General features: G+C 49.1%; 273 protein-coding genes and 4 non-coding genes across 277 annotated transcripts; 150 read left to right on the top strand and 127 right to left on the bottom strand.

Moving 5' to 3' along the window:
- Nucleotides 1-54,317: 54,317 nt before the first annotated feature.
- Nucleotides 54,318-55,456, bottom strand: ALT_4265 (putative COP9 subunit 3; the record flags this gene model as incomplete). Its single annotated transcript, XM_089599715.1, has 3 exons — nt 54,318-54,809; nt 54,864-55,034; nt 55,088-55,456. The coding sequence occupies 3 exons, from the start codon at nt 55,454-55,456 to the stop codon at nt 54,318-54,320; spliced, it is 1,032 nt and encodes a 343-aa protein (XP_089456053.1).
- A 1,368-nt stretch (nt 55,457-56,824) lies between these two features.
- Nucleotides 56,825-58,294, top strand: ALT_4264 (glutamate-5-semialdehyde dehydrogenase; the record flags this gene model as incomplete). The annotated part of the gene is made up of 3 exons (XM_033563079.1): nt 56,825-57,125; nt 57,175-57,336; nt 57,387-58,294. The coding sequence occupies 3 exons, from the start codon at nt 56,825-56,827 to the stop codon at nt 58,292-58,294; spliced, it is 1,371 nt and encodes a 456-aa protein (XP_033418970.1).
- A 370-nt stretch (nt 58,295-58,664) lies between these two features.
- ALT_4263 (60S ribosomal protein eL18) lies at nt 58,665-59,356 on the bottom strand (the record flags this gene model as incomplete). Its single annotated transcript, XM_033563080.2, has 3 exons — nt 58,665-59,062; nt 59,140-59,244; nt 59,353-59,356. 3 exons carry the CDS (start codon nt 59,354-59,356, stop codon nt 58,665-58,667), a joined length of 507 nt encoding a protein of 168 aa, XP_033418971.2.
- Nucleotides 59,357-61,786: 2,430 nt separating this feature from the next.
- On the bottom strand, nt 61,787-63,088 carry ALT_4262 (putative mitochondrial carrier protein; the record flags this gene model as incomplete). The annotated part of the gene is made up of 5 exons (XM_033563081.1): nt 61,787-62,012; nt 62,074-62,210; nt 62,256-62,534; nt 62,605-62,922; nt 62,984-63,088. 5 exons carry the CDS (start codon nt 63,086-63,088, stop codon nt 61,787-61,789), a joined length of 1,065 nt encoding a protein of 354 aa, XP_033418972.1.
- Nucleotides 63,089-64,451: 1,363 nt separating this feature from the next.
- Nucleotides 64,452-65,688, top strand: ALT_4261 (uncharacterized protein; the record flags this gene model as incomplete). The annotated part of the gene is made up of 4 exons (XM_089599714.1): nt 64,452-64,534; nt 64,815-64,871; nt 65,072-65,447; nt 65,545-65,688. The coding sequence occupies 4 exons, from the start codon at nt 64,452-64,454 to the stop codon at nt 65,686-65,688; spliced, it is 660 nt and encodes a 219-aa protein (XP_089456052.1).
- Nucleotides 65,689-67,918: 2,230 nt separating this feature from the next.
- sac6 (fimbrin) lies at nt 67,919-70,142 on the bottom strand (the record flags this gene model as incomplete). Its single annotated transcript, XM_033563083.1, has 5 exons — nt 67,919-67,953; nt 68,006-68,988; nt 69,056-69,744; nt 69,805-70,015; nt 70,120-70,142. 5 exons carry the CDS (start codon nt 70,140-70,142, stop codon nt 67,919-67,921), a joined length of 1,941 nt encoding a protein of 646 aa, XP_033418974.1.
- Nucleotides 70,143-71,330: 1,188 nt separating this feature from the next.
- On the top strand, nt 71,331-74,373 carry ALT_4259 (DDHD family phospholipase; the record flags this gene model as incomplete). The annotated part of the gene is made up of 3 exons (XM_033563084.1): nt 71,331-72,802; nt 72,908-74,143; nt 74,241-74,373. 3 exons carry the CDS (start codon nt 71,331-71,333, stop codon nt 74,371-74,373), a joined length of 2,841 nt encoding a protein of 946 aa, XP_033418975.1.
- Nucleotides 74,374-75,219: 846 nt separating this feature from the next.
- ALT_4258 (PaaI family thioesterase) lies at nt 75,220-75,657 on the top strand (the record flags this gene model as incomplete). Its single annotated transcript, XM_033563085.1, has 1 exon — nt 75,220-75,657. One exon carries the CDS (start codon nt 75,220-75,222, stop codon nt 75,655-75,657), a length of 438 nt encoding a protein of 145 aa, XP_033418976.1.
- Nucleotides 75,658-76,372: 715 nt separating this feature from the next.
- ALT_4257 (PX domain-containing protein) lies at nt 76,373-79,425 on the top strand (the record flags this gene model as incomplete). Its single annotated transcript, XM_033563086.1, has 2 exons — nt 76,373-76,938; nt 76,986-79,425. 2 exons carry the CDS (start codon nt 76,373-76,375, stop codon nt 79,423-79,425), a joined length of 3,006 nt encoding a protein of 1,001 aa, XP_033418977.1.
- Nucleotides 79,426-80,231: 806 nt separating this feature from the next.
- ALT_4256 (transcriptional coactivator p15/PC4 family protein) lies at nt 80,232-80,780 on the top strand (the record flags this gene model as incomplete). The annotated part of the gene is made up of 2 exons (XM_033563087.2): nt 80,232-80,507; nt 80,562-80,780. 2 exons carry the CDS (start codon nt 80,232-80,234, stop codon nt 80,778-80,780), a joined length of 495 nt encoding a protein of 164 aa, XP_033418978.2.
- Nucleotides 80,781-83,720: 2,940 nt separating this feature from the next.
- Nucleotides 83,721-87,313, top strand: ALT_4255 (uncharacterized protein; the record flags this gene model as incomplete). The annotated part of the gene is made up of 3 exons (XM_089599713.1): nt 83,721-84,461; nt 84,512-87,065; nt 87,126-87,313. 3 exons carry the CDS (start codon nt 83,721-83,723, stop codon nt 87,311-87,313), a joined length of 3,483 nt encoding a protein of 1,160 aa, XP_089456051.1.
- Nucleotides 87,314-88,134: 821 nt separating this feature from the next.
- On the bottom strand, nt 88,135-89,622 carry ALT_4254 (fungal specific transcription factor domain-containing protein; the record flags this gene model as incomplete). Its single annotated transcript, XM_089599712.1, has 1 exon — nt 88,135-89,622. One exon carries the CDS (start codon nt 89,620-89,622, stop codon nt 88,135-88,137), a length of 1,488 nt encoding a protein of 495 aa, XP_089456050.1.
- A 155-nt stretch (nt 89,623-89,777) lies between these two features.
- On the bottom strand, nt 89,778-90,132 carry ALT_4253 (uncharacterized protein; the record flags this gene model as incomplete). The annotated part of the gene is made up of 2 exons (XM_089599711.1): nt 89,778-89,930; nt 89,998-90,132. 2 exons carry the CDS (start codon nt 90,130-90,132, stop codon nt 89,778-89,780), a joined length of 288 nt encoding a protein of 95 aa, XP_089456049.1.
- Nucleotides 90,133-92,278: 2,146 nt separating this feature from the next.
- On the top strand, nt 92,279-93,790 carry ALT_4252 (uncharacterized protein; the record flags this gene model as incomplete). The annotated part of the gene is made up of 1 exon (XM_033563090.1): nt 92,279-93,790. The coding sequence occupies one exon, from the start codon at nt 92,279-92,281 to the stop codon at nt 93,788-93,790; it is 1,512 nt and encodes a 503-aa protein (XP_033418981.1).
- A 376-nt stretch (nt 93,791-94,166) lies between these two features.
- ALT_4251 (aminopeptidase P family protein) lies at nt 94,167-95,709 on the top strand (the record flags this gene model as incomplete). Its single annotated transcript, XM_033563091.1, has 3 exons — nt 94,167-94,336; nt 94,413-95,445; nt 95,506-95,709. The coding sequence occupies 3 exons, from the start codon at nt 94,167-94,169 to the stop codon at nt 95,707-95,709; spliced, it is 1,407 nt and encodes a 468-aa protein (XP_033418982.1).
- Nucleotides 95,710-95,951: 242 nt separating this feature from the next.
- Nucleotides 95,952-96,985, bottom strand: ALT_4250 (uncharacterized protein; the record flags this gene model as incomplete). The annotated part of the gene is made up of 2 exons (XM_089599710.1): nt 95,952-96,678; nt 96,750-96,985. 2 exons carry the CDS (start codon nt 96,983-96,985, stop codon nt 95,952-95,954), a joined length of 963 nt encoding a protein of 320 aa, XP_089456048.1.
- Nucleotides 96,986-98,034: 1,049 nt separating this feature from the next.
- ALT_4249 (bifunctional aminopeptidase/epoxide hydrolase) lies at nt 98,035-100,520 on the top strand (the record flags this gene model as incomplete). Its single annotated transcript, XM_089599709.1, has 10 exons — nt 98,035-98,358; nt 98,417-98,501; nt 98,678-98,852; nt 98,995-99,079; nt 99,131-99,250; nt 99,311-99,436; nt 99,500-99,513; nt 99,565-99,793; nt 99,844-100,331; nt 100,394-100,520. The coding sequence occupies 10 exons, from the start codon at nt 98,035-98,037 to the stop codon at nt 100,518-100,520; spliced, it is 1,773 nt and encodes a 590-aa protein (XP_089456047.1).
- Nucleotides 100,521-100,841: 321 nt separating this feature from the next.
- ALT_4248 (TIP41-like protein) lies at nt 100,842-103,366 on the bottom strand (the record flags this gene model as incomplete). Its single annotated transcript, XM_089599708.1, has 4 exons — nt 100,842-101,359; nt 101,435-101,728; nt 102,659-102,990; nt 103,044-103,366. 4 exons carry the CDS (start codon nt 103,364-103,366, stop codon nt 100,842-100,844), a joined length of 1,467 nt encoding a protein of 488 aa, XP_089456046.1.
- Nucleotides 103,367-103,777: 411 nt separating this feature from the next.
- ALT_4247 (aurora family serine/threonine-protein kinase) lies at nt 103,778-105,079 on the top strand (the record flags this gene model as incomplete). The annotated part of the gene is made up of 2 exons (XM_089599707.1): nt 103,778-104,893; nt 104,945-105,079. 2 exons carry the CDS (start codon nt 103,778-103,780, stop codon nt 105,077-105,079), a joined length of 1,251 nt encoding a protein of 416 aa, XP_089456045.1.
- Nucleotides 105,080-106,543: 1,464 nt separating this feature from the next.
- Nucleotides 106,544-108,054, top strand: ALT_4246 (glutamate 5-kinase; the record flags this gene model as incomplete). The annotated part of the gene is made up of 5 exons (XM_033563097.1): nt 106,544-106,580; nt 106,660-106,847; nt 106,908-107,018; nt 107,075-107,170; nt 107,224-108,054. The coding sequence occupies 5 exons, from the start codon at nt 106,544-106,546 to the stop codon at nt 108,052-108,054; spliced, it is 1,263 nt and encodes a 420-aa protein (XP_033418988.1).
- A 353-nt stretch (nt 108,055-108,407) lies between these two features.
- ALT_4245 (putative beta-1,6-glucan biosynthesis protein (Knh1)) lies at nt 108,408-109,392 on the bottom strand (the record flags this gene model as incomplete). Its single annotated transcript, XM_033563098.2, has 4 exons — nt 108,408-108,473; nt 108,538-108,940; nt 109,020-109,120; nt 109,183-109,392. 4 exons carry the CDS (start codon nt 109,390-109,392, stop codon nt 108,408-108,410), a joined length of 780 nt encoding a protein of 259 aa, XP_033418989.2.
- Nucleotides 109,393-109,877: 485 nt separating this feature from the next.
- Nucleotides 109,878-110,921, top strand: ALT_4244 (signal recognition particle receptor subunit beta; the record flags this gene model as incomplete). The annotated part of the gene is made up of 2 exons (XM_033563099.2): nt 109,878-110,090; nt 110,175-110,921. 2 exons carry the CDS (start codon nt 109,878-109,880, stop codon nt 110,919-110,921), a joined length of 960 nt encoding a protein of 319 aa, XP_033418990.2.
- A 172-nt stretch (nt 110,922-111,093) lies between these two features.
- On the bottom strand, nt 111,094-112,453 carry ALT_4243 (putative short chain dehydrogenase/reductase; the record flags this gene model as incomplete). Its single annotated transcript, XM_033563100.1, has 5 exons — nt 111,094-111,177; nt 111,256-111,872; nt 111,930-112,169; nt 112,265-112,289; nt 112,376-112,453. 5 exons carry the CDS (start codon nt 112,451-112,453, stop codon nt 111,094-111,096), a joined length of 1,044 nt encoding a protein of 347 aa, XP_033418991.1.
- A 528-nt stretch (nt 112,454-112,981) lies between these two features.
- ALT_4242 (cystathionine beta-synthase CYS4) lies at nt 112,982-114,775 on the bottom strand (the record flags this gene model as incomplete). Its single annotated transcript, XM_033563101.1, has 4 exons — nt 112,982-113,614; nt 113,667-114,343; nt 114,404-114,438; nt 114,516-114,775. 4 exons carry the CDS (start codon nt 114,773-114,775, stop codon nt 112,982-112,984), a joined length of 1,605 nt encoding a protein of 534 aa, XP_033418992.1.
- A 2,681-nt stretch (nt 114,776-117,456) lies between these two features.
- On the top strand, nt 117,457-118,737 carry ALT_4241 (hydrogen/calcium exchanger domain-containing protein; the record flags this gene model as incomplete). The annotated part of the gene is made up of 3 exons (XM_033563102.2): nt 117,457-118,013; nt 118,074-118,367; nt 118,425-118,737. 3 exons carry the CDS (start codon nt 117,457-117,459, stop codon nt 118,735-118,737), a joined length of 1,164 nt encoding a protein of 387 aa, XP_033418993.2.
- Nucleotides 118,738-119,134: 397 nt separating this feature from the next.
- Nucleotides 119,135-120,916, top strand: ALT_4240 (uncharacterized protein; the record flags this gene model as incomplete). The annotated part of the gene is made up of 4 exons (XM_033563103.2): nt 119,135-119,322; nt 119,409-119,688; nt 119,745-120,227; nt 120,284-120,916. 4 exons carry the CDS (start codon nt 119,135-119,137, stop codon nt 120,914-120,916), a joined length of 1,584 nt encoding a protein of 527 aa, XP_033418994.2.
- A 1,660-nt stretch (nt 120,917-122,576) lies between these two features.
- ALT_4239 (putative RNA binding protein) lies at nt 122,577-123,599 on the top strand (the record flags this gene model as incomplete). The annotated part of the gene is made up of 1 exon (XM_033563104.2): nt 122,577-123,599. The coding sequence occupies one exon, from the start codon at nt 122,577-122,579 to the stop codon at nt 123,597-123,599; it is 1,023 nt and encodes a 340-aa protein (XP_033418995.2).
- Nucleotides 123,600-124,709: 1,110 nt separating this feature from the next.
- ALT_4238 (putative cyclin-dependent protein kinase complex component) lies at nt 124,710-125,474 on the top strand (the record flags this gene model as incomplete). The annotated part of the gene is made up of 1 exon (XM_033563105.1): nt 124,710-125,474. One exon carries the CDS (start codon nt 124,710-124,712, stop codon nt 125,472-125,474), a length of 765 nt encoding a protein of 254 aa, XP_033418996.1.
- Nucleotides 125,475-126,336: 862 nt separating this feature from the next.
- ALT_4237 (DHHC palmitoyltransferase family protein) lies at nt 126,337-128,892 on the top strand (the record flags this gene model as incomplete). Its single annotated transcript, XM_033563106.2, has 6 exons — nt 126,337-126,642; nt 126,726-127,529; nt 127,613-127,685; nt 127,738-128,002; nt 128,063-128,175; nt 128,237-128,892. 6 exons carry the CDS (start codon nt 126,337-126,339, stop codon nt 128,890-128,892), a joined length of 2,217 nt encoding a protein of 738 aa, XP_033418997.1.
- Nucleotides 128,893-131,733: 2,841 nt separating this feature from the next.
- On the bottom strand, nt 131,734-133,296 carry ALT_4236 (lysine N(6)-hydroxylase/L-ornithine N(5)-oxygenase family protein; the record flags this gene model as incomplete). The annotated part of the gene is made up of 2 exons (XM_033563107.2): nt 131,734-132,367; nt 132,425-133,296. The coding sequence occupies 2 exons, from the start codon at nt 133,294-133,296 to the stop codon at nt 131,734-131,736; spliced, it is 1,506 nt and encodes a 501-aa protein (XP_033418998.2).
- A 7,296-nt stretch (nt 133,297-140,592) lies between these two features.
- On the top strand, nt 140,593-143,886 carry ALT_4235 (tyrosine protein kinase SWE1; the record flags this gene model as incomplete). The annotated part of the gene is made up of 2 exons (XM_033563108.2): nt 140,593-143,094; nt 143,161-143,886. The coding sequence occupies 2 exons, from the start codon at nt 140,593-140,595 to the stop codon at nt 143,884-143,886; spliced, it is 3,228 nt and encodes a 1,075-aa protein (XP_033418999.2).
- A 1,250-nt stretch (nt 143,887-145,136) lies between these two features.
- ALT_4234 (putative mRNA splicing factor RNA helicase (Cdc28)) lies at nt 145,137-148,505 on the top strand (the record flags this gene model as incomplete). The annotated part of the gene is made up of 1 exon (XM_033563109.2): nt 145,137-148,505. One exon carries the CDS (start codon nt 145,137-145,139, stop codon nt 148,503-148,505), a length of 3,369 nt encoding a protein of 1,122 aa, XP_033419000.2.
- A 455-nt stretch (nt 148,506-148,960) lies between these two features.
- ALT_4233 (cytochrome b5-like heme/steroid binding domain-containing protein) lies at nt 148,961-149,275 on the top strand (the record flags this gene model as incomplete). The annotated part of the gene is made up of 2 exons (XM_033563110.1): nt 148,961-149,137; nt 149,198-149,275. 2 exons carry the CDS (start codon nt 148,961-148,963, stop codon nt 149,273-149,275), a joined length of 255 nt encoding a protein of 84 aa, XP_033419001.1.
- Nucleotides 149,276-149,526: 251 nt separating this feature from the next.
- On the bottom strand, nt 149,527-153,408 carry ALT_4232 (putative nuclear migration protein; the record flags this gene model as incomplete). The annotated part of the gene is made up of 2 exons (XM_033563111.2): nt 149,527-150,368; nt 150,432-153,408. 2 exons carry the CDS (start codon nt 153,406-153,408, stop codon nt 149,527-149,529), a joined length of 3,819 nt encoding a protein of 1,272 aa, XP_033419002.2.
- Nucleotides 153,409-157,196: 3,788 nt separating this feature from the next.
- On the top strand, nt 157,197-159,083 carry ALT_4231 (haloacid dehalogenase, type II; the record flags this gene model as incomplete). The annotated part of the gene is made up of 4 exons (XM_033563113.2): nt 157,197-157,906; nt 158,236-158,601; nt 158,661-158,790; nt 158,847-159,083. The coding sequence occupies 4 exons, from the start codon at nt 157,197-157,199 to the stop codon at nt 159,081-159,083; spliced, it is 1,443 nt and encodes a 480-aa protein (XP_033419004.2).
- A 4,301-nt stretch (nt 159,084-163,384) lies between these two features.
- rasB (Ras small monomeric GTPase RasB) lies at nt 163,385-164,196 on the top strand (the record flags this gene model as incomplete). The annotated part of the gene is made up of 2 exons (XM_033563114.2): nt 163,385-163,462; nt 163,543-164,196. 2 exons carry the CDS (start codon nt 163,385-163,387, stop codon nt 164,194-164,196), a joined length of 732 nt encoding a protein of 243 aa, XP_033419005.1.
- Nucleotides 164,197-165,698: 1,502 nt separating this feature from the next.
- ALT_4229 (putative acyl-CoA synthetase) lies at nt 165,699-167,861 on the top strand (the record flags this gene model as incomplete). The annotated part of the gene is made up of 3 exons (XM_033563115.2): nt 165,699-166,071; nt 166,127-166,522; nt 166,573-167,861. 3 exons carry the CDS (start codon nt 165,699-165,701, stop codon nt 167,859-167,861), a joined length of 2,058 nt encoding a protein of 685 aa, XP_033419006.2.
- Nucleotides 167,862-168,279: 418 nt separating this feature from the next.
- Nucleotides 168,280-168,881, bottom strand: ALT_4228 (putative GPI anchored protein; the record flags this gene model as incomplete). The annotated part of the gene is made up of 3 exons (XM_033563116.2): nt 168,280-168,508; nt 168,579-168,664; nt 168,729-168,881. 3 exons carry the CDS (start codon nt 168,879-168,881, stop codon nt 168,280-168,282), a joined length of 468 nt encoding a protein of 155 aa, XP_033419007.1.
- Nucleotides 168,882-170,547: 1,666 nt separating this feature from the next.
- On the top strand, nt 170,548-172,370 carry ALT_4227 (serine hydroxymethyltransferase; the record flags this gene model as incomplete). The annotated part of the gene is made up of 5 exons (XM_033563117.2): nt 170,548-170,733; nt 170,792-170,848; nt 170,902-170,995; nt 171,047-171,184; nt 171,232-172,370. 5 exons carry the CDS (start codon nt 170,548-170,550, stop codon nt 172,368-172,370), a joined length of 1,614 nt encoding a protein of 537 aa, XP_033419008.1.
- Nucleotides 172,371-172,804: 434 nt separating this feature from the next.
- Nucleotides 172,805-174,108, top strand: ALT_4226 (MOSC domain protein; the record flags this gene model as incomplete). The annotated part of the gene is made up of 3 exons (XM_033563118.2): nt 172,805-172,819; nt 172,872-174,039; nt 174,086-174,108. 3 exons carry the CDS (start codon nt 172,805-172,807, stop codon nt 174,106-174,108), a joined length of 1,206 nt encoding a protein of 401 aa, XP_033419009.2.
- A 205-nt stretch (nt 174,109-174,313) lies between these two features.
- On the bottom strand, nt 174,314-175,141 carry ALT_4225 (uncharacterized protein; the record flags this gene model as incomplete). The annotated part of the gene is made up of 1 exon (XM_033563119.2): nt 174,314-175,141. The coding sequence occupies one exon, from the start codon at nt 175,139-175,141 to the stop codon at nt 174,314-174,316; it is 828 nt and encodes a 275-aa protein (XP_033419010.2).
- Nucleotides 175,142-175,381: 240 nt separating this feature from the next.
- ALT_4224 (DUF803 domain membrane protein) lies at nt 175,382-182,146 on the top strand (the record flags this gene model as incomplete). Its single annotated transcript, XM_033563120.2, has 9 exons — nt 175,382-175,480; nt 175,573-175,647; nt 175,707-175,897; nt 175,984-176,100; nt 176,934-177,034; nt 177,084-177,660; nt 177,712-178,930; nt 179,842-180,636; nt 180,686-182,146. 9 exons carry the CDS (start codon nt 175,382-175,384, stop codon nt 182,144-182,146), a joined length of 4,635 nt encoding a protein of 1,544 aa, XP_033419011.2.
- A 324-nt stretch (nt 182,147-182,470) lies between these two features.
- Nucleotides 182,471-183,356, bottom strand: ALT_4223 (uncharacterized protein; the record flags this gene model as incomplete). The annotated part of the gene is made up of 2 exons (XM_033563123.2): nt 182,471-182,579; nt 182,635-183,356. The coding sequence occupies 2 exons, from the start codon at nt 183,354-183,356 to the stop codon at nt 182,471-182,473; spliced, it is 831 nt and encodes a 276-aa protein (XP_033419014.2).
- Nucleotides 183,357-184,014: 658 nt separating this feature from the next.
- On the bottom strand, nt 184,015-188,167 carry ALT_4222 (KilA-N domain-containing protein; the record flags this gene model as incomplete). Its single annotated transcript, XM_089599706.1, has 5 exons — nt 184,015-185,320; nt 185,371-185,503; nt 185,557-185,754; nt 185,809-186,535; nt 188,141-188,167. The coding sequence occupies 5 exons, from the start codon at nt 188,165-188,167 to the stop codon at nt 184,015-184,017; spliced, it is 2,391 nt and encodes a 796-aa protein (XP_089456044.1).
- Nucleotides 188,168-198,779: 10,612 nt separating this feature from the next.
- ALT_4221 (myo-inositol transporter) lies at nt 198,780-200,454 on the bottom strand (the record flags this gene model as incomplete). The annotated part of the gene is made up of 3 exons (XM_089599705.1): nt 198,780-199,265; nt 199,341-200,239; nt 200,286-200,454. The coding sequence occupies 3 exons, from the start codon at nt 200,452-200,454 to the stop codon at nt 198,780-198,782; spliced, it is 1,554 nt and encodes a 517-aa protein (XP_089456043.1).
- Nucleotides 200,455-201,179: 725 nt separating this feature from the next.
- Nucleotides 201,180-203,366, top strand: ALT_4220 (uncharacterized protein; the record flags this gene model as incomplete). The annotated part of the gene is made up of 3 exons (XM_033558167.2): nt 201,180-201,285; nt 201,336-202,786; nt 203,016-203,366. The coding sequence occupies 3 exons, from the start codon at nt 201,180-201,182 to the stop codon at nt 203,364-203,366; spliced, it is 1,908 nt and encodes a 635-aa protein (XP_033414058.2).
- Nucleotides 203,367-203,785: 419 nt separating this feature from the next.
- On the top strand, nt 203,786-205,915 carry ALT_4219 (NADPH--cytochrome P450 reductase; the record flags this gene model as incomplete). The annotated part of the gene is made up of 1 exon (XM_033558168.2): nt 203,786-205,915. The coding sequence occupies one exon, from the start codon at nt 203,786-203,788 to the stop codon at nt 205,913-205,915; it is 2,130 nt and encodes a 709-aa protein (XP_033414059.2).
- Nucleotides 205,916-206,048: 133 nt separating this feature from the next.
- ALT_4218 (putative ATP dependent RNA helicase) lies at nt 206,049-210,875 on the bottom strand (the record flags this gene model as incomplete). Its single annotated transcript, XM_089599704.1, has 9 exons — nt 206,049-206,273; nt 206,334-206,664; nt 206,717-206,930; nt 206,977-207,361; nt 207,411-207,552; nt 207,602-207,659; nt 207,705-208,426; nt 208,474-210,079; nt 210,134-210,875. The coding sequence occupies 9 exons, from the start codon at nt 210,873-210,875 to the stop codon at nt 206,049-206,051; spliced, it is 4,425 nt and encodes a 1,474-aa protein (XP_089456042.1).
- A 303-nt stretch (nt 210,876-211,178) lies between these two features.
- ALT_4217 (translational activator GCN1) lies at nt 211,179-221,262 on the top strand (the record flags this gene model as incomplete). The annotated part of the gene is made up of 13 exons (XM_089599703.1): nt 211,179-211,299; nt 211,422-213,448; nt 213,503-214,187; nt 214,240-214,434; nt 214,499-218,323; nt 218,378-218,569; nt 218,629-218,784; nt 218,841-218,922; nt 218,982-219,123; nt 219,176-219,729; nt 220,456-220,725; nt 220,854-221,004; nt 221,110-221,262. 13 exons carry the CDS (start codon nt 211,179-211,181, stop codon nt 221,260-221,262), a joined length of 8,553 nt encoding a protein of 2,850 aa, XP_089456041.1.
- A 1,200-nt stretch (nt 221,263-222,462) lies between these two features.
- Nucleotides 222,463-223,740, bottom strand: ALT_4216 (uncharacterized protein; the record flags this gene model as incomplete). The annotated part of the gene is made up of 1 exon (XM_033558172.2): nt 222,463-223,740. One exon carries the CDS (start codon nt 223,738-223,740, stop codon nt 222,463-222,465), a length of 1,278 nt encoding a protein of 425 aa, XP_033414063.2.
- A 2,214-nt stretch (nt 223,741-225,954) lies between these two features.
- ALT_4215 (uncharacterized protein) lies at nt 225,955-227,916 on the top strand (the record flags this gene model as incomplete). The annotated part of the gene is made up of 3 exons (XM_089599702.1): nt 225,955-225,973; nt 226,239-227,620; nt 227,671-227,916. The coding sequence occupies 3 exons, from the start codon at nt 225,955-225,957 to the stop codon at nt 227,914-227,916; spliced, it is 1,647 nt and encodes a 548-aa protein (XP_089456040.1).
- A 9,145-nt stretch (nt 227,917-237,061) lies between these two features.
- Nucleotides 237,062-240,765, top strand: clcA (putative C6 finger domain protein; the record flags this gene model as incomplete). Its single annotated transcript, XM_089599701.1, has 6 exons — nt 237,062-237,697; nt 237,804-237,904; nt 237,970-239,412; nt 239,474-239,554; nt 239,617-239,819; nt 239,873-240,765. The coding sequence occupies 6 exons, from the start codon at nt 237,062-237,064 to the stop codon at nt 240,763-240,765; spliced, it is 3,357 nt and encodes a 1,118-aa protein (XP_089456039.1).
- Nucleotides 240,766-241,924: 1,159 nt separating this feature from the next.
- Nucleotides 241,925-243,175, top strand: ALT_4213 (short chain dehydrogenase/reductase family protein; the record flags this gene model as incomplete). Its single annotated transcript, XM_089599700.1, has 2 exons — nt 241,925-242,079; nt 242,140-243,175. 2 exons carry the CDS (start codon nt 241,925-241,927, stop codon nt 243,173-243,175), a joined length of 1,191 nt encoding a protein of 396 aa, XP_089456038.1.
- Nucleotides 243,176-244,467: 1,292 nt separating this feature from the next.
- On the top strand, nt 244,468-261,521 carry lah (involucrin repeat protein; the record flags this gene model as incomplete). Its single annotated transcript, XM_033558176.2, has 3 exons — nt 244,468-249,849; nt 249,994-259,905; nt 259,992-261,521. The coding sequence occupies 3 exons, from the start codon at nt 244,468-244,470 to the stop codon at nt 261,519-261,521; spliced, it is 16,824 nt and encodes a 5,607-aa protein (XP_033414067.2).
- Nucleotides 261,522-262,631: 1,110 nt separating this feature from the next.
- Nucleotides 262,632-265,477, top strand: ALT_4211 (magnesium transporter CorA family protein; the record flags this gene model as incomplete). The annotated part of the gene is made up of 4 exons (XM_089599699.1): nt 262,632-262,999; nt 263,072-265,063; nt 265,127-265,263; nt 265,407-265,477. The coding sequence occupies 4 exons, from the start codon at nt 262,632-262,634 to the stop codon at nt 265,475-265,477; spliced, it is 2,568 nt and encodes an 855-aa protein (XP_089456037.1).
- A 1,854-nt stretch (nt 265,478-267,331) lies between these two features.
- Nucleotides 267,332-270,049, top strand: ALT_4210 (putative phospholipid metabolism enzyme regulator; the record flags this gene model as incomplete). The annotated part of the gene is made up of 1 exon (XM_033558178.1): nt 267,332-270,049. The coding sequence occupies one exon, from the start codon at nt 267,332-267,334 to the stop codon at nt 270,047-270,049; it is 2,718 nt and encodes a 905-aa protein (XP_033414069.1).
- Nucleotides 270,050-271,063: 1,014 nt separating this feature from the next.
- ALT_4209 (DUF3824 domain-containing protein) lies at nt 271,064-273,764 on the bottom strand (the record flags this gene model as incomplete). Its single annotated transcript, XM_089599698.1, has 4 exons — nt 271,064-271,557; nt 271,623-271,961; nt 272,028-273,434; nt 273,488-273,764. The coding sequence occupies 4 exons, from the start codon at nt 273,762-273,764 to the stop codon at nt 271,064-271,066; spliced, it is 2,517 nt and encodes an 838-aa protein (XP_089456036.1).
- A 2,791-nt stretch (nt 273,765-276,555) lies between these two features.
- On the bottom strand, nt 276,556-278,175 carry ALT_4208 (high-affinity glucose transporter; the record flags this gene model as incomplete). The annotated part of the gene is made up of 4 exons (XM_089599697.1): nt 276,556-276,834; nt 276,915-277,310; nt 277,409-278,040; nt 278,097-278,175. The coding sequence occupies 4 exons, from the start codon at nt 278,173-278,175 to the stop codon at nt 276,556-276,558; spliced, it is 1,386 nt and encodes a 461-aa protein (XP_089456035.1).
- Nucleotides 278,176-280,281: 2,106 nt separating this feature from the next.
- Nucleotides 280,282-281,915, top strand: ALT_4207 (uncharacterized protein; the record flags this gene model as incomplete). The annotated part of the gene is made up of 4 exons (XM_089599696.1): nt 280,282-280,315; nt 280,369-280,587; nt 280,661-280,950; nt 281,106-281,915. 4 exons carry the CDS (start codon nt 280,282-280,284, stop codon nt 281,913-281,915), a joined length of 1,353 nt encoding a protein of 450 aa, XP_089456034.1.
- A 206-nt stretch (nt 281,916-282,121) lies between these two features.
- ALT_4206 (porphobilinogen deaminase) lies at nt 282,122-283,337 on the bottom strand (the record flags this gene model as incomplete). The annotated part of the gene is made up of 2 exons (XM_033558182.2): nt 282,122-282,668; nt 282,796-283,337. 2 exons carry the CDS (start codon nt 283,335-283,337, stop codon nt 282,122-282,124), a joined length of 1,089 nt encoding a protein of 362 aa, XP_033414073.2.
- Nucleotides 283,338-283,767: 430 nt separating this feature from the next.
- On the bottom strand, nt 283,768-284,955 carry ALT_4205 (hexokinase family protein; the record flags this gene model as incomplete). Its single annotated transcript, XM_033558183.2, has 1 exon — nt 283,768-284,955. The coding sequence occupies one exon, from the start codon at nt 284,953-284,955 to the stop codon at nt 283,768-283,770; it is 1,188 nt and encodes a 395-aa protein (XP_033414074.2).
- Nucleotides 284,956-286,708: 1,753 nt separating this feature from the next.
- ALT_4204 (uncharacterized protein) lies at nt 286,709-287,806 on the top strand (the record flags this gene model as incomplete). Its single annotated transcript, XM_033558184.2, has 1 exon — nt 286,709-287,806. The coding sequence occupies one exon, from the start codon at nt 286,709-286,711 to the stop codon at nt 287,804-287,806; it is 1,098 nt and encodes a 365-aa protein (XP_033414075.2).
- Nucleotides 287,807-287,961: 155 nt separating this feature from the next.
- ALT_4203 (uncharacterized protein) lies at nt 287,962-288,846 on the top strand (the record flags this gene model as incomplete). Its single annotated transcript, XM_033558185.2, has 1 exon — nt 287,962-288,846. One exon carries the CDS (start codon nt 287,962-287,964, stop codon nt 288,844-288,846), a length of 885 nt encoding a protein of 294 aa, XP_033414076.1.
- A 1,813-nt stretch (nt 288,847-290,659) lies between these two features.
- On the bottom strand, nt 290,660-292,849 carry hxt8 (uncharacterized protein; the record flags this gene model as incomplete). The annotated part of the gene is made up of 12 exons (XM_089599695.1): nt 290,660-290,849; nt 290,911-291,038; nt 291,089-291,195; nt 291,290-291,429; nt 291,491-291,620; nt 291,674-291,683; nt 291,748-291,799; nt 291,846-292,274; nt 292,330-292,520; nt 292,569-292,630; nt 292,695-292,722; nt 292,772-292,849. The coding sequence occupies 12 exons, from the start codon at nt 292,847-292,849 to the stop codon at nt 290,660-290,662; spliced, it is 1,545 nt and encodes a 514-aa protein (XP_089456033.1).
- A 1,263-nt stretch (nt 292,850-294,112) lies between these two features.
- ALT_4201 (uncharacterized protein) lies at nt 294,113-296,405 on the bottom strand (the record flags this gene model as incomplete). The annotated part of the gene is made up of 8 exons (XM_089599694.1): nt 294,113-294,152; nt 294,221-294,405; nt 294,469-294,561; nt 295,060-295,171; nt 295,251-295,329; nt 295,401-295,982; nt 296,033-296,294; nt 296,343-296,405. 8 exons carry the CDS (start codon nt 296,403-296,405, stop codon nt 294,113-294,115), a joined length of 1,416 nt encoding a protein of 471 aa, XP_089456032.1.
- Nucleotides 296,406-296,898: 493 nt separating this feature from the next.
- Nucleotides 296,899-297,463, top strand: ALT_4200 (NEDD8 family protein RUB1; the record flags this gene model as incomplete). The annotated part of the gene is made up of 4 exons (XM_033558190.1): nt 296,899-296,909; nt 296,996-297,050; nt 297,219-297,301; nt 297,373-297,463. 4 exons carry the CDS (start codon nt 296,899-296,901, stop codon nt 297,461-297,463), a joined length of 240 nt encoding a protein of 79 aa, XP_033414081.1.
- A 657-nt stretch (nt 297,464-298,120) lies between these two features.
- Nucleotides 298,121-299,437, bottom strand: ALT_4199 (elongin A domain-containing protein; the record flags this gene model as incomplete). The annotated part of the gene is made up of 3 exons (XM_033558191.2): nt 298,121-299,176; nt 299,247-299,323; nt 299,380-299,437. The coding sequence occupies 3 exons, from the start codon at nt 299,435-299,437 to the stop codon at nt 298,121-298,123; spliced, it is 1,191 nt and encodes a 396-aa protein (XP_033414082.2).
- Nucleotides 299,438-300,108: 671 nt separating this feature from the next.
- On the bottom strand, nt 300,109-301,812 carry ALT_4198 (flotillin domain protein; the record flags this gene model as incomplete). The annotated part of the gene is made up of 7 exons (XM_033558192.2): nt 300,109-300,257; nt 300,311-300,538; nt 300,595-301,112; nt 301,166-301,211; nt 301,267-301,588; nt 301,652-301,751; nt 301,808-301,812. 7 exons carry the CDS (start codon nt 301,810-301,812, stop codon nt 300,109-300,111), a joined length of 1,368 nt encoding a protein of 455 aa, XP_033414083.2.
- Nucleotides 301,813-303,176: 1,364 nt separating this feature from the next.
- On the top strand, nt 303,177-303,635 carry ALT_4197 (putative tubulin-specific chaperone Rbl2; the record flags this gene model as incomplete). The annotated part of the gene is made up of 3 exons (XM_033558193.2): nt 303,177-303,344; nt 303,395-303,481; nt 303,534-303,635. 3 exons carry the CDS (start codon nt 303,177-303,179, stop codon nt 303,633-303,635), a joined length of 357 nt encoding a protein of 118 aa, XP_033414084.2.
- A 178-nt stretch (nt 303,636-303,813) lies between these two features.
- On the bottom strand, nt 303,814-304,882 carry ALT_4196 (THO complex subunit 7 family protein; the record flags this gene model as incomplete). The annotated part of the gene is made up of 2 exons (XM_033558194.2): nt 303,814-304,790; nt 304,846-304,882. The coding sequence occupies 2 exons, from the start codon at nt 304,880-304,882 to the stop codon at nt 303,814-303,816; spliced, it is 1,014 nt and encodes a 337-aa protein (XP_033414085.2).
- A 518-nt stretch (nt 304,883-305,400) lies between these two features.
- ALT_4195 (uncharacterized protein) lies at nt 305,401-306,615 on the top strand (the record flags this gene model as incomplete). The annotated part of the gene is made up of 1 exon (XM_033558195.2): nt 305,401-306,615. One exon carries the CDS (start codon nt 305,401-305,403, stop codon nt 306,613-306,615), a length of 1,215 nt encoding a protein of 404 aa, XP_033414086.1.
- Nucleotides 306,616-307,804: 1,189 nt separating this feature from the next.
- On the top strand, nt 307,805-309,589 carry ALT_4194 (putative MFS transporter; the record flags this gene model as incomplete). The annotated part of the gene is made up of 3 exons (XM_033558196.2): nt 307,805-308,633; nt 308,688-308,943; nt 309,013-309,589. The coding sequence occupies 3 exons, from the start codon at nt 307,805-307,807 to the stop codon at nt 309,587-309,589; spliced, it is 1,662 nt and encodes a 553-aa protein (XP_033414087.2).
- A 427-nt stretch (nt 309,590-310,016) lies between these two features.
- On the top strand, nt 310,017-312,374 carry ALT_4193 (putative C6 transcription factor; the record flags this gene model as incomplete). The annotated part of the gene is made up of 4 exons (XM_089599693.1): nt 310,017-310,088; nt 310,181-310,278; nt 310,350-311,064; nt 311,121-312,374. 4 exons carry the CDS (start codon nt 310,017-310,019, stop codon nt 312,372-312,374), a joined length of 2,139 nt encoding a protein of 712 aa, XP_089456031.1.
- A 219-nt stretch (nt 312,375-312,593) lies between these two features.
- Nucleotides 312,594-313,931, bottom strand: ALT_4192 (glycerol-3-phosphate dehydrogenase family protein; the record flags this gene model as incomplete). Its single annotated transcript, XM_033558198.2, has 3 exons — nt 312,594-312,646; nt 312,700-313,811; nt 313,885-313,931. The coding sequence occupies 3 exons, from the start codon at nt 313,929-313,931 to the stop codon at nt 312,594-312,596; spliced, it is 1,212 nt and encodes a 403-aa protein (XP_033414089.2).
- A 496-nt stretch (nt 313,932-314,427) lies between these two features.
- Nucleotides 314,428-316,033, bottom strand: ALT_4191 (NADH:flavin oxidoreductase/NADH oxidase family protein; the record flags this gene model as incomplete). Its single annotated transcript, XM_033558200.2, has 7 exons — nt 314,428-314,493; nt 314,551-314,901; nt 314,969-315,205; nt 315,255-315,274; nt 315,322-315,741; nt 315,807-315,912; nt 315,959-316,033. 7 exons carry the CDS (start codon nt 316,031-316,033, stop codon nt 314,428-314,430), a joined length of 1,275 nt encoding a protein of 424 aa, XP_033414091.2.
- A 749-nt stretch (nt 316,034-316,782) lies between these two features.
- ALT_4190 (NAD-dependent malic enzyme) lies at nt 316,783-318,892 on the bottom strand (the record flags this gene model as incomplete). The annotated part of the gene is made up of 6 exons (XM_033558201.2): nt 316,783-317,854; nt 317,915-318,263; nt 318,335-318,413; nt 318,468-318,580; nt 318,639-318,745; nt 318,816-318,892. The coding sequence occupies 6 exons, from the start codon at nt 318,890-318,892 to the stop codon at nt 316,783-316,785; spliced, it is 1,797 nt and encodes a 598-aa protein (XP_033414092.2).
- A 3,604-nt stretch (nt 318,893-322,496) lies between these two features.
- ALT_4189 (uncharacterized protein) lies at nt 322,497-324,769 on the top strand (the record flags this gene model as incomplete). The annotated part of the gene is made up of 2 exons (XM_033558202.2): nt 322,497-322,893; nt 322,947-324,769. 2 exons carry the CDS (start codon nt 322,497-322,499, stop codon nt 324,767-324,769), a joined length of 2,220 nt encoding a protein of 739 aa, XP_033414093.2.
- A 568-nt stretch (nt 324,770-325,337) lies between these two features.
- ALT_4188 (dnaJ-related protein spj1) lies at nt 325,338-326,660 on the top strand (the record flags this gene model as incomplete). Its single annotated transcript, XM_033558203.2, has 2 exons — nt 325,338-325,501; nt 325,571-326,660. 2 exons carry the CDS (start codon nt 325,338-325,340, stop codon nt 326,658-326,660), a joined length of 1,254 nt encoding a protein of 417 aa, XP_033414094.1.
- Nucleotides 326,661-329,074: 2,414 nt separating this feature from the next.
- ALT_4187 (uncharacterized protein) lies at nt 329,075-329,857 on the top strand (the record flags this gene model as incomplete). The annotated part of the gene is made up of 1 exon (XM_033558204.2): nt 329,075-329,857. The coding sequence occupies one exon, from the start codon at nt 329,075-329,077 to the stop codon at nt 329,855-329,857; it is 783 nt and encodes a 260-aa protein (XP_033414095.2).
- A 522-nt stretch (nt 329,858-330,379) lies between these two features.
- On the top strand, nt 330,380-331,068 carry ALT_4186 (snoRNA-binding rRNA-processing protein IMP3; the record flags this gene model as incomplete). Its single annotated transcript, XM_033558205.2, has 3 exons — nt 330,380-330,411; nt 330,474-330,834; nt 330,895-331,068. The coding sequence occupies 3 exons, from the start codon at nt 330,380-330,382 to the stop codon at nt 331,066-331,068; spliced, it is 567 nt and encodes a 188-aa protein (XP_033414096.1).
- A 379-nt stretch (nt 331,069-331,447) lies between these two features.
- On the bottom strand, nt 331,448-332,707 carry ALT_4185 (uncharacterized protein; the record flags this gene model as incomplete). The annotated part of the gene is made up of 1 exon (XM_033558206.2): nt 331,448-332,707. The coding sequence occupies one exon, from the start codon at nt 332,705-332,707 to the stop codon at nt 331,448-331,450; it is 1,260 nt and encodes a 419-aa protein (XP_033414097.2).
- A 4,321-nt stretch (nt 332,708-337,028) lies between these two features.
- On the bottom strand, nt 337,029-338,896 carry ALT_4184 (allantoate permease family MFS transporter; the record flags this gene model as incomplete). Its single annotated transcript, XM_033558207.2, has 8 exons — nt 337,029-337,080; nt 337,137-337,317; nt 337,367-337,715; nt 337,763-338,182; nt 338,239-338,299; nt 338,349-338,493; nt 338,539-338,634; nt 338,689-338,896. 8 exons carry the CDS (start codon nt 338,894-338,896, stop codon nt 337,029-337,031), a joined length of 1,512 nt encoding a protein of 503 aa, XP_033414098.2.
- A 1,109-nt stretch (nt 338,897-340,005) lies between these two features.
- Nucleotides 340,006-340,910, bottom strand: pyrG (orotidine-5'-phosphate decarboxylase pyrG; the record flags this gene model as incomplete). Its single annotated transcript, XM_033558208.2, has 2 exons — nt 340,006-340,685; nt 340,754-340,910. The coding sequence occupies 2 exons, from the start codon at nt 340,908-340,910 to the stop codon at nt 340,006-340,008; spliced, it is 837 nt and encodes a 278-aa protein (XP_033414099.2).
- A 429-nt stretch (nt 340,911-341,339) lies between these two features.
- Nucleotides 341,340-341,930, bottom strand: ALT_4182 (MAPEG family protein; the record flags this gene model as incomplete). Its single annotated transcript, XM_033558209.1, has 3 exons — nt 341,340-341,627; nt 341,697-341,832; nt 341,899-341,930. The coding sequence occupies 3 exons, from the start codon at nt 341,928-341,930 to the stop codon at nt 341,340-341,342; spliced, it is 456 nt and encodes a 151-aa protein (XP_033414100.1).
- Nucleotides 341,931-342,318: 388 nt separating this feature from the next.
- ALT_4181 (putative diacylglycerol O-acyltransferase (DgaT)) lies at nt 342,319-344,021 on the bottom strand (the record flags this gene model as incomplete). The annotated part of the gene is made up of 3 exons (XM_089599692.1): nt 342,319-343,584; nt 343,650-343,690; nt 343,754-344,021. 3 exons carry the CDS (start codon nt 344,019-344,021, stop codon nt 342,319-342,321), a joined length of 1,575 nt encoding a protein of 524 aa, XP_089456030.1.
- Nucleotides 344,022-345,649: 1,628 nt separating this feature from the next.
- ALT_4180 (WD40 repeat domain-containing protein) lies at nt 345,650-347,654 on the top strand (the record flags this gene model as incomplete). Its single annotated transcript, XM_033558211.2, has 4 exons — nt 345,650-345,737; nt 345,797-345,912; nt 345,989-346,189; nt 346,254-347,654. The coding sequence occupies 4 exons, from the start codon at nt 345,650-345,652 to the stop codon at nt 347,652-347,654; spliced, it is 1,806 nt and encodes a 601-aa protein (XP_033414102.1).
- A 268-nt stretch (nt 347,655-347,922) lies between these two features.
- Nucleotides 347,923-348,394, bottom strand: ALT_4179 (uncharacterized protein YPR153W; the record flags this gene model as incomplete). The annotated part of the gene is made up of 2 exons (XM_033558212.2): nt 347,923-348,043; nt 348,102-348,394. The coding sequence occupies 2 exons, from the start codon at nt 348,392-348,394 to the stop codon at nt 347,923-347,925; spliced, it is 414 nt and encodes a 137-aa protein (XP_033414103.2).
- A 363-nt stretch (nt 348,395-348,757) lies between these two features.
- pex8 (putative peroxisomal membrane protein Pex17) lies at nt 348,758-351,001 on the top strand (the record flags this gene model as incomplete). The annotated part of the gene is made up of 4 exons (XM_033558213.2): nt 348,758-348,831; nt 348,893-349,890; nt 349,945-350,393; nt 350,447-351,001. 4 exons carry the CDS (start codon nt 348,758-348,760, stop codon nt 350,999-351,001), a joined length of 2,076 nt encoding a protein of 691 aa, XP_033414104.2.
- A 152-nt stretch (nt 351,002-351,153) lies between these two features.
- ALT_4177 (protein-S-isoprenylcysteine carboxyl O-methyltransferase) lies at nt 351,154-352,075 on the bottom strand (the record flags this gene model as incomplete). Its single annotated transcript, XM_033558214.2, has 2 exons — nt 351,154-351,242; nt 351,301-352,075. The coding sequence occupies 2 exons, from the start codon at nt 352,073-352,075 to the stop codon at nt 351,154-351,156; spliced, it is 864 nt and encodes a 287-aa protein (XP_033414105.2).
- A 501-nt stretch (nt 352,076-352,576) lies between these two features.
- On the top strand, nt 352,577-353,337 carry ALT_4176 (sugar O-acetyltransferase; the record flags this gene model as incomplete). The annotated part of the gene is made up of 3 exons (XM_089599691.1): nt 352,577-352,643; nt 352,782-353,185; nt 353,260-353,337. 3 exons carry the CDS (start codon nt 352,577-352,579, stop codon nt 353,335-353,337), a joined length of 549 nt encoding a protein of 182 aa, XP_089456029.1.
- Nucleotides 353,338-354,883: 1,546 nt separating this feature from the next.
- ALT_4175 (uncharacterized protein) lies at nt 354,884-363,220 on the top strand (the record flags this gene model as incomplete). Its single annotated transcript, XM_089599690.1, has 12 exons — nt 354,884-355,517; nt 355,591-355,744; nt 355,840-358,576; nt 358,645-358,806; nt 358,860-359,010; nt 359,067-359,817; nt 359,875-360,071; nt 360,143-360,706; nt 360,767-360,818; nt 360,875-362,952; nt 363,024-363,080; nt 363,135-363,220. 12 exons carry the CDS (start codon nt 354,884-354,886, stop codon nt 363,218-363,220), a joined length of 7,623 nt encoding a protein of 2,540 aa, XP_089456028.1.
- A 738-nt stretch (nt 363,221-363,958) lies between these two features.
- Nucleotides 363,959-365,438, bottom strand: ALT_4174 (putative transcription factor TFIIE complex alpha subunit; the record flags this gene model as incomplete). The annotated part of the gene is made up of 3 exons (XM_033558217.1): nt 363,959-365,090; nt 365,165-365,260; nt 365,344-365,438. 3 exons carry the CDS (start codon nt 365,436-365,438, stop codon nt 363,959-363,961), a joined length of 1,323 nt encoding a protein of 440 aa, XP_033414108.1.
- Nucleotides 365,439-366,100: 662 nt separating this feature from the next.
- Nucleotides 366,101-368,009, top strand: ALT_4173 (pseudouridine synthase PUS2; the record flags this gene model as incomplete). The annotated part of the gene is made up of 4 exons (XM_033558218.1): nt 366,101-366,186; nt 366,246-366,449; nt 366,505-367,722; nt 367,784-368,009. The coding sequence occupies 4 exons, from the start codon at nt 366,101-366,103 to the stop codon at nt 368,007-368,009; spliced, it is 1,734 nt and encodes a 577-aa protein (XP_033414109.1).
- Nucleotides 368,010-368,720: 711 nt separating this feature from the next.
- On the bottom strand, nt 368,721-373,069 carry bud4 (uncharacterized protein; the record flags this gene model as incomplete). Its single annotated transcript, XM_033558219.2, has 4 exons — nt 368,721-369,308; nt 369,371-370,074; nt 370,153-372,925; nt 372,980-373,069. The coding sequence occupies 4 exons, from the start codon at nt 373,067-373,069 to the stop codon at nt 368,721-368,723; spliced, it is 4,155 nt and encodes a 1,384-aa protein (XP_033414110.2).
- Nucleotides 373,070-373,977: 908 nt separating this feature from the next.
- Nucleotides 373,978-375,870, top strand: mrh4 (ATP-dependent RNA helicase MRH4; the record flags this gene model as incomplete). The annotated part of the gene is made up of 1 exon (XM_033558220.2): nt 373,978-375,870. The coding sequence occupies one exon, from the start codon at nt 373,978-373,980 to the stop codon at nt 375,868-375,870; it is 1,893 nt and encodes a 630-aa protein (XP_033414111.2).
- Nucleotides 375,871-376,099: 229 nt separating this feature from the next.
- On the bottom strand, nt 376,100-377,794 carry ALT_4170 (putative carboxylesterase; the record flags this gene model as incomplete). The annotated part of the gene is made up of 2 exons (XM_033558221.2): nt 376,100-376,357; nt 376,430-377,794. 2 exons carry the CDS (start codon nt 377,792-377,794, stop codon nt 376,100-376,102), a joined length of 1,623 nt encoding a protein of 540 aa, XP_033414112.2.
- Nucleotides 377,795-378,368: 574 nt separating this feature from the next.
- Nucleotides 378,369-380,301, bottom strand: ALT_4169 (SET domain-containing protein; the record flags this gene model as incomplete). Its single annotated transcript, XM_033558222.2, has 2 exons — nt 378,369-380,129; nt 380,191-380,301. 2 exons carry the CDS (start codon nt 380,299-380,301, stop codon nt 378,369-378,371), a joined length of 1,872 nt encoding a protein of 623 aa, XP_033414113.2.
- Nucleotides 380,302-380,788: 487 nt separating this feature from the next.
- ALT_4168 (mitochondrial 54S ribosomal protein uL14m) lies at nt 380,789-381,382 on the top strand (the record flags this gene model as incomplete). Its single annotated transcript, XM_033558223.2, has 4 exons — nt 380,789-380,803; nt 380,868-380,952; nt 381,026-381,250; nt 381,312-381,382. The coding sequence occupies 4 exons, from the start codon at nt 380,789-380,791 to the stop codon at nt 381,380-381,382; spliced, it is 396 nt and encodes a 131-aa protein (XP_033414114.1).
- A 458-nt stretch (nt 381,383-381,840) lies between these two features.
- On the bottom strand, nt 381,841-382,269 carry ALT_4167 (DNA-directed RNA polymerase II core subunit RPB9; the record flags this gene model as incomplete). Its single annotated transcript, XM_033558224.2, has 2 exons — nt 381,841-382,129; nt 382,190-382,269. The coding sequence occupies 2 exons, from the start codon at nt 382,267-382,269 to the stop codon at nt 381,841-381,843; spliced, it is 369 nt and encodes a 122-aa protein (XP_033414115.2).
- Nucleotides 382,270-382,745: 476 nt separating this feature from the next.
- pin1 (peptidylprolyl isomerase ESS1) lies at nt 382,746-383,466 on the top strand (the record flags this gene model as incomplete). The annotated part of the gene is made up of 4 exons (XM_033558225.2): nt 382,746-382,748; nt 382,808-383,211; nt 383,277-383,393; nt 383,457-383,466. The coding sequence occupies 4 exons, from the start codon at nt 382,746-382,748 to the stop codon at nt 383,464-383,466; spliced, it is 534 nt and encodes a 177-aa protein (XP_033414116.1).
- A 1,319-nt stretch (nt 383,467-384,785) lies between these two features.
- ALT_4165 (nucleoporin NUP82) lies at nt 384,786-387,614 on the bottom strand (the record flags this gene model as incomplete). The annotated part of the gene is made up of 4 exons (XM_033558226.2): nt 384,786-384,843; nt 384,898-385,067; nt 385,120-387,237; nt 387,303-387,614. The coding sequence occupies 4 exons, from the start codon at nt 387,612-387,614 to the stop codon at nt 384,786-384,788; spliced, it is 2,658 nt and encodes an 885-aa protein (XP_033414117.2).
- Nucleotides 387,615-387,972: 358 nt separating this feature from the next.
- ALT_4164 (nuclear cap-binding protein subunit CBC2) lies at nt 387,973-388,741 on the top strand (the record flags this gene model as incomplete). Its single annotated transcript, XM_033558227.1, has 5 exons — nt 387,973-388,038; nt 388,098-388,192; nt 388,253-388,297; nt 388,355-388,546; nt 388,609-388,741. 5 exons carry the CDS (start codon nt 387,973-387,975, stop codon nt 388,739-388,741), a joined length of 531 nt encoding a protein of 176 aa, XP_033414118.1.
- Nucleotides 388,742-388,911: 170 nt separating this feature from the next.
- On the bottom strand, nt 388,912-389,768 carry ALT_4163 (pyridoxal 5'-phosphate synthase subunit PdxT; the record flags this gene model as incomplete). The annotated part of the gene is made up of 2 exons (XM_033558228.2): nt 388,912-389,476; nt 389,530-389,768. The coding sequence occupies 2 exons, from the start codon at nt 389,766-389,768 to the stop codon at nt 388,912-388,914; spliced, it is 804 nt and encodes a 267-aa protein (XP_033414119.2).
- Nucleotides 389,769-390,160: 392 nt separating this feature from the next.
- Nucleotides 390,161-391,228, top strand: ALT_4162 (4'-phosphopantetheinyl transferase family protein; the record flags this gene model as incomplete). The annotated part of the gene is made up of 1 exon (XM_033558229.2): nt 390,161-391,228. The coding sequence occupies one exon, from the start codon at nt 390,161-390,163 to the stop codon at nt 391,226-391,228; it is 1,068 nt and encodes a 355-aa protein (XP_033414120.2).
- Nucleotides 391,229-391,647: 419 nt separating this feature from the next.
- Nucleotides 391,648-392,581, bottom strand: ALT_4161 (1-acylglycerol-3-phosphate O-acyltransferase SLC1; the record flags this gene model as incomplete). Its single annotated transcript, XM_033558230.2, has 2 exons — nt 391,648-391,814; nt 391,870-392,581. The coding sequence occupies 2 exons, from the start codon at nt 392,579-392,581 to the stop codon at nt 391,648-391,650; spliced, it is 879 nt and encodes a 292-aa protein (XP_033414121.1).
- Nucleotides 392,582-393,457: 876 nt separating this feature from the next.
- Nucleotides 393,458-396,093, bottom strand: ALT_4160 (anaphase promoting complex subunit bimA; the record flags this gene model as incomplete). Its single annotated transcript, XM_033558231.2, has 4 exons — nt 393,458-393,529; nt 393,589-395,432; nt 395,494-395,667; nt 395,757-396,093. 4 exons carry the CDS (start codon nt 396,091-396,093, stop codon nt 393,458-393,460), a joined length of 2,427 nt encoding a protein of 808 aa, XP_033414122.1.
- Nucleotides 396,094-397,008: 915 nt separating this feature from the next.
- ALT_4159 (SND2/TMEM208 family protein) lies at nt 397,009-397,619 on the top strand (the record flags this gene model as incomplete). Its single annotated transcript, XM_033558232.2, has 2 exons — nt 397,009-397,017; nt 397,119-397,619. The coding sequence occupies 2 exons, from the start codon at nt 397,009-397,011 to the stop codon at nt 397,617-397,619; spliced, it is 510 nt and encodes a 169-aa protein (XP_033414123.2).
- A 4,848-nt stretch (nt 397,620-402,467) lies between these two features.
- ALT_4158 (E3 ubiquitin-protein ligase SSM4) lies at nt 402,468-407,350 on the top strand (the record flags this gene model as incomplete). The annotated part of the gene is made up of 2 exons (XM_033558234.2): nt 402,468-405,732; nt 405,789-407,350. The coding sequence occupies 2 exons, from the start codon at nt 402,468-402,470 to the stop codon at nt 407,348-407,350; spliced, it is 4,827 nt and encodes a 1,608-aa protein (XP_033414125.2).
- A 918-nt stretch (nt 407,351-408,268) lies between these two features.
- On the top strand, nt 408,269-412,155 carry ALT_4157 (uncharacterized protein; the record flags this gene model as incomplete). Its single annotated transcript, XM_033558235.2, has 2 exons — nt 408,269-411,665; nt 411,734-412,155. The coding sequence occupies 2 exons, from the start codon at nt 408,269-408,271 to the stop codon at nt 412,153-412,155; spliced, it is 3,819 nt and encodes a 1,272-aa protein (XP_033414126.2).
- A 642-nt stretch (nt 412,156-412,797) lies between these two features.
- Nucleotides 412,798-419,882, bottom strand: ALT_4156 (acetyl-CoA carboxylase ACC1; the record flags this gene model as incomplete). The annotated part of the gene is made up of 4 exons (XM_033558236.2): nt 412,798-413,583; nt 413,640-419,396; nt 419,459-419,629; nt 419,718-419,882. The coding sequence occupies 4 exons, from the start codon at nt 419,880-419,882 to the stop codon at nt 412,798-412,800; spliced, it is 6,879 nt and encodes a 2,292-aa protein (XP_033414127.2).
- A 2,705-nt stretch (nt 419,883-422,587) lies between these two features.
- On the bottom strand, nt 422,588-424,451 carry nde1 (nuclear distribution protein NudE; the record flags this gene model as incomplete). The annotated part of the gene is made up of 2 exons (XM_033558237.2): nt 422,588-424,147; nt 424,215-424,451. The coding sequence occupies 2 exons, from the start codon at nt 424,449-424,451 to the stop codon at nt 422,588-422,590; spliced, it is 1,797 nt and encodes a 598-aa protein (XP_033414128.2).
- Nucleotides 424,452-425,748: 1,297 nt separating this feature from the next.
- ALT_4154 (cysteine hydrolase family protein) lies at nt 425,749-427,132 on the top strand (the record flags this gene model as incomplete). The annotated part of the gene is made up of 4 exons (XM_089599689.1): nt 425,749-425,839; nt 425,968-426,375; nt 426,440-426,571; nt 426,630-427,132. 4 exons carry the CDS (start codon nt 425,749-425,751, stop codon nt 427,130-427,132), a joined length of 1,134 nt encoding a protein of 377 aa, XP_089456027.1.
- A 413-nt stretch (nt 427,133-427,545) lies between these two features.
- ALT_4153 (TRAPP subunit TRS20) lies at nt 427,546-428,172 on the bottom strand (the record flags this gene model as incomplete). Its single annotated transcript, XM_033558239.2, has 2 exons — nt 427,546-427,918; nt 427,982-428,172. The coding sequence occupies 2 exons, from the start codon at nt 428,170-428,172 to the stop codon at nt 427,546-427,548; spliced, it is 564 nt and encodes a 187-aa protein (XP_033414130.1).
- A 250-nt stretch (nt 428,173-428,422) lies between these two features.
- ALT_4152 (splicing regulator NSRP1-like domain-containing protein) lies at nt 428,423-429,772 on the top strand (the record flags this gene model as incomplete). Its single annotated transcript, XM_033558240.2, has 1 exon — nt 428,423-429,772. One exon carries the CDS (start codon nt 428,423-428,425, stop codon nt 429,770-429,772), a length of 1,350 nt encoding a protein of 449 aa, XP_033414131.2.
- Nucleotides 429,773-430,250: 478 nt separating this feature from the next.
- Nucleotides 430,251-431,828, bottom strand: ALT_4151 (Zn(2+) transporter ZRT3; the record flags this gene model as incomplete). The annotated part of the gene is made up of 3 exons (XM_033558241.2): nt 430,251-431,543; nt 431,594-431,724; nt 431,774-431,828. 3 exons carry the CDS (start codon nt 431,826-431,828, stop codon nt 430,251-430,253), a joined length of 1,479 nt encoding a protein of 492 aa, XP_033414132.2.
- An 837-nt stretch (nt 431,829-432,665) lies between these two features.
- On the top strand, nt 432,666-433,682 carry ALT_4150 (DNA/RNA non-specific endonuclease; the record flags this gene model as incomplete). Its single annotated transcript, XM_033558242.2, has 1 exon — nt 432,666-433,682. The coding sequence occupies one exon, from the start codon at nt 432,666-432,668 to the stop codon at nt 433,680-433,682; it is 1,017 nt and encodes a 338-aa protein (XP_033414133.2).
- Nucleotides 433,683-433,895: 213 nt separating this feature from the next.
- On the bottom strand, nt 433,896-435,185 carry ALT_4149 (putative RING finger domain protein; the record flags this gene model as incomplete). The annotated part of the gene is made up of 3 exons (XM_033558243.2): nt 433,896-434,239; nt 434,292-434,550; nt 434,601-435,185. 3 exons carry the CDS (start codon nt 435,183-435,185, stop codon nt 433,896-433,898), a joined length of 1,188 nt encoding a protein of 395 aa, XP_033414134.2.
- A 355-nt stretch (nt 435,186-435,540) lies between these two features.
- ALT_4148 (Arf family guanine nucleotide exchange factor SYT1) lies at nt 435,541-443,079 on the bottom strand (the record flags this gene model as incomplete). The annotated part of the gene is made up of 4 exons (XM_089599688.1): nt 435,541-437,387; nt 437,437-437,533; nt 438,689-441,252; nt 441,309-443,079. 4 exons carry the CDS (start codon nt 443,077-443,079, stop codon nt 435,541-435,543), a joined length of 6,279 nt encoding a protein of 2,092 aa, XP_089456026.1.
- A 2,251-nt stretch (nt 443,080-445,330) lies between these two features.
- ALT_4147 (M14 family metallopeptidase) lies at nt 445,331-447,168 on the top strand (the record flags this gene model as incomplete). Its single annotated transcript, XM_033558246.1, has 2 exons — nt 445,331-445,741; nt 445,807-447,168. The coding sequence occupies 2 exons, from the start codon at nt 445,331-445,333 to the stop codon at nt 447,166-447,168; spliced, it is 1,773 nt and encodes a 590-aa protein (XP_033414137.1).
- Nucleotides 447,169-447,469: 301 nt separating this feature from the next.
- ALT_4146 (dicarboxylic amino acid permease agtA) lies at nt 447,470-449,394 on the bottom strand (the record flags this gene model as incomplete). Its single annotated transcript, XM_033558247.2, has 5 exons — nt 447,470-448,784; nt 448,846-449,006; nt 449,066-449,072; nt 449,132-449,189; nt 449,244-449,394. The coding sequence occupies 5 exons, from the start codon at nt 449,392-449,394 to the stop codon at nt 447,470-447,472; spliced, it is 1,692 nt and encodes a 563-aa protein (XP_033414138.1).
- A 3,367-nt stretch (nt 449,395-452,761) lies between these two features.
- On the top strand, nt 452,762-453,715 carry ALT_4145 (uncharacterized protein; the record flags this gene model as incomplete). The annotated part of the gene is made up of 1 exon (XM_033558248.1): nt 452,762-453,715. One exon carries the CDS (start codon nt 452,762-452,764, stop codon nt 453,713-453,715), a length of 954 nt encoding a protein of 317 aa, XP_033414139.1.
- Nucleotides 453,716-454,792: 1,077 nt separating this feature from the next.
- On the top strand, nt 454,793-456,494 carry ALT_4144 (HoxN/HupN/NixA family nickel/cobalt transporter; the record flags this gene model as incomplete). Its single annotated transcript, XM_033558249.2, has 7 exons — nt 454,793-455,011; nt 455,068-455,078; nt 455,130-455,202; nt 455,250-455,335; nt 455,386-455,664; nt 455,715-455,860; nt 455,908-456,494. The coding sequence occupies 7 exons, from the start codon at nt 454,793-454,795 to the stop codon at nt 456,492-456,494; spliced, it is 1,401 nt and encodes a 466-aa protein (XP_033414140.1).
- Nucleotides 456,495-457,023: 529 nt separating this feature from the next.
- Nucleotides 457,024-459,117, top strand: ALT_4143 (type-X family DNA polymerase; the record flags this gene model as incomplete). The annotated part of the gene is made up of 1 exon (XM_033558250.1): nt 457,024-459,117. The coding sequence occupies one exon, from the start codon at nt 457,024-457,026 to the stop codon at nt 459,115-459,117; it is 2,094 nt and encodes a 697-aa protein (XP_033414141.1).
- Nucleotides 459,118-459,410: 293 nt separating this feature from the next.
- Nucleotides 459,411-463,589, bottom strand: ALT_4142 (aminophospholipid-translocating P4-type ATPase DRS2; the record flags this gene model as incomplete). Its single annotated transcript, XM_033558251.2, has 3 exons — nt 459,411-460,259; nt 460,309-460,612; nt 460,666-463,589. 3 exons carry the CDS (start codon nt 463,587-463,589, stop codon nt 459,411-459,413), a joined length of 4,077 nt encoding a protein of 1,358 aa, XP_033414142.1.
- An 895-nt stretch (nt 463,590-464,484) lies between these two features.
- ALT_4141 (exosome non-catalytic core subunit RRP45) lies at nt 464,485-465,476 on the bottom strand (the record flags this gene model as incomplete). Its single annotated transcript, XM_033558252.2, has 3 exons — nt 464,485-465,079; nt 465,136-465,255; nt 465,313-465,476. 3 exons carry the CDS (start codon nt 465,474-465,476, stop codon nt 464,485-464,487), a joined length of 879 nt encoding a protein of 292 aa, XP_033414143.2.
- Nucleotides 465,477-465,734: 258 nt separating this feature from the next.
- ALT_4140 (spliceosome-associated CWC15 family protein) lies at nt 465,735-466,793 on the top strand (the record flags this gene model as incomplete). The annotated part of the gene is made up of 8 exons (XM_033558253.2): nt 465,735-465,744; nt 465,799-465,821; nt 465,877-465,953; nt 466,003-466,284; nt 466,339-466,420; nt 466,470-466,640; nt 466,689-466,724; nt 466,776-466,793. The coding sequence occupies 8 exons, from the start codon at nt 465,735-465,737 to the stop codon at nt 466,791-466,793; spliced, it is 699 nt and encodes a 232-aa protein (XP_033414144.2).
- Nucleotides 466,794-467,463: 670 nt separating this feature from the next.
- Nucleotides 467,464-468,019, top strand: ALT_4139 (RNA polymerase II mediator complex head subunit MED22; the record flags this gene model as incomplete). Its single annotated transcript, XM_033558254.2, has 4 exons — nt 467,464-467,497; nt 467,575-467,639; nt 467,694-467,762; nt 467,837-468,019. The coding sequence occupies 4 exons, from the start codon at nt 467,464-467,466 to the stop codon at nt 468,017-468,019; spliced, it is 351 nt and encodes a 116-aa protein (XP_033414145.1).
- Nucleotides 468,020-468,365: 346 nt separating this feature from the next.
- Nucleotides 468,366-469,139, top strand: ALT_4138 (dihydrofolate reductase; the record flags this gene model as incomplete). Its single annotated transcript, XM_033558255.2, has 1 exon — nt 468,366-469,139. One exon carries the CDS (start codon nt 468,366-468,368, stop codon nt 469,137-469,139), a length of 774 nt encoding a protein of 257 aa, XP_033414146.2.
- A 354-nt stretch (nt 469,140-469,493) lies between these two features.
- On the bottom strand, nt 469,494-472,336 carry ALT_4137 (putative voltage-gated chloride channel (ClcA); the record flags this gene model as incomplete). The annotated part of the gene is made up of 3 exons (XM_033558256.2): nt 469,494-469,649; nt 469,703-470,089; nt 470,144-472,336. 3 exons carry the CDS (start codon nt 472,334-472,336, stop codon nt 469,494-469,496), a joined length of 2,736 nt encoding a protein of 911 aa, XP_033414147.1.
- A 2,883-nt stretch (nt 472,337-475,219) lies between these two features.
- Nucleotides 475,220-476,965, top strand: ALT_4136 (putative MFS transporter; the record flags this gene model as incomplete). Its single annotated transcript, XM_033558257.2, has 4 exons — nt 475,220-475,474; nt 475,543-475,969; nt 476,019-476,763; nt 476,833-476,965. 4 exons carry the CDS (start codon nt 475,220-475,222, stop codon nt 476,963-476,965), a joined length of 1,560 nt encoding a protein of 519 aa, XP_033414148.2.
- Nucleotides 476,966-477,685: 720 nt separating this feature from the next.
- On the top strand, nt 477,686-478,692 carry ALT_4135 (SGNH/GDSL hydrolase family protein; the record flags this gene model as incomplete). Its single annotated transcript, XM_033558258.2, has 5 exons — nt 477,686-477,824; nt 477,889-477,928; nt 477,984-478,062; nt 478,113-478,503; nt 478,559-478,692. 5 exons carry the CDS (start codon nt 477,686-477,688, stop codon nt 478,690-478,692), a joined length of 783 nt encoding a protein of 260 aa, XP_033414149.2.
- Nucleotides 478,693-479,676: 984 nt separating this feature from the next.
- Nucleotides 479,677-481,394, top strand: ALT_4134 (uncharacterized protein; the record flags this gene model as incomplete). Its single annotated transcript, XM_089599687.1, has 2 exons — nt 479,677-479,878; nt 479,977-481,394. 2 exons carry the CDS (start codon nt 479,677-479,679, stop codon nt 481,392-481,394), a joined length of 1,620 nt encoding a protein of 539 aa, XP_089456025.1.
- Nucleotides 481,395-481,576: 182 nt separating this feature from the next.
- Nucleotides 481,577-482,348, bottom strand: ALT_4133 (isochorismatase domain-containing protein 2, mitochondrial; the record flags this gene model as incomplete). The annotated part of the gene is made up of 4 exons (XM_089599686.1): nt 481,577-482,099; nt 482,146-482,205; nt 482,250-482,265; nt 482,318-482,348. The coding sequence occupies 4 exons, from the start codon at nt 482,346-482,348 to the stop codon at nt 481,577-481,579; spliced, it is 630 nt and encodes a 209-aa protein (XP_089456024.1).
- A 322-nt stretch (nt 482,349-482,670) lies between these two features.
- Nucleotides 482,671-484,554, bottom strand: ALT_4132 (bifunctional hydroxyethylthiazole kinase/thiamine-phosphate diphosphorylase; the record flags this gene model as incomplete). The annotated part of the gene is made up of 7 exons (XM_033558261.2): nt 482,671-482,925; nt 482,976-483,076; nt 483,125-483,501; nt 483,549-483,962; nt 484,026-484,161; nt 484,219-484,395; nt 484,455-484,554. The coding sequence occupies 7 exons, from the start codon at nt 484,552-484,554 to the stop codon at nt 482,671-482,673; spliced, it is 1,560 nt and encodes a 519-aa protein (XP_033414152.1).
- A 1,451-nt stretch (nt 484,555-486,005) lies between these two features.
- Nucleotides 486,006-487,271, top strand: ALT_4131 (translation initiation factor eIF5; the record flags this gene model as incomplete). The annotated part of the gene is made up of 1 exon (XM_033558262.1): nt 486,006-487,271. One exon carries the CDS (start codon nt 486,006-486,008, stop codon nt 487,269-487,271), a length of 1,266 nt encoding a protein of 421 aa, XP_033414153.1.
- A 398-nt stretch (nt 487,272-487,669) lies between these two features.
- On the bottom strand, nt 487,670-491,281 carry ALT_4130 (uncharacterized protein; the record flags this gene model as incomplete). The annotated part of the gene is made up of 2 exons (XM_033558263.2): nt 487,670-491,197; nt 491,249-491,281. 2 exons carry the CDS (start codon nt 491,279-491,281, stop codon nt 487,670-487,672), a joined length of 3,561 nt encoding a protein of 1,186 aa, XP_033414154.2.
- Nucleotides 491,282-492,174: 893 nt separating this feature from the next.
- Nucleotides 492,175-495,053, top strand: ALT_4129 (DNA ligase (ATP) CDC9; the record flags this gene model as incomplete). Its single annotated transcript, XM_033558264.2, has 4 exons — nt 492,175-492,212; nt 492,330-494,166; nt 494,221-494,451; nt 494,508-495,053. The coding sequence occupies 4 exons, from the start codon at nt 492,175-492,177 to the stop codon at nt 495,051-495,053; spliced, it is 2,652 nt and encodes an 883-aa protein (XP_033414155.2).
- A 1,190-nt stretch (nt 495,054-496,243) lies between these two features.
- dppV (dipeptidyl peptidase DppV) lies at nt 496,244-498,795 on the top strand (the record flags this gene model as incomplete). The annotated part of the gene is made up of 8 exons (XM_033558265.1): nt 496,244-496,308; nt 496,379-496,430; nt 496,488-496,720; nt 496,775-497,783; nt 497,833-498,055; nt 498,109-498,341; nt 498,393-498,604; nt 498,657-498,795. The coding sequence occupies 8 exons, from the start codon at nt 496,244-496,246 to the stop codon at nt 498,793-498,795; spliced, it is 2,166 nt and encodes a 721-aa protein (XP_033414156.1).
- Nucleotides 498,796-498,979: 184 nt separating this feature from the next.
- Nucleotides 498,980-501,656, bottom strand: vtc4 (putative vacuolar transporter chaperone (Vtc4); the record flags this gene model as incomplete). Its single annotated transcript, XM_033558266.1, has 5 exons — nt 498,980-499,386; nt 499,438-500,752; nt 500,803-501,048; nt 501,121-501,583; nt 501,652-501,656. The coding sequence occupies 5 exons, from the start codon at nt 501,654-501,656 to the stop codon at nt 498,980-498,982; spliced, it is 2,436 nt and encodes an 811-aa protein (XP_033414157.1).
- A 1,127-nt stretch (nt 501,657-502,783) lies between these two features.
- ALT_4126 (MCM DNA helicase complex subunit MCM4) lies at nt 502,784-506,102 on the bottom strand (the record flags this gene model as incomplete). Its single annotated transcript, XM_033558267.2, has 5 exons — nt 502,784-503,371; nt 503,439-504,631; nt 504,694-504,765; nt 504,830-505,702; nt 505,757-506,102. The coding sequence occupies 5 exons, from the start codon at nt 506,100-506,102 to the stop codon at nt 502,784-502,786; spliced, it is 3,072 nt and encodes a 1,023-aa protein (XP_033414158.2).
- Nucleotides 506,103-507,344: 1,242 nt separating this feature from the next.
- On the top strand, nt 507,345-511,077 carry ALT_4125 (putative DUF221 domain protein; the record flags this gene model as incomplete). Its single annotated transcript, XM_033558268.2, has 3 exons — nt 507,345-507,511; nt 507,571-510,023; nt 510,074-511,077. 3 exons carry the CDS (start codon nt 507,345-507,347, stop codon nt 511,075-511,077), a joined length of 3,624 nt encoding a protein of 1,207 aa, XP_033414159.2.
- A 471-nt stretch (nt 511,078-511,548) lies between these two features.
- On the bottom strand, nt 511,549-512,823 carry rmt2 (protein-arginine N5-methyltransferase; the record flags this gene model as incomplete). The annotated part of the gene is made up of 1 exon (XM_033558269.1): nt 511,549-512,823. One exon carries the CDS (start codon nt 512,821-512,823, stop codon nt 511,549-511,551), a length of 1,275 nt encoding a protein of 424 aa, XP_033414160.1.
- Nucleotides 512,824-513,436: 613 nt separating this feature from the next.
- ALT_4123 (prohibitin subunit PHB2) lies at nt 513,437-514,583 on the bottom strand (the record flags this gene model as incomplete). The annotated part of the gene is made up of 4 exons (XM_033558270.2): nt 513,437-513,763; nt 513,837-514,192; nt 514,262-514,330; nt 514,400-514,583. 4 exons carry the CDS (start codon nt 514,581-514,583, stop codon nt 513,437-513,439), a joined length of 936 nt encoding a protein of 311 aa, XP_033414161.2.
- Nucleotides 514,584-514,955: 372 nt separating this feature from the next.
- ALT_4122 (putative polyadenylation factor subunit CstF64) lies at nt 514,956-515,910 on the top strand (the record flags this gene model as incomplete). Its single annotated transcript, XM_033558271.2, has 2 exons — nt 514,956-515,007; nt 515,072-515,910. The coding sequence occupies 2 exons, from the start codon at nt 514,956-514,958 to the stop codon at nt 515,908-515,910; spliced, it is 891 nt and encodes a 296-aa protein (XP_033414162.1).
- A 1,159-nt stretch (nt 515,911-517,069) lies between these two features.
- On the top strand, nt 517,070-519,369 carry ALT_4121 (aromatic amino acid ammonia-lyase; the record flags this gene model as incomplete). Its single annotated transcript, XM_033558272.1, has 3 exons — nt 517,070-517,206; nt 517,272-517,378; nt 517,433-519,369. The coding sequence occupies 3 exons, from the start codon at nt 517,070-517,072 to the stop codon at nt 519,367-519,369; spliced, it is 2,181 nt and encodes a 726-aa protein (XP_033414163.1).
- A 529-nt stretch (nt 519,370-519,898) lies between these two features.
- ALT_4120 (putative SNF2 family helicase) lies at nt 519,899-526,514 on the top strand (the record flags this gene model as incomplete). Its single annotated transcript, XM_033558273.2, has 5 exons — nt 519,899-520,199; nt 520,253-520,397; nt 520,452-521,192; nt 521,248-526,152; nt 526,211-526,514. 5 exons carry the CDS (start codon nt 519,899-519,901, stop codon nt 526,512-526,514), a joined length of 6,396 nt encoding a protein of 2,131 aa, XP_033414164.2.
- A 656-nt stretch (nt 526,515-527,170) lies between these two features.
- Nucleotides 527,171-528,156, bottom strand: ALT_4119 (complex I 24 kDa subunit family protein; the record flags this gene model as incomplete). The annotated part of the gene is made up of 3 exons (XM_033558274.2): nt 527,171-527,563; nt 527,642-527,932; nt 528,034-528,156. 3 exons carry the CDS (start codon nt 528,154-528,156, stop codon nt 527,171-527,173), a joined length of 807 nt encoding a protein of 268 aa, XP_033414165.1.
- A 406-nt stretch (nt 528,157-528,562) lies between these two features.
- On the bottom strand, nt 528,563-528,904 carry ALT_4118 (uncharacterized protein; the record flags this gene model as incomplete). The annotated part of the gene is made up of 1 exon (XM_033558275.1): nt 528,563-528,904. One exon carries the CDS (start codon nt 528,902-528,904, stop codon nt 528,563-528,565), a length of 342 nt encoding a protein of 113 aa, XP_033414166.1.
- Nucleotides 528,905-529,451: 547 nt separating this feature from the next.
- On the bottom strand, nt 529,452-530,516 carry aah1 (adenosine deaminase; the record flags this gene model as incomplete). Its single annotated transcript, XM_033558276.1, has 1 exon — nt 529,452-530,516. The coding sequence occupies one exon, from the start codon at nt 530,514-530,516 to the stop codon at nt 529,452-529,454; it is 1,065 nt and encodes a 354-aa protein (XP_033414167.1).
- A 616-nt stretch (nt 530,517-531,132) lies between these two features.
- Nucleotides 531,133-532,434, bottom strand: ALT_4116 (L-threonylcarbamoyladenylate synthase; the record flags this gene model as incomplete). The annotated part of the gene is made up of 1 exon (XM_033558277.1): nt 531,133-532,434. The coding sequence occupies one exon, from the start codon at nt 532,432-532,434 to the stop codon at nt 531,133-531,135; it is 1,302 nt and encodes a 433-aa protein (XP_033414168.1).
- Nucleotides 532,435-533,214: 780 nt separating this feature from the next.
- Nucleotides 533,215-536,715, bottom strand: ALT_4115 (putative DUF814 domain protein; the record flags this gene model as incomplete). The annotated part of the gene is made up of 4 exons (XM_033558278.2): nt 533,215-534,862; nt 534,914-536,493; nt 536,555-536,623; nt 536,683-536,715. The coding sequence occupies 4 exons, from the start codon at nt 536,713-536,715 to the stop codon at nt 533,215-533,217; spliced, it is 3,330 nt and encodes a 1,109-aa protein (XP_033414169.2).
- Nucleotides 536,716-537,259: 544 nt separating this feature from the next.
- Nucleotides 537,260-537,935, bottom strand: ALT_4114 (coatomer subunit zeta; the record flags this gene model as incomplete). The annotated part of the gene is made up of 2 exons (XM_033558279.2): nt 537,260-537,500; nt 537,571-537,935. 2 exons carry the CDS (start codon nt 537,933-537,935, stop codon nt 537,260-537,262), a joined length of 606 nt encoding a protein of 201 aa, XP_033414170.1.
- A 727-nt stretch (nt 537,936-538,662) lies between these two features.
- On the bottom strand, nt 538,663-540,656 carry ALT_4113 (uncharacterized protein; the record flags this gene model as incomplete). The annotated part of the gene is made up of 2 exons (XM_033558280.2): nt 538,663-539,942; nt 540,011-540,656. The coding sequence occupies 2 exons, from the start codon at nt 540,654-540,656 to the stop codon at nt 538,663-538,665; spliced, it is 1,926 nt and encodes a 641-aa protein (XP_033414171.2).
- Nucleotides 540,657-541,926: 1,270 nt separating this feature from the next.
- Nucleotides 541,927-542,470, top strand: ALT_4112 (60S ribosomal protein eL30; the record flags this gene model as incomplete). Its single annotated transcript, XM_033558281.1, has 3 exons — nt 541,927-541,999; nt 542,064-542,218; nt 542,378-542,470. The coding sequence occupies 3 exons, from the start codon at nt 541,927-541,929 to the stop codon at nt 542,468-542,470; spliced, it is 321 nt and encodes a 106-aa protein (XP_033414172.1).
- A 547-nt stretch (nt 542,471-543,017) lies between these two features.
- On the top strand, nt 543,018-544,008 carry ALT_4111 (60S ribosomal protein uL16; the record flags this gene model as incomplete). Its single annotated transcript, XM_033558282.2, has 3 exons — nt 543,018-543,062; nt 543,300-543,475; nt 543,558-544,008. The coding sequence occupies 3 exons, from the start codon at nt 543,018-543,020 to the stop codon at nt 544,006-544,008; spliced, it is 672 nt and encodes a 223-aa protein (XP_033414173.1).
- Nucleotides 544,009-544,704: 696 nt separating this feature from the next.
- Nucleotides 544,705-546,492, bottom strand: ALT_4110 (uncharacterized protein; the record flags this gene model as incomplete). Its single annotated transcript, XM_033558283.2, has 1 exon — nt 544,705-546,492. One exon carries the CDS (start codon nt 546,490-546,492, stop codon nt 544,705-544,707), a length of 1,788 nt encoding a protein of 595 aa, XP_033414174.2.
- A 1,325-nt stretch (nt 546,493-547,817) lies between these two features.
- ALT_4109 (putative ATP-dependent RNA helicase (Hrh1)) lies at nt 547,818-550,346 on the bottom strand (the record flags this gene model as incomplete). The annotated part of the gene is made up of 2 exons (XM_033558284.2): nt 547,818-548,171; nt 548,235-550,346. 2 exons carry the CDS (start codon nt 550,344-550,346, stop codon nt 547,818-547,820), a joined length of 2,466 nt encoding a protein of 821 aa, XP_033414175.2.
- Nucleotides 550,347-550,795: 449 nt separating this feature from the next.
- Nucleotides 550,796-552,518, bottom strand: ALT_4108 (putative F-box protein (Pof7); the record flags this gene model as incomplete). The annotated part of the gene is made up of 2 exons (XM_033558285.2): nt 550,796-552,058; nt 552,123-552,518. The coding sequence occupies 2 exons, from the start codon at nt 552,516-552,518 to the stop codon at nt 550,796-550,798; spliced, it is 1,659 nt and encodes a 552-aa protein (XP_033414176.2).
- Nucleotides 552,519-553,148: 630 nt separating this feature from the next.
- On the top strand, nt 553,149-554,482 carry ALT_4107 (putative mitochondrial carrier protein; the record flags this gene model as incomplete). Its single annotated transcript, XM_033558286.2, has 2 exons — nt 553,149-553,272; nt 553,332-554,482. 2 exons carry the CDS (start codon nt 553,149-553,151, stop codon nt 554,480-554,482), a joined length of 1,275 nt encoding a protein of 424 aa, XP_033414177.2.
- A 5,685-nt stretch (nt 554,483-560,167) lies between these two features.
- hsp60 (chaperone ATPase HSP60) lies at nt 560,168-562,115 on the bottom strand (the record flags this gene model as incomplete). Its single annotated transcript, XM_033558288.2, has 3 exons — nt 560,168-561,681; nt 561,757-561,898; nt 562,005-562,115. 3 exons carry the CDS (start codon nt 562,113-562,115, stop codon nt 560,168-560,170), a joined length of 1,767 nt encoding a protein of 588 aa, XP_033414179.1.
- A 984-nt stretch (nt 562,116-563,099) lies between these two features.
- Nucleotides 563,100-564,328, bottom strand: ALT_4105 (uncharacterized protein; the record flags this gene model as incomplete). Its single annotated transcript, XM_033558289.2, has 2 exons — nt 563,100-564,202; nt 564,268-564,328. The coding sequence occupies 2 exons, from the start codon at nt 564,326-564,328 to the stop codon at nt 563,100-563,102; spliced, it is 1,164 nt and encodes a 387-aa protein (XP_033414180.2).
- Nucleotides 564,329-565,604: 1,276 nt separating this feature from the next.
- ALT_4104 (ATP synthase subunit epsilon family protein) lies at nt 565,605-565,984 on the top strand (the record flags this gene model as incomplete). Its single annotated transcript, XM_033558290.1, has 3 exons — nt 565,605-565,636; nt 565,708-565,822; nt 565,916-565,984. 3 exons carry the CDS (start codon nt 565,605-565,607, stop codon nt 565,982-565,984), a joined length of 216 nt encoding a protein of 71 aa, XP_033414181.1.
- A 451-nt stretch (nt 565,985-566,435) lies between these two features.
- Nucleotides 566,436-569,175, top strand: ALT_4103 (N-alpha-acetyltransferase 35, NatC auxiliary subunit; the record flags this gene model as incomplete). The annotated part of the gene is made up of 7 exons (XM_089599685.1): nt 566,436-566,502; nt 566,600-566,895; nt 566,962-567,198; nt 567,251-567,709; nt 567,769-568,026; nt 568,080-568,178; nt 568,234-569,175. 7 exons carry the CDS (start codon nt 566,436-566,438, stop codon nt 569,173-569,175), a joined length of 2,358 nt encoding a protein of 785 aa, XP_089456023.1.
- A 1,085-nt stretch (nt 569,176-570,260) lies between these two features.
- ALT_4102 (uncharacterized protein) lies at nt 570,261-572,690 on the top strand (the record flags this gene model as incomplete). The annotated part of the gene is made up of 5 exons (XM_033558292.2): nt 570,261-571,021; nt 571,083-571,342; nt 571,398-571,532; nt 571,592-571,682; nt 571,745-572,690. The coding sequence occupies 5 exons, from the start codon at nt 570,261-570,263 to the stop codon at nt 572,688-572,690; spliced, it is 2,193 nt and encodes a 730-aa protein (XP_033414183.2).
- Nucleotides 572,691-576,296: 3,606 nt separating this feature from the next.
- On the top strand, nt 576,297-577,602 carry ALT_4101 (glycoside hydrolase family 5 protein; the record flags this gene model as incomplete). Its single annotated transcript, XM_033558293.2, has 3 exons — nt 576,297-577,016; nt 577,073-577,487; nt 577,535-577,602. 3 exons carry the CDS (start codon nt 576,297-576,299, stop codon nt 577,600-577,602), a joined length of 1,203 nt encoding a protein of 400 aa, XP_033414184.1.
- Nucleotides 577,603-578,074: 472 nt separating this feature from the next.
- On the top strand, nt 578,075-578,755 carry ALT_4100 (cysteine hydrolase family protein; the record flags this gene model as incomplete). Its single annotated transcript, XM_033558294.2, has 1 exon — nt 578,075-578,755. The coding sequence occupies one exon, from the start codon at nt 578,075-578,077 to the stop codon at nt 578,753-578,755; it is 681 nt and encodes a 226-aa protein (XP_033414185.2).
- Nucleotides 578,756-579,126: 371 nt separating this feature from the next.
- ALT_4099 (putative C6 transcription factor) lies at nt 579,127-581,130 on the top strand (the record flags this gene model as incomplete). Its single annotated transcript, XM_033558295.2, has 4 exons — nt 579,127-579,176; nt 579,247-579,666; nt 579,715-580,726; nt 580,777-581,130. 4 exons carry the CDS (start codon nt 579,127-579,129, stop codon nt 581,128-581,130), a joined length of 1,836 nt encoding a protein of 611 aa, XP_033414186.2.
- Nucleotides 581,131-581,782: 652 nt separating this feature from the next.
- On the bottom strand, nt 581,783-583,702 carry ALT_4098 (choline dehydrogenase family protein; the record flags this gene model as incomplete). The annotated part of the gene is made up of 1 exon (XM_033558296.2): nt 581,783-583,702. The coding sequence occupies one exon, from the start codon at nt 583,700-583,702 to the stop codon at nt 581,783-581,785; it is 1,920 nt and encodes a 639-aa protein (XP_033414187.2).
- A 1,603-nt stretch (nt 583,703-585,305) lies between these two features.
- On the top strand, nt 585,306-586,095 carry ALT_4097 (cutinase family protein; the record flags this gene model as incomplete). Its single annotated transcript, XM_033558297.2, has 4 exons — nt 585,306-585,375; nt 585,422-585,510; nt 585,565-585,779; nt 585,834-586,095. The coding sequence occupies 4 exons, from the start codon at nt 585,306-585,308 to the stop codon at nt 586,093-586,095; spliced, it is 636 nt and encodes a 211-aa protein (XP_033414188.2).
- Nucleotides 586,096-587,327: 1,232 nt separating this feature from the next.
- Nucleotides 587,328-588,959, top strand: ALT_4096 (flavin-containing monooxygenase; the record flags this gene model as incomplete). Its single annotated transcript, XM_033558298.2, has 1 exon — nt 587,328-588,959. The coding sequence occupies one exon, from the start codon at nt 587,328-587,330 to the stop codon at nt 588,957-588,959; it is 1,632 nt and encodes a 543-aa protein (XP_033414189.2).
- Nucleotides 588,960-589,017: 58 nt separating this feature from the next.
- On the bottom strand, nt 589,018-594,462 carry ALT_4095 (alpha-N-acetylglucosaminidase; the record flags this gene model as incomplete). The annotated part of the gene is made up of 4 exons (XM_033558299.2): nt 589,018-590,885; nt 590,933-591,081; nt 591,137-591,420; nt 594,190-594,462. 4 exons carry the CDS (start codon nt 594,460-594,462, stop codon nt 589,018-589,020), a joined length of 2,574 nt encoding a protein of 857 aa, XP_033414190.2.
- Nucleotides 594,463-595,950: 1,488 nt separating this feature from the next.
- ALT_4094 (acetyl xylan esterase) lies at nt 595,951-596,967 on the top strand (the record flags this gene model as incomplete). Its single annotated transcript, XM_089599684.1, has 3 exons — nt 595,951-596,149; nt 596,201-596,457; nt 596,512-596,967. The coding sequence occupies 3 exons, from the start codon at nt 595,951-595,953 to the stop codon at nt 596,965-596,967; spliced, it is 912 nt and encodes a 303-aa protein (XP_089456022.1).
- A 149-nt stretch (nt 596,968-597,116) lies between these two features.
- On the bottom strand, nt 597,117-597,229 carry ALT_t085. Its single transcript has 2 exons — nt 597,191-597,229; nt 597,117-597,162 (listed from the first exon to the last, which is right to left on the bottom strand). It is a non-coding gene; the product is annotated as a tRNA-Leu (tRNA).
- A 439-nt stretch (nt 597,230-597,668) lies between these two features.
- Nucleotides 597,669-599,420, bottom strand: ALT_4093 (carboxylic acid transport protein; the record flags this gene model as incomplete). The annotated part of the gene is made up of 5 exons (XM_033556645.2): nt 597,669-597,985; nt 598,038-598,386; nt 598,434-598,612; nt 598,672-598,802; nt 598,861-599,420. 5 exons carry the CDS (start codon nt 599,418-599,420, stop codon nt 597,669-597,671), a joined length of 1,536 nt encoding a protein of 511 aa, XP_033412536.2.
- A 1,876-nt stretch (nt 599,421-601,296) lies between these two features.
- ALT_4092 (potassium transporter) lies at nt 601,297-603,351 on the top strand (the record flags this gene model as incomplete). Its single annotated transcript, XM_033556646.2, has 2 exons — nt 601,297-602,547; nt 602,608-603,351. 2 exons carry the CDS (start codon nt 601,297-601,299, stop codon nt 603,349-603,351), a joined length of 1,995 nt encoding a protein of 664 aa, XP_033412537.2.
- Nucleotides 603,352-604,506: 1,155 nt separating this feature from the next.
- ALT_4091 (HVA22/TB2/DP1 family protein) lies at nt 604,507-605,671 on the top strand (the record flags this gene model as incomplete). Its single annotated transcript, XM_033556647.1, has 3 exons — nt 604,507-604,535; nt 604,656-604,805; nt 604,864-605,671. 3 exons carry the CDS (start codon nt 604,507-604,509, stop codon nt 605,669-605,671), a joined length of 987 nt encoding a protein of 328 aa, XP_033412538.1.
- Nucleotides 605,672-606,006: 335 nt separating this feature from the next.
- ALT_4090 (uncharacterized protein) lies at nt 606,007-606,532 on the top strand (the record flags this gene model as incomplete). Its single annotated transcript, XM_033556648.2, has 2 exons — nt 606,007-606,286; nt 606,342-606,532. 2 exons carry the CDS (start codon nt 606,007-606,009, stop codon nt 606,530-606,532), a joined length of 471 nt encoding a protein of 156 aa, XP_033412539.2.
- Nucleotides 606,533-608,358: 1,826 nt separating this feature from the next.
- On the top strand, nt 608,359-613,222 carry ALT_4089 (putative eukaryotic translation initiation factor subunit eIF-4F; the record flags this gene model as incomplete). The annotated part of the gene is made up of 5 exons (XM_089599683.1): nt 608,359-609,021; nt 609,134-612,448; nt 612,506-612,589; nt 612,652-613,031; nt 613,084-613,222. The coding sequence occupies 5 exons, from the start codon at nt 608,359-608,361 to the stop codon at nt 613,220-613,222; spliced, it is 4,581 nt and encodes a 1,526-aa protein (XP_089456021.1).
- Nucleotides 613,223-614,592: 1,370 nt separating this feature from the next.
- Nucleotides 614,593-616,080, bottom strand: ALT_4088 (universal stress protein; the record flags this gene model as incomplete). Its single annotated transcript, XM_033556650.2, has 3 exons — nt 614,593-615,306; nt 615,364-615,754; nt 615,827-616,080. 3 exons carry the CDS (start codon nt 616,078-616,080, stop codon nt 614,593-614,595), a joined length of 1,359 nt encoding a protein of 452 aa, XP_033412541.2.
- Nucleotides 616,081-618,055: 1,975 nt separating this feature from the next.
- ALT_4087 (uncharacterized protein) lies at nt 618,056-618,889 on the bottom strand (the record flags this gene model as incomplete). The annotated part of the gene is made up of 1 exon (XM_033556651.2): nt 618,056-618,889. One exon carries the CDS (start codon nt 618,887-618,889, stop codon nt 618,056-618,058), a length of 834 nt encoding a protein of 277 aa, XP_033412542.2.
- A 3,060-nt stretch (nt 618,890-621,949) lies between these two features.
- egl3 (putative extracellular endoglucanase/cellulase) lies at nt 621,950-624,157 on the bottom strand (the record flags this gene model as incomplete). Its single annotated transcript, XM_033556652.2, has 6 exons — nt 621,950-622,115; nt 622,459-623,443; nt 623,512-623,609; nt 623,666-623,730; nt 623,783-623,991; nt 624,058-624,157. The coding sequence occupies 6 exons, from the start codon at nt 624,155-624,157 to the stop codon at nt 621,950-621,952; spliced, it is 1,623 nt and encodes a 540-aa protein (XP_033412543.1).
- A 1,525-nt stretch (nt 624,158-625,682) lies between these two features.
- Nucleotides 625,683-626,709, bottom strand: ALT_4085 (NRDE family protein; the record flags this gene model as incomplete). Its single annotated transcript, XM_033556653.2, has 2 exons — nt 625,683-626,585; nt 626,644-626,709. The coding sequence occupies 2 exons, from the start codon at nt 626,707-626,709 to the stop codon at nt 625,683-625,685; spliced, it is 969 nt and encodes a 322-aa protein (XP_033412544.2).
- A 1,767-nt stretch (nt 626,710-628,476) lies between these two features.
- Nucleotides 628,477-630,089, top strand: ALT_4084 (cytochrome P450; the record flags this gene model as incomplete). The annotated part of the gene is made up of 2 exons (XM_033556654.2): nt 628,477-628,875; nt 628,935-630,089. The coding sequence occupies 2 exons, from the start codon at nt 628,477-628,479 to the stop codon at nt 630,087-630,089; spliced, it is 1,554 nt and encodes a 517-aa protein (XP_033412545.2).
- An 830-nt stretch (nt 630,090-630,919) lies between these two features.
- Nucleotides 630,920-633,558, bottom strand: ALT_4083 (biotin--[acetyl-CoA-carboxylase] ligase BPL1; the record flags this gene model as incomplete). The annotated part of the gene is made up of 5 exons (XM_089599682.1): nt 630,920-631,048; nt 631,331-631,824; nt 631,870-632,141; nt 632,187-632,753; nt 632,804-633,558. The coding sequence occupies 5 exons, from the start codon at nt 633,556-633,558 to the stop codon at nt 630,920-630,922; spliced, it is 2,217 nt and encodes a 738-aa protein (XP_089456020.1).
- A 101-nt stretch (nt 633,559-633,659) lies between these two features.
- Nucleotides 633,660-635,315, top strand: ALT_4082 (putative mitochondrial genome maintenance protein Mgm101; the record flags this gene model as incomplete). Its single annotated transcript, XM_089599681.1, has 5 exons — nt 633,660-633,724; nt 633,803-633,834; nt 633,891-633,955; nt 634,290-634,972; nt 635,042-635,315. 5 exons carry the CDS (start codon nt 633,660-633,662, stop codon nt 635,313-635,315), a joined length of 1,119 nt encoding a protein of 372 aa, XP_089456019.1.
- Nucleotides 635,316-635,542: 227 nt separating this feature from the next.
- Nucleotides 635,543-638,395, bottom strand: ALT_4081 (serine/threonine protein kinase; the record flags this gene model as incomplete). The annotated part of the gene is made up of 1 exon (XM_033556658.2): nt 635,543-638,395. One exon carries the CDS (start codon nt 638,393-638,395, stop codon nt 635,543-635,545), a length of 2,853 nt encoding a protein of 950 aa, XP_033412549.2.
- Nucleotides 638,396-640,022: 1,627 nt separating this feature from the next.
- ALT_4080 (putative UDP-N-acetylmuramate dehydrogenase) lies at nt 640,023-641,186 on the bottom strand (the record flags this gene model as incomplete). Its single annotated transcript, XM_033556659.2, has 1 exon — nt 640,023-641,186. One exon carries the CDS (start codon nt 641,184-641,186, stop codon nt 640,023-640,025), a length of 1,164 nt encoding a protein of 387 aa, XP_033412550.2.
- Nucleotides 641,187-641,311: 125 nt separating this feature from the next.
- udpA (UDP-N-acetylglucosamine 1-carboxyvinyltransferase family protein) lies at nt 641,312-642,604 on the top strand (the record flags this gene model as incomplete). Its single annotated transcript, XM_033556660.2, has 1 exon — nt 641,312-642,604. One exon carries the CDS (start codon nt 641,312-641,314, stop codon nt 642,602-642,604), a length of 1,293 nt encoding a protein of 430 aa, XP_033412551.2.
- A 1,581-nt stretch (nt 642,605-644,185) lies between these two features.
- On the top strand, nt 644,186-645,016 carry ALT_4078 (uncharacterized protein; the record flags this gene model as incomplete). The annotated part of the gene is made up of 1 exon (XM_033556662.2): nt 644,186-645,016. The coding sequence occupies one exon, from the start codon at nt 644,186-644,188 to the stop codon at nt 645,014-645,016; it is 831 nt and encodes a 276-aa protein (XP_033412553.2).
- Nucleotides 645,017-645,522: 506 nt separating this feature from the next.
- ALT_4077 (phytanoyl-CoA dioxygenase family protein) lies at nt 645,523-646,731 on the bottom strand (the record flags this gene model as incomplete). Its single annotated transcript, XM_033556663.2, has 1 exon — nt 645,523-646,731. One exon carries the CDS (start codon nt 646,729-646,731, stop codon nt 645,523-645,525), a length of 1,209 nt encoding a protein of 402 aa, XP_033412554.2.
- Nucleotides 646,732-647,547: 816 nt separating this feature from the next.
- ALT_4076 (uncharacterized protein) lies at nt 647,548-649,541 on the bottom strand (the record flags this gene model as incomplete). Its single annotated transcript, XM_033556664.1, has 3 exons — nt 647,548-648,392; nt 648,448-649,063; nt 649,131-649,541. 3 exons carry the CDS (start codon nt 649,539-649,541, stop codon nt 647,548-647,550), a joined length of 1,872 nt encoding a protein of 623 aa, XP_033412555.1.
- Nucleotides 649,542-655,247: 5,706 nt separating this feature from the next.
- On the top strand, nt 655,248-656,998 carry ALT_4075 (RING-H2 finger protein; the record flags this gene model as incomplete). The annotated part of the gene is made up of 4 exons (XM_033556665.2): nt 655,248-655,526; nt 655,578-655,977; nt 656,032-656,593; nt 656,644-656,998. The coding sequence occupies 4 exons, from the start codon at nt 655,248-655,250 to the stop codon at nt 656,996-656,998; spliced, it is 1,596 nt and encodes a 531-aa protein (XP_033412556.1).
- A 2,144-nt stretch (nt 656,999-659,142) lies between these two features.
- On the top strand, nt 659,143-660,712 carry ALT_4074 (aspartate aminotransferase; the record flags this gene model as incomplete). Its single annotated transcript, XM_033556666.2, has 4 exons — nt 659,143-659,322; nt 659,387-659,518; nt 659,602-660,444; nt 660,617-660,712. 4 exons carry the CDS (start codon nt 659,143-659,145, stop codon nt 660,710-660,712), a joined length of 1,251 nt encoding a protein of 416 aa, XP_033412557.1.
- Nucleotides 660,713-661,000: 288 nt separating this feature from the next.
- Nucleotides 661,001-662,259, bottom strand: ALT_4073 (uncharacterized protein; the record flags this gene model as incomplete). Its single annotated transcript, XM_033556667.1, has 3 exons — nt 661,001-661,241; nt 661,331-662,076; nt 662,128-662,259. The coding sequence occupies 3 exons, from the start codon at nt 662,257-662,259 to the stop codon at nt 661,001-661,003; spliced, it is 1,119 nt and encodes a 372-aa protein (XP_033412558.1).
- Nucleotides 662,260-662,674: 415 nt separating this feature from the next.
- Nucleotides 662,675-664,524, bottom strand: ALT_4072 (putative PB1 domain protein; the record flags this gene model as incomplete). The annotated part of the gene is made up of 5 exons (XM_033556668.2): nt 662,675-662,704; nt 662,756-663,874; nt 663,923-664,258; nt 664,314-664,463; nt 664,510-664,524. The coding sequence occupies 5 exons, from the start codon at nt 664,522-664,524 to the stop codon at nt 662,675-662,677; spliced, it is 1,650 nt and encodes a 549-aa protein (XP_033412559.1).
- A 2,449-nt stretch (nt 664,525-666,973) lies between these two features.
- On the bottom strand, nt 666,974-667,929 carry ALT_4071 (copper chaperone CCS1; the record flags this gene model as incomplete). The annotated part of the gene is made up of 4 exons (XM_033556669.1): nt 666,974-667,491; nt 667,563-667,697; nt 667,765-667,837; nt 667,912-667,929. The coding sequence occupies 4 exons, from the start codon at nt 667,927-667,929 to the stop codon at nt 666,974-666,976; spliced, it is 744 nt and encodes a 247-aa protein (XP_033412560.1).
- Nucleotides 667,930-668,296: 367 nt separating this feature from the next.
- Nucleotides 668,297-669,928, top strand: ALT_4070 (CDC2/CDK family serine/threonine-protein kinase; the record flags this gene model as incomplete). The annotated part of the gene is made up of 3 exons (XM_089599680.1): nt 668,297-668,868; nt 669,007-669,412; nt 669,479-669,928. The coding sequence occupies 3 exons, from the start codon at nt 668,297-668,299 to the stop codon at nt 669,926-669,928; spliced, it is 1,428 nt and encodes a 475-aa protein (XP_089456018.1).
- Nucleotides 669,929-670,275: 347 nt separating this feature from the next.
- ALT_4069 (uncharacterized protein) lies at nt 670,276-672,310 on the bottom strand (the record flags this gene model as incomplete). The annotated part of the gene is made up of 3 exons (XM_033556671.2): nt 670,276-670,782; nt 670,831-672,172; nt 672,228-672,310. The coding sequence occupies 3 exons, from the start codon at nt 672,308-672,310 to the stop codon at nt 670,276-670,278; spliced, it is 1,932 nt and encodes a 643-aa protein (XP_033412562.1).
- Nucleotides 672,311-673,087: 777 nt separating this feature from the next.
- On the top strand, nt 673,088-674,253 carry ALT_4068 (RNA recognition motif domain-containing protein; the record flags this gene model as incomplete). Its single annotated transcript, XM_033556672.1, has 4 exons — nt 673,088-673,136; nt 673,207-673,349; nt 673,422-673,817; nt 673,873-674,253. The coding sequence occupies 4 exons, from the start codon at nt 673,088-673,090 to the stop codon at nt 674,251-674,253; spliced, it is 969 nt and encodes a 322-aa protein (XP_033412563.1).
- Nucleotides 674,254-674,960: 707 nt separating this feature from the next.
- Nucleotides 674,961-676,412, top strand: ALT_4067 (NADH dehydrogenase [ubiquinone] complex I, assembly factor 7; the record flags this gene model as incomplete). Its single annotated transcript, XM_033556673.1, has 3 exons — nt 674,961-675,200; nt 675,265-675,466; nt 675,526-676,412. 3 exons carry the CDS (start codon nt 674,961-674,963, stop codon nt 676,410-676,412), a joined length of 1,329 nt encoding a protein of 442 aa, XP_033412564.1.
- Nucleotides 676,413-676,524: 112 nt separating this feature from the next.
- Nucleotides 676,525-677,222, bottom strand: ALT_4066 (phosphatase YCH1; the record flags this gene model as incomplete). Its single annotated transcript, XM_033556674.1, has 3 exons — nt 676,525-676,708; nt 676,766-677,045; nt 677,108-677,222. The coding sequence occupies 3 exons, from the start codon at nt 677,220-677,222 to the stop codon at nt 676,525-676,527; spliced, it is 579 nt and encodes a 192-aa protein (XP_033412565.1).
- Nucleotides 677,223-677,561: 339 nt separating this feature from the next.
- ALT_4065 (mitochondrial 37S ribosomal protein bS21m) lies at nt 677,562-678,212 on the top strand (the record flags this gene model as incomplete). Its single annotated transcript, XM_033556675.1, has 1 exon — nt 677,562-678,212. One exon carries the CDS (start codon nt 677,562-677,564, stop codon nt 678,210-678,212), a length of 651 nt encoding a protein of 216 aa, XP_033412566.1.
- Nucleotides 678,213-678,455: 243 nt separating this feature from the next.
- ALT_4064 (uncharacterized protein) lies at nt 678,456-679,812 on the bottom strand (the record flags this gene model as incomplete). The annotated part of the gene is made up of 3 exons (XM_033556676.1): nt 678,456-679,427; nt 679,556-679,571; nt 679,640-679,812. The coding sequence occupies 3 exons, from the start codon at nt 679,810-679,812 to the stop codon at nt 678,456-678,458; spliced, it is 1,161 nt and encodes a 386-aa protein (XP_033412567.1).
- Nucleotides 679,813-680,258: 446 nt separating this feature from the next.
- ALT_4063 (glucose-6-phosphate isomerase) lies at nt 680,259-682,012 on the bottom strand (the record flags this gene model as incomplete). Its single annotated transcript, XM_033556677.2, has 2 exons — nt 680,259-681,420; nt 681,513-682,012. The coding sequence occupies 2 exons, from the start codon at nt 682,010-682,012 to the stop codon at nt 680,259-680,261; spliced, it is 1,662 nt and encodes a 553-aa protein (XP_033412568.2).
- A 1,770-nt stretch (nt 682,013-683,782) lies between these two features.
- ALT_4062 (uncharacterized protein) lies at nt 683,783-686,323 on the top strand (the record flags this gene model as incomplete). The annotated part of the gene is made up of 5 exons (XM_033556678.2): nt 683,783-683,801; nt 683,872-683,931; nt 683,996-684,588; nt 684,644-686,164; nt 686,231-686,323. 5 exons carry the CDS (start codon nt 683,783-683,785, stop codon nt 686,321-686,323), a joined length of 2,286 nt encoding a protein of 761 aa, XP_033412569.1.
- A 948-nt stretch (nt 686,324-687,271) lies between these two features.
- On the top strand, nt 687,272-688,808 carry ALT_4061 (L-fuconate dehydratase; the record flags this gene model as incomplete). Its single annotated transcript, XM_033556679.1, has 4 exons — nt 687,272-687,316; nt 687,372-687,476; nt 687,541-688,146; nt 688,209-688,808. 4 exons carry the CDS (start codon nt 687,272-687,274, stop codon nt 688,806-688,808), a joined length of 1,356 nt encoding a protein of 451 aa, XP_033412570.1.
- Nucleotides 688,809-689,281: 473 nt separating this feature from the next.
- On the bottom strand, nt 689,282-690,225 carry tim21 (the record flags this gene model as incomplete). The annotated part of the gene is made up of 5 exons (XM_033556680.1): nt 689,282-689,367; nt 689,418-689,517; nt 689,568-689,622; nt 689,679-689,863; nt 689,938-690,225. The coding sequence occupies 5 exons, from the start codon at nt 690,223-690,225 to the stop codon at nt 689,282-689,284; spliced, it is 714 nt and encodes a 237-aa protein (XP_033412571.1).
- A 612-nt stretch (nt 690,226-690,837) lies between these two features.
- ALT_4059 (ADP-ribosylation factor GTPase-activating protein) lies at nt 690,838-692,597 on the top strand (the record flags this gene model as incomplete). Its single annotated transcript, XM_033556681.1, has 6 exons — nt 690,838-690,903; nt 690,964-691,099; nt 691,163-691,346; nt 691,409-692,136; nt 692,191-692,508; nt 692,569-692,597. The coding sequence occupies 6 exons, from the start codon at nt 690,838-690,840 to the stop codon at nt 692,595-692,597; spliced, it is 1,461 nt and encodes a 486-aa protein (XP_033412572.1).
- A 542-nt stretch (nt 692,598-693,139) lies between these two features.
- On the bottom strand, nt 693,140-694,641 carry ALT_4058 (folic acid synthesis protein; the record flags this gene model as incomplete). The annotated part of the gene is made up of 3 exons (XM_033556682.1): nt 693,140-694,121; nt 694,185-694,393; nt 694,444-694,641. 3 exons carry the CDS (start codon nt 694,639-694,641, stop codon nt 693,140-693,142), a joined length of 1,389 nt encoding a protein of 462 aa, XP_033412573.1.
- Nucleotides 694,642-695,713: 1,072 nt separating this feature from the next.
- On the top strand, nt 695,714-697,024 carry ALT_4057 (nitronate monooxygenase; the record flags this gene model as incomplete). The annotated part of the gene is made up of 3 exons (XM_089599679.1): nt 695,714-695,726; nt 695,848-696,680; nt 696,734-697,024. 3 exons carry the CDS (start codon nt 695,714-695,716, stop codon nt 697,022-697,024), a joined length of 1,137 nt encoding a protein of 378 aa, XP_089456017.1.
- Nucleotides 697,025-699,915: 2,891 nt separating this feature from the next.
- On the top strand, nt 699,916-701,617 carry ALT_4056 (cytosine permease; the record flags this gene model as incomplete). The annotated part of the gene is made up of 3 exons (XM_033556684.2): nt 699,916-700,143; nt 700,228-700,444; nt 700,515-701,617. The coding sequence occupies 3 exons, from the start codon at nt 699,916-699,918 to the stop codon at nt 701,615-701,617; spliced, it is 1,548 nt and encodes a 515-aa protein (XP_033412575.2).
- An 857-nt stretch (nt 701,618-702,474) lies between these two features.
- Nucleotides 702,475-713,652, top strand: ALT_4055 (eukaryotic translation initiation factor 3 subunit G; the record flags this gene model as incomplete). The annotated part of the gene is made up of 6 exons (XM_089599678.1): nt 702,475-702,491; nt 702,562-703,192; nt 703,270-703,441; nt 711,024-711,246; nt 711,902-711,952; nt 712,026-713,652. 6 exons carry the CDS (start codon nt 702,475-702,477, stop codon nt 713,650-713,652), a joined length of 2,721 nt encoding a protein of 906 aa, XP_089456016.1.
- A 2,914-nt stretch (nt 713,653-716,566) lies between these two features.
- ALT_4054 (long-chain-fatty-acid--CoA ligase) lies at nt 716,567-719,735 on the bottom strand (the record flags this gene model as incomplete). Its single annotated transcript, XM_033556688.2, has 6 exons — nt 716,567-716,756; nt 717,407-717,492; nt 717,543-718,687; nt 718,749-719,144; nt 719,210-719,235; nt 719,296-719,735. The coding sequence occupies 6 exons, from the start codon at nt 719,733-719,735 to the stop codon at nt 716,567-716,569; spliced, it is 2,283 nt and encodes a 760-aa protein (XP_033412579.2).
- A 1,458-nt stretch (nt 719,736-721,193) lies between these two features.
- Nucleotides 721,194-722,310, top strand: ALT_4053 (S-adenosylmethionine-dependent methyltransferase; the record flags this gene model as incomplete). The annotated part of the gene is made up of 3 exons (XM_033556689.1): nt 721,194-721,263; nt 721,337-721,498; nt 721,556-722,310. The coding sequence occupies 3 exons, from the start codon at nt 721,194-721,196 to the stop codon at nt 722,308-722,310; spliced, it is 987 nt and encodes a 328-aa protein (XP_033412580.1).
- Nucleotides 722,311-724,628: 2,318 nt separating this feature from the next.
- ALT_4052 (uncharacterized protein) lies at nt 724,629-726,012 on the bottom strand (the record flags this gene model as incomplete). Its single annotated transcript, XM_033556690.2, has 2 exons — nt 724,629-725,543; nt 725,605-726,012. The coding sequence occupies 2 exons, from the start codon at nt 726,010-726,012 to the stop codon at nt 724,629-724,631; spliced, it is 1,323 nt and encodes a 440-aa protein (XP_033412581.2).
- Nucleotides 726,013-728,551: 2,539 nt separating this feature from the next.
- Nucleotides 728,552-728,653, top strand: ALT_t084. Its single transcript has 2 exons — nt 728,552-728,588; nt 728,618-728,653. It is a non-coding gene; the product is annotated as a tRNA-Ala (tRNA).
- A 2,102-nt stretch (nt 728,654-730,755) lies between these two features.
- ALT_4051 (Hsp70 family protein) lies at nt 730,756-732,974 on the bottom strand (the record flags this gene model as incomplete). The annotated part of the gene is made up of 4 exons (XM_033556691.2): nt 730,756-732,536; nt 732,645-732,710; nt 732,763-732,874; nt 732,948-732,974. The coding sequence occupies 4 exons, from the start codon at nt 732,972-732,974 to the stop codon at nt 730,756-730,758; spliced, it is 1,986 nt and encodes a 661-aa protein (XP_033412582.2).
- Nucleotides 732,975-735,308: 2,334 nt separating this feature from the next.
- On the top strand, nt 735,309-737,462 carry ALT_4050 (uncharacterized protein; the record flags this gene model as incomplete). Its single annotated transcript, XM_089599677.1, has 4 exons — nt 735,309-735,323; nt 735,391-735,647; nt 735,703-737,322; nt 737,378-737,462. The coding sequence occupies 4 exons, from the start codon at nt 735,309-735,311 to the stop codon at nt 737,460-737,462; spliced, it is 1,977 nt and encodes a 658-aa protein (XP_089456015.1).
- A 961-nt stretch (nt 737,463-738,423) lies between these two features.
- Nucleotides 738,424-742,591, top strand: ALT_4049 (SKI complex RNA helicase subunit SKI2; the record flags this gene model as incomplete). Its single annotated transcript, XM_033556693.2, has 6 exons — nt 738,424-738,653; nt 738,707-741,209; nt 741,269-741,548; nt 741,604-741,791; nt 741,855-742,034; nt 742,091-742,591. The coding sequence occupies 6 exons, from the start codon at nt 738,424-738,426 to the stop codon at nt 742,589-742,591; spliced, it is 3,882 nt and encodes a 1,293-aa protein (XP_033412584.2).
- Nucleotides 742,592-743,229: 638 nt separating this feature from the next.
- On the top strand, nt 743,230-746,868 carry ALT_4048 (putative nonsense-mediated mRNA decay protein (Nmd5); the record flags this gene model as incomplete). The annotated part of the gene is made up of 8 exons (XM_033556694.2): nt 743,230-743,319; nt 743,398-743,476; nt 743,601-744,061; nt 744,133-744,317; nt 744,379-746,246; nt 746,296-746,474; nt 746,529-746,646; nt 746,702-746,868. 8 exons carry the CDS (start codon nt 743,230-743,232, stop codon nt 746,866-746,868), a joined length of 3,147 nt encoding a protein of 1,048 aa, XP_033412585.2.
- Nucleotides 746,869-747,970: 1,102 nt separating this feature from the next.
- Nucleotides 747,971-748,192, top strand: ALT_4047 (uncharacterized protein; the record flags this gene model as incomplete). Its single annotated transcript, XM_033556695.1, has 1 exon — nt 747,971-748,192. The coding sequence occupies one exon, from the start codon at nt 747,971-747,973 to the stop codon at nt 748,190-748,192; it is 222 nt and encodes a 73-aa protein (XP_033412586.1).
- A 331-nt stretch (nt 748,193-748,523) lies between these two features.
- vip1 (putative actin cytoskeleton protein (VIP1)) lies at nt 748,524-749,483 on the bottom strand (the record flags this gene model as incomplete). The annotated part of the gene is made up of 3 exons (XM_033556696.1): nt 748,524-749,151; nt 749,256-749,342; nt 749,401-749,483. The coding sequence occupies 3 exons, from the start codon at nt 749,481-749,483 to the stop codon at nt 748,524-748,526; spliced, it is 798 nt and encodes a 265-aa protein (XP_033412587.1).
- Nucleotides 749,484-749,889: 406 nt separating this feature from the next.
- Nucleotides 749,890-750,921, bottom strand: ALT_4045 (uncharacterized protein; the record flags this gene model as incomplete). Its single annotated transcript, XM_033556697.2, has 3 exons — nt 749,890-750,585; nt 750,648-750,721; nt 750,777-750,921. 3 exons carry the CDS (start codon nt 750,919-750,921, stop codon nt 749,890-749,892), a joined length of 915 nt encoding a protein of 304 aa, XP_033412588.2.
- A 1,413-nt stretch (nt 750,922-752,334) lies between these two features.
- On the top strand, nt 752,335-753,951 carry ALT_4044 (uncharacterized protein; the record flags this gene model as incomplete). The annotated part of the gene is made up of 1 exon (XM_033556698.2): nt 752,335-753,951. The coding sequence occupies one exon, from the start codon at nt 752,335-752,337 to the stop codon at nt 753,949-753,951; it is 1,617 nt and encodes a 538-aa protein (XP_033412589.2).
- Nucleotides 753,952-755,459: 1,508 nt separating this feature from the next.
- Nucleotides 755,460-759,260, top strand: ALT_4043 (carbamoyl-phosphate synthase (glutamine-hydrolyzing) CPA2; the record flags this gene model as incomplete). The annotated part of the gene is made up of 3 exons (XM_033556699.2): nt 755,460-755,823; nt 756,033-759,088; nt 759,153-759,260. 3 exons carry the CDS (start codon nt 755,460-755,462, stop codon nt 759,258-759,260), a joined length of 3,528 nt encoding a protein of 1,175 aa, XP_033412590.2.
- Nucleotides 759,261-759,949: 689 nt separating this feature from the next.
- Nucleotides 759,950-761,719, top strand: ALT_4042 (S-adenosylmethionine-dependent methyltransferase; the record flags this gene model as incomplete). Its single annotated transcript, XM_033556700.2, has 3 exons — nt 759,950-760,354; nt 760,415-760,714; nt 760,790-761,719. 3 exons carry the CDS (start codon nt 759,950-759,952, stop codon nt 761,717-761,719), a joined length of 1,635 nt encoding a protein of 544 aa, XP_033412591.2.
- A 545-nt stretch (nt 761,720-762,264) lies between these two features.
- Nucleotides 762,265-763,254, bottom strand: ALT_4041 (40S ribosomal protein uS19; the record flags this gene model as incomplete). The annotated part of the gene is made up of 5 exons (XM_033556701.1): nt 762,265-762,334; nt 762,388-762,684; nt 762,868-762,925; nt 763,142-763,160; nt 763,237-763,254. 5 exons carry the CDS (start codon nt 763,252-763,254, stop codon nt 762,265-762,267), a joined length of 462 nt encoding a protein of 153 aa, XP_033412592.1.
- A 669-nt stretch (nt 763,255-763,923) lies between these two features.
- aspf8 (ribosomal protein P2) lies at nt 763,924-764,327 on the bottom strand (the record flags this gene model as incomplete). The annotated part of the gene is made up of 2 exons (XM_033556702.1): nt 763,924-764,097; nt 764,169-764,327. 2 exons carry the CDS (start codon nt 764,325-764,327, stop codon nt 763,924-763,926), a joined length of 333 nt encoding a protein of 110 aa, XP_033412593.1.
- A 650-nt stretch (nt 764,328-764,977) lies between these two features.
- ALT_4039 (uncharacterized protein) lies at nt 764,978-766,042 on the top strand (the record flags this gene model as incomplete). The annotated part of the gene is made up of 2 exons (XM_033556703.2): nt 764,978-764,983; nt 765,035-766,042. The coding sequence occupies 2 exons, from the start codon at nt 764,978-764,980 to the stop codon at nt 766,040-766,042; spliced, it is 1,014 nt and encodes a 337-aa protein (XP_033412594.2).
- Nucleotides 766,043-766,666: 624 nt separating this feature from the next.
- Nucleotides 766,667-768,068, top strand: ALT_4038 (ATP-dependent (S)-NAD(P)H-hydrate dehydratase; the record flags this gene model as incomplete). Its single annotated transcript, XM_033556704.2, has 6 exons — nt 766,667-766,757; nt 766,826-766,865; nt 766,923-766,969; nt 767,029-767,039; nt 767,092-767,124; nt 767,184-768,068. The coding sequence occupies 6 exons, from the start codon at nt 766,667-766,669 to the stop codon at nt 768,066-768,068; spliced, it is 1,107 nt and encodes a 368-aa protein (XP_033412595.1).
- Nucleotides 768,069-769,245: 1,177 nt separating this feature from the next.
- ALT_4037 (putative adhesin) lies at nt 769,246-769,602 on the top strand (the record flags this gene model as incomplete). The annotated part of the gene is made up of 1 exon (XM_033556705.2): nt 769,246-769,602. The coding sequence occupies one exon, from the start codon at nt 769,246-769,248 to the stop codon at nt 769,600-769,602; it is 357 nt and encodes a 118-aa protein (XP_033412596.2).
- A 435-nt stretch (nt 769,603-770,037) lies between these two features.
- Nucleotides 770,038-772,645, bottom strand: ALT_4036 (DNA replication licensing factor MCM7; the record flags this gene model as incomplete). The annotated part of the gene is made up of 4 exons (XM_033556706.2): nt 770,038-770,112; nt 770,174-772,091; nt 772,141-772,271; nt 772,325-772,645. 4 exons carry the CDS (start codon nt 772,643-772,645, stop codon nt 770,038-770,040), a joined length of 2,445 nt encoding a protein of 814 aa, XP_033412597.1.
- A 466-nt stretch (nt 772,646-773,111) lies between these two features.
- pex1 (AAA family ATPase peroxin 1) lies at nt 773,112-776,920 on the top strand (the record flags this gene model as incomplete). The annotated part of the gene is made up of 4 exons (XM_033556707.2): nt 773,112-773,222; nt 773,285-773,521; nt 773,574-773,652; nt 773,715-776,920. The coding sequence occupies 4 exons, from the start codon at nt 773,112-773,114 to the stop codon at nt 776,918-776,920; spliced, it is 3,633 nt and encodes a 1,210-aa protein (XP_033412598.2).
- Nucleotides 776,921-778,295: 1,375 nt separating this feature from the next.
- ALT_4034 (acyl--CoA ligase) lies at nt 778,296-780,106 on the top strand (the record flags this gene model as incomplete). Its single annotated transcript, XM_033556708.2, has 3 exons — nt 778,296-778,395; nt 778,451-779,086; nt 779,136-780,106. The coding sequence occupies 3 exons, from the start codon at nt 778,296-778,298 to the stop codon at nt 780,104-780,106; spliced, it is 1,707 nt and encodes a 568-aa protein (XP_033412599.2).
- Nucleotides 780,107-780,202: 96 nt separating this feature from the next.
- On the bottom strand, nt 780,203-781,079 carry ALT_4033 (uncharacterized protein; the record flags this gene model as incomplete). Its single annotated transcript, XM_033556709.2, has 2 exons — nt 780,203-780,762; nt 780,830-781,079. 2 exons carry the CDS (start codon nt 781,077-781,079, stop codon nt 780,203-780,205), a joined length of 810 nt encoding a protein of 269 aa, XP_033412600.2.
- A 4,357-nt stretch (nt 781,080-785,436) lies between these two features.
- ALT_4032 (uncharacterized protein) lies at nt 785,437-788,949 on the top strand (the record flags this gene model as incomplete). The annotated part of the gene is made up of 1 exon (XM_033556710.2): nt 785,437-788,949. One exon carries the CDS (start codon nt 785,437-785,439, stop codon nt 788,947-788,949), a length of 3,513 nt encoding a protein of 1,170 aa, XP_033412601.2.
- Nucleotides 788,950-789,923: 974 nt separating this feature from the next.
- Nucleotides 789,924-792,100, top strand: ALT_4031 (uncharacterized protein; the record flags this gene model as incomplete). The annotated part of the gene is made up of 3 exons (XM_033556711.2): nt 789,924-790,212; nt 790,268-790,780; nt 790,842-792,100. 3 exons carry the CDS (start codon nt 789,924-789,926, stop codon nt 792,098-792,100), a joined length of 2,061 nt encoding a protein of 686 aa, XP_033412602.2.
- A 459-nt stretch (nt 792,101-792,559) lies between these two features.
- On the bottom strand, nt 792,560-793,683 carry ALT_4030 (putative glycerol dehydrogenase; the record flags this gene model as incomplete). The annotated part of the gene is made up of 4 exons (XM_033556712.1): nt 792,560-792,759; nt 792,834-793,214; nt 793,268-793,564; nt 793,620-793,683. 4 exons carry the CDS (start codon nt 793,681-793,683, stop codon nt 792,560-792,562), a joined length of 942 nt encoding a protein of 313 aa, XP_033412603.1.
- A 1,421-nt stretch (nt 793,684-795,104) lies between these two features.
- On the top strand, nt 795,105-796,112 carry ALT_4029 (inositol oxygenase; the record flags this gene model as incomplete). The annotated part of the gene is made up of 1 exon (XM_089599676.1): nt 795,105-796,112. One exon carries the CDS (start codon nt 795,105-795,107, stop codon nt 796,110-796,112), a length of 1,008 nt encoding a protein of 335 aa, XP_089456014.1.
- A 723-nt stretch (nt 796,113-796,835) lies between these two features.
- On the bottom strand, nt 796,836-797,965 carry ALT_4028 (putative NAD binding Rossmann fold oxidoreductase; the record flags this gene model as incomplete). Its single annotated transcript, XM_033556714.1, has 2 exons — nt 796,836-797,576; nt 797,639-797,965. The coding sequence occupies 2 exons, from the start codon at nt 797,963-797,965 to the stop codon at nt 796,836-796,838; spliced, it is 1,068 nt and encodes a 355-aa protein (XP_033412605.1).
- A 755-nt stretch (nt 797,966-798,720) lies between these two features.
- ALT_t083 lies at nt 798,721-798,792 on the top strand. Its single transcript has one exon. It is a non-coding gene; the product is annotated as a tRNA-Glu (tRNA).
- Nucleotides 798,793-799,373: 581 nt separating this feature from the next.
- Nucleotides 799,374-800,493, top strand: ALT_4027 (uncharacterized protein; the record flags this gene model as incomplete). Its single annotated transcript, XM_033556715.1, has 2 exons — nt 799,374-800,301; nt 800,354-800,493. The coding sequence occupies 2 exons, from the start codon at nt 799,374-799,376 to the stop codon at nt 800,491-800,493; spliced, it is 1,068 nt and encodes a 355-aa protein (XP_033412606.1).
- A 318-nt stretch (nt 800,494-800,811) lies between these two features.
- Nucleotides 800,812-810,533, bottom strand: ALT_4026 (phosphatidylinositol 3-kinase tor2; the record flags this gene model as incomplete). The annotated part of the gene is made up of 8 exons (XM_033556716.2): nt 800,812-801,556; nt 801,620-801,756; nt 801,816-802,245; nt 802,327-802,591; nt 803,223-803,577; nt 803,654-809,339; nt 809,390-810,341; nt 810,407-810,533. The coding sequence occupies 8 exons, from the start codon at nt 810,531-810,533 to the stop codon at nt 800,812-800,814; spliced, it is 8,697 nt and encodes a 2,898-aa protein (XP_033412607.2).
- A 1,950-nt stretch (nt 810,534-812,483) lies between these two features.
- On the top strand, nt 812,484-813,746 carry ALT_4025 (SDR family oxidoreductase; the record flags this gene model as incomplete). Its single annotated transcript, XM_033556718.1, has 5 exons — nt 812,484-812,505; nt 812,563-812,614; nt 812,678-812,810; nt 812,890-813,180; nt 813,240-813,746. 5 exons carry the CDS (start codon nt 812,484-812,486, stop codon nt 813,744-813,746), a joined length of 1,005 nt encoding a protein of 334 aa, XP_033412609.1.
- A 318-nt stretch (nt 813,747-814,064) lies between these two features.
- Nucleotides 814,065-815,480, top strand: ALT_4024 (mitochondrial 37S ribosomal protein bS1m; the record flags this gene model as incomplete). The annotated part of the gene is made up of 1 exon (XM_033556719.1): nt 814,065-815,480. The coding sequence occupies one exon, from the start codon at nt 814,065-814,067 to the stop codon at nt 815,478-815,480; it is 1,416 nt and encodes a 471-aa protein (XP_033412610.1).
- A 439-nt stretch (nt 815,481-815,919) lies between these two features.
- Nucleotides 815,920-816,558, top strand: ALT_4023 (40S ribosomal protein eS17; the record flags this gene model as incomplete). The annotated part of the gene is made up of 4 exons (XM_033556720.1): nt 815,920-815,940; nt 816,028-816,153; nt 816,215-816,412; nt 816,484-816,558. The coding sequence occupies 4 exons, from the start codon at nt 815,920-815,922 to the stop codon at nt 816,556-816,558; spliced, it is 420 nt and encodes a 139-aa protein (XP_033412611.1).
- Nucleotides 816,559-817,032: 474 nt separating this feature from the next.
- ALT_4022 (Rtr1/RPAP2 family protein phosphatase) lies at nt 817,033-818,016 on the bottom strand (the record flags this gene model as incomplete). Its single annotated transcript, XM_033556721.1, has 1 exon — nt 817,033-818,016. One exon carries the CDS (start codon nt 818,014-818,016, stop codon nt 817,033-817,035), a length of 984 nt encoding a protein of 327 aa, XP_033412612.1.
- An 842-nt stretch (nt 818,017-818,858) lies between these two features.
- Nucleotides 818,859-822,655, top strand: ALT_4021 (SH3 domain protein; the record flags this gene model as incomplete). Its single annotated transcript, XM_089599675.1, has 3 exons — nt 818,859-820,593; nt 820,663-820,758; nt 820,815-822,655. The coding sequence occupies 3 exons, from the start codon at nt 818,859-818,861 to the stop codon at nt 822,653-822,655; spliced, it is 3,672 nt and encodes a 1,223-aa protein (XP_089456013.1).
- A 654-nt stretch (nt 822,656-823,309) lies between these two features.
- On the top strand, nt 823,310-824,745 carry cwc25 (U2-type spliceosomal complex subunit CWC25; the record flags this gene model as incomplete). Its single annotated transcript, XM_033556723.2, has 2 exons — nt 823,310-823,335; nt 823,404-824,745. 2 exons carry the CDS (start codon nt 823,310-823,312, stop codon nt 824,743-824,745), a joined length of 1,368 nt encoding a protein of 455 aa, XP_033412614.1.
- A 418-nt stretch (nt 824,746-825,163) lies between these two features.
- ALT_4019 (putative AP-2 adaptor complex subunit beta) lies at nt 825,164-827,556 on the bottom strand (the record flags this gene model as incomplete). Its single annotated transcript, XM_033556724.2, has 5 exons — nt 825,164-826,202; nt 826,254-826,682; nt 826,744-827,108; nt 827,166-827,241; nt 827,309-827,556. The coding sequence occupies 5 exons, from the start codon at nt 827,554-827,556 to the stop codon at nt 825,164-825,166; spliced, it is 2,157 nt and encodes a 718-aa protein (XP_033412615.2).
- An 897-nt stretch (nt 827,557-828,453) lies between these two features.
- ALT_4018 (ER membrane protein complex subunit 4) lies at nt 828,454-829,171 on the top strand (the record flags this gene model as incomplete). Its single annotated transcript, XM_033556725.1, has 3 exons — nt 828,454-828,594; nt 828,674-829,023; nt 829,096-829,171. 3 exons carry the CDS (start codon nt 828,454-828,456, stop codon nt 829,169-829,171), a joined length of 567 nt encoding a protein of 188 aa, XP_033412616.1.
- A 191-nt stretch (nt 829,172-829,362) lies between these two features.
- On the bottom strand, nt 829,363-831,029 carry bna5-1 (kynureninase; the record flags this gene model as incomplete). Its single annotated transcript, XM_033556726.1, has 4 exons — nt 829,363-829,805; nt 829,869-830,352; nt 830,419-830,765; nt 830,840-831,029. 4 exons carry the CDS (start codon nt 831,027-831,029, stop codon nt 829,363-829,365), a joined length of 1,464 nt encoding a protein of 487 aa, XP_033412617.1.
- A 375-nt stretch (nt 831,030-831,404) lies between these two features.
- On the top strand, nt 831,405-832,554 carry ALT_4016 (HesB/IscA family protein; the record flags this gene model as incomplete). The annotated part of the gene is made up of 2 exons (XM_033556727.1): nt 831,405-831,758; nt 832,189-832,554. The coding sequence occupies 2 exons, from the start codon at nt 831,405-831,407 to the stop codon at nt 832,552-832,554; spliced, it is 720 nt and encodes a 239-aa protein (XP_033412618.1).
- On the top strand, nt 831,932-832,047 carry ALT_r034. Its single transcript, XR_004500619.1, has one exon. It is a non-coding gene; the product is annotated as an 8S ribosomal RNA (ribosomal RNA).
- Nucleotides 832,555-833,313: 759 nt separating the features above from the next.
- On the bottom strand, nt 833,314-834,888 carry ALT_4015 (putative eukaryotic translation initiation factor 3 subunit EifCl; the record flags this gene model as incomplete). The annotated part of the gene is made up of 2 exons (XM_033556728.1): nt 833,314-834,435; nt 834,580-834,888. 2 exons carry the CDS (start codon nt 834,886-834,888, stop codon nt 833,314-833,316), a joined length of 1,431 nt encoding a protein of 476 aa, XP_033412619.1.
- Nucleotides 834,889-836,509: 1,621 nt separating this feature from the next.
- ALT_4014 (putative C6 transcription factor) lies at nt 836,510-838,723 on the bottom strand (the record flags this gene model as incomplete). The annotated part of the gene is made up of 6 exons (XM_033556729.2): nt 836,510-836,897; nt 836,954-837,307; nt 837,359-837,532; nt 837,619-837,770; nt 837,826-838,422; nt 838,583-838,723. The coding sequence occupies 6 exons, from the start codon at nt 838,721-838,723 to the stop codon at nt 836,510-836,512; spliced, it is 1,806 nt and encodes a 601-aa protein (XP_033412620.2).
- Nucleotides 838,724-842,734: 4,011 nt separating this feature from the next.
- ALT_4013 (branched-chain amino acid aminotransferase, cytosolic) lies at nt 842,735-844,048 on the top strand (the record flags this gene model as incomplete). Its single annotated transcript, XM_033556730.1, has 3 exons — nt 842,735-843,149; nt 843,215-843,816; nt 843,872-844,048. The coding sequence occupies 3 exons, from the start codon at nt 842,735-842,737 to the stop codon at nt 844,046-844,048; spliced, it is 1,194 nt and encodes a 397-aa protein (XP_033412621.1).
- A 463-nt stretch (nt 844,049-844,511) lies between these two features.
- Nucleotides 844,512-845,930, bottom strand: ALT_4012 (AAR2 splicing factor family protein; the record flags this gene model as incomplete). The annotated part of the gene is made up of 1 exon (XM_033556731.1): nt 844,512-845,930. One exon carries the CDS (start codon nt 845,928-845,930, stop codon nt 844,512-844,514), a length of 1,419 nt encoding a protein of 472 aa, XP_033412622.1.
- Nucleotides 845,931-846,683: 753 nt separating this feature from the next.
- On the bottom strand, nt 846,684-847,365 carry ALT_4011 (40S ribosomal protein uS11; the record flags this gene model as incomplete). Its single annotated transcript, XM_033556732.1, has 4 exons — nt 846,684-846,835; nt 846,896-847,056; nt 847,170-847,242; nt 847,299-847,365. The coding sequence occupies 4 exons, from the start codon at nt 847,363-847,365 to the stop codon at nt 846,684-846,686; spliced, it is 453 nt and encodes a 150-aa protein (XP_033412623.1).
- A 1,149-nt stretch (nt 847,366-848,514) lies between these two features.
- Nucleotides 848,515-849,860, top strand: ALT_4010 (prephenate dehydrogenase (NADP(+)); the record flags this gene model as incomplete). The annotated part of the gene is made up of 4 exons (XM_089599674.1): nt 848,515-848,730; nt 848,787-849,386; nt 849,458-849,589; nt 849,702-849,860. 4 exons carry the CDS (start codon nt 848,515-848,517, stop codon nt 849,858-849,860), a joined length of 1,107 nt encoding a protein of 368 aa, XP_089456012.1.
- A 1,363-nt stretch (nt 849,861-851,223) lies between these two features.
- On the top strand, nt 851,224-855,354 carry ALT_4009 (putative cytosolic regulator Pianissimo; the record flags this gene model as incomplete). The annotated part of the gene is made up of 4 exons (XM_033556734.2): nt 851,224-852,969; nt 853,022-854,860; nt 854,915-855,081; nt 855,153-855,354. The coding sequence occupies 4 exons, from the start codon at nt 851,224-851,226 to the stop codon at nt 855,352-855,354; spliced, it is 3,954 nt and encodes a 1,317-aa protein (XP_033412625.2).
- Nucleotides 855,355-856,152: 798 nt separating this feature from the next.
- Nucleotides 856,153-861,297, top strand: ALT_4008 (LON peptidase N-terminal domain and RING finger protein 2; the record flags this gene model as incomplete). The annotated part of the gene is made up of 6 exons (XM_089599673.1): nt 856,153-857,762; nt 859,847-859,991; nt 860,049-860,070; nt 860,151-860,203; nt 860,260-860,724; nt 860,788-861,297. The coding sequence occupies 6 exons, from the start codon at nt 856,153-856,155 to the stop codon at nt 861,295-861,297; spliced, it is 2,805 nt and encodes a 934-aa protein (XP_089456011.1).
- An 865-nt stretch (nt 861,298-862,162) lies between these two features.
- Nucleotides 862,163-862,943, bottom strand: ALT_4007 (40S ribosomal protein uS9; the record flags this gene model as incomplete). Its single annotated transcript, XM_033556737.1, has 4 exons — nt 862,163-862,453; nt 862,548-862,619; nt 862,801-862,823; nt 862,898-862,943. The coding sequence occupies 4 exons, from the start codon at nt 862,941-862,943 to the stop codon at nt 862,163-862,165; spliced, it is 432 nt and encodes a 143-aa protein (XP_033412628.1).
- Nucleotides 862,944-863,365: 422 nt separating this feature from the next.
- On the top strand, nt 863,366-864,004 carry ALT_4006 (mitochondrial 54S ribosomal protein uL13m; the record flags this gene model as incomplete). Its single annotated transcript, XM_033556738.1, has 3 exons — nt 863,366-863,386; nt 863,451-863,811; nt 863,868-864,004. 3 exons carry the CDS (start codon nt 863,366-863,368, stop codon nt 864,002-864,004), a joined length of 519 nt encoding a protein of 172 aa, XP_033412629.1.
- Nucleotides 864,005-864,374: 370 nt separating this feature from the next.
- On the bottom strand, nt 864,375-865,404 carry ALT_4005 (urate oxidase; the record flags this gene model as incomplete). Its single annotated transcript, XM_033556739.1, has 3 exons — nt 864,375-864,496; nt 864,558-865,204; nt 865,265-865,404. The coding sequence occupies 3 exons, from the start codon at nt 865,402-865,404 to the stop codon at nt 864,375-864,377; spliced, it is 909 nt and encodes a 302-aa protein (XP_033412630.1).
- A 1,431-nt stretch (nt 865,405-866,835) lies between these two features.
- On the top strand, nt 866,836-868,319 carry ALT_4004 (uncharacterized protein; the record flags this gene model as incomplete). Its single annotated transcript, XM_033556740.2, has 4 exons — nt 866,836-866,881; nt 866,945-867,579; nt 867,649-867,751; nt 867,814-868,319. The coding sequence occupies 4 exons, from the start codon at nt 866,836-866,838 to the stop codon at nt 868,317-868,319; spliced, it is 1,290 nt and encodes a 429-aa protein (XP_033412631.2).
- Nucleotides 868,320-868,847: 528 nt separating this feature from the next.
- Nucleotides 868,848-869,477, bottom strand: ALT_4003 (uncharacterized protein; the record flags this gene model as incomplete). Its single annotated transcript, XM_033556741.1, has 1 exon — nt 868,848-869,477. One exon carries the CDS (start codon nt 869,475-869,477, stop codon nt 868,848-868,850), a length of 630 nt encoding a protein of 209 aa, XP_033412632.1.
- Nucleotides 869,478-871,805: 2,328 nt separating this feature from the next.
- Nucleotides 871,806-873,350, bottom strand: ALT_4002 (C2H2-type zinc finger protein; the record flags this gene model as incomplete). Its single annotated transcript, XM_089599672.1, has 2 exons — nt 871,806-872,587; nt 872,654-873,350. 2 exons carry the CDS (start codon nt 873,348-873,350, stop codon nt 871,806-871,808), a joined length of 1,479 nt encoding a protein of 492 aa, XP_089456010.1.
- Nucleotides 873,351-881,265: 7,915 nt separating this feature from the next.
- ALT_4001 (amino acid permease) lies at nt 881,266-883,073 on the bottom strand (the record flags this gene model as incomplete). Its single annotated transcript, XM_033564507.2, has 3 exons — nt 881,266-882,595; nt 882,655-882,766; nt 882,827-883,073. 3 exons carry the CDS (start codon nt 883,071-883,073, stop codon nt 881,266-881,268), a joined length of 1,689 nt encoding a protein of 562 aa, XP_033420398.1.
- Nucleotides 883,074-885,980: 2,907 nt separating this feature from the next.
- ALT_4000 (putative disulfide isomerase) lies at nt 885,981-888,367 on the bottom strand (the record flags this gene model as incomplete). The annotated part of the gene is made up of 4 exons (XM_033564509.1): nt 885,981-886,346; nt 886,401-887,924; nt 887,984-888,065; nt 888,126-888,367. 4 exons carry the CDS (start codon nt 888,365-888,367, stop codon nt 885,981-885,983), a joined length of 2,214 nt encoding a protein of 737 aa, XP_033420400.1.
- A 561-nt stretch (nt 888,368-888,928) lies between these two features.
- Nucleotides 888,929-889,773, top strand: ALT_3999 (complex I NDUFA5 subunit family protein; the record flags this gene model as incomplete). The annotated part of the gene is made up of 3 exons (XM_033564510.1): nt 888,929-889,476; nt 889,538-889,642; nt 889,698-889,773. The coding sequence occupies 3 exons, from the start codon at nt 888,929-888,931 to the stop codon at nt 889,771-889,773; spliced, it is 729 nt and encodes a 242-aa protein (XP_033420401.1).
- An 837-nt stretch (nt 889,774-890,610) lies between these two features.
- Nucleotides 890,611-893,519, top strand: ALT_3998 (coatomer subunit beta'; the record flags this gene model as incomplete). The annotated part of the gene is made up of 6 exons (XM_089599671.1): nt 890,611-890,628; nt 890,750-890,806; nt 890,862-890,883; nt 890,939-890,970; nt 891,031-892,299; nt 892,356-893,519. 6 exons carry the CDS (start codon nt 890,611-890,613, stop codon nt 893,517-893,519), a joined length of 2,562 nt encoding a protein of 853 aa, XP_089456009.1.
- Nucleotides 893,520-894,762: 1,243 nt separating this feature from the next.
- Nucleotides 894,763-897,051, bottom strand: ALT_3997 (serine/threonine-protein kinase; the record flags this gene model as incomplete). Its single annotated transcript, XM_033564512.1, has 6 exons — nt 894,763-894,960; nt 895,014-895,378; nt 895,436-895,851; nt 895,906-896,674; nt 896,798-896,941; nt 897,030-897,051. 6 exons carry the CDS (start codon nt 897,049-897,051, stop codon nt 894,763-894,765), a joined length of 1,914 nt encoding a protein of 637 aa, XP_033420403.1.
- Nucleotides 897,052-898,215: 1,164 nt separating this feature from the next.
- Nucleotides 898,216-899,907, top strand: adaB (chromatin-binding transcription regulator ADA2; the record flags this gene model as incomplete). The annotated part of the gene is made up of 3 exons (XM_033564513.1): nt 898,216-898,308; nt 898,387-899,781; nt 899,839-899,907. 3 exons carry the CDS (start codon nt 898,216-898,218, stop codon nt 899,905-899,907), a joined length of 1,557 nt encoding a protein of 518 aa, XP_033420404.1.
- A 432-nt stretch (nt 899,908-900,339) lies between these two features.
- ALT_3995 (enoyl-CoA hydratase/isomerase family protein) lies at nt 900,340-901,249 on the top strand (the record flags this gene model as incomplete). The annotated part of the gene is made up of 2 exons (XM_033564514.1): nt 900,340-900,568; nt 900,657-901,249. 2 exons carry the CDS (start codon nt 900,340-900,342, stop codon nt 901,247-901,249), a joined length of 822 nt encoding a protein of 273 aa, XP_033420405.1.
- A 442-nt stretch (nt 901,250-901,691) lies between these two features.
- On the bottom strand, nt 901,692-902,858 carry ALT_3994 (mannitol-1-phosphate 5-dehydrogenase; the record flags this gene model as incomplete). Its single annotated transcript, XM_033564515.1, has 1 exon — nt 901,692-902,858. One exon carries the CDS (start codon nt 902,856-902,858, stop codon nt 901,692-901,694), a length of 1,167 nt encoding a protein of 388 aa, XP_033420406.1.
- A 1,589-nt stretch (nt 902,859-904,447) lies between these two features.
- On the bottom strand, nt 904,448-905,420 carry ALT_3993 (SUR7/PalI family protein; the record flags this gene model as incomplete). The annotated part of the gene is made up of 3 exons (XM_033564516.1): nt 904,448-904,765; nt 904,857-905,243; nt 905,301-905,420. 3 exons carry the CDS (start codon nt 905,418-905,420, stop codon nt 904,448-904,450), a joined length of 825 nt encoding a protein of 274 aa, XP_033420407.1.
- Between the last annotated feature and the right edge of the window lie 4,756 nt (nt 905,421-910,176).

The raw sequence follows: 910,176 nt of genomic DNA, 5'->3' as shown, positions 1-910,176 counted from the left end.
AGTATAAAGAAGATATAAATCTTTCTAGAGTTTATAAACTTCTATTATAGATTTATTAAGAGATACTTAAAAATTACTATACCCCTATTAGAATTAATAAAGAAAGATAATAAAATTATATAGTTTATACTAATACTAAAAGTACTATAAATATTTAAAGAGCTAAAGTAATACTTTATAACTACCTCTATACTATAGTATTTTAATATAGAATTATAAATTTAATTATAGATAGATAATTAGATAATTTAAAATAGGTAATAGTAGGTATATTTATCTAGGTATTTAGAGTAGAATAATATCTAATAGTATTTTAGTTATAAAAGCTTATTATAATAAAGAAAAGCTACTAAATATATAATTCTAAATTACTAGTAATTATTAAATATTTTAAGTAATAGAGATACTATCTTAAAGAGAGTAAGTTCCCTATATTAATACTATCTAACTATACTAATTTAAGCTACTTTATAATAATAAAGAAGCTAAATATATATTAGATAAGATAGGTAGAATATCTATCTATATTTAATTTCTAAATTAAATACTACCTAGAGACTAGTAACCCTGCTAATATACCTAGTTATTATCTAAACTATATTAATAAAACTAAAATAATTAATATAGGCCTACTATAGCTACTAATATTATAGAATAAGCTATATATAAGGCTTTTATAACTAGATAAGAACCTCTTATAAAATAAGATAAGTATATATATAGTATACTATAGAGGAGTATAAGGGATAAATTAGGAGTATTTTATAGATATCTAAATAGAAGCTATTATCTATAGATAGAATATACTAATAAATAAGAGAGATACTACTAGTATTATAGGAACTCTAGATCTCCTAATACTATAGAGTAGTATATAAATAGTACTTATCTCTAAAGTAGCCTACCCTGCAGACATTCTAATAGCTATAGTAGATCTATTATATATTATTTAAGATATTTATATATTTATATAATAGAAACTACTAGATATAAAAGAAGGAGATATAGATAAGCTAAGTTACTTATAATAGAAAGTAGTAGATAGACTACTATAATATAGAAACTATATCTGTATACTAAAGTCTATAGTACTATATAGGCTGGCTGTTGGGAAGGGAATGGAAGGGAATGGGAATTCCCACTGCTAGGTCCCCTCCTATTTTACCCTTAGTTATAGGAATCCTATCCTAATACCTTAGTTCTATAGGGGTCCCTAGAGATTAGAGATAGGAAGGGAATCTTCCTCCCTTTCTATCTTACCTATTATTAGGAATTCCCTTCTTATTAAGAAGAAATAGGAAGGGATTCCTATTAAATTAATATAATATATTAGAGATCCTATCCTATTTAGTATTATAATTAGGAATTTCTATCTTATTAAGAAAATCTACTAAGACTCCTATTAGGAAATAGGAATCCTTATATTAGTTAATATAAAGTAAGATATTATATAAGTTATAGGTATACTATACTATTATAATCTTACTTATATATTATAAATAATAAAGGTAATAATTATAAGTAATAATTAAGAGAAAAACTTTATTTCTTTAAATTAACCTTTTAATATAGATAATTAATTAATAATAACTATTAGAATATTTAAAGGTATAATCTCCTCCTCTACTTCTATATTAAATTATAAACTTAGAGTAAAGCTAATTTCTACTATAATAGATATATAATATTTCTTATCTCTAAAGATAAAATATCTTTAAACTTATTATTATCTTGTATACTTACTTATTAAGCTAGTATCTTTAAGATATAAAAGAGTATATTTTAGAAGTATAATTCTTTTAATAGTACTACTATATATCTTTAATTATTAATAATAATAGATATTCTAATTAAGATTAAATAACCTCTTTACTAAAATACTAATTAAAAAGATAGAAAGAATATCCTACTATTTTTATAATAGTTAGATAATAATTCTTTAGATCTCTTTAATAGCTAAGAAGATTATTTCTATTAACTAGTAGTAATAAAGGATTATAAAGATAATATTTAATTTCTATATAGGCTATAGTATTACATATTATTAGTTAGTATTAAATATACTATTAAGATCCTAGAGAATAATAAATAAGATTAGTAAATAATTATTATTAGAAACTATTATTATACTAACTTTAATATTTATTTAGACTTAAGATAAAGGTAGTTTTTCTTATAATAATAAATAATCTTTTACTTATATTATAATTACTCTTATAATATCTAGTCCTTAGTATTATATATTTATATTTAGTAAGTTAGATTAGAAATAATAATAATTATATATATCCTTTTATACTAGCTAGTAGTATTTATATAGTACTTAGCTAGTTTATTCTTTATAGTATTAATAGCCTTATTAAGGGAATCCTACTATTCTAATTTAATCTAAGCCTCTTACTTAAGTTTCTCTAAATATTAAAATAGTTTATTATAGACCTACTAATTATAATAAATAGTAACTCTATAAGAGATTAAGATTAATTCTATAAACTAGTAGAATAGAAGTAATAAGATAGATAGACTAAGTACTTTTATTCTTAAGTTCTTATTAAATATAGTCTAATTATTAATTAACTCTCTTAGAAAGAGAGCCTAAGTTATTATAATGAAAGTAGAGTTCTATTAGGTATAGATATCTTAAATTATTTAAAGAGGATCTTTATAGTATTTTATTTATACTTATTAAAAACCTTTACTCTACTACAGAGATGTATTAATTATATTTATAAAAAAATAAATCTAAATTAAAGGAATTATAAGTCTCTATTAAGTAGTTACTAGAAACTATTACTAAAAACTATTATATATCTTCTATAGGACCTTCCTAAATAAATATAACTATTTAGGAATTATTACCTCTATTTTACTATTATTATAAAGATATATACTTAATTATCCTTAGCCTCTAAATTAAAGATTATAATAATTTTCATAATAACTAGCTAGATAATATAAGTAAAATAAGGTAATATATTCTATTCTAAAGACTAAATATATTAAGAATAACTTTTAGGAGGTTTATAAGGGTCTATACTATAGTCCTATTATTTAAAGTATTATCTACTATAGTATCTAGAACTTAATTATTAAATTTAAAGTCCTTAAATATCTAATAAAGGATAGAACTAAGTATTTAACTGGTATAAGCTCCTAATAGGGGTTAAAAGGCTAGGAGTACCTTCTTTTTTTTAAAAATATAATTATAAAAGACCTAACTACTATAATAAATATAATATTATTAGAGCTTATCTAGTAATTAAATATAAATAAAATCTTTTATTTATTAGGAAGATTAGTAAGTAGATCTAATAATATTTAAGTATAATAGTTATTAATAAAGAGTATATATTTTTATCTATTAAGATATTATAATCTTAGGCTATAGTATCTAGAGTAATATATTAAATAATTTATTCTTAATTATATAGAAGGAAAGATTTAAAAAAATAATTATATTAATAATAAGTTAAGTAACTATAATCTCTATTTATTAAAGTCCTCTACTCTTAGTAGGTATTATACTAAAGTTAGAAGTAAGTATTATATAAATATATTTAAAAAGTTTATAACTATTATATAAGACTATTACTTATATCTTTATATTAAAATATTATAGAGAAACTTATAATAATCTTTTTTTATTTACTAGCTTCTTTTATACTATAAGATATTACTTTAAAGCTAGGTATTATAATAAACTAGATATTCTACTCTTTATATATTTATTATATATAATTAATACTTTATAAAGCTTATACTAGAGCTATAGTATTTCCTATTATAATTTAATAAATTAATAAAAGTACTACTATTAATTTTACTAAGCTACTAATTATAATTAATTTAAAAACTTAAACTTTAGATTAAGTATTTTATTTATATAAGCTACTCTAATTTTATATATATCTACTACTTTATAAAAGTTTAATACTAAAGTTAGAGCTATAATATATAATACCTATTATTAATTTTAATAACTATTAATCTATAGTATAATAGATTATATAGACTAGATCTATTAGATATTACCTCTGAAATTAGTATTAATATTTATAATACTCTTATAGATATTAACTATACTAAAGATAACTAAAGTAGAATAGGGTTAATTATAGTATTTAAGGCTTTAATAATAATTAGAGTAAGGTAAATAGAATTATAGTATTCTATTGGAAAGATATTACTCTCTTATAATATACCTAAGAATAGGGAAGATAGGAAATAGTCTATAAATATAATAATAGTAGGTAATAGTTAGTAGTAATAGTAGGTGCTCTTTTTAGATAAAATTTTGTCTATAACTACTATAGATCTTATAGAATATAATTACTTTAGCTAGGCTTAGATCTTAACTCTTTCTTTATAGAATTAATTAATTAACTATACTTTAAACTTGATTAAAAGGCTATAGGATCTTTCAACATATTAATAAATATATATTTAAGGGTATACTATATATTATAATAGTAATATAATATCTATAAAATATAGACTCTATAGAAACTAGAAAGTTTATATATTAGATATATACCTCTATTATATATATCTATAACTTAACTATTTATATTATCACTTATTAAAACTTAGTATTAAACCCCTTCTTATATATATTTTAACTAATTTATTATATTCTTATAATTCTTATAAAAGTATTATACTCTAGGGTTAAATATTTACTATAGATAATTAAGATTACTACTATAAATACATTACTATTATTTATATATAAACTTTATAATAATTACCTATAATTTAATTATTATATAAACTAACTAAGTAGTTATAATAGCTATATATTTATAGCTAAGTTATAAGGTATATATAACTTTTTACTTTTCTTAAATTATTTAAAACTTATATTCTCTTAGTTTAATATTTAAGCCTCTCCTATAATATATACCTAATTTTTTTTTATTTTTTTAATCTATATATAAGGTAATAAATCTAGATAATAATAGAAGAAGGTAATAGTTCTAGATAATAGTAGAAACTTAGATTATCTATTATTTAGCTAAATCTACTAATTAAAAATCTATAAATAGTAGGAGTACTATATAGCTAAGAACAGCTAGTCTATAATAAAGTTATTAAGGCTATTATTAGGCTCTTTAACTACCTTATTAACTTCTATCTTATTATTATTACTAGATACTTCTGCCTTATTATTACTTATATCTTTATTATTAAAATCCTTAACTTTTATACCTAGGCTATCTAATACTATAAATATTAATTTAAAATACATAGTGATTACTAAGATATAAGAGAATAATTATTTCTATTATAGGTTGGTATAAAAGTAGTGGTGGTTTATATATATATATATATCAACCTTTGATAATCACTATAATCTAAGGATAATTTTAACCACCACCTATTCAGCCCTATAGATATTAAATTAATATTTTAGTTATAGATTATTATAATAATAATTACTATATATTTTATATAGAAATATTAATTTCCATAGGTATAGTAGTAGTATAATAGATAGTATGATTATTTAAGAATTTAAAATAGTAAAAATTCACTGAATAATAGCAGTTTAACTTGCCTAAAATTAAACCAAATCTAACTATAGTTAGTTAGTATAGGCCTAGTAGTGGATTTTATAATAAAACTTAAACCAAATCAGAACAGATTAGGTTTGGTTCTAATTTCTAAGATTTAGACTCAAAATTACAGCAGTTCGGTTCCAACTGGTTTTGAACTCACCTAAACTCAGACCAAATGCAACTCTATACTAACTATATCTATCTAAATTATATAAAAAAATATATAATATCTTCTATATATCCTTACTAGAACTATATAAAGGAATATTAAATAAGTACCTTAGCTAGGGCCTATAATTATTAAAAATAGTAAAGAATAGGAGATAGTAGCTATCCTTTAATACTAAAAAATATATAATAAAGATTAGTACCTAGTCTAATATTAGGAACTCTATAATTATATTAAAGATATTAAAGCCTATAAGTAGTTTATAATGTCTATAAGGGAGAAGATATAGTTAATAGAATAAACTTATTAAATTAGGCCTGAAGGCTATATATATAGTGCTAAAGAAAAATAAAACTAAATAGTATCTTAAATACCTAAAGATAAAATAGAAATTTATCTATACTAAGTAATATACTACTAAAGCCAAAAGAAGTAGATATACTAAAACTAATTATAGAAGAAAGAAAAAAGATAACTATAAGAGATAGATATAAAAGTAATAGCTAAAGTTAGTAATAGGGAACTAGATATAAATATAAAAGAAGGTATTAAAGATATAAATATAATATCTAGAGTAGAAGTAATAAATATAAAAGGGATTAAGATAGTAGAAGTACTATAATACAGAGATCTATTATCTTTTTAGATCTAGGCCTTAAAAATCCTAGCTACCTTAATAATAATCTTTATAGTAAGACTAGTAATAAAAGAATACTATCTTTAAGATAGTAATAGTAATAATAATAGTAGATATAGTAGGTAGGATAGATATAAGAAACTTTAAAAATAGAGTAAAATTAGTAACTATATAAGAAAAAGAATATAAAAATAATATACTAACTAGTAGAGCTAGTAGAGGCTATTATACTAATTATATTTAATACTAGAGGTATTATATCCTATATAATAGAGTACTACTATTATCTTATATAATAAAAAACTATAGATAATAATAATAGTACTCTAAAGAAGTATAATAGATAAGGTTAATAATAATAGAAGGAATATTAAGAGAAGATAGAGATAGAGTAGGTAGGCCTATAGATAGTATAGTAATAGTAATCTAGATACTACCCCCCTAGCTATAAAATATACTATATCTATAATTAGTATAGGCTATAGTATATTTATAACTAGGGGGATAGCCTTAATAAATATAAAGAATAATAAGAGTAGTAGTAGTAGTAAAAGTAATAATAATATTATAGTTATAATAAATATAGATAGTAGTATTATAATAGAAGGTATAAGAGTATATAATAACTATTTTTCTATATATAGAGATTAGTAATTATCTATTTTCTAGGGAATATAGTAAGAGAAATTAAGTATTTATAAGTTAATAGAATATAGACTACTAATATAAAGAGGAAATAAAGAAGATATATCTAAAAGAGTACTAAATTAAGGAAAATAAAGAAGAAGAGGTATTTAGAAGTATTAAAAATATAAAATAAATAAAGAAATATAATAAAGGAAGTAGGAAAATAAAGAAAATATATTAGTTATTATAATTATTATAGTAAAACTAGTAAAATAGTAATAATATCTATAAAATATTATAAATCTATATAAAATAATAAGTAATATAATTACTATCTATAAAATAATAAAAAATAATAGGAGATAAAGTAATCTACTATTTATATATAATAATTAAAAGATATCTTAATACTAGAAGCTATATATATTTAGCTAGAAGACTATATAGTTATATTAATATAAATAAACTATATTAACTTATAATAAGAGAATTAGTAACTATAATTACTTATAGTAAATAAAAGGAAATAAAATATATAATTATAATAATAATAAAATAGATAATAGAAACTATATAGTAAGAGAGAATAAAATAAAGTATTTATAATAGAAGATCTTATAGTTACTAAAGAGAGAAGAAAAAAAAGAAAAAAAAATTTATAAAGCTATAAAGATAATAAGCTACTATAGCTACTTTATTATTTAAATAAATAATAGCTAAAGTTATTTAGTATATTTATTATAATAAGATTAAACTACTATATAATAGTATTAAGTAATATAATAATATTATTATTAACTAGTATATTACTCTTTTATAATAATAAAAACTATATAATAATAATAGTATTAACTATTTTAATTAAACTAATAAGAATATATAGTTTATATAAGGTAAAAGAATATTATAATAATACTTCTAGCTATAGGGATATAGCCTATAAAGAGGGAGGCAGTTATTAGGTATAGTAAGCCTATATATAGTAAACTATAGTAGTTATATAGGTAGTATATAACCTACTAAGATATTATCACCTACTAAGGGGTGAGATGCTTATACCTTAGTAATTAGTTTAACTATAAAGGTATTACTACTACCATACTATCTACTACCTGATAGAGAGCATTCTATAGATGCTCTCACAGTTATATTACTAGGAACTATTCTAGATTTAGTTATTGAATAAAGTCCTATTAATCCTTTAGGTTCTATAATTCTATTTATTAATTGATATACTGCCTAGTAATTATAGCTAATAATCTATAGTTAGGAAGTAGTTTAAACTATAAGTAGGCTAGAAGTAGTCTGCTTAGGGGGGTCCCTAGATATTAAGGGGTTAATGACTAGGCTATAAGATATCACTATAATTATAAGGTTCCTAGAGGATATAGGCTTACTAAGTAAAATATATATATTATAATAATTAGAATAAACTACTTAGTTCTTACTAAGCTATCTAATTACCCCTATTTCTACTGTATATATATATAGAGACTTCAGAGAAACTATTCTCTAAGCAAGGTGGTAGGCCGTGCCTGAGGCTTACTGGCAGTTTGCCACATGACAAAAATAGTAAATAGATTTATAAGTATCTAATTTACCTCCTTATTATTCCTCCTAGCTGAAAAGGGTATAAAGGGATATATAATTAAATTATCTATTAAGGCTTATCTTATTAAAGATTTAAAGGCTAATCTACTTATTAGTACTAATATACTTAGAAAATATATATTTATTATTAATTTTATATAGTTTAAAGTAATAAGAGTATCTTATAAAAATCTAAAGCTTATACTAATAATATCTCTAAAGCTATATTATATAGATCTATAATCTATTTATATATAGTAAAAAATTATAATATTACCTTACTTAATAGCTAAGATATTAGATACTAGTTAAGTAAATTTAAGGTTTTCTAAATAATTATTATTATATCTTTAAATCTTTCTAATATAAGTATATTACTCTCTTCCTATATATCTAAGATACTAATTTTAGTTATATAGTAATAGTAAATTAAATAGATTAATTAGTTATACTATAGTACTATAAAAAGCTAGGAACTTTATCTAAATTTAAAGTAATAAATATCTAGTATATTAATACCCTAAGTATTTATAACTTAGTTATTATACTATCTAAAGAAGATATAAAAGCTTTACAAGTAATACTAAATTCTAATAATAAAAGCTTAATAATAGTATTTAGATTTACAGTCTACTAGAAGTAGTAAGTAAACTACTAAATATCTTAATAGCCTACTTAATAGTCTAGATAAATAATACTAAGGTGATTAATATCCCTAAGAAGAGGTAGATATAGATCTACCTTAAGAATAGTAGAGAAAAATAAATTAAGAATTTAGCTAAGATATATAATATTAGCCTATAATATTATTAGGTAATTAATAAAATATTTAATAGCCTATATACTTTAGGAAGAATTAGCCTTTAATAAATATTTCCCTATTAAGGGCCCTAGTATATATCCTAGACCCTAAAATTTAATCTTAACTAATATCTAAATTATTAAAATTTAAGAATTCCTTATTCCCTCTATCCCTAGCCTTTATTATTAACTATATAATCTAAGGTAAGATAAAAAGTAGAGTAGTAATTAATTTCTAAGGTATTAATATAGTTATTACTCTAGATATCTATTCTATACTATTATAAGCTAAAATTATAGTAGAATATACTAGCTATATCTATATCTCTATTATAGATATAATAGCTATATTTTACTAATAGTTATTATATCTAGACTTATTATAGTTTTTAAATATAATTATATATTAAGGATAGGAATATCTTTATATATATCTAATAAGATTTATAAATAGTATTGCTTATATTTAATAGTAAGTTAATTTAATATTTAGAATTATAAAGTATTTTATATATATTTATATTAATAATTTTATCCTGTATAGTAAAACTTTTAATAACTATAAATAATATTTATTAGAATTTCTCTATAAATATATAAATAAGGATTACCCTATCCCTTCAGAAGATATTTATTACTTTCTTATTAGTATAGCTATTAGGCTAAAATATATTATTACTAGGTATAACTACTATAGATAAAAAACTAAAGGCTATATTAGAATTAGAATTCCTAGTTATATTATCTAACCTTAATACTTATATTAGTTTAACTAGATAGCTTAGATTATATATTCCCTTCTACTCAGCCATTATCCAGCTATTATAAGATAGGAAAACTTAGCTATTAAACAGAGGTCTATTAAAAGGGAAAGCTAGGAAATTTTATACTAAGTAAACCCTACTTAATAATATTACTAATAAGGAATAGGAATCCTTTAAGAGTATTTAAGATTACCTAAAGGATAGACTAATACTTACCTATTAAAACCCTAATTTACTACTATATACTAATATTAATTTATCTAAACATTAAGGGCATGGAGCTATAGTTTTCTATATATAATATAATATCCCTAATAATCTATTATTTAACACTATATAGGACTGCCCTAAAGGACTATCTATAGAAGCTATTCTACTAATTATATTCCTTAGTCACGCACTAACCACCTCTAAGAAAAACTATTAGCCTACTAAGCTGGAAGTCTCTAGCCTTATATAGCTATTATATAAGATCTAATATATAGTAGAGTCTAGTAAAGCTAGCTTCTATATTTATATAGATTATATAGCTATAGTAGATATTATTAAATAGATAAGTTTAATAATATTATTAATAGATAAGTTATATCTATAACTAGTATAAGCTTTATAATACTACTAACTATTTCTAATTATATTACTATTTTATAAATTAGATAAAAAAATATAGTATTCTAGATATACTACTACCTTGATTACCTTCTTTTATAAAAGGTAATCCTAACCTAACTTTACTTAATATAGACCCTTTAGACATCCTGTTTAGTCATGCCTTCTATAGTAAAGAGTTATAATTAATAATAGTTATTAGCTTAGCACTGTTAGAGAAATTTAAGAAAAGTATTATAAATAGATATTTAAAAGACTAAAGATAGTCCTGGGTGCTATATATGCTCTAAAAGAATATAACTTCTTAGATATTAGTTATTCTGCTATACAAGCTCTGTGATAATAGTCTTTTATATATAAATAATAGCTATCTATCTATATATACCGCACATCCTACTCTATAAAATATTATAAATAGTGTATAATAGTAATAATCATCCTAGTATTAATAGGATGCTAGAATTACTCTATGGTCTAGTATTTGACTAAAAAAAATACTAGGTTAAGGAGTATATCTAGCACTACCCTAAATATTAGAAGAAGTAGATACAGCAGCACTAACCTTATAGAGTTTTATAACTAATTTTAACACTAGTAATCTCTTTCTATATAATTATAATTAATATTATTATTAGATTACTAGACACTAGAACCTTTAATATAATAATATTAGTCACTAATAAGTTTATAAAATAGATAATAGCTCTACTAGGATATATAATATAGACTACTTAAAAATAGGTAGTTACTTTACTATCTAAACTTAATAAAGGGGACTGGGGAATCCCTAAGGTTATTATTTTAGATAAGGATCTAAAATTTATATCTAAAGTCTAGTAGCAGTTCCTTAAAGCACTAAAGATTAAATAGAGATATTCTATAGCTTACTACACCTAAATAGATAGGTAAAGTGAATAAATAAACTAAATAATTAAAATCTATCTCTACTATATAATTACTTTACTTAATAAGATTATAGACTAGCTAATAGTCTTAGCTGCTATATAAAGAATATTTAACTCTATAAAGAATATATTAACTAAAGCTACTCTATATAAACTTATATATAGTTTTTGCCTCCCTATAATACTAAATACTAGATTTTAAGATCCCACCCTTATAGATAGGTTATTTATATACTATATAATAGCTATAGAGGCCCTATGCTTTGCAGCACTTATAATAAAAGAATAGTATAATAAGTATTATATACTACTTACCTTTAGCAAAGGTAATAAAGTATTATTAAAGCTTTATACTAGTTATATTATATAATTAACCCTAGGCTATAAGTTAGGAAATTAGTATACAGGTCCCTTTAAAGTTTTAGACTATATTAGTCTACTTATATATAAGTTAGATTTTCTAAAGGACTGGAGGTTACATCCTATTATCTCTATTATATATCTTAAGAAATATAATTATAATAACCTATTCTACTATAAACCAGAAGAGCCAGGTCCTGTTAATATTAAAGGAGATACTAATGAATACTAATCCTATAAGATAGAGAAAATAATCACTAAATACAAACTACTAGCTAAAGGTAAAAGAAAAATAAAAATAACACAGTACCTTATTAAATAGAAAGGCTATAGTAATAAATAGAATTAATAGATATTAGTAGACTAGTTAGGTAATGCTTAAGAGCTTATTAAAGAATTTAAAGTAAGTATCTAGTAATATAGTTCTATCTTTATAATTATTAATTTCTCCCTTTATTTTACTATTATTATTATATTATCTAATTTCTTTATACTATATTATTAATTCCATTCACTAATAACCTTTTAATAAGTTCTTATTAAGAGTTATTAATTCTATTGATTTCCTTATTATTTAACTATTCTACTATTTACTAATTACTATTTAGTATATTCACTCAATGGAAGTATAAATATATATATCTACTACTATTATCCCCTCTTTCTCCTTCTTAAACCCCTTCTCCTTTACTTACCTACTTACCTTATAACTTCTTAACCTACTATCATGCCTGATGCATTATTAGTAAATCTATCTTCTAGTACTAACTTATATTAAACTATCTAAGTCCTTACTAGATAAAATTATTAAATTATCTCCTACTATATTTCCCTAATAAATCTTTATATAATAATAAAATAACCTAGCTCTATTAGCATAAATATCTCCTAAACCACTAAGAACACCTCCTAAACCTTCTTATAGTTTAATAAGGTTAGATTAGATCCTCCTTTCACCTTAGATAAGAGAGAGATTATAAACTAGAGGACCCTATAGATTAATATAATAAGATTAGGATTTCCTTTTATAGCAGATAAGAGAGAGGCTATAAAACTACTTAGAAGAACCTAAATTATAATTAGACTCTAATAAAGTATTACTATAAAAAACCCCTAACTCTTTATAAATAATCCTCAAAGATCTTATTCTGGATTAAATTAGAAAATATAATAATAATAATTATAATAATTTCCCTAATTATAATAATCTCCTACAGGATAGCAGAAATACTAATATTAAAAAATATATTAATAGTAATAACAATCATAATCTCCTATAAGATAACTAAAATATTGCTAAGATTAAGTAATACCTTAATAAACTAAATAAAGATAAAGATCTAATTCCTCCCCTTCTAAATAAATTATGACAGGAGGCAGAACATTAATATATAGTAGAATTAGAAAAGCTTATAATCTAAATCTTTTAGGATATAAGAACTCCTTATAAAGGTTAAAATAAAAGTAGCAAAGTCACTAAAGCTAAGAATAGTAATAAAATAATAGATAAAAGGGCAGCTAAGAAAGCTAAAAAATAAAACCTAATTTAGTAAGCTTAGATATTAGTATAGAATATTACTTATAGCCTATTCACACTAATCCCTATAACTTTAATAAATAGATTTATATTAAATTTTATAATACTCTCTATTAATAGTATGCCTCCTGTTATCCTAAAGTTCAAAATCCCTAATATACTAATACCTAATATTAGCTTTATTATAGATTAACCCTATTTATTTTCTGTGTCTGCTAAGAGGGACTATTTTATTTATCTTATCTATATACCTCTATTCCTAAAATTTAAGGCATGCAAGCCCTATTATAAGTACTATAACTTAGTAGGATAAATAATTAATACTATAAGTTACTACTTACTCTCTAACTAGTAGGATAAGGTTTACCAGCTTAAGGCTATAAAAGAGCATTTTCTTAAGCTTAAATATTTATTTACTAAAGCATCACACACCTATAATATAAAGATAATTATATACTATTATAAGAGAAGAATATAGGAATATAATATCCTTAGATAGGTCATAGATATAAAGATAATTAAAGCTATTAATAAGTAGCTAAAGAAGGAAAATAAAGTAGATAAGAATAGTTAGTTTAAGATATTTAATACTAGTAACCTTTAACCACTAGATAACCATCCTATTTATCTATAGTAATAGATAGAATAAGAGAGCATAATTCTAGACTAGGTTAAAAAATAGGAAGATAAGTATAAAGTAGTATTAGCAAATATTAATAATACTATTATAGAGAAGACTAAGCTAATTATAGGCTAAAAAAGTTCTCTTAACTTTGTGGAATCAGATAATAAGGAAGATATATATAAATAGTACCTGCCTAATAATCTTATATTATATAGTAACTAGGTCATATACTAGTATGTAAACTAGGCTAAAAATAAGCTAAAGAGAATAGATAATATTCTTTTAGTCTATAAGATACTATTAGATATCCTAGCTAATACTATAAAGTAGCCTCTATAGCTAGTCTCCTTATTATAAGATAATCTCATAATAAATAATAAGGATTTTAGTAAATATCCATAGGGATGGCCTGTATATACACTCTAAGTAATACTTACTAAAGTACCTACCTATACTAAGGATTCTTCCTTTATATTATAAGCTAATATTACCCTAAGACATCTGGAAAGATGGTATTTTAATCTCTCTAAGCCTGTAGTAAACACCCTTAACCTAATAACTATTAAAAACTAGGCAATACCTACAAAGATATACAACCCCATTCTTAAAATACTAAAGGATCTTAAGATAAACACTACTACTCACCCTATATTTTTTAAGTTAACCTAGTCACTATTTTATACTAATATCTTTTCTTTTTCTCCTTTTTCTTTACTACAGTAGGATACTGTTATATATTATTAGACTGTTAACTCACAGTCTACAGTCATATAATAGAATCATCTTTATCTTATTAATTAGTTATTAGCTACAAGGAATAACAACTATCTTCCCTGAAATACAAGCCCATGCACCTACAGTGCATACCAATATATCTTATAATAGTATAGGTTTTTAATTATAGAAGTATATAATAATTAAAGTATACCTCTATAAAGAAAAATAAGTTACTATAATTTACCTGGATTCTAGATATATAATAATAATTATTAATAAGGATTTTCTCTTATATAATCTACTAGATATATAAATCTAATAATACCTAGTACTAATCCTAGTATATAATATTATTAATAGCTTTATAAGTACTTAGTTTATCTCTATATTACTATTTATCCCTATAAAATAAGAAACTAGATATTACTTAGTCTAGATTTAGATTAAGATGTACCTTACTAAGGGACTTAAAGCTAACTTACTTATTAGAGTAGATATATTAGGTAAATATAAGTTTATAATTAACTTTATAAATTATAAGGTAGTTATAGTTTTCTATAAGAATACTAAAATTCCTTTAACTATCTCTCTAAAATCTAATAGGATGGATCTATAACTAGTATATACTTAATAGAAAGTTATTATACTATCTTATATAACTATTTAAGTACTGGTTAAATAATAAGGTCTTACTAATAACTATAACTACATATTTAATATAGCTCAGTATCTATAAGTTATATTATTCTTCTATATTTAGGATACTAACTTCTTATATATTATTATTATAGATTAGATAGATTAACTAGTTATATTATAATACTATAAGAGGTTAAGCCTCTTATCTAAGTTTAAAGTAATAAGTATATACTATATAAATATACTATATATATATAACCTAGTAGTAATACTACTAGAGGAGTTAATAAAGATATTATAAGTTAATATAGATAACTTAATAATAACTAAGCTTAATAATAGAATTTATATTTATATTATCTCTAAAGTTATTAAATAATTATTAGTAATTCTTATAGCTTATCTAATAGTATAGAATAATACTTAGACTATTAATATTCTAGAAGAGAGATAAATATATATTTATCTTAAAAAGGGATAGAAATAGTAAATTAAAAAAATAGCTAAAGTCTATAATATTAGTCCTAAGTATAAAGTAGTTATAGATAAAATATTTAATATACTATATTAGCTAGGAAGAATAGGTTTTTTAATAAATATTACCCTATTAGGTACTCTAGTATATATCCTTAATCTAGCTATACTACTATAATCTATACCTCTACTTTTAAAATTTAAAAAGCTATCTTACCTACCTTTATTAGTATTTATTATTAACTAATTAGTAAGTAGTAAGATAAAAAGTAAAGTAGTAATTAATTTTTAGGGAATTAATATAATAGTTATTCTAGATATCTATCCTATACTATTCTAAGCTAAAATTATTTTAGAATCCACTGGATATCCTTATATATTAGTTATAAATATAATTATAATATTTTACTAATAGCTATTATACCTAGACTTATAGTAGTTTACTAGAGTTATAATATATAGGGGGTAAGAGTATTTCTATATATATTCTATAGAATTTATTAATAGTATACTATATATTTAATAATAAGTTAATTTAATTTTTAAAGATATAAAATCTTTCTTATAGATCTATATTAATAACTTTATATTATAAAGTAAGACTTTTAAAGATTATATATAATAATTATCTATATTCCTATCTAAATATACTAAAATATAGATAATACTATTACTATAAAAGATATTTATTACTTTTCCTTTAATTTAACTATTAGGCTAGAATATATTATTATTAGATATAACTATTATAGAAGAAAAAACTAAAGGCTATAGTAAGCTATAATTCCTTATTATATTATCTAACCTTAATATATATATTAGTTTTATAGGCTAGATATAGAGTTATATCCTATACTACTTAGCTATTATCTCACTATTATAGGATTATAAAATATAGTTATTAAGTTAAGATCCTATAAAGGGTAAAGTATAGAAATACTATATAGAATATATACTACTAGATAATATTACTAATAATAAAAGAGAAAGTTTTAATTCCTTATAAAGCTATCTAAAAAATTAATATATACTAGTATATTAAGACCTAGATTTACTATTATATACTAATATTAACTTCTCTAAGAAATAAGGTTATAGCACTATAATCTTTTATATTAAATTTAATATTCTAAAAGAATTATACTTTAATATAGTATAGGATTAAGTAAAAAGTCTACTACTAGAGGTAGTATTACTAATTATATTTCTTAGTTATATATTAATAGTATTAGAGAGGAATTACTAGTAAATAAAGCTTAGCCTTAGAGATAATTATAATAAAAAGCCCTAAGTACTAACTAAAGAATAAATAACTACTTTCTTTAATAGTTTTTTAATTTATTTCTTTATTATATAAAACTTCTTAGGTAACTATAGGTAAGAGTTTATATTTATTAAGGAGGAATCTTTAGTATTAATATAATATTATAATAATTATTTTAGAGATATTCTAGGGTATAACTCTTCCCTAAATATATTTTTATACTAGGTAAGTAGAGGACTTAACTAGTATAGATTTATTAATATCTCTTTATCCTTCTTAAATAGATAAATAATAAATAATTAGGCTTCTTATTATTCTTTTTAAAGTATATAATAAAGTTATTTAGTAGAGATAAGGTTAATAAATACTTCTAAATCTAAATCTAAATTAATTTAATAGTAAAGATTAATTAAATAGATAGTAATAAACTTTATTCTATATCTCTTAATATATATCTATCCTATAACCTAATTAATAGTTAGATTAATATATTTTAGCTAGTCTTAATCTAAGATAATATTATACTCTATTATTTTATAGACCTATAGAGTAATTATATAGTACTAATTATCTAATCTTAGTAGAATTTAAACTTAATATAATATATATATAAGTTAATTACTTAGTAATTTGATTTATAGTGTTTTAGATATTTATTAAAATTAGTACTATAAGGAAAGTAATAAATTAGTTAGATATTTTAAAATAAAGATATAACTAGAACTATAATCTAATAGTATTTAAAGAGAAGTTACTATCTAAGATACCTTAATCTTAGTAGAGAAATAAAGAATATCTAATCTAAGAGTATTTAAATATATATTAATATACTTATAGTTATCTAGTTTTATCTCTATTATATTAAGAGTATTATCTTAGGGAGGTTAGTTCTTCTTCTTACTATTATTATTAAAATTATCCTCTTCTTCTAGGGGTTTAAGATTATTAAATATTTTATAGTTCTTAATATTAGAAGCCTTTAATAATTAATTAATTAGTACTTTCTTATCTAGTAGTCTTTCTTATTTTCTGTTTACCTCTTATAATTAGCTTTTAATTACTTTAATATAGTATAAGCCTAAGTATTATAGCCCTTCTATCTATAATTAAAATATTCTTATTATTTTAATACTAGATTTTCTATTTATATATCCCTTTCCTTAGATAGTCTAGGGATACTATAATAGTATTAAGATTAATATTTATTAGATTAGTTTATTATTATCTTTACTACATAATTAAAGCTATATCTAAGTATATAAAATAATCCCTTATTTATACTTAGTGAAATAATAAACTATATTATTAAAAGAAGTTAGTTTATTATTATTATATATAAGGATAGGCTTAAGATTAGGGATCTTTAATATAGTTTAAGAGCTTTAGTAAATACTTAATAAAGAATAGAAGGATTAAGAGTAGTAAATATAACTTTTATACCCTCTTATAGGTAAGTATAGCCTTAATAATTATATATAGTCTAGAGATACTTAATTATTTAGTTATATAATTAACTTATTCTACTCTAGGTATTTTTATTAGTTATACCCTAAGTAGCTATTATAAATAATTCTTAAAATTAAGTATAATCTACCTTAAAATTATTACTACTAGTAGTAGACTAGGTTTAAAGAGACTTTATACTAAGAGATATAAGTTTAGTATTATTTATGTTATTAATAAAGAAGGATAATTAATTTAGGGTTATAATTCCTAAATTCTACTTATTAATATTAATTTAAAACTTCTAAAATAAATTAATAACCTAAATTTTATCTTTTTTATAAAAATTATAATATTAAATATATCTTTATTACTTTCTAGAAGACTTAGGATAGTTAATAATATTTATTATTATAATATTATATTAGGGAAGAGCTAAAAGATATTCTATAATAAAATCTTTACTATCTTTAGTATCTAGATTAATCTAAGAAGGTTGAATAGTTAATCATATATATATATATAGGTTTAAGAATAATAGGAATAAAATATTATTATTAATATTATATAGTTAGTAATATTCTTAGTAGTATTATTGTGAATGAAAATGAACAGTATATACTAGATATAAGAAGAATAGGAAGGATAGTAGGAAGAATAGTAGAAGGAAAATAGCTAAGGATACCTTAGCTTAATGTCTTAATTCCTTAGTAGTTACTCTCTCTCTAGCTATAGAGTAATTCAAGGGTGTATTTATAGGTTATTTCTTCTAGTATAAGCCATTCAAATATTTGAATGATCTCATAGCTAGGTGATCTTATAGATTAGATCACTATTTGCTAATGGTTGAAATCAATAATTATTAATGATAATCTATGGCCGCAAGAACCATGGATATAGTCAATGAGCAACCATAGCAGATCAATTCATTAATAAGATCAATAATTAACCATATCATAATTCTCACCAACAATTATAACTATATATTATAGTAAGATTATAATCTAGATTATACCAAACCTCCAGCACAGTAGTCAATATCATAATACCTAGCTTCCTAGGCTAGTAATATATCTTATAATTAAATTAGCTTAAGATATATAACTAATATATCTATTATTTAGAAAATTAATCTAGCTTTATTAGTATAAATATCTCCTAAACTAGTAAGAATACCTCCTAAATCTACTCATAGTTTAATAACATTAGATTAGATCCTTTTTTTAAAGATAAGAGAGAGATTATAAGCTAGTCCCTATAGATTAATATAATAAGATTAGGATTTCCTTTTAGTATAGATAAAAGAGAGACTTTAAAACTATTTAAAAAAATCTAAACTATAATTAGACTCTAATAAAGTATTAGTATAAAAAACCCCTAATTCTTTATAAATAATTCTTAAAGATCTTATTCTAGATTAAATTAGAAAATTTAATAGTAATAATAATAATAATTATAATAATCTTCTATAAGATAACTAAAATACTAATAATTAATTAAGTAATATCTTAATAAACTAAATAAAGATAAAGATCTAATTCCTTCTCTTCTAAATAAACTATAGTAAGAAGTAGAAGATTAATATATAGTAGAATTAAAAAGACTTATAATCTAAAGATTTTGAGATATAAGAACTCCTTATAAAGATTAAATTAAAAGTAGTAAAGTTACTAAAGCTAAAAATTAAAATAAAATAATAAATAAAAAGGTAGCTAAGAAAGCTAAAAAATAAAACCTAATTTAGTAAGCTTAGATATTAGTATAAAATATTACTTATAGCCTCTTTATACTAATCTTTATAACTTTAATAAATATATTTATATTAATTTTTATAATACCTTTTATTAATAGTATATCTCCTATTATCCTAAAGTTTAAAATCCCTAATATACTAATATCTAATATTAGCTTTATTATAGATTAACCCTATTTATTTTTTATAACTACTAAGAGAGACTATTTTATTTATCTTACTATATCTATTCCTAAAATTTAAAATAAGTAAGCCTTATTATAAGTATTATAACTTAGTAGAATAAATAATTAATACTATAAATTATTACTTACTCTCTAACTAATAAAATAAGATTTACTAGCTTAAGGCTATAAGAAGAGTATTATTTTAAAGCTTAAATATTTATTTACTAAAGTATTATATACCTATAATATAAAGATAGTAATATACTATTATAAGAGAAGAATATAAGAATATAATAATCTTTAGATAGATTATAGATATAAATATAATTAAGGCTATTAATAAGTAGCTAAAGAAGGAAAATAAAGTAGATAAGAATAATTAGTTTAAGATACTTAATATTAGTAATCTTTAATTACTAAATAATTATCTTATTATTTATAGTAATAGCTAGAATAAGAGAGTATAATTCTAGATTAGTTAAAAAATAAAAAAGATAAGTATAAAATAATATTAATATATATTAGTGATACTATTATGGAGAAGACTAAGCTAATTATAGGATAAATAAGTTTACTTAACTTTATAGAATTAGATAATAAGAAAGATATAAATAGTACCTATCTAATAATTTTATATTATATAATAACTAGCTTATATACTAGTATATAAACTAGGCTAAAAATAAGTTAAAAAGAATAAATAATATGCTTTTAATTTATAAGATACTATCTAATATTCTAGCTAATACTACTAAGTAGCCTCTATAGCTAGTCTCCTTATTATAAAATAATCTTATAATAAATAATAAGGATTTTAATAAAGATCTATAGGGATAGCCTATATATATACTCTAAGTAATACTTATTAAAGTACCTATTTATACTAAGATTTCTTCCTTTATATTATAAGCTAATATTACCCTAAGATATCTAGAAAGATAGTATTTTAATCTCTTAAAACCTATAATATATACCCTTAATCTAATAACAATCAAAGACTAGGTAATATCTATAAAGATATATAACCCTATTCTTAAAATATTAAAGGATCTTAAGATAAATATAGTAACTTACCTTATATTTTTTAACTTGGTCTAGTTATTATTTTATACTAATATCTTTTCTTTTTCTCTTTTTTCTTTACTATAGTAGGATACTATTTCTATATTATTAGACTATTAACTTATAGTTATATAATAGAATTATCTTTATCTTATTGATTAGTTATTGGTTATAGAGAATAATAATTATCTTCCCTATTATTAGCATTGCCATACAAAGGTCCATACCACATAGTATATACTATAAGTGTTAGTCTTATAAGCTTAAAAGAATTATTACTAAATTAGAAGTTCTAGCTAAAGATAGGAAGAAAAAGTTAATTTAATACCCTATTAAGTAGAAAGGCTAGGGTAATAGGTAGGACTAATAGATATTACTTAACTAGCTTAATAATATAAAAGAATTAGTCCAGGGATTTAAGGATAAAGAGAAGAAAAAGAGAAAACTAAAATATAGTAGTTTACTCTATACTCTTATATCTATATTTATTATTATATTCTGCTATATTACCTTATCTTTATCTATAATTACTACATATATACCTATGCTATTTACTACCCAGTTTCTTTAATATATTATTTACTATTATTATTAGCCCTATATCTTAGCCTATTCTAACTTTACTCTATTTTCTCTTTATTTATCTATAATACTCCTTATACTCTACTTATATCTAACTTCTCTATTTTCTGCTATTCTAATACTATTTTCTTATAACTTACCTATTCTTAATATACTTCTAGTATATTTATGATAGCTCTTTATCCCTAGACTAGATTATTAAGTCCTTATCTATAGTATTCTGTAAATAAATATTTATATATCCTTAAATACACCCTAGTATAATAGAATATTAATTAAAAGATTTTAGAATATTAAAACTTAACTACTTTCTAATTTATGAGATATAGAAGAATAGCTTTATCTACCCTCTAGAGTTTTTAATAAGCCCTAATAATAGATAGAAGTATAGCTATATAAAGATAGATTAATACCTATAAAGAAAATAACTAAGCCTTAAAAGAAGTAGATAGCCTAAAATTATATTAAGTATATAGCTAGCTAATTAGAACCTAGTAATCTAAAACTAGAAAATCTTATCTTAGGATACCTTATAATACTAGATAAGTATAAGAAAGAAGAGTTATCTAATTATAATAAATTCTTATAGAGTTTTGAGTTAAATAATTATAAGATCTTAAAATTTAATACCTCCCCTAAATAACTACTTACTCCCTTACTAATACCTTTTTAGCTTAACCTAGAAGATATAGATAGAATACAGAAATAGAAGCTAAAAAGCTAGCTAAGAAGTAGATGAAAGAAAGAGTAGTAAAGGAGAAGAAATAACAAGTAATATAACTAGCTAAATTAAGTATATATAATCTATTTCTAATATTAATAAAATTTCTACCTAATAAACCTAGATATTAAGAAGATTATATAGAATAGTCCTCTACTAGTTTATCTAAAATAGGAGGAATTTTAATAAAGAAGAAGAGCACCTATAAATAATAAAGAAGTTAAAGCTTAGTTAGATTATCTAAGAGAAACTAAAGAAGAGTATTAAAAATAGATAGTTAATTTATATATAAGTAGAAGCTTAATATCTTAAGCTAGTTTCTAAAAGATAATATTATAGAAGATATATAAAAATAGTAAATAATTAAGGATATAAAAGATAGTAATAGTAAATATTAGATATTATATTTAGAGAATATTAAAACTATAAATAATTAACTAATTTATCCTTTATTATAAAACTTATCTAGGGATAATAATTTAATTCTTTAGCTATTTAACTATTTTATAGCTTTATAAAAAGTAATTATAACTAAGTTATTAAAAATCTTAAAAACCCTAAATCTATAATATAGTTTAAAAGTAGACTTTCTATAAGCCTACCCCTAATAAAGATAATGATAAATATAGAACTAATTTACTTAATAATTTCTCTCTTTATCTTAATTAGATTATAGAGTAATATATAGAATAAAATATTAATATATCTACTAAGAATAAAGACTTATTAAATTCTTAAATATCCTTACTATAATTATGATAAATTAGGCTATATAGCTAGTATCTTATAAGTATCTTAATATAATACTTAAGATTACTAAAGATATAATAAACTTCCCCTAGAGAAAACCTATTTATATCTTTTAATAGACCCTAGCTAAAGCTAGTAATTATACTATAAATATAATATATATAGAGAATACTATAAATGTTTTATGATATATTAAATAGACTTACTTTAGTATAGCTAATTAGGTAAAACTTTATCTAAAAACCTTAATAACTTACTACTCTTATAGGGATAAATAAATATTTTACTAGAGTCTTTATAAGTATAGGAGCTATAGCTAAAAATATACCCTATATTTATTAAATAAAGGACTTATATCTACTTTTCTATCTAATATAAGATAAGCTTTACTAGTACCTAGGTTATATCTTATAGATTCTATTAGCTTTTCTAATTAATTAGAGGCTATAAAGAAAAGTATTTATAGACCTTTAAAAGCTTCTATATATCTAATAGATGTTACTATTACTTATAGTTTTTCTAATTTACTACTAATTTCGTCTTTTTTTTTCTTGGTTTTTTTTAGGGGGATACTATTATATATTAGCTTATTATATGCCTTGTTTCCTATATATTTATCCATTAATAGCTAGTACCAAAGGAATAATAACTATCTTCCCCATCATCAGCATTGCCATATAAAGGTCCTTACCATCCCCTGCTTAGACTAAACTTAGTCTATAGAGTTCTTAGTTATTAATAGAAATTATAAATCCTAGTTAGTACCTACTATTATAGTTATAGGGATCTAATTAATACTAAAAGATATTAATTACTAGATCTAGTATTTAAATATTATTAATTCTTTATTAAATATCTATAGAATTAACTGATTATTTCTGATTCTTATTTCAAATTAGTATATTCCTTATTAAGATATAAGAGATATAATTAGATTAACTTAGTAGTAGTAATAAGTAAGTTATATAAGTAATTAGTAATCTAGATTAGTAACTAAAGACTTATAGTAAATATTACTCTATACATATAGTAATAAATAAATAAAATTAATAAAGGTAGAATTAACTAATAATTATAAATAAATAAGTATTTACTGCTAGTATATATAGCCTAGGTATAAATACTCTTAACTTTTAAACTTTATTATATATAATATTTTATAGTTTATACCTTAATATTATATCCTCTAGCTAAACTTCTTTTTATTTATTAATAGTCTCCCTCCCCCTGTCTAATACTAATTATATTATTATCCTTTATACTTTATTCCATATCTATCTAGATAATTTTATAACTATACTAAATATCCTAGAGCATACTAGGGCTATATAAATTACTAAAAATAAAATTAACTATTAGTTAATAAGTACTTAGATATCTATATAATATTACTTAACCTAGTTTATAAAGTTAGTTAGGTAATCTAAAATAAATAAGGTTATTAAGCTATATTTAAGTTATATAGGTAGCTATAATATATTTTATTCCTATATAGCTACTTTTAATACTATTAATTCTATAGAGTAGTATTACTCCTTTTATACTAGTATATATACTAATTATAGATAGTATAGTAAAGGTATAGTATATTTATTCTACCTTAATAAGTCTAGTACTCATAAGTCTACTCTTAATATATACTTTTTCTCCTCTCTATCTTATTCCTATTTTATTCTTTGCTAATTTATATAGTACTTTCCTTAAATAGGGTAGGCTTTAGGCCCTTAATAATAATAGCATTATTATATATAACTAGCCTCTTAAATAGATTAATAAAGTATTAGAGTCTACTACCCTATCTTATTCCTTAAAGCTAATTACTTTTATAAAAAGAAGATTCCTTAGGTTATACTCTTTTCTTCTATTAAGAAAACTAATTAGTCTCTAGGGGTAGTAATATATTCTTAGAGAAAGTAGTTAGGTTTTTTAATCCCCCTATATTTACTAAAGAAGGTACTCTATCCTTAAAAGATAGTGGTAGTACTCTAAGTTCTTTAAAAATAGATAAAAGTAAGATAATTAAGCTTTATAATACTAATCTTTACTTATATAGATTCTTTTAAGCTGATAAGTTTAGTATAGTCTTATTTATTTATTAGTATACTTTACATATTCCTATTAATACCTTTTTAATTTTAATTATTTTAAAAGATAAGAAATAATAGGCTTTATCTACAGAGTTATCCCTATTAAAATAAAACAAGTAAAATACTCTTAATAGAAAGATACTAGTATAGACCTTTATATAGTAATACTAATAAAAGGGAAGATGATTATTATTTTCTATAACTAATTAATAAGGTTGAGATAATTCTATTATATAACTATAAGGTAATATCTAATGTATTAGATATATAATAGTATCCTACTATAATAAAGAAAAAAGAGAAAAAGAAAAGATATTATTATAAAATAAAATAACTAGGTTAACTTAAAAAATATAGAGTAAGTAGTAGTATTTACCTTAAGATCTTTTAGTATTTTAAGAATAGGTTTATATATCTTTATAGATATTATTTAGTCTTTAATAGTTATTAGGTTAAGGATATTTACTATAACTAACCCTTCAACCTAGTCTCTGGGTCGCCTGCTAGGGCGACCCCACTACCTTAACATAAGGAGCCATCTTAATATTAGATTTTTTAAAGAGATAATATTTAAAGCTTCATTACATCCCTTAATCATAAAAGTATATATATTTCTTATAGATAAAAGGAACTCTAGGATCTACTCTATCTTCCTAGATAGTTATAGATGCTTAATAACTATTCTATAATTAATTATATACTTAATTAATTCTATTATTATAGTATGCTATATCTTCTATAGCTTTAATCTCTTCTTTATATTATTATAATTCTTCTTTAGCTTCTTTATCTATAAGAGGCCTAAGATGAATATAGTGCCTCCTATCTATATCTAATATTTTAAGGCCTTAGAATACTATTTATAGGCCTTCTATACTGCAGCAGAGTTATAGATCTCCTTAGAAAGAGCCTTAATAAGATAAGCCTATATAATAGCTCCCTTAACTAATATCTTTATATTATATATTTAATTATAGCCTTCTAGGTGAGGGATTCTATTACTAACTATTTTAAATTAAGATACTATCTTTAGTGTTTTCCCTAGGTCTAGATAGTCTTATTACTTCCCTCTAAAACTAGTATATAAGGTTAATATTTTAGGAGGTTTATAATTATAATATCTAGATTCTATAGAACTATCCTAGTAAGCTAGAAGCTAGCTAAGATAGTAGATTCCTTAAAGACCTAGTATTATATCTCTAAGAGAGTATATAAGAATTTAATCTTAGTAAACTTCCTATATCTAGATTAGGTAGTATCTGTAATAGCTTTACTATGCTAGTATTTAAAGATATTATATATAGTAATATTAAGAGGCTAAAGAATATAGCTTATATATAGAATTAAGAAGAAGATAATAATATAGTTCTGCTTATAGAATTTAATAAATTTATAGGTAATATAAGAGCTATATTTATTATAGAGAAGTAGTTAATAGACCCTCTTCTTAGATTTTACTATAGTAGTATAGAACTACTAAATCTACTAATTCACTAGTTTATTATTAATATATCTACTCTTAAAGATACTAATAAAGCTTCCTTTCTTAGTATAATTAAACTATCCCTTTATAATTATCTTCCCTATTATAATAATTAATAGAGAGATAGTTTTACCTCTAGTAAAGATAGCCTCTACTAAGGTTATATACTTAGTATTAGTATTACTTAGTATAAATAGCTTTCTTATTATCTCTCTAGTAATAATCTACAAATCCTTTAATACTAATTTAGAAGCCTATCTTATTAAAATTCCATATATCTTTAATAGTAATTCCCTTCTCTTAGATAATATGCTCTAGATAGTTATACTATTCTTGTATAACCTTAAACTTATAAGCCTGCTGCTAATCTAGTTCTATAGCCTTATCTTCCTTCTCTTATATTCTAGATTATAGTTAGGCTATTATTTAAGCTATCTTATATTAACTTTTAGTAGAGGGGTCTTAGGGTCAGTATAATCTATATATAAGATCTTATTAACTAATTTAATAATCTGCTTTAGCTAAAGAGGGATTAATATCCTTTCTAATATACTTATAGGTGTAATACAGGGACCCTAAAAGTATATACAGTCTTTATAATATTAGGTTTTTTTTATTGATATAGGTGTTTAATAGTATTTTAAATCTTAGCCTTGATTATATAGTAATCACTAGGCATTATAGTGGTTAAATAAAACTAGATTCTCTAAAAGATATTAATATTTTGAAAATCTAACATTGAGATGGCTCCTTATGTTGATGTCGCGAGATCACCGGCTAGGGCGACCCTGAAACTAGGTAGAAGGGTTGGTTATGCTTTAAGAGATTAAAATACTATCTTTCTAGATATCTTAGGGTAGTATTAGCTTATAATATAAAGAAGAGATCCTTAGTATAGGTAGATACTTTAGTAAGTATTACTTAGAGTATATATATAGGCCATCCCTAGATACTAAAATCCTTCTTATTTATTATAAGATTATTTTATAATAAGGAGACTAGCTATAGAGGCTATTTAGTAGTATTAGCTAGGATATTGGATAGTATCTTATAGATTAAAAGAATATTATTTATTCTGTTTAGTTTAGTTTTATCCTAGTGAGTATATTAATATATAACCTAGTTACTACATAATATATAATTTTTAATATATAATTATTTAATAGATACTATTTATATATATCTTTCTTATTATCTAATTATATAAAGTTAAGTAATGTTTTTAGCCTATAATCAGCTTAGTTTCTTAGAAATAATATTATTAATATTTACTAATATAGCTTTATACTTTCCTTCCTATTTTGTAATCTAGTCTAGAATTATGCTCCCTTATTTTATCTATTACTATAGGTAAATAAGATAATTATCTAATAGCTAAAAATTACTAGTATTAAAAGTCTTAAACTAACTATTACTATCTATTATATTTTCCTTTTTTAGCTACTTATTAAGAGCTTTAGTTATTATTATATATATAATCTATCTAAGGATATTATATTTTTATATTTTCTCTTATAATAATATATTACTGTCTTTATATTATAGATATATAATATTTTAGAAAATAAATATTTAAGCTTAAGAAAATACTCTCTTATAGTATTAAGCTAGTAAACCTTATCTTACTAGTTAGAGAGTAAGTAATAATTTATAATCAAGTTATAATACTTATAGTAAGGCTTTGGTATGCACAGTTGGTGCATGGGGTTGTATATCAAGGAAGATGGATTCTCTAAGTACTATAGCCTAAGACTAAAGTAAGTACTTGTATAGCTATATAATTATTAATATAGAACAGATTCCCCGTGAATAAAAGAAAAAAAAGAAAAAGAAAAGCATGTAGTATAGTAAAATAGTCTAAGTAGCTGCAGTATAACTTAAATAGTAATCAGAAAAATAAGATTAGGAGTTAGAAGGTTAAAAGATAAGCAGAAAGATAAGATTAGTAGCTTTAACTTATTCCAGGTTTTTTAATAGTTCTATAATATACTTCCTAGCTTTACTAGATAGCCTCTAGTAATCTATACTACTACTTAATAAGGTATTATAATTATTATCTATAAAGCTAAAGTATATATCTTCTATCTATTAAAGTACTTTCCTAGCTAAGTCTATAAATATTATATTCTTATTATAACTCTTTACTCTTTTAAGTATTTATTATAAAGCTATAACAGATTTTCCCTAAAGATAACTTATAGTATCTTTATTAATATATAATACTATAATATTAAGTATATTAAGTAATACTAGCTAGTTCTTCTTATTAAGTAGGATATTATCTAATAAATTATATTTAGCTAGTATATCCTTATCTTCTACTAGTAATCTAGTAGTATCCTAAGCTATATAATAGTTTACTATCTAATCTCTATACTTAGTTAAGTTACTTAGTATATTAATATCTTTAGTATTATCTTTATTATTAGAGAGCTAGAAAAAGAAGTACTTTATACCTTAGGTAGTAGTTATAGTTATAGAATATATCTTTAGTTTAATAAGCTCTTAAATTACTTTATTAACTTTCTAAATAGCTATATAAAGATCTAATATATACTAAGGAATCTATATAGGCAGTAGTAGACCTCTTAGTCTATTCTATTAATTTAGGTAAATTAGGTAATTATTAAGCATCTTAAGGTTTCTAAAAAAGAATATATTATATTTAGTATTATCCTCCTTATAATCTTCTTTCTTTTTCTATCTATAAATTTTAGTTATAATAGACTTAAAGACTTCTTAATCTAGTATTTTTCTAGTATAGAGACTTCCTAGGCTTAATATATAATATAGAATTTTATTATTAAGACTCTATACTTAGTATATATATTCTTAATATATATTAATTAATTTTTAAATATCTTTTATACTATGCATAGCCTTTTAACTTTCTTATTATATAGTAGGTAGAGATAATAGTTATTAGTAGATATTATTTTTCTAGTAGAGTTATAAACCTTAAAAAAGGGAGAGATAGTCTTATACTTAAGATAGGCTAGGATATATATAACTTTCTAGAATATATCTAACTCTTTAGAGTATAAATATAGCTAATCCTTAATAAAGCTAACTACTAGTATTAGTATATCTATATTAGGAAATTTAGATACTATAGATAGGATAGTTATAATCTTTATAAGATTAAGGTCTAATATATAATACTTATTAAGTATAAATAGGAAAGAAGTATAGGCTAGGCCTTATACTACCTACTAAGCTATCTTTATTTATTTTTTAACTATAGCTAGGATATTAGGGTCCTTTTTCTTAGGTATATAACCTATTAATAGTAATAATAGTAATAATAAAGTATCTATTATATAAGGGTTTTCTAAGAGGTCTAGATATTTATTTATATCTAGGTATTTATTTATATTATATTATTACTTAATATCTTTATTAAGTAAATCTAATAGTAAATCTATTATTTTACCTACTTTAGAGATTAATTTCTTTTTATTAAGTACTAATAGTAACTATAAATTTTCTTATAGATAATCTAATAGTAATTTAATTATTTTATCTATTATAGTAGGATATAGTAGCCTAAGCTTAAGTAATAATCTTTATATTAGTATTAGAGGTAATTACTATATATATATTAAGAAGATATTAACTAGTAACTTAATAATCTTATCTAGAGATAATTATACTAGTAATTCTAAATAAAGTAATTTAGGTAAATAAGGTATAGTTAGTAAATAAGGTAAATAAGGTATAGTTAGTAAATAAGATATAAGGAGAGTTATAGTAGTAAAAAAGAGAATTATAAGAGAGAAAGATATAAGTAATATCTATTATTAATAATAATAATAGTAGTAAATAATATAAAGGGGTAATATAAAGTAAACTATACTTATTATAAATATAAAGAAATAATTATAAGTAAATAATACTAGTAGTAAATATAAAGAAATAAAGTAAACTATATAAGTAAATTACTACTAACTACTAAATATAATTACTAGTTTTATAATTTAAATTATTAAACTAGTTCTTTAATATTTATTATCTACTTAGCTAGTATCTATATATTCTATTTATCTCTATAGCCTTTCTATCTAATAAGATACTAAACCTTTAATTTATCCTTATTTTTCTTATATTTATTAGGTAGGGTTTACTTTATAATAATTCTTTCTACTTTATATAATTAATATTATTTAGTATTATCTTCTATATAGACTAGTCCTAGTTTACTTAGTTTATAGTTAAAAGGGTCTTTATTATTATACCTCTTAAGATATATAATTAATATAACTAGATATATCTTCTAGTCTTTTAGGAATCTAGTTTATAAGTAAGCAGGCCTATCTTCTTATAAATAATAAAAGGACTAGTATACTAGTTATCTAGCTTATAACCTAGTATTAATTAGGTAGTATATCTAGTATAGAGTTTTAATAAGACCTTATTATTTTTATAGAAAGAGATAGGTAGGTAATTCTAGTTATAGTACTATTTTATAATAAGTACTATAAAATATAGTGCTTTAGCTACTATAATATAATATAAGAAAGACTATTCTATTAGGCCTAGGTATATAAGGTTTAATAAGATTAGTAAGTTAAGCCTATATATTAATTAATAGGGTGTCTCTTTAGTTAATATATTTTTTATTAAATTAAAAGTTCTCTATATTACTAGTAATATTAATAGCTAATTAAAGACTATATCTAGTAAAGTAATTATATAATAGAGGTAAATCTTAATTATCTAATTTATTTATTTACTTTATTTATTAATTTAAGTATAATAAGCTATAGAATAGTATTAATAAATATATAATAATTTAGTAAATATTTACTATACTTTAAAAATAAACTTTAGATCTTTATTAGAGATAATAAATTTTAGGATACCCTAGTTACTAGTATTAAGTACTTTAAATAAAACTATTATCTATTTTTATATCTTCTATATAGAGTATTCTAGAATAGCTATTATCTACTTAGTAAACTTATTAATTACTAATATAACTATATTAGAGATCCCTATATTAGGTAAAGTAATAATAATATTAATTATAATAGTATAAAATAGAATAGTAGGTAAGATAATAGGCTAGAGTATCTTATAGAGTAGATAGTATTTAGATCTATTTCTTCTAATACTCTAGGTAATATTATATAATATAATCTACTACTAAGCTAATTAGCCTCCCTAAGCTAATTATCTCTTTTAAATTCTACTAGACTTAATATTTAAATCTATTTAAATAGCTATAATGCTACTAAAACTATATTAAATATTAAAAAAATTAGTAGAATAAGAGGGAAGGATTCTCTTAGTAATTTCTACTTTAAAGAAGAAAGAAATTTTATCTATTTATTATATAGCTACTATCTTTAATATTCCTTATATAACTCTCTATAGTTAAATTAATAGAAGTAATTATTAGGCTAAGAAATATACTAATAGCTATAAAATAACTCTTAATAAAGAGGAATTACTCTTATAATAGATTCTTTCTATAGATTAGTAGGGATGCCCTTCTAGACCTACTTATATATATAAAATAGCTAATATCTTACTTATTTAGTAGAATCCTACCTCCCCTCCTATTATTAAAAAGAACTAGGTTATAAAGTTTATTTAGTACTAGCTAGAGATTAAAAGCTAATGTTTATAGAGATATAATTATAAGTAAGTAAAATATAAAGATCTAAAGATAATCTAATAATAGTTTTATTAACTCTATAAAATTATATCTTAATATAGAATACTAGAGGAAGATATCTATAATTTTAATAAAACTAGCTTTACTATAGGCTTAATTATAACTACTAAAGTAGTAATAAGAGTAGAGTAGTATAACTAATCTATAAAAATTAAATCTAAATCTTATTAAACTTATAGTAGTATAGGTTTAGGGGTAAGCCTAGGGAACTATTTTAGATTTAGTTAGACTACTCTAAACCTAAATTAGGTTAGGTAAAAACTATAGTTTTTAGTTTTTATAGTTTTTTAAGTTAGGTTTAACTAACCTGCACTAATTTACCTAGAAATTATTAAATTCTAAATATTCTTAAATAATATTAATATTACTAGATAGTCTAAATTAAGGGCTATATAGTGATATAAATATTATTTAAAAATACCTAGTAGGTGCTGAGATATAAGGGAATAATTATTTCTATTATAGGTTAGTATAAAAGTAGTATAGAGATATATATATAAGGGTACTAAGGTCTAATAACTACTATCTTTTTAAATAATTTTTAACCACCACCTATTCAACCCTATAGATATCAAATTAATATTTCTAATATATATTAGATTAACTATAATTACTATATATTTTATATAAAAATAATAATTTATATAAGTATAGCCCTAGAGAGGTCCCTAAAGGGGGCCCTTAGGGGGAATAATAAGGGTTAAAATAGTTAAAAATAATAGTTTATCTAACTTAAAACTAAACTAAATCTAACTATAGTTAGTTAGTATAGGCCTAGCTATGCCTAGCTAGGCCTAGCTATAGTTTTTTATAATAAAACTATAACTAACCTAGATTAGGTTTGATTTAGATTTAATTTCTAAAATTTAACTTAAAATTATAGTAATTTAGTTCTAACTAAGGTTAGACTTACCTAAACTTATACTAAATATAACTTTAAATAAGAGCTAATATACCTAGAAAGCCTTATCTTATTTAGCTAGGTAATTAGGAATAGATTATAATAATTAAATATATTAATACTACTAGCTAGGTACTTCCTTTATATATAATCTTTAAGGAGAAGGTTTATATTAAGAGATAATATTAAGATTATACTCTACTACCTAATTAGAGAATTAAAGTTAGTTAAAATAAATAGATAATAGATAAGATAGGCCTCTAGTAGCTTTAAAAGATCTTTATCCCTATAATAACTAGCTATATAGTTAGAAGATATTATCTACTTATCTTAGATAGCTATAGAAGCCATCTAATACCTAGTTTCAATAAAGCCTATAAGAATAATAATATTATTACTATTTATATACCTTCTTATTCTTCTTATCTTCTATAACTACTAGATATTAATTATTTTAGCTTATTAAAGCATGCTTACAGAGGCCTTATTAAGTAAAGAATATACTTAGAATATAACTCTATTAATAAATTAGACTTCCTTAAAGTATATCTAATAGCTTATTATAATATATTTAAGCTTATAAATATTAAGAATAGCTTTTTAATAGCTAGAATTATTCTTTTTAATCTAGAAAGGATACTAAATTAGCTTTATATTTACCTTAATACCCCCCTTATTCTAGGGAGTTAGTCTTTAAATTCTATACTTATAATATCTTATAATATCTATTAATTAGGTAAGTAAGCCTCCTTAATTAAGAAGCTTCTTAAGTATAGATCTTAGAGCCCTTCTTTACCTTTAAAATATATATTAGAATAGCTTATTAAGGGCTATAAGATTACTCTATATAGTATAGCCCTTCTTATAAAGAAGAATTATAATCTACACCTAGTAAATAAGAAAGAGAAGCAGAAATAGAAGTAATCTAGATACTAGATAATAAGGCTAGAGGGCTATCTACTAATTCTATACCTCTATCTTTAGAACCCCCTAAATATACACTACTAAGGTATTCTAATTACTTTATTATTAGTTATACTAGATCTAGCTGCCCTACACACCCTACTAGCTAGATCTAATAGAAATATATTATTTTAGTTAATTTAGATAGCTTTAAATATTTAAATATATTAAAATTAGATAAGGGATAATTAGCTTAGGGGGGTTAATTAGCTTAGTAATAGATTATATTATATTACTTTACCTAATATTACTATTAGTTAAAAATTAGTTCTTATAATAGTTCTATTATTTAATTCACTCTAGGATATCTATTCTTATTATAAGCTATTTATAATATTTCCCTAAGTAATATATAAGGTATATAAAGTAATCTATTATTTATATAAAGTAAGTTATCTTAGATATAATATAGTAAGGTTACTAGAATAGATAAGTTAGAATTAATCTAGAGTACTTATAGAATCTAAGACTGTTATTTATTAGTTAGATATCTAGTAATAACTCTCTACTTAAAATTACTAGATAGTATAACTCTAATAACTATAGACTATTATTATTCTAGTGAATAATTATTATATAAAATATAGCTAAAAAGAATATCTAGTAGATCTATATCTAATATAGCTAGATTCAGCTTATCTTTTATAAATAAGGGTAAATAAGATAGTATATCTAGAATAATATATATTTTTCCAGGCTTATAGAAAAGTATTAGGTTTAGAAATAACTAGATATATTATAATATATAAACTAAGTATAGATTAAGCTTATCTATTAATAATATTAATAGGCTTATTTATTAAGTAATATCTACTATAATAGAATAATTAGTATAGAAATATACCCCTACTTTATATACTTTAATTATATAGTAGATTTTCTAGAGAACCTAGATAAGGCTTAAGACTACTAGCTTTATTTACTAGTAATTCCTCTCTAATACTATTAATATATAACTAAGAAATATAATTAGTAATACTACCTCTAGTAGTAGACTTTTTACTTAATCCTATACTATATTAAAGTATAATTCTTTTAGAATATTAAATTTAATATAAAAGATTATAGTACTATAATCTTATTTCTTAGAGAAGTTAATATTAGTATATAATAGTAAATCTAGGTCTTAATATACTAGTATATATTAATTTTTTAGATAGCTTTATAAGGAATTAAAACTTTCTCTTTTATTATTAGTAATATTATCTAGTAGTATATATTCTATATAATATTTCTATACTTTACTCTTTATAGGACCTTAACTTAATAACTATATTTTATAATCCTATAATAGTGAGATAATAGCTAAGTAGTATAGGATATAACTCTATATCTAGCCTATAAAACTAATATATATATTAAGGTTAGATAATATAATAAGGAATTAAAGCTTACTATAGCCTTTAGTTTTTCTTCTATAATAGTTATACCTAATAATAATATATTCTAGCCTAATAGTTAAACTAAAGGAAAAGTAATAAATATCTTTTATAGTAATAGTATTATCTATATTTTAGTATATTTAGATAGGAATATAGATAATTATTATATATAATCTTTAAAAGTCTTACTTTATAATATAAAGTTATTAATATAGATCTATAAGAAAGATTTTATATCTTTAAAAATTAAATTAACTTATTATTAAATATATAGTATACTATTAATAAATTCTATAAAATATATATAGAAATACTCTTACCCCCTATATATTATAACTCTAGTAAACTACTATAAGTCTAGGTATAATAGCTATTAGTAAAATATTATAATTATATCTATAACTAATATATAAGGATATCCAGTGGATTCTAAAATAATTTTAGCTTAGGATAGTATAGAATAGATATCTAGAATAACTACTATATTAATTCCCTAGAAATTAATTACTATTTTACTTTTTATCTTACTACTTACTAATTAGTTAATAATAAATACTAATAAAGGTAGGTAAGATAGCTTTTTAAATTTTAAAAGTAGAGGTATAGATTATAGTAGTATAGCTAGATTAAGGATAGATACTAGAGTATCTAATAGGGTAATATTTATTAAAAAACCTATTCTTCCTAGTTAATATAGTATATTAAAAGTTTTATCTATAACTACTTTATACTTAGAACTAATATTATAGACTTTAGCTATTTTTTTAATTTACTATTCCCATCCCTTTTTAAGGTAAATATATATCTATCTTGTAGCGGGCAGGGCCTGCTGAATGCTTAAGCCTACTAGGCACTCGTGATCTGCCTCAGGCACCAATGAACTCTTGTCCAGCAGGGACACTAGTAGTTATATGACTCTTATAGTAATTAATATAGTAATTAATCTTATCACATGATCTTGCCTACTATTTATATACTTCTTTTTATATTTAGCTGTCACAGCCCTAGTTAGAACCTTTTAGTGATTTCTTACTGTCTAAATCTAGGTTATAGATTTATTAGGCTTCTAGCCTATGACATTAGAAATCACTTATTACTAGACAGCCAGACAGAGCTAGTGATAGATAGCCAGATGAACCAGACAAACCAGCCAAACCAGACAAACCAGATGAACTAGATGAACCAGACAAACCAGACGAACCAGATGAACCAGATGAACCAGATAAACCAGGCAAACCAGACAAACCATAGAACCAAATAGAATAGCTAAAATAGATAATATAGATAGTATAGACAGTATAAGTTATAATAATATATTATTATAGATGTTAATATTACTAGAAGGACCTAATAAGGAATATATATAGTAATAGAATACTATATAAATAGACCCTATAGCCTAAATAGCCTGATAGTTATAGGAGATTATAGATTAAATAACTTAAATAGAAGTATAGTAGATAGCTACTACTCCCTAGCTAGATACTATTACCTAGATAACCCCTATAGTATCTACTCCTACTACTACCCCTATAAATAAACCACTAAGAAGGCTAAAGCTAATTCTATCTAATCCTAATTAATATAATAGTATTAATAAGGCTATATATAATATCTTCTACTCTAATCTAGTAAGGAAACTAGAAGTTAACTATTTTATATTTAGTAGCTATTATAATTATATATAGTATACCTTTACTAGGCTTAAGGATTAAGCTACTACTATAATAAGCCCTTAGATAGACTAGTATACCTAGAACTATACTATAACTAGAGCTAATTTAAATTATATAATTAGCTAGCTTAATACTATATTCTAAGATAGGAACTATATAGAGAAAGCTATAGAAGAGCTATACTATTTATAATAAGATAGTTATTCCTTTAGTAATATATTAGCAGACTTTAACTAGCTATTAATAGAGGTAGGAGGTTATAGTTAGACTAATAATATAAAGTAAACCTTTATTAATAGTACCTTAAATATAGAGATATAGATATAGCTCTTTAGTATAGCTAAGAAAGTAAGCTTTAAAGGCTACTATTAGTAGCTATAGATAATTATAGACTAAATTAAAGCCTTTTATATATAAGGAGTAGCCTAAGCTAAGTAATATAGAAAGGGTATATAAGTTATAAGCTATAGTTATATTATCTATATTCTTATATCTTTAATAAATCTAGTCCTAAATATACTAAGCCCTAGTAACCCTATAGATTAGGAATTAACTACTATAACCCTAGCTTACTAATATTAATATATAAAATAGATTAATAAGACTAAGAGGTCTTACTACTATACTAAAGAGAGATGCCTATACTATAAGGCCTTAGACTATATAATTAAAGGCTATTAGTACTTAGGTACTATTCCTCTATAGAGTAGAGAAGTAAAACTATCTTAAGCCTCCTAAGCTATTAGGCCCCTACTTAAAGATAATAAGCTAGATATATAAGCTCTAGAGCTTACTAATAATACTAATAAGTTAGAAAACTAGCTACTTCTATAAAAAGACTCTTATAGAGGCCTATTAAATAGTTAATATAACTAAAAAGCTAGTACTATCTATATCCTAAGAAAGAAGATATACTTATTAATTACTAGTAGTTTTAAAAGGTTATTAGATTTAATATTCTAGAGTTATAGTATCTAGTATAATTAATAAGGAATATAATTATCAGATCCTACCTAATATAGAATATATATCTTATATAGTTATAGCTAAATACTTTATATAGAAGCTATAACTAGAGTAGATTAAGATTAAGCCTATTAATCTAAAGAACTATACTAATATAATAAGAAGTATTATCTTAATAATTACTTACTTATCCTTAGATATTAGTAGTAGCTATTAATATATAGTCTATATATATATAGTACTAAAGCTAGGTAATAAGACTAACTTAATCTTAGGGATCCCCTAGATAAGGGACTAGGGAGTAATAATAGAAGCTAAAGGGCCTTAGCTATAACTTATAAATAAATCTATAATTAAAAGTACTAAGAATAAGCTAAGGCTAATAGTAAAATAGATTAGTACCTAGGGATTTACTATCTATAACTAATATAAAGAAAGAATAAGACTATATAGGTCTTTACTACTAGTATTTAAGATATTAAGATAGCCTTATAGATTAAGAAGTATACTAACCTAGCTATAAAATTACTAAAGTACTACTATAAGTTTCTTAATATATTTAACTAGAAGAAGGCTAATAAACTACTACTATATTATCTAGGTATAGATTACTAAATTAAACTTATTAAGAATAATAAAGAGAAGTTAATAGAACCCCTATAAGAGCTATTATATAGTATATTATAAGAAGAACTCTTAGTACTATAGAAGATATTAATAAAACTACTAGAGAAGAGCTTTATTTATATTAGTAGTTCTATAGCTATAGTACTAGTACTATTTACCTATAAGCCTAGAGGTAGATTATAATTCTATATTAACTATTATATACTAAATATAATTATAAAGAAGGATTAGTACCTACTCTCTTTAATTAATAAAACCCTAGAATATATCTTAAAGGTAAAGTAGTTTACTAAGCTAGATATAATTACTACCTTCTATAAGATTTATATTACCTTAGAAGATAAATAGCTAACTACTTTCTATACTTATTTTAGCTTATTTAAATAGCTAGTTACCCCCTTTAGTATAGTAAATATATTAAGTATCTTCTAATAGTATATTAACTAGACCCTTTAGGACTTCCTAGATAAATTTACCTCTATATATATTAATAATATACTAGTCTTTATAGATAGTTCTCTTACTAAGTACTAGCTATATATCTAATAGGTGCTAGAGTACCTAAAGAATATAGGACTATAGCTAGATATTAATAAATATAAATTTAAGGTAAAGAGCACTAAATATCTTAGATTTATAATAGAAGCTAGTAAGGGTATATAGATAGATCCTACTAAGATAAAGATAATATTAGAATAGCAGGCTTTTATCTTTATATATAGTATATATTTATTCCTAGGCTTTATAAACTTCTATTAATAGTTTATATAGGACTTCTTAGATATAGTATAACCCTTAATAGTACTAATATATAAAGAAGCCCTCTTTATATAGAGAGATAAGTAAATAAAGGCCTTTAAACTACTAAAAAAGATATTTACTATAGCCCTAATTCTTATATAGTTTAACCTTAATAGAAAGATAATAGTTAAGATAGATATATCTAACTAGGTAATAGAAGCTACTCTATCTTAGTATAATAATAATAGAATACTAAGGCTAGTTATCTATATCTCTAAGAAGAATATACCTACAGAGTATAATTATAAAATCTATAATAAAGAGTTACTAGCTATTATTAATACTCTTAAGGAGTAAGAATTAGAATTAATTAGCTTACTATAATTTAAGCTTATTATAGACTACTATAACCTTAAATACTTTAAGATAGTCTATAGACTTAATAAATAATAGATATATTAGTTATACACCCTAAGCTAATTTAACTATAAGATATACTACTAGCCTAGGAAGCTAGCTACCTATCTAGATATTCTATTATATAGGGAGTAAGATATACTATAGAATATAGATAATAATAGACTTAAGGTATATAATTATTATTTAGTACTGCTTAAAGTTATCACTAGCTAGATATATATATAAATATTTTATAATTATAAAGTAATATCTAACCTAGATATAAGATTACTAAGTAAATATAATAACTAATATACTAAGCCCTATTATATAATCTCTAGTATAATATCTACTAGTAAAGCACCTTTGCCCCTAGAAGAATACTAGAAAGAAGCTATGCTAGATAATATTAATCTATAAAAGATATACTAAGCTATAGAGGAAGGGGCTATATAATTTATAAAGAAATTATATATCTAAATATTAATTACTAAGTATTTAATATTACTAAATAACTATCTACTCTATTAAGGCTGTAAATAGGTCCCTAATTCTAAACCTCTATAGATAAGGATTATATAGAAGACTTATAACTTAGTATTAAAAGGCTACCCTAGGAAGAATATATTATATATAATAATTATCTAGAACTTCTACTAGCTAGAGCTCTCTATAGATATTTAATAATTTATATAGAACTATAATAAGTATAGTACTAATTATATATAGTATAAATAATATTAGAGATTACTTAAGCTATTACTAATCCTAGATTATAAGTAGTATAAGATAGCTATTAACTTTATTATAAAGCTGCCTACCTCTAATAGCTAAGGATATTATAGTAATTAGTAATAGGCTTAGGAAGGGTATAATTCTAGTACTCTATAAGTAAATAGATTCTAAGATAGTCACCTAACTACTAATTAATTAATTTATTAGTTATTATAGTATTCCTAGTATAATTACTTCAGACTATAGTCTATAGTTTATTAGCTAGTTCTAGGAGTACTTTTATAAATAACTAGGTATCTAATAGTATCTCTTAATAGCCTTCTACCTATAAATAGATAGGTAGATTAAATAAATAAATATAATACTAGAGGCCTACCTTAGGAACTTCTATAACTATATATAGACTAATTAGAAATTACTACTACTAATAGCCTAATTAATAATTAATAGCTAGAATATAGCTAGTATAGGGGTTAGCCTATTCTTCCTAGATTATAGATATAATATTAAACTATTAGAGATTAAAGAGCTAGACTATAAGATAGCTACTATCTATACAGCCTATTTACTAAAGACTAAGGCTAAAGTAATTATAATAAAGATAAGAAAAGCTATTAATATAGTATAATTAGAACTAGCTATAGCCTAGTAGTACTAGGAGGAGTACTTAAATTACTCTTACTTAGTAGCCCTATAATATATTATTAAATTAAAAGTATAGCTAGACTTATAGAATATTTAAATAGATTACCTAAGTAGGAAGCTTAATATATAGTATATAAAGTTTATAGTACTTAAAGCTATTAGATTATATACTTACTAATTAGATACTCTACTAGGTATATATAATATATTCTATATTAGTCTACTATATCTTACTGCTAGTAATCTATTCCTAAGCTAGTTAAATAATAATTACTAGCTACTAGCAGTCCTAGTTAATAGTAAAGTAGAATATATTATTAAGAAGATCTTATAGAAGTATAAAAAATATATTAAATAAGGCTATTAAATAGAGTACCTTATTAAGTAGGTAGGCTATAAGCAGCCTACTTAGGAGCTAGCTATAAATCTTACTAATATAGTAGTACTTACTATATAGAAGACACACTAGCCTTAATTTAAAGAGGGGGATAGTATAGTAGGTAGGGCCTACTAAATACTTAAGCCTACTAGGTACTTATAATCTGCCTTAGGTACTAATAAACTCTTATCTAGTAGAGACACCAGCAGTTATATAACTCTTGTAGTAATTAATATAGTAATTAATCTTATTATATAATCTTACCTACTATTTATATACTCCTTTTTATGTTCAGCTATCACAGCCTTAGTTAGAACCTTTTAGTAATTTCTTACTATCCAAATCTAGGTTATAGATTTATTAGGCTTCTAGCCTGTGACATATCTCTCTTCTAGAATATTAATAGTCTGAGTATTATTCTATACTATTAAATAAGCTATAAGAATTATTAATAATTATTTAATAACTTTAGAGGTGCTATAAATATAAATTCTATTATTAAGCTTAGTTATTATTAAGTTATCTATATTAATTTATAATATCTTTATTAACTCCTCTAGTAGTATTACTACCAGGTTATATATATATAGTATATCTATATAGTATATACTTATTACTTTAAACTTAGATAAGAGGCCTAACCTCTTATAGTATTATAGTATAACTAGTTAATCTATCTAATTTATAATAATAATATATAAGAAGTTGATATCCTAAATATAGGAGAATAATATAACTTATAAATACTAAGCTATATTAAATATATAGTTATAGTTATTAGTAAGACCTTATTATTTAACTAGCACTTAAATAATTATATAAGGTAGTATAATAACTTTCTATTAAATATATACTAGTTATAGATCCATCCTATTAGATTTTAGAGAGATAGTTAAAGGAATTTTAGTATTCTTATAGGAAACTATAAGTACCCTATAACTTATAAAGTTAATTATAAACCTATATTTACCTAATATATCTACTCTAATAAGTAAGTTAGCTTTAAGTCCCTAAGTAAGATATACCTTAATCTAAATCTAGACTAAGTAATATCTAGTTCCTTATTTTACAGGGATAAATAGTAATATAGAGATAAACTAAGTACTTATAAAGCTATTAATAATATTATATACTAGGATTAGTAGTACTAGGCATTACTAGATTTATATATCTAGTAGATATTATAAGAGAAAATCCTTATTAATAATTATTATTATATATCTAGAATCTAGGTAAATTATAGTAACTTATTTTTCTTTATAGAGGTATGCTTTAATTGTTATATACTTCTATAATTAAAAACCTATACTATTATAAGATATATTCTATTTTAGTATTACTTTAATTACTAGTAAATCTATAATATTAATATAAAAGGTATCTACTGCCTTATAACTTATAATATAAGTATATAATATATTATTTAATAGAAATTCCTATTCATATATATAGCATTAAATTAGTTATCTAAAATATATATTAACTTATTCTTATTTATATTTATCTTCTTAAGCTTATTATTCTAGATATTCCTAATTATTATAATAATCTAGAGGGAATTTATCTAGGTATAATTCTATTTTACTAGTAGGGTATTTATTAAAGTTAGTATTAATATTATATTTATAACTATCTTTATTACTATAGTATATATAAGATCTCTAGGGAAAACTATAATTCTAGTATCTATTATAGTAATATAGGAATCTTAGTTAATTAGACTAGTTTAGCCTTAAAGATAAGACTAATACTCTCTAGATTTTATTAGCCTTATAATCTCTAGGATTATAGTCTTTATATACTTATTATTAAGGGATTTAGATTTACCTATATATATTACTAGTATTAGTGTTTCTAGGGCTATGATTAGGGTTAGGAAAACTATAAGGGGCTTAGTTTAGTAGGGGTATGCTATATCCTTAATATAGGTATTTAGTGCTAGTAGGGTATCTAGTACTAGTAGGATAACTAGGATAGTCTCTAGAAAAATAAATAGGAGGATAAGACTATATTACTTAGGGATAGTACCTATAGAATTTATTATATAGTATATTCCATCTAGCTACTTATATAGGAATATAATATAGAGCTATTATACTAGTAAATTTATTAAACTAATTAGTCTATTTCTTATTTAATACTACTATAAAATCTACTATAGTTATAGTTTTATCTAGTTTATTAATATATTCTCTAAGGGGAATATCTAGGTTTTACTATACTTAGAGAATTAATAGAAAGTTAGAGTTACCTTTACTATATTATTTTATAAGTAAGATAATTAATAATATATATAATAAAGGTAGCCTCTTTATAATTATATCTATAATTATATAATAGATATTCTTAAGTTACTACTAAGCTTAACTTAGAGGTATCCTAAACTACTTTTTAAGGATTATATACTAGTCTTTAATATTATTAGTATAGATTAAACTATATTATATAATATTATCTAATTCTATATTCTACTATCTCAGAGCTTCCCCTTAGAAATAGATATCTAAGTTTTAGCTAATCTTTATAATAGATTAAGATTACTCTACTACTTATAGTTAATTTATAAAAGTAACTATAGAATAATAAAAGGACTTATTATCTTTTTTAATAATCTTATTACTACTCTAGGTAAATAGTATATTAGAGTAAAAGAATCTAATATTAGCTATATACTAGCTACTTCTATTATTTAGTTATTCTTAATTTTTAAGAGTATAGGACTACCTAGTACTACTAGTATTATAGTAGTATAATAAGTAATAACTACCTTCTTTACTTAAACTACTAGAGTTATAGTTATTATTATAATCTCTCTATTAGTATCTAGTTCTAGAATAATAATAATAATAATTTTAGTAGCTTTAATAACTTCCTACCTCTTTATTAGTAGTTCTATTTATAGTATTATTAGTTTTCCTTAGTATATTACTTTACTATATATTATTCTGCTATTATACTATTAACTAAATATTAATTAAGGTTTATAAAGAAGTAGCTACTATATTTTAAATTATTATATTTAGTTATTCCTATTATTATTCTATAAAGATTAGATTTTAATTTCTGCTATTTAGCCCTGGGTTAGGGCCTACTATATTATTATAATATAGGCCTAGGGAATCTAGTATTAGTATATCTTTAGATAACTTATTATCTAGTCTACTATCTACTCTTAGTAATTCTACTAAATCTTTAGTAGTTAATAATATAAGGACTGGTTATTTATAGTAAGTATTAAATAATAAGATACTAAGATTAAGTTTATTAAGGTACTCTATAAAATCTAGTAAGATATTAAATTTATCTATCTTTTCTTCTAGTAAGTTATTAGCAAGACTTTTATCTTTTAGTAGATTAGTAATAGTATCTATCTTTTTAGTCCTTAGTATATTAAATAATATTTCCTTCTTTAGAAATGCTGGATATCTTAGTGTTAGAAGGATAAAATTTCTTAGTCTACCTCAAGGGTATTTCACTACTTAGTTATTAGTTTATAAGTAGTGTGGGATAACATTCATTACAATGGGAGGTAGAGCCTTTGAATTATATAAGGGTAGGGGGTAGGCCCATGGCTGCCCTATATATATTATATTAATATTAAATTTAATATAGTCTAAATTACTTACTCTAAAACTTCTAAGGGGACTTATTCTAAATAAAGACCTAGTAATTATATTTAAATTATAATTATTATATGTTACTATTTTAAATTAACTTCTATTTAATTATATATACTAATAACTTCTTATTAGCTAGGGATTATATATAGTTAATATATTATAATTAAGTTTTAATTTATTTAATAGTTAGTTAATTAGTCTATAGATAGCTAGGTAATAATAGATATATACTATAGAGAAGATAGAATAGTAATAGTTTTATCTAGGTATAAATATATACTTATACTATAAAAATAGCTAGAGGTAGATATTTATCCTAAAGATATATTAGTTTTCCTATAAGGTACTTTATTAATATCTTTCTAAGTAACCTATTTATATTCTTATTCTTTCTATTAGTTCTAGGATAATTTAGAGTTATTATATAATATTTTACTTTAAGAATCTTAATATATATTTCTATAACTTAAGATAGAAGGTTTATACTATTATCTAAGAGCAGTTCTTTAAATACTCTATAGTTAATAAAGATTTCTTTATAGAGAAAATAGGCTAATATTTTATCTTTTATATTAGGTATTACTTTTACTATAACCTAACTAGTTATATAATTAACTATAGTAATAATCTACTAATTATTATTTAGGGTTATTAATAAATATCTAATAAGATTAATTCCCTATTATTTAAATAGCTAGATATCTTTCTTTACTAAGTACTATATAGCTTTATATTTAAGCTTTAGTCTTAAAGACTTTATAATTTAATAATTTAGATAGCTTTTTATAATCTCCTAAATATCCTTTTAAATTATTAGTTACTAGGTATAGGTATAAATAACTCTAAGTAAGGCTAGATAAGCTAGATAACTAAACTAGTTATATAGCTAGGATATAAAGTCTATTTAAAAGGGGATTTTAAGATATAGTATTTTAATATTTTTATTAATATAATATAATTAATTAGTAGATTAATAATTAATATATTCTATCTTTAATTAAAAGTTTAGTACTAATATTTAAATCTTTATTTTAATATAATTAGGAATATTTAGATTATTACCTTTTAAAAATAATACTATTACTAGATACTATTTAGATTTAGATAAGTTTAGTAAGCTATAAAGATGCTATTTACTATTTATTTATTATAACTATATTATAGATAAACTAAGAGTAGGTACTTATACTTTATTTACTAGATCTTCTTTAATAAAATTAGATTAATAACTAATTATATTAGGGATAACTACTTTAGTTCCTTTATAATATTATATAACTAGATTATATATTTAAAATTCTTTAATCTAATATATAAGATATTTTAAATATATCTTTATATTAGTTAGGTACTGAAGGCTTTTATAATCTATTATAATTATAATAGGTTTACTATTATTAATATAATAATCCTATTATTATAGTACTTCCTTAATTATAAGAAGTTCTTTCTTATATATAAAGTAGTTCTTTTTAGTATTATTAAGTTTTTATCTATTAAATACTACTAGATACTACTATCCCTTTTTATCTTATTATAGAAGTACTATACTAAGTACCTATTTAGAGATATTAGTCTTAATTTAATATAGTAGTTTAGGATTAGTAATCTTTAAAATAGATATATAGATTATAGTATTCTTTAGTATAATAAATACTTACTAATATTAAGTATTCTAAACTATAGATTAAAACTTCTTTTTATAAAGTAAGTATCTAATTCTCTTAGAAGTTTATAAAGAGGAGCTATAATTCTTATAAACTCTTATATAAATTAGTAATAGTATATAGCTAGTCCTAGGAATTATTAAACTTTAATAAATATTTATTAGTTTTAGCTATATCTTTATAACCTTAAGCTTTGCAGGCACTAGTTAAATAAATTTATTACTAATAATATAACTATAAAATTCTAGTTCTCTCTTAGTAAATATATATTTAGAGAGTTTTATATATAACTAATATTTTTAGAGTTAATTAAATACTTATTAAATATAATCTTAGTACTCCTTATCTAAGTCTAAAAAGATTAAAATATTATTAAAGTAGACTACTATAAAGTTAAGATCTTATATTATACTATTTATTATTATTTAGAATATTATAGATATATTATAAAGTCTAAAAGGCATTACTAAGAATTTAAACTTACTAAATAATATATTAAAAGCTATCTTTAGAATTAATAATTTACTTATTTATAACTACTAATATCTAGAGAGGAGGTTAAGCTTTAAAAGATACTTAGCTTAATTTATTTAATCTAGAAGCTCTTAAATTTATAGTAATAAATAGATATTCTTAATAGTTACCTTATTAAGTAAGTAATAGTTAATATATATTTACTATTTCTTATTAGCCTTAGGGATAATTATAATAGGAAAGCCTTAAGTACTAGCTAAAGAATAAATAACTACTTTCTTTAATAGTTTTTTAACTTATTTCTTTATCTTATAAAACTTCTTAGGTAACTATAGGTAAGAGTTTATATTAATTAGAGAGGAATCTCTAGTATTAATATAATATTATAATAATTATTCTAGAGGTATTCTAGGGTGTAACTCTACCCTAAATATATCTTTATACTAGATAAGTAGAGGACTTAATTAATATAGATCTATTAATATCTCTTTATCCTTTTTAAATAGATAAATAATAAATAACTAGACTTTTTATTATTCTTTTTAAAGTATATAATAAAGCTATTTAGTAGAGATAAGATTAATAGATACTTTTAAATCTAAATCTAAATTAATTTAGTAGTAAAGGTTAATTAGATAGATAATAATAGACTTTATTCTATATCTCTTTATATATATTTATCCTATAACCTAATTAATAGTTAAATTAATATATTTTAGCTAATCTTAACCTAAGATAATATTATACTCTATAGTTTTAAGAATTTATAGTATAATTATATAGCACTAATTATCTATTCTTAGTAGAATTTAAACTTAGTATAATATATATATAAATTTATTATTTAGTAATTAGATCTATAGTAGTTTAGATATTCTCTAAAATTAAAACTATAAAGGAGATAATAAGTTAGCTAGATATTTTAAAATAAATATATAACTAGATCTATAGTCTAATAGTACTCAGAGAGAAGTTACTATCTAAAATACCTTAATCTTAGTAGGGAATTAAAGGATATCTAATCTAAGGGTATTTAAATATATATTAATATATTTATAATTATCTAATTCTATCTCTATTATATTAAGAATATTATCTTAAAGAGGCTAATTCTTCTTCTTATTATTATTATTAGAATTATCTTCTTCCTTTAGGGGTTTAAGATTATTAAATATCTTATAGTTCTTAATATTAGAAGTCTTTAATAATTAATTAACTAGTACTTTCTTATCTAGTAGTTTTTTTTATTTCCTAATTATTTCTTATAATTAGATTTTAATTACTTTAGTATAGTATAAGCTTAAGTATTATAGCCTTTTTATCTATAATTAAAATATACTTAATTACTTTAATACTAGACCTTTTATTTATATATCCCTTTCCTTAGATAGTCTAGGGATGCTATAATAGTATTTAGAGTAATATTTATTAGATTAGTTTAGTAATTATTAACTTTATTAAAAAATTAAGATTATATTTAAGTATATAAAGTAACCCCTTATTTATACTTAGTAAAATAATAAACTATATTATTAAAAGAAGTTAGTTTATTATAATCTTCTACTTAATAAGTATATAGAACTAGCTTTAAATTAGTAATAAACTTCTAAATTAATATATTATTAGAAATTTTAGACTTAATATATTTAGTAGCTTTAATAAAGAAAATAATATATAATTATACTATTTAATTTCCTTAAGTATACTTTTTATATTTTTTCTAATATCTATTCTTTCCTCTAATTTTACTAAAGTTATCTTAGATCTATTATTTAAAAGTATCTAAAGTAGTAATAGTAGCTATTAAATTATATTTAATTTTTTATTTATAAGTATTCTATTACTTCTTAATCTAGTCTATAAAATAATACTTAACTATAGTAATCTTTTTAAGTTTAGTAGTAATCTTTTAAGTAAGAGTTTATTTATTATAAAAGTACTTATTAATTCTCTTAAGCTACTTTATTATAGTATCCTTACTATACTTACTATTATATATAAGGATAGGCTTAAGATTAGAGATCTTTTAATATAGCTTACTTACTTTAGTAATATTTTAAGAGAATATAAGAGGGTTAGAAGTAAAGGGTATAACTTCTATATTCTTTTTTAATTAAGTATAATCTTAATAACTATACTTAGCCTAGAGATACTTAATTATCTAGATATATAACTAGAATATTTTATTCTAAGTATTCTTATTAGTTATACTCTAAGTAGCTAGTATAAACTATTCTTAGAATTAAGTATAGTCTACCTTAAAACTATTACTATTAGTAGTAAACTAGGTTTAAGAAGTCTCTATACTAGGAGATATAGGTTTAATATTATTTATTCTATTAATAAAGAAAGATAGTTAAATTAGGGTTATAATTTCTAAGTTATAACTATTAATATTCCTTTAAAATTATTAAAATAAATTTAATAATCTAAATTTATCTCTTTCTTTAAGATTATAGTATTAAATATATCTCTATTACTTTCTAGAAGACTTAGGGTAGTTAATAATATTTACTATTATAATATTATATTAGAGAAGAGCTAAAAGATATCTTATAATAAACCTTTACTATCTTTAGTATCTGGATTAATCTAAGAAGGTTAAAATAGTTAATCTAATATATATATACTAGGTTAAGAATAATAAGAATAAAATATTATTATTAATATTATATAGTTAGTAATATTCCTAGTAGTATTATAACTATATATTATAGTAAGACTATAATCTAGATTAAATCTTTTAATAAACTTTTAAATCTTCTTAGTATTAGGTATTAGTAATTACTTAATCTAGATATACTACTAGATAGGATAATATTTATTATAATAGGAGGTAGAGCCTTTAAATTATATAAGGGTAGGGGGTAGGCCTATAGCTACCTTATATATATTATATTAATATTAAAGGGCTCTAGCCCCCTTTTATAATTCTACCTAAGCTATAGAGGAGAGTGATAATCTAAATAATTATATATATAGTTATAATGATTACTAGATGCTGCTATATGCTTATAGATCATATCAAACCTTAGGGTAGCTGCTGATATCACAAGTGTATATAAAATATTAGAAATTATTAATCTTCCTAGAGGAAGTCTAATTATTTTAAGAACTATTAAACTACTGCAGCTAATATAGCTCTAATATATACCTAGTTATTTAGGAATTTAACACCTTTAGAATCTTCTTAATATTATAAGATAAATATTATCTAAGCTATAGTTTCTGGGTTAAAGTCCTTTATAAATCTATATCCTATTTCCTTAAAAGACTAGAGTTATATAGTAAGTAAGATAAGCTATAAATTAATCTTATCTATTATATAAGCAGCTATAACTAGCTATAATAATAGTTTTAATATAATAATAATCTATAGTAAGTATAATAATAATTAGTAATTTAATAGATAAGGAATAGAAATAGCAGAATCTACTATAGAATTTTAGCTAGAATAATAAAATAAAAATTACCTAAATATTAAAAAATATAATAGAATAATAATAAAACTTAGTAGAATAATAGTAATTTAGTAAATAAATAATTAAAAAATAATAATTATTAATAGAACTTAATTAAAGTTAAAATAATAATTATTAATTAATAAGGTAACTAAATCCTAAGTTATTAATTACTAATTCTATTTTTAAAAGTAATAAGAAGTATTTAATTAGTAGTTAAATAGGTATAGGAAAAAAACCACTATAGTTTAAATAGTTATTAAATATATTAAAATTAATATAAAAGAATGAAATATTAATTAATTAGTTTTTCCCTAATCAGCCTTAGATAACCAAGGATATACTACTATTTAGTATATATAGTTAGTATATAGGGTTGTATGTCAAGGAAGATAGATTCTCTAAGTACTATAGCCTAAGACTAAAGTAAGTACTTGCATAGCCATATGATTGTTAATATATAACATTTTAGTTATAGAAACTATATTTTCTTAACCCTAGGCCTCTAGCCTCCTTAGCTTAGTATTTCTACTCTTCTAGATAACTAGCCCTTATACTTAGTTATCTAGTTCTTAATTAATATAACTTCATTAATATAATTACTATATAAGATATCTTCTATAATCTAGTAATATAGAATCTTATCTTAGATACTAGAGAGTAGCTTTATCTAGAGATATATCTTCTTCTACTCTTCTATATATTCTCTAGTAAGCTAGGATTCCTATTACTCTAGATATACTATAAAGTTAGCTACTATCTATAATTCTAGCTATCTAGTATCTATATATTTTTATAAGGTATTATATACTAAGGTCTTTAGATTATTTACTTACTATAGTAGGAATTAAGTAAGTTACTTCTATATCTATTTTATAGATAGTAATTCCCTATATCTAATCTATTAGCCTAATATTTTATTAGTAAGTAGTAATTAAGTAGTAATACTACTACTTAAACCTTTTAATATTTCTTTATATAAAATCTATAGTACTACTTAAAATATACTATTATATTATTAATAAATTTAGTATAGTTATATATATTTTTAAATTAGAAGCCTATAGTAAATAGTACTTTTAGAACTACCTTAGTATCTATATCTAATAAATTATCTTATTTCTTATCTTTATAGGTAGGTAGTTAGAGGTTATCTTCTTCTATAAGTACTATAGGCAGTATAGATCTAGTTCTAAGGGATATTTAGGTTATATTATTTATAGTTATTAGTTCCTCTAGGGGGTCTTATATAGATTTACTTTAGAAGGTATATATAGGGGATATATTATATTAGTTCTATATATCTAGTATATATTATATATATATTATTATATTACTAAGTTCTTAGAGCATCTTCCCTTATTATTATATCTACTCTAGCTTAAGAATTTACTTTTATATTACTAGAAAGTCTTCTCTTAATATTTCTAGAGATTATTACTTATTAATTTTACTATATTTAGGGTCTTTTATTATTAATTAGGTATATAGCTACCCTATACTAGGGGTGCTTCTAATAGTAATTATTTTACTTAGTAAGGTATATAGAAGTACTCCTACTAGGCTATCTTAATTTAGTAGAGTAATTAGAACTATAAGAGCACCTATAGAGATACTCTCTATTAGGTAGTAAATAGTATAGTAGTAGTAATACCTTTATAGTTAAACTAATTACTAAGGTATAAGCATCTCACACCTCAGTAGTGATGATATCTTAGTAGGTCATATGCTACCTATATGACTACTATAGTTCACTACATACAGGCTTGCTGCGCCTAACACCTACCCCCTGGGCTCCTACCCTCATATATTTTGAAGGCTCTACTCCCATTATGATGAACACTATCCCATTATATGCCTGTATACTATATCATATAAGGGGCTGTATTTAGTATCATCAGGGTAATCCTAAATTATCCTTCATTCCTTCTACAAGGGTTCAGTATTACCATTAGTAAGTTAAAGTAACTAGTACTAACTACTAAACTGGTTTTCTGCAGAATCCCATCTAGACTAAGTATTTCTCTAGTCTAGACCATGTTATAACCACTCCAGGATTAACTAGTGATCATTGATCCTTGGGTTTCTGCCTGTCACACCTGCCCTATACTAGTGCAGCTGTGTCAGTGCCATAACACCTTTATATAGTATACTAATAACAGGGATGATAATTATTTATTATCTACTTTAATAATATATAAGTATAAGGGGTGGCACATGACAGCAATAGCCATGCAACATCTACTCATATTATAAATTTATAATGAACACTATCTAATATTGATTCCTTAGTTTCTACCTATCATATCCACCTTATATCAGTATGGCTGTGTTGGTGTCATAATACTTTTGACCCATATAATATAGTATGATGGGGAAGATAGACTAGATAATTATTCTTATAGACTACCTAGCTAAGACAACCAGAATAGTAATATATGGGGTGCTATGTAACATGGAGATACTATAACAGGACTCTGGATGATAACTAATTATCAATCTAACCATAAGTATGAACTGTATGTTAAGTAATACCATACAATATTAGATGACTGCCCTATAATGAAACAAGTAAAACTAGCCAGTCAACTAATTTTTAAAGCTAAAAGGCTAATAATTAACCCACCCATGGCTTCTAAAAAGTGATAGAGAACTGCATGTTACCAGATCCCAGGTCTCAATGCAGGCCACTCATTATGTCCTCATCTACATCCCAGCTGGAGACATCATCGTTGAATTTCATCCCAAACTTTCCAGAACTGAACTCAGAGGCGTTCTTAGCCCTTCGGAGGAACTGGAGATGCTCACTGCTTAGCTCCAGATCATGGTTGCTCTGATCGAGATTACCAGCAAGCGTAGTCAGCAAAAATCTCTCTGAATCCAGTAGAAATGCTATATGCTCTTCCCCAAAAGAGTTCGATGCTCCTCCAGCATGAAAGCGAAGCATTGTGGGCTTGTGATTACTGCTTGAGTGTAAAAGAGTCGAGTCCAAGCCGGATATCACCATAGACGATACAGATGTTTCAACCTCTGTGGAGGGGACCGGATTTGATGCTATTCGCTGCGCGATGTCTGCGATAGCCACGGCCGAGAATGTACTGCCGAGCTTCACCACAACAGACTTTCTATGCTCATGAACGACCTGGAGAACTAGACCCATGTTGTTATCCTGGACTGTCTGTTAGAATAGCAAAAACCAGACACAGGCTTTTCATCAGCTTACAGCGAGCCATATTGCCCGTCCAATGTCAACTTCGGCCCTGAGTCTCTCTGTGTCGTCATTTTCAAAGGCATCAGCCAGTGAGACATATGGCAATACCAATGACCGATAGACTTTCATCACATGCGGACTGACCATCTCAGGCGTTGATATAACCTGTTTATCGGGGGAAACCTGTAAGTTATACTCTCAATGGCATGCAGACTGCTGGCTCTCTTAAGACACACCTTTCCTTTCGCCAGTAGACTGACCAGAAGCCACTTCTTGTATGCCTCAACCATAATTTTACTGACAGTATTGGCGACAGGGCAACTGATGACTATGCACAAGAGATGAAGCGCACTCTCCCACTCCTTGAGTGCCATGTATATCATCGCGCCACATAGAAAGTATTGCAAGTGGTCTTTATATGTCACCTGTGCCGTGAATCCGGAAGCATGGGTGATGTACGCCGCGCTTGACCCGTGCTCAGAGCAGAGGAAAAACTGACGGTGCGCCTGATAAGCATGACTGGGACCTGCAGGAAAGTGATACATAGCCTTGTTTAGGACGGGCAATGCGTGCCTATACGATCTGCTGAGTAGGCAAAGTTTCATAAGCAGGAGATGCGTCGATGTGAAAGTCTCTGATGCCGGATCCAGTCGAAGTATTGCATCTCTAACCGCTAGGACTGCTAGGAAAGTCTACGTTATTCCTGTCATGTTTAGCAAAAGAAGAAAGGGCCATGACTGGTGAATGAAAGCATTCGTCTTGCCTTTGAAGCTGCCTGTGCGGCGTGGGCTACAAGCTCAATAAGTCGTCTCCATTCCTGGCCAGCGTAGCGAACTTGAATTGGGTCGAACACCTTGAGAAACTCAATAGCCCTTTTCCACAAGTCACCCCCGGGCTGGACATCCTTTGGCAAACGTTGGTTGTAGCTGTCGCCCAAGACCTTGACTCGAGCATGAAAAACGAATAGATAGGCCACCGAATGCAGAGATGGATTGAGACCCTGTAACAGTTTGCCTGGGGTGTAAGCGAGCGACGACACCGGTCATATTGATAATGGTATCACAACAGGGCATGGTTTTGCATCTGCTTACATCAAGCAATAGATCAGCACTCCTTGTGATCTCATTAAGCTTTGTAGGTTGCTTTAAATAGGCAATGAGCTCGTGAAGTTCGCGATCATAGTCTTCCTCATTTGAGGCATGCTGGAGAGATGACACCGCAGTGAGGCGCGACAGTATCTCTGTCATCTTTTAACTCACCTGATCACCGTTCGCGGATTGGAGACAAGAACGATAATCAGGCTCTCTGAGTGTAAGGGAGATCAGAATGCGTGGATCTCAAGTGGCATCAGCGTAGCTTGCGGAAAGATAGTGACACTGTTGTCATACCAAGTGATAACGAAGTATTCACTCCACCAAACTATGATACATGGTACGTGATCATGAGCCTTTGGGGCAGTCCTTGCAGTACTCGGTGTTATATCGACACATAAGATCTACTGTACTATATAACAGGTGATATGACTATACTGCAGGCCTTGAGGCAATTTACGTCCTTGTACTCGTGAATTTCTTGTTGATACTATAGTCAATCTTAATACTCTCTACAGAGTAATTAGTTTTAGCGCAAGAACTTATTCCGACGTCTACCTCTCTTACCTCTAGGGCAGTCCGTCATCAACCAGGTTAATTATGTATATATTAATAATACGCCGTCGGATGAAGGTACATTGAATTATACATTTCAGCTGGTCGATAGGTACCTAGCACACAAAAGGTATCAGGAATTAGACATGCCTTGTCAGTTATCACTGTAGACAGCGGGCATTTCCCCGCCCCACATCTGTAGTAGTAGCCAAGGATCATTTTGACATTTGAGTCATAGTAGTGTTGGGGCTATTGTCTATGTGGTTGTCCCCTTGCTACGGCTTAATTCTTTTTTTCTTTTGTGCTACACGTCAAAAGGTTCTCGCAATGTCGCTCACCGACTCCCCCGCAGTTGATATCGCGAGGACTGCGTCCTTAGCCTCTCGTCAACTCGCGACTTTGCCCACAACTGACCGCAACGATGCGTTGACAGCGCTTCACGATGCTCTGTCAAGAAATCGAGATTTCATCCTTGATGCCAACGCAAAGGATGTTGCCATAGCAAGCCAAGCGGCTAATAATGGCAGCCTCAGCCACAGTGTACTCAAGAGGCTCGACCTGTCCAGACCTGGGAAATATGACGACATGCTAAAGGGGATTCTTAGTGTACGGGATCTGGAAGACCCAGGTGTGTACATGAATTGGCCGAATACACATCATATTAATCAGTCTATCAGTGGGGAGAGTGACCCTAAGGACGCTACTGGACGATGGTCTCATCCTGGAGAGAGTGAGCTGTCCTATTGGCGTCTTGCTTATAATATTCGAGGCCCGTCCTGAGGTGATCGCGAATATCGCGGCACTATCCATAAAATCAGGAAATGCTGCCATTCTGAAAGGTACTTGTGCATGATCGATGGCGGATTCCGCATTGCTGACTTGAGTGAAGGAGGAAAGGAGTCGACTGAGTCCTTCATCGCCATATCAAAAGTGATATCTGAAGCGATCTCGGGAACACGCGTACCCGAGGCATCAGTCCAGCTCGTTAAAACCAGAGACGTTATTTCGTCACTTCTAGCGCAGGATTCCTTGATTGACCTCGTCATACCCCGTGGTTCCAACGACCTTGTCCGATTTGTCAAGGAGAACACCAAGATTCCGGTTCTCGGCCACGCTGATGGTCTTTGTTCTGCATATCTCCATGCTGATGCAGACCCAGCAATTGCTGTAAAAGTCATCATTGATGCTAAAACAGATTATCCAGCTGCTTGCAATTCATTGGAGTCTTTGTTGGTCCATGAAGATGCCCTTGGAACTATATTCCCCGGTGTCGCTGAGGCTCTTCTGGCCAAGGGAGTCCGTCTTCGTTGCGACAATCAATCGAAAGCTGCTCTCTTGAAAAATATATCCTCCCCAGCCGCAGATTTACTAGAAGATGCAGTCGACTCGGATTTCGACACTGAATTTCTGGATCTTGTCCTAGCTGTCAAGACCATTCCTTCAACATCGTCACCGCTCTCAGCTGTCGAGAATGCGATTTCTCATATCAACTCACATTCGTCGAAACACACGGACCTCATTGTGACAGAGTCGAGAGAGATTGCCGAGTATTTCATGAGTGGTGTGGATAGCGCTGGGGTCTTCTGGAACGCATCGACTAGATTCGCAGATGGAATGAGGTTCGGATTCGGCACTGAGGTTGGCATCAGTACGAATAAAATCCATACGCGAGGGCCCGTGGGTTTAGATGGATTGACTATCTACAAGTATCTGCTCAGGGGTCAGGGACACAGGGCAGGTGATTATTTTGAAGGAGAGGGAGGTAAAAAGTGGAAACATGAGAATCTAGCTATTTAGTGGCTTCATTTTTGAATGATTTGCGATCCCGATCGGCACAATAAGAATTCATTCCTTTCATTGTAATTTACTCTAGGCCCAGCGTATCCGGAAATTCCAGATTCAACAGCGCGAGCTTTGCGGCCACATTCCCTACTGAGTTAGAAGCTCCTCCACATCTGATAGCAAGAAAGCAAGAGCTCTTGTGCAAGTACTTTTGGCAATAGGTTTATGTGACAACATCAACTCAACCCACGGGACATCTTCAAACTCCTTGAGATGCCTGCTTAAACCTTGAAGCCACGAGACCTTCTACGTCCGCGAGCTCTCTCGAATTTCCGACCCTTGCTTCGAACGTAAGGTTTCTAGTTCAAGTATAAGTATGCCTGGATTAACAGAAGATAGTGAGGTACCGTCTCACCTTGTGGCTGTGGGGTCCGAAGCCGAAGTGCTTGACAGCTTCACGAGCGTTCTTGGGGCCACGGAGGAGGAGAGTGTTGGCTCCAGTAGGTGCCCGAAGTGCGAGCTGATCCAAAGTCAGAGTCTCACCCCCAGCCTTCTCAATCCTGGCTCTCGCAGTAGCGGTGAATCGCAACGCGGCCACAGAGAGTTTGGGAACGGTGAGAAGACGATTGTCATCAGTAACGGTTCCAATCACAACAATGGTCTTGCCCTTGTGGGAATCGGTGACATTGGAAACGAGTCGCGAAAGGGAGACGGGAGGGCGGTTGATTCTCGACATAAAAAGGCGGCGCAGCACAACTTTGTTGAAGTTGGACTCCGTGCGGCCTAGCAGAACAGAGAACTCAAATCAGCCTCCAATTGTAACCACCTCTATAAGTCAGGAATTCAAGAGATTATCATACGGGCGAGAAAGCGGTAGAGCTTCACAAGGACCTGCAGGTAGACATTTTCGCTCTTCGGCGCCTTGCGGTGGGTGCTGCGCACATGGTGACGGTCCAGGTCGATACCTGAAGTGATACAACTGTTAGCCTTTAAAACTCCCTGTCTTTTATGGGCGTTGATAATCGAAACAATTTAAACGCATGTAATCTTGATGTTTGAACGGATATACATACCCATGGCTGCTGTATTTGATAGGACACCTTGGGTGTTGGCTTGCTGTCGCGCCCGTATACAATGTAAATCTGTTGAGGTTTTTGATCTATGATTTTCAGATAGACGGTGTGTGCGGGTTGAGCCCTATACTAGTACAAATCTAGAAGTTAGAGCTCGTGACCTACAACTAGTGTGGGTCCCACATCTATTAGTGCCTTAGAGTACATGTATTATCCAGTCTACCTTGGCTGACTACATACCTTACCTACCTTGGTAACTACCTTACGTACTACATTGAGAGGTACACAGTATCTTATGGACCAGTACAGAGTAGAAACTCTCTAAATAATATTTCTATTGTTTCTCTGTACGTGAGGCCTGTATTCCACTAGTGTACTGTTCTCTTCCGTCCATTAATCTGTCCTTCCTACCACCTTCCATCTAGCCTAGTGTTATTCTGCCGCGCAGGTTTTTACATTATATTACATACCTTCATGATTTCTTGATTCCAGGCCAGTGTATTCTAGCTGAACACTGTAGTCTACAAAATAAATAGACCAGGGTGCATTTTATGTCTACCATTAAAATGTTCCCATGTCATTGGATCCTAAGACCTGTCTAGACCATGTTAAGAGCCAGGACCATGTAGGATCAACGATCATTTTGGAGCATATAATAAACTCGGCATCCAGCTATCTGTACAGAGCATCATCAGAGCAATAGAAAGCTTGGTCTATACGTAAGCAATGGTGCCTGTGTAGGTAGTTAACTAGTTACTTACTAACAGTGTGACTAATATTCCTATGTGTGCTAGGGAGGTAAAATAAGCTCTGAAGTTGAAGGTAGAGGCCTGATTGAAATACCTAAGGAACATGCTCACTTCATGAGTATATGTTTACACAATGTATAATGCTGAGCCATATATACTCTTTCAATGAAAATCATCTACTCCATATGTATGTACAAGGGCCAGAGCAAGAGAATGCTCGGAGTGTAAAGTCCGGTTTGGCAAGGCGTTACCCATTTCCAAATTGAAGGCAAGGAAGTAATATCATTCATCAAGAAACTAACAATACAGAGATATCAGTCCGAAGAAGAGTGGCAAGGAAGATCTTCCATTCCTGGCGACGCTGTTGATATCATGCCATCCTCCATCCTCCATCCCCCCGCGCCCCCCGGGGGTTATGCCCTGAAGCATACATTGGTATTCTCCGTTCAAACCTGGACATCTGTCAAGTATTACTCCATACCTATTGGTGCTTGCAGTGAACCTTGTCATTCGTGCCTTCTAATCCTTCACGGCCTTCGAAACATCCTTGCCGTCTGGAATCGCAGCCGCTAGTAGTCTGGTTATCACCTCGTCGCCGCGTGAATCACACAGTTTGCTGTTCTGTTTGTCCTTGTGGACTCTCCATAGCATGATCTCCATTCTACAGAGGCACATTATCTGTACTTTCTGACCATCACTCTTTTTTGTTCCTGTTTGAGAGGCAAAGATTGTAGTGGAGCCTCATCATCTGCCATGCATGAATCAATCCTTGAGTTGGGGATCATTAAGATTATTTATTGCCTTTTCAGCCTGCTTATTGCACGTCTCGTTGCAATCCTCTTTCTTAGGGAATTGTCCATCCAATGTCATTGCCACTTGTCTGCAGTAGAGAGCATTCGATCCCACAGCAAGGGTAATAGCTGCTATGCCAAGTGCTCTGAACGAGACCATTTCCATATAAATATTCAGCGTTAAGACCAAATAGTCATATGGTTATAGGGTGGAATATAGCATATAAGGGTGTAATCAAGTATGTCAGTCAATAACAGATGTTTAGCCATCTAAAATAATAGAGAGATGATTCTTAGATGAATAGAATGCTTTTTATATGGGTTTTATACCATACATAGCAAGGGACAAACGGAGCCTGTGACTAACCCCAAATACTTCTGATATGAGACAGATTCTCCTGGTAGTATCAGAAATGTTCAATAAACCCCAATCCTGAAGGACATGAGAGAATGATGAGATCCATCGCCTCTATGGCCATATGTATATCCAATCCTTAGATGCGCACCTGGGCCTAAATTGACCGGTTGGAAGTCTACGAGAAATATATGCTTGTGTATTAAATGCACCCCTGGGCTTAGATTAACCGCCTGGAAATGCATGCTCGTGTGTATACAGGGTTGGTGCAAGAGAATGCCAATGGTGCAAAGTCTGGCTTGGTGAGGTTTTAAGAATATTCGTGGATACCATCATCTAAGGGAGACTCATACTATCTTACCTCCATCATATCCTAGAAAGTGAAGCAGTAGCGCATACTAATTCAAGTTATTGTTTGTTGTTGAAACCAGTTACCTCTACTTAACCCTCCAATGAAACTTTCCCAGCCTACTATGATTATCATAAATATCAAGAAAATGGCAGTCAGCTAACAACTTTCATGAAGACAATGGCCATAATTACTTCTCATCGCTAAATCCAACAAGAAAGTCCCTTGTCAACTCAAAGCTGAGCCAACTGCTAGCCATACTCGGAGCAACTTTCAGGAGGTTAGGCACTATTCCTCTGAAAAACCCGCGCAGGCCTTCCTCCGCGATGATAACCCTCACAGCGTCCCAAATTGATTTATACCGATAGCCCATTCCCGACATCGTGTTTATTTGGAAACGACGTCGCAAGACATCACTATGACCGTATTAATTCGCGACTACCAAAATGGAAAAGCAATGTCTCTTTAAAGACTTACAATGGGTATGTGCAGGTCTGAGCTACAGCCCCTGAGATAGCACCTGCTAGTAGCTTGCGCCAGGGACTGGGATTCTTATCCCCATCAGGAGTCAAATACTTGCGAACAGACTCATATGTCATAAAATTGAGGCCCACCTAATCTCATAAGCACCTGTTCATCAATGTTCGGATTTCACTTACATATGGAGCAACGCCAGCGACTGTGGGGACAATACCGCGATAGAGGGCAACAAAACCACCCTCATTCTTATAGATTAAAACCATAGTTGTGAACATTCCAGGCAGTTGTTCGGCAGTACCTCTCTGACCGAGAGCAGCGAAAGATGCTGATTGAATAGAGAGTCGCGTTCGGACGATGTCGAGAGGGTATGTGATGGTGACCGAAGTGATGCCAGCAGCTCCTCCACATAGTAAGCGCCGGATTGGCGACAGCTCAGCATCTGGAAAAGGTTCCGCGAACTGGAAAAAGATAAAGGTCAGCATCTAGGCCACAACCCAATTTATCCTGCTATCAGTTCCCGAAATCTACCTTTTTGTAGAAGTTGTAGCTCCCGAACTGGACGGCTGAATAGGGTATTATGCGAATGCAGTTTGTGCCGTTACCACGCATGAAGCCTCTCCAGCCTTCCTCTTTTCCAATCTTCACGAGAGCCCTCCATATGGATAATTTATATTCCTCTCTGCCCACAGTCTGAATCTGTAGCAAGATTTTGAGACGTTCGAGTGGTGATACGATCGTCCTAGATACAGCACCGGCTACCCCTCCAGCAATGAATGCTGCGATAACGGGGTCGGATATCCTTTCTTTGGATTTGGTCAAAACCGGTGTGCTCTTCAGTGGTGGTGCCTGAAACAGATGTTAGCGGTGGAGAGTGCGGTATGGGAGCTATAGCAGCGCTTTAACTCACATTGACGAGACCAGAGGGTGACAATTGACAGAGCTCGGGCGACTCGGTTTCCCCAGACGTTTTGACGTCAGCATCTCGCCTGCGTTGATCCCGATCTAAGCTCATTTTATCACAGTAAGCTCAGTTTTCAAGTCCGTAGCCACAGATGGCTCGTGGTAAAAGCGAAGTGTCACGACTTTTACGCGCCGTCTGTCCCAGTCCTGGCGCACGGTTTAAATAGAGGATTTATTCTTTGAAGCGAACGATCGACATTTAGAGTGGACGACAAACACCGAAAAATATAGATATATCAGGAAATGGCAGAGAATGAAGTCCAAGAGAGTCGGAAAGGGCACAGGTGCAACTATAATCAGATGCTGCTAAGATCCTCAAGTTCTGAACTGCAGGCTGATCAAGTCTCTTCAAGCTTTTCATTTAGCTAAAGCAGCATGAGTGCCGCGGAGAGGGACGCAAACCTGCTGTGAGGGAAGAATGAATTATATAACCCCAACTTCCAATGAAGCCGACGTGAATTGTACTGAGGCATTAGAGGCGCTGATATTAAGGTTGAATCAACGAAAACACTTGCCCTCATTCCCACTAGTGAGATAGAATCTTTCTCTGTATACCGGTTGATACAGACCTCAAAAAGGCTCAGATCCTTACCCATGCACAACTACTAGATATAATAGAACCCACATGAGAAGTAAGATATCCCGATTATCTTAGGCTAACTCTCTTTATATAGGGTGCATGCGGTGTCAACCTGTTACTATCAAAACAACACCTCTGGGTGATTGCTGTAATGGTGGCCTAAGGCTACAATCCCACCGAAAATTTACATCATCGGATAAGCAAGACAATCGAACGACTTCTACAGAAGCTACTCCGTATTTCAGCCCTCTCGCGAAGTAGCGGACTCGATCTACGATCACAGAGACCTGGGACAGCTGTCCATCACGCTTGATATCCGTTCAGATGGTGCCGGTCGGACCTAAGTGGCCGGTTCAGGTTTCCTATCACCATCGCCAATTGGCCATTGTACCTGTAATCTACCTTACTTCGTACAGCTTGTTAAATACTTAGGTTGTTCTAGGTTATTTAGCCGTCGCTCAAAGTTCAAGAGTCGCAAAGTTGCATGATTATACTACCTGAGCATAGTCCGGACCAAGAATATACTTGTATACTTCGAAATATGAGAAGATCGGATTGTGCGTTTCACTGGCAATATAAGTAGGTACTTGCAATCTGAGTGTGATCCATAAGTAGTCCAGAAGGTATGGCGCGTTCGCTTGTGGCACATCCACCTCCCCGTAGTTCCTTTTCCATCTTGTACTTCACTCACTACAACTTTTAACTACTACCACTTTCTTGCACTTCTCCTTGGTCAGCCTGTTCTTCCACGAATCTTCCCAACGTGAATCTAGCTAGCTCAGACTTGAGCAACTGGAACTCTATAAAGAAAATCTTCGTTCAACATTGTCAAAAGATGTCTCGCCCAGGCACCACCCTTTATGTCACTGGTTTCGGGCACGGAACCCGGGCTCGCGATCTCGCATACGAATTCGAACGGTATGTGTCGCTCGTCGATTGCTACACACTCTGAGAAACTTGCGGTCTCCGTACCCACCTTCGAACTTCATTCAGTGAAGTCCGACGCCTTTGAGACTCAGGCTTCTACATCATGAGAGTAGAAAAAGCGGCTTTCCCTCATTTACGATTCGTCATTGCTACTTCCCCCCGTTCAACTTCCTGCTGACTAGACAAACACTCCGCTTCGTACTCTTTCACCTGCTCCTAATCTGCCTTGTTTGTTATTCCATGGCGTATCCGGAAGCTAATACTTTCACAGATATGGACGCCTCGTTCGGTGCGATATCCCAGCACCGCGTACTCCGTCTAGCAGACTGTACGTTTCCCTCGATTTTCATACTTATCCATGGTTCTGATGAGGCTAGTTTTGCTTTCGTCGAGTACGAGAGCCGCCGTGATGCGGACGATGCATATCACGAGATGCACAATAAGCGGATCGGGCGCGATGATCTGCTCAAGATAGAGGCACGTTTCTTGGCTTTCTGCCATTGTCCCTTCAGACTAATTTCTCCTTAGTGGGCCCGTACTCCTCCGTCTGCCTCATGGCGCTTTGAATCCGGACGTGACCGACGTCGTGACCGTACTCCCCCTCGTCGAGGTCGCTCTCCATCTCCTCGTCGTAGTCGAGGTGATTATTCCCCTCGCAGGGATGAAAGATACGAGAGAGACTATGACCGACATGACCGGGACTATGACCGTCGCGACCGAGACTATGATCGCCGTGATCGAGATTATGACCGTCGCGATAGGGACCGAGAACGCTCTCGTGACCGTTCGCGAAGCCCTGATGAAAGGGACCGTGATGTCAAGGAAGACAGAGAACGTCGTGATGATGAGAGAGAGCGCCGCGAAGAAGATCGCGAAAACGGCCCGAACGGTGAAGACAGGAAAGGTACATTACTTCCAATCCATCAGGGGACAAAGATGAATTCTGCAGCTAACTCTGGCAGCACCCTTGGATCCTCTGACTTCGGCTCATGACGAGCTAGATACTGCCGAGTAGGTTGACCCCTCGGTTCTCATGGCATAGCTATTGGACAGCTTGCGATCACGGATTAGAGACAAGAAAGAACCGCGACGGCATCAATGTTTCGTTCGGGAAGGTTATCGAGGACGTGGCGACACTGGTTTGAATCAGGTTTCCGATCCGGTAATGGTAATAGACACCGGTTCACTGGGTAACTTTCTTTTCCTACGTTCTGTTTACGTTCGCATGCCTTTTGCTCTTACTTGTTTATACCTTTGTTCTTTCTCTTTCCTTGCTCTTCTTTCTTGTTTTTGCTTGTTCCCCAATTCGTGTTCTCTTCGTGAACGACAGAGAACCAGAAGCGAGGGACCATGTAGAGATTTTTGGAAGCAAAACCAACCAGACGATGCGAAGGAAAGGGAAGAAATGGACAGCTGGTCGTTCATGGTTGCTTTGCTCTCTGTGTGCTCTCTGCTCTTTCCCAGCCCCGTCTCTGATTCCTTTATCATTTTCCTTTATCTCCCTCCTATTTCGGATCATGGCTTGTGTTTGTTTGTTCATCGATTGGTATTTATTGTGGTCAGCAGCTCGAATCATTTCGGACCGGACGTCGAGCGATCGTTAATTCTACTTGCGCCAATTTAGTCGTCCCTACGTGTGTCCCCGATATCCGCGTTCATCATCCGTCTTAATCGCATTCTATAAGAGAACGATTGCCATCCTTTCACCGTCCATCACGAACGGCTAAGCTTCACGATATCCTTTCCGTCGATCGGTCGTTTCGGCTACCGACCCATGATGTCATAGTCCAGTAGAAGTAGCCGTAAGTACCAACTCCTGTATGGAAACAGTGTATATAAAATGGATGTTTGACATTTTCGATGTTTGATCATTCACAATGCTCCATACGGGTCGTTCTTAGTGTCCGTAGCATGAGAAGTGACATCTCGAGCTCAAGCCGAAAGGCGCCACGTACACCCAGTACCTCCCTTTTCCATGGATATATGAGAGTGAGGCTTGGGTTCGTCAACACGGGCATGACTCGATCATCGGTCAATGGCTTAGTTCCTGCTTGTTCTTGTCATTATTCTTAGTCATTCTGATCCGATACATGATTCTCGGCTCCTGAAAGTTCAAGGCTGATTTGGCAGTGTCCGTTTCCCTGGCGGAACGGGCGAAACCCCTGCCACCGTACGCATTATCCACTTTTCCAGTGGAGCCAGATATCTCCTGACTCCTGAGTATCGCAATGAGACAGAACCGCCTATTTAGTTGACACACCTCTCTACTTTAAAGACGCACCCATCTGCTTTGAGGAATTCGCAGGAGAAGCCTGTGATTGCCTCGACTATACAGGAGTTAAACCCGAGGGCCTACGGCATGATGGTAGGCATTACATGATTAGATAGCTTCATAGCTTTATAGGCTAGGAAATTGCTTATCTTGTAAGAAATAGCTCTTTCTACTCCATACTTTGTTGCACTAGGAATCACATAGAAAATCAGAGTAGGGGACATCACAATGGTGATTATAGTTATATGTACAGTGAGTAGCAGGGTAAGCACAGCTTATATAGAATTAATCAAGTGCAAAATAGTGTAGTCTAGTTACCTGTGTGGTTAAATACTGTTGAAAATCTAACATGTTAAATGCCTATTGCAAGGGTATCCCATATTGCTACCTAGTAGGGAAATTAGAATACTTGGATCCATACAGGATATATGATGCCTAGTCTTGCTATTAACATCAGGGGAGTGTTGCTAATAAGGAGTGGTTCATCAGTAAGATTAGGTGGTGTGTCTTAGCTATCGCCCTCTTTACTAACATCTTCCAACATCCTCCCTGCTGGGTGGTTTGCCCGGGAGATTAATTTTTATATATATTCATTAATCATAATAGTGAATGCATGCAACTACTTTCTAGCCAGTCATGAAAGATCACTGGATAGGTAGTTCCAGGTCATGTATGATACCCCTGATATTAATATTCTATTAATAAATTACTTGCAGAGATCTATTATTTAGCCATTATCTTTGTTATGAACAATGCTCAAAGTAACACTAGTCCACCTTATGATATAGATATTTTTATTCACTAGTAAGATTGATATTCGCAATGCAGGCTCTTAAGATATGAATAATCCTCAACACTGCTGTCAGATTAGACAACCATTATTACAAAAGAACCATCACTACATAATGTGGATCGAAGAGCTAATTTTGCATCTAATATCATAATCCATGCAGAGCTTAGAGCCGAGGTAACCAATGCATCTCAAAGTGGTAACGTTATGAGGTACAAGATAAAGGTGGCTTGAAATATCCGAATCTCTGGCGAACCAGGGACAGACATGTTTCATGTTATGTCTCAGCTGCAACAAAATTGTACTGAGCTGATCATTGCATCTTCTCGTATGTGGCCATCAGAGAACCTATTTAAATGAGTTAGTAGGCATCATCTGTGGGGAGAAGGACCCAACTTACCAATAAATGTAGTGACCAAGCGAGACCGTACTTGACAAATATCCTCAGGAACCAACCAAATAGTCGCGCCTAGCTTTCTTGCTATGCTAATGCTCAATTTGGCATTAGCGTACGCTTCCTCGTCTGATCGGCCGGGCGTGACGAGCTCGTAGTCAACATAGCTACTCTTCATCCCGTTCAGAACATCAAGAAGGAAAAGTCCCGTGCCGATGGTTTGGTCCTTAAAGCTGCGTATTGACGAAGTTCTGCCTCCTTTGCGGGACATGTCGTTTGCCCACCGGATCATTTCGGCATCGGTGATCTCACGCTTGCCCATTCGCTGCGCGAGGCTAGACAAGGTGTTTGTTATATCTCTCCGCATCAATTGCCAAACTAGTCCCAGCGTAAGTGTACGTTGTCCGTCGGTAATGTCCGCACCCTGTACCCCTACAAGGGAGAACCCGATGTGCTTTCCAAGTTCGATTGCATAGTTGGTGTTTTCCACAGCCTTGAACCGCATCATCTCGCCGCCAGAACTAGGCGGTTTGTTAACATGTCTCCAGTTGACACTGCCAGGGATCACTTTGTCGTAGGCTTGAAGTAGAATGGTACCATCTCGAAGATCATCGAACAACGAGTTGACGGGGGGCTGGACATCGAGCGAGTTCAACCACAAGGTGAACACTCTAGCTTCTCTTTCTCCCTCTGCGTCGAAATCCTCAACCTCGAGTTTCTCCTCCTCAGTTATTGGGTCGAGACCTGGAATCGTGTTGAACAGATTGGCAACAAATGCAAGGTTAAGTTTGGGGTTTCCAGCAACAAGAGACGAAGGAGTCAGGAATTTTCGACAGTTTAGTTTTTCTGCATTTGCCAGAACTTGCTCTGCTCGCTCAAGCAGGTCCCGAGTCTCAAGCGGAGCTCTCGAACACAAATTGGGAGCCAGCTGATTCAAGAGGACAGCGTAGTTTTCACCGTTTTTGACATCGGTGGAAAAATTCGTCACCCTGAAAACAGGTCAGCGAGCTGCATTATTTCGCAGGAAATTCTTATATTGAAAGCGGCCCAACCTACCTCTTGTCCCACTTTGCATTCTTCAGATGATAGTTGAACCAACGCAACAAGATTTGCTCTGGAGGGAGGCGCAAGAACTGGTCTAGCGTTTCGTCGTCCTCCAGAAGCCGATAGAGTTCGGGATGAAGCTTGATGTCAATCTTGCCCAAAAGACCTCGCCGGATAATTTGCCAAATCAAACCCAAGATCAGGTGCTCGCGGACCTCTATGATATCGCCGCTTCCGATGTTAACCACAGAGCACCCAATTCCCTTGGCCGAATTGATCACAATGTTATTATTTTCAGTCATATGGAATGCATTTAGTTCCTTGATCTTTCTCCCAGGCTTATTCAGGACACGCTCGTCAATGGTATCTGGGACGCTGTCATTGATAAGTTTTGCTAGGACCAATCCGTCCTTGCATTTATCAAACATCTCAAAAGTGTCAGTGGGGAATGGTAGCAGATGGCCAATATCGGGATCCCCAGCAAGGACAGCGTTGATGTGTCTGGTGAACTCAGTTCTTTCATCTTCATTGATAGTATGAGTGACGTTCGCGGAAGAGCCCTGAACGTGAATCCGTCCTCCTACGCTGCCTTTGGAGACGTGTCGAGACACACCCCTTCCAATCTCGGGTATCCCTGGAGCCGCACTCGGGCCGGCAGTTGCTCTATTTTGCGCTGCAGCAGAGCGGAGTCTTGAAATGAGCTGTGAAATACGTTTTTAGCTTCTCATGGTCCCGGTAGCGATGAAGATACAAACACGAACATCTACATAATCTTCGAGCTCGACTCGACGAGAGCTATCGAGATCGACTTCCTTCAAAGCCTGGCGCACGACGTCGTACGGCTGACGTTCGGACTGCTGGGTGGCCTTGATCACAGTAGCCTCGTCCAGATACCCCTTATCGTCAACATCCAGTTTTCTGAATGCATCCTGAAGGGAGAAAATTTCACTTTGGTCAAAGTGTGGATATTTCCTAGACGTGACCCATGTGAGAAAGCCTTAAACTAAGAAGCTGTGTGAAGGTCTCTGTTGAGAAGAACGGCGAGGCACATGATAAACAAGAGGGATTATACGAACCTCTGAAGCTTGAGAACGTTCATCTTCTCGATGAGCCGATATGCTCGGCCTGTGGATGGAGCCTTAAGAAGACCAGAATAGATCTGGCCCCGAGATGACTTCAAGAAAGGATGTGAAGACGGAACGGAATGAGAACGAGAGTATAAGTGGAAGAAGGCAAACAGAACGAGAGAGCAGGAAGAGTGAAGTTTTCTCCCCCAGCCGCGAGATTATCGCAGGAATCGGGGCTGTCGAGCTGAGCGTTGCGTGGTTTCAGGCAGCTGGTAGAGAGTGACAATGAGTAAAGCTACCTAATCTCCGGATACCCCTGGAACTGGAAGCGGGAGGTTGAGAAGCGGGGTGGGGTTGTGGCTTATGGAAACATTTACGGATTACGCAGTACTTGAGGCAACAATAACGACATCAACACGCCTCAAATTAAATAGGAGGCTGATACTGGTGAGTGATTAACCATTGACTAATTGCTAGGCGGATAGAACAAGAAGTTAAGATTCACTTCAAAAGTTCGATCCTCTCCCTTGAAACTTATGCATTTTGGTTCGTCGCTAATGACTATTTCATACTGGCGACGTCATCACATGACCAGTCAAACGATGACGCATGAAGTGAGGTGGGCTTTCTGCTACTACCCAACGTGCGAGGAGTACCATACAGTTGTAATCTTACGAAAGAGGCCTTTGGTGATCTCGGAGGTGGGCATGTATTAACATACAGGGTACCTTACCTTAGGCTCCTACAGATAATCTGTATCACCATTTTTTTCAGGTGCGCTATAGGTAAGCTCTTTGCTGATATCCCACCACGCATGCGGGCCATACATTTAGATCCACGCATTGGTAATTCAGGTTATACCTCTCTACATTCAATATCTATTTCTTTCTGAGACGATCCGATGACCATCAAGAGGGCGCAATCTTGGCACTTTAGCCATTACTAGGCTCCATGTGTTTTGTCCCTCCCATAAAAGGTAACATACCTTAGTGACTGACTGCTCTTTTTTCCATTGCAGCCATTGTAATTATATTGCGCTGTTTAGCTTGCCGAAGAAGCTCTCATACCAATACCCGATCCCTAACACTCTTAATCATCGATACGGGCGCATCTAATGCCACCTCATTCTGCGTCTTTATCCTCTCATCCAAACTAAGGATTTGAGTAGTATCACGATCACCTTGGCCCGCACATTCATCTTTCGGGGTCTCCAGGGCCTCATGTCCAGGGAAAATCAGAAAGGGTCCTTTCTGGGAGCCATCTCTTCCTGGAATGCATCAAGAAACACCAAGAATACCCCCAACACCGATGGACCAGACGTTCTTCCTAGATCTCAAGGCGAAGATCATACAATCACACACAGGCATAGACTTAGCTTGCGCCACTACCCTCCGGATTGTCCCCTGCTGAGGGTGAGGTGGTTTTACGCTGTTGACTCACCAAAACGGAAACCACTACTCTCAGAACACCAGAAGGAAGAACCGAAACCCTTACCTGCGCCCAAGAAGTTTGTCCCGTTTTCGTCGAAAGATTCCCTGGCCATTGAGTCCACTTTCCAAAAGCTCTCGGACGTCGAGATTGCTCAAGAACAAACACGAAAGAGTGAATTACTTCGCGAAACAAGGAAAGGGTTATTTACAGTGCCTGTCAATGAGGACAACCTATTTGACGTGGACATTGAACGAAGGGAGCTCACACCGGCGTACTGGATAGGTCCCACCTATGAAGTGCGCCGGGGTACATGGTTCTTCCAAGAGGGGTCTACTTTCAAGCCGTGCGAAGAAAACCTGGCCACCCAGCTTGAGGAAGGATATCTCAAACTTAAACCATGGCGCCTGGAAAATGACCAAAGCAGACTCCCGCAGACCGTTGCAAACCCAACCCCTCAGCATGCAGATAGATCAGATGTGAACAAGTCTGGGTTGCAATGCACACCCGAACCATGTGCTTCGCGGCCACTTACTGGTCAGGCTGGACATGCAACTTCTGGCCGAGTAAACGAGCCTCGGCACTATCGTCTTTTTGGTGCTTACATGAACTGCATAGTGACATATCAGGATTATTCTACAGCTTTGTTGGCGAATGACGATTTCATGTCACGAATGAGCAGTACCGTGTACCAGAAATTGGGCGGTATACCAGGTACAAGAGTGGTGCGTGGTTTTATCGAAACTAAAAGACAGAAGGAAACATCGGCTGTGAAGAGTCGTGATCATAGCGTTGGTACAAAATCTTCCTCCGACACCCCTAGTGCAGCCTCGACAGACCACGAGGTCAAGTCTGATTCGGAAGTTTCTTCAGACACACGCCCTAATGAGGATGGGAGGAAGAAAGTGACTAATCAGGATGATCCGAGGTCAACTCTGGAACGACAGATGTCGTCCCTTGCTGGTGAACCTCAAAATACAGCTGAGCTTGAGGAGCAAGCGCGGAAGCAGGAAGAGAAGGAAATGGAAGACTCCAGGGAAGCAGATGAAGAGGACAGAGAGCGGCAGATTGACCATTTGGTCCTTGTCACACATGGAATAGGCCAGCGACTTGGGTTGCGGCTAGAAAGCATCAACTTTATTCATGATGTGAATGTTCTTCGGAAGACCATGAAGAGCGTCTATAAGGCTTCTCCTGATTTGCAAGCCTTGAACTCTAGTTTCTCAGACAGTCAAAAAAACTGCCGCGTTCAAGTACTTCCGGTGTGAGTTAACCCACCCTCGGCAGCTGTCAAGTGCTCAACTGCGGATTATGACCATCATACTGTCCTGGATTCACTCGAAAGAGCTCTCGTACTAATTGGATTTAGCTGCTGGAGACACCTCCTTGATTTTCCCTACAGAGGAGTGAGGCAGAATCGTAAAGAACTTGATTTAGCCGATGCAGACTTTCATGACGACAGTTCTTATCCCGGATTGAACGATATTACCCTTGACAGCGTTCCCGCAGTCCGGAATCTCATTTCTGATTTGGCAATGGACGTACTCCTCTACCAAAGTGCTTATTGTGAACACATTTCTACCATAGTTAAGCAGGAGTGCAATCGGATTCTAAAACTCTTCAAGCAGCGAAATCCGACATTCAAGGGCTCTGTGAGCCTCTGTGGTCATTCACTTGGTAGCGCGATCCTGTTTGATATCCTATGCCACCAACCGTCGACTCCTCCCACCTCCGGAGAAAGGAGGATGGACCGAGTCGGGTCTCAGGACATTTTGCTCGACTTTGACTGCGAAGAATTATTTTGTTTGGGGTCTCCAATTGCCCTTTTCCAGATGATAAAAGGAAACACCATTGCTGGGCGATCTATGATCGACCGGGCAAAAATCAAGAGGTCCAAGGAGGAGTGTGATCATCGGAACCCAACGTCTTCTTCCTCCGCGAGCCGTGGCGCACCAGTTCAGGCGAGCACGGCGCCGAGTGGAGGGCCGACTATCGTATCGTCACCGAAGTGCCGACAACTCTACAACATATTTCACCCTTCTGATCCCGTTAGTTACCGAATTGAGCCGCTAATCTCGCCGGCAATGTCGTCGCTCAAGCCGCAGCCCTTGCCATCGGTAAAGAAGAGCCTGTGGGCAGCTCCTGGGCAAAGCCTATCCATGATTGGCAGTCGTGTTGGCCAGAGTGTTGGAACCTTATGGACCAATTTCGCAACCGGGGTCGCGAGCAGTCTACTTAACCGCAGCCTCGGCCTTGGTTCGGAGGAAACTTCACAATCCACAGTGATTGCTACCGGGACTCAAATGCCTCGAGGATCATTGGCTAACTCTTCTCTTGGAGAGGATGGTTCTTCTCGGTCTGGTTCGGGCGTTGATAGTCAAGAAGGGTCTGCCGATAGATACCGTACACTGATTGACTCGAATCTAGAAACGCTCTACGAAGGGACCAACAGAACCAAGACTAGTCATCACAATGACATTCTACATTCCGCGGCCACTGAGTCCGCCGTTGGCCGAGAGAGCGAGGACCCAAGGGGGTTGAAGATGGAAGATGCTAAAATGAGGGCACTCAATACTAATGGACGAGTTGACTACAGCATCCAGGAGTAAGTTATTTTTTTCTTCCCTCCAGCTATCGAGGATCTTTACATTACTGTCTGAATCCCTCGAACCCACGCCCAGGATGCTAATACATTTCAATAGGGGTGCATTCGATATATCTCTGATTGCAAGCATTGCCAGCCATTTGACATACTGGGCCGATGAGGATGTAAACCACTTCATGCTTTCACAGATGCTGTCAAGAAACGGTCGGCATCGAAGTGTCAAGGACTGATTCTTCCCCAGCTCGAAGTTGTCGATCTCTTCTCGCTATATTTACGCTCGATCTGCTTCCGGTCTCAAGCAAAGCCTGGACTAGGCGGTAGACCAGTCCTTGCTTCTGTTATTTTGTACCACTTGGAGACGAAGATACGTTGCCTTACACCGGCGACACCAAAGCCTTTCCGTGGGAGCTTTGCCTGTCTAAGTTGGACCGGAACGATTGCAATCAAGATTTTCAGCGGTATACCTGTGATAGACCCTAAAGGAATTGGTGATGTCATGTACGATAATCGCAATGATACTGCCCCTATGATGGCTCCAGGATGATGCTGGGCAGCATGTAGAATACGCCGTGTATTTGAGAGATTCAAAGTTTACTATCAAAATTACATTGTCGGGTGTTCTATTTTGATGAGGAATGAAGAATAGACAAGTGACTTACATCAAAGTGTTGTTCTAAGTCCCATTACAGGCTTGTGGATGTATTGTTCCTGCTGATGAACAAACGAAACGAACACCTAACCAGGCATGGATCTACTGAAAGGATGCGATTTTGAGTAAGGTCGAACCAGAAATAAATCGGGCGTGTTTCGCACAACGCGTTCCAGATGATTACTTAGGTAGGCTCTTTGCTAAGAGTGATGTCCTTGTACCTACGTACATTGCAGACTTCAGACTTTACCTTGTTAGGCATGCGCTAGGTGATAACCCTAAGGCTTAAACATAACTTCAAATCAACCCACTCCTCGACAGGGATGGAAAAAATTTTTCTCTCAGCTATCTATCGTCCAACGCTTTTTGGATGATTATTCCCCCCTATCAATGCCGCAATCATAACAACTAACAAACCACATTCATTATGAACACTGAGCTCCATCAGGTCTTAAATGTCTGGGACCGTATCCGTGTTAACAGCCCAATATACGCGTTCCTCCTCAACGACGTTGAAATCTATAGCGCGCAAAAGGGGAAAGTTAATGCTCGCCTTCGTGTTGCTCCTCATCATCTGAATTCCAAAAACACACTGCACGGTGCCTTTTCCGCATGTGTCACTGATTGGGCTGGTGGGCTTGCCATCGCGTCCTGTGGCCATGACTCTACAGGTGTGAGCACCGACATCCATGTCAATTACATGTCAACGGCCACGACAGGGGACTGGCTTGAGATTGAAGGCTGTGCGGATAAGGTTGGGAAGACACTTGGTTTCACGACAGTGATTATTTCCAAAAAATCAGAGGCGGGGAAGATGACTATCGTTGCCAAAGGTTCACACACGAAATACCTCAGAACCACTTGAGGACAGCTCTCTTGATTATCCATGACTCGCCGACAGCGTCTTGCGCGCTGGGGAAACATAACAGAATAGCTCGATGGCTATGCGCCAAGTCCTTATACAAGCCCGCCGTCTTCTTTGCATCTGGCATGATTACATGCTCTTTGAATGCTGGATTCACTCGGATAGCGGAGATTATAAACCCATTCTGGATAGCTTTAGATACCTCACCATCTCATCAAGATGTGAGGTAATAAAGAATGGGCACATAAACCATCTAGTCTGTTGTTAAGCTATAGAATTCTAATTATTTCCACCTCCTGGTCGCACCCAAATGAGACTCCTGAACAATGGACCAATAACAAGTATGGATCTGATACATATGGGAAGACACATCATCATAATTAACCAGCACCACCTCATTTCGGTCTCACGTGATATTACCCATACCATGAAAGGCTGTCAGCAACGCGTGACATATTATATAATCACTATCTGGGACCAAAAATGGGAAGGTATCGTCATTTACTGAGTATTTAGAGCTCGTACTGAGGAAGCTCTGTATGAACGCGATGGGTGGAAACGCAGTCTCTGGCTCCAGAGAAATTGGCCCAGCTTTTAGCCTATACCCATCACAAAAACCCTAATCTGTTTCAACTGATCGTTTCTACGACCCCCAAGTCGTTAATAGACCCGACACAATCGTGGCTAATGCCATCCTCACCCGAGGAAAGTCATTATGGATGATTCCATTGACAGGCCTCTTCCGTCTCCCTCGAGCGAGACTCGCTCCGATGTCCGGGATGCCGCTGACTGTCTTCTGACCTCACGTCATGACGATTTTAATCGACCCAGTGATTTGATACCTACCATTACCCCATCACAGGAGCCAGTTGATTACATGCTACGTTTCCTCTCATCGGCCGATAATTTAACATTGACCTGGCTTGTTACGTCCTTGGCGATAGTAACTTATGTTCTTCTAGGCAGGATTGGACTGCTTTTGATTGGGCTGGTGGCCGGTGTCGCTATACATGCATCATGGGAGGCAGCCGATACTGGTCTTAGGGGGGATCCAACGGGTACTTCCAGTATCTATAGGAGGAAGGAGCTTTCTCTGAACATAGCAAACCGATTGCTGGAGTTATCGAGTCGCAAACCTCCAGAACCAAAATCAAACGGCGGGATTATTGCCGAAGCTGCTGAGGGGATGTGTGAGCCTGAGCTAGATTTCTCTGGTTTTCCGCCCAAGACAGCGGCAGCATTGCGGTCATTGACCAATGCTGTTATAAAGGACTATGTAAAGTATGTTCGCGTCACATATGTCTCCACACGTTCTGACAGAATACAAGTCACTGGTATAAACCCATATTGCCAGCAGAGCAAATGTTCCCTCTCTCGTGCCGGAAATTGTTGAGAGACTTTATTATTTCTCTGTCCTCTCATCTTTCTCGAAAACGGCCGGCAGATGCATTCTTGGAGTTTCTTACAAATTCTTCTTCTATGGTTATCGTGCTCTTGAATGAATTGTCAGCGGCGTTCCAGCATGTCGAGGGCCATTTGACGCCAGAAGATGCAGTCAAACGGTACCTGGATTTACATCCGGAAAGCAGTTTAGCGAACATTTTGTCGGAGCAGCAGCAGCGATTGAAATTAAAAATGGTAGCAGATGACATCCTATCCAGGTTTTTGGAACCAAGAGCGTACGCTTGTTCCGTGCTGAGGGCATTCCTTCGCGAGATTCTGGCCGGTTTAGTATTAGAGTCGGCAATCTCCAATCTTTCGCGATCTGAGACGGTCAATGGCTGGATCATTCATCTTTTAAAGGAAGGTGAATCGGAGTTGTTGAACGCCATTGATGCGGGGGTCGAGGGGGCCAAGGAACAAGTGGTCGCGGTCGAAGGCGCCCACGAAGAGAACAGGTCTACAACAGTTCCGTTTAGCAAGTCAGATATTGAGGGGAAACCTGCTGGACATTCTAATACTTATGGAATTCTTCCTACGACCAAGGTCGTTGAGGTTCCAATCTATCCACCAGGAGGCGCCACGGTTCAGACAGAAGACTTGCAGGTCCGAACCGCTCATCTGTGTTCGCCTGAAGATGTGCAGTCCTCAGATTCCCAGTCAACCATGTTGCCGCGCCACTCGCTTGTCGGGACCCAAGGAAAGGAGGCAACAATCCATACACCGAAGGCCAAAGACGCCGCAGAGATTCGGAATGATTATGATCTGACAAAGATAGAGTCCACGAAACATTATCCTCCAGTTCAACCTACAGACCCATGCATGGCACCGCCAGCCTCGCATTTATCGGATTCCCCATCTAAAAAATCACCTGTCACGACTCTTCATCATGCATCCGTTTCAGTAGAGGAGCTTTCTGAAGCTAGTGAAAAAGCATCCATTCGGTCAAAGCCTACATCGAGTTATTTGATCCAAATCGAGCCAGCAGCCACACGTCGCACTGGGTGGATGATTTTCAGAAATTATGCAGATTTTGAATCACTACACGGCACCCTTGGAACGATAGCAAGGCTTAATAAGATACAGGATTTCACGGAAAGCCACCCTGCCTTGCCACCTTGGAAGGGGGAGACAAAAGGGGCCCTAGTGCGTAATCTGGAGAGATACCTTAAGGATGCCCTTCAGTATGAAGCACTTGCGGATTGCGAGAGAATGAAACGGTTTTTGCAGAAGGATGACCGCCTCGATCCTGGCGCCAGCGATGCCTCAGCTAAATCTGGGTTTCCGTTTCCCACCTCGTTGGCGCTCGAAAACATGGGCAAAGGTATGCTAGGTGTTCTGACTAACGCACCAAAGGGCGTTGCTGAAGGTGGTAAAGCAGTCATTGGTGGTGTGACCGGGGTGTTTGGGGGAGCGAACGGCAAAAAAACATCATTCAGCTCCAGAGGATATCAAGGAAACCATGGCCGTTCCCTATCAACTCGATCCATCTCACAAATGAACTACGAGAGTATAGTCTCTGACAGTGTGAACGGGCCGAAGAGACCTGTTAGCGAGAACGATAAGACAGAGCGTTATTCATTAGCTGTTGTCCCTACCCCCGAGTCCTCAAGTTCTCAGGAAGTCCCTCCTAGCCCTGGAAGCGGAAGCGTTGTTGACTCTACTATACCAAGGTTTGGAGATCTTGCATCTTCCGATTCAAAACTCGAGAGTAATCATCTCCAGGGGCCTTTGTCTGACTCTGATGGTGGAGCTAACATTGGTTCCCGCATAAGACCGAAGGAGGAGCAGAAAGCGTCAGATGGTCAAAGTACGGTGCGGCGTCAAGAAAGCCCTATCTCCCAGGAGGAGACACAAATAGCTGTGGAGCTCATCTTTGCGGTTATCAATGAACTCTACTCATTGTCATCCGCATGGAACATCAGGAGAACACTTCTGAACGCAGCCAAGACGTATATTTTACGCCCCGGAAGCCCAAGTTTAGAGACGATTCGCACTCTCTTACAGGAGACCATGATTGATGCTAATACCTCGGATGCATCAATCGCATCCTATCTGGCCAAGCTCCGCGAGAATGTCCTGCCGACGAAAGAGGAGCTGGAGTCCTGGCCTCCGTCGCCCAGCAGCGCGGAAAAGGAGCGTATGAGGGAAACTGCGAGAAAAACACTTGTCCTTAAGGGGCTACCGCAGGCGCTTACAAGTGTCATGGGGGCCGCTGCTAGTCGCGAATCACTCGAGAGGATCTTTGATTGCCTACAGGTCGAAATGATTGCACGCGGTTTTGTTTACTCCATTCTTTTGCAAGCTCTGAGAGCTCTGACTTTCTGATCCATCCGAGAATGGTGTGAGGCTGATGATTATTTCTCTCCCTTCTTAGCCGGATGATCAGTGGAAGACGTTGCCCAGGAATTATCATTAGGATGACGTCTGAATAGGTGAATTTGAACATTAAATGGTGTTTCGCATGTTCAGATTCGCGTGTTCAAAATTTGCATCACCTGTTGGCAAACTCTTATATCAAAAGCTACACAACTCCAACCCGACCAAAAGGTTGTAAGAAGGAGCATATGATCCTTTATCAATAGGGATCTTAGATCTTTGAATATCAGCTAGAGATTTAGTTGTCTTTCTTCTGTTCGAATGTACACATTATTGCATAGTGGAAGTAGAAAAATGGCTTAAATCTTTTGATACTCGTTCCTCAAAGCTCTGAACATATATATTACTAGATAGCATCAATATTAGCTGTGGAAGTTGGAAAAGTACCTCTACATATTTTATAGTAGTGTGATAGATCTCTCATCTGCGTATCTAAAAGACATACAAGACTTATGGAGCTACAAGTTTTAACAGTACATACAACATAGGTGGACCTCAGAGTTTAGTTCAAGGCGTTAAACCCAGCTGGGAGATCAGGACCCACTTAGTCCTTGCTACTCCATTATTTCTCACATGATATGACGCGTCTTATATTCACGCGTCCATTGAATCATCTTATATGAAAGGTACTAGAGAATCGCTAGTTATGCTTTTCAAACCACTATCGACAATTAAATTGTAGTTCTCTCTTATTCATACTACCACGGTATCCATTCTTGATTCTTTCTCCATTTATCCACGACCAGCTCTTGGGGATGCCGTCTGGGCCCGGGAAGCGCTTGCCAAGTGTCAGCGATGACTGCAACAACAATGAAAACTTCCAGCAGAAGAAAGCAAAAACCGAAGCATCAATGAGTTCATCACCTCACAACATGCTCAACGCAGTGAACTGGAAAGTTGATGCAAATGGAGACAAATTCTGGGAGCTTTCTAAAATGCGTCGTGTCACTATCTCCTCCTTTCGAGGGAAGACACTCGTCAACATCAGAGAGTACTACGAGAAGGATGGGCAAGAGCTCCCCGGGAAAAAGGTAAAATGAAATTGACATGAGGCGCTGTCCCACCTCAACTGACTTGCACTATAGGGTATTTCTTTACCAATTGACCAGTTCTCTGTTCTTGTAACATTATTACCAGATATTGAAATGGCGCTTAAAGAGAGCGGGGAGTTTGTGCCACGGCCAGATTATCCTCAGGCTAAGAAAAAGCCAAATGGGGATGATAGTGATGAAACAGACCATAGCGCGGAATCTGAGAGCAAATATTCAATGAAGAATATTGAAGCAACCAGTGAGGAAGACTAGACTTAGGACAAGCTCTTTTATTTGGCTCAGGAACCACAATGGATGAATTATACATATTTCTCTGTTTATAATTGTACAAATGGTGTGCGCTGAAAAAGCTGCAGAGGAGAAGTGGAAGAGAATGAAAGGAAAGATTGTGGAGGCCGCGCTGCGATAACCTTCCGTGTTGCTCACAGGGTGTAGACATACACAGGCTCATGAGCTTCTATCCTTCAGTGATTTGAAAGGCACTTCCAGTCTTCTCCCAAGCAGGCATTGTTTGCCTCAATTGCATCCACAATTCGAGGTACTGTCTTCAGGGACTCAAATGCTAGAGTGCCCTTGAGCTCCGCGTCCCGGCCTACAGTCGTGGAGGATTTAGCCTTTTGTTGCCGTTCTTGAAAGTAGCCCAGCCTCCTGGCACAGAAGCCAATTTATAAGCATCTTCTTGCGGGGGAGCCGAAGCGCTGAAACATCTCGCAAGTTCGTTCAGATTTGTTGACTCTGTAGGATTGCCTAGGCACATCGGGTAAATACACACAAGAAGTCGTTTCAAATAAGGCTTCCGTAATATCGTCTCCGTCACAAATTGCTTGCTGGAAAGGTGTAGGAAGCAACTTTCTAGGTGATTTGTTTTAGACAGGTTGGAAGATGCTATGTGCAGAGAAAGGTATCTGTTGCCTGCAACACCGATGCGATGCCATGCCGCCCATAATTCTGGCTTTCATGAGACCGGATCTCTTCTCAGTTATGAGCCTGTATTGGCATACAATTTGACATTAACTGATGGAGAACATACAAATAGGATGTATTTATGGCCGAGCCTTCTCCTGCGGGCTCGATCAAATTCTACACGTGAGGAGGGTTCGATGGGAGATGGGTTCGACAGGAAAATCCATATATTCGGCCTTCATGTCCTGGTTTGAATGTCGTTCCTACTAATGACAGGGCCGGGAGAAGTTCCAACATAACGCAATAATACCTTGGTTGCAGTTATGAGGGCCTGCCCATGGCTCGCCAGAATTGCTGGCTATTTTTCACATCTGTCGACAACCATTTCATCGTTCTTGCTAATGTCATCTACTGACCACCTTCCAACGCAGGGAATAGACGGCATAGACTAGGCTTTGTAGCGACCTTTGTTCTTCTATCCGTTCAACGCCCGATAAATTGTTGGAGTGGTCTTGCCAATATGTCCGTGGACACGAATGTCTCTCCATCGGATAGCGTCGAGCCTGCAACCTGCCGTCAATTACATGACAATGGCTGTCCAAAGAGACTAGTTATCTCCTTCAACAGGGGATTCCTCGATCGTGATGCATATGTACCATGGTAGTATACGCTTGGGCGAAGAGAACAGTCAGTCACTTGATATTCAGATTAGATAGTCCATATCGATTTCACCATCAACTTTCGGTTCTTGTTCGTGCCCGGTACAACTGCCAACGTCAGGGAATTTTTCAGGTGGGGCAGAAGAGCGATGATGCTGCTAAGCCAGAATATTATCGCCATTGCGACGGTATGCTGCTTTTTATAGAAAAGATAGACCGTTCCTGTCCATGAGCAAGGTATTGTTTCTAAGGATACAGTCAGATACCAGTCTCTCCGATCCTCCTGATGTACACACCTGATAGTCATAGCACTAATACTTACAAAGGGCACTTATAGATGCACTAAACTTGTCTATCATCTAAATCAGTGGCAGAATGGCAATAATCACCAGTAGATAAAATATACATCTATAGCATCTTAGGATCTAAAACCGACCTGGAGAATCAATCACGAATCATATATGCACTAGCGCCACACCTTTAAGGGACATAGGTATCCATATCGAGTAATTTAAAGTATACCTATTTTCTTGGCAATGCAGGACCATCACTAAAACATAACGTAGGTAAAAAGAACACAAGTTTGCTACAGAGTGGACTACATATTAGACTGGGGAAAGCTTGCATGAGACCGAACAGTATAGTGTAATAGACTCCGACACTAATTTCAGTAGCTTAAATAACATCATTGAGTGTACTTCCAAGAATTTCCCTCCTGATAGTCCAGACATCGACACCCCCACTGCCCCCTTTTTCCGCACCGCAAATTGTCCAACCACCAGGGTGACACTGACCACTGACCAGACCTCCGCTTCTCTCCCCTGAACCGCCTCCCATCGCCAATAATGATGCCACTATCAATAATCATGTCTTGAGATTTCGTATATTTTTCCCCACCATCCTGTAGCTGGGCGTTCTTATTCAAGCTAGATCTCGCTTTCAATCTCGAATTCATCTTTTACGTGCAAAACTATACGGTATCAGTTCTCTATGCTCGATAATCTGCTAAACAAGCCGGTGGTACGTCTGAGGCTACCTATAGACAGCTTCTGCGCAATCTTGTTGGCTGGCTTTTGCCCACTCCCCAATAAACGGCAATTGACACAATTCCAATTCTTTCTGCAGTTTATCGTCCCTGATATATTTCCGTGCCGAATTTCCAACTCACCATCACCACGCTTCTGATGTTTCTTAGCCGTCCGTCGATTCCTGCCGAAGTGACCACTTTGATCGCCTGGCTAACTATCTCCTTGCTCCGGTCTCTGCCGCCTCGCTTGAACTGCAATTGCGACCGGCTACCCTAAAGTGTACGTTGCTTTTGATTGCGCTGCTCGCTGGCTGTCTCCTGGAAGCAATGCGCTGTCCGTGAACGCATTGCATCCTGCGCTAAACAACGATGCGCTGAGCAAGGCGCTCAGAACCGAGGAATATATATTAAGTTCAGGCATCGACAATCTATATATGCCTACTTGTGGTTGCCTCGCAGAATAGCCACCTCTTACTTCTCGCTTGGCAGCTATTGGGAAATGAAAAAAGGTCTGCACAGACGTTCATGTGGAAGACAACGTTGAACCAAGGCAAACTCACTGTCCCTGAAAACACCACGAGCTCCACCACAATCATTATAACAATGCCCGAGTTGATACCAGAGCGGACGACCAACGCGAATTCGGAAACCCAAACCGATTCTAATGGGATTCAAGAAGGCCTCGGTAGCCTGAATCGCTGGTCTCAATCGACCGTTTCTAGCAAGGATTCGCCTGTCAACCGTTCTCGGGGAAATTCATCGCCTAGTAATATTGAATCTCCGAAGGCAAATGCAAGCCCGGCTAGCACCTCTAGCCCTGAGTGTTACGTTCTCGATCACCAGCGTGGCCAATCACAGGGGTTTCGTGTCTCCCAGCTTTCCATGTCAGCGAGCCATACCGAAGCGTCCAGACTTGGATCATCAGATGCTGGTACGATACCCAAGTTGGCGGCGAATGATACCTTCGATTCAAACCTTGAGACATCGGAGCCTGTGTTAGCCTCCCCGGCTCTCTTCCAAAACCCGTGGGCAAAGTCAAGCTCACTCAGCATGGGCTCTGGCGAACGTAATCTATCTCACGATCTAGCGAGCTCTCAACAGGTTTCCGACAGCTCACGCCCAGCATCAGCAAAGGGATATGGCTCTGGACAACGGCGGCGGGCCTATTCCCAGAAAGCAATGCTTTCTAAAGCATTGCAGAAGGCTAATACTGCAGTTCTCCTGGACAATGCAGCTAATTTCGAAGGTGCAATGGAAGCTTACAACGATGCTTGCCAACTTCTACAACTAGTCATGCTGCGAAGCAACGGAGGAGAAGACGAGAGAATGAAGCTTCAAGAGATTGTGAGTTTGCCCTCTCTACCCTGCAGAACTTACTGACAGGGATATTGTAGCGCGACACCTATATGCTTCGTGTCACCGAGCTGCGTCGTATGGACTTCTCCTTCCGCGAAGTTAACAGCAAAGCGCTTCCTGAACGTCCTCTTAGTCAGGAGTCATACGGAGCCATGTCGCAACCCATAGATGACGAGGATGATTTTCATCCTGAGGAGAGATATGACTACTTGCAGTCCGGATCTTTCGTTCATGATCATCCCATCTCTGAAGGATCTAGAACCATGGTGCCCAATCAAATGCCTCCGAGGCGTCAGTCGCTATTGCCGTCGCCTCTGGAGGATGAGTCAAGGTATGCCATATCGTCACCCGTGCCCGGCAGACCGGCTCAGTCTGATCCGTCCAGGCAAGCGTCGGAGAAATTGTTTCAGGGCGCACTGGGCCCTCCACAGGATACATACTTGACCAGAGGACTCGGTCAGGATGAGGAATCCTCGTCTTCCGGGGATCCTCATTCTGAGTTGACGTTACTGAGCACTCACGCCAGGGACATCTACGAGTCAACCTCTTGGCTCGATACAATCGACGAGTCTGGTGCTTCTTCACCTTCTTCCCAGCACTCCCGAGTATCTTCTGTGTATCTACGGCGGAGGAGAAGCTACCGCTTCAGCCATGGTACTGAAGCCGAGTTTGATGCTGCATTAGATGCTGCCGTTGAGGCTGCATACGATGAAGGCCTGGAACCAGCGGTAGAGGTGGACAGTTACGATACAGACGATGAGATTGTAGCGAACGCTCGCAGGAACGTTGAGTTGGCAAAACAGAGAGTAAGGGAAGCGGAAAGAGAAGCGGAAGTAGCAATAACACAGGGCCACGATCTTCGCCACATACTCGAGCAGACGAAGCTCGACCATCCAAGTGATTTGATCCAGGATTATCCTGACGATGAAGCTGAAGAAGAGGAGCGATTGTTGGATGAGATGACCAGTGGCTACGTTATGGATGATTTCGCATTTGATCTCCAGTCAAAATCTGCTCTTCCGCGCCAGTCAGGTTCGAGCGTGTTATCCGCTAGGACCTGGGAGAGCTCGGTGGTCCCTAATTCAGCTACAACAACACCCGGCGTGACTTTGGCTCCGCTGGAGGAAGATGACGTTGTATTAGAGGATCAATCAGAGAAATCTCAGAGCGCACTTACTCCATTGGAGTTCGACCTAGTTTCCTCGCCTCATGTTCCTTCCGGCCTACCCAAACAGTCTTCTGTGCTAACAGCGAGTCCAAGCGTGCGAGCACGGCGAATGTCAGGTCAAAACCCGACGGAACTGAAAATCGAAACAAGCTCTCGTCCTAAGATTGGCGATGATGCGCTCACCCAAAGCTCCGCGGATACGCACTCGTTTCGACCACCCCCTGTGCCCAAAGACGGATCTCAAACACTCTCTTCCGCAAGCTCTAGTACAAAAACTCCCGCTTCAGCTTCCGTTCTTACACCAGCCGTGCATCTCAGCCGAAGGAATGCTTCAATTGCATCACTGGCTGAAGATGGTTCCACCGTTGAAGTACTAGAGAAAATTATTACAGAGGAGGGAAAACCGTATGCCAGGATATCGAAGGTGCCATCACCCGCCCGTCTGATTGGCAAGGTGCCTTCAGCTCCAGACAACCTGGGCAAGTTAAATTCAGGTCTGAAGACGTTCCGGCCGAGGAATGTCTCTGTGCCGGCGCCTGATCTGTCTGCCAATTCCCCGGAAACGCCATCAAGCGGTGCATTCCCGGACCTCCATAAGGGAACGGCAACTGGCCCGGCTCCTTCTCTACCTACACCTATTGGTGCAACTTTTGCGCCGTCCGGTCTGACCAGTGGAGGCCTGTATTTGTTCGATAGCCACATCCACTCACCGACGAGTCCCGGATCCCCCAATCCAATGGCTGCGAACGCCCCTATTCCTTTAGAGCCGTGTCCCGAGTCATTTCTTTTACGTCCATTCTGGCTCATGAGATGTATTTACCAGACCATCGCTCATCCGCGAGGCGGTTATTTATCTACGAAGCTATTCGTGCCCCATGATGTGTGGGGCGTTAAAAACGTGAAACTTAGGGCGGTCGAAGAAAAGGTGTCCAACTGCGACTTGTTGACGGCGGCGTTACTTAAGCTTGCTAAGGTGGACACTTATGATGCCGACGCCGTCCTGGAGGAAATGCAATCCTTGGAAGCTGTGCTCGACCAGGTGCAGGTGTCTCTGTCAAAGAAGATAAGCAGCGAAGTCGGCGTGCAAGGGGCTTTGCCGATCTTCAAATATTCTCAGAGCTCTGAGGATGCGGCAAATGGGTTTGATAATATGCCGCAGAAAGTCAACAGCAGTTCAAGCAAATCGTCATATCTAACTTCGTGGCGAAAATTGCGTTCCAAAAACTCAGGCTTCGGTGCTCCCGCTACACCAGTGCATTCCAAAGAAACCAGCAAAGATAATTTAACAATCAGTTCGCTCCCCATGACTTCGTTGCCGACTTCCCAGGCTGCCAGGCGTGTTACACAACAGGTCCAGTTCAGTGGACCCAACGCACATTATATGGCAGCGCTCGCCCGACTGTGCGACGCTGCGCAGGTGCTGGGTGAGTACCTTTTCTCGTGCTTGTCAATCCTGCTCTGCTAACGGAGGCTATCTGATGTAGACCAGATTGCCCAGCAAGTTGAAGACCCCGGTCTCAAACATTCCTCGCCCACATTAGTCGGCCTGGAGTTGAGTACACGCCATGCTGCCGAGTTTTTCGGATTCTATATCTGCCGATTCGCTTTGAACGACATTGGCATGATGCTTGATAAGTTCATCAAGAGAGGAAGTGAATGGGTTTTGATCTGAGTGTAAAGGTGTTCGAGCCTTAGCGCACTTTACTGCTTCACCATCGACGGTCTCAGCCCTTTAGCTCCTGCTATTTTAACTCTCGTGCCCTCTGAAGTCCTCCTTTTAACACTGATACACCTCTCCCATACTAAATTCTCCTTATTAGAATTTCAAACGGAACTGCCCCTGTCCCTCCCCCTCCACCGCCGAAGTCACTAATGCATGAACGACCGTCGACTATCATGACCTATAATCTCAGCTTTGTCTGTTGAATATGTCCTTCTACATACCCTGTTACTGTATTTTCTCATGCGATACCATTGCCTTAGATTGCTTTCGAGATATGAAGGGTTGTATGTGCTTGTCCGTTTGCCATGGTAGCAAGTTTTGAAATCTGCCCAGATTTTCACATTTTGTCTCAAGTATTGAAGGCAAGTAATTATATCGACGGTGATGTCCTCTCGCTGGGGATTCTCAGTCTCTTACACCTCATGTCATATGTTACCCACAAGTGAGCTGGGCTAATAGAATTGTGTTTATTGGACTGAGCTTGTCACTTGAGTAGATTTGCGATTACTGGAGAGCTTTGAGCAAGTGCCAGGTGAAAGAACAAAGTACAAGGAAGCGCGAAGAGTGGAGTTTCAGAGACGATGGGAGGAGACCGAGATCGAATTATCAGGACTGGGATCAAGCATGAATAAAAAGAAGAATGAATTATGGCATTTGTGCATCAGACCCTAGCTTCCCTGTCAGCTGTCCTGAAACAGTCACCCAGTATTGAGTGTATTTATCGCATGATAGATGGCGAAGCCTGAATTCAACTGATCCCTCCGACTCCTCTATACTCGCCGACTGGTCGATCTGAGACAAATTTGCCGTCGTTTCTCTGCGTCGCGAATAATCTCTGCAGATAATTTGAGGCTTGGCGCAAGGTGTGCGTATCTCTCCACCTCAGCCATCACACTGGATATTATCGCATCCACTCGGAATCCCGGAGGCAATAAAGTAGAGAGTCCGGGGGACATCGTGGCCCCCATGATTAACAATGTTTGCGATACCATAGAGAGCGCGCCCTGCCAGAGATACGGCAGATGGCCTTCGCGATGACTGGTAATATTCTCCAGCTGGCGCAGCGTGGCCTCCAAGCACCGCCGGCAGCATTCCCTTACTACCTGATCAGTGGCAGCGTGCTCATTCTCAAAGACAGCTAAGATGTAAGGCCGGTATATGATAGTCCGGCACGCGTAGTATCGCAATCGGAGGACTGTCTGGACGGGGTTGGAAATCGGTGTGTGGTTGAGGGGGAACTGGACTGGTTGAGGGAGACTCTCATACCACTGGGAAAGCTGGAAATCCAGCTCCGAGACAATGGGCCCAAGCGATCCAAGCGTCAGCGAATTATCTTTCTGGTATATCATATGGCTGACGCGATTCAAAAGTCGTCGAAGAGCGATCTCAGCAAGGAAATACCATAGTTCCTCGCGGCCTACCGAGCCCTCCACTAAGCTGTTTTGACGATCTTCATTGTCAACTTCATCATCTTCTTCGTCCTCCTCCTCCTCGAAACCACCGGGAAGGTCGACAACTTCTTCGAAGTGCACAATGCCCGAGTGAGGCAGATCCAACTCCGCCAGCAAGTCGCTCTCATATAAGAGAGCATTCCAGTACACTCTCACACTCAGTTCTCTCCACTGAAGGGGTACACGGGCGGGGTCCCCGAAGAGTAATTGTAATTTCATGCTAGCATTGGAGAGAAGCGTCCAAGCCTCCAGCGGTCTGACTAGGTAGAATAAGTAGGCAGATGCAAGGATGATGCACTGAGCAGCCAGAACAGAGTTGCGCATCATTACTGATGGCAGAAGAGTCCACGCTGTTGCGAAGTAAGGTAGTCCTGGGGGGTCCATATCTGAAGGAATGAACGAGATGCTTCCGTAGTGACTGGCGCTGCCTAGAGCCAATACCAAGAGGACAAGGCAGCTTTCGGGTCCCTCTCGGAATCCCAGAGAGACGGCTTTACTGTAATAGCGTGTCCAAGTGTATGGGTTCACACAGGCGTACCAGACATTGACCCGCTCGAAAAAAGACTGTACATACGTTGTTGTATTGGACAAGTCGAACCCTGCAGCGGAAGGAAACCTAAGCGGCTCGCGGGCCATTTCAAGCTGCAGTAACGTCTGCGGATCGTAGGGACCAGCGACCAGGTCCCGAATAAGGGGCCATTGTAGAAGGTGTAGCGCGGGAGTAGTATGCACCTTGGGCATCGTTGAGATGCTCGTTGGTGGGTTCACCCATGACCCAAGTCCGGCAACGGAGGTTCTCCCAGACATGGCGGCGATAGTGGATGCCTTGGCGACCGCATCATCGCTGCCCACATTCGTATCATTGCTGGTGGTAGGGGATGTTGAAGACAATGGGAAATGGGTTGCTTGTCCCACCAGAGTAGACTGAAGTAGACCCTCGATTCTATTCAATCTCTCAATGATTAGTTTGTCGCCAGCATCGAGTTTGATTCCTGGTTCCCTGTAGACACAGTCTGCGTCCAGGTCTGTACAAAGTTGACACCTCGGGCGCGCGCCGTTACATCGAGTCTTTCGTAAGCGACATATCTGGCACTGCGGTGCTCCTCATGGGTCAACTAATGCCCAGGTGACGAGCGGAAAGGGGGAGGGCAAAAGTGGAAAGAAGAAGTCGAGGATACATACTGCGATCGTCGCACGTCTCCGAGGGTATTCTGTTAGCTCCGAGTTGGATCGCTTTTTCTTGCTGACTTGAAATTCGGAAGTGCCACCTGCAGTGGCCGAGTCGAGGACCAAGTCTCTCTCTGGAGAGGCCGTCATGATGTGAATGGCCAAGGTTCTTTCATATCACAATGAGAGAAATTCGTCTGCCTAGACTTTGGAGATATGGAAGAAATCAAAAATGGCATGAATCTGTAGTCTCTGCATGGGCTGAGTAGGCTTTTCATAGTGGCACTGTCTGTCATCTAAGACCAAACTCTCAGTCCTGTGGCTTGGAACATCCTCGAAATGCGGTAGGAGAGCTGGGAATTGAGAACAAGATCCTAGGACAGAGGTAGACGAGTCAATGTAGATGATGATCCGATGATTAAAAGCCCATGGTGAGATTTCATCAAGCGCTAAGCAGCTCTTATGTGGCTCTCCCGATACAGCTCGAATGGCTTCTCACACCAAGTGCTGAAATGCCACAATCAGTGAGATGTCACAAGAAGAGCCCCGAGAAGTAAGCAGGGAGGAGGGGAAAGGCCAAAATACCTGGTTGAGCAGACGACTTCGGGAACCAGAGAAGCGAGATTGACATTTCCCTGAGTGAGTCTAAGGCAGGCCATAGTGTGCATTTTATTATATTGTTGGACTCCCTAGGTAGTCTTTAGTATCCGGGGGAGCGGGGGAAAGACAATACTAATGACTTGGGAGTTTGAAGGAGCCAGGTTTCACTGAATCGCTGGGCCCAATAATAATGCAGTAATAGATTAAACCCTACCATAATATCATTCGATACAAAAGAAGTGTAGAAGCACAACCGAATCAGGAGGCAAGCTCATCTTAGTGCGATGCGGAGAAGGTGATATCAGGAACCTCAATGGGCCATAGTGGATGACTCTAGTGAGTGTACCCGGGCTCATTCATTAAATTACTATTATTTTATTATTATTATTGTTGTTCTTCTTCTTCTTGTTGTTGTTGTATTATTACCTCAAATAGGGCGCAATATCACCTTCGACTAGGTAGGTAGGTGTACAATCTGTGATGAAGAGGCGCTTCCATATGCTGGATTAAACGGATTATCAGAGCCACGGGCATCCTAGGTAGCTACTGTATGAACATTAAAATAATATTAACCTTTCAGGACCGAGTAGTGGAAACCGCCTTGTTCAAAGCCTTTTGGGATTCGAAAAGGAATCTGCCTTGAATGATTGGGATACATGACTACCTAGGGTCGGTCAAGCGTAGAAGTGAGACTATAATTCATTGATTTTAGCACCGGCAACTAGTTCTAGAGACGGCCACTGATCCGTGCTGGATGGTCAACGGAGAGAATATTGGAGCAGATATTAGAACAGTTTTCATTAAACAAATTACGTCGGTACCTATTTCTATACGTGGATACTAATACCTACCTTACCTAGCTCGGTACCTAGGTAGGTATGAAGGATATGAGCCTTGTATTGCCGAAGTAAAACTAGTATTGTAAATACATCAACCGTCATCTTCCTACAGGTCGGGAACCATAGCATTGACATCGAGGTTACACGGTTGAAAGCTCAAAGATCTTGGTATATAGGACATAACTGCTCAGGTACCTCGCGGTATGCACTGGGTATAGAGCTTTTTGTATAGAGAGGTACGGAGTTTAGGATGGCACCAATAATCCATAATAATAGTACCTTTACCACCTAGATAGATAGCACTCTGACTTCATCATTTGCTTTACCCTCGCCGAGGGTACCTTACTGTCACTGTGGTAAATCTGGTACCAGTTCCCAGAGCTAGACCCGACCTAGAGTGCTTGTTAGAAATCATGGGATATCCTAAAAGAGTAAAGTACCTACCTGGAAGTGATCCAAACACGTGAAAGGCCACCCGACGCGTCGAAACCACCAAAACAATCGCTAATCAGTGGCGACGCGAGCTGATCGGGGAGAAGTACTGATGTACGAGAACAGCCTATGTGTCCTAGCTAGCAACTCTTGTTCCTAGTCAAGATCCTGGTTCTATGAATCATTGCGCCATTTATCTATCTATACCCATCCTTGAAGACGCGTTCTACGTTTCAATATACCCCAAACAGACCTCGCTAACTACGCGTACGAGACTTCAAACGGGCCATTGATTATACACAGTAATCCCGCTCTATTAAGAAGTAATTCGGCGCACTCCTTTGTTCAGGGGGAAAAAGCCTTGCCCTTCCTGTTTTTCTTCATCTCGCCGCATCCGAAGTTTCTGGAACCGACACAACACAACAATGCCACGTCCACCTACAAAGCGCAATCGTCTCACATCGCAACATGTCCCAGCTTCGTCCAAGGTATCGCAGAAAACCAAAGATCCTGAAACCAAGATTACTGCCACCAATTCAGGACGTCTACACGAAACCGAGGATGACAAGAGGCTGGAGGCACAGTCGGCACCTAGTGTTGATGATATCAAATTCGCAAGACAATTGAGGGGTCAGACTCCCATGAACAAGAAGCAAGAACAAGCAATTGAGTCCTCGCCTATGGGAGAACGTGGAGCTACGGGCAGCCGGCCACCCACGAGAGCTCGAGGCTATTCATCTACGCTCTCTGTTGGCAGACGAGGGGCTGATATGAGCTCCAAAATACCTGGCACTCCAGGATTCGAGAGTTCGATATTGAGCAATTTTAGGAGACGACCTCGGCAAGCAAGCATTCTCCAGATGATGCAGGCAGATGACGGATCTTCTGATTTCGGAGACCTTGACGACGATGATTTTCTTGGTGGACTGAGCCCAGAGGATGAGTCGACTCCCCTCAATGTCTCCAGAGGAAAATCCCTGGTTATTAGACATGCCTCTTCCTCGCCTCTTTCGGTCCGTTCACTCCCGTCCAGCGGAGGATCGCGAAAGCGCAAGCGCACCGGGGAGGAGCTTCAAGTTCCCCAGTCGCCTTTGGCCGTTGTGGAAAACTCACCTACTGGCTCAATAAGCCCGGAGCGTGGCGATGAAGAGCATGGCATCCCTCGTGAGGCTTCACATCACTTGGCAGACGAGGAAGGACTGAATCGGACGGTGGCACCACCATTGAGCAGCAGCCCAGTGTCAAGTCCCCAGAGTAGCCACTCAACGGTGATGACCGCTAAATCACCCGCAGACTCGCTGGAGCATACGAAGGACCATAACACAGGAGAATTCAGTGAAAAGCTCACTGTGTCCACAGCAAGTCTTCAAGACAGATTGCTTCCTCGGCGACGTCATAAACATCGCAGACGCAATGGAGTACCCCATGGTGTGATTCTAGATGATGAAAGCGAGGAGGACTATTTTGTCGACCAGGATGAAGATGAGTTGTCATGCTTTCTCACTAGGGAGCCAGCGCGAGCACAACGACGGCGAAAGGACAAACCAAAGCCATTGGAGGTTGTTCGAACGAAGCACAGGAAGCAAGGTGCAGTCACAGCTCTGAATGGTGCAGCCATCAGTCAAACTGAGTCTTCTGCACATACAAATTCAGCTGGAATGAAGGACACGAGGCAAAAGAGAGCTAATGCTCCTCGAAGAAACCAGACTGCTGATGCCGACAAGGAGAACCAAGCAATCGAGGTGTCCTCGCCTCTGTCCTCACCGCTCGACACGGATGCATTCGATCTAGAATCATCGCCGGTGCCAATACCGGCTAAGAATTATCTGAGTGAGGAGCTCAGATTGCAAGCCAGGAAATTTGAAGAAGTTGACAGATGGGAGATGGATTTTGAGGATGTGGTAACAACAGGCAGTCAAACCAGCCCATGCAGATGAATAATATATATAGCTTGTCTAGGGACTGTTGCAGGTTCAGAACGCTGAATAGCTCTGTTGCTCTTATGGAAGATATTGCATGAAGATATACAAAAGATCCGATAGTCTATCTAATGTCTCAACTACGGATTATTGGTTCTCAAATTATTGCCTGTTCTGTACTCGATAACACGGTTACTCCAACCTAGTACTCCGTACCTTATTCGGAGTGCCTATACCGACGTTAACCGGCCTGGGCCCCGCATAGTACGACCCCGCAGCAGCCGATTAGCGAGCAAGTTGAGATTCAATTTGTGATATGGGCCACATCCACCGGGGAGATATAGGAATAAGACTTCAATTCTTTCTCATCTGTGTTATCAACTAGCGTCAAAGCATGATGGCCACAGTAGATGCAATTCTGGCGGGCAAGTATCCGGCGAAAGCGCATGCGCGCCGTGTGGCCGAAAGCCTCCAGTCTCACAGAAATGGTTGTCCTGGAATCGTCTACCTGGAGGCTCAGAAAACTCGGTTGATTGAAGACAATGATGAGCCAGTTCCCTTTAGGTACGAAACGGCGTCCTTATTCTGAGCTCCGCAGCAGTTGGAAAGATAGGCCTGACATATACGCATTCAATATTAGACAACGTCGACCATTCTTCTACCTATCTGGATGCCCTTTACCGGACTCTTGTCTGGTTTACGATCTGAGTGAGGACCAACTTACTCTGTTCATTCCTCCAGTTGACCCGGAGGACGTGATCTGGTCCGGTCTTCCCATGTCTACCGAGCAGGCTCAAAACCAATACGACGTCGATCGCGTGTTGGTGACAACTGAACTCAATAGCACGCTCTCGTCAATTGCGTCCAGCCATGGCGGCAAGGCCATTGCTTTTACCATTGCAGATCAGGTCTCCGAAAGCACACAATTTCACGGCTTTTCTGAGGTGAACCCGTCCGTGCTGAAGGGAGTCATTGAGCAGTCTCGCGTGGTCAAGGATGAGTACGAAATCGCGTTGCTGAGAAAAGCAAATGATATTTCCGCCAAGGCACACATTGCAGCTATAAAGGCATCTCAAACTGCCGTGAACGAGCGCGAAATCGAGGGTGCTTTCATTGCAACTTGTATCGCTAATGGCGCTCGAGAGCAGTCTTATCACCCTATCGTCGCTTGCGGCGAGAATGGTGCCACTCTTCACTATGGGAAGAATGATGATACACTGATCGACCCCGTGACAAATCAAAAGAAGCGCAATGTACTTATTGATGCCGGTGGAGAGTACCGCACCTACTGTGCAGACATCACTCGCGTCATTCCCGTAGGGGGAAAACTCACTGCAGAAACGCGGCAGATCTACGATATTGTCCTGCAAATGCAGACAGAATGTATTGCAATGCTTAAGGAAGGCGTGCAGTGGGAGGATGTGCATGCCCATGCCCACCGTGTTGCAATTCGAGGCCTCCTTAAGTTAGGCATTCTGCGAGGAGCCGAGGACGAGATCTTTGAAAAGAGAGTCAGTGTCGCGTTTTTCCCGCATGGTCTCGGACATTATCTGGGAATGGACACTCATGATACCGGCGGCAATCCGAATTACGCGGATAAGGATACCATGTTCCGGTACCTTCGCGTCAGAGGTCGTTTGCCTGCGGGCTCGGTGATCACCGTCGAGCCAGGCGTAAGTTGGGAGTTTCCCATGTTCCCTAGACTGATCCACTGACGCCTGCTGCTACTCTAGGTATATTTCTGCCGGTTTATCATCGAACCTTACATCAAGTCCCCCGAGTCAAACAAATACATCGATACCAACGTCCTCGAGCGTTATTGGAGTGTGGGGGGTGTCCGCATTGAAGACAACGTTGTTGTGACCAAGGATGGATATGATAATCTAACCACGGCGCCAAAGACTGTTGATGAAATAGAGAGACTAGCTGTCTCCTGAGCGTATTGCCTGCAATGACAGTAGTGCTGTTAGTTGGTAGCTGCCACATACTCTTCACGAGAACCAATGCTTGACTCGATATTGTACTGCTACATTGTACTGTGAACAGGTCGCGATGGGTAATGTAAAAGAGAAGAAGAGAAAAGGTAAGTACGCTCGAGTCCTTTTTGACACAGATGCAGATACGATCGCCGAAACAAAGGACAACAGATTAAATGTAGGATATGCCATAGGGATGCCGCCTAGATACCGCTCCTGAGACGTTTCCTACCACTGCCTTTAATGCCCGATTCGGTCTCTGCTCGATCCTGGGCGCGTTTCTCTTTCTGGTCAAGAACAAGACTGAGTACATCAAAGCAGAACTCAGGTACTTCAAGACACAGCTTCTTGAACTCCTCTTCAGCCTCGTGGCGCAGCACATGGCTTCTGGTGGCCCAGAAGGAGGCGACGGGCTTTCGAATAGTGACATCGTCGACGGGTGTGTGCGTGTAGACATAACGAGCGTACGCGATCTCTCCGTGAGAGGTACTGTTGATACGGTGGATCTTCGAGTGTGCCAGACTCTTGAGCGCAGGCACGCCGAGCTTCTCTGCTAGAGTGTAGACACGCGCATGTCTCAACAGTAGCTCGCCGCTATCATCCAGTTCGCCTACAACGTCTTGATCGGCGGGTGGATCGGCGGGGGATGCGGAGTAGTCGTGGGTATATTGGAACTGTAGGAAGCAACCGAATGCCTCGACGTTCTCATCGGGAAGCTTAATACGCCGCTGCATGCCAGATATTGTATTAGTAAAAGCATCCAGAATATTGCTCAGGAGGAAGCTAGTGCGTACGGGACCTGATTCGCTGAATGCGGCAACAGCCTGCGCAAGGAATGGCGATTCCAACAACAAGCTCTGGTGCGCTGTTAAGGAAGTCTCGTGCTCGTCCTTCCCGACGATGAGTTCTACAATGGGCGACGTCAGGTAGCTAAGTGGTGTGAGCCGTGCATGCGCCAATTGGGGTCGCATTGTTGAAGCTTCCCGGCGATATGAGCTTACTCCAGAAAATGAAGGCCTGGCTTCTTCTTGGGAGGTTGCGGCGGTTCTGTTGGTGCTGAACTAGCTGGCTGCGCGTCAGGCAGAGAAATATCCTGTTGTGTCGCGTCTGCTTGGGATTCATTCACCGCGCTCTGCTGAGTCTGGTTCATATCCACATCGGGAGTTTCAGTGTTTTGGGTGCTCACAGGAGCCTGGGCGACCTCCGGCGCGCCTACCTGGACTCGGGGTGTATCCATTGGAGCTACTTATGAAGCGAAGATGGTGATGAGGTTCAAATCAAGGACGGATTATATATATTAGGGAAGGACAAAGGGCATCAAGTTGAAAAGAACGTATAGATACACAGTGAGTGCCAATTGACGATAGATGCGCGATGGGTGGGAAAATTATTGACAGCTAGACGTTCTGGGAGCTCAACTGTACCTGTAGACTAGATTACCGTGGGTAAAGTAGTATAGAGTACGGAGTACCCTGAGCTTTGGATGTGACCTGTTTATTATTGCCTAATCATGCCAGGAGTACGCCATGCATCTGTGCTGATCTGACTTCTCTAAATATTAATAAGATAGAGAGGTAGACAAACTGAATAAACATAATGGACGAGACTCGAGCACTTCCTTGAGAAGCTTGATTGACACGCGTTTGAGTGATATGTTTGTTTTACCTCCACCGGCACGCTGCTGTAACGAACGCCTGCGCTACCTAGGTATCGCACAGGCAGAGGTACGAAGGCAAAGTACAGTGATGCATGGCGTACCTACAAAGTCCTTATCAATAATACCTTAATAATATAGCATAGCTGCGAGAAATGACACTCATCGTTCATGAATGATAAGGTATTAAGTGTACACACATAGATATGGAATCATCAGATACCTGCCAGCATTACTCTCACAAAGACATCGAGAGGCGAGGACATCATAGAGAGAGATTTAAAGGTGAAGCTCGCTATCTATTTCTACCTTACCTCATCTGTCCGTTCCCTCTATCTCGCTATCTTTCCATGGATATTGCTGTACGTAACGGGAATACATGAAATTTTTCCATCTTCCGCATGTGGCCGCGTCCGGATATAACCTCCCCTCAAATGTCCACTGTCAGTTGATCGGTTCAGGTAAGGTATCCATAAGAACCCAGGGAATCATTTATGATTGGTGTGCCTCGCTTTCAGCTTCGGCGGCTAAGCTTTCCTCGAAGCTATATCTGCACTGGTTCAAGACCGACTTTCATCTCAGACGTTCAAACCAGGTGGACTCTACGGTTTTCTCACAGCCAAAGACGCAACATGGCGACTGTTGTCAACCCCCCCAGGGATCCAAACACCCTGAGCAATTACAATAATTGGGTGTCTACTCATATTACTGCAAATTTCGACATCCTTTTTGATCAGAGAAAGCTTGCTGGAAATGTGATCCATCAGTTCCGTTCTACCACTCATGGCGAGTCCAATCAAATCATCCTGGACACCAACCATCTTGATATTGGTAGTGTGAAAGTCAACGGACAGCCATCCGAGTGGGAGTATCTTCCCCGACTGGAACCATACGGCACCCCTCTCAAGATCAAGCTCGATCAAGGTGTGAAGCTCAACGAAACTATTGAGGTCGACGTATGTTGCCGTAATCTCCATTCTTAGGCGATGTATGTCCCGGTCTAATGAGTTCTAGATATCCGTCAAAACCACTGAGAAGTGTACTGCTCTTCAATGGCTGACACCTGCTCAAACATCAAATAAGAAGCACCCTTATATGTGTAAGTCAAATCGCTCTCTGGGCGGCAGTCTCGTGAAAAAAAGACTCAAACAATCCACGCATGAATCCTGGGTGTAGCACGTGAGCCTAGCAGAGGAACGAACAGATGTTGACAGGAGCTCTTTTCAGTCTCTCAGTGCCAGGCTATACACGCCCGGTCCATCTTTCCCTGTCAAGATACGCCGGATGTCAAGTGTACGCTGGACTTCAACATAACTTCGCCTCTTCCGGTAATTGCCAGCGGACTCCCCGTTCGGGGTTCGTCTGAGGCTCCGAAGTCCGATGGTAAGACTTTATACAAGTTCCACCAGAAGGTCCCAATTCCAAGTTATCTTTTCGCGTTAGCTAGCGGGTGAGTCGTTCCTCCTCCCCCCCAACATCTTACTTGTTCCACTCTTCCTTTACCATTTCGCCACTCCTTGGAACCACTTGGCAGGTTTCATCTGACAGAAAGTTTTAAGTGATATCTCTGAAGCCCCAATCGGACCCCGTAGCGTTGTCGCGACTAGTCCCGACAAGCTCAGCGAATGTCAATGGGAGCTCGAAGCAGATACCGAGAAATTCATCAATGCAATCGAGGTGTGTCTGAATGACCGAGCGAAGTTAGATACTCGACTGACTTGCGTACAGAAAATTGTTTATCCTTACGTTTGGGGAGAATATAATGTATTGATCCTTCCCCCCAGTTTTCCGTATGGGGGAATGGAAAATCCAATCTTTACGTTTGCCACCCCCAGTATCATCTCAAAGGTATTGCACTGACTCACCATTACTTCGGAAGCCCTTTGGCAGTTCTAATCTACTGCGCAGGATCGGGAAAACATCGACGTTATTGCTCACGAGCTTGCGCATAGCTGGAGCGGTAATCTTGTCACCAATGCCTCTTGGGAGCATTTCTGGTTGAATGAAGGCTGGACTACTTACCTTGAGAGGCGGGTAAGTCTCCTTTTCCTGGCCTCCTAGAGGGTAGACGTATTGATTGTTGCTAACCGCGCGAAGATCGTAGCTGCAGTGTGAGTATCTTTGTCCCGAGTGTTCTGGCTCCGTGTCACTAACGGCTATAGCCACGGCGAGCCTTATCGTCATTTCTCCGCCATCATTGGATGGAAGGCTCTCACGGACTCTGTAGAGCACTTCGGTCCTGAGCATGACTTCACCAAACTTATCACTAACCTGAAGGGCATGGACCCGGATGACGCTTTCTCAAGCATTCCGTACGAGAAGGGATTCAACTTTTTATTCCACCTGGAGAACCTGGTTGGAAAGAGCAAGTTCGATCTATTCATCCCTCACGTATGTTGACAGTCCTGCCTTGAAACGGACGTCCCGCTAATCATGTTCAGTACTTCAATAAATACAAGGGCAAGTCACTTGACTCCTATGAATTCAAGAGCACAATCTTGGATTTTTTCAAGGATGATTCGGAAGCCTCAACAGTACTCAATGAGCTTGACTGGGACAGATGGTTCTATGCCCCTGGTCTCCCTCCGAAGCCAGATTTCGACACGTCGCTCGTTGATGTTGTCTATGATCTAGCTAAAAAGTGGCTATCTTTGCCTAACTCCTCCTTCAAGCCTCAGCCAGAGGATATCCGAGACTTGACCGCGAATCAAGTCGTGGTTTTCTTGGAACAGATTCTCGTGTCCGAGCGTCAGCTGACCCCTGAATTGTCTAAGCTAATGGGTGAAATTTATGGACTTGCCGCGAGCCAGAATATCGAGGTGGCCAACCTGTACTTCCAAGTCGGTCTGCAGGCAGGCGATGCAAGTGTGCTTGAACCGACGGCAGATCTACTCGGCAAGATTGGTCGAATGAAATTTGTGCGACCCTTGTAAGTCATTCCTACAGGTGCCACTTTCCAGCAATTCGTCCTGAAGCTAATCTTCGGTGCAGGTATCGGAAATTGGCAAAGTTTGACCGTAAGCGTGCCATTGAGACATTTGAGAAGCATAGGGATTTCTACCATCCTATTTGCCGTGCCATGGTTGAAAAGGACCTTTTCGGTAAGAAAGATGAATAAAACGTGGTGGCGCGCTGGCCACTTTACGCATGTTCTCCTTCATCCGGGAAATCTTGTCGCTTGCCTGGAGTGGCACAGGATTTGGCTCGAAACGTCTGCGAGCGCCACATTTGCAAAATCACCATGGCCTTACCTAACTTCATCGGCCATCAACAACCAAATCGGTGTTGTGGCCGGTAGTGATTCCGTCACGGTATTTCATAAATTAGATGGAGGACAGTGTATGTTCTTCAGTTGGGAAAAATGGTCAGTCCTGAGACTCAGGACGTGCATAGTTCTGATTTGCATTCAAACAAATACATGGAGAATTGGTTTACATGTTCATCGCTTTCCATCGACCAACTGCTTATCCGATTCCGAATAACCAAAAATGCCGGGCTTTCCACCGGGCCTGGGGCCGATATGTAGAATTAGATCGGCCTCGTTAATTTGGGAAAGCTCCGATATAACGCGGCGCATATATGCAACAACCCGTGCTACCTTAGTCCAATCCATCTCTTCACCATGCGGCCCGGTGTGGCTTGCTTTCCAGAGATTTCTCCACACAGCAGCTCCTAGCACAGCGTCACCTTTCACCAGGCCTTCGTCGTATGCAGCAAGGACGCCTCGCCACTGAATAAAAAGGTCTTTGAGAAACTTGTTCCGGATGGCGCGACTTGTCAGACCATGTAGAACATCCATGCGATGCTCCGCATTATGTGAGAAGTGGTCTATCAAGTGGCGGGAGTACGTTTGCAGGCTTTCATATGACGGCAAAGCGCGCAGTCGGACGGTGAGAAGGTACATGTGCAGAAACGTAACCTGCGACCAAGTCGAGAAGGTTGGAACCAATCCCAAATCTGGACGTACTGAAGTCAGCTCTCCGCGGCTATGATAGAAAACGAGTGCAATACACTTTCAAGGTCAGTACATACCTTCGTACCACCACCCCTCTCCAACACCAAGATCCTCCCCAGCTTCAGTTTTGGGAACTTGAGCCCCTTTCTGGGATAATTGAGGAATGCTGTAGTCGGCTTGACTGGAACAGACCTCGAATAATTTCTGTGTCATGCCGTATGCGACATATGTTTCGGCAGCCGTTCCAGGACGAGGCATTATAGCCCTGGATAATCGTGAAGAAGCCCGCCAGTGTGGAACTAAACCCGGAGTCTGCTGGACCAAACGGGCATTGCGGTTCGGATGGGCCGGAGAGCGCAAGGACACAAGGCCTGGAGATACAGGTTGCGATGCGATAGGCCCAAATATGTATAAGGATCGTCGATGACTTCGGGGCGAAATTACGGACAGGTTGAGTGTATGCGCCTACAGTTCGTTCCATGGTCAGCCAGGCAATTTTTCAGAGTCGACTTCGAATAATTGTGTCGCTGCATACTTGAGATTGGGGACACTCCGATTTGCGTAGCGCTCGCACCCATGTCAGATTCAAACTTTTGGAAGGCATCTTTGGTCGAAACAATGCGTCCAATATAATTCGATCAATGACTGGCATATATGCGTCGGGATGAAGCTCGTCCAGAGGTAGAGACTGATGATGCATGGAGAGCGGAAGCTCTGTTTGCACTGTTTGCTCAAGACTATCTCACCAACGCAGACACGGCCAATAGATTTCCCCGCCAGCTAGTCTAGATCATTCGTGACTACGAGGACATACAAAGCCCGCCTTCGAATTTGTAATCATCAACGGTAAAGACACTTCGCAAGTTGTCTATTTGTTGCAGGCAGGGGTTCAGGTACCTTTAACTGGTTGCGAGTCTCTCTTGGGAGACAGTGGATGAGCCGTTACTATGGCGGACGCCACTCAGAAAGAGGAGTTCGAGGGAGCGCGATGTCGAACGACTCAATCATCCTGCCATGGTGGCCAATAGGTAGCTGCACAGGTTCTATAGTGTTTCGTGCTATGCATCCAGTTTCACTTTTTCCAAGCGCTTTTCTATGAGGGGGAGAATTTCAGAGAGCCTGTTTGGGTCTCTCATGATTGCCGGGACATCGTCTCTCGTAGTCGCCAGAGACTGTAAAAAAAAAATATCATCAATAGACTGATCTCTCATGGGGACTGACGAGTCATTTGGAGCACAATACCTGGCGGACTCTTTCGTAATCGCATTCCCTGGATTGATATTCTCTAATGACCTCCTTACTCTCGAAGTCGACGTATAATCTGGTATCTCGAAGCCGGAAGAGTACGTTATCGAGCCTCATGAAAAATCTCGAGAGCAGCAGAAGCCTGTCTGGCATTACGCGAATCTTGCAGGACAGCATAGCAATGCCGTTGTCAGCCAGTTCATCTTCATACAGGATAACCTCATCAAAGAACAGTATCGGATCAGGGCGCTTCAGTAACTCTATAGGTATGGGCTTCGTCGTTGTCTCAAAAGGCCGACCGTTGGGAAGGACAGTGCCCATATAATCTGTGGTGTAGGACCAATCGAATGGTTTGACGACGTCCTTGATACCTTCATGGGCTTTCTCCCTGTTTCGTGTTAGGTAGATGAGGGTCGGCTGCACCATACGGAGCTGGCTTACCTGCTCTTCTGCCATTCTTTTGAATGCGCGACTCTGAGCATAGAGGTGCCCGTCTTGTCTACACGATCCAGCGCGTCAAACGCATTGAAGGTAATGCCCCAATCCTTCTTTTCAGATTCGACGGTGACATAGTTGTCGCCGAAGATCATTTCCGGCGGCGCAATACCCAACCTTCTCGTCATCTCCTCAATTGGCTCAGCTTTCAAAATAGGGAGCTTCTGAGTTATTATTCTGAATCCTTTCACCGAGATAACATTGGGCCTCTGGACGCCTGGGGAAACTGCAGCGGCATTCATAGCGGATGCCGAGCCTCCTGAGGCCATTCTCTGGTTTCTTTCAAGTACCAAGATTTGAAATTTGATTGTTGAGTCCCTTCAAATCAGCAGGCGTATATTTCTGTCATCCATTTAAAGATGCCGCCAAGTCCAACGACATATATCCAACCTCGTCCCCAATGATAGATACCCCGCGGCGTCGGAGAAAGAGGCGGTCCGATCCGTTGCCGTGGTGATATGTCAAAGGAGCATAACTAGACAAACAAGTGGATCGTTGGATGTTCCTCTTCTCTTTCTCAAAGGACCCCCGACGACGACTTATTTATTATTTGACAATCCGAATCTTCCATTATCAGTTCAATTATGATTGCATAAACCATTAGAGGTTCTCTGAATCGCGCAGTCTTACTTGCTTCTCCTCTTCCCAGAGCAGTTGACAATTCTCATCACAAGATTCTCATGGCTACCAAGGCGCTAGAGGCTCGTTTTGAGCACCTCTCTGTCAAAGATGATGCTGATTATGGGAAGAATGGCAGCACATACTCAAAGCACACGGTAAATCTCTTGCAATGGTCTTTGGGGAGAGTGGAACAGCCTGCTAACCCGGCTCGACAGGGCTCTTTGTCAACAGCGGTGTCCCTCTCAGGCCTCGGAGCCGCTGGGCAGTTTAATAGTGGCTCAAGTCGGTCAACCTTGTTGAAACTTGCGCTGCAAAACACAAATGAGAACAAAGTGAATGCAATGAATGCCGGCTCGTCCCCTCTCAAGGGAGCGCAGAGCACATTGCCGCACCGTGACACAGATGAGAATGGAGAACCGCGACACACAACACCATTATACGAGCAGCCGGGCCCCAAGAAATTACATCTGGGAATGTTTGAGATTGGCAAGCCCTTGGGCAAGGGGAAATTTGGTAGGGTATACCTGGCCAAAGAGCGATCGTCCGGCTTCGTTTGTGCTCTTAAAGTCCTGCACAAATCCGAGCTGCAGCAGGGCGGAGTGCAGAAGCAAGTTAGACGCGAGATTGAGATACAGAGCAACCTACGCCACCCCAATGTTCTCAGACTTTACGGCCACTTCCATGATAGCAAGCGAATTTTCTTGATCCTGGAGTTCGCCGGCCGAGGAGAGTTGTACAAGCACCTCCGGAAGGAGCATCGCTTTCCCGAGTGGAAGGCAGCTCAATATATTGCGCAGATGGCTGCCGCATTGAAGTACTTGCATAAGAAGCACGTCATGCATCGCGACATCAAGCCGGAGAACATACTCGTGGGAATCCACGGGGAAATCAAGATCAGTGACTTTGGGTGGAGTGTCCATGCGCCCAATAACAGAAGGCAGACGATGTGTGGAACACTGGACTATCTTCCTCCCGAAATGCTGAAGCCCAACTCACAAGAAAACTACTACAGCGAAAAGGTTGATTTATGGAGCCTGGGCGTCTTGACTTATGAGTTCTTGGTTGGGGAAGCGCCCTTCGAAGACACTCCCGTCATGACGCAAAGACGAATTGCGAGAGCGGACATGACGGTGCCTTCATTTGTCAGTCCTGAGGCAAAAGACCTTATCAAGAGAGTATGCCAACCCTACCGCTCAAGGCAAGTACAGTTGCTAACATTCAAATAGTTGCTCGTTCTGGACCCAGACAAGCGTATTTCCCTTGATGAGATCCAGCGACATCCCTGGATCCTTAAACATTGCTTGAAGGATGACCGGGTCACGAAACGGAGTTCTGGTTCTTCAAAGGAAGTCAAAGCATGATGGTAAAACCCATGCATTTCTGGAGTTAGGGTGTTGTACCTCCTTTCCTTGTCAGTCAGTTCATTTCAGCCTGTGTGTATGGAGTTGGAAGGTGCTTTGTGCTTTTTCTTTTTTCCCCTTTCTCCTTCGAAGATCTGAACCATCAGGGCTCTTAGCTCGGCGTCATCTGGTATCTTCTTCTTGTAACATCCTGAACTTGACTATAATACATTGCAGAGCGCAGATTTCATGCACAAAATCAGACAGGCAGGGTAGGCTTGACGTATCTTCGTAAGAAAACCACGAGACTCAACGATAAATCTCGTCGAAGGGCCGCGTGTCTCTGAAACAGCTGTCCCAAACCTCATTGACCACTTTCTCCGCATGGGCTTCATCCTTGCATCCAGGTCTAGCTCTTACTGACAAGATGGCCCTTCTTCTTACACACTCTTGATGTTGTTGCGTGAACTTCCACTGACCACGTCTGAAGAATTCTCGCGCCCATCTGCATTCACCACTAAGTGAGCTTGCTCGGATCTGCAATAAGTCAATTAATGCTGGCTTGGGTCTCACGAAAGAGTTCAATACCTCTGTGCAAGCTGCATGCCTCAGATTATCCGTCCAGTCCACCTTAAATCTTAGGTGGTCATATGCATGAACCATCTCATGTGCCATTGTGTCCTCCAGATGCCCTTGGTCCTTCATCTCGTTCGCGCAAAGCAAGATGCCATATTCCGGATCAAAGCCCCCAGCCTTTCTGTTCGTACAGCGGCGGCAATAGATATTGTGACTGGAAAGATCGCCCCCTAGCTGTCGAATATTGTCGCTCAAAAACCGTATGATCGGACCTGGACAAGCATATGTTTGTCAGACAATTTCCATGGAGACCCGGTTCAGAGGAGCTAATGAGAAGTGGATAAATATGGACAGAAAATCAGTGTGAAGTAACCATGAAAACTTCGAGTAGTTCCAGAACTCACTGTACTGTAATAGGTAGTCTCTTTGATCTTCGCAGCGCTTGCAATCAGCGGCTTCATTGCGGATATCTCGTGCAACCCGGAATTGTTCCTTTCCCTCATCTGTCATCTTTCCCGTCAAGATAGCAAATATATTGCGCCATTGGGTCCATGTGTCATCTCCAGGAATAAATCCACTATCAGACTTGCCGCCGGTAGAAGAAGTTGAGCTAGGTTGCGAATCCGACATTTCTCAAGCCAAGTTGCTAACTTTCGAAGCTGTATCAGAGAACCGTTATCCCCCAGTGGATCTAGTTTAGAGCGCGGAAGGAAGAAGATTCGTCAGGGCTCTCCGCATATGCGGTGACGGGCGGCAAAACAAATGGTCCGCAGTCGGATTGTCTAGTTTATTGAAAAGGAAACGAGTCATTAGGATTTCAGGTCCAAGCACGATCCATTGAATTGTTGACTTTCTGTGTTATGGGTGTTCCTAGTTGCTTCTGAAATCCTCCAACAAATAGTCGTAACAATGCCGTCGCAGCGTCTTACCATTGTAATAAAACTAGGTGCGGGGATCTGTTTTTTTCTCGTTTTCTGGATGATGCTATATGTTGTTTGGGAATAACCGACTGACGAGTTGAATAGGGACGAGCTCCATAGTTGATGAGAATACCCATGAGCCCATTCTCTCGATCTTGACCTTAATCGTCGAGACAGCCGCCAAGCTGCATAGGGATGGGCACAATGTAGTCCTCGTTTCTTCTGGCGCTGTTGGCGTTGGTTTGCGGAGGATGGATGTAGACGAGAGACCCAAATATCTTCCTCGCATACAGGTATAAGCCAGCGTTCTCAAGTCCCGCAAGGGTAAAGGTTCTGACCGGGTGCATTTTCAGGCGCTAGCAGCTGTCGGACAATGCAGACTCATGAGCCTGTGGGACGGTTTATTTTCACACCTTCGACTTCCTGTAGCGCAGATCCTCTTGACCAGGAATGACATTGCGGATGTGAGGACTCATTCACTTGCAACCGCTGGACCCGAAATATCTAATGTCAACTTTAGAGGACACAATATATCAATGCTCAAAACACCTTTGCCCAGCTGTTCGATATGGGAGTTATCCCCATCGTTAACGAGAACGACACGCTGGCGGTTTCTGTAAGCATCCCTCTGACCCATAAATCTTCCATTGTTCTGACGAAACTCACAAGGAAATTAAATTCGGTGATAATGACACTTTATCGGCCATAACGGCGGCCATGGTGAAGGCCGATTATCTCTTTTTGATGACAGATGTTGACTGCCTATACACCTCGAACCCTCGTCACAACCCGGATGCTAAGCCCATCGAGGTGGTTTCAGACATCTCCTCTCTGGAAGCCGACGTGTCGTCTGCAGGTTCATCTCTCGGAACTGGTGGAATGGGCACAAAGATAGTAGCTGCAAGATTAGCGACCAGTGCTGGAGTGACGACGGTGATTACCAAGAGTTCCAAACCGGGCAATGTTCTCGAGATCGTAAAGTATCTCCAGCAATCGCAACGAGGAATTCCGGGGCAGTCTTCAACAGTGGAAGCAACGCCATTACAGTCATCATCACCGCTGTCGCCGCCTCTACATACGCGTTTTCTGCCTTCAGACACACCGATTCAATCCCGATCATTCTGGCTGCTGCATGGTCTCAAGCCACATGGGAGTCTGTACATCGACCATGGGGCATATAGCGCTCTCCTGAACAAAGCCAGTCTCCTACCAGCAGGTGTCGTGGGTGTAGATGGCCAGTTCGGCCAACAGGAAGCCGTGCGACTGGTTGTTGTTGAGCGACTCTCACCCGACTCCCTCAATGGAGACTTCCTCCACCACGGGCAGGAACCCAAGGAAGTTGGCCGTGCACTGGTCAATTACGGTAGCGCTGAGATTGCACGCATAAAGGGCCACAGAAGCACACACATTCAGTCCTTGCTCGGATATGCTGATAGCGAATACGTTGCTCTTCGGGAGAATATATCCTTTTTTCGGTCGGATGATACCCCATGCCAATAGCAGTTCGCAACCATCAAATGATTTCGGCCAATGACTAGACCTCTTGCGCGAAACGATATATAAATCGAGTCGACCTGACTCGGATGATTTCTTCTTTTGGCACATATCACAGTGATACCTTATCTGTTCTTACATTGGAAATTACATTTTGAGCGACATTCGGTAGCCTTCAAGATGAAGTGGACGAATCACGGAGTATGTGTTTATCACTTCTAGGCTAAATCTATTATAGACCGAGAATAGAGGAGATTCAACGCCGCTAAATTGGCCGATAGGAGGCAGAGCCTCTGGCACCTGCGACTTGAATGCGATCGAAATGTCATGATATCATATTCTCTCTTCAATTTGCTTCATTAGTCCTTCCATCTCTCCATTAATCTTCTCATTGCGGCATCGTGGGGATGCGGTGCAGGGGCCGCCTAGGGAAAGTGTTCATTAGAAGAAGCACGTGTATTGTCAAGGCCATTGCAATAATCCACTTACTGTGTTCTCAACACTGACAACAGAGTGCGTTGCAGATGCAGAAAGTGTAGCTTGCACTGTCGCTGGAGGAAGCCAAGTCGTTGCGATTGTATAGACACTTGCTGTGAACTGCGGCGCTGGAGCCTTCGTCTTCGCAGGGATAGTGCTCCCGGGTTCCTTGGCCATTGGAGCATACTTTGTTGGACCGCTCTGCAAAGGATAGGGTACAGTGTAAGCTGCGTAAGCTGCTCCAACCACTCTCTTTCGTAGATCTTCTTTGACTGCGGATCCGTCAGGATCTGAGAGAGAACGAATCTCTTCCACGAGGTGCGGTGGGAACGACCCGGTCATGTTACTGAGTGTGAAGCGATTTGAATAATTGATGGCAAAGGCCTCAGGACCAGATGCAACCATCTTCAGGAAGCTGCAGGTTTTTGAATCGCGTCAGTACGGGACGAGAAATGCAGTAGCTTTAAACAAGCAAGAAAAACCCGAGGTCTTACTATGCGTTGGCTTCATTGCCTCCGACACCAGGATCGATCTTGATGGAAACAGAATTCCCACGAGCGAACAGACCGTCTTTGATCAGAACAGCTGCTTCTTGCTATTTACCCGTCTTTCCGTTAATAGGAACTCCTGGACTGTCTGTTATGCCCAGCAACTCACCTGGGTTTCAGCCGTGTCTCCTCCTGCGTAGAGGTAAAGATCATATTGTGAAAGTTCCGAAATCCATGGAGACTGCCCTGACTCGCGCCAATGTGCAGTAACAACGTCGCCAGCCTTGAAATTCGTGCCAATGGTCGGCACGGTGAAGTCAACATCTGCTAATGTATGTGGGAGTAGCAGTAAGATGGAGAGGGACTGTAGAATATTCATATTGAGGATGTAGATTTCATTCAGTACACAGTAATCTAAAAGCGGCTGGATAGCTAGAGATTTAAGCAAGATCTGAGTTCGGTGACCAAATCAATAAACAAGAGGCAACGCTCATCCCTGCATGCCGGAGGCATGTGAGCATCTATGTGACCCATTGTAGAGAGGTATATAGTTCTGATACATGCCAGTCCTCTTATCGATAAGCCTCTAATCGATAAGAGAACGGGAACCTAACAGCTAAGGCATCAAGCCCAATGGAAGTGCGGTGGCGCCATGATTACTCAAAAGAACCCGCGGCTGTTGGCAACAAGCTGGAGCTCCGACCATCTTGCAATACGCATAGCTTCAAACTTGGTCTAAGTGGAAGATGGTGCGCATTTTGACCTGATACCATTCCTCATGATTTTAGTGGTTTGATCGTTGTTTCCTCAAACAATCCTCGTTGATACTACTCCTCCTCTTAAATAAGCCATCCATAAGCAGAGATGGCAGACCACAAAGATTGGGGTCTGGCTGAGCGGATTTTCACCAGCCTTTTGGACGGTAATCTCGTCGCTATTGCAGTCACAACTCTCATCGCTTTTGGACTGCCTGTTTTGTTGCATTTCCTCTTCTACCGGTCCGTTGCGTCTCCGCCATTGAGCAATTTCCTGCTTCTCGGACCTAGCGGGGCAGGAAAAACCGCATTGTTGTCATTGGTAAGACCAGCATTCTCGAAATGGCTTCGCAGTTTCGTGCGAACGCTACCCTTCCAATCGACAGTCATTGATGTTACTTGATAGCTTGAAAGCAAGACATCCCGATTGGCTAAAGCGACCCAATCCACGCACACATCTCAAACATCTACCTCAGCCATCGTCAGCCTCCCTGCCTCGGTACCGACTGCATCAAATCGCTACCGTTCCGTCAATGATTATTCCGTGAAGGATGTCTCTAAGAATCCTGTTAGATATCGTTTGAAGGATACGCCTGGCCATGGGAAACTACGGGAGGTCCAGGGCCTTTCGGAACTGGTGTCAATGGCAACTGCTAAAGACAAGAAATCAAAGCTGCGCGCTGTCATTTTTATGGTAGACACTGCAGCTCTGACTGAGGAAGACACGTTGAGAGACACCGCATCCTATTTGCACGATGTTCTTCTCGCTCTTCAGAAACGCGCTTTGAAGAAAGGCAAATCTTCCGCCAAGGTAGCATCGGAAATCCCCGTCCTCGTGGCCGCCAACAAACAAGACCTATTCACCGCCTTGCCGCCAGGCTCTGTTCGTGAAAAACTGGAAACCGAGATCGATAGGATCCGGAAATCCAAGAGCAAGGGGCTCATGAATGCCAGTGACGACACTGCTACGGTTGAGGACGAAGATGATACCTTGGGCAGCATCGATGCGCAGGATACTTTCAGCTTCAAGCTACTAGAAGATGAAGTTGGTGTGAAAGTCGACGTCGTTGGCGGAGCTGTAAAAGGCGATGAGGAGGGCAATACTGGAGCCGGTGTGAGGAGATGGGAAGAATGGATAGGACAATGCCTATGAATGCTGGTTCATGAATGTGGGGCTTGATTCTCCGGGCCTCTTTAACAGACTGGAAACCTTTTGGGGAAGTATATAAGTAGCTGGTGGGCGAGCTACGGTCCCTTCAGTGCGATACACCTGGACGGTGGCTTCATTTGGCAGGACTATAGAAGGACTCCTCGCTATTGTGGCTCTAGATGCCATTGGACGAACCCATGCCAGCCTCGCTCCGCCAGTTGGAACCTAGAGTCTCTGTCGCTCGGGCATTTATCCAGTCCTAAATAAGAGGACGAAGTAATGTGAGAAAATTTTCGAATTGACCGTAGCGGAAAGCATTTCAGCACAGAGGACTCACCCAAAGTTCACGAGCAAGCTTCATATCAGCAGCAATCGGAGTTGTTTTGCAAGGTGTTGCAATAGGTATGAAGTATTGACCACGCGTTCCATTCTCTCGAATTGCTTGGCTCGCAGCTAGATAAATGGCTGTTGCAGCACCATCCTGCGTGCTCTGTCCAATTAGTGAGAACAGGCGTCTCATTATAGAGCCTCCTATCTTTCCAAAGTAGTCATCCCAGGAATTCCACTGCTCGGTGACGATATTTCCTGGAAAGAATACATTGGCGTAGATGTGCCTATCTGCGGGGTCCGTCCCCTGTTCGAGCCGGCGGGCAAGTTCTCTTGTGAAGAGAATGTTACCCAGCTTGGATCGACCGTAACGCCATAGTCCGTCGACGATTGCAGGCTTGGGGCGATTGGGAGATGTGAGCAAATTCAGATCTAGTTTGCGACAGAATTGATGAAAAGATGAGCTGGTGACGACTATCCGAGCCTCCTGTGCCTTGCCCTGGTTTATTGTGCGTCTCAGAAGAGGAAGCAGAAGGGTCGCCAGAACCTGATGGCCGACGCAATTAGTAGCAAAGATAATCTCGATATTCTGAGGTGACCTCTTGTATTGAGGTGCCACACCCAACCCTTTTGGCAGACTTCAGCAATCGAAGCGGCTGCGCAAGTGCGCGAGAAAAAGCTTACCTGCATTGCATATCAAGATGTCCAGCCTGTCTGTCTTAGCTGTAATCTCATCCGCTGCATCCTTTACGGATTTGATGTCTCCCAGGTCGCACTGAATGAATTCCACCCTGTCGTCATTCTCGCTGAGAACTATGCCATGGCGCTCTCGCCAGATCTCTTGTGCTCTGAGGTACTTGCTCTTGCTTCGCGCTACAATGTAGACTTTCCTAACATTGTGCAAGAGTAACTGTGCAACAATTTCTGAACCAATGAATATAAGATTAGGATGGAATGATTGAATAGGATATGGATGAGTACTCATATAGCACCCATCGGTGTAGGACGTTGCTACACACCTTCCCCTATGCCAGCTTGGCCTCCCTGTGTAGCGACAGTCATCAGCGTTCATCACCTTGTAGTTCCATCACTGAGATCCTATCCATCCTTCAAGAAGAGTATATACTCACCGTCACCACAGCTACCTTCCCGTCCAGAGGAGGCGTGTCCTGAAAAGAGAAGTTTCGGTACGTGAAGAATCCCGACATCTTACACAAGTAGTTTCTATGCTCAGAGCTCCGAGTCTATGAAGAGAATAACAAAGGTCACAAATGGGATACAAATTCTTTTCAATCCTCCCTGAATCTCGCGCCATGGTTTCGACGTTAACGCCTGACGTCAAAGAGTGTCTGAAGATAAAAGGCGAACACATGCGGGGATATAAACAAGTCAGTCCTACGTCAGGGTGTCCGCATCGATGAGAATGCGACGGAATTGTAACAACCTACGAATCAGTGACCACCACAATGAGGTGGAAAACAGGGTCCGAGATTCAGTCATTGGTTGATTCAATGCGTGTATTCAAAAAATTCGAAATAACCTAATTAACTCCGTACCCTGCCCCCATGATCGTGTTGAACCCAATCTATGGATGAATGTCTCTATATAATCGAATGCAGACTAATATCGCAAAATCATGAGTGATGAGGTTGAGCTCCCTGAAGCAAACGACTCATCCTAATAATACGCATCTTTGAAACGTGAAAACCCCGTAAGGAAATGGGAGGGGACCGGTATTAAGAAGAGTCCTCATTATGATGGAGCATCCAGGTGAGCAGATCGACCTTGGTGGCGACCGCGAGGGGCCTCATCGTTCCATGCTCGTCCCTCTCAGTGACAATGGCGGCGCTGTTCCATTCAAAGAAACGGTTGAGGACGCTCAGAGGAGTGTCCATAGTAATTTCCATGAACTTGCGATTTTTGGCTTGTGGCCGTAAGACATCAGCTCCGTTCTGTTGGTCGCCATTGAGCTTGGGTTCTGCCAGACCGAGGTCCCTAGGGTCGGTGACGACCTCTGAGATCTTGCCAAAGTCGAACATGACATCTGCGACCAAGCTTTTCTTCGTAGCGCGTCCGTGCGTCAGCCGACTGAGGACATTTCCCAGAGTGACCAGTCCAACAAGCTTCTTTCCCGAGGGTGCAAGGACGGGAAGTTGATCAAATCCCCTATCGCGCATGATCTCGATAGCATTCTCACACGGGATGTTGGACCGGACGGTTGTGATGGGCTTCAGTCTCAAGGATTGAACCTTCGCTCCAGCGAACTTATCCTTTGGTGCCTGTGGTTGCACACTCTGCGACACCAATGTAGTTTCAGAGGATAACGAGGGCAGCAGATCATTTGCGGCAAGCCAATCGTCGTCGGCAAACTATGACCTGTCAGATTTGACCAATAGTAATAGCCAGGGGCTTCATTGATACCTTTGTGAGATAGCTCCGGATACTATCAGGTAGAATCACAACTACTACATCGTCTTTGCTGAAGGTGTGATCTTTTGCGGCCTGTACCAGCGCTGAGATCGCGCTTCCACTGCTCCCACCAACAAGAAGCCCTTCCTCGGCAATCAATCGCCGAGCGTATTGGAAAGACTCCCTGTCCCCAGTCTTGTACCACTTGTCCACAGCACTCTGGTCGAGCACTTGCGGAATGAAATCATACCCGATACCTTCGACCTTATAGGGCTCATTTTCATGCTCCCTGTTCAGATCGGCCGGGACAGCCAGGATAGAACCGTGGGGATCAGCCGCAATGACCTTCACTTTGGGGTTGTGCTTCTTCAGACCTCGCGCCAGCCCGGTGATAGTGCCACCGGTACCCGCACCTGCGACGATAGCACTGATCTTGCCGTTAGTTTGAGTCCAGATCTCTTCCGCAGTGCCGAGCTCGTGCGCCAATGGATTGTTCACGTTTCCGTATTGGTCTAGGATATGCGCATTGGGGATCTCCTTCTCGAGACGTTTGGCGACGCCGATGTGGGATTCGGGGGAGTCGTAGGCAGCCTCGTTAGGCGTACGAATAATGGTGGCGTTCAAAGCCCGTAGTACGGACACTTTCTCAGCAGACATCTTCTCGGGCAGTGTGATAATAGTCTTGTAGCCTTTGAGGATTTAATGAAAATCCTAATTTACCAACAAGGACCAAGGAGAGAAGGACCAACCTTTGACGGCAGCAACAAGAGCTAATCCAATACCGCTGAAGGCACGGGAAACGTTAGACCATGTTCTCAACTATCATTTGGTGGGGGGAGGTAAGAAAACGGCGCAACTAACGTGTTACCACTGGTAGGTTCAATCAGGGTATCACCAGGCTTGATGCGCCCCGATCTCTCCGCCTCTTCGATCATGCGCAGGGCGATTCTGTCCTTCACGCTACCTCCCGCATTGAAGTATTCCAACTTTGCATATACAGTGGCTTCGATTCCAAGGCTCTGTGGTACGCGATTTAAGCGCACAAGTGGAGTATTGCCGATGTGTTGAGTGATCGCATCAAGGGCCACTGGAGGGACGGCCGGGGACGTTTTGGACGACATTGTATGAGTGATAGGCCTCAGGAAGGCCAGAGGAAAACCAGTATATCAGGCCTCAATTAGTTCAAGTGAGAGAAGTTTATGAGAAGGCAAATAAGCTGTATTTGATTGAATTCCGAATTGAGAATGAGGAAAAGCAGATGTGCGCAAGATGAGGAAAAAATCGCGTAACAAGAAAGTCCCCCTCCCGATAATAGCCGCCTGTCGCCGCCTCCGGCGATGTTTTAGGATTATGGTGTTATCGGCTTTTTAGTCTGCTCCGTATGAGAGTCCGAAATGATGGTAGATTCATAGAGAAGTATCATTTATATAGGTTTTGACTCAGCCTCAAGTCCACAGCTCCATGGAAAAAGTGCATTATTCGTTATGCGCTATTCAAGGATTCTCAACTACGACGTGTACGTAAAGGTCCCGTAGGCAGCGTATCGTTGAAGTTTCTCTCCAGAGAATGAAGCTCGTAGGATTTGGTTCAAGCTTGAGATGTCCGATAATACCGTTGATGTACCTACCACCAGCCAGACCCCGTGGCCATGATCTACAGAGGTCGATACGGGGATAATTGGTTCCTTAATGGACCTTGGGGACCCTGAGTGCATGACCTAACACACGCAAAGATTCCATCCAATCGGAGTAGTTACGATTTCTGGGAGTACTTACGGAGCGTTACTTCTCCAAAATAGCCCGATCTATTCATGTATCCAGATTCTACGAGAGGTAGAATTTATGGAAATGCGGAGAGTTCTAGGGTGTAGATAAATAAGAAATAATAATGATCATCCGGGCGCTGATGATTGCCATATGTGAATGCGGGCCCTACAGACGATCTACTATTGCAATTCAGAGAGCCAACGTGCCTGTCAACAGCAGCGTCCTGAATTGGATTGTGGGCCTTCTACGGAATATATGGGACACGATATATTGAATCATACTCTCCCTATGCATGACTGGCATTCTTGACAAGAAATTCACCAGGCTGATGATGTCAATTGGGACACCACACCTCCAAGTCCTTGCCCCAGTCCAGGTACTCGCTCGGGAGGGAGTACCACTGCTAAGGGACCCTAAGACAGTCGGTGTCAATGCAACGACCTGTACGGGGTATGCTCCTGAGACAACTTCTTCATTAAGGTGAAGTAATAATGAAACTTCTCCTGGTAATTTCGTGACGTGAATACCCAAGGGTAAAGGGACTAGGTACGTACTGACGGTACCGTCATGCCTAGATGGACGAATCTGGATCTCGGTTTCTTCGATGGTAAATAGTCCGTACTCAAAGGACATGCTGATACAAAGATGGTAATGGAATGGACCAAGTTGCAGTGGCTGTGCATGATTTATCCACATTCCACTTCTTCCCCACTGGAGGCTGGCCCCAGTGTCTAATTAATATCTTCCAGGTACCAAGTAGTGACCATCCATGGTACAGTCACTTAGGTTCTATCTACGGCGTACTTGGGTACTGGTAAACATAGTGCGGAATACGGGGGATATTCATCATGATAATAACAACAGGATTTTGTAGGATTCATATGGTATATGGTATGTGGCTTCGAAAGACACACTTGCTATCTTCTGTTACAGCAGCTTGAATGGATCTGTCGTTATGAAAAGTGCGAAAACCTAATACCATCAGTAATCATGACTACCTATTCAAGGACGAAGACGACTCAACAACCCCTTTTCCGGCCAAGAGAAAAAAAGTAAACAATCCAGCAATGAGCTATCCGGTCTAAGGCTTTGAGGTCAATAGCTTCATTTGCCAAGGCCTCTTAGCTGCTCTGAAATACCAGCAGTTGGGTTGTCCTCCGTAAATCAAAATGAAACTTGATACCCACTTACTCCTGCTGCCATACCGAGCATCGTCAAGAGGTAATATTCGTCCTGTCCCTGGCCAGTCAAAGCCCAGCCAGTGTCTGTGGTTTAGTTACCTAGGTATTTGTCTTCTATTAACGAGAGGAGGAAAATCCTGCTGTGACGCCACAATGCCAGCTCACCTTCAGCTCTGTTTTGGCTTATTTTCATTAACTCCATCCCGGGATCTTCAAAAATATTTATTTTCGTAAACATTTCTTTATATATACTATCCTCGAGTTGATTGAGTGTGAGGGTCACTGCGAAGAACCCTTTTCTGTCAGGGACACTCCCTAGCTTGAGCGTTACCATAAATTTACCATTGGAACACTAATATCAACCTACGTTGACAGCCATTTACTTTGCTTGAAGCGCCCAATTCAACCTCGCCTGCTTCGGCTTTCGTATTTGCTCTCCTTCTTGTTTACCTGTCCTCACTTCATTCCATACGTCATACAGATCAAGCAAGCAAAGAATAGCACCCACTCTGGGGAGAATCGTTTGGTTCGCATAAAGTTATTGAGAAATCCCCCTTTTGAACTTGCTTCAGAGTAAGCGAGCGTGGGCTTCCGTGCATCAGCATGGGCGCCAATACGAGATCCTCCTTTCAGAATGAACGGGTACAGCAAGACGTAAATAACGGGGACCTGAGGTCGGGGCATTTCCAACCAGCAGGGTCATTGCAGGATCAGTCCATACTTCCTACACATAACGAGAAGAGTGCTCGCCGCCATGGAATATTTCGAGTTGACACCGCTGGCGAGAGTGGCCGCAGTGGGTTTCATCCAGTCCACTTTTTCGCGGTCTGCTTCAAAAGCACCTGTACACTTTCGATGCTGGTGAATATCCTTTGGCCTTTCGTCCCGGCCGCTATTGCCATACACTTCGCTCGGAAGGATCTTCACATTTGGATTTTCGCTTTGAACTATGTGGCCATAGTCCCTTCAGCAAACTTGCTCGGCTTCGCAGGCGGAGAGTTGGCAAAGAAGCTGCCCAAAGTTCTTGGAGTACTGTTGGAAACAACACTAAGTTCAGTCGTGGAGATCGTACTCTTCATGGTTTTGCTCCACAATGATAAAGGGGGAAACCTGATCCCAGTCATCCAGGCCGCTATCCTGGGCTCGATTCTTGCGAATTTGTTGCTTTGCTTGGGGTTGTGCTTTTTCTTTGGAGGTATCAGACGCCATGAACAGTCGTTTCATGAAGCTGTAAGTGAGGTCGGGTCGGGGCTTCTGCTCGTTGCAGGTTTTGGTCTGTTGATTCCGAGCGCCTTCTACGCGGCTCTAAGCTCGAGTTCAACCAAAGCGATCATCACTCAACAAGATTTGGATCATTCCACTTTGGTAATCAGTCGATCTACCTCTGTTATTCTTCTCGTTGCCTTTATCATGTAAGCCCCTCCGTTCTTGGGCTGCCTTTTAAGATCGCGTCCACTCACGCAGTTGCACAGGTTCCTGTTCTATAATCTGCATAGTCATCACAGTATTTTCGATGAAGTCCTTGAGAATGACGAGCAGCGCGATGAGGATCGAGAGGAAGAATTGCAGCGCACGAAGCTCACTCTCACCGAGTGTCTAGTGGCTATAGCATTTTCACTCACGTTCGTATGCATGTCAGCAGTCTTTTTGGTCGAAGAAATCGAGTACATAGTTGAAACAGGAGTTTCTGATAACTTTATGGGTCTGATCTTGGTTCCTCTGGTCGAGAAAGCGGCAGAGCATCTGACCGCTATTGACGAAGCCTGGTGAGTCCGACCTGCAGATAAATTCAGCTGCGTCTCCGCCAAATTAACATCTGTTAGGGACAATCAAATCAATTTCGCACTCTTCCACTGCCTCGGCCCTTCAATCCAGACAGCTTTGTTGAACGCGCCATTGGCAGTCATCGTGGGCTGGTGCCTTGACAAAGACATGGGCCTCAACTTCGAAATCTTTATGATCGTCCTCGTCGTCCTGTCAATCTTGGTGGTTGGAAATTTCTTGCGCGACGGAAAGTCCAACTACCTTGAGGGAGGTCTCTGCGTACTTGTGTATGTCATTATTGCCGTTACAACTTGGTACTATCCCAAGGTGGAAGGCGAGTCGGGCGGCCACTCAGGTCATCATACCGAATAATTTATTCAGTCGCGGACATCTTTCCGGCATCTGTTTCATTGTTCTTTTCAATGGTATACCGTTTTGAATAATATGCTTTAGCAGATGAGCATGATTGGAGTTGCGGGATGGTAATGGATGCTTTTTAAAACTTTAGATTATCCGACTGGTTGTTGGAAAGTCAGTTCAATGCAATTAATAGCTTTGGTATCGTACTTGATTATGAGAGATCCGCATGGAAGTCGAAAGAATAAACTATGTTATCATTAAGCAAAATGAAAATGTAGTCTACCCCAAGATTGTCCTGGAAGTTGTTTCGTAGGGTGGAAGTACAACCATGGTACGGAGGTACTTAGGAGTGAAGCTTAAGCGCGATTCCACGACGGTTCGCTCTTCCGCACCCAAGCATATCAAAACAATGGAAAAGGAGACCGCAGTCATCCCAGCGGACAGAGTTATTGGCGCTCTCAAGGATCGCAAACTTCCAATCAATCGGAATGAGGTCGAGTCGGCTTTGATTGACAACAACAAGAATGTTGAGAACATTCAATGGGTGGAGGAGCACATCGGACTTGACACGCTGCTTTCGCAGGAGGAGCTTACACTGTATGTTTCCCATTCTCACCCCGTTGAATTCTAATTCTCTCTATTTTGAAGCGATAGTCAATTGTTGCTAACTGTATCTTCTAAAGTCTCACAACATTGGAGAATTCGGGCGCCTTGCAAAACATCATATCCGACCCAGATCTTGCCGCGACACGACCATTCTTGGACGAAGACCTTCGCAGTGCGATCGAATCGTTGAAGATATCCACGTCCACGATCCAAGCACAGACGAAGATATTGAACTCACAACTCGAAATCCTGAATAGACAGTCGGGTCTGCAAGAACAACGAAGGATTCGACAGCAAAGAGACATAGAACGGCTACATCAAAAGCACGAAAGCGGAAGGCAACATATCGCAACTTCGGTAACAAACCAATATGTGGAGTATTGCTGAACGATTCAGGACTGACGTTTCCCAAGTCTAGTGACCTTGCACGTGAGCTAGAAGCGAGCCTGAAAACCGAATTGGAGAGAGTAACAAACGATGGCAGAAAGATCCTGTCTGTCTTGGCAGTCAGGGTAAAGGATGATGACAGGACACTTGCAGATCTGGAGCAAAGCGCTTCAGGAATACAAGTCACTACCGATGATGCCTCTATAACCAAGAGAGCATCCGAACTGGGTTCACTACTTGCGGAATACGTGGCGGACGAGATACACTGCCGCCTCGACAGACTGTATCTTGAATGTGTCAAAGCGGGCCGGGCAGATACGGCTGACAGAGCAACAGAAACGGAAGAGGAGGCTTTGATAACGCTGGGTGATGAACTAGAGTCCTTGTACCCAGAGATTGACATATTAGCCGAGATGTCCACAAGGCAGTTATTCAACGAGCCCATACTACGTGAACTACAGAATGTCCATGGTCAGCTGCGAATGGCCTCCCACAAAAGGCTTGAAAATGTTGGTGGACTGTCCGTCGGAATCTGTCCGCGATTCAATGGCTGACCATCTCATAGATCCTGGATACCATCGTTGGCATGACGTCGTCTATCGGGAGCCTTGGGGAGCTCCTGCAGAGTCGCGAATCATATTGTGCGACTCTGGAGGCTCTTACTGCTGCCTACAGGACGGAAATAGGCAATCAGTTTTCCGAAAAGCCTTCTTCAAGACGAGAAACATTGAGTATGAGGAGACGTTCTACCCCGTTGCTATCCATCCCTACCGCTCCAGAGAAGCGCATGGATTCTTCAGAGTTCCAGGCCATCGCGGGCGTTCTGCGCCGCATTGGTCTGTCGGTGGAGTCCGTGTTCCAACTAGAGGAGCAAGGAGAAAAAGATGATTGCGGCGAAAATGCTCTCTTTGACAAGAAACAGCACATTGTTGAGTGCCTACGCAGTATTAGCGTCGGTGCTAAGTTACCCTTGGTGGCTGGATTGATCCCAAGTGACCAAGCTTCTCAGCTTCTTGCATCTGCCCTGAGCGAACATTCTCAATTTAAGATCTCGCTTTTGGATGTGGAACAAGACCAGAAGCTCAGTGAGCTCGAGTCACAATTGGGTCGACTTCAGAAGGGGATCGAACGGCTCAACTTGGACGTACTCTACCAACGTGACAGGAGCCAAGAAAAGTTCATGGAAAAGTGGGCATAGCGAGGGAGCCTTGCGCTTACCATCGTGCTTAGACTTTTAAACTCCCGTCTCGTGCCGTACTCGGAAGGAATGAACCTAGCAGGGCGTAGCGGCGAATTCCATATGCCTCTTCAGCTCTGTGGTTGCTTGCCCACATGAACGAAGGGATCAGGCATCAATCCTTCAAGGACGCTGAGAATCCTGCGATCATGTTGGTGGCGCGGCGATTTGATGCGCATAAGTGTACGGAGTAGTATATGGACTTGAGTTCCAGACTCTGTTGGATTAATGCTTGGACTGGCGATTGCAACATCCAACATTTCACAATGAATCTGATTTGACAGGATGGATGTGGCTGGTGCTCTACCATCTGCGCCACATCCCCTTCAGCTCAACAACATGATATCACCAACATCTTTGCGATCATCTACGAAGAAGTTCAATGGCTTATTAAATCTGTAAGGCATTGTTATAAAAATACAATGGAACTAGCAATAGACCAGGGGAACAGAGGTTGCCTGGAATTACATCACTATCCACAAGCGGACAGCCACTCGTCTGCAGGAACCCTTGTAAGTTGTCTAGACGCAGGACCTGCATCAGGAGGCTCTTTAGGGAAGAAACAAGGCCAAATCTCGATATCTTGTTGGATTTGGAAGTCTGTACGAAATTTGTTGCAACTTTTTTCGTCATCCGCCTCTAGTCACTATTCATTTCCATTGCTTTCTTCGCTTAGTCTTGATGTTTTCAACCTGTTCGGCTGACTCCAACTGCGCCCCTGTGACCTAAACCAGCCACACCTCATTGTCTCTCTTTACGAGGGTTTACCAGGGACCCTCAAAACTGCTTGACGAGGCTACGGTCGACGGCCAGGAATTGTGAGCGGCTTAGAAAACAGTCATCGAATAGACTCGCCTTAGGCTGCAGCCGTAGACTAGCCCGCATATGTGCCTGGAAGACTCCAAGGGTTCTTCCGCCGCATGATCTAGCCTGCTCTTACAAGTTTTCGTCTTTTGTGGTTGAGATACTTATAAGTATCTCAGTCCTCAGGCTTCAAGACGCCCGATGATTTTCCTCTCTCCGTAGAACAATAAAAGGAACCACTCGTATGTGTCTTCACGTTGAATAAACCCGAGGATCCTTTGTTGGTTCTCCTTACATTTTCCCTCTTCCTTTGATTATCAGGTGCTTTGAACTCATGACTCCGGCCACATGTCTTTCATCGACGACAATGCCGTTTCGCATCTTCGCTTGTGTTGCAACTGCAAAATAGCAAAGTGCTCATCGTCTTTGTCTGTTACAAGAATGCGCGACTTCTGTGCATTGTTAGCCCTTCCTTCGAGCAAGATACCCGCTCGATACGGTCATAGCATTTGGCGTGCATATCTGATCTTATATATCAAGGCTCAACACCATTCTGGGTTGACAGTTCGCCTGAGAAGTTATCAAATACCCATTTCTCATACATTGGGAGCCCTTCAACTCAATCCTGCGGCGGAGGGTAGAAGGAATGTGCTTGATAGAGAAGTACACTGACGTATATCCAATGGAAGTTCGAACGAGGAAAGTGACCCACAGATGCTTGTTCAGCGACGGCAGGGGAACTTGCGACCGCGCTCGAGTCTATGATCGCGGCGAATTCTACCACGTTAGACAGGCTCAGCCGAGAGGTCCCAGAAGAATGGCTTCTCCGAGGATCAGAACCATCGCGCCCAGGAACCTCAGTGAGACAAGGTGGCACGAGGAACATAGACATCCTTCGCCCACGAGGATATCATCACAAGCTCGAAGCCGGTCATTTTCGTTCCGAATCCCGATTTTCAGAAGGTCTCCGGAGCCAAATGATAGAGAGACGTTGCACGAGCGCCGCGGCCGTCAGAGATCACCTCGTCCCATCGTTGTCGACTTCCAAGAGGTCGAGGAGCGGACACCGCGCAACGAGCGGCCAGGTTCGGCCCGAATCCGATGCATTTCACCACGGACAGTAAGATCTCCGATTGCGATCGACAGGGAGCAAGCAAATGACGCCGTTCAAATACCTCGCCAGGCTCGATCACGACAACCGTCACGAGAGCAACGACCTCCCCGGGAACGAACACCTGTTACTGAACGTGAGCCGGTGCAACGGAGACCACGCCGAGGTCTAAACTGCGTAGTTGACATTCACAATGACCCGGCTGCGTCACAAGACGGAGAGTGCAGGAGCGCAGAGCGTCGGCAAGTTCGTTTCTCCAGCGACGTGGAATATGAAACGAACATAAACAGCATCAGGGCTCGTAACCGTTCTGCTGGATTCCATCGAGGAGAATCTATCGAGGCAACAGCGCCAACTCATCGGGCCCATCCCGGCACCAACGGTTTTGCAAGAGACGTCGAGAACACGAGCAACAGGGCGAGCCATTCGAGAGACAGCAGTCCACATCCACGAGTTCGTTCTCCTTATCCCGGAAGGGTGAGGCGGCGTCATCAGGAGACCAACCGCCACCGTCCGCGAATCATCCAAGACGGTACACGTATCATCTCAGAAGCAGGCGAGCGCATTTTAGCAGAGGGCCGGGAACGCCACCAGCGCGGGAATCCAATGCGTGATGTCGAGTTGCGGACTCATCGAAGAGCATCTAACGGTAGATCTGGCCGTTTGCGATTCTTCCATTCGGGCGAGGAAAGCAAAGATGATCGGCGTCATAACGAGCGCTGGTTCTGAGAGGAGAGCATTGAGCACCTGACTGTAACAGTCGCAGGCCAATTCCAGTTTTGAATTTCCGATTGATGAGAAGAAAGGTAGAGCGTAACTTGGAAGGCATCCCGTGCACCATAGAAGCTTTTTCTAAACATGTTCATATTACATGATAGATGATGCCAACGTCGACGCAAGATAGACGTTTGCAATCTCTTTGTGAAATTCTCTCAAAGCAAATCACTTGCTGAGCGATTAATGTGTAATCCGTGAAACTGATAAAGCTGATAAAGAGGTAGTCCGTAGACAGGCCAACAAAGAATTATTACCCCAACTTGCAAGCCCCACACGGCCTTTCATCATACATGCATGCATATGTCGTAGATGGTTATTATAAAAGTACAATTCACAAAAACCACTCAAAACACTTCTGGGAAGCCATATGCTTAAATAACTTGTTGGGATCGTGGACTGTGGATGAGCTGGCACGGGGAAAAGCCGGGCGAAATAATGTCCGATAGTTTCATTCCATCCTGAGTTTGGGCTGCTGACCTTCTGACTATCGACCATCTCCTTTTTCTCTAGTCAACCTTATCAGAAAGACCATGTCACAGAGATGATGATCTTTATAATGTGATCCTAATCGGTAGCGAGTTTTTCTTCATTTATCCTTAATCTCCACCCTGCCTCGGCATCCTCCGTCCCCTTTATCATTTTTGTAGTCCGAGACATACTATTTTTCCCCCCCGGGTGAGTAGCTCTGGTACACTGACCATTCTTAAATCAAATACTGACTGTGCAGTTTTTTAGGGCTTCAGACTCTACGGTCGCGCCTTTTGCCATTTATCCAACGACCTTGTCGATGTCTCGGTCAACATAGTGCTTTTGCGGGCAAGCGTTACTACCTCCTCGTGCCGTGATAGTCATATGCGTTTTGCTCTCCAACAAGTTGATCTTTCACCGCTGTTAACTGTTCGTCCTACGATCAGGCGCTAAAAGGCTCGACTTATTCCGACTATTGCACGCCGGGCTCGGTCCCACAATGGTACTCTTACTAGAGGCGCTCATAATCACCTGCAGCTTTCAGGGTTGTCTCCCGAACCGCCACCCTCACTCTGTCAACTGACTGTGGCTGCCATGATGAACGGATGTCGCACCCATGGCGAGGGAGCTCAAGTGACTCCTGACTCAAATGCGCACACGGACTCGAATTTGTCGAAGGGAGAAGGTGAGATGGGTTTCGGTCATGCTGGCGAAGCCTTCGACATCTTGCCGGCCACGGCTCTCGAGCTATTGTGTGTGAATGTCGAATTCCTCGCCAGGCCCAGTGTTGGCAAAGTCGTCGAGCCTGTTCTGGCTGCGGGCTCCGCGCCGGTCGCCATGTCACGCAGCGACAGCTTATCCAGCGGAGAAGCCACGCCTACCAAGATCATCGAGCTACACTGCTCTCCAGTCAGTCATGAAGAGAGTGCTCGGGATCGCATTCAGCAGAGCATGTTGTCCAAGAGGTTCCTCTCGAAAAGAGAACCACCTATCAGCCTGCGCGATTACTTACTGCGACTCCATCGGTATTGCCCGATGTCTACAGCTGTGTACCTCGCTACAAGCATCTACATCACAAGATTAGCCACGGTGGACAGAGTGATATTTGTGAATGGCAAAAATATGCACCGTCTGGTGCTGGCTGGCCTTCGAGTGGCCATGAAAGCGCTTGAAGACCTCAGCTATCCCCACAGCCGCGTTGCCAAGGTTGGGGGAGTGAGCGAGCGGGAGCTCTCCAGGCTGGAAATTAGCTTTTGTTTTCTGACGGACTTCGAGCTACGTGTTGATGCTCAGATGTTGGCTGATCAAGCACAATCTCTTCGAAGCAGCATGGATCTGGTTCTCACAGAGATGGCTTAGCTGCATTCGGCGTTTCCCTTCATCGTTAGGAGACCTTATGCCATGAATGAGCTAGAGGGGTTTTGGCGCTCCCTGGCTAGGAATTTGGAACTTTCGTAACTTGTTTATAGACCTGCGTACTCAGGAACGACGCCAATGACCACCCAATGGCTTGTTCTTCGCCTCTCGACAGCTTCCTCGTCGTCTTCATTATCGCGTTTTCCATACTCTTGTGCTTTCTTCTCCGGCGAAGAAATGAATCTCCTTAGAAAAATTACTCATTAGAAAAAAAAAAAAAAAAAGAAAAATTGAATTTCTACAGCGCAATGTGGCTGCCTAAATGACCTTTCCAGTTGGATAATCGCTCGTCAGGCTGTGGCACACGACATAGCAGATTGACGTTATTTGTAGAAAGGAACCAAAAAAATTAAGAGGGATAGTACGACTATAAGTTTGACTCAATCGAAGATGAAATATCTCACCCTTGGAAACGACCTAAAAGCTATTTAGAATAAGAGAAAGATTGTCCTTCCAAGTTGATTGCGTGTAAATCAATATCGTTAGCGTCCATAGCGCTGTCGCGCGGGACTTACTCCGATCAGCGCATCCCCGTATTTTTGTGCATTTCCTCCATCCATTCTTTTTCCTCCTCCCCTGTCTTTCCTCCCAGACCTCCATAGATTACTATCTTGGAGATTATTGATGAAGATTTATGGGAATAATTTATAAATATCGCGATGTACCTATAGCCCGAAGTCTGCGGTCGTCATCTCCGAACGCTTCACGCTGTACCGTTCTCGCTACCAGCGTCCTTTCGTTCCTCGAAGTCGGATCGAGTTAAATTTCCCTCTAACGAGACGGCGCCTCAATAACCGCGACAGGAATGTCTTCCGGAACTCCTTCTACGGAACCGCAAAGTAGCGGCAGCTCTGCAGGCATGAGCACAAGCCCTACGTCTATACCCACGGGCAAAGGCACAACAACACCTCCGAAGGTCACTCAACAAGATGTCAGTGTTGAACTGAAGAATATGCGGCCTGATCGTAGCCCTCCCAAGGGTTCGATACCGCTGGGAGAAGACATCATGCAGATCGCTCGTATCGGAGAAATCGGGCCCATGCAGAGGTTGTTTGACGAGAAGAAATTTACTGCCAATTACCAAGATGAGGAAGGGATCACTCCGCTTCATGTGAGTACAAATTCACCTTTTCTGCTTAATTCGGTCGGCCATTGCACTCGGACTTGTACTAATGGCTTCGTCTGGGATTACAGTGGGCCGCGATCAATAATCAATACGCTATGTGCAAGTTCCTGCTGGACAATGGTGCCGACGTTAACGCCAAAGGTGGTGATTCTGTAGCAACACCGGCCATGTGGGCCGCTCAGCGCTGTCACTATTATATAGTTCACCTCCTCCTCCAGCACGGCGCCGATCCTCTTTTGACCGACGTTCAAGGTTACAACATTCTACATCTGGCCACCATTGATGGGAATGCGTTCTTGCTGGTGCTTCTCTTACACCAGGAGATACCAGTGGATGCGATAGATCAGCAGGGTCATACTGGATTGATGTGGGCGGCGTATAAGGGATATCCTGCCTGCGTGGATCTGTTCCTGCGCTGGGGTGCCAATGTGAATGCCGTCGACGACGGTGGGCTGACTCCCTTACACTGGGCATTGGTCAAAGGGTCATTGCCATGTGTGCAGAAGCTCATCGAGTACGGTGCGGATAGGTTTGCCAAAACCAGAGATGGCAAGTCACCGGCCACTGTGGCCGGTGAGATGAACACGACGCGGGTCTGGTATCGTGCTCTTGATGAGTGCGGTTACGACGTTGATGGAAACACCAAGGTTCTGCCAATGGGGCTCACGTCTTGGGTGCGGAATAAGAGCGTGATGTCAAAGTTCTTCTTTTTGTGGCCATTCCTGATGGTTTATGCTGCTGTCTACATCCTCAGCCACATGGTCATCTACGCTGCTATACCTATAATGCTTGTAGCGACATTTGGGCTGCAGTGGGTAGCGCAAAAGGCGGCAAGTCAAGCCCCGTCGGAATACAGGGTGCTTCAGAAAACGGTATGGTCCTCTTGTCGCTGGTTTTCTGCGCCCGGATTCTGATTTGGTCAATTCCTGCCTGATCGCTGCTAACGTGTAACCAGCCATATCTGTCAGGTGTTTTTGCAGGAACCTTGTTCTGGGTTGGTGTCACATATGTCTTCAGCGTGTTGCCTGGTAGGTGTACTTCACCTTGTTACTGCTCCGTACTAACCGTTTACGCCCTTAGCAACCTATTCCACGTCGCCAATCGTGAATATATTGTTCGCGGTGTTCTATTGCCTCACAACATATTTCTACATCTACTCGATGATTGAAGACCCCGGCTTTGTTCCGAAGACAGGTAGTCGAAACCAGCAAAGAGCCGTGATAAACGAGCTGTTTGAGCAGTGGAAGTTTGACGAGGAGAACTTCTGTGTATTTTGCATGGTTCGCAAGCCGCTGAGAAGCAAGCACTGCAAACGCTGTTCGCGCTGCGTTGCAAAGCATGACCAGTAAGTCCCTCCCCTGTGCGCTATAATTCCTAGTCCTAAGAGTCCTAACTTGAAGTGCAGCCATTGTCCCTGGATTGACAATTGCGTGGGAGCAAATAATCTGCGCCATTTCGTTTTGTACATTATCTGCTTGGAAATCGGCATCATTCTGTTTCTGCAGCTGACATATAAGTGTAAGTATCAGCTGTCTACCCCGATACGAAGGCTTGGAATCTGGTTAACCAGGATCGATAGACATCAACATTTTACCTGCACCTGTGGAATCTGCATGCAACATCATCAATGAAGAACTTTGTGGGTTTGTGCTGCGGGATCCGTTCACCCTTGTTTTGGACTTGTGGATCGCCATCCAGCTGGTCTGGGTTACTATGCTCTGTGCTGTTCAACTCGTCCAAATTTCGCGGAATCAGACGACGTACGAGAACATGAGGGGCCATTCGATAGATCGAAGCTACCCAAGCTCTCGTGCCTTTGCCTCGGCCATCACTGCGGGGACGATATCGCTCGAGGCCGCTGGCCTGTCAGCCGCGGGGCAAGGTCCGAACCCCGCGCTCGCAAGGGGCCATTCGCATCGGGGACGGAGACATGGGTGCTTACAGCAGTGGTCATCTCTACTCGGCATCGACACGTTTTTCGCCACTGCCCGTGATGGGCTGAGAGACGGGCCCCACGCTGATCGGCCTAAGAACCCGTTTTCCCGCGGTATCTTCACCAATTGCCGCGACTTCTGGTGCGATCCTGCTCCGTACTTTGGCAAGCGGGAGCCAGGCACTGCGATGCTCGGCGGGGAAATCGTCAACTATAACCAGATGTACGAGGCCCCGATGCGCATGTACAGTGGTGGCGGGTACCGGAGCGTCGCACATGACGATCCGGAGCAGAACGTCTGATCGCATTACTACTTTGCTTTTGACTTCTTGTATGACTTTGGAGTCTCCGACAGCGGTTTATGAATGTCCGACGAAGCTCTGCATTTTCATGTCTGACGGAGTCTGATGATTATTCGTGGTATAACTTGCTCTTCTCACCTGTAATTAATACTTTGCATAGAGGCCTTGCTTCAGTGGATGTTGACTCGATGAACGTGCGCTGGGTTGCTCTGGACATTCACTTGCCTTAATGACGTATCACAGATTGGATTAGATGGCTAGTGCTCCTCTGTAGAGTTCATTTATCTGCATAGTTAGACAGCATCACTTCCACTGACATTGTAGTGGTGCAACAAATACTGGGTTCATGGCTATATGTAGGACAAGAATACACTGCACAGGGCATCTCAGCTCGAGTCATCCCCCACTGCAGCCCAATTGCCCTGAGATTGTCAACTCGGGTCCTACACTAATCCTACATCCTCTTTTGGACGACTATAAGTACAAAACGACACAAATAGCTAGCTCATTCGTGAAGAGATACTTCCGGAAACCGGAAACCTGATGTATAATTCACTGTTACGAACCGTACGGGAAACTTTCCATCGCCATTTTCCGGCGGCATGACAGTGGAAACCGAGGTAGCAGTGGCACAGGGCTGAAGCCTAAATCCCTCAGCGTTATCAATCTCATCAGATAATTTTAACATGGATAGTCGGGTTAGATTCCCTGAGCCCTGACACCCACCTTCCACCCATCCATTAATCCCTTATCGAATTCCAATGCTATTCTATTTAGAATTGCACATACATCACTATCCAGGATCGAGTACCCAAATGCAATACTAACCTCTTCCTGTTCTACTGGAACATAATGTACTGTACCTCCTTTCCCCTTCCCAAGGTCATCCCAGAGATCCGATGTCGCTGGTATGTTTGCTGTCGACTTTCTGGTTTCGTGCAAAACGGTGGAGACGCTAAGATCTTATCTCGGCGGACGGGATGAATTGAAAATTTCCCGCTTGTTCTGACCAGACTGTTTTTATTGAAAGTGGAAATTTAAAATTCTCCTCGATGAGTGGGCGGAAGGGTAATTTCCTACTTTATTTCGCATGCTGGTTGTACGGTGTACAGATGTTAGACTCAGCAGTGGGTCGAAGGATTATTACCCGATGCTTAAGCATGGTCAGGCAACTAACTGTTTGTCACTGCCAGGGGATGAGCAGACTCGGAACGATCACTTCCTAGTCTACCTTAGCTGGCTTATTCTGCAGAGACCGAATGTGGACTGCGGAAACATCCCAGGAAAAGAAAGTCAAGGGCTACCCAGTAAGCCAGTCATATCCGCGCAGGTGGGTGAGACCGTGACATGAGCAATTCACGATCATCGTGGCCATCCCGGCTGGGTAGGAATCGCCGAGGATAAACGTAGCGTAGCGTATAGCGGACTTGGAGCAGGTGGTCTGATGGTCCTTGTCGCGGCTAGAAGAATATGCCGCACAAAAGAGTACGAGCCACGACACGCACTAATTTCTCTGGCTACTGGCAAGTGTCTGGGCAGTGGAGCACCAACGACATACGCAAGAGGGGCGTCTGAAGGTTATCAATCAACGACCTAATTTCCTATTTCCTAATCAATCAGTAATTAGTTCGATGTGGTAAGACCACACCATGTCGTGTCTTTGGCAATTCAATTAGCCGTCTGCACTCTGGAACCTACATCAAAGAGTGAAACATGAATTTGTTTGTGCAAACTCGAGGCCCTGCATAGTCCCTAGTCCCTTCATCCAGAAACCATGCATACGCAGACCCAATCTACGAGCCATGTCTTCTACCCAAACGCCTAGTCCACACTCTGCTAAAGCACCCATCCTCAACTCCTGACGCGGTAAGCGATGGAGACTGCCGATCCCACGTACACTGCCTTGACCGGTTACCTAATACGCTTCTTAGTTCTCGAGCTTACAGGCCAATACCCACAACCCTCAGGAGTAAGTGGGGTCTGGCTTGCTGTAATCAATCAGCGGGATCGCGGCCTCGAAGAGCAAAAGCAAAGACTTCGAGTTCGAGTTCCGACTGTGCAACCTAGCTGTACGAGGACTTGCATTTCAGATACCTACCTTACAAGTTACAGCAGTCCACTACCTAAGTATGAATAAAAATTATTCTGGGTTTCAAGCGGTGAGAAGTGAGAAGTGCAGTCTGAGGCTACGAGTCCGACATGATCAAGAAAAAGAAAAAGAAAGACACTTGGCCCAAGCCAGCCACCGTTCCACGGGCTAGAAATCATCGGCCAATGGGCGGGCCCATTGGCACACAACCGTGGGATGGCGCCATCAGATAACGCGTGAAAATTTTTATCTGATCAGATTATCGGGCGAGATTCCATGATTCATTCCGTCATCGCTGGTAGTAAGGTACACATACGAAGTCCTCACCTTAGATACAGTACGTAGCTCCGTTTCGGACTTGCAGTCGCACTATGACATCGAATCGTATTTTTCAAAATTGGTGTGATGGAGATTTTTGATTCATTTTCTGATGGGACATACGTAAATCATATGTATTCCGACTCTCTATAAAAACATTACAATGCTGAATGAACCAGAACTCTTGACTGCGCCAGAATAGTGTCTATGATGGTCATAATCACAATTGATGATCAGTAAAAATTCACGACATGAGTACACCATCAACTCGGAGCGTAAGATCGGATATCATCTCCAGGGGTTTCCCTCGTTTCTGCTCCGTCTTCCGGAATTCGTTTCGTGTTGTCAGAGAAATGACCTTGGCATTCGCTTAGCGCAACTCTCTCGAACAGTAACTATGCAATTCGGCTTTTCCTCCACTTTTTCGGCCCCCCTTACAGCATGGCTCGTAGCTGGTGGTCCTGCACCGCCGCTCCTTCCAGCTGCTCTCCGAAAATCGATTGGACCATCTCGGCACCACGCACAGCCAGTACCGACAGCAAACTGTCACTAAGGCCATGCGTCCGCTCATTGCAACCTTGAAGCCAGATGCCGGCTTGTGAGCTGACCTTGCTCGGATCCATCTCAACCCGGTAATCTCGGCGGGGGTTCCACTGATCCTGTCCCGTAGGTCGCAGGTGCTGAATCTTGCTCAGGAGTCGCTCGTGCGCGTTGCGATAGTAGCCCGTAGCCACCATGAGAGCGTCTACTTCCAGTGTTTCTTTAACATGGTTTGCTGCGCCTTCCGACTCGGGCTTGGATGACTTGAGGTGGATGCGCATCCGACTCTGAGGCCCATGGTGCTCGATCCGTGTGATCTTGCGTTCTGGCAGGATGCGGTGCTGCCACTGAGTTTCGTCGGGGTTCTTCACCCTCTGCAGGTACATGTCGTTATAGATCTCCTCAATCAATTCCAGGCGCACAACACTGTAGTTGGTAGCCTTGTCGGCGGCCAGAGAGCGCTGGCGTTCTGCGGCAGATTGGCTGTAAAACTTGTCGACCCGTTCGGGATTGAAGATCTCATTCACACTAGACATACGTCAGTAAATGCAAAGCAGAATATGGATTACTTGATTCTCTGCTCACAAAGGCGAGTCGTCACTGGGCCGCATTGCAGAATCCCGCATTATTAGCGTTGTTCGTGAGTTGGGATATCTCTTCTGAAGGTCATGGAAAATCTCCGCAGCGCTCTGGCCACTTCCCAGAACGGCAATGTTGTAAGGCTTCGATTTATCCTTCAGAAGGGCCGGCAGCGTTGTGCAGTACTTGGACGAGTGCATGATCCGGGGATCCTGCGGCAATCCAGGAGGCATCTTCGCAGTGCCTCCGATAGCAACAACCACCTTGCGGGCCTTCCTGGCACTAATCTTGCCCGTCTCCACGTTGCGCGACCGAACGGTGAAGAAGTCAACCACCGAGCTGCTGGGATCGGACTTTCCGGGAATCATTTCGACCACCTCTTCCCCGTAAGCCACCACATCCGAAAACTGTTGCGCACACCAACGCATGTAATCCTCGAACTCCAACCGAGCCGGCAGGAAGGTGCTGAGGTTAGTGAAGTGAATCAGACGGCCCTTCTGGTGGAGGTAGTTGAGAAAAGTGAAACTGCTGCGAGGGTCCCGGAGAGTTGCGAGGTCCTTGATGAAGGAGATCTGCATCTTGGAACCGGGGACCAGCATGCCTGAGTGCCACGCAAATTGCTTCTGGCGCTCCAGGAAGCAGATCTTAGGTTGTGCAGGAATATTGGAAGCGGACTTGTTCAATCGAGGGTCCAGAGCGTCATGCAAAGCAATGGCAATGGCCAGGGACGCGGGTCCGAACCCAACACACAGAAGATCATGAAGCTCATCCTGGGGTGTTGACCTCAAGCGGGGAGGATCCAAAGAAAGACGCTGCTCGGGTTGCATGTTGCGCACACCGAAGTAGCTCAATTCCGCCTTCCGTTCAACAGATTCCATAGATCAGATCGTACAAGAAAGAAAGAAAAGAAGATGTAGGTACTTGTACTTGGGGGGATGTCACAACTGAGGCGGGGAAGGAGGCAAAGGGAAGGTATTTTTCCAGGTGGAAGCAAGTCAGGAACTTGCAAAGTGAAGATCTCGAAAATGATCGCAGAGCTGTGGGAGGAGCAGCTGATCTAATATAAATAGAGGATCATCAAGGTAACCGCGAGCGAAAAAAAAGTTACTGCGTTTTGGAGAATATATTGACTGACTGTTGGTGGGCAGGCTAGGACGCATAAACATCGTCTAAATAAATTTCATATGAAATAGCGTCATAAGTTACTTTTGCATGGTTATTTCCTGGTAATTTTCGGAAGGAAAGAAGAGAGACCGAAAGTTGAAGAATGACTATTATTATTACACTACTAGACTAGACTAGAAAACTAGATTCTCCCAAGGTACAACGGACCCATCGACATCAGAAAAGCAGGTTGATGTTAGGTGCGGTGCTCTTGACAGCGGGCCCAAATTCGTCCTCGGTTCCACATATCCTGAGCGGGTTACCGATGGAAAAAGAGTGCTCAATGACTGAAGCAGCATGTTAGAAGAAGGATAGGATACGAAGCTTTCAAGAAAACATCTGAAAACTGCATATCATATAGATCAATGTGTACTGGCTTGGGAATTGAGACTTTGCAGCGTTGAGGACTGGCCTCAGGCAGTTCAAGGTAGCAGACAGTATTCGCAGGAAGCATTTAACGACAGTTGCAGTACCTACTCAAAGACACAAAATTACAAATGTGCTCGATGGAGGTTCCTACCGTTCTGTACAGAAGATACAAAGGGTACAAAGCGGTACGTACTGGATTGAAAGTGGGATGAATGACGATGGATCCAGCAAGATTAGATCCGCAATAGTCCGATGTCGGGAAAAGGCTACGTGGTTCGGACATTTAATCAGCAGTTCTCTTGCAATAGGCCTTAGTCTTAGACGCGCGGGAATGGAATTTCCGTGCTATGGATGGGGACACGGACATGGGCATAGATAGAATGTAACCATCCGATGCGATGGATAGAGAACGTATGCGCAAACTGGACTTACAACTGGGTATGATATATGGCATGGCAGTAGGAAGCAGTGCATCCATCTGAGGCCAAAGCCACTTCAGCCATTGTAGGTAGTTTTTCCTTTGCAGCCATGATGTGGTACCTAAATATGCTTTAACCGGTATATACCTAGGCTTATATTCTACAGCTACCCTGGAACAGATGGTGTATATTGACTACAATTCCATTGTATACAAAGAAAGCATCTGCACGTCATGATGAGGAAGATGTTTAGTAGATATGTCTCCTACCAAAGACACAATTCAAGCAAATTCAGCTGACTATTCTTGTCAAAAGGGCTAATAATTGCCAGCGATGGTGCAGCATTCTCAACAAGAACGTTAGATATCCCCCACTTCATGGTATGCATGCCCCGCCTTAACATACTAAGAGAATGCAGCACCTTACCCTAGGTTTCCAGCCGACAGACAAAGAGGAAACTGGATACTGCCTCAGGTGACTCAAATAAATGCAGGACACCTCCCATGTTTCTTCTAGGGTGGCGCGCTTGACCCGTCGGACGCGTGATGAGCTGATGGATATGTCTATTCCATACACAAACTCTCAATCTCGGACATAACGGCCGTCTTTTCTGGATTCAACCCCTACTCGCCAACAGAGAGATTCGAGTCTTTTTACTCTTCTTTGGTCTCGACACAAATAGTTCAAATTTCAGCTTCGCAGTCCTTCGGAACTTCGCAGCTTTGCTGTCGCTGGCTTGTTTGTTCTCGTCACCGTCTGTAATACATTGAATCTACGTTCATGGAGGATAACAAGTCCAGCAACATAGGCTTCATCTTATCCTCTCACTTTACAGTTTTATGCGGATCCAAACTATTATCTATCTCTAACTTCCAACAAATGCTACAGGGTACCCTGATATCACAAGGGATGGGCGTTGACACAGTTGAGAGCGTATTTAAAAGCTTCCGCACGGGCATTCTCTGGGTTGTCGCCGACTGTCCTTACGAGAAATGCTATAGATGCGAGGAAGCTATGGAGTTGTCGACTGCTGCAGCAGTCATCAGTGACATTTCTAACGCTTAGAGAGTCACGAGAGGATCTAACTTCCAACAAATGCTACAGGGTACCCTGATATCACAAGGGATGGGCGTTGACACAGTTGAGAGCGTATTTAAAAGCTTCCGCACGGGCATTCTCTGGGTTGTCGCCGACTGTCCTTACGAGAAATGCTATAGATGCGAGGAAGCTATGGAGTTGTCGACTGCTGCAGCAGTCATCAGTGACATTTCTAACGCTTAGAGAGTCACGAGAGGACTTGCAGCGCTGCGGGGCAATTTGTAACAACCCTGTCCAGGCCATGTCTGCTACACCTGCAGTCCAGGATGTTCGCTGGTCTCAAAATGAGGCCTTCTGATACTCCCAAATTGCATCATCGCTTTAATGTCAAGTTCCCAGGCAAGGCTCGGACTGCATGCCGAGAGCTCATGTCATCCTGCACCCCGGGATACTCTTCGGGGGCCTAGCTTGGAAACTTCAACCGCCCAAGATGGCATACGCCGACCTCCTTCGGAGCCAGTCGAATGATTTTGCAGGGAAATGTCAATATTCTCTACATGGGTATGATTACCAGTCTCAGAATTCAAGAATCTCTATTCTGAACGCTTTGACAAACATGATGTTATTTACAACGGCTTCTGGCGAACCTGGCTGAGGACTGAAGAGTCGCCAGGTCGAAGTGGCGTCACAGTATTGCTAGTGCAACTAACTTTGATTGGTACAGGTCGAAACAGATTTCGTTGCAACATTGGCACAATCGCCATTTCTCATGGACGTCTTGATCGATAGTTTACTACATCAGCTTCTGACGTTTCCACCTGTATGTGCTTGATCTTTGGTGGATTCGCCGGCGATGCATTTTCTCCATACCGCTTTCTCTAAAGCTCTGTGTGCATAGCTGTAGTTTCCGGAAGTACAGCCACGTGCTTGAGATCTACCATGCTCTGTACTGACCGGCTGCGACGACACTGGAGTAATGGCCGCATTCTGTGAAGAACAACACCTCGCCGCTGGATCGGAGGACTTATCCACTGTGGGGACCTTTTGAGTCCATATCCCCCAGGTTTAGTCAAAGAAAGTTTCGTCTGAGATTTCCTTCTGGAGCTGGCTACACTCAGTGATGGGTCGTCTTCCGATGATTTCGCATTCCACAGTGCCTTTGGGCCAATGTGTCGGAAACGAGGCTAGTTGCCAAATGCCAAAATCTTCACGTCCGCTCTGTCATCCTGGAGATGGAGGATTGGATTCCTGTTGGAATTTTGTTGATGGGAAACAACATGAAGAAATCAGGACGTCTAGTGGTTGACCTGTAGGATCGATCGCATGCCGCGGACGCTTTCTCTGACCTCAATGCACCCAGAATAAACAAAGTCACTTGATGTTGACAATATGGACAACCGACATCAAGCATAGAGATGATATGTCACTTCCTGCTACCTAGAAAACCCACTAAATCTCCAATGACATCAATTGAGTCGAACATGCCGTACGCACTCCACCGTCTAGGAAACTGCAGCGCGGACCGCGGTATACTCCACGGCTTCCAGAAATCCCGCAGGTAAATGACGAAATCAAGGGGAATCAAGGGGTCCTCGGTAAGCCCGTTGCTCCTCTGAACTATCCCAGTTGGTCAACCTGAAGAAGGACGTCGCTCCAGGCCCCAGCTCCCAAAGAGGTAGACCCCGGTATTCATGATGGCACTAGAAACAAGATGAAACGAATAAAGGGCGCATCCAGGGAAGTGAATTTAGGTCATCGAGCATCCCGTGCAGCAGCATAGAAACCAGCGCGATCAGTGCGATGGCGGATGCAAGTAGGACTTATCATATTCAGTCAACGATCAAGGGAAGATGGCGAGTCATGGCTACAGATTAACTTCGGGGTGTTCGGATGAGGGAGCCGAGATCTAATTCCAGCACTCTGATACAGAGCACCTTCCAAGGAATTCGGCAAGACATGACAAAATTGAGCTCTGACGACGAGGATGGTGCAAGGGGTCTTGGCTCGAGAGGCTAGTTGAACGATGCCTATTCTAGGTTGCTTAGTCACGGAGCTTTTTTGGGTGTTGGGCTCCAGAGAGGGATGCCCATCCCTCAACTCTCAATAAGTTCAATCAAGGGTCGACGATATTGGCAGTTTGGGTTCAGATCTTGGCCCTGATTGTCAGTGGCCTGAGATTCACAGCGTGCCTGCCGAAGACTTGACATGGAATTGCAGTTAAATATATCACCTAGATATATATATTTGTCGCAATAACGAACCAAGCGGTAGCTCGGGATATATATGAATATACATATGGTTGAATTTGTGATATGGTTACAGAGATGTGATGAAGCACAATCATCGTTATTTGCATCAGCATGATAGCGATAACCATAGATATGATCATGGACACTGATAAAAGCCTTGAGAGCCTGAGCCGGACAGCGCTGATCGTCTTGGGGCATTGACCCCCTCATCGGCCAAGGAGACAGAGTTGAATGGATCAGGATGCAGCATGCGTTGGCGATCATCTGTGGGGGATAAGTCGATAACCCTGTGTGTAGGAAAGGTAAGCAAGGGAAGATGAAGCAGGACTCTGACCCAGTGCCAGGTTACTCCAAGTTTAGAATCAATATTGGGTATATTCAGTGCGAACCATTGGCAATCGTGGTTGATCGTATGAGGGAGCAGGCTGTGGCAATGATCGACTGTAGGCTCTACAATGATAATGATGTTCCCTCTCAGATGGCGTTGGACGTGTCAGGATCAGTGCTCCATATCAACGGACCTTGGATAACGATAGAGGGCAAAACACGTGGATAGAGGGGTACCACTAATACCATGGTCTCCAATAGGTACTCGGTGCTAAGTGATGGTCAGATCTGGTGAGAACTTGCGGCGACTTTTGATGGCTTTGATGACTATTATATATTTTTTCTAGCATAATCAGTTGGCGATGTTGGACTTCGTTATTCCTGGGTCACGTATGGAGTAAGGTTCTCATGAGGGAGAGGGAAACCCTTGGAATCACAACAAGGTCTTACTATGGACGACATTGCAAAGTGACTTATGTACACCCACTACATCAAGACGCTTTCATATTATTGAAACCTAGTAAGATCGCGCCACTGACTCTGCCTAAGATTACCCATTGCGGTAATCTGAACACAGTGGCAAAGGATTCTGGTAAACAAATAGATAGGCAGACCGTGTGACGATCGCCTGGATTCGATGGAGGTTAGATAATCTCCAGCACATGCAAGGGAGAAAAGCAAAGAAGTGGCTACTGTCTACTGGAATAATCATGCCTAAGATAATCATCATCCCTGTAATCCAAAACCCGTGTAGACACCACCCCCCGCGTGTCCGTCTTATCAACATTATCGATAGGAAGGAGCAGGGACCATAGTTGAGGTCATTATTGTCATCATTCTCCGGTATCAGCCCTGATACCGTGTAGATCAAGGGGACTTTGTCGAAACTCTTGTGACAATAGTCAAACTAAAAGTCCATCGTTTGCGGGATTTAGCCTGTTTACACCATAGAAATTTCCATTTGAGAATAAGAATCGAATCGAAAGTATCTAGGAAAAAAACTAGTGGTCGTTGTTGACCAAGGTATTCAGGCAAGTAGGTTGTTGTTGTCAGTGGTGGTGGTTGTCGTGTTGTTTGTTGTTGTTACGGTATTGTATCGTATGATCCACGGAACCCATGGGGTGGGGAGGGGGATACGCGTGACGCTCCCGGCGCTAAACCCCAAACGGGCAGACAGTCAACAACAAAGGACGCGCTGCGCGTGCGAAACCAAAAACATCGAGTCCCGCCTGAGGATTGGCTGGAGATGGGGGGCGAATCCCCCAGTACTCTGTAGATACTCCATCCTCTCACAAGCCCTCCTACGGACTGACGGAGTCTGACGATTGACGGTGCCTGGCATAGGCTCACGTAACTGAAACTTTTTTTCGCCTTTCCTTAAACTCTCTATCCTCAATATAACAACAACCTACCGAGCTCTGATCGTCCAGAACAAAAGATCTCAACTACTGTCGTTAGACTCATCCAAAAGGAAAGAGGAACCCACAGCCTTTTTAACCCACCATATCAGATCCTCCCCGTTCTTCCCCCTCCTTCGGATGATTTATTGGGCTTTGACTCTGCATACCGCAACTTCCGTCTATCGTCCAGTGTCCACTCCTCCGTTTATCGACTCCATCAGCTCATCCCTTCCTTCGCGACCCCCTCTCTTCCAACCAGTCGACCTTTGACTTCGCGTGGCTGTCTGGAAGCTCTAGAGTCTGTCGTCGTTTACTTGTTCGGGACGGTCCCCATATTCTCTCGACCCCTTGTGCGCCCTGCTCGTCTGCTTTAAAGAGGGAGCCATTCAACGTTTAAAGGAGGAAAGGGAGACTCAAGGGACAAACCATATTGCTGCTATCAACTCCCCTTCAATCAGCCAAATCCGCCCTTTCGTCGTCTTGAACTCTTCGCATATTCTCTCGCCCTTGGCTATTCGCCAACGCCGTGCATTACTCGCGTCAGAAACTCATTCGCGCCTGTGCCTCTCGCCAGTCGCTCTTGCGCCTGTTCGCGTCGCGCTTGCTTCTCTGACGTCCTGTTGTTATTCCAAAACATTCCTTGTTCCATTGGTTGCACTCCGAAAAGCTCCAGGAAAATAGAACCGCCATACCACCGAGTGTTTCAGGCGTGTGGTCCCAGTGCTACAGCGGGCACAAAGGAGGCTCAACACGCTTTCCGTGCGTTTTTGGTTCCCCTACTGGCACACTTCCCTTGGACTTGAATGGGAGATTACCAAGGACTTTCCGAACTTGGTGCTCGCCATGAGTTGGTGAAGTGCCACCCGTCATTTGTTTCGCATTGTTGATACTGTTTGTCCCGCTTTGAAACAATAGCTGTTGTTTGCTTCGCCCCCAAGTCTCACAGCATTCCGCTGCTGTCGACTCGTCCCGCCTTCTTCAAGTCAGACGCGAGGACAACAGCACCGCCACCGGCGCTCTCTCCTCCTCATTGCTTTGTTGTTTTGAACGCCAGTCGCGGTCTGGTTTCAGCCTTTGTGGTGATTGCTCCTTTCATTGGGGCATCATCACCATCACAAGTATTCCAAAGCGTCTCTCGCCTTTCCTCATTTACAGCAACCTACGCTATCAATTAAGCACGACCACACTTGTTGCCGATAATTTCCAATATGGTAGCAACATTCTCACCGCATCGCGATGCGGGCGGCACACTGCACTTGCCCTCACACTCAGGCATCCATCACGTTGATGCAAGCTCCGCAATCAGACAGTTGCGCCGGTCACTATCGCGATCCCCTTCGAAGAGCTCCAATTTCACAATTCTCGCGTCTCGGAGCCACTCGCCATCGAAAAGCACGCCATTTATCTCGTCCCCTCTCTCACCATCGCGACGATCTACACAGAACAACTTTGTACTCTTCCCCAGTACATCTCATCCATCTCCGTTCGCTCTTCCGTACCCGCCCAGCGCCAAAATCACAAGACCTGTCATGCGGCGGGCGCGAACATCACCGCGCAGTCCCGTCAAGCGCGCCCTCAACATCTCAACAGACCAAGGGAATGCCAAGCCTGCGCAGCCGGCTCCGATCATGGCATTATCTCCAGTCGGCGCGGAGAACACACCCGCGACTCCAGCACTTGACTTACAGTCTAATGACAATGTCTCTGACGGCACGGGCTTGAACGAGGCTTCGACTTGCGCAGAAAACACGCCTGCACCGCGGCCAACACTGTCGAGGATCGAGAAACGACGCAGTGGAACTTTTGGTTCATTTGCTACCGTAAGCCCGTTAAAACGTAGTGACGGGATTATGAACCTCGACCGAGCATCACGAGGCAGTCCCTCGGCCAAGAGGCGAAGTGTTCATGCCGCCAACTACCCCGGCGAATTCAGTATCTTCGACAACGAGGGCCCCTCCCCCAGCACTGTTGAAGATTTTGCTGCAGAAACTCCAGCTGTCACTGATACGCCATCTTTCCCTTCACCTGTTCCGCCTTTCGGGAGCCCGTTCAACACGATTCCCAAACGTTCATCATCTCTCCGTCGATCGACACTACAACAACGCCAAACCGACCGCTCTCTTTTCTCCCGACCCAGAAATATAGGCGACACAGCTGAGACGACGGATCCAGGTTCTCCCATGACCGTGCGGCCGCGCATGTCTCTGGATGGTAACCTCTTCCAGCCGAGCCGCGAGGGTCTCTTCTCTCCGCGACCTGCACCAGTCAGCCCTCTCTTCTCATCACATGGCGCCGCGGGTGCAGGACAGGTGCGTCCTGCAGCGCATCCTCTTTCCAGAACTATTACACAGTCCTCGTCCAATTCAAGCTTGGCAGACGACTCGCCTACCCATGAGCCCATGCATAAGTCCGAGCGGCCGCGCGGCGTCTTCGATTTCTCCAAATCCCTTCCTGCGGGTGCGACACGCCCTGGTGCCGTACGACACCTAAATCGTGAGGACTCGACATCGTCCGTCGACTCGTTTGCGACACCGGAGAATTACAAGCTGGTCAAGCCTCTGCCGGCCGCATTCATGTCAACGGGTCTAATCTCGAAGAAGAATCGTAATGCAGAAGATCACCAGAACATACTCGGTTTCAACAAGAACATGCCTGATACCCCCTGCAAGCGACCCATCAATCTGTTCCCCACGGGGCAGAAGCCGATGCCCGAGTGGGAACGCCCTCGATTGATGCCACAAGCAGATGTCGTCCCATCCCCCTCCCCGTCCCATCCCCCCAGCGCCGCGTCCGGATCTTTCGCAAGGGGCATGGGTATCTTTGGGAACTCATTTAAGAAGCCAGACCTCTCGCGCCGAGGCAGCTTCGTGAGTGTGGACGGTGATGAGCTGACACAGTCTCAGTCACCTTGCGCTCAGCCTGACAGTCAGCCATTGAGTGAATATGATCTTCCACCGACTCCAACGAAGCAAACTTTCTTCCCCTCTAGAACCTATCCGCCGGCCACGCAGCAGATTGCATCCTTGGAACGACTATCCGAAGCACTCGGAAACAACTCGAGTCCTTTACATGACAGGTTCCAGCGGGGTTCCCCTCGCACCCCTCAGGATCACCTGTTTCCCCCAGATCCCAGCGGTCTGTCCATTTCCGCACACAACGACCAGCACCCGCTCCAGCCGGACTTCAACTCTTCTAACTTGCCAGCAACTCCCACTGGCCCACGTGATTCTTTCATGCAATCGGGAAAGCGACCTAGCCTCTCATTGAGCGGGTATCACGCCCCGGATGTGGACCCAAGCTTGACTTCCCGCTTTGAACAGGTGGAGCTTGTGGGAACCGGCGAATTTTCCCAGGTCTATCGCGTGGCCCAGGCTCATGAAATGTCACTATCATCCATATTCTCTCTCCCAAATGGGGCCAAGTCTCCTGGGGCGCTGCCTGCACGGGTGTGGGCAGTCAAGAAATCGAAACAGCCGTATGCCGGCCTGAAAGACCGTGAACGCCGCATCCGTGAGGTGGATGTACTGAAAGCCCTCACCAACTCGGACCATGTGATTTCGTTCGTCGACAGTTGGGAAGATAGCGGTCATCTGTACATTCAGACGGAATTTTGCGAGGAAGGTAGCCTGGATGTGTTCCTTGCCCAGGTTGGCCTCAAGGCGAGATTGGATGATTTCCGGATTTGGAAGATATTGTTAGAATTGTCCTTGGTAGGTCAAGCCTGTCTTGTTTCCTGTTGAAAATTAGAATGGTCGGCAAGGGCTAACCTCCAGCAGGGTCTGAAGCACATCCATGATTCCGGCTTCATCCATCTTGATCTCAAGCCGGCAAACATCCTTATTACCTTTGAGGGTGTCCTGAAGATTGCCGACTTTGGCATGGCAACGAGATGGCCTGCGGAAGATGGCATAGAGGGTGAAGGAGATCGCGAGTACATCGGTCCTGAGATTTTGATGGGCCGCTTCGATAAACCTGCGGATATATTCTCGCTGGGCCTGATAATGTTCGAGATTGCGGGCAATGTGGAACTTCCTGATAATGGTCTCTCATGGCAGAAGCTTCGGAACGGTGATATGAGTGATGTGCCTAGCTTGACCTGGAGCTCCGAGACCAGCATCTTCCGTGACGCTTCCGGAAATCCCATCTCGGAGGAGCCGTCATTCGAGGAACTCTGCGCATCGGACTTGGGCGATGACGATTTTGGGGAAGATAGTTTTCTGAACAGCCGCCCTCATCAGGCAGTGCCTCTGGCGCGCAGTGGGGAGCTGGTCAATCCTCCAAGCTTCATGATCGATGCAAGCCACGAACAAGCCTTGGACAAGATCGTCCGGTGGATGATTTCCCCCGATCCTTCTGACCGACCCACAGCGGATCAGGTTCTCGCAACCCATGGGGTCCAATTCGTAGAACATCGACGTCGTGCTGGGGCCACAGTCTACGAAGGCAACTGGGGCCCTGCAGACGAGATCCTGGCTGAAGATGCCGAAATGATCGACGTGTGAGCGGGATCCTTGATATATCCGCGCCTTATTTGAACGGAGTCGGTACCTTCTCAATTCTGCGCTACACTTCCTACCATATCGATGTTCGAACAGCATCAGGGATTCGTTGAGTATCTGAACGCCGGCTGCCTATATCCACGATCGAGCCCGCTTCTGTCTCTCTCTTTTGGATCAAGAAGGAATTCTCCCCTGTGCATATCGATCCATCACTCCTCAGATTATATGGTCGAAAACGGTTTCGAGATTCGACCTAGACTCTGTATGAGTCATCTTTCGCTCGTTTAAAGAATCTTTTCCTTTGTCAGAGTCTGATTTAGCGTCTGATACCGCCTGTTCTTTCTTCGAAATGTACCAATGTCCTGTATGATTGGATTCCCTGCTGTGTATGATGAACCTGTTCTTTTTCCTTTTTTCTTGCAACATCTGAAGCCATTGATCTCATCTATTTTACCCCGTCACTTTCGCATTGCCAGTGGGGTATTAAGCAAGGATATCATTCAAGGGAGCAGCGTGCAATCGGTACTGTGATTTGAGCTTTTTTTTATCTCTTCTTTCTTTTCCTTTGTTGGAGTGAGTCGGAGTGCAATGGATCCTTGGGCGGTGATGATGATGAATGAACCTTTCTACAAATTTGTGACCCCATCTCCATTCGGCTGGATCTTCTCTTCACCCATTGTCATTATTTTTTCCTGTTTTTATTTTTCAACCGCAGTCCTTGGGAAGCAAGGACTGGCCAGCCGATATGGGATCAAGCGGGCTTGAGAACTGGGTAATACTTGTGATTTATACGTGTTGAGTCTGGACGCAACAATTGGTGGTAGATAGAATGAGAACATATTAAATATCTTTGTCTTATTTATGCATTCTTTGAGCTTGTAAGATAAAACCGTACTTTCGCTATACCAGGGGTAGATAGTGTAGACTACCGTTGGAACAAGTATCAGCATGTTCTCGCCACTGCCCGACTTCTTGGCACCGCAGCTTGACCTTCGGCGTGGATTTTCGACCTCCGCTTTGACAACTATCTATCCATCCCAAGACTGTTGGTTCCTCGGTCACGCTGTTTTGTTGCAGCCTCATTGCTTCCTTTTTTACCTCTAAATTCTACAGCGGACTACTTTGTTCGTTTCGACTCGGTTCCTGACCGGTCCAATCATGCGCGATAGTATCTACTAGAGCAAAGGGCTCAAAAAGGTTGCAACACATTGAACGCATTCACCCTAGCATCTACACCGATAATCGACATACCAATGGATCACAAAACCTTTGTCTCGGACTCCCTGATCCGCCTGACAGGCGCGTCGGATCCCACCGTCGTCGACTTCGTCCTCGCCACCGCCAGTACCGCCAAATCCGCGGCCTCGTTACAGGACAAACTCCTCCCCTTCCTCGACGGAAACGCTGACGAAGTAAGCTCATTCTGTGCGGAGCTCTACCGACGCGCAGGCAAGAAGGATGCGTCTGGATCCAGTAGCGCGGCGGGCCGGGACCGCAGCGATGCCGCGTCGAAGAAGAAATACCGATTAGTTGATATGGAGCATGATCTGGCGGACACGGCGAGCTCGCTGGCGCCGCAGAATGTCGAGGCGGAGCGCGACAAACAGAGACGTCGAGACAAGGACACGGATAAGAACAAGGACCGGAGTCGCGGTCGGTGGGAGAAGGAGGATAGTCGCCGGAAACGCGACCGCAGCCGTAGCCGTGATGAGGGCAGTCGCGAGCGGCTGCGCTCGAAGAAGCTGCGGAGACGGGCTGTGGATGATTTTGAGGATCGGTGGGGCGACGAGGAGATCCCGGATGACGACTATGAGAATAGGGGTGACGAGGGGCAGGACTTTGATGAATCGCCACCGAAGCGCACGCGGCTGGAGGATGGGTCGGCCTCGCCTCGGTCTACGGCATCCGATGATTTAGACCCAGAGACGAAGAAGGAGTTGGAGCGCAAGCGGGACCTGGAGGAACGGGACGAGTTGGCCAAGCGTCTGGCTAAGAAGGATGATGGCAAGAGCAAGAAGATCGTCGAGGATCGGACGAGAACGAGTGAGGCGGCGCGACGGCGGGCTCTGGCGGACGATGCGACGGCGAGGGCGGCCGTCATGCCTGATCTGCGGCTGCGGTCTCGGCAGGAGTATCTCAAGAAGCGAGAGGCCGAGCGGCTGGCGCTCCTGCGGCAGCAGGTCGCAGAGGAGACGGCCGAGCTGCGCGAGAATCCCAATCTGACCCGTCGGGAGAAGGAAGAATTTGCACGCAACCGGGAGGTGCTGCGGCTCGCGGAGGAGCGCTTACGGATCGACGACCACCGGGACGGGTATATGATGCCGGAGGACTACATCACGGAGAAAGGCAAGATTGATCGGAAGAAGAAAGAGGAGGCGCTGTACAAGCGATATGTGGACCGTGACGAGCGCGGTCAGGAGCGGTTCATCACCGAGCACGAGGAATGGGAGATGGAGCAGACGGCCAAGGCCAAGGCGCAGATTAAACGGGCAGAATTCGTGGACGAGGGCGACTACGAGTATGTCTTTGACGACTCGCAGAAGATCAATTTCGTCATGGACACCAAGCTCGAGGGGACGCGCAAACCATTAACGCAGGAGCAGCGGCTGCTTCAGGAGAAGCTAGACGCGGCGGAGAAGAAAGCGGCGTCGATTGAGGAGACACGGAAGAGCTTACCCATCTACCAGTTCCGGGATCAGATCATTCAGGCGGTGCATGATCACCAAGTCCTGATCATTGTGGGAGAGACCGGGTCCGGCAAGACCACGCAGATCCCGCAATACCTCCACGAGGCCGGTTTCACCAAGAACGGCATGAAGGTGGGATGTACGCAACCGCGACGGGTGGCCGCAATGAGTGTTGCGGCTCGTGTGGCCGAAGAAATGGGAGTGAAACTGGGCAACGAAGTGGGCTATGCTATCCGTTTCGAGGACAACACCAGCGACAAGACGGTGCTCAAGTACATGACCGACGGTATGCTGCTGCGTGAGCTGCTAACCGAGCCTGATCTGGGCCAATACTCGGCCCTGATGATCGACGAGGCACACGAGCGAACGGTCCCTACAGATATTGCCTGCGGCCTGCTCAAAGATATAGCCAAGGCGCGGCCGGATCTGAAGCTTCTGATCTCCTCTGCTACCATGGACGCACAGAAATTCCAGAAATACTTTGACGATGCACCCATCTTCAATATCCCTGGTCGTCGGTATCCCGTGGATATTCATTACACGTCGCAGCCCGAGGCGAATTACTTGGCAGCCGCAATCACGACTGTTTTCCAGATCCATGTCAGCCAAGGGCCAGGGGATATTCTGGTGTTCTTGACTGGTCAGGAGGAGATTGAAGCGGCCGAACAGAGTTTACAGGAGACGGCCCGCAAACTGGGGAGCAAGATCCCCGAGATGGTCATATGTCCCATCTACGCCAACCTACCGTCTGAGCTCCAGACCAAGATCTTCGAGCCCACCCCACCGAAAGCGCGGAAAGTCGTGCTGGCCACGAACATTGCCGAAACCAGTTTGACGATCGACGGCATTGTCTACGTCATTGATCCTGGATTCGCCAAGGAGAATGTCTTCAACCCGCGCACAGGGATGGAGAGTCTGGTGGTAACACCTTGCTCGCGAGCGTCGGCGAACCAGCGAGCCGGTCGAGCCGGTCGAGTTGGCCCGGGAAAGTGTTTCCGCCTGTACACGCGATGGGCTTACTACAACGAGTTGGAAGAGAGCACTACGCCAGAGATCCAACGGACGAACCTGAGCAGTGTCATTCTGATGCTCAAGTCGTTGGGAATCGACCAGCTGCTCGACTTTGACTTTATGGACCCGCCGCCGGCCGAGACGATCATCCGCGCGCTGGAGCAGCTGTATGCCCTAGGGGCACTGAACGATCGCGGGGAGCTGACCAAGATCGGACGGCAGATGGCCGAGTTCCCCACGGACCCGATGCTGGCCAAGGCGATCCTCGCGGCGGACAAGTACGGCTGCGTGGAGGAGGTTCTATCGATTGTGTCGATGCTAGGCGAGGCCAGCGCTCTTTTCTTCCGGCCCAAGGACAAGAAGATCCACGCAGACAGCGCGCGCAACCGGTTCACCGTCAAAGACGGCGGCGACCACCTGACGCTGCTCAACATCTGGAACCAGTGGGTGGATTCGGACTTCAGCTATATCTGGGCGCGCGAGAACTTCCTCCAGCAGCGTAGCTTGACGCGCGCTCGCGACGTGCGCGATCAGCTGGCGAAGCTGTGCGACCGCGTCGAGGTCACTATCAGCACATGCGGATCGAACAACTACGTCCCCATCCAGAAAGCGATCACAGCCGGCTTCTTCCCGAACGCGGCCCGACTGCAGCGCGGCGGCGACAGCTACCGGACGGTCAAGAACGGCCAGACGGTCTACCTTCACCCGTCCAGCACCCTGTTCGAGGTCAACCCCCGCTGGGTGATCTACTACGAACTCGTCCTGACGAGCAAGGAGTACATGCGCAGCAACATGCCTCTGCAGCCAGAGTGGCTGGTCGAGGTCGCGCCACATTACTACAAGAAGAAGGACCTGGAGACGCTGGGGCTGGACCGCAAAGTCCCCAAGGGACAGGGTGCAGCCGGCGAGAAGAGCAAAGATTAATCAGCTCAGCTTCAGCACCTATCTGTATCTGTATATAATTGTAGCATTTCTCGCAACAATACCAATACTTCTGAAAATTAGATAATACAGTATCTTATGATCCACACACCCTACAGAGCACTACTCTAGAAGTACCTTAGGTAAGGGCTGAGTGGAATATAGAGTAACCAATCACCGCCCGCGCATTAGAATTGCCCATGACCGCGGTTCGGACGCGAGACTTAGGATTTTACCTCGGCTGTCGTAGACTAGACCCCAGCTTCATTGAGAGCTACGGAGTACGGATAGACTACGGAGTATCCGTACTCCACTCATCATCTCCCCATTCTACCTTTACTCCAACTGTCCATCAGTCAACCGCGAGACCTCCACATCGACATCACCAACCTCAACTTCCCCTCCAGAAATCACCGCGATAACAAGAGAGAAAGAACCCAAAGAACGCCGAGAACGAAATGACCCAATCCTTCACCCCCGCCGAAGTCGCAACCCACAATACCCCCGACAAGGGCCTCTACATCATCATCGACAACAGCGTCTACGACGTGACCAAGTTCATTGACGAGCATCCCGGCGGCGCCAAGATCCTCAAGCGTGTGGCGGGCAAGGATGCCTCGAAGCAGTTTTGGAAGGTGCGTTCTGCTCTCTTTTCAACGTATACATGAAAAGAGGCTAACGGTTATACGGAATAGTATCACAATGAGGGCGTGCTGAAGAAGTATTCGCCTAAGTTGAAGATTGGGGAGGTGAAGGAGGCTGCTAAGCTGTGATTTGTATATTGATATGGGATTGGACTTGGACGGAGATTGGGATTGGTCTACAAAGTATATCCTGATGGGAGAGGAAGCGTATCAGGCGAATGACCTCGATGGTTGTGTCCTGCGATAGAGATATATGTATATGCATATCGACTGACTTTTCAAGAAGACACAATGCGAAATACAAGCGAAGCGTCAAGTGGTATCTCTTGCAACATACAGTAATAACGATATACACGATAAAAAAAAATCAATTCACCCGGCTAGAATCCTCTGAACGGATCGGGCTCGCTGTCCGCAGGCGTGGCGAATTCCCCGTAGAACCGCTGGCTGTTTGATCCCCACTGGCTCGACGGCTTGCGTGCGTGCCGTGACCGCGTCCCAGGGCGATACCGAACAGACGCCGTCTGGTCGATGAATGCCTCCATGCGAACGGTGCCAATGGCGTCGAAGAAGTTACCCATACCGATGCTGGACGGCCCGCTCGCCTCCGACGTGCGTCGGCTGAGGCTGCTGCGCCCGCTGTTGAGGCCGTGCCCGTGCGAGGTGGGGGAGCCCCCGCGCGTGGCCATGCTATGTATGGACGGGATCGACGGCATGGTCCCCTGACTGGAAAAGCTGCGCATCACCGGCATCCGGGACGTGGTGTTGCTGCGCTTGCGGGCGTGCGAGAACCGAGGCACGGTCGGCGGGTCGGCCGCGTCGAGCATCGAGTCAATCATCTCCGAACCATTGGCGGGTAGCTCGGGCAACGGGGCGGGCGCTCTGTTGCGTTTACCCTTGATGTTGGGTCGCGGGCGCCCTTTGGCGATGCGGATCGAGTCACGAATTGGGTTTCGGCGGAGACTCGCGGTGGGCGCCGGCGACTCGAACTCGGCCTGCGGGATGGGAGGCAGAGCGGCAAGATCTTGAATGCCCGTTGCCGAATGGCTCAGGAATGAGAGTGCAGTCAACCAGACGTAATGCCGTTCGATGCTGGTGGCGGTGAATTTCAGGGCGCGCTTGGGGGTCAAGATCAGAATCGATCGGTTGAACGGGTTTGCAATGGTCGCTCCCTTGGGTAGAGGATTATCGTCCTTGACGTCGAGAACGGATTGGATGATCACTTGTGCCAGTTAGTCTCACCAAGTCGAACCCATCACTCTCCCTGGAAAAGATGAGGACTTACGCTTGCGGCCACTTTTGCCTAGCAGCGCAGGACCAGTGGTAGGCTGCCTGCTGCTCCACATAACCGCTCGCTCGTATGGCGCGAGCCAAACCCATCGCCTGTGACGCACTCCGCTGTTGGTAATGTTGGCCGATACCTCGTCGGCGTTTTTGCCCTCCCAACTGTCCTTGGGCTCACCCACGCCTCCGAAAGATCTCCTCCGCCGAACGTACTTGTACATCCATTCTCCGATCATTGTCTGCGCGATGGCGTCGACCACACTGGTTGGCTGCACTGAGGTCGTTGCGTTCGAGTCTTGCCGTTCATGGGCAAACGGTTGAGGGACAGAGGGACGCTGCATCGACCGTCTTCTGAGAGCCATCCTGTCCCGAGGCGCCGTAATGTCATCAAATGGCAGCGGCGGATACTGAGGGCTTTCCAGCCCATAGGAGGACGGAGACGACTGGCTCGGAGGCCGCTCTGGATGCTCCGATTGAGACATAGCCGCTGCTGAACGTACTCGACGCAGTGTCGGTCTCCGCACAATGGGCACTCGTCCGCGATCTGAGAAGTTGCGTGGGTTGGAGGGAGTTGGGCTCTGCCGTCCATCGCTCCCGTTGCCGGGGAATTTTCTTGAACTGAGGCGAATTGGAACGGGGAACGGAGGAGCAACGCTCGATGCCCCACTGCCACTGTCAATACTCGGCTCGCTTGGGCTGCGTGCTCTTCGCCGATGCCCTGCTGCGGCGTTAGGGTCCCTTATGGCCGTCCGGCCATCCCGCTCGTTCCATGAACCTGTCACACCTCGCCTCTGCCCACGCGGCGACGATTCAGACGGCTCCAGATCCTCGAGGACTTGAGAATCAGCATCGAGGAGGTGCTCGTCAATTTCTGTCAGTACGGTATCGTCCAGACTCGACCTTTCCTGCGCTGAGATCAGCTTGCCCCTTTTCAGTTTATATGAGGCAAACGGCCGATTGAGCAGCTCGTCATCTGTGAAGATATCTCGCGTTGTGTCCCGCGAGTCCATGCCATTTTCATCCTCGAAGCCGGCAAAAAGACTGCTTGATCTGAAGGGCCGCCTCAAGTCAGATTTAGAATCCTCCGACAATGGGCCGTTGTCGTTGTTCCCAGGATAGGCCTGCACCATGGCGGGCGGTTTGCTTCTCGATGCAGCCTTGACAGGCAGTGGAGGCGGTTTGGTTTCTCCGCGCTCCTGCCTTCGTGACGGGGGTCGATACGGCTGAATGGGTGAATCTGAACTGCTCTGAGCGCGCGACACATTTAGCGGCATGTCAGGGATGGCAGAGGGAAGCAAGCTAGCTGGCAACTTGATCGGTCGCTTGTCGATACGAATCTCTTCGGTCTGGATGGCAACCGATCGACTGTCGACGACGGTCTTGAAGGTTGTTTGACAGGAGACAGTTTTCGTCCGAGGTGGCAGAACAACGCTTCCTCGAGGCGAAGAAGGCTCGGAACGCGGTGGATGAATGGCGATCATGGGAACTTCAATCGCCGTAGGAGCTGATTTTGTAGGACTTGCAACCGCGTCCTGTTCGTCTGCCGCACGGGCTGGAACGAGATCGGTCTGCGTCGATGTCGAGGCTGTTGCAGCCGGTTGTGGGCCTGCAGTCATTGGTGTTTCGGCAAGCTGGGGCGTCCACGGAGGGCTGGGCAGGTCGCCGACCGTCTGACAAGATGTCGATTTCATGTCGATAGTCAAGGTCGAAGTACCGCTGTCCTTCGCCTGGTAACAGAGTGGCAAGGCCTGCGAATTATGCTCAAGTGGACTTTCAGGAGGTAATTGAGGAGACGGCGGCGGGGAGCACTGGATACCTGTGTCTCGGTATTCGAATGTGGGCGAGGAAACTTTGGCAGGACTGTTTAGGCCTCTGTCAATCACTGCATGACCGTCTATGCTGCTGTCAATGGAAAGACCAAGGATCTTTCGAGCCTTCAAGCTCATCGACAGCGACGCATGGGAGTGGACCGAAGTCGGCCGTTCCTCTGGTAGCGCCTCAGGCGAATCCAGAATTGAGTCGTCATGCTCATTGTCGAACTCGTCCTCCTCGTCGAACGCCAGTTCCTGGGCCAGACTCACTCCGTTGGGCTTGCCGTCTCGGGCATTCGCAAGGCTGGCTGTAGAATAGCGCACATTATGAAAGTCAGCGTCATCGTCGGAGCTCACACTGGTGACGCTCGTCCGACGGCGTCCTTGGCTGCTGGAATGCACACTGGCCGAATCGCTTCCCCTCTCGGTGGTGGACGGTCTGACAGGTTCTGGGGTATCCGGCTTTGACGATACAGGGGGCACGGAAGCTGCTGCTTGCGCCGCGGCAACCTCATTCAAGACGACTTTCAGCCGGCCCTCCACCACATGGACCTTACGCTCGAGATTTCTACGCTCTCCCTCCCAGGACTCTCTTTCGCGGTCTAAGAGACCTTGGGTCCGCTCGAGCTCCTCTTCTCGACTGCGGGCCTTCTTTTGCGCCTGTTCCAGCTTCCTTCGTACATCCGAGATGTTTTCTAGAGCTTCGTCTCGCTCTTTTGCCAGCTCGGTCAAGGCGGAGGAGGTACCACCCTCCAGGAGCTGCAATTGATGCTTCAGAGACCGGGTCTCTTTTGTGCTTCGTGACAGACGGTCAGTTAGACCCTCGTTCTCAGTCCGGGACTCGTCCAAGCTTCTTTCCAGCACGTCAATCGCCTTGGATTTGTTCTCCACTTCCCGCCGCAGAGAAAGAATCTCCGACACTAAGGAGGCATGTAGGGTAGGTGTGAATCTTCGCGGGTCAAAAGGTGACAGAGTATCTTCATCCCCAACATCGTCCAGATCACTCGGTCCTTCGGGGGAAGAGTTGTGAGGGGCAAGAGGTGATGCGGAGCGGATCGGCGATGAGTCGCTGCGGACATGTATGGAGGGCACCCGGTGCGGCGTCGTCGACGGCGTGGGGAACGCCTGAGCCGCCGAAGGGCTTTGATATTGGACGTCTGTGGCCATGGATACTATCGTTCAGAGCGAATAGACGAGTCGGAGCTTTCAACCATTAACACCAAGGGGATCGGAAGTTGACCAGCGCAGAGCAGTCGGGTCCGTTCCCACAGATCCGAATCAAAGCAATTCATACGGGCATCCGTCGATCCGATTCAAGACTGTGACACGAGATGAAGGTCAACGGCAGTCAGTCGACGACTGCCGGGGAGAACGATGACGCTGGCCAGCAGCGGTAATTTCGAGAATGGTCGCCCAATGAATCTACAGCGACCGACCAAGTCAGCCGAATCCAGGCCGGTCGTCTCAAGTGCTGAAGGCTGAACAATCCAGCCTCCCTAGTCTTGCGTAAACGTGCACGTACCTCAGGTTGGAACAGCTCCAGAAGGTTGAACCCTCTAGGGATGGTGCTGCACTTGTCTATTATATACGTGGATATTAAGGATAAAAGATTATCATGCGAATGCGAGGAGACATAGATGCCGAATTAACTGGTGCAACAAGAGCGAAAGAATTGAGTGGATTGGAGGATAAGGATGGAGATAATGAATCGGCGCAACGCGGGGGAAAGGGTGAAGATCGAGACTCGAGACTCGAGACAGACGACAGACGCAGGCAGAGTGACTGTCTATCTACCTGCGAGATGAGGGCCGGTCTTGCATTCAATCGCTCATCCTTCGAAACTAGAAGTCTAGGCTATCTAGTCAATAGGTGGCGAGTGGAAAGAGCAAGCCCATGCAGCTGAGGCCCGTTAGATCAGTCTCCAATTTCTTATTTTTCTTTTTTCTTTTTTTCTTCTGTTTTTTCCCCCTTTTTAGTTGGCAGGATGGATTTTAGCCTTGCGGCACAGGCACCTGTCCAAGCATCTTTGAAAGGAACTAAGATTGAGCCAGTCCAGGGGGCAGTTCGTTAGGAGGTGGATGCACTACTGAATAGCACCAAAGCACCGATGGGGTACTCCTCACCATCGTACTACGGAGTACTCCATATGAAAGTAATAAAGGACGGCAATCCAATTAGTGGAAGGTTGAGGAGCACAATAATACCGGACCCCACCAGAGCTACAGGTATGCAGCCTAGACTGGACTAACTGATATCGAGTGGGAAGTGTCGGATCGATGGATGCGTCGGTGGATTATTGGATAGAGACTAAAGACGACGGATCAAAACGGACGGCAAATTGATAGGACTCGGCCGGTATTGGCTATCATTTAATGTTGGTCGCATCCTGTCCGTTGTTGGGAGAGGAAAGAAGTGATAATAACCAACTAGGAATTAATAAAGATGATTAATCATCCGTAGAGAACAACAAGAAAAAGAAAACAGCAAAAGTGGATATGAAACATGCGCGTTAATTCAGCCTTCAGAGGATAAGGAAGGGAGAAAAGGGAAAAGGAGACGCTGGCAGGCACAGGCTGGTGTATGTATCATGATTACCAGGCTGTACTCTGTTTCTGATCATACCCAGGCCCATGCAATAATAGGTACATAATAATAAAATGGTACACTGTAGTACGTATTCTCTTATTATCACCTCACGTCTAAGGTACGGAGTAGACGGGAGAGACTCCGTACAAGTAGGTACCTAAGGTAAGGTAGGTAAGGTAGGTATACCTTACCGTATGACCCTGGCAATTACGGGGAAATTGTTCTCTTAGTATGAACTACAAAGGTATAAACTCCACTCAACTGATGATGGACCTTGAACCAGCGAAATGAGTATCATTCAAATAACGGGACGTGATGCTAGTGATGATCCTCGTCTATATATGAAAGCAAAGCTCTTGTCTCGTCCCTCTGTATCCTTCCAATGTTTTGTTCAAGAGTATTACAGCATACCCCTAAGGTAAGTCTCGAACGGAATATACGGAACCATCCACTCATTAGTAAGGTATTGATCGACAGGGGGATCATACGATAGCGAAATTGGCAATGCGATCATTTAAACCACGCCATGGCACAAATATCATCATAGCTATCTAGACCCTGCGTTTGCTTCTTAACAAGATCGGCATAGCCTCTGGTCCGTGTTTCAGTACGGAATGATATTCTCGAATCCGAGCATGTGGTAGGTTTAAACACGAGCGTTATAGTGACGAACTACAGGGGTGTAGTACGTATTAGATTCCCACTCGGTTGTCGCGTGTGATCGAGCAATCAATTGGTTTATTGGATCAAAGTTAATCTTTTAGTTTTGACTACAGGAGATGCAGCGCTGCAGACGAATGCAAGACGAGGTCAGTAAGGTAGCAATAATGTTACCCAATTAATGCTATATACTACCCACCACCGCCATATAATTGTTTTATTATCAACACCATAACAGAACAGATGACCCAGGCAGAGGACAAACCTCGGAAAGTGAGGGAACACCCGAGTCTTTTCCTTGGATACCGGAGAGGTACACAAACACAGACGGGCCGCGTCCCAGTTTTTGGTTCTTGGCTTAGCTTTATTACTGTGGGCTCAGAACTGAACTTACTACGGAGCGCTTGACTGTTTTGAGATTGGCTGATTGAGACGTAAATCGAATTGTGTTCATAATAATATAACTTCATAGGCTTGAAGGAAGGAACTCATTCGACCCTCATAGATTAAGTGGTCCCTGCTCCGGCCCCTTTTCCTATGTCCTTGGATCCATGATATGACCCAGAGGTATTCTGTGCCATGCGTCTGGAATCTGCAAGAGACAATGAAGAAAGACCAGTTTCAGTAAACGAATATACATTCTCTTGTCTGTAGTAGTACATAGTATCTCATAGCCGTAGTCATTGACCTCTATCCTTATCCTAGTCATCCAACCGCAGAAGAACGTGATGCCTTGGATAGACCAAAAGTCAAGGAACGTAACAAAAGTCTACTGCTCTGTAATAATCCAACTAAACTGCTTAGTTTAGCCCGGTGTCGTTAGTGACCCCACTGCAATCAATTAGTCTAGCATTAGTAGCATTGGCCTGGAGTTCTGCATTCAGGGGTTGTACTTTTGTCTTTGATCAAAGAACAACAAAGAAAAGACGTTCTTTCTGAGAGATGACAGGTCCATACACAACAGCCCCAACTACTTCAACTGCTCCACCTGATTGCTATACTCCGGTCTAGATAGTCTCAGACGAGATATAACCCCTCAATTATCTATTCTAAGAGAAAAGCTCATAGACATGTACGGAGTACAGACGCTGGATTGCCATACATCATCAGATTGAACTCGAGGGATCCATAATACCGAGATGTCAGCTCGAGGCTACGACTACCTTGCACTAATTTAATCATACATGGTGCAGCCGTTGATGATCATTAAACTGCAGCTGTCAACGTCCAGGATGATTGATTGAGACTCTAATAATAGGATGATCATTGATCTATCTGAAGCAATGGACTATGTGATGATGTGATTTATCGACATGCTCATCCACTTGTCGACTATAGTTCGGAGTCATCACACTTAGTTCCTACCGCAATTGAGCCGCCTCATTATTCTTTGAATTAACTAATTTGTTCAATTAATTCTGTCAGAAGCTTGGATATCAGTCAATTTTCTCAACGTCTCTCAGTCACTGAGGCACCGGTAAGCCTCAGGCTGAACGTTTATACTGACCTGGCAGTTAGTACGCCGCTCTCGGCGTTAGGCAATATGACGCCTTTGCGGGGTACAGTCGTCTTTCTCAAAACAACAAGAAATATCAACCACGTTGATCTCTCATAATATTCCATATCGTGTGGGATTTGATTGCGGCTGAATCAGCACCCTTCTCTAACCCATATTTCATCTCAATTCATGAACTACAAGCCATCAGCCAATGCCATCCCAACCTCTCCCGCGAGTTCTCTTCTTCGACGTCTTTGGCACCGTCGTCGAATGGCGCACCCCCGTCTCCAAAGCTCTCCATGACGCAGCACAAAGCGCGCTTCAAGACCCAAAGAAGGATCTCTCCGACGCCGTGCGCGCCAAAGTCTCGTCAATGACTCAATCAGACTGGCTCGCCATAACCGAGGAATGGCGCGAGTCATACCACCACTTCACCCAGAACCGCGATCCATCAAAGCCCTTCGTCCCAGTCGATGAGCACCACTACTCGTACCTTCTCACGCTCCTCCAAGCCCACGGTCTTGAGACTCTGTTCACCGACGCCCAGAGATGGGATCTCGCGATGAGCTGGCACCGGCTCACCCCGTGGCCGGATACCGTTCGCGGCCTGGAACTGCTGAACCGCAAGTTCCGCACCTGCACCCTGTCCAACGGGAACGTGGCTCTGCTTGAGGATCTCTGTCGGTACGGCTCGTTGCCCTTCACGGAGGTGCTCAGTGCAGAGCACTTTGGGGCGTACAAGCCGTCGCCCAAGGTCTACGGCGGGGCAGCGGAGAGATTCGGAGTGGAGCCGGGAGGGTGTGCGCTTGTGGCGGCGCATCTGAGGGATTTGAAGGGTGCCAAAGCCTGCGGGCTTCAGACGATTTATGTGGAGCGTTTGAAGGAGGAGACGTTGGACGTGGAGCAGGCACGGGACGAGGGGTACGTGGATATCTGGATTGATGCAAGCTGCGACGGGCTTGTTGAACTTGCCAGGCGGTTTGGTATTGATACCGAGTCCAAGGTGTAGACTACAATGATGTTGTATATACACTACGACTGATGACTATTCTATTGCATGTTGATTTGCGACATACTGGGTTTGGTTGTAGCCCAGTAATGCAGAACAGACTTGAGACATGCTATTATTCCGCACCTCCGCTGCCCGTAAGATAGTGGCAGCCTATTTCTGGCATCCAGCAGGCTCGATTATATGGTGCTATATATGAGTGTCCACCAGGATGCTCTGCTGATGGCTGCGTTCCGACCAGAAAAGAGAACATGACAAACCAGATATGCATATATGCCATCGGTATTACCCTTGCTGACACTGAACATGCTGATGCTGACGGAGAGTTTCGTCGCAAGCCGTCGACAATTCCGTCGACATTCCGCTCGTCCGTTTCGAGCAACCCATCCTCGGAGTTCCCCGCACAGAAAGACCACTACGTGCTATACCTGGGGTACTGCTGTCGGACGCATGGCACCAGGATCGTCCGAACCCTCAAGGAACTCGAAGACATCATCGAGCGGGGGTTCTTCTCTGGCCGGTTTGGGTCCGCGGAGAGAGACACGTTATACAGATTCATGCTGCTCAAGGAGCTCTATCTAAAGGCGGATCCGCAGTACGAAGGCCGGTACACGAACCCCATCCTCTGGGATAAACAGCGCCAAACGATCGTCAACAATGAAGCAGCGAGATCATCCGCATGTTCTACGCCGAGTTCGACCGTCTCCTCCCCGAGGCGATGCGAGAGGTCGACCAGCCCGCTGGCGGACTGTACCCGCGCCTGTGCGAAGCCAACATCGACCCCATGAACGAGGGGGTGTAGGAGAAGAACAACAACGGGGCGTACAAGACCGGGATTGACGACGCGGGCAGCGTACCATGCCAACCTGTATCCGCTGTTTGAGGCGCTGGACTACGTCGAGGAGCATCTCGGACAGCCCCGGTCACCAGCGGTATCTGTTCGGGCCGAACACCACCGAGGTGGACATTCGGCTGTACACGACGATTGCTCGCTTCGACGTGGCATACTACATGACTTCCGGTGCAATCTCAGAAATGGTCCACCATGACTATCCGCACATTAACCGCTGGTACCGGCGGTTGTACTAAGACGAACGGGACAGACGCGGGGGCGTCCCAGAAGACGACTTTTTGATCTGATGAGCTCTTTTTCGCCGTAAAGAGGACCATGCTGACCAAGCTGGTATAAAATCCGGTATCTCAAGGCAACCGAGAGACAATTCAACGCGCCGTTGATCGTTCCCGCATGGCCTGGGCCAGACCCTATCGTTGGAAGAGTAGCCATCGCAACCCATAAGAGGCGAGTCACGCATTCAGAGGTGGCCTACTCCATCATAGTGACTTTAATGAATATTTTCCCCGCGGTCTCCGCGTTAATCGAGGATTAAGCACTGCATACTGCGCCATTTGTAGTCGAGAAGCGTCGGAAGAAGCTTGTCCCGGGGACAGTAAGGTAGGTAGGCGGGGATCGCCGCGAGTCAGTGAATGGCGTAGAATGGCACTAGAAGCTGAATGAGGCCTTCCTGGTAAGGCAAAACGTGGAGGTTTGCTTTTTTCGTCCTACAGAATGGAACAGCACCTTGGATCATAGGGTAGAATGCTCTTCCCATTGGTGAATCTTTTGTTCACTTGTTCGACTCGGAATCATCTTCCAGTCACTCCATCCGGCCCCCAATCTGCCACCTGCTTCATCTTATGCACTGCAACCCTGTCTAGCTACCACCTTACGTATCCAATTCCCCTCTTTTAAGTAGAAGGTAACCAGCGACGGTCTAGATCCATCCGAGCCAGTCCCAGGTAGCCACTAGCCCCAAAAGAGGCATGGGAAAACGGGCGATATCACCACCGCGGCACACCGCCGAAGCGACACCCATGGACGGAGCAATATTTAGTGCATTACTTGACTCTCATCTCAGTTCTGATTTGATCATGCATCGAGCACACTGCTCAGCTAGATATGCCAAGTTTGCTAGATACTCTTGTTGAGCGGGGCGTTCCGAGCGGATGAATATTGGGATGGGCGATGGTTCGGATCATCGAGTTTCAGCTGACAGGGCAGCTACAGTGATCTTGATTGAGTACCTTACTTATTAACAACATCACCTGTCTCACTGTTTAATCTGTAGTGAACTGGGATAAGAATATAGATAGAGACATGAAAACCATCAGTCTACTGTTTTTCTGGATAAACGCCGGAGAAGTAACCCATGAGCTAGTCGGAACCGAGTCAGTGGTTATCACATATTATGTGATGGATACTCCAACGTGACGGGCTGACGGCCCCCTGAACCTCTCCGTCGGCTACTCGGGCTCTGCGTTTTACTCACTTTAGTGCTCCTGGTTGATCCTTCCGAAATCCAGATGTTATCCATCAATAGTAATATGATGCCATGATGACGGTGATCTACTGCGTACCTTTTTCCATGTCCCATGGAGGAATCAATCTACGAGTTCAGGATACTTCCAGGCTCAGTTATCAATCAACGAGGTAAGATCGATACATTGAGGCGCTAGGTTGGACTGTGCAGTAGTACCGTCTACCGTGCATTTCACCCACGTGGGAATGGGCCAGGGCCAGGGCAGTGGCAAAGAAGGAGAGAGAAGTATCTACAGATTACAACCTCAGTTCACACAAGAGTGCAGTACTCGGAGCACGGAGTATCGTCGTAGTAATCGACTGAAACTCGGACAACATTCAATCATTTCTGATACCCGCAGGAATATCTGACATGAACTGTCAGGATGTCAAGTGCCCCTCCCCCTTAACCTGAATCGCTCAGAGGCTAAAGTGTAATTCTCTGACTATTCATGAGCCAAGACAAGGCCATTCTAGAAGAGTGAGAAATACTACCTTCCGTTAGGGTTGCGGGATTATTTGTAATGAGCATCGTTTTGATCTCCGAATTCAGGTACAAATCCCGCGATGACGTTCATGGACGCCGCATATTTCACCTTTTATACCTTCATAATCAATGCCTCAGCAGTACTCCTTACTGAGATCATGATATCAAGTCTACAATTTTGTAAGACTCGATATGATGCTGCCCCACCTGGCTACATCCATAGTCTCAAGTATACTGCCATACTGCATACACTGACTACTAACTCTAAATGCAACTGCCATATTGCCAGCGGGGCACCGCGCATAAGGAGTCCCAGGGATCAGGAAGATGGAATTTTAGCGAGTAGCCAGGGGGCCGCGGAATGTTCGATTGCCTTCCCCGTTGAATAGTCTAGGGATGCAACTTGAGAGAGACTAGTTGTAGATAGCATTTTGATTGCCACTGCAGATTGCCACTTGAGTTCCAGTCAACACGCTTTGGGACTCTTGGTGCGCTCCGTCTTGGAGCACAACCGGACATCTAAGTTCATGCACTGTCCTCCGGTGTATCACTCGGAAGCTTACCGCTGGACCTTGTTGGAAGATGAAGCCTAAACAACCCGAATTGAGCTATGCCAATTGCTAACTGGGTCTGGTGTGGGGTGGCCTAGTGTGGCCATCCGCCCACTTGGTGTGTACCCGAAACTGTCTTCAGTCGAAAGTGGGCATGTTTCCTTGAAGATCTGAGACGAGGCTAAAACTGGCAAAAACTTTCGCTTGCAGGCCATGAATCAGAGACTCAGGGGAAGCAACAGGGCATTTCGAATGGCAACTATCTCATCATGAAGGGTATGGTGGATGGCATGTATTGAACTCGTGGGCAATGCGCATCGCCTCGACGTCAGGTACCTCGCGGATTCCATTACCATCCCGTTTCGCTTAGATTTTAGAGAGTCAAAGCTGAAGATACCTCTGTATCAGATCTGCATCACAGTACGAGAGCCTGACGATGACAGGACAATCACCTGTCGTGCAACTCCTTAAAAATGATTCGTGTTATACGATATACCCGTTGTAGGTTTGTAGACGATACTTCAAGCATACAAGCTGAGACGCCACACAATTGCCTCCGTTTAATTCCAGAATGTGTGTTATCAGCAGGGTATCAAATCTATCAATTGATCCAAGAGAGAAACCTTCCGACAAAGCACCCCATAGGTGCTGTTTCCTCTATTCGCCTTTGACTTCATTGATCTATTCTCCTTGTTTATTACCGCTATATTATACCTACCTTGTCAAACATCAATCAAATTCTCTTGCTAATACAATGCCGTAGGTCTTCACTAACTACTCTGGGTATGTGCTGGTTTAGCTACATCGGATTATGAGAGAGGGGGAAGGAAACGTGCCTCAGTATTCCGTAATAATAGTCTAGGTACAAAATAATTAATCACTACGGAGTTATTGTTGTGATTTTTCTCACTCCCTTTTTTATTATGTTATCATTATTTCTTCCCCTGTATCTATTCCTCCATCTAACTGTACTTTTTCATTTTCTCCTGTTTCTTATAAGCAATCTATCGTTTTGCTTCTCTATCCACCATCTCTCCCATCGCTGGCCAAGCCTTTTATCCTTGGTCCTCCCTGGCGTCGCCGCTTGATCGCCTGTGCAGCTTTCCCCCTCCCCCTCCCTTCAAGATCAGGAGTATTGTCGAAAAAGAAAAGGAAAGGAACAGTGAAAAGATATTCCACCTCACACCCCTTGGACTCTCACTACTCTCCGATTCCAAATTGGATCCGCTTCAACTCTGCTATTTTTGCGTGGCGGAATCAATCTTCAGGCATTCACCCCCAAGAAAAAGGGACAACAGATATATTGGCAGGACATCCCTCTGTGTCACTACTCATCGGAAGTACTGGCAAACCCGCATTTTTGTCCTTCGGCTAAGACTATCAAATACGCTGTGGCAGGGATAACTGCAGATACAGTTGTTGTTGGCTGCTGCAACTCTCGGGTTTTCCGCTCGAGTCCAAAATTTTCTGTCTCGTACTATCTTGCTCCTGATCCTGCGCTCGACGAGCTTATACTGCGACCGGAGAGCTTCAGGGATTATTAACACCTTTCGCTTTGAATTCGCTGATCATAAAGGCAAATTTAAGGACCCAAAGGTATGTCATGTCTTTCTTTCCTTTGCTTTTGCTCCCGTGGGGCCTCGTGTTGTGGTGTGGACTGTGGGCTGCACATGTGCTTGGACGGCTACAGAGCAACGACGGTTCTTCCGGTGGCTAATAACCGCACTAACTTTACCACAATAGCCGTTCTTTAAGTTCCTGCGCTGGACCCCCAGTCGTAGTGTCTCGCAACACTCCGTTATCCGCGTCCGTGCCCACCGTGGAGCATTCATAGCTTTCTCTTTCTCTCTTCGCCCCTCTCTCCCCTTCCTCTTCGCCTCGTACCCAATCTTTCTCTATTCTTTCTTCCATCTTTAAGAAAAAAAAAAGAATAAAAAACAATTCGATCAATCAATTTATTGTTTCTTCGGTGACCTACGGGTGCGATATAGTCGCCATGTCGGGAAAAATGACGTTGTACAAATTGGTGGTGTTGGGAGATGGTGGTGTCGGTAAGACCGCGCTCACGATCCAGGTTAGTCCTCCATTTCTGTCTTGAACGGTTGATGACACCGTTACTGAACTCTCGACTTAAATTTTTCTTGCTCTGAATAGCTCTGTTTGAATCATTTCGTCGAAACGTACGATCCGACTATTGAAGACTCGTACCGGAAACAAGTCGTGATCGATCAGCAGTCCTGCATGTTGGAAGTGCTGGACACCGCAGGCCAGGAGGAATACACGGCCTTGCGAGATCAGTGGATCCGCGACGGCGAAGGTTTCGTGCTTGTCTACAGCATCACATCGCGCGCTTCTTTCTCTCGCATACAAAAATTCTACAACCAGATAAAGATGGTCAAGGAGTCAGCCCACTCCGGGTCGCCATCCGGAGCCAGCTATCTGGGATCGCCCATGAACGCGCCTTCGGGTCCACCCCTCCCCGTGCCCGTGATGCTAGTCGGCAACAAAAGCGACAAAGCAGTGGAGCGAGCGGTCTCGGCGCAGGAAGGACAGGCCCTGGCGAAGGACTTGGGCTGCGAATTCGTCGAGGCGTCCGCCAAAAACTGCATCAACGTGGAGAAGGCCTTTTACGATGTCGTTCGCATGCTCCGACAGCAACGGCAACAGCAGCAGGGAGGACGAGCCCAGGATCGTCGACCGACCGGCTTGGGTCCCATGCGCGATCGCGACGCCGGTCCTGAATATCCCAAAACTTTCCGACCCGACCGTGCCAGACACCGAGGTGGCATCAAGTGCGTCATACTGTGAGGGACGCATTAGCATTCGCATTCGCATTCCACCTCTTCCACTTTCGTCCACTCCAAGCGTCCACGAACATCCATGTGAGCCTGCTCCATGGCAATATCTTCTATCTGTTTATATTGGCTGCATGAACGTCTTACCGGTCTCTGGACTATAGACTGGGCGGTCATTTCTCGTCCCTTTCCTCCGTTACATTTTCCTCGCCTCTCTTCTACTCTACTTGTGTTGGATACGCACATACAGTTTTATGGAGATGCTTGATGTATGCTCCATGTTCCTCCGTACCCCTGGAGTGTCGCCTTTGGAAACAGATTTTATTTCCGTTACATGGGAGAGGCTGGAATCTCAGAAGCATCGGGGATTATAGACTTTCTTTTCTTCTCTCGCGCACCCTGGATACTCATTTTCAACCCCTTGCAGTTGCTCGGTTCCAGCCTCGGGGATGTGGTTCATTCCAGCCACCTGGACCCAGGACCAATCTTTTGCGTGGGCTGGGTCCTGAGATGTGAATGTCAGAAGAGGGTTTGTACTACAGACAGGTGTGGAGGAAGCAAGGAATGTGACCGACGACCGGACCGGAGGGAAGAAGACGTATGGTTGTTTTCACTGAAGCAGTCGACCGTTTAGCAGGCATTTCGATATGATACCCTACGGCTGAGCTTTGAGTTGTTACTTTTTTTTTTTCTGATGCATTATTTGCGAATATAAAGAACAAAAAGTTCGTTGACACAGATAGACCTAAAATAAAGACACATTATATTCAGTTCTATCAGTTTAAGAGCGATTACCTGGTTCTTGCGAGTCCTGTATGACTATGTGGAAGTGGCGAAGAATACAGAGTTCGGAGTCAGGAGATGCAATAGTCACCCACTAGGTATCTTTGTCCAAATCTGATCGATCCAGTGGCCAGTATGTAAGCTCCATCTGGATCCTCTTTGACAGGTGGACAACTGTACCAACTACCACTCCGGATGCTGAACGGACCATCCGTGCGGGGAAAGCTTCAAATTATCCTCGGCTTCATCCACCCTGTCCAGGACGTAGTATCAGCCAGCCCACTTCCCCACAGCTTCACTTCATCCACTTATCGATTGTCGAATCAAATCCCCATCATTAACGGTTCGAATGTCATGGAGGCTGGAGCAATGAACACCCTTGCGGATTTCACATCGACGTTTGCTGACTGATTGCCGAGTCTAAACGAATCCCGGCATGGACGGGGTTTGACTTTGGTCTAGGTTAACTTACAGCTCGCCTGCAGCACCATCGTGCATGAGGTCGGCTTGTTTCCTTCTGCTTCCTTTCCTCCGTGAATCTCTTCTGATTCTATCTACTGCTCGGGTTTGGTTAGACTACGGAGTAGTGCTGGGTGTAATTTCTTTGTACTTCGTCATATTGTAGCGGCCATCCCATATCCACTTTTTTATTTATCCCTTATCTCTTCTCTGCTGTCTGGTCATCGAATCCTGGAGCGTCGTTCCTACGCTTGAGCGAAAAAAAAGGGGACAATGTCTACCCAACAAACAGTCCACGCTCAGTCCCTGCACTCCCCCGAAAGCTTTTGGTCGTATCACGCGACCCAGCTGCACTGGCACAAGAAGCCCTCGCAGACACTCGTCCGACAACCCAAGACTCTACCAAGCGGGGTCACGCACGAGCACTGGTCCTGGTTCCCAGACGGCGAGATCTCCACGACTTACAACTGTGTGGATCGGCATGTGGCGGCCGGCCGCGGGGAGAATGTAGCGATAATCTGGGACTCGCCGGTGACGGGCGTCAAGGAGAAGTATACATACAGCCAATTGCTGGATGAAGTGGAGGTGCTGGCTGGTGTGTTAAGGGAAGAAGGAGTGAAAAAGGGAGATGTGGTGATCATCTACAGTATGTATTTCAGCTGTGGACCGTCACGTAGGGTAATATCTGATGACCACAACAGTGCCTATGATCCCCGCGGCGCTGATTGCAGCGCTAGCCATCACCCGGCTGGGGGCTATTCATTCGGCCGTGTTCGGCGGTTTCGCGGCCAAGTCGCTTGCGCAGCGGATTGAGGCCGCGAAGCCGCGAGTGATCATGACGGCCTCGTGTGGGATTGAAGGGTCCAAGGGTCCTCTGTCATATCGGCCACTGGTCGAGGGGGCCATTGCGGCGAGCAGCTTCAAGCCGTCCAAGACGATCATCTGGCAGCGGGACCAGCTGCGGTGGAACAATCCGGACAAGATGGGCGGGCAGCGCAACTGGCAGCGGCTGGTCAAGAGCGCTCGGATGCGCGGGGTCAAGGCGGGCCCGGTGCCGGTCAAGAGCACAGATGGGCTGTATATCATCTATACCAGCGGTATGCGTCCTGCTTTGGGGGGTAATGTAACGATGCTGATGTGTGGGTAGGGACGACTGGATTGCCGAAAGGAGTCTTCCGAGAAGCAGGGGGCCACGCAGTAGGACTCCATTTGTCCATCAAGTATCTGTTTGATATCCACGGGCCAGGGGATGTCATGTTCTGCGCCTCGGATATCGGGTGGGTGGTCGGTCACTCGTATATTCTGTATGCACCGTTGCTGGTGGGTGCCACGACGGTCCTGTTCGAAGGAAAACCGGTGGGGACACCCGACGCAGGCACCTTCTGGCGGATCGTCGACGAGCACAAGGTCAAGGTGCTCTTTACGGCGCCGACGGCCATTCGGGCAATCCGCAAGGACGATCCGGACAACAGGTACTTCCTGCAGGTTGCGCGCCGCGGGGGACTGAGGCACCTGAAAGCTCTATTTCTCGCTGGCGAGAGAAGCGAACCGAGCATCGTCGAGGCGTATCAAGCGCTCCTGGCCCAGCATGCGGCGCCGGGGGCCATGGTGATCGATAACTGGTGGTCATCCGAATCCGGATCCCCCATCTCCGGATTAGCGCTGAACAGCGCAGCAGGCCTGGTGGACCAGAGGCAAGCGAATGAGGATTCCAAGCCGCTAGCCGTTCGACCTGGATCAGCCGGACTACCGATGCCCGGGTTTGACGTTCGTATCGTCGACGATGAAGGGCGGGAGGTGCCGCGCGGGACGATGGGGAACATAGTCATGGCGATGCCCCTGGCGCCGACGGCTTTTACTAGTTTATTCAACGACGACGAGCGGTTCTACAAGGGATACCTCAAACGGTTCAACGGCCGATGGGTCGACACGGGTGATGCTGGCATGATCGACGAGGACGGGTACATCCACATCATGTCGCGGTCCGACGACATCATCAACGTGGCCGCGCACCGGTTCAGCACGGGAGCCATCGAGCAAGCCATCCTGTCGCACCCGGACATTGGCGAGGCCAGCGTGGTAGGCATGCCGGACCCGCTCAAGGGCCACCTCCCCTTTGCATTTATCCAGCCCCGGGGATCGGGGCCACTTCCCGCCCGTCCCAGCGCGGAGCTCTTTCAGGCTGTGAACCAGCTGGTGCGCGAGCAAATCGGGGCCATCGCTTCGCTGGGGGGTATCATCCAGGGACGGGGGATGATCCCGAAGACGCGCAGCGGCAAGACGCTGCGACGGGTGCTGCGCGAGTTGGTGGAGAATGGGGTGCGGGGGGAGTTTGATGCTCCTGTGAATGTGCCGCCGACGGTGGAGGACGCAGAGGTGGTGCAGGTTGCGCGGGAGAGGGTCCGAGAATACTTTGCCGCTAAGGCGAAGTTATAACCAGTCACGACTTACTCCGACTGTCGATACGAGGATACAATTCACGTCCAAGTTAAGTAAACCAAAAGTAATCCATGCTTAATAAAACCAGGTATCGATCGTATAGAACAAATCAATAATCATGAAGTCAAAAGAGAAGAAAAAGGGGGGTACTAGTAATAGTAAACGCTAGTGGTATCTCGCCTTCATCGCCCGGGGGTAGTGACGAACGAACGAAAAGCGCAACCCTGTACTAAAGGTATGTATATTGAATCAAATCCGAACCTGATTCCGATTCAATTCCATGAAACGTAGACTCAGCTCTCAGACAACCAAACCAGACAAATCAAATCAATCAATCAATTAAATCACAACCCCCCTATACAAGCGAGGCCAAAAACCTCACCTCATCAGTCCGCTCAGCTACAGCTCAGCTCAGTTACAGCAGGTAAGCAGCCAGGGCAAAAACACCGGCCAGACCCGCGCCGGCACCGACGGCAGCGCGCGAGGCGGCACCAGTCGCCAGGGGAGTGACGGGGGTGCTGGCGGCGGGGGTGCTGGTGGTCTTGGGGCCTGCACCGGAGGGGATGACAGGCTTGGAAGTCGGGACGACGACGATGGAGCTGCTGGAGGGGGTGGGGGTGTGGATGATGGGGGTGGAGGAGGGGCTACTCGAGTCAGTATCATCATCTTCAAACATTCTGGCGACTCATCGAGAGACGGTGAGAAAAGGCATACCACTTGTTGCACTTGGTGATGGTAGAGGTGATCAGGGGCCGGGAGATGGAGTAGGTCACGCCGTTGGAGACGGTGATGGAGGGAACCTGCAGATGAGGGATTAGCATGTTTCACTTCCATGATCCTTTCGGTTTCATGACAGTGACATACAGCGCTGGAGGAAGCCTCAGGAACGGAGGTGGCCTTGGGGCAGTAGGTGCTGTACTCGGTGACCACGACGGTGCTGTATTCCTCATCGGCAACGGCGTTAGAGGCGACGGCGCCCACGGCGAGGGTAGCCAGAATAGTAGCGAAGAAACGCATTTTGATGATTTTATTGAGATTGAGATTGATGTGGTAAGGTTGATAGATAAAGAGCGACTAGGATAAAAATCCACGCAGATTTCTGTAAAAGAATGTACTCGGTATAACACCGGGGTAGTTGGAGAGAGCGAGTGAAGCAGTGAAGCAGTTGGCGGAGAAAAGAGAAAAAGAAGAAAAGGAAGGTCTGGAGGGAGGATGGACGGGCCCTGAAGTATTCAGGCTAGAATTAACCTAGGAAATCAGGCCCAGGATCTAGTTCAGACTCAGGAGATTAAACATCTAAAATTACTCAATAAGGAGTGCAGGAGACGAAGCCACTCTTGCAGTCTAGTACAGACAGAGTTAATGTGGTGGACGGCCCTAATGTTTAGTCTATGGGACTAGTCTCGTGTCCAGTGCGTGGATTTAACATTTTCAGAGGAGTTGTAACAAGAGTAGACAAGAGGAACAGTAGATATACGCACTTTTCTCTATGCACTCAGATCTCCATGTTTTCGGGCCTGAAATACCCCTGAACCGGTCAATGATCCCTCAATGGTGCCGCTGTTCGCATGCCTGTTTGAGCAAGTAGAGAATCCATCTCTGGGGTGTAGAAGAAGCCGAGACTTTTTAGTCTAACAGTGCTGGCATTGAGTCCTGACTGTTCAGTCCTGACTCTTGAGAGATATCTGCGACTCATACTCTGTAAATAGATACCCCGTCGATCATGGTTCCTACTGATTAGCTACTGTTCCAACCTCCTGCTGCCGCCCTGAGAATCATTTCCCAGAAGAGCGGTCTACTCCTTTCCTCGCCTATGCTTGACACTTTCAAGCTCGCTCGGATCTCAGGAAATCAGAGCTTTTGTGATTTCCAATTTCAAGTGCAGCTTATTGAAGTTAAAGTACTTGCTCCTTACAGAGCCACGTAGTACTCGGTACAGGCAAGGTGCCTTCTTCCTGCCTCATATTTTCGTGGTGCATGTTGTAGAGTTTCACTAGACCGAAGTTTCACCCTCGCACAAACCTCGTCTTGTTCGAGTCATCTTCCACACTACACATACTCTGGGATCATACAGGACCTGCTGGGATGAGAGACGATTGAATTCGTTCATTCTATCTCGATATGACTGTACACGTAGGCCTTCAAAACACCTCATATATGTCCAACTCATCGAGTCATCCCAGCTTTGCACACAGATCCAATCAGACGGTTCATTGCCCCTCATGGATGGTGAATGGGCGCGGGACATATCAGCATCGCCCGGGAAGAGCCAGCCAGAAGCCGTCTCTTCCACGAGAACTGAAAAAGCCGTAGACGCCATCTCTTCATCTTGGATTTAGTTGTGTGATGAAGAGAAAAAGAGGGGAAGAGAGAAGAAAGGTGCGAGGATGCCGGCGGAGATAAAAACAGTAAGGTGCCGTAAGCGAGTGCTCGGAGTGGAACATCCTCTTCCGCGCCATCAGGCCAATCGGGGTGCTCGGTCCCAGAACGGCTTAGCGGCTGACAGCTTTCCGCGGGCAACGGAGCCGCCCGTATCAAGAACTACCGTTGTCCGATGGATCAAGAGATAACCATCGGCGTGCCATTGTTATATCACCCGGTTTTCCTTCATTTTCTTTCGTGGACTCTTTGATATTGTCTGTCACCGATTCAAAACGGACGATAGGCTGAATCCTGCCCAACAATGTCTCTGAGTCGTTGCGGACGACAGGCCTCGCGCCTCATCCCGCGGTCTGGAAGCTCTTCCAGAGCTACCACTGCTATCACCACCGCCCGCCGTCCAGGCTTCCAGCTTCAGACTCCCACTGCTGCATCCAGGAATGTGCAATGGCGGAGCGTATCCTCATCCAGCCGCGATGGCCAGCAGCATGTGCGCTCTATCTCCCTGACTTGTTCCTAGGACATGTACTGATGTCATATCCGTGCAGTTGCTCTCCGCATCCCTGGAGGAGGAAGATCCCACTGTCTACAACATTCTGCAAAAGGTGCATCGACCTTCCCGGGCATCAATTGAATAGATTCACTCATACTGGTGCAGGAGAAAAAACGCCAAAAGCATTTCATCAATCTCATCCCCTCTGAGAACTTTACGTCCCAAGCCGTTCTCGATGCGCTGGGGAGTGTGATGCAAAGTCAGTCCGCTGCTGTCGGTTCCAGAATGGATGAAACTAACTGGCCCCCAGACAAATATTCTGAAGGATACCCCGGTGCGAGATACTATGGAGGAAACGAGTTCATCGACGAGTCTGAGAGACTCTGCCAGCAGCGTGCCCTCGAGACCTTTAGACTGAACCCCGAGGAATGGGGTGTTAACGTACAGCGTAAGTTTCTAGTAAATACTTTACATATAACTGTCTAACTCCTACAGCTCTCTCCGGATCACCGGCAAACCTTTATGCCATCTCCGCCGTCCTCAACACACACGACCGTTTGATGGGCCTGGATCTGCCCCACGGTGGTCACCTGTCGCACGGTTACCAAACCCCAACCAAGAAGATTTCCTTCATCTCCAAGTACTTCGAGACCCTGCCTTACCGTCTGGATGAATCCACTGGCCTCATTGATTACGACGGGGCGGAGAAGCTGGCTCTGCTGTACCGCCCCAAGCTGATTATCGCCGGCACTTCGGCCTACAGCCGGCTTATCGATTACCCCCGCATGCGCCAGATCGCTGACGCCGCTGGTGCATACCTTTTGAGCGATATGGCCCACATCTCGGGCTTAGTAGCCGCCGGTGTGCTGCCTTCGCCCTTCCCTCACTCTGACATTGTGACAACCACAACCCACAAATCCCTGCGCGGTCCTCGCGGTGCCATGATCTTCTACCGCAAGGGCGTCCGCCGGACAGACAAGAAGGGCAACAAGGAGATGTACGATCTCGAGAACCTCATCAACGCGTCGGTTTTCCCTGGTCACCAGGGTGGTCCTCACAACCACACCATCACCGCGCTGTCCGTCGCCTTGAAGCAGGCTCAAACGCCTGAATTTAAGGCCTACCAGGAGACCGTTTTGGCCAACGCCAAGGCGCTGTCGGACAGACTGGGTGGCCCAATCAACAATGGCGGTCTCGGCTACAACATCGTGTCGGGCGGCACCGACAACCACCTGGTCCTTGTGGACCTGAAGAATCGCGGAGTCGACGGTGCCCGTGTTGAGCGTGTCCTCGAGCTCTGTGGCGTTGCCAGCAACAAGAACACCGTTCCTGGAGACCAGTCCGCCCTGAAGCCCGGCGGTCTCCGGTTGGGAACTCCTGCCATGACCACTCGTGGCTTCCAGCCTGAGGACTTCCGTCGTGTCGCTGACATTGTCGACCGTGCCGTGATCATCACTCAGAAACTGGACAAGGCTGCCAAGGAGAGTGCCGCAGCCAAGGGAGTTAAGAACCCCAACACAGTCAAGGCCTTCCTCGACTACGTTGGTGAGGGCGAGGAGATCTCCGAGATTGTGCTCCTGAGAAAGGAGGTGGAAGACTGGGTGGGCACCTTCAGCCTTCCTTGGGATGATTAAAAGTATCCATTGCCGGTATTTAATGAGATGATGTTTTGAGGGCTTCTTTTGGCGGGTTAGCTGTTCAACATGACCAAGATGTCTGCTTATGATGCACGCATGTATGTATATACATTCAACACAATATCAATCTGTGATCGGAATTGTTTTATTTCTTCTTGTCTATAATGTTCTGTACTAGTGGTGTGATTATCTATGGATAAGGTGGAATGTGTCTATTCTGCGCCCTATCAACAACATTCTGTCATCCCCGCATCCGATAGGTCGGCGTAACTTCTCCGCATTAAGTTGGAGAATGCGGGTGAGGCTGTTTATTTGTATCTCAACCACCACACTGTCATTTCAGTTCAGAGTTTTTTTCAACTCAGAAATAGACAACGTTGGCATTGCCTGACTTTACCTTTTCAGCGAAATAAAAAACTACAAGAGCAGACATGCACATCAGCCAGGTAGGCGGACTCCACCCCTTGCAAAAGACGAGAAACTCATATTTCAACTCAGCTCTACACATACCCCATCAAGTCCATCCGCGGTGTCTCCCTGTCAGAAGCAACCCTCACCCGAACAGGATTCCAATATGACCGGCGATTCATGCTCCTCAAAGTCATTCCGGGGCAGAATGGCGCATCCACCCTCAAGAACATGCACGTCCCCCATTTCCCCGAAATGGCTCTCTTTACAACAGAAATCATCTACCCAGACGAAGAGAAAGATTTACCAGGCCGGATCATTGTGACGTACCATCCACCAGCGGACAGTCATCGCAATAACAAAGACAAAGCCACAAAAACGCTCGAGATCCCCTTACAGCCAGATATACGAGGCCTCCGACAATTAAGCATCGAGATGCACCAGAGTCCGACGACGGGGTACGACATGGGCGATCCGTACAACGCGTGGTTCAGCGAGCGGTTCGGGTACGCCGTGGTACTAGCCTACCTGGGCCCGCATTCGCGGCGGGTCCTGGGCAGTTTCGCGCCGGGGAAGAGCCCCGCTCATGCGGTGGATAAGCCGGTGGTTTCGACTCGCTCGCTGGTGGGCCTGGCGGTATTGACGCTTGTGCTGAATGGTGTGCGTGTTTCGGCTGGGGCTTCGGGGCCGCTGCAACTCACAAGGGACGAGCTGCTGAGGCATTGGCCGGGTGTTGCTGCGACGGTTGTCGCGGGGTTGCTGTCTTGGGTATTATTGCGGTGTTTATCGACAGCCAAAGAGGACGAGTCGATTACGTTTGCGGATACGGCGCCGTACCTGCTTACGTCTGAGACGTCGGTGGATGAGCTGTCTGCGCGCTTCGAGGGCGACGAGCGCATGGACGTGACCAAGTTTCGGCCGAATATTGTTGTTTCGGGGGCGGCGACGGCCTTTGAAGAGGACTTTTGGGCTGAGTTGAGGGTTGGACAAGGCGGCAATGCGGCGAGGTTGCTGCTCACGGCGAATTGTGTACGGTGTCAGAGCATTAATGTTGACTATGCGACTGGGAAGATGGGGACGGGTGAGACGGGGAGTGCTCTGAAGAAGTTGATGAAGGATCGGAGGGTGGATAAGGGGGCTAAGTATAGTCCTGTCTTTGGACGATATGTCTTCTTGGATCCTGGCTCGGACAAGGTGGTGGTCCGAGTGGGAGATGAGGTGGACGTCCTGAGGACGATGAAAGAGAGGACGGTTTACGGTCAGTCAGTATACTCCTTATTCACATTCGACACTGACGGGTTTAGATTGGCCGGGTTTGGGGAATTGAACAAAGCGTTGGGACAATTTGGTTCAAGCTGTCTGATGGTCGCATATAGTCTAATAAGAATCTACATCCTTCAATTACCTTGGCCATGAACATAAAGGCTTCACCCGTCGAAAATGTTCCTCGCACAGGATGGGCTTGACTAGGTTTACAGGACGAGTTCAATAGTGGAGTGCTGCGCAAGGTGAGTTATACAAACACGTATGAGCTATCTTCGACCGGTGCGTTTCTTCGCAAACGCGCCTCTCTTGTCCGTCGGCTGCCACCAGTCTTCGATATCATGCATACAGATCAGGAGCAGCTGGGCCTGATCGATAAACTCTTGACATGACTGGATATTATGCATCTGGCCACAGAGCTTGTCCAAACCATCATACAGCGCCTCGAATCTTCTCTGCAAGTGCTCCAGTCGGTTCAGGTCCCCACCCAAACCGGCACATCCGCTCCCTGTGCTGCTCTTCCCGTCCACCTGCGACGGCCAGCGCGCATAGTAAACTTGCCACAGATCATGCTTCACCCGCCTGGCATAATCCCGATATCCAACACGCACAGCACGGTCCAGCCGTGTGTGCGAGGCGGTCTTCTGGTTTGCGCCTTGCGCTTGCTCCTTGCCCTTGCGCTTCTTCCTCTTCCGCCAGCCGGACACGTACCTCTGAGGAAGCGCCCATCTCGGCCTCTCCTGCTTCAGAGCAGGGATGACGTCGATCTCCTCCGACGCATTGAGCTTGCATTTCCAGAGCTCATTGAGCACAGCTGGCGAGGCATACGATCGGATAGCCGTGGTTTCTTCTCCGAAGGTGCTGAGGATCTTTGCGAAGAAGTTCGCCGCCTCATACAGTGTATCGACGAGCCGGCTGGAAGCGGGCCGGAAAGGGATGCACGATTCCACTGGGGTTACAGCGGGCGATGGAGACCTGTAAACGAGATGGAAACCGCTGGCTTGGAGTTCCGGGTCTGGTTCTCGATGGGAGGACAGCGATTCATGGCTTTGGGTTTGGGGGGTGTTGGGCATGAGACAGCGCGGGTGCGATTGCATGTTGACGTTATGTGAGATTCTAGAGAGATAGTAGAATGATACTGATGCAGCTTACTATCACTTTGTCATGCATTATATATGTGCATGAGTTGATACCATCCAATGACGCCAAGACCAATGCACCTCGTCGTCATCACCCATCAGCCTCATCATGCGAGACCTTCTGTAGAACAATCAACCATCAACAAAGCCTCTGTCTTTCATCCCGACTGGCCTACAATCCCACTCTCTTTCAGCAAAATGGCACACGAATTCCCACCTGCCTCCCTCCGCCCTCTGATCAAAGAGGTGGCCGATCTCCTCAAATCCCGGGGGGAAACCATCTCCGTCGCCGAAACAGTATGCTGTCCTCCCTTTCACAATGTTTCAAGTACAAGACAATACAATGCATCCGACACATATCATCGGATACTGATACTGATACTGAACAGGCAGCCGGAGGCATCATCTCCGCATGTCTGCTTTCCCGCCCGGGAGCATCTTCAATCTACAAGGGTGGATTAACTGTACGGCACTTTCCCACTCACCTTCTCTTCTCTTCTTTCTAGGATCACTAACAACCCAGCTCTACACCCTGCAATCCCGCATCGCCTTTGCAGGCTGGACCCAATCCCATGTCGACAACTACGAAGGCCCCACGCCTGATATCGTCGCTGGGCTCGCACAGCACGTCCGCAATACCCTGCAGTCGACGTATACCGTTGCCGAGAGCGGGACGGCGGGGCCTACCGGTGGTGCGACGCGGAATCGGACGCCGTACGTTCTTCTTTCTCTTTGTCTTGCAGATATCACTTGAGGTTTAGGTGAAATCGCACATGCTAATGTGTACGGATACCGGGCAGAGGATACGTCGCGTTGGCGGTGTCAACCCCGCAGGGGACGTTTACTCGCGAGGTGGAAACGGGGTGCGGGACTGATCGGGAGCGGAACATGGTTGTGTTTGCGGAGGAGGCGTTGAAGTTGGTGAGGGATGTGATGTTGGGGAAGGCGAGTTTGTAGTTTGCCATCCAGCATTAGAAGGTGGTTGTATCCGTGCTTCAAGATTGTTTATGGGCATACTCCTGCGGGGTACCTCTCTACCTTAGTTACGGTCCCAGTCCCATTGGTACAAGGGCAGTTGTTGAGGTAAAACAGTTCAATATTTGACAAACTGGGATTTATTTGCCCTATAGTTCTGTCAAAGAGCTACATGCTCCACCTCTATCTGTGCCCAATTTAGCTTCCCATGATATGATTATGACATATTACGTAGAGCACAGCCTCAATGACGCAGAGCACAGCCACAGCAGATCAGATTATGTGATTTCCATTCGCACACAAATGCGAATAATAATACATGGCACACTAGAAAGATATGGCTAAATCAATTAGAAGAGAGAATAGGACCAAATTAAGAGATTTACTGACCAAGCAACACTCTGACTGGCTGGGACTCAGTCAGCTGGCTCTGTTGGGCTTCTCCATGTTTCTTCAGCAGCTGAGATTGGGAATCATCATTACTCCGTATATTTCTCTTCATCCATTTCACTTATACCAGTCTTCTAGCAGTTTCATCGTTTGATGGTATAAACTAGGAATATTGCTGCCTACTACATCTGCATCGAATCTTCCATCCGCGGATTCTCAGGCACCTGGCCGTTCCATTCGTCCTCGACTCGACCGATCAGGCGCCCGCCATATCCCACCTGCGCCTGTCATCCCCACCCTCAAATTCTATTTTTATTATTTTTATTCCTGCGGCCGATAACCATCCAAGGATCACAAATTCGACATTGGTGTGATTGTCTCCTAGGAGATACGACTTTGCGTCGGCGTCAAACGGCGCCATGGACACTATGACGTTACGTCGCAAAGACACGACCAAGGGCCCTCCGTTGAGGGTTCTGTCGTTAGGTATGGAGCACTCCATCATCTGAATGTGGTTCAAAACTGACCGAAGCAGATGGAGGTGGCGTTCGAGGATACTCGATGCTCATCATTCTCCAGGAACTCATGTACCGCATCTACGTCGAGACTGAGGGCAAACCCCCGCGCCGAGACCAGATCCCCAAACCCTGCGACCACTTCGACCTCATCGCCGGCACCGGCACGGGCGGCCTCATAGCCCTCATGCTGGGTCGGCTACGACTCGACCTGGAAACCTGCAAGGAAGTCTACGTGCGCATGACCCGTCGCGTCTTCGAGACCGACAAGACCATCGCCGGCATCCCCTACCGCTCGACCTTGTTCAAGGCGTCCAAACTAGAGGAGGCGATCCGGGAATGTGTCCGGGAACATACGGTATTCGAGGCCGAGGGGAATGATCTGCCCAATGCCAGCTCGCGCAGCTCCGTCGCCAGCGCGCCATACAGTCCCGCGGCGATTCCGCAGCGCTCCGTGAGTAGAGGCAGTTTCAGCACGTCTGGCGCTTCGCATCCCTCGACGCCGATCAGTCAGCGACATTCAGCTATCATCAACGGGCTACGATGGGGGAACCCGGATGCTCTACTCTACGATAATCGGGAAAATCGGACAAAAACGTAAGTCTACACCCGTCAGGGAAATCTACCTAGATCGTACTAACTGATTAGTGCTGTGACGGCGTTATACAAAGGCACCCCCCGCAACGGATCCGCGGTGCTGCTGCGATCGTACGACTCGCGCAAAGAACCTCCTCCCGAATTCAACTGCACTATCTGGCAAGCCGGCCGTGCCACCTCGGCGACAGGTCTGGCGTTTAAGCCAATTCAAATCGGACAGCATCTCTTTATCGATGAGGGTGCGGGTACATATAATCCGGCGCCGCAGATCCTGGATGAAGCGGCTGTCAACGAGTGGCCCGGGCGAGAAATCGGGGTGTTTATCAGCGTGGGCACCGGCAAGCGTCCGCCAGGCACGAACAATCGGCAGCATGAGTGGTGGGAAGATTTCTTTGGCGATGCTCTTGGCACATTTGCCGAGGCGCGACGACGACTGATCGCTAAGATCGAGGGTTGCGAGGAGATCCATCAGGAGATGCTTCGCACCCACCTGGCCAAGCGCGGAGTGAACAAGGACAACTACTACCGGATGAATGTCGAGGTCGGCGTGGGTGAGTTTGGCATGAACGAGTGGAACCGACTGGCCGACATCAGCACCAATACCCGACGCTACTTGTCCAAGCCAGAAGTCAAGAAAAGCATCATGGACGCCGGGGTCAAGTTCGCAAAGATCGAGCGCATGCACCGGCGACTGGCTGCGCATGCGGCCGCTGGATATGATCCTTCCACAGAGCCAACGGAAGATGCGCCATTCTCGCCTCAGAGCTACACTTCGCAAGGACCAGTATTTTCCGTTCCGCCACCCTCCAACCCCATGGCGGTGGAGTTGCCCGCAGAGCTACCTGGCGACTTTGCACCCATCATGACACATCAGCCTCCGTCGAGCGGCTTACGAGTTCCGTCCCCTCCGGCTGAGGATACGCTGCCACCACATCCGACCCCGCAGGATGGCGTTTATCCTTCGTCAGGTCGGGTTTCCAGCGGTAGCTTCAGTTATACTCACAGCGACGGGAGTCGGCCCGGCTCGCAGCAACAAATGGCGTCGCCTCGGCTGAGCGTGGAGCAGGTGCAGGTGCAGGAGAGTAACCTGCCACCTCCAGTGCCGCCAAAGACCCCGATTCCGTATCCTGATAATGCGAACGAGGCACTGATGCCGATGCCCTTGATGGTGCATCATGGTCGGAATGGGTCAACTGGGAAGGTCCGCCCGCCATATCCCGTTGACGAGCCTCCTCCAGCGGTGAACAAGCAGCGGAAACCCAGTTATCATGTGCGATGATTGATTACTACATGTATAGGATGGCTTTGGCTTGAGGCGTTTTACACTGTTCTTTGTTTATTTTGGGGATTCGCATTGGCCCATGGTTTATGATGTATTTACTACTGGTGGATACCCAAAGAGAAGACAAGTAGTTAATGATTGATCTTATTGCATTGCTGTTAGTAATGATGGCTGAGGTGGATGTATAGTCCGTGCCGTAGGTTATCCATTCCCTGGTAACTATTTTTATCGCACTAGAGCCATGGTCCATAAATATCAGAGACAAACCATGGATCATATCTAATCCTTAGATTGGGAATTGGACGATTCTCATCAGCTGTACCAAATTCTCCGAGACAAGTGGGAGAGCGCCGTGGGTCGAGATGCAAGTGTACCTCAGTCTTAGCAGTAACTAACTGACTGGCCCAGCCTCTTTTTCTTTTCTTCTGTTCGAGTCTCGCCCATCATCAGCTCATTTCCAACAAGACAGTGCACTGGAATTCCATTATTATCTGTTCTTTCTGGTTTCTTAACCTCTTTTCTTTGATAATTATCATTCTCCTCCCTTGCTTCTCTTCCTCGTGGCCTTACCTTATCCTTATCCACCCTCCCGACATTCCTGAAACCACGCGGCCCTCAGCCACCACTGATCCTCCACTTTTGCTAGTCTGATTAATTAATTTGCCGCCCGGGGCCTGTTCATCAACCCTCGAAGCGCCTGATAACTGTCAGATTCGCTGGTCTCGTGCGAGATCCAACCGGGTTCAATTTCAGTGGTTAGATTCAGCAATTTGCATTGATTCATGGCTTAACGTCAGACTCTTGCGATTACGATTACGACTACGGCTACGACGGCGTCTTTTCGACATATAGATATACACTCAACCGGTTTCTTGGATCTATCGATACACTGCTGGCAGTGCTATGCCCTGAACGATTCCATGGAAATTTCCCACTCTCTCGTGGCCCATGCCACGACCCTCGCCGTCCGGTCCGGCAGTTCGAGTTCCACCAGCGAGCGTCCTCCCGCATACAAAGCCGTCGGCATTGCGCTGGCCGTCTCGTCGGGTGTCTTCATCGGGACCTCGTTCGTGCTGAAGAAGACGGGTCTCCTCAAGGCGAACGTCAAATACAATGAAGAAGCGGGCGAAGGGTACGGATACCTCAAGAACTTCTGGTGGTGGTCCGGGATGATCCTCATGATTGTCGGGGAGATCTGCAATTTCGTTGCGTATGCGTTTGTGGATGCGATTTTGGTCACGCCGCTGGGGGCGCTCTCGGTCGTGATCACCACTATTCTCTCGGCGATTTTTCTGAAAGAGCGGCTCAGTTTCGTCGGCAAGGTGGGCTGTTTCTCGTGTATTATCGGGTCGGTGGTGATTGCTCTCAACGCCCCTGAGCAGTCGTCTGTCGGTGATATCCAGGATATGAAACATTATGTCATTGCGCCGGGGTTCCTGTCATATGCGGGTGTCGTCATCGTGGGCTGCGCTATCGTCGCATTCTGGCTGGGGCCGCGGTACGGCAAGAAGACCATGTTCGTCTACATCAGTATCTGCAGTTTGATCGGTGGGTTGAGCGTGGTGGCCACGCAGGGTCTGGGGGCGGCCATTCTGGCGCAGATCAATGGGAAATCCCAGTTCAAGGAGTGGTTTCTCTACGTGTTGCTTGTGTTTGTCATTGCCACTTTACTGACGGAGATTATCTACCTCAATGTATGTCTTCTGCATGGGTTGAAGTGCTATGCTAACCTGACCATCGCAGAAAGCGTTGAACCTCTTCAATGCCGCCCTAGTCACCCCCACCTACTACGTCTTCTTTACGAGTTCGACCATCGTCTCCTCCGCTGTTTTGTTCCAGGGTTTCAAAGGCACCGGCATGCAGATCGCCACCGTCATTCTTGGATTCTTGCAAATCTGCGCGGGTGTCGTTCTGCTGCAGCTGTCCAAGTCCGCCAAAGATGTGCCCGATGCGGCCATCTTCAAAGGCGATTTGGATCAGATTCGAGAGGTGGCCGCGCAGGAAGAACCCGAGACGGAACCCAAGGCAGACTCGATTCGTGGTGCGGCAGCAATCCTCCGGCGGATATCGACCGCACGCCGTCGTACGGAGGAGGAGGAAGCGCGGCGGTATATCCGAGACAGGCAGGAAGATTTCCTCAAGCCGCCGGCTGAGAATGAGATTATCGAATGGGACGGTCTGCGGCGACGCAAGACCGTTCTGGGACAGGGCCCGACCATGGCGCGACCCCGCACGCCTGGGTCGCATCCTCCTCATTCTCCGGTGGGTGTGTCAGAATCTCCAGACGACAACGATCCCGCCCGCAGACCGAGTACGCGCCAGAGCGACCGTTCTTTCCTGGATGATCTGCGATCGCGAGCCTCAAATCTCATGCATCCGGGGCAATGGCACCAGGTCTATAATCCCCAGGACGGTCAAACGGATCCGGTCCATCTGACTGTTTCTCCCGTACATGGGAGCAAGAACTTGGACACGAGCTATCACGGAGCGGGGATGCGCGAAGTCTCCGGACAGACGGACACATCGCGGTCCATCGCATGGGCGGACGAGACACCGGACCATGAAGCCTCTCCGCACACGGCTAAGCGGCAGTTTTCTTTCAACACAGTCTTCAACCGAATCAGGTCGAAGAGCGAGAGCGAACCGCCCAAACCGCCGCCTCATTCGCCTCGCAGCATTCTGCGTCGCAGCCACCTGGTTCCTGGTGCCGAGAGGCAAGCCCTCAAGGGAGCCACCGAGGAGGAACGGCTAGGTCTGGTGAAGGGGGATTCGCGCGTCGCCGGAGAGGACTGGGATATGCATGAGAAGCTGGAACGGATCGACTCGTCGTCGAGCGATTCGATCTCCGATGCCCCTGAGCCGTATGGATCGTCAATGGTCTATGGCGGTCACGGCACTTATGACTATGGCTACGCTGCTCAGACTTCACCGACCGAGATGCAAAGCGGCTGGCAGTTACCGTCCTCCCGGTCCGTGACCGCGACCGCGGATCCAGGGGCCGTGCAATCCTCGTCTCGACCCCGAGCGAATCCGCTGCCACCGTTGCCAGATGAGGAGCCCTTCATCGCCGGCGAGGACTCGCATATGCGAGTTGAGCTGCGGTCGCCCACGAGTCCTGGCGGGACGGACGGCCGAGGCTGGCGGCGTCCTGTATCGGGGCACGGCGACAGCCCTTCCTCGACGAACCGGGGGGCATTTATCTAGTGACGTCTGTATATGGATGATATGTATGATATGATAATGACCATGATTGATGATAGACATGACACTGCCAACTGGACGCACTGCAAAGACTTGTCCATATGCCGTTACTTCCAAAGAGCTTACCACTGAATAAAGGAAAATGGTATAAACGCCGCATTCATACACCACAGCCGAATAAGCACTGCGGTTGATGCAATTGTATTACCTATTGGAAGCAATCGTAGACTCATTTCGTCGTCGAAATCAACCAGAACGCCGGGGTATATGCCCACACCAACACCAAACACCACCATCCAAAACCAAGCAACCCATAAACGTAGAAAATCATACCTGTCGAAACATCCCCATCACACTCCTCTGCCCACCAGACCCCAAATCCATCGCAAACCGCCCCTCCGAAAGCCTCTTCCCCGCCTTGATACTCTCCAGCGCCCTACCCACAGTCATTAGCACCACACCTGTATCCGAACGAGAAAAAGGGAATATACCACTCAACACCAACAACCTTAACCCCCCTCCACCCACCCCTTTCAATCTCCCTCTGCAACTTCCCCGCCGCGAGTCCTCCCCCGGCTCCCGCTCGACTACCAGGCCCGCCATTCGGCTTGCCGACGATAACATGCGTGACGGTCCTTCTGGACAGGGATATGGCAACCTCCGCGCCGTGCAGCACAAGGAGGGACTTGAGCCTATGGTCGGAGATATGCGGCATTGTGGAGCCGTTGACGTAGATGGTTGTTCCTGTGAGTATCTTCCTCACTCCGTCTTTGTCTTCGCCCTTGGGTTTATTCTCAGGTTTGGATGCGGGTTCGGATGCGGGTGTCTGGCAGAGGATCTCCCTCTCCACCCTCGCTTTCTTGGATTTACCTGCGTCATCTTCATCGATAGTAGAAGCGGCGGAAGGACGCTTCTTGCTCCCCCCCATCATCGTCCGGATATCCCTGCATCCGAGCTGGTTGCGATGCGCCTCGGTCGCGGAGAGCCATTTCCATTCTCCTCCTTCCGCTTTACTTCCACCGTTGGTTTCGGTAGTGGGAGTGCCGTCGCCTGCACAGTCGCCCGACGACGAGGCAAACTGAATCGCAAGTTTTGCTTGCCGGGTCTCGCGCCAGCTGGTGGTATTCGAGTAAGGGTTCTCAGCGCGCTGGTGCCCTGTTGAGGCGGAGTTCCACGGGTCGAAGACTGTGTGGCTTGTTGGTGTTGGTGACATTTTTTCTCTCACTTGTATACGTACGTAGGGGTAAATGTTGTAGGAGTGAGGTAGGATAAAAAGTCAGAGGGGCAGTGAGTGAACCTTGGTTCAGATGTTGATGTTTTTCTGCTTTGGGTTAGTCACCATGGCTATGCCTTGCTGCTTCGGCGGATACCAACTACTATGTAGTACAAGGGATATCTACGCAAAGTGCATGCTGATAACCCATCAATTTTGTCCTATCCCTACATGCGATGAATGGAGAGTGGACCATATAAGTGAAAAGAAAAAAGACTCATCCAAGGAAATTCGTGTCATCATGGTCGTCAATACGCAGTATATCCTTTCAGAAAACAACCGCACATTCCACAATATGACCCAAAGGCACCATAACGCTGATCATCCGGAGTATGAAATCAATGCAGAGGCCGTCGGTGGCCCACGCTGCAACCATTAATGACCCAACAAAGGCAAGAAGCCTCGCAACACGGAAAAAGTGGAAACAAAAAGAAAAACGCAAGGTCTACTGAAGACCGCACAGGCTTTCACCCCACGCGCCGGTGGATGAGGGACCCGTCCCCTTTCTAACCTTCTTTACCCTGAACAACCAGATAAACGAATGCAAAGTCGGAAGCCAAATCGGCTATTACTCGAGTTGTCTTCGGTCTATGGCATATCATCGACGACGAGGCATGGCACCTCCGGCTTTCATCGGCTGTAGTCCCAGCAGCACTCCGCCAACTGGTCCGCCAACTGTCGTTTCATTGGTCCGTCGGCGCTTGCTTTCGTAATCTCCCTGGCTGTCCGGCCGGCCCATGTCGTCTTCTTCCCGTCCCCGCTTGCCAGATCCCAACGATCCACCAATGGAGTATGTCGGAGCCGAGTTAGAAGCCACGGTGTAGTTGTCTGAGCCAGCTCCGTTCGATGACCCGCGGGTGTCGCTGACAATGTTATACAAACTACTGGCGGCGGTCGGTCGGGGAGACGCATACCCCGACGCCCATTGCGGAGGAGGTCCACCTCCTGTGCGCGGGGTCATACGTCCCGACCCGTTCTGCTGCGGGGAGCCGGTAATGTCGGTTGTCAACTGCGAGTGCTCGCCCGCGAGACTACCAACCGAGGTGTTGGTGGTATAGGTGTAGGAACTCCGAGGGGCGCCGTAGCCCGTATTGTCGTGCTGCACATAGTCCGACTCGTGCTCGGGGCCAGACTCGCCCGCCCCAGGAGCAACGTGTCCATTGCTCTGTGAGTACCGGTCCGTAGGTTTGACATCAGAAGTTTCAGTCTCCGACTGTCCTCCCGGGCCCCGTCCCGCCGGTGGTGCCATCTCATTCTTGATGTAAGAATGAGGCGGCATCGTCTGGCCATACTGTGACAGGGAATGCTGTGGAGCGTAGTGTGGGTGCGAAGAAGGAGCAGTCGAGTAGTACGTTTTCGAAGTGTCGTACCCGGATTGGCTCTGGTAGGATTGCATGCCTTGCAGATTGTTGCCGGGAGGCGTCGTCGCTGGAGTCGTGGGCATCGACCGCGCGTTGCTCAAAGTGGTATCAATTGACAATGGCTGAGTGTTTGGTACGCCAGAGTTCATGCCTTGGTTATTCCAGTCATACGAGCTACTCTGGTTTGAAAGGCCCATGAGACTCGAGGCGCTGGCGGGCGGAGTGGGAAACGTATGTGCTCGGTCGAGCGGAGGACGACCACCAGGCTGCGAGGACATCGTAGGTGGCTGAGGCATTTGGGAGGGAATGGAGGGCTGCATGGAGTGATGGTGGTGCAGAGCTGGCGGCTGAGAGGCTTGGGGGGTTCGCGCGGATGGTGGGCCCTCCAACCGCCGTTGTTGTGATTCCTGCACGACCATATTCGTCCGAGTCTGGTTTGTCGGATGGTAAAGCAAACCACCGATATTGTGCACGAACAAGGGGTAGAGCAGATCAGTGATTTTTTCCTTGTTGGCAAACTCCAAAGCCCGCTCAAAGGGGATCCTACATTTGTTAGCGTTACCCTTGACCACAATACCATAACTAAGACATACCACACTCCCTTCAGGTGCATAGGGCCAATCTTCACAACATGGCGGACCTTCTCGCTCTTGAGGATACCGTCCCGACGACCTCTAGTCATACCAGCCACGTTGAGCAGCTTGGTACCGTTGATCATGTGGTTGTCTATTCATTGTTAATAAACTTGACCGTCCGTCCGTGACGATTCAGGTGCTTACCCTCTCTGCGCGCAACACAAACTCCCTTAGCTTCGACCTGATAACAGAGGCTCCCTTCATCCTCCCACAAGGTGGCAGTGACTCGCGGCTTGGCACCCGGGGGCGCCAACTGTCCAGTGGTATCATAGACGAACCCTTGCATCGGCGTTCCTGTGGTGTTGCCATAACCCGGCGCTGTTACGGTGTGGCTGTTGACTGCTAGAGGAAATTAGTACACGAAAGCATAGCAACTAAAAAGGCCCAGAAGCTTACCAGGCAAAGGCAGCAACTGAGCAGGAACCTGGCTACTCATCGATGTTGATGGCGGGGGTGGCGCGGCCTGGGACGAGGCAACACCACTAGGATAGGCATATTGCGAGTAAGAGCTGGCCGGACCGTAGGTCGAGGCTGGCTGCAGGACAGGCGGTTGTTGGTGATATTGCGGATAGTGGGCCATCGCCCCTGCCGTCGCCGCTTGAGAAGCGTACGGCTGCGCGGATGACAGATGCGACGAGTGCACATCCATGTAAGGTTGCGTTTGGTTCATGCTGCCCAGAGGGGTCGGATTCGGGTAATAGCTGTCGCTCACCTGATTCTGCGCAACTGTGTAATCCTGCGAGGCGGAAGATTCCAGGGAGAGACGGCCGTGTCCACCAGCCACAAGGTCAACAGACGGCGGAGTTCTGGCCTCGCTGATGGTCGGTGCGGTGCCGGACGATAGGCTTGTCCGAGCGCTTGAGCTGGTCGAACCCGGAGCCGACTCTTCGTAGCTAGCCCTGTAGGACTGGCCCGAGACGATCGGCTGCGAGGCCGTGGGAAGACTGAGCGCCGGAAGTTTGTCACCAGACAACAAAGGTCGTTCCGCGGCGTGGTGGTTGTACCAAGGGATATCAACAGGACCTCTTGTGTGGACCTGGGAGATCGACGGTAGCTCCAGCTTTTCGGTTTGATGGGTAACGGTTTGAAAGTGTAGTGGCGAAGGAGCACTAGGAACGTCGAACTATGAGCGTCCGGCGTACCGTATGAGATGTTTCTTCCTGCGTGTATATTTCCGTTGCTTGGTTGTAGGTCACGGATATCAGGTTTGATGTCCGCGTTGAGTAGTCCGTCGTTTTCGTAAGAAACAAATGAAAAAGTCGATTCTCACGAAGACTTCGTGAAATTCAGAAATGCGTGCGGTGCAGGCAATGCAATGATCAATCGTGTAAGGTCGTCGAACGTCGTAAGCGTGAAATGTTTCAAGACCGTCGCTGGACAGAGGAAATCGCTATGCAGTGAGTACTGACAGAAATCTACATCCACAAACTTTTCTTCGACAAAAGGTGTGTAGGTATTTTTTTTGGGAATCGCCACGAACAAGATAGCACGGGGGAAGCGACACGAAAAACGGATTGCAGATTGGTCAACAAAACTCGCTCAACCAAATCAGTAGCAGGCAATCATGGGTCTCGTTCAAATCGTAAATATAAGGATATGAGGGGCGACGCGAAGTTCCAGCATCGAACGTCGAAATACTGCTTCTCATGAACCCACAATGTTGTTTGCCGAGTCGGATATACGGTGTCTATCAGGAGGGCAGTTCGTGATAGCTCGTTGTAGGTCAGATACCGCTCGACGGATCGACAGAGGAGTCAGAGCAGTCTAAAGATAATCGCAGACGTAGAGTAAGTAAAGCATTCAAGTCATTAACATGGTCATGCAGGAAAAGAAAATATAAAGCATGGAAGCATGGAAGCAGAGTGGTTGAGATGAGAAGATCAAGGCGGGATCCTGTAGGTATGTATAAGAGCCATCAAACGGAAGGGATGGTACGGTGACGACGCGGCGAAGGGAGACTGGTGCAGGATAAAATCAAATTAAGAAAAAGGAAAAAGACCAAAAAAAAAAAAAAAATGAGAAGAAGGCACTATATTTCCGGCGGCAAATATAAGAGGAAAAGAGGGAAAATTGAAGAACAAACTCTCAGAGGGTCCAGATTGGGAAGATCAAACCAGAATGGAAGTGGAAGACGAGGCTCGAAGGCGGTGGGAGGCAAAGAATGATTGATTTGCATTTGCATAGGACATGGACATAGGACCCATAGAAAGAAGAGGTCAGGCAGACGGGGAGATCATGTACGGAAAAGTGGAGGCTGGGGGAGTGATAGTCCCAGTCTTGGTACGTAGAAATAATAGGTAATAATGGAGAGGGTGTAGACTGGTACTGGTAGTACAGCAAACGCAGGACAAGACTGGACTGGACCTCTTGAGGCTAAGCCTAATAGGTCGCAGCAGCTGTGAGACAGGTCGGTTGGAGTGCGGACAAAAAGTGGACGAGAAGGGTTGGTTAGGAAAGAAAAAGGAAGGGGAAAAAGAAATAAAAATAAAATGGAAGAAAAGAAAGAAAATAATAGAGGTGATTGTAGGGCTATGCGTACCAACTTTTGGTTCTCAGTCTTTCTCTCTTTTTTTTCCTTCCCTTCTGATCTAGGTTATTCTCTTGTTTTGCCTTGGAGTTTCAATGTCCTAGGGTAGGTAATATTGTTTGCATGCGCGGTGTATAGAATGTATGCATGCATGTACGGTACAGAGCTGGGCAGGGAACCTTAGATCAGAAGTAAGCTCACACCCATGGAACGAAAATCATCAATCATGAATCAATCAATGAATGAATGGGCCGAGCGGAGAGGGGAAGGTTGGTAGCGAGGATTATTGTGTAAACTTGGGTTGGGGAGGGGAAGAAAGGGCGAAGAGAGGGGGCGGCAGCGCTGAGCTTCCGCGTTTTAGTGGGAGGCTGGAGGTCTTCTAGCCAAAAGAGGCTTGGGAGGAAAGAGGTCGGAAGGGGAAGAAGAAAACGGAGAGGAAGAAGCTGCGAGGTAAAATAGAGGGGAACGAAGACAGGGTGGATCAATCTCAGACAAGGGGATCAGGACGAAGAAGGTTATTCTGGGTGTGCAATAGAACTATGGAAGAAGTCCATAGGCAATAATGACAATGACAGCCTTCGAATATCGAACCGAAGGATTCTAGGGGGGATAACCAGTCCAGCCGACACAGGAACCTTCAGTCTGTCTTTGGATACCCGTTCACGCACCAAGCAATGGCGGAGACTGGTTGTAATCCGATGTATCCTTCGATCGACGAAGGGTCACTGGGGAGTGAACTCAAGTTTCCGGCCGAGTCAAACCAGAGGAGACAGGAAATAACAACAGCAAAGCAGGAGATCGGTGACAATACAATCCATGGACGCAAATAAGAGAATAGTAGGCATCGCAGCAAAGTAGCAGGAACAGAAAAGTCAACATACCAATAACTCGTGTGTAATGACAAGATGATTCTATTGCCGACAGACAGTAAGCTGGATAAGACTGCTGCTGCACGGGAATGTAAGAGTAAGGTAGCTGCAAGGCAACTTGGGTGTTGCAAGATGTTTCCCTCTTACACTTTCTGCTGATGCGACTCTTCCGCTCGTTTATCTAAGGACCCCCGACCGGGTATGGATCCTTGATCCTTCGGAGCTGGAGAAGCAGAGCAGAGACAGGGCGGGCACTTGTGGATCACTCGACGGTCCGTCAACAAACTACTGCTTAGTAGGCCTGGTTCTTGGACAATGATAAATCAGAAAAATTCCTCATATCAATGATAAAAAAAAATAATGAAAATGAAAAAAAAGAAAAATGGCAAAAAAGGTGAAGGAGTTACTCCGGAAGGGAGTACGAAGATTAAGTAAAATAATAAGATAGGAATTTAAAAAGAAAAAAATCATGATATAAAGACAATAATTTAGCAAGAAAAGGAATTGGTGATAATAGCAAACACCAGGCAGGACCAAAAAAAAAAAAAAAAAAAAAAAAAAAAAAAAAAAAAAAAAAAAAAAAAAAAGAAAAAGGGAAAAAAGAATTGTAATAAATAAAAATAAAAAAGATGTGGATCGGCTAAGAGTTGACAATGGGAGGAGGATCTTCTGGGTAGAAGACCGTGCGTCTTTTTTTGGCAGAAGGGCCGATACACCGTGGGAACGGAATCTGCTGGTTCTTCTCCTCCTCTTGGTACTGGTAGGCTTGATCCTTCTCTTACCTTGCTGTGGCAGGCTTCAGAGTCTAGAATGACAGAACCGAAGCCCAATGCTGGGTGTCAAGCTCAGACGGGCAGAGAAATACAACCACAGAGGGGAGAATGATCCTCACTCGCAGAACCGCCACGAAGCAAGGACCACCGCCGGCCGGATAAGCTAAACACGTCTCCGGAAAGGAACGACCGTTTGGGTTAAAGAGGACGATGATCTTTGCTGAAGCGCTGTCTTGCGGACTCGGCTACAGCGATTGGCCCGAGAGAGAGCGAGGATAAATTTGGTACATCAAAACAGCAGGTGGCAGCAATTGAAATGACAGTCAGGTTTGCAGGAAAATAGTTGGCAATAATGAGAACAGAAAAATTAAAAAAATAAAAATGGACAGGAAATAAAAATAAAAAAACAATGCTAAATACCTGTTTTAAGAGCTTGAATTATGGAAGGCTGCCGAAGATGGTGATGATTGTTCAAGGAAATGAACGACGTCTGTTTCTGCAGGGTCGGGCAACGATTAAAACAACTCACGCACTGCAAATCAGCCCTGGGATAATTTTCTTGGGGTCAAGAGGAATGAGCTGTTGGGGGGCGGATAATATAATAATTTAAAACACCATGTCGTTACTTCAGCTTCATAAACATCAGGGGTCATCCATGTACGTACCTTTCGGACCTGGGGTCAGTTAAGCTAACAGAAAAATTTCAAATCATAGGTATATTGACCTGTATCCATTTCTCTTGTGTGCCAAATTACCTAGGAGGTAATAACTGAGGATAGCAATTTGAAATGAATACTACACACTATCCGCTATCCCCAGAGCAAATTGTTGGGATCGATCGTGTTACTGTAAGTAATTCGATCGTCCTGCAATGCTAGGATGATGCTGGATCGTTCTTGGCGGACGATCCGTGGTCCAATCCAAATCCTGAGCGAAATTATTCATTCCTTTTCATTTCTTTTTTTATTCATATATCTTTCTTTGAAGATTTTCTTCGCTTGGGATTGAAATGACAAGACCTTCTGACAAATCGTTGAGATAGCGTTTCGAGGATCGTTGGCAAAACATTAAGCCATGATCCTTGTACCTGTTGTATTACAGTCCTTGACTTTGAGAGAAGACACTTGTTTTCTTACGAATATTCCAGACTTCAAATCAGCCAGATGAACCATGGTTACTTTATTGACAGGATGTCTCAATGTTGCAGATGTCTTTGCCACGAGAGCATCAGGCCCACCCAAGCAACAACGAACCAGAGAATCCAGCACCGAATACAGTAACTCGTCAACTGAGAGAGAGGAAATCCGCTACCATTACGAAGTAACAAAGATAAAGAACCATGCAACTGTAATAACTGCAATGCGCAGCGCTGATCGAGATGAAAGCTTGAAGCAAGCAGTCCTGGCGCCAAGTGGTGTTGTCAGGATGAGCTAAAGCTCGTTAGTCAACGCAAGAAAGATTAGACGAGTTGCAAGTTGCAACTAGTACTCCTAACTACTGTACGATCATGTCGATTCTCGATAGTGAGAGATGCAAATAAGACAGCTGCAAGATTTCCGCAAGTCTAAACGGCGGTGGATCATAGAAGATAGCACCAAACTACGGTCATGTATGATGTCGAGAAGCAAGAAGGGTTCGGTAGAGACCCAACGATCCACGAACCTCACGTCAATGCTCCGCTGGCTCATACGCATCCATTTTACGAAGATAACACCCGGGAAACGCCGAGGACATCAATTTGATTTTCCAGAGCGACTCTCACCTCTGTCAGCATCGCTTTGACACTTGCAAAACCCACATTGCAAGGAATGTCAGATGTCAATACGAGGCTTACAAGCTGTTTACAAGGGGCTCCACGAGTGGACTAGAGAACGCCAACGATGAGTAGCTTCCGGCCAAGTGGATCCGTCTCGGGGCTAGAGGAACCCATTGGCCATGGCGTCATCCACAATCCTGCTAGCCAGTCCACTAAAGATCTAAGTATCTATTCGTGTGGGCGACAGTGTCATTCAGAGGAATAAGGCTTCGGGTCGATCTGGAGGGCGTTAGGGTACGGACTGCGGGCCCGCCAGATACAAACCTAAAGAAAAAAAGAAGGGACGAAGGAAGGAAGAGAAAGTATTGGAAGCAAGGCAGCTTGATGACTAGTTAGCAAGGCAATTGGCTTGCGATTTCTGACAAAATATCTAAAAGAGAAGCTGTGATCACCAAGTCTTGAGTATTGAGGTTGGGTAAGATGGTCAAATTCGAATCCTCCAACATTCCAGACCCATTCTTCAGTCTCCACTGTTTCTGACAAGGGTACTTTGTACGGAGTAGTCGATACTAGTTTAGTGAATGTATCAAACATGAGGCAATTAAGAGGAGCCCTTTTTCAAAACAAAATAGAAAAAGAAAAGAGAAATATGTCAGCAAGTGAGAAAGGACCATGTCACACAGGAAGCTGCAAGAGAAGAAGAAGCCAGCCAGGATGAGCGAGATGACAGGGATCGGTACAGATGGCAGGGATGGAACCACTGGTCGAGAAAGCACCACGAAAGCGGGCGGTGGCGCGCGAGGAACAGTCGATCCAAGTCCATAATTTCATGCTATCATGGGAGGAGTAGGTATCTATCAACAGCGCTGAAGAGAGGCCCGTGTCAAGCTTGGCTGATCATCATCAGTGACCTACAGGGTACTGTTAGGTAAGTACTGGTGTATGGTTTAGCAGGTGACCGGGAATTACTGTAGATTATTCCACTGTAAATCTCGACTTTCAACATAATCGGATCAGATCATATCAAATCTTTAGCAATAGTCGAGTGAGAACCGACGCATGAATCAACTAGTTCCCTCATTGGAAGATTCTACGGATACCGCGTCTGTTTTCCAGAATGCTGAGCGTCGTTCGATGTATCAGAACCTACAAAGTCGGTCAAGGACACACAGCCCAACCCCGTGACAAGTCCACGGTCCAGCCCAAAGTCTCCATCGACTTCCTAACTCTTGTCAGATTAAATGTTCGTAGTAATTCTCCGCGTGAGATGGCGTTTCATCCCCCCCTTTACGGAGTCAATATCAGCCAGCATCCTTGAACAGGATGATACGATCTATCCCGCTATTCCATAGTAAGTATTTTGTTGCCTACAACCTTACCGAGTATGAGTAGCAAATTCCAAATCCATTGAGAGTCAACTAAGTCAATACTACGGAGGATCGAGTTTCACATCCTTTGGCCTCTCTGTCTACACCGTCCTGTTGCAATAGTGTCTAGAGCAGGTTCTCTAGCCTCTGTATCAACCTACCGGGCTAAGAAGCTCAGGTTTATTCTCGCCGACCCCATAGTCCGTAGAATTATCCCCATATGATAGTAATCTTTCTATCTTCAACAAGCGCAAGGGCGATGTTGCGGTAAGCAGGACAACTAAGCGAAGCATCAGTCAAGGCCTCACCGCTTCTTAAGATATACTTCTGGTCGACGTCAAGCAATGTCAGTTGGACAGGTCCTCTCATTCCAGCTGTCCCATGCTCGGCTGACAGGAGGAAAAGGAAGATTGATAGGCCAAGACGACTCTTCTTGAAGCAACTCTCAACCCCTTGCGTGAGGTGGGGCGATGAAAAGAGCTAGTACTTAAATGGCTAGGTCAGTACTGCCTACATACGGATACCGACTTCTGCGTACCTAATGACAAGTGTGACAGTGACCGTGATTGATCCTCCAGGCTCAGGTCAGACTCTGAGAGTATAACCCCACCACAGTTCTGCGACGCATTGAATCAACCCCGCTCTTCTAGTCAGCTTCTCTTACTCATCTGTCCACTCGAACTATCTGACACGGTGACGTGACGGAAGTGTCTGATTGAATGGAATCAACCGGATCCGCCTTTACCATTTCGCCGCTAGCATTCTGGCGTCTTCCTTAATGCATTGAGTGCTACTCATATGGTACCATAGCATAACTGTGTATAGGCCATATCTGAGGCTAACCAGCAAGTAATGACCTCTGGTGGAGGAAATCATTACTACTGACTGATGTAGCACCTAAACAACTCTAGCCGTTCTACGCGTGCTGCTTCACAAATATACTACCTAGGCAGAATCGGAAAGAATTCGCGGACGACTTTTGTTGGTCACGGAAAGAGAAGTCCTCCGTATGCCGACCTGATGGAATCTCCAGGTTCTGCTTGTCTCAAGACAAGGAATCAGTTCAATATCTAGCATCCAGCAATGCTTATGCACTCGGCACAAGGAACCGGCACGGTTCGATGCATGTCGAGTCTATGTGCATAGGTCTTGTTCACTTGATATATATCGTGGTTGACATTGCTTCCAGTGTACCTGCAGGTCCTTTTCGTCTCTGGATTGAGCCATTCTAGACTACGACTTCTCTCGGTTATTCCACTGCAGATTCTATTGTCTTCGACATGACAAATAATTGAGAAGGAGAGTATCACCATGACTATTGTGATGAAGATGTGATGATCTACCGTGGCGATAGCAGACATGCTGCGGACGACGGCCCGACTCCCGCAGCCGCAGTACATACAGCAGATCCCTGTGGGGTGCTGTAGCTCCTATTCCTAGTCCATATTCCAAGTCCGAAGTCCATAGTGAATAATGGTCTCTGTAAGTCCGTCGTATGATTCTTTGCTTGGGGCCCGCTGCAATCTCCTGAAATAAAGAGACGTTGGAACTGCGTAGGGACAGGACCAATCATCGGCTGATAGAAAAGAGCGTAGGCGCCTGCGGAGTTTCCTCATCCATAAGTTAGTTCCATTGTCTTGAGTCAGAGCTTAGGAGTTCGGGCCTATCCAATCCTGACCCCGCTCACTAACTTCATTAGCCAAACTGGTTGGATGCTTTAGGTTCCGCAGCGCAACCATGGATAAAAGCCAGCCTCAACCGCCTGGATCTTCAGACGGTCAGGGCTCTAGTCGTAAGTCTAGTCGTGGCTCTAGTCCGGCGGCCAGCTGTTAAGGACCAATGTCGTCCAGCCATCCGCCACTGCGCTAGGACGGAATCCGCAAATGCGGTAGCAATCAGGCAAGGCCAATGCGGATGTCGGCGCTCAGGATCCAGGTCGCACCTGTGATGTTTGCAACCCTGCAAATTACAATCTGAATAGTGGCCAATCAGATGTGTGTTGGACTGGTTCTTCATGCTATGACCTGGATGATGCGGAACTTATTTATGGACTGGGTCTGAACTAGTCAATTTCCTAGTTTCCTTATCACCTATCTCCTCCGGACTCCGTAGTTTTTTGGCACAGACAACGAGCGGGTTAACTCGGCGCATTCAAATTGTCCGGAACATGACCAAAGGTACTAGGTAGGTAGGTACCTTTACTCGAGAGTGAGGAACACCTCCGAGCAAAACATCTTTGGCCAATCATCATGTCAATCGGAGTCACGCTCACAATTTCATTTTACATTGTCAATACCACTAATTGCAACAATGAGGAATAATGATCGACTAAAACCAAACTACCCAAGTACTCACAGTAGCGACGGCTGTACCTTGCAGCTGCCATGCACTCCAACCTCCGTAGCTAACCTAACTACCATACAACCTATCCAAGACCAAATCCGGATCCAAACTGAATGAACGCCGGTAACCAAATCCTGCAGCGAAGCTAGCAAAACCAACGGATGGCCTAGAAGCGAAGGTTTCGGATTAGCTCGCAGATAGCAGTTCTTGGCCGCAATGTGCATCCTGCAGGAATTTACCCAGGATTTAGTACTCCGTGTCTACTGCACTCTGTATCGGCAGATACAGTGCAGAAGGAAATAGCGGTATCTAGATACTTTGTGGTACTGGAAGTTTACAAATTCTATCTTGCAAGGATACCTATCTTCATATCCATCCTTCTCGGACAGTCTTTGTATGGACTCTCCAGGCATACACGAATAGACCTTCTCCACGTTACACCTGACTATCGTTTATGACCGGTGTGACATGGTAAGGATTGGACATGAGGTAAGTACCCTCGTAAGAGTCTTGCTTGCAGTATCGGAATTTCTCTCGCCAATCACAGAAGCCAGCAGATTTAGTCTAGCGTGCAAGGCAAAATTATAGAAAGTTGCCTTGTCTCCGTACAGATACAGTCAGCATCTTGAAACTGGTCCTGTGCGACCCTAGGGAGTATATGCTGTGCCACGCTGTATCTTCTAGAATCCAGCCTGGATGGAATGGCATGGAATGGAATTATTGACACGTTCCGATACGATCGCATCGCCTCGAGTTTGCAGTCTTCACGAGAATGAAGGTGTAACCTGGCCAGCAGTTACAGGGGTGGCCATGCCCCCAACAAGCGCTCCGAGAATACCAATACTCCACCGGACATTTGACTACCCTGTGGTATCAGCAATGCTCGAGTCAGCCAGGTCATATACTCGCCCCTGGCCGAAACGCCTGCGAACCAATGATCTACTTGCTGATCCTGTCTTGCTGATCCTAATCCTGACAGCGCGAAGATAGATACTGCCCCCGACAGAATCCGCAGACTTGATAGGTTGATGGTGCATGGGGGTTAGATTATCAGCGCCAACGGTCATGGTCAGTTTCGGCTTGGCCTCCAGCTTCGCTCCGGCGCTTGCTTGCGACAGCCTAGTCTACGGAGTAGGGAGTACAGCCTACAGCAGGGCTAAGCATCGAGGACCACGGGATTATCATAGTAACTGGTGATTATACATGATGTGCATTGCAGGTAATTAACCTTACATTGCATCCCGCTCGCTGCATTTTGCGGATGCAGAGGCAGATATCATATCAATAGATCAGGGAGGATCTCAATTGTGAGCGGCGACAAATATATTCCTAGAGGTACTTGGATGATCCCATTCTATCTCGTCATAATGCTGTACTTTGTACGTATACCGAAATGGATAATGTCCGACATTTCCAGCCTGGCAGGATGGATCGCTAGATCATCGCCGGCGTGTAACCACAAGCCAAATCCCTGTTTGACTTGACTTGAGTTTTGGGAGGTAAATCTCTAGTCCATACAGACAAGGAGATGAATTCTGTGCAACACGCCTTCAACAGCTGACCTGGTAGGTAGTTACCTACTGTTGATGACGTTGACCAATCGACAAAGTTGAAGACATAGCATGGCAGTCAATCCTCACGGACCTCCTCTCCTCTTCTTGGACTCGGCGGGATTTCCCCTCAGATCATCGTCCTCATCAATAGACACCAACGACGAACAACAATTTGGCCAGGCTCCAGGTTCTTAGGTAGTATCTACTCGGCAAGCAATAGAGGGGCAAGGTGGTGAAAAAGTGACGAATGCGATTGGTGGAAGTGAGAGCTCATCCTGGGACTGCACATGTTGAGGGGCGTCAAGTGGCGGATCGACTGGCTGTGGGAGCGACCACGTAGTCGGCGGAGGGGACACGGTCACCCGTGATGCAGCGAACCGTGAGCCTCCAGTGGTTACTGCCCAAGTTATCTATGCCATCTATTAGATAGAAGGTCTAATAATAAATTATGACAATGGTAATGCAGTGACAACGAAGATTAGCTGAATCAAGGGAAAAAGCAACTGATTGAACCTACCACCATCGCCAACTGGTCATGGTCACCCACGTAACAACACCACCGGAGATAATTTGAATCAAATTACTCCGTATCGTAGCGAGATAATCAATGATCGATTCATGGCTTGACCGCCGATACCCCCTTCGCTTTCGCCATGCCCCTTGCTTGATGGCGTGGCGCTGTCCTGTACTCTGGACAGTACACGGTACTCCGGAGTCCTTACAGTACGTGCATACATTACATTACCAGTATCTAGTGCAGCAGGGTCTGGTCTGCGAGGTCTGGCCGCCATCCACTCTTACCTTAGCTTGGCAAAGTTGCACTGGCAAATGACGGGATCCAAGTTTCAGCTGCAGCGACCCGTTGGTGCATATGCGAGTGTTGAGGGAGCAGACCAGGGTGGATGGATGGGGTTGTGGTTGTGGTTGTGGTTGTGGATGTGGATGTTGGACCGATCCACGTCCATCCACAACCACCCATCCCCGCTTGCCAGATCATCACTTTTGATTATTACCTTTTGACATGAAGGTGCACGGGTCAGACTCTGTCTCGACTATTGAACTGTCCATGAATAAATTGAAATATGATACTATGAAATAGGAAATTCAGTACGCAGGGCTCCACATGACTTGGTGTCATCACACTCGTGATCTCCAATGCAAAGCTGCGGTCACCTCTCGCCAGTAGACAGTCTGTTCATGCTCTGACAATGACGAGCATGATCTACTTGCCTCATATACACACTTACACAGTAGCCAAAGCGATAGTCATTCTGTCCCAGACATGGCTATCGTGCATGACGTAGTCATGGTGGCTGTATACATCTGTACTACCTCGGATACTGTGCCCAGCACCGCCCAGTATGTACCATCAGGCAGTATGTACTATGTACTATGTACCCCCTTGATTCTCTACACGACTCGCAAGTGGAGGATAATCAAGTATACACGTGTATCTGCATACAGAAAGAACGAAGACCTGAGACATCAGGATCATGTCAGATAGCCACCCCAAGAATGTAAATCGTTTCCTTGCTCATCCACTTCCAGCCAGCCACTACTATCAACAGTCGACTGACCGCAACCTCATCCTCACCGTCTTTTCAATGACATTGTCAATAGTCAAATCTACTGCGTTCGATAAATCGCGAGACGGAGTGTCGTTCTGGTTGTACTCCATCTCAGCAATTTGTGCACAGTGCACAGCGCACCGTACACTGACGCTGCACAAGTTCTTATGCCTTTATGCAAAGCGATGTAGTCAACCTTATTTTGATGCCGCATTGATGTCGAGTCCTGTAGGATGTAGAGTATACAGCAGATGTACCTGTTCTGAGCTGTGATGTTAGATGTGAACAGATCAAGGAGGGCGTGCATTTCTGATAGTGCAGAGTACTGTACATCAGATAAAGACAGGGATGGACTTAATCAACTTGTACACTGCATAGATGCGAAATGGACGTATGTGCGAGTTTATTCGGACTTCGAATTTGCAAATATATCTTGACACTGACATCTGAGCAGTGGATGTATATCTGAACATATATTTCATGAAGCGTGAGCTATTCAGACATATATATTTATATGTCCGATATAGTGCGTGGTTACAGACAGTCAGGATCTGATGTCACTTGGGTATAGATCAATAAACACAATGAGCATCAATGGCATGAAGTACTGCTCAGGCATCCACCGACTTCTGCCTTTCCCGATGCTTCCGCTCCATCTGCAGCTGTTTGGCATACTTAACCCCAAAGCCATGTGTATACACCTCCCGCACCGACTCCAGCGGCATATTATGCACCTCCGCATAACAGAAGATGACAAACACCCAGCCGACAAAGCAAATCCCAGCATAGAAACCAAACGCCCCGCTCGGCGTCATGGCCTTCATCATCGACAGAAACGTCGACGAGATGATAATGTTGCAGCCCCAGCAGGTCACCGTGTTCATCATCGTGCCGAGCGCGCGGACTTCCAGCGGGAGGAACTCCGTGCCAACCCATGCGATTGGGGCGACGCCGGCGGCGAAGAAGGCGACGTAGATGATGATGGTCACAAGAAGGAGGATACTGGCCCAGCTCATTTGTTGCGTTTGGACTACGGTGAGGTCGTGGTTGACGGGAATCCAGTGGAAGGCAATGGCGGCGACTACTAGAGAGAGGGACTGTGGGTTGTTAGACAACTATCTTCGAGTGAGAGGGATAAGACTTGCCATTCCGAGGACAGTGATCAAGAGGACCACGCGTCTGCCAAAACGATCGATGGAGAAGAAATTGGCGAAGCCGAACAGAAAGTTCGTCGCGCCAACCACCATCGACACCGCGGTGGGTTTGTTGAAGCCTACCATGGAGAAAAGCGTGGCGGAATAGTACATGAGCGTGTTGAACCCGCCCAGCTGGGATATGGCCATGACCATGCAGGCCGTGACGAGGGCGCGCACGTTCTCGCGCACCGTGAAGAGCTGCTTCATCTGCCACCAAAGGCTCCTCTCCGAGACAGACACCGCCGCTTCTTCAATAGAATGCTGAATCAGCCGGGCTTTTGCATCGACCTGCTGATCGGTGGCTTGTGGGAAGATCCGTTTCAACACTTGCCGTGCCTCTTCGCCACGGCTATGCGAGATCAATTGGCGAGGAGTCTCGGGACACCAAGGCATTGCGGCGCCCAGCATCAGGGCTGGAATCGCCCCGATACCGACCATGTACCTCCAGCCATGAGTTACATCCGTAAACGCAGCGCCGAGTGCGTATGACACAAACTGACCGAACGCCACACAGAGATTATCGAAGACGATCAACCGGCCGCGGAATCGAGCAGGCGCCATCTCGCCGATATACAGCGGGATGATCATGGCGGCGTTGCCGACACCAAACCCAACGATCAGCCGTCCAACCGTCATTTGGGCTATGGAGTACGCAGCGGCCTGGATCACGGTGCCAACAACAAAGAGCGCACAGCCCACGTAGATGCCGAGCTTGCGTCCGTACTTGTCAGACGTTAGACCGGCTAGCACTGCGCCGATCAGAGCGCCTCCGGAGGTGATGGAAGTGATCAGCTCTTGCTCGCTAGAGGATAGGGCTTTGCCCAGCTCTGTTCCCAGGCTGACCAGTACAGCAGAGATGACGCCAGTGTCGTACCCTACGTTCATTAATTATTGCTCCATGGTATGGAAATGAATACTCACCGAACAGGAACCCTCCCATGGACACTGTACAGGCAATTAACCAGACAGTCTTTCCCGGGTCGGTCATCTCAATCGAGTCGTCTGGACTCTCATCGCCGAGATGCTCTTGATGGACGGCTTCTGCTTTGCCATCCAGTGACAGCTTCGTTGAGTCGGCGTCGGAATCCATTGCGGCTTGATCTGATCTTCGTCGTTATACTGGCACGCTGGTATAGAGCTGGATGATCCTGAGGAGTCAATACACTCCTTGTTGCTGAACAGTGAGATCAGAACATTTTATACCAGACGCATAATGCATCCAACCCCTCACGCCAAACCTTGTCAACAACCGAGCACACTTGAGAATCGACAGATACATGAAGCCAAACGACTATACGCAACATGATACACGGGGCCCCAGTTTTCCCCGCATTGATTCCCCGGACGCCATACTTCAGTGCATTCGTCAGCGGACATCCGGCTATCGAGATCAGATACCGGCGTGGCTTGCGGGATTGAGACCTGTTCATGGAAACAAAAGCCGATCCTAGCTTGTTAACGCTGGAAGTGGCAACTCTATCGCGGGGTGACTGGACCCTATTTTGATCGACGGCGGGGGGTGTTGGTTGTTGCTTGTTCCTTGGTTGCGCTGAAGTATATCGCGGTGGCGGTCCGAAGGGGAAGTATTCCCCGCATATGCATGTACAGCAACTGAGCAACTGAGGAAGAGAACGATTTGTGCTGATGACATGGCAACGTTTGGGCTGCCTTGTTACAGTGCACAGCCCTCCGTCTTTGGTTCCCAATCGAAGGCTTTCTTCTGTCTTCTAAGATATAAGAGCTTCTGCTGTCTACTACCATGTCGTGAATCGAACTTCCAACAACTAGACTCTGTACTTCTTGAGCACAGTCACAATGTGGTCATTTTTCACAATTGCCCCGTATGCATGCATACTGGGCCTCCTCCTCTTCGTCTATTTCATTGCCTATCCATTTGTGGAGTACATCCGGGATCCTAAAGGTGAGTAAACCTGTTGCGGTCTTATTCTTATGTCAAGACTGACTAGTTAGGCCTCCGGAGATATCCCAACTTCCACCCCTTCTCAGGCATGTCTGCCATTCCTTTCATGGCGCTGGCATCCCGAGGATTCCGCTCCATGGAGCTCATGAAGCTACACCGCAAACATCCCGTGCTCCGCACAGGACCCAACTCGCTGTCGTACGGCGATGTCCGCGCCATCAAGGACATCTACGGGCATAACACCAAGTGTATCAAGGACCCGTCGTACATCGTCACGGCAGGCACACACTACCATCTCGCCGACGTGGTCGACAAGCCGGACCACGCGCGCAAGCGCAAGGTGCTGTCCTCGGCGTATGCCCTCAAGAACCTGGAGACGTGGGAGTACAAAGTCAGCGACAAGCTCGAGCGGTTGATCGCGCACTTTGACCGGGTCTGCACGAAGCCTCCCTCCCCAGCTATAGCGGAGGGCAAGGCGGCACCCGACCCGGCGGATCTGACGGTCGACTTTCGCGCCTGGACCAACTACTTTACTCTCGACGCCATTGCCGACATTGGTCTCTCGGAGAAGCTCGGCTTCCTGGACAGCGGCAGCGACGTGTGCACTGCCGAGAGAAAAGACGGGACGACGTACGAAGTCCATCTCCGCGAGGCGCTGTATCCGACTGCGCGCAAGCAGTCGCTGATCCTGTGGAACTATGAATGGTATCCCGTGCTCAACAAGCTAGTCAATGTCGTCCCATTCTTCGGGCGCATGCAACGCTCGTCAGACAACTGGGACAACATCGTGTGGCGGCGCGCATCCCAACGCCTCCACCGCTACGAGGCCGGCGAGAAACTGGACGATTTCTTCCAGGCGCTGATGGAGGACAAGAACGGACACCCAAATAACCTGGAATGGGGCGAGATCGTCGCTGAGGTCAACATCATGATGAACGCCGGCAGCGTGACGACCGCAATCGCCATCGCCAACGTCATGTATCAGCTCCTCAAGAACCCGCGCTGCCTAGCGAAACTCCGCGAAGAGGTCGACGCCGTCCTGGAGGAGGATGAAATCATCGCTCCCTACGACAAAGTCAAGCACCTCCCCTACCTCCGCGCCTGCCTCGACGAATCCCTCCGCATCTTCCCGCCCACCTCGCACGGCCTCCCGCGCCAGACCCCGCCCGAAGGCATGGAGATCCTGGGCCAGTGGGTACCAGGCAACACCTCAGTGAGCATCTCGGCGCTGGTCGCCCACCGTGATGAGTCGGTCTTCCCGCAGGCGGACCGATACATCCCCGAGCGGTGGCTGGGCGAGGAAGGCAAGGCGCTGCAGCCGTACTTTGTGGCTTTCTCTGCGGGCGCACGGTCCTGTATCGGGCGGAATATCTCTTACCTGGAGCAGACCAAGGCGATTGCCTCGCTGGTGCATCGGTATGAGTTTGCTCTGCCTCATCCTGGCTGGGAGTTGAAGCGGTTGGAGACGATGAATTTGATTTTGGGCGATATGCCAGTGAAGGTATGGAGGAGGCAACGAGACATGATATAGCATGAATCCACAATCCATTGCATTACATCCTCCATAGCCTAGCCTTCAGAGGTGGTTTCGTAGATACTGTGCATGCAGAAATAGAATAGTTCGCCCCGTGCACTACTCCAAAAAAAAGGATAATTCATAATTCCCACACATCCGTCAACTGTACCGGTCAACATCCTCATTCCATCATCCACGAATTACCTCACGATAGAAAAAAATGGGTTACCATCCAATCGAACTCCGCATCCAAGTCCTCTCCCTCTCAGCCTTCGGCGTCGACTCCAAAGCCATAGCAGCAGGGCTAGACATCCCCATCCGCAGCGTCCAGAGGATCATCCACCGCGCCAAAGAGCGGGGTTTCGATCCCGCAACGAACCCGCGTGTCAAGATGGAGTACGTAGAGGATGCAGAGAGGTCTGGCCGCCCGAAGAAGGGAAGTAAGTTGGTGGCGGCGGAGTCGCAGGCTGGTTCTACATCTGGTCCTCGTTCTGGCTCTGGTTCTGCCGTTGAGGCCGAGTCTGAAGCTGGGGAGGGGAGGTCGGTGCCTGAGGCCCAGGCCTGAGACAACAAGGGGAATTTTCCCCGCGGGGAATGTTTCCGTTTGGGGACTGGGGATTGACTGCGTCTGGACAGTGCAGAACTACTGCTTCTGATGCTGTCAACCTTACGCGACATCTTCTCACTGTCTGGGATGCAGACGCGGATTTCTGCCCTGTTGGTTTATTGTTTTGTGCCTCGCTGCAATGTGGGTCAAATACCGATACTTGGCTGTTGGATCGCCGTCGGCGAGATGAACGAAACGGGCTGTCAGCTGGGTCATACTCATAGGTTATTCCCCGCGATTTTCGAGAGCTAGGGTTGTGAGGGAAAGTTACTCCATGCTGTGGCGATGACTCTATGTCTTTACGTTGTTGTCCATATATCTGGGCTCTCCTGGATGTCTTTCAGATGACCATCGACAAGTGACTGCCTACGTTCATTATGTCGCTTTTCTCTCAATGGAGCTCGCACCCCGAGGTTCTTCGGGATCTCTTCAAAGTAACCACCCCTGCAAGTGTCGCCGACTATGCTGCTTTGACTGTCCTCAGCATCATAGCGGGAACCTATGTCTCCCGAGGCATTCTCTGGGACCGGCCCGATCCTTATCTCCATCTTGTGTACGAACGGCCGCAATTGAAGAACGGCGGCGCGGCTGGCTCCAATGCCAATAAGCAGACCCGCAACATTGCTCAGAAAATGGACGAAACGGGCAAGAATGTCGTGGTCTTTTGGGGTTCCCAGTCCGGCACTGCCGAAGGCTTTGCGCACCGGCTGGCCCGCGAGGTCTCGCTACGGTTCGGTCAGGAGGCCATGACAGCCGACTTGTCCGATTACGATCCGGACTCTGTCAGTATGATCCCAGACTCCAACCTGGCGATCTTCATTCTCTCGACCTACGGTGAGGGTGATCCCAGCGACAACACCGCCGAGTTCTGGGATTGGATTCACAAGACCCAGAACGTCTCCCTGTCCAACCTCCGCTATGCTGCTTTCGGTTTGGGCAACAGCAACTACAAGTTCTACAATCGCGTCGTGGACGTCGTCGTGGACGCTCTGGATCGATTTGGGGCTAAGTCGTTGATGCCCGTCGGCAAGGCGAACGATGCTGAGGGCACAACACAAGAGGATTTCATGAGCTGGAAGGAGGATTTGTTTGCCACGTTCAAACAGCAGCTGGGTTTTCAGGAAGGCGAGGTCAAGTATATGCCGACGCTGTCCGTCCAGGAAGACGAGTCGCTGGAGCCCATCGACCTTCACCATGGAGAACCGGACAACCGCCGTGACTCGTTCAAATCCGCTGCTCAATGCTCTCCCGTACGGGCAGTCGACATCAGCAGCAATAGGGAACTCTTCGCCTCCTCCGATCGCCACTGTCTTCACATCGAGCTCGATCTCAACAGTCAACCTGAATTTACATACAAGACCGGTGATCATCTGGCCGTCTGGCCGGGCAATCCAGATGCCGAAGTGGACATCCTCCTCAACGCTCTGGGACTTCCTCCGTCCCGCCACGAGGTACCCATCAGCATCACATCGCTCGACCCAGCAACTAAAGTGAAAGTGCCCACTCCTACAACCCCCATTGCCCTCTTCCGCTACTACCTGGAGATCTGTGCCCCTGTCAACCGCGACACTCTCCTCGGACTCGCCCAGTTCGCCCCCACGCCAGCAGCCAAGGACTTCCTTCTCCAGCTCGGGCAGGACAAGACAGCCTACGCCAGCTTCCTCAACCACACCCACCTCACCCTTGGTCGGCTTCTGCAGCTCGCCTGCCCTGATACCCCGTGGAGAACCCTCCCACTCTCCTATCTCATCGAGACGCTCACCCCAATCCAACCCCGCTACTACTCCATCTCCTCCAGCAGTGTCCTCGCCCCACGCAAACCATCCATCACCGTCCTCGTCTCCTCCACCCCGCTCCCGGCGAACCCAACCCAATCCATTCATGGCCTCACATCCAACTACCTCCTCGCCCTCTCCGCATCCCTCGCCTCGTCCACCCACCCCCACGGCCTCACCTACCCCCTCTCCGGTCCCAACGCCAGCCTGGCCGGCGGCAAAATCCACGCCCACCTCCGCCGCAGCCGCTTCAAACTCCCGCTCATGAGCAAATGCCCGCTCGTCATGGTCGCCGCCGGCACGGGGCTGGCCCCTTTCCGCGCCTTCATCGCCGAGCGCCGCCAGCTGAGCCTCATCGGCAAGGAAATTGGCGAGATGGTCCTGTTCTTCGGGTGCCGATCCCCAACTCAGGATTTCATCTACAAGGAGGAACTGGACGAGATGCAGGCCGCCCTTGGCAGTAAGCTGCGCGTCATCACTGCGTTCTCGCGGGTCGGCGGCGAGAAAGTCTACGTGCAGGATCGGATCGCCGAGCATGCCGCCGAGGTAATCCGGCTGATTGACGAAGGCGCGAACGTGTACATCTGCGGCCGGGCGGGGATGGCCCGCGAGGTGGAAAAGTCGGTAGGGGAGGCGATGCGAGCGGCCAGACAGTGGAGCGAGGCTGAACTGAACGAGTGGAGCAAGGCAATCAAGAGGAAGAATAAGTGGCAGGAGGATGTATGGGGATAAGTTTTGTCATAGTTGCGCGCCATCTAGAAACTTTTGTCCTATTGATATTATACAAAGAACTTTTATTCTATCCTAGCCAGCCAGCGTGTAATCATAATCGTCCATAACCGTTTATCTACTAGCACGTAAGTGACTACCGCTTCTCGGCCATCCGTTTCCCGGCCTGCGAGAAAATCTGCTGCCAGATCCCGACCCACTGCTGCTGTTTATACGACAGCACCTTCTGCGGGTCGCGGACCGTGCCCGCGAGGATCTCCCGGATGCGCGCACTGAGGATCTTCAGCGCGAGCATGGCCTTCCAGTCGCGGACCGCGAAGCGGATGCGGTTCGCGTCGATGGAGACAACACCAGAGTACATCTGCAACAGTCAGTCAGAATCGCTGCAGCTTTGCAAAACGGAAGGAGGACGGTTACGGACCTTGAATTCGGCCTCACCGCACAGCAGCGCAATGGCAAAGTCGTCCACGGCGTTTGTCTCAAAGGCGTTGTAATTCCGGTTGCGGGCCTGCATGATGTGGTAGTAGGAGAGCCATTTCAGGGAGGCGTCGGCGTGCTTGTTGACGGAGGTCGGGTGCAGGGTGACAGACTGGTTGCTGGCAATGTTGCGCCAGCCTTTGCCTTCGCGGGTGAGCAGTTTCGGGTAGAAGCTCCAGGCGATGACCGAGTTGACGACGACGTCGTTGCTGCTGTTTGTGTCGTAGACCTCGGGGATGGTGAAGAATTGCCGTTGACGGCCGCCGGATCGGGCTCTGCGTTGTGTGAGTTTTGAGTCATATGGATATAGGGTAGGTGGGGGGAAACCTGTTTAGCATAGTCTTTTGGGTCGGATCCAAGATTAGAAGCCCTGCATCTGCAAGGGAGGCTATGAGCTGCATCTTGATGTCTTCGATGTTCAACAGCGTTTGCGAACTGAGGAAGTTCTTCCGGCAAAAGGCATATTCGTTGGCCCCCGGTGTACTTCTTGTGCGCTTCCAGGCGCAGTATGCATTGTATACAGTTAGGAGGTCGGAATCGCCTGACCTAAATTAGCATAGACCTCGACGTAGCAATAAGTCACCTACCCTTCTTGAATGAAAGCCTCGCAAGATCTTTCTGATTGTTTGATCCCATAGTATTGACAAACGGCGATTTGGATGAAAGAATGGCGGCAATGCTAATGCAAGCGTCTAGGCACTTGAAGAACACGCCGTGGATGATCAACTTTCCGAGGAAGACATCCAGGGGCAATTTGGCAAGCTGCATGCCCAGAGGTGTCAAGCTCTCCGAGTTGGTGAGTGCTTTGACTTCTTTCAGCGAGTCAATCGCACGGCGTATGTTCTTGGACGATGGTGGATCCAACGCCTCGAGGAGAGTCTGCTCCACTTCGCCGAGTTTACAGATCTTGACACGCAGCACAAGATCTTGCAAGGATAGCCGAAGCATCTCTGGTGTCTGTTGCTCTGCGAGCTGTGTGGTTGTTAGTATGGAAGGACTAATGATAGGACTTTGGACATACCAGTTTATCATGTCGATGCTTGGTGAACAAGTGGAAACAGATACCGCTCTGCACTCGTCCAGCTCTTCCTCGGCGTTGCTTTGCATTGGCACGCGAGATAAAGGCCTCCACGAGCCTTGAAAGTTGTCGTCTCTCGTCAAACCTAAAATGTGTCAGCAGGGTCTTGCATGAAATCGCTGCATGATACCCACCGCATCGTCTTTTCCTTGCCGGCGTCGATGACTGCGGTAATATCCGGGATGGTGATACCTGAGAAGTCAGCATCTGATTATCGTGGCAGCCTTGCAAACATACCTGTTTCTGCAATGTTTGTGGCAATGACAATTTTTCTCATGCCCTCGGGAGGCACAACAAACGCCTTTTCCTGGTCTTCGCTGGCAATGGAAGAGTGAAGTGCATGTACGATCCAGCCTGTCTGGAAAATTGGATCTGAGAGAATCTCATCATTCAGACGACGAATTTCCGCCATGCCAGGCATGAATACCAGGATGGCTCTGCTGTAGGGCGCCATCTCCGGTGCCGACGCGAGTTTCACTAGCAATTTTTTGATGAGCTGGTAGTCGAGGCGGTACTCGTCGAAACTGAGTACTGTTTCGCGAGTTTGCTTGGAATATCCTTCAAGAGTGGCTAGCAGGCCGCCAGCTGTGTCGCCTTCCCCGTTGTCCGACGGCGTATCGTCCACATCTTCATCAATCACAGTGTTTGCCTCGTTTTCCAGTAGGCGGTAGTTGGTCAGCTCGATCGCATCCTCCAAGAACTTCATCTCGACAGGAAAGGTCCGTCCAGGTATATTCAGCACAGGAACGCCACCGAGGTATGAAGAGAAACGTTGAGCCTCGAGAGTAGCCGACATCAGTATCAACTTCAAGTCTGGCCGTTTCTGCATTAGTCGCCGAAGCACAATCAGAAGAAAATCGCTGTCAATGGTCCGTTCATGAACCTCGTCAAGAACAACATGAGTAATGTCCTGGAAGTCGTCGGGACGCTCCAACATCCGTACTACCACTCCGGTTGTACTGCATCAGATCAGTATGACTTCTGAAAGTCGGGGCATGATACATACGCAAACACCAGTCTCGTGGACTGGCTGACCTTGCTTTCCAGCCTAACAGCAAAACCGATCAGAGACCGGGACGTCCCAACGTCTGCCTTACTCTCCCCAAGCTCCTCACTAACTCTGCGCGCCAGGGATATAGCAGAGATCCTCCTAGGCTCCGTCACATAGATCTTGCAAGGACGACCTTGTTTCAACTCATGCGCAAGGATGAACGAAGGTATCTGTGTGCTTTTTCCACTTCCTGTCTCACTGCAGATGATAACGGCACGATGAGTGTCCAGCGTGTTGAGAATTTCGTCCTTAAACTCCCAGATCGGCAGGTTCATACGTCCCTGAACCATGTGTTGGAAGGATGGTGTGGAGGATTTCTCCGCCCATATTCTCTTCAACTGCTCGTCAGACTCCTGGACTCTGGAGCCGACCCTCCCGGGAGACTCTGCTTTGCCAGCTGCGCCATTCCTCCGCCGGAAATTATCCGACAATACAACATCGTCTTCAAACGTACCCTGGTTCTCTTGAATCAGGGTCCTAAGGCCCTTGACAACCTTTTTGTCACCTTCCTCCTCCTGAAGCTTTTTGACGTCTGCTAACTCAGTCCACAGATCCCGCCAGACGGCCGGGAGTCGCAGATAAGCTTTTCCTTCTTTCGAGTTTTGCGGGAATAAAATGAAAAGAGCTATCGTTGACACAAAAGCCTCTGCCTGCTGGGAGGTGGATGTAGCGACCGACTCCATTGATACAAATGTCGTGTAAGAGTTCGATTTATGTGTGACCATATCCACTTCCAAGGGGAAAGGCACGTCTTGAGGTTTCGACCACCTGACTTCAACGGCCTTTCGATTCGTATGTGATGAGGGTGAGAAGTCTTTATAAGTAATCGTACATCCGGTATCCCTAAAACGCCATGAGATTTTTTGGTTTACCACAAAAGGAGCGCCTACAGGTTCATACCTGGACTTGCACGTCTCTTCCAGGACCCGTCGAGGACTAAGCCCCGTCCATTTACCGAAGTCACGCATCGTGACGGAGGCTTTTTTGAGCTCTTCTGTAATGATACCAGTCTCCAAGATTGGCTCCTCAGTCTCGAACATATCTCCAAGAAGATCTGCTGTATCTCCGTTGTCGTCCATGAACCCTGTACCACTATCCGCCTCAGTCGACGCCTCATCCGGCTTCCTTACCTCGGGTTCCACAGGCGCACCATTTCCTTCGTCACGAGCAACACGTCTGGAAAATGCTGCTTCCCTCCTCAGGTCATCAAGCTTCTCCCTCCACCGGTACTCGGCCTCATCGCGGTCAAACAACACGTCATTCTCAATACTTGCAAGTTTACGCTGGAGTCTCGCAACTTGGGGATCCTCTGTGATGACATTTGCCTGCTCACGACCAGATTTTTTGCCCTTCTTTGGCTGATCGAACAATTCTGGTCGGAGGCCGTACAGCTTCGTCTGCAATTCCAGGAATTTTGGAAGCAACGTGTCAGGGTCAAGTGAGCTATCAGAGTCGTAAGGACTTGGGGCGACAGGAGTGATCATCTTTACATTCCTCGTCTTCTTCGGCTGGTTGTCAATATTCGTTGCTTTTGACGGCGAGGATTCTGTCGTCTGGCTCTCTATTGTGGCGTTAGCCTCTTACACTCCGTAAATGGTCACAGCTTAAATTTTACCAGAGATGAAAGAAACGAGTCGCTCCGACTCATTGCGTGTTAGAGCGCTCGACTGTGTATAAGATGGTAGTTCCGCGGGAAGGCAGTGCATGGCAAGCCAGTCCAAGGACTCATCCAGGTTCGGGACCACATCTCTATTAGAACTTGTAGATGGACCGGGCAAGTAGAGCAGCACATGTTTCAGTGCCTCCTCAACTTTCACTTCGGGAAACCCAAGTTTTATGAGCGTCTCCCGCAATGTCCAAAGTCTCATGTACAGCTCTTCCTCAGAGCTCGACCTCTTCAAACTAGACGGAGGGCTGATTCCACGTTCTTCAGCTTCGGCAAGACTGAGAATTAATTCCTGCGCTTCTTTAGGAAGCCACTCCGAAAGATTCAGAGAGACAGCCTGTTGCCGCAAGACCCTCCGCTCAGTTTCGAGCTTTGTGACTTGGCGGGCGGCATCGTTCTTGCATTTGGCAGCAAGCTTTTCAACCAGCAGCTGCAACTCTGCGTTCTCCAAATGTTTCTCAAGTTCCTCTGGCGAGTAGTTCTGTAGGGACGAAGGCTCTCGCTTCTCGGACGGTGGCTGGCTCGGTTCTGCCGGTGTTGGCCGGTCACTCTCAGTGACTGATCGGGAATCAATGGTCGATGCGGGGGTCGTTGAGTCCACCGATTTTGGTTTCGAGGGTACGGAAACGGTCGCGAAGCCCCTAGCGGGATTGGAGGTAGGTTTCTTCTTTCGTTTGTTGTTGGAGGGCATGACTCTCAAGGCCAAGGTCCGCCTCACTCAGAGGGGTCCCAAACGAGGCGCAATTAAGACCGATTCAACCCCACGAGCCGCAGGAAAATTGGATCTGAGATATCGACGGAGGTTCTTGGGCCCGTAGGGCTTTTTGAGTGTGAATGCGAGCGTTGATTGATGAGAAAGTCTCCATGGGCGCGAGAGAGGGCCGATGATGTCGGCTGCGGTTGACGGAGCTCCTCCCCCACAACGTCGAAAACTCTTATGACAGCATTGCGGGAAGGCTTCTAGCGAACGCCGACATGCTCCAGTCCACCTAACATGGACGACTTTCCATGGGAACAGGTGAAATCAGGAGACCTGGAGAGCCTGCGAGACGCTCTCTTTTCGAGCTCGACTACTCGCAGAACTCGTGCTCTCCAGGAGCTCCGCGATAGAATTGGTAAGTTGGTTGTTGCTCACCCCTCCGAGTCAGCCCTTCAGCATGGACATTGCTCACGCGCTCTGTTCTTTTTTGGCTTTTAGACTCTGAATTACCACAAGAAATCCGTCAATCTCTTATAGGACTCCTTTTTACAACCTATCCGCTCTACGTCGATCGCCCTTCTCGGCAAGCCGTCCAGCAATGTCTGCGTACGATCCTCAAGGCGCCCGTTCCGACCGAAGATTTGAAATATTTCACCCATAATCTGCTCGCAGAGGCTTCTAAACCCGGATTGGCTCCATCTTCCGCGTTTGTCCTGCTGGAATGGTGCTCCCTTCTGCTGCAGATATTGAAAAATGACCCGGACACCCCTCTCTCGATCGTCCTGGACATTGTCGCTGTGGATGCAAAGGCTCTCGAAACCTGCCTTGCCGCTCGTCCCAGACCTACAGTGAAACAGTCTGCCCTTACTGTTACGAGACGTGCTCTCCGCGCTGTTTTCTCGTCAGACAATTGGGGCGAAGATGCTGTCCGCCAGTCAGTCGCTCGGTTGACTGTTGACTCGGCGGGGCAGAAGAATTCGCCCTTCCTCGGTGTCATTTCTGGTGTATGTGCCCGCCTACCGAACAAAAAGGCTGTCCTGGAGAAAGAGAAGAAATTGATTCTCGCATACTACGTCAAAGAGTTGATCGGCTCAAAAGCTGCAGTGCCAAACCACATCGCAAGTGGCTTGTCTGACTTCTTCGCCTCTTTTATTACCTATGAGGATTTCACGTCGGAGCTAGTACCTCCTCTTGAGAAATCGCTCTTGCGTGCTCCAGAGGTTGTATTGGGTGGATTGGTGCCTTCACTATGCTCTTCTCTACCAGAGGACTTTGACCTATCCGAGATTCTGTTCTCTCGACTCCTGAAGCACCTTCTCTCCAGCATGAAATCAAACAATGCGACTATTAGGCAAGGTGCTGTGCAGTCTCTTGAGTCCATCCTCTCAAGGTCTAAAAATGAGAATTGGCTTGTCAAGATCGCTGGTGAGATCATCGGGCCTCTCAAGACCCAGAAGATCACTAGCCCAGAGCATCGTGCTGTGTATGCTCAAGCGGTCTGTGCTATCCTGCCTAGTGAGAGTGTCTCCAAAGACATAGTGCAAGGGTTTGCTCCTGTCTTCTCGCGGGAATCTAACGAAGTAGCATTGGAACAAGAAATCAAGGCCCTCTGCAAGCACCTCACTTTCCTCCTTCAATCCAAGGTGAAAGTTGGTGACGATGTCATCAGTGCCGTCGTCAAAGGAATTGCAGATAAGCGAATCCCGTTCAGGAAGCTTTGGCAACTGATTGTTGGAGACGTCTTCTGGCGTATTGATGCACCAGCACTGGCTACCTCCGAGGTTGGACCATTTGTCACCAAGTTCCTCGACAAGATGAAGGATTTGTTCAAGGAGGTAACTTCAAATCCTCTACCTTCAGCCCAGAATGGCTCTTTATCCGCTGCATTTGTATACCTTGCCCTCTACGAAAGGGTATCTACAGCCCAGGGATTAGCTAAGGCGGACTGGGAAACCACTGTGGCACAGTCGATGCTCCTCAGCCCAAAGCCTTCTTTTCTCCTGAACCCTAAGGCTTATACCAAATTGACGTCTCCAGCAGAGATTCAGTGGATGGTTCGCGCCCTTGTGGCTGTCTCGTCTGGATCCAAGTTCGAGAGCACCGAAGATGCAGCCAAGGTTGCATGGGCTCAGGCATTAATCTTCGCTGTCACGGCTCCCGGACTTCGCACAAATTTGCGTGAGGAAGCTGCTCACGCGCTTATGGGAATTTATCTGCGAAGGTCGGAACTGATGGGTCGCGTGGTCACTGAAGCTCTGTGGACGTGGATTCTCGCCTTGAGAACGGCGGAGAAAGAGTCTGCTGCATCATCTGCAGGACCGGCGAGTGAGAAGCTCCTTCACCTCGTCGCGAAGGCCATCTGTCCTTCTGCCGCCGATATACAGTCCGATAAGATTCGATCTGATCTGAAGCGTCAACTCGTTCAGCTTCTTGTACTTTGCAGGCCAGAACTTATTCCCAATGTTTCATGGATCGCACTGTGCTTAAGGACTGGTACAGATCCTGGTGATCTTGTTCGTGAATATCCGGATGATTTTATGAAGCAATTGACGCAGGTGCATGAGGTTGGTCTTCAGTTGTCAATCCAGAATAGAAAACAACATGCTAATCTGGCGCAGGACCCCATCCAATCGAAAGTCCCTGGGATTGATGCAGCTATCTGGAATGCTGCAGGGGACCTGGCATTTGTCGCACCAGACATTATGGTCCCTCGCTTGATTCGGCAGATCAGAGACGATTTGGATGCATCGCGTCTTTCTAGGTTCACGCCAACCGATGCAGCCATTGCCCGCACCCCAGAGGGGACCATGTTCGTTGATGTCCTCAACACCAAGTCGAAGCAACCAGCATTCGACAAGAACACCAAAGACTACGACACCCTCAAATGGGAAGAAGAGCTGCGGGCGCAATTAGCTCAGAAGAAAGGCCAAACGCAGAAGAAGCTTAGCGCGGATGAACAAGCGAAGGTCAAAGCTCAACTTGCCAAGGAATCAAAGATCCGTGAGGAGGTCCTACAGGAAGTGAAGAGAGTCGAAAGAGGCGCCGGCATTATTCAGGGTCTTGCGAGCGGGCCCGCCGTCGATGCTGATGGATGGATCAACCCGGCTGTAAGCTCGTTGCTGTCTCTGGCCCGAGCTGGCGTGGGCTTGTTCGCGGGTGACGTCGTTTCCAAAGCGTACGTGAAATGCGCTGAGAAAGTCTCCTCGCGCCTAGGTCCCCTTCGCCCCTTCGTTGGTGTTGCGACACTACGAGCAATTGGCAGGTCCCATCTGCCGCCCGAGATGGAAGCCGAGCCACTCGGTGGTGAGTTTTTACATATCATTAGCAGTTCAGGCATCTATTGACCATGTTACAGGGCTTGTTACAAGAATTCTTTATCGCCTTCGTTTTGCTTCTGAGCAGCGCCCATTCGACATGACATCCTTGGCATATATACTTCCCTTGATTTTCATGGTTCTGAGCCGCAATGGCATCGAAGAAGTCAAAGGGGAAGAAGAAGGAGAGCAGTTGCTTCTGGCGCTGGAGTTCCTGTCATTCCACTCTGGCTCTTGTGAGTTCTTACATCTGTCGAGGAGCATGATTAGGACTGAGAATCGCTAACACGTCATACACAGTCACTGATAACCGTCTTCCACGCGTTGAAGTGCTGAATCACCTGCTTACTGCCATGCAGAAGTTTACCCAGCACTACAAGCTGATCAAGGATACTCTCTTTGATTTCTGTAGATGCATTTCGTCCAACATCACCAATGAGGAGCTTAATGTTCTTCTACAAGGCACCATCATTCCAGATACATCCGTCCGAACCTCGGTGCTCCAGGTTATTGAGTCTGAAATTGATCTGACTGACCTGGACTTCTCTGAGCACATCTGGTTGGGCTGTCACGATCAGGTGGAGGAGAACGCGGAAATTGCTGAAAATATCTGGGAAGAAAATGCTCTCGAGGTCGACGAGTCTTCCTACGGGAAAATCATTCCATACCTCTCTTCCCAGGACTCCCAACTCCGAGGCGCTGCTGCCCGCGCTTTGGGCCATGCAGTGGAGCTCAATCCGTCGGTTTTCGGGGACATTGTCCAGCAATTGCAGTCGATGTATGAGGAGGAAGTGAAGCCCAAACAGCCCGCGAAGGACAAGTACGGAATGCCACTCAAGGTGGATACGACCGACCGCTGGGAGTGCCGCAGTGGCATTGCGCTCGCTTTTGGTGCGATGACAAATAGTTTCGAAGGCGATCAGATTGTTTCGTTCCTTCGGTTTCTGATTGAAAGAGGCCCCTTGATCGACAGAAACTCTGTGGTGAGATCCCAAATGGCTGACAGCGGCAGATCCGTCGTCGCGTCGCGCGGCCAGCAGCGGGTTGAGGAGTTAATGGAAATACTGGAAACCACTCTGGAAACTTCGGACAAAGGAAGCGAGACATCCGATCTTCTCAATGAAGCAGTGGTTGTTCTCTACGGTTCTCTGGCTCAGCATCTCAAGTCGGACGATCCGCGGTTGCAAACAGTGATCAAGCGACTTCTGGCGACACTCCCAACTCCGTCGGAAACTGTACAATCCGCCGTCTCGGGATGCCTTCCGCCACTCATTCGTCTCTGCGGACCAAAGAGTGGAGACTATGTACAAGAGATGCTGGATCAACTGTTGCAGACCAAGAATTATGCTACGCAGCGTGGCGCGGCTTACGGTCTGGCAGGTATCGTTCGTGGAAGGGGCATCTTCACTCTGCGGGAGTACCAAGTCCTGTCTCACCTGAAGGACGCCACTGAGAATAAGAAAGAGGCGCATCAGCGTCTGGGTGCTCTGTTAGCGTTCGAACTCTTCGCCACCATTCTCGGGCGCACATTTGAACCATATGTCATTCAAATCGTGCCGCAGCTCCTTGCCGGTTTCGGTGACCCTAGCATCGACGTTCGCGATGCTTGCCTCGACGCAGCAAAGGCTTGCTTCTCCAATCTCAGCTCCTACGGTGTGAAGAAGATTCTCCCTACTCTCCTCGACGGTCTTGACGACACGCAATGGCGCAGTCAAAAGGGAGCCTGCGATCTCCTTGGAGCAATGGCTTATCTCGACCCCCAGCAACTGGCAGCAAGCTTGCCCGACATCATCCCTCCACTTACCGTGGTGCTCAATGATACTCACAAGGAGGTGCGCAACGCCGCAAATCGCAGTCTGCAGCGATTCGGTGAGGTCATCAGCAACCCCGAAGTGAAGGGCTTGGTCAATGTCCTTCTCAAGGCCCTGAGTGATCCGACCAAATACACAGATGAGGCTTTGGATGCACTTATCAAGGTCTCTTTCGTTCATTATTTGGATGCTCCCTCTTTGGCGCTTGTTGTCCGTATCCTTGAGCGCGGTCTTGGCGACAGATCAAATACCAAGAAGAAGTCCGCACAGATCATTGGCAGCTTGGCTCACCTTACGGAGCGGAAGGATCTTATCTCTCACCTGCCCATTATCGTTTCTGGGTTGCAATTGGCCATCGTCGATCCAGTGCCTACTACTCGTGCCACCGCGTCCAAAGCTCTCGGCTCACTTATCGAGAAGCTTGGAGAGGATGCACTACCCGATCTCATTCCCAACCTCATGTCTACGCTCAAGTCGGATACTGGCGCCGGCGATCGTTTGGGATCCGCACAGGCTCTCGCGGAGGTTCTGGCGGGTCTGGGAACGACAAGACTGGAAGAGACACTGCCAACAATCTTGCAGAACGTCTCGAGCTCCAAGCCGGCTGTTCGGGAAGGCTTCATGACGCTCTTTATCTTCCTGCCTGCCTGCTTTGGAAACAGCTTTGCGCCATATCTTAGCAAGATCATTCCTCCCATTCTCGCAGGATTGGCAGATGACGTCGACTCCATTCGGGAGACGTCTCTCAAGGCTGGTCGTCTGCTGGTCAAGAACTTCTCTTCCAAGGCTATCGACTTGCTTCTTCCTGAACTTGAACGCGGTCTTGCGGACGATAGCTACCGTATCAGATTGAGCTCTGTTGAACTGGTGGGTGACCTGCTCTTCAGCATCACGGGTATCACAGCCAAGGCAGATGCGGAAGAGGAAGAGGAAGAGGCTGCTCAAGCCGGACAGTCGTTGCTCGAGGTCCTCGGCGAGGAGAGGAGAAACAAGGTACTGTCCGCTCTGTTCATTTGTCGCTGCGATACTTCTGGTCTTGTCAAGAGCGCAGCGATGGCTGTCTGGAAGTCGCTTGTCGCTTCGCCCAGAACGCTCAAGGAGATGGTGCCTACTTTGTCGCAGTTTATCATTCGGCGTCTTGGTTCATCAAACATGGAGCACAAGGTTATCGCCAGCAATGCTCTTGGAGACCTTATCAAGAAGGCTGGCGAGTCCGTGCTCGCTACCTTGCTGCCATCTCTCGAGGAAGGCCTCCGTACGTCACCTGATGTGGATGTCAAGCAAGGTATCTGCATTGCCCTGAGGGAGCTCATTACCTCTGCGTCTCCTGAAGCCCTGGAGGACTACGAAAAGATCCTCATCTCGACCGTTCGGGTTGCCCTTGTCGATAGCGACGAAGACGTCCGTGAAGCGGCAGCAGAAGCCTTCGATGCACTGCAGCAGATTCTTGGCAAGAAGGCTGTTGACCAGGTCTTGCCCCATCTCCTGATGCTTTTGAGAAACAACGAGGATGCTGAGCAAGCGCTGTCAGCACTACTGACGCTCCTTACCGAGCAAACAAGGGCTAACATCATTTTACCCAACCTGATCCCGACGCTGATCACTTCGCCCATCTCTGCCTTCAATGCTAGGGCCATCGCTTCCTTGGCTGAGGTGGCAGGTTCGGCCTTGACGCGCAGATTGCCCGCGATTCTCAACTCATTGATGGATAACATCCTTTCGACTACGGACGAGGAGCAACGGGAAGAACTGAACAGCGCCTTCGATGCCGTCTTGGTATCTGTGGATGAGTTCGATGGTCTGAATGTCGTGATGAACGTCATGATGACTCTTCTGAAACACGATGACCACAGACGCCGCGCCAGCGCTGCGCTCCATCTTAACAAGTTCTTCTCTGAAGCCGAGATCGACTACTCCAGGTACTACCAGGATTTGATTCGTGTCCTGCTCATTTCCTTCGATGACAGCGATAAGGAAGTTGTCAAGGCAGCTTGGACAGCACTCAGTGGGCTCACGTCTCACATGCGCAAAGAGGAAATGGAAGTCCTCACTATTCCAACACGCCAGGTCCTACGACAAGTGGGTGTGCCTGGAGCCGATCTGCCAGGTTTCAGCTTGCCGAAGGGTATCACTGCCATTCTGCCAATCTTCTTGCAGGGTCTTCTCAACGGCAATGTGGAACAGCGTACGCAAGCAGCTCTGGCCATTGGCGATATCATCGACCGTACCAATGCAAACTCCCTGAAGCTTTTCGTTACTCAAATCACTGGTCCTTTGATCAGAGTGGTTTCTGAACGTTCAGTGGATATCAAATGTAGGTTGATAGGAGGCTTGCTTCTGTATCGTTCATAGGACTGACCAGGGCTAGGTGCCATTTTCTTCACACTTAACAAGCTTCTTGAAAAGATCCCGATGGCAGTCAAGCCATTCCTGCCTCAGCTGCAACGTACGTTTGCGCGCGGTCTAGCCGATTCTACCAGCGAGACACTGCGCAACAGGGCTGCCAAGGGTCTTGGAATCTTGATCACCTTAACTCCAAGGGTGGATCCCCTCATTGCAGGTAGGTCAATTAGATTGTGCGATAAATTGATAGCGGCCTTGATACTAATCCTTGGCCAGAATTGATTACGGGTACAAAGACAGATGATATGGGCGTCAAGAATGCGATGATGAAGGCACTACAAGAAGTCGTCGGCAAAGCTGGCGCGAATATGAGCGATGCTTCGAAGAATGCTATCCTTTCACTCATTGATGATGATGCCAGCGATCAGACTGGTAGGTTGAGATTTAAGCCTGACAAGATCAGCGTTGCAGAGCTAACTATTCAGTAGATGGTGTTGCTATTACGAATGCCAAATTGCTTGGTGCGCTGGTGAAGGTCCTTCCTGCGTCTACCGCCAGCCCACTAATCAAGTAAGTCTATCCTACTATACCGTTCAACTTTAGCAGCAGTGCTGACATGGTAATTCAAGGAACCGTGTGCTCACAAGCCATATGACACACGCATCCATTCTAGGCCTGAACGCCTTGCTGGTTGACTCACCGTCGTCTCTGACTGAGAATTACGCTGCCGAGACTCAATCGATCATCTGTCAAGGCGTCTCGAACAAGGATGTAAGTTACTCACTGGCCTTTCAGCGCTTCGTGGTTCTGATTTCTGTGGCAGCCTTTCATTGCCGAGAACAGCGTCCTCGCTGCCGGAAAGTTCCTTTTGATCGAGGATGAGAGTCGCAATTTCGAGACAAACAAGGCCATCTTTGAAGCACTAGCGCCCTGCATACTGGCGGGGGTGCCTCCTGATGTTCGCCGTCTCACTTTGGTGGTCTTGCGAACGGTGAGCCGACTTCACCCCGAACTGACCCGACCTCATCTGGCTCTGCTTGCACCACCGATTTTCAGCTGTGTTCGTGATGTGATTATTCCCGTCAAGCTCGCTGCTGAAGCTGCGTTCCTGTCACTCTTCTCCGTTGAGGATTCTGAAAGTGCTGTTTTCGACAAGTATATGGCTGGACCCGGGGCTGAACTTCCCCCTGGGCCTAAGCGGAGCATGTCAGACTACTTCAAGCGAGTTGCGCTACGTCTCGCCAGCCAGGCTAGAGAACGCAAGGAGGCTGAAGGTGGACAGGGAGGACTGGGTCTATCCAATGACGAAGCTGAGGATGAGAAGGAACTGTGGAGCGTCGGAAAGGTCGATCTTGGGGAAGGCGCATTCGCCGATGAGTAGTTGAGCGCGGTTTACAATCTGCCAACGTTGGCATGAGCGAGATCTATACCCTCTGCATTCGAGTGTATAGTATAGAGCAGACTAGATTACAAAAGTAGCGACTGATACGAACGATGATTTTCTTTCTCTCGTTGAACCCTCGCTTAAGGAGTTCTCACTCATACAATGATGTCGATGATGGTCACGTGATCTATTCGGGAGTACATGACATGCGAATACGAGGAGATTCGAGAAGTTATCAATCCGAAATATGGCTTTGAGGCCTTTTCAATGTGATCCAGAATAGCTTGTTCGAAATATCTTTCCAGTCAGATATCATCATATCGTAGGCTGCGTGACGTTGAGGCTCAATCCGCTTCCCCGGTCGGGACAAGCGTCCGGGGCACAAACCCTAAGGTGGACCTTCTCGCTTAGCACCACAGTCGCTTAGCTAATCAACCGCCCGTATCTCAAACTCCTCACCTGGGAATTCTACCCGTCGACGAGTGCAACGAACATCATCCGCCAACGACCGTCGATACGCCGACATCAAGATGTGAGTTCCATCTTCATATTCTCATATTGTCCTTTCATGGGGAGATACTGTCATTTGATGGAATTTTTCCCTCGACCAGCGCTTGGAAATGGCCCGTTTTGGGGATATTTCTCTTACTGCTGGGGACTCTCCCCTCGACCGGTTCTGAACAACAGAAAGGCTGACCGTGTGGTTTCTCGCTCTACAGGGTCAACCTTCGCACCCAGAAGCGCCTCGCCGCCTCCGTGGTGGGCTGCGGCAAGCGCAAGATTTGGCTCGATCCCAATGAGATGAATGAGATCTCCAACGCCAACTCCCGCCAGACCATCCGCAAGCTCGTCAGCGATGGCCTCATCATCCGCAAGCCCGTCACCATGCACTCCCGCGCCCGTGCCCGTGAGCTCAACGCTGCCCGCAGAATCGGCAGACACCGCGGTCTGGGTAAGCGTAAGGGTACCAAGGACGCTCGTATGCCCAGGTATGCACACTCTGCCTTCGTCAACGGTTGAGGAGGATCTTCGATCGGTTGCCACACTTCCTGCCAATCGTCTGGTGGAAATAGAATGAAGCAAAGAGCCTTAGCTAATGGATGTCTGCGTATTATAGCCAGCTCCTCTGGATGCGCCGCATGCGTGTTCTCCGTCGCCTCCTCGTCCGCTACCGTGCCGCCGGCAAGATCGACAAGCACCTTTACCACGAGCTCTACCACCTGAGCAAGGGTAACACCTTCAAGCACAAGCGCGCTCTGATTGAGCACGTAAGTCTTCCTCTCGATTCATGTGGTTGTTGTCAATGAGATGCAAGGATAGCGACGAGGCGAATACAGATAATTGGCTGACACACTGCTTTTCAACTATTACAGATCCAGAAGGCCAAGGCTGAGAGACAGCGTGAGCGCCTGCTCAAGGAAGAGATGGACGCCAAGCGTGCCAAGAACAAGGCCCTCCGTGAGAGACGACAGGAGCGTATCGAGGCCAAGCGTAACGCTCTGGCCGGCGAGGAGCAGCAGGAGTAAACCAAAAAAGCCATCTGACTTTTTTTGGCGGCGCGGAGGTTGAACTGGGGGAAATCCAATAGCCAACGGGAATCAGGTCGGCCATGTTTGTTTTATGTCTCTCAGGTCTGGCTCGGTGGTTTGATTCTCTGTCCGGGACAATTGATCAGGGGAAACCTGGAAGATATTTGATACCTGGGATCGGGAAGCAGTAAAATGCTATTCCTCTTTTTTCTCTCCCAAGGAAAAAGAGCAAAGAATGAGAGAGAGAAACAAAAAAGGAAAACAAAGCTTTCTTTTTCTTCATTTAAAGGAAAACAAATGGCATGGCGCTTTTGTGTGATATGAGTCTTGAAATTTTTTTTCTCTTTTTTTACCACTTCTCTACGGAGTCCTCGTTCTCTCTATCTCCATCATCATATCGCATCCAACGCTTTCCCTGCATTCTGACCAGAGGACTGTCCCGATGTCCCTGATTCCCTTCTCCCCATTCCCCTCGGTTCAGCCTCCGGTCAAAGCTGTTTATCTAATGTCGTAACGTTACCTGAATATCAGATTCCCGGTTCGGTCTACTATACGACTCTTCAGATAGTCTGAGATGTAGTTTGCGTTATTCCATCTGTAGTATCATCACGTATCCCTTACCCCGTATCACATATCGCGACCATTCAATTTCTTTTTCCTTCTATCTGGGGGATCGGGTCTCCGTGATCTCCGTATAGCTTTATAAAGCCCTTACCTTCCTGCACCGGTGTGTAAATTGCTAGCTGTTGGTTTCACGTTTACTTAATTATTGTGCCGTATGAACTGGAAGGAGGATGTTTAATTAAAGCATTATTTACAATATTGGGAAGTTGAGCTGGGTTGGTCGTGGAGTTGCAGCGGATATATATTTCTCTGAGGTGGACTGAAAGTTTCCTGCGGAGCGAAGGGTAGCATGTCTTATATAAACAACGTCGGAGGCAGGGAGCTACATGATTTTTAAGAAGTATAAAGCAGCAGTAAGTGACTTTTGATACAGAGCGACTGCTAACACCGTATATTAAGTTTACCAGACGTACGTTCCATCATGATAATACACTCTTCGGAAATGATACCTACTAGAATGAAAGATGATGTACAAAAGCAGAAAATCCCTACGCCCTGCTCGTCCTGCAGATAACATTCGTGTCTCATGTCACGTATCGCATTGACTGGGTTCGAGCACTAGAGTGCTTGCGCCTATCCACCCCTGGGAAGTGTGCCAGAGCTGCGCTTGTGCATCGCGCTCGGAGGGACTTCCAGGTCAAACGGGTCGCTCCGGGTACTGAGTCTTGTTACGGAATCATTTGGTCCAGGTGGCCCGAGATCTGATATGGATATCGGATAGCTCGCTCTTTGCACGCTACTGCCAAAGCTACTTCGCCCTGGGAGAATGATGGTACTTCCTAGACTGCGTTCACTGCTGTAAATGGAGTGCTGGTCCTGGTTTATTTGGATGCCTGGCGAGATTGGTTTCTCGTACGAAGGCGAATGTGACCCTGCGAGAGTTGAAGCCTCGGGACAAAAAGGTTTGTCGCCTGCTGTCGATTGCCCTTGAGTTCCACCAATAGCGTCGCGTATGCGTGGCCGCATGTCAAGAGATACCTCAGATGGATTTGGATTGGGCTGCGAGAGATAAGATGATCCCTCTCTGACATGAGCATAACCCATGTTCGGACCCGGCACATGGTGGTCCGGAGCAGAAGGAGCATCCGAAAGAGATGATGTCCTGGATAGAAAGGCATGCTGCGAGCTTGCCCAGGAGTCTGCAGAGTGCCGACCATCGCGCAGCAGTTTCTCGCTCCCGCCGAAACTTCGACCGTCGCGCGGTTTTCGCCGTCTATAACGATAAATTAGAAAGCACATGAGGAGTATGATGGCGATCAAGCCAACAGTACCGAAGATGCTGCCCAAAATCGTACGAAGTGTATGATGGTTGTGCACGTCTTCAGACCCGTGATCCGAAAAGTTCTGCAAAGGGTTCGTTGCGGAAGGAAATGCTGCGGTGACTGTATTCGATGTGGGTGTCTCGACCATAAACCCGGTCTCTGCCGTAGGAGTCGTCAGGACTTCGGAGCTCGACGGTGTAGTCGACAGCTCAGTCGACGAGAGGCCATCAGTCAACGAGAGGCCAGATGTCTGATTATGAGAGGTAGGAGATGGAACGGATGTGTGTGTCTCCCTGTTGCTCTCGGGGCGTGGTGGAGGTTCTGAGAGAGAGGAAGTAGTTGGGAGGGGCCCAAATTGGGCATCTGAAGGAGCGACGACGGTAAGGGATAATAGCGACACTGCATCGGCGGTTTCCGTACTAGATGGTAGATTCGTCGTCACGGGTTCAGGGCCTTGTACTGAGGCTGGCAGGAATGGTGTAGGCTCTGGCACGACGGCAGGCAATGTTGCCGCTGCAATTGAACTTCTGGGCACTTTGGTACATCTCAAGCCCTGATATAAGATGATAGAAGGACTGGAAATCGACATTGCGCCAAGCCCACAGGCTGGACGGATGCGACGGTCGGTCTGCTAGAATGGAAGGCTAAGAGCGGTAATTGCTGGCATGCATGAATCAATAGTGCTGAAATGATGAATGAAGACCAGTATGATAGAGGCACGGCGCGTAGGTCGCTCGAGGTCAACAAATCAAAAGAACAGTGTAGTGACTCTAGTCCAGAGTGAGAGAAGGAATGTATAGGAAATGTAAATGCGCTATATCTTCATGATTGACGTTTCACTATGCCCCGTGCCAGGAGACGAACGCATTGGTCATAGCAGTCCGGACTCGGAGGGGCTGCATTCGCGTTGTGCCCTGCTGTTTCAGGATTCAACAGTGAAGCACAGGTGGTACACGGAAGCTCAGCGTAGCATTCTAGCCCACTTCGTAGTAGATAGATCGATTTCGAGTAGATTGATATTATGAACTCACGAAAGGACAGAGAACAACAGTCAATACCAAAAACCTGGAGAAATAAGGGGTCGTCCTGAGCTCAACCGCGTGTATTTGGTATCGACCGGGCGCTTATGGGGAGCGAACAGCGACGAGGATAGAGTTGAGAGGAACCGAGATCTAGTCTAGGGCTTATTAGTTATTAGTAGTTCGTAGTACCTAAGACCGGAGAGTTCAATCGAAGAACGACCTAAGCAGGGGATAAGTGGTCCCTGACTCGAGGAAATTCATCCGGAAGAGATTGAGTGAGACAGAGTTCAACAAGCACGTCCAATCCTATGAGGAACTATGCAGTGATCACTGTGACCATAAATTGGCAGGGCGTTAGTCTGTCGCATGGGATGGAAGCGAGAGGCCCCTCCCCAGCCCCTCACACGACGCTCAGTCGCTGGAGATTCGTATCTTCATTTAGCCATGATTCAAGGGAGAGTAGCAGCTGCAGATGGGAAGTGGTTTCATAGCATGTTGGGGTCCCTATTCCTGAAGACCGGGGACTAGACCGAACCCTTTAAAATTAGTGAACATGATGAGCAAGAACACCTGCTGCCGATCCATTGAGCCATGATCTATCAAGCGATGGACGTTTCACTTGTTGAAGCCGGGGAAACTCTACCTACACGGAGAAAATGACATATTTCCTGATTGGGCCATCAACATTAGTTATATACTAGTCTGTATGTGGATTAGCTCTGTTTACGCGTCATGTGATTTCAGTCCCGGTCCGACTATCATCCTATATGACAGACTCAGGCAGCTTTTTGGTGCGTTGGCTTGTACTCCGTACTTCGTATGAAGCAATCATACCGAGGTACCCTGAGTGGCGGGCGAAATAACATGAACTGTGTTGTTTTCGTGAATTACTCTACATGCCTACTTTGTACATGTCAAAAATATCATTTCATCCAAGGCATAAATAACACTGTGTTGCTCCTGCCCCTCAAAGCGGGGCAGTCGCTACATCCCCAGGTGGAAGCCATAGAGCACTTGCAACCTGATGTGGAGAAGCGGTCAATATATAGGGTTTATGAATGGTCACATACAATTGCATAGTATCAACTAGACGTCTCTTTAAGTCTGCTGGCTGAGTGACTGTTATAAAGCGCGAGAGGGCTCAAAAGTACTCTGGCACCTCTGTTAAGTACGGAGTCTGGATGCCTTACCTCAAGAGGAATTATATACTACTTCCTACTCTCTACTGGCCACACTGATGGCTCGCTCACTTCCGATCTCGAGAATGGTGATGGTGATAATAAGAAGGATAATAACGGTCGAAACCATGAACTAATGCTGATGCCAATTCGACCCACCAAGGACAAAGATTATCACTTCCCCTCTTGAGTCCTGACGGTGGCTTGTTTTCGTACCTTTTTCATCCTTAGCCCAGTTGGACATGCTACAAATTCCGCTCTCTCCGCAACCACAATCCAACTTCGACAACAATCTTTATTGCAATTCCCCTTATCATTGTGTTGTGTGGTGAATCTCATCAACATCAGCCACCTCAGTCAACAAACCGACTGTCATCGAAAGAATTCCATCATTGCTTTTGGTCATGGTAATTCTAGTTGGCCAATTGAAGCTGCTGCGTTTCCGTTCGATATCCCGCGAGATTCCCATATACAAAAGAGCATGTGATTGATTCTTCATCTTTGATCCTTTTCTTCTCTTCTCAATACATACAATCTTATCTTGTTCAAGTCGGATACTCGCACGTTCCCTTACAGGAAATACCAAGCGCAAGCCTGACCAGTATGATGATCGGTTGGACCGGTGGGTTGGGTAAGATTTCCCCTCACTAGTTGTCACACATAAATCGGTGGTATATACAAGTATACCTTATGACACAAAAACTTCATCGATGAATGCCGCCATACAATGGTGCCGTCAATGCTCAAAGCCAATGGCTGCTATGTCTGCGTGTCGAGAAATCACTACATCCTGAGCTCCCTAGCTTTGGGCTTCGGCATTGCTTGAATGCATAGACTCTCCTGACATATCAATAACTGGCATTGACCAGAGTGCTAATGACGCGTAGGGTTGCCCACGATAGGCTCGCCGCCTGAACAAGAAAAACGACCCCCGCCTCCTTCAACAAAAATCGACTTTCCAGTCTATGACCTGTTAGATGTCCCGGACGACGCATCGGAATCGTCTGTGAGGGAAATAGCCGACCTTCTAGCGTCGATCCGCCGGCCGCAGGACCTCTCGACAGAGAAGTTGAAAGCCTTCAATCTCAGAATGGAAACAAACATTACTGCAGATCGCATTGTCCCCCAGAGCTCGAAACTCTTTCCTCCGCTCCCTTGGGAGGCTCGCGTCTGTAATGAGACCGAAGATGGCGAGCCGATTTTGATGGATAATGGTAACCCATACCCCGCGGCGGACCGATTCGAGATTCTTAAGAAGGAACTGCTCTTGGATAATGATGATGCTTTCCGAGAAGTTACACGACTACCGCCCAAGGAGGGCCGTCAGCGGGTTCGAGTGGCTAATGCACGAAAATTCTGGACGGGGCTAGAGCGGATGTCCCAGTGGTGGGATACCAGCCTGGACAATTACTTCGAGCGCCCTGCCACCCCTGAAGTAGCGTCCGACGAAGACAAGATGCAGACAGATGGCGAACCGCAGCCGTCAGAGATACAGGACTCAACATCTACGCCAATGGAGGTCGACAACCCACCAACGACACAGACCGTCGGCGGAACGTCTTCGGACCGGGAAGAGGGGCAGCAACCGATGGTCCAAAGATATACCGGCCGCAGGATAGGTAGCGGACAGGAAATGCCAGAGGATGTTCGGGAGGAGACGGTGCGAGCGCTGGCTGAGATGGCCGCCTGGCCATTTGGTTGCCAAGTAACTGTCCCGATGCTCCCACCGCGACTCACCGTCAAGAAAATCCTCTTTCCCATCCGACAGTCCTTCCAGGCTGCCCGATCGCCCAAAGACCGCCAATTGGCCCGTAGCGGTGTCATGGAAGGCCCTGTCTTTGTTGCCCAATGCAGGCCGGAGACCTCGTTCCGAGGACCTGAAGACGCACCAGGGTCCGGCGTTGGAGAGGTATGCGACCTGTTTCGGGAGCTCGGTGCTATGCTTCTCGCCGCGCAGGAACGCGCGAGGCAAGGGACGACGGAAGTGAAAGCCGGTGAGGGCAAATGGTGGGCAACCAAACCCCGATGGGGCGGAGCGACCCAGGACACGCAGGACAACAGCAATGGCGAGGACCAGCCTGTGAGGGATGGCAATGACCGCAAGCGCTCTAAGTACGAGCATCCATTTCTCGCATCTCGTCGCGGGGGCTCTGGGCGGAAGCTTAGCAATGCCGAGAAGTGGAAGATTGTGCAGCCAGGGCCGAGTCTTTGGGACAAACGGATGAGGTACATTCAGATTGGGAAAGACAAGGACAGTCCATTCGACGATGTATGCTGGATCACCATGGCAGTTGTGGACTCATGCTAATCCTATTCTAGATCTACATGCTCTCCTCCATCAATCACCATGTTGCCATTCTTCATCTTCGAATCCATCGTCGGTATCTGGACCTACTCACAACAGGCGAGAGCGACTTTCCCCCGGAGACCGACACGCTTGATCAGCCCTGGCAGGTTGTCAAGCTTCGGCGAACGAAATGGTATGACTTGTTTGACGCGCAGGAACGCCTCGAGGTGTTTCAGGGCTTGTGGACAATGTTCCACTACCTTTTGCGCAAACAATGACCGTCTGTGACCGGCCCTTAGACTTCTAGCGAGTATCCAGATGCAAGTTGAGCATCACCACATTTACCACTATGCGAACACGATACCTACGTTTCGGCAGAGTGCATAGAGCACACGCGTTCACCATCCTTCTGCATGGTTAGATGAGATCAAATCAAGCTAATTAACCTGACGCAAGGGAGAACCGAAGAGACCGTCAACCGCAATATATCTGCAAGTCATATTCCCTTACATACGGTATACCATAGATGAAGGCTGTGTGCAGTACGTAATCATTCCAAATATCTCCCGTACTCAACACACGTCTAGCTATAGACACTGCAGTCAGCTGTATCTATGTGCAGCTTTGCAGCGTACAACTTGTACTTACTCTACGTCCTGCCGAGCAAGGAAGTAATAATTGTAATGACTGCGGCTATGATTAAAACCCCCCCTGAAGTCGCATAGGAGCACGCAGCACCACCCCCGTCAGCTTCCACTCCACTCCCGAACCCGACCCAAATGACAGACGAAGCCATGTGGTGTGGCTTTGTCCCACGCGCCCCCAGCACACCACATTCACAACCACATTCGCGTCTGTGCAGAATGCTCGAATTCAATACCCAGACGCTCAAGACCTCATTTAGAGTCGAGACCAGAGACTACAATGCCTGGATATGATGCCTCCCTGGGATTCTTCCAAATCAGTCACCATGCAGGAGAAAGTGAGGCCCGGCGATCTTCACCTTCGCCCTCGGTCTCTCGTGTCCATTATCTAGGTCCTATAGTTGTAATTGCGTGGCTTGAGCTATCCAACCTAAGGAGGGGGAAATGATATCCGGTTCGATCACATTGGAGGTGTTTTATGTCCTCGGGGGTTTGTGCGGGGTTGCCTTGTGATGGTCGTCGCCTGTGCCTCCCTATTATCATCGACTATGTTCCTGTGAGTTCTGATAACATAGTCTAGTACTCTAGTCAAGTCAATCATGAAGTCGAGGACGAGAGCAATAAGAGGGTTGTACAAATTACGAATTTACGAGGTCATCGAGGTCGGTTTGGGCTGATTCCAGGACACATGGTGCCGATCAGGGGCTGGAGCATGCATATCCCGTACTTTATACCCTGCACTGAGGGTCTATCTGGCCAATCTCTGCAGTCATAACATCAGAAGAAACTCAATATAAATGGCAACATTGTAGCACTGTACTTCTGTGCCGTGATCCAGACCAGTCCATCTGTGCATTGAACCTATGGGTTTTGCTCTGGCTCGGAGCCAGACTACTGTCTTGTCCTCCGTGAAGAAGTTTCAGCCTTTCGAGTTCGTGATTGATTTCACCAGTGTATGGCCAATGCCGATGCCCTATGCAGCTGGTCCTGACGCTTGGTGGTAAGGCTAGAGCGCTTGGTCCATCTGCTGATTAAGGCGAGGGTGGTAGGAGTACGCTAGGGCCATTGGTGGTGCACAGTGCGCAAAGAAGTATCAAATTGAGCTTATCTACTCCATACTGACATGTTCCATGGTTATGGTAGATAGTGTAAGGACCAGGGTGTCGCCTTGCCATGTCTCTGTAAGGTAGCAGAGATGAATAATTGCCTTGGAATCATGTATATCTTTAAGACATGCACCTCGTGTATTATAGCAAGCAAGGACGGGGCCACACCAGAACAGTATTGATTACTACCGTCGTAGTACTCCGTACTTCGTAGAATGAACATGTCAATACGGTTATATTCGGGCCCGACAACCCCTCACGCCTGCCTCACTGAACAGTGGAAAGTGACAGAAACCATTTGAGTGATGGAAATGTGATAGATCGAGTGGCTTGAGGGACCGCGCTTCGGGTCCGGGGCTGACCGGTAAGTATTGGGGGTTCTTGCGGCTAAAGATAAAATCTCTAAGTACGGCGGACCACTGTACCAGGGTGGTCAGCACGACAAATGACAATAGTCAAAACTACAGTACGGAGGAAGTGCGGATATGACGATCATTGATTCTGGCCTCTTCCACGGATGCCGTTACTGTCAGAGGGAATGGGCTATGGGTTACCCGCGAAAGCATGTTGAAGCCTCCCGAGCCCGTCAACCAGGTCGGTGGATCGATGACTGACGTGAGGATTCGGGAAGATGTTACTCTATTACTGCAACTGCAAGGTATTAATAATATCTACCCTACTAAAGTATCTAGAGTAGTCGAATACGGCAATGGGCTGTGGTTAGTCCACAGCTGCGTAGTCCATGCGCGAGCCGGCTGCAGAGGACTCCATACTGCGCCGCTTGTCAGTTTATACATCCCACCAGATAATCAAATGCCCTCTCGGTCAGCAGGAAATCCTACTCAGTTTCAGATCAACAATCACGGACAACTGTTGCGCTCACTCGCCTCTCCTGAAGAGGCAGTATTATTTAGATACATGGTCGTCGGAAACCTTGACCATGACCGTTCAGGTTAGACCATATGCATGTCTACATATACAGTTAACGGCATCTACCACATCGAGAACGAACTGCGCAATTGATTTTAAAATATCGCGCATTAATACGCTCTAAATTTCTGATAGATGTAGGTGTTGATTATCTAGAGCCGTGAGAATGAGAGATTGCTTCACCTGCTGCGCAGCCTGCGCTTCCACCAGAGCCTCAACTTGACGCTCTCTAGAGATATATACATATCTGGCATCCGAAGCAGACTATGCACATGCAGCGGCATGATCAAGCGATCCGAGCTCTTGTCTCAACTACCGATCAACCTCTCAGATGTCGCAAACCATGGTTCATCGGTCTGACCGATCGTTTTGTGGTTGTGTTTGTGCGCTCTGTAAGAACATGCAAATGGTCAGGATGGGACTAGGGCAGGTGATTGATCGAGTCAGGATGACAGTAAGGTTCACCTAGGAAATGGAAATTAGGATTGTGGAGAGTTAAATCATTATGAGGGGTTACATTATGAGGGGTTACATTCATTAGACAATCTGGTAGATAGTTCATTCTCCATAGGAGTCGATAGGTCATATAGGGTGCTTGCGGAGTATGCTAGAATACCCCATCTCATAGTGTCGAGTTTGTTGCGCATTTGAGATAGATGTATGCCATCCACGTGTCGGGTTTTATTTCCATATGCAGCTAGATATGTTCACGATGTCGAAGAATAATGCTGACTGTTCCTCTTAGCATCGTAGCAGTACTCTTATATGATTATCGACAGGGTATCTGTGTCAATGGTTAGGCTTAAAGGATCATACCTTCCCTTAGGCCATAATTCGGACCTCCATGATCGAAAATAATAGAAGCAAATCCTTCTGCGCCAAACCATAGGCTATCTACCTGGGCCCAATTTGTAGACGGGCAGCGGGCTGTCCCGCTGCATCATACTTGGTACGGAGCAATTGTGGCTCCCCTAAATGGAGTTGCTGATGAATATCCAAAACTGGGGATGAATCAAGGTTGAACCGGATGTCCTCCTTCAGCTACTCCAACAATCAATACGTCAGCTTGTCCAACGGCTCAACTGAGCAGCCTGTCTCGGCCGCTGACCCGCGTCAGTCTCGGAGTTATCCAATACATGACCAGGACTGATGAGAAGCGGCTCCAGTGTCCAATGGCGGCGCAGGTCTTGTCCTGAGTCCGGAGACACAGAATAAAGGTACTGGTTAAGCAGTAGCCGCGTTTTTCTCGTCAAGGTGCGATTAGCCGGTACGCAGCGAGGGAAGCGACTTGACGAATATGGCATCTCCTAATACGTTTGCATCCCAGTAAAAAGGAGTCAGTTGCTATAGCATTAAACAAAGTTAGTATTGCAATCACGGTAGTTGTAGTGGTAGCGGTAGTCTAGTCAGCAAGAATCTCAGGTTGAACTACAGCATGCTAGCCTCTCCTTCTGGCAATGCTCGGTCCATGAGGCAGAATACTCGTAACACAGGATCAAGGGCCACCGACAAGGACAACTAGGCGTGGAAGCATGAGTTGAGTTAGAGAGCTCTCTGCCTGGTTGCACTGTTGGTTTACCCCATGCAGATCCGAGCCAGCAGTCCGCCACACTGGGGTTCTGAACAGGACAGGGCTATCCCTTGCTTCAGGCACCTGACCATCCTCCGGTTCTGTCATACATACATACATTGCAGTATGCATGTACATCATCCGCAACATGGACGTCGGACGGCGGACGCTTCCATTTCCTTCATTTTGACCCGATGCCTTGTCCGCCGTTCGGGTGGATACTGTAGATCTTTGTCCTGTGGGGTGTTAGTTTTCATCCTTACAGAGAAAGAGGCCTGAACGAGGGCTGTACTACGTACTCTGTTTGGGCAGAATTTGATAGCATTCATCATTTGCAGTAAATTTGCGTCAAGTCGCCTGTACTGTATACATTGTTGAATACGTACTTGATTGAGTGTTAGAAAGTTGTGGACCGCCTGTTTCGGCTGAATGATCCAACCAACAGACACGATGCTGCCAACCGACGGAGGTTCCAGGGGACGGGATCATGGAATTTTAGGCAGACGATCCACAATTCCATCAGTAGGTAATTTCCTCGGGACTTGATGATAACTAGGCTACATCATATCGGACTGGAGGCAGAGACAGGTAGAGTGTAGAATATCAAATGAGAATATAGATTGATTTAGGAAATCATTTCCTTGGGTAGATCATCAATTAGCTCGAGGGATCGACCATAGTTGGACGTTTGATGACGATAAGGATATGTAGCATTGTAGAATAACATCGTAGGAATGAAACTTGTTTCCGGTGTTCTACGCTCTCCCGTGATCACACCAGAACCACTTTGGTAGCGAACAAAGGAGAAGTGGCAAATGCAATCAGACCGTGTCTTTGAGACCTGTTGATGTATCAACACGTCGACTTCCGCGCCTCTCCTTATTTCCGAAGACGGGATGATCTTTTCTCACCGGTCTAATGGACTGGGATATCTCAAAGGATTCAGTTCCAGAGAACTCCGATTTGACTTTATGTGCTCAATATGTTTTGTGTCTTCAGTATGCCGCCCATCACGTTTGAGTGCGCTGTAGAGCTTTGACCGGGCTATCATTGCTCGTTAAGCGAGGGGCGGCATTCATTGCACTACGGAGGCGCAAAATATTTACCTGTCAAGTGATGTTGAATAAACTCTGCAATACTAACTGCTATCAGGACAACATTCGAAATCTACATCTGCCTTGTGGATAGAGAGGAACACCCCTTGTCCTAACCTCAGGACTGGTCCACTTCGAGATGTTGTTTGCCGAGCGTAACCCGAGATCTGAGATGGAGCCAATCCCACGGTGAACCACAAACCACAACCACTGCCAGAACGCGTGACACCCGTTCCCGTAACTTACCGTCTCTTCTTTCCCTGTGGTTGGCAAAGAGTGGTTGTGCCTGAAAATGCGGACGGAACCAGGGGACAGCTGGCAATTTTATTTTGGCCTGGTTGCTGCGCATCAAATCATAAATGGAGGGGATGATTCTGCTGTGTATGGCAAATATAGATGGTGGTATGGATCTGGAAACCGACGCTGTGTAGGTACTTGGCGCTCCATACAACAAGATCAGAACCCTACTGCAGCAGCCACGGAGCAGCCTGCTGATTCTCACCGTCTTCTGCGTGGGGCATTTATGCAGCACACTTTCAGGGTCGCATCATGCATTCCTTCTTCTACTCCTGTTGTGGGGAGGGCCCCTCCTCCTTGGCTCGATCAGTATCAGTATCAGTATGGGTGTCCATCGGAATCATCTGCCTATCAAGTCGAATGCTTCTCAGAATACCGGAGATGGCTGTGGATATCCACCTCCGGTTTCTGAAGCAATCGCTCCATGAAGTTGTAGTTTAGACTTCAAGATTGAGTTTTACAGGGCGATGGAGACGAAAGTAGGGAGCCCCCTTGCTAGTCACTAATAGTCAAAGTGACTGACCGCAAAATGACACGAAAAAACGAAGCTGCTAAGGTAGGTAGTAATGATCATTTGATTTGAATGGCAATTGGCAGTTTTGCTGTCCAGTCAGATCATCATCTGGTAGCACATTTGGGAGGAGGATGTCAACCGTTCGATCCGTGGCTCCATCAGTGTCTGGGTACGTAGTCTACCCCGAGTCCCCTCCATTCCTGGTCTGATCTCTTAAACAATGTTTGATTTGGCTGGTGGTCATACTTGCTGATCAAGAATAAAAATGTTGAAAGGCAATGATGAGCAAGTCATGGACATTCACGGAGTATATTCGGGAATTGGCCAAGTGTGTGTCTAGCGCCCACTAATGGATTCCGCCCCCCTCCGAAACTTGGGTATCAACAGAACCCGTTTACCTTAGGTCTTTAGGTATCTACCTACACTCTAGTCTATACTAAATTTCCTCTAACCAACCGCATCCCAGACGGTCGGTTAGGAATAAGATTTTGCTCTGCAAACTCAATGCCGATTGTCATGTATCAAGAATACCAAAGACGAAGAGCTGTCCTTAAATGGTGCGGGAACATGTCCCCTCTAGTCCTGCCGTCTCTCTTTACTCCATATCTTTCCTACCTACTGTCCATGTGGCATATTTCAGACAGCTCATGAGCTACGCCGTAAATAGTTGCGGACCCTCAGCTACAAAATAGGAAATTGAAAGAAACTTAGATTTAGAAAACGTCGTGGAAACGCTAATCGTTATCTATTTGCAGGCTATTCAGGAGACTCAGAATGAGTAGATCGATATGGAGAACGGAGTACGGAGGTTCTCCAATGCTTTTCTGGTGGAAATTAATTAGAATTATTTATTATTATTATTGCGTCCTTCAGCCCGCTCATGATCCCGCACATCAGCAGACAGCTTTGCTCCATAGCTTCGGTTATTCCATTAATATTAGTTTCGTTAGGCTCCACTCCGTAGTAGTACTAGGAGGTATTTGCATTTCCACACTTTTTATTTACTTTATCATGATTATTCTATGTTTTATTATATTTTATTTTATTTCTTTTCCCCCAAGTGTAGCAGTCAAACATCCTCAGGAGACCAGAAACCGAGACAGCTTCCAGACCCGGAGGGCGTAAAATAATGAGGAACCCTAACAAGGACCAAAAACGATCTGTCAATTCTGGTGGCTTGTGTCAATACATGCGAACCAGGATCCTGGCTCAGGTTACAAGTAACAAGACCCAGTCAGTCAGAAGGACGCGCGCGTCAAAAAGGAAAAGGAAAGAAAAACAAAAGAAGATCAAAGAAACAAGAGACACGCAGAGAAAAGTATGCCTTTTTACTTCTCCGTATTTCTTTCGAGTCGGAGGTTCAATACTTTGATTATTATCTATTTACCTCAGGTACCTAAGGTACTACTACTTACTGACATTCCCCATCCACTCAAAAGAGATCCTGAGCCAACCGAATCAAAGGAGAGAAGCACAACTACTAAAGCTACTACTATCAAGGAGGGGCATTTTCTGGCATCCTTCTATGCCATCTCCTCATCAGTCTTTGTCAGTACCAGGAGCACCCACAGCATCTCCACGGCCACATCTACTTTTTCTGATCGCTCTCCTTCGATCTCTCAGTCGCAAATCTACGTTATTCACTTACACTAAACAAGCTGTTACTGCGATTCCATGGTGACAGTGTGGAACTATTGAACAGTCAACATCGCAGCCTACATTTCCAACCCCCTCCTTCTATCTTGATCACGGGGATTATCGATCCTTCATCCTCACTTCCATTTTCCACCTTAATAATCATATTTCCGCCCCTCGAGTCTCCAACTCCTGCTCCATCCAAACCGGCCTGCCCTTTTGGGGCTATCTCCGCGTTTCTTGAGCATTAATACCGTTACCATTACCATTTGATAAAAATTTGAGGTGATTGTTATTATTATTCGATATTATTATTATTCCACAGTTTTTACTACCTTATTATTATTTTTCCTGGAGCTCACCCTTCCCGACACCTCAAGCTCTGCCACCATTTGCTCGATCGACTCTTGACACACCCAGGGCGACCCGACAGCTTGGCTTACCTACCTAGCTAAACAGCTATCCATCTCCCGAAGGATCGGAGCGTGAAAAAGGCAAACCTCTGGCGTCTCCATTCTATTTGAATTATCCTTTCTGGATGGATACCTAGTCTATTCTTGTGTAAGCGTCCCATGATCCCATCATCATTTGTTTTCGATCTTCCCATCCTTTTTGCCTGTTTGCTTCTCTTCATTTCCTCTTCATCCACACTGCATTTCATTCACCGAGGTGGGTTGTTTCTGTCGTTATCACCATCGTACTACCTTACTGGCTTTGGACTGTGCCAGATGGATCTATGAAGTTACCAATGTGTACCTTTTCTACTTTTCCCCGTCTTTTCCCTCTCCAAGCGGAGTCAGTGTGATTTCTTATATTAATGATGCCACCACATGTACACTCCAACCCTCCACCCTGGTCAGCTCTATCTGAAGCTACTAAAAAAGTACCTTCTTCCCCTGCCAACAGCTTACCAGGGTCAAGTGCCCACTGCAATTAGTGTGGCCGCAGATCTCTTGCTCTTCCCTCTTCCCCCCGTTGCACTATAACAGGCTTAGTACCTTTTGAACGGTCCGGCTACTGTGCATCCGCTTTGCGTTTGCTGTCCATTCCTGCTATCTTACCCATCTCCTTGGGTATCCCGTTGCATTAGTCGTCCTCTGGCCGCTCAGTTGTCATTGCTTCAATTGTTTTCTTGTCTATTTCTTGCTTCATTTCTTAATTCTCTCCTAGTTAACGGATTGCTGGCTCTTCCTGGATAGCTATCGGAAAGCTATTCCACCGTGCCTCTGTGCGTTCGTAACTGCCATCGCCCGTCAATCACTACTTCCCTCAAACTGCGCCTCTAAGCGTTCGATTGCATCGTTCGGAGCTACTGGTCGCAAACGTTTCAAGGAAGATATCCATCCGAAAAGAGGGACGGAGAGAAAAATAGAAGAGTGAAACGCGCAACGCAGACTATCGAGAGCTAAAAGAATTGACCGGCTGAATTGCCTCTTTCGGGAAGCTCTTGAGCTTTGTCCAACTCTCGCTGTCCCTCCACCCCACTCGCTCACTTGACATTGCACACTGTGATTTCTGCGGGACTGCAACATGTCCTCATGACTGTATGACCGTCGCACTGAACAGACCGTTCGTAGCGGATTTACGGCAACCTGGAGTCACCGGCCGGAGGTGCGGACCTACCATTGTCGAAATGATTGGAACGGACGATAAGCCACAGGCGCTCCCTCCTTACTCCGGCCCTCCTCCCCCTCAAATGCATCATCGCATTCCTCCTGAGGCGGCGCATGGCCTGGCAAATGCGCCGGGAGCATACGATCAGCCATGGCGCCCCTACCCACCGTCCTTCGAGCATCATCACGCCGAGCAGCGACGGGCCTCCAACCCCCCTCAACCTTCCCTGCCCGCCCACGGGTATCCTGTCATACCGAATCGAGAGTTGCCTCAGCTCCCTCCGGAAGGGCCGTATGGTCGGCCAAATAGTTTGCCTGCTCCCAGTCTCACCCCGACAGAGTCGCATCCGCCGACTTTTCGTCCTATGAATGGAACTTCGCACGATTCCATCCCCCATTCAGCACCGACGCATCCAGCTCCTCCTCCTCATTCGGCGCCCCCCGACTTTCGTTCGCGGATGACATACCCCCCTCAAGAACAGAGCAGTAATGGCGATCCCCCCCCTCCCCCTCCTCCAGCCCCGCATACGATGCCTCCAGCTCAGTTTCCGACGCCGGTTCCGCATATTTCGCATACTCCTGCTCCCTATGAGCCGAACTATTACCAGAGTCAAGCCTTTGGTATGCGTCAGCGCAAGGCTGCCCGGGCTCAACAGGTAATGACTGTCTTTTTCCATGGCGCGGAGAAACGAGACTGCGCGGGATACAAAGCAAATAGACTAACTTTATGTTCTTTCCATTGTCTAAAAGGCCTGCGATCAGTGTAGAGCAAGAAAAGCAAAGTGCGATGAAGGGCGGCCCGCCTGCAGCCACTGCAAGGAGAACAATTTGATTTGTGTCTACAAAGAAGTTCCCCCCCACAAGTGCGTGACATGCGTGACCTCTGTCCTTCGGTTGGTTGGTTGTCGGATACTGACCCTCAAGCTAGACAGGAAAAGGCCACCCAGCAGATCTTGGACAAGATACAATATCTGGAAGATAAGCTCGACGAGCGTCTGACGCATTTTCAAACAGTACAGATGGAACATGGGATGACGCTAAGTAAGATTTCCAACGAGGTCGGATTGAAAGAGCCGAAGATTTTGGCTGTCAAAGATGCCACCCGATCAATGCCACCCAAGCAGACACTTGATAGATTGCTGAAACCAAGTGCTACTGATATTTTGCTTGAGTCAGAATCAAAGAATGGAGATGGAATGCAGCAGTTGGATTCGAATGATCCTCCAGGGCAGGGTTATGTGGAGAGGGAGGACGGTGAGCTGTCCATCCCAGTGGAACATACAACGGCTGCCCACAAGTTGCTCTCCTGGCCATCGATTAGGAATCTACTCTATCCCCGCGAGTACGACGAGGATTATGTGATGAAGCTTGAAGAGCAACGTGGCTTGATTCGCGTCTATGGCCGTGGTGAGGGCGACGACACAAGTGAGGATCGCATGTCGCCAACACCATTAACTAGCTCGAATTCCAGCAGCGGATGGGATGATAGTCACACGCACCGAGCATCGCCGAGTAGTCCTTGGACGCAGAGCTCTCATCCCAGCGGTTTCCCGCAGAAGCTTCGAGACAAGGGGGTTGACGAGCTTGGTACTCTGTGGGCCGATCCGGACACTATCCGTCGCTATCATCGCAGTTACCTGGAGCACATCCACAAACTTCATCCCTTCCTCGACCAGAGTGACCTGGACAAGAAGATCGAAATGTTCATCAAGTTCCATTGCTTACCGAAGACCTCTGGATCGACGTCTACAGGGACAGGCGACATGCCCCGAGGTGCAAAAAGGAAAAGGTCATGTGATACTTTGCAAGGCGCAGCATGCGATTTTCCAACTTCCGCCGGCGTTAGGACAGAAGCGACGAGCCGTCGCATCGAAAAGTCAATCGACAACGCTGTTCTCCTCCTCGTGCTTGCGCTGGGCAGTATCTGCGAAGTGGGAGCACCAGTCCCCGGTCCTGTCACGGATAGCCCCCCGGATTTTCGCAAAGAGTGGATTCCTGGCCCGCCCACACGGAGTGTCCTATCTCCCGCTGGATCTGACATGATTGGTCCAGCGCAGGGGAGCTTCTACGCACCGCACGCTGTCCCGTCTCCCTCACCTGTTGACGGTCGGAGAAGCGTGGGAGGGCGGTCAGCGTCATCAGGTCGAGACGTGCCTGCCAATCGACATCTCAGAAACGTCGATGTCATTCCTGGCTTATCTTATTATGCATATGCCACGCAGATCCTGGGAGGCCTTCAAGGGGCTAATGGCTTGCTTCATGTTCAAGCGGCTCTGCTCGCAGGACTTTACGCCGGCCAACTAGCGCATCCTTTCCAGAGTCATGGATGGATATACCAAGCCGCTCGCGCTTGCCAAGTACTCATCCGATCGTAAGCTTTTGTCTAGAGCCGAACTGAACCCTCAAAGGTGACTTGCTGACTGTAGTACCAGGAAACGCTATGACCAGATGCAGGACGGACCTATGAAAGACCTCTACGATTTTGCGTATTGGACATGTCTTCAGCTTGAGAGGTATGCTTGTGATGGTGTCACTGTCAGATCTAGCCTGCGGGCCCAACTAACTTCGGATATAGTGATATTCTTGCAGAACTCGATCTCCCCGCCAGTGGCATTTCTCGTGCAGAGTCACGTATAGGTCTACCAAAGGGACGCTTCACACTTGCTTTACCAAATGAAATCTGCGCCCCCAGTACCATGATGATGTTTTTCTATTCTGCCCAAATCCACCTCCGGAAAGTCCTTAACCGTGTCCACACTGATCTGTACAAAGTTGAGAGTAAGGCACCCAAGACCATATCTCCAGGAAAACCGCTAATTATACCTCTATAGGACAACAAGGCTCCAACAATGCAAACCCTGGCAGTGCCACCAATGCCGCTGGTTCTGCGAGTGCTGTCAACGCTGCAATCGCCGCAATCACAGCTAATCCTTCCAGTAATACTACAACCACGAGCAGCTCAAGTAACAACCGGTGGACATCAAACGTGCAAGAAATTCTTAGCATGAATCTCGAACTGTGGCGAAATAGTCTTCCAGAGATCATGAAATGGAAAGACACTGATCCCCCCTCAAACGACATAAATGTTGCTCGTATGCGGGCCAAATATTACGGCGCACGATACATCATCCATCGTCCTCTTCTATATCATGCTCTGCATTTTGCTGGACTCCCTAATCCCAATCCAACTGCCGCATCAGTCGAGTCACCCGCCGGGTCCGTTCTCTCTGGCTCGAAATCTCAGCAGGTTTCGCCCTCATTACCGCACAGTCAACGGGCTTCAAACATGGCGCGTCTGTCGAGCGATATGGGCATAGCAGTTCATAGCGCTCCCCCTTCCTTTCACGGAGGCTCGATGGGCACCATTGCATACCGAGACCTACCGCCTAAGCTACGACGAGCCTGCAAAGTATGCATCGACTCTGCAATCTTGAGTACAGAGGCCTTTGATGGAATCGAAGGTCGTCCGATCGTGACAAATATCTTTGGAACTGCTCATGCGCAATTCGGCAATATGCTTGTGCTGTCTGCAACCTACATGTCCTGTCTCTCAGAGCTGGTGGACCGAAATGTGCTCGAGAAACTTCTCAAGCGAACAATTAAATTCCTGTTGCAGAGCCGATACATCTCCCCCAGTCTTCGAGCCGATGCACGGATTCTCACCGAAATCTATGAGAAGATTTTTGGAGAGCCCGCCACGAGTTTCTCATCTGCCTATAGCTAGGTTTCTACCACTTCCCGTCTCCCTGCCCCTGGGGAGACCGCCTCAGAACATCGCCTGCACGGTATCCCCGTGGGTCGCCTGAAAAAGGTAGACCTCGCCATCAGAGTGGGGCTTCTACAAGACCAACTATCCAATCCATACCGATCCTTCGAATCTATTCTTTTCTAGGACATACTCGACTCGAACCTCTCTTCCTCCCCTCTTTTGTCCATGCTCTTTCCTTCGACCCTTGGCTCCCTTGCATATACTGATGCCTGACATGGCACGGTTCATATATAACATACATACATAGCTGTCTTGCACGGCGGTTCTTTGTTTTTTATCAGTCATTCTTGGGCAGGGCTTCAATATCTTGGGTTATTCTCTTTGATTAAATTTGCTGCGCATTGGGAAGGAATGGGTGGCTACGTGAAATTATTCTGATCATACCGGGTTTATTTAGCATCGGACCTTTTTTTGTTGTTTGATACCTTGTTCCTCCTTGTTGTTCAAACGGCGCTGGTTACACCTCACCATTGTGACTGCGAATGGGTACCTATGGGAGGGATCGTGTCGTTGCATTTTCAGCGAAGCAGGGTTGGTGGTCGCCAACAGACCTGGCTACCTGCATTCTTGGACAGATGGACGGCTGAATATGCGAAATTGCTTAAAGTCTAACAGATGATTGTCGCCAATGGCTCGGGATGGAAGTGATGGTGTGCGACTTTCTACCGTATTTTTGGTGTCATTGGGTCATTGACTTCATTATAAGAGTTCAGGATAGGACCTGTTTGTCAAATAGCCTACGTTACTCATTCCAATAAAGACTTGCATCTCAGGAGCACTCGCCGTGCGTGATGCACAACAGGGACAACGGTGTGACCGTAGAGATGATGGAGAGACTTGTTCCTGCTCGGAGGCTATCCGGGTTTTACTTGTACAACGCATAATTCGGCAAGGAGAAAAGTACCCGTGACCAGCGAATTACACAAATTATAAGTGACAATTGTAGGACAATCTCTCAATGAACGCTGAATATGTAGCATTAACAGTAGCATGCCATTGGACAGGGCAGCATTGGCGAGGGACGTAGAGCCCGCCTCGGCTGCTTCTGAAGCTTTCCCCGCAGTCCCTTGCTTGGACGATCAGCAACAACCATCATGCTCCGGCTCGCCTATATATGCAGGTCGCTCATCAAGGAGGTCATGCTCGAGATCAAAAGGTCCAAGGGGCCGTCGTCCAGCGTAACCTGATTATTAGATGGTCTACATTAGAGGGAAACACTTTCATTGTTTTCCACTATGGTGACACCAAGAAAGTGGCTCTCACGCGAAGGTTGGTCTGAATGTTTCACATCCCAAACGTCCACTGTTTGCTAGGCTATCGATTCTAAAGGAAGGAATTCTTCCGGAGTATAGGGTTCACTGCCGATGTCTTCGGAAAATGGATTCAGAGCACGCTTCTGAGTCCCTGGAAGACGCTCCCTCTCCTGCTGCTGGCCCAGTGCACCGCGAAGGGCCACCGACTCGCCCTCGAGCATTCACGATTCTTCCAGGTCCTCCAGGTCCTCGCCTTCCTTGCTGTCCTCCGCCGTGTTAACGCCTGGCTTAATATCCGGACTCTGAACAATGGCGTCTCGGACCGGTTCGACTGGAACCGCGAGGTGGTTGTGCTGACGGGTGGCAGCAACGGGATAGGCAGACGGATCGCGCAGCTGCTCGGCGACCACGGCACCAAGGTCGCCATCCTGGACATCCACCCACCACAGGAGGATCAGGGCCGCCTCCCGCCTACCGTTCGCTTCCACAAATGCGACATAACCTCGCCCTCGGCCATCGCGGCCGTCGCCGCCGACATCCGGGCAACCCTAGGCGAGCCCACCGTTCTCATTAACAACGCCGGCGTCTGCAACCACAAGACCATCCTCGGCGGCACGGAGGCGGACACCCGCATCCAGTTCGAGGTCAACACCCTCGCGCACTACTGGCTTGCGCGCGAGTTCCTGCCGCACATGGTCAAACGCGACCACGGCATGGTCGCCACCGTTGCGTCGCTGGCGGGATACACCACCACCCCTAATATGGTCGATTACTCCGCCACCAAGGCCGCGGCCATTTCGTTCCACGAGGGGCTGGCGGCGGAGCTGGTGACGAGGTATCATGCCCCGCGGGTGCGGACGGTGATGCTCGCGCCGGGATTCACGCAGACGGCACTCATTGGGCGGTTAACTCCGGAGGATACGTGGTTTAATCCGCTGCTGCAGCCGGAGACGGTCGCGGAGCAGTTGGTGAGACAGATCCTCACGGGAAATAGTGGGCATGTTGTTGTGCCGGGTTCCTCAGGGTGGCTTGCTCGGAATCTGAGGAGCTTTCCGCCTTGGTTCCAGCATTCTATGAGGTCGTGGTTGGAGAGATTGATGCGTGCTGATTAGAAGCTGGCTTACTTTATGACTTGGTTGAGCTTGGTTGGTGCTTGGACTGTTTGCTCCGCTTGTCTAGCTGACGCTGCCTAGACCCGAGTGAGAGTTTTAGTAATTAGTGTGGGACTACTGCTGGACAGGAGTACTCTAGCATTGTGCTTGTTCTTTTTATTTTATTTTTATTTTTATTTCTATTTTTCTTTGGAAAACAGTCTGTGACCAGGTTGTTGCAGCTATGGGAGAGGCCTCAAATGGACACCTGAGGCGGAATGTACGGTCCTAAGTTCAGGTAGCCACAAACCTCGAGTGATGATGAGGATTGTACGGAATGGCGCAGGGAATGGCACACAGAAGGATTGATTAGGTTCAACCATAGCAGATCTCCAATCAGTAAATAATACGTCCTATCCAGTCCTCTGTAGCTACATATTATTGTGAAAAAAATTCATTACCAGCCTTCTGGCCTAAGGCTACCATATTCTTCTCGTGGTCCTCGTTGCTGCTCGGCACGTGCAGCCAACCAGCCTCCCCAGCCTCACCGCGATTTCGTCGGTTCTCACTCACCTTTCGATTCAGTCCTGCAGGCATTCTTTGCCATCTCAAGACGTATACACGTTCAGGGGAATTATCGTCCAGTCATCATCTTGGTTGAATTCCAATTATCATATGCATCGACTCAACTCCCCACATTCTTACTTTCATCACCATTCTGTCTAACTTCATCATCATCTTCATTATTATTGTTCCTCCTCGGCTACTCTAAGCTAATACAAATCTGAACCGTGCCCTCGCGGCCTTAGGCGCTAACCGCCCACTGGATCGCCTTGGCAGCGGATTGTCTGGAGCAACCACCCTTAGCATCAAAGCTGACCCAGCACTATCATCCGAGCGGTTCAGGCTGGGGCTGCCGACGAAAAAGAACCACGGCTCAGCTCCGTTGTTTGTCCTTGTTTACCTTGCGGAAAACAACTATCCATTATCCGTTCGATAGGCTCTCCTCTCGAGCTGCGCTGAAGGGCCTTTTGTTTTCCACCCTGTTCATGCCATCGTCCTTTAGCATCACGAGTCACGAATTTGCTTTGATCCCACGCTCAACTACCTGATTAATCTATTGATTTAATTTACGATTTGGATTGATTGACTTAGTGCATTACGACGATTGTTGTTCCTTTCCACTCTCGACAGTCAACCAGCCACCAGCTCCGCCTTGAACCCTCGAAGCATTCCCAGTCTCAACATTCCGATTCCCACATGGTTGTCTGAGCCGCACGGAGCATCATCTTGATCGCTCTTTTCAGCCCACTATGTTCAGGGCCCTGATGGGCGGGGGCCGTTCCTCCGATAGCCGCAGCACAACCTCCAGCTCCAAGAGCAGTAGCCGCCGCCGAACCAACTCCAAGGCTTCTTCGACAGTCAGCCGCAAGTCCTCACGGGGTGACGACCGTGATCGTGGCTTGGGCGATCTGTCGACCTACTCTTCCTCAGGCAGCCGCAGCAAGCGATACGCTCCCAGCGCAGCGGGCGATTCTGTCGCTTCGAGCTATGCGACGGCGGAACCGGGCATATCGGTCGAGCACGATCGAATTATTATTGAACGGACACCCAAACGCAAAGATACCGATGAAGAAAGCGGTCGCGATCGATATTCCGATACTCGCGACAGGGATGGGCGCAGTTCTCGCAGACGCGACCGGGACCGATCGCAGAGTCGTGAGCGCGAACGGCCCCGGTCGGAAAGGAACGACCGGGCGCAAGTAGAAGATGACAATGTAGACTCTCGCGACCGCCGTCGGGAGCGGTCACGGACTCAGTCCGGCGATACGTATTTGCCGCCTGTTTCCACATCAATGCCCATGCAGCCAAATTCCCCCTTGGTCTATGACCCTCATGTCCAGCAGCAGTTCCCAGGTCAGTTCCCTGCTTATGTTGCCGAGCCATATCGGCCTCCAAATCCCGCCGGCGAAGCAGCGGATTATTATGGCGATCAGGGACAGTCTGTTGCGGAGCAGCCAGGTGTGCGTCCTAAACCTCCATCTATCATTCCCAACAGCCAGGCGCATCTCATGACTGCATCGCCTGTTGCCAATCCACCACCGGAGCCGAGCAGCATGGGCCAGGTGGGCGCAGCCGCTGCGTACTTTGGAGACGACGCAGAGCTCGCGGTGGATCCAGCGCCAGGACGACCGGATCGTCCAACTGCTGGAGCCACGTCCAAACCTCCCAAGCCGTCTAACGCTACATTCGGCATTTCGGGGATGGCCGCTGGAGCTGCTGCCTATGGAGCAGGAGGCAGCTTTCCCTTGCCGGCCGGCCCGACATCACCTCCGGAACCTGTCCCAACGACTGCTCCATATGTCCATCCTGTGACATCCAGCACCACCAAACCGCCCCATACCCATAGTATCGGAGCCTCGGTTGGAGCGGCGGCAGCGGGTGCTGCAGCAGGTTACATGCTTGGCCACCACCAGCACCACTCTATGTCGAGCACCGACCATCTATCCCAGTACACCATGCAGAATTACGACGAATCTTCCCAGCATGGGCTCGGAAACCCAGGCCCGACAATCCACAATGCACCGGCCAATCCAGCGTGGTACGCTGCTGGAACAGGAGCAGCCCTGCCGTATGCTGCAAGCCCTCTGCATCCCCACCATGCTGCTGTCCACCACGGGGCTCCCTTCTCCTCGGGAAGCTTGGCATTTCAGCAGCGCCAACGTGGTCCGCTTGATAAGTTCATTGACTTTTGGCGTGATCCTGAGGGGGTTGGTATGTTTGAAGAGTATACGGAAGCCATAGGCGTCTGCAAATACTGCTTCGAACCCGGCACTTCCTCGCGTGACGCTCCTCGTAAACATCACTACCGCCCACGCCGTTCGTCCGGCGAGCGCTACAGCGGTGGGTCGCGGGTGGGAAAGGCAAGTCGCCATACATCCTCTGAGGACGAAGGTCGCCGGCGGAAGAAGTCATCACGGAGTTCTTGGCTGCTGCCTGGACTCTTGGGAGGTATTGGCGCCAAAGCGCTTTTCAATAACAAAGATTTTGAAGACACCTATAGCGTCCGTTCCGGACGAGTAAGAACTGCCAACGACACTGAAAGTGTCTCAACAACACGGCGAAGCCAGACCTCGCGTGGCGTCTACAGGCGTCGGAGTCAGTCTCGAGACCGTGAGTCCCGCAGCAATTACTCAGACTCGAAAAGTCGATATGAGGATAAGCGACACCGTTCTCGGTCCCGATCCCGTTCGTCCTCCCGAAATGGCCGCCATTCGGCGCTCAGGGATGCAGCCGTAGGTGCTGCTGTGGGCTCAGGAGTTTTGGCTTTGGCCAAGTCTCGTGATCGAAGCCGCAGTCGCAGCCGCAGTCGATCCCCAAGAAAGTCAAAAGGGAGGAAGTCGTCAACCTCTGACTCTTCCTCTTTTGTTGATATCTCCCAACCTGCCCGGAAGTCCGTTGGCGGTGGCATTGCCTCTTTCTTCACGGCTTCCTCTGAGAACCGTGGAAGGCGCCGAGTCAAGAAACGCAGGAGTATCTTTTCGTTCAACAACTCATCCTCTTCTTCGCTTGATGCGGATTTGGCATTTGGTACCGGATTCGCGCGAACACCCGCTCGCAAGTCGGACAAGAAGAGCAGTAAGAAGAAGGACCGTGGCGTAGATGCAGCTCTGCTGGGATTAGGCGCTGCGGCCACCGCATTAGCTGCTACATCTCACCGACGAAGTCGGCGGACGGGAGAGATTCTCGCGGCGAAGGAGACGCGGTCGCGACACTCAGATTACGCATCATCGGTCACTAACGATGAGGGCTGGGAGGATCTGGACTCAGGAGACCAGTCTTCCTCCAGTGTCAGTTCGGCGCTCGCGTTCGGTGATACCGGTTTGTTCGGTAGCGATGAATCACTGTCGTCTGACTCTGGCACTTCGAAATGGGGTTGGAGATGGGGAAGCAAAAAGGATAAAAAGAAGAGGAACAAGACTAGCTCCCCTCAGGACAAATTCCCTACGGGTGCTGCTCTCGCTGCAGGTGCTCTAGGAACGGCTGCGCTGGCGTCCACTCAGGACAAAGACTCCAGACTACCCAGGCAGCCTGCGTCAAGCAGCCCCGGAAGCTTGCAGCATGTGGCCCCCGTGCCAACTAGCGATCCCACCCTCGTGGATGCGGTCAGGGTGGCGTCTCTGCCACCTGCTGAACCCGCATTCGTTCGACCTGGTCCCATTCCACTGCAGCAACCGCAACCCATGACGCCAGTCTCGCAGGCGGTTTATGCTACCCAGGGCGAGTCGATTCCAGCCTGCGCTGCTCCGGTGATCCCACCTGCCTTCCCCCCGACCTCCTACATCCCCTACAGACCTGAACAAATTCAGAATGTAGCTCTAGGCTTCAATCGGCCACACCACAGAAGCGACTCTTCCCCTGTGTTCCATACAGAGCCTCTGGAAGGTGTGCCAGCAACCGGACTGAAGCGTCGCTCGACCGTCAAAGACCAGGGCTCGGTTCAGTTTGATCTGACCAAGGAGCAAGCTGATAAGGAGCGACGTGCGGATCGCCTTGAGGAGTTGAAGCGCGAAGCGGAGCGGGCCAGCGGCGTGCAACTTATTGATAGAGAATACGAGCCGAACGTCTGGGATGATGACCGTCGTTCAGGACGCTACGAAGACCGTGGATACGATGACCGCAGACAAGAAGAGCCTAGAGAGGATCGCTACGTCAAGGATTCTGAAAAAGACAAAGATTCATTCTCGCGGGTCGGTGCTGTCGCCGCGGGTGCAATAGGCGCCGCAGCTGCAGCTACCGTGCTATCTGGAAGAAGTTCTGTGGACGAATCCTCCGAAACCAGCCAGCGACGTCACGAGGAACGTCGACAGCAGCGCCGAGCGGAGCGTCGTCGTGGATCCGAGCCGGAGTCAACAATGTCCACCCGTAGTAGATCTGAGCCTGCTCAGGAAATGAACGATCATCCGCCCGAGGAACGTCAGCCGGAGCCTAACAAGCCGCCGAGTCCCAGTCGTAGTCCCCATAAATACGACGATTACGCCGAGTTCTTCGCTCCTGAAGAGTTGCGGCATAGCCCGGACACCTACAAGCGGCGCGCGCCTGCCTCGATGCCTACTATCATTGAGATCGAACCTGCAAGCGAAAGAGAATCTCGAGAAGCGCTGCAGCCAGCAGAGGAGTCGCATTACGGATACCGACATCTTCCATGGTCGGTGCCTGTTCTCAAACTTACCGAGCCCACTCCTCCTCAAAGTCTGAGCGGATCCGTCAGAGATGCTGCTTCACCCGTGGGTAATCCTCGGGATTTGCCTCCTCTCGAAGAAGAGGAAGATGTGAAGCCTGCTGCACGACAAGCGACCGGTTCCCGTGTCTCCTGGGGAGAGCATGAAACGCATGAGTACGAAGTTCCGTCCACGTCCTCCGAACTTGAATCAGTGGACCATGAAACCACAAGAGAGCGACAGTACCCTCATTCGCCGGATCTCCAACAACGGGACGTATCCCCCAAAAACGTCACGGATGATGTCGGTGCGGACATTGAATTTGCGGCTGCCTTGGCTGCTGCCACTGCAGCAGCAGGCTTTGATCCTGCCCTCGTGACGGAGGATCCCGCATATCATACCCGGTCTTCGCCTCCTGGCTCTCACGGCGGGGTCGAATACAGGCATCCATGGGTTGAGACCGAGTTAGGGTCTCGGATCCCGCATGGTTTTGTCGAAGGCGAGGTTCAGACCCCTGAAGATGAAAAGGCCCAACCCGATGGAGTCGTCGAAGAGCAGCCACTGTACACTGAACCCGAGCCTGTTTCACGGGAAGCTAACAATCAGGACCCGCTTGAGCCTCAGACTCGAACTTCGATCGCTCAGGAGGTAATTGACCGGCTCACTGAGAAGCAAGATGAGCGAGCCGGCCCACGTAAAGCTCTATCCAAGACAGAAAATAGCCCAAAATCTAGCAAGGAACGCGATGAATCCGAGCTTCCTGCTCGAGACTCGTTTTCCATGCCCGGAGGATTCGAAACGGAAGAGTCACGCTCGGAATCAAAGCGTGATGTGGACTCGCGTGATGACGGTGAATTAGACCGCCGGTCCGTTGCTTCTGCCCCTGTATCTGGTGAATACGATTCCTCAACAAGACCAAGAAAATCCACACAAGACAGCGGTTACTTTGATGATGGTGAAGATGCCGCATCTGCGTCAGTTGAACAGGATGGCAGCGAGGGGAAGAAAAAGCGACGGAAGAGGCGGTCCAAGCGTGACAGTGACACCTTTACTGACTCTGCCTCTGTAACATCCTCGCCCGCCAGAATTGGGCAGTCCAGCGAGAAACGCAAGAGCTTGGATGACAAGGATAAAGAGAAGAAAGCGGGAGGGTTCTTCAGCAGTATCTTTGGCTCGAGAGTTTCAGAGCCGGTAGACAGCAAGACGTCATCCTCTGCAGATAGGCCTTCTTCACGTGACGTTCAGTCCGAGGTAGGACGTCGAGAGTACGAGGAGTCTCGCCGCCGGAGGAAGGAGGATAGGTCCTCCCGGCGGGATGAGGAGAGTGGTTCTGACAAGGAGAACAGTAAGGCTAGAGACAAGGATGGTATTGACATTGAGAACTACAAGTCTAGCAGGCAACGGAGGGAAGAGAGACGGCGACGAAGATACGAGGATATTGTGGAGGCGGGGAAACCGGGGGAGTATGAGAAGGTATAGTCATCTTTAACTGTTCTGATCTCATTTACTGTAACGTGTCTTGTGCTTGGTTTATGGCCCAAATATGGACCGATCAAGCAAGCCAATCTTAACGCGCATATGCTAAAATGATTTACCCCTCGTTTCCTCCACGTATAGGATCGCAAAATATCGGAAGACAACGACGAGAACCTGTCTTTTTTAGCAGAAGGCCCCGAAATGCCAGTCCAGATAGGCGACGGCGATAGAGAGAGTGGTGCTTCGGGGCGCGTTCGTTTGGCAGAAGGAGCCGTCACAGGATTGGGTATAGGCGTACTGGAACAGCGGCCAAGAGGGCGCTCGACACCTCCTGAAGCTTCGGAGAGGATCATGCATCCAGCCCCCAGGTCCCGAAGTCGGCCTGCCTCGCCCGAGCGGAATTGGCAAGAGGGAGACAATCAGAGCCAGTCGTCACGACGATCATCCATATTGCGGTCGAAGGATTCTCCTACCGCGGTGCCGTTGCACTTCCGTCGCCCCCCAGTCTCGCCTGGGACAAACCGTTCGGTTTCCGTCGGCGCCCCTACTGCACCGTCTCCTGGGTCTCCAACAGCCCCTAAACGCCGACCAAACTCTACAGAGTTCAAGAATTCGCGCGAGATTCGGCCCTTATGGTTGGTAGAGCGTCACGGTCCTGGACACGGGGAGCATGAGCCCGAGGAACCGTTACCATCGCTGCCGTCAAGCAAGACTTCATCCGCGAATACCTCCGTGGAAGACCTTACTGCGCTTCAGGACGAGAGAAGCTGGGAGGCGGTTGATCTGAGCCATCATGTCCACGGCACTCGGCGACCAAGCGGCATCGACATGTCTCAGAGCAGAGGGTTCGAGCATGATGCCCTAGGTTCGCAGCAGGCAACACCTACGGCGGCAACTTTCGAGCGGATACACCCACATCCTCCTTCACGGAAAGAGAAACTGAAATATGAGTTCCACTCTCCCTCGGAGCTCCTTCAGGATACGAGCCCGTACGAAGACGTACAGCCCTTTGACATGGGAGATCTCCCGTCCGCGGAGGGCTCGGCCGTTGGTGTCAAGGATGCAAGTGCTGAGAATGAAGACAATGTAGAACTTGCAGCTGAGGCCTTGCCCCCTCGGCCGTCTACTCCGCAAAATAATGTCACCGCGGCCTCCGAAGACACGGAGACCACCCCCACTCAAACTAGGATCGTGAACACTTTCGAAGGCCCTGGATTCGCTGGGGTGGTGGATGCTGCTGTTGCAGCAGCTGTGAGCGGTCATCTCAGCATGCAGCCGGATGTTGCAGTTTGCGACAAAGAAGGTCCGGTGGATCTTCCTCGTGATATGGACAGAACTGATAAGTCAAATGCCGACCATGAAACCGCAGCAACCTTCTTCCCCGCCCCCGGCGCACCTCTGGACTTTGCAGCCGTTGTCGATGCTGCGGTTGCTGCAGCCACCAGCTCTACTGGCGAGAAGCCCGAAGCTGCTAGAGAAATTGAGCAACCGCAAGCCACAGAAGAGTCAAAGGACGAAATAGTGAATGCAGTTAGCGAACAGCAGGGGCCCGTGGAACCGCACCTGCAGCAGTCGCCTGAGATATCAGAGCCCATACCCCAAACCCCACACCCGGACGAGCAAGAGACATCGCATCCGACCGGGGACGACAGCAGTGTCCCGCGAGATGACAAGAGAAGGGATTCGGTGGATACAGTGGTTCCCCTAGCGGAAGGAGCATCCGAAGAAAAGGAGAAGCTGGACGCCAGTGCGGTCATCCCAGACCTAGCCGGGGAAAACAAGGAGCTTCTGTCCGAGACAACAAATGAGAACGCGAACGACAACAATCAGGCTCAAACGGAGGAGCCACCGGTCGATACTGACGAGCCATCTTCGTCTTCTGCCAAGAAAAAGAAGAAGAAGAATAAGAAGAAACGTCAGAGTATGGACTCAAGCACTCAGGAGCCAACTACGCCTGTGGATGACACGACTGTCGATCAGAAGGAGGTGGGGTTCTCTACTGTTGAAGATGCACGGACTGATGCCGTCGAGTCTTCCGAGCCTGCACCAAAGGAGCAAGTTCTTGCTGAACAGCCTGCCAGTGCTGAACCTACGGCTGCACCCGAGCAGGAGCCGACAGAGGCTACAGTTAATATAGAAAAGGCCACGGAAGCACTGGACGCCAGCAAGGCACTTGAAGAGGAACCGACACCTGCTGCGCTCGAGGATACGCCTGCTGAGTCAACCGCTGAAACACCAGCTGAGGATCCAGCCGAGACATCATCTTCTAAGAAGTCTAAAAAGAAGAAAAAGAAGAAGAACAAGGGCTCTGCTCCTGAGGAGAACACGCAGGCCCCCACTTCTACAGAGACACCGGAAGCATCAGCTGCAACTTCACAGGTCATCGCAGAGCAGGTAGAACCTACCGTGGAAACTACACAGCCTGTGGAGGGAGAACCGAACCCTACCGAGGAGAGTCCCATTGCTGTGGCCGAGAATACTGTCGAGCCCGAACCGGTACCCAAGGAAATGGAAGCTACTGAAGACCCTACCCATGTTACACTTCAAAATGTTCCAGTACCGGAAGGTTTCCAAGACTCCTCGGTAGAGACTGATAATAAGGCTAAAGAGTTGCCGCACTCCGGAGAAGAGTTCCAAGCTGAGCCTACCCGCGCTCAAGAGCTGCCAGAGAATACCGAGCTCACCCACAAAACTGACGACTTGAGTTCTGGCATAGATCCTTCGGGACTAGCAGAAAGTGACTTGGTGAATGAGACGGCCTCTCCTGAGGTCTGGCATGACGCTTTGGCTTCCTCTTCCGAGGACAAGAGCGCCGAACCCCAGCAAGCCGATCTTAAATCTAATGAGCCACAGAACGAGGAGAAGGCACCAGAGTCCGAGATACAGCCAGTTGACAAAGGACAGGCCGAGATCCCAGAAAAGCCGGCCGAGGTGAATACTCCTGCTGTCACCCAAGTCCTTCCCGAGGAACAGCAGGAGCAGGTGAAGGAGCCCTCTACCCCCGTGTTTGATTCTCCTTCTACGGATTGGGTGGAAACAGCAGAATCTAGCGTTCAGATCGAAGAGCCCACTGTCACTACCACGGAATCGGAAACTCCGTTGTCACGCAAAAACAGCAAGAAGAACAAGAAGAAGAACAAGCGGAAGAACACTGCAGAGACAGCGGCTCAGAGCGAGGCTGTTGATACTGCAGAGCCTATTTCTTCAGTTGAAGGCGTTCCTGAACCTGGGTCTGAGGCTGCAACCACTGGGTCCACTGCTGTGGAGGAACCTCAAGTAACGTTGCCGGATGAGGCTGTCAAGGAAAATAAGAAAGAAGCTACGGACGTTCAAGATATCAAAGAGGAACCCTTACCCAAAAGCATGACCGGAATAGCAAACGATTCCCAGCCAAGTACAGTTGAAGAAATCCATCAGACAGGAGCGGAACAGTCCGCGCCAGACATGGTAGCTGAGATCGTGAGCGAATCCCAGCCCGCTGCACCTCAAGACATCCTGGAGACAGTACCGGAAGAGCCCATTGACGAGCAGCCAAAAAAGAAGGGCAAGAAAAAGAAGAATCGCAAATCAGTCAATGTTTCCGACTCCCAGCCCCAGTCAGAGTCAGAAGCCAAGATTGAAGAGCTCCGATCAGTTGATACTGCGGAGACCCCGCAGCGTCAAATAAGCGGTGAGGTAGCGGGCGACAGTCAGGTACCGCCAGAGTCGGGTGTCTCAGAAGAACCTGCAGGGATTGAAGACGTTATGCCCATTCCTGCAGCGGAGGCAGGTGAACTGAACTTACCTGTGGAGAAAGACGAGACCAATGACGGAGAACCACATGTGTCCGAGCCCAGCGAGCAACCAAATAATGAGACTGTGCCTGGCCCTGAACCGGAGTCCGAACCTGTGCCTGAAGCGGGGGAGATTATACCGTCTGGCAAAAAGAGCAAGAAGAACAAGAGGCAGAGCCTGTCTTTTGCACCTGATGAAACGCCAGCCTCCGAGCCGTCAACTCCCGCAGACGCTGCAGACGGGAACGCGGATTTGCGTGTCGCACCCGAAGATTCCTCCCTGAAAACTGATCAAGAGTCAATGCTAGAGGAGCCAGCTGGAAGCCAGCCGACCGTTGACTCAGTTACTGAAACACCCGATCTAAGTATGGCGGAGGAAGCTGTCCCTATGACCGCCGCGCAGAAGAAGAAGGCGAAGAAAGAAAAGAAGAAGAAACGCCAATCTGCTTTATTGGATCAGACACCTGCATCTGAGTCGATTGAAGGAGCTGATGCCAAGGATGTTACTTCTGAAGGTGCTCAGATGCCCCCGGAAGTGCCGTCTGAACAGCAATCATACGAGCCTACTTTGGATGCCATTGAGCACGCGGAAGCGACAGCTGGGCACTCGCAAGAACAACCCAACGAGGATGTGGCTTTGCACGCGGACCGCAGCCCCAACTCTGATGGAGAGTACGTGCTGGTACCAGAACACGTGACCCCCAGATCCAATGATGAAAGCACACCCCAAGCTGCTTCCACGGTGTTCGATGTCGCACAAGTGAATATTGAATTGGAGAAACAGCCATTGACCCAGGAAGGCGTGTTGGATACAAACGAGGCCACTCCCGCTGAAACACCATCTGCTGCTGATCAACCTGTCCAAGAAGAATCCAGCCCTACGCCAGCAATGGAGGGTGGTGCTGCCATCGACGAACTAAAGGCCGCAGAAAAGGACATCCCTGAAGATGCTCCAGACAAGACAATCGAGCACAATGATACTCCCGACGATAGCTTGACGGCAAAAGGAGCTCAAACCGAAGTAGTCGGTACAGAGACTAGTCAAGAGACTGACGAAGGTGGTGCAGTTCCGGACGGCGAAGCTGGCTCTGAAGGCTTGATTCAGGATGACCAGCCTTCCGCTTCCTCGAAAAAAAAGGACAAAAAGAAAAAGAAGAAGCGCCAGTCGCTTGCCCTAGACGATGAGCAGAGTCCCTCTACCAAGGAAGAACTAACTGCTGAACCTTCGCCCGACCGTGTTCCAGAGCCTTCGGCTGTTGATGAATCGGCGCCTATTCCTTCCTCTCCTGAAGAGCAGAAGCCTGAGACGGATTCCACTGAAATCGTTACAGAGACAGCCGCTGAGCCAGCATCACATTCCGCTCCAGAAGAACCAGAGAACATTGCAAAAGCTGCTTCTAATGAAGCTACGCAAGAGCCCGCTGCAGATGAAACCCAGACCGCGGAGTCTACAGAGGAAGCTCAAACAGCAAAGTCCAAGAAGAAGGCAAAGAAAGACAAAAAGAAACGAAAGTCTGTCTCCTTCGAGATTGAAGAGCCGTCGACTCAGCCGAGCGAGCCTGAGCACCCTGGAGAAACAGTGACCCCGCATGAGGATCCGAAACTCGAGGACGAACCTACCGCACAGAAAGCTCCCACCGAGGAGCTTCAGCCCGCAGAAACAGTCTCTGAGAACCTGACTCGCAGTGGACTAGATATTGTTACTCAACCGGAGCAACCGGAGCCAACCGTCGAGGCTACAGAAGCTACAGAGCAACACAAGCAGATGACAGAGCCTTCTTCAGGTTCAATCACAGAGGAACAGGTTGTCGTGGAAGAAACTGCAGCTCCACCGTTTGTTGATGAGGCATCCCCATTACAAGGACAGACAGTCTCGTCGGAGTCCCTCTTGTCTCAAACTCAGGAGGACGGTGTCAAGAGTGTCCAGGACGCTGAGTCCTTGGACGAGAAGAAAGAGGAGCTCGCTTTCCAGCCTTCGCTAGAAGACCGCGAGAGCATCAAGCCAGAGACCTCGCCGGAACAAGCAGAGTCCGAGTCGCAAACGCCCATTGACGTTGGTGAGCAAGGAGCCGGCCCTTCTAAGTCAAAGAAAAACAAGAAGAAGAAAAAGAGGAATACTCTGGAGTCAACCGAAGAAGTGCCAGTGACACCGCCTGAGCCTTCGAACGTTGAACCGCTCGAATCGACACCGGTCCTTGAAACGGACAAGGGCCTCGAATTTGCCGAGCCTGACACCACAGTGTCTGAAACTGTGCACGAAGAGAAGAAACCGGAAGAGGAGCCCAGCGGGTTTATGTCGGCAAAAGCAAAGAAAAAGGCGAAAAAAGACAAGAAGCGCCAGTCCAAGATCCTTGATAGCGCAAACGACGACGCCAGCACCGCCGAAACCGCCCCAGATATCTCGGAACATGCGCCCTTGGACACGCCAAGTGGCGAAGCGGATGGCCCAGCTGCGAAGTTCTCACAAGAAACGAGTGAAGCCGTCTCTACCGAAGCGAAGTCCTCGGAGCCATCGCCTGAGACGGCACTCGCGCCTGCTGAAGATGACGGTAAAGAAAATCAGTCCCACGACACCGAACCACACGGCGGCAACGATAAAGTTCTGACTTGGACTGATCACATGGTATCTTCGCAGGTAGAGCAACAACAAGTAACGCCTCCCGATCGTCCGTTCCAACCCGCGCATGAAACCGAGCCAACTTCCATCGGCGAAGCAGCAAGATCAATTGATGCTGAACAACTTGAAAACAACGCATACGATGCTTTGCCGGCCGTTGACGATGGGTTAGAGCGATCTGGTGAAGAAGGTACGAGAGTCAAGAACGAGCTTGTGTCCGAAGAACCCGAGATGGGTCTACTTGAGATTTCACGAGAAGAGAAGGAAGATATATCGAGCCAAGGAGAAGATACCAATCAGGTCAGAAGCGACGCACAAGTGGAGGAGTCGGCGAAAGCAGCCGTTGAAGGAACACCTGAAGATTCCATTAGTCAGGAACACGCTTCAGAATCCGTGCCAAATGGCGGAGATGCCACGACTAAGGATCAGTCCACTGATATCGAGGTTACCGATCCTTCAAAATCAGAGGATATCCTTGAGCCGGAGAAGGAAGAGCTGCCGTTATCAACCGCAGGAAAGAAAAAGAAGAAAGACAAGAAAAAAAAGAAGGAGCAACAGGAGACAAAGACCGATGAGACGTTGCAGGAGCCCTTGGTGGATGCTGCACAAGAAAAATCGCCAACAAGCCATGCGCCGACTGATACCGCTGTACCTGTTGCCGAGTCTCAAGCAGAACCCGTTACCGAGCCATCGCATGAGCTTTCCGAGCCACAGAAAGCAGCTGAGATCGCAGCTGAGGACAAAGACGTGGAGGAGACCCTAGAGGTGCAACAAGACGTAGCGCCTGCGGAGGACGGCTTTGAGGAAGCACCGGCTGTTTCACGGAAGAAGAGCAAGAAGGACAAAAAGAGAGAGCGCCTTGCTCTAAAGGCTGCTGTTGAGTCACACGAGAGTGAATCGAAGCCGGAACAGCTGGCGACTGGAGAGCACCTCCTTGCAGTTTCTGATGCTCAGCCAACCGAGCTCGCGACTCCTGTATCCACCCAAGCTCTGGAAATATCTACCGGGACCACGGAAGACGCTGGCGAAGGGGAACTGCATTCGAGCGCGGTTCAATTCACGGTTCCGGTGGAAGACACTTTAAAGGCCAAAGAAACGTCTGAAGGCCAGACAGTTGAAAGCCTCCAATCACTAGAGGCTCCCGACCAGGCGTTCGAGCGGGAAATTCTGCTGAATGAGGATGTGGCAACGGCTCCAGAGGAACTACCTGCTGTGGAGAAGTCAGCGGGTGATGAGACAGCTACGGAACCAATAATCGAAGAAGCAGCCGTGAGTCGTAAGAGCTCCAAGAAAAAGGCGAAGAAGGCAAAGAAGCAAGCTCAAGAACAGCAAGAAGAGAACACAATTCCCGCCCCTGCTGAGCTTGGAGAAGACAGCATTGTGGAGACTACGCCCACCATACCAAGCAAGCCCGACCTAGCGGAGAATTCTGGTGATATCCTTGAGGCGAACGTTTCAGAAGAGCAGGGGACGCAACTTGAAAAGTCTGAGCAGTTGGTTCCATCGGACGCCGCTCGACCCCAAGAGACTCTTGAGCAGACTCCGAATATGAACAATCAAACCGAGGATGTGCTATTGATGGAGCAGGAAAAAGAGGGCAATTTTCAGGCTGAACCAAGCCAAGGCCTTGAGATTCGAGACGACGAAGTTGTCGAGGATTCCGTCGAGAGTCAGCCTGAACCTATAGCAGCTGTTGCGAGAAAATTATCCAAGAAAGAGAAAAGAAAAGCCAAGAAGAAATCTGCCAAGGACGCCATCGAGCCCCCAGACGAGCCGGAGCTGCAAAATCCAACAGAATCTATCGGGGAATCCGTTTCCACCGCGGACAAAGCCAAGATAGACCAAGATCCGTTTCTGACAGTTGCCTCCGACAAGCAAATAGTCGAGGAGGTTCCACGCTTACCTGAGGTCGAGCCTGGAGCTCCGGAGGTGCACCAAGGTGCAGCTGAAGAGGATGACTGGCCTGCAATAGACTGGGAGAAAGGTAAAGTCGAAATCAAAGAACAGACGCCACTGCCATCACCTGAGGCTCATGCAGTTCCTTTTGAGCCAGCCATTGCAGAATTCGACGAGACTGCCATCCCAGAGGGATTGCTTAGACGACAAAGTCTATCGCGTGAAGAGCAACTACTGGGAGGCAACGACGGGAGCTCACAGCACACAGGAGTCGATGAAACCAAAAGTTCTCCGCAAGAAGGTGGGTTGATGATAGACCCTTCTGCCGTGGCCGAGACGGGGCAATCTGCCGGACCGAAAGCAGAATCTGTAAGTTCGCAAGTGTCCCCTAAGTCAATTCACGAAGACGCTGGGCAGCATCCCGAGAATGAATTGGCACGGGATCAGGCAAAGAGCGCGACGGAAGTGGTGCCGTCTAAGCAGAGCAAAGTTGCGAGCGTCTTCCCAGATCTTGAGCGCGGATCCTTTCGACGACCTGTTCCGGGCCAAGTATTGATGCCGGTAAAAGATAGGGCTGAGGATGAGACTATTGACGAAAATGCGGATGAGAACAGCGCAATCAAGGTCTCGGAGGCGCCTATCCCGGCCGGCGAGCCGGAAGAGAGCCATTTACAGGGCCAGCAGGATGAGAAGAACCTGGAGCCCACGACTACGGTTTCTACACGAGATCTATATCTAGAAGAACATACGAAGATGCACGACACAAACAGCACCCCAGTTAACCTTGCCTTCGACGTTGAGGTTGACCCCTCGTACAATGTTTCTGTGATATCTGACGGTCTGGGGCACGAAACCAAATCTATTGAGATCGAATGGAACGACGATGGCGATAAACGGACCCAAGAAGTCGAAACACCATTGTACGCACCATTACCTGTGCATGAACAGAAGTCGTCCCTTGTCAGCCAAACGTCTCCTGTTGACATGGACCGGAACGAGCGGATTCCGAGAAACGATTCTTCCTGTGGGCTTCGTCGCAGCCCGTCAATTCATGGGCGACATAATCACCCACCGCGAACATGGTCGCTGGAGGATACACCAATCATCAAGGCAGTGACACCACCTCTATTTGGGGGACCAGCAGGGCCCACTGTGGACATGAGCTCACCTCCACGTACTCCATTACAGCCCATCGCGGAACAAGAGCCAGAGGTTCGAGTGGAGCAAGCGAGCGGATTCAGATCCATGGTTTCCGAACACGGGACGCCCCGTCTGGAAATGAAGCCCGAACATGTCCTTCCACGTCCCGAAACTCCGATCAGGAAGTTTACAGATAATGCATTGGCACGTCAGACATGGCCTGTGGCGGACAACGACATGTTCAAAAGCTCAGAAGACGAGGATGCGGCTCTTGTTGTCAAGAAACGACGGTCAGGTAACGAATGGCCTGCAGAAGTACTAAAAACTCCCGATCAAGGAATGCCCATCCTTAGGCCCAGCAGCGTGAGCAGCATCAAAAGCCTGCAGAGCAATCACAGTGTGACTGGCGGGCAGAGATCGCTACGACGCACCAGTCGCAACACCAGCGGGGATTTGCGGGCTACTAGCCAGGCACAGGAAAGCCACAGTCCCCAGCCACACGCTACGCCCCAGCCTCCTCAGCCCCCACCCTCCGATCTCAACATCGAGCGCATCGCTTCGTCTTCCTCCTACGACCCCGTCACGGACAAGGGCAAGCGCCCCATACGAGCCATGACGGACGTCTATGTAAGTGTTTCTCAATTCAATTTTGTTATCTCTTTTAATAGATGCGATTATTGTTGGCCTTCCAATACTAACTGGTCCCGGTCTAGGAGGGATGGGGGGAGACGCCCAGCTCGCCTCGGTCGCCGAGCCGACCGCCCAGTATCCGTCATCGTCGAAGTATGCAACACCTCCAAGAACTTGAAGCTCGTCTCGATCAACTCATCTCGGAAAATCGACTCCTCATTGCCGCTCGTGAAGCCGCCGAGGATAAACTTCGAAATGCTAGTGTCGCCCGGCGGAAGAGCGACCATACACTCAACGAGCGCAGTGCCGACCTACGTGACAGAGAAGCCGAGGTGGAAAACCTCAAGAATTCCGTGGAATGGCTTCAAAAGGAAGTGACCCGCCTAACAGAAGAAAACGAAGGGCTTGCTACGACTAACTCCAACCTGACCGCCGCCCATGCCAAGGAAATTGAGTCGGTGCGCGAATCGTCATCTCGCCAATTGGACGACCTGCGCTCAAGATATGAGCAGCTCTCTATGGAAGTGCAGAACACAGTGCGGCACGAAATTGAGACTGCGCTGGCGCGAAAGGATAATGAACTGCGACGGCTGAGGGAAGAGCTTGAGACCGCTCGGGATAAGGTGTCGCAGTTACAACAACAAATTGCCGCATCCTTGCATGATAATGTTCTCGTCTTCCGCGATGAGGATTTCTTTGATGCTGCATGCCAAAAACTGTGTGGACATGTGCAGCAATGGGTTTTGCGGTTCTCCAAAAACTCCGACCATCGACGCTGCCGCAAACTCGCTGAGATACAGGATGAGAAAATTGCGGACCGCTTCGACAATGCCATCCTGGACGGCTACGATACGGATACTTACCTCGCCGACCGTGTTCGTCGCCGCGATGTCTTCATGTCCGTGGTGATGAGTATGGTGTGGGAGTTTGTTTTCACACGGTATTTGTTTGGCATGGATCGTGAGCAACGCCAAAAACTCAAGTCCCTGGAAAAGCAACTGAGCGAGGTTGGTCCACGGAGCGCTGTCCATCGTTGGCGTGCAATTACCCTTACTCTCCTGTCGAAGCGACCAGCATTTGCTCGTCAGCGTGAAAGCGACACGGAAGCGGTTGCATTGGAAATCTTTGAGACTCTGTCGCGTCTCCTCCCACCTCCAAGCCATGTCGAAGCGCAGCTCTTGGAGTCTCTACGCAAGGTTCTCCGGGTTGCAGTCAACCTATCAATTGAGATGCGCACGCAGCTGGCCGAATACATTATGCTGCCGCCACTCCAACCTGAATACGACACAAATGGAGACCTAGCACGGCAGGTCTATTTCAACGCCTCGTTGATGAACGAACGCAGCGGGGAGACAACCTCGAATGAGGAGCTGGAGTCACAACAAGCAGTCGTCCGGGTCGTCTTGTTCCCGCTCGTGGTAAAGAAGGGCAACGACACAGGCGAGGGTGAAGATGAAGTAGTTGTCTGCCCTGCTCAGGTGCTTGTCGCTCGACCCGACAAAGATCCAAGAGCCAGCAAAGTCTTCAGCAGCGATCGCATGTCACTGGACGGAACCAAGTCTGTTCACAGCGTCGCTCCATCATCGACCATGGATATTAGCAACGTGATCTGAGGCGTCACACTCCGATCACGACTTGTTGATGCTGAGCTACATGGATTGATGTAAGCTGAAGGCTCTCAGCTATCTTCATATTTTCTTTCTGTTCTGGTATGGTAATTGGCAATGATATCCGGAGGCGTCAGGGTCAAAAGAGTTGGATCTATACAAGATCCCTTATGAAATGGTAATGGATAATCATGGAGGGTCAAGGTTCCCTTGTGTTCTATTTTACGAATATGCTTACGATGCTACGGCCTCTATCTTCTGGTATTGTTGATGATGTACATGCTATTCTTGATTTGTTGCTATCTTTTCGGATCTTATTCAAAAGGAGATCTTTGTGTGTATGTATCTTTACATAGATGATCATGATGACTGATGACTATTCATAAAGTTCTTGGATGAATACGTTGAGATCATTGACATTCACATATCTCCTTGTTACTTAACTCGTAGATCTTCGAGAGTATACGGGCGACATGCTTCACAAAAATAAAATGCAAGATTTAGCTGTAGAATTGAGCTGGTTATTGTTGGAACGAGGGACATAGCTACAGAGAGAAAGCAGACTGTACCTACTCGGAGTAGATTCTAGGATCGGCAGAAGCTTCAAGCAAGGTTGCAAGGCCGCCAATCAAATCGCCCGAATGATCTCATCGTCATTGCCGGCCTGAGGCAGTCGGCCATCTCAACCGCCGCCGCCTGCTGTACCTCTCTCCACTTGCTTTCTTCTCAATCTCGCCCTCTCTCGTACAGTTGTCGCTTTTTGTGACCCTTGGATTATTTAGCATTGCTCTCCTCCTGCCTCAATTTTGTGACCTTAATGGAACAGACCGTTTAGCTTTGTACCGCTCCATGTTTCACTGCGCTGCGCCACAGGCGTCATCCCCTACGACTTCGGTACAGTACAACTCTGCTCGTGAATCCTTGTCCAGAGAGCCCCGATGAATTATCAAAAGGCATGTAGGTTGCTGCAACGATAAAACTGCTGCAACTCCGTGGATCTAGCCAGATTTCGGTTTCCTTCCTATTCCCGCCATCATTGACCATTACGCCTGGGATTCCAACCAAGGGTTTTCCCGCCGCCATAATATTCGATTGAAAGAGATCCCTTGACTCAGCATGGCTTCCGGCAGGTCGCCGCGAAGCAATGGTCCTCAGACCGAGACGGCTGCAGCGACAGGGGCTTATCGTAGCTCTGGGGGCTACGAGACGCCAGCCCCACAGACCCATCACGACACCGCATCGGAGGGTCGACCTGCAACGAACAAGCCGAAGCGGAGAAAGAACCGTCATCGAAAGCGTCGCAACCGCCGGCAGTCCTTTCTTACCCCTGAAGAATCCCATAATGCGGCTGCGGTCTCGGGTGCTGACGCGGAGGCTATGATTACGGGTGATCAGCCCGATTCTCGGCCGGCATTTCCATTTTACAATCTGGGAAGGGATCTGAGCAGTACAAGCTTGGAGAGTGAGGCTCTGCTGGACCATCGGTAAGTTTAAATTTTCATTTGGGGGGCGTTGTTTTTCGCATTGCTGATATGCGCCTTCGTAAATCTATGCAGAAATCAACCCATGATGCGACCTCGGAGAGAAAGCCGGCTGGCACAGTCATTTCGACCTGGATCTATGACGATTCCATCCCGTCCTACCGATTTAGCCTCTCGCGGTACACCGTCCGGTACCAGGGCCTTTCGTGCTGGAGACGACAGCGACGGATCAGACGGTATAGATGATCATACGCCGTTGATACGACCAACTTCAGGCCATCATAACAATAAATCCTGGTATGGAACAGATACCAAGGCGAGCCCCTTTGCATCGCGCCAGCGACGTGCCTCTGTGCAGTCATATTCCTCTCGATGCTCTCCTCGCGGTCTCGCGACTTCTGACCCTGATCGAGATTATGACATCAATAACCCTCCTTCCATCCCGAGCTCACCGAAGCTGGGAGGTGAGATGAACTACGACGACGCGGTGGTAACGGGAGCAGACTTTGACTTTGCTCTGGCGAAATCAATTGATAATCGCAATCAGGCGGGCTCTCGGCCGAATGACATGGTAATTGACGTGGATGGTCGTTCCACTCAACCGAAACCTTCTACTCAGTCCTCCCCCAGTTCACCACACCTTCCGCCTCATGAGGCTCTTCGTCGGCGCCGCACTGTCGCATTACCGGTAGAGGAGGATGTTTGCTTTCCCATCGAAGAGGCCTCAGAGCTCGCCGAGGAGGATGTACGGAGAACATCCCGAGAGGACGGGCGGCGACGGCGGAGGACCAAGGAATGGCCGGACCTGTCTGTTCTGGAAGAATGGAGTCGGGAGGAGAAGGAGGAACGAACTGGTGTGCTTCGCGCCAAAAAGATCAGCGAGCCCATGCTGATTGAAGGTCGACTGAGACCTCAGTACCGAGTGTGGCGGCGCGAGGAAGACGAGGCGCCATATCGATTCACTTATTTCAACGAGGAGTTTCAGAGTACCATTCATGCCCAAAGCATATCCGAGCTGGTGCAGCCTGGTGGTAGTTTCCGGGAGTTATTCATCCCCGAGCCCCCGGAACTGGAGGATTCGTCAGACGAGGAGGACGTTGAGGATGAACACATTCACAGTGACCATTTCACCGACTCCAACCACAACGGCCAGGACAACGTCAGGGCGGAAGAGCACAGGCCGGCACAGGCCGGTGGACACAATGTGAACGCTGCGAATGGCCCAAAGGTGCAGCATAATATGTCCGTAATCAGCGAAGGCGTGTCCGAAGCACGCACATCAGTTGAAGTCTCACCAGCGCGCAAGATCTCACCACCGAAGCCCAAGAAATTTGGGCCTCGTCCGACCTTCTGGCTGGATGTTCTCTCTCCGACAGATGCGGAAATGCGCGTGATTGCCAAAGCATTTGGGATCCACGCCCTGACGGCCGAGGATATCATGATGCAGGAGGCGCGTGAGAAAGTCGAGCTATTTCGAAGCTACTACTTTGTTAACTATCGGACCTTTGAGCAGGATCCTAACAGCGAGAATTACTTGCAGCCTGTGAACATGTACATCGTCGTTTTCCGGGAGGGGATCTTGAGCTTCCATTTCTCGCAGACGCCGCACCCGGCGAACGTTCGCCGGCGCATCCGCCAGCTGATGGATTATTTGATCCTCAGCTCCGACTGGATCTCGTATGCGCTGATTGATGACATCACGGATGTTTTTGGTCCGCTGATCCAGTCTATTGAGGACGAAGTGGACGAGATCGATGAGAAGATCATGAAAATGCACTCTCCTGGGCGCATGGATTCCAGCGATAACCCTGCCAACCGCCGAGAGGATGAGGACGATGAGCCAGAACCACCGGCTCCCGGCGAGATGCTGCGACGCGTGGGAGAATGCCGTAAGAAAGTCATGGGAATGTACCGATTGCTGAGCAACAAGGCAGACGTTGTGAAGGGGTTCGCTAAGCGGTGCAATGAGCATTGGGAAGTGGCACCGAAATCCGAGATTGGGCTGTATTTGGGAGATATCCAAGATCACATTATGACTATGACCAGCAGCTTGACCTACTACGAGACGTATGAGTTCCTTCCAGCGAGTGCATTACATCTGGAGATACGGCCAGCTAACGGGTGCCACAGGCTACTGTCACGGGCGCATTCAAACTATCTAGCGCAGATCAACATCTTGATGAATGAACGCCAAGAACAGACAGCAGATGTCCTTGGGAGGCTTACTGTTCTCGGAACGATCGTGCTTCCCATGAACATCATCTGCGGTATGTGGGGGATGAACGTCAAGGTTCCCGGTCAAGACATAGATAATTTGTGGTGGTTTTGGTCAAGTAAGGACTCCTTGCATCGTCTTCTCTTTCCGGGGAATCTATGAGATGGTCATGTGAACTGACATTGCCTTGAATAGTTACTGGAGGCCTGATCATCTTCGCTTTTGCTTCCTTCCTGATCGCAAAGCGAGTTTACAAGATCGTCTAGGTGGCGGTGTTATGACTGGCTCGGCGCAGAGCTATGACAATGAAACATGATACCCTTAATCCGTATATTGTTCTCTGAAGAGAGATTCTGGTATTTATCACGGATTGCACAGGTCACTGTTGGATAGATGGGTATGTTGGATTTTGGTGTTGATGTGTACTCTGTATAGACGGGGCTCTCCGTTTTCTGTTTTGTTCCATGTTTGGAAAATGATTGCTTCATTATCCAGCTACCTGTTTCATATAGGACTCTCTAGTCCAACAGAAGGTTGTATACCGATCAAAACAATAATATTGCTGCCTACCTACTTGGCGAGGTCGGAATCTATTCCACCAATATGGTCATTGTCCCATGCTGCCAACCACATCCTCTGCAGATCGTAATATTGCTTGGCTGGTCGAACTGCATCACTTGAGCATGAGCAAGTCTGCTATAAGCAATTTTCACCCACTTTCATAGAGGTATTGAGTCTTCAAATTCCCTGGATCTCTCTTCCATCTTTGTGTCTTAGACAGGTAAAGTTCTGGAAAACTGGGCAGTTGGAGGGAGGAGATGAGGTCATGATGACTGGTTGTAACGACGTAATAATAATACCATCGCTTTGCTGTTATTCCCCCTAATTCCTCGGGTAATTTTACATAATGGTGTCACATCACTGTACCAGACCCCAGGGGCTGGACCGCCTCTCCCTCTCCACCTGACTGCATTGTTTCAGTGTTTCTCTCTCTTCGCTCTCGTACCTTTCTTGTCCCGTCGTAGTCATCTCCTCGGAGGCTTCGTCATCACCGTCTTCATCGCCTCTTTCATCTTTTCTCGGGTAACCTTTGAATCCGTCTATTCTCCTCGATCTCACTGTCCCCTTCCAAATCCCCTCAAACTCTCCGTCCTTCGTACTAGACCACGCTCCCCCTGTCTCACCCAATTCCGATTCGGTGACGAGAGACGGGACCTCCGGATTTTCCCACGCTACCTACCTAAGCCTACCTACCTACCTACCTTACACACTAGACTACTCCCTTCAGCCGTTGTTCCTTGACGTGGGCGGCTATCATTGGATCTCGTTTCCTCGCTCCCCCTGACTGGCCGATCGTGACGGGTGCGCTACCGGCTTTTACCTTCACTTCTATTGATCGAATTTCAACGTCCTCCGTTTCGCCTCTTTCCCTTTCTTTCAACCTAACTCCCTTTTCCACACCGGCTTAGTGTATTGCCACTACGAAGACTAGATTCCTTGCCTTCCCTCTGTACTTGTTCACCTGCTACTGGCGAGCTTTGCCTTGGCGAGATCAGTCCACCAGCACTCAACAACCGACTTATGATCCTTGGCTGCACTGCACCAAACCGTTATGACAACTTGTGGTGGGCTTCTAATCAACACCGCCATCGCCTAAACAAGCACAGAGCTTGTTCTAGACGTTCTATCCGACCTGTCTTCTGATCAACTTATGTGCCTACGACTTGCTCCGTACAATCATTCGTCTACCTGAACGGCTGGGTTTATCGCATGCAGTAGCTATTTGTTCAGTCCTCTTCTTGGTACATTCTCCGTCAGCATGTGGTCTTCGTCTATTCGTCTTCTGATTTTGTCTACCGTGTAACGTGTCTTTTTTTTTTCTTCTGTACGACAGGCGATCACGATTATTCGATCCCATTCACTTTCCCGACTGTCCGAACCCCAGCTGCGTCTATCCGCTTGGTCAACATTACTTGGATTTTCGTTCGGACATCCCACGCCTTTTTTCCCCTTTCTTTTTTTAACCTTTTTTTTTCTGCTCGCCCCTGGCTTAGTGGTACCCTCTCGGATCTCCTGACTTGTCAGTACCGCGTCAGCAAATTTCTGACTCGACAGAGACCATGGCAGCGGAGTCCGAGAGGTCACCCTTCCCCAATGGTTCCTCTGGTGGACCCAGCGTGGCCCAAGACGATGATGAGGCTGCTTCATCTACATCCCGGCGGTCTGCGAGTGAAAGCGACATGGTAGAACTGCCACGTTCCGCATTTAAATCCCAAACACAGGCATCCGTTCTGGCCCAGCTGCCAAAACTATCGTCCGCAGTTCCCGGCATTTCGGCCCCTCCCTCTACCACGAATTCCGCCCGATCCTCGCGCGAATCCTCCCCCGTTCGAATCTCCCGTCGTGCACGCAACCCGACGTCAGCGCCTCGCAGTTCCAGATCACGCCGGAACAGTCAAGATCGGAGTCCGCAACGGTCCATACCAGTTCCTACCGCGAGTGCTGTGCAAAGAGCGCTCTCCCAGCCCAGCAAGCCTCTTGTGCTGAGCGCTTCCCCGAATGTCGAACCATCCTCCAATGTTCCCAGCCCAGAAAAATCTAACAACATGCCGTTATGGGGCTCTACCCCTCCGAATACCTCGAGCAAGCGGTCCTTGCCGCCGTCCGACGATCTTGCCACCAGAGGAGATCGGAGTGCACCTCGCAACGTGAGCAGCCGCATCAATGCGCCGGGGTCTGCCCTTGAAACTGTGGAGGAGATGACCAGCGATCCCTCGACACCGTCGGCCGATACGATTCTGAACCAGCCTCTGTCGGAGGAGCCGAAGCTGCAGAAGATCGATGAAGACACAACACCAAAGGCGTCCAGACATAATAACAATGTCGAGAGTGGAAGTGACAGTGGCGGAAACAAAAGCTCAGAGCGCATGGAAGACACCCGTCGTTGGGTATCCACGGGTACCAGAGGGTCCGATTCCCTCATGCCGAAGCGCTCCACCACCTCATTGAGCGGCGCTCGCGGGAAACCGGCAGAAGGGTCCGTCCGCAACATGATTGTCGAGACCGAGACGGTGACCTCGATTCCTCAGGTCTCTGTTGGCGTGGTACCGGGCGAACGAGGCAGCTCAGGCCGGGTAGACAGCGGCACTTTACGGATGAAGCCGAGTACGGAGACCATTCGTCCGAGAAAGGAAAAACGGAAAACTCGCAAACCTGCTGCGCTCTCCAGCGGCGCCGCATCTTCCAAAGCTGATATCTTTGAAGCGAAAGTGGCCAGCGCAGTCGATGAGGCCGACGTCTCCGACTCTGATGAAACGTTTGTCTATGAGTCCAATCCTCCAGACCCATATCCGGTCCGGCAGAACCGGTATCACTCCCGCACACCCAGTGCAACGTCTATGGCAAGCCAAGTCGACCAGCTGGCAGGTCGGGCGCGACATAGCATGAGAGACTCGACGCACAGCGTTACCGGTAAACGCAGCATGAAATTCACGAATAATACATATAACAGCAGTGTGGATGGCGATGCTGGGGACGAAAGCGGCCGTCCTCTTTCCAGGGTAGATGGCAGCGGCACGCACACTCCCCGGCACCACCATATCGGGCGGTATGGACGCAACAGCAACGTATATCCGTCACTATTTGACAATGACTCGCCGTTCCCGCAGTCCCAGGCACATGCCAAGTCGCCGCGGCATTTCATTGGCAGTGGACTTCGGCAGTCAAGGCACGCAAACTCACGTACACTTCCGAATTATCGCACGATCAACGGGTCAAAGAAGGGGGACGATCTGTATCCTTACGATTATGATGCAGAAGGTGCGGATGATGAGCGCACGCCTCTGGTCGGGTCGACACGTGTGTCACGAAGCCGGCATGGCGGTCGACGCCCCGGTAGTGCCAGTTTGCGTCAAATGGAGTATATGCAACAACGGCAACGCAGCTATTTTTCACGCTACGGTATCTGTCTCATCATTGGCTTTCTGCTACTCTTGGTCATTGGAGGCGCCACCTCGTTCATTATCGGGATTACAAAGCCGCTGGTGGACGTGCAAGTCATTGCCATCCAGAACGTGCTCGCTTCGGAGCAGGAGATTATGTTAGACCTCAGTGTGCAGGCCGTGAATCCCAACCTTTTCCCCGTGGCTGTCGATGATATGGATGTGAACATCTTCGCCAAAAGTCGATTTGTGGGAACAGACAAGCTCTGGCGCGATCACAGCTCAGATCTGGATGGGTTCCCTCGAGTCGAACAAAGCAGGAAACGTGCAGAAATGGCTCGACTTGCGCGCTGTGGCAGGGATACCGAATGCACGCCTGATGTTCTTGCCAGAGCGTCCCTCAATATCACTGGAGGCGTCGACAAGGGCACTGATCCTATACCGACCGACCCTGCTGGAGATCCTCAGACCATGCTACTAGGGCGTGTTTTCCACTTCGATTCGCCTCTCTCGTTCGAGCCGTCTCCCTGGAACCACGTACCCGCTACTTCCAAAGGCCAGATCCGCCTCGCTCGACCTGGCAACAAAACCGAGGAAGGCGGCACAGAGCGGTGGGAGCGGGTGCTTCAGCATCCTTTTGAGCTGATTGTTCGCGGCGTCATCAAGTATCAACTACCCTTGAGCTCTAGGTACTACTCGTCGCCTGTGAGCTCTAGCGTAAAGGTGGTACCCAATGATGACAACGATGATACGCCCGACCCTGGTTCTGGGAAGAACGACACGGCTTCGATATCCACATCAAGGTTATATCGTCGCGGCTTTAAATCCTCAGACAGCCGATCCTCGGGAAGTGTCAGAAAGACACTAGACCTAGTGGCGCAAGCCTTCACAGCCTGATCATAGTTCAGAGTTGGACGGATGCCAGTCGTCCCTTGACGATTGCCCACAAATCCGTCTCATTCTTCTGTATAATTTCCGTTGGTATGAGCTCTGGATAGTTGTCCTCGGCCTATTTTCAGTTGTATAATCCCTGAATTTGGACCAGGAAACGTCACTGACTTGTCAAGTTGGCTGTGTGCGATGTACACCTTTTGTATCTTCTCCATGGACGCTAATATCTGTCTTTCCTCATTTGGACCTCATCCCTGAATCAAGGACCGTGAGTCCTGAGTTTGAATCCGGTTGATGTCACACCTTTTGAGATATACCCTTTCTTTCCTTTGTCGAATGATTTCTCTCATCCTCATTTTGAACTGACAGGACCTTTTTTTGGTCTGTTGGTTCAGCTTCACGTGTGATGACTTTGATATATTCACCTCATGAAACGGCAGCAATACGGAAAAGAGCAAAGAGCATGGCCTTTTATTTTATTTTTATTTTTATTTGTTTTCTTCATATTGTCTTTATTTTCGATTGCGAGAACAGAAACATCGAATATGGGATGCATCAGCGCGGCGCTTTGATATGACTTTTGGCTTGATTGCTTGGCACATTGCGTCCAACAGGGAGATCGTTTGATTAGAAAAAAAAGATAGGTTTAAAAACTTGGTCGGCGGATTGTTATTTTCTATCTTTTCTCAGCTTTTCCTCGCTCTCGGAAGCGACCATGTCCATGTGTATAGGTGTATGTACATAATCCTTACCAAGATCAGCTCGGTATATATATCTCTAGGTTGGTTTATTTTGAGGACAAAGTTTGGTTTGGCATTCTAGGTAAATCTCACCATAACATCAAGCATAAGCAAGGTCATTAGGGCATCTCAAATATCGTATCAGGTCATAACATGGCAACATTCGTCAGGTATAACAATCACAGCAGAAACAAAACCAGAAAGCCACCCAACAGTAACAGAAACGGGAAAGCATAAAGCGAGGACAAGAGAAAGACGAGAACGAAGGATACAAAAACACCTAGACAAACACGCGATTGATCCCACGAAGCAATTTCTCGAGCCCATCTACCAGTGGATCATCGTCCCGCTCTGGAAGCAGTCGGCCGTGCGAGTCGAACCGGTCAGGCAGGTCGATGGTGGAGTCGGAATCCGGCTCCTGCAGATCGGATGGACCATGATTTCTGGGGTGACTGGGACGATTGCCCTTTGCTTGGGACGCGCTGGGTTGAAGATGGGGTTTGCGGGGGGTATAGTAGGGATCGGAGGAAGAATGGCGGCGCCGGTGGGAAGACGAGGCGTCGGAGGAGCGATGACGCTCGCGATGATGATGAGGAGTCAAAGAGTCGATGGTTGTGTCGCTATCGTCCGTTTCATAACCAGGGTCGATTGGGCGCTCCTCCGCGTTGAGGTCAAAGGCAACAGACTTGGGCTGAGGGGGTTGACTGGCTGCGCGTGCACGATTTTCGGTCCGTGGACGCGGTGTTCTCAATGGTGACGGAGGTTTATCTACACCTGAGAGGTTCTGATTAGCGACAGGTTTTTTGAATGTCAGAGATTTAATCTATCCCTAGACCCACCATCATGCATGGGATACTGGGCAGCAGAAGGGGGAGAGTTCCATGCAGCACTCACATTCTCATCCGCCCTCCGGGGCCGGGGTGCGTACCGGTCCGGTCCTGGCTCGGGGGGATAACCGTAAGATTGCGCCGGAGGGACTGCACCTGGTGGAGGAGGGTAATCGGCCGGATTATATGGCGCGGCAGGAGCGGCGGGAGCCGGTGTAGAGCCAGGAGGTGGAGGGAAGTAGTTGGAGTTCGGATAGTAAGGATTCTCCCCAGGCTGTGTCGGTGGCAGGGGCGACGGCGGGTATGGAAGGTCTGAAGGGTACGATGAAGGGTACGAATCATCGTCGTACTCTAGAAGCGGCCGTTAGTCTCCAGAATCAGCAGATCGTTTCGTGTATTTATTGAGCTAAAACTTACTTGACCGTTCTCTCTCTTCCTTCTTGCGATCCCTGCTCTGCTTGTACTTGTGAGCGGCATAGCCGACTCCAGTGGCAGCCAAAGCGGCTTCGGCCAATTCCCGGGAACGGCTTCGGTGCTTGCGACGCCGGCTGCTTCTTCGTCGTCGATCGCCGTCCCTGTCGGTATCAGAGGAGCTGGTGCTATACCTACCGCCTCGGCTGCGACTGCGGCTACGACTGCGTCCACGGAATCCTGCTGCGTCCCGGGCTACTCGGTCAGAAGCATCCGAGTAGTAACCCTGCTGACTGGCAGGCCGGCCATAGTAATGGGCTGCAGGGATGCTTCCGGTAACCGGATGTTGGCCGTACTCGATCAGACCAGCCGAATCGCGCGCGGGATCTGGGTAGGCCTCGGACGGGGCCCTGCTTCGAGACCGGGAACGACGTCGCTCCCTCCGCTTTCCGTCCTCTTCCTTCTTCTCCTTGTTCTTTTCGTACAGGCCAGTGACGGCTGCGGTTCCCAGCCCGGCCGCAACGACAGGGAGCGCCTGTCTGAGTCTGCTGTGAGAACGGGACCCCTTTCGAGAGCGCGACCGGCTGCGAGCTCTCTCTACCAGACCGGCCACCGCGGCACCCGCCAAGCCAGCTTCGGCCATATGTTTCCGAATCCGGGATTGGCTGCGTTTCTCACTCTCGGCATCTTTTCCGGGTCGAATGGCACTGGAAGACCGGCGGCGTCGGGAGCGGCTTCGTCTGTCGCTATTCGACTTCTTACGAGCCAGAGCCATGGCGCCGGCAATGGCAGCGGCACCAAGACCGATTTCCGTCAACGTCTTGGCACGAGAGTGAGAGTGCGAGCGGCTGCGACTGCGGCTGCGACGGCTGTGGCGGCTATGGCTATGGCTGTGGCTGTGGTGATGATGGTGATGGTGCCGGGAGCTGCGATCATCATCATATGAGTGGGAGCGGTGACGGCTCTTGCTGCGGTAGTAATCGCGAGCACGCGAAGCAGCACTCACGGCAACAGCGCCCAAGGCGCCGGCGCCTACGTCGTGACCGAGACGGCTGAGGCCCGAAGACACCTCGTCACCTTCCTTCTTTCGATGATTGCGAATCAGTTCGGCTGCGCCGATACCCACCAACGCACCCTCCGCGAGATGGCGTCGATGATGGGGGTGGTCGTCGTATTCGCGGGTCTCTTTGCGGATATAGACCATGCTATCATCACTGCTGTACTCTTGGTCGTCCCGACGACGACTGGTCTGAGAGATGGAGTCGCCTGGGCTGAGCTCGCGGCGAAGGCGACGGTCGTCGTCATATTCGCGGACCCGGCGATGATAGTAGTAAGCGGGCTCCCGTTCTACCTCGGACCGGTGGACAACCTCGTAGTCAGATTCACGGGGATGAACAATGAGGGGCCCTCGCGCTGCTTAATTAGGGTCAGATTTACTCGACCTAAATTCGAACATTGGTACTCACCATCATAGTAGTCTCTTTCGGAGCGGTAGTCGTACGGGCGCGTGTCATAGTCGATCTCTCGCTCGTAACGTTGCACCATGACGGGTTCTTCTCGCTCGGTAGAGCGGCGGATTACCAATTCTCGATCACCAGTGACGGGGGCTTCGCGACGGTAGACAATTTCACGCTCTCGATCCTCCTCTGAAGGTATGACGTAACGCTTGATTGATACGGTGGAGGAACGAGGCTCGTCCCACTCGCGATCTCGCTCGCGTTCTCTGTAAATGTAAGATGACATGAGGATGAAATTCGTTCACAGCGGCAAGGGAAATAGAAGTAAGAGTAGACGAGCTAGAAAAATCGAGGAGAGATAAAAATGGGTTCAATCGAACGGAACGAAAAGAGAAATAGAAGTGCCTGGAAGATGGAGGGGGGCGAGGAAAGGGAAGTGGGGAAGATCGGTGCTGACGAAAGTGATGATCAATCAGGCTGAGAGACAAGGGCTGCTGGAAGACCCGGGCTGTCGGGCGTCGAGTCAAAGTGCCCGTGAGTCAAGGGGCGCGAGGATAAGGTATCAAGGGATATTCGATGATGAAAAGAATAAAAATTCAATGTATGATGATATAGCAGGGAATGAGGGACGGTAAGTGTCAGTATGGGTAAGGTAGCGACAAAGAGGGGCTTCTTGATGGGTATGACTGAAAGAAGCGGGGGCTGATGCACGACGAGAATTGAAAGAAGACGGCAAATAAGATATGTGAGACGTGATGGGGATTTAAAGATGCAGGTGGTAGAGTTGATGAAAAGGAAGATATGATGATGATGATATGGAATGGAAGAGCGAGGAAGGGAGAATCGACAGATCCAACTGCGATCAGAGGTACATACAGTAGTGCCCAGTACCTACGTTAGTAGTGCTGCAACTTGTCTGCAAGTGATGAGGCCCCAGGACGAGACAAGCCGATGTGACTCGCTGACTGACACGCGCAGTCGATCTTACGCTGTCAATCCCGAGAGTCAGCTTCTGTCAACAATCAAAAGAACAGTAAGTGTCAATAGAACAATAAATAGTATGCGATAGCAGTCTCAAGTCTTCCTTAGATCGGCTCAGTAGTATTTATATTGAGTCCTGAAGATGGAGAGGTCCCACTAATCATGACTACATCATTGACAAAGATAGTGGCTGAGGATTGCGCCCGAGAGATCCGCCTTCTCCTTGGCTATTTAACATTCATTCATCTTGGATGTCAAGGCTCGTATTGGGCACTGTTGTATGATGATCACCGGGCTTCTTTAAGCCTCATTCACCATGTTTCATTCATGATGTTTCGATACGTTGAGTGTCTGGGACCGGTGGAGTAGAAATCCCGGATTTGATCCATGGGTGCCCTACTGCCTCAGAGATGGTACCTGACCCTGCCTGAGGTTACCACAGCTCCGTTGTAAGCAAACCATGGATCTTGATGTACTCAGAAGTGACAATATTACTAAGGTAACCTAAGGGCATTCATTGTGGACTGGAAGTTTCACAGTTTCTCTGACAATGAATCCCCAGCAGGTGATATTGAACATGACGGTCCCTGTCTCATGGTGGTCGCTGTCTTCTCTTTCTCCGTCATCTATCCCACTCTATCTATTCTTTCGTCATCGTCACTATCCTCCTTAAACCCCTCCAGATTCACTCTTCTACAGCTTATCATCAAATAACCAAACTGTCAATCACAGTAGTCAATACAGTTATGATCTCCTATGGTATTTCGTAGTTGATTATTAGCGATGGTTTTGCCCACCACAGTTACATCGCTTTTTTGCCTTCGTTTGCTTTTAACAGCGTTGAAGTTGATGACCATCAATCCTGTTCAGAACTTGCAAGTCTCTGGCTATTGATCCAGAAGAATGCTTTACCACCAGCACTAGTGTGGAAATACTCTTGTCTCATATTCAAGCCTGAAACAACACACAAGTAGTCGCATCTGTGAGTCTACATTCCAGAGTACATCTACCCCTCTCCTCGGGATTAGATGTCGACCTTTTCCATCATTGCTTTTCCTCTCCAAGGCTTTCGGCTCCCTCCCCAACTATGCATTTTGTAATAATCAAATGGACGATATTGTCGTAGTCTACCAGTCACACTCAGACTCGGTAGTTGACGTTGCAGGCATTCTATTCCTTCGATTGCCAGTCTTCTTGAAAGTATTCTCATGGTGGGGTACTCCGCCCCCCTGCCTTGGCGAGCGACTTTTCTGGAACAATTCTCTAGTCGATTTAAATTCTTAGGGCTGTCGCCTGAGCCCCACGTCTTCCCAACAACTCTATGCACATAATTGCACCAGCGTTATTTTTATGCCGCTCAGCATAATCATAGCAGCCTCGTCCACTTACAGGCGGAGCAAACTAATGCAGTTGCTGACAATGCCATCTGAACTTTGAGTGAGCCCCGGTGCCCGGAGTCAGGGCTGTTCCCTTGCCCGTATGCTAGTGGCTATGCTTGTAAATGTAGGACTCATTTCCCCAGAGCTCTAAGGAATTACTTACGGAGTACTTGTGGAAGGTACGGTCATACGGTGCCTATCTTGCTTGCGGGACGCATGCACGATTTATATGAGGCATTTGCTAAGGCTCATTAGCTCAGCGGCTTAAGACATAGGAGAATAACCAAGTGATTCCCTTCAGATACAATCTAAACTTTGCATGGACGGAGATCTGGATTGAGATAAATAGAGGAGCACTATGGCATACCTTGGCTTGATGGTCTGGTCACTTTCCATTCCGCGTGTGCACGTCCGTCTATGATTCAAAGTTCGCTACGGGGGCAAGGTATAGGGTGTAGTCTTATGAATTCCTACTTTCACTCATTCGGATACGCCGGCAGAGGGACTGTTAGGCCAGTCTCGCCAGCGGCGAGGATCATCTTGGGGATAGTCTTGTTGACGACAGGCTATCTACAGGCGCATATACAAAGAGGAGCTCGAGGAGCTACAAACCACAAGTGGACCGAGACGTTAACCCCGTCCAGTATAGTAGCAATTGCTGATGTAGACTTGTCTAACAGAGTCGAAGTGCTGCTTATAAAACTGACTGGATAACCTCTATACGCGAGGTTCCTCCCCATCTCCCCCCTTTTCAAATAAACCTTCAATCTTCTCCAGACTCTGTCCTTTTGTCTCCGGCATCAAGTAGCAGACTGCCGCAGAAAGGATGGTGGCAAAGCCGTAGAGAAAGTATGGACCGCTGGGCGACGACCGTAGGAACAGAGGGGCCGTGAGAGTCACAATGAAATTCACGATCCAGTTAGCGACCAATTCCAAGGCGCAGACCTTGGCCCGAAGCCTGGTAGGGATAATCTCCGAGGCGTAGATTTTACCAACCTATACAGCATTGTTAGTAAGTTTATCCTCAAACCTATAATGCCGGTTCTTTGCTCCGTCCAAGGTATAAAAGAACTTACCACCGCCCACGACCAGGAAAAGTTGGCCACAAACACATATATCAAAACAATGACTACCCACTGTGCTGCAGTCGAAGTGAGAATGACCGAATCCGCAGTGGTGTGACCATATCTGGCATATAGTGACCCTGTAACAATGAAGCAAATCGCCATCACCAATCCTCCGATAACAAGGGGCATCCGGCGCCCCCACCGGTCAATCCAGATCTGAGCTGGGATAGTGCAGACCAACATCACGATGCCGGTGACCCCTGAGGAAAGAAACGAGGCCTTTTCGGAAGTGAAACCCGCTTGTCGGAAAAGGATTGGGGCGTAATATAAGACAACGTCAATCTGGCTCTCCATTAAGAACTGGTTCACACAGTAGGACGCAATGAATATAGCCAAAAGAAAAAGCTACTTGCCCCAGTTAGTTGTTGGAAAGACATTAGAAAGATTCCAAGCGACGTTCGGCTAATATACTTTCGGCCAAATATCTCTCCCCAGCTGGCAACTGATTTGTGTCTATCTGACTGTAAGCTCTGCTGGATCTCACTTAGCTCAAAGTCGACTGCTGTCGCTGTCCGTAACTTAGTCAAGACACGCCTGGCATCATCACTTCGACCGGCCTGGACGAGCCACCGGGGCGAGAAAGGCAGGAACAGCAACCCGAGGGAGAGAACAGCGGCCATGACCGCTTGCACGATGAACGGCAATCTCCAGGCCATGCTGCCTGATAACTGATGAGATCCATATGCGATGAAATACCCAGTCATGATCCCAACTACCACAAAAAGCTGCAGAAGACAGGCGGTCACGCCACGGATATCCGCCGTGGCGATCTCCACGAGATAGACCGTCGCGACGGAAATGGCTTGACCCATTCCCATTCCCGTGATTAGACGGCCGACGATCAGTGCTGCAAAATTGGGCGAAGATGCGGAAATGACGGTCCCGATAAGAGAGAGGATGCTGCCGATGAGGAGTCCATATTTTCGCGAAATCCGGTCGGAGATGTGGCCGCTTGCTAAAGAGGATACGGAGGAGGAAAGGAGGATGCAGGAGACATAAATTCCTTGTTGCATGGAGGTTAAGTGACCGATGGACGCGGCGAACTGGTCCATTTGGGTGATGACACCAATCGAACCTGCTCATCTTATTCAATGGTTTTCGACGTCTTAGTGTTGGTCGTGCTTGACTGACCTGTGTCTAGTCCGTATAGGAGCCCTGACAACGAGACATGGCTGGCAATGAGGAATATCTTCTTGGTTGGTGAAATCATCTGGATAGTGCAGTCTAGGTAGAGAAGTATTGAGAGAAACTACATATGAAACAGGAAGGGAAGTGACTGCCTAAGGAGAGGTTCAGCCCTACCTAACATTACAATGGAGAAAGCTGGGAGATACTACCTTAGCATAACTACGAAATGGTAAGATTGGGCAAAGCCAATAAAACGGACGCATTCAGTAGAGTCAGAACGAACTGCTTAGCTTTTACCAAGCTCTCTGTCTTGGGGGTACAATATCAACAATCTACCCCGCACTTGCGGTTGGCCCAGACATAGGTACCCTTTTCAGGGTAACCGCCACAGGCGTCCAGCGGACCAGCAGCGTGCAGCCTGCAGCCTGTGACAGCTCAAGAGAAAGCATGGTACGGAGTAGTGGCTTATGTGAAAGCGGCCCTCTTTGCTCTATAATAGAGTTTTATATACAGTCAAGACTTTCGGCCCGAACCGACGCCAACTCCAGCTTACGTTGCTCATTCCATAAAGGCCGCTCATGCTCATTCGTACTCATAATTTGAGTGAGGTGTTGTGAAATGTTAGAACTGGCCATCTTGGATGTTTTATGCAGGTAAATCAGTACTTTCAGAAGAACGCGTATGACAGGCTATTCATGGTGGACAACTAGACCAGGTCGCTGAGCCCTAACATGTATTCTCATTGAGGGGTAATGGATGTCTAGTATTTGATTGGCAAGCTCAACAGTGCTTGCTGAAATAACCTCCTTTTCCTTGTCTATATTTCCTTGACAGACATGGGTTTGGCTTATTCTGGAGTGGAATGGTGCACACTCACTGCCACTGTCCATTCATGGTCCACTGACCGGGGAGCCGCCAACTGTGTTCTCTCAATCATAATGGTCAAATGTACCGTCGTGCATTTACCAGAGCCAGACATCTTGCCACCTAAGTCGGCAACGATAGCTATTAATTATAGGACTCATCATCTCAGAGTATCCATCTGCATGAATCGATTCCATTCCTTCTCCCAGAACAGACATGGTCTTTTAGAAGAACCCGGTAATAAGCCTAAACATCCGCATGTTTAGGAGAGGTGTGAAGGCAAGTCTCTTCTAGTCTCTACCAGCCTTCCCAGTAACACAGATTTACTTATTGACTAATGGAAGGCCGATGTAACCTATTCTCATAATTACAGACTCAAGGACCTGATTCCATTACTATATTATCCAATGCACATGCTGCGGGCCCAGCCAAGACATACCCACTCCTTATGATCTGATAAAGGGGCATATAGCCTCATTTCTATAATGCAGGAGCGAGGGCAGTTAGTCCAATAGGTAGATCACGTTCTTGACAGGTTGATGAAAGCCATATGGCGGTTTTCCCTAGATGAGAGATAAATGCTATAATATTACCAACATCATTTTCAGAGAGCTTTGGTGGCTGGCTAGAGGCCCAGCAGCCTCTCTGGAAGTCCTTTACTGGCTTGAGCCTTATACTGAACCTAGAAATGCGTGATTCGGAGCTTGTTAGCAATCTGTTGATATTTAAAGCCGCATTTTATACGGTTAGAACATGGCAATCAAGGCGTAGAGAGTTACTCTCTGCTCAGATATGTGCTGAGGGGATGCTCGCTCTTGGGAAAAGCATTGTCAGCTGGTGATGGTGTTGCTAGAGAATAGGCGCTCACTAGGCTCACCCATGATGGGAGGCCTTGCAGCTCTATTCCATGATTCATTAGGAAGGCAGTGGTGGGTAGATTTCAGTACTTTGGTTCGCAACCTTGCAAGGTCCCACCATACTAACGAAACAACCAGGGTCAACCACAGTAGTCAGAAGGAGAAGGCGAATCAGGCCAGCGGATGTGCTTCTTATTGAATGGGAAGTTATAGTCCGAGTGCAAGGATAATGTGATGGATGGATCGGTCAGAGTCCTTAGTATAGTAGGAGTGAGATACTACTATTTCGGTCAGAGGAGAAGTTCAATTCAATGTGCACATGCAAGTAGGTGAGGTATAAGCCTCTGTCCCGAGTAAACTATATAAAGAGTCGAAATGTCGGTGTCGATTACTGACCTGTCAGGCTTTTGAATAAGTGTGAAGAGTAACCTAGTCATCTATATCCATCCCTCAAGTGATAGTAAACTATGGATGTCACACAGTGTGGTTTGGGCCCGCAAAGTATGTTCTGTGAGTCTTTTGATAATGCACTTACACTAATGTATGCCAACTAGGTCCGGAGTTCCACTTGGCTTCTGACATTGATGGAGTCCGTCAAGATCTCTTCACCAAAGGCATTGCTTTTGTCGAAGAGTGTGATGAAACCTCTCTTGTGCACCTGGGTAATCAACTCGGGGAGATAGTTCGACCCCGAAATGAGAAGACTCATGGAAGTGGCATAAGTCATATTCGATTTGCACCCGACTTGACAGGGAAAGGATACAGCTCTGAAGGTGAGCAGTACACTTCCAGTCTGTGAGGAAATGCCGTGTAGGACCCGTTCAGCTGACATATACAAACCACCAGAGCTGTTCTTTCACACGGATCGCAGTGGATGGGACGAACCACCGGGAATTCTGATGTCCACTCTTAAGAGTAGATCAGAAGCCGGTGGCGAGTCTCTGCTGGCTGATGGCTATCGGGTGCTCAAGGCTCTCAGACAAGAGGACGAGGAGCTGTACGATTTGATCACAAACTCAAAGCACACCAGCTTCCGATCTGATGACGAAGTGTTCGTCCCAAGGGCCATCTTCGACAGAAGGAGAGGTATTCTCCGATTCAGTTTCGACGATAGCATCCAGCTATCTGCGTCAATGGTATCTCGCTTTTCCAGATTGCAGGACATCATTTATGAGAATGCCTCTGTTGTCTCGCTACAACCCGGCCAGGGATATATCCTTGACAATCATCGGTATCTTATGGTCGAGCCTCCTTCTCGGGTTCCCGAGAGTTGCTGCGAGTCCTTGTAAAGCCTCACGCTCCTCGACGGGAGATGGTGGTCTTGTTTGACATCGATGGAACACTCTGCCGCTCGGAAGAGCTCAGCATTGACGCGTACTTTTCCTGTGTCAGCGCAGTGGTGGGTAAAACCATTACTCATGCCAATACACCAGTGAACCTCCACGGTCAAACGGACCTAAGCTTGCTCCATTCCATCCTCGATTATCACGGTGTGGATGATAAATCCCTGCTTACGGAGACATTCTTTCAACTGCACCCGCAGTATCCGGAAGATTCTAACGCAAGAGGGTTACCGGCAGTGCCCTGCCCGGGTGCAAGGGAAATGCTGGGATGGCTCACGGAGTACCGAGACAAGCACTGTTATCCGCCTATTCACATTGGCCTGCTAACAGGCAATTCGCGACCAAACGCTCTGCTCAAGCTACGTGCAGCGGGAATCGATACCAGCACATTCGATCTTGAGATCTCGTCTTTTGGAGATGTTCACCCTGATCGCCATACCTTGTTTCACGACTCGTTCGCCAAGCTGCAAGCGTGTTATGGTCTTGGAATCAACGCACATAATATCATCATTGTGGGAGACACCCCTCTTGACGTTGAATGTGCCAAGCAGTCTGGTTGCTCGGTCATTGCCGTTGCTACTGGAAGCTACAAGGTAGATGACCTCGCCTTGCTCCAGCCTGACTTTTGCTGTAGCCAGTTGCTTGAGGCCAAGGATTTCTTGGCCCTGATGTTCATTCACTCCTCACAGCGAGGGGCGGCCGAGGTTGAGAGTTTTGTGAAGCAGGGAAAAGCAGCAGAGATTTCGATTGGAAAGTAACGCTTCTCGTAGTAAGAGTTGGGTGAAAGCAAAGTTGAAGAATGGCCCCGCGAAGTCGTTATATTGCTCCTCCCGGTGAAACAGTTCTACTATACATGTTTGTAGAGATTTGAAGGACCAGTTCCATGTCAGTCAAGACTTGTGTAAAGACGCTGTTCGAGGCTGATTCCCCCCGCCCCAAATCCGTTCCAAGGGGCGATTTAAATCTAGAATTGTTTGGGCATTAGGCTCCGCGCCCCCTTGGCAAGAAGCATGTTCGCGACGGAGACACCGAGTTGTTCGGCTTCTTCGTCGCACCGGACGGTTGCCACGTCCTCAGCAACAATCTCCGATGTTCCTTCTATATGAAGAACCATGGCTCGCAAGCAAAGGTTGCCGCCGCTGCTACCATCACGGCCTCGTTGTGAGTCCTCTGTTAATCCGTTTTCTTCTTTTTCTAGGGGCTCCAGAGAAGACTGCACGCCGATTGGGGACGAGCATCCTCCCTGAAGGCTTCGAAGCATCGCTCGCTCTGCCATCCCGCGCCATCGCGACGGCTTATGGTCGACATGGCGGACCAGCTCGAGTATGTCTGGACGGTCCGTGCTCACCTCGAGCCCGAGGGCGCCCTGACCTACGGCATAAGGGAATATACTAGCATCCAGTCGATGCGTAATCCGATGGCCGAGTCCCAGGCGTAACAGTCCTGCGGTCGCCAAGAGAATGCATGAGAACCGGGAAGAAGGTGCGTCCAGCTTAGCAAGACGAGTATCTCTAAAATATACAAGGGTCCCATTAAAATCAAGAATCAAGCTTTGCGCTGGCAGAGATACCATTGAGTAGTAGTAGTAGTAGTAAGAGCCGAATCCTCAGAGAAAAAAGGAGAAATCTCATCACTTACACATTGCCGCGACATTCTATAACCTCCAAATGAGGCCAATTCCGCCGAATCAGCGCTTTCCTCCGGGAAGAACTCGTTCCCACTACGGAACCGGGGGGTAATTGATCGATGGATGTGAACTTCAGATCGGATCGCATACAAACAGCATCGGAACAGTCCTCCCGCTCGGGGACCGCGGCCAGGAGACAATGCGGCGGTAGCGTGGTCGGCATGTCCTTTAAACAGTGCACCAGACAGTGAACCTTGCCGGCCACCAAGTCCAATTCCAGGTCATTGGTCCATAGGCTTTTACCAATGTCGGAGCCACCGGTCAGCTTGGAGAGGACCGCAAAGGGTGTCTGTTTATCAGCATCGCCAACGGCACTGCCGGTGGCAATTTGAAAGGTGGGAGGGGGATCGAGTGTTTGGCCCAGCTTGGATGTGACCCAGCGAGCTTGGACGAGGGCAAGCTTCGATTTCCGGCAGCCAAAAATCACAACCTCTGTTTCTCCTGATGATGAATTGTTTTGCGGCTCAGAGCAGCCATCCACGTCAAGGCTCATGGTGGGCGAAAGAAATCTAGCGATGTAGCAAATGGCAACAATCTGGCTTCAACCGACGGGTGGTTCTATGGCTGTAGACAGACTGTGCAAACAGTGCCGCTGATTTCACTAGATCTTCTAAAATAATCGAATATGGAGGAAGAATATGAATATATGTCATTAATTCGTTACTCTGTATAGTGTATGTTTACTATCATACAAATGGTAGGAGCAATCTAGGATGCAGGATCACGTGATCGGATCACGGCCATACCGAGTATGGCCACAGGTTTCATTTAGTGACAGCCTATGCTGGATGTACCTTTAAGGTAGTTACCTAAATTGCCATACCTTAAGATACCTAGGTAGAGAGTAGTTATGTCGAACTAGCTAATCAGCTCAATCTCATCTCTAATCTCGAGTTAGGTGCCGTGATTCGAGACTACGCTTATCAAAGCAATCCATTCTCTTTTTCTAACGAGGAACTAATGATTTCTCCAATCTCCCCTGAGGCTGTTCCTGCTAGAACCCCGATTCCAATTATTCCGCCGTCACTGACCTCGCGAAGGAACACGCTTTTACCTCCTTCCTGTGGTCCAGCGCATAGGATGAGCCGATCGATATATCTCTGAACAGTTTCCTTGTAATGAGGATAGTGTTGGATGACTCCGCCTGAGACAGCTACAGCCAGTTCCTCTGGTCCGTTTTTCCAGCCTGATTTGGACGAAAACCTACTGTGTAATTCACATTGTTCAGTAACCTTCGACGCAACATGCGACTTCTGATCGGTGTTGGCGTTTAGAGAGTCAGGACTCCGCAGCTGTATCTCCCGAGTGCAGGCGAGAAGGCCAACAACTGAAGAAGCCACCAAAGAAGCAGCTCGGTCCTGCACTGCCGCTGCAATGGCACGAACATCACCTGCTAATTCAGGCGTCCAACTCCAACTGCTCGTTGGGGGAGATGGTAAATGCTTTGATAGATCGCTGGCTAAGCGTTCATTGGAGTAATTGGGTGCCACAAAGAGAGAGAGAAAATCTGTTGTGAGAGAATATTCCTTGACTAGTTTCAGGGGCAGGGCAGACCGCGAGATTCCTAGGGACCGATGGAACCAGTCGTAACAGATGATTCGGACCAACTCCCCGATATATCGCCCACCGACCATGTATTCGAATGGTTGAAACCCCGGTCGTTGGGAATGCATATCCAGTTCAGTATCCCATGGGGTGGTGATGCCAAGCTCATGCAAAGGAGTAGTCGCTCTAGAAATTGTCCATTCGGTAGAAACTAGCGTTTCTATCGCATCAGGCTCCCTAGCACGTATATGACGAGTCTTTGACTCATGGAGATCAGTGATTCTAAAAGGAACAGTAGCATTACAACCGGCGCCTACAATCAGCCCCATGACCACGCGAGTGTTCGGCAGAGATGGCATAAAGTATGCCAGAGAGGCGAGGGTCGCCACGGTGTCGTTGGTCATGACTGCGATTTTTAATGAGGGCAGACAGTACAGCTTCCGTTTTTTAGCTGGTATTGGTCCATTGTCCTCATCAAGATGACGGGTGTGCCGTTCGTATCCACTCAGCAACGCCTGGCGAAGGTTCAGGTCTGAATCCAAGGCAAACCCTTTCCCAGTCGACATTAAGGTGGCTTCATCTAGAGATTTTTGCCTATCCTCTGGTTAGATAAATGCTATATTGAAACAGACGGAGGGATTATCATGTACTTAACAGGAAAACAGAGTGAAATGCCTGTAGTCAATTCGCTAGGCATCTTCTCGCTTGGATTGGCGAGACTATCCGCCACTACTTCGGCAATACAGTCACCAATCCAAGTGAACAGGTCCCGGGCGTGATCTCGTCGCAAGTGCTCTTCAATAGGCCATGCCTTCTCCAATGTTCGCCTTACGCGTGAGTGGCCCTCAAGCTGTTGATCTCCCAACAGGTCAATGAAGGCGATTCTTAGATACGATAGACCAACATAGACCGCTAGATAGCGGCCCGTTTCGTGCCCTGTGGGAAGACATGTGATTGCCGTGGGGAAAAACTGCTCTAAGGAGGTTGAAGCTAACTTCTGATATGACAAAGAGAGGCGGTAAGATAGCTTATATAGCGTATCGAGTTCCGTATAAAGTGGCCGAAGGAATTCCTTGAGATCCGAACATATTCTTGGGTTTGCTGGGATACTAGGGTTTGGCCTTGACATGGTGTTTGGTACGATGTATAAGTCTGCAAGACTCAATTAACAATCAGATGACCGCTGTCTTCAGCAGACTGTGTGATGGAAACTAGGACGCAGAGGCGTCAAGAGAAGCCTCCAGCGCGCCTGGTCTAGCGCCTGGCGGAGGGAAGGTATGGTCTGCCAGATCATTATTACTAATCAATGGTATAAATATACTACCTGATATTTATGATGGGAATCAGAATCGACTCTATTAGCCGAGGCATAATAATCCCCCTTTACGGCTTTAATACATAACTTAGCAGCAGAACCTGAGACTCTATCATATTACCACCACGTCATCCGTTCAACATTTCCACACAATTAACCATGTCACTTAGCGCCATGGGCATCAGATACAAAAAAGAGCTGTGCAATAATGCCATCCCTGTTGAAAAGGTGCCTAAGCACGTCTGTGAAGACTGATCAAAAAAGACATGTCTCATACAAAAGATTTAATCTCACGATGGATTTACAACACAATTTCAAGGCCACCCTTACTAGCAGAGTCCTTTACAGTCACAGGCATCATGAACAACATCATACCAGAAATTGTTTGTTTTAGAATATGGGCGTGGCATTACCCCACACAGTGTGGATCTAATCAGTCCCCTTATTTATGCTTATCTTTGCAGGCTCACTAAAGATAATTTAAGAAACTCGTCTTGTAGAGGATGATTCAGGGCGCATAAGCATTCTTTAAGTGGTCTCTAGTGGCCCTGGGCTGTGTGATCTCGCGTTCCCGGGAACCAAGAAGGACCAAAAGTGAAATGACAGAAAGTACGGAGTATATACGGCTGGTAACCACATAACCACGAGACTGGAACAAAAATACGGCGGTATGTTCGCCGATCAAATGGATACTACACTACGGAGAACCCCGAATCTCTGCTAACCAGGATCCTCAGCCAATCCCTCGTTGCTTCCATGGAAGAAGAAGTCGATCGTAGTACATCTTCCATTATCTCTTCCGTCGCTTCCAACAATTCTTCAAAGCCACAGTCCAAATCAAGGGTTAGTCCAGCTGTGAGGGGCACAATTACAACAACAATAATAATAATAATGAGTCGACTTGGTTATTCTGCTGTTCTGCAAGTGTTGTTGCAAAGAAAAAACATTTAACATCCCACTACACAGTCACTGCATGAAAAAGAAAGGAAAAAGAAACATTCAACATGTCCATACCTATTCGACTGTTCGACGGAGACGTCATACTCAACATAGACAGGACCCCTATCACCTTCGATGAAGCCACTCGTACTCTTTACAATCGAGCTATTACCAACCCCTCCTCCCTTACAGACGAAGAGCGAAGAATAATCACCCGCCGCCCTCCGCCAGAAGAGGAGGATGCTCTCTGTCGCGGGCGCTGTGGACAAAGCCTGTCTGAACTTATCAAAAGGGCCATCGAAAACGGAGACTCTTTAACCTACAAAGAATCTGTAATAATAGCCGCTGGGGTTGACTCTGCCCAGAATGAGAGACTCATACACGAAGCGGCGCGGCTCAGTGCTACTGATTGTGAACTCTGGCAGAGAGCCAGGGCCGCAGCTACCACAGAGGAGATGAAACGCGCGCAGGAGAACGCCCGTAATGTCATGAAAAGATGGGGAAATATCCAGAGCGAGGCGTCGAAAACCCTGAGCAACGATGATGTCCGGAATATTCAGTTTGCTTTACGTGTCCCATGGCAGGAGCATGTTCTATCTCAAACCCAGACGGCAATCTGTGGGCTTCTGATTTTCTTCCCGAGAAATATGCCTGAGTGGCCGTCGTTCAAGGAGCAGATTGACATAGCTGTTTATCATGGATTACATTCTAGGCCGCAGGTTATTAATGAGGAGATTATGGCGAAATTTACTCTTTATTATGTGGAGAGTAGTAATGTATCTGATGATGGTGATAATAATGTTGCTGCTCTTCAATCTCAGTTTTTCTCCATGCGTGATGGAGGCGAGCTCCCCCAGGGCCTGCGATTGGATGCCTTTCTGTATGTGGATGAGGAAACTATACAATCTCAAGGTGCAGCAAGACCGCTTGTTTGGCTTTTAGAGCCAGGTGAGACGGCAAGACCTCTGAAGGTGCATATTAAGCACATTGCGCCGACGTTATTCGCTCGCCTTACGCAGCGAGATCTTTCTCCAGCAGAAGCAAGACATCGGCCGTATCGACATACATCTGAGCTGGAGATGCTTCACAGAGCGGCGGCTTGGTCAAAAGACGCAAACGGGGTGGTAGATGGGGTTTGGCCGCCTCCTGCTCGCTATATGTGACTTTCTTCTGGCTTCTTGCGACGCACGAGAACACCGGTGGTCGCGGAGGATCAGATGGGTGCTCTCCTTCTCGCTCCATTTAAGAAGAAAATTGGACTCCGCGCCGGCGCTGACGTCCCGGGCCCTCTCCCGGACAAGGGTGAACTCAGATCACCATGATTGAAGAGCTGCTAAAGCTGCCATGTTTCGTCAATGGAGCTAAATTTCTTGCCTACTCTTTCTGCGACTCGAGCTCCAAGGGTCTGACGACAGCCACTTCTATCCTACGGAATCTTATTTATCCATTCATCACGCAACAACCCCAGTTGACCAGATTTCTACTACCTGCCTACGTGAAAGTACATGGGAATTTGCAGTCATTTGATACTTTGTGGTCCATATTGATGGACATCGGAAGTGATACTGTCGCTGGAGCCAAATATCGCATTATCGATGCTTTGGATGAGTGTGACGATACATGGAAAATTCTGTTCGGCCAAAACAAAGGGGAATTCAGCGATACGTCCAGGATTTCCCAACCCAAAATTAACATTTTGATCATCAGCAGAAAATATCTGGAGATCGAGCGACGCCTGCGTGAGTTTGACTCTAAGGACCTGGCATTGTACACTAGCATGGCGGATGACCTTGATACCTCCATTAAAGAAAAAGTCGAAGAACTGGCCAACGACCTGAGATACCCACGGGAAACCGCAGAAGAGGTCTCCCAAATCCTACATGCGAAGGCAGAGAAGACATCCTTGTGGGTTGGCATAGCCTGCAGCGCATTGATCGGTGTACCTTCGAAAGATGCTGTCAAGAAACTATCGAGCTTACCCCAGGGCCTTGAAGAGCTATATAAACCGCTACTTGACGCAGCTCTTGAATTTACACAAAAAGAAGAAAATCTTGAAAGGATTATGCAAATCGTAAACTATGTCGCGATATCACGCCGACCATTGAGTGCGCTGGAATCGGCTGAAGCTTGTCAGTTGTGTCCAGATGGAGAGGATGATCCCCGTGAGAACAAACCGAAGAGCACATCGAGACGTGCCGCCTGATGGTCGTCATCGAGAATGATACTGTACAGCTGCTGGATAAGTCTGTGAGAGACTTCCTGCTTGGTCGTTCAAGTGGGCTTCCTATAAATGATCCGAAAGCTCACGCCTCAATGGCGAATCGACGCATCAACTTCTTCAGAGAACCTTTCGGCAGGGAGGAAAGTCGGAGACGCGTCACAAAACAGGCCGATTCCTCGAATATGCGCTACTACACTGGACGCGACACATCCATCTCACTGAGGATGTGGTCAAAGTTGCAGCAGAAAATAGGGGAGGGGAGGAGGTGATGGCACTACTCCTGGATCGACGAAGACAAAGAGGTTCAGATCACTGGGGATGTTGCCAAAGTCGCAGCCGGGAATAGGGGAAATGGAGAGGAAGTGATGGCACTGCTCCTGGAATGACTAGGAGACCAGATCCAGGTCTCTAAGGGTGTGATCAAAGCCGCAGCAGGAAATGGAAGAAAAGGGAAGGAAGTGATGGCGCTGCTCTTGGGGCACTTGGGGCGCCAGATTCAATCGAGGATCATGAGTTACAAACAGCCTCTTGGAAGGGCGATATAGAGAATGTGGAGCAGCTTCTTGCAAATGGAGCCAGTGCTGTTTCTGCAAATCGCTGCAGTTGGACACCACTACATGCAGCATCTTGGAACGGTGATATCCAGGTTGTCAGATTGCTGCTCGCTAAAGGCGCCCATCCCACTGCCAAAAGTAATATTGGCTGGACGCCCTTGGATGCGGCATTTGCCAATGGCCGCGTTGATACCGTTCGACTTCTTCTGCCACATGACCCTGACACTGCCACGGACTTCACTCCGACATCTTTTAGTGACATTAATCTTTTAGTGGCATTAGAAAGTCAGGTGTTTTAGAGCTGGACTGTGATAGATTTTGGAGATGAGGTATGTTAGGCCTCCAAATAAAGGTTAGTGAGGACTATGATCTGAGCCCTTTGCTGTGGTGACCATAGAATGTGCCATTGACACTTCCTATCTGTCTAGGGATGGCAGCTCCAGTTGTGTTTGGTCAGTGCATGCAAACAAACCTATTTCTCCTTTGGAAGATGGCTTTTACTTTGAGATGGAGGTAATCAGTTCAGGTCACAGTGGGTTGGTTGGTCCATTAACCCCAAGAATTGAACGGATGTGCTAAATTTGTATTGTTTAACAGCGCGATAGCATTAGGTGTCTATAGGGAGGACTCTGCCCTAGAGCGAATCGCCGGATATGAAGGCTCGTCATGGGGCTATCATGGAGACGATGGAAAGAAATTTGATGCTGCTTCACAAGGCCAGCCCTACGCAGAGATATTCGGAAATGGGGACATAATAGGCTGCCGCGTCGAGATGTCCAGTGGAAAGCTAGAGTACTTTAAGAATGGCCGATCGCTTGGTCAGTCTCTCTGAGATTTGTATTCAGTGTTTGCATTATGGCTGATGATCGTCCAGGAGTCGCATTCACAAATGTTCATGGCTTTGTATTCCCGGTGGTAGACATTGGCTCATATGGTGCCCATATTCGGGTTGATTTCAGGCCGCACACAGAGAGCTGGAGCGGAGAGTCCGAAGTATAGCGAAGCCAGTTGCTTGCGCGTGTATTCTTGGGAGTTACGAGGACGTTTACAGGGACTTGCCGCATTTCAAGCCTGAGGAGGCACTTATGGAAGGTCTGCCAGCCGTTGACGAACCATTGTGCATATGGTCAGGAGTACTCGAACAGCGTGTGGCAAGCACTTTGACAATACTTGTCCTGCTTCGCATACACGCATATCCCTCACGGCAGACCATCAAACAAAATCACCATGAAACATCAAGATTAAACAGAATCATCTCTTCCAGCTACAGCCACCTCAATTCGCTGAGAATTCGACTTGACCTTCTTCACATCCTCATCCTCATCCTCATCCTCATCGTCCTCGCCTTGCTCATCACCCTGATCCTCAGGTATAATAACCTTATCACCAAAAGACGCGGCAATCTCCTCGAGAGTCTTCTGCTTCGTCTCACTAGCAGTATATCAGTACACCTCAACCAAGTACCGAGTACCAGTAACAATGCATAACTCACGGGAAATAGAAATAAGCCACCACGAAAAAGAACGCCGTACACGCCACGAAGACATAGTAGTAGTTCTCGCGGATGTTCGCAAACGCACTGGGCCCTGCTTCGGTGACTGCACATTCGGATACTCTTAGCTTTTTGGTCATTTAGCCAGCGGGGAGAGTCGAGGGAACAGACCAGCTACATTGACGATGAAATGCGAGGCGGCCGCTAGCCCCATTACTTTACTTCGCAGCGCGATGGGGAGGACCTCAGCGCCGTAGAGCCAGGTTGTGCTGTTTAGCATGCCGTCTGGGACTCTTTAGTACGGTTCTTCTTTCATTCCATGCTGGTAACCGGCATGGGATGCACCGCGAGCGTTAGGTAGGGGAGAGGGAGGACGTACAATAAATCACGACGAACAGGTAGATACCCAGTACCGCGAAGCCCTTTCCGACGCGGTTATTTGTGTTCTGGAATTCGCGCTGCATGACTGCGGCGTAGATCTCGATGAGGATTATGCCGCCTAGGCCGGTGAGGATCATTCTATGACGCAGACGTGGATTAGTTTGAGTTCTGGAGAGATTTGGATGGCAGAGGTGGTTACTTTCGGCGACCCCATTGGTCAGTGAGGTATTTGGTTGTGAGGCAGTTAGTTAGGAAGGCGATTGTGCCGTAGACGGCGGCGAGGGCCAGGATGGTGTGCGAGTCAATGCCGAGGGATTTGTAGAGGATTGCTGTGATGTGGTTAGTTCCGGCTTAGGAAGTCAGCTTAGGCAGGTTGTCTCACTTTGGTAGTACTAGTTGTATGCCAGTGTTAGTAGAGTCTCCGATGGTTTGGAGCAAATGACATGGCAGACATACCTGGATGACATTCACGCCAGTCAAACTAGTCATCGTCTGCACGGCAATCGAGCTACATCTATCAGCTGAAGTATCTCTATCTGGCCAGCAGTACTTACACCAGCACACGGTGCCGGAACAGGCGAAAGATCTCCCGGTAGGAAGTGATCTCCCGCTCCTTCTCGTAGTTGATCTGCGCAAGCATAAGCTCAAACTCCCGATGCACATCATCCGAGTGGAGATCCCTCCGGATCCGCACAAACTCGCTGCGCGCCTGCTCGATCTTGCCGTTGCGGATCAGGTGCCGCGGCGAGTTTGGCATGAATGTGACCAGTCCAACGAACATGACGATGCCCCAGGGAATCTGAATGCCCAGCGGCAGTCGCCATTGCACGGGTCCATAGGGAGCAAAGCTACAGGCGAAGCCGACCCAGTTGGATGCCATGGTTCCGAAGGAGATTCCGCAACCTGAGATACCTCCTATGAGGCCTCGATGGCGCGGGTCTGAGATCTCGCTGAGGTAGATGGGTACAGTGGCTACCATTCCTCTGCAAATGAGTGAGCCGAGGAGACTCTACATAGAGTCATGGGAGGGCTTCTTACCCAACGGCATATCCGGCAAGGGCACGACCGGCCAGGAACATCCCAATGTTGACTGACGCTGTTTGGATAGTCGTTCCAATCGTGACGACCACACACATCAGCGCCATGAACCGAAGTCGACCCAGTCTATCGCCGATCGCGGTCTGTGTGAGGGCGCCGAGTGCCTCGCCGGCGATGTAAACGGCGACAACCTGGCTGTGTCAGAATCATCCTGAACATTGTGGAGAATCTAAGCATACCGCTCCGGTGAGGCCGGCCGACGGGTGGCCCATATAGTTGATCCAGCTTCCATGAGCAATAGCTGACAGAATTACAGGGTTAGCCCCTTGCAAGATATCGAATCGAGTAGCGCAATCCCTGCTTACTTGTTGTGGCAATTCCTGTATCAAAGCCCTGCTCTGCGTTTAGCACAGCTAACATGCCATAATCATCAGATACATACAAAAAGAAATGTCCCGATGGCCGCAAAAAGGGCGATACTCAAAATATACCACTCCGTCATCTTGCAATCCGAGTTCATAAAGTCCGCAAGAATGTTCCGAGGTGCAAGATGCAGGACGACAGTTTGTCGGACAGGCGCAGATCCCCAGCATCCACCGCCATTTATACATCGACCTCCAATATCAAAATAGGCAATAGATTGGCGGTTGTATACTGTCCGACAGCAAGCCGAGGGTGTGTAACTGTCAGTCCCACTCGGAGGATGGCCGAGAAGCAGGCCCCCATGGGGTCACTCAATCTGGGGTAGATAACACCGAGATTCGTGCTTCTAGCTTCAGGTCCATTTATTCAGCAAAGTTCAGCCAGAATGGACGACGTGGGGATATCCGAGTCATTCGTGGGGGTTCCTTTGATGGCGGTTTACTCCGCATCGTGTAGACCAATGGACGTGGTGCAATGGCTGGGCTAGCGATGAAAGGCGTCACTCACAAAGCAAATGAATCATGCTTTTGAAGTTTAGCCAGAGCTATTATCCCTAGTATCTGTCAAGTATAATGATCAGCAAAGATCACAGCGCAAGGGAGCAGCAGAGCTGTGTTGAGGGTGGGGTGGGAATAATGACAGGTCCTACTTGATAGCAGAGAAGATGGACTTTTTGTCTTGTTTTGGACAACTTCACGATACTAATGTCCGAACTTAAATGCACGATAACAGTGAGAGTTGTCATCGATATCAAGTCGGACAAAGTCCGTTGGTGATCAAGGTGTGTTTGTAGTTGAGGTGATTGAGGACCACTCGTTCATTCTTTTAGTAGTATTTCTGTCCTACTCTCTGGCAAAAGGACGCTGCATTTTCGATGATAACGAGAAGATGCATAGAACGAAGATATTGCTCAAGAACACAAGTACCGTTCGGTTTGTGTAGCCACGCTCAAACAAGCTAGACTCGGTGGAAATGGACATGATTTCCTCTCCAAGTCTGCGGCACAGACACAACTATTCAGGTACTAGTCACATTAGAGGCTGTATGCTTGTTCTGCCTGATAATATGATCTTGTCACAGGTCGTCAATAGGTCCTTGCTTCGGGATTTGAGAAAGACCAGATTGTCATTGGCAGGGCGCATTGCAAAAACATTGCCAAGGTTGAGAGGCTAACGCGATGGTCTACATGGAACACAAGAGAATTTCGTGAAGAGACTCATAATCTAGGAGTCATATTGTCATTTTGTGAATATGAATTCCTATTTCATTTTTTCCATTGCCAATGTCATATGCCCTCCGCCGGAGTAGTAGACCGGTCTGCAATGCACGAAACCCAGAGCCGAACAAGGAAATTGCAAATTTAGAAAACAAGAGCAGCACCCTTGGTCTTCTTGTCACCACTAAACAGCAAAAAGCGTACGTTAGTATGCATGGATCAGGTATTGCCACATTCGCGGACTCAACGTACCCCAACTCGAAGTGCTTGCAACGCTTCAGAGCGAGCTGCTTCTTGGCCTTGCAGGCAGTGCACTCAAGACGCAGGACGATCTTCTTGGTGGTCTTGGCCTTCTTGTGGAAGACAGGCTTGGTCTGACCACCGTAACCGCTCTGCTTGCGGTCGTAACGACGCTTACCCTGGGCGAACAGGGAGGCCTAATAGATCCATCATCAGTGCCTGTGCCAACTCGTCTACCATGGCGTGCGGGTTGTAATCACCTTGCCAGCCTTGTACTGGGTGACCTTGTGCTGGGTGTGCTTGTGGCACTCCTTGGACTTGCAGTACGTCCGGCGGGTTTTGGGAACGTTGACCTGAGCGCAAGAGCTATCAGCAACTATCTGCAATAATCCAACAATTATTTGGTGCTGCCTGTTTCCATGTCCCGGTCATCGGAGAATCCTATCAAACTCGGCACCGGTTGTGATAGGAAGAGATTGAGATTCCCGGCAGACTATAGGTCACAAGTTCTTCTGGGGCGAGATTATTCGTCCTTATTTTTCGTGTTTGATGCGCTGAGTCTTTCTTATCCGGGCGTCCGTTGCGTCCTCATCGCGTCGAGGAATATCCCATATTTTCTCCTCTAAACTCTGACACATGAACATAGTTCAATTTCTCATATCCGAGCGAATTTTATCGTGGTTGCGATCGATAGCATTTTCATCCGTTTTTCCCTTTGTCCGCAACTTCTCCGTCCTCAACCAGAACAAATATGTCGTTTCATCGCCAAGTACCGAGTTTTCGACAGAACTTCTCCGAATCTCCAGGATGGAAACAGCATGCGAGCAAGAATAACGCAGAAATGTTCTTACCATTTTGACTGAGCTTGGCCGGATCGCGAGATTGTTGGTCGTTGGTAGTCTCTTCTCGGAGAGGAGCAAGTCGGACTCTACGTGGGTTGTGGGATTTCGTTCGCTTAGGGCCCTATTTCGGGTGGGCACTAACCGCTTCTGGCGTGCGCGCCAAGACCTCTGGCTGCCCCAGGCATCACTCCCGTCATTACCCGCCATTATTCTCAGCTCGCCCTACAAACGGGGATTCTCTGTGATTAAGCAGCTCTGTCTTGTAGGATGTCTTGTCCACTAATTCCGAACTATAGTCTCATGCACAAATGCTTTCCCGACAAGCACTTTCTCTCCTTCCCCGTACCAACATGGACCCTTGCAGACTTCTAACCCCGTTTCTTCTCCCACAACCCATTCTGCTCCAGCAGATACAGTCCGGTTCTCTCCAGGCCAGTACTTTGCTTGAATTGTCTGGTTGATTTGTTCGATCTTGTCTACCAAAGCCGCAACGCGCTCACGATCGTACACCGGTTCTCCAACCGGGCCCAACTTTTCAAGCAAAAATCCATCATGTGTGATGAACCTCGCAATCGTGATATGCGCCGAGGGTACTAGGTACCTAGGTTTGAGTTGTAACCCCGTAGCTGCGACCCCAGCATACAGGTCTCGTCGCAGGTGATGATACGTATATTTGTCGTCTTCCGCGGAGCGACTCCATCGTGATGGCTCTCCAGCTGCAGGAACAAAGCTGAGGGCCATGGCTGCGGCGTCGAAGCTGACAACAGGCTTGACCAGCCGTGCCCGGTGGTTGAAGGTATAGTTGACTAAATCAGAAATCACACCGCTCTTCTCTATATGAGACACAAAAGAGTCGACCTCCAAAGAAGTCCGGGAACTGGCTATCTCAAGGACCGTCGTATGTAGGAAGTCTGGTGGCGTAAGCCATATGTCTATCAACGGTCAGCTATAGCTCGGGAGACAGAAGCTGTTGATAGCTCACTTGGCACAACACTCTGGATTTCTTTCTGAACCTCGGCAATCAATTCCTTTATATGCTGTGGTGGTCGTGCGTAAAAGTTGAGATTGTTTCTGTGATCAATGAAAGGTGTCTGGCCCTCATGGCTGGGTATAGTCGTTTGTACATGTAGCTTCTTCAGGATTTCGTCAACCTGCCATCCTGTGAAGTCCGGGCTGAGGAGGTGGGCCTTGGACTTTGCGTTCCTTGTAGACCGGTGCGCTTCATATTGAGCTTGAACCTGAGCCTACTTGAGTCAATAACTACAATTCCAGATGAGGCTGTGGACAATTACCGGCTTGCCTTGACACTTGGAGATCAATTCGTCAAAGGGGTTTGGGCTTGAGTCTTGCGCCATATTGGAGAAAGTGTACTTGCAATGTTGTTGTCAAAGGTTGAAATTCAACTCGATCTTGGTATTGGTATCAGCGCCAAAAAATAGCAAAATATATACCTGCTCGTGCATGCACAGCATCGAGTCACAATTGGCTACTTCTGCATATAAACAGAGTAGAGGTCAGACATTTCAACACTGCCTGTGTGTAGCTTAAACGATAATACATGAAGGATATCATACACTGACATAAATCCCATTTCAAAAGGCTGTCCCTGAAACAGGCTATACAGCTACCAAGAGTTGTCCTGTTAGGCTACCTCTAACAATCAAACGTCCCCTTCTTTACTGCCCCACCGATAACCCCGCTACGGCGAAGCCTTCCGTCACCATCATCTCCGATCAACCACCGTCATCTCACTACTCTTGCTCGCCTCAATACAATTATCTTCGTTTTAGCGCGTTAGCAGCTACTTGTTGCTTTCCTTCAGCTGTATTTCACCGACTATCCCTGAAAATGTTGATCAAGTGAGTAAACAGCTGCAAGCGACTGGGCTGATCAATCTTGTCTGGCACTGGAGACCTGGCCTATGCTAACCGATGGTTTACTTTAGAGTCCGTACCCTTACCGGCAAGGAAATCGAACTGGACATCGAGCCTGATTACAAGGTACTTACTTGGTTGTTCCATATTCCGCTCCCCTTTTGCTGTGGTCCCTGCCACTGTGTGACTCCGCCTTATCCAACAACGTCGTCGGCACCGTGAACAGAACAAGAGCAGACCTGCACCCAGCATACCGATGGATTCTGCGAAAGCATATACTGAGACTTGTACCAGGTGTCCCGGATAAAAGAGCGCGTGGAAGAGAAGGAGGGTATCCCCCCTGTTCAACAACGGCTGATTTTCGGCGGAAAACAAATGTATGTCGATGTCGTGTTACTATGAAATGTGCTGGCTGGTGCAATAAGGCTGACGATGTTCGCACCTGAAGGGCCGACGACAAGACTGCTGCGGAATATAACCTAGAAGGCGGCGCGACGCTGCATCTTGTTCTTGCTCTGCGCGGTGGCTGCGACGCTTAATGGATTCCTTCAATACGGCTGACGCCATGAAGATTTACGCGAATAGACTATGAGCTGGAGCTGCAGCACACGGATCATAAAGCGCAGGAGGGCTCCAGGACGGCATATGAAGCTTCACTCATACTATACCCGAGTCATGTTGAGAAGGAGGGGGCGACTGAGAATTTGCTGTGACGAACGAAGTGGAAGAGCATTTAATCCTCGACGTCGCGCACAGTTTCTGCACACCAGGTGCTGCATGATGTCTTCTTTTTAAGCCTAGACGTCTTTCTACTACTGACCATGTGAACGCATTAATGACAACATTGAATGTACACATCAAGGGAACGGTGGCAATCCCTTGCTCACTCGCTCTGAGAGACGGTTTAATTCTAAGCTTTAAACTAGATCGTGTCATGCATCATCACGCTGTAGGAAAGTGTCGCTGTATCGTATTTGCACCAATCCCATCCAACTCCATATAGATATAATTGCTAAATCCCGCGATGACCAAAAAAAGATTCGGTGATGAAAATAAAGGAGTCGACCAATATTGCCAACGAAGAGAAATGATAACCCTCGATGAATGTCAAAAATGCCAGCAAAAAGAACCAACAGTCCGAAGCCATGTATGCCCATAGAAGAGTCATCTCTGAACCATGAACAATTTGCACATCGTCAATTGACCTTTTTCTTCTTTGGCTGGATGAACAGACTCGGTGCCGGTCTCTTCCGCATGAATGCGCGCGGCGGTTGAGCGGGAGGAACCCCCGAGTTGTCGGGCTCGGGAATCGCCTCCAGCAGAGATGATTTGGCACTCTCAGCAGTCGCCGGCTCATTCGTGCCCTCTAATCGGCCCGCCAGAGGAGAATCAGACGATTCTTGAGTCGTAGATGAGGAGGGAGGATTCTGCAAGCTTCTACTTGCGGCAGTTGCTGATGCTCGGTATGGCGCAGTAGCCGGATTTGGCGAGTTTTCCGAAGACTTCGGCGTTGATGAGCCCGTCTGCTTCCCCGAAGTCAACGCTCGGAGCCTCGCTTCTCTTTCGCGCAATGACGCGCTAACAACGAAATTGCCAGGCCCTCCAGAGGACTGAGTGTTCTGTAGCCTCGATCGCCCGGGTGCTACTAAAGTTGGAGGGGCGATGCGCCGAGGAACAACTGGATCGGGAGGTCTTCGGTGCTCCTCAATCAGAGAAAGAGGAGCCTGTTTAACCTGACTGGCTCTGTTGTTTAGTTGCTTGGTTGGTACGGCCAGGACAGGGTTTCTCTTCGTCAGGTTGAAGATGTTGCTCTTCTTCTTCTCCGGCCGAGGAAGCTGTGGTCGCTCATATGACCAGACAGGTGCGCCCAACGGATCAGACGAACCCATCCCGCCCCTTGGAGAAGCAAATCTTGGCGTAAGACCTCCCATCTTCCTGTCGAATGAAGCATACCGTTGCTTCGCGGTTGGCCTTTCTCGAGGCAGCGGAATAATCCGTCGGTCAGTGACGAACTTAGCGCTATGTTTGGCACGCTCGGAGTTGATGCCATCGAGAGCCATCTTGAGTTTCTCTGCATCCTCCTCCACTGCTTTTTGGACACGTTGCTGGAGATCGCAGTATACATCGTACCAGCAATCGGGCTGTTCCGGCAGATCGTATTCGTCCCAGCTTGGTATATCCCTTTTAATGAAATCAAGCCAGAGTTCGGCATCCTCTTCCATGATATGCGGCGAAAGCAATTCTAGAGATCTCTAACATAGCGCAAGAGGTTGAGCGTCAGCCAATCGATCCAACAATATGTAAACAGGAGCTACCACTCACGAGTTTCTCGGGGCTCTCGATTTTAAGAAGGAACGGACGAGCAAGCGAATAGGGGACATTGCCAATATCGTTCAAATCTAGAAATACTGTTAGACAATGTTCCAGTAAGGGAGCAGTCGCACTTAAAACTGACATTTGACGTTCCTAATGGCAGTCGAGGTGCAAAGTTGTAGTAGCGACGGCGGCGGCATTATCCTGGATGTGATGGAAGGCTAGATAAGAGCAAAGACGATGGCATGAAGAAGGTAGAGAAAATTAAAGATCCGGAAGTATTAGACGAGGTAAGGATAAAAGGACGCCAAAGCATATATACCAACCGCCAACAGTCAATCATCCCCATAGTCTTATGTACTCGGATTGAACAAGAGATGAGGACGTGCAACTGGCGATGACAATGGCCGAAGGCGGATGATGCCTGTCACATGATCTTATTGGTCAAATAGATGCACGACAATGAAGACATCCAACAATCGCAGAAAATCCTCAATTGGCTATTATTGATTGAGGGCTACCTTTATTTTGTCTAATGGACAATAACAGGCTGATAAACATTGAATGATGGTCCTTCCAGTGTCTGGGGTTCTTGATATCATGGTGGAACTGTGAATATATTTGTGGAACTGCGGCATGACTGGCTAATGCCAATATATCTCACAAGATACTTCGAAGCAGGGAGAACAAGAGTTGTCTACTGAAAATGAACACATATCTAGTTAAAGGCTGCGAACGTTTGATTCTAAAAGAAAGGACAAATATTGAGAACCAAAAAAAAAGGGGCGATTTGTGACCTTCTATTAAACAACCCCAAACAGCCCAAAGTCCACCAAATCCACCAAGTCCACCAAGTTTCTAGTCTGGCTCATCACTGACTTTGTTGACCAGAAGGCATCTGGGCCAACCAAGTCGGCGGTGAAATGCCAGTCTGTTCATGGATTGTGCTGAAAAGAGGCGGAAGGCTTTGCATAATGTCCCTGATTGGGCCCATCGTGTCATTGGAGCTGGACCCATTTCCTGGAGGGATGTTACGAAACCATTTTCGCGGAGGACGTAGCGGTATTACTCACCAGTGTTCCATGTAGTGATCCTGGGGTTAAGACCTTGAATAGCGAGACCATTTGCCTGAGCCAACTTCTCGTAAGTACCGGTCTCCAGCATCCTATACTGCAGGAAAGCCTGAGGGCCACCGAGAACCTCGACGAGCGCGCCATATGCTTTGGCCATTTCTAGAATTCCTTCTGCCTCGCGCTTCTGCTGATAAAAAGCGGCGTCCGCCTCTTTGCTCTGGCGATAATCTGACATCATCAGTGCAAATGAACAAAGCAAGGAAACGGAACTCTAAGAAACGCACAGGTCGCATCAGCTTCAATCTTTCGCCTGTATAGCTGTGCATCTGCAGCTTTCTGTTCCGTATAGAAGGAAGCATTTGCATTTTCCTGAGCAGACTCGCGTGCAACCTTGCTTTTCGTGACCTCGATGGCTCGTAGGCGTTCGAGCTCTGTTTCTGCACGCTTGGACTCAACCTGTTTCTGCAGCTCTGCGTCCCTCATTTCTGCTTGACGCTGGGCTGCAATCTTGGCAAGCCGAACGCTGTTATCTAACTCAGTCTGACGGTTCATGAGCTCAGAGTCTGCCTTGGCCTTTTCGGCCTTCCGCTTGGTCTCCAAAACTGCAGTGTCGGCATCGATCTTCGAAATCTCCTGTTTTGCTCGTCCTTTCTTTTCGGCCTCACCAATTTCTCCCCTCATTCGTGCCTCAGCCACATCAATCTTGGCCTGGTTGAGGGCACCTTCGTGAGCTTTACGGCTTAGGAAGGCGAAGTACTCGCTGCCTGGCGTATCCTGAAGCTCCTTCACGTTGGCGTTATAACTATGAAATGCATAAGCCACCGTGCTAACAAAAACGCAATGTGCCAAACGTACATTTTCAGTCCAAATTGTTGAAGCTCGCTCTGAACGTTTCGAATGACTATTCAGTATCGCGTTAGCAAGCTGAGGATTCGAACTCAGTAACAACCACGGACCTTTTGTCTTGAAAACTTGTCTCTCCTTGAATATCTCTTCCATGGTCATGCTGGAGACGATGACACGAGTCTCGCCTTCAATGATACCCTTGACAATGTCTTGGACATGATCTCGCCGTGTTGGGTCCGTCAGATCCTTGGCCTTAGCGAAATCGGCCTCGGAGGTGCTGCCGGACAGAAGCAACGCATATTTCTTCAGGGCGTCGGCTTCATTATCTGGGCCGATTGTGAAGACTGCTGGCAGGGAGAACTGTAGCTTTTCAGTAGTCATGGCTTGGAGGTTGAGGGAGAAATCGAAAGGCGCAACAGAGATTCTGGAGCACTTGATTGTAGAACGAGAAGTCAGCTACTTCAAGACCTTAACTGATGCTTAACGAAGACATACTCGCTGCCATGGCATGACGATGGCTTTCTTGCATATCCGTATATCATCGATCCCAGCACCCGTAAGCACGAGATACTCGCTTGGTCGAGAGATCGCGTATCTGGAGCATGATGATGAGCGTTTCTGCTACGAGGGGGAACTGTCATCACAACATACCGCATCTTGGCGACAGTCTAGAGGGCCAAGAATATCAGGGAGACATAGAAATGAGGGAGATATGGGCGACAAGCAAAGTCTAACTCGAGAGCAATATTGATATAATCAGATATTCCTCGATATGGAGAAAGGGATTGCGATATCATCTCCCGCAAGAATGCAGGCTTATATACCCATCGAGAGTCTCCTTAGCTCTAAGGGCTCTCCCAGTCCGCCTTGCCAGGCTTGTACTATAGGGCGCCCAGGTCCAAAAGGCTCTGGGGTCAACCGAAGTTTGAGCTCCATATGTTGACTTCATTACGGAAATCAGGTGCGAAAAAGCCAGAGAGTAGCCTCATATGTGTCCCACGCTAGGCGCCGCCACGCCTTCAAGGAAAAAATGTCAGTGAAGCAGGTTCGTATTGCATCTATTCTATCATGGCGCCCTAGATCTTCTCTAGGCTGCGTTTGCGGCTGGTCATCGTTGGACTCGTCCATAATGACCACGTTGTGGATAAACAACGGATCGGGCAACGTCTTGGCCAAATGCAGGAGGCTATGGCATCTGAACGCTGCACGTGGGTACTGGGGCAGGTTCATCTAAACGTGCTTATTGGCAGAGATGCAGTCTGTAGGTTCAACCACTTCGAGGCAGACTGAGCCTCCTCGAAGTGTCTAATCATGCCCGCAGCTACAACAAACATTATGTTAGGTTAGAACTGAGGACACAAGTCCATAGGGCTTCAATTCTAGCAGAAGCAATTGCATTTTGATCTTGCGCGAACACGACTTTGCGTGCATGGAGGGTCACCAGGCTTTCACTGCAGGCAGCCTAACAATGTTGAAAAGGTGATATCGTTTCCTCGTCAATGTTTACACAAGGATCCCACGTGATCCCCCCTCAAACAAACACTGCAAACTAGCTCTTTTAGATAGCATCATAGCGATGGAGGGGCATGGGAAGACGACAATTATCTAGAGTTACCTCCTACAGCTTAACAAAATCATATCCTTGAGTTACTCCTTGAGCTGCAGGAAAAATATCTTTACTAAGCACAAAAGATCAGGCAGAAAGTATGTCGATCCCGTTCGTGATATTTGCATTCCCCCCCTCTGCGGAATTTCAAGCCATATGTGTAAGACCCTCGACGGCGGGCGCACCATTGCACCTTGGACCGGGCAAAGGGCTCACAGCCTTTCGTTGATTATACGCGAGTTGTCTACGGACTCACTCGCTATAGCCCGTGCACATTTTGAGCAGCCGAGAAGCAACTGGATTTTAAATCTGTTACTTGCATGACATCATCGAAATATCATTGCCCGCCTGGTTCAATGGAAGCTATGGTTAGATGCTTGATTACTGACAAGTTATGTAGTCCAAATTGTCAATATGGCACCACGCTCTCAACTAGAAATTGCTACATCCTCTGTTGAACGTCTGGTGAAGGAAGAGGCCTCCTACCACCGCGAGCTCCAGCAACAGACGGAAAGAATCCAAAAGCTAGAGTCTCAAGAGGCTGGCGACGACGAGAACCGAGACTACATGCTGAAGCAGGAGGTGGGTTTCACTGGAGTATAGACCTCTCCTCGATTCTGACAGTCATGCAGCGCCTTGCACTTGAAGAGACCAAGAAGGTTTTGCCCAGTTTGAAGCAGAAGATCGATGAGGCTGTAGCAAAACTTGAGAGCCTTCTGGTGAGTTGTGTCTGTGATTGCGGCAGTCTGACTATTTATTGACATTCGACAGGCCGAGGAGGGAAAGAAAGGCCCCGAGAGCAATGTAGAGCAGATCACTGCTGGCAAGGAGGCCATCGCAAAGGCTAAGACGGCTAAAAGAGAAATCGCCTAGATGCGATGATGAGTAGGGATTCTCCCAATGCAGTGTTTTTCGAGATTGTGCTGCCTCCATCGGGTAGGACTAAACTGACCAGTCGAGAGACATTTGGTGTATAATAAGACAATTTTGACGAAAATGTGAACGCCTCCAGCCTAACTCCATGCTATATGACCCCAACTTATTCTTAGACTCACGTAGTGTCCATTCTGTCAGCAGTTTTATCATCCGGTTCAGCCTCTCCTTCTTCCAATTCGTCGGGGTGTTCTGACCCCTCCTCTCCGGTCACTTCACCTTCGTCCATGTTGGTATCCTCTTGGTCCGCGGTGGATACGTTTCGCAAGGGAGACGCTGCCCCTGTTGTCGCAGACATTCTCTCTGCGTGCAAACCAGCTGAAGATCGGGTCCCTTCATCCTGGCTGTGCTGAGAGGGAGTGACGGTATCGGACTCTGGTCGAGGTGTATTGGCTCCGCTAGATTTGCCTTTCGAAGGAACGTCCCCTTCATCTCCATCTTCGCCTTCTTGCATGCCTTCCCTGCGCTCTACCTCCTCCTTCTCATCCCGAATGAGACGCCGAAGTTGCATGCCCTCTTCTACAATGCGGCCAAACTGTTCTCGCCGCTCGGCCCATGTCTTGGCATATTCCTTGCTTTCATTCTCGAGATCCGCAATTTCTGCTTGGAGCTTCTGTAGGTTCGCCTGCTGATCTTCGCGTGGCTTTAGAAGCCTGTTGCTTGTGATCTTCTCGGCCAGTTCATCATAGCTTTTCCGTAATGCTAGTAGCCGTTGAGCTTCCTCAAGTTGCACCCGTAATTCTGCTGTGTTTTCGCGAACGGCCTGCATTGTGGATAAAATCCGAAGCTTTTCGGCGGCATACCGCTCGCGTTCTCGCTCGTTGCTCGTAAGGAGAAATTGAATGCGCGCGATACTGCCTTCAAAAGAGGCAAAATCCAGATTCACATCCTCACGGAAATTGCGCCATTCATCCAGCCTTTTCTGCTTTTCTGCTTCTGCTGCTGCTGTAGCGTTCTCGTCTGTTTCTTCAGGCGGAGGGGTAGGAAGGATTGTCGCATTGGAAATCACGAGCGAGTTTGGGTTAAGGAGTCGTTTCGATATACGCTTGAAGGGTTTCTCTTCGACATTCAAAAGGCGTAACTTGTGTAGGTTATCTGCATCCCAAATTTAGCGTGGAAGGAAATGAGCTTGAGCTACGTTGACACCAACCTTCCTCTGGCTGATCAAGCAAGCCGTACGACGCCATACTGTTAGATCTTGTAGTGGAGAGCTGTGATCAGTATTGATTGCAACAAAATTAACCACAGTCGAAGATTGTCCAGCTCGTAGCTATGATGGTGTTAGAGGAAAGGCCGTGTGAGCGGTCGGAGAAGCAGCTAAAAGCGGCACAGCTTGATCTTTCGACATGCGCCCGATGTTGTGGTTCCCCCCCCCCCAGTCTCCTCATCGGCATTTTTCAGACTACCCCCAGAGGTACTTCTGGGCGAAAACAACGGCTTACCAGCGCTGTTCTTGCGCGTACTATGCCAGTCCACTATGCCATCGCAGTGATGCCAAATTCTACATGTGTCATTTCTTGATCAAACGTACAAGCTCCCAGTGATTGAAATAGAAAGGCGTGCCGTGTGTGGACAATGCTCAGCGCAACTGGTATGGCCTTCCAGCAAGCGCTTCGCCTTAACGACGTCCAGATGCACCACTGATGGAATACGATACGTGCGACCACAATCCTGGCCCGACTGTTCGGTGTAGTCGACCGCTGTCATGACGGAGATGTACTCGGGGCTCCATGTGGGCCAACGATTCGTCTCGCTGGAAGAGTTCAAGTCAGTTGTGCGAAGTATATCAGTCAGGCAGCATTGGGAACTTCGGGTGACCCGAAGCAACAAGAAAAGCGTTGTCATAGGGTGCCGATCGTCCGCCAATTGCTACTTCCGCGTTGTCTGCCGTGCAAACAAAAACGAGACTTACATAACGAGCCTTCAGGATAGCCATAGCTGTCGACGGCATGCAGCATCCCCAGGAACAACCCCAGCCCGGTCCGAGGCTTCGCATGTGCGGTTCTTACTAAACGAAATACCAAAGTTGTTTGACCTGAGTCACAAGATCAAAGGACAAGATGTTGTGGATGCGGTCAAGCGGTATCATGGATATGACATATCCATAAGACAAGCGCACCGAGCGCTCACCAAATTACAACCAAGGCTACCACATCACCAGAGCGAAGAACCAGGGGATCGCGCTTTGAACGGGAATAACCAGCCCGGTCCCCAGGCTCACGCCACGCCGTCGGTCAATGGCTCAGTTTACAGTACCATCTCCGAGCAAAGATGGATTCCCGACAATGTTCATCAGTCGGGATTCCTGGAAAAGCGACCTATCGAGCTGACAGATGACCCAAGTCATGAGTCTCCGCAACCAGCAGAGCTTGTTCGCGATGCTGTGCAGCCACAGATTCCATCACAACGTCCGCAGCCAGTGCATGGCTCATCCCAAGTACAACTTCCATCCGGGGCACAACCACAGGAGCAGATTACGCTCAATGACGAGTTGCGCACGACTGATGAGCAGCAGTCAGATTACATACTATCGGCACCTACAGTACTGTCTGCACCACAACCGGGGCCGTCTCAATCTCCACAACAGCCACGCAGTACTGGACATCCTTCTGCGCCACAGATGATCTTGACCAATTTCAAGATCGAGTTCACCTGTACTGCTTGTGGAGCTTTGAATCAAAGCTTTATCCCAAACCAGGGGAATATAACTGGTGGAGCGTACTTGCCTTCAAATAACGTAATCAATCATGGTCCTGTCGGCAGAACTACAAATTCTTCAATTCAGTCAGGTGCCAGCGGTGTTGAACGTGTGGCCCAGACTAATGAATATGTGGAAGCTCCTTCAGTCAACGCACGAGGCATACAGCCGCTATGGCAGCCAGGGAGTGTCGCGGTTTCAATTCCACCCACACATACGTGACCAGTCTAAAGAAATCTACCTGACTACCAAAAAAACAATAGTCCTTCTCCAAGACGATTCTCGGACCGTACCGCTCTCTGAGCGCCAACACTACAGCTCCTTGAATCTGGGCCTCAAGTTGACACACTGAACCTCGAATTCGTCAAGAACTTATGATCTCTGCCGGCCAGATCTAAACTAAGACAGAATCCAGGCATCGTGCTTACTGTTCCTCGATGGAAAAAGTAGGAGGAGTCATGAATGATTATGGAGATTCACAGGCCTCGGTCCTGTGGATACTCCGATGCAGTTACTCTGTTTCCATGACATGACTTTGTTGCGAGAAATCTCACAACTGTACTTAAAGGTGAGATAAGCCACCGTATATGTGCATCATCACAAAAATCCGCTTATATTTGCGACACCGGAAGTACACCCTTGACGGGAGAATTGGCTTGGTGCTCCACGTGACGTAAATAGATAAATGACCATCCGTGGTCGGAGAAGCTGAATAATATGTCCGAGCTGTCTAATTGCGACTGTGGATCAAACATACATGATACAACGTATCTCCATCTACTGAGCGATGCCAAGCAGGCCTTCTAAATGAGACGCCCTATATTCGATTCATTCAAGACCCAAATCACCGTGCGGAATTCGGCACTGGTTCCATCGGACGTCCGAAGGAACTAACGGCAAATGCCGACGACAAGTCTCCACATCCTCTTTCAGTCCGCACCAACTATCATTCATCCATGACGCGGATTTGGCCCGGTCTGCCAATCTCCAGTTGATATTACCTGAAAATGTCCTATTCTGACACCGACCATGACTCTGTCGGGAAAGAATCCGACATTGATGCAGGATAAAGGCCCCGTCTGCTTGAATTGGGCTGTGACTGTCATGAGAGGCCACTCTTGATCGACTATCCATTGGACAGTGCGATGAAAAAAAATTTCATCTTTGTACATGCCAACTCACTGTTGAAATGATATTATTGACGGTTGCTCTCTGTGCAAAGCGCCGAAATCGATGTACATATCTGTGTTTCGCCATCAAGTGATTGACCAAAATCCTGTTGCAAACTTGCGCTCGTTGGAAATCCTGTCTCAAGACGCAGCTTATGGTCTGGAGTACATTACCTAGGTTCAACTGTCAATAGCAGAAGGATTTCTCGATACCACAAGCTAGACCCCAGAGGCGCACAAACATGAATCGACAACAGGCGGCCGAAAAGGCCTTGCATGACCAGATGAACATTCTACCAATCGTACAGTTGTTGGTAGTCTTCTCTGGTCTTGCTGTATCTCTCCTTATCACGTTTGTGGATCAAAATGGCATCAGCGTTACACTTCCGACAATTGCCAAAGACCTCAATGCGGAAAATACCATTTCCTGGGCGGGTACCTCGTCGCTGATCGCAAACACCATGTTCAGTGTGCTTTACGGACGTCTCTCTGATATCTTTGGTCGGAAGATTGTTTACTTATCAGCACTCGCCCTGCTGTGCATCGCTGATTTGCTCTGTGGCCTCTCGCAAAATGCAGCAATGTTCTACGTCTTTCGAGGCCTTGCCGGTATTGCAGGAGGTGGCGTCGGTTCGCTGACTATGATTATCGTATCTGATATAGTGACCCTTGAAAACCGCGGAAAGTATCAAGGAATTCTAGGAGCATCGCTGGGACTGGGTAATGTGATCGGCCCGTTTATTGCGGCAGCTTTCATCATGAATTCCACCTGGCGAGGGTTCTTTTGGCTCATATCTCCGCTCGCAGCATGCTCCATGGTTGTTGGCTCTTTTCTGATCCCGAGTAACGCCTGTAAAGGTGGCGTGCGGGAGAACCTGAGCAAGATCGACTTCTACGGCATCATTGCCTCATCCATTGGGATCATCTTTTTGCTTATACCCATATCAGGTGGTGGCTCCTACTTTCAGTGGAATTCTGCAATGGTGATCAGTATGCTTGTTATTGGAGCATGCTCATTGGTTGCGTTCGTCTTCATCGAGTGGAAAGTGGCCTCCCTGCCAATGCTTCCAGGTGCGTTACAACTCGTGCCGTTTGTTAATTCAAGAGGAGCTGACCTGTGGGCAGTGGTATTCTTCAAGAACAAAGTTTTATGTGCTTTATTCTTACAGAGCTTTCTTCTTGGCGCTGTGTATCAATCGTACCTCTATTATCTGCCACTGTACTATCAAAACGCACGAGGGTGGTCTCCGATAGCTTCTGCCGCTATGACTGCTCCCATGGTCGGTTGCCAGGCTCTTGCGTCTATTGCATCTGGCCAATACATTTCTCGAACCAAACGGTACGGAGAGGTGATATGGGCTGGTTTCGGCCTCTGGACTCTGTGAGTTTTCCTCGAGATTAGAGATCTTTTCTAAGCGTGGATTCTAACCTGTCGGCTTGAATCATTTAGAGGTGCTGGTCTGATGCTGCTTTTCAACAACCACACTCATCGCGCAGTGATCGTTGTCATTGTCGCCATTACCGGTATCGGTATCGGATGGACCTTTCAGCCAACTCTGATCGCTTTTCAAGCCCACTGTACCAAGTCTCACCGAGCGGTAGTAATCTCGAATCGAAACTTCTTCCGTTGTCTCGGAGGTGCTTGTGGACTGGCCGTGTCCGCTGCTATCTTGCAAGCAACACTCCGATCAAACCTACCGAGTGGATACCAGAACCTGGCTCACTCGACGTACTCTCTTCCCTCGCCGTCGGATATATCCGCTTCGGATTGGTCTCAAATACTCGATGCCTATGCAAAGGCGTCAAGGGGCGTCTTCATTTTACAAGTGCCTCTGATTGGATTGTGTTTCGCAGCTTGTCTCTTCATCCGCGATCGGGGTCTCGAGCGGCCAAAGGAACCAGGGGAGGAGGAGGAAGAACGGAACGCTACACAACTGAAGTCAGACGAAGAAGTTCCTCCGACTCAGCCTTCTGAGAAGTCTAACAAGGGCCATAATCAGGAAGCGGACGGCAGCAGGAGTCAATAGGCCAACATGACTGTTATGGAGATACTCAAGACTTGCATCGTGCAGCGCAGTGATCTTCGGATGGCTTTTACCTCATCTTTAATAGCTTTAATAGTTCTTGATGGCAGCATGAGCGGCGTTTGTAGAAATCGACTGATTAGATACATTTTTAGGCGTTCATAGAAATTTGACGAGAATTATCTCTCATGATTTGCGATCACTGAGTATATTACACAATTAATAAGCATATCAACTATTGTCTTCATGCAACCATTTAACTCGGAGAATGGACCCTACCCCGAGCCGGTCCAGTTACCACGTCTTGGCATCGTCCAGGGTCTACTGATGACTTCGTCAACTTGGTGAGCATCCACTTGACATCAATCTGACACTAGTGGAGTTATTCAATCAGGAACAGAGAAGATGTCTATATGTATAATCTGTCAAGATGGATATTCCTGAGCAAGTGTCAAACTCAGAGGCGCGCCTCCCCTCAAAAGATCACAACCCCAGAAAGCGCGTAAGAACGTCATGTACGCGGTGCAAAACTAGGAAGCAAAAGGTCAGTCGTTGGCTACTAGGTTTGGTCTATCATCAGGCTGAGCGGTATAGTGCGATAATGATTATCCGGCCTGTTCCAACTGCCGCAAAGCTGGGGTTTCGTGCGATAAATTGACGTTTCTTCGACAGGAGAGTGGTCAATCGAATGAGTGAGCCATCTTGTTCCGATGAGCACCAGCTCTTCCTGACGATAATTTTTCGGAGCACTAATTTCAAAAAGCTATATCCGTGCGCTGGAAGAACGCATTGCTTATCTTGAATCCCAGCTGCAAGCGAGACCACAAAGCAACGATGCCAGCAGCAACGCCGGTCAACCAGTTGCAGCACTTTTGTCTCCTCAGAACCAAGATGCCGTCCCTGCGTCTGCTTCGAACTTGAGCCACAACACTGTGGGCGAGCTTGTTGGCTTCCTCGCGCTCAACTCCGCAGAAGCTCCCGCCTATGTAGGCTCAAGCTCCGGGCTCTCACTGGCCGCCAACCTCAGCGAAATGGTTCAGGCAACGGTGTGGAACCAAGTTCTCGCGCCATGTCATATCCACCAGGTCTCTTCACGCGGTAGTGGTGGGTCTACCGCTGGTCAGGTGGTCACTCCTACAGGTCTGCCTCCTCAACCGTCCAGCGGGAGTCAGAATGTCCCTGACTATCCACGACCGCGGCGCATGGAGGACCTGCTGGTCAAAAGTACCGAACCGCCGAACGATGAGATGGGAACGCGGATTTTACATGCGTACCTGACCAGACTGCATGTGCGCTATCCGTTCCTTGATCGTGCGGAGCTGTGGAGGCTCCATGGAGCTCGATGGCGGTTGGCCAAAGCCAAACGGGAAGAGCTCACCAAGGCAGAGAGATTCGGTCTGTTCAAGTTGTATCTGGTATATGCGATTGGAGCGACGACAATCCAGCTCAGCGAGAAATACACATACGTACCCCCAGAGGTGTGCCTACCGAAGCTTTCTTCTCTATCAGGTCTAAGAGCTCTGACCCCGTCTAGCGATACTACATCACTGCTTTACAGCAGGTCCCTTCTATGTGTGAAGTGCGATCTATCGAAAACATAGAGGCAATGACTCTTCTGGTGGTATATCACCTTCGCTCAGCATCGAGCCATGGCCTCTGGTACATAATCGGGCTCGCCATGCGCACTGCCATTGACATTGGCCTGCACAGGAAAGCGAACGAGATTAATCTGGATCCATGGACCGCGCAGATGCGGCGACGACTTTTCTGGACAATCTACTATCTCGAGAGGGTCATCTCAATGTCTCTTGGTCGCCCCTTTAGCATCGCAGACCGTCAAATTGACCTGCCATTGCCAGTGGATGTGGATGACGACGTCCAAGACCCCACTATACTGACCGCCCCGCCCCGGACCGACAGGATTACTTCCCTAACGTTCGCAATTTACTTGTTCGAGCTGCGTCGGATCGACTCGAGGATCCAGCACAAGATCTACCGCGCGGACAGGCCACTACACACGCTCCGCTCGAAGATGGACCGTCTCTTCATCGAGCTGGAAGAGTGGAAGAGATCTGCCTTGCAGCGTTTCAGCGGGTCGGATCTGGACTATCCCATGCTGCACTACAACCGTGCTCTTCGTCTCCTCATACAGCCATTCCTGCCCTCCCTGCCCCTCTCGGACCCCTACTACCACATCTGCCTTCGTGCAGCTGGCGATATCTGCCAGACCCACAAGCGGCTTCACCAGACGCTTGAGTACGGGCATTCCTTCCTCGCCGTCCAGACGGTCTTCATGGCCGGCATCACGCTGCTGTACGCCCTTTGGACGCACGCAGACCAAGTGTGGTCCGTGCAGATGAGCAACGACATCCGGGCCTGCTCGACCGTCCTCTTCGTCATGGGCGAACGAGCAACGTGGGTGAAGAAGTACCGCGACGCGTTCGAGATGCTCGTCAACGCCGCAATGGAAAAACTCGAGGGCAACAGCGAGGCGGCCAAGAAAGTCGGCATGGCGGAGCTGATGACCGCGCAACATGGTGGTTCGAATCCCAACCTCCAAGGTACCACGCCTGGCACGTTCAAGGAGTACGCGGCAACTGATCCTAACACAGCGGGGTCGACGAATCCGCCTGCTCATGATCATGGAGTGCGGATGGCATTCCAGCTTGCTCCGTGGATCGATCTTGAGGAGGATTGTCCGTTTTGGATGCCGGACTTTGAGACTCTTGAGGGGTTTTCGGGGAACCTCTGGGGAGGTGATACTATCGCGCCTTTTGATCCTCTTTAGCTTTCTTTTGGTAAAGAGCCCAGAGATATGTGACCGAAATCTGGAATTGCAAAAGCTTCCAGCTTAGAATCACTTTCACCAAGATACCGCCTACTGTGATCGCCGGTTGAAGACTACCTTGCTTTATAGAGGTTATTCCTAGAGTCATAACTACGGGCGTGTGCACTCATGAAGGCATGTTCTATTGGCTATGGTCATTACGGCATATACATTTCCAGATTACTTCAACAACTTCGGCAGCTCATCCACACTGACTTTACCATCGAGTATGCCTGTGTTGGTCAGCACCGACTTATCATCCAATATGCTATTGTGTGGAACTTACGATTGACGGCATTGAACAACGGAAAGTCGTCCAGCTTGCCATGCGTCGACAGAAAATCGCACACGGCGCGAGCAGTCGACGTCCCCTGCAACTTCTGCCCGTTCAGCTCCGACTGTTCGATCTCCTCGACGCTGATTCCCTTCTCAACGGAATGCTTCGCGGACCGGAAATTGCGACCAGCCGAGCACGAGGCGACCAGATCCGCCACGCCGGCGCTCTCCTCGGTAAAAGTCTTCTCGTTTACAGAGTCGGGGAACCAGAAACGCCCGAAGCGGATCATCTCCATCATCCCGATACGGATGATGGCCGCCTTGGAATTCTCGCCCCATCCCTTACCCGCGACGAAGCCGGCCGCCAGCGCGACGATGTTCTTCAGCGCGCCGCACAGTGCCACGCCCGCCACGTCCGCGACGACATGCACATGGAAGTACGGGCGCTCGAAGAGACGGCGGAGCAGCTTCTCGTCGACGCAGGGGTACTCGTCCGGCACGCGCTGCAGCTCCGCGGAGGTGGAGGAGATTTTGCGCTGGCGCTGCTTGTTGATGACGTGGCGGTTATCCGGGGAAAACTCGTCCTTGGCGTCGAGGTCCATGGGCGGCGGGTCGTAGCCGATTGTGGTCTCGCAGAACTCCTCGGCGGCGACCTCGGGGGCGATGTTGGCGCCGGACAACGACCCGCAGTAGATGCCCAGCTTCTCCATGATGAGCTCCGAGAAGAGCGTGACCCGCCCGTTCGCGACCTCGACGCCCTTGACGCATGAGACAGCCCGCGCGTACGGCAAGTGGTGGCCCTTCATCTGCTCGAGCGTCTTGTCGATGAACTGGTGCGGGAGGTTGAAGACGAGGATCGTGGCGTCCTTGACGGCAGCTCGCACGTCTGGGTTCGCGACGACATTGCTCGGCAGCGCGATGCCAGGGAGGTACTTGACGTTCTCGTGGACACGGTTTATGACGTCCGTCAACTTGTACTTCTGGTCGCCAAGGGCCTCGCGGTGCGGCGAGTCTTCAGGGATGGTCACCTCCTCTTCGAATACCCACATCTGCACCTCTTCTTCGAAGACATCGGGATGCTCGCGCGTGTTTTCGGCCAGGATTTTGGCGATCGTCGATCCCCTGTCATTATCAGCCACTGCATTATATATAATTTAGGAATCATAAATGAATCTACGGAGTAGAGAACTAATACCAATTTCCCGAACCGACCACCGTAATCTTGTGCTTTTTACCCGTCATTTTGTCTAGGAGGAATCTATACTGCTGTTGCAACCTAGAGAAAGCTATGTGGACGGCAGACCTGCCTTATATATACAGTTAACAAAATCATAACGTAACAATTGATGCAATCACCTTGCCGGTCACCTCGTCAGTGGCATCGCCAAAACAGGCTGTGTGAGGTTGTTGTCCGCTGCCGCCTGTTTGAGATCGACGTCATCAATACGTTTAGCACATTTGAACCTTTAGTTTTTGGTACATCAGATCAGATCTTACCAACCACTGGAAGTTGGATATACCAGTAGTTGGCCGTAAATTGAGAACATGCATTACTGTAGAGCCATGGATGGTGATATTATGATAGTGGTTGCTCACGACGTGTAACCAGCCAACCACCCCTGAGATGGAATAAGTAAATAACCGAATAAAGTAGCACCCGACACGAGTACTACTTAGTATTCTATAGTATAATCTAGTAAGAACAAAACCAGCAAAGCAGTCTGGGTATATATCTACATCACAACGACGGCGCAAACGTCTTCAGCCCCTCACTTATCCGCTTGATCTGCCCCGCATAGTACGACTAACAGAACCAACATTAGCATCATCAGAGCACCCAAACAGTTGGAAAAAGACTTACACTCTCCAACCCCGCCCCAACCGCCTTGATTGGCAGCAAACTCAGCAAAAACGGCGGCTTAACCTTGCTCAAGTACATCTCGGCCTCCTCGGCAGGCACGCTCTCGTCCAGCAGCCGGTGCGCGAACGCCGGTTCTACAGCTGCGGGCCGCCCCATGCCGATTAGATCGCATGCGTTCTCGCGCAGGGCGTGCTCTGCGCCGGCGCGGCTGCGGAATCCACCGGTCAGCATGAGGATGAGCGTCGGGAAGCGCTTGCGGGTTTCGCGGGCAAATTCGAGGAAGAAGGCTTCGCGCGCGAGCGTGCGTTGGCTTTTTTCGGGGTGGTTGGCTTGGGAGTCAGTGCTCATCATCTATTTTCTCAGTTAGGGTACGTCTCTTGCGGCACGTCTGAGGAGGTTAGTGGGACGTATTACTTACCTTTGGATCCTCGTATGATCCGCCGCTTACTTCGAGGAAGTCGATGCCTGCGTCGACGAGCAGGCCGATTTGGGTCATGGTGTCTTCGAAGGAGGCGGAGGAGTGGTCTGCGGAGTTGAACTTGATGCCGATGCAGAAGGTGGCGGGGACGACTTTGCGCGTTTCCGAGAGGATGTCGAGGACGAACTTGGCTCGCTTCTCGGCGGAGCCGCCGTATGCATCGGTTCGTAGGTTTGTCTGTTCGGTTAGTCGGACCCTGGCCCTGCCTCTAGAGGAGCAAGTATACCTTTGGATTCAAAAACTGGTCTGCTACAGTCAGTACAACACCTTACTACAGGACAGAAAGAACATACCAATCAGATACCCATGCGCGCCATGCAGCTCCACCCCCGAAAACCCCGCGTCGGCCATCAGCCGCGCGGTATCAACAAACTGCCTCGTCACAGTATCGATATCCTGCTGCGTCATCTCCCTCGGCGCAGGGAACGCCAGCCGGCTGATGATTCGATCCAGCAGCCCGTCCCCCATCTGCAGGGGGATCGCGCTCGGCGCAATCGTCGACGCAAAGATACCGCGTTTGCCTGCGATGCGGAACGACTGCCGGCCCGGATGGCAGATTTGCACGATGGAGGGGACGCCGTGCTGCTGGCTGGCCTCGGCGTATTTGGCCCATGTCTGGACGAGCTCCGGGTTGGAGTCTTTGCCTGTGTACTCGCCTGGCAGGGCGGGGTCTAAGGGACTGCCCAGGTGGTTGACGTCGACTTGGACGTTGCCTGTCCAGTAGTATTGACTTCTTAGCGTGTGTCCTGGTTGAAGTAAAGGGATTAACAGCAAATACCCGTGAGAACGGCACCCCATCCTCCTTTGCCCCATTGGTTATAGACTTCCATTAGTTTGGGTGTAGGGGTATGTTCTGAGCCGGCCATCAGCTCGGCCATTGCGGCCTGGAGTGGTCAGTCATGTTTGCGACCCTTATCATCAGAAACTTACCTTGACGAGGCGGTTAGGGAAGACCAGCCCGCATGGAAGCTTGACAGCATCAGCAAGAGACGAAGACATGATCATCGATCTGTATCAATTCGAGAAAAAGGAAATGAACCCATGGCCACGGAGGATTTTGCTTCTACTATATAGATCCGAAAGATGAACGGCTCGGCAACGGATAGAAGCATGGCCGAGGTCGAGATGAGTCCATTCCCAACCAGACAAAAGTTGCGAACGCAAAGTCGATAGGCACCAGCTAGTACGTAGCCACAGTACCTGGCCTTGGCTCTGCATCTTAATGCTTAAGGTTAATTATTCTATTTCCAAGCAAATTGTCCTGCGGATCGTCACGATGGACTGATTAGTGATGCTCGTTAATTCCACTCCGTACCCTTCGGGTTATAAATCTGTCCGAGTCTCCACTTCACATGATCCACTCTACCGAGATAAAGATGGCCGACCCAATTGTTACTTGTGGAAACTGTGTGGAGAGAATATTTCCTTCATCAATTTGAGGACCGTAGATTATGAGACCGACATAAAATATTGGATTTATCAACTTTTGACGTAGACGTCGGTACCGAAACCAATCCCAAACCCAACAAACATGGTCCAAAAAGCAAGTCATTATCAGCAATATGCAAAGGGTATACAGGAACACAGGGGCATCCTTCAATGCAAGAGTTGAACCAAAAAATCAAAGCGCTCCACAACCTGGGACGACCAGGAACGTAAATGAAAACCGGAACGAAAAAGTAGAACCGAAAAAGTCACGCAGAGACAATAGTAAATATCTCATGCCGGCTGACAAGAAATGAAGGAAAATGAAACTACAGCTTGGCATCCTTGCTCTGGTCCTCATAATAGCCATTCAAGGCAGGAGGGGCAGGCCCGAGATTCGAGAGGAGAGCGCCGACTTCCCTCTCCAAAGCCTGGACTTCGCTGTGAGCGTCGTACATGCGAGCCTTGATCCATGCATCGAGGTTCTCATCGTTCATGGTGCGCAGAGAAGTCTCACGGTCCACGCCGGCATCCTGTGCGGCGCGGATGACCTTGCGGGCCACGACGATGCTGACCTGACGGATGCGGGTCAAGTCGGGGTAGAGAAGACCGAGGTCGATCTCCTCGGCGGTCAGAGCTTGTGAGAGAGCTGCACCAGAGGCATAGATCATCTCATCGGTCACCTTGACCGCCTTGGAGAGGATAGTGCCCAGACCGATACCGGGGAAGACATACATGTTGTTGCCCTGGCCGGGGTAGTAGGTGCGGGTCTCTCCGGAGGAGTTCTTGAAGGAGAAAGGTTGGAAGGGGGAACCGGAGGCGAAGAGGGCACGGCCATCGGTGTGGGTGATGGCGCTTTCAAAGTCACATTCTGACTTGGAGGAAGGGTTGGACAGGGGGAAGATGATGGGGTGGGTGTTCCAGTCGGCCATCTTGCGCAGGATCTCCGGAGTGAAGACGCCGCCGAGGGTCGACAGACCCATGAGGATGGTCGGCTTCACATGATCGACCACCTCGTCGAGGGTCTTGAACTGTTGACCGTTGTTGTCTGTACGAGCAAAGTAGACCTTGTGATCGGCGAGCTTATCACCCCGGTCAGCGGTGACGAGACCCTTGGTGTCGACCAGGTAGAAGCAGGAGCGGGCCTCATCTTCCGTCATGCCCTCGCGCATGAAGAATGCAACAATCTGCTTGGCCACACCGACACCAGCGCTTCCAGCACCAAGGAAGACGGCGCGGTGCTCCTTGCAGGGAAGTCCTGAACGCTTCACAGCGTTGATGACACCGCCGAGGATGACAGCACCCGTACCCTGGATGTCATCGTTGAAGCATGTGTAGACATCACGATACCGCTCCAAAGCGGGGAAGGGATTCTTGAAGTCCTCAAACTGGATGACGATACTGTTTACCTCCGTTAGTGTCCGGTGTCATCGGAAAGAGTTGGGAGGTGGAGCCACATACCCAGGCCAGCGCTCGGTCAAAGCCGCCATCAACTCATCCATGAATTCCCGTTCCTCCTCGGGGGAGATCTTGTCACGGCGTGTACCCATGTACAGCGGATCTTCCCGGAGAGCCTTGTTGCTTGTCCCCAGATCCAGGGTCAAGGGCAGGGTGGCCTCGGGACGGATCCCCGCACATGCAGTATACAGCGCCAGCTTACCAATCGGAATGCCCATTCCGTTGATGCCAAGATCTCCCAGTCCGAGAATTCGGGACCCATCGGTGATGCACGTGATTTCAACATTTGGTTGCGGCCAGTTGGCGATGACAGCGGCCAGATTGCCGCGGTCCTCCCAGCTCAGATACATGCCTAGGCAGATGAACGTCGTTAGCGTGGATTCGATGCATTAGCAGGAAAATTGTGAAAATGTCTGGACTCACCTTCTGGCTGCTGGTAAATTTCCGACCATTTTTGGCATGCTTCTCCAACAACAGGTGTGTAAATCAAAGGTGTCAATTCCTGTCCACTTTAGTATTCATTCCGCTGTTTGCGGCTGGTTTCTGTTTCCCATACCTTGAGATGATCTGTGATCAAACGGTAAAAGAGGTGGACATTATTTTTGCGGAGGGTGCTGAGGTAGAGGAATTTATCAATGGCAGTCTGCTTGAGGGCCAATTGAGCGAGACCTAGATTCAAATTAGATCCCGCAGCAGACGCCAGAACGTTTGTGTTGTGTAGACATACACCGTGTCTTCTGAACTTCATATGACTCCGCGCGCGGGGGAGTCAGACCGTATGTGCGGAGATATTTGCGAATGTATGCAGGGTTGGCAGTATCGAAATTTGGGTCACTAGACATACAACAATGAGTCAATTAGCATCAGTTCCTTCCAGGTAGCTTGTACCGGATCGAAGACATACACGGGAGCAGCATGGTTCACGTATGGGGTCGGGGTCGCATGGACCGGCCGGTTCTGATGGGAGGGAAATCGAGCCATTGTGGAACGCTGAGACGACGTAAGACTGCTTCTATGGCGAGTAGCAATGGCGACGACAGAGGCAGAAGAGCGGAGAGGAGAAGATGAAAAATAAAATAAAGATGACTGAGACAAGATGGCCACAGGTGCCAGTCTGTTTTTATGTGTCCGCACTAGCATTGGAGACCCCTGAGGAGGCACCCAAAACATTCCGATGTCAAGACACAAGCACCCGTTGGTCGCAGTAGTACTCGGAGAAAAATACTTAGTAGGAAATCTCCAACGAGGAGGTTATGAGGGCTATGAAACAGAGCGCGAGCGGTGATTAGTTCGATGACTCCTTCACTCAGCAGTCGGGAATATTCGGGGACGAGGGAACCACTCAGGGAGGTCGGGATCGCAATGGTGGATATTCGGGGGGAAAGCGGTTTGCATGGCGGCGAACCGTTTCAATTGAATTCACAAGTGGGCATGAATGAGGATACGAAGCTTTTGGATGATTGGATTGGGTTGAATTGAATTGGATCGGGTTGGGGGTCACAGAAAATTGAACGGAAGTGGAGAACGGGAAGTGCCTCCGAATTGCGACAAATGCGGAGAAAGCAAAGAAACAACAAGAGGCCAATTAATAATGGGAATGAGCGTGATGATCAATGTTGAATCGTTGAAGGGATACATCGCATTACAGAGTTTGCTTTTGTTGTACAGAGTTTACATGTAAAGCGCTACATATGACTCAATGTACGAAGTAGACTTGGGTACATGGGCTAGTTTTGACATGCAAGGCTGACGGTGTATTTTTACAACGTTGAGAGTGAAAACTGATTGTTGGAACTAAGAGACTGATACACTCGCTGGTTCCGATGTACGTAGTCAGGAGGATCAGATTCATGAATCATCCCGTTTTTTAGATAGTCAAGCATAAGCGAAATATTTCATGAGGGGATTCGTGGGACTTCTCCGCATAAACAAGTCGAGGTTTACAACCAGCTACCAACATCACTCTTTGCTACGATATAAATCAAGTAGAATAATGACTCGGGTTTGAATTTATTAGTCTCAAATATTATCATAACCCTAGAGTACATTAGCATTTTTGCTAGGGTAGACATACTCATGCTGGAGGTATCCGAAACATCGGTATCCGACAAGGCATGCCGATATACAAGGCAGTGGAGCATTTTCTGCAACGGATGCGCCATTTTTCCTCGCGCGAGTACTCAAACTACAGTGTACACATGAGTCTAAGTTGGGCAACTGTCCACTGGACCCGACTCGACCATAGGGTCTGGTGGATCCCAAAGCTCATGTGGCATCAATTATTAGCCTAATAGCAGAGCTGTCCGCCTAACTGCCTGAGGAAAGCTTCTGGACTTTTTTCTTGCTGCTTGCCTCCCTAGGCAACTCCCCGCAGTCGACGCGGCACCGGGCACGGAGGACGGCCGAGCTCGCTCGCTTTAGTCATCAAGGGGTCTAGATTTAGTAATTCGTCCTTTTTCAGTAGTTCTATTCCTCGGATTGAATACGTGAAAAGCAACATGAGGATGACCTGTTATGTTGCGCAGATCCAGAGACTTTGCTCCTGCATGACTGAATAGCGGCGATTGCCATCAACTCTGTGGTTGTGCAACTCAGACATCCTGAAAATTAAGGAGTGCTGCCTTCCATGAGCGATTTTTCGTTGCTGACCCCAACTCCATTCCGATGGACGCGACCAGGTATTACCCCAAGGGGAATAGTGTCGCCCACCGACCGGGGCCGGCCGATGGGGCGACCGGAAGAAGCCACAGTCCTACAGGAAATCATTGGCCAGCCCAGGGTGACCCCAACGGAAAGGTTCCTGACTACTTACAGCTGCTACAGACAAAAACAAGCTTGGCTCCTATTACTAAGACAGACTACTGAGCCAGATTTAGAACCTCGTGGCTGTGCTTTGTTTACTTGAGCTCACCAGCCACAAGACTATACGGTACTTTTGTACTCTATGTAATGGTTGTATATGAACCTTTCATCACTGGAGATGATCGAATGTGTCTCAAATGCATACACTGAGTTAAAGATGGATATGAGACACCTCTGTCATTCCATGAGCGATTTAAGTGACAGAAAATCGCTCATTACTCCTTGCAGAAAGATGATAGATCAACGATTTCAAAATCCGACGCAGAGGGAGGAGGAATGCTCCACAAGGATATCCCCAGATTTGCTGGCATGAATCATAAAGCTTGATCATCCAGCATTGTGATGATCATTACTCCATCTGCCTTTGGAGTTTTGCCAGCAACTACGGAAGTCCTTACAGGGACTCCGTGAGACGTACGGATATTGTGATCATATATACATCGTACACCAGAGACCGTTGAATTCCCCCTCAGCACGGTTGAGATTGAAATCCCAACAACTGATGCCAGCCACCTGACTCGTTACGTACTACAAGGCTGAAGTTACACTCCCGTCAGTAACACAACTTTTAACAATATGTGCGTCATCACCATGCGGAGTACGGAGAGACTCGGATTGAGCTCTGGTGTATCTAGTATGCAAATATGGTACGAATTACGGAGCAATCTATTCTGAGCAATTGCAAGGCCTGGCTACGAAAGAAGGTTACCCCAGACTTAACCGTCAAAGTCTCGGTGGCTAGGTGTGGAGACCCAAAACACCCTCTTTCCCCCTGACTATGTTATGCCTACTGAGGTGCTGATGATTTTTTCGCACGAAGTAATGTCACGTATACAATGGGGAGGGGGTTATTCTACCAGTCTCTTGCCCATCTATATACTCCTATAGCAATTCATACGCCATGATTCTGGCTCAGGAATTGAGCATTCTGTGTTATAGATCTTGCTAACGTGCTCTTGGAAACTCGTTGGATCATTAGCTTCGTTTTCTCTCATAGAATGGATTCGAAGTCATCTAATGAACAATGTGGAAGCCAACAATTGAGCGTGAGATCTGAGGTCGCTCCTGAACCAACATTAGAATCATGGCCCGAGGGCCTGTCCGCCTCGATCTGGCTTGGTTCGATGAAATGCCGTAGGTACAGTAAGTAGAGAGGACGGAGAACTCTCCACAGAAAAAGAATCTCCGCATTGTTCTAGACCAACGATAAGTTATCGATAAGCGCTGCTGTCAGATAAGGACGTCCCTCCAACTCGCAACCCGTATGGACCCATGTGGTTGGAAATGAACTACTTTCTAGATAGATGCCACCGCGAGTCGCTCTTGTTTTAATAAGGCAGAAGATAAATGTATAGTTTGTATCAGCAAATATGAGGTCCTTTTATCCCGATTGTGTATGATGACTCTATAAACATGTGATAAGATCACCTGACTGCGATAAGACGCCAAGGTGGGAGTGACGCAATAGTGAGAGGAGCTGTCCATGCTTGACAGCAGATCAGGAAAAGCTACTCGATGATGCACATCTTACCACCTTGGCCTGTCTCGTCCTAGCAGAGCTGCTGGAACATCTTCCTTCATCTCAGTTCATCTCCGGAACAGTTCTTTCAATCAATTCAGCTTCAACAAGGCACTCACTTCCCGCCCGGCGACTCTTATCCCTAGCTCCAAGTTTACACAAAGTACCGAGCTGTGGGGTCCACAGTACCACAACACCGTCATCATGCCTGGAGGAGAAACGGAGCCACTCCTGCCTCGCTACGAGGATGATACCTCACGCCAGCGTCGTCTGCATCAGAAATTGCATAGCTATCAGATGCTCCGTGCCCTTTCCGAGGGTTACATGCCATCCACCGATCAGACGATCGCCAACCTACGTACGCTTCTAGCTTCGGATATTCTCAACCCTCGCAACCAAGACATTGGCTCTGTCGGCCGCCAGCTAGCCCGGGACTGCCGCCTTTGGATTGAAATATTCATTGAATTCCTGCGGGAAAAGAACGGCGATGACCAGCTGCAGGAATTCTTGTGGCATCTCTCCAGGTCCAGAGCATCGATAGATACGTCTGAGGTTACTCGTCGTGCTTCTCAGGTCAAAGCTCGGCAGAACACCAAAGCAGGTATGACTCTTGTCAATCTCATCCGAGGGCATTGTGCTAATAACGTTGAACAGCCTATGAAAGTCTCCGCACCGTGGGCAGCCTGCTCCTCACCAATGCCGACTTTCGTCTCTTTGTCGAGGATCTCACTACCGTTGGCAGGGAGATCTTCTCCGACACAGCTCTCGCTCTGTCTGATACCTCAAAACAGGTTGGAGAGAAGCTCAAGCCGTCCGAAGAGGAACGGGGTGCAGTTAAAGGCGCGGGTGCGGACGACGGTAGAGCCGTGTCGGGTGAGGAACTCCGCAAGGAAGTCACCCAAGTCGCAGAGGTTGCGGGGCATGGGCTGAAAGACACTGGTCGAGAAGCCATTGACAGTGCGAAGGAGCATCTTTCGGGACAAGAGCGAGACACGCTGCTGCATCGGCTCAAGCAGGCCGTTATTAAGCTGCGAGAGCGATCGGATTATTCTGACTCGGTGGCCACTCTGTCACAGATGGTGCAGCGATATGCGCAGCTGTACGCCAACGCTGCCTCAGAGGTCGTCTCCACGGCCGAGGAAGAGGTCGATGTCAACGAAGATCTCAAGCAGGCAATGGAGCAGTTTTGGAAGCTGCTTCAGTCCTATGGAGATGCCGAAGAGTGGAAGAGCCTGGAGGAAAGATTCAAAGATGTCATCAAGCACACCAATAAAGACCCAGAGTTCGAGAAGTTCATGTCGGAGATTGGAGCCGCGCTCCAGGAAATGCTAACGGACCCCAAGTTCTTTGACAAGGCTCCTCAGAAGGTAGACGAGCTGAAGGAGAAGTCGAAGAATGTCGGCACCGAAACTACCCTGCGTCGAGACGTGGATGCCTTCCTAGCTCAGGCGAAGCGCACGTTGCGGACTGTACCTGAGGATACTCAGGTTTCGAAACTTGTTGACGTGACTCGCAAGATCTACAGGGATGCATGGAATGGCTACCAAGACCGAAAAAGCCAGCTGCCATCAGACATGGCAGAAATCTTCTTGCCTATTATCATTCGCAGTATCCAATATATCCCAATCCCGCGGCTGGAGATATCCGCGCCAGAAATGGATCTGTTGATTGAGAACCTGATCCTTGAACCCGGTCACACGGTCAATTTCTCATCGTTTCTGCCCTACCGCATGCACCTCACCACGCGCAACGACATTGACGTTCTGAAGAAGCATTCAAAGCGAACGTCGACTGACCTCAAAACCACATTTACTGCAACGGTCTTCGGCCTCAACATCAGTGCCACCGAGTTTGGCTACTGGATGCGCACTCATGCATGGCCGTTGTTCCGCATCAAAGACGAAGGCATTGCCAGCTTCTATCTCGACAGACGGGGCATCGACATCTCGCTCGATGTGGAAGTGGGTCGGGAACGCCTGGAGCAGATCTTTACCCTGCGCGGTGTGCGGGTTCGCATCCACAAACTCGACTACAAAATACACAAGAGCAAATGGAAATTCCTCCTGTGGGTGACCAAGCCCTTCTTGAAGCATCTTGTGCGCCGCGTGTTGGAGAAGAAGATCGCCGAGTCCATCGTCCAGGCGGCCTTTGCACTCAACCGGGAGCTGGTATTCGCCCGAGAACGACTTCGGGCCGCTCGCATTGCCAATCCGCAAGACCTGGCAACCTTTGTCCGGGCCGTACTGGCCCGGTTGAGGCTGCCAGAGACGGACGTCGAAACCCGGGTCGGCTTTGAGGCCCCAAAGAGCGGTGTCTTCAAGGACGTTTATGCGCCTGGAAGTATTGTCAAAGTGTGGCACGAGGAGGGATTACGGGCTCAAGAGGCCATTGAGGAGGGAGATCAGAGCCAGGGTCTTGGACGGACGTGGCGGAACGAGATCTTCGATGTTGTTGGTCGGTCTTGGGGAAGTACTTAGTGTTAATTTGAGTGTCTCACTGTGGGATGAGTTTATGAGTGATTGTGCTATTCTTTGTTCAAATGTTCATTTGATGCGACGTTCCGACCGCCTCTGTACGACTCTATACTTTTAACCTAGCTAATGTAGCTGATCACTTTGTTCGTTAATCAACATCTGACAATCTAGTCTAAACCATACCTCAAACCAAGGAAAATGCTCACCACGTGACCGGACAAACCATTTTCCTCCACGTTGCGGCCACCTAATCAAAAGCTACTACTTCTCTATCAACACGGACTTTATCAGTAGTGGCCGGCCAAACACCGCGCAATCAGTCCAGGGCAAGCGCAAAACAATCACCGCCAGTACCAACTCCATCTTGAGTTCTTTGCTGATCTCGAGACTTCCTCAGCCTTCAGGACCATTGCCTTAAACAACGAGATTACAGACAGTCGAGTCTTACTTTACAAGCATAGTTTAAAGATACAATACCGATACATCACCTTGGCATTGACCATTGAGACATCGTTGACCAATTGCTACGTGTAAGCGCAGCTGTGATGCAGCTTGCCTACCAATCATCACAATGCGTCTAATTACAATTCTGCTCGCGATCGCACTTTGTCTGGTCCTGGCGTTGGCCAAGGAAGACTACTACAAGATCCTGGGGCTGGACCGCTCCGCCTCGGAGCGGGATATCAAGCGCGCGTACCGGACGCTGAGCAAGAAGTTCCATCCGGATAAGAATCCGTAAGTCTTTACCGCTCCAAGGCTCTAGCGAGAGAGAAGAATGGAGGCTGACACTAAGTACGACGGCAGAGGCGACGAGACGGCGCGGGAGAAATTCGTCGAAATCGCAGACGCGTACGATGTCCTCTCTACACCTGCCACGCGGAAAATCTACGATCAATACGGACACGAGGGAATCGAGCAGCACCGGCAGGGCGGGACGGCGGGACGCCCCGCGAACGACCCCTTTGATCTGTTCTCGCGGTTTTTCGGCGGCGGAGGACACTTCGGGCATGCGCCGGGCCACCGGCGCGGACCGGACATGGAGATGCGGGTGGGGCTGCCGCTGCGGGATTTCTACACGGGCCGGGAGATCCGGTTTGGGATTGAGAAGCAGCAGATCTGCGATGCGTGCGAAGGGACGGGGTCGGCGGACCGGCAGGTGGTGACGTGCCCCAAGTGCAGTGGGCGCGGGCGGGTGATCCAGAAGCACATGCTTGCGCCGGGGATGTACCAGCAGGTGCAGATGCCGTGCGACGCGTGCCATGGCCAGGGCAAGACGATCAAGAAGCCGTGTCCCGTGTGTGCGGGGCAGCGGGTTGTGCGGCGCGAGGTGGAGACGGTTGCGACGGTGGAACCGGGCATGGATAAGGGGACGCGGCTGGTGTTTGAGAACGAGGGCGACGAGAGCCCTGACTGGGTGGCGGGCGATCTGATCCTGGTGCTGGAGGAGAAGGAGCCTGAGTTGGCGGCCGAGGAGGCGCGCCGCACCGACGGCACGTTCTTCCGGCGCAAGGGCAGGCACCTGTTCTGGAGGGAGGTGCTCTCGCTGCGGGAGGCGTGGATGGGCGATTGGACGCGCAACATCACGCATCTGGATGGGCATGTCGTGCAGCTGAGCCGCAAGCGCGGCGAGGTCGTCCAGCCGCTTTCCGTCGAGACGGTCAAGGGCGAGGGCATGCCCTTTTACTCCGAGGGTCATTTGCACGAGCACCACGACCACGATTCGGAGCCGGGTGATCTCTACGTCGAGTACACTGTCGTCCTCCCGGACCAGATGGAGAGCGGGATGGAGAAGGATTTCTGGGCCATGTGGGAGAAATGGCGCAAGAAGCACGGGGTCGATCTCGGCAAGGACAGTGGCCGGCCTATGCCTTCAGAGGGCAAAGATGAATTATAATCGTCTTCATTTCTTTACATCTCTGATAGACTAGACGGGAATGATAAAAGCCTCCAAACAGCCGACCCATAGAGAGTATTTAATGTTTGTGTAACCCAAAAACACAGTCCCTAGGGTCCCCGTCGTCGCGCCAGCTCCGTCCTAACGATCTTCGGCGACGAGCCTATAAAACGAGACAAAGCAGCTCCAGACCTATGGCTGTCAACTAGCCAGTATCCTCACCAGCACTTACAATCCAAAAAGCCTCCCACCGCGACGAAACCCCTCATGCTCCCTCTGCTACTGCAAGGACAGCCCTTGAACCGCCTATCCATCGCTCTCTTCAACCACTCCCTCCCACTAACCTTGAAGGATTCCCTATCAAATACCCCGCCCCACCCAGCGTCCCGATACAGCTTCTGCAGGGCTCTCCAATACTCCGTAATTCAATCTCTATCGGACATGGTCTCTTGATTCTAGTTCGTCCCTGGGCTGCTGGATGGCTGTCTTTTCATCCGTTGGTAACCATATTCGTCCAGAGAAGATGTTTTGAAAGATGAAGTGGTGCTCTTCAATCTGTCGCTTGAGGGCAGCAGCCGAATCATTAGGGTTATGGAATGACATATCCAAGAGTATAGAAGCGGTACAGGACCTCTGATCAAGATAGTTCAGTATCGAGCTCACACCACTCGATGATGGTTTCTGCGGCTGTTACTCTACTTCTCTCATTTAAGCGAGAACAGCGGACAGACCTTAGTGGTGAGACTCGGCAGGTATCCAGGCAAAAGCTTTGATCGGATTGAATTGCTGGTCCAGACAACGCTCAATCCAGCTAATCTGTCATTGTTGTCCTTTATAAGTCCGAGATATTCAGGCTTTTAATCACTGCTGATCCGGACCATCGTGCGAGATACCTTGGAAACTAAACTATGCCAAGTGTACGATTTTAAGGGTCTGATCTATGTTGGCTGAGATGGAATAAAGTTGGTCTAATGCATAAATACCTCAACCTCATGTTGTAACAAGACATGTCACATCTACATGCCTGTTACGGACAATGTTAGCTAGCTGAAGTAATACTCCTCTTACAGCTAGAAAGACCCACATGTCGAGCAGCTGCAGAACACTGGTTGCCTTATTACCTCATATTGTGCATTATGATGTATCATGTATCCTACTATGTACCCCATGCCGTTGTATATTGTTCATGACTAGCGGGGACATTGTTCCATGGCCTTGTGGGAATATTAAAAGTGCTGATTTACTTGCTATAGGGATCAGCAACTAGCTCCTGCAGCTGTGCCTTGATAATCGCAAATAGGATTTGTCCCAGACAAAGCTTAACTTTACTTGTGTCATGCGGGCCCGGCTCAATTCAGGCTAGCAGTGTAATGGCTCGAGCTATTGAAGACTGGGATCAGTAGGATGTAGGATGACATGGCATTGTTGACTGAACCTTAGCAGCAAGCCTCTGATCGTTCAAGGATTTCTTTGCATTGTTAGCCATGAGAAGACTACACTCTCTGTGCGGTTGATGAGGGACTGGTCCATTTGAACTGTCTTGGTAGATAGCTTCAATTTTATATTGCGTCAAGGGACGGCTGCAAATTCGAAAACATCACTCAATTGGTTCTGCCACATAACTTAAAAGAGAATGGCATGCAATTCAAGTCACTTTGTCGCAAGGCAGCCATGCACGAATAACGGAGTATAGCTGCTGTAGAGAGCAAAAGAGTCAGAAATCTGCTTGTATTGAACCCATTCATCACAGATTTAATGCAAGCCACAGCACCATGCTTTCTTTTTCCCTTGACACCCAGTGACCACAGCAGCTGGTTACAATCACTGATTAAGAAACCTCATTACAAATCTAGCTGCTGAGAAGAGAAGCCATCCCCAGTTGCACAGCAAGATCCAGGCCTGGCCTTCCCTATGCAGGTCTAGACTACAACACAGAAACAGCCAGCCAGTGATGTTGGCGCTATTCAGACTTTGGGGAATCTGTCCAAGAATCAAAAAGACTCCCTATATATTGCGTTCTGGTGGCTTGTTACTCAGTGAGTATAGTTCAACTTGGGTTCTTCCTACATCCAGCTGACATTCTGGCACGAACTCAATCATACCCTCTGAGGATGATGCAGAGCTGTGGAAAGTAGAAGCGAGAGGCTAGGAAATGTTCTACAGCTTATGTGCTTCCTCGCTGGAGTGCATTGGTCAAACCTTGCTCTGTACCTCAGCAAAGCCGATAGTTGAGCACAGTTATACAGTGACTGGAAAGGCTATATAAGGCATCAAGAGAACCTTGCTTGGGGTTCAGCAGGTCAAGCAGACCAGGAAGCAGCTCTTATCATCCCTCACAGTCAAGAATTCTTGCTTTGATAGTTTCAGTTCATCTATTTCTACATACTTTTGTAGAGACCGCATACAACTCAACCATGGCCTACTACACCTATCTCTCCTTGAAGATACCGGGTAATGGAAACGACGACGACTTTAACTGGCTTGTCACCTCCACCGATCGAAACACTGCCGATACATTCTTCCGTATCCTATTGGAGAACAAGGAGCTCAAACTAGGCAGCACAAAAGCGAAGGTCATCAAAATCCATGAACTGACCAGGCAGTCTTCTCGACTTTGGTCAATCAACTGCGACGACGGAGACGTCGGCGCGACGCTGCATTTTGCTCTTTCAGGCAAGAATGATTCCGCCAACACTGCTGAAGGCACTGTCCTCCATGATTTGATTGGCAAGATCAAAATCTACTGGATGGGCGGCCGCGCAGGGCTTCAGTGGAGAGTCATCGCTCAGCAGACTGCTGTCAACGTGGACGATGACTGGCTGTCCGGATACAGTTTCTTCATACGCCGACGGGGCTATTCGAACTCCTACTGGTATCACGACGGAAACGGAACACGGCTTTCCAACGATAAGCGAACTCGGTTTGTTGTCTCTATTACAGGGGCTCAAGTCATGGCAGCCAAGATCCCTCTCATCGCCAGCGACAGGATAGTCATTAGTACAATTGGTCCTGGTGGTGAATTGCAGCCGACCAAGTTCCGGAAAAGCGGTTCTGGGACAGACCAAAGCACGTTCTCGTTTGGCGATTTCTTGACAAGCTTCAATGTTGACGGCGGCGATAACAACAGGATCGTCATTTCGGAACCAGGTCGCGGGGATAGTTTTGAGCTCTGTGAGGGAATCCCCTGTTATTTCTAAGCGGCGACTCTGCGGAGCTTGGCTTGGTTCAGCCGTAAATGATCATTCGGGGCCTGGTATATATCATTTGCACTGTGTCCGTTCCTTGTTGATGTGAATAAGCAAGCACACGTTTGAATTCATTACCGTTTGGATTCTCTGGCTTTAAGGAGTATATCCATAATAAATCTTGTCCTAGGGCGTAGAATTAGTGAAACGTTTGTCCACCTTATAATCAATAATCCTGACTCTCAATACGCTTAAGCGGTGATGTATTAAAGACCAGAGAAAGTCGTGGCCGACACTGGCTATTGTTATACACTAGAGCATTCGACGTCTATACCCGAATAGGAACAGTCAACCCGACTGGTCCAGAATCACATGGCAGTTTGCACAGTTTGCACCACACCAGCAGCAGAACCACACACCGCCTTTCATCCATAGAATTTTTATCCTCACCACGACAAAAGAAGCCATCTATCAAATCGCAATCGGCAGTTCACTCCCTTTTGTCAAAGGAACAACTAGCATATAATCGTCAAAATGGTCCGCCAACTCAAATACCACGAGAAAAAGTCCGCTCCCCATCCGTCCCTGTCTCACAACAAACGACCGGCAACAACTAACAAACCTATAGACTCCTCCGAAAGGTCGACTTCATAAACTACAAATCCGACGGCGGGCACCGCGAACACCAAATCCGGCAACGTTATCACCTCCAAAACGACACAGACTACAAATCCTACAATGCGCTGGCCGGCTCCCTCCGCCAACTCGCCCACAAGCTCTCCCAGCTCGACCCGGACTCGGACCCGCTGCGCAAGAAGCTCGAGGCTGAGGTTCTGGATAAACTGTGGCGGATGGGATTGCTGAAGCAGTCGCGCGAGCAGGGGGCGGGGTTGTCAAGGGTGGAGCGCGAGGTGACGGTTTCGGCGTTCTGTAGGAGGAGGTTAGCTGTTGTAATGGTTAGGACGGGAATGGTGGAGACTATTAAGGCTGTATGTCTTCCTTTTCTTCCTTGCGGACTGAAAAAAGAAAAGTAGGTGCTGACTTGACAGGCTGTGACGTATATCGAGCAGGGACATGTGCGCTGTGGACCGGAGGTCGTCACGGACCCGGCGTATCTGGTTACGCGCAATATGGAGGATCATATCACCTGGGTGGATAGCAGCAAGATCAAGCGCAATATCATGCGCTACAGGGATAACCTGGATGATTTTGAGCTGTTGTAGTTGCTTGGCCGACTGCGGACTGGGCGGACTAGGCTGACTGGGGGATGGCTATACGCTTCTATCGATACCCATATATTGCATTGCATGGCGTTGGGTGTTACGTACATTACTGGAGATCTAGAAAAGTGCACATTCATCAAAATCATTTCGAAATATATGATATGCTTGATATGCTAAGACTAGGATAAAAGAAATGGCCATGGTGGTAGGGTATCACAATCTCAAGTCTACACCCGTATAAACTAGGTCCACAGCAAAACACGAAACCAGGCAGTTCGTCAGTGTAATCATCGTGGTATCATTGCTGCACCACATCGCCAGCGACAAGCAGCACGCTAAACAAGACGCAACATGGAAAGATCGAGACGCTGCTCAGAGACTAACATGTACTCCGCCGAGGGGCAAATCCATGAACGATCAACTTCTTCTTGAACCTCAGGCCTCTACGGGATTTGTTCACCGTCTCATTGGCCGGCTCGTCAGGCAAGTCCATTCGAAACCTCCGGACGCTGCCCTCATAATTGCCCTTGCCATTTTTCCCTTCTTCGAAGAACGGCATGCGATTGTCCCCGAATTGGCACCACCGGGGTGCCACTCGTCGCCAGAATCCCCGGACACCGGTGCTGGCTCGATCGATTTTCTTGTATTCTCGCCTGCGAGTAGATGGAGATGTCCAGTCGATCACCGTCGACGTCACCTGTTTTGAAGCGCCGTCGGCTTTTGAATCGGCGGCGGGTACATGAGTCGGATGATCGGGGCTCAGGCTGGTGTCCAGTCCAGGTTCTCGAGCTGAAGTGGAGAAACGGGCGTGGGCAATCGGCGAAGCTGGCGGTGAACTGAATTCAGAAGATGCTCGGCGTGCACAAGATGTCTTATAAGGAAGGGCTGCCGGCGGAGATCGTCTCTCCTGCGAGCAGGATTGTTGTATTTCGTTGTCCTGGAATAGTCGACAGGACTCGCGGTGGAGGGCCAGAAGATCCTCACGCTTTGCCACTGGATCCTTTCGATCAACGATGGACGGTGTAAGCGATGTAGTGGTTGCTGCACGTCGGTGCGAATGCAAAGAACTGTGGCGGCTTGTCGGTGTGGACCGGCGAGTGCTTCGAGATGTGGAGCGATGGTGCTCAGGAGATTTTGCAGAGGACGGCGGCGATACTGTTCGTTTCCTTTTGGGCGTGCGATGGCTATCCGAAGTAGGGGTTGAAGGCGTCATCGCCGCCGTATCTGGTCGTCCGACTGCATGCGTCAAGGTGTTTTCCATTTGGTCCAAGAGATCGTTCGACGTCAACTCCAATGCTGTAGGCGAATCGCATGCATCCGCAGAAATCTCAGTGACCTCTACGGTACTGTAGAAGGTCTTGGTCTCTGAAATGTCGCTTAAGCAGGGCGAGATAGCTCTTGTAGTGATATTGAGGGATGGCACAGCTGAGACTGCCAAATACGAAGCAGGTTGATCATAGCCAGTAGTGAGAGCGAAGGTAGTAGAAGGATTTATTGCAGAAGTCGAGGTAGTGGTTGTGATAGAGGAGGCGAAGGTAGCTTCGTCTACATGGATCGAGTGGCTTCCGTGATGAGAGTGGCTCATATGGGCATTGCCGCTGGGCAGTATAGCTCCATGACATGTGAACGAGGCGGCCATACTCCTAGTCGCTGCTCAACATCAGGCGGGAAGAGCAAAGGTTAATAGGATGGCAAAGGTTCACATGTGCTTTGCCGTCAAATGGCACCAGTCAGAGGTAAGGGTCAAAAGACCATCGACTCAAAGGCAAGTCTTTGTGCCGCTGACGGATGTGGTGATTCCAAGGTTATATGGATGAATCAAATTCCCTTCTTTTGCATCACGCAGCCAATCGGTAAGATAAAGTTAGGGTTCAAGGAGGGGAAGATCAAAGAAGAGAGGGGCATATCACGGGAGGATCATTGAGAAGGGACTCATGATAAATGATCAGCCCGTTGATCAGGAAGACAATAAAGAATGTTATGTTGCAGAAAGAGACAGTAATGATAATGATGTCGAAAATAGAAACCTGAAACCAACGAAAGAACTGACTCAGTTAGGGAGGGATTCCCAGACGAAACCTCGCCCTTTTTCCTCCAGAAAGTGAGTCGATACTCGAAACTAAATACTTGTAGGAGACCAGGAAAGAATTCTCTTCACCGACTGTAGGCGCCCAATGGTGCCAAGTTGCCAACAGAGAGCGATCATCGTGGTGTGAGTATCTAGTTTGAACTCCATAGCGGCAACAGAGGACCCATTTTAGTTGATATCATTCATCGACAAATGAACGCGGCAATGATTGTCGCCGGGATTGTTGCCGGCGTTGACGCCCTAATGACACTGAGAACTGAAAAAGTAAAAGCCCCCGCCGTCGCCCGAGAACAGGTCAGAAAGTCCCAAAAAGGAAGGCTCAAGCAAAGAAAAGCTGCGGGGTTCGTCCGTCAGCCATTACCATCATTACATACAGAGTAAGTATGGATACCTAGGTACTAAGGTACAGAGTAGAAGAAAGCGGAATCCACCCATCCTCCTCCAAGGTGAGTCTAGATCCCTTGTCCCTGACCCCCTGCATGGTTCTTTTCAGGAACCAAAAGAAACATAGGAGATTCTTTCATGCAGTGTCAGCATCGGAAGGATGTTGACCCTGGATGGCTACGTCATTTGCAAGTTGCAACTTGAGTATGGAATACAAGATAGAAAACTAGAAAACACTCCTAGGTACAACTGAGCTCTCCTTGATTACCTGCAAAAGCAAGGGACAAGGTGAGCCTGTGACTGGCCCTGGGCAATCATGATACGAGACAATTTTCTTGGGCAGAATGCCGCCGGTCCCCACCTGACTTGCCCCACTAAGCCCACTCCTGCGCATGGACTTTCCTCCATCCGCGGTTGCTCAATGGGTCATCTGCCCCTCCTTCCAGCAGCCATTGGTTGACACAGTTGACCGCCGTTTCTATTCTTTGGCGAGGCGGTCAATCTGGACTTCTCACCTGGTTATGACTTATGATGTTTATAGATCAGCTAAGAGAACTGAAAATCCTGAATATGAGGGCTGATCCAGTTTTGATACTGATCATATCAAGAGCTTGGTCCGTGCTATACCACACAGTCTTTGATTCCTTCTTTACTTGATTCCTTTATTAGTTAGCCGACTCCTCAACAAGGATACAGTAGCCGGCATCCACAGCTCAATCAAGTCCATGTCCGATTAAACTTCGAATCCATGTCGATACTGCCTTTTGAGAACCAACCAAAACTCTCGTGGTCTTGTAGCTGCTTGAATAGGTCTGCTTGGCTGCGCTATCACAGGCGGGATCATACACATCCATGTGCGTTGGACGAAGTAAACACTATATACCTGTTCATTTGAGTTTGAAGATTGGCTCCCTGTTCTAATGCCTGCTGCCATGTGTGTAGTAGTGCATGATCAGGCGCAACAGACAATTCAAGCCATCTGAATAGACTTTGATAATTCCGAATGGTGCAGTCTCCAGGACATCTTGTGGAGAGAACAGGAGAATAGTTCCTCATGAAAGGTTGCGTTATGTGCATAAAGCTGACATCTCTCCCAGACGCTGCTTCCTTCTCAACCCGACATTTAAGAATAACTTTATTCTGCCTTATTTCTATGGACCAGCATGCGTAGTCTTCATCTATGCCCAGGTGGTGGAGTGTCAGGATCGGGCCGACAGCCGTGTAATAGTGGTGGTCACTGTATGCAATTTATCGGTTCTCTATGTCTAGGTGGCTTATAGTAGGACGCTTGAAGTGCACAAAACGTTCAGACTCTGGGTTTTACATCCAATAGAGCAAGTTTGTGAAGGAATATCCATTTTTGCGCCCAGCTGTTCGTAGAGCTAGCGAGTCATTTCATTTCCATGCATAGGTAGCATATTGTGACTAGATACTCCTGATAACTATGCGTCTTGAAGTAGTACTTGAAATATCCGTACATGGCTGGTGCAAGCCCGCTATTCGAGTCATTAATGCCAGCGAAGTAAAACGCTTCTTGAAAGCTGTCCAGAAGCATCGTGGATTCATTCATCGCTCAGTGAAGTGCTTTTAATCTTGTACAAAGATTTGAAAACAATGGAGTATCAATCTACTCGGCGGCTAGTTTCTTGGAGCCTTTCGTTCGATGCTTTCTTTGTCTCCAGCAGCTGAAAATGTCTAATAAAAACCAAGACATAGCCGTTACATTCGCTAAGCGTCTCGAAGTATTCTTAGATTGATTGTGTTTATGACGTTCCAGCGAGCTTTTCATAAGATCTGCGTTGCAGTATATCGTACTGATTCCCAGCCTTAGGCCCTAGTATTTGATAGTCCGCATTCGAGAAGCTGTAGCAGTCATAGAACATAGATGTCGAGTTAGTTGCAAATAATGACGCTCCATCATAACTTTCACAGGAACGATATAGACGAGTTGCGCCAGCAACGAGTCATCTCAAACCCATCAACCATGGAACAAAGACTGTATCTCCCCTGCTGCCAGCAAACAAAGCCCATTGTCTTACTGAACCAGAACCAGACTCCAGTATTGACTCATCTTTGTACTCTGTCGTAGTAGCAGCCCCCCAGCAAAGACCTTGTGTAGTGTTTCTCCAGCCGTTGACCCTTCACAGGCAATGACAGTGAATGACGAATATCGAACGCATCTCGCTTATGACCTGCTAGCTATTTAGCGAGCGAACCACAGGTATAAATACCCCTCCTGCCATGCCTCCTTGTTCTTTCCTTCTTTCTCCTTGCAACTCTCTCTCCCTCTCTGCCGGTGACTCTGAGCGACTGCCTCTGGTGGAAGCTCGAGTCCACCTTCCCTGTCTGCTTCCTTCCTTGCACTGCTTTCCCCTTCTGCCTTTCCTACAACATCTATCGCCATCTAATACCAGTTTACACTCTCTGCCTTTTCCCTCCCAGCGCCCTGCTCAGCACTTGCCTCCTTGTACCTCACCACCTCCCCTCCTTCCTCACCCATCCAACCCAAACACCAGCACTCGCACCCACCGATCAACAATCAAATACCAAAAGAAACACAAGACAGGGAAAAGAGAACAAACAAGCTAACAAACACAATCATCTGTCAAAAACAAAATACTAACCAGGGCATACCAAACCGAATATGCCTCTAGATCTAGCGACATAAACGGGCCCTTGGTTGGGTGGTTGGGAACGGGCCTGGGTTATCAGATGCGTTGTGTGCGCTCTGGTAACGAGTTTCTTTATTTCAATTCAAAAGTAAGTCTTGCGTTTTGGGCATTTGTGTGCTGTGTGCGGTGGATTGCTGACGATAGATAGATACCTTTCTACTCGACCTTGCCCTTGTTCTGTCCTGAAAGACTCTCTGACTTGGGCTTGGCCTTGGCGTTTGGTGACGAGGTATGCTTACTTACACTGTATATGTAGATATCTGCGAATTATACTAACGAAGATAGTCTTCATGTGTACAGCATCCGTTATATATAACTCCTGTATACATGCATGGAGACAAGCGAAGCTTTTTCTGGCGATGAATTATGATTATGATATCTGGTCTTGGGTATCAATAAGGTATGCTTGCTTAGTTATTCGCTTCGCTGCTCTTGTAGATGCTTAATGCTAACTCATATAGAGAACAACATAGGTGTGTGTGGTACAAGATTCACTTCTTTTATATATATGCTGCGAGGGAACTCGAAGGTGTCCCTTCTGGATGGTTTACAACGTCGAGAGAGATTGGACATGTATGAGTAATGTGTTATTGTATGTATGTGATGGGCAGATCTCTTATTCGTGTCGGGTTATATCAGCCTACAGTTTGGAGTACTACTTTGTATAATGGGACTGCCTACAATCCACACCCTGACTAAAGGGCTCAGAGAACCATAATCTGTTGTTGCCAATGCAACTCACGGCCGCCTTATAAAAACATAGCATTGTCATTCCAGACGTAATCATGGAATATATTTGTAAACCCGAATTAGAGCTACAGCGCATAAATGAACTCATGGTTTTCTCCGTCCGTCAGGTCAAGGAACCTGATTCATCAATGTCAGTGGATGCATGGCCGAAGAACAGGCAATGGAGAACTCACGCTTGATTCTCTAGACTCACATAGTCCGGTGACGCCCGGATGAGAGCCTTCCGCTTGTTCTCCTTGTTGTACCACCACCAGATAAAGACAAGAAGCAACAGGCACACGCCCCAGCAGACGATAATGGTGATCTCGGCGGGCACGTATCGGGGTGCGTCCTTGGGGCGGAAGACTTGAGGGCCTGTCCACGCTTTAGTGCCTTACTTTGCATTAAAATGGAGATGTCCTACCGATGATGTTTCCCGCACAGTAACCGATCAAGTACAACGCAGCAACTGTGGTCTTCTTAGTGTACCCGGCGACATTGGAAGACACTAGAGACAGGAGTGCCACGAATGGCGTCGGGCTCGCTTGTGTCATGTAGTAACCAATCAGGCGGCCAACGTTGTTCGATAGCGGCAGGGCAACGATGAGGACCATTCCGATGATTGACGTGATGAGTCCGCCAGTACTGCAGAGGATACGTTGTCCAGTAATCTGGCCCACATATCCGTTCAAAAGAAGTGCGACCACCTCGACGGCGCCGCCTGGCGTTCCGTACAAGAGACTTTGCTCGGCGGTGTAACCGAAGCTGGAAATCTACGATAGTCAGAATAGGAACAGAGTATCAAGATGCGACAACTTACCATTTGACTGAAGAAGTTGGTGATCCCGCCGTTAGGGATATCTGCAATTAGTGCGTAGAAGAAGAAAGCCCAGGTCATTGGGTCCAGGAGTGCCTCCTTCACCTGGTAGAGCTTGAAATGTTTGTTGCCGATACCTTGCTGGTTGACCTTGACACGCGCCACGGCCAGGATCCGGTCTTCTTTCTTCAACCAGCGGGCATTGAGCTGGCTGTCAGGAACGACCCACAAGAAGATTACTCCCAAGGCCACCGTGAGCAGCCCTGTGAACAGGAACACGATCTTCCATGGCTCGATGGCCGAACCATGCTTCGCCGTACCAACTGCAATGCCGTATGCCACCAAGCCGCCGAGGATTTGGCCCCAGCCGTTGAAGCTGAACCATATATTGACTCGACTATTCTGTTCTTGCTTGGTGTACCACTGTAGCATAGTGTTAGAGTGGAATTATCTCGGCAGGTTGAAAGTGGTTCTCTTACCTGAGAAGTCAACAGAGCAAAGCCGGGGGTGACGGAGGCTTCGAAAACACCCAGGAAGAACCTATGCAGTTAGCATTTACCGCTGATGACGAATATGACTCTGTCCGTACCGAATTGCGATGGCCCCAGAGAAGTTGCTGACAGCAGCAAAGCAGGACAAGATGGTGCCCCAGATGATGATGCAGGCTGCAGAGTATTTGCCTAGGGGTAGACGCTGGAGAAGTCGACTCGTCGGATACTCCCATGCCAAGTAGCCTGTAATTGTCAGACACAAATCACTACTATATTCGACGTACGCACCAAAGTAGAATAAACTTCCCAACCATTGGTAATCATCGCCCTTCAAATTAATATCCTTCTTGATTCCCATGACACTAGCATACGACAAGGTAGTTTCTAGCAGTCGTCAGTGTTTGCTATGCTATTTGAGAATGATGTTTGTGCCCATACTATCCAAGTAATTCATCCCATACACAAAGCACATGATCGGCATCATATGCCAGTCAATAATCTTCAAAAGTCTTTTGTTCGTTTCTTCATCGAGGATAATAGACTCGCCCTCTATACCCTCAAAGGCCTTCATCGCCTCATCGGCATCATGGGCGTGTTTCTCCAACTTCGGATCCATGGTGGGTCGGGGAGCCTTTTCCTCGGCCATTTTTAAGACGAAGCGTGTCGCAGGTCGGGAGGGGAATGAGACGTTGAAAGATGAAATCAAGGCAAGAAGAAGGTTGGGATACTTGGGGGCTATTCATATTCTTCCCCTCATCTCTCGGAAAGACGATGGCACCATCTGTTATCTGCAGGGCCGATGTGCTCTGTACTAGCATGGCAAGCGACCAGCGATAAGCGGGCGATATCTGGGGTAGAGCTCATCTCTGATACTCCACTTGACGTAGTGGAGGCGACGGAGCAAGCTTATCGGACAGGACCATAGGCTATTCCGTTGTCAATGTAACATGGGGAGAATGAGGGAACTGAGGAGAACACACGACGAGCCAATCAGACATTGTGGAGCGCACTTATCCATTTATCGAAATAATCGGCTGGATCTAGGAATGTACCCTGGACAAATCATGATAAACATGGATGAAAGAAGGGGATACCTAAACGAGGTTGGGGTATACTAACAAATGCCGGGGCGTTGATTCGCGTATCTTCTGTTGGAGTACTCTACCTAGATACTATTATTCCCTATCGATTCCCCCTCCTTAAACGAGCGGAGCTTGTCCGGCCAGGAAAGCCATAGCGCGCCACCGTAACAGCGTAAGTCTGGGCGACTGGGAGGAGATGATCCTGGACTGTCGATCACCAAGAGGGATTTGATTGGAAGGCGTCAAGTTGCGGCGTACGCTGCCTCAGTCGATGTATCGTCGGGAGATATTGTCGGCACCAGATCTACCCTAGGTTCAATCGATGACTTATGACGACTTATTTTGTCTGAGATGAGACATCGATGCATGATGCAAAGCTGTTATCTCTTCTGCACTGGTTGACTTGTCAAAGGGACCTTCCGTATTAAGCTATCAGCCCACTTTGCTTATCGGCTACATAGATAAAGCCTTGGCGGCTCTGGCGAAGCTTATCCCACTGGCTGGACTCACTGCCAGGAATTTAACAAAATGAAAATCTTGACCATTGGAGGCGGAAAAGATGGCATTACAAGGGCCAGTATGGAGGAGCTCATCAGTTAATGGGAGGCACATTGTATGCAGCCTCCTCCACACGAGTCATACTGGTACTATAATTTTGCTCCAAGAAAGGAAATCATGACTTGCCGCCCACTCTGGCCATATAAGCTTCCCAGCCCTCCTTCTGGTACCGCCGTGCGGCCTCAACCGGATCGGGAGCAGCATAGATGCCTCGACCGGCGATGATAAAGTCAGCGCCTCGTCCAATGGCCGATGCAGGAGTCTGGTATTGCTGTCCAAGTTTATCTCCCTTGGAGGAGAGGTTCACACCCGTCGTGAAGACCACGAAATCTTCATCCTCTGAAGCCGAAGACACATCCGACTGCACCTCCGTCAGGGCCCGCGTCGACACGAAACCCATCACGAAGTTCTTGTATTTGCGGGCATAGTCAACTGACGCCTTGGTATATTCGCCCGTAGCCAGCGATCCCTTAGAGGTCATCTCTGCCAGGATTAAGAGTCCTCTCTCAGAACCGTAGGGGAAGTCTTGCGCGGATGCGGTCTGGGCCAGAGCCTCGACGATGCCCTCGCCGGGGAGAACGCTGCAGTTGATAATGTGAGCCCATTCGGAGATTCTCAGAGCACCGCCGTGGTATTGCTTCTGGACGGTGTTGCCGATATCGATGAATTTGCGGTCCTCGAAGATCAGAAAGTTGTGCTTCTGAGCCAGAACATTCAGGCCCTTGATAGTGTCGACGCTGAAATCGGTGAGGATATCGATGTGTGTCTTGATGACGGCGATGTAAGGACCGAGATCTGTATCATCAAAGTTTGATTAGTCCATTTCTAGACGCGATGTGTAATGGATCCAACGGCTTCCGTACGGTCAGCGAGGTCCAGGAGTTCTCGGGTAGTCGTCACATCAGCAGAGACGGTGACATTTGTCTTCTTTGCTTCGGCAATCTCAAAGAGCCTCTTTGTCAAAGGATTGGGGTGCTTGCTGGCTCGAGCAGCATAAGTCAATTGCGACTTGGAAGACATCGTAGGCGATGGAGGGGACCGAGGGGTATATGCGGGGTATGACGGTGATTGAAGAGATGAGGTAAGTTGAGCAATGTGGTATATTATCCGATTGAGGTTAACACAGCCCAGTCAATTACTTGAGAATCAAATCTCAATTATTCTCAAATGGAAGCCGCTCGGGACAATATTTAGAGTTGTACTCTATCTAGGTCCTTTCCCTCGTAAAAATTGCGTATCAATCGGGATGGAGACGGACGCATCGCCGGTGCTGTATTCCTCCGCCTCCGACTGTGGGGTCAGCTACGGGTTAAAGCTACAGCTAGAAGATTGGGGTAGAACAGTAGGAGGTAACACGTTGGTCAATTACTGTGCAGTGTCCCTATGGAAGTTAACCGTACATATATATATACATAACATAATTTGTGAGATGCAGAATGACTCTCAAATTCAGAAAGAGATCATATCCTTCGCAACACCAAACACACTCAGAGCCCACAGAGCGCCTTGAGAAAACCAGAAGAAGCCCCCCAGCATCCTTCCCTTGCCTTGTGGCTTACCCGAGTACACATAGCCGTACAAGTAGAGAGTTCGGAAAAACACCCATGAAGCGCCAATTGCTGCTGCCAGGTGAGGGTATTTCAGACCCGCGAAGAGCGTGAAGAGCATTGTTTGAGGCATATTCTCGAGGTAGTTAGCGTGGGCTCGCTGCGCGCAGTTGAATTGCTCGGCCTTGGCCTGCATCATGGATTCAGCATTCATAATCTTTACATAGCGCGTAAACAAACAAGTTCAAGGTATGCGCACATTTGACTTGCATTGCTCAACGGTCGCATAGGTGTGAGGATAGGGGACCTTGGCGTCCTTCCGAAGACCGGTCACGATGCCACCATGAATGAAGCTAAGTACTGGAATAGCTCCCAGAGCGACAGCGACGACGGCACTGGCATTTCAATGAGCTTCATATTATCGATTGTAGTTGAGACTTCGACACAGTTGGAGGACATACCCGTAGTTTTCTGGTACAACGATAGCAACCATTTCGACGGAGATGAATAACAGGATAATCTGCTATAACTTGAACAAAAATACTATTGTAGCTATGTTTGAGCAGCTTAAATGGCAGAGAAACTAGAATCTGTCCCAGTCGGTGCTTTTATATTTTTCTGGCCTGACGTCAGGTTCCCGGAAGACGGGGTAACTGTTGTCCATTCGGAGCATCAACCTATCCGAACGGCCGTATCCGTCCTGCAGCCAGGAGCCCGTTTTATCCGCTTCAATATGCATGGAAGCAATCCAAAATATCCGAACGCTGCCTCAAGATTTGCGCTTTCTTCTGACTCACTATCTCGATCGAGCATCTGGAAAGAACCGAGCAACTGGCTGAATTTTTACATCTCAGATATATGATATATTGGTGGCTCCGAATCTAAACGCGCATCTTGCTGACACTTCCGTACTTCGCCTGCCATGCAAAGAAATACAAGAGCGCACCCAGCGGTTGACCAACGAGGCAAAAGCTTACCCAGAAGATCGAGTTCCCTACAATCTTGCCCAAGGCGTCATTCACCTTTTCAAAGGGAGCTGTCACAGCAATCAATGGCAGCTGGAACATCATCCCCGCAAATGCAACACCTATGTGGCCGTCAGTGATCCCAGTTTTATCATTCGCGACGAGAACAAAGTCCTTACCGATCAAATTGTGAGTAGGGATCCCCACCAACATCTCATGCAGGATTGCAGAGAGGGAAAAGACCATAAAGCTCGCCGCAAGAGGGCTCCAGCCTCTTCCTACCAGCGGCGAGAAAACATGCCTCTTCATGAAGAGGTACACCGGCCGGTTCCATGACCGCCAGTATGCGCCGAGACTCGGGCTATTCCACCAATCTGTGTAGAACTCACGATCTCCGAACCGCATGACCTCTGCCAAAGCATTCAGCAGCGACTGGAAGAGCGCAAAGAATCCGGCGAGCCAAATGACAAGAGAAATTGTGGACAGTTTCATAACGCGCTCCAGGATTGACGCAATATCCATCACAGCGATCTTGTCAATGGAATTTCGCAAGACCGGAGCTGCATACTGAGCCGAGAGGAGCCATATGAAAACAGCTAAACCAAAAAACTCGGCAAGCCGTTTGGCAACGAAAGACCATCGAATATGCGACGATCGAGGATAAACGGGTTGATATACAAGTGTAGGTGCTAGCCAAAAATATGTGAGATTCCCAAGCGTGATATTTCTTGGATATGGGCATGTGGAGTAAATCTCCGGGAGAGCAGACTCCGCAGAGGGGTTGAGCATTGCTTGCCGCAGATCGCGATTCGTAAATGCGTAGGAGCAATTTTTGAGCCACACAATGATTGCGTGGAGTTCACAAATTGTACCGATTCCGGGATGATTAATGTAGAAATAAACAACGAAGCTGGTCACGGCGAGACACAGAGTAGCGTTCACCGTATGGAAGAAGGCTGTATACCGCCAGGTTGAGCGGAAGGCCTGCTGTTCGCGCTCCCACTCCTCCGCCGATAGATCTTTTTTCTGTCGACCGACAGTTTGCTTGGACTGCCGAGCTGCAGCCAATTCGATGATGTACGCAAGGAAGAGATGGCATGGAACAAGGGCAAAGAGGATCGACCCAAGAACGACATCCTGCTTCCGATAGTCGTGACACTTGATGCAGATAAGGACGCCATACTGCAGGAAGATATTTGTTAGAATACCAAAGTAAGCTGCTTTCGGATTATACCATATAAGCTTACTTTCATGAAATTCTCAATTATCAGGCGAAGATTCATCGCCACTAAACACGGGGAGCTATATTAGCACCAAGCATGTGAAAAGGCGATGCAGGCGGAATACCTACCTAACACAATCACCATGAGATTCCGGAATCCAAGAAAACTTGGGACCACACTGGTCTCTCGACTGAGGCTCGAATGCCGCAGCTCCGAATGATAAGCTGCAACATGGCGATATTTGCTCCTCCTCTTCCCTTTTGTCCCGATAGAGCCGTTGCCAGTTGCTGCGGAACCATTGCGGGTAGCTCCATTCACGAGCTTTGACGGAGTCGACCCTCCAGAGCTCGTGCTAACAGCACTGGCCGACGAAGATACTGGTTCGGAAGCACTCATCTTCGTGAAGTGTCGCACAAACCTCAGCACTGCGAGTGAGGAAATGAAAATCTCCGAGGAAAATGAGTGACAGGATGGAGAGCTCTAGTTGATTCGCAGTTCAATTGCGGAGATACCTCGGAACACTGAAGCGACAGGCCAGCAATTGAGCTTCGCTCTGCTCTACCATGACAAGAAAGATGAATCTGGATGGTGATACCAAGAAAGGACGTAGGCGAGATAAATAAATTTCAAGAGCACCATGGTGGGGTTTCTTGGTTACGCATTTCGCAGCAATGTCTGAGCAAAGGCCTCTCGAGGGCGACCGGGGTATGAAAGTCTAAGGTACCTCTCGACCGGCGAGGACCGTTATTAATCAAGTCACCTTGCGGGCTTCCGTCACGCTCGCATGCGCTTGACCCACGCACGAATGCATCACCACTGCGCCAAATGCATGCCTAGACGCCGTTGACATCGTCTCCGACAGCACAAGGTCCTTGATTCGATTCATTATCGCTCAGTTAATGGCTATCCTTGTCTGCTTGCTGCACTAAGGAAAGAATCTAGGTCCTTCTTTCCTTATCTCTCGCCTTGATTGGAACCTGGCGTTGTGCTGTCTCAATACAAAGGAAAACAGCATCAGAACATTGAGTGCATCAACAAATTAACAATCTGGATTGACAGGTACCGAATTTGGAGCCTATCAAACTGACGCACAAACATCGCCTACAAGAAGTCCAATACTCAATCTTTTAGGTGATCTTTACTGCCAGACAATTATATGCCATCGAGTGTTTACGAAATCAGTCAGTTGGAATCGACTCTAGGGGTGTCTTGCGCTCGTACAGCTGAATAGATTGCGGCGGATCCGTCGGCCAGGAACTGTAATAAGTTTGTACGACCCCATGTTTGAATGAGTCTATGTCGGAAGCAAGACCCGCAAGACCAGATGAGAAGCTGTGTCTTGCGCGAAGCAGAAAACAAGGACTACCTTGCCGGGCTAGGAGTGCTGCTGTATAGTCCATTTTCGGATGAGGAAAGAAACCTCTATGAAGTCATAACAGCATGGGATGGCAAGAATTCTAGATGTCACTGAGGAGCTGTAGCAAAAGCGCAGGAGAGCAAGGGAGTCGCGACAAGAAGCTTGTACCATATATGGAGAATTTGTGGTGCTTCATATGTGGTCTCGATACTGGCAGCTTAGAGTCCCGGACGCTGAAGATTGTGGTTAGGTCCGCATTGTCTGCGGACCTCGTCTCTAGTAAATTTACATTTGATAGAGACATCTTCGTCTTGCAAAGTCGGATTCAAACGATTTCTAGATAAATGTTTGATAGACACCATTTGATTGCCAAGCATCCGTACGAATTGGAGATGTCCATCTGAACCACGAGTGGGGAGACTTCACGGACGGAGGTTCGACCGCCCCCGATCATACCTTACTTTTGATTCTAGCCATCGACGACAAAACACACTAATAATTCGACCAGAGCTCACCATTGCAGGCTGCTGATGCGTTCTCGCTCAAAGTAGCTCTTTTTGCGATACGCACCAAAGCTTGTCAATTCTTTTCAGCTCGATTTTCAGCTTCCCTGTCATGATTACAGCCCTGTCGTGAGCAATCCATCTCCAGACGAAGTCGCGTAGCGATGGCTTTTTACGATGATGCGGCCGGCGACTCCCAGCCTTACGGAAGAAAACCATACGAGGGTGGAATTGCGGGACCCCGACGACCGAGTAGGTTCTCTGAAGGAATTCCCGACTCCGTCGTTGCGACGCTAATTCTTAATTCAAAGGACTGGTTACTGATTACGGCTCATCGCTCGTACAATGGATGCGCACACGACAACCACGGTACAAAGGAGGTCATCGGATGGAGACAGAGAGACCAAGCGCAAGCTATGTAGTTGATGTGAGTTAATACGCGCTGGCTACGGACGTCCGCGCCCAGCTGAACGATGTCAACTAACCGGCCGCTCTTTTCTCAGATGCTTCCGCCGTTGGCGCGAATCCATTCTCCTGCAGATACGATACCCGTACGACACCTACACCAGTCGATCGGTAAATCGAAGAAACCTATCACAGTTGTGAGGTGGACACCGGAAGGGAGACGCTTGTTGACTGGAGGACATACTGGCGAATTTATGCTTTGGAACGGAACGGCTTTCAACTTTGAGACCGTCATGGACGTGCGTTTGCTTCCACCCGACCAATCATCGTACTTGGGGTGGTTTTTGCTGATCATTTGAGCAGGCACATTATGATCAGTTACAAGCAGGAGTAACTTCGATAGCGTGGTCGCATAGCCATGACTGGCTGATCTCAGGAGGACAAAAGGGCGACATCAAATACTGGCGACCTAATTTTAACAACGTGGAGACGATCGATGATGCACATCACGATGCCGTACGAGACTTAGCATGGTCACCGAGCGATACCAAATTCCTGTCCGCATCTGATGATACGACTCTAAAGATCTTCGACTTCACCTCACGAACTGCCGACACCGTTCTTACAGGTCACAACTGGGATGTCAAATCGTGCGATTGGCACCCGACAAAAGGCCTTCTGGTGTCCGGATCGAAAGACCACCAGGTGAAATTCTGGGATCCTCGCACCGCTAGGTGCTTGACGACCCTCCACAGCCATAAGAATACTGTCACGACTACCCGATTCTCGCGGGTAAACAGCAATCTTCTCGCTACATCATCGCGTGACCAGACTGCGAGAGTGTTTGATCTACGCATGATGCGGGATATCTGCATTCTCCGGGGGCATGAGAAGCCTATTTCATCTCTTACATGGCATCCTATTCACAGTTCCCTCATTTCCACGGGGAGCGAGGATGGATCATTATACCATTATTTACTTGATGAACCCAACCTTCCATCAGGACAGGTTCCTACAATTGCCCCGTACGACAGTCCTGATCCTGCGAATACCCCAGCACAGGTCATCTACCCTGCCCATCGGATCCAATATGCCCATAGTGCGACCATCTGGTCACTCGATTGGCATCCTCTGGGTCACATCTTGGCATCGGGCTCGAAAGACAATTTCACGCGCTTCTGGTCTCGAGCAAGACCAGGGGAGACTAGTTACATGAAAGACAGATTCCACATCGGCGAGGAGGCTGCCGAAGCCCAAGGAACATGGAGTCGTGGGTTTGGAAGGCGACAGATGCGTGAAGAAGAAGAGCAAGAGGCACAAGATGAGGCTGAAAGCTTGGCTGACCAGAAGAATACTACCGGCCAGACTCTCCCCGGGATCCAGATTGCTCCCCCTGGTCTTGGTTCTCTGCAGGCAGGATCTGGCTCATTGTTACCAGGTATTGGTGCTCCACAATCTGCGCCGCAAGCTGGGATGCCTGCATCCATGCCTCAAATGGACCCTGGCCGCCTGGCAGCGATTCTGTCTCAACAAAACCCCTCTCAGCCACACAACTTTCCTCCGACCACAGGCATTCCTGGATTTCCCATGACCCCTGCGATGTCAGGTACTCCGCCGTTGAATGTTGACCTTGCGGAGCTACAAAAGCAGCTCCTTTCCCAGGGCATTTCTCCTCAAAATTTCGCCTCTTTGGCTGCATCTCTGGGTCCCGCGGGGCTCCCCGGTCTGCAAAGCAGCACGCCCGACAACGCATATCGAAGATGAGACACCGCATGCTCGGATGTTTATACTGAGTTCGACGGGGATATGGCGTAAAGACGAGCGATATTTCAGCTTCCGGATGCAGCTAGGCGTTTTCTCAGGATAATAGTTTTTTGCAAGTGTGATATATCCTGTGGTAGAATATTTATACCGTTTGTTATGCGAATAGTCGCTTGTTGTCGATAGAATCTTTTTTTCTGGGAATCCGGTTGACGGCAATTGGGTCTAATCTATCTCCAAAGATTCGGGTTGAGTTGATTGAATCAAGTGATCATAGGCCACCTTGCATGGGAAAACTGGACAATATGAGGATCAGGACGTTGATACCGCCCCATATCATGGGAATCCATGTGGACATCCTGAAATTACCAGCTTCGTAGACAGCACCGAGCCTCAAAACCAATTAGCCTAGATCTGCTATCGGAGATCGTTGTGAATGAGGGCACTTACATGAGACCAATAATACTCCCAGCTAAAAGAGCTTCCAGTGCGGCAATGGCAGAGAACACCAGCGGGACGGCCAGACAAACCCTCCAATTCCGACCTTGCGTGACCACAGCACAGGCAGCAACAGCAAGGTGGCTAGCTCCATAAAATATAAGAGTCCAGTAGAGGGTGAATCGCCAAATGTCTCGTGTATAGTAGAGATAGTAGACCTGCGGAGGATGATGGGTCGGCACGGGATCGTATAGCGCCGGAAAAGGTGGTGTCTGGTAGTTGATCGGAACGCGGTTGTTGGCCATGGTGCTCAGGAATGGATACCGACAAAGAACTTCTTTGCCATGGCACCCTTACGACTTAGGGGAGCGGCGCAAAAACATCTTCGCGAACCTTGACCTGACGCGATACGTGGAAAGCAATCCAGATAGCTCTAGCCGATAAGATAGGGAGTAGGAACATCTGAAGCTGTGGTGGGTTGTTTGCACTGTTTGCACACTATCAACCTAACCTCGGCAGCCGATCTGGGGTCTCCGCGGTAAGCGTGATGTCGGCAGCCAGTCCTGTTCTATTTGATCATCTTGGTACATCTTCACCTTCACTTCGTCACACAGATCCATTTCCTATGAGACGGGTGGCAGCTGTGCCGCTCGCATTGTGAGTCTAAGATGGCGACGGAACACTCTCTCGCTGCTCTCTTGCGGTCGCTTCAATCGACATCGGAGCTTCGAGACGCTATCAAGTAAGATCACGTTCATCCAGGCTATCCGACACAAGATGCTTGACTGACATATTGCTTTCAGTCTTCTCCCCACTGCGACCAGCCTTCTAAGTCTCCTGGGAAATCCCCTTAATATCACATTGCTTGCCTCGCAATTGCTATCCGCCCCTGCGATATGGGAACAGCCTGTTGACCTACAGGCATGTCGACGAATCATCAGTGTCTTCAATACAGCGGCCATTGCGATACTACAAAACGATGAGCCGGCGGAACCTAGATTACCATACGTGAAACCGAGGAAGATTGAACGCGAAGATTGGGTGAAAGCAGTCGTGAGCGGAGCGGATGAGAAATCACCACGTTGGAGACATTTACTCTTATTGGGTGGTATTCTGATCGGATTTGAAGGTCAGAACAGACAGAGCCTACCGTGGGGAATACGTACGAAACTCGAGTCGGCACTCGTCACGGCTGCGCAACTTGCACTTGAGGAGCTGGATTCCCGAGACGGCATCGATGCGCAGTGTATCACTTTGGTCCTGAATCATACTTTTGAGCTTTTGTCGGATCACGAGAGGAGCAAAATCAGCTACGACCTCTTGCTCCCTGTTTTGATTCAAACTACATATTTCTCTCCCGAGGGTCTAGAAGGAGGATATTTTCTCGGAACCATTGATAAGGATATTGTTGAAGCACCGGGGAAGCGTTTTCAGTGGTCATCGCAGTCGGTCACTTTCCGTCGGGTGACGGGAATCATCTCGAGTCCTCTGATATCAGCTTTGGGCCCCTTGTCGCGACTGATTGCGCATTCAGTTGAAAATGCCAGCGATCCCACTTTCGTTTCTCAATCTGTGGATCAGATTGCCCATTTTGGTCGCACGCTAATGGTCCAATGGCGCCAGAACAAATTATCTGAAATCGATGCATCTGAAGAACTCGACTTTCTGGATCCTGAGTCACTCAAGTCTACTATTCCAAGCCTGTGGAAGCTACTCCGCAACTGCCTATATTCTGTTGTGATTGTTCTCCGCGCCGTCCTGGGAAGGGTACTCAACGATCACATACTTGCAGCTGACAGAAGTGAGTGTTCTGTACCGATAAAATTGGCTGTGCTCTGCATACTGACTCCATAAGCTGCACCCTACCTTTCAATGCAAGCTCTCCACATCCTTCGCAACTTTTACTTTGTCTCATCTCGGCTTGGTCAAAACGCATCTTCGCAACACACGTTCGTGACCCTCACGGCGGTGGATATCCTTTCACAGTATCCGGACCTGGCCGAGAATTTCCTACAGAGTGTCAAACCAAGCGAGCTTGGTCAAATTCCACAGCACCCCATTGAGCGCTGTCTGGATCTCTGTTTTCTGAATACCGCCGAGCTTTTCACTCCTGTTTTGTCTCCGAAATGCAGTGAGGAGCTTCTAATCTCTGCAACACTCCCGTATCTCGCAGCAGGTGGGAATAACCATTTGCTCGAGATTTTCGAGGCCGCTCATAGTGTGGCTCTTGCTGTCTTTGCGATTCCGGGGAATGCAGCCATAGCAGCCCGGCATCTTCCTTTCTACATCGATAATCTCTTTGCTGTAAGTCCTATCTTTTGTTTTCCGGTCTTTCGATTTGTGCTCATGATTCAAAGGTCTTCCCTGACAATCTATCCGCCCGCCAATTCCGCCTTGCCTTCAAGACCGTCATTCAGGTGACAGCCCCTCCGTCACTCGTAGCAAATAGTCAGCCGTTGCTGCCCTCTATACTCCTCGAAGTTTTACACGAAAGAGCTCTAAACGCATCCGACAAGATGCTCCCGCAATCCACGCAAGGAGCAGCAAGTGCTCAGGGCCTGTCCCCGCCAGTTTCCGAGCAAGCTGCCTTGATCCTCGCTTTGATAGACAGCCTCTGTTTTCTGCGAGTGGAGGACCTCGAGGAATGGCTGCCACTGACCGCGAATCTTATTCACACGATCCGCACACCAGAGATGCGTGAAATGTGCATTGAGCGCTTCTGGGAAGCGTTGAGTAGTGGTGAGATGGATGTCGAACGTGCCCATTACTGCGTCACCTGGTGGAGTACAAGAGGTGGTCGTGAACTTGTTCTTTTCGGGAATACAGCTGCAGATGTCGACTCGGGAAGCCATGCAGAGGGCGCCTACATGAGCGGTGCAGTTGGGGGAGTAGCACCGGAGAGCAAACTTTAGACTTCAGTCGCGTTAGACTATAGCGCAGGGCGTTCGGTTGTATATGGTGATACCATTCTGGCACGTTCTATATATGATTGATACACATTTCATCCTCCATTTTCTTCCAAGTGTACAAATAAATATGGGATATAAATTTTTGAAGATAGGCATCAGAAGATCCCAGGAATGCCAACCCAAGTTCTCTTCTTGTACTCGACGTATTCGTCTCCAAAGAAGCATACCAAAAATTTCTCCTCCCCTACATTCCGTTAGCCCAATCCACCAGCAGTCAGCAACAGACGGAAGAAAACACTCACGCTTGATCCGATTGTAAAAGAAGTTCCACAACACAGCCGCATACCCAACGAAACAAACCACATTCCCCAGCACCAGTTGCGTCCCCATCCCCCACCAGAAGAACCCAAAGTAACTGGGGTGCCGCAGCACCGCATACACCCCGTGCCGCACAAGGGTATGGCCCTCCTGCCGCTCAACCTGCACCGTATGGTTGAAGTTCGTCCCCGCCTGCTTCATCGCCAGCGTGCGGACCGTCTGCCCGCACATCATCAGCGCGATTCCAAGCACGACCTGCCACTTGATCCCGTTGACGGACGCGGTCAGGGAAGTGTATCCATCGCGCGGGCCGAGGGTGTGCGAGAGCAGACACTCGGCGACGGCGGAGCTGTGCGCGGCGTTGTAGGCCCAGCCGTTCGAGGAGAGGAGGTACGCTGAGATCGAGGCGTAGCGGGTGTTGTACTGCGCTGTGACCCAGTATTCGAGGAAGTGGAAGAGGGCGAGCGAGGAGATGAAGAAGGGGACGCGCCACAGCGGGTGTGGGGAGATGAAGAGGAGGTAGAGCGTGATGCTGGTTGAGACGCCGAGGGCTGTGCCTAGGAGGAAGGCACGTAGCGATATGCCTGCGAGCGACTTTTCGCCGTTGGGATAGTTGGATGGGTCGAGGGGGGGAGGGGATCGGGATCGCGGCGGCGCGGGTCGCGCGGGTCGCCAGCCTGGTGTGTGGGTGATGTTGTTGGTGTTGGGCTGGTTGCCGGAGGAGACGCTTTCGTCTTGGGATGAGGTCTGTTTGGTCATTTTGGTTTTTCGGTCGGGATGACCGTGTGGAAGTGGTAGTGGTGTTGGGCAGCTTTTTTGGTCTGTCGGCGGAAGCTGTGATGGCCTCAGAGAAGCGTCATAGTCTGGATTATTATAACTTTGGCTGGACGTATAGAGCTTGAGATGAAGTAGAAAAGAAATATCAATGCATCTTTGCAAATTAAAGAGAACAATAGTGTATGTTTATCTATGCCGGATCAAGAACAATACCAGTGCGTCTGTTGTGGATATGGGAGGATTGATTAGTCTAACTTTAGGATTGTCCCTGAGCTATTGTTGTTACTTCCCCACTCGACCACAATATGACGCTTCAATCGTTGGTCGAACATTGTCTACCAAGAGAGAACACGATTTGTACACATCCATATCTTTGTAATATGACTTTCACCGGAATGCCGTCCGAGAAAGAGAAGATGCTCCGAGGAGAGCTCTACTATGCCTTCACTCCAGAACTGATAGCTGTTCGGACTCGCTGTAAACATGCCTGTCAGCGATTCAACAATGCCGGTGACATATCTCGCCGGCGGCAAATCGAGCTTTGGAAAGAGTAAGTAATATTGAAAGAAAATTTCTCAAAGGTGTATGACACCGAGAACAATCCTCAACATGGTCTCGTAACACCGACAATCTACCTTGAGATGTGGGAGCAGCATGTCTCGCATACTCACTGAACTCCAGCTGATAGTCGATAGCATCGTCGATGACAAGACTCCTCCTCCACCTCCAAAACAGGACCCCGCCGAAGACGATGCTCTTCTATCACGGGAGCCATGGGTCGAGGCACCGATCCGGATCGACTACGGTTTCAACGTGCGGTTAGGAGAAGGGGTGTTCATCAACTTCAACTGCGTCATCATCGATACTTGCCTTGTCACTATTGGGGCACGAACGATGCTAGGTCCGAACGTCAGTCTATATAGCGGAATTCATCCGCTGGACCCCGCTGTGCGCAATGGAACTGAGGGTCCGGAGCTGGGAAAAGAAATCCATATCGGCGAGGATTGCTGGTTGGCCGGAGACGTGATCGTCCTCCCGGGGGTTACGATTGGGAAGGGAGCGACGATTGGGGCGGGGAGCGTAGTAACTAAGGTATGTCCATAGCCATAGCAGCTGTGGTCATTTTTCCTATCCTTTGTCCTTGTGACTGATAACGATGGTGATAGGATGTTCCTGCTTTCCATCTTGCTGCTGGGAATCCAGCTAGGATCATTCGAAAGATTGAGACATTGATGACCGAGTAATGACACCTCTTCAAACCTCAGCGTACATTTTACAAAGTGCATACCTCTCAGTCTTAATGTATGCTAGCATTCTTGTACAAGTTCAAAGTAGCACAAACACTTTCATGCGAGGCCCCAATGGATATCGCAGAAAACGAAGCTCAAGTGCAATGGAAATAATCAAGGAATTGATAAACTGAGGAGGTTGATCAAACTTTCAATTTAGATGAAAAACTGGGCGCGCTAGAAGTCCATAGTAGAAGTCTGGGAAGCTTCTGTGGGGACCATGAGATTTAGGTTTGGACGAGCATCAGACGAAGATCCTCTGTGGTTCATACCTTTCTACAATGGATTCAACTATCTGCGGATGAACCATCAAGCGGCAGATGTCTGAGAAATCATCAGAACTTATTATTCTTTACTGGCAGAACTGCAAGTATCCGAGCACGCCAAATACCCCTCAGCCTCAGGTACCTCTCAATTCCAGCTGGTTGGCGGGTTGATTGGCGAAGAATGCTAAAGTAATGCAAAGCATGACAGTCGCATTCTAATAGATTAAGCTAGGCGTGATGCTATACATGCACGTTATGAGGTCCATCATGAGAATCAGTAAGGGGTATGTATAATCTTAATGATAGGTAATGATCCTTTGACGTTGACTCCTGAAAAGTCCTATACCTTCGCAGCGGCCAGGTACTTCTGTACGACACAAAGCTGTGATCGCGATGCGCTAATTGCAGTGAGAAATAATATTCAGAAGAGCATCCTCAGAGGGGCCGCAAACAAGGTAAGGTAGCTTATTCACCTGCCACGCGTGGGATTGCACAATCGTTTTCCGTACTCTGTACTTGATTATTTAGTGTTGTCCTTCCCATAGTACCTTACGGAGAGGTCTTAACTACACCTAGGTAGTATTTTCATACTATACTGCAGAAAAGATCTTTTAACAATACATAGGTCAAGTCTTCCTTCCAGTCAAAATGCTGCTCTAAAGGAGGAGCTGTATCAAGGGTTTCTTCTCCACGCAGCCTACACTCACCTAGGCTTCATGTGTTCATAGCCTGCGGACAAAGAAAAACAGTAGCCTACCAGCGCTTGATTCACACAGGGTGACCCACCAGGCCTTTCTCCACCACAACGTCAGAGCTGCCTGTTCTTAATTCTAGGTTTAATTCTTCTTTCAGCTCTCCAAGTCCGAGCTTTTTGATTTGGTGGTGTTTGCTTTGGTTTGTGCTCTTCTCTCCGCCAAACTTGTGATTATTATCATCGTCGTCTCACTGATTAGAGTGATAGCTGCCTATCTACCTCACTATTTCTTTCTATCTGGTGGTTATCTATGTAGCTTTCTGCTTTCCACTCTCTACATAATAATCCATTGACATACCCCCCTGCGCTTCGCGCGCATACTCTCACACACTTTCTCTTTTCTGTCTTCTCACCCCATACGCAGAGAGAATTTATCATCTTATCTGTTTGTGGGTGGACATCAACTTGTCAACCATTACTACATCCTCCTATTATACCTCAAATTTCCCTCACACTCCGACCAGAAGGTAGAGAAAATGTCATGGCAGCTGCCCCGCTAGATAGCTCTAGCACCCCGCCTGACGCTACTCAATCCACCGAGTCGACGCGTCCACACGGCGATTCCATGGAAGATCTCGATCCCCAATCTACCCGGAAACGTCCGCGTCTCGATAGTGGAAGCGGTGCCGTTGAGTCGTTGTCGATAGACGAAGCTGCCATTTCTCGAATGTCCAAGCCGACGCCGGCTGCTCCTGCCACGTCCGGACCGACAGATCACGACGTCCCTGCGTCGACCGCCCCCGCCAGCAGAGTGACCATCAATGTGAAATCTCCTACCTCCGATACCATGGCGACTGATTCCTTAGACACTACCGCCGAGCATCCTGGCGCCGGTCCGCCTAATGCTGCCCTAGCCGCTGATTCCCCCAAAGTGGTCTCGATATCGTCGACGCCTGCACAGAGTCCGGAGATTGAGGTGGCCGACTTGGAAGATATGGATCAGGACCCCAACACTTCGACGTGGAGAACGCTCGGGGGAGCTTTGCGGGACCCTGTCACATCAGAGGTGAAGCAGCTCCAAGGCCAGCCGCCTTTGAGTGATAGCTTCCCCAAGCTACGAGACGCCGATGACCTGCGGGAAAACTTGGAGGGGATCAGCGCAATCATTGAGAAAGGTATGCAAAGTGTATCCAATAATTTGGGTGCGGGTTTGAAGCTGCTCGGGACTAACGGAGCTGGGCCCCGCAGGAACTCAACACGATGTTGGTGTCTTCTTGGCCGTGAAGCACTGGTTCGATGAGATTGCACAGAGCTTGGATCAATTTACTGATGAAACATACGTGGATGAGCGAGTCTTCTGGGAAGATTTACCCTTGCTGGTGGAGTCATTGCTTCGCAGAGGGTAAGCAGCCCTTTTGAAACACCAGTCGTCGGTGACTACGACAAGACGGCAGAACTCTTTTTTCTTTTTTTTTTGCTGACGATTATCCATTATAGGCAGCCTCTGGAGCCTGATGATGGCCAAGGAATCTGGTCTTGCTTGGAGGAATTCCTTATCAACTTTGCTTTGCTTGGCTTTCGTCTGGTGCGCTTGGATATACTAACCTTGAAGCAACTGGCTGAGAACACAGATATCCAGGCTGTGGATCTTATGTCAAGGGCATACTTGCAAGCGTTGGGCTGGATATTACAATTGCACGGCATCCCCTTCTATCGCGCCATGGAACGCGCCCACGGTTCCGAGATTGTTGATCTTGTCGTTCAGCTCAATATTCGAGTTGCGTTCCTTCCGATCGGTACGATCCACCTGCTATCTGAGTATGCTGCTTGCCTCCTGGCTCTTGTTTCTAGACCCCAATGGTCGCAGCTCTCTTCTTCCTTGGTGCACACCCTCACCATTGTGCACAACATCATGGACTCTGGGGTCGAGCAATGGAAGATCCGCGAGGAGGAAAGTATCGCTGAGTCCGCGTCTTTCCCTGTTTTTCTAAAACAGATCTATCAGTTCGCTCGGGACATCGATGGACAGTATCAGGTTCACATCGCCAAGAAGTCACCCTGGGTCACAAGCGATGCGAGTGAGTCGATTCTTCGGTGCATCTCCGGTATCTATCTTGCCATCAGCCGCGATTCGAGTTTCACATCGCAGGTCGCCACAGACCTCTTGATCGAGCTCCCTGAGCAGATCTCCCAAGATGAGCGTGCCTGGATAATTTATTACGCTTGGAGATTTGCCGTACTGCAGAAGCATATCAAGGATGGCCGCATGGAATTGAGGGTCCATGGCATAGAGACCATGCAAGCGGATCTCGTCAACGTATGGCGGCAATATATCCAACCCAATCCCACAGGAACCGAGCACCCGCTTGTCCGGTTCCTCGTCGGCTTCCTGAGGGAGAATAAGATTGTCGACTACATTGTCGGCGTCGATTCACATCCTCAACTCATTAGTAGAAGTGGAAATGTTGTCGGCTTCCTGATTGTCACCTCTACTTATGGAGACTTAGACACGGATACTATCTGGAAGACAGTGACAGAGTCACAAGATCCCCGGACGGTATCCGAAGTACTCGGGATGCTTACCAGGACATTCCACATGCATTCACCATTGTCCTCAGCATTAATCTACCTGTGTTCCAAGCTTCTGGAGCTACCTCTGTCTCGGTTTGACGCACGGATGGTGGAGTTCTGTGAGCAACTGCTCTATCAGGTCCGTGAAAAACAAGGCGAGAGAAATCGACACGACTTGCTGGATGCATCCCATGTGGATGCTGTTCCTCTGCGTTTGTGCGTGCGCCTCATTCGCGAGAGTGCTGCATTTGAGGAGTTCTCGGTAGAGCACAAGGCTTTCTTGCAGAGGTTTGCGAGCTCGCAGTTGAGCTCATTGATAAGCGTCGGGCTGAGTGAAAGTGATAAGATGGAGACGTACGAACGCTGCATTCAGGATATTGCTGAAATGAACCAGTTTACTGTCGGCAGCATTCAGGCCTTGAACGCTCTCCTTCCAGGGTACGATACGCAGGAGATACGCAGGCTTGCCACAGATTTTGATCTTCCGGCCCTGGTCATCGCCGAAATGATTCACACTGTAAACATGAAGCAGACGGACTTTGCCGACTCCTTCTCGAAGACGGGATTCATATCCAGAATTCAACTACTTGCACGCATTATTGACAAAGTCCCTGATTCTATCACAGCGGACCTGGCTGATGTCCTTTGGGAGAAGGTGCTGGTGTCCCAAACTCTGGTGGAGCAAGGCCGCCGAGCTGTGTGGGACATGTTGTGCGAACTCATGAGACGCAGCCCAAAACGCAATCCATTCATTGAAAGGTGTATTCAAGAATACCTTCCAAAATTGTCTCCTAATGACTACTCTCCCGAATTGCTCGCGTTCGCAAAGCAAGCGGTCAATTACGAGGTCCGATTCAATCCGCCGCCGATCGCTAAAGAGAATGAGGTCGTCTCAATTCCCGGGCTGGACCGTATCTGGAATTTCATCCTCACGGCTCCGCCCGGCTCAATTGAAACGGACGCCACAAATTTTGCGATCGAGGTCTACCTTGATCACTCGGTGATCAACCGCTCTCCGCGATCGGCCGTTGAGGCAACTCATATTGCTTTGGTGGATCGTTGTGTTGAACAACTCAAATCTGCCGCGGCTCATTTGAAGCCATCCATTGGCAACACCGCCAATGGTACTGACGAGTCGATGGCAAGCGACCTCAGTGGAAATGAAAGCCGAGCCGACGCACTACGCTTCAGTCGTTCACTGCTCTTTCTTCGCCAGTTTCTCCAGGGCCTACGGACTCGGCCTCAATATAGCCCGCCGCAGAATTCACCCCCCGACTTGCCTGATCATCCGGTGAAGGGCGAGTTGATTGAAATCCGGTATCAGACGTTCAACGGAAGTGCTCAAAGTAAATTTCGATCGTTACGAATTGGAGATCTTGCTACCGCAGCTGAGTTAGTTGAGAAACTCGAACAGCTCACGGGGTTCTCAAAGTTCAGTACCATTACAGGTGGCCGACGACTGGATCTTCTGGAGAAACCTGATCTCACAATACGCGACTTGAAGATTGGGTCTGGGCTGCTCCTAATCCGGAAGAATGCTGACAGCCGCGAGGTGGCATCGACTGGTAGACGTCCGTCACTTACTCCGGTAGATTCTGAGGTACTCAAGCATTTTGATGACCTGTACGACCTTCTCAATCTTCATGGCCACCTTGCTCGAGAGGTGAGTAATCCTTTTTGGCCTTGCGTGCGTTTCATTGACGATTTTGTTACTTACTCCGGCTACCACAGATCTATGACTTTCTCGTTGTCTTTCCGCCTCAAGAGAGGGTGATTGAATTAGTCAAATCTGTGCACATGACTGAGCAAGACATCTTCCCAGCGGACCGACCGTACAGCCTGCTTTATTCTGCAAATACCCTGTCGAGCTGCTTGAGAGAAGAAGCATTAGAGGTTGTTCCAATCCCCGACCTCGCCAATCATGAACTGTGCTGATATCATTGCAGTCGGCTCCAAATCAGGCATTTGTTTCTCACAGCATCCGTGTCGTCGTCGCCGCCCTGACACGCCCGGAGGCGCCTGAATTACTGCCAGAGTCTCTGACGAAAGTTCAGATCGCCGCCAGCCTTGTTGAATGCCTTCTTCATGCTCTCATGGGTAAGCTGGCTTGGCCATTGTCTACCTTGAACCCGTCGGTGCTGATCGCTGCGTAGTGAGACCACCTGTAGCCGCCGACTCCTTGACAATCACAAATTCCGCCCAGCTGGTACAGCGATTGCAGAAATTGATTGAAATCGGACGGGGAATGCCCTCGACTTGCCTCTTGGGATCGCGAGTTCAGAGATTGGTTTGCAACTGCTTTGCCGTGCTCACCGAGGGTTCCTTGCGCGATCACAAATTCTGGGAAGTTATCAAGCAACAGGCACAGTTAGACCGCCTCCTTGTATCCCTCCTCTTGGATGAGACTCGACAACCTATTCGCAGAGAGATAATCGAACATATCGCCGTCGCCTGCAGCCCATCCAAGCTGGCCAGGAAACCAACAAAATCGGTCGATGGCGAAATGCAAGATTCATCGGAAACAATGGCCTCCGAGAACCCGGTCAGAGTTGATATGTTGGCAACTATCTGGGATGCTTTTGTGAAGATCATGCCGCAGACTCTGGAGCATGCTGAACAATCCCAAGAATTTTTCGACATCGCTCACCTTGTGTTCCAGTCAGTCGCAGAGCAATCGCCTAAGGACCTCATATATGGCGAGTATCTCAAGCAGTGGAGCAGCGTCATGCTAGGTCATAAGACGCAAGAGGTCAGTGAGAGTCCCGTCGTGTATCCGCTCTCCTCACTAACTCTTGGGAAGTTCGTTGGACGTGAGCCCGTTGATCACCTTATTCTGGGATTCTGTCGTCTTTTGAGGTCCTGCCTGGATTTAGCTGATTCGAGCAATACTGGGGTAGACTCCTTGTAAGTTGATTGAATCAAATGCTCAGTTTCCGACCCTCACTCACCCTCCTCTTATAGCGACCTTGCCGAGAAGCTCATTGACAATTACCTTTTCCCCAACCTATCTGAGGAATCGGACAGCCTCATAGTTCCGCAGATCCCAGTCATGCACGCTCAGACCCGCCAAGAGCTCTATGGCATCCTCAGTCTATTGTGCAAATACTCCGATGATTACTGCACGGTAATCGATTGTGTCAAAGAGCTGATCCCTGGAGGTACAGATTCCCTGTTCCTAGCACGTGTGGCCTGGCCATTGTGATACTGATCAACTGTTGCGATCTGGCAGATTATACATACTCCTCCAGCTGGTGTTTTGATCGGCACAAAATGATTCGTGCTCCCGAAGGTTATGCGGGACTTAAGAATCTTTCCAACACCTGCTATCTGAACTCTCTTCTAACCCAACTGTTTATGAACGTTCAGTTCCGCGATTTCATGCTGCAACTCCACCTTTCAGATCCGGATGCTTCCCAGAGGTTACTCGCTGAAACGAAGAAGCTCTTTGCTTACATGCAAGAGACGTGGCTCAGGAATGTCGATCCTCAAGGGCTGGTAGATAACATCCGAACTTACGACAACGAACCAATCGATGTAACGATTCAAATGGACGTGGACGAATTCTATAACCTGCTGTTTGACAGATGGGAGGCTCAGATCACTGGCACCGAGGACAGGAAGAAGTTCCGGTCTTTCTACGGCGGCCAGCTGGTCCAGCAAATCAAGTCCAAGGAATGCCCTCACATCTCCGAGCGTCTGGAGCCTTTCTCCGCCATCCAATGCGAGATTAAGGGCAAAGCGAGTCTCGAGGAGAGTCTACAGGCCTATGTCGAGGGAGAGATAATGCAAGGAGGTAAGCGACTTCGAGAGACAAAGGTTGTGGGTTGGCCGTCATTCTGACTATTCTTGCTAGATAACAAATACTCTTGCACATCCTGTGGGCGGCATGTCGACGCTGTTAAGAGGTAGGCTGCAACTGGCATTCCGCAGTAGCACAACTGACGCTGACTTCTCGGTATAGGGCCTGCTTGAAGGAAGTGCCGGACAACCTAATTTTCCACCTCAAGCGCTTCGACTTTGACATGATCACAATGATGCGGAGCAAAATCAATGATGAATTCCGCTTTCCTGAGCACATTGATATGAGCCCATTCAAAGTCGAATATCTTTCTGACCAGGACTCGGATGTCCAAGAGGACGTCTTCAAGCTCGTCGGGGTTCTGGTTCACAGCGGAACAGCGGAGTCAGGGCACTATTACTCATATATTCGGGAGAGGCCCAATGCTGGAGGAAGAGGCTCTTGGGTGGAATTCAATGATTCGGACGTAAGCAGGTTCGACCCATCCAAGATTGCAGATCAGTGTTTTGGTGGTTATAACGATTCGGTCCACTCCGCCACCGTAAACCAAGTGCGATTCAACAAGGTCTGGAACGCTTACATGCTCTTCTACCAACGCATCTCGAGTATGGAGTCGGAAAAATTGCTGTACAAGCCTTCCAAGGCCGACCATCCAGTGCATGTGTCCTTACCGATTCCGCTAGCAAACCACATTGCGATGGAAAATGAGGTCTTTATACGAACATACTGTCTTATGGACCCTTATCATGCCTTGTTTGTCCGACATCTCCTGTCCCGACTTCATGATAAGGAGATCACGAACAAGAGACCTAAAGTGGATCAGGACGTGGTCTTCATCGCATTAGATACCCTAGAACAACTGATTGCGAGAACCAGGGAGCCCCTGGGTCTCGATGTCTTCGTCTCGGAGCTTGTGGGAGTGATCAATGAGTTGCCAAAGGGAGCTCACAGAGTGCTCGAGTGGGTGGTGGAGCGATCAGCAGGTATTCGCAATCTGGTACTGAGAAGTCCTCATGCGTCTGTCCGGGACAGTACGATCAAGATCATTATGCGCGCACTCGAAAGACTTCAAGAGCTCCGTGAGGAGACACATCTCGATGACCGTGCGAAGGAGAAATGGCACATGCGATACCTTGATGGATTTGAGAATGTCGTTGCCACTCTGGATGGGCTATGGCCCGTTCTCCATACTACAAGCCGTTCATGGGACGATTACTTCACATTTCTTCTGTCTCTTGCCAACCTGGGAAGTTATGAGAGTGAGATGATCTTGAACAGCGGGTTTCTCCTCAAATGTCTGGAAATTGTGTGGCTCGATGGAGAAGACTCAAAGAGGTTGAAGCGTCAATATCTGTCTTACTGCAGACTAGTCGAAAAGGGCAGGAAATTTTCGCACAGGAGACTCATGGACCTTTTGGCATTCCTGTTGACAAAGGTTGACCTCACTGTGGCCCCAACCTCGGATGATGAGCGGCGCTCCTTACCGAATGGCAAGTTTTCACTTACAATCACAGAAAATGTGTTCGTTCGTTCTCTCGGGAGGGATCGCGAGCTATCATTGCTGAAGAAGATCCTTCATACAAATCATAATCCTCACGCTTCTATGGCTATCGTCGGTTTTTTGCTGGACTCGGAACCTGAAGGCGGTCTAATGGATCCGCTATGCAAGGTTTTGGAAGATGGACTCAGGCTTGAGCCCGCTGAGCTCTGTGCACCGTTTCTGGAGGCGACCTTGGTTCTTTGCCAAAGAAGCCCTGATGAGAACAGAATCATTACACTCATTGACTTTGTTGCCAAGGGCATTGAGTCAATCAACGATAGTGGCGGTAGAGAGCATCTCGCATTCTTTACAAGCTTGCTGACAAGTCGAAACGAACGTCTTGGTCTAGAGAAGAATTGGTTTCTGGCGCAGATTGTGGACAAAATACCTGACTGGGCTCCAACTCTACTCATCTTTCCTGACAGGACGGTCAGGAACACCACTTTGGCGCTTCTACACCAAATACTCTTCAGTGCAGAAGCAGAAGCCATGGGCCCTGATTGGCAGTCACGTCATGCCGAAATCGCAAAGGAGCTCGTGCGCAACAGTGTCGAGAAGCTAAGAAAGACTTTCTTGACTGGGCCTGCCAACAATGTGGAAGCAAAGGTGATCGAAAGCGTCAAAGCCGTGATAGATCATTGTTTGGTTACGTATTTTGATGACAGCGAAGAGGACCAAGAGGTTGTCCGTCAGGCGCAAGGTTCGTTTGCCCTCGATTCCGTACCTACATTTCCCATTTGCCCGGGATCGTGGCTGACCATCTATTTGTAGCCGTTAGCGCAGCCATCGATGAGCTATCTGTGAATATGCCAGAAGAACTGGCTTCCGGTATGCTAATATTTTCTCCTTGATCCCCTGTCAACGTCTAACCCTTGATGACAGTGTCTGATTTGCCATCTCCAGATGAATGGGAAGAGAATTCCATGCTGCCGAGCGATTCGGAGATGGGAATGGCAGGTTCACCGTGATGAGTAGACCGGCGACGGACTTGATGAAACGCTGTGATTGAATCACACACGAGTGACGATTTTATGACCAAGTTTCACATCGGACTTGCAGACACTGCATTTGTCGGCGTTTCCTTTCCAGCCCAACAAACGAGAGCAGAAGCGGGCGTTGGCTGTTTGGCTTTTGTTTCGGGCGACCACGGTTGGAGTTTGGCACTTCTCCGTGACCTTTTTCTCCTTTATCTTACAGCTTCCCGAACTTGCGCTACATGATGGGTGATTGTTCTTTGAGACATCGCAATGACGAGGTTCCATGTCGAGCGCGTTCAGGCGTCTTTGGTTGTTGTACCGACCTACTATACACCGTTTCTGATGCGGAAGGTCTGATGCTGTGGAGCAAATGAAGCTATGATCTCTGTTGCTACGATTATAAGAAAAAGTTTTAGAGGAATGGACTAGAGCTATGGAATGATCTTTCAATCGACATCTGTGTTATGGGCGACTGATTTTTTTTCATGTGGAAACTATTGTACAGGCTATTGTAAGGATCGTTCGCAATCGATGCAAGAATCTACTCCCTACGGAAGCAGTAATATCCAGCCAACCAGTAGTCAACGACCGAGTCAGTGTGGGCTCTCGGGGATAGGTAGGCTATGAAAATCCTAGTCGCTTCATCATTTCTCCCTTCTGCAGGTACCTGATCGCAAGCGCCCGCGCTCGTGATCCTTGAAGCTTGTCAGAGACGGCCAACTGTCCGCCTCAGACATCCTCAAACTCTTCGTCATCCTCATCAGACTCCTCCTTTTTAACATCAGGCTCCAATTTGATCTTCTTCGCTGCTGGTCCCTCGTCGGCGGGGGTATTCGGCGTGCCCACAGCGGTCTGAGGCGCACTCGTTCCGGAATCCGTGTCGAACTCGCGCTTGATGCCGACTGGCGCAGAGGTAGGTGCACTGGTAGGCCCGCCCATGACCGCTGGAGAAGCGGTGTCGCTAGCGGAGACACCGCCGACGTCTTCGAATTCCTCGTCGAATTCGTCATCTGAATCGTCCTCGTCGGCGCTGCTGGCGTCGCGTTGGGCCTGCAGGGCTTTCTCTCGTTCCATCTCGGCGTAGTACGCAGCGACCTTGTCGTCTAGGTCCTCGATCTTGGGTTTGCGGTCTTCTTCCTCCTTGATTTCGGATTTGATGGCGGCGTCTGTCTCGGTCTTGATGTAGTTGACGTTGCCGGCGGTGGTGGAGACCGTCGAGTGGGTGTGCCAGACGGGAAGGGCGTTTTGCTTCTCGAGGGCGGCCTTGCGCGCCGCTTCTTCCGCTTGCTCGGCAGCACTCTTCTCCTCGGTGGAAGTGAGGGAGATTTCCAGCGCGGCGGCGTCGGTCTTGAGGTTGCCGCGGACGGCTTCTTGCTGTTTTGAAGGGACGACGATGGCGGCTCTGGTAGGGTGTGTTTGTTGGTTGCGGACGACGTCGACCTTGTGCTGCCATGCCGTCTCAAAGTCGTTGGGCGGGATCTCGACCGAGTCGATCTGCTTCAGCAGTTTCAGCATGTTATCAAGCTGGGCCATGAGCTTGCTGTTTTTCTCGTGTCCCGTGCGATCGATTCCCTCGGCTCCTTTGACGTCCTCCGTTCGCTCTAGGATGGCCCCGCAGTTCTGGCACTCGAAGCCCTCGTCCGAATACAGACTCAGAACGTCCAGCTCCGTCCATTCTGCGCCGCAACGCAAGCATACGTATTCCTTCCTTTCCTCGCTTGGCGTGTACTGAGCTTTGATCGTCGAGGTTAATTTCGAGACCTTGAACTTGATTGCGTCGATGACCGGATGTAACGGGATATAGTAGTATTCACGGTTGACAGGCCGGGTTGACCCATCTCGAATCTCGGCTCGTGTGCTTCTGCACGGGGGAAAAGTCAATCATGTCAGCTTGGTTGCAGGTCCAATTAGTCTGGTACTGCAAGCGAGCCATACACCGCGATCAAACGATCTTCGCGCAACTTGGCGCAAAGTTTTCGCAGGTCCTTCTGCTGCATGCCAAGCAGGAACGCAAGATCTTCCGCATGGAGACTACACCGAGTTAAATGAAATGAATGTCAGCCGTGTATACCTAGGCTTCCGACATTTGTAAAGCCCTCGAAAAATAGACATACACCGAGTGGATGAAGAGCGCATCGACTATGAGAATCTGGCGAGTCTCATAGAAGGCCCGGACCACGGTCCGGATGAGAGTATTGGCAAGATCCATCCCGGGAGAGATTGAGATTTATCGCGTAGCTAAGATAAACCTGTAAATACCTCGTGGTTCCAAGCAAACACGAAGGGGAACGGCGCAAAGATTCTTGATGTCACCGAAGAGAACTTTTTAACGAAAGACGAAGGACATTCTTTTCCGTCCAGACAGCCGGAAGAGGCCAGATCGGATTTAAAGGAGGGAAGAAGTGATGCAACAGCCTGGACACAGCCTTGACACAACCGAACTGCAGAACAGGGACAAAGGAGCGTGGTAGAAGAGAAGGATGAGGCGAGATGGAGTTGAAAGGCTGGAACCAAAGAGCATGCCCGAGGCACCCACTGTTAGTGCCTGAGGCGCCGAAGAGCTGTACGATTCGGGAATAGTCCAATAGATCTTTCACTAGTCCCGATATGGTGTAGCGCGTCTCCGACGTCAAATCGCAGCCAAAAAAGGTCAAAAAACGCTAATGTGAAGCCATCTAGACGCAGCAGAAGTCTCTTCATGCGCGCCCACGTTTCCCTGCGTCAGTGCTTGTCTGGGATTAATTCATCCCCCAGGAACCTTGCAATAATCACTCCGTCGCTACGAAATACTAGATTAGTCGATTCTACGACCGCACAACGGCAATTCGGGACCAAATTGTCATTACAGCATTGGCAAAGACGAAATTCACCATGGACAATAACGAACGAAGAGCTGAGGGACCAGGAGAAGCTGGTGAAAAGCGTAAGAAGAGGAATATGGGAAGGGCAGAATGGAGGTATGTTCGCGCGCGAAGATGATCAACCTGTCCCAGCTGTCATCAACTAACCTGGCAAGTCGGCACATGGTAGACAAGAGAGCGCGCAATGAGGAGCAAAACGAAGCCAAACGGCGCAAGCTTGAGAACGGTGAAGAAGTGTCAGGGCCTATCTATGCGACACATTTCTCGCCGGAAGATATCGAAAATGAGCAGCGGCGGCCGAAGAAGAAGGTTGCTGTATTAATTGGATACGCTGGGACGGGCTATCATGGAATGCAATTGTACGGCTCTTAGACACCTATGGGACTTTGGACTAGGATATTGACTTGCACCCAGGAGTGACAAGGAAAAGACCATCGAAGGAGATCTGTTTACCGCGTTCGTTGCGGCGGGTGCCATCTCCAAAGCCAACGCTGCCGACCCCAAAAAGTCGTCTTTGGTCCGATGCGCGCGCACAGACAAGGGTGTCCATGCGGCGGGTAACGTCGTTTCGCTAAAACTGATTGTCGAAGATCCAGACATCATTAAGAAGATCAACGAGAAGCTTTGCCCACAGATCCGGGTTTGGGATATTCAGGTCACGAATAAGGGATTCAGCTGTTACCAGATGTGCGACTCTCGTGTCTACGAGTACCTGATTCCAAGCTATTGTTTCCTCCCGCCACATCCCAGCACTTATCTTGGCAGGAAGATTGCCGAGCTTGCCGAGAAGGAAGGAGACCTTGAAGCTTACAAAGCCCGACAGGAGGAGGTAGCTACCTACTGGGAAGACGTCGATAATGAGCGTATCAAGCCTATTCTACATAACTTCCCAGAAGATCTCCGCAAGTTAGTCGAAAAGGCTCTATACTTTGATGAGGAGAGAGCTCCAGAAGACGAAGATGCCGGTCAGAAAGAGTCGGCGCAACAAACCTCCTCCGAAGTTAACCCTGCAGATTCCGAACAAACCACCCAAGACAAGAGCACAGAGGTATCGGCCGAAGAAGAAGCCCGCAGACGGCAAATCTACGAGGCTGTCAAGAAAGTCAAGACCGCCTACACCGAAGCCAAACGAGCATACCGGATCCCCACCACCCGTCTGGACCGCCTGCAAGCCACACTAGACAAGTACGTCGGCACCAACAATTTCTACAACTACACCATCCAGAAGACCTACACCGACCCCTCCGCCAAGCGCTTCATCAAGTCCTTCAAGGTCGACCGCAACCCGATCATCATCAACGGCACCGAGTGGCTCAGCCTCAAAGTCCACGGCCAAAGCTTCATGATGCACCAGATCCGCAAGATGGTCGCCATGGCGACAATGCTCGTCCGAGCCGGGTGCGATCCCCAGCGCATCGTGGACTCATACGGACCCACCAAGATCGCCATCCCCAAGGCGCCGGGACTGGGCCTGCTGCTGGAACGGCCCATCTTCGACGGCTACAACAAGAAGGCAACCACCACGCTGGGCAAGGAACCCATCGATTTCAGCAAGTATCAGAAGGAAATCGACGAGTTCAAGCAGCGGGAGATCTACAATCGGATCTTCCGCGAGGAAGAGCAAGCGAATGCGTAAGTCTCCACAGTCTTCCCCTCTTCCCCTTCTCCGAATCAGTCGCTGACAAGTGAACAGGTTCTCGGTGTTCTTCAACCATATCGATCACTTCAGCCAGGAGACATTCCTTTACATTACGTCGGGCGGTATGGCGGCTTCTAAACTGCCAACGCCACCTACCGATGCCACAGAGTCGGAACAGAAGGAGGACAGTAAGCGCAACCCGAAATCTCAGAGAGAGGCCCTCGCTGCTGTGGAATCCGAGTCGGACGGTGAGGGTGCGAATGGTGAGGAGGGTGGTTGAACGTGCCGTATCATTTCTTCTAGGTAAAAATGCAGAGGAATTTGATGAAGATATACTGGACTCCCGAGGATATAGATGGGATTCAGGTGTGTCCGACAGCTTCTATAATACAAATGGCCCTACAAGGACCATACCATTGAAGCGTCAGGTGATTTTTCGTAGCATCACACTTATTCCAGTGTGAAAGCAGTCTACTTAGCGTCAGATCTAGTTACCATAGTATTTGGCCAACAGACCTTGGTAATACGCAGCGTATAAACCCAGTTGACCTCTAAAATTATTCCAGTGACAGCGACTCAAATCTAACGGAGAGAAAGAGTGAATGCAAGTTAATTCGACTATCAACGCAGGAAATGAAAGACGCTATGTGTCATTAATTTACGGCAAAATGTAACATGGAAGAGCTCGCGACAGAATCCCCAATACGGAATGCTTTGATGTCAACCCACAGAAGCCGAGAGTAGAAGTGACCACGACCAGGGGAGTCAGAACAAAAGAGAAATGGCCAAGTTGGACACCGACGCCAACGTTTCGATCAGTACAAGTCAAAAAGGAAAAGAAAGAAACAGACAGAGAAAGGAGAAGGCATGTGCAATAATCAAGTTTCTCAAAAATAGACAACGGACAAATGGCTTCCGAGAGACAGTCAAGCGGAAACCGTACCAAGAGCCGCAGGGAGAAATGGAAAGAAATTTGGGGTTGATATGCATTTCAGAACATCAGCGAACGTGCCTTCTGGCGCCGAACATCCGCACTGCGGATCTCGGGCTGAGACTGCGTGTGTTTATGCCCTGGTCGTGGTGATGCCGGCGCCGGCGCCGTCATTCCCGCAGCGGAAGCGACATCCTTTTTCACTGGCGGAGGAGGTGCGTGAGTGGAGAATCGATCAGTTGTCTCTCTTCTGGACTTCATGCTTCGTTCGCGCTTGAGGACCAACTCAGTCCAAGGCTTGATTTGACTACTTCCAGAAGAGCTGCCCTTGCCGACAGTCTCAGCCAGAACCTTCATCCATCCCTCCTTGTCCGCTGCGCTGTCAGCGTAAAAGTCGATCACTTCACCGTTTCCAAAGCGGATACGGAATCCTTCTTCCACGAACATGTAGCCTTCTTCCTCCTCGGCGAACGCAGACTTGCGTCGCCCGCCACCTTTTGTGGTTGTCTCTTTCTGGATTAGAGATGACCTGTCGTCGATCAGCTTAGCAGCCTTCGACAGGTTGATCGTGGCACGGGGTTGGCGGGTGGTTTCATGGTAAGCTGTCAACTTGGAACCTTGAAGCTTGAAGAAACGGCGACGCCAGTACTGTCGAAAACATGACACATAAGTACAGACTCGATACAGAGCTAGTCGGGTGGAGCACTTACCGGGCAATCACCTCCTTGCTGAGAAAGAAATCCTTCCCAGGTGCGGGATGAAGCAGCCTCCGCCTCGCGCATCTCGCGGATGCATGCATTCATGCTCTTGGGCATGTCCTCGTCCTTTCCACCCTTGGGCTTAGGAACGAACAAGAGCTGTAGTTCCAGTTTGCCAATCTTGTATGGAGGGCGTCGTTGAGAGACTGCACTAGACGTGCTCTTTTTGCTCTTCACGCTGCTTGGTTGCTCATCGACCGCCCACTCGTTGAAGCAAGCCACATCGACAGTGTACGGCCGACCGAAGGCATATTTCTCGTGGTCGCTGAGCGCAACGTAGGCCCGTCCAAAGCTGCCGTCACGAGCAATAAGAGTCCTCAGTCTATCCCAGACGCCAGCATTTACGTCCTTGCTCTTTTGTTGCTGGGAGGCAAGTTGCTGTTTCATCTCCATTTCCTTGCGCTTGCGTGGTGAGGCGAAAACCCTGCTGAAAGTGGACGCCTTCTGTCTCGCAGGTGACGCAGGGGCAGCGGGTTCCTGAACCCTGAATTTAGCATCATCGACTTTCATTTGAAGTGTCAGCTGGAATTCGAGCTCATTTTGTACAATGAGCTCGAATTCTTGTCCGATCGGAGCGGTTTTCCCGAGTTCCAGCCAAGCAGTGGTGACGCAATGAAGGCCATTATCCAGCGTAAGAGCAAAGTACGATCGCTCGCCTAGTTCTGCAGTTAGCATCGGCAGGTCGCACGGAGAAGGAAGGGGGTTGGTTGGAAGACCAGCGAATGAATACTCACCCTTGGGGAGTGGCAGATCGAGGTATTTCATCCCGATGACCTTGACAAACAGGCGGCCGCGTTCCTCGCCATCATCCAGAGCACCATCCAAGGTGGGTTCACTCTCCTCAATTGGTGCGATGGATTCCTGGACGTTGCTCGATTGACCTGGAAGGGGTGGCACAGGGCCTGCAACCGGCTTCTTCTTGGGGATACCACCAGACATTCTCATGCTCGGACGGCGAGGTTGTCCATTCCAGGGTACGGTTGTCCATGTTTGCTGGCTCGCCTTTCGCGGTGAGGGGGCTGGAGACCTCACTGTACGCGGGTCGGTCGAGGTCTCGCCAGGCGCGGGGGCTGGTTCTTCATCACTGCGATTGCTAGCAATGACAACCTTGGTGTTATGCCTCATGAGATAACCTCTCTGTATGGGAAATTGTCTGTCAGCTGGTGCTCTAGGGGCAATAAAAGGGTTCCTGGGGTCCTGAGGATTATGGGAATCCGGGGTAGAGGTAGTGGGCGCGGAAGCAAATAACTGGGCTAGGGACTTCTCAAACGCAACCTTTTGGGATTCAATGACTCGGTCAAATTCCTTGTCTAGACCCATGCCGAGGCTCTCTTCTTGGATGCTGAATGGGATATCCAGCTTAACAAAACTGGTCTGACGCTGCGTGAGGTCCTTGTTGGGCGCGGTAGAGGCCGCCAGGTGAGCGGACTGATCACCAGACTCTGACGCGGATTCGTCGGGGGATGAGTGGCCAGATTCTTGGGATATCTGCTTGCTCAGGGTAAGCATTGGTGGGGGCTGCTGTCCGCTGACCTTGCGACGGACTGCCGCCATCGAATCTACATCCGCCGGTGTAAGAGAAGGGCGTGTCTTGAGTCCGTTGGGTGCCTTGACAGTAGCAACCGGCTCCGGTACACTTTCGTCGGAAGAGGTCTGAGAGTCGTCATCCTCTTCGTCAATCGGGTGACGGATCACTGAGTCGGGGGTACATGGATCAGAGACAGGCTCATTCATCTCCGGGGTCATCGGGCGTCGTAGGGATTCCGTGATTGCTGCCATCTTCGGACCTGGGAGCTCTTGGTCGTCAGTGTTATCGGGTCCATCTACCGCCTCCTCGGGTCTTTCCTGGGGCACAGGAGTTGCCTGGCTATCGTTGGATCCTTGGGACTCCCGCTTTCGGTGCTCGAAGATATCCTCGGACAGCTGAGAGGCCTGGGAGGCGTCAGTAGCAGGCTTGTCTTCCAAATCCTTGACGGAGGAATCAAGGGACGGGAGGGTTTCATCGTATTTGGGTATGTCGTAGAGATCATCATCGTGCTCTTCTCGTTTGATCACCACGTCAGAGTCCGAGTCTTCATAATCGTCGTCAATGTCATTATCGTTCTCAAGAGATGGAATGGGAACGTCTGGATCATAATTCATGTAATGGTGGGGACTGGATGCAATCATAGACTCGTCCTCATCATATGGGTCGTCCAGGAAGCTATCGCTTCTGCGGAGGTCTTTCAAGATGGAGTCTCTGGAGATTCGAGGCATAGCAATATCGATTTCATCAGTATCATGCTCCTCCACATCCTTAGCCTCATCATTGTTGCGGTCCTCCGTGGCATGGTCGGCCACCTCGGATGGCTTGACATGTTCTGGTTCGGCAGTAGCGTGCTCCTGCTCCTGCTTGGCCCGTTCATCCTTGCGGATCATCATCAAACGCAGTCTGTCCTCCAAAGACATGGATGCACGGCTCAATTCACTGATATCCGACTTTGTACATGATGCAGGAGCAGGGGGGGAGGGAAGAACCCTTTTACCACCACTTCCCAACTCGAACGCTGCTGCTAATTTTCCAGGCGAGGAAGAGTGAGGGGTGACAGGTAGACGACCCGCGCCAGGCAGGGGAGGCAGAGGACGACGCTCTCCGTTCGAATCCAATGACTCCACACGGGAATGCTGGAGAGGCAGTTTTTGCTGTGAGGGAGTCGTGGGCCCGGGACTGTGGGATTCGTCATCCTCAGTAAATGGGTCGTCATCCTCCTTCACAAGCTCGTCGTTTGCGGTGGAAGGACTCATATAGCGCCAATCCTCGGGGAGTACAACGGGGGTCTTTTCAAGATCCTCCAAAGAGGCATCGAAGCTATCGTCGCGGTCAAGTGAAGATTCCCGATCGAAACTGACATCAACCTCATCCTCTTCGGAGTCATAGCTTCCGTCGCGAGACTCCGAGGCGATCGACGAAGGGTCTGGAGTAGTCATCTCGTACTCATTCACCTGAGGAGGAGCAGCATCGAAGGTCACGCTCTTAGGGTACCGATTACCAACGCTGTCGAAATCCGACCAGATCTCGCTCTCAGGATCGAAGCCGGTTCCTTTGACGCCAAATCGACTGGCACGAGACAGGGAGGATTTGGCTGGAGATACCTGGTCTTTGCTCGGTGATGGAGGTCGTGGTCCTGGTTGGCGGTCATCACGGTTTGGGGGCTGCTGAGGAGATGAGTTGCTTTGAGGCTGTCTCTGTGGCGATCTACTTGTCGCCAACGGTCGTTGTGGAACATATACGCTAGCTGGATCGTACTCTTGGTTACGTTCACGCAGCATGTTGCTGTTTTTCACTCGAGATGCGCGCTTGAGATTTTCCAGCGATGGACGCTTGGATGCTGAATACGGAGAGTCTGGATCATATGGGGCCTGGTTCTCGGAACTCCTTGGGAAAGGCGAGCCTGATTCACGGCCTTGCCAGAAGAGGCGTGGTGAGGAGGAAACCTCGAAGCTCGAGGCATCGCTATTTCTCATAGTCTGCCCAATCATACGTTAGGTTCTCTCGCAAAGACAGCGCACAAAGGAACTTACTTTAGTGTTTTGATTCCACACTGGTGAGTTACGTCTCTGAGCCACTGGGCTTACTTCGGATAGAGGGCGCTGAGCCGAGCCACTACCCATTCTGAGAGGAGACAATGATCACCCAAAGATGGCAGATAGCACAAAGAGAACCGAGGGGAATAAAGAAAATTCCAACGCTGTGGTCCATGTATCAGCAGGTGTCATGTTTTGACAAAGAGCATAACAAAGGAATGGCCCGTGCAACCCCGGGATATATCCCTTGCAAGAAGAACGCGCCCATACCTTATTCTGATAAACAACAACAAATGACGAATGGCGCTTCGATAACCAACAAAATGGTGATGGACTAACTTTGAGGATATTGTTCGTACAAGTCGTGGCAGATTCGTCACAAAGGGATATTCATCAAAAGATCGCCAATTTTGTACCTGGTGGTGGAGCGAAAGAATACTGCTGCCCCGATAACGAGGAGATATAGAAATGCAGATGAGCAGAGATCGTCAACGGATCGGGATGTGGGACAGATGGATTGATAAGTGACAGGATACCACCACATCCACCGTGCAAAAGAGAAAGGATAAACCGACAACAACAACACGAGGGTAGACAAGCACCAAAAAGAAAAGAAAAAACAAGCACGAGGAGGATCTGTCGATGACAGAAGAGAGGAGGGGAGAATTAACTATGAATGAAGCAGGATAAGTAAGCCGGGTGGATCAGGAACAAGCAAGGTACCTGTGCCTGTTGCAGTTGCAGAGGGCAGCAGATGTTGACGTTTTGAAGCGGCGGGTGTCTCCATAGCAACTGTTGCGGCCTGCCGCCTGAGAGCCTTATGGCCTTGTTTCCAAGGTTCGGCCTCCGATCCTTCTAGACCTATTCTGGGTTAGCGTGGTTTCGGGGCTGGCCAAGCCGCAAATTTCCAGGAAAGTTTCAATCCACTCATTAGATATCAATATCTTCAGCAGGCTTTTTGCAGGAGCACTTGGTCTTGTCGACTCACCGTCACAATGAATCGACTAGGCAGATTACCTCTGCCTCTGCCTCCTTCAGTATGTCTGTTTTGTCAGTCTCGCGCAACGACGCCGCTACCGTCGTCGTTGCAGGCTACCCGTTCGATGGCCACTGCTCGACTCCGCCGCAGAGTCGCTCGGATGACTCTATCGCCAGATGTCGCTAAACCATCTGTGAAGAAAACTCGGGGTGACAAGGAACGGTTTGGACCTTTTGCGGGAATGAATCAGACAGAAGCACGAGTTCGCGACACACCGAGAGCAAGGTCTCGAGCAGCTCAGAAGCGCTCTGCAGAGCCCGAAGAGGATTCCCAGAAGGAAAGTCCGTTATATAAGGCGCTGAAGATGCAAACAGCATTGGCGCCTATTCCGTACGGTCGTCGCGCGGCCATCAAGGCCAAGATTGCCGATATAACCAGCTTCGATCAATTTCAACTCCTGCCTGTCGTACGCAATTCGATTTCTTCCCAGGCTTTGCCCGGTCTGGTCGACGTGACGCCGACACCGATTCAGCGTCTTGCCATCCCGAGACTTTTAGAGGAACCAAAGACGGAGAAGAAACCAGCGAAAGCGGAGGACGACGAGCCTCAGTACGACCAATACCTTCTAGCGGCAGAGACGGGATCGGGCAAGACCCTGGCGTATCTACTTCCAGTTGTGGACGCGGTCAAGCGTGAAGAAGCTCGGGACAAAGAACTAGAGAAGAAGGAGCAGGAAGAGAAGGCTAGGGAGAGGGAAGAGAAGCTGAAAAATAGAGCTTTTGATATCGAACCCGAGATTCCGCCGCTCTCAAATGCGGGAAGGCCCAGGGCGATCATCCTGGTGCCCACATCGGAGTTGGTGGCTCAGGTGGGCGTAAAGGTGAAAGCACTGTCTCACACAGTCAAATACCGATCCGGAATGATATCCTCCAATCTCACTCCACGCCGCATCAAGAACACGCTATTCCACCCTGACGGAATCGACATTCTCGTTGCCACCCCTCACCTGCTCGCATCCATCGCGAAAACAGAGCCCTACGTGCTCAGCCGAGTCAGTCACCTGGTTCTGGACGAGGCAGATTCGCTCCTAGATCGGTCCTTTGCCCCAACAACCACAGAGATCATTAGCAAGGTCGCTCCTTCACTCCGCAAGCTGATTCTGTGCTCCGCCACTATCCCCCGGAGTCTTGATAACCTCTTGCGAAAGCGTTATCCGGACATCAAGCGGCTCACGACGCCTAACCTCCACGCAATTCCTCGTCGTGTGCAGCTGGGTGTGGTCGATATCGAAAAGGATCCATACCGCGGAAACCGCAGCCTGGCATGTGCCGACGTCATCTGGTCGATAGGCAAGGCAGGCGATTCCGAATCAGAGGGTCCTTACGCCTCGTACGTTGCGCCAAAGACCAAGAAAATCCTTGTCTTTGTGAACGAGCGCGAAGAGGCAGACGAGGTGGCTCAATTCCTTCGGTCCAAGGGTATCGACGCGCAGTCTCTCTCGCGGGACTCTGATGCTCGAAAGCAAGAGGAAATCCTCGCCGAATTCACCGAAGCACCACCTCCTCCAACCCCGGATGAAATCCTGCTGGCTCAGAAGCAGCGCCGTCACGAAGACGCGATCCCATTCGAGATGCCCCAGAAGACGAACCAGGATTCCGCCCGCCGCCTTGCCAACACCAAGGTGCTCGTCACAACTGACTTGGCCTCCCGCGGTATTGACACTCTTGCAGTCAAGACTGTCATTCTCTACCACGTCCCGCACACAACCATTGACTTTATCCATCGTCTCGGCCGTCTCGGCCGGATGGGCAAGCGCGGCCGCGGTGTCGTGCTGGTCGGCAAGAAGGACCGAAAGGACGTAGTCAAAGAAGTCCGCGAGGGCATGTTCCGTGGTCAGGCACTGATCTAGCGAACTCGTCTGACCAGGACAAAGTTGTACCATTGTGTTTGTGTATAAATTTATGTGAACAGGCAAGGCGTTCGGATATGGATCCCAGGAAAGGAATACCAGGATAGACCATCGGATCTGGACATATGTATAATACTGTATATCTACAACATCACATCATCCAACTCATCAATGGCATTATTCATGATTCATCCACAGCCACTAGATCCACACTGTATATCTTTCACTATCAAACAGGAACCCGCTCCCCAACCGACTCCCAAAAATCACACCTCTCCTTCAGAAAGGACACCTCGGCAGTCGCAAACCCATCCGGAGCAATCACCCACTCCTCCCCGGTCTTCTTGAGACCCGGCACCCCCGCCTCCGACGCATTCGTCAACTTATGCGCATTCGGATCTCCTGTCTGGAAGAAACTCCCAAAAGCGCCTGCGAATCCTTCATAGATCAATGGATCAGTCTGCTGGATTGCGTTGACTCGGTTCCACTATCTCCCGTTAGTTCACGCCTTGGGAAGTGATAATTGAGGATGGGTGATGGCAGAATGGGGAAAACGAACATAGATGGTATCGCTCGCGTGCTTAGCCGGTGAAATCGTATATTCACCTAGATACCCGCTCCGTCTCGCGGACAAGGCAAGCCAGTACGACGGGCAAGCGAGGACAAGATCCCTGTAAACCAAACCCGCGCGGACGAGCGTCGTATTGTACAGGTCGATTGTCTCGGTTTCGCCGGTAGGTGGGTAGTACTTTGATTCGAGGAGGGCGATGTGCTCGGGCGAGAGACCCGGCAGGAACCCCGTCAGCCAGGTGTGGAAGCTTGCAGCGGAGGAATTGAACCCGGCGGTTGTGGCGGTCTTGCCCAGGCCGGAGGGGAGGAAGTTCTCCCCCTCGTGGGCGTTGTACATGCTGAAGACGAAGTGGGTTTTGAGTTTGCGGCGGGCGACGGCGGTGGTGAGGGTCTCCTGGAGGAACTCGCCATCGATGACGGGGCCCCAGGTGAAGGAGCTTGTGTTGTAGGTGTGGCTGGCGCTGATGATCAGGTTTGCGTCACGGATGGTCTGGACGTCGACGGATTTGAGGCAGGCGAGGGAGTCCGTGGCGTTGGCGCAGCCGGTGAGGGTGACGAGCTGGTCGTAGATGGCTTCTGCTTCCGGGGAGTCGTATGCGTAGGTCTTTGGCCAGAATGGCGAGCTGGCGAGCGCTTTGTCGAAGAGCTTGGGTTGACTGCCCCGTCCGTTGGCGAGGACCTGAGCCACCACCGAGCCGGCGCCGGCGGATTGGCCCCAGATCGTGACGTTGCTGGGGTCGCCGCCGAAGTGGTGGATGTATTTCTGCACCCACTTGAGGACATACTGCTGGTCCAGGAGGCCGGGGTTGAGATCAGACGTTGGAGAGCGCTTGATTGCCTTGCCTGGAAGGAAGCCGAAGGCATTGACCCGGTAGTTGGGGTAGATGACCACATAGTCATTAAGCTCGGTTACGTTCAGGATTGGATATGAGGACGGAGGGAGTGTAAACGAAGCGCTGCCTTGAATGAAGCCACCACCGTAGAAGACGACCAGTACTGGTCTAGAAGCAGACGATGGAGCGACTGTAGCATCCCACGGTCGTGAGAACAGGCCAAGGTAGAGGCAGTCTTCGGAGCCATTGACCGTGCGTTGCGGGCACATGTCAAAGTCCTGATCGGTGTCATAGACGCCATTCGTGATCCTGACAGGCGGCTGAGGAGCTCTAAACCGGTTCTGGCCTGTTGGAGGCGCTGCAAAAGGAATCTTGCGGAAGTATGAGAGATTATAGGTAGAGTCATATTTGCCCTGGAATTGTCCATAGTCGAGTTCGACGAGGGGGTCTTCGTAGGCGCTAGAGAGCGAGAATGTCAGTAAGAAGCAAAGAGCAAATATATACTTCGTTGAGATCGCCATGGCTGACGACGATCTTACCAGGGAATGGCCCAGGATACGACTCCCGTAGGATTCAGAGCATCTCTGCTCGTTTATATGGCAACTTGGTGCAGCAGCACACTGGCAGGTTCTCGGTATGAGACACACCGAGATCAGATCTGGAGATCTGGAGAACAAACGAAGGGCGATGCCAAGTTAGATGCCAAGGTCGGGGGAAGGGAAACAGAGCCCTTCGCCATTGGTGCAGTTATATTTCCCATTGCGGCGAAGGAATCATGAAGAAAACGTGGAGTACCGCAAAATGCGGGGAAGACACCATAGGAATAGCATACGGTCGGTGACTGTAGGTCTGACGTGTGAGATTGTGTCATTGTCCAATAAACTGGATATGTTAGATAACTGCATCTTGTACAGAATAGCGGTATGCCAAAAATGAGGTCAAATCATGAAACCATGTCTACAGATGCAATATGCCGTGTCTTGAAGTGCCATCCCCCAGTAAATCCCTGATCCAACACTGCAATGAAATGTTACCTGCACCAAAACACCATTTCCAATTAGTACAGAATGCCAAAAAACACAAAAGTTGCCATCATCACATTGTCATTCGAAGCGAATGAGTGCGTCGCCGGCTGGCACGAGTAGTGCGCCTGTCGTCACAGCCCTCGCTTCCTTCGGTCTCTGTGCGTGGCTCAGATAATTCCGGCGTGGGCGTCACGCCGAAACTGACGCCACGGTCCTTACGCGAAATGAGTGCCTCTTCCTCAGGGTATAGAAAGCGGTGCACCGTCCGATGGTCCATCACTCGTTCTTCATCGTCGGACGGACCTTCCTTATCAGTCTTAGGCCAGCGATATCCATACAACATAGAGTGGCGCTCGCACCGAGGGCACTCCCGTCGAGTCAAATAGGAGTTATGTTGGACAAACCAGGCATTGCAAGTGTGACAGTCAACCCAGCGGTCGTATGTCTGCGCCAAAAGTTTCGAGGTCTTGGTATAATCCCCTGGAACACGGACGAGTTGTGACTCAGCCTCCACCGACTCAACAACAGCGGTTTTTACACCAGACTTTCTGGGCTTCTTTCTGTTAGAACCAATAGATTCTTGTCCCAATGTGCTCGGCTGATCTGATAGTTCTGATTTTGTGTCTCCCTCAATGCTGTCTGCGCGTTGAGATGTAAGCGATAGCTCAATGTTTGTCTCGGCTATGGCGGAAACTTTCTCCACAGATTTTTCTATCGTTTCTTCCACTTTGATTGTGACCGCAGCATCGCACACAGAGGTTGCGGTTGTTGATGTTGATGAGCGTTCTGACTCGTTCGCGGCAGTCGACGGAGGAGAATCCGCAGGCGGAGAAGGCAGAGCAGCGTCCACGGCCTTGCCGTTTCCCGGCTTGACAGTGCTGTCACCCAAAACCCCAATATTATCAGGACCATTGGACACGGGGGAAGGGCCAGCAGGTTGCTCAATCGAAGTAGCAACTTCGAGGAATGACACTTCGGATCTCAATTTGGAACTCTGGCGAACAAATTTGCCTCGTTTGCAAGGAGTGGACGGGGCAGAAGTCTCGGTGTCTGAGTCAGGCGCAAATTTGCGCTTCTTAGGCGAGACATGACTGTCCACTGACAGATTATCATCGTTCAGCGCAGGCGTGGACGCCTTACTCTGAGGCTCAGGTGGCACATGCGGCGCCCATCCATTGCGGACCAGTCGTTCGCAGGTAAGACACAGACACTCGCAGTTGTCAATCCCAAAATAGTCGTCTCCGTAGGATACTGTAATCTCCTCCCCAATGTAGATGTCCCGAGTAGCCACAACCTGCATGCCTTCGGATCCACGCGTCACCAATTTTCCATTCGCATTACAGTCGTGATTGGCGAATCGAGCAGGCCCAAGGAAGAAAGACGGGGTCTTCTTCCTACTGGACATCACAATGCTGAAATCCTTTCGCTTCAGGTCCAGATCCCGCTCTTCTTCCCGAGTCATGGGTACAAGAGTTCCGCTTAGATATTTGATCTCCTGTCCTTGCTTGATGAATTTGCGAGCGCAGACCGCAGCCTCATGTTCCGTGATTGTGTAACGATTGGTCGTGGTGATCTCAAACGGGGAGTCAGGCAGGTACATCTGAATGTATTTGCGCAGGTGACGGCGAAACCAATCCTTCTCGCGATCGTTGGGCAACCGGACGATGAATTTCTTCAGTCCTGACATCGCCAGCAATTCTCGTTCCGCTTTCGCGGGGTCCTTTGCGACAATGACATCGTGTAGGAGGATGCGAGCGACATCATCGTCGACAATGCCCCGCATGGGGTTGTATTTGGTTCTATTCTTGCGAGTATTGGTCCAGAAGTAAGCCTGTAGAGTTGAAGAGTCAGCAACGAGACTGAAACATGCATGACAGTGAGGGACCACGTACCCGGTCCACCAGCGCATCCGTCGCGATATCGTCGTAGCTGGCCAGTTTCGCAAGCGTCAGACGGTCGCGACGGTCGACAGACGGGCTATCTCTCTCCTTTGCGGACGGCATAGCGAAGGCAGTATCAGCAATCTCCCATACAAGAAAGGTCGGCCGCTATGAAATGTATGCGTTGTGAATTGGCGGCTCAATGTCCTGTCAGAGGAGGCCCAAGCGGAAGTGCGGATCTTGAGACCAGGGATGATCCGCCAAAGGAGCGTAGATTTAGCAATTCATAAAAACGCAAGGAGAAAGGAGCCCAAATACAAAGGTGTGGACATAGTGGAAAGGCGAGTGGATGCCTCCGAGGAACTAGCGCGCATGGAATGGGAGGGGAGAAAGGCCTTCAATAATGCGACATTCACTAGGACAACACTACTTTGGCGGCTGCGTTGCCCATGCGATCAGTCATGCGGCAGTATGTGCTGCAGTGGTGCGCTTTTTCCGGGGTCGGCGGTCGGCGAAACCTGCTGGCCCGGACATGGAAATCTTTCGGCCAGCCCAGGCAAGACGGCCCTGACATCGTCAGATACCCCTCCTTAGCATTCATACTCTCAAAATGATTCAATTAAAGGTAAGCGGTATTTTCTTCCGAAGGTTCGATCGTGTTTCTAAATGCTTACTGACGTGGTCGGCAGACGTTGCTCAACTGCATCGACAACTCCGGCGCCGCGGTCGTCGAATGTGTGAATGTCTTGAAGAAGAAGCGGCCGGCCACAGTCGGTGGGTTATACATCTAATGCGATATCTACGATTTGGCGAGCTTTGATTCTGATATGATTTCAACTGGAAATAGGTGACCGGATAGTGGTTGTGGTTCAGAAACAGCGGAACTTCGGCCCCGAGAGCACGAACAACAGCGGCATCGCGAACAAGGTCCGTCGCGGCGATATCCGGCACGCTGTCGTCGTTCGCGCAAGGAAGGAGATGCAAAGACCAGATGGAACAATTGTCAAATTCGATGACAACGCATGTGTGCTGGTCAATAAGTCGGGTGATCCGATCGGAACCAGAATGAACGGTTAGTCTCTAGGTGGTCTACATCTTAGTTTTTGACTCAGCTACTGACTTTACGGTTGCAGGAGTTGTTGCTACAGAATTACGAGGAAAGCAGTGGTCGAAAATTCTGTCCTTGGCGCCTATGCATGTGTAATATACCAATTTGGAAGCGAATCGTTTTATCATCTCAAACAAATACTTTGTACCAATAGAAATCCTTGAAGCATTCGGTTCTTCTTATCGCCAGAGATGCCATGACTCCATAACAATGCCGTAAAATCACAAACAAAAGGGTATCCAAACTTCGGACGCTGCACCAACAACACAAATCAGACAAACACATTACCACAAGCGCAGCAGACATAGTAGAGTTTCTTCAGTGACGCGGAGTTAGCAAAACGTGGCAGTCAAAAGGCACGGGCAATGTCTCACCATTCCAGTTTCTGCTGATCGCTGTTGAGATTGGAAGAAGACTGCTTCCGCTTCACCGCAGCTCGGACAGGGTTTGTTCGATCGGGGAAGCTAAGCAAGAAAGAGAGATCATGTCAGCCACGGAAATCTCAAGCAACAGATCTTGGAATGTTTCCATGACAGGAGGGATGGGCCAGTATGTTAAATGCTCATGGAATCCTCAGAATCCCAATCGGACAGGGTGTCTTCAGGCAACTGCCCGCAGGTAAAGCAGGTAATCTCTTCCCCGCAATGGGCACAGAAACCAGGGAGACAAACCGTTGGATCAGATCCCACATCCTGGGTCACACCAGCAGTGTCTCCAACTTGGCTGTTCAGCTTGTTCTGGTAAACGCAATATGAGGTCGCGGGCTCGCCGACGTGGCACGTTCGACACGTGAACATGAGACGGTTGTTGACGCGGTCTTCTTTGGGATAGAGAAGGTTGGAGCTGTTTCGGTGTGTTAGCTGACTGTAGAACGAAGACTATGGGAGATAGGAAATTTCTTACCATTCGCGACAGAAACGGAAATGAATCTGATCAGTTTGCTTGTTATCGCCACTGGCGGACGGAGATGGGCTTGAAGACATTTTGTCGGTGTAGGTGGGAGCGTCGCGCACGAGAAGTTTTGCAGTAGCAGGTATGATAGACTTTCGAGAGAAGATAAGACGTTGAGTTTCGAGTATTCTTTGGAGTACGCTGAAGAAATGTCAAAGCGAGAGATCAAGGCAAAAGATGACAAGAGACCCGGTCAAAAGACTTGCGCCTGAATAATCAATAGAGGAAGTTGGAAGAAGCGCTGGATTGGCGCCTGAGGCGGACCCAAAAGGAGGCTAGACCCAATCGGATGGGACTCAAGCGCGGCCTTGAACCTTAAGTGGGATGTTTGCACTGTTTGCCGCCATCCGTCTTTCTTCCCCCGCAGTTTGTACGGGCGGCTCAAGGTTGCTCGTAGTAAGAAACCGTTGACAGCTTCGACTTACCGATCCAGACATAGATTGAATCTCTCGGCCATTTTGCCTCATATAGCTCTTACATTGTCTTTTGAATTCACATCATATTCACCATGGTAAACCATGTCCCTCGTTCCCTTAATTTGTGCATTGACTGACTCGACATCTTCCACAGGTAGAAACAGGTCTTCCTGCAGGGTGGGAGGTTCGCCATTCCAACTCCAAGAACCTTCCTTACTACTTCAATCCCTCGACCAAGGAGTCCCGATGGGAACCCCCCGCTGGCACAGACACCGAGTTGCTGGCGGTCTACATGGCAAACTATCACAGCGCCCCCGCCGGACGGCCTGACGGCACAGGCCAGGGCGAGGGCAAGATCCGTTGCAGTCACCTCCTGATCAAGCATAGAGACAGTAGGCGGCCAAGCAGTTGGCGGGAGGCGGAGATCACCCGATCGAAGGAGGAAGCGATCGAGATCCTTCGAGGACATGAACAGCGCATCCGCTCGGGTGAAGTTAGCTTGGGTGATATCGCAGTCTCGGAGTCGGATTGTAGCAGTGCCAGGAAGAAGGGCGACCTGTATGTTACATCCATAGTCATCGTAGTTCCCTCCTTGGCTATATTCAATACTAATTCTTCACAAGTGGGTTTTTCGGCCGTGGCGAGATGCAAAAGGAATTCGAGGATGCAGCCTTTGCGCTGCAGCCAGGTCAGGTCAGCGGCATTGTTGAAACGGCCTCTGGTGTCCACCTTATTGAACGGTAAGACTCTGCTTGTTCTGCGGGAATTGAAGGAACGTAAAGCTGATAACTATACCAAAACAGTGTCCAGTGATGTTTGTTTGAAATCATAGTGTTTCTAGAGTTACAAAAAAATTATGCATTTCTATTCAGGCTCAATCTACCTCCATGCACACAGGCTACGTACCTTACCGACTGCAGTACCTGTAATGAAAGCTGCAGGTCCGTTGGTCACCTAGTTGTAGACATCTCTATCTAACCCTTCAGCGTCAATTATTCCCGGTTATCTGGCTATGTAGTCCCTGACGAGGTCCGCAGAGTGAGAAACTACGGTTCAATTATCGGATGCTAAGTTTGCTGATATAGGAGTATACAGGTTGCCGAGACTCAGGCCTCAATGAGGTACATCAGAGCCGATATCAATTAATCGTGTAACCACCCAGACGCTTACATTGTGGTTACATTTGCAACTCGTTCAGTCCGTAGATCAGTCCAAGCCATCTGTCAAAATACTTACAGTTCTTCAGTGGACTTGAGCAAAAACAATCCCTCCATCAAAAGCTATAGATCTTCGTCACGTGCCAAGATAGCCCTATCCCATTGCCATGTCAATAGCTTGAGTCGCCGAAGATAAACAAGGAAAAATGTATTGTCTCACATCGTGAAAAGATTAAAGCTCAAAATTCTCCTTATCGGAGCTTTGAGCTTATTGATGTTTTCCCTTTCCTTTGTGGGTGGACTAGCCCTCTCCCTGTGTTTGAGACAATGGTACCTCTCTGCTTTTAACATATATATTGACGCTGCAGAGTGTTTCTAACAACACCAAGATTCCACTACCACAAGCTTCTCAAGCATTAACTCATGCTAAAGCGAAGCAAACGAAATTAAGATGTGCATAGCGTATACCCGCAAATACACCCTCTGCGGATGCATCTGGGATGACTCCTTAAGCCGCTGCAAGTACTGGGAGTGGTGTCGCAGACGAAGACTGATTCAGAGCGAGTACGAGATGATGTGTGGTGAATGCTGGAAGGAAGTTACATCGGGTACGGAGCAGAAGAGTCAAGTTGGGGATGCGCTTCAATCAGCCCAAGATGAAGGGCCGAAGGAGACGATTGTCCGGGAAACCGAGTGCGATCTCTCAAGAAGCTGTGACCCGGTTGTATTGGGGAACAGGGTGACCAAGCGGAGGACATAGTAGGGCAGTGTCACTACGTTTCAGCTTATGTGTTTCCAGGGAGTTGTGAGGAAGCGATAATCTCGAAATGCCGAGCATGAGTGCTTTAAGTACTTTCTAATGTGAACTTGGATTACTAGCAGGCGTCGCCTCATTGATTTAAGGTTATGCAATCTCCATTGCTGATCATAGGTGACACGTTAAAATCCCTCCCATCCGACAGTACAATGTGAAATTTAGATGCTCGAGTTCAGTCGGTTCAACCGAGACGTAATGGCTTCAATGACAGCAGACCTGAAGACGATGACTTAGCTTATGCAGCACTTATCGCTAGAAGAAAGAACTTACTCTCGCTCGACCATCCGCATGGCATCGGAAATCTTCGCTCTTTGTAGCCTTTGTGGGACTCTTGGCCCAGCGGCAGTGGGGGACGCCGGGCTCCCAGGTTCCGGTGCGACAGGTGCCTTGGCTGCAATGGACTTGGCCTCAGCCAGAAGATCCGCCGCTATTTCCTTGACCTGCAGCAAATGTCAGTATCACTATGTGCGGTTTGAGAGCGGCGCTACTCACGGTTCCCAATCGCTGTGACAAACTCTGATCCTTTTCTTCTTCTTTCTTCTCTCTCTCCAACGAAGCAGATAGGGCCTCCACTTCCGAAAGCCATGCCTTCTCCCTCTCGCTCAGTGGACGGCCACCCGACTTCAGGACCTTGTTTCGGAGCGACTCGTATCTCTCAACCAAATGCGCCTGTCTCTCCTTTGCAGCCTTCAGCCTCTTGTCCAGCGCCTCATCACTCCTCGCGCCCTCTCGCCGCTGGCCATCCTCACCAATATCACTCGAGACCCCCTGAATGCGCTCAGCTACATCCGAGAGCTGCTTCAGTTGCTCCTTCATCTCCCCTTGCAGCCGCTCACAGCGACGGAAAAGATCTGATGCTGCTCTCTCGAGAGCATTTGTGTGAGCAGACAGAATGCGGTGTGCAGCAGCAACCAGGTCCAGCGTTGCTGGTGACAAGCGCACCTGCTCTTTGAGCGACTGGCGTTGTCGATGAGGAACATGCTTCTCAACGAAGAATTCCAGGGGTGAGTCCGAATAGAGAATTGAAGGGACTTGGTAAGGAGGTCTTTTGGGTGGTAGAATCGGAGAAGTTGGCGCCTGCGCCCCTGAACCAATTGGTCCCATATCTGCAATTGGTGGAAGGCTAACCTCAGGCGCATCCATGATGGCAGCATACGGGCGAGAGGCGTGGTGGCTCAACAGCAGATAACCAAGATCATAGTCATAGAAAACCAGAGAAGAGGCCAGATGGTCTGATTCGCCTTTAACAGCACTGCCACCATCATCTACTTCGATGATTCGCTCCCTGAGCGATACTGTGCCTTCGCACAGCACTTGCAAACGGAAAGCCGAGCCCGCCGTATCCTCTGACCCGAGCTCGGCCTCAAGCCTCTGCACCCACGAACTTAGCGAAATAGATGTGACATTGGTTGCGGTCGTGACGAAGAAGCTGTATCGAGAGATAACGTCTTTGGTGAAGGTCGGCCAGTTATTCAAATGCTGCTCTTCTTGTCTGATCGTATCCAATGACTCAACCAAGACCAAATCAGACGGCTCAGACAGGGGAGTGCTGAAGGCATTTTTTTTGAGCTTGGGGAGCCACTGCCCCTCGACGCGATCAAGTTCAAGGCAGATATGGACCCTGCCAGTGCGGGTCGAGAGACAGATAACAGTGGCCGACAATTGATCGTTGTCTTCCACTGAGAGCTCATCGTCCTCACCCATCATGAGAGCATCCACGTCGACTTTTGACGCAATGACAAGGATGTCACAAAGGTCCAAATCATCAAGCTCGTCCCCAGTGTCGACACGGAACGGACCTTGTAACCTGGGGATCGCACTGGGATTGGCGGGACGTGTCAGGATCTCCGACCCGGGCTCCAGATCTGAGCCAGCAATGGTCTGCAAGGGATCCTGGTTATCAATCTCCGTGAGCCAGTCATACTGCTGTCGGCACGCTGTCAGCTCATCTTCATATTCCGACGAGTCTTCCTCCATTGCCGACAGTTTTGGAACAATGGCCGAAGTAAGGGAGGGAATAGTAGTCGCAGGAGCTCGCCATTTTGACGGCAAAAGCGGGCAAAGGGCATAAAGATCACCAGGTCGCATTGCGACCCACAGTGTCATTGGTGCCCATGCGCTCTCCTTCTCGCTTCCGCTACCGCCAAAGCAAGCCGAGGCGACTTCCATATCCACGAAATCGGCGGAGAATCCTTTGTTCTTCCCAAATCCAGAAGGTGAAAAGTCCTGGTCGCAAGATGTTCCGTCCACCAACTTCCTCAGGTCAACCGCCAGGGTAGGTCGGTCGAATGACCAGTGGTTGTTCCGGTCCAGCTCCCATACCCGAACTGCGGCATCTGCGGTGACGGTGATAAGACAGCCTCCTAGGTTGGTGTGCACCCCCAAGGGATGCCACAGCGCCGAAACAACGGGCGACTCTGGAATAACGTGCGTAGTGGGACCAAGCTGGTAATACTTGAGACGAATGGGTGAGCGATCCGTACCAGACAGATGCGATGAATCCGGTAGCACCGCGATGTACACTGTATGATCCGTTACGATGGCCAAAAAGGCGCCATTTGGAGAAGGAATCATCTGCCGAATCCGTTCGTAGACTGGTACGATCAGAACCTAGTCATTCATTAGCCACCACAATGAACTAGGCATGCAAATGCTCGTGCGCGAATCAGCCATACTCTGTAATAGTCTGTCTCATCGCTATCTGACGGCCCCTCAGAGCTCCTTGTCTGACCAGAAGCGTCCTTCTTTGCTCTAGACTGCTGCTGCCATACATCCTTCAACCGAGTAAGGCTCGACCAGCGGATCTGATTGTTGACCACGGTGAAGATCTCATTTCCTCGCTTCGCCAAGGTCCTTGTCGGGCCGCTATACTCCGCCTCATTCTCCGGAAGATAACCTGGTTTTTTGGTCGATGTGCTTGCAAAGAGTGTTGCGCCAGGTGCAGGACGCGATAGCCATGGAGGAGTGTAGCTGATGAGTTTCGGCATCGTCGGCGATTATGGCGAACAAGTTAAAATAAATTGGGTGATGAGTGAGGTTTATTCCATATCCTCAGTAGCTGGTAGGAGGATAGATTGATCAGATTGAAGGTTTGGTTGGAATGACGGCAATGATAGCAACAAACAACGGGCCGGGGATTTTTTGGTTGCAGGAGGAAAAGCGCGCCAAGACAAGGTGAAAGCTCCGCCCTCGAGAGCTCTTGATGTCCAGCTATCCTACGTCTTCAAACTGCATTCCCGTCATCTCCATCATTGCTCTATTTCGCACATATCGAGCTCCATTATCTCATATTGCTTGAATCAATTGCCTTTCTTCCCTAAAAAATACGACCGCGTCGATAACATAATGAGTACATTGGTCCACAACACGGTCGATAGGCTGGATCGGCCTAGCGCCTATTACCTGGCAAAGGTGCGCTTCGAAACTGCTTTTGGCTTTAGTCATTTCCTAATAAGGTCTTTTTGAAGCAGAACAAGAAACGCAAGTACAGCCAGGATGACTCTGAGAGGCCGGAGGACCCAGTCGACAAGTTGAAGGATGCCACAACACTCTATGTCGGAAACCTGTATGTCGGCCTATAGACCGAAACATTGCCATAAGTATGGCGCATACTGACTTTCTAAAGGTCTTTTTATACAACAGAGGAGCAAATTCATGAGCTTTTCTCAAAGTCAGCGGATCCACAGGCCCGTCATGGATGATGCCAAGAACTAACTGGCGCATATAGGTGCGGTGAAATCAAGCGCCTTGTAATGGGACTGGATCGATACAACAAAACTCCCTGTGGCTTCTGCTTTGTGGAATACTACACCCATCAGGATGCCTTGGACTGCTTAAAGTATATCGGAGGCACCAAGCTTGATGAGCGGATTATCCGTACAGATCTTGACCCTGGCTTCGAGGAAGGACGTCAGTATGGGTACGTGGTGCTACATCTTTACCAGAAAAGAGAAGAAGAGGAGTATCTAACTTTCAGCGAAGACGAGGAAAGTCTGGTGGGCAGGTGCGCGACGAATACCGTGAAGAGTACGATCCGGGCCGTGGTGGTTATGGCCGGGCATACGCAGATGACCAGCGCAGGCGGGAAGAAGAAGAGTACGGCAAAGGTAAGTAATTGGGAAGTAAATTTGCGTGGTCTATTGGCGCAGACAAGGCGTTTGTACATCGACAAGGTCATCTCTATCATACCGGGAAACTGCACCGGCTGTTCAAGGAAAGGAAAATTCTACCAGATACCCAACAATCAACAATTCCTTGGTCAAGAATTGCCAAGTCTATGACTCTTTATATTCCCTTCCTCTTCCTTACCGACTCCTCCACCTGGCGCAACCACCAGGAATGTATTCTGGCATCACCTGTCAACTCGGGGTGAAAGCTTGTCCCGAATACATTACCCTGCTTGACTGCGACGATGTCGCCGGTCTCTTTATCTGCGTCGATATGCGTTCCCGCGGCGGCTAGTTTAGCTGCTCTGCCGGGGAGACTTGCTAGTACTTCAACGCCGTCGGCCATCGCCGCCTTGGCCGCCTGGCCCTGGGGTTGTTTCGAAGGCGCCACCACCGTCTCGTCCCTCTGTGTTTCGTCCACCTGGATACCTTCTTGATGAGGCAGGATCTTTTCCACCACGGGCGCCCGGATAAAAACTGCCGGGAAGGATTGCTCGGTCGGACCCAAAAAAGGCAAATCTAGGGGGGCCTCGAAACTCTCCGTTTGCCGGCCAAAGTGATTCCTGTTTACGCGAACGTCGAGACCTCCTATGAGCTCCTGTCCGCCTTTCTTGGTTCGATTAGCAGACTCGGCGAGCAGGATCAGCCCGGCACAGGTGCCCCAGGTCGGTTTGCGATGGACCCTAAGAAAACAGACTGTCAGTCGCATTGACGGGATAGCGTTGCGCGAACATACTTCACAAAGTCCCTCAAAGGCTCCAAGAGGTTCGATCGGGCCGCAACGAGAGAGATAGTCGTGCTCTCTCCCCCAGGGAGAATCAACGCATCACACCGATCCAACTCCTGCGGTGTCCGAACTTCAATGAACTCCCATTGAGTAGTGGAGCTTTGTTCCGAGACTGCCTTTTTCAGCAGCTGGATGTGCTCAAAGAATGCACCCTGTAAAGCGAGAACCCCGACAGTGATGCTGGCCATGGTAATTCCTGCTTGTAGAAAATAATAACTTTTTGACTCACACCTTGGCCACTCTCTTTGTTCCTGTATAGGCCCATTACCTAAGCGGGTCAACATTCGGCCGGTATTTATCAGCACGTGCTACCCCGCCTACTGATAAGATTGTTGTTCTGAGTGTCAGCAAAGGATTCCCGATGTCTCATAGCATATGCATTTGATATTATCATGTTTGATGATGATGGATATGACTCGATGACACTTTATGGCACTGCTTGTTTTCCTTGCTTCCCTTATTTGCCGTAGCAGAGCGACCAATTAGCCTACACAACTAGCTCACCCTGTACTCCCTCGTTCTTCGAAGATACAGCTCTTTGCTCGCGAATCTTACTGCTGGGATTGCATTGTCCGGAAAAATGGGCTCGGTACTAAAAGAGACGAAACCCTCTCTTACGCGATGGTATATAGACACGCGCACATTGACAGCGACAAATCCATCACTCCCATTGTTGGAGACCCTCCAACCGTCGGACCAAGAGACAGTCAAGAAGTTCTACCACCTCAGGGACAGACACATGTCCCTCGCCTCAAACCTACTGAAATACCTCTTCATACACCGCTCCTGCCACATCCCCTGGAACAAGATCAGCATCAGTCGCACCCCAGATCCTCACCGCCGACCATGCTTTATCCCCTCTCCTGCTCTGACCGTGGCCTCCGACGAGCCCATCCCCAACATCGAATTCAACGTCAGCCACCAAGCATCTCTCGTAGCACTCGCAGGCACAATTATCCCATCGTCCCGCGACGCATGCACCACCCCGGCAGCGGTATTCGCCAACCCCAGCCCATCCTCGGTCCCAGCCCCATCCGTCCCCCAGGTAGGCATAGACATCACCTGCGTGGACGAGCGGCGCGCACACACAAGCTCCGCCCCATCAACCCGCAACCAACTAGCCGAATACGTCGACATCTTCACGGAAGTCTTCTCCGCGCGCGAGCTGGAAACAATCAAGAACCTGGGCGGGAGATTCCCGGCTGACGCGCAGGACAGCGAAGCGGTGGAGTACGGCCTCCGCCTGTTCTACACGTACTGGGCTCTCAAGGAGGCGTATATCAAGATGACTGGTGAGGCGCTGCTCGCGCCGTGGCTGCGGGAGCTGGAGTTTACGGATGTCGTTGCCCCGGCGCCGGTGCAGGGCTTGGGCGGGGATTGGGGGGAGCCGTACACTGGTATCAAGACCTGCTTGTACGGGAAGAGGGTGGAAGATGTGCGGATTGAGGTAGTCGCGTTTGAGAAGGGGTATATATTTGCGACGGCGGCGCGAGGGGCCGGATTGGGGGCTGAGAGTCGGCCATTGTCCGGGGATGCGGGCGTCGCTGTCTCGCTAGATCCCTGGATGCCCATGGAGAAGATCGATATCGACAGGGACATTGCACCTTGTGCGACGGGTGTTTGTCAGTGTGTAAAGAAACAGTCCTAGGAGAGTCTGTCTTAGCGTTTAAGCGTCTGACGAAGCGAAGCAGGGGTAAATAAATATCTATTCATCTTCATCCACACCCAACAATACAAAATAACACTTGAAGGATAACGCTATGTACACTCCGTCAGGCTCTTTGCACACAATAGTCCGCAAAATTTATAGGAAAGCAGAAAGTGAATGATTCGTAGGTCGGTTGTTCTCCACGGCATCTCTGGTAGTCGTATCCAAAATCTAGATCCCGCAGGTCTATCCACAACCCATCCCCAGGCACCAAGTATCTCTTAGGAATTCTAGAGCACGTGAGCTCATCTGGCCCTGTTGTCATTTCGAATATCAATACAGCCGTCAGTCATATAAGAGGCGAAGAATAGACAGGCCGCGCCGACGTGATCGTAACTCGTGGACGGTCGTGCAACCGATCAGATCTCGACAGCCGTGGAAGTAGCCTTCTTGACTTCTGAGTCGATCTCATCGCGATCCTGATCGGAGAGCTCGAGGAGAGCCTTGAGCATGCTCTCCTGGGTTGTTTTAGTCAATCTGTCGACATCCGCAGCGGTCAAGCCCTCCGTGCTGATGGGAGGTAAGACTAGGAGGGGTCAGTTAATCTCATATCGGGCAAAAGTAACATCACATGCACACACCTTTGAGCTTGATCACGCCAGGGTTAAACCGCATATTCCGCGGCGACAGGATATGCGAGTAATTCTCCGCGACGATAGGAACAATCGGCACCCCCGCCTTGACCGCCAGATGGAACGCGCCCTTCTTGAAAGGCAGCAGCTCGGGCTTCTCAGAGTAACTCCTCGTTCCCTCGGGGAAGATGAACACGCTCTGTCTGTACTTGCGTATCTCCTCCGCCGCACCGTCAAACGCCTTCATTGCCGTCTCGCGGTTGGCCCGGTCAATGAAAACCGTCCGCGAGAGCGCCATGAACCAGCCCAGGAAGGGGATATTTTTCAACGACTTCTTTGCCGTGACGCTGCAGTAGGGAGGGAAGATGTAACCCAGCATGAGCACGTCGAGCTCGGACTGATGGTTGCCGATGAAGACTGCAGGCCGGGTGGAGAGGTGCTCGGCGCCCTGGATAATGTCGAACTGCACGCCGGTTGTATACCGCATAACCCATTTGAAGCTGCGCGCGGTGGCCCATTGCGAGACCCGGCCGTAGCCTACGAGGCGAAGGAGAATGGATGCGATCACGCCGTAGCATGCGCAAAACAAGAGAGAGCCATAGGCCGCCAGACACCGAGCGAAAAAGGCCGCGCGAGGGACTTTTTGGCCGAGTGCGAAAAGGGAAAGCGTCACGACGACAAACGAGCTGATGCCCGAGGCGATGTAGGACAGGAGCGACATGTCAAATGTCCAGAGAAAGCAATCTTTAGGGTTACGGTAAGCTGTATAAGTAGTCTCGAAGTCACTAAGTCGTAATATTCACACTCTTGCTGAGCCGTACCCCTCCGTGGCAGCTGATTTCGGGTATGAGGTCAGGCGTGGTGGTCGGAACAAGGATGCGCAGGAGACTTAGAAAGCGGCAATGGCCATGACCCCGAGGACGTGACAGAGGCTGGCGGGTTCGGGATTCTAAGGCCTGGTAACCGGCTGGAGATTAGGAATAAGGAAGACCGAAGAATGGGTCGTTGATGCTCGTGCCAGAAGATCAACGATAATCGTGCCTGTTCAACTCTGGAACTTTTTTCCTGATTTTCGGGGCACCAACATCATTCTGCCGCTCACCGCCTTGCAGTGCAATTACTTCTACAAAGTACGCAGTAGAGAGTGTATTAGTTATTCTTGAGGTAATTCCATGGTTCAGGCTCAAGTATGATGGAATTGATTTCCGTAAGAATAAGAATAGGCATAAGAATGACATCGCAGATTATGCAAGTGCCTTGTTCGACAGACATCTATGTCCATGAGTCTGTCGTCCAGGCGTCTTCGTCTCTCATATGCAGCCAATGACCAGCCCGACAAAGCCAACCCACGCTAATATACAAGAAACAAGATCCACGAGCCTCGGGTCCCTTTTGGAGAACCTGATGCAGGGTAAATGCACCGCTAACCAACCCGGCCTGCAAAACGCCCTTATAATGCTAATGCTGCGAAAATCCAAAATCAAATTCAACGCCGACTCTCATGAATGCAAGCCCTGGATAGCAGGCACCTGGTGAAGAAAGGGGGGGAACAAGTAAGATCCAGAATTGGATCGATGTATGGAAAGTGGACTGCAAATCAAGTCATGTCCTCACTATCCTCCTCGTCATCGTCGAGGGATTCCATGGCATCCTTGATGTATTGTGCTGCCTGAAATCGAACCCGTTAGCATTCTCCGGTAATATAAGAGAACGAAAGTGAGGGCATACCTTAGGGTCCAAGTTCAAAGCAGTTGTGAAGTGCTTAATGGCATTCGCTTTGTCGTGAAGCATCTTGTAGAGCTTACCCAACAGATAATGCACGTTGGCTTCATCTGGAGCCATGTCTTTGAGAATCTTCAACTCGGACAGGGCTAACTTGAGCTCCTGGAGCTTCATTAATGCGCGAGCTTTCCGGAATCGCGCGAGGACGGAATGAGGCGCCAAGGAACAAGCGCGACCATATTGCACGAGAGCCGCTTTAGGATTGTTCATCTTTTCCAGTACGAGACCAATGCAGCAGATCAACACTGCGTTGGTCGGGTTGATACTTGCCGCATTCCGGAAGTGTTGTTCGGCAAAGTCCAGTTTACCCATTTTGTCATAGACTGTGCCCAATCCGTACCAAGCGTTGTAATGCCGGCTATCAGCGCTGATACCGTGACGGTATGCATCCAGCGCCTTGTCGTATTCTTCGTTGGCAACATACTCGTGCCCTTGTAGAGTAAACCCGTAGGCAAACTGGGGATCCAGCTGTGTTGCCCGCTTAAAGCACTTCAAGGCCTGGTCATGGTCCCGCTGGTGGGAGAAAGAATTACCGATGGCGCACCACGCCTGTGGCGACAGGCGATCTGTTTCCATCAACTCATGGGCCAAGTAGGCTAACTCCACATCGTTCTTCAGATGCCAAAGGACGGTCGAGTAGATCTCCATGTCTTCTAAGCGCGAGGGTGCCATTGTCTTCACACGGTAGAAGTACTTTTCGGCCTCGGAATACATCGCCTGCTCATAATACGCTCGTCCGATTTGAGCGAGAACCCACGGCGTTTCCCGTTGGCCCTGAGAGAGCGAATTAAAGATCTGAATTGACTCCGAGCACCGGTAGCGACACAGGGCAAAGAATCCAGAAGCAAGTTTGGAGAACAGCTCCAGCAGCCAGGCCAACGCCTCGATTTCTTTTGACCTTTCAAGGGAAGCGCCTTTGGAGATGGCGTAAGTGTGTGATGATGTTCCCGACCGACCGTCTTTATCTGCATCATGATGTTCGCTGCCATGTTTTCGACTGCCACTCACTACTCGTCCCATGGTGGTTGTTGTAGTACGGCCCTTCGTACCCGTGGCTTTCGCCTTCTTGACCTCTCTAGCATCCTTGACTCCCAGTGCGGATGCCGACAGTTTGCTGGTGGTGGGTTTAATCTGGTTGAAGAGTCGTACACTCCGTCGTTGGGGTGCCCCTGGTTCCGTGGGTTGTGATGTGGGTGGATGCGCTACCTGACCAGAAACAGTTCGCTTGCGGTCCCCGACCCTGGGCGCAAGTGTAGCCTCCCGGTCTGTCTGGGCTGATATTTGGTCCTCTGGCTCAGTCCTGGTCCTTGTCCTTGGTCGGATCCCCGTGGGTTTCATCTTGGGCGGGGGATCCATTGGATACTCGCCGCTTATTGCCTGGATCGTTCTGTTTTTCCTTGCAGGAGCTAAAGGAGGGTCCCATTGAGCGTCCACACCGTTCATTCCATTGGCTAACCGGAAGTCATCAGATCCGCTGCTTTGTCCGCTGGGCGTTTCCGCCCCTTCATGCACGATTGATGTTGGCACTCCCGATGACGCCACGCTTACTGTGCTTCCATTTAGTTTTTCCCACAAGGCAGAGCTCCCATGGCTGGTACCTGAATCACTGCGAGAGGTTGTCGAGGCAAAAGGATCGGAACTTGGATTGACATTCGCCTGCGCTTGCAGTGGCCCATTCGTGTGTACAGACTTATCGGATATTGGCTCAGCGTCCTCTTGCGGCGATGAAGACAATACAGCCAGCAATTCAGAATTCATCTTGTAGATGTTCGGCACGCGGACATTGACGCCTTGGCGGTAGAACACAATTAGCCATGGGTAGATGTAGTAAGTTTATCCTCCAAAGCTTACCGGTATCGCACAGCCCTTGGAACGCGTCCCACATGAAGGGATTCAGCTTCAGAGATTCAACATAGCATTCTACAGCTTTGTTGATGTCCTTATGCGCATGCCACAGTTTACCTAGCAGGCAGAATACTGCAGCTGCATCCGGCAGGTGTTGTCTTCGCGTCTCACTGTGCTTATCTAGAGCAAAAGGTGCAAATATGTCAGTAACAGAAAAGCAACGAGATAAATGCGAGTTGAGTGCAAGACTCAGCGTGAGGAATGCTTACTCCAGTGATTCTTGGAAGCCCAAAGCCCTTTACTTCGCTCCAACGCTGTGATACCTTCCAGATACTTTCCTAGGTCCAAGCACGCTTGCGCGAAGACATAGGAGCAGCCGAGGTGGGTGCCTCTCGATCCAAAATTCCTGCTGTAATCGTATGCGGCTTTGACTTGACCGTTCTGGAGGTGACAAAGAGCGAGTAAATATGACGCTTCCGCCGTTCGCGGCTCGTAAGCATGTAAACGACCGGCGAGGAACAGTGCATTGCGGCACAAATTGTTATCGAGATGATAATATATTAGCTGCCTAAGCTGGCCTGAAATGTAGGATATTGATGGCGACATGTTTGCGTGTTCTAGGTATGCGAAACTAGGGAGAAGTGTTGGTGTTGTGAGGCCAGGGTACTTAGTACGCGGGTCAGAGTCGGTGAGGGGATGTTGTCGAGCAATAGGCGAGCATGAGGTCGGCCGTGATCGCAGGCCGTCTTTTCTGATGATTAAGTCCCGGAACTGTCGACAAACAGAGGTGAGGAAACGACGATGCAAAGCTCCCTTTACTGCGGAGACTAGTGGTCCACGTCCAAACAACAAAGAATAAGACACAAAGAGCCGCGGGGTTTAGAGTAAGCGCTTTGCAGTGTTACAAAATCCTTTCATCGGTTCGTCCACCTTTACCTTGCGAATTCCCGATGTCGACTCAAGGTGAGGCCGTGTCGAAGCCAAAGTGAATGGATGACGTCCAGGACGACTCGTGACGCCCTCCAGGCAAAGCAAGAGCCTCCAAGGGAAATCAAAAAGGCATATCGGGAGATGAAATCCGGTCCAGAGTTGAGTATGACAAGCGAAAGGCGCGCAGCTAACGGCTTCCCGAAACAAGAGGGGCGGGTGAGGAAAAGTGTCAAGTCGATCGATCGTGTCAGGCCAGATCCAGGTCCAGGTCGTGCCTTTTTTGGAGCATGCGGATGTTTTGGGGCTGCCGAGTATAACAGATTAGGAAAAGTGGCTGGTGCTGGCGGAGGCGCGGGCGCTTGTCTTGTCGTGGCGGGCAACCGACCATGCCGCTACTCCTTTACTCCAGTGCGCACGAGATAACATCAAGAAGAAGGGAACATGTGTTTAGTATTATAATACCTTGTGCTATTATATTTGAAATATAATCTGTATGAGGATTTGCCGAACAGACACATTCATCTGCGTCTACATTTATCGCCCCTGCGTCGATTGCCTCTTCTCTTTAACGTTACTGAACATTCCGTCACTATGGCGCAGGTACATCACTTCCTCTACCATCCGCATTTTCAATCCTCGATCTTCACAGAATGAAAGATCAAAAGGAGAGAAGACCTAAGCGACATACTGACCCATTATAGAAAGCAGCCAAGACACTTGCCGCCCGCAATGGCTCCCTCCTCTTGCGTACGCATATAATCACCCTCTGTCTGCATTCAATCTTCCTGCTCCTGCACTGGACCTTCAATCGTCCACGCTCGTTAAAGCCATACTTATTCCTCGCATGTCCGACACTCGCAATCGAATTCTATCTTGAACGACTGGGCCGTCCGATCTACAACCCCGCCGATGGCTCCCTGCGGTCCCCCGGAGAAGACCTCGGAGCTTCCGGTCTGACGGAGTACATGTGGGATGTCCTCTACTGGACCTGGGGCTGTATGGGGGCAGTTTGTCTATTTGGGGATCGCGCTTGGTGGTTATGGATCGTGATTCCTATATATTCTGTTTGGTTGGCCTATACCACCTTCACCGGGATGAAGAGCGGGTTGGCCGGAATGGGTGGAGCGGACACACCCGTCGCAGAAAGTAAGAGACAGAAGAAGATGGAGAAGCGTGGAGGGCAACGCATGCAATACCGGTGATTGCGGCTCTATGCCGACTGTATTAATATACATCAAGACATGGATAGTTAGGTCCTGATTGAGACAACATCTTTGAACGGGAAAGATGATTGAATAGAACTGGTCATGATCTTTTGGAAAGCGGAGATATGGACAAACATGGAGTCAAAAGGGGAAATATCCTGTTGCATTGCCAAAAGTCACGTACATATTAGTGTGAGAATCTCACTCTGACATAAGAAATCAGGTAGCGGAACGAGACAGACGTAAAACAGCCCGAGAAGTTGTGTACATGTTCTGAAAATCTAGAGGAACAGATGGCGTACGACAATCAGTGAAAACTATGTGGAGAATAGTGCTTCAGAAAGTCAAATCATCATGATCCATCTGGAAAGCAGTATATGAATGGTGGGAATGAAGAAACATCAATGGGCAATAAGTCGTGGGAAACATGAGAACACATATTGTCCACTGTACATCGTACAAGGGTAAGACATTTTTACCTCCACGGTTTTCTGGATTATAACTCGTCCTTAACAGACGCATCATCCCCACTAGTGAGGACCACCACTTTTGATGTTGCTGTCTCTACCGCAGCCGAGGCGAGGCTGCTGGCACTAGAAGCCAGGTTTGCAAGCTGTCCCTGTGCTCCTTCTACAGCCTCCGCCAGCTTGCTCGTGGCGCTGGCAAAAGCTCCTTCAGCTTCGGTTGGGCTTGCTGACTGATAGACTGCGTTTCTGATGGCAGATTCGGCAGATGCGTATGCATGCTCGAGGGCTTCTTGAGCGGCTTCCAAATACCCTGGTTCAGTTCCGTAAACGGCTTCGCTGATATGGGCGGAGGCCGCTGACATAGCGCTGCTAGCTGAAGATGTGGCCTTTTCGAAGGGACCTTTGGGTGTCCCATACAACTGAACACTCATGGCATTGACTGCAGACTGGAACTGTTCGTTGGCATTCTCCAGAATGTTCTCAAGCGATGGAACGTTTGTGATCGAGCCAAATGGAGCAGAAGAGGTATGGTCCCCAATGACATAACTCGAAGCCGCTGAAAGCGCGGAGGCTGGGTAAGGGGTTTCGTAGATGGCGTGCAATCTGCTTAGGGCTTTTTCCGTAAATGAAGGTTCTTTGCCGACAATCAGCTCAGATACTAATTGTTCGATTGCCTCGTATTGAGGGATCAAATCACTCAGTGCCGGGGGTGTGTAGTGCGATCGAGAGCCATAAAAGTGTTCGCTAGCCGTGGAAACAAGACTCTCCCAGTTCTCGGATGCTTTACTAGCCATTTGTTCAAGGTGTCCTGTCGGAGTAGGGGTACCATACACCGCTTGAGAGGCAGAGGACACGAATGCAGAGTAATGGTCATGTGCCATACCCACAGCCTCGTAGTAACGTCGTTGTGCGTCAAGGAGGATACGGTTCTGCTCGACAGCTGTTGTTGGAGTTGCTGTCGCTCGGACTCTGTCAAGTTGGGCCGAGGCGAGGCTAAGGCCTTCGCTCAGCTTCGAGGAAGCCACAGACGAGATATATGCAAGTGGCGTAGCCTCTGCTGCCATCGAGGTGATGCTGGAAGCGGCCTGGTGAGCCAAGGACGCGACGCTGCCATCAGACCAAGCCTGTCCGGCCGCACTCGTTACTTGCGCGAAGTGGTCATCAGCCTGGCTGACAAGTTCCTGCAATTGCTCGGGAAAGCCATGCTGCCCAGACGCATCTTGTTTCGGTACAGACTCAGCCGCAGCAACACCCCAGGCCATCTTGGCCGGCTCAAGACTTTCGCTTGCGTCTGCTCCTGACACCGATGAGGGACCGAGTCCGTCTCCTGCAGATACATCACTGGCTCTGGAGTGCTTTGGCAGACTATCATCGTGCGATACAGATGATTCGTCATGGGTCAAAGGGATATCATCATCTAGACCTAGATCATTTTCAGAATCTCCTTTGCCGTGAGCTGCTGTGTCTTCAGGATCCGGGATTGTGCCGGATGTAGCTCGCTCAGAGCTCTGCATGGATTGATGGTTCTCAGTATCTGCATTGTCAGTCTGGGCACTTTCCGACTCCTCGTCAGTCTTGCTGCGTTTCGGTAGTGGAGGAGGGTTCCCAGTTCTTGTTTCAAAATCATCACTTGCTTCGCGAGCCGCTATCTTCCATTTGCCAACGTCTTTGAGCCTGGCCAGTTCCTTTGCAGCGTCTTCTGCGACCTCCATGCCACGGCCTAGAATATCGTTGGCCAATACCTTGGCTTCCTCGACTTTCACATGCTGCATTCCGACATTGAAAATGTCATTTTTCCAGTCTTCGAATTGGGCTTTGAGGGCATGGTACTTCGCCCAATCCTGGTATGTGACTCCTTCCATCCATGCCCATCGCATACCGATTTCCTGGAGACCCAGGTCTCGCACACTATCCAGAACATCCAGCGTAGAGTTGACTGCTGCTGAAGTGCGCCTGATCAACTCTTGGTCAAATGAGTTCCGCCATTCCCGAACTGAATGTGCGCGATCTCTGACAGAAATGGCAGCCCGTCTGATCTCCTTCACAAGCTCATCCTGGACCTTTCCTTCCTCCTCGGGTGCCTCCTCGCTTGGGAGTGATTCGGCCAATTCCTTGATACGGAGCTTGACAGACAAGATCTCATCCTGCACAACAGTTTCTAGAGCTGTTATAAGACTCTCGCCATGACTGTTTACACCGCTTCTAACGTAGCTTTCCACTATCTCTTCCACGCGTTCCTCGAGATCTTCAGCACCTTTTTCCACGGCAGTGGCGAACTTTGTCTGCCATGTTTGAAGGTCTGCAGCAATCTTTTCGCGAGCTTGCGCCGTCTGCTCGGCAGGTGAGAGTGTGGTGCGGGTCACAGGGGCCACGGTTGTAGTCGTTGTCATGGCTGATTCAGAGTCCGGGCTCTTCTCAGCCGATGTGACGGCGGATTGCGTCTGCTGATCCATAGGACTGAGGATCTTTCGTTAGTACCTACACTCTAGAACTCCTCTGAAGGGTGAAATTTACCTATCAGCCTCATCCATGACTTTGCGCAGTCGTCTTCCTTCTCGATAGCTTGCTAGTCGCTGTCCAATCTTGACTAATTGAGGCTCAACATTTTCCGAGTATAAACCAGTGAGTTTCGGCCATAGAGCACTGTTCGCAAAATAGATCACGGATGACCAAGTGCTTTGCGCGTATGGCAGCACAGTAGTCGCCAGTACATTCTGGCCAGACGCATATGTCTTCCCGATAAATGGCCTCGATCGAGCAAAGCCGGGGAAGACGTAACCATCCCACACGGCTATGACGGCGCCGTTAATTTTGTTGTAGTAAGGAAGAGCGACACCTTTTGCATGTTGCACATATGGATCGACTGTGGAATTGTACAATCTCGTTCCACTTTCTTTCACGTTCTGTAGACGAGGGATAACCCGGGCCTCCCACTGCTGCTGGCCATAGGCTTGAGCCCGGTCAAGAGCAGGAGCACCATATTGATCATATCCTCGCCTCGCTACTGTCGCTGCCGGGGTGTAGACATGCTCGTTCACGACTTGTACGTATGGACGAGCAATTTCAACATAAGGTGCACCGTATCTATCATAGTACGGCAGAACATAAGGCTCAATGTGGGACCGCACAACCAGGTATGGTTTGCATACTCGCGGTGACGACTCATTCAATTCCGAAAGATGCGAAGGACATCTAAAAATCGGTGCGAGCAGAACATACCATATACAAAGTCTGCAAATTATTTCTGTTAGCCTGAGTCATACCATCGTCGAACATCACAAAGGAAAGCATACCGCACAACCAGACCAAATGTCCATCTGAAAGGATTCGTCTTTCTCGATCGGGAGCGAAGCTCCACCGACTTGGCAATGCCGTCCGAGGCGTGTCCATTCTCCGTGGTTGCCATTGTGTAGTCAATGCGCGGGTCAGATGTCGTCTGGAGTACTGATTTTCCGCTGCTAAATGCCGATTGACGCCGTATCGCGTCTTCGAACTGGTCTGTCGTGGGCGATTCTCTGGCGTAATCCTATAGATCACCGGGATCGCATCCCGAGGTCTAATCGAGGGTCAAGCTGTTTTCGTTCAGACGGCAGTGGTTGACTATCGCTGAACGCCTGTCAATTTACGCCAGAAATGTAGACGCGCGATGATGTTCCAGATCTTGGCGGAGACGAGAGAATCAACGGTTGTCTTGCACAAGCGGACCCAGCAATCGCTAAATTTTGAAGTTAGACTCAGCGAGGGCTATAAAATGGTTGAAAAAGAGATCAGAATCAAATGATCACAGAAATGGCATCAAGCTGCAGCAGGTTATCATTAATTGTTTTCCTTGCTCCATCGGTGAGGTCATCGCTCAGACATCAGTGGCGTAGTTGATCGTATTACCGTGCTTTACATTCTTATGGCTTACGGTGCAACAAGATCTGCATGACTTTGGGTAAGATACAGTAATATCACATGACTTTGGGGACTCCTTCCGCTGAGTAATCGTAGAGACCGCTTTGGATATTTGATATCCATGATCATAATCATCTGCCTGCTTGGACAACTTGCCACTGTCTGGCATAGTGGAAAACAGATGCAGAATATCGCTTAGTGTGTAAGCCCCAGGAGAGACTTACTTTCAACCTTGGCTCCTTTCGAAAGCGAACCACCACAACAAAGAAGCTGCAGGAACCTGGCTCATATTCCATGGTGACTACTTCATGATCCTCCTTTCTTCTTTGACTTGGACAAGGTACTCCATACATTATCGACCTTTGAGCTCAACGGTCATTCACCAGAATCGCAGATTCACCGATAATCCCTCTTATCATGACAAATTGCAACCCATCCTAAGAATCGTCGGATAGACGCCGGAAACAACACTATTCAAAGCATGGATTTTGCGCAGGAGCAACCCCGCCAATATGCGGGCCACACAACTTTCCCAGACCTGATGAACGATTCTGCTTTTGCGACGAACAACAAGGGAAAAGAAAGAGATTTTGAGGAACCAGATACATGTCGGATTTGTCGCGGTGAAGGGACACTGGAGGAGCCACTGTTCTACCCTTGCAAATGTAGCGGCAGCATCAAGTTTGTTCATCAGCCTTGCCTGGTAGAATGGCTGTCGCATTCGCAGAAGAAGCACTGCGAGCTTTGCAAGACGCCTTTCCGATTTACGAAGCTATACGACCCGAACATGCCTCGAAACCTCCCCGCGCCTTTGTTCTTGAAACAGCTATTTATCCATAGCTTCCGCACTGTTGTTACATGGCTAAGATTCATCCTGGTTGCGTTTGTCTGGCTCGGATGGCTTCCATGGTCTATGAGGGCAATTTGGAGAGCACTGTTCTGGCTTGCGGATGGCCACTGGTCCGGCGGTGACGCCTCTCAACAGCTTCAAGCTCGGCAATCTGCTGGGAACGAAACTACTTCCCTTGCAGCCGGAGTGACTACCTCACACTTGCAGACTTCGAGTGCTGTCTTGTCAAATGCGACGAATTCATCATCATTTTACATGTTCACTTTCCCCTCTGGTGACCCGCTTCTGCTTACAGTCGCTAAGAAGGTGATGTCCGCGCTGTTCTTTTCAGCCATACCATCGGGAAGTGGTTCATCGAACTCGCGGCCGTTGAATGTGACTACGGGACTGTATAAGCACCGCCACCCGTCGTGGCTTTCGGACGTGAAGTTGCTCAACTCCTTGACCCCATCGCCCACCATCAATAATATTATCATCGACACGTTGGAGGGGCAGCTTATCACGCTGCTCGTCGTCGTTTCGTTTATACTCGTCTTTTTGATCCGAGAATGGGTTGTTCAACAGCAGCCAATGGCCAATATCGCTGATGGTGAACGCGAAGCAGCAGTGCAGTTGATAGCGAATAACCGTCCAAATAGGAATGACGACCGTCCAAGGCCTGAGCCCCTGGCTCATGTGCACCGTGCGGATGTGTTAGAGGGCGAGGGAGAGCATATGGCAGAGCACGGCACCGATCATGATGACATTGGTTTACACGATATCCATTTTCTTCGGCCAACTCGCAGGCGTTCTCTTCAAAGCGGCGAAAGCGCTGATCTGCCAGCGGCCGAGCCTGTGGAAAGGGCTGGTCGCGCAACATTTTCCGAAAATGGTAGTGATAGCGACAACGAAGCGAATGCCAGCCATTTGGCGAGAAGGTCGCCCACTCGAGTTAACCAGGGAGGTTGGGCTGGCGTTGAGACTTTCAGAGACCTCTGGTCCCGCGGCAATGGTGATCCTGAGCAGATTCTAAGAATCATTAGAGAAGATGGTCGGGAAGAGGAGCTTGGTTGGGTTGTCACAGCCATGACAAGGCTTCAACAAAATGACACCCCTCGATTCTCTGAAGCTCGCTCCAGCTCCAGCACGCAATGGGATGACCTCGGGAACCCAGGATTTCGAAGCCGTGCTTCTTCCGTGGAGCCTTCTCATCCCGCTGAAATCCCAGACTCAGCGCCCACGTATCGGGCCTGGGATGGCGCAGACATGTCCAATTCAACTTTCGAGGCAGACTCGAGTGCATATCCTCATGAATTCACCTTTGGCTTCACTGAATTGGGGCCCGAGTCAGAAATCAATACAGGAAGTAATGGTGAGGGACAGTTGAATGACACAAACAGCGGTGATGAGGTCTCCAGCAACCCGTCGCCCGTGAGCCCTCAAGACTTGCCGGCCGTGGGTCATACAAATGATGAAACGACACCTCCTGACGCTCAAGTTGACCCTCCTGCTGCCGCACCTCCTAGGAGCTTGGCTGCCAAAGCTTTTGAATGGTTTTGGGCTGATTTGATACCACGTGAGCAGGATCAGGAGGGCGCGCCACGAGATGACGAGGCAGAGGTGGAAGATCTTGCGGCAGAAGCACCATTTGTACCAATCCGTAACAACAGACGTCCTGCCAATGATGTGCAGCAAAATCAGGGCATTGGTGTGGATGCGGCAATTGATCCCAACGAACTGGATGCTGTTGAAGAAGGTGATGATCTAGAAGGAATTCTGGAACTTATCGGCATGCAAGGCCCCATATTTGGCTTGCTTCAGAACGGAGTGTTTAGCGCTCTTTTGATTTCATTTACAGTGGCTATTGGGGTCTGGCTTCCCTATTTGTGGGGAAAGATCGCACTCGTCCTCCTCGCAAACCCCATTCAACTCATCTTCGGTGTACCTGTGACTGCAGTATCTGTTATCGCAGATGTCACACTTGACACGCTTATTGGCAGTCTGGGCTATATCATGTATGCGGTCAGCCTTGTGTGGAAAGTGCTACTTGGCCCCTTGAGTGCCTTTGTCCCGCTAGGCGATTGGGTTCCCCAAACGAAGTCCATCACGAGTGCATCGTTGTCGCTTATCGATGCAAGCAGTCACCGGTTGAAGAACGTGGTCAGCGCGTTCTTTGTTTTCCACGAATCTGACGTTCCAGTGTTCTCTGTTCTGTCTCATCAGGCGCTCAGGATCCACCAAGCGCGCATATCTGGTCTTTGTCAGTCGATTATTACTTTCGTCAAATTCATAGTGCACGATTTGCCCCTCCAAATAACTACAAATGGACTCCTGGGCACTTTATCCTTTGATCGTCAAAGCATCGACTTGAGCAGTCTTTTGGCCCAGGCTCGACAACAGGTGTACAGCTTTGCTGAACGGCCTTTCTTCCCAGGGAAAGGCGCAAAGTGGTTCGATGCCTCGGTGACAGGGGCGACCTCCACCGGTTTGGCCATTGATCCCGAATTGGCGGTTTGGGATACTAAAGACCGTATTATTGCCATTGTTATGGGTTATGTGCTTGCATCGATTTTGGGACTCCTCTACCTTCGTATTACTAGCCTGTTCACAGGGGCAAGTCGTGGACAGAGGGTCGAAGGCCTCGTCGCGGATGTACTCCACCAAGCTGGTGGAGTGATGAAAGTCATTTTGATCATTGGAATTGAAATGATTGTCTTTCCACTGTACTGCGGTACCCTGCTTGACGTCGCCTTGCTCCCTCTCTTTGAGAACGCTACGATCGCCTCCCGGCTGGAATTTACCTCCTCCTCTCCACTTACATCACTCTTTGTTCACTGGTTCATCGGCACTTGTTATATGTTCCATTTTGCTCTATTTGTTTCGATGTGTCGAAAAGTCATGAGGAGTGGTGTTCTCTGTAAGTGCTCTAAACTAAGCCTGTTCGAACATTTGTTCGCTAACTGTGACTGACAGACTTCATCCGCGACCCCGATGACCCGACTTTCCATCCCGTGCGAGATGTACTTGAACGCAACATCACCACTCAACTGCGCAAGATAGCCTTCAGTGCTCTCGTATACGGGGCTCTGGTCATCGTCTGCCTCGGTGGCGTTGTCTGGGGCCTGTACTATGCCTTTGATGGGGTGCTGCCTGTTCGATGGTCTGCCACAATCCCTGTGCTCGAATTCCCCGCTGATTTGTTGTTCTACAACTTTGCTATGCCCCTTGCCATACGGTCTATCAAGCCCTCTGACGGCTTACACAAGCTTTACAACTGGTGGTTCCATAAATGCGCGCGGTTCTTACGACTTAGCAGCTTTTTCTTTGGTGAAAGGCACACCGATGAAGAGGGTTATCATGTGAGACGGACTTGGTTTGATCTTCTTTCGGGAAAGAAAGGCGACACTGAACACCCCGTCGTCGGTGAATCTGAGCGTCGCAATGCAGACGAAAAGCAGCTTGGTGCTTACTTCGTCCGGGACGGCAAATTTGTACGGGCTCCAGCTTCCGATCAAGTGCGTATCCCAAAGGGCAACCCAGTGTTCTTGGAGGTCACCGACAACAACGAGCGGGTTGACGGCGCTCCGGATCCGGACGAGGGTCTACATGGTCGTGCCAACGACATGTTCACCAAGGTCTACATCCCACCCTCCTTCAGGACCAGAATTGCGGCGTTCATCTTCCTGATCTGGGTCTTTGCCGCTGCTACCGGGGTAGGCACCACAATTATTCCCCTAGTTATTGGCCGAAAGATCATGTTGGCGTGCTTCCCCGATCGGCCGCTGAATGATATCTATGCGTTCTCTTTGGGCATCTGCATCTTCGGAAGTGTTGCCTATCTCATGTTCTATTGCCGGACCTTCTTGGCTACGCTCCAGGATCGTCTTCGCCCTTACCTTCGTTCGCCACAACAGGCTTTGCTCGGATTCGGAAATGTCGCACTAAGCGGTCTGCGACTAGCTTACGTAGTGCTCGCATTCTCGGTTCTACTGCCGTCCTTGTTCGCTCTAGTCATGGAGCTTTACGTGATTGTTCCAGTGCATACGTACCTGGGTGGAACACGGGCGCATGTCATTCACTTTGTGCAAGACTGGACGCTTGGGGTGCTGTATGTGCAAATGGCTATCAAGTTTGCTCTATGGCATTCTACTTCGCGACCTGCAGCGGCCCTCAACGGTGTCTTCCGGGACGGCTGGCTGAAACCGAATGTCCGTCTTGCCACCCGAGCGATAGTGCTTCCTGTCACGATTTTGGCGACACTTGCAGTGGCTCTCCCACTTTCTTTCGGGTTTGCACTGAACTCGACTGTCTTCCGTGACACCCCAGATATTCAAGCAAAGGTCTATCGCTATGCGTTCCCTGCCACTTTACTTCTTAGCTTTGTCGCATGGCTTGTCTATATGATCCGTCGACAGATCGATATCTGGAGAGTCAACATCCGTGATGATGTCTACCTGATTGGGGAGCGCCTGCACAATTTCAGGGAGAAACGTGCTAGGGATGTTGGTGTTTCTCGACGAGTGATTACCGGGTGACCCGGCACCATTAAGACCTTTTTTCGCTGTTTTTCGTTTATTTTCTCCTGTGTATATTCCCACATCTCAATGCATCGATAGAAGGTTGTTTTTTTTTATCTATTTTCTGACTACTCACATTATCATTGACAAGAGAAGACGGTTGCCTGGTCCCATACTCTGCCAAGTCAACACACTTTTTCCGATGCTCCCGTACTAGGCAGCTCACGCAGCTCACATGCTAAGTTTGTACAACATACGAATCTCAAGACGTACACCGATGGGGTTTCATGGCTTCCACCTGCACTCTGTAGCAGCTGTGTGACTGAGTGAAATGGAAAGACGCTGGCCGTGCTGCTAATGACCTGCACCGTGTTCGTACAGTACGAAAATGCTCATGTAGTCCGCACGTGCTGGTCTCTGCCCAATATCCTGGCGGATGACGGTAGTTCGTCATGCGATCACTCTCCCACTAAGTAGTGTGGAACTACTCTACTCTGCTGATACGATCGCAATAATCTTGTAGACTTGTCTGGTGGATTTAAAGGTGGGCCTTGATATCGTAGCTGCCTGCCACGTGACTGGCCAAGAGGGGTGTGGCTTGGCGATCGAGGCTTTGCTCTTCACTCGCCACTCCCTATTGGTTAGGCAACAGGATTCCTGCCCACCTCCCGATCTATTCTTATGCCTGGCCATCGCTCTCTCCGTGCAAATCCATGCTCATCTAACGTCAAATTGCTGCAGAAAGAAATCTCTTTCTTCTTCAGATCATCTTGCATCACTTCATTACCCTTCAAAAACCATGTGTCCTCAATGCTGAAGTATCAAGTCCGCTGCGAGGCCAGATCGTAACTAAGACCCGCCTCGCCACTTGAGTACTTACTGTTGTGCGCATTCCCCTAATAACCATTCCACCTTCCCCGGACTCTGCACGCCAAGATGTCCGTTCTCCGTCATGGAGGTTCATACCTCCAGCGACGGCTTACCAAAATGTACACAGATACGAAGACCTCGTGTGAAAGTGTAACGACGGCTTCGAAGGCTGTCGATGATCCAGAGCTCGTGGCTCTGCATCGGAGCTTTAGGACGCAGCGGGATCGGCTTCTTGCTTGGGGTCTAGACTGGAGCGACGCTAGCGCCGCGCAGCCAAATGATATCGATGAATCGCTCACCCAGGCTGGATTTAGCGATGTCGTGGAAAGTGTTATGTCTTCCATCCAGGAGTTACTGAGTGAAGCGGAACGCATCCAACATGGGGGTTCCTCCGATCTACCTCCCAAAGGCGCTCAAAAGGACTCGACGTCGAAAGATAGCCTTCCTGCCCTGCCGGTCAAGACGCACTGGACTAATGAAGATATCGCACGCTCCAAGAGCCTCCTTGCTGACTTGACTGCGTGCATCGACACGCTGTATGATTTGTCGCGCTCGCGTCGAAACATGACCTCCAGCGGGCAGTCGGCTGTGCGAGGTCGGCAACGACACGCACTCAGAACAGGAGATGAGTCAGTCTACTCAGTCTATCCTGACTCCAAGTCATACCACGGCTCTCCGCTTGATACTAAGGAGGCCTACCACAGCCCCAAAGCGCATCAAGATCCTTTCGATTATGCGTCGCCCGTTGTCAGCGCTTTCGAGAAGCAGTCACACAAATCTTCTCTTTCATCGCAGAACTTCCTCATTGATCGCTCTGCTTTGCAGCTCTCCGGTGCCTCTCACGACAACAGCCCACCGCCGTATGAGATGGTAGCTGCTTCCACGAATTCTCGGGCCATTGGGCGTATCAAGACGTCAGCTTGTCCGCTCTTGGCGGGCGCCAAGGAGTCTACCGTATCCATCTTGGTTGAGTATACGCCCATGATGCTGGAAACTCAACGCGACATCACTTTGCCGGAACAGAAGCGACTCGAACATGTGCAACAGACCCTTGATCAGCTCGTCCAAAACGCAAGGGTATCCCATTTGGGTTTGATGAGATTCCTTGGCTTCTACATTGACATGCCCAATTCGCGATATGCGTTTATCTATCAAATGCCAATCGACTATTTCCCCTTTTTGCACAACCCTTCCGATCTCTTGAGCGGCCTGAAGCCGAAGCCGCTAGTCTCTCTCTTTCAAACCGGCGATGATCAACGGGTCCCCAACCTTGAAACCCGTCTTCGGCTGGCTTACGACCTTTTGATGGCTGCGCTACACCTTCGAAGCCAGAATCTCGTGCACGGAAACATCAACAGTGGTAACGTGCTCATCTTCCCCGGTGCGACCAGCTCAAACAACGACGAAGTGGCCCTTACGGAGGATCTTCGACGGCCATATTTGACATCCTTCGCTCAATTCTCCGGTACTGCGACATCGCCCGAACCTCTGTCATCGAGCATGTATCGTCATCCGGACGATAAGAGGTCCCTTGAGGATGATGCGGCCTGGTCCTATGATCTGTATTCCCTAGGTCTCGTGTTGATGGAAATTGGCCTGTGGACGCCGATCAGCCGGCTTTGGAAGATGAAATACACCAATTCGATGTTTAAACAGAGAATCGAGAATGTTTATCTGCAGAAGCTGGGTCCGAAGTGCGGCAGTGCATTTCTTCACGTCGTCCAACTGTGTCTGGATGCCCCCAACTTCCATTTATCGACGCAGCCATTCGAGGATTTCAACTTGAGGGTCCCTCAGACGTTTCATTATCCTGTTTTGGATCTTTCTGCACCAGACGGCATCTTTTCTTTCTCCATGAACTTCCTTTATACAATGTGCAAGATCGTTTGGTCTTGCTGCAGAATTGACATTTTCTCCGCACCGGCCGCTGAGGAGTTGGATGATTGCCTCCCCCTTGCGCTCGTTCCACGAACTGAGACAGAGCGTGTGCACAAGAGTCTTCAAAAGTATGAGCCTGAACCTCAGCGACTGACACGTCGCAATGGTCCGTATCCTGGTCTTCCAGTGCAAGAGATGCGTGTCTTGAGGGAGAAGATGGGCTTGGAGGAGAAGAAGGCGAAGAAGAGGACATTTAAAAAGCTTACCAACGTCGAGATTCCTCAAGACCACCTCAACGAATGGAACTTTCAGATGCTTCCACGATTGAGAAAACTTCTTCAGAAGGTTCTGAAAGACTCTTCCGAATCCTGTGGTGTCACTCTGATGATGACTGGCGAGTCGGCCGAAACCGCCAAAACGACTATCTGTGTTACCTGCGCGAGTGCAAAGAAGGTAAGAACCGCCTTGAAGAAGTACTTTGTGCTCGACGACAGGGAAGATTGGGACATCATCGTGCTTCGTGGGGATATCCAACGCTCCAAAGTTCCCCGAAAGAAAAGGCGCAGGCCGGCCAAGTCTAGATCGCAGACGGCGGGTGCTCCGGCGTTTCCCGAGCGAGATCTCAATCCCTGCTATCAGCCACGACCGCTTTGTGGCGCGTCCATTGGCGCCTTTCAGAATGATGAGCATCTCCCTCCTGTGTCCTACGGGGGTGCCATCTTGGTCGACGGTATGCCTTATGGTATGACAGTCCATCACATGCTTGAGGCACCTAGTGATGATGAGGCAGAGGAGGACGTGGAGAACCGGAATGTAGGGGGGCCATTTCGCTCAGCTGGGAATTGGCCAGGAGAATCCGCCCCCTCGAACAACGATTTCATGTACACCTGGTGTGACGAGGATCCCTCTGAAGTTGACCTCGAATTTGAAATCTCGGAAGACGAGGATGGCGATGACGTCTCCCTCTCTCAGAGCTTGGAAGGAACTTACGACGACCATTGGCTCTCAGACAGTTATTCTTCGGACGAAGAAGGCTTTGATGTTGATGACCCCTATGAGGATGAAGACGCGGCTTCGATCGGCGACACGGCCGGAGTCGATCCAGGTGATGAGCCGCCTCTATTTGTTACTCAACCGGCGATCGACGACGTCCATGAGGATTTCTTCCCGTCACCCGAAGATCGTGATGATGAGCACTTGGCGTCTCACTCGCTCGGGTTCGTCCATGCATCATCGGGTGTTCGCCGCTGGACTCGAAAAGGCATCAAGCACGAAATTGACTGGGCGTTGATCAAGATCAATGATGACCGGTTAGACGCGCGCAACATTGTCTTTGACAAGACGCCGCCATCAATGTCCCGAGGTCTCCAGAGACGGGGCCCTGGAGGACAGCCTTCACAGACAGGCCAAGCCATCTTTCTCAATGATGTAGCCCGGATGGAGGAGCTCGGTGGTTTGAAAGTCCATTGTTGCGGTCGGACAAGTGGCCTGCAGAGTGGACAGATTTCACGGGCGATGACCATCGTCAAACTGCACGGACGACAAACTTTCTCCACTAGTTTCTGTGTGGATGGAAACTTTGGAGGTAAGTTGTGAGATCCCCATGCGCCATGCGATCGAATAAACGGAAGCTAACAACCATCCTGAGTCTAGTCCCCGGCGACTCAGGAGCCTGGGTTTTCGACAAATCGACGGGCCGTGTCTGCGGCCATGTCCTGGCCTGGTCGGAGAAAAGCCACACAGCCTACATCGCTCCAATGGAAGTGTTACTGGAGGACATTGCTCGCACCCTGAACGCTAGCATGGTCACTCTCCCGGGTCGTCGAGACGAGTCTCTCGCCTTTGCGATGGCTCACGGCCCAATGCCTGAACCTCAGAATCCGCGTTACCAGGCGCCCCTCCCTCTTCCACAACAGGTTCCGGTGGACATTGGCCGGTTAAGCCTGGGCCTGGATGAGCCCGGGATGGGCACTGTCAACCCCAGCCGCGGTATACCAGAGGTGTCGTCCGCTCCTTACCGAGGGATGCCGCCTATCCTCTCCCCGCCTCGCAGCCTAGAAAGACAGCTTGCGTAAAGCGACTAGCATATTATATTCGTTCTCGTCTCTATATCACCTGTTTCCCTAATCATTATACCCCTATTTCTTTTTTTCTCGCTCTTGGGTCATGGATATCGAGCGTGGTTTGCGAGGCGTATCTCTTTTCTCTTATTGCATATATACCCTACCTCTTGCCTCATGTTTTCAATGACTATGAAACAGTGCATGGAGATATCTACATCTCCCAAGCGTCTTGGATGATCATGGAGACGAGATGTCAGCTTGTCAAATGGAATATAACCTTCATATCATAGTAACCTCGCATTGTAACCTCGCACTGCGCACGTCCTACCGTAGACGTAGATGTACGGAGAATAGTGTCTTTCAAGTCGAAGATTCATTGCATTGATAGGAAAAAGGAAATAGATAGGAGCATTACCAAAGAACATCAGGCATAACAACGTAATGCATACATAGTAATCCGCGATGCAACCTCCAAAGCCCATGCAAGACAGAACGCAGACAAACCCGCAGTACAAACAAACAAGACCCTAACACACCCGCCTTGTATAAACCATCTTCGATGTATGTCAAGTGATCAGATAATTGCAAGATATGATCCAGTAAGGTAGAAAAGATATGAACGGGCAGGTTCCATGTTGAACTCTATTTTATTTTTTAAGACGACCCGAGGTACTTGAGCACGGCCTCCCTCTCCTCGACGGGCAGCATGCTGAGAACCTGTTGCACACCCTTGAGACCGCCCTCCTTGTTGCTGATGAGTAGCTGGGCGATCTCGGTGGCGACGGAGTCGGTCTTGAGGGCCTCGATCTTCATCTGGATGGCCTTTCTGTTCTCCTCATACCACATGGCGACCTTGCGGTCGTCATGCTCGAGTTCCTCGTCCAGCAAGCCGGTCCACGAGTGCAGGGTGCGCAGGTGCTTGGCGCGAGGGCTCTCGGTGGATGGGGCTTGGCCGTCGACGGGTCCGGTGGCGGGGATGGCGCCGGTGGCCTCGCCGGAGACGGCGGCGGGAGCAACGGAGACCATGCGCTTGAGGATGAGCTCCTCGCTCAAACGGCGGCGGACACGCCAGTAGAAGAAGCGTCTGGCGTTCTTCCAGGTCAGGGCCTTGCGGATGGTGTTCTTGGCCACCATGCGGCCGGCGCGGTCGTGGAGATCAGCGAACTGCAGAGCGATCTGCAGGTAGACAGGAAGGAGCTGCTCTTCGCGAGCGGCCATCTTGGCTTTGATCTCTGACAGCTGCTCCTTGCTGAGGGATGGGTCCTCGAGAGAGCGACGGAGCTCGCCGTAGGTGGGGTCGAGGCGAGCCATAGTGTCGAGCTGCTTCTCACGGCGGTACTTGATGTTGACGATACCTTCGGGTTCGAGGACACCACCGCGAGCCTCCTCGTCAGCGTACATCTCCATCTGGTCGGGGTTAATCGTGGGATCGATGACGACCTAGAGGACTGGTTAGTATTTGAAAACATAACACAAAGAAACAATAGATGACTTACCCATGAACCACCACGAAGTTCACCGAAGGGTGGGATGTAAACAAAGATGGGCTGCTCGTACTTGACGAGAGCGTCAACAATGTAGGAACCGTACTTGAGGACCTCGTTGTACATGTCACGCTGACCACCAGAGAAACCTCTCCAGTTGGCCAGGATCATGACGGGCAGCTGCTCGCCATTGTTGAAGTCACGGAGGGCCTGAGCGGTCTTGAAGGCCGAGTTGGGGTACCACACACCACCGGCTTCCTGGCTGATCAGCTCCATGGAGTCAGGGTTGGCAGGGTCGGCAGGGGTAACGTTCTCAACGGAACGAGTCTCGACAGCAATGACACCCATAGGGATGCCACCGAGGCGAGCACGACCAACAACAACGGTACGAGCCCATCCACCAAGAGCCTCCTCAAAGGATCCAGCATCGAACAGGCCAGGGAGGAAGCCTTCCTCATCCTCCTTACCAGCGATGAGCCAGCGGACATCGTAGGCCTGCTTAGGCGGAGGGTAGTAGGCGACATCGCGGTCCCAGTCATCGGACCAGGGCCGGATGGGAATGGGTGCACCCCTCTTGTCGGGAACGAAGGACATCCACTCGACGATCTTCTGGACACCCTCAAAGTCATCGGTGGCAGTCATGTGAGAGACACCATTCTTGTACATGATCTGAGTACCACCGAGCTGCAGGTTAGACGTGTAAACCTCGCGACCCAGCAGCTTGTTGATGGCAGGGGCACCGGTCAGAATGATCGGCTGGCCTTCCACTTGGATGGCTCTCTGGCCCAGACGGACAAGGTAGGCACCAATACCAACGGAGCGGCAGGTGACCAGAGTGATGGTGAAGATGTCCTCGTAAGCGCGCGAGGTGGCTCCGGCGATGAGACCAGAGCCCTTCAGACATTCAACACCCAGGCCATCCTTGGCACCAATGATAGTGGTAATCTTGTGGCGCTCTTCGCCCTCATCGTGAATGAGCTCAGTAATGACCTCCTTCTTCTTGCTGGCATCGAACTTTTGCTTGACCTCGGGAGTGAGGTAAAGGTACTTGAATCCAGCCTCGGGCTTCTGCGGATCGTTCCAGGCCACGGAGAAGTAGGGGATCAGCTCATCGGCCATACCGATGCGAGCACCGGAGTTGGCAGAGAGGTAGATACGAGGGATTCCAAGCTTCCTGGCCAACTCGGTACACTTGTAGAAGAACTTGTCTTCCTGGGGACCGAAGGAACCGATCTGGAAGGTAATGTCGTTGGCAACGATGATGAACCGTCTGCCTTCGGGATACTCCGGGGTGCGAGCAGTAACGATCCATCCAACCATACCGTGGGTGTTGGTACCAGGGCCTCTCGAGATTTCGATCAGGTTGTCGGCATCATCGAGAACAAGCTCGCTGTACTCAATGCACTCGCCAACCGCGGGGCGCTTGCTGGCCAGGGAGGGGATCTTGGCCACAGCCTTGGCCCAGCTGTTCTGGAAGGCCTGACGGAACAATTCGGGGAAATCGTAGACGTACTGGGTGCCCATGAGATGAGCCTTGTAGCGCTTGGGCTGAAGCCACTCCTTGGTCGGGTAAGGTGTGGAGACAGGACGCAGGTGCATGGAGCCGAGCTTGTTGGTACCACCGATGCTGTGGAGGAGCCATTCGCCCTTCTCGGACTTCTTCTCGATGTACAGCTCAACCTGGATGATGAAGCCGTAGGTGTTGGTGATGATCACACGCAGAGGGTAAGGCATGCCAGTGGCAGGATCGGTGCACAGGATACGGATCTCGGCACCGGTGACACGGAGACGCCAGAGACGTCGACCGAAGCGCTCAAGGAAACCGGCCAGGGCCTCTTCCACATCCTGGGGCTGCAGGTTGAACACCGGCGAGAAGTTGATGAAGATGTGGTTAAGATCAGAGTTGTTGTTGCCGATGATCTCCAGCGCATCCAAAATGTCATTCATGAGACGGTCAGCCTCGGAGATGAGGTACTCCGCGGTGGGAATATCGTCACGGAGACGGCCCGGGCGCACCACAGCACGGACGAAGTAACGCTTGTCGACGGCCTTGTCGTTCTCGGGGCCCTTGCCGATGGCCTCGTAGACGTGGATGTTCCTGTTCTCGGTGAAGACGGGCTTGATCTTGAACTTGGACAGACGTCCGAGCTCAAGCTGGAAGGCGAGCGCAGGTTCGCTGTGACGGATGCTCTCATCTTCCTCGTAGGTAGGTCCACGGAAGGTGAAGTAGCCAGGGTAGCTGCCGTTCTTGCCGCAGATGAAGGTCACACGGCGGACGCGGCGAGCGAGCAACTCCTCCCTGAGGCCGGCAAGAATGCTGCTGATCTGAGCAACGATCTGGTTGTCGTCGAGATCTTCGAGGTCGCGGACGGCCACGTTGCAGACACCGGTCAACTCATTGTCAGACTCAATGCGAGGAGCCGGTCGGCGCTTGCCCTCCAGGTCTGCAATGAGCCCGTTCTCACCGGGCTTCTTCTTCGAGCCGGCACGAGGGAGAGCCTCCAAGGCCTTAGGCAGCTGCTCCTCGGCGTCTTCCAGGTACTGAACCGGGACAATGACACCCTTTCTGAGGGGCTCATTGCTGCTGTCGTTGACAAGGTATGACATATCGCTGATGGAGTTGAGCCTTCTGAAGGGGCTGGACTCGGTAGTGGGTGTGCTCGGCGTCGACATCTGGTTGGAGTGGACGGAACCAAACTCCGGCTGTCCAAGCTTGCCTAGCGTAAAGTCCCAGGAGACCAGGGGAACTTCTCCGTCGGGGTAGTACTGAATACCCTTCAGTGTGTAGGCCCTGTAGGCGCGGCGAATGTAGACCTCGAGAGCAGCCAGGGTGACCCACGGGTCGGGATGAACAAAGAATCGGGTAAGCACGTCGAAGACGGTGTACTTGGAGTCCACCACTTCCTTGAGGACGGAGAATTCAGGCTCCCGGTGGTCCCAACCGGTCTCTCCGTATCGGGATTCGACAACAGAGGACCGCAGGATGAGTTCCATCTGAGACATACGCTCCTCCAGAGAGGGAAGCGCACACTGGATGAGGACCTCACGGGCCTTGAGAGTGACCTTGGCGGCGGGCCGCGACTCAAGTTCAGTGAGCTTCTTCAGGACGGGCTTGAAGTACTTTGCGACATTGCCAACACCAGGCTGGTTGGGGCGGTACATGGCCAGGATGGCCAAGATCAGGTTGTTCTTCGCGCCAATACGGCTGTGTGACAGAACAGTCTGAACGACGCTGCCAATGTCGTCCTTGTTCTCTTCTCTGAGCTTCAGGATGGCATCTTCGTCACGGATGTTGCGGCCAGAGAAGAGGCTCTCGACCTTGTAGTACTGCTCCAGCAATCCAGCGAAGACATTGAACTCGTGGGCTTTCAAGCCGTCCATGTACTTGTTGATGACCTGCTGAAGAGGGAGGAGAGTGGTCCTGAGGATCTCAGCGTCGGCTGGGTTGACGTTCTCCTCAATGAAGCGGGAGATAGTCTTCTGCAGCTGCTTGGCGGGGAACTCGGCCTTTCTGGCGTGAGCCTTTTCGACGATGCTCTGTAGCTGAGCGTCCAGCTTCTGGGGCATGCGGGAATGAAGGGCAGAGGACTGAGCGTTCCATTCACCGTAGGGGAGCTCAGGGTCCCGCAGAACCTCAACAAGCTCCTTCAGAGTGGTGTTCATGATAACTTGGTTGTCATAACCCATGAGGATGTTCTCGAGAATGCTGTGAAGGAGGGAGAATCTCTGAGGAGGCTTGTTACCGACCACCTGCGGGGGGCCAAGGTCGGGCAGCTGTCCGGTGAATGGCTGAGCATGCGTGACACGAGACGGGTCATCCAGAGCGAGAATACCAAGGATATCACCGGCTTCGAGGGTGGCACCGGGCTGCTTGATGAGCTGGACAATACCATCTTCCTGCGCAATCAAGGGCATGTACATCTTCATGACCTCGACTTCGGCGAAGGCCTGACCAGCCTTGACGTGCTCGCCGTTTTCGACAGTGAACTTGACAAGCTTTCCGGGAGATGGAGAGCGGAGCTGAGTAGGATCATTCTCCTGCTCCAGCAAGCACGTCTTTCCGTCGACACTCAGACGAGTTGCAGCCGCTTCCTCCTTCCAGTAGACGTTGTGACTGCGACCGTTCAGCAGAACAAGCAAGCCACCGTCAGCCAGAGCACGAACACCGACCGAGCACTTGGATCCGTTGATGAACAGGTGGTAGCTGTCCAAGCCGGCTCTGGTTGCGGTGAACTTGTAACGCTGGCCCTCGTAGATGAAGTCCACGGGGAAAACGGTCTTGAGGACATCCTTGGAGGGCACCTGACCCTTTTCGAGGCCCTTGCGATACTCCTCGACACCGGCTTCGCTGGCCAGATGAGCCTTGGTGACCGCACCGCACAAAACAGCTACAATGGGATCTGGACGCTCCGCGGTCAGCTTGTTCGAGATGAGCTGGTCCAGCCATCCAGTGGTGATGGTGTTCTCCTCGAAAGCAGGCGTCTCCAGCAGCTTGATCAGGTACTCGACCGTCGTGCGGAAGTCACCACGGATGCTCAACTCCTTCAGAGCAACAACCATGTGTTTCCGCGACGCCGAACGGTTCTCACCGTAGGCGAAAATGTGACCGAACTGACTGTCGGAGAAGCTGTGGATACCACCGGCGGTACCGACGGAGAAGTAACCCCAGACGTTGGACGAACTGCGGAAGTTCAGTTCGTGCATGGTACCGCTGGAGGGTTTGAAACCCTCGCCGGGATCTTCGGAAGTGATACGGCAGGCGGTCGTGTGTCCCTTGGGCTGGGGGCGGCGCTGGGTCTTGAAGCTCTCTTCGCTGGAGAAGTCGAAGTCAATCTCGGACGAGGTGTTGGGGTCGACACCATAGAGCAGACGAATGTCACGGATGCGGTGCAGGGGGATACCCATGGCGATCTGCAGCTGGGCGGCTGGCAGGTTGACACCGGAGACCATCTCAGTGGTGGGGTGCTCGACCTGAAGACGAGGGTTCAATTCGAGGAAGTAGAACTTGTCATCGGCGTGCGAGTACAGGTACTCGACGGTACCGGCGGAGACGTAACCGACCAGCTTTCCAAGGCTGACAGCAGCACGCTCCATGGCCTGGAATGTGGCGGGCTTGGCGATGGTGACGGGGGCCTCCTCGATAATCTTCTGGTGACGACGCTGAACGGAGCAGTCTCTGCCGAACAGGGAGATGTTGTTTCCGTACTGATCAGCCAGCAGCTGGACTTCCAGATGCCGGGCATTGCCAGCCAACTTCATGATGAAGATAGGGGAACCCGGGATTTCGTTTGCGGCGGCATTGTAAAGGCTGATGAAATCCTCCTCACGCTCGACCTTACGGATACCCTTACCACCACCACCTTCGGAGGCCTTGACCATCACGGGGAAACCAATCTCCTTGGCCTTCTGCAGACCTTCTTCAGGGGAAAAGGTGCAACCCCGGTTGTAGACCTCGTCGGGCACGGTGACAATGCCATTCTCATCAATGGTTACATCGTCAACTCCGGTTCCTGACCACGGAATGCAAGGCACACCAGCATGCTGTGCAACGATTGTCGAAGAGATCTTATCACCCAGGGAGCGCATGGCAGAGGCCGGAGGACCGATGAAGATGATCTTCTTGGGAGAGGCAGCCAGAGCTTCGGGGAGTCTGGGGTTCTCGGATGCGTGACCCCAACCAGCCCAGACGGCATGGACGTCCATTCGCTCGGCCACATCGACGATCAGCTCGACGTTCGCATAGTTGTTGTTATTTGTGCCTCCGGGTACCTGAAAAACGAGAAGATTAGCCATTTGGCGACCTTTCATCAGCCAGACTTGCGACTGCCTACCTCGACGTATTGATCGGCCATTCGAATGTAATCAGCGTTTGCCCGCAAATCCTCCGGTGTGGCCATGACCGTGAATTGAATGGCTCGTTCGTTGCCGAACGTCTCGTAAGCCCATTTCCGAACAGACCGAATCTCCTTGACGGCTGCGATACCGTTGTTGGCAATGAGCACCTAATCAACCAACCCAACCACATCAGCAACTTTGCTCGAATTGCAAACGCAAGGCCATTTTCTCGAGAGTCGGGGGACTGCCACTCACCGAACTAATGACGGAGTGACCCTCATGGTTGGCAACGAAATCCTTTACACTGCTTGGAGGTGCTGCGTCCAGGTGATTCCCACCGATGAAATGTGAGGGGAGATTGTGTTTGGCCGCACGAGAGCTAACGTGACCGTTGCTCGAGCTTCCGTTGGGGACACCCATGACGCTTGCAGTTTTATTATAAATTATGCAATTCCCATGCAATCAATGGCTATAGCTTTTCGAGGCGCGAAGAAAAGTGATGACGCGAAAGTAGGAGGAAAATCGTGTAAGTCGTAGTAGTACAAGAGAAGAGGGAATGGTTAAGATAGAACCACAATGCCCCGAAAATTGCGATTCTATCAGAGAGCCTGGGAGGAGGCGGCGTACAAGGATTAGGTCGTAAGTAACAAGGACAAAAGTACTAGGATGGGATGGAAATGGGTCCTCAGGCTGGTCGCGGCAGAAGAAGAAGAGATTGTCAGCAAAGTGTTTGGATTGAGCCAGCAGGGGGAGCCAGAGGAATAATAATAGTGGGACGGGGAGCGATTCGAAGGAAAGCGGAAATAAATGGGGACAGATGACGGATCCTTGTTGTCGCAAACGGAGATTGTTATACTTACCACAACCACCAGAAAAACCCGCCAGGAATGCTAAACTGCTGATGATTGGCAAGATTAGAAAGGGAATGAGAGAGAAGAAGAGCAGAAGAAGAAAAAGAAGAGGAGGAGAGTTGGGTTTAGATTAAGGACTTGATCTAGTTCTACCTCCAAAAGGGCTCGACACCCAGAAGTCCGAGACCGTGGTTTACTTTTGGGCTTGTGCTTTGGTTATCCAGTAGATAGTTGGTCCAGTCAGATACCTGAAGCCAAAAGTACGCCGTTCCCTGCACTATCCATCGAGAAGCAAGAAAAAAAAAGGCCGAGAGGGGAAAGAATCCACCGAAAAAAGATATCCACTCCCCAAAGAGCGATCCCCAACTTCTGTCCGCCGCTTGTTGTTGGGCCCATGACGTCTCTTCCCACCAGATTTCCTCTTCCGCCCCAGGCGCGTCCTCAATGCATTAGAATAATACCTAATAAGTTCCCTATCTGGGATCAACCATCGATGACGCTATACCAGGTACATATTTAATACTGTGCATATCACTCCAGCTAGAGAGGTACTGATTCGATATCGTCCGTTCCCATGTATCTCGGTCTCGATGCCAAGTCAACAAACGGCCCCATCACATGTTTGTAGCGGTATCTATGATCTCTATCCAGTCTACAGAATACGCAATGAAATCACGCTGTGAAGATATACTCCCCGTAGTCCAAAAGCCGAGACATCACGATCGCGAAGTGACTGCAATCTATCTACCCGAAGAGAGTCATACTCTGCAGAAAGTACAAAGAAGGATCTAGACTAATTTGCGGACCTCCGCTCGGCGCCAAACAGCCGGGGACTCGGGACATAGGCGGCACATACGAACACACATTCTCCGGAGTTACTATACTCCGATCATCCTTCTGCCTACAACTCAGTAGATACTCATAGCGATAAGTGATCCCTATGACGCTGAATTATTCTCAAGTCTTCCAATCTTTTCTATCCTTTAACAGAACCGCAAGTCCATCAGACAAATCGAATGAACGGATCGGCTCCCGAGCGCCGAATCCAGCAAATATGCAAGATTCTGCCTTAGGTACTACCGTAGGTCCTAGTACGACCGTAGTAGTACCCGCCTAACCGCATCGAGACATGTTGACGCCCCACACCCCTCCGCCGCAACCAATCACCAACCAAGTATTTGCCAACCGCGTTGGGACCTTGGGAAGAGATCGCCCTCAGCAAATCTGACAGTGGCGGGAGAAACGGGGACAGGGAGTCCGCGCTCTGCATCTCTTTCTGGTATGGTGCGCTCGCCAGTTGCCAGTTTCCCGTTAAGGGTGCATGTTCGGTCCGAACGGGCAGGGCACTTTTCTACCCTAGGTACGGACTCCGTAGTTTCTACAAGGATTCTTATACGAGGACAAGATTTTAGTTCGATTTTGAGTCGGGCTTTATGAGCATGCTACAAAGCACCTCGGTTTCTGGTGAAATTCGGAGTTTACGCCTGAAATAATACAAACATAGTCATGCGAGACTGCATTGAAGAATGCCTTGGGAACAAGGAAAGCAAGACGGATCGAAAGACCGATCTTCTAATCTATAAGTGATCGATCGACTGCCATACTTTGGTACAGCGCCAGGCACAGCGCACCGAGTATCTAGGTTGCTAGGAGGCCCCCCGCTGACGTACCGTCCCTTTTGAAAGTCGCTATTTCTCCACAAGCATCTGGACGATTATGTCCCTGACCCAGACCAGACCTTGATTTGTTACGAAAAGAACCAAAAAGTATGTAACGAACTGTCGCTGGGTATTCTCTAACGCCAAAGGCAACAATAAGTAGTAACATGAAACGAAATCTCCAAGGAAAAGTAGTGCTGAGAAACAGCTTGGACGCCCCAGTGCCGTTGCAGAGCACCGCAACGGCTTCTGCGAGCATGTGAAACAAAATGCACTATCAGACGCGATCCCAACTCCGCCATCCACCCCGGACAAACTGTACAAATCAGTGACTATCCTTTAACAAGGGACTAGCAGAGAAGAGAACACTCCAACAAAGGTAATCCCTCATCTATGATCAATCTTCTTAGCGTCCAGCCGAAAGCTTCCAAGGGACGCCTATGCTCCAATCTGGACCTGACCTTCAAACTTACAACGTCTTGAGGGTATTATGTATGTAAATGTAGGATAAAACGAAACGGGCTGGTTCAGAAGGACCCCTTCTAAAGTGGGTCAACTTCAAGGCACCGGACGGATACATCGTTCGAGTACCGCCGGGAGATCCGAGCAGGTCAATTTAATAAGTTTCTCCAAGATCGGTAATCTTGGAATTTCTCTCTGGTGGCCCCATGTCGCCTTCCAACCGGTCAAAGCCAGTGCTGGTTCTCAATGTCCGAGGCGCTGGGATACCAGAGATCCCGCTTGGGGTTCTTTTCTTAAGTCCAGTCGGCGTGGAGATGGACGGAAGCCGGGTCTCGCGGATCTCGCTGATCCTGGCCCGTAGAGACATATGCATAGCAAGATCCTCGTCCTCGTCAATATGGGCCATCCCATTGACGGCTCCATTCTGATTAGAGGGGTTGCTGAGCGATGACCGGGGTCGGCGACTCTCTGTGGTCGGGTTGGTCGAGTAGTGTCCCAGCGGTGTCTTCGTCCGACTCTGGCGGCTCTCAGGGCGTGTCGATGGAGTCACGCTCGGATGAGTACTGTGACTGACAGAGCTGTGGCTCGAGTAACTAGTGCGACTGCTTGGCCGACTATCCCCCTGTGTCCTAGCACCAAAGGACGGTCGACTGTGCGGAGCATAAGAAGGCACACTATCACCGTCTCGAACAGACGAGCTAAAACTACTCCCGCTCAACCGTTTGCGCGAGTTCCTTCGGGCTGTTATTGTAGATGCAACCGGACTCTCGCCCAATATCGACCCCGAACGAGAAGACGTACGAGACGGTGAATCCGACGGGGGTGGCAGTTTGGATTTTGCAGATTGGACTCTCTCTTCGAGCTTCTGCATCTTGCCAATGAGTCCACGGATTTGATATAGTGAACCCGACTTCGGCAGCCCAGACGACCGGGCATTATTAGTATTCTTGTTGGTGTTCTCATTGGGCTTGGGCTTGGGCTTGGGCAAGCTGGGCCGATTCGTAGCTGACGGCGTGGGGCGGTTATTCGTAAAGGCATAGGAGGTTGCACGCGCGTGGTTGTTATATTTCTGAGCCCTGGACCCATGCAGCGACCGGCTGCCAAATGACGAGTCAGAAGCCGAGGCCTTCTGAAGAGGGAAACCAGGCATAGCATTCATTGACTTGCGCAGGCTGCTCGACGACTCGGATATCGGCGGTGACGGAGGCGTTGCCGTGGCGGACATGAGCGAGGTTTTCAATGTAGGAGTCGAGAATAAAGGCGAGGAAACTATGGATGAAGCAGGCGAACGATTGAAGAGATCCGGTGTCTGTGGTGTTGATGGACTGCGCAACGAGATAGGCTTCCTGCGTCGGCTGTTTTGCAGTTCTGCATTCCGGAGCTTTTCGTGGATGATTTCCGTTTCGATCTTCAGATCCGAGAGCTCGTCTCGCAGACGCTGATTCTCGATGCGCAAGTTCTCCCGCTCCTGCTCTCCGGTTCTGATTTCCTCTTCCAATAAGACTGCTCGTTCGATGGCGACGTTGTACTTGGACTCCAGATCCTCCAGGGACGAAGTCGTATGCCGGGCTTGACGTTCATAATCATCGTTTGCGACCTCGATATCGCGCAATTTCAGCTGTAGCGTCCGGTTTGCATCTCTCAAAGTCGTGATCTCTTTCTGTAACGTGTTCTGGGCCGAGTTGCCCTCCGACTTGGACTGCTTGTACTTGGTCTGCCGAGGAAGTCACAGATTAGCCCTCAGTCCATCACCAGCAATGAAGGTAAACTGCCGATCTGACCTTCCACTCCTCGACCTCATATTTCAAGCTATCCACCTTCTCCTTCAACAACCGTTCCCGCTTCTCAGATGCCTCGATATCCTTTTCCAGCTCCGCCTCCAGCTCACGACTGGAGGCCTGGAAGTCCGCTAGCTCAGCCTCTAATTGCTCATACTGCGATTTATACCATGCAAGCTGATCCGACCGGGAGCTGGTACCGTTGGGGCGAGCAGAGGAAGAACCATCGGCCGAGGGCATTATTCCGATACCAGGGGGGCGGTATGACCGAAGACGGGCACGGAGGTCGGGCACAAGAGCGAAGGTGACGACTCACTTTCAAGCAGTGACTTGAAAAAACAGTGAGAGTGTCGCCAGGAAACAGCTGGAAACCGAGTTCATGCACGCCGCGAATAGTATCAACAACCGTGCGTGAACCGGTGGAGGGGACCCCTCGCGGAGGCGGTGTCGCAGTTGATCGGGGGTTATAACAGAGACTCGAAGAGAAGTGATGAAAAACAAAGAAGAAAAAATAGAAATGAAGAAGAGAAAACAAGACCAGAATAACAGAAGTTGAAGACCGAGAAGATCCAAACTTACCTTTGCGGAACCCTCTCAGAGGGGGCTGGTCGAAACATGGATGATTGTTTTGAGGGGGGTTTGTGATTGTGATGGTGATGTTATCCAGCAGCTGGATTGGCGTAGAGACTAGACAGATAGATAGTGCCGTGTCCACGGGAACAAAAACAACCTCACCAACTGGATTAAGCACTAGCATACGGCTTTAAGAGTACGGAGCGCTTTAGGTACCTAAGTACCTTGGGTGCTCATAGTGTCCGCAGTAGTTGGCAGTAAGGTACCAGTTAGGTACAAAAGGTACAAGGCTTGGTACCTGACGACAACTGTCACATGGTAGTAATAATAATAAATGAATCAGTTGCGGTAGTGTAACAAGTACTGTATGTTACCACCTCATAAAAACAGTACTAGTCCTAGAGTGGTCTAGTACCGGTCTCGTCCTTCAGCTCGACTTCCACCGCCCGCGATGTGCGTATTCCGACGATCAAAGGTCAGTGACTGCTCTGGGGGCATGCCTCATGGGCAGTGGAAGTCTGGGGCAACAAGAAAGTGATCTAGAGTTTATTATTGCTTGATTCCCACTTCCCAGTTATATTCCCTGGTTTTGGCCCGGTAAGTTGCTATTGTCCACTTGTTTTCCCTCTCTGCTTGTTTTTCCCTCCTATCGGACTCTGACGGGTACTTCTTCCCTCCTTACTCCTTCACCTTCGGTCTAGTCTCCAAGCTAGGGTGGTAGATCGAGTTATATCCACGCACATCATACTACTCTCAGTAGACCGGGGAGTTGCTTCCACGCACATGGAATCGATAAACATCTACCCTTCCGGTCGATCTGAGATGGCCATTGATCTTTTATTCTGTTTCTTTTTTTTTTTCTCTCCCAAACAGAGCTTGGTGACGCGTCACCATGGACCTATGATGCTAATATGGCGCTCTCCAGATCTTCCCTTTCCCGTGAAGATCCACACGACTTGTTGAGATGGCGGACCCCACCGATCTGAATCTCGACGCGCCTAGCGATCTCCAAGATATCCCAGATATGTCCATGCAGCTTGTGCCTCCTCCAGAAGGTACATATCCCGATAAGTAAGTATGCGTGAAATTATGCTAGCCACCCTTTTGTCACCCAATTCTGGATACATTGCTTGGACCGCTACTCATATCCTTCCCTACATGTAAAGAGCTACTCTCCTTGCAGCAGTGCAAGCTCACAGCAAAGCACATGGATACAATGTTGTTGTCAAGTCTTCCAGTACTCCTACCGAGAAGAAGCCCGGGCGTACAGCTAAAGTGTGGCTCCGGTGCGATCGGGGAGGCCATTATCGGCCCCGGAACGGGCTCACAGAGGAGACGAGAAAGCGACGACGAACATCTCGTTTGATGGACTGTCCGTTTATGCTGGTCGCAGCTGGTACTCCTGGCATCTGGACGTTGACAGTGTTAAATCCAACCCATAATCACGGGCCTATTGTCGAGAAGCCGCGACCAGTACCGCAGCATAAGGTTCGAAAGGGCCAGATCCCAGCGGTTCCCTATGATTGGCCGCATGATGCGACTCTAACGCCATATACGACTGCTTTAGTCATCATCGATATGCAGAAGGATTGTATGTATTCCGCCTGGCCATATTGCGCTTGGGTCCGAATGCTCATCACTGACGGTCATCGCAGTTTGTTCGCCTGGCGGTTACATGGAATACCAAGGATACGACATTTCAGCAGCGCAGAGTCTCATACCCAAACTGCAGCAGGTACTAAATACATTCCGTACTGCCGGATTTCCTGTTTACCACACTCGTGAAGGTAAATCCACTGATACTCTACCCCTGGCAGTGGACTTCTGATTGACATTGCCGTAAAGGTCATCGGCCTGATTTATCAACTCTCTCAAATAGAGAGGCGTTTCGGTCGCGGAATAATGCATCCGGCATGGGTATTGGCTCCCAAGGGCCTTTGGGACGCTTGTTGATACGCGGGGAAGTCGGACACGACATCGTCGACGAACTGTATCCGCTGCCTGAGGAGCCAGTCATCGACAAGCCGGGTAAAAGTGCGTTCTCGTACACGGACTTTGAGCTCCTTCTTCGGAACAAAGGCATCAAGAATCTGGTCATTGCAGGTGTCACCACGGATGTCTGTGTGTCGACGACGATGCGGGAGGCGAATGATAAAGGCTTCGACTGTGTGATCCTGGAAGACTGCACTGCCGCGGGTGAGCCGTCCCTCCATGTGAGCACGCTTGAATCCGTCAAGATGGAAGGCGGCATTTTTGGCGCCGTCGCCAAAGCAGACGACGTGATCCATGCGGTGGAGAATTTCAAAAACAGCACTGTGAAGAAGCTGGCCCCTCAAATGACGACATGAAGTGGGTCGGAGTAATCTTGGGGGAGGCGTTCTGTTGGTCTTGGAAACAGCGACAGCGGCATATCTTTTCTTGCTTTTCAGTCCCCATTTCGCATACATTTGGGAGAACGTACTTTCGTCCGTTCATCTTGCAGGACATGCTCCATCCTTTGAACATTAGCGAGCTTATTGTTGCATGCCAAATTTCCCTTTGGTCGATGCAAGCAAGATTTTGAAAACAGAGCAACAATATGGGATACTCTGCATTTGGTACACGGCGCAGAGGTTAATGGGCATCAAATAAATACACGAGTTGAACCCATGCACTTTCGATGCATCTTTCAATGCAAAGTCCATAGCAGTAGAATAAGCCACACCCCAACGCCACGCTCAGCAAGGTAAAATGCATCAGCCGTAAAAGGGCAGGCAAAGAATCACAGCCACTTCTTCCCCGCAGCCACAACCCTCGCCCGAAACACCGGACTCCGGATCTCCATCCCCTGCCGATAAAACGGACTCATGGCCGTCTTGACGTAATTCTCATACACCTCGTTCATGAACTGCCGCACCGCCTCCTCCGTCTGCGGCGAGGTTGGGTTCGCCGCGATCGAGCTACTCGACGCACGGGACGAGCTGCCCCCACCAACGGAGAAGGACGAGCCGAGCAGCGACGAGCCGGACCCCGCAGTCCCCGTCGAAGGCAGCTGAGGCGGCTGGTGCAGAAGCAGAAATCTTGTCCCGGAGGGTGTGAGGAACGCGGAGATATACGCTGAAGCGGGGGGGTAGGTATCGATGTGCTTGAGGTACCTGTACATTTAACATTGAGCATTCAATCACAACCCCCAGTAAGATTGAAATGCAGGGGCTTACATGTTGCCATTCATCCATTGGGCTTCCTCGACGATGTCCAGACTCGAGTGGATGATGAACTGGTTCATGTATTGCGCTGTGTCTGGGAAACGGAATCGGGCGATGCCATCTCCGCCGCCTTTGGAGGTGCCGAAGGCGATGTTGAATAGAGGGGCGTCGGTGGGTGAGAGGATGGTGAAGTAGTATGACATTTTCTGTTTTTGGACAGGTAATCACTTCAAGACGGAAATAGTCGTTCACTCCGGAAGTGTAAGGTAGTAAATAACAGGAGACATGGGTCCGTTTGTTTGGAGATGATTGAGTCACGTGGCTGATAAGATAACCATCTCATGAACTCATCTGCTTCACTACGGACTAAGTACTCTTCAACTTCAATATACGTTGCTATATCCCACAGCACGAAAGTTGGGACAGGTACTACAGTCTCTGTCTACTAGCACCATGCCCCCTCCGAAATTGTCCTACGGGCTCAACCTCCCCAGCAAAAAGCCCCCAACCTCGAAACTCGGACCGCCAGGTTCCCAGAAGCGCAAGAAGACCATCTTCGACTCCGACTCGGAAGGCGACAGCCAAGAGAATGCACGCGACGGCGACGGCGACGGTCCCATTGAGATAACAACAATCGGCGGGCTCGAAGAACCGGCCAGACCGTCCACCAAGGACCGACAAACCACAGAACCGCCCGCAAAACGAAAACCGCCGGCCGGCCCCCCAACCGGCAAACCCAACATCAAACCCCTAAGCAAAAGCTCCATATTCGCCGACGAGGAAGAGGCGCAAGAACCACAAGCAATGCCCCTGGGTCTCAATCCCGCCAAAAGCAAAAGCCCCGAGTACACGAACCTCTCGGCCCTCCGCAGCAGCAAGAAACACGCCGAGGACGCCCAACAGCTCGACCCCACCATCTACTCCTACGACGCCATCTACGACAGCCTGCACGCCGCCAAATCCGACAAAGCCAAAGCCGCCTCGCCTGACGCCCAGAGCGACGGGCCACGGTACATGACCTCACTCCTGCGCAGCGCAGAGATCCGCAAGCGGGACCAGCTGCGCGCGCGGGATCGACTCCTCGCCAAGGAGCGCGAGGCAGAGGGCGACGAGTTCGCCGAGAAGGAGAAGTTCGTGACCTCCGCATACAAGGCGCAGCAGGAGGAGCTGCGGCGGATCGAGCAGGAAGAAGCGGAGCGGGAGCGGCAGGAGGAGGAGCGGCGGAAGCAGAACGGCGGGACGGGCATGGTCGGGTTCTACCGGGACATGCTATCGCGGGACGAGCAGCGGCACGAGGAAGTCGTCAAGGCGGCGGAGGAGGCCGCGCGACGGGTGCAGGCGGGCGAAGTCCCCGCCGACGAAGCCGAAGCAAACAAGGAAAAGACCGCGGCGCAGATCGCCGCGGAGCTCAACGCCAGGGGCGCGCACATCGCCATCAACGACGAGGGCGAGATCGTCGACAAGCGGCAGCTGCTGTCTGCCGGGCTGAACGTCGCGCCCAAGCCCAAGCCGTCCGCCTCGGCGAGCGCCGCTGCGGCGGCTGCTCGTGCGGCTGCCAACAAGCCCCGTCTCGACCCGGGGCACCACACGGCGCGGGCGAACCAGCGCGCCCGCCAGACGGAGATGATCGCCCAGCAGCTGGAGAAGAAGGCCCGAGAGGAGGCCGAGGCCGAGGCCGCGCGACAGCGGGAGATCGCGGAGCGCACCCGTACTCGCAAGACGGAAACAGATGTGATGAGCGCGAAGGAGCGATACCTGGCGAGAAAGAGGGAGCGAGAAGAGGCGGCCAAGAAGGGGTCGTAACCCTCGCTTGTTCGTGTTTATTCCTTTGCATCCGCCTTGGGCAGGTTCTTGGAGTTAGCAGTGCATTATATGGCGTTCGATTATTTAATTTTATATGTAGAATACCTTGAAATGGGAGGAAATAACGTACTAAATCTATCGGATTACCATCCAAAGCATTCAGAAGTATCTTCGAGAACGGATATATGTATTCGGCGGAGAGCATGACACAATGAGTGAAGCATGATTAGGCTTTATATTCAGGCATGCTCTATACTACACTAACCACTGATAAAACAAAACAGTCGTAACTCGTAATGCAGATAGACAGTCGTCAAGGATCACACGATAATAACAATACCAGCCCTATTTTCATATACCCAATTTTATACGGATGCAACCAGCCCCATGCAACCATGCACAATGCACACAGACATTTACTTTGAAGAAAAGAGATTGAACCTCAACGCCTGAATGAACCCGGAAGTACGGAGTAGACTCACGCAGTCAGGGCAAAACTCAGCCCCATTAACCCCATCCCAGCAATGGCGAATCCGACCCCGACCCCGCGATTGTGCGTCAATCCCAGCCCTTCACTGAAAAGCTGCAGGCCAACCGAAGTCATAATGCCGGCTGTGGCAGCGAACATGCCGCCATAAACACCCCAGGAGGGACCGGTCGTCTCGTCGTGGTGGCCGGCTTTCTGCGCGCCCCAGATCCAAAGAGCGGCGAGGGCGGCGCCGGCGGGCTGGCTGATTCCGCCCAGTAAGCTGGACCAAAACATGGCTTTCCAGCGGGAATTGAGCGCGAGGTAGAGCGGCAGGGCCATGGCGAAGCCTTCGCTGATATTGTGGATGAAGAGGGCAACGAAGACGGTCATGCCGAGCGTGGGGCTGGCGTGATTGGTAGCGTATGTGATGAAGCCCTCTGGGAGCTTGTGCAGGGCAATAGCCAACGAAGTCTGGAGTCCGATAGCGAGAAAGGCATTCTGGGGCACGTGGTGGTGGTGTTGCGCCGCTGTGGGCCGTGGAGCTTTGGTCGAATCGTTTTGATCTTCTGGAGATTTGTGGGGATAGACTTCCAGACCTGCCCGCAAGGAGGATGCGCTGCTTTGGTTTTCCTGGGAGTTACCGGCATCCAATGGTCCCGAGAAGGCTTGTATCGGATCATGCGACTGGGCGAGCAACCCTGGGCCAGCGCCTTCTTCAGATCCTGCGCGTTCCGAGTCCAGCTGGACACCAATGCTGTGATGCGTGGTTAAGGAAGGGCGAGAAATCTCCTCGACGACGCTAATCATCTGCGTGTTAGTGAGGATCTTGGAACATTCAAGACCGCAAGTCTGCGAAAAACCATAGCACGGGCCGTTTTCGTCACAGCGGGGTTTGACGCCACCCATGAGCTGATTGATGCGACGAGTCAACCGGGACCGCAGAGGTTCGAGCGCCGGTCGCTCAATGGCACCCGGCATGGACTTGCGAGAAGGCGACGTCGATTGTAACAGGAGAGGCGTCCGTTCGGTAGAGCCATTTTCCTGGCGCAGAGCGGACGCCGGCTGTTCTTGCCGTCCAACGTCGCCGCGCTCGGGATCTTGGGTTTTTGGTTGGTGGGTATGGGCGCAATCGACGACATGAGAGGGAATATGCTGGTGGATGAAGGCAGAAACAAGTCGAATGGCAATCACGCCGGCCACGAAGAGTCCGATCAGAGTGCAGGCCGCGGCGCGGGGCGAGAATCCAGCTCGAGTGAGGTATTCCTTCGAGGTGGGGAGCATGCTATAGAGGGAGGTGAAGAGCTACAGGGATTAGTACTGCAGGTATGAGTGGGGCAATGGAGTAAATGTACCATAACACCAGCACTCAAGCATAGAGAGGCCGATAAGAAGCCATTGCTGTTGACAATTTGGAAGTTCTTGCGGCGAGAGAATCGCCGCAGTATAACATCGATGCAGATGAGGGACGAACCAAGGACGCAGGCTTTGATGAATTAGATTGGAATTACCGCAGTTCGTTCTAGAGAACTTACCTATGCCAGAGACTCCGCTCATCAGCCATCCTCGGAGGTCATTATTGGCAGCCATGATGGGCTGAGGGTGGAGGAGCAGTAGCAGGAGCAGTAGCAGTGCGTCTGAATGGGAAGGGCAGAAGGCGGACGGAAGACTGTGATGTCACGAGAATATCCGGAATGAGTGCCAATAATGACAATGGCAGGAACCACTTTACTCCGCTGTTTGTATAATCACATATGTTCAGATATTCCGAAGTTGTTGTCAGCAGGATAAATCCGATAAACACATCTTGTCGAGGATCAGCCCCCTTGGAACAATACTTGGACCATTCCTCGAGTCCAGGTGGTGACACTCACACATTATAAATACCGCCGCCGTCTTTGCTCCCAAGGTCCGCACTGTCACCGCCATATTAACAGGCAGAAGGGCGCTTGGATTCCCATCATGAAACTGATGGCATCTTATGTCTCACGATGCAGTTGGTAAGCATTCATGCAAAAGGTCTGGCAATAGGCTGGCTTATAGTTTGCTCTGGACAGCGACCATCTCCAAGTGCAGGGTTCATATCATGTCTCCCCTACTAAATACAGACTCGGAGATGTCAGCAGAACATTCAAGCAGATGACCATCTACTCTTTGCAGTTCCTTCAGTACGATTTTCTTCCTATATAACCAAGGTAGTTGCCTGTCAATATCTCCCTCTTGGAGACTCACTCCCTACCCATCCTGTACCTACAGTGTTGTTGATGGTGTCTCAGCATCTCTGTGCTCTCTGATTGGCTGCTACTTTGGCTTCATCTTTGCTTTCTTCGGCAATATTTTCTTTTTCTCTTCTTAACTCCGCCTCAACTGTCTCCTTCTTTCTACTTTCTTGACTCGGTCCAACGAGTCTTTTAATTCATATCCATCATGTCGAAAGCTACTATTGCGGCCATCGCTGCCGCCAGTGCAGCTACTGGTGCTGGTATCACCGCTCTCCTTTACTCCTCATCCTCTCGACCTCAACAGCAGCAGCAACAACAACAACAGCTCCCTCCTCCCCCGCCTCCGTCCCAACCGGCTACAATCTCTCCTCCCGCAACCATTCCTCCTCCCTCTCTGGCCAAGACTCCCGCCAGTAAACCCTCAGGCGGCTCCCCGGTCGATCCTGCCGGTATCTACCAGTATGGCTTCCCCGGTCCCATTGCCGATACGATCACCTCTCTGCCCTTGACTGGCGCCTACGACCGTCGCACACGTAATCCCGCCTGGGTCGCCGAGCACATCACACCGTACTCGCTCTCCCTGAAGAATGCCGACCGGAAACACAGCGCCTTTGTCGAAGACGCCAGCATCCCCGCCATCTTCCGCGCCAAACTGGCCGACTACTTCCGCTCCGGCTACGACCGAGGCCACCAGGTGCCTGCCGCAGACGCCAAATGGTCCCAGGACGCGATGGATGGCACCTTTGCGCTTACCAACATGTGTCCCCAGGTCGGCGAGGGCTTCAACCGCGACTACTGGGCGCACTTTGAGGAGTTCTGCCGCGATCTGACCAAGAAGTACCCCTCCGTCCGCATCGTCACGGGCCCCTTGTACCTGCCCCATCGCGATCCGGACGGCAAGTGGCGCGTCTCGTACGAAGTGATTGGAAACCCGCCCAACGTGGCTGTGCCGACGCACTTCTACAAGGTCATCTACGCCGAGGACGGCACGGCCAGCCCGACCAGCAAGGTCTCGCTGGGTGCGTTTGTGCTCCCCAATGCCCGCATCCCCAACGACAAGCGTCTGGCTGAGTTCGAGGTGCCGCTGGAGGTGTTGGAGCGGGCTAGTGGGTTGGAGTTTGCTTCCAAGCTGGATGTTAGCCGTCGCAAGCGTCTCTGCCAGGAGGTCCGGTGCGATATCGTTGTGCGCGAATTCAACAACGCCAATAAGAGAGCGGCCTAGACTCTGCCGGGCTGGGTGTTCATTTATACAATTACTCCATGTTCTTTCGGGTGTACCTATATTCGTTCTCGTTTGTCTGGCGTTGGGCGTCCTTTGGACATGGCCTTTCATCTCATAGATCATCTAGTCTAGTCAACTAGTCAAGTAACTGCTACTGGAATACTATTTTCACAAGTACATATCCAGATCCCAAACTCCATGCATGAGCCAATCTTAACATTGAAAGGCAACCCCAGCCTTCATCGCCACATTCCCTCCTGCTCCTGCAAACCCGGTCCCCTCGGAGCTGACCTGCACTAACCCCGGTCGAATCCCCTGCTCCTTATCCTTCTTCTTCGACTTCTTGCCGTTGCCCTTTTCGGTTCCATTCTCCTCAGCTTCGGCCTTGGGATCCCGCGGCGTAATATCCGCCTCGCACACGTAGCAGAGGATCAACCCGTGTAGTTTCGCCGTCCGCTCCTGTTCCTCTTTGCTGGCATGGGGATCGGGGACATCGTGCGGCGTCATGAACTTGGCGACGCACGGTTGGCAGATAACATGACCGCAGGGTTTCGCCACTAATTTGTTAGCCGGACTGAGCGCGAGCGTTTGTACTAGGGGCAAACATACACATCGCCTTGAGCCCGTTACTGAGGTTCTTCTTGCAGCTAGGACAGATCCGCGAGACGGTGCCGTCCGCCGCCTTCTCCTCCGTAAAATGCACATCGACCAGCGATTTAAGCGAGTAGGCATGGCGGTTCTCGTCCGTCGACCCAGGACAGATGGGAGTCATCTTGACGGCCTTGTTAGCGGCGATTTCGTTGGGATCGGTCGATGGCGTGAGCGAGGGGACCCAGAACGAAGGGAGCGCGGATTTGCTCGACTCCGACTGCACCAGTTAGCCAAATGTATAACCACATAGTCATCTGCGAGAAGCACCTTCTCCCGCTTGAGCTCCCGCTTCAACCGCTCCTGTTCCTCCCGCGCAATCCGAGCCATCTCCTTCTCATCCAGCTCAAAGATCTTCTTCCGCTTCCCGTCGACCTCAATCTCTCGAGCCTTGAACGCCGCCAATGCCTCCTCCGTCTCCTCCGCCTTGCGCTTCCGTTGATTATCGCCGTTGCCGCCGCCGCCAGTCCCCTTCACATGATCATTCTTCGCGGCCTCCAGCCCCATACTCACGAGCTCAAACTCGCGCAGTTCCCTCCGCCGCGCATCCTCGAGCGCTCGCTCTTCGTCCTCGGCCAGGCGCTTCCGGGCCTCCTCGCGTTCTCGCTCGAGACGCTTAATCTCCTGCCGTTGGGCGAGGAGGTCGTTGATGGCGCATTCGCGACAGAAGAGGTCGCCGTTCGTGGCGCAGGCGACGGGGGTTCGGGCGGGTTGCAGGCAGAGTCGACACGAGCCAAAGGGGAGGAAGGAGTCGCGGCTGATGACGCCGCGCTTGGTGCCCCAGGTTGAGCGGAGGAGGCCCCGTTCGTAGGAGGTGAAATGGGGGAGAGAGGTGTTTCGTTTGGAGTGCGCCATTTTGGGTCGTGATGGTGGTTATCGGCGCATTTATCTCGGGGGAGGGTGGTGTTACGGGCGGGACTCGATGAGACAGAGTATGTATTTTGAAAGTAGTTTAGCTATACACAGACAAGAAGAACAGCATCTGGCTGGGTTGAAAGATGAAACGCATTTAAAGGTTGAGGGGAAAAGTTGGGGAATCTGAAGAAACGAAGCTCTGGGGATGAAGATAGATAAAGCGTGACATGACATAATCATTGATCCGTCGTCCACTTCTTTCTCGCCGTCACTCCACCTTCATCTCCATTCCAGCCTTCCCATCACTAATTTCCGTCAAGAATTGCTGAATATTCCAACATGTGAGGGAACGAAGTCACCAAAGCTCAATAGGAGCAAACTTCTCGATCTCCGGCAGAACAGGAGGCGTCTCGAGCACCACTCTCTTTCGGGCTGCCACCTCGTGCACAGCGGGCTGCGATGGCACCGACTCGTGCTCGTGAGGAGACACCAGGGTCCATGGTCCGCCAAGCGTCTCATGCTCTTGTTTGCCCTCTACTTCGTCTTCCTCGTCGGCTCGCTTCTTCGGTTCGTTCTTTGCGCCTAGTAGGTGCCGCAGAGCTTCCCTGTCGTGCTCCCTGACTTCCCGCTGCTGCCGTTCTGGCTTCTCCTTGTCGTGAGCCTCGAATTCGGCCGCCAGTTCGCGGCAGAGATCCAGGAAATCTTTTTCTGGCTCGATGCAGTCTGGATCCGTATGCGTAGCCTCCTTAGCCGCTTGTTCCTCCCTCTTCTTCTTCCTGGCTGCCTTCTTTCTCTCTTGCTTTCTTTCTGCCTCCTTTGCCTTTTTCTCCTCGATTATCCGTTTCCTCACCTCGGGATCGTACCACCATGGTATGAACTCGACAGGGTCTGGCTCCTCGTCCTCGAATTTCTTCCGTCTTGCATCCTGCGCATCGTAGCGGATGAGGTATCTACTCTCTCCCGGCTTTGCCAGGCTGTCAGGAATGCGACGGTAGCGGTGCAGTCGGATGTACTCGTCCGGCTTTGCTGTGAGCATGAACAAGACATCTGCAGAGTGCTTTTGATCTGCAAACATGAAATAGCATTGTTTCACGGCGGACCGGCCGCGGGTGCTAGCTCCAAAGCCCGGCATGAGAGGAGGCATCTGGCAATAGACCCTGATTCTGTCGTACAGATGACCATTGGGACCATGGAGACTCAGAACCAAGCCGCGTGCCTTGATCAAGAAGAGCATAGCCCGGCCGAGATCGCAGTTGAATCCCGCAATCAGCGCGCAGTAGAGCCAGACCTGGACCCCGCGAGTGTCGCTGATCTTGAGCCGCTCGTACAGCTTAATCAGCTCGTAGGCGTTCTTGAACACCACAGCGGGGCGTTTATACAGTGTATCTGCGTCTTCGAAGATGGTCTCGAGAGTGTAGAGCTTCTCCAGAGCATTCTCCGTCTCGTGGACGGGGTCGCGACAGAACGGACACGCGCACCAGAACTTGCAGTACATACTGGACATCAACTGGCGTACTCCACACTCCCCCTTGGCGTAGAAGTAAGCAACGGTGATCTCCTCGCCTGGCTTGATGTCCCTGGACGCACGCACCACCGCCCGTCCAATCCTCGGCGGCAGGCTCTTATCCTCGTCCCCATTCTCATCCCTCGGGTACCGCAATGTATAGTAGAGAGACGCATTCGGAATGCACGAGTGGTTCACAAACGCCAGATTCAGCCCCAGCACCAACACCTTGGCATTCTCCGGCTGCAAAGCAATCATATGGTATCTCTTCCAGATCTGAGCATACGCACCCCCAGAGGAACCCTGTGGCTGCGGATTCGGCAGACCCAGAAAACCCCGGTGCCACTCCTCGCCCATCGCGCGAACCTTCTCAGCAACGAGGTCGTCGGCCGTCTTTGCGTTCTTCCAGCGCTGGACCTCTGGGCCCGCAAGCCAGGCGACTTTATCCGCGAAGACGACCTCCCCGGCAGGGATGCGCCCGGTGGCGAACAGACCATAGCCGATCGACTCGTCGATGTACTTGCTCTGAGTTTTCTTTGCATATGTACGCCTGTAAAGCATCTCATCTGGGTCTCCGGAAACAGGGACCAGAACGGGCCGACGACTGGACCGCGGCGGCGGCGACGGAGGGGGAGCAGGCAGCGCAAGCAGCGGACGGCGCACCTCTACCTGTCTCTCTCCCTCTCCCTCTTTGTCTCCTAGAAACAATCAGTATTCATCTTATGAATTTATGAGTAGAATGCCCACCAGCACGAGCATGATCCAGACCCATCACGCCGGTCATCTCCTCACGTGACTGTGCAAGACCTAAAGACATCCTTCTAGGAACAGTAACAATAAGTAACTAACAGTAAGTAGTCAGCGTTGAACCTCTCAGGATATCACAAACATAGCCAACTGTCTTATGTCAGGACGAATGAAAGAAACCCCTTACCGTGTTTCTGTTTCCTTCTTGCTCTCACCAGCCAAGACCAATCAAGCAGGCAAAACAGAGATAGATAAAGAATGCCCTGATCTATGCACAGTAGATAATCAGCAAGTCAGACCATCAGCCTTTGAGCTGTCACTTACTATCTCTTCTGAGTGTGTTCTGTTTCCAATCTCTCTTCTTTACTGGGAATCAGCCTTAGGATGAGAGATGACTGCTGTATCCTAGGCTGACTATCAACTAACTCAAATGCAAAGATGAGATGAGATGAGATGAGACAAGTCCAGGATGACGAGATGACGATGGAAGACTGAATGGCAAAAGACAGATGGATGGAAGAAGAAGTCTACAGATAAACACAACAACAGAAGTCACAGCGAGGGGTCAACGACGACAACGACAACGCCGAGAAGCACTGTTGCTGTGAAGGCGTGGTGTGCACATGCTGCAAGCGGGTCCGTCGCAGACTATCCATCAGTGATGGATGCATGGAGAGATGTGAATGGCATGAACAATAGAATAGACTAGATGAAGGATTTCCTATTTCCTATTCTTTGTCTATATAACCCTAGGGAATCATGAGATGGGCTTGATCGGATCGACCGCAGTCGACTACAAATAGCATCTCAAGAGTAGCAAATGTAACTGTATATTGTAATCTCCTTGGAGACGACATGCTATGAATTTTCAGATACCTGCCAAAATGCTGCCTTCCCATATAAAATCCGTGGACCAACAGCCATACAAACAGACCAGACCAATCGACCCTGTTGCCCTACTGGGCTACAGCCGAAGCATATGAAAAAGGAAATAATGATGCGAGGACCGCCTGTGTGAATTCTATGAAGCCGGCTCAAAGCAATAGAAAAAAAAGAGGGAAAGAGAGAGCAAGAGAGAATGTCAAATGCTTGGCTAGGCAGCGCTGCGAACAAGTCAAGCATATTTTGGCCGAAATGCTTCCTCCAACACCGTAAGCTGACGCCAAAAGAAAAGAAATGAAAAACTGAGATGGATTGGGTATGAAGTCATGAACAGAAGGTGATTGGTCTTCAGGTGCTCTTATGCATGTACAGCTTGCTCGGGTGGGCTCGACTGCATCTTTTGGATTGTATTTTCGTCGACGGCTGCCTCATCAGCGGATGTCGAAGGGGACGACCGCTGATCTTTTGGCAGTACCAATGATCCCGGGAAAGCCGCGGTGGACGAATCAGCGTCATCTGAGGCCGGAAGATGAGAACTTAGATCTATGGCGGGGTCGCTCTTGACCTTTCTGTCCTCCAGGTTCGAAGTGGCATTCCCATCTCTGGAACCCTCGCTCTCGACCGGATCGAGAACGCTAATTCTTGTTGCAGTGCTTCCGCTTCGCAATGATTGGGATATTCCTGGATTTATCGGTTCCGAGACACTCGGATCGCCGCCGCTCAGAATCGCAGGGTCAGAGGCGCGGGGTTCCTCAGATGGAGTAGGTTTGCGTAGCCTGAGGCGCTCTTCGGGAGTCATATTCTGCCACTCAGATCCGAAAGTGACAATAGATGCCTTCTTCCCATGAACAGTAAACTGCGGCGCCTTGCGGGAGAGACTCTCGCCTTCCTTCGTATCTTGCTCGTCCTCGGGCACCACTTCGCTAGACATCGAGTCTCGCTGCTTTTTAACCCGAGCATTATGTCCTTGTTGTCCGTGGTGGGAATCGCGAAGTGTGCGGTGAAGGCTGCGACGAATCCGGCTTATCTGCTCTCCGGGCCGGGACTCCGCGCTATCTCGCCTGTGTTCGCCATCCGTCTCATGGGCTGTGACGGACTGTCTAGTCCCGCGCGGGGAGCTGTTCACCTCTAACAAACCAGCCTCACGGAGGATACGCTCCTCGCCGTCGTCCATGCTGATCGGAGAGGTCAATTTGGAGGCATGAGATCCTAGACTGGCAACATCTATCTTGCTGCCCGCGCTCAGCACCGATGGCTCGCGTTCGAGCCGGTTTGCCGGGCCTGGCGAATACGACTTGGCGCGGTCTTTGCCCATGTCCGTAGATAAACGTCTACCAGCACGGCCAGTAAGGTCTGAGGATGTCACCGACACCGGAATGCTTGGCCTGCGAATGTCACTAGCAGTAATTTGGGACGACGGGACCCTATGAACAGGCGCATACTCGTCAGACGGCAACTGCGGCGACGTAGTCTGACTCGGGGACTGCACTGTGTTGGCAGGCGGCTGTGGCAGGGCCCCTGGCTCCGAAGTGGAGGTGTTTCTGGTGGGTATTTGTAGATGAAGTGACTTCTGGTCCGCAAGCAACTTGGCCTCTTCATCCTCGGTGCCCAGATCCTGGAGGAGAACCTCCCGGTAGCATTTGTTACGCCAGATGTCCTGCCTCACCCACTTGAGCTTGGCCGCCATGCGCCCTGCTGCCATGATGACCTGCTCCCTCGCCCTCGAGGTTACCGGCGTTAAAACTTGTAGGTGTCTCGCATTCCTCAGGAGGTCGTCAAGCTGCCTTTGGCTCACGAAAAGCTTTTCGTTTGTCTCCAGGATCTTCTGTCGCATGAGCTCCTTACGAGCCGTGACCAACTCCTCGGCCACGTCGGTATCGGGATTGGGAGAGGGAGGCTCCCTGTCTGCGGAGCGACGTGAATTGTACGACGTCACGGAGGCTTTGCGACTCATTCTGTTGCGCTGAGCGTCGTAATTGGTGGCTATCATACCTTTGGTGCGGACCCCCGTGCTTCGAAAGGCAGCAGCGTAATTGATTTTTGCCAGCCAATCGTTCATGTCGTCTTCGGAATTGGCCAAAAACACCTCCTCCAACGCGTGATGGCGGACGAAAAGGAAAGCGTGTTTATGCTTTTTGTAGCCCGAATCCACCAACGCAACCGCATCATCCGTGGACATGATGCCATCGGGTTTGAACTCGGTGAGAGGTGGTTTGAATACAACCGCCCGTCGCCCCCCTTCCTTCTGATGAGACTCATATTGGGACATTAACGATTTGATCCAATTGGCGTCTCGAAAGAAGTACAACTGCGAGAAGGTAAGCAGCGCGCCCCATTCTTGCCACGGCGATCTGGCTCTCTTCTTCCTTGGGTCTTTTCGCCAGAGCAGACCAACTTTGGCCACTTTGATGTCTACCAGACCAGGGTTCGATTCGGCCGGATTCTGGATGCTAGCCGGCATGAACGCATCAGGTCGTGACCGGGCTGATATGATCTGCAGAATAGCTGTTTTCGAAAAGGCCTGATGCAGGCTGTTGATGTCAGGTGGCCCTGACGTCCCATGACATTGATATGTGTCCTCCAAGTTCATGACGTCCTTGAGGCTCGGCCGTAATGAGTCGAGCTTGCCGTCCATGATCAACGTGTATGGGTCCACCGGTTCCCTTGATACGCGCGACAAATGCTCTGAACTTTGGGTCTTGAACAAGGGCCGTCGAGGCTTTGCAAGCTGACGATTGTGAGAGGGTGTATCTTCGATATGGATAAAGGGCGTGTAAGCGATGTTCTCGTAAATGCATTCCAAAACGTCATCAGATACGCCTTCGCCACGAGTATTTCGAACATAATCCGACTTTTGCATCTTGCGCTTATTGTTCTTGTTAAAGACATCGGTGTGTAGAATCAAGATGGAAAATGCAATGAAATATGCTTGGTCTGTACAGAGAAAATCAGTATAAACGGCCCCACGATGCATAATGAGCTGAACATACCGGAAGAAGCAAAGATGCCAGGATTACATTCATGATATCGGTCGGCAAAACTTTGCAGGAAGCGATCAATCTGTTGGGTCTCTTTGGGCAACTCGGCACCCATCAAAAGCTTTCGAATGGCCATATCGATAGGGTCACCAAAGAAAATGAATCTCCGCATATACTTTCGCAATGCGGTCTTGTAGAAATCCTCATTCGACTGACAGAGTACGCCGGCGATCGTGCTCTTGGGTATGCTCTCTTCGAGTCGCGTCAGATACGTCGCTGGTGTGTCATTCTCCTCGCGTTCGGGGTAGGACAGTTTGCGAACAGGAGTATCCGAGCCTCTCACACCGGGAGAGCCATTTCGCATAACTGGGGGTTCCGAATTTTGCCTCAATCGGTGTGAGATGCTGAAGATGTCCCCGAAACTTTTGCGTCCACTGGTGGAAGTCGAAGTACGACCGGACGAGGCGAATTGAGCGGGTGACTGTTGCCCAGCATCGCGGAGATTAGCCAACGAGTCTAGTGTCGATGACCTTGGTCGCGGTTTGATTCGATGTCCACTTCGAGTGGACGTAGCTGACCGGGCGGAATTGGCGGAGTTCGCCGAGTCCTTTCTGCGCAGAGGAAAAGCCGGGGAGGCAAGACCGACAGTCGAACGACTGGGCGATGGAAGCGGAGAAACGCGGTCCTGATCCTTCTCATCCGGCGGCTCGAAGCTGGATGAGGGATCAGAACTCATGGCCCTGGATATCTGCGAGTCTTGTCCATGGCCATTCATGGGTTGACTGCCAGCCGGTCGAGGAGGCAAGGGAAATAGAGGACCCCGATTTCTCTTCAAACGTGGCATGCGAAAACGTTTACTTCCGCTTAAAGTTCCGTCGTTCGGGGAATGGGGGCGGTATAGTCCATGGTCTCCGGAACTCTGATCCGAACGGGATGACTCGGAAAAGCGAGCGTCGGTGACGGAAGAACGTTGGGACTCGTTGCCCGGCTCACGGCCACCACTGCGTATTGACGTAGTCGAGAGACGACCTGGCTCTTCCCCGCTCATCTTGGACGTTGACAATGTAGCATCGGTTGTCTGCGACCCGTTGGAGCCCTGGGCCCCATGGCGAGACCTGGTACCTGGACTCTGTCGCTGAGCATACATCTGTGATCCGTCGGACGAGCTCTTTTTCGATCCGGAGAGGATTTTGAACTTGGGTTTCTTCTTAATGGGTTGATCCAGTTCATTGCTAGTGGGTGCGGTGGTGATGATGGTGGGAGCTGAAAATAGGCGGCGGGGATCAAAAGTTAGCATACGTAGATCGACAATATGTATAAACTGTAGTAGCTCGGGTGTATACTCACGCGGTAAAGGAGGCACAGGAGGTGTTCCCTCCTCACCCTTGGCATAAGACCTTGATAATTGGGGATCCGACGCATGCCGGAGCTTCATGAAACTGAACCGGTTCCGGCGCCAGGTAGAAGCATCGTCCTGCACCAAGGCTGCGCCCACATTGCCCTTTCTTGAGCGAATAGTGTCCGCTGGCCCTTCCGACAAGTGTTTATTATCGTTGTCTCCGGCCTCATGATCGTCGTGGTCATTTTCGTCATCGTGGTCAGGTCCCGCTAAGAGAGGTGAACGAGGGGCGGACTCCGAGTGCCTGGATGTAAGGTTGGTTGCCGATGGAGTCGATCGAGGCAATTGTTCGCTATGACGAGAGAGTGCTTGAGGCTCGACAACACTGCGTCTCTTGGAGTCATTGCTATCGAGAGCGCCGAGTCGCAACCCTTTCCAATGCATGGCTGAAACAAGACGACGGGAGTCGGGTCCTTAGGTGATCCTGCTGCGCAACCGGTTGAAGCGACCCATCCGACAATAACTTTATAGATATCGAGCGATTTATCCACGGCGAATGATTGTACTTCGGACAGGAAGTTCAAGGGGCAACCCGAACTCTTGGAAGCCGTTCGGTAATGCACGATTTCGGAGGATATACGGCGTAGGGATCATGAAAAACGACCGATTGACATCGCGGACAATTCGTAGCAGAGCGAGGAATGAAGAAGAAATAAATTTGTCTAGCTTGAGAATCGAGCTATTTGGCGATAATCGAGGAGGTCGCAAAGGTTCGAAAAGGGGAAAGGGGGGAACAGAAAAGGCAGTCGATTGAGAAAGAGAACCCCGGATAGTCGACAAGCAGATAAAAGTTGGAGCTGGCAAATGCAACCCTTACATTGCCAGGCGTCTAGTAGGATGGAGTGAAAAGTGCGTAGATCATAAGCAGAGGAGCGGCCGAGGAGAACATTGGAGATGCCAAGGAAGGGAAAACAGATTGGCGAAAAAGGGAACCCCAAAGCGGAGAGGTTGGTTGGAACGTAGGAGAAAGGAGGGGCAAGGAGCTGGATAATACCTGCTAGATAATGGGAGCCTTGCGGGAAGAAATGACAAACGAAGAGATCTGAGCGTCTGTACCGGATAAAGAGGGAATCAATGAAGAAAAAGAAGAAGAAGATGATGATGATGGGGAGATCTGAGATACCTCCTAGTCTATGGACTATGGACTACGGCCTATGGGTCTGGGTCTGGACTACGGAGTTGACAGTAAATGATGGATCTCTGACAGAACGCATAACACAACACGTGTGTTTAGAAAGTGGATATTAATTCGTCGATCTTTGATCATGATCAGGTCAATTTAATTGCTATAGATTAAGAGAACCATCTTGTCCGTGGGTCCGATAAATTGGGATTGTAACCCTACCCGTATCTACCTTGAGATGAGTTTACATACCTTAGATCGGTGGCTGTATAGTCCCTGTACCTTAGCGGAAGACGCCATTCTCAATAACAAAATACATAACCTCTAGGTTCTTATACTTCTGATTTCCACATGTTCCAATCTCTGAAATCCGGTTCTCTGCCCTGGTTCGAGAGTCATAACCAATAGAAGCCTTGTGTGTACACAGCTCTGTGAACTGTTTCGTCATCTGGATTTACGCTCATTGATGCGTTGAGAATCGTCAATTATCATCTTCCAGAATTTCCATTCGAGCTAACAATGATGCCAGGACCCTCTTTCATCCAAGAAAACCGAAGAAAGAGGCGTCTTACCGACTTCATCATCATGACCACTTACACGCGGCTGCTTTACGCACTGCGTCATTTATACGTGTATCTCCCGCTGCCTTTGTATGTCACGTGATACAGGCCAGAATTGTTCTGCCTGGAGGGACTACGGACTAGTCACGGAGTAAACGACGGTCCAGATTTGGACTCAGCTTCTCTGTGGAAGGCATTCGGCAACTAGTCCACAAAAAGTCTCTATCAATCTAGACAAGATGGATCCTTTGGGTCGACATGACCAAAGACATTGAGCGAATGCCTATTTACGGCAAGGAATACCGCAAAGCCGCTCTCTTGCTCACAAGGGACTAAAAGGGACTAAACTAGTGGGACTGTGGAGGCTGTGGGTGTGGGGTAGATTTCTGGTGCCTAAGGCAGAAGCAGCTGTCAACTGTCAGCTTTATCTATCGACCTCTTAGAGATCAGCTTGCCTCCCACGGCAGTGCAAAGGACAGGGAAGAATTGCTTGTACAAGTATGCGAACAAACTCAGGAGGATTTCAGGTAATATGTCCATTGCAGGTGATCAATTGCTTCCGCCGTCACCCCAGGGAACAGCCTACCAGAGGTAGCCTCTTCAGAAAAGAGCCGCCAGATTCTAGTAGATACACAATTGCAGATTGACCACATCTACCATACTCAAAGTATTCGGGCGATCATACAGGATTTTCTAAGGCTGACTCGGAACTTACCTCCGCAGGCTCCGTATGTCCTGATATTGCCCAAACCAGGCAAATACAATACACCATTCCTAATCAGGCAAGATGGCTAAGATCTGAATTTTCTCTGCCTGAGGCATCAACAAGGCGTCCACCATTCGCCCAATATCGGCACTCCTCCATCCTGATCCGTCTTCATTACACCTCTAGTGTTCGAGCGATCCGACAGAAACAATGACAGCATAGTTGTCGCCATATCCTTCTATAGACATGCGTCTCCTGCTCTCTGTTCTCCTCCTCCTGGTCGCCTCGCTGGGTCTGGTATCCGCCGTCCCCGCAGGCTCCAGTATCACACCTCCGCCGCCCGTTGAACCTATCCAGTTGTTATCATCACGATCTGCTACTGACTCCAGACGACCATGGATTCGAGTCCGAGATTGGGTCATCGAGTCCATCTGGGGCATCTCCAAAGATTCCTCCCATCATTGCTCCGTTAAAGATTCCCCGCGCAGCCGCTCTCCTTCCCGATCGCTTACTCGCTATGGCAGCGATGTCGTCGTTCGTTTCCATCTGCGCAATGCCGAAGAGGCAGAGGCATTGGCGGAAGCAGCTGATGTCCTCTTTCTGGACGTCTGGACTTCCACATCTGAATTTGTGGATATCCGATTAGCTCAGGAAGTTGTACGTATATGCCCACTCCTGCCAGCGCTTGTCCCCGCGCTCATTATTGATTGTTTGACTGATAGATACCCTCACTACTGGGCCTGTTGCCTGATTCGCTTCGGACCGCCTACACCCCCCTTATTGATAACCTGGCTGAAATAATTTACGCAACTTACCCGACTCGACGACCTGTTGGATTTGAGGACCAGCCTGGATTCATCCCGTCGGTGCGCCAGTCAACTCAGTTTGGAGATCTGTTTTTCCGCGACTATCAGCCTCTGTCGGTTATCGTCCCCTGGATGCGGCTGATGGCTTCGATGTTCTCATCTCACGTCCAGATGATCAATGTCGGGGTGTCCTACGAAGGGCGGGAAATCCCGGCCCTTCGACTCGGGACCCGCGGCCAGACGGCCGAGCCCTACCCTCGCAAGACCATCGTCGTCGTCGGTGGCAGCCATGCACGAGAATGGATCAGTACCTCAACCGTAACCTATGTCGCGTATAGCCTCATCACCCGATATGGCAAATCGCAGGAAGTGACCCGCCTCCTAGAAGACTTCGACTGGGTCTTTGTGCCCACGCTGAACCCAGACGGCTACGTCTACACCTGGGAATCCGATCGCCTCTGGCGCAAGAACCGCCAGCCCACGAGCCTGCATTTCTGCCCAGGCATCGACCTCGACCGCGCCTGGGAATTCCAATGGGACGGCGAGCGCACACGGTCGAACCCCTGCTCGGAGAACTACGCCGGCACCGAGCCCTTCGAAGGCATAGAAGCCCACCAACTGGCGCAGTGGGCCCTCAACGAGACACAAACCAACAACGCCAAGATCGTCGGCTTCCTCGACCTCCACTCCTACTCCCAACAGATCCTCTACCCCTTCTCATTTTCCTGCTCGTCCATCCCGCCCACGCTCGAGAGCCTTGAAGAGCTAGGCATGGGTCTCGCAAAAGTCATCCGCCTGACCACCCACGAAATCTACGACGTCACCTCCGCCTGCGAAGGCACCATCACCGCTGACTCGGACGACCAGAGCCGGAGCCGTAACAGCCCACCCAAGAAACCCCTTTTTCCCACCGGCGGCAGCTCAGGCGGCAGCGCCCTGGACTGGTTCTACCACCAGCTGCACACGGACTACGCCTACCAGATCAAACTGCGCGACCGCGGGAGCTACGGCTTCCTCCTGCCGTCCGAGTACATCGTGCCGACCGGCAAGGAGATCTTCAATGTCGTTCTGACGTTTGGGAAGTTCCTCGTCGGGGATCTTGCACATAACGTAAATCTCGACTGGGACGCGGAGCTGCAGCGCACGGAGCCTGAAGATGCTCCTGTATCCCAAGGCGAGGAGCCAGCGTCAGCCACGCAGCAAGTCCTGCAAGCGGGTGTCGATGATGAGGAAACGGAGTGGGTTGAGGAAGCACGAACCGAGTTTCGACGGCGATAATTTTTTTTTTCCTTCTGTCTGTTTCTGCCGTGTAAAATTCTACCTTACGTATATTTTATACCTCGCATTGTCGTTATGTACCAACGACGGTAATGAATCATGATTATTGTAACTTGTCATACGGCATTACCCCGGGCACAATTCCATTGACAGATCCATGTAATTCATCGATGGTTATGTTATGTACATGTCGGCGAGTCATGATTTCATAATAGCATTGTGAGCCAGGACCGCCCTAGCTCGTATCACATCCAAAAAGCATATTCGCAAAAAGAAAAATAAATAACGGAGACACCGGAGTCTAGAACAACCACGCCACAAACGTCTGATAGAACCAGTTCCCACGCTTGTGGGTTGTTTCTTCCATCGCCTTGCGAGCCAGGTACTCCGCCTCCTCGCGGTCGATCTCGTCCTTGCCTGACCACAGATCCGCCTCCTCGGGCTTGACGCCCTTGCAGCGAGTGAAGAGCTTGTACCCGAAGATGAGGCACAGGTAGACGGGGATACCCAGGTACGCGGTGATGAAGCCCTTGTAGTTGAAGTCGCCATAGGTGGCACTATGGACGAAGACGTCGTAGCTCTTTGTGAGGGCAATGAGGCAGCAGAAGACGAGGGCGAAGTAGGAGCCTGCGGCGCCGAAGGGGGCTTTGTAGACGAGGTCGGACTCAGGGACGTGCTGGGCTTTGCGGGCGCGAATGAAGTAGATGTGAGTGATGAGCAGGGAGATCCAGGTGAGGAGGCCAAAGATGGTGACCAGATCCACAAAGTATTTGAAGACGGTCTTGGAGTCACTGGAGACGTTCATGTAGGCCAGGCAGGCGAAGCAGGCGGAGATGGCGAGGGCGTAGATGGGGACACCGCGGCGGTCGGTGCGGGCGAAGATGGCGGGCGCTTTGCCCTCGCGCGCGAGACCGTAAATAGTCCGAGTGGCGATGTACAGATCCGAGTTAGCGGCGGAGAAGACGAAGAGGAGGATGCAGCCGTTGAGAATGTGGGGAAGGATGCGAATGCCGGCCAGCTCGATGGCGACGACGAAGGGGGAGGCAGCTGCGGAGCTAGCCTTCTTGGTCGCGAAGACCAGGCTTTTGGAGTCGTAAGGGACCAGGGTGCCGACGAGCAGAACGCTGATCACATAAAAGAAGAGAATCCGGTAGAAGGTGAGCTTGATGGCGCGCGGGATCGTCTTGCGTGGGTTCTCGGCCTCGCCGACAGTCACGCCGACCAGTTCGGTACCCAGGTAAGCGAACGTGGCCGACACCATGGTCGCCCAGAAGGCATAGAAACGACCCGCGGCCGAATCCTCGATATACCAGTTGAACGCACCGGGCTCCTTCCAGTACCGGAAGCCCTTGCGGTCATGATCGGGGCCGCCGCCCAGCATCAGAATGAAGGAGAGCAAAATCAGGCCGACGATGACGACCACTTTGAAGGAGGACAGCCAGAACTCGAATTCACCGAAGAACCGGATACCAAAGTAGTTGATGGAGATAATCAACACCAGGAAGACTGTGATCCACACGCCTGCATTCACTCGTGCGGTATCGATCCAGAATGATATGACCAGCGCGCCGGCCGTTAACTGGTTCGGTGTGACAATAATATACTTGAACCAATACCTGTAGTGGTCATGGTGTCAGCGCCGCAGTCTTGACGGTAAACAATGATAGATTGACATACGTCCAACCAATGGCGAATCCAAGAGCAGGGTCACAGAAACGGACAGCATAACCAGTGAAACCGGAGGGCATGGGCAACCAGGTGGCCATTTCTCCAAGACCACACATGACCAGATAGACGATGAAGCCGACGAAAGAGTAAGAGATGAGGATAGAACCGGGCTGTGACAGTTAGTTAGTTGTTGTTGATGTAAAATTTCACGTATATGAGGACAACGTACGCCAGCCCTGAAGAATCATGTCAGCCTATGTCACGCCAAAAATGATTTCGAGGAAGAAAGACTTACTTTGCAAGAGCACCTCCAGTTCCGATGATGAGACCAGTACCAATAGCACCACCAATGGCTGTGAATGTCAGCTTGAGTACAGATTATTTACACGTTGCCATAGTCGGCCTACCAATCATGGTGATGTGACGCGACTTGAGACCCCGATGAAGGTCGACATGGTGTTGAGACTCCATCACACCCTCCTCAGCCGCTTTGACATCGTTGGACATTTCATGCTTGACAGGCATCTCCGAAGAGACGCCTTCTTCTCTGTACCCCATCCCCGTGTGTGTTCTATGGGTGAAATTGAGGCCGATGAACTGTGGTTGGGGGGAAGTTCACTGATTCTTCAGAAAGATTGTGGGGAAGAAAGAACGCAGTGAATGCGATTACGATGGAAGATGCGATGAAGAAGGAGAAAGAGAAGAAAAAGATGCAGACGGAGAAGAGAGAAGAGAAGGGGATGAGAAGGAGGAGGAAAAGAGGAAAGTGGCAGGTGAATAGAAGCTACCCAAGAAAAAAAGAAGATGCCGTCCTCGACTTCTGGAAAGCAACCCCAGAAAAGATAAGCGACAACGGGGGGGACCAATGAATGATTATATATCTTATTAAATGACAGGATGAGAATGACCGATGATAGGTCAGTATCTCTTGAAGTAGATTAGTGAATTAGTAAATTAGTTAGTAGTTACCGAGAGAGACATCTCGCGTGGAGAATCCCCTCACGTCCTGGACGATGATAGCCATGCTGCCCGTGTACACCATTCAGCCTAGCGTTTCCAGCCTAATTGCCACACAATCCAATCAGCAGCAAGAAGGAAAGGCCGGGAAAGACGAACTCGTCGTTTTCTGTCTGGTTCTCTGGTCTTGTCTGCGCCTCCTGGGGCAAGGAAAAGACCCGTCAGCAAGCCCAGGAACAAGTGGACTGGCTTGGCAAAAGCGCCCAGACACGAGGCGCCCTTAGATCCAAGCTGCTCATCACCTGGGGAAGACGTTTTTTCAGGTCTCCAGTGATTAGGCTCAACACTATTTGGTTCGTATTAGTCAAGGCATCTTTCGAATCGGTAACAATCGCCGTCTGCTGATTCCATCGAGGCGTTCTGAGGTTACATTGCCAGCCTGAGCACGACACCCTGCACACGGACATACGGAATGATTATAAGAATCCCACTCGACCACAGATTCCCCAAGAAAAGAGAAAATCAGTGTCATATGATGACTGTCAAATCATCAGTAATAAAAACCACCTTTGTGCTCAGTGTGTCCTGGGTATCGTCTCCAGACGCCGAAGCAAAGCGAACATGGAACAAGCCCCGCTCTGCCTGAGGCCCACTCTTGGCGGCCTTGGCTTTATTGCCCTGATAAGCCAGTGATAAGCCACGTGAGTTCTGAGTTGCGAGACATTGTGCCCAAGCTTTGCGGGATTTTAGAGAACTCGGGGGCCAAGTGAGAGATTATTTAGAGAAAAAAGAACCTTAAGTTGAAGGTTTCAGCAGTAGTTCCGTGCGGAGAAGTGATCCTGCCCGAGGTTATTATGCAACTATTCCGATATCTTCCATCAGGTGTCTGGACGCTGGATTGCCTGGATGCCTTATGTAGAAGGCAGTGAACAAGTCAGTGCCAAGATTGCTTATCGAAGTGTTATCTGCGTGCCATTTTGTCCAATCAAACACTGTGGTTTACTCAACCTTATCACAGGCTGTTGGCTGTACCGTATGTGAGTCTCCCTGCTGAGATTTGGGCCAGAAGCAGAGCCACATACGGATGCCATACTGTCCCAACTCCAATTCCCGTCCGTATTCTAGAAGACTACCTATTTTCTCCGGAGTACCTTCGGTCCCTTGCCAGCCACAGGCTCGGCACCCTTGGCACATAGCGGAATATTTCTCTACGGGCACAAATGATATCTTGCCCAGAAACTCTCCTGCTCCTGTCTTGCGCCCTCGAGCCTGTGCATCCAAGCACCTATCGGAGTATTCACGGTGAAATCAGCATGCAGTCCTCAACATCCAAGTTCAGAATTCGATATCTCGCCTAGATCGCGGACAGTGCACCCTGATCAGGGACAGTGGATACAGCTCAGCAATTCCGTACGTAACGCAATGTCACTCAATGCCGACTTTTAGGTAATAAAAATTCCCCAGACTCTTGAAGCGGGGAATCTTATCTTGACTGTTGGATATCGAAATGATTAATACTCTCTGCCACAACTCTAGGGACGGGATGTCCGTTCGAAAATTTTTCTCGTCATCCGAGTCCTCCGTGGTTGTGTCCGTGGTAGAACTCGGTGGTCGTATGGACGGTACGGTTCCTGGCCAGGCCGCCAGGGAGCCGTGTGTGGCTGACAGCAGGAGAAAAATTCTTGCTATCCAAACGGTCTCGTCTCGGCTGAGCTTCGGTGTAGATAGGGGCTTGCGGAACATTGACTGATCCTTACGGACTGTGTACACACTACGGAGTACACCCTCGACAGATATGCTGATGGTGGATCAATGATGCTGGAGGTCTTATCATTTCCCAACAACGATCAGGCTCAAGGCAGTTCCTATCTAGTTCGTCATCTTGTATTACAGGCATTACTGAGAGTAGACTCCACTAGGGGGAGCCAGCTGTAGAAGAGGTTCACCATGGTTAGAAGTTGTCTGATTATGTATGCTTCAAGGAGTCGTTGAACTCGACATCCAGGTCTTTGAGGTGATTTCATGTTGGTAGATGAGAATGCTAGTTGCTCAGCACCAACATAGCGATAGCATCTGACCCCGCGAGTTGCCAGTTGACACTTGATAAGAACGAGAACTTGCCAGTTGCCATCACAGCCAACAGGACAATTATGACCAGGCTTCATCTCATCAACTACATCCCAATCCCATCCCACCAACATCCAACCCAACAATGAAGCCACCTGCACAGATCCAATAGTCCCTTTGAAGGCGGTAATTCACAAGCAAGGAAGCACTCGTCGTTGACACACAGTGCCACATGGACAAGCCATCACCAGCAATGGCGTACGCCAGCGGCCATCCTCCTCTCAGACCAACACCTCTACCGCTCGAAATCAATAGTTTCCTGCAGCAGCTTGCCAGCCTTGCAACCCCGCAGATGACTCTGTGTTGGTAGCAGTGATATCACCAATGGAGGTACAGCCTGAGTGTTGGTTGACGAGCAGCCTCAGGCTGACTGCTCTGGATGACCGGCAAGGAGGAAATGCAGTTAATTTCCACAACACGGGCAGGAAGATTCCCTTCGAGCTCTCGTCACCATCCATTATGCGATGGATTGTGCCGTCACCTGCATAAGGCTGCTGTGATGCTCTTCCATTGGCGGAGGGGAATGGTCGGCGCTTAAGGATATTTTTATCCAGAGCGTTATTGGGTTCCCATCTGTCGGGATACGAAATGGACGCAGGGAATGGATTATTTTACTATCAATAGAAATACCAAAATAGATCACTTGCCGGATGAATGCAGTGTTAATTTGGGGTGTTGTTATTTGTGCTGATTGTGATGGTGTCATTCCCCTCTTTTGCTCGGGGGAGCATTTATTATCCCAGTCCTCGTCCTCGGGCACTGTCCCTACTGCTGGCAGAGAAGAAGTCTTCCTTCTCAGCTTTCTCTAGAACGAGAAACCTTGATTGACTGAACTGCTATCATGGGTGTTCTTCGTTTGCCTCGCCCGACGGGCATCTATGTCCCCAACTCTCCCACCCGCAGCCTCACTACCGATATGATCTCCTCGCCTCTGTCTCCCGGCTTCAACTTCGATTGCGAAACGGTCACGCCTTCCATCATCCCTGCTCTGGACTACATCTCCTCCAAGCTCCAACAAAAGATGATGCACGTCACCCTGCTCGTCGGCCGGGGAAAGCCTTACCCCACAGGGCAACCGTCCGATCTCATGGTCATCCCCATCGCACAACTCGACCCTCAGTGCTGGCGCACGGTATGCCGCATCGTCGCCAAGGGGGCCAAGAAATTCTCTCTAGGCCAGAGCTGGACCGATGCCCTGGCACGCAGCCAGTATGAGCGCCAGGCCAACGAATACCTGATCCAGCAATCCATCCTGCAGAACGAAGTCGTCTTCAGCCGCGAGGGACTGACTCTCCTCAATGTCGACCGCATCTACACCTTCAAGCGCCGCCTCTGCATCCTGTCGAACCGCGACAACGGCGCCGAAGAGCCCTATGTCTCCTCCTGCGTGCATCTCCTCCACCGCACCATCCGCGACTTCCAGGGCCGTCCCTTCAGCAAGGCGTTCTTCCACCGCGTATACGAACAGCTCGATGTCCGCGATGACCTCCTGACGCGTGTGGCAAACGCCTACAAGAAAGAATACAACCAGGAGGGCATCGTCCTGCCGCCGCGGCCCAAGCCTGAGTATTCGCGGAAATCGCCCATTCGCCCCGTCCGTCCGCGCAGACAGCCTACGCCGCCGACCTGCAGACCGGCTTCGGCGAAGAAGGGACCCAAGACGCCTCTCTCGGCCTCTGATGTTACACCCATTACCCGAAGCGAGTGGAACATGTTTGTCGGCTCCGGTATCCGTCAGCTCAACCCGACCGTGACCAAGTGGACGCCGTCGCCGACTGTGCTTGCTGCCGCGTGAGCACCACAACTCAGAACTTCAGTTACTATACCTCCAACGCATGACTCCAGGGCGGGCCTGCAGACGTAGGCTGACAGCTCGGGATATCATCCAAAAGGATCTCATCAATCCGCATTTTCCGGCCGGCGGAGACTTCATCAGCTCAGCGAACCGGCCAAGAAGTCATGAACGATCTATAGCCTCTACAGCTATAAGAGTATCATCATGCACTGTCTGGAGTGGAGAAACTCCACCCACAGTCACATTGACATGTCAATGGCAGAATCAAAGTATTCTGCAGACAGGCCGAGAATGCCTGACTGTCACTGTTATGAAGCTGCTCTGACTCAAGAGATTGAGTCAGACGTGTATATCTATGTCTTATGCCAAAACCGCAATACTGTATATAAAAATGAATCATAAAATGAAGAGATGGCTTTCCTTCTATTGATATCTATCACCAAGAGTAAGCTACCATCTATCTTGAGTGCTACAGGAGTCGAACAATCACATCGGCGCTCTCCGAATTTAGTTTGCCTATCGCTGGTGGGGTGCGGTGGAGATAGACGGCCAACCTGAATAGCTAGAACAAATCAAGTATTATCTAGTAGACTAGCATCTAGATAGTCAGTAGATAGATAACTTGGGTTCGAAATTTGTTATTCGATGAGGAGATAATTTCGTCCCCGACCTCGCATTCGCGAATAAAGTGGGAGGAGTCGACCAGTTGACCAGTTGACGGCCACCACTGGAATATGGATAAAGCAGGAGTCGAATCACCAGCGAGTGTCATCGACCTTGCCAGCAAACTTCCCAGAAAGAAGCAAAGACCCTGCCGAATTGCATATGACTGATCTGATCTGCATCCTGCTGCAGAAGAGGTGGAGGACCAGTCGCCAGAAGTGAGGATACCACGACCCCACGATCCTTATCACTCTCTTATCATTTCCCCTCCTCCATTGCGCTGGAAATCGTCATTGTCGTTAGGTTTTTCACCTTTCGTCATTCTACTCTAGAAGATAGTGGTGAAGAAGGCATACAGAGATACACTGGCAGAAAAATACAGCCACCATCAGGTTTCTATATTGAAGATCAATCATGCGGGAGTCTACGCCCATGGTCGTCGACGCATCGCTCGCAGACGACACGACCAGCGAAACGAAGAGCAAATGGACTGCCGAAACACTTCTTCGTCGGGCAGAGCGCTCGCATCGTCGGCTGCCGGGGATCCGCAAGATCCCTTTGCCAGCGATTGCAATCATCCTGTTTGTTGCGTTCATGAACGTTGTCGTGTGGATTGCTGCTGCGATTGTGTTGGTATGTCGACTGGGCCTCACTCCCCTACTAGAGATCTACTGGCTAACCTGGTACAGAGATACTATCCGTAGGTCTTGTGACAAGGACAAGGACCAAGTGCGTGTACTGACCAGCACAGCTCACTAGTCTCGAATGCGGTTCTGGCGTATACATTGGGCCTGCGCCATGCGTTTGACGCCGATCATATATCAGTAAGATCGAAGCAGTCTGTAAACTCGGCAGCTACTAACTTATCCAGGCAATTGACTTGATGACCCGGAGATTACTGGCAACCGGCCAGCAGCCCGTCACCGTTGGGACATTCTTCTCCCTCGGACACTCAACGTAGGTCTCGTTCCAATGCATCAGCTCAAGCCCTGCTCTGACGGGACCAGCATTGTCATCATCACATCCATCGTCGTAGCGGCTACCGCTGCGGCAGTATCGTCGCGCTTCGACAGCTTCAGCACTGTCGGCGGGATAATCGGGACCTCGGTCAGCGCCGCGTTCCTGATCCTGCTGGGACTGATGAACTTTTACATTCTGTACAAGCTCTACACGCAGATGCAGAAGGTGCTGAATCTTCCTGAAGGGCAGGAGGATGAGGCGTGGAAGATTGAGGGCGGGGGTGTGCTGTTCAGTGTGCTCAAGCGCATGTTCAAGTTGATCAATCGGTTTGTGGTATCCCATCACATGTACAAACGATCAACTGATTCGCGGTTAGACCTTGGAAGATGTACCCCTTGGGTATCCTCTTCGGTCTTGGCTTCGACACCTCCTCCGAGATAGCCCTGCTTGGGATCTCGTCTGTAGAGGCCGCTCGCGGCACGGACTTTTGGGTCATTCTGATCTTTCCTATTCTTTTCACCGGTACGTTTGCGTTAGTCTACATGAAGATTCGCAACTAACGACTATAGCTGGAATGTGTCTCTTGGACACAACCGACGGAGCCCTGATGCTCTCACTCTACATCCAACCCGCCGCCAACTTCCTCCCTCCCAAACGCGACAGCACCTCGTCCGAGACGCCCCTGATCCTCGGCGAGGACCATGAGATCGAACCGTCCCAGAACCACCGCGACCCCGTCGCCTTCCTGTACTACTCCATCGTGCTCACTTTCCTGACAGTCGTCGTCGCCATCGTCATCGGCGTCATCCAGCTCCTCACCCTTGTGTTGAACGTCGCCAACCCCACCGGCAGATTCTGGGACGGCGTACAGACAGCAGGTGACTACTACGATATCATTGGCGGAGGAATTTGCGGATGCTTTCTCATCGTCGGTGTTCTCAGCGTGGTGCTTTACAAGCCCTGGCGGCGGTGGATCGCGAAGCGGCATGGGAAGAGCGCTGGGGCGGATGAAGAAGGCTCGGAATCTCGGGACGAGCTGCCTCCTGCTGAAGGTGAAAGAGCTGTTCTGAATGAGGAGAGCAATGTCCCTACCTCTATTGTCGGTTACGGGGCTGTAGGCAAGGGCGCGACATCGCAGGTGATGGCGCAGCCATAGACCGACTGATTTCTTGGTTAATCCAGTCGGCTCGAACTACAATATAGACATCATGATTACAGCTCTTGAATTACCTCTCTGCACTAAACAATAAAAGCCACCTTGGGATATTGATACTGTGAAACCGGTTCGACTGGAGTAGATCAAGTAATGTACCTACATGCCTGAGGCATCAGCGTGACGTCAGCTGATTTGCCAAACGCGGGGAGACTCCATCATCATCCCCAGCTTGCGACAATATGTAACATGAGTCTTGACCTGGGTATTTGAGGCGCATCTACTCACAGGCTCGCACTCCAAATGGGTACCAACATAATTTCTTGATGGAGTCAGACTCAAACTGAAGTCGCGCCACATGCACATATGAGACTCACTAACGCTACCGTGCCCCTACTACATACTTCCTTATAGTATTGCATATATACCACCATATATTGGCTTCTTGCTTACTATTACTATCACCAGTTGAAACGAGCCAGTGATCGCATAATTGTCAGATATAACAAAGCAATGGATATAACCCCGCGCCATGTCCGATATCACGACATCTTCCTCGCTGAAACATGACCTAAACGAGAGCCCTGACGGACTCGACTTTTCCTCCCTGCCACCCATCTTCGTCCTCTCCACGCACCTCGAGCTGGACGCTCTGCACCAAATCGAAGAGGACCTCGTAAAGCGCGGCGCGCGCTTGACGTACGATGTTTCCGAAGCACGGCTCGTTCTTGGACGGATCGGCCAGAAGAAGCGAGCGGCTTTGGAGCTGCGGTCTAGAGGGATCTGGACCGAGGAGGTCTCTGCCTCTGTCTCTGGCTCTGCTCCTTTGCGGACGAGCCCTGAGCCGCCTGTGAAGAGGCGGCGGGTTGACGTGGTTCAGCCGGGTAAACAGCCTGCGGCGCAGCTAGAGGATATTGACCTCGGTACAGAGACAGAAGATGAGGAAGATGGGATGCGGAGCTTGCATGATACGCGGGGCCATCTGCGCCGGCCGAGGTCGGTATCTCCCGATACGGCGTCTGTGGCCTCGACGCCGTCGCTGACGTCTTCGGTGGCTACTGCCTTGGAGGACCATGAGCAGGCGGATGTGGTGACGGTGGTCAAGCTGGACTGGTTCACTGAAGTGTTGAGGACCGGCACGCTCGTGCCCTTGGACTCGTTTGTAGTTTATCGCGGCCGCAGGACCGCGCAGCCTGCGTCTGAAGCAAGCGCGGACACGTCGAAAGGAATCCTGGAACGGGCGAAGCAAGATGCCATGGCCAGGCCGGCAGCTGGACCTCCTCCCACCAGTCGGTTCGCATCCCGTCGCTCACGAGAACCGCACGACGGCCCATCAAGCCAGGGCCACCCGCCCAAGCTATACCGACAAACGACATCCGAGCACGACGAAGCCGTCCCCCTGCCTCCACCCCCGGACTGGGTCAAGAACGGCGTCATGTACGCCTGCATGCGGTCCGCACCGCTCCACCCGCCCAACGAGGCGTTCATCACGCAGCTGATCAAAATCCGCAAGATCCGCGAGCTCACGCTCGACGAGATCGGCGTCCGCGCCTACAGCACCTCGATCGCCTCGCTCGCTGCCTACCCGTACCAGATCCGACGGCCGTCCGAGATCCTCATCCTCCCAGGCTGCGACTCCAAGATCGCCGCCCTCTTCGCCGAATTTAAAGCCAGCGAGCACGGCACGCTCGCCGCCGCCGACGCCCTCGACACCGACCCCGTCCTCAAAACCCTCCACCTCTTCTGGAACATCTGGGGCGTGGGCGCCAAAACCGCCCGCGACTTCTACTACAAGCGCCAGTGGCGCGACCTCGACGACATCATCGAGCACGGCTGGGATAGCCTGTCCCGCGTGCAGCAGATCGGCCTGAAATACTACGACGAGTTCCTGCAGGGCGTGCCCCGCCCGGAGACGGAGGCCATCGCCGCCACCATCACCCAGCACGCTAACCGCGTCCGCCCGCACGCGTCCTACGACGGCCGCGGCGTCGAGTGCATCATCGTTGGCGGCTACCGGCGCGGCAAGGAGCTGAGCGGCGACGTCGACCTCGTCCTCTCGCACCGCGACGAGTCCGTCACCAAGAACCTTGTTGTGGATCTTGTTGCGAGTCTTGAAGCAGAGGGCTGGATCACGCATACCCTCGCCCTGCACATGACTACCTCCAACCGCGAGCAGCAGCCTCTCCCTTTCCGCGGGGATGATACGGGCAGACACTTTGACACGCTGGACAAAGCGCTTGTCGTCTGGCAGGATCCGCATTTCGATGACGATGGCGAGACGCCCGCCGAGGGTGACGGAGACACCCCAGAGGAAGGAGAAAGACAGCGCAGAAAACGCAACCCCAACGTCCACCGCCGGGTGGACATCATCATCTCGCCGTGGCGGACGGTCGGGTGCGCCGTGCTGGGCTGGTCGGGCGATACGACCTTCGAGCGGGATCTGCGGCGGTACGCGAAGAAGGCGCACGGGTGGAAGTTCGACTCGAGCGGGGTGAGGGAGCGGACGAGCGGCGGGCAGGTGATTGATCTGGAGCGCGGCGGGGAGACCTGGGAGGAGAGGGAGAGGTTGGTGCTTGAGGGGTTGGGGGTAGGTTGGAGGCCTCCGCAGGAGAGATGTACGCGATGATCTTCCGTCACTATATCCAGATGTCTGTTACATCAAAGGGCACATGTACATATATGTCAGTTACTGGACATCATATTCGTATTATCCAAAGAAACAGATATTCAACGGTAGTGTTAAGCATCTGTTCACATCGCTAACCTCCAATCATGACACGATTTTTCACATTAACTCGTGGAGAAGAGAAACAAACATAGCGAGGACTGCAAAGTCCAAGTAAATAATACACAGATACGGAGCAGTATGGCGCAATGGACAAGAGATGGAGCTATAGAAACAGAAAGAAGCAAATCATATCAAACCAGTGTCCTCGAACTGGTCATTTCGCCGTATCTCCCTCTTCCTCTCGTGGTATCATAAGCATTGACGACTCTCATCTGCCCGCCTTCATCGGCCTGGCTGAACGCGTAGCCGCGTTGTTTCCGCATGCGCTGTACTTGTCGCACTTTACGGATCGCCTTCTGGAACTGCTCCATGCGAGGCCGGTAGTCCTGCACGTTGTACTTTTGGATCTCTTGCACGTGGTGGTAGTGTTGCGGGTAGTACATCCGCTTGGCGTATTTCCAGGCGTAATCGCGGAGAAGGCAAATGCAGGGCAGGACGACGGCCATCAGGTAGAAGACGGGTGAGGTGAAGATCCGGGGGATCGTGCCATAGTACTCGGTGGAGAAACCGATCGCCGGTGCCGCATAACCATATGCCGGAAGGAAAACGAGCCAGATGACCATGGATCCGGGGATGGCAATAAAGTGATACTTGGTCCAGATGTTGGTGATCAATGCCGCTTTTCCCAGGACAGTGGCCAGGACTGCTGTATACAAGGCGGAGCCCCAAACCCAGTGGCCCGCCACCTTACCGTCTCCTTGTGGTAGATCCCAGAGGAAGATCAGCTGAGAGACGATGTAAAGCAGCAGCGAGTGGTAGAACCCGTTGGCAATCCACGACCAGAAGCTGTGTCTCTTGAAAAACAATCCCTTCTGCCCAAGCTGGTATAGCTGCGGATAGCGGTCCAGCAGACGGGCAGAGATGAACTGGTCACAGATTCCCATGACAAACGGAGGGAGCACAGTGAAGAAAACGTTGTAGAAGGAGAGGGTCCAGGATTCGTAAATAACTTCACCCGAGAAAGCATTTTGGAACGAGTACTATTTCAGTCAGTACAAGATAACAAAGCGTCTGCACACGGTTGCTTACCCAGAACTGAGTCATGTAAAGGGCGATATTCTTGTAAAATGAGTATAAAATGACTCGACTGATACGGTGATAACTCCATGCACCGTGGACAAGAAGTAGCTTTCGGAGATAACGGAATTGGGCAATAGAAACGTCCGCGGACCGGGCAGCCTGAAGACCTTCGACACCACTGATACCAACACCGACATGGGCCGCCTGGATCATAGAAACATCGTTGGCGCCGTCGCCGATGGCCAGAAGCAGAGACTTGAGATGTCGCTTGACCAGCTTGACGACCAAAGCCTTCTGAAGAGGGGATACACGACTATGAACGAGTCAGCATCATAAATTGACTAAAAGGTGAAAGTAAGGACTTACCAGCAAACCACCGCTTTACACAGGACCGCCAGATCCAAGAACAATTTCTCCATGTCCTTCTCGAGCGCAAATGTCAATGACCGACCATCAATGATGAGAGCAAGAGCCTCGATCTCGCCAGATGTGCCCTGGCTCTGAACAGCCTGTAGCTTCTTGGTCAGGTTATCCCGGGTGGCTTGAGCATTATCCTCGTTGACAATCAGTAGCGTCATGTCTTCTGAGATAAGCTTGCACGACATGCCGATGTTGATTGCTGTTTCTTGTCGGTCACCGGTCAAGACCCAGATCTTGATTCCAGCCGTTTGCAGTGTGTGGATGGTGTCAGGGACGCCATCCTGCAGTCGATCCTCAATAGCCGTAGCACCAAGGAGATAAAAGTCCTTCTCAATCAGCTCTGCAGCTTTGTCAAGCTCATCGGCACGATTGCCTCCGACTGTTGTTGCAGCCTTCTCATAGATCTGTATCCACTGCTGATATTCTTCTTCTGGGATCTCACGCATTGCGAGGCACAGTGTCCGAAGACCCTCGGACGCATACTCCTCGAGATGCTGCAGAGTTGCTTCCACAATAGTGTTATCGGGCCCCAATCGTTCGAGAATAACAGTGTCCGCACCTTTGGTGTAGATGCGAATCTTCCCATCCGGACAGCGGAAAATGGTCGACATCCGTTTTCTTGTCGAATTGAACTCGCAGACCGCGAGCAATTCATACTCGTACTCTTGACCATTTGTGGTGAACAAGACGGATCGTGGCCTTCTGTTGGTGAAGCGATAGCCCAGCACGGCGGCACCCTCTACCAAGGCACCCTCATCAGGAGAGGCGGCCTGGTACTTGATCTTGTCGGGGTCTGCCGCATTTCTTTCGGGAATGACTGTATGGCAGGTCGCTAGAAGAGTGAGGAAGTGATGTATGGCTTCAGCGGATGGATGAGACTGCAAGTTCTCCCTGAGCTTCTTGAAGTCGTAGATTCCGGCTTCGGCGCCGTCGTCAGCCGTAGCTCGGCGGTCTTCAGGTACTTCGTCACCATACTGCACACCGTAGATGCTACACTGCTTGAATTCCATCTGGTTGCACGTCAAGGTTCCGGTCTTATCGGAGAAGATATACTCAATCTGTCCGAGCTCTTCGACAAGCGAAGACGTCCTGCAGGTGGCGGGAGTGTCGGTCTTGTCGTAGTAAATATCAAGGTCAGAATTGATCAAGAATGCCTGTGCATACTTTACAATTTCGATGGTAACAAAGAGAGAGATGGGAACAAGGTTGGAGTAGAGAACCCAGTACGTGAAGATGTCGAGCACGAATTGCTTGACCGGACTCGTACTGCCGTAGTAGAGATAGACAAGCTTCTTGGCCTGGGTTTGTCGAATGATGAGGTCCCCGACGGAGCTGACCACGCTGAGAGACACGAGAATGCTGACCAGCATCAAAATCTGGACGTTCACCATCCGCTCGACAGCCGTCCGCTTGATCGGGGTAGCGGTTGCGTTGCGCATCAGTTTCGTTTCGTGACCCGTAAAGACGACTATACCATGAATCCAGGGAGTGTTACGCAGGGTTGCTCCTCGAAGGAGCAGCTGATCTGGCGCCAACGGAAGCTCCTTTTCGCCCCCTCCAGCGTGCATTGTAAGAGTCGCTTCATAGGTGTAAAGACTGCTGTTGGGTTGCTCCGACCGGATGCGCCCACTCAAGCGGCTCAGGTCAGCGGGGCTGACCAGATGCGCGGTCTCGGGGATTGCCTGCTTGATCTTTAGATTGGTCTCCCCGTCCAGGTTGGCAGTCTCAATGTAGCAGAGACCTTCGGGCTCAGAAGAGGCTAGAAGCACCAAGTCGGCCGGAAAGGGCTGCTCGGATTCGACACGGACGATGTCGCCGACGGCCACATCGACCCATTTCGTTTCATGGAAAGCCGAGCCCTTTAGAACCTGGGTTTTGGAGTGGTTGAGCGACTTGTCCGAGTTTCTTCGCTTGAAATCTTCCACCAGTTCCTTGATCGCAGAAACCAACAACACAATCAACAGAGGCACAATAGTGGTGTAACGATTCGTCGGGGACACACTGGGGATCTGCTGCAGCACGGCGGTGAACAAGAAAAACAGGTTGGCGTATTTCGAAAACTGCTCGAATAGGAACTTCGGGACGAAGGTGACGATGTTGTACTTGGCCGTGGACACATGGTTGTCGACGAATTTGTGAACAGCATTGGCAGGCGGGTTGTTGAGCGTAATCATACGCGGACCAAGTGTCGACGGGTCGACCTTCCCCCGACCAAAACCGAATTTGAAGTCCGACTTTCTGGACTTTTTCTGCGCCCTAGGCGCAGCCGTCTCGTCGCCTTCAACGCTTTCCACCCGCGCGGCTCTAGCCCCGGCCTCCGTCAGCGGGAGATCCATCTCCGAGTACTCAGGTCCCATTCCAAGCATGTGCTTCGCTCTCCCCATCAGGCCGCCTCCCAAACCTAAAATACTATTCCTGTCCTTCGCCTGCCGTACGCGATGGGGCGACGCCATATGGTCGTCGTCATCCATGTTATAGTACCCATGCATATCCCGGTCATCGTCAAACTCGTCGACCGAATACCGTTGATAGTTGCTCAGGCCGGAAGTTTGCGAATACGTTCGAGACACCTCCGCTCCGGAGTAAGGATCGCTGAGATATGCCCCCGGTTGGGCCGGAGGATGCGCAGAGGTCGATGCATGGGCTCCAGCAGCTGGCGGTGCCCGCCCGCCAACAAAATTATCGTAGGAGACTGAGGGACGCGGTTGAGGCTGATCGGAATCGTCAATATTGTACTGTCGCAACAGGTTGTCGTCGTTGACCGGCGGGCGCTGCCCCGTACTATATATGGGAGTCGAATCCTCCATCTGCATCAGGTCCTCATCGCGGCCAGCGGCTGGATGGAGACCTGGAGGCCTACCGCTGGCCATGATGCTTGATGCGGGTAAACTCCTCCGTCACAAGGATGTTGTGTCCCTGAAGCATTGACCGAAGACTCGGGGAAGAGTGAGTGGGGAGTGGCTGGGTAATTTGGTTGACAACAACGGCCACGAGGTTGCGCAAGGGGGTTTGATCGGGATTGAAAGGAAGAACCGATCGGATGAGGCAAATTATGAAGAGCTGGAAGATGCGAATAAGGACAGCAAGTAGCAAATGGTAGACTATTCTTGAATGCCTAGGAAGGTGTTTTGAGATGGGCGGCGAAACGACGTTGGCTGGTTGGCTGTTGCGGATTCCACTGGGCGGTGCTGACACTCGGCCGTGGTTCACCAAGGATAAGTTAGTTAGCTGGCTTTATAAATAGTCAACAACAGAGACACGGAACTCAATGTTCCTGAAAAGCTAAGAGGCTTGATAGAGAGGTTATCAAGGATTCGAATTGGTTGAGATAATCATTCCCCTGAGGGTCGCTTGTTTTCCTTTCTTTTCTTTCTCTTTTTTTTTCCCCCTCTCTTTCGATTTACGCTTTTACCTCCTCCAGCAGCCGTTTTGTTCCTGCGCCAAATGAGGATGCGCGTCCACCGGCCCACTCAGGGTAAAGCTGAGGCCTAAGAATGATCCTTTCGTCTTCAAAAGTCGATCCGATTCTGATTTTTCTCGACATGATTGACAGGGGCTGCGGACGTCTCGCCTAAAGCCATGATGTGATTTCGCTTTCTAGATCGACCGAGACTTTCTGTACACGTGTAATACTGTAGACTAGCGATAGACTGGGAAGACTTCAATTGAGACTAATAAACATCATTATGGAGCTCTATATTACATCACATCCTTGGTATCATTACCATGTTGCCTTTCGTCGTTGTTATGCGCATGAGCATCGAGTCACCGGTCATTCTCCGCCCTTGATTCTTCCACCATTCCGTTCTTTGACCTTTTAGCCGAATCGGCTTGCAGGGCTTTGTCAATAATCGCATTGATCTCCTTGACCTTCTCAAGAGCAACCGATGACTTTGACACAAATACTAAGGCATCCACGGGGGAGCCGGAAAACTTGGAAACGAAACACACATCTCCGGCATTATTCATGCCAAAGACAACGTCCGCTTCCGAGGCTTGCTCTTCTTTCCGAGTCGCATCGAGGATGACCCGTTTGCCTTCATCAAAGGTGTGAAAGGTAACTGAAAGAGGCTTGTGCGTAATATTCAAGGGAACCGGTACCCGCTCGTCTAACCCGTAGACAATCACCTGTCCATCCTTGACAACCGCATCCGGACGACGGAAGTGCTGTAGTCCAGCCATCACTCCAACACACGCGGCGTCAATGAGGTTGCCATCGTAGTCGGTGACGTGGACGTCGGCGCGGATGCTCCAGCAACTGACTCCCTTGAGGATGCACAGTGACTCGGTGTCTAAAGCGTTCGAATGCCGCACCAGTCTGTCAAGGACGTGCGAGACGTAGGCTTCGAGATCTCCTTGTCTGATGAGTATGTGCGTTAGCTGAATGCGCCGCTCGACACATGGTAGCAGCCATACCGTCCATTGTCCCAAGCTGGCGAGCCCATAGCCGTAAGCTCTAGGGCAATTGTGAAGATGCCATCAAAGGGACGGTCATCGCGAGGTTTTGTTACTTCTGAAGATATGCGCACGATGAGACTATAGGAAGGTCAGTCTACTTCAGATACGACGCCGAATCGTATGCACAGAACCCACCTCGTCTTGCCCAGCTGCACCTTCACATGCCCGTACTCATCCCCGAATGTGACAGTCAGAGGACGAAGCTGGTCAGCGTGGCGACCATCCAGTCTCACATCCTCGCGCAGAGCATTGAGGATGAAGTCGCGCTCAGCAATGGAGAGCGGTGCTTCTTTGTTCATGGTTGCGGAAGCGGACTTGGCCCCGACGGGGTCGATCAAGACGGACTTTTTAGGAAATTTCTGGATTCAGCAGCGTCATTGAATGCAGCGGATCATCAATCTTCCAGATGAGCCAATCATATCCGTAGTATGCCGAAGGCGGTGAAACCGGCTGATTCAGCTTGCAGCCTGAGGCCGCAACATCGACATTATCATCCTCCGACAAGCCTTAGATCATTGAGCAGAAAACATACAACAGGCCATCCGTGACAGCCCATCATGACTACAGGTAGGAGGAAGCTGAATGTGACGTTGCAGAAATAATGTGCTGACTTGATTATAGCTCACAGACCCACTTTCGATCCCGTACGTGCTCATCCTAACTATCCCCATCCTCGAGCGGAGCTCACCACGGTTATAGGCGCAAGGGAAAGAGGCCCTTCGTGGACCGGCTTATCATCAACGACTTTTGCCCGCATATACGCACCTCAAAACTCGGTAGGTTAACGCGTTATCAGCTGAGGACACTCCATCTGACTATTCCCAGTCAATTAGGGCAAGGAAGTGAAACCGAAGTCCGACAACGCGACCTACGAGCCGAGCTTCTCCAGGCTGAGGCGGCTCACTTTGCCAAGAAGAACGGAGTCCCAATCAATGAACCGGCCATTGAAAGCGCGGCGCCGAAACGGCTATTAGAAGGGGGCCCTCCGGATGGTGCAGGCGAAGCAGAAGAGGACCCAGAAGCGAAACGACGGCGGATATTAGAGGAAACTCGGGATATAGATGCGGACTCGGATGGATCAGAAGATGACAGTAGTGAAGAAGAGAGGTAAATATCCCATCTCCGGCCAGGCTTGCGATGGAACTTGCTCACACGGTATAGTGATGACGAAGATGAAGCTGCGGAGTTGATGCGGGAACTTGAAAAAATCAAGAGGGAGAGGCTAGAGCAGAAAGAGAAAGAGGTTGGTTCATTCATTTGTGTGGGTTTCTACCAGACTCACCGATTTCTAGGAACGTGAACGTGCTGCAAAGGAAGAGGAGCAACGAGAGTATGACATTGCCAAGGGCAACCCGCTGCTCAACCCCCAAGACTTTAATCTCAAGCGGAGATGGGACGACGACGTTGTCTTCAAGAATCAAGCTCGCGGGACCGAAGAGAAACGGGGCAAGGAGTTTGTCAACGTAAGACTTGTCAGTTCGAGATTTTGAATGCCGCTAATCATTTGACAGGATTTGTTGCGCTCCGATTTCCACAGAAGATTTATGGTGAGTAAACTCTTCCGAAAGGCTATGAAGAATACTGCTAATGTACACTAGTCCAAGTATGTCCGATAGACGTAGCTTCAAATTGATTCTCGACAAACTTGGAGCCTGTTTTCATACTTTAATCAATACGTGGAGCTAGTTACAAGCTCATCTCAACTGAGAACGAAGTCTGCAGGGTGGTAGACTGGCTTGATGACCCTACTGCAACCAAAGGCTTCGCTAGTATGATGGCAAGGAAGGTAACCTACTGAGGCCATTCGGCATAGCCTCGTTGGCTTAGGCACTCCTGGAGAATGGCTCTCAGAAGTATCCTAATCCTTGGGTTTGCCTTGTTTTGATCTGGATTTGGAGGGACACTTGCAGTCAGTTGGTGCTCGAATCATAATACTATAGTCTGAGCCGTCCAGAGCTGCGCAATCTATGAGATACACCACTTTATGCCACATTTCCTGTGTACGTAACTCAGCTATGTGACAGGCCTGTCAGTGCTACTAGCTTGTCCAAATAATTACATGACTTCCTTGTAATGTGGCTGATCCGTCAGCTCTCGGTGAAAAAGATATGTACTAGCATCCTAGCATCCAAAACAACGATCCAAACTGAGCAAACATACGTGATATGGCAGAATGCTGTACCGCCATAATCCCCGCCTTCAACATCAGTGTGAGGGACAATATCAGAAACACTCTCCAGATGACTTCACACATCTACGTCGTCAATTCTTAATTGAATCTCAATAATGGACTCTCAACCTTCATCTAAAGCACTACATAGTGAGTTTTGAACGCAATGCCTGCCTGCCCTTGGCGTCTCGAACCTACAGTACCCAAACTAATCGCGTCACATGCAGATCGCATCAATGCCGACATCTCACAATTACTGCAGCGGTTCGAGAATATAATGGCTACAGCTACCGTTCGTTCACTCTAGGACAAAATCCGCGGTGGAGCCGACTGACCTCCATCTCAGGTTGAAAACACAAGTCACACAGCAACAGCTGTCGAAACGTATCAGCTTGACGTGGAGTCGACCGCACTGGTATGTGTTTCTGCGCAAATCGCTTCTTTACCAGGATACGAAGTGTTATATGCTGATACGCGAGTATCCGACAGGTGCGCGCAGCAGAGGATATTCTCTCCCTAACCCGCACAATGAAGGAGGCCTGGCTGTTTGGGAAACTTGACACTCTGGGGGAAGACGAAGCGGACGTGAAACGGAGAGAGCAGCTGGAGAGTAATGCCGAGGCTATTCAGAAGGCTATTGCGGAGGGTGGGCTGTTGAAGCCAGCGAAGTGATTACTTTGGGGCAAGGTTTGCTCTGCATGGGATTGGCGTATGGTGTTTGGTCAAGTTTTTCCAGGCTGTTCCATAGAAACTTGTAGTTATAGATACCCATTGAATCATCAGCAATACAAAAGATGCTAAAATACTCCGTAGCTCTCTACTTTACTAAACCTAGTGTCTGGAGCATACTCTTCATACCTCTTCTAGTGGGGCAATCACGATAAACTCTTATCAACCATATCAGCTCGATTCGCGCAACACGTCCAAACAATCCCCATCAATCCAATCCACCCACTCTCTCATCTCCAGCTCATCCCTCCATCACAACCACAATTCTTACACGATAGCAACCAGCAAAATGCCCCCCACCCCCTCACAACCCCTAACCCTCATCGTGGCCACGACCCCAATCCGCACAAGCGAAAACCTCCCCACCCGCCTGGGCATCGGCCTGCACGGCACCCTCCCCTGGCCGCGCATAAAAGCAGACATGGCGTTCTTTGCGCGCGCGACATCACGGGCCCCTCGCCCCGGAACCATCAACGCGATTGTCATGGGCCGCAAGACCTACGACTCGCTGCCATCGCACCTCCGCCCGCTCGCGAAGCGCATTAATGTCGTGATTACGAGGGATGCAACTGGCTCTGTTCGGGAACGGATAATGAGGGAGTTGGAGGTGAAGAGGGCGAAGGCTGCTGCTGTTGCTGCTGAGCAGGCGCAGGCGCAAGCTCAGAAGCATGATCAGAAGCAAGAGCAGGCGCAGGCGCAGACAGATGCTCTCGTGAGTACGGGGCTTGAGGACGCGCTAGCGAGTCTGGAGAGTGGTTACGGGGCGGAGGGGAGACTGGGGAATGTATTTGTGATTGGTGGGGCGGAGATATATGCCTCTGCGTTGCGGATGAGCGAGACACAACCGGTGCGAATTGTGATGACGAATGTGGAGAGGGTGGATGGGACGGAGTTTGAGTGTGATACCTTCTTCCCGGTAGATGAGGAGCTTTCAGCCGGCGGGAAATGGAGGATGGCGAGCGAGGAGGAGGTGTCCGGGTGGGTGGGCGAGGAGGTCTCGTCGAAATGGAGGGAGGAAGGGGATGTGCGGATCCAGATGGTGGGTTATGAACGGATCTTGTAGTGACTACGGGTTGAAGGTTGAGCGCTTGGTAATCTCATATACATTTGTCAATATTGATCTCCGTATATACTGTATAACATGCTGTCATGATGTATGTCCGCTGAAACGACTCGTCAAAAGGCCAACGCTAATCTACATGAAGCCTGTGCAAATGCCAAAGCAAAGTTCCTCCCCTCAAGTTCGAGGTTCATATACAAGACTTGCCAAACGGAAACTTAATACAAAACAAGGGACGTGTATGTAGGGCAAGAATTATGGGACAAAATGTGAAAGTAAACCCCGGGTATGCCAAAACAACGGGTTGATCTTGGCATTATGCTTCAACCCTATCCATGTGGGTAGAGGATGTCTCGTTCATTCGTTCTCCTTGACATATTTGACGAATGCCTTCTTGTGGACCAGGCCTGCGTACTGGCCATCGCGGAGAACGCACAGATAACGCAGTCCCAACTTGGCGAAACATTGGTAGACAAGGTCGATGGGCGAATGTATATCGAGAGAGATTGGAGCCTGCAAAGAACTGTCAGTCTAAGAATCACAGCAGGAAAAATGAGGCTACACACCGGGTCAATATATCGGCGGAAGTCTACCCAGCTATTGCCGTTGGAATCCTCGCTGTCAACGACAGCAGAAGCCGTGTCCATTGACATGAGGCACATGGTGTGTTCCTCATCCTCAATAGTGTCAAGGGCGTACTCAAGGTCTGGAGCCGGTATAATACCACACAAAATATCGTTGCGCAGTATGGGCAAGCCGCTGTCCAGCTCACCTGCCATGAGCAGGTGCTGTAGCTTGGCGCGCAGCTCGGTTGCTGGCACGAAAGGCGATTCTGAAATATCAATCACGCGGCTTTTCCGAACAGGCCGGACAATGTCTCCAAGTTCGTCCTCCGAGAGAAGCTGAATCTTGTTGTCGAGGAATGGATAAGAATTCATATCAGTGAGCAGGTCCTATCAAAGTTAGCTCATCCTGGAATTAGCAGTCCTATGGGACGCTAGACCTACATAAATACTACGAGGCTCAATGGCATCTGCAGTCCATTTGGCGCACAGAACTGCCAGGGAAAACGGCAGGACATGGTCCAGGCTGCCCGTCAGCTCGAACAGAATGACCGCCAGAGTGACGGACAAGCGCGTTACGCCGCACATGGTGGCCCCAGCGGCCACCATTGCATACACTCCTGGAACGACGCATGACTCCATGCCCGAGTAGACCGGACAGGTCGAGAATAGAAAGAAGTTTGGAAACTTTACCACCAAAAATTGCACTACATGGCCAACAATACGGCCCATGAGACCGCCGACAACCATGGACGGGACATAGATTCCGGCGGGCACCTTGATGCCGAATGTCACCACTGTCAAAAGACTCTTGATCACGAAGGCTACCAGCAGATCGCTGATAATCTCGCCGATCCCGTCTGCCGTAGGACACAGCCCAGTTGATGTCACGGACTCGTGATCACACGGACTTGCCAACTCGAAAAGGAGTTCGGAGACAGGCAGCTTGGCGTACCGATTCCAGAAACTGACCACCCCAGTCACCAGTGCAACAATAATAACTTCCAGCATTGGCCAGCGTTTAATAATGGAAAGTTTGCGAAATGATTTGGCCCACAGACTCGAGGCCTTGATGAAGAGAGCGCCAGCCGCTCCTCCCAAAACACCAAGCAGCGCGAAGACGACAATTTCAAATATCTCCCAATCGGTCACATACCGGACCTGGAAAAGGACAATCTTGCCAGTGCCGTAGGGGTTGAGGAATTTCAAAGAAAGAGCTGCCGCGATACAGCAGAGGAACGTTCTGAATAAAGTCTTTGGCGGGAAATAATAACTGACTTCTTCCAAACTGAACAAAACTCCACCAATTGGGGCACCAAAAGCGACGGCGACACCACTTGCAGCGCTGGCGCTGAGCACCTCTCGTCTTTTGCCGTCGTTATCGTTGTACTTGGAGAACAACCGACATGCGATGTTTCCGACACAGGCGCCAATATGCACAAACGGACCCTCCTTCCCAAGACTCAGGCCGGACGAGACACTGAAAACTAGCGCAATAGTCTTGATGACCAAAGTCTTGAACCCGAGGTAGCCGTGAAGGACGAAACCGCTGTTGATGACTTTCACCTCGGCCACTCCGCTGCCTGCTGCGGAATAGTAAGTCATAGCGGGGCGCGTGGAGATCATTGGATAATGCGTCTTCGGGCTAATTAATGACGCTGGAGAACCGTCCTCGGAGGTGTCACGCTTCGTTCCTTGAGAAGTCCCGGCACCGAGGTTCTCATCTAGCGTCGTGAGCGAGACCGACGATGGCACAACGGTCTTCGTGAACAATGTCAGGTAGCATGAGATAACTGAAAGGATAACCACCCAGAGCACAAACATGGCATGGTCGACCCATCCATTGTCGGAGCCAGACCGACTGAGAATCTGCGACCATGACCGCCATCCAGAGCAGTCCAGGGTGTCTGCACAGCAGCTTTCATGGTTATGGAACCATCTTGTAGTGCAAAACCCTTCTTTCATGTCGAAGACGAAATCCTCGGTCACGTCCACAAAATAGGCGATGGCAGCGGTGATGCAGCCGATCAAGGCAACCAGAATCCAACCCTGAGCACCATCAAACGCCGCGAGCAGGCGACCGCGAAAATCCTTGCGCTTGCGCAGTTCCCGCAGACGCGCCCCATCAGCGATACTGTCATGCACCCAGTCAGTCGAGGTGAACTGGTCGTACCAGTTACGCTCGTCAAGAAATGAAGCGGTCATTCCATCTTTGGCCGATGGTGGAAGGTCTTCATCTTGGTCGTCATCAATACTGCTTCTTCGGCTAAATCGCAGGGACTGCGAATTTGCACGGCTGTGATGTCGAGACCGACGTAGGCTACCACTCGTCAAGGAGTGTCTGAGATAACTATCAGGGGCCGGAATAGCGGAGATGCTGGTGTACGATCTTCGTGGTGTGCCCCGACGATTTTCGCGAGTCTTCCCTAACAAACTTGTGGTTTCACCGGCTTCCATGTGGGATTCCAAAGACTGATACCCGGTATGAGTTTCGGACAGAAGGGAATGTGTACGCCTGAAGGCCGATGGAGACGGAGGAGCGGTGCGGGAAGCGATGTTTAGATATTCGCTTGCCGACAGGTTCGAGTCGTCATTTTGAGGCAAGGGCGATATATTTGGAGGAACAGACCGAGGCATTTTGGGAATTTTTGAAGCTACTCTTGCTTCGAACTAGACACGAAGAACTGTGAACCTTGTTAGACTATAACCAGTCCTCAGGCACAACAAACAAACACCAAAGGAGGACTCGTCTTGAGGGAACTGGATCTGCTCATATCCGACTTACTGAAACGCATATCCCTCTCTATATCCACCACAGGTCCTCGACAGACAAAAGAGGAACTTTAAATGTCCTGCAGTGGAATAACCAGTCCCACTTGTTTTGATAGTACGGGAGCGGTCAAGCGGTGAAGCTATCCCGAACCAACTGAATATCAACAAACAATTCAACAATGAAAGAAGTCTCAGAGAAGAAGAAAAAGGTGTAGAAAAAGGTAACAAGTGATGAAACAAAAGTGAACGATAGCTTTCGAGGCGAAACTTCCACCGAAAAAGGTCCTGCCTTGGCCGATGCAAGTACCAGTAGATGCTTTTTACTACAATTATCTAGGCGTTTCTCCAATCGTCGCTAGTGGGCTTGGAAACAATCGTGGCACGGGCAGATGACCTCCGCATCCCGCAAGTCATGGTCAGGCTACGGATAGCATCACCTGGAGGGATCATCAATGGAGCATGACGAGTCATCCTGTTGGCTCATGGGGATCATCAATTCGAGATTCTGAATAAAGTCTTAAATAGAACGAATCAAGGTCGGATCTGTTGACTGTGTGGACGAGATACTACAGCTGGGCTTACGATCAGCACCGGCCCGAAGGAGAAGCCTGCATGTGCATAGACTAGTAGCTTCGCTTGCCAAGCCTCCAGGGAGACACCCCGCATAGAAACTGAGCAGTAGCAGTGGTACTGATGATTAACAATTGTCCAAGATGCTCCCAATAAATGACTCCGTAAGGGTCTAAACGCGTCAGGTCTCAAGCATAGACGGAAACACCTTGTTGAGACATCCGGTTTCTATCCGAGGTGCAGGCTCGATCGGCCAAGTGCTAACAATAATAGACCTATCAGGGTTCCCTGTCTAGTACGTCGATCACATATCTATGTGCCACTGACCTGGATTGGGAAACCTGACATTGATAGTTTGTGAGACCTGAACCAGACAAGGTAGGGTCACTGTCTTTCTTACTTTCTTACCTTAAGTTAGATATATGCCTGGTAAACACTGCAGGGGATGGCTTACTGTAGCAATCCTTAACACTATCCAGTCTGGTAGTCTGCTAGCAAGTGCAAAATTAAACACTTCTTTTCGAGAAGCAAGCGTTCTAAATTCCACATATATACTTGCCTCGTCATGATAAATGGATTATCAGATGCGTCAGCACGTAATAATGACTTACTATCCTTCATGTAGGCGGTAGCAGCGGCACTGCTATTATTAGTGGAAAGCTTCCTGTATGTCCTGTATTATATATCATCCCGCGACATAGGAAATGCCAGACTGTACAGGACTATCGAGTAAATATGTCCTCCTGCTGGCCCAGAAAGATAGCTATAATATTGATTCAATGTCACCCTAATATGGACCATGTAGAATAAGTCGTCCTGTAAACAGCTATGCCGGGACCGGCGAAGACATCCCAGATTGAAGTACAGAGACTACACCATTGCGATGGATCATGTTGCTGTCGGATCCAATGCTGAGAGCATGGTTACATCACCGTCACTAACTCCGTACCGGAGCACTCTGCAGCGACGGCAGCGATCTTTGATTTTCCTCAAGGCTTCAAGGCAGAGAGAACGATCCTCCCCACACCCCACAATAATAACCCTAGACCTCTTAGAAACTCCCAACTCAGGCATCTAGCCCTCGAATTCATTGCCGGAGTTCTACCTTTTCGAAGCTGCAGTTCGAAATTGTAACTACTTACTTCACCTTCAGGTACTAGTCATTGAGCCATGGACTCAATAAACATTTTTGCGGACGAAGACACTACAATGACACTTCGGACCGAGGAGCGTACTGTTTACTGCGTACGTCACTTCCTCGGCCACAAGGTTCTTGGCAAAGGCTCGAACACTCGGCCCAAATGACTTGAAACAGAAAGCCCGAGTCGGGCAGTTACAAGCTTCGTGGCAACTGAGGTAAAGCTTAGCAACGCTTCATGATGGCCAGTTGCTGTGCGCCGATGGCCTCTTCAAGCTGTTCGTTGTTGATAATTAAATCAGGCAGGAATCAAGAGACTATAAGACTTTATCAGAGGCCTTGACATACCCCAGATCAAAAATTCTACCCCATATGCCAAGTGGGTCACTGATCTAGCCAGCGGGTCTGACAAACTGGTATCTCCGAGTCTTAAAGAATCCGAATCACGGAAAACATACGTGCTCGAACCTCGAACACAGGGCATTGTCTATCGTCTATCTAGATAGCTAGTCGCTACCTCTGTGGGGATTACCAAAGGAAGACTCTTGAGCTTAAGTCCCACATGAAATCGTCTGGCGTCAAATCGAGCTCTTCGCTTCTCCCAACAAACGACCTGAGACGATAATTGGCTATTTGCCACGAGCTCGATAGAAATCAGATGCTGACGCAGCTCATGTTCCCCCTGATATTTGTGGGGATGAGTCCCCACAAATCTTCCCACGAATGTCCCTAATCTGCTATGTTCTCGGTGAGATGATGGGCTGCCTCTGGATGTGGACGGTCCAGAGTCCAGAGTCCAGACAGAGAGCTAAATCTCCTCAAACACCAGATTTCAAAGCGATGAATGGTCCCCACGACTCATGCACTTTGCTTATCATCTCATCTGAGTCCTCAAGTAGCGTATCCCATCCTACTCTGGGGCACTATAAACGCAAGATCTTCCTCCGTCCGGGGTAGACTAGTCTTGACCCATCTTACTATATCTCCCCTTACCCAAGTCTTTACTCTTTCAAGTTTTCTCCTTTTAAGACGGAGATATCATGCCTTCCATTGAAATGGCGGAGGACGTTCGCCCGTCTTCAGCCCTAGATACGAAGGATATTCTTCATTCAGAAAAGACAGACAGCGAATGTCTCGAGAAAGCAGATGACATCCATGCTACAGAGGCAGAGATTGCCGCAGCCGGTCTTTCGGTATCTCACAAAGAATATCTGATCCAACGCCATGGAACACTTGACCTGGATCCTATTCCAAGCCCATCGAATGCCGATCCATACAACTGGCCTCTCTGGAAGGTATTAACGCCTTTGTCCCTATCGCTCTTCGCTTGGTCAATGACTGACCTAGGTCCCCTTTCTCGCAGAAAGTACTCAATCTAGTCCTTGTGGCATTTCACGCTTGCATGGCAACCCTGACAGCAGCATCCATTACACCAGCATACGAAGACATTGCCATCGAATTTGGAAAATCCGTCCAGGGCGCCAGCTATCTCACGTCTCTTCAGATTGCGATTCTGGGTGGAGCTCCTTTGTTCTGGAAGCCATTGTCAAACCGATTTGGACGTCGACCCATCTTTCTCCTGTCTTTGATTATCAGCTTGATCTGCAATGTCGGCTGTGCCAAGAGCCCTACATATGGATCCATGGCTGCGTGCAGAGCCTTGGTAGCCTTTTTCATATCACCCGCTGCAGCGATTGGAAGTGCTGTTGTGACGGAAACCTTCTTCAAGAAGGAGAGAGCCAAGTACATGGGCGTCTGGACCTTGATGGTCACACTGGGCGTCCCAGTCGGTGCGTTTATCATTTTGGAAGTAGTCAGGGCCCGCTAATGCGCCGACAGGACCGCTTATATTTGGGTTCGTCGCCTATCGTGTAGGATATCGCTGGATCTACTGGGTCCTTGCCATCGTCAATGGCGTTCAGTTCATTCTTTATCTGTTCTTTGGTCCCGAAACCCTCTACCTAGGTGGCAGTGAGGAAAGTCTGTCTGCAGACTTCAAGAGTCAATACTTATCCTTTCGCCGCATCGATCCTACCCCTCTGAGACTCAGTGAGTTCTATCACCCTCTGACCCTGGTGAAGCATGCCCGCGTGTTTATCCCCGCAATCGTGTATTCCATGGTCTTCTTGTTCGGTAGCGTTCTTATTACCGTGGAAGTCCCTCAGCTTTTGCAAATGAAGTTTGGACTCAATGCCGAGCAACTTGGCCTGCAATTCCTTGGTGTGATCATCGGTTCGATTCTCGGAGAACAAGTTGGTGGTTCTCTCTCAGATTTCTGGATGAACCATCGGGCTCGTCGTATTCAGAGAAGACCCGAACCCGAGTATCGTCTCTGGCTAACTTACCCCGGCGTCATTCTGACAATCGTCGGTGTGATCGTCTTCCTTGTCTGCACGCAGCAGGCACCCGAAGGCCACTGGGTTGTCTCTCCCATCATTGGCACTGCCATTGCGGCTTTTGGCAATCAGCTGGTGACCACGACGGCTATCACCTATGCTGTTGACAACTATGCTCAGGACTCTGGCAGTGTTGGGGTGTTTATCACGTTCGTTCGGCAGATGTGGGGCTTCATTGGTCCATTCTGGTGAGATTCCTGTCCATGCTAGCTGAACATGCAGTAATAATCTCCGGGCAATGGCTAATTTGTGGATAGGTTCCCCGACATGTTCACTAATGTTGGTGTCGCTGCTAGTTCTGCGGTCACCAGTTCTCTCCTCTTTGTCTTTAGCTTCCTTTTCACCGTTCTGCTTCATGTGATGGGAAAGAAATGGCGTAATTCTTCTTAAAAATTCCACTGTTCATCTAGAGCTGCTGCATTGACGAATGGACATCAGCCGAGAGAACGGAGGTCAGAGCAGTGATGTACATATTTTTCATCATCTTGTCCAAAATCGTGACTGGGTCATACCTTTGCTCTGATGCATATACCTGTAATGGCCTTTTGTGTAATCGAGAAAATGATACATCTGGTATGAATATACTCTAAAGAGCACAAATTCGCATTGCAAGAAGCATCATCTATAGCGAACAGACTGGGAATGCTCGAAGCGCAAAGACTATTGAAAGGAGAATTGCCGAATAAGTAGAGAAAATTTATAAAATTGCCCCGACACATGTTCACTGAGCATCAACCCCACCAGAATTGTATACAAAGAATGGAACAACGCTGTTGGTGGATAATCCCATGCCGACAAACACCTTTTTGCCGAGACCAATAAGCATCGACCTGTGAATCATCGAAAAGGCACGACAGTTTGCACCCCAAAACAACCTCCGAAGCTCCGTATCCAATAGAGCGTAGTTGTCAAGCTAAGCTACGGTTCAATCAATTTAGCCAGACTAGCCGATAAGCGGCCGAGATCCATCGAGATTCAACCCCACCGCCAGCCATAAGAGGTGCCTCGTCCTCGTGAGGAACAACTGTCGCAAACAGAACTGTGGGATATTCGTTTCTAGAGACTAATTTGAATCTGACCTGACTGTCTGCGCGTTTGCTTGTCTGCATCATGTCTAACGGAGTTGCCCAATCGGCCGAGGAGGCCTTGTATAAGCCCTACGACCAGTTTATCCTATTTGGAGACTCCATTACGCAAATGTCTTCGGATCAGAGTATGGGGTTTGGTTTTCAGCCCGCTCTCCAGGATGGTAAGGTTTCCCCTGTCTGTATGGCATGCTACTTGGATCTATTTTCGATGCTAATTCTTTACAGCCTACAGCCGCCGCTTGGATGTGATCAACCGTGGCTTCGGGTATGCGTCTGACAACTTGCAGCTTGCATAGATGCGTGCACTGACTCCTGCATAGTGGTTATAGCACCGCGCATGCGGTCATGGTCTTTCCCAAGTTCTTCCCCAAACCAGAGACGGCTACTGTTCGGTTTATGGTATGGCGCCCTACTCGCTGAAGTAGTAGGCATGATTCTGAACGTTCTAGACAATATTTTTCGGAGCAAATGATGCGGCTGTCCCTGGACACTACCAGCACGTCCCAGTGGAGACTTACAAAGAGAATCTGAAGAAGATCATCCAGCACCCGGCGACAATTGCTCAGAACCCAAGGATACTGATCCTGACCCCGCCACCGGTGAACGAATACCAACTGGAAGAATTCGATATCGCAAAGGATACACCTCATCCCAGCAGGACAGTCAAGCAGACCAAGCTGTATTCGGAGGCCGCCCGCGAGGTCGCCGCCTCGCTAGGAGTTGCGGTGGTAGATCTCTGGACTGCGTTCATGACTGCCGCTGGTTGGAAAGAGGGAGAGCCACTGATCGGCTCCAGGGATGCCCCTAATAACGAGAAGCTGCAGAGTTTCTTCACGGATGGTTCGATCCCAGTTTTCGTTCATATGGGGCTCGTGCTGACTGTGATATGTTACAGGACTGCATTTTACCGGCGATGGGTATCGACTCATGTATGAGGAAGTGATGAAGATTATCACAGCCAAGTGGCCTGATCAAGCCCCCGAGGCGCTCGAGATGGTCTTTCCTGCGTGGATGGAAGCTCCCAAATGATGTCGTTGCAATGAGCTCCTGGAATCGATCCGTGGTCAACGTACACTAAAGCTGACACGATCAGTAGAAATGCACATTATCAAATATAAACATAAATATTCTTATAGCAATGATTGATCACAGATAATTGGGGAGTGTGATCAAATGTCAGAAGCGCTGGCATGGACTGTGCACGCTGTAGGAGAATAAAAGCGGTCTAGATCATTGCCGGTTTAAGTGATGAACGGCGGACTTGTGATCCCCTCACTGCCCACGTCCCTTTGCTTTGTTACTCCGTCATCATCAGTCGTCTATCCATAACACACCTCGTGCTCTGAGACGCATATATCTTTCGAGATAAAACCTGTATATCATCATCGAGATTCTCGGAGTCCCCTACAACTTCCTTTCTCGCCAATCCAAGCCCTCGCTGGAAACACGCGTTTCTCTCCAACACCCAACTACCCCGTTTTGCCTGCGAGAACCCCAATTCAACCGTAGATCCCAACCGTGAAAAACCGACAATTCGCCCTAATCGTCTTAAAATAGAATCAAAGACCCTTCGAAAGTCACCTTGCTAATTGCTTAACCATTGACTGTGCCATTGCCTACACAGTATCCCTTCCGCTATCTCTTTCTGTCGGATTCCACGCCGCCCGCTTGACCACATCACAATCCGTCTTTATACCGTACAGAACCCGTGGCCCACCTGTATGTTCTGACAAGTGATACACGAAAATCAGATACTAGCAGCTAGGTGGACGGCCTTACGGCCGTCTCACAGCATACGAGGGAGGAGGAGTCCGAGGATTAAGCCAGCTGCCAGTTGACACTACCTGGACACAAGATAGGGAACTGAGCAGTATTGCAGACGATATACGAAGCCTTGGTGTTAGTAAGGAAGCTTGTGATTTCAGGATTCGGTCTTTTCTCTCTGCGTGAACCGTCTGTCGCCTTTCGCCGCTTGTGGAAGACCTCTTCATTCCGGTTTCCATCCGTGTGGACATGGACGCTCAGTATCCTTTTGCTTCGCGCGACGACATTTGGCGCGTCTTTGAGGAGTTGAAGGAACTTCACGCTGCGCAGTTTGAGCAGGCGGAGCGGATTGCACGACTGGAAAGACGGAGGGATGAGGATGCGAGGCTGAGAAGTGTTTGGGGTCCTTTGTCACCGTTTCCTACTTCTATCGGGGGTACCATTTCAACAGGTGCGTTTCTCGCCTTCTATGCTTAGGGTACCATAGCAGATATTAATTGTTTTACTCCAAAGATCCAGTCTTTCACGCCCCTGCTGACGCCTTTAAAGGGTTCGATCAGGGCCAGCACTCCGGAATGGCGAATCCAATGGGTCTCGAGAGCGAAGACGAACCGAGAAGAGGGACATCCAGAGCGAATAGTGTCCGGTTCGATGAAAGTGCTATTCATGGTTACTATGGGCAAGCCAGCCGATCTACCAGCGAGCTGCCGCTGAGGACTGGGAGCGGCATGGGAAGCCATCCACTCACCGAACGCTCACTGTCCCACCGGTCTGATGGCCGACAGAGCTCTTCAGGGCATTCACATCACTCGGCTCGGACGAATAGTTTAGGGCTGGAGACGACCAGTCGCATAATGGGCTCGTCCGTCGGCGGCTCTCCTCTGATACCCCCGCCGGGTCTATTCCTCCTCGGACCCGTGCCGTGTGTCATTCGATGTTGGTTGACGACGAATTTCTCAAATGACTCGCTTCTGTATGCTGCTGCCTGTTCCGGATCGTATGCCTCGACGCTTGGGTATCCGATGGTGCAGAAACTCGGCTTGGAAGATCTTGTAACCCAGGAGGATGGCGTACGGTTCATCAAGCTTCCGATGTATCTCCCGGAGGCCAGCGTTCACCAGGCGTCGTCTCGTCCCAATAGCCCGGTTCCTCAGCTTCCCACCCTGACTATCCGCTTTCTTGTTCGGGATACGGATCCCAACGATCGTTCCATTCAGATTATCCTTGGAAGTGATATTCTTCGCTCCCATAATGCGGACATTTTGTTCTCTCAGGACAAGATCATCATGGTAGATGACGAAAGGAACAAGATTTCCATTCCCCTAGTGCGGCCGGAGGATGACTCTGTCTTCAAGTCTCTCTGCACTGCATCAGATTGCTCGCGCCTTGAACGCTCGACAAGGCAGGCTTTGGAAAAGGGGCCGACGGATGTGAGCGGCGATTCTGGAGTTGGGGTCATCGGAGAGCCGAGTCGATCGCGACGATCTACCTCTGCGTCTACCACCGCAAGGGCATCCACCGAAGAGCCAGATGAAGGTCGAAAGACCCATTCATCGGATTCTCACGACGTGTCTCCAGTTGCTGAAGCTCAAGAAGATCCAGGCAAGACCACCTCTGCCATTGACTTTCCGGCCAACGAAGCCGCCAAGCCTGAAACTGCAGGTGTCTGGAGTGCATGGAGGCGGGAGACGAAAATCGACCCGGCATCGTCCGGCGCGAGCAAGCCATCTCGGGGCCGTACGATGAAAGTTCTACGGCCGACCAAGTCTTCTACACGGGTGCCAACAGCGTCAAGCGGGGCCGGTACTGACGCCGCGGCGTCTCCTCAACCGACGTCCTCCCGAGCGTCCCCAGACGAAAGCCGGGCTGGCAAACAGTTTGCTCCGAATCCTATCGGCGGGGCTTCTGCGTTTGGCTGGCTTAATTCATCCCAGCCGCCTAAACGCGTTGTAACAATGCCTAAATGAACTATATCAGGAATGGACGAAGGGAAATGGCGTTTTGGAACATGGATTGAAAGGTCCGTATGTAGACAAAATGAGTCAACCACTAGCAATCAATTATATATCTTTAGGCACAGGCAGCCTCGCCTCCTGATCACGTCCATTCATACACACACCCAGACACGCTAGGAGAAGAAAAAAAGAGATCAAATCTTCGAAAACACCTCCATCGCCTCCCTCGTCTCCTCCTTCATCTCCCTCACCAACCCACTAACAGCCTTGAACTCCGCCCTGCCCGCATCCCCCAATATCTCAAACAAAATTCCCTCACTACTCGTCACAATCGCCCCGGCATCCCGCAGCCGCGCAAGTGCCACCCCCCTCTCCTCCTTATTCATGCTACTCACTCCATCCACAATCACATACACTCTATGCCCGCGCTCCAGCAAATCCAGCGTCGTCTGCGTAATGCAGATATGCGTCTCTATACCCACAATGATAACATCCAGCGGCGTCTCCCCGCCCTTTGCATTCGGCAACAGCGCATCGAGTTCCGGTGTGATCATCGAGAAAAGCGTCTTGTCGATGTTGGCGCGCACAAGCGGCGTGGAGAGGTAGGGGTGGAGTTCGGAGACGACGTCGCCTAGTCGCGGACGGTTCTGCGTCGTCACGTAGATGGGGATGTTGAGTGCTGAGGAGGCTTTGAGGAGTTTGGTGGTTGTTGTTATCCTGCTCTGTCAGTTTGGGTTGGCATGTGGGGGAGGGAATGTCGTACAGTTTCGGGAACTCGTAGATGGCGCGAAATTTCTCTTGGAGGTCGCAGATGCTGTTTGTACTATGAGTACGGGTTATTCTAATCAGTCAGGGGATGGGGCGTACAATAAGGCCGGGTTGCCTAGTATCCTTTGGTTAGCATTTGAGAATGTTAGTTGGGACGAGAGACGTACGGATCCGGCAGGCTCGTGAGATGGCTGCCATTGTAAGTTGCTTAGTATATTTCCGAGTATCTTTGCTAAGCTGGATGGTTGAGAATGACAATTGCTTTGGGAACTGCAGGCGGGATGGAATGAACCGTGAGATAAGAAAAAAGTATGAGGCCGTTGTTTCTTGCTGCGGAGGAAGATGGCGGGGAATTTCGGACCAGTGCGGGGAAGCTTTTCGCCCGAGAAATCAGGCTTCAAGGGGAACAGTTCTAGGTAGTTATCTCCGAGTAAGTCAGTCAACTGAATTCAATTCAAATATCACCAGCTTTTATTAACGGGTATACGGTATACATCGTCTATATACACTATGTTTTATGCTATAGTTTGATCTCTTGAATCTTTGCCCGTCCGGAGAACCAGCTGTCGTCACCCTTTAGAGCTGCTTGCCGGATGGCGTACAGCTCGTCCAGGAACGCCGGAACGAAGCTTCCCGGTCCCCGGACGTAGTCCTTTGACGCGGCGTTCTCCGCCGCAATCTCATACATCAGGAGACCTGACAGAACGGCCAGGAGCTTGTCGGAGGGGTGTGTAGCCAGGAAGCAGCCAGATACCATTCCCACGGCACAGCCAGTCTGTACGACGAGTTAGCAAGAGATTGAAGAAAGGAAAGTATTAGACGTACGCCAGTAACTTGTCCAAGGAATTCATGGCCATTCTCGACAGTGATCACTCGCTCGCCGTCACTTAGGTAATCGACAGCGCCGGTCAAAAGGACAACGTTTCCTATCAGGGTTAGCAACTGGATCTCAATTGAAGAACGGTGCAGCGTACGCTCTCTTCTGGCCAGGTCGCGGGCCAATTTGGCCTTCTCTTGTCCGTCAAGAGTGCTTGGTCCGCTGTCCACGCCGCGCTGGACTGCATTGCTGCTTCCTGACACCTGTCTAATCTCTCCCTCGTTTCCTTTGATAAGATCAAAGTAGCCCCCGCTCATAAGCTCCTTTACAGCCCCGCGCCGGACCTGGGTCGCAGCAGCGCCGACGGGGTCGTAGACCACAGGATTTCCGCGCTCGTTGTATGACTTGATCGCTTGGAGGTAGTTTGGTATACTTTCGCGCGACAAGGTTCCCATGTTGATGACAAGAGCTCCGTCGAATTTGGCCAGGTCAACTGCTTCTTCGCCGTATGGTGACATGATGGGGGAAGCGCCCCTGGAAGCTGGTTAGATAAATGAACTGTGATTCAAAGGCAGACGTACATTGCGAGAGCAACATTGGCAACAAAATTGGCCACAACGTAGTTGATCATGTTATGGACCAATGGGTGTGCCTTGACCATCTTCTGAACGATTTGAGGCACCTCCTCGACCAATGCTGCCGCTTCATTCACTCTAGGTGCCCTGGGTTCCCATGCGAAGCTGGGTGGGCTGTTGATACGTTGGACAAATTCCTCGGCCGCAGCGCGCGGGTCATCTGCTGCCATGATGGCACTGACGATAGCGACGCCGTCCAGTCCCTTTCGGGGGGCTTTGGACTGGTACATCACACGCTGCACGTTCGAGAGGTTAATACCGCCGATAGCGACAGTCCCAACATTTCGACCCGAGCCGGAAATAGCGTCAAGGATCGCCTGAGTGCCTGCTGTTCCGAGGATGTGTTTCGTGTTTGTTTTACTAGCAACTCAGATTAATCATGGCACGGTCATCCATGGATCATCCGTCCAAATGGCAACTTACGTCGGCGTTGCGAACATGGTTCCGATACCCAGGTAATCGGCACCCGCCTCGATGGCTCGCTGGGCCTCTTCGACGGAAGACGCACTGATTCCGATGATAGCATCTTTGGGAAGCAGATTTTTCGCCTCCTCGATGTCTGTACCAATCGTATCAGTAAGGATCAGTCGCGGTCACCTGAGGCCATGGGTCGTACACATATCGTCTTGCCCAAGATGGACGCCTTCTGCTCCAACGGCGAGGGCGACATCTACGCGATCGTTGATTAACAGTGGGACTCCATAAGCTTTGGTGACCTTGTGCAGCTTTTTAGCCGTTTGAATCAAGTCCCCTGTGTCGCTTGTTTTGTCTCTATATTGCACAAGAGTCACACCTGACGCCACACATTAGCACAAGAAATTGGTGTGCGAGACAAGTGTGACATTGACCGACCTCCTTTCAAGGCTTCTTCTACCACAGTACACAGATCCCGGCCTTTAAGAATGGCTGGGGTCGAATCTGTGACCAGGTATACTGATAGGTCTAAAGGCATTTTCTGTTGCCGTTGTCAGCATATGACTGACCCAGAAGTTTGGGGCAGGAGGGGTCGAAGTTAATACGAGATCAAATGTATCCGAGAGCAGAAAGTTGTGCAGGTAGAAGCATACTTACCCAAAGTAACTTTTATGCGGATGATCCACAATAATATGGAATCGCTGGTGTAGGCTCTCCCGTGGTCCAAATCAGAGGACTCAGAAGAGTCAGAGGAAGCATCAAATGACGTTGGAAGCGTGTGGGGACACCCGGTGAGGTTAAACTCATGGATTAGGATTGTATTTGGCCACGAGAGCTGCTCCTGACAAATAATTTTATTTTATTCTAAAGCTACATTGACGCTGAGTATCGTCCATGATAGCTGCTTACTGATCTCAATGGAATAAGCTGTATACACATGGCCCCTCTGGCTGATACAAATATAGAGGAGTAACACAACCACAGAACAACAGCCTTGCCATAGAGTCATAAACTGGTAGTTAAAAAATCTGCAAATGATGAAGAGACCTAGTATAATCCCTCTTTAGTCCACATATCGCTGTTATACACTCTGTATAGTGATGGAACGTCCTGTTCTGCCCTGAGGGAGAGTGAGACATTGATCATGTGACCATGCATCAAGATGAGAGGGAAACACGTGCCCTCGGAAGAGGCATCCCGGTGATCCGGAAGAGGCAAGGCAACAGTGCTGAGTCAGCAGCCCTGAAATTTTCTCAGCGGGTCTTGGCACTTCGGCTCCGAGCCTTTCTTTCTGTTTGGCCCTCATCTTCTTTCCTCGTTTCCGCTTTCTTTCTTTCTTCTTCTCACTCACTCTCGCACACACTCTCAACTCATCTCATCCATCTGCATCTTCTGCATCATCTAATTCAACCGGCTTTCAACGCTGTTTATCTCGTCGAATCTACACGATTCAGCTGTTAAACGTATCCGAGTTTTTCAGCTCTCGTTTTGATCGAAGAAAAGCCACTCTGGTTAGTTTCTTGATACGGTCTTTCGTCAACCGTCCGCCACCACGAGTTCGAGGTCTGACTTTAGTTGCCTCTCACTTTCCAGAAGAACCATCCGTTGGTTTCTTTCCCAACTACCGGAGAAAGCCACTCAAAGAAAAGAGTCGGTCGCGAACTTGTCTATGTATTCGTCCTGCGTCAGAGATTTCGAACACCACCTGCCGCTCAAGCTGCAACAGTTTCGCTCCGAGCTGAAACCTTGTAGTATACATTCAAAGTCCTGTGGCTGAATCCCAGGCTTGCACTATCTGCTGTGTGAAATCGTTTAGTTGAAACGATTCTTAACTCTCCACCATCCACTACTTTTCAAAAGTCGAGGAACTCGCTACGCATGTCTTGTCTTTTCAAGATATCACTGGTCCATAATCCCTCCCGCTTCGTTTTCAAGCAGCTCGTTCTCACCGTTTCGTGAAAAAAATAATCATCCTCAACAACCGTCAAAATGGCTACCGTCAACATTCGTCGTGATGTCACCGATCCTTTCTATCGTTACAAGATGGAGCGCCTCCAGTCCAAGATTGAAGGCAAGGGTAACGGTATCAAGACTGTGGTCGTCAACCTGAACTCGGTCGCTCAGTCTTTGAGCCGTCCTCCGTCCTATGTGATCAAGTACTTCGGATTTGAACTCGGTGCTCAGGCTAACGCCAAGCCCACCGATGATCGCTGGATTATCAACGGCGCCCATGATGCTGCCAAGCTCCAGGATTACCTCGATGGCTTCATCTCCAAGTTTGTGCTTTGCAAGAAATGTAAGAATCCTGAAACGGATGTCATCATCAAGGACGATAAGATCATCCTTGACTGCAAGGCCTGTGGTCAGCGCACCGATGTTGATCCCCGTTTGAAGCTGAGCACCTTCATTCTCCGCGACCGTGCTTCTACCAAGGGAGGGAAGAAGGACAAGGCCGCCAGAAGGGCTCGCAGGAACAAGAAGGCCGAGGAGGGTGCCAACGGTGACAATGTCAGCCCTGGAGACAGCAACTCCGACAACGGTGAAGTCGAGGATCTTGCCTTGGAAGCCAACAGCGATGATGAACTCACTCGCCGTATTAAGGCCGAGGCTCAGGCCCTCGCGGCCGAGAAAGACATAGAAGACGACGAATGGGCTGTGGACGTTTCTGAGGAGGCCGTCAAGGCTCGTGCCAAGGAGCTGCCTGACGACTTGAAGCGTTCCCTCGTCCTTGAGGATGCCGATGAAGACGGAGAGCCTGATGGACCGTCTGCTTACGATCTGCTTGGCAGCTGGATTCTTGAGAGCGCATCTGAAAAGGGCGATGTCACTGCCGTGAGCGATGTCGATATCTACAAGAAGGCCAAGGAGTTCGGCATTGAGAACAAGCACAAGACTGTTGCCGTCCTTGCCCAAACCATCTTCGACGAGAAGATTGTCAAGCAGATTCCCTCCCGCGCTGCTTTCCTGAAGAAGATGATCACTTCTGAGCGCCACGAGAAGGCCTTCCTCGGCGGTACCGAGCGTTTTCTTGGCAAGGATCACCCTGAGCTGATCTCTCTGGTTCCCGCCGTCCTCCTGGGTTATTACCAGCACGACCTTGTCTCCGAGGACGTGCTGAAGGCATGGGGTGCCAAGGCCAGCAAGAAGTACGTCGACCTGTCGACCAGCAAGAAGGTTCGCAAGGCTGCTGAGCCCTTCCTTGACTGGCTTGAGAATGCTGAGAGCGATGACGAGGAAAGCGAGGATGACGAGTAGATGGTAAATCGGCTACTCGGTTTATGAAGTTCGGGATGTCTTCGGAACTTGCTTTTTCTACACAATGCGCTAATTTCGGTCATTACCTTGCTATATCCACACTCATTCAGTTGACAGAGTGCACACGAATCGTGTCTTAAACAGTTTCGTTGATTTGAGGTGAATCTGATTGCTTGCATCACTACCTCTCAATGAATAACAGATATCTCTCCTCAATATTCCTCTCTTCTGTAGGTTCCATTTGTAGAATAATCCCGCTGTAGACTACCTCACATTGTAGACTACTCACGCCGACAGCACGCATTGCACTGGTGCAATCTGGCCGTAGGGGCGTCACATAGATTTGTTCCTGGAGGGAAAGTTGTCTACTCCGTACATATGTCCGCTATTCATAAAAATCAGAACACCACCGGGGTGAATCTCAACCGGTTTGCCAACGAAGACCAAGACTCCAATGGATTCTCCGGAATCTCGCAGATCATAGACACGCCATCACCCGCCTTGCTTCTAGTCGACGTCGCGATTGCCTGCGCCTTTCGCTGCTGGAAGATGAACCAAGTCAGATCCGCATTCCAGGTCTCCATGGCCTGAATGGCGGTCTCGACGGGTTCCAGCTCTGCACGTTGCGCAGCCGGTATGTCCGAGGCTGAAGTAGCATCTTGTAGATGGAATTGGGTGTAGTAGTTCGGGCCGACGTAGAGGGTTATCCAGTCGGCTAGGAACTCGCATATTTGGTCGCCCGTGGACAGCGGGAGACGGACGTGAGTGAGGAGTGTGATGAATAGGGAGATCAGGGCGCGCCAGAGGGTATGGTGTGGTGTGAAGGCGCGAGCGCCAGTGGTAGAACTGGAACTGGAGCTGGAGCCGGGTATGACTAGCGATAGAGAGTGAGACAGAGGTAATGAGAGTTGGATTTCTGCTGGTGTGTGTGTCTCGGATGAGTGTGTGTTGCTGGATTGGTGGTGAGCGCGACGCTCGAGTGCCTTCTCTGCATCTTGACGCACTTTGTCCCATGTGCGGCGATAGATTCGCTCCCAGCGGGGGAATTCGGCCTCGACGCGGGATGCCATGAAGTCACCAGCTGTCTTGCACATGACTTCTATGGCTTCGCAGGCGGCAGTGCCTACGAATGTCTCTTCCTTGAAGTCGAACTCCTCGATTTTGCGTGCGCTGCTGCTTCTGAGAGCGCTGGTAGACGGCGTGGACCGGTCCCTCGTCATGAGAGCGCTCGACGACGTCTCGCTGGATAATGAAGACGGAAAGCTGATCTTTGAAGCAATAGCGGGCCATAGATCATTGATGACTGGCAGGAAGCTGTTCTCGTTCTGCGCCAGGGCTGGGAAGCCTTGAATTAGGACGGAGAGTAAGGAGCGACGAAGGTAGGGCGAAGGAGAAGTCAGATGCGAGGGTATCGACTTGACAATGTGTAGAAGGATCGTGTGTGATTTACTGAGCGGCTTCTCCTCATCCTCCGGCTCTCGAGGAGGGGGAAGTGGTTCCTCGGATTCATCCGCGTTCAAGATGTCAGAGAGGTTGTCAGCGTCCAAGCTCGCGACTTTCTCACTCTCTGATTTCCAGGGTCGTTTCGGATGTGACACTCTTTCTTCATCGTCTTCCACGTCTTCATCCATATACTTGGCTCGCTTTGTTCTACGGGCAGCCAAATCCTCTGCCAGGGTGGATACCAGCAGCCTCTGATACTGCCGCTTGCGATGGTCGACGGCTGTGGCCTCCCCATTGGTAATTGCGAGGAGTGACGGGGTCTTTGTGCCTTCCTCGACGATGGCAGCCAGGGTCTTGAACATTGTTTCCACAAGTTTGGGGTATCCATGGTACATATCCAGAATGCCAAACATTGAGTCAACCAAGTCATCCAAATAGGGAATCAATCGAGCACCACACAGTTTTACCATCATGAAGAGGACTTGCGGCGGGTAAGGTGAGACATCAAAGGTATTCAGTTTCAATGCCACTGAGTTCACGAGATAGTCGACGTTTTCAATAATCATGGTGCTGGTATCCTCGTACCTGCAAGAGCTGGTGAGTATGTCAAGGCATACCATAGCATGCCTCTGGAGATTAGAGTTATTTGATGCGAGCAACTGGAGAACAGGATATAGCGCATCCATCAGCTCCGGGCGAAATGCCTCTCCGAGTTGCTGAGCTTGGAGAGCAACCGCTTCCAGTGCGAGAGCAGAAATTCGCCAATCCCTGGAGGTCTCCGACAGTGGTTGGTCTAGAAGAGGCAACGAGTAATAATATAGCTCTTCGATCATGGCCCTACTGCTTAGACTGTGGACCGATATTTCTATGTGATCTAAAGATATGAAATCGTCGAGGATGCCCGTGAGCTGCGAACCAGTTTTCAAAAAGTTCAGGGCTAACCAGAACGGAGCCACCACTGCGTCTCCAGAGGCACGGTGCACTTGACCAAGGATGGACCGCGTAATCTCACTTCCAGACTCGGAGCTATTGAGACGAACGATCATCGATTGGAGATCCTTGAGAGTCTGTTGCTGGCTGCGGTGGCCCAGAAGTACAGAGGAAAAGGCCAATGACTGATTGTCTCGATGCAGCACGTCCAGGTTTAGGTTCTCAACCATGTCTTGATTTACCGGCTGCGGATTCCTGGAGGCTTGGTTGACAGCAGCAGCAACACTATCGCACAAGCCTGATGCGAGAGCACTCGTGAGGATATCAGATCCCGACTGCACCTGAGAAAGTACCTGGAAGGCTGTTGATATCTGCTTGATTCCCCATTGCTTTGCTGTCTCATCATTGCCTTGCATAGTCCTTGGAAAGGCAGTGACCCAGGTATGAAGCGAGTCCTTGAGAGTATCCAATACAACAGGATATGTGGTAGCAAGATGCTTCAGAGTAGTGTAGGCGTGATTGGGTGTTTGATCTTCTGATATGGACAGGATGACAATCGTTTCTACCATGAGAGATATCGAATCGTGAAGCGTAGCCGAACAGTCCTCTATGACCATTGAGCAGAGGTCCAAAAGCGCAGCCTGCACCTCCTGCCGTTCATGACGTCTTATCTGAATTACGTTTGCAAGAGCCAGCCTAATCTGCGTAGTTGTTGCTTTCAACCAAGATCCATCCAGGACAACCCTGTCGTCCGCTTGCTGGTTGTCCGCTTGCTGGGTTTGATTCGACTCTTCCGTGACCGAACTCGTGACTTGGTCGTTCAAAACGTTTCGGAGTAAATTAGTAAGGATCTGTAGACATATCGAGAGTACCCTGAAAGAGCGGCGTATCTGAGTGGTCGGTTTCAAGACCTTCGTCAGAGCCGAAACCGTCCGCGGCATGATACTCGCTAAAACTACCCGATCGGTGATACGATCGAACAGAGCTCGAAGTGCCTCTGCAGCAGCCACACAGGATTCGTCCGACGGCCCATCCGAAACACCTTCGAGGAGAATGTACACAGCCTGGTCGACGATAGTGGCTGTACCAATCTCATGATAGATCGTTTGCTTTGCCACTGGCCCTTCTAGAACACTAAATATAGCCGCGAAGCAATTGAAGCAGGCGATACCGAGCTCCACGGGCTGCGAATGTAAAGACTGACCACCACTGGCTTTATTCGGCGCACCGCCCACGATCAGGGTGAGCAGTATTATGAGCTGCTTGCCCAGCTGAGGGGACAGGTGCCGGCGCCATCCTTTCGCAATCAGAATCCGTAGGCAATTCACAGCCAGTTCCAATGTCCGCGCGGGAAGGCTCTGGGTTTCGTTGAAGATATGTGAGAGAGGGAAAAAGGCGTATTCCGCTAGCTTCTCGTCCAGAGCATCTTTATCGGCGAGTTGGGTGAGGACGTTGTAGACCGGGCTGAGGGCCTGGAAAACATCGTTGGGGGTTTTCTGACGTCCACGGAAGCCAAGACCGACTGAGCTCAGCTCGACACAGGGAGCACGCAGCTATAAAAAGGGATAAGCATTCTACTATGTATCAACCTAAAGGTTGGTTACCTTTTTAAAGGACTCCTGCCGCAGGGTCTCCATCAGGCCCAGCTACAGCTCGCAGGCCGATCGACAAAGGTTGAATAGTGTCTAAGCCATCCAGTCCGTCGCAGTATATATAGAAGAGACAGGTCATATAAAGTCGACTGCTCCTCATGCAACCGATAACTAGAGAAAATCAAGGGAGTTGCTAAGCTGTGCGAATTAATGTATGCTTCTCGTACGGTCGTACCTCTTGTTTCTTTGCTTCTCCGCCTTCTGCCCGCATTTTCTGCCGCCCATTCACAGGCGGTGTGTATGAATCTGGTTTGCATTGTTTGCGTCATAGCATGATGAACAGATGAAGCATCGAGTCAATTAACAGGCATGCATAGCAGAGAATCCGAGCCCTCGAGTTATTTTACACGATGCGATAATTGTAGTCATTTGCAATCATCTTCTGACCATTTGAAACTCTCCAATAACGATGTAAGCTTCGTGGTGTTGCACTACTGAGGCATCATGTCTGATCACGTGATTAGTACTAGTCTCGCGTCACTACACGTCGCGTTCCCACGAAAGGCTGCCTGCTGCCGGCAGAGGTTGCTGCCTTAATTGTACAATCGAGACCTCAAGACATACTGGGGTCTATTTAATGACCATTGAGCCCTTGATTGTATGTTATTTTGCTTTTGAAATTACCTTGATGTCAAATTGTACAAGTCTTTGAAAGTGTCGCTGCGACACCTATGACCAGTCTCCGCATCTCCGCATCCATTGCGCCTGTATCGCATTATAGCCGTGGACCTGTCGCCTTTACTGCAAAAGCTAGAAATTCATATCGCACTTTACTGCGGACATTTACTGGTTACAGCAGACCCCTGTTCCTGTCTGGGGTCACTTGTCCGCTCATTTCCACCACTTATCGCTCTTTGGCCATCATTACGCTCCCTACAATGGCAGATTCTAAGGGTAGGAAACAAGCTACGTTGGGGTATGTTCGAGATCCTCAATTGACCCTTGGGTGCGTGGTTTAGATGGACAGATCACTCCGCATGGCGAATTCTTACGCAACTTGATTGTGCTGACGAATATGGTCTGCACCATACAGGCGATTCTTCGGCTCTAATGCAGAGGGGCCGAAGGCCGCACCTAAAAAGCAAACAACTTTGTCATTCTCGAACAAGAAAGACAAGAAGAGCGATGTTGCCGACGAACAAGCGAGAATTGAGGAACCTTCAACTATCACTGAAGCGAAGTCAGAGCCGACAAATGGCGAAGATGTGAAAATGGAGGGTTTGCTGGAGACGGAGGTGGCCCATACGAACGGTTCTCCAGGCTCCAAGTCTCTTAAACGAGAAAAGAGCAGCGATGAGGAAAGTGACTCGGATGTTCAACCAGTACAGAAAAGACGCCGGAAGAGCTCACGAGGGGCAGAAGCGGCTCCTGCCGTACGGGAAAAGACGCCGTCACCAAAGAGGTCTAAAATTCGCAAGGCCGAAGCCAAGGAAAGCTCGCCACCTGCCATCGTGAAGAAGGCATCCGGCGAGGAAACACCAGAGAAAGAAACGGAGCCTTCGGAAGAGGAAGAGGTCGCGTCTGCTAGCGAGGAGGAAGAAGAAGACGAGAAGCCCGAAGTGATGAAGAAGACAATGGAAAAGGTGCAGGCCACATTAAAAGCGACCGGCACGGAACCGTATCCTGACTGGAAACCTGGTGAACCGGTTCCCTACGCAGCTCTTTGCACCACCTTTTCTCTCATCGAGATGACCACGAAGCGACTGATCATTCTGGCCCATTGCTCTCTCTTCCTGCGCCAAGTCCTCCGCTTGACGCCACAAGACCTTCTCCCGACGGTTCAACTGATGATTAACAAATTAGCCGCAGACTATGCCGGTATAGAGTTGGGTATTGGCGAATCGTTCATCATGAAGGCAATCGGCGAAAGTACAGGGCGTAGTTTGGCTGTGATAAAAGCAGATCAACATGAGATTGGCGATTTGGGCTTGGTAGCTGCCAAGAGTCGATCAAACCAGCCGACCATGTTCAAACCGAAGCCCTTGACCGTCCGAGGGGTGCATGAAGGTCTGATCGCTATTGCGAAGATCCAGGGCCAGGGATCTCAAGATAAGAAGATCTCCGCGATCAAGAAGCTTCTGTCCGCGGCCGATGCCGCAACGGCAGGTAAAGGTGGCAAGGGCGTCGACATTACCAAGGATAAAGGAGGCGCCAGCGAAGCCAAGTTCATCGTCCGATTTCTGGAGGGCAAGTTGAGACTTGGCCTGGCAGAAAAGACGGTCCTCGTGGCTCTTGCTCAAGCGGTGGTGGCCCATGAGGCTGCGGTCAGAGGCGAAAAGACACCTTCTCCCGAGAAGATGGCGCAGGGCGAAGCTGTTCTCAAGACGGTATACAGTGAGCTACCTGCTTACGAAGTCATCATCCCTGCAATGCTCGAGCATGGCCTGTTCAACTTACCCAAGGTTTGCAAGCTACAACCGGGAATTCCCATCAAACCCATGCTTGCCAAACCTACAAAGTCTATCACCGAGGTGCTGAACCGATTCGAAGGAAAGGACTTCACCTGCGAGTACAAGTATGATGGCGAGCGAGCTCAGATCCACTACGTTGCGCCCGATGTGGTTCACCACTACCCCGGGGCAAAAGCTACCCTGCAAAAGGATTCCAAGGGTCTCAGTGCGATTTTCTCACGAAACTCGGAAGACTTGTCCAAGAAGTATCCTGACGTGCTGGCCAAACTCGAGACTTGGGTCAAGGACGGAGTGAAGAGCTTTGTCTTGGACTGTGAGACGGTGGCTTGGGACACAGTGAACAAGAAGGTTTTACCATTCCAACAGCTCATGACCCGTAAGCGGAAGGATGTCAAAGCAGAGGATGTCAAGGTCAAAGTGTGCATTTTTGCATTTGATCTTTTGTTCTTGAATGGCGAGGTGAGCTTCCCCGTAGCCTACTCGTACTAATCTTCAAGACTGACTCGTGGTTAGCCTACTGTCAAGAAGACGTTGCGCGAGCGTCGCGAGCTTCTGCACAAGTCGTTCGAGGTTGTTGAAGGCGAATTTCAATTCGCTCAGCATGGCGATACGAATGAACTGGAAGAAATCCAGAATCTGCTGGACGAGAGTGTCAAGGCGTCATGTGAAGGGCTGATGGTGAAGATGTTGGATACAGAAGAGAGTGGCTACGAACCCAGTAAACGAAGTCGGAATTGGCTAAAGGTATGCCTCGTTACGCCTACTTCTATCCAGATAAGGACCCAGCTGACATCTATCAGGTCAAGAAGGATTACCTCGCAGGCGTTGGAGACTCCCTTGACCTCGTGGTGCTTGGTGCTTACCATGGCCGGGGCAAGCGAACCTCTGTCTACGGAGCTTTCCTACTGGCTGCGTACAATTCAAGCACACAAACTTACGAAACGATCTGCAACATTGGCACAGGGTTCTCAGAAGCGCTTCTGGAAGAGCTCTATAAAGAACTCTCGCCTTTAACGATAGACCGGCCCAAACCGTTCTACTCGCATTCCAACGTTCCCAAGGATCAGCCCGACGTGTGGTTTGAACCACGGTTGGTCTGGGAGGTGAAGACAGCGGATCTCACCCTGAGTCCTCGATATAAGGCTGCCGCCGATGAATTCGTGGGAACCACGGGCGGTGGTAAGGGAGTTTCCCTTCGCTTTCCACGATTCATCAAATCACGCGACGACAAGAAGCCTGAGCAGGCGACGACAACGAGAGCAGTGGCAGAGATGTATCGCAAGCAAGAGGCCGTCCTGAAAGAAAACACCGGCAAAGGAGGTGTGGATGATGACTTTGAATATTGAACGGAGCCTGTATCTCTTTGCTGTAGGATAGATGGTCGCTTGACTGCATGTTGGCATGGATGCCTGTCCGAATTGAAGTAGCCATTAGTGGCATTATTGCATAATGCTCAATTATTTCGTAATCCGCTGAGCTCCTCTGTACAGCAACCGCGTATAGCTATCTTCTCACTGTCTCACTCCATGCGAAAGTAGCCAATGGCCAGCAGCCTAAAAGTCCGATGTTATCAGTGGTAGATAGGTAGGTACCGGCAGAAATGAGGCCGAGCGTGGCTGGTCATCATCAAAATGTCTTGGCGAGTGGGCTCCCGTCGGACTTGCTTCCCTCTCTGTTATGATTCTATTCCCATCGACTCCATCAACCAACCATCGTCAGAGACTGCCTATCTCGATATCCACCTTGGGGAAACCAAGACCATCAAGACCGAGGCATCCTCTTCGATCATTATACTACTGGTCCAATCAATGTCTCAAGTCGCAGGGACAAAGAGCCAAGGAACCCACAACTGGTGCTAGCTCGGGTTGGTCTCCCCGTCAATAAGACGGGAACTCAGCCGGTTATTCAATATTGACGATATTGCACTAATGTCATCATGGAATGGCTATCATCGGCAAAGCTAACAGAAGCCCAGCCTACTAGTTGCTGACATCCTGCAGGTTGATGCACAATATCAGGACCTTTGTCAACAAATGGCGCCATCTCGTGTCCAAATGCTTCGAGATGCTTGGCATTGTAACCCAAGACTGTGGGGACCGAGACAGCGTCCAAGACGGCCCTGAGTTCCTGCACTCTCCGCCCTCGTCGAGCAGGCTAAGCTGTCCGAGGCCCATTCATGGCGTGGCGAATGGGTTCCATACGAGCGTCCATGGATGTAATGTGTTTATCATTGCTGAGAGCAGTTTAGTGGTGATAATAGCCTCTACCCTTATCAGGCAGGTCCTCAGGGATCATGGCCAAAGGGACATGGATGCCGCATGGCCAATGCTGGGGGAAATTAATGGTCTTTAATTTGTCGATGACTGATTTTGATTACAGCTTATTATTATTATGATTGTCCGACGCAGGGCAAAGTGCGGAGGTGGCCGGGGCAAGCAAGGGGAATACATAAATTGCTCATTGTCAGCACCCCAGCTGGGATTCTGGTCCATCTCTCAAGAAAAGATTTCTTTGTTGATCGAGGTCCGAGTCCATCATGGGAGCTTTACGCTGGCTCTCTATTGCCGCTGCGGCATCGACCGCATTGGCTCTTACGCCTGAGTGAGTGGGATTGTTTACACTTCAAGGCTACAGCTTCGGGCACTTATTCTAACGAACAATTGATTTACAGGCAGTTAATCACTGCTCCACGGAGGTCCGAAGCTATTCCTGACCCATCTGGTGTAAGTCCGAGACTACAATTGCTGGTTGTATAAGGATATCAGCTGACAGGCTCACAGAAAGTTGCGGTCTTTTCGACGTCGCAATACTCCTTTGAGACTCACAAGCGGACCTCGTGGTGGAGTCTGTTGGACCTGAAGACCGGTCAAACCAAGGTTCTCACCAATGACAGCAGTGTGTCCGAGATTGTCTGGTTATCCGACGACTCGATTCTCTACGTCAATGGCACCAATGCAGACATCCCGGGTGGTGTTGAGCTGTGGGTGACTCAGGCTTCGAGCTTTGGCAACGGGTATACACGCCTTTCTGTCATACCATTCCGAAGACTAGCTAACCGCCCTCATAGGTACAAGGCTGCCTCTCTGCCGGCCTCCTTCTCAGGTTTGAAGACCGCCAAGACCAAGTCTGGCGACATTCGTTTCGTAGCATATGGTCAATCGTATCCCAATGGAACCGCGTACAATGAAGAGCTTGCTGCCGCTCCTCTGAGCTCCGCTCGCATCTACGATAGCATCTACGTGCGCCACTGGGATTACTGGCTCAGCACCACCTTCAACGCAGTCTTCTCCGGCACTCTGAAGAAGGGCCATGGACAGAAGGGCTACAGCTTGGACGGTGAGCTCAAGAACCTGGTTTCTCCCGTCAAGAATGCCGAGAGCCCCTACCCACCGTTCGGTGGAGCGTCCGACTATGACCTCTCTGCCGATGGCAAGTGGGTCGCTTTCAAGAGCAAGGCTCCTGAGCTTCCCAAGGCCAATTTCACCACATCCTACATTTACCTCGTCCCCCACGATGCCTCGGAGACAGCCCGGCCCATCAATGGCCCCGACAGCCCCGGCACCCCTAAGGGTATCAAGGGTGATTCAAGCAGCCCTGTGTTCTCCCCCAAAAGCGACAAAATCGCCTACTTCCAGATGAAAGATGAGTCGTATGAATCCGACCGCCGCGTCCTGTACGTCTATTCTCTCAGCTCGAAGAAGACCATTCCCAGTGTCGCAGGAGACTGGGATCGCTCCCCCGACAGCGTCAAGTGGACACCCGATGGCAAGACACTCATCGTCGGAAGCGAAGACCTGGGTCGCACGAGACTCTTTTCTCTTCCTGCCAACGCAAAGGATGACTACAAGCCCAAGAACTTCACCGATGGCGGTTCGGTGTCCGCGTACTACTTCCTGCCCGATTCCAGCCTGCTGGTAACCGGCAGCGCCCTCTGGACGAACTGGAACGTCTACACTGCTAAACCGGAGAAGGGAGTGATCAAGACCCTTGCCTCTGCCAACGAGATCGATCCCGAGCTCAAGGGACTCGGTCCTTCTGACATTAGCGAGTTCTACTACCAGGGCAACTTCACCGACGTAAGTTCATTTTATTAGCTTGTAAACCTCATAACTTACCAAAACACAGATTCACGCGTGGGTCATCTACCCCGAGAACTTCGACAAGTCAAAGAAGTACCCCCTGATCTTCTTCATCCACGGTGGACCCCAAGGCAATTGGGCCGATGGCTGGAGCTCGAGATGGAACCCCAAGGCCTGGGCCGACCAGGGCTATGTCGTGGTTGCCCCCAACCCGACAGGCAGTACTGGATTCGGTCAAGCTCTCACGGACGCCATCCAGAACAACTGGGGTAAGCACCCCTTCTCCTGTGCCCTTCAGACAGAATAATCTAACGAAAAACAGGCGGAGCCCCCTACGACGACCTCGTCAAATGCTGGGAATACATCCACGAGCACCTCGACTTCGTCGACACCGACCACGGCGTCGCCGCAGGCGCCAGCTACGGCGGTTTCATGATCAACTGGATCCAGGGTAGCCCTCTAGGCCGCAAATTCAAGGCCCTGGTCAGCCACGACGGCACCTTCGTCGCGGACGCCAAGGTCTCAACCGACGAGTTGTGGTTCATGCAGCGCGAGGTAGTCCCCACACCCTCCCTTTCTTCCAGGGCAAATTCTAACTGTCTAAAGTTCAACGGAACCTTCTGGGACGCCCGCGAAAACTACCGCCGCTGGGACCCGTCCGCGCCCGAGCGCATCCTCCAGTTCGCGACCCCCATGCTCGTCATCCACAGCGACAAGGACTACAGGCTCCCCGTCGCGGAGGGTCTCTCGCTCTTCAATGTGCTGCAGGAGCGCGGCGTGCCGAGTCGGTTCTTGAACTTCCCGGATGAGAATCATTGGTGAGTTTGCCATCTGCTTATGCGGATATAAAGTTGACTAACGAGTGGGTAGGGTCGTCAACCCCGAGAACAGCCTCGTGTGGCACCAGCAGGCCCTCGGCTGGATTAACAAGTACTCCGGCGTCGAGAAGAGTAACCCCGACGCGGTCAGTCTGGAGGACACCGTTGTCCCGGTTGTGAATTATAACTAGAGTGTAACCTGTGGATACTGTATAGCTTAAATGCAGGTAGCGACTACCACGCACACTTTTGCCCATTCTATTTCCATTCGTCGAGTCCAGTTCGTAATCACGATAATACTACAACAAACAAAGGACGGACGGTTAACTATTTCATGTACAGCATAACGATCGTACACTAGACGAACAAGTCAGACTAGAGTTCTCCGCCGGCAGATCCCCGACCATGACCGAAACCCTGGTCTCCATCGCGAGAGGCAAAGCCGGTCTGACGCACTCTCAGACCAAAGTTGACCAGCATAATAACCACAAGGCCAATGCCGACGACCGTAGGGCCCCATTTCTCATAGTAGACTCGTTTGACGTCGCGGCGCTTGCGGATCTTGTCGACACGCCAGATGTACAGCATGAGACTGTAGACAAGGGCCACGGCGGCGAGGATGGTAAACGCCCACGAGGAGGCGAAGGTGATGTAGTCGTTGCCGAAGTTGAGCAGAGTCGCAGCGATGGTGCCGAGGAGGATGGAGAATTCGAGCCACGAGAGAAAGGTTCGCTCGGCGGCGAAGTACACCTTGGGTTCGACGCGGATGGGGACGTGGATGCCTGTATGCGTGAGACTTGGCGTGACGGAAAAGACTGGGGAAAAAAACTTACGTTTACCCTTTGGAGCGACGAATCGCTTTATTGTCCGTTTGTTGCCCATGACGGCGATGCCGTTCTGTTCAGGTTCGGGCATGCTTGTGGGCCGCGGCCCAGGCGCAATGGCCTTGAGCCCATTGATCAGTGCGTGGCCCATACGATGAATGTAGTACTTGGCCAGCTTCTGATAGAAGTAGCCGCCCCCGATCCTTCGCGCTTCTTCTAGTTCGTCCGAGTCGATGGACTCCTCGTCCGAATCATACAATGGATAATCTTCGTCACCGGGGAGCGGCTGCGCGGCAATGCGCTCTTCGATGTCCAGCGCATTTCCGCCGTCCTCTTCGAACAGGTCACTCTGGCCGACCACTGAGTGCTGTGCATCGCGGGCGGCAGCCCTCGCACGCGCCTGCGACTCGTCCGACTCGTCCTCGTCCGATTCGTCGTCTTCTGGCGTTTCATTGGCGGAAAGAGACGTGCTGGCCAGCGGCCGGGTGATACCGAATCGACGCGTCGCGGGCTTCCTGATGTCTACGTCCATCTGTGGCATCCAGAAGGGAAGAAGGTTGATGCGATCGGGGAACAACGTGGCAGTTCCGTGAATGAACTTGCTGAATTTCGGGACCGCTTCGACCAGGTGACTGGCGGTCAACTCCCGAATCCACTGGGGCGGCTCTTGACCAGCTTGCGTTTGCAGCTTGACTTCCAGCACCGCATAAGGGAATCGCTCGACATCCTCGGGCGGCAATTGCGAGAAAGGCCAGTCAACACCTATGTCCATTCGGCGCCAGTTGTTGCCTGAGCGCTGCCGGCCGTCTAGGTTGTCCTCTCGTGTCATGGTCAGCTCCGTATCCAGAGATATTCGTACTCGAGCATCACCCGGAAGCTGGAAAGCTGTGCGATGGTAGAAGGTCCGGGTAACAGGTTCCAGCCGACGTGTGATGACTCGGTACTGGATTTCGCGCGCCAACTGTTCCAAGTCGGCGATTTCCTGCTCGCTCTTCTTCCCTTCTTTGCGCATCTTCTCAAAAATGCTCTCGACTGTCATGCGACCGGACAGATAGGCGTTGACATGCTTTTCCTTGAGCGAGAAACGCGCCTTGACCGACTTTTCACCAGTCCAGTCTTCACGATGAGTCTTTCGCTCGACGAAGATCTGGTCGCTTTCCATCCCGCCATACCAACGAAGTCGAATGGCCTCTGCTCCTTCAGTCTTTTTCAGACGACCCTCGTATAGCTCCCATGTGTTGGTGTTGTCAAAGTAGATGGACGAGATGGCGGCATCCTTTTCTTCAAACTCCTTGTTGGGATTGAAGACAAGGACAGGAAGGTGCTGTCATAGTTAGTTTGACGAGATACACATAAAGATAAAGCTTTGCATACCTTGAGAATGATCAGCTTCAATTCGGTGATATTGTCGGGATGAACCCAATATTTGGTAGTCTGGCGGACAAAGTTCTGCTGCGAGCCACCAGCTGCAGAATCTCCCTTGACAGGATTACCCTTGGTGCGAACTAGATCGTAGAGCTTTGAAAGCTTCACCACGAATGCATCGTAGTTGTCCTTGAAGAAGGGCTTGGCTTTGAGTCGGGCGGCAAAAACCGGTTTGAGATGCCACCCCGTTTGTTTCTAACACAAAACATTAGCTTCCTGGAAGTTGCACCAAAAAAAGAAATAAAAAGGTGCAGATGCAGAACGTACATCATGCTTCTTGATAATCTTCTGAAACCCTGTATAATTCAATTGCGTAAACTTGGCGAGATCATGCACGTCGGCAATGATGTCACTCAGCATCTGCTCCAGCAGCAGGAAATCCTCATCCGAGGGCGGCGGCTGCGACGCCCGCAGACTCTGCCTCCTCGTATTATTCGCATTATCCAGCCTCGAGATAACGTCCGCCACATCCTTCTCGCTGGCCTGGATGCGCCGCACAATCTCCTCGCTCTTGAGCTTCTGGAAGTTAAACACCTTGTCCAGCTCGCTCTCCAGCAGCGACACGAAGCTCTTCTCGTGGTCTTCTGTCCATGGCTTGCGATCGGGTTTGGGGTTTTCGGGGGTGGGTTCGCTGACGTAGCCGGTCTTGAGGGCTTTCTTGAGGTCTTCGTAGGCGATGTAGTACCAGTAGTACTCCTTGATCATGGACGATCGGAGATGTTCTCCGAACCTTGAGGAAGGCGGGGACGGTCAGTCAATGACGGCCCGAGAGCATTGATCGACGAGTAAGTTACTTACTTCATGATGGGCGAGTAGCACGAATGGCGTTATGCTACTGAGCTAGGTCGACACAAAGAGGTTGGATTGAATTGAGATAGTGGTGGGATGGCGGTTCAGACAGAGCGGGAGATGGTCGGCATTCATTCCCGGACGCAGAAAAAAAAAATCGAAGCAGGAAGAGGGACGAAAAGAAATTGAGCTTCGGTTGATAGGAGATTGATCGATGGGCTACTATAATAATACCCAAGTGATGAACGAATAGCGGGTAGATTGCGAGAGAACTGGGGCGGTGGTATCTAGCTTGACGTCCAGACTCATTTGTTTGGAGAGACCTAACCAGTAACCAGCACAAGCTAGGTCCTAGTCCCAGCCCACCCACAGACTTCTTCCAGCTTCATATGCCAAGCCTGCTTTCCAACTTCCATCGTGGTGTATTGTAACCATGAGGTTCTGGAATTAAAATTATTGAAGTGAATGTACCTGATAAATATCTAATGTATGCTCTGCAGCTCTGCCAGCTTGTGATGATTTTTGCCTGCAGTGGAATCTCGCATACTGCGTCTATTAGTGAATTTCTTCAAGAACCTTGGGATTAATTACGCTTATCTGCTCGGGCAGGTAAGTGGACTGACACCAATTATTGCACGCTATTATAGCTTGATTTATGGGTCAGAGGAAGTCTCGCTCTTGCAGTCTGGCCTCTCACTTTCTTCGGTTGCAACATGTGCGCTGCTAGTGCGGCACCACCCTGGATGATATATTCCCGTATGTGGACTAGTGTCATTACGGCGCGTATGGCCCAATACGGAATCCTTCTTTTCTAATCCAACAGACAGACAAGGCCTTCAATCGCCAGCATCAAATATAAGATAGAGACGTAGACAGTCTACAGCAGACCAACCACTACACCATCCATGTACACTGGGACTGTAAAGGCGCTGATTACATTGATCAGACCTAAAGTGGGAGAGTCAGTATTCATGTGCAAAGTGAACCATATTATGCCACAGTAACAGCCCAAACACCCAACACCATCCATCGCCAGACAACCCCGAGAACATGCAGTGAAATCAAGTAGATACCGGTAGAAATTATTTGTAGAAGACCATTCCATCATGTCTCATCATCCCATCCTTTTTAGAGAGATGGCCTACAGGAGAGCGCCGCCAATGCGCCGGATACTTCTCCGCGCACCCTCGCCGACAACGCTCACAACTCCCTCAGTCTCCAGCGCTCGAACTGCATCCGCAAACTGGCCACCATCGACCTCAGTGCTGCTGTTCTCGCTTAAAACCTTGAAGACCTCGGCCCAGCGGGCCGCACCGCCGCTGCTGCACAGGTCGTCCACCACGGACAGCAAGGCGCGCTTGAGTGCTTCCCGGCTGCGTCTCTCGCTGGCACTAGTGCCCTCCGTCAACAAGCTCATGTCAATCAGACCGGTCCGAGAGTCAGTGGCCGCCTGCTTGATGGCGGAGCGGATCAGGCGCACGGCTTCCTCCACATCATCTGCCGTGACCTCGGGCGACAGCCGCATACGGGCATGCGCTTCCGACAGTCGAATCATGGACTCCAGTTGACGAGTGGTGGCGGTGATACGGCGGTCAGAAGACCGGATGTCATCTCCAAGCTTACGCATGTTCACGTAGGCATCTGACAATGCCTTACCGGCGGCGGGAGTGAGCACTGGATGGACTTTGGTCTTGGCGTAGGTGATGTAGGCAGTAAGGAATTCGATGGGCTGCAGTATATGAACAGTCAGTCGCGATGGCTCGATGGCCCGTCAGGCGGCCGGGAAAAGTACTTACCAAGATCTCTTCCTCGGCAGCATTGTCAGGTCTGTCTTCCAGGTACATATTGACAAGATGCTTAGCGAGCCGACGATCTTCCTGCTCATCCACTCGGTCCAGCACGAGGTATACCAAATCGAATCGGGACAGCAAAGTGGGGGGAAGGTCAATATTCTGGGGAACGGGCAAGTTGGGATTGTACCTGCTACCGATCGGATTGGCGGAGGCCAGGATGCTGGTTCTAGCGTTCAATGTAGTGATAATGCCTGCCTTGGCGATCGACACTGTCTGTTGTTCCATGACTTCGTGCAGGACGGACCGAGTGGATTCGTTCATCTTGTCGAACTCGTCGATGCAACAGATACCGCCGTCTGAAAGAACCAAGGCACCGGACTCGAGGACCATCTGGCGGGTTTCAGGATCGCGGGTGACGTACGCCGTAAGACCGACAGCCGAAGAGCCCTTGCCGCTGGTGTACACACCGCGAGGAGCAATCTTGTGGACATAACGAAGAAGCTGGGACTTGGATGTGGATGGGTCACCACAGAGAAGAATATTAATATCACCGCGGTATCGTGGGTTACCGCCCTTCTGGAAGGTCTTGTTGGTGCCTCCGAACAACTGGAGCAGGATTCCCTTCTTCACGTCGTCCATCTCATAGATGCTGGGGGCCAAGGACCGAGAGAGAAGCTCATACAGGTCAGGTCTGGTGGCAGTTCGCTTAATCTTCTCTTCCTCCTCCGCGGTGAGCCTGCGTGTCTGTTCTGCATCCCCAGCAGCCTGTTCCGAAAGCTCCTGCTCGATGGTCGAGACGTCAATACCCAACTTCTTGCGATCGATTTTCTGAACATGAAGGACATCTATGTACGTCTTAAACAAAGACTTTTGTGTACGCTGGCGAGGGTTGACGCGCACAGGGTTGCACCGGAAAATACCGGTCACTTCGACCCGATCACCAGCCTTGCAGACATCCACCAGCTCATCATATACGCAAAGCGAAACCGAGTGAGGAGTCTGACCATCGGGAATGCTGTCAGGTGTTTCCTGCAATTTGATGACCTGCTTGTCCGCAAATACACAGCGGTTATGGATGAGTTGCATCGAGTTGCGTTCCTTACAAACCGGACGCGGGCACTCGGTGGGTTCCGCAATCTTTCCACGATCAATGTCGACCTGAACACCATGGTTGCATACTTGGCAACGGAAGAAAGCTGGAAACATGAGTCAGTTAAGATAATCTGATCTGGAAAGATATCAAGGAAAACTATCTTACCTTCTTTCATATCCGGAATGATGGGTGTCGTTCGAATGACCAAGCCCTTGATGCTTACTAGTTTATCCATGTCTGAAGAAAAGTTAGACGAGAAAAGCCAAATCAAAAGACAAAAAAAAAAGACCGTAATGCATACCTGCAGGATCGAGGTCTCTCATGTTCACAGTCGAGTCGAGACCGAAAGGCAGAACTTTGAACGCCTTGGTTTCCACTTCACCAACAAGGTCGGGGATCTCGTTCTGTGGCATTCTACCGGTCTCACTCAGCGCGTCGGAGCTGGGAACAGCAGGACCAGAGCTCAAGCCTCTATTATGACCCTGGTTTCGTTGATTCTGGGTCCGCAGGCGCTCCATCTCCTTGATCGCAAGCTCCACCATCACATCCTTCACTGTCTGATCCATCAATGGAATGATCTCTTGAGGATAAGCATGCAACTGATGCCATAGCTTGAGTGTTGACGGGTACGCCTTCAGGTTCTTCGCATCTAAGTTCAAGCTTGTCACTCCAAGTTCTCGCATGGTGCTCAACATGCTGATGTATTCCCGTTCCTCCGCGGAATCACCCATTATACGAGTCTCATCCTCGGTTGCGCCCTCTGCCCACAGACGGTATTTTGTTTGGAAGTTGTAGAGAAAGTTCTTGAATGCGGACATGGAATCCTGGATGGAGATGTTGGTACCCCAAATCACACGAGTTGAGTTACCACCCAAGGCCTCGGCCTCAGAGGTGTCTGGGTGGATATTCGAGAAGGTGGCATCGGAGCGTGGATCGCCATCGGCCGCAGGCATACCATTAGCATCGACAAAGACTCGGCGGCGGCGGTTCGGGCTAGAAAGAAATCCACCAGAGTGAAGGTCACTGCGGCGGGACATGGCACGGTTGCTATCTATGCCGGGTCTGGACGAGACGAATAATCCACTGCTGCTGCTGGGAATGTCGGAACGCCGTGACTGGCGATTCTGAGCTCGAGTTGGACTGGAACTTGACATGTATCGGATGGGGGAGGAGTCTGCGGAGCAGTCAGTATGTGTAGATCGTTGCCGAAAAAAAAGGTCAACAATACCTCTCATGGTAGGAGCATTTCCTCTAGGTGTCCTGTCTCCTTCATCCGCAGTAGAAGATGCTCTCATTGGTGAACTGGGCTCGTCCATTCGAACATCTGGTGTTTCCGCACTGCTGTCTGCCTTTGAAGGGGAGGACTGGAAGAACATAGGCGATGACGAGGGAACTGCCCCTTCACCTCTCAATCGCCTTGAAGCACGAGGCGTCGCCTGTGACTGTTCATCTGCCGCCCTTGGAGTCGGACTGCTGGTCTGGAGCTGACGAGAACGGGTTGACCGCGCAGGAGAAGAGGTTGCCGTGTCCTTGGCAGGGCGGCCCCTACGGCGAGAAGAAGCTGGAGAAGACATGTTGTGTCGGTCCCGATATCACGGATTTCCTCTGTAGCAGTTAATGTTTAAAGGACCGACGGTATAGGGAGAATAGTAGCGTTGGCGGGTTGAGGTGCTGGTTTGTATTGATGGGAGGGTCAGTTGCTGTTGTGGATTCTCTATCGAGGGAATTTCTTTTCATGGTCGGATTATCCGTCCAACGCGTTGCTACGCGACCACGCGTAAAGAGGTTTCCTAATTGGGACAACGCGAATGCAGAGCCACAACACGTGATTAGGGAACCTGAGCGGCTTGGGCATTGTGGCTGTGCTGTGAATCGGGCACTCAGACCCATGGAAACGACGTCACTCCACATAATAAGAGCAGCCAATCAAATATTATCGCAAGAAAGGGGAACAATGAATCCCTGCCTTGCTTGGAAGCTGCATATCCAGATCAAGTTAGGAAGTGCAACAAGTGCAACAAAGGAAGGAACAATGAATCGACCTTCAAGAATGCCTCAGGTATCTACACTCTGTGGGAAGACGCATAACACTCTAAGAGATCTCTACCTAGATCGCTAGCAAAAATAGATAAGAACATCTAAGCAGGATCAATAATCGGGGCGCTTTCTGACCAATCCTTCAGAAATGTCTGTAGAGTACGAAACAGTAGTACCCCTCGTTAGTGGACCTATTGTTCAGGGAGCGCCGTTGCATTCATCTTTGGTTTTAGCAGGCGCTTGATGTCATTTTAGTCCAATGAACTAACTTACCTAGGGAGTAGTGATCGACCATCCCCAGCGAAGTTCCACAAATGATCGCATTGTCAGCTCCCTGGGCTAGCGTTAATTTAGACGGTGAAATCGGTCGAATCAGGAAGCTCTTGGTGCCACTGTTGTCATTATTTTATCTGTGCCCTTGGCGCATATCAACCTGTCGAGACCTTGTTTATTGCATGTTCACTCGTTGTTGCCTCCCTCTATGTACTATATTCTTTATATAAGGACCCGATCTCTTTATTGTGGGATGTTTCATATCTGTCCCGTCTGCTGAATGATCATTGACAATGAGTTTGCAGTGACGGGCTCTTTTTCTTTACATCCATGAGTGGTGCATTATTCTCTCTAATCTTATGACTTCGACGTGCGCTCTTCTAACGAATGCTCCCTCAACCTCAATTGATATTTTCTCGACAATATCATTCTGAACGCTGCAAATTATTTTTTTTCGAGCGTCGCCGAAAATCGACTACAGTGCATGAACGCCATTGCTCGTAGAGATGGCGACCGACTTTGGGCAGGCCCTGGAGCATGCGGGGGGGAACGGTCAAAGGAGTGAAGGTGTCAACATTCAGACCTTTTTGGCTTCGCTCGCAACTGCAGTGATAGTCTTTGCGGTTGAATTCTTGCTGTTTTTGCTTCTCAAAGGCAAACTCACTCGTATCTAGTGAGTGTCCCTGACAATGTCCGTATCGGTACTACCACTAACATTGGGCTTCTCCATAGTCAACCTAGAACGTATTTGGTCCCGGACAGAGAGCGCACAAAACCGTCCCCGCCGGGTTTGTTTAGTTGGGTTGGCCCTGTTTTTCGCACCTCTAGTTCCGAATTCATCCAGAAATGTGGCCTGGATGCCTACTTCTTTCTGCGATACTTGCGAATGCTTCTCAAGATCTTCGTTCCGCTAGGTTGCATTGTGTTGCCCGTCCTATTGCCCCTGAATAAAGTGAATGGGAAAGACCAAAACTTCAAGAATGCAACTGGGCCAGGTGACACCTGGAATGTCACTGGCCTTGACCAATTGGCCTGGGGTAATGTGGCCCCAGAACACGTCCAGCGCTACTGGGCACATCTAATTATGGCCGTCATCGTTATTGCCTATGTGTGCGCCATATTCTTCGATGAGCTGAAAGGGTATATCCGCCTTCGGCAAGCCTACCTGACTTCACCACAGCATCGACTTCGAGCCTCTGCAACAACAGTGCTGGTAACAGCCATCCCAGACAGCTGGCTGTCTGTGGAGGCTTTGGAGTCACTGTATGATGTTTTCCCGGGTGGCATCCGAAATATATGGATCAATCGCAATTTTGACGATCTGAACGAGAAGGTGAAGCAACGTGATGCGCTAGCATTGAAGCTAGAATCTGCAGAGACGGACTTGATCATTAAATGCAAGAAAGCTCAATTGAAGCAGGCGAAGGCCGCAGCGAAGAAATCCGGGTTGAGACCTAAGGAGGCAGAGGGGAAGCAGAAGCAGGCCACCGACGAGCATGCGCTGCAGCTAGCTACAGGCGGCGGTATCAGCTCGGGTGATCCGCACCAAGCTCACACACTAAACCAGATTTTGCATCGCGATGTTCATGGAAAGCATCCTGCCGAACCTGGAGAGCCTAAAAAACGCAAGCCCTTCGACCCAGCTGTAGAAGCGGTAGGGATGGTTGGTCAAGGTTTTGGCAAGTTGGGCAGATCCGTCCTGGGGACTCTGAAACGAGTGGAGGGCGACATAGACGGCACTCTGACTAGGTCAGGGGGCTATGCACCAGACGCTGGGACTACCGCGCCTCTCCAACATAGAGCTTCGAATGCCGAAACAGACAGCGCAGAGCTGCCCGATCCTTGGCGACCAAGCAATGATAGCATCATCCCATCAATTGAGAATGGAAATGCAGCCTCTATGAATGAGAATGGCGCACCAACCGATGCTCCTCGTAGCAGATCGAGCTCCAAGCCAAGACGGCCCTTCTGGAAAAGTCGAGTGTCTAGCAACTATTCGAAAGCGAGCAACAGGACAGAACCGGATGAATTTCCACTCACGGCTCCAGAGGATCCGGCCGAAGGAGAAGCTTCAAACGAGGAGAGATCGCACAATGGTGAAAAGCAAAAAGGCAAGGAGCACAAAGGCCGAAGAGAAGGTGACGAGGTCGAAGGTGAGGAATATCCGGTGGCGTACAATGAAGATTTTGACAGTGAAGACTATGGAGAGCCCCTATGGAAAAAGTACATCCGGGAAAAGGATCGTGACACCATGAGGCTGCCAATTTTTGGTCTCAGTTGGATGCCTTCCCTCTGGCTCATTGGCAAAAAGGTCGACACAATAGACTATTGCCGGAAAGAAGTCGCTCGCCTAAACCTGGAGATTGAAATTGACCAGCAACACCCCGAGAAATTCCCCCTTATGAATTCAGCGTTCATACAGTTCAACCACCAGGTGGCTGCTCATATGGCTTGTCAGGCTGTCAGTCATCACCTGCCAAAACAAATGGCCCCTCGCATCGTGGAGATCTCGCCGGACGATGTGATCTGGGACAACATGTCAATCAAATGGTGGGAGCGCTATCTGAGGACATTCGGGATCCTCACCATCGTCTGCGCCATGGTGGTTGGCTGGGCGTTCCCCGTCGCGTTTACTGGTTTGCTGTCTCAATTGTCTTACCTGGAAAATGCCTTCACATGGTTATCGTGGATCTCCAAGCTGCCAGACTGGCTCATCTCTGCCATCCAGGGTATCTTGCCCCCCCTTTTCTTAGCCATCTTGATGGCGCTCCTGCCCCTGATTCTCCGGTTCCTCTCTCGAGCTCAAGGGTTACACACAGGCATGGCCATCGAACTTACCGTTCAGAACTACTTCTTCGCTTTTTTGTTCGTCCAGTTGTTCCTGGTCGTTGCTATCTCGTCCAGTTTCTCGACGATCATCGATAACGTCACAAACGTCACCAGTTGGCCGGAATTACTGGCGCAAAACATCCCCTCCTCGAGCAACTATTTCTTCTCGTATATGATTCTACAGGCGCTGTCAGTGAGCGCCGGCGCTTTAGTGCAGATCGTTGGCTTGTTCAGCTGGTTTATTCTAGCACCCTTACTGGATAACACAGCAAGAAAGAAATGGGGACGCACGACGAACTTGAATCAGATGCAATGGGGAACATTCTTTCCGGTCTATACTACTCTCGCCTCGATCGGTATGTTTAGTCCCACAGGGACTACTTCTGATGCAACTAACGAAGTACAGGTTTGATCTATTGTGTGATTTCCCCCTTGATCTTGGTCTTCAACATCATCACCTTTGGCCTGTTCTGGTTCGTGTACAGATATAACACTCTGTACGTCACCAAATTCCGCTTTGACACTGGCGGGCTACTATTCCCTCGCGCTATCAACCAGCTCTTCACGGGGCTATATGTTATGGAACTCAGCTTGATCGGCCTGTTCTTTTTGGTCCGTGATGTGGACGGCAACGTTGCCTGCGAAGGGCAAGCAATATGCATGATTGTGGTTTTGATTCTCACAATCGGGTACCAAATCCTTCTGAACGAAGCCTTCAGCCCGCTGATCCGTTACTTACCGATCACCTTGGAGGATGATGCTGTTCGTCGTGATGAGGAGTTCAGTCGCGCTCAGCGTGCCCGCCTTGGCTTCCCTGAGGAAGATCAGACAGACACGATCGAGCACCAGCTGGCAGAGCGGGAACATCAAGAGCACGAAGCAGATAGGAGGGCCCACGAGATCGAACTGAAGAACATCGAAGCGGGTTCTGGGCGGCGAGCATCAACTCAGACGGGCACTCTCCACAACAGCCGCCATCATTCATGGGCAGATCGGTCCTCAAAAACACGATCTAAATATTTTGGAACTCATTCGAGCGGTTCAATGCCTACCTTGCAGAGAGTCCGTGAGAAGATCGCGCATGACGCCGAAGCCCAGGGCCCTCCTACGGGTAACCTAGGGCACGCATTGTTTGCCGGTATTCATGACGAGTTGGAGGATCTCACACCAGATGAGCGTGATCAACTGACTCAGCGAGCGTTTCAACATGACGCTCTACGGGCAAAACGTCCCGTAATATGGATTCCGCGAGATGATCTTGGAGTGAGTGATGACGAGATTTACCGAACTCAACGGTTCAGCAAGCACATCTGGATCAGTAACGAGTATCAGGCACTCGACGGCAAGTGCCGCACCATCTTCAGCCGCAGTCCGCCGGATTTCTCAGAAGTCGATCTCATTCAGTTATAGATACCTCTTCCTGCTGTTATTTCCTGTCAGCAAGCAAGCTGACATCGGAGTCTTCTTTGGCGATCATTCTCCTTCAACCCATCCCTTTCTTTGCTTTTATGAATGTCCTCTTCCCATTTGAATTAGCGATGCGCATCGATCACCACGGAGTTTTGCTTGTATGCTAAGGTGACATGACCAGACTTGATCAATCACATGTAACTAGACGATGTTAGAGTGTACATAATCACTTCAAGATCATTCCTTCTTGCCAGACCATTCGCTTGATTATAGTTTACTTTTGTGTAATATATAAGCTGGCGACCAGTTTGGCTCCGATACCTAGCTTGCAATATATACAATCCCCACCAGAGGTTGGCATATGAAAGCATAGACACTTGTTACTGAGGAAGAAAGCCAGTGCAGTAGGAGACATTGAAATATCCAAGTAGTATATCATATCCATCTATCGATTATCCCAGGGTATATCACTTAATCCATAAACTTACACAAGGGCAGGCGATAATTGTCAACCACCCAGTATGGCCTGCGGACACCAGTCCACTCTCCCTCGAGCTTGGGCACCTTGAGCTCTTCCCACTCTACATCAAACCCGGCTTCAAACAGGTCCATCTCTACCACTTTCTGATAGACATCGTAGCTAATTTGCCGATCAGCCCCCATGCCATTGAAGAAGCCCCATTTGCCCTCCTGCTCCAGCAACCCGATAACCTGCTCGCTGAAGAACTCCCGGAAATCAGCATACGACTCAGCAAATGTGTCATAGTAGATCGCATCAAATGTCTCGCCCTGCGCCACCAGCGCAGGCAGGATATCCTGCCAGCGCCCCTCGTGGATCACAACGCCGGGCTTCTCGTGCCAGCCCTTCCGCTTCATTTCCGCCACGACGTCCGGGTGCGCTTCGACGATATGGTGCGCCGCGGGCGACTGTTCCTGGATGAAGCCGTCAACGATGCCCATGCCGTGGCCGATGTTCATGACACGCAGCCCTGTAGTCGGGAGCAGCTTCTTGGCGGATCGGGACATGATCTCCGTCTCCCAGGCCATCATCACGCCGTTCTGGTCCTGGTCGAGCAGTCGGTCGTTTGTGAAGGTCAGGTTCGAATCGAGGTAGCGCGAGCTCGTGACGTCCGGTTCTGGCCCTGGTCCTGCTGTGCTTGCCTCGGTGGCGCTGGCAGTGGTTGTCTCGACTAACTCCGGAGCCTCATCCTGCTCCTCTTCCGCAGCCGGTTCGTTGGCGGCGTCCTCGCCTTGTCCCGTTTCTTCCTCGTCCTCGTCATCAGAGAGCGGCTCGTACCCATCCAACCGGTTGAGAAGCAACTCCGCCCGCACACCCGCATCCACAATCATCTCATACAGCTCGGTCAACCCCAGCCGCCGCGCGATACACCCCGGCGTCTCATCGTTCAGGTCCAGGTCATTCCAGATCGCGCCCTCATGCAGCAGGAACTTGACCGTCTCCGCGGCGGACTGCACGAGACTCTTCTGCTCCGTGCTGGCGCTGCTCGTCTGGCCATTGGCGCCATTGGTCTCTGGTTGTGGCTCGTCGGGCTCGCAAGCTGCGATCGCTGCGTGGAGAGGCGAGAAACCTGTCTCGGGGTCTTTCACGTTGGCAGGGTTGCCGTCTTTATCGTTGGAGCGGATGAGGCGGCGGAGTTTGGGTATGTCGTGTTGTGAGGCGGCGAGGAGGATTTCTTGGACTGTGAGATCGACATTGGAATCGAGGTCTGCGAGGGGGTCGGCCATTCTGTATCTGGAAGTCAGTAGCTTCCTCGCTGTGATTGTAGATGTGCTGGTATGGAAATCGATGAGGCTGATAATGAATTTGTCTGAACTCTGGAGAATTCTGGATCAGAATACGTACCTGTATGTTTTCTGGGGATACAGCACGCTGATCCCTGAATAAGTGCTAATTTCCGCTTCTTGTTGGAGAAAGAGATATGTGCAGGCCTCCGATATTGAAAAAAAAAATGAGTCCCGCCCACCGCTTTTATCGCATCCCCGCACTGCTTATCCATCCACTCTTTGACAGAAGAGCGGACAGGCGTCATCGACGACGAAGAGATGTTTAACGTGAAGATCGCGATTTAAAGTTAAGGGTAACAGCGCTTGTTGCTAAGATTAGTGGACTATTGGTTACTGTCGACAGCGGATAGGTCCTACGAGGATTCTGAGAAGGGTTCCACGGCAATTGTCGTAGAAGATGCAACAGTAGAGAAGAGAAACAATTCGCCAGGTTGCACTGAAATCCTGAAGATCAACTATTTATACAGATAACATGTTCCGCATCCTAGATCGCGACCCGAGCGATTGCAATAGCGCCAGTAATTCTGATCCGAGAGTCCCTAAGCATTTGCATTTACTTCGATTCGTCTCCGCGTGGTGCGTTGACATTGAGACCCAGACCCTGGGTGTCAAGGTACAACTTGTTCTTTCCGCCGCTCTCGTGCAGGATCTGGGCGATCTGTCTCGCGTTTTCGATCTTACGGAGCTCGATGTAGCTCTTGCTCTTCTTGATTGCGTCACCGATAAGCTCCGCAGAGCGGGCCTCACCCTGGGCACGGACAATGAAGGCCTGCTTCTCCTGGCGGGCCTTGTCGACGAGGAAGGCAGCGCGCTGGGCCTCCTGCTGAGCGACTTGCTTGGCTTCGACGGCGGCGGTGAATTCGGGGGAGAAGGTCAGATGCTAGAGAGCCGAAATGAGCCAGATTAGTTATATAAACATTGATTGGGGGCTGTCCAAGTCAAAGGGTTCGTACAGTAAGAGACACATCGTCTAGAGCAATGTTAAAGCGGGCCGCACGGCGAGCAAGGTTGTCCCGAACGAGTCTCGCAACATTCTCACGCTGTGTAATCAGCTGGCTCGCGTTGAATTGCGCAACCACACTCTTGAGAACCTCATTAACGATGGACGGAAGGACACGTTCATCAAAGTCTGTGCCGAGGGTACGGTAGATCTGAGGAAGGGCATCTACTCGAGGCCTTGATAGAACACGGCAGGTGATGTTCACCATCTGCAAGTCCTTGGTACCCGTAAGGGAAGCGATGTTCCGTGGCTTCGCGCGCACGTCGTAGATGACCGGTGTTTCAACCCATGGGATTCGGAAATGTGTTCCTAAGATAGGTAAAGGTGTTTGTGAGATGATGTTGCCGTATGAATGGCCTCAGATAATGGCATCGGTACCTTCGTTGTAGATTTCTTTCTTGACTCCGCCTATTCTCGAGTACTTGATGGCACGGTGACCACCATCAACTGTTCACCGAATGACAAGTCAGCACTTCTATACTTCACGTTATCCATGATAAGAATATGCATCCTCACCGTTGAAGAGCGAGTTGGACAAAGCCCATCCACCGAGACCGAGCACGATGAGAGCTCCAGATACTCCGAAGCCGCCGCGACCACCTCCAGGAAATCCGCCTCCAAAACCAAACCCTCCTTTACCTGCACGGTTCTGCAGAATTACCTGAAGCCGCTCCCACTGTTCCTTAGGATTCCGGGCCATGATTGCGGTTGAAAGATGTGAAGCTGACGTCGGAGAAGTGAGGTGTGGATGAACCCGGCACTTTGAGGTTCGATCAAAAGTTCGGCCACCGCCTGGAGACAGACAGCTCAAACAAGACAAAGCGTTTGGTCCTGCTCGCAGCTTTTCTTCATTATTGCAATACTTCATTCATCAAGACAGATCTCGAGCTTTGGTCTGTTGAAATTGTTACTGTTCTAGAACATCCTGCGATTTATCTGTAATTCTATTTACGTTTGCCTTCTACCATTACTCGCCCGGCGCTCCAAATTCTGCCATTAACTCACGTCACGCGCTCAGCTCAGAGCTTGCCTTCAGAAATAGAGCTCATTCGAAATCGATAAACGCAACAAAATGGCTCCAGAGAGGACCGGGAAGAGTGTCTTCCTGGGAAATATCCCTTATAGTATGTGCGCTTCCATTCGCCTCTGTTGCACTCCTGTCCAGTCTGGCTAACCAGTCCATTTCAGACCTTACGGAGGAACAGGTCAAAGATATCCTCAGCTCCGCTGGCACAGTTACCAAATTCCGTCTTATGATGAACCCGGAGACGGGGAAACCAAAGGGTTATGGCTTCGCAGACTTCGCCGATGCAGACGCCGCCGCCTCTGCGGTCCGAAACTTGAACGACTTCGAGATCATGGGCAGGAAAATCCGCGTGGACTGGCCTCACAACAACGAGAAGGATTCGGTGCCCCCTGACTACTCGCAGACATCTCAGATGCCCAGTCAGGATGTTCAACCCGGTCAGCAGCCATCTGCGCCGCTCCCCCCTCTTCCCCCCGGTGTCGAGGTGCCGCCTCACTTGGATTGTCCAAACGCTATCTCTCAGACACTTTCGTCCTTACCCCCGAACCAGCTCCTTGACGTTCTTTCACAAATGAAGTCTTTGGCAATGACCGATCCGGCCCGCGCGACGGAGCTCCTGCGACAGGCCCCGCAGCTGGCGTATGCCATTTTCCAGGCACTGTTGCTCATGAACCTCGTCGACTACAGCACTTTGGGAGCAGTGGTGGAGCAAGCGACACAGCCAACCGCTGCGGCCGCTCCTTCGGCTCCCCCTGCGGCACAGCCTTTTCAGCCCTTCTCAGCCGTACCTGGTCAGATCTCCACGCCACCAATGGTCAATACACCTTTTGCCCCTCAACCTGCGGCACAAGCGCCCCCCCAGCAACAGGTTCCATCGCAAGAAGAACTTCTACAGCAAGTGCTCAGTATGCCACAGTCAGCTATTGATGCTTTGCCACCGATGGAGCGGAATCAAATCATGCTTTTGCGTCAGCAGTTGATGCAAGGAGCCATGAGGTAGCGGCGCCCACGGGTGTACTTTCTTATTGCGGATACTTTTCGGTCATTTATTGCCATTTTCTTTCACTTTTTTTACCATCTTGTCAACCGGGAAAGGGATGGAATGGCGCACATGGTTCATTTATGGTCTACTGTGATTCACTTGCATATCTTCAGCGAATGTATACCTAGCAGAGGTTACTTGTAGCAGATACCAATCTCACGAAATGAACGTTTGTCTATGTTCCTGATGTCACTGTGGGAATCAGCATCGCACGTAACTTGCATATAATCGATGCTGCCTAGATTCTCTGGCCACAGAAACAAAATCAGGTGACGATGCGAGTGCTGTTGGTAACAGACTTCTGCACTATTCTCACGGACCTCAGGCTAGGAACGATATCACATTTCCAGCTTCATTCATGTCATTCCGATTCGCCAGGCGCTTACGGCCCTCAAAATTAAGGTCAATAGCGTCTGCACGCTCCACCCCCAGCAAGTTTTAATCCAGGTTTCTCCACTGCGATCCCTGACCGAATCTCTCACGGATCTGGTTCCCGTCACCCCTATCTATCTTGCTTGATCCCATGATCGGATCGACGCATGCTGCACAGCCGGAGCACGATTCATTCGAGCCACTGAGAATGTAACATGCAAGAGATTATAGGGGATAATTACCTGCAGTGCACGAATCAAGGTTGATCACCACGAGCTCTCGAGCCTTGCATGATCCCGAGACCCTCGTTGATCATCGATAGATCATAACCAACCTTGATTTTAATTCAATAACCCCCAGCGCTCGACCAACCATGTTGTGCGACCTCCCAAGCCATCCACAGCTGAGGAATGCGGGACGGGGCAGAAGAAGCAAAACACGCCAATGCCACCAACCACTCCCCCTGAACGCCCTCAGACGCAGCAGCAATGGTACTTTCGCAAGTCGATCCTCTGCCCCATTATTCAAAGCGGCGATCTTGGTCCTTCCTAGAAGGCGAATAGCTGAGACATTTGCTTTCCAGGCTCCGGGTGAGGAGAGGGCTCTACTCGTTCCGAATTCGGGGTCAAATCGAGGGATAAATAGGAGACTTGATTTGCTTTTTCGAAAATCATACCCCTAGAAGGTGCATATTGAGATATCAACTGCAAATCCCGATGCTTCATTGAGCTTGAAGGAATCGAAAATGAAGACTCCTTATCTCACTACCCATCTTGAGACGGCCTGTCAGACCTGGCAGAGGCTGCAACGACTGCTGGAACGTCAGGATGTCGAGGTAAATGGTACAAGCCTTGATATAGCGGCTGTGGTAGCCGTGGCACAGTAAGTATAGCCTGTCGCATTTCTAGTAGCTGCGAACGTGAAAACTGACAATCTTGATACCGCAGCCATGGGTGCATACCTAGGATGACTATGGACCCTGTTGTCCGAGGCAGCATCGAAGCTAGTGTTCGAGTCTTGATGGACCATCTGGACAAGGGTTACTGCGTATACGGTATTTTGCCTTGTTGCCAGCATTGACCTATTTAGACGTTAATAAAATCCACAGGTGTCAATACAGGATTTGGTGGAAGCGCCGACTCTCGAACTGACAGAGTCGTTGCACTGCAGTCTGGACTGCTCCAACTTCTTCAGGCAGGCGTTCTAGTTGGATCAGACAAAGGCTTAGAGTGTCAACAGCGGTCGCTTGAATCGCACGCTATGCCTGCCTCGTGGGTGCGAGGCACAATGCTGGTTCGATGCAATTCGAACGCTCGTGGCCATTCTGCCGTTTCATTGCCTGTGATTGAGTCATTGCTGCGGCTGATCGAGAATCATATTACGCCTGTCGTACCTCTGAGAGGCTCCATCTCAGCTTCAGGCGACCTGATGCCGCTTTCCTACATCGCGGGAGCCATCGAAGGTAGTCCGGATGTATATGTGCAAGTTCAGGGTTCAGATAAAGCCTGCATCATGAACTCGCGCGATGCTTTGCTGTCCACGGGCCTCCAGGCACAGACCCTGGGCCCAAAGGAGGGCCTCGGCCTCGTCAATGGTACTTCAGCCTCTGCTGCACTGGCCAGTCTGGCCATGTATGAAGCGCATCAACTCGCTGTCCTAGTCCAGGCACTATCAGCCGTCACCGTGGAAGCCCTCATGGGCAACGCAGAAAGCTTCCACCCATTCATCTCCGTCATCCGCCCGCACGACGGGCAAATTGAATGCGCGAGAAATGTAATGTACTTTCTGCAAGGCTCGCAGCTCGCACAGAACCTGGAGCGGAATCGAAAAGACCGCAACCGTCCAGGCCTGATACAGGATCGCTACGCACTCCGCACCGTGCCACAGTGGATTGGCCCACAGCTCGAAGATCTCCTCCTCGCCCACCGGCAAGTCACCGTCGAACTCAATTCATCCTGTGACAACCCCCTAGTGGACGCGCAGTCCGACGACATCTTCTACGGCGGCAACTTCCAAGCCGTCTCCATCACGTCCGCCATGGAAAAGACCCGAACCTGTCTCCAGATGTTCGGCCGGCTCCTCTTCGCCCAGGCCACTGGGCTCATCGACCCAAGCCTCAACAACGGACTGCCCACCAACCTCGTCGCCGACGACCCCAGCCTCTCCTTCACCATGAAAGGCGTCGACATCAGCATGGCCTCTTACATGGCGGAGCTAGCCTACCTCGCCAACCCAGTCAGCTCCCACGTCCAGGCAGCCGAGATGCATAACCAGTCCGTCAACTCCATGGCCTTCGTGTCGAGCCGATACACTATGCAAGCAGTGGAAATCGTCTCCCTCATGTGCGCCTGCAGCCTCTACATCGGCTGCCAGGCACTAGACCTGCGCGTCCTCCACCTCACCTTCCTGCAGCTCTCAACGCCACAACTCCACACGCTCACCTCCCACCTGTTCTCCGAACACCTCTCCGACCCCGACCTCGCAACCCTCAACGAAGCCTTATCAACACATCTCCAGAAATCCTGGTCAACCACAACTCGGCTCAAGTCCACCGACCGCGTCGAAGAAGTGGTCACAAGCGCCCTCCCCATCTTGTGTCGAACATTTGCTTCCAGCACAGGTACAGGTACAAACCAAGCCCTGACCTTCTCCGACCTGGAGACGTGGAAATCCCGCGCCAGTACCCTCCTCAACGAGATCTACCAGGACACCTCGCACGCGTTTTTCAGCTACCAACACACGGAGGAACTGCTCGGAACGGGCTCGAAGATCCTATACCAGACGGTCCGGCGCCAGCTTGGCGTGCCGTTTCACCAGGGGTTCGTCGAGCATCCGACTGCGCAGAGTGATACGCTTGGCGGTCGTTCTAAGAAGACAGTTGGGTCTTGGATCTCAATCATCTACGAAGCAATCCGGGATGGTCGGCTGATGGATCCGCTGATGGCTTCGCTTCAGGCGGGGGTCGCTGGTGAGTCTGACTCTGAGGCCGTTGATACCTTGAAAGATGGTTCCAGTGCCAAGTGCTCTTCGAGCGGCTTGGATTAGTTTCCGGTTTTTATGAGTACTTCGTAGGGTGCACTATGATATTGCTCACAGGAGATGCGGCGTTAATCTACTTCTTTTTAGTCGTTACTGGGAGGACGGTATCTAGTAGTGTTTTTCTGAAGTTGTAGTACAATAATACATTCTTCATCATGTATATCACCTATTGACAGAGTAACGGTGTGCACAATGCCAGGAGTAGAGCGTTGTCGTACATACGGGACCCGTAGAAGTTGATGAGTCGTCCAGTTGACACAGCGACAGACGTTCACCCCAGCGCATCATTCACTGTATCATTCACTACCCTTTCACCCTCCGATCCCACACACGTAAACAAACTGCACCGCTCCTCTCTCCTTTGCCTCCCTTTCCCTCATTCCTCTCACCGCCTCACTTTCTATCCCCAACACCCATATGAACCCACGTGACATCCACGTGCCCTATCAATCTTGTCTACTATCCCCAATCATACTCATACTCAAAAGTTCCTTTGAGGGAAAATTAGAAACTCGTCAATTGCTTTGAAGCAGGCATGCCTCGTCGTCCTAGACAGGCGGGCCCGGCCCCCGCGCCTCCAGAGGGACTCGATCCTGACATCCCTGAGGTAGTGAGATCGCAGCCATATTCAGGAACAATGTCAGCAAAGACTCGACTTGCTTCTCATCTTCCTCCTTTGTATAAGCTGGAAGACATCTACGAGCATATGACCAAGAGAGCGCTGGAGCTCAACTTCGACGCGGTCTTGTCCCACTTGGGCTCGAAGCCTTTGCGTGTTGTCACCATGTGCTCGGGAACTGAGAGTCCTCTGCTTGCTTTGGAAATGGTGCAGAACGGTAAGTGACGACCTCTCCAGCTTCTTAATATTGCGAATTGACATTCTACTCAGTTCTCAGGAAAAGTTTTGGAAAGAACTTCGAGTTTCGTCATCTGTTTAGCGCTGAGATTGTGCCTTTCAAACAGGCATACATTGAGCGTAATTTCCATCCTCGATTCCTCTTCCGAGACGTAAAACAGCTGAAGAACCGCTTTGCGTGAGTAGATGCTTCGTTCGTCAAGCTTGAATGATCGTGCTGATCACCCTTTAGACAAACGGCGTATGGTTCTCTCGAGAAAATTCCCAAAAATCCTGATTTGGTTATCGCGGGATTTTCATGCGTCGACTTCTCCGGTTTGAACAATAAGAGAAAGACACTTGATGAACAGGGCGAGTCTGGAGGCACCTTCTGGGGTATCATTCGCTATGCCGTAGCCTACCGTCCGCGGATCGTCGTCCTGGAGAATGTCAAAACAGCGCCATGGGAAAAAATTGCAGAACATTGGAATGAGATAAACTATGTCGCTGTCCACAATAGCGTCGATACCAAGGCATATTATCTGCCACAGACCCGAGAACGGGGATACATGCTCTGTATCGACCGGAACCTCTTGGACAAGCATGGTCTTTCTGAACAGAGCGTGATGGATTGGTCAAAGATTTTCGACAATTTCAAACGTCCTGCGAGCTCCCCAGCAGGTATGTTCCTATTGGGCGCGGACGATCCAAGGCTCGAACAAATAGAGAAAGACATGTCAATTCGGGTCACGTCCACGACAGTAAGAGCCACTATCGACTGGACAAAGTACCAAGCTCGCCATCAGAACTACCGTTCAACCCAGGAACTCGGTTTTGAACGGCCGATAAGCAAGTCTCAAGATAGCGGCGCATGCCAGATGCTGGACTTTGCGTGGCAGACGTGGTTTAGATACTTGCCCGAACGAATCTGGGATACCATTGATGTCAACTTCTTGCGGAAGCTGGTTGAGGGATATGATATGAATTTTAAAGAGTAAGGTGGTCCCCCCCCTTAAGAAAACAAGCAACCCGGCTAATGTATGTCACAGGAGATGCATTGAGCTTTCCCAAGGTGTTGAGCGAGAGGTCGATAGTCGCGCGTTTGGCATTGTCGGCTGCATCACACCCTCAGGTATCCCATATATCACAACAAGAGGCGGGCCCCTGTGCGGGCTTGAGGCTCTGGCACTGCAAGGTCTGCCCTTGGACAGACTTTTGCTCACCAGAGAATCACCGCGGGATCTGCAGGATCTCGCTGGGAATGCCATGAGCTCAACTGTCGTAGGTGCCGCAGTGCTCTCCGCCCTTATCGTTGGACATAAAGTGCTGCCGCCAGGAGAGCAGTCATCTACTCCCAATAATCGTATTCCCACGTACAAAAGAATTGGCCTCCGTGAAAATCTCCTTATGATGCCGCGGGTCTCGCAGCTCAGCCAAATCGGCCCAGTCAACATCTTAGATCTTCAAAGGCAAGCCGCAAGCAGCGCAAGGTACTGCTTCTGCGAAAGGCAGTCTGGTGTAAAGCAAGGTATCTTGAAGTGCACCTTGTGCGCGCATACTGCCTGCTCTGACTGCGCCGGTAATCCATCTCATGCATACGAACGGTGGTCCGGTTTGATTCGCAGTCAGCCCTCTGATTTCATCAGAAGGTTCAAAAGCATACTGCCCGCTAGATTGATCATGTCTGGATTGGATCGTGAAAGCTATCGTTCTTTCGATAGAAGCCTACCTGGAAACCCAGCTCATGTTTGGGAGAAATACTTGGATGCCGTTACCAGAACTGTTGGAGATGAGCTCCGTTTTTTGGATGTACGACGCAGTAAAGTTTGGACTGCTGTCTATGAAGGAAAGTGCTCCATTTTGAAACTCATCATCAGTGGCTCCACGTTCGAGTGGTTGCTCTTTGCGAAGCCGCTCGACTCGGAGCCTGCCTTATCCCTTCACCGTGAGATCCTATCGAAGCCCATCGCGCGCATGATGCCGGATCCGGCCACACTCAAAGGGATCTGGGAGGTGTGCGCCCCACTGAGTTCAAAGTTTACATTGACTATCTCAGGCACTGGCAGTCAGGTCCCGACTTATGAGGCACGTTGCGGTCTGCAAAAGAGGGAATTTGTTAATGCCAGCCGTTGGAATCATCTAGAGGTTCAAGGCTCCAGCTACGATTGTCGGCATCTTGAAGTCGACATCCGTGGAACCTATCAGCTTCTGCCTGACTGCGGCACCGCAAATGGATGCCTGCATAAGAAAGAGGCCACCGATGCAGGCCCCGAAGTGTATTTGTTCCTTGACCCCACGAAGCTTGGAGAGCCGAAGAACGACTCTTTTGTATTCGCTTTGGGGCATCAGCGTAGTCCCGACTATGAGTCTCGAATCACGATTGCCGAATTATCACACAAATGGCGCTCTTCCAAAGCAAGCGATGCTCGGAGAAATGTTAACGCATATTATCGCAGATGGGTCCAGGTTCAGACCATGAAGCTGCATGTACACCCCTCAGATTCCACTATCACTTGTTGGAGCCTGCGGCCAGGGACAACTGTCTTCATGGCAAATGCAGGCTGCCACAACGCAAACATCCCTCTGCTATCCCTCTCCGCGCCAGCTGATGCCATTGACTCTTTATGGCGTAAAGGGCCATGGGAAGTAACCAATCCAACAGAGTCGACATCTCTGCTGCGAGATTTTGCTTGGTTGCTTCAGAAGTCTTCGGAGTTGTCTGGCTTTCAGGATTGGAACCCAATTACCACATATGTTTCACTGGGAGAAGAGACCGGCTCCATCTGCTCTGTGTGCACTCCCCCCAAGCCGAGAATACTGTGGGGTAGGGATATAAAAGGTTCAATCAAAGCATATGAGGATCCAAGGGATGCAGCTCTGTATGAGCGCCAGGTAAAAGCGCAGCCATCGCCGTTCTTGATTTTTCGCCGTGTCGATGAAAATAACGTTGGCCACTTCCTTGTCACCCTGAACGTGCAAACACTGTTGCATAAAGCCCATGCAAAGCTGGGCAGCTCCGGATCAAACAATCCCTCGTTTTATTGGCATCTCGTCCCAAACGCGTATGATGAACGGAGAGTGCCGTTCCCTACATTCAATTTGCTGAGCAACCGAAACGATCCGCCTCACAGCCAACCGCCCAATTTTCGGAGAGCCCTAAGACCAGAGCAATTGCGGTCATTGACTTGGATGTTAGAACAAGAGAAGGATGACATTGCGCCCTTCGTCGAGGAGGAAGTCGAAGAGGCAATTCTTCCATCCATGACATGGCGTGCAGAGGGCAAGGTTATGATCCAGAGAACCGTCCGCGGAGGTGTCTTAGCGGACGATGTAGGATACGGCAAGACGGCGATCACACTGGGGCTCATTGACGTGCAGCATAGCAGGGGCCATGACACTATACCAAAGCCCATGGCGGGCTTCATTCCCACCAAAGCGACTCTCATTCTCGTGCCCCAAATCGTGCTTCAGCAATGGCAGTTGGAAATCACAAAATTCGTTGGCCCAAAATACGAGGTCCTGGTGTTGCCTTCTGGAACAGAATTTTCGAAAAAGATGATCAGCGATATTCTTCGTGCCGATATTATTTTGGTGCCCTGGTCTGTTCTCAACCACCAGTCATACTACGAGAGAATGCAAAGATTCACGGGCATGCCACGAGTTCCCGAAAGCGCAGGCCGGAACTTCGATGCTTGGTTTGCTGAGGCACAGAGATCCCTCAGAGAACAGGTCCAGATTCTGATGGATCAAGGACCCCGTGAATTCCTGGAATCTCTGCGCAAGAAGCGTCAAACGGTCAAGACCACTCATAGAAACCGTACCTACACCCCGTCAAAGCGGCTTAGAGGGAAGCAGTATGCGACAGCACACGAGACGGATGATACCAAGCCTGAGCATGGCATGCAGTACGCAGACTTGTCTAGCGCAGAGGAGTCGGATGGTGATGACGAGGCAGATCCTGAGTCTGTGCGGACCAATGTAGAGCATTTCATTGAACTCCAGTCCGAAACTGCAAGAGGGGACGCCACGCATACGCTTGGTGAGTCGTACTCCGAGGACGATACTGCATACGAAGAGTCTTCGACGGAGAGCAATGCTCGAACGAACGCAGGACCCAGCACAGTCGACACGAGTCGAAAGAGAAAGCGTGACCAGTCAAGCCCTGAAAAGGCAGAAAAGACGTGGGACGACCGGAAAGAGTTCAACATCATCAGATATAAAAGAAACCAGCAGTGGTATACCGTCAAGACTCCTCTCTTGCACGCATTCCTTTTCCACCGTATCGTCATCGATGAATTCACTTATGCCGGTAATGAGCGACTCGCGCCTCTTCTGGCCCTGCGAGCTCGTTCAAAGTGGGTGCTCTCAGGTACACCACCATTGAACGACTTTGCCGATGTCAAAACCATCGCACCCTTCTTGGGAATCCATTTGGGAGTCGATGACGAGAATACTTCATCCCAGAACCATCGTCTGAAGGTTCTGCGCAAAAACCGCTCAGATGCAGAAGTTTTTCAGTCCTGGAGGGCTCCGCACAGCGAGGCATGGCATCGCAACCGCCATGAGATTGCTCAAAGGTTTCTAAATCAGTTTGCACGCCGAAATATTGCAGATATTGACGAGATCCCTTGTTCAGAGCACCTTATTCTGATTGATCAGTCCCCAGCTGAGCGTGCAATCTACCTCGAGCTGTACAAGCAGCTAATGACGCACAACAAGCAGCTGCGTCGAAGCAGGCGCGGACGATTCAAAAATGATCAAAATGAACGACTGGACGAAATTATCAGCAGCAGTATGTCACCAGAAGAAGCTCTGCTCAAGCGCTGTTGCTCACTGACGCTGAAAGGGCGCTGGGAGGAGGGGAAACCAGAAGCCGTCACCTGCAGTTCTTTGATTGCGACTCGGGAGGAGCAACTGGCTAACCTTCGCGCCGAATTTTCGAGTAAGATGAAATTGGCAGCCTGGCTCTATTTCGGATGGGATCTGAAATATGAGAAATTTCACAAATTCGCCGAAGGTATCCTCATGCATCAATTTGGTGACGAGGCAGTGACTACTGCAGCCTTTCTCCTTTTCAAGTCTGCTATGTGCGCATCGCATCCGGACGACTGGGAGGTTTTCTTCGCCGAAAAGGGATCCAGCCCAAAGAAAGCAGGCAGCCCGGAGGAAGCTGAATCCGGGACGACCGTCTCGCACGAAGATACGGGGAGCATTGAGAGAGACAAGATGGCAGAAGTGGACAACCAACTTCAGGGGGGCCCCAAGAAAGCAAAACGTGTGGCCGGCAAGGGGGCGCAGAAACGCCAGGCAAAGAAGACGAAGCGTGCTGACGGTAAGAAAGATCAGTACAGCGAACTTCCGATGAAGCCGACGAAAGTCGATGACTTCGAGCTCTGCATGGACGAAGTTACATCCATCTTGCGGAATATAATGTCCGAGTGGGTTCTGCGTGAAAGAGCTCTGAGGTTTCTCAGAACAGTGCGGATGCTGCAAACTAACACGGAAACATCTGGGTGCCACTGCTGCAGAGAAGAAGTACAGTCGCGCAGCGACTTAAATGTCGTTGGATCCTGCGGTCATGCACTGTGCAAGGACTGCGCTGAGAAGACTGTTCGGTTTGAAGAATGCATCGTCGACAACTGCCGTGGCTCAGGTACAAGATTCAACATGATCAGCGCTGCCTCGCTTGGTTTCGAAGGAGACCGAAGCACTCAGTATGGAGGAAGGAAGATGGACAAATTGGTCGAGATTGTCAAAGCGATTCCCAACCAAGAGCGAGCGATCCTTTTCATCCAGTTCCCTGGACTCATTCATGTTGCATCCAAAGCATTTGATTTGGCAAAAATTACTCACACAGTGATCACAGCGCGCGACACCAAGAAGATTGAAGAATTTAAAAGGGGTAATGAAAAAGTCGTGATACTGAATCTCGGTAGCGAGACGGCTGCTGGATTGTAAGTGACCGTCCCTGTCTCTTCCTTTCCCTTCTTTCTCATCTAACATTGTTCACAGAAACCTGCAGTGCACAAATCACGTCATCTTCCTCTCGCCCATGCTCGCAGACACGCAGTACGATTATGGTTCCTCAATGACACAGGCAGTTGGTCGTGCCCTTCGCTACGGTCAGACGAGACGCGTCCACGTCTACCATCTGCTCGTGAAGAGAACAATTGACGTCAACATTTTTCAGGAGCGGCGTGGGAAGATCCTGGTCGAGCGGAATGGTCAGGCTGTTTTGGTAAAAGCCGATGAATGCCTTGCTGGAGAAGCGTTAAACTGCCAGGGACCTGCCTTGGTTGTGGATAACTTCTTGTGAGGACGACTCCATGGAGTTTGTGCCTGGTGCTGCTTGATGGCCCTTTCTTTTTTGTATGATTCAGCGTTATGTCAGTGATGAGATAAATGTAGAATAGATGGCTCTCGAAGTTCAACGTGATATTATGATTGTCCGAATCCAAAGGACGAACCGACCCCTACTATGTAGGTTGGTTAAGGTGGTAAGGTGGAGAGAAATGAGAAAGGGTTGACTAAAGATATTCCTTCCACCCTGGGTAAACACTGACCAAACATAAACATACCTACTAAGGTAACCTGGTCATACCGCAGTCCTCATCACTCCAGTAGGCTCAGCAGATCGATATTTGCTAGCGTACCCAGTTCTTACTGGATCCTCTTTAAATGGAGAGGTAATTAGGAATGGACGAAGAGGACTAGAAACGGAGCTTCGTCGGGAATGTTTGGCAAACATCTATGGATATGATCTTCCATCATGTCTGTCTACCGCCATAGCAAAGGAACTTCAGACTAACGTACTGTACATGGTAGTTCTAGAAATCATGCAGTATCAAGACGCCTCACAATCTCTCTCATCATGGACGGGACTGCGGAGATTCCACTGGGAAGGAAAAGGAAATCAAAATGCAACAGAAGACTTTGAATTGTTAAACCGAGGGATTATAATACGGAACATGTTTAAGCCTGCTGATCCAAGGCACCGTCCTTCCGCATCATTGTCTCGGGGTCCCACACAGGATTTTGCAGGTTCGTGAGCCCGGCACTGTTCTCGCAGGTGTGTCTTCCGCTCAGAGGGCCTGGCGCGGGCACCTTGACTTCCTTGCCGCTCTCCGCGGCTGTGGCGGACTCCTTCAGGGCTGTGAGAAGGCTCTTGATGGACTCGGGCGTGAGATCTTCGTAGTAGTCGTCGTTGATCTGGACCATGGGGGCATTGACACAGGCGCCCAGGCACTCGACCTCGATGAAAGTGAAAAGGCCGTCTTCTGTTGTGTGTCCGGCAGTAATGCCCAGGTGCTCCTGGATAGCTTCGAGGATCTTGGTGCTACCGCAGCCACCGAGCTGGCAGGGTGTCTAATCAACCGTTTGCGTTAGCGCAGCCGTCCAAAGCTACCAATTCCCTTCTTGATAAAAAGACGGCGGTATACATACCGTGGTGCAAAGCTGAACAAAGTACTTTCCAACCGGCTCACGGTTGTACATGGTGTAGAAGGTAGCGACTTCGTAAACGCGCATTGGGGGCATCTCAAGGATACGGGCGACCTCGTTCATAACGCTAATGCTGGTATAGCCGTGCTGGCGCTGGCCCAGGTCCAAGAGGGGCATAACGGCACCCTTCTTGTACTGGGGAGGATAGCGTTTGAGGATCTCATCGACGAGCTTCATGTTCTGCTCGGAGAACTTGAAAGGGATAGAGGGGTTGTTGTTAGGCTTGTTGCGATGCTAGAACTCCGAACCACACCAGTCAGTCACTGTCATTCATATATTTCCACGACGACGAAATATTCCGATTATGCCGCAATAGCTGATAACTTCATACGCACCACGGCAAGTGTATCGCTGTAACGTTGCGGGCCAGCCGAGAACGGTCTGCATTGGGACTTGGGAATCTGGTGGAACAATTGGCGGCCAACCCGCGGGATAGCGGGGAAGAACTTGGAAGCCATTGCTGGCAAAGGAGAGGAGTAAAGAGGGGGATCGAAAGAGAGGAGGACGGATTGAGGCTGTTGCGCTGATGGCCGGAGTTGCAGATGAATTCAATGGAGTCGATGAGGCGTTTTGCGGGTGTTGCGATCAGCCAATCAGCGCTAAGAGATTACTCCACCGGACGACTTGAGGATTGAACGCAACATCAACTGTGCAATTGACGATGAATTATTCTCGAAGATGAGATAGATATTTTCCGGATACCTTCAAAATCTTGAGTAACGCTCACAAATGATCTCCAGCACGAACGGCTCGCCAATGATGCAGTTCTCCACGCAGATTCAACTATCAACAGGTACAAAACGCTATCATGAGTCGTAACCAGCAACCACCACAGCCTCCAGAAGCATCAATCCCAACGAGAAATCAAACATTCTCCATCTTATAAACCTCATATGCCACCTCCTCATACGGATGCGCCTTCTTCAACGCCTCGACCGCCTGCAGCATAACCGATCGTCCCAGACACATAATCTCCACCTTCATTTCCTCGACAGTCTCCAACTGTCCGACCTCTCCAATGGCAGGATTCGCATCCCCAGCAGGCAGAAACTGTCCTAGCCCGGGCATCTGGAACGCGCATTTGCTGTACTTGCCTCCGGGGAAGGTACCGGCTCCAGTAGCGAAGATGGCCTCTTTGCACTGTTCGAGGTGCGAGTGTGGCACGAAGAAGATGAGCTTGTAGCGGTCGGGGATTGTCGTAGACATTGTTCTCTTATAGAGACAAAATGGAACTCTGGCTGTTGTTTCGGTTGTGGACAGAGTGGCTTTATAACAAGCTGTAGAAAGCGGGGTTCTTGAGACGAGCAGTAGAGGTTGAACAGAGCGGACAGAATGGAAGAGCGTCTTGCGGGCTGCTTGTCTGGCCAAATCGACTGCTTTCAAGCTCATCTGCTACTGGTGTGAACAGTTATGTAGCGAGAGCGGTAGATGACTGCTGCTGATGATATTGCCCAGTCCGTTACCTATCGGGGGTATACTTAGCGGCATTGTTGTTTGCTACTATGGAGTCGATGACATCAGGTGACAGCGAGAGGGCGTGGTTAATCAACATCGAATGGACGTCCCATTGAATAGTCTCATTATTTTGATTATCTTAGGCCTGGCTCAGGTATAGCTGAACACCTCGCGTTTTACTGTATCAATTGCAAATAAATGGGCCAAAATTCATCTATATGCTCCGCACCCCATATATACATCTGCACACTCAAGCATCTCAACATCAACAAGTCATAGGTCATCTTCTCATAAAGCATCAAGCAACGACAGTATGCTTCTGTACATGATCATCAATGCGCTTCAGTAGCTCAGCTTTCCTCGCTTCATCAATCCAGCTCTCGTTGACACTATTTTCAGCAATAATTCTCCACTCCGAGATGGAAAGCTGAAACGCCTCCTGAACAGCGCAGTAGTTATCGAGAATATAACCTCCAAAGTAAGCCGGATCATCACTATTGATGGAGAACTTGACACCGGCATCCAGGAACTTCCGAATGGGCACTTGTTCCACCGACTGAACGCACCGAAGTCGCACATTCGACAAGGGACAGACGGTCAACATAATTCCTTCGCGAGCCACCCTCTCCATCAGCTCCGGATCCTCAACCAGCCGAATTCCATGGTCAATACGTTGTGCCCCAAGCTCCAACGCTGTGCTGATATACGTCGGATCCCCTTCCTCGCCCGCATGCGCCGTTAAGCGGATACCCATATCGGACGCGGAAGCGTAAATCTCGCGAAACATGTCCTTCGGCGGCCCAACCTCGGACGATGACCAGCCGAGACCATGCACAACCCCACTCTCGAAGTGGTTGCTGGCAAGCGCCAACTCATACAGCTTGGTCGCGGAGTCGACCGGCAAATGACGCACAAAGCACAGTATCAACCTTGTCGAGAGACCTAGTTCCCTTTCTGCTCGCTTGCACCCGGCCGTGAAGCCGGAGACGACGGTCTCGTAGTCGATGCCACGAGCCTGGTGGACCTGCGGGTCGAAGAAGACCTCGGCGTGGTGGACGCCGTCCGCGTGTGCTTTCTGGAAATACGCCCAGGCGAGGTCCTCGAAATCGGACTCGTGGTGCAGCACGGACATGCCATGGAAGTAGAAGTCGAGGAAGTCGTTTAGCGAAGTGAACTCACCGTAGCGGGCTCTGAGTGCTTCGACTGAGGCGTAGGCTGGGTGGCTTGCTGGGTTTGGTAGTTGTATGTTGTTTCTCTCTGCTAGCTGGAAAATCAATTCAGGTGTGACGCAGCCTTCCAGGTGGACATGATGCTCGCACTTGGGGAGGCCATGCAGGAAATCGTGCAGTTGTGATTGACACATTGTCGCTGCTGGTATCTGGAAGAAGGCGAGAACAATACGTCAAGAAGAGGAACTCGGACTGGTCGAAAGAAAGGACAAAATCTCCGACGGTATTCCTCCAAGCCAACTTATGAATACTCAGTAACAACGGGTCGTGGGTCAAATCTGGTCAAATGATTGATGGACAGCCGTCGGGCTTTCCGCGCAATTGAAGCGGCCGTATTGACTCATTGAGAACGATCGTTATCCTTTGATCTGCAAGAGACGTGACTGATAAGAGATTACTCTGCGAGTATTAAAGTTCTATCAAACAACGTGCAACCAGATAAGTGGAGCTAGACACTTCTTCGCTAGGAATCTCAAAAAGGTTGTTCACTATCACGAGTCTCGGAGGTTGCCGACAGCGGAGGAATCGTCGGAGGCGGCCTTGATCTTTCCATGGATCTGAGAGGCAAGAAGCTACAAGTCTGCCAGAAGATACAGTCGAACAACGTCTACCAGTATATACCTTGTTGCTCCTAAGCTCTGCTGAATGATGCAAATTCGTAAGTCCATTATATGTCACCAGTCAAACTCCAGATCCACATCTTGAAGAGAGTAAAATCCGAAACCAGGTACCATAGTCTATTTCCAATTATCATAATTTTAGCACAGTCCCAGCAGCCTTCCTGAGCCGGTTCATCACGGCAGCAGCGAGGTCTCCCTGGGAATCCGAAACACCCTCCACGTAGATGACATCCACCTCCATTTCATCCATGGCTCGCAAGGCCGAGAAAAGTCCCCGCGCGATAGACTCAATGCTGTCTCCCAGGTGGCAGTCAAAGGCCTCCTTGGTGATCTCGCAATTGTTAAACCTGTCCTTCACAGGTACAGAGAAGCACACCAGGTCATCCACCAGGGACGGGATAGGTTTCAACGTCTTCTGGATATCCTCCTCTGATACTAGACCCAAGCCTCGCTTCCATTGCCGGGTTCGTACGACACCAATCATATGCGCCTTAATCGCAGTATCTTCTAAATCCTTGTACACATACTTCGCAATCGCCTCCTCGCTAGACCCGGCACAGAATAATACTACACGCGCCTTGGGCGAGTAGTGCCGGTATTTCATGCCAGGAGCCCGAGGGACCTCCTTGACGTCGAGAGTGCCGTCATGATAAGCGATCTGCACATTCTCCCATCCAGGAACCGTCCTTAGTTCCTCAATCCCGACTCCGCCTGGCCTCAGTATGGCCGGAGGGTTGCTCAGCCCGTCGACAACCGTACTCTCCACTCCTACCCCACAGGGGCCACCATCGAGTATCAGATCGATCCGTCCCTCTAGGTCATGATAAACGTGCTCAGCCGCAGTAGGAGACGGTTTCGTAGACGCATTAGCGGAAGGAGCCGCGAGCGGCCGGTCCGCAACATGGATTAATAGGCGCGCCAGCGGTGACGCAGGCATTCGTACACCAAATGTGGTCAAATTGGCGGTGACTTCGCCAGCGAGCAGCGACCCGGACGGGTTATGGAGGAGTATTGTGAGCGGACCGGGCCAGAAGCGCTCGATCAAAGGCTGGTAGATGGCGGGGATAAAATTTCTCGCCGTTCTCGTTGTGCGCGGAGGACTCGACGACGCCGGGTTGAGAAGTCGTTCTAGCATCTCGATGGAATCGATATGGACAATCAATGGGTTGTCTGACGGCCGCTGTTTAGCCTTGTAAATTCCCTGCACTGCAGCACTCCGTGTCGCATCAGCTCCCAAGCCATAGACCGTCTCTGTAGGAAACGCAACAGGTATATCGCTCGTTCGGAGAAGATGAGCAGCCTCTTCGATCGCGGAGGATTCGGGCGTCTTCTGGGTGCGTTCGCTTGCCCACCATTCTGCGAGTGATCGGGAACCAGGATCTTCTTTGTTTAGTCGTCGGACAGACAAAATTCGGGTCTCTCGTGGCGTCATGATTGCGGTAGTCGTGCTGAAAAAATGGGCCAAGCTGCGCCGACAGCCGCCTGCGACAAGGCGAGACGTGATGGACACCAGCTTGGACCGTCTGGTTGTGATAGCTGGGGTCTCTGATTACCGGCAGACAGTGAGAAATCAGAAATCTGCCCAAGGCACCAAGAAGGTCCAAGCAGCAAATTTACCAAAAGACCGAGAAATTGTAGACAACCGCGGGGTGACTCAAGGAAGAAAAGAAAATTGAGGGCCTAGTGGGGGCATAAGGCGCAAGTACCGCGCTTCGTTTATCTATGCGATGAGTATATTGTCGAGTGGCTTGTCCTCGTGCCAATCCCTTTTAAGGTATTATTGAAGCCTAAAATTGCACCTATGCAATGATTTCGGTATAGAATTGACGTCGTGGCCTGACGATCTTGAACATGCTTCAGAACTTCTCTGGAGATGACGTCGATCCGCATGACTAAGCGAGTCAATGTGTAACTAAGTCAACTATACAGTCTGATGATAAAAGTGGCTACTTTAGACTCCCTACCAGCCAGGTGACAAGAGTCGTACTATTTTTGACATATGAGATCATTTTACTCAATAATATAAGACACTAAAAGGAGATGGAAGGATATATGTTCTAGAAACCTGTTGTAAGAGGGAAATCGGCTATCTCGGACCAGTACTTCGACACGCGGATACTATAGCCACCTCCAGTAGTATATACTGTATATTCAAGACAGCCGGTCGAAGCTGACATTGGGCTCTTAACTGCCATATAGATATCTCAAGGTTCTATTTTTTCTTTCCACCTTTGCCTCCCTTGTTCCCACCGCTGCCTCCTTTCCCTTTGCCCTTTGCGTCACCTCCAGTAGCCCCTCCTCCAGTCATGATTCGAACTTTGGGAACGGGCACAGTGTTGATGATCTCCGTGTCCTTCCATGCCTTGAAGAGCTCTCCTTCGCGTGCCCTTAGCTTCTCTGCATCAGCTATGCTAATACCGGCTTCCTCAGCCTGCTCCTTTTTCACCTTTCCGGTGGTGGTTTCTGCCACCCACCGGCCAAGGATCTCTTTGACGGCCTTGCCTTTCTTTACTGTGCCTGGCTGTAACTTGACACGGTACTTGTAGCGACCAAGAGCTGCCCATGGAGCGCAGATCGGAATGGCAGCAAGAATTTCATCTTCTGGGCGAGGCGTGCCAATCAGTGCTGGAATCCAAGCAAGGTCCGCCGCTTCTGCGGCAGCAGTCTCCTCATTGTAATCATCAGCTGCACCCTCATCAAAGAGCGCTTGCCGTCTCCGCTCTGCTTCTGCAGCGCGCTCATGTTGTGCTTTCCGCCGCTGCTTCTGCGCCTCAGCTTCTCGTTCGCGCTGCGCTTTCGCCGCGGCGGCGGCAGCCGCCTTCTCAGCTTTGGCACTCTTAGCACCTACCAGGCGAAGGGCAAGCTCACGCTCCTCTTCATCCTGGTGGGCATATTTATCCGCGCCTTTTTTGCCTTTGCCCTTCTTTCCCTTCGCTGGCGCTGGTGTTGCTTTCTTCGAACTCGACAGTTTCCCCTGTGCGGGTACTCCGTTCGCCGTTGCTTTAGAAGTCCGGTTGACTTCTTTCGAGTCAGTGGCGGGCTCGACTGATCCTTCTTTGCTCAACTGGCTTGGTTCACTTATGTCTTGAGATGTTGCGGCTTTCTCTTCTGGAGACTCCGCCTCCTCCGCTGCTGTCTCTTCCTGGAAAGCTTGTGCTGCCTCACCCTGAACTTCAGATTCGTCTTCCTTCTCATCACTCCTAGGCCCCTCTGATGTGCCCTCTTGCTCAGGGAGAGGCTCAGATACACCCCGCTGTAATGGGTTCCTCGGCGGAATGGAGTCCGGGTTCACTTCTTCATCATCTGACTCCGAGCTAGACTCATTTTCTTGTTCACTTGAACCGTTCGCAGCAGGCTTATCTGTCCCTGCTGGTCCCGGTTCCTGCGCCACAGATTGTTCATTCTCCGCAGGTTGCTTCGTAGTTTCGTCTTCCTTCGCCAATGGTTCTGTTGGAGTCGCGTCCTCGAATATGTGAATTTTGTGATTCTTCAGACTTTCCTTGCTGATTTGGAACATGACTGCGAACCCAAGAACTAATGGAGACGGGGCGAGGAAGTTCTTTTCACCCTTGACCTCGAATTCTCCTGTCGGTAGAAGACCACCTGTGGTGGTTTTAGTTACCTGGTTCGCATTGACCCACCATGCTGCCATGACTGCTTTGGATTCCCAAGCACTCGATGTCGCAACGCAGAGGTTCCCTGCTTGTGAGAGTGTGCTCGGTGGTATTGGCGCATCCGGTGTTCCTGGTCTGTTCTTTACGATCATCGGTCGAGCGCCTTCCAAGTCTGCATGCACAAAAATATCGCCTTTCTTGAGATGACGGCGGTATAGTAACTCGCTCTGCATAGCGTCACGGCCACTGCCAAAGTTAGATCATAAATAGCACGACAGAGACAGACGTAGCACATACCCTAGAACCAAGTAGCCCTCGGACGAGATGAAGAACAGGAACTTTTCGAACCAGAAGGGTTTCCTTGCTGGACGGAGGACCTGTTTCTCTTGCTTGAGGCTCCGTTTGAGATCTTCGGTCACTTTCTTCTCATGGCTCTTGAGCGCCTTGGTCGACGACTGTGCCGTCTTCTGCTCTTTCACCGCGGCCATCTTCTTCTGTTCGTAGTATTGAGTGGCATTCGCCCACGGGGAAAGTCCGAGGTCAATGTCGATAGTCAGCATTTCAGGGGCTTTCCGAGCTGCTTCCTGCTCTTCGCTTTCAGACTCTTCCTCAGATTCATCCGAAAAGAGATCATCGGCTGCATCCTGCTCCTCGCTGGCTTCCCCAAGGACCAAAGTGATAGTGTTCTCGTAGAGTTTCAGAGGTAATTTGATGATTTGCGCAACCGGATTGCCTCGGCCCTGCTCCATTTCGATCAGACGGGCGATCTCTACCCAATCCATGCCTTGGGCAATCAGCCCATTGACAGCATCCATTGCCTCCTGAACCCGGTAGACGTTGTCCTCGATCGCAGCCGCTTTGCGAACATGTATTTCCTGAGCTTGTTTTAGGGCACCGAGCCGCTTCTCATGCTCCTGCCTGACAGCATCAAGTTTTCTCTTGGCAGCCTCCTCACGTTCTGTGAGTCGCGATTCCAGTTTCTGAGTCTCCAGCGAGGAGAAGTACTCATCAACCGTAGCGTTGAAAGTGCTGAATTCGAGAATTGTAACTCCCGGTTTCCCATCAAACTGGCGAGGTCTGAAAGGATGGAAATCTTCGTACAAAAGCCCTGCCTTAGGTGACGTTTCCTCAGTACCAGCAGTAGACTCCGCAGTTGGACGTTTATCTTCTTTCGCGACGATATAACCCGGATGATCTTCCTTCGCCGAGAGTTTGATCGTCACACTCTGGGCCTCCTTCAACACACCATTGACCTGCTCCATGAGAGCATCATCCCCCAAAACCTTCTCCAGCGGCGTTGCGGGATCGACCTCCTTGACCGCGAAAGCATGATCGAGTAACAGAGGAGGATACTCCGGGAATCCCTGCGACAAAGCCTTCCGCAAGACATCGACATTTTTCTTCTTCGATTTCTTCGGCGCTGTTCCTTCCTGCGCCGAAGCCTCCTTCGCTTTCTCCAACGTCTCCTTGATCCGGCCCAACGTGATCTCAGGCACACCGTGGTAATTCTGCTTGTTTGTGACCGTGTACTTGAGCCCGACTCTCATCTCCTCCTCGCCCACTCCGGCAGGAACCTGTCGAAACAGCGTGAGAATGTTGTACTCGCGATCGGTGATGATGATGTTGCCGCCGGCGAAGAACTCCAGGAACATGTGGTACATGCCATCGCTGAAGGAGAAGTCGATGACGCGGTCGGTGCCGATCTGTTCGATCGATGTGAGTCTCCGCGATTTGAGGAACTTGCGCATGCGAGTCACGAATGGGGAGGGCGCGGTTGCCGTTGCGCGCGAGTATTGGGTGACATGGCAGCGGAAACCTGAGTCAACGACGAGTTGCTTGCGATGGTCGGGTTTGGCGAGCTTGAATAAAAATATTCTCTAGTGAGGGGATCAGTATAGTCCAATCATCTAATTATCCGTTCAAATCGACCCGACTTACCGAGGAAAGGTCGTAGATGTTCGAAACTCGAAGGTTGACCAGCTCCGAGGCGAGTTCCTGACAAATGACCTGTCGTCGTGTGAGATTCTGCGCATTCAACATGGAAGTTTGAGCTGCGACAGACGTACCTTGACGTCTAGGGATGAGAATCTCTGCTTCATTTTCCTAGGCTGTTGACCAGGGACTCCTGGTAGAGTTGATAGTCTGGAGAAGATGTTTTACTTCAGAACTTCTGCGAAAATGTGTGGAAAGACGTGACGTATGCGGGGCACAGTAAACCGATCGCTTTTGCAAGCTTGGCCAGTATCCCCGATTTTCGTCTGCCATAATTCGGAGACTTCATCCAAATCCCTTTGGCCTACTGATGAGTTCTCTATGGATGCAAAGACTAAGGCACTTGGTACCGTCGGTGTAAGGTCTCTGACAATCGCCCGGGGGCGTACCCTTCTAATCGTCCAATCGAGAGAATTCATGTCTAGGCCACTTTCCCCGCCATGTAACAAAATGGAGTATCTCTATCGAGTCCTCAGATCTGCATAAGTCGCTAGCCCGAGGCGGGAATAGAAGAGAGTAAGAACAAGTCATAATGCAACAAGTGCGCGCACAAAACCACGCCAGGACCAGCCAGAAAGCAAAGAATAAGGAAGAAACAAGTGCACGCCCATCATATGATAACAACCAGACAAAACGATGCAATTAATGCAATTACATCTGCCGTAATCCCTCCGCCAAACGCCTCTTCCCCAGTTCCCAAGCATTGAGGAGACCTTGCTCCGATAGATCGATGCTCTTCAGGTTCGGTGCATCCGGTGCTGGGGCACGGCTGACACGTGAAGCAACCATGACAGGGTCCGTCTCGAGAATGATACCATCATCAATGATTTCGTCAATAGCCAGCGCGACCAGGTCGTAGTTCTCGACGATTGTGCGTTTATCGGTGGCGCCCCTGAAAGACCAGACGTTAGCTCCAACGATTCAATTGAGCATGTAGCTGCCAAAACAGCGGAGAATCGTACTTGAACAAAATGCCCAGAGCATCCCGCAATGATAGAACAACATTGTACAGCAAAACCTCGTTCTCGTCGGCGCCTCCGACCACGTAGATCATAACGTCGCTCTCCATCTTGAAGACAACCACGCGGTTGTCGTAGAGGATCACATCACTGGTCTGCTTGTTGGTCTTCTCGAGGAGGCCCTGCTCGAAGGCCTTTTGATCCTTCAGCGTTGGGTAGGGGTTGGCGCCGGGGTAATCTGTTGAATTGGGGGCAGCACCAGCTGGGGGATGAGGCGGGGAGTAGTATTTGGCGAAGATGCGAGATCCATCGTCAGCCGACATGAGCAGGACGGCATTGACCGAGAAGAGAGACAGAGAGCCGACCATGATGGACGATGCTTTTCGGGAAAAGAGCTCTGTTAAATGTATCCGAAATCGCCTGGTCTCGAAGTCCAAAATGAATTGCTGTTTACGGAGTACTGTCAAGCTGTCCGCACTTCGGATTCCGCCGCAACATTATTCCGGACTATGTCAATGTAAATGAGGATGGCAAGTCGACCAGCAACAGTTGAAAGAATTAGGAGGGCATGATTCGAAAAAAAAAAATAGATCTAGAAGGGGAAAATGTCTGAATTTACTGTATATCATGATATTAAAGGTACTGAACTGGACTTGTAGCTGCGGGAACAAGCCTCTGATCCACAAATCACTAATGAATAATAAGCAAAATATTATCAAACATTCTATGTTGAAACTAATATATCAGTCATATGTTCATGAAGGACAGTGGATCATAAAAGATAGTCTCACGGGATATATTCCGATGAGTAATGGCCGTCAAACGATTGCAAAGGAATCATCCAAGACAAGAAGAATCCTGAGTGGCTATCACAGCCAGAATCGAGGACAATATTGCCCTCCTGGTATCGACAGTCAACTTCAAACGTCATGGTAGTCATCATAAAGATAGGGTATTCCTCAACAGGGCGACATATGGGAAGCAGAAGAGAACAACAATATTACACAGAAGCGGAGATATGAGACAACCAAAGTAAAAGAGCCAGTGCAAAAGAAGTCATAACACAGAGTCGCCAGTCAGGAATGCAAGTCCAGCTCATGTTTGCTGTTGTGCTGCGTCACCGGTGTTCGGACGGTTGAACCACGAGATCCAGCTTCCCCGGTTCGCTTTTTTCCGAGCTGCCTCCTCGTCCTCAGCCGCCTTTGTCTCACTGACCAGTCGTAGTGGGCGTAGTTTATTCTGAGTCATAACTGCTCCAGTGTAGTTTGTCATGCCGGTGCTGGAGCGTGGTGAATTGGAGGTCGCCCCAGTGGAAGCCGTATCATGCGGGTCACTGGTAACGCTGTTGGAGCTGCTCATTCGACCCCGCTCTGGCTGGCTGGAGAGAGACGGCGCACGGGTACTCATGCTCGACATATAGCCTGTCCCTGAAAAGACACTCTGACGAGAACCGGGACCCATGAGGGTCGGGCTCATAGGCCCACCAGAGTTGCGTCCAGGATACATCTGACCGACAACTGCTGCTGCCGCAACATCCGCCTGGTCTGATCGGGTGCGGCGATGGCCACGCTGTGCTCGATTGATGGGAATGCTGGGTGCTGTTTCGGGGTTTTCGTGAGCTGTCGGGACACTCGTTGGGGGTGGCATGAACGTAGACGGGCGAGATCTATGTTGAGAACGATTGGGTTGGCCGGCGACGACTGACTTGGCTCTTTGCAGAAAAGTCTGGGAAGATGCGTCATCCTTCTCTGGAGGCGTTGGGGATAGGTCCTTGTCAGTTACTGAAGATGCCTGCTTTGCAGTAGTTGGAGGTTCGTTTTCGTTCTTGTCCAAGATGGTTTCGAAGCCGTCATGTTGCAGGAGACGACTAATAATGCGCTCAATGTACAGGGTCAGGGCCTTGTTCTGGTCCTTGAGCACCTTGATCTCTGTTTCGAGTTTACGGGTATTGTCGGTTTCCGCTTTGGCATCCACTGACTCGAGCTCGTCAGCCAGAGAGCCCAATCCATTGCTGGGTTCCTGCCCCTCATCATAATCGGGGTGGGCTTCCCGCATGAAATCACCTTTGGTGAAGTCCCCATTCAATGTTCGTTCGCTCAAGAGTAGCTGATAACTCTCGTTGTCCTCCATCAGACGAGCGTTAGCCATCCGAGCTTCCAAAAGCTCTTTCTCCAATTCGCGTTGCCGGCCACCGCCTTTGTTCTCCATCTCCACGAGCTTGATCTGGGATTCAGCCAATTCGAGACGAAGAGACTCGATCAGTTTGTCCTTCTGCAGAAGCAGCTTCGAATTGTTTCGCGATGGGCTCCGCTCGATCTGGGATGAAGGCGCAAACTGCCCTTCCACCTCTGGTGAGGACCGATTCAGGAAACTGGCTGTAATGACGTGTCAGTGACAACTATTGAGAGCAGAGAAGGAAGAGAACATGAGATGAATTACTCACAAGAGCGGGAAATATTCTTCTCGTTATCAGCGTTGATTCGTATCTCCTTCTGAGCCAACGTGTCTTTCAAGCGCTGGATGGTCGCCTGCATTTCTTCCTCCCGACTCAGGTGCTGCTCCTTCTCCTGCAGCATGGCATTCCGTTCCAACTCGTGTGCCTGTTCTAGGTCTCGGATTTGGCGAATGTGGTCTCTGATTTCACTGTTGAGAGCTTCAATCTTGCCGTCCTTCTCATGAGCCTGGTCCTCCAACTTGCCCTGCTCGCTGATGGCTTCGTCGAGGCGCATTTGCAAGACACCAAGTTGCTTGCGATACTGCTCCGATGCGCTCTCAGCTTTCTGCAGCTGCTCCTTCAACTCTTCGATCAGAGCTGCATTCTGGGCGCGGGCCTCTTCCTCGGACGGATCGGCCGCCACCTGGGGTACATTGGACATGCTGAGGTTGGACCGTCCAGGTTTCCGGGCTGCAGCGCGCGCAGAGACCGGAGCGGAGCCACGGAGCGAAGGCGATCTGGTTAGACCGTTCGTAGAAGCACTGGGGGATCGAGTATGAACTCGCGACGGGGTTCCGTTGACTGTGTTATTGTCCGTAGTGGCGGTTTTGCTCCCACTGCCTGGAGTCCCAGGTTTGCGGGGGTTAGCGGACATATTCACCGATAATGCGAACAGTCAAGTTCGAAAGCGATTTGTACGACAGACGTAGGAAAATAATGTCTGAATAAAGCCAGCTGAAAGAACAACTAGTTCCAGGCCAGGAGAAGCGACGATGAAACGGCCGGAAATTAGCGATCAATTTAAAGGAATCAGCGTATATAGTAGCGGTCAAAACACGGTGGACACCTAGGCAGCGGGAGAACTTTCGAATGGCTGGCGACGTCTAGCCACCCACCTAGAGATTCAGCACCAAACCAGAATCAAGGAGGTTAAAATCAAAGAAGAAAGTTAGAAGTATCACGTTAGGGACCAACGCAGTAATAATCAGAATGGAGAAAATCTGGGGGTTGAAGATGGAAAAATAGAGCGGACGACTCAATTATTTGGATGGAAACGGCAATAATACAAGCGATCGTCCTATCCGTTGCAGCTGCGTGTTGGGTTCCCCTACCAACAGCAGCAAGCGCCTAACGGCTAACTAAGTACGGAGTAAAACTAACCAACATGAGACCAACGCATGTTTTAACTATCCGACTGACTACCTTAATCTCAGGATAACCCGTACTGCTAACAGCTCCATACTGTAATACGGGGCTGAAAGGCAGAATACGGGTCAACCTGGCCCCTTAACGTGGGAGCCAACACGAACTTTACGAAGTTGGAAAGTTTACGTTCGACAGAAGATAAAGATAGCACAGCATCCATCGTAACTCCATACTTCGATTTCATAGGCAGTTCCTTGCTGCGTGCGTACAAAATCCAGGTGGCCATCTGTCAGCCTGAAATAGTGTTCACTCGAAGTGGTGTTTCCCTGCCACTCCAACTGATATTTGCCTCTTTGCCTCTGAATGTTGGTTTCAAATTTGGTTACAACTCTCAAATGCTAGAAACTCGGTAAAAGCTCACGCGTGAGGAGTCCCAACTGAACGGGCCTGTAATAACAGAATAAAGGGACTACCTACCTAGAGACATCCGCATGGTTGCACCTCAGATGGTTGGATGCGATAACGGAAAGATACCTGTAATTGGATTTCAGCCCCCTGTACGGAAACACCGGGGTTACTCAGCAGCGTCTCGCAGAGCGGAAGATCTCTGCTCCGGCCAGCACTAGGGCAAACCCACAAGAAAATTAACATGAAAATCAATCTGGGAATCGCTTCTTGATCGCATCCCAACCTCGAAAACTTCGGCCGGAGCGCACTTTTCCAACCACCCTTCAGTCAAATCAAAAAGTTTCGTTCGACTCGAACAAAACAGCGTAACGATGGCCCCCAAGAGCAAGAAGTCCGGTGACACCATCTCCAGCCGTCTGGCTCTGGTGATGAAGTCTGGAAAGGGTGCGTGACACTTGATTCAAATTGACGTCGAAGACCATATCACTGATTATTCTTGCCCCTACAGTCACCCTTGGCTACAAGTCCACCATCAAGACCCTGCGTTCCGGCAAGGCCAAGCTGGTCCTCATTGCTGCCAACGCTCCTCCTCTCCGCAAGAGTGAGCTCGAGTACTACGCCATGCTGGCCAAGACTCCCGTCCACCACTTCTCTGGCAACAACGTAAGTCACAAGTGTTTCTGCAATGGTTTTCACTGCTATGCCCCGACGCTAGTACTTCTCCGATGGAGGGAAGGCGACGCGGGAGCAGCCCTGAGAAGAAGCCGTATATCTGGGCTTTGGAGGGTAAATGACAATGGCTGACATATCTCCGTACTACAGATTGAGCTCGGTACCGCTTGCGGTAAGCTCTTCCGCTGCAGCACCATGGCCATCCTCGATGCTGGTGACTCCGACATCCTCAGCAGCCAGTAGGTGTATTGCCTCGAACATTAGGTTCTTGTTATGTCTATGCAACCGGGTGTCTTGAGATATCACAAAGCACCACTTAGATAATGACAGAATGAATGAATGAAGGTCCACACCTATCTGGAGCGATAGTACTTGGGCGTAGTGTAGAAGCAACGGAAGTATGATGCAGTACCTTGTTTTCAGTTCTACTTTTCAAGAGTCAGACTGCAGTAATGGAGCAGCTTGACTCATAAGAGTAAGCACTTGAGTTTGTATCGTCAGAAAAGGCATTTATAATCTCTTCATAGCCATTCGGATTAAAGGGCAGCAACATTACCATGTAAGAAAGCCTCCGATCTGACAAATGCGTCATGACGAGGACGGGACGTGATTGGTGGAGAGAGTAGGGTTTAGGGCTTTGCCACTCGTTAGCGGGAGTTGCTTGGAAATCAACGTCGAGACTTGCCCGCAGGCGAAGAATTCCCCCTTCCCTTTTGAACTCCCGACACCACCTTTTTCGACAACCTCACCGTTCGCAGGAAGTGCAGTCAGCCCATTTCCAGCAGTCACAATGGCCCGTCGTCCCGCGAGATGCTACCGCTACTGCAAGAACAAGGTGCGTGCGATCGCTTGATGGAGGATCTGATCTCCTTTGGGAGTTTTCGTGTTCTGTGGATTTTGGATCGGGAAGCTCGCTTGTGGGGAGAGCGACAACGCCAACACCTGTTTTGACAGGCGATGGAATGAAGAGATGGAATATATGTCGTCGCGATTTTACTGGGGCCTGGATGGATTTATTATTTTGATACATGCTGTGAGGAGGATGATTACTGACAGGATGCGTTGAATATAGCCCTACCCTAAGTCCCGGTTCAACCGTGGTGTTCCCGACCCCAAGATCCGTATCTTCGATCTGGGACGTAAGAAGGCCAACGTCGATGACTTCCCTCTGTGCGTGCACATGGTCTCCAACGAGTACGAGCAGCTGTCCTCCGAGGCCCTCGAAGCCGCCCGTATCTGTGCCAACAAGTACGTTGATCCACCATCCGCATCCGCAACAGCACCACAACACATCCAGCCTGTTCAGTCAACTAATCATCTCATGAAATAGGTACCTCGTCAAGATCACCGGTAAGGAAGGTTTCCACATGCGTGTGCGTGTGCACCCCTTCCACGTCATCCGTATCAACAAGATGTTGTCCTGCGCCGGAGCCGATCGTCTCCAGACTGGTATGCGTGGTGCCTTCGGTAAGCCCCAGGGTACCGTTGCCCGTGTGAACATCGGCCAGATCATCCTGTCCGTCCGCACCCGTGACTCCAACCGCGCCGCCGCCATCGAGGCTCTGCGCCGTGCCATGTACAAGTTCCCCGGTCGCCAAAAGATCATCGTCTCCAAGAACTGGGGCTTCACCCCCGTCCGCCGTGAGGACTACATCCAGCTCCGCAACGAGGGCAAGCTCAAGCAGGACGGTGCCTACGTCCAGTTCCTGCGTGGCCACGGTCTGATCGAGGAGAACATGAAGCGCTTCCCTAGCGCCTACGAGAACCTGTCTCAGGCTTAGATGGTTTCCCAGTAGCGTTAGAGAAAAGAGATGAAAAAAGACAACCAATTTTCAGTTCCCCGTTTTCATGTTACCCCCCATCCTGGAAAGGATTTGATGTCATTTAAGTGGTGCTCTCACGTACGGCGGAGTTGATTAATCATGGAATTTCCTCGGCTTGTTTTCATCCTCGATCTACTCGATTCGACTGTAGCGGTAGCGGTAGCGGAATGGACAACGACATTTATGATAGGTAGCATGCTGAATGTTTTATTACACCCATTTATATTAACGGTACGCAACGAGTAGTTACCTTATCCTGTTTATGTCAAACCCCTCAGGAGATACCTCATCGAAGTCCGCTACGATATGCAAAATGTAGAATGGATTATACAAGGTGCCATTATTCCAAGTAAATGAACCAGAAAAAATCCACATGACAGTATAGTGTCAACGTAAATAGACGCAACAATTCGCCGTCGTCTCGCCGCCCCTCTGTTCTACCCGTACACCGTCTTATAGTTATACCCCTTGGACCACCTCTGTCTGCGCCACGGAGCCAAATAAAGATGCGAAAATGAACAAGGACCCAAGCACCATACCCAAGACGCGTTGAATGAAACATTATGATCAGAAGATTGAATGGACATGGGGGGAGATCACCACCAAAATATGACTGGGCGTATCCACGTGGGACGATGACTGTCTGGAAGCAGATCAGACATCGCCCCAGAGCCCGACGCCGGCTGCGACAGGAGGTGCGATGGCGCTCGCGCTGTCGATGCTTCCGCCAATGTCCCAGTAATTCCGGCTGGAACTGGTGAGTGTTCGCCGACTGGAGAGAGCAGAGAGCTTCGTCTGGCTTGCGCAGCTCGAACTGGGTCGGTGAAGCTGTTGACGGAGGAGCGGCGATGTGATGCCTGTGGGCCCGGACTGACGTCGGAGCTGGGCTTGAGAGCGGGAATGAGCTCGTGCAACGAGCGGATGGTGCTGGCGGATGATCGCCGCGCGTCGAGACGCATCCTGTGGGTAACGGCGTGAGGACGCATGGGTGCTGTCGGCGTTGCTACCTCGTCGACCAAAACGATTGCGAAGGTAGCGGAAAACCATCATAACATCAAGCTCGCGCTCCCAGTACTCCTTCTCTTGCTGGAGACGATCAGACTCGGGGAGTGGTTCGCGGTTAGCGTCCTCTTCGTCCTCGATACCCCAGTGTGCGGCATGTTCTCTGCCGGCAGGATCGTGCATCGTAGGCGAAAATTGTGGCGACATTATCGAGTCCTCACCGCTCATGACGGTGTGAAGGGCAGGTTCGGCAGATGCACTCTGCGGTGCCGCGTCGTTTTCCTCTGCTAGACGACCAAGTGGTATGCCTGCATACTCGTTTGGTATCTCATTCGTGACGTTGAGATATGTAGTAAAGGCACCGGGGTGTTCGCAAAGATGGTGCACCAAGATGCCCAACTCGCGTGCGATCCGCTGAAGTAATTTGCTGTGCCAGAGACCTTGCTCATCCGGCATGGAGTCCAGCTCCCGAAGGGTCTCGCTTAGATTGAGAGCGTTGTCTGTTCCTGCAGATTCATTGTACTCCGACCCCATATCTGGCAACGACTCGCCGAAAATGACAGAAAGCAGAGAATCATCAATGCCGATCAGGTCCCGAATCACCTTGCGGGTGATACGTCGCCAGAAAGTCTCGTCCTGCTCAGATTCCTGTTGCTGCTGCAACGGATCTTCCTTGGGTGTCTCCAGGACACCATCAGGCGTGTCTGAAACAATGGGTTGAGAAGCCACCTGGTCGGTCTGCACACTGACACGGCTATTGCGTCGGCGCCGTCGTGTCTCCCTTTCAATCTCCTGCAAGAGCGCCCGGCTCTGGTCCATTCTCCACTTCTCGATACGTTGCCAGCGATCATGTTCCATATCAACCTGCTCCCGATCCTCTATCGAGTCCAGCTGACGCTGCACACTCGAGCGACGTCTGAGACGCACGTCACCCCGCCGGCGGGGGTTGAACTGCTCATGCTGCCACAACTGCTCCTGCACGGGCTGACTGGATGCATGGAAACTCCCCAGCCCATCATGAGCTGGCAGTACTGCTGGCGTGGACTGGTTTAGCCGTGATGTAGACTCCTGCGTGACAGACGGAGCTCGGAAAGCGTGCAGACCATCGTCGAGGCTGTCTAATTCCGTTCCATCCTCATCCAGGGGCTCTTCAACATCGCTGTTCGTATCATCAGCCTCGAAACCAAGTATGGAACGGGTCGCGGTGCCAAATGAGCCGAAATCACTTAAGCGGGATGCTCCAGTTGTGCGGGGAGTGCGTTCCGTGGAGGTCGTGTGAGTGCGGGCGGTGGATGTTTGGGGCGGGGAGAAGAGCACCCATTGCGCGGATTCGTTCTCGAAGAGTTGAGAGACGGGAGAAGGAATATCAAGCTCAGGAACTTGTTGAGTTGAGTAGGAATTGCGACGGCGGGTGACTTGAGGGGGTAGACGTAAGGCCATGAGTGATGAGTCCTAATCTCCGATCTACACAATAGATAAGATAGGGTGGATTCTCCCCGCGTGCAGTGCCGTAGATAGGCCGTGACCAAGTATGTGTCGGTAATCAGAATGGATAGTGGCGAGAGAGAAAAAAGTGGAATAGAGGTATATATGAACGATGAAATTCAAGAGAAAGGAAAAGGGGGATGAAACAAGAAAAAGAAAACAAATCAATCGATAGATAGAGTGTCAGGTTTCCGGCCGGACTCGTAGTGATGGTGGAATGATGATGGGTGATGATCGCGGTGGAGGTGAGTAGATCAGCCGTCACTGGTGGGATTTCGATGCTGTGGATCCAAACCTGTTGGGGGTGTGGATTTGATGCAAGAATAAAGATGTCAAATAGATAACCAGAGAAAAGAGATAATATATTGATACAACAAAGAAGAGCAGTTCATAATCTGATAATTATGGACAATGGAGAAGACAGGAACATCCTAGTGACAACGCGACTGTTGGGGAGAACTGCGGAAATGATGCAAGGATGGGGAGGTCAAACACCACCGTCATGACAATAACAACAGGTAGCTCAAGTCACAAGACGCTGATAGCCAGAGTTTACTCCGTACCTGGTTTAAGATAAAGTGGACCTAATAGTGTTTGTTTTTTCTTCAATATTGACTATTTACAGCGAGACTTTCTTTCAACTTATCACATTTACCAGCCCTCAGGGGGGAAAATATATGTACAAGAGTCTCCAGTGCTGAACTCAACCATATCCATCCATCATCAGCTCAGCTGACAACATCTCTGCAGTACTTGCCAAATATTACACTGATATTCAACGGAGTACGAGGTAATCAATAATGTCATCCTCCTAAAGATAACGACACCACCACCGCCAATGATGTCGCTCTTGGATGATGTTAGTTCAACTTTCCAAGTCTTACTGCCTGATAACCGAATCGGACATGATGCCTGAGGACAGCACCATACAGCTGTCCTTTCGCGCGAGGAGCAGCGAATACTAAACTCCTGATCCTCAAACAGGCTAAATGGCGATCATCCCATCCGTCGGCCGATCTCACTGACATGTCATCTATTCGTTGTGGACTCGTCACTAGCTAGTTCATCGCTGCGAGTCTGTGGCAACAGTGTATCAGCGATGTGTCAATGAGAGGGTCGAGAGTTTATCGATGCTGCAAATGTGAGGGATAGCAATTTCGTACACTCGAGTTTATTACAGACTAGATACGGAGTACATTGTGTGGACTGTAATGCAGGTGGGTATATTCTATCGTCAGGTATATACATATCTTAAGGCCAAGATTCATCAGACAACATGATCACAGCGCTCCAGTCAACGCGTCCCCTACCCAATCCATCTGCACTGCACTAACCCCCCGTGCATAACTGCGATTTGTAAACACAAACTCATTGTACATGATAGCCTCCACTTTCTTGCCGAACAAGACGCTCGACGGGTGGATGGCCACCGTCTGATTCCCGACAACGGTCCGATAGCTGCCATCCGGGACGAGGCGGGCCGTGTTGGTGGAAAACCCGCGGAGGAAACTCTGGAGAATGAGCACAGGTGAGGGCTCGCGAGTGGCCGAGTTGTTAGAGCCGTTGCGAGAGTCGCTGGCGCTGGGAAGGAGCTTTGCTTGTCGGCATTGTGCCATGAGTTGTTTGCGGACATCCTGCGATAGTCAGGGTGGTTAGTCGAAGAGCGCGTTAGCCGGAGAGGAATAATGACAACGTACCATCACTGACTGCATGGCTCGATGAGAGACCATGTGTCGTTCGGCCCAGGCCTTTCGATCCGTATTCTCCGCTGCGTAGGCTTGCACAGTGGCCAGCATGGTGAGGTGATCGCCTTCTCTCCGATACAAGTCTCGGCGCGCTTTCTCAGCCTCTTCCTTCTTTTCTTCGGATGTTGTGTTCAGGAAGATGTTCTCCACACTGAGGCAGGAGATGATGTCAATCACATCTAAAAGACATCCTTCTCCATGTTCTGCTGCTGCTAAGAGGACACGTCCGAGGGTGGGCGTAAGAGGCAGCTTGGCGATGTGCAACCCAATCGAGCTGATTTTCCCGGATTCCTCCAGAGCATCGATGCTTAGCAGTTGAAGGAGCGCTTTCTCCAACGACTCGCGTGGAGGTCGCGTCAAAAACGGGAAGCCCATGACATCGTCAACACCGCGGGCTTTCATGTTGAGCAAAGCTTGGCTCAGATCGCATCTGAGAATCTCTGGTGTATTGGTCTCATCAAGCGCTAGATAGTCCTTTTCGGTGTAGAGTCTGTAACATTGTCCCGGTGCTTCTCTGCCGGCACGACCTTTTCGCTGAATGGCGGCGGATTTGGAGATGGGCTTGACCAAAAGAGAATCCAGCCCTAAGCGAGTACGGAATTGTTTGATCTTTGCTTTGCCACAGTCCACAACAAATCGGACACCGGAGACAGTCACGGAGGTTTCTGCAATGTTGGTTGCAAGGATGACTTTGCGGGTGCGAGGAGGCGCGGGAAGAAACACCCGTTGTTGAGCGACCTGAGGAAGAGCCGCAAATAAAGGAAGTACCTGGACCTTGGGTAACGCAGGGTCCATTCCAGTCGCATACTCGTTGACCAGATGCTCCAAAGCTTCGACCGTTTCCTGGCCTGTCAGGAAAACAAGGATATCCCCTGGCATCGGCTCCTTATAATGAATCTGAAAGATCACCTTCAGAGCTGCATCCACAAAATCATGCACAGGAGCCGGGGAGTAGATCGTTTTGACTGGAAACTGGCGACCTTTGATATGGCAAACAGAAATCTTGTCCTCGCCATTTGCTTGTGAAGAATCCTGCTGATCACTGTCCCCGTTTATTGCCTTAGTACCTCCTCGCGCCTGTAGACCCTCCTTGAAGAAATCCATCAGACTCTCCATATCAGCCGTGGCACTCATGACCACGACCTTCAGAGGCACACCACCTCGCCCTTCCTTTTTACCCGAAACCAAGTTTCTCAAGAACCCCAGCACCAGATCAACATTAACACCACGTTCGTGCACTTCATCAACCACAATCGCACTGTACTTTGTCAACGAGGGGTCATGCAGCATCTCCTGAAGGAGCATTCCCTCCGTCAGGAACTTGATCCGCGTACTTGGCGACGTAGACGTATCAAACCGCACCGAGTAACCCACTTTACTCGCCGGCGACGAAGACCCCAACGGCGTCCCCATTTCCTCAGCTACACGTCTCGCCAGCGAGATGGCAGCCACTCGTCTCGGCTGTGTAATGGCAATACACCCACCAACCATGAGTTCCTTTTTGAGCCCATCATCCTGAGTAACCGTCGCCTTGGTCGGACGGCACCATCGCTCATCGACCAAGAACTGAGGAATCTGTGTACTCTTTCCGCTACCCGTTTCACCGACAAGCAGCATCACGTCGTTCGCGCGCAGTTTCTGCCGGATCTCATCGCCGTGAGGGAAAATGGGGAGGTTCTTGCGGGTTTCGTACAGCGCCTTGGCCTTTTCTCTCAGGGAAGTAAAATTATGCTTCGTTCCTTGGGGTGCTTGGTTCCTCGTCTTGTGCTTCTTGTTCTTGGGGTGGTCGGATGTGCCATTTGCGACGCCGTTGACCGCATCTTTCTCGTTGGTCTCGCGTGAGACTGGATCGGCCTGCGTTTCGTTTGACGAACGGGATTCTTCCGACCGTGTATCTGTAGGCCCCTCAACTTTTCGCTTCTTGCTTTTCTTCTTCTGGTGGTCTGTAGGCTGATCTTTTCGTTTGACTGGCTCGGAGCCTTGAATTTGTTCGGCCTCAGGAACCTTTTTAGGGACGGGGACGTCGTCCGCGTCGTCAAAAACGATACGTACCCTTTCGGGCATCGTGGAGCCTCGTATGCAACCGCTTTATCTGGCAAGGAAAAAGATTTTATGATTAACCGAGTACCTCTCTATAGTGAACAAGCACAACAATCGCAGTCTAATGATTATCGAACCCCGTGCTTTGGTGATCGGTGGAGTCCCCGAAATTTTTCTGCGGGAGAGCCTTATCGATAAGCTCCTTGGCATCTATATGATTACCAGTTATTCGTTCGTTTGTTTAATCTACTCAGTACCAGGTACTCTATATTTTCGTTTATCACCGAAACAAAGGCGAGTCACCAGCAGACGCCTTTCTAAATATTTGCTGAAGATAATCCGTCCTATCTCCCTATATACTCCGTTTATGGTATCGATCAGATCTCGAATAAAGCCCCAAATTCTTCTATACCAAAGCCGAGCAAAACCTGTACTATATATCTTCATGCAATCATAACAATTGACGAATATGTTCACATACCCCAACCGCGAACCCTGCGGAACACGAATGCTCGATCATTGCGAAGTCCAAACTCAGCCCAGTCGTCGGTCAGCTGGTTGTGACTCCAGAATCCCTTCCACACAAGCTTCGTGTTTTTCGATGTGTTGGCTGGTGTGGCTGTGGGGTTGGCAGGCTTCGACCCTCCAGAGGACGACCGGAGAGACAGATGCATTGTGTACATGTACTTTGAACCGACGCCTTCAGTTTCAATGACGACATCTCTGGGATCCAGGACAGGACTGTCCACTGTCTTGACTGGGAAGGGCGGGCAGTCGGAAACCGGCGGTATGTGGCTGTCGTCTACTGATTCAGAAGCGGCAAGGGGCTTGACGAGATGCCAACGTCCTCGACGAGCTTCCTTCAAAGCGGACATAGCGACTGGGGGTATCGGTTCTGCGGCTCCAGCTAATGTGATACCTGGCTCAGACGTATTACGTTGATGATGCCGATGCGAGGATGTTGCGCGTGCAGCTTTCATATTCTCCTTACTGATGTGAGGAACAACATCCAACGGCTCCGCAGTTGTCAGTATAGAAATGACTGAACCATCCGGGTAGAACCGTAAGTATCGATAATAGGTGACGATATGTATGGGACTGTCCCACGATATATTGTGGTATGAGGATGCGGCACCTGGGCGAGTATAATTGACGGTGCTTAGGTATACACCAGTGAAACGAATTCGGGGGAACATCTGGAAGACCTGACTCCACGAGGATAATGGCTTAGGAATCTGCACGGGTACTGAGAAGGGAAACGGCGTATAGCGTTGCCCCATAGTATACTCAGGATTGCCATGGATGTCACAAGCAAATGAGTAATGCATCGACCTAAAGCCAAACTCGGAACCCTGGCAAAGTCGTTTCCAGATGTGTTGTTCATGGGCGAAATGATATGCCAGGCGCTTGCAGACCAACGCCATCCGACAAAACGATGCAGGGTCCATCAACGCGACATGCCGAAGGATAACTAGTAGGACCTCGGATGGAATGTTCGCAATAGGGCATGGTGGCGGAGGTGTGCCTTCAATTTCGGGCTCAGCTCGAGGAATTGGCAGATGGGCGAAAGAGGCAATAAGCTCAGGAGTAGGTAGTACCACTGGCTCATCTTGGGAATCTTGGCCACTCGCCGGAGCGCCAGTCGCTATTGAGGTTTTTGGGGCACCATGTGTGGATTTCTTCCAAGCAGCAGCAAAGTGCTTGTTACGGTATGTCCTGTCGACCGCAGAATCTAACTAGAGAACAAATAAACAAGTTAGTTACTCTCTTTATACTCCAAAATAATATCGGAATCCTTACCCGGTAGGCCCTGCGATAATGATGCAAGCTGTCCCCCAAATTGCCCTCCGCCTCTTTCTCTACCGCTCGTTCAAAGTGTTCCAAGGCGGATCTAGGTTCTCTTCGCGGTATCTGAGAGAGGAGAGCATCCTCATCTACCCTTCCTAAGCTCAACTGTTCGACACCATGGGCGATTTCACCCTGGTCGAACGCTGTTAGCCCTTCTCCGTCGTCCTCCTCTTTACGTTCCAAGGCCGCATGTCGGGTAGGAGGGAAGTGGCCGGGCCGGCCGGCAGAAGATACAGACGATTTTCGTTGTGTAGTACTAGGCCTGTTATGATGTGTCCGGCGTGCAACTTCCTCACGCCACTGGCGTCGAAACGATTCAAGCTCGGCGTTGTCCTCCATTATGGTCATAGATATCAGAAATCGTGATGAGCACCAACGGCGGAGTCACTTTGATTGATAAGCGGTAGTTCGCCGATAGCTCGATGCTTGGCTTTAAATCGGAGAATAGAGCAGTTTAGAATGCCGGCAAGAAGTCGTGCAAATGATACGTAGTCGTTAAAAAGACAGCAAAATAAAATCTCAGGCCATTCTTCCTGTACAAACGAGGATCGATCGATCGATAAGATCAAGAATGTGAGCAGCATAGAAAGAGTAAAGAGAGGAAGAATCGCGGGGACCAGAGAATAATAATGCTTATCTCCGGGTCCAAACTTGATTTGGATGAAGCGCCACCGCCGGCAGCCGGGACGGGGACCTTCTTTTTCTCTCTGACGCATTGCTGATTTTCCTCCCCGCTACCGCCAGGTTCCCCGAGGGCTCGTTATTTATTATTACTTCGAGGACTTCAAGAGCTGGACGTGAAAGCTACCTCAGTCTCCATCCAGGCCATAATCTCTTTACCTACCTTGCTTTGAATGAACGTCAGACGTGGCGACCGACGCAGCACCTAGTGGTGGACGTTCATTTCAAGAGACGAGTACCGCTGGATTAGGACAGAGCCCGGCAGAGTCATGGCCATGGGACCGTGAAGATACAACGATGGCGACTACTTCTGGGGCTGTAACAGGCCCTGCTCCAGTCACTGAGCGAAAGGATGGTGACATTTCAATCACGCAGCGCATGGTATCGGCCACAGGCGGTAGCATCCTGACGGCTTTACTAGGTGAGTTACATTCGCTGCATAAATTTGGAGCAATTGAGATGCTGATTGATTCCGTGCAGCAACTCCTCTTGACGTCGTCCGTGTCCGACTTCAATCACAATCTTCCGTTCAAAATGCATCCCCCTACACCTCTCACACAACTCAGACGCTAAAACACTTGCCACCGAATCTGGGAGTAACTGCTTGTTGCCGCGAAGTGTTCTGGTTCGGTCAGGATCCACAAGTGTGTATAGTAGGTCCAGGCGCCGGGACCATTGGAAACTCTGCGCCGGCCGTAGCGGACTGTGCAGTCGAAGAAACGCAGCGCAGGACGTTTACCTCCACTTTGGATGGCCTACGCAAGATCGCCCGGAATGAAGGAACTCTGGCACTTTGGCGTGGACTTAGTCCCACGTTGATGATGAGCATTCCTGCCAATGTCATCTACTTTGCTGGATACGATTGGTTACGTGCCGACGAAAAAAGTCCCATCAAACGATTCTTTCCCGCCGCCTACGCTCCCTTAGTTGCCGGTTCTGTCGCGAGAATCGCCGCTGCGTCAGCTATCAGCCCGATTGAGATGTTTCGGACGCGTCTGCAGGCCACACCCGGTACGGGTGCAGGGCATTTCAAGGCGACGTTGGAGGATCTGCATCAAATGACCCAGGTGCATGGCTATAGGGCTCTCTGGCGCGGATTGACACTCACAATGTGGCGCGATGTTCCATTTTCCGGATTATACTGGTGGGGATACGAGGAATGCAAACGCTATCTTCTCGATCTGCGCAGGGAAGCCTACAACCATCATCTCCTGCCTCATGCTTCGTCCTCGGCTCTTCAACATGATCTAGATACCCCGACTTTTCTCGAAAGCTTTCTATCTGGCGCATTGTCAGGTTCTCTGGCGGCATTCGTTACCACTCCATTTGACGTTGGTAAAACGCGTCAGCAGGTGTTCCGACACATGGGTGATGGCGGTCCAAGCAGTTTGCGAGGCAGCGTAGCGCCGGAAACACTTCGACCTGAGCAGCTGTCTCTGCCTAAATTTCTTATGCACATCTTCCGTGAAGAAGGCATGGCAGGCCTTTTCCGCGGTTGGGTTGCGCGTTGCTTGAAGGTAGCGCCTGCTTGTGCTATCATGATTTCCACGTATGAACTTGGAAAGAAGATGGCACGGGGCGTTAACGAGAGACGACAGTTGGCCGATGAAGCTCATTCCGACTCCGTATAACAAATATCGGGCGTGAAGTCACATATACGCTCTACCAGCTTCAAGCATTTGGTAGCCACCCTGCGCCGAGAGTAACCCGCTACCCATGACCATGGACGTTGAATGGCACTTGGAAATCATCTCCTCTGGCCTCTCACATTCCCACTCCATATCATTTTGCATCAATCTCTCCTTCCCATGTACCAGCATCATTGTATAACTATTTATCCAGCGAGCAATTGGGTTCGTTGATTGTTCATCTTTTGATTAATGTCTGATGATACCGCACCGCATGTCGCCTTATAGAGCATCTAACGTGTACTTTTGCTTCTAGCATCTTGGAAAAGGGTTTTATCTATCGTTCTTGCGAAATCATCGCAGTCCAAATGTGTACATAATATCGGGGAACCGGAGTACCTTTCTTCTCTGGATAACAATATGGCGAGACAAATCTTTCCTCCTCACTGAGCGAATTTGCCACTTCTATGAAGCTTACTTAGTGCTTTAGTAGCGTACTTTCAAGTCATCAATAGCGATCTGCTCGACGCGGAAGTATAACATTGCGAGATCACGAGGCCGCCAGGCGTGTCTTATCCTTCTCGGCCACCCGGCAGATGTACTCACCTTCTTACATTCCAGCAGATGAGTTTTCCATTACAGATCTTCATCTCTCATCTTTGTAAACAGTGTTAGTGCATCAGATAGTCCTACTCACCAGTTCTTTTAGCCTACCGCGTCCGTGTGGGAAAGGTCACAATGGCACTACTGCATAAGCTCACCGATTCTCACCACACCATAGAAAGAACGAACAGGACTCCAGCCAGTCAAAGCTAGAAGTTCAATTTCGGCACAAACATAAAACTTGACAACCATGACACAGGGAAATCGTCAGATAGTCGGAAGACTCAGACGATCTGTGTTCTTGATGATTTGACCTCAGAGGTCCGAACGACACTAAAATGCGGGGCGTGATATTGGGCAAGGTCTATGAGTATACCTACCAAGCCCCCGAGGTGATCGCTAATCTTCCGCTAGTGAAGTGTATATAGGCCCTGTTGACGAGGCTGGAGAGACAAGGCTGTCAGCGTGTAGGATGTCACCTGCCACAGCCTCCCACATGAGTCAGATGATGGTCGCTATTCTGTGTCTTTCTAGATGGTAGCCTCCTTGATGGATCTCATCTTGCGTCTGTTCTTTCAGATGGACATCGGTTAGAGCGCTGCTATTACTCGAAGGGGCTCCGAGTTATGGCGCAGAATATCTCCCAAGGCGACCCACGCGGTCGATTCACGGTTAGGAATTCTGTCCATTCTTCAGATGTCGAGTAAGCCCAAAATGCCGTTAAACTGACCTTTAGAACTTCAAGCACTGATCCCTTACAGCATCGTCGCTGTTCCTTCCATAGGATCTGACCCATGGAATACCTGGTTCGGTGATGGCTCTAACGAGCCATGGCTTATAACGGACCTCACGAGGGAGATACCAAATGCGCGGGTGCTACTATATGATCATGGAGAGCCCGGCGCTCGCGATGACTTGAATTCGCTGGCTCATAATCTGCTGAAGCAGCTCCATCAGTGGCGACTTAGCGCTGTAGGTCATGTTGTGCTTAAAGATTGAATCATGTACTGACTTCTTGCTCAGAAGAGTCGACGACCCATCTTCTTCATCTGCCATAGCACCGGCGGATTGGTAGCTAAGGCGGCCTTGGTCATCGCCAGCCAAGCGTCGTCGAATATGGAATCTATCCTGTCGAGCTGTCACGGAATAGCTTTCTTTGCGACTCCACATCAGGGATCGACCTACCTATACGCTCCAGAGTATACCCAAAGCATTTGTAGCATAATGAGATTGAAGTATAGCATCCCGTATCATCTGCGGGGAATTTTGAAGCCTCGACATCAACAACTCATGCATCTTTCCAATCAGTTCAAGGCGATCTCGGCGGATTTGAAAGTCTGGACCTTCCTGGAGACGGTTGATTCCGCCATCAATATCGCAGACTCGGACACGAGCGCCACTATCGAAGTTCACGTACCCATCACCTCCATTCGATCTGGCCTACTAGGTCTGGAGCATGAGAAAGAAATACCTCTCGCTACCGATCATGTAGGAGCAGCATACTTCAAGGATCAAGAGAAAACTACAAGGATGAGCTTCATAAAGGAGCTTCAATCATCTGTCTCCATGGCAGTACGACTGTCTGCTCTTGTGGATGAGCCACTCCATGTCAAAAAGGAAGTCACGATTCAGGTCAATGGGTTTTTTGAAGATCCTGCACTTGGAGTCAGCGAGGAGACGCCTCTGAAGCTTTGGTCTACCAAAGTGACACTCCATGATTATCTGTCAAGGGGCCCATCCGAGTGCCTCAGAGATAGGCTAAGCAAGACCAGCAAGATGCCGCCTAGTTTTCTGGATGATTCGTCAGTGAGCAGCTTTGACAGCCGACGAGCGTCTATTCATTCAGAGTCAGAACCCGATGAACCAGTGAATGTAACGAGCGAGAAAACCGAACAAATCCAGCCCACTCCTTCTCTCAAAAAGAGTCGCAGTTTCATGCCCATGGCTTCTCCGAGAATTCATGTCAGCGAGCCCAGTACCGAAAGCTATCTTGAGTTAGGCGACGGGAACATCAGCTTCGAGCTGGATGAGCCGGTAGTACCGCAGGCAGACACCCCTCAGAAGGAAGATAGTGGCAGTGAAGCGGGAGAGGTTCCGAATAAGAGCTCCGATGCCAAAGCGAGCCAAACAAGATCACTGTGTGTGAGCGTTCTGCAACATATATGAAAACAGCTCAGCTAAGAAAAAGCACAGTAATATAACATCAAGATATAAAGAGCTCCTCCCTGTGCCGCTCCCGAAACGAGGTCAACGGAACATGATGGGAGCAGACAAGCCTCGAGCAGCACCTCGATTTGACCGACCAGAACCTGGAAGCGAGAAGCTTCTATGGATACACATTCCTTACACACATACTGGTTGGGTACCTTCCGTACTGGCTAAAGCCTGTGCGGATCGTCAAATCCCACATTTGTGAGTGCTTTTGCGGTTCCAGTTTTTCTATTTATTGCCTTTGGCAGGCGCTAAGTATTCCGCCGAGGTTCAGTCTGAGCAGGTTCATAAATGAGGAAAATTGGTTTTCAAAGCTGATCAGAGCCCGTCACCTTGAACCTCACGCTCGTTATGTACGCCCTTCGTGCATCCATTCCCGGCAGAATGATGCCTCGCCCAGCAATCCATCGAGAGTCACGGAGGACCCTCAGCTCGCTCTATATGTGAGTTTAGGCCATAATCGATCAAGATAATTGCTAACCATTCATATCTGGCAGATGCCATATGTAAGCCTGTACGCGCGCTTTTATTGACACATGCTGAAAAGCAGCCAGCTTCATTGGGATACGTACTGGAATCTAATACAACGCCGGAAAGTTGTGCAAGACCGACTGCGGCAAGGAAGATCCAGACCCGTACCGGACAAAATATCCAAGGCGCATTTGGAAGCGAAGTTGATTTGGAAGTTCCTCGGAAGGGAGCCTCCAATTCACCTCAGGAGAACGTTGGACCAGTTTGGATACCCAAACCTGAGATCTACTACTGCCCGAGATGACGATCAAATGCTCTGGAAAAGGACGAGGAAATCAATCAATCTCAAGGATGAGATAGGGGAGTCAGTGAGATTGGAAAGTGATTCAAGCGTTCCGGACGTTTTTGAGGATGGCAAAGTTCTCATGGTAGACCAGCTATGGCTTTGGATATTGGACCAGAGAACGGTCGTGACCTTTTTCCCCAACCAAGAGGCTACAACATCCGAGGTTAGGCTCTATGAACAAGCAAACTTACACAACAGTATCTATAATGAACTCAATGGAGATCTGGCACGGCGTTTCGAGACTGCTGGTGATCTTGCTGCGCTCATAGTACAACATGCTGTCACTGTTCTACTTGACAGGACACTGCACCACGATTTACAAGTCCTCCGAATTTTTGAAGAGTCCATCAGCATCTTGGTAAGGATTACATAGCGTGCACGTCTCGACAGCTGACTGACCAAGGATCAGACAGAATCAGTGACCAAGTCATTTAAGCGGTTCCGAAGTCGCGGATTTACCATTAACCCTGCTCAACACAACAAAACGGCCGATGGAAGAACAATGACTGAGGCAGAGCGTGATGAAAGAGATATCCGTGTAGCAAGACAGAACCGAGAAGACCTGTCTGCGCTACTGGAACTGAGGGATATTATGGATGAGCTAGGAACGATCATGAAGGTTCTCGAACAGCAAACCACAACCGTCAAGACCATGGCTAGATACTTCGCAGACAGGGGATATGGCAAGGTCTTTGTCGAAGCCTCGCTGGCCAGGCTGGACGAATATCGCAATCAAGTCCAGGAAATGAGGGAGAACACCATCCTGGCCCAGAAAGCCGTAAGCACCTCCGACGTCCATCATGACGCCGTTCGCTGACTTTCGGACACAGGTAGAGAATCTTCTCGACTTGAAGCAGAAGCAAGCCAACGTCGATGAATCTCGACTGGCTCGGTGGGAGGCAGAAGTAACCCAGACGCAGTCACGGTCCGTGATGGTTTTTACAATCTTCACTGTCATGTAAGTCGCATCTGCTCCACACAGGTCACGTCTTACACAATTGCTCATCCGGCACAGATTCTTACCTCTCTCCTTTTTCACCTCGTTATTCGGCATCAATGTCCGAGAATGGAGCGGCACAGAGACAAACCCCGATTTCCGTCAAATGTTTCTGATTGCAGGTAAGGACCCTGGTTCATCTCTTCTCAAGCTACGTTAATTAGATACCTCTGACGCCATGCTCTAGGCCCGTCATCAGTCGCAATCATCGTCATCGCCCTACTCTTAGCCTTCAACGAAACCCTCCGGGAGACTGTTGCCAAGGCACACGCAATTCTCGTCGGAATGGCTCAAGACTTCCTCCTAGCTCCCGCTAAGAAGTTTCTTCATCTGTCCAGATCTTCAGAAGAGCCCTTGGACGTGCATCATGAAAAGAACCGCTTTGATCGCTATCTGTCCTCCCGGCGGTATCGCAGGCAATTGGAGGACGATATCTGGAAACAGCATCCTGATTGGATGATTTCGCCGCTGCCACCTGTGGCAGAGTATGAGATGATGCCGCCGGGATACGATTACTCAACGAAGTTGAGAGAGTCGAATCGGCAGGGAATCTCGGCTTAGATATGCTTGCATGGCCTATGGCTGCATGGTAGCGTCTTCTTGATCATTACTGTATGACAGGGCCGTCGAGAACCGAGTAGCAAACCTACGTGAAGATTACAGAAACTGAAGAGAGGATGCCGTGAACAATCAATTATATTAATTGAGGCACGACCACCACAGCTCCAAAGCTGTCGTAGACTACATAAAGTACATATATGATACACAGGACTCCCTAAGACTTTTCATGCCCAATGGGATGGAGTGGAGATGTTGATCGAGTCAATCAAAGGGGAGGCGGATCGAAGAGGTAGATATGAGTATCGAGGTATAGGACGAAGTGGGAGTAGGTGAAGGGGCTGTCAAGGCGTGTAACACATCAGAAACAAAGGAAATATTACAGAAAATTCTCAACACCGATATATCAGAAAATGCTCGTACATGCAAAGACACGCTCGAAGGGAAGAGAAACCTTTAAATCATGGAAGAGGCTAGGCTAGCGAAGGGGACTGGGAGCAGCTTAGAACATGCCGCCACCCATGCCGCCCATACCGCCCATACCACCCATGCCGCCGGGAGCAGCAGGGCCCTTCTCTTCAGGGGCCTCAACGATAGCGACCTCGGTGGTACCGAGCAGGGAGGCGACACCGCTGGCGTCGAGCAGAGCGGTGCGAACAACCTTGAGGGGATCAAGGATACCGCTGGAGATCATGTCGACGTACTCGCCCTTGGAGCTGTCGAAACCGCGGTTGAAGTCCTTGGCGAATTCGTCGGTCAGCTTGCCGACAATGACGCTGCCCTCGAGGCCGGCGTTCTCAACAATGGTGCGAGCGGGGCGGGTGATGGCGTTCTTGATGATGCTGACACCGAGCTGCTGGTCGAAGTTCTCGGGCTTGACGTTGTCAAGGCCGTTGGCGGCGGCCTTGAGAAGGGCGGTACCACCACCGGGAAGGATACCCTCCTCAACAGCGGCGCGGGTAGCGTTGAGAGCATCGACAACACGGTCCTTCTTCTCACCGACCTCAACCTCGGAGGCACCACCGACCTTGATGACGGCAACACCGCCAGAGAGCTTAGCCAGACGCTCCTGGAGCTTCTCCTTCTCGTATTCGGAGGTGCTGGGGTCCGCCATGACACCACGGATCTGCTCGCAGCGCTGGGCAATGGCGTCCTTGCTGCCCTCACCGTTCAGGATGATGGTATCCTCCTTGGTGATGGTGATGGCGCCGGTGGAACCAAGCATGTCGGGAGTGAGCTTCTCCAACTTGATGTCGAGCTCATCAGTGAAGACGGTACCGTTGGTAAGGACGGCAAGATCGCCAAGGATGCTCTTGCGGTTGTCACCGAATCCGGGAGCCTTGACGGCGGCGACCTGCAGCTGACCACGGAGCTTGTTCAGAATGCAGACGGCGAGAGCCTCACCCTCAATGTCCTCGGCGATGATGACCAGGGGGCGGCGGAGGGTGGTGGAGGCCTCAAGGGCGGGGATGATGTCCTGAACGGCGGAGATCTTCTTCTCAGACAGCAGAATCAGGGGCTTCTCGAACTCAACCTTCTGAGACTTGGCATCGGTGATGAAGTAGGGGGAGGTGTATCCACGGTCGAAACGCATACCCTCAGTGACCTCGAGCTCATCCTCAATGGTCTTGCCCTCCTTGACAGTGATGACACCCTCCTTGCCGACACGCTCCATGGCGGTGGAGATCAGCTTACCAATGTGGGTGTCACCGTTGGCGGAGATGGTAGCAACTTGAGCGATCTCCTCACCGGTGGTGATGTCACGCTTGTTCTTCTGGAGGTAGTCGACGACAGCATCAACAGCAGCCTGGATACCGCGGCGCAGATCCATGGGGTTGCAGCCAGCAGCAACGTTCTTCACGGTCTCAGAGAAGATGGCACGGGCAAGGACTGTAGCGGTGGTGGTACCGTCACCAGCAATCTCGTTGGTCTTAGAAGCGACATCCTGGAGGAGGCGAGCACCGAGGTTCTCGAACTTGTCTTGGAGAGTGATGGCCTTAGCAACAGAGACACCATCTATTTCAGTCAGTACACAATTCGTTTCAATGGCAAGTGGAAACAGCGACTGGGGCTAGCTCGAGTCAGACATACCCTTGGTGATCTTAGGAGAGCCGTAGGGAGACTCGATAAGGACGTTACGACCCTTAGGACCAAGAGTCGAAGTCACGGCCTTGGCCAGAGTGTCAACACCCTTGAGGAGCTGAGCACGGGCTTCGACACCGAACTTGAGTTCCTGAAACGTTGTTAGCAAGGTGTCGGGGGTAAGCTCCGGGTGACACGGAAGAGAAATTGGCACCGTTTCAGGAGTTTAGAATTGCAGATCGCAGATGAAAACATACCTTGTGGGCAAAACGCTGCTGCTGCAGGTTAAGGCCAGCGGGCTTGGTGAAAGCAGCCCGCTTGGAGGCAGCGGAAAGGACAGACGTCCTGGAAGAAAGAGCTCTCTGCATTATGGGAAGAAGGGTGATAGGACGGGATAGAAGAGAAGATAATAAACGTTAAGATGAACGACTACTGCCCGATCGAACCTCCCAGAGCAAGAACAGGTACAGAGAAGGAAGAGAAGAGGAAGAACAGAAGATAAGGAGGATGGAATGGAGATGAAAGCTGGGGAGATGAAGCCAAAGTCTCGAAATTTTTCCAGGCGGTTCTCGATCCCCGGATGTCTTGGCGGCAGAAGCTCCTAGAAGGTCACGTGTGGCCTTCCCGAGGGATGTTCTCGGATCGTCGGAAGGGGAAATTCGTACACAGATGCCGATGGGCAACAGTATCTGAGAGTCATTCGCATATGTAGAGCTGAATGGGCCAACACATGTATCTTTTCAAAGCAAAAGATACAGGTATGATTAATGATTGTCGCTGAACAGTCAGATCTACTTCTGTCCCAGCCGAAGTTCCCAAGATAGATTATCATGCAGTCTCTCTGCTCCGTATGATTGCGAATGTGTATACACCTTTTTCTTCCTCGAAGGTACAGCAAGACTTATCATATTTGGTAGAAATTGAGGTGATATGTTCAGTAAGGCTAGAAGATACCCAATCTCCTGTTCCAGGCTATGAAATAGTTGAAAACCGAGAGCTGATTGGTAGAAGCAATTGCAACAAAACGAAAAGCTAAAGCGCGGCAAAGCAACGAAAATACGCAAGAAGAAAGAACAGAATCTAGTCGGGTATGATGCAGAATAAGCAGATGCTCGCAAGGTCATTCCAAAGAGCGAAGATGATGAAAAAGCCAGAGAAATTCCTGAACCACGATTCCCGGCTTTGCCCCATTATGATGCATCCTAAATGAGGCTGACGATGCGGAAAGCTCAGTCGGTAAGAGAAAGATTCCAACGATATGCTAAATCATAGCGAGGCCACATAAGTATTGAGCTTGGGTATCCAAGGTCTTTGAAAGCTGACAGTGAGCCATATGATTCTGTCAGGAGGAATCAGAAAAAGGGATTCATTTCCCCCGAACTTGCAAAGTTGGTCCCGTTATTGTCTTTATGCCCATCATTAGCATGTATGTACTGAAAAAGGTCGTCAAAATACATGCTTTGCTCCCCTGGAGCAATGCCAATTTGCTCACTCTGATGGGGATTCAGATGATTCAATGGGTTCGGAACAAAGCCGAGCTGCTCGTTCTGTGAACTGGGATAAAAGTTCTGATAAGCATTCATATGCAGCCCCTGGCTAGACGCAAAATCCAGAAAATTGGAGTTTGGATTTGTGATGGACGACATGCCCATGTTGGATTGATCTGCGGACGAATAATTCCCACCCATGCTCTTAGTATCTACCGCACCCATGGAATTTGAATTGTCTGTGCAATGAAGATCCTGATACAATTGCTGGTCAAGTAGACTCTGATTGTGAGGATCGAAAGCGCTGACCGTAGTATGTTCTGGACTCTCGACTTTGACAAGCTTTTCGCATTTAGGCTGCGTTCCACGCCTGTATCTCAGGACAACCACCTTGCTCCGCTTTCGAAGACGAGAGCGGGAACGGTTCCGAGCACCCCTATGATTGGGATACTCAAGAAACTGGGCACCAGAAACCACCAAGTCTTCGGAGCCAATCGGACTGCCATCAGCGTCCTGGTCACTTGCGGACTGAGGCTGGACTTTGTGGTCTTCCTTGCTGTGGACTCTCGAGCTTTTGCTGTGTGCAGCGTCTCTCTGAGCCTTTGAGTGCCGTCTAACAACGTACTCTTCGTCAGATTCAATATCGGTATCTTGTGCAAGATCAGATGGCTCTGCCGCGCTGTCGGACTCCCGTTCGTTGCGCATCCTGCGCCGAGCACGTCCTCTGGAGTATGTTGTGGATGCGTTTGAGGCTTTGTTTGGAGCCCCAATGCCGCCCCGTCGAAGTGGTGGAGGGACGACTTTACCACCATCGACCCGGCGACTGCGGAGTTTGGATAGGTGCTGGACTATTGCTCCTTCTGTGACGTTGTGGCCCATCGTGGACGCAACATCTGCCCATGGAATCTTCACATTTTTTGTGTTACAGACAGACTGTATTGTCAGGAGGAGCAGCTCGTCTAAATCGGCTACCAAATAAGTCAGATCGATTTCCATTGAGTGAACATGCCTGCGGCAGGAAGGGATGACTTACAATCCCAACGAACCAGAATCCGCTTCTTAGGCCTAATCAACTGCTTCTTAAGCGTGCCCATGTTTATATGCGTGCCTCTGCCTTTTAGTGACCTTTGATATCTGCTGATGTCCGATGAGTGGCCAAGATCGCGAGGGAGGCTTTGACACAGGGAGCACTGTACAGCGGCACTGGCAAGAAAGTGAGAGAAAGATGAGAGATGGCGAGACCCGAAACACTACCTGGAGGCCAAATGCAGCACCAGAGTGAAAGGATTTTAGGATGTCGACATACGTACTATCTGGTTTGCGTTTCTTCCTCAAGTTGGCATTGCCTAAGCCTCCTGGAGTTGCAAAGTAGATATCTCCAACAACCTCTGTAAGTCAGAAGAGGAAGATGATTTGGCAAGAGGTGATGAGAGAGATGAGGGACAGAGGTGAGTGAATAATGAAGGGTGAAACCAAGGGCAGACCATAGCTTGTTGTTCTTGGGTGTATTATGATGCGTACTAGTCTGTCTAATACGGCCATATTCTGCATCTCATGCACAGAAGAAGCTTCAATCTCTTGCATCTCGGCGTATCATGCGTAAATGAAGCTTTTATTCTTTGTTTAGTAAGTGAATATGTTATATAAATGCATATGGAAGATCTCTCCTTGTTAAGAGCAGTACGTTAAGAGCAGTTCTATATGGCACATTTCTGGGCGGACTGGGCATGGAATATAGGCCAGGCACGCTTTCTTCGGAGCCTGGGTCAAGAACGGAGAAAACGGGCAGGTCTTCTTAAATCTGAGTATATTCTGGCAGGACTGAAGGAAACTTTGGGTTCAATATTAAGGGTCGCCTAGTACTTAGCTGGCTTGTTGATATAACTTCTCATTGATACTTTGTGCGGTTCAAGAACCAGGTCCTAGGGCACACCCAAGGAGAAACAGCGTGTTATACAGTTGGTTTGTATGCCGATAAAGAAAAAACTCTTCCTTCAATGTTCTATCCCTTTGCATTATATGCTTGGACGTTTGAAGCATCATGAACCTGTCGAGTTCGGGTGTCAGTAGCGGCTCAAATCCATAGCTGGCTAGCCGATCACTGTCACTGAGTTCTTTCGGACTCGTGGAACAGCAAATTAGCAGCAGCAGAATTGTTCTTAGCCCAAGCCAGACATCTTGAATTCAATTTTGTCGGTGTATCCCCCTTTTGGTCGTTGAATGGCCGACGAAGGTGCTGTCCGATCACGTGAATCACATGACCTGAAGTTCCCGATCCTCCGAACTCTACGCTCATTCAAGCGTCACATACCCGACGACTTCTGATTCTCCATTCGAAACACAATCCCTCCAACTTCATCCGTCTTCAAAATGGCAGCTGCGTGGAAAGCCGCTGGTTTGACGTATGCACAACCCATCCTACCGACGATGCCGCTGAACAATGCGCGACCGATCCGGTACTGACTTTTTATAGCTACAACCGCTACCTGGCCGTCGCTGCCCGCGCCGTCCGCAGATCTCTCAAGGACGGTCCTCGTCTCGCTGCAGAGCGCCGTGGACAGTCAGAACTGCGTTTTGCCAAGTGGGAGGTTCGTATACACGTCATTGTTGTGCTGGATTGTGGTGGTGATGAGTACAATGCCTGGCTGAACTCGGCTAACGGATTTCTCGCTTGAATACAGAACGGCAAGCAGGGCGACGTCAAGAGTATCGCCGAAACCAACCAGCAGGCTGCTCAGGAGTCGAAGTAGACCATTCTCTCCGAAGACGAATCGATACGATGATATAGGGAGCGAATTGGGCTATCAAAGGCCTAGGGGAAGCTTTACCCGAGGGGAGGAACAATCACTGTAGCAATATTGGCCTGTTCGTTGAAATCAATAGAAGGAACACTTTCTTCCTGCCATTTATCAGTGTTAAAATGTAGAGTCTACCTGGGTGTAGTGTAAGAGTTCTGTAAGCAGACGTTCACCCTCCGCCGGCATCAAGTCTCTGCGGCCTTTTGCGTCCTTGTGGGTTTCATTTCCGCGAGTCGCATACGTACTGTCCGCCAACTCCCCGCTCCCTCCTCCGCCGTCTTGTCCCTCATTTGAGCCATCGCCCCCAAAGCCAATTTCTTATAGATGTTCAACCTCGCAGCGGGCTGCAGATGGTCGTGGATGAATATTAATGCTGCCAAGTAACGAAGTCCGCGTCCCGACGATGCGAGTCGTCTCGCAGTCGGTGGTCCCACGCGACATCACAGATGTATTCACACAAGCTGCTTCGAGTAAGAAGCCTTTTTCCTTCGCTGTCTTCCTTTCATTCTGATTGACCTGCTGTCTGGTGCATCGCACAGCTTTACTGACTGTTCGTCTTTTTGCTAGAGCTGCGAACAGGAGAACTCGTCAAAGATGAGTACTTCACACTGTTCGAGGCAGTCGGCGCCTTGGAGGTGGGTTGCAATCCTTTCAGTCTCGCTGCTAGACGATACTCGATCGTGGAACTTTTTCGTCGGCTGACAGGTCTTGATTCCCGGCAGATAATGGATTCAAAGATGGACAGTGGGTACCTCGGGCCTGGAGAGAATCACGCGCACGCCTTGGAGGACGACTACGACATCATGCGGGAGCTGGCTCCGGAAGAAGTAGTGGGAATATTGGACGAGTTGCTTTGCCATGAGGTGAGTGGGTTCCTCCGCAAAGCCGGCGGCTATCACCATTTGACTAAACGGTCTTTATCATGGCAGATGGCGTGGCATATGGGACATCCACTATCACAGACCCTTTTTACGTCCTTGTACCTCGATAAACTGTTATGGCCGGTACCGAAGACTTTCGAAGATGCTCGGTTTGCGCGTGAAAGGTTGGGTAACAAGAAGGAGGACTCAAAACTGTTACATCTCGTACTCCGCGCTTACTGCCTTGCGCTGGTTAAGTGCTGTGATTTTGTCCACTCGCGAGTTTCGGCGGAGTTTTACTACGAAGTTGGTTCTTGAAGTTTACCAGGCACTCTAAACATTTTCTGATTCTCTGCAGGAAGAGGACTTTGTCACTCAGCTGTACAATCGCAGCTTACTGTCACAGTTTGATGTGACAAACTTTCGAAACCTCCTCGATGAGGCGGTCTCCTGGACTGAAGGAACAGCCGATGCTCTCCATCAAAACTTGCGCGATGCAATCACATCCCGGCTGATCTTTCGACGCGAGTTCCTCCTCGCATTGGCCCATGACGCTGATATCTTGCAGAACAAGTCAACCGGCTACTTTGCGTCTTGCTTATCCCAGTTGTCCTCGCTTACCAAATCTGTCTCTCTCGGAAAGCCTGTGTCCGATGCCTTCAGTGTGAAGATTCAGCGGAGACTGGCCAGCACGGTGCCGCCTCGGCCCATGGTGAAGGTTAGTTTCGAGGATGCGCTGGCGCATCTGCGACGGTTGTGCCGAGATGCAATTGACCTACAGGAACTCGTTGAGTATGGTGGCCCATACAATTTCAAGGTATTCCGGGCCATTCCCATATTAAAGATGAATCTGAATGTATCTTCTAACGAATTCAGGTCGCCGTTTGGACACTGCTTTCTCGAAAACCTCAACCATCCGTTTATATCCGTTCGCTTACCCAAACTTTCATCCTGAGCAACATGACTGTCCTTGGCAAAGTCTCGCTTAAAGGACTTCTGTACGACGAATTGTCCGAATTTGTCCTCTCTTCGAGCGTGCTTCTTGATGCCAACATTGACGATACTGAGGTGCCCTCGGACCCTCGGTTCCAGATTGCCCAGCGGATGGACGCTTTTGTTAAACGTTTCGCTCAGGTGAGGTCCTGCCGCTTCTTTCGCGTAGTCGGCATTTTCTGACCATTATATAGCCCTTCGTAGACACTTTTCGAAGTGCGTGCCTCAACCGATGCCGCATTCGTCGGACACTCTGCCATACAATTATTGATTGGGATAACCTTCAGATGGAGGTGTGCAAACCGAGTTGACAATGCTCAGTTCAGACCAATACTGACCTTTGTGCAGGCCGAAGAACTCGACGAGCAACTTCGTACTCTCAGCGAAGAATCTCCGCTTACACTATCGAACGGTGACGCCACTTACTCTTACCCCCTAAGCAGCTGGGCATACCACCAGAAGCTGAGCCAATTCCGCCTTATCATTCAGCTTGGTTTCGAACTATCAATCTATGCACCCGAAGAACTTGCTGGGATGTACTGGTATCTTTCTCACATTTGCTCCACGCACCTTGCTCACATCGACCGAATACGGACATTTACGGTCGCTGCCGCCAAACGAAATCTGGCCGCTATGGCTGCAATGAAGAGCAACTCAGCCGAGCGGCAGTCCGCTTTTCATAAGACCCTTCGACTCCTCGAGAGACTCACCACACATATCGTTGCTATAGACGCCTTTGCGATATCCCTGCATGCTCTGTATGTACTTCTCGCTCGGCACAATCTTCTGCCGACAGCCTCTGCTCCAGGAGCGTACTCCAGCGAGCGGCTGCGCTACGAAATTCGAATGAAGCCTTTCATCCCTATCAGCCTGCCGGAACTTGTGCCGTACGAAGAGTATCGCCGGGAGGCGATTCTAGAAGGGGATAGCGATGAAGTCGTCTTAGAACGTGCCTCAAAGGCGATATCAGAAGCCCGCAAGGCCTGGGAAGCCACACTCGCCAATGGTACTTTCATTAAGGATTCTCGGGGCGAAACATACCAAGCGCCGGCCATCGAAGAAGACTGGAAGTCCGAGATTAAGGACACGATGCGGGCCTGCATAGGCGCAAGCATCGCTATCGAAGCGGTGAAGAAGGGGCTCGCCGACTCTGGAGGAACCAGCTCTCAAGCAGACGGTCATCGCGTCAGGCTACGAGTGGAGGTCCCAGAGGTTGGGTCGAAGGCACGCTGGCATGACTGGTGGGCTGTGCCGCAGGTTACACCAGTCAAGCCAGGAATTAAAACGTGATATGAGGCAATCCGGACGCAATTCGCTCTTCTTTCCTTCCGACAAAGGGTGGGAGCCTGATCTATAAATTTCACGAGGATTTTAGACGAGGAATTGAGGTTGTCTTATGATTTAATGTATATAGAATTGGATTTGTTATGGTTGAATGTTAATGCCATAGACAAATGCTGCATAGATTTTAATATGAATCAAAAGTTCAGAAGAAAAATCAGTTGCTTAACGTTTACCTATAACTATTGTGCTTTGGATCGATACCTTAAAAGAGAGAAGTGCTGATAGTTGACTAGGGATTGTCTAGGCCAATCCACAAGCAGACATCCCACCTCGTCCAAAACGACATCGTTCAAGGAAAACACTTCCGTAATAACCTTCCACCTTTGCTGACACTGAATCAACAACAATTTGAAATAGCCTGAAATTCAGTACCACGCAAGACTGCCATCAAGATCGACACAGCCGCATCTTCCAGAGTTCCAAGTGTATGGTCACCTTATCCTTGGCTCCACTGCCCGATTGGGACGGCCCAAAGGATTCAATCTATCCAAACCGGAGCAAGATCGCCCCAGGGCCTCGGAGGAGGCATGATCGACCCTTTTCCTTCTGCGATCTGGAAACTCTCTCATCATCGAGTCCCGACAGGTACCATACTATAATTCTATCTACGTACCTGACCTATGAGAGTGGTCGTTTCTTATCCTGCAGAAGATCTATCGGTGTCCGTCGAGGCGAACCTCATCCGCCTTTCAACTCGACTCCGTTCCTGCGGTCGCAAGCTAACCATCTCACCGATCTCTTTGGTGTAGCCAATTGCATACTTGTGAATCGCTATCAGTTTCGGCTTCCTTTGGTTTTATCGCTCTGATTTCTACTTTCCTTGTCGCAGAACCAAATTTGATCAATCACGAGGATTCCTAATATTAATTAGAATAGTCCTATGCAAACTCCGCGTGGTCTATCTTGTCACACAGACAATCTTCCGCTTCTCCTCTCCTCTTTTCCTCCCTCGCGTCCATCCTTCTCCCATCTGCCCGAGGCAGGGCGGTAGGGACGAGAGCCTGGACAGACCGCACTCCGGGACGCACACAATGCCTACATATCCTATCCGGCGCAGGCCCCGCGAGTGCAAGACTTGCCTACCCTGTCGTGCGAGTAAGGTCCGTTGCGATCGCAATGTACCATGCGGCAATTGCGTCAAGCGCAACTTCAACTGCTCCTACGGCCGTCCGCCTCCCAAGGACCCATATCCGCTATCTACACCAACAGCCACGACTGCGACGACGACTCTGCCTAAAACTCCGTACTCCTCCTCTCTACCGCCGTACACTCCGGCTTACCAAACCACGAATATCTCGGGTCGCGATGCTTCCTTTGAAACGGGGACAGGCACCGATTCCACTCCCGATCAGGAGCCATTGTCGGATACCGTGATGATCACACAGGGAGAATGGGATGAGATTAACGCCAAAATGCGCGCAATGGAACAGATCCTGGGCAGTTTGCACTCATTGTTCGATACACACGCGCGGAGGAAACCCGATAATCCCGCCACGGACGTCTCCCCCGAAGGAGAAGGCTCCCCGCGGTCTGAAGGCATCTATGAGCCCGACGTGCTCCGAACGGGCTCCGTCCATATAGGGTCGAGGTCGGCACTCGTTGACATTTTGAACAAGTCGAAGGTTTCCGAGGACACTGCGCAGGCGCTGCCCAAGGATGACCTTCTTGCGGAGCTGGCGATGGGAAACGAGTCGGCCGCGTATCCTTTCGTCGACCTATGGTCGTCGGATCCGTATACATTCAACATCGCCGGCGTTTGTGGAGTATTACCCGATGATGAGCAATGTCGAAGGTATGGGAATTGGTTTCGGTGGTCGATTATTTCGCCTTGCTAATCGAGGTTTTCTCCGCAGATTTATGGGGTTTTATAGAGATATCGCAGCTGTACTGTATCCGGTGCTTCCAGATGTCGCCAGGTTAGAACAAGATATGAATCGGCTTTTGCGAGGCCGCAAGGCAGCCGGAGGGGTGTACCGTCCAGATACCAATGGCTTGGTCAAACCATTCGGGATGAGCCTGGCGTTTCTGAGTCTGCTCTTCGCCGTTCTAGCCTCCGGATGTCAACTGTCCGATTTGCCAACTAAAGAGCGGCAGTTGACCTCCTGGGTTTATGGTGCGTAATCTTCCATCCATCATCGAGTGACAGTCCATGGCTGACCGTCTTCCAGTTTCCTGCGCCTATCAGTGTTTGCGAATGTTGAACTATGTGTCGCAACCAACGCTTGAAGTGATCCAAGTTCTGTTGATCATAAGTCACGTCTTGTCCTATAACATGAACGCGGGCGCGTCATACACGTTGCTAGGTGAGCGATCTTCTTGCTTGGCAGCTTCCATGACTCCACACTCAACGACATACTCACAGGGATGACGGAGCGCATGTGTATGGTCCTCGGTCTTCATGTCGAATCATCAGGCTTTGCGCGTGATGTTCAAGCGGCTCGCAGGAGGGTGTGGTAAGTGTGATCCCGGTTGCCGTTTTGAACACGAGTGGCACCATTCTCATGATGCTCAACAGGTGGGCAATGGCTTTTCAGAACAGTCATTTCTCCTTGGCATACGATCGGCCATCAATCACGATGGTTAGTCAGCCGGAAATTCCATATGATCCCAAATCGATGCCCGGTCATCGATCGTATTTCGAGACGCTTTGCCGGCTAGTTTCTGTCATTCTGGAATTGCTGCGCATGCGAATGTATCCACATCATTCTCAACTGCGATATCACGAGATTAGAGAGTATAAGCAGCGATTCGGACGAATCATTGCCGAAGGCGTCCCGCATTTACGCTCTCCCGACCATTGCGCCACTCTGGCGGATCATATCGAGCGGACAGAGTTACGTCTGCACTCGTCGTACTATCTCTCCGTTATTTGTCGCGTTTCATTAGACCCGGATGCACATCTGGACGACGAGCGGCGGGCGATAATCCGCGAGGATTGCCTGACGAGTCTGATGAACACGATTGATGCATTTGTCGAGCTGCATTCGTTCAACCCGCACTGTTCCCGGACTTGGATCAGCCTGCAGCGCACAATCGCATCTGCCTTTCTGCTGGTTGCACATCTCGAGGACCGATATCGCGCTCGAACGTATGACCTCATTCGGAGGCTTGAAATTGTCCTGGCGGATCATGTATACGCCGGAGGACAAGAGAAGCAGAACAGCCAGACGGAGTCTGCAAAACATCTTGCCTCGTCACTCCGTGCCCTCCGGCAAATCGGCGCTGCATTGCGTGCTAAGGAACCCGAGGGATTGGGATCGGGCTCCGAAACCACCAACACGGTTTCCAGCATCACCACCCCAATGCCGATCCCTGTGTCCTCACCGTCGGTCACTCTCAGCACCACAGCAGCTCAGTTCTCCGGATACATTCCTGCGCCGCAGGGGAAGAACATGCGTACCATCCTCGACAGCGTGTCCGACGTGATGTTATTTCCCAGTATGGGCATGGCAAATTTATGACACGCGATAGAAAGTCCTTTCGTACATTTAGCCCCGCATTTGACACATATACCAATCTCTTGAGATTATTATGGGTGGTAGGCGAATCCCATCAATCCCGCATATATCCGTTTAGATGAGGTCGAGAAGCATTTTCACGGCGGTTCTGAGCGTTTGACCTTACCATGCTTCTGGCAATTTTTTTTAAACGAATGTCGCATTGTCTCACTTCCGAAGCAAAACCCATCCCCGAGTACCTTCCTTACGAGGGGCTGGAGTCCCCTGAATGCTAATGGTAGGAGTGGGTGAATGAGTGGTCGCTCCATGTAGGTAGTAAGCTGGGTAAGTGCCGTATTTGTAGTCGACGAGGCGGCATTACGGGTCCCCCATGCACTGCAACCATGCGCCCCTGGATTGTCATCCACGAGTCTAGGTACTCTCAGAGATCGCCATGAGAACCGCTGGTTGACTGGATGCGGATGGGGTTCGTGCTTAAGCCGACCGAGGTATTCCCGCTTCGGCCGACAACGAATCTGTTGATTGTCTGACGCTGACTTTGCAGATATGTTCAGGTATGTATCCGTTCTTATTTGGTTGTAGAGTAGGAAAAAGGAGCCGAGCCTGGATTTCTGATTGTCCATTCCTTTTGTTTTGACGTTGTGATTCATCTTCTCGCACTCAAGTCAGAGGACCCGTCCCTCAGCTCTTCCTTCATTTTCCCTTTCGAGACTAGACGCTTCTCCAAATTCATTGAAACTTGACATCTACTTACTTCGGGTTACACTGAGATGATAGATCCCCTACATCTGTCCTAGCCGCATATAATCATACCCACAACCGATGTATGAGTGACCGTAGACAATGGGAGGTCGGCTAGAATGGCTGCTGCTGACTAGGGTCGCATCTCATGATGTACATAATCGTATGGGAGCAACTTGCCAACCTCATTTTCATTCCGAAGCCACTCTGCAGCAAACCAGCAAATCATCAAACGGAACTAACCAACTGCTGCTTCCGAGCGGAGCCCCCCGTCCACCCGAGAATAGATTACAGGGGTCTCTCTAGCTGGAGAGTCTCGCTCGGGTAGACAGGCCAGACCCTAAGGAACAGACAACGGAAGTTACTAGGCCAAGACTGCCTTAGCGGAGAGGTAATTTACTTGCCATATCAACTCCAAACATGGCTTTTGAACAGTTTAACACTAACTCTAGTGGGCTGAGGTTATTGTCCACTGTGCAGACAGAGTAACAACCAGTGACAACTATTGCTCGATCGGCAAAGAGCGCTTCGGTTTCGACCGGATTTCATCTTTTCTTAGCTGCGGTTGTTACGGATACATCCGTTATTTTCGGCTCCGAGGCAGGACGCTGGTGGAACTTAAGGACTGTATATCTGACACAAACCGGACATGGATGTTGCATAAAAGGCTACTGCTCGGGAGTTGGCTCACCTCCCATCCTCCCATCTCTGCATGCTATAGTCATACACATGATGAATTGAATGTGGGATCGAACAGCGTGGGGTGAACATGCCGAATGCGCTCAAGACACTTGAGCAAAAAGGTGTTAAGACTACCGTTTCTAGCTAGTAGAAATGATGGTGCAGCAGATATCCAGCACGATATGTGGTCGAAGCTCTCGGAGCCGAGAGTCGAGATACGAATGTCGCCCTGGATAGCGTATCAGTACTCCGTACCTCCCCGCACACCGTAAGTGAGAGATGGAGTAGTCACGCTAGTATGACTCTGCGCCGTGCTGGGGATTTCCTGGGTCGGGATGGTTGATCAGATCATCTTTGCATTCGGATGAAGTCGAACCTTGCGTCTGAACCATGACAGCGGGTCGCGTCGGCTTCTGATAAATGGAGGATCGTGCCATCAAGCGCTCGGACGCGATCCCGAATTTGACCGTACGCAGCGATTACTCGTGGCCATTTATCAAATGGGATCAACTGAATCAGGTGGTCAGCGAGATAGTGGCTGCAGTCCATTGAGCAAACAGAAGTTATCAAGGATGTGCTGAGTTGATTTCCGATCAGGGAGCCGCGGAATTCCCTGCACACAAGGTCACCGACGAAAAGCTGTGCACTTCACATGCGAGGCTCTACTGTGTGTCCTGTCAGATCTCCCCGGTATCCGACAGTGAGGGGACAAGATGCAGCTCTTCCTCGACTACCGAGTTCATGCGTGCGTCAATAGTCTGACGCCCTGCGGCTAGTTCTCTTGGTTAAGGTGCTATCTCGTTGGTGCGATGAGACCAGTATCGTTGGATGAATCGTGCGCTTGCAGGCTGTACTGCTGTTCTTGCGATGTTCTGGTCTCAAATTTCAAGTATATATCCAACATCCTCAATGTTGTATCTTGGGGAACCAGGAGTGTGACAATTCGGACCCTCGACTAGCTGGTTCATGTTGACACTGCAGTGGCCCCGTCGGTTCGTCTCATTGACGCATTCATGGGCTGATACCGGGCCCGGCCCCATCGTTCTTGGTGGTAGTGCACTAGAATGCGGACGAGTGAGTAACATATGTGATAGAAGATTGGGTCTAGGGACATACTAAGAATGGATTGTGGACAAATAGTCATTCATCTCGCTTGCCGCCTCCCTGGCCGTGTTCGATCCAGTATCAGATGGTGTTTCCATCTGTAACCGGACTACGAACCTTCCTCAGTCCAGGTTGGATCGCTAGAGAACACTGACATCCAAAGGCTTCTGAGAAGAGTTCATGTGATGATTGAGAAGCCATTCTACAATCGTTCTCACACACCAACTAAGCAGTTTTTATGATGCTTCGTTCCGAGAGTAAATAAACATCGTCGAGAAACTGCGTGGAGAGACAGCGAAACTGAGCAGCATGATGACGAGTCTGATTGCTATCGTCAATTGAATGCAACTGAGAATTAAATCACCTTGACAGTTTATTAAGGAGAATTTCCCGGTATCATACAGGCGTTAATGGGAGAGGTGAGCTGAAGAATACCATTTTCCTAAATAGGCAACTCCTCGAGTTGACCGTTAGACGACGATCAGTTGTGGCCTTTAATTCAAGGACTCCTATGAATTAGACTGTTTGAGCTTATAGTGACTTCCCCTTCGAATTCAGTGGTCGGGTCATGTACTGCATTGTTGCATCTTCTTGCTTAGATCCTTTCTTCGATGCTACCGTACCAGCCGGGTCGCCCCTTAATTCCTCCAACCTCAAGTCTAGATCCGCATCAACACACCGAGCGCCGAAGATCGCCAGCCAGCAGGTTTCAAAATAGCCGTTCAATTCGATATTTGCCGATTCACGTTCTCCTCCAGCGTATCTCGGCAGTTTGATCTCCCTGTTGACTTCATGGACAGAATGTTAGCGTTAAGTCTCGCGCGACACAGCCTGCCTGGGGAAACCCGTGAGCATAAGCAAATGATCGGCATCTTCAGGCTCAGGGGCGGCTAATGCCGATGGATTTGAAGTCCTGAAGCGAAGCATTATTTGCCGTGCTGGGGCGCATTGATCAGCGTTTCAGATTTTGGGGTCGAAAATCAAGATAAATAGACTCCGTCAACATGTCTCGACAGAGTTGAGAATCACATATCTCTTTTACGCCGCTCTTTAGGTCAACGGCAGTTTATTGCTACAATCGAAATGATTAGGAGGCTCGCAGCTCTCAGCGCTCTATCGGGCCTGGCCACCGCCTGGCTGCCCGAGGTCAACAAGAAGATCACCGCAGCAAACGGTACGAACCTCTTCACCAGTTCAAACGGCAAGATCAGAGGCGTGAACCTGGGCTCTCAGTTTGTCTTCGAGCCATGGATCGCAGAAAAGGCGTGGTCGGATATGGGCTGCGGTGGCCAGAAATCCGAGTTCGACTGCGTCTCGAGCCTGGGCCAGGCCAAAGCGAACAGTGCCTTTGCGAGCCACTGGGGCTCCTGGATCACACAGGATGACATCGCCGAGATGGTAAGCTATGGTCTGAATACCATCCGAGTCCCTGTCGGGTACTGGATGCGGGAGGACCTGGTCTACTCGGACAGTGAGCATTTCCCTCAGGGCGGGTTGCAGTATCTGGAGAATCTGTGTGGGTGGGCTAGTGATGCGGGCTTGTATATTATTATTGATCTACACGGTGCTCCAGGGGCTCAGACGCCCCAGAATCCATTTACGGGCCAGTATGCGCCCACCGCTGGATTTTACCAGGATTACCAGTTCGAGAGGGCGCTGAAGTTCCTCGAGTGGATGACCACCAACATCCACCAGAATGACAAGTTCCGCAATGTTGGAATGCTCGAGGTTGTCAATGAGCCTGTTCAGGATGCTGGCAAGGTTGGCTCGATGCGGAGCAGCTATTATCCCAATGCTTTCAAGGTGAGTCGCTCTCATACAAGCACAGAGACAATGCTCACCCTCACGCTTGACCACAGAGAATTCGTGCTGCAGAGCAAAGCCTCAACATCGATCGAAACAACTACCTACACATCCAGATGATGGACAGACTCTGGGGCTCGGGTGATCCCAACGAGTCTCTGACTGACACCTACTACGCCGCTTACGACGACCATCGTTATCTAAAGTGGGCCAGCGTCGCCGTCTCCAAGGACAGCTACATCAGCACATCCTGCAGCGACCAACTCAACAGCAACACCCCGACCATTGTGGGAGAATGGAGTCTGAGCGTTCCTGATAACGTGCAGTGGAACTCGGACTGGTCGCCTGACTCTAACAAGGACTTTTACAAGAAGTGGTTTGCCGCCCAGGTCACGGCGTATGAGAAGCAGCAGGGCTGGGTTTTCTGGACGTGGAAGTCTCAATTAGGAGATTACCGTTGGTCGTATCAAGGTGGGCTGCTCCGTACCGATGATATGTGTTACGTGCTGACCTTTTAGATGCTGTTGCGGCTGGAGTTATTCCCACTGACCTCAACTCTCTGGCCGGCATGAAGGTGTGTGGTTGATGCAAAAAGCAGATCGATGAAGAGAGTCAGCAGGACTTGGATAATGTGTTAGAACTGATTTTAGTTCCCGTATGTACTTCAATGGAGAGTTCATATAGTGTGCCTCCAACTGGATAAAGCACAAGGCATCAAAGTGATACTCCGCAGCGCCATACTGATAAGAAATCATTTTGCTATTAAACACCTTACCTTCTCTTAAAAGACTTTGATAAAGCGCCCAATACAAAGAAACAATGTGACAGAATCAGGGTCATCACAAGGCTAGGTGTGCAATTGGTCAACAGCCGGTACCGGCTTGTCTGGAGCGGAACCGGGATGTTTAGATGTAAAAGGCGATCTGCAATCACAACCATACCTAAGCTCATCTACTTTTTCACGTTGCACTGCGGCTCATTCAAGTTGCACTGTATTCGCTAAGACTTGACGTTCTGCACAAGCTTTTTCCTCGAGCGCCACCCGGGTCGAGTGCAACATGACCAAAACCGCCCTCCTCGTTCTGGACATCCAGAACGGGATCGTCGAGCGCCTAGACGACCACGATACCTACCTAGCACGCCTCGCTCCTGCTATCAAAGTGGCCCGCGAATCCGGCATCAAAGTCATCTACGTCAAGACAGCGTTCCGGGAAGGATACCCCGATACACACCCGCGCAGCACCATGGGTACTCGAGTCCGAGAATCACAGTCATTCCGCGAAGGTGATATCGCCGTCGAGATCCCTTCCGTCGTGGCACCGAACGCCAACGAGCCGATCATCACCAAGCGCCGCGTGTCGGCTTTCACCGCGACGGATCTGGACCTTGTGCTTCGCTGTCTGGGAGCGGAGCATTTGGTCGTCGTCGGACTGGTCACCAGCGGTGCGGTGCTGTCAACTGTTCGGCAGGCTGCTGATCTGGATTACCAGTTGACTGTGCTGGAGGATCTGTGCATGGACAGAGACCAGGAGGTTCATGATGTTCTGATGAAAAAGGTGTTGTCGAGACAGGCGCAGGTTGTTTCCTCTGCAGAGTGGATGGCTGAACTTGATGATGAATCTGGGGAGAGAACAGGGCGACAGAGTGACAAGATTGTCCAATGCCAAGCTAGGGAGTCTGGCTCTAGTGAAGGCAAAATAAGATGGCGGGAAAGGAATTCATCAGGCCCAGTCGAGTAATCTCGTCGCCGTCTTGCGGTGATCGAGTTGAGGCCGGCTACAAATTTGTACACAGATTGATTTCTATCACAATCAACAGATTCACGCTGTCAATGACTAGATCCAGAAGTTTCGGTTGAAGTCTTACTGTAAGATCAGCGTGCATACAAATCCTTCCTACACACAGACACACATATTTGGCGTCTCCCTATTTTCTGCTTAGTCACCATCCAGCAGCAACAACAACGCGACTTCAAGTCTGAATTTTTTTTCCCTTTCTTCCTCGCTAATGCTACCATATTAGACGACTAGTCCACTCAGTATGGTTTTCCATTGCAATTAATTGCGCATGAGGTTGAGCCAATTGATGAATATCAATAATCATTTGCATCATGGTCGTCGGAGATAAAAGGCCACGGGCCGGGGCGTGCACAACTTGCCGGTAAGATGAATTACACTGAGTACACTTCGGCGTAGGAATAAAGCTGACCAACGCCAAACGCGCCGCTCAGAGTTCGCAAGAGACGCTGTGTTCCTGCTGGGGACAAGTACAATAATTGCGAACTCTGTTTGTCCCTGGCGATTCCCTGCAGCCTTAGTACGGAACCCGGGGTATCTGCTGCTGCGACAAATGGCGCTGCGTCGGCGGCCTATCATCACCCTGTAGCGGAGAAGCTGCCAGCGCCTGAACCTCCACGGGCTGCTGTGATCAAGCCATTGAGAAGGATCCAGGAGTTACCGCCTGTGGAACCTCTGCTGGATCTGTATTTGCTGGCCACGCCGGCTCTTTTTCTGGAGCTGGTGTCTTTGTATTTTCGGTCTATCCACAATGTTGCGCATACATTGTTTCACGAGGCCAGCTTTATGCGACTGTTGAATGAAGGCCGAGCGTCGTTGATGCATGTGCATGCCATGTGTGCGCTCGTTGCGAGGTACGTCAGTCGATGCTCAAACAGTTCGCAGAAACTGATCAATGGCAGATTTTCGAAGAATCCTATTTTCAATGGTGTTGCTCCAGAGTCACGTGGTAAGCTCTATGCCGGTGAGACCATTCGCTTATTCCAGGAGAGGGTGAACTATCCCAGCTTGGAAACCGTTCAGGGAGCGGTTCTTCTGGGGCATCTTGTGGGAGGAGAGGGAGATGCGCAGGCGAAGCAGGCCTACATCGGCATCGCCCGCACACATGCCGAGGTGCTCTCTCTATGGGCCATGCCGCCAAACTCCACCGTTGTGCATCGAGAAGAGCGGCGGCGGACGTGGCTTTCCATCCGGATTGCGGACCCATGGACTATCATTGACATGTCTGTGAACTCGGGGGCTTCTCTCCACAACCTCAATGTGCTCCCTGAGGTAGACGATGTGGCGTTTCACACCTATGACCCGGAACTCTTGCGAGAGGTGCCCGTTCCATCCTCGTCGAGATGTGACATGTGGGCGCAGATGGCCGGGACGTTGGACATTTACACCCGAATCAGCGTCCTTCTAACGCGACTCAGTCGTGGGGTGGTTACCTTTGACGCCTACCTCAGCGAGGTCCCCTTGTTGAAGGAGTGTCTGGACGGATGGGTTCGGGGATTGCCTCCAACATTGGCCTATAGCGCTAAGAATCTCGTGTTCTTTGCTAAACAGGGCCTGGGTCGGAATTTCCTCGCCATGCATATTGTCTACCATCATTTCCGGCAAATGCTTTTCTTTCCCTCCTTGGATGCACGAGCAGTTCGAAACGCAGCATCAACTGCAGATGGCATTGCTCAATGCAGAAAAAGCGCCAATGCGATCTCTGAAATCATCGATTGCTTCACAAACGTGGACGATTGCCAGCTCGACTACTTCCTTTACGGGCACGTGGCCATCGTCAGCTCTTGTGTCTACATGCAGGTTTTGATGCTGAGCGAGGAGTTGTCGGAGCTGGGTACCGCACGGCAGCGCCTAGTCTCGAACTTTGAGTACCTGATGGGATTGAAGACACATTGGCCCGCGGTCCGACAGTCGGTGAGTCGTCTTTTACTAACATGCTATGGTCTTGATGCTAACAAGTCTAGATTGCCCGACTCCGCGACTTTCAAACGACTTACCAAGATACCGTGAGCAATCCGTTCACCTTGGACCACTGGCTGGCCCGCTTTGTCATCGAGCACACTGCCATCCTGGCGGAGCGGCAAACACCCGGACCACAACCCTCGAGCGTCCCGCGAGCATCACAATACAACACCAGCGATGAGTCCGGGATCCTGGGGCTTACGGGCAGCCTCAAAACCGAGTCTTCGCTTCTGATCCCGCCGTCGCATACCCGAGTGTCTGACCGAGAGAGCGGCAAGTTGTCTGCTCTGCTCAATGATCACAGTCTGACCAGCGAGGCGCTCGTAAATAACGCTCTGAATTGGTTGTTGGAGTAGTTGCCCGCCAGCGCGCAGCTGAGCGAGTCTCGAGCTGCACCTGCACCATCGCAATCGTCCATACCCGGAAAGGAGTGTACCTGGTTTACAACCACTTCCGAAATAGCGTCTGAGATCCTTTCTGGCACTGATCATTAGCCGGTCTTCGGTCCTAATGGGATGACTGAGATCTGCACGACCATTTCTGTGGACGGCGTCGCGTCCATCTGCGCAGCACAAGCAGGGTCCACCACTATGGTTTGACGGTGGCATGATTGAGGAGAGACTGAAGTCGAATCGGCACTTACGTGTTCATCTTCTATGCCCGAGGCACAGAATGCAGAACTCATTTCGCCGCCGTGACCAGCCGCAGCATCACACGATGTCCCGGCATTTCGGCAGAATACGCAGAAAATCTGTGCCCTATTAATAAACCGGGTTTCGGTTCTCAGCCGAGATCCACTGATCAGTGACGCTTAGGTGGGAGTTGGGTAATGTGTGAGGAGGAAGTATACGATATGATATATACGATCGATAATTGTGAGTGAGGGTTCACAACCAATACACTATTGTACATGTACATAGAATTATTGACAGATTATAAACACGAAGTAATGCTCAGCCGTATGGCAATAATCCACATATGAAACCGTCTGTCCCACTATAACGAGGATCAACCCGCCAGCTCGCTCAAGATATCATCCGCCGCCTTCTCTGCAACCAAATACGTCGAAACAGCCGTAAACGTTCCCGGAATGCGCGGATACACACTCGCATCCACAACCCTTAGCCCCTGCACCTTGCGCACCCGGAACTTGCTATCCAGCACCGCCATCGGGTCACCATCTGCACCAATCGGACACGTCGAAGACGCATGATGCCCCCACGCCGTGTCCCTCACATACGTCTCGATATCCTCCTGGCTGACAACCTCCTTACCAGGCAGGACTTCCGTGGTGGGAACCAGCTGGCGACGGAGCGCATCACGCGCAAGCTCAATCCCCTCATAGATCGCCTGCAGGTCTTCGTCGGCCCCCATATCAAAGTAATTGTACACGATGGCCGGCGTATCCAGCGGATCCGCAGAGCGCAGGCTGACCGTCCCCGCCGTGTTGCGCGGGTGCGCCTTGAGAACCGCCCAGGTGAACCAGTCGTGACGCGCGGTGATGTTCACGCTGTAGCCCGGAAAATACCCGCGGAAGTTGACTGGCCCGCCGAAGACGAAGGCGTCGTAGGCGTTGTCTGCCGACACGGTCGACTTGTAGTACATTGCGGCGGCGAATCCGGCGGAGGAGTAGATTCCTCGGTTTCCCAGTAGGGGCTTGGATTCCCAGCGGTCCAGGCAGGGGTCTGACTGGGCGAAGGTGCAGCCGTGCAGGCTGGTCCAGTTGGCGGGGACGTGGGCCTGGACGCCGACCTCGTAATGGTCTTGGAGGTTTGTGCCGACGCCGGGGAGGTCGGCGACGAGGGGGATGTTGAAGCGGGCGAGTTCGTCGGCGGGGCCGACGCCGCTGAGTTTGAGGATCTGCGGGGAGTTGTAGGTGCCGCCGGCGATGATGACTTCGCGGGAGGCGGCGGCGGAGCCCGGGGTGCCGGGTTGGGAGAGGTGCGCGAGCGGGCTGGCGCGGTAGAGGTGCTGGCCGTCGAGGAACTCGACGCCTGTGGCGCGGGGCGGGGAGACACTGGTGTCGAAGACGACGCGGGTGACGTGGCAGTTCATCCGGACGTCCAGCGGGTATTTCTTGCTGCCGTCTGGATTGGTGGCGTCGCGTACGGCAGTGATGAACTCGCGGGGCCCGTTGCGGCGGCCGTCGGTGCTAGACAGAGGAATCTGGTAGTATCCTGGTTGAGTGTCGCGGGCGAGCGAGTCGGCGTTGGCGTCGCCTAGGAGCAGTGTCCCGAAGTTCATGAGCGTGTGGGTAATGTTCCCCAGGGCAAAGGCGCCGCCCGTTAGCAGGCTGAGCAGTTGCGGGTCCTTGAGGACAATGTCCAAGGGTGCTGTGTCGGTGTGCAGCCAACCGTCGTAGCCGTGGCCCTTTTGGCCCGGGAGAAGGTACTCGTTATGCTCCATGCGAACAAAGTACTTCCGCATGTTCTCCGGGGACCAAGAGCTGTCACCCGTCAGCGTGGCGATGTACTCAAAGTCGGAGCGGTCTGGATAGACGGCGATCATGGCGTTGTGTGCAGTGCAGCCCCCCAGCGTGCCTGTACGGGGATACAAGGTCCCCATCATGGTGGAGTTGGCCGGCGGGTTGAGACCGGTGTAGATCTCCCCGTCGGGAGTCTCGTAGCTGGTCTTGAAGTCGCGTGCCTGGCGCTCCTCATCGGCATAGTGGCGCACGAAGAAGTTCCAGGCCATCTTCTCGTCCTCGGACGCTAGGGCCGAGTATGCCGGCACGGTGTAGTTGACATTGAGCCCTTGGTCATCTCCTGCTTCGATCAACAGCGTCTTGTGTCCGGCGAGAGCGAGACGAGCGGCCAATGGACCGCCTCCAGCGCCGGATCCCACGACGATGTATTCATACCCGGTCAGATGGATCGCGGAGGTCAGGCCAGCGGCCAGCAGGCTCAACAGCTTGAGTTTGCGACTCATCGTTTGTCAACAAGACTTGACGATGACCGAGGGGTAGAAGGCAGTTTACACAGTTTGACGTGCCTACCCCTGAGAGATTATCAGGGACAGGAAGAATTCTCCGTGCATGGTGGGATCCGTTGGCATTTCGTGCTTGCGGGGAATCCAACGGACATTGAGCAACGACTGAAAAGGCGAAGATCACCGTGACGAAGGTTGACATTTCCTGATTTAGACAAAAGACGCTGATAAATAACTGCTAGCCTGCGAGTCAGAGTTCATCCTCGGTTGGTGGATACAGATCGCCGTGGAGAATACCTACTTTGTCATGGTGGATAACTACTCCTTGAACTTTGAAGCAGCGCGACGACAACAATCACATGGTACCTTGATAGTACATAATAAAAGAGACGGACTAGGCTACAAGGTACAGCGACGTGATGCATCCTGAAGCCTTCTGAGATGTCTTGCCTCAAGCCTTGCTGCATGCCAACATGGGCAAGTCACGCAATCCACCTGTGACAATCTGTTTTCAGACTTCTGCTGTGGATTCTCAATTTTGCAACAAATTAACAAGCCTCGGTTGCTGACATATTGATGCAGATATCGGAAAGAAGATTCTGGACTGTGGTCATGCTCTATCGACGGAAGAATATGTTCGTTCTGCTGTCAAAAAGGGGGTGGGCCTGAGGCCGCTTGCCCAGCATTAGCGTGTGGTTAATCGCCCAAGATTAGCGAACTCTCACCAAGTTGACTGAACTAATAGCTCAGGGATCGTCGTGGATGGATGAGACAACATATGAGGGTTTTACCAATGAGGAGCCAGTCGGCGAAATTTAAGCCGGGACTGTTGATCGACGTGTCTTTCAATGGCCTAAGGCATGCTCGACAGTCCAGCCAGTGCCAGTATATCATCACTTTATTATAATTTCGCGGCGTTAAAAAGTCGGAACAAAGAGGGGAGATACGAAATGCAACAGCCATCAATTCATCAAGTATTCCTGTCAGAATATCTGGCGATACCAAGAACGCAGACCTCGGACATCTGGTCCGGAAGAAGACTCTCCCCCGCATACAGTTTCATCTAAAACAACAGAAAGTCATCCTAAATACCGAAAGGAACCAGCCAAGCACGGTACATATCTTTTAATATACGATTACCGTGCCACTAATGGGCTTCTTCAGGTCATCCTCGACGCAGCCAAGACTTTTTGTGCGGAGAAATCGCAAAACATGGGGTAGAATCGTATTAAAACCCCCGCCAGAGGGTCACCGTGACCCTTTGCCAGCAGAAATGCAACCCTCCTCGACAAGGATGCGTGTATTTCGCCTCGGTCTGAGGGGCCGGAGGACTGAATAAACCCTCGCATCCAGATTCTGGCCAATGCCATCGAAAACAGCAGCAGTCCTACCGAGGATGAGGCCTCGTTTCTATACTTCGCTGGGAGAGAGGAAGAGAAATGCCGGGTCGACTTGTGAACAACTACCGTTGAGCAGCAAGATGTCCAAGGGTATAAAGAGAGCGTTCAGGATGCCTTGAGGATGTGGTAGATTCCAGACAGCAGCAGGAGCAGCAGCAGCATCATCACTGTCAGCAGATCAAGATCTCTCCAGTCCTCTCAAAATGAAGTTCGCACTCCTCTCCCTCGCGGTCATGGCTGTAGCCAGCCCCGTGGCCATTGACGTTCGGCAGAGTATGTGCCTTCTCCTTACAAACCAGTCTCCATGCTAATGAGACAGCTGCCATTGTTGGTGATGAACTTCGGACTGGTCCCTGCGAGCCCATCACTTTCATCTTTGCCCGGGGCTCCACCGAGCCTGGTCTTCTGGTATCTATACTTCATGCCAGTCCTCAATTCTGGTAGATACTAACGGAAGAAAAGGGAATCACCACCGGCCCCGGAGTCTGCAACGCTCTCAAACTCTCTCGTCCAGGCCAGGTGGCCTGTCAAGGCGTTGGACCAGCCTATACCGCTGACCTGGCCTCCAACTTTCTCCCACAGGGCACGAACCAGATTGCCATCGATGAGGCAGCAGGTCTCTTTAAACTCGCTGCGTCCAAGTGCCCCAACACGAAGATCGTCGCTGGTGGATACAGGTACTTCTCCCTTCGTTCATTATGACAATCGCGTAAAGCTAAAGCACTGTATAGTCAGGGCGCAGCTGTCATGCACGGTGCCATCCGTAATCTTCCCAGCAACGTGCAGAACATGATCAAGGGGGTTGTGCTGTTCGGCGACACGCGCAACAAGCAGGATGGGGGCCGGATCCCCAACTTCCCCACAGACCGCACCAAGATATATTGTGCTCTCGGGGACCTGGTGTGTGACGGGACTTTGATAATCACTGCTGCGCATCTCAGCTATGGCGACGATGTGCCGAACGCAACCTCTTTCCTCTTGTCGAAGGTTTGAGCATGGCTGCTCTAGTCACCGTCTATGTTGGAGACATCGGAAGACACGAGATTGTAGGAGGAATAGTACGACATCTAGGATAGCTTAGCAAGCAATGTCAGATGAACACTCGCTGCCTCAGGCTCAACAGTACACCTCCATGCCTCATTCCTCAGGTACCAACACATCCATTACCCTTTTAGGCCTTCCACTAGACAACAGATGAACCATTATTACGTCTTCCTCTCAACCAAAGGAACCGGGGCGGTAGTGCAGCGGTCGTACTATTGCGCAGAACTCTGCCACTGCAACTCCGTTGAGTCTAGAGTATGGTACCTCACTACCCAGACAGCCCCGGGTTCGATTCACAGTCCTCCCACTGAGAGGAGGAGCCTGGGCGGATTTCCAGTTGGCGGGAGTGCACCTGCCGCTGATGTTCCGTTTTGTCTCTCGCAATCTTTTTCCCTTTTCTTTTTTTATTTTATTCTCTGTTTTTTTTTTAGAATATCTTGCTTAAAGAGTGGGTAGTAGCCCGTGGCTTCTCTCTTTCTTGGTGTCTTGTAGTTGAAGCTTTTTTTCGTTCTATACCAGAAAGGCCAACGCAAAACACCTACCCCCAATCCTTTCTCTCATCTTAAGTCGATCATTCTGACAACCTTCACAGGGTCCCCCATATTCTCCCTTAATTTTGGTCTCGAGATTACTGGCTCAATAGACTGACAACATTGTCCGTTCCTTCCCTCCTTCCCACAAAGCGGCATTTCCAGTGGCTCCAGGACAATGGCGACCTGTATCAAAAGCAACAGAAGAGCCGACACCGTTTCCTACGAGCAGCTCGAGGGGTCACGGGCACAAGTATGCCTCATGCAGTCTCGGAAAAAGCAATATAGCTCGACATGATTTTGATAAACTCGCGTTCAGACTGAGACTCCCGAGAATTCATCGTCCTTCTGACATCTGTCCGACAATGACCATCACCCACTGACGTTTGTAGTACAGTAATTATACTGTAGTAAGTTGTTTGATGAAAATAAAGAACACGTTCTAAACAGCAGCCTCAATTGCAGACGTCAATGAACCGAGTCTGACATGCATTGCATACCCTGCTCAAATGAGGGGTACTGCATATCCATGGCATCCCTGTTGTACGAATGTCACAGCAGGTGGAGACAGAAAACGAGTATATTTGCCTTTGTCCTCGACAATTCCGTCCGTTTATCACCACCTCTCCAGAAAGAGTTCATCCGAGCACAATGTCGGAACACCACCTTGACGCTCTGGTCGTCGGAACCGGGTTTTCAGGCATCTACGCCCTCCAATCCCTCCTCAAACTAAACCTCAAAGTCAAAGCGATCGATGCCGCCAGCGACGTTGGCGGTACCTGGTACTGGAGTCGCTACCCCGGCGCCTTGAGTGATACTTGGTCGCACCTGTACCGCTACTCATTCGACTACGAGTATCCGCTCCACCGGCGGTATGTCTCGCAGCCCGAGGTGCTGGCATATCTGCGCCACGTGGTAGACAAGTACGACCTACGCAGACACATGCAGTTTAATATGGACATGGTTAGCGCCGTTTGGGATGAAGGCACAAGCACATGGCGAGTGTCCTGCAAGACCGGCGATGTATTCCGCGTTCGATACCTCCTCACGGCACTGGGGCTGCTGACGAAGGCCAATTACCCTGATCTTCCCGGTCTGCAGACGTTCCACGGTGAGATAAGGCATACTTCTGCTTGGGACACCGAGCTAGATCTCAAAGGTAAGCGAGTTGGTCTTGTCGGCGTGGGTTCCTCGGGTGTGCAACTCGTGCCCGCCGTTGCGGACACCGTCCAGTCCCTACACGTCTTCATTCGTCGTCCGCAATACTGCGTTCCCAGCGGTGACCGTGCACTCACCGCGCAAGAGCGCGAGGAGATTTTCAGAGACTTCCCCAAAATCTGGACTGAGGCTCGCACCTCGCAGCTCGCCATCGGGTTCCCCGAGCTCTCGCGAGAGGCCATGGCGTTGTGCCCCGAAGACCGCGAAGCCGCTTTTGAGCGCCTGTGGGAAGCCGGAAGTGGGCTGCAGTTTCTGTTTGGTGGGTTCACGGATTTGCTCACGGACCCCGTTGCCAACGAGGAGGCTTGCAAGTTCATCCGGAGGAAGATCGAGGCGATCGTGAAGGATCCACAAAAGCGGAAGGTGCTTACGCCGGACGAGCCGTATGCCCGTCGCCCGCTGTGTGCGAACGGTTTTTATGAGCAGTTCAACCGAGAGAACGTCTTTGCGGTGGATATCCGGACCCATCCCATTGTAAAGATTGAAGCAGAGGGGATCCGCACGGCGGATGGCAGATTGCATGAATTAGACGTCATCATTTTCGCAACTGGCTACGACGCAATGGATGGAGCGTATGTTCGGTTGGACATTCAAGGCCAAAAATCAGGCGGGAACCTTCGGGATCGTTGGAAGGCAGAAGGCCCAGCGAGTTATCTGGGAATTTCCGTGCCAGGTTTCCCTAATCTCTTGATGATCAACGGGCCACAGACGCCATTTGCCAATATCCCTCCCATATCAGAGGAGAATGTGAACTTCACAGTGGATCTAATAAAGCGGGCTCAGGAGGTCAGTCAGCAGGAGAATCGCCCCTGTTTGATTGAAGCAACTGAAGAGGCACAACGCAAATGGGGCGAGCACTGCGACGAGATCGCCAACAGCACCCTCTTGAAACAGGTACCACAGTGGCTCTTCGGCAATAATGTTCCCGGCAAGGTAGTCTCCACGTTGTTCTATTTTGGTGGAGTCGGACGGTTCAGAGCGTTAATTGCGGACATCAAGGCCAAGGGCTTTACAGGATTTAAGGAGCCTCTGAGTAGGAAGTCTGAGCCGCGGGCACATCTATGAGGCGTGCTGCATATTCCATTGCGTCTATACTTCGTTGATAGTGTCTCTATATCCGTCGTCAAGGACTATTCTGGTCTCCAAACACTGATGGCCATCTTCGGCTCACTTTCGCCAGCACAGATCGAAGATCGCGAGTTTCAGCTCGTGTCGATTTAGTCGTCTCTTCCTGCCATTTGAGCTCAAAATCAAGCAACTGTGCCTCTATTTTAGTTGCATTATACTTGCTTGCCTGGGTGTTTTCCAAGTAATGCAGGAACTTCTGCCAGCGAGGAATGTAGTACGACGAGACCAACCCGCCCCATTGCTTCGAGGCATAGTCGTTGATCTCACCCTTGGGGCCCCAGAGGGTAATCTGGTCTCTGGCATTGTACTCGTAGAAGTCAGCCTCTGCATCGTTTCTCGCCCATGACCGCGCTGACTGGATCCAAGTTGACAGGCGGAAATTGTCATTGGTGGAAAGCACAGAGTCCAGATCGTACAGCAGCTGAATGAGATTGCTTCCATCCTTGGAAACGGAGGCCCCAGCTTGATATGTAGACACAATATTGATGTACATAGGGATAAATGCGTTCGCCATTACTTGACGGGTAATGTCGACCATGTCATAGAGAAAAGCGGGCTGAGACCATAAAGAACGGTCCTTCGATGCAGCAGAGTCCATCAGTTGCCATGCCTGGACAAGCGCGGCCGGGTCGTAGTTGATCGTGGTAGGATGATGGCTGGTACGGTTAACCAATCCTGAGATGCTTGGTTGCAGCTCAAAGATGGATTTAGACACCGCCGTTGATGTCAGGTTGGTGTTGTTGTAGGCTGTTGTTCTCAGAATATCCCATGCTTGATACAATTCTTCGGGTACGGCTGAACCTCTCACTCCAGAAGAATATCGAGTCTTGACCCAGTTATGGAAGTAACGGTCCGTATCAATCGGCTGCCAAGACCAGGCTTGATCCAGGAGCAAGTCGTACATAATCTCGTTGCCCTCGTGGCCTTCCATGGTTAGACCAAATCCGACAAGCGAATCCGAAGCAGCAAGAGCTTGTGTTGCATTTACTGTGACGTTCATCACCTGTCCATACAAGCCCATGTTACCGCCATAGTCATGCAACTGGCACCAAATCCACGGCTTGCCATAGTACGACTGCGTACGCTGCCACTGGGGCTGTGACTCAGAAAATAGGTCCAGCACCAGCATGTCTTGGTCCACTTCAACACCGGACAAGTACGCCTTCACACGCTCGTCGGTCCAGAAATCCCAGTTAGAGTAAAACAACCAACCCTGCATCAGCCAAACAGCATTCGGATCGGCGCTCTTGAGGCTCAACCACGTGTTGTGGGTGACGTTACGCAAGTAGGCAAGATCCCCCGAGTAGGGATCGTTCTCGTTGTACTGGTCCAGTGTATAAATGTGCGTGATGTTCCCATACGCTTGCTGCTGTTTCTTGATAAAGCTGCGCTGCAGGCGGGAGAAGCTGGGGTCGAACGGTTCCAGGAAAGTGTCGTTGGTATATCGCTCATCAAATCCTCCCCATCGTGAACCATTCACCACTGTTGCGTTTGGAAGGACACGGCTGATCGCTCGAGGCACAAACCCTGTAAATGCAGGAAGAACCGGGGTCATACCAAGTTCGACCATACGGCGGACAATCTTCTTCTGTAGCTCGAATTGAGAGTCAATCCAGGAATAGGGCAGATCACCGCCCCAGGAACCTTGGATATTACCGAATCGGTTCCAGGCTTGGAATGCTGGCCCGCTGAGAAAAGACGAGGTCTCAGCATCCGTCAGGCCGATCTCACGGAAGACCTCAACCAAGATCTTTTCCTGGCCGACCCAGGCAAGGGGCAAGTTAATGCCTCGCAGAGCCATCCAATCCAGCTGAAGCTCCCAGTCTTCCCATGACCAGAATGCCGTTGTGTAAGAGAAGGTCACTAGGAAGTCAGCCATACTGTGGCAGTTTCATAAGGCCTCGACATACCAGTATTAAAATGATAGCGTCTTTCGACGGTGCTGGAGCCAGTCAATGGTTTCGATAGACGAGGAAGTGGTATCGGTGCTAGATGTAGCTGACTGCCGACAAACCAGTAGATGTCTACATGCGCGACATCGGCCAGATAGCGGTGCAGACTGTCCTTGTTATCAATTGCGTTGCTAAGCAGTAAATAATTGTAGAACGTCGTACCCGTATGACAGTGCGCTTAACGAATTACCCTGCACCAAAATAGTGCCGTTGGCAGCCGTTGACACAACGAACTGATCGTTATTGGTCGAGTTGAAGTCCATCAGAGAGAACCGAAAACTGTCGACATGCTTCGGCATTCGACGACGAACAAGATCGTAGATTCCATCAAGCGACTGCGCAAAAGTGGTGGAGGCGCATAGCCCCAAAAGCAGTGCTTTGACCCAGACCATCGCGGTGTTCGTATCGATCCCTTCTGCGAAACCAAGGGGATGATAATCGACAAGCTGAGTTCGTGTAATATGACTTCAGCTGAAGTCCACTTCAACCCGGGACCTCTGTGGTCTTATAACAGTAGCCTCGCAAGTAACTTGGTCGAATAATTTTAATTGAGTTTTGTTCAAGCCGTAAGCTTCCATATTGAAGTATCCCGAGATTGAGACCTCACTGGTCTGCACAGTTCCGTCTCCCCACATAAGTGCCAATCTTATCAAAGCTGGCTGGTTAATAGCCAATCTACCCCTCACGTGTGTTAATGAACGTAGATTATAGTCACATCGGGGTTTTTGAATTGGACCTAGGCCGAAGCCGCTGAAAGCCACAAGGACTTAGTTGTGTGGCCTCACAACCACCTTCTTCAACGTACTGGTCTTCTGCCTCTGCAAACCGGCCAATTTCGCCCCTTCATCTTCGTTCCTGACATGGTTAAAACAAATCATCGAGCCGGCGGGTGTGTGGAAAATTTGTCTCTGCGTTGTGATCCGAGTGGTGGCTCTCAAGAATGCTCGTCAGTCTGTGAGCAGGGAATGATTAGCCTTGGGATATTAGACTTTATTAGACGGCGGTAAGACGAATCTTGGCTTCATATGTAGCGTTCCAGAAAAGCTTGTTCTAGTGGTTATACCTTAAAACTGGGAAGCCTAGTCCTCTTTGCGAGTAGTCCAAGGCACCAAGAGCAGCAAGCAGGAATATCAACTGTCGGCAGATGTAAGCAGAGATATCTCTTCGCAGGTGCTTGCTAGATGACACGGGAGGGAAGCAACCAATCAGTAGGACCCAAAGTCCGCTCTTGTTCAATCAAGCATGCCAGAATCGTTTCTCATACGGAACGAGATGGCGACACACAGGCGTGAGAATAGACCAAGAACGTTTTCGGTCCGAATATCGATATGGTAAGAGGTTGAAGCGAGATGGTTGATCCTCCATCCTTTGGTTGTGAAACAGTCAGATCAGGCTGAGGAGGCATAGGCGACTCTGCGAATGGACGTTTACCAAACCCGTGACAAGAACCCAGAATGGCAGGAGAAAATCCATCTTCCTGGACCACCACACTCAACGCAATGACGGACATACGCTGCGGGGATCATTTTCGCGATCGGAAGAGTCGATAACAGCTCGTGAAGGTAGACCTAGCACCTACTCTATCTTCTGTCATGTACAGGTGGAAAGTATTATCGGGAAGATCATATCAAACTAAGTCTGTCGCGACTCGCAAGTGAATGATTTCCCCATCTGCAAAACAACGTATATAAGTCCCCAACTTACAACTCAGACTTGGAGTTATTTCCGACTGTTCAGTTGACTGATCTACGGGATATCATTTGGATGTCCTGCATCACATCTCAAATGAGCACCTCGAGTCTACCACCTATCAGCTCTTTGAAGCCTCTAGGGGCTCATGTGAGTAAACTACATTGTCGTCAAACGCCGGGACAATATTGACAGGCGAATAACCAGTTCTTTCGAAGCAAGAAACAACAGTCCTCGCCCCTCGTCAACCTGCCTACTGAAATCCTAGTTCAGATCTTCTCCTACACAAATCTACACGACACGATGGCCCTTTCAACAAGCTGCAAATACCTGCTCAGCATTCTCTCTTTCACAGCTTTTCCCGGAGACTTTTTGTTCAGAAAGCTCCCAGACCTGGCACCCATAAAGCTAATTCTGTTCCTCCTGAGACTCGCGTGGCCAAGGGAGATGGATGGCCGTGTGAAGAAAGGTCTGCGGTACTGCAATGCCTGTCTCCGTATCTATCCAGAGAAGAGACAGTACTGGGAGGAGAAGTTGTCGATGAAGATCAGCAGGGATTTTTGGAATAGCTTGAAGTCCCAGTGGGAAATGAACCTTGACTGCCCTAAATGCTATCTCGGTCACAAACGCACCTATATGTGTCTTTGTCATGCAGCATTCATTAAGCGTTGGGAGCAGATTTGTGCTGAGCATATCGGCTGGTTCGGCAACTAGGTATAGGGACATCTCAAATGCACTATGCTCTGTGATAGCTGGGATGTCATGCTCTCTCTAGGGTTCAGTTATTGAACTGCAACTTTCGGTTTTTGTCATATACCTGCGAGCGTCATTCATGGCTCGTCTTAGACCCAACCGCTACTAATGAGCAGAATGTGACTGACGGATCTTAACCTCCATTTTTTCAAGTATCTGGGCCGTAATTTACTTATTGTCAAGTCTACCCAGTCTTTCTGCAATACAAGTACTTCAACGTTGAGGTTAAGCACCATGTCTCAAGTCTACTGTTAATGTATTTCCCCTCCGGCTGTGTATTCTTCGGCGTTGACTACAATCACCACAGCCATGGTCACAGCGATTAAGGTAAGATCTAGAAGATCCCTCGAAACATGGCATGCTCTGCAGGTGTCAGCATGCCATGTTTAGAGCAAGGACTCTGATAAGAAGTGGTGCTAGTTTCTCTTTCATGGCTGTCTACTGGCTTCCATGAGATATTATTCCTTGTAGACACTGCTCTTAGACTTCCAAACCTTATAGCAATAAGTTCAAGCTTTATTTTCTCGATAGGCTAAAAGCACAGCGTTCCTTTCAATAGCTATATGAGTCTCTTGTGCCGCAAGTGATTCTCTGACCCGCGGAAAGACATCCTGTTTAACGCACCGATGATTTATAAATTAGGCCTTTTATTCCCTCATATAACTTTCAAACGTCACTCACTCACCTAGTACAAATCACAATTCTCCTCAAGCTTGACTCCTCGAATCAAGCTGACTTTGATACTGAACCGGATATGCAACCGGTACTGGTACCGATTTCTCCATCTGCGCCGTAGCCATCGGGTATTGGTTCATTGGCCATTGATTGTGAGAGTGCTGGGCAGCCTGCCATTGTTGGTTGTGAGGCTGGGGAGGGGTCTGCCATTGCTCATAAGGCGCAAACGAGTAGTTAAGATTCTCCTGTTCATCTTTCTTGCGGTCCCTCCGACATTTGAGGACGAAAAGTGCGACTATAGTGAGGATGAGGATCAGGAATGCGAGGGGGATAACGACTGCCTTGATGATGATTTTTGTCTTTGCGTCCATGTTGGGGTGTTAGTTTGGGAAGAATCGTTCAGTTTTGACAGGAGCCGCAGAGGTGAGATCGCCTCACTTATCTTGACTCAGTCATGAGTAAAATAGAGGTGCCTAGCTGAGCAACATATTGATGCCCCTGTCCTCAGCGCTTAAACCCGTCGGCGGATTTGTTGATTCACATGGACATAGGAGGGTGGAGGATATATGCAAGCCATTTCACGCAGACTCGGGCACTATCGACGAATTCTGATCAATCGTCTGCTGTTGATGGAGGTGAAAATAGATTTTGGCTCCCTTGGCGAATGCTTGAAGGCTTCTGCAGGTGGTCGAGAGTGAACTAGCAGTGTGTGGCCAACGGAAGACGCGAACTTGGCGCTGTGCATGTTAGGCCCAAATCAAGAGGCGTTGATGCCTGCAAGTCAGATTGTCAAGCTGTCATCTCGACCAGTTGGGCTTTTTATTTTGAATAGATTACTTCGACAAGTCCTGACTGCATCCCGGCTATGGCTTGTGGTCGTCGATGCGACTACAATATTTCGAGAACAGAATCAATGGAGCCAGTCCAGATATCACTCAGCTGGTTCCTCGACTGGCGAAAGATCATTTGATTTACGGATTCCCGTTTAGGGACATTTACAACTTTCTCATCTATCCTTCATCACGTAAGAAAGCTAACCCAGACAGTCAGCTCTCAGTTCCCATTGAAGGTCAATAGTATCTAGATAGATAGATCCTGGGCCTTGTAAGTCAGTCCGGACTGCGTACGGAGTACCCCTCCGATAATCCCGCACCTGTACAGGAAAAGCCCCGCCTTAATGTAGCTATACCAAGACTCCAAGACTACCAGACTTCTTCCACCAATTCGTAACAATTCATCGAGCCACAGGCCAAGAGTTTGTACCTGGTACACAGCCAAGATTGTCTTGGCTGCTCCCCGGGTAGTTTCACTTTAAGCATCCTCATGGGCAATGGCTTCTGTCCTTCATTTCCCTGTATACATGGCGAGCTTCTTGTGCCTGGATAGGTAGTGACGGATTCGCATGCCAATTTACTGCGAAAAAAGACAATATTTCCACGAGTCGGGCTATCTGTCAGGAGATATGATAGTCTTAAACAGTTGGTCAATTGCTTTCTAAGTCATGCATCCGCTGAAAGTCCTCACACCGAAGGATCACCGATCGTCACTCCCCAAAGGATTGAATCCTTTGTGGGCCCTGTTTCATCTCCAGTTTCAGTACAGGGGCAAACGTCCTGATTGATACTCCTGGACAATGGTGAAGGATCTATGAAATGGAATCTCTCAGATGTCTTCGGGCCGTCATTCGGGCTTTTAATACAGGCAAATTAGTCCGACCCTTCGAGCTGATATCCCTCAGCATGGTGAGTCTAGGCGCCTAGCAGACAGACCATGAGGAATATAAGGCGCCCATGGCCCCCTGTTTCCCAGGTCTCCCACAAGCCAACAGAGTCTTCTGAGCGACGAACACATAGTCCAAAATGGCGCGTTTCTCCTTCCTCAACGTTCTTCTATATGCACTTACGGCCAGTGCCGCGGCCGTAGGAGCCACCCTTCCCAAAGCAGGGTCTCTTGAGCACGTCCCCGATTTTGGCCCCAATCCCACCAATGTCTCCATGTACATTTATGTTCCCAATAAATTGGCAGCGGAGCCGGGCATTGTCGTTGCCATTCACTATTGTGAGATCCGCAGGCAACACTAAATGACCTAGAACTAACAGTGGGATACAGGCACAGGAACAGCGGAGGCATACTACACCGGCTCCCCCTATGCCAAACTGGCAGAACAATACGGCTTCATAGTCATCTATCCCGAGAGTCCCTACGAAGGCAAATGCTGGGACGTGAGCTCGAAAGCGACTCTGACTCACAATGGTGGCGGAAACAGCAACTCCATCGCCAACATGGTCGCCTGGACTAAGAAGCAGTACCAGGTCGACCGCAGCAAGGTGTTTGTGACCGGTAGCAGCTCAGGCGCGATGATGACTGTGCGTTCACCCACAGCCTAAGGACAGATCGATTATGAGACTAACAACAGACAGAATGTCATGGCAGCCACATATCCAGAGCTATTCTCCGCAGGTATCGCCTACTCTGGTGTAGCCGCCGGCTGCTTCATGTCCGCCACCGACCAGGTCCAAGCATGGAACAGCACCTGCTCGCAGGGCAAGTCCGTCGCCACGCCTGAGGTCTGGGCCGGTGTCGCAAAGGCCATGTACCCGGGATATAACGGCCCACGGCCTAAGATGCAAATCTATCACGGTAGTGCCGATACGGCTCTACTGCCGCCCAACTACAACGAGACCTGCAAGCAGTGGGCCGGCGTCTTTGGGTATAAGTACGATGCTCCAAAGAGTGTCGTAGAGAACACACCCGAGGCCAAGTATGAGACCACCACTTGGGGTGACAAGTTGCAGGGTATCTATGCCACTGGGGTCGGCCACACGGTGCCCATTCACGGGAAGCAGGATATGATCTGGTTTGGTTATGCCCATTAACGGCAATCCTAGTTTCATCAGGCGGTTATGCGGGACGAAGGGGGTTGTAGAACTATGTCAATAATAGAAGAGAAATAGAGGGGATCAAGCATACTAAATAAAAAGTGTTGTAAATCCAAAAAAGACGGAGAAAAAAAGCAAAAGAGAAATGACAAGAGTGGGATTCGAACCCACGCCATCATACGATGATGAGGAAACTCGTAGAGTTTGGTATTAAGGTGGACCTTAACCTCACGCCTTGGACCAACTCGGCCATCTTGCCTTACTTGATTTATGACTCCCCATTTTTGAACACATCAACTAGCATGAGATGCTTCCCCCGAAACATGATCAAGACAGCGTATTCTGTAAGTCAAACATCCAAAAAAGTGCTTGTGGGAAAAAGGAGAGTACTATAGGAAATAATACCACATGCACCTGAAAGTTCGCACTTGCGATTTTCAAGAATGTATCGACCCTGCCTTACGGCAAAGTAATTGGGAACTCGACTATATACTTTGTCTTCGAGCGACATTCGGTTCGGACACAAAACTGGAGAGAAACAAATAAGTGAGTTTCGAAGACAACTAATACAAGAGTATAACCAGTTTGCTTCCTTTCAAGGTGCAATGACACCAATAGCCACCCAGATCATCTCATCATTTACATCAGAATCATCATCCTATTCGTGAGCTGATACTTCGCCAAAGAGCCTGAGCGGTTCAGAGTTTCCCTACTTCCTCCACTCTCTTCTCGGCTGCCTTGTCGTCCAGACCCTCTTCCAGGTCGATTTCCTTATCCGACCGGGCTGACTGGAGACCCGCGACCGCAGTCTCGAACCGACGACCACGCTTCTCCGGTCCGAATGCCGTAGTAAACACGATACCCATCGCAATGATGGCCGTGGCAACTCCCATGACAGGACCGTACGCAGGAACCCGATGACCGGATGGAGCGGTGATCAGGGTCTTCTCGGCAATGGCGTTGACGATCTGGGCGGAAGGCGAAGAGATCATGTTTCCTAGCTGGTATGTGATGCCTTCGCACGTTAGTGAGGATTCCCACCGATTGCTATGGTATGAGGTACGAACCTGGGAAGGAAGACCGGAAGGCGGGTGGAGAAAGTTCATTCAAGTGGATAGGAATGACACCCCAGGCACCTTGAACGAAGAACTGCATGAAGAAGCCGGATGCGCTCAGAGATCGTTCGCCTTGTGGGAGAATCCAGGCAGGGATCAGGATGGCAGAGCACAGGGCAGAGATAATGATAGCTCGGCGCCGTCCGACAAATTGCGACATGTATCCAACAATTGTACCACCGACGCAAGCGCCAGTCTTCATGAGAATAGATGCGCGAGAGGCTCCAGCGTTGCGCATCTCTTTCTGAGTCAACATGAACGTAGTATACGAGTCTTGCGAGGTGTGGGAGTAATAGTTGAACTATGAAAGTCAGCAGCTTTTCTCTAGTGAACATCGCGGGGACATACCCAAGTCATCAAGAAGATGCAGTAAATGCACATCTTCCACTCCTGCCCGAGCATCTGCTTCGTCTCACGCCAAAATGCGCCGGGGTCAGCGGCTTTCTTGCCGGCCTTCTTGGCTTCGAGAAATTGTTTGGATTCAGGAAAGCATATGCGAATGAGTCCAACACCGATCGAGGCGCCAGCTGTAAGTTTGTCAGCTTCCAGTTCGGAGTATTTTCGAAGGAGAATCTAGGCAACGGACCAGCAATCCAAAAAACTGTCTTCCAACTCTCGGTTGAACCGCCGACACCGAGATTTGCGCAGGCGGCGAGTACGTATCCAAACGAATAGCCTTGCTGCAGGATTCCGGACATGAGACCACGAGCATTGACACTATGGATGTTGTTGTCAGCGAAGGGAGAGAAACTCGGAGTCTGAGATAAGTACTTACGGACAATGTTCCAATGCCATCGCGATGGCATTACCATAGACACCGCCCATAAAAAGTCCGAATAATGACCGAACAGCCAGGAACTGCTGGAACGTACGGCTGTAGATGGTGGCTATCTGTAGGATACCAAGCACAATCATGTTGGTTACCATGGGCCATTTACGCCCGAACCGATCGCCAGCTAGACCGAAGAAAGCGGCACCGACGCTTCGTAGGAGCAGGGTCAGAGTAATAGCAGTGCTGATATCGGTCTTTGAGCGGTTATAGTACTTTGACAGCTTGACAGTCTGAATAGATAGGGCATGAAAATCAAACGCATCGGCCGTCCATGCCAAAAAGCCAACAAGGAAAAAGAGCCAGTCCCGCGCACCAAGCTGCATAAGCAGGCTGATAGGGTTCTGGATAGGTTCAGGTGATTGCCACTCGGCGTGAGTCTCGCCAGACTCGTTGGTCACGACGACACGCTGTTTCCATCGGAAAAGATCGCCAAAGGACTGCTTCGCGGTGGCGATGATGCCATCCGGAATTGGCTCCGCTGGCTCATTATGGGAGGTACTCATATTCACAAATAAAGCGAGGAACTATGGGCGGTCTTGCTCGGTATTTCCCTGGACTAGAAGGAGAGTGAACGATGCTGCCAACAGAACAGAACCCCTCGCTTCCGTCTCGGACATGGCTTTTATATGTATCTCGCCCCGTTGACCCCGGTTCGTTTTCGCTACCCCATGGGGAGCCATGCGAAACCCCGCAGAGTCAGGCCATGGAGCTGATACTAGTAGCGATACGGTGATACCGATACTCCACTCCACCTACCCCAGGTTCTCGCGGGCGATCTCCGCGAGGAATTTCCAATCTGTATCAAGCCAAGATGATGCCAAGCATCTAAACCAGACGTGGCCGCCAATGGGTCAGCATCAGTAGCAGCCACACTACCCAAGACTGGTTTGATGTCGCATCTTACTTCTGGTGGGCGTCAACACCGTGCGTTCATGTCTCGCCCAGACACGCTAAGTGCTCCAATGTTCCCGTGTGAGTGAGCGTGGGGGGATCAGAAGGATCGATCGAGACTGCCGGTTCGGAGAAAAGGGAGCAAGGTTTTGCAGCAAGTAATCCACAGAAGGTTCAGAAATCGCGCACTCAACTGCTCGTACCCTAGATGTCTATGGTAATATGGCCGAAAATCGGTGCCATCAATCGGGTTCTCCTCAACCGTTCGAGGCCTTGCATCTGTACAGACGTACGGAAGTAGTCGGGACGAGAAGTTTAGATGTTGAATCCCTCAGAGGAGAAAGCCAGTTCACGAGTTCAAAGTCAGCCAAGGAGCAAACAAGTTGATAGCTTGTTTCCTATGGCATGGCATTATCATTGTCGATTATCTACCCATTACTGGTCGCCATCACTATCCAGTGAAATTATCTTAGCTGCCAACGAGAATGGTAAAGGGGGAATTGCCCCTCTCCCTTGCTCTCAGTTCCCAAGGAACCTTTTGATCAGTTTAGAAAATGAAAGTCTGCTGACTTTTTGCAATCTCTTTCAACAAGCGCCGGCCAGGTTCCGCCGCTATTCCACGGTGGAAAAGCCAAAAGAGACAAGAGGCGTTCTTGGCATGAGAGCTTCGGGGGGCTGAAAGTCTTGGGCCTCTTGTCCGCGAGGATGCTAAGGCTTAATCGAAAGAGTTGGGTGTCATCTCGGGGAGAATCGGAGAGGAAGAGGTCAAAGACACGAGAAGGATTCTTACAGATTAAAGAGGTATGATGATTTTGTAGGGAGTAATAATGCTAAGAGAACACAAGTATGGGACAAGACCGGAGAGGAGAGGAGAGGATGAGAGAGAAATGCCTCAGTCAGTGTTGCCCGCGTGTGTTTTCGTAGCCTCAGGTGTCGGTTCTTCCTGTCCCCCACTACCAGGTCAACCTGTAGCCTGAGGTCTTTTGATGGACCTTTCTATTCTTTGATCCAAATCCTACTCCTACACTGGGTGGGTGAAAAACCAATTTACCTATGACTTCTAAATCTTCACAAGTTGTGACTGAGTCAATGACCCGCGAGTGGCTGTGCTGTACTAATTCCTCTTGCGGGATTAATTTCGTCCATTTGAACTGCTGGGAATGAACTTCAGATCTCGACTATCTATACTTTTTTCAGATCGATCTTCCTCATTTCATATGAGAGTACTGCATATTTTGAAGCTATGACCAATGTTAATTCTGGGTCTCTGCTTCAACCACTGCTCTCAATGGTCATAAAATAACCTCAAACATGTGCATTATGAGGTATTTGTTGGCGTCTACGAGCCATTCCCACGAGAGTGATGTCTTACAGAGGCTTTATAACTCTCCACCATGGCTTGCTCTGCTATCGCTTTCTCAACCCCAGGGAGAGGTGGCTGGAAGTTTCTTGCTGGAATAGAGTTTGGAGATTGTCTGGGGCATCGCAATGCGGACACTCGACCCTCGCCATGAAGACAAAGATCTATCTCCATTCCGGCTTCACCACCACTATATATATATTGCTTTCTGGACCATACTGGCATCTTTCACCATCTATGGTATTGGAGGGGTCAGTTATATTGATGCTCTACTACTAGCATCTGGTGCTGCCACGCAAACCGGATTAAACCCCATCGACTTGAACCAGCTTAATGTGCTTCAGCAGCTAATCCTGTGGATCGTTGCTATGGTCACCAATGTCATCTTTGTGAACTCGTTTCTTGTCTGCATCCGTCTGTATTGGTTTCGGAAGCGGCTTCGACGGGTAGTCAACGAAACGAAAGTCTTGTCTTTGATGCGGAAGAGGAAAGCGAAAGAGACAGAATTTGGACTTGAGAATTCCAACCTTGTGGTGTCTGACATCTTCCAAGAGCATGAAAGCCTACCGCAACCTTTGCTTGACGGAGATAGCGACAATGGCCAAAAGCTGTTTTCGACCAGATATCATGTCATGAAACAGATTGCTCCGGTGTCCACTAACCTCCACGTTACTTTCCACGAGGTGGAACATCAAGCAAGGCACCACCGACGATCATTCACTAGTACCGGACCATATCAAGCTGTAACGGAAATTCGACGTTTGTTGGCAAGACCTCGTAATGATGCCGGCCACAGCATATCCTACTTACCTTCGCTTATGTGGCAACCATCCACTGCGAGTTATTCCGACTGGGACGAAAGGCAAAAGGACCAGCTCGGTGGGATCGAGTACAGAGCACTGAAGACGCTGCGGATGATTCTGATGTGCTATTTTATATTCTTCCACATCCTAGGGATTCTGCTTCTTGTCTCGTGGATATGGCTGACGCCAGCGTTTGGCCAATCCGTTACGGTGAACGGTGTCAATACTTTTTGGTGGGGGATATTTACTGCTGGTTCAGCTTTCAACGATCTAGGATACACACTAACGCCGGATTCAATGGTCTCGTTTAAGAATGCTGCTTTCCCCTTGTTTTTGATGTCCTTCCTGATCGTCATTGGGAATACTGGGTTCCCATGCATGCTTCGCTTGATCATATGGCTGCTCTCAAAGCTGGCGGCTTATGGTAGTGCCCTAAATGAGGAGCTTCAATACCTCCTGGATCACCCACGCCGATGCTTCACCCTTCTTTTTCCTAGTGGAGAATCGTGGAGGCTCCTAGGGGTGCTGATCTTGCTCAATGGATTTGACTTCACTGTTTTCTGCACTCTCTCCACTGTAAGTGCAATTGGTTCAATGCGTAGAGCAAGCAGGCTAATCTAAATCGCTTTCATGCAGAGATCTGAATACCAAACGGACCGCCAGTCTCCGTCTACCTTTATTTGGCTCATCAACGGCTTGTTTCAGATCGCTTCAACGCGAACAGCCGGGTTCTCCGTCGCACCACTCGCAGACATCCATCCTGCCGTTCAAGTATCTTTCCTCGTGATGATGTACATTTCTGCCTTCCCAACCGCCATCGCCATGCGCGAAACCAATGTATATGAAGAAAGGAGTCTCGGAGTGTACGAGAATGAGAATGACTCCGATTCAGAGTCAGAAGCTAGGAACGGAAAACATATCGGGCTGGCTGTGCACATCCAGCGACAGCTGGGATTCGATCTCTGGTATGTCATGCTCGGACTCTTTCTCGTTGCAATCGCGGAAGGAGGCCGTCTCCAGAAAGCCGCCGACGACCCGGCGTTCTCGCTCTTCTCTGTTCTCTTCGAGATTGTATCAGCCTATGGGACTGTCGGGCTTTCTTTGGGATATCCTGAGACGGAAACAAGCTTGTGTGCCCAGTTTAATTGGGTGTCAAAGTTGGTCATTGTCGCGATGCAGTTGCGTGGAAGACATCGTGGACTCCCTCACGCATTGGATCATGCAATTCTGCTGCCGTGTGAATCGCATCAAGTTGACCAGGATGAAGGATCGAGCTGGCTGGGGACTTGGCTCAAGAGGCGTGCCTCGAATTTAAGCATCCCACCAATGCTGAGGCAAGAGGAACGGGCCGATGAGGAGGAACATCTTTTGCAAGCATAGAGATGCCTCTAGTACATTAGATTGAATAGGGACAAGTATGGAATAAACGAATTCTATTTAAATACTGGCATAGAATGACACAGCACATACTACGTGGACGTGCTATTGTAGGTTTGCCCATTCTTCAAAGGCTAGGGGGCCACGTGGTTATGGTTTTCCGAGCAATCCCACAGGTACCTCCCCATACAAAAATGTATGAAACAGTACAAGATGGCCAAGCGGTCCATGTCGTGTAGGATGTTGGTCTCCGGACCACCGACGAGGCCCTCTCCTAAATACTACTTCAGCCTTTAGTATTCCAGTGAAACCATGCAGAGGCCTAATTAACCATGTACCTAATTTTGCTATTACTGAAGGGACTACTCTCGCCAACATTATTCTGAAAACTCGTTGTCTGTATAACCCAGGATTAGGTTTTTACTCGAAGTATAACCCACTCATTTCGAATATCTCGTAGTCAATGATGCTCATCAGTAGGATTCAGAGATCGTGATGAATGACGTCAGGTGCATGTCCATATGGTCACTGAAAACAGTAATAACGAGGTCTTGGCCTTGTTGCTGTAAAGATTATCACGACTGACATTCATACTGGTAGACAGAACTCTTGCGTGGTATCCTCCTCGACTACCAAATATAGACAGTGTGTTGATGGGCTCATGATGCTGATTTGGCCGTGGCGTTATTATGTCCATTCGGTAAAGGCTAAAGCTGCGGAGCGACAGCCCACCCAAAATGGGACCAACCCATAGGGCTTACATCCTTATAGCGTTAGGTTAACTAACTATGGCATTCGTAAAGGTCTCCAGCTCCAAAGCTCAGGCAACAACTTACGTACTTAGCTCTTTCAATTTTCATTTTCTTCTTCTCTATCCCTTGTATTCTTCCTTTTTGCCATCCCCAATTTCAATTGCCCCAGGACATTCTTGTCGGGCGGACTCATTTGTCGATCATCATCCCTGCGGCTGGCCGTTTGACTGACCCGTGGTCGCGTGAAGAACTCTTGCTTTCCCACCCCGCACTCAGAGCTGTGAGGTAGCTCCTCACGTTAGACGATAAGATATTCTTCATCAGTACAACACCTTGAAGTTTCCGCGATAAGGTATCCCTGTATTCCACCACCTATAAAGAGTTTCCGGAGATCGGTTTATTCAAAATGTTTGGAATCATCGCGGACTTGATGTCGTAAGTACTCTGACTCCGGTATCTCCGGGGAAAATGTGGGCACCAGATATCTCTGTGCTCGTCCCTCAATACGTAGGATCATTAGGTCCGAGCTAATGCTTTTCGACCATCATATTCCAGCTCGGTGATTACGATTCTCTTCCCCGTATTTGCCTCTTACAAAGCTTTGCGTTCCTCTGATCCGTCACAGCTGGCGCCATGGCTGATGTACTGGGTGGTCCTCTCGGGCATCTTGTTGGCTGAATCATGGACGATTTTCATTCTGGGCTGGTACTAAAGACACTTCCCGATGAAATACCACAAGGAAAGCAAGGCTGATATACCGTAGGATCCCGTTCTACAGCTGGTTTCGGCTGTTTTTCTTTTCCTACCTCGTACTTCCTCAGACGCAGGGCGCAAAAATCCTGTACCAGACCTATGTCGACCCCTTCCTGGAACACCACGAACGAGAGATCGAAGTGTTTATTGGCCGCTTCCATGAACAGGCCAAAGCTCTTGGGCTTCAATACTTCTACCAGGCCATCGATTACATCCGAGAGAAGATTCTGAGATTGCCGGGTCAACACCCTGCCCCTCCACCTCCGCCAACCGGCCCCGCTGGATATGTGCAGTCGCTTCTCTCTCGGTTCAACATCCCTACCGCTGCTGGCGGAGTGCAACAAGCTCCTGCCAATGATTGGTACTCTACGATTAGCTCCGCTGTGGCAGCATTGACTTCCGCAGGTAAAAGCCATGAAGCGCGGGCTGAAGAGCTGTCTGCCAGCGGGAACCTCTTGCCGCGAGAACTGACTGGAATGTCCCGGGAGGACAAGGCTAGCTTCATTTCCAAGCAGCGCGAAGTGATTGAGGTGTTGCGCGCTGCATTGGCCAAGGAAGAAAGTAACCTTGACAGTGGCGATGTGGACGACGACCTTGCATATGGCTCTTCTCTGAGAAAGAATCGCAGTGACAACTCGTTTGACCATATCAACCCAGAAGACGTTCGTGATCGATCTCCGGCGAGACCGCAAAGATCGTCCAGCGGCCGATGGACGTCGGGATGGTTTGGCAGCGGAGAGCCGGCTGCTTCCTCTGGCGTCGAGGCTATTCCACGCGCAGCTGACGACGTTCCGCGGCCCAGGGGATCCCACCATTAGACTCGTTGTCACTGAGTGATGACGTCATGCTGAGTATAATCTCTAAATAGACTGGCCAGGGGATATATAGACTCGTAGCATGAAAGACAATGAATTGTGATCAAATCAGTTGAATATGCCTTGCCGCAGTATTTTGCGGTGGTTGATTGCCATACTAAGCGCTGAAGTAACAGCGCCGCAGCAAACGGCTTCTTAAGTATCCATCTTCATCAACAGCACATAGTCTTCTACCGTCGATATTAACCAGGAATCCCAGCGACAAAGCATGAGACTCGGTTCTTCGAACGCCCTCTTCTAGATCTTAGTTGTCATCGACACCCACAAAAACAGGAACGATGTACTCTCAGGCGCTTGAAAGGCTGCATCACGTCGCAGTATATCTCACTCCGAGCGTCGACACTATTTCCAACACAACAGGAACGCTCGTCGAGCTCGCAAAGCACAGCATCCCATGTCTAACTGCTCTCGGGCTTCATGATCTTCGCAGGGAGATCACAGCCTACATCACTCAGGAACCACTCCGTCTCGCTTCGATCTGTCTCTTCGCTTTCCCTGAGGCAGTTATCTCGCCCATTCTATACCTCACAGGATTTGGATCTCTGGGTCCTATTGCTCGTATGTACTCTCTCCTCGTCTTTGTTCGAGAGCCGATGTTTAACCTCGTATCTAGATTCTCTAGCCGCGTGGTATCAAGCCTCGTTTGGCAACCCGGTGGCAGGAGGGGCCTTTGCACACTTCCAAAGCGCGGCGATGGGTGGCTATGGATTGGGTGTTTTGAACACTGCTCTTCGGGGGGTAGTGGGTGTAGCTACGGGGGTGCAGATGGCTTTGGGGAAGGCGAATGGGACTTTGGCAGGATGAGGGGGTATAGTGTGTGGAGCAAAGATCATGTTCATGTATTGGCACATGGTTGGCAGGTATCTACATCCTAATATCTAGCTAGGTATCAGGTTCTTTCCCAGGAGGATAGATTGGTTTGGGTGGATCTACTCGGTAGGAGGAGCTGGTTTCCGGACCAACCAGACAAATAAATAAAGATGTGGATGTAGTGGTATGGATGTCTGCGTTCTATGCTCAGGTACTTCTATACTATGATACAGGAACCTTGGGAGTATGTCCTGTACGTGGGTTGAAATTCAAGCGTATCAAAAGGCAATTTGAGTACTTTTCTAGAAACTCATGGGAGGATGAAGATGATCCGCCATTGCCAATCGACATGCGGAATGCAAGGAAGGTACGGGTGTGACCATCATGCGATATGGCACTATTGACACATTTACCTGAACATACTGTTCCTCAGCAGAAGCCGTAGCTAGTTGGGTAGACATGTATGATTTCCGAGTTTTATCAATACCTTAGCCACTTTCTCTGTTAATTTCATCACAAGATGCATAATGTTGAGGATAGTGGTGGCAAAGATGCCTCAGGTATCAATCGTTAAGGCGCTAATGATCTCATCTTGACTTGCCTTGTTTTATGACTGGAAGAACACTATGGAAATTCTGCCGGTCATAGTCTAATCTTAGGCATCATTTGTCTTGCGGTGAGTCACTTGCTGATGTGTCTCTGCGCCTGATGAAGAGTCGGACAGAATGGCAGATATGTGGCTAGATACTCAGTTAGATACCTTCTGGTCATACTTGATGTTAGTACGGAGTGTCCATCACCTTACTTGCCTTCAGCTGGGTAAGGTATTATTCGATTGCTGATTGCTTATTCGTTTCCCGTACCTAAGGTAGATTGTTTTCGCCGCCGCAACCCGAAGACGTGGCCAGTCAGCAATGGCACTGACATCCTCACCCCGTCCCGAAAGGGTAAAGTAGGAACTTAACCTAGGGAGGGTTCCGTCGGTTTTATCCACCATGGATAACAGCTCTCTTTTTCGTTACCTTGTTTCTTTTGGCCACATTCATTTTGGATGAGAAGATTTGATCATTTTTAGAGAAGAAAAATACCAAGTAATCGAGTAGAATAAAACAAAGAAAGTTGTCGTTGACGAAGGTGGTGATTGTTTTGTTGGAAATTGTCAGGCTCGTTTGTGTTCCGCCTAGGCGCTTCACCTTTTTTTTTTTTTTTCCTTGCCTTTCAAATTTTTTTTGTGCTCGCCGCACTGAACTGAAGGCGAAGGGAGAAAAAATAGACAGCAGACAGCGACACAGACAGGCGTAGTAAAGCACCCGAACAGGGAGAGTAACCCCCTCTTGTGTCTTGTGCGCGTAGTTAAATATTATTATTAGCGATCTAGAAAGGTAGATACCGAGTTATCGTAGGTTGGGTTTTCTCCCTTTCTTTCTTCCTTCCTCCTTACCCCATATCCCAACTCGTCGTAGTCCAACGACGTCTTTTTCTTTTCCCTTTTTTCTTTGTCCTGCCTATTTTTTTTTTCCGGTGGCAGTGTACTACTCACCTTTCTCACCTACCTACTCTTACCTCCCCCCATCTCCCTTTCCCTTCCACCGGACGACCTCTCGGTTCAGTGTGGGAGTTTGAGAAAGAATAAAAAATAATACTACTATTTCGCTAGTAGTGTTAGTCCTCTAGAAGTATTCTTGCTTCTTTTAATGCGGAATCTGGAGCGCGTTCCGATTCTGCTTCCCACAACTTGACATCACACGAATACCCAACACGCACACACAAAATAAAAAGCGCATTTAGGAAAACTTTCCTTTCTCCCATTAACCTGTCTAATGACCTCGATCCCTCAAAAGTCAGGCCTTCAACCTCAAGGACAGAGCACCTCGACTCAGGCCGCTTCGTCGCACTCGCCTTCCCCGTCGCTCAGTGGGAAGACTTCACCCTTGCCTGCTCCTACCTCAACGGCCGCCAGGTCCTACGCCAGCGCCACCAAGAAGTCCGCGACGGACTCGACCGCCGCTCCCGTCACCGTGGGTGGCTCTTCGCAACATGGGAAGTCGACCTCAGTATCTCCTGTGAGCGGCAAACCCATGCAACAACCTTCCCAGTCCCCCGGCGTCACCATCGTCAATGGCGCCCCGGCCTCCGCCTCGCAAGGCGACCACTCGAGAAAGCCCTCGGTGACCATCACCTCGGCCGGTACCTCTGGCTTCATCCCCAACGGTGGCCCTGCCAGTCGTCCCAATAGCCTCCAGTTCGGTTTCGCCAACTCGCAGAGCTCTCCCAACATGGGAAACCCTGCCGTTCTGGCGACCCAGCCTCAGTCGGGCTTGAGTGTTTCCCCGTCGATGAACCCCCGTGTTACGTCTCCTCAGACTTCCCCTTCGCCTATCCCGCAGCCTGCCTCGAGCGGTGGTCGGCCGCCGCCATCGTCCTACCAGTCTCAGGGAAATGTGCCCAACTTTGGAAGTTTTGGAGATGCGGGCGATGCGAACGTAAGTCATGGCATTCTTTTGACGCAGATCGAAAAAGCAAAAGGACGCATCCCTGCGGTGTATCTGTTAAATGTGATGCAAAGAGTTTGTGCTTACTTTATTCTCCTCGCAGATGCGCTCCGGTCCTCAAGCTCCCCTTGGCCCTGGCTCTCAGTCGACCCATCTCCGTCGCGAATCCTCCCAGTCCACGCACAGTGATATGAGCAACCATATGGGAAGTGGTCCTGGACGCGGCGGTTACCCTCACCAGGGTGGACGCGGTCGCGGATATTCGCAGTCCGGTTACCAAGGACAGATGCCCTACTCTCCTGGTCCCAGCTTCCGGTCTCCCAACCAGCCCCGGGGTGGTCCCAACATGGGCCCCCAGTTCCACGCTCCGAACCAGGGACGGCCTCTGGCGCCCTTCCCCAACTCGCCACACCAGCGCAGCCCGGCTCTGGCGACCGCGCATCCTGCTACACCTCAAATGAACCAGGTCCCGATGGCCCATCCCCAGATGCCTCCTCAGCCCTACGCCGCCTACGGACAACATATGGCCCCGCAAACAGTGAGACACCACCCCTCTGTTTACAAACCCCCCCGTCGTGGCCCATTTCCGAAGAGACGACAAGGATCCCGTCGTTTCTCTTCGTCTTCCTCCACAAGCCTCCCTCTTGCACATACTTCCCCTCCCCCTCTCCATCTCCCCCCTCCAAATCTCGCGCCGGAAAGCGGTCAGTTTGAACATTATCTGACGCTAATGAAAACCCCCCAGGCTTATCCCTATGACCCTAACTACGCTTATTACAATCCCGCCTATGGCATGCAGCAGATGCAGTACATGACTCCCCCTTCGCCACAGCCACGGCCTGGCATGCCGTATAACCCGCAGGCGCCCTACATGCAGAACCAGTACCCGGTTCAGCCTCCTCCTCAGACCGCTCCCCTGTCTCGCACGCCGTCTCAGGTGTCGAACGACCGTCCAGGCTCCAGCCTGGGCCAGGGCCAGCCTCCCGCAGGCGCTCCGGCGGCCAGCCACACTCACACGGCCAGCAGATCCTCCAACAGCCCCGCGCCGCCTAAGCCTCAGTTTGTCATTCCTCCCACCAAGCGGAGCCCCATTGTCATCAAGGACCCCGGTAGTGGTGTGGTCAAGACCTTCGAGAAGGCACCGGCCTCCCCCGCCCGTGCGACTCCTTCTCCTGTGAAGATCTCAACCCCGACCGCTACGCCCCCGCCTCGCACCGCCAGTGGCGCTGATCACAACCGGACCGAATCCAAGGCCAAGACGGACGAGGAGAAGAAGAAGGAGTTGAGAGAGGCGGTACGTCAGAAGATTGAACAGGACGAAGCAGAGCAACGTCGCAAGGAAGAAGAGGAAGCAGCCGCTCGGAAGAAGAAACAAGAGGAAGAAGAGGAAGCGGCTCGCAAGAAGAAGGAGGAAGAGGAAGCTGCTCAGAAGAAGAGACAGGAGGAAGAAGAGGAGGCCGCCAAGAAAAAAGCTGCCGATGAGGAGGCGGCACGCGAGAAGCTGGAGGAGCTTAGCCTGAAGGACAAGGCAGACGAGGCCAAGCCCGCTGCCGAAGAGCCCAAGAAGGAGGAACCCGCCCCTGCTGGTGATGATGATGAGATCGACTACGAGGCCATCGAGCGCGAGCTGGCCGAGATCGAAGCCAAGGAAGCTGCCGCAGAAGCTGCCTATTACGCCAAGAAGCAGGCCGAAAAGGAGGAGAGGGAGCGTAAGGAGAAGGAGGAGCGCGAGGCCTACGAAGCGAACATGAAACAAGCCGAGGCCGAGGCCGAAGCTCTCGAGGAGGAGCGTCAGCGGAAGCGTGAGGCTGCCGCAGAGACCTCCAACAAGGAGCTGTTTGCTGCGCTCAAGAAGGGCGAAATAGCCGCTACAGAGGACAGCACGCCTGCCGGCAGCGGCACCGCCACTCCCGTCTCCGACATCTCCATGGGACCTCCTGGCAAGCCTGCCAGTGCCCAGAAGCGGGAGAAGCCTGCTGCTCTGAAGCTGGAGACCACCAAGGCAGTTGAGCCTCCCCAGCCCAGCGCTGCCATGAAGTCGCTTCAATCGGCTCGCTTCGTCGACGACTTGAGCAAGATCAATTACCCGCCCTCTATCGTCTCTCCCAACCCGGCCCTCAATGCCAATGCTCCTGCGGACCGCAAGTTCCACTACAACAAGGAATTCTTGCTTCAGTTCCAGAGTGTCTTCAAGGAGAAGCCGTCCATTGACTGGGATGCCCGGGTTCGTGAGACCGTGGGCGAGAGCGACACATCGCGTCCTCAGTCCGCCCGTACGCCTATGGGTGCACGCAATCCTTCTCGCGGCGGTGTGGCCCAGCCTTTCAATATGGGCTCCTTCGGACAGCCCGCGGCCAGAACCACCTCTGAGCAACGCTTCGCTGCTTCTAATGCTCGCAGTCCCGCTATGCCGTTTGGCCAGTTCGGCCGTCCTCCTGTGGGCATGGGAGCTCCTTCCATCAGCCGTGCCGGCTCCAATATGGGTATTGGACCGGGAACTCCCCGTGGTGGTGGCAGCCGTTCCAACACACGGACCGGCAGCAAGCGCGAGAAGCAGTCCGCCAAGAAGGAGGAGGAGATGGCCAAGTCCATGCCTCTCACCGCTGGCAAGGAAGTCAAGGCGCTCCAGGTCTCCACAACGGGTTGGAAGCCTCGTAGCATCGTTCAGCCCGCCGCCGCCGCCGCCGGCCCCACTCCTGGCGGTCATCTGCCTCCGGATGTCGTGCAGCGTAAGGTCAAGGCTGCTCTCAACAAGATGACCCCTGAGAATTTCGACCGTATCTCCGGTCAGATCCTGGAGATTGTATCGCAGTCCAAGGATGAATCCGACGGACGTACTCTGCGCCAGGTCATCCAGCTCACCTTCGAGAAGGCCACCGACGAAGCTCACTGGGCATCAATCTATGCCAAATTCTGCAAGCGTATGCTTGAGAGCATGAGCCCTGAGATCAAGGATGAGAATATCCGTGACAAGAACGGCAATGTCGTCACTGGTGGCAGTCTGTTCCGCAAGTACCTCCTCAACCGATGCCAGGAAGAGTTCGAGCGTGGTTGGAAGGTCAACCTTCCTCCCAAGCCGGAAGGTACTACAGAAGAGGCCGCCATGCTGTCAGACGAGTACTATGCCGCCGCTGCCGCCAAGCGTCGTGGTCTTGGTCTCGTCAAGTTCATTGGTGAACTGTACAAGCTGGGCATGTTGACCGAGCGTATCATGCACGAGTGTGTGAAGAAGCTGGTCGACTACGAGGGTATGCCTGAGGAGGCAGAGGTCGAGAGTTTGACTAGTCTCCTGCGCACCATCGGTGCCAGCCTCGATGCCTCGGAGAGAGGTCACACCTTCATGGATGCCTACTTTGCTCGCATCAACATGATGATGGAGATTCCAGGCCTGCCAAGCCGATTGAGATTCATGCTGATGGTAAGTTTATCTCCCTCCGGACATGTAGCTTTGGGAATTAGTCTGACCTATTTACAGGATATTGTTGATCTGCGCAATGCTCGTTGGCAATCAAAGGATGCCGATAAGGGTCCTAAGACCATCCAGCAGATTCGCGAGGAGGTATGTGTTCGCTCACTTCTAAAAGACACATTGTGACATTCGGCTAACCCCTGATTCTTAAGGCCGCTCGTGCTCAGCAAGAGGCCGAGATGGAGCGTCTCCGGCAGCAAGCCAACCGTGGCAACCGTCCACCAATGGGCCGCGGCGATGCTCGCAGCTTCTCTAGTTACGGAAACCAGGCCCCTCCTCCCGACTACGCATCCAGCAAGGTTGGAAGCGATGATCTCCGCCGTCTGCGGACGACACGTAACACCAACCAGCCCATGTCCTTTGGCCCATCTAGCATGCTTGGGTCTCGCAGCAGCAGCGGCCGCAAGAACCTTGGCCCTGGAGGCAACTTGGTTCGTGGCAGCGATGATAGCGCAGCCAGCAGCCGTTCCGGAACCCCTACTGCCGGAAAGAAGGAAGATAAGGAGGCCGCATCATCGATGAATGCGTTCAGGTAAGATTCAACGCAGACACCTTTTGCTCGTTTTCACTAACCCTGGCTGCAGTGCTCTCGCTAGCTTGGATGACAACATGGCCACCTCACCTCCCTCGAACCCTACCTCACCTTTGCTAACCAAGTCTCAACCTGCCGTTGAGCGCCGTCCTTCCAAGGCCCCATCGACCACCGGCGAGGAAGCATCATAGATTCTATGGCAATGATAATGATGAAAAATTTTCGTTTCTTCTGGAAAGATCATGTGGTTCCCCCTTTCTATCTCCCGTTCTTCTTAGTCATGCCATGCCAACTATGCCGTTTGAGCATTCTTCATTTTAATCTTCTCGTCTATGATTTTGACTCGATCGGTCGCTCGGATACTCTGTCGTTACAAACGACAAGGGTAGGATAGTGGTCGCCGACGGGACAATGCATTATTGTGTACAATGTGTTCCGAGCCGTAATGGAGGTGGGGGAAGTTCACCAGAGAGGAAGAGCCATCTGGCGAGTCAGGCCGATATGAGGTGTTTCCATCTCGATCTTCCTCTTCGCATCCCTTTTTTATCTTTTCTTTTGCATTCTCAATACCCAGAGGACTCAAAACGGTCTGCCCTCTGGCAGACATGAACTTTGGAACGCCTCCGTCAGATCCTTGAAGATTCCGCTTGCTTTGCTTCGCTATTGCTCCCCAGTCATGCGAGAATACTGTAGCTGACTGACATGTGTGCATTTTCTTCTCGTTTCTCTCTTGCTCTGATTTTTTTACGCCGCATTTGCATCTACACTGGCTTGGTGTATGCCGTCTGTCTGTCTGTCTGTCTGCCTCCGCTTCGCTGTCTGTTTCGTTCTAGACAAAATGCCGTTAGAAAAGTTTCCTCTTTCGCCCCGTCTTGGTATCTATCTATCAGATCGACGTTGCAAGCTTCATGTCTATGCCTATGTCTCAATATAACATAACTCTTCAATGGCTGTCGCTGTCTGCCTTAAATGGAAATCGCCTTGCCATAGGTCTGTATTGTCCTATTATTGTCTGGACTTACTGGAAGATTGGGCGACTACTTGCTAGGCTGATAAACGGGGCTATGTTTGCACTGCGGATTGGAACTGCTTCCCTCGAGACTGTATCGTTCATACCTGAATGAAATTGGTTGGAGATATAGTGCCTTCCTATCTTCTTCAGTGCTTGGACTTGGACGATGATTTCATCTGATCTAGGTTGAGTCCATTCACATTGTAACTGAATCTAACTCATACATGTAAGTCTAGCTATGAGATGCATCAGACTGGTAACTGTTTTATCTTCTTTTTCGACCAGGTAGCCTGACAAAGCACACGCAACAAATGTGAGGCAAGGCTTCATATAAAAACAGAGCGGAGTGATCATGACATCGTGAGGTACCAGTTGATCTAATTGGTAATTGCTCATACTGAGGGATAAGCAGAATGTGAGCATTCAATCAAGGTGATAAGAGGCGGATCAGCCCCACCTGCAGGACGACTAATGGTATAGGAATGCCGTAGCGATGTACGCTGGTAGATGGATGAGATGGGCTGCAAGACTGGGTCCACAGTTGTGGAATCATTCACCCTTGCCTTCATCTTTCTGATACGTCGAAATATCCTCAGTGACAATAACTGGAATATTGACCTTTAGGGATTCGAGAGGTGGAGGAGTCATCGTTGTGGTCTGTGTACCGCTGTCCGGTGATATGTCGCCGTCATTGGAAACAGCTTGACTGTCATCCGCAGCCTTGTGCTTGGGCGACACATCCTCGATGTGCTGACCGGACCGGGAAGCAGAAATCTCATCATCCGAGGCGCCTTCGTCTTCCGTTGTCTCTGCGCTCTCCGCAAGGCGATTTTTGGCAGTGACGCTCAAAGAGCCCCAATTTGGCGACACTGGCTCCTCCTGACTGGCACTGCTTCTCTCCGACATGGAAGGTGAGCTCCGAGAATTGGTATATGAGGCAGGGAGACCCAAAGCTGCCGCAACCGCGGCCTCTTCGTCGGGCAGTCTAGAGATGTTGCTGTCGGTGCTTGAACTAGCATCAAAGATGCGGCTACCCCGACGCAAACTCTGCTCAAGGATCTGATTGTAGCTGCGTCTGGTAGGGTCTGCTTGCCGCTTTTTCTTTTTCTTTTCTCGTTTGGTGGTGGGGCGGACGACAATGACGGGAATTGGCGACTGCTGCAAGCAATACTTGGAGACAGAACCTGGCAGCAAGCCTTGCACACCTCCGAGTTTACGGCCACGCGTTCCCACGATCAACAGCGCAGGCTCGTAGATCCTGATCTTTATAGTGTCAGTATACTTCAATACATATCCTAGTCTGGACAAAGGTTAACATACCATTCGCTGAATAATGTCTTGAACCCTACCAACCGCCAATTCTAGAACCAAGCTGATGGCCTTTTCGTCCTGGCTGTTCTTCTGTATGACCTGCTCGAACAGCCTCTCGGCTTCCTTCCTGTACTTTCCAGCCTCGATCTCCGCATCGCTCGCGAGACCGGAATCTTTTTCAACGGCTCGCAGACAGACGATCTCATCGCCATCGTCGACCAACTCATCGATCAGCCACTCCAGGGCAAAATCGGAGTAATCATTCTGATCAGTGCCACAGAGGAAAGTCCTACTGCGACGAGTACACTGATAGCCTTTATGTTTGTAGTTCAAAGTCAACGAGAAGTCTGCCGCGTCGGGATTATCGAATGTGTCGAAGGAGACACCGCGCTCGTAGGTTCTAAGCAAACAATTTCAGCTTGTTAGCAGCGTCGCAACAGCAGCGCAAGCGCAACAAAAGCTCCGGACGTACCGCGGCGGAGGCGGAGAAAGGCCTCGACTAACAGAGCCACTTTTCTGATCCTTCTCCGGCACCTCGATCTGCGATCGTTTCTGGACTTTGACGCTTGAAGACCGACGGACAGGGGACTGCGTTTCGACTCCACCGATATTGAACTGGATGGACTTGCGCCGCGGACTATCGCCCCCAGGGGATACGCACCTTGGCTGGGGTGACTCGCGTCCAGTGTCGTCGAACGAATGTCGTGGGGAGACGGAGGACCGCATTTCGTCGGTATATGGGATACGATGGATACACCGGTAGTTTGTCCTTCGTGGAGACAGAAGAAGAAGAGGAGTGCGATCCAAAGCGCACGTGAGAGGGCGTTTGGTCCCGGCTTTGGAATGCAGATGCGGAGAGGGGAATTCTCCAAACGAGGTGAATTAAGGAATTGTAGACTTCGACCAAGACGAGTCTTACTCAGTATTCAGACAATTTTGTTGGAGATGGAGACGACCAAGGGTTCAATCTATTTGTCTAGCAGCTCAGCCTCCATGAAGCTCCTGAAGTTCGTCTGCCAGTGGTGTGATGCGGAAAATGCCGATCATGGTTTAGAACGGGTGTGGTGGGAAGACCCCAGGCAGACGGGGTTTGTTTAGTTTGGGCAGAGCTCGAAGACGGCTGCAGCGATTGAACTGTTGAAGGAATTCAGCAAACGAATGAATTTGGCTGGCTATGAGGACGAATGAAGAGGAAAGTGAGCTCTTGACTTCCGGATGCAGAGAGGAAGGTGAGAACAGGAGAAGCCCAAGAGGGGCAGATAAAGGCGGTGAGTGGTGTGGTCCCCTAATAATACCCTGGTATTATCAGTCTATCACAGACTGGATCTGAAGCCATTGCGATATGCACATCTATGCCAGCACTGACTATCTATGGAGTACGGATACAGCACAGACTTTCCAAAGTCACAGCGCATAAGCCTCTTGTTGATTCGAGACACAAACCCCATCCTGTCAGACCTGCATAACTCCAATGACATCCCCTCTTCAGCCTTCAACTGCAGGACGGCTACTCGGCACTTAACTCATAGACATCAAGGCAGCTTTTCCCTCGCAAATGAGGGGTTAATTTGAAGCCGTCAGCTGCCTCTACATGACTCACGGAAACTAAACTTGAATCCGACTGCAGACTACACCCAACAGAGTAAATAACAAACTTGCGGAATCCCAGTGTTTCAAGGAAGAAATTCGGGATTATCGGAAATAAATTCATCTTTGAATTTAGACGTGAGACAGACCCCAAGAGAAAAACTTCCGGAGTCCTAACTCCGTTGATGGACTAGTCTAGAGTTGATGTTAGAGTCATACTCGGGTATCAGGCGTCACTATCCGATCCACACCCCACCAGTATCCTGAAGAGCGAAGACCCGTTCTCTTTCAACGATGGCCATGATGGGGAGTAAAATGGATCTGGCTTCTACGGACATTTACTTAGTAACATTTAGAAAGTTCTTCTAAGATCCATCAAGAAGATACCCGTTTCTAAAGGGTAACTATGGATTGTCTATTGACTACAGAGTAGGCTGTGTACCCCTCTTGTAGTCATTAGTGGCTTAGAGCGGCAGCGCCAGAGGTGACTATTGAAGATCGACAGTCACATGCGGACGCTGGTCTAGGGCAGCAAGGTACCTGATCGTCAAGGAGCTTGAGCTATTTGCCTTAGATACTTTGCGTCTGAAGTGAAGAGTTTCTGTCTACGCCTGAGGAGAATTTAAACTTACTAGTCAGCAAATAGTCGGTCGCTAAAGGACCAGACTAACTGGCCAGGAGCCCCAATGCGAACAACAACTGGATGGGGTGTCTTCAGAATTCAGACGATCATCCAGTAAGTAACTGTGCTACTGAGGAAAAAAGGGGGAGGACGGATATTTTCAAGAATTTGTTCATTTCTTGATCTTTAGATCATCATATATATATAAGATTGGCCATATACCCAAGGCCATCCCATCATGCATGCCCGACAATAGGGGCTCCATACATGCCTTCGTAAGAGTAGAGAATCATCAATGGTGCCCAAACAGTGGACACACTAACAAAAATCTAGACGCCCATAGATGCATCAAGTCGATAGCTGAAACTAGTCCAAAAAACGCCGTGCCTGCATAGCGTATGCAAGCGCCAGAAAATAAATGCCCGAATCAGACAAAAGGGTATCACGAGAATATATACTGGTGGAGAAACAATCAATCGAAACAAGACGTAATCAATACGCCTCGATGAATGTGCTCTGCTCCCGCTCAGTAACGTAATACCCCGGCCCATATTCAGGGTCGGAAAGTGAAAGGTCGGCCGATTGAGGCTGCTTCTCCGAGAAGCTGGCCAGCGTGGGTTGCGGCGGTGAGGGAGGCATAGTATCATCCTCGGAGTCCTCGTCAGAGTCCGAGGAGAGCTCGGGAGGGGTTTGTCGTGATGGCGAGCGAGTCAATGTGAGCTCGTCCAGATCTTCGATATCGTCGTATTCAAAATCCGAGTCTGAATCCGAATCGTAGTCCTCATCCACTTCCTTCTCGGTGATGACAGCCACGGGTGATGGTGCCCGTTGCCGGACAGGCTTCTGGATCGTGGCGAATGCTTGTTCCTCCTCGTAGTCTTCTTCACCATCAAAGTCCGAGTCATCACTGTCCGAGTCAAGGTCGGAGGCATCTTCAGGGTCCCAGTCTTCCTCGGGTTCTTCAATCACAGGGTCGGCCCATTGGATGTGTCGAGGCTGTGAGCTTTGAGAGGATTTGCTAGCTCCGTTGACAGTCTGGTTGAACCACCGTTCCTGTTCTTGTTCGGCATCGGCGAGATCCAGCATCAATGAATCAAGCAGGTTGGCATGGCCAACCAGGAGACGGAGATCGTGGTCCGCCCGTGAAGCTTCTCGAGTAAGCTTCTTGCGGGCGGTGTGAGCAAGGTAGTATGTTTGCGTAATGCTCATTTTCTTCTGTTGACGTCGTTGGGCGATTGCCTTGGAGTATGTAGAGGAGAAGGTGGTTGAGAGGGAAGGAGAAGAGGAAGGAGGAGGAGAGCGAGTTGTGGAGGAGTTGACAACCATGATTCCAGGTTCGGGGTGTTGATGTGCTTATGAGCTCAACCAAAGATCGGTCAGAAAATTGACTCGTCCACTGTGGTGACTCAAAGGACAGGACTATGGGTTCCGGCGGTCGGGCCCACCTCCAATACAATCGAGTGTAGCACAGAGCGGTGAGTCAAGCGATATGCAAGCGGTAGATTGCACCTTCAGCCAAGCCAGGGAAAATGTAGGGGCAATTCAATAGTCCCTCAATCTTCTTTTTTCCCACAGATCGACTCGTACACTGATCAAAGTATGGCGCAGATGTCTTTGTCCGATTTGCGATGTGAGATCCACTGGTTGTCTGTTCGACTGAGTGTGGAACAGCCACAGGTGCTGTATTTCTCTACTAGGCAGAAAGTGAGACTGTAGGTATTGATGGCTGGATGATAGTAGTAGGTAGTGTGAAAAGTAGAAGATATCCGATGAGACAGGTTTCGCCAGGGCAAGATGGGCTAGATATGAATTTTTGATATATCCACTTTGTTGTTGACTAGGCTGAATTTTTTTTCTTTTTACTCCTCTCTCTCCATTATTCATATATTCTTTTTATTTCTCTTAGTGATGTTTTTCTACCTCTGGTTGCCGTGATCCCGTCTAAGTCCGAACGGCGATCGGACGCCGGAGCGAAAGCGAGCCTGACATCCATGGCTCGGGCACAACGGCACGACTGGGTCCACCTGAGAAAAGATGAAAAATAAAAAACGAAGGGAAAAACAGCCATTCTGATTCAGCCCTGGCGATCAACCGATCAATGGCGATCCAAGGAACCCACCACGAAAAATTAGTCAGGCAGGCAGTCGCGAATACTGCAGGCTCACCGCTCTCCTTCGGCAGCCAATGAGTACCAATGACTCACATCCTTAAATCCGCCAAGCTTAACTCCTTTAGGCAATACCTGGCCCAGAGGTGCCGATCCAGCCCTGCAGCTGGGGCTCGGATGACCAATCTTTCCGCCCCGTTCCCTCTGACCCTTATGAACATGGATTGCAAATCAACAAACAATGTTTGTTATATATACACATGACGGAAGAACGCTGGAAGGTTCCAGGATTCCAGGATATCGAGCTTGTCGAGAACATCAGATTTGAAATCACACCTACCTTAAGTTTACCAGCGGGTTATCGCGATTAGTGAGCGATTAACAATTAGAGTCAAACTACACGGAACTTAGCCTGGCAAAGCTGAGTCTAAGACGACACAAGTCACATCTTACTCTATGTGGTATCTCAAAAAGAAAGTAATGATCAGACCTTCTACTGTAGAGACCCGGATAGTACGGAGTAGGTACCTTTAGCAATGAACTGCGCTTTCGGTCCAATTCCGACCGCATTTCTGGCCTCTAGTCGATACCACTACTAGGTAGAAGCTTTACAGGAGTGGTGAACCTAAACGAATGCGAGGATGCACCCCGTGCCAATATCACTCCGCTTTTCCGCAGATGTTTGAGTTTGTCGGAGTGACCGTCCTCACCAAGACCCGGGCGGAAGAGCCAGTGCGGATTACGGAATCAACATAACCGACAGATTGGATCCTCGTATTCTTATTTCTTATCCTTCGTTTTAACTGATTACTGCATCAGGGTCTCGTAATCAGCCTCAATGCTGAGGTGATTCTGACAAGCTGTCCCTAATCCTATCGGAAGTCGGGACTACACTGCCCCATAATGAATCGGAAATTAGGACATCGATTAATCTAATCTCCTTGGTTTGATATCAGCTGCCCACGTAAGCCATAAGCGATGGATTGTCTAAGCCATGGTCCGGGATAAGGCTGCCGTGTTCTGATTTCAGTACTTGAGGAGTATTACCAATCATGGCTCACAGTCACTCACAGTGAGGACCTTATGGAAACCACTCCCCGGTCATTTGAGAAGAGTGTCCATGGCAACAAAGACATGTGTACCTCTTGGCCGGTATGAATAGCATTCGCGATGTCCCTCGCTTGGGCAGCCAAGATGTCAGACGCCCTGTTTGATGGCGGTGTTGCTGGAAGGGGAAATACACCCAACCTTTCTGATACGCAATAAAGCCCCGCAGTCCGAATAGGCTACCTTCATAATCCGATGTACCATGTTCTCCAGATTCGATGGCTATCATTTATCAATTATCAGGCAGGTGAGTTACCCCAGTGCACTGCCCTATGGCTGAATCATTTACCATGTGGAGGAGCTGCACTGCGTCAGGTATATTATTGTAACAATTACACCTTATAATTCAATGAGATATGTAATACCTATCTGAATCCCCAAGACTGACATGATTATAATTGCATACTTGCAAGCAATGAGTCAAAAGTGTTGCCTAAGTAGGTATCTGCCCTTATCAACCACGAATTACCAATGATTAGCAACCACGTTAAATTCAAATACATCAAAAGCCAGCCATGGTACTCCGAACGCCAACTCCGATGCGAGTCTTCAAGTTTCCTGGGGTGCACGTTGTATATAGTCCAGACTCAGTAGTCGCTACCATCCCTCTTCTATAGTGACGTCAACCATTTCTAATCAATGTCTATCGGCGTCATATCTGGGGAAGCCATCGCAAATAAGCATCCAAAAGCATACAATGATTACCTACTTTCGATTATTCCAGACAATAAGATCGTCGATGGCGAAATATTCCTTCACTACAATGACATTGTGATGTTGATGTCGATGTCGAAATCGATGTCGCAACCAGGAGTTGGTGATGATACCCCTCTACAGATCAAGGTATCTATGCGATTGACGAAACCAGACCTACTGCCTAAACAAGAATTAGATGTCTTCCATACTATCAGACCTACAGATTCCACCAGAAAAAGTAATATACTGCCAAAATGCTTGACATCACGCTCCATCAACAACCACTTCAATAACATCACGACAATCATTACACTCATCAGCACCAATCACCGCTGATTTTTCTGCCGGACATTCAAAGTAAAGGAAAACCCCACTTCCCTTATCACTCTTAGTAACTATACGGATACGATACTTTATGCTTATGCATATGCATTATGCCCTATGCATAACACATGTGCCCACAGTGCATAGGATAACTAATCGGCGACGGCAGTCGGGGCTTTCTCGCTCCAGTCGCCGATTTCGATTTCCTCGTCCCCCGTCTCCACTGATTTTCTCTTCACCTTTCCACTACTGACCGGACCCTGGACGTCTGTTTCGTCCGAGCAGGTGTAAAGCCGAGGTCCGAAGAGATTTGCGGTTCTGTTCGTACGAGACCAAGTCACTTGATCAGGTCATCTCAGATGTAGTTGCTGGATTAGGAAGTAAATTGTTGATCTATTGTAAATTTGGCCCTGGTCTAGCTGCCTAGTTCTAGCATGTGATGCACAACTTAGGCCTATTCTTCCATGCACTGGATAGTAATGCACATTTGGTTACACAAAGGTTTGGCAGGTTGTGAAATAATATCTTTGAACTACATTTACAATCGAAGCGAAATACGGTCGTGCGTCCTCGTCTATCCTAGATCGTCCCCACGACTCACGCCATCCCAGCTGCCCGTTCTCTCTCCGAGGGCAGCGACCGACGGTTAAATTAAACACACTGGTGGTAGTAAGGGTTCTGCTTAACACAGGTGTAGCCACTCTCGCAGGTTGTAGGGCCTGTCCAGTTGATTCCACCGCACTGGTACCAGTGCTTGGCGACGCCAGACGCAGAAGCAGAAGTTGAAGCAGCGGCCGTCGACGGCGTGGTGGGAGTAGCACTGGGCAGAGCGGCCTCGTCTGCAGACTTGGAGGCATCGCAAACAGAGTCAGAGCCAGAAGTCGAAGCAGCGGCGGTCGTCGGGGTCGTGGAAGCAGCACTGGAAGGCTTAGCAGCCTCAAGAGGAGCGGGAGCGGAAGCCTCAGCTGCAGGCACAGAGGATGGAGTAGGAGTAGGAGTAGTGGAAGGGGAAGAAGTGTCGACGACCTGAACCTGAGTAGGGGCAGAAGTGGTTGACTTGTTCGCAGAAGTAGTAGAGACGGTGGTAGAGGAAGAGGAGGACGAAGAGCCGGTGCCGCTCACAAAGTACTTCTTCAGAATGGGAAGGTAGGTCGAGTAGGCGGGACCGCTAGTAGGCTCGAGACTGTACATATAAGTTCCCCACCAGGGACCGGCAGACCACCACTCAGCACCGAGCCAGACGTCGCTGTTCTCGGACATGTAAGAGAGAAGACCCTCAACTGCGGTCTCGCACTGGGAGTTGACACCACCGGCGAACTCTCCGAGGAATCCCTTGAGGCTGTTGTCCTTCAGCCACTGAGTGGCAGACTTCACACGCTCCTGGCCGATAGTGGAGCTGACACAGGACTCAGAGGTACCAGAACCGTCCGAATCAAGGTACTGGTGCATCTCAAAGACGATCTTGTCCTGAGGATCCTTCAGACCCTTAAGGTTGTCATTGTTGTCAGCCCAGGTCCAGGCACCACTGTAGTGGTTACCCTCAACAAAGATGTATTGAGTTGTGGCACCGGCAGCACGGATACCATTGATGGCGGCCTGGTTCAGGTTGAGCACCAGAGTCTGGTCCATATCGTGGTATTCATTGTCTGGAAACATCAGCCTAACATTTCCAAACTATCAAGGCTGAAAGGTCTCCGGTGGTCGGGAGTCTCACTGGTATCGAAGATGACCTTGTCATTGGAGGCAAATTCGCTAGCGACGGTCTTCCAGAATGCCTGGAAGTCAGTAGTAGAGGAAATGATACTTCCAGAGCTGTACGGAGCAATAGTTAGTCACCACTCCGCTGGTAAAGACCAACCATGACTTACTATCTTCCATAGTTATGAGGATCAAGAACGGCATAAGCACCACTGTCGGTGATGAATTCGACGGTCTATCGCCGAATATCAGCATCTCATCACGTCAAGCAAACGTCTGGGTCCTACCTTCTTCAGGTCGCTCAGGTAAGTGGCATCCGGTGTACCGGTCATGGAGCTGGGCACCAAACGCTCCATCAAGAATGGAACACGGAAGATGTTCATACCCGCATCCCGCAGAGTCTGAATCTTGGAGGTATCGGGCCATGTGTAGTCGGTACCCAGATTTCCGGGAATGCTGCTACCAAACTCTGCACCAGATTCGTTGACACCGACCCCTGCAGGCGTATAGTGTTAATCTAATCGAGATACCATACCATGGCAGGAGTATCGCCTCAACATACAGGTAAATCCAGAAGAGCGTTTCTTGGCCATCTCGCGTACGGGCAGAGCGCCGACAAGACCAGCAGCGCTGGCGGCCATGATCAAGTTGCTGATTCTCATTGTGGTGGTTTAAAGAATGTGTGTCGAGTTTGTCGAAAAGCAGTAAAGTAAATGGGGAAAAAAGAAAGACGAAAGACGAAAGACGAAAATCAAAGTCTAATGAGTGACAAGAAACCAGTCTTGAGTTATAGAGGGAAGAGAGAGAGGCCTTCAGAGAACTGGTCCATCGTACTCATCTTATATAGACCTCGTCATCTCGGAATATGCGGTTCAGGAATCCCCGTTCATTTCGCAAGCTCCACAGCTTTAATATTAAGGCAAGCTTTTCGGCCTCTGGTAGGGCTCCACGGCGTGGGTCACATCGATATCATATTGGAAGGGATCAAGCATCCGACCAAGCTTCGAGTTCTCCATTAGCTGTGGCCACCAGTCACTAGCCGGTTTTCCTGGCAGCTCATCTTTCGAGACTTCTGAAAGTGAAAAAAAGAGCATAGTCGACATAAAATCTCCGGGCCGGAGCTATGGATTCGATGATGGAACATGAGCATGATCTAGAACGACACTTGAACAGTCGTAGTGGCGCCGTCAAGGAGGAGTTGGATGGAGCCGATCATTGTTTGAGACGCAATATCAAATCTTCATCTCCGGTATTCCAGTCAACCCAGTTCTTCGGCGTCCAACGTGAAGTGGGACAAAAAAGCGCAGGCTCAGCGATGGTCAGAAGGCTTAGTCGGCGAATAACTACACTGGTGCCTGATCCGTATATTGGATCCTGAGTGAATTTGATTAAGGAGACGGCGAGGAACTGTTCCAGACTCGGATAACGTCAACGCCATTAGCCAAATACCCAATGTGATTGCCTGATTTCGTTCGTGTGGGTAAACGAAAGGATGAGAGGAGCTCTGCTTTAGATGAAACAGCGTAGCGCTCCAAGGAATGTGCTCGTTGGCGGAGAAATTATTTCGGGGTCATTGCTAGGATCTGGGCCGTTGATGGATCAGGCACGGTGAGCAACGGTTGTTTCGGATCGTGCAACCGAAAGCTTGTACCAGGGTTTGTCTAAAACAACATATCTGAGGTTCTGACGTCAAGATATGTGCTTTGGCAAGTCAGAAATCGATGATTGAGAAGATTGGACTTAATTGCGGATGGATAGGAATAATTGAAAGTCGAAAGCTCCAAAGGTCGAAGTGAGACACAAAGACGTTAACAAGACCCACCGGAAGTCAGCCATCAGGAAACTAACGGTTTTTTAGGTTGCATGTTTAATGAGCTTTTAGATTTGAGTATGCACTGGAGTCTCGAGCAGGAAAATAGGGGGTTACCTTATTATTACTGACTGTCTGATGACAGTACAAGAATAATTTATAATGCCAGATGGGAAAACAGGAGTAGAATATGGCCTTGGTAACCGCCGGTGTTTGGTTACAGTACTGGCGAGAAGCCGCAACATAATGCGAGCTACATATGACAGCCAGGCAGGCGAGAATGCCCCTTCTGCCAGCATTTGACACAACTGGTACGATTCATTGAAGAGGTAGGATGTTTCGGGAAAGAAGTTCGACGCTATGAACATGCGATTCCATTATTTGCTGACGTGGAACTCAAATGACCTATCGCCTTTGCCGGTGGGAATTGCATTTACATCATTGTCATAGAGCGTACGTTCAAAGTATCTCACTCGTCCATTTGCACTTACGAGCACCACGGTCTGTTTCTGAGTTCCGTATGCGCCCTGCAAGAATGACTTGTCCAGCGAATCGTGCGGCGGTTGACTTTCGACTGGAACTCTGTCTGTATCGCGAGCTGCAGCAACCTCGTCGGCTGCCCTAGGCTTGTCTGCCCGTGCTCCAATGACTGGGACGAAGATACTTTGTCGCAGCAGCAGGAGGTAGGTGTCCAGAGTGGCGTCTCCCGAGAGCCTGGGGAGAGTATCCCTGCTCAGGACTTGAAGTAGCCGGTTGATGAGTTGATCTTCGTCTTCACCCGCTTGCACATGAGCATTAATGGCCTCATTCATCAGCTTTTCCCCGTCGAGGATCTTTGGCCAGGAGCGATCACCGAACGTCGTGTTGCTGAGTCCCAACGTCTGACCCTTTTCTGTGGCAACCCAAGAGATCTCGTCCATATTGGCTGACCGGTTCGATACGATGGCTAGCGGCTCATTGACATAACCACAAACCAGGCTAAATCCGCCGACATTTTTGATCTCGGGCGAGGCTACCATTCCCTGTACGAAATCCCTGGTGGATTGCCTTTGCTCAGGGTCCGCTGTAAGCCAGTTGTTGACAATCAGGCCTCGACTGTGTACCCCACTAGGCTCATCCGCTGTAGTCTCCCGATAGTTGGTCAGGACGGCTATTTTTCCTTCTTTTGTAACCCCCATCCATGTCCCATGTGTGGCTCGAGCCAGATCTCTGCCTCCAAGCACGTTGGTGCTAGGTTCCGGCCACCAGTCGGCGGAGGATGTTGGACGACGGAGGAATTCCTGATTACTGTTAGTTTATATAGGCTGACAAGGTGCTCCGAAGGCGATATTCGCATACATCCCTGTTATCGATAACGATCAGAGGATAGGAGGGGTGAGCTGTGGAAATTAATGCGATGCACATGTTGTTCGGACGTATCAAACGGTTATAAGAAACAACGAGTAAATATCTGGGAGAAAGATAATATATAGAAAGAATTGAAGTTTACGCGCAGTCCAGGCTCCAGAGAGACAATTGAAGCCAGCTGATGGGTGGTATGACGGGGAGCTATGAAGCGCCAACGCCGCCAAGTGTCGTTGTTGGGCACACGAACAAGAAGCAGGGAGGACCAACGCTCGTGAGGGGTAATCCACTGCTAAGTAATAAGCAATATCTGACCAAAAGGAGTAAAAGAGCTGAGGTTTAGCCACTCGATATTCAGATTGATCGCAATCTCAAAGGCATGGGCAATGTATCTTAAGAGTCTGGGCTGGCAGCTTGAGGTCATCAGACCCAACAGAGCAATACTGCCGGAAATATCTCTACCGCCTTCTGCGTTCACCACCGCTTTGTATATACAACCTATCCAATTTAGGCTTAGTCTCAAGCTGGCCTAAATCTGCTTAAGGCTCGAGACGCTTTGAGATTCTTAGTTGAACCACAGTCAAATCGTTTCTTTGGCATCAGATATCATGCGGTGATGTCTTGAAGAACCTTGTTAATATGGAAGATTTGAGCTGGAGACAAGCAATTAACTGAGCACGCGAGATGCTGTTGGTTTTAAAACCCAACAATGGCGTTCTGATCCGCGACGTCCCACATTTTGACCATTTCTGGTTCCGCAGTGGGCATTCCAGATTTCCATAGCTCAGGGTAACCTCGATTCCTGTTGATTTTGTACGAGGATATTCAAGATGCTGACGTTCACCTGCGCTAACCCATTTTCGAGCGCAGAGAATAGGACTTTCCGACTTGTCAATTGCAATTAAAAGACAGTAGCTGACCAAAACGAACTGGTCAACTGGCACTCCTTTCAAGTACCCAGAAATAACTGGTTCATTGAGACTGATGTCTGATTCGGCCACAGCCGAGATGAAGACCTGGGCCGAGTAGGTACATCTCCTTTGCCTAACGCCTATGGTGCAAGTGTGTTTCTTGCATGAGCTCCTGGGTCCAGGTCCTGTTCGCCTCGAATGCAAAACTCCTAACATAGCAGCTTAGGACTTGTCGTTGGTCGTCAAAAGCCCTCCCTGAAACCCGCGGGATCCCTTATGACTGGACGGACTTTGGATCCATAACCCAAGATAGGTAATTATATTGCCTGATATCTATCTAGACTCTACAGTAGTCGCACAGTGTTTCGGATACACCGATGGCTACAACCGGCATCTACAGTGATCGACACGACTAGGCTCTTCATGGAGATTAAGCTGGCCAGTCACCTTCCAAATATTTCGACTGGAGACCGCCACACATACCAGATCCAATAGTCAAACCTGTGAAGTTGGAGCAACCCTCCCTCGGTAGGTTAATTATTTGATAGAGTGATCATGATTCGTCACTTCGCATATGCTCAATGGCACAGCCTGGGTGCTACAGGTGGTACTAGAACAGTCAGACAAGAGCGAGATCAAGCATGAGTGACCAGAATCCCATGCGCAGTGACCTCATCCAAGATCTTGTCAAGCATACATAGCACAAGAATCACTATGAAGAAGATGGTTGCATTGTTCGTCACCGTCATTGTTCTCGTGCCCCCTTTCCCCACCTTGCGTCCATTATAGGGCCTCGGCTAAAGTCACGTTTCCGCTGGCATAGTTCATAAAACGCGAGGCATCCTCAAAAGAAATATGAGATTTTGAACGATACTCCCGGAATCTCTAGTCTCCATCGATTCAGCTTCCTATTACGATGGGTTTGCCGTTTCTGACGATAGCGGCTGTGGCTGTTGCCCTCCGTCTGCTGTGGACGCTGGTTTCCAGATGGCAGCACGCGCAAAATGCCCGCCGACTAGGCTGTGGTTCAATCCCTCTTTATCCTAGTGATCCTCTAGGTATCAGTGTTCTCAAAGAGGCTTTGGCAGCAGATAAGGCGAAAAAGCTTCTACCGATGGTTGAGCGCCGAGTCGCGCTCATGAGCGACCGCGAGGGCCGATATGTTACGACCTTCCGGTTTAGGCAAATGGGACGTGAGAATTACTTCACAACGGATCCGAAAAACATCCAAGCCATTCTGGCCACTCAATTCAAGGACTTTGAGCTGGGCGCTCCTCGACGGCAAGCTCTACACCCCCTTCTGGGGGCTGGCATTGTAGGTTTTGGCCCATGAATATGCAGAATTTGTGAGGCATGCTAACAACTCGGGTGTAGTTCAGTTCCGATGGCGAGGAGTGGTCTCACGCCAGAGGTCTGCTCCGTCCTCAGTTCACGCGTGATCAGATCAGTGATCTTGACCTGGAAGAACGGCATGTGCAGAAGGCGATGCAGGCGATGCCTGTCGTCAACGGGAAGTGGACCGACGCAGTGGACGTCCAGTCCATCTTCTTCCGTCTCACTATCGACTCTGCGACCGAATTTCTCTTCGGCGAGAGTGTTGAGAGCCAGCTCTCGGCCTTGAAGGGCGGCCAGACTCCCGAGGACAGATTCCCGTACTATTTTGACAAGTCGCAATGGTACGCGGCCCAACGGGCCCGCTTCGAGAAACTGTACTGGATCGTGAACAACAAGGAGTGTCGCCACGCGGAGAACGAGGTGCACGCGTACGTGGACCGCGTCGTGCACAAAGCGCTCAAAGCCGCCCGCGAAGGCAAGCTGCCCGACCCGGAAAAATCGTCCCAATACGTCTTCCTTCACGCTCTGGTTTCTGTGACTCAGGACCCGATCGAACTGCGCTCGCAGCTGCTAAACATCCTCCTCGCTGGGCGTGATACCACCGCGTCCCTGCTCAGCTGGACAGTGCTGATGCTCGCGCGCCACCCGGCCGAGTTCCAGAAGCTCCGACAGACCATCGTCGACGAATTCGGGACTTACAACCAACCCCGCAATATCACCTTCGCCGCCCTCAAGTCCTGCCAATACCTGCAATACTGTCTGAACGAGACCCTGCGTCTGTTTCCCGTGGTCCCCGGCAACCGCCGCAGCGCGACGAGGGATACCACCCTCCCCCGCGGCGGAGGCAGCGACGGCACCCAGCCCATCTACGTGCGCAAGGGCCAGCCCGTCGTCTACAATGTGCACATCCTGCACCGGCGCAAGGACATCTGGGGCCCTGACGCCGAGGAGTTCAAGCCAAGCCGGTGGATCGATCGCAAGGTAGGCTGGGATTATGTCCCGTTCAACGGCGGGCCGCGCATCTGCATCGGGCAGCAGTTTGCCCTCACCGAAGCGGGATACGTTCTGGTCCGGTTGCTGCAGCGCTTCGACGCAATTGAGGATGTGCAGCCGCATCTGGAGATCCGGCATTCTCTGAATCTGACCAGTGCGCCGGCGGATAATGTCACTGTCCGGCTGCGTGAGGCGGCATAACTTGCTTCTTAGGGTCTGTCTATTTCTCACATTAGTCGCATTCGCAGTTTATGTTGATTATGCATATACATAACCAATATCAATGATACCAGTTCTGCGCATGATATTAAGCAAGTCTCATCTTGAATTGGTAACCAAACAATTCGTTCAAGACACGCTTCATCAATTCATCACTATATTTATAATAATCTACTACCCAACCACCATCAAACGGTACATCCCCTCGTATCCACTAACAACAACACTCGCAACACTCGAAACATGCAAGGCCCGCACACCTTCACTCATTAGCACCAGCACCTCATCATATACTACAGGAAAGGAAAGGGAAAACCTACACCCCACAGCAAATATCCTCCTTCTCACCACCCCCCCGCAATCTCATGTCCATTTGTTCTTGTGCGGGCTAAGACAACAAGGCAGCGTCAGTTGATACCGTTAATAGATAGGGGAGTATGGATGAGATATACCGGCTGCTGGGAGACGAGCTGGGTTGGTGCTGCGGGGGTAGATGGTTGGGTCATGGTAAGGGTGTTAGGGTCCCAGGTAGGTTGCTGGTCCTCTTCCTTTTTGGAACTGAAGGGGTTGAGGTTGAACATGATGAGTGAGAGTGAGCTGGTTGTGTATGTGTATGCGCTAAGCGATATGACTTTTGGGTCAGTACTGACGAGGGAGGAGGTGAGCAAGGAGACACTGGGCTTGAGATGAGACAGGACGGAACGGTGAGTCTTATTCTATTGCTCCAGGAGTCGCTAGCCCAGGGTCAGATAGTCTACTTTCAGTTCTGATAGCGTCTGGTCCCATTCTCCCGCTAGACTACTCTGTAGGAATCATGCTGCCTGCTGAGTCGGCACATGATCCGGTTCTGCTTTGTCGATGGTCCGTCTCCAGGTGGCATGGCGCCGGGGGCTGAATTGGCGCTGATCCATTGGGTGTATTGTAGGTTCGAGCTTCTTTAGCTGGGTGTGTTGTAGTGTGTTGTCAGTGCATTAATCCCTCATATCTAACTGTGACTGATCTGTCCTGTGATTGCACTAAGAGGCCGTTATCTGCTTGAGTGCCCATCGATTGCTGCCAGTCGGGCTACGTCTCCATATTGCCCGGAGTCTAAGGCGAACAAGCCTCCTTGGCACGGCTTATCTTGATCTGCTCTTGATCGTGGTCCACGTCTTGCTTCACGCTAATCATAAATCTATCGAAATGTATATATGTACTCTATTGAGACTGGTGACTGACTATACCTTCCTCTTGACCAATCCTCGGAAGAAATCAAAACTGTTGCTGTCACTCTGCAACTGCCACACTCGTCCCGTAGGCCGATCATCCCATCCCAACTCCTCCGCCAGCAGCAACCCATAATCCCGAGTGATACCCTTGATGCGGGCCCGCGCTCCGCCTTCTTCCTCTAATGTGACAACCTGGTGCATGTGCAGCCAGTCGTCGTAGTACATGGTCTCAAACTCCCGGTCAAAGCCTGTCCGTAGGAAGCGGGTGTACAGCTCCTCGAACGTGGTGAGGCACCGAGCGAGGAGTTTCTCAAGTGTGATTGGGGCGGATTTATTAGAGACAAAGCGAGAAGCTAGTGCATTCAGCGAGGTGGTCGGAGAGGCGTTCGTGGCGTTGATGCCGATTCCAACGACGGCGATGTATTCGTTCGAGGAGAAGAGCGAGTTGATGAGGATTCCGCAGATTTTGGTGTAGTGTTTCTTGTCCGGGTTTTCGGGGTCCAAGGCATCTGTCTCATTAGCTAGCCTTATTCAAACGAGAGGGTCGTACTTACAAACGTCATTTGGCCATTTGAGCTTGACTGGCATGTTCTCAAAGCCCACGTCGTAGCTCTTGATGCCCCGGACGACCGCCATTGCCGCCAGATACTGAAGGAAAACCACCGGGGCAGACTGGATCTTTTCGACCGGGTGTCTTACCACCGTCGAGAAGATCAGGGCCCCTGCGGGAGAAACCCAGACATTGGAGCCTCGGCCTCGGCCTGCGACCTGGGTGGTTGCTGTCGCTGTGAATCCGTGCGGCAGTTTACGGAGTAATTTGGGATTTCTGTATCCGTCAGCTCTGAAGGACAAGGTTGGACTCAAGTCTTACTTTTCCAGAATCGTATTTGTACTAGTGACCACCTCCCCATACATGATGCTCGAACCGAAACAGCCAGTACCCTCCCGCGTCTGTGACTGGTACTGTTCGAGGTTCGCGTAGAATGCATGGTGATTGAAGTAAGGAGTTGCTTTTGAGGATGGAAGTTCGTCGTGGATCACCAAAGGTTTGATGATTGCGTTGTAATCGACAATACCCTCGCTAGCACCCTGTTCAGACTGAGGCAGAGACTCCTCCAAGGAACTCATACTCCAAGTTCCAGATTTCTCGAGACGAAACGTATCGTTTTCATCTTTGATGAATTCTTCGTCGCCCTCGGTGGTAATCACCTCTTGCAACGACGATCGGATGCGGGAAGCATCAGCCGGATTTTGAGACGACAGGTGCAACGACGAAAGGGATGGCACAGTCGTGGTATTCTGAGTGACTTGCAGGCCCAACTTGGACAAACAGGCCTTCAAAAAGTCGGTGCGAGCTTTATCATCCGCGGCCAGCGCATCCACCACCTTGGCATATTCCTCGCCCCCAGCCTTTTTGTCTAGGTTTACCGCTGCGAACCTGCTCATTTGCGTCAGTCAGTTGCCCCTCGAATTCTCTGAATAACATACTCTGGATGCGGCCCGGTCAGAATGGCCGCTCCCTCGCCCACCTTACAGTAGACGACGGCAGCCGCACCTGTGCCGGGATCAACATTCAATTCCTCCGTGTAGCTGGCCAAAACCTCCACGCCCTTGTCGGCATACAAGGGCGCATCGACAAAGACTCCACCCCCGTTGTAATAGCACTTGAACCCCTCCGGCACCACGCCGGCTTGCAGTACATCCTTGGAGACCTTGAGGTCGGCCGCCCGCGCGCCCATCTCGCTGTGGTACACGAATCCCGGAAACGCACCGCCGCGGCATATCCCGGGGAAAAACGCCAGTTCCCGATCCCCGACGACTTCCATCGTCTTATCGCCGACCTCGAACTCGCATCGCTGGGAGCCATAGTAACCCCCCGCGCAGAAACCGAGGTATGCGCCGCCGCGCTTGACAAACTGCTCGATCCGACGGTTGCCCGCGCCATTGAGGGATCGACAGTACCCCAGGTCCGCTCCGCCGGGCATCACCAGCAAGGCGCAGGTTAGCGTCCACGGCTCCTTGATGAGCATGTCGGCGGTCACGGGGATCACGGCATAGTGCGGGGCGAGCAGGCGGCGGAGGGTGTAGAGGCAGTGTCGGACGGATTCGACGGTGCTACCATTTCCTGGAGAGGGAGGAGAACTGATTAGACTATTTGATCTCCATGCGGATTGGGTGAGCGAACCGGAGTAAACTAGAACGTTGAGCTTCTTGCCCGTGAGGTTCGGCGTGGTTGCGGTCATGTCGCGAATGCGGCGAGTCGGTCTCCGGACGGAGAACGATCAAATCTTTCTTAGACACAACTCACAGGCTTATACAGCACACGTTAGAGCAATTGCACAAGATGTCGAAGAAGGAGGATAAGCCCGCGGTGGTCCCGGAAGTGGACGACGATGAACCTGATGAATGGTAGGGATTTTCGTTGCACTTTGATTCTCGGAGATTGAAGATCTGGATTCTGGACTAATGCGGAGTCATCGGTGACAGGGACAAGCGGATCTTCAGCACCGGTTGCGCAGGTGAGTTTACAATCAAGAATATGGGCTATAGACAGCTGCTAATTGAGGATCAACAGTCGAGCAGGATAAAATGAACGACTGCTATTTTACGAAGAAGGACTGGAGACTGTGCAAGGACGAGGTGAGTCACGATGAGACCGCTGCAGCTGGATGCAAGCCACCGCATCACGTTCCTTCTGGCTTGGTTCTCTCGTCATACATAAGGACCTAGGAATTGAAGCTGATGAGTATGTCTGGCAGATGGAAGCATTTCGCGAGTGCTGGAAGCGCAAGGGCAATGACCAGCGGACTCAAACCAAGGACGCTTAGACTCAGAACGAGTCAACCTGATACTTAGCCTGTACTATAGATGCACTATTGTAAACATATACGAAATATCACCACTTTAAAGCTCAATCTCTGCCAATTCAGACACTTACAGGGGTTGACCATGTAAATCACGTGACATTATACAGACGCGACGTCAAGCTCTCTCCGCAAGAGAAGATCCAACAACGTACCATCCTCGACACACCATCACCATGGCTTCATCACATATGCGCCGCTCTCTGCGGCTATTAGAGTCTACAAGCTTTACAAGACTTCCATCTAGATTGACCTCCCGATCCACCACGCAGCACATCCTCGCCCTCACCAGATCCATCACTACCAACAACAATCCAGCAACCCGGACAGCCCCCAAAACCCCCATCCCCTCCACACCAACCCTACCAGCAAAACCATCCACCTCCTCATCCACCGCACCCGCAAGCACGCCCACAACAGACGACCGCACCGCCCGCATCCTCGCCCCAACACCCACCCACCAAACCACAACCAACATCTCCAAAACCGGCCTCGCCGACGCCCCTCTGTCACCCGACTCACCCCCCGAAGAAAAAATCGACTGGACGCGCTCCTTCCACGGGCTCTCCGCCGCGCCGTTCCCCAAGGAAGTAGCCGATATCCTCCTCGCGGAAGTCGACCCCGAAGAAGTCGAGATCAAGCCAGATGGCATTCTGTACCTCCCCGAGATCAAGTACCGGCGGATTTTGAACCGGGCGTTTGGGCCAGGTGGCTGGGGCCTTGTGCCGCGGAGTGAGAGTATTGTTACGCCGCGGACCGTGACGAGGGAGTATGCTTTGGTTTGTAATGGGCGGTATGTATCCTCTTCTCGTTCCCTTTGGGGAATAGAATAGGGAGAGGCGATAGGGCTAATGGTGTACAGGTTAGTGTCTGTCGCGCGGGGCGAGCAGGATTACTTCACGCCGGATGGGATCCCGACAGCAACAGAAGGGTGTCGGTCTAATGCGCTGGTGCGCTGCTGCAAGGATCTGGGGATTGCGAGCGAGCTGTGGGATCCGCGGTGGATTCGCAAGTTCAAGGCGCAGTATACGCGGGAGGCGTTTGTCGAGCATGTTGTTAACAAGAAGCGGACGAAGATCTGGGTGCGCAAGGATGATCAGGTGTCGTATCCGTGGAAGGAGACCGGGACTAAGTAGTAGACAGAACATGTCCTGAGATTGATGACGGCGTGACCCGTCAGATGTACAATAATCATGCGAAATAGAATTCTTGTTACATTCGAATTACTAGTTGATTGGCTAGTTGGACATAGATTTCACAGCCCACTATATGCATCAGATCATCACCCATATCCCATACCATACCAGTACAAAAATGAATCAAAATACCACCAACGCCATCCGTTTTGGGTTCAGTAACCTAACTATTGTCCTCCGTACGGCGGACGCGACTGATTCCAATTCCTGGAATGGTCGTCAGGGTAGCGCTGTTGTACCCCCGGCGAACCACCTGGGAACCTTCGGTAAGAGTCAGTATCGGACTGCTCTATCGCCGACGGGAGCTCGAGCGGCTGCTCCGGATCGTACGCCGTCTCCTGGCTATGAGATCCGTAGAAACTACCTCCGTAGTTTGACATGCTGGGATAAGAGGGATACTCGGAGGGGAGCCCCTGTGATGTAGCGCCCGCCGGCGGCTGCTGGCGAGGAAGAGGGGGCACGGGCTCCGCGATGATGGGAACTCCGCCTGCGGTGGGGGAAGGCTGGGCGGGTTGCTGGTCGGTGGTACTGGTGCCTGCCTTGCGGCGGCCGGTGGATGGTTCACGGCCGAGGTTGCCGTAGTTGACGCTGAGTTGGCGGTTCTGGTTGGGCGAGGCGGCGGGGGTCTGGTAGTTGTCTACTTCGTTCGGGGTGCGACTGTTGGAGCGTTCCAAGTAGCCCGAGTCGGTGGATGAAGAGCCGCCACGGCGCTGTAGCGTGCCGGATGACTGACTGGCGCTGAAGCCGGTTGATCGAGCCTGTTCCTGGGCGGCTGCATCCACGGTCGTCCCGGCTGCTGCTGCGCGTCGCTGGCCGGAGGCGGTCCGCGTGATGTTGTTCTGCTCGGCGTTCTCGGCGTCGGGCTTGTCGTCCTTGTCGTCCTTGTTCTCGCTGTCGCCTGCGGCGTCCTCCGCGGCAGCACCAGGAGCGCGGATGGGAATCTTGCGCACGGCGCTAACCAAGGCACACATGAATTTGGAGCGACGCATGGCACGGATGGACTCGTTGGCCCAGTTGGATTTATGGCGGATGCTGACGGTCAGCTCCAGCTTGTCCATGTCGCCGACACCAACCACGTCAAGGTCGACATCCGGCTGGAAGTCCCGGTAGTTCTCCTTGTCACGGACGAATTTTTCCATCTCATCGCGGAGGAGCTGGATGTCGGCAAATGTAGTGTCGAAGCTGACGGGAATCTTGAGTGTTTCGTGCATGGCGTTGGAACGAGTGAAGTTGTCGACCCAGAGAGTGTTGAGGACAACGTTGGGCACCTGAGTCACGCGCTGATCCGTCACCGATTTGAAGACGGTATACAGCAGCGAAATGCGCTCGACTATGTAGTCCTTTTCGCTAATCTCGACCCGGTCACCAATGTCAAAGGGATGCTTGACGAACAGGAAGATGCACGAGCCCAGGACTTCCTGGGCGGTGGTCGCGAATACGAAACTGAGAGACAGAAGAGAAGTAGCGCCGGCGGCGATGACAGTGCCGAAACCGCTTGTCACAAACGAAATGAAGACCAGCACGCAGATAATACCGGCGACAGTCAGCAGCAGGTTATCCAAAACATGAATGGCCTGGTCGACATCGTACATGCTGTTGTTGAGGGCCTTGCGGTTCCGTCCAATCTCCCCGACAACCAGAACCATCTCGTCCAAGCTGATATCACCGTTGCCGTCGCGATCGAGCATATGGAAACATTCCTCGGCAATCATCTCCTTGCCGGCTCCCAAGACCTCGGCGATGTCGTCGGGGTATAGAGCATCCTTGCCCTCAATGACAAAGGACATCCAGATTCTGCGTGCCAAAGCTTCGGCGGCCTTCCGGCGCTCCAGGGCCTGTGTGACAATACCGCGCACGGAAGTGGGGTTAAACACTTCCTTGCCGGTGATTTCGTGGGCGACACCACCAAAGGCGGCAGTAACTCGGTCACCAAATCGACCAACGTTGTGACCAACATTGCGAATCAGCTTGAGGGGCATCGAGGAGCTGGAGCGCGAGAGGACGGGTCCCTTCCCGGTGGCTGCAGTCAAGAGCGAATCGGAAATGATCATATCCTCCTCGCGAAACTCCTTGCAGTACATGGGGAACATGTTGCGGGAGGCGTCGTAAAGCTGACCGATCAGATCAATATTCCGCTTCGACTCCTTGATCTTCGAGTCGAATTGCTTTCGGTGGTAGCTGATGGAGATGAGCTGGACCAGGAATTTCTCCGCCAGTAGAATCAAGCTACAGACAAACAAAGCGAACAGGATATTCTTGACGGATTTCTCCCAGGGTTTGGTGGAATTATCGCCGGTCCGCTTCTTCTCGGGGTTATATGTCATGACCGGAAGGAAAGTCACCAACGAGACGATGGTCCAGAAGACCGTCGCGATGGGCAGTTCTAGTGCGCGAAGGATGAGAGCATACTTGCGAGTTCCCGGGCTGACAATTCCACAGAGGAACTGAAACAGGTATGGCAGAAAATGAGCGATAATTTTGCAAATCCACAAACTCAACCAGACAACCTCAATCCAGGCAAAGAACCAAGGCAGTGTCACGCCGCCAATTCTCGCATCCTGCGCAGCCGTGCCTCCCACAATGATTGGAATAGCGATCAATAGCGCGATCGGGGTGACATAAATAATGTACCTCGTAACGATAGAGAAGTTGAGAATGGCCTGGTAAATTCTCCCCATCCGCGTGAGGGTGCCATCCTCGGGTTCCTCGAGCGAACGGCCCGTCGCGTCGTCAACGGTTTTCTTGCGACGGCCAGGCCCAGTGCCGGCGACCAAACCAGCCTTCTCGCTGGTGTTGGTGTGAACATCTTCAACGGGAGGGTGATAGGCCGCCGGAGAAGTGGCCGTGTGCGCACTCCCCCTCCGCGCCCCCGTCAGAGTGCGACTAGGGACATTGGTGAGGGGAATATCAATCGTAACGTCGTGTGGACTGGCCATTATAGTATCATTTGAGTAATCAGGAAGCGGTTGAAAGCGATGGGCCGACAAGCGCTTCTCCGTGAGTCCAGGTCGACCGGACATCGAAACGAACGAGAAGGAGAGAAAACGGGTCCAATGACCACGATTCCTCTGACTTTATACTTTTGACTGTCTGACACTAACCCAAGGGAAAAGCGAGCAACGGCCTAGAAGCTGACCTGCAGCCCTGACAAGGGAAATTGAGTGGGGCGAAGGGTCAGCGAACCAGTGCCTGGGTTTTGCAACAAGCCAAGCGAGCTATTATCACCCGCGATCGACTCGTCGATCCAGAGAAAAGCGATCTGATTAGGCGCGAGGCCGTTTGAATCCACGCCTCCAAGGATTGACCAAATACGTAGACTCGACACAAGCGAAAGAACCAGAGGCCGACGTCGTGCGGGGACAGTGGAGTGGTGGGCCGGACCAAGCGAAGCAAGAAAGACAAGAAGAAGAAGAGAGAATGCGATTGAGCGATTGGGAAAGACAGACTGGAGTTAGTGGCCAGATGGAGAACGAGAGGTCAGTATGATCTAATGCGATGAAGATCAGATCGAAGAAAAAGAAACGAAACAGAACTGAGCTGAGGAGAGAAGAGATTCGATGGAGGAACGGAATGAGGAAGAAAGAAAAACAGGCCTGAGGCAATAACCCATAGAATGGATCAGTCTAATAATAAAATATTCCACCAAGGCATCAACCATGGACAATAGCTCACTGGAGGAAGAGAAGTAAAATTCTATTGGGGCAATGTTTCACCATTCCAGGAACAGAACGCCACAGATCAGTCGTCGAGGCAGTGGGTCAATCATCACATCATACTATTTTCATCGGTGCAGGGATTTCCAGCCGATTTTGACGGTCAGATTATCGACGCGTTTCTAGGAGACCAGCATTCTTGCGCGTGGTTACATTCCCATTCACCATGAATGTGGTTCCTCAGCAATGATCAGGAACATCCTAATACAGAAGATATGCCAGAGGTACGGTACATACTTAAGTAGAAGCTAGACCCGTATGAGTGGGAGAGCTCTTCAGGTTGCAGCCTTCTAAGTAGATACAAATCAAATCGAACAAACCATCAGGAAAATGAATCAATCAATCAGAGTTGCAGGGCAAACAGAAGCAAGTGGCTATTGGTCGCTAGGGTTTAGTGCCACCCACAGTGTCGACTTTCATTGGGTTCCTCAGTGGACAGATACGTTAAGGTATTCTGGTATCGTAATAGTCTCAAGCGGACAAGCCCGACAAGCCACCGTTTCATCATCGTCTTAGCTGAGTCCTAGTAAAAGTCTGCTCAGTTTCTAGACTGGACACACTGACATTCTTCAGTATGGATTGTGGAAGGTCCGTGACTCTGGTAGATTCGAATCACTCGATAGTCTAACAGTCGAGTCTGACTGTCAGTGTCTCAGTGAGGTCTTGGTACAAGCCTTAGATGTAGATAGATATATAGAGACGATCGCATCCATCCGGATGCACGTATACAGAGGAATCGCTTCAATTGCCGTTGCATCATTTTCACTCTTGCTGTGGACACATAGAGAGGTATTCTGCCTGCTCAATTCCAAGTAATCTGTCAAGATCATCTGGATTTCGTCACGTTTTCCCCGCAACCACGGATCGCTTGTCATCCACTCTTTATGGGTCTCATACTTCAGTCTGGGCCAACTGACTTCTTGCTCATCGGAACTTATGTGACGATCCTTACTTCGAACTCCAGCCATATGCTGAATCGGTCCATAACGTCCTCCCGAATTCGCCTGGCAAACTCCAGGACATGAAAGCAATTCACGCTGCCGTAGTTCACTATGACGAGAGCATGCTGGCCATAAACTCCCACGCAGCCGATTTTTCTGCCCTTCCAGCCGCATTTCTCAATTAGCCAAGCTGCTGGGATCACTTTCAAACCATTTGCTCTCGAAAACACAGGGATCGCGGGGTGAATAGTCTGCAGAGCGTCGTACGCAAGCTGGTCGACGACTGCGTTCTTGAAGAAACTGCCCGCATTTCCGAGCAACTCTGGATCAGGCAACTTGCTCCTGCGTAGCAGACACACAGCATCTGCAACCGACTGGACCGTGGGGACTTGCACTCCCCAATTTTCCAGAATGCGTCGAATTGAGCCATATGTCGTGTTCAGTCGATGGCTACCAGGATTGGTGAGTTTCAATGTAACACTGGCGATGAAGACATCTTGTAAAGTATGTTTAAACGCACTGTCCCTATAGCCGAACTGGCATTCGGCATTGGACAGCTGTCGTCTGGCTCCAGTAATCAAGTCGATTGCGCACAGACTTTCCAGCACATCGCTGAGTTCCACACCGTACGCCCCGATATTCTGTATCGGTGCTGCGCCAACCGTGCCTGGGATGAGGGCCAGATTTTCAAGTCCCCCGAGACCATGATCGAGGCAGTACGAGACAAGTGCTGTCCAAGCGACCCCACCACCGACACGAAGTGTCGTGTGCTTCTCGTCCTGAGAGACAGTTTCTATCCCGCTGATTTCGTTTTTCAGCACGATGCCCTCGTACGTATCATTGGCGAATAGAATATTACTACCACCACCCAGGACGAAATGGGGTCGAGTCTGAAATATGGGTGACTGCACCAATGCCTCTATTTGAGCCGAATGCTGTACACGAACAAAGTATCGAGCTGTCGATGCAATATGAAAAGTGTTGTACGGTAGCAGGTCAACATATTCCTCCATCTGGTCATTGTGCAGAACTGGCTTGGGTGAGGTCCAGGTAGGCAGGACCATGTCAAAATAATGGTTCATAAAAAGGGATGATTCGATGTGATCCTTCCAAACGGCGTGAGCCACTTCAGCCGAAGATTGATGACAGTAGCCCATTGCTATTGGACCGCCATGTGAGGGCTCTGCACTGCAGTCTGCACGACAGCTGCAGGACTTCACCGCCTGGTTGGATTTAAAAGGTGAATTGAGCGACACAGCATTTTCTCTACAAGATTTCAGGAATGGCGCATAATCTCATTAGCATTGAAGGAGGCCGTGACGTTGTCGGCGATGTATACATCTCTGGTTCCAAGAATGCAGGACTACCAATCATGGCAGCGTCAATCCTCACCTTGGGGGAAAGCACGCTGGAAAGAGCCCCCGGGCTGACGGACATTGAGAATTTCGCTAGCATCCTCCGGTACCTCGGTGGAAGCGTCGTCTGGAGGTCTAACTCCCTGCGGATTGACACGGCGCATATGGAAAACCGGGAGTTACCCGCCAGCTTGACACGGCCACTCCGGGCCTCGATCCTCGCTCTGGGACCCCTTTTGACCCGTTTCGGGCATGTAAAGATCTCACTCCCAGGTGGTTGCACGATCGGCAAACGTCCAATCGACGAGCATATCAGCGGCCTTGAGAAACTCGGCGCATGCATCACACTCACGCAGATGGCGATTGAGGCTCGAGTTCCGTGTACCGGGCTGCAGGGCACAGTTCTTCAGCTACGTACACCCACCGTCACTGGGACCATGAACCTGATGCTGGCAGCATGTCGGGCCAGAGGCATCACGCACATCCACAACGCCGCGCGAGAACCCGAGGTGGTGGATCTGTGCCGCTGTCTCATCAGCATGGGGATGGTCATCCACGGCGAGGGCACAGAGCATCTAGAAATTCATGGAAGGGATATCCCACTCCGTCCATACAACTACCGACTTATGGATGACCGGATCGAAGGCGGGACATTTCTTATTCTGGGAGCTATGGCTGGCAACCCACTTCGGATCCACGGGTGCCGCGAAGACCACCAGGCCGTACTGATTCAGAAACTCCGCGCTGTTGGGGCCCATATCACCATCGAGACACCAGCCATCATCATGATCATCAAAGCCAGCAACCCCAAAGCCATAGATATCATGACGGGACCGTACCCGGCTTTTCCTTCCGATCTTCAACCGCAGCTCATGACGTTACTGTCCATCTCACAGGGCGTCAGCCGAATACACGAAACGGTCTTTGAGCGACGATTCAACCATGTAGCGGGTCTACTGGCCATGGGGGCGAAGATACAGCTTGTAGGAAAGAATGCCGTAATTCACGGCGTTGAAAGACTCGTTGCACGTGCCGTGGCAGCGACAGATCTCCGGGCAGGAGCCTCTCTGGTGATAGCTGCGATAGCTGCGGAAGGTGTCTCAGTTATTCAAGGATTGGAGCATGTAGATCGCGGGTATGAACGGTTGGGGGACAAGTTGAGTAGCATAGGAGTAGTCTTCAACACTGAGGCCGCAGGATCAATTGCCGGTCCGAATTAGCCTTAACAGCCTCGGTATTAACCAGATAACAGCTATTTATATGTACATGCAGAGTATATGGACAAATATAACAGTATAGTAAACACTCATGCTAAAAAGATCAAAGGCCTAAGGGGATGCCATATCATAGCATTGACGTATCGTCCGACTGCCTAGATTCTCAAGTGCATGGAGATTATTGGCAAAGGTGATCTTCATTTGCAAATGAAATTAGTAACTACTTTCTCGTGACCCTCTCAATGGATATACATACATATGCTTGTCCGTAGTACCCGCTCAGTCTACCTCGATAGTATGCACCCGCCTGGCTGAGAGCAACCTGGATCTTCTGGCAGTCGACGGACTCGCGCTTCGCGAAATCGGAATGGATGACCGCTCCGGTTGCAAGGGGAGAAAGAAGGGTAAGAGAGACGAGACTGGAGATTTGCATGTTGATGTTGATAACTTGGAGTTTTGAGCTTGATGGCATGAATTCGGGGCAGATGTGCGACTATTTATGCTTTCCAGTGCGTACTATATCTCAATCAGCCATCCAAGTTTAGACATAGAGCGGCAGACCCTGCTTTCTCCCGTTATTCCCGCTGTGGCATTGCAGCGCTTAAGCCCGCATGTAATTGAGCCGATTGGTCTCGTCCCCTGTCGAGCATGTCCTCTGAAATAGAATCCAAAGACACTCCTTAGTACAATAAACCCTGCTGGATTCTGCCTTGACAGGTTGACAGCGCTTAATCCCAACATTCGCGAAGCCGATTGGCTCTCAGAACCTGTTTAATTAAGCATAAGCACATTCCCATTCCGGTCTAGGTCTAGGATAGTCCATATCACAAACCAGTTCATCCAAATTGTGGACATGCATCAGTAGGTTCGTTGCCAAGCTGGAAGAGTCAGGTTTTGTCGTATCGAGGCGCGCGGGAGCCCGTCCAATGTGGTGTTGGGATGGGCCGCGCCGATGTAGACCCTGGTAAGGTCGTACCTTGGGATGGATGATGATTATCAGACTGCTATAACTGCTGTTGACTGAGCAAGCCTGGTTTATCATCCGGTTCGATGTTCGAGGCTAATATACCATCAGCAGTTAGCTCGACATGCTTCGAAGTCTGTCAGAGAAACAAATAAACAACTTACAAACGACGGTACGAGTTTAGGTGTGTCTGGCTCGAAACCGAAAGAGACCTACCTCGAAGGACAAAGGATGAAAGACCGAAGTTGAAGACAGTAAGTGCCTTGCAATGGTCTCAGAAGCAGTATCGACTAAAAGCAGTAGATAGGTGAATTGATTATCATGTTGTTCTTCAAAAGTGGAAAACATCGGAGGAGGTGAGGCAAGATCAAGACAATAGTGAATGTAGGAAGACAGATTTCTTCTGTCTTTTCCTTGTTTCTGTTTCTCGCGTAATGAGAGAAAAGTGAATATCCTTATGTTATAACGGAAAACAGCGATAAACAGTCGCGAGTGAATCAACGTCACTTATTATATCTTTAGCTATATAACCTCCAGCACTTTCCATGACCCCCTCTCTAAAACCTCTCTCCTTTGACTGAATTACATCGATCAAAGATCAAGTTGTGGAAGTCATCAATATGACAGACTCAACTACTTCTATCCTGTTTCAGATCCCATGTGAACTGCGCCTTGAGATCTACCGGCGCGTGTTCTTCATCTATCCCCACGCGAGAGCCAGAGTCAGTGAATTCAGGCTCAGTGAAAACACAGAGACTCCCCCCTGCAAAGCCTTTGAGGTGTACATCCATCCAGCCAAACCCCATGCCTCCGTCTACAGAGGAGCTCCGAACGAATACCGCTCGCAAGAAGACCAGCATCGTCTCCACGAGTACCGCTACACACCCCAAGAATTCCTAGCCATCCTCAGCGTCAGCAAAGACGTATACAAAGAAGCGATGCCCCTCTTCTACTCGGAGACATTCTTCTGCTTCCCGAAGAACGGACGTCTGGGCTTGCCCACCAGCTTTCTGTGCAATATTGGCCCGCGTCGAGAGCAGTTTGTCCGTCGGCTGTCGTTCGAGCTCCCACCTCTTAACTACCCTTGTACTATCGAGGAGAGACCTACTCTGAAATGGGTGTCTGTGTTTCTCCGGTTCATGAAGCACGTCGATATTCTGGAGATCATCCTGTTCGTCAGCGAGGAGAGACTTGAGTTCGGGGAAAAGTTCATCAGCATTGCTCGTCCTGTTCTGCCGAATGAGCTTATTTTGGATATTCTTTGGGGATTTCACCACATACTGGCTCTTCGAAATCTCAGTACCCTCCGCTTTGTTGGCGATCCAGACAGGATCCTGCGCAACCCGGATGACAGGACCTTGCTGGAAGGGGTGAGAGGCAAAAAGCTCTTTCGTGGAGACACCGGTCGTCGGCCTCGCGTGGTCTTCGAGCATCCTGCTGGTCTTGATTAGGTGTGAGAAGTCCATACGGTGTTTTCAAGAGGTGAGCTATGCATTGAACCTTGGAGTATCCTTTAGCTGACATTTCAGTGTCAAATAGTTGTTCTTTGTTTGGTCCATATTGAGAGATCTTGATGATGCACATGCTTATGGTGAATACAACACGGCGGATGACTTGAAGGTATCGCCTTGGAGAAGCATGGGTCGATCAGTCAGCTTCGAGGTTGGAGAGAATGTATTTAACGCTGGCTTCTTTCGTCATCAGGAATAGCAAATTACTTTGACGTCTTTGTCTCTTACGAATGAAGTCATCACCATCAATAATAGCATAGGAAATAGGAGAATATCATGGGCTTATGATCAATACTACCTGATTTCCAATATGCTCTTGATGTATCAGACGTACCTTCTCTCGGCCCCAGAATGCTTCAAGTGACCATTGCTTCTATGTGGTTCGCCAACTCGTTCTTCAAAGCTCCTCTATCTCCTAGAGCCTAGGCTACCTATCCAGCAACAAATCAAGCACTGGAATCCCTCTTCATCTGCTTCAACTCCTCCACCACCCTATCCACCCCCCACCCCTCCTTCAACCCTCTCAGGACAATCTCCTGCTCACTCTCCGGCGCCATCCCACTCGGAGCCGGCGGCCTCCTGTCCAGATTCGTCGGAAACGGATACCCATCCGCAACAGCCATCACCAGCGCCTCAAGCTCCGCATCCAGCCGTCCCCCCGCCTCCTCCCACCGCCGCAGCATATCCCCCCAACACCTCTCCACAATCGGCACCGTATCAATACTCTCCATCGTCTTCCCAAACGCACAACTAATCTGCAACAGGTTCGCCTTGCGCTGGAAACCCCCGTCAGGCCCGTCCTCAGGAGCCATCTCATTCGCCCCCGCCGCATGAAACACCGCCGGGTTGAAAAACACCCCGTCCCCCAGCTCCAGCGGCAGCGCGACGTAGTTCTCCCGGAAGAACGCCCGGAACTCTTCCCTCCGCCACGCGAGGTACCCTGGCTCATAGCACTGGCTGAAGGGGAGAAAGCGCGTGGGCCCACTGCACGTCGGCATGTCGCTGTGCGCGACGGCCCCCTGCAGCGTGAGATACTGCGAGGCGAGGTGCAGGGTGCGCGGGAAGCGGGCGGTGGCGGCGGCGTCCTGAAAGCCGAGGTGGTAGTCGCGGTGGGATTCCTGGGCGGCGCCGCCGGGTTTGACGATGTTGACTTGGGCTGTGACGCGGTAGGCGGGGCCCAGCCAGGCCTCGGCGATGAGGCGCAGCCAGGGGTTGGAGTAGTACGCTACAAAAGAGCGGGGGTCCAGGAGGGCGTGCTTGCTGAAGGAGTTCCAGATGCGGTCGTTTTTGCCGCTGGCGGCGAAGTGGTCGCCTTTCTTTGTTGCGGTGAGGCGCTCTTGAGCGATGATGTGGGTGAAGGCCTCGGTGGTGGCTGTCAGGGTTGGGCCGTGGCGGGTTGGGTGGTACATGCCCTTAAGCACGACGATGCCGGGCCCGGTGTTGAGGGCGTGGTGCCATTCGTTTTGGAGATTGGTGGTGAGTTCCCCGTTGAGGTGGTCAAGGGCGGTTATATCGTAGATGGGGATGTTCTTCTCAATGCCTGAGGATAGAGGGTAAGAGGCTTTGTCAGTGGTCTGGCTGCATATCGCTTTGAAATCTTCTAATCGAGAAGTCGTCTCGAACAGTCGACTGGTGGCCGAATGGTTTCTGTTCATCTCGGAGAGTGTCGTAGCAGATGTCCCAACAGGTAGTCTGAGTGCGCAACACTGCGCGATGTTGTCGAACTGTTTAAATAGTCTCTGCCTCCGTTCTGAATTCCGAGGATCGGATCATGATGCAGAAAAACTGTGGGGAACATATGGAGCTGGACTCCACAGATGATGACCACTCTTACAACCTGCTCTGGTGCGTATACTGATGAACTTGAATCAAGCGGAATTTGACCTCCGCATCTTACCTTGTATGTTGGTCATATAACTCCGAAGTAAGGTTCACTTCATTCGCTAGTCGTTTCATCAAATATATGTCAATATTATCCATTTAGGCTCAATTCGACGCACGGTGGATGGTTCTACATGGAAACCACTTTCCGACAGTCACAACTGGACGTACTTTCTCATGAGCTCCTATTCTTCATGGACCGTATTATTACAGATGTACAGGGACTTTGCAGATGCCTAACCCGAGAAACGAGATTCACAGCAGGGTATGAGTTCAACATTGACGATGTCACCGTTCCAAGTCCCGACCTTCCCCATACGGCAAAATTTGAGACAGCAACTGAAAAATGAGACATTACCCCCCCGAGAGTCAGTATGAAAGAGGAGTGACTAAGACATCACTAGGAATCAATACACAAGAGAAAAGAAAGCTGCCGCACCGGCATGAGCGTCGCTAAATATCATGGCCAAACCAAACCCAGCCTGAGCAAAAGTCTATGCTGACGACCCGAATTTGCACCTGAACGGAGAACCAGAAGAAGAAAATGCTATCCATCAGATTAAACGTCATCTCATCAATATACGTCACGTTCATGCATTCATCATGACCACTCCGACGCCCGAGGCTGGGGTGGCATCTGTCGGGATCGGCTCGTCTGCTCCCTTTGGCTCGCTCAGAATGAGCTGATTCTCCGACATCGTTTCCACTAGAGAACTGGGCCGATCAGCCACGGTAAAGAGAACCTTGAGGAGCACCTTTTGGTTCCAAGAACCGTCTGCCGTATCGTCCACCCGATGTCTGGTATGGATCATCAAAGTGCGCACCAGATCCCGGATATAGGCATCGGTGGATTCGTCTTGGAGCTTATCGAGACCATTAATCACGCAGACCAGCAGTGGTGGTGCATAGTGCAAAAGCGCATCGATAAGCGAGAGGACCGTTTTCCACGAGCCAAGGGTGCCATTCAAGGATGTAAAACGCTCCAGGCACAAATCACAGGCCTCGTGGCTCTCCACAACCGGCGGGAGGTAATCGATAAGTTGCCGTATCAGACTGTAAGCGAGGGCAATAAAACCTTGTTGGAACAATGTCAAACCGTCTGTAGACTGAGTCGGGATGGAGCAAAAGTGGGAAATGACCGGAAGCCGTGCCTGTCGAGCAAAAGTGGCGAAACAAGCAGAGAAAAGGGCAACAGTGTTGGGAAAGGTGGTGGATGGAGATTCGCCCACAGCGAGCATCTGCGAATGAGTGTTTGTCGCCCACTGTTGTAAGGATTGTAGCACACTATCTTCAGCGATAACATCCACGCCGGATTCGAAGTTGGCCACTTGGTCGCTAGCATTGAAGAAGTCCTGGAGATGCCGGGAAGAGAACTGAAGATCGGTTCGGGTGTACTTGCGTTTCGGGCCGCGAGACCAATTAAATCGTGAATCATCTTTTAATAGAAACATATTAGCTTTATCTAAGGAAGTTTCAGCAATGATACATACCCAAGTCGCGCGTCGCAACCGTCGTCCAGCATGTAATACCACTGTTTTGTTGGCTGACCGGGCGGAGACTTTGTCTGGCACAGTCCAACAACTGTGAGAGCAGGGCATCTCTCTTGGCAGCCATTTGGGCACGCGCGGACGCATCATGCTGGATTTCCCAAATCAACTGACGAGTGAGAGCGTTCTGTGCGGCGAACCGGCGATCCGATTTTTGCAAGCCGATCTGCTTCAGTCGAGCTTGTTCCCACAAGGAAAAATCGGGGTATTGAAATGTGCTGTTTTCCCCAACGCAGTCCACGGTATCAAGATCCATCTCGTTGGTGAGCATGCGGCTGATATCTTTGGCACATTGTCGAATACTGCGTAGCAAATGCTCGAAATCCAGATAAGGGTCCAGACTAGGACTGTCCAGCAACCGACACTTGGCCTTTCTGACGTACCAATCCATAAACTCTCCCAGCAAGAGGAAGATGAGAGCGTAGAAGTTTGCAATAGATAGGACTAGTTCTCTGTTCGATGAGAGATCATGGTCTCCCGCTGGAAGGCGAACGAAATCATTGATCTGGAGCAGGATTTCGAGAAGACCTTCAATGACTCTTGGGTAATCGGCAGAAGCCTATTGCATCTCGTTGATCAGTCACTCTTACTCAAAGAAACGAGAAAGTCTGGTACAAAAACCTTACTTTGATGACTGACTGCAAAACACCGTGGAATAGAGCAATGTAAGCTTCGTTTCTAGGAAGGGCTGACAGCAGCACTAAATGCAGATGGACAGAAGAGATGAACTGATCACAGAGTGCCATGGAACGGTTAAACACGCGCTGGCGTGGGGTAGACATCCAGACGTTCTGCACATTGCCTATCATGGCCGAGACATCGCGGAACTCTTGAAGGCGTTCGTCGAAGCCGACCTGATCTTGCTGCGGCAGATGTTCCTGAAACTTTTTCCAGGTCTGAGCCAATTCATTGCATTCAACGTCGAGTTTTGCAATTACGGGGTCCCTGAGGGCCAGTGGATTAGAAATTCGGCTCTGGAATGTTGCAAGGCGATATGATGATGATGACAACCGTCCAGCCGACGTGGTGTCCAACATGTGAAAGGACGGATATGAGGAAACTTACGAAGAAAAATGTCTCTTCTCAAATCGTTTCTCCCACAGATTGATAGCCATTTGATTGTTTTGGGGAGACTTAGAAGCCTCAGAAACAGAAGAAGCGGCTAGAGATGTCATACTGATGCGGAATCACCGGATTGAGATGGCGACTCCGAGCTGGTGGATGTCCGAAAAGGAAGACGAGGGGACGGTCTCGTCGAGGAGAGCGAAGTGTTCATGTCAGAAGCCAAAGAATCAATCAAGTGAATGCGTTCTCAACTGTCCTGTCGCCGATCCATCAAACACCTGGGGTTTATGAGTCTGTAAGTCTTGTTCCGGAACGTTCTGCTATATTATGGTGGACTGTCGGGGTTGCCTAAGGTACTTTGATTATGATGGTTGAGGATCACCAGTAAGAATCATGATTATCTATGGCAATTGCATGTTGTGCACTTTTTTGCAACGGAACGACCCGCCAAGCAGATGATTGAGACCTCTCTTCCTAAGTTGCTGCGGTCAAAAGGTCGGACAAGGAGGGGGACTGATAGTAAGTAGGTACTCCGTAAGTAGAGTCACTTAGTAGGTAGAAAAGGGAAAAGAGGAGAGAGAAAGAGGGGAATAATAATGGAGAGAAAATACAGCATCACCAAGGAAAGAGTACCTAAGAGTACGAGACGTGAAGTTTTGAATTTTAGTTCCTTTTTCCTTTGATTTTTTCTTTTCCTTTCTTTTCTTTTTTGCCTTTTGCCCGCCTATTTCATTTTTCTTTTAGAGTGAAATTTCCTTTCAAGATCTCTTTAATGCAAGCAACACTAACAATCATGCCTGTGGGAGTATTAAGGTACTGAACCTACGGCCACAAGGAGGATAAGCCATCCTCTGGGTCGATTCAAGGCCTCGACTCTAGGCCAAACAGAGAAATCCACCTCATTCAGGCTCTCAGCAGGGAACCTCCCACGCCTTCTGGACCACCTTCAGCCAATCAAGGGAGCTGCTGACACGGGCAATGGGCATGTGGATGGTCGAGGCCTCGAATAGAAGCGGGGACAGGCAGCGGATAAGATAATCCAGGCCTTCTTAGCCTATGGGACGCGCCGCTGCTAAATTTGGGCTTTCGGCGTGTTGTGATGGGTCATGGCTGGTGCTGCCTCATCCGGTGTCATCTTTTACAGCAGAGGTATCCTGGTCGTTGGTATCGATCCCTGATGAACTTTCCTTTCTGGATAGGTAACCATGAACTGATCGGTTTTTGATGTCGCTGTTGACTACATCTATAACTACGTATATCTAAGGGTTTGTTTCCGTCGTCAGAGAGTCCGCGGAGAAGAATACTCGCAACGCCCCTCCGTTATTTCAGAATGTCAAAGAAACATCCAGATATGTACTGCCACTTCCTCTTTGGTCAAGTTAGACGGACATGTTTTGACTTCCCCTTCTTTACCCCTATCTTCTAGCTCCATTCTTGGAAGATTGGCATACCAGAATTTCTTTTAGAGTTTGGCACCGAAAGGTATATCTGTCTACTGTCTGGCATCTGACACTGTCACCAGCCAAATCAGGGCTGCAAGAAATGGCTCATTCAATTAGGGCTATCGCTTGTCAAGACAGACCATGTCTAAGGTAGGTCAAAGACAGTCTTACTGCCGGTCACTGTCAGATGGCCCAATTCATCGAACCCCGTGAGCCACAGTTACTTCTTTGTTCGATGTGCATTATCGCTTGGACATGCCGAGTCAGATCTCATCCGGTTTTTCACGGTCGGTATCTGGGTTGTAGGTACTAGGTACTCAGGTGCAGGTAGTCATCGGTCTGCCACATTCCTGCTGCGCTTCCTCAGAATCTGTACGCAATCCCCGCGGATCAACAGGAATGTGCAATGACACCTCCATGGACCAACCAATGCAACCATTGATCCGTTCAGCAGAACTGAGAGGATGGTATTGTGCTTGGATTTAAGTTTGATAGCGACCTTGGCGCATCAAGAACCCACAGACGATGGCTCGTAAACCCACCAGACGGAGGCTCATGTCACTTCAGACGTCTGCTTTCTGTTGCCACGCATAATCCCAGACGACGCGACTGGCCATCCAGATCATTGTCCTTCACTCTTTTCTTTTTCTGGTTTGGAGTACACGGACCAAGTGTTGCTGTCAAAGAGACGCGACCCATCTCGTTCCACCAATCACCAACGACCTCCGTGGAGCCACAGGGCTATCTGCTTCTTAGCTCTTTTTGATCGGATAGAACCGCCAGGAGTTTGCGGGTCAAATATCATCAAATGTGTCATTCTGGGGCCTAGAGTTGGAATCCCTGAATATACAGGATTACTTACTGTCACACATGAAGTTTGCGCAACACTTCTGAATTATGGATTGTTCCATATCAAAAGATCCCAACTCAAAATCAACCGCGCCTAGTACCTTACCTAGTTCCAGGCTCTTGCATTGGATATATGAATCCAATATCTTCCCCTGATAGCGACTGCCAGACATGTCAACTCTATGCAGATGCTTCATTTGCCATATGCATGGACATGCATGGTGGCTTTCGAAACCTGGTTTCAAGATCGATTTATCTGCCTAGTCACGCCAAGATGAAGACGAGTGTGTCGATCGCTGCTATCCCCGAGATCTTTCCATTGGTCAAGTCGTTCAGGAGTCCTGTCGTCTGCATGAGCTATAGATTGAGACACCAAAGTCTTTCTCTAAGAAGCTATACCAACACACCGCAATTTCGTTCACCGTGCTCAGCTTTCTGGGTGTGCATTCGCACTCTCCGTCGACCAGCTCAAAATATTCTGAGGCGCCTGTCTAGGAGCTTGTCTAGCGTCAGGTGTAGGTATCTCAGATCGGTATCGTATGCGTCGCAATCACACTGCATACACAGTCATACTCAGTCCAATACACCGTCCAGGACATGAGTAACCAACATCGTAAGTCGAGATAGCATTCCCTTCTTAGTGCAGCCAAGAAAACATACTGGGACTCCATCAGGAGAAAGAACGCGAAGTCTGGAGTCTGTAGTTTGGACTAGTCGCATTAGGTTCTAGGGGCCACGAAATTCATTCAATGCAGTGTAACCCATGGCATTTGAGATGGTAGGATATTTGTCTTGCTGCCATTATTTTCAGGCACATAATGATGAAGTTGGACTTGACCTGCATTTTGACGGTCTTGTAAGAAATGGAGAGTGGATCCTGGAGCGAAGCGTAACATACACAGTATATGTATGCGAAAGATGGAGCCGATAACATGGCCAATAAGGTAGTAACCCCGTTAGGTCCATATAAGACCACTTCGGATTAAGTGTGTCCATAGCATCATTACTACGACGACAAAGTGCTGGAGAGTCTGAGCCATTTCAGGCTCTTCGCTACCAGTGGTAAGGCGCTTGAGCCCGCTGGACAATCCTCACCGGGCGCGCAAACAGAGACGTTATCTCGGTGATGGGTGACAGCAAATCTACACAGCCAAGTGCAACATCAACAAATAATATGAGGCACACATGATGCTGATAGCCTATGACATAAGCGGTCTAGGACTCTTCTCGACCGAATATGATTACGACGCTACCTCCAGCCTACTTCTACGATAAGTAGTGCAAAACGATACGATAAGGATTGGTCAAGTACTTGTCCGATTCCGGAGATGATCATGGATAGTCGGAGAATCACCGGAGATTTGCGAGGTGTCCATCAACATAAGTACTCATGATCTCGGCAGGGCCGAATTTCTTTGCAAGAAACTCTTCGAATGCGCTGCATCAACCAAGTGCAAAAGCAACCTAAGAAAATAGTTAAGAAAAGGAGCATGAAGGTAGAATTATGGGATCGGAATGGACAATTGATAGTCAACAATAAGCATCATGTGGTTTGCTTCAATCAACGTCAAACGTCAATGTTAATGACAATGTAATTATTAATTAAACCCATGTGAACGAGAACAGTCTCCATGGTTGAGATCTACTCTGCTTCAATGGCCAGCAAATCGAGAGCCGAGTTATATCCAGCGATGATGCAATGATTGCATGGCTGCTGATGATCAGATGCTTTTCATCATCTTGCCGACCTGCTGCTACCAGTACAATATGCCGACTTGGCTCGCCAGTTAGCAGTCGACTGCCATCTCGGCGGAGTATCGGAATATCTTCTCGCCCTTATTGGAAATCAAAAAGGACGACGCTAGATAGATCATTTCACCTTGGAACCTGGAGGGGAAAAGTCTAATAAGATCATCATCAACTGCAATAATGATTCATCTCTTCTCCGGCCTACGCCAGCGCGGTCCCCTCATCCCATGGATCGACGTTAGCAAGCCCCGCACCAGAGAGATCATCGCAATGATTGGATTCAGAAGACAGCTAGGACACCTGCCTTTTTCGTGTTTGGATGCGAGAAGCACCCAAGTACTCTGCGTGCTAGGTAGCCCTGTGGCTAGATTGTTGAGAGTGGAATCCTGCTGAGGAGCGATAATATCCTCAAGAGTGGCTGAAAAGTCAAAAAAGCAGCGCTGTGCATTATCCATTGGATCTATTGGGAGCACAGCCCCTAGAGAGACGGCTGGATAAGATCGCACGCGATGCTGAGGATGATCCTTTATCTTAGCTTCGATGGTTGGTCTTGTCCTTCTTTGTCTCCCCCAGGATTTGGAAGTCTAACGGAATCTTGTAACTCTTTCAATCCTGGCCTCGACAGTCATTATGAAGGGTTGGATACTGTACCTACAATAGTTAGCGTCCTTCTTGCTCCTGTGTAATACTAGCACGCTTCCACCTTCCTTCAATATCCTCCTGAATCCTTACTGCCATCCTCAATCTATCCATCATTTCATAGCTGCGCCCATCTTACGGTCTGGCCTACTTTTGGGACCGTCACAACAGAGCCAAGGATGGATGCATAGCCCCTCTCATCTCACACTTTAATCCCCTGGAGGGGGATCCTTTTCCGATCGTGCCGGAAAGGCTGGGAATACTCGCTGATCGCCAGTTGCTGTCCATCAGCATCGTCACACTTTGGCCAGCACAAGACACAAATCATCAATTAAGTACCCAAGTGTTTGACCTGCACATCTCACGCTAGTCAACCGCTGGCTGTCAATCACTTGTGAGGGCCCACTCCTGTTGTGCCCCATTGACAAGCTGATTGATGCTTGAAAGTGAAACTGAAGACTGGTACGGAGTACTGGGAGGCGTTAGATAGTCAGATCCGCCCCGTTGTCGCTACAACGTTCGGGTTTCAAGCGCTCTTCTTCCCTCAATTGCTCCCTTCCTTTTTACCTTTTCTGATTTTTCTCGGCTTCTTATTTCCCATATCCAATCCAATCCTTCCCGCCCCGTCATTACGCCCTTTTCTATGTTGAATGGTCGTGCATTATTATTTGAAATAATTCGGCTATCCCTTCGGTCGCCTGCATTAGGATTTGTAGTCGCCGTTGGTAAGGGATCAACCCCGCCGTGGAAAGAGGCTGTTCCATCATTGATAGTCGTTTTACCTTCCTGTTTTCCTCTTATTTTTCTTTTTTCCTTTTTCCTTTTTAATCTGGCCCTCTTTTTCCGGCTGCTTTTCGCGTTGTGGATTACTGCACGGAGTACAGGATCCGTGACTAATGATATTCTGTGCACCCCCATAGTTGACTGCCCTCCGCTGTTTCCGTAAGCCTCGTCACCGTGGGGAAATCCCCCATCGATCCGGGCTGATCCTTTTCAATAATGGAACCCAGACAAATACCCTCTGTGTATCCTTCTTCCTTTTCTTCTTTCTCTTCGTCTCTTTTTCTTTTTATTATCTTCCTTGCTCTCTCGTCCACCGTTCGAGCGACAGCGTCTTCGGCTGGCTGTACCGTACTGCCGTCGAATAGCTCTGCGGATCTGTCGTTCACCAACCAAAAGAGGTTCCATCTGCAGAGCAATCAATACACCGTTCCGTCGCACGCTATTGTCGCACCTCTGACCCAACATCTGGTCAATTTAAACGGTACTGACCTTCAGGTGAGTTATATATTCAGAGATAGAAGTCACATGGGACTAATGATATCATAGAGGTTCAATGTCACTGGGAATCCCGTGGATGTTGGCGCATACAACTCGCTCGGTTTGAGTACAGGCGATATTGCCTTTGTCAGCTGCGACACGTCTCTGTACCCAGGCAATTTGGATGCCAGTGCAACGGTATCAAATCTTCTTACAGCGCAAGAGAAGGCATCTGCGGTTCTTCTGTACAGCACTTCTGCTTCCCATTGCAACTATACTGTGAACAACGACGCCGCCGGCCTATATACCAACGTTTTTACCCTTTTGAACCCAGCCTTTGCCGAGTCGCTTAGTGTTCAACTCAGTAAGCAGAACGGGAACGGCTCTCTCAGCATTGTCTACAACATGTCCTTCGTGGGGACAGTCACCCCGTCGACCCCGGATGGGTCAACGGACAGCCCCAACACTGGTGCGTTTCTCTCCTTCCATGAAGCTACTGTCCTCCTAACCAACTGAAATATAGCCATGATCATCCTGTACAGCATCACTGGCATTATTACTGCGCTTTTCTTAGCGATCATTATTACCGGGGCCATCCGGGCCCATCGTCATCCGGAACGTTATGGCCCCCGATATACGGCGGGGCGGCCTCGACAAAGTCGAGCGCGAGGGATAGCAAGGGCGATGCTGGATACGATTCCCATCGTCAAATTTGGGGATAATTCTGACCCCAAGACAGACCCCGTCAAGGGTGATGTGGAGATGTCCCTCGGGACCGAGGAGGAAGGGGTCACTGAGCGTCGAGAGGCACCGACTGCCGATGGATCCCCTCCATCTGTAACTGGTGGCCAGCGGAACGATGAAACCGAAACCACCAAGGCTGAAACCGACTCCGAACGGCGAGGCACACCGATACCCGCGACAGATGCTGAATCACCGAATGAACATCCAAACTTTTCCTGTCCAATTTGCACGGATGACTTCATCAAGGGTCAGGACCTTCGCGTGTTACCCTGCAACCATCAATTTCACCCGGAATGTATTGATCCTTGGCTGGTCAACGTCTCTGGCACTTGCCCCTTATGGTATGTTTTATGTCATTATCGCTCGGATATAAAAGCTGACGTATCATTAGCCGGATCGACCTCAATCCGCCACAGGCCGAGGAAGAGCACGAGCAGGGTGAGGGTGGCAACAACAACAACAATACATCTCAAGACAACGCGACTGCACCAGCAGCAGACGCTACTTCCAGTCGTCAACATCGCCGGATATCTTCCTATCTGCATGGCACCCTGAATGCGCGCCGGATGCGCGATGCCACCGTGGAGGAAAGACTTGCTGCGCTCCGAAGCGTACGGGAGGAAGCCAGCCGGGACGCTAGCAACGAAGAGGCAGAGCGCCGACGCAATCGACTGACGGCACGGCTACGCGAGCGATTCCGTATACGAACACGCACACATGGAGTCGAGGCTACGGCGCAATCATAGATTCGCTGCGGACAGTGTCACCCGGCGATGCGACTTCAATGCCAACCGATCGATTTCGATCTACAATCTCACTCATCGCCTCAGTATAGAAGACGTTCAGTCATCTACGATTTATTCTTCTGTGTTATATTTCAATTTTTATTTGGGGTACCACGAAGGCAAGGTGTGGCTTGGTCCGCCGAGATTTATTGGATACTGCTCCCTTCTCATTTCGTCTGGATGATTGATGAGTATATGGTCATGGTTATGGTTATGGTTACAGTTATGGTTCGGAAATGGGTGATACAGGGCGTTTTTTGGAGACTGGAGTCTTGGGTTCCGCGGCCTCAAAAAAATCTTTTGCATTTGGCATGGTTTCACTTCTTTATACATATATGTACGTGACTCACAAGAATGAATGCATACATACCATCTGTGTTAGTATCATTGCGACTCAAAAGGGTTTCCGGAATCCGGCGACGGCTTCGACAGAATTTCCTCATTCGGAAATAGTCCACCCCGTGGGGAAATTGGACGGGGACGGTGGATTCATGGCGGGCCACAAATCCACGATGCTGCTGATTTCTTCTTTTCTTCGCGTTGTGATTCGGCATGAAGGCCGAATTCTACAGTCATAAGGCAGGGGTCTGTATTTGCCTCCATTCTCTTTTTTGAGTAGCCTGAATGACTACCTATATTTGAGAATTCTAAGCAACTGCCGCCGCCCGAATACCGAATTACCCGACGAGTTCACACATACCCCGGGAAAGAATGCATGTACTATTACTCCGTAGAATCACAAACACTACCTGGGAAAGTCATTGTGTACGTAGCGGTACCTACTCGGAATCGCGGAGTGGATGCCGGGCCAGAACCGAAATTTAATCGCGCATCTACCTCTGGTGCTTTGTAACTGTTTGAGATTGTTCGGGGTAACTCCGCCGGGTCCCTGACCTTTTCTTGGCCCAGAAAATTTACGGGGAGCCCGGTTAATTATTGTCGCAAGTATGATGATGGACACATTTAGCCTTATTAAGGCTCTGGACTCTGGACTCGTAGAATATACTACGTATTCCGTAATATTTGGGAAACAACAATAGTAATAGGTTATCTTCAGGTCAAGAAGTCAGGATTATGACTACGGACGGCTAAAGCTGCATGGTTGTTGTACATTGTTAATTGTTATCATGTGCTCTTTACAGTAGATAACTACTAAGGTACTGATGGTGATGGTGATGCTGACTTTATAGCCTCGGTGGTTGGCTGGCCGAACATGGCGCATGCGACGAATATCAATCAAGGTCGAAAGATTCTCCGTCCCTACAAAGTACCTCGACCGCTCTTGAGTAAACCATCTGGGGGATAAGAGCATAATACCTGAAGTGCTTTAATAAAGACTGTAGCATGTGATGTCGTCATGCCATTGTGTTGTAATCGGCACCGGGGCAGACAAGTTCCTCGGCTCGCCGTCAGGAGTAAAAATCACGCTTCGAGTCGGGTACATAAATAGCGAAAGGAGGGAGAATGAGTACCTCTTAACGGACTGATTATCTTGTTTTGGCCAGGTTCTTAGTATCACTCAGTATTGATACTATTCCCATCCCCAATATTACCCTTTTCAGACATAGAAAGATACCCCTCACTGGGACTGGATTTCCCCTCATCGACTTATCTTTCTCTCGGTCTACATTATCTTCAATATATCGCATTCCCTGATTGTCATATTATTAACGACGCGTGAGATAACTCCGTCGGGATTTATCTGCTTCTTTCTTGGGGCCTCTCAGACTTTGTTGTCAGTTGACCGAATCGCTCCGCCCGGTGAACGCAAGCAGAATTCCTCTCCCCAGTGGTATGATTATTGTGACTGGAGAATGAGCAATCTCCAAAAATAAACCCCAGTCATTGCTTGAGTTTGTTTCGAGAGCGAAAACAGAAGATCCAGAACAGGAAAAATTCCCGCATTTTTGTGTTTCTATTACTCATACCATTATTTTCCCGTCATTTAATTCTCATCTGCATTCGGCGCCATGTCTTCCCCGCGTCTACCCACTCCTCCTACAACAACTACAACTACTACTACCTCTTCCTCCTCCTCATCAACTCCTCCCTCATCATCATCCTCTATCGCTCGAAATCGTCTCGCCTCCCTTTCCTCACAAATCATGGGTTCCTCAAGCCCGTCCGTCTTCTCCACGGCCGTTGTGCCCGCCGCTCCAGAAGATCCTCTCTTCAGTCTGGCTCAAGCGTTTCGTCAGGATCCCTCGGACAAAAAAGTCGATCTTGTCATTGGCGCCTACAGAGACAATAACGCAAAGCCTTGGATTCTTCCTGTAGTAAAGAAGGTGATTCACCATCCCCGTAACAGCATCCTGATGCAAGAGGCCGTGACTGACGGGTTCTATCCAGGCCGACGAGGCAATCCGCAACGACCCCAACCTCAACCATGAATATCTCCCCATCAAAGGTCTCCCAGATTTCACCTCCGCCGCTCAAAAGCTCATAGTCGGTGCGGATAGTGCAGCCATTCGCGAAAAACGGGTATGTTAACCCGCGTTCACTCCGTTAGAACGCCTTGCGACCATAGTCGGATATCGGATGGCTAATCGGCGGGCTGATAACAGGTCTGCACACTACAAGCCATTTCAGGAACGGGCGCATTGCACCTGGGCGCATTATTCCTGGCCAAATTCCACCCCGTACCCCCCAAGGTCTACCTCTCCAGCCCCACCTGGGCCAACCACCACCAGATCTTCACCAACGTCGGCCTCAAGCTCGCCAACTACCCCTACTTCTCCGCCAAAACCAAGAGCCTCGACTTCGACGGGATGCTCGGTGCCCTGCGCGAAGCTCCGCCCGGCTCCATCATCGTCCTGCACGCCTGCGCCCACAACCCCACCGGCGTGGACCTGACCCAGGACCAGTGGAAGCAGGTCGCGGTCGTCCTGCGCGAGCGCCAGCACTTCCCCTTCTTCGACACAGCGTACCAGGGCTTCGCGTCCGGCGATCTCTCCCGTGACTCGTGGGCGATCCGCTACTTCGTCGATCAGGGCTTCGAGCTCTGCATCGCCCAGTCCTTCGCCAAGAACTTTGGTCTGTACGGTCAGCGCACCGGCGCGTTCCACTTCGTTTCGGCCCCCGGCCCCGACGCTTCAGCCGCCAACGCCCACATCGCCTCCCAGCTAGCCATCCTGCAGCGCTCCGAAATCTCCAACCCGCCCGCGTACGGCGCGCGCATCGCCAGCCGCATCCTCAATGACCCCCAGCTCTTTGCCGAGTGGGAGGAGGACCTCCGGACGATGAGCGGCCGTATCGCGGAGATGCGCAAGGGTCTGCGGGAGCGCCTCGAGGCAAAGGGCACCCCCGGCAACTGGGAACACATTACCAGTCAGATCGGCATGTTCAGTTTCACGGGATTGACCGAAGAGCAGGTCAAGATCCTTAGAGAAAAGTGGCACGTGTACATGGTAAGTGGCTTTCTCCTTTTATAGCTCCGCAGGCAGCGGCGCCGGCTAGATACCGCAATTTCCGGGGCTCTCCACCCCGCTCTTCGGACCACAGCCACGGCAGTTCTAGTCCCTTATAACTAGCTACACCTCCTTTGACTGCGAGACGACAAGCTAATGATTTATTCTGTAGACCAAGAACGGCCGTATCTCGATGGCGGGCCTCAACACACATAACATCGACTACTTCGCCGAAGCGGTCGACAGCGTCGTCCGCGAGACCTCATAATCGCTTCTGCTCATTTCTTCGCCTGATATCCGTCCTCCGCCCTCCTCATGACCCGTCCGCATCTCTTATCCATTTTAATTACCCATTCACACCTTCGGATGGAATGTATTTCTTTTTACTCTGCATGGCCTGTCGGATTAAGCCCGGTACTCTACGCGCATATGTAGATCGCCTTGAGCGGGGGTTTTCCTGAATGAACTCATTCTGAACCACACTTATTATCAATGGTGCATCTGATTAGAATGGTATCGTAGTAATATGTATGTCCAGTAATGCCATGCCACCAGTTTAAAAAATCAAATCCCATACCACAAGCCATGTACACAGTCCCACCGTCCCCCAGAACACCGCCTGCGCCGTACTCCGCCGCTGCGACGCGCGCTTCAGCTCCTTGTTCCCCTGCCCGATGTTCGACGTCGTCGACGAAGCATCCATGACCAGCTGCTCGATATACTCCTCCTGCGTCGACAGATGCGACACAAGCGTCTGCTGGAGGGAGGATATCTCCAGGAGGGATTTCTCGGCATTCCTGCACACACACACACAAAACACCGTTAGCATCTCGCCAACCCACGTATCAGAGTGTAAGATAAGAGTGGAACATGAACATCGACGTACTGCACTTTACTCAACGCATCCTCATACTGCCTCAGCATGAGATCATTCTCCTCGGCAAACAGCTGCAATTGCTCAGGCGACAGCTCCGCCTCGATAGCAGCGGTCTCGGTCTCGCTCAGCGTTGCTCCGCGCAAGTGCGGGTCCGCGGTTGTCGGGCCAGGACCAGACACAGAAACAGGCACAGAGGCAGGGACAGGCCTAGTCCCGCCCGCCTCACTCTTATACAACACGCTCTTCTCCTTCTCGCGGACGCGCTCAATGCGCTTCTCGACCATATCGCGCTGGGCCTCGGCCGCGCGCTCGAGCCCCCGCCGCAGGAACCAGAGGATGCTCTCGCGGACGGTGCGGAGGGTGCGGGCGCGCTCCTCATCGGCGATCTGCTCGGGGGATTTGTTCTCGGTGGGGGCGTTTGCGAGGGCACTGGCGCCGGCAGCCCAGCGGAGGAGGGCGGACGGGGCGCGGTGTTTCTTGCGGAGGAGGCCGGATTCGGTTTCCTGGCGGAGAGATTCGGCGGTGGAGAGGTTGGCGATTGAGGTGGAGAGGTCGCGGAGGAGGAGGGCAGTGGAAGAGTCGATGGAGTCGCGTTCAGTGTCGGTGAGGGGTTTGCTTTGGGTGCTGGTCGCGGTGGAGGTGGTTGGGCTGGTGCGGAGGGAGGTGGTGGTGCGGGGATGGACGGTTGGGGTTGTGGAGAGGTAGGAGTGGCGGATGGATTGGAGGTAGAGGAGGAGAGAGTGAATGTGCGAGTTCTATTGTGTGTTAGTATCTGTTGTGACATTGAGGGCGGGGGGCATGCTGACGATGCGGTATGCTTCTTTGAGGAACTCGTCGGCCGTTGCGGTGGATGGAGGACGAGGCTCCCCCTTAGGGATTGTGGTGCTTGCATGTCTGTCCTTGAGGACTTGGTTGATATCTGAGGTAATGTCGGTCATTTCGAAATAATCCCCCGGAAATCGATTCTACGGAGATTGTGATAAGCTGCAGCTGGAAGAGAAGTAACAAAGATGAAGCCTTGCTGTCAACAATCAACGTCACTGCGCAGTGGGTCTCTATCGCTGTCCGCACTCCCGTGATCCGACTTGCCCTAGTGTTTACTCTTTAGCTCAGATATATTAGAGACATTCTTACTGCAGTTGCTGGACAAATGTACGCTGCTATCAATAATCAATGGGTATCCATATAAATACATAAGCTAAAATAATATCAACCCGCTCGTGCAAATCATCAAAGGGTATAAATCATGCAACATCAAGAATCAGCACTGACAGCACCAAGAATGCAACAGCCGAGACCGGCTCTCCGCTCATCTATAGCCAGAAGATTTCCCTGCAAAAAACACCTTCAGAACTATATCATTGGTCTTTCTTCAACCCATATCTGAAGACGGTCAGTTACTGATCAATTCACAAACGTGCGAACCAGACTCACCTCCATCTTGCCCATCTCGCTGCCCTCCTTCCGAGCTGCCTCAGTGGCGGAACTCAAGAGAAGGTCCAGGTCTTCCTGATCCACCATTGTAATCATGTCGCCCTCGTCCTGCATTCGGATTCGTAGAAGCGAGCGAAAGCCAAACTTTTCCCGGATCTTGGCTTCAAACTCGCTGTACTCCAACGTGGGCCCGATCATGATATACCGGGTATCTTCGAAAGCATGAACCTTGATCCGGAATCTGCGGACATCAGGCCGGCGTGAATCGGCTCGTCTTGACTCTCGGATCGGCGATCTAGTTCGTCGCTGCGAGCTGCCGGGTGACTCGTAGATGCCGCGGGCACCATGCGCACCACACATGTCGCCCACGTATTCCTCTTCTTCGTCAATATACCGTTGCTGCTGAGGAGCTACGCCTCTTCGTCCGCTACTGGCCATAGAGTGTGGGCTTGTGTACACTCCGCATCCATCCTCACCGTAGCCATTCCGAGGGACTGATGCAGAACTTGTTTCGCTGGTTCCTCTCCTGTGGCCTCCTGTTTCCCGAGGAGGAAGATATCTGTCGGTTTCTGGACCGTTGGGTCCCCGTGGATAATGTCGGCTGGGTGGTCCACGAGGTTCAGAGGCCGTACGAGTCGACCCTATCCGTGGCTTGTCGGAAGCGGGCATGTCTGCGCTACTTCTCCCATTGGGCTGAGAACCTGGTCGATCGAGGTTGAGCCGAGGAGGCCGCGCCGCTCGAACGGAACCTGGTCTACCGTTGGCACCCACGCTACCACCGGAAGGGCTCTTTGTGACAGACTTGTCACCTTCTGGAGGTGGCGTAGGTGGGAACAAAGTGCGGTTTAGCGGGGGTTCCGACTGCTGACGACTTCGTCCCGACAGATTCTTTTGCACCAGGTTCGTGGCAGCGAACGAGATGCTCTCGGCGGGGCGGTCATCGAACGCTGATTGAGTTCGTATCAAATCCGTAGGTTGGTGTCCATTCCGCGCGTTGCCTTGAGAAGACGCTGCAATCAGTCTCGCCTTGCCTAGATAGTCCTTTGTTTTGAGATTCTTGACTTTGGCCTCGTTGGGTCGATAGACTACTCCGACGGGAATCGAGAACACCGTGTACCCCTGCTTCGGTCAGCAAAATCTCAACGACCAAGGCACTATAGGTTATACCTCCGCCCTCTCCCGAATGGCGTCATCAATAACATCGTGGTCGGGAGTGACCTTTTCTTTCGCTGCGTATTCGAGGTCCTGCATGCCTGGACCCATTTGTTGCAGGTAGATATAGCAGAGCCCTCGATTGAACAAGACCTCACACGAGAAGAGACGGAATTTCAAGCCCAATTGCTCGTAGTCAATGGATGTATTGCCTCGGAGATAAAGAAGGGTATCATTGAAATTGGCCAATGCTTCTTCAAAATCGCCTAGAAGGAAGTTTGACACGCCTTCTTGGAAATAGGCAATGGCAAGATACTGGTCTAGACTGACAGCGCGTTGGTAACATTGGACCTTGCCGAAAGTTAGTGGACACTGCCGTCTTTTCGTTTCGAATAAATAAACATACGGCTTTTTCATGCTCTCCCAGCGTTGCATAGATGACTCCGCAATTGAAGAATATCTTGGACGTATCCGCAATATGACCAAAGATCCGTATGGCTTCCTCATACTCATGATTGTCGTAGTGTTCCAGAGCCAACACCCATGTCTCAATTTCCTGCTCCCTGTCAGATTTGCATTGCGAGATCGGGGGTCACTCATACCTGTTTCAATGACATCTTTCCGTAGAATCAAACTCTATGTCTGCGCCCCTAAATGAAGACCAAGAAGAGCTCACAATAGCCGACGATATCCCCGTCCTACTCAGCCCCAGGTAATGTTTCACAAGAGTCGAGACGAGGGAAGCCGGATGATGGTCACCCACACAACGGAGCAGTAAAAGCAGGATTATGCTATATATGGCGGTCACTGGAAGCCAAGAGGCTGACCAGTTTTTCTGATATGCGAGATAGTGGGCTGGCGCAGTGAGCAGGGGTATTAATGAGTCCGACGGGATGCACGTAGGAGCTAAAGCTGCGGGGCGGGGCAGGGCCTTTGAAGAACCAGGACTAAGTCCTTCTCTCGTGGTGCGGTGGTGGTACTTTGTGGCTTGAGTGCCCAGCAGCTAGATAGCCTGTCTTTTGCAATCCAAAGGTCTGCTATTCTGGATAGAATGCCCAGCCGATCCCGGGAATCTTAGTGCCCTCGTGATCCTGGACGAACGATAGGTCGGAAGTTATAATTAGATCATCTGCTGGTCTAATAGAGCCGAAATCCCAAAATCTGCTAGTAAGAAATGAGCACAGTATGTCATATGGATTGATCGATCCTTCGGATTTCTGTGCGGTCAAGCTGCTTTCTGAGACTTTCTATTCTCCAGCACCTGGCCGCTTTGAACGACGCCTGATACAAAGTACTTGAATAGAGAATGGCAGGACGAAATGAGCGACAAGGAGTCGTCATGAGAAACAAAATAATAATTAAGCAGGGAGGAAAAAGAGGGAGAAGCAAGGAACGTTCAGAGATGGGGCCTGCAGCAGAAGAAAAGTGGCAAGGATACGGATCAGTCCCTAGTGTCTGTCCACCTTACTCAACTGAGGAGAGGCCGGCTAGCGTTCTGTACAGAATAGGAATGTCGGAGGCATAAGTCGAGTACTACTAAATCGAGATGAGCACATAGATTGGGAAACTGGAAACTCATGGGAAAGGGGGGAAATAATTACCGTCGTGGATGAGTGTGGACAGTTGCCAAGGAAGTGATGGAGACGAGGGATGCAGTGCAATTGATGATTTGATGCTCCTGAATAGCTGTAAGCGCCCAGCGTCCAGAAGCATAATCATAGCATAATCATCCTGGATGGTTGTCATGAGGATTATCCCATCCACTTATATTATCATATTATTAGCTTTCCCCTGCAGGTGCGCAGCCCGACAGGACGTTGTGGAACGGCCCATGGAGAAATCGGCGACCTAGATGAGGGGAGAAAATTGATATCCTCCTCATTCAAGGGATCTGATTTGTTCGAGAAGTGTGCAACAAGATTCGATAATCACGAAGTAAGTTGAGCAATCAAGGGTGAAGAAAGGCGAACGGGCCCTTGTCCTTGGTGGTCCGAAGGTATGATTGATGGGCTCCAGCAAAAGGCCCGTCCCGATCAATGCGGGGGCCATCATTTACCATCACATTCGCTCTGCCTTCAAGGGAGTTTAGTTTCTATTATTCTCTACTCTTGTCAGGCCATTCTAGGTTAATGAGGTCTAGATATCCATTACTGACATGAAATGAGATGGGAGAATCCTTCAAATCTTCCCGCAGCTAATAAGAAAGATGCTTCCACCAACTCTTCTCATGCTAACACGCCTCCAGCAGAATCGACTGGGTTTAGGCTCTCCCGCATCCCCGCCACGGCGCTTGTACGGACAGCCATGAGTGGTTTCGGAAGACACATCTCTTCAAGACTTATTTAGAGCAATAAGAGATGGCTTCGGCCCTTATTGCCATGCTAGGAAAACTTCGGTTAGTGACCAACATGATTAGCTCGCCAATGACGGAGTAATGCACTCACTGACCTTGGGGCTGGCACTAGCTGCTTGGGTATCTCGGTATCCTCAATTATTGATCGAGCTAGAACTCACGATAGTCATGTAAACGGTAGCATGGCAGCCACTAGCTCGATTATTGATGCAAGGACAAGACGCTGCCATCGGTCAGACAGGGATGAACAATACTACCAATGCAGGAGAAGAAACCGCTGTCCAATGGCCATCTCCTGGCGCTTGCTCTAAAGACTTCGTCTGTCTATATTTAGGCCTCTACTGCCATTTCCTGCGGAGGTGTTCTGACATGCCGCGTTGTTATCTTGCATCTTGATCCGATGGTCAGCTGTTTGGGGACAATGGTCTGTTGTTCTTGCCATGATCAGTTCGTGTTCTTGCTCGCTCTGAAAGACCGCGAGATACACCAGCGCCAGTGCCAAGTGCCCCGTGCCCACTGTCCACTCAGAGGAGGTTCGGAGTATTATGTCTCACTGAGAATCTTACAGGTCCAAGCTCCCTTTTGCCTACCATTCTTTCTTGAGCGTGGCTGCAGTGCTCATGCAACAAATCAATCTGTTCAATTGGCATCAGCTCCGTGATGGGTGTCATAAATCAATGCAAGATTTGGAAGTCATTCTAGATTCCGAGAGTCTACACCATTCCCTTAGAGACCTGTTCCTGGCGTTCCTGCCACACACTCTTTCCCGAACATGAGCAGACCGTCTTGTCGTTATCCCACACACCCGCACTGCGAGCGATCACGCCAACCAATGTATCTGGGTCCTCTCGTTGAAATGGGCCTTCCTGACTCTTGGATACAACCATACTCCGCCCAATCAGCTCCCAAATCGCCACCGGTCGATCCAAGAAGACATTCCCCCGGCCGTTCTTATCCACATCCACACTCCCAAACACGCCGCGCGGCTCCTTGGGCGCCTCGGAACCCATCACCTTAGCCTTCAACGCCTCCCAGATACCACCAGTAGACTCTGCGCCTCGCGAGATATCCCCCGCTTCCCGGACAGTTGCCCAGTATTTTCCCGGTGCCAGCCCGTTGATTGTCAGATCTACCAGAGTCATGTTCGGGGACACCTGCACCATGCGTGCCAGTCCACGGATCTTATTCGGTATGGTCGTCGAGTGCGTCTCTAATATGCAGACGGCAGAACCTGTCGCGTATCACACCACCAGATCAGTACCACCCTCGCAAGTCTGTCGCTCAAGGGGAAGTATAACATACTGTTTGATGTGCCGCTTCCACGTAGAATCGCATCTCGACCAGTAGCTTGAATGGCAGTGACTATCGAGCTAGGCGGCGCTGAGCCCTCGATAAAGACGAGCTGATCTTTAAGATTCGCTTCCACCTTCTTGACCCCTGTGTAGGATGAACATGAATTAGTACATGGTTTCCAGCGAAATGCCTTCTCTCAAAAAGCACGAACCTTCGACTTTATAAAGCGAGTTTGATACATCTTTGACACAGCTTTCGCAGGTCATGGGCACCGCGAAGGTGGTCTATCATCAAACGGAGTCAGTAATCGATCGCAATGGCACTGTGCAACCATATCAGCCAAGAAACCAAAACAAACCTGGAACGGCTCAATCATTTCGGTATGGCGCTGGGAACCCTCCAAAAAGTATATCCTTGCAATTAGAAAAGATAGAAAAGAATAAATCAATAACCTCAGGAGCTGTATTTAAAGAAGAAGAACATACTCCGTCCCCCTCCGCGAGTTAATAATCATAGCGGGACCAGGCGGGGGCTTTGAAATCGGCGATGGAGTTCGGCCCTTCGATCACATTCCCCCAAGTTTTGTTATTCCGATAGCGTCACCATCCCAGCCGGGCTGTACCATCTCCTTCCCGAATTCATCTCCCAACCCGAAGCTAATTAAAACGCTTCTCATCACCGACATATTCGTATCTATCAGCAAATATACAGGTTTTGAATTCTCCCAATCCCTCATAGGGGCCATGTCCGCCCCGTCTAAATCGCGCTGGGCCGCCGAAGACCCCGAGGAAGACGCCATCCTCGCACAACGAAAACGCGAAAAGGAAGAGAAGAAACGCGCCAAGGCAGAGAGACAGCGCCAGCTGGAAGAGCAAGCACGACTCCAGGCCGCACAAGCCACACTGCCACAGCAAGGAGACGCGCTCAATGGCGACTCGGAAGCTCCGCCCAAGAAGCGTCGCCGGCTGTCGAACGAGCAGCCCCAGCCCTCCGCAGCGTCGGGGTCTGCAGCCAAAGCGCCAGCCGAACAGTCCCGGTCGACTCTCCTGCGGTTTTCGGGGCTGGAATGGGGACCGTGTCGGCTTGTGGATAACTTTGAGCGGCTGAATCACATCGAGGAGGGTTCGTATGGGTGGGTGAGTAGGGCGCGAGATATCACGACCGGGGAGGTGGTGGCTCTCAAGAAGCTAAAGATGGAAAATTCGCCGGATGGGTTCCCGGTAACGGGATTACGGGAGATCCAGACACTCTTGGAAGCTCGCCATACGAACATTGTATATCTTCGCGAGGTCGTCATGGGGACTAAAATGGATGAGTATGCTGGCCCTTCCTACTCTCTACCCCTAGTCTTTCAATTCCCTCTTCCAGCGTTGGTTTTGCTTCTTCCTGAAAAGTTCAAGATACACCAGTATTAACCAAGTCGGGGCTCTGGGCACCTCTATCCCGCCAACAGTGTATTCCTCGTTATGGATTTCCTCGAACATGATCTGAAAACCTTACTAGACGACATGCGCGAACCATTCCTCCCTTCAGAAATCAAAACTCTCATGCTTCAAATCCTTTCTGGTCTCGAGTTCCTCCATTCCCATTGGATTATGCACCGCGATCTGAAGACCTCAAATCTCCTGATGAACAACCGCGGCGAGATCAAAATTGCCGACTTCGGCATGGCACGGTACTACGGCGATCCTCCGCCGAAGCTGACCCAGCTGGTTGTAACGCTCTGGTACCGGTCCCCGGAGCTCCTGCTGGGCGCAGAAAAGTACGGGCCGGAAATCGACATGTGGAGTATCGGGTGCATCTTTGGCGAATTGCTCACCAAAGAACCCTTGCTGCAGGGTAAAAATGAAGTCGATCAAGTATCAAAGGTAGAATATCTGCTTCTCTTTGACATTAGGTCCGCTCGCGCTGACAGATAAACCCAGATATTCGCTCTCACTGGCCCTCCTACCCAGCAAACATGGCCTGGTTTCCGCTCCCTTCCTAATGCCAAATCACTTCGCCTTCCACCTACATCCTCATCGGGGCCGACTGAAAACCCTCCCTTACTTCCCCGCTCAAAGTTCCCCTTTCTCACCAATGCCGGTCTGCGGCTTCTGTCGTCTTTACTGGCATTGAATCCAAGTGCGCGCCCTAGTGCTCAGGAGTGTCTCTCACATAAATATTTCCGGGAGGACCCGCGACCAAAGCCAAAGGAAATGTTTCCAACCTTCCCATCGAAGGCAGGCATGGAGAGGCGAAGGCGTCGTGAGACTCCAGAGGCGCCAAAGCGCGGTCAGGAAGCTCCCGCCTTGGACTTTGCCAGTGTATTCGGTGGTCAATCCAGTGGCGATACTGGGGAAACAGGCGCTGGCTTTACCTTACGTCTGGGTTAGCCTTTCATGCTACCAAGTGCGAGGTTTCGAGAGATTTGACCACGACAAGACCAGCATTCGTGTCTTGGGAACACAGCTGAAGGAGTCTGTTTTCTGATTTCTTATGAACAGAAACATCTTAGCGGTAGGCATCTATCAGAAAGAGGCTCTGCATGCATTATTTTTACAAATGAGTGTCATTTCCAACCTGTGCTCATTCAACCCCGCGATCTTTACCGCAGGCGCTTGAGACATAAGTATACAAGGCACATTAACAATACAGAGACAATGAAAAAAATGGCACAAATAACGCATTCCGATTCCAGGTTCTTCCGTTGTGCAGTCGTGTAACTTACGTATACCCGACATTATGGGAACTGACGTCGTTCCCACATCGGGTAAGTAACAATACACTCATCAGTGGAATCGCTTGCGTCTCGTTCGAGACTCGGCAGGTTACCCCGACGCGAAACGTACATACCTGGTCCGACAATCTCTGGGATCTCCTGCGTTCTGACTGACATGTTACGGTCGAGTCCCGGACCACTGTAAATTCCACCATCTCTCGCAATTCGGCTTCCTGTTTTTATAGGATTGTCTCCACGATCGGGGGCGATATCACTCGATTTGCCATCGACAAAGAAGAACTCGTCTCTGAAAATCAGTGAGGCGAGTCCGTCATCGATCTCAATCGGTGACCTGACGAAATCTGAATCCGACGCGCCATCTTCAGTCTGGCTTGGAGAGGGTGGTCTGGGAGCCACACACGGGTCAGAACTATTTTGGATTCCAAGGGAATCAGTGTCGTCCAAAGCGGGCAGGAGGCAGCTCGCAGTTTCCTCTTCCTGCGCGCTGGATCTCGCTTCTGATGGTTCCTATGATTTCGTCAGTGACGAGCGGGTAACATTAAAGGTGATACTAACCGTGAAAGATGCACCAGCTTGAGCTACCTGCGTCTCTCCTACGTTCCCGGCTCTAGACTGCCGAGGCTCTGTTTCGGCTGGTACATTTTCATCCTCGGTATGGTCGGCTGGAGCATGGTGAATTGCCCTTGCCACGAGATCGTTTTCTGCCACTTCGCTGCAACATAAGGTCTGACCACCGCTGCTGCATTCTCTTGATGACGCAAACAATTCAAGCGTTCCCATCATCAATTGGACGGCTGGTATCTGCCGGAACATTGATTCACGAGAGCTGACAGAGGACGACCTAGACGGGGAACGGCTCGAGACATATACACAAGCCATTGAGTCAGTTGAACCAGAAGCGATGGGTGGTGGAGCGATCTCGCGGCCTCGAGTCGATTCATTGAGTTCTCGCACATCTGGATTGACCAACTCTTCAGGACTCTCGGCCGCCGTCGGCCTCTCAGGCTTAATAACTGACGAATGGGATATAACAGGCTTTGGATCATGGGTCTTCGAGCATAAATCTGTCATACAGTCCTCACTCGGCTGCAAATTCATGGGGCTCTTCCGAGATGCTGCCTTCGATGTTTCTGATGATGCTGTGTGTTCCGTCGTGGCTGCTATTCCGCTAAGCTGAACGAGACTGGCAGATGGCGAATTGGAAATGACATGAGTCAAGGTTTGGACGACTGTACTTGATTCATCCGGGATGTGACTGTGGTGCTCAGGCTCGGTGACATGCTCTTGAGGTGCCCTCACCGTCGTTGCTGTCTTTGACGCACCATCCACCCCTGCTTCTGACGTACCATTGACTCCACTCTTTTCCTGTGCGGCTAGGGGGCTCCTCAACCCGGTGCCCTCTAAGCTCTCGCGGACGGTACAAGGCAACGGGGATGTGGGAGGAACAGTGTTATGGCTGTGATCTTTCAGAGCTTCGCTTGAGGATGATTGGTTTCGAGCTGTTCGATAGAGACCGGTGCCGAACTCGTGATCGTCTTCTGTGCTCGCGTCCGACACTGACGACGGAAAATGATCAGATGAGCCCTCTGTAGAGTCTCTCGAGGACCAAATACTAGGTATATCACTTCTCCGAGCGTGGCCGCCTGGAAGCGGTCGTCTTTGCATTCCAGAACGAAGGGCCAGCAGACCTGATCGCGCTTTGCGGAGTGACCTCCTTGGCAAATCCTGCATCCAGCTAACTGAATTCTGTGTTCTAGATGCTTGAGATCGGCAGTAATCACTTTGCAGCCACAAAGATGCAGACGCTGCAGGGTTGTGTCGAGGGTCGCGTGGGTTGAAGACGGGATAATGAGCTAATTCCTCACAAGATGCGGGTGGAGTGGCTGGTCTCTCGATCCTAAAGTCACCTTGTCAATATGGACTTCTCTCGCCGCTGCGGAATTGAGACGTACCTATTTCTGCTCCTCAAGGGTGAGCGAAGAGCTAGTGACGAAGACAATGTCTGTTTGGCGATGCTCAGGTCCTCTGAAGCCATCTTCTTGCAAATATCGATATCAGCAGCGGTTCCTCAGCTCAGTGTAATCCTCGCGTGCTAGACAGGAAAGAAGACTCGCATGACTTCTTCATACGTCAGAGGAGTATGTTGATTGAGAAGGATACACGATGCCTGAAATGAAATCCGGTAAATGCACCAATTATTAAGTGATGGGATGGGAGAAACACAAGAAATCACCAAACAGAACCTATAGCTGCAGTGGCGAATGCAGGGTATCAGATAGTTAGAGGTTTTGGCTATGTTGGACAGAAGAGAGACGTTACTGGGGGCTGCAGCTTCCATATTCACTGCATTTAAAGAATACATCATGCCTGCTGGAACAGGAAGCTGAGAGGTTAGATTCACTTTTAGCCGCAGAAAAAACTGATACAAACTGTCATATGCTTATAGCACTCCTCTAAATATCTAGGATCTAGTTATGGCAAGATTTGCCCATCTTCTATTAAATATAGCAGAGATTTAGGTGGATCATTGATGCTGCTGAAGCTGATGTACTCCTAGGATCCTTAGTACCGACTACAGAGTACTTTGGTGTTGCTCTACGCCGGCTAGCTGCACCCAGAAACAATAAGCTCAGAAAATATCGCCCACCTTAATTATGGGCCATCTTTCTCATCCTTTTTATCTATCTACAACAGCCTCTAATTGAAATTAGCCTGCATCGGTACTTAAAAAGGATTTATCTTCCATCCTATATCCCTTTTCGCGTCACCTCATCCGTTTGTTACGTCCTGTTCCAAGCGCCCCGTTCTCGTCATGGCCGCCAGCCAAGGAGCTGTCTCCTTCGATGCCATCATCCAAGCGGGTAAGGCCTCCAATACTTCTCAGAATCCTCATCGGAATTGTGCCTTTCTGATTGCATCCTGAGCATTTAGATCGCAAAAAGAGAAAAAATGAAGAACTCGCAAGCAAAATCCTTGGTAAAAACAGAAAGGCTGTCGCCGCAGGCGCGGGAGCTGGAATCAAGGCCCAGAAAGCGAAGCCAGGGAGTCTCGCCAGTCGAATTGGTGTCGTAAAGGTATTGTGGAATCCGCGCGATCATAATATTTAGCGCATGGTCAAGACTAACATTGGATTACTGCACTTTCAGCCCTCCGCGTCAGCTACATCGAAAACTACGCAGAATCATCGCACACAGCCAGCGCCGGTACGAGCATCGAACTCGCGACCAAAACGCGCCAGCAAACGTCGCCCAGACGAGGAGCGCCTCCTTTCAGCGCTCAATCCAGCGAGTGGACAATCAACGGTGCGCGACAATCCTGTTGGTATAACTATTCGAGGAGCAGGGTCAGGATCTTTCGTCGTGATTGGGAGCAATTTCGCTCCAGGCACCACAGCAGCAGACATCCAATCCGCTATTGAACCGTTATCGGGACAGATATTGAGCTGTTGGATCACCTCGCAGCATCCTACTGTCACAGCCGAGATCACGTTCGCCGATAAATGGGCCGCAGAAAAAGCCATTGCCAACTTCCACAACCAAAAGGTGATACTCCCAACTGAACTTTGAAGTTTCATTTCACTGGCTGACAAACACAAAGGCTGACGGCAGAATTTTGTCCATGCGGTTCAAGCACTCCACGGCCGAACCGACACCTTCTCAGCAAGTCCAGAACCCTCAGTCCTCATTCAGCAATCTACGAGAGCAAGCGGATCGCGAGCGCCGTCTGAACCGGAAAGCCGAGCCTACCATGCAGGATGGAAGATACGGTTTCGCTGAAGGAGATGGCCAACTGCCTTCTCAAGACGATCCTCGGGGCAATGGTCGTTACAACAGGCGCAACGCGAGAGGCAACCGAGCGTACGGACGGGCTGGCAGGCAAACAAACCAGAATACGCAAGAGACTGGACTTTACAGCGATCAAATGATGGTCGATGCACCCACGCAGAACTTCGGTCGTAGGGGTGGACGGCACCGATGAACTGGCGCGTTGTGCTCGAAATGGCCGGGCCATGCTATCACCGGATCTCTTGCTTTTTACTTCGATGGGAAATAATCACCTCTTTCTGCACCAGCCCAGTGCTGAGTACAGCAGTGACTTTTCATTTGAGAAATCAGCCTTTCGGGTGCACGCTCTGGGAGCGATCTATTTGTTCAACGTACGATAAGACACTAGTGGAGGTTAATCACTTGTAAATCAGTGGACAATTGATAAGATAACATCACGTGCTCCGAACTTTATTGCGGAGAAAATGGAGATATGAACATCGGAGGCTGTGGGAATAGCTACGTAGTCTACCTGGAGAAGTCTATCTGACAGGCCACTTTATTCTTAAACTATCTGATTATTATTGAAGACCGTACGGGCCATTGACCTTGTCAGATCAAAAGGCCTCCACAACCATACATGCTTGAGAAAATCGCGCCCGATGATGAATAGTGCGCTGAGGCCTGCTTTCACCCGACATGTTCGGACATACCAGTGTCGAAACTTACGAATAGGGTCGCACCGATGCTCCTCAACATTTGATCAAAGGCAGTGGTCTACACCACTCTCAAAAACACTAGCGAATGCGATCAAGGTACCTCCACATTCTCTTTCGTCCAGCCTTCTTGCGAGGAATTTTTGAACTGAAGATGATGAACTGCTTGGTGTAGGTCACAGGGCCGATCCCAATCGCGGCCTTCATGCGCCAAGTTCTCACATCTCCTGAGGGAGGCTATTACACGACTCGGCCTGAGGGCGGCGGCGAAGTCTTCGGTAAGAAGGGAGATTTCGTAACCTCGCCTGAAATCTCACAAGTCTTCGGGGAGTTGGTGGGTATATGGACGATCACAGAATGGATGGCACAAGGGCGGAAATGCAGCGGCGTGCAGCTCATAGAAGTTGGGCCGGGGAAGGGCACACTAATGGACGACATGTTACGCGTGAGTTATTTCATCATCGGCAGTCAGATTGGAATGGCTCATGCTGATGGAGCCGCTCGGCTAGACGTTCAGGAACTTCAAGAGCTTTGCTTCGAGTCTCGAAGCCATTTATCTGGTTGAAGCTAGCCCGACGTTGAGAGAGGTCCAGAAACAGCGGCTTTGCGGTGATGCGGCTATGGAGGAGACGGATATTGGTCACAAGAGTACCAGCAAGTATTTCAATGTTCCGGTGATCTGGGTAGAGGATATTCGATTACTGCCTCATGGTAAGATCTGCATTGGGCTTCCAGACCGTTGAAGGGCCAGTTACTGATATAGTATGCAGAGGAAGACAAAACGCCATTCATCTTTGCCCACGAATTCTTCGATGCACTTCCAATCCACGCCTTTGAGTCCATCCCCCCAGCGCCAGAGAACCAGTCCGAGCAGAACGAGATTATGACTCCTACCGGCCCTGCGAAGCTGCACCAACCCATGAAACCCGCCAATACCCCCCAGTGGCGCGAGATCATGGTTACATTAAATCCCAAAGCAGTCGAAGAGAATATTGAAGGCGAGCCCGAATTCAAGCTGACGCTAGCCAAGGCATCGACTCCATCTTCTCTCGTGATCCCGGAGATCTCAGAGCGCTACCGAAAACTCAAGTCTACACCAGGATCTACAATCGAAGTCAGTCCAGAAAGCCGCATATATGCATCTGACTTTGCTCGTCGCATTGGGGGCTCGTCGCAACCGCCTCGTACTGTGGGCTCGCGGAATGCGCCCGCCGCGCAGCCGAAGAAGGTACCATCTGGAGCGGCGCTGATCATGGATTACGGAACGATGTCGACTATCCCTATCAATTCGCTCCGCGGGATCCAGCATCATCGGACTGTGCCGGCGCTCTCGTCTCCAGGCCAAGTCGACGTGAGTGCCGATGTTGATTTCATGGCTCTCGCGGAGGCGGCCATTGAAGCTAGTGAGGGGGTTGAGGTTCACGGACCGGTAGAGCAGGGAGATTTCCTGCAGGTCATGGGCATCACGGAGCGGATGCAGCAGCTGCTCAAGGGAGTCAAGGATGAAGAGAAGCGCAAGACGCTCGAAAGTGGGTGGAAGAGGTTGATCGAGCGGGGCGGGGGCGGCATGGGAAAGATCTACAAGTTCATGGCCATCATTCCGGAGAATGGTGGGAGAAGGAGACCCGTTGGGTTCGGCGGGACTGTTCAGATGTAACATTTGCAGCAATCCCTGAATTCTTTCTGCGTACTTATTAAGACAGCTGTACGATAGATGTATATAGAAGAGGTATCCACAAGCTCTTAGCGTGTATAGACAAGTGGTTGCGTCAGAAGGCTCTATGATCGTGCGCCATCGCGTTTGCAGTCCTAGAACCCGCCATATCCCGCATCAGTCCAACGTGGCTTGACACTGAACTGAAGCTCACCGGCACCGGCCGCGGTAAACCGGACCCGAGTTCTCCTTGCGAGGTCTGTAAGTCGATGGAAAGTGGTGCATGTCGCATGGGGTCGCTGTTACGAGACGTTCCGAGCGTGTTTCAATACTCCCTCCAAATATCCTCGACGTACGCCTCTGTCAGCCGGGTATCTTTACCATATTTCTCCTGCCACTGGACAAACCCGCCCTCGAGGACATAGACCTGTTGCTTCTTGCTCTCTTCTGGGCCCAATGCTGCCTCTCGCTCTCGCGCGTAGCGGAGGGCGGCTGATGGGCCCCGCTGCTGGCTCAGAGCACAGTGGAATACAACCTTTTCTTTATCTTTGAGCGTTCGGACCAGTTCCGGCATGCGATAGTCGAGTGTTGAGCTTGGAACCCAGGTGGAGGAATAAATATGCCCGCCGATGTGGTCTGCAAGGAGAAAAATCAATTGGAAAACAGCGGAAAGATGGGTAGGTGGTTTCGCGTCGTACCCTGATCCCTTACGTCGATGATGGCAAGCTTGCTGGGAGAAGTGGTCGAGAGAAGAAGCTCGGAGAGAGCATCCCGGGTCATGCGGGGAAGGGTTGCTATTGTGATTGAGGACATGGCTCGTTTATGGCAGTCGGGATACTGCAGGTTGTACTGTTGATGCTGTAAGCTGTCCCGCAGTCTGAATTCTTCTAGAGAAATTGAGCTCTGGCTTGTCTATTGATGTTCTCGGATGTTGAATCGTTTCGGCTGCGGAGCATCTATAGAAATGGCCGAGTCACGTGAGTGCAGATTTCCGTCTTGAGAATGTCCGCAAGATTTCAAGCGAGATATAGCTACGCCGGGCACTGGTCTCTAGCTTCACGAACCAACCATATTTTCCTTTTGATATTAGCGGTTCTACTCACTCTCTTTCTATACCCCCATACAAATCACCAATCCCTCCATATTGCAAAGATGGAGGCACGATCCTTGGCTCGATGCCTCCGCTTGAGGCCGACAACCTCGCTATACACCACGCAACCCATCATCTTCCGCGGACAGAATGCCCTCCGATACTTCTCAACATCCAATTCCCTCTTACAAACCACTCCCGCTAGCCAGGACCAACCAACATCCACGACCCCCGCGTCGACCCAGGAACAATCCAAGGTCCAAACCAGCAGCAGCAGCACAGCAACCAACTCCAACTCCGCAGACTTCGACCGGATTCTCAACCAACTCAACTTCAACAACACCAACCGCAATGCCACAGAAGGCGGCCAGTCCTCCGACCCCCTTTCGCTCTCGCGCGCGGTCCGCATGGCCCCTGAGACAGACAGCTATAAACACCCGCTCCGCCGGGTAGAGCTGAAATTGGGGCCTACGCTGGGTCGCCAGGTGCACGTGGAGCCGGAGAAGGGAGTGGATCTGACGACGGCGCTGCGCGTGCTGCAGGGCAATATCACGACCAACAAGGTGCGGGCGCAGTGGCATGCGCAGAAGTTCCACGTGCGGAGGGGCCAGATGCGGAAGAACTTGAGGATGGACCGGTGGCGGAAGTTGTTCAAGTTCTCGTTTAAGGAAACAGTTAACAAGATCCAGCGTATGAGGGCGCAGGGATGGTAATATGCATTAAGCGGTGTACATAGAGAGCCGGTATGCGTCATATTCAGGGACTGGGATGAGGGAGATTAAGTGGTGTCTGCGAGCAGAGAAAGTCTTTCCTGTCATGTATAACTATTTCTAACTGTTTTTCTATTCGGTATCTCTCCAGAAAACATGGGTCCCATTGATTGGTATTCAAGAAGTTCATTTTCGTCAGAATTAGATATAGACATGAGATATACAATCAAGTCGTATACAACACCATCAGTCCTTCTTTCCATATCCCCCATATCCGTAACCCCCACCACCAGTAGCGACCACAGAGGGAGTGCTCGAGGGCGAGTAACCCCCATACCCATTTATTTTACCCCCATTGCCATACGTGATCCCAACTGACCCTTTCCCACGAGGAGTAGAGGCACCCAATATCCCATCTCCGCGCCATCCAGCCCGTCGGCGCGCCCCATTCCGCTCCCAGTACAACGCCACAACCGCCCCGACACTTGCAGCCAGCACGAAGAAGAACAATCTGGAGAAGAACGACGCCACGCCAGACGATCCCTCCGCGGTATCCGGGCCTTCAGCAGGCCACCAGATCCCCTTCCCGCCTTCAACCCAGCTAACATGAAAGGTAAACGTGAGCGGCTCGCCGCGAATGACCTTTGTGCCGTGGCCGGCCGTCCAGGGATCGCGCGCCGCCTCGGAAACAGCCGCAGCCGCATCGTCCTCGTCAGCGTCTTTGTCCTTCGGAAGTGGGCCGTCAAACTCGGGGATGGAGTACGCAGTACCGGCCACGACGTAGCCCGGGCTCGCATGCTTGCCCTTCCGGTTACTTTTCTTGGTCTTGGAGGCCGAGGGGATATTGTGCACGAGAACGTTCATGTCTGTCCAGATGTGAAGGTGGCTGCGCTGCAGGGTGCCCTGTAGAGCGAAGGTAAGGGGTGTGTATGCCGGTCCGCCATTGTCGAGGGGGGAGAGGTCGGCGTTTTCGCTCTTCTTGGTATCAGGGGATGGGCCTGCTTGCGCGGATGGGGCGAGGGGTGCGGTGGGCACGCGACAGGCTAGTGGTACATCCGAGTGGACGTAATACTCTAGGAGGTGGTAGAGCTCGTCCGGGAGTGAGCTGATGGTGCAATTAATTGTTTCTGTCACGCCGTAGCGGAGTGCAAGCGGGAGGAAGGTCTCGTTGCAGGTGGGGAAGGGAATGTATTGCAGCTTGCCGAGATTGTCTGTGATCTGTATAGGAGGAGAGTTGTTAGCTAGAGGTTAGTCTATATTGAAGGACTGTCGTAGAGACAGATATTCCAGCATCGGCATGCCCAGCAACAAGCAGCAAGGAGACAGCGAAAAGGGGGAGGCATTACATGTTCTCCAGAGTCGCTAAACAGCAATTAGTATGTTAATTCAACAGGACCAAACACTTCCTGGTCGATAGCTGCAAGACTCACATTGTCCGGTTCAAACAGGTCACCGGCATAGGCTGTCCATAGCTGTATACAGCCCTACCACTGGCGACATCACTCTTCCCCGCGACCGCGACCTGCGATAGCGCAACGATTATCAACGCATAATAACGTGCTAAGAATGGTATATGCGACAATCGTCTCTGGAAAAGGAACATGTTAGAGAATTTGACGCCAAAGAGGCGTATTGAGCTTCCCTTGTGGAATGATATTCGGAGTTTGCCAGAGTTGACACTGGACATGTGGCTGCCGCGGGATCAACAGTGTCTCCCGAATTCGCCGAAACGATCTCCCACAGTCAATCAACCTAATTCCAACGCCCATCATGAAAAGATAGTCGTGATATGTTTCTTTGCGATCCAAATTCGCTCACATAGATACTTATAAACTTATTTGATTTCCAGACGTCTGAGTCCGTTATCACAACTCGATACACGGCCAGGAAACTGAGTTTTCTACTCCGTACGGGATGGGCAACATCTTAATTGATGACTCTCAATTAAATTGCGTGCTATGGAAGAAAAGAAGTGATCACTCATGAGTCGTGAAGAATTACATTTTTGTAGTTTGATTTGACTTGACCAGCCGATGTTGGCAGCAAGATTTAAGCCAGGTTGGCCTTCTTCTTGAACACCAGCAGCAAGCCGCTGGTGGAAGCGTCGTGGTCACCACCTGCGCCGGGTGTCTCCAGCTCCTTCTGGATCTTCTTGGCAAGGACCTTGCCCAATTCGACACCCCACTGGTCGAAGGAGTTGATGTTCCACACAGCTCCCTCGGTGAAGGTGAGGTGTTCATAGTAAGCAATCAGGGCACCGAGCGTGGAGGGAGTGATCTTCTGAGCGAGGATGGAAGTGGTGGGGCGGTTACCCAGGAATGTCTTGTGAGGCACCAGGTTGTCGGGGGCACCCTCGGTCTTGACCTGCTCGGGAGTCTTTCCGACCATCAAGGCCTCGGACTGAGCGAGGAAGTTGGAGGCCAGCATGCGCTGGTGCTTGCCGCCCTCAACGGGGTTATGCGACTCAGCAGCCATGATGAAATCCGAAGGAATAAGCTTGGTACCCTGGTGCAGCAACTGGAAAAAGCTATGCTGGGCGTTGGTGGCGGGCTCGCCGAACAGAATGGGGCCGGTGGTGTACTTGACGTATTCCCCAGTGCGGGTGATTGCCTTGCCGTTACTCTCCATGGAGAGCTGCTGCAGGTAGGCGGGGAAGCGATGCAGGTACTGGTCGAAAGGTGCTACGAGGTGGGTCTGGGCGCCGAAGAAGTCGCTGTACCAGACGCTCAGCAGACCACCGAGAACAGGAATGTTCTGCTCGAGGGGAGTCTCGCGGAAGTGCTTATCCATGGCGTGAGCACCAGCCAGGAATTGGTGGAAGTTGTCGAAGCCAATGTAGAGGGCAACAGAGAGACCAATGGCGCTCCACACGGAGTAGCGACCGCCGACCCAGGACGCAAAACCGAACATGTTCTTCTTGTCAATACCAAACTTGGTCACCTCTTCCTCGTTGGTAGAGAGAGCGACGAAGTGCTTAGCAATGTGGGCTTCATCCTTGGCAGATTCAAGGAACCACTTCTTCGCGGAATTTGCGTTGGTGGTGGTCTCTGCAGTGGTGAATGTCTTGGAAGCAATCAGGAAAAGAGTGGTCTCAGGGTCGGAGTGCTTGAGAGCTTCGGCAATGTGGGTGCCGTCAATGTTGGAGACGAAATGAAGGGTCAGGTCCTCGGCGCCATAAGGCTTGAGCGCCTCGGTCACCATGACAGGGCCACTATTGGGGTGTAAGCAATCGTTCAGCGAAAGAATTACCTCTGGGGATTGAAGCAATGCAACACAAGTATAAGGTATAAGTAGCAAACTTACAGATCCGAACCACCGATACCAATGTTGACGATTGTCTTGATCTTTTTGCCTGTGTAACCCTTCCATTCACCGCTTCTAACCTGCTCCGTAAACTCCTTCATGTGCTCAAGCACGGAGTTGACATCCTCAACGACGCTCTTGCCGTTGACCTGCATGGGCTCGTTGGTGACATTGCGCAGAGCAACGTGGTAAACCGCACGGTTCTCGGTGAAGTTGATGGGCTCGCCCTTGAACATAGCATCGCGGAGTTCCTCAACACCGGCTTCTCTGGCGAGCTTCACCAGGAGGGCAAGGGTCTCCTCAGTGAGGAAGTTCTTGGAGAAGTCGAAGAGGATCTCGGTGTTGTCAACCGGGTTGGCGAAGGTACGGCTGAACTTCTCGAAGCGCTGGGGGTCCTTCTCAAAGTATTCCTTGAGGACAATGTTACGTCCGAGGGAGTTGTGGTGCTCCTGGAGCTCCTTCCAGGCACCGAGTTCTGTGGCCTGCGAAAAACCAGGCATTGTGACAGCTATGTAGGTTGTTGATCTGTAATAAGAGAGCTCTTGCGTCAGTGCGGGGCAAGAGGTAGAGGGGTATTAATAAGGGGAATGCAGCAGATTCAGAATTCGCGCGCAATGAAATAAATCTCGTACCTAAAGGAGGAGAGAGGTATGCGAGGAGTTCAGATTGTGTCTGAGGGTATGGATAGACGGAGGAGAGGAAGGGAGTAGATGAAATTCTAGAAGCGGGAAGCAGAGAGGGCGATGATGAAGGCCGGGAAAAACAGCTAGCCTGCTTGGAACCTGTTACGATAGCTATGGCTATGCGCTGGTACTACCTAAGGTACTAGGAAGGGAGTATGTCGTCAATCGGCCTGCTGGGGTCCGCTTGGAGGGGCTGACGTGGGGCAGGAGGGACCAGCGCTGAATTTATCCGACAAGATACTACTACTGACCAGGAGTGATGGAAGGATAGATAATATTCTGGAAAATGATTATATATCTGTGAGTAATAAAATCTATCATACTCACTTATGTTTACCAAATCATTGTTCATGAGGGTTTGAATGCTGTCGAAACCTCCTATGATCATCTGGACACTCCCAAGGTGGAATTACAATTCCGCAGTAATCTTGTCTGCATTGCCTGGTCTTCTTGGTAATCTAGTGCGTTCTAGACTTGGAGAAGACGATAATAATAAAAATACTCAGTGGCAGTAATGCAATTGGAAGACATTGATAAGGTCTATCCAGCTGACTTGAAGATTCTGGTGCTCCTCGGAGAATGCGGTAATGATGGACGACTGTACTCCGGATCAGCTTCACTGAGATCCGTGTTCCAGTTGCTGTACTGTCTGCCGGTAAGTCTAATGAAGAGAATCCCTTAGAGCTCTGTACATGGCGTCTATCTTGCCTTGAATTCCATACTAGCATCCCGATGATCCCTGCGGATCCCCTTCTGGCCGGTTAAATAGACAGATTAAGTAGTAAAGACGGTTTAAAACGGTGATGATGGCCACAACGGCAATTGCACTCTGCTTCTGTATTGTTACAAACTCAATTGGACACCCTGATCAATTTGCTTAGGCAGAGATTGATACTGATTTGTTGATCTCTAGTGTATCGGCATGGTTGCGCTCCTGCTTATTGTTTGTTGAACTGGAGCTCGCACTTCATATGTAGATCCTAGGGAGCCTCTCGGTGGCTGCAGTCATGGAATCTGGTTGACAGCTTCTTCTGGCGCTGTCTTAGCATTCCTGCGACCTCTTGCATGAATCAGTATCCTAGGTTGTGTTTACTGGCCATGATAGGCCATGATATATACTTGTTCATTAGGAGTGTCTGGAACTGTCTCAGAGCGGTGACCGGACTATGTTAATTCACTAGATATAGTACATGTGTTCATAGAGCATTAGGAGTGAATTTCAAGTTACAGAGTGATTCTCAAAGGCTCCTGCATCACTGTTATAGTGCAGTTGTATGGAGTAGTCACTAGAGGGTCTTCACAAGACAGTTCGATACCCAAAAAGGAAATGCACGGACCATACCGCCTTCACGACCGACTTTATCGCAAGTTTCTCCAAACCGACTCCGACAGTGATCGCAGCACTTGATCTACTCCTCAGACCTGCATTCTCAGCTATCATCTGCTGCAGGTGGTTTTTCCTTTCCTGTCTTTCTAATTAATCAGGAAATTCTAGTCCTCATCAAAAAACATAGCTAGTTCTGCCGGTATTCGATATTTTCCACAGAGTCCCTGTCCGTCGCTATCAGAGCGGCGAATCCAGCCGTGATGTACAATCCTTACCAAGGTATGCCCACTACGCGCAATTCTGCAGCCTTTGATCCCTCGGTGTGCAAGGCGCTAACTTAATTTTGCAGCTCCAGGTCTGTATGGCAGGCCTCCTGACTATGGAGCCTATGGAGCTCCTCCTGGCATGGGTGAGTATACACTGTTCTTTCATCGCGTGTCTTTCCATCTCTTCAATGTACTGATACATCCTAGCTCCTCCTCCTGGAATGGCAGCGCCGGGGACCGCGCCTCCCCCGGGGATGCAGCAGGCAAACATACCGCAGCCCGGTCGACCTGCGGGATTCCCGCCTAACTTTCAACCTCCCCCCAATATGCCCAACATCAACTTCTCTGCACCTGTGATCCGACTTGGGACGTCCGGCCCGTCGAAATCAGCTACTCCGGACACAAGCAAGGAACGGGAGGCTCCGGGAAGGCGTGCGGGTTTGGGTTCAACGAGTCTTGAGTCTCAGCGTCAGAATGTACGAGATGCGATGATGCAGCTGCAGCCTCCGACGAGGGAAGAGATTGTAAGGACTATCTTTGTTGGGGGGATTACCGAGGGCGCTGGCGGCGACGAGGGCGTCGAGAAGATTTTGCGGTCCGCTGGGAACCTCAGGCGGTGGATCCGCGCTACTGATGCCGATGATAAGCCGTGCAAGTTTGGCTTCGCAGAGTACGAGGACCCTGAAAGTCTCGGTACTGCTGTGGAAATACTAAAGGATGTGGAAGTGCCGGTCAAGAGACAAACGCCATCCGAGGAGGGTGACAAGAAGGAGCAGGAGGTGGAAAAGAGCACACTACTGGTTCGTATTATCGCCCTACAGGTTCATTTTACAGATCTAACCATGCTGCGATTAGGTGGTCGTGGACGATAGTTCCCTGAGCTATCTGGAGCAGTACGAAAACTCTAGAGGCGAAAAGGACCCAGCGGAGCATCAGGCGCGGCTCGATGCGGCGCGTAGCAAACTCGCCAGTGTTCTCTCCGAGCTTTTCCATCCTATCTCGCCCACCCGGAAGGAAGACTCCTCCGCCATCGATCGTGAGGGAGATACCACAATGAAGGATTCTGAAGGCGCCGATGGCACCTCAGCTGAAGTTGTCACCATTCCAATAACTGTTGAAGACGAGCTGTCGGACATTCCTCCTGAAATGAGGGAGACTGTTGCCAAGGAGATTGCAGCTTTCCGAGAGCGCAGCAACCGCAGGGACATTGAACGTTTGAAGCGAGAGGAGGAGATTGAGTCCATGGAGCGAGCACGGAATGCCAGCTCACGCCTTAATCGCCTGGCTTCTCCGCCACCTAGCGCTCCTAGTGGACCTGCTGCGGGGGCGAATGGTGTGCCCCTTGGTCCGCGAGACCGCGGCATGCCAAATGCACCTTCGGGGCCTAAGGGATTCGGCGTACAAATTCCCAAGGATTACCAGAAAGGAGTGTCGTTTGTCAACGGTGGTGCAATCAACGGCGCGACTGTGGTCTACACCGATAGAGATGACGAGGATACCGATGCAAGTGACGAAGAGCTAGAACGCCGACGCCAAGAAAAGAGAGAGGCTGAAATGGAGAAGCAGTTCCTTGACCAGGAACGGCGATGGCTCAATCGCGAGCGGAGCAGGACTGCAGCTCTGGAGCGTGAGAAGAAGCGGGATAAGGAGGAGGAGGCCAAGGCGCAAGAAATTCGCGATGAGGCTGATCGGCGGTATCGGGAATGGAACGATGACATCGAGGCCAGTCGCAAGGTTGAGGACTATTATGCCGATCGGGGCGCATGGCTCCGGAGCCGTGCTGCCTTCCGTGCTCGCGAGATCAGCAACGATGAGGCTGACCGTGCGGCCGAAGAACGAGAGCGCGCCCGGTCTGCGCAGCAACGCGAGCAGGCACGTGGCATGGCGGACGACTTCCTCGCGCGCCAAGCTGAGGAGCTGGAGGCGCGAACCCAGGCGCCCAGGGAGCCGCAGCGCTTCAAGCTTTCTCTTGGCGCTGCAGCCCAGAAGGCTCAAGCCGCCACCACCCGCCGGACAGTGGCCGAAGTGGAAGGACTGCTGGAGGACGAAGAAGAGCCCCAGGCGACCGTCAGACGACCCCTCATTCCCATCAAGTTCGACAGTGCTGCCGAAGCGGCCGGCCTCTCCGACGAGGAGCGGGCGCAAGCCGCTCGACAGCTGGCGGCAGAAATCCCCACCGACAAGGAAGGACTATGGAAGTGGGATGTCAAGTGGGAGTTTGTGGATGAGTCTGTTCTCCGAGAACAACTCAAGCCTTTTGTTGAGAAGAAGATCGTGGAGTACCTCGGAGTACAGGAGCAGATGTTGGTGGACGTGGTGGAAGAGCATGTCCGGAAACACGGACATCCTCAGGAGCTTGTGGAACAGCTGGAGGAGGTGAGATTCCCAGATTCCCGAGACGAATTATGATTCCACAGCAGAAGCTAACCCGATTGTCTACAGGCACTTGACGAAGAGGCGGAAGTACTGGTCCGCAAGTTGTGGCGAATGATTATTTTCTTCTCGGAAAGCGAGAAGAGAGGTCTTTCAGCATGATCGGTACTGTATCTGATAGGATGGAGATTCGATAGGGCTAGCAGTATTGGGCTGGTAGGGTGCTTCTAATTTGATATCCACCTCGACATGGGGTACTGTCCTCTGAACAGGTCTTCTGTTCCCTTCTTGCCTATCCCTCATCTCCCTATTTGAAACTCAATTAACTTCAGCCTCGTTTGAGGTATATGTATGCTTTCAAGCATGTAGCCCACCCCGCTAGTGTTCCAACCTCGCATTGGAACAGCCACGCCAATCGCATTTCTCTTGCTCTTCTTCATCTGTCTGATACCGTAGTCCAATTTAGCCCTCCAGATGATCCAAAATGGAACCGCAGAAATTGCCAGTGGACTCGTGACCATGTAGATACTAGGTACCTTACTGTACCTAGTATTCAGGAACCGTTTCATGGTCCCATACGGGCATAGATAATAAATTACGCGGAGGCGGCCCGATGGTCATGGGCAATTATATCATTGGCGGATAAACACCAACCAAAGCTTAGGACAATTTCTCCGCCAATGGCACTGCAGTCCCACGCACCCCCGGAGCAATCCAGGCGCAGTGGACAGTGTAATTGTTGTAATTGTTCCGCAGCGTAGTTCTGGATTGCTTGATTTAGCCTGAGGGGGAAGAGCGCCGAGGAGCCGTATATCTGGCGTGTCAGCCCCCCCATGTCTTGGAGGGGTAGTTAAGAATCTTTTCTTTCGTTCTTTGCTCTCTCTTTCAGCTGGGGTTGAGATTCCTTTGGTTCCCTGAGTGTATACCGAGTGACTTCGGTGCATTGAATTGACTACATTGTTATTCCCCCGCATTTCAGAGGTCAGTTTCGTCGCGGCGTCTTTTGTTCAATTGCCATGTGCGATATGATGGTGAAGGCGCTGATGGATCTGGGATCGACGTTGACGTTTGTCTAGAATATCTTTCCCACGCGAGTGTTGAGCAGACGTCATGGTTAAGATCACTGGCTTCAGCACCCGGGATGTGAGGTTTCCTGTAAGTTGCGCCGCCCCAGATGGACGGGTCAATTGGCTAAGAAAGAGTGAACTAGACCTCCCTCGACAAGACTGGCTCCGATGCCATGAACGCTGCGGGTGATTACTCGGCGGCGTACTGTATCATCAACACAGACTCGTCATATGCTGGTCATGGCATGGTACGCATCAGCCTTTGTCTACCTATAAAATGAGGAAAGAAAGAACTAATTGAGGCCGCGACAGACCTTCACCATTGGCCGTGGAAATGAGATCGTCTGCGCCGCCATTGGCCTTCTCGCTCCCCTGGTAGTGGGCAAGGACCTGGACGAGCTGACCGCCGACTGGGGCAAGACATGGCGCTACCTGGTATCCGACAGCCAACTGCGCTGGATCGGACCCGAGAAGGGTGTCATCCACCTTGCCCTAGGAGCCGTGGTCAATGCTCTCTGGGATCTGTGGGCCAAGACCCTGAACAAGCCCGTCTGGCGCATCGTCGCGGACATGACTCCCGAGGAGTTCGTCCGCTGCATTGACTTCCGCTACATCACTGATGCCATCACCCCCGAGGAGGCCATTGCTCTGCTCAAGGAGGTTGAGCCCACCAAGCAGGAGCGTATCAAGGAGGCCGAGCAGAGCCGGGCTGTGCCGGCCTACACCACCAGCGCTGGGTGGCTTGGCTACACCGAGGATAAGCTGCGCGCGTTGCTGAAGGAGAGTGTTGCCCAGGGCTACAAGCACTTCAAGCTCAAGGTCGGCGCCAACGTGGAGGAGGACCGTCGCAGATTGGCCATCGCTCGTGAGGCCATCGGTTACGACCGGGGTAACATCCTGATGGTCGACGCCAACCAGGTACGACCCCCCATTCCTTTTCCGGATTTGTTCCTGTGAACTAACGCCTTTTGTGTCTTCAGGTCTGGTCCGTCCCCGAAGCCATCGAATGGATGCACCAACTCGCCGAGTTCAAGCCCTGGTTCATCGAAGAGCCCACCTCCCCTGATGACATACTCGGCCACGCCGCCATCAAGAAGGCCCTCGAGAACACCCCGCACGGCACCATCGGCGTCGCCACCGGCGAGATGTGCCAGAACCGCGTCGTCTTCAAGCAGCTCCTGCAGGCGGGAGCGCTGACCGTCCTCCAGGCCGACGCCTGCCGTGTCGGCGGCGTCAACGAGGTGCTCGCCATATTGCTGCTGGCCCGCAAGTTTGGTGTCCCCATCGTCCCCCACTCCGGTGGTGTCGGTCTGCCCGAGTACACCCAGCACCTGAGCACCATCGACTATGTCGTCGTCAGCGGCAAGAAGAGCGTGCTGGAGTATGTGGACCATCTGCACGAGCACTTCGTGCATCCTTCTAGCGTCAAGGATGGATACTATGTCACTCCCATGGAGCCTGGGTACAGTGTGGAGATGAAGCCCGAGAGCATGGATGCGTTTGCTTTCCCCGGTGAGGAGGGCAAGAGTTGGTGGCGGACAGAGGCTGCCAAGACTATCTTGGAAGGTCCTCGGATATAAGCTGCTGAAAAAGAGAAATGTTATAGATTATGTGTTATGAGAATAATGTGTTGTTATTCGAATGTGAGTATGATATGCATTAATGCATTCCAAATTGCCAAAGTTTTGCATATGTAATTCGTAATGAGCGCTTTAGAGAGGGCCCGAGGGAAAGAGACAACCAGACTGCCCGTCCCAAGTGTCAAATATCTATAATACAAGTCTTATACATGAACCAAATGTTTGGTCTTTAGGCTGTGTTCAGTTTGAACACTGATCGTGATACAAACCCGCTTTGGTCTAAGAGTAACCTGGCCGGTTCGAGAGGAACAGACCCCTTGAGCCTAGCATATAGCTAGTAACGTCCATTCATGACAGCTCCGACTGGTCTAGGCTCCCATGTACGCCCGTAATGGAGTCGCGGGACATTCGTTGGTCGATCAGACATATGCTGACCGGGAGATACAATTGCATAGGCGCAATTCCATGAGCAGCTATCGCCACTGAATGCCAAAGATCTTCAGCGCCTTGGCAACTCCGGGCTTTTCTTGGGCTTGCTCTAGGATGACACGCGAATGTCCTTGAGAAAGTCAGTAACGAGGAAGGTCTTGGGAAGAACGGACGACTAACCTTTGACATCCAATGCGAGAAGCAGGTATTCCCATTCATCCTTGTCCAAGGGTTTCATCATATGCACAATCACGATTCCGGAGTTGAGAGGTCCTTCGACCTATAAAGGGTCAGCATCTCTCCGAGAGTATAGTAAGTGAGTCAAAGTACATGAAAATGCATCTTCATGTGCTCGCGACCCTGCCGATCCTTGAAGGTTGAAGTCCTGAGCCGTTGTCATCAGTTTCTGGGGAGAAAAGAGAACAACGGCGACATTCTTACGCAATAGGCCTATTTCGCTCCCATCGGCTCCCGGTACTCTCCCCATATGCCTTAATCTCTCTTCGATCGCCTAGTAGATCCGTGCACCGCGGATCGTCAATGATGCGTTGGACAGCCTTCTCGAACTGCCATGTCCTGCTGTTCGGCGACAAGACCTCTGTATAGAGCAGGTAGAAAACTCCGCCCTAATTGCTGTTAGAGCCGTTGGCCACCACCGGAGACTCCCCATGAGAGTGTTCAAGGCCGAATATCATCTCACCGTCAAGACCGCGCCGGCTACTATGACAAGAAAGTTGAGCGACTGCTGCGTCGCTCGCGCAACCTTTTCCCTTCCGCTCAATTCTCCCCACTCATATCGCCCATCGTCAGATAGCACTGTGACATTTCTCCGTCTCGGGGTCGCCTTGGGACCAGAACCTCCTCCAAGATCGCTATGTGTTGCGTAGAACCGTGTCAAAGTCGTCATGCGGGGAAACGCTGGGCGCACGAGTAGGGCGGCCGAGGCCTTCGGGATCGAAGTACTTGGGAGGAAATGAGGACTCATCATGACTGTGTATCGGGGAGCGATTGACGACTCATCAGAATCCACGGTCGCAGGTTCAAACGTCAAGTCCGAAATTGTATTATCATCTGCTCGAATCCGTCAAATCTATGAAAGTACTGCACGCGATATCGAAACTCGGCCATGTGGGGACGGGCCCTGGATGCAGTGGGTCACGTGGGAAGTCTTGTTGCAACAGCGGTTCGAAACTTTCAGGGTCAGTTTTCAACTGTAATTGCAATACACTCTAGAGTACCTGAAATGTGTACATGACCTGAGGTTGTGGTCTGGTATCCATCTCATAGAAAGTTAGTAAATATTGACTGTAAGACCTTGGGCAGTCTATTTTCTATGGCTATTGTGTCCAATTTTGTGTGAACCTCATCGTTTGTTGCAGCTCTCGCCGAACTCATCATCGTCGCCCAAAGTGGCAACCCGTCCGAGGAGCCGAAAATTACTGGGTTGTTGTGCAAATCGTCAAAGGAGACGCTCCGACCACGTTCGCCGCATTTTGGATCTCTCCCTCCCCTTCAAACACCTGGACTTTCCGTGCGGCTCGCTCGAGGCACGTTTCCTCTCAAATTCATTCCTACAACTTGATTCCAGACTGCGGTCACAATGAGTGCTACAAAAGCGCAGTCTCAAAAGATTTTCGAGAAGCTCAAGTTGAAGCCCGCAAACAAGGTGCGCATTGCCCCTCCTTAACTCGCCTGGTGCCGTGCTAATCTGCGTTTCACTTGATAGATATGCTTCGACTGCGGCTCCAAGAACCCGACATGGTCGTCAGTGCCTTTCGGTATCTACTTGTGTCTTGACTGCTCAGCCCATCACCGTAATCTTGGTGTCCATATCTCTTTTGTTCGTTCCACGAACCTCGACCGTATGCAACCCCTGCTGCCACGGCCTCTATCACATGTCTTGAGGACTAACTAGTCGTATACAGAATGGCAATGGGAGCAGCTTCGGATTATGAAGGTCGGCGGAAATGAATCAGCTACCAAGTATTTCCAATCGCATGGAGGATCCGCCGCTTTAGCTAGCAAGGACGTCAAGGTCAAATACACCTGCAACGCTGCTGTGAAGTACAAGGAGGAGTTGAAAAGGCGGGCTGCGCAGGATGCTCAACAGTTCGTCCTTCAGTGACTCTCGGCTCTATCAGACACGAAAATGCTGATTTGGTCTTATTCAGATACCCCGAAGAGGTTGTGATCACAGACATTCCCGCTGGCACTGCTTCGGACGGATCGAGTACCCCTGCTGGTGACGCGGACGACGATTTCTTTTCTTCATGGGATAAGCCTTCTATCAAGCGGCCCAGCAACCCACCTTCGCGCACAGGTACCCCCCCAGTGGTGAGCCGGACTGCATCACCCTTCCTGAACGCTGGTGCCAATGGCAATGGTGCTCGCTCGAAATCGCCTCTTTCAGCCTCGGACAAGGAGGCTACTTCGCCTGCTCCGACCGCTATCCGGGCAAGCGCTTCTGTCCGGAAGGCATCGTCTACAACTACCGCGAAGAAGGGCAGCGTTCTAGGCGCCAAGAAAGCGCCTAAGCTGGGTGCTAAGAAGATTGGCGGAGCGGAAGCCATCGATTTTGAGGAGGCGGAGCGAAAGGCCAAAGAGGAGGCAGAGCGCATTGAGAAACTTGGATACGACCCCGAAGCAGAACAAGCCGAGGCCGATGCCAAAGCCAAGGCTTCCACTGCTGCCACCGCTATCGCTTCTCCTACTCCAATTAGCCCAAGAGCAGGTGGCTTCGGGTCCTCTAGCAAATCTCATGAACGAAGCGCCAGTGAAGTGGAGCGCCTCGGAATGGGTATCGGAAGACTTGGATTCGGCCAGACTGTTGGCGCAAAGCCTGCCGCTCCCAAGAAGCTGGGATTCGGTTCTGTTGCTCCTGTCAGGAGCGCTGAAGATGGTTTGTTCTATTTGATCTCTGGAACGGTTTTATTAGATTCTAACCAAGTATCAGAGGAGGAACTTGAGCGCACCAGATCCCGATTCGGTAGCCAGAAGGGTATCTCGTCGGACGAGTTCTTCGGACGGGATCGCTTCGACCCTAATGCGCAGGCCGAAGCTAAAGAGCGACTCCGCCAGTTTGACGGGGCAACCGCCATCTCGAGCAACGCTTACTTTGGTCGTCCGGAAGATGATTTCGCGACTGGTGATGACACTTATGGCGATCTTGAGAGTGCAGCCAAGGATTTCGTTCGCCGCTTCGGTATTACGGCTGGTGATGATCTCGAAAACTTGACACAGCTTGTAGGTGAAGGTGCTGTCAAATTGCAGGGTAAGTACAGCCGTTGCTCTCGGCTTTAGGATTTTGACCTTTGACTGACCCTTCAAACAGGAGCTATCCGCAGCTATCTCAACAGCTAGATGCTGCAAATTGATTTTGTCGATGTTTCTTCTTGTCAGTGCAAGCAAGCTCCGCACCATGCTTGTTTCTACTTCATTCCCAGCAAGCCTTTTCGTGCATTCAAATAGTGTTCCCCCCCATAGTATCTATTCACTCATCAATATATCCTTCCTTTTACTGAAAATCATCCATTGTGCCAGCATCTGGGTTCCGAGAGGCTACATGTGCTCTCAGACTTGTCTCCTGATCATGATCCTTGTGATGGTGATGGTTTCCCCTACCCGGTTTAACAGCCTCTTCATTGAATTAGGTAATCTTGGTGAGGTTCAGATCTGTCTATGTCTTGGGTGCGGCGCCTTGTAAAATAGAGTTTGGATATGATCAAGCCTGATAGAGACTTACACCTGATAAGGCCTCGCCATTACAACAAGTGTCATCGATTTAGACCCTCCTTGTCACTTCTTCCCGCTCGTCCAGTAGCAAGTCCAAGTGTACTATTCTCGGTCCATTAAATTTTTTGACAAGGTAGGAAACCCAACGGTGTAAGTTTTGAACTGCAACGTTATACACGGTATATAGCATCAGCCACCTTGGCAACCTGCCACATCTCCTTGACATCGTGCACACGCACAATATCCGCTCCCCCGGCAATACTAGCGGTGACAGTCGCCGCGGTGCCCCAAGTGCGCTCACTCGCCTTCTCCACGCCCGTAAGCCGGCCAATGAATCTCTTCCGACTCGGCCCCATCAACCAGGGGAAGTACTCTAACCCTTCGATACCGGTGCGGAACTGCTGCAGATCGCGCAGGATGGCCAAATCATGGGGCATATTCTTGGCGAAGCCGAGGCCAGGGTCGAGAATGATGCGCCAGCGGCGGATACCGGCTGCTTCGGCGGCTGCGACGCGCGCGCGGAGCTCGGCGCCGACGTCCTGGATGATGCCGTTCGGGTAATCTGTTAGCTTGGTCATTGTGGAGGGGGTGCCGCGCATGTGCATCAGGATGACGGCTTTGCCCGTGCGGGCCATGGTGGGGAGCATTTCCGGGTCGAGGGTGCCGGCGGAGACGTCGTTGATGATGTCTGCGCCGGCAGCGCAGGCCTTCTCGGCTACTTTGGCGCGGTAGGTGTCGATGCTGATGGCGATGTTGTTGGCTTCGGGGATAGAGGTGCGGATGTGTCGTATTACCGGGATGACTCGGGCTAGCTCTTCGGCCTCGCCGACTGGGGTTGAACCTGGCCGGGTACTCTCGCCGCCGATGTCGATGATCGTTGCGCCGGCTGCGATGAGGTTGCGGACGGTCTCGGTGAGGGCGGAGAGATCCTGCGAGAAATGCTTGCCGCCGTCGGAGAAAGAATCCGGGGTCACGTTGAGGATGGCCATGATGTGAGTTCCACGTTTGGGATCTGTTGAGCGCAGTGGTGGGAAATGCGGGGATATGTGAGTGGTGGCCACTGGCACTGGTTCTGGAGGCGGAAGTGACTTCAAGTAGGATAGATAGCTCCTATTCTTTCCGGGAATAGGTGGTAACTCATGAGGAATAAGCCTATCCGTTATCCATGAGTCTCTGATGCTGGGGCAAGCTACGTCCGTTCGTCGCAATACTCACTGGCAAAGGGGGCGTAGGACAAAATCCCGTTCCAGCATCAACTTATGTGGGATGTTGAGACGCTCGTGGGAAAACACTTCTTGGTCATAGAGGAGAATATCCAGATCAATGGACCGTGGCCCTTTATCAATAAGTTTCCTTCGACCTAGAGCCAGCTCGATTGATTGCAGTGTGTCCAACAATTCGAGAGGCCCCAAGCTGGTTTCCACCTGTCAAGGATAGTCAATATATGGCCCCAAAGCATGCTTGGATAACTGACCTCACAAACACCATTCATGAAAGGGTCTTGATCAAGAACATACATTGGTGCAGTCTCAAAGAGAGAGCTCGTTCTCTTGACTCTGATATGAGCCCTTTCCATCTCCTTGCAAGCTTTTTCAATCATTTCAACCCGCTCCCCCACATTGCTCCCAAGGGCAATGTAGGCCCGGTGCATAGGAGGACTATCTGGGTTCATCCTGGCATTAAATGCATTCCTATGAGCGGTAGAGAAATTTTGGTGTTGAGACACGTGCTTTAAAGACACATTCTTGATGTTGTCGTGTTTCAAGTTAGGCAAGATTCGCTTATGAGGATAGCTAGATGTCGGCAACCCTGAAAAACTGGCATTAGCCTCAAAAGCTACACCGGAAGGGCCAGAGGCCACAAATGACTCCCAGTCACAATACTGAGTAAGCGCAAACAGTTCATCGATTCATGTCTCTCAGATACATACTTGAACTGGAAGAAGATAGAAATCTATGGTCTAGGACGTTAGACTATATTGGTACCGCATAAATAACGCAATACTCGGAGGAAACAGTAAACCTGCCTCTTCGTCTGATTGTGATGAGATCTTATGCAGTCTGGCATACAAACTTTCCCCGACGATTCGTTCGATGTTTGTGGTAGACTGGAGAGCAAAAGGCGCACACCGGAAGACTGCCGCAGAGGAGAGCTACAAGCAGCGGACCTTAGTGATACAGCATTAGAATGCCAGCTAACAGCCAGGCAATGTCTCATGCTGTCTGTCCAAAACACCACAAGATGCGGCTGCGTTACAATGCTCGAGCATCTAAAGAATCATACGTCACGACGGTGAAGGCGCAGATGCTCAGCTTCAGGAAGTCACGTGGAAGCTGTCATCTGTCATGCCTCAGGCACTCATCAACCCAGTCTGCTGCCTGAAATACAAGGCATTAAGTGGTAGCTAACCCCACCCGCTTAGTCATCAGCAGGCTTGGCTTTCGGCATTAAAGCGCATATGCTCGGGCATAGAGAGAGGAGAGAGCGGAGAGAGAAGCACACGTTGACAGGGCGGCCCTGTTCAGCCGAGGCTCGTGCTAGCAGATCATGCTATGCTTCTCCTCTCCTCGGTTCCCCGGCTTAGCCTTGTTCTTCTCCAGATTCTCCCTATTATTATTAGAGTTGCGCCGTTGATACCCTCCACTTTCTCCAGATCCTCTTCTCTTGTCTATCATCCTTGATCCCTATCTTTGTATTCCGTTGCTTCCTCTAGCATCCGAGCTCACCTGTCCCCATCTACAACCATGGCTTCTCCTCGTAAGCTTCACTACCCTCAGATCAGCCCACATCATCTTTGAACCGTTCGACATCGCTCCGTGCAAATTATGTCGCTCTGGCTTTGAAAGAATTTCCTGCTGACGCATTGTGTCTTCCATAGAGCAAATCCGTACTACCCTCACCGATCTGCTCAAGATCAACCACCCCGTCCTGCTGGCAGGTATGAACGTGGCCGCTGGTCCCAAGTTGGCTGCCGCTGTCACCAATGCTGGTGGCTTGGGTGTTATCGGTGGTGTTGGCTACACCCCTGAAATGCTCCGTGAACAGATTGCAGAGCTGAAGAGCTACCTAAACGACAAGAACGCACCTTTCGGTGTTGACCTTCTGCTTCCTCAGGTCGGAGGTAGCGCTCGTAAGACCAAGTCAGATCTCCTCCCTTTGATTACAAAAAGTTCATATTGGGACCCAGATGCTGACACAGCTTTATCTAGCTACGACTACACCAAGGGCAAGCTTAACGAGCTGGTTGATATCATCATTCAGGAAGGCGCCAAGCTCTTCGTATCCGCTGTCGGTGTTCCTCCTAAGCACGTCGTGGAAAGACTTCACACCGCTGGTATCCTTTACATGAACATGATTGGTCACCCCAAGCACGTTCAGAAGGCCCTTGATGCGGGTGCCGACATCATCTGTGCTCAGGGTGGTGAGGGTGGTGGTCACACGGGTGATGTGCCTACCACCATCCTTATCCCTACTGTTGCCAAGCTGTGCCAGGGCAAGAAGAGCCCTATGACTGGCCAGCCCGTGCAGGTCGTTGCTGCTGGCGGTCTGTTCAATGGCAACTCCCTCGCCGCTGCTCTGATGCTGGGTGCCTCCGCTGTCTGGATTGGCACCCGCTTTATCCTCGCTGATGAGGCCGGTGCTCCTGTTGCTCACCAGGAGGCTGTGCGCACCGCCGGTTTTGAGGACAATGTTCGCACCATCATCTTCACTGTAAGTCCACTTGCCCAATGCAGGTCAGGGTACGGTCAGCTAATATGTACCAGGGTCGTCCCATGCGTGTTCGTAAGAACGCATACATCCAGAACTGGGAGGAGAACCGCCGAGAAGAGATGAAGGAGCTCACATCCAAGGGAATTATCCCTGTCGAGCACGATTTCGAGAACCTCGGCGACGATGTTGATGACGAGACTCTGGACAACGCTCGCCCATTCCTGATGGGTAAGGTTTCCGCTGTGGTTTCGGAGAAGAAGCCCGCCAAGGCTATCGTCGACGAGATCGTCTCGGACGCTGCTGCTCTCTTGAAGCAGGGTAACAGGATGCTTGCCAAGCTGTAGATTTTTTTTTTCTTATTTTATCGTACATAGCACGCTATACCTCATGACCTTTTGTGTACGGATGACGTCTAGCTCATAGATTCGTGGGCGGGGTGATATATTCTGCATTGACTACTCAAAAATTGGAGCGATTATTCTCAAGCTATTTCCTATGCATGGAAAGTAGACAATCCTCGAAGACGAGAGGTAAGGCAGATTCTAGCATTAGCCTAGCGGGCAGATGGTTTGCCTCGAATATTCCACTCCGGAGTGCTCTGTAATTCGTACTCAGTACTAATACTCACTCGTCACAATTGGCTAAGGTATCCTCGACTCCGGCAAAGGTGTACACTTCCCTAAGTTAGAAACCCATGTCTCAACCCCAGAACTTCCAAATGCTCAAAGTGGAATTAAGAGTCAGTCATCGGCCACAGCACCACCTCGATCACTGAATTAAACCCAGCATGATATGAGCGCTAGCGTTTAATCCATGTCATCACTTGCTTGAGAACATCCGTAATTATGAACGCAGGCATGCCACGAAATAAGGTAGATAACGATACAGTGCACAACTGCATACCGAAACGGCTGGTAAAGTGCATTGATTGTTTACATCCCGAGTTCCGAGTCGGTATCCATTCGATGCGGTTCGGCTTTGCGCGTTCTTAAATTTGCCTGCCGATGGGTAAGCTGAGGAGCCCTAAGGTACGGAATTATGGGTCCTGAGTGGGGACTGCGGAGGCCGTCTGTATCAAACGGTTCATGAATAACCAGTGGAACCGTCAAGTCCGCTGGATCATGGCGGCCAGATGTGCTGGCGTATATTTGAAGCTTCGGTCAATGCATCTTTGATACCGGGATGCTGTATGTAGACTTTCTTGCAGAGCTGCGTTAGGGCTCGTGAATTTATCCTCCAGACCGCAGGTTTGGTCAATCGAGGGGAGGCAAATCCCCGAGGCATTGAGCGGAAGCGAGATCTCGTTTTTCACGCTGTAGTCGACCCGTCTTGCGGTACTCGAGTTCCTGTAGATGCCACGGGCGCTATGGTTTCTCCTAGGAGCATACGGAATGTATATGCATGGTTGTTCATAACGATGATGGCGTTCGCCATCGAACTGCGGTGGCTAAGGACAGGCCGGGGCAGCTTGTGAGCATTAAGGCTGAGTCTCGAGCCGATATGGCAGACACACTGAACCTTCATCGGATCTTGAGGACAAGTCTATGCTCTGTGAAAACTGAGGGTGTGAAATTTGTTGAAAAAAGTGAAACCGGAGGTCCTTCTGGTTCAGCCTGTAGAAACCAATCAATGTTGAGAGGCGTCTCGCTAATGAAATCATTGATAGCCAAAGTTCAGCGCAATATGACTGCTATGATCAGTAACAAGCGATAGCTTCGACCCTGGTCAATTAATCACGATGAGCGCATTCCTGCCTGAACCTCAAGACAGTCACAAGCCTTGAGATCAGGTATTGATAGCAGTCATTTCAACAATATCCAATGAAGGCCATGGCAGATATTAATCGCAGTTTGCGCTAATGCACGTTTCTGAAGCAAAGCATATGCCGCTTAGACTTCGCCTGCGTCAGATGATAGATCAGAGATACCCTGATAAGCATAAATGGAGGCCGGCGATCACCGCTATCCTAGCAATAAAGAACGTAGGTTTCCGAGGACATTTAGGTTGCAGCAACCCCTCAAGGTTGGGGTAGAAATCTGGGGAACAAATGATGGCAGGTCGAGATGGATGGAACTAGGATATGCCAAGGCCCTTTAGTATTGACGAACGTTTCTATCACTGAGACAGGCTTCAAATCTTGGAGAGTGACGACGCACATGTTAATGAAAATGGTTACCAACTATGCTACCATCCTCATCAGTTACGAAGTCTAATGCAGATCGTATGTGCTGAGCAGCATAGTTTAGATAACGCAGAGAATTGCCAAGGAGAAGGTCCGAATGGTCGGCGTCAGCCCGTGCTCTGGATGATAACGACAAGGAAGTAGGTCAATCTTCCGGGGTCAGATGCTCTGCGATAACAGGGATAGATAACATGTTTTTCATAGGAGTTCAAGAGATGATCATAATTATCAGGTACAATTTATCGACGTTTGTAATCATCGATAGTAGGGGGTACCTACCTCTCTGTCTTTCCCTAGCGTTCGGAATGTCGAGGTACCTATCAGCGAAGGAGACCTTATCAGCATTTCTCTTGCCACTCGTGGTCCAGGTGGGGGACAGATAATAGCCCATCCAATGAAAATGCTATATGTCTTGATCCGCGCCAAGTCCATTAGACGCTAATTTTGCTTAGCGACGGTGTGTCGAGAAACTGCAAGGTATGATTGGTGTAAATGAAGGCTTGCGCCCTTTCTTTCTGGAACGAAAGCGGGGACCCGAAACTACTTTCGAGACAAGAAAAAAATGCTTAACCTGCGATTTCCTGCAGGACACGCGACTGGGATTTCCGGCCACTCAGTCGAACGCGGGTGTGGAGTCTGCCCAGCGGATGTGACGGCTGGTCTTCGGTCTCGTTACCAAATGGGACCTTTAGTGAAGCGTTATCATAAGTGCTTCTTGGTAAGATCTTGTCTCACGGTGGGCCCCGGGAGGATTGAGAGCTGCGTAGGCCAAACCCTGTGTGGGAAAGATTTTTATCTGAGCACGCGAAACCAGTACCTATATTAATCGGCTCTTGCCCCATCCTCTGTCAGAGAAAAAAAAAAGAAAGGGAAAAAGAGAAAGATGTGGTCGCCTTTCTTCTCTCTCTTTCTCACCTTACCTGGTCGTTGAGCTTGTAGAGCTCTTCCCTTTACTCTTATCATTAACTTCATTTCTCCTCCTTAAGTGGTGGGGATTGACTCAGTTGTTTCAACCCCGTTGAGACACGGTGCAATTGCACCGACTCCATCATAATGTTCGGTGGTGTTGAGCACGACCTTGAGAAAGCTCCCCAGGTGGAGAAAAGGTTTTTCGACAGTAGCAGCGATGGTGCTGTGCCTGGGGAAACCTTTGTATATGGCGATTCGTGGTACGCCAAGCTGCAACGGCTGGCCGGAAAGCTCAACATTGAGCAACGAGGTATAGAACGTGTACCGGCCGATGAACGGACGGACACGTCATATCTCAACATTGGCAGCATGGTGTGTTCCTGATTGCGATTGTTCATGGCTTGCCAGCTGCGGGCTGGTACCGCTGGGCCGATGTCCAAAACTGACTCAACATAGTGGCTGGCGGCCAACATGGTGGTCAGTTCCTTCGCCATTGGCGTCCTCGGAAAGTCGCTCTTCTATCTCGGCTTCGTCGATGCAATTCTCACCTGCCTCTTCTTCAATCTCTTGGGTGTCCTGACCGTTTGCTTCTTCTCATGCTTCGGTGCTGCCTTTGGGTTACGACAGATGGTGCTTTCGAGGTTCTGGTTCGGCTGGTGGCCAACCAAGTTCAGTATGTATTTTGCATAATTTCACTTCTTGCCATCTCAAAGTAGCGGATGCTAACATCCTCGTTCCTTCAGTTGCTATTTTGAATGTGCTCGCTTGTGTGGGCTGGTCCGCTGCCAACGCCATCGTCGGCGCTCAGCTCATCAATGCTGTGAACGGCGACGTCCCCGGATTCGCTGGCATTCTGATCATTGCTTTTTGCACATTTCTCATCACATTCGCTGGGTACAAGGTTGTGCATGCCTATGAATACTGGAGTTGGATCCCCACCTTCATCGTGTTCATGATTGTTCTCGGTACCTTCGCCCACTCGGGAGACTTCAGGAACCTTCCCATGGAAGTTGGAACATCAGAAATGGGCGGTGTTTTGTCCTTTGGTTCGACCGTGTACGGTTTCGCTACTGGATGGACCAGCTACGCCGCCGACTATACTGTGTACCAGCCCGCTAATCGGAGTCGTCGCAAGATATTTGTCTCCGCCTGGCTTGGCCTCATCATTCCGCTTCTGTTCTGTCAGATGCTGGGAATCGCGGTCATGACCGCTACAGGAATCGACGACGGCAATAACAAGTATCAGATGGGCTACCATGCCTCCGGAAACGGAGGCTTGTTGAATGCTGTGCTTGAGCCTCTTGGCGGATTCGGTAAATTCTGTCTCGTGATCCTTGCACTCTCCATCATTGCAAACAACTGCCCGAACATCTATTCGGTGGCGTTGACTCTTCAGGTTCTGAGCCGCTACTCCCAGCGCGTACCCCGATTCGTCTGGGTTTTCCTGGGCTCCTGTGCCTCTGTGGCTATTGCCATTCCCGGATACTCTCACTTTGAGACTGTGTTGGAGAATTTCATGAACTTCATTGCGTACTGGTTGTCCATTTACTCTGGCATTGCACTTACCGATCATTTCCTCTTCAAGCGTGGATTTGGTGGATATCGGCCTGAGCTTTACGACAAGCGCGACAAACTTCCTCTTGGAATTGCTGCCTCCATTGCCTTTGGATTCGGCGTGGCTGGTATGATCACCGGTATGAGCCAATCGTGGTGGGTCGGACCCATTGCTCTACATGCCGGAAAGGCTCCATTCGGCGGTGACGTTGGTTTTGAGTTGGGATTCGCTTTCTCGGCTGTGATGTATGCCGTCCTGAGACCTATCGAGATAAAGATTTTCGGTCGGTAATACCAGTGATGCTCTTACTGATAAGAGTATACGGCTGTCGGGTTTTATCACTTGGTCTTGTTTGCGACCGTGAATCATATGATACTGGTTTTCGTGTATATAGGTGCAACTAAATTTCACGCTGATAGTTTATAGCGTCTCAGAGAAATGCATGTCTAGACAGAATGTTGTTCATCCCCAGGGTAGTTCCTTGCGCGGGAGGATGTAGTTCGTGCGTCGTGTGCTTCGTTGTGAATGTCCATTATCTTGTCACACTGATGGGGACAATGGCACATCATGCAGATCCTTAAGCTCGTCTTTGCCATTCTGACGTTCCTGTATCAAGTGCTGGTGGTCTTTCGGTACTGTGTATATAGTCTTTGCTTTCAAAGTTATAAGCAGCTCTGTGTCAACTGTACAACAAAATGAACCCTCACTGATGAGTGACTATAAACACCTCTGCGGCGGAAGGAGATACCATTGCCCAACTAGAAGAGTCAATCCAGTTGACATGTCTTCTCGGACAGCGATGGACATGGTGCCTGTCAGTCAGTAAAACAAGCTACCTATAGTGTCACCAAAGACAAGAATTGACAAGAAGGTAGCATCTCGATAGAAGTCAGCAAAGTAATTTCAGCCTTGCGTCAATATCAACCAAGCTAAGATGCACTGACGATGCATTGAAAGTTGAAAGCACGCCTGGTTGTTGTAGTGGGACGAGTCAACTATAAGCCACGTGACTCTCGTTCTTGAGCACCAGCCACAGCGGACGCGCCACAGATTTTGCGCCACCCCGAACAAATCCACAACGGATTCGGCTTTCGTGGAAATCAAAGAAATTCAGCAAACAGACATCAAGTCACCACATATCACACAAAATGTCCAGACTAGGAAAGTGAGTATACCTCTTTGAACGCTTTTGGGATCCGGCCTTGAGTCTGACTGTAATTTTTCATTTTTTCCAGCCGCGCCGCCGACTGGGCCGACGACGAGGAGTTCGATGACCCCTCCGCGCTCCCCGCGCAACAAGTCACGACGAACAAAGATGGCACAAAGACCGTTGTTTCGTACCGCTTCAACGACGAGGGCAAGAAGGTCAAGGTCACCCGCCGGATCAAGACGACCGTGGTGAGGGAGCACGTCAACCCGCAGGTCGCGGAGCGGCGGTCGTGGGCCAAGTTCGGGCTCGAGAAGGGCCACGCGGCCGGTCCCTCGTTCGACACCACCTCCGTCGGCGAGAACATCGTCTTCAGACCTAGTGTGAACTGGCGGGCTCAGGCCGCGGAGGCTGAGAAGGCCGGCCCCGAGAAGGGCAGCATCAAGGACCAGCTCAAGGACAAGAAGGTCAAGTGTCGTATTTGCAGCGGAGAGCATTTCACTGCTCGTTGTCCGTTCAAGGATACCATGGCGCCTGTCGATGAGACCGCTGCGGCTGGTGCTGAGCCCGGCGCTGAGGATGTCCCCGCTGCGGGTGGCCTTGGTGCTGGAAGCTCGAGCTACGTGCCTCCTCACCTGCGGAAAGGTGCTGCTGCTGGTGGCGAGAGAATGGCTGGCAAGTACGAGAAGGACGATCTGGCGACTCTGAGAGTTACAAACGTGAGTTTTGCCTTCCACCCGTCTGCTCTACGTCCCAGCATCGTCTTTGGAATAAATACTGATTTTACGTTCTATAGGTGAGCGAGTTGGCAGAGGAATCAGAGCTTCGGGATTTGTTCGAGCGTTTCGGTCGCGTCACCAGAGTCTTCCTTGCCAGAGACAGAGAAACCCAGAGAGCCAAGGGCTTCGCTTTCATCAGCTTTGCAGATCGGACCGATGCTGCACGTGCTTGCGAAAAAATGGATGGCTGTACGTTCCCCTCCCCTCTCTCCTCCTCTTTTGTTTTATCTTGCGAAATACAGTCGCTAACATCTTTCCTCCTCTGCAGTCGGTTACCGTCATTTGATTCTCCGCGTCGAGTTCGCAAAGAGGACGACTTAGATACTTGCTTCCTGATTTCGTTTCACGGCACCTGGGTGTTTTCGTCAGGCAGAGGTCGCTTCATGACTAGAGATCTTCCTCGTTTTTCTTTGTACTGTATGACTCGGTCGATAATGATGATTATAAAAGACATGCGTCGTGTGGTTTGCTTGCTTGAGGCGCGCGGCCACTGGATACAAAGAAAAGCTATCGTTTCAGGGGGTTTATATTTTCACCATTCTCATCTGAATGGAAGCGTACAAAAATGAGAAAAGTTGTCATAGTCTCTAATCCTGAAGGAGAAATCATCTTTTAGCATGACCAGGACGTACTACGCAGTGGAGACGGCCCTGCTGCTTTGGTCCTTTGCTCACAATGAGGGGGACTCTCCCACTGTGGAGGAGGCAGTGGCTATTATGTTGCACCTTTCTGCAACATCAGAGCGGGTATTTCTTCCACTGTAGGTGGAAGGCAATTGTGAACTCCACTCCTGTATGTTCAACTATAATATTGAATGAGGAAAGATAATTGCAAGCAGACTGGGGTAAACTCAAAGGCTAAGCAAGCTTGGGTACTATGCTTCACCCGTCTAGAATGACAGTTGTTGTGTCCCATCGAACGAGGTACTGCCGCCACGACTGCAGCAGCAGCTAGTCAGCGCATGTTTGAATCTTGGCAAGAAAAAGCTCGAGGATTCTCCTTTGTCCAGTAGAGAACAAGGACAGACCAGTCTAGATAGGGAGCATAACTTGATTGGCGCGGATCTTGTGAAGCCGACACCTCGCTCAAAGAGCAATGACCCGAAGGGGCAAGCAGTCTGGTCAGAAGCTTTGATAACGGAAAGCAAATAAATTTCGCCTATCAGAGTCTGAAAGGGTCAACAGCGTTGCATCGAAGTTTCATCCAAGAGTGACACCAATGCATTGTGGAGTGCAGGATGTATAGCTCGGATCAACATCTGTCTCTCTGGAACTAACGGTCAGGAGAGTATCACCCAATGAGTTTGGCCTTCCACAGCTGTTACATTGCAGACGAAGCTTGTCATCAGGGTTGCTAGGTAGTTGACAATGCTAACGTTCCGTACCATGGACATAACAATGACGGTCTGAGACACGATTCTCAGCAGGTTTTCGAGCAGAGTGTCGTACAACATTAGCGCTTCTGGGACAGGCAGCCCTTGGTCCAAAGAGTGGAGGTTCTGGAGTCTCGCGGGAGTCAGCATATCGGCCCCTAGAATGATCTTCAGTGTCCACTCCGTCCAATCGGTGTCAAGAATGTCGACCCATGTATCATGGCTTGCTTTTGTCCTAGCCATACGCGAGCGAAACCGCCGTATTGTACACTGACACAGTTAGCTTCAAGGAAAGTCTCGAATCTGCTTGGCGAGAGAACTCGAAAGGACCAGTCTACAAACCTAGATTTCATCGGCTTTTCCGATTTCCGGTCTCCGGAAATACATAGATCATCTGGTAGGCTCGTCGACTATGCCGATTGCCCAAGCCATGAGAGGAGCTTATGAAAGGGTGCATCTTCTCGGTTTGCAGTCCTTTAGTTCCAAGCGCCGAATGATTTAGTGGCGGGACTGTCGGTCAAATCTACTTGCATCAGAGGGCTTCGTACTCTGGTAGCACCTGACTACTTCATGTTGCACGAGACGTATTGGGCTTAGACAATGTCCAGCCACGAGGAATCCCTGGTTCGCCACGCAGCACCCCGGAAGAAGAAAATATAGCGAGAGAAGGGTATTGAAAAGTACAGGGGAAAAATCTCTGGAAATGGTGACGACTAGAAGCCTGACAAATCCCCGATTATGTCAGTGATATCCTACTAGATAGTACCTGACGCAAGTAGAAAGCCCATACCTCAGGTGGTGGATTTCCGCAAGTAAGACAGTCAGTTAGTGCCATTCACGTTGCCAAACTGCACGGAAAGCGGCAGATATCTGAAGACGCCCGACATATTTTGCATGGATTTGTTTAAGAAGCCAAGGGCTACGCCACATCCGGCATCTGCCCCAAGAATCTATATCCTCCTCGGATCCGAGATGTGCCGGGGTTGAGTGGAAGATCATGTTTAGTGAACCTGTACGCATTGCTCTGAAAGACCGTCATGGTATGGATTAGCTTAGACGGTTTGGCTGTTGCTCTGGTTTGTCATAGCCCATGCTTCTCCAAACGTCGAGGCTGGTAATCCCGCGAGCAACTGCGCTCAATGGCAAGGGATTCCAATGTTCAAAATTCAGAAACATGCCCCAAATTATTTCCAGTTGTGGTGATTGTTACAGAGCAATGACCCCTCCCCCTTCTGAGAGGATACGCTGCTGCTCTGGACTTTGCTCCATGTTGTCCCTTCCCATTATACCCGTCGTTGCCATTCAGAGGTCAACCGTTATCACCGGCCAGTTGCAGCTCCACTTCGGTTGTCCATTATGGTTGCACAGGGGAAATTACCAGGAGAAGGAGTCTTCGCCACCAGTACCATAGCAGCTGTAGAGTCGGAAAAGAAGGACGACGGAACGTTGAAAGGCTGGTAGAGCTCTGAGTCAGGTAGGGTCCGAGCACTCCGACCCTGCCAGGTACCTGGTGGGTAAAATTAGCCATTTCCAAACGATCCAGATCTTGAACACATTCCGACAAGGGCAAATGGACAAGACCATGGTTCAAGACATAAACGAAGAATCAATTGAGGCATTGCTCGAACCTTAATGAGAATCGGGCTCTTCGAGGGTCGTAAAAATGGTCTCCGAGCCTCCTGGAAGCAGGCTTCTAGGCCATCCGGACCTCTAGATTCAGTAGAACGAAGTGGGGACTCTTGAGTCGTAGTGGAAATTAAGTATGGTTAGTGGAGGACCCCATGGAGACGGAATCTTAAAACTCTCTCATCTCCATAGTTAGTGTAGGCACTAGAGCAATAGAGCGGCTACCAGAAGGTGTCAGCTATCAAGCCTCCGAAATTCTGAAAGTCAAAGAATGAGTTCTCGACTCTTGGCGCTTATGACGACTGAAGAAGAAAGGATATCCATCAAAAAAGGAAATGCTAATGCCAACTCAGGGAGAGAAAGAACGTACGAAGCCGTCCGGAACAATTTTACACTACCATACATGAAATGCAGGGTTTTGAAAAGGACTAGATGAGGCCATGATGATTGCTCGCAATGAAGACATAATCAGTGTGGAATTTAGAGACGCTGATCATGTCATGGGTGTTCGGGAGAGGTAAAGTACTCTGTCCTCCGTACTTACCTTAGATACTAAGGTAGCGCCCAGACCTGTACCTTCTTACCCAGGTAGTAGCCATCCGTCCAAGCTAGTATTTACTAGCAAGGTACGGTAATCTTTTCCTTTCTACTAATGCACGTGCCATGACACCCTAATCAGGATTAGTCTACGGAAATTAGTTATCTGTTACCTTAGTCAGTCCTCAGTAGTACTAAGTTAGTTCATGGTCCATAACTTCTTGATTATTGGAAGGAAAACTAAAAGCAAACTACTAGTTGACTAACTGGAAATAGTTAGAAGTCCAGTCACGGAAAAGGACACCACAGAGCACACATTCAGCCCCCTCGTTCCATTGAGCTGCTGGACGAAGTCAGGACAGCCTGGAGATCTTGTGGGAGACAACCGGGCAGTCAAGGCATATTACTTGCTCTTTCGTTTTCCTCCATTCAGCAACCTGCAGCACCATCATACTCGTCATCACTATCGTCATCAACATCTGATTAAACTGTCATCACCACCACCAAGACTCGGATCTTCTTTGCTTGAAATAGATCAGAATGTGAGTGATTCACAAGAACCATGTGTTCTCAGCTCTAATTATTAATATTATTGGGAAACTCCCCCAATGACAATCCCCAAACTATTTCCCCTGCTTGGAGGATGCAACCTCTTCCCCACTTCCTCTTCCACTCTCCCTTGTACTAGGTACAATGTTACTATGGGATTCGTCCAGGGACAATCGTCCTGCACAACATCCTTCCCACCCCTCCATAATTATCGCAGCCTGGTACTCAAACCAACTAATCTCAAATCCTGGCGCTCGACCAATGAAATGACCTTGTCATCCGCTCCAGGACGATGAGAATTGCATCCGAACCAACTAGCTCCCTGCAGGCCTGGATGATCATTCAGCCACCAGATGATCCCTCATTAAAACAGAAGCAGTATGTGTGGTCACTTCACAGCATCCAGGGTGATTACCCGTAATATCCTTCCACAATACGCCGAGTGTCTGTCTTCTGTCTCGTTCCCTTGTCGGTGGGCCAGATGTTCGAATTTCTGGAAAACTATGCTGTGCACTCTGTATGTATGCAGTCTCTATGGGTCATTTCTTTCCGCGTCATGGATCTCTCCACTGCCCATACCCTTTCGAAACCAAAGTACCTTGTCCCGGGAGCCGCCGATGGAAAAGCAGCCGGCCTTCGGTCATTGGATGCCAGTTCAGCTCGAGATTAGCACCCCATTCTTACCATTCCAGATTCTACTCTATGGCAGCTTGGTGCACGCTACATACCTAATTCGGTGCTGTCGGTCGTGTCGGTGAGCAAACAGCCAACAGTGATTTTCGATCGGACCGCCGATCGCCTGATCTCTCATTCATGCAAGACCTACTCGTGCCTCGAAAAGTGTCCAAGGCTCTAGTGTACTGGAGGACAACTTTTCCAGTTTTAAGAGATTTTAGATTGTCTCCACCGGGAAGACTAGAACCTTGTTGACTCTCCCTGAGCGTATCCTCCCCCCATCTAGCGTTGCTGCGCTTCACAAAGAACCGTTCTTTGCAACTCCCACAGTTATTGGCCCCTTATGACTAACTACGCCCAGTAGTTCGACACCAGGGCCCCATCATGCGACTGGGGTCTGCACGGGATATCCGGGTTGATGATCTACGCTACTAATTTCTCTAGTTCCATCTTATTTTTTTTTTTCCTGCTCTGATGCACCCTGCCGTTTGCCGGATATTGACGCTAAGAACAGCTGACTTGACTACACTTACTCTATTTAGATCATTCCACCAAATCAAGCGTCCAGTCAGATTGTGACAACATTAGGGTGCCCTTAACTTGGAACTACTCAGTTGTTTGTGCAGCTTGAAGTCTGCCTGTGGCTTGGACCAGAGAGATGTAACGTGCAGATTGGCCAATGGCACCTGTTCTACTGACAGTAGCCAACTTTACATGCACGCTATGAGATAATGCAACAATGTTCGTTATCGAATTATTGCTTCGTCCCGTACAGAACAAGAAGGACAGGGCTGCGGAAATGACATGACAGTACTCATTGGAGAACTTTACAAGAAGGCCAAGGGAAAAGAGGACAAATGCTTCAGGAGAAAGGTAGAAAAAGAAAAGGAAAAGACAAAAAGAAAAAAAGAAAAGAAAAGAAAAGAAAAGAAAAGAGAGCATCTCAAGATTCAAGCGAGTACGGTTGGACCCCTTCCTACTGCCACCAGCCATTGTAGTTTCCTTCGTGCGGTTACAACCAACGTTGTTAACCCTGGCATGACTGTCAATTTCACCACGATCTCGTGGCGAGAACACTCCTCGGCCGCAAGCTTAATCCAGCAACTTGAAGTCATTTAGCCTTGTACGCAACGAAGATTCTGCAGAGACTCCGCCGCATGTCTACCAGGATTGTCATTGGACACAGAGGGGCCAGGCTAGAAAGAAACGGAGAAACGGGCGTCGTGCGCACTTGGGTGGATATCTAGGCCTAGGAAAACAACATGACATGCGCAAAGCATCTTTAACCCAGTATCCGGAATCGAATATCTATCGAGCTTGTCCCTCAAGCCCGCGCCCATAGGCGTCCATTCTCGGTCTTCGCTCAACGTCCACTTGAGTGGTTCGGAAGATAGCTTGGAAGAACAACCCTGAATCTTCTTCGATCTATTCGTTGTGAAATCCGCTTGGACTACTCCATCTTGTTGTGTGAGAGGTTGAGAACTGGTGGTTCCAGTCTGACAACCGCCTTGTCGACGTGGACAGACCGAACAGTGCGACAACTGGTTTACGTATGCGTGCAGCTTAAGCACTCAACATTCGCAGGGAGAAGAGCTACATTCTGCTCATACCGGCATTTTTGTTCATACATCAGCCGAGCATCTACTGGATGAGTAAGTCCATATTTCATATCTTACTCTTCGCCTTTTTTTCTTTCGTTTATTATTCTTGTCCAATATCTACCTTCTCTTGTCAACTTGTGGATATCTCCACCAATATGCAGCCGACTCGACGCCTTGCCTCCTTTCTACTAATATATCCGCGGACGATGGAAAAACCGATCATGTATGGCTGCCCAGGGAAGTAGCGATGTCTTCCTCAAGCAAATTACGATGCAGTCCCAGAAGACAGTCCAAGCAGCCGAAAGATTATATCAATCTCAAACGAGTATGCATGCACTTCGTCCGAGAGGCGAGTTTCTGGTTGGCTACCGTCGTATTCGATCTCTGTTCCTATGATGTTCTATTATCGTCTTCTCTGAATTTCTGTTCGCTTTGGGTTCCCTGAAACACTCTCCAATACCCATCTCACCTTTCTATCAATTCGCAACCTTGACATCCATTAGCAGTCAGTTCAAGGTCAAGCTTACATGTTCAAGGAAAGCGTCCGATTAACAGGAAAGCCGCAGACGTTTTGATAATTCATAATCCCGCTGGGAATAAGCCAACAGTCTTTGATTGGCTTGTTACCTCGCTGATGATACCGGAAGCCTTGTTGCCAATTCGAGGCCCTTCCGTTCGACAGGTATTTCGGAACTGATCTCCCTAGCTGCAATACTCGCAAGCTGATAACAGAGAACACTTTGCCAGGCTGCCTATTTTCTGTTTGACCTGATCAGACGCTTATCCACGTCTTTGAAAGCATAGTGCTTCGATATTTGATTTACTAGAGTGCTTGCTCATTTCGGGAAAATCCTGGAGGCAATCAGACGCCTATCAACTCGAAAGACCAAAACCGACAAACGCAGATACCTGGGAATTTGATAAATGAATCATTGTAAGTTCAGCCTCTTCTCTTTGCCCACTCCATAGCCTTGCATCTTCACTCATTTGGTGTGAACCTTTACTTGTCCGATCTGCCGCTCCGGTAACTATTGTATATCTCGCGGAGGACTTAGCCCCCCGATGGCACGCGATCTTTTCTGGTCATTGCTATCTCAATCGACCTCGTTCTTGCTACAAGGTGCTGCAAAATCTTTATCGTGGGAGTAGTGAACAGTATGAAGCCTTACGGTGATCCTTGGCGGCAGGGATGTCGCCTGTTTCGGACAAGGCGAAGCTTGAGCAATCCCTCCTTTAGTGTTTCCAATTTTATTTTTGTTTTTTCTTTGTCTTTTTTGTCTTCTTTTTCTTTTTGCTGCCTATTACTTTTTTCTATTACTCAACTATGTCATATTTCTTTGTTTTGTTTTTATACCATGGCATGTCCAGCTCGTGCTGTACTTCCGTCTCTGACCCTTATTTTCTCCACCAGCAACCCTTTTGCAGAGCCCGTTCCTGGAGGGACCTGTCACCAGCGACAGCGATTATACCGGGGCACCACGACAATTTGCTGGCCCTACCGGCTTTTCTATGGACGATGAGGACAACCGCCGACGAAACGGTGCTATTGGCCCTTCCCTAGCGCAGCCAGTCTCGATCCCTGCCACCAACGGCTTGAGGTACAGCGCACAACAGTCTGCAATGCAGGATGTAGCGTAAGTTGTCTTTCAATTCAGACTACTCTTGTGCTCCACTTGGCCCGCTTGCCTGCCTGGTACTAGTCACAGTGTACAGTACCTTTCTTGTCCAGACACTATGTGCTTGCTTCTTTTGCCCCTCTGCTGTTTTTCATCAGATTCCATTTTCCTTTTTTTTTACTATCGTTTTACTTTTTCCTTTTCCTTTTTTATTTTCGAAATTCTTTACTTGAGCACATTGGTTGCATGCCTCTGGATGCTATTCCTTGCTGGTCTTGTTATTTGATGTCTTCATCATGCTGTTGCAGAAAGCCTCCCATCAACTCCGGATCGAGTCTCTTATATACGCAGTGCCTTCCAGGATGAGGCGTTACCTTATTTTGTTCACTTCGTTTGCCTTTTTGCCCCCCGGTTGAAGACGCAGCTTTTGGTACCAAATTAGGACTCGGTCATTTTGCTGACCAGGCTTGCTCCTTTCAGCTTTGGGGCATCCCCTCTTATGAACCATTCTGATCCAGGCTCCGGTATGTTTCTCTTTGCTTCGAAACAAGAAAACTTGATCCGTTCTTTTTATTGGGTCACAATCTGCTATAACGGCTCTCGCTAATGCTGTATGCCTCTTTTCAGGTCCATTTTCTCCTGCATCAGGCTCTATCTATTCACACTCAACCAGCTCGCCATACGAGAGAATGCCGGACTTTCGGCCACATCGTGTGCCCGCACTGTAGGTCTAGCCGCTTGCTTGTTTATACCAGATCCGTCGAAGCGATGTCGATGATACTGACCAGTCTTCCTAGTCAGCCGCCACCCGGGTTGTCGTCCGCTCTTCAGTCACAAGGACAGGGCCTTTCCAGTTCTTCCTCGATCCTAGGTCGCCATGAGAACTATCCAACACAGTACGCCCTTCAGCGGGGAAGTACATGCCCCTCCCTATCGAGTCTGAGCGAAATGCCGAGGATTTCTTCGTATACAAGTACTCCACGGGGCCTCGATCATTCGTTTGATACCCCCCACAATCTGTTCTTCGGACAGACTGGGAATATTTACATGGACTCCCAACAGCGCTTGCCCCAGCCGGTAGCGGACGCACCTCCTTTCCACGAGACTAATATACTTTTGCCGATAGTCGCAGGCAGTCAAGCCATCAAACCAGAGATTCACGCCAAGATACATAAAGGCTTCTTTCAAGTGGACGACAAGTGGACCTGTTATCGGCGAAACTATTTCTCGGTCTCCTGCTCGTTTTCCTTACATCCATGGACGCGTGCTCCTCTTTACGTGAAGGTTTCTGATCAGACGACGGAGCGTATCCTAAAGTTTTCCATGTGCATATCGGCAGTTGTAAATGCACAGTACGGTGAGATTCGAGAGTTGGTTCAACACACTCCGAAACGTGACAAACAATCCGAAAGGAAGCCAGGGAAAGTCGTCCTGCAACCTTGCCAGCCGCCGCCGCCATTGCTTCTCAATCACGGTGCAACGACTAGCGGTGGAGGGCAGCATGCGTTTGCGCTAAACTCTCAATCGGCCGCATTGTCGATGGATTACAGTTCTTCATACACCGGGGCTCCGCAGCAGTCACAGCCGCCCACGCAGCACACATTCGAGCGTATTCAGTTCCAGAAGGCGACAGCGAACAACGGCAAGCGCCGGGCGCAGCAGCAGTACTACAACTTGGTTGTCGAGCTCTATGCGGAGATTACGAATCCTAACAACGGGAGTGAGACGCAGTGGATGAAGATCGCTAGAAAACTTTCACATCCCATGGTGGTCCGGGGTCGTTCTCCAGGTCATTACAAGGACGGTCGACGGGATAGTTCGACTAGCATGGGTCCGGACGGGGGTAATGGCGGCTATGGCGATAGCAGTGTGCCTGCAGGTCTGTTACCAGGGGCGCGATCGCATCTGATGATGTCGTTCGATCCGTCTTCACGCGGAGGGTCTCATTACGGTCGAGCGGAGTATCAACACATGGCGGAGCCATCCCCACTGAGTGATAGTCCGCACATCTCGTCATCCTCGTCATCTACATTCGATATAGGGGTTCTAAATGATCCCATGGATCCGCTAGGCGCCATCAAAAGCCCGTCAAGCATGGACGGGTACGCCGACGGTGGTTTCGGTCTGCTTGACCGTAAACCCAACAACCATTTCCGCATGCATTTACCGCCGTTTGAGTATGATACGCTGTCTAGGGGAAGTGAGGAGTCCGGCAACAGCTATCCCGAGTCATTTGACTCGATGACTTCAATATTCTCGAGCGAAGCCAGTGAACCCTCGCATTTCCTGAAACATCCCACTCGGCAGACGCCGCAGCTTCAACATATCCCTACATCCAGGGGCTATGACCCCCTCGTCCCCTCTCGTTCAAACAATGACAGTCCTTATTGTCGATTTTCGAGCTCGCAGAGTCTGCGTGCTTAGCAGTGGGAGCGCGACTCGCCTGCCCTACTTTTCCCCCTTCTCCATCTCAATTTTTGCGGCTTTTTTTATTTGCACCTTAAAATTGTAAGCGTCTTTGTTTCCAGATTTACATTTACTTTTGGCAATTTCTACCATCTAGGTTCAACCTAGACAATGTCCGCATAGTTTGGATGGCTCACATCTGCACGAACAGTAGACCGACAGATTGGGTCGATCGACAACACATCTCTCACTGGAGCGAGAAATTGCATGACAAGTCAGCGTCTGATTCGTTATTTGCCACGTATCCGATTCTCCCAAAAGGCTACACTTTCTTGGTTTACTTTCTCACTTTGTGTTTCTTCTAGCTTACAGTTCCGTCTCCTCCGGAACGATAAAAGGAAAGGAGGCTTGAATTTTCTGGGCAAAAAAAGATAGTCGGAATGATAATGTATACCAAACCATGTCTACTCGCAGAATCCACATTATCACCGGTGTTAGTTTGACGTTGGGAATGGCTCAGGGTTCACCGAGTACATCCGGGCTCTGCAGTGCACAAGCAGCCACAGTACAGAAAGGAATCCATCATGCAACCAATCACCCGTTTGGGAAAATTGAGGCGCCACCTTGCTTCCTAGCACATAATTTGCCTAGTGTGCTTTCGACGTAAAGAGAAGAAGAGACATGATCCAAGGATCAACAGGATCGGCATCAGGGACCCAATACGGAGCAGGAGCACCCCCAAAAGCACAGTGACATTGGCAAGGGAAAAGGATCAATTGGCTCCAAACCTTGTGCAATCCATCATAAGTTTCTCACCCTGTCAAAAACCTTGTATTTTCTCCGATACGTCCGTTTGCTCCTGTTGTGGTTGCTTAGGGGCCGTTCCGCTGTCACTTTCTGCTGTTATCTGTGCGACCTAGTTCCTACGAGTCAGAACCCTGCGTGGGTGTCGAGATGGAAGAATGAGATACATGCGACTGAACTGCAGTCTATCATGGCTGCTTCGACGGTCACCGCTTCTTCTAGTGGTAGAAGAGGAGGAAATCATATCTAGAAGAAGGCGGCCAATAGATGCATGCTACGATCGACATGCAGGGCCGCAGCGGTGTGTCTTGTCTGCCTTTAGGTATCTAACTAAGTACTCCGTAGTCCATACAGGACATAAGAAAAAAAAAACTGCAGTCTGGAAGTAAGTAGCAGCAACCTCTTTGGGCGAGGCGCCTCGCTCAAGCCTCTCGAGTACCCAGCCCCCTTTTGGGTTCCGGTGCTTCGTTGGCAAACTTCGCCTTCCCTTTATCATTACTGGAGTATGGCGTACGGTTTTAACTCTAGACAAGGGTCCGTCGGGATGATCGCCGAAACATAGATGAGAGGGAAGCTGCAGGATTCCAAAACAGTACGGAGATAGAACATCATGCAGCAATAACTGAGAATATGGAGCAAGAAGCCTCAAAGAATGAAATAGGCGCTAATGAGACTAACGAGACCACTACTGTATGTCGGCTGTCTTTAGTGCACTCTAGGGCGATCATGATCGACGAGACAGCCGTAATTTAGCTTAGTGCAACAAAGGATATGACCCTGTCATCTCGGTGTCAAATTATGCACTTCTGAAGTTATGCTTTCAGTGGATTCAGGGTCTTCAATCATCACGGATTGACATCAGCATGATCCGTACAATCCAGTCCTTGCAGTCGCATCTATTTCTATTTTTGTCTGTCAGGAAACGCGTGTATTGTATTGTATGGAACTAGTACATACAAGAATCTCCTCTCCTGATGTCTACCTTTTAGCTCTGAAGCCTATCACTCATGGCCCGAGCCTAAATATGGTCAACTTATCCCTCACTGATGCAAGAGCCACCTCCAATTCGAGGCTAGATACAGACTCTGGAAGATTCAGTCGCGAAGCCACAATATGCATGTGGTACAAGGGGGGCGTGGTGGTGGTCGTGCAGGAGTGACTCAGGCTTCTATTTCTCCACGGCAGTCAAGCAAGCGCCTCCAGCCTTCCCAGCTCCCACACTATGCCTATTCTTCCATTGTTGCTCCTGCAGGCTGGGCAGGCTGGGGCAAGCAGGGCAAAGCACTCAATACTTGTACTACGATCAGCAGATGGGCAACCAGGATCCTAGTGCAACGGTTGCATCCAGCGTCCAATCTGCGCGTGTGCCACCGGTCCGCTTCATTCTTGGGCCTTTTCATACGGGCGTATCTTGCTTCTAGACGAGAATCGGTTTTCATTGACATTGAGAATGACATCACGGTTATTCTCTCGTGCATGTGTGGATTTGGCTGATGACCGATTCGATGCATCGTGGCATCTTCCAGAGTGGGTGGCAAGAAGTGGGCAATGACCGTCTAGCCAACTTGCAATTCTTCGTCGCTTTGTCCATACTTTGATGCTTCGCTAGCTAACCAGTGTAGCAGTTCCTCCACGTATCCCTTGTCCCTTCATCAACGGCCATGAAACAATGGATAGGACTCACGACAGCCCCTTCCTCTCAGTTTGATTTCCAACCACCTTCGTCTCGTCCGGCCCCATTTCAAACCTCCGCACCAGTACCCCGTCGTTGCACGAAACGGCTTCCGAATGCTGTGCCGCTTAGCCAAAGAGCTCCTGACGCTTGATGGCATGTGATACCAGTGAACATGAGCACCAATGATGGCGGGCAGCGTGCACGAATACGTAGACGGCCTGCATTCTGTTCTTCGTATCCTGGTGTCTGTTGCCGATAACGATACCTCTTTCGCTTAGCCCCCGGAAAACCAACAGCCAGGCTATATTCCTCTCTCATTTGCGCGCTCGGTATATCATCGTGATCCACGTAGACAAGTCATGTAGGGCTATCCGACGGAGTGAGTCCGCAAGCATTGTTCGAACTATCCATGGCCCTGAAGTCAATATCTTCCAATGTCGAGATTTGACCAGGCTAATTCCCCTTCTCAACCCGCGACACCCGAAGCGCCAACTTCCTCTCCAACTCCTCCTTCTCTTCGGCGCTGGGAACCATCCCCATCGCGTTTTCGACCTGCGGTGAGAACCACAACCCGAGAGATGCCCAGGCCATGAGGCCGACGCCAAAGAGGGCCCGCGTCTTGGGGGTGAGGGAGCGGTAGGAGCTGTACCAGCCAAGTGTTAGTCGCGTATCTGTAGCGGGGAGCTAATGTCTGCTGCGTACTACGTACCTCCAGAGACTCATTGTAGATGCGCTGCGCCTTGGCTTTTGGCTGTTTTCTTGGAGTCTTGAATGAGTTAAGTTGGCCGAGGAGCATTACGGTACGCAGCTTTGGGCTTACTATTCTGGGTATAGCGTGAAAATCTTACTGCCTGAGGCAGTCAGGCATACTATATTCATCAGTACAGCGGAAGGGAAGATCGAGCTCTATTACTATTAACAGAGTCTTGGTCGCTCAGAGCATGCAGGCGTAAATTCAACCGGAAGCCAGAGAGCCTGTATCGATTACTTAGATGCGCAGCTAGTAGTATCAACCCTAGGACTAGCTTTCGACCTGCCAACAGAAGCAGTAGCGCTCCATCTGTATACTGGTAAGGGGACAAGATAGCATATCGCTCAAACGCATTGCTGTCAACTAGCAGGGAATCGGTAACAGACACAGGCTCCCGGAGCACGAAAGCTGCAGCTAAGAACAAGTAGAGAAAATGACATGAACACAAAACAGTGTGCTAGGGACAGACTAGTAAAAATAATTTTCTACAATAATTAGGAGGGAAACAAAGCGAAAAAATTCATCAGTCATCCACCTCTTACGATTTGCCATAGGCACGGTCGATGTCGGCCCGGAACTTGTTGATGATCTTCTTGCGCTGCAGCTTCTGGGCCGCAGTCATGTAACCCTGGGTATATGGTCAGCTCGTAGTTTGAAGAAGAGGGTGGTAAGACTTACATTCTGAGGTGTCCATTCCTCATCAGACAACACAACACCATTGATGATCTCAATACCCCTGAGACCGCCAGCCTTGCCAGCGCTCTGGAGCTGCTTGAGGACAATGGACTTCAAGTTTTCATTGTGAACCAGCGACTCGAGGCTGTCACCCTCAATGCCATTCTCACTAGCGATCTTCTTCAAGGCGACCTCAACGGGCACAATGATGGCAACGGGCTTGTCCTGGTCCTCGGCGGCATAAACACAGATGTTGCCAACCACGGGCGAGGAGCGATATACAGACTCGAGCTTCTCCAAAGCGATGTATTCCCCGTTCAGCGTCTTGACCAGGTTCTTCTTGCGGTCAATGATCTTCAGATGCCCGTTCTTGTCGAACTCGCCAATATCACCGGTCCTGAACCAGCCGTCCTCGGTGAAAGCGGCCTTGGTCTCTTCCTCATTGTCCCAATAGTACGAGGTCACACTACCACCGCGGATGAGGATTTCTCCCTGAGGCGGATCGTTCTTGGTGAAGTAGCCGGCATCCGGGAAATCGACGAGCTTGACTTCGATGCATCCGGGAATTTCACCCAGGGCATCCGGGTTCCAGGCCATAGGGTCGTTGAGAGCGCCCATAGCGGAGGTCTCGGTCAAACCATAGCCGCTGATCATGGGGGCGATGGCCATAGATAGGAACTTCTGAGTCTCCTTAGAGACCGGGCCACCACCGTTCATCACAATACGCAGTCTACCACCGGTAGCTTCCTTCAACTTACGGAACACGACAGCATCCAGAATGGAGGCACCCATGCTGGCTCCCGGGAACCCATTTGTCATTAGGAAGGTCTTTGCGGACATTGCGCCCCAGAACAGGCCCCTTACAAGGAAGCTGGCCTTGTTCAAGTTGTTGAGCACACCTTTCTTAACAGACTCCCAAACAGCCGGGACACCCACGAGAATCGTCGGCTTGAATTCGCGGATATCACCCTTGCTGTTGCGCATCGAGGCATCCGACAGAGTTCGGGGGTTTCCGTAGCCCATTGTGCCACCCCAGAACAAGCAGAGATTCTCAAACATGAACTCTAGGATGTGCGCTTGAGGCAGGTAGGTAAGCAGAGCATCGGAGGGTCCGATGTAAGGGCCAACAATCGCATTGATACCAGCAGCTGTAGAAGAGACGCGTTAACTTCACCAATCCGCAATATATTTTCAAATCAGCTAACTTACTCGCAGCGATGACATTCTTGTGCGTCAGAGGCACACCCTTTGGTGGACCCGTGGAACCGGAGGTGTACATAATGCAGCAGAGATCCTCGGGAGACGGGGGAACTGGGTCGACAGGGTTCTCCTCTCCCAGCTTGCGCAAGTCCTCAATGCTCATGATGTTCAAGTAGTCGAAATCGGCCTTGAGCTTGTCCAGATCCTCCTGCTTAACCTCCTGGTCGGTGTTGTAGATGACATGCTTGATAGACTTAACATCGCTGAGAACATTGGCAAGAGAACGGATAAGACCAGGGTCAAGGAAGATAGCAAGACTCGACGTCTGGACCAGAGAATGCTTCAGTCCCTCCTCCCCAAGCGTGTCGTATGCAGTAACGATGGTCAATGATTGAGATGCAGCTCCTGTTTGAATTCAAGTATATTAGTCAATGGCTTATTGCAGGGGCTGTAGAAAACAGTGAACGAACCGTGTGACATGGCCAGCCAATGTGCACTTGAAAGAGGTATATGTCAACAATCATTCCTCTGTATAAAGACTGCGGGTAAAGCTCACCTTGTTGCACCGTAGAGGTGAATCTTGTTATCCTTCTCCAATCCCAGCTTGCGCAACCCACAACCCAATTCCAGCGCAAGGCGTTCATATTCAACGAAGCTCTTGTAGGTATAACCGCTCATCTCAAAATATGTCCACTTCTTTTCGACCTCCTGCTCCACACCGTCGACAATCTTCTTGACCTTCTTGTTCTCCACATGAGTTTTGATAAGGCGACGAGTACCGACCGCCTTTGCGTTGCCGAACATACGCGCGGACCGTCTGAAAACGTCATAGGTAGTTGCGACGTCCTCCGCGGGCCGCAAGATGAGGTTGTCTTTGGCCTGCGGCAATCTACGAGGGATGGTCTCTCCCGGTACGGGCTCGTAGCCAGGAGCCTCCACTGTGAATGGAGGCTTCTTGGAAATCCGTGGTTGGAGTTGGATGTCTCGCTTCGACATCTCGATCTGTGATCACGAAGATCCGGGGAGCTGTATGACGAAGAAAAGGTACTAATAGCTCCTGTTCGATCGACCGAATCCGTCAGCAGCTATTGCAATCACCGCAATCTCACGGGATATTTTCGAAGAACAATTCTACAGAAATAGAAATGTAGGTAGTGAATTAGGGGTGGTCAAAAGCTTTCCAGGACGTACAGGATTGGAGATTCACGTTGAACGCAAGAGAGAGGCGGGAATGCCGGAGAAGGATCGAGGAGGAGTGGAGAGGGGATCAGAAATATATAGGGACAAAGCGCAGACACTCAGGAAGACCAAGAGGGGAAAGTCTGGGCCTAGGAAGAAAGAGAGGGGAGGGGAGTTTGAAGCCGCGCAGGTGAGCGAGTTGCTGCGGATGAAGTCAGAACCTAAAGAGTGTTTGTGGCTGGGCTTTCTTGACGGGGGCGGCCCAAGCTGCGGTCCTCGCTACTATGACGCTACAGGGACAGCAACAAGCAAAAAACAACAACAAAGCAGTTTGATCGACGTTGCTTTTGCTCTACGGAGTATTGATTCTATCGATCCTCAGCTCCTTTTAACTCTGAATATTTTGCACCACGAGTCCACGACATTGACTGAGCAAGCGCAGGTCGGGAATATCCAAAGTTACATGCACTGTAACTGTTCGCTGGGAGCTATGCCGCGGTTCGAGCTTCATGACAGCCGAACAGATCGCTTCTGATCATGGATTGAGATTAACCAGTGGATAATTAATTTACTTCACGACAAGCATCAGGTGCTCTAGTTTCTTCGTTGTCTCACGTCTGCTCAGATGCCTCCGTCCATCGCAGTCACTATGTGGAAGTGACCTCTCTTACGGGGAAAGCTCAGTTCCGACGATCCTTGGCCTTAGACTCCTTTTGTTGGGACTTTTGCCCAACACAATGACGGACTCAAACATGTTCGCCCTCTAAGCCATAAATCTAGGCATTAGGCAATCTAGGCAACTTGGAGGCTTGGTAGACAGTCTTTTACACTTTTCATTCGTTCCTGGACTAAGGTTCGCAGTAACTGAGCAGATGACAACTGGTCACGCCCTGGCACAGCCCAGGTCCCGTGACCTGGAGCTCTTTTACCCCAGATCAGAAATTTTGGAGATTGGACCAATCAGTTGTTCTTCTTTCTGGAATAGCTTCAAAGCTTTGAAAACTGTATCAATCTTTGTTCTTTCCTGATCATTATCCTCGGAGTGTGCACCTTCAGAAGTCACAAGCTCCGGGACCAAAAAAATTCTGATTACAGGGTATATGGCGCTACGCCGTTTATCCTTGACACAACAGCAGCTAATTATGCGTAGGTACCTCGCTAGAGAACAGTTCGGGGCTCAATCCTCGGAGCTTATCCGCAGGAGCTTTATGCCTAGACTTTATGCCTAGGTTGCGAATTGATTGCTCGCACAGAAATAAAACTCAGCAAGGTAGTATGGATCAGACAGAGGTTCTGAATAATTTTCTCTCGTCTATTGGCGAGGAGGTGGAAGATGCCGAAGAGGGTATGTACCTGTTGTAGCTGAGCCATAGTAGAGAAAACAAGACTTAAATAAGCCAAGGATTAATCCTCTCCAGAATCCTTCCTCCTATTCTCACGAGACATCCCCTCCGCGAACCTAGGCTTCGTCGACTCCCGCGCGACAACCGTCGACGTGACCATCCACGGTCAAGACTACTCGATCAGCCAATCTCCCACCCTGCTCTCTTCATCTCGAGCAGGAGGAACAACAGGCGCAGGTGGACCTCCTCTTCATCGGTCCCACTCTCCCAAACCATTCAGCTAACCCATCCCAGTCCTATGGAAAATCACCCCCGCGTTCGCAGAATGGATCTCAGACGCTCAATCAAACCCTCTCTGGAAACACTCTCTCCTGAGCCCCTCCTCGACAGTCGTTGAGCTCGGCTGCGGCATCTCAGGCCTGATAGCGCTCGCCCTCGGCCCGTCGATACGGCATTACGTCGCAACAGACCAGGAATACGTCCACCGACTTTTCCGCGAGAACCTCGAAAATAACACTGCCCCAGCAGCACCAACTGCCGTAAAGTCCCAACCCAAGGGCAAGAGCAAAAAGCGGGCGACAGGACAGCAGAAACCGTCGCGCAAGCAAGACGGGCCAGGGCCATCCAATATCACCTTTGCCGCCCTGGATTGGGAACTGGATGTTCCGGCGTCGTTGAAGGATAGTGTCGGGCTCACTGGAAACGATGACCATGACCATGACGACGAGGAAGGAGACGATAAAGGTTTCGATCTCCTCCTATCGTGCGACTGTATCTACAACGAGGCGCTTGTTGCCCCGTTTGTGCGCACGTGCGCGGATTTCTGTCGATTGAGGCCGGTACATACGGCCGGGCGGCGCGCGAGCCGGTCCCCGATGATCTGCATCATTGCGCAGCAGCAGCGGTCTTCGGATGTCTTCGAGGCGTGGCTACAGGAGACTCTGAGGGTGTTTCGCGTGTGGCGGCTGAGCGATGAGGCGCTGGGTGAAGGCCTCAAATCGGGGACAGGCTATGTTGTGCATCTTTTACTGTTGAGAGATGCTACGTAGGGAGTACAGGTGAATGGATGTCCATGCTGATTAGCAGAGCATGCACTAAAGAGGAACGGAAAAGATAAACAAAGCGAATATTATACGAGGTCGCTGTAATCAAACAGCAGGGCAGGATCAATACCAGAGGTTCGTGTTCAGCATGGTGCTGTCTTAGTGAGCCTCAGCGACTTCCTTGGGTTCTGTCTTAAACTCTCATGGAGGAATATCAGCACTCTCTACACCTGATCCTCGCTGCTGAACAGAAGCGCATTGCCGTCTGGTATGATGCTTTTGATTTCTTTTTTTTGGTTTAACCTTAAACTTGAAATATCCCGTTCTGTCGCTGAAATCCCTGGGACCAGTATGATTCTAATTCCATTCGCTGTGCTGTATTTGACCCCTGGACAATCTGTGTAATCATATCTGTCCCCGGGAGAAAGTCATGTTCCCATATGGGCTTCCCTCTACTTCATGTTTGCCAGGACAGACTGGCGGAGATGCCAGCGTAGTAATTCGTCTGCAACACGGTTGGGATCATTTTCCTTTCGGCATACAGGATCTAACACTCTTCCGTCGACATCAAAGTGATCATAATTAAAGTAAGTGATTTTGTAGGCGTCCTAAAGGTAGATGAGTAAGAGGTTGATAGCTCGCCAAGCAGTGAAATCACTCACACCGGGATTCACAGAAACTAGATACTTAACAAAGGCATCGTGGATCGATCGAGTGAGCAATATCCATTCTGAATTGAGCTAATGGGCGCGCAATGGTATCTTGTTGCGGCATTCATAATCCAGTGGCTAAAATCGCCTTCATTCTAGATATCTTCCTTCTCCAGAGGAAAGATATGGGCTGCTTCAAATCCAGTCCAGTCATGAAGATTGGGCGCCATGGTTTTACGTCCAGACAAGACACACATCTTGTCACGAGCCCGTACTCCGTCCCTGAAAGAGGTCTCTCGACCACTGTCGCTGTGTGAACATATCCGGAGCACGGGCGTCTCATCTGTGAGTTTGATGTGGCCTAATAAGTCAGCCAGATTCATTGTGGCCTATTCTTATAACTCTCAAGTGAAGAATGCAATGGATAACCCCCGCTATCTTTCTTCTGATTTCAGAGTCCATCACATCACCAATTCATTGGCTGTGGCTGCCAGACTCTGCTTTACCTCGCTGATTACCTGGATGTTGGAAACAAACTCTGCTGTATACTTCCCTCCAGCACAAAATATATCATAGTGTCCTTTTGCTAAGGGTTCGTCATTCAGCAGGATTGGCTGGTCAGTAGCCCTTGAAAAAATAGTGATTGGGGTGTCAACAATGAGTAATATAGTTGTGAGCATCTCAAAAAAGTTCTCATTCGTGATTGATCTGTTCTGTTGTACACCACCAAGGAGTTCATGGGTTAAACCATTGTAAAACCACACGTTCCGTGCGCGTGCGCAAGACATCATGGCGTGGTGATGACTCAGTGGACAGAAATACCCTAATGGGAAAGTCAATACTTGATGTTGTCATGACAGGTAATGAGTCTTGATCACAAGAGGGAGAGGAAAGAGTAACTTACCTTAAGTGGAAGATGCGTATAACGTCATGAGCAATTAGGTTCCAGGAGGCCCTGGGGTCAGGAACCACTTCAGTTACCTGATAATGAAGGCAGTTTTACTATCTTTCCTTCACGGCTCTGATGGATTGGGATTGCTGTTCGAGAAACCAAGGTATACCACAGGAAGAAGATAATGGGGTTGTCAAGGAGGACAAGAAGTAGAAGAGAGAGGGAGTGTAGTTGTAAGGGTTATAAGACGTCCTCTGTTCTTGTACGTAGTGCCCGCGGAGGCAGACTGACTCCTAGATGGGGAGTGGATGGAGCATTCCATTGAGCGCTGGAAGTGCCCACGGGAGGCGAAGGCGTCCTAGTGATAATATTTCCCTACAATAAGGGGAGGTCACTTCCCACTGTAGTAGGGGTCCACACTAAAGGCGATGTGCAGGCTACCATAACTATATATATCCATAGACATACAAGCAGATTGCACCACTTTCCAAATGAATGTAGAGCTTCATCAAGACCTATTATTTTCAGGGTCTCAATCTAACGTACTAACAAATAGACATGCAGGCATATACCAGCTAGTCCTATGACTATTTATTCCCAAGGCCTAGTCCCATAATTAGTTTCCAATGCCTGGTTCCGCAACTAGCTCATGAGACCATTAACCACAAGGGATATAAAGCTAGATCTGCGTGCTTCCTTCAGTCCTTCAGCTTTGTGTTACTGTGTATTCATTCAGTGGTACCATTAGGAATTTAATTTTCTCTTTGATGGATTATTAAGCCCTATGCAGCTGGCGACAATCGTGGAGAGGTGTGAGGAACCGCAGAACTCAAGCTTTCTCGTTGCTCAGCGGTAGGATCTCGATCAATGATCGAGGAGATAGATTGTTTCGTGAAGCCATTCGGTTTCGGAAGTGTCGTGGGTTCTTCGGGTGTGGGTAGAGGCGCTGCCGGGGTGGGCAGAGGTCGCTCAGTCGGCTCCAACTTCACAGGACACCGCTCACGGCCTTCTTCATCAGAAGCGGACGAATACTCCATGTCGTTGGAGTAGTTGTCAGGATCCGCTGGGGCAGACTCCACACGGCTTTCCTCAGTTGAGGCACGATTCACGGAAGAGACAGGAGGGAGAGGAGCATTGGGGTCAAAGACCACTCCACAGACTTCCAACGCTCTAGACTGGCTCCCCAGGCTGCGATCCTTGTGCTTCTTCGTCAAATGGCACATGAAGCCATGAAGGGTCACGAAATCAGCTTTGCCGCATCCCTGAACCGGGCATGTCAGATAGACCAAGCTGCCGTCGGATGGCCGCTTCCACAACGCGCGTCCGGAAGGATCATGTGCGGCGGGACGTCCATGGCGTTCCCCCCAAGCCTCTACATTCTTAATCGTGTATTTTTGTTTCCGCCTGATGGCATTGGCCGCTGACGGGTCATGCTGGATGTGTTGTGTATGTTGTGTATGTTGTGCATGTTGTGGTGGAGGATGGTGAGGTGGGGGCGCTTGCACCGCCGGTGGTTGTTGTGGAATAGGACGCGGCTCGGGGGGACTCTGTTGCTTAAAGAACGCAAGGGTCGTGGCTGCATTCGTTTCTGACAAGCGACGAGGCGGCGTGGGCCGCAGAGGCGGCGAGTCAATAGTTGCATTATACCCAAGTCCCATAGACTCTCTCTTTAGACGTTTTCTTTGTCTACGAAGCTCCTGAATGAGAAGTCAGTCGTTATGTCACTGAAGGTCACCACATCACAATGGCATAGCATACCTCTTCTTCAGCTTCAGCATGCTCAGTCATCCTACGGAACTCCTCGTCTTCCCGCTTCCGAATCGCAAGTAGTTGACTGCGGGCCGCCATTCGTGCGGCCTCCTCCTGTTCTAATTGCCTCAACCGAGCTTCAATATGGTCTATAGAGGGAGGCTGACCAGGGGGGCCGGGAGGGCCTGGAGGGCCAGACGGACCAGGCTCCTGCATAGGCGGCGGAGGGGGGAAAGGACGGTAGTAATGATGATGATGATGATTCTGCATGGCATGTTCTGGAGGGATAGGCTGGTTCGGATTCATTGCGATTGGGTGGAATCGCGGCAGACTCATGTTCACAGCATGGCCAGGAAGGCCATTGATGCCATGCTCGTGAACAGAGGAAGGGACTGGAGGCGGTGCGGCCACCGTCATGATGAATGAGGTTTTGAACTTTTACTAATGTTCAAGTGGACTTGAATCTCTACTCTGTACCGAAGAGCATGCAGTCAGTTGTGGGTTGGCTTTGTAGTCGTCACGAGAGTGAAATTGCCTCGCAAAGAAGGGGATGTGTAGATGGAGACAGATAAAGATGAGAACAGAGAGATGTAAGTATTACCAATTAGATAAAATGTAAAGTAAACAAAGTGTTAGACGATTATATGAGTGAGTACTTCGAAGGAGGGAAAGAAAGGTATGAAATAACAAAGAATGATAGAAAAGCAATGGACACTGACTGGAGATTGGAGGGAAATAAGGAAAAGACAGGACTGAAAAATCAAGACTTACCTACACTTGCAGGGTGGGTTTGCAGCGAAATCGAAGTAGTACAATCCAAGCTCACCAATAGAGTCACAAAAAGTCAAAAAAGCAGACAAGAAGAAAAACAAATTGCTAGTGTGGCTGTCTTAGCTGCACCTTGCCCGTTTTTCTGCTTTCTAGACCATTGGAAATTTCCCGCGGACCCTCCAGTTGTTGACTGACGCCCACTAAGATGACTATTCTGGAGTAGAAGAATACAAGTGGTAACGGCTGACGCAAGGGATTTCTGATGGTTGGATAGATATGAAAACAAGGATTGAGTTTAGATACTACTTGAAGTATGTAACTAGTCCCCCTAAGGTGAGATTAAATGCTAAACAATCTAGATGAGGAAAATACTTAATCACTTTGTGATAGGCAGGGAAAGGGTAAAGTCACTAATGTGAGGCGAAAAAGAAAATAAAAAAAATCTAATAAAATAGACTAATTAATAGATGCAAATTGATTTCGACAGCTCTCATCAGCTAAAATGCTAGACTAGTAGACTAAGATACTAGTAGTAGTTCTGTTTTGTAGAGCAAACCCAGTTTGACTTTCATGGTCATCAGAAAACAAACAAACCCATGGATCAAGGCAGGACCTGCAACAGCACTAAGTTAGTGAGCTCCAGTATCAGATGCAGATGCAGCAAGTGTAATAGAATACGAAAAAAGTAAATATTGTGAATATTTACCTTAAGATAGGCATTGAAATCCAAGTTTCTAATATAAGTAAGCTCTTATTTTCCATTCTGACTTTGATGAAGTTAATCTGAGGTCAATTCAACATGTTTAGATATATGTAAGTAGTACAAGAAGCCAAAGTGAGTGTGGATTGACTGGATTTACTTGGCTGGCCTACAAATCAGGTGTAGTGCAATTGATTATTATTGCATAGATTGAATCAGGGTTCCCTCTAAAAACAAGACCACTACTGTCACACTAGTGACAAACACAATCCATAAAATGTTAGACTAACTGTACGCGGCCTTGTTTTCTGGATCCAGACTGGCTACTCATATTTGGCGGTGAAGATGACTTCCAGAATAAAACAGTAGAAGAGAAAAGAATCAATTGGTGCCTTGACCAACTACCGTAGGTACTGCAGACTATCCCAGCTTCCCAAGAAGTAAGAATCATTATTCATGGGATAGTCTAGATAAAACACCGCCAAATCTAAGTAGAGGGGGAATCAAGGACTGAGCCATGGCTAAAGTTTGTCATGTATCAGAAGTTTCAAGATCAGGTTTCCAGCACAATAACAACATGGATTATTACTCTATGCATTCTTGACATCATGGAATCATTATTACTGGTAGACTCGATGCGCATAATAAATGGTAGCCAATACTCTTATCTTCAAGATTGCTTGTGGCCGAGTAGACTAGGTGTACATCTCAGATGGGATCTCCTTTCATCCTTTTTTTTTCATTTTCTTAAGGGCGAAGAGAATGGGAAAAGGGTATGAAGAAAATGGCCCCTCCACTTAATTTATTTATAGTGGTTAACAGCCAATGAACATCGGGCGATCTACTTTTGTATGTCACACAATCAAAGGAGCTGGGCAGATAGAATGCCATAGAAGTTGGACTAAGTCCCAGCTGATACTCCATAGCCTGTCTCGAAAGGTACAATGCAGCAAAATGTCTTTGATTTTGTGCAGAACCCCTGGTCATAAGAGGAGCCAAACTACCATCAAAGCTCGGAAACACTGGCAAAATCACCAGAACCAGCCATGAGAAATCAAATCCAATTGGCATCGATAATGTTCATTATGAAGAGAAATTAAGAGCATCTTCGTTCCATGTTTCTCAGGGGGGTGAGCGTTCAAATCACCATAATGTAATTATGACCAAGTGGGGTGAGCCAGAAAGTCGAATAAATCGATACCTTATTATTGTTATTGCTATTATTATTATTATTATTATTATTATTGACAACTGATCGACAACAGTACAGTAAAACTTCATTATCTATCGGATTAGTAACTATTCGTAGCCCTCCGACTCCTTTTACTATTCATACTTTGTTTTCCCTAGTATTTAGCCTCTTTCCATCTTCCAGATATAAGGCTTATTTGCTGCTTTCGATCACCAACTCCTGACGCATGATCAACTCGGTGAGAGGACGAAGGTCCTACATGAGCACTCTAGTGCGCAATTCCACCAACGAATGGGCTTGTAGCTCAGTGGTAGTAGCGCTCGCTTTGCATTCACCAATGCAGGTCCTTAGACCATAATTGCGAGAGGTCCGGGGTTCAATCCCCCGTGAGTCCATTATCTTTTTCACATTCTGTTTTTCTTAGTTTGACCCCATCTTCTTGTAATAATAAAGGCGATGGATTGGAGGCAATAGAATAATGACCTGGAATAATTTCCCATGAAAAGCTACATTGCGTTATTGGACGCGAGGTCTATCCGCTATTATGGTTCAATATAATCATATCGTGCGAAGCATCCAGGTCACTTGAGCCAAGTCAAAAGGCAATCAGTATCGACTGACGGCCTATAAACTATACAGCGGTCGAGTGGTTGATTTGTCTATTCTTCTGCATTGCTACTGCAACTCTGCATGTCTCCCAGTGGAGTTCAGCTGAAGCTGTGGGAATCCGATAAGAGAAAATCCAGGCATTACAGTTGACACTATTTTTTATAGAAATGAGCTAATATTATCATTATCCTATCAGCATGACTACCATTGACGGCATGATTCGACGATTATGGCCGCGCTCCTGCCTTGATTGACTTGGGAGATCCCTATATTGGCTTTGGATATCAGCTAGATAGATCCTCCGTATCGTGTACGAATGGAAAAGGAGAAACTGAAGGTCACTCGGACATTGTAAAGTGTAAACGAATCCTGTCATGTCCAGCGGTGATCCACTTGAGTTGTAAATGATCAAGTTTGAATCAATAATAATGGCTCAAATCACGGAAGTACAGGCCCTTTCCCCCCTTCGCTTCCTTCCGTCTTTGGAGTCAGGGAAGTGTCTCAGTTGGTTTCTCCCTAGAAGCGCAAGCGTACAGGATTACCAGGAAATGAGGATTAAACAATGCATGCTGGAATGATTCGACATTCCTCCTTGACCCTTTCTTGCCAAAACTCTATCGATGGATCAAAAGTCCGGTAGGATGCAAGGAATGAAACTAGTGTTGAGGGACCACTGACCATTAATTATGATAATAATGGCATTTGGCACCTAGCAGTCAATTCATTAAGGCAATCGTACTAACTAGAAATCCTGTCCAAGTTGTCCATCTTAATAAATCCCAGTTTGTACTACAGTTATCGATGCCGCATTTCACTCCTGGTTTTTCCTTTTTGTTATTATTATTATTATCACATGACTATCATAATTACCAATGTCTCCACAGGCTAATTAGTAGATATTGTACTAGTTTGTTTAGCGTGTGAATTAAATCTACAGAAATGGACCGCGCAAGGTGCTGTTAAAGGATCTTAACACACTAAGACAATAATTGATAGACCTATCTATGTTTCATTTATCAAGGTGTCATAGCTGACATCTCGATTCCAATCAAGTGCCATACCACTTAACTTAAAGGCGACATAGACCTTTTCTAGCCTGTGTCGACAAAGGCAACTAAAACTGGCGATCATCAATTGATCAAGTACATGCGAGCTCGGGTTCAGCTTTTTGCCATGTTGTTATTATGAGCAAAATGAACCGTACCACGTATTTCTTGCTTGGCCCATAGCTCAATCAATCCCTTCAAAGATCAAACTAATCTACATCTTCCGGGCGTCTACGCGAGGCTCAAGGATGCCTACTTTCAAGTGGAGTATTTCAAAGAGTTTACCACAAATCAAGCCGAAGAGGCCAGCATGCGATCCTTTGGCTAGAAAACCAAACAAACGAGTAAGCAAAGGAGATAGTAACGCTGACCGTTGGACGAACCGAGGGGTAGCCAGATTAAGAAAGCGACTTATTTGAACGTTAATCTTTTTTTTCAAATATAGTGATGTTCGAAGAGAGAGGAGAATTTTCATATTGTATGCTCCTGATAGACAAGCCCACCACATCCGTTTAGTGGTTCCCAGCCGTCATGTCATTAAGTTACACTTCAGGCAATCCTTTAAACCTTTCCAAAGAACTGCCCCAAGAAAAATGAAATCTCAAGTATGCTCACCCGACCCAAGAGGTATGAAGGCAGGAAAAAAAAATGTAAACACCATACACCGAGAGGAAGAAGAGTACATGAAAAGGGTAGAGAAAAACATGAAAGCTATGATATGTATACATGTCATACACGTGTTAAGACAGTGATGAAGAGAGGAAGAAGTTGATGGTGACACAATCGCAAAAGATCACCCATGGGTTTTTGAATATGTCGCTCAGGTATAGTTAGTAGTACATTTAGGGCTTGTTCTCACCCTGCTGGCCCTGAGACTGCTGCTGCTGCTCAGACTGAGCCTTGTGCATCTTGTCAAAGAGGGTCAAGCTGGCGGTCTGGAGCTCATCGGTCTTCTGCTTGAGCTCCTCAGCAGTGGCGGTACCCTCACCAGACTGGTTCTTGGCAACGAACTCACGCAGAGTGGCGATCTTCTCGCGGATCTGCTCGGCCTCAGCCTTGTCAAGACGGTCCTCGAACTCCTTGAGAGCCTTCTCGGTGTCGTTCAGGACGCTGTCGGCACGGTTGGCAGCTTCAATGGCAGCCTTGCGCTCCTTGTCCTGCTCACCATACTTCTCCGCATCCTCAACCATCGACTGGATCTCAGAGTCAGAGAGACCAGAGCCAGAGGCAATGGTGATGGACTGGTCCTTGCCGGTGGACTTGTCCTTGGCGGCAACGTGGACAATGGAATCGGCATCAATGTCGAAGGTGACCTCGATCTGGGGAACACCACGGTGGGCGGGAGGGATACCAACAAGCTGGAAGTTTCCAAGCAGCTTGTTGTCCTTGACAAGCTCACGCTCACCCTGGAACACCTTGATCTCGACAGCAGTCTGGAAATCAGCGGCGGTAGAGAAGGTCTGGGACTTCTTAGTGGGGATGGTGGTATTGCGGTTGATCAGACGAGTGAAGACACCGCCCAGCGTCTCGATACCGAGGGAAAGGGGAGTGACATCGAGCAGCAGAACGTCAGTAACCTCACCAGCCAGGACGGCACCCTGGATAGCAGCACCGATGGCAACAGCCTCATCAGGGTTAACAGACTTGGCAGGGTCACGACCGAACATGGACTTGACAGACTCGGCAACCTTGGGCATACGGGTCATACCACCAACCAGGATGATATCCTGGATGTCGCTGGCCTGAAGGTTGGCGTCCTTGAGAGCCTTGCGGACGGGTTCAACAGTGCGGTTGATCAGGGGGTCGACGAGGGACTCAAGCTGAGAGCGAGTCATCTTGAGGTTGATGTGCTTAGCGCCGCTAGCATCGGCAGTGATGAAGGGCAGGTTGATCTCGGTTTGAAGGGAAGAAGAAAGTTCGATCTTAGCCTTCTCAGCGGCCTCACGGATACGCTGGATAGCCATGCGGTCGCCGGAGAGATCAAGGCCAGAATCCTTCTTGAACTGCTGGACAATGTGGCGAACCAGATGGATATCGAAGTCCTCACCACCAAGGTGGGTATCGCCGTTGGTGGACTTGACCTCGAACACACCCTTCTGGATCTCCAGAACGGAGATATCGAAAGTACCACCACCCAGATCGTAGACGGCGACAACACGGTCGGCCTCCTTCTCCAGACCGTAGGCAAGAGCAGCAGCGGTGGGTTCGTTAACAACACGGAGAACGTTCAGACCAGCGATCTGACCAGCGTCCTTGGTAGCCTGACGCTGGGAGTCGTTGAAATAAGCAGGCACAGTGACGACAGCGTTCTTAACGGGCTTGCTGAGGTAGTTCTCGGCAGTCTCCTTCATCTTCTGAAGGACGAAACCACCAATCTGAGACGGCGAGTACTTCTGACCGCGAGCCTCAACCCAGGCATCGCCGTTGGTGTGCTGAACAATCTTGTAGGGGACCTCCTTGATGTCACGCTGGACCTCGGGATCGGTGAACTTGCGACCGATGAGACGCTTGGTGGCGAACAAAGTGTTCTCAGGGTTGACAACGGCCTGACGCTTGGCAGCAATACCGACCAGACGCTCACCATCCTGGGCGAAAGCAACAACGGAGGGTGTTGTTCTAGCACCTTTTCATTTAAAGTCAGTTAAATTGCTAGAAACCAGAATCGCGGCCGACGCATTGGATCCGTGCATCCAATCAGATCACGGCGTGAAAATTTTTTCTAACAACGTACCTTCTGCGTTCTCAATGATTTTAGGGGTCTTGCCCTCCATAATGGCGACGGCCGAGTTTGTAGTACCTAGGAACGCCGTTAGAAAATTTCAAGCGAGAATACTGCCGCAATAACATACCCAGATCGATACCAATGACCTGGCCCTTAACCTTTTCACCCTCGGTCGAGTTCCATCTCCGGAAAGAGGCGCCGGGAACTCTGAAAGCAGGGGTGCGGGCAGTACGCGGCAACTGAAAGAGAAAATCAAGCGTTAGTCCAGAAGATCGAGCTTGCGATGATACTCTGGGAGAGGATGGAACATACAGCGCGGACAAGACGAGATGGCATCATCGTGACTTGATTAAAAAGTAGATAATACAGAAACTCAAAAAGAATGAACTAGCGAGAACTCCGATCCGATTCAATCGAAGGGAGAATGAGATAAAGGAAGAGAAATAGGAAAGGTACGGAGGATGAGAGGAGGAAAGGAGATAGATGACTTTTTTAATGTCTGGGGAAAAAGAGAACTTCAAGAGGAAGAAGGGAGAATGGGCGGGTAGTTGTAGAAATTGCACGGAGAGCTTCGGCCCGTCGTCGAAATTGGTAGAATCACAGCAACGTAGCTGGCCACCCAATGATAGCCGAGTTAGCCTTAGACCGCCTCCTAGCAGGCCAATCACCTGCTGTGAGAGCTGGCCGTCTACGAGTAAAATTCTTGGTAAGGTACCTTAACCTACTGATTCTAACTGGCAGTAGCAGGTACTCTCAAGTCAACGAACATGAGCAAGGCAAAATTTTTTAATACTTGTATGCCTTTTTTATATACTATGTGTTCCTCAGTGCCCAAGTAGTGTAGGAGAACGGCTTGGGGGAACGCAATGATATGGCCTGAATGCAGGACTTTAGCTACCATTTTAATGCTGATGTAGCTCTAGCTTATGGCGCCGTTTTGCCTACAAGAAGGAGAGTTCTATATTCTTTAGTGAATAAACCTTGCAACATCCTAGCTATACCTATATCGATATGTGTCGTAATGAAATTCCTTGTGTACGCTGACGACACAAGAGGAGAAGACAACAAACCATGCGGTAGATCTTTCGCATAGTTTCTCCCTCTAAGAGGACTATAGAGTATACTGCCAATAATATCAGCCCTACGGAATGTGTGTATCCTATACTTCCATAGTAAGTGCTATACAGCAAGACCGGGAGTCAACTGAGAAATCCCGTCTTGTCAGGTAGAGAATGGACTTTATAGTATTGTGGCAAATCTGAGATTCATATACGCCGTACTCCGAAGCCGGCGTTGGCGACGGAATTCCATCCAACTGTCCATGATCTAAAATTGCTTATGCCATTCCGAGAATGTAATTCGCCAGTCAGCTTTGTTCGTCCCGACACAGGGGTTTGCCAAAATTGTGTCTGATCTTTCCCAATTGATGTCACGTGCCCAGGAGATCTTGGTAGCATTCCAGATCCCAGCATGACGACTAGCTCTCTTCAACGACTGCAGAGGGCATATTTATCTGCCTGATATCTGCAGAAGTCTGCTTTGATGTTTAAGAGGTACCTCTGTAACTACGCGCAAGATATGTCATTCAATGAATGACAACTACTTCAACTACAGCAAATGCACGATACTCATCACGCGATCTCGGTGCTTCCCCTGTGTGAAGAGAGAATCCGGTGTTCAAGGGCCTGCGAGCATATTATACAGACTTCATCGAGCTTTCTTCAACGTGCTGGATGCATCTAATATCGGGAATAGACCGACTAGTCTGATTCCGGAGACTCGACAAGATGATAATGAGATGGAAATGGAATGAGATCTCGGCCAGCCGCATTATTCGCTGAAGGATCCCCCGGATTTGTCTGTGACAAGACTTACGTCATCAGCTCGGGCCGGTGATCACAACCCCAGGCCTCGACCATTCCCAAGTCGTCACTCTCAGTCACACCATCATACTACTACAACCTTACCTTACCTATACCTCTTATCTACCTTACCCTAGCTGAATTTATGGTTGACGATGATTCAATACCTAGGTAGTCGCAGTAGTCTCAGCAATCATCTTCCCATTCTGATCCCCAGCCCAGGAACTCATTAATCACAACCACCTTTGGTTCGGGTGCTGCTACTACCAGGTTGTAGGGTACCTCCCCGACAGAAGGAACCTCGCAATCTTGTCCATCGCCACTTACAGCACTACCTCTATCATAGTCACCTTCGTCGTCTCCCTCGTCTTCTCTCTGCAGCCCGCTCGGCAACCGCGGCGTCTACCAGAGTCCCGCTCCAACAATGTCAGCGTGATCTTGACAAAACCATCATGACTACGGATTCTGCTCTATCGTTGGTCCCAACCTGCCTTTAGCATTGGCTTGTTTCAACTTCACCTGGCTGACCTCGTTGTTTTATTAGACATCACTCAACTGAGTCACTGATCCTTGCAACCAAACGCCGATTTTTCCCTTTCAAGATACCCAACTTGTCTGTCACTCTGCTATACTGGCGAGTTTGTCGCCTGAACGAATCATGCTAACACTACTGTAGCCACCAACAGCTTCGCAACTATATCAGTACCGCTGACCCGGACAGAATCTACTTAGTCGCTGACAGAGTGATATATTCAATTCACATTTCGTCGCAAAAGAGAGAGACTATAGCGGTCATACCGTTTGAGCCGAAATGTCTCACCGCGGGGTATGGTTGGATAGGTGTCGGGGGCTCCGATAATGGGGAGTGCGCCTTTGTACGGATCGCTGATCAGACCGCACGTGGCGATACGTCAGTTTTGCCGTCCTCAGATGTCGATAGTGCCTTACCCATCAACCTGGAACCTCCAACAAGGCTTTCCCATCCTTGGCCGTCTCGAGGAGAGTCTGAATTGACTCACCAGGCTTCAAGACCGCTTATGCCCGAGGTACAGTTGCACAAGTTTGGGGGCAGCATTGTGAACTCGGTGACTGTTCACCGGTTGCCCGGTGCCGACAAGGGATTCCCCGACGAGGACATTATGATCCTAAGGTATTCCCACCATATATGGCTCTCCGTCTGATAGTTGGTGCTGAATTTGCGGCAGTAATAATGACAAGACTGTTACAATCTATTCTCTGACGCGGTCGAAAGTCCTCAAGGTCCTTCCTCACCAAGCATGCATGAATTATGCTATTATGTCACCGGACTCGACCCTGCTCGCTGCGGTTGGAGATGAGACTCGTGCATATTTCTACGATGTTACATGTGATTTGGAGACAACGGTTCTGACAGACAACGGTGAGAAGCTTCCTGCGTGGGATTGGGATCTTATCCGTTGCATAGAGATGGATATTGGCACGCGCTTCGATGACGGCTGTTGCTTCACTGTTGCATTCTCTCCATTCAGTCGACTGTGCGCTATCGGTTCACAGTCGGGAGTTATTACAGTGTTCGACGTGGCCACAGTTCGAGACACAGCAGGCGAGGCAGACGGTAAGAATGCCATAATATGCAACTTCAATTCATCAAGGCCCTGCTGTAACGGTGGTGCTGTGCGTTGCATGGCTTTTGCACCTGAGCCTTGGGACCTCCTGGTGTGGCTCGAAGACAAAGGACGAGCCGGGGTTGCGGACGTTCGCCAGGCTTTCATACGCAGACAGATTCTAAATCTGGATATGAACGACTCCGATTTGGAAGAAGTATACACGGAGCCGATACTAGATGACTCAGAAGAACTCGAATCTGACCTTGACGGTCGTGTTCTCGCTGAATCTCGGCATGGAACGGATGCAACCCACCGGGCTATTCTCGATTCGATCGAGCGTACTTCGAATGAGCGGGGAAATGGGACGGATCATTCTCCTTTGCGTGAGAGCTTGATACAGGACCTCACACAGAGAGAGAGGCTGATTGTGGAATTCCTAAATACAGCACGTTGGACGTCGAGGTTAGAAGAGGGTCTGACTGAACGACGAGCTAGAGTCAACGCCCAACCGCATCCTGCACCTCGCTCACAGTTCCAAGCATCCACCGAAGGAACTCGTCGACCATCCCGTCCTACCTCGCCACCACACCGAAGCGACGCTCTTATTGATACATTTCGGGAAAACTACCTTGGCCACACAGGAATCTCCGGCCGGAACTTGAATGCAGGGCGCGACAACCCTGTGACTCCTCCACGGGGATATCCCGAGGGTAGTAGGTCGGTTATTGGGGCCAATGTTGGACCGCAGCCAAGTCTTACTCTGAGCTGGACAGCTTCACCGTCAGAACTTCAGTCTGCAACATTTCTTGATCGCTTGCATCCTGCAGACGGCGATGCCGATGGTCCGAGCAGCTCTAATAGCGAAGAAGGCTCGGACACTCGAGCCCATGAATCTGTAACTCGCCCGTCTGCCACCGTTGATCATTCTAGCGCTTCGCGACTCACGGCATCCGATAGTCAGCATGACTTGGGACGTCTGTCAACTTCAGAATTGAGGACTAATGTCGCGGCAGAGCGGCTTCGCAGACAACGACAAATTATCAACGAGGCGCAACACAGAAACAGTCAACGCGAACAACGATACCGTCAACAGCTCTTGGGTTTTGAACAGACACGTTCACCTAGATGGATCAGGAGTGTCTTGAACGAACTCCCAGACAGGAGTCTAGGGCCCGGAGCTAGAGACCAGGAGTCAGGTAGCACGGCTGGACTGGGTTTCGGCGCCGACGGAAGGACACTGTAAGATGAGGCCCTGGTCTGCTTCAAGCTCGAGGAGGAAAACTGACTTGAGCAGGTACATTGCCACAGTAGATGGCATTTTTGAATTCCAGATCAATACTGCCGACCGAAAGACATTCCCCGTTATGTCGTATCGATGAGCGTAGCATATTCAGAAACCGGGGCTCTATCGTCCACATTTGATCTTTTACTATCTATATGATAAGGTGGCAACACCTCGTTGACGATGCCATCCCTCGTCTTTTTCATCGTGATTCTTCTTCATCTCCTTCGTCTTCTTCATACTTATCTTGATTTCCTTCCCGTCTTTCTGGCCTGGTTACATACTGAAGAAGATAGGCTCAGAGGTGTCCATTCTTACGGAGCAGTACAGCGACCGAGGAAAGCCCATCAGACGGCTTGGAATATACCACAGGTTTCTTGTCGTATTTTAAGACATTCGTCTTTGCATCCTGACTTGAGTATGCATGTGTGTGAGCCTTGAATTTTGCATGAATGGTTCAGTTGGCATACTGCATCTATCTATGCATGGCGTTTACGGCGACTGTACATGGTTTTCTGGTGCAGGAATAGCTGCTGGATTTATGGTGTGGCAGAAATTCTCCTTGAGTCAACTGATAATAAAATATTATACTATGTGGATAACTAAAAAGTACGGTAAAGGACCTTGAAAGCAGAGATGATCCGGGAAGTACAGGGTGTAGAGAGGTACCTAGGTAGAATTATATGCAGCGCAGTCCCCACCCGACGTCAGTGAAAGTTGTGTGTGGACTCGCTTTAGCGTTACGGCCATTCATCGCCGCCATTCCATGAGACACACCTACTCTCACTGTTGCTGGCTTCTAGTCTCCTCACTCGTTTATGAATATTAGCTGCTGAGAGGCGTCTTCTCTGTGTTAATAATTTCCCCTCCCAAGATAGACTGTTGCCAAAGTATTCACTGGCAGGCCACGTGACTGTGAATCTGGAGTGGAGAGTCGTTCCAACTATTCCCGGTCTCCAGATCGAACATCCCTCGAATCAAGCAAACGTCGCACTGAGTCCCGGGGAGCCAGGCAGATTTTTCTATAGTCCCGATATCTCTCTGCGCCGCTCCTCCCAATGGCGGAAACGGTGGCCTCCATCTTGGCCGGCCTCAACCTCAACTCCGAGAATTTAAGCGGGTCCGCCTTCGATGCTCAGCTTGTTGAAGAGGAAAAGGGAACTTACAGACACCGTGGTCCTCGACAGCGGCCACGACAGAGTGCCTCAGATCTCAAAGCTGAATTGGAGAGAGAGTTTTTGACACCCTCACCACGATTCAGCTCAGAATGGCTCAACCGCCTTCAAAAGTTTGTGTTGACAACCCACGCCTGGCTTGTATTGTTACTAACGATCCCCGCAGGCGATGGGATGTCCCGGTTGACTACACCGACCTCTACGAGATTGCTCCCACTCAAACACGGACTATTGTTCGTTTTACCCGGGAAGGTCTGGAGGGCCGAGTCACTGGCTACCACGAAGTCACGGTCCCCGCTGCAGCGGCCAACGCCAAAAACTCGACGTCTTTACTGCGCAGGCCCGCGGGTCGTGCTGATTTCGTGAGAGGCGCGGCAGGCTTTTTCCCCTTTGCGCCGGGCGGACTCGACGGTGTCGAGGCTATTGCTGAAATGGAATCTGAAGCACAGGCTGCGGAACGCTCAAGAACTGGTGGCAAGCAGTCCGGTCTCGACCGCATTATCAATTTTGGAGCCGAGGGTGGCCTCTTAGAGATAGCCCCTGGCTTTTCCCGGGGGTTGCAATTCGAAGCGGCGAAGACCAAGGAAACAGCGGAAGGTGACGAGGAAGTTGAGCATGCCCTCCAGCAAGAAGAAAGTGATCTCCATGTGGAGCGAGATGAAGACGCCGTCTCGGACGTTGAAGGTGGGGTGAAGATTGGCGAAGATGATGAATTGAGTGGCGAGGAGGATATCGATTCTCTCCTCCCCGTCGAGTTCCCAGCCTTGGAGCCTCGAGCGCCATTACTCGGCGGTGTCAAGCAAAGGCAGGGTGGCAAAGAATGGGCTCACGTCGTGGACGTCAATAAACACATCCCTAACTTCCATGAACTCGTGCCTGACATGGCTCGGGAGTGGCCGTTCGAACTGGATACCTTCCAGAAGGAGGCAGTGTATCACCTCGAGAATGGCGATTCAGTCTTTGTCGCGGCCCATACCTCAGCCGGTAAAACTGTCGTTGCAGAATACGCTATCGCTCTGGCCTCGAAACATATGACCAAGGCGATTTACACATCTCCTATCAAAGCTCTGAGCAATCAAAAGTTCAGAGACTTCAGAACTGAGTTCGATGACGTTGGGATTCTTACCGGAGATGTTCAAATAAACCCGGAGGCCAGCTGCCTGATCATGACTACCGAGATCTTGCGGAGTATGCTCTACCGAGGCGCGGATCTGATCAGAGATGTTGAATTTGTGATCTTTGACGAGGTGCACTATGTGAATGATCTCGAGCGAGGTGTTGTTTGGGAGGAAGTCATCATCATGCTTCCGGAGCATGTCACTCTCATCCTGCTCTCTGCTACAGTCCCCAATACCTATGAATTTGCCTCCTGGGTTGGTCGTACGAAGAAGAAGGATATCTACGTCATATCGACCGCCAAACGTCCCGTCCCACTGGAGCACTATCTCTGGGCAGGTAAAGACAAATACAAGATTGTCGACTCGAACAAGCGCTTTCTCGAGACTGGCTGGAAAGAAGCAGACAACATCATTTCCGGCAGAGACAAAATCAAAGCACAAAAGGCCGCCGAAGCCCAAGCTCAGTCTCAAGCACAGCGCGGAGGACAGCAAGGCAGAGGACGCGGGCAGCCTGCTGGTAGAGGAGCTCCTCGTGGAAACGCTCAGCGGGGCGGTGCTCCTCGCGGCCGAGGCCAACCAGCTAACAGGGGCACTGGCAATATCGCTCGTACGGGACGGGGGGGAGGACGCACAACGGCTGCTCAGGATAAGACAATCTGGGTACAGCTCGTGGGGCACCTCCGAAAAGAGAACTTGCTTCCAGGTTGCATCTTCGTTTTCTCGAAAAAGAGGTGTGAAGAGAATGCAGACTCACTCTCCAATCAAGATTTCTGCAATGCTTCCGAGAAGAGTTTGATTCATATGTTCATCGAGAAGTCCCTGACACGACTCAAGCCGGAAGACAGAACTCTGCCACAAATTCTTCGGCTGCGGGAGCTGCTAAGCAGAGGTATCGCTGTTCACCATGGTGGTCTTCTGCCCATCATGAAAGAAATTGTGGAAATATTGTTCGCAAAATCGTTGGTCAAGATTCTTTTCGCTACCGAGACGTTTGCAATGGGTCTCAATCTGCCCACACGGACGGTCGTTTTCTCCGGATTCCGCAAGCACGACGGTAGGGGCTTCAGAGATCTCTTGCCAGGCGAGTATACCCAGATGGCAGGACGTGCCGGACGGAGAGGTCTTGACACTGTTGGATACGTCATCATTGTGAGCGCCGGTAGAGACGAGGCGCCCCCTGCGGGTGCTTTAAGGAAGATGATCCTTGGTGACCCGACAAAGCTCCGGTCCCAGTTCAGACTCACTTACAATATGATTTTGAACCTCTTGCGTGTGGAAGCTCTGAAGATTGAAGAGATGATCAAGCGAAGCTTCAGTGAGAATGCCACCCAGGCTCTACTGCCGGAGCATGAGAAACAGGTCCAGCTTTCTGAAGCAAGTCTGGCGAAGATCAAACGAGAACCTTGCGATATCTGCGATATTGACCTGGTAGCCTGCCATGATGCAGCTATCGAGTATGAGAAGCTAACGAGCGAACTTCACGTTGGTCTACTTGCGTCTCCTGTCGGGAAGCGTCTCTTCATGCCAAAGCGGCTTGTTGTGTATCGAAAGGTTTGTCGGACGATGGATGATATTACCTTCTGTTCTCGCATTGACTGAACTTTTCATAGGATGGTTTCCGAACTGCAGGTATCATTGTTAGGGAAGGTGTTGGAGGAGGCGCCTCTCCTAGCATACAGGTCCTTGAGATCGGCAAATTGAGCCACAGACGCCATCCAAGCGACATTTTGCCCTTTCTTCCAAGATTCCGACACTTGCTGCACCCTCTGCCGACTCGCGGTGCCGACATGACGCTGAAAGTTTGCAAGATTCCTCTTTCAGACCTAGAGTGTGTTACCAACACGATGGTGAAAGTGGGTGGTCCAACATGGTACCTCAATATCAAGAAAGGTTTGGTTTAAACTTTGTGCCCATAACTGTAGCATAAACTAATTCGAACACACAGAGGCGATCAAATTCGCGGACAAGGAGCTTTCGAAACTTTGCGCTTCCTGGACTAGCCCTGTCTGGGATGAGATGGACTGGGCTCGGATCAAAGAGCTACAAGTGCGGGACATACTAGAAAAACGGCAAGCACAGGCAGCTATCACTCAATCTTGCCGTTGCTTACAGTGCCCATCTTTCTTGAAGCACGTGAGTTGCCACCGCCTGTATAACCGATTCCTCGTAAACTACATTGTTACTGACTTCGGGCAGTTTGAGATGCAACACGATGAATGGCAGGTGAAAGAGAATATCTCTCAGCTAAAACAGCTCATGTCGGACCAGAACCTGCAACTCCTACCGGACTACGAGCAGCGCATCCAAGTGCTAAGAGACCTAGGGTTCATTGATGAGCAATCCCGAGTTCAGCTAAAGGGCAAAGTCGCATGTGAGGTGAGTCATCCGCTTCTCCTGAGAGGCTGGAAGTGTAGAGCTAATATTATGGACAGATTCACTCGGCTGATGAACTCGTACTGACGGAGTTGATTCTCGAGAACGTCCTGGCCGAATACGAGCCTGAAGAGATTGTTGCGCTCTTGTCCGCATTTGTCTTCCAGGAGAAGACAGAGAATGTTCCTACTTTGACCCCTCGTCTGGAGAAGGGCAAGGAGGCGATTATTCGGATCGCTGAGAAGGTAAACGACCTCCAAATCCAATACCAAGTCATTCAGTCAAGCGAGGACAGCAACGACTTCGCCAGCCAGCCCCGCTTTGGTCTGGCAGAGGTAGTTTACGAATGGGCCAAGGGCATGTCCTTCAACCGCATCACAGACTTGACGGATGTGATGGAAGGTACCATTGTTCGGACGATTACTCGACTAGATGAGACTTGTCGCGAAGTGAGGAACGCGGCGAAGCTGGTTGGAGATCCGACGTTATACACGAAGATGCAACAGGCGCAGGAGCTGATCAAGCGTGATGTTATCTTTGCGGCGTCACTGTACATGTAGCATACTTTCTTTACTTCTCATTACGCTAGAGTAGAACGAATTACATGATATTGTAAGCAAATATAAGGATAACCAGGGGAGGATGGGACAAACAATCATCCGATATTCTCATACACCTGATTAGGGAGAGCACAAAACAACAATGCTCTCAGTCTGTCCTTTACAATAAGGATCCTCTATAATTTGAGATTTAGGAATGTGAAGCATCAGTAAAGTAGCCCAGGAACCATGGAGGTGATTCGGGAGAAAATTCTCTGACCGCGCGAGGCGGCGAGCATTCTGATTAGCTGCGATTGCGATAGGCGCGGGGCGGGCACAAAATTCATGAAAAGCAAACCCAACTTTAACCGCTGAATGTTTTCTTCTTGTGGCCCAGTCCTAGTAGTCTGTGCTTTTGCTCTGCTCTGCCCTTTTCCTGTGATTGTCACTACTAGACTAACTACCGGGAAAATAATCTGCACCCTATCCTTCTCTACCTCTGTCTAGTATCCGCTACTTATCTCCTTTCCTTCTCTTCCCCTCTCCTCTTCTCTCTTCCTTCCGCCCCCATCTTCCTTTCGGGTTCACCACCTCGTGACGGGGTTTCTTCTATTCGGAGTTTTTGATTTTTGTTTCCAGGGGTCTGTTGTTGGTGCGAGATGGATGTTGCAGCTCTCCGAGACCGCATTCAGTCTACTCTCGACGCAAATGCGGATAATCGACGCCAAGCTGAATTGGATTTAAAATATGTATGTGGGGAGGACTCTGGAATGAGGGTTGACAGTGGAAGTTCTTCCTACATAAGTCTAATACTGGTCATTACCTAGGCTGAGACGCAACCCGGCTTCATAAATGCGCTTCTGGATATTTTGCAGGGGGAGCAGAACAATGCTGTTCAACTTTCGGGTATGTTGACCCCGCTGGATGTCCGAGAATTTTTTTTTTTTATATAATCTTCGGACCCCCTGAAGATCGAATGAATACTCGGCCTTTTCTCTGGACATGACTGATGATGAATAATTACTTGCAGCCGGTGTCTACCTGAAGAACAGAATCAACCGCGGATGGTCGCCCGTCGAAGACAGCCCCCTGCGCGCACCGATTCCAGAGGCTGAAAAGCCCGGCTTCCGAGAGAGGCTGATCCCAGCGCTCGCATCGACACCTCCCAATGTCCGCGCACAGCTTGTTCCTCTCCTCCAAAAGATCCTTCAGCATGATTTCCCTGAGCAGTGGCCGGGTTTTCTGGATATTACGCTTCAGTTGCTGGGCACCAATGATGCGAACTCCGTCTACGCTGGTCTACAATGTCTGCTGGCCATCTGCCGCGTTTACAGATTCAAGGCTGGAGAGAAAAGGGAGGAATTTGACAAGATTGTCGAGCACTCATTTCCTCAGCTCCTGAACATTGGCTTGAAATTGGTTGACGAGGAAAGCCTGGAGGCAGCTGAAATGCTCCGGATTGTTGTCAAGTCCTATAAACATGCCATTTATGTGGGTGATCCGGAAATCTCAGATGCAACTGCTGCGGGAAAGGCATGAAGGCTGACTGTTGGTGACCATAGTTCGAGCTTTCGCCTCATCTTCAAACCCACCAAGCGACTGTCGACTGGTGCACACTCTTCCTGAGAATCATTGCCAAGCAGCCTCCTGCCAACTCCATGATGGAATCCAAGGAAGAGAGGGAACTCAACCATTGGTGGAAGTGCAAAAAATGGTCGTATGCCAATTTGAACCGTCTGTTCATCAGGTGGGTAGACGCATCTCCCGTTTTTGTTTGACGGCGCACAGTTTATTCACAGATATCCTAGATACGGAAATCCTACCACAATGACCAAGTCTAGCACCCCAGATTACTCTCAATATGCGAAGACGTTCATCAGCACTTTCGCTCCGGAAATTCTCAAGGGATATTTGCAGGAGATTGACAAGTGGGTGTCAAAGGGACAATGGCTCAGCAATCCTGCTCTTGCATACACTTTGATCTTCCTGGAAGAGTGTGTCAAGCCTAAGGCGATGTGGGAGCACCTGAAACCGCACATGGACAACTTGATCGCTCACTTCATATTCCCGATCATGTGCCAATCAGACGAGGATATCGAGCTGTTCGAGACTGACCCCTCGGAATATCTCCACCGGAAGTTGAACTTTTACGAAGAAGTCTCGGCGCCCGATGTTGCGGCCACGAATTTCTTGGTCGCGCTCACGAAGAATCGGAAGAAGCAGACTTTCTCGATCCTTACGTTCGTCAACAGCGTCGTTAGCAAGTATGAATCTGCTCCGGACGATCAGAAGCTGCCCCGAGAGAAGGAAGGTGCTCTTCGCATGATTGGTTCACTGGCCTCTGTCATTTTGGGCAAGAAGAGTCCCATCGCCAACCAGGTCGAATACTTCTTCGTTCGCCACGTTTTCCCCGAATTCCGCAGTCCTCACGGCTTCCTCAGAGCTCGTGCCTGCGACACTTTGGAGAAATTCGAGCAGCTCGATTTCCAGGATCCCAACAACCTCATGATCATCTACCGGAATATCTTGGAATCGATGACCGATCCTGAACTGCCCGTCCGCGTGGAGGCCGCTCTTGCTCTGCAGCCTCTCATTCGTCATGACATTATCAGAACGTCGATGCAGCAAAACATTCCCCAGATTATGCAGCAGCTGCTCAAGCTCGCCAACGAGGTTGACGTGGACGCTCTGGCCAATGTCATGGAAGACTTCGTCGAAGTTTTCTCTGCCGAGCTGACGCCATTTGCTGTGGCTCTCAGCGAACAACTCCGTGATACGTACATGCGTATTGTTGGCGAATTGCTGGAGCGTAATGCTGCCAAGGGCGAAGAGGATACATATGGAGACTTTTTGGACGATAAAAGCATCACTGCCTTGGGTGTACTGCAGACCATCGGAACGCTCATATTGACTCTCGAGAGCACCCCTGATGTGCTTCTGCATCTTGAGACTATTCTCATGCCTGTTATCAGCATCACGCTTGAAAACAAGCTTTATGACCTCTACAACGAGGTATTTGAGATCATTGACAGCTGCACCTTCGCCTCGAAATCTATCTCACCTACAATGTGGCAGGCTTTCGAGCTCATTCACAAGACGTTCAAAGCAGGTGCCGAGCTGTATCTGGAAGATATGCTGCCCGCCCTTGACAATTACGTCGCTTATGGCTCGGAAATGCTGGTTCAAAACCCTGCATACCTTGCGGCCGTCGTTGGCATGGTTGAGGATATCTTCAGGGACGAGAAAGTCGGCGGTGTCGACCGGATATGTGGGTGCAAACTCGCGGAGACCGTGATGTTGAATCTGCGCGGCTATATTGACCAGTACATCCCTCTCTTCATTGAGCTCCCAATGCGCGTCATTGAGGCTGGGGAGGCTAGGACGAAGTCCTACCGTCTTCACCTGATGGAGATGGTAATCAACGCCATTTACTACAACCCTGTCCTCAGTCTGCAAGTTCTGGAATCCAAGGGCTGGACGAACAAGTTCTTCAGCACGTGGTTCTCCAACATTGACAACTTCAGACGTGTTCACGACAAGAAGCTGTCGATTGCAGCGATCAGTTCTCTGCTCACGCTGAAAGCTGGAGATGTTCCTGCCAGTGTACAACAAGGTTGGCCTAGACTCCTTCAGGGAGTCACCAGACTCTTCCAGACTCTGCCTGCAGCAATTAAGAGTAAGTTCCCGACTTCTTCTACCGCTGAATCTTACTAAGCTTGTAAAAGGCCGCGAGGACGCAACGAAAGAGTCCGACTTCACATACGATGACGAAGGTGAAGAGGATGACGAGGAGAATGACTGGGACGGCGAAGTTGAGTGGACCGAAGGAGATGAGCTCGAGGGGGCAGCCGAGGGCGACGTTCCTGACGAGAGTGCCGCCTACCTTGATTTCCTGAACCAGGAGGTGAGCGCATTATGGTTCTGGTCTTGAGAGAATCCCACTAACCGTATTCTCCAGGCACAGAAGTTCGGCTCCTTTGCGGACGACGATGATGACGAGCTGGATGAGGAAAGTTTACTTGAGACGCCACTGGACAAGATTGAGCCGTACGGCATGTTCAAGCATGTGTTCATGGGTATGTTGTCTTCCCCCTGATGGAGTATGTTGCGCATTGGCTAACTCCCTACTAGGCCTTCAACAGGAACAGCCACAGCTTTATGAGAATCTCACGAAGATTTTGAGCCCTGAGGAACAGCAGATCATCCAGGCCGTCTTCCACGAGGCTGATGCCAAGGCCATGGCAGCTGCTAACGCGGAAGCTGCCGCTGCTGGAGTTCAGGCTAACGGCACCCAATGAGACACGACTTGCAAGCAGAATCAAAAATTAAAAAAAAAATAGAAAAGAAGAGATGTTCGGCCCGTCGACGAAATGAAACAGTCGACATTGCTGATTCTTCCATATTTGATGATATAAGAACATGCCATGGCTACAGCTCTTGGGCTTTGGCTGTTTTCCAGCAGGCGCCTGGATTGAATAGGCTCTCACGCCGCATGTGCTCGTTTTTCCTCCCCCCCCCTTTTTTTTCACTTTTTTTTTTGTCATTTAGATCGTTTTCCTTTTCTTTGTCTGAATGCTGTCATGGTCATCTTGGTTCGTTTATAATTGTCATCATGATCTCTCTCCACAAAAAGTCCCACCATTGTGATTTGACTCCATTTTCCCCTGCATACATGTACTGCACAGAATCAGATTCCCCCCCATTAATCCTGGCACTTGGCTTAGGTTCATTTATGCTTTGGCATGAGCGAAATGAGATGCATTCTACCGATGATTAAAGAAGAAGGAAGCTCCAAATACGTTCCACTCATTACCTCTATTGGCTGAGGATTGACCCCACGGATACAAAGAACCCTAATCATATGAGTCACGTGATCTAAGTGCAAACATCACAAACCAACAGGCCTATGACGCCATATCAGAAATCATGCCTGCTAGAGTAGACAGAGTCAAGTGGTCAACGATGCATTCAGAACTGATAGTGCCTCGTCAATTATTTCAATTGCAACATGTACCGAAGACTGCGTATCATTCCATAGCTGTTTCTTATAATTTTGTATGTGACGTACCCCTCGTACTAGCAGAAGTTCCTCCAGCGACAAGTTGATGATCACAGTGGGCCCCATACCAGACGTCATGATGATGAATCCCAACAAGGCGGCCCTGTCTCCAGCTCTTCACAACGTTTTAGCGCAAGTCGTCGACACTTAAAAAGCCTAAGTAGGTATCTTGCAAGACATTCCTCACACTGTCAAATCATCAGAAAACCATCAAACCAAACTCCATTGCAATCTGATACCTACGTTACCATTGATACATATCCCAATCCCTCCACACAACATCGTAAGTTCTCTTTTCCCCTCGTGAATCTGGATTCCGGCTTATATAACTCTAGAGCAAAATGTCCGCCCAAAACTCCGGCCGTCAGTCCCCTCCTCCTGAAACCCAGTCCGGCGCCCAGCAGCAAGATCCCCCTTCGGCGGGCAAGACCCAGCCCGAGCTTCGTGGCGACCCGCAGCATTCGCAGCGTGAGTCGAATGAGACCAAGGAGTCGAAGCTGGAGAGTAACCCCAAGCATCCGCTTGAGGATATTGAGGCGGCCAAGTACTCGAAGGTACATTGATTGGGGAAAGGGGAAATTCGATTTTATGATGTATTTCTAGACTCCACTTGACGTGTGAATGAAACCTACGATTATTGAACGAGTATTCTCCTTCTGTTCTCCCTCCTGGGAGGGATTATTTATTTGTGTCCATGGTGAAAGTTTTCAAGGGGTGTTAAGTACAGGAGAGAGGTGGTAGTGACTGCGATTACAAAACTCTTCTGTTCACCTAAGTCACTCGTCATGGTTTGCGGTGAAACACCAGATACTGGGGAATTTCAATAAGAACAAACAATCAAACTGCGAGCAATACAGAAATAAATCATGATTTCCTTAAATCACCGATCCCTAATCACGCCTTGGGCTCAGCGGGGGGTGCAGCACCCGCCGGTTGCGATGTCGGCGCAGCGCTAGGAGTAACGTTGGCAGCCTCTGCACCGGCCGCAGCAGGAGCATCCTCTGTCTGCTTTCCGCTCTTCAAGTCTGCGAGTCTGCGGGCCTCGTTGTGGATGTCGCGCACCTGCTTGTCGGTCTGCACGTAGAATTCGCGGAGCTTCCTGCCAGATGGGGTATCCAAAGCCTTCTCGAAGTACGAGTGGAGACCGCGCCAGCCACTGGCCGCCTTGTCGGTGATCTTGTAGCTTTCATCAATCCCCTTGGCACGATCGGTGGCATGGTATTTCTGGTCGAAGTTGGTCAGGGCAGATGTGAAGCGGGAGGAGAAGCCATGCTTCTTGTCCAGCGCGATGGCCTGCTGGATGGCGCTGTCGCTGATCACGTAGCCGTGGGCAAGGTACTCTGCGACAATCCGGGACTTGGGCTTGTCTTCCTGCTCAAGGTCCTGGCCGTTCTCATCCTTGGCCTCTCCGCTGGTGGCCGCATGGTCTCCGGCGATCTCGTCAAGGGAGTGAGCGGCGGTGACATGCACTGTGGAGGGACCCAATTGGGTTTGATCCAGGAGCAAGGCGGTCTTTGCTGCTCTAGAAGAACGTTAATTCAGGTCCCTGTTTCATTTTGGAAAAATAGAAAAGAATGTGTGGCATGACCAAGTTTCGATGGCGTGGACAGTGCGGGGTAGGCTTACGCTTCTTTCTCAAACGTCACCGTTGCGGACTTGGTCGCATCCTTCTCACCAGAAACTGGAGTCACAGAGATCGAAGTAATCTTTCCACTATTAGTAGAGAGAATATTAGCAACCTGATCAAGAGGTTCCTGTGCGACTGTCATACCAGAAGCTGAAGAAGTCCTTGACCTCCTTATCAGTGGTGGCGGATGAGATTCCCGACACATGGACAGTGCTGCGTTCCGACATTTTGATTGCGTGATAGTACGAGATGAATATGAAAGTATGTGCGTGAGTAGATATGGATTGGAAATATTTCACAGAAAGCTGTAGGATGATCGAAAGTGAAAGATAAGAGGCCGACAACAGGTGTATTTATTTTGGCGTGCAGCCTAGCCTATCATTGCGCCACATATGACGTTGTGAGGGGTTGCTTGCACCGCCACTGTGGAGTAGCTTTGGTCGCGCATGTGAAAGACGTCAAGTTTGACAGTCGATAAAAATAGATGGCTAATATGCAATTGTCAATTAGTGTCCAGTAAAGTCGGCAGAATCAAATAGAAGACTAAATGGATGGAGAGTCAGATGGTTGTGAGGTCAACATTCATTGATATATTGACTATCCAAGATGCATCCTAGCTAATTCTAAGGCTAATCAAGGACCATCCTTCGCGTCGTCCCTCGAGGAAATGGACAGTTTTCCCAATTTCAGTGTTGTCTCATGGTCGTTTGTTTGCTGTTCTGGAGAGGTGACTTCGCGTTCTCGATATTTCTTAACAACAAGCTCGAGGTCCCGTATGCGACGACGCAGGGCCTCGTTTTCTCGCTTCATAGCTTCCAACTCTCCCCGCTGGACCAGTATTTCCTGGCGAGGTGGATTGCCGGAAGCTGGCACCTGTTGCGGGGAAAAAGACCTTTGACGAGCATTCTGAGATCCAGGGACGTTGCTTGGCACATTCTCGCCCTGTTGTTGTGGTTGCGGTTGTATCAATGCAGCCAAGGACGGCAGGACTTGATCCGGCAGCCGCGATGTGGTCGACAAGGCACGAGCGGGCTTTGAAAGGTCGTTTGGACGTGCCGATGGGAATGACAAACTGGGCTCCCGAGATCGTGCAATTGCAGGCCCATTTCCTGTTCTCGATCCTTGAACTACTGGGACATAAGACGAGCTTAGACTCGATGAGGAGCGATGTCGCCGCGAGGCTGTCGGATGTGCTGAGCTAACTAAGTACGGTGTACTGTGATATCCATCCAAGGGATCGTTGAGCGTGGTTGAAGTGGAGGAGGTGGTAGATGCAACAGAGGCTGTTTGCTGGCGTAGCATAGACAGCTCTCTGGAAAGCCGGTTTACCTGCCAACAAGACCATGGTGTCAGAACAGTGCAGCGTTGCTTTGAGAACGTCAATACTCTACCATCGCTTCTTGCTCTCGCTCGACCAAGGAGTGGAGATCGGATGGCGTAAGGGGCTTTGGATGTCGCAGCGGAGCTTGCCAATTCTCAGTGTGATGCTTTCCTTGGAACAGGTCCAGCCAGTTTCTTACGTGACACTACTCCTGCACCACCGTTTTCTCCCGCCCCTGGCATTGGGCTTCCTTCATATGTTGTCTGGGGAAGAGAGATGCCGGGGGTGCCCATTCCCTGAGATGGTCGTCGAAAGATGACGGCCGGGGTTGTAGACGGCTGCATCGCAGTTGCGGCACGGCGGCGAGAAGTTGGGGAAGAGGTAGGAGCAGGACTCGGATCTGCAGGCATCCTTTTTTTTCCTGGACACATGTATCTCTAATGAAGAGCTGTCAGTTGACGCGGACAGCTTTTGGGAACTATATAGGAACGGCAAGTCGCAGTAATATCCAAAACCTCTGCGGAAATGAGCTTTTCTGAGAACGGTAAACTGGAAGAACGAAGATGGAGGGTCAAGAGGGGCTTCGAAGCGAGGACGCTGAAAGCCTGGAAGCAAGGCAACCCCTTGATTGAAGTTCCAGAAGAATGAGCTCAAAACATACCAGATATGGTGGGTGTCGCCAATTCTGCCTGCAAATCTGTGGATCTTCATAAGTCATGTATGGATGATAAAGGGTGTCCGTTCACATTCGGAGTTAATCAGCATTCATAGACTGCATTCTGTAGGTCAATGCGGTCAGCTTCACAGTAGTACCTGTACTTGATGTCTGAAGCGACTACAAAGAGATGGCTAAGTCTCAAACAATGATAGGACCTGTGATCGTCGAAAAAGAGACTGTGTGGACATTGCAAGTAGACCAGTATGCCAACTTTTTCCGGGAGTCTGAACGCTATGCCTAGCCAGTCGAAGCGAGAGTACATGGTTGAGGTGTCATCTCCCATTGTATCCTTGTCAGATTGTTGTACATTCCGAAGTGTTCGCAGCGAACCGTCCATCGGCATAATGACATCTCATTCGCCAGACATAATATGGTCAGAAGCTTCCTGCTGAGAGTGACTGGCTGACTTCAGCGACTGTGCTGAACCATTTTGACCACTCTGTCGACACAATATATTCTCCGCCTCTGAAAATGTCTACAATGCGTCAAGATAGTTGGGACACATGAGTGATCGTCAACGGTCTGAGTCCTTCTCAACCTCTCCACACTTCAGAGAGATTTCATTTTGGATCCCTGAACGCATTGGATTGTTTAGATGGCTGTGAGGGTACCTAGATAATTGAATATATCCCTTACTTCTGTGGTCTATAAACCTGGGACGGAGGAGTGCACTGCCCATACAATGAGCTACAGAGGATTGTGCTCAAATCAAGGAAATTAGTATAGACCATATCACAAAGAGCATGCAATCTATACCCATAGATCAATTAAAGTCCCTTCTCATGTTCATATGTCTTATAGGAGCGAGGAAAGTTCTGCTCGCAGGCAACTGAGGAAATCAGTTTGTATCTGCTTACGTAACAGGATCTACAACCTCGAGCAACAACAAAACAAAACGACAATTGAAGATGCGAGTAATTGGGCAGGAAACAGGTAAGTCAGAAGATCGCAAGGAGGATCGGCTTTGATATCCAACAGCCCATGGAAAGTCTAGGTTGACGTCAGAGTTCGCCTGTAGCCTCTGAGCGAATCACTCGTCATGGTTGATCGACCTGAAGCTGATATCCCGACCGATATTCCTCCTTTTGCCAGGCCGTTGGCCCCCTACATCAGAACTCGCCAGGAAGCGCTCCGCATCCGACAGGCCTTGACCTACTACCTTCGTTCGCAAATAGATTTCGCAGAGGATGACTCCGAAAATCCTAATTGTCATTCCCAATCTCATCTTACCCTCTGCTTACCGCAAGATGCTGTGGTCAATGTCAAGCGAATCCCGGCAGAGTTGACCGGGCTGAGGAAGGAATACTTGCAAGCTCTTCAGGCGAATCTGGCCGCGCGGAAGGAGTATCATTCGTTAACTGAGAAAGTTGCGTCGGCAAAAGAGAGAACAAAAGGTTCAAAGACCGAGTCTCCGTCTATCGACCACACTTCAGAACTACAGACATACCTCCGACTGCTTCGTGATCGCCGCCGGCATGCGAAGTTGCAGGTCTTTCAGCACTATCTACAGGAGCTCAAAGAACGAGACTCGAATATCTCCGAGCGCATCGGTGATCGAGCGAGCCAAGGCCAGGAAATCGTGTCTTTGGAGGAGACCGAGGAGGAATGCAAACCGACGGGGGTGGACGCAGACGATGGTATTGAAGGCTTGGTACATAAACTGGAAAGAGCCGTGATCCGTGCCAAAGCTCAACTGGATCGAGAGAGAAATCTGTTGGACGTCTTGAAGTCGCAGCTTGCGCCAGACAGTACTGATGTACCTCCGGCAGTCAAAGTCGCGGCACTGCAGCGGACGCGGGATGAGCTGGTGCAATGGGTTGAAGAGAAACTAGTGAGCGTGAGTAACGCCGACGATGCTCCAGTGCAGGATCTTTCGCCTGAGGAGATCGAGGAGTCCACTCGGTTGGTCAAAGTCCAAAAGGCAGAAATTGCGGCGCAGTATGTTGCCTACGTGGAAGCACGTAGGCGATTGTTGGATGCTGCTTCTCGGGCCTGTCAGCCTGTGACAATGCCATCTACGAAGCCGTCACGCCAATCGGTCGACCTAGGGAAGTTCGCGATTGGGGGTCGATCTTCACTGGACCCGCTGGAGGTTCTGTCTTTTACAACCGAGAATCTTCTTCCACTATCTAAGGCCCAGCGAGCGTTGGCTCTGCAGAAGAACTACTTATCGGGGTTGCTCGCCAAGGAAAGGTCTATGACTCTCCGTGTTCTAAATCGCTTGAGCGATGAGAGTCACCTCCTTCCGGAGTATCCCCTCTTGACTCATCAACCACGTTTCAAGCACATCAGTTCGAGGCATGCGACGAGCGCAACTGGAATGCCGAAACCCGACGAAGTTGTTACCTTGGCTGAATCATGGGCCTTCGCGTCTGAAGCGGCAGCGACGAACGAACACCAGTACGTCGAAGAGAGGCTGGTAGAGGGCCAGGAGGCGGCTACGGACGCAGAGCATGTACTGCAGGAGGTGTACAACATGTTGAATCAGGACCTCGAGGAGACCTTGCGAGATCCGCAGTCATCAGAAGACGACTCGAATGACATCTGGGCGTCTGAGGCTCGTTCGACCTGGTCTCGCACGAGGGCCACCAGGTTACAAAAGCAACCCAGAGGTCCATGGGCCAAGCTCAATGGGCAATTGGGTGTCACTGAGTGATTGCATAAAGGAAGCGCTACATACACCGAATTGCTATGTTTCCATCCGATGTATATATTCAAAGTGTTATGATATCACGCTCCGAACCTCAATTGTTTCTTAATGGCGCATTTTCGTTGGAAATAATAATATGATTTGCAAATAAAGTTATGATATCGGCCCGGAAAGGCAGCACAGAAGAGCCAGTCAAGTTGGTCATCCGGCTCCTCTATCCAGGATTGGAACGTGAGGACCCTCCGATTTCCGCAATTTCATGCCAAGCTGCCAGTAGCGAGGAAGCGAACGCGAATTGGACTCCAGGAACAGTATTGATCGGCCATCCATGAAAATTTTCAAGGAAGTGGTTTGTGAAGGGTAACCACAGTCAATGCAATAATAGCCTGCCTTTTAAGTTCGCAGCACATCAATTGAGAGATAGATGGTCAGCATGTATTTACTGAAAAAGACCCTGTCGTTATCTTGGACAAGGAATTGAACCAATTTACCCTGTAGGTAGTAGTCAGTACTCAGTAGTCCGTGTGCAGGACTATGACTCTATGAGGATAATGAGACAATGACGATCTGGCATCCACCAGACCTGTGGAGAGGATTCGGTTTTAGGGTGATGATGGGACTTGATAGTGCACACAGCGAGACTGCACAGAACTCCTACTGGAGCCAGCCACAAGAAGGGAAATACCAATTGGGATCGTCTCTAAGGTAGGTAAGTTACTTCTTCAACACTAAGACTCCGGTGGGAACGGTACTATTCCAAAAAGAGATTTACTGAATGGTCAGAAACAACCCACTGTCATTAGTGGCGTCTGTGATAAATCCATAGTGGTTTAGCAATTCCTTGAGGGCTCAATAATAATACTATCTACGTACCACCACTGAGGAACGCGGTAAAGGCCTAGGGTGGGAACTGCGGTGATGGTCTCTACGCACAACCCAGTCCCACCGCATCCACTGAGCCATAGTTTGATTGGTGGTGATTGTAGGCGGTGAGCACCGAATCGGCAAAATTGGCAGGGCAACAGCCAACGGGAGGAAAGTCGCAGAGGAAAATGGTAGAAAAAAGGGAAAAAGCAAAAAAAAGGCCTCCGTACACCGGAGCTCTTATCACTAGTCCCAGGGAATTACCTCTGGTATTTGTACCTTTTTGGGCGGGAGATTCTGGTCAATCCTCTGGGACCGATTCCGATTCTCTGTCCGTCTCCAGAAAACCGCATTGACTCATACCTACCCTATTCCTGTAAGAGTCATCCATTTATCTCCCTCCGTATTCTGTTCCTCCTCTCTTCTCCTTCTTATTCTCCAATTCCTCCTAGATTGCTTCCTGTACGTCAGGCCCAAGGCCATCAGTTCTTCCTATTCCTCTTTAGTCCTCCCCTGTCTATTGGGTGTGTGACACAAAGCGGGAGAGTAGGGATTACAGAATACGAGCCGTCGCCTTGGTGGTCAATTGACTCGCTTATTGCACTCTATAGTCTTCTATATCCATTATCTTTCCCTAAGCGCAGTGCGCAATGGTCCTCGCCGCTCGTTGCGGGCAGGCTACGTCCTCCCTACTGCGTCAGCGATGCCTGACTGAAACCCGTCGTTCCGCTTTCGCTTTGCGCCCCTTCTCCGCTCAGACTACGGCCAGGTCAACGGCTTCGAGTCTGCGATTGCAGCAGAAGGTTGCCTCGCCATTGCGATCCCAGCAGCTCCGTTCCTTCTCCAGTGCCCTTCGTCGCTTGGCCTCGCAGGCAAACAACCCCCCCTCTGCCGACAGCTACCTCGCCAGCGGAGTTGTCAAGCCCGGTAGCAATCTGGTTGATGTCAAGAAGGTCCTTGTCATCGGTAGTGGTGGTTTGAGTATTGGACAGGCTGGAGAGTTTGACTATTCCGGTAAGTCACGCGACTCGCATTTCACTTAGCTCGCATTGCAATTTGGCTCGTATTTCTGCTTGTGGCATTCAGAAGCAGCGTCGACGTGGATCGCTGCAAGGGAAATGCCATCTGGACGGGAACGAAAGAGAAAGGAACAAAAAGAGCCTGCAAAGCTGTTTAGCAATGAGGATTCAAGTGACTAACATTTCATTCCTCAACCATTACAGGCTCTCAGGCCCTCAAGGCTCTCAAGGAGGCCGGTGTCACGTCGGTCTTGATCAACCCCAACATCGCGACTATCCAAACCGATCACAAGCTCGCCGATGAAGTGTACTATCTTCCCGTTACCCCCGAATATGTGACTCATGTCATTGAGCGAGAACGCCCCGACGGCATCTTTCTGTCGTTCGGTGGTCAGACCGCCCTGAACCTTGGTGTGCAGATGAACCGCATGGGCATCTTTGAGCGCTACGGTGTCAGAGTTCTGGGAACAAGCGTCCGGACCCTCGAGACCAGTGAGGACCGTGACCTGTTCGCCCAGGCCCTGAAGGAGATCAACATTCCCATTGCCGAGTCCATCGCCGTCAACACTGTTGACGAGGCTCTGAAGGCCGCTGAAACAGTTGGCTACCCTATCATTGTCCGTTCGGCTTACGCTCTCGGAGGTCTGGGTTCCGGTTTCGCTGAGAACCCTGAGGAGCTGAAGAATTTGGCTTCCCGTTCCCTGACTCTTGCTCCCCAGATCCTGGTCGAGAAGTCCCTCAAGGGCTGGAAGGAGGTCGAGTATGAAGTCGTCCGTGACGCCGCGAACAACTGTATCACTGTCTGCAACATGGAGAACTTTGACCCTCTGGGTATCCATACCGGTGACAGTATTGTCGTTGCTCCCAGTCAGACCCTTTCTGATGAAGAGTACCACATGCTCCGTACCGCTGCCATCAAGATCGTCCGTCACCTGGGTGTCGTTGGTGAATGTAACGTGCAGTATGCTCTGCAGCCTGATGGTCTTGACTACCGCGTCATTGAAGTCAATGCGCGTCTCTCTCGTTCGTCTGCCCTGGCCTCCAAGGCTACTGGTTACCCTCTCGCCTACACTGCTGCGAAGATCGGTCTGGGCCACACTCTTCCTGAGCTTCCCAACGCGGTCACCAAGACAACTACCGCCAACTTCGAGCCTAGTCTGGATTACATCGTCACCAAGATCCCCCGGTGGGATCTGAGCAAGTTCCAGCACGTCAAGCGCGACATTGGCAGTGCCATGAAGTCTGTCGGTGAGGTCATGGCCATCGGTCGTACCTTTGAGGAGTCATTCCAGAAGGCCATCCGCCAGGTTGATCCTCGCTTCATCGGTTTCCAGGGTGACAAGTTTGAGAACCTGGATGAGGTTCTGAAGAACCCCACTGACCGCCGCTGGTTGGCCGTTGGTCAGGCTATGCTTCACGAGAACTATTCCGTTGACAAGGTTCACGAGCTGACCAAGATCGACAAGTGGTTCCTCTACAAGCTCCAGAACATTGTCGACTGCAACAATGAGCTCAAGGAGATCGGCAGCCTGTTCGGTATCCAGAAGGAGATGATGCTGAAGGCTAAGAAGCTTGGTTTCTCTGACAAGCAGATCGCTCTTCTCGTTGGTTCCACCGAGGACGATGTCCGCGCTCGCCGAAAGAGCTTCGGCATCAGACCCTGGGTCAAGAAGATCGATACTCTGGCCGCTGAGTTCCCTGCTGATACCAACTACCTCTACACCACCTACAACGCTACCTCCCACGATGTCACCTTCGATGACCACGGTATCATCATCCTCGGAAGCGGTGTCTACCGTATTGGAAGCTCTGTCGAGTTCGATTGGTGTGCGGTCAACGCCACCCTGTCTCTGAGGGACATGGGCAAGAAGACTGTTATGATCAACTACAACCCCGAGACCTACTCCACTGACTTCGACACTGCTGACAAACTCTACTTTGAGGAACTCAGCTACGAGCGTGTCATGGATATCTACGAGCTCGAGAGTGCCAGCGGTGTTGTCGTGTCCGTCGGTGGTCAGCTGCCCCAGAACATCGCCCTCCGCTTGCAGGAGACTGGTGGTGCCCACGTTCTTGGTACTGATCCTCAGGACATTGACAAGGCTGAGGACAGACACAAGTTCTCTCAGATCCTGGACAGCATCGGTGTTGATCAGCCTGCTTGGAAGGAGCTCACGTCAGTTGCCGAGGCTGAGCGCTTCGCTGAGGCTGTCGGTTACCCCGTCCTGGTCCGCCCTAGTTACGTCTTGTCTGGTGCTGCCATGAGTGTCATCTATAGTGGTGACGAGCTCAAGGAGAAGCTCCTCAACGCCAGTGCTGTCTCTCCCGACCACCCCGTCGTCATCACCAAGTTCATTGAGGGTGCCCAGGAGATTGATATCGATGCTGTTGCCTCCAACGGCAAGCTCCTCCTGCACGCCGTCAGTGAGCATGTTGAGCCCGCTGGTGTGCACTCTGGTGATGCTACTCTGGTCCTTCCTCCTGCTTCTCTGGACGAGAAGGTCATGGGCCGTGTCAAGGAGATCGCCGAGAAGGTCGCCAAGGCCTGGAACATCACCGGTCCCTTCAACATGCAGATCATCAAGGCCGATCAGGAAGGTGCTGAGCCCCAGCTGAAGGTCATTGAGTGCAACCTTCGTGCCTCTCGTTCCTTCCCCTTCGTCAGCAAGGTCCTAGGAACCAACTTCATCGACGTTGCTACCAAGGCTCTTGTTGGCCGCGATGTCCCTGAGCCCGTCGATCTCATGACTGAGAAGCGTGACTACCTCGCTACCAAGGTGCCCCAGTTCAGCTGGACTCGTCTTGCCGGTGCCGATCCTTTCCTCGGTGTCGAGATGGCCAGTACCGGTGAGATTGCTTGCTTCGGCAAGGATCTGGTTGAGGCCTACTGGGCTTCTCTCCAGTCCACCATGAACTTCCGCGTGCCCGAGCCCGGCGAGGGTATCCTACTCGGCGGTGACATCAACAACCCTGCTTTGGCTCAGATTGTTGACTACCTCAACCCTCTCGGCTACAAGTTCTTCGCTGCTAGCTCTGAGGTCCAGGCTCACCTCCAGTCCGCTACCAAGGACAAGGTTTCCGTGCAGGTGATCGAGTTCCCCAAGGAGGACAAGAGAGCCCTCCGTGAGGTGTTCCAGAAGTACGACATTCGCGGTTGCTTCAACCTTGCCAAGACCCGTGGCAAGACCCTCCTGGACGAAGACTATGTCATGAGACGTAACGCGGTCGACTTCGGTGTTCCTCTCTTCATGGAGACCAAGGTATGTAGCAGTCCATTTCCTTTAACCATGTACGCGGGTCACGTTTACTAATCATCTATACCAGACCGCTCTGCTCTTCGCTCAGGCCATGAACGCTAAGCTGCCCCGTGCCGACGGCATTCCCCCTGAGGTCCGCAGCTGGTCAGAGTTCACTGGCCACAAGCTGATGTAAATCCGAATATCGACGATCTCATCAAAACTATGAAAAAGGGGAAAAAGTCATGTTCTATTCATAGATCTAATCGGTTTGGCTTATGTTCTCTTTTCAGGCAAACAAAAAGCCCGTCCTGTTTGGCGTAGAGGATCCGGCTTCGTGTTGATAGAATTTGTGGTCTTGGTCTGGACCTGGTATGAGGATCATGGCCATGCTGCGGTGTTCCATATTCTCTTTCTTGCGGCTTTGTTATATCTACATGGTTTTTGAGTAGGCAGGCTATGTGCTGAGCGAAAAGAATCTGATTTGTATTTTACTTTCATTCATTACCTAGCTTGATCAGCCTGTATGTGATGATTCAAGATGTATGTATTCTTAAGTATTTCGGCTATCTCAGTTCCAACACTTCAATGACTTTCATCAATGTACCCCAATGAGAACACGTGATATCGGTTCCGGTTGATTCTGTTTTGCTGATATTTGACCATAAGTGGGCACATATCATTAGAGCACCACAGAATAGAAACCACAAGAATTAGATCCTGAAAAAGAATCATCGATTGAGATGCTTTAGGTTACCAAAACTAGAAGTCTCGCCAAATGATATGACATACCATCATAATGGCCATTGGATCTCAAATCTACGGAGTGAAGTCTGAGTAACTGGAACAATCCACAACTTGTGACGAACATCAGACGACCTAGAAATGGCATCTATAACGGACTTACAGCGGGGCAGCCGCAAAGACCCCGAAGACATGCTAAACGAGGATATTCTCACGCGTCTACTCGACCAGACCATCACCAACGCGGATCCCCACCAGGACAATGAGAACATCACAGAAGGGGGTTTTGAGAACCCTATTCCTTCAGTCTACACCAGAGGCTATCCTGCCCCGTCGCCGGGTGCCGGAACGGGGATTTTTGCTGCGACGGACATCCCGGTCGGAGGGACCATCATGCTCATCCGGAGGCCGTTCGTGGCAGTCTTGGATACTGAGCGGTTGCAAGACACCTGCTCTGGATGCCTTGGGCAGCATCATTGCAACAGAGATGTCAACGTCGAGTTGAAAGCTTGCACGGGGTGCAGGGTTGTGAAGTATTGTAATAAGGTTAGTTGAAACCCACCACCTACCTTTATGCTGAGCTCGCGTCACCACTAACTGGAATAGACCTGCCAAGCGAAAGACTGGAAGTTCGCTCACTCGTTCGAATGCCGGATTTACAAGGAGTTGATGCCCCGAGTACTTCCCAGCAATGCCAGGGCTATTCTTCGGATGGTCCTGCGTAGTGAACGCGGCAAGTATCCAAAGGAGGAGCTGGAGCTCTTCCGCAAACTGGAGAGTCATATGGCAGAGATCCAAGCGCAGAACTGGGAACAGTGGCAGCGGATATCCCTGACGGCGAAGGCCGTCAAGAAATACTCTGAATGCGCTATGGATGAAGAAATGATAAGTCACTATGGTGCCAAGGTGAGTTTGGCTGCACCTTGCTTTCTTTTTCTGTGTCAGTGTTCCGACGAAAGCTGACTTGATTATCTTCCAAAGCTGGAATTAAACTCGTACAACTTCCACAGTCCCTTGGCTGACCGTCTGGGGTTCTACCTGCACCCCTACGCGGCTCTGATCAACCACAGCTGCGACTACAATTCCGTCGTTGGCTCGGATGGCGACGCCCTCTACGTCAAAGCCCTTCGCCCTATCCAAAAAGGCGAAGAGATACTCGTATCATACATCGACGCCACGAACCCGTATAAAACCCGCCAGAAAGAGCTCTCAGAGCGATACTACTTCAAATGCCGATGTCCCAAGTGCGCAAAAGGTACAAGCACACGCGAAGATCGCTTCCTCGGCGAACCGCACGACCTCTCTGTCCTGGAAGACGCCGAGAGCGCCGCTATGAGTGTGCTACGACGGGTCGGTAGTTCGCGGCTAAGCCCATCAGAGGCCGCCGGTGAGATCAAACGAGCCATGAAGGACCTACACAGAACCTCTGCGTGGCCGATTACCCGCCAGCCGATGGTCGCGCTGCGAGACGAGCTGATCACATGTCTTCTCTCAGAGGACGAACCCTACGAGGCACTTGTGCACGCCGCGATCCGCTTCCGGCTTGTTGATCCTGTTGTGTATCCTGAATCGGGGCATCCGACTCGACAGATGCACGCGTGGGTGTTTGCGATGCTCGCCAACGAGCTTATGATGCAGGGGCTGCCGTCGTTGGGCGGCAAGAAGGATTCATCTGCGGTATGCGCGGCCATCTGGCAGTCTGTTCTCTTTTATCTTATGAATGAACTCGATGCGAGTTCTGCTGTGCCGACGCTGAAGAAAATAATCAGGAGGGCGTTTGCGGAAGGGCCGCTGCAGATGTACAACCACGGCTTGAGACGGAGTCCTGGCGAGTTGATCCATTCCACGCGGGGAGCGTGGAGTGAGCTTGATGGAATTATTAATGAGGCATTGGAGAAGGAGAGGGCTTGATTCAAGAGACTGAGAGGTCAGAATTCGTCCCAGTCTTTACATTTGTGAAGCTAAATGGATGAATGGTTGAGTATCACTGATATTCCATCAACTTTGTTAAGATAGCAAAAGGAATGTAGCCAACTGGACGGATCGATAACAATTACCAGGTACTGCAGAAAAGTACAAGAGCAGCTATGCGAATGTCTACGAAACTGGTAACGGCGTGCCTACAGATATAGACGAATGAATTCGACTTCGTAAATTAGACTTCCATTCCTAACTATCCTCAGTGAAAGGAACAGGTGAAAGTCTTCCGCCTCCGCCGAAGCAGAACGGAGGGGCAGAACTTCATCATCATAAGATTGACGATCCCACTTGGTCTTTGGTTCGTTCGTGTTTCATGGCGACAAGATCTTTATATTGAGATGCAAACAGCTGACCCGCACTTGACATACAAGTTTGATGAATCCCAATGGACGCAAATGGTATCCATCCCTTTTTTGTTCTCCCAGCACATCCGTACGCCCGATCCTCCACGCAACACTCCAGAAAGCATTTCTTCTTTACTTGAGGGGAATGAAACGAGAAGAGTGGGTGGCACCGATACCGGGACGACCGTGCTTGACGGGCTTGCTGTATGGTTGTTAGAACTGATACAAAACAAGGGGGACGCAAGGTGAACATACTATGTGATGGAGAATTCACCAAGGTAGTGGCCAACCATCTCGGGCTTGACCTCAATCTGGTTGAACTCCTTTCCGGAGTAAATACCGACGACGCTGCCGATCATCTCGGGGACAATGATCATGTCACGCAGGTGGGTCTTGACGAGGTCGGGCTTCTCGTTGGGCTTGGCCTCCTGCTTGGCCTTGCGGAGCTTCTTGATCAGGCCCATGGGCTTGCGCTTAAGACCACGGTTGAACCTGCGGCGGGCGCGGGCGTGCACGACATCGCGGAGCTGTTCGGAGGAGAGGTCGAGGAGCCTGTAGTACATTCCATGTCAGACAACGGTTCCTTCATGTTTCTCCAATCTGTCCCTGTATCTCAACTCCAGACTCCGACAAGGACGACCCATGCAAAGATGGTACAGTTGATGACCTCGCTCGTTCGGAGTCGGGTGGTTGGCCGGTGACAAGGTTGGATGGATGGAAGATTGCTGAACATACTGGTCGAGGTCAATTCCGCGGTAGGTGAACTTGCGGAATTGTCTTCTCTTCTTGATCTCTGTTCGGCGAAAAGCGTCTGTCAGCGTTTCTATCCTAATCCTGGTGTGTGGTTGTCCGTGTTGTCCGTAGCCGTATCCATCCGGTCGCTCTTATGCAGAAGTCCATCTCGATTCATCAATTCTTTACAGTATTCCATCACGAAAAACCTCACAACTCCTCGCGCTCTTCTGTAGTGTGATAGGATTGGAAGAAAGGGTGTCCTGCGACAACGTACCGGCAGCCTCCTCGGCGTTCTGCAAGCAAAGATTTCACATTAGCTTCCCTCGAACCAAGTATTGAAGACGATTTGTATCCTGGAATATCACTCACGTATTCGGTGTCAGCCATCTTTGCGAATGTTCCTCTCAAGGTCGCTTTCCGAACGTTACTCGAAAAGCGAAGGGAATATGGTTGTCGTGTCGTGTCTTGTCGCTGAAGGACCTTCGTCGGGGCTAGTCTTGTGCCTACGCTTCAGGTTGCGAGGTGGGCTGGAGGGCTCGTCTAAGCGACCGCACTAGGTCAAACCCTAAGCCACTAGTACTGATTGGGATCCCAGCCAGTCTCCGCTTTTGTCCTGATTTTTCAGGCATCCAGATCACTACATGATAACGTTCAAAACTTGCTTATTGAATTGAGATGTATGATTAAGACGTTGATATTGGAGAATTTTGTTGCGAGGCGGAGCTTTTTGACGATAGGATATTGTAACTCGCGTTCAACAATTTTCTCCCGCAAACACTCACTTGGTACTTATACGCTTCGATATCTTGAGCTTACATGCACAAGTCTACGTCTAACATGAACGTGAATTAGTGGAGGGTCACATAATCTGTATTGGCCTAAAAGCTCTTTCCAGCTCTTATATGCATGCTCGTAACTGCATCCGAAAAGCCTGAAGGCACACAAACTGATCGGCACCAATGGGCGAGTTTACTCCCCATACTGAAAATAACTGCCAGATTTCTGCTCCCCCACCAAATCTCACGATTTTTGCTGCGCTTGTATATATGAACGCGCTTAGTCGAAGAGACCGAAGCCCATGTCCTCGTCGGACTCCTCCTTCTCCTCCTCCTTCTCCTCAGCGGCAGGAGCGGCAGCACCACCGGCAGCGGCACCGCCAGCGGCAGGAGCAGCGGCGGCAGCACCACCGGAGGGAACGGAAGCGAGCTTGGCGGAACCCTCAGCAATGAGCTGTTGTAGTGTGCGATGTCAGCGCCAGTCCAAAATTCTCAGTCTGTAATCTTCAAGCTGTGTGTACTAACCTCCTGGAGGTCCTTGCCCTCGAGCTCAGCAATGAGCTTGTTCAGGCGCTCCTCATCGGCGTCAATGCCAACGGAAGAGAGGACGCTCTTGATATCCTCAGCGGAGGGGGAGGTGTTGCCAGCAAGGGCGAGGAGGAGGTAAGCGGCGAGGTGCTTCATTTTGAATCTGCGACGGAAATCCCCTGTTAGTGCACAGCTTGATATGGGACAATGTTAACGCCGATAGAATATCTACCAGGCCGAGAGCACGTACTGATATTATTGAGATATATCGAACACGAGAATCAATCGATTTAACCGCAAGTTGGGCGGAGACTGAGACGTCGAGTTCGCTGGGAGGTTTAGCGAAGTGGTTAGAGAAAGTAAGAATTAGAGAATTGAACCATCAAAATATCGAGAAAAGTGCGGTGCGGCTGGTGGGTGTGGCTAGTGCAATCAGAACCATCTAAGCTAAGCGAGGGCCTGTGGCGCATATGTCTCCAATTAAACTTCCAAGTTTGACTGAGTCGTCCACGTGACTAGCTGCTTCTAGAAGAACAGGATGGCGTCTGGCAGCAACGTTACGGCTCTTCCTTTGCTGTCTCGTTCAGACGCCATCACTATGTGCTAGGTCTTGCATCGGCAACAGAGGGGTAACAACGCACATTCAATCCTGAACTCTCTCCTTTCTCTCAATCTCGCAGCTCATGAAGTCATGAGGTTAACCCGTCAAACTAACCACCGACGGTGAACCTACCCTTATCAGTGCTCCTATCTCGTTATCCAGTGACTCAGCTGCTGAAGCTCGTTCGTGTACCTCAGCGGTCACTATGAGTGTCAGTCTTCTTCCACGTTGTAGTATCTGACATGTCTAACAATTTTGACAGTTTCTTGACTCCGTTCTCTCGTCTATTGAGACGGGTAGACCAGCTCCCATCGCTCCTCCCCCTCCCGTTCGGACGCCCGCGCCACCCGTGTCGTCCTCAAATGTTAGATCTCAAGCATACAAGCCTTACAATGGACATGGTAGCAATGGTACAGGGCAGGGGAACGTTGCTGCGGGGGTGAAAAGGAAAGCAGAGGATCAGTTGCGTCGACCCCAGAAGCCTGGCTCTGAAGCATCGACCAAGCCAACGGCAAACAAACCTGTTAATGCTTCTATTGCTTCAAAGTCTCGCCCCGTCGCCACTTCGTCTTCCGTCAAGGCTACGAACGGAAATACTGCAACCGCTACTCAGAAACCGCCTCAGATCTCCTCGAAGCCCCCTCCTAAAGGATCGTATGCTGATCTCATGATGAAAGCGAAGGAACTACAGACGAAAGCTCCAACTCAAGTGGGCATGTTCAAACATCAACCGGTAACCAAGGAGAAGCTCAGCAAAGCGGAACGCAAAAGACGAGCAATGGAGGCACAGACAAAAGAGAAAGATTCACGGCTGGCCAAGAAGCCCGGCACTCTCTCTGGCGGAGCAATTGGAATCAAGTCTGGGGATGGGAAGCTTGCCAGGAAACGGGAACACGAGGAATTGACCTACAAGGGCACAGCAAGACCGTCGCAGACCCCAACGCAGCTGGAGTACCGGGGAACAGCCGGCTTGCCAAGTCGACGCAGCTCACAAGAACCGAAAGCACAGTCTCGGGCTAGTAAGCGCGCTAGAATGAATGAGTATCTGGCAACAGATGAAGAAGACGAAGGAGACGATTACGATGACTACTACTCCGCATCATCCGACATGGAAGCTGGCTACGATGATGTAGAGGAGGAAGAAGCTGCTGCATTAGCAGCTGCAAGGAAAGAGGACGAGGAGGAATTGCGCGCTGAGCTTGCAGCCAAGCAGGAAAAGCTTGAACGACGGAAGAAACTCGCAGCATTGGCTGCTAAGAGTCGATCTTGAGCTCAGCCGTTGCCTTCAGTCGGCGATCCATTATTTTTGAAAAGCAAATGTCCTAATCATATGCATACGGAGCATCAGCGAGGAATACCCCGTGGCTACATTATACATACGGACCATATTTGTTTCCTTTGTGCATATTCGCTAGTCCCTCACTCCTGGCCTAGTCTCTTCTTTTGTCATATTCGATTTCTTCATGGCGTTCACTATATTTGTGTTTCTACTTGGCATCAGCGAGCGAGCGTCAGGGTGTCGATAGAGGGTGGGTCACTCGTCTTTTTCTTACTGGCTGGTTCGATTTTACCTGGTTTATGCGGTTTACTTGCAGAGAGCGGGCGTCATTCTTACATATTTTATCCTGCCTTTTTCTGTTCCCTGCTAGATAGATAAGACATGACATTTACTGTGGTCCATGGCCAAATGAAACCGATTCATTAACCGTTTGTACTGGGTGTTTGGAGCTATTGGTTGCCCCACTTGATAGGCGGTGACATCACTGGCCCCATTCCGGCTTGCCTCCATATTAAAGTATCACTTAGATAGAGCTCCTTCTCATCCGAAAGAGGAGTTCATCGTCCTTGGATTCATCTGTAGGACATTCCTTGGGTTTTCGCAACAGACTCAAAGATGGAACCGGTACATGTATCGACCTCCTCGAAGGTCCTGTTCAAAAAAGTGCGCAAGATTGTGCCTCCTCTGCTAGAGAAGTTCCACAAAGGTATGCTCAATTGGGTTAAGAACTCACAGAATCCTTTCTCTTAGAAGAACAATGACTGACGAGAAAAGGTCAACATGGACGCGTGGCTGTCATTGGAGGCTCTCTAGAGTACGTCGAATGGCTCCCTATACTACTGTTTGAGTGCAAATATTCATAATCATACAGCTACACAGGAGCTCCATACTTCTCGTCAATGGCATCAGCTCGATTAGGTATGTCCTCAAAGTAGTATAGCCGACCACTTGGTATCCGTTGACTGACTATGATGCAGGATGTGACATGGTTAGTTGAACGATGCTGCGGCTCCAATATGATGATTTCTAACTCAGTATAGAGCCATGTCATCTGTGAGAAATCTGCAGCTACGGTTTGTAACCACCCAAGTCCTAATGAGTCTTAAATGTCCGGACTGACGTAGCTTGCCAGGTTATCAAGTCCTACTCCCCGAATCTGATGGTCCATCCATTGCTTCCGAGCACCGACTCGGTTAGCAATCCCGGTAGCATTGATGCTCCCGCACTTGCCAGCCCTATTGTTTCCATGCTATCTCGGCTGCATGCGTTAGTGATTGGTCCGGGCCTAGGTCGTGATGGAGTGACTCTCAAAGTGGTCACCGAAGTTATGAGAGAGGCGCGGTCCCGCTCGATACCCTTTGTTCTAGACGCTGACGGTCTGCTTCTTGTGACGGAGGATCCCGACCTGGTCAAAGGCTACAAGGAGTGTATCTTGACACCCAATGTCAACGAATTCGGTCGATTGGCTAAGGCGTTGGGCATTGAAGTTCCCAGTCAGGCGCAGATTGCAGCTCAGACTGATGAAGGCGACAAGACCAACAAAGAATCGCAGGCTTGCGAGCAACTTTCACAGGCCTTAGGCGGTGTGACAATTATCCAAAAAGGGCCACACGATGTGATTTCAAACGGTGTGACGACCCTGATCTCGGACCTGAAAGGAGGCTTGAAGCGCAGTGGAGGACAAGGAGATACACTCACAGGATCTCTTGGTACACTGCTGGCTTGGAGGGCTGCTTACCATAACAAATTATGGGACTCGGGCGAGCAGGAGAACCCGAAAGAAGCGCAGTCTAAACAGGATGTGTTGGCTGAGCTTGAGTCAGAGAACAAGAGAATGTCCCCGGCGACAACCCTACTACTGGTTGCATGGGCAGGCAGTGGCATTACTCGGGAATGTTCTCGACGGGCATTCAACGCCAAAGGTAGGAGCCTGCAGGCTAGCGATCTTACCGACGAAGTTTATGAAAGCTTCTTGGAGTTGATTGGGGAACCGGAGGCTTCCAGGACCCATCTGTAGGCTGTTCGCCGTCTGGGGCTTGCGCATATCCAGCCTGCGAGTCTGACAGTCATGGAACCGATAACTGACCCGAGTTTTCTTCTTCGCGATGGTAAGATCCTTTGGGGGATCAAATGACCGAGCTTTTGCCACGAAGGAAGGCGTATTTCAGTGGTTGAACCTCGAATGAACTGAGCGCGATACATAGATCTACTCTACTTCCTAAGAATAGCCAACGCTGTAGATTTCAATTGAAGAGTTCTACTTCATGCGCTTATTCGATGCATCTCTTAGATCTGACATATGAGGTGTCTTGAGTTTCTTCTCTTGACCTCGCCTATAGTTGGTTTCCATTCGCCAAGTTCCAGTATCATTGACGGCCTGAAAAGCCTACACATCTTTCTCTGCTATTCTAAGGTACCTTCCACCGCATCTCACCAAGTGCCGCTCGAAGTCTAACAGGAGATTTCGTCTATTCAATTGCTCATGTGTCCTATCCAATTTTACACTGACTACAAGACGGTTCTGCTGCTAAATATGGCCTGAACACTTCCAATCACAGATGACAACACACTCTAACCAAGCCATCTTGGATGAGGCTCCCTTGGACTCGATGACTGTTTCTGACGGGTATCCCTGCGTCTCATTTGCCGGGCTGGACTCGGTACGTCAGATGCATTTGCGGGGGAATATCGGCCACTCACCTCCATGTTCCAGATCTCGTATTGCTACTACCAATCCGAAGAAGCCATGACTTGACACACGCCCAGTCAGCTTCAGCCGGGAGGACATCCAAGCTACGACAGCTGTCACCTAAACCTGTCCGCTGTGCCATTGAGAGACATGTCTCAGAGGCCTCTCTTTGTTACCTTTTGCGCCTTCACCATCTTATGACGTGGATGTCGGAGAGAAAATGCCGTCTGGATGACTTGCGCAGGGTCTCACGGCCATCGACGGCTGTACTTGCAGTTGCATGTTTGTGTCCATGTATGTGTCCATGTATGGGAGACTCAATCTCCTACCGAACGATGCAAAGGTATATAAAGAGGGTTAAGATACTCGATCAACCCCATCTCTTCTCAAGCATCAAGGCATCTTTCCCACGAAGCAAGCATCAAAGCACACTTCCAGCCCTACCAAACTTCCCTCAACTTCTTCTGAGCTACCTTTCAACCAATCCACAACCACAACCACCAACATGAAAAACCTCTCCATCCTCACCTCCCTCCTCCTCGCCTCCGCCTCCCTCGTCTTCTCGTCCAGCATCCCCCCAAAGTGCGGAACTTGCAACCCGCTCTCCGGCCAGAACAACTGCGACATTACCACCTCCTGCATCAACACAGGCACTCGCTTCCATTGCGCCTGCCGCGCCGGCTACAAGGCCTCGAAGGACAACCATGACATCAGCAAGCAGTTCCGTCTGAATGTCCCCAACTACCAGTTTTTGGTCTTCACCCCCGAGAGCACCGAGTGCAACACCCTCTGTGACAACCCCTACGGTGCAAGCCCGGACCTGTGCGCTGAGGTTCCTATCCAAGACAAGTGTGCTATCTGATGGAGACTGTCGTGAGGCGAACTCATTGTGCTGAGACTGGATTATTTGCTGGGGATGAGTGTTCTGCGACTTTCATGAGATTTGCTTGTTGGGTACCTAATGTCATACAAGACTCGTATACATCACTCCCTTACTAATGTGAATACTGCTAGTCTAATCCTTGGCCTATAATCCTTGTCATATGGCTTACACTAGTAAATCAGAAGTAGTTATGCATTGTTCTTATCCCGGGAGCCTAAAATAATGTAGCATACGCCATAACACCAGTCTCCGAAATCTACCTTCGAACTGCGTAATCCCATGCTCTTGCTCATATGAGGAACAATAACCAACCCCTACCAAAACGACCGAACAGTGATCGATTAAAACCAAGGAGTTGAAGCAGACTTCAGTGATTATTTTTGCCAGTCTAAACTGCAATCGTTCGCTAGCCTATTAGATGTCCATTGCCTCATCACCGCCGAGATCCAAGAAAATGAGGCGAGTTCCGTTGTTAACGACTTGCCAAACCTGCAAAGAACAAAGATATTAGTAAGAGCCTTCGGGGAGTATTCAAGCTGACAACACGTACATTAAGCTCTTCGTATTCATCAATTGCCATTGTGAGCTGATCTTCCGTGAAGCCCTTGGCAAGAACGCGTTCTCTGATCCTTCTCATGCTAAGTTCACCCTCTTCACCGTCCCCAACAGCGGCAGCACCGCTCTCCCGCATACCGCGGATGAGGTTGTAGATCTTGCTGCTGGGGCTCTGGTCCACGCCGGACTGACCGTCATTGGCCAGTGATGCTTTGCTGACCTCGATAAGGCGCAAAGCCTCATCGACGTCCTCCCTTATGACCTCTTCGCTGAACCGAAGGCGGGCAAGGGCTTGCGAGAGACGAACGACACCAAGCAAAGTACGGGGAGTCACATGAGAGAATTGCTTCTTGCTAGCTTCGTCGCTCTTCTGCTGTTTCCTCATTCTCACGTAAGCTCCGACCATGTAATCGGAAACTGACGAGGGCACGACAGGCCGATATGTGCGCGCCTTAGCGATGTACTGACGGACTTCATTTGGCGTGAACAAAACTCCAGCATCGTCGATCTCGGGGTGTTTGTTGTGCATGTGGACGTACGCAACGTGGTTGGCCAATTCCTCATCGGCTTCCCGCTGTGGAGTGTCTAGGATGAGGAACATGACGTCGAAACGCGAGAGCAATGCGGCGGGAAGGTTGATGTTCTCTACTGGAGAGATCCGCGGGTTGTAGCGTCCATAGAGAGGGTTGGCTGCAGCCAGGATGGAAGTACGAGCGTTCAAGGTTGTTGTGATACCCGCCTTGGAAATGGAAATGGTCTGCTGTTCCATCACTTCGTGGATGGCAGTTCGATCAGCATCGTCCATCTTGTCGAATTCATCGATACAGCAGATGCCATTGTCCGCCAAAACCAGAGCTCCTCCCTCCAGCACCATTTCATCCGTTACAGGATCTCTCATAACAGCAGCCGTAAGACCGACACCACTGCTACCTCGTCCAGTAGTGTACACGCCTCGTGGAGCAACCTTGGTGATATATTTCAGCAACTGCGATTTGGCAACACCAGGATCACCCATCAGGCAGATATTGATGTCACCACGGATGTGCATGCCGTCGCCCATTTCCTTTGTCACACCTCCAATAAGCAGAAGAAGCAAGGCTTTCTTCACATCAAGATGGCCGTATATCTCGGGAGCAATGGAACGAGACAGGTACTCGTACATATTTCCAGTCTTTTGATACTGTTCAATCTTCCGGAGCGTTCGACTGTCCATCGTCAGATCATTGTAAGACTTCTTGTGATGTGTGATGTGCTGAGCTTCCAAGTATGTGTCGGTTAACAGACCGGCACGGATGGCCCTGAACCCTGTGTAAGGTGTGGGAAGGAAGATGCCGGCAACGTCAACAACATCTCCAGGGTTGAGCTGTCGTGTCAGACTTCCGTGGCAGTGAATGGTTAATGTTCGTGGAATGTGACCAACAGGAACCTGATCTGCCATTTCTTGGATCTTGACCTCCTGGAAGGGAACAAATTTCGAAGCACGAGTGGAAAGAAACAATTGTCCCTTTGAGTTGTTCTGCTTGCACTCTTCAGACAAACACTCAGTCATAGGAAGGAATTGTTTTGTGGTAACCGGCTGAAACACTTCGCATCCACACCGATCACAAGTATAGGCGTTGATCTGGACTGATGGTTTGACGTCCGAGACACGAGTTGTGATACCGCGAACCGTGATCAGACTACCCAGGTGTTCTGCTCGCACATTACGGACTGCGAGGGCCTTCGAGTCCCGGTCGCTGCTCGACCCAGATGGAGTAAGAGGCTTGAAATTGAGGGTGTATCGGCGAGTCAACTCAGGAGGAAACATCGAGGGAGCCGCAGCCGCATCCATATCGGCCTCCGCAGCCATCGCCATGGCCTCGTTTCGCTTTTCACGTTGCGACATAATGACATCGAGAACATCGTCCTTGAAGCTATAGGCTGTTAGATGGAAGCTTTCAACGAATAGACCGGTCAACATACGTGATTTCCTTCGTCTCTTTCGGCATAACAGCATCGACCGCATCGGAGAAAACATCGACGTAACGCTTAGTATTCCGTTGTATGGACTCGACGAGCTTCAAATCTGTGTCCTCCGGCAGGGATTTCTCGAACTAGTACACAGGATTAGGTACTGCCTCACAATCTCGACGTCCTGGAGTCTTACTGTAGCCAAGTCATCCAATTCAATCAGAACGTTTGACCGTTCCCGATCTGCTATGTCCTGCAGGATTTGCATGTACTTGAGCTTCGGTTCTCGACGCCCGCGGCGTGCTCTGGTCCCTTGTTGCCCGTTCTCATTTTCCACATCGTCCATGAAGTCATATTCATCGCTGGTAGCATCTCCGTCGATGTGAAGATCTTCAATCGCCTCGGTTGCAGCAGCTTCGGAAGCCGATTCGAATGTTTTGAAATGCTGTAAAAAGTCTTTGAAGGCGTTCAATTGCGCTGCATAGTCAACTGGCGGTGGGTACTGAACGAGAGCCATCGTGAGGCAATGGAGCAAGCCAATTCAATTGAGCTTGACCTGGCAAAGTAGTGCAGTTGGCGACAGCAACAGATTTCCACCGATCAGAGCAAGAAGAAATCAAGGACTCAAGTGAGGGTTGGCTGGTACCTTAGTGTACTTCATTAGTGGATCTTTGGCGCCCGCAGCTTTTTGGCGCAAAACACGTCGCGACGCGAAAGAGACGCGTTTCCATTTCTCATACTGAGCTAGGCTTATATTGTACTAGCGTAAACAGCACATGGGGCGGAGCGGAAAATGTCTCGGTCCGAAATACATCAGGCGGGCCGACTCGGCGAACGGCGCTGGCGGGCATTTGATTTGCGGAGTCAACGAAGTCCGGGGAGATGCTATCTGTCGGTTGTCGATGTTTCTCTTCCTCCAGACATCGCGAAACATCTCTCCTGATCTTATTTAACAGCGGGGCTCTGAGTATCAGCGCTGGAAGATGGCGCCCAGAAAACCCTCGAGCACAGCGGAGGTCACACTCGTGCCTTTGAAGAACTGTCTAGTGAACTTGCCTCCGTCACTTGTCTCACTGCTGGTCAATGCCAACACGGTGCGGCGCCTTCACGTGAAATCCTTGATTTTGACTTTACAAGTATCTAATATTGTTGCTAGGCTGCACAAAATGTCATAGTTGAGCTACAATATCGTCCCGCTTCGGGGAGGGCAAACAGCAACCAGGCGCAGCGATCATGTTACCTGGGATGGACGGGAATGCCGAGCAAGCGAAAGCTTGCACCCGTCGTTGGTCGAGAAGGAATTAGTAGTGGACCTACGAGGGAGCTGGACGTATCTACTGTTGAGGTAGATACCACGTTCGGAAGAGTGGTGGGCCTCTCAGAAGGGCAGAAGGTAAGCCCATCTTGGAGATTCTGGCTACCACGGGTTTCTCACGCGCGTCCAGGTTGGGATATATATTCACCTTGATCCGCCAGTTGCCCACACCATTAATATCGAGCCATTAACTCCGGAAGATTGGGAGAGTATGCGCTATCCACCATGTGAGACTAAATGATCGCGTCCGCTGACAACACATTGCCTTTAGTTATTGAGCTTCATGCGAATTTCCTGGAGCTCAATCTCCTGTCGCAAATCCGCGCTCTCCCCAATCCTACGTTCAGCTCGGCACAGTCAGAGCACATGCATCCCCTTGCGCTGCACCTTTCCCCGACATCCACAGCTAACATCGTCATTACCTCGCTTACTCCCGCACCATCGAATACATCACCATTTGCGAAAATAGCACCTGACGCAGAAGTTATTGTTGCGCCAAAGGTACGCCCTAAATCTGCCTCCAGAGGTCCAAGGGGCGATAGCCGAAGCGTGAACGGCAGCAGCAGGAAAAGTGTCGGTGGGAGAAGCAGTGGAAGCACGGTGCGACCCAAGAGCGGCCGTGACTCGACAAGTAGAGGCGCTCTCTTTTTTCGAGGGGTGGATCGCCGCTTGGTTGAGCCGTACTTCGATGGAGAATTCGAGGATGATGCCAACGAGGGCTTCCGCGTGTGGGTCGACCCCGACATGCTTGCAACAAGTGAGCTTCGTGGGGCCAGCTGGGTCTGCATTACTGTTGTCCAACCTGCTGGATTGAAGGCGCCACCGGATCCCCAACAACAAATGAACCAAGCAGAGCAGAAGGCAAGCGAAGCAGGGGCGCCGGCGACAAAACTGGTGGTGAGGTTAGCGCCCTGGGTAGACTCGCCAGACAGTCAGCATATCGCCATGTCTACTATGCTATGCTCCGCGCTGGGCGCTGAGGGTATGGTTGGGGGCATCATTCGTGTTGAAGCAGCTCCTCCGCAGTTGCAACGGTCTATTGTCAGAACTCTTAAGATATACCCTTTCATGTCTGATTCTACTAAGAAAAAGGACGGGCTCAAATTTGGCGCAGACACTGCAGCCGCAAAAGATGCGCTGCTTGAGCGTATCAAAGTGATATATGGTAGCACGGGGACGGATAAAGGGCTGTTGTCTGGCCCTTTAACCGACGGGATGATTCTACCAAAACTCGAAAATCCAGCGGTGTCCGCGTTTGATGGCGCTATTGTCCGATTTGATCCTCCCTTGAAGAACAGTCCTGATGGCCCCAAACAGATGCTTGGATGGGTTTTGGGGTCCGAAGCGAAGTTACCGCTAGAGGTGCAAGCTGAGATTCCCAGGCCTGAGCAAGGCCAATTGTCCTTACCCACCGAGGAGCCGCTTCCCAGCAGTATTCCCGAGATGGTTGGTATCGACCAGGTTATTTCTCAGTCCCTTGAGAACTTGACTAAATCATCTTCTGTCTTGGTGACGGGCGGTCTCGGGTCAGGAAAGACAGCATTAACGCATTTGCTGGCACATCGTCTGCGAAAAGACCACTTGTTCAACGTGAAATATTTTTCTTGCCGTAAACTTGTCACTGATGAAACTCGAATCTCGAATATCAAGGAGACCCTCAATCGCTTGTTCATGTCTGCTTCTTGGTGCGCTCGTCTTGGCGGGCAGTCCGTTGTGATTCTGGACGATCTCGACAAGCTATGCCCTGTGGAAACTGAGCTGCAGGTAGGAGGAGACAATGGCCGCAGCCGTCAAAACAGCGAAGTCATCTGTTCGATGGTGCGAGAACACTGCTCAATGAACTCTTCCGTGGTGCTGTTAGCGACCGCTCAATCGAAAGAGTCGTTGAACAACGTCATCATCGGGGGCCATGTAGTCCGAGAGATCATCCACCTGAGAGCACCTGACAAGGAAGGACGGCGCAAAGTGCTTGAGAAGCTGACGAGCCATGATCGAGCCTCCAGCAGCCTCACCAATGGACATGCGCGAACGGCGAGCGCGTCCACTCAAGACTCCTGGTTAGATCCTTCGAATCCTGGCAGCCGTCCGAGCTCCGCTGGAGCAGATGGCTTTGTTCTCGCACGAGACATCGATTTTCTCGATCTGGCTGGGAAAACAGATGGATACATGCCCGGCGATCTGGTCTTGCTTGTCGCTCGGGCGCGGAATGAGGCTCTGATACGGTCCGTGCAAGATCCTCAGGCCGCTTCCAAAGCAGTCACTCTCGGTGCTGAGGACTTTGAGAACGCCATTAAAGGGTTCACGCCGGCGTCTCTGCGCAATGTCACGCTCACATCCTCTACCACAACATTCTCAGCTATTGGTGGTCTGCACGAGACCCGGAAGATGCTGCTGGAGACCTTGCAGTACCCGACCAAGTATGCGCCTATCTTCGCGCAATGTCCTCTGCGTTTGCGTTCTGGCTTGCTCCTGTACGGCTTTCCGGGATGCGGGAAGACGCTTCTGGCTAGTGCGATAGCAGGCGAATGTGGCCTGAACTTCATTAGCGTCAAGGGTCCCGAAATCCTGAACAAGTATATCGGTGCGAGTGAGAAGAGTGTGCGTGACCTGTTTGAACGAGCCCAGGCCGCCCGACCGTGCATTCTCTTCTTTGATGAATTCGACAGCATTGCTCCCAAGCGTGGCCACGACTCCACCGGCGTTACGGATCGTGTTGTCAACCAGCTTCTCACACAGATGGACGGTGCGGAAGGTCTTTCAGGCGTGTATGTTCTCGCTGCCACCTCTCGGCCTGACCTGATTGACCCTGCGTTGCTCCGGCCCGGACGATTAGACAAGTCTCTGCTCTGCGACATGCCAAGTCATTCGGATCGGGTCGATATCATTCGAGCTGTAAGTACAAAGCTTGTGATGGACGCCGAGGTTGTTGCTCGTATGGACGAAATAGCTGCAAGAACCGAGGGCTTCTCCGGAGCTGATCTACAAGCTGTCGTGTATAATGCCCACCTAGAAGCTGTCCACGATGCACTTGGCGACCATTCAGGAACAACCGACAAATCAACAACAAAGAGCAGTTCCAAGCCTACATCGAGCACAAGCAGCAAGTCATTCATCCAGTTCCTGTACTCGACGTCGGAGCAAAGAGCTGGCGGGGTCTCTCTACCGCCACCAGCCGTCGTCGCTGCCAAAATCGAAGCCATCAAGAACGCTCGACGTCGCCAACGACAGATCGAGCAGGGGACAGCTAGTGCTGCACCGACTGCAAATGGGGCTACTTCTGAAGAAGCGCCGCGTGAAGAGATCGTGGTCCGATGGGAACACATGGAACGATCCCTTTCCACCACACGCTGCTCACTCAGCGAGAATGAACGCAGGCGATTGCAAGCAATATATCGTGAGTTCGTGGAGGGACGTAATGGCGAAATGCCGAATGGTGAAGCAGGTCGGGAGATCGGTGGGCGGACGAGCCTGATGTAGATGGGTGCATATCTTTTCTTTTTCTTTTTTACAATTTCAAGACCATGTATTAGAACTACATTGCTATGTTTCAGCAGTATACATGCATAGCTAGAAAGCGATGTGTTACGATGAGACATGGAATTCTTTGACATACTCCGTAAAGTTTCCCAGAGAACGAAGGTCAAGCTTAAAGACATGAGGAAAAAACAAGGCGAAAGGGAAAAAGAAGCACTCAGCCCCATCTCGAACCCAGGACCTTTCCCACACACGTAGAAGGTACAGAAACTCAACACCTCCAAATGAGGTCTGTAAGAATTACGAAAAAAACTGGTAGCTTCTCTTTGATTGAGCGTGTCATCCTTAGTGCAGGGGCCATGCTAATCTTCTCTGTATCGTTTCAAATTGACCAAATGCCCGAAGGCACTTGAGAAGAGAATAAAGTGGTTTATATGCCTCCTTGGAGGGGAATCTGAGGGCTGCGATTGGCCCGCCAAGCGATGGCGGAGAACATCAAAATGCCCTGTCACACACTGTCAGTTGGGAATGCTTCACGGTTTTCAAGCAGGACGAGACAGCGATAGTAGGATTCAAGGAGAAGTATGACGATCGACTGCACTGTCCATTTCAGGAAAGAGAGACTTGAGATTCTCTGTTTGGTAAAAGGTCGGACTAGATGCAGAGGTCTATGGGTATTTCAAACAGTACAGTCTTGTTCTGTCAGTTGCTGAGCATGTAGATACTCCTTTTTTGTGAGGAATCTTGATAGTGATGGATAGCCAGGATTCAGGAAGTCAGAGGATTGACAGTTGGCACCCGACAGGTCATAATTCCAGTCCAATGATTGTTGCTTCCTTAGTCATCCCAAGTTCCCCACAAAACGCAACAGAATCCCCCAGGATCCCAATGCGGTAAAGCCGCAAAAGCCAAAAAGCCTATGTACCGATGCAGATACCGAGAGACCCGGTAGAATTGATGTTCTATCTACTATTAATTTGATGTATTATAGAATCCAGCATTAAGACGATCAATCTTATCTAAAGCTCTTTTGGAAGACTCAAACACAGTATATCGCGGGTTTACTCAGGTCTATCAGTAACTGGTATTGATCGCCGCTGATGGCCGAAGTGGAGTGTCCGCATCTCGGGTATTGGCGTCTCAACGGCGAGGATACCGAGGCAGTGTCCGGATGTTGATTAGTAGTTCCAAGGTTATTTGTCCCTCGCTATTCACAGAGACAGTCGTCTGGTGTACCTTGTCTTTTCTGTATCTCCCGTTAAAGACTGCGACTCTTCCAGTTGGACTCCACGATTACACTCACACTCGTCCTTTTGACATTTCGAGTCATCCGGTTCTCCTCATCTCTGTCTGCACTACCCCGCATCTTCTAGTCATAATGGCCGTCTCCTCACCGTATCCTTCGATAGAAATCCCCAATATCGACCTTTGGACTTTTCTCTTTGAGAGGAAGGACAGGCCTTTTCCGGATGACAAGGGTTCGTGTATCCCTTGTTCTTTCCATGCCCGCACCTGAAAACTAACTGTAAACAGTTATCTACATAGACGCCGACACAAAGCGACAATATACCTTTAAAGATGTAAGAGAGACGGCGCTCGCATTCGGCAAAGGCCTGAAGGCCGTCCTGGACTGGAAGAAGGGGGATGTGCTTGCCCTCTTCACACCCAACTGCATTGATACACCGGCTGTGATGTGGGGAACTCATTGGGCCGGGGGTGTGGTATCTCCAGCAAACCCTGCATACACCGTGGAGGAGCTGGCCTTTCAGTTGAAGAACTCTGGCGCGAAGGCTCTCATCACTCAGATAACGTTGCTACCAGTCGCCACGGCAGCTGCAAAGCAGGCAGGGATCACGGAAGACCGAATCATCCTCATCGGCGATGACCGCGACCCACAAGCCAGGTTTAAGCATTTCAGTTCGATCAGGAACATTTCGGGGGCGACCAGATACCGCAAGACCAAAATCAATCCTGCGACGGATCTAGCATTCCTGGTCTATTCGTCGGGGACTACTGGTGTCCCTAAGGGAGTCATGCTGAGTCATCGAAACATTGTCGCCAATTCCCTTCAACTTGCGGCAGGAGAGGATAAGCAACTGAGTTGGAACGGTGGCGCAGATGGAAAGGGAGATCGAATTTTGGCTTTCCTTCCATTTTATCACATCTACGGTCAGTCCTGCGGCTGCATGACATCTTATCATACTGACAAAGAATACAGGGTTGACATGCCTGGTCCACCAGACCATCTACCAAGGCTATGAGCTATACGTCATGCCAAAGTTCGACATCGAGAAGTGGTGCGCCCATGTGCAGAATTACCGTATCACGTTCAGCTACGTGGTTCCCCCGGTCGTACTGTTGCTCGGCAAGCATCCTACTGTCGACAAGTATGATCTGTCCAGTCTCCGTATGATGAACTCTGGTGCCGCACCACTCACGCAGGAACTTGTCGAGACTGTTTATGCACGTATCAAGACTGGTATCAAGCAGGGATACGGTCTCAGCGAGACCAGTCCAACTACCCACACACAGCCGTGGGGAGAGTGGCGCACAAGCATTGGTTCCGTGGGCAAGTTGCTCCCCAACATGGAAGCAAAGTATATGACCATGCCTGAAGACGGGTCTGAACCTCGCGAGGTGCCTGTGGGTGAGGTGGGAGAGCTGTACTTGCGCGGACCCAACGTTTTCCTGGGCTACCACAACAACCCGGAGGCGACGGCAAAGTGCCTTTCCAAGGACGGATGGTTCCAGACGGGAGACGTGGGCTACCAAGACAAGGATAACAACTTCTATATCACGGATCGCGTCAAGGAACTCATCAAGTACAAGGGCTTTCAGGTCGCTCCGGCGGAGCTGGAAGGAATTCTGGTGGACAACGAGGCGGTCGATGATGTCGCTGTCCTTGGTGTGGAGAGCGAAGCACACGGAACAGAGGTGCCACTTGCCTACATTGTGCGAAGCGCAAAGAGCAAGAACTCGAACATCACTGCCGAAGAGGAGGCCACGAGGATCGTCCAGTGGCTGGATGCCAAGGTTGCATACCACAAGCGGTTGCGTGGAGGTGTGAGATTTGTGGACGAGATCCCCAAGAGTCCAAGTGGGAAGATTCTGCGACGACTACTCAAGAAGCAGGCCAAGGAGGATGCCAGCAAGGCTCTAGGGGCCTCTGCTCCCAAGGCTAAGCTGTAATAGATATTGTATATAACGAACATTGAGAAACATGGGAACACCTATCATGTCAATCGTAGTTCCTGCTTTATAGCAGCAACCCTGTAAGCTGCGCAATCACGGGAAGAAGCGCTTCACCATGCCATCAACATCCTCCCCATCAACCGCGTCCACTTTCTCCCGCGCTACTCGTTCAACAGCCTCCTCTATCGGCTCCTGTCCATTCAACAAATCGTACCAACCCTCCGTATCCGCCCTAGCCAGCAGTTGATCCGCCACCCTCGCGACATCCTCCCTCGTCACATTTCCCACGCTCCTCGTCTTCCCCAGCGCCACCCGTCCCGTCGCAGGCTCATCAGTCAACGTCCCCGGCCGCAGACAGATAGCCTGCAACTTCGGCCCGCCGGACTGCTTGCGCCGCGCCGCCAACGCAGTCATGTACTCGTCCGCCTCGAGCTTGGCCTTTGCATACACTGGAAGAACATTATTAAACACATTTTGAATACTTGCCCACTCCTCATCTGACATCCAGCTGGGATGGACCCGTCGACTACCCAGCCACGAGACGAGCAGGAACTTGGTGACGCGGGGCGAGTCGAACGACGCAGCAAGGAAGTGCTTTGCGGCTCGTTCGTCGATGGCAAAGGTTCGCTCGGGCCCGCCTTTGCCTCCGGCTCCTGTTATTTATTTGGTCCGTCAATCAACTGCCGCGGTATGGACATGGCAATAGGATGGGTAAGATACCGGCCGACCAAACTACATAATCCGGGGACACGGCGTCGATGATCTTCTTCGCGTCGGCGTCGCTTTTTACGTCCTCCAGGCTGGATAGGAGAACGGAGAGTTTGCCTCTTGCGCCTTTGCCCAGGGCGAGGATTGCGTTCTCGTGCTCGGGGTTGCGGATGACGCTGGTGACGTTCCAGGCGCGGGCGAGGAGGAGCGGGGTTAGTTTCTGGGCTACCTTGCCGTGGCCGCCGAGGAGAAGGACTTGCATTGTGTAAGGGGTATTGGTGGGGTTATTGATATTTACTTCTGAACGGGTTTGTAAACTAGGGGATGATTATTTGGAGCTGATGGTATAGAGAAGCCGGTGCGATGTGGGTTGATGAATATGGTGGTTGTTCCATTGCGTCATGGACTTGGCACTGGTCGATTGTTATGAGCTGGGGCTTTATTGCTTGCAGGTTGATATACCCCTGGACTTCATCGCATCAAGATGGATAGCTCAATTAGCATCAGAACTTGTCGAAGAAACAACACTTCGCCGCTCGTTGGTGTACAGATCCTCCAAGTGGACTTTCCCGTGGACCCTTCGATACGGAGCTATATATCCGTGGTAGCAGCTGCCTTAAGGCAATCCGTCACCATTGACAGCTCAGCGGAGTAAGAGTATCAGCAATCTCCATCTAGATTGACAATTCAAGGGATCTGTTTATTCAAAGAAAATGGATATAACTAGTCAGTATAGCTACTCATCCATGAGAATGGCAAATGCATGAAAGTCTCAGAAACCCTTTATTGAAGATTCGACCTCCTTCGAATATCCACACTGAACATCCCCAGTTTTCGCTTCGGGCTGACAAGACGACAGATCCTAATCAAACCGCATTGAATGTCTTACTTTAAGTGTACTGGTGACGTAGGGAACAGAAGGAGTCAATGACAAAAGTATACATCCAGTGATCATGATTGCTTGGCGGGCTACCTCAGAAGTAGGACTCTTACGATGAAACTACGCCTCTAAAATGGGTTGAAACTTGACGTCTGGATATTGAATCGCTCGTGTCATGTATAAAGCTTGGTTGGTGACTAGAAGACAGCTTTGCTTGATTCACATTATTTAACAGTGACTTCCTGCATCTTAACTGTGAGACATGGGGTAGAGTCTCCGTAGATGGTGAGATGGTGAGTTCCAGCCTAGACACCTGAATAATATCGTGGTGGAGTCTGGATAATGACCCTGAGGAAGGCGACCAATGATGCTCTGAGGTGGGGACTGTTTAATGAAGGACCCAAAGACCCGAATGGTCCAGGCCTGGGAGATTATGAGGATGTCTGATCTGAATCTGTGTTTGACTACTCCGTACGGGAAAACCTCAGCATTCCTGGCTGGGGCTGTATTTAGCACAGAGAATGACCCTACATTCCACAGGGCTTTCTTAATCAAGTCTATCTACTTGACTCATCAGGATGAAGACTACTTTTACCACATACTACAGTAAAAGAGTACGCAAGTGAAAGACCAGACTGGAGATGAAGCAAAGGTAATGTCATTTGGACCTATTGGGTCTGTCAAAGTGAAATACCACTTATCCTTTCTAGTACTAGTCAGGGGCACCCACCCGTTTGGCAAACTCAATTACAATCCTGTCTTGTACTAGGTACGTATCAACACGACTACAAACCACACTAAGCTTGCCTGTAACAATATTAATGTCCCACAGCCGCAGGGGCCCCGAGAACTCAATAATTGCCATTGGGCACCAAAGGAGGTCTTCCAACTCCTTTGACTCAAGCTTAGAAGGTTTCCTACGAATCCATCCATCCAGGACTTCGCGAGGCTTGATACTAAGAGCCGGTAATTTACCTCGCCAACGGCTGTCAGTTTGCCATTACACCAATAATGAAGATTTTCCAGTTGGAGTCAATCCGTGGCATTATCTAGCGCCTAGGTATCTATATGGTAACAGGGATACTCGATCTTTCCTTGCTGTTCCTGTTCAGCATTCCGATCAACGGGTTCATTTCGTCCCATCATCCGGCGAGTGGTTCATTGATCGTCGTACAATGGTTCACTGGGTAGAGATGCTCGAGCTGAAAAACCACGATCGTCAAAGCTCGGATGGTGAGATGGACCTCGTTTAAACATGCTCATCTCGCCTAAAATCTGGATACTCCCATTATTTGAGCGTGCTATGGCCGGGATGACCTGTGGGCCTATGCAAGACCACACACGACATGAAGTGTGATACGTCCAAACCAGCGACTCGGAGAATATCGTCTGATGTTAAAACTCTGCGTCAAGTCTTTGGCTCAACGAAGAACATATGCTTTCACATTTGGAGTTTGTCACATTTGAGGCACTTTGTTCACTGTATTATCCGGTTTTGCGTAAAATTTGTTACTAGTCTTCTCCGGGACTAATATCTCTTATATCTCAAGGTCAATATTAGTACTCAAGTGATGACGTCTGCTTGATGTTATCAATTGAGATGGACACGCCGAAGGCGCAAAACCGGGAATTTAGAAAGTGTCCAAGCAGGTCAGTGTTACGAATCCTTCGAACTTCCAGTATCCGGAGCAGAGCCACAACCTGAGCTCTGATTTTGAGATCATTATGGAGTGTCTCCTCCCTGGTGCAAGTGTATCTGAATCTCGTCAAGAAGTCAAATAGGTGGATGTTCACATGAGCGCTGCTACCATGCGTATATCCTTTAAAAATCATGGTTTTGACTTGGAGACATCAAGTAGATAGGCTGGCGCTGCTCAATTGATGAATCCAACTGAGGCTGAGTACACAGGACTGATGGGACACTGAGGTGCATCCTCATGCAGCCTTCCATTTCCAATTGTTCTTCACTGAGGTTCCAGCTCAGCCTTCGTCCTCAGCCCCAGATCGGCCCACATCGGCCACATCCCGTGGAAAGAACCAGATTTGGTGATCTCGTTGAACAAATCTACGTTCCATGAGCTGCTGCAAACCTGATTATTGAATCATTAAGCATCATGGCTCCGGTACCAAGGTAAGCAGGTACCGGCAGAAAGATCTCTCCAAGACGGCCTTGGAAGACAAGATTAATATTACAGATTCACATTTCCTCTTATTAATTGTGTATCAAAACTTTCCATACTGTACAGTAGCTGAAACACCCCTCATACCCGCTGTTATTGCACTATCCTATTGGACTATTGAATTGCGGGACCTGCAAGGGACGCTCCGCGCTAGTATGAGGTACCGTACAGTATCAGAAGGTCACCCATGGTTTCTTAACAGTTTATATCTCGTGTTCCTGTGGTCGAAAATGAATATGATGGGTGTCGTACCAAGGGGCATCTAACCACTGGAATAAGGCTGTTCAATAATAGGTAAATCAGGTTGTACAGAGACATCAAAAAGGAATGTTCGCAAATAATCCTGCGCCCATCAAGTGGAGGTGTTCTTCAACTTCGGCATCGAAATTTGATGTCTTTGTCGATCCTCTACCAATTAAACACTTGCCAGTGTCGCTAATGAGGCCCAGAAATTCTTCGACTGTACTATCAAGCACACCTGCACACCAAGGCAGACTAGCACCGAGTAATGTCTTCTAGTCTGTATCCAAGCTCGGTACCTTACGCGCTGGAACACTTAAGAAGAGAACCTTAGGGAAGGACAAGACAAAATGAAAACGAAAAGAGAAAAGTGTAAAAAAGGAAGTATCATGGACGATCGGATCCAGATCCTTTATTTTTCTTTATTTTTCATTTTATTTTATTTTATTTTATTTTTTCCCTTCGCCCCATTCTTAGTTATTAGATCAATAATAACCTAGTAAAGTACCGAGTAAAGGATAATAAAATAAAATCGCTTGAACGCATGACAATATTACTTTGACTTTTTCCCTTCCTTTTCCCCTTCTTCGAGTTGGATTCTATCGCTCCTTAATGAACTAAGCACACTTCCAGCATCCTTCGTATCCAACTTCCGTCTCTCATTTATCCTGCCTTCTAATATCCTCAATTAATCACCAATTGCTCGAATCGAATCAATTGTTCACGATCCATTCTTTCGCTCTCTTTGGTCGTCTCCTCCACTGTAGACGTCAAACTGTACAACCAACCAAATACCTCCGCCACCCTCAACATTGCATTGCAGCCACATTCAACCATCTTATGCGGGCTCCCCATTAGTCGGCTTCGACCAGTTCTATCCCACCTAGGATTCTTCACCTGCTTCGTGACTCTCCGTCTCCCTGTCTGTCGATAGCTCAGCCCATCCCTATCTTTAATTGGCTATTTTTGGAGCGAGCCAAAGTACCATTCGCAGCTGCGGAGTCCGACATTCTATGCGCAGGGGATGAATTCATGATTGTGATACATTGATATCTCCTCTCTCACTTTCATCGCCTTCTGTTTCCCAATTATCCTGTATGTCATTGCTTACCCATCGTTTATCAATTTCGCGCACTTTCTCTATCTGTACAGTCTTGTCAACAGTCGATGGCTTCGTTTCTGACTGGTAATCGTTGACGGCGTAGCGGTTCACACCATCTTTCGATCGAGGGGCCACTCCTGATTGTACTACGATCATCGAGCCTTCCTTGGACAGATATTTTCGCCTTACCCCATAATCCGTGTCTTACGGCCGAATCATGAATCGATTTCGGAAAAACAGAAAGGAGAAAGTGAAGGAGGATGGCGAGAGCATGGAGAGTGTACCGACATCACTGACCTCCAAGTTGTCATGGAAAAACAAAAAAGGAGAACAAGAAGAAAAACCGGAGCTCGACCTCGCGAATGCCCTACCATCTACGGATGACTTTCGTACTAGCTTGCTGATGCCGAAGCTGTCCGCACGTTTCAGCATGCTGCGAGAACAGGATGACCCAGACTCATTGATAGGGAAAGCGAGTGACGACAGTGTCCTCTTTCCCAAGCGCGCTTCGCGATTGAATCTTTTCGGGCACAGCCCCAACCTTCTGGCAGACATTGACGAGGCATCTCTAGATGGTAGGCCATCGATCAACCTGGGCCGTACCGATTCGTTCGTCTCCGGCGGCGACGGTGGCTATGGGACCGACGATGATCGTTCGCACAATGGCAGTATCATGAGCCGGGCCCGGCGAACCGAGGGTAATAATCTATTTGGTGGACGGCAGAAGGTCTACAAGATCCCGACCAAGACAGCGAATGGGTCCGGATCCGAGGCGGGTCGAGCACCGGTAGGGCGCGCCCTTTATGAGCACGACCTGTCCATGTCTGCTTTCCAACGCTTGAGACTAAAGGAAAAGGAGGAGGACCGCGAGAGCGAAGAGAATCAGCACGAATCTCTAGCCCAAGAATCGGAGGATGGTCTATCAAGCATCTCCTCCATGAAGCGGACAACGTCGTCCTCAACCGCATCGGGCCCTACTGCCAACCGTCGCACGTCGACGGCAGCTACCTCGATCGATGGAGAATCGTTTTCCACAGGGACTGGGGTTCCTGGCGAAAATTCGAAGTCAGGATTCATAGGGGCCATGGCCTCTGAACGTGGCTCCTTTAAATCTCGGCGTCTCTATGGGCAAGGTCTGGCACAGTTTGCACAGAACCAGCAGAACACGACGCTGCACCGCCTGGAGAGTCTGAGTCGCCAACGTGCGGGTACGCTAGAGTCGCCTCCTCTTACTCGGACGTACTCCAGGAGCGCGACCAATCTGCGTGACCGCCTCCAGAAACTCGCGATCGCTGAGCCAACACCTGAGTCTTCCCGTCCGACCAGCCCTCCATCCTCAGCCGTGTCACCAAAATTGCCGAGCAACGACAACGATTCCAAGGAACCAAAGTCGCAACTGACCCCCGGCTATGGAGTACCGCCACTGAGTCCACCTGTCAGCGAGAATGAAGACCTAGGAACATTGGCGGCCGCCTTGCAACCGGAAGATCATGGAAAAGCTACGGCGATGGGCCTCTTCAACAAGCCTCAAACCGCTTTTGATGAGAGTCAGTTTACGCGACGTCAACTGCAGATGCACCAGGGCAGGAGCACACCGCCCCTCCGCCGAGCTCCATCACCTCCCGGACGGATGACTCCACAGGAACGCATTGGACGTTCCCGGGGCCTTTCAAACACGAGCGGTTGGTCCAGACCTGAGTCTGCCTCCTCTCATTACAGTGAGTCTCATCGTGCAGCGAATCATTCAACTGCCCCGAGCATCGACGCTTCTCCCGCCGGCCCTGTAAATGGCACCTTTTTCTCAAACCTCAGTCCTGATGCATCCGACGATGAAAGTGATGAATTCAATACAAGGGACGTTGCGGCTGCTATTGACGCTGTCCATCCTGCTTTCCGGTCTAGCACACCATCCAAGCCTGCAACTCCCCCTGAAGAACATCAGAGCGTTCTGCCTGAAGTTCGGTTCTCAGACCTCGGTGATTTGAAGCCTATTGCGGAGATTGAAGCATCGGAAAGAACAAGCGTTGCGGATGACAGCACTGCTCTCCCAGAGAAGCCAGACTCGCCCACACTCGGACCCTCGGGCCTTGGACTAAGTGGTCTGATTCGCACCCATCTCCGACGTGACAGCGATCGCTCGTCGTTCCACGTGCCACACTCTGCTGCATTCCCACCAAAACCCAACGATGACGAGGTTGATGGATCCGTGGCCAACGGATCGGATACGGCCGACGGTTCCTCTCAGCGCGCGTCCACGGACGGAAACAGCTCAAGGGACTCTCAGGACACTTCCAAGGTACCTTCTTGGGAGGATGAAATTAAATCGAAGCATAGACGTCAAGGAAGCACAGAGACCCAGCGGGAGCGAGAAGAATTCGAGATCGAGCTCGCGGAGCGGCGCAGGAGAGTGCAGGAAAAGCTGAGAGGGTTTGCTGAAAGCGAGAGTCGATCGGCTAGCCCGATCTCCGGACGTCGAACACCAGACTACCCCCCTCAAGCAAAGCCCGGCAACGCATTTGCCCTTTTGAAGAGCAAGAATCCCAAACATCCCTTCTTCAGCAGACAAGAGCCGAAGAATACCAAGGCGATCGGTCTCGCCAGCGCATCCACTCCAGCCTTGGTACCGGACGACCCCTGGCGAGAGGAGGACGAGAAGATGCCGTTCAGCTTCGGCAAGCACTCCAACACCAGCTCACCGCAAATCGCCGGAGAGAAGTCGATTCGATCCAGAGTGGCAGCCTTTGGCCGCGGCAGTCACGAAGGCTCCCGCGAATCGAGCCGCAGCCGTGGCGCCTCACCGCATTCAAGCATGAGGTCTCAGAGGGATCGTTCGGGCTCGGACGCCTCCGGCCGCTCCAAGAGCCGAACACGATACCGCGATCGCGATGATCTGGGGACACTAAAAGAAGATGCTGCCGGCTCCCCGGAGCCGTTCCCGCACTTTGACCCGCGAGCCGCCCCTTCGGTTCCATCCTCCACGCGTCCATCGGTAGAGGTCAATGATCGTTCGGCACCCTACGATCGTTGCTCCTCAGCCGCATCTGGACGCTACCGCAGCGGGAGTCGGTCTGCCACATCGAGCTACTTTGATCGACCTCCTCCGCCCTCTACCAACCCTTCCATGATTGGAGTGTCTCCTCGGCCGTCTCCGATTGCTCCTTATTCCGCCAATGCCACACCACCTCTACACGAAATGTCCCCGAATCCTTCCACGACATCTCTACCCACCCAGGCAATCGGCGCACACCCTCTGCCTCAGCGAGCCCCAGGCCATGGCGGTCTTCAAAAGCGGGTCATCGACAAGACGCAGATCTCCGAGCCAACTTTTGTGTCGTGCACATCCAACGTGCCGACTGTGGGTCTTCCCCCAGGCGCAAGCTTAAGTAACGGCATGGAGACGCCCCCAATCCCGCCTATGAACCCACGACGACGCCGCCAGACCACCACACAGACCATCATTGGCGCTCTCAAGGGCGATAAGCACGAGTCGTACCATCCGGCCTCGACAGTCAGCAGCCCTCCAGAGGAACATAGCACCTTCGACGACGACAAGAACAGGCGGCCCAAGTCCAAACACAACAAGCTCCGCAAGATCTCCAGCGATGGCGGTAATCTGAACTCCAAGGCCCGGCAGCAAGCGATGGCCGCTGCCGCTGCCCCTCTGCCCCCTGCACCGGCTGTCCCGCAATACCCGCCGCCCAATGTCCCCATAGAAGGGGGAATGTTTTAGGCGTATTATTTCCTTGCCGAAGGACTCTTTCACATTCCCTCATATATTTCCTTTCCTTTTTGTCTGCCTAGCATTCCGGATTCCACAATTTCCCTCCTTATATCTCCTCGTGTATCCCGATACCTCTTTATTCAGGGTTGATTCTTCTCGTCGACGACTATATACCAACCGCGTTCTTTTCATGTTGGGCGAAATGGAATTCTTTTCTTTGCTTACTGGGATTACTATTCATATATAGCTTGTCATCCATGTATCATTCAGATACCTCTTCGTTTTGGACATCATCCGCATCGAGCTAGCACTAAGGTACATTGTCAAAATATACAAAATAAGACAAGTATGAATTTGGATGGCGATAGAACGTATGAGACATCCAAAGCTGGTCTGTTTATGAAAGTAAAGAGTAGAACCTTAGACAAGGTGAGCGTTATTTCACATTGAGGTGAATCACGTGGTAGATGTTAGCCCTCCTCCCAGAATGAAAACAGTGATCATAGGAAGTACTTCGCACATGAAAGATGCAAGCTAGCTTTGAAACATGATGTGTAGAGTCAGAGTGGCTACCTTATAACTATACTAACAACATTGTTATTGAAGTTTAGTCCCAGTCCCAGACCAGTTGACATCGCTATAGCGACCAAGCAGTAACAGACCGAGAGATCTCTTCATACATCAACACATTACACTCTCTTTATCCTTTCCACATTTCACATAAACTTTCCATCTCATATTTCTACTTCATTCATAGGAAGTACACCCCTAAGGCCAGGCACATCTTCCATCTTCCTTGCCTTACTGCCTAACAGATAAAGGAAACAGAGTGGAAGAAGGCTATGCTTAGGCGCTACTCCATCTGCATTACTGATTTGCCATCTTGCACTCAGGTCTCCGGATCCGCTAGCGAGCCTTCGTTCGACTATCGCGATCCCAGCTGCAGATCTGCCCTGTGTAGAAACTGCTGCTCCGTTCCCCTCATGGCGTCGATGGTGCTCCCGCAGTTAGACGGATACGCAGAGAACCGCAGGGCGAAGAAGAACGCTCATAAGAAGAAGAAGAAGAAGAAACAGAATAAGAAGAAGCAGTCGTCGCAGGGTGACTCCAACGCGCCGAGTTGTAGCGAGTCTCCTCCGTCGTACAAGAGTACGGCTGACGATGCTGATGCTGCCCAGTCGCGCGCTCCGTCTTCTGTGGATACGCTGCGCCTCCCACTGATTGTTGATGGGGCATCCTGGGGGAAGAAACATAGTCAGGCTCAGAGTCAATGTGAGTTTCCCATATTATTCTGTGGAGAATGATGGCCCTGATCGTTCGCTCCTAGACGCCTACGGTGTTAATCATCCCGCTTCGCACTCCTATCATGACACCTCTTTCGTCACACAAACCTCCGCTGCGCCTTTGCATTCCCCTTCCATTGCGGCAACCACCGAAGAGACAATCCGCGCTTCAAGTGTGCAAAGTGGGATCCCCGGGGACGTGAGCGTCTCTTCCTCGGCGCCCAAGAAACTGCCGTATTGCCATGTTCATGGAACGGCAACCTGCCGATTCGATCCCGCATGCTGTGTTCACAAGGCTCGGGCCGATTGCGACTGCCCTCGTCGGCCTTCGTGCTGCTGTGTCCACCACGCTGGAGATTGTTGTACCTGCGTGTACACCGCGCAGAGCGGATATGTCAATGGAGCGTACAGCTTGATAGGCCATGATTTGCCATCGTATGCGCCGCACCCAGTGTCCAAGAACGGCGAGGTGGTTTCAGCGGACCCCAAACACGTATCTAAGAACTGGCCGTTGAAGGATAACGGAACGAGCTCTAAGAATGTCGCTGAAAATGGAGGTAAGTTCATGAGTGAGTCAGAATATAGCATAGCAGGAGACTGATCGTGTCCTGCAAGCAGTCGCAAAGAAACATCCTGAAACCCCTACCGAATTTGACGACGGTCCCCTCGCCGCGTACATCCTTCGCCTCTATGACAGCGAGGAATTTCACGACTGCCGGATCCTACTGAAGTCGGACAAAGACAACTTCCCACCGATCACCATCCGCACACACAAGGTATTGATCGCCCGCAGTCCTCTTCTCGCCGCAGTTTTGAAGTCACCTGCAGCCAAGCAGGATATACCCGAAATAGTAGCCATGGCGGGTGAGAACTTCCTGTTGGTCAAGGCGTTTGGAATTGCGCTTCAGAGTCTGTACGGGTTGGCCCTCTTGAACCAAAAACGGCTCAGGTCCATGACACTCTTCAGTCTGGGATACACCGAAGAGAGTATCAAATCGTCTCCATATCCGATCAACACGGCACTGGCGGATTTTGCCATGTGCTACGCCAGCTCCGGGGCTTTCCTTCAGCGGCGTGATATTGTCGAAACGGGAATCAAGCTGATTGTGGAAGTCATCAACTGGGACAACATCGAATTGATCTTCTACTTTGGCTTCTGCATATCCAAGTTTCTCGTCACGGCGCCCCAGATCGCAGAGCTTGAGAAATCCTCAGCCAATCAGCCAGCCACCAATAACCAGGCAACGCCAAACAAGGTCAACGACGCCAACGACGAGCTCCTGACCAAATGGGCTGCGCATCTACTAACCGCCGCATTGGACTTTGTCGTCAGCCGCATGGAATCCGACTTCGCCTTGTTCCCTCAGGCCCACTGCAAAGGCATGCCCGACCGGATTCCCGAATACCTAGACTCCTCTCCCACACCTTCTCTCCCCAACCCAAAACTGGCAGAGGTCAAGTTCGGTTCCTTCGCAGCTCTCGAGGAACAGAAGCAAAGCCCAGAGATCGTGACCACGTCAGCCGTCCTCGTCTGCTTGCCCTTCGAGCACTTGAAGGAGGCTTTTGTCAAGATGAACGCACGCGGTATCTTGTCGAGTAGCCTGGCCCAGGCGATCTTGCGGGAGCGGGAGCGACGACGGGTTCAGGCCCTGCGTGCGTTTGCTCGGCTGCGCGCCCAGAGCAGCGAGCAGGAGATCCCGGCGGAGATAATCGAGCTGGGGTATCGGGAGTTCTTTACTTCGAGAAACGTTTTCTCTGATACCGCAGAGGACTCGTCTACCGCGTCTTTGGAGATTTCTCTGGAAAGAGAATGGATTGGATTGGCTGTTGGGGAGGTGGTCGTCAAGCACAGAGTGATTAAAATGGCAAAGGAGTAGATCCTCTTGCATTCGATCTACCACAGAGTCGGTGTTTGATTTCTACATTTCATGATCTAGAGAACAGAGCTGGCGGGAACGGGACCCTGAGTAATAGGTTGACTGTTGACAGCGGGTGAGCTATAGGAAAAGCAGGAAGATTGACTGTGATGGAGGCAGTGAGTTAATGATTTCTGCTTCTTGGTTACTATCTGATTGACATGTGCCATAGCTTGTCTTGTGCATTTGTTGTTCTGAAAGGAGTATCAGTCGATTTTTGAACATCTCCTTCTGGCAAGATGTCTTGAGTACTGGAGTTCTTATTCGTAACAAATGAAAATTTATTGTTCTTCAAGAGCTTCTTTCTATATAATGCTGGATTCTAGACATTCAAAGACCGCTGTTTATTCATTATATACAATCTTTGTCGACAGTACACCCGCGTTGCTCAGTCTACGGAGGCGAGAGGAAGAAAGTCGCTTACGACTTATCTGGGAAGCCGAAGTCAACACCGAAAGGAGGATAGACGAACCGCTGGAAGGCGTTCTTCTCAGCGAGTTCGTTTGTGTACTTGGCGATGGTAGCCATATCCTCATCATCGATCTTGATCAGGCTGGTGCGGTTCTCTTCAATACGTGAAGGTGTGACGGACTTGGCGAGAACGGAAGATCCACGGGCGACTATTGCAGTAGAATGTTAGTGAGCTGAGTGGCAGACAAGAAGGGGATAATTGTATTGGCAATGTGAAACGTACTGTGCCAGCTGAGGAGAACACTGGCCGGGCTGACTCCTCTCTTCTTCGCAACCGCGACAATAGGCTCAGCGGTGAACAAGGGGCTTCCTGTGCTTCCCAGAGGGCTGTATGCGGTGATGTGAATTCCCTTCTCCTTGCAGAAATCTACAATCTCCTGTTGAGGAAGAGATGGGTGGTTCTCGATCTGGTTGACGGCCGGAACAACAGTCACCTCGGGCAGTAGCTGCTCAAGGTACTTCTTGCTGTAGTTGGAGACACCAATAGCCTTGGTTTTGCCGGTAGCCAGCAGCTTCTCCATGCTCTTCCACGTGGTGATGTGGGAGTGCGAGTGGACAATGTCTCGGGAGCCATCGGGGTGCTTGGGGAACAGCTCATGATTTCCTTTCAACTAATTAGACTCCTCTGTGCTTGTCAAAGAGCTGAAACGTTCTTACCCTCAGGGTTCATGGCCAAGGGCCAGTGCATCAGGTAGAGGTCTACGTAGTCCAAGCCCAGGTTCTTCAAGCTCTTGTCCAGAGCCTCTTCGACTCGTGTATGGTATGTGCACCACAGCTTGGTGGTGACAAACAAATCCTCACGCTTGACCTTTCCAGATTGCAACGCCTCCTTGATGCCATTGCCGACCTCTGTCTCGTTCTGGTAGCAGTAGGCAGTGTCGATGTGTCTGTATCCTACAGAGATAGCATGGCTGACAGCCCTCTCAACCTCTCCAAGCTTCGATTGCCATGTTCCTGTCTTGAATAAGCTGGCGTGTTCACAGCGGACGAACGTGGGGGAAGAACATACCCAGACCCAAGGCGGGGATCTCCGCACCAGTATTGAGCTTGAAGCGAGTTTCGTATACAGCCATGATGATTCTTTTAAAGTGACGATAGAGGTGAGGGGACGCTATTGTTTCTTTGATATTGTAGGTAAATCAGACAGGAACGGTTAAAGGAAGAATGAGTGCCAAAGAGTAGAAAGAATCAGGAGTCAGACACGTAGGAGAATAGCTGCCCCTCATAGGTATAAAAGACACCCCGCGCCAATGCGGACCAGACGCCGGAGTTTCTCCATCAATCAGCACCAGCGTGGGGTCGGTCTATCTTTACGGCGACAATTCCCGAAGATGAATGGCATCATTTGTACCGCGAAGGTGTTATTACAATTATTTCTTTTATGAAAGACTTATCTAAGTTATACGTCAGGTGTCTATGATCTGCTACAGAATGATCGACGGCATGGTGAATGGCGAGAATTTCCAGGCCTCCCTCCGCTGGCTGTCCCCAGCATCGTACTATCTCCATTTTCTGACCTCTGCGGACACTATGCTGTAGATGAGAGCTGGATGGAGCCATCTACTGACGCAGCAGTCTCTCATTAAAGCTGACAAGTGCCAGAAAATTGTTCACTTCCACCTTGCCTGACCATGTCAATTGCTATCAACGCAGAAACAAAGACAAAAGTCAACGGAATATGAGAGTGGGACGAAGGTTGAGGAGAATTCCAGAAATCGCAGAGAATTCCGTTATAAACGAATGATGTTCCGGGGTCCTGTCAATCCATGGGTTGACCCCGTCCATCCCACGCGAAGTCTGTCATCATAAAAAGAAATTCAGGGACTCGGGGAGAATGCAGAATGGTCCTCGGAAACCAGAATCCTTAAGACTGTGGCCACAACGGCCGACATCCGAACTTTGCCCCGCGGTTATGAAGTCAGCAGACATGGATCATGGCCAGTGCCGGGCCAGGCATACTCAACAATGGTCAGCATGATTTACACTGCGTCTCCACTAATGCCCGCATACTCCAGACTGAATGGCCGTCCCTGAACGCCTGGTCCAGATCTGTGTCTTCGATCTGCCCTATCCTGCAGCTGTGGAGATTTGTCTGGAGCTAGTCAAATTGTCATGGATTCTCGAATATGCGGAAGCCAGAATCCGTGCACTCATGCTACTCCTATCAGCCTTTGTCAAATCAGTCCATATTCACCGTTGTGGGTTCCGTTTCAAGCAATTTTCAGCATGTATTCACGTCGGGTCATGGATTCCCACGGGCAACGTGGCGTCGAACCTATTGGTATTCGTGCAGAACAGTAAATAACATACCTATATACCCGGCCACTGCTACTGAGCAGGGAATACTCTCCATCGATCATATAATAACATCGCAACACCCACTGCATCTCTTCTTCCTTTGTTCCCAAGCACCATCACCCGTTCCATCCTCTCAATCTTGATCAAGAAGCAGTATAAAGAGTTCCTTTTATTAGCCTTCTTTATCTACAACACAATGGCACCAGTTGCGATGAGCCCCGAACCTGCGGTGTTCAACACCAAGCGCGATGGACATGCACTCGAGGACCTGTCCGACGCTATCGACACGGTCAACGTCCTCAAGGACGAGATGAAAAAAGAACGCGGATTGTATGAGGAATCAGAGTTCGACAAGAACAAGGACAAGACTCAATTCCGCCAGTACGAGGATGCTTGCGACCGCGTGAAGAACTTCTATCGCGAACAGCACACCAAGCAGACAGTTGCCTACAACCTCAAGGCTCGCAACGACTTCCACTCGAAGACTCGCGCTGAGATGTCAATCTGGGAGGCCATGGAGAAGCTGAACACCCTCATTGACGAGTCTGATCCCGACACCAGCCTCTCGCAGATCGAGCACCTGCTACAATCAGCCGAGGCCATCCGTCGCGATGGAAAGCCCAGATGGATGCAGCTGACCGGCCTCATCCACGACCTCGGGAAGCTCCTCTATTTCTTCGACGCGCAAGGACAGTGGGATGTTGTCGGCGACACCTTCCCAGTGGGCTGCGCATTCGACGAGCGCATTATCTACGGAAAAGAGTCTTTCAAAGAGAACCCCGACTACGATCATGAGATCTACGGCACCAAGTACGGAATTTACAACCCTGGCTGCGGTCTTGACAACATCATGCTCTCCTGGGGTCACGATGAATACCTCTACCACGTGGTCAAGGACCAGTCTACTCTCCCGGATGAAGCCCTTGCCATGATCCGTTACCACTCCTTCTACCCATGGCACCAGGCTGGCGCCTACCACGAGTTCATGAACGAGAAGGATCAGAAGATGCTCCAGGCCGTCAAGGCCTTCAACCCCTACGATCTGTACAGCAAGAGCGACGATGTCCCGTCAGTCGAAGAACTGAAGGTGAGCTTACCCACCCTCACATTCCACATCCAGAGTCATAAGCTGACGCACATTTCACAGCCCTACTACCTCGAACTCATCGACGAGTTCTTCCCCAATAAGCTCATCAAGTGGTAGACATCTGTCGCCTTGCATCTTTGAAAATGTTCATCTCATTTGGATTTCGGCGTTCCGTTTACATTGTTTCATACAACTCTGCCTCATTTGACGAAAGCGATGGATGATTTTACGACTTCAATTACGTGCATGCTTCTCCAGTCTTAATAGATATTTATCTTTGTCACCTGCCCTCCTGAGCGAGGACTCTAGATTAGCTGCAGGCACAGTTCAATGCAGTTCTACTCTGTCTGGTATACGGGCAGCAGAATACTCTAATGACCTTTTTCCAGTGCAACGATGTACTTCATATTCGTTTTACGTAGCAAGCATAGGAAATAATCCTGCAACTCTTCTTGCATGCCGTACCAGGAATAATTCCAGTCTCATCATCTGTCCTTCCTCCAGGGAAATTCATGATTTTCAGTACAGATGACTTCATATGCTTTGTATTCAATGCATCCCATTGCATGTTGTTGACCAACCGGTGTCTCGGAAACAAGGTTCCGTGTGGGTGGCGGGGAATAAACAACGCAATCTCTTTTCGCCTACGGTTCTGGTCTTCGTGGCAATTGACAAAGAGGACGAGTCTGTGTTGCAGAGATTTAAATTTTGATCTTCAAATAAACGGGTTGCCATTGGCAGGACAGGAGGATCCAAAATGCATCTCGTAGATGAGTTCATGAAATGATATCTATCTATATACTATGCAATCATGCAATTACCAAAAATAGATCAGATGATTTAGAGCCTCGACTTATCGATACGATTGCCCGCCTCATCAAAGAAGATCTTCTGACCGGTAATCAGAGCTTCTTGGAGAGCGCATCCTATCCGAACAGCCTGCACAGCACCATCGAGCTTCACAGGGACGTCTTTGTTGTCCAGGCATGCGGCCGTGAACTCGTTAGCCTCGGTGACGAATGCGTATTCAAAACGGTCGTAGTAGTTCTGCGGAATCTCTCGACGCACGCCGGTGCTGTCGAAGATGTTGACATGGTTCATAGCCGGCTGAGTGTTGATGGAAAGCTTGCCCTGGGTGCCGATGATCTCGGTGGTATCTTCCTGGCCCGCCGCCATCATGCGCGAGGCGTAGAAGTATGCGATCTTGCCATTGTAGAACTCGACCAGACCCACCGCGTTGTCGCGGTCGTTGTGTTTGCGCAGGTCGGGCTCGACCGCCGTGATGCCTACGGCTGAGACGGACTTGACCTTGCTGTCCTGACCGAAGAACCAGAGCGCCAGATCGATATCGTGGATCGAGCAGTCGACGAAGATGCCCCCGGAGAACTCTGCGTAGGCAACGAAGAAGCCCGTGGGATCGAGCTTGTCGCACGTCTGGCTGCGCATCACGGACGGGGAGCCGATGGACCCCTGGGTCATCTTCTTATGCGCGTCGCGGTATGAAGCGTCGAATCGCCGGGAGAACCCGCACATCACCTTGAGTTCAGGCTTTCTGGAGGCTGCGTCGAGGACGGTTTGCGACTGGCAGCGTAAGCGTTAGCTGGAGTTGCAGAAACCACAGAAAGAACATGCAAAGTACATACGATCTCGACACTTGTGGATAGCGGCTTTTCGCAGAGGACATGCTTGTTGGCGTCCATAGCTTTGATTGCCTGTTCCGCGTGCACAGCAGTGGCAGAAGCCACAACGACAGCTTCTAGCCCTTCGTGCTTGAGCATGTCGTCGTAATTCTTGTACAGCTTCACTCCGAAAGGGGCAAGGTGCACCTTTGCCCACTCTAGCTCTGCATCGTCCGGGGAGCTGGCAGCAACCAATTCGGCTCGCGGCGTGCGCTCCAAAAAGTTCAGGGCATGGCGCTTGCCCATGCGACCGAGACCTGCGCAGCCAACCTTCAACTTTCTGGCGGACATTTTGGTAAGGAGAGAAAAGGATGAGTGAGATAATAGGCTGTGCAAGGTTGAAATTGGGAGATTTTTAGATCAATTGGTCAGTGAAGGAAGAGAATAATGGAGAGAAGCACGCCCAGATCAGGGACGAGCAAGAAGACTTAAATCAGCCTGGAGATCCTTTCTATGCTCTAAGAACTGCAGACCGCTATGTCTCCTGCGTCAGATCGTTGGACAGGCAACAAACCGAAGTCTCTTACCCCACACAATGAGGAGAACTCGTGCAACTCAGGTTGGAGAGCTCAAAAGGCCCAAACAGGCGAGAAAGTCCTCTGGCATTTCCATTACTGATGAGCTTTGGACCAGGAAATAGGAACCCAGATCTGAATAATGACTTCCGGCAGCGCTACATTATTGGAGTAGTATCCAGATTGTTCCAGGGTATCCACTTTCAGCACCAGCGGGGAAAAGGTCGGAAAAGAGCTTCCATTGCCGATTTTCCTCCAGCAGATGCCTGAATCCAGCAACTTTCCCCGCCCTGAGGATGCACTATGGGTATGATCTCCCCCGTGGTAAGTTGAAATCTATGGAGAGCCGAGAAGAGCTTGAGCCATTCAATCCTCGATGCGTTTGTCGGCTAATTGTACCAGATTAGACCTTGAGCATAAACAATGGGATGGATGCGCCATGTCAAAGGGGTAAGAGCAGCGACGTTACGACTGTTCTCCTCACACCGGCACTTCTTAGAGCTGCGTCGAGATAATGAAGCCTATCATTGCTCCGTTGTAGTGTAACGGCTATCATACCTGTCTTTCACACAGGAGATCGGGGTTCGATTCCCCGCAACGGAATACAATCCTTTTGTTTTTGTTTCTCTTCATCCCAACTGGTCAATGGTGCGTTCATTGTCTCATTAATGCTCCCAGTCAGCATCACTGCATAACCAGTCTTCTGCCTTAGGACTAAAAAGTATGGACAGAGCCAGATATCTCCTGCTAGCGGCATGGCCTTTCACGTGCTCACCGCCGGACTTTCCTCCTTTCCCCGCAGAGCTGTCCGCATGGTTTGGATCGTTCTTGATATGGTGCAGTCTTTGAACGTTCTATTCATCTTTCCTCAATTAGAGATTCTGACTGGACAGACTCTGGTGCTACATCGTGATGGCGTTCTGACTTGCTTTCAGCTCTCACGGAAGAATCTTTTCTTTCATTCGGCGCATAAACCCTTACCCACGCGTCATCCGTCGCGTCCTGGTTGGAGTAAGACTAGAGCTTAGCTTCAAAGCCGTGTGCTAGAGCCGCCATTTCTTCGCTCTAGGTAGGTCAGTAATGATTGTTTGAACAATCAAATTGAATTATCTCACTCACGTGTCTGTAGATTCCTCATCCCTCAATCTTCGGCCCTCGTTATAAGTCACCTCGCAATACCCGTCATGGACTCGCCGCGTCCTCGTAACTGGAACCAAAAGTTATTTGCCACGTATTTGGGCGGGACAGACAAGGAGATTCACGAGTTGAGGCGCGTCCTGACGCAGTTGATGAGTGCACATGGCAAATTGGACAAGGGGTACAAGTCGAAGGCTGCCAGAACGGAACTGCAAGAGTGGATACAATTGAACTTGCACCGACTGCCTGGTTTCGTCCAAGATGCCTGTTTCAACAAGACTCGGATGGACGGGCTAATGGGGATGGCCTATAAGATTAAGAACGAACATGTACATTATCTTGCGGCACGCGGAAGACCCAATCAGGCCGCCGAACCGCCACCGAGCACCTTCGACCAGGGCAGCAGCGTTGTCCCCGCAAGTCAGAGAGTCGAACGGGAAGATAATCGTGAGGTTGATCAGCCCACCAGCAATATTCCTAGCAATACGGTTGAGCAGCAGGTCAGGGCAGTCGACGAGTCCGGGCCGGCAGTCACTGCGCAGGAGGAGACTGTAGCCGAGCCACCGAGCAAAAAAGCCAGGACAACACCGACTCAAGCTGCTCCACTCCAACCTCCCCTGCCAGATCTACTCTCCCGGAATATATGGGTTCTGAACGAAGTGAACCCCGCTCAGCATGGCCTATGCTCGATGCAAGACCTTCTTACAACCCCGGAATCGCGCAAAATCGATTTCATACCGCGGCTCATTGATTTAGACTTTGACCATTGGCTTTCGATAGTGGAAGCGCAATGTGGCTACGACTTTACTGCGCATCGTTTGGAATATCGCCCTCCAGCGAACGTGGTGTCTCGCTCGCTGGGCCTACCACCGATCACGATACCTTTGTCGACTCAAAGCCAGTGGCGTGGTGCGATAAACTCGCAGATACATGCCGAAGGTGGCCGAGATCCTGTTTTTTATTTGGTTGCACAATGTGAGTCTGTACGCATATAGCCTGAATGTCAGGGTCACTAACCTGAAGCCAGCAGGAGAAGATGTACAAAATCCATCAACGCCTCCGCTACCTTCGCCTTCATCTGCAAACAATTCTTCCCGCGCTCGTCCCCCTCTTGTTGTCAAGCAAGAGTACGTTGAGGAACAGCTGAGACTCGTCAGGAATGCATAATTGATGTTCCTGGCGCAGTGTCGGGCTATTTGGATATCATAAGGGTACCGAAAGAGGCAGCTGCCGATGTGAAAAGTTCACTCATATCCTAACACGCTCTATTCGTCTAAGCGCAGATCGCATTTCATGATCTCCCTTACGGTGGTTGTTCAGAATGCCTAGACGTATAACATATTCATCGCTATGGGACTAAGATACAGAAAACATATCGCCAAGGCGCAGAAGAATCGAAAGCGAACAGGAGTCAAGTGAAATGCGAGCAGTGCATAGGCGCATTTGATGGAAAAAGGACGCTCAAGACTGTGGGTCTCGAGTACATTACCCTTGCGCCTCATTGCCAGGCTGCTTCTGGGTAGATGCCTTTCTGGCCTTCTTCTTCGCCGCAGCCTCCACAGGGTCAACGAAACCATCTCCTCGCAACCACGCCAAGGACTTTCTGACACCTTTGCCCTGGACAGCGGATGGTCTGTTCTCCAGCAAAGAGCCCACGACCGCCCAGGCGAGGACAATGATCCACAAGTCTCCACCCTTCCAGCCTTTCCAGAGGCCATGTTTGACACCAACGTCCCACTTCGAGCGCACGGCCAGCCGGAAGAAGTACATGAAGATGCTACGACTGTTTTCTAAGAAGGCAAACGGCATGCCTGCAACTGCACCGCTGAGGAAGAAGCGCTTCGTGGGGAGGACGGAGCGTGGCAGGATAGCATTCCAGAGACACAAGGTGGCCCATGCAGACCCAGCAGCAGCGGAGAGAATGGCTGTCAGCTTGATGATCTTCTTTGAAAGGTTATTCACCGCCGAGATTGGGTGAGACAAGATTGTCTTGAATTTGAGCACCGATAATGCCAGGGTGACGGTGGTCAGGAACCGAGCAAGCGGTGGCACTGAGAGGAGAATATGATGTATGAAGGCCGTGCCGCAGCTGGGGCTGCTCGGATGAAGCAAAGCGCATGCCAGGCTAGAAATAGACGGGTGCGCGGGCCCAGTTATAGGTGAAATGAACTTGACTGCCGATGGCAGAGTATTCGGGTCGGCAGGATGCAAAATCGGCGAAAAGAATGCTCTGTTGCGTTATAGAATTAGTAAATTGTATACCGTATGCTACCCATAGTAATGTAGAACTCACGGCCACCGCAACCTGGCAATGTTTGCCAGTGCATCAACCACAGCTTCCTTGTCCGGCCACGGAAATGCCGCTGGCAGAGTCTCTGGTCGACCGCGGATGTAGCTGGGGGACAATCTGAACAGAATGTTTCCGAACCACTAAACGCCAATCAGTACGCGCCAGAATATAGGAGTGCGCAAAAACGGAGAGAACATACCTTGGGCACCGTCTCGCGATCAAAAACAAACGCATGGAACAGCTGCGCACACGAGACAGGCATCAACAACCAGCTCCCAAACCACCAAGGCCGCTCCCCGAAGCACCCTTTCTCGTCCAGCGCATTGAACACAAACTCCATCGTCCGCGTCCCCGCATAGATAGCCGCCGTAATCCGCAGCTGCGTCTGCGGGCAAATGCCCAGCGCGAAACCGGCCATACTTGCCCCGACGGCAGGGGCATATCGCGACGTCAGCGCCCTTGAGACGCGCGGGTTGCGCTCGCGAAACGGCCTCGCGTCATCTGTGCGAAGGTTCGTGCGAAGCTTGACGAAGAAGCGATGGAGAAAACGGTGAAGGAGGACGACAAGGGAGAGCGAGAGGGAGAGGCGGAAGTTGGGGGAGTGCTGGATTGAGGAGCGGGGTTTCTTCCTAGCATTGGAGCAAAAGCGTCAGCGTTAGCGCTATTTACTATTTATGCTGTATTTGAACCCTCCGATATGGGACACCTACTTGGACAGATCACCTTGGATGCGGCGCACGGTGGCTTCTACGAGCTTCAGTACTCCGCCGGAGACGAGGAAGACTCGCAGGGAGGCCCGCAGCGCGGCTTCATTGTGCTTGTTCTTTGATCGGACGATGGCCTCATATCGAGATGGCGAGGGAGCCTTGTCTTGGATGGAAGGAGGTGTGCGCTGGATGATGTATTCGTGGAGGAGCTTGTATTCCTTGGCGCTCAGGGTGATGCGGAGAGCGTTGCGAACGAGAGGATGGGCGTCTGCGTCAGCGGGCGTCATGGTTCATCGAACTTCGGGCAAGCATCAAAATAGATGCTTCACCGCTTGGAATAGAATCGCGAACAGAGGGATGAGACGGAGGAGAGGTGAGGATGCAGAAGGAAACGAAATGAATCGCCCAGAATTTCTCCGCTTCTTAGATGGAAGCTGAAGTCACGGACCGCTGGCGACCTCGGCTTGTGAGTGGATGCTCATGCAAGTGCCGCTCATAGAACTGCGCGATGAAATAAACTGCAAGAGACCAGTTGATTCAAAATAGCTTTAAAGATTCACAACTGTAATGATGTCTATCGCAGGCCATTTATGCTGCTCTACTCCGTGCGAGTGTCAACTAATCATTAAACCAGATACAGATCCCTGAATGTCCCCCATTTCCTCGGGAAAGCTGCTTACAACGATGTAGCACCGATAATTGAGGCAGTCGAGAAGAGTCGGAAGAGAAAAACGTAATAACGGCAAGAAGACATACATACAAAAAAGGGGAAGAAATGGGGAATATCAACGCCGTGCAAGAATCCACCGTAACACGATGCGCGCCATTATAAGACTCCAGAAAATCTAGACTGCAGAAGGAAGATCACCAGAAACTACACCATCCAATCCAATGCTGACATATGTTCTCCACGCTCGTTGCCTGCGCGAGAAGTTTGTCCACTTGATCACTCACATTGAGCTCTTCAGTGGGCTTGAAGTCTCTACCTGTGAGCTTCTCCTTGACCCGAGCAAGCACCTGCACTGCTCGTGCATTCTGTGCCTCACGGGCTTCGGGCGGAATGCCCTCTTGGACATCGAGGATACCACCGTCGAGAATAGATGGGCGGCGGTGACGGGAGAAATTGCTGGGCTGAACGCCATGTTCAAGATTCATGACGGACGTAATCGACTGTCGGCGCTCAGTGCTGAACGGCGGCCGTTCTGGTGACTCGCGAATGTTCAGACGCCAGTTGATCAAGGGATCGTGAATGAACTATAGCAAAAAATCGAATGTTAGTTTCAAAATACCATCTCGGTGAAATACTGAGTGAAAAATGGACAAAACGTACTGCTTCCAGAACGGCCATAAGGGAATCCTTGTTGTCTCTGATCACGCGCATAACAGCCTCGCAAGTGATACGGTAGCTTCCCTCGATATTGCTGACTTCCATGGCGAAAGTCAACATGCGAGTTAACCGGAAGGGCACCCTCTCTGGATACTTCTCACGGTGCATTGCCACCTCGAAGCAGTCACCGAAATCGATATGGACCACTCTCCCGGTGGCGCGCTCCAGCAGAAGGTTGGACGGATGACGGTCACCCAAGCCCAGAATGTAGCCCACCATCGACATGACTCCCAGAGATCTTGTATAATTCGTCCGACGCTCAAGCCAGGCCTCGGAACTCTTACTTTTGAGCCAGAGAACACGATACAGATCCTTTCCAGTAGTGTTGTCCATGGCGTATCCGAAGACCTCGACCTTTTGCATCAGAGTGAGATTGTCGTAATCTGGCGCCATCTGCAGCATAATACGATGTTCGATATTGAGTAGGATGCGGCGACTTTCACGGTACTCTTTGATCAGCGCATGTAATGTATCGCTGTTGCAGACCCATCCTATCAGACCAGAGTTCTGAGACAAGGGGATTGCAGGGAAACGCTGGACGGAAAGATGTCGCTTGAAGGTTTCGCCATCGTTATCAAGCAACGTGTTCACAAGTCCGAACAACTGCATGACTCTCTCGTCTTGCCGAATGTCCTCATGTCCCTTAAGGGCATACATGTAAGAGCTTCCGTTGCTTCCCTTCAGAGTCATGCGTCGAGGTCGCTTCTTAGTTTGAAGCACGTGCAATATAGGATCAAAGCTGATGATCCGGATGATTGGTCTGCCACTCTGGTAGGTTCCGGGAACAGCAAGGGCAAGGTCATGACAGTCCTTGAGCCTGGGAGAGACGTATTTGAGGTCAAGAGTCGACAACTGTGGGAGCTGCCGGCTGATCTTGCGGAATACAGTATAGTAGAGATCCCAAGCTTGGTTGAGATCGCCAATTTCTTCCGTCTCACGGTACAACATACAATAGTGCTTCGCCTCTGCAAGATCCCGTCCAAACGCCTGCGCGAAAGAAACCTCACGCAGCGTTTCCGCACCCTTGTCAAGCATGTCATGCAGTGGCGCCAGAGTCGCAAACATGCCCTCCACATCATGGTCACCGAAGTAGAGTCGAGAGGCTTCTTCCAAGCCTTCATGCCAGAGTTCGTGCCACAGCACCGCGACTCGAATCAATTCATGACTGACAAGATCGGCTTGCTCGACTAAAGTAGCGCTGTGCTGCCGCATACTATCCATAATGGTGCTGGCGGATTGCGAACGGCGGGTAATGTGCGATTTCATCGCAACGGTTAATGGGTACACCAGCGCCTGCGGATGGGCCTTTCCCACTTCGGCCAGGAGGCGATGAACAGCGGTGCGGACCTTGAGGTTTGGCTGGTTGATACGAGCGATGAGTTGTGGAGTTACCGCAAGCCAGGTGTCAATGTTCACTGCGGTGAAGCCTTCTGTGACAACATTATTAACTTCTTGGTCACCGCCGTAAGTGAACCAAAGGGTCAGCAGCCTCAGGGTATCCTGGAGAGACGAGGTGGACGACAAAGCGATTGATCGGAGGAAGCCTCCAATGGCAGGTATGACATGCTCTGTCACAATATGGCCAGGGACTACGGGCTTGATACTCCCGTCCCTGCTTGTCTGACTGGCAATCGTTGTCACGACTTCGAAGTTGGCCAACGCCCAGGAATGCCAGGCTTTGTACGAGTCGCGGTTGTATTTCGTGGCAGCAGAATATGCGCCAAGAACCTCGCGAACGTGTTCGGGCTTCCAGTCGCCTCGTTGCAAAGTTGTCTGCCACTCTCCCTGCCTAAGATAACTCTTAGAGAGCAGCTTGCGGAATTTGGCTACATCGCCAATACGTTCACGGAGACCCATCATATCCGCATGATTTGCCTCTGTAATTCCGTTGACACCATTGATTCCGTTATGATCAGGCTGTGATACCATGAGCGCGTTAAAACGATTCAAGTCATCCGTCAGATTTGCAGTGAACTCTTTTAGCATCTGAAGAGCTTCACGCTGGCGACCAGTAGCCCAATTGAATTTCAAGCGAGCGTACGTCACTTCGGGAGGAGCAATAGTTCTTGTGCCATTGTTGTCAGTGACAACAGTCTCCAAAGATGCAAGAGATCGCTCGGCAAGTCCCATGCGATTTGATTTACGACAGAGGTTGGCAAATTTGATCCACATATCAAGGTTTTCGCGGGGTGAGGTGACGAGCGCCCTGACCTTGAGCATGCGTTGCCATACTTCAACATTCTGTTGGCAGCCGAGCAACCTCTTGTTCCATGTCTGACGCATTGACTCCTGTTTCTCAGGGTCCCCAATGTTCTGTTTGTAGGTGATGATCTCCTCCAATTCAGCAAGCATCTGAACACGGACGACAACGTTGTAGGCACGGTTATATGACTCTCCAAGTAAAGCTGATAGTTCCGTGTCGAGGCCGTTCCGAGCTTTCTCAATGTACATTGTCGCCTCATCAAATTGATTTCGATGGATCGCGAGAATTGCACCGAAGAAAGACCTATCCGGGGACTGCTCTTTCATCACACCCAAGTAGGAATCCATCAGCTCCCATTGACCTCGTCCCCATGCTGCTGCTGCTGCTAGGGGAGCAATGGCTCTGCGATGTTCTAGCGAAGCCTGGTTCCACTTCTCTTGGGCGAGGTCAGATAATACCTTCCACTCGCCAAGCGCATGCAGACACCGCATTTTGCCCATAGTGACACCAAATGAGTCTGGGTCAATTTTCTCACGGCGTTTGTAAGCAGCAAGTGCCTCTTCCCATCGCTGAAGTTTCTCAAACCATGTCTCCTTCAGCTCTACATCCCTGTATGCTTGGGCTTTGCGAAGGATACCAATAGCGGCGTCAGACTGCTGAAGCTGGTTGTTAATGGTGATCAGAGCCTCCACGGCGCCGGAGTTCTGATCTTGCTCGAATTCCAGCTCTTTATAATGGAGTGCCTTGGCAAATGCGTGACACTTTGCGGCGTACTTGCCAAGTGTACGAATATCAATGGGAAGAGCCTTATCATCATGCTCCATAAACTCAGCAAGATTGAGAAGTATTTGGAGTATCTCAGGAGGGATATTGGGTGAAGTAAGAGCCTTCTCAATTGAGCGTACGAGCTCTTCTTGATACTGATCGTACAGCTCCGTCCAGCAGGATACAAATGCTGCGTTAAAGAGGTCCCTTGCTAATGGCTGGTAGATACCAGCCAAACTGGCGCATGCTCGGAGTGCTGGTGAAGGTGATTCTTTCAGGAGCTCGACGCTGAATCTTCGTATCCATTCCTGCCAGTCTTCACGCGTTGACTTCTGAGAGGCATCCCAAGCATTCTTCAGATGTTGCTGATTCACAACCATCTTCTTCTGGCCAATGTCAGAATAGCTAGATTCATCCGCCAGTGTACCCGTAGTTTCATCGGGATTCAAGTCCTGTGGCAACGGATCGCCCTTTTGGAGCTTGGAAACTAGAATCTGGTAATTGACATGATTGATCTGGTGATGCGTCAAGACCTTGTTCAGGAGATTTATGTAGTGGCAGAAATCCTGGCCGAGCTGGAAGATAAGAGCACAGATACAGTCCATGGCTGCTTGTCTTAAGGTCCGGTCGTTGCCTGCAACAACCCGAGCCAAAGAGTGAATCATCAAAGATGCAAAATCAGAAACATTTACTTGTCGCGACAGCTTTGTAAGGCTATCGATGGCCGATTTCCTGATACTTTGAGGATTCTGGGCTCTCTCAAAGAGCCGTACCATAGATGGGATGATCAGATGCATGTATTCTTCCCCACTGGCGCCAAAGATGAGGAACGCATGCAGAATCCTTTCTGAAGGCTGGCGGCGAGGCGTGTTGTCCTTCTCAAGAGTGTCCAACATTGAAGGAATCATGGCTGCCAGGTACTTTTTGAACTCACCCTCCAGAGACTTGGCTATCGCTTCAACAAGTGACAAGATAGTCGCTTGCACTTGGTAGGATGAATCCCAAAATTCCTGGATGACCTCGATAATCTCCGGAAGGAAGGCTCGAATATGCTGTCGGACAATATTCACCAAGATAGCCATCTGATTGAAGTAGGACTCTAGACGGCTAGGCGGCGAACCTCGGATGACAGATATGAAGCCGGGAATGATCTGCCCTAAAAACGGTACGCACTTCAGACCCAGAGTTTTGAAGATTGTAACAATCGCATCAATGACCGCAGAGTGGTACTGAGCGAGAGAATTCTCACGCAAGATATTCTGCATCAAGGTATGGATGACCACGGTTGGATAATACTCCTCGTTGGAAGGCGTGAGGCCCTGCATTATGAGGGCAACATCAGAAACTGTCTGAATTTCGTTGATGTGGTGGACATCGGGTTCGATTTCACTGATCTGTTGGTACTTGTACGGATCAAGAGCACCAAGGATTCCCAGTAACTTGATGGTCTCTTTGCGCAGCGACCCAGTTTGCTCAGTCTTGATGATATTAATGAGAACGGCAAGTAAATGAGGATATTCCAGAAACGGATCGATGACATAGCCAGAGTTGCTGGCTAATTGGCCCAGCGTCCGCAAAGCCGACTCTCGCTTAGCATGGGAAGAGAGATCCTGCAACGAGTCCAGGATAATTGGCATGAGCTGCGGGAGGTAATTTCTCATTTCCGCGCCCCCGACACTCGCAAGTTCCCCGACAGCTTTCAATGTGGTCGAGGCGACGCCTGGGTTGGCATCCGTCGCCTTCGGAAGTAACGTTGTCACCATAGGATCGACATACGACCTAATAAGTTTGGTCGCATTTGATACGAATAGGCTGATGAGTTGAGCACTCTCCTCTTTCTGTCGGGCTGTGCTCGCGAACCCAAGCCCTGTCAGAAGATTCACTAGCAATTTCCGTAGTGGCGGGAACACATAGGCTGGGTTGACGCTCGAAAGGCGGCCAATGATGCAAATTGCAGCTTCCCGAACGGCAAATACTTCGTCGTTTACGGCCAAGAACAGGCAGCGGATGTTTTCTGGTCTTGCGAGATGACGATCGAATTTTCGATCCAGTGACCATAGTACGGTACGTCGGATCTCCGGGTCTGGGTCACCGATCCCGACAGTCAATAATTTATCAATAACTTCACTGACAACCTGTATGGAGTGACTGCTTGTCTGATTGATGATCGGATCATGGACAAAAAGCTGGCAGCAAGTGAGCGCTGCAGCCTTCCGAATCTCAGGATTGTCGTTCTCAACGTAATTAATGGCTACATCGCGCACAAATTCATTGAGAATGTGACCGGAGAAATCAAAACTCCCCAGGGTATGAAGTGCCAGAGCAATTTCTGCATCAGAGTGCAACTCTTGAGGAGCGAAGTCCTTTGCGAATGACGGCATGGGAGGTAGCCTGCTCTCTGGGCAACCGAGGGGACGGAAGGGTGTCCCATGAAGGATCAGGCTGAGCATATCCAAGAGCTTTTCCTGGATGGTAGGTTTGATAGGCGGGATATAGTGAGCCATGTCGACAAGCGCTTGCGTCAGTGATTCGCTCAACCCGCATGCAAATATAGGGTCAAGCAAAGATTCCATGTATTTACTGAGCGCCTGCTCAACAGCCAAAGATAGCATGCTGATGCACTCAAACATTGGTGCTTCATTTACAGCAGCTCGGTTTCGACTAGCAAAATGTTAGCTCACTTTCAATGACATGAGACCACAGAGACTTACGCTTTCAGGGCCAATCCTTCGCGTATGTAGATAATGATTCCATCAAGATACTGTGCAATGGCAGCACCCACTGCATTGGCGATTTTTCCAATCGCTATGAATGCTGCGTCTCGTTCCTTGTCTCTCTTCAGTTGTGCCTGCAGGTAAATCATGAACCTATGTAGGTATGTTTCTGTAAAGTCGACAGGCGCGTAGGAGGCAAGTATAGGGATCGTCTGGACAACTTGGGCCCGAATCTTATGGTCACGGTGATCCTTTAGACGGAGGACAATCTCACATGCATTCCGATAATGCTCGTTCATGAACATTGCTCCTTTGAGGAGAAGCTCCTTGAGTACTAGGAGCGATCCATGTACCGAGTCCACGTTGCTTGACCTAAGGCCCAGAAGTGCTTCCTCGTATATTCTCGCAAACCACAGTTGTCGGACTTGAGCGTCTCTGGCGGCTATAATCTCGAAACACTCAGAGACCGCTTCCGCGGCTGTTTCTCGGATAAGAACCTTGGGGTCCCGCAGAGCGACCCATATTAGATCGAAGATCTGTGGAACGAAGCCGTAAAGAAGAGTTGGCGAGCCTTTGGCAAGCTCTCTTATGACAAGCACAGCAGCGAAGCGCCTGCTTTCCTGTCGTTCAGACTGCAGCCATTCTAATGCTGACTGGATCTCGCTTTCGACCAATTCTGCAGTAAGAGCGCCGCCCGGCTTCGCCAAACGTCCCAAAGATCGGGCTGCATAGACCAACACTGCATTGTCGTTGCTCCGCAAGGCGCTGCGCAGATAACTAGCGAATCGAGTGGTTTTCTGAGCCGCATCGACACCATCGAAATCAATCAAGCGATCGAGAGCCAAAAGGCCGCCGATCCGTTCATGTGCGTCACTGCCGGTGACCACGAGCTGCGCGATGCGTTGACTGACAGCGTTATAGAATTCGAGGAACTTCTCCGGAGGCCAATCTGCGGGGTTCGAAATCATTGAATATTAGCCAAGTTCAGGATGCGACCGAAGTGGGAAGTGTTACCTCTCGAGATAGCCAGGACATTATCGTAGAGCTCAAATGAAGCTCTTACCCGCGTCTCCTCATTCTTGGACTTCAACTCACTAAAGAGTCGCTGAGTGATGTCCGTAATAGGACCTGCTTGCGCCATGTTGGTAAACCACACCCCAGGGTGGACATTTGAAGTCAACCTCTAGGGCATGCAATTTAACACGAGGTCGACATAAAAGACCGGAGGTCGATGGGACAGCAGTGGGCTTCAGTAGCAGTGATGGATGAGGTGAACGTCTCAAGAGCCTGGCGGGATCGCGCACGGACCACACCTGTTCTCGCCTGGGGCATCTGTCAGTATCCAGCCCAAACTGATTACTCACTTGGCTATTACTTGGTCAACCTCTTTTTCTAGAATTTCTAGGGACTACAACAACCCTTTCCAGTATGGATGATTATTGCAATGCGCTATTTGTACATGAAGCTGAGATAGTCTTGAGGCAACTCTTCACCGGTTTGATATCTAGCCGAGATATACCTTACTGCAGTTCTGCATACAAATCGCCTGGATCGGTCAATAAAAGCTTCGGACTACAAGCTGATTAGAGTTTTTGAAATGACTGAGATGCTAGGGGCTCTCATTATGCGCTTCGCTATTAACAACTTGAATTCCAGACTGTGCAACCGAAGCCTTCTGTTCCATGGACTCGGGCACTACTCGGGATCCCAAATGTGACCTCATCAGATGACCCTGGTGTCTTGCACGTGTCCGCAAGCAATGTTCTAGAGCAGAGCCCAAATTCTTTCTTTGCGCTACTGTCCATGCCTAATATTTACACAGTCGCTCCTGGAATACTACGCCTGATTGCAAGCATACTACATCGGAACAAAAGCACCGTGGCAATCCCGTGTTCTCAAAACGAACGGTTGATTCGTTCTAAGGACATACCATCCAAGGTCGGTTAGCAAGCAGACTAAGGATCCACTGCCGTGAATCCCTGTCGCGTGTGTGACAAGGTACAATTTCAAACAGGGTTGACCTTTGGACGGTTGCCCTACTCGAGGGACAAGATATTGACGTCTATCAAGTCCGGCACCAGTCCATTTCAGCATGTGCTATCTGCTCCAAGAGCACGGTATATTCTAATGCAGACGAATTCAAGCTATGGGAAGGTAATGTATTGCTGCTCCTTCCTTTGTGGCAAGCTTGCGTGATTCTTCGCTTTTGAAGAGCTTCCGTTTGCAATACAGCCAAAGTACCTCTGAAGAGATTCACCCTGATTAGTTAGGTCAATTGACACAGGAAAGGATTGAAATAGTTCTGCATTCCTTGCTTTTTTCAAGGAGCACAAGGGCCCTGTCAACCTGGCAACTCTGAGCACAGCAGCTCATCGGTGAAACAAGGTACACCCTAGAGTATTTTCGAACCATCATTCAGAATTGATAAAGGAGTAAATCGCTCGGGATTAATCGAGAAATCAGCCATGTATTCATAAGGAGACTATAGTTCCGATTCTAGGGCGGAGAGTCAAGACATTGGAAGTGATATTACCAGCATGGATTGGCCATAATCGACTACTAATTCGCTAGTTGCAATGTATAAAAGCCTCTATATATTTTGCAGCACATTTTCAATTCGGCTGTTATAACGGCGCCATGATATCCCGGAGAACTGACTCCTTTTAACGCTTGAGGTTCCTACCTTGTACTTACTGATGTTCGACCCCGACGTCATCTGCTTTGGTCGGAGAAACCCCATAAAACCGATATCTTACCCCCGAATGGCTCAGTCTCAAAGAAGGTTGAGATATAGAATGGACTTCATCCCGAGTGTTAGCCTCCAGGAGATTAATCCGACGGACTTAACGATGTCTTCTTTCCATCTATTTCCGCCTTGGTTGACCCCAACTTTCTGAGATATTTGTAATCACCACGAGACCTCTGATTTGCGAGTTTAATGACAACCACAACAATAGTGGGGAAGATCAGGAAGGACGTGGGATGCAAGACTAGGTACTTAAAGACGGTGTGTCTCCTCAGGGACGTACGTTGGCTTGTATCCCTCACTTAGGCATTTGATGCAACCAGACCCTTCTCAATCACTGGTACAATGGTTAAAGTTCTTCTGACTGGTAAGCATCTCCAAGTACTATCTCGCCATTGGGTCTGTAGCCTAACGCTCGGCCTAGGAGGAAGTGGCTTCATCGCTGCTCATTGTATCGATGTGCTGCTGGCACGCGGGTAAGTGCAGGATACCTAAAGCCATGGGCTGTTCTGGGTGAGCTGACCGGGGATACAATACAGATATGATGTCGTGGTAACTGTTCGATCCGAGGAGAAGGGCCAGAAGATTCTCGAAGCTCATCCCAATACGCCAAAAGAGAAGCTGTCTTTTGTTATTGTCAAAGATGTCGCAGCAGATGGAGCTTTCGATGAGGTAAGTGCTTTTTGTTGCTTGAGGCCGTCAATGTCACTGGCACGGTCCGTCCAGCGTCTCTAAGCTAATCGCTTTCAAGGCTGTCAAATCTAATCCACCATTCGACTATGTCCTTCACACTGCCTCTCCTTTCCACTACAATGTTACCGATCCCGTGAAGGATTTCTTGGACCCTGCAATCAAGGGAACGACGGGTATTCTCAAGGCGATCAAGGCCTACGCACCAACGGTCAAGAGAGTCGTTATCACCTCATCCTTTGCGGCGATTGTCAATGCCAAGCAGCATGCCAAGGAGTACAGCGAAGAGAACTGGAACCCCGTTACCTGGGAAGAAGCGCTGGATCCTTCTGCAACCTACAGAGGTAGTAAGGTATGTATACAGCCTCGTATTTCGCATTGTGGTTGGCTGACATATGCGCCTACCCCAAGACTTTTGCAGAAAAGGCTGCTTGGGACTTTGTCGAAAAAGAGAAACCCAACTTTGACATTGCAACCATCAACCCACCTTTGGTGCTGGGTCCAATCGTGCATTACTTGAACTCGCTCGACGCCATCAACACTTCCAATAAGCGGATTGCCGAGATGGTCCGTGGCCATTGCAAAGACGGCCTTCCCCCTACGGGCACATTCCTGTGGGTAGATGTCCGTGATGTTGCTCTGGCACACGTCAGAGCTATCGAAGTCCCGGAAGCAGGCGGCCAAAGATTTTTCCTAACGGCCGGCTATTTCTCTAATAAGGCTGTCGCTGATATCATTCGCGAAGCATATCCTAAGCTGGCTGATAAACTACCCCCCAAGGACTCGCCAGATGATACTCCGGCTGATGTATACGGTTTTAACAACAAGAAATCAATCGAGGTCTTGGGAATCCAGTACCGGCCATTGGAGCAATCGGTTACAGAAACAGTCAAGTCGTTGTTGGCTGTTTGGGGATGAACAGCAAGAAAAAAAAAAAAAAAGGTCGAGTATAGTGTAGAAATAGAGCTCAATGCATATATAGTTTGGACCTTGGAAAGAGATATTTCAACCATGTTGAAGTCCATGACGGAATAAGAATAATAGAATACCTCTCTGGATCATTCAGAGATACAACGGTGTAATCAGTAGTTATTGGGGAAATCAACTAGTTTGCGCTTCTGGGCGCTACCACTCACCGTACTCGGCTTGGCATGCATGGTGCAATCAACTTTTCTCCAGCTCACTTCGCATCGAAGAGACAACATCGAGACATTACAATTGTCTTCAATAACGCCCATGGCGACAGCCAGGTTATCGCCGACGGCGAATCTTCTTCGGAAGTCCCGTCTTTTCGCGCTTCCCTCAGCCTTACCGTTGCCCCAGCAAGATGCAACCTCGAAGACCGTTTTCGAATCCGACACCGCAACCCTGCCTTATCCGATCCGAGCATCCATTGTCACCCCAGCTTCATCGCTAGCGAGAGGAGATTGGGGTTTGAAGCGGCCACTTCCTGCAAAGTCGACATCGGAAAAGTCGTCCCGGCCTGTCGTCCGCCTCAACGTACTCGACACATTTGAACATGTCACAGACTTCGAATCCGCCGCCGACCACACGGTGACCTTGGAGAAATTCCAGGAGCTTCACATGCCCATGTCCCTTCCTTCCAAGGTCAACTACGCGACTAGCATGGTGCCCAGACATCAAAGCCCTTTCGAATCCGTGGTTGACAATACAGATACGAGCAAAGGCCTTCAGGAGCCTGGTGCTAAACAGTTCAGACATTCTGGGCCTTGGCTCGCGGGACAGACAGAGGCGGAATTCAATGCTTATCTAAATAAAGTGCGCGCGAGGAAGCCTGAGCTACTTCAGAAGCTTCGTGAACACTTCATTGCCAAGCGAACTGCTGAACGCAGAAAGCAAGCCCAGGATAACGGCGAGGATCTAGAAGCACTTGGTCCGCTCAACGTCACCGAGGAAGAGTTCCAAAGGTACATAAAATCGCTGCGAGCAGATCCCTTCTCTCTTGGCCCAGTGGTATTTGAACTGTTGGATCTTCCATCGCCCCCCGCCGTCCCTAGCGACCGTATCGGGCACAAGTACTACCAATCTCCTGGTACCAAACTCTCCTCTGCGGAGTATGCTGTATCTGGTCCCCCGAAGACACACCCTTCTGCCGGTCTCTCATATACGCGGTCTCACGCTCTGATCTACAACCACCCGAAATTCGGTCCCCAGGCATACCAACGCCCTGTGCAGGCCCGTATCCTGCGGCCGAAAGGTCGGTTCAAGGGCAAAACATCTAAAGCTATTGCTGGTGTTGGTGGTATTGCGGTGGAAGATCTCAACGCCATGACTTTCATTGAACAAGGCTCGCCAGCAGGTCTTGGGTACTTCGACGCATCCATCCCCGGTGGTGCAAAGTACTGGGTTACTCCCATCCGTGCTTCGGTTGACTCGGATGGTAGAATCGGCCTCGCGTCATACCGGGCTAGCGCCACTGCTAAGGCGCCTTATGGTATTGAGGAATACCAGAAGCCAAGCTTGACAAGTATTTCCCCGGCCGCCCGTGCGGACCAGCGTGTGGTGCCCAGGTTGGACAAATTGGCAAATTTGCCCTATGCTCGGAGAGGACAGGATATTGCAGCAGATCAGCCCGATAAAGGTAGAGAAGACGTTGCACGGAACCTTTTGAGGACCCTCAGCTCTATTTGAGTGTCTGTCGCGAGGTCTATATCTGGGGATACGGAGGGCTGGCTGTACGATTAGATTACTCTTCTTTCCTACTGATCTAGTGATATAAAGTTTGGATGCATTATGTAAATTAAATTCTGGGGGCAAATGAACATATCCAATATCATTCTGAACTCACAAGAAGTGCTGTCAATGGCACAAGTTTGGCAATCAGCACTCATCTGAGTACTTCGTTGATAAGTCTGGAAACAACCTAATATCTACTTACCTCATTAGGAAAGGTGTACTTCGATGAAAGTTTAGACCGGCGACTAATTTCTTGGCGTTTCAGTGAGGGTAAGCCTTATCACGTGATTATAGTTAGGGTTTCCGCACACCAGGCTCTCCAATATAGCAAGAAAATAGAATGGATTAGGTCTCGTCTTCCGAACATCCATCCCGCCAGCACACAACCGCCAAAATGGGTCGCGTTAGAACCAAGGTAAGTTACAGATAAAGCATCATGAGTTATTTTCGAAAGAGCGCCAAAAGAGTGTCAATTCTGACGAAATGGGTTTTTCTTCAATAGACAGTCAAGAGGTCCGCCAAGGTCATCATCGAGCGCTACTACCCCAAGTTGACGCTCGACTTCGAGACCAACAAGCGTCTTTGCGATGAGATCGCTATCATTGCCTCCAAGCGTCTTCGCAACAAGGTAGGCGATCCAACGTTGAGCCGTTCAGCAGTCGGAATATGACTTGCTGACGAAAAACCAGATTGCTGGTTACACCACCCACCTTATGAAGCGTATCCAGCGTGGCCCTGTCCGCGGTATCTCTTTCAAGCTGCAGGAGGAGGAGCGTGAGCGCAAGGATCAGTACGTTCCTGAGGTCTCCGCTCTGGATGTTTCCCAGACCGAGTCCGGCCAGCTCGATGTCGATGCCGACACCAAGGACCTCCTTAAGTCCATGGGCGTAAGTTCTGCTACTCAACGCGGTTGTTCGTGGTTTAAGAGCAGTCCGCTAACTTATCTTATCCACTACAGTTCGACAACCTCAAGGTCAACGTTGTCAACGTCTCCCAGCAGCAGGTTCAGGAGCGCCCCCGCCGCTTCCGGTAGATGCGCGCACCCTCAAGCCTCGATGAAAAAAGTTAATGATTGTCTTCGGTCGGTCTATGGCGTGCTCAATCATGCTTGCTCTGGCTGGCTTCGCAGCTATCATGTAGCCTAGAGACAGGAATGAACATAATTCTCGCTGAGAAAGGTGTCGCCGATTCTCCTGGTGGAGATGACGCTTGATTGCCAAAATTTCTCCCTTTGCTTACTATCCGCCTCGGCGCGGACGCTGCGTAGAAGGTTCTCTCTGCATGATGTCCAGGATGTCATTAGAGAGTCGCAACCTTTCTTTTGTGCGAACCGCACCATCAACTGCACCGCATTGGATCAAATTCAGTTCATTCCAGTCTATCTACAACAGTAAATTGGGTATCGTCATAAACACAAAGGCGCCGTAGAATCACAAAACGAAACATCCCATCGAACTCTGTCGCCACCAGGTCCATGTCACACTGACGAGATTGGTGTATATCAAAATCACATCTCCTTTGGCACGTAGCCTTCAATGGAGCCTCCTTTGTCATCGCCTGGTCGCATTTGCGGAGGCGTGACCTCGTGGGAGACATCCTCATTCTCTCGGATTGCTATGTCCACTCTGCCGGCTCGAAGAGCTGGATTTGCATCTCCACGTTCCATGGCGAGCTCACGAGAGCGAGCGGCATCAAGAAGAGATATGCCAGAGATGCCGCTTGCAAGATCATTCGGCCCTTCAGTCCCTTCCATGTGAAGGTCTTCCAATTGACCAGTGACTTCTTTCAGGGTGGCTGAACTGCTCATCTTGCTCTTTCCTTTTCGTGTCCTTGCTCTGTCTTCTTCGAGTAATACGAGCTCCTTGGCGTTGTTCCCATCCTGGCGCTCCCATGCAGGTTCCTCTGCCAACTGCACCCGTATATACATCGCTCGTTCGGCGCATTCATCCGAACACCACATTTCGAGCTTCTCTTTCGGGACAATATTCATCTCGCGGCCACGACCCCCGGGACCACTACCCTTGGCGCCCCATGTGATCCTGAACTTGCCTTTAACATCCTCTTTGCGGTGCTCGTGGGGACATAAACCATATCCACAAAGGCCCTCGATGTTCCGTTCAAGAATCAAATTATCGTAGTCCGCAGGTTGGAAGGGAACAAGGGCCGCTTTGAAAGCTCGAGCGTCTTCAGCAGACGGAGCGGCGGGGTCTGCTGAAGGCGAAGAAGGAAAATTGACAAGCTCGAGGATGCGGTCTAGGATTAGAGCTTCTGTGTCTTTCTGTGCCTGAATCTGGTGAGCATGGTGCATGGCGATCGCGAGATGCCGTGGATCGACGTTTGGCCGGTTCGTAGGTTGGCCCTTTTGCTGCTCGGGCGCCTTCGACTTGGGTGGCGCACGACGGGCATTGCTAGGCCTTTGTAGTGCTGCTGTTGAGGAGGCTGCATGTGCAGTCGGAAGAGAAGTTTTGAGAATAGGTTTATTTGCGGACATGATGAGCTTTGAATATGTGCGACCTCAGCAGCGACACTATCGTTGTGCTCAGTAGCAGAAAAGCAAAGAAAGAAGCTGATACAGTAGTGGTGTTTGTCGGGCCGGCACGAGGCAAACCCCGGATTCGATGAAAGCTTTTATTTAGCCAGCAGTGGGATGATGTAGTTGAGATACAATTAAAAAAAGCACCAAAGGAAGATACAGTTGAAAATTTGAGTGCTTAAAGTAGTAGTCCTTTGATCCAGTGTATCTTGTTAAAGGATAACCCACCATTCTGTAAAAAGTGAAGTAGAAGTGAGCAATGTTATTAGGTAGCCGCTGATTGCCCGTGGTGGAGCACCCTGTCCCGCCTGACAGTGACGACCACCACTCGCTGCTACGAGCCTACTGCCACCTCCGTGATTCCCCTCGATGTCTCCTCCTCTTCGTCTTCTCTAAACTACTCGTCCCGTTATTTTCTACATCCTTGGCATTAAATCACACAGGCACTGGGTCTCATCTTGATCAGTGCCCCTTTGTATAGTGAGTGACTTAATCCAGAGATCAGTCTCAGGGTGTTCGCTTGCCTTAGCATATACTCTGACGTACATACTGTGGATCGATCAGGCTGACAGATTACTCTCTTTGCATCCAGCATACATTCCTTCATTCGCAAACCGCATTTCCATATGACCGACTGCATTGAGATCGTCCAGGAAGGCTTCTCTTAATAACATATAGAGCTCCTTTCTCCGTCCCTCCTTTGTGGACCACCCGCAGCGCTTCCACCTTACCATTTCGTGTCAATTAGCCTGATATTTCGACTACAAACAATTTCTTCGCAACAGAATTCGGCTTGCCAGATGTCCAGCCCGCCGTTCACGGTCAAATCGGTCTTCGAGTACACTTCGGACCATGATGATGACCTTAATTTCTCAATCGGCCAAATCATAACCGTTACTGCCGAGGAAGATGCGGAGTGGTACTATGGCGAGTACACGAATGACTCGGGCGTCAAGGTAGAAGGCATCTTTCCGAAGAATTTCGTGGAGAGGTATGAACCTCCTGCTCCCCCGCGGCCGACACGCCCTAGCAGACCAAAGAAAGAAGCCAATGCTGCCGCTCCATCCGAACCCGCTGCTGCGGAAACTCATCCAGAACGCCTTCCCTCTCCGGGGGCAGCACCGGAGAGCGCCCCTTCGCTCGAACAGGAACCTGTCCTCGAACCGCCCAGATCACCTCCGGTTACTGCGCAAGCGCCGGCGTTTGAGGTCTCTTCTCCGCCACAGCCAGTTCAAGCTCAAGCTCCAATTCCGGCGGCCCCGCCAACCGCTCCCTCGGAGTCAAGTGAGCCGAAAGAGCCAGCCACCAAATCAGCATCTAAGCCAGCACCTCCCCCAGTCGCAGAGAAACCTAGTGGGTCATCATTTAAGGACCGGATCGCGGCTTTCAACAAACCCGCTGCGCCGCCTATCGCGCCTTACAAGCCAGGGGGCTTCGGCGGCCAGAATCCGACCTCATTCATCAAGAAACCGTTTGTTGCGCCACCCCCAAGCAAGAATTCCTATGTGCCTCCACCCAGAGAGCCGCCTCCGAAGATCTATCGGCGGGAGGAGGATACGGAAGTACAGGAGCGTGCTATGCGCGAGCCTCCGGTTTCTGAAAGCAGACCTGCACCCACGGAAGCAACTGAAGAAGGGGCGGAAGATCAGCCAAAGCCAACCAGCTTAAAGGAGCGAATTGCTCTTTTGCAGAAGCAGCAATTGGAGCAAGCGGCTCGCCATGCTGAAGCAGCTCAGAAGAAGGAGAAGGCTAAGAGGCCCCCTAAGCAGCGTGTTGAATCTCACGAGGACCGCACCGCCGTGGAAGAACAGGAGCAGGAAGACTCTGGTGCAGCTCCATCGGCGAGGGATCACAGTGTCGAGACCGTGAAACCTGGCCCTCTATCTGAGGGACAGTTAGGAACGCCCCCGCCTGGACCAGAGCCGGCCAGTGATGCTAACGACGCTGACTATTCCGCCGCCGCTGATACTGAAGATGCGGAAGAGACTTCAACAAGCAAGGAGGACCTCGAAGATCGTTCTGGGACGGAAACTCGTCAAGCACCGGAGCCTGAGGAAAAGAAAGTGGCTAGCGACAAGCTTGAACAGGACGAGGGAAATGAGAGTGATGAAGAAGAGGGCGAGGAAGAGGAAGAGATCGACCCCGAAATCAAGCGTAGGATGGAGCTGAGGGAAAGGATGGCCAAGATGAGCGGTGGTATGGGTATGATGGGGTTCTTTGGTCCTCCTGGTGGCATGCCTGTTCCGGGCGCAGGACCTCGCAAACCAAAGGCGGCTGCGGAGACAGAGAAAAACACGGAAGACTCACATCGGGCTGCTCCAGCAACTGCTCCACCCGTCCCCGTGATGGCGCTGCCGGGAATGAACGCCGTTAGACCAACAGCAGCTTCTCCAAGCGTAGAGAAGGAAGAGGATGTGCCTCAGCCTGCTTCTGTCACTGAACAGCATCCTCCTCAGGAAATCCCTGATGTAGAGGACGTCGTGGAGGAGAATCCTCCCCGTCGCGCTCCTGATGAGAGGCCTGCCGCACCTCACGGTACGCATCCTTGTTTCTCCTGCGGACAATGACTGCAGTCAACTTTGGACCATCACTTACATCTTACAGAGCGTCCAGTACCCCCGCCTCCGCCGAGAGAAACACGGCCCGCCCCGCCTCCAATTCCTCAGGACCGGCCGCTGTCTCCACCGGCTGTTCCAGGTGGTGAGTCTAATGATTATGTCTCCCTATATCTCGAGTTAGGCAGCGCTGACATCTAGGAGATTCTCGACCTGTCCCTCCTCCTCCGAAGACTCCGGCTTCTGCTGATCTCGGTGAAGAATCGGACGACGAACTTTCTGTACGTGCGAAGGATCTCTCTTTGACTGCCACCGAAGCGGAGCAGGAACGGCCTGCAGCTGCTCAGTCGGTTTCGGCTCCTCCCCTCCCGGACCATCTCGATTCGCGGCGCTCCTCAACCTACGAACCTACTTCTCCAACGTCTCCTACTCTCCCCTCGGAGAAGAGAATGAGTCGCCCGCCTCCGCCGATCCCAACAAATCCACCGATGTCACCACAGTTCCAGAGCAGGGCTCCTCCCCCGCCACCCCCTGGCAACATCCGCCGTAGATCAACTGCGGATAGCAGAGCAAGCGCGGTCTCGCAACCTCGCCAAGCTGGTGAAGACCTTGAGGGAGAAGTCACTGAGTATGATGGGGATTACGATACGGATATCGCGTCTGGGGCCAAATTCAAAGATGCCTTGAAATCTCATGGCCGCGATTCTAGCGTTGACGAAGGTACTATAACCGATGACCATTCTCTTCAGTCTCCACGAAGCCCTCAAGAGACGCGCCTTCCTCCTCCACCACCTCCCTCTGCGCCCAGAGCCGTTCCACCGCCGCCACCCATTCAGCCACCGAAGAGCAGCGGAGGCGCTTCTCTTGAGTCTCCCAGAGGACCACCGCCGCCGCCTCCTCACAGAGAGCTGTCATTTGGAGGAGAGGAAGAATATGATCCATATCGCTATTCTGCCCCTCAGCATGGTGTGCCCGCACCGAGAGTGCCACCTGTGCCTCTTGGCCGCCCAGAGTCACCCCCGGTGGCTCCTTCGCAGGCTGCTGAACATGATTCTGAGGACATGTACGACGCGTCTCCCGCCGTCCAAAGCCCCTCGGAGAGATCAGCAGCTCCGCCTCTGGAAAAGAGATCTTCTTTTGCGCCTCCTCCCACTCTGCCGCCTACCGCGCCACCCCCGTCAGCGCCACGAAGTAATCGTGCATCTTTAGACATTCCTAGGGGCCAGCCTAATCTGCGGAGATCTATGGATGCGTCTCGTCCGTCCATAGATCAAGGCTTCATTGCTATGGATGTGGATCTGGCGGAAGGCTCTCTCTGGTGGACACAGCCTAATACCCCTCCACCTGTTTTCCAAAATCGCAAGGATGTTCTCTTTGAAGTGGAGGAATCGACGTCCACTAAGCGGGGCAGAAAGACCACGATTTCCAAAGATGTCTATGTCCTGTTCATGGACTATTCGCAGACCGTTATCACAGTGGCATATGACGCCCGAAATCCTTCGGATGTGTCCTTGGAGCAGCGTCACGAACCTCCACCTCTGCAGCCGCGCCAGGACCAGCTTGAGAAGGCGCATGCGCAATTCGGTACACGTATCTCGGATGCTGTGACCGCTATTCAGAATACAACTGTCTCAGATGGTACACCGTTCGGCTTGGTCCAGCATCTGCTTAGTCCATTGAAAGATGCACTCCTCCCTGTCGGTACACGCGCCTATGGTGCCTTGGTTTATGCAAATCTGGCCAATGCATCTGTGCAACAGAACGACGAGATCCGAGCTGGAGATATCGTCACTTTCCGCAACGCGCGGTTCCAAGGCCACCGAGGCACAATGCACCAGAAATACAATGCTGAAGTCGGTAAGCCGGATCATGTCGGTATTGTCGTTGACTGGGACGGTACCAAGAAGAAGATCCGCGCATGGGAACAAGGCAGAGAAAGCAAGAAGGTGAAGGTAGAGAGCTTCAAGCTCAATGATCTGCGAAGTGGAGAATGCAAGGTGTGGCGAGTTATGCCTCGAAGCTGGGTAGGCTGGGAGAGTTGAGAATGCCTGGCCATGACGCTACGTAAGCTGCAAAAGCACTATCCCTGAGATTTATGGGCAGCCATCGAAGAGGAAGATTGTATGTGTTACGTGTGCGGGAGGAGATATGATCTCTATCTGTCCTTGCCTTGTCTCCTTCATCCTTTGATATTCTGTGAGAGATCTACGAATGCGCGGGCGGTTGTGCAGATACCTAAGCTTTCAAGTCGATTCGGGTACATGTTTAATTTTCTTTCATGTACATGGATGGCAGAGCTGCTTCATTAGTCGCCTGCAGTTATCAGGTTCCTTTTCACCAACCATTTGATTACTTTCAAGCCGTTTATTTTCTGTTTCCATGTATCTACTAATGCTTTGTCCCAATCAAACTGCTTATGAAGTGTTTGTAATGGCCGTCTATCACTGCATAATCCTCACTGAATTAACATATCATAAGCTTACTTGACATAGTAGTGCATATGTTGTCCGTAGGCCTTTGTTGCTGCAGGTTTGCTAGTGTGATGCCTGAAATTAGAGGCACCAATAACGGTGGCAACCTGATTTCCGTCGTTTCCTGTTCAGGCATTCAGCCCAACTCCGATTTCCTTATCTTCAAGAGCTTCACCAACTTGTCCCTCACAACCATCGCAGCTTGACGGCGTCATCACTGTCAAAATGGGTGGCGATCTGAATTTGAAGAAGTAAGTACCTACATCTCCACAGCCGCAACTATCCCTTTTTTGTATCCTCTTACTCACCAGCATATCAGATCATGGCATCCATCGCTGCTCCGCAATCAGGAGCGCGTGTGGGCGGAAGAGAAACGAGCCTTAGAGGAACGCAAACGCATCGAGCAACTCCGACGTGAACGGGAAGAAGAGCGCCAGATTCAAGAACTACAGCGCTTGCAAGAATCTTCGGGGAAAGGTCGCCAGCTGAATCGGGTCGACTGGATGTACCAGGCGCCGTCGAGCGCAACAGGTCACTATGCCGAAGAGATGGAGGGATACCTACTGGGCAAGCGCCGTATTGATGGGATTCTACTCAAAAACGATGAGAGCAAGAAGCTGGAGAAGGGGACTGATGTCGTTGCGGCTAATGCCGCCCCGCCTCCTGTGAATAACCCCCGTGATACAATGGCGAAGGTGATGGCGGACCCGTTACTCGAAATCAAGAAACGTGAGCAGGCTGCTTATGAGAATATGGTGAAGGAATCGGTGAGACGGGGTCAGCATATCCGTGACAAGGATCGTGATAGGGATCCTGATAGGGATCGTGATAGGGATAGGGAACGCCGTCGTGACCGTGGTGGCCGAGATAGGAGTCGCGATCGGGATCGCAGCCATAGACGCTCGAGACATGGAGATGAGGATACACACCGTTCTCACCGCCATCCATCACATCGGCAGAGATCTCGGTCTCCCTTGTCGCCAGACCGGTCCGACAGGAAACAGGGGGATGACCGAGATTACAGAGATGAGAGAGATAGACGGGCTGATCGCAGAGATGAGCGCAAAGACCGTGATCGGAGGGATGATCGTCGGAGTGAGAGAGACCGCAGAGCGGATAGGAACGACGGAGACCGACATTCCAGCAGATACAAGGACCGTGATGACCGATATGACCTCCACACACGGCGACGATCAAATGAAGATCGTTCGCCATCTCCTCGACGCGGCAATCATTACCATGATAGACGCTGGACAGAGGACAGGAGCGATGGATATCACAGAGACTCTCGAAACCATGATCGGCCAGAATCCTACCGAGGCAACGACAGGAGAGATAACAAGGAACCCAGAGACTCGAATCCTAGGGAACGGACCCTGAATACTAGAGATGAAGCTGCTAGTAACAAAGAAAAGGATCTGGAAGAGGAACGCAAGAAGAAGCTGGCTGAGATGATGTCCAACGCAGACGAGTTGGAACAAAAGCGTCTTCAGCGCATTGCCGAGGTCACAGCTATGGAAGAGAAAGAGCGCGAGGCAGACGAAAAGCAGCGGTCTGAACGAGGTCGCTTTGTTGGTAAACTCCATCGTCAGCTCCAGGAAGATAGTCTGGACGATCGGATCCGACGCAGTCGTGGTGGCTTGGAAAGGATGGAGGATTAAGGAACGCCATGCCATGCCTTGGGCATTGTCATCACCTATGTTCTCGGTTCTTTTATTGGTTACAATATATTGGGGGCTTCTCTCTGGCGTTCAATTTCGGCATGGGGCATGAAATTAGTTTCAAGCAGCTGTTATACCCTGACCTTCGCAGCAAACCAGTAGCTTTGCTCTCGTTGCGCGCCGGCCGAGGAAAGAAGAAAATAGAAAAGTAATTATTTGAGCCTTGGGCATCGGTTCCTCCTCCACACGCCAAAGTTTTGATTCAATATATTATCGGTTTGAAGTAATACAGCGGAGTTCTGGAATGAGAATGCCATAATTGAATTATACAGGTATCACGAAGGGTTGCGGCCGACAACGCTACATTTAAGTATAAGAAAACATTTCCTACAGAAGAATCGAAAAGATCTATCCTACATTACAACAATAGCAACTCGCCTGTCGCCGCCCCGCCAGCCAGCTGAGGCTGGTACACCTGCTGCTGGTTCTGGTTGACCACGTATTGAGTCTGAGAGGCTCCACCGCCACCAGCACCGCCATCTTCTCGACCACCCAGGTCGAGTGCCGCCATCTGCTGGCTTCCGACGCTGTTGAAGTACATGTCTGCGGCGCTCACGGCGGCATTCATGCTGCTTGCACCGGTACCAGAGCCGTTCGTCGGCGATGCATTGGCCACAACGCCTGAATCCGCCCCAGTACCCGGGAGGAATTGCCAAGCACTACTTCCGTTCTCGTCTTGGGGTTTCTGCAGGGCAGGGCTGTACTGCAATCGTCGGGTCCGCGCAGAGCGGAAAACCTGCTGGACCGGTTTGAGGTACACAGTTGCCAGCGTGCCGACGTTCAAGCAGAGTTCTTCTAGGGTCCGCGAGTCCAGCTTCTCGCTTTCTGCGCTGATGGGGGGTTTCTGGCCCATCACGACCTGCTTCGCGGTAGCCGGGTCGGTCGACAGCAGACGCCAGTACATGTACCCTCTATCCCTGAGATCCGGGTCGTCCGTTTCTTCTGTGCACCATTTTAGGACTTGAGGTACGAGCTGTTGACCCTTGGTAGGGCGTTGGATGAACAGCTTGACGGTGGCCGTCAAGAGGGCAAGTTGCACTTCAACCGTCTCGTCGTGGAAAGTGGCCAGGTAATCCTGGAGCAGTCCGTCTGAGTTCTCAATGCGGTCTGCATATTGCCCGATGATCCAGATGATGGCTGCCTTTGCTTCTGGTTCATCCAATTCGTCGATATTCTGAATGACGTTGCTGATAATGCTTTCGTACTGGTTGGGATACTTGCGAAAGATATTCCGAATGACAACAGTCGCCTCTTGCACAATATAAGGGATTTTGGCGTTAACCAACTCCAGGAGAGTGTCAATGCACTGCCGTGCTGCAGATTCAATTTTGATGGCCAGTTTCCCGATGGCACGAACGGCTTTTCGCACGAAATGAACATCGATCTCGGTTGCATATCTTTATACCGAATCAGTCAATGGACATATGGCTGGGGAGCATTGCACTCACTCTCGCAACTCTGCTAGCACAATGCCGATATTCTCCTTCGTGGTCAGCATAAATATTAACTCGAGCTTAGTCACTTTGACATAAATCGGGTCATTGTAGTTGCAGAAAAAGACTCGGATGTCGTTCCGTAGAACCTCGGGTCTTTTCTGTAAAATGAGAATGGCATTTCGGAGAGCTAAGTACTGCACTTCCGGAGGTTTCGACAGCAGAGTAACAAGAGGCGGTGACAGCTTCTTCGACAGAGAAGTGATGTGCCTTTCATCGGCTATGTAGTTCATGAGATAGAGGATGACACGGATCGATGTAAGGACAACAGAAGAGTTGGAGTGAGAAAGGCGAGGAGCTACACGCTCGGCGAGCAGGAGTGCTTCTGCTGTGTCCTGAGGCACATATGACATCAAAGCATCAAGGATGTAAGTCTGCCCCCATCTAGTTATTTGTTAGCAGCGCGGACAAAGCATAGGGAAGGACCAAGGGCAGATCGTCTTACTCGGAACAGTCTGGTAGGATAGAAACAAGTTTTGAGGCGCTTGCATAGTCAATCGTCAGGGATATCGATTCACTTCGGCCCCAGATATCTGTCAAAGAAGCAAGAACACTGGACACGACGGTTGGATTCTCATCCTTGAGCATTCGGTTGAGCCGATCGATGAGGTCCGAGCCCTCAACCATCTTCTTATCGTGCTCGTAGAGCTTGGAAACGCAAAAAGCCGCAGTTTTGCGAACGTAAGGATCCATGTCCCCCATCAAACGTTTAAGAGGCTGAACGGTTGCTTCGACGAACTCGCGAACGTGCACATATGAGATAGTTCGCAGAGCCAACGCGCGCACAAGCGGATTCGAGTCGTCCATATCCTGAGATCCATGTTAGCTCATGAATAGGACCACATAAAAACACATGGTCGTCCATACATCTACCAATATGGGCAGCGCCTTCAAGGCGACATCGGGCTTCATCCTTGAGTAGTTGACCAGGAAGAGAAAGCACCTATTGTACGGAGTCAGTCGTCTGTTGGGCCTGCGCCTTGTATCCGTGCCCCTCCCTAGGGACGTACATCTTCTTTATCTCCAGGCTGGGCAAGTTCATACAACCGATCACATCGGGAAATAAGGCGACCATGTCATTGTTGCTCATGGTCATATTGGCAACGATCTTCTTGAGCGCTATTTTCTTCGCCGAGAAATTCTTGTCCTTCTTGCCGCCGCTATTGAGCTCCTGTCGCAGCTCCGCGACTTTGCCCTGTGAAGATTGAGAGAATGGTAAGCCATAGTTGGTCGTATAAGGAAGCACGGCGATGAACATAGAGGGAAAAGTGATTTTGAATCATGTAAGTAGATAATCGATATGTTGGAAGCAAGTATACAACGGCAGGTGGGCTTCTGGGAGGATACAAGGGGCAAGAATGCCAGCCAGCTTCGTCATTAGACGACGCTCCAAGACAGAACTCGACGTGAGGGGGAAGCGAGGGGAAGATAAGGCAATGCGTCAATGGAGTGCTTGGTCGCACTTCCATTACCTGGGTAGGTCCGATGACCACCAAAGCAAGCATATTAACATACCCTAGCGAACAGCTTCGCATCACCCCCGCTGGAACTCATGGTGTGTGGCTTTGCGGACGGGCAAATAGAGTCTCCTTAGCTCCTTTCAAGTCTGCGAAACGTTTCCGTGTGAGGATCGGACTCGGCTTCGATCGCGGATTCACATGAATCTTGTCAAGGGCGATTTAGAAGAACGGATGATCGTTCCAGACGGCCGTGCTATTTCCCTTCAGCTGCTCTGCTCCTTCAACGCCTCCATGCCTTTGGGAATCGTCGTGGTGCTTAAGTCGTTTGCACAAAGTGTCTATGGCAGACGCCCAAGCCTTCGCTGAATCAAGACTGGGGTTTGGCGTGGAATATCGCGCCGTCGGGGATACCAAGTAATAGACACAAAGTGCTCAAAATAAGAAAATGAAATTATAGGTGCCAGATGTCATTGTGGTTTAAACGTTCTGGATCCGTCGAACGGTTCAGGGAATCAGGAGTGGATCGGCTGCCGCCAGCTCCGCGTGCTTGTGGGGAGTTCTGACCACCGATTAGATCAACTCCGTCCTGATCATCAATCTGCATCATTTGCAATCTTGCTCCAACTCACCGGTCTCTCACGATTTCGGCTCCAAAAGAACGGCGCTGACCGTGTCCTTGCGCCAAGTCATCCAGTATGGCTTCCAACCCTTTCAATCCTCCACCACCGCCGCAATGGGTGGTTGCGCTGAACACCCCTATGCCGCGTCCTACCAAGGCCGCATCCAGTATCCCTGATCCTCCGGGATTCTCCAGCAGTAAAGTACTAGGCAAGGGCGTAAGTCACTCTCTATGCGTAGAATTACCTGAGTGATCGCCGTCATGGTTCGAAGCAAACTAACTGGGTTGTTATTTAGCGTGCTCAGCAGCAATCAACTACCTCCACAACCGCTAAGCCTGGCGAAACCGATACTCTAAAGCTGAAAAAAGCATGGGAGATTGCTCTCGCTCCTTCGAAGCAGATTCCCATGAACGCGATCATGATGTACATGTCTGGAAACAGCCTTCAGATCTTCAGTATCATGATGGTCTTCATGTTGTTCAAAGGCCCCATCCAGGGCTTGATGAACACCAATACTGTCTTCGCAAAATTTGACACCGAAGGCATTCGCGGGAAATTGATTGGAGTGAAGGCTGTTTATGTCCTGATGCAATTGGGTTTGCTGGGACTGGGAATTTGGAAGGTTAATGCCATGGGACTTTTGCCGTATGATCTATCACCCTTGCGCTCATCTTGGTTTATCTCTCGCAGATTTACTAATACGAAATTCCAAAACAGGACTACCAGATCAGATTGGCTTGCTTGGGAGTCGGAACGACAACCTCTGGAAAGAGCTTATTTTGCTTTCGGTTAAAGTGTATATCCACGAAAATCTTCAAAATAGCAGCAATAAGAAAACAACCGAGACCTTGTCCTTTTTCAACTTGCTACATTGGTTTATAATGTCATAATGTCCCTAATTTTCAACACTGTATATACGGTCAAGGTATGTATGTACATCCGTTGGGTCGTAAGAAATATTGTTGCCATCACAGTGTTGCTATGTTACTCTCGACCACGAAGCGCTTTATCACACGCAAGATGGAAGATCTGAGCGAATCGCCACACCTCTATATACGTGTTATACAAAGGTGCCGGTGCAACCCGAATGACGTCTGGTTTCCTCTCGTCTATGATTACTGCATCCTCATCCAACGATTCAAGGACACGGTCGAGAAGGCCTGGTTGGAGACGTATACTCAATTGAGCTCCACGCTCTGCTGGATTTGAGGGAGTGATGATGCTGAAGGGTCTTTTCTCGGAACTCTGGGTTTGAGGGTCGCGGAGAAGAAGCTGTTCCAGGTATCCTGTGAGGTTCAAGGACTTTTTGCGAATTTCAGCCATCGATGTTTGGTTAAACAATTCCAATGATGCCACTACTGCATTCATATCCAGAACTGATGGGTTGGATAGCTGAAACCCGGCGGCTCCTTGCTGGGGCACGAAGTCTGGTCATACAAGGTCAGAAATTCAATATAAAAACACAATCTGAATCGGTGAGATCAACATACGGTTGTTCATCAAGAAACGAGTTTGCTTATCCCCTCCCCACCAGCCAGAAAACCGCGGATAAAAAGCCTCCTTCCCAGATGCGGCCTGTTCCATGTCCACTCGGCCATGCCTCTCATGGACAAACAAAGCTGCCATCCCTCCAGGTCCGGCGTTGAGGTACTTGTAAGTACACCAGGCAGCGAAATCGACGTTCCAATCATGCAGTCGCAGGTCAACATTGCCTGCGGCGTGGGCACAATCCCAGCCAACAAGAATACCTTTAGACTGTGCATGAGCGGTGATCCTTTGGATATCGAAGTATTGCCCGGTATAGAATTGGATTGCGGATAGGAGGATCAGAGCAGTGCTATGCGCATTCTCATCAATGACTCGGAGGATATATTCTGTGTCCAAAATGGGCCTATCAAGGTCTTCAGGCTCTATAAGGACCATGGCATCCTTTGGGTCGAGATTGTGATGCCTGATCTGGGATTCAACGGCATACTAACTCGGATTCGTGTTAGCTTTGGCCACATAGCGTTGAAGACGGATCGACTCCAGAAAACGTACATGATCACTCGGAAATGCCTTGCCTTCGATGATGATCTTGTATCTTTCCCGAGTCGGTCGATAGAAGCTAGCCATCAAGAGGTGTAGGTTGGCCGTTAACGTGCCCATCACGGCTACTTCGCTTTTTAGTGCACCCACAATCGGGGCCATGAGTTTGGCTCCAGCCTCGTCGACATCAACAAATGGAGGAAGCAGCTGGTCGTCATGCGGAACAAAATGACCGGTTACGCCCTTGGTTGCCCATGTCCGAAGGTAGTATTCGATGTATTTCCGGGTGCTACGGGGTTGAAGGCCAAGCGAGTTGCCGCAGAGGTAAATACATTCTTCATCGGATGCCTCTTCAGTTTCTGCAGCATGGACGCAGACACAGCTTGTATTAGCGAAGCAAATGGGACGTCTACACGAAGTCGTACGTACATACCATCCTTTGGAAACAGAGTCTTTCTTTTTAGATCCTTTTTTGACGGAATGATAAACTCGTCCCTGAAGCGACGCAAAGGGTCTTGTGCATCTAGTGACTCTGCATACTCTTTGCAAAAGGCCCTGATATCATCTTGATAAGGAAGCGGGGGTCCGCCTTGGATTTCCTGAACATGTAGGCGAGAACCCATTCTGCATGAACTTTGCGGGAGCGATGGTGTAAAGTATATCTCACCTAGATACCACAGATTACTGCAAGACGTTGTCAGTCTCGTAAATGGGCTAGGCACTTCATGGCAGCATTGTCCATTGCGCCTCGGGGTTGTCACCCCTCCATGACGACTATCGCCGACGGAAATCATTATTCTGCCGCTGCTTACCGACACAACTGACCAATGGTGTCATGCGCAACCATCTGACTAACGGGAAACCTACCTTACGGTGTTTGGAGGATATATAATCAAGCTTGCCGATGACAAACAAGCATTGCCTTATGCAAAGGACCTGAAAGTAATATGCGACCTGTTCGACAAACATCTTGACGACTCCTAAAATCTACCGCAATAATGTCTCAGCCCGCGTTATCCTCAGCCGTTCTTCGTCTATCGCGACGCCAAAACATGTCTGGAGTGGCGCTCCTACGCTTCACATCTGGTAGAGCATCGAATTCGGCCTCTCGCTTGTCCGTGCCTTTCTCCTCCTGCAGCACCACTATTCCTCGGTCTATTTCGAGCTCTCTGATCCCATCTACGACCAATACTTCGTTTCGAATCCCTTCCACAAGACGTTCTTTGAATTACCGCCAACGCTGTGCCTTCTCCGCATCAACTGCTCGGCCGGGCGTTAAAGTCGTACAGAATCCGAGGGTGGACGATGAAGGGAATGCGTTGATGATCAATATTTCTCCTCGGGCAGCAGAGGTATGTTGGATGACTTTTTTAAAATTGTGTCTCTGTCTCTTTGCGGAAATGTCAGACCAGTTAAGGATACCATCTGCCGTGGCTTCCTCGGGATTTACATATCAGCGCTTTGTTGGGAGGAGAAGAGCTGCGTCACCGAGGTATAAGCCTCGTTGAACACATATCTAGCACATACGACCATAGGGTGTGGAAAACAGGGCTTCCCGTCCGCTCAGCCGTACTTAAGCCACACGCCGGCCGGTTAGTAGTTGGGTGGGTGACCACCAGCGAATCCCGGCTGTTGTATGTTTTTTCACTCAGATCTTTTTGTTTTTGATGCTTGTTCAAATTGTCTTCATCGTCTTATCGCCGTTTTATTTTATTGATTTTTTCCCCATACTTCTCATTCAAGGAGTATATCATTGTCCAAGATTACTGACTTGCTGGCCAGCGTCTTCGAGAAATCACGGATCCATCCTCTTCCTCGTCGGCAACAAAGGAGGAGAATCCATACCACCATCTTCGGATCACTGTGACCAGCGGAGGGTGTCACGGCTTCCAGTACCTCATGTCTCTCGAGGCAACCTCGAAGATAGACCCCGAGGAAGACACGGTATTCGAAGCGGAACCCGAACAAGGCACGGCCTCGGGGTCCGGCCAAGCAAAGGTGGTCATGGATGAACCGTCTTTGGAACTCTTATCGGGGAGCACGGTCGACTATACTATGGAACTGATTGGCAGTCAATTCAAGATTGTTGATAATCCGCGGGCAACGAGCAACTGCGGTTGCGGAACGAGTTTCGATGTGAAGGATTGAATAATCTCCTTGACCAGGTTTTGGATGCTGAGATATCAGAACCGATTGCACATTCTCTTCAATGTATATCACAATATTTTATCAGATAGAGTAATAGATACCATACCCCACTTCACGTTAGGGTGACGAGCTGTGCTTCTATACCCACCGAATCTTCTTGTGACAGGCTTATTATATATATTATGTGCAAGTTGAAGCCTAGCCACGCCAATCTCTAGGAACCATTACTGAAGTGAGGCATTTCTTTTATTTGCAAATATGATGCGTAGACCGTATAATATGGAACTAGAGAAACATAAATGTAACATTTACGCCCTGAATCAACCGTCTAAACTCATTTTGATCGCGACGAACCCGTGTCCCGAGCAAGTCAAGGCCGTAAACCTGGGATACAGCTTGTTAAGAACAAATAAGAACTGAAAATGAAGATAAAGAGAAAATGGGGGACACGGAACAAAATTCATCATGAGAGGGGCTAATCCTCGCCCTACTGCCTCTTTTACCCCTCTGTTTTCTTTCAGGAAGAATGATTGGCATCACTTCAAGATTAGGGTTATCCAAACGCCCTGTTCCCATTGACCACACCTAGTTGCCACCTCTAGCCCCTGATCGGCTTTTCATAACTCCTGGAGCGGTTGAGGCGTTACCGCCGGACTACTCGGTGACCACTTAAATGCCACACATATCCTATGCATTGGCATAACACATACCTCGTTTCGAAGCCTCAGGCAGAGGTTCGGATTGAAAGAAGGTGGCCATCTAGTAAACTCTGGCCAAGTTTCTCAGGTACCAGTCCACCAGACGGCGGCCGGCCTTGGTTTCGCTGACGTGGATCAGGTCATTCTCCAGCGCATAGTCGAGGTCATTCGCGCTGACGACCTCACCCTCCAACAGGCCACCCTCAACCCAGCGCACCTGACGGCTGCGCTGCTTGTTCACCAGCAGCCAAGAGCGGAGAACCTCGGGCTGGACTTCGAGGAAACCGGCGAGCTTCTTCAGGTCCATGGTCGTGTAGAGCTTGAGGTACGACCGGATGGTAGGATTGTACAGGGTGTTCTTGACCTCGTCCATGAAAATAGCGGTGTGGTGGTCGACAGGGTCGATGTTAAGAGCCGGGTTGTCAAAGTCAGGAGGAGTGGGGCTGATGAACTTGGGGCAAGCGGAGCGGAAGAGCTCCTCGAACAGAGGAAGGGCATCGGGACCGCCGTGCTGGAGACGAAGGAGCTGCTCGCCGTACTTCTCACGCAGAGCCGAGTGGATAGTGTCGTCCAGACGAGTGGGGTGAAGAGCCACGCAGATCGCGATCAGAGCATACATCTGGTCGTTCTTCTTAGCAATGGCATCATAGCTGTTGCCACCCTTTTGGAAGTTCTTTGTCCGCGAGACATAGACCAGAATGTGACTAAACATGCGGATGGCGTCGCCGTAACGACGCATCATCATGTACGAGAAACCCACATAGTAGTAAGTGGTGAAGTGGGCTGCCATGACACGAGCGAACATGGCCTTCTTGTTCATCTCAATATCATCAAGGGTCTTGAGAGCAAGGCTGAAATCTCCCAGCAAGCAATGGACACGCAGCAGACCGATGATAGAGAAGTATCCCAGCATCTTATACAGCGGGCGGGAGCCATATTCACCAGCGAATGCCAACGGATCCTCTCCGCGTTTGATAGCAGCCAATTGTTCGTTAATCTGCGATTTCTGGATGAGAGAGTAAAGAACGTTGAGGACAGAGTAGCAGCCCCATGTGTTCGGGTTCTCGCGCAGGAGTTGTGCCTCCTCTTCGTTGGAGCCGCTGCGGGCGACACGGTTACGGTAGCGGCAGAACGATTCAAACTGGTAGATGAATTCATCGATCACATCCCAGGCCCAGTAGTACTATGTGAATGAAATAGGTATGCGAGGTTAGCAATTGTCTCAACAGCGGCCATGAAATGACATTGGCGAAACCACGGAGAAAATACACAGAGCCCGCGGAGATTTGCTTCCATAGAGCAAAGTGGGCTAGAGATGGGGACGTACAGATGGCACCTCCAGTTCGACAGGGCCTTCGGAGTTCAGGATGTAGTGGAACAGGCTGCAGTAGTTGTCATAGCTTGCGAACTTGGTCTCGAGAGTGGCCTGGTATTCAAGCGGGGTTGCAGCAGCGGCAAGCTGAGCCTGGAGATCTTGCGTTTGGGAACCAGTTCCAAGGGATGTTGTCCGCTCCAGCTCGCTCATGCCATCGTCGAAATTCACTTGCTCGCGGTAGTCGTTGACGAGGGCCTCCTCCTCGACATCGGACTCGTCGCCCAGGTTAGGGTGCGCATTGACGCGCTCTTCGTACGACATATTGACTCTGGAGGTGATCCGATAATGGCAAAATATCCAGTGAGATCGTATCGGGGTCGGTCGGCAAGCGTGAGCTGCGGAGGGAGATACGTCGTTCGGCGTTGCTGGTTGACGTCGGCGTGTGGGATAATTGTTTCGGCGGCGTCGAATTTTGAGGGTTTTCGCTTGAAGAGGTTTGTGTTTATCTTATCTCTGCATAGGAAGGGAGCTGAGTCATCTATGCGGTTATGTAGTAAATATCACGTGATATTACCTGACTGTGATACAGTAATCTTTCCAAATCAGGAAGTTTCTTTCATATCCCGGGCATATCCCGTCCTACCAGGTTGTGAATTCTACCTAGGGATGTGGCCATGACAGAGCGAAAGAAGTCCTAGGCCAAGACCCAACGAATTTGTTTTCCCCCTCAAACTGGATGTGCCTATCTTCAGGCTATAAATGAGAAGCTGCGTGGCTTTTCTTTCTCTATGTACTATCATTCGGACTAGGACTCAGATTTCTATCATTGACGAGATCTCCATATGGATAGGAATCACGAACGTGCAGACCTAGAGCAAACTAGCAAGCAGAAACAGACTAGTCCTCTCCGTGACTCCGCGTGTTATGATAATAATATTCGAATTTCGTAACCAGGTCATTGGAGCTCTCCAAAGCTGCTCGTGTGAAGGACCATGCATAAGTAGGGCTTGAATCACTCGACTGGACAAGGCCTAAGGTGAGGTAAGCTCCAGGGGTTTCTCCGAGTTCAGTGCAATATCAAGTTTGTGCCCCATGTGGAGTGTCTGTGGCCGTGGACTGCTGGAGTGCCATGTCCTGCACTGCCAATTTGGGGGGGAAAAGCCTGTAAAATAGTCTACTCCAGGAGGACTATTCTAGGACAGCCATACTGTACGGGACGATCGTGGATAATAGGTAGTGTGAAGTATGGTGTCAACCATGTGTCAACCATGGATTAATGCTTGGATACATGACGTAGCTATTCAGCAGTATCCGTAGAAGCTCCTACTTACCCAGTTACATGCTGGATCTACCATACAAAATTTCATAATAGTAGCGTTTTACAAGTCGGTTTGCAAGTCATACAGGATACCATACCCCGTAGCTTCAACTTACCGTTCTGCCGCCGGGTCGTCCATATTCCACCCATCCCTCCCTCCATTTCTTTGACACGAAGTCGAATAATCTCTCCAAGAAATTAGGAAGTGAGCATTCCAAACAAAGTCCCCGGTCATAGAGTCATGGAGTTCATTGAGTTTCTTGGCTGTATCTGGTCAAGCCAGCACTTCCAAGGACGCTGTTCTATCATGACTGCCAAATGACACAGGAATCGGCCATGCTTCGTTTTAGTACAACTTCGATATGATGGATGTTCTTCAGCATGCACATCCTGTCAGATAACAGGAATCTTTTATCAAAACTGACTGCTTCATGACGCTCGTTACTGAACGCTTTACCATCAGATAGATTTCGTCTTCCGTCGCCACCCTTCGTCTCCGCCTCATTGGCCCCTTTCACAAGACTTCGACTGAGCCCTATTTATTTGCTTCATCAGTATTCCATCTGTTTCGTACATTGGCTTACCTGGAGCGTCAAAGCATAATGGAGATGGTTTACCCAGAGCCTAATGCAAGTAACCGGCGGCCATTGCAAAGGTATCAGCGCCCACTAGAGACTCAATTCTCATGATCATCTCCTCCACCTTCGTCAGCCTCCTCTTCAACGCGACCAGGTACCGACACGTCTCAGCAAACGATTTCTGCGATTCCTCATCGCACAAGTCGGTGGCTAAAACAAGACAACTGCTATTGATAGCGTCGAGCAGGTATCGTGGAATTTGTTCGAGACCGTAAGTCTGGCGCTGCTGACGCAAACAACAACCGATTTCTTTCGCAGCCCGAAGTCGAATTTTTTTCGCTTCTTGAATCTCTGGTGAGTGTTGTGGTTGTTCAGGCATCATGTGCTCCAAAAGGAAGCTGAACATCGACATGATTGCTTGGTGACACTTGATCCTGCAATTATGGGTGAGAACTTCGTTATTTCGTACTGACACAGACTACAAGCTTACCGCAGGAACGACATGTGTGGCATAAACTGATCTTCATCTTCCATAGCGCCCTTCAGACCTACGAGCCACGTTTCTAAGCGCGAAAAGAACACCCTCGCCGCTGCCCAGAGTTGCTCGACGGTTATGTCGAACGCCTTTTCAAACAACAGCTCTTGGATGTCCACCGTAATCAGCGTTAGGTCGGCCAACTTCCGCATGGCATAACGAAGACGGGCCGGTTTTCTGACATAGTCGAGCCTGTTCGTAAGAGGGTATGGACTCCACATGGTTTTTTCGGTAGCTTCTTCCTCGCTGAACAGGTTGAAGTCGGGATGTTTTAAGGCCGGCGCCCTTTGTAGTTCCATAGATACCTGCCTGTCACAAAAGATCAGCCATGCATGCGCCACTGGATGCTTTCGGCCATACGAGTTCATGATATAAATCCCCCATGCAGTGATTGCTGCAACACGTTGAAATTGGACGGACCACGTTCTATGAGGTACTGCTCTTGATGCCCGGAAGAGTCCGAAGTCTTGGGCAAGTTGCACACCTTGCTTAAGCATGAGCCAGCTGAGTTGACCCTTCCCTTGAGATTTCAAACTAATTCAGATACATTAGCGTCTTGAACCACGAGTAGTGAAGTTGGAGGCGGTCCAGCCCGACAACGCTCCATGCAAGCGACATACACATAACTCATCAGAACTACCGCCTGGATATTCGCCAGAGAAGCCTGGCCTTCTTCGGCTCTCCAAAGTCTCTCTGCTTCCATGAAGAAATGCCGGCCGCGCGAAGCCACTTCTGAGGGAACAGCAAAGACATCAGGGAAATCAGAGTACAGCTGCCAAAGTCAAAAACTGAATGCTGCCTTCAACAGAGTTGGGGAGACATCGTACACTTGCCATGGCCAGAACACTGTTCACCAGTAACGGCGTACAGAACTCCGAGTTCGTCTTCCCTGCTTTCATATGCTCCAGAAAGACCCTCTGATCCACGATCTGCACTAGTGGATTGTCCCAGGTAAAGTATAAAGAGACCAGATGCGAGACAAGTTGACCATCATCGGTGACGGCTGTCCAAGGCTTAGCAGGGACTTGGACTAGAGGAATATCGCAAAGCTTCTCCATCGTTATTCGAGAGTGTATATCGAGGTATACGGGTTCTTGCGAGCCAGCTTGCGAGCTGGACTCCTCAGAACCACCTTTGAGATCCTCGGAACTGACATCGCTTGGGTCTATGGTCGGCCCTGCCACGATGGCCGCAATACTGTTGAGGGATGGAGAACCGCGTATGTGATCCAGGATTTTGTTTAATTCGGTCTCGTCTGAATTGCGAAGTGACTCAAGGAGAGCGTATAGCAGGGTTCGGTAATAGGACAACTCCTCGAGGTTTCGTTTAGCAGCGACCTTTCGCCTCAGGTCTAGGGACTCATCGAAGACACATTCGGCATCCGCGGTCTTGCAGGATTTACAGGGTGGTGGTCGGCCGCTGCACTGCAATTTCAAAAGAAAGTCAATGACCATTAGCTATGAGCTGGTGTATGTGGGTTGGTTGAAGTCAAGGGAGGTGGAAACGACGCGGAAAGACCTTGCCTAATTAACCTGTCCCGTTTGTTCTGCGATTATAGCTGACAGAGAAAACCTCTACTCCTACCTTTCTTTTCGCCTGCTTACATGGTAAGCACGCCGTGGAAATCTTCTTTGGCCGTGATACGGCGGTAGTTTTCAGCGTAATGGGACCTCGTGGGCCCGGGGCGAGGGTTGGTAGATGCTTGTCCTGATCATCGGATGCCATCTCGGGCCACACCTTTACACTCGGCAGAAGGAAACTGTCTCACCGCGGGACGCGAACACAGACGGCCTCAGGGCGCAACATTATTCCATTTTTCTCTTCCTTTGACTCACTCCACAAGAACTGGTAATTGCGGGACGATGCTCCTTAGGAAAAGAGGAATGGGATGTTGTACTGACAAACAATAAGGGCTTGGCGGCAGTGATAACCCCATCCAGACTCATGCAGCTTTCACTTGGACCAGAGAGCGAACTCCATACGTGACGATCACAGTTTGCTCCCGACCCCAATTGTTATCGTGTCTCGCGTGCATTGACCAATCCTCTCGAAGCGCAGTAGCGACAGGGAGGACGGACGGACGGACTTACTCGGGATTGTGGGCGTCGGTATGGCAGTAGGGGAGCCTCGTTGCAGATGCTGGGAAGCTTGTTGAAGAAAAGATGACTGAACTGCCGTCTACGGCCGAGAGGAACTTTTTGTGGCAATATTTGAAGGAAGGGAAATCCAGAAAGGTAACGAGGCATAGTCATGGCGTTGGTACCGATACTCAACACAGCTTGCTGGTAACAGGCCTGGATTGGCCGGAAGAAGTTAAGACGCAAACCAGCCAGTCTTATTTGGATGTGGTTCAAGCCTACTAGGTACTAATTCATTCATATGTTGGACCAAAGATACTACCAGTGATGGAGCCTCTTTTTTTCATGCTGACGTAAAGTAAGGTACTAGACAACTACAGGCAGGCTATTTGAGACCGTTGTGGACAGTCTCTTTGTGGGCAACAGTCAAAGAGACCCCTTTTAGAGGGCCCTAGCTACACCATAGCTGGTAACCTTTGTACACCACCACGAGTGAGCGATCAGTCTACATCAGCTGATTGCTGGCTTAGCATCTGGCTTTTCTCCGTTTATATATTCAAACTTCTGGTCCACCGTGCTCTCCGCCATCCATCAGTTCCATCACATCCTTCTTCCTCTCATTCTAACCAAGTAGGCACGCGTCTGACGGCTTTAACGGCCCTCCAGCCCGGCTTGATTACAACTGTCTACACAACCAAGCGCAATCCCAGTGTGTTGAGGTATCTAAAATGTGCCCATCCCATTAATTAATTTCGGAACCCAAACGATACCGCACGAACCTTCCTCAAATGGTCCAAATTGGTCAACTACCGACCTTACAATGGGCTTTACTTAGCAATATTGTATTGGCGCGGGTTTACTTGTTTGGCATCGCACACTGTCCATCAAGACGCACAAGCAAGAAATTCGGCCTTGATGAACCCACTCGCACTAACAGACCAACATCCAGGACTCTCAGGTGCATAAAATAAAGGTTATTGATGCAAATTCTATCTCCTAGTCATCTGGCGGTGGAGAAACATGGAAAGGCATTGAGATAATAGGGCGGAAGAGATCACCGGATCCCAAACGGTATGGATAGTGTGGGGTCGAGTTCCATCTAAGTTTTCTTTGTTCTCATTGCTTTGAGCCTTCTGTCTGTCTGTTGTCTATCCAGTGTTAAGTCTGTCTACCTGGACTTACATCAGCCCAGCCAGTCTACCTAGCTCGTGCAAAGGGGGTTGCCGACGAGTAGAGAGTATACATTAACCTAGCTTCCAAGTTGGTGTCCGCATTTGATGTCAATATGACAACCAAGCCAGACCCGCCCTTCTTGCCCGTCTTGGTGCTTTTTCATTTGGCTACTCATCATGTGGAGCCGTGAAGCGTGGACTGCAGCCCTGCGTGGCAACAGAGTTGCGGATATCACAACCGACCCGTAGCTTAGGTACCTATCCATAATCCACCTTAGGGTAGAGCCGACCACCAAAATGCGACTCAGCTGAGTACCTCAACCACTAGTGAGTATGACCGACTCAAAAGTATGGATAATGTACTTGGCAACCATTCAACGGAAATCGTCCGTTGCCCTCAGCGTCAATCTGACTGGTCGTTGCACAGGAACGTCACAGCCGTGGCGATATGTGACTTTCCCCGCATCTGCCTATCAAAGTGATTCTTCTTGATTGACAAGAAGTATTAAGAGACAACCTTGGCCTCGGTATTCTCACTACTCTTTAATTCGTCCTACAGCTTCTGGCTTATTAGCTTCTTTATCCGTAATACTAATATTCCTCACGAGCCGCCAATCCGGTTACCTGAATGATGACCGAAACAGGAAATTAGGGGACCCCAGCCTCGACCTATCTTTCCTGTGCAGTCGTACAGAACACCTAAATCTTAGGTCTTTGATGGCTGAGGATTGCCAGATCACATCCATGCGGATGTTGATACCTAATATGGAATTTTACATCACGCTGAGATGATGTTTGCCTCATGGATCATGAGTCAGGGCAGATGTACCCATAGAATAGGCAGGTGCTTATGCACATCAATTCCTTTGACAGCTTGCAGAGTTACCTAATCACGTGGCTTAATATTTATCAGTACAAAGGTACTTACGTGACTATGCAACGATGATGGGAATTGCTTTTTCTGCATTTAGGGTATTTGGTTAGTCCTAGCCAGCCACTAACAGCTCGACCTCAGATAACCATCGTCCGAGTGGACTTAGATTTTGTGATGCACAGGTAGGTATCTTGTGGAGTCTGTGGTGTCACAGAGGCTAACGTATCAAAGACCGCAGCGGATGAACGGATGATCTCTGAACAGCATGTTCGAAATGGTTCAGGTGAGGGAGTGATCAAGCCATAAGTGCTATACGCCTAGGTACATTACCCACGATCGTGGTCATTGAGGCCCAAGGTGCGTCGTTTGTATACATTATGTCACTGCCAGATCAAGGTCTGTACCAATGGACTGGATCTGGCAAGCACCTTGTTCCAGTCCGCCGTTGAAGGGCCGCTGTGATGAATCATGGGGGTTTGGCATATCTATGGTTTCAACTGATAAGGGAATGTCCGGACTATGGCCGAGATGATAGATGGTTCAACCATGAAGATGTCCTCAGTAAGGTTAGTACTAACAGGTCTATTGGATCCAATTCCATATTCCTGGGAGAGAAGTCTGACCAATGAAGCTTATTCAGGAGCGTCTGTCTTTGTTCTTCCGCAGGTGCTCAGATCATTGTCTGCTGCGCTTAGTCGTCACTGTGCGTCTTGGACTTAATCGAAGACAAAGAAATACATAGCTCTACTTTGTTAACCCAATCATTTAGTCGTATATCAGATCTTGGCACTTAGAATTGCCTGAAGGGTATCTGGCTGTGGGTACTTCAATCCGCACTGAAATCCTGCAGGAATCAATCGTCTCCCTTGATAGCCGCTCGGCTAGAATCGGCATCCCATGCCAGGCTTCGAGAAAGAAGAAGGCGGTAAGTGCCATAGATCTCTCCGCATCCTACAAACCGCCAAATATTGCCCATTTCTGCAGTCGCGCGATACCGGAAGTAGGCTAGCGCGTTTTAGTCCTATTGCTCCTGCAAGTCATCGACAAGGGAAAGCGATGAAGCAATTTACGTTGCTGTCATGAAGAAAGCGGTTAGGTAGGGATGTTGATAAAGATCGTTGTTCTCAGAAGCATTCTGTAACCACAGTGAGAGACCCATCGAGAGGACATTACGGCTACATCATCGCAAAAATAGATTCTACTCTATGCTGCGGATATCGATGGCGAAGTCCCAGAGAATGGCTCCGCTCGGCAAGAAAACTTTTGCTTTCGCCCCTCCCGGTTTTCTCAATCGGAGAAAACATGGAGTAGATAGTTCATTTATTTATATTGTAACAATTATCTGGACTTAGTCTAGGCGGGTTGTCCTCCTCTGTAAACCGGCATCGTTTGTTTGTATCCCTCAGGCTCCGTTATCGCAGGCGGATTCAGCTTGGTCCCTGCGGTTGTTATAGTTCGGCACCGTCGCCGGATCTGATAGTGACTCACAAGTCCCAATTGACCCGGAACCCCTTGTTTAGCTGTCGCTCGACTTTTGCACCATTTGTCATAACCGGGTTCTGCGATATTCCAATTTTCGAACCGTATCAGCAAGCATCACACCAAGCCAATCATGGGTTCCATTGCGCAGACAGTCCGAGAGCTTGATGCCTCGACCGTCAAGGTAACTCGGTCCACCAACCTGCGTCTGGTTCCTGAACCCGGTTCCCCGGAGGAACTCAGTCACTCGCACTGTACAGACCACATGGTCACCGTCAGATGGACCGTGAACAATGGATGGGAGACCCCCGAAATCAAACCATACGAGAATCTCAGCATTCCCCCGACTGCCGGCTGCCTGCACTATGCTACAGAATGCTTCGAGGGCATGAAGGTGTACCGAGGATACGACGGCAAATTGCGTCTGTTCCGGCCAGACTGCAACGGCGAGAGACTTGTCATGAGTGCCCAGAGAACTTCTTTGCCCAGTTTCCGGTTTGAGGAGCTCAAGGTGCTTATCGCCAAGTTGATGCAGATCGATGGACCCCGTATGCGCCCCTGGTTCAAAAGAATTCTTGACATTGGACTAACAAGGCTTTTTCCCCCCCAATAGGCTGGCTCCCCAAGGATCAACCCGGTCGATTCCTTTACCTTCGTCCCACTTTGATCGGCAGCGGCCCTCATCTGGGCGTGCAGACACCCAAAGAAGCCCTTCTCTTCATTATTGCCGTGCCATGGCCTGACCCGTCCAAGAAGCCCGTCGAGCCTGGCACAAAGCCCGGACTGAAGCTTCTCGCCTCCCATCCTGAAACAATCCGTGCCTGGCCTGGTGGCTTCGGTTACGCGAAACTCGGAGCTAACTATGGCCCTTCCCTGTCAGCTCACGGTCAAGCTCAAGCCTTGGGCTTTGACCAAGTCCTCTGGCTCTTTGGGGAGGACCGTCAAGTGACCGAGGCCGGCGCGAGCAATTTCTTCATTGTCTGGGAGAACAAGGATACTGGCAAACTTGAGCTCGTCACTGCGCCCCTTGAGAACCAGCTTATCCTCGCCGGTGTCACCCGTCGCAGCGTGCTGGAGCTGGCGCGGTCGAGATTGGCCAAGCCTGTCGGAAGTCTTGCACCTGTTGATGTTGTGGAAAAGGCGCTTACCATCGGAGATGTTGAGCAGGCCTGGAAGGAGGGACGCATTATTGAGGCATTCGTCTCCGGCACTGCTGTAAGTCACTCTTCGCCCGACAACTCTCACGCATCCTTTGGCTAATGCAAAATAGTACTTTATCACTCCTGTGAAGCTCGTCAGGAATGGCGATCTCGATATGGACATGGTTGATGCGGGCGTTGAGCGTGCAGGATACGCTGCCCAGATCAGGTCTTGGTTGGACGCCATCATGTATGGCAAGGAGAACCATGAATGGTCTTATGTGATTGAGGGAGAGGTCGACAACTAAGGTGGATGCATCCTTTCTTTTGCCACTAGACATAGACTCAAACGTGACAGTTCGTTGCATGCGGGATGATGGTTAGAACGGAGTTTTTACGCTGAGCATGCCAATTTATATAGTTACGTACCGAGCTTTAGCTCTTGGAATTGTAAGTACGCATTCAAATCTTTTTGTCGGCATGGGGGTTTATCCTGACGACCTTTGAAATGCCTGATTTTGAATCGCCTGGAACAAGGTGTCGGCAATCGTAGCTTGCCACAGGGTAACTGATCAATTTCTGAAGAAGCTGGAGATCTGTTCCCTCGTTACATATCTGGTGTGTGGTGGTATAAACGTCTTTCCAATTATCATGAGTCGCTTGCTTGAGATGCACAGGTGAATGGCACACAGACTCGATAAGGAACCGCGATGGCGCGTAAAGAGTCGACTGAATTACATACTAGAGTGTCATTAAGCAAACGATACTCGTCTATGGCGTATCCACATTGTCCATGTCCAGATCCTGCGTCGTGCTCCCTTCGCCGAGATCGACAACGAGGGGAGCATACTCCCCTGTCTCGTCGTTTCCATCGTCTTCCATTTCTAGCTCAACTTCCTCGCCATCCTCCAGCTGAACCATGCCCCGGCGGACAAATGCTTCGCGATCCAATTCCCAGTCGTATTCGTCTTTGACCCATGTAGCCAGCTTGTCGAATTCGGCCATGAGCGTAGGACCAGGGTTGTCGACGACTTCATATAGATTTCTTCTGAACTTCATCAGGAGTTTGCGCAGGAATTCCCCGCCATCGGCTCCGTCAATATCGAACAGTCCACCTTCGACATCATCGCATCGTTTTAGCTGTAGCAGAAGCAATCGGAGTACTCTCACCATGAAAGGCTCACGATCCTTGATTGCATTCTGGCAGGTCAGGACTAGTTCCAGCAATCTTCTCCATTGCTGCAGACATGAGTAGTTCATCAATGTCATAACCATCAAGAAAGTGAATTGAAGTTCACCCAGGATCTCTGTCTCTCCTCTGTTTTCCCCACGGTCTCCACCACTGGAGTGTCGTTGAATCAGGTCCCCCAATGCCCATGAACGATCTTGAGCCGCCTCGGTCCTCTCCCGTCCAATAGCTCCTTCTCTCCATGTGCGCTTCAGGTCAACGGGAAGAAACGAGAATGCAGTTTCCTGCTCCCCCGTAACCTTAGCTAGATCCTCTGAGTTGGGATCAGGAAGCCCTGGAATCTTATCACTATCCCTTTCTGCAGTGCTACCGGATGTAACCATCCACCGAGGCCGGCCATCAACGTCCAGTTCAGGGTCGCCAACAATCCGCGACAGAAGCCTTGGGGAAATATTGTTCGTCAAGTCTGCCCAATCCTTTCTGCCCTCTTGCTCGTCACCTTCATCAATGTCCTCCTGAACAGGAGCCTGCTGCTCCTTTTGTGACTGCGGCTGTGACTGCGATGTACGCGATGACGAGACACGACTGCGGTACCGGAACAGCCCACCACGCTGCCAGACAGCGCCTAAATTCGCTTTATGGCGCATCGCCTCCTGCCTGTCTGCATCGCTGCTTGCTCGCAGGGGCTCCAGTGTTTCTGTCTCCGAATTCCATTTCCACACGAAAATATCCGACCCCAAACTTCTGGATGACGCCGGTACTATGGCACCATTGTGACTCTCATCAAAAACGCTGATATCGCCAACGTAGAACCAACCCCCGGATCTCAGAGAAAGGCTTTCTGTCGTTCCAGTGTATAAAAAGTGCCAACCATTCGGTAGGTCTCGTATGCCATGAAAATTGGGTGTCGATGTGAAGGTGACGAGGTCAATGCCGACGAGAGTCTTTGGCGGAAGGTGGGGGACGAGGATGGTGGGGGAGGGGGAGAGAGGAAGAGGCATGGCTGTGGACGTGGATGCAGTGCTATTCTTCTTAAGTCTAATTTTGGCCAGCACTTGGAGAGGCAGCAAATGCGACTGCTCTGTTCAAGCCTTTCAAGGATCTGCCGTTGTGAAAGTGATTCGGGATCCAGAACTGAGCCTTGACGTCAGTTCATGGCATCAGCCGTCCTTCAGTAGACTTGTCCGCGACGACGTCAAAAGAGGCGCGCGATGGCAGAGTTAGTAGGACCCGAGGACTATAATACTTTAAGGGACAATGAGTGTGCTTGATGTGATGGTAAAGATTGAGTGGCTAAAGCTCTTATCGAACTTGAACTTCCGCGCGCACTAGCTGTCACTTTGACAAGTGCCGCTTCACCGTTCAGCCTTCAGATCGGCAGTAAACTGACTTGCAAATCCATCTTTAATTACCTCTTTACTTTAAATCGACATCTGCATGGTACCGTAGACTACTAGGACTTATATGGCAATCTACATCAACCTTCTACAATAATCTCGCTACCTCACGAAGTCCGAGTATGCTCCAATTCTGGTTATATTGGCAGAGATAGCTGCTATACTGGCTAACAGACTATGAGACCCCGAACCGAAGACAAAATCTTTTGGACATGAGAAAAATTGAAGACCAGGCTATAAGGGCCGTTCTTCGCGTTTATTCCATCCACATCCGCGGGCACAAGGCCCTGGCGGTAGCCTCCAGCCCAGACATGCAAAGAAATTGCACAGCCTGGACAAAGACACACCCGCACACGTCTACAGACGACGACCACGGCGACCACCCTTGCGACGAGTAGAGTCGGAAGGAGTGGGGGTCACGTCCTCGATTCTGCCAATTCTCATGCCAGAACGAGCAAGGGCACGGAGAGCGGACTGGGCACCGGGACCGGGGGTCTTGGTACCGTTACCTGTGATATAATTAGCTCTTTGTTCCAACCCACACCGTCACCGAATGTTTCGCTACATACCACCAGTGGCACGGATCTTGATGTGGAGAGCGTTGATGCCGAGCTCCTTGCAGCGGGCAGCGACGTCCTGAGCAGCCAACATGGCAGCGTAGGGAGAAGACTCGTCACGGTCAGCCTTGACCTTCATACCACCGGTGACACGGCAGATGGTTTCGCGACCACTATTATTTGAAGAGTCATATTAGTTCCTTGTCTGAGAGGAGACCCCATTGCGCATCCCTCTTCGAGAGTATCAATCGCACGAGGCCAAACGTTGCGAAGGTCGAAAACGAACCTCAGATCGGTAACGTGGACGAAGGTATCGTTGAAAGAGGCGAAGATACGGGCAACGCCGAAAACGAGCTTGCCTGTACACGACTGTTAGAGTCAAGTATGCGCAAAATTCGCATTACCTCAAACTTACCATCTCCGGCCAGAGGACCGAGAGAGACGTTCTCCTTGGCGGCAGTGGTGGTCTTCTTGGGAGGCATTTTTGGGTGTGCTGGTCGTGGGATGGAATATGGAGCAAAGAGAAGAAGAGAAAATCAAGATCCGCTGATGGAGTTGGATATACAAAAAGTGGAGATTGTGTGTGCCCTACGAATGCTGCACCGCGCTGATTGGCCAGAAGTTAATTCGCGGCGGTCAAGCGAGTTACAGCCTGAGGCAGAAGGGCAGAAAGAATGGGTACAATATCCTGGTTGAAGCGGCAGCAGTCGGGCCGGTGGGCGGTCAGCCAGGAGCTTTTAAGCTAAGAGTCAAATTTTCCACCGCACTGTCGGATTCTCATCTTCTGGACAATCAGATATCAACAGTGCGGATCTTTCTTGGATCACACTTTTCTTTGAATAATCAGCATAGCCTGATTTCTAGAGATATCCGTGTTCTCTTCCGTCTACTGTCTTGGCTGCAACTTCGCTCATTAGTTAGCCTGGTGCAGCTAAATAAGAATCAATATGGTCCTCACCAAGGAAAATGCCATGATTGGCATCATTGGTTTGGGAGACATGGGCAAGATGTATGCCCAGCGGCTCAGTCTCGCAGGGTGGAGGTAAATCATCACTTTTCCATATTGACCACCATCATTTGCTTGTAATAGGTAAGACATCCTCTCTTTTCTCTCTTCTTTCTTTTCCTTTTACATGATGACTTGAGTGCATTTGGCTCGAGCATGACCTGACGGTTGCACCGCTACGCCATTCTGGTATGTGGTTGGCTGTCAGGTTGTCAATGATGTAAAATCTCAGCTACCTTTATTTCTTTTGTCTGAAATCTTCATGAAGGATTCCTTGCTTCTCAAAGCTCTGTTCTTGCCTTCCTCAAACTAAGTGCTAACTCTCAAGTTTCTCAGGTTCAATCGTACTCGTACTAAGTCTGTCCAAGCGGCTGCAATTCACTAACCACTATCTGTTTATAAAGGGTAAATGCATGTGATCTGCCTCAGAACTATGAACGTCTAAAGGAGGAGTTTGCTTCTCAAGTACGTCGTTTGCTCACAGCTAATGCTGTCCATACTCATCGTATATATAGCAAGGTGTCACTATACTCCCGAATGGACACCTGGTTTCAAGAATTAGCGATTATATTATTTACAGTGTAGAGGCTGCTGTCATCGACAGGGTAGTTGCACAGTATGGGCCATGTATGTCCTTGTTCGAGCAAAGGATACCACCACTCCTAGTATCGATTTTTCTGACTTGTGGAAAGCAACCAAGGTCGGTGCGATCGTCGGCGGCCAGACATCCTGCAAGGCGCCTGAATTAGCTGCATTTGAGAAGCATCTTCCTCCAGATGTAGAAATCCTATCTTGCCATTCGCTCCATGGACCCCAGGTCAACCCGAAAGGACAACCTCTGGTATGACGCATGTCTTACTACGAGTCTTTCCTGCATAATAACACGGTTTGCTTCAGGTCTTGATTCAGCATCGTGCCTCGGACGAAAGTTTGCGTTTCGTCGAAGAAGTGTTGTCATCGTTCGGTTCCAAATATGTTTACCTCACAGGCGAGATGCATGACCGGATCACTGCAGATACCCAAGCGGTTACACATGCAGCCTTTCTAAGCATGGGAACGGCTTGGCAAGCAAACAATCAGTTCCCCTGGGAAATGTCGCGCTGGGTTGGCGGAATTGAAAACGTCAAGATCAACATAACATTGCGCATCTACTCTAACAAATGGCATGTCTATGCTGGCCTCGCCATCCTCAACCCTGCTGCAAAAGAACAGATCCGCACCTATGCCCAATCCGTAACGGAACTGTATAAACTGATGATCGGTGGACAGCGAGAGGAGCTGAAACGTCGAGTTAAGGCGGCCGGCGCAGCTGTCTTCAAGGACGGTACTGAGGGTCAGGAATTGCTCCTCAAAGATGAAGTTCTGGATCGCTTCTCCCTCTCGAACCGGCCTCGGGAGTATCACCCGCCGAACAACCACCTGAGTCTTCTTGCAATTGTCGACTGTTGGTCGAAATTAGGCATCGTCCCTTATGATCATATGATCTGCTCAACACCTGTGAGTGGCGCTAATACCGCAGCTGCATTGCTTACATCGTTCCATGTTGAGTTGCTAATTGCTCTGTGAAGCTCTTCCGGTTGTGGTTAGGGGTCACTGAGTATCTATTCCGCAACCCTAAGCTCCTCGATGAGGCATTGGATACCGCAATTGACGACAAAACCTTTCGCTCAGACGATCTAGAGTTCACATTCGCTGCTAGGGTAAGTACTCAATCTCGCTGATGCTCTAACGGCAGTGATGTCGTGGGTCAGGAAGCTTTTCATGCTGTCTTCAAAAGCCCAGGATAGCTGACATATTGCGTACAATCAATAGGCCTGGTCTGATTGCGTTTCATTTGGCGATTTCGAATCCTACCGTGATCGCTTTGAGCGAATTCAGCAGTACTTTGCGCCTCGTTTCCCTGACGCAGTTAAGCTTGGAAACGAGATGATGAAGACGATCTTGGAGAAGACAGCAACGGGAACTCGATAAGCGCTTTTGGAAGTTGATGGGAAACCATGATGATGTGATGGACCCCGAACGACAGAAAGAGGGCATAGATGATAATACATAAACTTTTCGATCTCTTGCGGGAATGTCCGTGATTTAGAACATGTACGCCTCTGTATAGTCACTGCTTGCCGGAGTCTTCCTTTGGGAAGTTATCCGTGAAGCAATCTTATTACTAGCTTTCAGTACGGTCGAACCCTCGGCACCACCAGTTTGGTTCGTTTCATGCTTATCCCACGGCCTTATGCGCAAGACATATCAGTTCCACCCATCGTGTTTCAAGCGAAGTCTGGGCTAAGATAAGTGCGATGACAACACTTAGATGGCAAGGGCTCTCTCACGGCGGTCATCTGTGCAAGGGCAGCCATGGCATTTCGCATTTCTTGTCTTGTGGTATGGAAGGCATTTTGTTAAGCGTAACAAGAGTGGTTCGCAGGAGAAGGGGCAGGGTATGTAAGAAAAGAAGTTGGATAGCTGGTAGTCAGAGCTACGGTGGGAGGTATCTTACATGCCCGTCTACTGCTTATTGTCGGTGGGAAGTTGAATATCATACCACTACTGCTTTCAGTTGTACTAGCTCCTCGTGGCCTCTCGATAACCCTCTCTCGAAGTGTTGGATCTGCTTCAGACCACCTAGTCTTCTCAATCTAAAGCTGGCAGAGAGCGCCTGGCCCCCTTGTCTTGTCTTGTATATATTCCCAGCTAGAGGTGCACCAACGTTTGCAGAGCACTGATCCCAAAACAGCCTTTTTGGATCGCATATGCAGGGTCTACTTGGACAACTCGAATTTAAGCCAAACAAGGTGCATAAATTTATGCATTAATTCTCAAAAGGCACCGAGAAAAACGAGATCTATTACTTGTCGTACAAGCAAAAAACCAATTAAGAATAGCGGCCTTAGGCGATAAGGTTGTCACCCAGGTTAGTCAGCCAGTGGTAGCCAAGACTTGAGATCCAGCTGGAAACCATCAACAGGGGAGAGTATAGTCCCTTCTTGGAGTATTCTTCGAACCTTTGAAGCGACACTATGATGCCGGCATTCTGATACCTACATCGAACCTCTACCGATCTGAATAGCTTGCGGTGCGGTCTTGTTTCACTCCCGGACAGCTGGCCCCCGTGACCGCGGCGCACGCATCCCCTCCCTTCGAACTCCTCATTCTCCAAACAGCGCCTCATTCTGTTCTGAAGTTAATCACTGGCCTTTGTTTACAAGACACCCGGGTCAGCACCATCCATACAGTCTCTTGATACACCTCCTTCGAGCTCAATGCGGTCCTTCATCCTTTGTCTCTTGCGCTATAGGTGATACGCACTCTCCCACTTGCGACTAGATGGAGACCTATGGCGTCCGGATATAATTCAGGTTTCTCCGGAACGTCGATCCAGCACCGTGACCTGGGTGATGGACGGTCGTATGCCAGCCAGGAAGATGCCTCCGCAAATGGCAGCTGGGCCGAGACCGCGTCAAGACCTGGGAGGAATGGTCGCTCACAGTCTGGAAACAGTGCAAGTATCCGCCCTCGGGGAGGTTCTGGAGGCTCTCTAGCGCCTTCCCTTGGGGGTCCTGGTAGCTTCAGCTCGGAGCTTAAGAGCATGACTACGTCGCGGAGTGTGACACCCCGACCCGATGGTACCTACAGGCGACGAGGAAGCAGCAATGTTGAGTTGGAAGAATTGTCGAGTACCGAGGAGCGCCAGGCTGCGATTCGCGACAAGATCGCCAAAGAGATGAAGATCAAAACCGGAACCGAGAACATGCTTGAGGCACTTCTGGCCAAGGACCCGAAACATACCAAGGATCAGCGTCTGAGGGTGGAATCCGAACTGAGCTCGTCCAATCGCAAGCTTGCGGAACTACACCATGAGCTCGAGGAGGAATTACTACGTGCGCAGGCGCCGTCAACTCCTCCGCGGAATCGCTTTTCAATGTCTCTTTTTCGGGGTAGTCCGAGGCGGTCGCCCTCCCGGAACAACGACCTCACACTTGACGATGATCGATTGGAAGAAGCCGAGGCGGAGATGGAGTCCCCTACTTATGTCCTCGCGGAAACATTACAGGCGCTTGAGATTGAAGGGATGGCGCCAGATTACTATGTCGAACGAGCTAACAGTCTGGTCGAACTCTTTAGACGTCACCCAACCCTAAAATACGACCTTGCATGGTCCGTCTTCGGCTTGCGCGTTCAAGTCATGCTCTTAAGTGACAGCAAAGAAGTCGTAGCGGCTGGCTACCGCTTGACTCGATACGCCATAGCTGATAGAAAGTCACTTCAAATCATCCGGTCCCTGCACACAGACGAGCTGGTGATACTATCTCTAGTCAAGGAGAGCAAAGCTAGCATTGAGCGCGAACAGGCATTAAAGTTTGTCCGAGCTTTTCTGGATGTGAAAGACGGCGTTCACGAAATCTCACGAGCTGTTGTGCGAACGATCGTCTCCATTGCTGAACATCATGAGGACCGTCTTCGAAACATATCTATTATGACTCTCGCTGAAATCTTGGTCAAGGATCCGGAGCTGATCGCCTACGCTGGAGGATTTGCAACTTTGCACGATGCTTTAGCAGAGGGGACTTTTGGCGCATCGGAAAGTCTGATTGCAAGCTTCTTGCATGTTCTCGATACACCACACAGCAGAAAACACCTGCAAGGAGGATGCGAACTCGAGGCTGTACTCGCGCCATTTACTGACTCCCTTTCGGACTCGATTCATAATGGACGATTGAAATCGTCTGCCAAAGCCATCTCCGCAATGCTTAAAACATGGCCCGGGTTGATAATCCTTGCAAGACATGAAGCCAAACCTCTTCAATCCCTCCTAGAATCGCTTCACTACCCAGATCCACAGGCAAGAGATCTGATTATGGAACTACTTTTTGATGCTCTCCGAATCAAACCACCTTCATGGTCATCTTCCTTTCTCGCAGGCCGCCGACTCACCACGTATGGCAGAGTTGCTAACCTCAGATCCGAGTCCGACGCAAAACCAGTTCGCGCATTTTACGACAGCAATGATGATAGGTTTGATTTGACAGCGCATTTTTCGACATTGATTCTCGCGACGCTGATTGATGCCGGACTTTCACAGGTATGCTTCTCATGAATCTTTCTCCTTCCATACATACTCTAACCAGGAACAGTCTCTTTCAGACCTCATCGAGGAAGAAACTGATCAGTCACTGAGGCGGAAAGCTACACTGCTTCTGACAGAGGTGTTAAAGTTGGCACACCATTCCTTACCTCAACGTATCAGCGCGAAACTCCAAGTTCTTCCACATTTACTCCCACCAGCCGTCAAATTTGATGTTGAGAACCACGACGTGTGCAGCTCAACCATATATCAAATAGAGAGCATAAACCGAACTTTAGCTCGCTCGGTAGGCTACTCCAATGGAGCAGGGCGTTATAACGTTGATGTGGACATTTCTGCTTCACTTCTGTCTGGTGACCAAGGCAAAGATCGACTGAGTCCCGCCATGGATGAGACGCAATTCCGCAATGCGATATTGGAGACAAACGTCCTGAATACTGTCAACTACATTAAATGGAAATGGGACCTGATCCATCGTATTGTCGAAGGGCCCCTAACAAACCCGAAGAGACTAGACGAGGCCATAAAGGGCTCAAAGTTTATGAAACGGCTCATAGGATTCTATCGACCTTTCAAATACAGATTCTCTATGGTTCCCAACACCAAGCCGAATCAGCGCTATATTCGGACTGGATGCGCGTTGATGCGCACTCTAGTCCAAGTCCCAGAGGGAACGAAGTATCTGGCGGAGAATAAATTCTTAAGGCAGGTCGCTGAATGTCTCGCACAGGTCGACCGAATGAGCGGACTGACCTCCTCCTCGCCTCTTTTTTCGCGAGAGCAGATGGCTACCACTTTGAGCGGAGGATACTTTGCCATGTTAGGGACGCTAAGCGGCGACCCCAACGGCCTTGCTATGATGGAGCGATGGCACATGCTCAACATGTTCTACCATATAATTGAACTTCGGGATCGGGACGATCTGATACAAACGCTTTTGGGTAACCTTGACTACAATCAAGAAAGCCATTTGAGAGTTCTGCTGTCTAAAGCTCTCACTACTGGTTCTAAAGATATCCGCATATTCGCGACGAAGCTGCTGCGGAAGTACGCAGTCGGAAATGTGCATCTTTCCGCTCAAGGGGGACTGGGTAGAGCGGACTGGGTTGTTAAGCTGTTGGTAACCCAGCTGTACGATCCTGATGTTTCCGTATGTCAGATTGCCGTCAAGATACTTGAGGAAGCGTGCAACCATCGAGACTACCTTGAATATGTTGTCAAATGCCGACCTTCGCTCGATCACCTCGGTGAGATTGGAGCACCTTTACTTTTACGATTTTTGTCGACATCAGTTGGCTATCATTACCTGGACGGCCTTGACTACATCACGCAAGAAATGGACGATTGGTTCTTAGGGCGGAACGACGCCTACGTTGGTCTCGTGGAAGCTGCGCTTTCTAGAGCCTACGTTGACCAACCTCGCAGGGGAAGCTTTGCGCCTGAGGATTTCGTGGATTTGCAGGACGTTGGAGTTGTACCCCCCCATTTCTACAGAGAACTTGCGAGGACGAAAGAGGGATGTCGACTTCTAGAACAATCGGGCCACTTCAGTGAATTCGCTTGGACTATTCGAGATTTTCGATTGGACGAAGAAGATACCGAGGCGCTTCTCAAAGTCAAGGGCTGCCTCTGGGCTGTCGGCAACGTTGGCTCCATGGAATTGGGAGCACTGTTTCTCGAGACGGACATCGTCCAACAGATTGTGAAGATTGCCGAAAGCTCTGAAGTCTTGACGATGAGGGGCACTGCTTTCTTTGTTCTTGGCTTAATTTCTCGCAGTCGACATGGCTTGAAAGTACTCCGGGAAGCCGGATGGGACTCCGCAGTCGACCAGAAAGGGGACTCGATCGGGCTGAGTTTGCCCACGGACTTCAAAAAGCTGTTCTTGGTAGGTAACACGTCAGCAGTCAAGGCGTCCAAGTATACTGAACTCTGATTGCAGGTCGATTTCCCTTCTCATTCTCGGCCCGTTGAAGCCAAACGCTTGTCTCATGAAAAATTCAAGGCGGCCACGACCGATCCAGATCCTACCAATCAGAAGATCTTGAAACTAATAGTCGACATGGGCAATACAGTTCTATCCAAAAGAGCAGCCACAGATCTTCATAAGTAAGTCGATTAAGTGTTCAAGATCACGGTTATCTCGAGTAGAAACCATGCTGACATATGTGAATCTGTAGCATTAAAGCGAAGGATCCGGATCGATTTCGCCAACCTCATCTATTCCGCAAGACTCTCAGCATCCTCGAGGGTCATCACTATCGACTACCGGCACGACGCTTTGCCCTTGATCTGTTTGACAAGAGCGTAATGCGACGTATCGTGCTGGAAGAAGACTCAGACACTGATTCCGAGACGGCCTCATCGCAAGAATCCGATTGATGGACTGTTTTATGGCTGGACCACCCGTCTTGGGCCTTTGTAACCTTTTACCTCATCCTACGTTAAAATCATCATCGATACATATCTCTTCCTTCCCCTCTCATTGAATGTGAATGATGACGATGGTTACGAGCCACACTATTGCATTCCTGATTTCAAGGTTAGGCATTTTACGCGAGATGCTACGTTTTCTTTCAGAGTACCCCATTCTTGGTATGGCGTTCAGGCATGTCCAGTCATGAGCAATGAAAGATGTCACCATGTTATGTTCTCTTATAATCTTCTGACTACGCCGGATTCCCCTCTGCTTGAGACCAGACTCCAGAACAACTGAGAGAAGTAGTTCAACGGGCGAAGACTTGATCAACAGCTAAGGGCTCACCGGTACTCTTGGCTTCGAGCTCCTCGTCGGCTCACGAAGCGTCTCACAAGCAATTCTGTACATACAAATACACATTCCATCCTTTATGCAAGCATATCCAGCATGAATGAGCTACTACTGAACTTCTGCGATCGTACTTCTAGAACTTTTTCAGTCAAGTATGATGTAGTTTAGCTTTCAATGTCAGACGGGTTGGAACCAAGAGTGAGTGGAGTGACTAAACCTCGGGATGGCCGAGGCCTTATGCCTCCGCAGTCCTTAGCACCCCAACACTGATCTGGTCTAAGCTAGTCATCGATCGCCTCATGCCATCTACACCAGCAATTTATACTGAAGATAGTGAAATATTCAATACTGCTTGCACCGTAAATATTCGGCACACTCACACATTCTGACCATCAACTGGCCCAGTAACAATGGAAAATGACCCAGTGACCTTTTCTCCACACTCTCCACATGATGATAGCACTACCGCCAGCGCCGCAACCACAAGCCCCGACAAGGTCACGACCTCTCAGCCCATCCTAGCACATTCTCTCATACGTTTGATTCAATGCTCGCACTGCTTACGGCCTCTCTGCTCGCCTCTCAGGCTGCCATGTGGGAATACTTTCTGCCGAGCTTGTCTTCCCCCGCTTCATGAGCGGAAGGGAATCACGTATCCGGCAGACAAGGGACGAAAGCAAGGCTTCAGGTGCTACTGGAGAGGGCAGCATAACTGCCATGGGGAACATTGTGTGGGCGACTGTGGGGTCGATGTATTACTGAGCAGGCTCGTGGACGTCTTTGACGAAGTTCTCGCGCATACTGCGGCAGCGTCGGATACGAGCAATGAGGGGGAGGATGGGCTTCGGATGACCTGGAAGGGCTTTAAGGGACAGGAGCCAACGCAGAACTGTGCGGACATTGGCCCCGATGTATTGAGGGGAGTGTACAACTTGGTGAGGCAGGCACGCTTCGACTGCGACGCGACGGAGATTATATACGAGAGAGCGCTCGAAGACTGCTCGGGATATGTTGATCAGTCCAGTGCACTATTTGAGCGATTGAAAGATTCCATTCGGAATGAGCTGGACTGTCAAGTCTGTTACTCGCTAATCACGGACCCGTTGACCACAACCTGTGGCCACACGTTCTGCCGCGGCTGCGTTGCAACGGTTTTAGATCATAGTGATCTCTGTCCTATCTGCCGGCGCAAATTGAACATGTCTTCGACCATAAATTCTGAGCCTGTCAATAAGAGGATATCCGACATTACGCAGCTGTTTTTCTCGGACCAGCTCGCTTCACAGAGGCAGAGTCTGGCTGAGGAGCAGTCTGATTCAGATGCTGGAACTATTCTACCCTTGTTCGTCAATTCTCTATCATTTCCAACTATGCCGACTTTCTTGCGTATTTTTGAACCTCGCTACTGCCTCATGATACGAAGAGTCATGGAGAGCAGAGATCGCAAGTTTGGAATGGTCATGTATAACCGCTTAGGTCGACCTCAAGGACAACTAGGAGCATCCCAATTCATGCAATATGGCACGGTTCTTAGGGTCGAGCGCTTTGAGCCCCTTCCTGGCGGCAGAAGCTTGATTTTTGCCAATGGTGTATCGCGCTTCAAGGTTATCAAATCTCACATAGTGGATGGCTACCATGTTGGCCAAATACAGCGTGTTGACGATATTCCTATCGCAGAAGAGGAGAATCTGGAGTCCTTGGAGACGTCGACCATCTCCCAGCGTTCAACAGAAGCCCGGCCATCCCAGCAGCCACTAGACTCCATGTCAACGCAAGAACTGTTTCAGTTGGGGCTGGATTTTGTACGAAAGCGGCGGGGCGAAGGAGCCAGATGGCTACACCCGCGCGTCTTGATGGCCTACGGAGATATACCTTCAGATCCAGCGCAGTTCCCCTGGTGGCTTGCCTGTGTTTTTCCTGTATCCGAAGAGGAAAAGTACACGCTTCTGTCAGCAACAAGTGTTAGGGAGCGGCTGAAGATCACCGCACAGTGGGCTAGAAGGGCAGAGGCCCGGGAGTGGTACGTTCTCAAGTGCCCTTACCTAGTTCTCAATCAATCTTCTAGAGAGCACTTTATACTCACTTTGACATTTCGGTCAGGTCGACTCCACAATCCTTCGCCTCTCTCTTATGACTAGCCGTCCCACTTCTCGTCTTCGGTCTCATTCCCTTGGCTCTAGGTCCGATAACATCGTCAAAGTCAATGCGCTCTCCAAGTGTTCTCACCTCTTTTTCGCCTTTCTCCTTCTCTGTTTCTGTGTCATTCGGTTCCGCCAACCCTGCTACATATGAAAGCAACCAACGGCGGACTGCGCCGCAAGACGGTGGATCATATCTGTCACAAACCCTCGTCATTGGCATTTTCCTTGCCACCTTTCTCTTTCAGGTTGCAGCCAATTTCGGTCAGATAATGAGAATCAGACGAAGGGAGGCAGTGGATACTAGGCCAAACATAGAGCAACAACCGGAGCCTCCAAGAGCTCCACAAAGGCCACAGGAGGAAGATGAGAGAGAGGCTCAGACACAGACAGCAGATACCGAGTAGAGACTCTGATAGAAAATCTCCTCGCCTGAACGTGCATGCAGGAAAAACTTTGAGATTACAACACATGCCACATCCTTCAATCGCTATTATCTTCACACTTCACCAATGTGACCTAAGCAAGAAACATCCCGAGGCTCGGCCTCACATCCAATCCCATTTTGACTAAAAATGGGTTTGTCTGACGATTAATAACGCATCCTGCACTCTGTGCGTAGCGGTCAGCTAGTGCAAATCAGACATCGTCATGATGTGAGGCTGCTTTGAGATTCTCATTCTTCCATATACTGTTCCATTAGCAGTTCACAGGAATAACAGAACACATCATTCCAGCCAAATCCCACGACCGCCAAATATGGTCGTGCTAATTCTCCATAATCAAACGATTCACTCTTTGAAAAGTCTGTTTATATTTATACGCCAACTGCGGACATTTCTCAAATTTCTGGATGGCTGCGCAAATCTGTTCACTACCGCTTTCTTTCTCGGATCTAGGTTGCAGGAAAATCAAATCAGCTATCGTGTCAATTTTCACACTGGTTGTACAGAATACTGCAGATGAGCAATGGAGCATCCGCAGTGAGGCGATGAGCTTTGTGGCTGGTGCTAGTTGGATATGCAATCGTAGCAAGCAAGCGCCTTGCGTCCGCTCACCGGTTGTGCATCGCCGCCAATGGGAAGAGTCGACAGATCATAGGGATGGTGGAACTTGCTTTACGTTGATGCGAAGTCCTGCGAACCATCATTTACTTGACCTTGTCTTTTTTTGGAGATACCAGTTGGTCTGACTTGTCCAGCGCCACTAGACAGGGTGAGTCTGGAAAAGTGAGTGTTGGGTCACACAGCGCATATTCGACGTTTGAAACGAGAGAGAACGACATAGCAGATTGACACTCAGATTTGGTCTACCTCTGAGTATATCGATGAGCTCTGTATAGGACATAGATAGTCGTGATGATAGGTAGCCTCGTAGGTTAGTAGTAATGGCCATCGATGTACTCACCTTGGGACTTCTGTTTCATCGAAACAATCGCGGGAGTAAGTATGGCAACAGACTCAAGCTGTTCAAGCTGCCTGAGATAAGTGGGCGTGGAGAGGACATGAAGAAAATAGAAGTATACTTTGGAAACGACCAAACGAGCAACTCCCTTGGTCATCTGGTCGATCGCTCCTGCAAAGTCAACGTGGGGTTATTGAATGATTGCGATATGCCTGTCCCCAAAGACGAGGAGATTATCTTGTCTTTCCCTTTCATGCACCTTGTCTCTGCCTAAAGTCTTTTCTACCTTACTTTATTTCTAATTTGGCTGAAAACATCTACTTATTAGATGCCATTTTTTAGTCCACTGGTTTGCTTCTTCCTCCTTCCTTCTCTTTACTCCATCATCAACTAACTCTGGTACTAGATACAATGTCTTCAATCACCTCATATGGTGGCCTTTATTCTAGGTCCTTTGCTCAGAAGTAAGTACTCATGCTCCAATTTGTTATTCATCTCTGCTAGCATGTCTTAAGAATCAGAAAGCAAAATAACAGTACTGATGCTTCTGACAGAACTGAAGCTGTGAGTTCCTCCTATCTTCTACGCGAGGATTCCTTACCCCGGCTCATGCTCGCGTAACACTTGACCAGCGACCTTTACCTCCAAATACCAGCCTGCTCGGCGCAGATTATGTTACTATTTTGAAATCAGAATACCAGCAGCTGGTAAGATAGAGAAGACATCGTCTAATTCCTATTCAGCGCATTTGCTAATGAATCTAGCTGCAAGCATCGAATCATCTCAGTGAGTCAACACATCCTACGCTGATTGACGGATCATAAGGCCATATTGCAAGCCCATATACTCATCTGATCACCATACAGAGAAACTGAAAGACTCTCTTTTGGGTGGGGGTCTATCTCAAGAAACTCTTGATGTATGATTGCATACCAGTCGCACAGCCATGTGGTTGCTGACCACTCTCTCCTTCAGATCTTGGTTTACGGAGCAGATCTTCCGTCTCAGTCCTCCGAAGTTTCTCGAGAGCTCCATGAGCAGAAGGATATTGATGGACTGAAGAATCGCTCTGTTACCCAATCCAAGAGCTCCAACGATTATGGAAATGCTTCTTATGAGGTCGGCGAGATCTATGAGGAAGATACTGAAGATGATGGCATCGTTTCTCCAAACAGTGACGAAAAGGATGACTACGAAGAGTCGAGAAGCGCAGATTCTGTTGTTTCTTCCCCGGCAGCTCAACGCACAGTCTTTATTCGCGGCTTACCGGACCGGGTCACTCATCAAGATGTCGTTGATGCAGTGAGAGGCGGTGGTCTGCTGCATCTTTACCTCCGGGCTCGGGATCATGCCGCTTACGTCTCGTTTGTTGAACCAGCTGCCGCTGCCGAATTCCTGCAGCACGCAAAAACTCATGGCTGTCATATTGCCGGGAAGCGCGTAAGAAAGCCTATTGAAGCCCTTGCACGTGTACCTGTATTTGACCATTCTTCACTTTCGTAGGTCGAGGTCTCATGGAATGACCGGCAATTCTACCTTCCCCCATACGTCGGATCGAAGATCAGGAACGGCGCAACTCGGAATCTAGTAATCCACAATGTGAATGCAAATATCACCGAATCACTTATCCGGAGGGACCTTGAGCATATCCACAACCTGATTGTGATCACTGTGAAATTCAAGCAAGGCAATGCATACATCTCCACCAACTCCGTTCACAATACACTATTTGCTCGGTCCTGCATGATGTCTCGAGGCACTTACAAGGGTATGCGCATTGGGTTTTACCCTGACGAATGCGCTGGGCTACTCTCCGAGCTTCCCTCTGGCCCAAAAAGAGAAGTACAACCAGCTTCAAAGAAGTCATTGTCAGCTTCAAATCGGTTTCAACTTCTTTCCCTTGATGGGTCCGGAGACGATGATGTTGAAAACCACGAGAGTCTACCTGGCGCATTGGGCACCCAGTGTTTGAATGGTAGCATTAACATTGCGGAGAGTAGAGTCTCAGCCTAACCTTGGTGGCTGATCTGGCATGGTTGTTCCGAAGACAGATGCATGCTCAAATGGCAAAGTGCGTTCATCTCTCCCTTGCGTTTCCCTTTGATAATTTTGCCTTGCATGAGACAATCTCGAATAATTCTAAATATCTTGACTGAGGGAAGTTGGTACGGCAGGTGAAGCTTCTTCCAATTGGTCTCGTGCATATCTAGTGAATGCGGATGCGGAACTTTCTTAGCGATGCAGGGACGCGCAGCACTGTTAGAGCAAGACCGCCTCTGGTAGGCAGATGTCATCCATTGCCAAATGCTAAGCGTCCATAGGATATGGGTTTTGTCGCGTCCTTCAGCGTCGGATGCTTTTCTACAGATGTATGTGACGGGAGGTTCCCGATTCAACATATACTGCGAGGCAAGTGCAATAATTTCTAGCAAATTGTAGAATTAGGTCATCAACGACATAGGCAGAATGGTGTTTGAATTTCCGCGTCTTGTAAAGGTAGAAAGTCATCAAAACAACTGCGCTTTTCCCGAGTCAGTCATGGTCACAGTATATCCGAAAATTGCATTCCTTTTTTGGTCCAGACCATACAGTTAGAAAGATGACCCAAACAGATACGCAGGATAACATCCGCAACGCTCATCCCTGTTTTAAGGGCAGATGGATGACAAACAAGAAAAATGGGTAATATTTCAGATTCCTGGCCTATACTAAATCCATCCGAGACAGAGCCAGTAACCCATTCCACTGCCACAACCAAATTCGAACCTTCTTCGATTGCCCAGTGGGATTGCACCATGATCTCCTCCCCAGTACACCATGAGAGAAACACAACACCATTCTGCGCTTTTTTCGTGGCTTTTTGTTTGAGCGGGGTCGTTTAACGGTAGGATTTCTGGTACCTGGCACGGGCACCGCGACCACCGAACTTCTTGGGCTCCGTACGACGGTTGTCGGCGACGAGCAGTGTGCGGTCGTACTGAACAAAAGCCTGCTTCAGCTGGTTCTTGGAGTGCTCATCGACATACTTCTGGTAGTAGGCGACGATGGACTTGGCGATGGCCTGGCGGATGGCGTAGATCTGGGAGGTGTGACCACCACCGGAGACACGGACACGGATGTCGACACCGGCGAACTTGTCAGCGCCGACGATCAGGAGAGGCTCGTAGACCTATTTGCATTGTCGTCAGAATCTCTGTTCTTCCTTTCTGTCTTCTTTCCTTCGCATCTATGGGACGCTTTCGGTTGGGTTTTGTAAGTCGTACCTTGAAGCGGAGGATCTCAGGCTGGACCAGGCCGAGAGGCTGGCCGTTGACCTTGATCAGACCCTTGCCTTGCTGTTGATAACACAATTCTCAGCATTTGTTCTGTTGTTTGTTTCCATGCGAAAGCAAAAGCGAATCCCCGTTTTTGTCCTCTCCAGTCAACCCTTCTCTTTCATGTCCCGGAATCCATCTCGATAAATCACGCAGTTTGCCAATTGGGGCGACATCATAGGGAAAAAAATTCTCCTCATACCTTGCAGTGGGCGACAGCGGTGGCTATACAGATAATTCCAAGTTAGTGATCCCGTTCTTCATCTCCGCGTTCCTGTGGCCCTTTAAGAAAAACTTACCCGTCTTCTTCTTGCCGAAGCATTGCACACTCGGGACGGAAGCCATGATGTGTAGAATGGCCCTTGTCGGTGTCGAGAAGGAGTGTGCCGGAGGGTGGGTTCGAAGGGGGGTTGGAAAGTTGTCGTCGTCGCAGGGCTATATTTCTCGCGGCGTTCGATTCGAGATGGGCAGAATCCGTGCGGACAAACTCGCTTAGTGCGCCGCGCTAGTGCCGTTCTAGGGCTTGTCGGGGGCTGTGATCACGTGACAATTGAGCCTGCGGGAGTCGGCGATGGAGTTTGGAGTTTGGACGTAGGGGAGCGGACTCAGCGGAGGTTTTTCCGGAAGTTTGGACTTTGGAACTTGGGAATCAGAATTCCGGGGTTTTCCTTATAATAATTCAGTCTTGATTGTTCAATCAATTGTTCTGATTTCGACTTTCACCCCAGTCTATCCTCATTGATCCTCATTGAGGAGAGCAGTTCAAGATGTCGCAAACTATCGGAAAGGTGCGATATCCGTTCTGTTTTGCAGCTCCATTTGTGCCATCTTGTCTAACATCTATATGTATAGACACGTCTCGCCTACTCTCGTACATGGCACTATGTCGACGTCGGCTCTGACCCGCGCTCCCTCGGCCGCCTGGCTTCCTCCATCGCCCTGTTCCTCATGGGAAAGCACAAGCCCATCTACGACCCTTCGACAGACTGCGGAGACTACGTCGTCGCGGTAGGCTGCAGCGACCTGCGGACGACGGGAAAGAAGCGCTTCCAGAAGAAGTACTACACGCACACCACGCGGCCCGGTAGCCTGCGAAGCATGACCATGGACCAGATGTTCGAGAAATGGGGCGGTGGTGAGGTTCTGCGGAGGGCCGTCCGGGGGATGTTGCCCAAGAACCGGCTTCGGGATAAGAGGTTGGCTCGTTTGAAGAGTGAGTCTTTTGGGTCTTTGCTGTTTGATTTGAGCTTCTCTTGCTGACTTGAACAGCCTTCGAGGGTCTGGCTCATCCTTACAAAGAGAATATCGTGAAGTTCGGCAACAAGTCGGTTATTGGCAGTTTGCCGGAGGTGCAGCAAGCTTTCAAGAAGCCTGAGGCTGAGGCTGAGGTCAAGCAGTCTGCGTGAACGGTGCTTGGTCAAGGGGGACGAAATCGAACAAAAGCGAGTTATTCTCCCGCTCGGATAGGTCGCCATCTGCTTCTGTAACTCTATATTTTCTGTGCTATTTCAGGACCGATTTTACTAGCGCATGGGTGGGAGTTTTGTGACTTATTGTTTTTTTCATTCTCAGTTTTTCTCTATTCAATCATTCCCAACAGTTTCCTCCTTTGCAGCGGGATTCAGTCGTCTACATGTTCGGTGCTTCTGTACTATACGCAAGTTAAAGATGGATGATTGCTAGATGAAATACCCTATTCCCAGAGACTATGTACAGTTATGCCTTGGCTAACTCCCGTGACAAATCATGAAATGCAATCCGTTGACTGAGACACCCTCACAGCTTAGATTTGGATGATCGGCCCACGGTGCACTTGATCAATCCGTTGGGATTTGTCTGCGGCGCGTACACCTCGGCATCCTTGCCGAGGTTCTTGAGGCCCTTGTGCCAGCTGAGGTCTGCAGAACCAAAGAGTTAGCCATGGGAACCCAAGGAAGAGGAGGCATCGTCAGTACTCACCAACTTCAAAGTAGTGCTTGTTAGGCAGGGAGTACTCGACAGTCTCGATGAAGGGCTCGACCGCCAGGATCTGCTCGGACATCTTGTACATGGTAGCCTGCACACTGGCACTGTTGTCCTGGGCAAAAGTCTTGAGGGTGATCTCCCGCGCCGCTGACCAGGCGGCATCAAACTTGGGGATGTTGGCGCGGACCTCGGCGAGGTCGCTGAAGCGCTTCCACTGCCACGAGGCATCGACATCCGTGCTCAGGATACGATCCCACGTCTCCTTGAGGGTGGTGTACTCGTCACGCAGGAACCCGTGGAACTGCGAGCCGGTGCTCTTGAGCACGGTGAGGTTAGAGATGGATGACTTGATGTCGATGCCGGCGCCCTCGGTCACGTCCACCTGGACGTTGCGGGTTTCCTCGCTGTCGCGGACGAAGGAGTGAGGGTGTGGCTTGCCGTCAATGTTCATGCGCGTCCAGCGGTGGGTGATGATGTGAGCGTGCGCAGCGTGGATGTGTTTGTATTTCTGGATGAAGTGGGTGCCCAGAATGGAGCCGAAGAGCTCTGGGGGAGTGACCGGGTGCTGCTTGGCGAGGATGTAGATGGTGTTCTTGATCGAGTCAGTAGCGACAATGACGCTGTTGTCGGCCTTAGTGTAGCTGTCGTAGATCTCCGGTTAGTACCTTTTGTCCGACTCTGTGCTCTAGACTCCGACTCACGAAGTCTCAATCTCTCCCTCCAACAGCACACAGACGGTCATCTCCACCACCGTCTGCACACCGGTCTTCTCGTCCCGGTGGACCTTGTAGACACGGACATTGTCCTTTCCGTAGCGAGCAGCAGTGACAGGGGCCGGCATTTTGATCAGTGAATGAGCTGAGTAGCTGTAGTTGTCTAGAAAGAAGTGTAGTCGGAGAGTCGGGGTAAATAGTCCTGCGGGGAAGCTCAAGAACGATAAGGAAATTGGGGGTAATGATCAAGCCAAAGCTCACAATCTAACAATCCGGGTGAAGGAGGAAGGAAAGCTTGGTAGTACAATGCAAGCAGGAGACCCAAGAGCTTTTAAATCCGGTCACAAAGGGACAACCGCGAAAAAACCCTCGCATGATGGTTGCTGGCTGTCCATGTCGGCCACCTCCGATAGCCGCGCATTTGGACGGCTGCGGCCATCCTCCTTACTGTTGTCCGCCGTTTATCTTATCGCGCGGTTTGTGGCATTCGGAAGTCCTGATATCTGGTGGTATTTAAGGCTGACGACTCTCTGCAATCCATCGCATGATGCGATTATAGATAAAAACCACCGAATTATGAGGGTAATCAGGATGCTCCTTGAATGACTGAGGTATACCTAGGGCGACCTGTCAGCATGGAGTCAAGATGCCAGCCACTGGACAAACGAACTGGGCTGTTGATCAGTTCTCGTCATGGAAAACCTTAGTTTTGCGATGATGGTATATTGCCCATACTTTCTTGCTCTATAAATCTGGAATACGAGAGCCCTACTTGGCCTTTTCAGGAGTCTCTCTGGAGTGTGTGGAGTGACCATAGAGAATGACAGTGAGGAATGCAGGGAAAATTCCTGGACATACCAACGTGTTGATAGTCGGGTATCATGATCGTTGGCTATACATTAGCAGAGATAGTCTCAGAGTATCTGAGAAGCTGCGTGTTAGCTTTTGCCCAGGAAAACACAGCATTGCTTTAGCTCAATGAACTTGAAGCAATTATCTAGCGCAACTCGTCATTCTCATTGGCTGCTGAGCCATTGCTCCACTGCTCGCTCTTCTTTTTGTCTGTCATCGTCTCGATAAGAGCTTAAATCATTGGCGAGTGTAGTTGTCATCGGCTTCCAATATCATATCATTGGACTGGTTGGATCGAAAAATGAGCTAGGGTTGCTGCTGGAAGAAAGCTCTTAAGTGGATGCATCAAAGTCTGCTATGCTACGTAGGTCGATGGCACCAGCTGAAGATTGACAAAGGCAAAGCAACAACACAACACTCGTTCAACTACTGCATTGTGAACACGATTCGAGCAGACGATGTTCTGCTCAAGCAGCAAATGGCATAAACGCCCTCCTTGGCTTCTACAAGTACGGTCGTCCACAGCATTCATTATCGCCACAGTATGGATATCGTCATTTACAGTGAGTGGACATCTAAGCTAGCTTTGTTACTCGTCCGGTCGTTGACAGTCTCTTCCAGGACTATTTCTTATATGCAATGGTCAGCAGATACGGAACATACTGTCCTCGCAATTGCTGATATAGACATGGTAGATTGTTCCAGTGATGCCAACTGCGCTGGTCGACAGGGCAGGAGTTCCATACGATGAACGTATGTCGCGCAGAATGCTGTTTGTCTCCAAACGAAGCTGCTGCTAACATGTCCAATGTCCAGGTGAATACTGGGTCAGTGTACTCTTGGCGTGTGAGGCAGCCGTCGCATTCGTCTGCTGCCCCATCTTCGGGTACCTCGTCGACATTGCGCCCACCCGCCAGTTCCCCTACCTGTTCGGGCTCATCCTGCTCGGCGCCTCGATGGGAATGCTGGCAGTCGCACATACCGTGTGGCTGTTCATAGTTGCGCGGTTGCTCCAGGGCGGTGCGACAGCCATGGTGGCCGTCGCGGGCCTGGCGCTCATGACCGACTCGGTCTCGTTCGATAACTTGGGCCAGACGATCGGGTATCTAGGTTCGTCGATCGCGCTGGGCTTCCTCCTTGGTCCGCTGCTTGGCGGTCTAGTCTACAATGCTGCCGGGTACAATGCGGTCTTTGCCATGGCATTTGCCATCATCGGCGTCGACTTCGTGATGAGACTCGCCGTAATCGAGAAGAAAGTCGCTCGCGCCTGGTTGTCGGATTCCCACGATGAGGACTCAGGTGAGGAATACCCTCAGCGCTCATTACAGAACTCGGAAACTGCAATGGGGTGGAGGAACATTGCTCTGTTGCGCATAGCCAGCCAGCCACGGGTGATGATCTCCTCCTTCGCCCTGCTCGTCCAGGGCATCTTATACTCCGCCTTCGACTCGGTACGCTCCCCGTAGTCCTCTATCTGCACCATTCCAAAAGAATCATACTCACGTTCATCAAACCGACAGACAGTCCCCATCTTTGTCGAAGACAAATTCGGCTGGAGCCCCTTTGGCGCAGGGATGGCCTTCTTGCCCTCAGCCATAACAGCGCTCTTCGAGCCATACTTTGGTAAGCCAACCAGCCAACCACCCAGTCAAATAAACCACCGCACTCTCTAACTAGCAACACAGGCTCCATCTCGGACCGCTACGGCGCCCGCCTCGTAACCTTCACCGGCTTCCTCCTCCTCTCCCCACCCCTCATCAGCCTCCGCTTCGTCGAGTCCAACACAACCCCACACATAGTCCTCCTCCTCTCCCTCCTCACCCTCATCGGCCTGTTCATCAACGCCTGCGTGCCCGCGCTATACGTCGAAACGCAGCAGGTCCTCGAGGAAATTGAGCGCGCGCGGCCCGGGATATTCGGCAAACGAGGAGCTGTGGCGCAGGCGTTCGGCATCCAGACCATGTCCTCGTTTATGGGGCTGTTCCTGGGTCCGCTTTGGGGTGGGTTTGTTGAGTATCGGTTTGGGTGGAAGACGATGGCGTGGACGCTTGGGTTGTTAGCCGGGGTGACGGCTGTGCCGATGCTTTGGCTGAGTAATGGGGCGCCGGGCCAGGTGGTTGAAGGGACGGAGGGGGAGAGGGAGAGGTTGTTGGCGGGGGAGAGGAGGGAGGTGGCTGATGGGAATGCTTGAGTGCGAAAATTTCCTATACTTGTATTGTCCACTATGCATGACGGTATTGCCCGTAGAGCTATGCTCTGACATCGGTGCGCCCTCGAACGACCTTCAGTCATATGCATCATCTGTATCCGGAACCGCGAGAGAGCAAAACGAGAGATCTGTACCAGACAGACCTATCAGCTATGTGAGATGTACACTGGTCAATTGTCATGATCAATGTTCACTGTCCCTTATACATACAACAAAGTTATATCCTCATGTACAGACGCATCGATAGATATACTCTCGAAACAGTCAAAGACAATGAGCAGAGTAATGGTAGACAAGAAAGGAAATAATGAAGACAGATGAAGCACTAGTTCTTTTCTTCATGAATCCCATTCCCAGGCCCCCACACAAGCCTTCCCGTCGTAAGATGCAAACGCCCTTCAACGCCCAAACCAATGCCAATCACTCAAACGCCCATCCATAATAGAATTTTCGCAGTCATAAGGATCATCAAGTTGGATAAACTTTCCAATGAATTGGAGCAAACGCAGATCAAAGGCTCAGCTGATCAATGCTGCCGACTCGTCCACTGCCTCCCAATCGTCCACCACCTTTGGTCACCATCCCTAACCGGTAGAAGCGCTCCTCTCCTGCCGCCGTTCGACCGCCAATATACCACTTCTCCGGGCCAAGGGCATCCCGGAAGCCTCCCGATCCACTGGAACTGTCACTCCCTCGCCGTTGGCGGTCATGACCGTCCGCAATGGGAATGGGATTTGATGAGGCAGGTGTAGGCGGGGAAGATGGAGCTAGAGGGGTCGAGATGGAAGAAGCAGGGGATTCTGTACTCGGGGAGGTCTGATTCAGCGACGGTCGAGGGTGGGAATGAGGTCTAGCATGTGAAGATGCGGCAGCCACAGAGGAAGAGTGGTGATGATAGTGGTGGTTTGATGCCGCTTGCGCGGTAGCAGTGGTAGAGGGTGCTTGCTCAGTTGAAGCGGTCGCATTCGAGCCGGCACCGGCTTTGGTGGCTATTGCTCGGGCCCCTTGAGAGATCTGAGCGGCAGAGAGTGAGGACGATGGGCCTGCGGCGGACTGACTGCCGGCTGTCGAGGCCTTGTACGTCGATTGGGCTCGAAACGCTGCCAGGAAGTTGGCCAGAAAAGGCCTGTTGGTTGACATGTTGGACATGATTTTGTTCGGCTTCGGGAGGCAGCAGTCTGTCAAAGTAGCACTCGAAAGGGAAAGGCCCTATCGAGAAACGTATCCTGGATCCAACCTGCCCCGTCGGGTTCGTAAAGGGCCAGAAAGCAACCTTAAAACACGTATATGACTCGAATGAGGCGATGGGATGTAGTGGACTTGTAGTGGCGGTAGTTCGTCGGCTTCCTAGTTTTTGGCAGCCGTAACAGGAGGAAGTGGGAGAAGGAACAGATCAGGCAGAGAAATGCCTCCGGATCGACTGCTTAGTATTCAGCCTGCGCGGGGCGACTAGACGAACGAATCGTTCGGAAGTCTGTGATACTTTGCTGCTGTACAGAGTAGATAGAGCGAGACGTGCGTTCTGAGACGAAGGATTCCCCCCAAGTCACTCCGAAATTGACCCGCTGTGGTGCTTGCCGCCGGACGAGCCAATCAGCCGTTGCTGATATCGCCCCGGAGGAAAAGAGACTCGGCGGTGACGTCTTCACTCGCTTTAGGTACTCTTGGGGTCCGTTAGTATGAGCACTACGCTGAGAAGAAAAGACAGTTTCAAACTACGATAGTTTGAGAATATTGACTTGATGACAAGAGAGGCAGGAGCTGTAGAACGGATCGCTCAGACTGTTTGGCTCACTTCAGAGGCTTTACATAGAAGACATGGCCCTGGGGTAGGGAATACTCGGGGGACCTAATACAGTGACGGAGGGGAACCGTGGGGTTAAACCGGCTTCTCTTCTACCAGATGTACTCCGTAGTCAATATATCACGAGGGGAAACGGCTTAAAATATCGATCATCACATTCTAGACGGCGTGTAGATACCCTGCATGCGATCTGAATCATCCGATGGATCAGATGAGGGGAAATCTAGACGAACGGCAGCTGCAGCTTGAGGTAGGGAAATATCGGAACCAGAAGCGCATCTCCGCGCCGGGCAGAAGGGAAGTCCAACAATGTTGCACACGTGCATCTCCCTCCTTAGGATGATGTCCGTTTGTCTTCGCTACGAAGCTGGACAAGGTGTCCACGGAGTAAATTTATGTCATTTAGAGAAACTGTAGTAGCATATTTTTTCCCATTTGCCCGTCTTTTGCAGGTTAATCGAACATCGACTGTCTATAAATCTATTTTCTCTTTTTTTCAATTCTTCCTTTTTACCCCCTCCCTTCTTTTTTTTGTGTTCCCATTGCTCGTCTGTCCCATGCTGCCCTCGGCAAAAAGCAACATGCACAGGCGTTGTTTGCCTGCTCGTATCCGACTCGGTTGAATCGGTACACCACCACCGTGGTCGATTCAAACCGATCGGAAGACGGAAAGACGAACATGGCTCGAACACAGAATGCAAACCCTAGCACAGAGCACGTATAGAACCGTCTCATATGGCTGACAAGAGATACCAGCACTCAGAACAGAGACGGCGACGCTCGGCCGTCCCGCAACGCAAACCAGCCTCCGATCGTATGAAAAATATGACCCTCCAGAGACATATCACACACTCTTTTTTTGCACAGAGGAGAAGATGGCAAACAGAACAAAGGAGGGGGCAAGGGAAACAACACAATGAGAATGAAGCCATAAAAACACACGCACACAATGTAATAACAAACAAAAACAGGAAGATAAAAACACCACAAATGTCTCTTGGACCAAATCAAGCTCATATGTCCGAGCAGAGCGTACAGAATCTACTTACATGGTCGACAGGGAAATGAAATGCGGATCTGAACGGCCGTAAAGTGATGCAATCAGAACCCCAACAATTGTCCTTCCCCGCGCGCGTTCGGCGTTTGAAAGTACAAGGAGGTCATGCGAATCGAGACCTGAAGGCGACAGCAACCTTCCCCTGAGGAATGTCGCGTCGATGAGATGAGGAAAGTGAACAACAACACAAAACACAATAACACATGCCCAAGTCTATTTGTGGACGCCGGATAAACCACATACCGACCCATCTGCCACTCGTAATGGAGTCGGAGAAAATCAAACCCGATTCAGAACCGCCGCAATACTGCGCTCGCCGTAGAAAAATGCTGACCGGAAGAAACCTTTTGTTGTTGGAGCAGAAAATTAAATGACCTGTTTGTTGTAGAAGCTGCGAAAATACACCTCGTATGAGTTTCCGGATGGTAGATCAGGCCTAAAAGGGACACCTGAAGGAACAATATCCACAGGCTTCACCACTAGTCGGAGCGCAACCATCCCTTTCAGCCACTGACTATTGTCTGGCAGCTTGCACGGTGCCTGGGTGAAAGAAAATTAGGGGGTTATTCTTAAACGTTTTTCGGACATAGCCATGCGCGTTCTCATTTTACTTACCATCGCCACTGAGAGTAGTCGAAGCCAAGTATAAACCGTTCATTCCACCTTCTTGAGGTCCAGCCGTCGTAGTGGTAGGGTAGAACTTCCGTTCAGTTTCAACCTGGGCTTGAATCGGCTCCTGGCCGGATGCCATGGACTGGGGGAACACCTGATTGATATAGCCGTCGGAGGCTCCGGGCTGGAACATGGAAGTCCAGTCAAGTCCACCACCGTGATTCGGGTCGGGTCCAGGCATCATGGGACGCTTGGGATCAACGACAGGGGGTTTCGCCTGCTCAAGGGAAGGGCGGTCAACATTCAGCTGCTGGTTAGGTGCTTCAGTGCCAGGCTGCACAAGGTACGGGTTCTGCTTGGGAGTAGCCATCCAGGATGCTCTCTGATGAGCTTGTCCATGAGCGTAGGCGTCGTCTGGCTGACCACGGCCCAACCCATTGACAGACTGCATCGTAAAGCCTAGAGGCTGCTGGTCCGTGAAACCTGGTCGGCCTGCACCCAGACCGTTCCCGTTCACGGCCCCCTCGCTGAAAGTCGCACCCGCGATGCCATTAGAAGGCGGGACGGTACTACTGACTTCCTCCTGTAAACTTTTTGCAGTATTTGCTGCAGCTTGAGCCTGAGACCGCTTCAAATGTGCCTGAGGATGCGACAAGTGGGTCGCCCCTGTGGGGTTACCGCGTCGAATGGAGCACTTTTGGAAATGGCGCTTCAGAATATCACTGCGAGAGAACGTGTCCTTGCAGAGAACACACATGTACGGGCGATCACCAGTGTCTAGAAGGTGAAATCAAATTTGGTTAGTCAATGCCTGCTAATAATAATCGGAATGCGAATACTCACGTCTTAGCAAATGGCGCTTCAAGTGTTTAGCGTGAAGGTATGTCTTGTTGCAGTGAGGGCAAGGGAACTTTCCGTCCGCGTCCTTGGCCGGGATCGTCGTGTTTTTGGCGGTACCGTTGACACCATTGGTGACAGGAGTTGCGCGACCCGGAACGCTCGGAAGAATACCACGTCGGCCTTGGGATCCAACCACTTGAGTACGTGGAGGCTCCTTTGCACCGTAAGGCCCGGCACCGTTTGCAGCTGCCACCGGATCGGGGTTCATCCAAGGCGAAGCCTTGCCGTCGGGGTAGCTGAAAGCGCCGGAAGGCATACCATTGAAGTCGGGGCGGCGATCCCGTGGCGGAGCGGGCGCAATTGGTTGCGGGTAAGTCTGCGCGTTCGAAGCCGGGGGCAGCACACTGTGAGGAGGAGGATAGTGCTGCGACTGTTGTGCCTGTGCTTGGTGATTGTGGTGGGAGAAGAAGGTTGAAGGTGGCAAGCTACCCGCGGTGGTATGAGGCATGATGGGAGCAGCCGATGACGCGTAAACATCATGCGTAGACGCTGGATACCTCGACAGGTCCGGCCGGTATGGTGGCTGACCCATGTAGGAATGAGGGGCAGGAGATTGACTGTGATGAGGCTGCAGCGGAGGAAGGGTGTGCGGCTGAGACACAGAGTACTGAGGCTGCATGGTGTACTGAGGCATTGGCATGCTCGATATGGGTGTCGAGGAAAGAGGCGTGGAGCCTTGGGGAAGGCTGGTGGATGGAGGCCGTGAAGGGTGAGATCTGGGATCCATCATGAAGCGGAGGAGGGGTCGGTGAAGACGCGAGAGGGGAGATAGGATAGGGCTGAACTGGACAAAAGGTTCACGGTATCCCGGTCATCGATCGCAGACCAAGACAATCCGTCTTCCCTGACGTTTTTCCGAACAGAAAGCGAAGCTCAGCAGATTACTGAAATCCTTTCAAAAGTCACTCAGCTTCAACTGGTGACAACCTTTCCTTTGCTCAAACTTTTTTTCTTCACTTGTCCGATCACTGAAGAACTTTCCCTCCTGTAACGCGGAGAGAGTACGGTAGGACAATGTCGGTTGCGACGGAAAGGCGGTCCCTCACAACAATCGAAAGCAGCGACGAGGATGAAACTGCTGGAGCAACAATGGATGTGTACAGGATCGAGTTCGACTCCACTGCAGAAGAAGAGTGTCAGGATTGAAGTCGAATGCTTAATCTGAATTCCCCACGGTCACCCACAAGAAAATCAAGTTCTGTGGGAACTTCTTTTTATCCGCACGTTGTCAGAAGAGTCAATGGTTCTGTATCCACCAGGGAAGCGGCGTGCAAGTGGGTCTAGCACAACCAGCAGTACTAGAGTGGGCAGAATACTAGCCAAAATCTGCTTCGCGTCAATAGATGCGCGAGATGGGGACCAGGATTCTCGGATAGGGACGGTGTGTGATTCAACAACAACAGATGAAGGGCTGTAAAGAACAACGCGTATAGGTGCGGAGTTTAGGAGAGTGGAGGAGAGAGAGGAAGGGGGAGGGAAAAAGAAAAAGTACAAGAGTTTGATAGAAAATGACCCAGGGCAAAGGAAAAGGAAGAAAGAAAATTTTTTTGAAAACCAAAAAAATTAAAAATAAAAAATAAAAAAAAAATGAGAGGGAGAAATAATAATATAATAATAAAATAAAAATAATAAAAATTCAAAAATACAGCACCAAGGTACGTACGGTGTTGCCGTCTGGTCAGTGGTCACGGGGAATGGAGGGGGGCGAGGAACAACGGCGGCGTAAAGTATAAAAAAGAAAGAAGAGGAAAAAGACGGGCGACAAAATTCAGAATGCAAAAAGAACTGAGAGAAAATTGAGCAGGGGGACTTACTAACAGCAAATTGGTTGGCACCTTTCGGGGAGGAGAAAGGGAAAGGAATAGACGAATAGATAGTTAAGAGGAAGAAAAAGGATGAGAGATCAGATAGTTTACATAGTAGATACATACCGACGAGGACGGGCGGTGGCCGATCATAACTAACTCTGGGAGGCAAAACGCGGAAAACGGTTACAGAAGCGCAAAACAAAAGATATTATTCTGACAACGGGATTTATCAACATTTTACGCTCAATTATCATTATTCCTATGATTATTGAAGACTGCAGAGGTCCAAACTGCTAGCTTCGACTCGAAGAAAGCATCTCAGACTACTAAACTTATAAATATCGCAAGGAGGTACGGAGTACTGTACGTTGTAATAGTAGGTACCTAAGCATGCACCTACCGTTTGGAACAGTTGTGTGCCGTTGACCTGATTCGCGCTTCATCCGGTTCCCGATCATCCACATCCCAGGAGCCGAGCTTCGAGGGTTGCAGAGAGAAAGAATGCCTGGATTTCTAATGGATCAGAACGCAGATTTCTGTTTTTTGGGACCATTGCAAGTCGAATGCTCGCATACTGCCGACTACTTGTGATTCTGTGACATAAGTTTCCAGCACTTGGTACTTAGGTAGTTAGTCTATCATCCTTTTCCCTGCTAAAGTATGGGAACGGTCAAGCCATGAAAAAGACATCCAATGAATTTCATTACCAGCACAGGGAAAACGGCAAAATCGGCCCAGCACCTAATCAGATTTAATTCCGAACGTTGACTATCCGGAAAGCAGGAGGATGCAGAATCGAATTTAGTTGGCAGCGGCGGCAAGCAGGGGAAAATCATGTTGGAATCGTTGTTTGGTTAGTGAGATTTGTTATCACTACCTAGTGATACCTTCTGTACTCCGTGGTAATGATGAATTCTAAATCTTCAGACGATTCCAGCTTTCAATAATTTTCATTTTCAAATGCTAATTATCCAAATCCGTGCACCAATTCCATGATGAATGTGGTTGTTTACAGGAAGCGGTCGGGCGTGTTCCGAAGACAGTCGTCGGGAAGTACCATGGTGGTACACTTGCCGCATACAGACACGTAAAGGATACTTGGCAGTGACTTGTTCACAGGTGACGTGCCAGGGTTCTTGAAAAGCCTGCCAATCTTGAGCGAGAACGCAAGCAGTTGAGTACTTTTTCTGGTCGGCCTAGATTTTGGCCTTTGATTTATCGCGCAATCAGACAATACCAGATGTCGACAGGCATCCAGATTTCAGAATTTCAGTACAGAAGTATATTTTACAGATATAGTCATAGTGTACTTTGATATGCAGCTGATTACCTACACGACAACAAATATATATTTCAAGGAGAATATAGAAATGGATTATCCAGTACCAAGATTGTAGCTAGGTAGATCCTAAGTTGAAGGGGGGGGGGAAGCGGAAGAACGAGGAAGCAAGCCATTCGCCCTACGCCATGCATGCTACCTTGTTGTGGGAGGCTGGAAGGAACTTAACCTATGGTCTATGCTGCTTTCAGGACAAGGATTATGCTTCCGTGCTGAACCTAGGTATCTAATAATTTAATAATAATTGATACCTTAGGTATTATCTCGTCCACGACAAGGGACATGCGTAACCGTACTTACCAAGCGCTGCTCCGATCGCGTTCAGTTCCTTTCTGAGGCTTTCTCATCATTACCTTAGATTGTGCCGAATACGGAGAATCAGCGACAAGAATTGGCTGATCAAAGTTATTCGCGCTTTCTAATCAGTTATTGCTGGCTTTCAGCGTTTCTCTTGTCTGATTATTGTTCCACAGCAGTCGTTGATATTGTCAAGCTTAAGCTCAAGTGGAGGGTCTCGAGCTCTTGCACCAGTTCTCCGCAATTGACAGTCCCGCCCTTCCAGATGTTCTTCAGGGGCTCAACGGGATCCTCATGGCACATCCACATTGATCCCACATGCGAGGATGGTAGCTCGCAGTGGTAGAACCTTATCATGGTAATCACTACTGTCGAGATGAGTGGAGTGGTACATGTTCGGATCCTAGATCAGTGAACAAGATCAACCTGAATATGGGTCATAGCCCACCTACTCTATGTTTTGGCATATTTAGATCTACCTGACAACACGGAGAGCCTTGCACAGTTATTTTGGCGATATCAATGCCTGTTAGTTTGGATATAACTTGACCAAATCCTTCCTGGCAATATATTATTATTATGGGACGGTCTGTATGGAGTATTTGTGGTCACTCAGTCATATTGAGACAGCGAATACTCTCTAAGGTACGGATACCAGAACAATATTTTGTAGACCGCCAATGCAAATATATTTGCTACAAAAAGGCCCATGACCAGTTGTCGTTGACAAAGTACCAACTACTCCTCCTGACTTGTCTAGACCTCTGTCTTTCTGCAGTGTCTCTACTGTGAAGCGCAACGGCTCACATAGATAATATGTATCTCGGGACTCCGCATTGAAGTTTGCTTTCAGTAAATATGATCATGCAATTGGATTCCTTCTCCTGATTCACATATATAAATTGGTCTTGAAGATAATTCGATACGGCCAAAGTACCATGTCATGGGTCTCGTTCTCACAGGAGGTTATATCAATTCCATTGGACGAGACTCGAATGGTTTCGCACCCCTCGACCTTCGAGCTGAAAATAGAAGCGAATATGTTCTCTGTTCTAAGAACAACAACAATAAGATGGCCAGGTGCGAGTACGCATGCAGCTATGACTATCCTCATGCAACAATATTCTCAAAAATGGCTGATCACTGCCATTGGCCTTAAAGACCATCTAGACTCTATATAACATCACTCTTGTCCTCGCATTCTGTTCAGTCTTAATGATACCACGCAATGTTTCCCAGTAATCTATGCAATTATGCGGTAGTATCTAGCAACCAGGCAGAATGCAATGGGGGAATGGCAATACTGAGTATCTACACAACCGTAAAGTACCTTACGTACTTGCCCGACTCAAATACCGACCGAGAAAAAGCTCGACCCAAACCGTCCAATCCTCATTAGCTCGTCCGTGGTTCTGGTGTCGTGGCCTTTCGCCACCATCCCAATGAGGAAAGTATGATGAATCATATCGGCAATAGACGGAGAGTCTGTCTGAGAGATTTAGATTCTTGTTACAAAGCAATTACCAGTCTGTCATCAAATCGGCCAACTGGGATGCAATTGGCTAGGATAGAGGTTGTTATTGTTGTCAAGAAGTCCCTAGATAATAATGTAGCTGTTTACTTCTACAACTGCAAGATCATGAGATGGGCCCATCATCCTTTAAACCCAACAAGCCGGCGGTTATTCTCCACCAGGAGAGTTTCTCTGAGAGCTTCTCCCGCTTCGATTGTGGACCACAACGGCACAACCAGAGGTGGGATCTTTGCATAGATCGTTCTTCAAGCTTGCCTATCTGATCTGCCTTGGGGATAATTAAATCAATACCAGTCGGTTTCAAAGAATGATATTCATCAGACGACGAATGAGAAGTGGAATGAAGGAGCATATCTCTCCTTTGCATAATCAGCGATTCAATATTCAAATACATCATGATTTCAAGCTATTTCCAGGGCAGTACTCCGTAATACCTCCTAATACATTCCCGTCCTGCGGTGCGCGGAAAGAGCGCGGCAATGTTTCTCATACAAAATTCCGCCTACCTTCCCTGCTAATCTGGTACTTCAGGCAGCTACCAATACAATCCATAGCTCGACAGAGTACTATCAACGACAGTCTATGCAGGTTGAGGAATTCCGCGACACGATCAATAGTTGCATCAGAAATATGATACGATGTCCAATTTGGTACACCGAATCATACTTTCACAACAAGCCGAAATGGAACTCAATCCAAAGCCAATTTGTTAACAACGTACAGATATTGCTACTGCGAGTCTAAATTTACTCGCTCGAGTTGCCACTTACGGTGCATCCATGGTTACAAAACAGCAGCGTTTCATCACTCCAGGGCCCGACTGCCTATGTGAGATGTCCGAGAATGATAGCGCGATGCGTGATGCATCCCACTACCCAGGATGGAGAATGCAGCTCGCCCAATGTGGCGGTCCAATCCCGGTAACCCGAAGGGGGATCCAGCTCCACTTGGAGAAGCCCTGGTCCGCTCATCGAAACTTCCACGGAAGGACAACTCAATGGGTGGTCTAACCGTCCAATATGCAACTGGCACTTGGCGGTGTGGCCTAATCTGTACTCTGTATCTTGAGTCCTTGACCGTACCATATCCCCTAAGAGACAATTTCGTCAGGATCATTATTGTTTCATAATTTTGGTTTGATTGCTTGACCTTCCACGAATTGCCCGATCCTTGGACAACTCATCAAGGTATTGGGACTTGGAGTTACATGGCTGTAATAAGCCATGTTAACCGCCCGAGACGTGTTCCTTTACTCCGTGGTTAGTTGCGTAATGCGAATCTTCAAATAGCCATTGTCCCAACGAAACAAGAGCCCATTTCGCATCTGATGCTCCTTGCCCCCTAATATCCTTAAACTTCATCAAAGTTGAATGACAAATGCGAAAGATCCCGCAGTCAACAACCGCTCAGATTTCTACTACGCTACATGAGTGCACGAATCACGAGTACAGATTGTTCGGTCCATCACACTACATACAATTCTGAAGCCTTCCGACCCATCCGGGATTCTCTCGGCCCAGGGATTCCCTCGGTAGTTTGCCCTGTAAAGTTGGACCGGAGTTAACCCGAAGACTTTGTCTGGATCGCCCAGTTTCCAGGTCCAGCACGCCAGCCAATGAGAAAATTTGGACACTCCCAAGGCGAATGCGCCACACACCTCATGCCAAGCGGTGTCTTGACTTGTTCGGGTAGTTGTGCGCGCTGAATTTGTCTGATTTGTTGAGGGAGGTAGTATCGGCTCTGGGCTAGCACTAACTTCTAAGGGTGTTTAGCTGATCTTGGGGGATCTTGCCTGCGTAGCTGAGTAATCAGCTTATCTGCATATTGCTTATGCTTGGAGGGACTTGTCTGCGACGGAGCGAGCCCCGCCAACGTCATTGTTTACAGGATCTGTAACAATCTACAGTTTGTACTCTGTAGATCATCTTGATACAGGGGTCAGCAATCAGCATTTAGAAGCATACGAGGGATTCATAGTGTTCTAGTGTATCAGATTCATCGGTCTCAGCCGCCTCTTATCACTTCTAGCCGCGTCATAAAGTAAGAGAAACGAAGAAGGTACTCCGTACCGCGCAGCCCCTCAGGGCCTCTGAGTGGCCGTGCACTTGCACTCTCTCTGTCCTTGGACATTAAGGGGTCGAGATTAAGGAGTAGGGGTTAGATACAGACATTTCTAAGAGAATGCCCCAATATATCAAGCTCCGCCGTACAACTACTATGGCCCCTTTTCACACCGTGATCCGACAAAGTCGAGTCGCAAGATGCTAATAACCTGAAGGAAAGTCCTCGTCTACCCCTCTAGGTCGTAACAATAACGCAGGTATTATTATCTGCAGAACCCCTGTCAATCCTGAGACCGAAATGGCGCAATGATCGACAAATCGAGTAAACTACACGCCGTGGGCAAAATTATACTTTCCTAGTCTGGATAACCTCATTGAGCCCCATGGTTGGATACTTGAACGTGTATTGCAATGGCCCCCACGATAGCTTGTAGGCTGTGGCTGTACCATGTAGCCCGAGCATGTGGTTGTCGGGCTTTCAGTGAGAGGATAGTACTAGCAGTCTGCCTCATTGCATGTGCTATGGACCGAGTTACTGTCGGCTGGGTTTTCGGCAGGATAATCACGGAATAAAGCTTTGTAATCTGTAGGTAATGTCCCTTGTGAAATCAACAGCAGGTGAGGTAGTATCACCGGATTGCCTGCCCCTGAATATCCCCATTAAATGAAGATAGATCTGATACAGAATAGACAGGGAGGTTACTATATTTATCAGACCTGATTACTTTACAGACAGAGACACGGTACGGACGGGAACATCAGAAACAATCAATGGCCTTCATGAGATTCATACTCCGTAGTTGAAAGCAATATCTCTATTCCAGACCTATGATTGACTCGACTTGATATGCGATCCATCCGCTGCAGTCTAGACTCCTTTAGTTTAACTACGGTGCCTGCGGTATGTGGGGTTTCGAGCACCTATCGACGCAGCCATCGCACGAGTTGCAGATATCAGATGCTTCCATGATGGAGTGGAGCTTGCAGGCTGCATCAAGTCAGTGGAATAGTCGGCAGAATCAGTCATGCATGTTATTGCTAAGCTCATCCTATACTCCCAGTGGCCAGCGGGATCTGGGTGGGACCTTGAGTTAAGATGAAGTGGCCTCAGAATCCCGTATCCTCGGGCAATTCAGCGCTGAGACTAGAGAAGACAGTGGTATTAAAACGCAGGAATGGAAGATATATATATTCTGAGGAAGTCTTGTTCTGATCTTGTAGTGAGCGTAGGAACAATGTTCTTGAGTGACTTTGTCTTCTGGACATGGCTCTACTTATTGGGGATCCAAGACAGTTCGAGTCGCTGCCTTATTGAGAGGGAGATATTTATATATATATATGAATCTCACTGCCCTTTTGAAGACCAACAGGCAGTTGGGTAGCGCATGGAAGCTCTTATGAAAGACTGTACTCAATTGGTATGCCGCTGCATTTCATTAGGGAGGACACGCAGCTACACGCAAGTTGTAAGCGTGGTAGGGGAATTACATGTAGCTATAGTTACCAACAGAAGACTATATACTCGGAGACTTGCTCACTGCATCTTGACTTTGGCTCCGTTGATCCTCCACCTCCACCCCCGCATCCACGTTCGCCTCCACGCCATGGATAACATGCTCCACATTGATCTTGGGACCCTTGAACCACCTGCGTGCATCGATGACCCACCAGATAGTCACCGCCAGCATCGGCGCACCCCAGACCAGACAAGTCCAGTTCATCTGGTCAGGCGTCAGATCCGCCCCTCTCACGCTGGGCATGCACAAAATGGGCACCATCAACAGCACGAACAAGACGCCGAGCCCTCCAATCGCCGGACCAAATGGCCCCAGGTGCCATGGCCCCTTTTGGAAGCGGTTCCCCACGAAGAACACTCGAATTGAAATGGGTATGGCAAAGGCGACGAACTGTGCAATGGCGCCAATGGAAAACAAGGCTCCGATGGCCACGTCGCCGGCTAGAATAAGAAGGCACATCAGAATACCCAGGACAGTGTTGAGGATAACGGCGTTGACAGGGGTCTTGGTCCTCTCGTTGACCTTCTTCCAGATCCGTGACAAGGGGAAGCAATCATCGCGAGCGTAGGCGTAGGTCACCCGCGATGCGGCAACCATGCAGCCTTGACCCATGGAGAACCCGCAGACAATGGTCAGTCCGAGAATGGCCATGGCTGTCTTGCGCGGCATGACTTGTAGCAAGTACGATGCCCAAGGTTGTCCGAGATCCGAGTCAATTACGGCCTCAATGTCGAGGACAGTGTAGGCGACTACCAGCTGCAGGAACCAGCCCATGAGGCCGCCGACACCAGAGGTCATCACAATGGCACGCGGCGAGGCGATGTTTGCATTCGAGCATTCCTCGCTCAGATGGAAAGGAGAATCGTAGCCTGACATGGTCCAGATGACACCGACAAAGGCCATGAGCACAGCTACGCCGTCCGGAAACTCTGTCCCGTTGGTAATGGTGCCCCATACCTCTTTTGACGGCTTGAATTTTGGTTCGTTCTTCGTACCCGCAGGAATGGCAATGAGAACGACAACGAGGGCCATCATGTTGAAGGTTGAACCGTATGAATTGAACCTCGCGACCCATTTCGTCGGCATGCTACTGATGAAGCTGTGGATAATCATAATCAGCGTCGTGAGCAGGAAGGTCTGCCAGCTGGTTGGGACATAGTCCGGGTTGGAAATCGACGCAGCAGCCAGAATCATCGCCGCCAAAGCAAAGTCTACCGACGGCGCTGCCGTGATTTGGCCAATCCAGTTGGACCAACCTGTCAGCCAGGCTGCAAAGGGTCCGTACCCTGGAGGTGCGAGGACCGCCGCTGCGTAGTACAAGCCACCACTAATCCGGTAAGTCATTCCGTCTCATCGACGATACAAGCAAGAATCCCACGGACTCACCTCGTCGGCATTGCGGAACATAGTTCAGCCATTGCCATTGCCACACACTGAATGAAGACCATGGCGATGATCCATCCCCAGACCATGCCTGCTGTTCCCGCATAACCCATTCCTTTAAGCCACTGTCAGCGCCGGGCAGATGCACCGTGATGGGAGAGCAGGGTCTTATTACCATAGTAGAGAGTGCTCGCGAACGAGGGAAGTAGCCCTAGCACGGCGAAGCTGACGCAGAACGTAGTCCACAAAGAGAACTCTCGCTTGAATTCTTGCTTGTAACCCAGGGCCACAATCACCCGCTCATCCGAATCCATCTCATGATCCGTGTACGGGATATCCCCGTTCGGCAGGACAGACGTGACAGGATCGTGGTCGACATCTTGATAAACCGCCTGTTTGGAAGCGACCTTGGTAGACGACATCGCCTCTACTTCAAGGCTACCTGCAGGTCTTGCTCGTGTCCACGATGGAAATCAGAGGTAGCAGAAAGGACGAGACCAAGGCGTCTCATTACCTTATTAAAGCAGACAAGTCCAGCCTTTGTGTAACCAGCAAATGTAGTTCCGATGATAGCACCTTGCATGAGCTGACGCTTGGTCGCTCAACAAAAAAAGCAAGGATGCCTAGCAGTAGATATAACCATCCACGCCGACGATAAAGCCCGCCCGTTGGCACCAAAACCAGACACTTGGGCCATTGCTGTCGATCGTGAGACCAAACTACCTGGGAGATAACGTGAAAGATTAGGGAGAATGAGGGGAAGAGTTTCTGATACGCTGACACATTGGTCACGCTGGGCTCGACTATCAGAGTTGCGACGGGATCAGCACCCGCAAGGGGCGGGGTTATATTGGAGCGTCATGTCGAATAAGAAATAAATCCCCCGCCCTACTGCTGCTTTAACGCTTCAAAAGCATGGATGACCTCGTAGATATCCTACTCAAGAGAAAGCTTGGCGAGGAGTCTATACTCGAGGAGGAAACTTCAGGCGGTGGGGATAGATACAAAGCCCAGGGATTCGACAAGGTCAACAGGTGACTAACAAGCCAGAAACTTGATCAGAGCAAATCCCCTTATCAATAACTCGAGTTGAATAATCTGCGTTCGACTTGCCAGAGAGTCACGGTGGCTGATAACAGGAAGAGAGACACGCGTGCCAGATAAGCGCCCCTGTTCGTTTTCGTTGGATTCTGGGGAAATGCAGTCAAAGCGGCCGGAGGACGCTGATTTATTGGACCATCCCGTTCTCTCTAGAGCAAAAGTAGCTTGACTTGAGCTGCTCGTCAGGCTACACCTGCCTATGTGGGAAAAGAATGACAGGCTTGATGGAATGGTACTTGACAGATGATGACAGGACATGCCTTTATATAAGTGTGGCGTCGGTGCTGAACTTACCCGTGCAGAAAAGCCCTCCAAGTAAAGACTCAGGTCGCTGGTGCTAGTGTAATATTAGGACCCCTGAGATATTCGAACAGATCGTAGTCTAATCATATGTTGCTGTTGCTTGTCATTTAAGCCTTATTTCGGTGCCAAAGAAGGACAGAGAAGGAGAAAATCTTGATGGTGACCAGGCGTGTCTATGTGCTATCAAAAACCCATCGCTATTCTACACAATACAGTACCGATTCCTTGTTTTCACCACTGAGCAAGTAACGCAGGCAAGATGACCAACCATACAAGTGGCATTTCGGGTCAGGGAAAACGGCGCGGAAGTTGCAAGACGTTTAGAACGGCTAGTGAACGGTCAGCAAATCGTCACAATAGTCTCTAGCATGATTCAAAGGTACGTACGTTGTCCTCGGCAGGGATGCTGCGGTCGAAGTACTCGTCAAGGAAGGGAACCTTGCGCAGGATGTCGTTGCGCACGCGGGGCACTTCACCGAAGAAGAAGAGGGCGAAGGTACCAGCAGCAACACCGAAGGTGGAAGCAATGGTAGCGCTACAGATCAAAGTATGTTAGAATGGAACGGTAATAAGACGAGCGCGTAGGGTTTCCGGAAGCCTGTCCGCCCATATAGCATCTTGACAGAAACACCAAAGGTGAGACTCACTACTTGGTGGCCATGTTGACGCTCACACCCCCGAAGTGGGCAGGAACATAGTACCTAATTTTCATCAAGCATCGCAGTCAGTAAAGCCCTGTTTCCATTGTTCGTCTCTCTGCGACAGCCAGGCTGTGCTTTTGAATGACGAAGGCCCATCAAATCACCAGTTCGGACATATAAATGGGGGGCAGATCAGTTGTCAATGCGCAAACGATTGACCCACGATCTGGGCAGTCCATAGGCCTCGCCCGAATACCAAATGCCTCCATGTAACATGCCAGGTAGGGTAGATTCTCGAGGGGGTTCTCACTTGGGAGCGAAAGGAGAGCGGTAGGCGCCAGTAGACTGGGACGCAGCGCGACGGAGGGTCTGCGAGAACTAGAAAGGCAGGAACTCATCAGCAATTGAACACTCTGCCCTCTTCTTCGACAGCATCGGGATGGCATAGCAGGCCGAAGGCCGTAGTTATGCGGGTAAGCACCATCCATGGGCCCCTCGCAAGCATGCTGAAAACTCAATCGGCAAAAATCGTTTCCATACAACACGTACCATCTTGTTATTAGTTGTGTATAAGTACACTGGACACGAGGACTATACTCCAGCGATGGAATGAACGACGAGAGCAATGGTTGTTCGACGAAAACCGAGAGGCTCCGATGTTGCAACTTGCGGCAATCCCGCGGCCAATCAGCAGACACAAAAACCCTCACGTGACAATGACGGTGTCAAATAAGAGGCTTTGGATTTCCGATTCTTTAAATAGGTAGCGAGGTAGACAGTCAAGACGATCTAGATTGATGGATATTGAGAAGACATTATGAATCTGAACTAAGAAGAAGCAGACATGGCAGGAATATGATGTGCGTAGAGTATCGATTGTCCCAAGTTACTCGAGCTCGAGTTATTTCGTGATGACATTCATGAATATATGAGATTGACACTTCACACCATCTACTCCCTGCTAACAGGGAACAGACATGTATTCATTTGCATAGCTGTCTATGTGTCTTTTGCCCGCCGTGTATTGACAAAATCCAACAGCAGATTTCCTTTGTAGAGTGCACCACATGCCAACACCGCTTCAATAAAATCAAACAAAGTCAACAATGAGAAAAGAAAATGGGTTGTATAAGGGAAAAGAAGATGAGAGAGGCATCGTCCGTGTCAAAAGAAGAGACCCATTTAGAGATTATGGCAAATTCAAGAAAGCCAATATGGAGATACGCAATAAAACAACACCGGGGGAACAAAACCTAACTGTACAATGCGCTTGATGCTGACGATCTAATCGACCTTTCCGGTGCCGCCCCCATTCAAAAGACCTTCCTTCCCATCGAGACGGAAAAAGCCGGCACTGTTGCTCTGAACCGCACCGAGGATGCCACCCCGACTGAGACCCCGCTTTGCTAGCCGTGCTCGAGCCAAGTAGGTGACGGCAACGATGCTCATGGTCAACAATGCGACGAAAATGATGGGATGGCCGGAAATAAAGGACCGAGTGACGAAGAATATGTATTCGAATGTTCCGACTGTGGACTTGGGCTTCAACTTCGACGAGTCGGCAATGACTAGCGGAATCGTTTCGAGGATGGAGGTTCGCGAGGCCATGATCGGAGCTCCACTAGAAGTGGCGTCCCAATAGCGTCGGTTCTGTGGAGATGTGGTCAGTAATGGCAAACACTGCACTTCTCGAATGATACTTACATCCTGGTCGTTAATGATGACCCGTTCACCGTTCTCGATATCGATACCAAAAGTGGTCCTCAGCCACCGTTCCCAGAACTCGCCATCAACCCAGGCAAATCCAACTTGCTTCTTGTCATCCTCCCGGATGGAAATGCGCATGTTCTTAGCAGCCCGCAATGCACGTTGGTCATTGCGGTCTTCTGCCTCCTCAATACGTAGCTGCTTAGCATCCCTAAGTTCTTGTCTCTCCAATCGGAACAACTGGGTTTGTTTGTCCATCCACTCCAGAGCGGCGCTCTTTAATTCTCTCTTGGCAAGGATGAAATCATCCGAGCGACGCCGGCTCAGAATCCCGAGAACGACATATTTCCCGTCCATGATCTCACGGGCGTTAGAGACTGTGAGTTCAGGGACAATAGGCAGCCAAACGGACCGCATCCAGTTCAGAATCTGGCGGACGTCCCGCATATCCTTGGGAGCCAGAGCATTGTAGTAACTGGGACGTCCATCTCGGGATACTAAGAGACGAGGCCAGGTTGTAATCTTGAACCGCTCGGCAAGAGCCGCACTGCTTGTCTTGACCAATCTGGCGTGACCCACCAGGCTGAGAGTCAAACGTTCCAAGGCCTCAAAATCTTCAGAGGTCGTTGCGTGGTCGTAAAAGTACAGAAAGATCACTTCTTCCTTTTCTTCCAGCTCTTTGAATTGAGCTGCGTCGACATCTTGAACACCAGATCCAATGTCCACAGCCTTCTTCGCGTAGTTGACCAGATCGCCAAGACCGCGTAGACCGGTGTATTCAACGCGTTCGCCGCCACGGAAGAAGTACATTGTCGGGTAGGCGTTCACCCGAGCGTCCTTGCAAAGCCTGGGCTCTGCGTCGCAATTCACCTCTCCAACGTTGAGAACATGCTGCATCTCCCGGGCCATTCCCTGCCAAACAGGCGCCAGCGCTTGGCAGTGATGGCACCACGGAGCATAGAACTTGACGAACCAGGGGTCTCTGGTAGTCGTGACTAGCTTTTGGAAGCTCTCTGCTGTAAGAGGAACGGAGATCCCTTGAGGGTTCGCAGGCGCGGATGGTTTCGAGTTCACCTTAGGGGTAGCAGATTTCATCGGAGCCTCTGCGCTGGCGAGCTGAGCGACTTGTTCATTATGCTTCTCACCGGCCTTGACTCCCGCCACACGGTCCTTGTCCTTGGCGGCTGGAACGTCCGGCGCAGCTTCCGTGTCTACCTGTTTGTCGCCTGGCTCGGGAAGCTTTACGCCTTTCGGAGGACGAGACCCAGGTCGGATTGATTCTAGCTTGCCTTCAACGAACTCACTTAGACCTTCCATAGTCTTAGCACCCTCAAACTGTTCAACCAGTTTGCCATTATGGTAAAGGGAAAATGTCGGAAACCATTTGACATCCAGTCTCTTGCAGAAATCCGAAAATGCAAGACAGTTCATCGAAGCGAAGTGGAAGTTGTAAAAATTTTGGAAGGAGTTAAGTGATTGAGTATCGGAGGGCTCGGAAGAAGAGGATATCGGTTTCGATGTCTAGCGCATGTTAGACAGTGACCAAGTACGAACGTGCCGAACGTGGATAGAGTACTCACATAGTAGTATTCGTATAGAGTCTGCCATGTGGGAGCGATCGCCTTGCAATGGGGACATGACGGAGAATAGTGCTTCACAAACCTGTTGCCTGTTAATAATACTATATCAAGGGTAAATGCTACGGGCACAATAGCCACAAACCAGTAACCGTTTTTGGTAAGCTCCTCAAAATTCTCTGCTGTCAAGTCTTTCAGGGGCGGCACCTCGACGCCATTGAATGTTGTCGACGCCGGCCCCGACTCAGTCTTTTCAACCGGTTCCGCTCTTTTGACTAGGCGATTGTTCGCAAGATTGAGATCATTCGCGATATCGCCGGAAGGAATGGCAAAAGTTGGGATAGAGAGAAGCGAAAGGAGCGACCACGCCAGCAAAGAGGACCTCATACTGGCAGGCGGTCAAGGTCAAAGACCTGAAAGCAATAGCTTGAGGCTGAAAACGAAAGTCGAAAATCGTCGAAAAAGAAGGGGTTCAAGTAGGTTTTCACAGTAGGCACATTGGTCCAAACTCCACGTTTATCGAACGGCTCAATCCACCAGCAGGCAGTGTCAGAGCGCGATAAGCAGTGCAACAGAAGCAAATGCTTATAACAGAGAAGACTGAACGGCGAACTGCGAACTGGGAGATGAATTTGACCCTCAGAATGGATGAGAAGGCGGGTGAGTGTCGACGCCCCCTTAGCGCGTTGGCTGATAAAGTCCAAGTAGACCTCAAGTCTGGCCCCATGAATTAATTCGCTGGAGGGACTAGACTACCTCAGACTGGTTACTGCATTATGAGGCCCCGGAGTCTTTGTTTCTCCGCTAACCGACGGAACCTCAATGTTCGTGCGATCACTCCGCAGAGCCAGATAGTCCGGCTATTGTCGAATCTCTTGGCCATTGAGGGTGAATACTGAATTCCTCTGGGCCAATTCTCTTCTATCTCCTACACATCCTCACATCACTATGAGATCCACGTTTCGGTTGCTGGCCAACGTCAAGTCGGCCCGGTACTTGGAGCCCTTTGCTCCTACCGGCTTGACCGGCCTTGTCACCCACCCCAGCCCTCGTCCCACCCTAATTCACCTCTACAGGACCACCTTGGAGAACTTGAAGAGCTTCCCAGAGTCGTCTGTCTACCGGCAATCCACCGAAGCACTGACACGCCACCGCCTGCAGATCGTCGAGTCCGTTAAGCCCCCAGGTTATGATGCTTGGCTAGAGCGCGTGAAGAAGGCTGTCAGTGCCGAACCCGAGCGCTTCGCTTCTCTACGCCTCGCCGATGGAACTTACGCGGGATTTATGCGCAATGATGGAACCGACAATCCCCGTGGCGAGGAGTGGGATGGTGAAGCCCTGGAGCCAACCACGGAGGGACCTGCTCGTACAGCGGAAGAAGAAGCACGGTGGCACAAAGCTATTGAAGAAGCGACTGCCACGACACAGGCCAAAGATTCAGACTTTGCTACCGAACAAATGAAGTGGGAGAATGAGCCAGCTCTCGAGGCAGAACAGTACGTCGAGCTACGCCCTTATTCTGCGGTCACTAGCAGGTCAACTGACCATAGATCGCAGGGTTGCCGAGATTGAGAAGCAGATCGGTGCTGGTCTGATTGAGGAGGTCATCCAGGTCGCCGAAAATGAGCTGAAGCTTGTCGACGAAATGTACAAGTCTAAAGTGTAAGTTTCTGCACCCACCCTACTACTCGGGGAGCTGATACCTAATAATCTACAGGTGGGAGGAACTGGAAGAGAAGCCTCGCCCGGGTCAGTGGGTCTACTTCGACCGTGTCCCCCCTTCTTCGCCTTAGTAGACTATTGATGTCTCGCATATTACTTGTTCGAATGAAAATTACTTGTATTTATTAGCCAACGTGGCCCTACATTAGAATGGGCACCCATTTGAGACAATCAGAACCGTTTCTACGAGATTGAAGACCCATTATTGGTCATAGTTGCGCCGCATGGGTCCTACATGCTGTGGCCTGCTCGCGGAACGAGGCTGTATGTGGAGTGATGATGCTGTCCTCTTCGCGGCCGACTCCCTGCGTTGCAGAACCTGGCACACACCTGCTGGACGCAATTGAAGGACGAGGTCATAGATGCCGCTTCAATTATCTGAATATGTAATTCTTTGCGAGGATGCATCACACATCGTCAAGCGAATGAGTGGCCCTAGCCCGTCGAGTTCCCTCAGCACATACGACACTTGTCAGTGTGCGCATTTGCGTCATTGTATGTGGCGAATCTTACTGCGAGATCATATTCTTGATTCTGAACAGTTGTTTGCGCATTATAATCTCTGAATATCAGGTAGATATCCATGCCCAAGAGTAAGTAGATGAACCAAATATCGTAGGCGGTGAGCGGTGAGCGTCGCTAGCCCATTCGAGATAGCTGGCGGGAATCCGTTCCCTTGTGGACACATCGCTGTCAGTCCCTGAATGTTTGTGACGACTCCGCGGGCCATTCTGTCCGGGGACTTTCGATCTTTTATTTGTCGACCACATTTTCAATTCATTCCCTCTCACTCAAGCCCTCTTCAATCCCAGGCTGGGCTGTTTGAGCGGCTCGTGGCCCGGTTTCCGCCTCCTTCTCACAGGCCGCACCCCCGACGCTGCACATAAGAGTCTCCCCCCACATACACCATGAGATTGGATGTCAAGGTACGCAGGCAAGCACTCAGATGCATATACGTCTACATGCCGTCGGATTGAAACACAGATTGCGAGTGCTTGAATACCAATTGACATGATTGCTGATTATTGTTGCGATTAACAGAGACAGCTTTTCGCCCGCTCGGAGCGGGTGAAGGGTATTGACTTCCATCCCACGGAGCCATGGGTGAGTAATTCTTTCGGTGATGTTAGTATCTTATAACATGCTGACCTGCTATCAGATCCTGACGACTTTATATAGCGGTATGATAGCGACCCGAATGGTTGCAGTGCAAATGCGCTGATGAAGAACGTACAGGTCACGTATACATCTGGTCATATGAGACCCAGGTGAGCTCTAACTGAGAAGACACTCTTTCGAAGTTCGACTGACCAATTTCCTTTCCCAAGTCAATCATCAAAACTTTTGAACTTACCGATGTCCCTGTACGAGCGGGACGATTCATTGCACGCAAGAACTGGATCGTCTGCGGCTCCGATGATTTCCAACTCCGTGTCTACAACTACAACACGTCTGAGAAGATCGCATCGTTCGAAGCTCATCCGGACTATATTCGATCGATCGCCGTCCACCCCACGCAACCATTTGTTCTCACAGCCTCCGATGACATGACCATCAAACTCTGGGATTGGGAGAAAGGTTGGAAGTGTGTTCAAGTTTACGAAGGGCACAGTCACTATGTAATGGGCCTGGCCATCAATCCGAAGGACACAAACACATTCGCTTCTGCATGCTTAGATCGCACTGTTAAAATCTGGAGCCTGGGCTCCCCCCATGCCAACTTCACTCTGGAAGCGCACGAGACCAAGGGTGTGAACCACGTTGACTACTACCCACAAGCCGACAAACCATACCTTCTCACAACTTCTGATGACAGAACCGTCAAAGTCTGGGACTACACGACCAAGGCACTCATTGCGACCTTGGAAGGGCACACAAGCAATGTCTCTTTCGCCTGTTACCACCCTGAATTGCCGGTTATCATCTCCGGATCCGAGGATGGCACCATCAAGCTATGGCACGCAAACACATACAGATTGGAGCAATCATTGAGCTACGGTCTGGAGAGAGCGTGGTGTGTTGCGTATCAACGTGGTCGACAAGGTATTGCTATGGGCTTCGATGACGGTGCGGTGGTCGTGAAGATGGGACGAGAAGAGCCTGCTGTCTCGATGGACGGGTCTGGCAAGATTGTTTGGGCAAGACATAATGAAGTCGTATCGACAGTTATCAAGGGTGGTGACCCTAGCATTAAAGATGGAGCGCCGCTTTCCCTACCCACGAAGGAATTGGGCTCGTGCGAAATTTATCCTCAGACATTATCGCACTCTCCTAATGGGAGGTTTGTTTCGGTATGCGGTGATGGAGAGTACATCATCTACACTGCTCTTGCCTGGAGAAATAAGGCTTTCGGTCAGGCTCTGGACTTCGCCTGGGGTTCAAAGGATAACAGTAACGACTATGCTATTCGAGAGTCACCGACGAGTGTCAAGATCTTCAAGAACTTCAAGGAAGTAACCGGTGGCCTCGATGTGGGATTCCAGGCCGAAGGACTCACGGGCGGCGTGCTTCTGGGTGTGAAAGGTCAGGGAGGAATTGGCATGTTCGACTGGGAAACAGGGAACCTTGTCCGTCGCATTGAAGTTGAACCCAAAGCTGTAAGTCTAAGCGAAGCCCGGTTCACATATCGCATTGTCTTAACCAAAGTTCATAGGTCTACTGGTCTGAGTCCGGAGAGCTGGTCACACTTGCGTGTGAAGACACCTTTTACGTTCTGCGGTTTTCGAAGGAGAACTACATCAATGGGCTGAATGCTGGCGAAGCCGATGAAGACGGAGTTGAGTCTGCTTTTGAGGTTGTCACCGACGTCAACGAATCTGTCAGGACAGGTCAATGGGTTGGAGACTGCTTTATTTACACCAACTCGACAAATCGCCTCAATTACCTTGTTGGTGACCAGACCTACACAATTTCTCATTTTGACCAGGGCATGTATGTCTTGGGATATCTGCCGCGCGACGGTCGTATCTATCTTGCCGACAAGGATGTCAACGTTGTTTCCTTCGGCGTGTCGCTGAGCATGGTCGAGTACCAGACAGTGGTGCTACGTGGCGACATGGACATGGCGGCCGAGCTGCTCAAGGACGTTCCTCAGGACCAGATGAACAAGGTTGCACGCTTCCTTGAGGGACAAGGCTATAAGGAAATGGCCCTGGAGGTGGCCACCGATCCAGAGCACCGCTTCGAGCTTGCTCTGTCGCTGAACAACCTCGATACCGCTCTCGAGATTGCCCGTGAAGCCAACGTGGAGCACAAGTGGAAGATCGTCGGCGATGCCGCTATGGCAGCATGGAACCTTGCTTTGGCCGAGGAGTGTTTCACGAACGCGAAGGATCTTGGGTCGCTCCTCCTTCTGCACACCGCTAGCGGCAACCGCGCCGGTCTCCGCCAGCTGGCCGAGCAAGCGTCGGAAGCTGGTCTCCAAAACGTTGCTTTCTCTAGCCTGTGGTCGCTCGGGGATGTCGATGGCTGTATCGACCTCCTGGTGCGGACCAACCGCCTCGCGGAAGCCGTTCTGTTCGCACAGACCTACAAGCCGTCCCGCGCTCCTGAGCTCGTGGTCCAGTGGAAGGCTTCGCTGGAGCAATCTGGAAAATCGAAGGTTGCTCGCCTCATCGGTGTTCCCCCCGGTGCTCCCGATGTCGTAGCGACAGACGACGATCTGTTCCCAGAGTGGGATGAATACCTGCACTTGGAGAAGGAAGGTGTCGTCCCTGAGCCACCATCGTCCGAGTCCCTCATCGACATCAACGCAGACGATGAGGCAATCACAGGGAGTGCAGAGAACGGAACCGCGGAGGTGGAAACAGAGGCCTAGATACGCATAGCGGTGGGATGTAATAATGTGCAGAAAAGAGGGTAATGTCGCTTCAATTTTTCAAAGCAAACCTCGAGCGATTACCTCGGGAACGATTCTCTTTTACATAACTACCTAGATTTATTGCAGAGTTTCTATTGATTCATTTTCCCCTTGCCGTTCCATCCCTGTATAGTTCCATCGTGGCCACCGGTTCGGTCTGTGTATTTGTCCCATGTTGATCAAGTTCATTGTTGACAATAACCTTGGGTAAATCAAGGTCAAAGACTTCGTCTCTGTATCGCAGGCCGGGGGAAGCATTGATGCCGATTATACTAAAGGGTTTCCGCTGGACTTAGTCGGTCTATGGAATGATTCCCTACAGCTTTCAGCTTCACCTATAGTCTTCCGCTCCTGGAGGCGTCCTTGGCGTTTTATGATCTGCCTAAAAAGGCTTGATTGCCACATTTTAGAGAAACGCATTCATGAAAAAAAAAATTGTCATTGCTGTCTATGACCCAGTCATGTTCATGCTTTGCGATGGATGACAAAAGGGCCTTCCAGGTATGCTGAAGTGGCCCAGAAGGGAAACCAATTGACCAGATTGTAGAAAGAAAACCGGAGATGAAAAGTGATACACCAAGTCAGCATGTCGAATACACAGGTCTCCCAAGATCAACAAAGTGATGAATCATGTTGGAGACGTTGACATCTCCTCCCGAGCGGCAAGATAGGATCAGACCAGCAGATCATGGCGTTGGGAGATAAACAGACAGGCTCACAGAGGTCAGACTTCCAGAACACACTCTCAGACAAGGTTCGAAGTTGACTGTACGCTCTCCTCAACATCTTCCGGGCATAAAAAAAAAGACGGCCAGATGTTATGTAGAATGCGAAACATGATGCGACTCAACACGAATGAGAGACAGTAAAAAACTGGTTGGAGGTACCTGCCTTGACTGATCTCAAATGCAAGATGAAAAGGGGAAAATCACAACACAAGCCGCTCAATTGAATTGAGATCACTCAAAGGGAATAATTCCAAGAGAACTTGAAAATGCCATGGACTCCTTGTGCTAAAAGGAAAGGGCAAGAGAGGACAGAGAATAAGAAAGCAGAGGTGCCGGGAACTCAGAAAGAAGACGAAGGGAACGAGAAACGAAGGCAGATAGAATTGTATCAAACAATTCCCCTTTAACCCGAAATCCGAAAGCCATTCTACCTCTTGGTTCAGGCTAGCCTGTTAGCAAAACTCAAGAGCTGCTCACTCAGGAATGCTGCCGAAGGATGGATCCTTGACGCTGCCACCAGCGTCTCCAAGACCAGCGACAGGCCTGTTGTAAGACCAGCCCGCAAACTGCTGCTGCATTGTCTGTGACAGAACAGGGCCATCGACATACGAGTCTTGGGGTGCCTCCGAAGTGAATTCCGTGTCGAAATTGGTGGTATCAGATGCGCCCATCTGCAATGTATGGTTAGTGGCAGGGCTTGGTAGAATGGGAGATTGATACATACCACATTCGGCCGGAAACTTGGCTCATACTTCCTCTGAAGAAGCTTTCTCCAATCAATATTGGCGAAGAAATGGTGCGACTTGATCTCTGCGGCGCCGTTTGCGCCAAGGCGACGCTGAGGATCACGATCAAGCAGCCTCGTCAGAAGGTCACGAGCAGCTGGAGGAACGATGTCGCTGCTGGGGAAAGTCAGGGGCTCTTGTAAAATCTTTCGGTACATGTCGTTCGTGTTCTCGTCATAAAACGGTGGAAGACCAGTTAACATCTCGTAGAGAAGGACACCCAGAGTCCACCAGTCGACAGTCTTCGTGTAACCGTTGCCAAGCAAGAGCTCAGGCGCAAGATATTCAGGAGTTCCGCAAAAAGCTATACGACCGATCAGCCATTAAATGGGAAGCATAATCTTCAAAATAGGCGACTTACTGTTCGTCCGATCTTCGTCCTTCATGTCCAACTTGCACAGGCCAAAGTCACAAAGTGCAATGTGGCCGGTGTAATCAAGCAGGATATTTTCGGGCTTCAAATCACGATAGATGACCTTGAAGCCATGCAGGCATTCCAGCGCACAGAGTAACTCAGCCGTGTAGAAACGAGCCCGGTTGATATCGAACCGCTGCTCCCGCTGGAGGTGGTGGAACAACTCTCCGCCATTGACGAAAGCGAGAACCAAGTACAGCTTCTCGGGAGACTGGAACGAGAACTTCAAGGGAACGATAAAAGGATTGTTGATCTGGGCAAGCACGGACCGCTCCGCCAGGGTGTGTGTGACTTCCGATCGCGAGATAATATGGGCCTTACGAATGGTCTTGAGAGCGTAGATTCGACCCGTGTCTTTCTTCCTGTGGAAAGATCAGCATGATCATTGAAGAAGGCGTGTCGAGGTGAATACTGACATGACTTGCATCACCTTGCCAAAACTACCCTTACCTACAACCTTCAGCAGGTCAAAGTCCTCCAGCTTCAAACTGCGCTGCTTGTTCTCGACAAAGGAGACCCCAATCTTGATTGATCCCGTGCCGAACTGAAGGTCGAGCCACTCTGCGCCTAACTGACCCAAGTGACGTTCGTTATTTGCATGAGCCGCGGCTGCCTTCTGATTATCCTTCTTGCTGAGCTTCGGATCGTCCACATACGGTTGGGCTTCTTCGAATCGGGGGAGAACTCTGACCGCACCGAGGAAGATATCCTCGCTGCGACCGGCGCCAGGTCGAGCTGACGGGTTACGAAGATACAGCTGGACGTTCAGTTCGGTCTTGCGAGACACATCGAACTTGAAAGCGGTGTTATCGCCGGCCCAGAGAGGATTCTCAGGTGTACCCGAAACAGCGTCCACAAAAACCTGGTTCTTTTCAAAATCCAGAAGAGCGTAGGGGAGGTACTTGGTCGAATAGCGACCGTGGATGGTTGGAGCAGCATTGATGCCACCGCTGGTGGACTGCGGACGGCCGCTTTGCGCGAACGAAGCCGTTTGTCCATGGGTAGAGTGGGAGGAAGAGGAGCTGGGACGGACTGAACTCGAATAGTTGTTGTTCTGGAAGTGCGAAGTGAAAACCTGCTGGAAATGCGGGGACAGGGCGAAGCCTCGCCCTTCATGAAGAGTGACTATCAAGATACCAGGCTTGACAGGGTCGACAGGTGGTGAAACGAGCGACTCCGAGGCATCTTACACCACGTTAGAGATGATATGTATATGTGATACAACGAGAGTGAACATTTGGGGTGAAACAGGAAGGAAACAGCCGGCTATACAGGGCGGGAGTGATAAGCGAGAAGGAGAGCACATACTGATTCCGTTGGAGTTTGTGGATGAAATACTCGGAGTCTGCGAAACTATCGGAGTCTCTTCGCCGGATTCACCTTTGATGGTGGATGTGGAGGATGAGCGGGTAAAGGTGTTTGTCAGAGGCGCAAGATGCGTTTCCTTCAACTCTGCGGTAGAAGAACAGAAAATATCAGTACTGTGTACAAATACAAGACATTACTATAAATAGGGAATGGGAAGACCAACTGAACATACTTTTAGTGAGCTTCCACGACATTGTGACGGCGAGTCTGGGGCGAAGGTTTAAGGAGAGGGGTGATGATAAAAGAAGATGGATGTCCTCAGAACGGAACCAAAATAAAGAAAAGGAGAGAGGGAGAGAAAGGACAAGTCGATGATTGTTTCTAAAAACACAATCACCGTTGTAAAAGTAAATAACTGAATCAATCCAATGCGAGAGGATACTGAGTTGCCACAGCCACAGCGGACATGCAAGACACAGAGGGAATCTCCCAAGATGATCGATAACAGGCAATTGAGGCACAACACAGGGGAGGGATAAAGAATGAGGAGAATCTGAGGGAGAACAACCAGGGCCGCGGAAGGGAGTCGACGGTCGGAAAAGTGAACACGACCCTAGGTTGATTGATGGTTTCTGAGATAGGTAGCAAGAGAGGTCTAAGGCTCAAAATAACAATAATAGGAATGAAGAAGGGAGGGGGTATCAGACACTCCGTCCTACTAAGACCGAGACTTTCAGTTAGCCGTAGCCCGTAGCGTAGTAAGAACGGACGTACCTCCACTATCTTGACAGGCTGAAGACTGAAGAGGGGAAAGGAAAGAGAGTCCCGTGATTGGCTGTCGGCGACAGAAACACCGCTGTTAATGTGCCTTTATGCCTGAGGCAATAATCAATCCGTTTTGGGTACGATTGGGGCTGTGCAATTTCCCTCAGCCCCAGTGTGTTGTTTCAGCCACAGCCTCAGTCGTCGCCCACCAGATTCGAACAATTCTAACTGGTATTGCTGGAGACTACTCCATAGGTGACCAGTGAATCACAGAGTGAGAGAGAGATTAATCTGTTGATCAATCTGAATCAGCACCATAGGTCCCAAATCCTAGTGCATCAATCATCATCTAGGTATCATTCGCAATCATTGCCTTCCAATCACACTAGCCTATTTTGCTTGTTATCCCAGTCGCGGTTTGATTGACCAGTTACAACTCCCCGCGTACCTCCGCTTCGGCTGCGGAGACATACATATCCCTTTGTTATCAGCCTCACGGCCAAAACCGCCCCCCGACAACTTTAAATTTCTTTCTTTTGTTGATGAACCTCGGCCCCAGCGCACAATAGTTGCCCTCTCAGATTGCTGGAGGGCTCATACGCGTGTTCGAAACGGATCCGGGTACTGAGGAGGATGATAGGAACTCGCAATCGATGGGTGTAATACGGAAGAAGACCGCCTCACGCGGCACCGAAGCAGGCACCAAGTATCACTGTGATATCTGCTCGGCAGATGTGACGTCGACGGTATGGAGGTTCTTTGATTGTCTGCTCGATAGAAGCATAACATAACAAGCGATCGCTGATTTGACGTGATGAGTGTAGGTTCGCATATCATGCGCCCATCCCGCCTGCCACGAATACGACCTCTGTGTCCCCTGCTTTGCGGCTGGTGAGAAATCGAAAAATCATGACCCATCCACCCATCCGTACCAGGTCATCGAACAGAATTCGGTTCCCATATTTGAAGAAGATTGGGGCGCCGACGAGGAACTACTGTTATTGGAGGGTGCAGAGATCTACGGATTGGGCTCATGGGCGGACATTGCAGATCACATCGGCGGATATCGCACAAAAGACGAAGTGCGCGATCACTACATCAGGACGTACATCGAAAGCTCTAATTTTCCCCTACCCGAACGAGCGGATCCCGATGATACGAGCCTACAGGATTCCATTTCCAAGGAGGAGTTCCAGGCCCGCAAGAAGCGACGTATTGAAGAGCGCAAGGAAGCAGCGAAGGCGGCTCCTCCAACCACACCCAAGCAGAAACCCACTGCTAGTGTACCAGCGTGCCATGAAGTGCAAGGCTACATGCCTGGTCGATTGGAGTTCGAGACCGAGTTCATGAACGAGGCCGAAGAGGCGGTGCAGCACATGACCTTTGAACCGGGCGCTGGAGAGACGCCAAATGGGGAGACGGATGCGGAGATGGAACTGAAGATGACCGTGGTCGATATCTACAACTCGCGTCTGACTGCGCGGACGGAGCGGAAGAAGATTCTGTTCGAACACAATCTCCTGGAATACCGGAAGAACACGGCGTTGGAGAAGAAGCGCACCAAGGAAGAAAAGGATTTGCTGAACAAGGCCAAACCATTTGCGCGGATGATGAACCATGAGGACTTTGAGGAGTTCAACAAGGGCCTAGAATACGAGCACAATCTTCGGTTGGCCATTGCGCAGCTGCAGGAATGGCGCCAGATGGGTATTGGCGATCTCAAGGGCGGAGAAAAGTACGAGCAAGAGAAACAGCAGCGTGCGCAAAGACTGCTGCCGCAGGGATCTTTCGATCGTTTCGCCAGCACACGCCCGAAGCAGACGCAGCAGCCTGAGCAGCCGTCCGCGGCCAGTCAACTGACAACCCCCGAGCTTCCTCTGCGCTTACAAAAAGCTTCAGGTGCAAACAAGGCTCCCGAGCCAGCCAACGTCCCCCTGAACGATTTCGACCGGGCTTTCGCCAGTAACGGAGACGGACTGAGTACACCCCAGCCCACCAAAACCAAATTTGTGGTGCAGCCGCTGAACGGAGTGATCCCGTGGAAGCTAGAGAACGAGGGCGCGCCAGATCTGCATCTCTTGACCAAGGAGGAAGTGGAGCTCTGCAATGTACTACACATCCAACCCAAGCCATACCTGGTGATCAAAGAGACGCTGTTGAAAGAGGCGATGAAGCAAGGGGGAAGTCTCAAGAAGAAGGATGCACGGGCTATTTGCAAGGTAGGATCTACATCTTTGTCGTTCTGCTCCGTTTGCTAACAGATCATGGTATGATAGATTGATACTACGAAAACAAGTCGAATTTACGATTTTATGGTGCACAGCGGATGGATCAACAAGGCGTGATTAACCTGGGTGGATCTTTACACGAGTCGATGCGTACATTTGATATCCAAGATCACTGCCATAAGAGGAGTTCCGGCGTTGGCGATGGGAGGTAATTTGACGAGTCCAGTATGGCATGTTTTGAAGCGAGTAAATAGGTGTAAATATATCTTCATCTTTATCATCATTAATGATCTTTGAACAACTCATCCTTGTATTTTTCAACCCGGAGTCTAATATATCAGATAATCAGATCTGTACACCCACCACATCGTGACTCCGCATATTACACCTTCTCGGGCCTCGGCCTCTCCACATCAACCGACACTCCATACCTAGAGCTAGAAAAAGGTAGCTCCATATATGATCTCGCTCCCCCAACAACACCTAAAAATCTCTCATTCATCCTGCATTCGAACAATTGGACATCGCAGAAAAACAAAATCAAAAAAAATGCCCTTCACAGCGCCCCCACCAAACCCGCAAGACGCAACCCTTTCCTTCCCCTCCCCGCACATCCTCCTCGTAACCCTCAACCGCCCCCGTGACCTAAACTGCATCAGCACAACCGGCCACCAAGAACTCAATTCCATCTGGCAGTGGCTAGACGACGAGCCGTCGCTGCGCGTGGGCATCCTAACAGGGACAGGGAGGGCGTTTTGCGCCGGCGCAGATCTAAAAGGTACGACGTGCCTTCCCTCTCAGCTATTACCAAAGATAAGGGATTGGAATGAAGACGAGGATGCCGAATGCTAATGTTATGTTCGTAGAATGGAACAACCAAGCGCAATCGAACAGTACCCGGAAACCCATGCCGGAGGGCGGCTTCGGCGGCTTATCAAGACGCAGCGGCAAGAAACCCGTCATCTGCGCCGTCAACGGGCTGTGCCTTGGCGGGGGATGCGAGATGGTCGTCAACGCGGATATTGTCGTGGCGTGGCGGCAGGCGTACTTCGGGCTGCCTGAGGTGCAGCGCGGGGTGGTTGCCATCGCGGGGGCATTGCCGCGGGTGGTTCGTACGGTGGGCCGGCAGCGGGCGATGGAGATGGCGTTGACGGGGCGGAAGGTCTCGGCGGAGGAAGCGAAAGAGTGGGGGTTTGTCAATGAGGTGGTGGATGCGGCAGACCAGGTGGTGAAACGGGCCATCGAGATCGCGGAGCTGATTGCGGCTAACAGTCCCGATGCCGTGGTGGTGAGTCGGGAAGGCATCAAGTTGGGCTGGGAGGGAGTCGGTGCAGAAGATGGCAGTCGGTTGCTCGTCGATACCTGGTCAAAGAGGCTATATGAGGGGGAGAATATCAAAGAGGGTCTGCGCGCGTTTGTCGAAAAGAGGAAGCCCAAGTGGGTGGACAGCAAGTTGTAAATATGACTCCATTTGTCTCAGGTGTCTTCCATCTATGCATACAAGCAATGAACATACAGTCTACAAACTACAAGGGGAGAACAAATGCAATCAGAAAAATTCATTAGACTCGGTGCTCTGCATCCGAGTCGGGGTAACGAGGTCATGATAGTGTATGCTAATCCCATAATCCCAGTAATCCGTCGCGCCGACCAGTTGTTTCGCCGTATCCCATGCGGTTCAGTATCCGTCCTGCGGATGAACCAGTTCAACGTCCCTTTAAAATATCATAACGTGGCTTCATGGACCGTTCACAATACGTAGTCGGCTCGGGCCCTCTGTCTCAGGCTTTTGTGGTCACGACGGTGTGTCAATGAGAACAAAGACTGGTTGGCGAAAGGGTTGCAAAGACGGTACGGATAATGAAAGTCGAGTCAGGTTCGTAATCGAGCGGTTCAAACCTCTACTTGCTGTCCTTCTGCACCTTGGCCACGACGTTTTGTACAGGCTCATACAGAGGATGGCTCTTTTCCAGTCCAGTCAGCTTGGCAGTGGCCTCATCGGCGGACATCTCCTTGAGTATCTTGGCCAGTTCAGTGCTTTCTTCATCGCCGGGCACATTCTGGAAGCGAAGAGCCATCTCAATCGAGCCCACCAGTGCATCAAACGGCAAGCCCTTCTCAGCCAGTTGCGAGGCAGGCCCAATGAAGCGCTCGTTGCGAGACAACTTGCGAAGGGGAGCCCGTCCTACACGCTCAACGTTGTCTTCCAGGAATGGGTTGGACATACGTTTGACGATGGTATCGACGTACTCATTCTGCTCCTGCTCGTTGATCTCGTGCTTGGTTGTAATGAGCTTGGCGGTCTGCTCCAAAACCTTGTGGACAATCTGGCGGATATCGGCGTCGGCAAGAGCGTCAGCGATCATCTTCTTGCCGCGCACCCGACCGTAGTAGGCAGTAGTGGCATGGCCGGTGTTGACGGTAAAGAGCTTGCGTTCAATGTAGGGCTCCAAATGGTCGACCCAGTGAATGGCAGGAATATCCGGATGACCGAATTCGCCAAAAGGAGTCTGCTCCACTGTCCATTCGTAAAATTTCTCGATGCGGACGTTGAGGCCAGCGTTAGGAGGCTGGTTGGGGACGATGCGGTCGATAGCGGAGTTGGCGAAACGAGCACGCTCGCTCATAGTGTTGAGACGGTCCTTATCGGTGTGCTGCTCGATGAAGCCGCGTAGAGTATCGGTAGCGCCAATGGCGTTCTCACAGGCAATCACAGCGATGGGCTTGGTCGCGGTACGAGCATCAATACCCTTGGCGATGACAGGAGCAATGAACTTGAGAACGTTAGGGCCGACGGCACAAGTGACAACGTCAGCAGTACCAATCTCCTTCACGACGTCCTCCTCGTTGGTCTTGGAGTTGATGGCACGGTAGTTGGTAATTGTCTTGGTTTTCTCGCCCTCTTCACTGACTTCAGTGACCTCATATGAAGGAGTGCTCTTCAGAGCATCAATGACCTGGTCGACGACATCAATGAAGACAACTTCGTAGCCAGCTTCATGGAGGAACTCAGCAACAAAGCCACGGCCGATGTTACCACCGCCGAACTGGATAGCCTTCTTTCCCATGATGTTGTGTTAGACGAGTTGGAGAAGGTGAAGAAGGGAAGATCAGTGGGGTGAAGACAGGAAGTGTGAATAGTAGATGAGAGAAGAGGAGGAAAGAGAGAGATAGTCAACAGATGAGAAAGGATCACGAGGAAGTCGGATGAAGTGAGGGATGTAAGTGATGTAATGAAGAATGATGCAGAAGAGGGGAAGAGAGGCAGTATTTATTACAGCAACAACGAGATCAGATGCAGATGGAAAACAGAAAAGAGAAAGAGGGGAAAGAGCTATGATGGAACGAAACCCAAAACTCAAAACCGGATTGGAAGGAACAGCGTGGATTCGATCGTGTATTGACGCTATTCACTGGATCCTACCTATCCTCAGTTGTGTTACATGCATACATGCTAAGGCCCAAAAAAGAGCTGAGGCCTGAGGGGCTGTTGAAATGGTGGGGGAGGGGTCGATGGCTGGTTACTTCACCGGATGGCTTCATTTAGTTTGAATTATCTTGATTGTGGCTGATATTAGTTTAATTAGCATCCTTGAGATAGTAACGTTTCAGTTGGCACTGTGCCCCTTAGCTTTTCCCATCTAACCATCATCAAATGCTTTGCAGATTGTAGTAAATTGGAGGATAATGATTACATGACCACTGTACTGGTGGTTCTCCTCCACCTCGGATGAGGGATCCGCCTTATGGAAGAGAGTAGAAGTATGTACCATACTAAGTAAATAATGAGACACCTATCCAAGGTGTATTCTAACCCAAATGGAGCGGAAAGGCCTCATCTTCCAGGGGACGGACCTCCATTAGCACATGAAACCCCATCTCGGACGCTGTGCTCCGGTGGTTCCCGCATGCCCAGTCCTATCCAAAATCATGCATCATAGAAACTCAACTGTCTGCCTAAACTTCTTGGGCATCTTTTGGATAGGTTTTTCCCGGAGAATCGACCCGTCCTTCCGGTCATTTGATTCAAGTATCCCGCTTCTACAATTTCCATATCATGACTGAATGATGTGGTTTCGCAGTTCAACCATCAATCCCGTCGAGAGGAGTTCGTCCATAGTACTGTGTTATGTCACTCATTCGACGTTCTTCTACCAGTACTATCTACAGGTGAATCCAGAACTTTGTGCCTCGGACGTCATCAGTTTAATCTTTAGGATGATCAGCTATGCTCCACTACAGTTTACCATCTCTCACTCCCTCCCAGATGGAGAAGAGACAATACGAAGTGGTCGTTGTTGAAGTCATTCGACGTTGGTCCCATCGGGGTCCACTTATGACGTCGCCAACTCCCGCAAGACCCAATTATTCTGCTCGGTCTGTGTGCCTTGACGGGCTGAGCCTGAAGCCCCAGGGCTCTCTACGGTCCACCATGACGGCTACAGGCAGTGCTAGGCATTAGAATTGAATAGAATGGCGCTTTCAGTGGGTCATCAAAGCTATATCCAACGAATACTATTTGCACATTCCTCCGTTCCTGGCCTCACTTCGTTTCCCTTTCTTTCGTAACTCATTTCCCTACAATTCTCTTCCGTTCTCTCACCACCTTAACCGATCGAAATCCACTGCTCCATTACCCCTGGCTTTCCCTCTTTCATTAATCCGTGTTCACTTTGGTCTTCACCGAATCCGAATCCTCCTCACGATACAGGATCGGCTCCTTGGACTCGTTTCCGGCCTCCGCCTCGGGTTCGGGTCTCGGATCAGGTCGGGAACGGTCGACGAGGACAAACAGCAGACTCGCGATCCCGCCGACGAGCAACAGCCCGACAGCCGCCCATGTCATGCCTAGAAATTGGTTGCCATATCTGGCGGTCACGCCCGAGTGTTTGCCGTGGTAGTTGACCAGGTTGACGAATTGGAATGCGATCACGGTTGCGACTATCGAGGCAATGCTAAGGCTGGTGAAACTGATCTGTAGTACCGAGTAAGAACATGATAGTTAGTTTCCTTGCCATGCAACCTTAATCGGGACTCGGGAGCCAGCCAAACAACTTCCTACGTACCAGAAGACCAGACACCTCGGCAATTGTTTGTCGTGGTCCCTTGACCAGAAGGAACCACAATCTCGCCAGAATGACCAGACCAGCAGTCCCTACTCCAATACAGTAGAAGACTCCCATACTCTTGCTGGTGATCCTGAAGGCGCGGAAATCGTCGCTGACCGCGGTTGGCCATCCCATGTCCGCCAGCGAAGTAGTATTTCCCGTTTCTTTCAGTAGCACTTCGGACGGATTGAATGAGAAGAGCGCGGTACGATCCGAGCAACCAGTCAGGTTCTTTCGTTGTCCAGTCTCGTTGAGGTCAAGGAAGCCTTCGCAATAGGACATAACGTGTATTGAGTAGAAGTCGTGCATTCCTGGTTTCTTCGCTGCTAATGTAGATGTGTAGATCTGGCACACTCATTAGCACAAGAGAAACACACACCAGATGGAAGACAGCCAACTCACTGTGAGAATATCCGCCCCCGAGAGGACATCCTTCTTCGTCCCCGCGAAAAGACATAATATGCTGAGTATGAAGGCGATGAACGCGCAGACGGTAGGTAGGAAGATCAACAGTCGAGCCATGTTCAATGACTAGCTTTGCGTTCTGAACTCAGTGTCAAAGGTGGAATAGATCAACGGCTGTACTGTCTGACAGCCCGAGGATGAGGGGCAACCCGTTTCATTTTGTATAGACCCTCCTCTCAGAGCTCGAGCAAGGAGATCATTCCTGGCGATGGCAGATCAACATTGAAAGCATGCTCCTGTACACGTGGTTGAAGCCTGGTCATATCTGCGGTTGCCGGAATCGCCCCCGGATTATTGATTACTGGAAGAAAGGTATAGCCGTGGAATGCTAGCAGTCAAAGTGAGATAGGCTGGGATGGAGGAGTGTGAGGAATGTATGACCAGCCTCAGGCATGCCCGCTCACCCACCCAGCCTCAGATAGTGTAGTGTTTGTGGCGTCACTATCCGTGTTTGACCATGACTCAGATGTAGAAAACATGGCGTTTCTAGATAGCGCTAACCTGTAGATACTCCAGTCACTCTGAGAAATGAAGGGTTGATGGTAAGGAACTTTTGTTGACCCTTCAGAATGTCCAACCACCCAACCACAAGAATTGGGTACAATCATGATGACATGAGATTTTCAATTGAATTTCTGGCATCACCAAACAAGAAATCCAAGCAGGATTAATAGAGATGATGCCAAGGTTCTACCAGTGGTGTTGCGTGGAGAATTTACGCGACAACATATAGTACCTTCATATTTGTAGGTAGTTCCAGAACTCGCCTGTCATTTTCCTGGCACATGCCCTACCATCTTACCAGCCAGGTGAGCCAATTGCAAGAGAATCTTGAGAATAACAGCGCGACTCGAAATGTATTGCTCGTAACCTTCTTCGTGCTAAGCATTCTAACCCTCGTGCCCGGGGAGATCGTTCAAAATGCTTAAACTTGATCGACACAAACTTGTGTTCTACATCGACGATAATGTTTAGTCCTAGTGTAATGGAAAGCTACAGGGCCTATCCATCCTGAAACTTGAACGTGGCCCTGAAGGCTTGTGCCAAGTTCAAATAGACAACCAAACCGAACAACAACGAAGACGGAGAGGTATGAGCCTGGCTTGCTGAAGATTCTGACGCATGAGTTCAAAAAAGTTCCAGAAGCCGCAACATGAGGCAAGGTGAGCTGGAACGCGTGTCTGAAGGATTATCTAGACTCAGCTAAACAGTGGTGTGCACAGTTCACAGTCCAGAAGCTGAGGTTTGTTGATCGAAATACCAAGCCATCAGGCAAAGTCTGGCACCTGAGTGTGTCAGTTCGATATCAAGCCAATAGTCTGGGGGACATAGGGCTGAATATCCAATCGGTAAAATCTGATGGCAAAGATTGGAGAGGTCCTGGCAGACCAAAGTTCTCGGAGAAATGAATAACGAAGCATGTTCGAATTTGCCAATGCATCAGCAGACTCTTTTGAGGAGAAGCCCGTGGTTAAGGACCAATTCCAGTCAGCTTGACATGGGTGTCACTTCCTAACTGCGTCAGCCGCCCCTATGACATTGGGTCCGCCTTCGTTGCTGAGGGTTAGACTCCAAAAGAAGGTTTTCCCAGATCTCTGTTGCACAATGTACTGTTGTTGGGTGCGTCGAGCAGGGAAGTCCCTTTATCTCAATGTGAGATGTTTGCAAATGCAAAGTAAGGCGACGGGGTCATCGCTGCAGGCCAGACATAAGGCGGACACAACAGCAATAATAATAGTCGCAGGAGGATGCCACGGAAAGACGGAGAGTCGAAGGGAGAACGTGTAGCAAATCCAGATCTTCGAGTTTGCCCAGTGATTTCCAAGTTATCAGGGGGACTGATTATGAAGGGTGAGCTGTGATTCATCTTGGGCTGCAGTTACCTTGACGTCGACAGACTGTGATTTGGAGCGCGGACGAGTCGACTGTGATGAAAACCTCGAGAACGATCAATGCCTTGCTTTCCTGTTGGGTTACAAGCCATCGACGTGTATACATACGCATGCGGGTTGACAGAGAACAGGCCTGACAGTTTTTGCTATCAACAGATCATAACAAGCACGTCAATCGGTCAATGAGCGAGGCGGTGGTTTCCGCTGTCACCGACTGTAGCATCTGAACGACAACTGGACGTCTAAACATTAAGAAACTAAACTCAACTCATTTCAGGCTGCCCGGAAGCGCACAGAGTGATATCCTGATATCCTCGAGTAGCAGAAAACAATATGCTGCAGAGAAAGAAACATAACAGCCACTTCTGCTTTATTGCATTCGCTGAATGATTAATCATTTGACTGCCATGCACATGGAAAGGCCAATGAATTCAAGACAGCAATTGAAAGGTATTCACACCCGGTTCATTCCTCCCGTCCCTTTCGCATATAGAGATGGTAGAGGCTTCAATGAGAAGCAGGCATGCAGGCAAAGCGACGCAGCATTTACATTTGGATATGGGATGAGCAGAGAAGAGATACCTTAAGTTTGGTCGGATACGACCTAGATTGTCTATCGGATCCGAACCAATAAGACCGTCATATTGCACCACGTTTCATGTCAGGAGCTTTTTGCCGTGACCAACTGGCTCCAGTCGAACCAGCCCTCCCTCTGGTGGCTAGATTAAGCCTGGGAGCATCGTTGACCTTCTAGAAGGCGCCCTAGAACCCAAACGTGCATATGCATCAAGCATGATGGCGCCGGTTCCATCCACGCCTAAGAAAAGGGGATGCGAACTGCTGATCGCAAATCTGAACCCGATGCAGTCTCACTGCCTCAGCCGTCAAGGCCGAACCGGGATGTGGGCCAAGAATTTGTACACGGATGTGACGCAGTGGCTGATGTCGCTGCTGGATATCGCGGAAACGATACCACTAGTACAAGCTTAGTTGAGGATCGAAATCCTCATAATCCATATGGATGGCAGAAGGACGACGAGGATTCAGAAGAGACTAGAAGACGTTCTCTTGAGTCCAGAAGATAAATTGAGCTCGCAACATCAACCAATTACCAGCAGATGCAGCACCAGGTGCGTCTTCCTCCAAAGTGTATTCAGAGAATGAGAGCGGAATCTCCACGGAGGGATCATGGCCACTCATTTCTCCCATAGAAACTGGAGTCATTCAACGCGTGGGCTCGACCACCTGAGGCAGAGAAACTGGATATCTCCTGCTGAGTGGGCGGCAACTTCGGCTCAAGAAAAGGGGTGAGGAGGACTGCTCTTACGATGTCACACGAGCAAAAAGCGAATAAAGGTAACAGACTGCTAAGCATTGCTAAGCATTTCTCATACGTAAGAATCAAGAGTATGGCTGAGTGCGAATGACGATCGACATCTATTATTGACATTGACTCTCCAAATCCTCTACCGTGGACTGAGAGAGACGGAGCGTGGCCAAGAGCTAAACGGAGACCACGCTTGCATCGTACGAGATGTCTTCACGACTCATGTAGATAGAAGTGGTAGTAGTTTCGACCAAAAGCTCGCTGAGCTCAATACCTCTTGCGTCTCCGAAGTGCTGGCAGATATTGAAGCCGCGAGTGGGACTTGACGAAACATTTTGCTGGATGGGAACTATGTTTCATGTGGCGCAAATAATTCGAATATTATTAAATCATGCATGTTGGTTCGAGGTCTGATCATGAACTAAAATGCTCGATGATCTGAGCTGACAACCTTGCAATGCCATATTTCCAACCTGAACGAATAGTGATGTACTTGGTGACATCACGGATAACCTCAAGGCATGTCGTATGACCTACAGAGCACCATTATCAAGAACATTGAAATCAAATGGGAGGAATAGTGACATAACAAACAATCCTACTTCGTAGAACATCCGATCATGGTGAAGTGGCTGCTATTAGTGCAGATGTAGAAAATGGGCATCTCACACGAGGCACCTTGCCCTTTTACAGGTGACTGGCAGGAACGTGTTCGAAAGAACGAAGCTCACTGGTTGATGATGGCCGATTGATGTCCAGATGCCAAGATTCCACTAGCTGTCATCTCCGTGTTAAGCGCTTTTTAGTTAACTTAGTTGGTAAAGATTCTGACATGCGACTCATGCGAGGGTTGGACATTTGACCACGAGCCTCGCAGTCTCAGAACAAGCTCATAGCGGCTGAATTTATAATTGTGATACACAAACAGAAGCATGCGGAGCTGGAGGGCAGTGGAAATCGTGTGTATTAACCTTAGATCTCTCCGTACTGCGTACTCCCCGACCAGATAGGCCAACCCATATTCGAGGTACTGAATTGGTTACCCGTTCAGTGTAACACCAATCGTCAAACCGACGTAACATCGACAAGGATGAAGTCTTTCTAAAATATTGCCATCGCGACTGACGTTGAAGTTTGATATCGATCCTGTCAATAATTGAACATATCGGAACTACCTAGGTACATATCCACTGACACCATAATGCATGTCTCAGGATATTATTGCAGTCAATATCCATAATGCCCTTATTGATGTAGTCCATGGTTACTGGCGTGACCGCTCTCGTCCTCTGCAAGCGGCGTTTCTGTCCGAATGTGGGGGTTGAGAAAATGTGGCATTGAACAGTTTGATTGGCTACTATAAGGACCGGACAGAATCATTCTAGAAGGCGGTGAAGGCCAATCTGGCTTTTCTGAGCAGATTCTGCCACCACGTGCATCAATGATTGGCCAGCGGAGGCTGGTAGGCTTTCTCGTCCCGCTTTCCGATCCAGCAAGGCAAAACTGGTTCCGCCGCTGACTTTCAGATTAGCATACAGAGTTATTGTTAAACTCGGAAAAAAGAAAAAAAGAAAAAAATTAAGTGGAATTTTCG

The sequence above is a fragment of the Aspergillus lentulus genome, assembly GCF_001445615.1.
Source record: "Aspergillus lentulus DNA, contig: Alt08, strain: IFM 54703, whole genome shotgun sequence".
In the NCBI taxonomy this organism is placed as follows: Eukaryota; Fungi; Ascomycota; class Eurotiomycetes; order Eurotiales; family Aspergillaceae; genus Aspergillus; species Aspergillus lentulus.
Note: the sequence above shows the minus strand (reverse complement) of the source record. Positions and strands in the feature narration are given on the sequence as shown.